Source organism: Arvicanthis niloticus, chromosome 22, assembly GCF_011762505.2.
Source record: "Arvicanthis niloticus isolate mArvNil1 chromosome 22, mArvNil1.pat.X, whole genome shotgun sequence".
Lineage (NCBI taxonomy): Eukaryota > Metazoa > Chordata > Mammalia > Rodentia > Muridae > Arvicanthis > Arvicanthis niloticus.
The window spans coordinates 7,871,232-9,024,664 of NC_133429.1; the positions used below are offsets into that span (position 1 = coordinate 7,871,232).

Genomic DNA, 1,153,433 nt, shown 5'->3' on the forward strand with positions numbered 1-1,153,433 from the left:
ACACCTCCAAATAGTGACACTCCATGGGCCAAGCATATTCAAACTACAGTTCATGGTCATTTGATGTTATTACAAAGAATTTTACCTTTGTGAAATATTTGGAGTTAGGCTTTCATTTACCCACTGTGCTATGAAATATGGTCATCAGTAATGGCCACCATTTGATGATGTCCCAGCTCTTAAGGAGTGTGCCACCTGGAAGGAGGAGGAGTCAAATGTATATCTGAAACTTCAGAAGAGAAGCGTTTCTGCAGGATATGGCAATGCCTTCAAACTTTATTTTATAAGTAGCATCTGTTTTCCTTTCTTCTGATCCCATAGGTAGTGAGTACTCTGTGAAAAAAAATTGGGAAGTGTAGAATCTACTAGTAAATGTGTTCGGGGTTATTCCGTAATGTGGAACCCTATTTCAGTTACACAACTCTACAAGATGGGTTAACTGGGGCATCTCAGAGAAAAGAAAACAGAAGTGAAATGGATGGAAGGGATGAGCTTGGGGCCTATGGCTGGCAAAGTGGCAAAGACAGCCAGTGCCAGGTTGACTTCACACCACAGGAGGAAATGTATCAGTATACAGTGTGCAATGTGTTGTTTCCTTCACATACACGAGGGGTCCTCAGGTCTTTGCTTGCTGTGCTCCACCCCTCACTCAACACCCACAACACACTCAATACCTCAGCATGTAGGCTTGAGGTGGACAAGACGACCAGGAAACCATGCAGAGAAATGAAAAGGGCTCTAGAACAGGCACTGAACCATGTGTACAGGGATACCTTCTGCCTGGGTAGAGAGCAGGCAGCATCAGGAAAGAAAACATCGCAGCACTCTCACATAGAGCCAAATCCCACAGACTGAGAACAAAGGAGGTTTTAGGAAGAAAAGAGGGGAGACGGACATCTGCACGAAAGGAGCAGCAGGGATGGAAGAGACAGTATGCTGACTTGGAATATCAGACTGCAGGAGGGATCCGATCTAGAGCCCAGAGCATGCAATGTGTGTATGTGAGAGAGCGCCCCCTCTGCCTCTGTCTCTGCCTCTGCTTCTGTCTCTTTCTCTGCTTCTGTCTCTGTCTCTCTGTTGCTCTCTGTCTCTGTTTCTCTGTGTGTGCGTGTGTGTGTGTGTGTGTGTGTGTGTGTGTGAAATTACAGAAAGGGAGTTTGAGAATAGTGTGAGATTCCTGAAAGTCAGCTAATAAGTGTAAACTTTAGGTACCTGGGAGACTAAATTCATAAATATTAATTTAAAAAATAACTCACATTTTTTTTTTCCCATGAGACTAGAGTCATGGCGGGGGACACGGGATTCGAACCTGGAAAGCAGAGCGCGGGTCGCCCTCTGGCGGCTGGCGCCGAAGCCGTGTGCCACCGCTTGTTCGCTTCACATTTTTTGATGTGGGTTGTTTGTTGTTTTTTATTTTGTTATGTGTGACAATATAAGAACTAAACTTTAGGACGATTCTTGCATTAGAGAATGGGAAAGGGGATGTGTGCTATGGATATGTATTAGGATGGAAGCTACAGGATGACATGGGATATGTGGGATGAACAGCAGGTAGTCCACGGCTGCCCCACGTCCCACCCCCATCCTTACTGAGATGTGAATGACAAACAAAGATGATAGACGTTTAAGGTGTACTCTGTAGTGTTCAATATGTGTATTGTGAATAATTACCATAATCAAGATGATTAATGTGTCTCTCAGCCCGTACATGTGACCTTTCTCCTGCCTGATAAGAGCACTTACAGAAAACTTCCTATGTCCACCATTATTCACGATGGATGCCATCCTGTATGTACATAATGTCTCTAGAACTGTAGAACTCAGTCGTCTGTAACTGTAAGTCTGTGTGCTGAACAATTCCCCGCCCTTGTCTGCACCCAGTCACCATCGTACATGCTGCTGTTACTGTGAGCGTGATTCTTTTTAGAGTCACAAACAAGTGAGACATTCCCCTTAGCACGGTGATACTGTTCAGATTAGCCATTTGTTATAAATGACAAGATCCCCCTCCCCTTTTTTTGGAGTCTGAACAATATTCTCGCTTGGCTATTGCAAATTATGCCTCAATGAATGGGGGCTGGGGGAGTAAATGGATCTTTTAAATAATGACTTTATTTCTTTTTGATAATGATCCAGATGTGGGATTATTGGATCATATGGAACTTCTAATTAGTCATTTTTTGAGGATCTTTGGCATTATTTTCCATAATGGCTACATCAATTTCCCTTCTCATCAGTCGAGTACACTCTTCCTTTTTCCTCCACACCCTTGCTGGTGCTTGCAATCTTTTGTCTTTCTGATAATTGCCACCCTAACAGGCTGGCAGCTCGTTATGGTTTTGATTTGCAGTTTCCCCGACGGCCAATGATGTTGAGTGTCTTCTCACATCCCTGTCCGCCATAGTTGAACATTCAAACCAGCAGTTCAAAGCATGTCCTTTCACTCATCGACACATAACCTTTACCACAACTCCCTAGCTCAATGCGAGATCCAGACAAATAAATAGCAACCCACAGTGACAAGGGCCCAGAAATGTAAAGCCATCGAAGAGGGTAGGGTGGTGGAAACACCTAAGGTAGTTTTGGGAGACCTGGGTGGGTTTCTTGTAGGAACAGGATTTTGTAAGAGAGCTATAGATCTTCAGATGAATAAGGTTTTTTCTAAGGTAGGTGGGGGTAGCCAAGGCAAAGAATGCCATTAGACACAGAAATGCAACAAACTCACACATATATTTTGTATTTCTTTAGTTGAAAAGAATATTTTCCCTCTGCACAAATATAAGACTGAGCTGTCTAGAAGATTGTCCACCAGAACTGCAGAGTACCCGGGAATCCCCCCCCCCGCCCTGTCCCTCCCCCACTTGCAAACACTGGGACTTAAGGGTGGGTGTAGATTCCTGCCTTCTGAACAAACCTAGAAAGTCCCAGTGACAGGTGGTTTATGACTAGAGATTCTCTTCCCAGTGGCATTCATCAGCGTGTCCCCACCCCCGACTTTCCTGGTTTATTCCCCTCCACGCTGGAGCTGAAGCAAACCCCCGGGTGAGAAGAGGCAACCGCATGAATTAGTCAGGGTGCCTGAAGAGGGAGGAGTAGAAACATGCTTCTTGTCTGGGATGGTGGGAGAGAAAGAGAAATCCAAAATGCCCAAACAGAAAGCGACCCTAGGGCAAACAGTGAACCGCAGAGTGGACCAAATAAATGAAAAGAATAAGTGAAATTATATCAGTGAAAATGTGGTCAATACTCCAAAAGCGGGAACTAGGGAAGCTACAGTTGCAGGATGGCTGCTCTCCTTCTCCAGCCTTCCACCTAGGCCGCGGCTCCCTCCTAGCTGCAGCCCTGGTCAAGGCCGGGGGGCGTGCCTGACGGGCGGGGCCGCGTGGAAGGGAGGATTTAAAAAAAACCCTAAAGTAATTGGCATCCCCAGATTCCATTGGCTCTTCGACGGCCCTGCTTTGCATACGCCCGCCCTCTAACTGTTGGTTTGCTGTGGCTCAGCAGGGTTTTGCAGCCGCCTGGCTACAGCGCTTCAGTGCGGGGCGGGAGCTCAGAGAACCGCGGCCCGGAGCCGGGAGCCGGGGGAGCCCGCTGCCGGCCGAGCTGCGGCGGCCGTATTTAGGGCGATCTAGGTCCTATCGACACTGTGGCCGGCGCTCGGAGGCTTCTGTATCCGCCCGGTCCTAGGGAGGAGAGGACCAGACACTTTTATTTTGGATGAAAGGCTCGGGTCCTGGCGGGAGCTTCTTCCCGGCCTGGCTCGCGGCTCAGTGAGCCCTAGCTCTGGCCCCGACTCCAGAAGATGACTTCAGGTTCCGCCGTGTATCTACCAGTGGCTCGGGGAGGCCGGCGAAAGTAGTGACACTTGGTGGTAACGCCAGGTGGGAAAGTGAGCTTAGGCGACGAGGAGCCCCACTGTCCCCGAGGACCCCAGTGCCCACAGCTTCTTTCCTTCCCTTCCCCTCGGCTCCACCACGGCTGCAGCATGAAGTGGCGCAGCGATGGCCAGGAGAGGTAAGAAGCCGGTGGTGCGAACGCTGGAAGATCTGACGCTGGACTCGGGTTATGGTGGCGCGGCGGACTCTGTGCGCTCCTCCAACTTGTCTCTGTGCTGTTCTGACTCGCACCCGGCGTCCCCGTATGGCGGGAGCTGCTGGCCGCCTCTAGCTGACTCCATGCACAGCCGGCACAACAGCTTTGACACTGTCAACACTGCCCTGGTGGAGGACTCCGAGGGGCTGGACTGTGCCGGTCAGCACTGCTCGCGGCTGCTGCCGGACCTCGACGAGGTCCCCTGGACCCTCCAAGAACTGGAGTTGCTGCTGCTGCGCTCGCGGGATCCCCGGGCAGGCCCAGCGGTCCCCGGCAGCCTGCCCAAGGACGCGCTGGCCAAGCTCTCCATGCTGGTAAGCCGGGCTCTGGTGCGCATCGCTAAAGAGGCGCAGCGCCTGAGCCTGCGCTTCGCCAAGTGCACCAAGTACGAGATCCAGAGTGCCATGGAGATCGTGCTGTCCTGGGGCCTGGCAGCTCACTGCACCGCTGCCGCTCTGGCCGCGCTGTCCCTCTATAACATGAGCAGCGCTGGCGGCGACCGCTTGGGCCGTGGCAAGTCGGCTCGCTGCGGCCTCACCTTCTCCGTGGGCCGCGTGTACCGCTGGATGGTGGACAGCCGCGTGGCGCTGCGCATCCACGAGCATGCCGCCATCTACCTGACCGCCTGTATGGAGAGTCTCTTCCGGGACATCTACTCGCGGGTGTTGGCCTCCGGGCTACCTCGTAGCTGTAGCGGTCCCGGCCCTGGCTCTAGCTCCGGTTCTGGCCCAGGCCCCGGCTCAGGCCCGGGAGCCCCTGCAGCGGATAAAGAGCGCGAGACGCCGGGAGGGGGAGCGGCGAGCGGTGGCCCTTGCAGCGCAGCCAGCAGCGCCAGCGGGGGCAGTAGTTGTTGCGCCCCGCCAGCCACGGCGGCGACCATAGTCCCGCCAGCCACAGCCACCGCTGCCGCCGCCGCCAACCATCATCACCACCACCACACGCTTCACGAAGCGCCCAAATTCACCGTGGAGACCCTGGAGCACACGGTCAACAACGACTCGGAAATCTGGGGGCTCTTGCAGCCCTACCAGCACCTCATCTGTGGGAAGAACGCTAGCGGTAAGTGGCTGTACGGATGCCTTCCTTCTCCCTCCCAACTCCGTCAACTCCGGGCTCAAGTTTGCCTCTTGTTCCCCTCCCGCGTCTCTCTGGCCACCCGCGCTCTCCACGGGCTTAGAGGTAGGGGCCAGGATGGAGAAAGCCAGGTACCGGTAGGTTCACTCCTGAGCTTGGGATCCGCGTGGTTGACACTGGTAGTAATGGTCCCAGGGCACACAGGGTTCCGCCCCCTTTGTGCAAGGCCGGGAGGTGGCAGCCTCCTGCAAGGCGGGGGCAAAATCCAACACCCTTTTATTTTACATGTAACTTAGTATGTTATTTTACTCGGACTCCAGACTAGGCTCCAGACGTTTGAGGTTCGTGCATATCTTCTAGAACCCTGTTGTGATCTTTAAGGGGCCACATTCCAGAGCCCATGAGTTGGGCTAAGATCTGGGGAAGGCAGGTTCACTTGTCTGCCATGCAGTTCTCTCGCTTGCCCCAGGCCCTCTGGGGTCGCTGTGGGTGCGCTAGGAAGGCCTGGCTGGCGGCCTGGAAGGTGGAAGGATAGAGCTGGGTGGGTCTAAAGATGTTTGTTCATGGTGGTGGTGGTGGTGATTATTGTGGTGGTGGTGATGGTGGTGGTGATGGAGCTGCGACACTGCACAGCACCAAGTTTTCCTAACAGTTCATGAGCACCTGAACCCAGAGCTAGGGGTTTAGGGTGGGATGATGTGGAGGGTGGCATAGTGTCGGGCAAGGCCAAAGATTCCAGACTCTGGCGGGCGATTTACATCTGTCACTTGACTGAAGAAGAGTCACTAGGGACCTGGGCCAGAGGGACAGGTCCTTTTTCTGGAGTTCTAAAATCCCCTCACTGCGCCCCACTGGAGGGCGCCGGGTGGATTTGAACCTGGGGTCCTGGCTGCCCATGGGGTGGTGCTGGGCGCTTGCTTTCCGGGGCTCGCACTGGCGGGTCCCCGTCTGTGAAAGCCTGAGCTAGACGCTTCAAAGCTTCAATTTTCCACAGGAAATGGTAGAAGAGTAACTGGAGACTCTAAAAGCGAAATAAAACTTTGTTACATATTCCAGGCGGTTTGGCCCGAGGTTGCGTGGTCGGAGGGAAAAGGCAGCCTTTCTGGGTAGATTTCATTCATGTCACAGCCTGTCTGTTTCCTCCAAGCCAAAGGAAAGATGTGTCTGGCCTGGCTCGGCCTCTGGGGTGCCAAGAGTGTGCATGTGGGTGTGCCCACGCATGTGTGTGCAAGTGCCTTGTGAGTGTGCGAAGGAGCGAACCAGCAGCTTCTGAGGTATAAGGCTCCAGCTTTAACTGTTTGTAAATTTACCCTAGTGGACTTTCAGACTGAATCCCTTCACCTGGATGCAATCATTGTGGGGGAGGGGAAGAAAAGAGCAAAGCTTGTGTGTGTGTGTGTGTGTGTGTGTGTGTGTGTGTGTGTGTGTGTGTGTGTTGGGGGAAGGGCTAGGATCAGCTTGTATCCCAGAGACTCTTCTGCAATCTCTTTGCCAAAGCCCATCCCCCCCCCACCCCCTGTTGCCCTAAGGCATACTTCCCAGAGGATACCAACCAACATGTACAGACCTGCACAGACACAGGTTTGTGCTGCAAGTACACAGGACATCCTTCTGAGAATGAAAACATCTGGTGACAGAGCATGAGGCTTCCTGTGTGCTTTTTCAGAATGGGGGATCCACCTGCAACCCCCCTAGTTTTGAATTATTCTTTGTTTGGAAGCACACCCTCAACCCAAAAGCACAGACCAGCTTACTGTTCTCCCTATTGTAGACTCCCAGTGCCTCCACTGCAGTCACCCCCTTAGCCCAAGTTATCTCAGCACTACAACTTTTTATCTTCCTCTTGGGGTTCTTTTGCCCCCCCCATTTTACTTTTACAGGGATCCCCACCCCCTTCCCCACTCCCTTTCCCACCCCTTTCCCCACCCCAAGGAAGCTCTAGTCTGCCAACACCAGCATCCTATTCCCTCAGTCTGCATTCTCTTGAACTGAGAGATTTGGGGTGACTTTTCCATGCCTCTGTCCACTTGTCTACAGAACGCAGGTTTTAACACACAGTGTACCCTCAGCTCCTCCCGGAGCTCTCTTAGTTGGCAATCTTTTTTCAAATAGAAAAAGATTGCTTTTAGGATTTTTAGCCTCTTGTAAAGACAGCATTTGTGTTTATCCCTTTTGGAGTAAGGCTAATTTAAGGGAAGAGAAAACCACAGGGCTGGTTTCAGGCAAGGCAAGTGAGCAGTGGTTGGGCCTTGAAGCCATCACAGACTTCCACACACCACACAGCTTAACTCCTGGGACTCGGGGCTCTTCCTGAAGCCTTTTCTGGCTCAAGACACACTGTTATTTTATCCTGATCTCTTCATTTCTCTACGGGCTTGTTCAAAAATGGCTGGGCACGCATACAGAAGAGCTATGGAATGAGTGAGGAATGTCTCAGGCATCCAAACATACACTAAACACCAAGCCTGCTTCTTCAACTGTTTTACACAGCAGTCTTTCTGACCTGCAAGCCTTCCTGAGGACCACACACCTTCCATAATGGATTTTCCCCTCTTTTAACTCAGTAACATCACTAATTTATTCATTTGTGCATTCATCTCTTCTTCAATATTTATTGAACGGGTTTTAAATGCCAGGGACTGAGTAGGCACTGGGTAAAAGGCGATGACAGCCAACATGTTCCCAAGATCACTTTATACATCGGAACTCAGTGTGCCTTTTGTCTAGCACAACTGTCATGCTGGGGATGTGGCTCAGTTGGTAGAGTGCTTGCCAAGCATGCACAAGGCTCCAGGTTCAATCCCCGGCACTGAATAAACAACCCAGTCATGTAATACTAGCATGCAGAAGTGGAGGGAGAAAAGTGAGAAGTTCAGGGCCATTCTTGGCTATGTAGCGAAGTTTGAGGCCAGTCTGGGTTACATAAGACCTTGTCTCAACAAACAAACAAAGAAAGAAACAAAACCCAAAATACTACTGTCATCTCCTTTATACAGTGCAAGAAACTGAGGCACAAATGGAGCTTTTTGGGGAGGGGAGGGAGCATTTGGTTTTTTATTGCTCGTTTGAACGCAGATGGCCTGCTTCATCAGTCATACTCCCAGCACTGTACCTGTAACTTCAGGTATTCCCTGCCTTCAGGCCATCTTACTTCATTGTCTACACAGCTGAGCACAGACCTCATACAATTTTCTGTTCTTTGTGTTTCTATTTATCCACCTTTTATACCTGACGATCTAAACTGCAGGGGGTACCTAACACCCAGCTAGAACTTACCTGATGCCTGTTGAATTGAGCAAGTTGTTGTACTGTATTGCTCAAAGATGTCCTTAAAGAAGCTAACTGCCTTTTGAGCTTCTTGAATTTCATTTTTAATTTTTAATGTGTGTGTGTGTGTGTGTGTGTGTGTGTGTGTGCAGGTGTTCATGCACACATGGGTGCTCAGGTGGAGATCAGTGTGAATGAAAAAAGTAAAAAATTGACTGCACCTAGGTATGGTGGAGGAGAAGGTTTATTGTAGATATGAGGTAGAGCGTAATCAGAGCAGAGACATCTGGGAGAGCCTAGAGTGAACATGATTCTGAGTCAGGCCATGTAAGGAGGGCAGGGAGGGGAGATCCAGGAGACCAAACGAGGAAAAGGGAGAGGATAACGTCTTCAGTGGAGATGCCTAGACAGATGTAGCAGGCCAGGCCTGGGAGATGAGTGCCAGCATCCCTCCCTTTATTATAAAGTCATGGAAGTAGGAGGGGCAAGGTAGGAGTAAGGGTGCATGCTCTTTTGACTGCTTCCTGCTGCCTGGGGAAAGGGCAGCCCAACCCAGTGCTGGAGAAGTTTAGGGTGGGGGCAGGGTATGCCAGCCATACCCCATAAAGGTAGGGGCCCGAGGTCTGCTGGGAGAACCTGGCTGCCAGGTCCACTTTGATGTGTTAAATAGGCACCTCAGTTGGCCGTTTTCCAGGGTTTGAGACCTAACACCCCCGTCCTCCACATTTTTGATAATAAATGATAAAGGGTCTTGAAATCTTTTCTTTGACTACTTCCTGCTGACATTGGCGTGTCGTTGGTGAGAACCCAAGAAAGCTGGAGCGATGGCCACGGCTGGGAATAGAAAGAAGGACATGAAGGCCCTTTGCTCTCCTGGCTCTGTGGACCATCTTGGGCAAGCGAAGTATAGGCCGCTTTGAAGCGGTTTGGAGCTGGATGACCCGGGGCTAGCGGCTTTGGAGCCCTCTAGGATGCAGATTCTGAGGGGACACCTGGGTCTGACTAGTTTGAAGCAGTATTCAGTCTAACATGGTGGAGGTCAGAAGACACTCATGGGAGTCAGGTCACTCTTCCCACCATGTAGTTTCTGCGGATCAAGTCCAGGTCCATAGGTTTGGTGGCAAGCGCCTCTACCTCCTGAGCCGTCTTGCCAACACTTGAATCCTCTTTTGAAAGGTTTTTCAACTTTGCCCCACACATACTGACAGTTTTACAGTTGTTCTCCTTTAGATTTAGATACCAAACTGCCAAGGCTGGGAAATCAGGAAACTCTAGTGGGACTGAGTTCGGGAAACAAGGAGCACAGTGGGGCTAGCATCCACCGAGCAGATATAGGGTTCATCATTATCTGAGCGGGGCTTGAGTCCAGCTGGGCAGGGCTTCAATCCCAGCATCATCTGGTCAGGGCTTGGGTCCCAGCATTAGCTGGGTGTGGCTTGGGTCCCAGCATTAGCTGGGCGGGGCTTGGGTTTCCAACTCAGCAGAGCTCTGGAGCATGACCTTTGTTTTGTGATGCTATACAACTCTTCAGGCCTGGGTTTTCTTGTGTTCATTTTTAAATTAGGTGTTTTAAAAGCCTGGGCAGCATGGAAGAGACTCCAAAGGACTGATGGAGTTTTTGTAGGGTGCGAACTTTTGACTCCATCCATTCCACTAACACTGAAAACAAGAAGAGGGCTAAGGCTTTTGTCGTGTCTTAGTCACTGTATCTTGAGTGCCTTCAGAACTAGTCGTTTTCTGCTCAGTCTTGAAGGCCTGCTTCCCCAGTGACCTGTCCTCCTCCTTAAGAGGATGTGCTCCTTCTCAGCCCCTGTTCATCCCATGTCTTCCTCCTAGCTCCCCTTCTGAGTGCCTGGCACACCGTACATACCTTCTATAGCTTGCTGACTAAATGAATATCGTCAGATCATCAGTCTTTACGGTGTCAAATGTAGTCTCTGTAGGGCAGTTGCTATGACATCAGACTACAGAGTCACAGCTCTTGGATTTGGATTCCAAGGCTGCCATTTGTCTGTTCTTCAGAGTTCCAGAGACAGCCCTCAGCTGTAAAATGAAGTTCATAATTATGAGATTCTTTGTCCTAGGGATATCAGCCTGGTGCCTGGTAGGGGCTAAAATGATGGTGGCAGCTGTGGTGATAATCTGGTATTGTAGTAACTCCCTTCTCTGTCACACTAGATCAATGTCCCCATATGTTCACTGTGAAGGAGGCCTGTGGGGTACAACACCTCAATTGGGTTGTGTGTGTGTGTGTGTGTGTGTGTGTGTGTGTGTGTGTGTGTGTGGATTAAATAGTTCAGTGTTATCTACTTCAGGAACTGACCTGTGAGCATGGTCACCGGAAGGTTGTTGTGGCCAAAGGGGAAAAGATGATTTTATTTCATATTTTAATAATAATAATGTCTTTAGTGAAGGTGCACCTTCACTAAACTTTCTGAGTGATAGAAATGTCCCATATGCTAATAGAAGTATCTATTGATATTGCCCAAATACATCTCATCATGAAATCCAGCTTTGTGCATTTCTCTGTATTGTAGGATATCTTTCAAGGGGAAAAAGGCATGCCCCCGACAAAAGCCACAGGTATCCTTGTAGAAAACTTTGTTATGCATGCAGAAAAAAATGTTCAAGGAAGGCTGGAAGAGGCAGTGTAGTTTGGCCAAAGCAGGAAGGAATTTTCTGCTAAGAAGCATCAAGTCTCTACTGTCGGTCCCTCAGTCTTCTAGCAGGTGAACTGTTGTGATGAATTTTTGCTTTGGGATCTGTATGATGAGGATCACATAAAAGAATAACACACATTAAAAAAAACTGAAGGAAATGCACACCTACCATGGAGAGCAATTGCAGGATTAGACCAGATCTGCTCTGTGACAGTGCCAGCCTCATACAGGCACGTCCTAATAACAGCTTCCTTTTCAAGTAGATTGTTCCAGCTGGTGATAGCAATACTTTGGGGGTTCTGCATAGTCTCCTTCCTTTCAGGGATTCCCCAGTCACTTTATAGACATTAATTAGTGTGAGCCTTTGTGTCAGCATAGCTGGTGAGGTGGGTTGGCTGGCTCACAGGTCTTTGCTTTTTAGTTGCCCTACGGACTCTGAGTCTGTACTGGCTCAGCAGTTTTCCCATCGTGGGTCTCGTTGTCCCCTTCTCTGCTGTGATGTGTCTCTGCTGGACAAAATGTCCCAGGAGGAACTCAGTGTCTTCAGGGAGGTAGCAAAGCTGTCTCAGGAGCCCCACTGAGTGGTGCCTTTGGTCTCAGTGTACATTTTTAATTAACTGTCTCTTTATAAATTAAAACCTGGAATTTGGGTCAGTAGTGGGTTATTTGGCTTTTTGTGCAGGAGTCAGTTCCTGGTTGGGGTGTTTGCAAGTGTGTGTTTCATGAAATATCATCATAATAATGACCCAATAAACCAGTGAGGGGTCAGTTGGGGGCTTGAGGTCGGTCATAGGTGAGGTGCTGATGGCCTCTGAGGTGGAAGAAAACTCCCAACTCTCCCTCTGTTGTTACCTGCAGCCTCAAGCCAGATGAAAAGCTCGGTTATAAATCATCTGACTATCATTCACTGAATCTACTCTGGGGTCACACATCCCTGCCCGCTCTGGGTTTCCATTCTGTAAAATAGGTGTCTACTGTAGGAAAAACAGCTGCACGCACAGCGTTCATTACAGACCAGGCACTGTTTTTAATGACTTCTACATATTACCATTGTTACGGTCACATCTTTCCAAATCTCAGCAGAAAGTAATTGTACTTTTAACCTCTGATTGGGTGAAATGTGGGTTGGAGGAGTCGGGAGCACCATTTAGAGGGTGAGCCCTGACTGGGTGGCTCTGTGTGTCTTCAGTGTGTAGCCTGTAAGCACTTCCTTTGCATTCATCCAGCCAACAGACTGAGGAAGCCCGACAAGATGAGGGGTCTTAAGAAAGCTGCTTACAGAACAAGTCTCTGGGTTCATGTGTCACTAGCCATATCTAGCCACATTTGCCTTGTTACCAAGCGTCCACATGCTTGTCGTCACATAATTTTCTCTCCTCTCTGAACATTGCTCCAGACTCAGTATTCCAGAACGTTGAATGATGCTCAGTCCCCTTCACTGCATCTAATGGGACGACTCATGGCTTAGGCACCTGTTAGTGACAAGTTCCCTTCACACACCATATTGCAACAGGCTAGGATAACCACAGAGAAACTTCCTTTTAGTAAAGGGACTGGTAAGAGACCCACGGCAGGCACTGGTCCTTAGTGGTCATGAGACCTTGTCAATCGAGCCCTGTGTGCATGGCCATGGATGGCATTTTTGGATTAGGCCTATGTTCTGCTCTCTGGGAAGAACTTGCTGCTCCACTGTTCCTCCCACTCCCTGCTCTCTCCAGTAGGAGGATTTTCTTTCGCCTTTATTCTTGGCCACACCTGAAGTGGGTCTTGCAAGGCACCGTGTCTTTAAAGGCTCAAAATCTTTTCTAGCATAGTTCCTTTGCTTGAACTTTTAAGCATGAGGGATTAATTCAGGGCTCTAACAATAAGAACTCTAAAACCCAAGCTTAGCAATTTTTGCCAGAGCAGTTTAGTGGGATTGTCATCTATGCCATTGTATTAGCAAGCTTTGAGTCACTATGCTGAAATACATGAAGCAACTAAATTTACAAAGAAAAAAGGTTTCTTTAACTCATGCAAGGTCATGGTACTGGTATCTCCTCTCTTCTGTCAAGAACTCTATGAAAACTGCAATTGCATGTGTCAATAATTAAAGTTCCTGTTGGAGTGGGACTCCAACAGGAACTTGAAGCCAAGGATAGACGGCCAGGTGGAACTAAACTTGGGCTTTTAAAAATCCTTCTATGGTGAACTACCAAAGAGTCAGTCAGCTACCTTCCAAAGGCACACCCATAGTGACTCAAAGCCCTTCAACTAGGCCCCATCTTTCGGAAGCGCCATCTTGGGAATCAAGATTTTAATTGAAATGAACCCTTGATGAATGCTCAAACCACGCCCAGCAGACATCGAGAGTGTTAGCATTCACACTCAGAGTCGTTATCTAGACCAGATTTTATAGCCTGGATTATGCTTCGCCTCCTTATCCACCTACTTCTCTTTCTTTCTCAAGTTCATGACAAACACATTGAAGCTATTAGGCTTATGTGGAGGTTTGCAACCCTCATCTTGCATTTACTTTGCTTACAAGTCTTCTTCATCTTTTCCCTTATTGTTTGAGGCTCTAGAGATTGTTGTCTTTTTCAGCTCTTCCACTATTCCGTTCTCATTTGACTTGCAAACTGGCTTATGTGTGCCTCAGCTGATAATCACTAAACCCGGTTAGAGCTAATCACTACATTCTATTACCATTATCTCTCCTGAACTCTTTCTACAGAGCCACAGCTCATTGGGCATTAGTCCTGATGTCTAAATTACCACAAGTGACAGTTGAACCGCCACGTAACTCGGGCTTTCAGTGTTCTGCCTTCTAATAATGTCACCTATGTTAAGCGCCTCACTTCTGGGAACAATGTCTGTGTTGGTTAGAGCAAGACCAACTCATGTATCAGGTAAATCCTGATATCTTAGGGGGAGAACACACTCAACTTGTTTTCCAGGCTGGGAGTGTAGCTCGGTGGTCGAGCATTTGCCTAGGGCACACAATACCTTTGATCTGTAGCACTGCAAAAACCAACAGTAAATTTTCTGTTTCATGTGAAGTCTAGCTAATGACAGGAGTAAGAACGGCAGAGTTGTCATGTGGGAGGGACCATTCTGGCTACGAACATATCAATCCCTTCTCTATTCCATTGACTACTGTTCTCACACATGGTCTCAACTAGATACAAAGAAACTGAGGATAAAGGCTTCTTGATAGGTAGCTAATGACTCTAACCCATCTCTACACTCTCGAGGGGCATAAGCTCTTTAAATACCTACCCAGGTCAACACCTGTAGTTAGTATTATTACCAAGCCTATTTGCAGAAGGGGAAGTTGAGGAACAGAAACTTTAGTGACCTAAGGTGACATGGCTTGCAAGTGGCCAGACTGCATTGCATGCCACTCTCTCTGAACTTCCCTACCTGCCTGTCTGCTTGTGGGTCCCGCTCCCTAAAAGGACAGCCTTGTCTGTCCTCAGTGGGAGAGCATGTGCCTAGTGACTTGATGCAGGTGGGTGGGACAGGGGGTTGGCACAGAATTCTGTGTTGGGGAAACTAAGGCCCAAATTCTGTCCCTATAAGCCAGGTGATGCTGATTGAGTCAGTGAACCTTTTATAGTTGTAATTTCCACACCTATTTGAGGAGAAGAGTTGTAGTCCGCCATCAGAGGTTTTTGGGAGGGTTGAGAAAGTTCCTTCATGTTTAAGTAAAATAGTGTTGGGCGCCATAATAAATCCTCAGTGTAGTGGCTATTATGTTTAGGTGGTAATGTGGTCGTACTCTGCTGACTCCCAAATCTTTGCTCTGAAGATCTTCTCTCAGAACCCCACCTCACTGGGTGAAAAATTTTAAATAGTGTGAAAGTAACCCAACATCTGGGATTTAAGCACGTACTGACCATGGGGTATAGGGTAAGTTACCTAACCTCTCCATGACTGTCTCTCTTCTTCCGTGAAGCCTAGTCCCTAAGGCTGTTGGGAGGTGCCTGGCATGCAGGAATTGGTGACTTTATTCTGTTCCTATGGCTGTCTCCACAAGTAAGACATTAGGCAACACAGTCCCCTCCTTCCTGGTGCTTGTGGGTTTGTGACAAATCCCATCGTGGCTCTTGTCACAATATGGAGATGCACTTAGCTGGGAGTTTCTGCTGAAGTTGTTGGAATGTTTGGAAGCACAGGGTGGGCGTGGCCTTTGTGAAGGATGTGAGGCTTTAGTTAGGCTTAAGCAAGGCTGGTTTGGTGGAGAGAGTGCTCTGTAGATGTAAATAGTGCAAAAGGCCTGTGGCAGAGGAGTGCCTTGTGGGAAGGAAGGGGAGCTTGTATGGCTGGAGTGGGAGAAGAGAGGATTGAATGGACACAGGTGAAGATTAGACCAAGCATCTGCCAAATTAAGTCTCTTCTGAGGGGTCTCTTGAAAGCCTCAAAACCAGTGTGTGTGTATCTCTTCTTATGTATGCGTGTCTATGTAAGGGTCCACATGTGTGCACATACTTATGGAGCCCAGAGGTTGATGTCTGGTGTCTTCATGATTATCTGGCTTATTTTTTGAGGCAGGGTCTCTCACTGAACCTGGAGTGCACTGATCCAGCTAGGCTGGCTCCAGCAGACCCCGTGTCTGAGCCTGTTTCAGTGACTTCAGTGCTTGTATTACAGACAGCACCATACCTGGCCTTTTAATGTGCGTTCTGAGGATCTGAACTCAGGTCTTGATGCTTGTGTTGCAAATACTCCACTCTCGGATAGCACTTTAGAAGGGAGAGTCCATGATTAAATCTGTGTTGTAAACAGCTTGTGTTAGTCACAGTGTAGAGAATGGGCTGGAACAAAAGGTTGAAAGCTGGAAGAGTCATTAGATACTACCATCCTCCCATCTGATAGGAGGAGAGTCTGAGGAGACAAGGCCTTTAGGCCCATGCCCCATGCCCTAAGTTGGTAAGACAATCGACAGCAATCTGAAGAACCTCAGACTGCCTTCCGCTCTCCTCATCCCAAGGAAGCTTATGGTTCCAGTGTTAATGGAGAAACTGAGGCCAGGGTGAGACATGGGCTTGGCCAAGCCCACTAAGCAGAGCTGGAACCAGAATTCCATGTACCCTGATTCTTAATCCACCTCTCATCCATTGTCTCCTGGGAAGGAGACCACCATCTCTTTTCTCCTGATCACTTCTGGAGAGCCGAGCCTGTGATACAGGTGTAATGTGTGTGTTGGGGGAATGAATTTCCATCCCCAGTGGCATTTTCCATTTTGCTTTCCATCCCACAATGGATGTGGAGTAAGCAGAGGTCCTGGTAGATGTCTGCTGAGGCAACTGGAGTAATTACTGTGAAGATCCGGTGTGCTGGATGCAGAGTGGAATGAACCTCTCTCAGCACTCGTCAGGGTGGCTGCCAGGAAAAGGGACTGAAATCCTTCAAGAGCCGTGACTACCTTAGAGGCAGAGGTCATATGGATTAACTGGTTTTCTTTGGGTGGTGTGCCTTCTTGTTTGTCCCTGATCCAGCAGATGGTACCACCCAGGTAGTTGGGGTGAACGTAGGGCACATCTGCATGACTCACGACTTCTCTTTTCCTTGATGTCTCTAGGAAGTTAAACTGCTGAGAGCCAGTCAGGGAGAGCCAGCCATTCCCTCTTTTGATCTCCAGCCCTTACCATCTCAGTGTTTGGTTTGCCAACCCTGAGAGGTCCTGACCTGAGCCAAGACAGACTTGCCTCTTGCAGGTCAGGGTGGGTTCAGTTTTTTCTGTATATGGAAATTGTGCCTGTGGTTATGGCTACTGAGGTGAGGTCCACAGAGCCACGTGAGTTTGATGTGGATCAGACCATTTGGATTAGGAAGTAGGCCTAGGCCAGTGGCTGAGAGAAGAGCAGTGTTGGGTGTGATGCAGGCCACTGCATGGGACTTTCAAGGGCTACTCTTTGTCAGCTTCCTACCTGGGTCACGGTGGCGACAAAGGCCCCCAGGAAGCCTGCCAGCGAGGGTGTGGCAAAGATGTGACTCCGTAAGATACTGATTCCTGTGTCCAAAGAGCAACGAGGCGAGAAGGGCCGGGAATGTCTGCCCCTCATCAGCTCTGGTCCTTGTCCCTTCCTATCTTGCTCTGCCCCTGCTTCTGTCTTTCACAGACCCCATTTTGGGACTCAATATGGACTACTTGTCAGACGTTCAGACATCAGAGGGTGATGCTTTTTTTTTGACAGACATGGATGATATTCAGTACAGATTAGGATCCTTGGGAGATTCAGATGGAAATCCCAAGCACAGAAATCTCTTAAAAGTCAGGAAGTGAAGCCACCACCTGTATGGGAGAGAGAGTAGAATAAAGAGGCCCAGGAACCAAGCTCTTCCTAGAGTGAGGTAGGGGCAGAGAAGGGAACCAACGAGGGAAAGCAGTGAAAACAGCTCATGAGAAGTCTGAGTGGTCCATGGGTCAGCAGAAGGTTGGGAGGGAAAAGGCACGTGGCGGCAGATGACACTGAGGTCCCACAGCCTGGGAGCGTGTCTGCTCGCTGCTTACAGGCTTCTTTAGACTTGAGGAAGAAGCAGAAGCTGAGTGCCCACCAGATCCACATCATCTCATGAACCAAAAGATGCTCTTCGTACTTCCCCAGAGGATGGAGGGAGCGAGCCCTCTGTATGTCACCTGTGAGGTTTGCTCTACGGGCTTCATCACTCTCAAGCTCCATAAAGGATCTTATGGACTTCGGGGGTGGGGAGAGGTAAAGAATCCCCCATCCCATACCCTGCACACTCCCTGAGCAGGCTTACTCCTCTCTCATATATTTTATTGTCACTGGGCAGGTTGTACAGATGCTCAGTTTGAAAGCATTGGCCTCTAATATCCCAGAGGCTCTGGACACCTAAGCTGAAAACCCCAGAGCATGATGCTGAGGCTCCCAGAAGCAACTGGGCCACAGGGTTTGGGGGCAAGGGAGAGGTAGATTCTGAGCTTGGAACCCTTTGACAGAGCTCCAGATGCAGGAAAAAAAAAAGAAAGAAATGGAAGACACCCATTATTGGAACTTATTCGAGCTGGTGGCTTCAAATAGCTAGATGCTTCAAAGTAGGAGGCACTCTCTGGTCCTTGGGGATTCAGCTTTTTATTGATGCAGAGAAGGAAAGTGTCCCCTTCTGTGCCACATCCATATGCCCCAGGTGGCACTTCTGATTCCAGGGAGCATAGGTAGAGCTCATCAAAGTCATCTCTGAAGCAAAAATAGCCCTGTCCATCCAGACGCTTCTCCACCTCGCAAGTCAACGTGCCTGCTGTCATCTGTCAGGGCCAGCAGCAGCATCTGTGCTTCTGAGAGGGCCATCTTTAAAAACTGGCTTGCTTCTGGAACTCTGAGAGGTTGGCTTTTCATCCAAAGAAGTTTTGTGACTGAACAGACAGGATCAGTCCTGATTCCCAGACCCTGATGTAAGCAAACAGGGACTTGAGGCCATTGAGACTTGGAGGGCAAATAAGTTATTTAGTCAAAGAACTGCCTGATCTGGTTGGTTTTTACCGCTGTCAGCCTGTGGTTAGATAGTCTGTGTTCGGTCTCGACACTGTCCTTTGCCAGCTGTACCGTGTTGGGAAGGTTTTCTTGAAGATGTAGTTTCTTTGCTTGGCAGTGCGGACACCTCATTTGTTTGTAAACACTTAGTAAGCAGCCTTGAGTGCTTAGTAGATGCCCAAGAGTATCACAACACTTACAAGTTTAAACTAGTAATTAAGATCTACTGGCAACCTTCCTCTCACTACTACAGCATGTGGCACACAGTAGGCACGTAACTATATATTTTTAGTGAATGAATGTGGCTATAGCGTGCACACTCAATGAAACAGGGATTTGTTTAATACACTGCTGTCTCCCCAGCACCTTGAGGAGTGCCGACTTAAGTCTTTGGGGCCTCGTTAATGGCTAAATCAAGAACCTTCTGCTCGCCATGGCCTAATTGGCTGGCTGGGTTCTGCCTCTGTGTTTCTGAATTCTCAGCCCTGAAAAACACCGTACTTCAGAACATGTTTCTTTTTGAGGAGCAGAAAGAGAGGAGCAGGCATTATTTCTTTGTACCTACTCTCCGAGTGCGAGATGACAGCATACTGTAATTCAGAATCAGCTGCCATGTCAGTACGGTAGCTTGGATCTTTGAGCTGAGGAAAGCCCCCTGAAGCCCATGCCTTCATGCAGTCTGGACAGCAGCTGGAGTTTCTAAACTAGACACTTGGGAACTGAGGGCATTTATAGACTAACCTGGGGTCACAGCTACTAGCACATGAGTATCGTAGGTAAAGAAGATGCTGAAATTGAGAGACTGAAAGTAATTATAGCCCAACCAAGTGTGGTACTCACCCCTCTAAATCCCCAAAGTTTGGTATCTCCATGATGCAATGTGCCTTGTGGGGCAAAAAGCAACACGATATTGTCCTCTGTCCTTACCTGTGATCTTCTTCAGTGGGCCACGATATGCCAACCTCTGCTGAGTACTCTCTCACCCCCATCTCATTTAATCCCTCTGGCATCACCAAGGAAGCCAGTGTTATTGCTTCACTGCACAGCCTAGAAAACTCAGACCAGCTGCTATCTAGGCTCAAAGTTAAACAGTGAGGACTCTGGAACTGGGTGCCACCTTGGCCACCTAGCCCACTGTCCCCACACCCTGCTGTGAACATTGTTGGAAGCTTATTACAAGGCTTCACTACAACATGGTCAATATTCTTTGCGGGGAGAAGGCCTTTGAGACAGAGTTTCAGTGTATACCTCTAGCTAGCCTGGAATTTGCTGTGTAGACTAGGGTGGTCTTGAACTCAGGGAGATCCACTTCCATGCACCACCACACCTGACTTATAATCAGCACCCTTAAATGCTCTGTTGCTATGAGACACAGCCCTAGAGCAGCAATTCAACCCCATAAAGTGGAATGGGGGGCAGCCATTAGGCAAACTGTCAATTAACTTAATCAGATAGGGGATGTAGAATTATAAAGAAAGCAGCCATTTTATCCATCCTTTCCTTTGGGACTCCTCGTTTGTGGTCTCGTTCTCTCTGGTGTTCCTTCTGATATAGTGATTCTCGACCTTCGCAATGCCCTGACCCCAACACAGTTCCTCCTGTTGTGGTGGCGCCCAACCACAGCATTATTTCTTTACTCCACCATAACTATAATTTTGCTTCTATTAAGTGCCATAATGTAGATCTCTGATAGGTGACCCCTGTGACGGGATCGTTCGACCCCCGGAGGGGTCATGACCTACAGGCTTGAGAACCACAGTTCTAGTCCTTCATCTGGGAACTGGTTCAGTGCCTCCTAAGCACCAGCCAAGCATACACTCCCGCCACTGTCACAGCTTTATGATTGAAAGGACTATAGCTGTTTCGCCCTCAGAGCACCGTGACATTTATTGATTCTAATACTTGATCTGAGCAGCTTTAACCTAGAGTTTCTGTGGATTCAATGAGGCCTTTCCTTCTCCCTGCCCTGGGTAGTGGGGAGGAAGCTCACCAGCCAGGCTGGAACTGAGATGAGGGGCCTCTGGAAGACTGGAGGGCGCGCCATCAGCACACCCAGACTGTAATTTTGGATCCTTGTTTATCTTATGCTTCCTAATTTTCTACATGTGCACGGCTTGCAGGGTCCTGTCACTCAGAGTCCTGTCTGTATTCATAGCAAACCACCTGGAGTAGATGCTCAGACCCTAATGTACTCAAGAGGAAGCAGAGTGGGAGGGGTCAAGTGTCTCTCCCAGGGTTGCCAATGACAAGCAGCCCCGGGGGTCTTTTGGGCTCCTCATCTCCTTCATGTGCTTCCTGGAAGCACCTTTGGTCATTGCTGGAGCTCATACATTGAGAACCCAGATGTATCATCCTATGGGGGAGAGAGCCCAGTGGCTGCTTTAAGGCTGCTCAGGACACATAGTTGGCCCTGGCCTCTGGGTATCCCAGATAGTGGAGGTACTCGGTCCCCTACCCTGCAATGTCAGCTCTGTAGCCCCGGTGGAGGCTGCCATAGCTAGCCTCACTCTTCCTTCTTTATCTGTGGGAGACAGAAGCACTCCTTAGGAGCCCTGAAGACAGTGGGCTTTGAGCCTTAGATGCAACTTCTTGATGGTCAGGGAGCCCTTGCTTGAAACATGCCCTCTGAAAGAAGTGGGGAACTGGACAGAGATAACCTCAAGATCACCACTGGGGTGATCTGTGGTGCCCCACAGAGGCCCTCTGAGCTAGCTGTCTTTCCCTTGGTTCAGAAGGAATGAGTCACTACCTCAAGCTCCTTGAGCCTGCCCCATGGCCAGCCTGTCCCAAGGAACCAGGGCTCATTCCGATCAGATTCGTCCTGCAGGAACACACATGGGTCTAGTGGGCAATCCACTCTCTGTCATCATGCTAAGCTGGCCCACGTTGCACTAGGTAAGCGGCTCAGCAAGCGACACCTACCTCTGTTTTCACTTTGTAAATGTGAATTAAGGAGACTGTCACAGGCCAGAATTCTGATGCATCCTGTTCATGGAGGCTCTGCAGTGGCTCTCAGTCACCCACCATGTTTTCCTTAAGGTAAAAGGAGTTTGCTGTGGCGGGTGAAGCAGATGACCGACTGCACATCCGTCCTGGGAGCCGTCAAGAACAGCTGTGTGTTTCTATTTGGAAGAACCAACAGGAAGTATTAGTATTGCAGGAGTAGAAAGAGTACTCGGCCTGCGTGTGTACATGCATGCTTTCTGTCTGCGTGTACACACACACACACACACACTCACACACGCACGCACGCACGCGCACACACGCACGCACGCGCACGAACACGCTTTGTGCATGCATGTACTTTCACACCTGTATTTTGCGTGTGCAAATGTGTATGTGCTTATGAGTGTGTGTATATACTGTATGTAATCATGTGCACACGCATTGTGCCTATGTCTGTGCATGCATACATGTGCTATGTTCCTGTGTGTGTAAGTATATGTGCTTACAAATGTGTAGGCATGTGCTGTGTGTATATGTGTACATGGTTTGCATATCCGTGTGTGCACATCTCTCTCTCTTTCTCTGTACTGTCTTTCCATTTACACATGAGTGTGCAAGCAAGTATACATAAGTGGCTATATCAGTTTAACAGAATTTTCTGAGGTCTGACTTGCTGTATTGATTGCTATTCTTGGTGTCAACTTGACTACATCTGTGAGGAATTTTTTTCTTAATTAAATCATTTGAAGTGGGAAGACCTACTTTTAAGTGACATCTTTTAAGGTAGGAAGATCTTTAATCTGGGCCATATCATCTAATGAAAGCCTGTAGAAAGGACATGCAAGAAGGAAGCTCCTGCGGTAAGCCCTTTCCTTCACTGGCAATAGAGCCTGCTTCTTCAAGATTCTAGCACATACCGAGCACCAGATAAGACTTTCAGCTTTGCGGGCTGAACAACTACTCGATTATTGGACTTTCTGTTGGTAGATGCCCATTGTTGCACTAGCTGGATCACAGTCTGTAAGTCACTCTAATCAATAGCCTTTGTTTCTATGGATAGATTTATTCAATGAATTCTATTCCTTTAGAGAATCTTGACTAATGCATTGTAGCTTTTGACTTCAGATTGAGCTTGATTGGCTAACATGTGTATACAATCATGGAGGGAACATTGAAGTCTTCCTGAACCCTCACGTCCAACAAACAGACCTCATTGTATTCACTGTGAAGACTGAAAAAAAATGTGTGATGTTTTGCTTTGTGCATTATTTACTGCACGAGCATATTCTTGATGGGACGAGGGAGGCTTGATTTTCCTGGCATGGTCATGAGTCATCAGAACTCATTCAAAATGAGTAAAATGTAAGCAGTCTTTATTTATTTATTTGTTTTTTAACATAATGGAGTGGCTATAGATGTCTGTTGATTTTACACTAAGGGTTTGGCCACTTCACCTGCAGTTATTGATTCTGGCCTTGCAGTTCACAACGTTCAAAGACGACCATTAAAGTTATTGACTCTTTTCTTGGGCCCAAGAACCAAGTTTCTCTGTGAAACAAAATAGTTCTTGGTTTCAATGTCAAAGAGCCCAGTGGAGGCCGGCATGAGACAGGTTTCTTCTCTAAGAATTCTCTTCCTCAACTGAGGCATTACGAACATTCTCACAGTGCGTATACACACTGTGCTCTGTAGCTGTCAGTAGAATCTAGTGCAAAACTGGGACCAAACAGAACCAGAAGCTCCTTTCTGCCTCCTCTCTTCCGGGGATGGCACAGTGAAGTCAGTCGATCTGAACAGGAAGGTGTGTGGGTTCAGATGCTTAGGAGGGGGAGGGGCGCCATGGTGTGGCTCTCGTTTTCATAGTTTGCTAGATCCTGGCATTGCTCTCAGAGTCACATGGTCAGGTCAACTTCCCATTGCAGTGAGCAGAAGACACAAGTATCTCGTGGGATCTCCTTTTCCACACCCTGCCCGCCCTCCTGCTAAAACCCTTCTGGAAAATTCACCAGAGAGCTTCTAGGATTGAGTCCTGCCATAGTTAGCTTCTTTTATTTCCTTGACACATCTGGCAAGATGAAACCTCAACTGAAGAGTTGCTTCCATCATATTGGCCTTTGAGTGTGTCTGTGGGGGTGTTTTCTTGATCACTAATGGATATGGGAGGGGCCAGCCCACGGTGGGTGGTCCCATCCCATGTCAGGTGAGGCTGGGTTGTATAAGGAAGGTAATCAGGCAAACTAAGAGAAGCAAGCCAGTAAGCATCATTCTTCCATGGTCTCTGCTTCAGTTCCTGCTTCCAGGTTCCTGCTTTGAGTTCTTTCCCTGGCTTTCCTCAGTGATGGACTTTGGCTTGTATATTAGAACAAACCTTTTCCTCTTCCAAGTTACTTTTGGTTGGTGTTTGATCACAACAAACAGAAAAACATACTAGAATGAATCTCTTCCTAGTGAGTTTCTGTAACCCTGCACATCGCCACAGCCCCACATCCCCACAGCCCCACATCATCCTCACATCCCCACATCATCCCCACAGCCCCACATCCACATCCCCACACCCCCACACCCCCACAGCCCCACAGCCCCACAGCCCCACATCATCCTCACATCCCCACACCCCCACACCCCCACACCCCCACAGCCCCACACCCCCACACCCCCACATCCCCACATCATCCCCACATCCCCACATCCCCACAGCCCCACATCCCCACATCATCCCCACATCCCCACATCCCCACATCCCCACAGCCCCACACCCCCACAGCCCCACAGCCCCACACCGCCACATCCCCACATCATCCCCACATCCCCACATCCCCACACCCCCACACCCCCACAGCCCCACAGCCCCACACCCCCACATCCCCACATCATCCCCACATCCCCACATCATCTCCACATCCCCACATCATCCCCACATCATCCCCACATCCCCACATCCCCACTTCCCCACATCATCTCCACTTCCCCACATCATCCCCACATCATCCCCACATCATCCCCACATCATCCCCACATCCCCACATCCCCACATCCCCACTTCCCCACATCATCTCCACTTCCCCACATCATCCCCACATCCCCACATCATCCCCACATCCCCACACCCCCACACCCCCATATCCCCACATCCCCACATCAACCCTACATCCCCACATCCCCACATCATCCCCACATCCCCACACCCCCATATCCCCACATCCCCACATCAACCCCATATCCCCACACCCCCATATCCCCACATCATCCCCACATCCCCACACCCCCACACCCCCACACCCCCACATCCCCACTTGTGTTGCAGAACTCTCCAATGTTGGTGAAACTCAAGAATCTGCTAAAGAGAAGCAGCAAGAATGTGCTGAGTACCTGCCCTCAGCCAATCTGAGAATCCGAGGACATGGGTGGACATGGCATAGTGGTGCCTGGGTAGTTCTGAAGGTGAGACATCCAAGGAGCTCACCTGAAGGAGGAGAACAGAAGGAAAGAGGAGAGGACACGCTGTGGGCTTGCTCAGTGCCTCCAGAAAGACTTTCAGCTGGAAGGACCACATGGTTCTACTGCCAGACTTACTTCATCTGATGTCCAAGAGCCACCGAGCCTTGTTCACTACCCCTACTCAGAACATACCAAGAACCTCTGGACCACAGGAAGCCTTCTATCCTCTCCTAATCTAGTCCATCATGACTGACATCCTGGGTCATCCCTAATGTCTGCAGGGTCAAGCAAAAGCTCTTTGTCTAATGCATTTAAATCCCCTGATTTTGACTTAGAGGACCTTCTCAACAACAGATACCCCAACCCCACCAAGCTTCTGCTCAGTGCCTACCAGGTCTGACTCCGTTCCTGCCCTCTTAGCCTTACTGCCCAACCCAAGCCTGCAGTTCTTTCCCTTCTGCGAGCTTCTGCAGCTCTTGCTTGCTGTGTGCCAGGCACTTTGGGAGTGTGTCGCCCTTACCTTACATGGTTGGAAGCTCTTTGATGCTTGTGGCTACGCCTGACTCTGCCTGAAGTCACAGGGCCTTCAAAAGCCGGGCTTGGATTTTATAGTTACTCTGTGTCTTTCCTGCTCCCCATTCACTGAGGATGCCTCCTGATCGATATTCTGCCACCTAGAACACAGACTCGTTCTCAATTAAAGCACTCTCCAGAGGTGAATGTGTCACACTTGACCAATAATGATACTTGATTTAAATGCATTGGATAATCTAATGCCAGATTCTATTCGTCAGACATCAAACCAAAACAAGGCGGGGAGTTGGTCTTCTGTTTTACAGTAGTCTAAGTCCATGGCTAGGAGATGAGTTGAATGGCATTCTAGGTTTCTTCTGTGTTTCTGCCCTGCCATCCTTAGCACATGGTTTCCATTTTCAAGGTAGCTTCATATTCCTAACATGGCTAATACAGTTCCAACAATTACACGTGCATCTTATGCAAGATGAAGAACAGGGAAGGGCAAGGAAGCACTGCCTGCAGGTGGATTCCACTCTTTGAATATGACTTGCCCCCTCCCAAACTCATATTGCGGTTTGATTGCAGGTGGGCACACTCCTGCAGCTGGGACTGGTGTCAGCTGTTCCAGAACTTCACTGAGTAGAAGAGGTGCTGAACTCGCCAAAGGAAAGCTGAGAAACCTAGGGATACAATGAGAGCAGTTATAACTAGAGATCATCTAGTGATGTGTTCCCCCAGATTTGAACTGACCCTGGGGAGGTGTCAGGGTGGGCTTTGGGACAGGAGTGAGAAGGGACAAAGCATGAGCTATGAGCTAAGAGGGAACAGGAAGTAGAAAAAAAATGAAGGGTGAGCTAGAGAGGAGGTGGCCACCCATTCCTAGACTCTGTAATCTCAAGCAGGGGTTTTGATCATTCCAGACTGACTCTATTCCTGGAGTTTCACAAAACAGTAGCTCATTTGATCTTCAGAGTAACGTAGTCTCATGAGGTATAAGCTGTCAGCAGTCCCACTTACTGATGGGGCTGACATGTCTGAGACCCTTCATCTATAAGCAGCAGAATCAGAGTTCACCTGGGGCTGCTGAAAACGGAGCCTGGGATGTCTCCCTTTTAGCTACCTACACCCTTGGAGAGGTCCAGGCGGTGATTCCATTATGGGCTAAATAAGACGCTTCCGAGGTTCTTTGCCAACAGAATTAAGGGAAGACAGAAGTTCTGGATTTGAGCAAAGGCTAAATTAAGAGGACTTTGTGGCAGAGCCTCACTAAAGGAAGCTCAGGGGCCCATGAGGAGAGGTGCCCTGGGTCAGGATACAGTTGTGTAGTACAGAGAAGGCAGTCAGATGTCTTGGGAGCCAGAGACGATGGGCCCTTCACGGTAGGCTGTTCTTTTTTAACTAATAAGCAGTACAACTTTTACTGAAGGCAGACCCCTGGGCTGCAGGCTGCTGGCTGAGCCCTTTCCGTAAGTGGGCCCATCTCCTCTGTCCTTTCAGGACTGAGGAAGTGTGTCAGGAGTCTCAGATACCAGGCACAAAAATGGAGTGTTTATGTGATGTTTTTCAGTGACTGTAATAGCCAGCAGTTCTCTTTAAAACTTGCTGGGGGTAATTGGGGTTTCATCAAATCCCTTAGAATGCCCTTGTTTAAAGCAGCAGGCCATGTTCTGCAAAGCTCTAACACTTTTCGTTTTCATCGGGGCAGGGAGTCGCTTCGGCTGATCGCCCGGATGTCGGGGCTTTACTTATTGAAGCAGCCTGCATGCCTTGGAGAGTGTTAATTGAATTAATTTAGTACAAGCTAGGTCTACGTGGCTGAAATCTATGGAGTCATATATGATACTTGGCCCTGTTTTAGACTAAGGAGGTACAGTATTAAATAAGTTGGACTCTTTATCTTTGAAGAGGTTTCAATTAAAACTGCATAATAAACAACCTCAAGAGGACGGGGAGACAGCTCAGCTCCTACAGTGCTTGCCTGTGTGGCAGCCAAGCATAAGGATCTGAGCGCTACCCCGAGAACCCACATAAAAACGATTGGTGTAGTTATACACACTTGTAATTTCAGCAATGGGGAGGCAGAGATGGGATTCCCCAAGGCTTGCTGGGCAGTCTAGGCTACGTGGTCACCTCCAGGCCAATGACGGAGTCTGTCTCAAAGAAACGTGGTAGATAGCTCATGAGGAATGATGCCCAAGGTTAACTCACATATGTACATGTGCGTGTGTGTGCGCGCGCACGTGCACGCACACACCCCAAATCATAGTAGCGAACTGTTTTACTTTGATCTCAGTTTTCTGTGTCAGGTGCTAGAGAAGGGCTCTCTGCAGGGAGGGCAGTTCATCTAGAGTAAGGTAGGGCCAAGTTAATGGCTGGGGCTGACAGATGTGTTCCTGAAATGGCATTGGTACTCATGTATTCTGTATCTTGGTCCTTCTGGACTCTTCTCTGCATTATATTATGTCTCCCAGAGTCCATCCTACACATGGCTTGGGCTTCTCACTGCAGGCTTCCCTTGGGGCAGTAGTTTCCCTTCTATGATGGCTGGCTTCCAAGAGCCAGGAATGGTTAAAAGCCCTGTCCAAAAGTAGTGTGATGTCGCTTTCATCCTTGACCAGAAGAAAAGGCAATGACAAGGCCATGCCGTCAGAAAGTGTGTGCACAGGGGACTTTGCCTCTGGGAAATGGTTGGATGCCCAGGACATCAGAGTGTACTATTCAGGGGCTGGGAGATGACTCCATTTGTGAAGTGCTTGCTGTGCATGAGGATCTGAGTTCAGTCCCCAGAACTCACATAAAAACGTGGTGTGTGGTGGTGTACACTTGTAACTCCAGCAGTGAGGAATGGAGGCAGCTGAAGCCCTGTGCCTCACTGGTTAGGCAGCCCAGCCACTGAAAGATCAGGTCCCCGGTTCATAGGACTCAGCCTCAAAAGACAAGACAGATGGATCCTGAGGAAACACATCTTTGGCATCCATACACACATGTACATGCATACCTACACACACACACACACACACACACACACACACACAGTTTACTCATAAGGCAGAGTATTGACCATAACATTGAGAGTACCAGGGACTCTCAATCAATAGGCTCAAGTTATGGGGACAGGGACACAGAAGGTTCTAGAAGAAAGGCAACGGGCCTGTCTATTGAAAAGTGACTAGCTTGTACATTCCAGAGAGAAATGGGTGAGCAGCATATGTGGCGTGGCGACAGAGGCAGGGTGTGGGCATGGGTGAAACTGTATTCTCATGAGAGTTTTATCCAGAAAGCCTCTCCCCATACTTCATTGCTTATACTTAATTGTAATTGGGTTTATGTTTTACATATGCATATTCAGTGTGTATGTGTGGGTATATATCTTCACATATGCACAGAAAAATATGTGCAAACCCACAGATATGTAAATACCATATATACAAATATCATATATAAAAATATATGACATATACATTTATATTAATATTTTTAGAGCCCTCCAGCCTTTCAGTTAATATATTCTGAATGCCACATGTCTGCCAGACAATATCTTAAGTGATGAAGAAAAGAAGGCCACCAGAGAGACCTATTCATGGACCTCATGTTCTATGATGCAGGCCTGCAGACTAACATTTCCATGTGGGTGCTGTTTCAAGTGGAGCTACACGTTAAGAGATGGCTTTTTCTTTTCCTTTTCTTTCTTTTCTGTGGTGGAAGCAGACAGTTGATTGTGAAAGAGTACACTTCTGAGGGAGGAAGTGGGCCAGAGCTGGAGGAAGGTCATAAACCACACCGTAGTGCTGTGTAAAGACTGGGGGTTGTTTGTCACCTAAGGCAGCTTCTTTGGGTAATTAACATACCACAGACCTTTGAGATAATTTGTGTAATGCAAAAAGTATGTTTTCTCCTACTCTGTCTGCTACATGCTGGCCTGGTTATTGTTGGTGGGGGTGGGAGTAGTAGTGCGTGTGTGTGTGTGTGTGTTTATGTGTGCATGTGTGTGTGTGTACATGTGTGTTTATGTGCACGTGCATGTGTTTGTGCATGTGTGTGCAATGTGTTTATGTGTGTGTGTGGACGTGCGTGTGCATATGTTTATGTATATGTGTTGTGTGTGTGTGTGTGTGTTTTATCCAGACTTTCCCTCTGCCAGCTGATTTCTTTCCCTCACTAATTTTGAAGCCTCTCTCTTGGGTAAAATGTTTCCCAAGAGCTGTGGGCCAGACCTCTTTTGGGGGAGCTGGAGGGTGCTGAGTGGCCTAATAACACCTCACTATTGAGGCATAGTTCCTGCCTAAGAGGAACCATAACACTCCTGCTTCTGACCTTTCATGTGGAATCTGGATTTGCTGGGATAGGAACCGGCTGGAATCCCCAAATCACAGCCAGTTTAGTCTGGAGCTGCTCAATCCTAGAAGACACAGTGTTTACAAGAATGTTGAAATACAACATTCAGGCAAAAGCAACTTGATTATGCCAATCACTGGCCCCAGAAAACACAAAATCCAAGAAATAAATGGTCCTGTATTGTCCCAGAGGACTCATCCTGGTGTAGCTTGCTCCCAGAGGTGAGATGTTTGGTTTATTAGTCTGTTAATGTTGTTTTTGGTTCAGGAGTGGGACACCCTCTGGCATTCCAGAAGGGACATAGTCCATCATGGTGGGAAGTCATGGCAACAGCAGACACTAAGGGAACAAAGCCAAGGATGCTATTTTAGTTTTTCTCTTGATTTTATTTTATATTGAGACTGGTCCCACTCTGTAGTCCAGGCTAGCCTCAAACTCTTATCAGTCACTGTGCCTTAGCCCCCTCCCAAGTTCGGAAAGTATGGGCATTGAGCTACCATGTCAGGTTCGGGCACACTCTTTTAGGGAACTCAGCCTGGGGGAGGGGGTTCTCCTAGAGGGGTGACATTTAGCTGAAATGAGATCATCTAGGGTAGGTTCCAGGCAGAGGAGAGGGTCAAAGGAAAGGCTTTTGGCACCCGTGTGTTGTAACCCTCTTGAGACTTTTCCTTGAGTTGTGGATCCTCTGTGAACCTGCATTTTGTTCCATTATGGGCTCCCCAAGGTCCTGAGGCTAGAGCCGTGGAGGGTCTACCTATCTAGCTCCCTTGACCTGCAGTTGACTTGCAGGTGGCTGTATTGGTGTAAGGTCAGCCTTTGAGCCCTGAGTTCCGGATGGCCGCAGGGATGAGCACCCTGCTGGGCTAGCTGCCCCCACCCCACTGTAGTCTCTGGCACTTTCGGGCTGGGTTCTGGTCTCCTCACATCAGTGTCCTCCAGCAGCTGGCCCTCTCTCACACAGAATGTGGGACAGCAGCAGCAGCTCTGTGAGTGGTCTTACTAATAAGGAAGTGTGCTGCACTTCCCAGGGGGAAAGGTGACTCAGCTAAGCTGCAGGAAGGTTCCCTGGCCACTCACCTGCTCCAATTCACTCTCCACACACAGCACACACAACCAAAGCAGTGGATAAGGTCTCACTTCCATGTCAGCTTCAGGATCTCCACCAGTGTCAGCTTCAAGATCTCCACCGATTATTTGACTTTGAATCTTTGTTTTGTAAAACAGGTTTCCTGAGGTAAGTTCACCACATTTGACAAATAAAAAAGGCACGGTGCCGATTAAGTTCAAACATCACATAAGCAAGAAGTTCTTTTTTATTGTGTTCTGAATGTTACATTTTACCTGCCTTCTATTCTAACTATACCCTGGCTTTTAACTGTAAACACTTTTAAAATGGCCAGTGGTGTAGCTCAGTGGTAGAATGCTCTTAGGTTCTGCTTCCAGCATGTCCCCACCTCTTACTTTGAAGTGACTGCTTTAGAGAACACCATGCATTGCAGGGGTTCTCAGCCTGTGGGTTGAGACCCCTTTGGGGTCACATTCATGTATTTACATTATGACTCCTAACAGTAGCAAAATTAGTTAGGACATAGCAATGTCATAATTTTGTGTTGGGGGTCACCACGACATGAGGAGCTTCAGTAAAGGGTCACTGCATTAGGAAGGTTGAGAGCCCCTGCATCAGACATTAGAGGAACAGGGGAGCAGTGTTGTGTGGTGACTGCTATGACCCCAGAACACACAGAGAGCTGGGACACACCTGTGTCGGCTATCTTCATTCGGACTCTGAAGACAAATTCTGGTTCACTCTGACTGGTTCCTGGCAGGCTTGTCCAATATCCTCTCCTCCTGCCGTGACCATGTGATGGATGTCACAGAGCACAGACATCTCACATTTGCTTTTCCATCTAAGTCATCCATCTGGGAACATGATCTCCGTTTTCTTTCTCTAAGCAAAGGGTGACCTTTGTTGACCCAGAAACAGACAATTTCAATTTTCACTTTCTGTAGCCTGTTTCAATGTAGAATGGAAGCTAATTTGGGGGCAGGACGGGGACTGATATTGTTTTCCTTCTGGTGATCTCTGTATCTCTCTGGTATCATTCAAAATTCTGCATCCTCGTGAGGCCAGGGTCTTGTATTTGGCTTGCAGAGCCTCCAGGGAGTGTTCCCCAACTGCTCTCTCCGAGGGCTGCAGTGGGTGGAAGATTGGCCTTACTTCCAGTGCCTTTCTCCTTCACTATCAAGTGAGTGCGTGGAACTATGAGAGTCCTGGGAGTCCCTCCCTTCCCCCTCCCTCGATCCCCTCCCCCCACCCCCCCCCAATGATGATTTAGGCAGAGGCATGAGGATTTGAATTTTTGGGTGTCCCATCTTGACTAGCCCTTTTGTTCCATTCCATTGCATCTCATTTAATAACTACCTGTACTGAGTACATTTAATAACTACCTGTTATTGATTACGCACTTCAGATGCTATATGCAATGGTTAGTTAGTGAGTACCCTCTTCTAGCCTGGGCAGAGCTTGGCATTTTGGAAATAGGATGCAAAAAATAAAAATGATGAAGTCCCTCAGAGGAGTTTGATGTTTGTTTGCAGAGCAGTGGGCAGATAAGGCTTCTTCAATTGGTCATCCAGGTTGTATCTTGTGTAAGATTGCCCACCAAAGGCAATGTAGGTCCTGGTGCACCTTGGCCACTATTCTATGGAGGAGCCTTGGGGCTGTTTCTGGAAATCAGGATGGTACAAGTGGATTTATACTTTTGAGCGTTTTCTCTGTCTCCAGGGTTTGTGCATAAAGGAACGGAGGTAGCAGAGACATGCAGAGAAGTAAACACATCAGAACACAGGGCTGCCCAGTGCCTGTCTGCATGAGCACAGGCTTCTCATTTCCTCCTGTGACTCAGTGAGGTGAGGAAATACTTCAGGGATGGGAGTTGTTTCTTTAGTCTGCCACTGGTGCCCTATGTGGGCTGGCTGTGCACTTGTTCAGGACTCCCCAGGAGATGTCACACCATACTCATTCCGGCTAGCAGAAGCCTTTCTGGAAGCATTGGAGAATGGTGTTGCTTTTGATTGCTGAATAGCATTGAGTCTCTGGATGTACTATCCTAGGAATGCTTACTCCTATATGCAGATGAATCACAGACCAAAACAGGAGTGCCTCTAGCTTGCTGGACCTTTTCTGCACCTCCCCAGGCTGCCAGGCTGTTCTTACAGGTTCCTGAGCTGCAGTGCTGGGCCCGTGGTCTCAACGCTAACACTCTTATGAGTTTGGATTTTCTGTGTTGTAAATGGCATGCCATGCACGGAAGGCAGCATGTGGACTGCAGCCTGTTACAGCAGGTGGGGTCTGGACAGCCTCGGACAGCTGGTGTTTGGGAGGCCTGGGCATCGCTGTCCAGCTGTCTCCCGTCTCATCGGGGAACCCGGCAGCTCCTGGGGCTGACACACACAAAGCCATTTTCTTATCCTGTTATCTGTTTTCATCTTTTCACCACAGGCTGCTTAACTTGGAGCTCAGAACTCTATTTTCTTCCTCCAGTGAAGCGCTTCTCCAGCTTTCTATTACAGGGTCAGGGGGGACACAATGGAGCAATAATGAAAATAATAGTGAATCCGCCCCAGCCCGGATCAGAACCTTCACAGCAGACAGATGCTTCTGGTTTCTGAGTAACCATAATCACTCCTTTAAAGTGACATCTTTGGTGGACCACAGAGATGAGATTGAAATCCACTACCAGTACGACAAGTTTGTCATCCATGTAGTACCTCATGAGAGCCTTTCATCAACGTGAACCATGACTTGTCTAACATATTTTGTTCAGCATAAAATTTTCTACACAAGGTTTGTGGCACCAAAGGTCTGATGGCTAGTCATTAAAATGTGCATAATCAAAATAAAAGCATGTGTCCATGGATCACGCACTCATGTCTGTAGGTGGTAGGCAGGCCAGAGCTGGGGGATGATACAGTGTGATGGACAGTGACCTGCCTGTGAGTCTGTTCCTCCCTAGATCGCTATGTATCACAGCACTTGGTCAGCATGTCCTCAGAATGGGTAAGGTTTAACAGGATGAATGAGTAATACTTACCTTTCCTGACTGAGAGGAGGAAGGACCACTGTTCATCCTCTAATAGATGAGGAGACGGACAGAGAGGAGGAGATACCAAGAGTGTGTGTATGTGTGTGTATATATGTATGCATGTGTGTATGCATGTGTATATGCATGTTTGTATGCATGTGAGTGCATGTGCACACACATGTGTGCAAGTGTGTACATGTGTGTACATGTGTGCACCCATACACATGTGTGTCCAAGTGTGTGTATGTGTGCATGTATGTGTGTGAGTACATGTGTATGCATGTGTGTACAAGTATATGTATATATATATGCATTGTGTGAGTGCATGTGTACACATGTGTGTGCAAGTGTGCGCATGTGTGTGCATATGAGTGCATGTGCACATATATGTGTGCAAGTGTGTGTGTGTGTGTGTGCACTTGTAGGGGTATCCTAAATAGTTCAGACCTTACCAAGTTGGCTAGGTTGGCTGGCCAGTGAGCTCCAGGGATCCATTGGCCTCCACGTCCTCAGCACTGGGTTTACAAGTACACCCCACTATTCCCACTGTGTGACATGGGTCCTGGGGATCAAGCTTAGGTCTTTGTGCTTGTGTGGTCAACATTTTACCAACCAAGCTATCTTCCCAGACCTCTGTAGGATTTCTGATGGCTGTAGCCATCACAGAGAAAAACGAGGGTTGAAATTCTTCATGAGAGCTGTTTCTGTTGTCCCAAGCTCTTGGTTTATGGACTGTTATGACTCTGTCATGACAAACCTAACATCCATATTGATCCCTGATGTGAAGAGAACACATATACACTCCTTTAGCGGAAACTTCCAGCCCTGTGTCCCTGCTTGCTTCATCCCTTCCCAAGCATGGTGGCATCCCATAGACTTGGGGCTGTCTTCTCTAGGGGCAGCAGCAGAAATCCAGTCACAGAACAGTGGTTGAGTAAGATTTGTCAGGAATCCAACCCACAGACATTATTGAGGACCTCTGTGCCAGGCGTGGGGCTCGTGTACCTAGGCACTTTAATGCTTCAGATTGGATCATCTGGACATCAACAGTGAGTTTGAAATCTGACCTCTGTAGAAGTTGAAGATGAAAACCTCAACTCAGTATTACCTCAGAGTCCAAAATACAATTTAGCTTCCATGAGCTTGGCAACCGGGGTCCCCACTCTGCTAGTTCCCAGTGGGAATTGATGGCATTCCACAGGTCTCAGCTTCAAAAGCTCTTGTGTGGTGAACAACAAAGTGGCTGATCCTCTACAGCTTGCTTTATTGAAAAATCCATCATTTCTGCAGAACCCTTTCCTTCCATCTTCTCCTTGCTTTCTCCTCCATTCCCCTTCTCTCCCTCCTCCCACAGGTACTAAATTATATACATTGTATCTGGCACTGTTTTGAGAACTACAGATAAACAGTACAAACAGAATCTCTTGCCCTCAATGGAGGTCGCATTCTCCTGGGGAGGAAAAACATGTGAGTTCAATTCTTAACATAAAACGGAGACTATGTTAGGTAGGGTGTGTGTTACAGAGAAGAACAGGAGCCAGCAATGAGGGTAGTGAGTGACGGAAGATCTTTATTCTCGCTGAGGTGGTAGGAGAGAACATCATTGTAAGAAGGACACTGTAGACGATCTCCAAAGAAGTCAAACAAAGAGCTGTACACACAGCAAGTAGGACCTTCTGGGCAGGAAGAGCAGTGTGTGAGAGCAGAGCCCTGAGGTGTGGATGAGGGAGCCCTCAGGCAAAAGATACAGGAGCTCTCAGGCAAAAGATACAGGAGCCCTCAGGCTAGAATGCAGAAGCCTTCAGGCAAGAGATGAGGGAGCCCTTAGGCTGTCATGCAGGAGTTCTCAGGCAGGAGATGTAGGAGCCCTAATGCAGGGATGATGGAGCCCTTAGGATGCAGGAACCCTCAGGCAGGGATGCAGGAGTCCTTAGGCAGGGGTGAGGAAGTTCTTAGGCAGGGAGGCAGGAGCCCTACCAGATCTCCGAAAGGACTTAGAACCCACTTACTAATTCCCTAAGTCTGGAACCTAAAGCTCCCCACTGTGGCTGTGAAGTCCACAGTCCATTTTAGGATTATGAAGCCCCCTAGAATGTGAGAGGTATTACTGTGAGACTCTAGGCCAGGTCTGCTTGCTTTCCCCTCCCGTGTTCTGCAGACTACGAGTTGAAGTGGTCCGAGATGGAAGGACCTGGAATGGGCCATCATTGTTGACCTGACCTCCTGATTCCAAGAAACATCATCATCCCAGTGTCTGGAAATTGACATTCAGACTAATAAGGAAGCCAAATGCTGCCTGCGCTCACACGAGGTCAACGGCAGCCGTGGTTGAAAGTGAACTGAATAGGGAGGCTTACAGGATGGAGTCATTGGCAGGCGGTCAGTGTGAAGAGGCGTGTGTGACATGTGAGCCAACCCGCTCACCTGAGGTTGGGAAGACTTAGGTCTGTAAATGGGACATGAGACTAATTAGATCCTGTGATGGCCACAGGTCTTCCTGCTTGTGGATGCCTGCTCACATACAGACTGTCCGCAGGCTCAGAGCCTCGGATTTTTAGAGAACCCGCTGTTCTCCAGAAGTCATGACAACTATCTAGATGTGTGACTAGGTTCTCTACCAGTCTGTGGGATTGCACTTTGAGAGCAGAGACTATCTCTCATCACTGGCTTCCTATGACCTCATGTAAGTCTGGAAATCCTGGGCACCTCAATGGTTCATATTGTGAACTTGACCAAACACAGAATCGCTAGGACTCTGAGCATGAGTTTGAGGGATTACCTTGATTAGGTTGTTTGAAGTAAAAAAGCCTGCCCACTGTAGGTAGCGCCATTCTCTAGAACCTGGACTGAATGATGGTACTGGTGATGGACAGGCTTCAGTGGAGTAGAACCCTAGTGACAGGGGTGGCAGGATCTTTATGATGGCCCATTAAAATAAAAGGTTTGGGATGATGGGCACTGCAGCATGTTACCAGACTGACCTACATGTCACCCATGACCTTTGTCTCTTCAAACTTCCTGAGTCACTCCATGCTGCCTGTGTGTCATCAAACGACAGCTTTTAGATTCCCCTGCCCCATATGTCAGCCAATATAGGCCTGACTTTAAAAAAATGTGAGTGTATGTGTAAGTGCACATACAAAGTACATCAAGGACAAAGGACAACTTGCAGGAGTCAGTTCTCTCCCACCATGTTGGTCTTGAGATCAGGCTATGCAGCAAGTGCCCTTAGCTGCTGAGCCATCTTGTAAGCCCCGCCTCCACCCCCCCAATTTCTGATGTCACCATGTGGATACTTGTATTATCATTTTTCAGATAGTAAAGCCGAGACTTGGGAAATTAATGTAAGTTGTCTGCGTTTTAAGCCAAGGTTGAGGGTCCTGTTGGCTTCCTGTGCTACTGAAGCAATCATCTGCCAGCCTGTGGCTTGGGTACCAATTTGATGGGTAACTGCCAGCTTATGTCTTTCTTCCCTTCCTACCTTTGTTCATCATCACTGTCCCTCTATTACTGCTTTCTCCTTTTTAATCAACCATAAAACCTGATCAGTACTGACCTGTTTCTTTTCTAATTGTTATGATAAATATCCTGACAAAAGAAACTCAGGGGAGAAAGGGTTTATTTTCGTTCACAGTTCGATTGCAGCCTACCATCGGTGGGATGTCATGGTGGCAGGAGCTTGAGACAGCTGGTCACACTGAATTCACAGTCAAGAAGCAGGATGCAAAGAATAAACGCATGCTAGTGCTCTGTGAACTTTTTCTACTCTTATGCAGTCCAGGATCCCCTGCCTAGAGAATGGCACCACCCACAGTGGGTAGGCCTTTCCACTTCAAACAACCTAATCACCTAATCAAGAGAATCCTTCAAACACAAGCTCAGAGGCCTAGGTGATCCTAAATTGTGTCAAGCTGACAATATGAACCATTGAGGTGCCCAGGATTTCCAGACTTGTATTGGGTCATAATAAGCCAGGGATAGGAGGTGGTCTCTACTCTCAAAGTGCAATCCCATAGACTGGTAGAGAACCTAGTAGAGAGTTGTCACAATGTATCGGTACTGCTGTAGCCAGGGTCCCTAGGATGTGCCCAGGGAATGAAGATAACTGAAAGCTTCTATATTGGTTATTTTCCTCATTACTGTGGACAAATACCTGGTCTCAGACCAGATGTCTGAGACCAGAAAGAAGCAATTCAAAGGGGAAAAGTTTGTTTCAGTTTGCAGGTTGAGGATCTCATCAGGTGGGGAAGGCAAAGTAGCCGGGACTGTGGGACTGGTTATCACACCGGGTGCATTCCAGGAAGGAGAGAGTGACAATGGATGCTCACATCCAGCTGCATCCTCTTCTTTATGCAGTCTAGGACCCTAACCCACAGAATGGTGCCACGCACATTTAGAGTTGGTCTTCACACCTCACCTTGATTAATCTAATCAAGATAAACCCATGCAGTCATTACCAGAGGCTTCCTGTCAACCTGGCAGTGAGTATTAAGCACCATAGCTTCCCAGAGGAGGTGACAGCTGAATTGGACTTTGTGGCATGAATGTGAGTCTATCAGAAAGAGATGGAAGGTGAGAGAGGACAAAGGAATAGCTTATCAGAGGCTGTCAGGGATTGGAGAGTGGGTGTCTGAGGAGCTGCAAGAGACTCGTTGCTCTACAGCCCAGCCAGCTGGGAAAGTATGAGGATATGATGTGGTAAAGTCATATCTGAGACCAGATAATAAAGGCCTTGAATGCCATGCAGTGGAGTCAGGCCTCAGAGTCAAGGTGTCCACACTGAGACTTTTATCTTAGGCTCTCTCAACTCCTTGCTTTGGTTACCATCTCCCCTCCCTGAGAATTCCGTAAGGGCCCCAGGCTGTACAAGGACCCTCTCCTAACTTTCATCAGAGCAGAGCCTGAAGAGCCAGACTATAGAGAGTGAAGTCAAAGAGGGCACTGGAATAGCCAAGCCTGGTCCTGTCTACCCAGAGACTCTATTTCCTGCGAGATACGGGCCTCTGACAAGGCAAGGTGTTCTGAGTGTTGGTTGCCAGGCACCTGGCTTTTAAAAATAAACACCTTAATTTCCTACTTCTATGTGCTCACACATAAGATAGAAATTGACAGTATTTACATAAGTAATAAAAGAAAAATATGCATGGCCCACCATCAAGAGGTTAAAAAAACAGGTTTACAGTTTGAGGTATCCTTTCCAGGTGTTTTTCTTCACTTAAATTTTCTTCCCCAAATAGCATCATACTGTACACAGAGCTCTATCCTCCTTTTCCCCCACTTAGATCATGAATATCACCATGTATTGTCACATTCTTTGATGGCATTTTTGTTAAACATGAATGTACAATGTTCAACCTTATGGTCAATTTTCTGTTGGACATTTAGACTGATTAGCATTTCTCCTTATTGGTAATAAAAATTATTTTTATTACACATAATAAGAAAGAGCTCTGGGGTTGAATACCTGGCAGTATAACTCTCTATGTATAGGTGAGTATATCCCAAGGCTAAAGTCCTCAACATGGAACCCCAGGCTCCAACCATCTAGCTCACAAAGGGCCTTGAATCCCTTTCAGAAAGGGATCACTGACGGTGATGGAGAGCTGAGAGAGCTGGGTCACAGCAGTTCCTTTCCTGCACTGGTTCTAAAGTAGGGAAGGAAGCTGGCGGATGGCGAGCAGGGCACTGTTATCACCAGTACGCACTAGTTAGGGGGATGCAACTGCTGTAAATTCAGGAAACCATCAATTCATATAGACTATTATCTTCCCTCGACTCAAAATTTCCTACCCTGGACTGTCCTCCAAAGGAAGCCCATGAAAGGTGTTAAGTCATGAAAGCGGTGGTCTCATGAATGAGATGTGGTACCTGGCTGGAGACACCTCAAGAGAACCTTGCCACGCGTTCTATGTGGGACACTACGAAAAGAGCCTCCTGTGAACAAGACCCCCGAGTCTGCTGTCATGCTGAGCTGTGGACTTCACAGCCTGCGAGTCTAGGAGACGTGTGTTTGCTGTATGCCCTACATGGCCTGTATTCATTTGATTATAGCAGTGGCTAAGTGTGTGCAAGTAGCTCCCTAAGACTGCAGCCTGTGCGGGAGCTGGCCAGTGCAAGTAACCACTCTTGGCTGTGCTCAAGAAGTGCAGCCCTTGTCCTGGAAACTGTGACCATGATGGGGATCTCAGGGAGGATGTAAGGGGAGGGCTGAGGTCTGCTACCCTGCTCTTCCTCCCAAATGCAGGAGTAAGTGAATCATCCAGCCTCCCCAGTAAGGAGTAAGTGAGGTGTAAGGAAATATGGGGGAGGGGCAGGGAGGGAGAGCAAGCTGGAGAGAAGATCCTAGGTTAAGACCACCAGCTGCTCTTCCATAGGACCTATATTTGATTCCCAGCACCTACATGATGGCTCACAGACATCTGTAATTCCGGTTCCAAGGATCTAACACCCTCTTCTGGCATCAAGGCATCAAGTACACACATAGTACATAGATGTACGTACATGCAAGTAAAACACCCTTAAACATGCAATAGAAATAAATAAATCTAAACCAATAAAATGTCTTGGGTGTTAGAGAAGTGTGTGTCCCCTAAAATCAGGATGCATTAGGAGGGAGGCATTGTGTTCTTCAGCGCTAACTATAAAATGATAGCTACTTGGAGCCGACTGTTATCCTGTGCCTTATCTTTTTGCTGTCCTAATAATAGATAGACATTGTGTCCACTCCAAACTCATAGGTGAGGAACTGAGGTTTTGAGAATGGTCTCCTGCCCCCCAAATCCCCAAGCCAGAAGATTGGGCTTTCAGTTCCGGTACCCAACTCAAAAGACTACTACTCTCTTTACCAAGACTAAGCTGCCTCTGCCTTCAATGCCACTGACTTTTGAAAGGCTCTAAACCCTTATAATAGACAAAGAGCCAGCAAAGAACTACGCCTGGCAGATTGCCTGCACCCCCAGGTTGAACTAGCACTGACTTCCCCTTGTGGCTTTGGGGCTGACCTTCAGACCTGCCCTGTTCCCGTGAGTGCTCGTTAATTGCTTCTGAAAGAACCACTTCACCAAATGTCCCCAATTACCACAAGCAGTAATTATGATGGACCACACACAGCAGAGGACAGTGACAAGGGTACCGAGAGAGACACTCAAGTTCACGACATAACATTTCCAAAGACTCCATTTTGACTCAAAGGATGGATTAACATTAAGCATCTGCTTTGATTTAGGAAGAAAATAGTGACCAAGTTAAAGAACACATTTTAATTTATTTATTTGTGTGGGGGGGTTTTCAAACACCACACTCTCTGTGCGTGCGTGTGGGATGGGGGGAACGAGGTAACCTGTGCTAGTAGGTTTTGTCTTTCCACCTTGTGGGGCCTGGGGATCAAACTTATGTTGTCAGGCTTGATGACCCACTGAGCTATCATCTCCCTAACTCTAGAAGCAATGTTTTATTAGATAGTAGACATTTTGGGCGGGGGAATAGCACTCTTTCTGCTATTAATTATCCATCACTCTTTAGTGTGGACTCTGAGGATCTGAGTAAAGAGAAGAGTTGAGTGTTTAAGTGGCTTACCACTATTCAAGCAGCTACCTAGAGAACAGTCCTCTTGGTTGGGGCCCGTTTTCACTTTTAGTTACCTTGTAAACGGAAACTAAGTTGCGTTTCCCTTTTTAAAGCAAATGATTTTGGTGTTTCTTTGTTATATGTTGTTTGAGTCTCTTATTCTATAAACATTGGCCAAGGTACACTAAGAAGCTTGTAGAGCTTGGTACTTATCAATAGTATTTTTGGATGGGTTAAAAAAATGTAGGTGAGGAAATGCAGGATATGGGATGAGAGTAAAGTCTCTGCGGTCCCCGTTCTTGAGGTTTACAGTTGTCTCCTCTCTTAATGAGCGGTGTGATCTTTGGCCAGCTGTTAATTCTTTGTTCTCATTTATCATCTGTGAGGTGGTGATAGTAGCACTGTCATTGTTAAGTTGACATGGGGATCTGACAGCCCTTGGTCGGGATAAGCTAGCTGGTGCTGCAATAACAGGCAAATCCCAAATAAGGGCTTTCCTACAATGGAGTTTGAATTTGTATTCATGTGATTCCCCTGCAGGGCAGGGTGACACATAGCAGCTGCTCTTAGGTGCCAGGGAGCTCAGTGTACTTCAAGATACTCCAGCCTCATAGCCCCTCCCTACCAACATCTTCCCATCCTTGTTATGAACAGGGAGATGGACAGGGAAGCTTTATGCCCTGGCTCCTCATGGCTTCCAAAGACAGTGACCCAAATCACAGACCACATATCAGTATTTACATCTCAGCACCCAGAGTAAATCTGACACAGTGGGAAAAGTCCAGAAGCACAAGAAAACTAGGAATATTGGAGAGGTGGAACCTGTATACAGTTAGATGTGGGGCATTTCCTCAAACTGAGTCTAGCATGTAGCAAGCAAGGATTAAAGCTACTGTGGCCAGGGCCTGGCACTGCCCAAGTATTTAATGTTTTATGGAAGCTTGTTTGTCTTTAATTTGGATTTGAACTAAGGAACAATGCCTGCACACCCAAAGAGGCCCCATGAACTCTGGGAGGGTGCTTCTTCATTACATAAAGTTTGCTTGGGGCTCTGGTACATTTCAGATGGTACATATTTAGCAGGTGACATCTAGGCTAGACAGATTGCTTAGTGCATACAGCTCTTACCATGCAAACTTGAAGACTGGGTTGGGATTTCAAGATCCCACATAAAAGTCAAGTAGGTGTGGCAGCCAGCTATAACCCAACCCTAAGGTGACAGAGACAGGAAATCTCCTGGGTAAGCTGGCTCTCCAGGCTAGCCTTAAGGGCAAGCTCTGGGTCCAGGTAGAGACAGCCTTACTATGTATAAGGAGGAAAGTGACTGAAGAAGAGAACTCAGATCAATCCCAGGCCTCTGCGCGCGCGCACACACACACACACACACACACACACACACACACACACACACACCATACATACTGGCTAAATAAAAGGTTTCTGGGGTCTCCTTTCTTGAAGTTCACAGTTGATTCTATGCTTCATGAGCTTTGTGACTTGGCAAGTTGTTAAACTATTCTGTTAAAGTTAACTCTCTTTCCTGTCTGTAAAGTCAGAAAGTAACAGCTCTCCTTGACACAGAGCTCACCTGAGGATCTAACAACTGATGGTTAGGGGAAGCTGGCTGTGCTGGCTAGATTTATGCCAACTTGACAAAAACTACAGTCATCAGAGAGTGGGGAGCTTCAATTAAGAAAATGCCTCCATAACAGGCTTCAGGCAACACTGAAGAACATTTCTTAATTAGTGATTGATGAAGAAGGGCCTAGGCCATTGTACGTGGTGTCATCCCTGGGATGGTAGTCCTGGGTTCTATAAGAAAGCAGGCTGAACAAGCCATTGGGAACAAACCAGAAAGTAGCACTCCTCTGTGGCCTCTGCATCAGCTCCTGCCTCCAGGATCCTGCCTTGTCTGAGTTCCTGTCCTGACTTCCTTCAATGATGAACAGAGATATGGAAGTGTAAACTGAGTAAGTCCTTTCTTCCCCAACTTGCTTTGGTCATGGTGTTTCATCAGAGCAATGATAACCCTAACTGAGATGGAAATTGGTGCCGGAATAGTGAGACATTGCTTTGACGGACCTGACTGTGTGTTTTTAAGAGGACTGTGGAAGGACTTTGGCACTTTAGGCTAGAAAGGCCACTGAGTGTTCAAAGCTTGGTAGGCTTTGTGAGAACTTGGAAGGTTACAGAATAATACTGAGAGTAGTAGAGACAATGGAGGCCTGGCTTGTGAAGTTTCAGAGGAAAGCAAAACTCAGTTGGGCCGTTTGATATGTTGAACTAAGAATCTGTGGCTCTAGTCAGCAGGGGCTGAAGCTGTGATTAACAAGAAAACAGCACAACAGTAGAAAAAATCATTGCTTTACAATTGATGCTGGTAAACTGGAGCTAAGAAATTAGCAGTGGTTAAGAAGAGACCAGTATCACTGAGGTGAAATCTGAGAAGCTGTACTCCAGAGGTAGCCAAGGTTATACCTCATGCTAGCAGCCAAACTTGGTCATGTGTAAGAGTGTTCCGGATGGTATTGGTTTAAAAGGCATGAAGGGGTCTTGGGGAGTAACTGAGGCTTGGCACTCTGAGAGACCAGAAGAGTCTATTGGTGAAGGTGTACCCTCAGTAGCAGTTAAAGGCCCAGGATTAAAGGGGTCATACAGAGAAGTTGATGTGTAGGACCATGAAAAGAGCCCAGGATAGGCTATTGGTAAAATGCAGCAGCCTAGTTGTATTAGAAGACCCCAGCATTTTGAGATGCTGGTACCATCAGATGACCACTATCTTAGTTAGGGTTTTACTACTGTGAACAGACACCATGACCAAGACAACTCTTATAAGGACAACATTTAATTGGGGCTGACTTACTGGTTCTGTGGTTCAGTCCATTATCATCAAGGCAGAAACATGGCAGCATCCAGGCAGGTATGGCACTAGAGTAGCTGAGAGTTCTACATCTTCATCTGAAGTCCACTAGGAGAAGACTGGCCTCCAGGCAGCTAGGACAAGGGTCTTAAAACCCATGACTACAGTGACACACTTCCTCCAACAAGGCCATACCTCCAAATAGTGCCACTGGCTCTGCCAAGCACATTCAAACCATCACAACCACCAAGAGCAGCAGAAGCAGTAGAATAGAGCCAGCTTGAGCCCAGAAAACAGTGTGTATTGCATAGGGCAGAGCTGAAAAAGTGGCCTAGACCCTTTGGAGGAGCCACAGATCATGAGTGAACCCAGACATTGGATACTGAGCTATTTATATTGTTGGAGTTTGGTTCACTTTGATTTGATTGTGACGATGCCTGGTTCTCCCTCTTGGAATAAGAAAGTATTTAACTTATTTTGATTTTATGGGCATCCACAGTTGAGAGACTTGAACTTTTTTAAAGACTTTGGATTTTTGGAGATATATTGGATATTTTAAAAAGACTTTAAATCTGAAAATCTTAAAAGACTGAATCTTAAAAGACTGGGGGTCAGTTGTCCTGGCTGGTTTTATGTCAACTTGACACAAGCTAAAGTCATCAAAGAGGAAGGAGCCTCAATTGAGAAAATGGCTCCATAAAATCAGGCTGTAGGCAAGTCTGTTGGCATTTTCTTAACTAGTGATTGATGGGGGAAGGCCCAGACCACTGTTGGTGGGAGATACCCCTAGGCTGGTGGTCCTGGGTTCTATAAGCAGGTTGAGCAACCCAGGAGGAGCAAGCCCTGTAAGCAGCATCCCTCTGTGACTTCTGGGCCAGCTCCTACCTTCAGGTTCCTGACTTGCTTGGGTTTCTTTCCTGACTTCCTTCAGTGATGAACAGTGGTGTGGAAATATAAGCTGAATAAGTTCTTTCCCCTGCAAATGGCTTTGTTCATGGTCTTTCTTTATAGCAGCAAAACCCCTGAGACATTGGGTTATATGCTACAGTAACCAGCAGGTCACAAATCCAAACATGGGCTTAAAATCGGATGGACCTGAGTTAGAATCCCGGAGCCAGCACACCTATTGGATGTGTATTATTTTCTGTCACCATGACAAAGTAGACTTAAAGTACGAAGGTCTTATCTTGATTCATGCTTTCAGAATTTCAGCCCATAGTCAGCTGGCTGAGTCACTTTGGGCCCCCGTCATGCAGCAGAGCAAAGCTTATTCCATGGCAGCCAGGAAGCAAAGAGGGAAGATGGGAGGACCACAGCATGCCCTTCAAGGGAGCACTCCCAGTGAGCTAACTTCCTTCAACTCTGCTGACCCCTTGAAGGTCTGCCACCTCCCCCCACCCTCTCACCCCCCACCCCCCACCCCGTCTCAGTGCCATGAGCTGGAGACCAAGCCTAAACCTAGACTTTAGGAGACATTTCAGATCCAAACCAAAGCACCAGGTTGTCTGAACTTTCTTAGGTTCAAAGGCTTCACTATGAAAATGGTTATGATAAGGCTCATGTCAAAGGATTGCTATAACACAGTAGATATGAAATGTTTTCTCAGCCTGGTCCAAAATGAAGTGTTCCTAGGCCATATACATTCCTGCTGGTCTGGAGTTAGTGGCGAGCAAGTTCTCTAAGCCTTCTGTTGGCCTGTCTATAAAATAAAACAATCCGTGCTCTAAGGGCATGAAAACTCTAAGGGTCTGAAGAGATCATGTAAACAGAAAACAGGGCAAAGAGTCATCACCCAAAATGTAAACACTTTTCTCTCCACCAAGCTCCTAAGTGTATCAGGCTTTGATCCAGCTCCAGGGGATTCTGTGTTTTCTGGAAAGCATAAAAATGAAAATTGTATTTTGGTGGTGCCAGCCTTCAGCAGCAATGGCTCACACTTATTTCAAGCCTGCTTATGAGCTGGGCGCTGTTCTCAAAATCACACATCACAAGGTTTCTGCAGGCTGGATGAGCTATTGCAAATACCCACCAACACGGACAGAGATAGCTGCTCTGTAAATGCCAAACTTCTTGCCCAGTCCTACCATGTCATCTCTTTCTCTACTGCCATTTCCATGACAGGATGGAACTTTTGGCATTAGAAAAGAGAGAGAGAGAGAGAGAGAGAGAGAGAGAGAGAGAGAGAGAGAGAGAGAGAGAGAGAGAGAGAGATCTTGACTACCCTGAGTGACCCTAGCTTGGCATTGCATGAATCAAGGCAATAATGAGCCTATCTCACCTTCTGCAATAAGCAGCCACTCAAAGAAATGGAAGCATCAGAGTGAAAGGCTTGACCTTTCTCATAGTTGGGTGCCTGACAGCCAGCAACTGCTGCACACTGGGACCCTGTAACAACCAACTCAGATGCCCATGGGAGCCTGAACGGGAAGATCCCATTGTGAGAACACACCACACATCATCATTACATGGCTGCTGTGAGCCTATTTCAAAGTGTACTCATTGGAAGCTTCTAAGAATGGGCTGCATCCTTTTTGAAAATTCTTCCTTCCCTGCTCTGTTGGTTGTCCTCTCCTTTCTTGTGTCCCCATTTGAGCTTTTTGCTAATACCTTTTAGTTCTTGGCACCCTAGGAAACCTGCACACAGTAGGCAGCTGGCAAATGCTTACTGAATGAGTAACTAAGGAAGGAAATAAGAAACCTCAAGAAGGCAAGCATCCTAAATAGAATTTGGTGGATATAATGAGTCTCCTGGGAATGAAAAAGTGAACATTCTTCACTTTGTTTAATGTCTTTTAAAAAGAAAAAGAGAAAAAACCTATCACCAAGAAGCAACTCTATAGGGTACAGGCTAGGGGTGTAGAAAATGCTGCAGCTAAGGGGAAATGTGTACGATGATTGATTGATTAGTCATGCCTGTTGGGGAACAGCCTAGAAGGAAGGCAACACAGGGGCCTGGGAGCTGCTTTTTCTCTCCTTCCCTTAACTAGCAACCAAATGAGTAAAAATATATCAAGAGTAAAGGATGGTCTTTTCTTCAGTTCCTAATTGGAAAATTTAGCAAATGTGTTTTACTATAAAAATGAAAGTGAGGTGGAAAATACACAATTTTGTAGTCTGTCGACAAATTTATATGTGTATATGATGTGTGTGTGTGTGTGTGTGTATGTGTGTGTGTGTTTGTCGCCTGTTCATCTGAATTACCAGTTATACTTTTTGGGTAGGGAAAGGACATAATGGCAGGCATGCAGGGAGGAGGGCCTCCCTCACACACTAATACTTGGATACTCTTGACGTCAACTCATCCACGTAGAACATTTACATGTTCTTTCTCCCTCACTTTCCACATCCTTTCCACGTTTTTCTTCCTGCTGCACAATTGAAAAGTAAGTATCAGGGGCTGGAGAGGTGACTTAGTAGTTAATAGAACTTCCAGTGGCTGCCCTTCTAGAAGACCTAGATTCAATTCCCAGCACCTACACATCAGCTCACAACTGTTTGCAGCTCCAGTTCTAGGGTATCTATCACCCTCTTCTGGCCTCCACGGGCACCAGACATGTATGTTGTACACAGATGTGCATGCAGGCAAAACATCCAAACACATAAAATAACCTAAAATATTTCTATACATTATGTCATCTTCATCCAGAATGCCTCAGCTGTATTTCATGGGAATATGATGACTCTTATCCAAGACCATTATGACAACCAGAGATCTAACAGTAAGATGAGCAAAGACACAAGTTCACTAATGCTATCAGCTATTTTGGAATCTGGATTTTGTTCATATGTCACAGGACTGACTTTTACTTCTTTTTAGAGACTCTAAGAACCAATGCATTCCATTTGATCTCCGAGGCTCTCTAGTCTTTTAATCCAGCCAGGCCTCGAGTCCTTTTATGCTTTTTGTAGCTGACTGGTTTTGAGAGGAAGAAGTCTAGATGTGATAAGGAATGTCTCACATTCTGTATTAGGCTAATGGCTTCCTTGTGTGGAGTGTGTTTATCAGGAACACCTGAAGACATTGCCTGCCATGAAGTTAATGTTTCATGTCCGGTAGTTTCAGAATTGGAGACCTTTCCTTGGATTCTTTGGTTAGAGCCAAAGACACTAAGATTTCACCACTGTAATTCATTGCAATCATTAAGTATTATTTGAATGACACTTGGAAATCATATGAACATCCTGTCCCCAACAGCCCTTTACTCAAAGCTCTATCATCCAGCAATGACCTTAACCTGAATGCAGGACCACATGAACCTGCCATGGGCGGTCGACATGGTTCCTTCCATGGTTACTATCTCAAATTCTAACATCTGTGGGTTGATGGTGTATGCTTTTGTAGTTTGTCTTACTTATCGACATAAAGAGCATAGTAACAGAAAGCTTATATGAAGATTAATCTTATTCATGAATATCAAAGAACCTTGTGCGAATGTTCATGGGTTTGATCATTGAAATTCCTTATTTACATTCAAGAGGGCTGCCACAAATAAGATAAATGTACTTAGAGAGTTGTATCTGGAAGGGATGCATGTAAGTAGTTCTGGATAAGTAAGTAGCCCATAAACATATTTATAAGCTTCTGCTGAATGCTCGCACATTTGCTCGACACAGAGAGCAGGAGCCCATTCTCGGAATTAAGTGAGCGCCAGGTGATGGAGGACATAGAGACCATTAAAAGAAAATGTAATCTGTTATTAATTCACTCAATTATTACTTTAATCATTAAATAAACTGAGGAGGTGATAGAGATGCTGTATTAAATGGTTCTTGCTTCCTGCCTCCAAAGAGTTGATGGTGCATCTTCTTCCTGAATGATGGGGCTGAATCCAAACCCAGGTCTGCCTTTCCATGTAGGAATGAATACAGTGGTGCAGCCCCCTAGTGAATGTTCCTTGTCTCACACACTCTTGTTTTCTGAAATATTGTTGCTGGGATGGAACTGGGAAATATATTTCCATGCCGGCCTCTTCCAGAGCCCCAGGCCTCCAGGGAAAACAGCAAGTATGTCAGAGCTCCCAGAAACACTCCTCTGAGAGGCCATCTCTCTTCCTATGGTACGTATCTGAACAAGCTGACCCAGTGGGGACACAGGACACCAGAGTCACCTCCCTAGAGTTCACCACAATGAATTATCCCTGCCTCCCCCATCTACCTGCTATCATATACCCTCTTAAATTTTTTATTTTATCATATATGAGTGTTTTGCCTACATGTATATCTATGCACCATGTGTGTATAGTGCCTGCAGAAGCCAGAAAAAAGTGTCAGATCTCCTGGAACTCTAATTACAGGATGGTTGTGACCTGCCATGTGGGTGCTGGGAATCGAACTGGGTCTTCTAGAAGAACAGCTAGTGCTCTGAACCCACCAAGCCATCCCGCCCGGCCACTTTATACTCTCTTTCTAAAAAGCAACTCTCTTTAGCTCTCAGTGTAGTGGGAACCTCTGGGAGCTATGGTGGATATAACCTGTCCTTTCTCACCAAGGCCCCTGGAGGACATGGTCAGTGACTGCCTGGCGGTAAAGAGGGAGCTATACGCTTCCACAAGGTTGCTTCACATGAAGAATTTAACATTCGATAGAGGCGCCCTGCACTTTCCTTCTTTTCTTTTCTCTACAGGTCTCAGATACAACAGATAATTGAGTTATTCACAGCTGTAAGTTCATGCATGGTCACCTCAACCGCCATTAGTGCCATCTTGCTCGTTTTAGATCTCAGTGATGTTTTCTTCATCTGTAATCTCCTCTCCACTATTGTTATCCATTCACAGCTTTTATCACGTGTTCTTGAGCAGGTACACCTTCATGAACCGTGTGGTATGGCTGTGTGTGCATGTGAGCACAAGCGTATGCAGGTTTACATGTTATGCTATTGATTTTTAGAAATGACACTGCATAGGAAACTTTCTACCTATGTCTGTTGTTTTCAAGATCCTCCTATGCTAGTGGCTGAACAACTAACTCATCGATTTATAGAAACTGTATAGTTGAGGCAGTGAAGGTCGGTGAAATTACAAGCAGTAATGCCACCATATTCCTAATGGCTGTGGAGATTCCTGACCACGAAGATTTGCTGCATGGCCATCCTGCATGTCCTTTGGTTTAATAAAGTCTGTGCTTGAGAGATGGGGCCTGTTGGAGGCTCCACCACCATCAAGGTAGAGAGAGGAGGAAGTGGCAAGATACTCACTGTCCATACAGTCTCTACCCATAAAGGGGCAGATGGCATAATAATTTTTGAATCCTTATGTCCAAAAAGGGTCTAAAATAAATCCCATGGCCACCCCATCTTCATAAAGGGTTGGAATGGCAACCCCATCAGGAGTCTCACGGGAGGAAGCTGGAAACCAACTGGCAAATAGATCTGATGACTGTCACACAGTAATCTACTACCATATTTTGAGTCCGCCATTGTTATGTACCCCCTCCCCCCACTACAGACTCAGTGCTGACAGGAAAAGCCTTTCATTGTCCCCTGTGACTCATGCACGAGTCTCTCTCTGCTGCACACCTGGGGTGGAGCTTGTTGCTTTGTAAGGTTTCTGTCTACTTACTGTTGGTAATTGCTTTCTGATCTTCCCAGTCCACTGACTAGTAAAGTATGGAATCTCATGGTTGACTCCACGTTTGTGTCTCCCGTTACTGGGGATGGGTTTAAGCATCATTTTAGGTACTCACTGATCGTTCCTACTTCCCATTTTGTAAGCTTCCCATCCATATCTCTCAGCCATTTTCCCATCCCATTTCCTACCTCTGCTATCGGTTGATTGAAGTCGCATGTGTAGCTAGATATAAATTCTTTGTCACGTTGTAATTCTTTGTCACTATGCTGCTTCTTGCTTAATGTGTCCTTCGTGTCTCTTACTGAGCATACACCCTTAATGTTGATTATTTAAATCCATCTACATGATTTTTCTCTTGGGTCTGTGCTTTAGGGATCTAATTTAGGAAGACTTTATAAGTCCACAAAGACAGTCTCTCTTGTCTTTCTCCTGTTTAGAGTTTTTGCACCTAGGTGTTTGTTCTGTTTTGGTCTCATGTAGCCCAGACTGGGCCTGAACTTAAATTACAACTGAGGACTGTTATTGTCATAAATGCCCAATCCTCCTCCTCCTCTACTCCTCGAGTGCTGGGACTATAGGCATACTAAACAATACTGAGTTTTAATTGCATACTCAGGACTTCATGGATACTAGGAAAGGACCCTAGCACTCCCAGATACACATATGAAGTTTTCATATACATTTCTGTGTGATATATGGGAAGGATCCAAGTTCATCCAGAAAACCAGACATTATCATTAAGTCTTTCTCTTACCAAACTTTCATCTAACCTTTTAACAAAAGATTCATTTTTGTTTACACATATGCATACAGTGGTGCCTTGCAGACCAAAGGGGAGTGTCGAGCCACTGGAAACTGCGGTTACAGGTGGTTGTGAGTTGTTCAGCATGAGTGCTAGGAACTGAGCTGGGGTCTTCTGAAAGGGAAACAGGTCATCTTAACTTCTGAGCTGTCTTTCTAGACCCCCTTTAAGCCTACCTTTAGCTCAAATCAAATTTCTTGATATAATACTTTTCCCCCCAACCTTTTCATTTTGTCTTGGGCTCTCTGTTAAATCTTACTTTTAGAAAATAAAAGGCAGTATATTCTACTGTGCAAATTGTTCTAAGTAGGGCACCTTGAAGATGCCTCGCAGTGCTAGGACAGGGCAAGGCAAGATAAACAAACATGAACCTGATGTCAGAAGACCCTGGGCTCAGTTCTGCCTCCCCACTCAATGGCCATGTGAACTTGAACCTCCATTTCTCTATAAAACAGAAAGGATGCTGTGAACCCTGACCCCAGTAAGCATTAAATGATGAATAATATTTAAAAGCATACCTTCCAGTAACTGATATTCTTCCCTTTGATCTTCGTCATCACTGTGGGGACTGTATGAGTGGTTTTCCCCGGTTCACATCAAGGTGACACATGGAGGACACATTGGCCTTTATCCCTCAAATGAAATTGCTTCTTGTCCCTATCTGAAAACTCATGACTGCCACATGGTTATGCCTGGGTGCCCTGTGTGTCCTACACAGGCTCCCAGAAGCTTGCCATTGGCTTGCTCACCAGAACTTCTTTCAGCTCTCCTAACGTCTCAATGCAGTTCCTTCACTGCCTTCCTTCACAGTCACTAAGTTGCCTCCAGCCTTAGGGCCCAACGTCTGGCACATGGTAGACACTTAATCAGGACTCTAAGACAGGCCATTGATGTGTTCTTCATACCTGGCTATTTCTATACATGGCTTTATGACCACGTGATATTTTTTTCTTGTACTCCTTCCCTTTTAACTTTTTTCTCAAAATGAGGGGGAGGGATTAAAAAAAAAAGCTCTGGCTATAGGAATTGAGGAGAGTACAGGAGGCATGGCAACCAGGCTCTGAGATGGGCAGTGTGGTGGGGCTGCTCAGCTTGGGTCTTGAGAATTGGTGTGCTTTAAGGGCCACACAGCTGTCTCTTCAAAGCTCTGCTTTGGCTGTCTTTCAAAAAATGGATTTTTTTATTCTTTTCAAATTTTATTATATAAGTGCTTGACCCCTGGACTATGGCTCTGTTCTGTCATCTTCTTTCTTGAGTCTTGAAGCTCCATCAATCTAGGCAAGTGGACCCTGTAATGCCTCTTGACTTTACACACTGGCCAAGAAGGGCAGGCACCTCTTGCAGTATGGCAGCCCTCCAATTATGATCATCTGACAATGACTGGAAACACCTCCTCATCCCCTCGCCTGTGTATTAAACCACCACTTACACCTCAGATTACAACACTCTTGTTCCTGTTCTCTGTGGTGTTAGTAACACAGTCCCATCTCTTTCTGGACCCAGAGATCTATGCTTTACCCTTGGCTTAATCCCAGCTTGAGTAACGAGCAGACAGAGGATCTTGGAACTTGGCTGTATCCAACTAGTCTAAACCCTATCTCCAAGTGACTTCCCTGTTAATAGGGTACTTTAGACACCCTAAAGAAAGGTCCCCATCAAAGGAGATGTAGGAAATCTGCCTGACCCTGTGGCTAGAGATAGAGAGGGGTAAGAAGACTCTGAGAAGAAGGGATGCAGCTGTAAAATAAATACAGGTGTAGGGAGAGTTTTCATTGCTCCATTGCCTGAACCTGGTCTGCTCTGGGTGACAGGAGATGGGGCAGGAGGGATTGAGGCAGGGATTTTGACTTAGAGGCCCAGAGCTTGTCCTACTTCTGAACCATTCATTACCTCTAATTTGAAGTAGTGATGTCTGGCTCTCTCTTAATCGCACTGCATTTCTTATTCTTTGGTCTTCTTTTGAGGACTAGTATCTCTGTTTAGTCAAAGCATGTCTTGAGTTGCCTCAGCCTCTGGAGTTCTGGGATTGCAGGTGTTTGTCACAGTACCCAGCCTTCCCTCTTCTTCTGTCAAGCTAGCACTGAAGGAGTTAATAGATGTTCACTCAAGGTGGCTTATGAAGTTTCAGCTGCTCCCCCATTTCCACACTGGCATTGTCACATCTTCAGGGAAAGGACACAATTCACTCCTAAGAGCATGTTTTGTTTTACTTGCTCTCCACTCAAGCTTAGGTGACTCAGATGCTCGATCTATCTTCCGCACGGCAGACATAAATAATTGAACACAGAACTTCTTTTCACCACGTTCAGATAAGACTTCAGACTTCTTCACACTCCTGATCAGAACTGGCATGTGGATGAGTGCTGTCCATCATCCTGCCATATGTGAAGTCATCTTGTCTGCTTCATAGTTCTTTGTTACCTGGAGACAATCGGTACTTTCTACCTCATGTTATTAGATCAATGTCTCAAGTTTTTTACTACTCCAGTCTATACTCGATTCATCTCTGCATCAGCCCTGTGGTGATCTTCATACCTGCTTGTTGGATCAATGGATGTATCTGTCTTCTCCACAGGGGCTAAGAGGACAGTGTTGAAGCTGTACTCAGGATCAGTTTGTGTCCGGCATCTCTCTCTCTCCCATGACATGTGCCATTATATACTTTCTCTTCAAATGCATGAATGCCAACAAGCAATTACAAGGCAAAAGTGCCAGCACATTTAAATTCATTTCCTGCCTCAGACCAGAACAAAGCAGGGACAATTTGTCTCATGTAAATTTCCTAATACAGGAAACTGCCTCCACTAAGCCAAAGTGCACTTCAGTTTGGCATCTTCTTCTGCTTTGTTCCAGAAAATCTGTGGCACCAAGAAGTTGGATACTGGGAAGGACTTGTGTCCTCGGGAGTTCTAAGCTGTTGATACAGCTAGCCAGGTTGTCAAAGTAATTCTCTGACCTCATTCCTCAACATGTCCCCATTACGTGGCCCTCCTGTCACATCCAAGGAGGCCTTGCTCACCCAACCCAGGGTCGCTGTTCCTCACGTTGGCCACCTATATATGTGTTCCCCCACATTCCTCCAGTCTCTCCTCCTTTGGGTTTCTTTCTTGGTTATTTTTTCTTAGCACCTTCTCGTTAGAGGACCTGTAGATATTTATTTGTTCATTGTCTGTCTCTTGTAGTGGAATGAGATCAGGTCTGTTGGTACATTGCTATCAGAAGCCCTGACATTTAGGACTGGATAATGCCTTGTTCTGGGTCTTTTCCTTGCACTGCTAAATGGTTAAGAGCATCCTTGACTTCTATCTCTTAGATAATGGTACCCTTCTCCCCTTGGGTCTTGAAGATCAGTGGAAAAAAACCACCGATGTCTCTAGACATTGCTAAGTCCACTAGGTGAGGAACCACTGTCCTGGGACAATGCTGGGCATATGATCAACCAGAATGTGTTTTGAGTATGAGATAAATCCACATCAGCCTCACTTGGACTGTGTCTGTATCAGATGTTCCACAAGTGCTTTCCCACTTGCTGTTGGACTATATACAGACACTGATGGAGTGCTTGTGGGATCACTTTGTGAGGTCACCATGAGGCTCAAGAGAATGTTCACAAAACATGTCCACATCAAGGACACGTTATGATACTTCAAAACTGGCAGCCCTGATGTCCTGCAGAGGCCTTCCCTTGGCCACTGTTGCCTCTTCATCTTCATCATTTACAGTCCTGTCTCCAAGCACCTCCACTGTTCAGATAAGGAAAGTAATATGGAGTCCCTGGTACTTGCCCGACCATGGCCATACAGCCAGAAAGAGATGAAACCAAACTTTGGTTTCTAGGAGTCTGGACTACATGTCTCCCTATTTTCTCTCTTTGGAGTCCTTGAAAGAAGGGTGACCTGGCAGCTAGCATCCTTCCCAGCTCCCAGCCCAGGACTGTCTAGTCATGCTCCTTAAACATCTGTAGAAAAATTGAACACACCACTCAGCAAATGGAAGCTTGGCTATGCTGAATACTTAGGAATCCTGAGGGGGCGGGGCTTCAGGACAAGATTATTAGCATGCTCCTGGTCAGGGGGGATTTAGGTGAGCAACACAGTACTCCAAACCCCTAGTTTTGAATAGCTCTTGAGACTTGATTCCTGTTTCCTGTGACAGGGGTGGGTGGGGACGGTGCTGGTGCCAGCCCTAGGCACACTTCAGTGACAGCAGCAGTTCTGCCTCATCCCCAAGTCTTTCTGTTCTCTGCATAGTAGGTTTTGAGACCTCCTGTCTTCTTCGTTCACAGCAGACATAGCCAGGCTCCAGGACTGCCCTAGTTGCCTAGCCTACATTCCTGCAGCCCTGCTGTTCACGCATGTGGTCTGTCCTGGATCCCTGCAGGGTGCTCCCTGCCCTGAGGTTGACTTTGAAGCCTAGCTTGGGTCCTTTCTCATCTCCTCTTGCTCCTGGCCTGGGACCCTCCACACACCAAGGCCAAGGTCAGGCCTTCGTATCTATGCGCATGCATACTTCTCTGTGTCCTTATATTTTTCTCATCTTTCTAAAGAAGCCAAATTGAATTTCTCACTGCTGTGGCTCCGCCCAGCCTTCTGCAACGCAGGGACAGCATTTTTTTTTTTTTTTTTTTTTTTTTTTTTTTTTTTGTACATACAGAAAGAGCAAGTGCTTAGAGACCCTCACAGAGGAAGATGGCTGTGAGTGGCTGGCTTCTTGGCTTAGAGCTCAGAGATCCTTGTGTGTTTTCCTCAGGCCCTGCTCCGCTCAAACCCCAGCAGCAGTGGTTCCCTGTGGCGAATTTTTCCTTTGATGATCCTTCCCACTTTCATGTCCAAACTCACTGGAGAGTTGGGGTGTAGTCTATCCTGATCTCCAAGGAAAGGCTTAGGGTGGAGTGCCTGGCTAGCTTTGGGGAAGGTTGGAGGAAGTCATTTGGGCCTTGGATGGAGTAAGTGCTGTATCACTCAATGTATCAGGTGTATGGGCTGCTCCAGCCAACCTGACATGAGCTAAACCTGTGAGCCTTAGTGACTGACTTAAAGACAGATGGGGAGGCTCTGTCTGGACTCAGAGGCCGACATCTCAACCATTCCTCTTGTGTTTTAGCTCTTCACTGAGGGAAAGAAGGAGTGGGTGGTTAGCTCTGAGACTGTCCTAACTCCAGAGGTGCCACTTAAAGCTCCTTCCTGGACTAAATGCTGGATACCCTCATCCCCACCCCACATCCGGCTTCGTTTGGAAATTGCCCTACTTGAGAGAGACCTTGAACCAGTAACTTCCTCCCTAGGAAGCCCAAATCCACCATCCATTGATGTAGGGAAATAAGAGAGTGGCAACTGCAGGTAGCAACTCAGGGCAACTCTGAGGAGACGGCTCATCTCTGCAACACTCTACAGAGCAGGCAGAGCTCTACAGAATTCGTCACAAGCCAACTTCCCCCTCCACACAGTTCTGCTGTCACTCATGCCTGCCCCAGAGAGCCTATGAGCCGCCCAGGAGCCCGTTGTCACTGAGTGTCTGTGCATGCATAGATCCCATTGCAGTCTCCATTTTTTTTTTCTAATCTTTGGGAAACCCAACATGGCCTTTGGCTTAAATCCCCATTGGAATGTCTTCAGTCTTGCAGGGTCAGCATGTGCTGTGGAAGGACTGGGAAGAGCCATTGGTAGCTATGACCAGCTGGAAGTGACCTTCTGATGGCAGGCTCTGTTCTGATTCTTATTGTGGTTTTGTTGTTAGACAAACACCTACTTCCTATGCTGACAGACTACATCCGTGTCTTCCTTGTCGAACGCTTATTGAGGGCGGGATGGTCTGTGAATAAACGAGGCAAAGATGTGAGTGGAATTAGGATTTCACTCAGAGCTCACAAGGACAGGGAAAGGCCTTGCTTGTTTGGTGTAGGCAGTGAGAGGTGGCCACGTGTAATAAATACTTCATGTTTCAATTATTCACTGTTTAAGTCTGGTTGCTTCAATTACAGCTCGTTCTTAGACTTCCTTTAACACCTCCCAGTTCTCCAGAGCTGTGATACACAATAGAAGCTGGAGTACCATTAGGAGAAAAGCAATGAATTGTCAACGGGAAAAATAAAAGGGTACAGGGTGAATCAAGAGGAAGGGGTATACAGTCCTTATAGATGTCAGGAAATCCAGCCGCTGGGCCAGCTCTCATTCACTAGAGGAGCGCTCCCTCCATGCAAAGCCAGTGCCAGGGGCTCGAATGACAGACGATTCAGCCATAGTTCATGTCTAGAAAATGCCTGTGACTCAGCAGCTCTCTCTTTCTCTCTCTCTCTCTCTCTCTCTCTCTCTCTCTCTCTCTCTCTCTCTCTTTCTCTCTCTGGCTTATCCATATGATATGTCAACCTCATGTCCCCCAAAGATTGAGAGGAGAGGTTATTGCTCCCTCTTTAGATCTTACCTACTTATTCTCTCCCCACTTTGCAGTCTTTAGCAGGACTGTACTGCACCAACAACACTCGTATTCTCGTATTACTTAGAGTCCTTCCTGTATGCCGGGTCTTGTGCTTAAAGCAGCTTGTGACTGTTTCCTCTTTTCAACCACTCTCCAGGTTGGTCATTATTGTCAACCTTGTTTTATAGGCAAGGAGCTGTGGTTCAGAGCACACGATCACTATGATCAGAGCTGTCATTCCCTCTAAAAAAACGCCTGGCTGTCCCTCTCTCTGGCTCCCATCCTGACACCTGTGGTCCTTTGACAGCTTCTTATCCCCCTCAAACTCGCTGGTTCTGGCTCATCTTCTCTCTGACTCCCTTTAGTTTACCAGTTGGACTGTGCACGACAGCTGGCTACCTCTATCTTTTGGAGTGAGCATGGTCTTTTGCTACTTGGGACAATATACCCTGACAGGTGTTGGCTACATGCCCTGCCCTGTAGACAAGCACCAGGCTTCCTGAGAGGATGTAAAACAGGAGTATCTGGGATACTCCACATCACATGGAAGCTGCTCCTACTCACAGTACACAGTTAAGAAAAGGTACTGGAAGGAATTCAAGAAGCGGTCCCAGTGGCAGGCACTGTGACGTGGTGGGTAAGCACCAGAGCTGTGAAACTGGCATCCTAGGAGTACCCGCTGCTTCATCAATGCCTAGGCTAAGTCACTAAGACACTTGGCTTCTATTTCTCCTTCCAATGAGGATGACAGTGATGTCATTCTGCAGGGTTCCTGGAAGAGTAGATGGGATGTGATGCTGAGAGAACAATCGTTATCCCACAGCACCAATTTCCAAAGACTGCTGGGGCAAGGGGAGTCACAAAGAAGACAAAGATGGATCTCCCTAGAGAATAAATAGAGCTTTCCAGAAGAATGAAGAATGATTTAACAGGCTGCTAGGAAGTGTTGGCTTTGGGTCTTCATTTTCCTCCTTGCTCATAGTCACCCCAGCACCCCCAGCACCCCCTCAGCACACCCCCAGCACACCCCCAGCACCCCCAGCACCCCCTCAGCACACCCCCAGCACACCCCCAGCACACGCCCAGCACACCCCCAGCACACACCCCCAGCACACACCCCCAGCACACACCCCCAGCACACACCCCCAGCACACCCCCAGCACACCCCCAGCACATAGCAGAACAGAGTTCTCAGGTTCCTTGCAGCTCTGGCATTGTGTGGTGATGCTGAGATTTACCTGTGGTAGGTAAAGAACCAACCAGCCTTCACCTGCTGAGGTGCAGAGCGACACATAACCTCTCTGCCTCAACTGTGATCAGAGTGATGGGAACAGGCCTGGGATTCATGATGGAGTGTCACTGGTCTGCTGCTTTGTGTTCTGCCATCAAAGATTATGAAAGGTTGAAGGCGCCCATTTCCGTCAGTGTTTTATGGATTTCATTACACTCCCGAATCTCTGCATAATTGGCTGGCATTAGCTGTGCCTTTGTTGTCTTTATGTGATTTTTTTCTGTACATAAAACCATGCGTGCAAACACACACACACACACACACACACACACACACGAGAAAGACAGACCGACAGAGACAGAGAAAGACACATACACACACATACACACACACACACACAGAGAGAGAGAGAGAGAGAGAGAGAGAGAGAGAGAGAGAGAGAGAGAATAAAAGGCCAGCGAATGAAAGCACTGAGCACAGAACTTACTGCACATCTCACTGTGGATCAGGCCTTTACTCACATGAGACAGTGGCAGGCTTCAGGTAGAGAGAAATTTAACCTAGGTTTCAGTGCCTGCGGGGGCTCAGGATTCAAGGACAACACCCCATGTTTACAGATGTTTACAGATGGAGAAACTGAGGCCCACAATTGGAAAATGACCTGTTTCACTGGGTAAGCAGCCTTACCCTGAGGAGCTGTGGCTTGAGTCATTGGACAGATCACTGTTGGGTGCCGCCTTAATTATCTCCGGTTGGGATGCCTTTCTTCCTGGGTTTGCACTTTTTCCTTTCATGCCAAGCCAAGCCGATATTCCAGTTTCCAAACCAAGAGTGCAGGATGTGCTAGAGACTAAAGGACTATTCCAGAACATGTCTTACTGTTAAATTCTTATACTGAGTACTTTATGTTTTTATATATTTTACAATGAACTCTATGCATATACACATATATATTTAAAATATATATTTCCTAATGTGTATGTATATAACAGTTTATCATATATTGAATTATTAAGCGTGTGTGTGTGTGTGTGTGTGTGTGTGTGTGTGTGTTGTTGTTGCTGGGACAAAACACCTGACAAAAGTGACTCAGGGAAAAAAAGTTTTATTTTGTCTCATGGTTTGAGGGTGTATCCTGAGCTGGACCCCAAAAGATGAGAGAGGAGCAAGTGGGACCGGGAAGTGGATGCTGGGTAAGGTAGAGAACAGCTAAGACAAGCTGTTGACAAAAGAAGACAAGGCTTCCAGAAGATTCTCCAAGGTTGGTACCTACTGTACACATCAAGGACTGGTATGTGAAACTGGGAAGATTAGAGCATAGTAGGCTGTTTTCTTATTTTAAAGACTTTGGATTGAGTTCAAACACAGGGCAAAAGCCTTGGTGAGGCATGGACTAAGCAGTCGACACCCCGACCTTGCTCTGCCTTTGACAGGCATATGACTTAGGTACACAGTGTCAGCTCTTCTACCTCAGTTCCTTTACCTGTAAAATGGGGATGATTGTGAGAATAATCCCTTCAGGGGTTTGGGAGGATGAAAGTCTCTCCTGTAAACCCTGGAGATGTTTCCTGTAATAAGCACTCCATGGTGTTAGTTATTACATGTAGCGACCCAGTTGCTCTCCCAGGCAGGGCATGGCATCTTTACCAAAACAGGCATAAAACACTCAGACATGAAGCTTATCTTCTCATAAAAATAATAACAAACAAAGGAAGACATTAACAAGCACGAATTGGCCAGTGGTAAGATCAGGAAGAGAATTAATGTAGAAATATCTAGAACAGACCAGAGCTTCCTCCAGCTGGCACACAGAAGTGACTTACTTGGAACAAGGCTGAGTATGTTGCAGGGACCAAAAGGATCAGTCTGGGACATGGAAGGGCTTTACAGAAGTGGGTCAGAGTGGGGTCCCATGGGGGTTTGAATATCAGCCCCAGGGGGTTACATAGAAAGACACTGGATGGCCTTAACCTGGGCAGTGATGGGATTTGGTTTCTTTTAAGAAGACCTTTGAGCTAAATATGGCAGTACATACATTTCATAGGCTGAGGTATAAAGATTTTAAGTTCAAGGCCAGCTTGGGTATATTCCAGCCAGCCTGGGCTATGTAGCAAGAAAGACTCTATTTCAACAAAGAAAGAAAATTAACGACAAAAAAGCCAAACAGAGAAATAAGGAGCTTAGAGAAAGAGGGGGAGGCATGAAGAAGGGAAGCTAGCTGCTCCCTGTATTTATTCCAGAGTGTGGGAGGGTCTTGGAGATGAAGAAGCCATCAGCCTGTCCTTCATGCCCTTACCTGGATCTCACCTTCACACTCATCATTACCAAAGTCCTTCATCTTCTCCAGCCCTTGTCAAGGGGACACGGAAGTTCATTCAGACTGTTCTGAGTTCAGTGGCTCTGAAGGGAAATGAGCCTTCAGGAAACCCCTCCAAAGTCGGACATTCTGCTTTCCCTACTAGCTCTTGCCTGTGACCTGCACCTTGCTGTCCTTCGGCCTCAGTTCTGGCTTCAGGATGGGCCTCTGGCTTTCTGTTGCCTGGACTTGACATTGTGTTGATATGAGCACACATCTAGGTAGGTGCCATGGTACAGGAGTTCAGAGTCAGCCAGCCTGGCGTGGATCCTCATTCCAGTCTTTCCTAGTTCCTCTGTCAAGTTCCTTCACCTCTGCTGATTCTGGACTCCTCCGTGAACGGGGGTGTGGAATATTGTCTTAGTCTTTCAGTCACCATTTCTATTTCAGAACACCCATTTCTGATGACTGAAGAGAAGAGCTGCTTGGTTACGAGGGCACCTGTCTGGTTTATGCTGAGGGGCTCGTGCATGGCAGCCAGCAGAAAGTTGAGGGGCTCTGTGGAAAGAGCAAGGCAGGAGAGGCAGTCTCCATCCCGAGAGTGTGCAATGTCAGGATGTAGAAAACCACGCCTGGGTCTTTCTACAGTCTTAATTGACTGACAGTACATTCGCAGGGTGCAGCAGTGTCAATGGATACTGTTTGCACAATGCTACTTCCTTGACAGCCTCGGCTCAAGTGAACACAATTTTTATTCTAATCTTAATTATTAGTATTTATTCTCAGACCATACTTTAATATCACACTGCAAATGTATTGATAGCTATCTTTCTGTCCATTGTTTACTGACATGTAAGTTACAGAAGAACTACATAGTATTAAAGAGGCAAGGAACTTCTAATAAGCCCAAGATTCCAAAGCTAAGAAACTGGTAGAAATGCAGGGTAATCTCTATTGGGGGTGAGGAAGAACTGAACCCCTAACCTAGATGAAGAAGAAGCCACTCTGGGGTCAGAGTTGAGCTGTGGGAGGGAGGTGAAGTGAAGAGCAGAACCAGGTCAGGGTGGATGGAAGGCTAGTATGTCCAGATGGGTCAGCAACGGAGATGGGGTCACGCCAAAGCCCCGGGGACATGTAGGAGTCCTCTGTGTGTCCTTCCTTGACGTGAAGCAGACAGTCAGGTGGTAGTTGTATGGCTGGGGCCGTATCAGTGCTGGGTGTCCACTTCCTCATGAGCAGGTGAGGACATTACACTCTTCCCTCAGTCTCGTGTGTCTGATGGGTTCTCCACCCTGGTTTCCTGCAGTGATTTCAGTAGAGCCATCTGCTTCCATAACCCCAGTGAGTTTATGGGGTGGGATTCTTTCTTCTCCTGTCATTCTGTACTGTACATGCTGGGCAGATGGAACTGTTTACGTGTCCACCCAGGTGCAGAGTCACCCTCGAACTTGTGCTTGTAAAATAGAGTCTGTGAAGGCAAGGCACAGGCTGAGGAAACCATTGTTTTACACTACCTCAAATAATTTAGGGCAGATCAAAGTTTGGTGTGAACACTGTCTTTATAACATTCTCACAGTACCTCATCCGGTCCTCTGAGAGTAGGAACGTATATAAGACAGGGTCTAATCCATTCGTGGGGTTTCACCTCCACGACTTGGACATCCTCTGCCATCTCCACCATCCCTTGGACACCTTACTCGTCTCCTAACATAGCTGCATTGGCAATCAAATCTCAACATGTACCTGGCTAGGTAAGATTATAGTCAAACCATAGCAACCAATACTGACCTCAAGCTACAAATGAGTTCCTGTCTGCAAAGTCCTTGAGGAAAAGCCAGCACAGAATCAGAGGCCAGTTTCCCCCACATTATTTCCCAGCCTATTGAAGGGGAGAGGCTCCAGCCTGGGCCTGTCTTTCAGGGACGGTTGTAGGATTAATGAGTTAATGATTGTCAATTGTTCAGCACTTTGCAGAACAAAGGCACTGCATAAACACACACGCTCATTATTGTCATCGTTATGGTGCGCCTGGGCAGGTCTATTGTGGCTGGCTGATTTATGGAAATGGCGTGTTCCTGGATGATCTGAATTAGTGATAAGATTTCAGACACTTTGCCTAATAGCAGCGTCTTTCATTTTGGAAGCTTCCACTGGGCTGTGAGAAATGAGGCAGCAGGGGGGTGAGCCTTCATAGACTTCCCATGCTCACATCTCTGTCACAGACAGGAAAAGCAGGAGTGCCCCATGCCAGCATACTCATCATCCTCGTCCTTACAGGAGTTGAGAAGTTATTCAGACACCTTGCAAAATGGCTATAGCTGAGATCTACTGTGCCTGGTGCATGGTTGGATCTTGTTCTAGAACGTCTTCTACATGTGGGTGTGCTCCACAGCCCGCCGTGAAGTCGGAGTCCTATTTTACAAATGAGGAAACAGAAAAGATTTGCTTAGAGTCATGGAGCTAGGAAGTGTGAAATCTGGAGCCAGAGTCCACAGCATCCTCACCCAGCAGGTGTCCACGTGCAGTGAGGAATAAGGCTCCTCCTTCTCTGTTCTCTCAGTGGAGAGAAAGCCAGGGTGACTGACTGGAGCTAAAGTCATTGGCCTAGATAGAATTCTAGTTGGACTTTTGTGATTTCCAAAATGCCTCTTGGGTGTTATTTTAATTTGTATTTCCTAGAAGAGACTTACTGAAGTACCTGTGAAGAGTCTGCTGGGGTGTGGTCCTGTTATATCTACTCAGGTGTATAGCACTGAACAGAGGGGGGAGAAGTTGAATTTGGATGTATTTGCCACATAAGCCACAGCTGACCCCATAGCTGATCCCACAAGACATAGAAGCTGGAATGCCCCTCAGAATTGACTGATCCTCATTTCAAAGGGGCCAGCCACATCAACTAGCCACAGGATACCACTCTCCCAGGAGGGTGGGAACTCACGCAGGTCTCCTTTAGGCTAGGCAGCTCTTCAGAAGACACTCAACAGCTGAGGGTCCAGGCCCTTGAATACAATGGTGTATATAAGGCAGTCTCCAGCCTCTGACACAGGGATTCTACAGGCTATGGGTGGGTCTCAAGTATGGATTGCTATGGAGTTTCTGTGGAATCAGGCTTCATAACTACAAACCAGGGCTACAGTATGGACTCTCTTTCTCAGCCCCTGCCTGCCAAGTAGGTGACTTCCTTCTGCATGCCCGTTGGTGACCTCTGTTCCATCCCCATACAAGGACTCCTTGTGGCTCCTTGCCCCTCTGATCTGAATGTGATGCAAACTTCCTGGCTGTGGGAACAAGCTGGACCTATCGCCTCTCTTCTTGGAAGACAGCCATTCATTCATTGTTTTTATTGTTTCCTTGGTCCATGATCCAGTGTGGGGATCCTGTGGTGAAGGGGGGCTGCTCCAAAGGCTGCTTCTTGAGGACTACACACTTAACCACAAAGTCGACCCATATAGTAAATTCCAGCAGTGTTGAGTGATGCAGGGAAATAGAGCCAAGCCTGGGCCTGGGCCTGGGCCAGAGGACATCCCAGTGACAAGAACAAGTGGTGGCTCACTTATCCTTGTATGCCCTCCATAGAGCATGCCCTGGGCCCTACGTGCTGTCATCCTAACTCAGCTGCTCTGAGTGACGCCTCCGGGGCCTCAGGCAACACCACAGTGGGAGGCTGTCCAAGGATCTCAGCATGCCAGGCAGAACACACTGAAGCAGTAGGCATCCTGCCTTAGTGGGAACCCCACTGTTCTGGAAACCTCACCCCAGCAGAAAAGAGGAAAGACAGGCTTCCTGCCCCTTGGTGACAGCCAACCACCTGTCACTCATGTCACTACCATCTGTGACCTGGGAGATGCGCCCTCTGTCTGCCATGCATGGCTGTCTTAAGTTTCTTTTGCTTCGATATAACATCATGACCAAAAAGCAAGTTGGGAAGAAAAGGGTTTATTCAGCTTACACTTCCACATTGGTGTTCATTTTTGAAGGAAGTCAGGACAGGACCTCAAGCAGGGCTGGAACCTGGAGGCAGGAGCTGGTACAGAGGCCATGGAGAGGTGCTGCTTACTGGCTTGCTCTACATGGCTTACTCAGCCTGCTTTCTTATAGAACCCAGGACCATCAGCCCAGGCATGGCACCACCCACTATGGGCTGGGCCCTCCTCTACTGATTACTAATTGAAAAAAAAAAATGTTGCAAGCAGCTACATCTCATGAGGCATTTCCTCATCTGAGGCTCCTTCCTGTCTGATGACTTCAGCTTGTATCGAGTTGACACAAAACCAGCCAGTACAGTGGTTTTCTAACTATGCAATGCCATTGGGTTATCCTTGAAGTATCACAGAGGCCTTGACCTCCCAAATAGGAAGCTGAGGTAAAAGTAAAGGTAGATGCGCCTGCAATTGCAAGGAGGTGATAGGGATGAAACGGGCAGCTGCCGTTCAAGCCCACAGCAAGCATCCATACTCCTGTGGGGCTGTTTCTTTCGGCCTCTCTTCCGGTTAGCAGTCTATCCATGGCTCACAAGTCAGTGAGCAGTTCTTGAGCAGCTACTTAGTCCAGGTGCTGGGCTAGATCCTGAGGATTCCACGATGGCAATACAGGCAGGTTCGTGGCAGCAGGCAGCTAGCTGATCATTCAGTGGAGAGAGCAGATGTTACACAAATCACACAGATGTCATAATGACATGAAACAAATGTTACAGACTGTGTAAAGGACAGGGCACCGGCCGTCTCATTTGCAAAGTCCATCCAGTCACTTATCTACTTGGGGTACCTGTTCTGTGCAAACAGCTTGCTGGGTGAAGAACACCCCTTCCCTGTAGGTTTCTCAGACGCCCTGGCCACAGCCACAGATGTCTTTCCACCCGCCCCCGTGGGCTGACAAGGGAGCTCTTGGCTTTTGCTATTTATCTCGATTTAGCTCCAGGGCTTTGTTGCTATCTTGGTGGGTTTGAGGGTTCCCCCTGGTTTGCTGTTTCTCCTTCCTGCTTCCCTCCTGTCTCACCATCTAACCTTTTTCCTCTCCCCCTCCCCCCTTATTCTACCCCTCTTTCTGTTCCCCCTCCTCTCCCTTGTCTTTCTCTTTCCTCTCATCCACCTGCTCCTTCTCTTCTCTTTCATTCTCTTCTTTCTCTTCTTCTTCCTTCTCTCTACTTCCTATCTCTTCTCCTCTCCTCCTTTTCTCTTCTCTTTCATTCCCTTCTCCCTCATACTCTTCTTTTCTTTCCTCCCCATCTTCTCTTCTTCTCCCTCCTTCTCTCCCTTCTCCTTCCCCTCTTCCTCTCCTTCCTCCTCTCCCTCCTCCTCATTCTCTTACTCTTCCTGAAGTCCCAGCTGAAGCTAAGGTAGGCACTAGGAGAATCTCTCTGCAGAATATTCTTGGTCTCCATGACCTCCTAAATGGAGCCAGGCTTCTGCTCGCAGAGATATGGTGCTTGGTAAGTCCTAAGAATGAGTGCTGCTGCTGCTCCTCCTCTTCCTCCTCTTCCTCCTCTTCCTCCTCCCCTATTCCTCCTCCTCCTCCTCCTCCTCCTCTTCTTCCTCCTCCTCCGCCTTCTTCAGAAGAGAGTGACAGCTGCTTTGAGTGGCAAACATGTTCTATGGTAGACACATTCATTTAACAACAATCCAGTGTGTGTGTGTGTGTGTGTGTGTGTGTGTGTGTGTGTGTGCGCGCGCGCACGCGCTGGAGACAGCAGTCTTTGCATTCTGCCTTCCTTGATGGAGGGAGAAAACCCTTGAGTTTACATTTTCTTGTGCTGGAGCAGTTCAACATTCAAAATCAGAGTTCAAGTTTTTAATTTCCTTTCTGTGAGAAACAGACCAGAGCTGCTTGTGGGTGTTGACCCGCGGTGACTGGGCTGGCTCAGTGCTTCAAAGATCACAGGCTTATGCGGGAGGCTAAAAGCTGGGAAATGGCACCAGCGCTAATGGGATTTGCCTCAACAAATATGCAGGACGATCTGAGTGCTTCTAAAGAAAAAGTTCTTTGGCAAGAAAGAAAAAGTTATCAAAACTCTTTTAACTGCTGGGTTACTCTGGCGCAGCCCCTCCCCCCAGCCCTCCTGTGGAGTAGCTCCAGGTTCTGTGCTTAGCACCTGGCATTTTGCAGGCTTCGGCTCTTTTCGATTCACTGCATCCCTGTCATCTCATTTTACAGAGTGGAAAACTGAGGTATGAACAGGGATACACCTCGTGGTGGGAGAGTGGGGGTCACCTGCAGATCACACTCAGTGTAACCACCGACGCTCGCAATATCGTGCACAGTGACCTTCTGCCCATTCCCCCAAAGAGAACCTGTTTGAAGGTACAGAGACTAGCGGCTTGGCAGCTTCAATCCCTGCGCTGAGTTCTCTCCATCCTCGCGTCCGTTCGTAGCTGCTCACAAAGCACCCAGAACACAGTGAGGGCGACGAGAACTATGTTATCTCTCAGGAAGCCAGGGCTGGACTCAGCCCAGGTGGATTCTGCTCCAGGGATGTGGGCTGGGGCTGCACCAGTTGGGGGCACTCTTGCACTGGGACACTGCACCCCCAGGACACACTCTGCAGCCTCCACTGCCTGGTTCTGAGTCTGACTTTAGGTAGGATACTGGGACACCTGAGAGAAAGAGTCCGGGCTGGGCAAAGGGAGAGTTGAATGAATTACTTGAGAGTCCAGAGCTAGCAGGGCCTAGATTCACTGAATCAAAGCCAGGCTTTTAACCACAGCTCCATCCCGCCCTCTTGAGCAAAGCTTCCATAAAGAGGCTTCTTAAGACCCACTGACCATCCCAGGTAGAGCATACACAGTTCCCATGAGCCCTTGGACATGCCCTTCCTAGTCTGCGCTTCAGTAAGGGAAACTGAGGCTGTTGGAGGGTAGTCAATGTCTCCAGGGAACAGAACTCTGGAGCTGAGAATTAGATATGGAAAGTTTGCATCCCTGTGGCTTACTTCTTCCTCCTGACACCCAAGACTTCCAATAGATGCCTGGCAGTGGTGGGCTCGTCGCTAAGACCTGTGGAGGCACAGATGGGGCAAGCCAAAAAGCTCTTCTGAGTGTTGGAGTGTTGTAGAACCTAACTGTTAGAACGCAGTCCCAGCTCTCTGGGTGCCCAGGCATCTGCTCACTCCTTTGTGCTGCAGCTGCTTCTTCCTTAAGGGTATTCTTTCCTCATACAGTTGTTATGCTACCCAGTAACTTAATACCTAGCAGTGTTTAGAGTGACGCCATCATAGATCAGGCTCTTGGGTAGTGGGACTGTTAACACTCATCGTGGTCATTAACATATCATGGAAGACAGCAGCCTTCCCACAGAGAAACAAGCCCGGGTGTGGCCCCGTGCCACAGAGATCAGCCGAGTTCTCACCCAGGCTTCCTCACCTTTATCCCTTGCTCCCAATCTTCTAACTCTCCATTCCACCCTGCCCACTACTGCCCATGCATATACCAGGTCCGGCCCCGTCTCCAACCAAGGTGCCTTTGTGTTTGCAGGTACTCTTTATCAATAGGTGACATCTGGGCGCATACTAGATTGCAGCCCAGGCATATCATATATACACGTATCGTGCTGAATTTATTCTCTCCCCTTGGGTTTGTGTTCCTTACTCGGGGCTGTCTGCCTCTGTCTGGTAGACTGGCATTTAGAATCCCTGCTAACCGGCCAGGTGTCCGTGCCATTTACCTATGGCCTTGACACATGGCCCATTCCCTCACACACTGCCACCCTGACTACTCAGTTCACACTGCTTGTACACCTGGCCTGGAGCCCCAAACTAGTTTCATTCTTGTTTGTTGAATATATAGTCTGTGCGGTGCTGTTTGAAGCGTGCTGTGACAGCATTTTCCCCATCTTCTGAAGCCACCTAGGGGCCGTCCACAACTTCTCAGGTCCAGGTGCTATAGATGGGTTATCTACCTTCAGGAGGGGGCGGCTCTGGTCTCTTCCCTCAGACTGACAAGGTGTGTCTGATACACTCCAGGAGACCAGGTCTGGGAGGATGCAGGAGGTGCTAGGACCCAGAACAGAGGAATTCTGGGTAGCCTTAACTACAGTGGAGAGGGCATCATGAAGGTACAGAACTGACTGAGGCAAGCACAGGCTTTCTGTGAGCTTCTCACTCCAGCAGGTTCCCCTGACAGTGCAGGACCTCACCCTGGCGTTGGGGCCTCCCTCAACAGAGAACGTGCTTTACCCAGCCCTTGTGTGTTGTAACCTTTCTCCACTGCCCCTCCTTTTCCTCCAATGTTAAGAGTCATCCTCTCATTAGTCATATGCATGAGGTCATAGGTTTGATTTCCCTGAACTGAAAAAACAAAACCAAAAACAAAAACAAAACAAAACAAAACAAAAAAAACAAAAACATCCAACAACCTTAAAATTGAGGTTTGTTTGGCAGTGATTTGATGAGGCTGGCTCAGTTTCCTCAGTGGTTGAGGCACTTGCTGCCAAGTCCGAGGACCTGAGCTCAATCCCCAGGACACAGTGAAAGGGGAGAGCAGACTCCTGTGCGTTGTCATGGCACATACCCCATCCCAACAAGTGCATAGAATAAATGGATGTAATTTTAAGGGACTACATCTCTCTGCTCAGGGTTGTTGTTCTGTTTATCCAAGCAGATCAACACCTGTGTCTTCCACGCTCTGTTTTCACAGTCTCTTTAACATCTGCCTACCTGTCCGCCCAGGATTCCTCCTACTTTCTATAACATAGTTAAGCTCAGGTTCAAAACCTCTGTAAAGAGAGCATCAGGAAATCATTTAACCTTCTCAAAACACAGCTTTCTTCCCCAGATAATGAGGACTGTCTTAGAAACTGTGGGGGCAAATTACAGCAGCACACGGGAGAGTCTCAGCTCAGCAACCTGTGTTTATGGTGCCCCCCCCCCCCCCCAGTCTCTCCAGCCCTACAGGGAGGTAGGCCCACGATGAACAGTAACATAGATGATTTTTTTTTTGACATGATGAATTTTTAATTGTTTTATCCTTGGGATTCATGATCCTTTTCAGTAATTAAAAATGCAGAGAATGTAAGAACCACCCACCAGAATTAACAGATGTTAATAATTTCTCATATTTGTATGAATTTTCTCAAATAAAAGAAACCAAACATTCTCACTAAAGCTGAAATTCCTCCTGTTCTGGTTCTTCCTTCCTCCCCTGAGGCAGCCTTGATCATGAATTTGGGGCATAGTCTTCCAGTCTGTCTGTGTTGTGCTCCCTCTGTGTGTGTTCATAAATCATACATGGGTTACATTTGCATGCTTAATGGCAAACTCTCAAACGCAATTTTTTTTACCCCATATTGTTTTGCAAGCACACCTGTGTGGAAGTGCGGAGTCCCTCGCTCATGCTGATGGCGAGTGCTCTGCTGTCCCCAGTCTCTGCCGCACCAGGCAGCCGCCTGCCATTGCCATCCATCCTCCTAAAGTGCCTCCCCTGAGAGCTCCAGGGGAAGACATTCCAGAGGTGGAACTGCTGACTCACGGAGGCCTCTGGCTGCCTGCTGGCCTGGCCTGTGCCAACCTGTTCTGCAGAGCAGTGCACGGGTTCACACAGGCCACCTGGAAGGGGTCTGGTCCTCCACCTTCTCACAGGTCCTCACAACCGTGACTTTTCAATGTTTGACAAACAGATTTGGTGTGTGATGGGGTCTCAGGCTATTCTCCCCCCCGCCCCCATCTCCAATCACCAGCATGCCGTGCATTTCTCCATGTTTCTGAATATCCAGTCTGTCCACGGGGTTTTTTAATTCTGTACCATGTTACACCCCCTCTCCCGGTGTATTCTTTATTGCTGAATTTTCTTTGAGGAGCATTTTGTCCTAGAAAAGATTTTAAATTTTGTTTTGTTTTAATTGATCTATTTTTTTAATTATGAGTTTTTTAAGAGCTAAGTTTATAAGGAGTTTCCTGCTAACGTGGTTGAAGTTTGCGTTGAAGTATGTTTAGTCTCATATGGGTTGTTAACCCTTTGCGTGCAGCGGAAAATAAGGCTTTAATATTGTCCTTAAGGAAAGTCATTTGTCCCACACCTTGGTTTGAACAGCCCACTTTTTTTTTCTACATTAGGGTTTCTTAAACTTTTTCCACTTACAACCCCTTTCGCTTCCCCACCCCCAAAGTTTATGAAACTCAGGGAATATAGGTCTATAAAACACATACAAACAGTTACTGGCAATAAATCACAATGAAATTTACTTGAAATGAATTTTATTATAGATTGATTTACCGCTTATTAAAGACAAAAAGAAAGTTTCAGATTAGTGAGATGGATGTAGCCGATTTCTTTTTAACATAAAGAATTAAATCTCCACTGAATATTTAATGCTACAGGACATGAAGCATCATCAGTATCTTTCATAGTCCACTGGTATTTTGATGTGTTAATATCAGCACTGGGAACATTGTCACATAAATACACAGGATAAAATGGCAGGAGTATGTTCGGACCCACACAGAAATTGCTGAAAATTCTGCCCTGTTCCCCAGCTAAAATTCATTTACCAGGATGGTTTTTTATTGAACTCAAGTCAATAACTCAAAGATAGATTTTTTAAAATCAAGCATTCTAACAAATTGCAATCCAGAAAGTATACAGATTTGATACATGCTAAGAATTGCGGTAAGAATAGTTAAAGTTTTTGTTTACAAGGAAGCCATTCTGCTTCTGTCAGAGCAGAAAACTCTATGTACTGTGAAACTGACCTGCAGGTCAGAACTGAGGACCACCCTGGCTTAGGTGAGGTGTTTGGGGCAGCCTTCCTTGGAATTTCATGGCATGGCACCATCCAGAATACTAAGTGTGCTGTCTAGTTGTTATGTCAGCTTGACACAGACCACAGTCATTCTGGGAGAAGAAACCTCAGTTGAGTGAACGCCCCACCAGACTAGCCTGTGGGCAAGCTTGCGGTGCATTTTCATCGATTGATCATCAATTGATGGTCACTGTGGGAGGGCCCATCCTAGCACCGGCAGTGCCACCCCTGGATGAGTGATCCTGAGAAGTATATGAAAGCAAGCTAAGCAAGCTGTGAGGAGCAGGCCAGCAAGCAGCACCCCTTCATGGTCTCTGCATCAGTTCCTGCCTCCAGTGTAGTGTGCCTACATACATTCTCAGAACATACCCAGCTGGGTTAGTTTTCGGCCCCTGCTGGAGCAGTTCACTTTCTCTTTGGAGGAGCACCAAGTGAATTAGGTGGTGGTGGTGGTGGTGGTGGTGGTGGTGGTGGTATGTAGAATGTATCGTGTAAACCAGTGTCCTTAAAAAACACACACTTGGTTGCATCAGAGGCACCAGGACACTGCTGCACATTGTCCTACAGTGGCTTCCTTTTTAAAGATAAGTAGCAGGGTACCATGGCAATTATGACCATGACTGAAGGTATTCAGGGAGTTTGCGTGCAAATAACAGCCCAAGAAGCTTCCCCAAAGGAGCACAGCATCCTACCACTTAAACTCGCCTCTCTGTTATCTGTTCTTATTCTGGCTCTGACTTTGAAAACCAGATCCACACTTGGAGCTTACAGAGAAGCTCTCCCTACTAAGATGCAAGGTCCTTCTCTTCCCTACATTCTAAGCTTGAGCTCACTGAAGAGTAGCTGTAATCACATGAAAAACTAACGACTATTATCACTACAGATGGCTTTCAACATGAGATGGCTCTGACTGATAACCTTAACCTTTGTGGTGGTACAAAGCATACCCACATACCCATTCTGTTCTCTACTTTCAGTGTAGTAGCCAATCATCAGTATGAAATATTCAATGCCATATTAGAAAAGCTTTGTGTTAGATGGTCTTCCTAACTGTAGTGCTCTCGGTATGCCTGAGGAAGCCCAGGCTAGGCTGTGGAGTACAGAAGGTTGGGTGTGTTGCACACATTTCTGATACACGGTTTCTTCAATATACAATGGGTTTGTCTGGAGTTACATCGTAAGAGCATCTGCAGTATTCTAGTGGCTTCCTCTCTGTCCAGCACTGTTCCAAATGCTTTAGAATTCAGGCAAGTCTAACCTGAGGCCTGAGGGCCACAAGGATGGCTACAAATGCAGCCCAACACAGAATTGGTAACCTACTTAATGGGCATTTTGTTTGTTTGTGGTTGGGAAATTTTTTTTTTTGAAACAAGAACTAATTACCTGTCCATTTCCTGGAGGTCTTTATGTACACCATGTGGACCTTGAGTTTACATGACTCCTCCTCCTCTGTCTCACACACACTGATATTGCAGGCCTGTCCCACAATTTCCAACTTCATTATGAGATTGGGGGGTGCAGTTTGGGGTTTTTTAGATTGTGGTTCTTGAGCATCAATGTTGTAGATAACAATGTGTCCCAATGACAAAAGGCTGGATGCTCCTCTAGACATACTAACTTGATAATTTATATGCAGTCATCGCTCACAGGGACCCACGGTTGGAGCTCCTTGGGGGAATGGTGAACTATCCAGGCTGCCTGGCCTCTCACTGAGACTCCTGCTTGAACAGGTCTGCATGAGGGTCCAGGAAGCTCTGGTTTTAATAAGGACGCCAGATAACTCCACCCAAGGCTTTGAGAAACCTTGAGTCCCGATGTCCCTCTAGCTCACCTGAGCTGCCTCAGTGTAATCTGTGTTTGTGTGTTTATGTGTGGCCAGTAGCTGGACCTCTCCAAATCTGTCAGCTGGAAATCATCACAGGCTCTGCCTCCTGCCTGCCGTGGACATTCAGCCTGATGAGGTGCTCAACGCCGGGTGACAGTGCATGGAAGTCAACATCACTTTTGTGACTGGTCACTCTTACGTACTTATGGATGCACTGAGGATGCAGAGCGTCCTCCATATCCAGCCAGAGCTCTGCCCATTTCCCTGTTCACTGCTGTGATATGTGCAGGCCAGGCCCCTCATGCTGTTTCTAACATGTGGAACTTGTGTCTTCAGGGAAGAGAATTGACAGAAAACTAGTGACTTCCTGCCTCATAAGCAACCTGGTCTCCAAAGGCCTTAGACACATTTTAAGTTGTATTAACTGAACTTACAATCTAAGAGTGCCAGTCTCTGCCTCCTGCCAGGACCTGCCAAGCCAGCAACCATATCAGCATTCACATGCATAGCCATGCAATGTCAAGCGTCTCTCCTGGCTGAATCCTGGATCCCACAGAAATCTGGGCTTTGCTTCTGAGCATGGAGACAAATGAGATGGCACCTGTACCACGTTCCCCACTGGGATCCCTTTCATGTCTGATCTCTTCCCTGCCTATTGTAGAAATACAGTCTCAGAAAGCAAAGCAAAAGCACACACACACAAAGGCCAGACTGCTCAAGTGGCTGGCCGAAAAGGGAGCCCGGGGGAGCTGGTTATATAAGCCTGGCAGGCGGGCTGTCTGTGAGCTCTATGACTTATTTAGCTGTCTGTCTTTTCAGGATGTCAGCCTCCATCCTTTCCAGCTGGCTCTCCACTTCAGTGGTTACATTAATGCTTGGTAATAGTAGGAAACAGACACCTCTCCAGTCCTTAGCATCCCAAGTGGCCAGATGGGGATATTCAACACCAGGAATGCCCGGCTGGGCCCACCCAAGGCTTTGGCAATCTGCTGCCGAAAGGAGGCAGAAATAAAGGCAGGGTTCCTTGGGAGCTCTCCCACAGAGCAAAATGTCGTCAGTCCCTTTAAAGGCTGGAGCTGGATTTTGACCTGGTGTGAAATGTTCTTTTTTTTAAGGTGACACGATGGTACTGAGTGTCATGATGGTGGCTCATGTCATTCTGACACAGCTCAGAGTCAGCCCTGAGGTTGGTTTCCACACAGGGGGATTTTTCTCTCTTATGAATCCTAGAGGCTGAGAACTGCTGCCTTTTGCAGAAAGGAACAACATAATAAGCAAATATGAAATAACAAAGCACAGAAGGAATCACTCTCTGCAGCCCCGAGTGTGTAATGGTTTTAGCCTTGGCCTCTGCCTTTTATACAGTGGTAACAACCACTCCAGGGTCCTTGAGAACTCCTAGCCTCACTTTGCACTTCTCCATCTCCTGCCCACCCAGAGCTGGTCTCCTAAAGACCACTGCTGTTGGGTGCATAGCTTTGTGGTAGGTAGAGAGGTCGGGAGCACTTGCTTACCCACCATATTCAAATACCTGGGTTCTTTTCCTAGCACGGGTAAGGAGAGAGAACAGAGACAGGTAGACTAGGGTGGAGGGAGACCCTGGAGCCCATGAATATTGCTGCTGATGGCACTGCCTCACATGTGGCCAAGCACGGGAGGGGAGAGAGCAGCTTTGAATTCCAGCTTTGCCACCTGCAGGCTAAGGATGTCATCATAAGCCTTGGCCTCATGCAACGGTGGCTTCTGATGGTGTGAATAACCTTAAGCACAGGACCTGTAATGTCACATATGTAAGCACTGTCCTGCCTGGGAGGTAGACCGATTAGCTTCCAGTTAGGGGTTCAGTAAAGCAAGGCCTGTCATGTATCCCCAAGCCTGACAAGCACAAGCAGACTAGACATGGGTGTTCCAGAATCCATAGGAAGCTCAGGCAGTAGGGGAACTACTTCTCTGTCAGTTACCCCTACCCCCCCTCCCCCCGAGCAAACCTTGGCTTGCTCATCCCTCAGGTAGCCTGCAGGTCCTTACAAGTGACCCTGGAGCGGTGAGAACAAAATGAGATCATGTCTGCAGGATGGTCACCTTCTGTGGACACGTTACAAATGCTATTCACCTTGGCTTGGGAAAACTCTCCATCAGTGGAACAATCTCTTGCTTGAAAATCGGCCAGCTTCCTGGGGCACTGACTTCACGGTCACAGGGCACACTGTGGCCTGGCTCATCTGCCATTTGCAGATCCCAGAGGCAATGCACACACACTCTAACGTGCTGCATTTTCACAAGGGAACATCAGTGAGTATTGGAGAGATCCCCGTTTCCTGCCTTCCATCCGAATCAAAAGACAGCAGGGTGGGCTCTAGAACCCTGGATTGTCAGCACTCAGGAGGCCAAGGCAGGAGCTGCAGGGGTTCAAGACCAGTCAGAGCTACACAGCAAGATCCTGTTTCAAACAGGAAACAACAAGGCTAACCAAACAGACAAAAGAAGTCAAGAGCATCATCAAAGGGGCCTGGTGAGATGCCTAGAAATCTTTGGAATCTAGGCATAAAGCAAAGTTACTGGCAACCAGATTTTATTCCGATGATCTGATCTGTGTCCTGTCGACTGGAAAGGGCTTGTTTCCACAGTGAAAGCTTTCCATATTCTCTTGAGCAGGGGGGAAGAGGGACCAGTGAAAATGGCAGTTTGGGGGACCGTGAAGATGCGATATGTTAAGGCAGATGGCTGTGCAGTTCCTCTTGCTCTCTGGAGCCCCTCCCTGTCACCATGTTCTGTTTCTTTAAAATTCAGGGTAGACAGATCTGCTTAGGATGCCTTGGAAAGCAGTCCCTACCCTCCACCCCTATGCCTCACACAGCACCCTGAAAGATGGAGTATTTTATTAATAAGTTGCTGGGCTTGATTCTCTGGGGGCCTCCTCTGGCTTCCAGGAATGCTGCCTACCTAGTTTTTCTGCCAGCCTGGCGAACACTGATTAATGGTGCAGGTATCTTCTGGAACGACAGGCACTTCCTCACTGCCAGGGTGCCCTAATGGATGGCGCAACCTTTCCCTGGCTGGGGTGGCCCTCAGGACTCTCTGTCCTCACATCACAGTGGCCACTACATCCTGAGTGACAGCTGGGCACTGCCGGGTGCTGCTTACAGGTTCAGGAGCCACGGGGAAGCCACTATTCAATTGTTCATTTCTCAGCTGGGCATAATCACAGGGGACTTCAGGAAGCTCCCTGAGGCTTCTGATCAGTGTTGGAAACATAAGAGATTCAGCTCAGCTGAGAGCCAATGCACTTACCTACCAATCCTGCTCCCCCAAGCACCCCATTTCCCACCAAGTCAATTCTTTAGTGAGTTCCCTATTCAAGAGACTCAGTCCCACCACTCCAGGCCTCTGAGTCTGGTTGGCCACCATTTCAGCTGTCATCAGCCATGTTTCCAAGCTGAGCTCAGAGCACATATTGGTCCTGGCCAGCCTAAGATTCCACCTGATGCTCCTTCTCTCGTTCTGTGCTCTCAGTACTATTTGGTGAGTTCCCATGACATACCATGTACGGATCAGACTCTGAGGATATACCAGAGACCAAAGTGGGCAGAAAATACCGTCCCTCCCAGAAGGAAAAAGTCAGAAATAAAAGGACAGAAAAAAATACACACGTAAATCATGTCATCCTAGTCTCTGGTAGCCTCTCTGGTAGAAAATCTAAATTCTTCACCTTATCCTGCTCTGCTGCCCTAGAATTCTATGCTCCCAGAACCAAGCCCTTCCCAGTTATTCCTACTGTTCTTGGGCTCTTAGAGTCCTTTGGTCCTGGCTTTGAGTCCTGGTTCTGCCCCACCAGCCTGGCTGCTAGACTTTGGGCAAGCCGCCCCACCCCCTCCATGCTCATTTCTTCATCTGAAGATGACATTTCCTCCACATGGGACTACCCTCAGGATTCAGAGAGTTAATGTGTGCTTGTTCCTACATGAACTTGTTAAAATTAGTGTCTGGGTCTCACTTTGCCAGTCTGTGACATGTCGAAGTCAGAAGCCACTGGACTGGCTTAGACAGGCAGCATTGTGTAGGACATTTCACACTGAGCTTATCGCCCAGAATGAAGATATTTTCCCTCATCCATATTTGTTAGGTGTTGCTGCATAACAAAGGGTCCCAAGACTCAGTGGCTTAAAATAACCCTGTCTGTAATTGTGGCAGATATCCAGGCTGGTGACGTGACAGAGGTATTTTAGGGGGTGCTATAGACTCAGTGTGGCTCAATTTTTCAAGGAGTCTTGATCTCAGATTTTCCACAGCCTATGTTTATTTGGGGACTCCTACGAGAACAACAGCTGTGAGGGGCTCACTTTTGGAGGTGCAGAACCAGAACAGGCAAGGTCTACTAAGGTATGGACTGGGCTAGCATTTCTGCCTCTTCTTGGTGGTCACTTGGGCATATTCCAAGTGATAAAAGGACAGAGGACGAGCTCCCCTTTAATGGAGGGAACTGTCAAGTCTTATGACCAGGGATGGTAAGGAATGGGAGGCACTCTACCAGGCTTTCACTCCAGGAAGTCCCTATATGTCCAGCTATGCTGCTGGAGGAGAGTCAGCCACTGCTCAGTTTGCTCTCTATCACTCACTCGTTCAGCACCCAGATTTCCTGGGACATAGTGTGTCCTCCCCAGATCACTGTACCGAGATGGAGAGTGGGTATAAGAGGGGTGGGGCTGAAGCGCCCTGGAAGGATCCCTGCTCCCACCTCCTCCTCAAACCTTTTCCTTCCCTATGAGATAAATAAAACTGTCAGCTGGGGCGAGCTGACCAAATAGGATGAACTGTGCCTTGTGGTGCATTGTGCTCTCCACAATAAAACCAGAGTGGATGCTTTGTGAAAAAAAAAAAAAAAAACTGGGAAGGCTTTGTGAGGAGCCAAGCGGGCTCCTGGTGGCAGAGCTTCTGTGAGCGAGGTAATTTAACTGCTGTGCACAGAGAGGAGGAAAATGCAAAGTGGTAATTTGGAAAGCATACATCAGGTGCTTTTGAAAAAAAATTGATATTGTTGGTTATTTTGCTTTTTATTAAAGCCCAGAGCCCCGAGGACTGTTGTCACATCCTTGGTGAGTTCATTCAAGGAAGAGCATTGACATTTCTAATTTGCAAATTTAAACATTGTCAAGAAATGGTTTAAGTGCTCAGCACGGCTGGGGAATTTTATGACTGTAAGTGACAAGGGATGGCTCATCTCTGGGGAGACAGTGGGGGAGGGGAGGACAGTGCAGAGAGATTCAGGGAGATGGGAATGGCTGCCATTTGTGGGGCACTTTCTGTCTCCATTCTGAGTGCTTTTCACATGTATTTTATTTTATCTGACATTAATCCCACAATTTCCATTTTACAGATGAAGACAGGAAGTCAGGGAGCTTGCCCAGGGTCAGTTACCTATGCCAGAGCAGAGCAGGCATTGGAAGCCAGTACTGACTTTATGTCACCCTCGTGCTTCCCAGTCCTGTGCTATGGGGGGACATGAACCTCAGGAGCAGACACACCAGGCTTCAAGTACAAGCTCAGCTGGCTGTGGTGGATCCTGACCTTCCATTTGCTCATGGCTGGACGTAACTATACAGTGTGCCAAGCCCTGGGCTGACTACTAAGTGTACAACAGAGAGTAAAGCCCAAGTCCCTACTCTTTGGGAGTTTATAAGTATAGAGCCGCTGAGAAGGGTCATAATGTCCAAGGGACACATGGCTGGGGAAACCAGGAGTCTGGGAAGGCCTCTTCAACAAGGGACTTGAGTGGACTTCTCTTAGAGTAAAAATTGGCTAGGCTATGGAGTTATCTCCCTCCCTGGTCCCCTATTCTCTTTGTGTATATCTCCCTCCCTTTCTTCCGATCTCTCTCTTCCCTTCTTCCTCTTTCATACCCTTTTTGGGTAGCATTTGTTCTCACTCTCTGAAACTCTCATACCTAGAATCCAGCTGCCGTGTTGTGAGAAAGTCCAAGACCAGCAGGCCTGTGTAGATGTCGCCAACAACTCCAGTCATGGCTGGCTACATAATCTGTGCATTGTAGTACTTACTACATGGAAAAAAAAAAAAAAAAGAAACTCTTGATCAGACTCGTTAGGTGTCTTAGATGGTGACAAGCCCAGATCCTTTCTAAGTACCCGATGTTTCACATCTGTCCAGGTACAACCATGAAGTCTAGGCCGCAGCTAAGGTCCCTTCATTTGCTCCAGCAGTGCATTCTAGGGACCCTTCATGTCACCCCAGGCCCAGCCACTGCCTGTAATTGTGTGAGAACCCATGAACCACAGCCACTTGGGACACACACCTGTGTGAGATACATGCCAGTGACTAAATAAATACAGTTTATCATGTATCTTTACTGGAGAAACAGAGGAAAACATCTATTTACCCTAGACAGAGAATAATACCAAAGACCAAAGGAAGGATTGCACCCAAGTCCATTTTGATGAATCAGCGTGTTAGCTGGGGCTGCCTGCAGCAGCATGGGTCACTAAAGTCAACAAGTCTCTGGACAGCTTATGGGCGATTACTCCTCAGTCCGTTGATTACATTCTATATTAACTCGGGAAGAGGAAGCCTAGTGACATGTCATTATTAGTAATTAAATGGGCTGAGAAATGATTTGCATTCATTTCCTTGCTGCCTGCTTAAGCTTCATGTGTGGTCTCTTATAGACAGTAATGTCTACCTTGTGGGTACATTGTGTGGATTAAATATCATAACATTTGTGAGGTAGCCAGCCCAGCATCTACCAATCTTAAATACTTCCAGAAGGAGGTAGAAAATTCCATAGGCACTCCAAAAGTGTTAGTGTCTCCCCTCTCTCTTTTGTTACAATTGTCACCTGGAAAGTTATGGCACCTTGGTGGGCTCATTGCATCCCTAATCCTCAGGTTCCCCATTTGTAAAAGGACTGTGAGTCTGTGAGCATCCATGGACCATCAGGCTGGGGGCCTCAGAGAGCTGTATAGATTGCACCAAGTAGCTACCCCTACCTACATGTTTTTCCCTTGGAAAAATTAAACAGCCATGCTCCGTGGGGTGAATTTTAACCTTGCTGTTTAGTGGATGGTATTATTTATGATCTGTAGTGAGAATTCTGGAATCCTATTTTTAAAAAAAAACAGGCAGAAGTACTGTTAGAATATGTTTTCATTTTAATCCCAGGTATGGAAATATGGGGCTACTTTGGACTGTTCAAAGGAGCTGACATATGATTTGCCTCGGGCTCTAGCAGAGGTGTGGTTTTTGTCAGTTGCAGATAATTCCTGCAACAATTGTGTGATGTTTGGAATTCTGGGAAAAATTCAGAAGGTATATAAATGCTAGGCCCTCAAGAGTCAGGGTTGGTGGTTGATGGTCATTGTGGAGGGCAGGGGGCGGGAGTTGTTTGGTTGCAGTTTGTTATTAATTGTGCTCAAAGAAAAAAACAAACAGAAAGAAATTAGATTGAGGAATCCCCACGCCCATCTTTTTTCTCTCCTGTTTCATGATAGCAGGTGAAACTGGGAGTATGAAGGGTGGGAAAAAGAACCCACAGAGCATCTAAGACTGGCTACATCATCTCTCTTTAGTCTTGTTGATCCTGGTTGTTCTAGGGACTGAGAGCACGTTCTCTGATGGCCTGTGGCCCTGTGTTTGCTCCTACTTCAAAGATGCTCAGGCCCCAGAACCGGCTGGCTCATCCTGAGAGAGGAGTATCATTTGAGGCTTGGAGGTTTTGTACAAGTGAAAATGTTTCTGGAGTGCCTTCTACTATGCACTGCTATCATCAACAACAGGCATTTATCAGACTCTTCAGAGTAACCAAGACTTGGGCCGAAGCTCTGTAAATAATCCCTCTTTTTATTCTTGCAATGGTGGAAAAGCTGAGATTTGGAACGCAAGCAACTTGCCCAAGGCCTTTACCATCCCTGTTGGATGTTATCCTTCTAAGAAGGACACATCAGTCTGCAAGGTTGAAGGGGACAGTAAAGGGGATTAGATGTGTCTACTGTCACCAGAGTCACACTGACGGGGACCTCAGGGATGTGGGAGATTTGAATAGGATCCTCACAGCTCAGTCCTTGAGGACCTAGTCAGACCAAATGCTTGCTCTACCATTGTGACCTTCTTGACTGGGGCAACAGTGTGGGTTGAGGCAATGGGACAGTAGAAACCTGCAGCTAAGAAAGTTCTTAATTGAGAGGTTTCACCCTCAGTTTAAGTCACCCCACTTTTCACTATCCCTGTCTAATGCCCCAGTTTTGTTAATGGATGTTCCTCTAACTCAGAGTATCATCCAAGTCACCTGGAGGACCTGTCAAAATTTACCACAGATTCTGGCCTTAGAGTTCAAATCCCTGAATGATTGCAAGATATGGTACAATTTGTAAACCATTGCTTTGGTCTGATGTTCCCCAAGGTGTGTTCCATAGAACAGTAGTTTGGTGGGAGGCTGGATAGATATAAGATAGATTTCAAGATAGATATAAGACTCTCAAAGACTAGAGAGCCGAAAGGAGTTGGATGCTGGTGTTTCAAGGAGTGATTGATTGATTGATTCCCATTGTGTCTGCACACTGGGCTCCTCAAGGAATCTTTGACAACTTTTCTATTAGGCAACACTCTTGTGTCCTTCTCAAGAGCAAGGCTCAGAAATAATTAGTATGTAAAGATCCCAAAGAGATGCCAGGGGATGGCCCAGTTGCCAGTCACTGGGTTAGACTGGCCTTTTTCAGTTACACAACTTCTCAGGGGTGGGGGAGGGCTTCAGTGCCCAGCATACATTACAGATCTCTAAAAGGAGAAATAAAGAGATAGTTTTCTTAGCTTGCATCAGAGATCCAGGAGAGAGAGGAAGGCATGGGCAGAGAGGGACAGACATGCTAGCTGTAGACAGAGCAGGCAGAATTCTGGACTCAAATGAGCATGAACCTTTTATTTCTAGACCAATTTGTGAATTGGAGATAACTTTGTCTGTCTGATACTTTTTAGGCTAAGTAGCCTTTTGTAGTAAAGTCAGTGTCACACTGTATGAGGGTCACATGAAGATGTAGCTTCCTTCTTTCTGCTTAAAGCCCTCTGGAGGCTCCTAACCCCATCGCCAACTCTTATGCAATTCCGGATAAGAGACACCTGAACCTTTATAAGTGCTCCCAACTCCAGCCTTTTTGCATCCAGTGTCATCAGACGCATATTCATTCAGAAATGGAGACATTCTAGCAGCAGTAGCTCGGTAGAAGTACATTTAGTTCCCTTCTTGTGTTTTGAGATTCAAAAGGAGGTGCTGTGCTAGACTTCGCGTTAGAGTAATGAAATGCCCTGTAAATAACCTAAGTGTGTAAGGGAGTGGGACTTTGGCTCACAGTTGTATGGTTCAATCCACACTATTTGTCCCTTTGCTTCTGGGCCATGGTGAGATGGCGCATCATGGCAGCAGGAGCACATGGCAGAGGCTGCTCACATTATGGCAGACAGGAAGCAGAAAGAAAGAGAATGTAGATAGAAGCCAGGGCAAAATATTGACCTGAGGGTATGTAAACACCCAGTGGCCTACTTCTACCTTACAGACCCTACCTCCTACTATTCATTTTTTCTCTATAACCACCATAGTGTGAATTTACCAAGGAATAAGCTACTTATTAGGTCACATTCCTCGGGACCCATTTGCTTTCCAAATGGCAAACAAGCCTCACACATTAGCCTGTGGGGAACATGTCATGTGCATAACAGATGTAGCTGACAGTTTCTCTGGAGCCCACCTAATCTTCATCTGCACCAGGCTTAAAGCCCCTGTAGGATCTGCCCAGTCTTTCTCCATCACGGTTATCTTTCCCCACGTTATGAACACACATGACACTCAGCCACATGGCTGCTCTCTGAACCAAGTATGACTCAGCCCTGATGTCTTGGCTGTTTCTTGAATACTCCTCTGCCTGCCTTTTGGAGTGGAAGGTTTCTTATCTCTCAAGTCTTATTTTCAGTGGGAGGCCTTCCGTGTCCGTTTCCACTAAAGCCACACTTGATCGCTGTTTGGGTTCTTTTGAATTCTCTGAATAGCCCTTCCCACTGTCGTATTTTTCCTGCTTGTTTATTCATGGACTCCTCCTCCAGCAGGGAGGAAGGGTGTTGTCACAGCAGAAGGGCTCTGTGATTGTGTCGAATGATCTCACAGGCCAAGACTTAGCTGGAACTTAAGCCAAGAATATTCATCTAGGCTGAACTATCAGTCAACGATGATGCCAAGCTTTGAACCCTCCTCTTTTGTGGCCCCAGGTTGAGGTTCCTCGCATCATACCAGGCTGCCCCTCATCCTTGAGAGGCTGGTGACAGCTCTTTGAGACTCTGGCGGTTTAGATCTGTGGTCTGCTGTGGTGTACGCTCAGTCTGGAATGTGAAAGAGAGAAGACTGGCATTTTCTGCTCTGTTTCACAGCCAGCCAATAATAGGAGGTTGGATAAATTCCAGATTCTAAAAGAATTCAGGCAGGCCTCGCTGAAAATTGGAAAAGTCTGTGGTCAGAAATTCACAGTAGGTGGATGCGGCCTAGGGAAATACTTGCCTGGGTGGCATAATAAAGCCCAGAATATTAGAATGGGTGCCAGAGCCACTGCGCCTGTGCAGGGGGATGCTCTTCAGTTTCCTGTGTATTGTTTATATGGTATCAGAGTGTGACAGCAGGACCTGATTCTTAGGACTGGAAACATTCAGCTCATAGAGAGCTTGCCTAGTAAACAGGAAGCTTGGTTCGATCTCGGTGTCCCATAAACTGGACATAGTGGTGCATATCTATAATTCTACCATCGCAGAGGTGGTGGGAGGAAGATCATAAGTTCAAGGTCACACTTGCCTACATAGAATGAGGCCAGCCTGGACTACATGCATCAATAAATGCCCAATATACCCAAAATCATCAATGTAGGGAGGTCCCAACCTCTGCTTCCTCCCTTCTGTCTACTGAGTACCTGCCAGGAGCTGGACCCAACCTGTTTCTGTAAGCAGATTCTGGACATCGAGCTTTCTGGGCTCTTCCTTTGCTTCTCTAGCAAAGGAGAGATCAGAAAAGAGCAGGAATGTTTAAGGTCCTGTAACCCTATGAAGAACAGTGGTTCTAATCTGTAGGAGCTTCATTAGGTGTTTGTGTTGTGAAGCCGTCAGCTGGCCCTGTTGCTTCTTACCCTTACCTGAAGCTACTCACGTGCAGGTGATCTGGATGTAGCTGTTTGCCTGGCCCAGGCCGGTGTTCATTTCTTCCTTGTTCTTACCCACAGCCTCTCTAAGCAAGGCTCGCTGTCTCCTGCTGTCCTTTCTGCTGGACTCCTGACTCAGGACTCAGGCAACATGAGCATCAGGAGTGCCTATGTTCACATTTGAAGGCAAAGAAATTAGCAATTGATTTTTCTCCCTGCCAGTGTCTCCTTCTTCCCTACCCTGTCACCAAAATGACATCGCTGTAATTGTGCTGACGTGGTTTCCTTGTGCATACGTGTGCACGTGTGCACGTGTGCATGTGTGTGTGTGTGTGTGTATGCATGCATGCACCCACTCAGCCAAGCATGGGTCTAAGAGCACAGACTCTGAGTTAAAACAGAACCACTTTTGCCACCAACTGACCTTGAAACCTGTCTTAGTGTCCTAGGCCTACTATAGCAAAATGTCACAAACTGGGAAGGTTAAAAAAAATGTTGATTTGGAAGTGTTAGTCTCCTTTCGTCAGCACTCCTGACTGTTGTAGGAGGGAAGCCTGTGATGGGTATGCCCGACAGGTATCAAAACCTATTTTCCATATAGGTCTCATGGCTCCATCTGTAGAGATAGTTCTAGAAGTTCTTCAGCCCATCTCAAGACACCTTGCCCAGGATGGTGAGGGCAGAGAAATGAGTACCTGCTTGTTGGAAAGCATCCCAGGCCAGCATCCTTTCTGTGTTGGGTCTATTCAACCCACTGATCTCTCTCAGAAGTGAAATTGTCACATACACTTCCCAGACCCTGAACAGAAGGGACGTGTTGACAATAGAGCTGTAGCAGCTGAGATCAGTGGCCTGTGGAAACCTAGAAACCATGCAGCAAGAAGAGGGTTGGCCCAATGCAGATCTGGCAGGAGTACCTGTCCCCAATCTGGAGTCCCCTCCTGTGACCCTCGACCACACTAGTCTTTTCTCTAAGGCTTGGATTCACAGATAGAGATTGATTGCGTTGATTTGAAACAAGCAGCTGTTTTCCAACCTTTTAAATAAAAGTAGGGCTGCTTTAAAAATCCTTCCCAGAATCCTCTTTTGTGGTGCTCAGATGCCTGTGAGAGTACAGCAGCCTCCCTAGAAGAGGCTCCTGGCCTCTGTGCTTGCCCGGGTAACAGATGGCCTGATAATTTGATGCAATTAAAAGGAGCAGGTTGCTGGAATTTAATTAAGAAACAAACACACTTTGAGGACACTTGCTTTCAGACAAGGAACTGAGGACTGGGCGAGCCACATCACCAAGGTGCACAGACCTAGCAGGACCCACGTGAAGCACGGGTAGAGAATGTGCCCGCATGGCCATGTGCAGTGGCCCATAGGGGTGAGTGAGATGTGTTCTTGGACCTCCTCTCTCACCTCCCACCCCATCCAGGCACTCACCTGCTTTTTCCCATGTGAGATTCATCCATACCAGTCGAGACTCTGGGAATAAAACCCAGACTCTCAAACCCCTTGGAGGCTGTCTGCCTATGGTATGGCCTGCCTACATCTGCAGACCTCTCAAGCATCAAGCTTCTTTGGCCGCCTTTTATACTTCAGTTTCTCCAATACACAAATAGTCTCAGGACCTTCACATTTTCTGCTTGGGCTACTTGGATGGCTCTTCCCTGATACTCCCATGATGCTCCTGTTCTTTTCATCCAGTGCTGAGTGGATCTGTGTCTTGGCTTCTCTCTGACATGTAAAGCTATGATGCCTCATCACATGGGGTGGTGGTTAGGGTTGAGTGAGTGGATAGGTGAGAAATATACATGTCAGATGTAAACCACATGCCAAGTTCTCCACAAAAGTTGTTTCTTGTCAGCTTCACTCTGACAGCTAGTTTGATGCCAGATTTGCTCATCCATCTTGGGTTACTTGAGTCTTCAGAGAAAGCTTTCTTGCATGCTTCCAATGAGGATCAGTTAGAGCTGCTGAGGGGAGGGTGTTGCTCCTGGAAGATGGCACAGCACAAACAAACGAAAGGGCCCAATATTGTGAGCTGCAAAGTGTAGGTGGGGAGGTATTAATAAAGTGTCATGTTGAGGGGTGTAGATGGGAAAATAGGGAGCCACAAAGCCCACAGGACTCAGGTAGGAGGTAGTGATGGGGAGCGTCTCAGCAGGGCAAGCATGACCAGATCCTCATAGTGGGAGACTGCTCGATGCAATTTTCCCTACACAAAGAAGAGGAATAAACCCAAAGTGAGCAGTTCTGCCATTGTAACCGTGCTTGAGGGGACCCCAGTTTGCAAATGTGGTATGTCTTAGGTGATGTCTCTCCACAACTAGCCACATCACCCCTCCCATGCTTTCTGTACTCTTGGTGCCTCTACCTGTGAGCAGGTCTCCTAGAAGGACCTTAACTTCTTCCCTGGATTCTAACTATGCCTGTCACTGTCGATATCTGGCTTATGGGGCTGCCTTCAGAAGCTGTGTGTAGCCAGGAGATAAAAAGACCCTCTAGATAATGGTTTTGAATGTGCTAAGGCCACCACCCACCATGCAGCTGCCTCTCTCCTGCCTTCTTTGTAAGCCTCTCTAAGGGATCCCCATTGATCTGAGCAGTTTAATTTCCCATCTTCATTCTGAATGCTTCTCCTCTCTTCTGTGGCTTCGAAGCTGTTGGGAAAGAGAATCCAGTTCCAGATCGCTGGCCCTTGGCTGAAGTTTGCTGAGAAATGTCATCTGAGGCTTTCTCTGAGTTTATTCCCACCACACACACAGCTCTCAATATGAGTGTTACGAGATAGGTTTTGCCTCCAGGGTGTGGGATAAGAAGCCGCACCATCCTGTGGAGAGGCGTTTTAATTAGCTTCACCCATGGATCGATTTTCCTTTCTGTTTTAACTTCCTACCTCAATGGTTTTTGAGAAATTTGCCAATGTGATGAAACTGCGTGGAATTAAAGAAAAAGAGAAGTCTGGAGCTAACTGGGAGTGGAAAGGGCTTCCCTTTCAACACCCAAAGCACAAAAACCTTTCTGCTTGCAACAGCAGGCCTAGACAGCACATGATGACCGGTTGATCAATGCTAGAAGGGAAGAGGGCTTCCTGGGAGCCTCTTTAATGAAGAGAAAAAAGACTCTGCATTGGCTTTCTTAGCATCTAAAGCAAAGATAAGAAGCCTGCACAGTTCTTCTGCTAAGAGAAAATGCTTTGAAGTGGGGGACACCATGTGTTTGTGTTTCCAGCACCAATTCACGCACAAGGCTAAGCCCCCCCTTTGGATTGGAGCATGATACTATTTTTGTAGAGGACACCCCCAACATATGAAGCCAACTAGCTTGATTGAAGCAGGAAGTAGCCCAAGAAGCCTCCTCCATTCCCTGTCTCAGACTACGGAGATCTACTCTTTAGAGACTATGCATCTCATCGAGACTCTGTATGATGGAGGTGGGGAAAAGCAGAGGGGCCAGGGAGGCTACTGTGTGTAAGACCACTCATTCATACTTAACACCTACTCAAACTCTTGAAAAATAATATGTATAGAACCCCTGTGGTGTGACAAATGCTGTTCTATCTAGGCTATAGCAGTGAGCAAGAGATAATGTTCTACATGGGACAGTCAAGAAAGGGCCTGGAAGAAACGTTTGAGCAGAGGGATCCAGAGAAATATGGAGGAAAGACTCCAGGCTGAAGAAGGTTACGCACAAAGGGCTTAAAGTGAGCATGTCCATGCCATCAGGGAGGTCCGGCAAAAAGAAGGCCAGCATGGGCCAGCCCAGTGAACTAGGACCAGGGCGGTAGGTTCAGGGCTTGGTCAGCATGGTCACACAGCTGAGGTCAGGCCCTGCTAGCTGCCATAGTCCTCTGCTATCTTAGGCAAGGTAGGATTGGAACCATTGAATGGTTCTGGGCAGCAAAGTGACATGGTCTGTCTTTCATGGGCCAGGCAGATGGCTCAGCAAGTACAAAAGCATGCAAGCCGGGGCTGGTGAGATGGCTCAGTGGTTAAGAGCATTGACTGCATTTCCAGTGGTCCCGAGGTCAAATCCCAACAACCACACAGTGGCTCACAACCATCTGTAATAAGATCTAATGCCCTCTTATGGGGTGTCTAAAGACAGCTACAGTGTACTTACATATAAATAAACCTTTGGGCTGGAGCAAGTGGGACCGGAGCAAGCAGGGGCCCAGAGCGAGAGGGAGAATGGAAGGAGGGGGAAGCACGCAAGTAATACAAACCCAACATCCTGAGTTCAAGCTCAGGAACCCAGGTAAAAAGCCAGATGTATCAGAGGCACTGCTGTAATCCCAGCTCTCTGTAGGAGGCAGAGACAGGAGAATCAGCAGGTAGCTGGTACTGCAGTGGGTTGGTTGTGTTAGGAAGTTTTTTGCTTATAAAAGCAGAAAGGCAACTCAGATTGACTCCCATAGCCATGGGTTTCCACTATAAATTGTCCCAGGGTCATACGGTAGATTGCCATCTTTCCTCATGGGTAAGAGCTCCCAACTATCACCCTTACTCTGAAGCTCTAGGCTTCCACAAATAGCAATTGCGGAAACAGAGTATTTCATCTTTGGTAGTTTAGGCAATAGAGTTGATGAGCCATCTACCAAAATCATTTGCCCCACCCTTAACTGCCCATTTTGGACCCAATCACTCTGCCCAAGGAGATGGAAGATGGGGATTGGCCAAATCTTGCCGTGTGACTGACCATCTGTAACCAGGGTCGTGGCAGAGAAGACCTTTCCCTACACCCAAATTGTGCCTTTGCAGAAGTGAGGAAAAATGAATATTGTGCAAGCAAAAATAACCAACTTCTACTACCCAGGCATAATGAGAATATTCTTATAATGAATGAGGTTCCTGCCTGCTCATTTTTCTGTGTCATGGAGTGTGCTTTCCCTGAGACATTAAAGAGGCCTCATAGCAATGAGAACTATGGCTTGTTCAGTAGCACTTCACAAAGCTTTCCCCACACATTGTCCAGCTACAAAACACAATACAACCAATGCCCAGGGAAAGAACTTGAACCCCAACAGCTGAGAGTCACGTGATCCTCAGCTACCTGACAAGGTCAGAGAAAGCAGAAAGAAAAGACAGCGTCCCTCCCATTCAGCCTTTGTATGAGAAGAATAAAAATTCATGATAGCTCTGGGAAGGGTTCGGGTTGGGGAGTGACCAGAGAGAAACTGGCTATGACAAGAACAGGGACATTGTATAAAGTCAGAATTTGGAGCCAGTGATGCCTAATGGCCATGGACATCAGGCTTTCTGTTTAAGAGAGAGCTGCCTCTTTGTGAATTATTTAGACAAACATTCAGGGATGATGCACTACTTCAAGGCCATTCCTTGGCAGCTCTTTCAGCTTGGCCTGGAGAACGCAACCTGGGCTCCTCAGCAGAGTGCATTTCTGAGAGGATGACTGGCTGGCTTCATTAAAATAACAGCCCTGGCTTGCCTCTCTGCCTGTAAATGACATCTCTCACCTCCAGGGGTTGTTTGCTTTAGATAATTTCATTCTTGCCTGGGTTTTGTTGGCCTCTGGGGCGGATTTATTCTTACCAGTTAAGAAGGTCCCCAAAGCCTCAGATTTACCCATGAAATTGTTAACTTGCATCTTTCTCCCCACAATGGCACAGTAAGCTGGCTCACGTGATCTGAGAGGCATCAGCTAATGCCATTACCTTGAGATGCTGAAGCAGACTCTGAAGTGGTGTAAAGACAGACGCATAGTCAGCCTCTATGCCCTGGGGACATCTCCCTGGTTACCTTATCTGTGGCTGCTTCATCCTCAAGACTGTGAGGTCTGATTCGGGTTCAGTTGCATCCTCTGTGGGGCTTCAGGAATTTTAAGTGTTTACTTGGAGAACAGTATTCTCCTGCCTCTTTTCTTTTCTCTCCCTACTCACTGCCCTTGATAAGGCCATGGCAGGAATGGCTGCTATGCTATGGGCCATATTTCTTTTCTTGTGGGGAAGGACCAAATAGATTTAGTGATGGGAGCAGTAGCTTAAAAGGCAGCCAGCCACCTCCCTGAAGAGTGATGGGATGCTTACGATCAGCATGGGGTGAAGCTGCCACCAGCAACTTCACTCTTGAGTACCAGACTCAATCCCTGAGTCTCCGTCATCCTGACTGTAGAATAGTACACATCAAGAGGCAGGTATCAGCAACTGAAGATTTCTGGATCCACTGGAAAGACCCTCGGAACCTCAAAACTTAACAGCCCCCCCCCCCATGTGAGAATACCTCTCCCCATCTCACTGCTTCCTACCCCTCCAGATTCCTCCAGGGCTCAGTGGAGACTCCTGCATCTCTGTCTCCTTCAATTCCAAGGACACATCTGTCAGGTTTGCCTGCTTAATACTGCTGTGGCCAGTCTTCCTTCTGTGTTACCTTAGTTCCTGCCTTTCTTGGGACCAGCACCTCTCGGTAGCTGCCTAACAGGCTTCCCCTGCTTCAGTCCACACCACAGCCAGAACATCATTTCTAAAATGAATGGTTATCTCATGCCCTCCATTGCCTTCCATGGCTCCTGTTTATCTTGGCAAAGTCCCAATCCTCAAACACTGCCTGCCTTCCAAGGTTTGTCTGTGAACACCCTCGTCATACTCCATGATGATCCAGCTTAATTCCAAGCCTCTAAGTCTTTGCAGTATCACCTCATCTTTTTCTACCATTGGCCCTTCCTCTCTTGCCTCCCTGCCTGCCTGCTCCTGTTTATTATTCAAGATCTGCTTACAAATCATTTCCTGTGCTGTCTGTCCTTTAAAAGGAAGATGCCCCAACATCTGCTTTATGCTAGATGAAAGCAGCAAGTGCTAAAGCTTACACATCATATGGTCCCTCACATCATATGGTCCCTCACATCATAAGGTCCCTCACATCATAAGGTCCCACACATCGTATGGTCCCTCACATCATATGGTCCCTCACATCATAAGGTCCCTCACATCATAAGGTCCCACACATCATATGGTCCCTCACATCATATGGTCCCACACATTGTATGGTCCCTCACATCATATGGTCCCACACATCATATGGTCCCCATACTTCATATGGTCCCACACACCATATGGTCCCACACATCGTATAGTCCCTCACATCATATGGTCCCACATATCGTATGGTCCCTCACATCGTATGGTCCCACACATCATATGGTCCCACACATCGTATGGTCCCTCATATCGTATGGTCCCTCACATCGTATGGTCCCTCACATCGTATGGTCCCACACATCGTATGGTCCCTCACATCATATGGTCCCACACATCGTATGGTCCCACACATCGTATGGTCCCACACATCGTATGGTCCCACACATCGTATGGTCCCACACATCGTATGGTCCCTCACATCGTATGGTCCCACACATCGTATGGTCCCACACATCGTATGGTTCCACACATTGTATGGTCCCTCACATCGTATGGTCCCCATACTTCATATGGTCCCACACATCATATGGTCTCTCACATCATATGGTCTCTCACATCATATGGTCCCACACATCGTATGGTCCCACACATCGTATGGTCCCACACATCATATGGTCCCTCACATCATATGGTCCCCATACATCATATGGTCTCTCACATCATATGGCCCACACATCATATGGTCCCTCACATCATATGGTCCCCATACATCATATGGTCGCTCACATTATATGGTCCCCATACTTCATATGGTCCCACACATCATATGGTCCCACACATCATATGGCCCACACATCATATGGTCCCTCACATCATATGGTCCCCATACATCATATGGTCCCTCACATCTTATGGTCCCCATACTTCATATGGTCCCACACATCATATGGCCCCACACATTGTGTAGCTCCCCAGTTGTGGAAGGCCAAGGCAGGACTTGGGTCAAGCAATAGGAGCAAGTGATAACTAAACACATACTTCCTTTTGAGGCGAGGAGAATGTTTTGGAACTAGATAAGAGTGGTGGTGGAATAAAACCATGTACGTTTTAAATTCCACTGCGGTGTTCACCTAATAAAGGTTAATTTTATGTTTCAAGTTCATTATAGTAGCTTCTGTTACAAGCTTTCCTGAAGCACACGGGTGAGACAAACTTCTCCTGCCATGGTGGCCCTATTTCCATCACTTGTCATCCAAAGTTCTAGCACAGCACCTCAGAACCCACTGGTTACCTTATTTCATCTGTGCCTGCGTATGTGTATGCACATGCATGTATGTGCATGTGTGCGTGCATGTGTGTGTATGTGTGCATGCAGGTCTGTGTGTGTCTGTTTCTGTGTGCTTGTGTCCAGTAGCCCTTTCCTCCCTGGATCGCCTTCTTCTTCTGCCTCTCTTAGTCCTCACATTCTGGAGAAGAGAGAAGCCCTCCATCCCTAGAGTTGGGTCAGGCTATCACAGCCTTACAGATTCTGGGGAGTGCTGAGCATCTTCTCTGCAGCAGAAAGTATTTGCATTCCAGTGCAGCTCCATCGCCTCCCTCCCCCATAGCTCTGGCCTACTTGCATAAATGCTGGCATCTCTTTTTTGGCTCATCTCATGGGTGTTTCCTTTTTATTTACTATCCTCTCCCATTTTGTGCCGTCAGCACTTCACAGCAGGGCTTTGTCCCCCTTTCCTCTTCTTGAAGCAGTTGAGAATGATTAAAGACAAGTAGTGGCCTGCTGGCCCCATTGTGTCTAGGACAGGGAAGAGGCGGGCACATCTAATGCTGTAGTGGGGAGTTGTGAGTTCTGAGAGTACAATCTGGGGATCTAATTCAGCTGGGCACTGCTCCAGTAAAGTACCATCAAGGGGCTCCTGGCAGTGATGTCAGCGGTAGCATACCCCCTAAGCTAGAACTGAGGGGTGCTGCTCCCAACCATCGAGTCCAGCCCTCCCTTTTCTGAGTACTGCTCACATCCAGATGCTGACCCCTGCAGTTCCCCATCTGGGTCTCCTGCATATGCTGATGAGACTGGGTTTGCAGATTGACTGGCTCACTGCTGTCACATTGGCCTTGTTCTGAGCAGCCTATGTAGAAGCAGCCCTGCCCTGGTGCCATAGGGCCTGGAATGCATCTTTGCTTTCTCCTGTCTGCCATCATGGTTCAACCCAGAAACCCAGCCATCACTCTGCTGTTTGTCTTCCTATCAATACGCTGCCAAGTCCTGGGGGTTCTTAATTCCTCTCACTGATCTTTGCTCTCCAGCCCATTGCTACAGCCTCACCCATATGTCCCGGTTGCTGATAAGCCAGTAGTAACCCCTAACCTCCTTTACTTCCCCATTTCCATTTCATACATTTCCCTCCCTGTCTTTAAATTATCTTTTATTTCTTGTTGCTACTGTGGCAAATGACCATGAAAGTGGCATAAAACAACACAAATGTATTCTCTTACTATCACAGACATGGGAAGTCCAATAAAATCTATTTATGATTCAGAAGAAAGCAGGGTGAATTCCTTTTGGACTGTCCTGAAAAAAATACATTTCTTGCTTCTCCTGGTATCTGTTGGCTGCCATCCAACACAGCCAAATGTGCTGAGCGGTCAGCTTTTGCAAGAATCCAATGTAAAATATCAAATCCCATGAAGAGCTAAAAATCCAATTAAAGTAGCAAAAGTCAACATTGATGAATTTATCATAGATGCCATTCCCTAGAATAAGCCACTAATACCCTTTGCATTGTTTAATAGTCTTGGTATCTCTGTAAGACAGACACTATTACCATTCTTCCTTTACAGATGAGAAAACAGAGGGATAAAAGAAGGGACAGTGATGGCTGAAGGACACGAAGCTTCCATATTGCTTCACCAAGGTGCGAGCAGCACACACATCTAGTGCAGAGTAGGAATTGACCATCCCTAAATTAAGAGGACTTCCTGTGTGAACCACGGGTAGGAGTGTGCTGGGCTTTTATCTCTTGCTCACAGCACAGAAAGCACTGAATGTTTCAGTACCAGCTGGCAGGTGTCATGCTCATTGTCTGCTCTGCTTAGGTGTTGGGACAGTTCTTTCCCAGGGGAGAAAGAGCCTGTGAGAGGGCCTTGGACCAGCTGCCAAGCTGACTTTGGTCTATACTTTTTCTAGAGTTTTAGCAGTGGCCCACATCATCCCAAGTTTGGGATTAAAAAGTGTTCTACCACCAATCTAGACAACTGGTCAACCACACTCCCAACCCCTGCCAGTTTTTCAAATTCTCTTTTCATGCCTGATCTGCGCTCTTCATAACAATGTGTGAAATGGATTATGTAACATATCACATGTGGCTCACTCTGTGAGTTGGACTTCCAGAAGCTGTGGTGTTTATCCTCACCAGCCAGGGTTAGATCTCAAGGTCAGCTCCACAAAGACTATTTATTGGCACTCTTCTCTATGCCTCTGGGTAAATGGGATTTTATTAGCAGTTCAGCCAAAGGGTTGGGTTTTTACCAGAGCTCAGTACACAAGGCAATTTGTTTAAAAAAAAAAAAAAAAAAAAAAAAAAAAAAAAAAAACTGTACATCTGGTTATATTTCACAGATATACATGACACAAATCACCCATTATGTAGAAAAGCTGTGAGGCAGTCAGTGAACACAGACAATTTTTGCTATCTGGAATTGGCTGACCATGGCAGGAAAGATCTCAGACACAAACCCAGCAATATACAAGGTGCATTCTGCAACTTCATATTACATCAAATGGTATTTGGTTGGTTGGTTGGTTGGGTGGGTGGGTGGTTGGTTGGTTGGGTGGTTGGTTAGGTGGTTGGTTTTGAGACAGGATCTCATGAAACTTCGGCTGGCACTGAGATCTCTATGGACTTCTGATCCTCCTGCTGATTCTATCTCCTGAATGTTGGCTTTCTAAGCTTTTGCTACCATGCCTAGTTTTACATAGTGATGCACCTTAGCCTAGAGCTTTGTTCACGTTCGGCAAGCACTTTCCAATTTAGCTATGTCTCCAGACCCATCAACTTATATTTAAGTATTACTGTTTATTTATGTCTCCAGACCCCATCAACTTATATTTAAGTGTTACTGTTTATTTTCTAATCATTTACCAAGGCGTATGAAGAAAAGGAACCATAGAACACCCAGATAAACATTTTGTATACTTGCATTTGATTTCTAGTTGTTTTTCTATGCTTATGGCTATAAAAATAATATTATAGTGTGCCTGCTGTGTTATTCCTCTTTCATTTGGTAGTACATTATGGCCATTTTCTAAGTATTGCTTGCCTAAAATTCAACATTCAAGTGTTGTTCTATACTCCTGCTTATTCTTGAGGAATTCTAATTAGTTTACTCAACCCCCTTTTATTGGACATTTAGTTTGTTTCTGCCCTTGCTCATTTATAACCTTGAATATCCTTCAGTTGAGCCCTTGTTCAAGTAACTCAAAGTATTTTCTCAAGACAGATTTGTCAATGTGCAGTGACTGGACTGGAGAGGTGAGAAGGGTTTTTGATGTTTGTTGTTTTGGTATCCCTTTTGCAAGTCTTGTACAGCTTATGTTCTAATAATCAGTATTTCACAGTGGACACATCTCAGCTTGTGAGGGCAGCTTCAACCCTTTCTAGTGTTGGTCTTTGGTCCCCAAGTAGGTGAATACCTATCTGCCTATCATTTTCTCAACTTCCAGAATTGTGGTTTTAAAATGTTGGTAAACCATTTTCCTTCACTTGAATGAGACTTGAATGGGTTATCTCTAGTGTTTTATTATTAAGTATGATGTTAATCATTGGATGTTCTTTGTTTTTTTTTTAAGAAAATGTCCTGTGTATTTAATTTTTCAAATATTAAGGCAGATTTTTAAAAGTCTTTTTTAAAAAAAAAACTGGCTGCCTTATCCAGCCTTGATATAAGGGTTTGTGCCTAGACTTATTGCATCTTGTTATGCTGTGTTCAGTTGATGTCCCTGGGGGGCCTGCTATTCTCTGAAGGGAAATGGGGGAAGAGTGGGTTTGGAGGAGAGAGGAGGTGGGGAGGGGAATGGTAGAAGTGGAGGGAGGGGAGTCTGAGGTTGGGATATATTATATGAGAGAAGAATAAATGGAAAATAAATAAGAAGAAAAACGAACAGTGGCTTCCATCTACAGAGATAATAATTTATCTCCGTCTATCTCCTGTGATTGAGATGTATTCTTTTAATCTCCTAATTTAATCTACATTTTATTATTATAATAAAATCTTCCTAGTCAAGGCTTATTACTGTAATTTGTTGTTTTTGTTTTGTGGTGTGGTTTTTGAGATAGAACCTTGCACTCCTGGAATTACAGGTGAACACCACTACATCATCTGGTTTAAATCTAACTTTTATTGTTATTTTTAAATTCTTTGTGGTATTGAGGATGGAACCCAGGGCTTCATACAGATGAGTCAAGCACCCACCACTGAACTGCATTCCCAGCTGTAATTTTTCAGAGAAACCACTGAGTAGGTTAAGGTTATGTTAACTTTATAAAAAATAAGTAAGAACGCTTCTTGGCTCTTCATTCTCAGGCGCTCGCTGGATCAACACACAGATGGAAAGTGTTTAGTCCCTCCCAGGTCTCGCTAGTGGATGACTGAGGTCTATGTGACCTGCATGTTTGGAAGGTGAAGCCAAATCCCTTCTCAACCCAAAAAGGGATTTGATTCTATGCTGAACACCATGACTCATTCCATTAGATTTCTCTTCTTGGAGCAAAGCACATGAGAATTATCCCTTTCCCGAGGCAGAATTGGCTTAGTCACCTCTTCATTCCTGAGAGCTCTGACACATAGCAAGAACTGGAAAAAGTCAATCCAAAATACTGCGCAGTACTGCACAGGGTGACATTTTCTTCGTGAAAGCCTTACGTGAGTAAGTCTGGTCAATCTAGCCAGATATACCTAAACTATGTGGCCTCCCTCCACCTGTCCATCATCCTGATTTGACCAGATGATACTCAAGATGCAAAGCCCTAGAGGGAAAAGATCACTTTGCAGCTTCAGATTTATGGGGCTAGAAGACACCCCCCCAATCCATCATAACATATATTGCATTCACAATGAGGCAGTCATGCTGACTCCATGGGAGGAATTGACCTCCCTCCTTGCTTCTTTGACCTTGGGAAGTGTTTTCCTTTAGTGTTTCCTGAGTACCCATGTTTTGAAATAAGACTCCTGCTCTGTGAAAAGCAGACAAAACAGAGTTCATTTGACTGTGTGTGTGTGAGTGTGTGTGGGGGGGGATGTGTACTGTATGATGCATGTTGTATATATGTGTTTGTGGTGTAGTATGTATGATGCATGGTGTGTGTGTATGTGTGTGGTGTGTGTAGTGTGTATGATGCATGGTGTGTGTATGTGTATGTGGTATGTTTGATGTATGTATCTGTGTGATGTGTGTGGAATGTATGATGCATGGTGTGTATGTGAGTGTGTGTGGTATGTATGATATATGTATGCGTGTGGTGTAGGTGGGTGCTGGGAATCCAGACTTGGGTCCTCTTGCTTGTGCAGCAAGCACTTTACATCTCCTTGACCCCAACAGATATGTATGGCAATTAATTGCAGTATTTAGTTTTGTGGCTGGGACATAACAGGTGTCCAAAGGAGAAATCAAATGAATGGATGGGAGTTTATTCCAGTCCAGGCAGTAGTCCATCAATGTATATATTGTAAACAACGTCTTCTGGATCCCTGCATCAGAATCCCTTGAGGAAGGTGCTCAAATACAAGTTCCTGGATACCATCTAGATTTCACATCAGAATTTGTAGAGATGGGCAGTTATGTGCATTTACAACAGGGTCCTCTGGGGGTTCTCAAGAACATTTCCATTGGAGACTCAAGCTTTGAGCAATCAGTCTTAATGAGATTATGTTAGGAAAATCTTCCTCATTCACAGTTCATTCATTGACTAGCATACCTTCTTAGTCAATGTTCTATTGCTGTGAAGAGACATCATGACCATGGCAACGCTTAATAATAAAAGCATTTAAATTGGAGCTGGCTTACAATTTCAGAAGTTTAGTCCATTATCATCAGGGAGAGAAGCATGGCAGCATGCAGGCAGACATGGTGCTGGAGAAGGAACTCAGAGTTCTACCTCTGTATCAGCAAGCAGCAAGAAGAATGACAATCACTGGGCCTGGTTTGAGCATTTGAGATCTCCAAACCCACCCCCAGTGACACACTGCCTCCAACAACACCACACGTGCTTTTAAAAGGCCACATCTCCTAATCCTTGTCAATAAGTTTCACTTCCTAATGACTAAGCCTTCAAGTCTATTTAAACCACCTTCAAGTCTATTTAAACTCCTATTTAAACCACCACACGTCCATCTTTGCCTGCCTCTTCTTTATGGTGTAGCAGCGTTAACCCACCCAAAGCAAGAAGAGCGTGAAGGGGAAGGGATAGAAGTAGAGTAGGTATCTCTTGTCTCTGATGGATTTATCCAAATGATGAGTTATTATAAGTTTTAATTAATCAAACAGTCGTTGGGGAAATAGTCTCTCATGATATATGTGGCCCAGAGAGGCTTTGCAGTTCTTGACAGACAAGATGGCCCTGGAAACAGGTAGAGCAGCTGTGGAAAGCGTGGCCTGTGGCAGGAAGGTGACTTGCTTAGTGCTCTGTGTTGTCTTCTCTTCTGAATCCCCGTAGCAGCCTTAGACAGGCAAGATCCTTGTCCTTGGTTGAATTTCTCCCCAGAAGCAGATCCTAAGAAAAAACATAAGCCCTGTGAATATACAAATGGGGCTAGAGCAAAGAAGCTGGGTAAGTATATCTAGAAAAGGCATGGGGACCCAGAGCAAGTGCGCCAGCAAACCAGCATCTCAGCCAAAAGACACTGGGTGTCTTACAACAGAAATGTACTTCCTGCAGTTTCAGAGTTTAGAAATTGTCCCCAATTTCTAAATGTCACAGAGCTAGCTAGCATGGTCAGGTTCTGGTGAGGGCCTTTCTCTGGCTTACACACTAACTTCTTCATCTCTCCTCATAAAGCATAAAAGAGGACTAACAACTGTTCAGAGTCCCCCCTTTTAAGGGTGCTCTTCCCATTCATAAGGTCCCTGTCCTAGCCTTGTTTTCTCCTAGAGTATTTTAAACTAGTTCCTCATCTCCAAGTACCATTACCCTAGGGATTAGGATTTCAACCTATGAAATTGGAAGAGAGTATATTAACATTCATGTTGTAAACATCAGTTATTGCCATGGAAGACTGGAGCTTATTCCCACTAGGGAAATAGCACACAGTAAGTAACATGACTCTCAAATAAATACCCTATGAAGTCCACCAGAAAACATTAAAGAGAAGAAGGAGAAAGAACAAGGTGGCCCAATAGGAGCTTGGAGGCAGAATTCATTCTGCCTAGAAATTAGCTTAGGAAGTGGCAAGCTGGCCTTCGGAGTATGACCAGCATCTTATTGGTAATCGTCTGCCCTTCATCCTTGTTGGCCTGGTCCAGGTTTTTAGAGCACTCTATGCTGATCTGAATGTTCTTGTTTGAACAAATCCTCTGAGCAGCATTACAAGATGCTCACAGATCTTGATTCTAGGGACATGTGTGACTATGTTCTCTTCCGATGCTATTCCATGTACACGTGGTTTCATGGAAATACAGTCAGTGCATACCAGTCCTTTCTCTCACAGCTTACACATAATGAGACACTGTGTATACATTCCTGAGCCCAGGCTCTAATCCAGATCTTTAGAAATGTCCACTCAATGTGCCTTCACAGGGATGGGGTCCCAGTACACTTAAGAACCCCAGCCAATCACTATGTGGCTTCCAGGTTTTGATTTTCTTGACAATACTTATATTTATAAATGGTCTTTATTCATTGTTTGGCTTATTAACCTGGTTCCTTAACTATGCAGTGAAAAGGCATAGACAGCTGCCTTATTCAGCATCTGTCTCTGCCCCCAAGAAGTGCTGTATACACAGTGGGTGCTTGGTTAGTATTTGTGAGTAGATACAAATGTAAGAGAGAATCTTGTTTTTTCCTGCATGCTGATATTGCTTCTTCAACCAGCCTCTTGGTGGGAGCATTTGGAGCGCTTGCAATCTCGTTCTTCCTGAATATTCTCCAGTGTTCCATGTGTGGTGGTAGGAGAAACAATTCAGAAAAGACATTCAACTCCCCCTTACCCCAAAATCAATTACCAATGACTGAACCTTTTTTCAACCATTTTGTGACAGATCCTGAAAGAAACCCAATCTAAGATCACTGGAGAGATGCAAGCCAGGATGAGAGCCAAGCTCTGGGACTGTGTTTTCTATAACATGAATGTGGCCATGTGATCAGTCAAGGATTGGAGTCACTTGTAGGTGATATAAGCAGTGAAAAATGCATGTGTAGCAGTCACAGTCTGAGCTGTGAACATGTCACATGCTCAGCATGCAAGTATACTTTGTCCCAGGCTACTAATCCGTCTACTTCATGGGAATGAAGAGTAATTTGACTATTTTCACCTTGACTCAGCCTCGGATAAACTTGACCTTGGTGATTGTGGTGGTTTATTGGAATGTTTAGTCCCCAGTTGACGGAACTGTTTAGGAAAGATTTGGAGGTGTGACCTTGTTGGAGGAGGCATGACCCTAGAGGTGGGCTTTGAGTTTTCAAAAGCCCACTCATTCCTAGTTGGCTTTCTGCTTCCTACTTGTGGTGGATAAAGATGTAAGCTCTTAGCGACTGCTCTAGTCCATGCTTGCCTGCCTGCTGCCATGCCATAGTCATGGACTCACCCTCTGAAACTGTAAGCCCCAGTAAACTGTTTCTTCTATAACTTGCTTTGACAATGGCATCTTAGTACAGCAATGGAAAATTAACTAAGATAATGACAATTGCTGAGACATAACCATAGGAACTGTTGCTTGTATTTTATCTGCTCCCTCTGACCCTTGTGGTCTGGTCTGAGGATGTTCTACACTAGAAGGTGAATCTAGAGACCCTGAGCAAGGCCAAACTCAGCCTTCAGATAGTATAACCAAGCCCAGAGCCTCTGATTCTGCCCTACCAGGAGCACTGATATTTTTATAGAAGCTAAAGAAGGCCCTGCACAGGGCAGTTCTTTTTCATGTATTAGCAGACCTTAGTGGGGACTGTGAGTCGGCCATTTTCCTGGAGTGGGTAGTCCTCACATCCTACGGAGAAGAACCTTTAGGGTGGATTTTTCTTGATGAGATATCTAACTCCAGTGCAGCACTATGTGAATACATCACATCTTGTCTTTCAACACACAAGCTACTACCTCAGAAACATTAGGTTATACTTGACAAGCTATAGGCTTGTCCTCAGAGAATGTCTTCTGGCAGATAAAAGACAACCCACTCTGGAAACCTCTCCCTCTTTCTCTTTTGAATGAATGGATGGCTCTCATGGCTCATACTCCCACCTGAGTTCTCTGACCATTCATTTGATATTCCCAAGATTCCCGTTGCAGATGATACACAATGATACTTCTACATCAGCACCACATCATTTTCAGTGGTGATCTTGGTTACAGTTGGGGTGGGGGAGGGATTGACTCTAGCACCAGAGTGTGCTAGAACATGGTGTGGCAGGTCCAAGATCCCTGCTACTCAAGAGGCTATAGCAGAAGGGTCGCAAGTTCAAGCCCTACCTGGCTACACGAGGATAGCTAGCCCGAGCAATTGGGTGAGATTTTGTCTTAAAATGAAATGTTAAAAAGATGCCTCTATATGTAAGACTGCTTTCTGTAAACATTATGATGGTTTGATTTTGGACCCCCAGCATTCATATACAAAGCCAGGCATGCCATGCGCACTAGAGTGAGCATCCATGCACACACATGTGGATATACTGCACCCACATACTCCCCACACACCAACACACACACACATACACACACACATACACACACATACACACACACATACACACATGTATACACACATACACACACACATACACACATACACACACATACACACATGCATACACACACGTGTAAAACACACAAAGGATAGCATAGATGTACTTACTAATAGAGCAACTGTCTAGAGTGTATGAAGCCCTGGGTTCAACCTTCAGTGTCACAGGAATAAATAAGTAACCAGGGCTCCAGATGCTGTCTTCACAGAAGCAGCTGCTCCAGGTGAGATGCCTTGGGTGCTAATGCACAGGACCATTCAAAACCAACCAAACAAACAAAAAACAAATAAAAAACCCTCCCTTCTTGTGCCAATAATAGGCAATTAGCAAATGGTGATGTATTTTGCAAACAAAAGGCATCACTGGTTTTTATTTTATTATCGCAGTTGTTAACAGCCTTGGAAGTGTGGCTCACATTTGTCTCTTGGAGGAAAAAAACCATGTTTGTTTATTGTCTGAGCATAAAGACAGTTATCCCACGCCCACGAGTGCTAATGACTGTGAGTCTTTAATGGTGCCAGAAGTAACTCGTAGGTAACAGCACTTGCGATGTCTGGTGTTCTCTTCCTGCGTTTAACCTTCCCCAGACATGCTTGGCTTAATAATAAGCTTGGCGAGCTTGGTTTGACAGGGCCTGCTCTGAACTTAGCTCTGAGAATGTTGGGGATGTGCATGAAATTCTCAGACCAATTAACATTTGTTTCCTGAGCCTCTTGCTTCTGGGGAAGGACTGCAAGACTAGACTCTCAAGACTGCCTGGCTCCCTGGATGCTGTCTGGAGAGTGGGAAGCAGGGTTTGGGTACCAAAGACGCATGCGGACTGCTCAGCACCCATCACTGCGGGCCCCTCCCATACTTCACTGCCCCTCTGACCTAGGTTCCTAGTCTCACAGCAACCCGAATGGATTTTTTTTAAATCTCATTTCTAAATTGTTCCATTGGGGTCTGATTGGCTTATACCAAGTCCCATATATTTTATGCTGAAAGGTTTGTGGACCTCTAACTGTTAGATCCTCCACATCAGGACCACATGCACGCATCCACCACTTCCCAGCATCTCTTTTATTATTGTTGTCGGGTTTCAAGTGTGTGTTTAAAATTTGCTAAGAATGGGCTTTTTAAAATGTTACTATACTGGCATTAATACCCTGCTGCTTGCCCATCACTGACACAATAAAATATAACTGCCCTCCTAAGGTTTACCTGTGGCCTGAAAACTCAGCTGGGCCCCACTGGCTCTTAAAAGTCTTGCCCAGCCCTTAGCTCCTTGTAGTTCAGTTTGAGAAGCCCTTAGCTCCTTGCAGTTCAGCCATGAAGGAGTACCATTCTATTGTTCTGGAAGGTTCTGTACTCTATCCCCTTTAAGGGATGGCCCTTCTTCTTCTCCTGCTTCTGCTGCTGCTTCAGAGAAGCCTTCCTGACACTGATGGTGAATATTCATTGCCCTCCTACCTGGAACCCATGTCCCAACTGCCCCCCCTCCCCCCCCCCCAGCTACAGAAAGCTAAATGCTGCAAGACAGTAATTCTCCAATGGAAGGAAGAAAGGAGGGAAGTCAGCAAAGGGAGGAAAAGGAGAGGAAGCATGGGAAGGGACAGAGAGAGAGAGAGAGAGAGAGAGAGAGAGAGAGAGAGAGAGAGAGAGAGAGAGGAGGCCTAAGCCCACAATGTGCCATTCATGATCTCCATGAAATAAGATGACATGAACAAATGTTCCTCCCATTTTACAGATGAGAAAAATGAGGCTCCTGGCTGGAAGTGATTTGCTCGATTGTATAGTGAGGCAGCATAGAGGTTCTTGTCAGTAAAAAATCAGCTCTTGAGTGCATCCCCACACTCCAATCCTGGAAGAGACAGGATCCAGCCTCTCCCCCCAAGGGATGGCAGGCAGAGATTCCCAGACCTTAAGATCCTTGGCTTAAAATGCAGAAGTCAGATTTTGCTCCCAGAGTTTCAATGTTAGCAGTCTGGGAGGAAGGCCTTAGTCACATTCTGAAGGATCTCTTCACTTCTTGTTCTCCAGGGCAGGGAGCTGCCATTCTGTCTTCATTTCTGGGGGTGCTACAGGGGTACAGAGCTGACACTCAAAAACCAACAGCTAAATGGGTGATTGGGAGACATGTTTTCCTTTTGAAATTTTTCTACCATTACGAAAGAAATCTTTGAAGTAATCCAGGTCAAACGAACAGTCTTAGCTCTAACCATTTTCTGCTCCAACTTGGGTTTGAAGCATAGAGAAGACCGTGGACTTGATTTTCCTGTGTTCTCTTGCAACCTGAGCACTCTTGTTTCTTTGTGGAACTGAGAGCTGAGCCGCGTGGCTGATGGATGGATCCGGGGCATTACCACTTGGCTGAACGTCTTAACATTCCAAGCCTTTTCCTCAGCAGGCTCCAGCATCTCAGGAAGTACGTAAGACATTTCCTTTCCATTCCTGTTTTTCCCTTTCTTTCTTCCCACACTCATGGCTCCTGGGTCGGTGATAAGCGGCTCCTGAAGAACTTAAAGCATGTAAATCTTGTGACTTAATTGTTCTTTGTAGTGGTCCAGGAAGACTCGTAAATAACATACAACCAGAAGTGAGGGAGGAATGGGGAGATGCTCCCTCTTGCCACTTTGGAATCTTCTCTCATAGGCTCGGTGTGTGAAGTTCCCAGGGCATCTGTCTTTGTCTGGCTATGCTGCTATCACAATGTGCCATGAACAGAGCAGCTTATAATGACCGGGAACTGGTTTACCATAGTTCTGGGGGCTGAGAAGCCCAACATTAAGGCAGATTTGCTGTCTGCAAAGGGCCCTCTTTATGGGTCAGGGAATGAGTTCTCTCTGGGGTCTCTTTTATAAGAGCACCAATCTTATCCACTAGGGCTTTTCCCTCTTCCCTAAGCAACCCTTCCAAAGCCACACCTTCTTATTCCATATTAGGGGATTAAGGATTCAACACAGGAACTGCACCATGACAGCAGCCACATTCCTATGAAACAGGTACAGTTAGTGGGGTGCGCTTGGTCAGAGTGCTCTGTGGTAAACAGAGTTCATTTTCTAGATTGTCTTTTAAGTGTAAGGGGGAAACTTAGGTAAATGATAGTGAGGAATGAGAGTAGCAACTTCTTGGACAAAGAGCTTAGATGACCCCCAAACTGCTGACCACCAGGAAGAAATAGGCAGCCAGGGAACTAAAAACCAGAAGAATCAACAGGGAAATGTGGAACTGGAAGAACAAGCTATTCATTCATTCATTCTCTCATCCATTCATTCATTCTCTCATCCATTCATGCATCCATCCATTCATTCAGTGAGCCATTCAACTCCTGCTATGCTTTATTACTATAATCATAATTTATGATACACAGGAAGGAACAATAAAAGGTTCCCATTTATAGACCACAAACTGCTCAGTGTGTGAATACATAAACCTCAAAACTCTTCTCTTCTCTACTCTACTGGGAGAAAGGGAGATTTTTCTCACCCTTGTGGAAATGAAGAGCAGGCCTGTGTGAGCAGGTTGAGGCTTGGCTTTGTGTGACATCTACTGAGGTGCCGAGTGTGGAAATAAGAAGTAAGGAAGGGAGGTGAGTGAGAACCATAGAATGTCCCAGAGAGAGGACGACACACAAAGGATGTATAGCACAGCTTGTCCAGACAGCTCTGTTTAGAACCACCAGGGCAGGGCAGGAAACTGGCTTCACTGGCCCTGTCTACTCTGGTCTCAGATCTCTCCACATCCTGTATCTCCTAACAGAACCACTATCACACCAAGGATAATCAGGTCTCCATGCACTTCATTGTGATACTTGGTGAAAGCATCTGGATATCACCAAGAGGGACTTAGTCCAGTTGTTAGTAGACAAGAATTTATCACTCAGGAAATCTCCCATCCCAAGATCCTGGACTGGGACTGGAGAAGTCAAGGGGAAGGAGAAAAACAGACTCCTAGTCCTAAATGCTTTACAACCTCGATGATGTAGATGGTGCTGATGTGGGGTGCCTCGCTTGGTAATTATGACTGTCTCCACCTTTCCCCCATTCCTAGCACTGAGGTTATAGACACGTCAGGACTTTGCATGAGTGCTGGGGATCTTATCCTATGTCCTCATGTTTCTATGGCACACACCATGTCCTCAGCCCTGCTCCCATCTCTTCTAATGCCTTGGAAACCCGTCCTTCTTTGTTTCTGGGAGTCACAATGCCAGGCTCAGTTCAGACTCTAGATGGTGTCCCATGGCAAAGATGGTGGCTGCTGCAGACCTTGGGCTGCTGTTGACTGAATGCCCATGGGCATGATACACCTGGGATCTTGTACAGCCAGTGTGGGAGTTTGGTTTCTGCAAGTAAGCCAAAGCTGTGTGCGTTTTACTGCTTATGTTAAGGAGAAGAGCCTAGCTTCGAAGGTGGATTTCCAAGACGGTCAGTCAATTCCTGTAGTCTCCATCTTTCTAATCCTCAAAATGGGAGCTGTAAAACTCAGTGCTGGTGGGTTTGCTACAGAGTTCATTTAACATAATTTATGGAAAATTCCAGAGCCCTTCTTAGCACAGCTTCACATCTGGCCCATGAAACTCCTGCATAAACATTTGGGAGGAGGTTGAAAAGCATCCCCAGGCCCACCTGGAGCAGGGTTAGAGGTCCAAACTCAAGGTCTTTGGCTCAGTCTAAGTTTTATCATTAGCTTACTGGAAGTCTTAATGAAGATGCTGACCTGTAGGCTCTGATCACACACACACACCCCCAGCAGGAGAGGCCCCCGGACAGCTCCATAATTCATGTGGCCAAAACCATTACATGAGCTGACCTGGAGTTCTGTCAAGAGTTGTCTACCTGGTAATTACTAAAACAGCATAGGGAAGCTGTAGCTATTTGAATTTCAGATATGTAACAGCGAGTCCAGAAACACCCTGGCTCTTCCTAGGGGTATCATTTGTTCTCTGTATCTTCAATTAGGAATGCAGGTTGGGGGCACCAAGATCCCAGGTGCCAGGCAGACCTTAGGGAGGAAGAGGGGCAGCTTCCCAAATCAGCTTAATGTTCTCTGTTATACAGTAGAGCCTGGAGCTACACAGTCTCTTTCTTTATCCTGAAACAGACTGTCCTGTATGGCTAGGGGCCATGAGACCCTGAGTGGATGGCTGTCTTTCAAAGAGTTAGGAGGTAAACAAACAAGACCACCTTTTAAAATATACAAAGCTCTGGCTTTAAAGGTGCTTTCCCATGTAAATTCAATCATTGAAATTTCCTGGTAATTACTTAGAGTTGCAGTTATGAGCCATACTTTTTGGATGAGGAAATCACGGCCCAGAGTGAGTAAATACTTTGTCCCAGGTTGCATAGCAAGACAGCAGAGATTAGAGAGCAGAACTTGAGTCTAAAGCAGTGCTGACCCCCAGCCATAAAATTATTTTTGTTGCTACTTTGTATGTGTAATTTTGCTGTTGTTTTGAGTCGTAATGTAAATATGTGTTTTTGGATAGTCTTACGTGACCCCTGTGGCAGGGTCATTTGACCCCCAAAGGAGTTGTGACCCACAGGTTGAGAATCACTGGTCTGGAGATTGAAGCACAGAACCTGAGTCTAGCCTCTTCTACCCCGTGCTTACTGGGATGCTCTTTTTATAGGAGAAAGAAAGCAATGAAGTTTTGTTGTTGTTGCTTTTGTTTGCTTGTTTTTGAGAAATTAGGAGACACAGGAGTAATTGAAAATGTCCAGCAAAGCCCCATGTGGAGCCCATGGCAGAGCTGACCTCTTAGACATGACCTCTCAGACATGACCTCTTACAGCACCCAGACTCCATGTTTAGGGAGAGCTCATGAGCTCATCCCCAGACTTCTCAAGGACAAAGACCTGTTGTTACTCATATACACCCTTAGCACCCAGCGCTGTGCCAGGGACACAGGAGGCACTCAGCAAGTGCTTGATCAATGGATGTATACTCATGTCCACAGTGGACGTATACTCATGCCCACGGTGGACGTATACTCACGCCCACCGTGGACGTATACTCACGCCCACCGTGGACGTATACTCACGCCCACGGTGGACGTATACTCACGCCCACGGTGGACGTATACTCACGCCCACCGTGGACGTATACTCACGTCCACCGTGGACGTATACTCATGTCCACATGTCTTATGAAGGATTCAACTTTGGTCCCTATATATGCTGTTCTGACCTAAAGGCATCTACAGGATTCACAGCTCCCTAGACCCCAGCTGGGTACTCTGTTTACCTGATTTACAAGATCCAACACAAAATGGGGATGCAGAGAGGCCTTTATTAAATTTGCTGTGGGATGCAGACTGACTGCAGCAGACCATTGACAGCTGCGTGGGCTGCTGCATGATTACACTCACAGCCCACCAATCTGGCTTTGCTCCTGTGTAGGATTTTGACCTCTTTCAGGCAGAGGTCCATCCAGGGCTTCTGAGACAAAGGCTGGTATGGAATTTTCCACAGCAGCAAGAAGGATTCCAGATGTTCCCTGCCCAGAAGGGGCAGGTGGAAGCCACCTGGAGGATCACACGAGGGACTCCCACTGTAATCCATCCCTGGTGACAGGTCTTTAGCTCTCAGAGTAGCTTCTCATATAGCTTCCTCTTGCTCTCTGATCTTCACCCCTGCCCTCAATGCCAGTGAACCCCAGGAGCCCAACTTAGGGAGGGATCACATTTCCACTCGCCCTGGTTTTCCACTCATATCTGTACCACTGTTAATCAGGTTAGTTTGGATTATACAAATAACAATCACCAACAGCTGCTAATCACTCAGGCCCTGGTGTATTTGGAACGCTGGGTCCTGAGCACTTGATCTGCAGGATCACTATGCTGGTAAAATAGCCTTCTCTATCCCCATTCCATAGATAAAGAAACTGAGGCTTAGCAAGGTCAGGTCCCCATGTAAGGACATTTGGTAGCTACAAGGCCAGCACTTGGAACAGAGCATAAGGGGCAGGGGGAGGTCTACTGAGGATGCAGCCAGAAGATGCCCTTGTCTGTCAGTTTTCAAGAGCCATTTATTGTTCATTTAGCAGTTTGTTGTTTATTTATTATGTGGGGTTGGGGTTTTGGTTGTTTTAGTTTGGTTCAGGGTGAGGGTTGTTGGTAAAGTTTTGTTTGTTTCATTGTTGTTATTGTTGTTGATGTTGTTGTTGTTGTTGAGACAAAGTCTCTCAGTGGCCTGAAACTTACCCATTAGGTTAGGCTGGCTGGCCAAGGAGTCCCAGGGACCCACCTGTCTCTTCCTTACCAGGGCTGGAATTACAAATGATACCACCATGTACATCTTTTTGTTAATGTGTGTGTAGGGATCAAACTCAGGTCCCTGGACTTGTAAGGCATCCAGTCTGCTGATGGAGCTATCTTCCCAGCCTGATGGGATTGTGTTTGGTGTTGTTTCCATGTAGGCTCATAAGCCCCAAAGTTATCGGCACCTTCTTGTTCTCCCCTGTGCCCTCCATACTTATGATGGCGTTCAGGATTCAGTCCATCTTGGGTTCATGAAGGATTGCCATGTGACAAGCCACCTTTAGACTCAAATGGATATAAGCAATACGCACTTGTTGATTTTTTTTGAGGCTGGGGATAGCTGGATGGTTCTGCTGGTCCTAGCCGGCCTCCAGTGCGCGTCTTCTAGGTCAGCCACAGTCGGAATCAGCTGTGCTTCCTGGGTGGAGCGCTCCCATAAATGACAGCCTGCTGAAGACAGGGCTATGCTGACTGGACAGTCAGACTCCTCCATTTATCTCCTTCCTACAGATGACACACCCACATGTGTTTATTCTAGGGTTCCAGGAGTGATGGAAGTTAACCAGGTTTTCCTGAGGTCTGGTCTTGCCAGACTATCTCTGACCCACCAGCTTTAGAATAATAACACAGAGACTTACTATCACTTATTTATGAAAGCTTAGGCCATAGCTTGCTACCTCCCAACTAGCTCTTATAACTTAATTAACCTGTTTATTCTAATCCATGTTTGCCATGTGTGCTACCTCTCATTCAGTCCCCGTACATCCGACTTCCTCTGTGTCGATCTGGCAAATCTCCCGCCTCTCAATTCTTCCCCAAAGTTCCTATCTCTGCCCAGAAGTTCTGCCTTTCCTCTCCTGACTCAGCTATAGGCCGTCAGCCCCTTTATTAAGGTGATGGAGAAGAGTGCTTACAAAGTATGAAGGCAGGTGTTGATCCGTAGAAATAACAATACCAAGGTCCAGATGGTACTCAGCTCTTTGCAGCACAGAAATCAATATTTGAATAATACAAAAACAACCTTTACACAGTGCACAGAAAGATTACCCCAACAGTCTGGCTTTAGTGGTCATTTGTTTTGGAACTCAACATTCTCTTGGCCAAAGAAACCACAAGGCCCAGCTCAGAGTCAGCATGGAAGAATAATACTGCTGGAGAGTGCAGATCAGAGACGTGGGATAGAAGGCCATGTACATAAACAAAATACATAACTCCACGATTGTGTCTTAGTATGTACAAGGGTCCTCTCTGAGCCTTTTCTATACTGACACAATTGGCCCTAACAACCAGCCACTAGAATACTTACTAACTTCTAAGCCCCATTTTAAAGATGAAGAAACCAATTCCCAGAAAGGTTATGTAACTTCCTCAAAGTCAAACAGCTAGGAGGAAAGAGAACCTGGATTTGAACCCAAGCAGTCTGCCTGTAGGACCATGTGTGGCCACCCTGTTAGGCCAATCTCGCCATGATCCTTGACAAGCTTCTCTTTGAGGGGAGCCATGGTTGTTTTTAATCTGAGGGCGCAGAACTTTGAGATACAGCACTCTCCGCTCATTTCAATACAAACTGCTTCCAAGGCCATCCCAAATTTTATTGCCTGGCAGCAGAGCTGGCTGGCTGAAAGATAGACTCTGAAGTTTTATTAACTGTCGCCATGGCAATTTCGAAGACATTGGTTACATGAGAAGATTTCCTGACACCTCTTATTCTTAATGACGCTGGCAAGTCCCAGGCAGGTTGATCTATGGCTTTTAATCAACTAATGGATGGGGGTCTCTGGGTGCAGATTCCCCACATCCAATCTTGTTAGAACAGGAACAATTCCATGGGTATAGTCATTCCGGCTCCCAACAGACAGAGACAAAGTCCTTTTGGGCATGGTAATGACATGAGCTCTTGAACTCTGTCAAAAGCAGCAGTGTCATCAGGGCCCTGGAGATCTGGCCCTGACTGCATGCTGCTTGCCAAGCTGCCTGTCATGCCCCTCAGCTGACCGGATTCCAGGGCCAGTGGCTCAAATACTTCTTGTGGGAAGAGTAGTCAGTGCCCTAGAGTGAGGACCAAGATTGTGGCAGCAGGAAAAAAGAGATGGGAGGAAGTGATTTCAAATATCTTCTCTGTCCTCAGTAGCGTTGTGATCTCAGACAGCTCGCTTAATCTTCCTGAACTTTGTCATTCTGAAAATTAGAACAATAGCTTGTGGAGAATTAAATGGGTGGCACATTGAAGTCCACACAGGGCCAGGCAACTTCACTGTCTCCTTCCCTTTCTCCTTCTCCTTGACATTGAGGCTTTAGCCTGCCCATCTGCCTTTTCCCTGGTCTGCTGGAGAGGGGAAACAGTGAGCTGTAGTAGTCACCTTATAGAGAGAAAAGACTTAGTTTGGAGATTTTGGTCCATGGTTGACTGGACCCATTGATTTGGGGCCTGTGACAAGGCAAGTGGCAGAGAAGACCTACTCATCTCATGACTGAAATGCAAAGAAGAGGAAGGGACCCAGGAGACAGTCCTTTAACCAAAAGATCCCACCATCTCCCTGTAGCACATGAAGGGAACAACCTTTCCGCTCACACCTACGAGGGGCACTTAAGATGCAAAGTGCAGAAAAGAAGCACAGAAAAGGCCTCGACTTGAGGAAGAAGGCTTGGGCTCTGGGTCTAGCTGTCTCATCAGCAGCTGTGTATGCAAAACCATAAGCTCTCCCCTGAGCTTTCAGGAAGAGGACACCCACATCCCTCTGAGGCCACTGTCATCCTGAGCTACTGGCTGGAAGTGCAGCTTGTAGACTCTGAATCCCCCTCCAGAAGGGTCACAGGGTTGTTCTGTGCGATTCACTTTCTTTTGATCTGTTCTACATTAGGGACTTAGCAGTGGGGAGGTACTAACTGTTTATTGATATCCTTGCCCCCCACTCAGCCTAAGGTTGAAGAATGTCTCCCAAAATCAGTACCAAAGAGGGGACAACATAGACCCCCTCACCAGAGAACACCAAACATTCTGGCTTTGTGACCTCTAACTTCTGGCTGTCAGACTGGCAGGGAATATGTTCCTGTTGTGTCAAATGACCCAGGTTCTTGGGGTGTGCTACAGGAACAGATGTCCCCTGCCCATGTCATCTAAACCCCTGACTCGGATGACTGCTGATACTTCCTGCTCTGAAAAGAAGACAGTTTCTGGTGGAGACGAGAAAGTTGGGAGTGGGGGTGGATAGGCTTAGGATTGGGAAAGCAAACTTGGCATCCAAGTCCACCCTGAAGGCTTTAGAGACTTCAAAGAACCCAGGCCTGAGGTGGGGGGTCCTGGGTGTGATCAAGTGGCTTTTCCCAGCAAGACCTCTTCCTTGACTTCAAGTAAGTCAAGTGTCTTAGAGTATCTAAGGAAGTGGACTGGGGCCTTTCTGGAAATAAATTCTGGCTGCACAGTGGTCTAAGACAAAAAAGAAGGAGTTCCAGAAAGAAAGGCTCTGAATAGGAGGACGCCTGTCTTGCTTGGGGCGCCACCTCTGGGGGATATAAACCAGCCCGCATTTAGCAGTGTCTTCAGCAAGGAAGACATGGCAAGACTCACAGACCTGAGGAACGTCCTTCTTTCGCACTTTATTACCTGTAGAAAGTTTAAAGTCGTGTGTGTGTGTGTGTGTGTGTGTGTGTGTGTGTGTGTGTGTGTGCGTGTGTGTGTGTGTGTGTGTGAACATATGTGCAGGTACAGATAGATTTGTGTATTAGCTTATGTGTCTAAGTATGAAGGCCAGAGGACAACTCAACTATTGTTCCTCAGGAGCTGTCCACCTTAGTTTTTGAAACAGGGTCTCTCACTAGGGTCTTCTTGACAAGAAGACTAGGCTAGCTGGCCAAGGCCCAGGGATGTACTTTTCTCCAACCCTCCAGGGATGAAATGACAATAGGTGCCACCACACCCACTTTGTCTTGTGCATTCTGGGGATGCAGCCCAGGTTCTCATGCTTGTGCCGTGAGCACTGTATCCCTGGTGGTGGTCACAGTAATAGTGATAAAGGTACTAACATAGTGAGTGCTACACATGACCATCCTGCTCAGCACTCCAGGTGCCTAATCTCATTTCGCCTCATAGTGCTAAGAGATAGATTGTGATTTTACATGTGAGATACAGAGACACACAGCAGTCAAGTCCTGTGGCCAGAGTCACAGGGCCAGTCAGTCAAAGCTGGAGATGGATGTAAAAGAATTAGATGCAAAAGCTGCTCAAAGCCAGCATGAGACAAGTACTCACACATGGGGTCATGCCACATCCAGACCATAATATCCCACAGCACTACCTTTTCCTGGGAATGGTTGGGTCCCCACTCTGTGAATGTCCCTTCATCCTAATTGAGGGTTGTGCACATTTTCCCAGAAACCAAAGAGCAGGCAGGGCCCTGGCTAATGCTCACTGGAAGGTGTTCCTAACACACTGAACAAGGGGCCAAGAGGAATATCAGGATCAGCATATACCTCACCTGAGAAAGCGTCTTTGAAGGAAAACCAGGAGCTGGCCCAATAATAAAAGAAGTTGAGGGTATTCAAGATTTCTGGAACAGTATCCACAAAGCAAAGAGAAGCCAAAGACCTGGCTTGCTTTAAACTGGATCCACGGGTAGGGACAGGGGTCTGTGAAAAGAAACACACACACACACACACACACACACACACACACACACACACACACACACACACACGAACCCTTGCAGGGCTGGAGAATGGAGGGTTGGCTCCAGAGCCAGCCTGCCTCATGTGTGAAAACTGATCCTGCTGCCAACCCACTTTCTGTGGCTACATCCCACTCTGCTCCATGGAGCAAGTGTTCTTGCTCTTTTGTGTGCAAATGCAGACCCCAGAAAGCTCTGGAAACCACAGGGTTTTTTTCCCATATAGTCAGCACAAATTCATTCAGCAGCTTACCCTAATCAAAACACAGCCTCTCTCTCTCTCTCTCTCTCTCTCTCTCTCTCTCTCTCTCTCTCTCTCTCTCTCTCTCTCAAGACTCGCAACCCACACATGCTTTGCACCCGTGCATATGCACACAGACACAGACACAAACATCAAGACCAACTTTATCCTCATACTCTCAGGGCTGCAGAGGAACCAGGATCTTGGAGTAAGCGAGGTTCATTTTTCTGTGCCCAGAACAGGAGCTTTCCATCAAAGGTTGCCCTATCCTTCTGTTTGTGAAATCTGTTTCCCCTCAAGGTTTCCCTTCTGGAAGCTGCTTGGTTGCCCACTGGTAAACAAAAAAAATTTAAAAAAAAACAAAAAACACCAGAGACTTGGCTAGCTCCAGAGGCTCCAGATGTGTCTGCCAATTGTTCCTTCCAGCTGTGACCTGCCCCCTCCCCATATGTAGGACTAAGATGAAGCCTGTAGTCAGCCTCCGTGCTTGCCTTCACTTGACACATCCTTGGCCGTCTAAGCTTTTTTATGCTTTTCATCAGCTGGGGACACCAGAACCATCCCTGGCTTGAGCTAAGCACACAAGCTCTACCGGCTGAGGTCAGCAAAACTAAGGTGGGGGGTACACCCTTCGTAAGCCTGGGCAGAGAACCTGGCTGACACTGTGTTCAGCACCAAATGGCATGCGGGGTAGACCTGAAGACCCAGCATGCCTTGGCTATAGCGCAGGTGGCAGTGGGGCCAGACATCTGGGTGTTTATTTTCCATTACTCTGGGCCTGGCATGAGTGGGGCACACCTCTCCTTTGTGCTGGGGAGAGTGGGAAGCTGGCCAGTGACCTCTTATGTAGTTTAAAGGGGCTCAGGCTGGCTTCTGGCTAGGAGAAATAAAGCAGGCAGGAACCTTGGTGAGCCAGACACACGGTGGGGTGTTTTCAGGCTGGTGATGTGAGCCTCTGAGGGTGACCTTGAAAACAAATAAGACCACATCAAACATTCAAGTGGAGGAGACTGGGCGGGAGAGAACAGGTACGAAGAGGAACCACTGGAGGTTGTGAGTTGAGTGCTTCCTTCTTGCTCCATACCCTTGCTCCATGAATTCTTACAGAGTGTCTGCTGGGTGCTGGGTGCTGTTTTAGGCAAGGCAGAGAAGGAAAAGCACGGTGGTGAAGGATGGTGAAGCTTGCATGCGTGGGAAATAGAGTAAGTTAGTAAGTGCTTGTTACTCTCCCTTCCCAGGACAGTGAGTGCTGGGCAGAAACAGGTAGAGTGTGGAGAAAAGCTTGTTCTATCTCGCTCTGAATATTTAACAATAAGCAGTTTTCTAGAAGGTCTTAAGCCCATGGCTTACTGCAATGAGACCTCACAGCCTGTCACCCTCCAGGGAGCAGGGCTTAGGGCCCACCCTCTGCATGCTCATCTCCAGGTGGGATGGCTAAAGTACAGTGCAGCAGATACAGGCAGGACTGGCTGCCCTTAGAGGCTTGTATTCATCCAGGTACCACTGTGTCCCCTACTTCAACATCTTTATCTGTAAAATGGGAATGATTACTCTGATGATGTTAGTGGAATCTTAAATACCATTTTTTGTCCCACATCCTCTAAGTTCAGAATTAGTGGTGAGGTAGATCCCAAAAGCCTGCAGAAAGACAAGGCTTGTTCTTGAGAAGTGGTGCCTGGGTGGCAGCAGGTACTCTGAATGGCACTCTGAATCACTTTGGCCCAGCCACAGGCAGCTCCATCTAGCCTCTGCCACAGACCTAGGATCTGAAGGGGTTGTGGGAACCAAATGGCTTCCCCGTAGGCATCAGGGTCTCACATGGATAAAGGGGTTGGAATGAGCAATGGTTGGCTCACCGTTCTGGCTTTGCAGCTGAACACTGCACCAGACAGCCTGGGTTTGAATCCTAGATTTGCCCTTTGCTTGGCATTTGGCAAGGTATCTAACTTTCTGGGACTCCACATACTGATCCCTAAAATGGGCACAGTGCCAGCATGCACTCAATGGGTTTTCTGTGAGTTTATGAAGTGATCTGTGTCCTGTTGATTATATTTTTTCAGGGTCTGGCAATGAAAATACAATACAATGAAATCACAGTAGATCTATATGATCCATATGAAGAGGCTGTCACTATTGGATGAGAGAGAGAGAGAGAGAGAGAGAGAGAGAGAGAGAGAGAGAGAGAGGCAGAGACAGAGGGTGCATGTGTGTGGGAGAGAAAGACATAAACAGAAAGCATGCATGTATGTGTGTGAGAGGGAAACAGACAGAGACAAAGACAGAAACACCTCATGCATGTGTGTGTAAGAGAGACAAAGCATGCATTGTGAGAAAGGCAGAGCACATGCATGTGCATGAGAGACAAAGACACAGAACATGTGTGTGTGAGACAGACAGGGACAGAGAGCATACGTGTGTGTGTGAGTGTATAAGTGTGTGTGTGTGTGTGGTGTGTGTGGTGTGTAGTGTACGGGTGTGTGGCGTATGTGAGTGTATGAGTGTGTGTGGTGTGTGTGTGGTGTGTGTATGTGAATGTATGAGTGTGTGTGGTGTGTGAGTGTGTGTGCGTGTGTATGTGAGTGCATAAGTGTGTGTGTGGTATGTGTGTAGTGTATATGTGTGAGTGTGTGGTGTATGTGTGCTGTGTGAGTGTGTGTGTGGTATGTGAGTCTATGAGTGTATGTATGTGAGTGTGTGTGTATGATTGTGAGTGTATGAGTGTGTGTGTGTGTGTGTGTACTTGGAGGTTAGAGGAGGACACTGGGTTGGGTGTCCTGCTTTAGCTCTCTCCCCTCCCCCCAGGCAGGCTCTCTCTTGAGCCTGCAGCTAAGCTACGGTGGGCAAGCTCCAGCAGCCCTCCCGGGTCTGACCACAGTGCAGGTGTATGCACAGCCGTGCTTCCACACTTTTGATGTAGGCACTGCAGATTCAAACTTGGATCCTCGTGTTTGTGCAGCAAACGGTTTACCCACTGCCCTCAATTCATTCTTTTTTCCTTTCTTTTTATTTTATTTTATTTCCTTTTCTTTTTATTTCTTCTTCTTTTTTTCTTACTTATTCTTTTATAATCTCATTCGTGTGTGTGTGTGTGTGTGTGTGTGTGTGTGTGTGTGTGTGTGTGTGTGTGTGTGTATTTCTTTGGTCAAACTTCCTCATCCTCTCTTATCCCTTTCCCGCCTCCTACCAAATTCTCTTTCCTTCCTAATTCTCTTTCTGTCTGTCTCTGTCTCTATGTCTGTCCCTCTCTCCATTCCCAATTCCTTGCTTCTAATTCCACTTAAGTTTGGGTTGGGGCTAATTTATTTGACAAAAGCAAAGGACCAGTGGCTACACCACTAGGGGATATAACTCATATAACTCACCATTCCTTTTCCCCTGAAACCTTTGACTGCCTATAGCTCCCCGGGTGGGGGGGGGGTAAGGGGGGCTGTGAGGTCCTGTGAGCTCCTCTGTCATCGATGGTAAAGGTTGATGAGCAGGTCCTATGCTAGTAGATCCTCCTACAAAGGCAGCAACTTTATATGCTGTAACTGCATACTGTAAGACATGGTTCTTATGTCTTAGGTGTGTTTGGTAGGGTTAATAAATGCTGGGCTCCTTACTCCCAAAGCATTTGGCTGGGTAAGCCCATCCAGGGTGCCCCCCTTATGGCCAGCATCCTTTGTCCTAAGGAAGGCTTACACTGGACACTGTGATAACTGAGCTGCAGGTGTGGGAAGCAGAGCTTCAGAAACCAGCATGGACCCCGCCCTTCACAGACCTGGATGCTCTCCATTTATCATCCAGCACAGAGCAGGCTGCCATCTTTGAGGTCACCCCTGGGCCTCGTCACCCATTGTGACTGCTAACTAATGACAAGATTAACTGCCCTTGGCCTGGTGGCACCTCTCCTAGTGCCAGGCCGTGGCTGACTGAGCCTCAGATGGGTGGAGCTGTCCCTGCTCCTTGGGATGCTGGCCAGAGATGACAGGAAACCACCTAGAGCAAAGTCATGAGGAAGAAAGCATTAAGCCATCTGGAAAGCTGGGCCCTGATGTCTCACCAGCCAGCTGGGGGACACGAGATCTTTGACTGGGGAGGGAGGGTGAGATGTGGATGTCTTATTCTCAGAGGTATCCCTGGCACCTTAGAACAGTTGTCGCTGTCAGAGAGAACAGCTGTGACCCACTGAGCATGCCAGGCATGAAGGAGGCAGGTAATCAATAATAAATTGTTGAGTGGCATGATAGATGGGCAATAAGTGTACATACAGAGCTCAGTGTTTTCAGTGGGGTTCAATAACAGCCACTACACGGCCCTAACAGGAAGCGTTGCTGCATATATTTAATTTACATGCAATAATTTATTATTTTAAAGACACTATTATTCCATTTTATGGAAGAGGAAACCAAGGCACAGAAAAATAACTATCACAGTCACACAGCTAGAAAGTATAGTGTCAGGGATAAGGAGACTAGATACAAACCCAATTTTCTCCCAGAAAAGAAGTCTGTCTTCACTTTTTGAAACCTTGTGGTTTGGAACTGTGATGGTTAACTTTAACTGTCAACTTGAAACAGTCTGTAGCCACTTGAGGATTCTCCATGAAGGCTTGCCCACATTGGGTTGGCCTGTGAGCATGTCAAGTTAATTGACATTGGAAGACCCAGCCCACTGTGGGCAGCACCATTCCCTAGGCAGGGAGTCCTGAGCTGTATAAGAATGTTTTTCCATTCTTATGGAGCTGAGCACAAGCAAGCAGTCGAGCAGTGAGACCTCATGCATTCAATTCTTTCTGGTTTGAGCTGTGTATATGACCAGCTGTTTCATGTTTCTGCCATTGTGACTTCCTTGGGCAAAGGAGCGTAACCTAGAATTGTAAACCACGGAACCATTTCTCCCCCTAGTTGCTTTTTTCAGCGAACTTTATCATAGCAGCAGAAATAAAACAAAAACAGACTCAGAAGTGAGTGGAGTCTCTAGGCCAAGGAAGAATGAAGAGAGAGAAGAGAAAGACCATGGACAGGGTTTCTGACATTGTAGTCCTGCTTCCCATTTTCTGACTTGACTGCGATACACAAGTGACACGTATACAGCAGACTCTGAGTTCTGATCTTTTGACAGCTATCAGTGTATGGTGCTATGTCCTTGGCAGGACAGGACAGATTGAACACACATGGTCCTGGGAGGCTTAGCTGTCTCCATGGATACTGAGTGGGTCATTAGAGAACATCAGGAACACCTGGGCTATGGCTTTGGCTGTTACATCTCTTGGCACCATCATCCCCACAGGATGACAGAGACCCTCCCACTCCAATGCATTCTCTAGAAAGGGATAACTCTAAGCATCTGGGAAGCCTGGGGAACAGGGGAGGCCACTGCAAGCTGATAGCTGAAGTCGCGTGAGTGCAGGGTTTCCAGGATGCAACTGTGGGCATCCTTTATCACTTTTCTCCTCTGGCTCAAGAACATGACTGGGGTGAGGTTTGTTTGTAATTGGTATAATTGGCATATAGAATGTGTGCCCATCAGAAGTAGACATCCTAATACCTTTGCATCACCCAAATACACTATACAAGCAGCCTTCTGGTCAGGGTTCAGAGAACAGTTAACTTCTACATTTCCACCACAAGGTCACTCTGTCCTGGCTCCTTAAGCATAGACAGGTTCCATCCCCTGCTGAAATCCACACAGAGGGTCCTGCAGCCTGGATTTGTCCTCTGTGCCTGATTCCCTTTGTCTGCCATTGCATTGATTCTATCTTGGCTGGATTTTATTGTACTGGAGAATAAACCGCGCTTTAGTTTATCCATTCTACTGTGAATGACCATCGGAGGATTTCTAGTGTTGCGGTGAATATTGTAGAAGTCATCTTGATGACTGTGCACATCATCCTGTTGAGTACATAGCTGGGGATGAATGGCTGAGTCCTCTGTCCTTGACATTCAGCTAGAAAGGAGCCATCCAGCCCACTGTTAACCAACCACCTACTCTAAGCTAAGCCCTATGCAGGACTGTCACTAAGAGCCTCTGCTTCCCTAATGAGAGCATGATCTCTGTGTCAGGACCCTGGGATGCAGCAGTATGAAAGATTTATAACAAGATGTTATGGAGTGCTTCTCTGAACAGCAGGTCCTGTCCAATGTGGAGGTGTTGGGAAGCAGGGACGCTTAAGCAAAGATGAAAGAATCAGAGCCTGCCCTCTGCTGCAGCAGCTCATCCCTGGAAAGAGCAGCTGAGCCATAGGATGTGTGTGTGTGTGAGAGAGAGAGAGAGAGAGAGAGAGAGAGAGAGAGAGAGAGAGAGAGAGAGAAAGAGAGGAGGCATTAGCATTAGAAAAAATCTTGAGAGTCTAGAGGTTAGGAGCTCTTGACCCTGCAAGGACAGGAAACGTGTTCAGTCAGACAGGAGGGTATGAAGAATCTGCTCCTGGCATGTTTTACCAGCCTCCAGCACAGTGCTGGTTCTCAGGCTCCCGGGGTGGCTGGTGCATTGACCAGCTGGGTTTCACTAACAACCGCTCCACCTCCCTAGCTCAATTACACTCTCCAGCCTGAGACAAGAAAAGAATTGTCCATGCCCTGGAGTAATTTTGATGAAACCATGTATATACCTGACTACTGTGAAGAACCAATATTATTATTAGAAAGAGGTTCATCTGTACTGGCTCCCACTCTCTACTTTCTTCCAGACTCCGGACCCCTCCAAGCCCCTAGTTTGTCCTGCGTTCAGCTTGCTGCTTTACCAGGCATCCATTAATTGAAGTCAGCAGCAAACTTCCAGCCAGACTCCCCCTCCTGACCCACTAAGTTAGCTTTGATCTCCTTCTGGTGTCTTCAGAGAATAATGCTTCCCTGGGTCCATGGCCAAGAAGCAGTCTCTGTTTGCCAATGACTTAGGGTAAAGTTGTGGCCTGATCTTTGCCTGTCTCAGGTTTTTCTCCTCTAAGTAAGTGTGTGGGAGGAATCATAGGACCTAGATGATCAAGTTGTCATAATCACCAAAGGATGTGATTAGCTTGGGATGCGGAGCATAGCTCAGACAACCAGTGGGTTCTTGGTGCAGACATAGTCAGAACCTGGGGGTGAGTGTCAGACATTCCCACTACCCAGGACCTGCTGCACCAAGCTGCAGCCTGGTAGCCCCACATCTGGTCTTTTTCACTTTACATTCAGATCATAGAGGAGTTCTGCTCTGGCCTTGACCCTTTGGATGCTACAACCTCTGGGGAGCAAGGGAACCAGGGTGACCTTATAACTTACCTGACTGAACCCCTGGAGGGGCTTTCCATGGCTATTTGATTTCCTCTCCAGCACAAACCTGTGCAGATGGTTGTGTTGTGTTCAAGCCAGGGCATAAAGCGGTCTGTGAATGAAGACAAGACCTGCACTTGAGGCTTTCCTTTATGTTCATTTGCTCCCCAGGTGCCCCTGGCCATTGTTTTGGTTTTTGGTTTTTACAGCAAAGCATGTAACACCAGATGAAGGTTGCAAAATGCATCCAGGATGAGACTGCCAGAGGGAGGTGATCCTCGCTTGTCTCAAGAGCCCTGAAGACAGCTATGTCACCATCCGAGTCCAGTTCTCTTCTCCCTCCTTAGGCTAAGTGATGGATCACACTTTTGCAAGATGAAGTAAGATGCAAGCATTCCCTAGGAGCCAGAGCAAATTGGCTTGTTTTGCAGTGTCATGCCAACACTTCCATCAATGAGCTGGAGACAGGAACTAAGCAAGGTCTTGCAGATTAAAAATCAGAAGGGCAGAGGGCATGGGTATCTGATTGGCTCCAGGCTGGGCAGGCCCCCAGGGAGCTTCCTAGGGCACAAGGGCATATTCAGTTTCAGCTAGGAGCTGCTCCACCAGCTACCTTTCCATTAAGCTCTGCGCTGGAGATTTTGGTGTCCTTAAAAGTCACCTAAAGCATCTAGAGCAGCCTTGAAATGCATCCAGTCATCCTGTGTCTCATCTCCAATCTTGGGTATCAGGAGCTCCGGACTTGGTTACAGCTCCTCTTTGGCCTGGAAGAAACCTGGCCTTGTCCCCCAGGCTCTCAGTTTTCTCATCTGTAAAATGGAGCTAGCTGCTCATCTTTCAAAAGGTTTGTCTGAGGATAGAATGAGATGAAGCGTGGAGAGCACTTACCATGGCAACCGGTTCACAGTCACTTCTCAAAACAAAACAAAACCTTTCAACAGTTCTGGTTCTGTTTTACTGAGGAGAAATAGTATCGCCATTCCTTTACTTGATCAGTGACGGTTTCCACGGTGTGATAATTTACTGCGTACCTCTTGAATGCCTGGATATATTCCTACAGTCGGCGGTCACTGGCAGTCAGTCACCAGAGCTGTAAGACATGACTCAGTTAGCCAGTGCTCATATGCTTCTCATTCATTGTGTGTGTGCTTGTGCAAGCAGGGTTATTTGTGTAGTAGATGTACAATAAGATGTACAATAAGTGTTTGTCAGATTCAGCTAAAGAAAAGTGGCCAGGGGCTGTGGACATCGGCTTGGTGGGTAATGTGCTTACTGCACAATCATAAAGACCTAACTTCACATCTCCAGCATCCATTAAAAAATCTGGGTGTGGCAACAAGCACCTATAATCCCAGGGCCAGGAGATAGAGACAAGAGGATCCTTGGGACTCACCAGCCAGCCAGGCTAGCTAAACTGGTGAGCTTAAGCTTCAGTGACAGAGTTACCTGATGTCAACTTATCACCTCTACTCACATGTGAATATGTGTGCACATACATACATACATGAACACACACATACCAAAGAAAAGAATCAGCATTTTTAATATGAATAAGGTATCTATTGCTTAGAGGAAATTTCCATTGTCTGTGGCCACAGGAATGACCCTGCTCCGTGCGGGCTTCTCAGGGATGCTTAGATGAGTTCTGTTCCTTGCATTTGAAAATGCTGCATCTTCCTGCTCTAAAATCCTGGTTCTACTGGACTAGAGAGATGACTCAGCAGTTAAGAGCACTGGTTACTTCTCCAGATGATCTGGGTTTGATTCCTAGCACCCACATGGTAACGCACAACCATCTATAGCTTCAGTCCCAGGAGATCTGACACCCTCTTCTCTCTGGGCAGCAGGCACACATGCGGGCAAAAAACCCATACACATAAAGTCAAATAATCGGATTTATTTTAAGGGCCTGGAGAGATGGCTCAACAGTTAACAGCTTCTCTTCTAGAGGACCCAGGTTCAAGTCCCAGCACCCACATGCCAGCTCACAATTGTGTATAATTCTGGTTCCAGGGTCTGTGTCATCCTCACACAGACATACATACAGGCAAAACATCAATGCACATTAGGACACCCATGGTCCTTCTCCTGCTTTCGTCTTTAGTGTGTGGCCCCAATACCAAGTCAACAAACAGGTCAAGAGAATTCACCATACAAAACAAGGGAACAGAGAACTGACTCCCTCTTTATGCATCTTACACTGACAAAGAGTGATTTTTTTTTTCTGGATGTGGTAGGACCATGTGTGTCGTCAGCCATGTTTGTGGTGAGGCCACGTGATTCATCGGCCATGCTGGCCCTGAAAGTTGTTCCTGTTCATTTGGTGCTTGAGATGAGGGTGTTAACCCAGCTTACCAACCGTCTCTGGGGAGGAGCTGTGGGATGTGGGATGTGTCCTTTAGTGTGAATGTTGTAGGTATAGACACCTAATATCCAGGGTTGCCTGCTTTATTTTTTTAAGCTTAAAACACTTGTTTGATTTTATACTATTTCACTTAATGGTTCAAATATATATGTGTGTAGGTATGTATACACATACCTATACATATACATATACACATACACATACATATACATATATAATTTTAGCCCTCCTTGGTAGAGTACATATCTAGCATGTTCAAGACCCAGGGTTCTGTCCCCAGTTATGAAAATAAAAAGTCTATATACTACATAGCAAGGTAGACTAAATGTGAACACAGTGGCAGAGTCACAAGAAAGAAAATGTCAAAAGGAGGCAGACTCTTTAGAGCCTCTCTGTAGGCTTGCTATGAGGCCTGTAAATTGGGCCCGAGCCTCTGGGAAGGCATTGGAAAAGGAAAGCCAAGTGAGTTACCCTGTCTAAGTGGTCATCAAGCGAATCTGCCACAAGGAAAACAGGCTCCAGCTGATGCTGAGATGTGGGGCCAGGGAGCTGTGGCGTTGTGGGGAACAGGCCTAGAGCAAAAGGGGTGTCCAGTCCCCGCAAATCCCATCCTGAGTTTGGCAGGAGTAGCATTGCTCCCTCACCCACCCCAGACCTGCGTGTCCAGGCCCAGGAAGACCTGTACCTCCAACTTTGCCCCACCAGAGGAGGTCACATAGCCTGGTAACCAGGATAAAGTTCCTCTTCCCTTATAGGGTCATGTCCAGCACACCTGGAATTCCTCCTCATGCAAATGAGGCATCCCCAGCATCCTGGCCCCAGCCAATTGTACACTACCCCATAATCCCTACTGACCCCCCCAAAGATTTAAATAACCTCCCCCCCCCAATTAAATGAGCTGTCTCACTGAATCAAGCCTCCCAGAGGAGAGTCTGTTCTCCCTGAGCTCACTCAGCGCCTGATCACACCTTTCTGGGTTGGGGAGCAGAGGGCAAACTCAACTGCCAGTGTGGTAGAGAAGTGCCTGCCTAGAGAGGTTCTCAGCACAAGCCGGTGCTGAGCCACAGAATGCTTTCCTCTGCAGCCACCCATGTTGCCAGGGAGAATCCCTCACCAGAGGTTCCCAGGGGAAGACGGGGTTCAGTCTTACTGATGGTCCAGAAGAACACACAGAACACCCAAATGCCAAGAGTTGCATTGCTTTGGCCTCTTGCCCAGACCCAAAGGGCACCAATATCTTCTTACTGGTCAGAATTTGAAGCACTGTTCCTAATTGTCTTGTATTTCTTGTTAAAGAAATGTGAGTATATACTAATTCGTGGCTTAGCTGCTAGAAAGTTAGTGACAACGGCATCAGGAGAGGCAGGATGAGGCTAGACTAAAGCCATCAGGAGAGGCAGGATGAGGCTAGACTTGTCTATACAAGATTTGTGTAGATACTTGTCAACTGGAGACACTCACCAAAGATGACCTCATCAGAGGATTTTCACAATCAAGGGGCTAGGATGACCCTGTAGGTGCACTGGCGGTTGTCCCTGCTCACATCCTCGTTACCAGAGTGCTCACCAATGGTCATAGTGGCAGGGCTGGCTGGATTCAGCAACATGCTTTCTGTTCATCTAGGCTGGCCTCATCATTGCTATTGCTAGGTGACGAATGGACCCAGCTCTGAGTCCTTCACAAAGGAAACCTACCTGAAATGATTAGAAAGCTATATGACAGCAGGCTAACTACACTAGATGCTTCCATCATGGAAGGAAAAATGCACTCACAAGTTAGAGACAGCTCAGTGGTTAGGAGCCCATACCACTCTTGTAAGGACCCGAGTTCAGTTCCCAGCACCTACGTGATAGCTCACATTCTTATGTAACTTCAGTTGCAGGTTATCCAATATCCTCCCCTAGCCTCCAAGGGCAACACACACACACACACACACACACACACACACATACACACACACACACATACACACACACTCACACACACTCACACACACTCACACACACACACACTCACACACACTCACACACACACACTCACACACACACACTCACACACACTCTCACACACACACACTCACACACACTCTCACACACACACACTCACACACACACTCACACACACTCACACACACACACTCACACACACACACACTCACACACACTCATACACATACACACTCACACACACACTCACACACACTCACACACACTCACACACACACACACTCACACACACACACACTCACACACACTCATACACATACACACACACACACTCACACACACTCACACACACACTCACACACACACACTCACACACACACTCACACTCACACTCACACACACACACACACTCACACACACACACATTCACACACACTCACACACACACACACTCACACACACACACTCACACACACACACTCACACACACACTCACACACACTCACACACTCACACACACTCACACACACTCACACACACACACACTCACACACACTCACACACACTCACACACACACTCACACACACACACACTCACACACACTCACACACACTCACACACACACACACTCACACACACACACACTCACACACACTCACACACACACTCACACACACACACACTCACACACACTCACACACACTCACACACACACACACACTCACACACACACACACTCACACACACTCACTCACACACACACAGTCACACACACACTCACACACACACACTCACATGTTCACAAAATTAAAAACTAAAGATAAATCTTTAAAAAGTAGAGACAGACAATTATTGAGGATATGGGTTTTCCTTACCTGTACACAATGCTCCTTCCAAAAGCATGGATGGCAGATCCATGGGGTCATATGACTCGGAAAAGCATGTGAAAGAAGGCCAAAAACAACAGTTGAGAATTAAAACAGCAGGTAAGAAGTTAAGAACCAGAATGCACCCTGTGTAGGTAGAAAAAGTCATTCCCAGAGCCACTGACAGTTAGATGAAAACTCTCACGCCTGTGATGAGCCTTATGGCACGGCTACGAGTGACATGTTAGGGCCCAGATGTTCAGCCACTTCCATACATTATTTCAATCAGGCTACTGCAGGGATTATTATTGCTGGCACTGTGTGCGGTTATTTTGAAGTTGGCACTTAATGTAGTTAAATATTCAGGAGATATGATCTTGTTTGAATTTCAGAAGCTTTGACTATTGGGTAGTATGGAGTTGGAATGGGAAATAGGGCCAGGGTCACATCAAGCTGAGCCAGGTGAGCTGGCCCACAAAGACACAGGGTCTCGGGTACCATTGTGTCTCCTATACTTAATTTTTCCTGCACGCATGGTAGTTGCTCCTAACAGGCTCGGGCTCCTGACTGGATGAGAAGCCATTTGAATATAATTTGATAAGCAAATCAGTGAATAAAGAAAAAAATTTAATCCAAGGTACAGAAAGAGTGTCATGGTGAATAAGTGACGACACTTTCTGTCTTTTCAGGTCTTAAACAATAATGTCATCCATTTATTTTAATATTATAGCATGCATGTGTTTCTGGTTTGAGAGCCTAAAACCACTCTAATCTTGCCTCCTGAAGAGAATACATCTAGATTCTAAACTTGTCTCTTCACCACACTGAGAGCAATCCCCTCCTCTGTCCACAACCACTCAGAGTTGGCCCCAGCTCAGCCCTGACACTTCCTGAATCATGTGAGCGTTGAGCTGAGTTCCCCGGCAAAACCTTGACTCTCACAGGGAAAATGAAGTTTGTTTCCAGTTCTTCTCCAGAGTTGGACATTCTGATACTTTCTCCGAGCTTCCTCCTTCTCCCTTCTCCCCGAAAAGTATTAGTCAAAGCTTTGAGAACTGATAGGTTTTGAAAAGGCTACATATATTGACTTATCTCTGAGAATGGCAGACACATCTGGCCTCCAGATGTTCTCTGGTCCAAAATACCAGGCAATCTCAGGTGGCTAAGGCTGGAGCCAGACTAAACAGGAGGTTGCAAACAGCCTCACACAAAGTCACCTTTCAGCTCACCTTCTCCCTAGAGCTACTTTGGATCTGTGCACCGGGACACTTCTTCATAAACATACCTTGCAGGGACACCGGGGTCTTCATCACAGTGAAGCGGGTCTCAGAGGCTTGCTGTGTGATTTCAGGTGTGTGTCTCAGTGTCCACCAAGCAAACAGAATACTAAAGGCCTCCATGTTTTAGGGTTGCACTGGGAATTAGAGTCAGTGTGCATAAAAAGTACTGCGGATGATGCCTGGCACATAGTAAGCTCCTAGCAGGTGTGTGCTGTTATTCCTAATTCCCTCCTCTGGAGGCCAGCGTGGAATTAGAAGCTGGTCTATGTGCTCTAATTGGTTTTTTATCATTTCACCTTAGCCCTGAGGGAATATCTATTCTCCTAACCTCTCCCCAGGGCCCAATAAGGATGGCAATGGTGATACTGAAATGTACCAAGCACTTCCTGTGACAAGCACTCAGCATCCACAGCCTTCGTGAGATTCTATGAGTTGGCTCAGTTCCTTAACGGGGTGGAAGGAAAATGTTGATTCTCTGAGGTTGGCGATTTTATCAGCACCATTTTTCGTCGGCTGAGTAAAAGGAGATGTAGGGAAGGATCCAGAACTCGATAGCATCAGGACTTGGCCCAGAAAAGTTTGTCTCACATCCCTGGTTCACAGCTAGTACAGGAGAGTTCAGAGGTCAGACATTCCTGTTTTGGGTGACACCGTGGTCACCAAAGCAGATGACAGGCCTACAAAGGGGTGGACAGAGTGTGAGGCCAGGGAAGGACATATAGGCAGAGGGGGAAAAAATAAAGACACAAAAGTTGGAGATTCAGAAGCGTTTAGGCACAAGAATGGTTAGTTTTCGCTTGGCTATCAGTAGGTGGAAGGCCAAGCCACACCTGACTGTGAAAGGTGATCCATTCTCCATGACAAAACAAAACACTTTTTTCTTGTAGCCACAGAACACTTTTGAGCAAAGTACACACTGCGCTTTTGAGAGACCACCCAGTAGCAGAGAGCTGGATGTAATGACAGGTGGAAACTAGACGCTAGGAGGTCATAGGGTTGGACGATGCCTAATGTTCCTTGAAGCTCTAGGCCAGTGAGGCAGTGGGCTGAGATTTCTCCAAAGCCTCACAGTGAGAAGCAGCACAGCCCACACCCAGGCAGGTGTTCCAACTCTAAATTCCAGATTTCTTCCGCAGTGTCAGGCAAACAACCAAGCTGTTGGAGGGCCTAGAAGTGGGGAATTCCTGCAACTGTGAAGGTCACAGCCCCAGTTACAAAAACCTGAATGCTGCATGCCATTGTAGGTACACATGATGCCCAGGTTTGTACATGCAAGTGTGCACACGTGGGGGATAGACCACTGGTTAGGCCTCTCAGAGGAGCACATGTGTGCAGACCCAGCAATAAGCTACAGGTTGTGCCTGCACTCACACTAACGGTGACGCACTTGTATCTGCACAGTAGTGTGTGATATCCCAAAGCAACAGGGAAGGAAAGCGTGGTTGATTTAGGTAGGAAGCGGGAAGACTGGAGGCTAAGTGAACTTCCCAGGCTCAGGAGGCCAGCACTGTCTCCCAGGGCACCAGTATTATTCAGAGCTGTGGTTCTTAACCAGGGCCAATTGTGCACAGGAACATGAGACCTTGTGGGGAGAATTTGGGGTTGTCACAGTTGACACCAAGGGTGATTATATTGGATCTTGTAAGTGGAGACAAGAATCGTGCTGCACATTCTGACATACACAGACCAGCGCTTTGGGAAACCTGATTACCCTTCTCACGGCCTCCACGTTGCTGTGGTTAAGACCTCTACATTAGAGCAACGGTTCTGCACAGAACTTAGTCAGGCAGTGGCTTGCCAGTGTCTGTGTGGCCCAAGGTTCCTCTAGTAAGTGGCAAAAACTCCAACTGCACATAGCTGGAGCCAGTGTCTTTATTCAGCAGCTGAGTTAGCCGAAGTTCCAGCTTCTGGTATGGCTGGCTCTAGGGGCTCCATTGATGCTTTCATGCTGCCTCTGGTACCTCTGGGGGTCAGCTCTCTTGTCTTTAGCTCTGCTCTCTCCCTGGGGTGTCTTAACTCTTCTTGAAGCTAAGATTACTGGATTTCAAGGTGTTTTCTTCATACCTTTGAAACACATGCCTCAGCCCAGCCTGGTCATCCCACCACTTGGGATGTGAAAGCAGGAAGACTGAGTTCAAAGCCAGCCCAAGCTGCAGAGTAAGACTTGGCCTCAGAAACCAAGCAGCCATGGCACTCCTCACCTGGCCCTTGTCATGTCAGGAAAGTGCTCAGAGTGACAACCCTGAGTTGAGAGAGTCCATGTTTACTCAGGAAAGAGCAATGGTACCCCAGAAAAAACATGGGGTCCAATTGCCAGAACAAGTGAGGGGAGGGCACACAGCCACCACCCGCAGCCAGTAAGTCGCACATGTTTAACCTGCCCTTTCCATTCTGTTTTTGACTTCCCAAGGAAGGGCCACCATCTCCCGCCACAGTTTGGGTACTTCACCCAGAAGCTCCAAGCCAAGGGTATAGCTTAAGGTGGTTCCTTTTCTTCCTGGCCCCACTCAGAACTCCAGTCATCTGTATCTCTATCTTATGTCGTCTGCAGGGAATTGAGAGGGTAAGTTCTAACACTGATTTCCCCTGGTCTCTGCTGTTCCCTGGGGACTGATGCATCTACACACACACATACACACACACACACACACACACACACACACACACAAACACTTTCTCTCTGTCTCTCTCTGTCACACACACACACTCTCTCTTTCACACACACACACTTTCTGTGTCTCTCTCTCTCTCTCTCTCTCTCTCTCTCTCTCTCTCTCTCTCTCTCTCACACACACACACACACACACACACACACACACTCCCTACCCACACCCAGCACTCTGCCAGGTGCCAGCTTCTGAGAACCCAGGGGCTTAAGGCTAGCTCAGTGGTTCTGGCCTAGAGAAAGAAGCTGCCACTCACTAAGTGGGTTACAATCGGGGAGCACAGGGAGCTGAGCCTGCAGCTCTGTATGGGGTGCAGTATGGCCTCACAGCCCATGCCCATTGGACCCTGCATGACTACTTCCAGCTGGCATTCACCAGGATGAAGGCTGTAGGAGGAAGAGGTCCTAGGGTGGAACAAAGGCTCAGTGGGTAAGAGCACTGAGAGCACTCTTGCAGAAGTCAGGAGTTCTGTTCCTGGTACCCACATGACAGCTCACACTGTGTCTGTTATTCCTAATCCTGGTAATCCGACACATATGCACACACCCAGGCAAACGCTCATACATATAAAATAAATCTTGTTTTAAAAGAGGACCTCACACAGCATTTTCTCCTTGGCTGTGAGATGCGCCAGTTTAGAGAACTGGGGTGCCAAGCAGTCCTAAAATGCATCTGTGGCAAAGCAGGGCTCAAGACTTAGACCCACTCTTGCTCTTCTCTCCTTGTTGTTAACTCAAGTTTTCCAGAGATTGAACAACTGGTCTGGGGATAGGGCCTCAGCAACAGAGGGCTTGCTTTAGAATGTGCGGGATCCCCCTCCAATACACACACACACACACAGAGAGAGAGAGAGAGAGAGAGAGAGAGAGAGAGAGAGAGAGAGAGAGACAGAGACAGAGACAGAGAGAGAGGCACAGAGAGAGACAGAGAAAGAGAGAGACAGAAAGAATCAAAAACCTCTGGTCTAAACAATCAACAGATCCTGTTCTCACTATCATTCCCAGATAAGGGAGGAGAACCCGCATCTATGCCTTCCTAGTGTGGCTCATACTGCCTCTGTCTTTCAGTCTATGGCTTTTTGAGAGGAGAGAACTTTTGTAACTCTGGAACTGTATGTGTCTGCATATGCGTGTGTGCCCATGCATGTGCATATGTATATATGTGTGTGTGTGTGTATGTGTGCACATGTGCATTCATTTTGTGTGTGCATTTGTGTATGCCTATATGTGTGAGTCTGTATGTGCATGTGCACATATGTGGGCATATATGTTTATATGTGTGGATCTATGTATATGCAGGGATGTGTCTGTATGTGGGTCTGTGTGTGCATATGTGCGTCTGTGTGTGTGTTCATACGTGTGTATGCATGGTGTGTGTGTGTATATGTGTGTGTTGCATATTCAGGTATATACTCATGTGTGTCTGTGTTTATATGCATGTGTGCTCATGTGTCATGCATGTATGTATGAATGTATGTATGTATGTATGTATGTGTGCGTGCACACACGGTTGTGTGTGTTTTCACACTGAAGATCCAAGCAACAAAAAGAGCAGAACACTTGACCTTCCAAAGCAAGTCACCCAGCCTTGCTCATAAATCATGGATTCTCCCAGCCCAGGCGGGATTATTCCTGCAGGGCGATAAATGAGATCACTGTTTTATTTATTTTTATTTTTCATATTCTCTTGACACACAACATAGCTTTTCTCTTATAAAGCAATATTTCCAAGACCATACAAAACGATGGTGGAAATTATGTTAGCAAAAAAAGTGCATCCTGGAGCCTGATGATGACTTCAAGCATCTTTTCGCTCTCGGCTGCTTCTGTGCAGAGGTGACAGGGACTTTCTCATTCCAAGCCAATGCTGAGGACATGTGTGGATGGGACTGAGTAGAGACAGGGCAAGGACAGGCTGGTTGGGAGAAGTTACAGACAACATAAAGAGAAGTAGGCGTTGGGGGTCCTGATCCCCTTGGTTGTCTGGTAGCCAAGATATTGTGAAGTTCTTGCAGCTGTGAGTAGTGAGTCGCTGATGTTCACAGCCCTCTGAGCTGGCTGCTGTCCTACAGTCGCTCACACTTGACCTTTACTTTAACCTTCATAACACTTCTAAGTTGTAGCTTACTGCTGTATCACCATCTTACAAAGAAACAACAGACCAAGGAGGCTCAGAGAGGTCAGTAACTTTCTCAAAGTCACACAGCTGCTATGTAGATGACGTGGGGTTTGAACTCAGGTAGTCTAGCTACAGAGGCTGGTTATCATTATTTCACTCATCACTGCTTCTGTGAAGCCCATCATAGCTGGAAATCAGATACTGCACAGCATACATTCTGCTGCACGCTCCACACCTGACTTTTCTTGGCTTTTCCTAAAGAACAGAAGTCTTCTTCCTCCCCAGTTCCTGCTGCTGGTTCCTAGTGGATGTGCAATGGCCCAGGCAGGGACATTGTCTTAACCAGGAGCCTCTAAGGGCACAGCTGGGTTGGTACAGTGCTTGCCTAGTATGCATAAAGTTCTGGCTTAGAATCCCAGCACTGGTGAATCAGTCATGGTGGCTCACACCTGCAATCCCAGCACTACGAAGGTAAAGGCAAGAGGATCAGAAACTCAGTCAGCCTTGTCTGTATAGTGAGTTCCAGTTCTAGGCTGCATGGTTTCTTGTCTCAAAATATAACAAAGGGGGCAAGGAAAGGCAGGGCAGGGCAGGGCAGGGATGGGCTGGGCAAGGTGATGCACACCTTTAATCCCAGCACTTTGAGGCAGAAGCAGGTGGACCCTCTGTGAATTCAGGGCTAGCCTGGTCTACATAGTGAGTTCCAGGCCAGTTAAGGCTACATAGTGAGAACATGTCTTGAGAAAAGGACGTGGAAGGGGGGTGTTAAGGGAAGAAGGAAAGAAAGAGCCACAGGCTATAAATCCACGCAGGGCCTTTGGACTTGCCCAAGGCTGGAAAGCCGTAAGAGTAAACAGCATGTCTTTCCACGCTCAAAGCTAAGGACACTGGAAGATACCCTGGCAGCAATTCATACAGGGAGTCGTTAGTCTTAACTGTCCTAGATACACCCCAAGCTCTGGGCTTCCCAGACAAACTCTTGGATAACAGGAAGGCTAAACCAAAAATATTTAATAGTTCCCCCTTGGCTGTCCCCAGAAGACAGAATGCTGCTTTTGTGCCCAAAGCCCATGCACCCTAGAAGAAGGGCAATTTTATGTCCCTTCAAATAATAAAGAAAAATAATCCAAGGAAAGGGGGCCTTGGGTGCTATTCACGTTTTTCATGGCATGTTTGCCATGTCTGCCAAGGTCCTCTTTGTGTTTGCACTGCCCACGCCTTCCTCTGGCACTTGCTAAGATCTCCAGATTGCACACCCTGTTGGATTTTTTTTTTTCCTAATTTCGGTACAATGTCAGTCACTGAGCTCCCTTTTTAAAAAGCCCTTTATCAGTAAGACCAAGAAGATGCTCTGCCCTTTCTGACAATGGCACTTGATCACCAGCAGCAGAGGGTCTGAGCTGCATCCTGGGAGTGATGCTGGAGTGAAGGTGGTGTGCACCGGGAAGAGCAGTGGGCTGCCAAAATGGCTGCACCAGGGACAGAGCAGCTGCAAAGAGGGAATAGTTCCAAAATGCAGGCTGCTGGGGAGGAGGAGAGGCATTCAAGGGGGAAGAGAAGAGTAGCCTTTGCCACTGTGGGAAGCCAAGGCGAGGCTCGGTGCAGGAGCTGGCTTCAGGGAGATACAGCCTTGGGGGTAGAGGAAGATTCAGGAGGCATAGTGGGAGGGAGACACAGAATTTAGGTTCTGGAGTCCCAGCCAGGCTCAGGCCTCACTGGTCCCCTTAGCTAGCTGGCAGCATCCATCTCTCAGTGTTTGGGGATGATGGAAATGCTGTGTAATCATGTAAACATTCATCTTCATGTCAACTTGATGGGATTCAGTGTCACCATGGAAACACACCTCTGGGTGTTTCTTTGAAGATGTTTCCAGAAAGGTTTAACAGAACAGGAAAGACCCACCTGGGATGTGAGTGGCAGTTTCCCTTGGGCTCCGATCCCTGACAGGATCAAAAAGGGAAGCAAGCTAAATATTAGCACCTACCTCTCTCTATGGTCTCACACACAGTGGATACAATGTAACCAGTCACCGCTTGCTCTCCGCCCCCAACGCACCCCCCACCCTGCCATGATTGACTATATCTCTTCAACTGTGAGCCAAAATAAACCCTTCCTATCTCAAGTTGATTTTTGTCAGGTACACAGCAATGAGAAGAGGAAGGAATCTACTCTGAGACTTGATTGAGTTCTTGTTTAATTAGATATCAGATGGCCCGCTGGCTGAGACTCCTCAGGCTGCACATTCAATAATGAGTATATTATTGGATGTGAACTATACCAAATAAAGTTAATTTGAAAATTGACCCTTTTCCATCTGAAGAGCAATAGTGACTTCTTAGGAAGGGGCTGGGGCCATCCCAGTCAGTGACTGGAGCCTGTTCACCCTATGCTTGGCTCAGCACACTTCATTGCTCCTGGCACCGTGAAAGGAGTTACTAGGTCTTCCAAGGAATGGAATTGGGATTCGAACTCTGATCTGCATGACCATTCACCTGAGTAAGCTGGGAATTAGTTTAAACCCAAGACCCAGAACAAGATGCTTAGTAACAATAATTTCCTTATTCTCTCACTCAGATGAACTCCTTAGCCCAGCGCCACAGCACCTTGTGTGACCTGAGTACGCCTGAGCCCTGGCCCGCCATTGACAGAGTAGCACCAGAAATGGGTTGTCAGCATTTACTCTGCTTTCTTCACTCCCTCACTCGCTCAGTGAACACCAGCCCGGCATTATTCTTTGCACCACACTTTGCTCCCAGGTTGGGAGACACAGTCCTGACCCTCCCATAATGCAGCGTGCTAGGCTGAGCATGGCTTAAGGACTTGTCATTTGGGGAGCTAGGCTGAGCCCTGGGGGTGGCCTCTTGAGATGGAGGGGCTTGGGTGAGAGGGTTGGAAAGCACAGGTGTCTGGGGAGACATAGTAAAGGCATGCTGAGGCTCGGTGAGAATTTAGAGGCAGAATATGGAGGGATCCTTCGTTCCTAGACCCTTTCCTGTCACCGACACTTCCATCCACTGACACCTAATGATGATAACTTATTGACCAGACGCCAGTGTTTCCATCTGAAGAAGAAATGGAGAGATGCCTCCTGACAGTGATGAGCTGCCTTCTCCTGCAGCGGGTACAGGGAAGATCCATGGGGAGATGCCGCTCTCCTGCCTGAGGCTGGCACAGAACAGGGCGTGTCCTTGGCTCTCCTTGTCTCCTTCTCAGAAGCCAACGCTTTTCCTTTTAGCACCAGAAGCAGGGAGAGCTTTCCCACTCCTCTAAGAAATTTTCACTGAGCCTAATCCCTCCCACCCAGGCTCCCCCCCCATCCCTCCCTCCTCCCTCCCTCCCACCCTCTCTGCTTTCCTCCCTCCCTCTTAGAATGACTTAAGGGCCTGTAGGAGGCCTCTCCCTTCAGAGGTCCTACCAAACTCACTCAATACAACCAAAGAAAGTGACATGCCTGTTAAAGCTGCTAGCCCTGTGCAGGAACAGCCAAAGGGGAGAACCTCCAGCGGAATTCTCTGCCTGTTTATTAGCTGTGTGCTCTGGGCAGCCTCTTGCCTTTCCCCAGGGATAAAGCCATGCCCTCCAGCACCAAGGACTGCAAAGGTGGTACTGTGTACTAATGCCTGCATTGGAACCTGAGCTCAGCAGACTCTTCCCTGTGCTACTCATAGGATCAGAGTGACATTAAATGTACCAGAAGCAGGTACACACCGTAGGCTAGATTACTGGATAGAACTTCCCCAGGGCCAAGCCACAGAAGGCTGAGCTTTGCCTCAAGTGTCCCCTGGGGCTGAAGCTGGGGGGGGGGGTGGTGGCACTCTATTGGGTGCTCTTGGAAGAAGCAGCAATACCAAGCCCTGGCTCCATCCTTTCACTGTCCCCACAAGAGAAGTTGGAAGTTGTAGGGGACACTTTGCTGTGAACCATGGACGGGTTCCCTGGAACAAAGCATCTCTCTGGGCAAAATCAGACCTCCGACATAAAGGTAGGGTCTCTAACAGTGCTGGCTACCAATGTTTCGTTCCTGCTGAGCTGATCTGTGTCAACAGAGCATTCCCAGAGTTCTGGCACCTTCTCAGCCTCATTGGCTGCTGTGTTGTGCCAAAGGAAAAAAAATGGCCCAGGCATCTCTTACGCTTGGTACCTCTTCTGAAGTATGGTGCTTTAAATGTATCCCTTCCAAAAGTCACATGCGGAAGGCCAAACCCCAAGCACTTGAGAATGGAGGTTTTTCTCTGGAAATAGGGTGCCTGCAGGTGTAAGTGGTTAAGATGAGAGAGGCCATCATCTTAGGTAGGTCCTGCATGCAAGAATCCTAAAAGGAGACCCCGGATACAGCTGCACATACAGGGAGAACACAAGACAAGACCGAATGACGGCCCACACTCCCAGGTGCCATCTGCCTGAAGCCAAGAGAGGCAAAGACAAATCCTCTTTCAAACACTACCCGCCTAGACCTCTACACACTTTGGACATCTAGGTTCCAGAAACAAAAACCATACAGTTGGGATTGTTATCAAATATTATGTGGGGGCTGAGGGAGGCAAGGAACACACACATACACAGCATCTCAAGTAACCAAAGCTAGCCCTGAATCCCCGAGGTAGCCCAACCTCTAACTCCTCCTCTTCCTGTCTCCATCCCTCCCACTCCCTCCCCCACCCGGGCTGGGGTTACACTTGGGCACTGCGGTGTATCTATCTAAGCCGCTAGCTTTGTGAAACTTTAAGAAGTTGACACGTTGTGTGGACACCTCAGATCTCGTCGCACACCCACTGGAGGAGGGGGATGTGGTCACCCCTGCCTTACAGTCATAGGAAGGGAGGCGCAGAGAGAAAACGTAGCCTGCTCAAAGCCACACCTTGAGAAAAGGACTCAGATCAGAGTATTGAACACGGGTCCGGACCGAGCTGCACAGAGCTGCACAGCGGGAGTCTAAGAGAGCAGCAGACAACCCAGATCCAGGCCCTCCTCAGTTCCTCTACACTCATACAAAGAGGTGGGCTAGGACAGACTTTCTGCCGTGAGGGGCCTGGTGGCTCATCAAGAGCAAGGAGCAGGGAGCTGCCCAGAACCCAGGGCCGACCAAAGCTAGGGGTGCTTTGCAAATAAGTCTGGGCAGAAGGCTGCTCCCAGGCTCCCAGGGTGTGGCCAGGAAGCCAGGCGGCCCCACCTATCAAGTGCCAGGAACCAAGAGGTACGGGAAAGGCCTCCTCCTGCCCTGATACCACCCAGGGCTTGAGCGTTCCCCAGGCAGCACCTCTGACTTTCCTGCTGAGCCCAGCCTCTCTTGAAGCAGGGCCTTGGGGGTCATTCTGCGTTCTGCAAATCATTATTTAATTTATTTATTCTTTTACAATTTCGTATTTATATGTGTGTATATATACACATATACATATATCATATATCATATGCAACATATACATATGTACATACATATACAGTGTTCTTTAGTCAAAGCCTCCCCCACCATCTTCTCTTATGCCTTTCTTTCTCCCACCAAATCCTTTTGTCCCAAGTCCCCCTATTAATCTCAGTCTGTGTGTGTGTGTGTGTGTGTGTGTATGTGTGTGTGCGTGTGTGTGTGCATGTGTGTGTGCTTGTGTGTGTGCATTGAGTGTGTGTGTGCATTGAGTGTGTGTGTGCATTGTGTGTGTGTGTGCATTGAGTGTGTGTGTGCATGTATCTGTGCTTCTGTGTGTGTGTGTGCATTGTGTGTGTGTGTGTGTGCTTGTGTGTGTGTGTGTGTGCATGTGCTTGTGTGTGTGTGTCCCCATCCCACTATATTTAATTTGCACTGCTTGCGTGAGCATGGGCCAGCTATTTACTCAGGTAGAGGCAGTGTGCCTGTGGGATCATTCTTAATCAAAGCATGGAACGTAGTGTCACAGGCCCTCCAGTGTCACAGGCCCTCCAGAGCCTGCAAAACAAGCCTCTGATGCTGCAACTCCTGTCAAGGGACTGTGGGGACACAGCGGAGCTGTCACTGACCATATGGGGAATGCAGAGAGAGAACAGGCTTGTGATCATAAGCCCGCGATAGAGGGAACAGGAGGGGACAACCAGAACTCCCAGATCCTAGGGTAGCCTCTCTGGGTCTATGTAGTAAGAGGCTCCCCCATGTCATCTGTTGTCTTGCCAATGAAGCTCTCTCCTCTGGTGTCTGGGGAGAGGCAGTGGGACAGGGGCAGGCCTTCCTTAGTTTGCTCAGCCACAGTGTGATTGGGGGTGACTCATTCTGAATCAGCCAATCCCTCCTACGTGCATCCAACCTGGGAGGGAGCCAGGTCCCACCTTACCGGCACAGCCATACCCACACTGCTGTTCCCACACGTTATTAATCTGCAAGTAGACCAGGTTTGATCAGAGACCAGCCTGAACCTACCCTGGGGGGTGATAGCTGAGTTGCCCAGGTCCATTTATTGGAAACCTAAATTGGTGACTAAGGACAGAGTCTGGTCCCTGTGTGACTAGAGTTAGGCACAGCCATCCTGAGACCCTCATCTCTGACGGGGGTCAGAGGGGACAGAAGGGCACTAGAGATGCCACAGTCCAACCCCACAGTCCCCTCCTAGGCGCTTCCTGCATATGTACCCTTTGGACTTTTCTCATTAGCATCTGGTACACTCTTAAGGCATTGATGCCCTGTGTGCCCATTTCCCACTGGATAAGTCAATGAAGCTACTTCCTGGGTCTTCGGGGAGACTAGTGATACCACTTACAAGTGGTCCCATCAGGCCCAGTACACAAGAACCCTCTCATGTGGCTCAGCCTAGCATGAATGCTGAATCTCCCGTGATCAGTTTTCACGCTGTGGCGATCAGAAGCCCAAGCAGGCCTTATTGAGCTAAGAGCAAGGTGTTGACTGAAATGTGTCCCTTTGAAGACTTGGGAGAGACTCGGGCTCACCACCTTGAAAGACCCTTTCGTATTCATAGGTTCTGGTGAGCAAATGGTAAACATCTTTGAAGACCATTTCTCCACTGACCCTAGAAATTGGAATTCAGCACCACAATTCCGAATCCTTTCAACTTGACAATTCAGCCTGGCACTGGACTCGGCTTTCCATCGTCCAAGACTGTGTGACCCTAGGGAAGTTCCCTACCCTCTCTGGTCCTTGCTTATCTCTATGAAAAGGAGCTTACCTACAGACTCTGATAAGGGATCATCATTGCACGCTTTGGGTCTGGAAACGCTGGCAGCTGTACTTCATAATATCTCTGGTTCCCTAGCTTACGGGCCTGCGATTTCACGACTCGCTGCTTCTAAATAACAGATGCAAACTCTGAAGATGCATAATCACATCTGTTGAGAAAGTTCCCTCAGGGAGAGGAGTGGATCATTTTTCTCTGTTGGCACAGTGCTTTGTACCGGAAGAGAGTTGAGCACACACACCAACAGCAAATAGATGGGCTACTGTGCTTGTACGTGTGTGTAAATGCACAGAGGCTGTGTGTTTATGTGTGCAAACACCTGCATACAAAGCTCAGATAGAAACCGCGTTCCTCTAACCAGCCCCTGGCTCCCTAGAGTTAACCAACCTCCGGAGGTGTGTTTGGGGGATGCTAGGGCAGGATCATCATGAGCCTTCTGCCACTAAGGCCTGGCTCTACTGACAGCAGCTGGTGGGGTGAAAAAGTGAGCATCTCCGCACATTAGTATATGCCCCTGCTGCTCCCAGCACCCTCCTCTCACATCCTGCTTACCAGGACAGTGTTCCCTACACCGAAGCAGCCTTCATCCACTCTAACCAGCCGTCTTGTCTAACGCTTCAGGCTAAGGTGTCCTTGTACATCGCCAGCTTGATTCTAACCACTCCCTATCTGTGACTCCCAATTCTGGTGCTCAGAGCCCCTGGCATGGAATCTAGAGTCAGCTCATGGCCAGCCCTGACTTGTATCAGCCTTTGATGAGTCACTAAAAACTCTATATATGTCTCCCACCCCACCTGCTACAGAAGTCATAGACAGGACCATGCAGCCAAAGCTGCTGCTCTGCCAAGGACCCCTGGTTCCTTTAGACACTTACGTGCCTCTGGTGCACGGGCTGAGCAAACCCAGCCCTTCCCTGGCCTGAACTGTTAGCTCCTCTTGCCTGGATACAGCAGCCTGGCCCTATACACTCTGTGCCAAGATCATTTCTCTACCTCTGGCTTTTCAGTGATCTCAGATGTGCCCTGAATCCTTCCCAGCGTAGCCACGCCCTTTCTGAGCAGAACAAACTCTAAAGCCAAATGGATTAATTCCCAACCCCACCTGTACCCCCATCTGTGTGACATTTGGAACCTCTCTGGGCCTCCTCTTCGTCGTCGTCTGGAGAAGGATAATCATGCAGACTACTGAGGAATGTGAGGATTAGAGTTATTAATGGCGTGAGGTGCACGGAATAGCGCCTGGCCACAGGAGGTGCCACAAAAGTCTTCATTCTCATTTTCCATGAATACCTGATAGTACTTCCTGGCCTCCCCCAAATATTATTGGATATTTTGCTGTGAAAAAGTGGGGGGGTGGAAGATCTGAGGCTATTTAGGGGAGCTTGGGTCAGCCTGCCCAGGGAAGCAGTGTGGTGTTATGCTCAGAAAAGCAGGGAATGGCTCCCTATAGAAAACTGAGGGAATAGCCTTGGGGATTAAAAAAGTTAGGTGAGCAGAGACAGGGACATGGAACATCGCATCCAGGGCGTAAGTGGCTTCGTGGGTTTGTGAGTAGAATGGAATTTGTTTGGACAGCTAGGCCAGACGAAGTCCATGGAGGCCTTTAAGCCCTGGGTAAAGAGTTTCCATCCCATCCTCCAGGCAAGGGGGAGCCACTAAAGGTTGTTCAAGTGGGAGACGGAGGTCATGGGCTCAAAGCTTTGCTCTGAGCAGTCAGATGTGTTTAACACCCAGAGAGATATCAGTGCTGGCCTAGGCCCGATGGGTTACAAACACAGTGATGTGTTTTCTTGTCTTCTGGAAGCTGGAGATCTGAAACTGAGGCATCCATAGCATTGGTTAGTCCAGGAGGCTGCGGGATAGGATTTGACCCCTGCTTCTCTCCCAGGTTTTGTTGACACAATTTAGATTCACCTGGGAAGAGAGTCCCAGTGAGAAACAGTCTAGGTCAGGTTGACCTGTGGGCATGCCTGTGTGGGGTTGTCTTGACTATGTTAATGGTGGTAGGAAGACCTGCCTTCCCTGGCTCTAGGTCTTGGACTGTTTGAACTGTTCATTTCCTTCTGCTCCCAACTGAGAGTGTGAACAGTTCAAGTTCCTGCCCTGACTTCTCTACCATGATGGCCTGTAACCTGGGCTTGTGAGCCAAATAACCCCTTTCTTTCTTATAGTAGCTTTTGTCAGAGTGTCTTATCACAGCAACAGAAAAGAACCTGGAACAACCTGTGTGTTCCAATCTCCCTCCGCTGTTCTATTACAAGGCCCTGTGCCACTGAGCTGACAAAGCACTCCGAGCCCAGCCTGAGCTCATTCTGATGCCCTTCACTTACTGGCTTGTAAGTGGTCCCTCCTACAGGTGTTGGGCTTTCAGCACAGACCTGTCTTGGAGCCCCTGTTCAACATACTAAAGGCAATGGCACAGACAGTCTCTCAACATCATCAGTCTCAGGCTCTGGCTCATGCTGGGAGCTGAAAGCCACCGAGCTACACCTGAGTGTTCTCAAGGAATGCTGGGCCTTGTTAAACCCCTACGTTGGACATGTCCCCCAGAGGCATCCTTCCCATGTCTTGTGGAAAAGGGCCTCTCTTCCCCAGCAAGGTTAGCTCTTATATCTGCATCCCTCCTCCCCCACAGCCCCCCACCAGACCCCATAGCCTAGTTGAAAGTGAAAGTGTGATACCTTTAACTCTTATCAGCAGCCACAAATGAGAGTTTAGAGTCCTCATGTGGTTTGTTATTTGCTCTGTAGTCAGCAGCTGAATTTGCCCTAATGGGATTCTAAGGTTTTTAAAAAGCCAATTTAGTAATCTTTGTAGTTTTGATGGCTTGTGGAAGGCCGATTAGTTATTTATGTCTGTATACACATGCTCGGCTGCAAATAGCAGGCGTGCACTTTTATGTGCCATCAATCTATACTGTGTTAATGGAGGAAGGCCAACTCTCAAAATGCTGTCACTGCGCGCGCGTGCACACACACACACACACACACACACACACACACACACACACGGTCTGTCACTCCATGTGGTCAGTCGTAAGGTATTTCCATTTATTAAACATTTCAGTGATAGTTCTCTACCATATCATATCAAATAAGTAATAAATCTATCATCAGGCTGTTTAATGAAAGTTAATCAGACTTTGAAGATATAGAATACAATTAAATATACTTAGCACTGAAGCTGGATTGAATGTGATTCAATCTTTTGTGGGTGACTCGGAATCGTGCAGGCCCTAAGGGGCTTCGTGATGCATAGAAATAATCCTCTTACTGTGTGGAAGCTCCATTGTAAAGGAATCTCCCCCTGGAAGCCGGCCAGGTACAGCAGCCTCCCCTCTAGCGGGAATCCTTGCTTTTACCTGGAAATGGTTTGTATATATCCCCAGAGGACACAGATCTGTGAATATTTGTCCTTGGCATCAAATGCTGGTGGCAGCTGGTGTGAAATCCTCCATTTTTTTTTCCCAGCTCCCTTTAATTTCTGTAACAGAGAAGAATACCCAGGAGGGTGTTAATATGGCTCTAACACCTTTCTTTAACACTAATCCTTCTTCTCTACAAAGAATTCTACCCAGGATTCATTCATGAATTCCACTTGTTTTTATGAAGCAAGTATCTGTGAGGACTCTGAGGTAGAACCAGAGAGTTGGGAGCAGCGAAGAGACAGCTAACCATGTCTCGGGAAACATAATGTGTATCCAAACATGGTTTTTAATGGACTTATGCGTCCGAACCATCTCACTCTTAGCTTTTCTTCCCCATACAATCTTCTTCACCAATTGAACAGCATTCAGAGATCCAATGATTCAGAATTTAAATTGATATTGGAGAGAATGAGATAAAAATAGACTCTAAGTGTCATTTTAAAAGAAGTGAGCTTGAATCAAGACCGGTCCTTTCTGATTTGAATGCATTTATGAAGCCGCAGTAATGAAACAATTTATTTCCCACACTGAAGAAAAAAAAGATGAGATTGATAGGATAACACAGGAGATACAGAGGTGAATGCAATCGTACCTGGAAATAAAGCAGTTTGTAGAGCAGATGTAAATCAGTGAGCTAAGGTGGTTTATCCAGTAGGCGCTGACACGGTTGATTGGTTACTCTGGAAAAATAACAATTTGATTCCCAGCTCACTCTAGATGAGTCACGGTTTTAATATTGATAACAAAACTACAATTACCATCAGAAGCATGCTTAACCCTTAGTAATCCTACCTGGGGGAAACTCTTTCTTTCTTTCTTCTTTTGATGTATATGTGTGTCAAGGTTTCTGTATGCATGCGTGCAGAGATCCAAGGTTGATGCTGGAACTCTTCCTCAGTCACTCCCAACTTGTTCTTTAAGGCGTTGTCTCTCAGTTGAAACCAGGACTCACCAATATGACTGGACTCCCTACACAGCTTGCTCCCAGGATCCCGTCTCTGCCTTTCAAGGCTGGAATTGTAAGCAAGCCAGCATACCCTCTCAGCATTTACATGGTCTGGGATCTGAGAGTCAGTCCTCTTGTCCACCTGGCGAGTGTTTTGACCACGAACCTATTTCCCTATAGGGAAGCCACTTAATAAACATGCCCCTAAACCTATAGAGAGAAAGGCAGAATGAGTCGAGTTGAATGCAAACATTCCTGGTTGGAATGATGATAAAAGCACACTTAAAGAACAGACGGAAACCTGAGAAGCACGTGTGCAGAACACAGGTCAGCAAAGGGCTGGTTTCTTAATGTGCAAAGAACGTTTTTATCAATGAGAATCTGATTTTCTATTTAAAACAAATGAGCTGGGTAGACTAATTTAAAAACGAAGGTAAACGGGTGCTAATGACTACAGGACAAGTATTTGTGGGTCTCCCTTCTCCCTGGAGTCACTGGTCGCCAGCCCATGAGGACAAAGGGAGCAGAGCTAGTGAACAGGGTTTCCGATGGCCCATGAGTAACAGTGGTAATAATGACACAAAGGGACCAGCTTCAGGGACACAGATCAACTTTATTTGTGGTGAGTCAGGAGTTATATAGTTTTGGGGAAGGGGGGAGGAATATCTAGGATAGACAAAGTTCATTGCTGAAAGCTAAGGTATTGAGATATCTCATTAGCTAAGGTATTGAGATATCTCATTAGCACGCCAGGAATCTCTGGTGCTAGCTGAATGGATTCTTGTTGGGAGGAAGGAGGCAGAACCTGTGATCTAACCAAGGCTATGCAGAATTCTGCAGGTAGAGGGTACAGTGGGGGCGCCTCAGACAGGGTCAGAGAAGGAGAAGCCCTAGGAGTAAAGCGAGTCCGCCACCTTGCACGGAGCTCAGGACTTTCTGACAATGTCAAACTTTGACCTTGGTTAGCAGGGCAACAGAAATTAAATTAAATTGAATTAGATACTAATCTAACTTCTACACCAGTTAGTGTATGGTGTCATGCATGGACATTTTTTTCATGGTGTTTTACAAAGTTCTACTTGCATTTTTTTGTTTTGTTTTTGTTTTGTTTTTGTTTTTGTTTTTAAGGAAAAACTCTGCAGTCGGGTCCTTTATTTCTCTTTTGTACACTAGGCCATGAATTCATATGGAATGGGCTCCAACATCTCAGGCTCTTCCGTTTGTCCTCACAAAGTGTGCTTCTCTGGGTGGCGCAGGCAGGCGCTTCAGCCGAACCCAGGTGCCCTTCTCTTTGGCTTGCGTTTTCTTCTCCTTCCCCCGCTTCTGCAGTCTCTGCTCTTCCAGTGCTCGACATGCTCAATCCACACACTGATGCTCTTGGTCAGAATCTTGCCCTTAACTTGCTTGTTTACAATGGTGCCCAGGGCATGCTGGGTGACGCTGTAGACTCTTCTGGTTTTGCTGTGGTTACACTTACGGGGCATTCCTTTTTGAACAGTACCCATTCCCTTGATGTCTACAATATCACCCTTCTTGTAGATTCGCATGTATGTGGCCAAAGGAACAACTCCATGTTTCCTAAAAGGCCTAGAGAACATACACCGAGTGCCTCTCCTCTTTCCATTTGTGTTCGTCATTTTGGCGAGTTAACTGGAAGATGGCTGCCATGGCCCAAAGCTGTTTTTTGGTTTTTATGCTCTTTAGATGGATGTCAGTTTCTCTGGCTGGATTCTGTGTTCTAGAAGGCAAGAACCATCAGACTTTTATTCCCTGGACAACCTGAATATTGTTTGAGCTTAGTAATGTTGAGTGAGTGAGTGAGTGAGTGAGTGAGTGAGTGAGTGAGTGAGTGAATAAATGAGTGAATGAGTGAGTGAGTAGATGAATGAAAGAGTGAATGAGTGAGTGAATGAATAAGTGAATGAGTGAGTGAGTGAGTGAATGAGTGAGTGGGTGATAGAGTGAGTGAGTGAATGAGTGAATGAGTGTGTGAGTGAGTGAATGAGTAACAGTGAGTGAATAAGAGTGAATGAGTGAGTGAGTAAGCAAATGAGTGAGTGAATGAATGAATGAATGAATGAGTGAGTGAATGAGTAAGAGAATGAGTGAATGAATGAATGAGTGAATGAATGAATGAATGAATGAGTGAGTAGGTGAATGAGAGTAAATGAAAGAATGAGTGAAGGAGTGAGTGAGTGAGTGAATGAGTGAGTGTTGATAGACAGATCTTACATAAGAAACTGGTAATAGAATCCCTTGGGAGACTGGGGCAGGGAGAGAAAAGGAGGTTGCTTTCTGCTTACTGGTTTTAATGTTAAAGTCAGGTGCCTATGTGGGACTTTGTGGTTGCTGTTTTGCAAACAGTTTAGGTGTTTTAAGTAAATGTCTGCAGTAGAAGCAGGGTGGTAAAGGGACATCTAAGAGCAAGGATGCCAACTGTGGCTGTCGCCATTATCTCAGCATCTAGGAAGAGAAAGAGAAGCTCATTCTAGGATGAAAGTTGAGAGTTCTGCAGGGACACGAATCCAGCCAGGGGTCCCACCCAGGAAAACCCAGGGGCTGACTGTGCTGTGAGGGAAGGGGAGGAAGAGGTGGAGAAAGAGGTGAGCTAGAGGTGAGGTGGAGGTGAGGAAGTGAGGTGGAGGTGATGGAGAGGTGAGGTAGAGGTGAGGTAGAGGTGAGGTGGAGGTGAGGTGGAGGTGAGGGAGAAGTAAGAGAGAGATGAGGTAGAGGAAGATAGCATCCAGAGAAACCAAGAGGTGAAGACATGGGTGGAGCCAGAGGAGCCCCTGGCAGCATTCAGGACCTCCGCAGCTGAGGGACAGAGAACAGTGTGGATAGCGCATCGTCCCGAGCTGGCTGGCAGCCTGAGCTGAGAGTGCGCTCTGTCTCCCGTGACTATTCTAACCAGAATGCTATTCAGGAACCTTGGCCTCATGCAGGTATGGAATGAGAAACCAGAACCAGCTCTCGGGGAAGCCACTTCCTCAATGATGTAGAAGCTCAACAGGCACGCTGATCCCTCCTTGGTCCAGCCCTACCCACGTCACTGAAATTCCCTTCTGCTCCAGCAATAAGCGCCTTCATGCAGTCACCACAGCACATCTGTTCTCTTGCCTTTATACCTTCCACCAGCCCATCCAGGTCACACAATGAACACGGATTCATTTCTGAAGCCTAGTTCTCTCTTTATCCTTGAAGCCTTTCTTGGCCTACCACCCATGTGGAATACCCAGTTTCTTATTATGCCATCCACATAGCATTCAGACCTGCAACACTCATGGGCATGGACACCCTCGCCACCTCATCGAGTTCCTTAAGGGCAGCTTCAGCTTGTCTCACTTTTCATTGCAGCCCCAAGCAGGCACACGGTATGGAGTCAATAGATAGAAAGACAGAAAGAAAGACAAGATATATGGTGAAAGAATGAATGACAGAAGGATAGGTGGACATTAAGCTGCATGAAAGCTCTACTCTGCTATACTTTCTATCATGTGTCTGTGGTTTAGCACATTGTAAATCCTCAAGCATTTTATTTAATTAATTAAAAGTGACATGTTATGTGGATGGATGGATGGATGGATGGATGGATGGATGGATTGTTGATTGGATGGATGGATGTGTGGGTACATGAGTGGATCAGATAGATGGATGGATGAGTGGGTTGGGGATGAGTGGGTAGGTGGTTGGATGGATGAATGAATGTGTACAGTTGGGTTATAAATATCTAAGAGGTAGATGTACAATCAACTTGATATAAATTCTGCCGGATCCATTGCCATGAAATTAATTGAAATGTCAAAGACTATTTCTTGCTCATAGAATTTTACTATTAGTCACCCCAAGACTGAGTTTTATCCCATCCCATGCCAGTTTTCCTCTCTGTGTCACCGCTGTGCACGGATCAGGTTAGCTTTGTAGAAAACTATCCAAAAACCACACACTTTCATCCTGGGAGCTGACCACCACTGACATTTCTACAGCCACCCCAGACCCAGTGGGATCTACAATAACACTCCCCTGAGACTCTTAGGAAGAGTTAGGGTCTAAAGCAAGTGTTCTCATCACCTACTAAGCTGTAGGAAGTTCCTTCACTGAAGACCTGGGGAAACTGGGAAATGTGGTCCTCATTCCTTACAGGGTGGATAGCACTAAGGACTATGCAGAGAGACTGCATGGATGATACAGTAGAGGCAGAACCTAAGGAGGAACCTGGGGAAGGAAGCCACCAGTCTGGCCAGTATGATTAGCATCAATCTCTACTGGCAGGACAGAAGAGGGAGAAAGAAGTGTCTCCCACCACAGGGCTCACGTGATAAGACTGCATCCGAGGAGGGGAGCAGCAAGGAAATGCACGTAGCATGATCTCAAGGATGCTTGGCATCTTCTCCAAACCCAGTCCCCTCAAGTAAATACACCACCAGTGCCCCTTGCAATTAGACTCTTTTTTTTTTCTTACACCAGCACCCCCTCAGCATCTTCATTGTCTGGCCCGTTTTATGGATGCCCTCTGATCACTATAATTACTCTGCCCTAGCTGCTCTAGAGTGGCCCTTCAAAAACAGGTTCAATCCCACCCTTCTCCATTCAGGTTCCTCCAGTGAGTGCTTCCCACCTTGCTCAAGGTCAGACCCAAAGTCTTTGTGGTTACTCATTTGGCCTCACCCCATCCATTCTCAGTGCTCCATCACCAGACATCTCTGGACTTGCTACTCTGTTCGTTTCTCTGACAGGCCCAGCACACCACCCTTTGGCCTTTCTTCCTACAGTCCCCTCTATTGCCCCACCCCCACCCCACCCTTAACCGGAAATACCTAAGAGGCACACACCTGTCACTTCCTTCAAGCCCCTACTTCAGTGGCTTCCTCTTCCTCATTTTCTGCCATTTCCTCTGTCGTTCTTACTGCCTATTGCCGGCGTATTTTAATCGTGTTGTTAGAGTGTTCATTTGGAACACAAGTACTAGGCACCAATATCAAGACTTTCCAGTACTTTGCTACCAGATCCTAAGAACCTAGTTGCCTGGCGCCTAGTAGGTGCTCCGCTAATGCTTGCTGAATGAGAGAATGAGCTAAGCTTTTAACCCTTGATTTTTCTTGCTTCTCCTGTTAGTTCTCTCATGCCACCAGTGTTAGAGTCACACCAACATCCCCATTGTCTCTGTGCCTTGCCTCTTATACAAAGTCTCTAGAGCAGCATAACTTCCACTGTGCACTAAGCCCAGAGAGAAGCTAGCCCTAGCTCATCCCTATCTGGGCAGGAGGAAAAGCTGGCTGCCTGTGGCTCACAGAGGGAAGGACAGCTTGTGGTGTCACCTCCTGCTTGTGACTCCGTTCTACCTGTCCTGCCTCTCTGTGTCTCTGCTTCTGGCAGCCTCCACTGTCCTTCTCACTGTCTCCCTGACTGCCTGGACTGGAAGTTCCTCAAAAGCAAGGCCTGAAGCTTCTTCAACTCCTTGACATTCCAAGTCGGACTCAGAAGGATAACCTTGAATTTGCTAGACCAGTGGAAGTGGGGACGGAGGTGGGAAGAAAGGGCTGGAGATGCAGTGTGAGATCACTGTTTCTAGAAATTGGGCTGGGAATGGAGAGAAAAACACAGTGCCTTATAAGTGAAGGTTGAGATTGTGGCCCCTAAATAAAGTCCTCTGTGATCTGCACTTACAAGGGCCTCTGCACCCTCTGCTCGCCCGCACCTCCCCCACATGCTGAGCACCTGCCTCTGGGCCTTTGTTCCTCCCTGGACTGTCCTCCAACAACAATTATAATGATAATAGCAGCGGCCATTATTGAGCTATTTATAGAGAGCAGGCTGTATTTCACCGTTTAATCTTCCAGCGGCACTGTGACGGTTATGCTAGGATGTTCTCCGTTAGTTATTCTATAGTATTCCCAAGGAATGCGGTGCTTCAGGGGACGCTAACTAAATGCATCAGTGCTGCGGGCCAAACCCGGCCTCCAGAACTCAGAACTCAGAACTCTTTGAACTGCTCCATGGAGTCCGATTCTTAAAATCCCAGCTGGTGCTGAGTCCCTAGGAAGCATCCGAAACTGAGGCTGCCTTGGGCTTGCCTGGGGCGGCTTCACAGGACCACATAGGATGGAGTCTGACCTCTGCTGTTCCTTCTACAGTATTCCAGCAGGTGGAGGTCTGTGTTCACAGCTAGGCTGGAGGCCTGGGGCCTCGGCCAGGGCCGGGAATTTGCATTTTCTGAAGGTCAGCACGCCCTTCCTTAAACAGGTTTTAGACTACACATCTCAGTGTACTCTGGTACCCATTTCTAGAAAGAGTCTACATTTATGTTCTCTCCACTCTCATTCTTTTTTTTATTTATTTTTTAATTAGATATTTTATTTACACTTCAGATGCCATCCCCTTTCCCCATTCCCCTCCCCATTAGAAAGCCCCTATCCCATGCCCCCTCTTTCTTTTTGCACATATACATTTTTTTAAAAATATTAATCATAGGCTTTGTAAGTTTGGTATTGTTCAATCAAAGGTGTAACCCACTACCCAACCTAGATATATCAACTATCTTTGACTGGTGGAGATACATGAACATCTGCCTCCCTGTCTCCCCCTCTTTCTCTCTTTCATCACCTAGCTTCTCCTCTCCTTCTTCTCCTCCTCTTCTTACTCCTTCTCTTCCTCTCAGTACTCCTCCCACCTTAGCTCCTCCTACACATCACCCTTCCTGTTAAAATGAAACTTTTCTCTCAAAATACAATTAGAGCATAATTATGCCAATTTGTACCCGTGAGGTACAAGATAGACCTAATACCCAGTCCAACATTTTGTTGACTAACCAGAACCTCTGTCATCTATCCTAACTAAAACACTTAGTTCTGAACCTGGCTTTTTCCTTGGCTTTAGGATGAATGTCAGTTGATGACCATCCACTCAAAGCTTTTCTCTCAAGGTAAATAGCCAGAATTGGCTATGAGGTCCACTGTCATTCTTAAGTGCCCTGGGTTCAATATTTTTAAGAACCATCTCTGAAAAGGAAATTCATTCTTGGGCAAACCATGAGCCAGAAACTGCTAAAGCTAGCAGAAAGGGGGCCTGTTTCACACAGACAGAGGGCTCACTAAGCCAGTCCTACATCTGCTTCCTGCTGCCAAGTCTTTTAAAATAAAAGGGGAGCTCCAAGGTGGTATATCGAAAAAAAAAAATTAAAAAAAAAAAAAAGCTCTGACTTTTAATTTGTTTCTTCATAAATCTAACAGTAAAAGGAAGCCTTCTAGCAGCGACTGGGTTATTGACTTCCTAAATCTTTAGCTCCAAAGAACTTCATTTACTTACTTTATAAGCAAACATTTATCGACTCTGTTCGCTGTGCCAGCTTGTCCATATATCTACCCCATTTCTGACTCTCCACCAGCCATGACGAAAGCAATATCAAACCCTGCAAAGGGTGGAATGGGGCCAGGGGAGCCAAGTCGGAGCCTGGCAACCCCCATGGAAGGTAGTGAAGTGGGCATGAGCACCCGGCCATGTCTCTTCGGAGGCTCCTTCCTTCCTGTTTGCTGGTAAAGCCGTGTCTGCTGGCAGGACTCTTGCTTTCAGCGGCTCACTTACTCAATGGAAGACCGAGTCCAGGTTGGCAGCCAGTGCCAAAACAGTCTACTCTCCTCTTGCAGCCAGAGGCAGATGAGGCAGAGCCCAAACCTGGGCCAAGAGTACCAGACCCTCGTTGTCCCCCCCACCCTCAGTACCGCATATGCATCTCCTGATTCTGACTCCTTCTGTTGCTATATCACAACTCTCGGTTACTTACATGAAGCACCAAAAATAGACAACCTATAGGCAAAGAGTACCAAGCCACAGTAAGTGCTGTGGTTATGGTTCAAAGGAAGACGATTCAAATCCAGAGACTGTCCTAAACAATTACCTTTTGGTGCCTCCAAATCATCATATCATCATAATTAATAATAATAGTAATAATAAATAATGGGATTTCTTGTGTTGTTGTGTTTATAAAAAGATAAGGAGAGGAGGGGTATGTTCTGTGGAGGTGTGGTGAGGTGTGGGGGAAGGGGGTGTCTCAGCCAGCCCATGCCAAGGCATCCCTTCCTCCTGAGGGACCAGCCACAGGATGGTATAGTATAGAAGAGAGTTTATTCAGGGCATGGGGAGGGGAGTTAGGAGGGCAGTAGAGGCAGAGAAAGGCAGAGAGAGTAGAGAAGTAGAGGAGTAGAGGCCGACCTTGAACACATGGAGAGGAGGGGGATGAGAAACACAAGAGGGAACAAGAGAACAAGAAAGGAGCAAGAGAGTGAGGAGGGGACAAGCAGTCCCTTTTGTAGTGGGTCAGGCCTACCTGGCTGTTGCCAGGTAACTGTGGGGCAGAGCTTAGACAGAATGCTCTCACAAGTGTGACTGTGAGAATTCAAATAAATTTTAATGTAAATATAGAAAGTACTTGGTACAGTGCCAACTGAGTTGGTACTCAGTAAACCTTAGCTTGCCTCCTTCTAGATTGTCACCATCACCAGCATCACCCCCGAGGGTGAGTAGATGAAGGCTGGGTGCTGGCTAGTCTGGGTTTCTCCTCATGAGGAAGTACATCCCTGACCCAGGTCCAGTGATAAAAACAGAGGAAGGTGGGGCACTCTGTTTGCCACGGGGCCATGCTGTGTACCTCAGAAGGGAAGCAGGCTGAGAGAGCAGCATATCTGATGTCCTCCATGACAGAGGAGGTGCTGGACACAGCAAGTCCAAGATCCAGTGCAGAGTAGAGCCTTTTGCATTTTATGTTCTAGGTGACTTGACCAAAAGATTCTCTTTCTCCAGTCACACCAGATTTTGGAAAGAGGGTTCTCACTGAATCCAGATACTAACGAGATAAGACTTAACATTTGGTAGGGTGGTGTCTATGAAGCTCTCACACGGGAGGCCGGAGGGTCTCAGTCTGTTGCTATGTTTAATCATCACAATAAACTCACAGTGTTCACCGGTTAGCTGCTCTCAGCAGGGAGGGAAGCTGTCTGGAGCCTGGAGAAGTTTTATCCAGTCTGAGAAATAACTCCGTTCTGTGGGCCACGCCCTGCTAGTCTTTCTGCACCTCAGCACCAGCCATGAGCAGAAACCTTGATGGGTGTGGCAGTGGTGGCACTCAAAGGCATGGACTGGTTGTAGTTTTGGGGGGCATCAACCTTTTTTGGGGCTTTGAATGCACTCCTTCCTCAGCCAAATGGAAAATACACAGAATCTCATGAAGACAGATTTCTCCGGGGAAGTCGCTCTCTCTCTCTCTCTCTCTCTCTCTCTCTCTATCTCTCTCTCTATCTCACTCTCTCTCTCTCTGTCTCTCTCTCTCTCTCTCTCTCTCTCTCTCTCTCTCTCGCTCTGTGTGTGTGTGTGTGTGTTGTGTGCATGTGTGTGTACACAATGGTGATTGTGCATGTGTTTACATGCATGTACATGTGTGTACATGTGTGTATAGTCACTATTAATACTCCTCTATCAATATCATCATCATCATCATCATCATCATCATCATCATCATCATCATTATTATTATTATTATTATTATTATTATTATTATTATTATACAAGATCTCTCCCTGAACCTAGAGCTCACTGATTTGGCTGGGCTGGCTGGCTAGCAAGTTCCTGTCTACACACATGCACACACACACACACACCAGGGCTAGGGTTGCAGGTGCATGCTGCCATATCTGGCTTTTACATGCCTTTTTCAGGTCTTCATGGTTACAACAAATATTTGGCCAAATGAGCCATTTCTTCCACCCCTCTGAACTTTGATTGTGAATTGAATCGTAATCACCAAGCCATCCTGTCCACAATAGGCTTGCTTCAGACACTAAAAAATGTTGCTTGGGCCTTCTTATTCACCTAGATACTTTTTTTCATTAGAAAAAAATAATTATTTCAGTTTATGTGTAAAACCCTATGTGGTGGTTTGAATGAAAATGGCTCTGTGGGCCCATAGGGTGGCATTGTTAGGAGGTGTGGCCTTGGTGTGGCCTCTTGGAGGCAGTGTGTCACTGTAGGTGGGCTTTGAAGTTTCAGAAACTCAAGTCAAGTCCATTGTCGATCTCTGAGGCCTGCCACTTAAGGTATAGAACTTTGGGCTCCTTCTCCAGAACTGCTTCTGCCTGTGTGTCTCCAAGCTTCTTGCCACAACAATAATGGACTAAACCTCTGAACTGCAAGCCAGTCCCAATGAAATGGTTTCTTTTATAAGAGTTGCTGTGGTCATGGAGTCTTGTCACAGCAATAGAATCCTAAGACACTATATATGGAGTTCTCCAAAAGAAAATAAAACATAATATATAATCTTTGCATAATAGATCAATTACAGATTTTGCAAATCTCTGTCATCTAGTTCTTAAGGCTTCTTTGAATAAATGACATTTCCACATTTGAATTTCATAACTCTCCAAAAGGACAAGCAATTCCAAGGGGGATTGTTCATCTGAGTGATGAACAGTGAGGAAATCCAGAGCTGGTGTTTGTATGCCAACTTTCATCTCAGGTGGATGTGTGGAGAACCTTTCTGCTTAGCACATGAAAGACAGCCCAGCGGGTCTCATTTCACATCCCCCTCCCCAGCAGCCCCAGAAGAAAGATAAATCCAGTGCTTTATCCCACCATCCATTCCCCACCCCCACCTCACACTGGGGTTCTCTGACCTGTCTGAGGTCAAGCTAGGATGAAGCTCAGAGTTCTTTCTCCTGTGCCCTTGATCCCTGTGGAGCAGCATGCAGGCAGGAGATCTGGGTTAACCCACAGCCAATGTTGAAAACCACAGGCTCATGAAAACCTTAGGCACCCCTGAGGACCTGTGCTGATACTGGTCCGCCCCCTCCCTCTAGTGTTCAGGACTTCACTCTTGGCTCTCTAAGCCCTTAGATTATGTTCCCCTCTACCCACAAGCGAGGGGTCCATGAACCCTAACCTCACTTTTTAGTCCTGGTCATGATTTTCTGGCATCAGGTATTGACCTCTTCAAGGGGATAGGAGGTCTGTGTGTTAGAGCCACAGACATCAGAGACCTCAGGTGAAGGATAAACTCAAGATTTTCTGCCATGGCAGCAGCTGCTTGGTCCAGCCTCTGACCCTCAGGTTGGTGTGGTGAGGAAATCAGAGGACTCAAGGCCTCCCTTGAGGGAAGGTGTTAGAGGCAGAAGGGTTTTTTGCATAGTGGGACCTTTCTATAGGTCTGGTCTTCCCGGTCTAAAAACTGAAAGATCCCCAAGTGTCCAGTGAAGAGTGAGGCTGTATTGGCCTGTCTGCCAGGCTGTGAGGTTTCCCAAGCACACTGCCTGTTTCAACACTTTCGTAGGTCCTCAACTCACGTAAGGGGCCACCCCTCCATCTTTTTTTTTTTTTTTTTTGATACTAAAGGGAAAAACAAAGTAGAGGCTGGGTCACACAATAAGGACAGGCAGTTTTCTGTGGAAGATTTTTGAAGGCAGCCCATGAGAAGCATATTGTGTGTGCTGGGCTGTGACATGAAGATCAGCCTTTAGAGCTACAAAGTGTTTGACACATAAGCAGTTGGAGAAGAGGCTTTAATGGAAATTGTCTGATAAATTTCTGCGCTAAATGAGTATTAAAACGGAATGAGCCTTTGTATCCTTCAGCCACTGTCACCATACATTCAAAACGATGGTGGCTCTAGCTGCCTTCCCCCCACCCCCCACCCCCAGACTCAGCCTGAGTGGCAGAATCTGGGTGGGGCTACTGAGATCTGTGATCTGAGCTGGGTGGAGAGTGAAGCTGGGCTCACTGGCTTATTTTGGCTTCCTTTCCCTCTGCCAGTTGACCAACGTCACGTACGTCATTCGGCACCTGTACTTGTCGAGCATGGGTTAACGTTCCCAAGTTATTTGTGAGCATTTGATGGTGTGTGTGTGTGTGTGTGTGTGTGTGTGTGTGTGTGTGTGTGTGACCTTCCTTAAGCGAGCAAGGCTACCTGGGGTATGTTCTGTTCGATATAAAGGCAGAGCTCAAGAAAGCAATTGCAATGGCATAGGCACCTTTCAGGCTCAGATTCTATCCTGTCTGTTAACTTAGCCTTGACCAAAATAAGTCAATTAATCAGACTTGAAATTCAAGGGACACACTCCTTCCTGGGGTGATTAACAATGCCTCTGGGTAAGCCACATAGTTACAATATAGGTCCTCACTAAGTGTTTACTGAGCCGAAAGGGAGGGATGAATATTGTGTTCTAGAAATTTCTGTGGGCGTTCATAGTACAAGCACAAATCCTGGGGACTTAGCTCTGACCCCACCCCACCCCCATATACATCACTACGGAGAAATCCTGAAGTCTGGTCTCCCAGATCACAGGCCATGCATACCAGTTACATGTATTTAACCAATGAAGAAGGTCCTCAAAGGCCACCACCCGCAGGGACTGCCCTTCCCCATCCCCCAATGCTTGGGCTGTCTCTAGAAGAAAGGATTAGAAAGTGATCTCTGGGTTCAGGAGAAGCACTTCTTAGCGGACAGATTCCCTGCCAGGCCTGAGAACAATTCTCTTCATGATATATGGAAATACAGTGTCCAGACCAAGGCTCACATGGTTGTTAAATCAGCATCCATGTCTAAAGGGGTCCAGGGCTTGGGATGCAGCTCGGTTGGTTTCTGTTTGCCTAGCATGGATGAAGCCTGGGTTTGATTCCCAGCACTGAATAAACTGGACAAGGTTGTGCACACCTGTAATCGCAGCACTCAGGACGTAGAGGTGGGAGAATTAGAAGCTCAAGGTCACCCTTGGCGCATAATGAGTTCAGGGCCCACGCCAGTGGGAGCTCTATATGCTACCTGTCTCAAAAGAGGCTGGAGGCCCAGAGTGTGGGTACCCGTCTCAGCTTCTGACAGAGTTTGGCTCCTCCCGATGGATGAATTGAAAAGTAATGAATTGTTATCTTCACTGCAGGTGTGCTGAGCCTGCCAGAGAGCCTGAACCTGCACCGAGACCCACAGCGGCCCAGCAAGCCGGGAGAGCTACCCATGTTCAGTCAGTCGGAGCTGAGGACCATCGAGCAGTCCCTGCTGGCCACGCGGGTGGGCAGCATCGCCGAGCTCAGTAAGTGGACACTGTCGCTGTCTCCTTAGCCTGGTGCCCAACCAGGTGGTGCATTCTCACCCCTGTAAAACCATAACTCTCTAGGGACCCTTTTCGTACTAGTAAAGCAAACCACGAGAGGAGACAGGGTAGCTTAGAAGGCAAGCATCTGGGCTCTGGAGAGACGAATAAACAGCCAAGAGCCCCTGCTGCTCTTGCAGAGGTTTCTAATTCAGTTCCTGATGCCCATGTCAGAGGTTCACATCGACCTGTAACTCCAGCTTCAAGAGTTCGATCACCTCTTCTGGCCTCCAAGGTTGCCCTCACACTAATTCAGGTATACAGAGGCAGGGATTAGAGAGAGGCCTTTATTTCTCACAGCTCTAGAGGGCAGGAAGTTCAAGGTCAGAAATTCAGCTTCTGGTGATGGCTCTCTACCCAGCCTACAGTTGATACCTTCTCAATGGGCGGTGGGGTGCCCTCTTCCTATGAGGCCTAACATGAGGGCCCCACTCCCTTGGACTTGCCCAACCCTAAACATCTGCCAAATGCCCCGCTGTCTAACACCATCACACTGCAGGGCTGAGGCTTCCACATGTGAACTGGGGAGGATGAACGCATTCAGTTCATTGGTCCATAGCAATTTTCATCCCTTATAGATAGCTCGTAAGTGTTATGCCCAGCACCTGCCATCCTCCAGCATACTTGATGCATTTGTGTTTCCATGGTCTCCTTACTGAGGCACAATTCACACAAAGCTTACCTACGCATCCAGCTCAGTCAGTTTTTAATATATTTACCAAGTTGCGCAGCCATAACCACAGTCTGTTTTAGACCATTTTTATTACTCCAATTGAAAACCCAGTGCAACAGTCGCCTCCCTCCCATCTCCCAGTCACACTCCACATTTAACTTCTTTGCTTTTTGCGCTGCCTTTCTCCCTACTTTCTCCCTGCTGGAATCTGTCCTCCCCTCCTGACAGGACAAATGTTTGATGTGTTCACTGACAGAACAGTATCAGATAGATAGATAGATAGATAGATAGATAGATAGATAGATACATACATACATACATACATACAAAGATAGATAGATACGTAGATAGATAGATAGATAGATAGATACATACATACAAAGATAGATAGATACGTAGATAGATAGATAGATAGATAGATAGATAGATAGATAGATACATACATACATACATACATACATACATACAAAGATAGATAGATACGTAGATAGATAGATAGATAGATAGATAGATAGATACATACATACATACATACATACATACAAAGATAGATAGATAGATAATATATAGATAGATACATGGATGGATAGATAGATAGATAGATAGATAGATAGATAGATAGATAGCATCTGGACCTCAGGAAGTATGAAGCACAGAAGAAAGGAGGTCAAGAAAGAAGAAAAGGAGGAGGGCCACAAAAAAAAGTATAAAATAAATAATGGAGGATGTGATGGTCAATTGTGCTAACTTGATTGGATGAAAAAATGCCCAGGGAGGACCACTGAGGGGCCTCAGTGGGTGGAGGTGCTGCTGCCAAGACTGATAACCCAAACTCCATCCCCAAGGCCCTCATGGTAAAAGAAGAGAACCGTCTCCTCAAGTTGTCCTCCAACATTCCCCATGCATGCATTGGAACATGAACATTCACACACATAGTACACAAATAAATAAGTGTAAAAAAATAAGAAATGTCTAGGGGATTAGGAAACATTCTTCTAGGTGTAACTGTCATGGTGTCTTGTTTTTGCCATTCTTGATTTTCTGCACAAGCCCATGAGACCAAGAGAGGACATAGAAGGTTTCAGAGGACTGAATCCTGTGAGCCAAAGTAATCTTTCCTCTCTCATCTCTGTCTCATCTTTGTGAGTTATCAAAGAATAACTCACACAGAGGAATAGTCAAAGTTGGAGTATTCCAGGTTTGAAGAATATTTGCTTATATATGCCCTGATTCAGGCTTGTGCCCTCCAGCCAGCCCCACCAAATTCCTTTCCTCTCTGTTGCTGTGATAAAGTAAGTGCACAGGACCAAAAGCAGCCTAGAGCAGGAAAGGAGTTATTTCAGTGTCCACTTCCCAGTCACATTCCATCACTGAGGAAGTCCAGGCACAAACTCAGGTAGGAGCCCGGAGGCAAGACCTGAAGCAGAGGTGGGGTGGGAGGCGCTGCTTACTGGCTTGCTCCCTTAGCTCATGTTCAACCTGCTTTCTTATATAACTCAAGACTACCTGCCTGGGGATGGCACCACCCACAGTGGGCTAGGCCTTGCCACATCAATCAATCAACAGTCAAGAGAGTCCCCACACAGACAAGACCACTGGGCCATCTAGTCTGAGAATTACCTGAGAAATCCCTAGTTGGAATCCTCTTGAGTTGACAATAAAAACTAACCAGGACACCAAGCAAAGGAAAATACTTGTATTTACTCAAGACTCTCAGTTGACTGTTAAACAGTTTAGCTGTCTTTCTGTTCCTGGTGGGACTGGAGTGTTGATTTCTATACAACTAAACTGTGCAGAAATTGATACAGCAATCGAAGCAGATCCTGAGCAGTATGAAGCTTCTGGACCCAAAACCCAGCCTGCACCTCCGATAGAGGAGTCCCTGACCCACCCAGGACATGACCTCCCATGGGGACACGCTGCATCTTTGTGATAGCAAGCCATGGGGAGAGCAGGAGACTATCTCTGGCACTGAGTTCATTACTTTTCTTTCACTGTAACAAAATACCCAACAGAACAACTCAAGAGAAAAGGGTCTGTTGGGGCCCACAGCTTCAGAGGGTACCATCCCTGGCAACTTGGTTCTGTGTTTCTTGACTGGTTGTGAGGGAGAATACCATGGTGGTAGGATTATGTGTCCAAGGGGCCTTTTTACCTCCTTGCAAACAGGAAGCCAAGAACAAGACAGGAGGAAAACAGGAAAATGATAACTTCAAAGACCCATCCCCAGAAACTACTTCTTCCACCTAAGTTTCACCTTCAGAGGTTTCTAGAACCTTCTAAGACAGCACTACAGGTCAGGAGCCAAACCTCCAACAAATGAGTACTTTAAGTGAGGCATACCTCACATTAACAGTCATAAGATAGCTGCTTTCCTGGCCTCTGTGTTGAGAGGTTGGATTCCTATCCTTTCAGACCCCTGAAGCCAAGAGATGTCCCTAATAACAGTATCTTCTGACTCCTGGCTGTGTGGTTAATCCAAAGCTTATTTGTGACATGCTCCCATTGAGAGTCTGGTGATGTCTAGAGAGCCTGCCTTAGAACATTTTTTAATGCATAAGATACAAAACTACAAAAAAGCCCAAATTTTTTGCATTTAAATCATGGTATAGCGTGTGTGTGTGTGTGTGTGTGTGTGTGTGTGTGTGTGTGTGTGCATTTATTTTTGTTTTATGTATATGAGTATTTTGCCTACATGGTCATATGTGCAACACATACATGAAGTACCTGAAGAGGCCCAAAGAGGGCATCAGATCCCCTAGAACTGGAGTTACAGATGGTTGTTAGCCACCATGTGGATGCTGGGAACTGAACTCAGGTCTTCTGGAAGAGCAGCAAGTGCTCTTAACCACTGAACCATCTCTTCAACCCCCATATTCTAAGATTTGATTAGCACATGATATAACAGGATCTAGCAGTAAGTCTAATGGCCACATAATTCTGAGGTTGTAATATTTATGAATACCATTCTGAGGTATCCACAAGAAAGTGATGGATGTTTGCATTTTAACACACTGCCAGGGTGTCTTCAGAATGAGCAAAGCCTCCATATAATACCATTGAGAAGCGTTGCCAGAAGACAGAATACAGAAGACATTTGGACCTTCTCCTTCTGAGAAATACCCTTGTCCTTCCAGCTGTAGAATCTGACTATAGGGTTTTGTCTGACTGTATATATACATGTATATATACAGTATATATATATATACATATATACATGTATATATATATATACTGTATATATACATGTATATATGTATCACACACACATATATGTATGTACATTACTTGGGAGGAGGCCACCACACGGTGTAGGCCACATGCTGTCTTGTTGGGTCTCCCAAGTTAGTACCAGGGCTAGGAAGATGACTTCATCAGTAAAGTGCTTCTCAAGCAAGTATGAGGACCTGAGTTTGGATCCTATACACACACACACACACACACACACACACACACACATTTAACATGTACAAAGGTTAGACCTGAAGGGCCTCAAAGGGCCTACCAGCCTCTGTTCAAAGAATTTGCTAAGCAAATCCATGGTTCACTTAAGCAGGCAACCCGAGGGAGCAGCGTGCTGCAGAAATTGTTTTTAAGGATAATTTGCTGTGTAAATTAAACACCGTCGTCATTGGATGTTGACTTTCATGTGTGAATTGTTGGCACACAAATGGGTGTTGCTAATTGCAAGTATATTTTGTGTGTTCATTAAATTGGGCCTGAAGTCGGTGTGCAGACGTGCTCTGATAAAACCCAGCATAGACAGAAGGTAATAAGAATCTTCTCTTCAGATCTGACTGTAATTTAGGCTGGCCTACTCTGTGGTCTTAGTCAACACAGACCAGCTCTCTCTGTGGACACAGAGAGCTGTTCTTCCTATTCAGAGGTTGTTCTGTCCAGGAGGGTGGTAGAAACCACTGTTTCTGCAGCAGAGGTGAGAATCCCACCTCTTGAAACAGTCTCATGGGTGAAAGATTCAAGAGCAGAGCCCCTTCTTAATAGCTAATAATGATATTAGCAGCAACTGACGTCTGTGGAAGTAGGTGCCACGCTGGCTGATCTAGACTGTTAACCTGAGGAAATGAGAAAGAATCACCATGGAAACACACCTCTGGGCGTGTCTGTGAGGATGTTTCCATAAAGGTTTAACCGAAGAAGGGAGACCTACACTGAATGTAAACCATCCCATGAACTGAGGTCCTGGGCCGACTAAGAAGAAAACAAGCCCAGCCCCGGCCCCGGCCCCAGCCCTCCCTGCTTCCTGCCTGCAGACACAGTGCAACCATCTGCTCCAAGCCACCACCCTGCCTTCCCAACCATGATGGACTAGCCTTTCAAACTGTAAGCCAGAATAAACACTTTCTTTGTTGAGTGTTTTGTCACAACATCAAGTAATAATTAATATGGGTGCGGTGATAAATCTGCAGATGCACTTTTGATGTATTGTCCCTACTCTGTGATCTGGCAGAAGAAGCAAGAGGAGGGTGAGTAATAATTCCTCCATCAGCCTCACCTGTGATCCTAAGGGCTGGAAATTGCACCCAGGCTTCAGAAGGTAACCGTACCACACATCACCATAGAACCATTCTCCTACTAGGGGCATGTCAATAGGTACCCACTCAGACCCCAGAGACCCCTCCATGAGGATGGGGTACCAGTTGGAGCTATGTTTCTCCAGCTCTGAGAACCTGCAATTTGCTCTGAGGGTATACAGGCTCTGGACTTACCCAACATTCAGAAAGGTCGCCAAGTCCCTGAGGAGGGGACCAGCCCTGAAAGCTGGGGTGTCTTCCCATGCCACCTTGCCATTTCTTCAGTAAATCATATTAAGATTCAGATCTGCATTAAGCCACTGGAATGCCTGGAGCCTCACCTTTATTCCTCCTGTTACCTTGCTTTACTTTTTAATCCTGAAAGTTTCCCAGAGGCATATATTGAAAGCTTATCTTCCAGACCTTGGTCAGTGGGGGTGGGGTGTCCTTGAAGGGAATACTGGGATACCAGTCCTTCCTGTCTGTCTTGCTTGTTCTTTGCTGCTGCAAAGTGAAGATGACTCTTCTACCTCATGCTCCTTCCATGAGATAGTGAGCTTTCACAGACCCAAAGTAGTAAAGTCAAGAGACCATAGACAAAATTAATTCCCCATGTAAGTTGATTATGTGAAGTGTTTCCTTACTGTGGTGGAATGCTGACTGACATATCATCTTAGAATAAAAACACTCACCATTTCTGGATGGTCACTGTGTAAAGTACATGGCACACACTCCAGGCTTTATTAGTATTCCCATTTCACAGATAACAAAAACTGGGTGTGAGGAAAAATCATTGTCTTGCCCAAGGCATGAACAACCAGAAAGTAGAAAACAAGTCTTAGTTCAAACGGTTTTCTTTGTCATCTCTGCTGTGTCTGAAGAAGCTTTGTATTCCGAGTGCCTCGTATGCCACCCACAGCTCAGCAAATGTCCCTAGAATGAGAAATTAATAGCCTGAAGTGAACTACACACGAAGAGTGAAGAATATGCAGTAGGTTGGGGGCTCAAAGAAAAATCCAGACTAATATCAAGTGTTCTTCTATTGAACTTTAGAATTTGGGATCCTGGGTTGAACATGTACATGTCCTCAAATACATAATAGGGAGGTGACATCCTAAGAGAGCATGTGATCCCCACACTGACTTGGAGTCTGTGGGCAGTTGTGGTCAACCGTGAGTGTGATCCTCTCTTTCCCTCTCCTCTCCTTGCCTCTTACACCTTCCCCTCTCCTTTTCCCTCTTCTGACCCTTCCCTCTTCAAAATGAAAGGGCTGTCTATGAGTAGATTTGGGTAGAAGCAGCCATCATTGGAATGTGAGATCTTTTTCCAGGGAAGTCACCCCTGGCTCACAGCAGTCTCAGTTTCTGGGGGAGGGGAGGCTGCACGTTAGAGCTGGAGCTGGGTGTGTTCAAGAAGCTTCCCCTGGGCTGGCATGGGAGATGATTGTAGGTGATGTACAGGGCCATTTTAATTTTAATTGCTATGTATATTTCATGAGTGTGAGGAAATATTGGTTTTCCATTTATGGCACTGATATGAAGTTTCCTTTTTAAATAAATTTATTTGTATGAACAAGTGAGGCAATTTAAGGAGGAAATATTAAGTAAATAAATTGTACAAGCTGTGCACAGATATGAGAGACATCATGATGGTAATTCCCAGGTGGCTGACATTTGAGAAACACAATTACCAGTGGATGGATTCTCAGGTAGGTTGCTTGAACTGACCTCCAGCTGCCCAAGCTCAGAGCAGCTGGCGACAGACAAAATGATTTTCTGTTTGGGGCTCATGTCACAGACAGGGGAGACAGCAGGAAGCATTTATAGTTTAAAGAGTTTCAAACAGAGGTAGTGATGCTCTCACATAGGCGGCCCTCCCTAGAGATATGTTGACGGCCTCTCTGGTCCAGGGATGAAGATGGCAATGATGATGGAAATCATGTGATGACTGATAGATGCAAAAGTGTTGTCAAGGATGGAGATGGTGGTGATGGTGATGAACATGGTGATGACTAATATGATACAGCAATGTTGGTGATGATGACCATGGTGATGGCTGATATGATGTTGGTGATGATGATGGTGACCATGGTGATGACTGATATGATGTAATCATGTTGGTGATGATGATGAACATAATGATGTAATAATTTCGGTGATGATGATGGTGACCATGGTGATGGCCGATATGATGTAATCATGTTGGTGATGATGGTGATGAACATAATGATGTAATAATGTTGGTGGTGAAGGTGATGCTGCTGCTGAACATGGCGGTGGTTGAAATGATGTGACTATGTTGGCAATGGCGGAGATGATGGTGATAATGAACACAGTGATGACAAAATTTATATGATATTGATGATTAGAGATGATCATGATGATGATGAAAGTGATGCAATGGCGATGGAGATAGTGAGTTGATAATGCTGGTGATGATGAATTTACTGATAACAGAAATGATGTTGTAATGATGTTGCTGCTGCCGGTGAGGATAGAAATGATGTAATGAGGATGGTGATGGTGAAATTGATGTGAAAATGGTAGTGGTGGTGATAGTGGTGGCAATGGTAGTGATGGTACAGTAAAATAATGCTAACTGCTAATTAGGCACAAACAAGGCACCAGACTCCCCTTTGAGCACTTTTAAGCATGTGTGTGCATTTCCTCATTTATTTCTCTGAGATAAATATTGTCACTATCTCTATTTTACAGACAAGGATGCCAAGGTTGGGTATTTTATGTGTTTTCCCCTTAAACTACACAACAAATCTATCCTTCTATTCTTTTCCTTTCTCACAGAGAATTAAATTAGCTTCTTCAGAGCCACTACTAGGTAACAGCAGGTTGGGTGCTAATATGCATTGCGAAGAGCATGCTATCTGCTCTCCAGAAGAGAGTAAAAAACAGGGTGTAGTCTGTGCGTGGAAGGTTTCGTGAAGGAAGCATAAGCCTAAAGAGTTAACTGTGAAGCACTACAAAATTAGGCAGGTTTGTCTTTATTAGGGTGTGCTGTTGCAGGTAAGCAAGGGAATGAGATTCTGACCTGAGCGTTTTAGAGGGCTCCCTGGAGACCATTTGATCACCCACCAGGAGTTGTGAGGATGTGGGGAGTAACCATCCAAGTTAAGAACTCAACAAAACAGGGACCTGAGATTGCCAGGTGAGCTGAATGGTCCCAAGAAGACAGAGAGATAGTGAGACTGCAAGGCAAAGGGCACCCACACACCAGCTTTCCCAGTGCCCCCAGGAGGTGATAAGATGGCGGCAGGAGGAAAACATTGCCAACATCTCTGTCATCTCTGCCATTATTGTCATCACTCCTATTTTCCAGGCACTCCTGAGTTTTTTCATTCCTAAGTATTTCACAGGAATGTTTTTCATCTCATTAATATGTATTAATCATACATACCAGGTTTCGTTATGACATTTTCACACATGTAAATAGTATGATTTGGTAGAATTCACCCCCTATTACCGTCTCATGTTCCTCTGTCATGATTTCTGTTTTAGTTTCTTTTCAGTTGCTGTGATTTAAGAAAAAAACTATAAAAGCAACTTAAGGGATAAAAGGTTTAGTTGGCTCACAATTCCTGGTTTCAGTCTATCACTGTGGGAAATCAAGGTGGCAGGAAGTTGTAGCAGCTAGTCACATCACATCCACTGGCAAGAGCAAAGAACAATGAATTAGGGCATGCATGCTAGCTCCACTCTTCACTCTCGTACAGTCCAGAGTCCTCTGCCAAGAGGATCTTGCCACCTGCAGTGGTCAGGTCCTCCCATCAACTAAAGAACCAAAACAACCCTGTTTTGGGGAAAACATGCCCAAAAGGTCCTTCTCCCAGTTGACTGGCGTTGGGCTTTGTCAAATTGACAATGACCATTTCTAGTGGCCACCAACTGTACGTGAATCTTCAGGGCCTCATGAGCTCCTCCCTCATGAGAGCATTTGAGAGGAAGAACATTCTAGTCTGATCCTGGACAAAAGGGTAGAAAAAGAAATACCTATCCCCCAGGTGCTAGAGTCCCAGTTCAGAAATGGCAGAAAAGTTGGATACCACCCATAATCCCTCTGGGCAGAAACATCCTTGGTCAACACTCGCTTTCCCCCCTCTCAATATTTACTTTGTGCATACTTTTTAATGACATAATCCTAATCATGCTGTAAGTCATTCTGAAGTCCACACTTTCCCTACTTATCATTTTAATGAAGATTCCTCCTCACGACATTGCAGTTCTGTGTAAACAGTTTTGTTGTCCGCCTACATTTATTATTTGATCTTGTGGGTATACTAGAGGCTCTTTCTTATTATTTTTGGACATTTGTTTGTCGGATTTGGGAGCCTGTAAATAAAGTTTGGGTGCCAATCCTCGTGGATGAAGACTCTGCAGCATTTTGAATTCTAACACTGGGACACATTCCCAGAAGTGGATTACTGACTCAGGGGACTGGAGCGTTTGATAATACATTTGCTGCATAAAGCTAAATTGCTGCAAGATGGACTGAGGGCTGACCAGCTAAACTGGGCTGCCTTTGAAGGAGAAAATTGGACCACTGTGGAGAGAAAGATACAGGCACTAGCAAGAGACAGAACCTTGTCTGATCCCCCCTCCGACCTCCTCACCCTGCAACCTAGGCCTCGGGCTTCCATCCCAGCAGTGTGGACCTTTGGATTTTTTATGTGACAGCTGACCTGTGCACAGGATTTCCAGTGGGGTCCCTAACCTCAGCCCACTAGGTATCAATAGCAGCTCCATAGGTGTGAAGAGCAAAACTGTCCCCAGACTTTGCTGAATGTCTCCTGGGTAGAAAGCCAGTCCTGCTGAGAAGCACAGCTGCAAAACTGAACCACATCAATGTGTACTGCAGACACTGTGGGGGCAAGAAAGGGTGCGCTGGGTGTTTTCTTAGTGGTATTCAGAGACTAGAAGGTGCTTAGACTATTTCTGAAAACTGGGGGCAGCGGTTTCCTGAGACTGGGAGCACTTTGGACAGAAAACCTGGAGCCACTCCCAGATCTAGGAGTCTTGGTTGGTTGGTTGGTTGGTTGGTTGGTTGGATGGATGGATGGATGGATGGATGAATGGATGGATGGATAAATGGATGGATAAATGGATGGATGAGTGGGTGGGTGGGTGGATGAATGTATACATTTTCATTGTAAATATCTAAGAGGTAAATGTACAATCAACTTGATATAAAGCAAAATAGTACTGATTGTCAAAAAAACCTGTCTGATCTATTGCCATGAAATTAATTGAACTGTCAAAGGAGTTCCTGTGTGCTGAGAACCTTGCACGTGTTACATCAAAGAAATGGATCCTCATGGCGTATCCATTTCATAAATGAGGAAGGACCCTAACTCAAATCACACTGTTACACAGCATAAAGAACGTGAATTCCCCAATGACTGACTTAATACAACTGTGCTGAAATAACTCTAAAATAAGCACCCAGGGGCAAAGGCATGAGGATTCTATCCCAAAGACCCCAGAAGGGACTGTGGTGTGTGTGTGTGTGTGTGTGTGTGTGTGTGTGTGTGTGTGTGTGTGTGTGTTTGATCCTGGAGTTCAGTGATTGGAATAGACTGGCTGGCCAGGGAATCCCAGGGATGGGATTACAGGTATTGCCCTGAGCTGCTGCTGCTGCTGCCTCCTCATCCTCCTCTTCTTCCTCTTCTTCCTCCTCCTCTTCCTTTTCCTCCTCTTCCTCCTCCTCTTCTTCTTCTTCCTCCTCCTCTTCCTCCTCTTCCTCCTCTTCCTCTTCCTCCTCTTCCTCTCCTCTTCCTCCTCCTCTTCCTCCTCTTCCTCCTCCTCTTCTTCCTCCTCTTCCTCTTCCTCTTCCTCTTCCTCTTCCTCTTCCTCTTCTTCCTCTCCTCTTCTTCCTCCTCTTCCTCCTCCCCTCCTCTTCCTCCTCCTCTTCTTCCTCCTCTTCCTCCTCCTCCTCTTCCTCCTCTTCCTCTTCCTCTTCTTCCTCCTCTTCCTCCTCCTCCTCTTCATCTTCCTCCTCTTCCTCCTCTTCTTCCTCTTCTTCCTTTTCCTCTTCTTCCTCTTCTAAACATGGGGTTTGAGAAATCAAACTCAAGTCTTCATGCATCTACAGCAAGGACTTTACCAAGGGAGTCACCTCCCTGGTCCATCTTGGCTGGATTTTGGTTGGCTTTGTTTTGCAAATAGCTGGATAGGGACAAAGACATTGAGGTCCTTAGCCAATCAGCCAACAGGAAGCCCTTAGATATATATTTGTTGATGTCCACAATGGAACCACATCTGAGGTTCTGGCTCCTATCATCTTTGCAGCTTCCAAACACAATGTTTACCACCCTGCTGCTCCCAGAGACTCAGCATTCTGCTATCCCCCAACCTTGTTTGAGCACTCACTCTTCAGTGCAACAGACTACCTTTTCTGTTCCCCCACACGTAAAGGTGCCCTGGGGGACTTCCTGCCCTTCCTGGCTGCCTCTTTCTCTTCCTTTGTTGTTTTTCCAAGCTTCATGGAATGAAGAAAGGATAGACTGGCTCTGGAATCAGCACTGAGTCAGGAACAGAATTTAGTTTCATCACAGAAGTCGTCACTGGGGTGTCCAAGATCAAAGTGCGGCCTCAGGAGCTGCTCCCCACCACAGACATGTGCCTATCATTTTCCTAACACATCAGTAAGTAGAAAAGCAAGAGAAGGGCGTTCTCAATGCAAACACAGAGAGGACTTTTCTTTCCTGTTACTCTGTTTTATCAATGACCTCAGTAAGTCGAATGCCCACATTGGGTAGATTTTCCTTAGTGCACTGATTTAAATGCCAGACCTACCAGGAAACATCCACATAAGCACACTCAGAAAGGCTTCACCAGCTGTCACACGCGCAGGGCAGTCCCAAATCCAGTCAGGCTGACATCTAAATTAGCCTTGGCACCTGCTGACCATGTAGTAAGCCTGTGGGTTGTACTCTAAAGCCTCCCATCAGAAACAGTAGAGTTCTGGATCTTGTTTTGAGAAAGATGGTGGAGCTGCATCTCCATCCAGAGGGAGGGACTTGAGGACCTTATGTCCTTCCAATGGAATGGACTACACTCTTGCCCGTCATCATTTATGGTGGTGACTCCTCTTTTAGATAAATAGGGAACCTAAAAGAGAGTCTACATCCCCAGAGGAAAAACTTCTGCTCCCTGTTTGGCCCCATGTTCTTGGGTTTTGAGTTCAGGTAAAGTGTATCATTGAGCAGCTCAGCAGGATGGTAGAAATGAGCAATCTCCAGGGCCTGGGTTCAGCCAGACAATACAGATGTAGTATTGGTGGAGAGAGAGAGAGAGAGAGAGAGAGAGAGAGAGAGAGAGAGAGAGAGAGAGAGAGAGAGAGGAAGGAGAGGAAGGAGAGAAGAAGGAGAAAGGAGGAAGGAGAGGAAGAGGAAGAGGAAGAGGAAGAGGAAGAGGAAGAGGAAGAAGAAGAAGAAGAAGAAGAAGAAGAAGAAGAAGAAGAAGAAGAAGAAAAAGAAGAAGAAGGGGAAGAAGGGGAAGAAGAAGAAGAAGAAAGAAGAAAGAAAGAAAGAAAGAAAGAAAGAAAGAAAGAAAGAAAGAAAGAAAAAGAACAACAACACCTGGTGGTTCATGTCTATTGTCTTAGCACTTGGGAGGGAGGCTGAGGCAGGAGGATCCCCACAAGTCCTATCAAACCTGGACTAATAGGGAGTTCAAGGCCAGCCTAAGGAAGGGTAGGAGAGAAATGGTGATTGGTGATTTAAAAGATTTGGCTAATGTGATTTTGATCTGCAGGCCCTGAACTTGCAAGGCAGGCCAGCAGGCTAGGATTCTAATAAAAAAAAAAAAAGTGTGTGTGTGCATGTGTGTGCATGCACAAGAATATCATGCCTCATGTGTGAGTTATCCACAGAGACCAGAAGAGGGGATCAGATACTCTGGGACTAGAGTTGATGCAGCCATGGGCAGCCTGAGTAGATGCTAGGAACTGAACTCCAGTCCTCTGAAAGAGCAGTGCGGGCTTTTACTTGCTGAGCCATTTCTCTGGCCCCAATTTTAACTCAGGCTTTCAACCTGAAGAAAATTAGCCAGGACCCATCAGCATTATAGAAGTGTTCTGCTTTACTGAGAGTCTACTGATCCAAAAAAAAAAAAAATCCCATAAAAATATCTAGTCAATGTCTGACTACGCAACTTAGCTCCACAGCCCAGCTCAGTTGACACATAAAACTAGTCATTTTGAATCATACACAAGTGGCTTGAAAGGTATGGAACACACTCCACTCTACATGAAATGGCTTTAGTGGCCAGAGGCAGGGCATTAAAATACATTTATCATGTGCTGTTTTTTTCCTAAAGCCGCTTTAACGGTAATTACTTAAGAAAGGCTCTGATTGATATGAGCCTCTAAACCTCTTTTTGATACTTTGTTATTCATTTAAGAAGAAAGCAGAAGCAAAATTGAGCTGTCTTCATCAGATTTACTTTCTATTTATGGCAAGTGATGCTCATAGTCTATTTAGGAAAGTGATATAATTTTCCTCATTACATGGATGTATTTAAATACAACAAAATGACTACATTTAAAATTAAGCAAGTAGCAGCAATCATTGCTCACTTTGGCATGGTGGCATCCGTGAAGGATGGGACCATTGTCTTAGCCAGAACAAAGATGGGCTTCTGAGTGCTATCAGCCTCCCACAGGAAGATCTGCCCTTCGACCAGTAAAAACATGGAGGTGTGCCGGTATTTAGAAGCCTGACTTGAGGATGGAGAGATGGCTCAGAGGTTAAGAGAACTAGTTGCTCTTCCAGAAGGTACAATTCCCAGCACCCACATAGCAGCTTGCAACTGTCTGTAACTCCAGGATCTGACAACCTCACACACAGACATACACACAGACAAAACACCAATACATCTAAAAAATAAAATAAATTATTAAGAGTTCCTACTTCTGTTGCAGAGGACTGAAGTTCAGTTCCCAGCACCTACATTAAGTGGTTCATAACTGCTTGGAACTCCAGTTCCAGGGAATCTGATTTCCTCCTCTGGCATCTATGGGTACCATACTCATATACATAAACCCAGACTCATACACATATGCATACACATAAGCAAAAATTAAAATTTTTTAAAAATTCCAATTTCCTTGTGAGAGAAAAGAAAGAAGAACAGCATATTTTTCAAGTTTACTAATACTGAGAAGAGGGAAACAGACCGCAGTGTTCAAGAGTGTAGCTAAGTGCTTGGATTCTGATATCAGAGTCCCAGGTTCAAACCCCAGCTCTCCTCCCTTTACATGTTTACAGCTATGTAACCTTGAGAAGTAATGGAACCTCTTTGGGCTTCCATGTCTTCATCTGTAAGCAGACTTAGAGAAGTACTGTATGAAGTGCTGGAGAGACTCAGAGGACCTGGATTTGGCTCCCGGAACCCACAACAGGTGACTCCCAAACACCTGTAAGTCCAGCTCCAGGGTATCCAGCACTCTCTGGACTCTTCGGGTACCTGCACAAATGTGCACATAAATTCATGAATGCACATGTACCATGGTGACAAGATGCCCAAGAAATAAACTTAAAGGAAAGGATACTTTAGCTCACAGTTTCCGAGCTGCCAAATCGTGATCTGTTTTTGTGTTCTTGACCTGTGACGAGGCAGAACATCATGGCAGGGCGTGTGTGAGGGTAAAGTGACTCTTTTCACTGACTGGAGACAAAAATACACCTCTCAAAGGTGTGCACCTCTCAAAGGTATACACCCAGTAGCCAGTTTCCTCCCACAGAGTCTATCTAACGTTTCCACCACCCCAAAACAGCCGACAAGCCATGAACTCATCAATAGATTAATCCCCACAGGCTCTACGCACCTCCCAAAGGTCCCTGCTGTGGAATTATAGGCCAAGTCTTCAACACATAGACTTTGGGGTGCACATTAAGTCCAGTCTACTTTCTAGATATGAGTTAAAGCATCCAGACTGTTGCTGGGACCCAGGAAATGCCACGTAAGAGGGAGTTATTGTATGAGGAAAGGCTAGTAAGGAAATGGGCAGTTCTAAGCTCACCCCAAGAGCTACCTAGGAAGGAGAGCGTGCTCATTGAGATGGACAAGATGGATCTTGTATGGCTTACTGGAGGTATTATCATCAGCCATGCAGTGGATGTGGTAGGAGACACTGTGAGTCAGGAGAGGCAGTTAACAGGAGCAAAGCACAAGAGCCTCCCTGATGCCTGTTAGACATTGGATTTCTAGGGCGAGGATAGGATGGTAAGATGCCTAACATGCACAAGGAAGCCCTGGGTTCCATCCTCAACACCACATAGTCAGGGAGTGATGGCTCATGCCTGTAAATCCCAGAACTCAGGAGTTGGAGGCGGGATCAGAAGTTCATGTTATTCTCAGTGACTTTGAGGCTATCGTGAGCACCGTTAGAGAGGAGAGGAAGCAATTGGAGTTGCAGAACAGCAAGACTCCAAATGATTCCATTGCCATCTGTGCTTCAGACCATGTCCCTGACAGCCACATGGCCAATGAGTGTTTTTTCCTCTCTGCTTGATGGGGGCCGTTTCAGTGTCTGAGAGAACCCGGGTCCAGAGTCTCTGCAAAGATCTTCAGATTGGTGTCTGTACCTGGAGGTTCTGACATTTTGCTTCTATCCATAGGTGACCTTGTGTCCCGGGCGATGCACCACCTACAGCCCCTCAATGCGAAACACCACGGCAATGGCACACCCCTGCACCACAAGCAGGGGGCGCTCTACTGGGAGCCGGAAGCCCTGTACACGCTCTGCTATTTCATGCACTGCCCGCAAATGGAGTGGGAGAATCCCAACGTGGAACCTTCCAAGGTCAACCTCCAGGTGGAAAGGTACGTCTTGTCTGGCTTCTGAGCATCACGGAACAGCTCTTGGCTCGACATAGCCTTGCGATGGATTGTCATTGCCCTCTGAGATGAAGATAGGTTGCGGGGTAGGGATGGGAGATAATTGCTGTCCCTATCCTGTAGCACTGGAGGGGAACCTCATGACCTGAGGAGACATCTTGAAGCCTGTTGGGGTTTTGGGAATAGCCTTATATGTGGCTGGTCTTGTACAGAATAAAGCTGGCCTGGGTCACAGGAGCATACCTGCGTATCTCTGAGAGGAGGGAACCTCTGGAATGCAGTCTGGCTTCCTTGTAAAAATAGTTTGCGGGTGCCAACCTCTTAAATGTCTTCATCTTTCTTCCTTCACGGCTACCTTGGGACCTTGGGTGGATTAGAGCACCCGCTTAGGGATTAGAGGGTCCCTCCCGTGGCATGGATGCTAGGCAGTCCTGAGAGAAGACACTTAACTGTCCCTGAGTTGAGGCAATAGAGGCCATTGGCCTTAGCCAGGGAGGTACCAAGCTTTTCAGAGCCCAGGCAGTGGTGAGATTCCTTGACCTGCCTCCCTTATGTCACCTTTGACCTATATGTCATCTCGATAGATGATGCTTCTCCATTGCCAGCCAAACACTGCATCCGCAGAGGCAGTCTCTTCTCATTGCATCCTGCCGTTCCCTATTGTCTGGTCTCACACACTCAAGTGAACTCTTGTAATGTCTGCCTAACATAGTAACTACCCCGTGGTTCCATACAGATTCCTATGTGTGTACAATGCCTGTGAGCTTCATAATGTCCCATCATGCCAGAGCCATTGCTGAAATCAATGCTACGCGCATAGTGGGAAGCCAACAGATACAATGTAGATGTGAACTGATCCAGTTCCAGCTGCCTATGTCCCTCAGGAATCCTGACATCACTGTAGACCTGAAGTCACCATATCCCCAACTCCACTGCTCTTCCTGTCTCTCTAGTCTCTAAGGAAGGCACTCCCGGTGGCTTTAGTAAACTAGAACTTTTTGCAGGCTTTTACATCCAACTGGCCAGCATGTTGCATGCAGTGTGACTTTTCCTGGAGAGATGAACATCTATTCACACAGGATATCGAGGACACCAAACAGTAGACAGGAAATGATTCCACACAAGTCTAGCTTAGTGTAACAGTGAGTTTAATCACACACACACACACACACACACACACACACACACACACACATATCTTTGGGGAAGGCTGTGCCTTCATTGTCCCCTCCTCCAAACAACCCTGTTAGCTGCCTGTATATCTCGGGGAGAAGCAGGGCCTTGTGAGCCCCTCCTCCACTCATGTTAGAAAGTTAATGGGCCCAAATCTTATTCAGGTCTCCCTAGGATAATCACAGATACTGACAGTGCAATGGAGCAACAGCCATGTTGTACCAGAGGACAGTGTTCTACAGTGCATATCTCATGCAACATCTGTGACATCTCATGTCTCTGCTCCCTTCTGCCCAGGCTGCTGTGGCTGGGGTTCGTGACCCCCTGCTCTCTCTCCTTGATTACTGAGGCTGACTTCTCATTGAGATTTTATACCTTCTGGCCAGCTCCACCCTCCTCACAGTTACCAGATTCTAAGAACTAATAGCCACGCTGTTGCGTGACCCCGCCCATACAACTGTGTGGTTCCTAGATCCACTGTGTTTATGAGCAGCCATTTTCCCGTCTTGAGTCTGTTTCTGCATTCAGTGTGGTCAAAGCACGTGGAAGTCTAAAGAGGCCCACTAGGAAAGGCAGAACTTCCAGGACACACTTGAAAGGGACACGAGCTACACGTCCCAGATTTCCTTAAAGCCATTATGTCATTTTTTTTTCATCCTTCTGTTGGATTTTCTAAAACCAAAGTAGATGTTAACATTTCTAAAAGTCCTGATTGCTTTTGTCTTCTGGAACTCCTACAGCTTGGGGAGTCAGGTGGATGGCAGATAGGAATCCCCAGCCTGGCTTTGTACAGTTCTGAAAACTTGAACAAGTGATTTCACCTCTTGGGATCACCTTTTGTCGTCTGTAACATGAGAAAGGACACTCCTCATGGGACAGGTACAAGAAGTGAGTTAGATATCAGAGCTCAGACACCCAGGGCAATCCTTCAGCACCGCTGCTACTGAAAAAGAAAGCTGCTAGCACAGATTTTTTTCCTCTAAAATGTTCTTATCATTGCCCTCACTGAAGCTCATGAGCTCTTTCTACAAGAACAGCTCTCTCCCTGTCCCTTAACAATTTTGAGTTTAACAACTGAAACCATTATATATGGATTACAGAGGGAGAAGTCCTCAGATTCTTTTCAGTCAGCTTTAAAAAGAAAAAAAGAAAAAAAAAAAAAAAAAACTTCTTTTGGGAGGTAGGACTCCTTTTTGAATTATGTGCCCACCCCTATCAAGTGGTATCTTGGTCTCTCTTCTAACAAATTTGTATAGGGCCATAGTGTGTGTGTGTGTGTGTGTGTGTGTGTTTTCTAGACCATTAGCTCCTTAGGAATAGGGCTGATATAGTTTTTCCATTCCAACAGAGAACCTAGGAATAACTAACCAAAATGTGAATTCTTTCATGTTTCACACAGTCACTTGTGGTCCAAAGAGTTTTTCTTGACCGAAATGCTAAGACATAGTCTACAGAGACTATTTTCTGTATCACATGGATTCAGTCCCCCAGTTGTTACATTGTTGTGGACGGTTCCATTTTCCTTGTCATGGTTTGAAGAAACTAAGCTCGAATGTGAAATTACTGTAGCCTATGTTTTGTCAGGACTTTGGCTACTCTTTCTAGAGCTATTAGAAGCTGTCAAGCATGGCAGGTATAGTCCCTTCATTAAAATTAAGACAGATTTTGTGAGATTTATAATTAAGCTTTTTGTTGTCTAAACCATCGTGGTATTTTCAAAACACCTGAAAACTGACGGTGAGCTACTTGTTAAAATAGAATTATCTTATGTTGAGAACAAGTCCCCCAAGTCATTATCTTTGCTGTAAATATCAATGACTCCTCGATGTCTTTGGCCACGGATGATTTCACACATTTATTGTCACAATGTAAAATAATAATAATAATGGGAGAACAAATAGGAATGTTTTGTGGCCTCAATTATCTGGTGCTGTGTGGGAGGAACAATGAAGAGCTTCACTGGAAAGAGCAGACACAGACAGGTCTGCCTGCCCCCAGTCTTTCTGGAAGCTTAAAAAAAAATCAGAATTGATTCCAGGTAGCAATAGCTCTCACCTCTTCTGCAAGCAGAACGTACAAAGAAACGGGACAGGATGCCTTCTGGGAGAAACTGAACCACAACCATGAGCATCAGTCATTCATGAATTGCCAAGTGTTTGAGGAAAACTAATGGTGTGTAACAAAACAGCCTTGCCATGCAAGAGAGTTTACACTTGAAGAAACAGAGTTCATCAAACAAGCAGACCAGAACCTTAGAGGTAAATCTCATCCAGTTATATCTTCATGAGTCCTCACTTTGCCAATCGTTCACCTCTGCCCATCACGTCTAAAAAGCACTTCCACCCGTAGGGCAAACAAGGTTCCTATTTCAACAGAGTCCCACGGGCTTTCCTAGGGTTGTGCAAAAAACGTGCAGAAGACTAGATGTAAATATTCTGTCAAAATGCTTACTTGCCTAAGTTGAGCCCAGGGGGACTGCTTAAAGCAAAAAGAAAAAAAAAACTCTGACAGGCTGGGCATGGGCAGAAGGCTCACATACCCTGTCCTCTTCTGTGTGAAAAGTTGACCTACGATTAATTCCCTGGCTCTGTTCCCCTGGAAACTTGATGAAAGTTGCAGTGTCAGCTGTGTTACTAGGCAACACTGCGCAGCATCGGAATGGCCACATATTGATAAATTACATCTGGCCTGATGTTTCTAAAAATGTTTGACAAGGAGCCAGAGCTTTAGGATTTTCTCAATTCTCTGACTCTTGTTACTCTTTTAAAGGGACCTTGGTGGCTAAATCTATGAGAGTCTTCCAAGAGATGTGGGATTTGAAAGCCACAGAAATTCCCACAACTATCAGGGAAACCTTGTCTCCACAGCGAGTGTCCCCTGGGTATATGATAGTTCTTCCAGAGTAAAAGGCACCCTACATTCCTATTGACTAGAACATGGGGTGCTGGCTGCTGGACCAGGCGAGGTCTAGGATAAACTGTAAGTCTGGATGTTTAGTTGAGCCTTCAAAGACTCCTATAGCCACTGGAGCCAGAGAGCCACAACTTCAGGCTCACAGCCTAGAGCAGTATCCAAGTGACACCCAGGCCTACGTCAGTGGAGGTGACACAGACATCTGATTTCACATCACCACTACTGGCCATGAGTCACTCCAGAAGACTTCTGTCACCATTGAGGGACATCTCTGTCACCACTCTTGTCAGCTAGACATGACACCTGTCACATTGTGTAGTTTCAGATCATATACTTATACCTTTGCAGGGAAAGCTGGGAAGGGGAACTTGTAGCTTGGGGAACCATGACACATAGCGTGGGAATTCTCATACCTGAGAATGTTAGCTCTGGTTCTTGAGAGCCAAAAAAGTCCCCACTGCATGCTTTCTTCTTTACTGTTTTTAAATAATAATAACACACATGCTTTATTTTCATAGTTCGGTACTTTTGGCTTTATTCGACATACAAGTCATAACTGGTTGGCTTGAACTCTAACAGATGAGAACCAAAATATTGTCCCAGCACAAGGACACACTGACTTGACACCCTGGAAGTCACACAAACTGAAAAGAGAAGAGGGGAGATGGCTCTGGCAACTTTGACAGGGATTATAATTCTTCTGTTTAGAGGAAGGATGCCACCTCGTCTTTCAGAGGGAGGACCATGGTTGGCTCATTTGTCTTGTTGGCCCAGATGAACAAACACACAAAGGGATCCTGCTCTGCGACTGCATTAGTTACCTGTCTCCTTGCTGTGACAAAGATGCTTGACAAAAGCATTTTAGGCAAGGAAGTATGTGATTTGGGCTCACAGTTTGAGGACAAGAAACTCATAAAAGCAAGAGCATGTGACAGTTGGTCACACTGCAGTCAGGAGGCAGAGGCAGATAAAGGCTCCACTCAGCTGGATTTCTTCTTTTTATTCAGTCTATCTAGAACCCCAGGAGACAGTGCTACCCACAGGTAAGGTGGATTTTCCCACCTCAATTAACCTAATCTAGATAATCCCTCACAGACATGCTCAGAGATTTGTTTCCATGGTGATTATAAACCCCATCAAGTTAACAACTAAGATTAACCACTGTAAGGGCTTTTGGAAACTGGCCCCAAATCCCAACCACCACACAAATAATTTGTAATAAGGAAAAACAAACATGCCAAATTTGAAATAACCAATGCCAGAGGCAGAGTTGTAAAATATGATACAGTTGTGACTTGGACATGGTTGTAACTTACTTTATCTGACCAGGGTAACATGTATTCCAGCCCTGTAAGTGTGAAACTGCAAGTTATAGTTCATGAGTGAGCTGTAAGTCAGCACAGTGCACACATTAGCAGATGATACCCCATGGCCAAACTGGTCCACTGCCTGACTGTGAAAATAAAGTTTCACTGGGACACAGCCACACTCATTCACTCACACATTATTTAGATGACAGCTTTTGAACTGTGGCAGAGTCAATTCCTAGCGACAGATATTTGAATGCTCATAAAACTGAAAGTAGTGTTTGGCCTACTCCAGAAAATACAGACATGCTGTCCTTGATGTGAATTGTGACTATCACTTAAGAACAACAACAAATTCAGATTGAGTTTTAAATACCGATATACTCTTCATGAAGTAAGGCGTGTGTGTGTGTGTGTGTGTGTGTGAGTGTGTGTTCATGAAGCTTTCCCTCTAGATCCTGTTAACACAGTGGTTCTCAGCCTCCCTAATGCTCTGACTCTTTCATACAGTTCCTCATGGTGTGGCGATCCCCAAATATAAATTTTTTTTAGTGTTACTTAATAACTGCAATTTTGCTTCTGTGATATGTAATATAAATGTCTGATATACAGGATATCTGATATACAACCCTTGTAAAAGGGTCATTTGACCCACCCCACTCCCCAAAGGAGTCACAACCCACAGGTTGAGAAGCACTGTGTTAACCTGACTGGAGTTAATTAGCTTGCCTAAGGACATGTAGCTCAAGTTGGAGGATTTGAACCCTAGGAGTTGACCTCTGGTGTGTGTTCATATTCACTAGGCTGCTTTCCTCTTCACAGATGATGGATTTATTTTTCAATGATAACGTTTGCAAACCGCATCCCAACTCCTTAGAGTCTTTCGTGACCTTCATGGTTATATGTCACAAAATGAACATGGTTATTAAGTCGACTATGATGAGTACCAAAAAGCTATGAAGAAATTCTGCATGGCCCCTGTGACCAGTGGCAAGGACTGTGACTTGAGACAAAGGTGTTTAGGTTGCTTCATGACACCAGGTCATGGTCTTACTGCTGTAAAGAGACACCATGACCAAGGCAACTCTTATAAAGGAACACATTTAGTTGGGGCTGGCTTACAGTTTCATAGGTTTAGTCCATTATCATCATGGTTGGAAACATGGCAGTATCCAGGCAGGCATGGTGCTGGAGAAGGAGCTGAGAGTTCTACATCTCAATCCCCTAGCAGCAGAAGGAAATTGTGTGCCACATTGAGTGTAGCTTAGCATAGGAGACCTCAAAACCCGCCCTTATAATGGCACACTTCCTCCAACAAAGCCACACCTACTCCAACAAGGCCACACCTCCTAGAGTCCCAGTCTCTATGGGCCAAGCATTCAAACCCATGAATCTATGGGAGCTGTATCTAGTTAAATCAACATACACAGTGATACAGGGACATGTCGTTGTATTCTGCTCATTGATTAACCCCTGAAGGCATAGGTTTCAATGAACTGCTCTGCCACTGGGCATGGGACTTAAAGTCAAATGTTGTTCTGGAATAAGTGGAGCTCACTTGCTTCATTCATGTTGAAAACAACTAAAGTCCAGTAGGATTTAGAGGGCTCAACTAGAGTCACGGTCATGTGTGCATGGTGGTGACTCAGTTTCTTTGCTCAAGCGTATCTTCTCCTGGGAATTCTCTCTTTCTTCTATCCTGCCAGCAGGCCGACATCCTCAGTTCATATTGCAAGGTTAATCTTGGTTAATCTTGGACTAAGTAACTAGAACCTAGCTCGGTACATCCCCTATCAGAAGCACCAGGTGGGTGTTTGCAGGACCAAGGGTGGCTGCACTCTGATACCTCGGAGTCACCTGGATGCTGCCTGGGAGAAACATGTTGTCAGTGCCCACTCAGGCAGCCCTCAGCTTAGTTCGGGCTCTGTGGTTCACAAGTTGTGTACTCTCCAGGCTTGCTTCCATAGCTGTCATCCAGAGATGACGCCTCCTTCTTCAGCTGTTTGGATGACTGCTGAACTCACAAACATGCCCTGTGCCATCAGTGGCACACACTGTTAACAATCAGGCACTCGAGCCTACCTGCCCTCAGGGACCTATCGACTGTTCTACATCACCACCTGATGCCAAAAAATGTGGCAAGATGTGCTAGGTGCTGCATATAAAAGGACCTTCTGCCACCCCAGATCTCTTTCTGGTTCCCCTCTCCATATCCTCATACTTCCCTCTCTCTGTCTCCCTATCTGCCTGACGGTGTCTGGATGGGGGTTCCTTATGTCCCCACTCCAAGACTGTCTTCACTCTCATCCCTCTCCAATAAATCTCTGTTGCTTGGTGGCACACCTTGGAACCCCACCCTCCCTGCATTTATCCTAGCACATACAGGTGCTATTCCTCACACATATCTACCCCCAAAATCCAGCCTGGCCTCCCTTAGATACCTCGTGATTTCTGTGAGCCCTTATTATGTGGCAGGGTCTTTTCTAAATTCCATAGGTGCACAATATGTCACCTCTCTCTCCCACCTGACAGATGCAACAAGGTAAACTCAGAGCCGGTGGTCATATGTACATGAGTCTGAATGAGTCCTGAGTATAGAACAGGTCAGAGCAAAGAGGCAGGTCCTGTCCACGAGAGAATCTTGGACACAGCAAAGCTGTAAGGAAGGAGGAGAGACCCACTGTCATCAGTGAGGATCAGAAAGGAACACTAAGCATGGAGGTGAGACTAGCTAGGGCTGTGCCCAAGAACCCAGGTGCTCCCTATGTAGATCTCAAGATGCTGGCGTGGGATACTGTTATTTCATCAGCATCTACTCTGTGCCTGGCATGTAAAACATGAGGGATTTTGTAGACAGAGTGTTGTATCACCCTCACATCCTTGTCCTCAGACAAAAAATATTAAACTGATAGTAATAAAGGAATCCTAACAAACATCATAGCCCACTCATTATATATAAAATGGATGCGTAATAATTATATCTATTTACGAAGCACGATGGGATTTTGATCCATGTGTACATCTGTTAAACAAGAGAAATATGCTGTGGGCATCCTTTAATTCTGGAGCTATGGCACTTAGATTGATATCCTGGCTTTCACCCACTGAGTGATCTTGGATAAGTTACTTAGCCAAGCCTCTCTTTCCTGGACTATAATAGAAGCTCCCAAAGCTTTGCGCATTGATATATTTAAAGCGCTTTAAAGGTTTCGGCCCACATAATGGCCCACGCCTTTAATCCCTGCACCTGGGAGGCAGAGGCAGGCGGATTTCTGAGTTCGAAGCCAGCCTGGTCTACAGAGTGAGTTCCAGGACAGCCAGCCAGGGCTACACAGAGAAACCCTGTCTTGGAAAAAAAAAAAAAAGAAGAAAGAAAGAAAGAAAGAAAGAAAGAAAGAAAGAAAGAAAGAAAGAAAGAAAGAAAGAGAAAAAAGAAAAGAAACAATGGCCATCACCACCTTGCTGTCTGTGGTGTCTATCACGTGAGCTTGGAGCAGACTTCATGGATTTGAACTGCCTGGGAATCTTGTTAAAATGTAGACTGAATTCATTAGGCCTAAGGGTGGGGCTTACACTTTTTCTTTCTAACTAGCTTCCAGATGAAGCTATTAGAGGCCTGAGCATCACTCTAACAAGGTATTAGCATTCTTTTGTTTTATTTTTGTTCAGTGGTTATACCAACCTCTATTTTTTTAAGCTACATGCAAACAAGAATTAAGACTACATCTGCTGGTGATAGGGCTTTGGGGATTCTTGGTGCCTGATAGCCATCCCAGTGAGGGCTAGCTCCAGCCTCCATTCTCCTTACACCAAGAGCCCTCTGCAGTTTACCTGAACAAACAGGATGTGGCAATGTCCAGTCAGGGCCAGCCTACAGTACGTTCAGCTCTGGAACCACCAGCAAAAAAAAAAGAAAGAAAGAAAGAAAGAAAGAAAGAAAGAAAGAAAGAAAGAAAGAAAGAAAGAAAGAAAGAAAGAAAAGAAAAAAACAGCTCCCAAGTTAATGATCACTCAGCTTCCCCAAGGTGGCCCAGAGTCTCTGCCCGGCTCAAGGGTGGCAAATTAATGCAGAGCTGTGCAAAGGATAGGTAAGGCAGTATTTGACAGAGACTATCCCCAGGGACAGCATCCAGGCAAATGGGACTTCGCCGGCATCTGGGCTGCTGACATCTGCAGCCTCAGGACTTGTTAAGCAGCTTTGGCTGGGTTGCCTAGGGAATTTACCTAGGAAGAGGGACAGCTTGTGCCCACAGGTGACAAGCTGAGGGCCAGGCTCAGGCTGAAGAACAGCACCTGTCCCAAGCATGCAGGTATAGCCTGGCTGCCAGCAGGCATGACACTTCTTCCTCTCCAAGGCCAGGCCTCTTCTGGATCTGCTCCATTGGACACCAAAGCAGGCCCATGGGGTCTGACACCAGCTTTTCCTTGCTTTGTAAGAAAAGACTACTTTTGCTTATTAATTTTGTAATTTGTGTATGAGTGTGTTTGCGTGTGTGTATGCACACATGTGTGCAAGCATGCCTCTCTGTGTGTGTGCATGTGTGTGTGCACACACGTAGGTGTGATTGTGTATAGAGGCCAGAGTTTCTCTTCATTCTTCCGGCACCATTGCCCATGTGCTAGCCACCTGGGTGGTTTGTTCATTACTTTTGGTCCTTTGTTTGGAAATAGAATCTCTCACCAACTAGTCTAGGCTTGCTGGCCAGTAAACTGGAGGATCCTCCCGCCTCTGCCTCTCCAGTACTGGGTTACATGCATACATTACCATCTAGATATTTTTTGCATGAGTTCTAAGGGGTAACTTCAGAACCTCGTGCTTGTAAGGGCATCTATGTTAGCAACAGAACCATCTCTCCAATCCGAGAAACCTACATTTATAACACAAAGATTCACAAACTAGCACTGCCCAGCCTGGTCCAGTAATCCAGGTCCAGGAATCCCTCCCCATGAGTGGATGTTTAAATTTAAATGAAAGAGAATCAAACCAAACCAAATAGTCAATGCCCTGCCACAGTGAGTGTAGCCTCCTTTTGGATGCTTGGCAGCTGGTGTGGCCTTGTGGGGGGAACTGACCAGTCTTGTGATGAACGGCGGGGGACCTAGGACATCACCATCATCACAGAAGTTTCTGTGAGACTCAATGCACGCAATATTTTAGGACAGCAGCTGAGAACTCCTCCTCCTTTCCCAAGCACCATGAAAGGAATCCTTACAGACCCAGGACAAGCTACCTGCTGGAATGTGCACCATGGTGGCCCTTTGATCACCACACAGCCAAGCTCAGCTGTATTTTAACCTTTTTAAACTGGCATTCATAGTGATGGGTTTCATTATGGCATTTTCATATATGCGGGTCACGTACTCAGCCCATGCCCACACATTGCCTTCTGTCGCTCTCCCTTCCTGCCGTCCTGCTTTCCAAATGGACTTCTTCTGCATTCGTGTCTCATACGTACATTACTCTAGTCTGATTTCCCCGTAGGAAAGAAAACATGATATTAGGTCTTCCTGAGTCTGGCTTATTTTGCTAACATGATGACTTCTACTTCTGCCTACAAATAATTCACGATCTCTTCTTTATCGCTGGATGAAAGCCTGTTGTGTTTAAACGCCACATCCCCCCATCCATTTGCCTATTCGGCTGATTCCATCCCCAGACTGTGAACAGTGAGTGTGAGTGAGTGTGAGTGTGAGTGGAGCAGCTCTGGGCTGACCGGGAGCCCCTCAGCACACACCTGGGAAGGTTTGGCTAAGTCATTCAGCAGCCCTGTCCAAGGTTTTTACGAACCTCCACACTGATTCCTGTCATTGCTACACCGGTTTTACACTCCTGGCAGAAGTGAATGAGGATCATCCTTCTCCTCATCCTGGCCAGCATTTGTTGTTTGCTTTCTCTCTGTTAGCCACCCTGACTATGGTGAGATGGACTCTCACTGTGGTCTTCGATTCTACATGTCCCTGAAGGCTATGGATAGTGAACATTGTTTTCATATACTTGTTAACTATTTGTGTTTCTTTTGAAAACTTTCTGTTCTTCTCACCTGCCCATTATTGTTTGTATTAATTGGGTAATCAATTATCTTTATTAATTGGATGATTTGGGAGGTATTTGATTTTGATGAATACGATGTCTTTTTTTCTCCCAAGGAATGATGGTTCTAATTTTGTTTCAGTTGTGATAATAAAATACCCCAACAAAAAAAAACAATTTAGGAGAGTCTATTTTAGCTACAATTCCAGGCTACATCCTGTATAGCAGGGATGTCAAGGCAACAGAAACTTACAATAACTAGTTACATCACATCAGCATTCGAGAACAGACGGAAATGAATGCATGTATACTTGCTTGCTTGAGCTCTGCTCAATTTCTGCATTCTTCTACAGTTGCAGAGCCCCTACCTAAGGAATGATGCCACTCGCAATGATCTGAGTATTTCAGCATCCATAATTGTTGGAAGCGACCTTGCTTATACATTAATGGCCTAAGTTAGCCATAGGCCTAAGTCAGCCATACATGCCTACTGACACAAAGTCTTGGTCTCTGTGGGAAAGCACTAACCCTAGAACAGATAGCTATAGATCTTGTAGACAGGTAGCCCTGGTGGGAAAGTACCAGCCTAGATAAGAACAAATAATCATAGATCTTATGGACAGGTAGCTTTGGTGGGAAAGTACTAACTTAGATAAGAATAAGTGACCAATAGATTTCATGGACAGGTACATGGTGACCTGTTCTGCCCTGCTTCTTCTGTGAACTTTTCACCCAGCCAATATCCTGATCTGAAAGACATCTGTACTCCCCCTGAGTACACCTGGCTAAAGAAGACCCTACGTCATCCCCCTCCCCACATCCTGCTTCTATGTGTATACAACACCAGTGTGGGAAATTACAGCTTGTTCAGACTTCCAGACAGGATGGCGTTCTTTGTGTACCCCTGTTCCCCAGTTCTCTCTTCCAGGTCCTCCGGACCCTATTTCACCGCGGACAAATAATCTTAGTTAAGACAGTCCCCCAAGGCAAACCTAATATAGACACCCACTCTGTTCCCTTGACTGGCATGTTTTATGCAGTACCACACTGTTTGTGTTACGATGGCTCTATAATATAGTCTGAAGCTACATTGTGACTCCTCTAGCATTGCTGTCTTTCATCAGGGTGGCTTAGCTCTTCAGAAATCACACAGATATAGATTAGAGGGGTTTTTTTTTCTTCTACCATTGAATACCATTGCATTATTATGAGTATTGCCTTAACTCTGTAGAACGCTTTCAATTATCTAGAGCTACATTTGTGGAGAGGAGGCAGTGTTCCTGTACCCAGAAACTCAATGTGAGTTCTCACACGTGCTAGGCAAATCCCCTGCTATGGGAGCTACACGCCGCCCTTTTCTTTAAACTTTTAACTTTGAGAAAACAGTGTCTTGCTCTGTTGCCCAAGGCAAGCCTTGAACTTCTGGTCCTTCTGCCTCAGCCTTCTGAGTAGCTGGATTATGGGTCTATGCCTCAAGGCCTGGCTTAGAGCAGAGCTTCTTAAAGTACCATCATTAGCATCTGTATGTGGTTTCTCCAGAAACTCCCAGGATGCCAGCTGCCTTGTAAATTGCAGGGCATCAGTGGATCAAGGAAGAGTAGTGGGAACCTCTCCTAGGCGTTAATCCCCTTTGCTCTCCCTATCTGTCTCCCTAGCTTTGGACTCAGAGAAGTTAAGCAGCTTGCTTGCATCACACAGCTAGTGAGGAACCAAGCTAGGACAGAGGCTGGAAGCACGAGCCCAGAACACCCCTCTAGTCACGCGCCCTGCCTGCAGTTGAGGAGCCCTGAGACGGACAGAGGAGGCCTGAAAACAGTCTTGCTTTCGATACACTTCTTTTCCTCTTCATTTGTCCCTCTGGTATCTTCCCTGCCTGGAGCCTCAACAGATACTGCTCATAATGGGTGGAACAAAGAGGGCCAGATCACATCAGCTAACTTCACTACAGGTTTTTAACCTGGGAGACGTGTGTTAATGTCTCAGATTCCTATAAAGGTAAACAGAGTCTGCCTCTCTGGCTTTTATTGCCAACAGAACACCTGATAACCACACATCCTTCGAAGCACATGGTGTTTTGTTCCGTGCGTGAACAAATGGGGCCCATTAGCATAACCATCACCCCAATATTTGTCACTTCTTCATAGTGAGTGAGTTTAAAATCCCCTCTTCGTGATCTTGAGGCACAGACAACACTATTATCAACAACAGTCTCCTGCTCAGTAGATGGAAATCCATCATCCATCCCCCTTTCTCCCTTTAACTCTGCACAGGCCATCAAACCTCTGCCAACCCCTGCTGCTTTGAGATGTACCTGTCAAGGAAGTGGTAGCTCAGCACTATTTGAGCATCTCGTGTTTTGGCTTATGTAATATTTTCAGTGTTTTTACTTATATGAAGCCTTTGATTCATTACCCACTTGTTCCTCAGTTGGTCAGTTGCATCCGATGTCTGCCGTGAGTTCTGCAGTAATGGAAGCTGAAGGTCTTCCAGCTCTTACGGGACAGGAGCACTCTAGAGATTCCAATGAATGAGTTTGGACTTCCTTTGGGAAAGCCTCACAAGATAGGTGTGATTAGCATCGTCTGAATTTTATAGATGGAGAAGGTGAGGCAGAGAAGAGAGGCAAGTGGCTCAAGGTTACAAGGCCCCAGAGTGACAACCCAGAGGACTCACAGTCCAGAGCCTAGTCCAGGATGTGTTATGGAACTGTGACACTTAGCCGCTGTTTGTCAGTCCCTGAGCAGAAGAGGGGGAACCGAGGGGGGTCTCAGTGGCTCCTGCTCAGTGCCACTGAAAGGGAGGATACTTCAGGATACTACCTGAAGAACACTGGGGAGGGGGTGGTACTTGAGTCTGACTTTGGAAGCTGGATCAACTCATGCAGTTCTATAGTGAAATCAGGGAAGTAATCCAGGGGTGGAGTCAGTGGCACTAGATAAAAAAAAACCCCAAAGATTCATGGTGGAGGCAAAGACCAGCCCTGGAGGGCCAGCGCCAGGGCCTCCTTACCCAGGGCTGGGAGACCTTTCTTAGCCCTTTGCAGAGGTACAGCTGCTTCACCGTCAAAATACCCAAATGTTTTCCTAATGGCTGATAGAGTCCCTGCCTCGTGTGACCCACCCCCACAGTATATCCTAACACCCTGACACCCTGCAGTCAGGGTCAGGGGTTAGATCAGGCCTTGCAGTGGACCTGGGAGGCCCTGTCTGTACTGAGGTCACAGGATAGACCACTGCTTGGCCTTGCTGGTAGTTGAATATTTAGAATATTCACGAGTTCAAAAGAGAGGGGAAATATGATGTCTATGTTGGTTGGTCTTTGTGCCTCTGACAGGAGGCTAGGTTGAAGGTAGGAGTCCTGGGGTGCTTGGGAGGGGAGAAGAGCAGAAGGCAGAGCCTGCCCATCCCAGGATGCTCTCCTTGCACATTCTCCTGTCCTGCAGGCACTGCGTTAAGCTTCCCCTAAGGCCTGAGGAAGCCTCTGTTCTCCTTAGGCCCTTTGCTGAAGAGCTAGTCAAGCTGTGGGGAGCTAGCCTGTGGCAGGGCTGGGAGAGTGCTTGTCAGAATTCCTCCACTTGAGCTTTAGGGGTCACCTTCTGAGATATGGCCAGTCTTCCTATTTTACTAATGGAGAAAAGAGTGAAAAGTTCAAAGCCTTGCCCAAGATCACAGAGCCCTGTTAGTGACTGGCTGGAAGCTGAGTGCTCACACCCAGTGATCCCGGGGGTCATATCTTCCCAGCACCTCCCTGTAGCTCTGACCTTGCAGGTTGCCCCGCCCCACTGCCCTCACAAACAGTGTCAGGTGCTGTCACCGTGAACTCCTTGCAGGCAGAGCTGAGCTCTGTCCATCTCTCAGTCTTCTTGGTACTGAGTAGGTGAGAGATAGGCCAGCCTAGGACACAACACAGGCAGAGTGTAGAGTGATGCAGGCAGCAGCTTCCTGCAAGAGTTCCAGAGAGTGACAAGCCCACGGTCTACAGAGTGCAATTCTCTGCATCCCCCAGGTCCTGGTGCTACCAGCTGGCCTCCCTCTCCTGTATGGCCCCAAGGCAAGATGCTTGATTTGCCTGGAACTGACAGCTGTTTGCATCCCCTGTGCTTGGATTCTGGAACACTCAGGAAAAAAAAAAAAATCAGAAAAGGCATAAAGGACAGAGTGTGACACCCAGCTGTACTCCGGCTGTGATCGCCAACACTACTGCTGTTGAGTTGACATCTGAGGCTGTGGATGCAAACTAGCTCTGAACGCTGCCACCGGGAGCTAAGAGCTGGCCCGGCAGGGTGGGGTCCAGGGTGGGGAGAGACCTGGTGCCTGGAAGCATCGAAACCCCACAGAACAGGCCGTCAAACCCAAGGAATCCTAGAAGTATCATGACCTCCTAGGCCAAATTTCCACTCTTCTCTCCTCCATCTCCATGGTCTCATGCAGCCCAGGCCTCAGATTCGGGATATAGCAGAGGGTAGCGTTGAACTCCTGGTCCACTTGCTTCCGTCTCCAAGGCGCTAAGATTAAAGGAGGACACCACCACACCAAGGGACAAACCAAGCCCTTGCACAGACCACAAACATTGCAGCACCAAACCACACCCACAGCCCCAGATGCCCAGTCTTCAGCAGTGGTGTTGGGGATCACAGCCCGAGCATAGCCGGGTGCCACACACCGTGGGACTAGCCAGAGCGGCGTATCTACTCATCTGCCCGGAAGACGCATATCGGAGGGTCACATCCTTCTAATGCTCACTCCACGGCAGCGACTCGGCTTGTATTGATTTAATCCTCTGATCCTCCGTCCATCTTATACTCCTTGTACACTGCATTATTTTATAGCTGCAACAGAGTGAGATAAACTCAAATTTTTACAGTTTTTTTTTTCCTGAAAAGGTATATAGGCTTTTTTTTTTTAACTACTGGAAAATACATAAAAATATAAAAAGAAAAACTAAAATTATCTATTACTGTGCCACCCAGAGGTAGCCAAAAATTAGTACTTAGGGCATCTTCTTGTGTTATTTTTGTTGTTGTTGTTGTTGTTTTTTAATATAGTGAGAGTTTTTAAATATCTATTCTGTGTATATAACTGTATATCCCTTTATTTCAGTTAATAGTGTCCCAAAAGCATTTTTTTGGTACTGCAGAACATTCATGCACATCATTTTTAATGGCTGTGAAATATTCCTTCTTGTGAATGTACAGTAATTTGCCTAATGTTTCCCTGGTTGCTGGTCATTTGGGTTGCTTCCAATTTGTGAATTGCTGTTCTTTGAAAACTACTCACCGTGGCATGACTAAAACATCTATGGAGAGAGAGTGGATATAACAAGAGGAGTCTGTTTGGAGAAGCACGATTGAAAGATAATTCACAGAGCCTCTGATGGCCAATGTGAGCGAGAAATTGGCTGAGCCGACCGACCCTTTTCCCCACGAAGTGCCTGGCCCAGCCAGCCTCCTACTTCCTTTTTCAAGAAGCAAAGCCTTGTGGGAAAGGCAACCTCCAGGCCTGAACGCTTTCTTTCCACAATCTCAGAAAGGATCTCTTGGAATGAGCACGGTGGGCCTCCATAGCGTCTCCCTCCAGGCTCCCAGAGAAGCTCCCTAACGAGATTAGCTGGGACTGTTCTTCATATTTTCACAGACCCACCCCCACCCCCACCTAACGAAAACCATGAGATTTTATGAAACTGAAACTAGAATGCCTAGGATTCCCAACCCATCTCAGGTTGTCTGAAGGGGGGGGGGGGGGAGCTGTCTTTGCAGCACCGGAAAGCAAGGGAGCAGGAGTGACCTTGTTTTTAAAACAAAGGTCACTGCGCATGCGCTTGGCTCAGTCTTGGTGCGTATTTGGTAGTTGTGAGTGCTTCTTTATAAAGCAGATTTTGTGCTCTGCAGCATGTTTTTCCTGTGTATATGAAAGTTTTGCCCAGGCAGGCTTTCTCTCAATCTTTAAAGACAGAGAAATTCAGTCAGGATTCAACCAGTCAGGTTCTGGCATGCCCAGGAATTTTGGCCAAGAGGCTAGCAAGAGCAGGTAGCTATTTTCTCAGCCTTACCTCTTTTCACTGCCAAGTTCAAGCTGCAAGGCTGGAGGGAGCCCTTCTACAGTCCTCTGTCACGCTCTTCTCTATTCATCCCTGACAGAGAACCCCCACCCTCAGGTGGCTGCTCCCCAGACCATGGGGCATTTCCATGGGTGCATGGAAGTATTTTGTGAACAGAGAAGGAAGCTAGTGCATGGTAAAATGGACAACAAGCTTGGGGATGCTGGGATTTTAATAGGCCTCTGAAGCCCTGCTCTGAGTATCTGCTTCTGCCATGGACTCTCGAGCACTTTATAAGAACAGGCAACATGGTACTCTCTGTCTGTGGTTTACCTTGTTCTGACTCTCTGCCTCCTCTCTGCCTTGGTGGCCATTTAATGCCCCAATCACTGACTGCAAACCCTGCTCTATCAAGCATGCAGGTACATGATCAATGGCAATCAGACTTCCTGCTATTGAGGTGGCTTGTTAGTCAATACTGGGGGGCTACCCTCAACTCCCTAGGTAGCTCAAACACCAGGGACCAGGCTTTAAAACTCTACAGTCCTCCATGAGACTCCACCCCAGATCCTTCCTCCAAGGTGACTGTTAATAAACTGAGAACCAGTCAGTACTGAGCCTGTTCCAGTTGTTCTCCCTATTCATTTATCTGCTGTCCTACAACAGAGATTCCCAAACTCTCACCTACTCAACTCCACAGAATTTCCCTAAAATGCCCGTCACCTTGGAACTCATTCCCTCTGCCTCCACTCTGTCTCTGTCGGTAAGCCCTCCCTACCCATAGGCTCAGCTGGGGCTGGTGTCAGAGTCATCTTCATCTCAGAAGACTGAATGCTCCAACCATAAGGCTTCTAGATGTCGGCTTAATACTGTCTTTTCTTGTGCTTTTTCACACTAGAGCAGAAGCTCACTGGGGGCAGGGACCTCTGCAGTATCACCAAGCACAGAAGTTGGTACCCAGAATATAGTCATACAATTATTTATACATTCTTTCATTCGGTAAATAAATATTACACAGCTACTGGGCCAGGCAAAAACACTTGCCTTTGTGGGCTTCAGATGCTACCACAAGAGAGAGAAGGGAGCAAAGGCACAATAATAATAGATAACGTATAGCTAGAGAAACAAAGCCAGGTACTCTAATCAAGGAAGGGGCTGTCTTAGGTAGGATGGCAGAAGGTTTCTCTTCATGTGAGCAGGGGATATACAGAAAATGAGGCAGCAAGCCAGGGGTGAGAAGGACTGACCTCAACAGTCACAGGGACCATCACAGACAGGGCATTTTAGAGAAATTCTATGGAGTTGAGTAGGTAAGAACTTGGGAATCTCTGTTGTAGGACAGGTATAAATGCAAAGGCCCTGGGCAGGATCATTCTTGACCAATTTAAGAACCAGTCAGGAGGCTGAGGAGGCTGAAGTAGAGTGAGGGGGGAGATAACAGGAGTAGATCCGGCAGGCAAAAGGGCATGGCTTCTCTCCTGTCTAGGGAAGTGCTCTGTAGAGGTCTGTGGATACCTGTAGGATGAGCTGAACTGAACAAAAACACCCTAGGTGTCATTAGGCTAGAAAACAGTTTTGGGAGCAGGTGCAGACCTGGTGTGCCCTTACTGCCTAAAACACCAGAAGCCTTGGAATCGGTCCCTTCCAACTTTATGACCTGCTTCAGCATGGGTGTCGTCTGTCCAGGTATAGCAGAGCCTTGGAGATTATTTCAAAGCCTTTCAGTCAGTGCCCTTTGCTAACTGCTCCTCCTGCACCAGCGTCACTAAGATCACAGAGCTTCTGAGGAACAGAGGCCCAATACAAGCCTGCATTTTTATTTCACTTCTGTCTATCACAGTGTCTAATGTCTTGGTTGCAAGAGACATCACTGGAATTTATTTCGGGCCCTTGGCAGGATCCTAGGTCTGACTTTTAACCTAGATTTTACCCAAGTCTGGTTCTCATTAAGTACTAATGATGTGGAATTTATTCCTTTACTGCAACTGGAAATAAGTCATTATTTTTATCATTTTCCTTAGACTTTATAAGCCAGTCCCATGAAGCACCCCACCCCCCAGAGTAAAGCCGAAAACCCACTAGCATTTAAACCAAGCACATTTGCAGACTTAGTAAGACATTCTGCTGCATGACTTTGCCTGAGGAGATTTGAGCAGGCATCAATTCACCCCAGGTAGGGCGGCATAGCAGACCAAAGGCCAGTCACACTCAAGTCTCACTTCCGGAGCCCATGAGTTTATTGGGTCACTTACAGGAGCATGGTGAGAGATTCCACACAGAACATGGGTTACACAGAGATACAATGGGAAGGCCCACAGCAACATGGGGACACTCTTCAGAGCTGCCTCCCGGAGCTGCTTGCCCGACCCTCAGGCAGCTCCATCTCAGATGGTCTGACACTTTTTGTAGGTGGTGGTGATAATGGTGGTTTGGGTTTTGTTTTGTTTTTTTTTTTTTTTTATTGATTTCATATCATTGGGGGTGAGGGGCTCGACCTTGTAAATCTCATAACTTTAGGAGCTTCCTGGACTTCATAATTATTTTTAGCTTCTTACTTCCTCTGCGCCTCCTCCCTCCCTCCTAGAGGCAGTGATTCAGTCTGGAAGAACTCACTATACAGCACCTTCACTGACCGTTTAACAAATATTTACTCATTTATCCTAAAGACACTCAAGGAGGACCTAGTAGATACAACAGAACGTGGGGCAAGCTCACTCAAAGATGACTGACGAGTGAACAGAAATACCGGAGCAGGGAGTGAATGTCATCGTCACTCTGAGCAGTCACAAGCCACACTGGAAGAACTGAAGCACAGACCTGATGCCCCTTCCCAGTGTGGGCCGGGTGGTAGAGCAGACGTCACCTAAGCTGAGAGGATGCTCAGGAAAGTATGTGCCCCGCAAGCACGAGAGCCTGAGTTTGATCTTCAGAACCCACATTTAAAAGAAAAAGAATATGAAAATGATACAGAGGTCTTGTCAAAAATGAGTCTATTCTGGGCCTACAAGATGGTTCACTGGGTAAGGCCACTCACTGCTAAGCCTGATGGTGTGAGTTCTAATCATGGTGGAAGGAGAGAACCAATTCCCTAAGTTCTCTACTGTACGTGCATATTCTTCTCTCTCTCTCTCTCTCTCTCTCTCTCTCTCTCTCTCACACACACACACACACACACACACACACATACACACACACTAATAATAACAATAATAATAATAAATGTAATAAAAAGTTAATTGATCACTTAATTGTTGGGCAAATGAGGGAAATAAGATACATGTGTAATATATAGTTATATGTTTCATATCTATGAAGTTGTGACAGAATAAAAATAATTTTGAAAGAAATTCAATAATTCACATTCTAATTAAACAACTGAATTTAGTAGTGAATCTTAAACTGAGAGTTCTAGAGACGTTTCTTTTACATGCTATAGAATTGTGTTTATGCCAGAGGATAATTGCTTTCATTGAGTTGTCTGGCAATGCGAAAGTGAACATAATTGCTGACACATGCGCTCAGCATTCGCTTCCTGTAGCAGATATGATAAGACTTGAACAAGGGTTCTCTGAGGTGTCCCAGGACACTTGACAAACACACACTCACAATGTTCTAGAGAGCTATCTCTGCCTCTCAAATTTTCATTTTAATTTACTTTTTTGACTTGATAGATTTAAAGCAATTTACATTTGAGAAATAAATATATTGGTCTAATGTTTTCTGAACATATAAATAACTGCAGTTACCCTTCTTCGGCCTCTGATCTAGATGAAAATTAAATGCTGTTAATATGCTCGGTTTGCAAGTAGGTTTTACATCTGTAGGTAGGGCTTCATCTTTTAGAATTGATGTAAGGATTGGCTTGTTTGTATACCCGAAATCTCATTTTTATATTTTTTAAAAGGCCAGTGCCTGTCAGTACATTCACAGTCTTCTATCTGAACTGGAGATTTGGGTTTGCTCTCTGTTGTTTAACCTTTGTATCTAGAATCTTCCATCCATACCTGCCATGTTTGTGCTCTCTTGTACCACCACAGCAGTGGAGGCTCAAGAAACTCACTTTGAGTAAACTCAAAAAAATGTACACAACAGTGGTCTACCGTGCAGAAGGAAGTCCACAATCGTTATTTAGCATTGTCCCAGGTGGGAGCTGACCCCCAGGTTGTGACTTGTATGTGGATTTCCACTTTAAAAATGTACCTGGGATCTAAAGCTCTGTCAGGCAGGAGCACATTCAGGGTTTGCTCTTGCCTACCTGAGCCCACCGGTGACCCCTGTCCACAGACCTGTGGCAGACTTCTTGCACCTGCAGCCAGACTGTACTGACACCTTCTTATCATGCGTCTCCACTGATGACTCTGGGGACAACGGTGAGTCTCCTGCTGGATTTCCCAGGAAGCAACTGTCTCCTGTGCCACTTGCCTGTTGGATGGATCGGTAGTGCATGAAGTCTCTCCTTCGCTATGTGATACAATAATGTGCTTTTATACACTCACACTCACACATGGAAGTGTCCCCCTTTTCATCTTACAACTCGAATTTTCTTATCACAGGTAACCCATGCTCCTGAGAACCAGAACTAGGCGACAAAAAACACTGAACCAGCAATTCTCAGTTACTCCGTTATTGAATTGATTTTAATAGCGATCAATTGAAACTCCAACCACTTTAATTAAATTAAGGTGACTAGAAGCAAGTAGCATAATCTCTGTGCCCTTCCTTCCATCAAACAAGAGGGCACAGGAAGAATTTAGTGACATTGGAACCCTATGTCTATAAGAAACCTTGTGTGCAAGTGGCACAGGAGACAGTTGCTTCCTGGGAAATCCAGCAGGAGACTCACCGTTGTCCCCAGAGTCATCAGTGGAGATGGCATGATAAGAAGGTGTCAGTACAGTCTGGCTCAAATATCCTATAGTAATATATTAGCCCTTCTTCACTGGACAATAAGTTATATTTCTACCAGTGTCAATCAACTTTCAGTACTACAAGATATAAAAGATTCTTTGTATAAAAACAAGTCTACTTATATATTAAAAATAGGATATAGTGCTGCATTTGGGTTTGGGTATGGCTCTAGATGTTATAATACAACCATCTATTGTATGCCCAAGGGATTGTCCAGCCCTATCCCCCAATCCCCAGATTTAAGAGCTGAGACTCCTTTTGCTCTGAGGACCATGGAACAGGATCTTCTCCACGAAGCGCACACATCTATTCCTCATGGCTCAGTCAGGGTAGTTAGACATAGCTCGGTATGGCCCAAAGCAACCATACCTCACTGAACACCTTCACTGTGCCAGGCCAGACTCAGGTCACCTTGCAAGAACTCAGAGGTTCTTATCCATGTGACCTGATACTTGGCCCAGTTACTTTGCAGCACAAGAATGAAATGAAACCAGAGCTATCTGGCTCTGCAGCCTGAACACCTGGGAACTCCTAACAATTATTTCACTGAGCATTTATTAAACACCCTATGTCTGTAAAAATCCTTTTCCTGAGCATTTAAGAAAGGAATGAAAAGAAGTGGAGCCAGTGATAAATAAACATGGTGACCTCATCCTAGAGAAGCCATTTTTAGAGGTCCGGACAATAAGGTCTTCATCTAGGCCTGTAGTAATGTGTTAGGCCTTGACTTGAAGTCTCATTATTCCAAGAAGGGGGAGTGATTTCTGTTCATCCTCATGTGCAGACCCAGCTCCCGTGTGTAGAGATGGAGCAGGAAAGTAGTAGGAACTACCCCACAAGTTCATACCCAGGAGAAGTAGGTCAGTAAGCCAGGATACAGGAGGAGAGTGAGACGTGCCTAGAGAGGTGGAGACATGCAAGTAGGTTGTAGGATCAGATCTGAGCAACTGAAGGTTCAACCTGACACATCCCAGCAACAAGCAGAGAATGTGTAGTGGGACCAAGGGGCTAGAAATCTAGACACACAATGGGAAGCTTGTATCAGGTACTAGAGGGAAAACCCTGCTAACCCAAGGAGCACAGGGTGCATTGTGTAGGGTTCCCTTTAGGCAGGCTGGGACATTGCTACTGTTGTATTCAAAGGACTTAACAGTAGAACCCAGGTCTTGTGGATGGTATCTTTGTTAACTTTCTTTTCTGATTCTAATATGTGGGAGAGTTTGTGGCAGCTTTTTGTGTTTTTATTAGCCGCACATTAATCACACATGATAATGGACTCTTGCTATACAAGCATATGATGTGTTTTGATCATTAGCACCCCATTGTTTGGCTTTTGTCCCCCTCCTAATGCTTGCTGATCCGCTTCCTCTTCCCCTAGTCCCCCTCTGAGTCTGCGGCCATGTTGATTATGTATTCCGTGTCTGGGGTAGGATGAAGATGGATGAATGTCACTCTTGCAGACCTTCACACACCTGCCCTGCTCTCTCCTTTATTTCCCTTTCTGAACCTCTTCGTTCACATGAGAAAGGAGCCTCACAGCTGGGTGCTTGGTGGCATCCTCTCCTTTGTACCCATGTCCTAGCCAGAGCCAGCTCCAACAGTTCCACCTACCTGCTTTCCCATCTGCACCCCTCCACCTCAGAGGTGCACAGCCCTCAGCCTCAGCTTCCTGGTTTGTGGCACCCCTTGGTAGATAACCACTCTGTTCCCCAGGACTGGTCCCAGAATGCACCCCTGTCTGGGAGAGGAGCAGGATTTCCCTGGAATGGGGTTAGATGCCCCCTAGTCCTCGTTCCATCTTTCCAGCTTCCCAAAGGAGCAGCTCACTGATTCAGGACAGGGTGTCCCTGGAGTCCCAGCCAATCACAGAGGCCTTTGCTGCCCAGAACTGTTGATGACTGAAGAAGCATCGCCCTGACTAAAGTTGTACTTTGCCTTTTTGAGTGCAGTCACCCTCATCCCATACCCAGCCCAACAGAGAGTGGGTTACATGTCGTCCAAGAAGCAAACCACAAGGACATTTTTCTTCTCAGAGATTCATCAATCTGCTCATTGGCCAAACGGCTGTTTCTTGCAGGCACAACACTGCTTCCCCCCTCCCTCTTCTGGGGTTTCTGAAGCCTCCTGGAGGCTTCTCTTCCCTCCCTCCTCTGCACTCCTTGTTTAATGTTTCCTCTTAATGGGAAGTTTTATCTCACTGTCATGGCTGCCTCTTCTGTGGAGGTCCCTCATTCTACACGGTGATATCTCCGTTTTTATCAGCAGCCCAGTTAGCGGTGCAGCTTCTACTTGTCTGAACCCGATGATGTCTGTGTGGCTAAGTCAGTTCTGGAGCTAGACTCACAGTGTGAGCTAGTTATAAAAGGAAACATGAAACAGATAGTAATTTAGACTCACACTGGGCTGGGGAGGTGGCTGTCAGTAAATGCTCGCCGTACAAACATGAGGACCTGAGCTGGAGTCCCCAGAACCCACATAAAGAAGTTGGCACGCTGGCACAAACGTAATTCCAGCGCCTGGAAGATAGAAACGGCGGGATCCCTGGGGTTCACTGGCCAGCCAGACTAGCCTAGTGGGAGAATAAAAGGCCAACAAGAGACTGTGTCAAAAAAAGAAGGTAGACAACACCTGTGAAACAGCACCCAAGGTGGTGTTTTACCTACACACACACACACACACACACACACACACACACACGCACGCACGCACGCACGCACGAACGCACGCACGCACAGAGGTGGAGAACATATCAAGAGAGAGATCCAGAGACAGAAAGGGGGACGTCATTTAGAACACAGAAGACTAATGATCAATCAAAAAAAATATCTTCTAATATTTTAGCTTTGAGGTTTCTGGCTCTTAGGGCAAAAAAAAGGAGGGAGGGGAGGATATGCATTATACCCTCGCCATGTCATTTAAACGCACAGGCACATGCACAGAGGAAAACACACTATTGTGTATAAAGTAAACTCTTCACATTGGGAATCAGAAGTTGGCCATTTCAGTGCCGCGGTTGTAATGTCAGACCTGAATTTCATTACCCAGTCGAGGAGTGAGTGTAGAGAAATAAGCACACTGTACTCAGAACTGCCAGGGTTCCTCTAAATCACAGTCACAACTATAATAGCAGCATTTATTAAACAAAAAAAATGAGGTTCTGTATAATAAACAGACCTAGGGTTCGTGACCCTTTCCTCCTGAAGTGAGACTTTCGGATGCCCCCCAGATAAGTGACCAGAGCCCCAGTGCTCAGGTCCCAGTCAGTGTCACACTGGTCTTTGGAGAAGCACGAGAGGGTTGGCTCACCTGTGGGTTATGATTCCTGGTCTTCCTGCAGTCAAACTCCAGCTCTGCCCAACAGCTGTGCCAGCCTGCGCTCCTTAGTGACTCACTGACCTCACACCAGCACCGTCATGTGCAAAACAGAGAGTGTGATCATCATGGCCCTCTGCTTATCTCTTGACTAAATGAGATCGTGTGCAGGGAGCCCGTCTGCGCCAATCCCGGAGCCTCAGAAGCACCCAAGAGGCAGAGGATGGGGCTGGAGAGATGGAGCCGTGGCTGAGCGCATAAGAGCATTTGTCGTTCTTATGGGAGACGTGGGTTTGGTTCCCTGCACTCCTGTGGTAACTCATAAGCATTCAGAATTCCAGTTTCGGGGGTCCAGAGACCTCCTCTGGGTTTGTGGGCACCGGGTATGTGTGTGGTAGTGGACAAACACATAATTTCCTTAAGTACTAACTACTCATAATTATCATAGTGATGCTCCCAGTGGTGGTGATAAGGACAGTGGTAACAACGATGGCTAATGATAGTGATACATTGTGATAATGAAGATGATGGTGGTGGTCATGGCGATGATAATGTTGATGATGGGACAGTGGTGAGGTGGATGGCATTAATAGCAATATTCATTTGTGATCATGAAAAGACAAAGTATAGTAGCAGGACATCAACTGTGGCCCTCTGCTCATTACCTCAATCTGTCTGAAGTCAACAGATCCCCACAAAAAAAAAAAAAAAAAAAAAAAAAAAAAAAAATCCTGAGCCTACATTGTCCATAGGGCAGCCACCGCCTCTATGTGGCTACATAAATTAATTAAAATATTGATTTTCGCATCATGCCACCTACATATCATGTGCTTGGCAGCCATGCACAGCCAGAGGCTGCCATGTCAGACAGCCTAGGTGTGAGCAGCAAACAGCACAGAAAGTTTCATTGAACAGATTTCTGCTGGAAGCTGCCCTTGTGGGTCTTCTTCCTGAGTTCTTAATCTCAATAGTTTTGGTTTTCTTTCTCTTGACATAGTGTCCCAGTGTTTTAAGCTGGAAGAGACGATGTCACCAAGGCCAAGAGACTTGTAATAGATTTCCAACATCACAGCAAGCTAATAGCAGAGCCTGGCAGAGGCCATGCATCTGACTCCACGAACCAGTTTTCCTGTGGTAGCACCAGAGACTGTGGAATCTACTCCCCAAGCCTATTTTTTTGACAATAGGGGTCTTCAGAGTCAGAGCTGGGATATCCGTGGACCCTCTCCTTTCTAACTGCCAAGGACAGAGTGATTGACAGCTCGTGGGTTTATTGCAAGGGAACTGAAACAATACTTTCTTAGCACCAAGACCCAGTGACCAGGATATCAGAGAACACAGGTCAACATTCTGAGTTACCTTTGACTTCACTATCTTGTATGCGGGTGTGTGTGTGTGTGTGTGTGTGTGTGTGTGTGCATGTGAATGTGGACACCAAACACTGATGTCACTGTCTCAAACTGATTCGGCTAGACTATCTAGTCAGAGGCCCAGGATCTGCCTGTCCCCTCCACAGCCTGGGGCTAAAGTTATACAACAGCACCCCCGGCTTTTCACGTGGGTTCTAGGGCCAAGCTTGAGTCCTCGTGCTTGCCCAGGAAGCAGTCTACCTACTGCGCCGTCTTCCCAGCTCTTGGCCCCTTTGCCTTTCATTCCTTATTGATTTGGGCTTATTGAAGAATAAAGGCTTCCATGGTGATTTTTTTAAAAGATTTATTTATTTTATGTATGTGAGTGCACTGTTGCTGTCCTCAGACACACCAGAAGAGGACATCGGGTCCCATTACAGATGGTTGTGAGCCACCATGTGGTTGCTGGGAATTGAACTCAGGAACCTTGGAAGAGCAGTCAGTGCTCTTAACTGCTGAGCCATCTCTCCAGTCTTTCTGTAGTGTTTTTAAGTCTTAATTTCAAATTTTAGAATTGCTCATAGCCTTATACTTTCTTGATGAACAGGAAGAGTCTAAAATCATGATGACCTAATCGGAACAATGGACGGTTAGGTCCTATGGTATAGGAACTGATCTAAGGGTCACTGAGAAGTAAGCAGGACATGTTGGCACATATAATCGCTCAACACTTGGGGACAGAAGCAGGAGGGGTGAGGATTCCAGAACAACCTGACTACCAAGTGAGATCCTGTCTCATCTACCCCAGCCCTCAAACCACCCCTGTGATTTAAAAAAAAAAAAATTGACGTAGCTACGGGTGACAGAAAACCCAAATACAAAGTCTTTAAACAGGTAATTATTTGCCATATGAATGTAGTCTTGAAATAAGACTCCAGGACAGGTATGAGCATTGCAGCCAGCCTCAGAAACACAAATCCTTCTCTCCTGTTGCTCTGTCTCCAACAGCATGTCACTTCCACCTCAGGGTCCAGTTTGGCTGCTTGTGTTCCAGCCATCATATGCACATTCTCGCCTGCAGAATGGAAGAAGAGCTGATGAGGCCTGGCCTCCTCTACGGCCTTTCCTGGAAGGTCCCAAGTACTTCCTTCTCCTCATCCTCTTCCTCCTCCTCTTCCTCCTCCTCTTCCTCTTCTTCTTCCTCCTCTTCTTCCTCCTCTTCTTCCTCCTCCTCCTCTTCCTCATCCTCTTCCTCCTCCTCCTTTTCCTCCTCTTCTTCCTCCTTCTCTTCCTCATCATCTTCTTCCTCTTCCTCCTCCTACTCTATGACCAAAATCAGGCTCCTAGCTTCGAGGAAACTGAACCGTTCTGTATTATGCCAGGTAGTGAGGCACTAGCTTGACACACACAAAACAGCGAGACTAATGGGTGTCATTTCTAAGAAAGAAAAGGAGAACACACATGGAGGGACACGCAGGAATCTATTATAGTATGAACATTCTCCACACAGTTCCTAAAAAAAGGGGGGGCTACAGTTAGCCCTGTTTCCATCTGCAGGGTCATCTTTGCTGGTCATTCAGGGGGCTTCTTCTTCAATCTTTCTGAATCCTCAACTACAATTCTAACAAAGGAAGAACTAAAGTCATGGTATCTTTTTGTTTTATTCTAGAGCCTATAGAATAGCACTGCCTATAGGACCTTCCCTCCCTCTCTCCATTATCATCTCTTCACCCCCAGCCCATCTTCCTACATTCTTCTTCCTTCTGAGTCTTAACTCTAGTTGTACCATCATGAGTTCCTCTTAACCACCACAGTGCACAGTGCACGGTGCCTCAGGGCCTTTGCACATGGCGTAGCCCTGTCTAGAAATGGCTTAACACACAATGAATAGCTCACTCTCAATCCAGTTGCCCACATCTATATCCTAGCACTGTGGTGAGAACTGTGTGCCTTTACACAAGTTACACAGCCTCTCTGTTCTTCCTCATTCTCTGCAGAAATATTCACAGTTTTGTCTGGCATATAACAAGTCCTAATTAATAGCTAACTTTGCTAAACATTGGCTGTGTGCTAAGCAACCTGGCAAGATTTCTTTCAGTTTGTCTTGTAGAGTGGCCAAGCACTTTTTCAGTTTTACATATGAGGAAATTGAGTTACAAAGAAGTCATGTGCCCAGGTTGCATAGCAATCGCACAGTAGGTTTTCCTACCACTACATGAACATCAAGTTTAGTAGCATGGTGGGATCCCTTAGTAAGCCACAGGCTGCCTCCAGCAAACTTTCTTTGATAATCCTTTGGGAAGCAGAGTCAGGCAGGCATGCATGACCACTGGGAGCCTGCCTGGCCATAACTTCCATGCCTTGCCCAGCATTGCCCCCACCCATGATGCCTTTGTTTCATGGTCCTCAAGTGATGCATCTGCACACTTAGGATGCTACAAAGTGGTCCTCCACATGTACTGTCACCCCACACTTCCTCCAGGCCTCAGACATGATGATGAGAAATTGGAGTCAATAAGAGGACAAGTGTGTCTACAACAATTAAATCTCATTGCAGGTGTGTGCTACTCAGAATCTCCCAAAGAAGCGGAGCCAATAACACAAGGAGAGGATAAATGGATAGGGGAAATTTCAACAGATCGATAGGTTAAAAATTGGATAGATGGAAAATGGATGGGTGGATAGATGGAGGGTGGATGGATAGATGGACTGATTTACCAACTGAGTGACAAATTAATAAGTAGATATATAAATAGAGGTAGGTAATAGGTGAGTGGATAGGTAAACACAGATAGATGCCTGGATAGACAGATTGATAGGTATACAGATACATGGACAGATACAGTAATAGATTCATTGGCAAATCAATAGAGAGATGGCACATCGATCTGTCAACCATACACATATCCTTTTGGTTCTGTTTGTCTGGAAACCGTGACTGATATGCCATTCATATGCATACATACACACAAATGCACTTATGTGCACACGCATGCACACTTGTATGTATTTACAGAGAAAGACTTAACTATAGGACAGTCAAGCAGAGAGAAGACCTGGGAAGAATTGATGTAGCCAAGTCCAAGGGCTCGGGGTAAGAATCCCTTTGCCTTAAGGCCACCGAGGCCCTTCCATGTTATGAAAGGCAATTGACTGACTCAGAGTAAATGAACTTTAATATTAATTTCGACAACAAAAAAAAAGCTTTAAAGAACTCTTCAAATGAATGTTTGGCCAAATACTGAGGTACTAGTACCTAGGCAAGCTGGCACGTGAAACTCACCATGATAAGTGTGTCATTAAGAGTTTCTGTTCCCAGGCAATGCTACCAACTGCCTGGGGCTGGATAGGCCCCGCAGATAACAGGAAGAGTGCTTGGTTCATTATACATACCTCAAGCCTGATAGATTTCAGAGGGTTGTTAGAAGAATAAATGAGAATCCTGACAACACACACACACACACACACACACACACACACTTACTTTGATATAAAAGCAAAAAATGCCAGGTATGTGCTTTCTTTTCCAGCTCCCTTGAAGCTTGGGGGATTTGGAACTTAAGCTTGACCAATCGTATCAGCCCGACTCTTTCTATCCCAGCTTTCTCCTGTATCTCAGACCCCCTCTGAAGCTCTTATGTTTGGCCCTATGTCCCTGCGTGATAACTGAACTCACCTTCCCTGACTTCAGACTTATATCATACTGTTCCCTACTTGTTCAAAATGCGCTCCACAGAGCAGCACACTGTCTTTCCTGGGAGCCCACTAGAAATGTAGACTCTCAGACCCTGACCTAGACTCACGGAGATGGAATCTGCATTTCAATCGGGTTTACATTTATGTTCAAGAGGCATGGGCCTGAGGTCCTTCCTTTGACTCCTCCCTCTCCTTCAGGAACCACCCTATTGGCAGCCAGCTTACCTTGCACAGTAGGACTGTTTCTATAGTAACCAGCAGGGCTACCCCTTGTTTCTGCCACCTTCCTGGCCTTGGCGCCCAAAGATACAGCAAGATTGTGTGGCCATTGCTATAGAAACCAATTTATGGCCCATGAGCTTTTCCTGCATTCCCTGCATTGCTGGAATTGCGAGCTTCCTAAACCATAATCAAACACCGAAACTCCTCTCTAGCCTGAGAAAGTCTCAGCAAATAGCAAGGACAAAAAGTCAGGGCCACAGGGCTTAAAGAAGGAATGCTGTAAGAACCACAGAGGTTTGCTTCAATCTAAAGAGAAGACAGGGGCAGCTCCATGTAGCAAAGCATTTTCCTCCAGCAAAGAGACAGATGAGGACTGCTGCTGTTGCTGCTGTTGCTGCTGCTGCTGCTGCTGCTGCTGCTGCTGCTGCTGCTGCTAACAATAGCCACAGTTACTGAGTTCTTGAGTTCACATCCTAGGATGCACACATGATCTCATCTGATCCTGACAGTAACACCCTGTGTTTGTTCCCTGTGGCTGCTATAAAAAAAACATTGGTGCAGATATGGAGGCTACAGACAACACAGAAGAACTCCAGAGAAGCGAAGAAGCAGGCAAAGTACTTGCCATACAGCCCCAAGGACTAGAGATCAAATCCCCAGAGTGCCTATTTAAAGAACTGGTAGGAAGCCAGGTGTGGGGGTGCATATCTTTAATTCCAGCACTCAAGAGGCAGAAGCAGGCGAGATCTATGTGAGTTTGAAGCCAGCCTGCTCTGCTACATAAAGTAAAACACTGTTTCAGAGAGAGAGAGAGAGAGAGAGAGAGAGAGAGAGAGAGAGAGAGAGAGAGAGAGATCCAGGGGGCACGATGGTTCACCTGTAACTCTAGTGTGCAGAAAGGGGACAGGAAATTCTTAGAGCAGGCTGGAGAGCTCAGGTTCAGTGAGAGATCCTGCCTCAGTATATAAGGAGGGAAGCAATCAAAGATGCCTGAAGTCAACCTCAGGACCCCACATACATATGCATCAGCACTCCTATACATGTGCACACACACACAACACGCACACGCATGCACATATCCACAGTGCCATCCCTACATATGTAATATATATGCAAAACAATCCCACAGAATTATTCCCTTACTATGGTGGAGTCCAGATATCTAAAATCAGACCCTCTGTGATGATGTTAAGGTGTCTATCCTTCTGGAGGCTCTGGACAAGGGCCCTGTCTTCCCCTTCTCTAGCCCCTTGGCTCGTATCTCTTTCCCTGTATGATTCCACTGTCTTCGCTTCATGTGCTGATTTTCCTCCTCTAGCCTCCTTACCTCCTGCCTGAACGCCGCATGCAGGGTCCGCCTCTTACCGTTTGGGACCCGCTTTTCCTTTCAAGATGTTTAATCCAGCCACATGAGCAGCACACATTTGTCTTATCAATATCAAATACCAGCAATTAAGAAGCAGACATCTTTGGGGAATGGTTTTCAGCCAACTTCTTGGGTGCCCCTAATAGATCATTAGGGTATAAATGACAACTTACGGTTTGTCCACACGTCAGGTCCTAAGTGTTTTCACGCGGGTGTGAAAGGCACATCTGCAGGTGTGCCTTTGGTTCTGTGTTCCCCAAGTCCAGATTGGACTCTGTGAGAGAATTCCATCTTCTAGTCTTCTAAGCAACCTCACCCTGTCATTTACACATTAATGGACTTCTCCACATCTTCCCTAGACCATACATCAGACTCTCTCAGTTCCCAGACTCTTCCGATAGAATCAATGAATTTTAGAATCAGAAAAAAACTAAACAGAGCAGTGTTGGCTAACTATGACCAGATATCTGACTGTGATGATTTGTATATGTTTGGCCCAGTGTGTGGCACCATTAGGAGGTTTGGCCCTGTTGGAGTGGGTGTGGCCTTGTTGGAGGTGTGTCACTGTGGGTCTAGGCTTTAAGACCCTCCACCTAGCTGCCTGAAAGTGAGTATTCTGCTAGCAGCCTTCAGATGAAAATGTAGACCTCTTAGCTCCTCCTACACCATGCCTGCCTGGATGCTGCCATGCTCCTGCCTTGATGATAATGGACTGAATCTCTAAACTTGTAAGCCAGCCCCAATTAAATGTTGTCTTTATAAGAGTTGTCTTGGTCATGGTGTCTGTTCACAGCAGTAAAACCCTGACTAAGACACTGACTATCAATAAAGTTTCATTGAAATAGCCAACTGCATTCATTTAGTTTTGTAGATGGTTTCTCAATATGGGGGCAGGGATAATTAGTTGCAGCAGGTCCCATATGGCCCATGAAGTCTAACATATTTTCTGTCTGGCCATTTATAGAGATGGCTGACAGCCCACAAATTAAGCTGCCTCATCTGAATCCACCCCAGTTCTTGGCCAGAGCCGCACAGACCCAGAACTGGAATTTGGTGCTGCAGAATCACCAACCACAGTCCCTTCCATTTCCTGGCCCTCACCTTGTCACCAAATCTCCTCATGGTTTCAGGGAGGTGCTACATCTGCTTAAGTCCTTAATCAGCTCATTGGTTCTAATGGCCTTCCTGGGCTGACTTGCTGGTTTGATCCTGCAGAAGCCCATTTAGGCTTTCTCTTCCCTTTCAGGGGCTCTTGTCCCACCCCGTATGTTTTGCCTAAAGCTACAGTTAAGACCACAGCACTCTTAGGTGGACAACTTCCTTCTCCTGTTCACCCAGGACGCTTGGTTCACAGATACAAGTTCTACATTTTCATCTGAGTTCTGGAACTTCCAGGAGGGCTGGCTTAGAGTATGGATGCCCAGAACCCCCTACAGCCCTGCTGACACAGAGCTTGGGAGCTTTGAAGATGTCACTAATTCCTCCATGGGCTCTTCTAGCTTTTAACTGACTGCCTCTGAATAAAACAAGGAGCCCATGAATCATGGTCCTCTTTAAAAATATGTAAGAGACCTGGACTGATTGTTGGAGTGGAGCTTTTGCTTTACAGGTGGGAGCGCTTGAGTTTGGTGCCCTATGATTCATCTTTAAGGAGAGTAAGAAGATCCAGGCACAAGGCTGCACACTTGTAAGTGCAGCCTTCCTGGACCACAGAGCTCCACAGCCCATTAAGAGACCCAGCCTCAAAGTATAAAGAGAACGGCCCACAGGGAGCACACTAGTTGTTTTCTTTGGTTCCCACATGGACAGACACACACACACACACACAGAGAGAGAGACACACATACACAGACACACACACAGAGAGATACACACAGACACACACACACACCACTCACATACATGCACAGATGCCATATTTTTCCTGAAAATTCTCTACCCCATTTGACTCAAGGCCCTAAATTTCTTTTTCATCACTAACTCTTCCAAAGAAAGCATCACAAATAACGTTATTTTGTCCCCTTTGAGCTGACAAGATAAGATTATTTGATGAGTTGCTGGCAAAGAATTCATGAGCTTACAAACTGCCAGAGTCGGGTGATAGAGAGCAGTGGTGTTGAGAGAACAGGAACACAGAAAATTCCAGAAGAGGAAGTACTTCTGTGACTTAAGGTTTTATTATTATTATTATTATTATTATTATTATTATTATTATTATTATTATTGGGCTGGCCAGCTGTCTCGATAAAGAAATAACTTAGAAAATGCCAGGGCCTCTCTTTGGTATTCAGCAGGCACACTGGATGGCCCAGCTTCTAACATGAAAGACAGCTGCACCAGAGACTCAGCTCACCAGGGACCAGGCTTGGGGACCACTGAGCAAAGACAGGAGGGGGTTCTTCTCTGAGAAACAACCTGGGGGAATTCTCCAGGTACTTGGGATTGGCTTCCAGAAGTGACTGAGACACGGGGACTGAAATAAACCCCACTTCCCCTGGAGACAGTGGAATCCAATTCAATTTCAAGTCAGTGTGTTTATTGAGTGTCTGATTCAGTTTAGGTGATGGAGAGATGGAAAGAATGAGAGAGACAGCTTAAGTAGAAGGCTGATGCAGACAGAAATTCCCCGAGAGTCTGACCTCTAGGTCCCAGGCCCAGAAACTTGATTTTCTTAGTATCAGACAGTAAGAAATTGGTAAGTCAGTCTCATGGACAGATATGAAGGGCTTCCAGCCTGCTAGACACTGCCCTGGGGCAGAGATTGAAAGAATGGACTGGACAGCCCCAGGTCTCTGCCCTGATGGACTTGATATGCTAATGAGGCATCTGCAGAATGAGTAAAGAAAGTCCTTCAAAGTGGGAGCCACATGAGAGTGGTCCATGCGGCTCAATTATCCGAAGTGTTTGGGGACAGTAGAATTTGGCAAAGGTCTTAAGTGGGGTGTGAGCTTTTGAAGAGATGAAGACCCTACACACAGGGGAGTGAGCTGCAGGACAGAGAAGGAACATAACACACCTTCAAAGATCGGAGATCAGGTCAGCTCCCCTCAATTAACAGATGCATTATGGGTAACAGAGTGCATGGTGGGACAGCAGAATGGGAGAAGGGTGAGATTACATGGGCTAGCAGCACATAGACTGTGTAACCAAATAACTTGGTTTGGACTCTTAGTTCTGAAAACCTTCTGAGCCAGGGCCAGGGAGGCTCTTTAACCTTAGTAAACGCAGCTTCCCTGATGCTAAAGCAGGCAGACTCCTAGCTAACTGCCACTTGGCCCTAAATATTTAGACGATCTCATGGACAAGGTTAACTGAGATGATTGTCAAGGACAGAGTCGCTTCATGTTTTAGCATCAGAGAAGTAGCTTGCCTCTAGGAGAGCTGGAACTGGGCACCAACCCCTTGTGGGAAGCTGGTGACATCTGTACTGTGAGAGGGAGCTGGTGCCTTGTACACATATCTCCCGTGGCTATAGGATCCTGCTTCCTTAAATCTTGCCCCCCAGGTACCCTTGCCTCAGTGACATCCAGGCCCTGACAAGTGGGAGGAAATCTTACAGGTCCACAGAGCACCACTGTCAAAGCATCGTCCATGTAAATTAGAAGCATGGGAAGTGATCATTCAAATTATGTCCATTTAAATGTTTAATTGTGTTTTATGTACTTATGTATTTATGTATTTATTTATTTATTTGGGAGCACAATGCCATCGTGTGCATCATGTAGAAGCTAGAGAACAGTTTTCAGGAGGCAGTCCTCTCCTTCCACCGTGTGGATTCTCAGGACAGAACCCCAGTCATCAGGCTTGCCAGCAAGCAACTTTCCCTTCTGAGTCATCTCTCCCATCCCTTAAATTGTGTCCTTATGCTCTACTCTGCTCTATGAACATCTCTGGAGAGAGGCCGAGGAGTCTGCCTCATAAACCACGCCCCTCCTCAGGTGAAGCCTGAGCCACATCCCTAGACCAGCGGTGTGAGTAGCAGGGACTGATTTAAAATTCAGTTTTCCAGGTTCCTCTCCTAAGCCAGCAAATCAAAACTGATGCAAGTGGGGCCAGCAATCTGTGTTTTAACAAGCCATTCAGGGAGCTGGGGTGCACATTAAAAACACACAGGGAAAGGCTGGAGAGATGGCTCAGCAGTTAAGAGCACTAGTTGCTCTTCCAGAGGTCCTGAGTTCAATTCCCAGCAACCACATGGTGGCTCACAACCATCTGTAATGGGATCCGATGCCCTCTTCTGGTGTGTCTGAGTCTGAAGATAGCAACAGTGTGCTCACATACATAAAACAAACAAATAAATCTAAACACACACACACCAGAGAGAGAGAGAGAGGGGGGGGGGGAGAGAGAGAGAGAGAGAGAGAGAGAGAGAGAGAGACTTTAAAAGTTACCAAAGCTGGGCTTTGGTATACCAACTAAATCCAAGAGTGAGACTCAAGTATTTTCACACACTCCAGAATACAAGTACAAGAAGAATACACTATATATAATAGTGTAATATATATACATATATACACTATATATAATAGTGTAATATATATATATAATTTCTATATATTATATTTAGGAATCATATAATCTATATATAATTCCTAGATATGACTCAGGAAGAAGCACTGCTTTAGTCAATGTGGCAACAAGCTGGTGCCACAGGTCGCCCATTAGCTCCCACGGTGGTCTGGGATGTGTCCACTGTCCCCACCTCCGGCCTTGTCGGCCGCTCTGGGCTCCAGCAGTCTCGCTTGTGAAGGTTAACTGCATTTGGCTCCCACCCTGCTTTGGCAAGTGCGCTGTGCGTTGTGGTAGCCTGGTGCTTGTGCAGAGCTGAGGCCAGAAGGGTGTCACAAGCCTGGCTGGGATGGTAAGGGAGAGAGATAATGTCCCTTAGATGGAGCTGGGAATCTGGAGTAATGCCAGGTGTTCATTGGCTTTCTTTGGCTCCGGACCCTGAGCCAGTGCTCGAAGTGACTCATCTCCACACGCACATGATCTCTGAGAGGGACAGCACTCACAGCAGAGTAACATTGCATCCTTTGGTGGCCTCAGTAGCCCCCTTTCACAGATGAGGAAACCGAGGCCAAGAGATTCTAGAGAGCCTGACCCGGGGTCACCAGTGGGGTCAGGATGTCTCCAAAGGCTCTCGCACGCAGGAGTTTCCAGGCAGGGTCTCCAGGGGAAAACGGATGGGTTTGGAGGTGGAAGTAGGGATGGGGGTCAGATAGGGGTCCGCACGCACGAGAGTCATGAGTCTGAGCAGCCATGGTTCCTTGGCGGTCCTAATACATCCCCGCTTCTCTCCTCCTGCGCAGGCCCTTCCTCGTGCTGCCCCCTCTGATGGAGTGGATCCGAGTGGCCGTGGCGCACGCCGGCCACCGCCGCAGCTTTTCTATGGACAGCGACGATGTCCGCCAAGCCGCCCGGCTGCTGCTGCCGGGAGTGGACTGTGAGCCGCGCCAGCTCAAGTAGGTGGAGCGGTGAGGGGGTGAAGGTGATGGGGGTGATGGCGGAAGGGCGCGGAGACCCTAGGGGCGGGGACCGTGAGAATGGGTAGGGGTGGGAGGTCTCAAGCTTTGCTTGTAGATCGCAGCCACTACACTCCCCTGGCCCTTGCTGGCACCCGGAACCGTTGCTGTGGCTGAGGCTAAGGTTCTGCTAGCTGAAATGGCAGACCGGGTGGAGGGGGGCGGGGGCTGAACAATAAGCAGATCCTTGGGAGTATGCGTCCCTGTGGATTACAGGATGAGAGGTGTCTTGTTCTTTCTGGCTATTCTCTGTTGGTAACCCTTCCATGTGTGTTCCCATCTCTCCTTTCCCCTCTAGCCCCCTCTCTGAAATATTAGCGTCCTTACTTTTCTGACCAATCTTTGCAGAGTAAAATCTCTGTCTGGGAGAGCGCCCTCTCTGTCTACCTACGTCCCTGAATGTTTCGTGCTCATACCCAGGGCTCCCCTCCAGCAAGGTGGGATTTACTCACGGGCTGGACAGGGCTCTCATTCAGGGGGGCTTGGTTGTTTTTTTTTTTTAATGTAAAAACAAAACAAATACACCAGCTTATTCAGGTCAGTCTTACCTGGGCCTAAGTGCAAATGGCACAGAACCCAAATGATGTATGCACACCCATTTTCCTGACTCCCTTAACTGTTCTCTGGGTGACCATATCATTTCAAATCCCCTCCCACCCTATGAAGAGAAACAATCTTACCTTGGGAGTACTCCACCCCAAACTTCAGAGATTTCTGCGCTAACAGGATTTGATGGGAACTGAGGGAGGGACCACAAGGGTATTAAGGACCTGTCATATAAACCTCGGCTCATGAGGACCCAGAATTAGACTCTCAGCCAAAGTACACACAAGGGGCTGCTCAGAATCAAAATTGTTTATTGAATGATAACTATAAGCTGAGCCCTGATTTAAGTGATATGGATCAGTACCTTACGTAGTGCTCCCCAAGCCTGTGGAGAATGTGGCTGTTATACCCACTTCAAGGAAAAAAAAAAAAAAAAAACTGAGGTAGTGATAGCATGGCTGAGGTAACTGAATGGTAAACCATCAGGATGTGAATCCCAGTGGCCCAGCCCCTGGGCTGAGATCCAGCCAGAGTGTTTCTGTCTAGGCAGAAGCCTGAGCCATTACCACCATGTTTCACACCACGAGTGTCAGCAGGTCCAGGGAGAGACTAGGGAGCAGGCATTTATAGAACATCCACTATGCGCCAGTTTTACACTCCCATCTGCAACCTCCTCCCCTTAGTTCCTTCAGCAGCCACGTGAGATTAGCCTAATCTCCCACTTCTGTAGACTAGGAAGCCATCATGGCACATATGCAGGAAGAAGTGCCAGGAATACCTTTGCCATAGCTCAACCTTCGCCTACTAAACTCTCCTACCTCCTGTTTCCCAGGGCTCCGGCCCACCATCCTCAGCCTGTGATGCCCTGTGGCCCAGGCTCTCCTTGCTGCAGTAGGCTCTGGTCTACTGGGTGACCAGTAAAGCCACAGGCTTCTTTGCTGCTTACTGAAAAAGTGATTTTTGTTTGGCATGTTCTCCGGAGACCCCATAGCCCAAATGTTGAAAACATGGGCCCCAGCGTACCATTGCCTGGGCCCAGATGCCTCTACTGTGGTTGATTAGCTGTGGAACACGTTAGTTAACTTGTCTGAACCTTTAGGCATGGGGACATTTATAGCAGCCCCCCTCCCCGGGTTGGTGTAAATACAGGGCAAGGTCGTGAGTGTGAGGCATGTACACAGACAGTATTCACAAAGTGGCAGTTACTCTAACCAGTATCCTCAAGTCTCCGATACCCCTAAAACACTAATCTTGGATGGCCTTGAACATATCCATGTGTCTTTAAAACCAAAGGAGAAAGTCAAGTCCCCATGAGACTGAGTAATTCCCAGTATCACACAGATGAGTGAAAAATCAGGTGTCACCATGTGTAGTAAGAACTCTGTCCCAGGAGTTCTTCGGCTGAGGAGTCAGCCAACTACGGACCACAGGTATTCAGAGGGAAGGTAATTACACCTGTGCTAAACACACGCCAACATCTTTTTCCTATCCTTATTTCCTGTACAACACAGAACAAGGAACTTTATATTGAGTTTGCATTGTATTGGTATTTTAACTTATCTAGAGATAATTTAAAGACTATGGCCCATGTCTTTAATCCCAGCACTTGGGAGACCTCTGGAAATTCAAGACCAGCTTGGTCAACATAGTGAGACTTTATCACAAAAGACCTAAATTATATTCCCCAAACCCCTCCCAACTGCCTATGACTCCAGCTCCAGATCTGACACTTTTTTCTGACCTCCAGAGGTACCTGAATTCATGTGCAAGTATGGACACACACACACACACACACACACACACAAATCTTTAAGGAATATGTGAGCATATGTGAAAGTTCTGTGTAAAAACTATGCCATTCTCTCTATATAAGACTAGCGCATTCAATGATCTGGATGTTTGCGAGAGATCCTGGAACACATCACCATGAATTCAGAGGACCAGATATGTGATTTTTGTGCCCCCCAAACCTAGAGCTCAGCCAGCCTGAGAGAGGACGATATGATCCTTTTCTGGGGTTTTGTTACTTCTCAGGACTTCATCGCCTAGAGATGAGCCTCCAGGGATCCCCTTTTCCCTGTGTCCTTCTCCCTGCAAGACAAGGTCTAATGACCAAGTTTGTCATCCTGACGGTCACACCATGAATCCAGCTTGGTGTCTGTTTGTCTTGTGGCCACATTAAAATCCATATCAAACATGTACAGACACTGTTGTCACTCTCCCCCAGACAATATGGCATTATTGCTATTTATATAGCATCTACATTATATCAGGTATTATGAATAACCCACAAAGAATTTACAGTATATATGGATGGTTTACAGAATTTATACGAATATTGTTCTGTGTTGTTGAAGAGATGTCTGTATCTATGTCTTTTGCTGTTGATGGGGAATCCTGGATCTAATCGCCCATGAGTACTGAGGAATGACTACATAGGAGTCCGTTGGCTTACCCAAATAATAAGTGTAAAATGTCCTGAGGATGTGGTTCATCAGTGAGCACTTGCCTAAACAAGCAAGACCCTGGAGCCAATCTGTAGCACGTGTAGATAAACAGACAAACTGAGTGTAAAACATAAAAAGTACTAGAAGCTTACAAAAAAAGAAAAACTAGAAAAAATAGTATATGACAAAGAGTTTCTATTTTTCTGTCTTATTACATCTCATTTTGCCATTTATTATGATGTAAGGCAGGAATTACCAACTCCCTTTTGCAGGAGACAGCATCAGAGAGTTGCTTTGTTTGGTTGGTTGGTTGGTTTTGGTTTGTTTTCATTCTGACATCTAGCAAAGGCACCAGGAACTTAACCCTGCATATTATGCTAATCGTCCTTGAGGTGTGTGCAAAGGCATCCCCAACAACTGTGAAAAAGCACATTCATTATCCCATTTTACAGAAAAGAAGACTGAGGCTCCCGGAACTTCTAGAACACACCTGAAGTCACACAGCTGTTGTAAATGGGAGGGTTCACGAGACTCATTTATTCTTTCCTAATGAAGTATCAGATAGCCGTGTCCTTTGTTTCCTTTGGTTCTTTGGGAGGTGAGGGAGCTACCTATCTGCCCTGCCTGCTATTCGCCTGAGAATTTGTCAGAGGGACTCAGGGCTCCTGGTTCTGAGTCAGAGCTGGGCTTGCTTGTCTTGAGTGAAAACAGCCCAGAAGGGTGAGGGTCCTGTGTTCTAACACATGCAGGAACGCAGCATGGGTGCTGAAGTAGCCCTGGCAGTGACTAGCACACATAACTGCCTACCAGCCGACCACTCCTGGAGGAAGGTGGCTCGGAAAACAGTCAGGAAGGATCTGCCTGGTCCAGGATTCCCAGGTCTGGCACTTATTTGTCATTGATCTTCAGAGAGACCTTGGTCAAAGGCTGCCAGAGATGTTCCTCTGCCTCACCCGGCTACAGCAGAGCCCCACGGTGGAGATCAGACATTCTAAATGGATACCACTCCATGTGGCTCTGAACCCGGGGGTAACCCACTTATTCTTCTTTAATGAAGTATCAGATCACGTAGGCTGCAGAGCCAAGCCTTTTGTTTCCTCCAGTTCCTTGAGAGGTGAGGGAGTGGGGGAGCTCTGGGGAGGACTGAACAAACAGTTCATGTATCTTGGCAGCGTTTGCATGTTTTCTTGATGATTCATTTCGAAGCCTTTCAAAAGCACAAAGATAAATGCTGTTGTTCTCCTCCTGTCCGGGTGAGCTTGGTGTCCAGCTCAGGAGTGAGGGCTGAATTCAAAAGCAAAGGCAGCCAGGTGTGCTCAGGTCTTCTGTTAGCTGCTAAAGCAGCACCTAGCCCAAGACTGGGGCCCATGAGCACTATGGGCCCCTCTGGAGAACAGTTAATCTGTCTGACAATGGAAAGGCCCAAGATTGAGAGCACTTGAGTGTCCGCCTGGGACCGGAGCCCTGATAACTGACACACTCACCTGTGCTCTTCCTTGGCATTTCTAGAGCACCAGAGTGCCAAGTCCCATAGAACACTCTCATCTAGGTATGATGCTTCCTTCAGTCAGGTGACCTAGGGAAACTTACTTCTCTTGTCCTCTGCAAAAAATAGAAATAAAAATAAAATTAAATTAAAAAATTAAAAAACAAAACAAAAAAAAAAACCTGGAATGACAACTGTTTCATGGGCTGGCGAACCATGGCAGGGAACCCGGGCTGAGGTTAACAGTTCATGCCTGCAGCTTTTAACCCTTCTTGGGTCTCCAGGGCACCTTCTAAGGCTGGCGTGTTTTATGCATGATTTGTTTGATGTGGCCCAACTGGGCTCCAGAGTGAAGGTTGTACCACAGAACACTGGTCCTGAAATGCAGCCTTGCAGCGACAGCTGATACACAGGTTCATGTGTGCTGTGTTGTGCTGAAGACTGTAGAGCCCACACTGAAGAGCACTGGCTGAGACGAGGATTAGCCAGATGCATAGAATTTCAACCTTTGGTCTCTGAAGGATCAGATAGAGAGTAATCATCTCTCAGTGTCTGGAGGGGGTGGTTTCAGGACCCCCCACAGAAACCAAACCCTGTGGATACTCATATCCTCTATAAAATGGCATAGTATTTACATCTGCCCGATAATAACCTCCTATATACTTTAAATCATCTCTAGCTGATTTGCATTTCATTAGATATGCAAATATTTGCCATCACAGTTCTGTGTAGAAAATTTGTATCCTGAGTAGATACTTTGTAGATACTGTGTAGATACCCTGTGAATGTCTTTGGCTCCTGGTTGGCCAGCCCCTCGGATCCATGCATACAGAAGGTCTTGCTAGAGTGGGAACTTGATGATACCGTACCCTCTTCTGCTTGGAGGAGTCGGGACCCTCAGAATTGCCCTGCCAATGGGAGGATGCAACCACTAAGCAGTAATAAACAGCTGAGCAAGGTGATGTCAGGTAGAGTCCACCAAGAAAGTAGAACTGGGCATGGGGCAGAGATGAATTGAGTTGAGAGAGATATATGGATCTGGTATCCATAAGGGGTCTGGAGACCCGCAGGAAGCTCCCATTTTAAAGAGACAGTGCCTGGGGTGTGGGGCTCATGCGAGAACTGAAGTGGCATGGAACTAGAACTATATGCCCTATCTCCCTCACTCCTGCCCTTGTAGCTCCCTGAATCCCAACCGTGAACCTCCCACTTTCTTCTAGGTCACCAACAGAGCCTGTATACCTGGGCCTTCGCTGGCTCCGTGGGGCCTGGTACACTCCCCATTCCGACAGTACACACTCTCTCTCCCCTTGAGTGCCCTTCTCTGACCCTGCCTGGAGAAAGCTCATCTCCCTGCAGATTCGTGGCCGGGAGCCATGGACATGCAGCACTGGCAGGCCAGTCCCTTCTTCACCTCCAGTAGAAGACATCAGATTTCACACTGATGGCTGTAGTGACCCAGTTGGAGCCACTGCCTCCCACATGCTGATGCCAATGCTTCAGCACCTCCGGGAACACAGAATGTTGCCCTCTTCCTGGTCCTAAGGGAATGCCTTTGTATTGCTCTTCCAGAGAGCCTGAGTTTGGTTCCCAGCACCCACAACAGGCAGCTTATAACCTCTTGTAACTCCAACTGCAAGGAAATCCAAGACCCTCTTCTGGCCTCTGTGGGCACCCTTACACACGTTACATACATTCATACAGACAAACTACATGCACATAAATAAAAATAGATCTTTTTTAAAGTTTAAGAAAACAGTAAAAATATTAGTGTTGTATATGTTTTATCACAATGAAAATAATGGCCCTGGGCCTGGGCAGGTAAATCAGGAGTTAAGAGCACTTACTGCTGTTACAGAGGACCAGCAGTTAGTTCCCAGCAGTCAGCATGACTCACAACCATCTGTAACTCCAGTTCCAGGGGATCTGACACCCGATTCTGACCTCCAAGGGTACTTTGTGTACATGGTGTATATACACACTGCAGGCAAAGAGTTATACATATAAAATAAAAATAAATGTTAAAAAAAATAGTAATGAGCCCTGGGGTAGTGTCAAACTAGACAAGCTGTGCAGAGCAGTATGAAAGACATCACCCTTGTATGAAATATGCATGCAAGTATTTGCTACAGGAGTCCAAACTTTCTCTGGATGGAGCAAAAGAAACGGCCAAAGGTGCCTTTCCAGGAGAGGAATATACAGCTGTGTCTGTCTATTTGCTGGGGCTACAGTGACAATGTATCTCTGTCTGAGCCACTGGAACAGACATTTATCACCTCACAGTGACGAAGGCTTCGGTCCAAGACCGAGGTGTCAGAGCGCACGTACTGACAACGTCTCTAAGAACCTCTGCTGGCTCCAGGCACCCCATGGTTTAGGACAGTGTTACTCCAGTCTCTGCTTCAGTTTTCCAGGCCACCTTCTTGCATCTCTGTCCCCATTTCCATCAGCAGCCCTGTGGGATTAGCCACACCCCACACACCCCATTGAGTGCATATCTTCCTAGTGAGATAAGTCTTCACATAGCCCTATAGGGAGCAGAGCTTGGCTGTTGGATTTCATAGCACATGGGCTGTCTATTCTGCTCACCACACTTTTGTGTTAAAACTGACTCTAGGGGTTCGGATTTGTGTGCTGTGTGTGTGTGTGTGTGCGCGCGTGCGCACATGCATGCGTGCCCGCACACGTGTACACAACTGAGGTGGTTTACTTAAAGACTGCATGTGGCAGTATGGGAGAGGCGGTCCTGGGTAAGGTGGTCCTGGAGTTGTTGTGGAAAGTGTTGTTTATCCATCCAATGAGAGGGTCCTTATAGGTCTGTCCATCACAGTGAGGTTGCCAGGGACAGGGAGTCTCTGTCCTCAGAGAAAGCTGAGTGGAGTGAGTTGGAACTTGGACCTTGCAGTTGCATTGCCAGAGTTCAAAGCCTAGACAGGCCACTTTCTCTCTGTGTGACCTTAGGCTAATTACTCACCAGCTCTGGGCCTTAGTTTCTATATGTATAAAGCACCTTAGTATCACTAAAGATGTTGATAATAATAATAAACACAGTACATGTGGTGTTGTAGCACTGGGGAACTTATTGGTGGCCCAGAATGAGGCCTGGTGTGTTTGAAACCTCTTCCTTCTACTAGTGAGCCTGTCAGGATGCAGGAAGAAAATCATCCAGGAATGTCTAGGTTGAAAGCCACTGTGCCTACCCCTAGGACTACAAGGCTTTTCAGTGCCACTCCAGTTTTCTGTTTCCTATAAAGGATGAGTCTTTGGAAGCCATCGCTAGTTGGAGTCTGGTACCATGTCCCCAGCAGTCAAACATGCATAGATGGAGTCACTGAGAAGAGAGAGCAGGGGACAAGACATGTAGGTAGAAAACATGGTTTCTGTTTGCCTGCATTTTGTTCCAAGAGAGCAGAAGCTAGGGGAACAACTAAGTCAGGGATTATTCTGGAAGAAAGTGTTAGTTACCCCACGGACTTGCAGCTCAGAGTATTGTTGTTTGTTTTGTTTTTTTCTCTTTTTAGGGCAAAGACAGAAATATGTTTTCTTGGCCGTGGGTCTGCATGTAGTCAGCGTCCAGTGAATATTTGTTGAATGAATGAAGGATGCAAAGGGTTGTGGGGAAATATATTGATAATATAATATAAACAGACTAGACTTACCAAACCAATTCAAATGCAAAAGTATGCAACGTTTGTATGCAGGTAAGCAGTCAGGTGAAGGGCTGGGGGTGTAGCAGGGTGAGTGAGTAGCACCTGCTTTGCATGCACAGTGCCCAATCCCTGGCACTTCATAAACTGGGAATGGTGGTACACACCTATGATCCACATTCTCAGGAAGAAGAGACAGGAGAATCAGGTGTTTGGATCATACTCTGCTACATGTTGAGTTTGAGGCCAGTCTACACTGCATGAGACCCTGTCTCAAGAAGGAGGAGAAGGAGGGGTGGGAAGAAAGGAAGGAGAAGAAAGAGAAGGAGGAATACAGTCAGCTGAGAGCTCTCAATGAAAGAAGACTTTGGGGAGACCCTAACAAAATGCACGCTGAAGCAATGTGTGTAGATGAGAATGCTTCAAGGACTTTAAAAAAAATGGAGTCCCTGAGAGATGAGAGAGAGTGACCCGAGATCAGAGAAGCATGTGGTGGCCGGGTCTCCAGGATGTGAAGTTGGCATGCCAGCATAAGAGATGCAGGCTGAAAGCGGCCATCAGGGTCTGGCAGTGGGAAGTCATTAGTGGCCCCTGCAGTGACACTCTGAGCAGGCGGCTGTGGGTGGCAGCCAGACTGCAGACGGCAGACAGTTTGCCAACAGTTTGGAATGTGGCCTGAGCATCCAAAGTGTTAAAAGCAGAGTGAAAACACATTTGGTGCTCGCAGCAAAGGAAGAGTTGAAGAATTGTAGCTTGAGCGGCATTTGGGGCTCGTTCCAGGACTAGGGCTCCAGATCCAGGCTGTCGGTGGGAGGGTGAATAGTTTTCAGTATAGGATTTGGCTTCTTGGGAAGCAGCAATTTATTCATTTTTTAATATATTTTGGTCCACTCTTAATTCTGTTAGATTTCTGCACAACCCACAGATTTGCTCACGTGCCAGCAAACCTCCCAGTCTAAACTCTAGCTGACAGAATTAGTTATACATGATCATTATCTTCCCCGGGCATGGATCAGGCAACTAGGATTTCTTGCAGAGAGCTCAGGGCACAGGGGCTTCCAGCAACAGTAAGGAGCCAGTCCACTCTGCCCGGGGATTGTGGGTACCTCTCATAGGTACTGGGTCCCCAAGGTCTACTATCTTCTCATCAGCTCATTAAATCACTGAAAAGAATGTGTGAACTGCCCTGCCAGCCTGGGTGAGCCCCAGTGTCTTCTCCATTAGTCGTGGGAAGTGAGAGTCACATTCCCTATGAGGGAAACTGAGGCACATAGCTAATAAAGAAAGTAAGAGTAACCACAACTCATATCCTCTTTTGGGATTTTCCCTCCTCCTCCCCTCCCCATTCCTCTCTCCCTCCCTCTCTCCTCTGTTCCTCTCCCCCTCCCCCTGTGGGTATGTGGTGAATAAGTGCATGTGGTCTATATGTTTGTGTGAATGAATTATATGGGGATATCCAATACACATGTGTGTGCTTGGATGTATGTGGAAGTTGACAATGGGTACTCTCTTTCCATCACTCCACTCATTTTTTGTTGGTTTGTGAGAGTGTCTCTCATTGAACCTGGAGCTCGATGGTTTGACTAGGTTTGGAAGCAAGTACCAGGAATACAGTTGTCTTTACCTCCTAGTGGTGGGATTACAGGCACTCACTGCTCAGCACATGGGTGTTGAGGGATCAACTGAGGTCCCCATGTTTGCATGGCAAGCACCCTTTTAAATGAGCGATTTCCCCAAGTGTCCATCTTCAATTTCTAAGAAAGCTGTTGATAGCCTTTGTGGAGAAGACCTGGTCACAGATGTTCCTCATACTCTTCATTCTTCCCTAGCCCTGTGAGAAGCCTGGTTCTTCACACCAGAGGAAGCCCAAGCTACAGCTTGCCTGACTCTGTAACCCTTGTGGGATCTGAACCAGATCCACGTGACTCCAAAAGCCATGTTCCCTCTCCTAGACTGGCAACTCCAATCAGAGGCATGATGGGAAATGTGAAAGTTCTTTTTTTTTTTTTTTTTCCTAAAAGCCTCATGGCTCTTGTCAAAAAGTTCAGCTACCAGACTCGTTTGCCTTAGGAATTCAAATGCTGTATTTCTTAGCTTTGGTCAATGTCAGAGCTCCCCGAAAAGACAGGGTTTTGTTCTCCAAGTGGCAAAGAAATACATGGGTGGCGTGTGCCCTCATTAATAATCCTGGAAATACAATTCAAAACCATATTTGCATGCATTTTAGTACCTTTCAAATGCAAAAACAAATAAAAACCACCTGAGCGGAAAGGCTGGCTTTGAAGGCCTGAGGACTTGAGTTCCCAGCACCCTTGTCAAAGCTGGATATGTCAGTACACATCTGTAATCCCAGCTCTTCTACTTTGAGATAGGATAAAGTGGAGACAGGAGCATCTCCCAGCTAGTGGAGAATGAGGTGGAAGAAACAAGAAAGACCCAGCCTCGACAGGATAGGATGTAGACCCAGCTCCTGAACGTCATGCTCTGACTTCCACACACATGCTGTAATGCACATGTGCGTGCACACACTAGGTTCTTTAAAAGCCTTGTTGTGTGCTATCTGATTTGAACAAAGATATAGAGAAGGGAGAATTTTTAGATACCACTAGCCGGGACCCTGCATCTACCTTCAAGTAAACTTGTAAACACATAATTCTGCTATTACGTCTATACACTAGGGAAAGGCTTCCACGTGGAAATAAGGAGACATGAACAAGGATGATCATAGCTGCAGTACTTATAATAACGAGAGAGAGAGAGAGAGACAGAGAGACAGACAGACAGAGAGAGAGAGAGAGAGAGAGAGAGAGAGAGAGAGAACAAGCTGTCTGTCTCCAGGCAAATGGATAAATAAATTATGGTATGCTCGTTTAATGGAAAAGCAAAGTAGTGATGGAAATGAATGAACTAGGTTTACGTGGTGATTGCACAGCTTAACTAATGAATATTAAACAAAACAACAACAAAAAGCAAGTTGAAGACGGACCTTCGCAGAATGCTAATGTTCGTGTGAGGTTTGACAATGTGCAGAAGAGCTTGCATCATGTTAGGAGTTCCTAAGAGCCGGACAGAGTATAAGGCCTGCATAGAGGGGAAGCGTGTGCGGTCCAGAAAGTAGTCTTCTCAGAAAGGAAGTGGTACCGATGAGATCCACTGTGTCCTGACACACATTGCTTTTCTCATCTTGGTTGGATGATGAGTAGGTAGGTCACTATATTAGTCTGTGCTGTGTGGGCCTAAAATCATTCATTGCATTGACTGTCAAAGTTATCTACTTAGCCAGCACTTTCCGTAGCACATTCAGGAAGCCAGCCCCAGGTTAATAACCATTTTTTAAGAAGTACTTCAATAAAGCTGAGAAACACTCTCTTAAAGAAAATTGAACAGACTTAAAAGAAAAAAAAAAATATGAGGGTCTGGAAAGATGGCTCAGCAGCTAAAAGAGGATACTGTGCTTTTCAGTCAGTTCTCAGCCACCAGTAACTATAGTCCCAGAGGACCTGATGCCCTCCTCTGGCCTCCAAGGGCATCAAGCACACATGTGGTGCACATGCATATATACTGACAAAACACACATGAACATAAGATAAATAAGTAAATCTGAAAAATGTTCTCAGTGCTTTTACTATCCTCAACTTCTTACAAATCTCAACAGAGCAGGTCATCCGTGGCTGGAGACATGGCTCCGTGGTTAAGACCACTGGCTGCATTTCCAGAGGACTCAGGTTCAACTCCTAACATCCATACAGCAGCTTGCAACCATCTGTAACTCTAATTCCTGCGTACCCAGCAGCCTCTTCCGTCCCCTGTGGCACTGCACATACAAACAAGCAAAATACCCACACTCATAAAATACTTTTAAAGCTTTAGAATAATTTTTTAAAGTTTTAAAAATAAAATATTTTTAAAAGAGAACAGATGTCATCAAATTCCAGCTATATGTCTCCTAATTGTGTAAATAGAATAGTATGGGATGACAGCCACATGCATTTTTTATGGCTACTACAGTGGTAGTTAAGTAACTACGACAGAGATGACCAAACCTAAAATCTTTACTGCTTGGCCCTGTTTCAGCAGCCCAAGAGGCTGGTGCCAGGGAAACGCACTTGGGATTGTAAGTCTAAAACATCCCCTCCCCCTCAGTAAGTGAGCTCATGAAAAGTGATAGAGGACGCCATAGTCCTTTCTGAAATTCCTTCGAGAGTGCTGCCTGCTTTCATCCTTGTATCTCCAGCATCCAGCACAGCATCTTAGTGCTCCCTCTATGCCTCCCTGCACTGATTGAAATTTAAAAAGCATTTATGGTGTGGATTGATAGGATATATACACATTAGCTACAAGAGAGGCGGGATGCCTCGGTTTGAGTAAGACAGGAGTCTGAAATTCTCCCTCAGTTAACAAGTCAGGGACAATCAGTCCACAGCTGTCACAGGAGCCATTAGGTCAATACCAAGCCCTTTCCCTCTGTGACTCCACCAACCTCTGGATAGTGTCTTCCTTGACTGTCCCTGCCCAACAGGACCGCATCTATCCAGTGGGAAAGGAGAAAAACGACACACATCACCTCCTATTGGTCAGCACTTTGTCAGATAAGCACACACACCTGCAAGGGAACCTGGTACATGTAGTCTTTGTCTGAGCAGCTATGTGCCCACTTGAAGATCTGAATCCTAAAACAATCCATGGAGGTCTAGAAAAAGCAGTGTCTGCCCAGAGCGGTGTACATTTAGAGCTTGCCTCTTAGTCAGAGACCAAATGCATTCCCTGTAGAGAGACTTTATTTTCACCTCTTTTAAAAAATAGCCATGATGCCGGAGCAAAAAATCTATAATGCTCTTTCATCATTTTCTGCTCAAAATAATATGGCAACAAATTCAGATAGAGACATTTCTTCCACCAGCCTGAGTGTTTGCAGCTCTTGCTTTTGAGATAAACCTTTGTAAGCATGTTTGAACAGATCCAGAATTGCCATCTTTGGGATAGATAATGACAGTGGGCTCTGTTGCTAACTGAGCATCAAATTCCAAAAACAAGGCTTCAAGGCACCTTAACATCCCTCCTAAGTCAGGAAGGATGGGCAGAGTGGAGGACAGCGAGTCTCCGTGCTGGCGTTTCCTTCTCTGAGGCAGTTTAATGAGCCAGTTCTTTTCTGTGCTTTTTGGTAGTAGTGTTAAACCACAAGCAGGCGCAATTCCCGGACCGAGATTTCTCTCAGGAACTTTGCAAGCATCGCATGTTCTATTTGCTGCGATAATACCATTTTTCTCACTCTTAGAAACGTGCACAGAGATCTTGGTACGACTTACCTCAGCACAAAGAGCCATTGAACTGTTAACCTTTGTGCTACTCAACAGCAAAGGGAAAAGGCCATCGGTTTCAGGACTTGAAGCCTGTGAAAGGAGTTTGAGGAAACTTTGTACAGGCAAGTGTGCTGAGCAGGGAGCTGTGGGCCGCGTGTGGCAAGTCTGGCCTACAGCCCTCTGATTTGCTATTTCACGATTCATTTCTAAAACCACCATCTGATTGTCGCACTCACGGAATCCTGTGATGCGAAGCTCTTGATGTATAAGAGGTGGTGTGTAAGTACGTCATCATTCTCCAGCAGGCCTTATCAGCCTTGGCTCCACTGACATTAGGAGCCTGATAGTTTTCTGCTGAGGTAGGGGGCATAGGTAGCCTTCCTATGTGTTACCAGCTGCTGTGTCCCTGTCCCATAGTTACCAGCAGCATCTTCCTGACATGAAAATCAGGTGTCTCCTGATCCTACCAGACATCCCCTCAGATGCTGGAGTCACCTACTGGCTGAGAATCATTAATCGACCCAACCCTAAAGGTATCCAGATGCGACTTAGAAGAAAGACGGGATTCTGTTCTAAAGTCATCTGTGACTCACACAAACAGGTCAACACGCTCTTGCCTCTAGTTACTTTTTATTGGATATTTTATTTATTTACAATCCCCTTTCCCCATTTCCCCTCCCTAGAGCCCCCTATCTCATCCTCTTCCTCCTTTATGCTTTTATATCATTTTAATTACATGCATGTAATTTCTAGGTTGAGGGTCTAGCAATACAATAGATGCAAATAGTTGAGGAACAAGCAAGACAATAAACACAAATAGTTAAAGGAAAAGCAAGGCATAAAACCCAGTTATGTGAACACTCCGGTGATCACTGTTTCTAAAGGCTTATCAGGATGACCCAAGTATCTGAGCCTACTTCCCTGTCCTAGTCCAAGGTCATTTTCATGTCTGAAGCCTGCTTCCTTGTTCTAACCTAAAATTTAGATTCCTGTCTGAAATCACTTCTTTATTCTGGCCTAATATTTAGATTCCTGCCAGAGATTACTTCTTTGTTGTAGCCTACAATTTAGATTCCTACCTGAAATTACTTCTTTGTTCTAGTCTAATGTCAGATTCCTGCCTGAAGCCTACTTCCTTGTCCTTGGCCAATGTCATATTCCTGACAAGCAGCCCCTTTCCTTGTCCTTGGCCCATGTCAGCTTCTTGCCAAGCAGCCCCAAAGGCTCTCCACCTCTCCCCTGTTTTTATTTAGTTAACAAGACTGAGCCTGTTTTAGGTCATTCTGACTAGAATGCCTTCCTTACCCGTCATGGAATATGCATTATCAAAGGAACTTTTGCCTCCAGTTTCTTGACCTTAGGAGAGACAGAGCTGAGCCAAGAAAGCTCTCAACTTTGATGCTAGGGGCACAGCAAGTCAGAAGCTGTTCCAAGAAATGTGTCTCCACAATATAATTTTGGGGAAGCAAGATAAATGGGGAGAAGATTTGAGTGAATGGCGGGCCATGCATACAAGGGAAAACCCGTAGGGAAATGAGTGTCTGCAGTGGGAATCTGCTCTTCTTGGCTGGCAAGAGGGGAAATACAAAGCTGTTGAGAGGCAAGTACTGTCCTGAGAAGGAGTTGCAGGAAACCCTTCTGCCTAAAGGCTGTGCTTAGGAATCCTCAGAGCTTTGAATTCACCCCAACACCTGGCATTTGAAGAGTCTGGACAAACATGGGAGTCCTTTGATGACACAGAGAGATGGCAAAGTCAGGTAATAAATTCAGGGTGCAGCCCCAGCCTGACTGTATTCAAATCTCAGCTCTCCACTAACCGTGTGTCTTTGGACAAATTTCTTAGCCTCCCTGAGGTATAATGAAGATAAATTTTATAGGATTAAAGAAAAGATAGTAGAAGATTGTATATATGAATAAGTATACATGTGTGTGTGAATATTTTGTATGTTTTTACATGTATGCATTCACATATATGAAGTCATATATGCATGTGTTCATGTAACATTAGAAGAGTTATTGGAACACTGTAAATGCTACATCCATGTTTGGTCTTACTATTTGAGAGAGAAGCAATAAAGTGTTTTGGAATGGTGTCTAACCCATGGCCTGGCCTGTAGCTGGTGCAGTGTGTAACATATCGAGGGAACTTGGTAGCAATGAACTTTTTAGAGTTGGCTGTGTCAGGGGACATAAAAGGCAAGGCCCTACTTAAGCCTAGCCTTTAAAAAGACATGTAGCTGGGTTGAAATGAAGCTACAAGAAGCCAGGTGAGCACCATAGCTTACTCCTTGCAGTCTGTTTCCCAGCTCTGAAATCAGGCTACTAAAACCTGCCTTATGGGCTCCTGCTGTGGTGGCAAAATATGAGGGAAGCGGGCTGCATCGAGCTAGTCTGTTACTTACAAGCTGTGTGAGCCTTGGAAGGTGATACAGCACCTGGGCATCTCAGTTCTCCTCTGTAAATGGGAGGGGGTGCAGGCTGTGTCCGGCTAGTCTGTTACTTACAAGCTGTGTGAGCCTTGGAAGGTACTACAGCACCTGGGCATCTTAGTTCTCCTCTGTAAATGGGAGGGGGTGCAGGCTGTGTCCGGCTGGTCTGTTACTTACAAGCTGTGTGAGCCTTGGAAGGTGATACAGCACCTGGGCATCTCAGTTCTCCTCTGTAAATGGGAGGGGGTGCAGGCTGTGTCCGGCTGGTCTGTTACTTACAAGCTGTGTGAGCCTTGGAAGGTGATACAGCACCTGGGCATCTCAGTTCTCCTCTGTAAATGGGGAGGTGGGGTGGGGGGGAAGGGGAGGAGGTGTGGGCTGCATTGAGCTGGTCTATTACTTACAAGCTGTGTGAACCTTGGAAGGTGCTATAGAGCCTGGACATCTCAGTTCTCCTCTGTAAACAGAAGGTGATAGCCTTCAATTTGAAGGTTACTTTGAAGATTGATTTGGGTATTCTATACAAAATGCTTAGTAAATCAAGTGTTGTGTGTGAATGCCTATAATAATTAATATAAGCTGTAGAATGTCAGGGAAGCTGTTTGTAAGTGCTTAGCTGTCCACTGATTGTCATTTCCAGCATCCTCTACTAGGACAACCATTGTTGACCAATGGTTTGGGGAAATAATATCGTAACCCAAATTACTACTGGTGCGGTCCTAAGTAACATAGCTACATCCTCTCATGTTCATCCTTAGCCAAATACCTCAGCCTGCATCCTACAGTTAGAGACTTCCAGTCCCTTCCACATGAGCAGGAGAATATGGCTTTCTCCTACAGAGCATCTCCACCCCACACAGGCCCCTGGCTGTCACCTGCAAAAGGAGCTGTGTTAGTTGCTCTGTCCAGATGACCTTCCTGATGCTAGGACCCAGATGAATGAGAAGAGGACACATGGATGATGGAGTGAAAAAGATCCCAGAGCAGAACAGGCTATCGGTGGAGGCCAGGAGATGAGAGGCTGTAAAGGGTTGTGCCCAAAGGGACCAGGCTCCAGTACAGCTAGAAGAGGCCTTAGTAGTTAGGAAAGCCCTCCCTAGAGTTAGATGATTGCATGGTTGGAAGATGGAGATGGCTTAGCTGAATCCCACAGTGATGATGTTGAGCAGTCTACAGCATCGATCTCTGCCGAGTGGTCCTGGTGTTTCCTCTAAGCCTCATTACAGATCTTGGCATCAGATACTATAGTATGGATGGAGACACTGAGGCTTACAGAGACTGTTACCTGTCAAGTCAAATAGGAACTAAGAAGAATGGGGACCGGCCTTGGGTACTAGGCTTTGGTGCCCCATGACAGCACATGTGTTTTTGGTGTCAGACACTGGCATGGTTTGAATGTAACGTGTCTCAGCCCCCACAGGCTCATGTGTTTGGATACTTGGTCCTAGCTCATTGTGCAGTGGAACCTTGAAGAGCTGGGGTCCTTGCCTATAGAATGGAGAACGTGGTGGTAGTGATGGTGGTGATGGTGGTGATGGTGGTGGTGGTGGTGGTGATGAGGATGGTAATGGTGGTAGTGGTGGTGATGGTAGTGATGGTGGTGGTGATGGTGGTGGTGGTAGTTGTGGTGGTCATGGTGGTGGTGGTTGTGGTGGTCGTGGTTGTGTTGGTCATGGTGGTGGTGGTAATGGTGGTCATGGTTGTGGTAGTGAAGATGGTAGTTGTGGTGGTTGTGGTGGTGGTGGTTGTGGTGGTGGTGGTTGTGGTGGTGGGGGTTGTGGTGGTAGGGGTTGTGATGGTGGGGGTGGTAATGTTGATGGTGGTGACTGTGGTGGAGAATCAGTTGCTGTAGCAGAAATTAAGCACCCAGGAGTGCTTAGTACCATAAGCATGCAGTAAGAGGAAATGCTTATTACTGACTATGACTGAATCTCTCTGACTTCTATCATCACAATTTGCTTGTAAAACCCCTGCTGACTCCACACTCCTTCTGGGAGCCAGGTATCCCACGGATTGTCTCAGTTCCTTGATTCGGTGGCTCTTGTTAGACACAATGTCTAACTTGAACTTAGAAGCACTGTGTGACAACGTTGGTCTGTGTAGTTGGCATCTGAATTCGTTTCTTCCACAGACAGTGTATTCTTTCCAGTTTGTCCTTAGCTTTGTAAGGTATATTTGGGGACAATATATGTATAGGAGCACATTCCTGTTTGTGTTTGCACACAGGTACACATGCAGAGATGGAGGCCCATCTCTCAGTGATGCTCATCCATTCAGCAAGGCTGGCTGACAGGCCAGCAAGCTCCAGGGTTCTCCCCAACCCAACCCCTCCAGCGCTTGTGTCAGTGTGTACCACCATGCCAGCCTTTTTATGCTAGTGCTAAGATCCAGCTCAAACCGCCCTGCTCTGTGGCAACCGCCTACCAACTAAGCCATCTCCTCAGCTGTGTAATTTTTGCGTTCTGCACAGTGCTCTTGTTAGCACCTCCCAAGGGTTATCTCAGATGACCCACAGCCAACATCCTGGAAGAGGCGTTACTACGAAGCTCGCATTACAGATGAGAAAACCAGACGACAAAACAGTAAAACCACTGGCCCCCAAGACCGCACAGCTGTTAAATGGCAGACCTGGATTTGAGCCCAGTAAAAGACATGGCAGAGTTCAAGCTGGCCTGGAAGCAAATATGCACATAAAGGTGTCTGGGCACCACCAGCAGGCATTTGTCACACAGAAGGCATGGAGTGATGAGCAGAGCGTGTTAGCTCCTTGCCCACATGCACCCTCCTTACAGAGGAGAATACGAGTACATTCTCTCCCTGGACTCCGGCTCTGAAGCCCTTCTGAGGTCACGTGTCTGAAGGGGTAGAAGATACTGAGCCAGTCTCTCGGGGACTTGGGCACTTGAGAAATCAGAGAAATTGACCACTTCAATAGCTGACCTCTTGCTTAAGTTATTACAATTTTTATGACATCATTGAAAGCCACTCAAGGGGAAAACCACAAACACTGGTTACCTGGGGGAAGCCCCAGGGGACAGGCTTAATATATTTCTGCATAAATAAGTCACTCATGGAGAAGGGAAGACTTATTTTCTTGGACCGCAGGGGTCCCTGTTGCAGCATGGAGCTTCTGCAGGGGACTCTAGGAACAAATGGAACTGTAGCCCCATCCAGGCAAATGCTTCAGGGATGATATTCTACAGAGTTTAATTCCCCTGACAAACTGGGTTGAACAGGAAGCCATGTTTCACACTTTGTTGGCAAATTGTTTTTACCTGCTTTGGTTCGCTCTGCTTGACTTGGCTTAGAGTCAAGAACTACAGTTTGCTCTGTGCCTGTGTGCTGCGTGGTAATAGGTACTCCCTGGGGCTGTGCTCAAGACCAAGTTGGGTCAGGTGGTGTGTGTCTGCAATCCCAGAAGCCAGGAGACCAACTCGGAAGGATGGCAAGTTCCAGGCCAGTGTGCACTTCATAACAGGAGCCCAGTTTCAGGGAGAAGGTTGTCCAGTGGGGCAAAGAATAGTCTCTTCAATATGTGGTATTGGGCCAATGGAATATCCACATGTGGAAGAATGGAATTAGACCCTTATCTTGTACTATACACAAAAAGCAATTCAAAATGGATTCAAGGCCTAAACTTTAAGGCCTAGAACTGTAAAATTGCTAGAAGAAACACAGAAAGTAAAATCCATGACATTAGTTTTGGTAATAACTTTTGGATGTGTCCATAAAAAACAGGGCAACAAAATCAAAAGTAGTCGAATGGAATTGCATCACATTTAAAAAGCCTCTGCCCAGCAAAGAAAACAACAACAGAGAAGAGACGGTCGGCAGAATCGACCATAAAGGATACACAGCATGTAGTGCTTACATAGAGCAAGACATGTCTGCAAACACATATCTGATACTGATGGAGCAGCCAGAGTATATAATAAACTCAATTCAATTAAAAGATGTATTAAAAGATGTAGCCAAGTGTCACTACTTATTAGGGAATTGCACATTAAAATCACAATAAGATACCGCTTCCTACCTGGGAGAATAGTGATAGTCAAAAAGACATGGGAAGGCGTAAGTACAGCCATTGTGGAAAACGCCTCGGTGCTTTATCTTAGGATTTCTATTGCTGTGAAGAGACAACATGACCAAGGCACTCTTATAAAGACCAGCATTTCACTGGGGCTGGCTTACAGTTTCATAGGTTCAGTCCGTTATCATCATGATGGGAAGCATGACATTATGCAAGCAGACTTGGTGCTGGAGTTTGGGATCTCTGCCCAGTATGATAGATAGATAGGTAGGTAGGTAGGTAGGTAGGTAGATAGATAGATAGATAGATAGATAGATAGATAGATAGATAGATAGACAGATCCTCAAAGTCTTGCCTCCACAGAGACACAAGGTATCCTCTAACAAGGCAATACCTTCTACAATAAGGCCACACCTCTTAATAATGCCACTCCCCATGGACAAGCATTCAAACACAGGAGTCTATGGGAGTTGTTCCTTTACAAACTACCCCATTCCTGAAGGATTTTTAAAGTTTATTACCATCCAGTCCAGCAATGTTACTACTGGGCACGTGAAGGAAGTCAATAGTCAGACGGGGGGGGGGGGGGGTTAGAAAAAGAGAGAGAGGGGCTGGAGAGATGGCTCAGAAGTTAAGGGCACTGGCTACTCTTAACTGAATTCAGTTCCCAGCAACCACATGGAAGCTCACAACTGTCTGCAGTTCCAAGATCTGACACTCTTGCACAGACATACATACAGGCAAAAACACCAATGCATATAAAATAAAAAATAAAATGTGTTTTTTTTTTTTAAAGAAAGAAGGAAAAAGAAAGGACTGGGAGGAGAGAAGAAGGGGTGCTATAATTAGAATGTAAGGTGAATAAAAAGTAAATTATTGAGAAAGAAGGAAAGAAAGAAAGAAAGAGAGAGGAAAATGGAGTCAACCTAATTGTCTATTATCAAATAAATGGGTAAAGAAAATGTGGTGTGTGGTGTGTGTGTGTGTGTGTGTGTGTGTATGTATGTATGTATGTATGTATGTATGTATGATGTATGTATGTATGTATGTGTAAAACAAAATACTAGCTAGTTAGCCTTCCAAAAGGAAATTGGGTCTTCACAACATAAATGGAGCTACAGGCCATTGTGTTCATTGAGATAAGCCAGGCATAAGAAAACAAATAGATGATGTATGATCTCACTTGTGAAATCTGAAATGTCTTTCTCAGAGAAGCAGAGAGGAGTGCAGTTACAGACCCTGAGAGTGTGTGGGTCTCAGAAGCAGAGTCGAGTGTGGTTACAGACCCCGAGCATGTGAAGGGTCAGGAGATACGTGTGAATTCAAGGATGCAAGTTTTCAAGGAGACAGCAGGAAATAAACTCAGAAGATTTGTTATAAAGCATTGGAAATACAGTTTATAACCAGGTGTTACATACTTGAAAATTGCTATGCAAGTAGATTGGGGGCTGCAGAAGGCATAGCCCGGTTGGTACATGGCTTGTCTAGAACGCATGAGGAGAAAAAAAAGTAGATCTGAACTGCTCTCACCACAGACAGGCAAAGCACGTAAGGTAACATGTTTATTATCTCAATCTTGCCAGTCTACTGTACGCACATATTCCAAAGAATCATGTTACACATTAAAAATGATATATATATCCTTTTTAGCAGCCAGTTCAGATCAAGTATTAATTTTTAAAGGGAGACTGCATAGTGCTCACACGTCTCTCCCCTGTGAGTTTTTGCTATTTGCATTCAACTCTGTTTTGCCTATTAGCAGAGAACAAGATGGGTGTGGTTTTGTTCCTGGTCTTAGACATGCTGGTAGGGGGGAAATAAAAGAATAAAAAAAATTTAAACTAGGGGCTGGCAACATGACTCAGCAGGACAGGCTCTGCTGTGAAAGGCTGATAACCTAGATTGGATCTGGGCCCCGTATAGTGGAAGGAGAGAGCCGATTCCTTCAGTTATTCTGTGATCTTGACACGAGTAATTGTCTGTTTACATGTATGCAGGCGCAGGCACACACACACACACAGAGAGACACACACACACACACACAGAGAGAGAGAGAGAGAGAGAGAGAGAGAGAGAGAGAGAGAATAATTAAATGATTTTTTGTTGTTTTTAAGAAAGCTAATCACTAACTGAAGGGGCTGCTAAGGGGCTAGAGGGAACTAGCCAGGAGATGTGTGTAGACAGAAGAACTACGTACTTTTGTACTGGTGGTGTGATCCGGGCCACCTCATCTATGATCAAGATTACCCTTGAAGGACAAGAAGGAGCCAGGCCTACAGGGAAACCCAAGAGAGGCTTTTGGGGGGGGGGCAAGGGGGGGAAGGAATTTCAGAGACACGGTCCTTGGGGCAGGAAAGACCTTGGTGTAGAAAGAGCAGAAAGGAGCAAAGTTGTTGATGTAGGAGGAAAGAAATGTGGGCAGCAAGCCTAGCTGGGCCCTGCAGACAGCTCTGTGCCAAGAGCCAAAATTTATTCTCAGTATACTGGAAGGCTTTAGAAGACTTTAAGCAGGGACCTGCTGGGACCTGCTAGGACCTGCCTATGCTGACATTCTGACTCTGTGTGAGAGGTGTCATGGGGCAGGAAGAATGACATCAAGAAGACTAGTAGGCTCCTACAGCATTCCATCCAGAGATCTGTGCTGGGACCCAGGACCACAGAGGGCAGAGGAAGGGGATAGACTCAGGACTTAGGTACAAAATGGCAGCTATTGGGATGGATATGAGATCAGATTCCGGTTTCAGTACCTGCATGATCAGCAATGCTAACGGCTGAGGTGAGGCAACCAGGAGCAGGTTTAGAGGGTAGGGACAGAGGTCTTCATATAGTTCCAGTTTGGAAATGCTGAATTTCAGGGTTCAAGAGAGAGCTCACAAACCAGCTCCAGTAGAAGCTACATGTATAGACACAACATGACGGTGTGTTCCAGGACCCTTTGATCCCCAACAGGCAGAGGCTAGGTCACGCCTGACACACGGCAGCTTGCCCCTTAGCACCTGTGTTTGGTAATTCCTTTGCCTCAGTTTCCTCTTTGTTGGTGTAGGCTGCACGTAACACCTAGCTCCTGAGCTCACCATGAGTGATGGCATGGGTTAACACAGAGAAAGAGCTTAGAACTCCACAGTAAGTATTCTGTGAACGTCAGCTTCCTGTAATAACAATTACCATCATTTTAGCTGCAGTAATTTTCTTGCCATTTGTCTCTTTCTAATTAAAATCAAGGACCTCAGGAGCTGGTAAACACTTGTGATGTTCTTAGAATTATCTGTTTACAAGCTCATGAGTTCTGTAAACCCAGCATCTACCTCCTTCCTCTGGAGCTCCTTGGTGTGGGGTCCAAGACAGTGGGCACAGGCAATGCTCGCCCAATCACGTGGAGTGCAGCTTGATTGAAGGGAAGGGGAAACCCTGCTTATCTGAACAAGGTCATTAGAGACGGACAAGCAAGAGGAAGTGAGTAGCTGGGTTTTTCTGTGACTGTGGTCACTCACATCTCTGTCCCCAGATGAGGACTTGTTTTTTAAATGTTGTTATTGGTGCATATCAATTATACAATACTGGGTTTTATCACGATATTTTCCATACATGTAAATTATGTATTTTGATCATATCCCCAACTCTGTCACTCTTTCTGCATCTTCCCACTGCTGAGCCCCCTCCCTCTTTCCAAACAATCCCTCCTCTGTTTCCATGGGGTTTTGTTTTCTTTTGTTTTTAATGACCCAGTGAGTCTTCTTAGAGTTGTTTACAGAAGCATGGGCACATTACCAATGGCTACGCCACTGAAGAAAATTTCTTCCCCCAGCCCCCACCCAGAAACCATTAATGACATATACGTCCTCAGGGAGTGGTGGGTCCTCCTGAAACCCCCACCCCATGTGAAGTGTTGACAGGCCCAAGATTGTACAGATCCTGAACCAATAATCACAATCACACACACACACACACACACACACACACACACACACACACACCCTGACCCACCTCCAGCACTCACGTTCTTTCCTCAGGATGGGAACTAAGCAATTCCACAAAGCAGCCTTTCCAGCATTGCATCTAGCAGAAGAAAGGCTGTCCATGCAATGAATGAAGTCTGACAACTCCCAGAGATTTACATACACACACACACACACACACACACACACACACACACACACACACACACACGAGACACTGTATTTAGAATAACATGCATAGATTTGCACTTACTCCCCCTGGAGGCCTCCGTGAACTGTGTTCTGGGATCTTGACTGTTATCCTGATGACACAAAGCTTCCTTGGACAGTTTTGGGGACCAGTTGCCCTTTGGATAAAGTTGGCCGCTCCACTAAAGGTGAGGGATCCTGAGTTTCTCTCGTATTTAGCTTTGTCCTTCTCCAAAAGAAAAAAGAGGAAGCCCAGTTAAATCTCCATCTTCAATAAACAATGGATAAGCTTTGGTATAAAGACGCCCCTTTGACTTAGCATTTATATTTACCTGATCTGACAGTGCTTGACAAGTTCAAGGCCCACACGTACTGGAGAAGTGTTAGGCACAGCTCCATTCTGTGCCTAGGTGGCTGATGCCATGTTTGAGGCTAGGCTCTGAGGTCCCTCCATCCTCTCCCACTACACAGGCAGCTGTGTAGCTGAAGGGTCTCTGTGGTCTTGCCCCTCCCCCATCAGCTGCTGATACACGTGCCCAGAGGTTAATGCTCTAGAAATGCTCTGTGTGGGCTCTGTGGAAGCCTCACACAGCCTGCCATGTCTCACCTGGACCCTTGCTCCTGCTGGCTCTGCACAAAGTGATTTATTTGTCTTATTCTTTTCCTCTCCCCAGACCTACAACCCCAGCTCAGGGGCCACCATCCTAGGAAGCCTAGGCTCCCCCTAGGCTGAGTGTGGTGCAAAGGGGCTTATAGTCCCTAACATTTTTCATTCAGAGATAGTCTCTGAAACCTCAATATTTGTATTAGATACATGGGATCATGGCCCCTGCCTGTCTTCCCCCTTACCAGACTGTGGGCTTCTAGCACAGGGATGCTGACATGACCCTAGCAGGCACTCAGTCAATGCATAGTGGCTTGATGATTGATTAATGATTATTGATCAGTTCACTGAGGCTTGGAGAAGGTACTAACACCTTTTCAACATGGAGCCTTTATCATCCTCTCACATGGCTTTCCTCCCCCCTTTCCTGGCCTCACCTCTTTCTCCCTGAACTGGCTTGCTGAAGCCCCTTGCCATCTCCCATCTCACCTAGCGAGTTCTCTGGCTTGTTCTGTTTGAATGTAGGGAGTCCATCCTGTGCGCCGTCCACTCTCATTTCCTAATGCCTCGTGTCTTCTCCTCCGTCACTGGAATGGACACAGGCAAATGCCTGCTTGGAAGTCCACAGCGAAGTATGAACTCACCTGAGTCATACTCAGTCAAGTGAACAAGCAAGCAGTATCTTGGGAGGTAGGTGGCACAGTGGAGCCAAAGACTGACTCTCCACACATGCTACTCTGGTTCAAATTCAAGCTGCCACTTGTAGATGGGGTGGCCTCAGAAAGGTTCCTCGTTCCTGGTTTTGTTGTTGCTGTTGTTTGTTTGTTTGTTTTTTGGAGGTTGAAAGTCCCTTATAGGAATTGTGCCTTCTATTCTTTGGGACCTGAATGAACCAACTCACATAAAAGCTTTAGCAGAGGACCTAACCGATATAAACAGTGCCTAAATATTTACATAATAAACCAATTCTTAGCTGAGGATGCTACTGGCACACTGAGGAACCAGATCCAAGTGCAGTAAAGACAGGATTTAGAGCCACCAGGAAATGTGGGGCGCAGGGGAGGGTAGTGGGGAGTGGGATGGAGGTGTTGTTTGGTTGAGTTTTTAGAGACAGGGTTTCTCTGTGTAGTCCTAGCACTCACATTATAGACCAGGCTGGCCTCGAGACAGAGATCCACGAGCCTCTGTCTCCCGAGTTCTGGGATTAAAGAGTGTTCCACCCCTGCAGTTGTTTTAAATGGGAACCTATAAAGGTAATCCGTAGGAAAAGCAAAGGAAGACTGGGGGGGGGGAGGGGGGGAAGGGGGCTTGCTAGGACGTTTGATCTCAGGGACCAGCTCCTGAGGAAAAGCGGCTGCACCCACGTGACCATCTCTCCCTCCTCAGGGCGGATGACTGCTTTTGTGCTTCTCGGAAGCTGGACGCAGTGGCCATCGAAGCCAAGTTCAAGCAAGACTTGGGCTTCCGGATGCTGAACTGTGGACGAACCGACCTAGTGAAGCAGGCAGTGTCTTTGCTGGGGCCGGATGGAATCAACACCATGAGCGAACAGGTACCAATCTGCTTAGAGCTCTTCTCCTCCAGGGCTTAGACTGAGCGTGAGCAGCTGACGGGACACAGGCTCCCTCTGCTGATCGATTAAAAAAAATTTAATGCCACTCCCCCGTTTTTTCTCTCTTTTTGAGTGTTTGGGGGGGGGGTTTGTTTTGTTTTAATTTTATAAAAATACACTGGTCCATTTTTATGGAAATCACATGATTGTTGCAGCTAAAATTTTAAAAGGAATGAAAATCAAACCTATTCCAGAAAGGAGATAATGCCACCAACTTGGCCACCGTTTGTATTTAGGACTCTGCAACCTTCAAGTCTCTTTACTGGCATGTTAAAGACTTTTCTCTGCCAGTCTGCTGTTGGTTCCAGACAGATCTAGGCCATGCCCACTGTGCTGTTAGGGTGGGTGTGTTTAAAGACACCAAAGTCAGTCTGGGGACCCTAGGGCATCATCCAGACATGGCAGCACCAACCAGATCCTGAAACTGGTACATGGGAGGCAACCACAAGTCACAGAGGGACTTTGGGGGTGTGGTGGGATCATAGACTGTGAAAATGGACGGCCGTTCTCAGTGTGAGCTTTGAGTGAGGTTACAAGGGACAGATGGGGCTGTTTCTCCCACAGGTAGTTCTTGCAAAGAGCTCCCATGAGGGGGACAGAAGGGACTATTTAATGACAACTAACCACTTTCTTGAACGCCATCAGATTCTCAGTACAGGATCGTGTGTATCTTTTATGTTTAAAACCAGAGACTTAGTTATCTGTTTTATTTTTTTTCAGTATTTTTTATTCCAGATACCTTACAATGTTATTGAATATTCTTTTGTAAGTTGCTTTTAGTACCTCTGTGAGGTGATTACTGTCTGTTTATTAACCATTAACCATGTCAGATATTTAAAGTGTTTGTGAATAGTACTGAGCTAAACACATTCACACAAATCTTTGTTCCAGTCTCTATTTCCTTGGGGAAATGTTTCTTTAAAACGGAAGTGTCTCAAATGCACCAGCCTTTCCTGAATTCTCAGTCTTTGGTTCTCCCCCACCCTTCCCCCCGGGAGTCTGACTAGTCTTTGCACACCTCTGGTTATGTACGCACTCCCTGCGACCCCACTTTCCTTTTGTCTGCTTTTTATCAGCATGATTGCTGTTTACTTAGAGGGATTCCTCCTATATTAGGGCACAGAGTCCTTTAATGTAACAAACGCATCTCAGTCTGTTGGTGACTTTGGAATTTTGCCTATAATGTTTTCAGTTACACAGCACCAATGGTAGAGCACCTCTCATGAATGACATGCTTCATCATGTTTACGCCTAGAGACGAATGCAGACACCAACTTGGCATTGCTTGTTATTTTAGTTCTTATTGGCTATCTCTAGTAAAAAATTAGAGGTTATATTGGTGTATAGTACGAGACAAGGCTGCAGCATGAACACCTTCCCAGATAACTGCCCTCACAACCCTTTGGATGGAGAGCCCCACCCCTTTCTCCTGTTGGTTGTGAGGCTCGGTTTGTGATGAGCAGGAGTCAGAGCAGGGAAGGTTTTCCTGAAGGCCATCCTGCCTCGGTTGCCTTGTGCTTGTATAGAGTGACATCGGAGCAGATGTCAGTGAGAGTGGCCATGGGGATATCCAGTGACCTTTGGCTTGTCTGACCCAAGGCTCATATAGAGCAGCAAGGACACCTTGTCATTTTGTGAAAGATACAAATGTCAAAGACACTGTATTTATCATAATTAAATATTTTAGGGTTGATATTACAGAATCCAGAAAATTCCTGTGAGCCCACCCCCACCCCATCCCACTCAGCCACTTGTTTTAAAAGCATAGGTCTGTTGTGCCATGAAAGCCCTCCGACTTAAGCCATGATCTCTGTGCTAAAAGGTGATGTCACCTCCCTTCACTCCTCCACTGTCGCTTCTGGAATGTGGAAGGTTGTGACCCTGAGCGTGACAGGGCTCCACATCTACTCATTTGTCCTGCCAGAGTCCGAGTCCAATAAGACGCTCCATGTGTTTGTCGACTGACCACAGCCACCTTGTAAACGTCTCCATCTCTGGTTTTAACCACCGCAGGGCATGACCCCCTTGATGTACGCCTGCGTCCGTGGGGACGAGGCAATGGTGCAGATGCTGCTGGATGCCGGAGCTGACCTGAATGTGGAGGTGAGGGTGCGGAGGGCTGCAGGCCCTGCCAGCCCGGACTTTCCCTTCCCAGTCACCTTCACCTCTCACCCTTCCAGTGGCTGTGGCCCTGGCGAAACCACCTGGCAGATTGTGACCTTTCTGAGGCCCCAGCCAAAGTCCCAAGTAGCTCCACAAAGTCCCTGTGTGTGCTTTGTTTAAAGAAATAGCTGTAAATATAGGGACCTCTGGCTTGTGCTGACTGAGCAGCTCCTAGCTCCTAGCTCCTGACTCATCCTTTCTGGGATAGGACAGCAAACTCCCACGTTCTAGCCCCTTCCTGATGCCTGACACATGCTGGGCTGACCACCCCTCCACACACACACCCGCATCCCCACCAGGCTGTTTCCCTCCTCACATCTCCTGTTCTCCCAGCAGCCCCACTGTCTCACTTTGTTGACCGAGCTATCTCAAGTCTGCCGGGACATGGACATAGTTCACTAGGCTGGAAATTGAAGCACCTTTCCCTTCAGGCTTTAGAATCAAGACAGGCTTAGGTTCAAGTTTTGAGCATTGGGGTGACTCACGAGATGGAGGAGAATCACCGATGCACACATAATTGGCTGGAATCAATACTGAGCAGAGATACCTCTCTGTGGTGAGGTTTCCACTCATAGTAGTTGCTCCAGACCCTCCAAGGCTCAACCGAAGTAGAGTCTCACTTTTTTCTTCTTTGCTGCCTGAAGGCCTGTTCAGGCAGCACTTGGCAGTTGCAGATGTCAAGGAGATTGGCATGCTGCAGTCACCAATCGGCGGCTGCCAAAAACCTTTTAGCTTCAAAATTAGATAGATGCCCTGGCAATGTTACCCTGTGCTTTTTATAAAAAAAATTATTGGTGAGTTTTACATTCATCTGAGGAACACAGTAAACACAGCTCTGAATCCATTTTGAACTCTAACCATTTCAAGTTATATAGGGACTGTCTACCCTGTCATGGGTCAGTTTCGAGTTATATATAACAGTTATATATAACAGTTTCGAGTTATATAGGGACTGTCTACCCCGTCATGGGTCACTGTGCATCACAGACCCTTACAAGGTCCTCAGCTATGGAGGACTTCTTTGATCCTCCTGTCTAGTCCCTCCCATGTGTTTCGCTTTGTGTACTGTAAGGACACTCTGGTTACATGCCCCAGGAATGCTGGGGAGAAGACCATGTGCTAGTGTTAATATCACAAGACCCCAGTTGTCAGCTTCCCCATTACATCCCAGCTTGGTATATATTCCAAGGACTGGCTCCATCCTGAAACCATGCCCCTTATTATTTTTTCTTGGTATGTTCAGGGCAAGTTCTGTGCCTGTGTTTTCAGTTACATGAGGGCCCTTGTCAACTATGAAGCCAGAGATGAGCTGTGAGCAGAGTGGCAGGAACATCGCTCAGATGAAAGACTCTCTTCTCTACTGTGGAAGCATGAAGTAGTCCCTGTCTTCGCCTGGGATTAGCTGTCCTCTTTGAGTGAAGGGTGGACAGAGTGTTAGTGACATTTCAAGCTACGTCACTTCCTGTAGCTCACAGAACCCTCCTTAAGCAGAAAGCGGGAAAGAGACAGACATAGAAGCTGGCTCACTGGACCGCATTTCTAAAGCATCTGTATGAGTGAATAGTCTTTCAAGAGGGAATGAAAAGGCACAGAACACATTCTCAAAGAACATCCCCTCCCCGCCCCCGTTGATAATGTCCCCAAAACACAGTCCTCTGATGGCCCACTTTCAGAAAGCTGCCTCAACACCTCTTCTAACGCACATAAACAAGACCAGCTCCCAGTTCTGGCAAGAGGTTGCCTGGGGCCTCCAACAGGGGAAATCACTACCTGCAGTCACCACCTCCCAAGGCACCTGTCGGGATGTCTTTTTGGTACCTTCCTAGCCTGTGTGCCTGGCTACAGATAGGCTAGATTCTGCGAGCCTAAATACTGTGCAGGTCACATTTTGAAAATAACTTCAATTTGTTTATAGGTTGTCAGTACTCCTCATAAATATCCATCCGTCCACCCTGAGACCCGCCATTGGACGGCTCTGACTTTTGCTGTGTTGCATGGACATATTCCTGTAGTTCAGGTATTAATATATTTCCCTATCCACATCTGACCATTAACTGTAACCTCCTCCATGATGCAAATCTAATTCTCTTCCAGCATGCATATCTCCCTGAGTGATTCATATTGGTTAATTGCAATTCAGCGTAACATATTTTATAATAAAACTATTATACTTAGATATCTATTTGGCCAAGCATTAACCAATATGAAAACATCACGTACCTACATGCAGCCTCACATACAGAGTAACAGATCTGTGGAGCTCTTCCTTGTTGCTCTGAGGTGGGACTTAAGCTGTTATTCTGTGGATTGGCCCCTTTTGCTTGTCTTAACATGACTGTGAGACTTAGCCAGGCTCAATACCTGGAGGGACTCTTCCCTCAGGTGTGGTCCTGGTGTTCTGTAGACTCCAGTGGTTTCCAACCAGTGGGAAGAAGCATCCAGATCCACAAGGGGATGTCTGAAAAAATGCACTGGTGTGAGTCTTGACTCTTGAGACTCGCCTCCTGGAGGTCTACAGGAGTTCCTTGTGTCTTCTGAAACAGCTCCAAAGGTGGTGACATGCCTGTAACTGCGATTCTTTGATGGTATCGTCACGTTTTCTGACTGTGGTAGACTTGATGGTCAGTGAATGGCCTGGGTCTTAAGGTCTTTACCTGATCAGAAGAGGGAGACTGACATCCAAGTCCAGGACCACGCCCACCCCCACAGCAAGTGCAAAGTTTTTGAGATAGCAAGAACATGCCTCTTTGATGTGGCCCGCGCTTCTGAATTCTGTTCTGCAGAGAGTAGGGTGGCAGGGACAGCTCAGCAGTGTTGGCATTTCACAGGAACCTTTGTTGTTTCCTGGCTATGGGGAATCCTCATGACAGACCCGTAGTGGCATTTCCAGAGGCTGAGTGTGTGATGTGGCACCCTTGGGGCTGGCTTCTGCTTGTAGAATATCAACCTCAGCCCCCTCCTAGCAGAGGGGGATCTAAGAAAGAGGGAAGCTGGTGGCTTCTGAAGACCACAGACAGCACCCCTTGATGGGCAGTGGCATCCTCAGTCATTCAGAAAAGGGACCAGCTGAAAGGCTAGCAGAACTTCCTGGTAGTCAGGCTGAGTCCCTGCATCAGATTCAGTCATGGGGCTGTGCCCTCAGTAGGTAGGCAGTGAAGACGGGGGATTCTCCCCCATGTTACATGTGATATACAGACAGCACCTTCACCCATGTTACATGTGACATGCCGACAGCACCTTCACCAAGAATGGTAAGCCAGCACGAACAGAGCCTCCGCCTCCATTAATAAGCTCGCATGTCTCAGCAAATGCACTGAATGAAGGCAGGAGAAGCAAAATCTCTGCAGCTTTTGCTACATTACCGGATCTTGCTGGCCAGAGAACTAACTAAACACCTCGCCTGTCCTCAGAACCACCCAGGGGGTTCTGAGAGGGATTCTCGCCCTGGCTGGCTGAGCATGTCCCTGGAGTCATTCATAACTCCTGAGCTTCAGTAGGAGAAAGGGACCACTTCAGTTGCCCTCTGAGGCTTGTGACAGACCGAACAGTGGAGACTTACGGCATTTGGATGCTTCTATCTCATTGCTTCCAGAAACCTTATATACCTGACACCCTGGACAGCCTGTTAACATACAGACTCGTTCAGTGTCCAGGCTGGGCTCCAGAGACAGAGCCCCCCTAACAAACTCTCTAACACGTTCTTGTGCATGGATCACTCTGGGAAGCCTGGGGTTCTGGAAGATGGGAGCGGCTCCTTTTCTGAGGTAGCTGAGGTACCTCAGCGCACATTGGTAACTGACCTGGGTGAAGGGGACACTAGTGTCTGACTGATTTCTACCAGTGCACTGATGTCTCCTCGTGACGAATGCTGTTCAATGTGTCTCAGTGACCACTCTTCCTCTGCAGCTCCTCCTGGATGCCGGGGCCAAGGTGGAAGGCTCAGTAGAACATGGCGAGGAGAACTATTCAGAAACTCCTCTCCAGCTTGCAGCGGCTGTTGGTAAGTTACCAGTTCCAGCTCAGGCCTGGTGTCTCCACTGTGGCCTTTGCTGTACCTGTGACTAGTTTTTTTTTTTTTTTTTTTTTATTCTCTTATGAAATCCCCTTCTCTGGGCTTGCAGGAAATTTTGAGCTGGTTAGTTTGCTGTTGGAACGTGGTGCGGATCCCCTGATAGGAACCATGTACAGGAATGGAATTTCTACAACCCCCCAGGGTGATATGAACTCTTTCAGCCAGGCCGCAGCCCATGGACACAGGTAGGCTAGGATGGGCCAAGGCCGCCAGGTGGCAAGAGGTGCTTGTTAAAAATGCAGATTCCCAGGCCTGCCCCAGACCCATTCTCTCTCTGGATGTGGGGCCCAGAAGTGGGCTGGCCCGGTCTTCAGGCCTAACTAGACTGCCCTCACTCACAGATTCCTGACAAGAGCTAATTCCCTACACTGCACATGTGTGCAGACCAACATGCTCTGCTCACTCTCAGCCAACTTTCAGCCCAAGGATGCATCACTCTCGGCCAGTATGGGTCAGAGTACATCACATCAGTTGCCACGATGTGAGAATCCACATAACAATGACAGAGTTCTTCATGTTTGCCCATGTCCTGTCTAGGTTTCTTTCAGAAACCCTATCAGATTTTATTACACATTACCTCAAGGCGAACAAATTTATCAGAATAACACTCAAAAAGGCCAGAGTTCCAGAACCTTCTGGGTATTATTCCTCCTCAAATTGTCCTCCAGGAAACGTGGCCAGTCATACCTCACCATCTCCTTCATCCCCAAAGCCTGTCATCCACAGAGCCACCATGTCTCATTCCTGATCCTGAGTGAGCAGCTTCCTAACCCCTCATGTGCCCCTGCCCCATACAGCCACTTCCATCTCTGAGTGTCTTCCTCTCTGGGTTTATGATTGACAGGAATGTGTTCCGCAAACTGCTCGCTCAGCCAGAGAAGGAGAAGAGTGATATCCTGTCCCTGGAGGAGATTCTGGCTGAGGGGACTGACCTGGCAGAAACAGCCCCGCCCCCCTTGTGTGCCAGCCGCAACAGCAAGGCCAAACTGAGGGCCCTGAGGGAGGCCATGTATCACAGCGCTGAGCATGGCTACGTGGATGTCACAATTGATATCAGGAGTATAGGTCAGTCTGAGCACCATTCACCACTAGACATAGCATGCGAACACACACACACACATACATGCATGCATGCACGCGTGTAACAGGGTGCACACACACACACATGTCATGGGGTCTCAGGGAGCTTCTCCTTCACTGGTTAGAACATTTCCAACACTGACCCCACAGACAGCAGCACCCTGCCTGCCCTGAGGCGCTACACTTAAATCTTGTTGTCCTGATTCCCAAACTCTGCACCTTGAGACAGATACTTAAATCACCTGGGGAGCTTGTCTGAATACAGATTGCCAGGCCCTGCACCCAGAGGCTCTGCTGTTGAGGGTCTGGATGGACAAAGGCTGGAAATCTTTATATTTAACAATCACTCCAGGTGGTAACCCAGTGGTTGAGGACTTCCTGTGTAGAACACCCACCGCCACTGACACAGAATGACCATCAAGCAAGGACAAATGCCTCCTCATTAGGACTTTTCCTCTGAGCCAACAGGAGCCATTCAGGCAAGCAGCAGCTTCTTGTGTGAGCTAGCCCAGAGCTGTCTCATTGGTGTGTCTGGGACTCAAGGTTAGGCTAGCACCAGTCTGGGAGCTCTAATTTGGCAAGGAGGAGAACAGTGAGACGTGGAAATGGGTCCCTAACATGGCAGGCTAGAAACCAAATAGAATCAGTGTTCTGGAAAGAGCCTCTGACAGGTTGACCATTCAATATATGGGAAATTTACACTGTTGCCCTGAGAGTCTGTCTTGCGTGGTTATGAAGCTCGGGCTCGGAATGATCTACCTATTCATTTTGAAAGAGGTGAGGGATGCTGTCCTTCTTCACCACCTCACTGCACACTACGGCAGTCGTTTGCTGAGGATACTTTGTTAAAGGAAGACGACCCGATGAGGTGCTGCAGATGGAGATGTTCCACACAAGGGACCAGTAGGGGTCCCCTTCCATTTATTTAGATGTGACTAGAGATGGTCAACACCTTTGATTGGTTTCACCAGTTCTTAGCTTTCATCTGAGTGTGGCTATGTCATCTCATCCTGGACAAAACTCGCTCTTCCCCGAGTCCTTTTCTCCCCAGTGAGTAGTAGAAGGAAGACGGTGGACTCAGAGGCATAGATGCATACGAATGAGTAACTAAAAGATTTTACTCAGTGGTTGGTATTGTGAGATGCAGCCCCTTATAATATGAGTAGCATACGTAAGCAGAAGAGAATGAGTTACGACCTTCAATTTCAACTTCTGCAAGCCTTGCCTGTACTTACTGAATGCTGGTCCCTTGATGGCATAGCTTGGTAATGTCCTAGACAACGGCCAACTTCAGGATAAAAATATTCCTGTTCCTTGGTTGTTTTCTGCCCTCCCCTCGCCTGCCCTCCCCTCCCACCTGGCCCGATGCCTTCCCCCACCCCGTCCAGGTGTCCCATGGACTCTGCACACGTGGCTGGAGTCGCTTCGGGTTGCCTTCCAGCAGCATCGCAGGCCTCTCATCCAGTGTTTGCTCAAGGAGTTCAAGACCATTCAAGAGGAGGAGTACACAGAGGAACTCGTCACCCAAGGCCTGCCCCTCATGTTTGAGATCCTAAAAGCAAGCAAGGTACAAGGAGGGTGAGGGTGGGGGCTCACAGATCTGGATGGTCCCTTGCTGGGAACCAACAGTCCGTAGCATCCCTACATCGCAGTGGCGAGCGTATCCCAGCTGCCTGCAGCTACTTGCACAATCACTTGGGAGGCAGCTCTTTGGCTGAGCTTGTGCTGTATACCAAGGTACTTAGGCACAAGAGCAGGTTAGGGGCCTTTGACTCGTGGAATTTACACTCAAGGGGATAACACCAACACGTGCTGTAGAAGCATAGGAAGCTAGTTTCCCTGGAACAGGCCAAAGGAAGTAAAAGATTCAAAAGGGGAGGAAAGGGAACTTCCCCAAGGTGCTGGCACTGACCAGGCCTGAAGGGACAGTGGGAATCAAGTAGGAGGAGGGAAAGGAGCCCACCCCTGGACCTAGGAGAAGCCTTTTCATGTAGATTGACAGTACGTCCTCCTTGCAGCCCATAGGCTACAAACACCCCAGGATAACTATGAATGAAGCCCAAGTGTATTTGTAGATGACATCAAATCACAGTATCAAAGTGTTTGACACCTCTGACAGGAGAGCCAGTCAGAGGAGCTTCCTTCTGACTCCTTGGGGTTCACACCTACCAATGCCTCCATTCCTAGCAAAGGAATCCCACATCCCCACTGCCTTGCCAAACATCAGACTTGTTCTCAAGGTATCATGAGAGTTGTTCCATTAAATCCCTGTGGAGTTATCCATTTGGGAATATCATAAAGACACTCCAGGTCCTCCAGGGGTGTATAGCCCACGTCTGTGTATGGGTGGGAAGTACTGACTTTGGGTAACCTTGATGAACTTTCTCCCTGCTACCTGTTGGAGTCAACAGCCAAAGACAAGAGAAGACACTAGAAAGAGAAGACTGTAGGAAACACCTCATCACTGTGACCATGAGAAGCTCTAGGGAGGACCAGTCTCCCTGGTCTACAGAGAGAGTTCCAGGATAGCCAGGGCTACACAGAGAAACCCTGTCTCAGAAAAAAAAGAAAGAAAGAAAGAAAAAAGAAATAAAGAGGTTGTAGAGAGTTCATACCCTAAGCCATCACATCCCACAAGGACTTGGGCTCATATAGCACAATGGTTGAGCGTATGTTCCCTGGAGCCAAATTACAAGGGTTCAAATCCTGGCTCTCCCACTTACTAGCCCTTTAGCCCCAGTCAAGTTTCCTAAACTCTCTGCCCCAGTTTCCCTGTCTGTAAATGAGTCAGTAATCATGCGGGCCTCTCTAGGTGGCCTTGAGTACAGAGTGGTGAAAACTGAAATTCTCTTCCATTCCTCCATGACACCAGGTAAAAGCTTTCTTAGAGGCGTCGAAAAGCTAGATGATGCAGGCCTTCTGTGCTTCCCCAGGGCCCTTCTGTAAGCACCAGCCCATGGTAGCTGCATGTAGTAGGTAGCTGTGAGTACATGTCACCTGTCACCTCCTTCCCTCAGAGTGACAGTGCACTGTAAACATTTCTCTCTTTGGTGCCCCGAATACCCTAATTCACAAAGGGAATTGGGGTGTTTCTCAAACTCATTTGTCTGTGGAACCCTTTCATAATGAACTGCCTTAAGACATAAATGAAGTTTTTTTTTCAAAGATTATGCATATATATTTAAGTACAATCATTAAGAATATTTAATTTAATTACAAGCTAGCCACTCACTTAAGCATATTTAAGGTTAAACCCTTATAGTCTTCCCAAGCAGTTCTAGATGAAACCCTTAGTTTGTCTCTGTCTAACAAACAGGAGAAATAGAGGCAGGAAGATGGGTAACTAACTCAGAGACAGCCTGTCAACATCACCATCCATCCGGATCCATCTCAGAGCATCTCGGAGCCTTGGGGCCAGAGCAAGTCTCATAGGTGTGCTGGTCAGTGCTCAGCCTTGAGGCAGCCTCTGCAGGCCGCTGCTGGCTGTGTTTAGTGTCCCTCTGTGCCAATGAACTTCAGGACAGTGAGCCTCAGTGAGTCCAAGGAGATCAGAACCTGCTGGGAACACTTCAAAAGCAAACCTCTGTCCTCCTCCAACTTAAAATAAATGAATAAAGGCTTTCACCTGAAATTACCCAAGAACTACCTCGGTGAAAAAGCTTTACTGGATGCGTTCCCAGTGTCTATATTCCAGCATTTTCTGGCTTGTCTAGTTTTAACTTTTTTCCAGGCTACAGAGGAATTCCAGAATTTATTGAAGTACCTTGGATTTATGTCTTTTGGGTCTTCGTTTGGTTTGGTTTGGGTTTTGTGTAAATGTCACTTTGAAGTATGACATATCCTTAGAAAATTTCCCAGATCCTAACTGCAGAGCCTAGTGAATTCCTATCAGCTGAACAGCAAATAGTCAGCACTGGACCACAAAACACAGCATGCCTAGCACCCCAAGGTCTTCTGTCTCCTAGGCCACCCAACAAGCCATCCCTCTCTCACTTCTAACACCCTGTAACTAGCTCATTTAACTAGCATAGCTCAGGGTATGAGGAGCCTTCCACAAGCACTCCAGTGTGTAGCAGCAGGAGTAGGAGGGTCACTGAGTCACCAGCAGCCCTAACAGGAACATGTGAAAGGCAGGAAGGAAAGGCCCTCACCACATGTAAACTAGAACCTGCTCCCTGGCAGTCGTGATGCCCATCCAGAATAGGTGAGCCAGAGACAACACAGGTGGCTCCGTTCTCTGAAGGAGTGGGCCTAAAAAGAACGGTATAGCCAGGAGAAAGGAAGAAAAGAGGGTTGATTTGTTTTCTCAGGAAGCTCTAGAGAAACCCTTACCTGTATGGTATGCTATCACATAGACTGACCCATAGGAAAACATACAGTGTGCAATCAACTATTCCCCCCAGCATGCACTGGTCCACCATTCCCATGAATGCACTGGTCCACCATCCCCAGCATGCACTGGTCCACCATCCCCATGAATGCACTGGTCCATCATCCCCCGCATGCACTGGTTCACCATCCCCCAGCATGCATTGAACCATCATCCCCAACATGCACTGGACCACTATCCATATTGTCCCTTCACCATCTTTTTTTTTTTTTTTTTTTTTTTGAGTTCTAGTTAAATTGTTTGTTCTTTTGTTCTGTTTGAATTGTTGAATCCTAAGAGGTTGTGTGTGTGTGTGTGTGTGTGTGTGTGTGTGTGTGTGTGTGCACACGCGCTAATACTAGTCTTTTGCCAGCCATCAGGTTTGCAGATATTTCCCCCTCTGTAGCTTTCCCTTCATCCTGTTACTTATTGCTAGTGTTTACTGACTGTCCTCAGCATCATCAGATCACATTTTCACACGTTTTTACAGGAGAGACAAAGCATATTAAACCATAACAGCTTATCATGAGGAATTTCTCCACCAACAAAAGACAAAATATGATTGTTTGAATTTAGAAAAAAAATCAGTCTGCTACTTGTCATAGACTTACTGGAGGCTTCTGCATGGTATTTTGGAAATAAATCTCTCTTTTACAATTATTTAAAAAAAAAAAAAAAAAAAAAGGATTCTGCCTGGCATATACCAGTATTATTCTATGGAAAGCATCTTGGATCTCAGCTCCCCTCAAAGAAGCAAAGTCCTCAAAGTCCCTCGTTGGACTATAGCTAGCAGCAACACCCAAAGTATAAAAAATAAAAATAAAATGTCACTCGAAGCAGAAAAAAATAGCAAGTAAGCTGGACTAGGAAGTCTCTGAGCGACATTCCAGCCTCAGCTTCCTTCCACCTGTCAAACAGCTGCCAGGAAAGACAGCCACTAAGTGAATTCTGGATCAAATCTTGAAAGCATCAAAAAATCCCCAAAAGTCACCAGAGACCGCCCGCCATCGTCTGAGCAGAGCTCCCAAACCACCTCCTCAAAAACCTTGAAAATGGGATTCAGTGTAAACACTGTTTGCTAAAACTGCTTAATTTATCAACTTCAGAGAAAACACTGGAGCGGGACAAGTGTGTGCTCTGCAGTCTCCCTCCCCCACCCCCCACCCCTGCTTACACCCATCCATCAAAGCCTTGTTAGGTCTGTCCCCCACTTCGTTCCTTCTCCCACATACAGCCCTGTCCTCACAGCCTCTCTCTTCCATGTGTGTCACGGCCTGTGCCTGTGCTGGGGAAGTGACCTGCTCTGGACACTAAAGCCAGGACCCAGCTTTAATGCTGATAATCACCCACGTTGCAAAGTACTTCTGTATGCCCAGGGGCATTCTAGCCATTCCAAACTCACCCCTCTTCATAAGGAGCCCTGGAGGGAGGGGCTTCTGTATCACCATCTCCATTTGAAATGGTGGACCTGAAGCCTATGTGGAGGGGATGCAGAGGAGCTAGGATTTTAATCCAGGCAGCCTGACTGTAGCAAACCTCATGTTCTCAACTGTAAAGTAACCCTGTCCCTCAGTTCCCCGGTGGGTTTGCATGCAGTACATGTTTCACTGTGAAATGACAGTTTTGTCTTCGTGGATGAAAAAAACAAACATTGGTATGCAACCATCGAGCCTTCTGCCAATGGGAAGGTCACCCCACATCTGCTGATGTCATGGCCAGTTCTGCCAGTGGGAAGTCACCCCACACCTGCTAATATCACAGCCAGTGGCAGCTGCCTTGAAGGAACCTTGACTGTCACCTACCCAGTGATTCCCTACTTATGTGCACCCTGCGGCCAGGATTTGCCCAGCTCCAAAAAAGGAAGGAAGGAAGGAAGGAAGGAAGGAAGGAAGGAAGGAAGGAAGGAAGGAAGGAAGGAAGGAAAAGAGGAAGGGAGGAAAGATAGATAGATAGATAGATACATACATACATACATTATTCATACATACATACATACATACATACATTATTCTTAAAAGTGTGAGACCCAGTCTGGTACTGTTTACCTGTTGTGCGAGTATCTGGAAAGGTGAGCGAGAAGATCCAGAGTTTAAGACTAACTTGAGCTACATATCTAAGCTCTGTCTCAAACAAAAATGAGAAACACAGACAGACAGACAGACAGACAGACAGACAGACAGACAGACGGAAAGAAGGAAGAAAGGAGAAGAGAAGAGAAGAGAAGAGAAGAGAAGAGAAGAGAAGAGAAGAGAAGAGAAGAGAAGAGAAGAGAAGAGAAGGGATTTGCATTTCTTACCAGCTCCCAGGGTATTCCAGTGCTGCTCATAGGGAGGGAGGACACTTTGCTCCCCGTGAGGTGGCAGCCTCTGATGAGGTTGCTAGGGGGAGGAGTGCCTCCCACCCTCTGCTTATAGCACATCATCCGTACCATCCTTGAGAAAAGCCCCTTCTTCCTTTCACTCTAAGGACATGTCTTTGAATCATATCCCAGATGACACTGTGCCTTCTGTGATCTATCCACTTTAATAGAAAGGTTTATATTTTCTTTGTACATGTGGAGGGGCTGTGTCCTGCCCTGGGGGTTAAATTTGAGAATATGGTAAACCACTGGCATGATTGTGGTCCCAAAGCCATCTTTAAAAAAAAAAAAAAAAAAAAAAAAAAAAAGGTGTTTATTATTTTGATCACAAAAGCAATACTCACTCATTGGAAATATAAAGAAAAAAATAATGATCTCACTCTGAACCTCTTCAGTCTTTACTTTCAAAGTGTGTGTTAACCTTTAAAAAAAAAAAACTTTATTGTGTTAGTCAGCTTGGTATTGCTGAAATAGATTCTCTGAGATAATCAACTTAAAAGAAGAAAGGTTTTTTTTTTCTCCCGGTTTTGGAGCTATGTGGTTAGTTGGTCCATTGCTTCTAGGGTGAAGGTAAGACAGGGCATCAGTGCAGAAGCTCGTAGTGGGAGCAGCCAGGAAGCAAAGAGATAAAGAGCTGAGCAGATCAACGCCCCATAATCCTTTAGGGACTCACACTCAGGGACTTCCGATTTCCTGCAAGGTCTCTTGAAGGTCTAACCATCTCTCCATAGCACCATGAACAAGGGACCACACCCCTAGCACCTGGGCACACAGGGATGCTTGGTCAAACCACAGCCATTGCAAATATTCATCTAGCCCCTATCTTAGCCAATTGCCCAATAAAAAGCAGCAGAGTGCCGTGAGTCACATCCCTCCTCCTGGCCTGCACACCTGTCCTTGGAGGGAGGCCAACAGGAAGGACTGTGACCTGACACTAGGATGAAGGTCACCCAGGGCAGTCTCCTTCCTCCCTGAGCCATGGACAGCTGGAGCTTGGGAGCACAGAACTCTCTTCCTCCGTCCTGATTTTTATTTTTATTGAGAAGTGATTCAACTGATGACTCCCAGATCCAAAGTGTCTGAGCCCTGGAATCCGACTTAGTACAGAGCTGAATCAGAGGCTTTCATCATGCCCTTGCAGGGCACAGTCACGGGACCACAAGGGCTTTCTGCTGCTTGGTCAGGACCAAGGACTGCTTCCTAAATTTGAGAATACAGATAAAGGTGGATTGAGGGTTAAAGCTTTCTATTCGTGAGCTACAAAAAGCCTGCTTTCCCTTAGCTAGTTAATGATCAGGTTGAGATGGAAACACGTTTTTTTATAAATTTCATAAGCACCCAGCAGTGAACTCATAAGAAATAGGCAGGGAGCTCATAGAGCAAGCAGGTCAGTCCAGAGGTGGTAAGTGAAACCTCCATGCCTATGCTCCAGGAGGACAGTAAATGCTTGGGCTCCTCTTGCCCACGGGAACAGGTTTCTATAGCGACAACCTGGCTTGTGCGACCCAAGCATCCCATAACACGGCTCACCTTCTTCCTTCACAGAATGAAGTGATCAGCCAGCAGCTGTGCGTCATCTTCACACACTGTTATGGTCCCTACCCCATTCCCAAGCTCACAGAGATCAAGAGGAAGCAGACCTCACGCCTGGGTGAGCAGTGGCTCCGGGTATATTCAGGCTATGGCTGTGGGATGTCGGGATAGGAAGGAAGCAAACACATGGAACAAATACAGGGTGGGGGCCTTGGAGGACAAACAAGAGACAGAGAGAGGAGGAGCCAGGCCCAAGACATGAGCACTCCTTCAGCAGGAGGTCAATCTCTTCGGAGAAAACAACAGAGGACATGGATAAGAGGACCCTAGTGCCTCACCTATGGGACTAGGGTTTTCCTCATTTACTGACACTGGGGACAGCTGAGGCATAAAGTCGCATGCATCAGAGATTACAGTAGATAGCCCAATGTCCGTGGCAGCTGATGTTTTTGATAGTTATTTTGGTACAGTCTAGATTAGAATCATCTAGGACATTAGAGAATCTCAAGAACGGATTCTCTAAGTTAGGTTAGTCTATGGAGATTGCCTTCATTGGGTTGTTGGTGTGGGGAAACCCAGCCTAAAGGTGGGTGGGCTCTCTAGTCCTGCAGTGACTTGATGTGCCAGGGTGGGTTGGTATGGATGGCTTCCCATTATTGAGAAGCATGGAAGAGGGGAGGGGGTAAGTGAAGGGGAAATGGAAGGAGACAGGGGCTGCGATCAGGATGTAAAGTGAATAAATAAACAAGTTAAGAGAGCAGCGAGTGGGCACCGTTGCCTGGATTTATACAAGAAGGAAACAGTGAGCCAAGCACATTGGTGTGTGCATTCGTTCTCTCTCTGACTGTGGATGTGACCAGCTGCTTCGAGCACCCGCCACCTTGACTCTCTGCTATGACAGACTATAACCTGGAATTGTGAACTAAACCCTTTCTCCCCTGAGTTGCCTTTGTCAGGATATTTTATCAAAGCAACAGGAAAAGAAACTAAGACAGCAAAACTCTCCCATCTATAAAGTCCCTTCTCTTCACTACAGAGGAATAAGCAGGAGACTTCAGTGAGCCAGGAGTGTCCCTGATGGAAGTCTTGCTTGAGGAAATTATAGAAGAGAACAATCCCCAACTCCACCAACACACACACACACACACACACACACACACACACACACACACACACATTACTACTACCACTACTACTACAAAAACAAGGGCAAGATGCCCCAGAGGTTAAGAATGAGCACTGCCCTTCCAGTTCAGTTTCTAGCACTCATATGCAGTGACTTATAACCACCTATAACTGTAGATCCGGTGAGATTCAACACCTCTGGCCTCTTGGGGCACCCACACAGAGACATATACATATATAGATAATTAAAAATAAAATAATTTTTTTAAATAAAAAGACAGGGCATACCTGAGCAGTGGGGGCTGGATGCTCTGAAATCGGTGAGGATAACCGATCGCTTTACATGCTCCGTTGATGCTTGCACTGAGCCAGCTCCAGCCCTGTGCCTGACTTCCACCTCTCTGTAGCTCTCAGATATCCCAGGAGGTAGGCTAGACCATGCTCTGACTGCAGTCTGGAAACAGCAGAGCTAGGACTTGAACACCAACGCTGCCAATGCCCTGGTTCCTCTCTGTGTAGGCCCAGCTCCTGAGATTCCCTGGGCAGGTACTGGCTTCATCCGGATCTGGGACTACTACAGGCAGGGCGGAGTGGAAAAGACAGAGAAAGGCCTGGCTGTCTTGCGGCTGGGAACCTGAGCCTGCTGCTGCAGACACCCATCCCCTGATGCCCAGAGAGCAATAAAAAATTAACAGTGAAGGGTTGCTTTTCCTGTAAGGGTTGGGATCTTCCCTGCTTCCTGTATCCTTTCCTTCTAAATATGAAACGTGGGAGAGACGGAAGCATCTGAAGTTTCTATCCCGTAGCGAAACCATTCCTTTGCTTTTATCAGTCGAAAGACTTGAGTGCATGGAGCCGGCTCAAAGGACCTTCATTACTGTTCTGTGTAACGTGTACATTTAACTGTAACACAGCTTTCTGCTAAAATGAAAATGTTGGCAGCAGAGTCAAAGGTTAGATGTTACCTTTCTGACCATGCATGTGACAAACCCGAGTTGTACCTAAGTCCCCAGTGTGTCTGCTTTGCAGAAAGCATTGATCATCAGGGTGACAGGTTGGAAAGGCCAAACCAATGAGAAGGTAATAGATGTGGAGGGCCACCTTCCCAGGACATGACAGTGGGGACAACAGAACACGATAGCCTTGTGAGGCACCTTGTTAGTGTGAACGTTTTTTGAGGGCTGAGTTAAGAACACAGAGTAAGAGCCTGCTTCCCATGGCCACTGAGGGAAGAGAACTCTTCAAGTTGGTACAATTTCTCTCATTTGCAGTGAGAGGTGCTTGATCTTCAGGACAGGTCAGGATTCCAAGGTTAGCACCCTGAGAAGACACAGATGGGGCTGGAGAAGCGGCCGCATGGTTAAGATCACGTACTGCTCTTGCAGAGGACCCAGGTTTTGTTCCCAATGACTCTTGGCTGTCTGTAACTCCAGTTCCAGGGCACTGGGTGCCTCTTCTGAATCCCCTGGGCCCCGTCACATATATGCATTGCACACATATATACACACATGCATAAAATAAAATGTTTTTTTTTTTTTTCAAAAGAAAGCAGGGATCTTGAGTGGGCAGAGGCAGAAAAGGAACTAGGTCACAGCGATCTTGTCAGGAAGTATGGACTCGGGCTAGAGAGAGGCTCAGCAGTGAAGAGCATGTGCTGGTACTGCCCTTCCTGAGAACTTGAGTTCTGTGCCCAGCACTCATATCAGACAGCTCACAACCACCTGTAAGTGCAGACCATAGGACTTAGAGTCCTCAGACTGCACTGGCCTGCTCATATCCATACATGCACAGACCGTTAGAAGAAATGCAAATGAATCTTTTAAAAAAAAAAAAAAGGGAAAGGAGTGTGGCTTCTCCTGGGAACACTAGGGATCTATTGAAAGGTTTGTAGGAGGAGAGAGGTGCATCATAATCAGAACCTGCCTGTCCCCACAAACATCAGTCATCAGAGACCAGAACTAAATCGTTAAGCTGTGCTATATTCAGAGAGCCCAGGGTTAACACACAAAAAAAAACATCTCTCTCCTCTACAGCCAGCAGCCTTATAGGGATGGTAGAAAGAGATAGTGAGCCAGTCTGGAGCTCAGTCTGCCCTCTGTCAGGTGGTCGGTCACAGCTCTGAGTCTCCTATTACTTCTCCTGGACCAGTCCTCCTTCTCTGGGTATCTGGGCTCAGGTTTTTCTTAGATCCCCCTGGACTAGAGACTTAACTCGGAACCAGCAAGCCATACCAGTTGCCCCACCAAGCAGTTCATAGTATGTATGTGCAGGTTCCTTTCTGTATTGTGAAGTGCAAGCACCCACCCACAGTCGGGATGAGATCTGGCTTTAGGAGGATGGTTCTTGTAGTGAGCAAAGGCAAAGAGACCAAGAGAAGCTCCCTAAGTGTCTAGCAAAATGATGTAACCCGAAAGGGGGCAGGGGACAGAATGGAGGGCAAGGGGGAAAATGCTCAGGACTTTGGGGGTGACCTAGCCTTGGTCCTGGTTTGGGGCACTCCTCATAGGGATGAAGCCGGGAGAATCGCTTCAGTGAGTAGAGACGCTGCGACTCCTCAGGAAGCCTGTGGAAAGGCCAGCCCTGATTACTGCAGTTCTGGTCAGCTGGCATGCAGGTGACCCACTGCAAGACCCTGGCAATTGGAGCCACCTTGTTTGTGCTGGGTGAGGACTGACCAGGATAGCGGGACAGAGAGTCGAAGATTCTCCTAGCAAGGCAGAGGTGCTGGGCTGACTCCAAGGGCCAACCAGAAGGGCACTGGGTCTGCATGGCTAAACTAAAGGTAATATGTAGGCGCTTTGTATTTGGTGAGGCCAGAGAACCAGAATGCCTTAGTTCAATTCCTGGCTGTATGCACAGCCACTGTAATGTGTGTGTGCCTCAGTTTCCTCCACTACACAGTGAGAGGATGTGACACTGCACAAGGCCTACCATGTCATAAGGTAGACTCCTCCGTAAGTGTGTGTTAGCTACTTTGCCTTTGGTCTGAAAGGTAAGAACGGGGGGAGGGGGCATAAGGGGGCCTGGCTCCTTTGTCACTGACACTGGGGGAGAAAGACCTGGAGTCCAGTGGCAAGGGGACAGCTGCCTTTCTACACCACTTCTACCTGGCAGACAGACTGTGAGCCTGAGAAGGAACATGATGATGGGTACTCCAGTCCAACTGACTGCCAAGGAGTCTCAGTCTCCACCACCCACTTTTCTGAACAAGATGCTAGTACTACCGTGTCCAACTTTTTGTTAGTTTATTTGTTTGTAAGTTAGTTTGTTTTTTGTTTTTCAACACAGTTTCCCTGTGTAACCCTGGCTGTCCTAGAACTCACTCTGTAGACCAGGCTGGCCTCAAACTCTGGGATCCACCTGCCTCTACCTCCTGGAAGTGCTGAGATTAAAGGTGTGTGTCACCAAGCCCCAGAGACACATCAAAATTTTAAGTTGATTCTGGGGATCAGAAGTCAGGTCAGCCCACATGCTCTGACAGAGCTGTTGCCCCACTGAGCCATTCCACCAGCCCAAGGGCTGCTTCTAAGCACAGGCCAGCTTTGAGCATCTCCTGTGATGAGCTGTAGTGATGTATCTGTCCTCTGTGGGTGCTGTCCTCCATTTTGACTCTTGGGTCACCCATGAGAAATGAGTAGGTCACTCATTTCCCTCTCTCTCCAGTCCACCCTTCCTTCTTTAACATGCCCACTCCTTCTTTCTGTTCTAGACCCTCATTTTCTTAACAATAAAGAAATGTCTGACGTGACCTTTCTGGTAGAAGGAAGACCTTTCTACGCTCACAAAGTACTGTTGTTCACAGCCTCTCCCAGGTACGTACCCTTGGCTTGGCTTATGCCTGGAATATGTCTGTGACTGTTTCTGTTAAATCTTGTAGAACTCGGGATGTCCTGGAACTCACTGTGCAGCAAGGCTGACCTTGAATTTCTGACCTTTCTGCCTCCACATCCCTAGTTCTGGGATTACAGATATGCCCAATTTATTTGGTACTGGGGATTGTACCCAAGGCCTCATGAATGCCGGGTCCCACTGTACCAACTGAGCTACATACATCCCCAACCGAGTGTTGGTGGTATTGTCACTGGGCTAGCAGAACATTTTCTCAAACTCAGAGATCCCAGAGTACAAGGTACCTCTTTATGCAGCCTAGGCACCCCCTTGTCTCAGCAGAGCTCTGCACCAGGGGTAAAGGTGTGTGAGCAGATGCCCTTGGCAGTTGACAACTTGAGACTCCTTCGGTGGGAGCCTCAAGAGCCCATTCTCCAAATGTTAGAAAACAGATTTGCTGTAAGCCTCCAAAATAGAAGGGCACTGACCTGCCTTTTCCCTGTTGTGCAGTTAGCAGGTAAGAATCTCATGTAGAAGGAGCTAGCTAGGATACAGCACAGTGGTCATATGAAACCCTGAGTTCTATCCCCAGAAGAAGGAAAGAAAGTTGCATTCTTTCTCCTAACCCTATGGCTGGCATCTCTTATGTCTGGGTCTCAGTGCATCTGAAACTTGTACAGGGAGCAGAGGGCGTGGCAGAGTAGACGACTGTGCTGGTGTGACAGAGAGACGGGCTGACAGAGACAGGAAGGGAGCAGAGGGTGTCCACATAGGGTGAGGATTCTGGCAATGCAGATACAGAAGCCCCTATTGGAGTTTGCTCGGTGAATGGTTACTCAGCAGCAGCTGTCTCCTGCGTGCCCCCAAAGCAAACAGACCCCAGGCATCTGCTTTGCATCCACAAGAAAAATGAACTGTCCACATGGGTTTTTGATTGGTGCCACCAGACAAGCAGTTCCCCGGTGTGCCAGCATCCAATGCTTAGTTTTCTTCATGGTAACTGTGGCCCTGGAGGTTTTACTCCTGAGGGGCACTGCAGAGGGGGAAGCACAGCTGCTCTGTTTTATCTGCTGTTCTTCAAATCTGTTATCATCCTGAAGGGGAAAGAATTAAAAAAATAAAACTAAAAGAGACAGCTTGGCCTGTTCTCTTTAAAACCTCATTCTCTGCATGAGTCTCTAAATCAGTGTGTCCCGATAATAGGATCTCTACAGTCCAGAGACTGCATCAAAACACCAAGGCCTGTGACCCCTGTAAGGAGCCCCTCCCCAAGTCAGCAAGTGCACTGGCTGGTTTTGTGTGTTGACTTGACAAAAGCTGGAGTCATCAGAGAGAAGGGAACTTCAGCTGAGGAAACGCCTCCATGAGATCCAGCCACAGGGCATTTTCTCAATTAGTGATCAATGAGAGAGAACCCAGACCATTATGGGTAGTGTCATCCCTGGGCTGGTGGTCCTGGGTTCTATAAGAAAGCAAGCTGAGCAAGCCAGGGGAAGCAAGCCAGTAAGCAGCACCCCTCCGTGGCCTCTTTGTGAGCTCCTGCCTCCAGGTTCCTGTGCTGTTTGAGTTCCTGTCCTGACTTCCTTCAGTGATGAACAGCAATGTAGAAGTGTGAGCTCAATAAACCCTTTCCTCCCAACTTGCTTTTGGGGCATGGTGTTTTCTTCACAGCAATAGAGACCCCGACTAGGACAGTGTGTATGGGTTTAATGCTCCCGGAGGCTTCATGTCCCACAAAAACCTAAGCTTCTTCTCCTCTGAAGCAAAGTTTGAACAATAGAAAGGCCTGGCAGGGACAATACCTTGGGTACCAGACAAGAGGGTAGCCAGGGCAGGCACTCAGAATAGACAGACACCTGTGGAAGTGACCCTGGGTAAGTGCTGGGAAGCGATGGGATTTTAAAGAGCATCCATTCCTTCCCAGAGCCAGTTTGGGAACGAATATGAGTTCTAGGCGTGGTCTATAGCTTTGAATGAAGACACTAACAGCTATAATCCAGCTGTGTTTTAGAGCAAGATCCAGAGATTTCTGTCATAAGGAGAGTCGGTTTGGGTGAGCCATAGGGGCGTGGATGAGTCTTTTGATTTCTCTCTGTGTTATTCAGGTTCAAGGCCCTCCTCTCCAGCAAGCCAACAAATGACAACACCTGCATAGAGATTGGCTACGTGAAGTACCCCATTTTCCAGGTGAGCCCTGGGGTAGCCTTCAACGCTTAGCTGCTCCTAACACCTGGGATACCCCTGACTGAGCAGCTGGCACCTGCACTTCAGGCTCCCTTACTCCACCCCTCCCATGACATCCCTCAGTACTGGTAGTAATCACAGAAGCCCAGTACCTCCTACTCTCTAGGGCTGGGGGAAGGGAGCCCAATGGTAAAGGACTTCCTCTCTCAAAGATTCCTAAGTCTTGAGGGAGTATCTCCAAGCACTAGTCAGCTACAGTATACCGTGGGGTGTGTGCAAAGGAGGATACCCTTTTCAGAGGAGTGTACTGTAACCACTCAGACCCAGGATGTAGGGGCAGGGTTGGGAATGGAGAGTCTAAGGCCAAGCCAAAGCTGAGAGACTCAGAATGAGGCTTTGGGCTGGAGAAGGAGGCTAGAACATTCCAGACAAAGAGAAAAATGCATGTAGAGGACCGCAGTGATGTGTCCAGCCACATTAGGAAAGCGGGATCTGTGCCCAGCCTATCTGGTGGCCCAGCTCAAGGACTCCATTCTGAGGTGGTCTTTCTATAGTAAAACTCATACCAAAGCAGAAATCCTGTTCCCTCTGCCTCCACAGCACACTGGCATTGCCTAGGGGGCTTTGAAAATGGCCCCCTGGATGTGTAGTCTGTGCATCAGACCCATAAAATCAGAATCTCGGAGCAGGTCCCAACCTTGAGCACACTGTGGCCTCTCCCTCCTTTCTTACCATCATGCATGCAGCCAGGCACTCTACCTAGCAGTGTCTTCTGAATGTTAGCAGTCATCCAAATGCCCTGGAGATTCTTACGATGGCTGTTAAAACAGGAAAGATGTTAAGTGTGAACGTCTAGGGCCCGCCCTTACAGCCTGACTTTCAGGCATGAGAATTCACACTTCTGGCAAGGGCCTCTGATGCTGCTGGGCCCAGGGTTCCAACCCTGAAAGCTAATGCTGTTCTTGGGTCTTTTGATCCTTCCAACAGCTCTTGGAAGGATGTGGCCCAAGTTCCCACCTCTGCCCCTTCGGAGAGCAGAGATGCAAACTCAACCAGGTCCCATTGTTTGCTCACATCCTTGGGAACAGGAGTCGGCTCTGGAGTCACCTAACCCTGTATAAAGAATCTTATGGCCTGTTAAATGGGGATCCTGAACTGAAGGCAGAAAAAAGAGCACACATGAACACGTGTATGCACACACACACACACACACACACACACAAGTATCCCATGACTGGTAAGCCTGGCCCTTACTGGGAAGGCCCCAGTAATAAGAGCCTGGCTCAAGGAGGCACTTAGTAACTGTTTGCCCAGTGGACTTGTTGTCAGAGTCCTGCATGGGAAAGGCTGGCCTCAGAGGGATCCCCAGGCCTGGAATTGCTTCCGATGGGGAAAATTTGCTGGCCACATTAGCTTCAAGTTCCTGTAATGGAAAGGGAGATTTATCATGCCCTGGGGACTTCTGTGTCCCTGCTCATTCCCCATAAAAGAAAGTAACATTCATTTTTGCCTGAAAATAGGCCAAGGAAGGCCGGATCCAACCCAAAAGGAGGCTCCCAGAAGCCTGTTAGCTGTACATGCTTCTGGCATGTAAATTTTGGCAGAAGAGTTTTTAGCAATTGATACTGCATTGTGTTTCCTCCCTCAAGACTATTTAACATCATGTGTGTATAAAAGCCACCCCCACTGAGGCCACACCTGGAGCTAGGCCTCTACCAGGCTGCAAAAGTCCCTGTAGGTTGGTAGCCGCCAAGAACAACAGTGCTGGCCCTTTGACCTAATAAGGGCTTGTTGCACCCACTTAGAGAAAATGCCTACACTGGCAGAGTCTTGCACTGGCAGGGGCTGGGATGGTCCAATTTAAGTTCCATTAGCCCAGAGTCTTCCTCTGCCAAGGCAGCAATTTCAGCCCATGGCTCAGCCTTGAACAAATGAGACAATGTGCATGACCGAGAGGAAAGTGCTTTATAAATGGAGAGCCCGTGTTGGGGGGTGGACATTACACTGGTGCTTCCTGGTATTATTGGTTTGGCCTTTATAAGAAAGGTGCTAGAAGAATCAATTGATTTTAATAAAGCCAATAGCCCAGTGCTGGCTGACGGTGTTCCCACACTTATAAGCTCCACTCCCTAAGGTGGGGGTGGGGGGAGGGGAACAGTGCAATGTTATTTCCCAAGGCCTAGACAATGTCACCACCTCTCTACCAAGCAGCTGGGCACAGAAACCCCAAGTCAGTATAAGGGAGACTCAGACACAGAAGACGTGTTATTTCCAATGTGTTCACACGAGAAGGGCATGGTGAGGTGTGGCTGCAGTCCCAGCACTTAGAAGACTAGGCAGGAGGATTGCTGTGAGTTCCAAGCCAGCCTGAGAATACCAAATGAGACCCTTTATCCGAATGATGATGATGGTGGTGGTGATGGTGGTGGTGATGATGGTGGTGGTGATGATGGTGGTGGTGGTGGTGATCATGTGGTATCTGTGTGCCAGACATTATACTAGGCAGAGAAATGTAGTGAGTGAGAGACATCTGTACTCTCAAATGACTATAAAGGACACTTTAGTTGCAGACAAGCTCCTGCCTGAAACAAAACTTGATGGGAAAGAGACCCAAATTTCCTAGCCCAGTGACCACTGAGGGTCCAGCTTCCACTCATAAAGAAGAGAGTACATCCTGGCTGAGGGAGCTGGAAGACATGGCCAGGTTCTGGTAGAGGAAAGAGAGAGGACAGTGCACATAAAAAGACAGACACCAGGGTGAATGTAGTGACCCAGCTATAATCCCAGCACTAAGGAGGTGGAGGTACAGGGAAGGTGAGTGAGAGGCTGGCCTGGGCTACAAAGCAAGTTGTTTGTCACATAATGAGATCTGTCTCAAAACAAGCAGACAAACAAACCAAATTCCATTAAGGATCTGCTTCACTGAAACGTGCGAACTGGGTAATTCCAGTCTGTCCCGGCGAGCAGTGGGGGAACAGAACTATCTGCTAATTGGCAGCTTAAGAGTATTAAGCATTTCACAAATTTGGTGTTTTATTTGGGGTGTGTGTGTGTGTGTGTGTGTGTGTGTGTGTGTGTGTGTGTGTGTATGCACGTGGGTGTGCATGTACCGCACACACACACATTTGGATATACCATGGCACATTTGAAAATTTTTTTCCAAAATTCTATTATGGTGGAGGTTGTACCACAGTGTGATCCCAGCACAGGTTGTGAGCAGTCTTCAGAGTTTGCCAGCCCCATTGCGGAGGCTCCAGGCAGGTAAAGTCAGTCATGTGGAAGGCAGTTGAAATTGGAGACCCGGGGCAACTTGGACGGCATATGCACCTCGTGCAAAAGAACCCTTGGTTGTCAAGTGAAGCATACACTAAATTCAGATACAACCGTGATGTTCACTCAGGGAACAGTCATTTGCAAAACTCTGTAATTTGGGACACTCTTCAGACACTGGGAGCCACATGACAAGGGACAGCCTTGCTTGGACCATTCCCAGCACCACCAGTGACTTTCCAAACCCTGGACCTCTTGTGGCTTCCTCTGGAGTCTTGTCAGCTTGTTAAGGAACTCCTAGAGTGGCCTTCTGGGACTTCAGGGGGCTCTCTAAGTCGTGTCACCTGCACAACCCCTGGCTGAGCGGTAGGCTGGCACCCACTGGTTGTCATCCTCAGGTGACTCACCTGTCATGAGGAACCAAGCTCAGGTGGTTTCATTTCACCCTGCGGGTGGGGGAGGGGATGACGGCTTCCAAAGGAACTGTGTCCGACTGAGGTCTTGTTCACTCTGTCTTATTCCTTCCAGCTGGTCATGCAGTATCTCTACTACGGTGGCCCAGAATCACTTCTCATTAAAAACAATGAAATCATGGAGGTAAGGAGACCACCGTGGTTTTAGCTACCCCAGCCTCCCTTCTCTCTGGCTTCGAACTGGTGGGGGCACCCAGGCTTCTGATCCTCCATGACTCTGTGGTCCTCTCAAATAAGGCAACTTCTCTGGGAAGCCCTCCCCTTGGAGACTGGCTGCACCAGGGGCCCTGGGTGGAAACAAGTCTTAACTGGCTTGTGAGGGGCAAGTTTTCGAGGAGGGTTGGGGGCCCACCTGCACTGGCACACTTAGACTTCTACAGCACCACCAGGAAGTATCCTAGAGATCGTCCTCCCCCTTGTGGTTGCTAGGAGAATTGCATCCATGAGAAGCAAGGCTCTCACCCCTACTAGACTTGCTGGGACCTAAAAGCTGAGAGCTGGGAGGCCCTCACCCATGCCTGCTGCTCCTCCTCCACTGCCTCCACCACTACACTTCCCATCCCAGCCTCTGCTCCCGCTGCACCTGACTCCCCGTGTACCCCCCCATCCAAAGCCAGAGCACGAATCCACTTCCCTAAATCAAAGACGGGCACTAGCTGGGCATGACAGCACACAACTGAACCCAGTCCTCTCGGGGCACAGGCAAGTGGATCTCTATGAAATGAAGGTCAGCCTTGTCTACATAGGGAGTTCCTGGCCAACCTGGGCTACATAATGAGGTTTTGGTTTGGTTTGGTTTGGTTTGGTTTGGTTTGGTTTTTTAGAATTAACTAATTTTTTTTTTTAAGCTGGGAGTTTAGTGCCAGAACCCTTCAATCCAAACTCTGGGTTCCATCAGGATTCTTCCATGTCTAATCTGTGGGGCCTTGGGCAGTTTATTTGACCTAGCTAGCTTCTGTTTTCTTTCCTGGAAATGGCCATACTCTGGGTCTAAGAGGATTTTACAAACCTCTGTTTTAGAAGATTCTTAGCCGCCTTTGGCCAAGGAGAGAGCTGTGGGGCTCTGCAGTCGTAAGTGCCCAGTTTGTCCGATCTCTGTCCTCTGCTTACCCACCCCCAGCCCCACCCCCGAGAGACTCACCTCTCATGACCCCTCTTCTCGTCTTGTCCTCCACAGGACCAAGTGGCCTTTGTAAACATTTTACATTTTTCTTTCCACATTTACTATGTTACTAGTTTGTTAAAGAGACTGAAATAAAGGGGCTGGATAACCAGGCATAGGACGGGCCGCACAGCCACACACCCAAGTCCTGTGCAGTTGGAAAGTGCTGCCTTCCCAGGACAGGGACATGTTCATCTGTCCAGCATCCCTCAGAGCCGATTCACTGAGAGATTTTAAGTAAGTAAATGAATTCACATTTGAGTCATAGCCCGCTATGATGGCTCATGTTGTAATTCCAGAACCTGTGAGGGATTTGAGGCCTACCAGGAATAGACAACAAGTTCCAAGCCAGCCAGGGCTACATAGTAAGGCTGTGTCTCAAAAGGAAACACACACACAAGAAAGCTCATGATAAACCCCACTCTGCTCCCGCACACACTTGGGGAACTGTAGTGCCCCCCTCTCCAGAGCCTGTCACTTTTGGTACACTTCTGGGAGCCTCCCATAGCCCAGAGCTGACCTTGGTTGGGCTGGGGATGGCAGTGAATGGTCCAAAGGGTTGAAGAACCTGACCCCCTGGACTCTGTCAAGGGAGGCAGGACTGAAATAGCTTCTAAATAGGAAGAAGAAGGTGCTTATGGGGGAGGTCCCTGAAGTAGGGTGGCAAAGAAAACCCTTCTGAGGTGTGACATCAGAGTGGAGACCCAGAGAACACAGGCAGTGAGGAAGCCACAGTGAGACCCACCCTGCTAATAGGTATCATAGTCCCTCCTCCTTGCTGATGTGATTTAGGGCATTTGGGGTTTGCCTGCTATAACATGTATGTCAGTGAGTGGCTTCGCCATGCTCTCTGTCCCACAGTAGACTTGCCTAACTAGGGCTGTCCTCCCCCCACCCCCACCCCCCACCCCCCCACCCCCTCCCTCACCTTGAGCCTGCAGTCTACTCCAGCTTCTCTACTTCCTGACCCTCAGCCAGGCACGCCGTGGTCTGCAGCTATATTCATTGCTTTTCTATTGCTGTGTTAAAACATTCTGACTAAGGTGAAGAAGAAAAGGTTTATTTGGGCTTACAGTCTCAGAGGGATAAGAATTCATGTGACTGACGTGGAGACAGCAGGTGGCAGCCACGGTGGCTGGAGCAGCAGCTGAGAGTTCACATCTTGAACCACAGACAGGAAGTAGAAAGAGCCAACTGGGGGTAGGGAAAGGCCGTCAGCTCTCAAAGCCTGCTTCCTGTGGTGTGCGTTCTCCGACAAAGCCTCACCTCCTAAACTGCCCCCTAGACAGTGTCATCAACCGGGGATCACATGTTCAAGTGCCTGGGACGACAGGGGACATTTCTCATTCACACCATCACCGTAGTTCATTCCGATAGCCTTCTGGACCTTCCTCTTCCCCTTCTCTGCCTCTAACGACCTCTTTTTATGGATTCTAGCTTCTGTCTGCCGCCAAATTTTTCCAACTGGAGGCTCTGCAGCGACACTGTGAGATTATCTGTGCAAAAAGCATCAATACTGACAACTGTGTGGATATCTACAGCCACGCCAAGGTAGGTCTCCTGTTGACACCAAAGCTGGGCCTGTGTTCCCAAGACTGCCCTGTGTTATGTTGCTTAGTATTCCACTCTGGGCCTTGGCACACATCAGCCAGCTGTTCCTGCTGCTCGGTCATGGCCCAGCCTGGGGGCTTTCTTTCCTGCTTCAGGTTGGCCATCTCCACCTCCTTTCTTCCTTGAACACGGGAAGGTAAGCCAGGCAACAGCGGTCTCTAAGAGTGTCATCCTCTCTGCAGTGATAAGAATCACATCACAGGCTCTGGACTGGGCTCTCAACTCTGCTTCCTAATCAGGGTCTAGCTGATGTCTCTTCTATCAAGTGATCTAGAATAGAAGATTTTAGAATGGTGGGCCTCAAAATGTAGTCTCCAACTCAGCAGCAGGAACAAGGAATTTATTAGGCAATCACGCCCCAGATCTATCAAACCAGAAACTCCAGAATTGGAAGGTTGTTCACATCTCTCAGGCCAAAAGCTCTGGGGGGGGGGGGGGGGAAGTGTTCCTGATTCCAGGGTGAGTTCAAGTGCGTGTTAACTATTTTTCTGTTGCTGATAAAACACCACAACCAAGGCAACTTATAAAGGAAAGGGCTAATTTGGGCTTTCGGTCCCTGCCAGATAAGAGTCTGCCATGGTGGGGAGGTAGAGCAGCAAGAGGCAGGCGTGATGGCAGGAGCAGAAAGCTGAAACCTCACATCCTCAAACAGCGAACGTGAAGCAAAGAAAAATGGGTATGAATTGGTGTGAGGCTTTTAATCTCAAAGCCCGCCCACACTGTCATACTTCCTCCAGCAAGACTATACCATCTGAACCTTTCCAAACAGCGCCACCAACTGGGAGCCGAGTGTTCCAACACCCCAAACTACGGGGGAGGGGAGACACTTCTCATGCGAACTACCGCTTTCCTTCCTGTCTCTGGGACACACACACACACACACACACACACACACACACACACACGATATTCTGGTTAGTGCGGATTACACCCAAATCTGGTCCCTAAGGATGTAAGCATTTTTTGAGAGGGAGTCACTATGTAGCTGGCTTTGAACTCTCCAACCTTCTGCTTTGACCCTGAAGACTGAAATTTGTATCTGTGCCTTAGCTAAGCAGTATGTGTCTTCATCTTGCATGGGTTGTTTTGCATAATGGCACTACCCAGAGAGAGCTTCTGTGCTAAGGAAGAGAACCAGTGTCTTCCTCCTCTCCTCTCTTAACCGTGGTCATTTGAATTGCCCCAGAAAGCTGACTCCCTGGGTAGTTTTTCTGTGCTTTTCACCTTGGCTGCGTCCTGTCCCAGTCTCCTGAGAGTGCTTAGCATGTAACACGCATGCCCTGATTTAATATGAAAACTGATGCCATGTGAGTCCCAGCAGGCCAAGAACACATGTGGCCAGGGCCTCTGCTTTGACAGACACCCGCTTCCACTTCCAGGATCCCATCCTGAGTGATTCCAGTACCAGCATCTGCCATTTGTGATATTTGCATGTGGGAAAGAGCAGGGCCAGCTGCCTCCTGCCCTGTGTGTACACTACTTCCCTCAGCTATGGACGGTGCAGCCTCCACAGATGTTTCCCAGCCCTGGGATTCTTATACTGACAGATTGTGCTACGGATTAACCATAGCGCATAAGAAGCAACGACGCACCGGTTGCTTAGAGCCATAGGAAATCCAGACACTTAGAGTGAACAGCCAAGTTCCAAATGTTCACAAGGACCTCCACAGCATCACCTCTGTGCTTCAGGGAAGCACTTGAGACAGTGATGGCATTTAGACAGATGAGAAGCCTGGCCCTTCGATGCATGGGTTGGCATCTCTTCTTCCCAGAAGCTGTCTCAGCTGCTCAGTGTTGAGCCTCTGATGGCCCTTACAGGTTGTCTGTGTTTGAAAAAGAGGACAAGCTGGTTCATCACCTGTAGTAAAGCTAGTCACAGCAGCAGTATTGTGATGGAAAGAACAGCATCTGGGAGCCACAGGAGAGTCCTCCTCGAGGGTGTCTTGACCTACATTTTCGTTACTAGGACCGTACACATCAGAATGTAATAAAGAAATCTGTAAGATAGTCTAGGCCTATTGGCTCACTCCTGTAATTCCAACACTCCAGAGGCAGAGGCAGGAGGATTAGAAGGTCAAGACAATCCTCGACTACATAGAAGGTTTGAATTCAGCCAAGTATGTGAGACCCCCATCTTAATTAATAAGGCATGATCTCTGCATTTGAAAAATGTAACAGGACAGGGGTAAGCAAACATGTTCTGAAAAGGGGCAGGTAATTATTTGCAACTTTGCAGGCAGTATTGCAGGCTTAGGAGGAGAGATTATTTGTTTTAATATTTTATTTTGTTTGTCCCTACTTGATTCTACCTCTAGTGCAGAAACAATCATACATAAGTAGAAAACAAACAGTGTGGTTGTATTCTAATAAAACTTTATTTAGAAAACAAATTGTGAACTGAATTTAGCGGCAGGGGTAGGAGGATTGTAGTGTGTATATAAAGCTCTGTCTACGGAGGTAAGGGGTGGGAGTTTCAGTCTCGTGTGGATCTGTAATTGGCTGTGAGGAGATGATAAGCAGGTGCTGATGTGTAGCCACCATTCAGCTGATGTTAGCAGATACAACAAATATAAGTATTACTTTGCATTTATACTAACTTGTGTGGTGTGACACTGGTCTACAAAGCAAGCTCCAAAGGCCACTCTGAGCCTCAGGACTGGGGTATTGCAGTAAATATTATTTGAGGGTTTCTACCTCACCTTAGATTATTTAGTTCCCAAATGAAAGACACAAAACATTTATATTTATAATAAGCCTTAAAACACTACGACTGGGCAGATATCAACCCTCTATTCTAGTTTGTCTACTTCCCTGTCGGTAACCTCGAGATATCACTTGCCATGTTCCTACTCCAACAGGCTGGCCCTCATAGTCATAAGCTCATGATCCACCTACCCCACGGTACCTTCCTCCTTCTTCTCCTTGTAGTCTCTCCTCAGACCCCAAGCCCTGGAACCGAAGCCCTGCCTATCTCTCTTCTTCTGCTCAACTACAAGCTGTAGGCATCTTTATTAACCAATAGTTTTAAATTAAGGAACAAGCAAAAGCTGGCATATGTGAAAGTTCACTGAGGCAAGTAGACCTTGGGATACAGAATTAGTATTACAATTCATAGCAACAGATAAAACCTCAACAATGAGGCCCTGTATTCCGTACTCCGAAGGAGTAATCTCAGTGCTAACGCCTCTTCCAGCTAAAGAATTCTGTGTCTGTGTGTGAAGGTATTGGACAGGACACCAATTCTCTAGCTGGCGCTTCAACTGCTCAGTTTCCTTGAAGACCACAGAGTCCCTATTTATAGCCATGTCTTAAACAGTTGTCCTAGGCTACCTCACCCATTCTAAAGCTCAAAAAAGTGATTGGATTTGCACACAGCCAGAGGTAAAAGAGGGGATTTTCAGCCCTTGGAGTGGGAGCCACAAAGCCATAGCCTGGGGATGGGAGGGTGGGATTGATGAAGCATCAGGCTGCTGCAGCTGAGTGAATGTTCACCGCCTTTCCCTCAGTAACCACCCGCTTCCTTCCCCTCCCCACAGTTCCTTGGGGTGACGGAGCTCTCAGCGTACTGTGAAGGCTACTTTCTTAAAAATATGATGGTCCTTATTGAAAATGAAGCATTCAAGCAGCTCCTGTACGACAAAAATGGCGACGGGACGGGCCAGGATGTGCTCCAGGACTTACAGAGGACGTTGGCCATTAGGATTCAGTCCATCCACCTGTCGTCTTCCAAGGGTTCTGTGGTATGAGATGCCCCATCAGGCAACACTTCCCAGGAGCAAGGTTTCTGGTTCCCTCCTGCACTGACGCCACAAAAACACACAAATTGTTCCCGGTGTCTGTCTGTACTGGGCCAAGGAGCTGCCTCCACTGCCTCAGCATCTCTCCGGTCAGTGAACCTGGCTTCCATGTGCTCCTGAGTGAACAACCTTCATGAGTCTGCAGGTTAGATTGTAGCAGAGGCTAGACCCTGCAGGCCAGCTCACAGCAGCCAAGCCACCTCCAGTGCCCAGGAGCCATGGACACCTGCTGCCGAGGACCATGATCTAACAGATGGACCAAGGCTTAAAGAGCCCTCTGCTTCCTGGTTGACTAATGAAAAGCTCAATGGTGTGACCTTGAAAAGCATCACGTCACACACGAATGACCTTGGAGGCTGTACTTGCTCAGGCATCAGCCGCAGCGGCGAGTTGTTGATGCTGTTGCCCAGCAGGAGGAAATCACATGGCAAAATTTTTAGGGGTGGGAACTTTTTAAAAATGTTCATGTACAACAAACACAGAGCAGTCTCGTAGTTTCGAATATATTTCTAAAAGCTTAACAGTTCATTTTCAACCGGATTGTGTTTAGGGAATCTGTGTTTGGGGTTCTTTTCATTTTTTTAGACAGTGAGTTGCAGGTCCATGCCGAGTAAACTGGCATCCGACAAGTTCCTGGTGATAGTATTCAAGGTCACATGTTCCTGCCTTAGTGATTCGATCATGGCTCCACAAAAGAGGTGCACTGCCAGTTATCTCTAGTTATCTCGAGTCCAATAGTTGACAATAACCTGCATGCTGATTGTGGTCTGGGGGTGAGATTAGGGCACCCCTACATAACGAAACATGCATTTGCATGGACCAAACCTGTACAACACCATGTTTGTGCTTTTTTTTTGTTTGGTTGGTTTTGGGGGTGTTTTGTTTTGTTTTGCCAAAGTAAGATATGTTCTCTCACTTTGCTAAAAGCCCATTTGGTGAAACAAACATATCTGTTTCTTTTCCTGATCATGAATGGCTCTGGGGATACTTTTGCAGAAACATGTTCATTTCTGATACTGAATGGGGGTGGGGGAGCACGTCAGGGAATCTACTATTAATCTCAGAGCTTTATCTGTATTCTCAGAAGACTGTATTCTCAGAAGATGTTCATAGTTTGTTACTAGCCAGAGAGTATGACTATGTTAGATTATTTTTAAAGATGAAAAGTGTAAGATAGGCTTGACACACTCTGGATTCTGAGAGTGTGCAGTCTACAATTCTCTATGATGAAAGTTTATATTGACAGGGTTATGTTTACTCTGCCATATAATATATATACTTATATGTATATATATGCAAACGAGATTGGTAAAGTGCCACAATACTCCAAATAATTCTTGAGTTGCGGCCTTTTTTTTTCCTCATTCTTTATTTTTAATCCTAGATACGTTAAGGTAAAAGCTAGGAGAATGGCTCTGGGATGGCCACGTTTTGTTGATAACCCCATTTCCTAGCATGATTTTGGGAAGTTGCGCCAAACCCTAGAGTCTAAAGGAACTTGTACCCTTTGCCTGCTGTCCTGCCCCGTCAACACCTGTCAAGGACCCGTGCCAAGTCTTGTTTCATGGGCGTGGTGTGCGAGGTACCCAGTTTGAGTCTGTCTGCTGCAGCACCAACTCCTTTGTGATGCAGGTCCCTGAGGCCTCTCTCTTTCATGTAGTCATTCATGAGCCTACCCAGCCCTACCACCAGATGAGGATGGGAGCAACTGCTTGAGGTGACAGCCAAGCCACAGAGACACAAGGGTGACACGCTGTCGCTTGCCTTCAGGGCTGCTGCTCTCTAACCTAACTGGTTCTCTGTGGATGTCTAACGCTCTCTGAACCTCCAGGGGTTGATCTGTACATTGGTAACTCCCACCTAGACTTCTGTTCAGTTTGGTGTGCTTTCTCTGCCATTAAAAGAAATTATTCCCCACAGTTTGCATCCTCTTTATGGTACACAGGAGTGCTTCCTCCCTTGGCTCATGCCTGGGGTCTTCCCTCAGCTAAGAGATTAGAATGTAGCTCTGAAGAAAATGTGGAGGATAGGAATGGTACCACAGAGAGGACAGAGAGGATGGGATGCATGCTGAAGGGGGTGGAAGGGTCTGTACAGTACACACCTCTGAGTGATTCTCCAAGGTTTTTTCCATAGGTATATCCACCTTGGCCACTGCAATGGTACCTCTTGTCTACAGTGGAGACCTTGCCTGTAGGAGCCGAGTTCTGGCTGTAGTGTGGTGACACTTTGGGGAATAGAAGATTAGAAAATAACAAGTCTTGGGCCATCAAGATGGCTCAGTGGCTAGCCTACATACAGTAGTGGTACATGCCTTTAATTCCAGCACTTGGGAAACAGAGGCAGGTGGATCTCTGAATTTGAGACCAAGTCTACATAGTTCTAGGACAGCTGAAACTATATCATACAGAGACCTATTATTTTAAAAAATGGCTCAGTGGTTGCATGTACTTACTGTGCATGGCTAGAGACCTAAGTTTGCTATCTGGAGCTGGTGTAAAGGTGGAAGGAGAGAACAGACTCCAAAGTTGTTCTCTGATCTCCACACAAGTGTGATGGCACTGCATCTCACACTGTGCACATAAGCACACACACAATAAAACTCAGTTCTTCTTAAATTTGTCTTTAAAGGCAAGTCTCTGAGTGTGGTACATGCCTATAATCCCAGCACACAGGAGGCAGAGGCAGGAGGATTGATACAAGTTCAAAGCCAGCCTGATCCACGAAGTAAATTCTACAACAGTCAGGGATACAGGGTGAGATGTTGTTAGGGTTACAATTGCTTTAATGAAACACCATGACCAAAACAACTTGGGGAGGAAAAGGTTTATTTGGCTTACACTTCTTGTTTTGTTGTTGTTGTTGTATGGGTTTTGGGTTTTGCTTTTGGTTTTCAAGACAGGGTTCTCTGTATAGCCATGGCTGTCCTGGAACTTACTCTGTAGACCAGGCTGGCCTTGAACTCAGAAATCCACCTGCTTCTGCTTCCGAAGTGCTGGGATTAAAGGCATGTGCCACCACTGCTCAGGTGGCTTACACTTCTTTATTGAAGGAAGTCAGGACAGGAACTGAAGCAGGTCAGGAACCTGGAGGCAGGAGCTGATGCAGGGCTGTGGAGGGGTGCTGCTTACTGGCTTGCTTCTCATGGTTTGTTCAACCTGCTTTCTTAACCACTGAGCCATCTCTCCAGCCCCTCAGTCTGCTTTCTTATTGAACCCAGGGCCACCAACCCAGGGATGGCACCACCCACAATGGGCTGGGCCCTCCCCATCAGTCAATAATTAAGAAATTACCATACAGACTTGCATACAGCTTGATCTTATGGAGGCATCTTCTTAATTGAGGTCCCTTTCAGATAACTGTAGATTGTGTCAAGTGTACATGAGACTAACCAGGACAGATGCTGTCTTGAAAAAGAGAAGAAGCAAAAGAAAAGAGGGATTAGGAATGTGGCCCCTTCCCAAGACTAGCATGGGTGGATGCCACTTGACAGGGAGGTAAAGGACAGACAATTCTCTTCTTGGGTGTCATCATCCCTGAAGTCAAACCAAGGCCCCACTTGGTGGGTTCTGCTGCCTAGCCTGGTCCAGCCCAGTCCCCCATGGATCTGGTGTCCCTTGGTAATCCACAGAGCTGCACTGTAGATGATCTTTCCTTGTGGCTGTGACAAGCCACCTGACAAGGACTTTAATGGAGGAAAGGTTCATCCTGGCTCATAGTTTGAGGCCATCACATTCCATCATGGAGGGAAGACATGGCAGCGGAAGGCCAGCTGCTCACGCTGTATCTACTGTCTGGAAGCAAATAGCCAACAGGAAGTGGGACCAGGCTGTAAAATGTCAAGGGTGCCCCAAGTCACCCACATCACCCACTGTGGCTCCCACATCTTACATGTCTAACCTTCCCAAACAATACAGGGAGCTGAAGACCAATGGTTCAAACGTGAGCATATGGAGGACAATTCACTCAAACCACAACATCCTCCATAGCAGAAAGAGGCCAGCCTGCTTTGGCAGGTCCTTTGGAGTAGTCTGGGAAAGAGCTGGTCTCATCTCCCATGACGATCGCTCACTCTGCTCGGTAGTCAGAGGGAACACAGTCAAACGAGTCAGGTCAGAACAGAAGATCCATCATTTCTGACATGCTTCTCTTTAGTCTCTGGAGAGTGAGTTCAAGTCATTCCTCTTAGCAAAATAAAGCGAGTTTTGTAGCAATCACCATTTTCTTGGTGTAACGGGTGGCTTTGCCACTAGTTGAGGCCTATACAGGGCACTCAGCATCTGAGGAACAGGAGAGGTGGCCCCTCCACCTCTCCTTCAGCAAAATTAAAATGAAGGCCCCAATTTCAGCTTCTGGGCCCACTCCCAAGGTAACTGAGCTTAGATTTGCTATCCCTGAATATTATCCATCCATCCTTGGAGAAGCAGCCAACCCCCTTATGGAAATCAGGCGTGGGTACCCACTACTGGCTAAAATGGGAAACACACAAGGGCAGAGTTGGATGGAGGGCCCTGGAAGTCCATGAGGCAGTTTACTCCTCATTCTGAATCTTTGTGGGTCTCACACTGATTTTCCATGTAAATCTCCGGACAAAAATGTCACTCCAGCTATGTTGGGGAGTCCCATGAAGGAAGACCTTGTGTTGCATGCAAGGCTTATTTAGGACTTCTATTGCTGCAATAAAACATCATGACCAAAAACAAAGTTCAGAAGGAAAGGGTTCATCAGCTCACACTTCCACATTGCTGTTCATCACTAAAGGGAAGTCAGTACAGGACCTTAAACAGCCAGAAACCTGGAGGCAGGAGCTGATGCAGAAGCCTTGGAGGGGTGCTGCTTGCTGGCTTGCTTCCCACAGCTTTGCTCAGCCTGCTTTCTTATAGAACCCAGGACCACCAGCCCAGGGATGGCATCACCCATATGAGCTGGGTCCTCCCCAACTGATCACTAGTTGAGAAAATGCTTTACAGCTGGATCTCATGAAGGCATTTCCTCAACTGAGGCTCCTTCTTTGATGACTCTAGCTTGTGTCAAGTTGACATAAAATCAGCCAGTACAAGGACTTACCTTGGTACATGTGGACAAAGGGGTCTAAGGCTCCTAACAACCTAGGCTCTGCTTTCAGAATCCAGCACTCACCTCCAAAGGTTGCAGGAATGTTGCCTCGCACCATGTCTCATGCCCTTTCTGACCAGTACCCCATCCACCAGAGACCCCCCCCCTCAAGACTGACAGTCCTTTTCCTCCACGGGACACCGGAGCGCATGCTTCTTTCCATCCTGGTTCTGCCCCTGACTAATTCTGAAACTCTGGGAAAATTATCAGTGTATCTAGTTTAAATTTTCCTCTTTGGAAAATTTAGGCTTAAAGGCTGTAGCTCAGTTGGCAGAATGCTCGTCGAACATTCCGAAGTCCTGAGTTCAGTTCCCAGCTAACCATGAAAACCAGGTGCAATGGTACACACCTATTTTCTTAGTTACAGTCTCTATTGCTATGAAGAGACCTCGTGACCATAGCAATTCTTAAAAAGAAAAAGATTGGTTGGGGCTGGCTTCTGGTTTCAGAGCTTTAGTTCATTATCATCATGGTGGGAAGCATGCTGACATACAGGCATAGTTCTGGAGAAGGAGCAGAGATTTCTACATCTGGATCCACAGGTAGCAGGAGAAGATAGTGAGCCAGTGGGCTGGATTTGAGCTCCTGAAACCTCAAAGCCCACCTCCAGTGACACACTTCTCCCAACAAGGCCATATCGCCTAATAATGCCACTCCATATGGGCCTAGGGGAGTCATTTCCATTCAAGCCACTGTACCTATCATCAGTAGCACTTGGGAATGTGGAAGCAGAAGGATTGGGATTCAGGGTCATCCTTGGCTACTAGTAAGTGGGGCCAACCTGGGCTGCATGAGTCACAGTCTTGGAAAGAAAAAACAAAGGTAAAAGAGAACATTGAAAAGAGAGAGACAATATAGGTTTCACTATAATTAGCTGTCAGGGTTAGGTAGAAGGTCCTATAGGTCCCCCACTGCTCACAGCAGGAAGATGGCATTCCTATACCTCTAAAACCAAGCAAAGGGAAGAAGGAGTTGACAATTTGTACAGGGAAAAAAAAAAAGAGCATTTAATACTTTTGCCCCTTGTTTCTAGAACTTCCTACAAAACCAATTCCCATGATGCCTTGCAGTTTTCCAGGATTTACTGCTCATTCTAATGGATGTTGGGAACCTCCCCTAAAACTGAGTGTTTCTTTTATAACTCTTCTTCCCAGCTCATGGCATCATACAATCAGCCATCAATAACTTTCCCTTCCCTGTAAATATGGTATTTTCTGAAAATGTTTCAGGGATTCATTCTTCCAAGTTTAGTCAAGAAGGTACAGATTATATTTGTGACTCCCACTGTGTCTGCCTAAAATTCTAGGCTCCACAAATGACTAAAGAAAGTCTCAACCCACCGAAGTCATCTGTCAAGCCAGCATTGAACCATGGCTCTGTGGACAAGGAGAAGGTAGTCACAGTTCCTCAAATGAATCCAGATAGAAATCAGCTCCAGGAAAAAAAAATCTGGGAGCACTGTCACCATGGATTCAGCACCAACCGCATGCCCCTTGCTGCCTTTTGTATGGCCACCCAGCCCCTACCCCTCCACTGAGAAACGGCCCAGATGCAACTCTACAGCAGTAAAAAGTTTCTCTCTGACAAAATAAGCCAATTAAAGCGGAACTGAAGTAGAAAGGGAAGCTTATTGAGAGCAGCTCTCAGGCAAGTTCACCAGCCTCATGGGAGAGGGTCAGGGAAGTGGCCATGCAGACAGGGAGATGGGAGAGCCGAGAAAGAGAGAGAGCCTGTGCACACACGTGGGGGTTCAGGGTGAGGAGAGGGAGGGAGGGAGGGAGGAAGAGAGAAAGAGGGAGAGAGAGAGGCTGAGAGGAAAAGAGGGAGGGAGGAAGAGAGAGAGGGAGAGAGAGGCTGAGAGACAGAGAGAGACACAGAGAGACAGAGAAAGACAGAGAGAGAGAGAACCAAAATCCAAAATGTCTAGATTATATAGGGAACTGCCTATGGGGGAGAGGAAGCCCAGCTCCTGAGCTGAAAAGTTCAGGGTAGAAGGATTTCAGGGTAGAAGGATGGGTGCACCAGCCATGCCCTGTAACAGGTAGGGACTGAGGGATGCTGGGAGAACCTGGAGGTCAGGTCTGCTTTGGTATCAGCTCTGATCCTCCCCACTCAGCGGAGGCCCAGAGGCATGTGTCTCCGGACAGGGCCTTCTCAGAAGCTGTTGTGATCCCTGCTTTTTTTGTTTGTTGTTTTTTTTTTTTTTTCCCACCCTCTTTAAAAATAACCCAGTAGATTTCGAACTTCCTGCTTAGGAAGAAAAAAATAGATCCTATACTCAGCAATCAAATTGCACTCCAGTCCCCATTCCTGATGAAGCAGCCGATAACAAGTGCCCCGCCGCAGAAGGACATATCTCCAAGTTTAGATCCGAATAAGAAAAGACAATCTGTCTGTGTGAATAGGCAATTAAAAGAGATGTCCTGATGTTGATCATCTCCTCTGGCTGTCGCTTCTCAGACGTAACCTTCGGATGAGTTCTGAATTTTAATGTCTTAAACCTCCAGGGTAAACGGGAGAGCTGCAGAGAGAGGAGGATGGTGGGTGTCACACTTGGTCCTGCTTCTGCAGTCAGCTGCTTGGATGACCTTGGCCAGGCCTCCTCCACATCCTGGACTTCCTCAGCTCTGAAACAAAGGTCCACTGAGCTGGTGACCTGTGGGTCTAGACTAAGACACTGTACTCTCCCCTGTGCATTTCAAAGCCTAGCAACACCATTTACAGTGGTAGAACATTCTGGAATGCATCGGTAACATGACCTCCTCATCAAACGGGCTCCTAGCAGAAAACCAAACATGAACTTCAGAACTTAGTCCTAGGTGTTTAATTCTTCTGAAGATTGTTCTCGCTAGGTCACAGTCACACTGTGACTATCTTCTCTTCATCTTGATGGCTTACCCCACGTTTTATTTACAAATTTACAAGAAGTGGCAAGAAGGTCCCCATGTCCCCTTTCCCACAGCTTCCTCCAGTAATGGAAGTAAGTCAAATCTAATCCGTTAAAGCCCCAGGAAATCGGCATTGGTATGGTGTCTATTTAGTTCTGTGATGTCATATGGAGATTCATGTAAAGACTACCAATGTCACCATGCCCCCATCGCAAATATCTGCCTCCTGCCACCCTTTCTAATGTTAGAAAACATATATTCCCAATGTCACACAAAGAAGCACACAAACAAAGCAACGTTGCTAAGTCAAGCCACGTCCTCCTGAGAAAAGGGTGCTTCTCGAGCCAAACAGTGCTAGCAAAAACACACTGGGACAAGACACTCACTTGGTTTGTATTCTAAAGAAGGTGATAATTTTGTCTTTTCTCCTGTAGTCATTTAAGTCTGTAGTTTTAAAAAACACTGGCACAGAAGAAATAAAGAAAAGCAGACAGAAGTCAGCTGTTCCAGGCCATCAAGGTCCCGGGAGGATGCTTCAAGGTCTTTGCATCAAGTTCTCCCAGGTGGGGGAAGATTCATAGAACATTAGCTCCTGGCAGGTTTTGCTAACTTTGATAGAAAAGAAAATATTTTCCTCACATTAGCCAGCCTCTCTGGTGCCTCCCAGCCCTGGCGGGCACCCTCTCATCAACATTTCTGTATAGCCATTATTAAGAATATTACATAAAGAGTCACACAGGGAGCACCAAATATGTGCTCCATCTTCTCCTCTTTTTTTTTTTTTTTCCTTTTCTGTGGAACTCAGAATTTAACCAAGGGCCTCATACACATTATGGGAGAGATCCTCCCCGTGCCATACCCTCGGCTTTATTTTCTTTATTAAACTGAGACAAGTTCTCACGAAGAAGCCCGGGCTGGCTTTGAACTTGTGATCATCCTACCTCAGCCTCTTGTGTAGCTGAGATGATAGGACTACACCACCATGCATAGCAAACTTTCGTTCCTTTTTATTGTTAAATAATTCTCTCTCTACCTCTTGCTCATTCAACTCACATGTGCACACTGGAGACCAAACCCAGGACCTCCTTATGTCAGGCAAGCAGACAAGCACCATGAAACTGCATCCTTCTAACTACATTATTGGTCTGGAGGCATGATGGGTGAGATGGTCCAGCTCTGGCAGCTGACTGTCCTCACTTCCAGAAAACAGTTCTGTCTCCTGAGCGCTGACTTGGGTTCCTTGTCCTGCAGTACTTTCTACACAAGAAAGTACCAACAATCCTGGGTTTGTGATGAATCCCTGGGGTCCAGGTGCCATCAGCTATGCTAACTAGGCTTTGATCTGATCTGTAAGGTCTTGGTGGTACAGGGTAGGGCTCCACAGACTCACTCTGTAGACAAGCCCTGAGAGTTCCCGGACAACCCAAACCCTGACTCAGCCCCACTGATGCTCTTGTAGTAACAAAGGCCTAGGGTACAGAGGTCAGCGGTCACCTCTACTGCCAGGCCAACCTACGGCTTCTGTCCTGTCACCTGGCCTTTCTGGGGACTCCATATGAGTGTTGTCAGGAGCTTGCTTTCTGACATAGGCAGTGAGGACATCTTCGTTATCCATCTGAGAAAGTCCTTTAACACCCTCTCAGTCAGGTTAAACCTAAGGAACAAGTCATCCACAATTCCTTCTGCCTTCCCATTCCCTGCCTGGACGTTGGCTCTGAATCAGGTTGGCTATTTCACAGGTGCTATCCTTTCTACACAGGGCACCCACCTCTCCCCCTGACATAAGCGCCCAACCTCTGCTGCTTTGCTTTTCCCTTTTCTCTCAGGATCAGAGTGGATGGAAGGGAGCACCTGCTGTGTTTTGACTGTGGTAGGAGACAGTTTCTGTGCGTAGAAGCCCTGAAGTGGGAGGGATGCTTGGAAGGGTCAAGATGGGGAGAAGCAAAGATCCTGTCCCTTCTACATCCATGTCAAAGTGCCTTGAATGTGGAGCGCTGAAGAAAAGACCTGCCTGATCTGATTCACAGTGGCTGCTGGATAACCTTAAAGCTTGTCAGCCGGGTGTTGGGGGAACAAGTGGGCAGAAAGAAGGTTCTTACCCATTTTCAGTCATTATGTTTGGTCCTTGTTAAGAGCTATAGCTTCAACACTTGAAAGAAATTTCAAGTCTGAGAACAGTGAAAATACATGGGGAAGAAGCACACACACAATCCACTTCTCCTGAAGCTTCTTGAGTTAGGCATTAAATCTCTGTCCCTAAAAAGGTTTTCGGTTGGCCAGTGAGTTTAAAATAAACCAACTGTGGCATGGCTGTATTAAAGAGCTAACTGGGATCCACTAATAGAGGGGTGACTTCTACAATAAGGGGGTGATGGATCTCTGTGAACTAGAGCGGCCAATACAGGACTTACATATTCAGCTCAGTACTCAGATGGGAGTCAAGGACTCCAACAGCAAGCAACTCTGGCCAATTTAGGGGAAAAGAGAGGCTTATCCAAAGACGTGAGAGTCACACACACACACTGGAAAGACCGTTAAAAGCAGAGTCTTTAGGAACAACTTACGAGCAATGACATGGAAGTAGTCTGCTGAGGTCACGGTGCTCGATCGCTGCTACCACCAACTATCCAGAGGCAGGAATGAATATGGACCGTTCTGGATTAGCAGGTCCTGTCTTCAGTGACTACCCCTGCCTGCCACAAACACCACTGCAGCCAGCATAGATTGCACCTACCCAGGAAGCCCAAAGCCTCCGCTTCCTCTGCATTAAGTAGGACCCCATTTCCTTCTGCCATCCCCTCTAGGTGCATCCCCAGGCAGGAGGGCATCTTAGAAGCCAGGGAGGGGGTAGTGGCATTAGGGACACGGGACACAGGCTATGATGGCTCCTATTGGTTATCAACTAGACATGTTCTAGAGTCGCCTAGCAGACAAACTTTGGAATGTCTGTTAGAGAGTCTCTAGATGAGGTTACCCAGGATAAGAAGACCCACTCTAAATGTGAGCGGCACCATGAGCTGGGATGAGTGGCTGCATGCACAGGAGAGCCTGAGTTCAGGCCCTGAACACCTGAGTGAAGGCAGTGTGTCTGCAGTCACAGCACAGAGGAGGCCCGGATAGAAGGATCCCTAAAGCTCTCTGGGCCAGCCATGCTAGCCAACACTAGGTTCAGTAAAAGACCCTGCCACTCACACAAAATGCCATGGAGCCAGGCATGGTGACATGCGCCTTTAATCCCAGCATCCAGGAGGCAGAGGCAGGAGGATCTCTGTGAGTTGGAAGCCAGCCTGGTCTATTTAGCAAGCACCAGGACAGCCAGGACTATATAGAGAGACCCTATCTCAAAAACAAATGAATGGCATGAAGCGAGTTTGAGGTGGACACATGACACCAAACTCTGGCCTTCACATGCACATAACTACATGCATACATATGCCATACAAACACATATATGTGCCCCTCGTGTACATGTGTACTGAGGGAGAGATGGAGGGAGGGAGGGAGGGAGGGAGGGAGGGAGGGAGGGAAGGAGGGAGGGAGAAGATGATAAGCATTCATATACATTACTCTTTGCTTCCCATCCCAGGATAGTGTGACCAACTCCCTCCTCTTCCTGCTGCTGTGAATTCCCCACCATGCTGAACACATGCCTCAAGCTATGACCAGCATAAACTGTTTTTTGCCAGGTATTTTGTTATGGCAACAAGAAAATGATGTGAGGTTTTTAAAGTGGAAATGAAGCCAGGGCACAAGCCCAGAAAGTGTGACAAAGTCAGAGAGAGGGTCAGAAGAGGGAAGGAAGCAGAGACAGAAGGACAAGCTAAGAAGGGTCATTGTGGGCTCAGGGCTGCCCCACCGGTGGACTCTGCCAGGATCAGAGTTCAGTTTATGAATGAGGACTTGGAACAGTCAGAGCAAAGCCTTCCCAGGATACTGGGCCAGGCATGCTGGCACAGGCTTGTAATTCCAGTACTGAGCAACAGACACAGCAGAACCAAGAGTTCAAGGCCAACCTAAGTTACAGGAGACCTGGTCTCAAAAAATTAATCTCAAAAAGTTAAAAATATTCAAAGCAAAACAAAGTGCAGCAGGAAGGGGGGAGGGAAGGGGAGTGTGTCTCCCATCCCAGGAAATAGTAGAGAAAATACTTGTTAAGCCTTTGATGGGGGTTCAAGACACACAAGGCTTGAGGGCCTTACAGTCCCAGGCATCATTCTTTCTTTCCTTCTAACAGGAATCGTTTAAATGGCCCTGAAGACAGATGCCCGCCATGATAGATCTCATGTAGCATGTATAATGACCTCGCGACATTCATTTATATTTTTGGCCAGGACTGCATTTTATTAACACCTGCCGTCCCATCTCTCCTCATCAAGTGAGCAGGCGGCAGGCTGACTCATTACTCTTACTTATCTGGTACAGGAGGAAGAGAAATGGGCCACGAAACCCCACTAGCTAGAAGAGAGAAGACAGCTACAAGCAGCTCCCTCACTGAAATATGGGGCTTCTTTTTATAACAGAAAAAATGGATTCCAGCCATCCATCAAGCTAGGAAAAGCCTCTTTATTCTTTCCTTTTTATAATTAGCGTACTCTATCATTCTATTTTTCATACTTTATCTTAATTAGCATATAGAGTAACTGTTTCATTATGGCACTTTCTTAATGTATTTTTAGCCAACCCCCTCTCTCCTCCGTGCACCCTTCTACTCTTTACAGGCTCGTGTCCTGTGTATTTGGTCAAACTCTCCTGACCTCTTTCTTGCTCCTGTAACCCTTCTCCAGTTTTGTGACATATACCCTACCTCACTCCCACATAAATGTACATGTTCTATCTTTATGTCTCTCATGAATCAATCTCTCACTAGAATTCCTTAGTTAACTTTTAAGACGGTCTAAATCAGTGGTTCACAACCTTCCTAATGCTGCGACCTTTAATACAGTGCCTCAGGTGGTGGTGACCCCAACCATGAAATTATTTTCATTGCTACTTCATAACTGAAATGTTGCTACTGTTATGAATTGTCATTTAAATATCTATGTTTTCAGGTGGTCTTAGGCAACCCATGTGAAGGGGTAGTTTGATCCCCAGAGGGATCAAACTCACATGTTGAGAGCTTCTGTCTAGAGTGTCATGTAGCCCAGGATATCCTCAAACTCAAAATATAACTGAGGATAAACTTGAGCTCCCAATCCTCCTGCCTCTGCCTCTCAGATGGTATCCCACATGTGCCATGTGTGGAGAAGGCTGTGTTTTAAAGATTAGATTGCAATGCAAGTGTGTGAACTACACACAGTTGTGCATTTCTTGTAATTTTTTTTTAATATAGGGTCTCATGGATCTCAAGCTAGCCTGGAAATGACCATGTAGCTGAAGATAACCTTGAACTTCAGACCCCCCTGCCTCCACTTCCCAAGAGCTTGAATTTCAATTGTGTGCCACTACGTTCTGGTTTATATGATGCGAGGCATCAAACCCAAGACTTTGTGCATGTTAACTCACTCTATAATCTGATCGACATCCCTGGTTCCTTTTATATGGTTCTTGAACTAAGCTCAACAGAAAAACAAACAAACAAACAAACAAACAAACAAACCACATGAGTTTGGGACAAGTGTCTAGTGAATACATTTCCTCAGCACCATCAGTCTTCCTGCATTAAGACAGCGGGGAGCACAGGCCTTCTTGATGCACCAGTGTGTGTGTGTGTGTGTGTGTGTGTGTGTGTGTGTGTGTGTGTGTGTGTGTGTGTGTGTCTGTGTCTGTGTCTGTGTCTGTGTCTGTGTGTCTGTGTCTGTGTCTGTGTCTGTGTCTGTGTCTGTGTCTGTGTCTGTGTGTGTGTCTGTATGTGTCTGTGTGCTCGAGGGCAGGGGGAGGCTTCTCTTTCAATTAAGAATGCCAAGCATACAGAAGCTATGCAAGAGGAAAGCTGTGCATGGCTCAGACCCTGGGTCTGGCTCTGATTACTTATTACTTAAACCCACTTCCTCAACAGATTGGCTCCTCAAAGAGCAGCAGCAGCTCTATAAGGCCTCTAGTGAGGGGCAACCAAGTACACACACACACACACACACACACACACACACACATACACACACACACACACACACACACACACACACACACACACACCTACACCTACACTATAGAGTCTGAGAAAGCATCTGCTCAGTTTCAGGTTGATCTGTGGCACTCTCGACAGCCTCAATCCCTGGAGCTCAGACGTATCTTCTGCTTGGAGCTATCACTAGGGAAGGGAATTTCATTGTATGATTGACAGCCAATTGTCACACTTCATCTGAGAGGCCACGGGAGCACAGCCTGCATCCCGAGTCTCTGTCAGTCAGAGATGCTTCTGTCACAGAAATCTCCTGGACTACAAATTGCATTGTGTGGGGGCTGGTACATTTTCTATCCACTCATTTCTCATGCTGCTACTTATATGCAGCACCTCCATTCTTCTAGAACATTCTGCATAAGAATTTCCATTTTCAATTCACAGACAGGGAAACTGAGGTAAAGCCAAAGGTAAGTGGCAGGCCTGGGCTGCAAATGGGACTTGGTCTCACTCATCACTCACACCTTCTTCTCAACTCTGCCCCTCCATTTAGAATTATATTATCCTTATTGTTGTTGTTTTTTCAAATTTATTATTTGAGAATATCATACCTGTATACAACAAAATATGAGAATGTCTACCCTCTACTTCTCTCCTTCAGCTCCCCACAAGTCTCAGTACTTTGACTAATCCTGAGTCAGTGCTGACTGCTGCCCACTGCAGACAGTCCTATGACCCAGGCTAAGCAAAGGCTGGGATACAAGTTTAGACACAGATAGTGAGAAGGCAGCCTGACAATGTGACTGACCATTTAGAAAAATAATAGGTTCTTTTAGCCAGGGCAACACCATCTTATAAACTCTTCCATTTCTACTGAATTATGACAAGTCCAATAACTATAGTAATTTGGTTTTCTATTTTCTTTTTCTCTCTTCTCTTTTCCTCCCCCTCCCAGTCCCTCCCCCCACCTTTGAAATAGCACTTCATTATGTGGACCAGCCTGGTCTTCCTTGAACTCACAGAGATCTTCCTGCCTCTGCCTGTCGAGTGCTAGGATTAAACAATACACAATCATACCCAGTTTCTCTAGATTCTTGACTCCCCTGCCCTGTGAGCCCCAGGTGATGTCTAACTAGGAAAGATGTTTGTCAACCATCTTGCATTCTTGAACTGATCTTCACTGATCTTTGCTTGTCATCACTTTATAGAGAGACATGCACTAAAGAACTTCTCATGGTAGTCTGCCTGTTTCTCGTCACTTCCTCAGACTTGTGCCAATTCTGCGGAACCTCATGGTTTCTTCTGAATAGAGCCACTGCTACTGATTCATGTTTGGTGTTTCCTGATTGGACTGGACTGCCACTACTGACTCATGTTTGATGTTTTAGACTGGACTGCTAATATCCTAACAACGAAGATTGGAATTGTCTCAAAGAATTACTTCTAAACAGGTCCACATCCCCCTGGTCCTATTAACCATCTTTCTCCCCTACCTTTGGTCAGTGGACTAGAAGGGAGGTTGAAGCTTTTAAGAACCATTATTAAGTAGGTTTTGAAAAATCTAAGCTTACAGTCATGGGCTTTTGACCAGGTTTACCTGGAACTGACCCAAATCTAATCAGAGAGTGGTTGGTTGCCCAAGATAGTCATGCCACTATTGCACTGTGGGTACCTCTGGCCTGGTAGGCCAGTATTGCAGCATGCAGAGTCCAGGCCCAGAGAACAACCCAGATTTTGGAAGTGTAGCTTTTAGTCTTTTATTACAACAAAGGAAGCCATCAAATACTGACCTACTTTCAGAGCTTTTAGAATTACACAGGCCCATAATGAGAGGTGGCCTTTCTTCCATTGCTCTGAGGATGGGAATGTGATGACTATTCTTGGTTGTCAACTTGATGACATCTGGAACTAACTACAATCCAAGCAGCTGGGTATACCTATGGTGGATTTTTTCTTAATTAATTCATTTGTGAGAAGACCCACTTCTAATCTGGATATCTGAGGTGGGACCATATGCCTCTAATCTACCTGGGCCACATCTTTGGCTGGCAGCCTAGATAAAGGACACAAAAGAAGGAAGTGCCTTCTTTGCCTGCTTGCTTTTGCTCTCAGGGCAAACCCATTACTTCACAGTATTAGAGCCTAACTTCTCAAGAATTTTTGCAAATACTGAGGACCAGCTGAGCTTTCCAGCCTCACAGACTGAACAAGTAATGGATTCTTGGACTTTCTGTTGGTAAACAGCTATTATTATACTAACTGGACCACAGCCTTTAGGCCATTCTAGTAAATCCCATAGACAGGTAGATAGATAGATAGATAGATAGATAGATAGATAGATAGATAGATAATAGATAGATAGATAGATAGATAGATAGATAGATAGATAGATAGATTGATGGGTGGGCGGGCAGACAGACAGACAGACAGACAGATGGACAGACAGACAGATTCTGTCAGTTTGTTCATCTAGAGAACCCTGACTAATACAGGGAACACACACAGTTCTTACAAGCAGATGACATCTGGAACTAACTACAATCCAAGCAGCTGAGTATACCTATGATGGATTTTTTCTTAATTAATTCATTTGTGGGAAGACCCACTTCTAATCTGGATATCTGAGGTGGGACCATATGCCTCTAATCTACCTGGACCACATCTTTGGCCCAGATTTCTTACTTCCACAAGGATGCAACCTATTCATTTGGTTGCCTTTGCTGAGACATTAAAAACTCATTTGAGGACTTGGAAGCTAGCTCAAGTCAGTAAAATGCTTGCCGCACAAGCGTGGGGAGCTTAGAATCCACATACTACAGCTGGGTGTAGCAGTGTACAGTTTTAATCCTAACACTGAAGCAGCAGACACGGGAGGGCCCCTGAGACTTGCAGGACTCCAGCGTAGCCTGATTGTTGAGTTCTAAGCTAATAAGAGACCCTATCTCAAAAGGTGAATAACACCAGAAGAATAATGCCTGAAGTTGTCATCTGCCACCTGCAACCAGAGGTCCAGGAACTATGGAGCATATTAATGGCTAGAAGGCATCGTTCTTTCCCAGGACACTGTGACTGGCTCTGCTTTCTCTGGGGATACTTCAAATGGTACCTGCAAAGACAGCCTACATAAGGTCAGGACTCAGGGGGGAGATGGAAATAGGAACTGAGAGAAGTTGCTTCAAGTGCTTTCTGTATTCTGGAATAAGTCATTTGAAGAGATCCGTGTTCTCTAAAGCATTCCCCCACAGGTCTGTGTTCACTCCTCCATTGCCTGATTCTCCATGGCTGGGGGCACGAGGTGCTTTACAACCCTTGGTGGATGTTTGTTAAATCAACTTTCCCACTGGATGGCTTTTCCCCTGATGTCTCTCCCAGTGGGGATGTTGTGGAAAGCTTTAGCATACTACGTAGGCAATCGCCCTTTCCAGCCACCTGTTTTGATGACAGCTTTGTGAATTAGCAAGCATTAGATTGCAAACCATTCCATTTTAGTGAATGAGGACACCGAGAGTGGAAGGCTTCTTATGAAACTCCAAAGACATGTGGAAAGTGTGCCCAGGATGGAAAGATGGCTACATAAGTGTTAAGTGAACGTGAAGCTATGCCAAAGAGACATCTGTGCTCTTCCCTCTGCTGTCAGAGACTATACAAAAATGTACCCCAAGGAGCCTCATGCTGGGGAAGAAAGAGGCTGAAGCCTTGATGCCAGCCAGAGCGGGGAGCTTGTCTCTCAGAAAATTTCACACAGAACTGACAACCTGTCAGAATGCCTTGCAGGGGAGACTGGAGCAGAGGCAATGATGGGTCAGTGATGGATGGGACCACACCTTTGATAAAGACTCCTTAGCTATATCGAGGTATAAATATGAATTGTTTCTCTCAGGCTCAGGTACGTGAACACTGGTCCCCATTGCTACTGTCGGCAGGAGGTTGTGAACCTTTGAGAGGTGGATCCTTGCTGGAAGAAGTGTGGCTCTGGGGATGGGCTTGACTGCTTCCAGTGTCCCCTTCTTCCTCTTCCTCTTCTCTTCCTCTTCCCTTCCTCTTCCCTCTTTGTTTCATAGTTATGTTTGAAGATGCAAGCTCTCAGCTGAGTGGTAGTAGCACACGACTTTAATCCCAGTACTCTGTGAGTTCAAGGCCAGCGTGGTCTACAAAGCAACTTCCGGGACAGCCAGGGCTGTCACAGAGAAACCCTGCCTGGAAAAACACAAAATCAAAAGAAGATGAAGATACGAGCTGTCACCGTCCTGCTCCTGCTGCCAGGCTTTCCCTCTATGACAATCGGGTCCCTCTGAAACCATAAGTCCAGGAATCTCTTTCTTCTATAAGTCTTTTTTGGCAGAGGTATTTTATCACAACAACAGAATGAGAAAAAAACCTTGGGTTTTTTTATGCATACTTCTTGTGTTTTGTTTGCCTTGGTGTCAGGAAGGACCTTATTATTTCTCCCTCTTCCCAATGTGACCACACTGAATAAGTCTGTCTCTGCTTTTTACCTCTTTAACTGACCCACTAACAACAAGCCTCGTAGTCAAGGCTGCCAGGGTCCAGGCTCTGACCCTAACCACTCCTATAACAAGAATGGAGATTTCAAAAAGGGAATTTCTGAAAGCCTGTGCTACAGACTGAATTCTATGTCTATCCTCAAACATACATGTAGCTTTTAAACATGCCACAATACTATGAGGAAGAATGTCCTTTGGCATGTGATTGGCTCTCAAGCTGTGGATGCAGGTGGCCTTAGAGAGCGAGCGCCTTTGCCCTTCCTGCCCTGGCCGAGAGGTGTGAAGGCATGTCTGTGAGGCAGGACTAGGACCCTTGCTGGACAGTGAGTCAGCTGCTGCCTTGATCTAGAATGCCTTGGCTTCTAGAACTACGAGAACAAATGTTTGTTTGAGCCTCCCTGTCTATGGCATGTTTGTTGGAGCAGTTCAAACTAAGACATCTTTAAAAAAGTGTGTGTGTGTGTGTGTGTGTGTGTGTGTGTGTGTGTGTGTGTGTGTGTGTGTGAAATATGTATGAATATCAATGGAGGCCAGGGGACAGGCATGGTCCCCTAGACCAGGTGTTACATTCGGTTGTAAACAGCCTAATATGAGTGCTAAGAACTGAACTCAGGTCTTGTGGGAAGGCAGCTAGTGATCCTAACCACTGAGACATTCATCCTTCCCAGACTAAGACATTTTGAAAGAGAATTTTTAAAATTTAGCCAGGAAAATTGCAATCTGAAATGTCTTCCTTAGGAATGTCTGTTGAAAGTATAAAATAACAAGAAACTACTTTTTATAAAAAATGTCCTAAATTGCCAATATTTTAGCTCTTAGGTTCTGCCCCGGGCAGTAGATAAACTGGTCAGCAGCATAGAAAAGATTTTCCATCCCAAAGATGCCATGGTCCAGTTCACAATGCAGCATGTCGACTTTCCAGAAAATTCTGGGTCATGCCCACCCCACTGCCACTCTACACAACTGTCCTCATGCATGGCCTTTTTCAGAATGATCTCACTGGGTAGCAAGTCTCATTATTTGTGCTGGCTGACCACGCCACCTCCTTGCAGCTCCCTGTATTAGCTCTGGAACACTGTTGCTCTAGACAAAGCTCCTTCTGCGTGTGTGCATGACTGTATGTGCAGAAGTTCCAGGCAGTGAGCTAGGTGTCTCTACACTCCAGAACTAAGATCAGGCATACTCAGAGGGCACTGTGGGATATCCTGTGGTGGCAGCCTGCTTGTTTTTTACATTTCACACCTGTCTTATGCTTGCCTTTCTTTTCTTTCTTTCTTTCTTTCTTTCTTTTTTTTTTTTTTTTTTTTTTTTTTTTAGACAGGGTCTCTGCACTATGAAGATCAGACACCAGACTGTCCTCAAACTCAGAGGTCCACCTGCCTCTGCTTCCTGGGTGCTGGCTAAGGACTTAAGCCACCCTGCCCAGCTCCTAGTTACACTTCTATTGATGTGATAAAACACCAGGATCAAAAGCAATTTTGGAGGCAGAATGTGATGGCACTCTTTAATCCTAGCACTGGGGAGGCAGCAGCAGGCATATCTCTGTGAGTTTGAAGCTAGCCTTTGTGATGGCTTGTATATGCTTGGCCCAGGGCGTGGCAATATCTAGAGGCCTTGTTGGAGGAAGTGTGTCACTGTGGTCATGGGCTTTAATACCCTCATCCTAGCTGCCTTTAGAACAAGAGGTGGAACTCTTAGCTCTTCCAGCCCCACATCTGCCTGGATGCTGCCGTCCTCCCACCTTGATGATAATGGACTGAACCTCTGAATCTATAAGCCAGCCCCAATTAAATGCTGTCCTTTATAAAAGTTTCCTTGGCCATGGTGTCTGTTCACAGCAGTTAAACAAGGCAGCCTTCTTTAAGATTTATTTATTTTGCATGAGTGCTCTATCTGAATGTACGCCTGCATGCCAGCAGAGGGCATCAGATCCCATTATAGTTGGTTGCGAGCCACCATGTGGTTGTTAGGGAGTAAACTCAGGACCTCTAGAAGAGCAAACAGTGCTCTTAACCGCTGACCCATTTCAAAGACCCTGTCATAAAAAGCAAACAAACAAACCTGAAGAGGAAAGGGTTTATTTCACCCTACGGCTTGCTGACTTTCATGAAAGGAAGTCAGGGTATGAACTCAAGGCAGGAAGCTGAAGGCAAGAACTAGAACAGAGATCACGGAGTCTTGGTTTGCTTTTTTATACAACATAGGACCACCTGCCTAGGGTGGACCCACCCACAGTGGCTCACACTTCCAAATCAATCACCAAGCAGGAAATGCCCCACTGGCTTGCATACAGGTCAATCTGATGGGGGCATTCTTCTCAGTTGATTTTCTCTCAGATGACTCTGGCTTGTGTCAAGCTGGAAGAGAGATGGGCGTGCCGGCGGGCATTGGAAGGTAGGAAAGAAAGAAGTGAAAGGGTTAAAAAAATTTTCAAAACCTCCTAGCAGACTGAACAGAACCAAGAGTGCAGGTCAGCTTGGTTGTAAGCTCTGTGTTTCAGGAACTTGACTGACCACAAGATAGATGGTTGGTTATGAATAAGCTCTTAGAGAATAGCCTGTACAAAATGTTCCCCATGGCTGTTCCTTGGACCCTGTCACAAACTGAATAATGGACTGGGACTTTCCACAGGTACTCTCCAATAGCCTTCCTTTACTCCCCCTGGGTTGTGGTTTCCCCCGAGTTGTGGTTTTTGGCTTTAAATTCTCTCTGTCTCTGAAGCCCCAGGGTCAGACCCCATTGCCCCTGTGTGGGCTACAGGTCTTGACCTCAACATGTTGATTGAAATATACCTCTTGCTGATTGCATCAAGTTCAGTGTCTTGTGAGTTAATGGGTGGCCACAAATTCCTGAGGCCTGGGTGAGGTCATCCCTTCATGGGGTCCTTACAGAAGAACCACCTCAAGAGGGAGCTCTGGGATTTGGTCCTTGAAAGTAGATCAGGGATCCTAGGAGGTTGAGAAGAACTCACATATGTATGTATAACGCCTAGAATGCCTAGATAACATTCTAAGTGGTAGGATGTATGTGTACAGGAAATTTTATACAGCACTTAGTTTGCAAACAAGAAAACCAAAATTAAGAGAGATTAAATGACTTGCCCAAGATCACACATTGCCGGGTGGGTCCATAGGTAGAATTGTGATCCACTCAGAGAGGTCAAAGCTCCAGGAGCCATACTTTTGACCATTTTGATATAGTCTTTTAAAAGTTGCACAGTGTGGGCTAGGGAGATGGCTCAGCAGTTAAGAGCACTGGCTGCTCTGCACTTCGAGAGGTCCTGAGTTCAATCTCCAGCAACCACATGGTGGCTCACAACCATCTATAATGGTATCTGATGCCCTCTTCTGGCACATAGGTGTAAATGCAGTGGGTAAACTAATTTAATTTAATTTTATTTTATTTTATTTTTATTTATTTATTTTTATTTATTTATTTATTTATTTTTGGTTTTTTGAGACAGGGTTTCTCTGTGTAGCCCTTGGCTGTCCTAGAACTCACTCTGTAGACCAGGCTGGCCTCAAACTCAGAAATCCGCCTGCCTCTGCCTCCCAAGTGCTGGGATTAAAGGCGTGCGCCACCACCATCCGGCTGGTAAACTAATTTTAAATACACAAAATAAATAAGTCTTAAAATAAAAAGTTGCACACTGTGATGCCAACATCAAAGTCAGAGGATCTCTGACCTTGAACTTGCCCCTTATTAGTGTTGAAGCCTTGTGTTCCTTACTTGATATAAAACCAGTATCCTCTACTATAACATTGGTGGTCCCCACAGACACATGATATGGACCATCATCATCTATGTATCTGATCTCAGACACAGCTTCCCCATATAAGAAAGGGGATGGGTTGATCCAGGCCACACAGCGAGGTGCGCGATTCAGGACAGCAGCTGCAGTGTCTTCTGTATTCACCAGCAGCTATAAGGCAATTCATCCTAGATCTTCTACTCTGTTCTCTATGAGCACCTTTTCCAAATTGCCTATTTTGTCTCTCCAAGTCACCTGCAAGGACATGCCACCATCCTCAGTGTGTGTGAAGGAGGAACACGCTGATGGAGACACCATGAAATTAAAAAAAAAAAAAAAAAGCCTTGGGGGCAACTGAATGTTCAAGGTTCAGGCATATTTCCAAAGTGTCCACTTGGTGGCGCCATATTCCTACATTCAATGTGAAGAGCATAAGTCTGCATCATTAACCAGTTTGAAAAGTTTATTTATCTGTCTACCCAGTCATTCACCACATCTTTGCTAAGTGTGACAATACGCATGGCAGACATGACAGGCGTGGGAGCTGCAATTGTATAGACCATAGCTAAAGCCATTTAATCTTTATCTGGCAACTTTCTGATAAACCAGCCTACCTCCATCTTAGTCTTGGAAGCCATCTTATCTCATAGTAAAGACAAACTAGGTTCATTCCTATTTATGATTAGATCTGTTTCTCAGGGGACTGGGCTATGCCCCATCTGTAACCTCAACTACAAGTGATTCTGTACTGCCTGTTCCAGGAAATGACAAACATGCCTTTGTTTCAAAAGGTTATTATGTCCACACTGTTTACGACCACGTTGTTATGCTTAGACTCTGCTTCTGTAACCAGCTACCTGCCTGCCAAATCCTCCACTTGGAAACCCCCTTCTTCTGAACTATAAGCATCTTGATCTTACCCATGTCCAGGGCTGATCTCTTGAACCCCACCTTTAGAGAGAAGCTTGTTTTAATTACTTTGGCTATGATGATTTGGGTCTGTGGTCTTTCTCCTTGAATCTGTGGGATTAACAGTTTCCATGTGAATTTCACAGCTGTGGTAGAACTATATTGTTCCACTCATTCATCCATAACAAGCACTCAGATATGTCATCCTTCCCTCTTGTTTTCAGGTATGTATTTGGCCTTAACTGTCTGCCAGTCCCTGGGAATCCTAGAATGGGAAAGACATTTGTGGAGATAAGAAACACGTGATTGGCTGGGCAGTGGTGGCACACGCCTTTGATCCCAGCACTTGGGAGGCAGAGGGAATCGGATTTCTGAGTTCAAGGCCAGCCTGGTCTACCAAGTGAGTTCCAGGACAGCCAAGGCTATACAGAGAAACCCTGTCTTGAAAAACCAAAAAAAGAAAGAAAAAAAAAAAAAGGAAAGAAAGAAACATGTGATTGGTATCAATTTGCCCCACGCTATTTGGCGACTGGTGTTTGCAAATGCCAGAAATCTTCTGAAATAGTCAGGACCTTTTTCCTGTGGCCCCATTAAAGGGAGAGCAAACCTTTGCCCAACAATCATTCCTGTGCTCCTGGTAAGTATACGGCCCATGTCCTTGTTCCTCCAGAGGGTTCTGTGATTGCCACTCAGGTTGGTGGCAAGGATGTGACTGAGTTCATTTTATCTGTGAGTTTAGGGAAAGGAAAGCCCTTGCTTTCCCTGTGGACACATTCCATCTTCCCTCCCAAAAGCTGTTATTCAGGTGTGGCGGAAAACACCCAGGAAAGAAGATAGAAACCCGGACTCCATCCCCACATCTCAGTCTTTTCCTGGGCTTCACTCTTCGAATCTGTGATAGATTAAGTACCACCCAACTCTAGGCATCCTGATTCACAAACCAGCCCAGAAAGAATGAGATAAGATAAAGACCTGTGCTTATCTGCTGGTGCTGCTGGTGTGGAGGACACTGTAAGCCTGAAGCTTGGTAGCTTGAATGATGTCGTCTATGTGGTTAGCAGGGGAGTTATCAGGTTACCTGTCACTTATATCGGAAAGGATGAATGAATCAGTGCTTAGCTCTTCCAGAAACATGTGGCAAAAGCTAAGGAGTTGCAGAGTACCTTGCCATTACTAATTGCATCAGTGCTTCTCAATCTGTGGGTCACAACCCTTTGGGGGGCCAAGCAATCCTTTTACAGGGGTCACCTAAGACCATCAGAAAACACAGATATTTATATTACAAATATTCATAACAGAAGCAACGAGAATAACTTTATGGTTGGAGGTCACCACAACTGTATTAAAGGGTCACAGCAGCAGGCGAGCTTCCTAATGTCTGTGAACATCCGTGTAGGATGCTCTATCATACCTTTCTCACATACATGCTTATTGCCACTCCCTGTCAGGTCCTGTGCCAGGTCTGGCAATACTGTGCTAGTAGACCCACAGAAGGTTTGCCCTCATGAAAATGGACAGTTCAGTTCAGTTCTGGGTGTATAAAGTGAGGACTTTGACACCAGATGTATAAACTGAGAACATGACCACTCCAAGGTATGGTTGAGAAGAGTTTTTATTGCAGATAGGAGGTCGAGAACAACCAGAGGCATCTGCCTTAGTTAGGGTGTTACTGCTGGGAACAGACACCATGACCAAGGCAACTCTTATAAGGACAATATTTAACTGGGGCTGGCTTACATACAGGTTCAGAGGTTCAGTCCAGTATCATCGAGGCAGAAGCACAGCATCATCCAGGCAGCCATGGTTCAGGAGGAGCTGAGACTGAAGGCAAACAGGAGTAGACTGGCTTCCAGGCAGCTAGGACAAAGGTCTTGAAACCCACACCCACAATGACAAACCTATTCTACAAGACCAAACCTCTTAATAGTGCCACTCCCTGATCCAAGCATATACAAACCATCAAAGGCATCTACCTGGAAGAGGCCAGAGCACAGAAAATAGTAAACTGAATAGGGCCGGCAGGCTGGACCAGGCCATGGTGGGGCAGGGCGGCAGGGTGGGTGAGAGAGAAGACAAAAGAGAGATCAGAGCTGAAATGGCAGTTATTTGGGAATGCAAACTGGGGGAGGGAAGTCCATGAGCTGGAGACATTTAGGGAGAGAGTAGGGTTAGGAGAGCTGAGAGCCACCCCCAAGAGGAAGCCAGGAGGCCAGCATGTGCTTTGCTATGATAATAGGCACCTTGTAGCCATTTGTCCCAAGTTTCTTTTACACCAGACACTGAGAAAATAACTTCTTTTTTTCTTTTCTGTTCCTCTTTTTTCTTTTTCTTTCTTTCTCTCTCCCCACTCCTGCTTCGAGGCAAGGTCTTACTATGTGGCATAAGCTAACAGACCCTCACTCTTCCTGCCTTGGTCCTCAAATGCTGCCATTACAGACATGAACCAACCACCAGGCGGGATTTTATCTTCGTGTATCTGGTTTGGTTTCTGCTCATTGTCTCTAGCACTTGGTAACTGGTAGTGTAGGACAGGTAGAGAGAATATACAGAACCCTAAAACTAAATTTCCCTCAGGAACTGGCACTGGCTAGAGTGTCCCTTGTCCTTGTTCCACACCCAGAATGTCCCTTTTGTGTGAGAAATGATTTTTCAGGCTACTTAGAAACTGTTCCTGGTGCTGCTGACCATCCGACCTCCTTGAAGTTCACCAACAACACCTGTGCCTGATGCCAACTGGAGAAGATCCAGAACAACCCCCCTGCTGTTTAGCTCAAGGTCTTCTGCTATTCTACAAGGCCAAAGAGTAGCAGGCCTTACAACCTTAGAGGGTGGGACTTAGGGTGTGTACAGCCAATGTTAATTGACAGCTTGTGATTCCAAGATTGAAATCAAAATGTGAATCTAGAGTTATATAGATTTGTTTCTTTTGCAATTTCTCTTTATTATATATGTGATTTTATGTGTATGTAGACAACTATGTGCCACAAAATATGTTAGAAGTCAGAGGACAACTTTGAAAGTGTGTTTGAAAGGAATAAGAACTTTTTGAGACCACCCCTAGCCAATAAAATAGAGCCCGAGGACCCCCGCTAACAGATACTTCGTGCCTAATATTGATAAATGGTGAGCTTGCAGTTCAAGATTAACCCTTTATATATCTACTTCTGTCTTAGATGAGGCCAAAGATTATTATATACTTGTCCAGCTAGTACCCCAGGTTTACTACCACCCTACAGGTACTCTTGAACTGAGTTTGAGATACACCCTAGACGCTTCCCCAGAGAGCCTATTTTCCTTGACTCTAGCTGTTACATTGAGACTAGGAGTGGCTACAGGTGTGGAGACAGGTGCTGCTAAGAAGACTAGACTTGCTGTTTCTTAAAGAAGGAAGTCTGTGTACTGCTAAGGTTCGACCAGAGACAGAAAGATAGAGAGGTGCAGCAAAGTTGATTCGAGAGTTGGTTCAATAAGTCCCCTTGGTTGACGACCCTATTATCCTCCCTTGCTGGACCACTTGTGAACCATAGGTTCTTGCATTTTAAATAGATTAGTAACTTTTGTTAGAGGAAGGATAAGTGCTGTTCAGCTTTTTGTGTTGCACCATCAATATAGAGCTTTAGGTCAAGAAAATGATAATTATGATGACACTGGAGTTTAAACTTCTCTAAAGATCCTAATCGGAAGAAGTGGGGTGAGAATGGACTTATTAATAATTGAGTTTTTATGATTAAAAACATAGCCAAATCAGAAAAAGTGGGGATGTAGAGTGAAAAATTATAAAGACCATTTTATGAAATAAAAAGGCCATACCTATGTCAGCAGGGCCATACCTCTTAACAGTCCCACTCCCTATGAGCCTGTGGGGGCCATTTTCCTACAAAACTAAACACCAGCATCCAAGGCTAGCTAGTAATGTTTCAGTCTAATCACACAGGCGCTGGGCTGGAGGGTGCAACAGGAGCCTGGTATTGGCCTGAGTCCAATCCAAGGGACCCTTGGCTCTAAGAATAGCCAATGTGCTACCAGCATGCCTCTGGCAGAGAGTCTTCTCAGTTAGACAAGCTCATCAGTTCTCAAGAACAGAACTCAAGACACAGAGCTGCTTACGCTCAGTCTGTCAGCTCTTACTACAAAACACCAATAATGGCAGCCGTAGCTGGGTTTTCACCTTTCAAGCAAATTCACAACTTGGACTGAAATGGCACACTGTTGCAAATAACTCCAGAAGAAGAGAATAGTTTGTGTAGGCCCCAAATAACCATAGAGCTAGCTCACCTTCCATTCTTTAATTTGCTCACTCATTTGACAAAAATAAAAACTAAAATAAAATATTTACTAAGTGCTTGCCCTGTATCAGGCCCTATGCTGGGCACAAAGCAGTCAGGGGCAGCCACTAGCTCATAAGAAAGCAACTGCCAAGGGAACCCAAAAATCAAATACTCAAACATGGGCCCACCCATATGCCACAGGAGCCCAGCTAGCCAAGCTTAGCCAGGTATTTAAAAGTAGCCTATACTAAGTAGTCAGTTCACAGCAGAGGAGGTAGTTCTTGGTATTGCGCTCATCTGACCTGTCCAGGGCCTTGGGTTCAGCCCCAGCATGTAAAAAGAAAGACGTTAAGTCAGATGTGTCATTTGAAACACATGAAGAGGTTCTCGCCTCTTCACTATTGCTGCATTTTAAAAGATCTCGAAATGTAGTATGTTGTAATTATAAACATAAATTGCACACTCAAAAATGGTTTAAAATGGTAAGCTTTTATGTTATGTATATCTCGCTATAATAAAAATTATGGAATTAGGAGTGTGGCTTCACACTTGCCTGGCACATGCAAATTGCTATGGTTAGACAGACATTTTAATGAGGGACACTTAAAATTGTGTCTTCAACCTAAAAAATACAATGTGTTTGTTACAATTAGCAATGGTGCTAACTGGTTTTTTACAAAGAACAGGGTATGCTGGCTAGTTTTACATCAACTTGACACAAGCTACAATCATCTGAGAGGAGGCACCCCAACTGAGAAAGTGTCTCCATAACTCCAGGCTGTAGGCAAGCCTATAGGGCATTTTTCTTAATTAGTGATGTGGGAAGGCCCAGCCCACTGTGGGTGGTGCCTCCACTGAGTTGATAGACTTAAGTTCTATAAGAAAACGAACTGAGCAAGCCATCAGGTGCAAGCCAGGAAGCAGCACTTCTCCATGGCCTCTGATTCAGCTCCCGCCCCCAGGTTCTTGCCTTTTGAGTTCTTGCCTTAATGCCTCCATATGAGGTGAGTAAAGTTAACCCTTCCCTCTCCAGGTTGCTGTTGGTCATGGAATTTCATGCAGCAAGAAGTGGGGCTGCCCTTTCCCTGATGACTCTGCCGTATAATCCAGGAATTTTGACTAGGTGTCTCCTTCTGCCTCTTAATTCTTGGCCAGTCCCTTGGCTTAGGCCACCCTCTCTGTCAGTGGCTCCTCTCTTGCTCTTGCTCTCCCTCCCCCTCTCTGGCTCAGTCTGACCACGTTCATTCTGGACTCTCCCAGATCTCTGTTTCTGTCTCTGCATCTCTATTTCCTAATATTTATAATAAAAACCTCAAGCCCTGAGGGGCAGTCATGTCTTCCTTTTATTTCTTTTTTCATTCAGTAGCGACCATATCTCAGCCTCCCCAGTGCTGGAACTAGAGATACACACCACCATGCTGGCTCACCATGCTAAATGTTTTACCATGAGAAAGCAACATTAGGTACTGAACCTGAACCTGCTAGGTGAGTTGACTCAGACCTGTTGCTTTAACATCCAGAAGGCTAAGGCAGGAAGATCCAGAGTTCCAGGTCAGCCTGGACTACATGGTGAGAAACTGTCTCCAAAACCACAGGTGGTAAGGAGAAGAAGAGGATGTTGTTTATGGCAGAGCTTATATAGCCTACATGGAGCCCTGGATTTGATCCCATCTGTAGGTGGTTAAAAGGTAAAGGAACAGGCCTGCTGGCTGAGCCCTCTGGCCAGGCTTTGGGGGGAGAGGAAGATGTAGGCCATGTAGGTCTGGGGGCAACTAGAACCTGTGGCAGCATCCACCACTGGTGGAATTCTGATATAGGATAGCTAATGAGTTTAGGGCTATAGATTCTGTGCCCGGCAGTTGTGTTATCAGGTTGGTTTTAAAATATTAAGGCTGTCTTGTGTTTTACATTCATGGTGTTAAAGTGGGCTGGAAGAAAAAGAACACAGCCAAATTCAGCAGGCTTTGGAATGGGAGAAACAGGAGAAGGACGGAGCTCCAGGGAAGAGGTACCAGGTGGAACACTGGCTGGCAAGAGCGTGGCCCCAGGCAAAGGAGCAAGCTTTAAAAAAAAAATTACACCCAACAGTATCTAAATAAACAAAATCACTAATGAAAAGGGAGACCTAACAACTGAGGAATCAAAGAATCATTAGGTTTTATTTCAAAAACCTGTACTCCATAAAATTGGAAAATCTTAATGGAACAGACGATTTTCTAGACAGATACCACTTTAAAAAGTTAAATCAAGATCAGTTAAACTATTTAAACAGCCCCATAGGCCCTAAAGAAATAGAAGCAGTCATTAAAAGTCTCCAAACAAACAAACAAACAAACAAACAAAAAAGCCCAGGGCCAGATGGTTTTGGTGCAGAATTCTACCAGACTTTCAATGAAGAGCTAATTCCAATATTCTTCAAACTATTCCATAAAATAGAAACAAGGGGAATACTGCCAAACTCATTCTATGAGGCCACAGTCACCCTGATGCCTACACCACAGAAAAACTCAACAAAGAAATAGAACTTCAGACTGATTTACAAACACTGATGCAAAAAGACTCAATAAAATACTCGAAAACCAAATCTAGGAACACAAAAAGACATCATCCATCAAGATTAAGAAGGCTTCATCAAAGAATTCATCAAGAATTGCTTCATAAAAGCAATATACAGCAAGCCAATAGCCAACATCAAACTAAACGGGAGAAACTTAAAGCATTTCCACTAAAATCAGGGACAAGACAAAGCTGCCCACTCTCCCTAGCTATTCAATATAGTACTGGAAGTTCTATCCAGAGCAATAAGACAACTAAAGGAGATCAAGGAAGAAGTCAAAGTATCTCTATTTGTGGATGACATGATATGGGTGTTGGATTCTAAGGATCCAAACCCAAACCCACGGGAAGCGTTCTTTCAAAAATACTCAAGGAAGGGAATCGCTGCAATTGCATGAGATTTATTTGATGAATAGGTGGAATTACAGTAACCAGTGCACTGGGGCCCTCCACTCTCAAGCAAGAAGGGGGAACCCCAAGTGATCGAAAAGGATGATTTATATACAAAGTTCACAAAGACAGTTAATTGCCCCTTAGACAATAAAAGAGATTTCAAACATCCGTTCCCAAGCCTGGTTTCCATCCAAATTTCCTTATTTTCTTTCTTGACCCATTTATCATTTGTATAAAGGAGGGCTACTGATTTCTTTGAGTAATTTTTTATCAGGCCACTTTGCTGAAGGTGTTTATCAGCTGTGGAGTTCTCTGGTCAAATTTTGAGGGTTGACTATGTATACCATTGTGAGAATACATTTTAGGTCTCAACATGAAAGATTCTTAGGTTCAGAGTTTCAATTTACACTCAAGTGTTAGCTGCCCCTAGGGTGCATTCCAAGGGCTTGAATAAACATTTCAAAAGCACAAAAGACCCAAGATAGAGGCAATAAAACACCTGAGTAAACGGAAGTCACTTGAAAGGAATTCTCCCAGGAGTGAGATACAGATGTAAATTGGGATGGAGACTGGATGGAAACCAGGCTTGGGAACGGATGTTTGAAATCCCTTTTATTGTCTAAGAAGCAATTGACTGTCTTTGTGAACTTTGTATATAAACCATCCTTTTTGGTCACTCAGGGTTCTCACTTGAGAGTGGAGGGCCCCGGTGCACCGGCTACTGTTATTCCAACTATTCATCTAATAAACCTCATGCAATTGCAGCGATTCTCTTCTGTGGATATTTCTGAAAGAGCGCTTCCCATGGGTTTGGATCTTTAGAATCCAACACCAGAGCTACACAGAGAAACCTTGTCTTGAAAAAACAAACAAACAAAAAAAATGTTCCAAGTCCTTAGTCATCAGGGAAATGCAAATCAAAACAACTATGAAGTTCTATCTTACATCCATCAGAATGGCTAAGATAAAAATTTCATGAGATAGAATATGCTGGTGAGGATGTAGAGCAAGGGAAGCTGGTGGGAGTGAAAGCTTGTACAGCCACTTTGGAAATCAATTTGGTGGTTTCTCAGAAAACTGGGAATAGTTCTACCTCAAGTCTCAGCTATACTACTCCTGGGCATATACATAATGTAAAGCCCACTCAAAAAAGAACTCAAGATCCTCGGAGAACTGCAGACGCACCCCAAATCACTCATGAGAAACACAACTTGATGCAATCGTATGAGGTTTACTGGCTAGCCAGGGCTGTCTTCCCAAAAGCCCACACAGGGGCAGAGGAATTCAGCCCCGAACAAAAGAATTTTACAACTTTTAAGGGGGAATCTACAAACCAGGTGGGGGTGGAGTTAGGAAAGGGGGAAGGCTGAGAGTGGAGTTAGGGAAGGGGAAAGGAGGGGGAACAGGTCACTAGGTCATCGATACATTTGATCTCAAATTCTTAAGATGGATGGTATGTCACCTTATAATTGGCTATTTCGAACTAGTTTCACACTATATATCATGAGCTCCAGTTCAAGGGGGTCAGGCTAATCTCGAACTTTTAGCATCCTGGCACCAACTGTCTCAGGGTTGTTAGTTCAAAGCGCAGCCAGGCTAATCTCGGGCCCATAGCATCCTGACACCATACGGTTTGTTTAGTTAGGGCCATCTATTCAAATGGTCAGCTAATTTCCTGGGACTAAGACGACACAGTGTTTGACTTACAGGTTTTTATGTCTTTGCTTTTAATAGTAGGGTTCAGGGGATCAACTTATGATTTTTCTATCTTTCAATAACAGATGCTCCAACATCCCACAAAGTCACTTGTTCAACTATGTTCATGACAGCTTTACTTGTAATAGCCAAAAACAGGAAACAACCTAAATATCCCCAACTGAAAAATGGATAAAGACATGGTACCTCTATGAAATGGAATACTATTAAGCTATTATAATACAAGACATCAAGAATTTTGCAGGCAAACGGATGGAACTTGAAAATACCATCCTGAGTGAGGTAACCCAGTTCCAAAATGACATTCATGGTATGTACTCACTTATAAGTGGATATTAGCTATAAAATACAGGTACCACGTTACACCCCAAATGTTCTGCGCGCCTCCCGTGTCCCCTTTCGTCCGTGGAAGAGAGACACGTGAAGCAGTATTCGGGTGGTTACCACAGACGAGGCTTTACTTGTAACAGCAGAAGCGGAAAGACTGTGGAAGGGCCAAAGACAGGAAGAGGCACAGCTTAAATACACCCTAGAGTGACGTGTTCACTTCTGATTGGCTGTTCACTCATCACCCAATATTATGCCTCGGGATTGGCCAGTGAGTTTGGCGAGCTTTCTGCCTTTGCACCTGCGCAGTCCATTGTTTACTAGTGGGAAGGACACAATGTCTGAGCCATCTTGGAATGGCACATATATCACCGCTGACCACGGCTTCCTACACCCAAAGAACCAAAGAAGCTAAACAAGAAGGAAGGCCCAAGCAAAGATGCTTGAATCTCACTTAGAAGGGGGGATAAAATAGTCATAAGAGGCAGAAGGAGGGAGAGAACTGGGACGGAGGGTGTTTGGGAAGAGGAATGGAGAGGGTTCAGGATCAAGTGTGGGGAGGGACAGAAGAGATGGCTACACGGCCATGAAAATGAATGGAAATCTGCAACTCATGTGGTGGGAGGGGGCATCTCCACGAGGAGTTGAAGGCCTGGGATAAGGGAGGCGCCCAAGAATCAATAGGAGTGACCTTAGCTGTGACTCACTACATGGGGAATATGGAACCTGAAGAGGCCACCTCCTGTATCCAGAACGGAACCCCAGTGGATTGATAGAGACACCAACCCACTCACAAAACTTTCAACCCAAAATTTATCCTGTCTACATGACCAACCAATAACCACCCCACTTGAGACCCATCAAATGGGCAACTACTGATACTCTGTTATGCTTGCAGACAGGAGCTTGATGTCCTCTGAGAGGTTCCACCCAGCAGCTGACTCAGACAGATACAGCCACCCACAGCCAAACAGTGGATGGAGCTTGGGGACTCTTACACAAGAATAGGAAGGATTGTGGGTCCCAAAGAGAATAGGAACTCCACAGGAAGATCAACAGAGTCAACTAACCTGTACCCTTGGATCTCTGAGTAGTCTGAACCACCAACCGAAGAACATACACAGGCTGGACCTAGGCCTCCCCACTCATATGTAGCAGATGTGCAGCTTGACCTTTATGTGGGTCCTGAACAACTGGGGGGGGTGATGGGGGGGGGTCGCTATCCCAAAAGCTGTTGCCGGTATGTGGGATATGTTCTTCTAGCTGGGCTGCCTTGTCTGGCTCCAGAGGGAGAGGAAGCACCTAGCCTCAGTGAGACTTGAAATACCAGGGTGGAGGGGATGGGGCTACCCAGGAGGTCCCCACCCGCCCAGAGGAGAAAGGGGAGGGGGAAGGATTGTGGGAGAGGGTAACCAGGAGGAGAGCAGTGAGGAGGATGTAAACTGAATTTTTAAAATTTTTTTTTTTTTTTGGTTTTTAGAGACAGGGTTTCCCTGTGTAGCCCTGGCTGTCCTGGAACACACTCGGTAGACCAGGCTGGCCTCGAACTCAGAAATCCGCCTGCCTCTGCCTCCCAAGTACTGGGATTAAAGGCGTGCGCCACCACCTCCCGGCTAAATTAATTTTTAAAAAACTATAAAGAAATATAAGGAACCTCCTTTAAAAACTAAATTCATTTCATCTTAAAGCTTAAGATAAACACCCCACAGATGTCTCCACTTGTCATCTCTTAGTCCATGGAACTACACAGAAAACGGAATGGTGGTATGGGATTGTAACTCTGGCCCTTCGAGTTCCAAGTACCTCCTTTGTCTCCGGGACGCCCCCAACACCTTCAAGGAACACGGACTACCCCGGAAGCCGTACCTATTTGCATATGGCCTCGCCCACTTCAGGCAAGTTCCCCGCCCCTTTCCCCGGGCGCCTGCTAATGACGCCAAGCGGGCGCCCGCGCCTGCGCGCTGTTCCTCTTCCCGGAGCTCAGAGTAGTTTCTCCCAGCGACCCGGGCTCCAGCCTGCGCCGGGTTCAAGCCGAAGATCATGAACCGCAGCCGCCAAGTGACCTGCGTGGCCTGGGTCCGCCGCGGCGTGGCCAAAGAGACACCAGACAAGGTGAGGCCTGTGTGTGTGGAGGCGCCGCGGGATGCCCGCGGGCTCGGCCGGGTCTGGGGACGCACGCGCCCGGCAGGAGCCACGCGATGGGACCTGCCGGGGTTGGCCGGACTGTAGCCACGTGAGGTATGGCTCTGTTGCCTGTAGGGAGCAGAGACCGCGCGCCCCTTCCCTGCCAGAAGCCGGAACCCCGGTCCCACCCCCTAGATGCATGTGGACTTTGTGCACCCGGAAGGGGCGGGAGTGCTTGCTTGTTAGGAGTTTCTTATGGTGATCCAGATAAAACGTTATGGGGCAGAGAGAACCAGGTGTCAGTGTGACACAGTATGAAGGAAGTCGTACAAGAGCTGGAGACCGTAGCAAAGGAGACGATTACTCGAGCGATTTTGTTCATTACACTAAGTGTTGTCTGCAAGTCAAGCGGAGCCTGGAGTTCCGGGATATTTTGGAGCGATATAGAGCAAAGCCCTGGTTTTTGCACTTGATTTTCGGTATGTCAGGGAGTGTAAGTGTCCTAAAAGAAGTGAAGGGGTTGCATTGTTTGGGTGATGACAACTCTCTCTGTGATAGACTTGGAAGTGATCTCGACATGAATTTACATGCGGTGAGAGATGGAAATACTCCTTATAGGTGTAAATTCCACCAGAATACAGATAGTGTTTAGTCACTGTTTTCTTTGGTGTTTTGCCAACAGCAAGCAATCAATGTATATTTATAGGATAGGGACAACAGATTACTTCATTAACATATCTCCAAAAGGAAATTGTTTTCATTTTAAAAGGGGCATACACAGTTTTTGAAGTATTCCAAGGTGAGTCTTAAAAATCCCCAGTTCTCATGCCCCAACCCCAAGCAATACAGATACCTGTGGGGGGTGGGGGGGGCGTGCCTGGTCGCTGTCTGACTGAACCCAGAGCTAGCCAATTGAGATAGAGTGGCTAGCCAAAGCACCAGGAATTCTCCTGTCTCTGTCCCCAGTGCTGAGATTACAGGTGGGCTCTACACTACACCCAGCCTTTAAGTGGGTTCTGGGATGTAACTGAGGTTCTTAGGCTTGCTCAACAACCACTTTGCTGACTGACCTCCCTGCCTTCCCTGGTGTTTTTCAACCTTTAATTTCTGGATCTTTCGCAGCCAGAACTGAATGCCATTCTCAGGAAGATTCTTGTTTCACAACATTTGTTGTTGTTTCGGAGACCAGGTCTCACTCTGCAGCCCACCGTGGCCTCAGGCTTATGGCAACCCCCCCCCCCCCCCGCCTTAGCCTCCCAAATACTAGAGTTTTAGGTGTGAGCCACTGAAGATCTGGAGGCTCTTTAGTAGAAGCCGAGCAAGTGATTCACCTTCAGTCATGGGGCATTGCCATTATGGCCAGCACACACTGTGGGCTTAAATAAATAAACAATACCAAACCAGTGTTGGCCTTTACACGCTTAATGTAGCAGTATTAGGTCTGATCTTGTCTTTTGTCCAGTCCGTGTTTTTCTGTGTAGCTGTTCTGTAGACTCACTCTGTAGACCAGGAAGGCCTTGAACTCACAAAGCTCCATCTGCCTCAGCCTCCTCTCCGATTAAAGGCATGTACCACTACCGCCTGGCTGTTAGGTGTCTTAAAGGTACTGAGGCACTGTTTAGGTGAGGGAAAGCCAGTTTTGAAGAGTGTGGCCTTAGTTTTGAACTCTATTAGAACAAAAGATAGCCAAATGGGAAGTGTTACTGGAAGTGGGGAATTCAAACTGGGGGAAGTTGGGGGTAATTGGTTCCCAGAAAGACTCTATTTACATTGGGCAGTGATGATAGGGAAGAAAAACAGAGGACTGATGTTATGTGTTGGTAGGTGACCCTTGGCAAGAGAGGGAGGTGCCCTTGGAGTCTGAGATAGTCAAAAGAAACATGGCTGTGACTGCTGGCAAGAGAGGGAGGTGCCCTTGGAGTCTGAGATAGTTGGAAGAAACATGGCCACCGCAGATCCATTTTACAGAAGCCAACCTATTTGAATATTGAGGCTGCTAGAGGAGCAGAGTCAGCATGACTTCTGAACAGTGTTATGTGGGAGGGCTCTTAATCACAAGGATTTGTATAAGCTCCGCCTCCTTAAATTTAGATCCTAGATCACGTGTGAGATTTCCTGATGGTTCTTGAGATTGTTGTTAACATTTGTTCGGAGACTCAGTTCAAAGGCTTCTAACGGTGTCCCTAAATATGCTCTAATGAAGTGTTTGCTCTCTTGTAGGTAGAGCTAAGTAAAGAGGAAGTGAAACGTCTCATTACTGAAGCAAAAGAAAAATTACAGTAAGTAACTTCAAATAGTTTCAAAGTCTTGCTGACTGTGGTCAAATCCAGGTGAAGTGTCGTTCGTGTGCCTGTTGTTAGGAGGTACCATCAGGGTGACATCTTTTCTCTTTCTGTCTTCACTCAGAGAAGAAGGTGGAAGTGAGGAGGAGGAGTCAGGCAGTCCTTCAGAAGATGGCATGCAGAGTGCCGGGACCCAGGCACAGCCTGGGGAGCCCCTGGAGGATGGGGACCCACAAGAGGACCGCACACTAGATGATGACGAGCTGGCAGAATATGACTTAGATAACTATGACGAAGAGGACAGCCCAGGTGAGAAGTGACGCACCTCCACTGTGTCCGCCACAGGCTCTAGAGTCTGCTCTGTTGTCCCAAAGCTTTTGTTTACTGTCCTCAGGTTAGGTCAGATAATTCGGCTTAACATTCGGACCTGTTTCCTAAACTAGTTTAGAAAGAAGCTCTGATCTCCTGGTCTAAGGTATAAGTTTGAGATCTAAAGAGACCGTCTACTTTATTGCACGTGTCGGGTGTGACCATCTGTAACTGGCTTGTGAACTCTGCACTGTTGGTTACTGGAGATAGTGAGGAGAGGGAGCCTAGGTGGCAGGAGGGGAAGGAGGTGCAGCAAAGGCACTGAGACCCCGCAGGAAGCCCAGGACAAGCGCAGTGCTGAGAACACTGGCAGAGCTGCTCATTTAGCACAGGAAGCAGAGCGACAAACGTAGAGAACTGGCAGAAGCTCTGTAGTTTGGCTCCTGACCTTCTGGTGTGGTCTCCAGGAAACAGTTGCTTATAATCTGAAGGGTGAGGAAAAGGCGGCATTGTCATTCTGAGTACTTAATAATCTCTGTACCGGGTAAATCCCAGCTACCCTGGAACCTCGTGGAATTCTCAGAGTCAGCAGCTCCCAACTTACAACAGCTGAAAAACAAACGAGCTGGCACATGAGACATCGGCTCAGTATGGTTTTTGCTGTTGTCTGCAGCAAATTGAAGTCACTACCACCACTCCGTTCTCCGGATTTCAGTGGGCAAGTAGTGGTCTACAGAAAGATGTTGTTCCTTCTGTAAAGGAGAGCACACAAGCAGCAGAGAGGGTGCTTCTGTTATTTAATATGTGCCGGCATTGATGCTTCTGTGCCTTTGGGTGGTTGCTGCTGCTCTGCTCCTCTCTGCTCGTGAGGTCTTACCATTCTCAGCTTTACTGCCCCACCGAGGAATGGAGGGATACAGTACCATTGGGCTGTGTGGCGCTGTGGAGTCAGGTGCTGTTTCTTTTCATAGGAGCTTGGATTTCATTTGCCTTTCGTTTTGGCCCTACCACCTGCCCCCCACCAGCCAGAAATAATGCCACCATACTATAAATGCGTTGTTAGGTCAGAACTCAGTGGATTTAATCCCTTCCTGGAAAATTGTCATCTCACAACCCATTCCCTAACACAAGAGCCTTCAAAAGATAACGCCAGATCCAAACCATGGTGGTTACCCTAGGTCTTCGCGATGCTGCCCTTGCAGAGGGAGTGTAAAATTCCCTTTTGAGGTTTGTGAAGTGTCTGATTGTAAATATGTGAGCACCACCTGCAGAGCAGCCTGGCCACTGTGAAGCCTTAGTCCTAGTCTTTACCTAACAACCTGGTTTGTTGATATCAGTGTTTCAAGGAGCACCTTCTTCAGAATACTCAAAGCTGCCTCTCCAGCACCTTGACTTCTAATTGTATGAAACAAGCTAGGAAGTCTGAACGGAGCTGTAATGCCTTCTAAAAGGGTTAAATTTTTTATTTAATTCTTTCATTTGAAGATTGTGACTTCCAAGACTTAGGAATTCTTTCCAGATGTCAAATAGAAATGCCTTGGAAGTTTGCACAGCTCCCTGTACCAAATATGAGCAGTGTGACTACTGATAAAGTAGACCTGAGCAGAAAACTAGAAGTCTTGAGGGGAAAGTTTTGTCAAGATGATTTTTAACTTTTCTATTTTGATGGGTGGACTTTGATTACAGATGCTGAGACCATTGGTGAATCTCTGTTGGGTCTTACAGTCTATGGCAGTAATGATCAGGACCCATATGTCACCCTGAAGGACACGGTAAATGTTCAGCCACATCGGTTTTCAGATTAGTCCTAAGTGCTGAGATCCTCATTGCATCCCTGCCTCTAGCCAGTGACTGTTTCCTGCCCTCTTAGGAACAATATGAACATGAAGATTTCTTGATTAAGCCGACTGACAACCTCATCGTTTGTGGCCGTGCCGAGCAAGACCAGTGCAATTTAGAGGTACACGGTGAGTGAAGGAACTGCCCACTGGAAAGCGTTGCGTGTGATGGTAGGACACTCTTGTGCAACTTTAGAGGCCAGGTCCCACAGTGCCTCATTTAGTTGGTGACACAAACCAGGTTTACACCATACATCCTGTGCTGCTTATTCTAGGCACGTGTAGTCTAGAAATAGGCCCCTTGGGGAAGGGGTTCTTGTTTTTATTTCTTTGTGTCTGAGTGTTCTGCCTGAATGTAACTGTGCATTGTGTATATGCTTAGTGCCCAGAGAACAGGAACAGGGTGTTAGCTCCTTGGAACTGGAGTTAGCTACAGTTGTGAGCAGCTGTGGGATCTGGGGATTAGACCCAGGTCCTCTGCAAGAGCAACAAATGATCTTGTCATGCATTGTTTTGTGTTGTTCGTTTTTTAGCTTCTTGAGACAGTTTCCTTCACAGAACATTCTATTTTCTTCTTAATTCAACAGAGAGCTACCTTTTTTTTTTTTTTTAAAAAAAAAAACGGTTTGTTCATTTTATGCTTGCCTGTGCATATGTTTGTGCACCAGGAGTGTCACTACTTCATAACTATTTTAGCTACTGTCATGAATCATAATGTAGATATCTGTGTTTTCTGATGTCTTAGGAGACCTCTGTGAAAGGGTCATTAACCCCCAGAGGGTTCACAACTCACAGGGAAACCTATAATTATTAGTTGTCCATTTTAACCCACATATCATTGTTTTCTGTCAATATTTGTAAATTTTTCTAAAATAAGGCTTTCAGTAGCATGTATGGCATGAAGTTGTTCTAATATTTTAATGTTAGCATAGGCCTATAATCTAGCATTTGGGAGGCTGGGACAGAATCCATGCAAAAGAACTGTAAATAGTATTAGTCTCTGAGAGATTGGTTTTATGCATGCACATCTGAGATCAGTTTAATTTACAGTGTATGCTGCACATTGGGGGTGGCTAAGGTTTTTTTCAGGACTGTGCCTGCTCAGCAGATAGAACATGATGTGAAATTTCCCAGTTCCCAGAATCTTTCCCATAATCAGAGATCTGGGGAAAAAGTGTTTATTTTATAAGTTCTTCCTTAATAAAGAGCCTATTAAAGGAGACAGGGGCAAGTAGAACTTGCTTATTGGGCTTTCTTCATGTGATTTTGCTCCTTAACTTTCCGTGTGCTGCAGAGCTGCTTTTGTTAGTTGCCATATTTGAAAGGAAGTCCCTTAAACGTTCGGACTACATTGTTGGTCTTCATAAACTCTTGGAATATTGAAATAATTTTTAGCAGGCATCTAAATTTCTAAGGACAATTACTTTCCTCCAATGTTGTTTTTGTTTGTTGTTTCTGACTTAAAATCAGCTAGACCTTCAGCTGATTTTCAGCTAGTCAGTCCTGGTTGTAGGGTGTGTTTTTGTAATGAAGGAAGCAGACAGAATCATTTATCTGTCTGGCAGTATTCATGGAAAATGCCAGGAGGTGAGAATGTATTAAATGGACAAACATGTAGTAGTAGTGACCATGGTGTCTCTTTTCAGTGCCATCACCTGTCTTGTTTTAATAGTGTTCTGAGGTGGGTGACATTTCTCTTACTAAAGTCTCTCTTCCTAATCTTTTTAGTCTACAATCAAGAAGAGGAGTCTTTCTATGTCCACCATGACATACTCCTGTCTGCATACCCTCTGAGTGTGGAATGGCTGAATTTTGATCCTAGCCCAGATGCATCTACTGGTAATTGGGAAACTCGTTCGTTCTTCATGGGTCAGAACTGTCGCTGAGAGTGTGAAGTGGTACTTATGTAATCCCTAGTTAATGTCACATCGTTTGGGGTGTGTGCCTCCAGACTTAAGACAAGCCGCTACACTGTGGGATGAAAGATACTATCCTGAGAGCTTTTTTGACTATACAGCTATTGGATCTAAAAGCCTAGTGTAAAATGGTGTCATGTTACCAGCTGGAAGCTAGGGGCATAACCTGTCTCAGAAAACATTCAGTGAGCCAGGTATGGTATGGTGGTGTATCATTTGGGAGCTAGGAAGGAGACTCTTGAGTTCTAGGCCAGTCTGGACTATATAGTGGGACCTTTTCTCAAAATGCTTTAAAAAAAAAAGTCAGATAAAGTAAAACAAACACCTTGTCCCGGGTAACTAGCTTCTCCTGACGCTCACAGTCTTGACTTGATCCTTATCCCTGCAGTAGTGCATGGAAGAGAGGCGGTGATGGTGTGGGAACTGTTATACCTATAGGGTTCTAAGATGGAGGCTGCCGTGGGGTTGAGAAGCCCTGTTCAGGTCACTCCTCGGTGTGATGTGCTCGATGCAGGTGTTAGTTTTATAATGGAAGGGCACTTTGTCTTTCCATAGGAAATTACGTTGCTGTGGGAAACATGACCCCTGTCATTGAGGTGTGGGACCTGGATATCGTGGACTCTCTAGAACCAGTCTTCACACTGGGAAGCAAGCTTTCCAAAAAGAAGAAGAAGAAAGGGAAGAAGGTAAAGAAGAGTGGCTCCTGAAAAAGACAAACTGGGCTGAGCTACTGGAGAGGAGAACATGTATTTTACAATCAGATAGTTTTGGTAGAACAGGACAGGAAGTTACAAAGTTAGTGTAATTTCTAGTTTCAGAAAGTCCGTGCATTCGCTGGTTGCATGAAACTCATTGGTGTGAGATCACACAGAACAGATGATCCAGGCGATGAGCCTTCGTGTGGAATAGCTGTTCTACTCAGTGCTAGTTTTGGACTTTAAGTTTCTGTTTACCTGCTTGTATAATAAATTCTACCTTTCTTTTACATTTTAAAATAGGTTTAGGGAGAGGTGAAGGGCGGTGTTAATAGGTTATGAATTGCTATCATTTCTTTCTGAAAAAAATATTTACAATGATAATTATAGGATGACAGTTTGCGATAGGTTTTTAATAATTGAAATATATTACAGGGCTCCTCAGCAGAAGGACATACTGATGCTGTCCTGGACCTTTCCTGGAATAAGTCAGTCAGGTAAAAGGATGGCGTTTGTGTGATGTAGCGTCTACAGTATCCTAGTTCATTCCTGCACTGTCCGTCTGCTGTACTCGGGTCTCTGCAGTCCATATCACTTGAGGCAGCAGTGCTGTTGACTCATCCTACATCCCCAGAGCCACAGGCGTTCTGCACATCCCTCCTCCCTACCGCTTGCCAGTGATGCCCCAGGACGCTGCTGCTCCCCAGCAAACAGCATCCTCACCTCATTTCACTGTCATACATCACCCACGTTTTCATCTTAAGCTATGGCCAAATACAGCATAAACCATCACTTTGACCCCTTTAAGTTCAGTGAGTCCATGCTGTCACGTCATGCAGCTGCTGCCACCACCCAGTCTTCCCAGACTGAACTCTGTACCTTATAAATACCAACCCTGCCTTCCCCTTCCTCCCATCCCTGGTCACCACCATTCCACTTCCTGACTCAATGTATTTAGAATGTGTTTTGGTTTGTTTTCTTTTGCTTCTTGTTTTTTTTTTTTTCAAGACATGGTCTCAGTGTGTAGTTATGGCTATCCTGAAACTCAGTGTGTAGACTAGGCTGCTCTCAGACTCACAGTGCCTGCCTGCCTGCCTCTGCCTCCCACGTGCTGGAATTCAAGTTGTGGGCCATTATATCTGGCATGGATTTTTAAAGATGTAGTCTCACTGTTGCCCAGGTTGTCTCAAGCCGTGTACTCAAGCTGTATTTCTGACTCAGCTCCCAGAACTGGAACTAGACACGCGTTTCTTGGCAATGGGTGTTGAGCATCACAGTGCTGGTTGACCATTATGGATGGGAAATGTGTTTTCAGACTGAGTTGTGACAGTATTCTGAAGCAATACCTAGCTAGACATGTGTTTCCAGATATTTCTGTCATGCTGTGGGTTGTCTTTACATTCTCTCTGTAAATCATTCTAACATTGATAGTCTTATGTTTGCATCCATGAAATACTCTCTAACCCAGGATCATGAAGATGTATATTAATGTGCTGTTCTGGGATTGTATAGTGTTAGCTCCCACACTTACATCTGCCATCCATTTTGAGGTGTGTGGGTGCTGAGATTCGGGGTGGGGGGATGTCAGACGTTTTCACAAGGATACTCCATTGTCCTTGAATCATTTGTTGAAAATGCTATCACTGTGATTCCCTCAACTTGGACATTTTATTGTCTTGGTGCTTTTAAAAAACAAAAATACCAATCACAGAGAAATGCAAAGTAAAACACAGGCACAACCCACTGGTCAGCAGGTATACAGTTCCAGCTCGCTGTTCGCTGAGCCAGGAATACTGCTTGAGCACAGGGTTTGAGACAACCTGGGCAACACAGTGAGACCACATCCCTAACAAAACAGGCTGGGAAGGTAAGTGGCTCAGTGGCTAAGAGTGCTTAATGCTCTTACAGAGGACCTGAGTTGGTTCCTGCACCCACATGCAGTGTCTCACAATAAAGTGTATTTTCTGAGATTTATTTATTTATTTATTTTGTTTGGTCAGTCTATAGACGGTCCATTTTGTTGTGATACTCTTAACTTTTCCATTAATTTTAAAATTGGGAACTGTGTGCTTTCCAGTTTGACTATGGGTCCCCTGTGCAGGCACGGAGATCTTAGAATAGCTGGCCATTTCCTGCTGAAGCTAAGCGAGCTTTTACACAGAGGGCTGCGTGTGTGGGTGGCTGAGTCTGCAGTCAGCTCGGAGCTCAGCCTGGAGGCGTGTCCACATCTCATCAATAGTACATCTCCCATACAGATGGAGGTTCTGGCTTTCCACTTCGACATTCTTTCCTTTATTTTGATAATCTTTGGTAGTCTTCAGAATGTAAGTCAAGGTTTGTTTCTTAAATGCCTAAGAGTTTATTGTTACAAGTAAACTTATATTTAATGCTCTTTGTTTTTCAAAATGATTTCTCTCTTGTATCTCTTTCTCAGAAATGTGCTGGCAAGCGCCTCAGCAGACAGCACTGTGATTCTCTGGGACCTGTCTGTGGGGAAGTCAGCAGCCAGGCTCACTGCTCATACAGACAAGGTATGGTGACTTCGACAGTAAAAGGCTTCTAAAGAAATGACAGATTACTGGACATTTGTATATGGCTTTCTGTGGTTTATAAAGTACTTAATGACAGCACAGTGAGGTTCACATAGCCCTGTGTGATAGAAACCTGTAATCCGGGAACGTTAATGCCCTGGGATTTATTCATGGAGGCTCCTGGGGTGGAAGGTGTTGGGGGAGGGGCAGGAGAGTCCAGTCACAGCAGTAGTTAGGTGTTGCTCGCACCTCTCGAGTCCCCTTTGCCCGTGGGAGAGAAAAACGAGAGACAGTATTCGGGTAGTTACTGCAAACGAGGCTTTACTCTGTATCAGCAAACGTGGAAAGACGCGGAAGGGCTGAAGACAGGAAGAGGCCCCGTTTAAATACACCCTAGAGTGATGTATTCACTTCTGATTGGCTGTTCGCTCACCACCCAATATTACGCTTCGGGATTGGCCAGTGACTTTGGCGGGCTTTCTGCCTTTGCAGCTACGCAGTTACTTGTTTACTAGTGGGAAGACATGAGGCCAGCGCCATCTTGGAATGGCGAACGTATAACCACTGACCACGGCTTCCTACAGTTAGGAAAGGTTATAGCAGATGTGTAACTACAGAACTCGGCTCAGGGTGCTGATGTACGAAGAACACCAGACTTTGAGACCTGTGCACTTGCCCAATCCAGTCTACTTTTCTCCCCTTTCTTCTGAGGGATATAAGTGTTCAACCACAAAGTTTGAAGAATGCTGCATTCTTCATATAAGTGCCAGCCTTTATTTGAGAATATGGTTTCCCGTTTTGAGCATTTAATAACTAGTTTCTTGGCCAGGCCTAGTGGCACATACCTTTAATCCCAGCACTCAGGAGGCAGAGGAAGTTGAAGGCCATTGGACCAGCTGGGTCTCGGTAGCAAGTTTCAGACCAACCATGCCTATATGATGAGGCCCTCTCCAAAAAAAAACCAAAAATAAAAAACAAACAAAGATTACACACTGTTGCAATTTCAAAGGGGAATGAATAGGACTTGCCAGTTCTGTCTCACCACGCTGTAACAGTGTTACCCAAAGTAAAGATAGATCTTTTATCTTTCCTCCCTTCAGGTTCAGACTCTGCAGTTTCATCCGTTTGAGGCACAGACTCTGATTTCTGGGTCCTATGACAAGTAAGAAGGCACTTCTCGAACTGCTGTTGCATTGTCCTTGAGCTGATTTAAACGTACCTGGCCTGGGGTGTAGCTCAGAAAGGCTGTTGCACAGGACGCACAGGACCTCGGGCTTTGCCTGCACCGAGACAAGCCAGGGGTGCATCTGATGCTTACACACGCTGTAGTACTGAGGTGCTATGTGTTTATTGTACATGCTGGTTTTCAGCCCCAATCCTACCTAATTACAGGAACTAGCAATTTCTCTGGTTTTTAAAAGATGTATGAGTTAGCCAGGTTTTTGTGATATATAAACAACTCAGTGACAGTCACTTTTTTCTTTTGCGATTCTGTCCATGTAGACTGAGTTCAGCTGGGAACTGCTCAAAGTGGCTTGGTTAGACATGTGCTTCTCCAAAGGCAGATATTCCAAGGCCTTTGGAGTCTTGGTTCAGAAGAACTAGTACATTTCCTTCTGCCCTACCCCAATGTCGTTCCCTCACGCAACATGTCGGATGGCCTGGGACGTGGGCTCTGCCTCTGTGGGGCACATTCCCACATTACATGGCAGAAGCTCTGGGTATAAGGAAAGGAACAGCTGGAGCTACTACATCAGCTGCAGGGGCCTGCTCACCTGTGCTCCCCTTCTTACAGATGGCATCTGAGGGGAGGGATGGCGAGTAGAATCAGAGCAGTAAGCAGTCTTTGTTTTGATTCCTTATCCTTTAGAAGGGTTTAAGTTTCCAATTTTTCTTAGATGTGATTTGTAAAAAATTGTAAGACAGAATTGTATCCCTTTGTTCCCCAAGCACAATAACCTGACTAGAACAGGTTGGCTCCTGAGTTGCATGGCTCTGAGCCCTCCCCAGGAAAGGGAAATGAGAATTGCCCTGGACTTGGGAAATAGGATTCAACTATCAGTCAAGATTTTGACCTGCAGAAGAATTAGGCCCTGGTTAGAGCCACAGTTATTTCCAGTGACAAAACAGAATCCACCAGTGAGAGTCAACTCAGGGCTGAGAGATGGCTCAGCATTAGAACAGTTTGTTTGTTCAAAGGATCCTAATTCAGTTCCAGCACCTTAACTCCAGTTCCAGGGGGATCTGATGCCTTCTGTGGCTTCGGTAGGCATTGTACGCACACATACACACACACAATGCACACACATTTATGCAGACGAAATACTCACATAAATAAATCTAAAACAGAAAATGAATAGTTCAGCGGGCTGAACCACTGAACTTTCTGCAATAGTTCAGTAGGTTCTCTGCAGGAAGAGCAAGTTCCCTACGTTCACTCTTGTTCTCACCCACAAGATCCCATGTCTTCTGAACCCCGCCCCCCCCACACACACACACAATGGGCACCACACATCTGAACCACACACACACACATAATGGACACCACACATCTGAACCACACACACACACATAATGGACACCACACATCTGAAACACACACATAACAGGCACCACACAGCTGAACCACACACAGACATAATGGGCACCACACATCTGAAACATACACATAATGGGTACCACACATATAACACAGTGGAACTTTTCCTCTGTTATTTATTTTTTTAAGTCTAGAACCTTAAAACAGGCTTTAAATAATTGACTTCTGAATTCACAATACTGCTGTGTTACCATTTCACTGAAATAAACATAACCCTAGCATGCAATCTGCAGATCGGTGGCTCTGTATGACTGCAGAGATCCCAGCCAGAACCACCGCCTATGGCGGTTCAGTGGGCAGATCGAGAGAGTGACCTGGAACCACTTCTCACCGTGTCATTTCTTGGTAAGAATATGTACATTGTTTTTTCTAATTCCGAGATTCTCAGAAAAGCATTTTCTGTGCTAGTGTCAAGTTTCTGGGCCTTAGAATTGAAAAACTAAAGTGTGTTGCTTAATGATACCAAAAAAAAAAAATTATAAAAAAAATTAGTAGTTAGTGAATTAGCTAATTTCAGCTATTCCATTGGGCTACATATTATTTTTATATTTTTAAATCATTTTACTGCATATAGTATTTTTGAAATTGATCATAATAATCTGTGTTTCAAGGTTTCAGTATAGGATCTATGTAGACCAGGCTGGCCTTGACCTTGCAGATTCTCCTTATTTTTGGTGGTTTTTAATGGTTAAATCAATCCAAAAGATACTCTTTCTTAATTCCTTATGTGTGGATTAAACTCTAGAGATGAAGATTGCCAGTGAGTAATAAATAGCACTGCCTACCAAATGGGAAGAAAGTAAAGACTTTGTAATCATTCCACTAACATCAGGCAAACAGAAATAAAGCCCTAGTGTGGCAAGGGACGCCTGCCTCCCGCCTTTGCTGTGTTGCTGTTACTATGTGTGTAGAGCTTTAGGGCTCTCAGCTTCCTTTGCTCCCTGATTCTTATTTCCATCTGTCACTCCCTGCTATGGCAGTATGGAGACCTGCTCTGACCGTGCCTTTCTTTACAAGTTCCTTACTGGCTCCCAGCATCCATCTTCCTCCCTCCTCTGCCTTCCTCACTAAGACTCTGGTGCCAGCCCACTGCTCTTCAGTCACACACACACACACACACACACACCACGTTCCCCTTCTGCCCTTGGGCAGTGACTGTCATTTCTGTGTTTCCACAACTCTAACCTTGTTCTCTCCTGCTTCGTGGACATAGCTCATACAAAAGTAAGTTCTTGTGTTTAATTCACAGATAAGCAGATTTTACTGTAACTTACATACTTCTCCATTGCCACAGTTTAGTGTTATATAACACGATCCTGCCCATCTTTCCCTCCACAGGCCAGTACAGATGATGGCTTTGTATATAATCTGGATGCACGCTCAAATAAGCCAATTTTTACACTTAATGCACACAATGATGAAATCTCTGGTGAGCATGAATTATGTTTCATTCAAATGCACTAAGTTATGACAAGGTAAATCTAAATCTCAGGTAGTAGCTCCTGAACTAATCTTATCTTCCAGGTCTTGATCTGAGCAGTCAGGTCAAAGGCTGCCTTGTGACTGCGTCAGCAGACAAATTTGTGAAGATCTGGGACATCTTAGGAGACAGGCCAAGTCTCGTTCACTCTAGAGACATGAAAATGGTGAGCATCTCCCAGACATTTTCACTGTCTCTGACCTACCTGCTTGTCTTTTCCTGGAATCATTGCACTCAAGGATTGCTGAAGTTAATTTTGAGCTAGGTAACTTTGGTGGTAGTTACGATCCGAATTCTTTCTGGTTTACAAGTTTAATAGTCACTTGATAGGATCAATCAGGAGAATGGAGAAAGAACATAGGGAGTGGCCACAACTTATCTGTAACTTGGGGTTACCTCAGGACATCTTGGAAGTTGAGGTGCCAGAGCTATTGGGGGCTCTTTATTTACTTCTTATAACCAGCTCTATCTACATTGCAGTTGATAATCCATAGGTGAGTAAGTAGTGTTCTCTAACAGAGAGCAAGTAGGGCACTGAGTTAAGTGAATAACACTGGCAGCACAGAGTATCGCAGAAGTTAAAACCATGTTAGCTTACTGAAAGGAAGCCATGAGGTTTCTCAGTTCCTCCCAGGCTTATACATAAAAGACTACTTGATTCAGTTCTTATCCCCAAATAAATGAGTTATCTCACTGAGGGGTTTTATTTTTCTCATCCATACTTTCTGTAATACATAATTTTTACTTATAATGTTTATTTATAAGGGGAGCCAAAGAGATGGCACTAACTGCTAAGGCTGATGACCATGTTGTAAAAGGAGAGCCAGCTCCTGCAGGTGGTCCTCTGACCACACACATGCCTGTCCCCTACACAGAAGATAAATGTAATGTCTGCCAGTGCTTTGAGGGCTGAGGGTGGAGCTCAGTGGTGGAGCACCTGCCTAGAAATCTCTGCTCCTTAACCTGCATACTTGCAAAGAGACTATTTAAGAAAAAAGACTTCAGAGTGACCTGTGGAATCACTGTTACTGTTTGGAAAGATGAAGAAAGTTTCTGGGTGTACACAGCAAATTAGGTAAGAGATTCCTAGAAGAATGAGACCTACATACACAGTGACATCATGGTTCAGCCGAAATGCTCTACTTAACTAATTTTGAGTAACCAATCAAACTTGTTCTTAGGGAGAGAGTAGGGTCAGGTCCTAAAGGTTAGAACTCTCTAGGATAGAAATTACTGACTCTCATCTTTTCTTTCCCAGGGAGTTCTCTTTTGTTCTTCATGCTGTCCTGACTTGCCATTTGTTTATGCCTTTGGAGGACAGAAAGAAGGGCTTCGGGTTTGGGACATAAGCACTGTCTCTTCAGGTAAGAACCTTCAAGCTTCTGCTCTTTCTGAAAGCATAAGGACTAAGAACAGGGCTGGAATTCAGTGTTACATAGATGGCAAAAGACAAGTCCAGTGCACATCCTGTAGTCCTTACTTAGAAACGGGGATGGGCACAGGTAAGCTCAGATACACCAGAAGAGGGCGTCGGATCCCATTACAGATGGTTGTGGGTCACCATGTGGTTGCTGGGAATTGAACTCAAGACCTCTGGAAGAGCAGTCAGTGCTCTTAACTGCTGAGCCATCTCTCCAGCACAGTAATTTTTTGTTTTTTGTTTTTCGAGACAGGGTTTCTCTGTGTAGTCCTGGCTGTCCTGGAACTCACTCTGTAGACCAGGCTGGCCTCAAACTCAGAAATCCACCTGCCTCTGCCTCCCAAGTGCTGGGATTAAAGGCGTGTGCCACCACTGCCCGGCTGTAAATTATTTTTTTAATTGCCTTAAAATTGAAAAGCTTCCTGGAAAAGCTGGGAGAAAAATGTAGAAGTCTCAAAGAAGAGCCTTCTGCTTCCCCGTTGTCTGAGTGTCTTCCTTTCTAGCTACTACAACTTGCCCTTCAGAACAGTAACTGTTGACTGTCTTGAGCTTGTCCAATGTGGTCTGTAAACAGTACGTTTCCACTAAATCCCCCCTCCCCTGATGAGGAAGGATCCTAAGATTTGTCTGGGTTGTTCTGATTTGAATTTATAAGTATGTATAGATTATATATGTGTGGTCATGATACAGAGGGGAAAAGCAAACCTGAAGCAGACCCTGTCCCAAGGCAGATTAGAGAACATTAGGACAAGCCCAAGAGAAGTACAAAAAGAAAAGGTTAACTCACTCAGTACTCAGTCTGTTAACTGATCAGGCTTCCAAGTTGGTTATTGTCTCACTTAGTATTACATATGTTTTTGTAAGTTTTCATCTCACAGCAAGCAGACTCGTTTTATACTCTAGGTCTATATGTACTTACCTCCTCATCTCATGGTTTCTTTCAGTAAACGAAGCGTTTGGCAGACGGGAGAGACTGGTTCTTGGCAGCACAAAAGGTTTATCTGTCAGGGGCCCCTGTGGGAGCAGGAGCCCACAGACACCAATGGAGTCCTGACAAAAGCCACAGTTTCCTGGTGTTCTTACCTTAACTCGGTTTCAAAAAACTGGCCTAAAAATGTTCACGCGCACCTACAACCATAGATGGAAACTCAGCTCCTGTTGCCGTTCCTCTCCACAGCCTTGATGGCAGCCTGCAACCTTTGGGCTGCCTTCAACTGGATACTGTACAGAGTTCTTGCATTTCTTGAAAATAAAGTTTTTTTAAAAATGATTCCTTAAACAGGTCGTCTGATGTAGGACTGTAGGTTTATAAAGCACAGGGTGACTTACTGTGTTAGCCAAGCTGCTGTGGTGGCCTGGCCTGGCCTGCTCATCGGTCCACCTGCCTCCCAATTCCCAGGACAGGATTACCTATATGCATGGTGGTACATTCAGGCCCTTGTGTTTACAAATCAAACATTGAGCAGTCTCCCAGGCCCATAGTTTTAAAAATGTAATCCCTTAAGGTATTTTCACTTTTTGAATATTAATCATATTTTGACAATACAACCACTTTTTGGTTATAAACTTACATGTTTTTCAGGGATATTTTGTTTAAAATGTCAGTATTTTTAAAGTGGGGGTTTTGTTCATACAATTTTCTATGTTCAAAATATTTCACTAAATAGACACCAAACTGTCACAGTAATATTCTGTAGCCTTGTAAGTCTTGGTTCCAGTAAGTTATTTCAAATAAACTTGAACTTGTCAAGCCCATAAAGCACTCTGGACTTGGAAGTCTAAAGTTAGCAATCTCACAGAGGGCCTGTGCACTCACTCCTCACAGACTTCAACAAATGCTAAGCTGATTTCCAAGTTTTATGTTAATACATTTTTGAAGTAATACAGCAAACTGTTATATTTGTCATTGAAATTCACCTCACTTTTACTTCATTCTGTATTTTCGGAATGCCAGGACATTTCTCAAGTCTGATCAGAACTTATGTGGTCATCATAAGCCTCCAAAATAGGCACAGAACTACCCAAGTGGTTAAATGTGTTTCCCACACAATGACTGTTGTGTGGCAGAGTTGGGAAAGCACGGGGTGCAGGGCTTGGACTGACTGGCGTTTCTCTAATTCTGATCTTAGAAACTACCCTTCTTCCAGGCTTTTCTAAGAACCTACAAGCTGTTTTTACATGTAGGGGAGACGTAATGTAATTTCTCTTCTTAGAAATTACATTGCCTTTGAGCTTGAAATTAAATTGCCTGGTTCCACCCTGTATTTCACAACTATGACTTGTTTTTCCAGACCAGGTCTGTTCATTCTCAACATCCAGTTGTCTTTAGAGCTAGGATTACGGTGCACTTACTCCTTATCTCTTCTCAGCTAGGACTCCTGTCAGTAGCATGCAGCAAAACAGTATGCAGCCAATGACAAGGGCCCATGGATTAGAATGGGGATGGAAAGATCTCCGGTGAGCAAATTACAATATAGATTCTAGCACAAAGCACTGCTTGCTCCTGGTTTTGTCCCTGATGTAAAACTAAAACACATACAATATAGTATGTAATACTTGGTATTATTTGGGGGTAAACCACATGGCACCTCAGCCTCCAACACCAAGTGTTGATTTTTCACTCTGCTGAAGCCACACTGGATGATGGTCTATGCCATCTGGGTTTGTGTAAATAACACTCATGCTGTTGCAAAGCAATGACTTGCCTAGCAACATGATAAAAGGGGCTCTCTCACTAAGCAATATGATCATAGGCTGCTCTAGCATGACTCAGGCATAGGCCCTGTATCTGCTGGGCTCCTATGTAAAACTGCCACCTGATGCTTCAGCATCACCTGGAGCAGAGAGCCTGGCAGGCTGACGGGACACCTGGGGCTTCATAGTCCTCAAGCAGTATGAATAGGAAGCCAGATTCTGGAGGTTCTGAAAAACATTGTGTATAAACAGGCCATCAGAGTCATCCTGTCTTAGTCTCCTAAATGCTAAGATTACCAGCTTGTGTCACAACACCTTATACATGGCTTCTGGGCAGGCAAAGGTGTCACTGTCTGGTCTATGGCCTAAGTCCCTTCAAGTATATATACATATGAAAGAAAAACAAAGGAACAGCAAAAAATACACAGGTGCCATTCCATCCACTGATGGCGGTTCTGAAGCTGTCCTCCCACACTTCTCAGAGATGCAGTTAAGACCATCGCCAGGGCACTGCCAGTGTTGTGTGGTGGCTGAGTGCCTTATAAGTACCTATCATGTTTCTTCTGCATGAGTCCTTATCCAAACTTAGCTATTCATAAAAGGATACCAATCATTGCACATGGACTCAACTTCAGAACCTCATTTTAACTTTGATTAAATGTTCAAATATGGTTACATCTGAAATACTGGAGGTTAAGATTTTAACACAAATAGGGAAGACAGTTTAATCCATATAGACATTAGCTATGTATATAGAGAGATCGTGTTCTTTGGTGTACTTCCAGGAGATAAGTTGATGGATAATTTAAATTCGTGAAATTGATGGACTAAAAGCTGCTGGCATATTTGTTTCTCAGAAAACGGATAAAAGAGTAAGTACTTCTTGCACATTTATACCCAGGTCACCAGTTTAAAAGGACTGGTATAGACTATGACATTCTCTAATGGCACGCTCAGCACATATGCAAGAAATATAAGCAGCTCACCTTTTAAGGAACCACTAACCATAATCTTTAGCCCAGAAAAGCAATTATTCCTGTCTAATTTCCAAAGCTTAGGACTTCCAGGGTAATCATGTATCCAGTTTATCGTAGGATCTGTACTAACATGAAAAAAAAGGTAGGCTAGTGTAAAACAGTATTATTAGGAGGCATCCAGTAGGCATCTGGATATATCATCCCACAGGAAACCCCAGCCGAGAACTCTGAGCTGGATCCAAAGCATACATTCACCATATCTTGTCTAACAGTTTGCCTACTGACCCAACAGCAATAGTGAACATTTCCTGTAATAAAGCAGAAAAGTTTAAATCCTACCAAAGGGTGGCTGCTAATTTATCTCTTAAAATAATTTAAAATGTGCCACTTAAACCTGAAAGGTTGAAAAGCAGAAGTTACATCCTTAGACCAAGGATTTTCTGCCTCCCTCTTGTCTTACGGTTTGGGGTATTTAGCTTAATTATTGTGAGGAGCATCTCTGTGAGGGGCAATAAAATAATGTAATCCCGGATGTGCTCCTGAGAAAAGGGAGAAATTACCTTGAACACTAATGGTGATGAGAGAGGCTTCATGCCTTAGTATTATCACCCACAGCACTGGCCTTCAACTGTAGACCTGCGGAGACAGTGAAGCCCCACCTTGAGGGCGAGGGCTGGAGGAGAGGCTACAAAGCCCAGCAGCAGTGTGAGAACCATTACACAGGAACAATTAGGATATAATCTCAGAGCCAAAACTGAGAAATGCTTCCTTTTAACACTCAAGTCCTTCCTCCACAAGATCATGAGAAATTCCGTATTTTCATTAAAAATGATTTTAATTCTTCCTAGAGGAATACAGATTTGAATGAAACACATTCATTCTATAAATACATTAGCAGCAAAACCTTCCCAGCAGAGTCCTCTACTCAAGCCAAGGTTCTACCTTGGAGCAGGAAGGCGTGTTCCATCAATCCTGTCAAGTTCAGGATGTGTCTGCTTGACAGAAGCTGGGTTCGCCTGCTCACAGGGGTGTAATAATCCTTTGGTGTCTTCTACACTTGGCTGGTGAGGACCTTCAGCAGGAAGACAACTGGGAAGGCCTAACTGAAACCCACAATGCATTTGGAACTACCTGTTGCTTTCAGCTAGCAACATTTTAATGGTTTTCATAAAGTAAACCTACATTTAAAAAAAAATCATTCCCCTCCTTCCTCCTGTGGGTGGAAGAACCAATCTTGTCAGGTGAGCCCATGTGCACTTGTGACTGGAGACTACCCATCGGGCATTATCTGAACAATGTTAATGTTGTAGGTCCACTCTCAAAGACTGAAGGCTTTCCTGAAGACAGACATGACTAGACCACAAAGATGTGCACATACACATAACCAGGTGGCTAACCTTGGCTACCATCAAAGGTGGGTTTCTGAATCTTTTCCTCTCACAGCCACTGTCCTCTGAACCATGGCTGCTTCTTTCCCTGCCCTCTCAACCCCTGCTGAGACTGAGAAGCAGGATCTAAACTCCCAAGTGGCCAGAAGGTAGGCAGGCATTACTTTTTAATTAATTACAGTCATCCTAATACTTGCACAGCTGGGTTACAATTCTCTCTGAAATGCACACCTTACAACAGTGCATAATGTGTAGTTAGCAGCGGGATGGTTCAAGTCACGCTGGCTGGGGGGAAAACGGAACAATGTGAGATAAATCTGATCTGTTTGGACAAAAGGGCACTTTGACTCAAGCATAAATGCATCTCCCAAATTACATGTAAATAAAGAACAGATATCAAAAGCTGGCCTTTCATCACCACCCATTACTTAAGAATAGGACAGACGCATGCCTCGCTCGTCTCCCAGTCCATCATAAAGAATCCACTGGACATTCCTCTGTAAGTGCTTTAGCTATCCCCACTCAGTCTACTTTTAACAATGGGTTGATTTTATGTTTTCCCAATGTGTGTTCCACCCAAAGCAGACACTGTTCCTACTTATGCGTAGCCAGAGCCTCATCTGTTGAGTAAACAGCACTGCTCATCCTGCAGTCCTCTGTCCTCATGGAGTCTGCCAGGTCTTCCTCCTCTGAGTCATCCTCCTCTTCCTCCTGTGCCGGGGAACTGGAGGCGGGCTCCTTACAGGTCCTCAGGTGGCGGGTGAGGTGGTACTTGGTTAGATAAGCCTTTGTACATTTCTCACAGACATAGTCTCGTTTTCCTTCGTGAGAATTGAGATGCTTCTTCAAGTGGTTTGTTCTCAGGAACAGTTTATCACACTTCGGACACTTGATCTGGCGTTCTCTAAGAGAAACACAAGAGTGACATTTGATTGGAGTGTAAACAACAATCAAGCCACATAAGTTCCTGAATTCCAGGCCTTTATAGGATCTTGTAGAACCAGGCTGCTTTTGCCTTCTGAGTACTATGCAAACAGGAACATCCAGTGTAGCTTGCTTTCACTGAAAATGAAGCCTGTGCTATTCACTCAAGGTGCCCAAGTACCTGTAGTTTGTTCCCTTCCATTAATATGAAGTATTTACAGTCTGCAGCTGGTTTCCCTTATTCTTCATAGATATTCTGGTGGCTTTCAGTTTTATATTTTCATAAGCAAGAGTATCTACATCTCTATGTATACACTGTATACATACACACACGTTTACATTGATAGATGGATAGGCAGACAGACAGGTAGATGGATAGGGGGATATACACAGGAGAAATATACACTTGAATCAAAAGATGTGCCCACCTTCAAGGTCAAAAAAGATGAAAGCTCTGCTGTCTGATACACACTAAGCAAGCACAGAACTACAACCCTTGTGCCTAAACAAATCATAAAACTCTGTGCTCACCTCTGGGGGACTAAACTGGAAACTAACCAATAGGCCACGCTGCAGAAAGTTTAAAGACATATATACCCTGATAAAAAGAGCTACATGGAAACATGGCAGCGAGCACCAACGACATAAAAAGCTGTTAGTTCCTGGACTGGTTAGAGCCTGGGGACGTACGTCAGTGCTAGAGTACTTGCCCTGCATGTGCAAGATCCTGGTTTCAAGTAATAGCACATACCTTCACCCCCCCCCCCCCCAACTCCCAAAAGGAAGTATTAAACCAATGTTTAAACCTTTGCAGAGGACAGGTGTCTGAAAGGACAGAGGCTAATAGAAGCTCAACCAGAACAAAACTTCCCCCCCAAAATCATCTTGACTGTGTGGTGTTCAGGAAGAAATGACATCCCTGTCTGCTGGAGACATTTTGAAAATCAGTATGTCCCACGGAGCATATTCAGTCTCATGGGGACCTTTTGAAAAACAGCAAGACTTGCAGGGGCTCAGGGCTCAAGAGTACGGATTATTCTTGCAGAGGACCTGGTTTCAGTTCCCAGTACCCACCTTGAATGTCTCACAACTGCCTGTCAGCTTGAGGAAATCTGAGGCCCTCCCTCTTCTGACCTCACCATCCTTACTCATATGTGCACAAATACACAGAGTTTAAGTCTTAAAAAAGAATAATGAGGGCAAATTTAGCTGGGGAGGTACACTTCTATAACCCCACCTCAAGACAGTGGGGGAAGGAAGAGAAAAGGTTAGGCTGGGGCTCTGGTCCCAGGCAATTACATTAGAATCCCTAAGGTGGGAGGGACCCTGTCATCAGTTGTTAACATCCCACCGTGTTTGTAACAGGCAGTGTTAGGACTGAGTCTCTCCCTACCATCTCCCACAGCCCCAAATTCCTATTTTGAAGCCCTAACTCCAGGGTGAGGTGGGGATTTTGGAACTGGGTTTAGACATAGTGGAGAATATGGAGCCTAGAAGTGTGTCTTAAAATAAGAGGAAGAAGCTCTTAGCGACAGGGAGATCTCTAAGGTCTGCCCTGCGCAGAACAGGACAACGCAGACTTCAACCTTTCCCCAAGCTTCTGAATAAAATGTTTCAACAACATTGCTGGTGTCTGTGTGTGTCACTATTGCCGACACGCTGCCTTTGAGCTCCCGTACACCTTCTCGTGGTGTGTGTGTGTGTGTGGGGGGGTGTCTTTAAGCTGCGGTGCCATAACACATTGCTGGTGCATAACTGGGGCTGCCTGCCCTTCATAGGCGGCCCTTTTAACCGCTAGCTACAGGCTCAGACAAAAAATAAAATAAAAATAAGGAAGAAACTGAAGTTCCTGTTCTCACTTACCTCCCTCTCACCACCTACCCTCCAACTAGGAGGCTGGGGCTTAGCAAACTGTGCTATTTCCTCACAGCTCTGGAGGCCAGGGCAGGGAACTGGCTCATTCTGCCAAGGGCCACACTTGGAGTGTAATCCTGGCTACCTCCTCCCACTGGGCTGCTGCTGTTAACAGCACTAAGGACAGCACTTACATGACCCTAGAGATGATCTCACCTTTCCTACTGAACAATTTCTACTTGATAATCAGAATTTCACACTATCAATGAAACTAATGAAGTCTTTGTTGTAAAAAGATCCTTTATAGGGCCAGCAAGGTTTAGCAAATAAGACATTTGCCTGAGGCCTGACAACTTGAGTTAAATTCTCAAGACCCACATGGAGGAAAGGGGGCTTCCATAAGTTGTCTTCTGACCTCCATATGAGTACCATGTTATGTATGTATACATCATACAAACAAGCACATACAAATAAATACGTTTTTTAAAAGCCTCTTTGGGGTGGCATAGCAAATACAGTAGCGCCTACCTGTGACCCCAGCTAATCAGGAGGTCGAGATCAGTCTAGGCTAAGCAAAACTCTCTAAGCAAAAAAGGCAAAGAAAAAAAAAAAGTCCTTATGAGAACTATACTAGATCCTGAGTCCTCAGTTGAAATCAAAGAGATCTTTCGAGTTCACAATGTTTACAGTGAACTCCTGTCTTCCAACACTTGCTCCAAGCTGAGGATAAGACACACACACTATCTACTGCATCTGCCTACTACCAGTATGACTGATACAAGAGACCAGTTCTTACACCCAAATCCAGTAAAACATTCCTAGGCAATGTCCTGCCTGGCATCCCCCGACCCCTGTGACCCTTGAATTACTCTCTGTCCATCTGAAACAGAAAAGGTATGTCACCAAACAATGACCCCTTTTCCTTAAAGTCCACAAATGCCTGCACAACTACATATATACAACTAATATTGGTAAACTAAACTCCTAAAAACTGCTTAGTTGTTTTTCTATTAACCACAATCTCAACACACACACCCTTAGCCAGAACTGCCCCGAGAGCCAAAACTGTCCACAGCACACCATTGTTCTGAGAACGAAATTTAATTTCCCTGGAAGACCTTGAACAGGGACTCAGCTCAACAGAGCACCTGCCTAGCACTGAGAGCCTGTGCTGGATCCTCAGCACGGCACAAACAGTACATGCCTGTGACCACAGCACTAATACTATCTTATTAGGTCATCCCTAACTACGTGCAAGTTCAAGGCCAGTCAGGGATACATGAGATCGTATCCTAAAAAAGAGACTGTTTATGATGTAGGGTCTGCCACTCACCACTTTCTAAAAGTAAGTACTGTATTTTCTGACAGAGAAACACATTAGATAATCTCTGCTTCTGTGTTTCTGTCTATGGTATTTTCACACCCTTGCTGCTATCTAAAATATCTTTCTAACTCCTTATCCTTCTCTATTTTCTTAATTCTGACTGATCTTAAGATTAAGCTCAAACTACTATGGAGTGTGACTGATCCGCAAGGCTGGCTTGTGTGCCCCTTCAGTAATGCAGATCGGAGCCCTGGCCTTAGGCCAGGTAATTGCTGTATTATTTAGCTGTATTGCCAACCCTTTATTTATAAGATTTTGTTTTGTTTGGTTTGTGGTTTTTTGTTTTATTTTGTTTTTAAAGCCAGGGATTCTTTGTATGGAATAGCCTTGGCTGTCCTGGAAACTGGCTCTGTAGACCAGACTGGCCTTGAACCTACAGAGATCTCTGCCTCCCAAGTGATGGAATTACAGGCTTGCACCACCATCTTCCAGCCTTCAGGATTTGTTTTTATTTTATGTGTACAATGTTTTGCCTGTGTGAAAGTCTGTGCACCACTTGCCTGCCAGCCGGGTGTCTAAAGAGGCATGCTGGAACCCCTCCATGTGGGTGCTTAGAATCAAACACACGTTTTCTGAGAATAGTCAGTGCTCTTAACCACTGAGCCACCTCTCCAGCACCCCCTATTTCTGTTTTGACTATCCTCTAACTCACAATCTGTCTGATTCGGTCTCCTGAGTGGAGGAGACTACAGGAGTATACTGCTAGGTCAGGCTCAAGTACTGCTTTTGTATGGTCTTCAGCACCCAGTGCAACTCAGCATGGTAACTACTGACTTATTTGTTTCACTTTCCAAACTTGGAGCTCTTTGAAGATAGGGACAGTGTCTTTATCTCTATCCCTAGCACAACACAGCACCAAGCATCAAAGAGGTGGTTTAAAAACTTAATGTTTTAAAAACATGGATAAAAATGAATACAAAGAACATATAAAAATAAGAACAGAAACAGAGACGTTTCTGTTCCACAGTATGGCCTAAGGACTGGCACAAGACATGCAGGAAAAGCTTCGGAAAGCTACCGAGTGTCCTGGAGATGGCCCACACTGTGCACGGCTGCGATGGGTGCACTCTGAGAGGAACAGACCTTGAGACTTCGTCCCAGGCTTGCTTCTCATTGCAGATGCGCCTTTCCTGCCACTATTACACAGCCTAGTAATTCCTGGGCATCAGCCCACCTATTGGGCAAATTTCCTATAGATCAATATAAAGATGTACATTCATATAATAATGCTGTTTAGATGAATTAATGACTTTATAGAACTCCTGATTTGATTCAAATAATTTCAGAAAGAAAGCTTAAGGAGATGGTTTGCCAAAAAGATATAATAAAGTTAGAATCAAGAATAGAACATGGGCTGGTGAGATGGCTCAGAGGTTAAGAGCACTGACTGCTCTTCTGGAGGTCATGAGTTCAAATCCCAGCAACTTCATGGTGGCTCACAACCATCCATAATGAGATCCAATGCCCTCTTATGGGTGTCTGAAGACAGCTATAATGTACTTACATATAATAAATGAATGGAAGCCTATAGGCCAGAGTGAGTGGGGCTGGAGCAAGAGGGAGAAGGGAAGGGATAAGGAGGGGAGAATAGAACATGCCCCTGCCTCATAGAATAGTAAGTAAAGGCTACATATTAAGGAATACAATGAGCTTTCATAAATTGCACTAAGAAGAAAAGTAGTCTTGGGACAAATTATAGTCAAGAAAAAAACATTCATTCTAGGTCAAGTCAAAGGATAAGGTTACACTTATCCTTTAAGTAAGATAAAACAAGGCCATATGAAACTTAATGAATTTTTTTTTTTTTTTTTTTTTTGGTTTTCCGAGACAGGCCTTCTCTGTGTAGCCCTGGCTGTCCTGGAACTCACTCTGTAGACCAGGCTGGCCTCGAACTCAGAAATCCACCTGCCTCTGCCTCCCAAGTGCTGGGATTAAAGGCGTGCGCCACCACCGCCCGGCTTGAACTTATGAACTTACAGAACCAAATACCACTTTGAACTTACTAGCAACATCCTTCTGTAACTCCTTTTTGCACAACATTTTATCTGAGGTAATTTTATAAAGAACTTTTGTCTAAGAAGCTATAAAAAGGCTGAGAGAAAAAATAAGGTGTGACTGTTGGGACTCTGCTCCACCCATCAAACGTGTTTATGTGTATATATGCGTATCTCTGTCTGTAGGTGTGTACATATGTACTTATATACATATATGTGTATGTATATAAGTATGCATATGCACTTGTAAAATTGATGAAATTGACAGACAGGTCCAGCCGAGAGTGAGTGAGTGAGTGAGTGAGTGAGTGAGTGAGTGAGTGAGCGTGCACGCACACATGACTTTCTCTTTATCCCCTTTCTTTCTCTCTGGCTCAGAAAGAGTTAATGAGCTCCAACTGGCCAGTGAGAAGCCCCTGAGTTAAAAAGTACAAGTAATTAAGTTTTTTTCTAATCTCCTGCTGCTGTTAGCAGAAGTCAATTGCCAGAAGCCATCAGTTCTGGCCCCCTTAACAATAATAGAAATTTAATAGCCAAAGGACATCAGCCACTAGTCTGTCTACTCTGTGGCCCACCTCAGTACCTGGTGTCAGGTACTCTGACAAGGACTGCTTGGTTTACCTGGACCCTAGCCTTTAATGGGAGAAGCAGATGCACAGGCAGCACCTCAAGTTCAGGGATGTACACGCAATGGGTCACCTCCGACAAGCAGCATCCTCACTGCAGGATACTTACTGTGTGTGGATGAGCACATGCTGCTTGAGGTCCTGTCTCCGCATGAACAGCTTGTCACAGTAATCACACTTGAGATTCTTCTCACCCGTGTGGATGACCATGTGAGACTCCAGGTGAGCCTTCTGCGTGAAAGACTTGTCACACAAAGTACACCTATAATTCTTCTGACCTGTAAATTATTCCAGGACATCACACTGAGAATAAAATAACTACAGATTCTCTGACAAGGAGGTACGCTTGGAGAAACTGTCCAAAAACAGACTCAAGCGGGACTGACTCCTTACGCTGTCTAAAAACAGTCTAAGCCACTCCATTTATGACCTAACCTAAAGCTAGCAAAGCAGTAAGACCTCTCATCTAAAAGTGCATGTGTTTGCAGCTGCCACATATACAAACTGTGAGGGAAAAAATTATGGTATCAGTGCCTACCTAATTTAAAAGAACTTGGGATTGCAGTGTAACAGTGTAAAGTACTTGTCTAGAATACGTAAAGCCCTGGATTCAATTTCCTGCACCATATTAGCCAAGTATGGTGGTGCATGCTTCAGACCCAACACCTGGGAAGTTGACATCGAAGGGTCAGAAGTTCAAGGTCATTCTCAGCAAGCATGAGGCTAACTAACCTGGGGTAATGAGACTCACTTCAAAAGAGAGAGATAACTCACAAACTATTAGCACCTATCTACAGGTCTATAGGCCTTTCCATTTGAAGTTTTCCATCGAAGAACTTGTATTTAAAAAAAAAAAACAAAAGAACAAAACAAAACAAAAAACAAAAAACAAAAAAACAAAAAAACAAAAAAAAACACAGTATGATCTCACAAAGCAGAACTGAAATCAAATCCTTCCAAGTATATTTTAAGAAAATTCTAGGATGCCGGGCGTGGTGGCGGACACATTTAATCCCAGCACTTGGGAGGCAGAGGCAGGCGGATTTCTGAGTTCGAGGCCAGCCTGGTCTACAGAGTGAGTTCCAGGACAGCCAGGACTACACAGAGAAACCCTGTCTCAAAAAAACAAACAAACAAACAAACAAAAAAAAAAAAAAAAAGAAAATTCTAGGACAAGGGCTAGTAAATTGGGGGGGGGAAGGGGAGGAGCAGGTGGGGAGAGGAGGGAGTGAGGGAGGGAGGGAGGGAGGGAGGAAGGGAGGGAGGGAGGAAGGGAGGGAGGGAGGAAGGAAGGAAGGAAGGAAGGAAGGAAAACTATAGTGGGCATTTAGCTTCTGCAGGACACCTGGTCTCTCCTCCAACTACCCAGTCTTAAAACAACAGGCTGAAAATAAAACTTCCTTTTAGTGATCTGTAGAACAAATGATTCAATCAGGAAAGTTAAGGCCTCACTGGTTATTCTGGAGTATGTAGGGGGTAAGGAGAGAGCTGAGAGGCTGAAGAGATGGCTAATGGGAAAAGTACTGGCTATCTGGCGACTCTTACAGAGGGCCTGGGTTTAAGAAAGCTCAGCACCTATGGCAGCTCACAACCATCTTTAACTCAAATTCTAGGGATAAATGCGCTCTTCTGGTCCCCACAAGCACTGCATACAAGTGGTACACATACAGGCAAAATATTCACACACATGAAATACAAATAAATCTCTTTTTTTAGAGATGGTTTACATGGAGTTTAGAAACTAGTAGCTCTAATATAAAAACTGGCTCCTTTAAGCTGCACGGTAGGATTCCTTAAAAAGACAACACTTTGGTGACTGGAAGTAACACCCTTGGGAACCTCAGGTTCCCACCTCCCAAGGCCTGCAGTCCACTGACATCCCATAGTTACCTGCATACATTCTATGATATATTATAACTTCAGTAATTTCTTTCTGCCAAGACTTTATGGCTGCAAATTCTAAGTACTATAAAAACTCCATGCCAATGGTTCAATACAGCTTACCTGTATGGATTTTGAGGTGTGTCCGTAGGTTGCTTGGGTCACTAAAAGCCTTGCTACAAAAATCACACTTGTGGGGCTTCATACCCATATGACCCATAAAGTGAACGTGGAGTTTGGAAGGAGAGATAAAGGCCTGGGGGCACATTGAACACTTCCACTTCCTTTCCTTGCTGTGGCCTGGCCCATGGCTGCTGCTGTGGCCCTGGCTAGGGAGATGGTTATGGATGTGGCTGGTCAGATGAGCTTTGAACTCTGAATAGGAACTGCACTCCTTGCCACAGTTACAGAGGTGCACATCTGGGTGTTCGGGAACACCTTTAAAAAATTAAATCAATATCTCCTGTTACTTTAATTTCAAAATTATTCTTGACAATAATAACTGACAACCACAATTTCCCCTTCTACCAAAATGTCTAAATCACTCACTACCTGTCAAATTAAGATTTCTTGTTCACTGCCACATTCCTATCATTTAAAATAGTGCACCAGGGCACACAAGAAGCACTTGGTAAACACAGAATTGATACAGTCTTTTTTTCCTGGAGAAACCATTTACTTTTTGTAGTGCACACAAACTCTGAAGCAGACCTATAAGTGTGACACAGTAGAAAGAGAAGACAACACATTAAATCAAACAGAAGGGGCTGTGCTAACTTTTCAAGAAAACAGTTTCAGGGATTTACCAGCCTGATTCAAAAGTCCTAACAAAAGCTTGTTTATTTGAAACAGCAACATCAACCTAGTGACGAAGTGCCAATTTCTGTCACCTCGAGCTGCCACTATAGAATCATTATCAAATTCTCTTCCTGGTCACTGATGGAACTGCACTAGATCCGTGATACAAGTCTCCCAGACTTACCTATCTGCTGGGCATAATTCCGGCTGTAATAGAAAAGCAGCTCATTCTCAGGAGGGATGTCTTGTGAGGTACAGAAATAGATTTTCCCATCATGGGGATAGGCCACCAAATTCTGTTCTTCACGGTTCCTACATAACCACAGTCAGTAGATCAAGTATAAGAGAAAGAGTCTCATTATGTTGTTCAGGCTGGTTGCAAACATCTGGTCTCAATTAATTTTCCTGCTTCAGCCTTCTAAATAGACTGTAAGTATACATCACACTTGGCTAAGGACACTTTTTCTTCAGTGCTGTGGTTCAAACTAACACTGTGAACATTCTAGTCCAGCAACCCTATCAATAGTAGCAAGGCATGGGCAACTCACACCTGTAATCCCAGCACGTGAGAGGCAGACACAGGACTGACTACAGGAGCACTGCTCCAAGTTCCAGGTCAGGCTGAAGTACATAATGAGATCCTATCTCAAAACAAACAAAAGCTAAATTAAAACGAAGCATGACTGCTTGTTTTGAGACTGGGTCCTAATCTGTGTTCAGGCTGACCTAGGGCCTGCTATGTAACACACAACAGCCCAGAACTTGCAGAGATTCCTGCCTCATGCTCCCAAGTACTGGTCACTGGTTATTTTAGGGAGTCACAATATCCATGAAGTCTTAAAAATTCTTTATGACAAATATACATGAAGACAGAAAGCTAACAAAAGTAGTTAACTCCAGTAATAACCTGAGAAAGACTACTGGTGATATGAAGAGGCATTTACTTGTAAACTCATGGGAAACTGTATCATTCCTTATTGCCCAGAAGCCAAATAAAATGTTTTTAAAAAGACATATTCTGCTTCCCAGTCACCACCAGTCAGCTGTCACGAGACTGGAAATGCTGAAAGGCCTAGGCTTAAGGATGTCAAGGTACTAGTGGCAACTTGTATTCATCAGCCTTCCATAGATTATGCCAAGTTTCCTACTGAACAACCACCTGAATGGTAGGGATACCATTACTAAAGCAGCCTTACCTGGCTTTGCGCACAAACATCATCCAATTACACTCATTTTCATCAGTTGTAATGATGCAGAATTCGAGGACACCATTGTGGTATATCTGCCAACAGAAGGCAAGCACATGTAATGTGATCTGACCACCTTTCATTTACTCATCTAGTAAGTGCTAGCTAGGGCCCTCGACACGGTTATCTCAACACCCTTCCCGTTTCCAGAAATACAGGAAGAGTTAGAGGTCTTCAGGTGCTGCTCCGTGCACAGAATGACTTCACTCTTGAGTACCTTTGGCTAAAAAGATAAACTATAGTCTATTTATCTATCCATCTTCATCAAAACGACCAGGTAGGTACAGTGGGGATGATTGTCTCCTAAAGGCAGGGAGCCACCTCCCCCCATTTTCCCAGTCAGACATTAAAATTAAAGTTCCCTATGATACACCACCTCACCATTTCAATTCTACACCTGTCTTTAAGATTCTATATAAATGTTGGGCGGTGGTGGCGCACGCCTTTAATCCCAGCACTTGGGAGGCAGAGGCAGGTGGATTTTTGAGTTCCAGGCCAGCCTGGTCTACAGAGTGAGTTCCAGGACAGCCAGGGCTACACAGAGAAACCCTGTCTCGAAAAAATTCTATATAAATATGTTACTGATACAGATATTGATGTCAAAACCTTATATTCCCATTAGAACTAGAGAAATAATTGTAGTTAATTCTAAAACTGTTTCCTAAGCCAAATATTTTAGTTAACTAAAAATAACTTTTATTTTGTAAACAAAGTTCACAGCCTCAGCAGCCATGAGGTGGTTAAGAGCACTAACCACTCTTGCAGAGAGAGGCTCTGGTTCACTTCCCAGCTCCCACATGGAAGTTCACAACTGTCTGTAGCTCTAGTTCCAGGGGCTCTGACACCCTCTTGTGGCCTCCATAGGCACTGCACACAAGTGCTACACATACATTTGGGCAAAATACCCAAACATATAAGATAAAGATAAATGTTTTTAAAGAGATCAGAATCACTGCATTGATCCATAAAATTAAAACTGCATCAATTGATCCCCTATTTGTTCAACAGCTGGTACACTGCTGTAAAACGTTTATACTAGAAATAAGAGAAGATGTAATACAAAATAACAAACAGGTCAATGCATTCTCAGTGCTGGCTTGTTTGACTTGTCATGCTTTAAACAATGAAAACTGCCCAGAAATATCAAGCAGTGTTGGCATGGCATGGCACAGCCCAGCATCTGGGAAGCTGAAGAGGGGGACTCAGAGTGTGACATCAGCTTGGGATACAAAAATTAGCAGCAACAGCTAAAAGTCAGAGAAGTTCCTTCAACACCAACCTTCCAGACATGGTTAACTGCCTTGTCTGTCCACTCTGCTACTTCCATGGAGTGACTCTGCTGACCAATTAGAGGCCCGAAGCAAGTCCGCACAGGAATGGTTTCTGCAGTCCATACTCCTATCAATGGAAGGGCACCAGCTACACAATGATATAAACCTACTGAGACAGGCGCTTCACCCAAAGAATCTCATGCTCACCAAAGCTAACATTCATTGTTGATGTGTCAACAATGCTGAGACAGCTAAGATGCGTAGGTCCTAGCCTAAAGTAACAGACAAAAGAAGCCAACAAGATGGCTCAGTGTCACTTGTCATGAAACCTTGATGACCTGAGCTCCACCCACAGAACTCCATTTCTGAAAAAGTGTTCTCTAACCTTCATCTCTCTCTCTCCTTTTCCCTCTCCCTCTCTCACACACATACATACATACACACACACACACAAAATAATAAAATTAAATCGAAATGCAGAAGCAAAATCAGATTCCTGTTGTATACAAACAAAACCTACATGCTTCCAAATACATTATTTTAGAAGAAGCAAGAGACCAGAAAACATTTTATCAAAAATTAGCAATTTATATAAAAACAAATCAAGCTTCTAAAAGTTCTTATACTTAATATAATGCATGACTATTATCTAAGCTATTTAGTGCTTTCAAGATTCATGCCCAAGCTGTAGCTGAAAATAATAAACCTAATGCATTTTCAAAGGACTGGCACAGTAGTTCAGAAGCTGTTAAATTCAGATATGGGTAAGTAAGCCCTGATAATCACGACTCCTTCCTGAGAAATGCTACAACAGTATATTTTTTAAAAGTCTGCTTATCTTCTATGTACCACCTGATTATCAGAGGTAAATTTCCCACGTTTTATTAGAACGAGTTTGAAGGAGCATGGTGACTTGGTAGTTGATGGATGTCTGAGAACAGAGGCTGTCAAAGAGTCGGGCCAGGATTTGTGCTTCTAGTCAATTCTGATCTCAGCAGAGGATTCCCACCTAAGCTTTCATAAGATTTACTGTTGTCTCCATCAGAAGTCAACCATTCCCTAACATTTATGTTTATAATCTGAAGCACTGAATTCTAGATCAACTTTCACTTAATTAGTCACTAATTACACACACACACACACACACACACACACACACACACTTTCACAGCTCTGTCCCATAAAGGAGTTGATGGGATTTTGTGGTTTCTTCAATATTCTTACCAACATCTGCTCCCACAATGGACTGGCGGAGAACAAGCTGCTTCGGGAGGGATAGTCTTGCTCTGCTCTCTATTGGGGTATCAGGAACAAATGTCACTGGTCCATGATCAGGGCAATCTGAGGGGTAGGCTCGGTCACAAAGAGTGCACCCTGTAAGTAGCACATGTCAAAGACAAATGGGTGTAGTTCACATAAGCTAAGTTACCACTTGGTATCAAATGCTAATTACTAAATGCAACCAGTAAGAAGGATCTTAATTATGGTTATTATTAATTGGAGACTTTAAAGACTAACACAGAGGACTCCTCACTGACTGGCTTCTGCACTTCTGGCCTTCTTGTTCACTGTCTTCAGAAGTTCTTTTGTACCCTTTGCTGACAGCTCCATCCCACTGCCATGGCCCTGACTGTTACCTTCTGATACCCCCTCCCTGAGCTCCATTAGCTATCTCTACTGAGCACCTTCACACTCAATCAATGTCTAAAGTAGACTCCTCCCTCCTTCCTCCCAGAAGCTACCACTCTACTCTCCCCCCAGCTGTCTGTCAGCATGAAGTTTACGTAGCACCTCATTCAGGAACGTGAGCGTTCTCCTCAGCACCAGCCCTTTAGCCCACCTACAAGCTCTAATGACTAATGCTCCACAGATGTTCTGCTTTCTTCGTCTTAGTCACTTCCACTGTACGGAGATAATCACCTTTCACTTTAATTTCAGCATTATCTCCCTGCAATAGTTGCCTCTAACAAATCTAACAGCTCACAATACAGTAGAACCCCATGCCATTGCTCACGCTTAAAAGCCTCACTCATCTTAAAAGCCCTGTGTGTCCTGTTCCTGCCTGTCTCTCCAGGTGACAGTTCCCTCAGACTGCAGCCACCTGAACCATTCTGACTCTTTTCATCCTAGGCACTTAGGGGTGCCAGTGGCTGTCTTCCTGTCAACTGCCTACCATCTTGCGGGACTTCAGGCCTATGCTAACACTTATGCTGCCCTCTGTGGCTGATATGCCTTGAGCCTTCCACAGCCCAGTAAGTTGTGCCTCAAGCGCCTTAAGCACCATGAGCGCAACTCATGGTCAGCCGTTACTGTTGTTCTGCACTACAGCTGCCCGTGTCTGTCCATGTGTCCTACGGGATACAGGTTCCTCCTGTATGTCCTGTTTTGGTAGCCTGCCCTGTCCTCTCCATCTGGCAAAGCACAGCACATAGTGAGCATATCAAAGTTCCCTGCATGAATTAAGGACACAGTGAAACCAACAAATCAATCATTTTACATGGTTTTTGTTGCTTCCTAATAAAAAAGAACTTTTATATGCCCAACCACGGTAATGTATACACTCTAAGAAAAATCACTGCATATCAACCTGCATTCTCCCAGTTATAAAAGTGGTCCAGCAACTCTTTTCTTCTGGCATATGCTGAAAGAGCACAATGTATATCACCAAGATTATCTTTGTTAAGCTTTATGCCTGATGCTCTATTTGGGAAAACACCTTGACTATAGGGAAAATATAGACATGACTATACTGCTTACTCCAGGGCGTCACTGTAAGAATGACTGAATTCTACCTTATTATATGACTTGAGCAAATGGCACCAGATTAATAAAAGGACAGTACGAGGACAAAGAAAACTCTAAAATGAAATTCCTTTCTACACTCCATTAACCAGTATCAGACTATGGCAAACACTAATCAGGACAATGGTATCTTAAGACCAGCACTTGGGATCCGGAGAGATGGCTCAGTAATTAAGAGTACTTGCTACTCTTGCAGAGGACCCAGGTCTGATTCCCAGAACCCATACATTGGCTCACCATCTGTAACTGCAGTCCCAGGGAATCCAACACTGCCCTAGCTTCTGCAGGCATTAGGCATGCATGTGATACATGTACATGCATGCAGGCAAAACCCTCAACACATACAATTTTAAAACACAAAAGAAGTATTTCCAGAAGAGAACAGTGAAGCACACTCACAAATTGTAAACAAGGTTGCCATGTTTTCCTTGTTTGAATTGGAGTCTTCCATTTGCAATGAAGATGGTACAAAAGACAAGCTGTCTGAGGACACATCTACATGACCTGTCCCCATGGCAACCTCCTGCGTGATGGAAGAGACAGTCACAGGCTCTAGGCTAAGGCCAACTTCATGGAGAGAAACAGACTCTAGGGAGGCCAGGTTGTGTGAGGTAGAGAGTGCCACGCTTACAGAGTTGGTGCTCATGGCTACGGTGTGGATGGAGTCACTGAGGGTACTGTCAGACATCCCACTGACCCGGTTTGCAATGTGGTCTGTCTCCATGACCACAGGAAGCTCCAGACCATTCCCATGAATAGGTATGACACCACCATGTCCTACAGTGTCTGCTGTAAGGTTGTTGCTCACAGAATCCACAGACAGAGGCTCATGACTTCTGGAGCCATTTGGGATTTGGGAATGCTCTCCTGTAACACCGTCCATTGTAAGCTCCTCTGCCATTCCATCTGTGGAGATTGGGCTGGTAACCCTAGAAACATTCTCCATAGTGATTGTTGTGTCCAACGCTACTTCATGGCCATCATTAGGATGAAGACTTTGGGCACCATGTGTGTTTACAGAGCGAGAGTCTATTGAAACAATGCCTAGCTCTAACCCAACATTTCCATTGGCCTGATAGGGATCCAGTGCTGAAGGGTTGTTGGTGACAGATAATGCTGTATTTCCATCAACATTTATAGAGTTGGGGTGGATATACTGAGGAGGTGGTCTGTCAGCTAAATAAGATAAAATGCCTGAGAAAAGAAGAGATAACATAGATATTTAGCACATTGTTAAACATAAAAAACTTTCAAATGTTAGGAATCCTTTTCCTTACTAACTCAGCTAAGTTAAATAACCTACTACTTCTTTTATCACTGACTAGACACGTAGCACATATACCATTCTGAGTTCCTCTGTGGACCTCAAACCTTAACACATGAAGCTGATCTGAAGCCAATTAAAAACAACTTACCTGCAACTGACCTCTAAGAACTATGTGATTGCAATTCTTTGGTCCTAAGATGCTAAAATTTGCTCTATAAAAAATATGTAAATAAACAATGAAATTATTTAAAAACTTCTGTTATAAAACTATCAAAACACATTAAACTATTAAAAACAAGCATATTTTACAGAAACGTTTTTGGGGGAACAGGAGCAGGTTGGAATCGGACCCAGGGCCTCAAAAAAAGTCTTACTACAGAACTACATCTCCAATCCAAAGCAGTGCTTCCAAGGATGTGGGATGTCACCTGCAGTCTTGCTAATGGGAGAGTATATACTAAAACACGGTACACTTATGAAACTCAAAAATGACCATACTGTCTTACATAAACACCATTTACAACAACCTTCCCTAAATGCCTGCGTGTGCTTTGTAAATATACACAAAGACGCCCCTAATAACATCAGCTACAGTGACAATAAAGTCTGGAAAAATCAAGCTGGTCACTGATGTAATAAACCATTAAATGTCCGATCAGTAGATTTTTTTTTTTGAGACAGACAAAGGCTAGTCTGAATTCCTGGTTTCCTTGTTTCAGCCTCCCAAATGTTAGAATTACAGGGGTACGCTATTTAAAACTACCATTATAAGTGCCAGGCTTGGTGGCAAACCCCTTTAATCCCAGCATTTGGCAGAGGCAAGTCTCTGTGAGATCAAAGCCAGCCTGGTCTAAATAGTGAGTCCTTAGGCCAGCCAGAACAGCATAGCCTTTCAAAAAAGGACATGAAGTAGGTTATGAAAAATCATCTAGTGGCAGGGGAAAAAACTAAGACAACTGCAGAGAAATCACAGACTTAATCATGAAAAACTGTTAACAACCAATGCTCCAAAAAAAAAAAAAAAAAAAAAAAAAAAAAAGTATACCAGAAGGACAGATGTGGCTTCCCTTTCTCCCTGTTTGCTAAATTTTCTAAGAAGAGTGTATATAAAACATTTATAACAGAATAAAAGTCAATAAACTCTAAGACAGATAAGTAGCTGTTAAAGTACAGAACTAAAAACACTGAACCAAAATTCAGTGATCATAGTTCACTTCATAAAAGACTATTAACACTGTACCACAGAGAACTGAAGACGGCTCAGCAGGTAATGCATTGCCACGTGAGCCAAAGGATCTGAGTCTGGATCCCGACACCCACATGTAAAGCCCATGCTGTCCATGGTGGCCCACCTATAACCCCACAGATCACTGACACGAGCTGGAAGTTACACTAGCTACTGAGTCAGCAATTTCTGAGGTCAATATGTAAGATGGAAAATACCTGAGAAAGACAACTGACATCAACCTCTAGGCTCTATATGCACACACATCAAGAGATATATGCACTGGGCAGTGGTGGTACATGCCTTTAATCCCAGCACTTGGGAGGCAGAGGCAGGCGGATTTCTGAGTTCCAGGACAGCCAGGGCTACACAGAGAAACCCTGTCTCAAAAAAAAAAAAAAAAAAAAAAAAAAATATGTGCACTCACACACATGCATGCACACTACACACATATACAGATGTAAAGAAAAAACAGTAACACAAACCAGGCATGGTAGTGGACATCTATAATCCTGACACTGAGGAGGCAGAGCCAGAGAGAACTCAAATTTTGAAGCTAGCCTTGTCTTAATAGCAGATTCCAGGGCTACAAATAAGACCCTGTCCCAAACCACCACCACCACTACCATCAACAAAAACCCTTCATGCCTGTAATCCAGCACTTTAAAGGTGGAAAGCAAGAAGATCGGAGGCAAGGTCATTCTCATATATAGGCAGTTAGCTGCCCAGTCTCAAATTAAAGCACTATAACGCTCAGTGGTAAAATGTCTTTCTAGTGTGAATGAGAAGGCCCTAGGGTTCAATCCCCACCACTTCAAAAACATTAAAACAATTACAAAACTAAAACTGCACTAACAAGATTCGAATTGCTTCTTTAATACTGAACTGTATGCATATTCTAAGCAAAGCACACAAAAAACAAACCGAGGGATTGCTATCCAAAAATGAGAGAAAAAGTTGTTAACTCTAATCTCCAAACACTGAAGTCAAAAGTTGGTTCTACTACCCCACCCCACCACCACCACCATAAGTAACTATAAAACTTACCAGGTAGAATGGTTCTGAAGTAACTGCTTTCTAGGTGAGGGTAAGGTGGTGGAGGTAGGGTATAGTTTCTTTCAGGTAACCCACACATTACTCCTCGATCTCCGATGCCCATGGGGAGCATGAGGGACAAGGCAGAAGGCAGAGAGCTCAGGGAGGGACCCAGGTTTGGAATTGCCACTGGAAGTCCTTTAAAAAAAAAATTCTTAATTAAAAGATTGGTACCTAAAAACCAGTGACAAACCTCTTAGAACTTAAAGAAACAAAACCAAAATCTCACCCTAGTAGCACTTTATAACCCAAGATACTACTGGGCAATATCTATAACATAAGCATATAAACAGTCCAAGGCCCCAAATTACTTCTCAGAAAGGGTCTACTTAGCTCAGGTTGACCTATGATCTTCTAGAATGCTGGGATTACACATATGCATGAAGAAACCTGGCCCTCATCTCAAATTAGATCAGTGTGTATTGTGTGCACATCAGGGTTTTTTTTTAAGTGCTAAACTGATCCTCCAGTTGTGTTTCTCCTAAATATCCAAACAACTAATGATCTAGTTTAAATAACAGCTAAGAGGAAAAAAAAATAACACTAAAAACAAAAACAACAAAACGGGTCCAGAGAGATGGCTCAGTGGTTAAGAGAATGCGCTGCTCCACCAGAGGACCATCGTTCAAGTGCCAACAACCTCATCAGTCTAACTCCAGCTCCAGGACAAGTCTGCAAGGCACCTGCCGTCATGTGCACATATTTATAAGTAAATAAAATTAAAAAAAGAATCTTTAAAATAAATAAATATCAAAAACAAAACCTATCCACAGGTATGGTCTCCGGCAGTGATAGCTTTTTGTAAAGCTTTATTTTATTTTACTATTTTTATGACTATACATTTCATTTTTAAAACTCTCAAATTCTTGGCATGGTTGGTGTATTACTGTAATCCCAGAACCAGAGACTGAGGCAGAAGGATTTTGAATCTGAGCCTAGGCAACATAGTGAAATGCTGTCTAAAAGTGTAACAACAAAACCCAGATACGTTTGTACTTGGAATCCATCCAGATTGAAGTTAAATGTAGAACTATATGTGTATATTTTCAGCCCTTTCTCTGCATGCTGTACTTCACAATAAAAAGAAGTCTGACCACCTCAGATTACATTTGTGAGTTGCTTATATGACTTTCCCTGTGCCTAACCATCAAATAAATACCTACCAACTTACTCAGTGCTGATCTGCAGATTTTGGCCAGAGGGAGTATTTTTTAATACAAACTGTTTCCTCTTAATAAGACCGTCTCCTAAAAGGAATAACTAAGAGATAAACAGATAGGTAACAATCTTCAAAGACCATTTCAAGGCGAAGGCTGGCCTTCAACTGATCTTCCTGCCTATACTGTAAACAATGAAATTACAGCATATTCCACTGTGCTCTTGGGGAGGGGGGGTTATGGGGCTGGCTGAGCAGCTAAGAGCATCTGCTACACTTACAGGAGAACCCAAGTTCAGAGTCTTAGCACCCACATGATAGCTCACAATCATCTGCAACTTGGGTTCCAAGGCAACTGACTCCCTATTCTGGCTTCTGTGGGTACCAGGCACACAGGTATACAAAAGTAATCCTAGACCTGCTTCAGATTATCATTGTGTAAAGAGGCATCATGTTTTCAACAAGAATCAGATAAAACGCGTGCATACATCACATAAATAAACTTCAATTTTTTAAAAAATTTCTTTTGTTGACTGACACTTTAAGAGATGCTAATTTCAATTAATATGACTTGATTTCTGCATTTTATTAATTCAGAATATAATTTTCTATGACGAACTAAACATCTTTTCCATATTATTTAAAATAGTAAGCATAAAGTCCAATACAACATTACAATGCTACATATCCCTAACAACCAACAGCTTACTCATTTCTCATTTCAATAGGAAAAGAAAAAAATCAGACAATAAAAGGGTTTTCAGAACCAGGTGTGATGGTACATGCCTGTAATCCCGGCACTTGAGAAGTGGAACCAAAAGGATCAGGAACTCAAGGCCACCATGGTTACATTAAGATTGGGGCCAACCCAGGGTATGTAAGACCAGTTCTCAAACAAAAACAAATCTCCCAAAAAAAAAAAAAAAAAAAAAAAAAACAAACAAAAAAAAAAACAACAAAAAAAAAAGGGAGTTAGTGTACTAAGACATGGGACAGGGAAAAATAAGCTTTCCCTCCTGTGTTTCTGAGGATGCTCAGCTCATAGGAAGTTCCACATAAGACCTTTATCCCTGGCACTACTTTCCCACAGAGCTGGGCCTTGTACATTTCTATAGATGCTCGGTGTCCAATCTAAGAGACAAACCCAATTTCAAATGCTTTGGAACTTACAGAGGAAAGCTAACTGATCTACTAATTAAGGACATGATGTCAAAGTGTCAACCAGATGAGTGTGAGACACCCCAGATAAAAAGCCAAGTCAGTTTCAGCTCTGGATGAAAGAGACTAACTCATCAGAGACTATGAGAAAAAAAGCTGCTACTCTATCCAGTAGGATGCTGCAACCTACAAAATACTTTGCAGAGGCTGCTCACTCGCTTCTCTGCACACCCAAACACACCCAGAGCTGAAACAACACTGAAGAGCAGCAGCTCCCCTCACACTCACCTGGGGCAGGGATGGCACTGTGAGAGGGAGAGGCTGCCAAACCCAGGTGACTTCCTGAGACTGGCAGGGCATTGCTCACAGAGGATGAAGACAGCTGCTCCATCCCCACTGGGCTCAAGTTCATGTCATTCATCCTACAAAAGAGCATAGACAACCATTGAGCCCACATGTTAAAAGAGCCAAGAATCCAGGGATGGGGAAATAGGACCTGAGCAACTGTTCTTTATATACGTATGACCATAATGCCTCTGAAACCACAACAAGGAACTGTGATTTAAAGTTAATGAATGCATGTCTATGTTGTATACCATACACAGGAGTGAACTCAATCTGCCTTGTTCCAAAACCTACAATGGCAACCAAACACAAGTCTTCATTCTGTAGCAGGTGGCTAATTCTATTTCTGTTGTTAAGCAAATCTCATTGTAATTACAATCTCCATTTGGCTTACCAGCTCAAACCAGTAGTTTTTAGACATTTTCTTTAAAGTGCTGGAATAGTTTTACTAGCCCTTTTTTCATATAGTGAGTTAAAATTAAGCCTGAGACTGATTCAGATGGCATAACCAAGCCACAGTCTAAGAATCAGTATTTTCTTAAAATCTGTAAGCATACCTTAGTAAAAGATAATCTTAATACCCTCACATGCTGAGGTTCATCATGCAAGCTTTGCTACAACTCTACTCAAACAATTTTGGATTTTCACATTAATTCTGCAAAGTATAGTAGAGGAGGATTTAAGTGTCAAAGATGTAACATATGCCCCAAATCATGAAGTAGTTCAATAAAGGGAAGAAAGGGCATCAGCCATCCTGCAAAGAACTATCAGAGACGATCCAATACATTAGTCTCTATTAATACACAGACCATTTCCAGAAGGCTGGAGAGTCCAAAGAGCTGTCTTTTCTGGACTGTGCACCTGCAATGTCACTAACCGCATGGTAAAGAGTAACACTGATCTGAAAAGGCATTATTGGAGGCTACTCCTCAAAGGCAGCAGTTTTAGCTAGGTGTGGGGTGTGGCAGCACAGAACTAGGGAGACTGAGTCAAGAGGGCTGCCAGAAGTTCCAAGATTACCATGGACTGCATGATCTTGCCTCAAAAGAAAATACACATAGCTAGAAAGATGGCGCATGGGTTAAGAGCCCTCGCTGTTTTCCACAGGATGTAAGTTCAGTCCCCAGTAACCATATTCAGTTCCCAGGAGTCATCAGGTGGCTTCAGAAACCTCCTGCACTCCAGCTCCAGATGGGTTCCACACCCTCCTATGGCCTCAGAGGGCACCTGCACACACTGCATAGGCACAGACACAAACACATAATCAAAAATAAACATTTTAAATATATGCATATGTACTAGTGTCTAGAATTTAGAGCCCATCATCTTATCCTTTACTGACGCTGCCTTCTTAAAGGAGCTCTTCAGTGACCTCCCATCCCTACTCCACACTTACTGCAGCCTCTTCTCTCTGTGAGCCTAGGGCACCTAAGAAACAATGGACAAGTAATTTACTCCTGCCTCTCCTAAACCTCACGCTTTGAGGTTGTGTGATGGTAAATCTGCTCTGTCAACCACAGTGGACTCAGAATCACACAGGCACACACTTCTGGGTGTGTCTAGAGGGTGATTCCACCCACGTTCAGTGAGGTAGGATCCTGTATTAGGTAAAGTGAAGAAGCATGCCCACCCCCAGATGTCTCTACAATGTGCCTGCCTCCCCCACCATGATGGACTGTAAGTCAAAGTAAATGGTCTTCCCTTAGGTTGCTTCTTGTCATGGATTTTGCCATAACAACCGCAGCCTTAGCTAATCCACTTTATCTTCTTTTTTAAAATAACATACATGTATATGTGTTAAAAGGGCTGTGGATGTATATGGTTGTCAAGAGGTAGTTCTCAACTTCCATGTTGTTGAGGCAGGGTCTCTCTTGTTGCTGTGACCTGGCAGCTCCTGTGATCTCCTGTATCTGACTCCCATCTCCCAGAGGACTGCTAGAATTACAGATGCACACCACTGCATACAGCTTTTTATGTGAGTTCCAAGAACTGAACTGGAATTGTCAGCCTCCCTACACAACTGCTTTTATTCACTGGGCCGTCTTCCCAGACTTGGACTGGTACCTTAGTCCCATTTTAATGATAAGAAAGCCTAGACTTTGAGGTTATAAAAAACAAAACCCTAAAATCACATAACTAGTCAGAAGTACAGCTGAGTTTTGAACTCAGACCTAATTTAAGATCCAATCTCTTAGCCTAGTAACAAATTACAAACAAAATTGTTTTTGCTTTTTTTTTAGAGTCCTATTTACATTAGAACCTGGTTGAACTGTGGGGTATAAAGTCCTACATAGACCTGTTTCTGGAATGACACTCTATCTATAAGGTAATCATAAAACTAGCTTTTGGACATCAACTAGAGTCCAAAAAAAGTTAAAGCCATGCCCACTCGTCACTCAGAAAGATAGCTAGAACCACATGGCAAATGAGGTATACCATCTGAAGGATCCAAGATCAACAAAAGTCATTTCTCACAGAAGAATGGAAACTCCTTGTAGCCTATAAAAGCCACTGCTACTTTAACTAGCAAAGTCTCTAGACTCCAGCTAGTTTAAAACAGACTTCTCTAAATTTTTCCACCTGCAACCATACCTAAAACACAACCACCACCAGAACCACAAGGCCTACAACACAACAGACTACAATAACTTATTAGAGCAAAGTCAAGTGTGTGGCTTCACCTCCCATTCTGAAAGCTTCTGAATGTCTGCCTATATAATGTCAGAATCATCATCATCCGTATTAAATCCTGGACCTTCTCAAACCAGTTCAAACAAGACTTTTAACAGAGGCTCAGCAGATTTTTGTTTTGATATGACTCCCCAAAACCTGATGACCTCAACAGCCATAAACCAAAGGTAACAAGTACCCAAAGACAGAAGACACCAGGAAGAAACACAGTGATTCCCAAAGGACCTTCCCATTCAGCAAGGCAATTCCATTCTGCCGATCTCGCATAGTCCTGAGACGGTCTAAGTAAGGATACTTACTGAGTTCTGTCTTGTCACTGCCACCTTCTGCAAATCATTCTTAACTGTCTTTACGTTTCTAACTGACCTACGTAGTCATTTGTTGGTTGCAGACCTCACATTATTTTCTCGAAATGACATTTAAGAAACTAACAGAAATACAGCCACTTTGCAAAATGCATCGACCAGCTCCAATAATTTCAGTCAATACTTTTTCTCTTCCCCACTCACAGACAGCCTTTTAAAAGCTTCGGGGGGAGCAAAAAACAGCCAAATACTACTCTGCCTTTGGTTTGTTTCTGTGCTGTGCTGTGTGTGCTAGCATAATACCTTCTAATTCACGAAAGTTGCACAATTTAAAAACTTCATCTCCGCACTCCACCATCTCAGGCTACAGTAACCCGAAGGTCAATAATACTATGACAACAGTTCAAATTAAAATAGCTTAAAGTAACTCAAAAGAAAAGAGGTGCCAAGCAGCTAACATTGTATAGCTACTCGGAACAATCCCGCCAGGAATCAACTAGTACTATGGACATCTCCATTGGGTTCAAGCTCAAATTCATTTACAAGTCACACGTGTGTCCCGGAAGGCACCCAAACAAAGACCCCGTCTCCGGCGGTGTCCGCCCCGCTCCCTGGGCCCGCCCCACCTGCCCTCACCTGCCCGTCCAGTGCAGGGGGCCGGCGTCTGATAGGTGCGCGCTGGGCCGGTGTCACGTGCTACCACACCCCGCCGGTGGCCGCGCCTCCCCGCACTGCCGGACGGCTACGAGGGCGGGCGGCTGCGCTCCGTGCCGAGGGCCCGGCATGCTGGGCGGCGCCCGGGGCTGTTTTCCCAGAAGCGCTGGCAGCCGGACTGACAGACCTGGAAGAAGAGAAGAGCGATCAGCCGTGGCCTTAACCTGCCCGGGCCACTCTAGCCCGCCCGGCCGCGTCGCCCACCTGAGGCCCGCGCTGGGAAGCACTGGCCCAGCTGCCTGGCTCTTCATCGGGCCAAACGTCGGCCCGGCCGCTCTTGCCTCCCCGGACCCCGCGCCCAGTTTACAGCGCCCCTAACATTTCCCGCCCGGTCAGGCCTGCCGCCGTCTCAGGGCCGCACCCTCGGGGGCGCGTTTCCGGCTTCTCGACCACTCGGGGTCCGTTTCCGGTTTCCCAGCCACTCTGCGTACGTGCAACCTGCCCACTGCCTGCGCTCCGACCCTCCCTTCCGTAGATACGCACCGCCCCCTCTCTGCGTGTGAGTCCCGGGGAGTGGGCGGGCTTAGAGACGCTCCACCCCGAGCGTTGTAGCTCAGGTGGATGCCAATCCAATCGAGCGCCGAGTAATCGACCCTCCGTTGCTAGGAGACCAAAACTGATACACGTGCTAGGGGTGTGTTCTGAACTCCAAGGTTCTCCAGACTCTGCTTTTCCATCCTAATGGCATGTCCTCAAGTAGGGAAGCATGAATCCACATAATGCAACGTTTTTAAGTACAGGATTGGGCCATATGGTGGTGTGGCCCAGGAGTAATTGGGTTTCGATTCTAAAACTCTTGCACCCTATGTAAAGTTTCTCTGCTTCCACATCATAAAGGATAATGTTGGGATTTGTGCAGGTTTTCTTCACTCTCTGCCTTTCTGTTCCTTCTGCACGTGCAGGCACAGTGCTTAGAATAATCATTGGACCCACACCACCTGCTCGGTAGCCAACTTTTTACATTATGTTTACTCATGGTTGTGAGTGGATGTGTACGTGAAAACAAATGTGCATGTGGAGGTTAGTGAACAACTTACAGGAATCGGTTCTCTTTCCCACATGTGGGTTCCAGGGATCAAAGGGCCTTACTCTCTGCGCCACCTTGTCAGTCTATATATGGCAATATCTTACACCACGCAATTCACTAATCATATCTAAGCATTTACCCAACACAGAAATTATATGTATACGTGTGTATGTATGTATGTATGCATGCATGCATATATGTATGCATGTATGTATGTATGTACAAAGACATTTGTACTAAGTTCCTTGCAACTTTGTTAATAATGATCTATAAGTATCTCAATAGTGGAGCCCTAGGCAGCAATAAAAAGTAACAAGCTATTTGCATGTGGGTAGCGTAGACCTCTAGAAGCTTTCTACAGGGAGTGAAAAACATCAGACACACACACACAAAAAAAAAAAAAAAAAAAAACTGCAAGTCTGTATAAAATTCTAGAAAAGGCCAAGACTTTACTAACAGCTCTGATGGATGTTGGGAGTTAGTGACAGGTGAAGAGATGAAATTGCCTATATAGAGGCAGACACGAGGGGCCATTTAGGGTGTTTACATGCCTGTATATGTTTATTAAGATTAATCAAACAGTAAAGTTAATATAGGTGAGTTTTGTCATATGTAAAAATGCATTTAAAAAGTAGGGCATAGTGGTGCACACAAGTAATACCAATACTTAAGGATGCTGAGGCAGGAGGATCAGAAGTTCAAGGTCATTCTGGTTTACATAGTAAGTTCTAGACAAACCTGGTGTCTTAGGGTTTCCATTGCTGTGAAGAGACACCATGTCCAAAGCAACTGTTATAAAGACAACATTTAATTGTGGCAGGCTCATCAGTTCAGAGGTTCAGTCCATTACCATCAAGGCAGGAGCATGCCATTGTCCTGGCAGACATGGTGCAGGAGGAGCTGAGAGTTCTACATCTTCAACTGAAAGCCACTAGGAGAAGGCTGGCTTCCAGGCAGGTAGGATGAAGGTCTTAAAGCCCACACCCACAGTGACACACCTACTCCAACAAGGCCACACCTACTCCAAGAAGGCCACACCTCCAAATAGTGACACTCCCTGGGCCAAGCATATTCAAACCACCACAAATGGGCTACAGAAGATGCTGACAAGATGTAGCCCAGCATGTAAAGATATTTTCTATATAAGCCTAATGACCTGAATTTGATCCCTGGAACCCACTTGAAGGTGAAAGGAGAGAGTCAACTCTAAAGTTGTCCTCTAACCTTCATGTATGTCATGGAACATGTGCCCACACACATCATGTGCCCACACCATATTGTCTTTAATTTTAAATAGTTTACATGATGGCTCATCAGATAATGACACTTGCTTCCAAGCCTAACAATTTCAGTTCCCAGAACTCTCATGGTGGACGGAGAGAACCAACTCACAAGTTGTACTCAGAACTCCAAACACATGGTATGACACATATGCGTGTACATGCATGCATGCTCATGCACACACACACACATACAAGCAAACCAACTAACAGGGGCTACATAGATGGCTCAGTGGTTAAGAGTATATACTGTTTTTGTAAAGGACCCAACTTGGGTTCCTGGCACCCATGTCCAGTGGCTGATAACCTCCTGTAACTCCAGCTCAAGAGGGTCCAACATGCACTTTTGGCCTCAGAGGGCACCTGCACTCATAGGCACACATATATACTCACACAGACAAATGCATAAATAAAAATAAAGTTTTTAAAAATGTGCTGGCCTAGTGATACAGCTCAATGGTAGAGTGTGTGCCTAGCAATTCTGAGACTCTGAGGTCAATCCGCCGCTGTGTGAGCACTACACAGACTGTCTACCTTCCTGTCTGTCTGTCTGTCTGTCTATCTATCTATCTATCTATCTACCTCCCCTACCTGTAAATCTCTATGTGGAAGTCTTTGTAGACAAGGTTAACATTTTTTTAATGTTGAAAAGAACAGAAAAATACTAATAAATAATACTATATAATTATGGCTCTTTAAATGTTGTTGGAAATAATATGACCTCTAAATTAGAATATAAGGGTCTAGAAAAGGATTAACGAAGACTGGCCTTCACTTAACATCCTTTTGTCTGTCCTTTTCAACCCTCAACTCCTCACTCCATTAGGTAACCTCATCCACATTAAAGCAACAGCTTCATGGGCAAATTATATTTAGATGAGAAGATATATATACTGGATCAGAGATTATAGCTTTGGGCCTCCCAGAGTGTGGAGACTCCTTGAGAACTCTGAGGTCAGTAAAAGCTCCTCTTATGGAATGTTGACAAGAAACACTGGCTCTAAGGGCAGGAATCATGGATGTTCAGGCAGCCACAGCATCTGTGTGATGGGAATCTGGTGTCTCTGCCCCTGAGCAGTTACTTGGCTGTGATGGGGAGGACCTGAGCAACAGCCTGGGTTGCTACAGTGATTCCAGATGGCACACCTAACTGTGCTGTAAGGAATGGACTCTACCTCCAGGTGGAGACCAGTCCCTGTCTCCTCTCTTAAGGGTTAACCTAATAAGGAAGCATCCTGGCTAGGGGACCACTCCTAGGAAGGCCGGTTCACCTTAGAAGATGTGTCTTTCCTTTCCAGAATTCCTGTCCCTTGGTGCATCCCCTACTACCAGAACCACCAAGAAGTTCAGTTGGGTTTGCCCATCTTCTGAAGCCAGACTCAGAAAGACCTATTTATCTTATTCTCTTTTGACTTTTTCTTTTGGATGATGGCATGTATGCTCTTAAAGTCTCTAACTAACGTTTTGGGCTTCCTTGCTCTTTCTAAATCTCCCATTCTAACTACCTAGACTACCCACCCTTGTGTGACTGACCTTCCTAACACCTTATCAAGACTTCTCTTCCTTCTCTTCTTTCTCCTTCCTTCTGGACAGCTGGAGATTTGCAGCTTGCCTAACTTGGAGTTTTCCTTTTTAAACTCTAACAAATTGTTCCCACGATTCTGTTTGAATCTAGTCTTAAAGTCTTCTATTAACAGAACCCTAGTAGGGGACCCTGACTTCCAATATATCATATGCTGGACTCTCTGAGATGTCAGATATCACTTTTGTTGGCCTCTTTGCTTGGATAGGAAGGTGTCCTGGGACTCAGAAGCCCAGGAACTACATAGCTCTGAGAGGAATCCTCCTCAGTAGAGGCATCTCCCAGGAGTGGGTATCTCCAGCTGAGCTGAGGAGCTCAGAAGCTCAGCCCTGCTCCTTCTCATTGCTTCTTCCCTTCTCTTCATTGCTTCTTGTCATCTTCTGATGAGAAAGTCACACCAGGCAGCAAATCTCATGAAAGAGAGTTAATGGAGGGTCCAGGGTGTGGAGGGACAAATTCAGAAATGGCTGCCAATGCTCCCAAAGGAGATCAGACAGCAGTAAGGCATTGTTAGACAACGCACCATCCTTATATAGGGGCTCTCTGAGGGGCAGGGCTTTCTAGGGTGGAGATTTCCAGGGTGAAGATTGTTGGGATTTCAAGTCCTGAGCTTTTGGGAGTTCAGGGATTGGTGGCTTTTGTTCACACTTTTCATCTAAAATTAGCATGATCTGGGGAGGGTCCTGTTAAGGGGCTGGAGATGACCTTTGTGACAGTTATGACACAGAGGTCTGGGGGAGGGGCCGGCTGCCAGAGCCCCTCAGATGGGGCCCAGGCCACTTTCCTGCCTTGAGGGTTTACAAAGTTTACAAAGGTAGTCAGTCCACTGCAGGAAAAGCCTCTCCTGCCTCAGGAGAGTGGTGAGTAGCTAACAACTTCTTTCCTGCTTTTTAATTCTTTAATTGGCAGAGAAGACGAACTCTGAGATCATGCTCTGAGATCACTATACTCTGAGATCATGCTCTGGCATCATGCTCTGCTCTGAGCTATCATTCCTGACTTTCATCTTTCCAAATGATTTGGGGTTTAAAACATAGTCTTAACACACACACACACACACACACACACACACACACACACACACACTCACCAGACCTTTTGGCTCAACTGCTGGGCACCTCCATGCCACCACAGCTAGTGTGCCCTTCCCAATACTCCCAGCTCAGCCTTCTAAACCTGCCCTAGCTTCAGTTGCTCAGCCACCTTCAGTCCTAGCTCAACACCCCCAGCCTCCTGCTTGGAAAAGCTGCCTATGGTCGAGGCCCAAGAGCTCACCTAGCTGGTTGGCTTTTCTCCCTCCGAAGTACAGCAAAAACCTCCTTTCCTCTCCTGTGTCTGCTAGCTTGCCTGCTGAGACTGGAAGTCCTGCCTATTCTGCTCAGCTCATTGGCCAGTATTGATGGATCAAGAACCAATTGTGGAACAGGACCTTAGCATCAGTACCACCTCTACAGCTGGCTTACAGTTTCAGAGGCTCAGTCCATTATCATCACAGCAGGAAGCATGGCAGCATGCAGACAGACATAGTACTGGAGAAGGAGCTAAAAGTTCTACATTTTGGTCTGCAGGCAGCAGCAGACTGTGTGCCATGCTGGGTGGAGCTTGAGCATATGAGACCTCAAAGCCTACCCTCTTGGCGACACACTTTCTCCAACAAGGCCACATCTACTCCAAGACAGCCAACCTCCTAATATAGCTACTTCCTACGGGCCAAGCATTCAAACACATGAGTCTCTGGGGACCATACCTATCCAAACAGCCACAGCTATGCTTGGTAGATGCAGCACATTGTGATACAAATACTTAAGTTATATTGAGAAGGGGTAGAAGGGATTAACTGAAGACAACCATGTTAGATAATCAACTTGTGACTGAATTAGACCCGGTAGAATTCTAGCATGAGATCCTGATACATGGATGAATCATTGTTATTCCTTGTGATGGATGATGCAATTTCCAGGCTCAGGGCCAGAAGCACGTGTACACCTCTATGTCACAGCCCCCAAAACACAAAATCTGTAAGGAGACATGAAATACTTTGCAAGGAGAGCCAATCTAAATCTCCTTCTTTGAGGCAAGTGATCCGAGAGCTGTCAGGGCGGATTTTTTCCTCTTCCCCAGAGATACCTTGAAATCTAGTGAGTCTGACCTTTATTAGTGAACTCCCTTCCCTTTGATGAGCAGATCCAAGTGAGATGGCACAAACCAAGTTCCAAGTGACCTTGGTGCTGCAGCAAATTTGAATCTCCATCAAGCAAGTCTGATTTGAGACATCGTAGGTTGGAGAGAAACTTTAGATCAAAACAGATGGTAAAGTTAGCATGTGGCTGGTTTTGCTGTAGTTTTACAAATCCCATACATATTCTTCCCTGCTTCATAACCTTTCTACCAAAACAAAAAAGTAACACGTATTTGCCTCAAATAGGGAAGGAGCAGACAGACCTAAGAGAGATTCCATGAACCCTAACTTATAAGTAAGTTTATTGTCATTGCTTACAGGAGCACGGGCAACTTGTGAGCAACTGGACAATAGAAAAGTCTTACCACCACTCTCAGGCATTTTTAAAAGCCTCTCTTCTTTGAGACAGGATCCGATCCAATGCAGCTGAGACTAGCCTTAAACTCACTCAAAAGCCACGGTTGGCTTTGAACTCCTGATCCTCCTGTATCTTCCTTCCAGATGTTGTGATTACAGGTATGTGCCCTCATGCCTACCTATGTTTTTACAGCTCTGATGGAATCTAATAGGAGTTTCTTATGATCCCTTCTCTCTTTAAGAAGGAATGTTTGTCCCATCACCATAGACCATGCTAAGTGATGTCTGCTCTTCATGTTTCCTTGCCAATAAGGTGGCCAAGGTGTCCTGGGATCACTTCAGCCTCTGTGCTTCATGACGGTGCTGTTCGTGGCAAGTGTGCAGGAAACAACTATACCACATTCCCCAAGGAAAGAAGTTATAAGGAAACTTGGTCCTTATACTTGAATACTAATAATAAATCTTGAACTTAAACTTGAATACTAATAATAAATCTGCAGGTCTGGCTTGGGTCGGTGTATCCAATGTGGTAAGTACATTTCCTGTATCATTTATGTGCTACATACATTTCCTCTTTTATTTTAAAACTCATTAGTTTAAATATATAAAGCATATGCTATTTGTAATTAGTGAGCAGTAGTGAGATCTATGAAGGACAATGATCACGCTTCTATACCCAATGACATGCTCTCTGGGCAACCAACAACAAAATTATACACCCTTCCACTTCATTATCTATGTCTGCACAAACACATAAAGGCATGGATGTCACCTGTCACAGTGTTATTTCAGCACTCAAGAGACTGAGGCAGGAGGAGCTTGAATTTGAGGCCAGCCTGGGCTACACAGTGAGATCCTGTTTCGAAAGCAGAAACAAAATTGAATAAATCATGTAAAATTGTTTCATGTTCCCATTTTAAACACTGGTCTGAAATTTTCTTTTCTTCCTTTTGCTTGACACATTTTTTTCATATTTCTGTAAGTACTTACACATAGCATATGTTAAAATACTTATGCTACTTTAAATAATAACGAAATCTGTTTTAGTCTTTTCCTTATTCAGACTGTGTCCTGGATCTTCCTCACTAAACTCCCTTGGAACAGAACCTAACAATAACTCTAGCCCTTATTTTTTGTTTGTCTGTTTGTTTAGTTTTGTTTGTTTTTCAAGATAAGGTTTCTCTGTGTAGCCTTGGCTGTCCTGGAACTCACTCATAGACCAAGCTGGCCTTGAACTCACAGATATCCACCTGCCTCTGCCTGCCGAGTGCTGGGATCAAAGGTATGCACCACCACCATCCATCATCCTCTTTTTACTGTCTTGTGAGACAGTCTCACAGGTTGCCCCAACCAGCTCTGCCTCACTCTGAAGGCCAGGCAGGCCTTGAACTTTCTTTTCTTTTTAAGATTTATTTTATTTTAAAAATTGCAGTTAGCCGGGCAATGGTGGCGCATGCCTTTAATCCCAGCACTTGGGAGGCAGAGGCAGGCGGATTTCTGAGTTCGAGGCCAGCCTGGTCTACAGAGTGAGTTCCAGGACAGCCCGGGCTACCCAGAGAAACCCTGTCTCGGAAAAAAAAACAAAACAAAACAAAAAACAAACAAACAAAAAATTGCAGTTATTTCTTTTATATTTTCTTGAGAGTATAACTTAGTCACACATTTCTCCCTTCCCTTTCCTCCCTCCAACCCCTCCCATATGCACCTCCTTGCTCTCTTTCAAATTAATGGCCTCTTCCCTTTTTCATTAACTGTTGAAACATACATATATGTATATTATAAACATATATATCCCTCAACACATAAATCAGACTCATTAACACAACTGTCTAAGCATGAACAGAACAAGGACAAACGGCAATGGCATGCTAATGTGGACAGGGGGAAGCCCAAGAAGCCTCAGCCCTGCCCAGGGAACTACAGGCTACTAAAGATGCTGATAGCAGGAGAAACAGTCTTCACCAGGGAAGAGCACACCAATTGGTTATCTAATACCACATGGTCAGCCCTGAAAACACATCTACAGGTGGCATTATATAGGTCTTGAACTTGCAATCATCCTGCCAAACCTCCCAGCATAGCTGGGGTTACAGGCAATGCAGCCCCAGATACAGCCCTGCTCCCCTTTTGAATTCACTACCAATGCTGTCTGTGATCAGTGTCTGATCTGTAGTTACCTATAACCCTGTAGTGATGCTGTGCTCAGTGTTTGATCTGTAGTCACGCACAAACAAACCCGTAGTGATGCATTTCTTTCTGTGGGACAAAACTGTCAGCAGCTCTAAGTCACAGGCGGTGGGACAGTAAATATACCGTGAATTATAATCACAACACAACCTTTCACAAACTTGAGTGATTTACGCTTCCAACCTCCATCCAAGTCCTCGACATGGACAGTTGTTAGTCAACCTTTACCTGTTTTATTTTATTTATTTTATTTTAATAATAATTAAAAACAAAAACCCAGCCCTGACTGGTTTGGAACTTGTTATGTAAACCAGACTGGCCTGCCTCTGTCTCCCCGGGGCTGGAATAAAAGGGTGTGTACCACCACACCTGGCTTGCAGTCTTTTTTATTTGTTGTCAGCCTGAGAAATAAAAACAAATCTATGTCATATTCCTGTTTTCAATGATCTCAATTTTCTCTTGTCACTCTTAGCAGGAAGTTCAAAATCTTTGACCCAGCCCTACGCAGGAACCCGTGGTCTGCAAGCCTACATGCCCTGCAGGAGGCTTATTATTGGCGAATAAGAAGGCTTTCTCAATTCATGCAAAAGTGATGACGTACGAATTCATGAAGCCACGTTGAGTTGCTTGCCAGTATAAGCCCATAGGGAGCTACATCTAAAATGGGACCAACTTAGGTCAAAAAGGAATAATTATTTCTGTTTCATTTACCTTGATGCAAATGTTTTCCAGTTGCTTCAGGCTGATCGGTTAGACTCTAAACCTTAGTAAACATAGAAGCAGAGGAGTTCTTAAAAAAAAAAAAAAAAAAAAAAAAAACAACATGTTAGGGCGACACCCCAGCTTCCAAAAAAGAGGCAAGTCTGGTTGTAAATTTAGGGGGTTTTGCATCTCGTTTTTAAGTTGGACTTTTCAAGCAGAAGATGCCTTTAATGTGTTGGTTTGCAGTACAGGAAATCTGATTTTTCGGTGTGATAACACTCTCTGACATTAACCAGTATAGTTGGATTTTTAATGACACTTTCATCTTCAAAGCCCTTTACCAGCACAGATGGATTAATTATTCATTTGTGGAGGGGGGATGGGGGTGAGTGTTAAAAAGACAAGCCTTCAAAGCCAAATCCTTTCTCCTTGGGATTGGGGCTCTCTTCTTTTCAAATGTTCTTTTCCAGTCCTCAAGGGAGGAAATAAATTTAACGATGAATACAATAGGAAAATACTTTGTGCTGTGAGATCCTGAGTGGGATTAGAAGAGGTTGAGAGGCAGGACTAAAGGTGTGTTTACAGTAAGCACTCCGAGAAATAACTGGCTAAAAGTGTTTGTTACTCTTCGGGCTTTTGATGTGTTTTTACAGAGCAGCAGAAGCATAAAGGGCCCCACGTTACATACGTTACACACGTTAGAGCATAATATGCGGACCCTTAAATTTGATGCTAAAGAACATACATTTTGTTCTTGTTACCTTTGAAAAGTGTCTAATTTGGTTTTTTAAAAAGATTCTATTTCGCAGAAGAAGGAAACCTCGGGCTTCCCGGGAGGTCCAAGGAGGCCTTGACACATCGTCTAACCACAAGAGAGCAGTCTTCCCTTTGATGAGCGCTTCTTCTCCACCTCCCCAGAAATGAAAGAGCAGGGGTATGTTTGCAAACACTCTGAAAGCTCTTTCCATCAGACCTGAACGCAGGAAACCACAAAGGACAGTCAAGTTTGGATTTTCAAGGAGAACGTCGGAGTAAACTTTCGCTCTGCTGGCCAGCCGATCGGCCAGTGCTTTGGGAGGGTCTCTGCTCAATTCCTGAACAAGTTCGGGCTTCCCGATAGCCACACTTGCTGACCCTGGAGTGAATTACAGCAATTGGGCAGCTTTGAAAGATTAATCTGTTTAGAGTGCGACTGTCTATTCAGGCTGGGGACTCTTTGTTAACTCTTGAACTAAAATCAGAGGGGGCACATGGATACAAGCGTGGATGAGGCACGTCCTCTATCTTTGCCCCTTCTGCTCTGAAGCTTTATAAAGACCCGAAGAGAGCAATTAGCTTCGGAAATCATGCAAAGTTCCCTCCAAGTGTGCTCAGGTACCTAGCTTCTGGACCTAGAAACTTCAAAGACATACCGGGAAGTCTGGATGGACCAGCATCTCGGCTACGACAGCTTCCAGTCTGGTCTTCAAGGTGAGTCATCTGCGTGCTTTTCGGCAGAGAATGGAAAAACGCAAATCGGCCGGACTGCTTGCCCTGCCGTCCCCGCTACGTACGGCGCCGCTGGGCGCGCTGCCCCGGAGGGAGCCCTGCAGGGTCTCCGCGCGCCAGGATGCCACAGACTGCGCGCGGAGACGGCCGTGCGGGTCCCTGCCGCTGGGGGGCGTCGCCGAGCCCGCCTTTCTGCGCCAGCGCAACGAGCGCGAGCGGCAGCGCGTCCGATGTGTGAATGAGGGCTACGCGCGTCTTCGCCAACACCTGCCGCGGGAGCTGGCCGGCCAGCGGCTCAGCAAGGTGGAGACGCTGCGCGCCGCCATCAGCTACATCAAGCAACTGCAGGAGCTGCTAGAGCGCCACTGGCCTGACTGCAACAGCGATGGCGAGTCCAAAGCGTCCTCCGGGGCCTCGCCCTGCAGCGAGCCTGAGGAGCGTGGCTAGCAGCGCCTTCGCCCACCAGCCTTTCGTGGTTGCTTCTCTGGGCCCAAATCTTAAAACAAAACAAACACACAAACAAACAAACAAACAAAAACCCAACTAGGTGCTTCTGGATCCAGGAAAGAAAGGTAATTTAATGTTTAGAGGATTTGGGGTTTTCCCCGTCCACCTTCATTGATTCCGAGTTTGCAGCTTACAAATGCTTAAGGAAACTCATTTCTTGTACTTCTGAAGCACAGAAGGACCATCTCAAATCTCTACGGTGATTTGAAAAACCCAAAGGGCTGTAGGAAACCTTAGCCAGAAAAGAAAAACAAACTCACATGCGCACCCTACAGTCCTTCATGTGAGAGGAACGTTTTCACTCGTTCCTTCCCTTTGGGAAGTGCACTGGAAGTCTCATCAACACCTCACTAAGGGTGAAGGTGGCTGAGCGGACACTCTATAAGAAAGACATTTGTGGAGCATCTGCTGGACCTGAGCATCGCCGAGCTAAAAAGGACAATGCTTGACACTGCTTTGTCGGCAAGAGATCGATTGGAAACTTAGCAGGTAATAAAGTGTCGCGATGTTAACGATCTTTTTTGGAGGAGATCTGGTCATCTTCTCTCGCAGTTTCTGCCCACTATTTGTTTCTCTTGCCCTTTTCTCTATAAGTCTCCCTGTACAGTTCTCATCCCGTCTAACCTTCGGTTGAAAAAAATAAAACAGCAAATATGCTTAGTTCCTGTTGGTGTTTGACACTGACTTGACAAATGAAAAGCAAGTATGCACAGTGCCTTCTGGCATTGGAGCGGAGTGAAGAGAGCCGTGGATGATGGGCTCGGGTTGAACTCCTTACGCGTCCAAGCCATTTGTCTTTGAAAGCTTTCTAGTGTATTGAATATTTAGCTATGGCCATTCCTTCTACCTCACCAAAACAGTTATAAATGATAGAAATCACTAGATGCTTGTTGACATCTGAGGGTAAACAGAACCCCCAGTTCTGTGATGCTGGGAATTGAATCTCAGGCTTAATGCATGCTAGGCAAGTTCCCTCCCACTGGTCTCTACCCCATCCATATGCTCCTGCTAATTTCATGAATTACCCTTTCTTCAGCTTTCTTCAGCTTGGGCTGAGAGGGTGGAGTTGAGGACTACCCTTGGTGAGCATGCTCCCGGGACCACCTCATGCAGCCCCTTACTGCCTGCCCCATTATTTTCCTTACTAGGACTTGGTTAATCTTTCAATTCTGTCTTATTTAATTCTCAAATATTTGTGGGCTGGATGTTACACATATATTTTGCTTAAAATTTAAGAGTGTATTCCGGTGGGACCTTGCTCTTAAGCTGGGAATGGTGGTACACACCTGTAGTCCAGCACTTGGGAGATAGAGCAGGAGTGTCTTGCTAAATGCAAGGCCAGAGAGGTCGGTTGCATAGCCAGTTCCACGTGATGTAACTCTGTCTAAAAACAAACCAACCCCCTTTTTATTTTAAGAAGTAGGAGATTGACCCCCCCCCCCCCCATTTTTCATTAAATCCCTCCAGACTTCTCCATTTTGATCTGTAAGGCTGGCCATTGTTTGAAATGGGGCTTCAGTGGAGCCTGACTAAGGAGACAGTACTTGTGGTACCTTCCTGTCGGGTTGAGAAAGCGATCCACCACGACACTGCAAACCTTCCTGTAACTTTGTTTGAAACAATGATTTGGGGGAGATTTGGATTTTTAGAAAAATAAGAGAAACAACCTGTCTGAATCATGTAGTCTTGAGTGGGATCACTTTTTCTGGACTATCCTGATAGCCTATATGAGGAGCACCAACTGGAATAACAACTTTCTCCTTTGTTAAATTGTGTTTTTTAATCGCTCTGTGTGTATGTGCACCCACACATGTGTGTGCGATTGAGCACACATAGGCACAAGTGCCTCATTGCACACGTAGAACTTACCGGACTCCTTTTTGAAAGCAGGAACCATTATACTGTATTGTCAAAAAAATAAATTTCTGTCTGTTTCCTGAAAACCGACCTGCTCCAATCCATGACTTTGTTATGGGGACCTCCCAAGCCCTCCCTAAACACTCCCTAATTACTTGGTGACCACATGGAAATAGATAGGGGTTTTGTTCTTGTTTTGTTTTTTGTTATGAGATTTTTCTGTATTTTCTAATTGCTTCATTGTCTTCTGTAAACCTGTTTTGCAACTACTTGTGATTTTATGCCGTAAAAGAGCTCTAAAAAGTGGACTCAGGACTGTTCTCTTTAACCTGATTTAGGAGGCAGACTCTGGCCAGCTCTTGGGTGCATCCTAATAAAATCAAGCTTGCTTCAGATTAGGCTCAAGTGTGGCAGTGGCCTCACTCTTGCCCGGGATAAACAAAAGCCCCGTGGTGTCTGTTCTCTCCTTCCATCTTTGTGTGGATTCAGGGATTGAATTCAGGTAGTGCGGTTTACAGGACAAGTTTACCTACTGAACCGTATCACTGGCCCCAGGAATGAGAACTTTCAAAATTTGCTTTTCTCTTTTTCTGGGATGGAGCACTCCGTTAAGGCAAAGAACATGTGTGCCTTCGAAAAGAACAAAATCAAGCCCCAGTACTGTTTATGGAGTGGGCTGCTATGTTATGGAGATAAAGAATTTATGAAAAAAGAGAGATTTCCACATCCTCTGAGGTCTTCCCTGAGTGGTTTGGTTTTCCCGAGCCTAGAAATCCCTGTTGGTTGTATACTTCATGGCAGATGTTCTTCCAGGAACCCTGCTATCCTGATAAGTGCTGTGACACACGCTCCCTGAGGGCAAAGAAGAAGGAACCCTGGCCTTGAACCCTTGGCCTCCAGAGCTGAGAAGTAACTGTTGTTTAAGCCACCTGAGACAAAGCCTTACCTGGAATTTGAAAGTCAAGTCCTATCTGGCCAGGGAAAACTTACAGGAATGTACCAGTACCCATGGTAAGGAAATACACAGGCCCTAAAGGGATGCCATTGTCAGAAACTTTCTCAAGTTTCCATTCAGATAGGTTTCCTTCAAAACACCTGAAGTTATCTTTGCTGTCTTCAAAACAAATAGTAATCCCATTTGTCACCCTGGAAATGAGACTTTGGTTAGAAATGCAGGTCCCCAGAATCCTCCACTGCGGTTATAGCTACAGGTAGCATCCCACTAGATATCCCCCTTTGACCTTTCTCTGTTGGCCATTGAATATGTTTCACTCCCTGGTCATCAGACAGGCTGGCTCCTGGGGTAGCGCAGATGGCCTGAAGTTGCTTTATAATTTCTTCACAGGCAGGCCTGTGACAACTAAGACCCGTTTCCAGCCCTTTGATTGTAGTCACCGAGTTGCATATGTGTTTTCCTTGTAGGCTCTCTGGGTGGGGAGGCTGGTGTTTAATCTCATAGCTGCTTGACTGTGTCCTTTGCTTGAAGACCTGTCTGTCATCCTTTCATGTTGGCTTTCTTATTGTCATTAACTGCAGCCAGAATGAAACTGCAGCTGCAGCAGAAAGGTGTCCATCAAGACAACAGAACTCTCCCAACTGGTTTTGGCTTTCAGAGCAGGCCTAGAGAGGGCCACTCCTGAAGGTGGTTTTCATTTTCCTGACACTGGGAGATGGTCATGTGGGCCGTAGGCAGGGGCTTGGGAGATGATCTGATCTAGTTCCAAGAGGTTTAAACAAATGAGGATTGAACAATCCAGGACACATACTCATCTTCAGATATACCTTTTCTTTTTAATTTAATTTAATTTTTCTTCTTCCTCCTCTTCCTCTTCCACTTCTTTTTTTCCTCTTTCTTCCTCCTCCTCCTCCTTCTTCTTTGTAAAAAACAATTGAAGGCAGATCATTCCACATGTTAGATGTTCCTGAGGTTATAATGTAGAAGGCTAGCCCTTCTATGTACTATTCTCAGCTGATTTTCACAACTTTGTGAAAGGATGGACATATCACCTCCATTCTAAAGGTGCAGAACCTGAGGCTTAGAGAGTAACTGACTGCCCTATTTTGCTCACTGTTTCAAGAAACACCCAACAGAGGAGACTTAAGGGAGAAGCCTTAATTCAGGCTCATAGTTTGAGAGAGCTATACATGGGGAAGACTGTGTCTTCTGTAAGCCTGTGTCTCCAAGGTGAGGGGAGTTTGGCTGCTCCTGGTGGTTCTTCTTCTTCTTTTTTCCCTGCAAATTGTAAAACAGAAACAAGACAGGAAGTGATACAAGGCTATAAATCTCACGGCTTGACCCCCAGGGAGCTGCTTCCTCCATTGATCCCCCACTTCTCAAAAGCTGTTCAACCTCTCATTTTTGGTTTTTTGAGAAAAGGTTTCTTTGTGTAGCCCTGGCTATCCTGGAGCTCACACTCACACCCACCTCTGCCTCCTGAGTGCTAGGATTACAGGTGTGTGCCACCACCACACAGTTAAAATAAGTATTTTTTATGCTATATATTTCTAACATACAATGGAGTAAGTATTCCTTTTCTGAAAGAGAAGAATGGATACATAACAGGGACAAATCAGACCAAAGCAAGACTGAAACCCAGCAGAGCACACACCAGACTGTTCTGCCCCAGGCGTAGCATGTGGGTAGCATCATGACATCATCCAAGCTCTAACAAGCTTGGTAGTACTGCCTTCCAGCTCTCCTGCCTGCAACACCTTGATGTCTCTCTTGGACCAGCTCTACTCAGAGCCTGCAGCCTTTCCTGGTGAATGGTTCACGTTTCTGGTATCTCTAGGGTCTTGGAGTGTCCACTGCGGCTTCGTTTCACAGCTTGTAGCATATCATATACAGTAAATCATGTCACAAGTGACATGACTGTACCATGCTACATGGCTTCAGCGGCTTTCTGGAACTTTGGTGTAAGCTTCTGTGACTCCGTAGGTTTTGTGTGTGTGTGTGTGTGTGTGTGTGTGTGTGTGTGTGTGTGTGTGTCTGCAAAACCAGGACCATGGCACTGAAGAGATGGCACAGAGGTTGACCATTTGTTGCTCCTGCAGGAGGATCTGTGTTCTACTCACAGCATGTACATAGCAGGCTACAACAGTCCTAAGGGATCCAATGTCCTCTTCTGATCCTTGTGAGCTCCAGGTATACACATGGTGTGCCTATAAAAATACTCATACACAAAAAACAACAAAATAAATGAACCTAAATTTAAAAAAATTAAAAGCACCATATATATATATATATATATATATATACATATATATATATGAGATATATATACACACACATATGGTATATGATATATATATACATATATATGGTATATGATATATATATGATATATATATATATGATATATATGTATATATATGAGATATATATGATATGTATATATATGATATATATGATATGTGTATATATACATATATCATATATATAAGATATATATATATCATATATATATCACCAAGTTCTGCTTCCAAGTTGAGATGTAGGGTGACCACTTTAGACCACAACTGCTTTGACTCTATACCTTCCAGGCTGAATCTGGAAAAACACTTACCAGTTAAAGCCTTACTTGAATCAGAATGCCTTTGTAGTGGTTTGAATAGGAGTGGCACTATTAGGAGGTGTGGCCTTTTGGGAGTAGGTGTGGCCTTGTTGGAGAAGTGTGTCACTTTGGGGGTCGGCTTTGAGATCCTCCTTCTGGCTGCCTGGAAACCAGTCTTTTCCTGGCTGTCTTTGGATCAAGATGTAGAACTCTCAGCTCCTTCTCCAGCACCTTGTCTTTCTGGAAGCTGCCATGCTCCTACCTTGATGATAAAGGACTGAACCTCTGAACCTGTAAGCCAGCCCCAATTAAATGTTGTCCTTTATAAGAGTTGCCTTGGTCATGGTGTCTGTTCACAGCAATGGAAACCCTAACTAAGACAGCCTTAGATCTTTGTTCATTCATTCTCTTTTCAAATGAAAGTCTTCTAGATGAGTCTGCATTATTATTGCATCTCGGGCTCTGGATGAGTGGAGTATTATCTTCAGGAAATCTTTTCTACTGTCTTGGTGCAAAGTCCAAGGTTTCTCCTTAATGACACTGTCTTAATTAGTGTTTTATTGCTGGGAATAAACTCCATGACCATGGTAACCACTTATAAAGGACGACATTCAATTGGGGCTGGCTCATATGTTCAGAGGCTTAGTCCATTATTGTCATGGCAAGAAGCATGGCAGCATGCAGGCCGACATGGTACTAGAGAAGTAGCTGAGAGTTCTACATCTGGATTGGTGGGCAGCAGGAAGAGAGAGTGATGCTGGCCCTGACTTGAGCTTCTAAAACATAAAAAGCTCAGCTCCTGTGACACACTTCTTACAAGGCCACACCTACTCCAACAACACCACACCTCCTCCAATAATACCATACACTATGATTCTGTGGGGGCCATTTTCATTTACACTGCCACATTCCAAACTCCCTGGCCCCTGTAGACTTGTAGCCATATCATAATGCAAAGTGCATTTAGTCTAATTTCAAAAGTCCCCATAGTCTGTAACAGTCTCAACCTTATTTAGAAATCCAAAGTCTCTTCAGAGACTCGTGGTAATCCTTTAATTGTAACCCTTTGTACTGGTTGGTTTTGAGTGTCAACTGGACACATGCTAGAGTCATCAGAGAGGAAGGAGCCTCAGTTGAGGAAATGCCTCCGATGCCTCCATGAGGTCCAGCTGTGAGGCATTTTCTCAATTAGTGATCATTGGGGGAGGACCCACCTCATGGCACATGGTACAATCCCTGAGCTGGTGGTCCTGGGTTCTATAAGTGGATAGGCGAAGCAAGCCATGGGGTAGCAAGCCAGTAAGCAGCACTCCTCTATGGCCTCTGCACCAACTCCTGCCTCCAGGATCTGCCCTCTTTGAGTTCCTGTCCTGACTTCCTCCACTGATGGGCTGTGATCTGGAAGTGTAAACTGAATAAACAAACTCTTTTCTCCCCAGCTTGATTTTTGGTCATGGTGTTTTGTCACAGCAATAGAAACCCTAACTAAGACACTCCTGTAAAATTAAAATAAAAAAGCAGATCACATACTTCCAACATACAATTGCAGAGGATATACATTACCATTCAAAAGGGAGAAAAGGGAGCATAGTGAGAAAATACTTGATTAAAAAAAAGACTGAAATCCAGTTGGACAAACTCCAGATTCTGTGTCTCCATGTTTGACGTCACAGCGTTCTTCAACTCCTTTCAGCTTTGTTGACTGCAACACACTTCTTTCTCTTGGTCTGATTCTGGTCCCTGTTTGCAGGTTTCCTTGTCAGGTATACCATGACTCTGGCATCTCGACCATTTTGGGGTCTCCAAAACAATCCAGGTTTCCCCCACAGCTTCTCTCGAGGTCTTCATTGCAGGGACACCCCTGACACATGCCTGTCCTCACCAGTTTTCATTAGCCATGGGGGAGATTCCATAACCTCTTTCTTGTATACTTGACTCTAAAGCTAGAACCGCATGGCCTACGCTGCCAAGCCCTGCTGTTTGCTGGGACTGGAATATGTCTCCTTGTTAAAAATATATATTTATCAGTGTTCTTTTTTCATAGTTTCCTTTACTGCCTAACTTGGCTGTGCTAGAACTCCTTCTGTAGACCAGGCTAGCCTCAAACTTAGAGATCCTCCTGCCTCTGCCTTCTGAGAGTTGTGATTAACGGTGTGCATCATCACACCTGGCTCTGAGCTTCTCTTTAATTCCTTTTCACACATTGGAGGCTTAGCTGGGTGGAGTCTTGTCCCAAGGTCACCACTCTCTTTATTCCATTTAACATTTTTAATCCACTTATCTCCTTGATGACACAGGACTTAGCTCCATCCACTTCCTGGTACCCCTGTTTTCCTCAAACTGTCCAGTTTCTATTTTCCCTTGCTCAGCTTGCTCCTTTTCATTACTCTCAGAAGTATGTAAGTGTGTAAGAGTGTGTAAGTGTGTAAGAGTAAGCACTGGTAATCACATAGCAGATTTAATACTAGGCTGTTTTGAGATTTCCTCTCTCAATAAAAGTAATCCAAAACTCTTCAATTTAACCTCAGGCAGATTTTTCTGACAAGGGCAAAAAGTAGCCACATTCTAACAGTCTCTAGGCCACAAGCAAACATTCTCTTCTGAAACCTCTTAAGGTGGATCCCCACAGCTCAAATCACCCTCAGCACCACTGTCTTCCATGCTTCAAGTAGTAGGTTCCATTAATCCAAACTTAAAGCAGTCAACTGCTTTTGTTATTCAAAGTCCACATTCCTCCAAACAAAAGCATGGTCAGGCCTGTCACAGAAATACCCCAGTTCTGGGTACCAACTTCTGGTTTAGTTAAGGGTTTTATTACTGTGAAGAAACTCCATGACCACTGGCAACCTCTTATAAAGGACAACATTTCATTGGGACTGGCTTACAGGTTCAGAGGTTCAGCCATAAACGGAAGCATGGCAGCGTACAGGCAGGCATGGTGCTGGAGTAGTAGTTGAGAGTTGCACATCTGGATCAGCAGAGAGCAGGAAGAGAGAGTGACACTAGGCCTGGCTTGAGCTTCTGAAACCTCAAAGCCCAGCCTCTGTGACGCTAAGGCCTTTAACAATTCCAGTCACTTTCAGCCTGCCTTGACCTTCACTTTAACTGGATTCACACTTCCTCATCAAGCTGCACAGTTCTGCCTGCAGTTCGAATCAGGTCCAGCGTTATCTTCTCCAAACCACTCATTTTTCATGTCTCTCCACTTCCTTTTTCCACTGTGAGTCTTGGTAATTCTGTGAACAATAGCTATGCTACCACCTGAATGTTATACTACCTTGAATTTTTTTTTCTGGAAAATAAATTGGTCCATTATTTTAAAATCAGCCTTAGTTGAGTATGCATGACATGGATACCCCATGTCCCAAATCAAAGTAGCTTAATAATGATGAGTCCCACTGAATTAGTTACTTTCCCTGTCTCTATGAAAGAGTACCTTGGGACTTGAGGGAGAGTCACCTCGGCTCCCAATTCAAGTGTACTTTCCATCATGGTGGAGAAGGCAGGAGTGTGTTATACCACATATACATCCAAGACCAGCAGTGAGTGCTCAGCTCACTCTCTCCTTTTCTTTCAGTCCTAGTCCTCAGCCTGTGGAATGACAGTGGGCAGGTGTTTCTACCTTAATTGATCTCTCATAGGTGTGCCCAAAGGCTTTTTAGACTATAGTCCTTGTCAACTTGACATCCAAACACATCACTTAAAACCATCACCTTCGATCTCTTGTCCTTATCTCTGTACACAAATGCATTCTGTCCATATTGAAAGTTCCTATAGTGCTTAACAATTCCAACTTTGTTTGAAAGTTCCAGGCTTTTCTGAGATTCAAGACAATCTCTTAACTGAACAGCAATAAAATAAGGAAATTATAAATAACCAATATACAGTGCCACAGAATAAATTTTCTCATTCCAGCAGGAAAGAATGAGAGCATAGCAAAGAAAGATCAGACCAATACAAGACTAGAAACCATCAGGGAATGTAGAAGAAAATATAGGCATGACCTGGTGGTCAGCCTACTTGGCATACTGTGCTTCTAAGTAAGAAGCATGAGACAGCATGCTCTCCCAGAAGTCAGAACGCTGAATTCTGAAGTAGTGAGTAGCTGGCTGCTGACGTGTCTGCACTTTCCACATCTCCTTGTGTTTCTTCCACATAGAGACTCTGGTGGTGTGCATGCTCACTGTCTAATCTGAGGTAATGTGCTAATAAATCACAGTCTATAGGTTTCCACTATATAAGTAGTTGCTCACATGCAATAAAGCAGATGCTTTTCCCAGAAACCATGTCCAGAGTGGTTCATCTCCTCATCCTTTACCAACCCACAAGCCTTGCAGTCTTGCTGTATATTGATACAAAATTTTTAATTGATTTTGTTACTCTTAAGTAGGCATTGTGCCTATGCAACTCACTTAAGGATACAAGCCTTAGACCCAGTCCTTTTAATAACTGTTTAGGATGATTACTAATGCAAGTTAATGGTCAGATAGTGAAACTCACGATCAGATTCTGATTTAGTTAATTATAACAAAATGTTCTCAAGATTATTCAAATAGTGAATAGCTAAGAATAATCAATGTTTAACAATTCAATTATGCTATATATAGCTGGTCAGAAGCATTAGAGATCCACAGAATGTGGCATTTAATGTTATTTCATTATTAAAAGATCTTCCAGTATGAGACATGTCTGCTCCTGACATTCCACTTCAAGGATATTGAGTATCATTACCTACAGGCAGAGTTGCTTCAATTGTGACAAGCTAGCCACTGGGCAAGAAATGCCCAGCTTCATCTATAGACAAAATACTGAACCCCCCACCCCACCCCCAAGACAAATGGATACAGGATAGCTGACTTCTAAGCTCTGCCAAGACAGAATAAACCAGTTCAATTCCTGCTTCATTTAAGGTCTGTCAGATGGTTCTGAGCCAGAAGGATTAAGACAGATGCAACAACTGTCCAGGGAGTCAGCTGTCTCTGCCAATTGTATAAATTCTGCAAGCTATGTCTTTGTGCAGCCTACATATTTAGGTAATATTTAATTCCTTCTCAAGTCTTTGATGGGGTTAAAGCCTAGTTATAGTCTCACAACTGAAGTTGTTTAACATTAAAGATGATGTTCTGGGTTTGAAAGGGTGGTTTTTTCAGATGGTAATAAAAGTTAAAATTAAACATGATTGAGGTACAGAATTGTAAACTCTTAGGATAGGTGATTGCCAAGTATAATGGACTGGATGTTATAAATTAATTCATACTTAATAATTTTTATAATTGCTTCAAAATAGTTGGTACTATGTATTGTATGTTACAATAAAGAAGCTTTTTAATTGGACAGAAGGAAATGTTGTGGGTTGGCCTGATGCTTGAACTCTGCTTCCTCAGGAGGGGAATGCCCAATGAGCAGTCCATCATGTACTCAGGTGACCTCATGTGACCCTTCTCCCCATTTTAACTGGTCAATAAAGGCTAGAGCCTGTGATTGGGCAATGGAAGGGAAAGGTGGGGCTGGAGGTTTGAGAGTGGGAGCAGGGAGAGAGAAGAGGGTGAGAGGGAAAGGAAGGAGGATGGAGGAAGAGGAACCCTCAATCCACATGGCCAGGAGAAACCACAAGTTAGCAAGGGGCCTTATAGCTGGGGAATAAGTATAGTGTTAAACCTGTCCAGTCTAGGCATATAGCTTATAATTATAGTAACTGAATTGTGTGGTTTTTTTTTTTTTTTTAATTGGGGCTGGAAATTCCAGCAACATCAGTGATCCTTCTATACTTCAAATAGGCCAGTACTACACTGGTGGTCCCTTCTCACACACACACTAAGTCCAGTACTACACTGGTGGTCCCTTCTCACACACACACTAAGTCCAGTACTACACTGGTGGTCCCTTCTCACACACACACTAAGTCCAGTACTACACTGGTGGTCCCTTCTCACACACACACTAAGTCCAGTACTACACTGGTGGTCCCTTCTCACACACACACTAAGTCCAGTACTTTCCTGATTTCTGGCACAGATGAGTTCAGGAGTTCCCGTATCATGCACTGGATTCATGCTTTCTCTTCCCTTCAGCTCCACTTTCCTGTATGTGGCCTCCATTCTCAGGGAGGTTCTGTAACAAGATGGCTGTTAACAGGTGTTAACAGATCTTTATTATACTATCCTAGCAATCCTGGGGAAGATAGCACCTTGCTCTTGAGCGAGAACTTCTAGGATTCATGTGCCACTTCCTTAAGTCAGGAACTGGAAGAAGTGATTTGTGTGTCCTGGTGTGAGCCTGCTAGAAGAAGTGATTTGTGTGTCCTGGTGTGAGCCTGCTGGAAGAAGTGATTTGTGTGTCCTGGTGTGAGCCTGTGTGTGGTTAGCTCACCCACACAAACTGAAAGTTGGAATGGGGCATTGGCTCTCCAGGAAGTTCAGTTATCAGAAAGAAAAAGGATGCATGTGGTTGCTGTATTCTGAGAGCTGGTAAGTATCTAAAGCATGAGACAGGGATTTAAACAAAGAGGGAGAGGACTACAGATATCCAGGAATTAGAACTGACAAGATGTAGGTCAAGGTCAGGAAGAGACAGAAATCAACCATGACACTAAAACTGGCTAGATGGCTCAGTGGGTATTAGTCACTTGCCTGACAACCTGAGTTTGATCCCCGAAACCCACATAGGAAGAGGACCGATATTTGCAAGTTGTCCTTTGACCTCCCAACCACGTGTATGCACTGACGTGCCTGACTGAAAACTCGCAGCCTTCTCATTTGTGACCATTAGCATAGCCTACTTGATAGAATCTAGAATTGTCTAGCAGACAACCTGAGCATGCTGTGAGGGGATGTCTAGATTGGGCTGAGATGGGAAGACCCAACCTGAATGTGGATGGCTCACTCCATGTGCTGCAAACTGAAGATGAACTGGGCACCAGAATTCATCTCTGCTTCCTGAATGCAAGGCAATGTGACCAGCTGCCTCCAGCTCTGGCTACTATGCCTTCCCTGACACAATGGAAAGCAAGCTTCTTTAAGATGTTACCATCTACAACACAAGATTTCAGCAGAGACAAAAGATAGCCACACAAAGCAATGGTTAGTATCACCAGCTGTGGTCATTTAGTGTTTTTATAATAGTTAAATAAAAATGTAAATGTAGTGTCACTGTGCAAAGCATTACTCAAAGCTGGCCAGGCCAGCCTCACTAGCGAGTCATCAGCTGGCCCCACACTGCAAGTGCTCTGCCTTGTGTTTAGGGTAAGAAAGACAGGAAGGCTATGGGAAGTTATTATCTTCTTTGCCCTACTCCTCAGCATAATGTGCCCTCCCTAATATGCCCCACTGTGCTCTTGTCTAGAACCTTGATTAAACACTTGGGTGCTTGGTGCTCTCCATAAGAAGGGAATCTGAGTTTGCCTGTCATAGAGGAGCTTCACAGATGAGTGGACAAAACTGACACAGGAAGAAAAGAAAGGAAACATTCAAAAACCTATTTAATAGAATGTTTTCCGTGATACCTTCTGGGCTAGGAACAGAGCCTGGTGTAAAGAAGTGCACTCTGGTGATTACAGACTTGTATGACCAAGTAGGGCATTTCTGACCCCTTCCCGCATCCCAATAGACAGTCGCAACACCCTGTGGGACAAACGAAGAAGCAGCTCATTTGCCCTGCTCCCATTGGGGAGCACAGGTCTCCTGGAAGGCTATTACCCATCCCTGTGACGGCAGCCTCTCTACCAGCCACTGTGGCAGGCACAGCAACAGCTCTGCAACGGAGTTTGATGTCTTAGGAAGTTCAGTCCATGGGCACCTCTGAGACTGATAGTCTTGGATCTATCCTTTAATAACAGCAATTGGTCTCAGTTTAATGGCCTTCTTGCTGATCCCAGCATCATGGCAGGTGTTCACGACGTCTGTCACATTCTTATAGGACTCTGGAGCCTACAGGGAAGGAATTGAACACTGTAAAATCCACTAAGAGGAAATCTTTCAAACTATTAAGCTTTATTTGAAATAAATACTTAGCTGCTATTTTTGCTCATTAAATTAGCAAAAGTTAGACCGGTGTGGTGGCTTACATCTTTAATCCCAGTACTTGGGAGGCAGAGGCAGGTGGATCTTTGAGTTTGAGGCCAGCCTGAGTTCCAGGACAGCCAGGGATACACAGAGAAACCCTGTCTTGAAAAAAAAAAAAAAAATTAGCAAAGGTTAAAAACATGAGTAAACTTAGTGCTGCAAAGGGGTATGAGATAAATACTTGGCTTTACATTTCCATCTGCATTTTCTTTTCTTTTTTTAAAGATTTATTTATTTTATGTATATGAGTACACTGTTGCTCTCTTCAGACACATCAGAAGAGGGCATTGGATCCCATTACAGATGGTTGTGAGCCACTATATGGTTGCTGGGAATTGAACTCAGAACCTCTGGAAGAGCAGTCGGTGCTCTTAACCACTAAGCCAGCCCTCATCTGCATTTTCTAATTTCTCCAAAAGCATACATATTATTGTATACTTAAAGGCAGGGGCCAGTGTAGGCATGTGGGACCTTGGTACCATATAGGCATGAGGAATGATAAGGTTGAATGAGCTCAAACCATGGAATCTCAGAACGGCAGCAGTGGAGCCATTCCCTGTCTGCCTCTACCTGCTCTGGAACACATGATCATAACAACCCACTGAGAACCACCAGCACTGGGTCACATAGCATAAACGCTTGGAGTTCTTCTCCATGCTAGTTAGGTATCTAGATAGCTCCAAGCCTTCAGCCAATGAGCTTCCCTTCCTGGGTATTCCTTCCCACAAAGGTTATTTAATTCCTGGTTCACCCTGAATAAAGGATATGCATTTACACCCACCATCAAATAAACCAGTATGAACAAGCAAGGATTGTCTTTTCAATAAGGATCACATCAGGGAAGGCCTCATCTTAAAATGAGCCATGGAGAAAGGCCTTCTCCTCTTCCACCCCCATGGGTGCTATATTCAGCTCTCACTCCCCTACAGACTGAGGGATCTGCTTTCCCTCTCTGCCTGTCATGCAGACACCCCGAGGGAAAGGTAGACCTGTGGCCCGGACTCCCAGTGGTACACGGGTGTCCAGAGAGGAGACTGGGAACCACAGCATTTGTCCCAGACCTTGTTGTTTCCCCTTCAGGTCCAGTGAAAGAGAACACAGACTCTGGACCACCTATATGGATGTTCTAGGTACCACCAGCAGAGAGGAAGGACAAAGCATGCCAGGGCAGTGAGATGGCTCAGTGTGAAGCCTAGTAACCCAACTTTGATCCCTGGAACTCATTTACGTATGAGAGATCTGATGCCACTAAATTGTCTTCTGACCCTCACACATCCATTTTTCTTAGTGTTTTCCACATTGTTTAACTTAAAAAGTTAAACAACTTCCTTTTAGACTGTGATTATATTTTAGATTTACTTATTTTATGTGTAGGAGTGTTCTGTATGTTCTGTCTCTGTCTGGTGCCTGCAGAGGTCAGAGTTAATTGAACTGGAGTTATAAATAGATGTGAAAAACCCTGTGGCTGCTGGGAATTGAACCCAGGCCCTCTGAGAGCAACAAGTGCTCGTGACAGCTGAGCCATGGCTCGAGTTCCCAACCTCAAATTACTCCTCAAAACATGTAAAAATTAAGTTAACAAACAAACAAGGGTTTGGGGATTTAGCTCAGTGGTAGAGTGCTTGTTTAGCAAGCGCAAGGCCCTGGGTTCGGTCCTCAGTTCTGGGGGAAAAAAAACAACAACAACAACAAAAACCAAACAAAAACAAACAAATAAAAGAAACCCAATCTTGACTCAGTAAGTCTACTTGAGACTTCTAATTATCAAAAGCTTCAAGAATGAATATACCTTTACAACACAATTTACAGCAGCAAAGAAAGGGGAGCTATGTGAACGTCCACCACAACCAGAAGCCAGGCTGCTCATCTGACAGCACAGAGTAAAGAGCGGCACCAAGAGTTTTAGAAGGGGCTGCGGTTTTAAAAGGACAAAGAAAAACTGACAACTTCAGCTTCAAAACAGCATCAGGGAAACATGGTGTAAGTGCTATTCAAAATGCAGGAGGGTTGGAGAGCTGGGTTTCTCTTAAGTTTATGCAGATCATTTAAATACAATTTTTCCTCTCTGTGAACTAAACACAAATGGTTTCTCTCTAAACATGTCTCTCTCCTTTTTCAAATTTGTCCTAAACTGAAATGTAAGCATACAACTGTGCAACATCAGGTTACAATGGGTCATCTTAAACTACTTCCACTTGTGTCTTCTATGGTGTTGGCATACACCTTTAGTCCTAGTACTCAGGAGGCTGAGGGAAAGGCAGGGAATTCTCTGAGTCTGAGGCCAGCCTGGTCTACAGAGTGAGTTCCAGGAAAGCCAGGTCTACACAGAAAAAAAAAAAAAACATTTTTTTTTTTTTTTAACCACTAAATTGTATTGCCTGTGTGTGGCACATGCACAGTGTACATGTGGAGGTTGGAGACAATTTGAAAGAATAAGTTTTCTCCTTCAACCATATGGGACCTGGGGATTAAATTCAGGTCACCATGCTGGTCCTTACAACCTACTTTTAAACATTATAATGTAGATACAAACTATATCAAGAGTAAAAACAATTTCAATAGATTTAGCTGGCAATAGATTTAGTCTCCAAACAAAGGACAATATAAAATAAAATGAGATAAACCAAAATCAGAACCAGGAGTTGTAGCTCACACTTGTGATCCTCGAATACAACGAGGTTGTTTCAAGGCCAGAGTAGGCTAGTGTTGGCCTCCTCTGGGACAGTGGTGGTGGTGGGGGCGTAACAAGGAGGAACTGCAAGGGTGAGGGTGAGTGGGCATGACAAAAACGAATTATAAAAATATAATATAAAAGCCCAAATGCCAAACTGAAGTCATTGACAACCTACCTCATCTGTAAAACCAACAACTCCAGTCTCTGCCCACAGGCATACATCTTAAGGCTTTCTTTCTGTTAAATACTGTCAGGACATCACTCACCTCTTCCATAACCAGCTTGGGTGAAGCAACCCGGATTGCGATTCCCATATCTGCCAGTTTATCTAAGACATCTTGGAAATCTAAATTACGACGTGATTTTGCTCTGGACAAAGCACGACCCTAGAATGAGAAAGGACAGGAGTAAACCAGTTTATGCATTTCGAACTAAAGCTTCATTTGACTCCAGCAGTTCTTTAGGCCCTTGGAATTCTAGGTCTTTTCCTTGATCATGAGATTCTCCCCATTATCACATTCTACTATGTACTTATTCATTTCCCCATCTATTGTTAGTGTGTGTGTACATGAGCACATGTATGTACAAAAGCCATGGCATGTGTGTGAAGGTCAGAAGTGGGCTCTCTCCTTCCACCTGGTTGAGGCAGGGTCTCTAGTTTCTGCTGCTGCGGTGAATTCCAGGACAGCTGGTGTGTGAGCTTCTGGTGAATTCTAGCCATTCCATCTTGCTGTAGGAGTGCTGGGATTACACATGTGGGGCGCCAGGGCTGGAACTAGGATTATCAGGCTTGCAGCAAGAGCTTTACCCTCCTCTGAACAATTCACCTGCTTTATTTGTTCACTTCTGAGCTAAGAGTTGCTATGCTGCTGACAAGGTCCAGGCCTGAGCTTGTACTTCTCCTGCATCAGCCTTCTGAGCAGCTAAGATTACAGGCGCATATCACTATACGAGGCTTGATTTTTCCTTTTATCTTATACTAAAACCAACCAACCAACCAACCAACCAACCATCTAACCTGACAGGCTACTGAGCTGGAGAGGTGTGTAAAGGTGCTTGCTGGCAACACTGCTCCACCCCCCCCCCCAGCTCCCCCAAGTTTAATCTCTGGAACCCATAACATTGAAGGAGAAGTCCCAATGCTACAGTTTTGTCCTGACTTCCATATGCATGCTATGTCACATTATACCCCCAGCCCTCTGACATACACACATAATACAAAAGAGTAAAATAAAGTGTAAGAAGTTAAAGAACAAACAAAATGACCTGGGCTATGGGAATAGTTCAGTAGATAAATCACTTGCTGGACAAGCATGAAAACCTGAGTTTGGCTCTCACATAAAAGCTAGGAATAGCTTTCCAAGCCTGTCAGATCAGCACTGGGGAAGCTAAGACAGGAGGATCCCAAGGGCTTGCTAGCCAGCCAGTCTAGCTATCAGTGAGCAGCAGCTTCAGTGAGAAGCCCTGTCTCCCAAAGTGAGGTGAAGAGTGACAAAAGAAGACAACCAAAGCTGGCCTCTGGACTGCACGCACGCACACCGTGAACAAACACACATGCAAACCAACCTGTCCTTTCTACTTTAACCTTATCATCTTTGTTTTATTAGGAAGCCTCAACACACTTTTTGAAAATAAATTTCTACCTAAAGTATTTTTTATTTAAATATTTATTTTGTATGCTTCTAAATACCATTGAGTATACTTCAATATAAATGTTAATTTTTCATTATATACAGCTTTTTGTGATTTAAATGTCTCTCTACCTTAGCAATGACATTTAACTATGTAACTACCATGCGCAGCCCTGTGACTCCTAAGCTGTTCAGCAGCCTCCTGGTGTCTACCACTAGATACAGGTAAGACCCTTCCCAACCCAACCATGATCACAGATTATGAATCCAGATGCTGTCCATGCCTCTAGAGGAGTAGGGAGCTCACACTGTTAAGACTCAGTGGGTGACAACTAGGAGGGCAGACAGCTGGAAATGAGGAGTGGTTAGAGGAGAAAAGCATTCCTCTTCTAACACTGACTCAGCACTTTGATAGTTTAGTCAACCACCTGTGCTGTAAGTACAATGTTTTTAAACACACCAATGGCAATTTACATGGCACTATGGTTCCTCCTGTCCTACAATGGCACAGCTGACTGTGGCAGGATGACTGTATAGCCCCAGAGCCTCCTGGCTCTCTACAGACAGTTCACTGATAGGCAGCTTAGAAGACCTGAGGCAACACATGCAGACAGACAGGTGCTGGTCTGCAAAGAGTGCATACCCCCCAAATCTGAAGTGGACTGTCGAAGAGGAAGGAACAACTAGACAAATGAACAGGTCCAATGGCTTGACCAGGGAGGGCCACAAGCTCAGCATGGTGCCATTTAAGCCAGCTGCAATAAACTCATTTACTCTGGCCATTGTCCAGTTTGGATTTTCTGGACTTGAAGATGAGGATGGATTTGGTTCTACGGTCAGCTCATTAAACAGTATATAAACAGAACAGTTTGCAAGAAGTAGTCGGGACACACTCAAACCGTGCTAAACTTAATCAGGTATTTATTTACCGGTCAAGATGCACAATAGCTAAACTGATGGACATTTCTAAGCAAGTTTTCAATCTCCTTACCGCTCCATGACAGGTTGTTCCAAAGGTCTCAGTCATGCCTTGTTCAGTGCCAGTCAGAACATAACTGCAAGTCCCCATGGTGCCACCAATAAGCACTGGTTGTCCAGTGAGCTGAGGGTACACAAAACCAACATTAAATTTTAGAAAGGTGCATGCTTTTTATGCCTGAAATTTCTTGTGTTGTAGAATTGTAGGAGAAACCTAAATCTCTAAACTCAATGCTCTTGTAACTATAATAAAGCATTACTTTGGATTTTTGGCTCCTTGGGAAAAGAAAGTGAAGGAAGCTATAAGGGCCTGCAACAGACAGAATGTGGTACAGAAAATATTCAGATTGGAGGAAAGTATCACTAGGATTTTCATCCATGCAAGGCATCTGCCCTCTCTGGACTTTTGTTTCCTTATCTGCGAAACCTAAGAGTAAGGGAAAGAAACACTGCAGTTTAACCTGTCTGCCTTACAATAACCTCTAGGCCACATCTGGCTCAGGCTCAGGGGAGCAAAGCATACCTGTGTAGCACTAAGACAGCACTCACTATGGGACGGGTCACTGGTGCAGACACTAGGGAAGCACTGTTGCAGGAGTTTTTCTTTATACTTGCTTTCCTGCTTTACTGAACCTGTGTCTAGAATTCTCTAGTTCCTGACCTCACTGCTCAAACACAAACACAAGGTCACATACTTGGTAGTCCACAGCAATGAGGGGGTGGTGAGGAGGGAAAGCACGGGTGGATCCCTTCCTGTGCACCAGCAGCGTCCGCTCCTTTCCATCTACCACGTGCTGCTCCACTTTGGCGATATTATGAGAAACATCATAGATCACATGCAGGTCCAGGTCGTCAGGGGTTGTGTTGAAGACTTTGGCAAAAGCCTAGGGGGAAAGCTTCCATTACAAGCAGCCAGTTCTAGCTCTTGAGAACATATTTACTGCTTTCAGCTAGTGAATGGTGGACTTCAGAGTTCTAAAACAGCAGTCACTAATCTTCATACAAAGCACAGAGTCCACCTCAGACAGAAAGGCTGCTCCCTGCTCTGGATGTTGCCTGCAGACAATTCTTGCCCAGCCTTCTCAATCACAGAGAATGGCATTTCCATTCTTGCTGAGGCTCAAGGCAAAATTAGGCCATTCTGGCTGTACCCTCTGACCAAAGACACCAAAACCCTAAGACACTTTCCTAGTATCTAGAATGCACATTTCTAAAACCAACCACGGTTAACTCAAGAGAGCAATTTTACTTTACCTGACGGGTTAAGAAGGTCATAGAAGAGCGGTTAACCCAGGCATAGTTTCCAGCTGCAGCCATTCCCTTTAGATAGTCTTGCCCCTCTGGGGATGAGATCCGAGCACACGCCAACTGCCGGTCATTGACTATAATCTTGTCTCTCTTCATGGCCTTTTCCATAGCTACCAGTGCATCTGCAACAGACCAGACAGGTTTCTCTTAAACAAATCATTCAGATTTACTGTAGAAAGAAGTGAACATTCAAATTCACAACAAAACCCTAAATATGCTTCTGCATTCATCTACTTGCTCTGTTAAGATATATTTGGGGCTGGAAAGATAGCTCAGCAGTTAACAGCACTGGACGCTCTTTGCCGATGGCCTGCGTTCATCCACATGGTGGCTCACAATTGTCTGTTCACTCAGTTCCAGGGAATCCACACCCTCTTCTGGTCTCCATACACACTGTGCACATATAGACAAGCAGGCACTTACACACACACACACAAACACACAAATAATGCCTTTAAATTAATTTTTATAAAAAGGTATTTGAGAATCTTCTGAGTACAGTGACATAGGAAGGTGAGACCCAGAGCATTTGCCTTTAGAAGCAGGAGGGAGCTTTAGTCACTCCCTTCTCAACACGGGAGTGAATGAGTAGAGCATGTATTTTGTTACCATCATGGTTTTTAAATAAATTTTTTGTTTCTTTCTAAAGAGAGTCTCACTTTGTAACTCACTTATCTTCCAACTAACTACACTGTTCCGGCCACTTCAGACCTGTGACCCTTCTGCTCAGCCCCTTGAATGACAAGATCACAGTGTGTGCAACAACACATCCGTAAATATAATGTTTAGTGCCTCAACAGTAAACAAGAGAGTGGCTCAACATCAAAGCCACTTTATATATCTGTTCGATTCGATTAAAGTAAAGGGTCAGGCTGGCATAAATGATTGAGTCTTACAGGATAAAGTCAAATTGCAAAGCTTAACAGTACCATAAAATTCATGTCTATAATTTTCAATTGTGCATACTGTCTCACGCTCACTAATCCCTGTAAGCCATGCAGACACCTATTTCCCTGCTCCTTGCTTGTGTTTCAAGTGTGCATACTGTCTCACGCTCACTAATCCCTGTACGCCATGCAGACACCTATTTCCCTGCTTCTTGCTTTGTTCTTGCTACTTGTTTCCTGAATGTCTTCTAGGTTACAACAGGAACTCCAAGGCCTAGCTTTGAGTCTTCTCTATGAATCTAGCTCAAAATATTTTTTTAAACACATTAAATTTATGTTGCCTTTCTTACACTATTTTATCAATCACTATTTTTTATCTTTGGTGGTTGTGGTTTAAAAATGCTTGGCCCAGGGAGAGGCACTATTAGGGGGCATGGCCTTATTGTAGAAAGTGTGTCACTATGGGATGTGCAGTGAGACCTTCCTCCTAGCCACATGGGAGCCAGTCTTCTATTGTTTGCCTCTGGAGCAAACTTAGAACTCTCAGCTCTCCCTGTGCCATGCCTGCCTGGATGCTGTCATGCTACCCACCATAATGGACTGAACCTCAGAACCTGTAAGCCAGCCCGAATTAAATGCTGTCCTTTATAAAAGTTGTCTTGGACATGCTGTCTCTTCACAGCCATGAAAACCCTCACTAAGACAGCGGTGGTGGACGGTCTGGATAGTGTTCATGTGGATGCCCATGGTCAATCTTGAGTGTTGCTCCTGTGTGTCTTGTTTTTTTGAAAGAGGGAGTCTCTTGCTGGCCTGGAGCTTGACAATCAGGCTATGCTGGCCGGCCAGAGTTCCATGCATTTGCCAGTCTCTGCCTCCCCAGCACTGTGATTACAAGTGCACACCACTGAGCCTTGCATGTTTTCTGTAGGGCTAAGGGACTGAACTTCTATCACCAGGCTTGCCTTGCACTTTACTGAGCTATTTCTCCCTTCTTTTTCTTGATGAACATGATCTTACCCATCAGAGAGTGAGGGTACTACCTATTTTAGAAGCCAACCCACCAAAGTCCCTCCCCTTGCTGAGTCGCAGGCTCACTGAGTGCTCACTTCACCTCCACAGTCCATGCACTACGGGGATAGCAGCACTACCAGTGCTTCCCCAGTGCCACACGCAGTCACATGCTCTGTATGTGTTACTTCACTAACCTCCCATAACCATACTGGATAAAGTAATGATACTCTTTTTTTTCTAGATGAGAAAGTTAAGGTCCAATGAAGAAGTTTTTCAGGGTCACAAGTTCAGAAAGCCACAAGTTAAAAACCCATTCAATGTATTTCTATGGCTCAATTAGCTCTGTTGTCTTGTTCCCCATAAAACACACATTTTAGTTCCAAGCAAAAATTCAGGTCTAGAATATACCTGTAGCTACTTGGTGGCCCAAGCCTCTGCTTCCACTGTGGATCATCACACACACCTGTCCCTTGTGGTCGATGCCCATTTTCTTGGCAGCATACTCATTGAAAATCTCATCTACAACCTGGATTTCTGCATAGTGGTTGCCTGCTCCCAGGGTCCCCAACTGTAAATGCAAGAATGTCTGATTAAACAGTTTCTATTCTAGTTAAAAACAAACAAACACACATACATTTAAAAAGCAACTCAGTGAAACCAAAGCAACAACAAAATAGGCATACAGTGTCTCATGTAATGAAAAGAAATTCTAAATTTATTACTACACATTTCAAAAATAACATGGACTACTCTGGAGGTCTAGAATATCATACACTTTAAGTATTCCATACAGAAGTTTTAAGTACCACTGAGATGGGCCAAATTCCAGGAAGAATGCTGATTCTCAGACAAGCCCCAGGTTGAAATGATTTTTGATACATCATTTTTCATGTTAGGTACCAGAAACACTCGCCAAATCAGAGACTGTTCTATGACTCCTGTTGTATGATGTGTGGGCATGAGTACAGCAGCATGTATGGAGAGGCCAGGGCTCACATTTTGGGAGTCAGTTCTCTCTCTCCACTGTTATGGGAGTTCTGGAGACTGCGCTCAGCTGTGAGGCTTGTGTTCCCACCCACCAAGCATCTCACTACCTCCATCCTTTGCAAACCATTGTTTTTAATCTAAATTATGACAGTTTGTAGACCTCATAATCATATCCTACTTGCACTGGCTGATTTTGTGTGAACTTGACACAAGCTGGAGTTACCAGAGAAAGGAGCTTCAGTTGACAAAAAGCCTCCATGAGATCCAGCTGTAAGGCATTTTCTCAATTAGTGATCAAGGGGGGAGGGCCCATTGTGGGAGGTGCCATCCCCGGGCTGGTAGTCTCGGGCAAGCAAGCCGAGCAAGCCAGTAACATCTCTCCATGACCTCTGCATCAGCTTGTGTGAGTTCCAGTCCTGACTTCCTTTGGTGATGAACAGCAATGTGAAAGTGTAAGCTGAATAAACTCTTTTCTCCCCAACTTGCTTCTTGGTCATGATGTTTGTGCAGGAATACAAACCCTGACTAAGACACCACTTTTCTCCTAACCACTTGTAACTCGAGTTTTTTATGAATATTTGAAAGTTCTGCATAACCTTTCAGAAAAATGATTCATAAGCAAACAGATTTATGTTCTTTTTAAGTTGGTACTATAAAAAAAATTCTCCAAGGATAACCTTTTTGTTAAATAGAAAGTACAGATTTCTTCCCTCTACAAAAGCTAAAATAGCACATTGACCCTGCAACGTGAGTTACCTGAGGAAGGCCCCTTTTCTTTGCTCTGGGTGAGACCTTATTGGGGTCGGCTTGCAGCATCCTTCCATACTCCTCACAGTGTTCCTTGTCTTCAGCCCAGGCATAGCCTTCTCTCAGGGACCAGTCCACACCCATCTCCAATGCCTCCTCCAAGTCTCTGGGGTGAGTAAGGAAACCCACGTCATTTCATAGCAATGGACAGTACAACTTAGGAAGAAACACATCTCAGAGAGCACAGGGATATGTGACAATTACTACTTCCTGTGTACCAGGTTTTGTTCTAGAGCTTCAGCCCTCTAGTTTTTTTGTGAAGAAAGCAGTCACATGGTTACCATTTAAAACTGTGACAGTGTTATTGCAATGATTACATTTACTTTCATGGTCTGTTGTACTTAAAAACAGACAAACCAAAACAGGTTCTCATGTAGTTCAGGCTGGCCTTGAACTCACTGTGGCCAAGGAGGATCCTAACTCAGATACTTCTCTCTCTCTCTCCCAAGGATAGCCTATGCTATACTTCTCTCTCTCTCCCAAGGGTAGCCTATGCTTGGTTTTTGTGCACACTAGGGAAACACTCTACCAACTGAGCTATGTCACCAGACCCTGTGATGCACTCTTTAATTATTATTTTTTATATTACATTTGTGCCTCTGATTCTGAATCTCCTGAGAGCAATTAAATATCCAAATAAAAGCTGTAATCTTAATCAGATATTACTATCTACTTTGATTTTATAATGTCTTTATTAATAATTTATGAAAAAATTAGCCAAATAATGAAGGTATTTGAATATCCTCAAGTAACACAGGTTTCATTTTAAGGTTTAGTTTCCCCAAACCACTGTGTGGCTTTGCTGGACCTGCACTTTGAAGCCAAAGGGCACGAACATTAAACACTTAGAAGATCCTTTACCATCACCCAAGTTCCAGGCATCTCAAGCACAACCAGAGTGAATCCAGCTTTAACAGTCCCTTCCCATTACACTACATGACAATCCTTTATAAACAGTATGAATTAGGACAAATTTCTACCTGAAATATTTGTAAAGAAGTCACGTCAGTCACTGTTACATGTATGCTTTTCACAGTGGAGCTCAGGCATCATATGAAAACAAAGGATAAGCATCTTCTAAATTAATTTTACCTCAACTGCTTTTCTTTTTTGGTGGGAATGTGGAAAAGATAACAGTTAAGAGTGTTTCTGCATTAATATATGCATAAAATTTAAAATGCAAAGTTCACACAATGCAGATGTCAAAGGAACACCTTTGACTCATACTTCATAAGCACAAGGTACTTGTGGTGTGACGGTGCACGGTGTACCACAAGGTATGGTGGTGCACACATGCAATCTTAGGATTTGGGAGGCTAAGGCAGGGGGACCATGAGTTCAAGGCCAGCCTGGCTACACAGCAGGTTTGATGTAGTGAATACGCTGCCAATGTACAGGGTATTGTTGTGTATGAACAAATGTATAGCACTGTCCATATGTACCCAAGAGACAGTAACACTTCAGCCTTGTGTCACTGCACTACTTAGTAAAGAAAGCACATATTCAGTACCATGATTTAAAAGGAAGATGAAGATGAATGGGTTCACTGATCGGTACTCAGAACATGGCCTGTCTGAAAGGCAGGATCTTTGGTCTGAAGCCTGAAGTCACTTCCAAGCTTATTCACTACTGCTTCTGTCACTTGCTTGGCTTTCCTCTAGCAGTGGTTATCATCTGGACCAACATCAGGCACAGCACCTTATGCTTAAAGTGCTCTTATTCTAAAATATCCAACATCAAGAATGGCCTCTTCTTTTTCTTGATTCATCAACTTTTATCTGTGGGAGTTTTGCCCGACCGTTTATCAGTGTACCATGTACATGCAGTATCCACACAGCCAGACATAGTGCCGGATCCCCTGCACTGCCATAGAGGTGCTGGGAATAGAACCCTGGGATCTGGAAGAGCAGCCAGTGGGCTTAACCACTGGGTGATCTTTATAGCCACACGCCTTTACTTTTTAATTTTAGACATAGACTTATATGCTGCGCAGGGTGGCTTCAAACTCTTGAGTTAAAAATGATCCTATCATGTCAGCCTCCTCAGAGGCTAGGACTACAGGTGCACTCCAACAAGTGTAGTTCAAGGACTGTTCTAATGAACATGGGCTAGGACAGACCTTTAAAAAGCAACTAATTTGTACTTCCTAAGGAGTGACTGAGAAATGTCTACATTGGAAGCAAAGCCCAGAGCATGTGGTCTTGCCCCCCCTTTCCCTTTCCCAGAACTGGTGCTCTTACTTGGCATTCATTGGAATGACGCCTTTTGATCCCACCCCAACAGGGATGTGGTCAAACATAGCTTGGGCAAGCTGTTCCTTCACAGGCTGTACATCGCTCTCATCTAAATTGGTTCTTAGCAAACGGACACCACAGTTAATATCAAATCCGACACCACCTACAGCATACAGAAGTCAAACATTAGCAAAATCAGATAGTTAGAGCATTACTTGAAGTTTCTTAGTATTAGTACAGAGTTAAAAGGATTCTCATGATTTCAAAGACAAGCATGTTTTAATGTAGGCTTCAAAGTGGCCTTCTGCTGAGTCAAGTCTACCAACATTAAAATCACACACGGAACACACACACTCAGGTATTTTGCCAACAGTGGGGAATATGGCACACAGATGAAAAGGAGGAACATGTCTCCCTGCATCTTTCTCACATCAGGCTCTGATGAATTCTGTTAGTCTTCTCAAACAGAAAACCTCTCTGGCTTTGGTGACCTTCCCTTCTGTGTATCTTCATTATTTTTTTCCTAATGATTTCCAATTTTTTTCCTTTTGCTAGTTTAAACTTGTTCTTTCTCCAACTTTTAAAAGACATTCTAGAAGGCTGGAGGAATGGTTCAGTGGTTAAGAGCAGAGTACTGGCTGTTCTCCCAGAGGCCCTAGTTTGGTTCCCAACACCTACAAGGTAGCTTACCACCTTACTATCCCACGATCTGTTATACTCTTTGGCTTTCCCAGGCCCCAGGCACAACCATGGTGCATAGACTTATATGCAGGTGAAACATCATATACATTAAATAAATATGATTTTTAAAAAAGAAAAGATATTTCAGCCTCCCTTCTTTCCTAATCTGAACATTTGGGGCTATAGTATATTTCCATCCAAGAATGGGATTAACAGCAATTGAAAGTTTTTATATTTAAGTATTTCTGAAAATGATGTCTCCGAGCCTTATTGAGATAACTGACAAGGAACAACTTTTCTATGAAGTATTATGTGTGCACACCATGAAATGATCACACAGTTGAACTAGTCAGCATATCTATCACTCACGAGATTACACCTTTTCCCTGGGGAGAGAACTCAAACCAGATGTCTTAGCAGATCTCAAGCACACAGTACGCACTCATTGTTTCTGTACCCAATATACATTAGGTCGCCAGGACTGTAATTCACTTTAATCTGTAATCTGAATCCTTTAGCCAACATCTCCCAATCAGCATTCTCCACCCTCTCTCTACTCTGGCAGCCGCCATTCTCTCTGTGAGTGAGCTGTGGCATTTGTCATTTTCTGTGTATATCATTTTGCTCATGGGTTTACCCATGCTATACCAAATGGGCAGATCTCCTTTCTTCACTTTGAAATAATGATTTCAGTTCCTCTACACAGATACGCAGAAAAGACACGGCTGAGTCATATAAAGTTTCAGTTTTTAATTTTTTAAAAGAATTTCCACGAACCATTCTCTACAATGGCTTCATCAATTCAGTCTCACCAACATTATGCATCTCCTTTTCTCAATATCCTCTTTTGTCTGTGGTATATACACAGGAAGGCATTCACCCAGGTGTGCACACAGGGAAGTCAGAGAAGTGTTTCTTTTGTAGCCAGAATCTGTTATTGTCCGGCATCTGACAAAAGTCTCCAAAGTTTTCAGTAAGTGGTTTGACTGATACTGTAACAGCCCAATTGTCCATAACCAAGTTTAATGTGGAAAAAAAGGCCTCAAGAATACACTGAGACTTAGAAATGCACACAAACCCACTGTCTCAGAAAGGCTACACAATACAGAGAAGCCACACTGTCACTGCAGAGGGGACGGGGACCTTACCTGGGGATACAACTGCCTCAGGGTCGTTCATATCAAAGGCAGCCATGTTCCCTATGGCAAACCCGTAGCCTGAATGGACATCAGGAAGCCCAATAGACCGCTGGAAGAGAGAGAGACATGAAGCACAGCGGCTGCACTCTGCACCCTAGCTGCCTGATGGACCTGTCCTTGATTCTGTGGCAGTGGCCATGCAGCACCTGCAGGAAACAGCCTATGAGTGTCTCACTGATGGGACTCTACTGTGGCGAGGCCCACGGAGACCCCTTCCCACGTGTCAAGGACCTGTGGTAAATTTAGTAGCCTCTATGCTTAGTACCTAGCTCACACGTGCTACAAGCTCTCCTTGCATTCCCTATGTTGTCTATATGCACAGCAAAAATTAGGTTCACTGTGTCGGTCATGGGCAAGGCTGGGATCACACAGGCTGAAAGCCCTGTGATGATTCTGTTTTCCTCAATACTCTTTTGACGGGTAAAACCCTCCTCTCTTCTCTCTGTTTCTGTGGATCCTCCAAATGTTACCACTAGTCCTGGGTATTTTGGCACATGTAATCATGTCCCTAGAGAAACAGCTATAGTCACACTAAGTAAGTCTGGGGCAGGGGCTAGAGAGGTGGCTCAGCGGTTAAGAGTACTGTCTGTTCTTCTAGAGGTCCTGGTTTCAATCCCCAGCAGCCATATGGTGACTCACAACCACCTATAGTATGATCTGATGCTTTCTTTCTGGCGTGCAGCTGCACATGCAGATAAAATGAGCACTCAGATACATAAAATAAATACATACATACATAAATAAAGTAAGCCTGGGGCAGCTGTGAGGAGCAGTGAGTCCTGTTTGCATAACTGTTCTGAGGAAGCTATGCCTGATCCACAGAGACTTAGAAAATAGGGAAGTTATATCTGATCAACAGAGACTTGAAAATGGTTCTTAGAACGATGGTATCAAGAATTGATAGATGCATTATCAGGAAAGGTTTCTTGGTATAATGAGCATGTCTTTATCTGCAATTAAGAACGTATTGTGACAAAGGGGTGCTATTTGATGATTGGACTTATACCCACAAATGTTTAATCTGTCTATCACCCTGCATAACTGTGTAATCACATTTGCCATGAGCTGGGTATGCGCTCAAGTCTACAGGACATGCCTGGCTAGACATTTACTTTTGGCTTGCTAAAACTGTGCTTTGTAGTATAAAATAAGGTTAGGGGGGTCATTGACCCAGTGGGAGAGAGAAAGGAGGAAGGGACACTATTGGGGGCCTTTTGTAATAATAGAGCTTTTATAATGCTGATGTTATGATTTCTTTTAATAAAATAACCAGTGATGTCACTGCTCAGGCAAGCAGGACTTTAACTGTATAAATAAAGATGGCTAGAACTATTCAAGGCCATTTGTTTGAAAGTCAACAGGTGGTTAGTATCTTCATTTGCGCAGACATCCCTTCCGCACCTCAGGACCTGATCCTATAGCTGGAGCTGGTCTCCAGAAATTCTGAGTCTCTATTGGTGGGCCATTCATCTACAGACGCCTATCCACAAAGCTAAATACAGCCAGGGACATCTTTTCATGAAGTCTGACCACCAACAGAAAAGGCTAAGAGTAGAACCCTACAGGAGAATCACACAGTAAGTAAAGATGCTGCTACCTTTATACTCACAAACTGTGGTTTTGCCAGGGCTTATCTATAGGTCATGAGGAATTTCACAAATGAAATCTATTTGACAACACTAATACAGCATATTTCATACACCTGCGGCAGAGTGAAGGCTGGTGTGATCAAATACGGTGAGGATATGGAGACAACTAGAAATATCAGGTCATAAATATACACAAGCCACATCTTTTATCAGCACCCCTCCCTACACACAGTGCACAGCATTGTAACTGACACTAAGAAGCCTCATGAAAGTCTGGTAAGTGGATCCATTCTCAACACTCTCCTCTGAAGGTCAAGTCTGAAGCCAGGGTAGTGGAGGCCCATTTCCACTTCCACACTTTACTGTCAGTGCTCCAACAGCGATAGATAGCTAGTAGGTAGGTGGTCCTCTCTCTCTCTGTTCATCTGCTCTCCAACTGTACAGAGCCACAGTAGAACCTAGAAAGGTATACTGGGGAGGGAATAATGACTCACAATGGCAAAATTTAAATCTTGCCATAAAAACTACTCGAAAGGTTCCCAAATGCTTAGATTCTAGAGACTAAGAGGCCATCTGGATTCAGTTCTTTGCTCCAAGGGTTGCTGCTATAGTCAAAGGTCATAGTCTAAACACCAGTGTCAATTCAGTGGAGTGGAGCCCTTCATCTTTCAACCAACTTTAGACAATATAAATGATTAAGGTTTGACTCTTGACTCACATGAACAATCCCAGGCAGGGCTGCCACATTGCCAATCTGCTTCATGGCTGGCAGGAAGCCACCAACACCTGAAAACAAACAAACAAACAAACAAACAAACAAAAAAAACCCATCAAAACCTCAGTCTTAGAAAAATGACACATTTGATTTTCAACACTAGTTACATACATGAAGAGGCAATAGTTACAGTTACAGATCAGAGAAGCTGAAATGGAAGTGGGGAGAGAACTTCAAGATAAAGCACATTCACAGGAAGAACAGGACAGTTCGACATGCGTGCCAGCATTCTGTGTGTGTAAGAAGCTGGCTTATTAATGTAGTAGGGACAAAAAACCATTAACTCTTAACCTTTATGTTGCCAGTATAAAATGTACTCATCCAATAACTCACAGTAGCTATTTAAAATATTACCAGTGGGGCTGGAGAGACTGCTCAGTGGTTAAGAGTACTGTTGCTTAAATGTGGCTGCTTTTGCAGAGGATTCAGGTTCAAGTCTCAGCAGCCACATGGCAGCTCATCTGTAACTCCAGTCTCAGGGGATCGAGACTGTTTCAAAAGAAAACTACACCGAGTCAGCAGAGGTGTTAATCTAAACGACAAAGAGGGTCTACGGCCATACCACCCTGAACGCGCCCGATCTCGTCTGATCTCGGAAGCTAAGCAGGGTCAGGCCTGGTTAGTACTTGGATGGGAGACTGCCTGGGAATACCGGGTGCTGTAGGCTTTAAAAAAAAAAAAAAAAGAAGGGCAAAGAGGAAGAGCTAGAGGACCAAAACAATGGCTTGAGAGTCAGGGCAGATGGAAGACAAGTCCAGCTTTCCCAGGCGCTTGAAGTTCCTTTCTTAAAAAATAATGTGTGTGTGCAAATATGTGGAGGCCACAGATCAACTGTCTTTCCTAGGATCTACTCACTGTGTGTGTGTGCATGTACAGGGAGGTCAGAGGACAGCTTTGTGGAGCTGGCTTTATCTTCCTATCTTTATATGTGTTCCAGGAACTGAACCCATGTATCGAGGCTTGTATAGCAGTGCTTTTTCCTTTAAGCCATCTCTCTAACTCTCCACCTTATTTTTTTGAGGCAGGGTCTCTCACTGAATCTGAGTTTCAATTACTGATTACACTGACTGTCCAGCAAGCTCTGGAGATCTGCCTCGTCTCCCTTCCCTACCAAGTGCTGAGTGAGATTCCAGAGGTCCCCTTGACCTGGTCTTTACATGGGTGAAGGGGTCCCCACGCAGGTCTTCACGGTTACACAGCTGGCACTGTACTCACTGGGCCACAGCCAAAGCTTTCAGCAGTGCCATGTAACACAAGCCAACATATTCAAGCAAGGAAGAAGGGATTGATTTTGCTAATCTAAAAATGAAAAGGGATAAAAGAGTCTATTCTGCCACCACTTCAAGAGTATCATTTTAGAGCACTACGCCTTTATCTCTAAACCACCCTGCAGCCATGTGAATCAGGTATCAACTGATGTTCACTAAAGCTAGTATACCAGTTAAGATTACTGGTTTTGCCCTTTGCCCAGTCTGCTGTGGAATCTGGTGTGGCCTGTGGCCTTGGTCCTACTGAGATGCTTTAAAGGCTTATTAAGAATGAGTGGGTCCGCCGGGCAGTGGTGGAGCACGCCTTTAATCCCAGCACTTGGGAGTCAGAGGCAGGCAGATTTCTGAGTTCGAGGCCAGCCTGGTCTACAGAGTGAGTTCCAGGACAGAGAAACCCTGTCTCAGAAAAAAAAAAAAAAAAAAGAAAAAAAAAGAAAAAGAAAAGAAAAAAGAAAAGAAAAAAAAAAGAATAAGTGGGTCCCTATGAAACCCTACTATACCCAGGTTTACCAGGAAATCTGGGTAGAAATGGGGTCAATGACCTTCATCCTTTATAAAATCAGGAGTGCGGATAAAAGAAGGAAAGCTCTGAAAGGCTCCAGTCCTGCAACTGCTCATGGCCATCACTAACTACTCTGTGATTCCACTCAAGATGAATCGTGCTAACTCAGCTAGACCTAAGCAAGCTGTGTTAAATGGGAACACAGAACATTGCTGTGCACTTACCTAAGTACCCTTTACAGTATAGTATTAAAAAAAAAAAACTATCTGAGAAGTTCCCTCCCCACAAAATAGAAAAGAGTACTGGTTTGAAAATTAGGCACTTTGAGATTTGAATTCTGGGTCTGTCACTATGAAGTTGTGACCAAGGACAAGTTAAAATTCACTTAAACTCACTGCATTTTGGAATTCTACAGAAGACAGACAACATCTTCCTTTTTAGTTGTTACAAACATGACATGGACAATCAGTATGGAGTATCTAATGAAGTGCCTGGCACACAGTGAGTACAGGATGAAGAGCAGCACTGGCTATCACTGTGTGCAGTTATTTGAGAACAAGCCCCAAGTTCCAAACCTTTATACAGCAGCGTGCCCCAACATGTAATCACTAATAAATAGGTGCTTTGATTCAAGTCTAGATCACTCCTTAAAAATATTTCCCACTGGCTGAGTTCTTATTTATTCAGAGAGCAGGGAAGGCTCTACCTGTACCATGCGAGAATCTCCAGTGTACTTACCACCACCTCGACAGGCATTCCTTAACTCCTCAAACATTAGTTTTTCCAGAGCATCATTCACATAAAACACTCCTTCAACCTGATAAAAAAGAAAAGCAAAACACATTGTCTGACCCAAGTTCCTCAAGCACATGCCCACTGAGCAGCAAGTACATGCTATGTAGTGTAGTGCTGCATTCTGCACGAAGCTACCACAGTGCTTATAAGAGAAAAACTTCCAATCACGAACTAGAAGGATCTTAGAGCATTTTAGACCTGGGTTTAAATTGGGACTGTTCAACCAGTAAAATCTAATCAACTATCTCCAAATTGGAAACACTGCTCACAAATTTGTGAGGAGATATGTCTACCATGATTTTGCTATTATATAACTCACAAATTATAAAAAAGCATCATATATATGGATATTAATGTACAATTTTCATGTGTCAATTAAGAAATTAGCAAGTGACTCTGCTGACCATCCTTCCCTTCTTGCACACAACAAAGGAAAATACTGTGGTGCAAAAGAAGTTTTGTGCACACACACAGAGTTTTTTGAGAGAGGGTTTGTCTGTGTGACGAGTCCTGAACTCACTTTGCAGACCAGGCTGGCCTTAAACAGAGATCTGCCACCTCTGCCTTCTGAGTGCTGGGAATAAAGGCATGTGTTACCACTTTTGGCAAAATTTTGTGTTGTTTGAGAAAGTGTCTTACTTAACGTTGTTCTAGTTGGCTTCATATAATAAACTGTCCTCTCACATAGGATCTTCCACTTCCCAGCCTCCAGGGATTATAGTCCAGAGCCACCAAGAGAAGCCTATCAGAAACTTTTTACTAAGACAAAGGACGGTAAAGCTTTATTGCATTCTCATGGCATTTAAGGGACTGTGTCACTTAACACATGAGCCAAAACCTCACAAGTGTTTTCTTCCTCTACTTTTAACAGAACTTTTGATACAAACGGTGGTGGAGCCAGCAGGCCCATGATTTCATCTCCTGGTCTCTGGCTCCTACGACTTCAGCTCTAACATATTCTCCAGGCTGAGAAAGAGAAGTGGACTGGACATGGAGGCAGGGCCGTTTTCCTAGATGGGTACAGATAGGTCACCCACCAACTGATCCTTGGGGTCCTTGGCGAAGAGCATATTAAAAGCCTGAGTCTTGCCGACTGTCGCTACATTAAAAACCAGTTAAGTTTGGAGAATACCATCTGTAAACGTTATCTAAATAACTACCATGACTCAAGGGAAACGGAGTTCCAAGCTAGCGGTGCCAACTTGGGAAAAGTCCACAGAAATCTCAGAAGACCAGGAACACTTCCTATCTGACGGTGCGTGGGGGGAAAACACGCGTGAGGCCCCGCTGCGTCTGTCCTCGTGGGTGTGGACCTGGCGCGTGGGGTCTGCGGGTCGGAGCTGGGTAAGGAGACCTGGAACTCTGCAGGGGTCGCCCGGCCGGGCGCCGGGTGCTGGGCGGAGGAGGCCGGTTCTCGGCGGAGTCGCGGCCTGCAGCTCCGAAGGCCGCTGCCCCCACTCACCTGCATGTTGGGCACAAAGCCCTTCTTGATCCTCCAGCAGTTCTTATTGATCTTGTCCAAGAACTGTAGCTCATCGTTGTAGTTACGACTCATGGTGGCGGCGAGGCTAGCGATAGCTCCGGGGTACGCTTAGAAAGAGACGTCACCCGCTGTCTACCCGCTCCACGCAGCGCCACCTCTCAGGGCGCAGGCGCGACCGGCTCCGCTCCAGGAGGGAAGATGGCAAGCGCAGAGGCTCAAAACTCATCGCGCTAGTCCTGCTCGAATGGGCTACAGCGCTAGTTTTTCTCTTGGACTTTCTTTTTCTTCCTTTCCTTCTTCCTTCCTTCCTTCCTTCCTTCCTTCCTTCCTTCCTTCCTTCCTTCCTTCCTTCCTTCCTTCCTTCCTCTTTCTTTCTCTTTCTTTCCTTCCTTATTTCTTTCTCTCTTTTCTTTCTTTCTTTCTTTCTTCCCTTCCTTCCTTCCTTCTTTTCCTTCCTTCCTCTTTTTCTTTTTCTTCCTTCCTTCCTTCCTTTTTTTTTTTTCTTTCTTTCTTTTTTTTTTTTTTTTTTTTTTTTTTTTTAAGTAAGGTCTCACTATTTAGCCTCAGTGAGCCTGGAACTCACTATATATCCAGGTTGGCCTCGAACTCTCAGAGATACACTTGCCAATGTCTCCTGACTGCTGCTATTGAAGACATGCTGCTTGGGAATGTTTTTGAGCACCTCCTGAAACCTCTTCACTCTGGATCAGGTCAACTGCTATATAGTATATATATATAGTCTGGAGTTCATGCCCCCATTAGTAAAATAAAGAAAAAAATACTAATGAACAAGATAAAATACTAATGAAGGACACATTTGATGTTTGTAAATATCAGAATGAAATTGAGGATATACAACATTCTCCGTTGCAAAAAGAGTATCCCAAAGAAGCATATCATGACAGTTGTATCATTTATTTCTACAAATGCTTACGCAGAAAATCTGCTCTGGCCGGCAATGCCCTGCAAAGATGCATACTGGGTACAGCCTATAGATAAACAAAAACCTATGATGACAATTTGGCTAGATGGAAAGGCATTTCAAGGCTTGGTTGACACAGGAGCTGATGTGACTATCCTAAAACAAAGTGATTGGCCTGCTACCTGGCCTCTGACCCCAACTGTAACCAATTTAAGGGGTATTGGCCAAAGTCAAAACCCACTACAAAGCTCTAAGGTGCTGACGTGGAAAGATAAAGAAGGAAATACAGGAAATATACAACTCTATGTCATCTCAGGCCTTCCCATTAATCTCTGGGGCTGAGATCTGTTATCCCAGTTGGGACTGATTATGTGCAGCCCTAATGAAGTAATCATGGCTCAAATGATAAACTCTGGATTTTCCCCCAGGGAAAAGATTAGGAAAAAGTGAAGAAGGGATTATCTAACTTGGATCAAGCCATAAAGGCTCATGAGTTACATCACCTTAATTCTAAAACTTTAAAAGGTATGTTTAAAATTACCAGAGAACAAGCTAGACAAATTGTCAAACAATGTCAATCATGTGTTAAACTTTTACCAGTTCCTCATTTGGGTGTAAATCCAAAGGGACTGATACCAAACAGTATCTGGCAAATGGATGTTACTCATTATAATGAATTTGGCAAGCAAAAATATATACATGTATGTGTAGACACATACAGTGGTTTCATTTATGCAACATTACAAACTGGAGAAGCAAGCAAGCATGTGATTGCTCATATGCTTGCTACAATCGCTGTATTGGGTGTGCCTAAACAGATAAAAACTGACAATGGCCCAGGTTATACAAGCTCCAGTTTCCACCAATTTTGTGAAAGATTGGGAATACTATATAAAACGGGTATTCCATATAATCCACAGGGCCAAGGTATGGTAGAAAGGGCACACCAAACCATTAAATGTCAATTTGAAAAAATTAAAAAGGGGGAATGGTACCCTACCAAGGGATCCTCCAGAAATATCCTTTATCATGCACTCTTCATTTTAAATTTTTAAAATTTGGATTCTGAAGAAAAATCTGCTGCAGATAGATTCTGGCATCCTGATACCAAAAAGAATTTTGCAACAGTCCTCTGGAAAGACCCATTAACTGGAACCTGGAATGGGCCAGATCTAGTGCTTATCTGGGGAAGAGGCTCTGTTTGCATATATTCCTAAACTGCAGATGCTGCACGTTGGCTGCCAGAGAGACTGATTAAACTAATAGACAACAATAACAAATCCAGGGAGGAGAAACCCCCTGAGAAGCGTATTTTTTCTTCACAGGAAACATGAAGATGCTTCACAATTGCCTTCAAACTGGAACAGATCAACGAGTAAACCTGACTTGGGAAGTTATCAGTGCTGAAGGAGACATCACTACCTGAATCTCCAGGGTGGCTCTATTGGACTCTTGATTCCCTGACTTATGATTTAGTGGGGAACTAGATTGTTTTAGATTTAGTGGGAATTTAGATTGTTTAGACCCAGGAGAAAACCCACTACCACAGTTACTATAGTTGTTTTTTGGGTTTGAGATTGACTAGAGCAGGAACAGGGATTTCCTTACTTGTTTTCTTTAGATCAAAGCTTTCTTTAGATCAGTTTTGTATTTCTATAGATTTAGATTCTGATATAAGACATTTATAAACAGAATAGAAGAAGCTTACACTTTTTACTCCTCTGATAGAGGGAGTTATGTGTTGCCCTTAAAAAAGAGTGTTGCTGTCATACTAACTATTCAGGCATTGTTAAGTCTCTTGTCTTTTGGGTCCATGCGGTTCAACAAACTGATGGCTTTTGTATGAAATGCTATTCAAATGAAACCCACACAGGTCTGTTATTACAGGATGGAAGTAAGGGATTGTAAAACCTCTGTCATCAAGACTAATGAGGTATATCCCCTAACTTACTCGATAAGACGGATAGTCAGTGACGGGTAAGAGAGCATACCGAGACCCTTGCCCCTAAAAGAAGGGAGGCCTCACCATCCTAAGACAGAAGCTCAACCAATGACTGTTGAGTATCCAAGGATGGGAAAGGGAGGCTGGGGTCCTTTGTTCCAACCTAGGACAGGCACGGTTTAGTTTTCCCAGCCTTCCCTTTTGAAAAAAAAAAATTTAAAAAGGGGGACCTGTTGGGGGCCGACTTTTAGCAGAAAGCGGCTATCAGCTTTGCAGCCATCTTGAGCCATATACCCTGACATGAGACTTGGATTACAATAGCCTACAACAGCTGAGCACACTCCGATAATCTTGGTTTAGATACCTTGAGATTAAAGGTGTGTAATTTAAGAGTATGACTTAGAAGTCTAGAGATCAGATTTAGAGACAAGACCTAAGGGCATGATTAAAGGTGTGACCAAAAGGCATGGCTTAGAAGTGAGACATATAAAAGGCAGAGGCAGACGGTAGAGAATCAGACACTTTTAGGAGACACTTAGAGGAAGAGAGACTGAAGAATAAACGGGATTGAAACACACTGTGTCTGGTCTCCATTCTTCAAGTCTGCCCTCACCCTCTCTCTTGCTGAACCCCGACCCGCGGACCAGAGCGGCAGCTTAGACCGGGATACAGTGGCCGCCAAATGCGGGGCAGCCCGGGCCTCAACATTTTGCTCGGGCGGAGACATTTTTGGCCGCCCGAAAGTGGGGCCAGTGCGGGCCCCAACAAATAAACTCCAGTTGCAGGGAATCAGTGTGCTTCACAGGCCAGCTTTGTTTGGAGTGTGTCTTATGATTGTACCTTTAAACCCAGTTGGCTCTGGCTCTTGGGCTGAGGGCTGGCAGTGATTTGCAGGATAGTCCTGCCCTGTGAAGAACACCACCGTAGCGATCAGTTTTCACCTATGCCATTACACCTTTGTGTGATACATTCCTCTGTTTTCAATTCAATGAAATGGGATCATAATTCTTCCTAGAGTGGCTCTAAAGGCCACAGAAGTGAAACTGGAGGAGTAAGCAGACTAGGAGGTGTTAAGTACTTACACAGTTCTCTTCTATCCCCCTAGTAACCTAAGGAGTTAAACAGAGGGTCTGTGTGTGTGTGTGTGTGTGTGTGTGTGTGTGTGTGTGTGTGTGTTTTCATTTTTATATATCCACTCTGGCTGTCCCACCCTCCTGTTCCCCTGTGCAGTCTCTCCCTAATGTTAACTGTGAACTGCCTAGGTTTAGTAAGCTGCACTGCCATTTCAGCCAATTTTTTTTTTTTAAGAATTATTTATTTATTTTATATATGTGAGTATACTGAAGCTGTCTTCAGACACACCAGAAGAGAGCACCAGACCTCATTACAGATGGTTGTGAGTCACCATGTGGTTGCTGGGAATTGAACTCAGGACCTCTGGAAGTGCAATCAGTGCTCTTAACTGGTGAGACATCTCTCCATCCCTCATTTCATCCAGTCTTTAAAAGGACACATTTAAGAGGCTCTCAGCTCCCTTTTAATACTGGTATTTGTAGAACTTCAGTCTTTGTCAAAGTTAAAAAAAATTAAGTCTCTTCCATTTTCTGTCATATTTTATTAAAATAAATTCAGGACAGGAGCTTTCACACACAGATACTGACATGGATAGAAAACAACTTTTTTATTTTATTTTATTTTATCTTATTTTTGGTTTTTCGAGTCAGGGTTTCTCTGTGTAGCCCTGGCTATCCTGAAACTCCCTCTGTAGACCAGGCTGGACTTAAACTCAGAAATCCACCTGCCTCTGCCTCCCAAGTGCTGGGATTAAAGGCGTGCGCCACCACCGCCCGGCTAGAAAACAACTTTAATTAAGCATAGGACAGTAATAGTATACGGAAAACACAAAGTCCAATGAAAGTAGAAAGTCTCTAAAGAGCAGAGATAGTCTTGCGTGTGATCGCACACACACACATACACACACACACACACACACACACACACACACCTACCAATGCAAATACACACAAGCTCCTTACCCACCTGGTTGGATCCTCGTGCCTCACTCTTTCCCACAAATGATAAGCACAGGCACACAATGCACTCATGAACACAGACCCCACTCCCACGGCCTTGTGCCTCTTCAGCACTAAAACGTAGTCGGCCTCACTGTAGGTCTCTTAGGGCTCCAGAAAGAGACCATTTTCACAAGGGCTTTAATATCCAGGATGCACAGCCTTCATCTTCCAGGTTTATGGGTTCTGTGGGACTGAAGGCTGTCTACTTCCTGGGGTGGATTGTGAACAGGCCATCAATGGGTTGGCTGTTCTCTCCATGGTCCATGGACCAGGTCCAGACCTCCCCAGCTGTGGAGATTTGGCTGTGGCTTCGAGGACGTTTCATGTGCCAGGTCAGTAGAAATCAGAAGGAAGCCCTGAGAGGAATGCAGAATGAAGACAACTTTAAATTAAGGCCATACCTGGGTTTGCATGAGGAGAGGGAAGTTTCTTTGCCATGCCCTAAAGCATCAAGTCTTTCTCAACCCCTGTACCCTGTGTGAGGGCCTTAATGCAGGAAGTGGCCATTTTGGATTACTGTCTTTAGATATGACTTAGATAGTGGAGAGTGAGAAGAGGGAGTCTAGGAGCAATGAGGAAGTGTGCTCCAGCATGCAGGTGGGAGACGCTTTCTGAAGCATATTTCTAATTTCCCAAACTACGACAACAAAGTGCAGAGAAGAAAGGGCAGCAATGCCATGAAGTTAGTTAATTAGACTCTCCCAGGAAGCAAGCAGCCTTCTACAGGGTACATCCTTCGGATGCTCTGCAGGGAAAGGCCTTGAACTTCATTTGGCTGAAAGTGTCAACCAATCAAGTGCTTAGCTGTCATAGTTTCGATGCAAAATATTTCTCAGCCTCATGTGTTTAGAAACTTGGCCACCAGCACGTGACACTACTCTGGAAAGTCGTGGAACCTAGGAGGTGAAATCTTGCTGAGAGGAGTGCGTCAGTGGGGTATGTCTTCAGGTTTTATGGCTTGGTCTATTTCCTGTACACTGCTTCCTGACTTCTAGGAAATGAAATCACGTATCTGATGTTTCTCTTGCCACACCTTTCCCTGCTGTGGTGGACTGTATCCCTTTGAGCTATAAGCCAAAACAAAAGGAAAACAACAACAAAACAAACCAACAAAACGACAACAATAGCAAAAGTCCTTTCCTAAATTCTAAGTTGTATTCTGTCAGACATTTAGTCACTGCCAGGAGAGAAATAACTAATATACCACCCATTTCCCTCTCCAAGACACTACACTTTTTTGGGTCTACTTTCTTCATTATTTTTTTTTTTTTTTTTTTTTTTTTTTTTCAAGACAGGGTTTCTCTGTGTAGCCCTGGCTGTCCTGGAACTCACTCTGTAGACCAGGCTGGCCTCGAACTCAGAAATCCTCCTGCCTCTGCCTCCCAAGTGCTGGGATTAAAGGCGTGCGCCACCACCGCCTGGCTACTTTCTTCATTCATAAAATGAGATTGATAGTTTCAGCCTTACAGTTTGTCCAGTGGAATCTAGTATAATTGTGGCATTAATGCATACATTCATGCACACACACACATCCATATGAAATAAAATCAGTAAATCTTTAAAATAGGTAATAAAACAGGAAGTTTGCTCTACTGTGAAAATAAGTAGTGAAGACGGGATTCAGAGTCTTACCTCAAGAACTTCAATATCCGAGTTGACAAATGTGACATTATAAGGGTTGGGAAGAGGAAATCCTTGCTGCAGTTTTGCTACAATGGAGAAAAAAAGATGTTCGGTAATTAATTGGGCACAGACTTCTAGGCAGGCATTTTGGAAAGCGATGAACTAGAAGCCTTTTTTATGCTTTAATCTTATCATTGTTCCTGCTCCCGTCTTTCTTCAATGATATGTCTCTAGCACTTGGTTGACAAATTAGTAATTAATTTACACTCATTAAAAGAGAACCCGTAATTATATATATTTGGATACTGGAACAAAACAAACACTTTCTGTTTTCTCTCATTTAAGTAGTAACCATGCTTGACTATGCTTTTCATTTTCTACATATTTATAAAAGATATATATATATATATATATATATATGCATATAACATATATGTGTATATACATATATACATATATATGTGTGTAGTGTGTGTGTGTGTGTGCGTGCACATGCATTTGTGTGGAGGCCAGAGGATAATAACCTCTCAGTGTCATTTTTTACTTCTATCCCTGTGGTGATTTGAATATGTTTGGCCCAGGGAGTGGCACTATTAAGAGGTGTGACCTTGTTGGAGGAAGTGTGTCACTGTGGGTGTGGGCTTTGTGACCCTCCTCCTAGCTGCCTATGAGACAGTCTCTCCTGGCTGCAGTCCTGTCAGGATGTAGAACTCCCAGCTCCTCCTGCACCATGTCTGTCTGGATGCTGTCATACTTCCCACCTTGATGATAATAGACTGAACCTCTGAACCTGTAAGCCAGTCACAATTAATTGTTGTCCTTATAAGAGTTGCCTTGGTCATGGTGTCTGTTCACAGCAGTAAAACCCTAACCAAGACAGAATAATATCATTTCTAGTTGACCTGGAGGAGACAGAAATTTTATCTCTTTAACTCAAGCCAAGCTACCTTTTCTTGCTAAATTGTAAATCTTGCTGCTAGCAAGCAAAAACCTATTAACTGGCTCCTTCAGCTTTAATGCTGTACACTGCAAAGTTCTGTCTCTGACTCAAGTTTACAATGGCACTAGAAACATGCAGGCATCAGGATGAATGTTCCAAACAAAACCCAAAGCATAACCAATACCAGAGTCTCATAATTTTTTTTTTAAAGAAACTCTTACTGTTGGCCAGTGGGAGGACTCCAAAGTGAAGAATGGAAGACAGGATATTCTCAAATCTTACAACCTAGAATGCAAAGGGGGACTGTATCAGTGCCAAGTCAAGGATCCCTGGGAGTGGCAGGCCTCGTTTGCAGCAAGTCCCCAGAATTCAGCTGGATAGAAAGCCATGACCAGAGCTTCCTTGGAGGAACACAATGCTTTGTAGAAAGCAATGCCACCAGGTTCTTCCCTCCCCACGGGGACGACACTTCAGGTTCCTTCTACAGTGGTGATAGTGGACAAAGAGCTGGGATAGTAGCACGTGTAGTAGTTTAGGTACCAATCAGGCAAAACTGTGGAGAGCTAAGAGCCCCCCAGTTACCAGCCTTCCTTCCCCATGTTTACTGGAACCCTTATCGACAGGCCTCCCTTTGCTCTGCATTATACCCTGAACCCTACGGCATAGCTAAAACACCCCCTTTATCTTCAACAAACCCTAGTATTTGGGTATTCTAGACATTGCTGCTTCCTGGAAAGATCTAGGTATTAAATGTAAATTAAGGTTGAAGAGGTGGCTCGGTGGTTAAGAGCACAGATTGCTCTCGCAGGGGACAGGTGCTCATTTCTTACCACCCACATCAGGTAGCTTACAGCTGACTGTAATTCCAGCTGCAGGGATCTGATACCCTCCTTCTGGATTTTATGGGCACAACATGCAAACATACAAAATTAAATCTCGAAGAAGTCAACGGACCTAGATGAACAGCAACTTAATTAGTGAATACTTCTTGATTTGTTTACTGGGATAGGGTCTCACTATAACTCAGACTTACTTGGGAGTCCTTATGTAGCCTAGGTTGGCCCCTGAACTCATGTTCTTATTGATTTAGCCTTATTGATTAATCCTAACGCTGGGATTACAGGTGTTTGCCTCCACACCTAGATCAGTAAAAAGTTTTTGGCCACCCTGAAGACAGTCTGGCTAGGCTTATCTCTCTTGTTTTATTTCTCCCTAGTTATTTTGTGATATTAGAAGAGTTATTCAATCTCCTGGCGCCTCAGTTCCATCAGCTATAAGATGAAGACAATAATTGTAGGATATCATCATCATCATGATCATCACAATCCTCATCACCACCATCATTGTCACCACCACCATCGCTATCAGCAGCTGCATCTTACAGGGTGGTTGTCAGAACTGGACAAGTTAATACTATGTAAATTCTAGGCACAAACCACTGCCATTTTTTTTTTTTTTCTGAAAAGCCATGGTCAGCACATTGTCTTGTCAACATTAAGCATTTTGCTGGGATTACAGGTGTGCATCACCACACTCCACTTTGATGCGGCTTTTTCAGATGTCAGAAGCTTGCCTGAAAGGTATCTATCTCTTCAAATCCAGCATATGGACTATATTGTTGCTGACACCAATCTCAGGATACTCCCTAAAATGGAACATCTATTTTTAACTCGGCTAGAGTCGCTGACTTGAGTAACACCCAGGCCTGGTCCCGTCTTACTACCACCTTTCTCTTGGATATGGCATCAATAAATTCAGTTCCAGGCACCACCTCACGAGAAGCTAAGTAAGGCAACATAGCCAATACAGGGGGTCTACTCCCAAGCAGGATGTGGGCTTAGTGCCTTTGAAGAGTGAACTTAATTATGAATTCCTGAAACTTAAATTTAACCCAAGAGGGTCATTTTACCTAGGAAACAACCCCACCCCATGAGAATACCTATTTTTCTAACACCACATGCAATCTTTACAGATCTTTTCAAAGCCCTGTACTGTGACTAAATGCATATTGCTATGCCCAGGGGCTTAAATAATAAATAAACGAACAACATAGAGGCCCCAGGTTCAAGCCCCTGTGTTTTAAAATCAACCAAACAAATGAACAATAAACTCCAAAGCTAAAACTTAGAATTATGGAGAAATCATAGAAAACAACATACACGGGCTACAGCAGGATTCTGTTTCTCATGCCTTTCTCAGGGCATCCTGAGGGCTTGCCTTCCTACCTTAGCATCTCGGTGGCTGTTCTCTGGCAAAGACAAGCGGAATCTGAAAGGAAACAACAGGAGGAGGTTGAAGGAAGGTAGATTCATGGGGGTGGATAGCTGGTTCAGCGTTTAAGAGTTAAGAACAGTTGTTGCTCTTCCAGAGGACTGGGTTCAATTCCCCATCACCCACATTGTAACTCCAGTTCCAGGGGCTCCAATGACCCTTCTGACCTCCACAGGAATCGGGCACATGGTACACATATATGCAAAACAGTCATACACATTAAATGAATCTAAAAGAATTTTTTTTTTAAAAAAAGGAAAATTTAAAAATAAGAAGAAATGGTAATGTACACCTTTAATCCCGGCACTTTAGAGGCAAAGGCAGGAAGTTCAAGGCCTGGTCTACAGAACAAGTTCCAGGACAACCAGGGCTACACAGAGAAACTGTCTCAAAAAAATGAAAAAAATCAAAACAAAACAACAGTAATAACAAAATAATAAGAAACAATTTAACAAAAGAAAAGCAGATTTATTTTAATTTTTAATTTTAATTTTTTAAAAAAGAATTATCCATTTATTTTATGTATATGAGCACACTGTCGCTCTCTTTAGACACACCAGAAGAGGGCATCGGGGCATCGGATCCTACTACAGATGGTTGTGAGCCACCATGTGGTTACTGGGAATTGAACTCAGGACCTCTGGAAGAGCAGTCAGTGCTCTTAACCACTGAGTCATCTCTCCAGCTCCAATTTTTTATTTTTTATTTTTAAGATAAAAAACAAACAAATCACTACTGAAAACTGTGCACAAAGCCAGGCATGATAGTGAACACTTCTAAACTCAGCACTCAGGAGCCCGAATCAGGATTAGGAATTCTGTGCCAACCTGGGCTACCTAGCACGATATTACTACAAAACCAAACAAAAGATCCACAGTTACACTTAGCGTCATAGAGTCTACGGAGTGCATCTTTCCGCTTTCTAATTTGCTGCTTAGGAGGCAGACCAGAACCAAACAGAGGGCTTAGCTCTGTCTTTAAAAGGGTGACTCCTCCCGCACCCCCCCCCCCCCCCCCGCGCGCCCGTGCTCTGGCCTGTATGATGTTGACAGTCTGGAATGCAATGCATCATTGCATACTTTGCAGCTCTTATGACTTTCCCTAGGTCTCTGTTTTCTCAACTGTAAAATAGGTGATAGGTGTGCGTATGAGTGAAGACTGACCACCATAACGCACGTGAAAGGTGCAGCACGGGAATCTATTGCATTCTTACTGCACGGCACAAATGGGACTCATTTCCAAAGGCCAGCACATAACTTTCCTACTTTGTTTCGTTTTGCTGTTTAGTTTTTTTTTTGAGACAGGGTTTCTCTGTGTAGCCCTGGCTGTCCTGGAACTCACTCTGTAGACCAGGCTGGCCTCGAACTCAGAAATCCGCCTGCCTCTGCCTCCCGAGTGCTGGGATCAAAGGCGTGTGCCACCTCTGCCCGGCATAACTTTCCTTCTTATTCCCTATCAAATAGCAAGATGGTAGATGGTCTCTCTGTTGGCATCTAGTCTAGGCTCCGCCCCACAGTTACCTGGTAACGGTCAGGTGTGCCTGACTCAGTGTAAAAGGGGCTGCTAGTCTCCTCACTCTCTTGCTCATTTTGCTCTTGTTCCCTTCTCTTCTCCTCTTGCTCATTACCCCTCACCCCTCTCTCTGTTCATGGCCGCCTCTCTCTCTCTCTCTCTCTCTCTCTCTCTCTCTCTCTCTCTCTCTCTCTCTCTCTGCCTTTCTCTGTCTCTCCTCCCTCTACTCTCCTCCCTCATGCCCTGAATAAACTCTATTCTATACTCTACCATATGGCTGGTACCTCATGGGGGAAGCGACGTCTCAACATGGGCCCACAGAGGCATCCCTTCCCACACCGTACCACCACGTTCCACCAAACACATCCCTGGCTTTTCTCTATCGTTTTATAAAACCACACTCTCTTCCAGTTCTCTTAAAGGCTCTGCCTAAGGTACAGGTCTCACATTTTTATCCACTAGTGAGGGTAACAGGAAGAACTTGTAATTAGTGGGGGAGACCCCTTCATTTTGTAGGTTAGAAAACTATAGTCAAAAGTGAATAAATGGTAAACATAGGATAAGAACCCTGGACCCACCGCCCCACCTTGAAACAAGATTTATGTAGCCGAGGCTAGCTCTGAACTCATCAGCCTCCCGAGTGCCAGGATTGCAGGTTTGTGCAATACACCTGACTAGAACCCAGTTCTCCTGATGTCCGTTATCTTCTCTCTTCCTTAGCTTTCTGTGGCTCACGTGTGCCCAGACCTGAGCCTCATTTCTATTTCCTGAATCTGTCCATCTCTACACTTGCTCTCCTGCAGTCCATCTCCTGTGCCACACACAGGGGAAGCTGTGGCTTGGATTTGTCCAATGAGGACACTCCCCTGACCAAAGCTTTTTAGTGGCTTATAGTAAAGTCCCAGTCGCTTACACCGCACAAGAGACTTCCTCCTTCTACCTCGGCTCCCATCTGCCTCTTCAGACTATAGCTTCTTTTGAATCTTTAATTTTATCCTCATTAGCCTGGAACTATAAAATATGATGCTGTTTTAATCACCAAGCATTACTGAACTAAGGTTTAAAAAGGCATCAGCACCAAATGTATATCTAAAAAAAAAATGCATACCGAAAAAATAGTACATATTCACCTAAAATAACATGGCCACTGGTCACTCCATCCATAGCCAGATGCATTTTCCACTGGTTGTATTTAAATATATGTAATGTACTTTAGGCTGGACTCTCCAAACATCAGAGGGGCTGAGAAAAATCTTTCACCTGAGAGGTATTTCCTTTCCTTACACATTTCATGATGCTTTGGATTCTCTGCTTCACTCAGGATGTTTTCTGTTTTAGGACTGGGCCCCTTTTCTTTCTTTTTGATAGGCTAACCTTTACTTTTTACAACTTATAATATGTATTATCATTACTATTTATTAATTTGTGTGTGTGTGTGTGTGTGTGTGTGTGTGTGTGTGTGTGTGTGTTTGGAGGTTGGAAGTCAGCTTTCAGGAGCTGGTTCTCTCCTTCCACCATGAGTTCCAGGAATTGAACTCAGGTCGTCAAGTTTGCACCGCAAGCACCTTTAACAGCTAAACCATATTGCTGGCCTGGTCAGCGCTTTTGAATATCTTCTCTGCTACCTCTTCTGAGAATTGAGATCTTTCTGTGACTGCAGTTTAAACACAGATTCTCATGGAGCCCTCAACTGATTTTCAGGTACTATCTATTATTGTGTTAGTAGAAACTAGGTTTGTGATAGCTTCCCACTCAAAAGTAACACTGCAAACTATAAGTGTGGCACAGAGCAGAGACTGTCCCTGGCACTGATCTTGGAAGATCCACGGGGCACCTTAAAAGGCTCTGTTGAGGAGTAACAGGGAGGTGCCTCCCCCTGAGCACGCAGTCTACTCTCGTGTGGAAATCATGTTGGAACATGGCTGTAAGTCTTCTTTCCTTCTTGACCAGCCAACGCCATGTGCGGCCGCCTCAGGAGCACCTGCCATGAGCACCTGCCATGAGAGAGCTTGTCCAGGAAGCACATGAACTATACTCCTCTGCCTTTTCCCTAGGGCATGCTCACAGCTTCCTTTCCTAGGGGATTCTTGTCTCTAGCTGCAGAGACACTGTGGTAAGGCAACCACGGTCCTGGCTCTGAAAAAGACAATCCCAACGTAGACCACTAGGTGACGCCTGACTTCAGTCTTTGGACTATCTTCTACTTGGCTATTAGCTGCTACTTAGCGCAAACTCCTACTGCAGGACCATAGAGCAGTTGAGAAGGAAGCAAGATTAAAGAGCCTTTTCTTGAAGACAAATAATACTCTCTCTTGGGGTGAGGCCCACTTAGTATGCCTATAGCACAGAGTTCCATCCCTACACACACACACACACACACAGAGAGAGAGAGAGAGAGAGAGAGAGACAGAGAGAGAGAGAGAGAGAGAGAGAGAGAGAGAGAGAGAGAGAGAGAAAGTTTTAGAGAAAGTTTATTACCTGGGTTGGAAACTAGAGTAAAACTGCAAACCCTTAAGCATGATGAAAGGCCATCCGTGACCTGGGTCAATATGGTGAAATCAGTAGAACAAAAGCCAAGGGGCAAGGTCAAGGGCAGGGCTCCTAACAAGGTCACTCCTCCAACCATGTCCCAGGGGAGACAAGGAAAATCAGTCCTATTCCCAGTGCCCTGTATCCTTCTGCTTCTGTTTCAGTCTGTGACCGTGAACTTCTCGAGGGTTGAGATCTAGTCTTAATGATTGTATCTCCGTGTCGAGTACATATCCCAGCATAACTCAGCACTAAGCATGGCTTTATTGGCCCATTCAGAAGACGTTTCTTGAGTACCTAATACGTGTCAGTTCAGGGGAGGTGCTGGAGATGACTGTGGGCACAATCAGACTCAGCTAGAGTTCTCAGGTCTTGTGGGAGGCCTGGAGCATATCATCAACAAATCCCAACAATTAAAGTTTAACTATAAATTGAGATAAATGCTCTGAAGGGGAGAAACGAGTCACATGACAGAGGCACTTGACATGGCTTGGTAGATGCGGGTGGACGTTCCCAAAGAAAGACTTCTTGAGCTGAAACAGGATGAGCAGGGTTTAAAAGGAAAACTGGGAGGAGGAGGGAAGTGGGGCTGGCAGAGGTCGGTGGAGGGAACTGAGCCCTAGAGAGGGCACAGGACAATGGTGCTGGAGAGCCAGACTAGGTGCCCACACTAGGTGACCCCACCATGTGGAATTCGACCTTCATTCTAGAAGGTTTCTAGGATGCAAGATGATGGGCTGCCGCATGGAGAGATGACTGACAGGCCAAGAGCTTCCTAGGTGCCCACTCAAGGCTCAGCCAGGTGCTAGGCCAGTGGAGAGTTTAAGTTCCTAGAGGATGATACAAAGTAGCCTAGACACAGGTGGTTCTTTTGTGGATTTGCTTATTATAAAGATGACTCAGGAATTCTTAAACTGTGTGAAAAGGGGAAGCAGTCAATGTGGGCTAGAAGGATTTACCAAAACAGGTTGTGTACCTCTAGAGTGATACTTTGTACCCACTAATCACGTGTTCCTCCCCGCAGACTAGGTAGGGATCATTGTCCTTCTCTCTGTTCTCTGGGCCAAGAAGAGTACAGGGCACAAACTAGGTGCTCAAAAATGCGTACTGAATGAATGTGCTCCTGTGTGGGAAGACACAGACACACACACATATAGAAAGAGAGAGGGAGAGGAGGGGGAGGGGAGGGGGAGGGAGGAGGAGAGGGGGAGGGAGAGAAGCAGACAGAGTGATGGGCAGGGAGTACTAGCTGGAATCAGAGGTCCCCCTGAGGTTTAAGGCATTCTAAAGCAAAGTTTTAGGAAGCTGGGGGGCTGGGTTGGGGGTTGGAAATTAGGGCCAACAACTGAAGAGCTTCAAATGCCAGACTGTGGTGCTCTCCACAGGCTTTGGGCCTCCCCACTCTTCTCTGACCCCTCCCTCCCCTTTTTGCCAAGTTTCTGTTTCTGGGCTGACCTCCTAGCAGAGATCAAACAGCTTGGCTCTCTCTTTTCCTCTTTGGACAGCTGCTGAGATTTACAGCTTGCTTGCTCTGGGGTCTTTCTTTTAAACTCTAATACAATTGCTCTTGAACTTAAAACTAAGCCAAACAAAAACAAAAAATCACACCAAGCTCTAGGTTTAACCTTTAGTAAAACAACTTCTTCTGGGAGAACTACCCGCTGAACAGGAACAGGCGATTCCCCACCGTCTTAGCCTTAGTTTCTCCTGCAGCCTGGAAATTCTCCAGAGAAGAATCCATTTAGAGTATCCTCCTTTACCAGAGTCCAAAGCATCCTTACAATGGAAACCACAGCCTCATTCTACCTGCACATGTGTTCCTGGATCAGATCGCTCATGTTGGGAAATATTTACCTGCCCAAGCTCTGAGAAGAAGAGTTAATAATCAGCTGCGTTTGTATTTTCTGACTATGTTGCTTGGGAGGAGTTGTAGGGTGTGTGTGTGTGTGTGTGTGTGTGTGTGTGTGTGTGCATATGTGTTGATCATGGTGATAGGGAATTTGGGAATGTCCAGAGTCTTCATCATACAAAAGTGAACAACTGTTTTTGTTTTGTTTGAATGAATCAAATAATGTACATGTGATTGTGTCAAGATGCTTTTGTGTATGCATATACCCATTCCCATATGTATGTGCATGTGTGTGTGTGTGTGTGTATGTGTATGTATGTATATGTACATGCATGCTCACATGTGAGGGTCAGAGGTCAATGGTGGGTGTTTTCCTCAATCACTCTGTACCTTATTTTTCAAGACACACACACAGTCTCTCAGTGATCCTGAAGCTCCCCGACTTGGCTAGGCTAGCTGAACAAAGAGCTCCAGGGATCTGTCTGCCTTCTCTGCTCTGGGGTTACAGACATTTGTCACAACACCTGACCAGCCTTTTATGTGAGTTCTGGGGATCCAAACTCAGATTCTCTTGTTTGTGCAGCCAACTGACTTAACTGTCTGAGCCATCTCCTCAGGCTCCGACTGACTGCCTTGAGTTTTACAAGTGATTGAGGGTTAGAATTAAGATATCTGGATGAAGACCAAGAAAGAGAGAGTATTGTTTAACTTGGCCTGTGAATCTACAAAGTACCTACTATGTGCTAGTGGTGCCTTCAAACACAATTCTGTTTGGCTCAAAAGGCTCCATGACAGAACAGCAGGAATCTGTCTTGTGATGTGGAGGGAGGGCCTATTCTGCAGCTATTAACACCATTCTGACTTGCCATGCCTCTGGGGGACCAGTTTCCTCATCTTAGGTGGTCAAACTTGGATCCTGGAATGGGAAGAGAGAATGAACTGATGAGCAGCACTGGCCAGGCTTTGTGCCAGGGCCTTCATACCCGTCATCCCACCTACTCATTCATCAGCCTGCACAGAGGTAAGATACTCTCCTTGTGTGTAAGATGCACACACAAGTATGATGCTTGTCTGATGAGAAAGCCGACACTCAAACTCGAATAGCTTGCTTCAGCTCACACATCCACTAAGTAATCAAAGTGCAGATACACCTGACTCCAGACACCGAGCTTCCGACGAGACGTTCCCAGAGAGGTCAAGTTTATCATCAGCTCTTCTGGCTGTCAGTTTTTTTCTTCCTTTTCTGTCCTTGAGCATCAATGAGAGTGTTGGTGTAGTCTCCATGCAGGACACACTGTTCCATGTCTTTTCAGTTTCGCATGACAACAGGTTTATGGGTGTCCTGACTCAGACAACTATATTTATTTCCTAAGTCCCAGATCTAAGTGTTACTTTGTACATCTTAGCTCTTTCCTATGCTAAAGGCAAGGTGACAGTGTAATTAGGCACCTGTGGCTTTGAAATAGGTTCACGTTCTGGTCCAGCCATTGGACAGCTCTGTGACCTTGAGAGTAAGTTGCCTAAGCTCTGTGACTGTCAGGTCACCTCCAGGCTCACTTAGCCTTCAGGACACTTATTGTACATGGGTGTCACGTCATGAAACAGAGCAGTAAGATTTAAGTGACGTCATGTGGTGTCTGAGTTGGCCTGCCTTTGGTTCCTAGCCATTCAGGCTGTGTCAGGTGTGGGCTCCCTCTCTTGGTCCTTTTTCTCCTGCTGGGTTGCTTAGTCCAGCCTTGATATGAGGTTTTGTGCCTAGTCTTTCTGTAACTTGTTAAGCCATGTTTGGTGGATAACCCTGGGAGGCCTGCTTTTTTTTTTTTTTTTAGACTTATTTATTTATTTATTTTAAAGATTTATTTACTTTGTGTATATATATATATGAGTACACCATAGCTGTCCTCAGACACACCAGAAGAGGGCATTCGATCCCATTACTGATGGTTGTGAGCCTCCATGTGGCTGCTGGGAATTGAACTCAGGACCTCTGGAAGAGCAGTCAGTGCTCTTAACTGCCGAGGGAGAGGCGAGGTGGTGGGGGCAGGGGACTGAGAGGAGAGGAGGGAGAGGAAACTGCAGTCATATGTAATATATGAGAGAAGAAGAAAAGAAAGCAGAAGTTAAGTGAAGTAAAGTGGGTGTCATGCTGGGATCTGGTAGAATTTAAAGCTCAACAATAAAGAGGGATAGAAGGTGTCTCCCAAAGCCCCTGCTAGGGGTGAGACAGAGGAGTGACAGGTTCTCTCAATGGGAAGAATCCTGAAGGGACCTTGTAGGGGCTAAATGGGAGGCTGAGATTAGAACACTTGTTTAGCAGGTTAGGGAACTTGCCTGAGACTACACAGCTGGTAAATGTCAGCGCTGGGACCTAAACCCAGCTAGGTATGCTCCCCGACTCATCAGAATCCTACTCCACTGGGTTGCCTTGGGTTTCTGCATCTCATATCCATACTGCCAATGCCAAGCAGCTCAGTCAGGGGTCGGATGGAAGGCCATGGTATGCTGGGACATTTGGAGACACTGTATTATTGCCTGGTTCTTCTCCTTTGATGTCTCCTGGATCCCCACCCATGCCCTTCCTTTCCTGATGACTCTCTGTGACATCAGCCAAATACCAAACCAGCTCAGCCTGAAAGGTCCAGCTGAGAGCCCCAGAGTGGAGGAGTTGGCTGGGAGTGATGTGGAAGGCGGAGCTGCTGCTCCCATCCCTGAGGACAAGACTGCCTTTCAGCCCAGCCTGGGCAACTTTCCTAAGTCCTATTTTCTGGCTCTTTGCCCAAGTGAGGCATGACCCACAAACCTAGCCCAAAGCCAGCTCAGTGCCTGAGTTTAATACATCGTCTATAAGAGCTGCCTTCAGATTCCTTCAGTTTCTACTCTGACATCATTTATAACTTTTAAAACCTTGTGTGTGTATGGGGGGGTGTATTTGTACATGTGTTGTGTATTTGTGTGTATGTGATGTGCTCATCTGTGTGTGACCCTGTGAAAGCCAGAGTTCCATGTCAGATGTCTTCCTTCATTATTCTGTATTTGTTTGTTTGTTTGTTTGTTTGAGAGAAGGTCCCCAACTGACCTTAGGACTCATTGTTTCAGCTAGTCTGGCTGGCTAGGAAGCCCCCAGGATCTGCCTGTTTCTGCCTCTCAGCACTGGGATTAAGCAGTACACCATCATGCCCACATGGTGTTCTTTTATCCTTGAATGTATTGTCCTTGGTCCCTAAACCTTGCAGTGCTTGGAAGGCAGGTTTGAGCAATGCCTCAAGAAGCCTTCTCTCTGTGTGACCCTATTCTGCAGATACCCTTCACAACTGGATTCCTCTTCTGGTGAAACAGTATAGTGTAATGAAGATTTTTATGAAAAACTTTAATCTCTCAATGTCATAATCTTGGATCCTGATTTTTTTTTTTTTTGAGTGAGTGATGGCTGACCTAGTTTCCTGCCTAGGTGTGAAGCTTTCCATTGCACAATTGGTTATTGTACTTAGATAGTTTTGTATTCCTTTTCTACTTAACATGCTTTTATTGGAAGAGTTAGGGAGGTGGGCTGACTTTCTCCTGTTGGCTTCTCAGTTCTTTTCTGACTGTTTTTTACTACCTCTTCTTCTTCCATGGGTTTAGCCTGGGCCAGTTAATCTTTCTGTAAACTCTACTCTTAAGTAGTCTGGTTCATGACATCTGTGATCACAGACTTTGAAGATGGCATGTAGTGAGTAACTTGTATGGAGGAACTGTAATGCCCCATTATACCTTATCACCTCTCCTGAGACTAGCTAGGTTATGGGTCAAGATCCTGTTAAAGTCTGTGTTCTAGTTATAGGACCCAGTTGTTAGAGTCTGAGGGCTACAGGGTCAGTCCAATTCCACTATACTACACATAAGGAAACTGAGACTCGAAGTGGAAGTGGTTAGTAGACTTGTGCTGGTTAGTTTTCTGCCACCTTGACACAAACTGTAGTTATCTGAGAGGAAAGGCCATCAGTTGAGTAAATGCCTCTGTAAGATCAGGCTATAGGCAAATCTGTAGAGTGTGATTGATGTAGGAGAGCCCAGACCATTTTTGGTGGTACCACCCAGGTTGCTGATCCTGGGTTCTTCAAGAAAGCAGGCTGAGCAAGGCCTGAGGAGCAAGCAAGTGAGCAGCACTCCTTCACAGCATCTGCATCAGCTCCTGCCTCCCAGTTCCTACCCAGTTTGAGTTCCTGGCTAAGCTTCCTTCAGTGGGAATGTGACTTAGAGTATGCAAGCCAAATAAACCCTTTGCTCCCCAAATTGCTTTTGGTCATGGTGTTTTCTCACAGCAATAGTAACCCTTACTAAGGCAAGACTTGACCATGGCCATAAGGCCAGTGAGAAGGGATTTGAAACCTGGTGTCTTAATCCATAAAGATGTATACTTCACATAAATATTATCATAAACCACTTTTATTGCAATATCCCCATTTAATATTCTCTCTCTCTCTCTCTCTCTCTCTCTTGTTTTTTTTTCAAGACAGGGTTTCTCTATATAGCCCGGGCTGTACTGGAGCTCACTCTGTAGACCAGGCTGGCCTCAAACTCAGAAATCCGCCTGCCTCTGCCTCCCAAGTGCTGGGATTAAAGGCATGAGACACCACTGCCTGGCTAATATACTCTCTCTTGAGTCACCAAGAGGAACTTTAGTTATCACCAGAATCGGTGCTGATAGAATTATTTTTACAATGACCGTGTCCCTATTTCATCTTACTATTACTCTCATGGGAAGAAAGCAGAAAAACAGAAGTGTGATCAATTTTCTTTTACTGAGTGTAGCCTTTGAATTCATCTGTTCTGTTAGAGGCAAGGTACCAAACTGACTCTCAGTCCCACAGTGGTAAATCATTTGTTTTCTCAATTGTCCCTTTGTCTTTGGGGAATGTTCTCTGACTTGTTATTAAGGTTTCCAACAGTCAAACCAATTCATCTTACCTGTTCAAAGATAAGGAGCAGATCAGTTTTTGTCCCAAAATAGCCAGGCCAACACGGGTACTGGCAACCTAAGATGAGAAAGCCCTTGTTAATGAGGTGAGAGGCTGTCCATTTAGCATGCTAAGTAAGCAGTCTATCACTGACCTACCGCCCTGGCACCCTCTCTAGTTTTGCCTTTTGCAAATGGCTTTTCTCATTCATGTGTGTAATTTTGCTTACCATCATTGTACTACTTTTACCTTTAATTGGTCATGGAAACTTGATTACAGCTTTCTAATGTAAATGGAAGAGAACATGGGAAGTAGAGATTGGTGAGATATTTCACACACAGGTCCATGAGCTCTTCTGTCTCCATATATAGCTACTTCCATATATGGGTTGGTGGGTCTGTTTTTAGACAGCCTTGGTTTCTACTCTATCCTCACTCTTAATTTAGGAATAACCTTTAGTTCAGACATCAAGAGGCTGTTGGCCAATGGTTCACAGCAGAAACAGGACGGATGCCCAGAGGCTGCCCTCCTGTATTCCCAGACTCACAAAGTCCATGGAGACGATGGGCTGGATGGTAGAGTTCTCCAGTTGAGTGAGCATGATGACAGCGGCGGGGAACTCCAGGCTGAAATTGTTTGGGTGTAAGTTGACCACAGGAGGCCCTGTGGCCATGATCTGCAGCATGAACGGCTGGGACAAGATGTAGATCTCCGCAATCTGTCCAGTTCAGGGAGAGAAACAGAGGTGGAGCGGCTGGAGCCGATGAGGGAAACCAGAAACCTGGGGTGACTTGTGCTAAGTGACTCTCGCATCACGCAGTTAGAACAGAAAACACCTCTTTATTAGGCATAGCAATGTGCAAAACCCAACTTCACAACAGTTGGCATTTGCTGAATACGTTCTTTGTGCCAGCCACGACACCAGGAAATTTATCATCTCTTTTCTACTCTTCATAAAACTCCGAGTGCTGGTTTATTTTCATATTCTCTCTCTCTCTCTCCCTCTCCCTCTCTCTCTCTCTCTCTCTCTCTCTCTCTCTCTCTCTCTCTCTCTCTTTTGAAATACGTTTCTCTATCTAGTTTGTCCCTGTAGTCTTCCTGGACTCACTTTGTAATCCAGGCTGGCCTCGAACTCACAGAGATCCTCCTGCCTCTGTCTCCTAAGTGCTGGGATTGAAGGCGTGTGCTGTATTATAATGGAGCATGAGTTGTGGAGAGGCTAAGTGCTTTTCTCATGGCTCTCACAGAATAAATTGTAGAACAGAAGTTCAGGCTAAGATCTGTCTGCCTTGAATGCCTTTCTCTGAAGCCTCTCAGTCTTTCAAGACAAATTGAAGCCTGTAGGTCCATTATGCATGATACCTGGGATGCTTTAAAGGAGTAATTGTAAGAGTTGTTTACTAAAATCATGTGTAACTCCAGTACTAGAAATGCTGAGAGAGGAGCATCAAAAATGAAAGACTAGCCTGGGTTAAATATTGAGTTCTAGATCAGCCTGGATTACATAGTGAGGCCTTGCCAATAAACAAACAAACAAACAAACAAACTAATTTAAGGATTAAGTCTTTCATTCAAACCAGTCATTTCTATATTTAAATGAATTATTTTAAGGGTGGTGGGATTTTGTGGATTGGTTATTTGATAAATTTATAGTGTTTTAGTTGTATTTTAATGGGCTTTATGTATAAAAACATTTCTGGATATTTGATTAGAAAGAGAAAAAGAAGGTCTTGTACAATGGAAAAATGGCCAAGTATGGTCATTTACACTTGTGATGTCAGTATATGAGAGGCTGAGGAGGGAGAATTGCAAGTTTACTCAAGTTACATATTAAGATACTGTCGAGAAATGAAGAAAGAACAGAAAGGGAGAGGAAGAGAAGGGAAAGAAGACACACAGGAAAAGGAAGAAAGAATGAAAAAGAAAAAATAATAGAAAGATGAATTGACTCACACCTGGATCAAAAGAGAATGTGGAGAATCCAAGAGTCTCTTGGAGGTGACTTCAGTGACAACTACCAGTCACTTCTACCACTGAGCACTGAGGAGCGGAACTTGAACACTCACCTTGGAGAGTATGCTGCCAATTCCTTGAGCGTTTTGATTGAAATAGTTGGAAATCTAAGATAGAAACAAAATGCTGCATCACTGCAAGATTTTTATCTGACCTGACTCTAGGGGTAAAATGTAGAATCCTCGCTAATGTGAACTGTGAAGAGGTGAAGCCAGAAAATGCTAGGTAACCTTATTTTACAGCCCAACCTTAGGAAATCTGAGATCCAGAAAAGGCAAGAGACTTGCCCAAAGTCACATTCCTTTCGAGAAATCCCCTCTTCACCGGAGAGCACTGTATCATGGATGCACAATCTGTATGCAAACATTCTACAGTCATTACTGCTAAGTCTCAAGTTACTGTTATCATTTTCAGAAGCTCAAGTTGCCAGTAATTTACCTGGTAAGCATTCCTTTCAAGGTGAAGGTACCAGGTGCTGCTGTCCTAGCCACACTGAATGTAAGGCTTACAGCAGTGTGTATAATTACAATACACAGAAACAAAAGGTTTAAAATGGGTATTTTTTGTTGTTGTTGACTAGCCAGAGAAGGGTGGTGTTGTGTGTGGTGGTTTGAATGTGTTTGACCCCCATAGATTCATGTGTTTGAATGTTTGGCCCTTGGGGAGTGGCACTATTAGGAGATGTGGCCTTGTTGGAGTAGGTGTGGGCTTGTTGGAGGAAGTGTGTCACTGTGGGGATGGGCTTTGAGGTTTCCTATGCTCAAGTTCCACCGGAATTTCAGTCTCCTGCTGCCTGCAGGTGAAGATATAGAACTCTAGGCTTCTCCAGCATCCTGTCTGCCTGCATGCCACCATGCTTCCCGTGGTGATAATGGACTGAACCCCTGAAACTATAAACCAGCTCCAATTAAGTACTGTCCTTTATAAGAGTTGCCTTGCTCATGATTTCTCTTCACAGCAATGAAATCTTGAGACATTCTAATAACATGGCCAAGGGAACCAGTGAGTATCTGTAGCATTACTGTTTGATGGTATAAATCAGTTGTGATAACTAATAAGAAATCCTTATATTGGCAGAATGCAAGGAGTGCTGCTGCTGCTGGTGGTGGTGGTGGTGGTGATGGTGATGGTGGTGTCAGTAATGGTGGTAGTGGTGGTGGTGATGGTGGTGGAGGTGGTGGTGGTGGTGATGGTGGTGGTGGTGATGGTGGTGGTGATGATAGTGGTGGTGGTGATAGGGGTGGTGATGGTGGTTATGGTGGTGGTTATAGTGGTGGTGATGGTGGTGGTGATGGTGGTGGAGGTGGTGGTGGTGGTGATGGTGGTGGTGGTGATGGTGGTAGTGGTGGTAATGATGGTGGTGTTGGTGTTGATGGTGATTGTGGTGGTAGTGATGATAATGATGGTGATATAATCCAGAAGCAGTAGTTGTAGAGCACTTACTGTGTACTGATATTGTTCTAGAAGCCTTATATGTTTAAGCCCTTTAGTGACCTAAGGGTGTAGGACTCTCAGACCTCTTTTTCAGATGATGAAACCAACACACAGAATTAAGTTGAATTGACCAAAGGCCATAGATGACAAATGGTGGAAGGACACACACACACACACACACACACACACACACACACTTATTAAAGATGATGGCCACAACTACCATCCCAAAGCTTTACTTACCTCCCTGGTGGACAGCATGGTACCAAGAGCCCCAGATACAAAGTGAGCAAATGATGCAGATTTAAAGAAGTACTCAGAGATGCCAATGTAGAGCATGGAGTCTCTGCTCTCTGGGAGCTCAAAGGGAGCTGGGATGAAGGGAGGGTCAACGAGGCTTTCCAGAGGGTAGAATGCACCCTATGAGAAGCAGAAAGGAAATCCAACTATCAGGTAAAAATACAAATGTCGCAGACAAAGAAACTGGAACCTCTCAAGTCAGGATAAAGAAAATCCCAGAAGCTTCCTGGTAAAGAATGAGAATGCGATAAGGTCCTTAGGCTCCTTGGCTAGTGGCTATGCTTCAAAGCTCTGGGCTTAACAAAAAGATTTACTTTATGTGTTAGTGTGTTTTGTATGTTCATGTGAGTGCAGGTGTCCTTAAAGGTCAGAGGCACTGGGTCTCCTGAAACTGGAGATACAAGCAGTTGTGAGCCACCTGATGTGGGTGCTAGGAACAGAACTCAAGTCCTCTGAAAGAGCAGTATGTATACTCGACAGCTGAGCCAGTTCTCCAGCCCCAGAGCTCAGGCGAGTTTTGAGCATTTCTAGAATATCTGTCACTCCTAGAGACTCTTCTAGCTGGAATTTTTCTTAGATTAAGGGAGGAGGTGCTGTCAGCTAAGGTGCACATCTGTATAGCTTATGAACGAGCTTTCCAGATGACCAGCTCTGAACCTTTAAAATATGTGACTGCTGAATAACTTGGGAGCCACAGAAGTACTCAGGAGGACAGGGACTCTGAGTGCCTTAATGAAGCATTTTTGAGACATGTTCAATCCTGGTCTTATTAGGTCTTGGGCATTATTTAAATATATTATCTTGGACAGCACTTAACTGATTTGAAGGACTGTGGATGAAGGCAATATAAACCAATTTTTATTCTAAAAAAAAAAATGTAATATATCAGGTATAGTGGCATATGCCTTTAGGATTTGGGAGGCAGAGACAGACAGAGATCTATGAGTTTGGGGCCAGCCTGGTCTCCACAGTGAATTTCAGGACAGCCAAAGGTAGGTACATATAGTAAGACCCTGTTTCAGAAAAAAGGGCTGTGATACTAATTTGGATAAGAGTAAAGATAAGCGCAATGGTGCCTTCCCAGGACCAGTCACCACCACTTCTATGTAATTACGATTTCAGTAGAGGTCCATAGCTTCAGGGGAACCTGCTGCTTTGTGCAATCTACCAACTAATGTGCTAAATTCCTCACACATGCATAAGGGTGTGGAATGTTCATATGCATTTTGGGGTGTACATGTGTGTGTACTTGCATGCATGCTCTCTCTGTGTGTTTGTATGTGTGTGTGCTTGTGTAGTGCGGAGGTTGATGTTGAATATCTTCCTAAATCATTCTTCAGCTAGTTTTTTGAGTCAGGATGTCTCAGTGAACCCAGAGCTTGAGGATTCACCCGCTGGCTGGCCAGCAAGCCTGAGAGATTGTTCCACCGCTACCTCATGTGTCCCGCCATGCCATGCTGTGGGTAGCAGGTATGTCCCCAGCTGAGCATCTCCTCAGCACCTCCTGATACATTGGGTTCTAACAGATGGGAGTCATGCATCTTGCAGGCTCCTAGCCTTGGATCTTCTCCAGGAGGGGAGAGGCGAATGTCTTGATATTTCTCACCAAGAAGATAGACATAAAAAAAATCACCGAGAAAGGCTCGCCAGGAGAGTTCACATGTATAAACATGAGGCAGGTGCTATAGGAAATGAAATGGCTTGAAGAACACACATGTACTTTTTCTTCTGTACACGAGCCACCCTCTGAAGATTCACCATAGCCGGCTGGGCGCTCTAGAGCAATAGTTACCTTCAAATTAAAGTCAAGGTGGTTCTCAGTGATTTCCGGAGGACTGATCAGGGAACAATCCAGCACAGTGTAATTGTCAATCTTGGTTAAAACTAAATGACCAACAAAGAAAATAAAAGAAAATTTATGTTCATTAAAAGCCTGACCTATGAATAATGTTGGCAACACCAACTCTCCATTTTCATAAGAAACATATTTACATTTGAGGACTCAGGAAGAAGGGATAAGTCAAAAGAAAAAAAGTAAGTGCTCACCCTCAACTCTTGGAGAAACATTAGCAAAATTTCAGCACACCTTTTTATTATGCATGTGTTCACAAAACATTCACACACAATGCGTGTGATTCTTTCTTTAATTTTTAAAACTTTGTTATTATTATTAGTGTGTGTGTGTGTGTGTGGCTGCACACATATTACAGTGCATGTATGGAGGTCAGAGGACAACTTTGGGGACGGATTTCCCCCTCTACCTTTATATGGGTTTTGGGGATTGAACCCAGGTTGGGAGGCTTTCGTGGCAAGCACTTTTCCTGCTGAGCCACTTCACCAGCCCTTGTGGTTCTGTTTAAAATTTTTTACATTGATTAATTCATTAATTAAATAATTGTATACATATAAATGTGTGTGGTAGACAGAGGACAACTTGTATGATTTAACTAACTCCCAGGTTGTCAGGTGGTGGTAGATACCTACATCCCTGAATCATCTCACAGGCCCAATGCTTCTATTTTTTAAGAAGGCATTAACAAAGAAGTGGGCTGAAGGTGGATCCTCAGCTCTCATCTCATCCTCAGCTCTGTGGCGGGAAAACCCTTTCCTCTCTGACCTCATCCCCAGTGGAGCACAAGGATCGTCCTCAGCTTTCATTCCCCCCAACTCATCCCAGTATCCCAGCCTCCAACACCAGCAGGCATTCACTGGAAACATGCTGGCTGAGCAGGAGACAGAGAGAGAAGACCTTCACCACTGCCACCTCTCCTACAAATCCAACCCCCAGTCTTAGCCCTCTCTCTGCAACAGAACACTAGCTGCAGCCTTCTTTCTCCCTCATATATCTATCTTCTAAGGATCCCACAGACCATCCCCCTCCTAACCTTCCTCCTCTGACTCTTTGTTTGATTCCAGCCCCCAATGCCTTCAGGCACCCCCTCATAATCCACAGTCCATGCCTGCCAGAAACGAGGTAGGCTACCTGGTTCTCTTCTCCCATTGTTCCTCAAGAGCTAATCCCTCAGTCTCCAGACCTGCAGCAGAACACCTGTGGCAGCCATCCTTGTCCCACCCCCACCTCCTGTGGATCCCACAGATCTTTCCCATCTAGCCTCCCCCACCACTGTTTTGTCCCAGCCCCCAAACACAGCAGGCACACCCTGCTAATTGAAAGCCTGCTCCTCTCAGGGCAAAAAATAGGCTGAAGACCCACGCCTCTTACTGCTCCCCAGCGACAATACCACCAGCCTCAGCCTCAGCTCTATAGCAAAAAAACCCACCGTGGTCTCCCTTTCCTCTTTGACCCTATCCCCAACAAATGTTAGCATTCTGTCTAAACTCCACCCCCACAGTTACCTGTCAACAGCCTGGCCTACTATAAAAGGGGCTGCTTGCCCCTCCTTTTCCTCTTGATCTCTAGCTCACTGGAACTCTTGCTCTCTTAATCCCTCTGTCCCCTCGCCCTTTTGCCCTTCCCTTCCCCCTCTCTCCACCAGGTCATGGCAGGACTCCACTTCCCTTCTCTCCTCCCTCTCCCTTTCTCCCTCTCCCCCTCTCCCCCTCCTCTCCCCCTCCTCTCCCCCTCCTCTCCCCCTCCTCTCCCCCTCCTCTCTCCCTCCTCTCCCCCCTCTCCCCCTCCTCTCCCCCTCCCTCTTCCCCTTCCCCCTCTCCCCTCTCTCCCCCTCTCCCCCTCCCCCTCTCTCTCACCCTCCACTTCACCCTCCACCTCTGCCTCTACTATCCTCTTAACTCCCCTCCCCATGCCCTGAATAAACTCTATTCTATACTATACAGGTGTGTGGCTGTTCCTTCAGGGGGAAGGGGATGTCTCAGCCCCCATACCTCACTACATAACCCACAGAATATACTCTCTTTTTCTCTTTATCTTTTTATAAACACATCAACAAAGATCTTCCCCTCCAACCTTCCTTCCCCTAACTCATCCCATTATCTCAGGCTCCAACACCAACAGACATTTCCTGTGAACACACCAGTTGAGCAAGCCAGGAAATCAGACAACACACAGCTACTGAAGATCTCTGGCATATCTGCTCTCTTAGAGTCTGCAACACATCTGTCCAGGACCTTCCGGCTTTTAGAGTCTCCACTAAAAAGTCAAGTATAATTCTAATAGGCCTGTTTTTATGTTATTTGGTCTTTTTCTCTTGCAGCTTCTAATGTTCTTCCCTTGTTCTGTATGTTTAGCATTTTGATGACCACTCTATGGAAATCCAGAGAGAAAACAAACCAAGGAACAAAACATATATCCAACAAAGACAAACCCAGAAATCAGCGCCTAGACATTTAATCACTCCAAACCCAGATGACTAGATGCCAGCATAAGACCACAGTCAATAACAGCCAGGAAATATGTCCCCACCAAAGCCCTACCAGGACAATGTGTCCCCACCAAGGCCCTGCCAGGACAACTTGTCCCCACCAAGGCCCTGCCAGGACAACATGTCCCCACCAAGGCCCTGCTATACTATTGTAGCAGGACCTGAATATTCCAACACAGCTGAAACATAATAACAAGACCTTCAAACCAACTATATGAAGATGATTAGAGATCCTTAAAGAGGAAATGAGTAAATCCTTTAAAGAAATCCAGGAAAACACAAACAATTGAAGGAAATGAATAAATCCCTTAATGAAATCCAAGAGAACAGAAACAGTGAGGAAAAAATTAATAAACTGCTCAAGATCTAAAAGCAGGAAGAGAAGCAGTAAAGAAAACACACAATAAGGGAATTCCGGAAATGAAGACTTGAGGACTGTAAACAGGAACTAAAAAGGCAAACGCTACTGTAGAGTGAAAAATTATAAAGGCCATCTTATCAAATATGTATAAATTTTTCGCCTTAGACCTTGGGCAGAAAAGCACCTGCCAGCAGGTTTGGGTCCATCTAATTAGTTACAGAGGAGGGGGGAGTTACAGTACAAAGGCCTGTTAAGAACATCCCAGAAACTGACTGGCCAAGGGAAGAACTACACCCTGCCCCATGGTACGGCCTACTAGTGTTCAAAAAAGGTAAAACAACCAATCCTGTGCACCCGCGCGAAAGTTCGATTTTTCCCTACCCCGCCCATATATAAGCGCTATGCCCCTGAGCCACGAGGTCAGTCCCTCTATCCCCTATGTGAGATATGGGGATATGGGCTGGCCCAGAGCTCTGATATAATAAACCACCTCATGTATTTTACAGCAAGACGGTCTCTCGTGTGTCCTTTGGGTGCGTGTTATCCTGAGACTTAAGTGGACCCCTTTTTGGGGAGTCCCGGACCTTTCACTACCAAGAGAATACGAGTGAAAGGAAAGAGACTCTCAGCACTGAAGATACTACAGAAAAAACAAAGATACCGGTCAAAGAAAATGTTAAATCTAAAAAATTCTTGAACAAAACACCCAGGAAGTTTGAGACATTGTAAAAAGTCCAAATCTAAGAGTAATCAGAATACAGGAAGGAAAAGAATCCCAGCTCAAAGACCCAGAAAATATTTTCAACAAAACCATAGAATAAAATCTCCCCAACCTAAAGAAGGAGAAGCCAATAAAGGTAGAAGCATACAGAACACCAAATATAGATTGAACCAGAAAACAAAGTCTCCTCACCACATAATAATCAAAATACTAAACATACAGAACAAAGAAAGAAAAAAAAAAGCTACAAGGAATAAAGACCAAGTAACATATAAAGGCAGGGCTATTAGAATTAAATCTGACTTCTTAATGGGGGCTTTAAAAGCCAGAAGGTCCTAGACAAATGTCTCAAAGTCTGTAATAAAACAGAGATGCCAGCCCAGACTACTATACCCAGCAAAACTTTCAACTACCATAGACGGAGAAAATAAGATATTAAATGATAAAGCCAAATTTAAGCAATGTCTATTTACAAACCCAGCCCTACAGAAGGTGCTAGAAGGAAAATTTCTCTTAATAAGGTTAACTACCCTCATGAAAACATGGGAAATAAAGTCTTCTCACATCAGCAGAATCAAAAGATGGGAAGCACGTGCACACACACATATACACACACACACACACCACCACCACCACCACCACCACCACCACCACCACCACCACCACCACCACCACCAAAATAACAGGAATCAACTATCATTGGTCATTGATATCTCTCAATACCAATGGTCTCAATTCCCTAATAAAAATACAAAGACTAGCAGAATGGATGTGAAAATAGGACCCCTCCTTCTTCTCTATTCAAGAAATACACTTCAACATTAAGGATAGATATAACCTCAGAGTAAAGGGTTAGAAAAAGCTATGTCAAGTAAATGGATCCAAGAAGCAAGCTGGTGTAATCATTTTAATACCTAATAAAATAGACTTCAAACCAAAACTAACCAAGTCAGGTTGGTGCACACTGTTAATCTCAGCACTTGAGAGGCAGAGGCAAGAAGATCTCTGTGAGTTCTAGGCCAGCCTGGTCTACAGGGGTGAGTTGCAGGGCAGCCAGGGCTACACACACACACACAAATCCTATCTTAAAAAAGCAACAACAACAACAACTATAATAAAAAACTAATCAAAAGAGATGGGGAAGGATGCTCTCATACTCATCAAAGGAAAAATCCACTAAGATGACATTTTAATTCTTAATATTTATGTCTCAAACACAAAGGTACCCAAGTTAGTAGAAGAGACACTATTACAGCTAAAATCACATATTTACCTCACACACAGTTAATGGGAGACTTCAATACCACACTCTTACCTGTTCGAAGATCATCAAGACAAAAACAGAGGGATGCTGAAGCTCAGAGACATTATAATTCAAATGGACCTAACAGACACATACAGAACATTTCACCAAAACACAAATGAATGTACCTATTTCTCAGTCCCTCATGGAACTTTCTCAAAAACTGACCACATTTATTGTCATAACATGAATCTCAGTAGATATAAGAAACCTGAAATAACTCCATACATCCTAGCAGATCACCATGGATTAAAGCTAGATGTCATCGCCGGGCGTTGGTGGCGCACGCCTTTAATCCCAGCACTTGGGAGGCAGAGGCAGGCGGATTTCTGAGTTCGAGGCCAGCCTGGTCTACAGAGTGAGTTCCAGGACAGCCAGGGCTATACAGAGAAACCCTGTCTTGAACCCCCCCCCCCCAAAAAAAGCTAGATATCATTAACAACAGAAAGTTTACAGACTCATGGAAACTAAACAACTGTCTACTGAATGAGAAATGGGTCAGGACAAAAATTTTAAAAAGCAATTAAAGATGCTCTAGAATTCAGTGAGAATGAATACACAGCACACCTAACCTAAACGTATGGGGCACAATGAAAGCGGTGCTAAGAGAAAAGTCCATAGCACTCAGTGCCTATGTAAGAAACAAAAGAAAACAAAACAAGCAAAACATGGACGAGATCTCATAGCAGCAACTTAACAGCACACATGAAAGCTCTAGAATTAAGAGAAGTAAGCACATCAAAAAAGAATAGATGACAAGAAATAATAAAACTTGGGGCTGAAATCAACAAAAATAGAAATAAAGCGAACAATGAAATAACAAGTTTGTTCTTTGACAAAATCAATAAGATAGAGAAACCATTATCCAAACTATAAAAGACAGAAAGAAGCTACTCAAATTAATAAAATCAAGAATGAAAAGGCAGACATAACAACAAACATCAAGAAAATCCAGAGTCACAAAAATATCATTAAAAACCTGTTCTTCACCAAATTGGAAAATCTAAAAGAAATGGCTAAGTTTCTCAATAGATACCGTTTATCATAGTTCTACAGAGAACAGACAAACAATTTAAACAGACCTACAACACTTGGTGAAATAGGAGCAATTATTAAAATCTTCCAACAACCCCCCCCAAAAAAAACAAAACAAAAAAATCAAACACACAAACAAAAAACCAAAAAACCCCACAAAACACAAAAAACAAACCAAAAGAAGAAAACCTAAAACAACCACTACCACCACAACCACCACCACCACCAAACCCCATAGGGCCAGATGATTTTAGTGGAGAATTCTACCAGACTTTCAAAGAAGAGTTAATGCCAATATTTCTCAAATTACTCCACAGAATAGAAACAGAAAGAACATTGCCTAATTCATTTTATCAGGCCAAAATTACCCTAATATCCAGCCCACATAAAGACTCAGCAAGGAAAGAGAATTAGGAACCAATTTCCCTCATGAACATAGATGCAAAAATACTCAATACCTGCAAACTGAATCTAAGAACACATCACAAAGATCATCCACCATGATCAAGCAGGCTTCATCCCAGAGATGCAGAAACAGGTTAATACAGGAAAACCAATCAATGTAATCCACCATATGAACAAACTCAAAGATTAAAAACCACATGATCATCTCAGTAGACGAAGAAAAGGCCTTTGACAAAAATCCAGCACTGCTTCATGATAAAAGTCACGGAGAGATGGGGAATACAAGGGCCATACCTAAGCACAATAAAGGCAACTTACACTAAGCCTAGAGCCAACATCAAATTAAATGGAGAGAAATTCAAAGCAGTTCCAGTAAAATCAGGGACAAGGTAAGGCTAATCACCCTGTCCATATCTATTGAATACAGTACTTGAAGTCTTACCCAGACCAAGAAAAAAATTGAGGGAGATCAAGGGGAAGAAGTCAAAGTATTGTTATTTGTAGATGATATGATAGTACATGAGAGACCCCCAAATTTCCACCAGGGAACTCCTACTGCTGATAAACACTTTCAGCAAAGTGGCTGGATACAAGACTAACTAAAAAAAAAAATTAGTAGAACTCCTATATATGAATTACAAATGAACCAAGAAAGAAATCAGGGAACTAACACCCTTTACAATAGCCTCAGATAATGTAAAACATCTTGAGGTAACTCTAACCAAACAAGTCAAAAATTTGTATAATTAAAAACCTATTCTTTGAAGAAAGAAATTGTAGAAAATATTGTAAGATGAAAAGATCTCCCATGCTCATGGATCAGTAGGATTAATATAGTTTAATGGCCATCCTATCAAAAGCAATCTACACAGACTCAAAGCTATTCTCATCAAAATTCCAGTATAATTCTTTATTGATCTTGAAAGGACAATTCTCAACTTCATATGGAAAAGTAAAAAACCTAGGACAGTTAAAACAATCCTGAACAGTAACTATAGAAGGTCTATACTATAGACTAACTATAGGTCTAACTATAGGTCAGAACTATAGAAGGTCTCACCATCCCTGATTTCAAGTTTGCTACAGAGCCAGAGTAATATAAACTGCATGGTAATGGCATAATGTTGGGGGTTGGACTTGTGCTCTGTATATTTAGTTGCTGATTTCTCTGCTCAAGGGATCTGGTGATAGTCCAGACACTAGCATTCTCATAATTATTGAACCATCTCCTGTATCAATGTTATGTAAAGAATGCTCTCCAATTATCTCTGATTGGTTAAGTAAGCACTAATCATCCTGTAGTTGGGCAGAGAAGATAAGAGGTTAGACTTCCAATCCCAGTTAGGGGTACCAGGTAGAGAGAGAAGTAAGAGAAGGAACAGAAAGAAAGGAGGGAGAGAGACCATGTGGAGAGACCATGAGGCAGAGGGTCCATGAGGAGATATGATGAGCAGGTTGCCAAGGGATTTGCCATGAGGTTGCAATGAGAGAGCAGACACGAGGACACACAGATCAGAGCAAGCCAGAGTGAGACTCACACTGCAAGTAACACAAGACCTTTGGCTGGGAAATAGACAGCTTAGAGTGTTAGAATAGATGAGTATCTGCCCAGTCATAGTGCTTAAGGCTTGTTAATAAAGTTAATAAGTCCTTCTGTTAATTTTTTGAAAACTATAAAGGGAACAGATAAGAAAATCATGCTTAAATTACTGACTACAACATAAAAACAGACAAGGTGATCAGTGGAATTGAATTGAAACCCAGATATAAATCCACACATATATGGATACCTGATCTTTGGTATAGAATCCAGAAATAAACACTGGGGAAAAAACAAACATCTTCAACAAATGGTGCTGGTCAGACTGGGTGTCTGCATGTAGAAGAATGCAAAACAGATCCACATTTATCATAAAACCCTGCACAAGAGTCTAAGTGGATCAAAGACCTCAACATAAAAATCAGATACACTGAACCTGACAGAAGAGAAAGTGGGGAACAACCTTGAATGCATTGGTACAGAAAATGATTTTCTGAACAGAATACCAATATCCCAGGCACTAAGATCAACAGTCTGTAAGGCAAAGGACACTGTCAATCGGACAAAATGGCAGCTTACAGAATGGAAAGAGATTTTTTATCAACTCCACATTTGAAAGAGGACTAATATCACAGATATATAAAGAACTCAAGAAACTAGATATCACAAAAACAAATAATCTAATTTAAAAATGGGGTGCAGGTACCAGGGCATTATGGCTCATGCCTTTAATCCCAGCACTCAGGAGGAAAGGCAGAGGAATCTATGAATTTGTAGCCAGCCTTGTCTACAAAGTGAGTTACAAGACAGCCAGGGCCACACATATTTCTTCAAAAAATGTAGTACAGATCTAAAAAGAGAATAATTGTTAAAAAAGGAATCTTCAATGGCTGAGAGACACTCGAAGATGTTCAACATCCATAGCTATTAGGGAAATGCAAATAAAAACTATTCTGAGATTCCATCTTATGTCTGTCGGAACAGTTAACATTAATAATACAAGTGACATGGAAGCAGAGCAAACAGAACAATCTTTTTTTGTTTGTGGGAGTAAAAACATGTTCAGACAGTTTGAAATGGAATTGTATGGAAATCAATATTGCTGCTCCTCAGAGAATTGGGAATAGAGCTACATCAAGACACAGCTATACCACTCTTGGCCATACACCTAAAGGATGCTCCATCCTATCACAAGGACACTTACTCAACCATGTTCATTGTTTTTTCCCCATAATATCCAGAAATTAGATGTCCCTTAACAGAAGAATGAATAAACAGAATATGAGTGAACTGGAGGCAGGTGGGGATGGGAACAGGAGTGTCTGGTGGGCAGCCAGAGGGGAAATGGAGTAGGGGAGAATGGAGGGAGAGAAAGATGAGATTGAGGAGAATGTGAGGGATGGCATGAAAACCAGTACATTAGAAACTCCCTAAAACATAGGAAGGTGATCCTAATGAGTTCCCCCTAATAACTGGGATAAGGAGTCTCAAGTGGCCATCTTGTCATCCAATGAGGCTTCCAGTAGCAGTACTGGGTTGCATTCAGTTGAGTTGTTGGCCAAGGGGGTCCATAGAAATTCCCAAACCATCCAGGCTGTTCCTAGAACAATGATGGGATGCAGGACCCTATTGCTGAGGACAACATCCCACAACTCCCCGAACATGGAGAAATCGAGCTGTGGCTACATGGAACCTTCGTGTATGTTCTAGTGTTTATGGTGCAGGAAGGCACTCTGCAGGCTACCAGAAGAGAAACTCAAATACCAACCTGGGCACAAAACCTCTGACCTATAATTTGTCCTGCTTACAAAATATGCTAGGGCAATGGTGGCATAGAACTTGTGGCAGTAGCCAACCAATGTCTGATTTGACTTAAGGTCAGCTCACAGAGTCAGAGCCAATACTTGACCTTGCTTGAGTAACCAAGAATCAGAGACTAGACAGCCCAGAGACCTAGGGTAAAAACAAACATTACTGGTGTAAAAAAAAATAGTAGCAATAAAATGATTCTCAATGGTATTTAGATATAATCATCGATCAGTGCTTTATCCAGTCATCATCAGAGAAGCTTCCTCTGGGACTGGATGGACAATCGTGAGTAGGGACAACAGTGAGCAGAGTCCCTGGGAGGAAAGATTTTTATGCCTGAGATGATGTCAGTGCAGCACATGGGCTATGATTTGGCTTGGGAGAGGACCTTTGCTGCATGCTCTGTGCTCTGTGGTCTGAAGACTCCTTCCAGGATCCAAGAAGGTACCTAAGGATCACCAGAATATCATAAAAGAATACCTCATTCATATCATGTTTGGTTTATGCCATAGATGAGGATGAGAAGCAGGAGGAGGTGAAGTGGATTGCCAAGTTAGTAAAAACAGTGCTATCCTGCGTCACTATGGCTTTTAAGTTTTGTACAGTTTATTTTCACTCATGTGTATGTAAGTGCCTGCTTGTCTGTAGCTGTATCAGAGAGGCCACACAAAGACAAGAAGAGGCCGTCAGAATTCCTGAACTGGATTTACAGAAGGCTATGCGCTACCAGATGAGGATGCTGAGAACAGAACCCGAGATCTCTGCAAGAACAACCAGAGCTCTTAGTCTCCAGTCCTAAATATAGCTTTTTAAATGTTACAAAAGTACCCAATCTAATCAGATCTCATCTCCCCTCCGTGAGGGGACCGGGATTCTTACAGTAAAGGCACTGTAAGAATCCCTGCCCTTCCTCCCGATCCACTCACTTCCTCCCGATCCATCCTCTGTCTCACTGCCTGTTGCCTTTTATTCCCTCATTGATTCAATATTCACTGGCCTGTGACTGATACTAGGGCAAAGATCCTGGCCCCTAGGAACTCAGAGTCTGGAGGAGGAGGGCACAGACACATGGCCAGGAAATTATAACCTAGTACAGGAAGAAGGTTCCCGGAGCTGACCTGATGATCTGACCACCAAGTTTTCTTCTGGCTAAGAGTGACCTGAGGTCATTCCTGAGTACTCCCTTCACCCACATTTGATCTGTTGGCCATTACTGCTGTCTACTTGAAAGGCATGTCCAGATTAGGAACACATCTTCCCTCTCTGCCACTCTGCCAGGCTAGCTGCAGTCCTTGCATTGCTCTACTGTGCCAAATGTTTCTCTGCTGTCACCTCATTCTTCCTTCTTGTTTATTATCCCAGACACCACAGTGACTGTCTCAAATTAAGAGTTAGACTTTACAGTGTCCCAGATGCCTGACAAGTCTAACTACCTCCTCCCCCACCTGCAAACTCATTTATTTTTTCCATTAATTTATTTATTCACTTTATATCCCAATTGCAAACCATCTCCTCCTAGTCCCCCCTCACATAGCCCCTCCCATCACCACCTCCCCTTCTCCTCTGAAAAGGCTGTAGGCACCCCCTGAGTACCAATCCATCCTGGCACACCAAGTCACTGCAGGACTAGGCACATCTCCAGCTGAGGCCAGACAAGGGAGCCCAGTTAGGACAACAGGATCCTTAGGCAAAAGTCAGGGACAGCCCCCACTCCAGTTGTTGGGGGACCCACATGAAGACTAAGCTGCACATATCTGCAGGGGAGGGGCTAGGTCCAGCCCTTGTATATTCTTTGGTTGGTGGTTCAGACTCTGTTAGGGTCCAAGGGTTGAGGTCAGTTGACTCTCTAGGTCTTCTTGTGGAGTCCCTATGCCCTCTGGGTCTCTCAATCCTTCCCCCAACTCTTCCACAAGATTCCTGACCTCCATCTAATGTTTGGCTGTGGGTCTCTGATCTGTTTCGGTCATCTGTTGGGTGAAGCATCTCAGAGGGCAGTTTTGCTAGGCTCCTCTCTGACAAACTGATTTCTTGAACTCCCCTCAACCAGGTCCTTCTTCTGGTTCTATCATGGTCTCATGGTCTCTCCAATGCACTCAGCACATTCCTGCTGCATGGCCGTTGAGCATACAATCTATTCTACCCAACCGTTCTTCATGCATGCTATGATGTGAGCATCCCTCTAAAACCCACACTTAAGTTTAATTACCAATATAATGGGTATTGGGAAGTGGGACTTTAAGAGGTGACTGGGCCATGGGGCAGTGGCCTCTGGAATAGTCTATGACTAGATAGTGAACTTGAGAGTAGGTTTGTTACAAATTTGCCTTGATTTCTTCTCTGTCTTATGTGAACTCATATGTCTTCAGCCATGCTGTGACTTGTTATGAAAACCTTCACCAGACGTAACTCCTCAATCTTAGACTTTTCAGCCTTCAGGACCATGAGGCAAATACCTTTCTATTGTTTATAAATCTACCTAGCCTCTGGTATTTTATCACAGCCACAGAAAAAGGACCAAGATAACCCAGATTGGGGGGAACCCACTCCCCAGTTCCTTCGTGTTCATCTTTTAATGTCACCTGCTCAGTGGTGCATTTCCTAATCACATTATCTAAATCAGAGACTCTTCTTCAGCCCCTCCCTTGTTTTTTTCTTCTTATCACTCTTAATTTCTCTAATACAGGAATTACTTGCTTGTTTACTGCTCCCTCCCAGTAGTCCCATGAAGGTGGGTTTTCTGTCTTCTAGGCTTTGTGTATCTCCAGCACCAAGATCAGTGTTCAGGTGAATCTAAGTGCTCTGTACACCACCGGTGAGCACATGAATGGGTTGCAAAGAAAGGCATATATAAAGTAGCACTCGAGAGGAGGCGTTGCTTTGGGGTGCAGAAGGGAGGGTCTCTTAAGCTGAGTCTTTAAAAAAAGAGAAATGGGCCGGGCAGTGGTGGCACACGCCTTTAATCTCAGCACTTGGGAGCCAGAGGCAGGTGGATTTTTGAGTTTGAGGCTAGCCTGGTCTACAGAGTGAGTTCCAGGACAGCCACAGCTACACAGAGAAACCGTGTCTCGAAAACAAAATAAAAAATTTTAAAAAATGAGAAATGAAAAGGACAAACAAAGGTAGAGGGGTAGGAAGTCTGTGGACACCAGAAAAGTACTGGTGTGAAATGGGGGCTCAGTAAAGGTCTGTTAAAGGAATGAATGGAGAGAGAGAGGAGCCTCTTCTCCATAGAGTGGTCTGTGTGGGCAAAGCCAAGGTGTGAGAAGGGAGGCAGAAGGAGTACTGATGGGTGGACTTGATACATACTGAGGGCAGCCAGAAGGGCTTAGAGAAAGCTCGGCAGATAACCTGGTCAAGAAGCTGGCCATAGCTTGGATGAGAGCCAGGGAGAGGCTTTCTCCCCAGCTCCCCAGTGTACCCCCGTGAACCACCTGTCTGGCCCTGTAACAAAGCTGGTTAGTTGCCAAGGAGTACATGCGCTGTGACAAGAATTGTCCATGGTCCTATGTGGAGTCCTGGAACTCTCATTTTTAGGCAGAAAAGAGAAAATAAGAGTAGGTGACAAATGGGCACTTCGTTGCTTAGAGAAAAGACCTCGGTAGAGTTTGAAGCTGAGCAGAGAACCATCCATAAGTCAGTCCCAACACTCACCCTCCAGTGCGCTGATGTTGACGTTGAACGCCTCCACTTGGTCGATGGCAATGGGGCAAAGCTGGACCAAAAGAATGTTTGAAAAATCATGTTACCATTTTGAAAACAAACGTTCTGCTTGGGAGACATTATCCCTGTGGCCATGAAATGCTCCTTTAAGTTAGCTGATGCTCTTCTTGGTCTTCAGCCTCCACAGGTATGGGCAGTGTGTCATTGGGTTCTGGTTGAGTTTCATAGCAACTGGAACCACACCCAATTAACTCCATAAAAGAGCTTCTTTCTAGACATGTTATGGCATGTGCTCTGTCCACACTCTTGGTGTCACACCAGAGGAGCCTGCTCCCACACCAGCTGTGTCTTTCCTGTCTGAGTACCCCCGCCTCCCATCGCACCAGCAGCTCAAGGTCCTGTCTGAAGTGGCTTCAGTTGAAACCTTCACTTTTACCTGGACTAACTGAAGAGACTGCAAGATTAGAGATCCATTTAGGACTCCATTGCCCCCTACCCCTTTGCTTTCCTTGAGACATGGTTTCATGTAGTCCACGTTGACCTTTAGATTTGCTATGTAGTCTAAGATGACCTTGAACTTACAATACGCCTTCCTGGAAGGTGAAGGCTATGCTTGCACGTGGGCCTCACCATATCCAGTTTATGTGGTGCTAGGGAATCAAATCCAGGACTTCATGCATACCAGGTGAGCTCATTACCAACTGGGAGACACTCCCTGTCCTGTTTTATATTTCTGAAAGAGTGGATGCCAGTAAAGTATATTGAAGAGAGAAACTATTAAGTTGGAAACACAGATGTGCCAGCCATGTGCTCTCCAATGCTCGTCCATCATGGTGGTTTTAGCAGAGGCTACGCAGCCAGGCCTGGGAGTGGTGACTTACTTTCACTCTGACCTCAGTTTCCTCACTGCAACATGGATATATGATCATTAGATTTCCCTCTTCAAGTTGTGAGGAGAAACTGATAGTCTACAGAATACTGCCTAGTTCATACTCTGTATTTGGTAACTCTGTTGCTGCCTTTTCTGAGATGAGATATCATGTAGCTCAGGCTAGTTTCCAACTTACTGTGTATCTGTAAAAAGGCCTTGGATGTCTCAATCTCCTGTTTCCACCTCTCAAGGGCTAGAATTACAGGTATGCTCAACCAGCCGTGGAGCTGGCTGGGAACCAAACACAGGGCTTTGTGCATGCTATACGAGTACCTCACCAACACAGCCATACTCCTAACCCCTAATTTCATATCCATTGGCCTGCTATAAGAGGCCAAAGGACCACACTCCATTTAAAACACTATTTCCAAGTTCCTTTTCTGGTTCTATATTCACTGGCAGTTGCTACCTGTGAGACAAGCATAAAAGAAGGCCACATAGCTTCGGGTCACCTTGAGCAGCTCTACAGTCTCCTTGGGCAAGTTGCTTCATGCTTTGGAGTGCACGCTGATTTCAATCACTAAACACCTGCTGTCTAGCGGGCACAGAGCCAAGCACTGGGATCATGAAAGCGCCAAGATCCCTCCCCATCTTTCCTTTTCACCTCCCTTTATCCCTGTCCTTAATTCCTCCAAAATATGAGAAAGGGATACAGGATAGGTATGGTGAGAAGAAGAGAGAACATGGCCAATTCCACCCTTTCCTCCTTCAAGCCATGACTTCTAGAATCAGGATGGTTAGTGTTTTAGAAGGCAACCTAACTTATTATGCCTTTTAAATGTATTATTAATGTGTTTCTTGGAAATACCTGCCATACCCCATCCATTCCCCATCTACCAAAATCTTACCTATATTTCAAGGCCCAGTTCCCTAAATAAACACAATTTCCTGTTCTTTGAACCCCTTTAGTTGAGTCTCATTGTCATGTGACCATGCATTAAACTCAAGCCCTAGTTCAGGGCTTGCTTTGCAAGCCTGAATTTGTTTTCTCCCAGATTGACTAATATTTGCTTCTTTCTTTTACTCTCAGTAGTTCCTAGTTTAGCCAGGCCTGCACTGGGAACAAAATGCTTGTCCATCCTATGGGGGAAATTTGAAGAAAGGAATGTAGATTCATTCATTTCTGTGTCTCCTGCCACAATGCTTGAACCACGAGAAACTATTAAATTGCAGAGAACAGTATGAATTAAAGTGTCTTAGATACTGCCTAGCATACAGTTAGCGCTCCATAAGCATTATGATAAAAATTATTAAAGTATGATAAGCCTGCTGATACCATGACAGTGGTTGTCCAACTTCTGAACACTCACCATTTCATTTAAATTCCTTAGAATGGGTTTCTCCATGGGCTCAGCAAAGGAGTTATACAGGCCACTAGGGAAAAATGAAAAAAGGAGTTTATCAGAGACCACCAGATGCCAGTGGGAGACTTCTCTTGAGTGGCAGCCGGAAGCTCCAGCTTAGGGCCAGGCTTCTCCACTAGGTTGCTGTCACTCACCTGAGGCTTCCAGAAAAGGAGACTCGGGCATGGCTCACTTGTACATGGCAGTCTTGGAGTTCCAGAGCTGGGTGACCAAAGTCATTACGGGTGAAGGCAACGACACCAGTAAAGTAGATTCCAGAAAGGAACAGATCGGCAGCTCCCGAATCCTGGCTGTTAGGAGAGAAAGGGAAAGGTTACCCAAGTCTGTGCCATACATGGGTCTGATAAGTTCTTTATGGACAGAGATTTTGTCATGCTCATATCAGGGTCCCTAACACCTGCAACAGACTCAGGAGCATGGTGTGTGCTGAATGAGTGCTTACTGAATAAGTGAGGTGGTGAGTGTGGAAACAGGCAGCTGGAGGATGCTGTGTTTATGTCGTCCCAGGTGCTCTGGTGCTGCTGTGGCTAAGCCAAGATGGAATACCGTCTACATACAGTATTCACTTCAAGAGGGAACACCAGGGGTAAACACCTTACCTAGGAGGGGTGTACATAGGCAAGGGACGCTTAGCATGTGCAGAGTCCTTGAGGCAGTGGATCAAATGTTACTCAAGACTTTGCAGAGGGCCCTACACAGAACAATTCCTCAACACATAGCTGCCAAACCATCAAAGAAGTGAGGAAGTATATGAATCTATGTTGTTTATTGGGGAGCATGCTATTTATCTGGAATCTATTAGACTGGCATATATAGGCACTCAATAAATGGTTGTAGAGTACCCTAGTGAATGGTTGAATGTGTTATGTTGTGTGCTAATCAAGACAAACTAAACTTTTATACTGGGTCAAAGACTTGTCTATAGAAGTTGGTTTGTAGCTATACTTTGAGTTTAACTTCTCTCTCTCTCTCTCTCTTTCTCCCCCCCGTCACGCATGTACACACACACACACACACACACACACACACACACAAACACGCAGGTGCCTAAGAAGGTCAGAAGAGGGCACCAGAACCCCTGGAACAAGAGTTATAGGCAGTTTTGAACCATCCAACGTGAGTGCTGGGAACTGAACTCAGGATCTTTGCAAAAGCAGCCAGTGCTATTAACCTCTGAGCCATCTCTCCAACCCAACGGTTCTTTGTTTTTGTTTACTCTTTCCTTTCTCCCCTTCCTCCCTTTCTCCTCCTCCTCCTCTTTCTTTTTCTACTCTCTCAGACATGATCTTACTCTGTAACCCAAATGGTCAAGAACTCAATATGTAGCCCGAGCTGTCAGCAGTTTTCTTGCCTCAGTCTCTCAAGTATTTGAGTTGCACGTGTTGAGGCACCACTCCTGGCTTCAGAGGGCACAGGGATCTTTTGATTGGAGAAGAATGAGGCTCAAGCTAACTACAACCCTTCAACTTCCATGTGAAACAGAAGCTCCATTTCCATCAGTTGACCCTGCAGATGGGGAAATGCACTAACTACCTGGTGCAGGTCAGTGGACTGAAAATGTGGAATATATAGGAATTTTTCTCCCAGGGGCTTCTAGTTCTTAGGAATTATTTATTATTTATATATTGAAAACACACACACACACACACACACACACACACACACTTGTTGTGTCTGTCCTTCTGGTTGTCCTCACTTTGCAGACCAGGGTGGCTTTGAGCACACAGAGATCTGCCTGGCTCTGACTCCCTAGTTCAAGGACTAAAGGCATATACTACTACACCATAAGATTTCTTAGGAAATCTTAAATGCTCTGTTGCTCTTCTTCTATGAGAGGGTGCCTTTCCTCCACCTCCCTTCAAAGCAAGGATTCCAGAGCCAACGCTCACCCAATAACTCTCTTGAGAAAGTATGGGTTCAGAAAGAAAGAAGCTTACATAGGAAACAGCAGTGAATTATCTCCATTTTCCCCCTTAACAGTAGTGGACACCAGTGGGATACTCACAAAAGTGGAGCCTTGACTTCCCAGTTGGTGCTGATGTTGGCAGTGCCGTGGTTGCTTAGTGCTCTGATTCCTACCCCAGGTACAAAGGCCAGTGAGGTATTTGGGAATGAAAAGGCATTGATTTTTATGCTGTAAAACAAGAGACAGGAAAGTGAAGGCATCGCTTCTGGACATCAAGAAGGTGAGCAAATTTGGAAAGGCTGGAGCCGCTCTGTGGTTGCCAACTGCTACAGAAGAAGAGCTCCTCCAGCTTGCTAGTGGGTTGTCTGCCCTCAGCATCATGAGTCCTCTTAGCAAGAAGACCCTGAGTCTAGTTAATGGAGGAAGTAATCAAGTTTAGAACTAAATTTGTAAATAATCAAATAATCTGTTTCTCATAAAAATTTTAGTGTGTGTGTGTTTTATGCGTGCACGAGTATGTGCATGCTGAGGCCAGAGGAGGACTCAGGTGTTCTGCTCTGTCACGTTCCATTTTATTCCCATCTTCTGGTATCTGAGCTGGAGCTTGCACGTGCACCAGAGTCCTACAGGGATACTGTGAGGGCCAAGCTGACCTACGATGTAAAGTGGTTACCAAGAGGCCGGGCAGTTGGGGATCATCCAAATCGTAGTAATTTGTCATTGAGCATGTAGTTTCTATCTTCACAGATTGCAGGCAAACCTATCTGTTTTGTTGTTCCAATAAGTGGAAGTGGGGGATACAGAGGATGAGAGACTTGGAGGTAGCCTGGTGGCCAGCGAAGGCCAGTAAGCTTCCTTTCTCTGGTGTCTGCAGTGCTTGGGATACGAAGTCCAGCCTGCTTTTTATATGGGTGCTTGACATTTGGATCAGGCTTTTGTAGCAAGTACTCCTGCCCACTGAGGGGTCTCCCTAGCCATTTGCATTTCCTTAAAATCAAAAACAGGTACAACACTGCCACTGTTTTTTTGAAATACCAGTTTCACCACTTCTTAAAGGGGATGACATCTGTTATTTTGATGAAGCAGCTGTTTATTTCAAGGGACTGTCATATACACACAGACACAGACGTTTGACATGTGTCAGCTGTAGCCCTGACTTCCACTCATTAAAACAACAAAACATGCCTTTCTTCTTCTGTTTCCAGGTGCCCCTATATGTCTGTTCCCTAGCTCAGGAGCTGAGTAGAGCTGGTTTCCTGCAAGATTCCCTGAGCTGTCAAACAGGTTGTCCCAGGAACCTGTAAGGCAGTGGGTTTGCCTGTAATCCATGAAGAGAGAAACTACATGCACAATGACAAATTACTACGATTTGGGTGATCCCCAACTGCCCGGCCTCTTGATAACCACTTTCCATTGTAGCTCAGTTTGGCCCTTGCAGTATCCCTGTGGGATTCTGGTGCACGTGCAAGCTCCAGCTCAGATAGAGAAGATAAGAAAAGCTTATAAAGTGACTTGTAAGTGGTAGAACCAGATCCGGAGCCCTCTGCAATCTGATTTCAGACTCTTCCTGATTGCTGGGTCATGCCCCTACATGTTACACGGTGAGCACTTGGCCCGGAGTCAAGGTTTGTACTAGTTGTACAACCCCAAGCAAGGTGCTTACCTTCTTTGTCAATGGATCAAAAAGAAGTGCCCCTCACAGGGAGCATGAAAAGATGACTTTGAAAGGAGTTCACCCATGCCTAGGTTCTGCACAGGAGAAAGGCTGCTCTGACCCGAGACTGAGAAAAGTCTAAACATACATTTGCTAGCTGATAAATGAGGCTGCTGTTTCCTTTCCTATTCATGGACTCCTACCTGTCCTCTACCATACACTCCAGTCCCACTGTGAGAAGAGAATGGCAGAGATTCATTTCCTGTGCTTTAGAAATATGCTCAATTGACACATAAGGTCTTTCTCACTCTCCCTTCCCCCCGTTCTCTTTGTCTTTCTCTGTCTCTGTCTGTGTCTCTGTGCCTCTGTCTCTATCTCTCTGTGTCTCTGCCTTTCTCCCCCCCCCCCTCTCTCTCTCAGACAGATTCTATGTAGCCTACTCTGTCCTGAAACTCACTATGTACACCAGGCTGGCCTTGAACTTACAGAGATCAGCCTGCCTCTGCCTTCTGAGTGCTGAGATTAAAGATTAATGAGCCATTACACCTAGATAATCCATTCTTTATAACTGTTACAGAATACTCCAGAATCCTTCTCTAGACTGTTTCCATCATATAAACAATGCCACAGGGAACATACATATTACTTGTGGACGATGTTTTCTCCAAAAGGATGCTGAGAAGTGGATTTACTGGGTTAAAAGACCATATATACTGTGATGGTTAATGAAGACTTTCAATTTGATATGATCTAGACTCACCTGGGAGGCAAACCTCTGGGTATGTCTCTTAGAAAGTTTCTAGACTAGGTTAACTGAGGTGGGAAGAGCCACCCTCAGTGTGTATTGATATGTTCTCCAGACAACCAGCAATGATAAATTGTCTATACATTTATTTGTTGGTCTCTTGTGTATCCCCCTTTGGCCCTTGAATTTGACAGGTAAGGATAATCTTGAACTCCTGATCTTCCTGCCTCCAACTCCCAAGAACAGGTGTGTGCTACCACACCCGGTTTACATAGTACTGGAATTATAAACATGTACCATTATGGTTGAGCAAGAGTCAGCTTTTTGAGTTAAAATTAAGTAAAACTAAATAAATAAAAATATAGTTCTCTGTTACATAAGTCACCTTTGAAACACACAGTAATTGTGAATGATCACTGTCTATTGTTTGGACAGCACAAATTTAAAATTATATTGATGTATCTACACATGACAACATCCAATTTCTCCTCATCTCTCTCAGTACTTATTATATAGCTCCCTGCACTTTTCTGTTGTGTCATTATCATTGTAATGAAATAATTATCCTCACAGATATATATGTAATGTCCATCTCTTCCACAGAACGTCATGGGGAAGGACTTACACCTGCATTCACTATGACATTCCTTGTGTCTAGAACAAAGTCCTTTGTGAGGTCGCTGCTCAATAAACACAGGTTGAACAGCTGGTTTACTGCAGGTGAGGGACTTTGCAAGGAAATTTCCTTGTACCATTTCTTTTGCAACAAGGATTCCTTGTGAATTTATAAAAGGTTGTTGTTGACATCAGGGAGATTATTACTGAAAGTGTTAGAGCAAAAGACAACTGAAAAAGCATTGTGACAAATAGTAAATTACAATGATAGATAACTACATAGGAAAGCTGTTCTCTTCTCTTTCAGATTGATTTCTAGTTTGCAAACATATCCTCTGCCTCTCTCTGTAATCCTATTGGATCCCTGTTGCCATTGGAATATCCATTTCCCCTTCCCCAAACATCCCTGGACATGTGACTACGTTGTATACATGGAATGTGCTTAGCTTAGAGCCCCAGACAAAACCTCAAAAATGAGAAAATTAACGTGGCTGAGGTTAAATGAACTTAAATTAACTGACATTTTAGGAGACTTTCCCCCTTTTAGCTACATGAAATATACATCAGATGGTTGGAATGGTATTAGCTATATTGAGCTATGAGGCAAATTTGGGAATAGAAGTCAGAGCTTAGATGAAACAGAAATAAAAAATATAAATAAGTTAGGGCTGCAATAGACTTCTCCACTGGCCTTGAGCCCCTTACAATATAAGTCAACATGCTCCACGCTCTTACTTTGAGAAGTTGTACTTTACATAGTCAATCTTCAGAAATTTAAGAGACTCAGAACCGTTCAAATCTGGGATGACGATTTCCTTTGCCAATTGCTCCATTATCTTCATCCCAACTTGAAGACCTGTGAGGGATGCAGGAAGTATTTGTTGACCATAAGGAAGATGGCAGTGACTCAATATCTTTAACCTTACAGATGCAGCATTGAGAAAGACCTGATGCTAGAGAAGAAACATCACCCCTACAAAGGAGGTGTTGTATTCTTGGCTTCACACACAGAAACTCCAGTCTTAAGAGAGGTGGAGGAGCTTGCCTGAGACCACAGGACTACCATGAGAAGTTTTCATTACATGGCCAAGCTTGTGATGAAAACAGTGAAAGATGGTCTTCAAAGGATGCTATAGTTATAGCCAGGCACATCTTGTAGGTATCAACACTGTTAAGTTTTGCCTAAGAAACTATGAGTTCTGGGGAGCTAGGAGACAATTCTAAGCAATATGGCCCAGAATCTGGGTTGTGGCCAATTTAAATTTCATAGTTATTTTTCTTCTTTCTTTTCAGATTCTTTGAACACGGATGTTTTTGGCAAAAAGGTCAGGAGGCTTAGGAACGGCTGACGTTCCAGGAAAAGACAATGAGTAGGTTGCATGCTTACAGAGTTTTATTTTTCACTGGAAAGGAAGTACAGATTCTCCAAAGGACCCCCTGACTCGGAAGAGGTGACTAATCACTGCTTCTGTCTTGTTTACTAATTCCTTTGTATGGAAGAATCACAGAACACCTTGCTTTGAGCTTGTGGGGTGAAATGAGTTAAATGACTCAGCAGGTAAGGAGGTACTGCCAAATCTGCTGAGCTGAGTTTAACCCCCCCGGAATCCACACAGTAGAACACACTACTACAAGTTGTCCTCTGAGCTCCTCATGTGCACCATGGCACATGTACCTGCATGCATGTGTGTGTGCATGTTCACACACACACACACACACACACAATAAATTAGAGATGATATTTTAAAAGTTAATATTCGTTAACCTTGCCTTTCTCTCTTTAAGTTCATCTTAGTTGATCTCTCCTCCCTGGAGAGGAGGAAGAGATAGTGTCCTATAAAATGCTGTGGATACTGTTGCAGTATGGGGACGTAAAGACACAGTGCAAAGGAAGTGAAGACAGTATTGAAAAGCTTGAGTTTGAACCCAGCACTGTCATTCACTTGTAGCACACACTAAGCTTGTGCGACTTGGCCTCTGTGTCACTCATTTTTCTCATCTGTGACATGGAAAGCATCTATTCTCACATATGAAAGGGACAGTCACTAATATTTACTAGGCATCTTGTTCTCAGTGCTCTGTACATGTGATCTCACTCATTTCCTAACACAGTGGAGAGGTGGGCATCACTATGGTTATATCCACTTTGATAAGCAGCCTGGAGATACCACTAACAATTCAATTTATATATGGAGAAAAAAGGTGTTTTTTTTTAAATTGGACAGAAAGATGAGATGTAGAGGGAGGTATTGTTTCCCTAATTGGTTCTTGATTGATTGTGTCAATAAAAAAGGTGGAAGCCAATTGCTGTGAGAAAGGGAAAATGTGTGACTTCTGGGTCCCAAGAGGAAGAGAAGGGACGCAGGGAAGGAAGAGAATTTGGACCAGGCTTTGGAACGAAGAGGAAGCTGCAGTCATGTAGGTCTTGAGGCACCTAGAGTTTGTAGCCTCCGCTACTAGCAGGGGTCTAGGAGCTTGGCGGGAGCTTGGTGATAGAATTAGGGCAGAAAATTCTTCGCCCAGCCATTGAGTTACCTGGCTAGTTTTAAAATAATAAAACTGTCTAGTGTTTTCTATCAGAGCTAAGGTGGGCAGGAGGAGAACGAGGGCAGCTGGGGCGGTTTTTTGGCGGCTTGGCCAAGCCAGCTGGAATGAAGCAAATTGGAAGTAAGGCCAGCCCAGGGAAGGAGGTATCGCAGGCTAGGGGGAGTGAGATCTTGGAGCTAGGCTGAGAGCGCAGCCCAGGCAAAGAAGCAAGCATGGCTTTTAAAATTACACCCAACAGAGCACAGCAAATTGTGTTTTGTAAACATATGGAGGCATACCACGGCTATGGTTAATAATAATAGTTAATTTGCATGGAGGGCCTGCATGTGTTAAGACTGGCCATACTCTATATGGGTTCTTTCCTTCAAGTCTCAAATCAGTTCAATGATATAGGCATTGCCCCAACTCCACATGGAACCAGCCTAGCCTCAGCATGAGCCACTGATTTGTCCATGCTCCCATAGCCAGTGACTCATCAGGCAGGGCTTTGAGGCACGAGGAACAGAGCTATAAGCATGTGTTGTAGGGTGAGACCTACCTGTTTGGAAATATTTCCCCATGTTTGGTTGGGGAGGTCACCAAATTCTCCAAAAACCATACTGACTATTGTTACTGCTTGTAAGTGTTCACAGAACACTTATTGCTGAAGACATTAAACGCATTGATCAAGACATACAGAAACCACACTTGGCTGGAAGTTTCCTCCCTGCTGGCTAGTCTCATAGTGCCAGAAGGTGCCTCACAGACTGCTGGGCTGAATTTCTAACAGTTTTACCCAACTGTGCACCCTGTATAAAACAATACCAATCAGTCAGGCAGGTGAGCCTCCTGGAGCATTAGTGGCAAGTCTGTAACGGGGTAGCCAACCACTTTCTGATTGGACTTACTAGTTGGTCCACAGGGGGTAGTTTAGATGTCATACTGTGAACCTGATCAAAAGCCCATGGCTGGGAAGGACATAGGCCCTAGTGGGAAAGCTGTTTTGTTAAATGAACATGTCTTGCCTATCAAATGGCCTTATAAACAGCTATGCGTATCCACATCGAATAGTGCTGCTGTCAGCCTTAGTCAGAAAATCGTTTTCTGAAGTGGTTAAGTAGTGGTTTCAGACTCATAACTAGTTAAAGTACCAAGAATAATAGACTGTTGACTGCCTAGCCGTAAATGGGATGTCTCTATCACCTGCTTCCAACGCAATGCTCAGGGAACATCACAAAAGAAGGGGAAGAATCTAAGAGCTAGAAGAGGTGTGGAGCTCTGACTTCTGGACAGGAAGTAGCTTTTACACTCTTGAACTCAGAGCAGCTGTGATTAATTACACAAGATATGCACGGATTGGGCCTGTTGGCACACTGTAATGGAAGTGGGAGGGCTCGGAGAGCTCCACCCATCCCTGAGGATTTATACACAGTTAATGGTTGATGAGGGAGGGAGACACATTCTTATCTGTGGTGTTGTCACTGATAATGTACCCATGCTTCTGTGACCAACCCTGACAGGACACGCACGCACGCACGCACGCACGTGCACACGCATGCACGTGCACGCACGCACGCACTCACAGGGGCGGGGTGTAGGCAGGAAAAGGAAGGAAATTAGTTAAAATTGAAAAGGCCGGAAGGTAGGGTAACAAAGGCATGAATACAATCAAAATACATTACATACATGTATGAAAATGTCACAATGAAACATGCAATTTTTATATTAATTACATATAGTTAACATAGGCTAATAAAACATTTTTAAAAAGATATATCTATCTATTGGCTAGAGATACAGACCAGTTGGTAGAGCACTTGCTTTGCATGTATGAGGCCCTGGGCTCCAGTCTCAGTATTCAAAAACTAAACTAAAATAATGTATACAAAAAAGAGAGAGAGAGAGAGAGAGAGAGAGAGAGAGAGAGAGAGAGAGAGAGAGAAATATTTCTTCAACGCTCATGAGGTGAAGGCGTGGCCTTGGATTATGAGGGCTTTAGCCGGGCAGTGGTAGCACACGCCTTTAATCCCAGCACTTGGGAGGCAGAGGCAGGCGGATTTCTGAGTTCGAGGCCAGCCTGGTCTACAGAGTGAATTCCAGGACAGCCAGGACTACACAGAAAAACCCTGTCTCCAAAAACCAAAAACCAAAACAAAAAAAAAAAAAATGAGGGCTTTAACTCCAACAGAGAGTTCATTCATTGATGGATTCAGAACTGAATGGGTTACTGGGACGTGGTGGGAATTTAAGGAAGTAGGTCAGAGGAAGGAAGTCATTGAGGAAATGTCTTTGGAGGAAATACATTGTATCTGTGCCCTCTCTCTCTGCTTCTTGACTGTCATGAGATAGCCACATCTGCCCTACCTACACAATTCCTGCCAGGACGGTGTGCCTCCTCACAGGCTTAGAATTAACAATAGATTTGCCTATTAAGAAACATGACCATGGGCTGTAATCTCTGGAATTGTGGGACAAAGCATCTCTCTCTTTCTGTCTTCTAAAAGCTGTTTTATCCAGGTATTTTGTCACAGAAATGGAACCCTGACTAAAGCTAGACCTGAGTTTATTCTGTGCCTTAGCCCTCTGCTGGTATGAGACTCCTGACATCACAGAGTCTCTTTCTGTGACATGACATCAGCTTCTTCACAGGGCTCTCACCGGAATACTTTCTACTCAAGGCCCATGAAGCATATTCATAGGCTGACATGGTAAATGCTGAGAGCATTCTGACTACAGGCCTTCTTCTCTCCATGGCTCCATCCTGCATTTCCACAGGTGAGCTCATTTGGTTCTCTTAGCACTTAAGACCTAGGGACCAAGTGCTCATCACCACTCTTGCAAATCAGCAAACCTACTTTCACAAGGCTGGGCATTGAGGAAAAGGGTAGACCTGACACCCACATCCGTGCAGGTAGACCTCAGATCTGTTAAATGCTGGAAAGTCTTAGAGTGGTCTTTCCACTCTACTATAAGATACCTCTTCTGACATCTGACTCACCATAGTCTAGGGCTCGCTGGGTGATCCTCGCCTTGATTCCAGGGTAAACAGTCTGGGAGGAGGCGCTGTAGAGACTCCACAGGAGGAAGCATGCCCAGAGGACTGGGGCCTGCTTTGTTGGCATCTGCAGTGAATCAACATTTAGAGTTCCTTTAGATATTTTTGCTTCCTCATCTGTCAATTCCACCCACTGTTTTTAGGCTTTCTTATTTTCATTGCTAACTTCTCTAATGTTACCTAGCCAATCTATGCCTTTTCCCATTTGCTGACCCACCTATGCATCCATTCCGACATCATGTGTAGCAAAATACATTGTAGATGTAGAGATGACCTGCGTATGACCCTTCATCTTTGTTTTCCATGGGCTAGGGGGTGAGCTGGATGTGTGTATGAACACACACACACACACACACACACACACACACACACACCCTGCAATGCAATAAAATAACTTCAATAGGGCTGTACCCTGAGAAGGATCCTGGCTCCTTGGGGTGAGATGCAGAACAAATACATTTTAGAACATGTAAGTCAGTCATGTAGCCTTATGGCATGAATCAAACTCATCTGCTTAAAGACCACTGGTAGCTCCCCTTTATCTACAGGACTCCATGTAAGCACTGAGCACAGCAGTCAAGCTCTCATTTAGGCCAGGCATGGTGGTGCACAGTTGTAAGCTCAGCTTTTAGGAGGCAGAAGCAGGAAGGTCAGGAGTTCGAGTGTGGCTGTGGCTCTTTAGCAAGTTCTTGAGAGTCTGTCTCAAAACAAGCCAAAGAACAAAATAAACCAAGATTTCCTTTTATTGTCTCTGCATGACTGAGCTGCTGTACCTACTCTTCTAAGCAGTGGTATTCCAAATGAGCCCATCAGAATCATCTGCTTGCTATTCATTGATTTACTAGTCCGTGAGTACTTGTGGGCCTACTGTTCAACTCTCCCGATGTGAACACACCCATGTGTGTGTGCACATCCTCCATTCCAGTTTCTGCACTGTGCTCACCCATCCATAGTCTCCTGGTGAAATCATTCTCCTGGGTCAACCTCTGTGACAATATTCCCTACTGTGCCATTTCATGCATGCATGGTTCATTACACACCCCTCTCAACCTTGACTAAGACTATACCCTGTCTTAGTCAGGGTTTTATTGCTGTGATACAAACCCCATGACCAGCTCTTTGTTCCCCCAGACCCAGTCCACAGGGTAGTCTAGTCTAGTGCTGCAACAGAACACCTCATGCAGCCTTCCCTTCTCCCTGTCCACACTCCTGTGCATCCCACAGACTATTGCCCTCTCCCCCTCCTGCCTCCCCTCTCCTCTCTCATTGCTGTTTCTCAGATCCTAACTCAGGCAAACACCTTTGTTCAACCACAGGCCGCTTGAGATCAAGGTGATCAAACTGGAAAGGAAGACGTCGAAGTATCATTATTTGCAGATGATATGATCCTAAAAAATAAAAGTGATCCTAAAAATCCAACCAGGGAACTCCTACAGCTGATAAACACTTTCAAGCAAAGTAGCTGGATACAAGATTAGTTTTAAAAAAGTAGCTCTTCTATATATAAATGGTAAACAGACTGAGAAAGAAATTAGGAAAATAACACCCTTCACAATAACCTCAAAAAGTATAAAATATCTTGGGGTAACTCTATCCATGCAAGTGAAACACTTGTATGATAAAAAAACCTCAAGTCTTTGAAGAAAGAAATTGAAGAAGGTCTCAAGGTGGAAAGCTCTCCCATGCTCATGGGTCGGTAGGATTAACACAGCACAATGACTGTTCTACCACAAACAATCTACAGATTCGAAGCAATTCCCATCAAAATTCCGACACAATTCTTATATTTCTGGTTGTGAGCCTAGCCTTTAACGGCTGAGCCATCTCTCCAGCCCACCACAATTCTTTACAGGCCTTGAAAGGGCAATTCTCAACTTCATATGGAAAAGCAAAAAACCCAGAGTAGCGAAAACAGTCCTGGACTAATAAAAGAGCTGCTGGTACATTTACACAATGGATCATTTATTACTCAGACCTTAAAAAATGACATCATGAAATTTGCTGGCAAAAGGATGCAGGAACTAGAAACAGTACAAACTACAATCCACAGACTAAGAGGAGGCTCTCGAGGGGAAGCATGGATATCCCTGGGAAAGGGAAATTGAATAGATTTTATGTATGGATGTGGGGAAGGGATGGAGGGAGAAAGCATGAGGAGAGAAGGCTAGAATTGGAGGACATTTGGAGAGTGGTGTGATAACCAAGTGCAGCAGAAACTTCCTGGAATCTCTGTGAAGGTGATTCTGTTGAGAACTAGTAACGGAGGATCCTGGGTCTGAACTGGCCATCTTTTGTAGTCAGTCAAGGCTTCCAGTGGTGGGACTGGCTTGCATTTGGTTGACTTGTTAACTGAGTGGGTCCCGGGGAGATCCCCAAATAACCCAGTCTGATGTTAGGACAGAGGGTTGCTCTCTGAAAGCTGACAAGCAGGGTCATATTGCAGAGGACAACCTCCACACAGTTCATTGAACATAGTGCTCTTCAGGCACCAGCCCAGCCACAAAACCTTCAACCAACCATCTGTCCTGCCTGCAAGATGTGCTGGGGCAATGGTGGTGCAGAATTTGCAGAACTGGCCAACTAATGTCTAATTTAATTTCAGGCCCACACCATGAAAGGGAGCCCATGACTGACTTGGTTACCATGCTTGGGTAACTAAGAACCAGAGTCTGGATAGCCAAGAAACACAGGGTAGAAGCAAACACAATTGGAAAAACCAAAGCCAAACCAGAACAATGAAATCATTCCTAATGCTATTTTGCTATATGCATAGATTGGTGCCTTGTGCAGTCGTCATCATAGAGGCTTCCTCCTACAGCAGATGGGAGCCGGTGTAGAGACCCACAGCAGGTTTTATGTGAAGAGAAAGTCTAAACTGAAGGTCTCCATCTGCTCCCTCCCCTCAGAGCTCAGGGAAGTCCACGGAAGTGGAAGAGAAAAGAGTGTAGGAGTCAGAGGGCATGGAGGACACCAGGAGAATATGGCCCATGGAATCAGCTAAGCAGAGCTCACATGGCTCACAGAGACTGAAGTGGCAAGCACGGGTCCTGCAGGCGTCTGCACCAGGTCCTCTGTGTACATGCTGTGACTGTTAGCTGGGTACATTTGTGAGACTCCTAACAATAGGAGTCTGTGTGTCTCTGACTCCTTTGTCTGCTCTTGGGACTCTTCCTCCTACAGGGCTGCCTTGCCCAGCCTCAACATGAGGGTTTCTGCCTCGTCTTAGTGTGTATTGTTTTATTGTTTGGCTGTATCTTGAAGGCCTGCTCTTTCCTGAAGAGGAAACAGAGGTGAAGTAGATCTGGGAGAGAGGGAAGCTGAGAGGAGTAGAGGGAGGGGCAACTGTGGTATGGAGGTAGTGTATGAGAGAAGAATTTATGTTCCATAAAAATGAACAAACAAATCATGTTTCACCAAAAAGGACCTCAGCTCACTTCCCAAATACACTGGAACATTCTCATAAAAATAACGTAATTCATAGGAATAACGAAAGTCTTTAAACTTTGTAAAGTGTCATTTTTTTCAACTATTTTTCATCTGCATAATGAAATGTACATGTTGATGTCTCATGAAAATAAGATTTGGGAATAGAACACTATAGTTACCCCATCTTTCTCCCTCTTTTTCATATTGTATTAGAAATTTAAACTGATATTTAAAAAATAAAAATGTCTTTCACCTTGTTTTTAAGGGACAGTTGCCTACCTGAAAGAACACAAACAAACAAATAAACAAACAAACACCATGACCAAAGCAACTCAGAAAGGAAAGAATTTGTTTTAGCCTGCAATTCTACAGCACAGCCCATTGCTGAAGAAAGTCAGGGCAGGAACTCAAGCAGGGCAGGAACCTGGAGGCAGGAGCTGAACCAGAGACCATGGAGGAGAGCTACTACTGGCTTGCTCTTCCTGGCTTCCTCAGTTTGCGTTCCTATACACCCTAGGATCATTTGCCCAGTAGTGACATCACTCACAGTGGCCTGAGCTCTTCTATACCAATCACTAAGCAAGAAACTGCCTTACAGGTTTGCCTACAGGCCAATCTGTTGGGGACATTTTCCCAGTTGAGTTCTTCTCTTTTCAGATGACTCCAGATTGTGTCAAGATGACAAAACAACAGCAATAAAACAAAACAAAACAAAAAATCTTCAATGAAACAGCATAGCATTATGTAGGTTGGGGCAGTTGACACATGCTGTTATCTGCTAGACAGTAGATAGACCTCTCGATAGTTCAAGCCAATGTCATATCACATGTAAATCTTTGATAACTTCCCTTCTAGTCTCCCTGCTTCAGTATTTGTCCCTTTCTGGGTAGTCAGTGGGGCTGTGAAGGTAGGATCACATCAGCCCCTCTGGCTGGCTCAGTTACAGCCTTCTAGCACATTCCACCTCACTCAGTGTAAATTTCCCTAGAATCAAGGCTTCCTCAGGCTCTGCTCCCTCATTGACCTCTTCCTGATGCACACTGGGGAATACTAGCCAGTTTAGTTCACTAGGTCTTTCTAGAACACCCTGAATAGCCTGTCCCTATTCTACACTTGTTTCATCTGCCTCACACAGTCTTCCCCAGATTGACTTGTGTCCAGGGCTTTCACTTTCTCTAGAATGGCTAGCATCACCTCAAAGAGCCTTTCCTGTCTATTCTCTGCAAAGCCTGACCCTCCACTGCGACTCTGATAATTCCTACGCTCTTTCTCAGGATTAATTTTTCTTCAAAGCATGTATCATCTACCACACTGCTTCTTGAAAAAAAATTCCACCTAGAATCCTCTTTGCCCAAGAAATTTTTATTCTATTCTGGCTCTATAGGCTTATAAAATACCTAAACAAAACCAATATTTACTGATAATAAATCAAAAAAGAAATTTATTTTAAAATAACAAAGGGAGGCTGGGTCAGAGGTGAAAGGTTGAGTTTTTGCCTTGGGTTCCATCCCTAGGGACACAAAACAGCCTTTAATATATGTAATTTTACTATTTGTTAGGGACAAAAGGAAATTTGCATACCGTTGAGAGGGATGTGTTTATTTTTATTAAATTATTGTATGTTTGATACTGTTGGATATAGAACATCTTCAATAATTTTTTTCAGAGTAGATCAGTATTTTCATTAAAAAAAAAAACATCATGACATGGTACTTTGCATAAGGACAGTATGAAAAGTGTATTTAGGGCCATTACAGAGTTGTTGGAAATATGTGTAATCCAAAATTCATTTAATGGTTTTTTTTTATATGAGACTCAAATTAGCAACAAAAACAACAGTTTCAGAAATCAAACATTCTAAAACAATAATGATGATGATGATGGTAATGGTGATGGTGGTGATGATGATGTAAAAACCAACATCCTAATGTAACAAACTCCAGAGATATATTCATTTGATACTTATTACGTGCTGAGCAACTATTCTTGAAAAGTATTAAAAGTTTGTTTTTTAATTGCCTACAAGATGGCTTAGCATGTAAAGGAGCTTGCTGCCAAGTCTGATAGCCTGAGTTTGATCTCTGGGACCCACATGGTAGACGGAGAGAGTTAACAAGTTGTTTTCTGACTTCCACACATGTGATGTTGCTTGTGTGTCCCCATTCCAACACACACACACACATACACACACACACACACACACACACACACACACACAAATGCAATAAAAAGTTTTTGTATTCTGTAGATAGACCACTGTGAGAGGATGAAACTTTGTGTGCACAGTAAGAACACTGCAGTTCATAGTGTGATAGTCATTAGTGTGAGCAGCAGATGTTGGTGCTGTATGGTGTGACAGCCTGTGCAGTGAGCATGTCATCTGTTCAGAGCGATGGCTGCAGTGACATCACACTGAGGAACACTGGAACATTCCCAGAAACACTTAGGTTCATTAAGGGGTTTGAATTGATTTTTGGTGACTGTGTGTTTAGATACCTCTTCCTGCTATATTTTTTCTCCAGTTCTATCAGTTATGAGACTTCATGTAGAGCTGTGATTCTTAGATTAAGAAGTTATAACCTAATCATTTTTAAATTACTGATTATTGGGTTTTCTCCTTTTCTGAACATTTTTCGGTGCTATAAGGAATGACTTCATCAGAACTTTGGACAGCAACTGGCACACAGTAGGCAATGAGCAAACATCGAATGATGGACTGGATGAATGAATCATTGTCTTCTTGAGGCTATGAGTTGAATCACATGTGCCTTACAGGCTTCTACTTAGCTCAGGGAAGTCCTGAGACCTTAGCGTGAGGTGCTCAAGGCTCTGAATTGTGATTGCCTCTTTACTTCTCTGTCCTTACTTCACTAAGGGACTGTTTTATTTCTGTAGCTCCAGAGTCTAGTACAATGCCTGTCTCAAAGTAGTCATGCAGAAGTATCATGATGAGGCAAATACACTCTCCGAGGAAAAGAAACACATTGTATTCAGTGTTATGTCACCCATGTTTGGAATGTGTAAGTAAGCAATCGTTTGCTTGTTCAATTAATGCTGCCCCGTGGATTAATGCCAACCTATTTTTCTTGTTGGCTAAATGACAGGTGCCAATAGCCAAAGTGGTGTAGACTTATTTCAATGGCAGCCAAATGATTAATAGCCACACAAGCCTTACTTCTTGTTTGGGGGTGTTTACAGTTTGGATGAGTTGTCGCTGCTGAATTCACAAAGGCAAGGTCACATGAATTTAAAACAAGTCGAGGAAGGTGGTCAAGATAGTGACATTTTTGAGAGGTCTGTGCTTGGACAGAAGGAGGACTGCGGTCAGATAAGCACTGGAAGAGGCTTAAACCTTGGGAGCAGCCCTGCTGAGGAGAAACAGGAAGGGTGGGCTTGGTTAATGTGGCTGAGAAGTTTGAACCAATTGTAGCTGTAAAGGTGAGAAGATGGAGATGAGGATGCAGACAAGCTTTTTTTTTTTTAAACATGTGTGTGTGTGTGTGTGCGTGTGTGTGTGCGTGTGTGTGTGCGTGTGCGTGTGCGTGTGCGTGTGCGTGCGCGTGCGCGTGTGCGTGCGCGTGCGTGTGCGTGTGCGTGCGTGTGCGTGCGCGTGCGCGTGCGCGTGCGTGTGTGCGCGTGCGTGTGCGTGTGCGTGTGCGTGTGCGTGTGCGTGTGCGTGTGTGTGTGTGTGTGTGTAGGATATCTAGAGAAATGCTTTTAAAGGACAGGACAGTATGCTTAGGGTAAAAGGGGCAAGCAAGGCTGTTGCTCCTCTTTCTTGGACCTTTGGGTGAAATGGTAAAAGATGCCCATTTGTCAGAGCACAGTGGTGCCATGGAGAGAGCAAGTTAGCAAAGCAGCACACCGATGTGTGAGCTTGAGGGGAAGGAGGGCTTACCTCGTGTGTCCTTTGAACTACTGGTTTTCTCTAGAGACCACCAAACTCACACAGTGGGCCTGTGCTCAGATAGTATTTTACTGGAGGGCCATGAGGATTAGAAAGTGACTTGACTTGCCTGTGAGAGTCTACCTTCATCTTTACTCTATCTTTAGGTGTAAGCATACCCAGATCTGCTTGCATCCCTCACCTGGCCTCCCAGGAGCCTCCTCTATGTATGTAATATAAACCAAAGTGAACCCTCAAGCCCCTAAATAACTGAATAATGCCCAAATAATACTACCATTCACAGACATGTGGTGGTTAAGCGCATGCCTTTAATCCCAGCACTCAGGAGGCAGAGACAGGAATCTCTGAATTAGAAGCCAGCCTGGTCTACAGAGTAAGTTCCAGGACAGCCAGAGCTACACAGAGAAACCCTGTCTCAAAAACAAAAAGACAAACAAACAAACAAAACAAAACAATTAAAAACCACTGCTCATGTTTTTCTTTATCTAGGCTACAGAAACCTTATGCCCCCTGGAGGTCCAGCTAATTATTTTTATTTGTTTGGATATGTGTATGTGGTGTGCACGGACGTGATTATGCAATGTCACACGTGTGCATGTGTGTATGTGTGCACTTAAATGCGTAGGGCTGATTTGATACCAGATGTATTCTCCAACTGCTCTCCATTTTAATTATGTTCAGCTTGCCTGGACAGAGAAGCCTGTCTCTCAAGTGCTGGGATTATAGGGGACCACTGTGCTTGCCCAGCTTTAAAACACACACACACACACACACACACGCACAATATTGTCCATGCACATTATTGTTTGTGTGTGTGTGTGTGTGTGTGTCAGAGAACAAGTTATTGGAGTTGGTTCTCCTTCTACCATGTACATTCTGGGGATCGAACGCGCATCCTTAGGTTTGGTGGCAAGTGCCTTTATTCACTGAGCCATCTCACCAGCTGCTACCGCTACCCAGGCTTCCCAGAGCTTCTGTGGATCTGAACTCTGGTCCTCACACTTGAGTGCTTTATCCACTGGGGCCATTTTCAGAGCCCCTGAGGTGAGTGTTAAGCATGCTCTCTGAAGGCCTTTCTGACTTCCTTGAGCTCATCTCATTTCTTTCTGAACTACAGGTGAGAAAGTATTTATTCATGTGTATATGTTTACTTTCTTGAGAATCGGCAGCCTCTTCTACCAGGAAGCAGGCACACAGTTTGGAGGCTCCAGATCTAGGACACAGAGGGTGATTGATCAGTGTGGTGGAATGAGTTCGTGAGTAATAAGGGAAGCAATAGCTCTTATCTTACTCTGGATTGTGCTACAGTCCATGGCAGGGATGACTAGCATAGCATTATAAACTAGTAGAGTACAGATACCCATCGGATGTTGGGTGCAGTCTCAAAGCAGGGGCCAGGAGGTTGGGCCTGGGTCATGGGGAGGATAGGGCATTTTGGAGGACTGTTCAGGGCAGCTGAGGACACCACCGGGGCACAGAGTAGTGGCTCTTCACTAGTGGACTCAGGCATTTTGGTATTTTACACTGGTATGGCCTTGTGAATCTAGTGTGATGTTTCAGCCCTGCACAGCTGGTTTTGGTTCTGCAGGGCAATATCTAGGAGGAGCCTGTGAACCAGAGCTGAGAGAGGGAAGAGATGCTATGAGGACGAAGGGGAGAACCAGCTGATGGAGAGGCAGAAGGAGAGGCAGGGTTCTGGCGAAGCAAAGTTATCTGATGGTTGGAGGAAATGAAAGGAAGAATAAACAGGCGTGAAGGTTTCATATCTTGGGAAGCAGAGTACAGGGTATGTTATAACAGTGTCCTGTACTCAGGATGGACACAGGTCCTGTGGCTCCTGAATATTCTAAGCCTTTCTGATCCTGTAATTGTCAAGAGATCCTGGAGATCTGGAAAGATGGATTACTGGGTAAAATGCTTTCTGTGCAAACATGAGGGCCTGAGCTTGGCTCCTCAGCACCCACATAAAAGCTAAATGTGGCAGTGTCCATTTGTAACCCCAGCGCTTAGGGGGAGATAGATGTTGGGGATGCAACAGAGACAGGAGGATCCAGGTCTAGCTGAGATGTGAGCTCCAGTCAGTGAGAGATTCTGTTCAAACAATTAGGTGGAGAAAGATAGGAAATACCCAACCTGTTGTCTCTACAAGATATACACACAAAGGTGAAAACACACTCACACATAGGCACATCATAAAACACACACACACACACACACACACACAGAGGAGGGATTCTGCCCCAGAAAGATAGGTTAGTGGGAGGGAGAAGAACACCCCAGGCCCTCAGATTAGTGGCTATTTACCAATTGTTACAGGATATTTCCACATTTTTATCAAATGGAGAGGCCATACTGATGGTGACCACATTCATACCACTGGAGGCAAAGACTGGAAGTGAAAATGTCACTCTGAAATGGGCACCAGAGGGATTTTTTTTTTGTCAAAGAGCAAATTATTTTTCATAGCAGCGAGAAGCAATGAGAAAAGCCTGAACCAACCTGACTGTTTGAAACTGAGCAAAGAGGACCTCAGTAAGATTCTAATTACGTAAGAGAGATTCTAGAAAAGGTTGGGACAGAAGAATAGTTAAACTATGCACACACACACACACACACACACACACACACACACAAACATGTATGTGCACTATATAAGATATTCCCATGTCTGCAGTAGAAAGCACAACAACAAATCTCACATGGTCTGTTCAGGGTTACATCAGTGTAAAGCACTAAGATGTTTCAATGTCTAATAGTGACAAATTTGTGTGTGGGTTTTCTTAAGCCAATCACACAATTCACAAGGCAGATATTATTGTTTCACCTCCAGTTTAGGCACATGGAAATGGAGATTTATAAAAGTCTTATTCATTCAGTTCCATAGGCATCTGAGAACCAAGTCTTCCTCTTCTGGTTCCTAATTCTAGTGTTATTGATCTCCCCTCACCCCCAACAAATGAGTTGGTAAATGCTAGGTTTTTATTTTCATCTAGAGGGTTTTTTTTTTTTAATTTGGTAAGAATTTCTGGGGGACATCTTCAATGTGGAGAAATCCAACCAGCACCAGGAAGTTTTTCAAGCATTTCTGAGCACCCCTCTTTTATATTTTCTTGGGCACAAATGGAGCTTAACCCCCCCCCCCCCCAGGTAAAAAAGAAAACAAAACCTATTTTCTTGCCTTGGCTAAGAGAAGTGTCTGAATTCGATGGCGATCCAGAAACTCAAATTGTGTGTAGAAAAACATATTTTTCCTCTTACGAGAGAATGAAATTACTGAAGTAGAAAGGGCTGGATTGTCCATAACTTTCAGTTGAATTGTTTGCCTAGGATGATGATTTATGGGCAGAGGAGGATAGCAACCCTGTCAGGCAAGCCGATGAGTCGGGAAAAGGTTAAGTAATTTGTCTGACAAGTAAGGGCAGGGTGAGCTGCCGGCTCAAGGAAAGGATCCAAGAGGACTCACAAGCCCTCCCATCCTCCAGCCAGTTCGCTATTTTGTTGCCGCTCAGGAATTGTTTCTTTCTAAGACTCAAAGCCTTCACAGCAATACTTCCTTGCCAACGCAGAGAGAAAAACTCCGCTCGATTAAATGGTCTGGCTGTCCTAAACACCAGGGATAATAAAACACCAGTACTGTTTAAAACGTTCTGGAGACTCACAGCTCAGCTTCCCACTGCTGTTAATGACAAGAAACCCAGATCAGGGGAGCAAGGAGTGAACCAAACACAACATTCTAAACAGAGGCACCCATTGAAAACTTGAGTTCAATGGGTTTGAAGATGTCTCTACCAGGGTATTCCAATACATTGGTTAAGAATAAAAAACTATTATGTAAAAGTGTAAAGGAAGTATAGGAAGAATTGGGAAATCTTTCAAGGGATTCTATCCTTACACTTGTGGTATTGCAAGATTTCCAAGGCCAGAGGGCCCTGAAATTTCTTACAAAGTCGTTCCTTTCCAAACATGGAGTTTAGCACCGACAAGTTGAACTGTTCAGACAGGTGGGAGGGCAGTTTTGTGGTGACAGGATCTAGGTCACTGGTGTGGTTTGAGACACAGCTCCAAAGCACAATGGTCACAATGGCTTCTTAGTCCTGACCACAATGACTGAGGGACAAGAGAATCTTCTGCCACTTGCTAGATTCCTCTCTCAAATGGAGGCCCAAACAAGCAATCAAAAGCCAAAACTCTATGTCACTATGAGCCAACTCAAGGTAGATGTGTAGTCCAGACTGACTCTTCCCGCTTTTTCTGGCCATCCAGTTTTCACTAAACCTCCTTCCTTAGGAAGGTTCCAGGTGAACCAGGATGACAATGAACACAGCACAAAAAAACCCCCTGGGCAGTAAGAATTCAGAATTCGGGACAGCTGAGTGTCAAATCTGGGATGTCTGCATCGGAGGTTCCCATTCCAAGATCCCGGGCCAGTAGAGACCTGAAGTTTGTTTGGGATTCTTACCTCAAGCTTGGGATGAGTCCACAGCTGGAGAGTTCCTTCAGTTCCCTTCACCTTTGAAGCAGGAGTGTTCTCTGCTATGCTCCTTAAACACAGAAGCCGAAACATCAAGATAATTACATCTGAGTCATCTCAGCCATGAACTTTTTTTTTTCAGATGACTCTTTCAAAATGTGATACACGATTGCCTCACTACAATTACCCAATGGCATGAATGAATACTCCAGTCTCTCCCGAGATGAACAGACAAGGCCACCTATTCAATCATTACCTTCTTATAACACATGTGTATTAGCATGCCAAATACACACACAGCATACTTATCAAAGTGTTTGGCTATTTTACCAAAGTGACTAAGAAAAGACTTCAGATCTATTTTTGTTTTCAAGACAGCATTACTCTGTTTTAGCTCTGGGTGTCCTGGAACTAGCTCTGTAGACTTGCCTCAAACTTACAGAGATCTAGAGATCCTCCTGCCTCTGCCTCCCGAGTGCTGGGATTAAAGTCATGTACCACCACTTGACCTGATCTACATTTTTAAAGGTGATAGTTCCTTCTGAAAATTAGTTTATTTTTATATACATTGATGTTTTGCCTGAATGTATATCTGTATGAGGGTGTCAGATCCCTTGGAAGGGGAGCTACAGACAGGTGTGAGCTGCCATATAGGTGCTGGGAATTGAATCCGCATCCTCCGGAAGAGCAGCCAGTGCTCTTAACCACTGAACCACCTCTCTAGAACTCAAGTGTCTTAATTCTTATTGAACTGACTCAGGATGCAGCTCAGTAATCGAGTGCTTACCTAGAATGTCTAAGGCCCTGGGTTCCATGCCCAGCACCATGGGGAAAATGAAAATATGAGTTGAAAGATGAGAAGGGAAAGGAAGATGAGGAAGAGGAGGAAGAGGAAGAAGAGGAAGAAGAGGAGAAAGATGAGCAGCAGCAGCTCTGGGACAGTAAGCCCCACCAGGGTGCCTGCAGGGGCTAGCTCCACCACTGCATAGGATATTTGTTGGACTTGTGGTGGATCAAGAGACTCAGTGTGAAAGCATGTGGCTTGATAACCAGGCTGGTGTAGTTAGCGTCTTTGTCATTCAAGGCAGCAGCACAGATGGCATCTCTATGCGGCTGCTCCTCTTCAGAATACTAGGACTTCCTGCCCAGCATTTCTGTGATACAAGTTGTATGTGTTAATCAGCTGCTCTCTCTCCATGGTTTACATGATTTCGCCAATGTGTTTGCTTTTTTTCTTTCTTGCAACAGCAAGAACCGTGCAGCTTAGGCTGGCCTCAAATTCACAGTCCTTTCCCAAGCGTGAGGACTATAGGTATGTATCACCACACTTAGGTAGTTAGTGCATTTTGAATGACCAGGGATTGGATTGCATGATATGTCATATTTTATCTACGATAAAAGTTGTCTACTCAGTTTTTCCAGGCTGTGTGATTTTTCAATATTAAAGCACGGATAGCTTGGGTCAAGTCAGGATATTTAGTTTCTCTAGCAAGAGAAGAGAAACTTGGCATATCCTTACTACTGATGGATTTGTTATAAAAAAAATACCTTGAGTGGATCTGGGGGAGAGGGAAGTTTGTGGGTAGGAACTGGGAGGAGAGAAGGGAGGAGATGTAATAATGAGATAATAATAATAATAATAATAATAATAATAATAATAATAATACTAACAACAACAACAACAACAATAATAATAATATACCTTGAGTTCTAGTTATCTCCTTAACTTGATTTTTTAGAATCCTGGGTGAAATGAGGTTCTACATGAACCGGCTCTTTATATCAAGAGGAAACACTGATAACACGAAAATATGCTATTAAATTCATAATTTTAGTGGCCTTGTCAATGGCAACATGGGCCTGGAGACAGTCACCATAGATAAATCTACCTATTCAGTCAACAAACATTAATCAAGGGCTTACTGTGGGTGAAGGTCTTGTCAGCAGAAAAGACAAGCGGAACACTGGCCACCACTGAGCACATCTTCCAGCAGACAGAAACAAAGTATGTGACAAACAGAGCAAAACTGCACAGACTGGAACATGTACTATTCTATGGTTTGGATGTTGAATGTCCCCTCCAAGGCCTGGGTGTTAAAGGACGAGTTGTCAGTGTGTCACTATGAGGAAATGTGGGATCTTTGAGAGTGGGATCTCATAGGAGATTCTTAGGTTATTGGAGGTATGCTGTTGGAGGGAACTGTGGGACCTTAAACTCCCTCCTTTATGCTCTCTTCTTCTCTTGACCCTAGGCAAAGCAATTCCTGCCTTGTCACAGGCTCAAGTCAACGGTGCCAAACTGTCTTAGAATGGAATCTTTAAAACTGTGAGTCAAACGAACCTCTATTATTTATAACTTAATTGTTTCAGGTAATTTCTTATAGTGATGGAAAGCTGACTAACATACTTTATATGAAGGAAATAAGGGAACGTAGCTGGTGAGGTAACTTTGTAATTGGTGATGTAGCTGCAGGAAGCCAGCTCACTTTGTCAGGATGGTTCAGGCTGGCCTCTCTGAGGAGGCAATGTGTAGATTCAGCTCTGGCTATTAGAAGCCACTGAAGGGAAATAGTGGAGGGGGACCAAGAAAAGTGAGCCAGCGGAACGGTGTGAGAATGGACACAGACATAGTCGTTGTTGTGGTGATGAGGGGTTTGTGTGTCTAGCTTGAGTTCAGGGAAGAGGTCTCGGAAGCATAGATTTTGAGTCATCATCCAGAAGTGAAAGACATCATCTGGGCATGGGGTTCTGTGATACATAATGGGAAATAATGCCAGGTGTCACACAGACAAGCACATCAATTATACTGTGGCCCTTTTTGTTGAATTAGAAAAAAAAATACAGTAGCTGGAAGATGAATGATGTCATACATCATATCGAGAATTTAATAAAACAGCTCTAAACATTTATGCTTTCTTCAGCATCTTCCTAGGATGGCACCAATACTTTCTTTCTTGTTCCAACTCTCCCCCTTGAAAAAGAATGCAATTTAGTCTTAACGATTGCAGTCATCCCTCCATGACTACAGGGTATTGGCTCCAAATCCCCTGCAGGTTCCCAAATCTGTGTGGCCCTAGCTGTCCTGGAACTCACTGTAGACCAGGCTGGCCTCGAACTCAGTGACCCACCTGCCTCTGCCTCCCAAGGGCTGGGATTAAAGGTGCGTGCCACCACTGCCGCATGTGTAGTTTTATAGATGCTTATTTTTTTAAAATGACATTCCCCTTTCTGAGCAACTTCAAAAACATTTTAGGAAATGGACCATTCATGGGAAAAACCGTAAAGCTCACATGAAAGGTAGAATAATTTTTTTTTTAAAGAAGGACGCAAACAATTGGAGCTTAAAAAACAAAAGGTAGGCAGGAATGATGATTCTGCAGGTAAAGGTTCTTGCCTGGAACGCACGTGAAGGTAGAAGGACAGAACTGACTCCACAGCCTGGCCCTTTGCTTGTCACAGTCAGACACACATCATGTGCCCTTGAATCATAAGTAACAAGTTTAGAATGATCTAAGGAAGGGAGAAATTTGTTTTATTGCTTTTGGAAAGGACATTTGAAATTGGCTAAGCTAGTTTTCTACTCTGTTCATGGAATCATGTTAAGGCAAAGTTTCCAAGTTTATCAAGAAAACAACAAAAGCCAACAGTGGCCCATCTAATTTCTTTGTTTCTTGGTTTTCCACATTTAACTGGGGGGGGGGGGGACCCCTGCTGGTAATTCCTGCTTATTCAGACTACTCTTGATTGTTATCTAAAACACAAGATTACTTATCTCATCTATTAATGGCTGACAGGGACTTGATCTTTTCGGATCAAGGGATACTTTTTAATTAAAGCTCCAGATGAAAAATAATAATTAACTAGGAAGAATAATTATTCGTTAAAGAAAGATGCCAAGATCCAGTTGAAAGGGACAAAGCATCCCCAGTTCCTGGTTTCTAAAGTGTATAGCATGTAGCAGTTGATGCTCTGAGCAAAGCAGCCACCATTTTGTCAGATCAGCTGTGCCCACTTCCAGAGGGGATCTGTTGACTGTTCCCTCAGAGGAGAGAGTTGGAGAGGAAGACCTTCAGTTGAGATTCTAGCTGTTCATCCGGGTCAGTTATATGTAGCTCTTTCTGCTTGCCTGTGGCCTTAGGTTCTCAGGAAGAATGGAATATATAGGTTGGGAAAGATAGCTCTGGGAAGCCATAATCCATGCTGGCTTTCTAGTTGGCTGCTCTGGGGTCTCCCATGCTTCTGCCAGTAACTTCTTACCTTTGCTCTGTAAGGAAGCCTCACAAACTCATTGTGTTCCCAGGGTGAGCTTTGGTTTGTCCTTGAGACTGTGTGAGGATCAGTGGACATGGTTTGTATCTCCCTAAGGAAGGAATTATATTTCCATGTAGAAGGAAACACTGTAAGTTAGGTGTTTTTTTTTTTTTTAACTTGAAGATAAATTATACTGTTTTTATGGACGGGGTCAGTATTGTATGTATATGGGGTAAGGGAGAGCCAGATGGGGTAGTTTGGAGGCAAAAGGCAAACTTCCAGCTTTGCTCCTTGTCTCCCCATCACTTGTGCTAATGGAGTCTGATAAAAAGGAACCCCAAAAAGACATAGTATTTATCATATATTTGCTATGCTTTGGGTACTTTCATATATGACTTCCTAAATCCCTGCCAAGACTATGCAAGGAACAAATACTATCTCCATGCTACAGCCGAAGACACTGAGGTCAAAGGCTGAGGTGAAGCGTGGCCTCAGTGCTGACACTCAGGATGTGGTGCTATGCTTCTAGGCATCTCCTACGCTATGCTATTGCTTTAGGAAGGTCACTGAAGGGCAACCCACAGTTCACGGTATGCAGAAGGCCAGGTAGAGAGGAGAATGCTGTCACTTGGTAACCTGCCTGGTTTCCTCACTAGCTAATTGAATTTGTGGGAGCAATACAGATTTGTGTTTTAAATGACTACCAGAGGAAGCTGCCTGGAGTTTGGTTGGCTCTTAAGAGAGATAAGTGACTCCACAGTCCAGTAGAATGACCTTGCCAGTTGGCATCATCTCCATCTCTCTTCCATGCTTTGTTTTTAGGGCACAAGTGTTTGAAATAGCATAACTGAAGAGTTTTGGCTGAAAAGGTATAGACTTTAACTGTGGGAAAGAATGGAGTCTGTAAGTCTAAAGTCAATGAGAACTGCAGACCAACTGGGTAGTCTAATGCACAGGGTATGGGTAAATAATTCTGAAGGCAGTCTGCATGTGCAGCAAAACAACTCAGCAGTGAAGTAAATAGGTGGCAGATAATTGTAGGCAGGTGTCTCATAGTTGGAGGTAAGCAAGGGAGGGAGGAGGCTACTATACAGAAGGCTGGCATGGCTTCCATCAGGGACAAAAACAAATTCAAGGGTAACTTGGGACTTAGTTAAACCCTCACCTCGGTGTTCCTTCATCTCTGTGGAAAACTGTAGGGCAATCTGATAGCCAGAAGGAAAGTGCCACAGATAGTTCTCAGTCCTTATAACCTAAAGCTCTAGGGAAGGTCTGATACACCCAGTAACCCAGTAACCCCACTTTTCCCTTTAAATACACCAAGTTGTAAAATAAAGCTGTTTTCGATTCAAGTAAAGGAAACCAAGAGACTCTGTGTGTCTCTATACATGAATCATTCACTGTTCTCCTCTTCCAGGAACTCCCAAGTTTTAGCTTGTGCTGTACTGGCTGAAGCAGGAGGAGGCTGTGATTCATATGTGAATGGGTCAGAGTTGGGTCCATCAAAATGCTATGTCTGGTTATGCATAGAAGTACATACTCTATTATGGAAATATGATATACCTTGCTCAGTCAGCTAGGAAGGCTTAGAAACAAAGACACTTCAGTAACAATAAATATAACCAGCACCCAGGTTTTGGTTTCAAATACCAATATCCAAAAAACAAAACAAAACAAAACAAAACAAAACAAAACAAAACAAGGTAAGGATTCTTGGAAAAATAAATTCCTGGTTTGGTGCTGGGGCAGAAAACATACAAAATTAAGCCATAGCACCTCATGGTTGTAGAAAGTAAGAAAATGCTCAAAAAATGGAATTGAATAAAACAAATGAAGGAAAAATACGGAGATGGAAAATGGATACCAGAGCCAATGGAAGAATCTTCTGGTGGGTAAAGCTGGGCAGCAGCTGTAGCAGTAATGAAGAATTAGTATTAGACTATGATGCAAACTGTAAAGTAAGTATTTATAAGTTCACACTAATGTAAGTGATTGAATGAAGAAATAGACAAATTTGCGGTATAGAACAAGTCAGACAAATGTATTTATTGAATGTAAGAAAGAAAGAAAAAGGAAAAAAGGAAACATGAGTGCTTTTTGCTATGGTGGAGGAGGTGCATTGCAGACACATGGGAGAGCATAGCCAGAGGCAGGGACATCTAGGAAAGGCCAGAGTGGACAGTGACCAGGCTGACCTATGCCATGTGGAAGCAGGGAGGGGGAGGGAGAGGGGACACAGGGGAACCAGAAGCAGCAGCCACGAGGCCCAAAGGTACAAAAGAGAGTGGGTAACCAAAGTGGTTGGATTATATATGGAAGAGCGGGCCAGCCCTCTGGGCTGGAGAGTTCAGGGGCTGAGGGATGCTGGGAGAACTTGGTGGCCAATAGGCACCTCAGCTATTTGTCCCAGGGTTTGAAATAAATAAATTTATTTATTTATTTATTTATTTATTTATTTATTTATGAGACAGGAGCTCTCAATATGTACTCTTGGCTGGCCTGGAATGTAGATCAGGCTGGCCTTGAAGTTGTTGGACTTTAAGTATCCAAAACCAAGGGACACGTTCCCACAGAGAAGCCGCAGGCAGGTCTTGTTGTAATAACATGAGGTTTATTGATACTGGTGCACCAGGACTCTCTTGTGTGCAGGCAAAAGAGAGTCCTGAATCAGAGTTGGGGTCATTTATATACCAATATTCACAAGGCTCATAAAGGCAGTTTTACCTCTTAATCAATAACTACAAAGGCTGATTTTAACATCCTTCTCAAGCTTGGTTTCCTTCCCAGTCTCTGTCCCTATTTACATCTGTATCTCACTCCCAATTTATATCTGTATTTCCTGCTCTTTAAGTGACTGTTTACCCAGGTCTTTTATTGCCTCTATCTTGGGTCCTTTGTTCTTTTGAAATGTTAGTTCAAGTCCCTGGGATGCACCCCAGGGGCAGCTAACACTTGAGTGTAAATTGAAACTCTGAACCTAAGAATCTTTCATGTTGAGACCTAAAATTTCTTTTTTACAATTTATTCTCACAAAGTCACAGAGATGGCCCAGCCTCTGCCTCTTGAGTGCTGCAGTTAGAGGCGTGCACCACTCTGCCTGGCTATTATTTATGTCAGGACTCATGTAACCCAGATTGGTCTGGGTTTGAACCACAGGTGACCTTAAACTCCTGATTCTCCCACTTCCCCCAAGTGCTGGGACTACAAGCACGCACCATTATAGCTAACTTGTGCAGTGTTGCTGATTAAACACAGGGCTTTGTGGATGTGTGGCAAGCACTGTAATCAGAGGCTCAGTAAAGAAACTGCACAAATGTCTGCTCAATTATTAGGGGGAAGGCTTTTTATTTTAAGAGAGAAAGGAGATCCACAGGCATTTACAAGAGTCTGAAGCCGAGAATAAAAAGCAGACGGGACACGGCTAGGGCTAGGATAGAGGGCTAGGGTAGCAGAGCATGGGAAAACCATTCTAGTTATAAGGAGGATGCATAGCTTGTGTGTGTGTGTGTGTGTGTGTGTGTGTGTGTGTGTGTGTGAACTTATGACCTGGAACAGCCTAGGGTACTGGAGGTGGTGAAAGGGGCCAGGATGCTAGTATGGGCTTTTAAATGTGTTACAAGTATGTGTGAATAGGGACTGAATGGGCCAGAAGCCCAGGATGGGCTTTGATATACAAATACAGGTAGGTATATGTCAATCGAGAGCTATTTGTCCCTTTTGCCAGAGTCAAGGGCAGGTTAATGGAAATGATTTTTTTTTAGCAGATCCATTTCACAAATTTCTGAGGAATACTCAAAGAATCTGCCAGCAAATTGTATAGTCCAGCATGATCTGAGCTAAGATGGTCATTTTGGACCAAGTTAGTAGGCCTGCTCTTTTGGGATGCTTGGGGCTTTCCTTCAGACCTAATATTTACCCCCAGCTTAACTATACCCCCAGCTTAAGTCTGACCAATCTATGTAGATACCCCACCTACAATGAGTTGGATACAGTTCCTATTTTAAAATTTAAAAAAATTTTAAGTCTGTAGGTGTTTTTCTTGCATGTCTGTGGACCATGTGGCTGCCTGGTGTCCATAGAGGCCAGAAAGAGGCAGAGGCCAGAAGAGGGCACTGGATCCTCTACAACTGGAGTTACAGATGGCTATGAGCAGCCATGTGGGTGCTGAGAATTAAATCCAAGTCTGCCAGAAGAGCAGCAAGTCCCCTTGACCACTGAGACATCTATACAGTCCTACAGGTATCCCTGTCACCCCTTTTTATGGCAAGTCATACATTTCAGATTAAAGCATGGCCTTAGTAGTGTACCTATGTCAAATTCATTCTATCAAATTTTGAACAACCTTCCTTACAGTTCTGGGGAAAATTCTAATAAGTTCCCAAAGAAGGAGTCAGATTCTGACTTTCAGTCTCTTTTGTTGTCAGGACTCAGGTATGGGGCCCAAACTTCCTTAGTCAGATTGCACCCCTATAAACCCTTGATTGATAAGTACAGTGAGAAAACAGAATCTGTTAGAAGCTTGTCATTTTGTTGGTACAAAACCCACTAGGTATCTGAGGGTAGCAGAGACAGGGTCAGTCACTCCCCAGTCTTCCCTAGCAGTGGTGACAGCAATTTCCTCCAGTCCCATCTTTGATATATTCCTAACCAGGATAGGCCTTTGGTGTGGTTATGAGTTTTCTCCAATCTTCCCTAGAATCCGCTGGGCCATATAGTATCCTTCGTCCCTTCCTGGGTAGTTGCCCAGAGTCAATTTCCACTGTTTAGAACTAAAGACCCCGATATTGGAGACTCCCTCACAACTTTCCAGTGACTTCTCATGTATTCTAGAATGTGTCTTAAACTCTTTACCCAGCTCAAGAATATCCTCTCATAAAAATTGGTTTTCCATTACAAGCAGTCTCAAACCAATAGTGACTTGATTTATCAGTATCCATGCTTTTGGTTTGATATTCTTATACTAAAATGTTGTCTTGTAGCAGAAAAATGATCGAAGTAGATATGTAACTTCTGAGGCTATGCCATAAAAGACGTCACAGTTTCTGTCTTGGTTATGCTTGGGTCACTTACTCTCAGGGAATCCAATTATGATGTTATATGGACATTCAAGGAGATCTGTGGGAAAAAAATCTGTGAAAAACTGTGGCCAATAGGTTGATGATATGTGTAGTCAAGTCTTCTGGCAGCTCTGGCAGGAGAGCCTGAGACAGAACCACCTAACCGTCCTACACTCAAGTTCCCAATTTACAGAATCTATGGGGCAACAAATGTAGGCTAGTAAGTTTTGGAGGACAACTGATATGTGGCAAAAGATTACTAATACACTGTGCAACAACTAAAAGATGCTTTAAATTTTGAGGTAACTTGAAGGAGGCAAAGGAGTTGGCTTCAACTTCAGGTTTCTAAGAGCAGCGCCAAGGAAGAAATGCGGCAAATGTTAATCCCACAGGAAAAAAAAAATATCAGTTCCACAGATTTGAAGAGAAAGACCACCAAACCCAAATCATCATGGCCAAATTAATTAACGTAAGCTTTTCTTGGTTTGTGTATATGGGCTTTAGAGGGTTTGTGTCCCCTCTAAAGGTGGGGTTCAAGAGATAAGGACTGGACATAGGTAAGGTAAAGGTTTTAATAGTTTAGGAGTAGGGGGTTTCCAGATGAGGATTTGGCAGGCAGATAGGCATGGATTACCGAAGCAGAACCTAAGCACACCAAGTTGGTCATAACATCCTCTTGAAACAAAGACATGGTTGCAAGGTGGTTATACTAACCACTTGTAATAAAGGTATGGGGCAGTACAGAGCCATTTGTAGTTAAGGTTACAGGTGGGACATAGCCCAATCCTTGAGAAATAGAAATGTAATCATAAACAGGAATGAGCCTAGTTTGTCTTTACTATAAGATGGTTTTTAAGCCCGAGCTGGAGGGAGTCTGGTTTATTAGGATTTACAGGAAATGGAGAGCTATTCTGTTGTGGCCTTCAAATCCATTGGGAGAAACCTAAGACTTAGGCTCAACTCAAATTTATATTAAATGAGTTTATTCTACTGTTAGCGTAAGGAAGGCAGCTTTAGAGCCAAAACAGCATTCCACAGCGAAGGGGGATTAAGGATTAAGGTGGGGTTTTAAATTGGACATCAGAAAAGTGTATATTACAACTATCCACGAAATCCACCGCTGGGCAGGAAAATTGTTTTACTTTCCTCAGTTGTTTCTTACCTTTCCGCTATATAGTAAATCAAAAGATCACTTCATCCTTTTCCCATAGCTATAGTTTTAAAGAAGCACAGCCATTATCCTATTCTTATCTCACCTTCAGGTCTCTAGCATCTCCCAGGCATTCAACAGCCCTTAAGGGATCCCTGGCTCCACATTAAGTTTCTTTAGTCAACACAGGGGACCAGTGCAAATTATTTCTCAGGCAGGTCTGAGCACTCTACTGACAGGGATAGAGCAGTTCATTTCTGGGCAGGCAAAACCGGTGCCATCAAGTTGGGGCTGTCTGTCAATGTCTCCACACTGTTGGCAGCGCTCCTTCCAGCGCTAAAGATCCTGCAAGCTGGGATGGAAGGAACAAACTCGCTCACCCCCGGGGAAGCGCGCAGGGTATAACGTGGAGACTCAGTGCGCCGAAGCAAACTCAGCGCCTGCGCCGTGCGCACCTCGCCCCCTGGTGGCGCTGTCGCGCGCCGAGCCACCGATAGGGAAGCGCAGGCGCTCGGCACTCCGTTCGAGCGGAAGGCTCTAGGGGGCGTAGTCGAGAGAGTGGCGAGCGCTGGGATTCCTCAGGCGCGCAGGCCCGTAGCTACTTGCTTTCGGTTTCTCCCCGGGCCGACCGAGGCTTGCGGTCCTCTCGCCATGAAGCTGCGCGTGCGGATTCAGAAGCGGACCCAGCCGCTCGAGGTGCCGGAGTCGGAGCCGACGCTCGGGCAGCTGCGCGCGCACCTCAGCCAGGTCCTGCTACCTGCGTTGGGGTTCAGGTGAGCGGCGTCGCGGTCGCGGGGCGTGGGGCAGGCGCGCATCGGGCGGTCACGTGAGGCCGGGCCTCCAGGGCTTAGCTGCGCCGGACGCTTGCGACTGTGACGCTCGGCAGCTGGGTGCTCGCTGGGGTCCGGCTCTGGGAGACCATGGCCCAGCCTCCCCCGGGTGCCGCTGTCCTTCCCGGTGAGTAGTCACTTCCGGGGTTGCGGTCACAGCCGTCCGGAGGGAGGGCTGGAAGGAAACTCGGGAAGCTTGGCTTGGGTTAAATCTCCCAGTGTAAACCCACGGTAGCTGGAGTTTACCTCAGCGGTTGGGATATTTCAGTGGTTAAATCGGGAAAGCATCCTGCCTGAAGTGACAAACTTATTGACACCCTAGGTTGCTGTAATTTGTGCCACTGCCTAAGGCTACAATAACTTTAAAACCAGCTGAGCGTGCAAGTAAGTGCCAGTCTGCACCTAACTGTAACTTTCTCACTGTAAGGTTTTAGGAGGTACGCATGCTTTGGGTCAGTGGACGTTTTCTGGGTGAGAATATTGCTTTTTCTCTAAAATAGAGGCGTGACCCCAGAGAGCTTGCAGTTTCGTGGGAAGTTGAAATTTATGGGGTTGCAGATGAAGCTTCTGTGTTTCTGCAGAAGATATTTTCAGGACGCAGAGAGACAACTGTGTGGACGACCCACTTCAAGTGCTGAGCTAGAAAATTTAAATAGTCCTTTCACTTTATTTGTAGGGAATTAAGCAAAGTGAGACCCTGAATGGATCTCAGTCCCCCACCCCCGCCAACAGATTAAGTGAGCCTGAGCTACACCTCTATTCTAGCGCTCAGGAGGAAGAGTCAGGTTTATCTATTTTGTTCAGTTTAAGGCCAGCCTGGTCTACCTAGCAAGTTCCAGACCAGCCAGTGTTACATGGTGAGATCCTGTCTAATAAAATAATAATGTTAGCCAAAACATTTAAAAAGGAGCCTTTTTTCATATTAAAACAATTAATGTATTGCCATATTATATATTATATTTCCATATAATGGTGAGCTACCCACGTGTTATTTATTGGTGTAAAACTGTTTCTATGTTGATAACAATTACCTCTTACATTTTGAGAATTCAGTTTTTAAGGTATTTACAAAGTGTATTACTTTTCAGTTAAGCGGGGCAGTTTAGAAAGAGTGTGAAATCCAAGAGCCCGGGTTAGTTTCTCTTGCATGCTGTTTTCACAGTTGAGGTTGGTTAGTTGGATGGAATTTAAGCCTCGGCTTGGGAAAGTAAACTCATTCATCTGAAATTTTGTTCATTTGGGGAACAAAAGGGAAGCTTTAAAATGTGTTCATGTGACACACTTGTTATTCTTAAAGAGTATTTTCAACATGAGCAGATCAAAGATTGGTATAAAATAGATTTTTTTTTTTTAAAGTTTGAAGCTTCTAGAATTGCATTATTTTTGGTGAAATCCCCCAATCCCTATAATTACAGAAAATAAGACCTTGGAAAACACTTGAAAAGTTGGAGGTTAAACTGGCATTTCCGTTAAACAGATCAGTCCTTATCTTGTCTACAGAACGAATTGTTTGCTCTGGGAGTTTTCCCCTGTTCTGCCAAAGCTGACATGGCGTTTTCATGGGCAGATGGCAGATTTTCAGCTCGTTGTTTATCAGAACATTTTGCAAGCAGTAGAGAAGCTTATTTTCTGAGGAGTAGGAATAGTTTTAACTCCAGTGATGTCTCTTTAATTGATAAGAAAAAAAAATGGATGTGTATCAGAAAATGAACCAGGTTGGGGAGATGGCTGAAGCATTTCGTGGACAAGCCTGTTTGTTTGAAGTTTGAAGTCCCAGCACTGATGGAAAGCTGGAAGCAAAGCGCCTCAGGTTCAGAGATGCTGAAATACTGAAGTGTATGCTTTAGAACTGAAAATGTAGGTTCACAATAGGTATACTTCCTGGCCATTAAAGTTTTAGTTAGAAGTCTATGACTCAGGCATTTGATGAGAAGAACAAGTAATTTTGTCTCCTGCTTTTCTTTCTTTCTTTTTTTATATTACATAGTGCTTTTGGGTACATAGCATGTACTTTAATGTATTCCAAATGTATTATTTGGAATATTGGTAGGTAGCTCTTACTATGCTCATCCATCTTTCTTGGCAGTTCTGATACCCGATTTGCGATTACATTGAACAACAAGGATGCCCTCACTGGAGATGAAGAGACCTTGGCTTCATATGGGATTGTTTCTGGGGACTTGATATGTTTGGTTCTTGAAGATGACATGCCGGCACCTAACTTACCTTCATCTACAGATTCAGAGCGTTCCTCACTCCAGGATGATGACCAGCCTTCTCTGGCTGCCACTGCAAGTCAGGCTAATATCCCAGATGAACAAGCGAGTGATTCATTCCAAGGACAGGCCACCCAATTTGATCCCTGGACTGATGACAGTATGGTGGGTATTAACGATGAAGAGACGGAATAATTGATAAGGTGTACTGACACTTGAGAGGAATTCCACACCAGTCAGCATGATTAGCATCAGTAAACTGGAGACTGCGCCCTTTATGAACATTTTTGGTTTGGTTTGGTTTGTTGAGACAGGGTTTCTCTGTGTACTACTGACTATCCTCTCTGCTACTCACTCTCTAGACGAGGCTGGCCTAAAACTGGCCTGCCTCTGCCTCCCAAGTACTGGGATTAAAGATGTGCACTACCACTGACCTGCTTGAACATTTTCTTTGTAACTGCAAAATATCTGCACTAATGTTATGCTGGCATTCTAACTTCATGGTCCTCCACATAGGAACGCCCTGTTCTGCCCCTCAGCAGGACCCCTGGTTTCTTGTGCCTATTGTCTTCTTGTACCACAGGCTGCCAATCTGTTCTTCACTTTATTTTCCAGGTTGTCTGCTTCCTACATTTTCATTATGTCATTCTCTTGCTCTATAGTAACACTGTGTCTGAGAGGCTTGTCTATTCTGACGTAAATTTTTCTATTCTAACCGTGTTATTTCACAGAAGAGAAAATCCCTTATTGTCCTGTACCCAGGCTTTCTGAAACTTGTCCCACTTTACGTGTCCGGGGTCACTCTGTTCTTTTTCTGTCAGTGATTGTCTTTAGTTAGTTCAGATTCCTGATCATTCTCATTCTTCCATTTTCATACTCACACAAGTACACAACCTGCTGACCTGTGTGTGACCAGGGATGTGGTAGCCTGGTGCTTTTGCTGACCCACCTGTTTCTGTTTGTACTTCTATCTGTATTCCAGGGTCTTTGCTAATTGTAGTTCAGCAATTTAAACATTTATTGGTGATCTTTGTTACTTTGTAAGTTCCCTATTATTATAATTATTATTAAGATTTATTTATGTATATAGTGTTCTGTCTTCTGTACGTCTGCATGTCAAAAGAGAGCATCTGATACCATTATAAATGATTGTGAGCCACCATGTAGTTGCTGGGAATTGAACTCAGGACTTTTACAAGAATAGTCAATGCCCTTACCAGTGAGCCAACTCTCCAGCCCCTAATTATTTGTTTTATACTTTGTGTAAAATGATTATTTTATTTGTTTTAGGTTTTTTGAGAGAAGGTTTCTCTGTATAACAAGGTTTCTCTGTATAGGTTTCTCTGGCTATCCTGGAACTTGCTTTGTAGACCAGGCTGGCTTCTAACAAAACAATTAATACTGACAACATGTATCATTCTTAACTGTCTTTATGTATATATTACGATCACCCCAATTTGCAAGTTTTAAACATTGATCTGTGACATAAGAGTAGGCAGATATTTTGAATAGGTGGTTATTAAAATACTTACTACATTCATAAATTGTTAAAATTTCCACATACAGTAATTTTAATTTGTCTTTCAAATCATTCTTGTATCTCTTGAGTGCTTCTGCGTCATAGGGCAGTGTGTGGGATGAGTAAGGCTGTGTGACTGCAGACTTGAACTCATACTCAAGAGTCTGTTTTTGCTGACAAGCTCTTTCAGAGGTAAACCTAGAGAGAAGAGCCTGTTCTTTACCTAGGAGTAAAAATCTTTTAGTAAGATGGAGTTCTACAGTGTGTGAAATACCTTGTTAATTTTTCTTTGGAAATTTCTGAGAAGTTACCAGTGCCTCAAGGTAGTGATTCCAGTTCTAAGAGCAGTTCTAAGAGCATACTGTTTGTCTTGTAAGGTTTTTACGGGTTGACTATGAAACCTTGGTGGGGTGACTGAGCCTGAAGTCATAAACAATACTTGGACTGCTTGAGTCTGTATGATCTGCAAGTTCAGTATAGAAGGGAACCGTGGAGAAGGAAAATAAGTGGATGAGCAAGACTCAAAACCAGGGGAGAGGAATTTTATTTTGTAACTAAATATAGGTTAGTTTTATTTCATTGCTCTTGGGAGTTACTGTTAATGACAGCAAGGGATAACCAGTGTCAGACCTGATGTGAGCTTAGTGCAGTCTAGCCAGTTGTTTGTAGTTTTTGTAAGTGGCAAGACTTTGTAGAAGTGATGCTCAACTTTGTTCTCTCCTCACACATGGAAGATGATAAACACTCATATCAGAGGGTACCAGTGCTTCTTGGACTTAGGAATATGGCTTGATAAGCACACAGTGGTATGTAGTTAGCAGCTTGGGGTACTGCTTCTTAAAAAGTTACGTGTTTTTCCTATGCTACTAGCTAAGTAATAAATGGCAAAAGAAGGGATAATGGGGAAAAGTGAAGAGATTATTATCATAATTTAGACTTGATACATTGCTTTTTAATATGGTGATTTGTTTGTTCAAAGAAAATCATAGAAATGTTTTGAGTAGTAGCATCTTTTAGGTAGTCTTTTAAATTTTAATTTTTTCCTTTTTCTTTTCTTTTTTTTTTTTGAGACAGGATCTTGTCATATAGCTCAGACTGACCTTGAACTCTAAAATTCTTTGGCCTTCGCTTCCCCAGTACAAGAATTATACGTGTGTGTCACTGTGCCCGCCTAGAGTTTGCTTAACAAGTCTGATCTTTCTGTAGCCGTTAGGCTTTAGCTCTGCTGATTTTGAAAGAATAAATGTCAGCTGTGGCTCTATACCAGTCCTTCAACCTTGTCTTGTATAACTTTAAATTCTCCTGCCCTGATTCTTTTGGAAATACAATCCTAAAAAGAAAAAAAATTATATTAAGAGTTGAGCACAAACTAAGAAACAAGCTTTCTGAATGTAATCAGTGTAGCAACTTCGATTTACTAAAGCATGTTTTACAGAAAGCCTTAACGGGGAATCTGAGGACCTGGTTAATTGCAAAGTTGTATAAACTGGTTATCTTGACTAGTCATTTATTTATTTGAGTTAAAATTATACTGTCTATAAAAGACATTGTCCTCTTTGCTTAAGTTATGTGAAAGAGTACCCGGTAAACAAAGACAGGAAACTGTAGTATGTCACCCTTCAGCAATTGGTCACAAGCCTTTCCTGAATATGTACCATGTAGCAGGTACTGTTTTTTTTTTTTTTTTTTTTTTTTTTTTTTTTTTTTTTTTTTTTACAAAATGGACAACTTGTGTAGTCTTGTACTTTACACAAACATGCAGTCATGGAAAGATGCAGATGTGTGAATTGAAAAATAGTAATACAGTGTGGTAAGGTGCAACTTAAAGGCTGTGGGTGGCATCCCTTGGGTCTGTTGAAGAAGTGGGAATTCTGCAGTGGTAGGAAAAGCTGTTAGAAAGTGAACAGATGACGAGACAGGAAATGGCATGATGACGGGCCTTATATGCCTACGTTTTTTGGACTTAATTTTCTAGGCTTGCACTCTACCGCCTGTCTCTGAAGAACTTGTTTTATGAAATTGTAGTAAGTGTAACAAAGATGCTAAGTGTGAGGAAGAAGGCAAATGCATTTTGGTTAAATGGATGCATGACTATTATTTTTTGAATTCTTAGAGCTTGTATAATGTTACTACCAGATCCTGTGAGTATAGAGGGTTAGGTTGGGCAGACATAGCATGTAATGTTTCTCTGCTTGACTCTGTACCAGCTTTTTCTCCAAGAACTCCCAGGGACACAGTCTTAAGGTACAATTGTGGGAAATAGTCTTCCTCTTTTGAGGAAATCCTGAGTTTTAAACTGGGACATAAGATGTGATTGGATCCTTAATTTCTGGGGAAACTGGCAGGAGTACATGGTGTATCTGAGACAAGAAGGAGGCAGGCACTCTGTGGAGGTGCTGTTTCTGGGAGTCAGGAGACACATAATGGGCGTGTGAAGTACCAGTGGCATAGGAAGCACAGCTTTAGAGATATCCAGGCATGGTAGTGGTTGGAGTTATAAACACAACACGTTTAGGGTACTGTTCAGTAAGTGTTAGAGACTTACAGATAAGCTCCATGTTTTTAGCCTGGAGTTATGGGACTCAGGATGGAAGTATAGGTGACAGTCTCATTTATTTATAAGTACTTCCTGTTTCTGAACCTCATGCTGATTTTTGTTTTGAGCACTAATCTCTGCTCAGTTTAGGGTATAAAATGTCCTATGTAAAATTAATGAATCTATTATTGTCATCCTCTTTAGGAAGGGCCTAGTCAAAATGTTGAAGCTGAGTCAATTCAGGATGCCATGAGTATGGAAGAGGTTTCTGGTTTCCATCCATTGGAACCAATGCTCTGTAATGAAACGGAGGATGGGCAGGTGCCACATTCTCTAGAGACCCTGTATCAGTCAGCCGGCTGCTCCAACATCAGTGATGCCTTAATAGTGCTGGTGCATCTCCTCATGCTCGAGTCGGGCTACATACCTCAGGTGAGTTCAACCAAATACCTTATGAGGTGTGGTGGTTTGAATATGCTTGGTCCTGGGAGTTGGCACTATTGGAGGTGTGACCTTGTTTAAGGAAGTGTGCGGGTGGCCAGTGAGACCTTCCTCCTAACCACGTGGGAGCCAATCTTCTCCTAGTGGCCTTCCGATGAAGATGTAGTACTCTCAGCTCCTCCTGCATTATGCCTGCCTGAAAGCTGCCATGCTCCTGCCTTGATGATACTGGACTGAACCTCTGAACCTGTAAGCCAGCCCCAATTAAATACTGTCCTTATAAGAGTTGCCTTGGTCATGGTATCTGTTGACAGCAGTAACACCCTAAGACATGAAGTCTCAACTGGGTACCTCACTCTCAAGGGCGTTGTGGTCTATCTTCCTTTACTAAATGTGGTTGGTTCTTGAATATAAAATGTCAGACACAGTGAGGGGTTGTCATAGGTGCTCAGTAAATGTGCCCTTTCTGGCAGTCCTTCTTTTCCATCATTTCCCTTGTTAGAATTTAGTATTACAGGGATAATGGCAACTGGTTAAAAAAAAAAGATACAAGGTGTATATATGGTAATATTCAGATAAAGTGGTGGCAGTGTGGACTGCGTATGACTACATGCTGGCTACCTAATGTTTCATGGTCATAGATCTGTGCTGTGGTTGCTTGTCTTCATTCACAGTGGGGTTATTAAGCATCTACTAATGCAGTGACTTGTTTTTGTTCCTGGTATTAGGTCTTTGTTTCAAGTTACTGTTAGTCTGAGAGCAGACAAGAGTATAGATCATTAAAGTATATTGTGTAAGTTCTAGGAGAGAGATTTGCACATCCAGAGTGCCTGGGCCTCTCAAAGAGCAGTTAGAGAAGAGCCGAGGAATACATGGGACGGTATTAGAACACAGATTCTGACTTAGTAAGCTTAGGATGGAGCCGAGCTTCTTGCATACGCTGGCCTGTCCCCTATACTGCTGGCCTGTACACATTCCCTGTGGGCCATGTGATAGAATACAGAGATGAAGAGTAACCAAGATCATTGTGTGCCTGTGCACACCATGTGCACATCATATGCACAGGCACACATTTCTGAGTTCACAAATGAGCACAAAAACCAGACAAATATGACATATTACAAATAACAGTGTCAATTGACAAAGCATAACAAACATGCAGTGACAGAAATGTGAGCACAATGTTAGAAAATAACTTTTCTGAAAAAGGGCTATATGAAAGAAGTGCTTTTCACCTGTGGTCTTGAATAATGGTGTGTCTTTGCTAGGTAGAAAATGTGAGTCTTGGAAGAGAAAAATTCAGCTTTATTTCTATGATGTCATTTTATCTATTAAAAATTTTTTTATAGAAAAATATTACAAAATATTCTCCTTTAGTAACAGTATTAATGATGTGCATATTCTGTTAAGGAGGCTGTGCATCTTTTTAAAAATGTGTGTGATGTATGTGTGTGTGGGCGTGTGCATATCATATAGCATGTGTGGCAGTCAGCAGAGTTCTATGGAGTTAGTTCTCTGCCTTCACCTTCATGTGGGTTTCAAGGCTCAACCTTGGGTATCAGGCTTCTGTGACAAGCACTTTACCTGCTGAGCCGTGTCAGTGGCGCAAGGGGGCCACATTGCACAGTAAGGTAGGGGTGTTACGATTTTCAGGTTTTTCAGCACACCTTCATTATTTTTCCTTTCCTTTCATTCCTCAGGGGACTGAAACCAAAGCAGCGACAATGCCTGAGAACTGGAAGTCAAGTGGCGTCTACAAGCTGCAGTACACACATCCTCTCTGCGAGGGCGGCTCTGCCGTGCTTACCTGTGTGCCTTTGGGAAACCTAATCATTATAAATGGTAATGGGACAGAGCAGCTACGGTTGCTGCCTTATGCATTAAGTTGCTTCTTTTAAAACATTCTATAGCCACTTGAGTGGCTGGTCAAGTTGTTCACAACTTACTATACCACTGATAACATGCCTGAAAGATTTAAAATGAGAGGATGTTGGTTTAGGACAGCACCTTTTACTCTTGAGGTAGCACCTTTGTTTTCTTTTTAAATGTCTTATTTTTATTTTATGTTTTGAGTGTTTACCTGCATGCATATCTGTGCATCATTACATGCATGTAGTGCCTTGGAAGCCAGAAGAAGTGTCATATTCCCTGGAGTTGGTGTTACAGATGCCAGTAGCTGCCGGGTGCGTGCTGGGAATTGAACTAGGCTCCTCTGTAAGAAGAGCCAGCGCCTGTGACTAACTGCTAAGCCACCTCTCTAGCCTCAGCCCTTGTTTGGGATGTCCGAATCTTTGGACACTGTTCTGTGAGAGCTATGGTACTAGAAACAAAATGAGTTTTACTATAGAAACTGTTGGGAGAGTGTTGTGTTGTGCATGTCTGTGAATTTACTTCTGTAAATCTTAACCTGTGGTTAGGAACTTGGCTTCTCTGAAACTGCTGAGATTTTGCAGCCCTAGTATGCATAATTTAGCTGCCCTTCCTCACAGTTGTCTGAATAACAACTTCTCTGCTCTCCCCTTTCCTAAAAGGAAGCTTCACTGAGGTGGCAGTACATCTCTGGAGTTTATGATGTCACACAGGTCTTTCCCAACCAACGCTGCTTTCTGGAATGTTCTCATGATCTCACAGTAGGAGATCCATTTGGGTGACCAGGATCTTACATTTCACTCTGATCTTTTATTTTTATATTTTTGAAATTGGGTCTGTATAGCCTAAACTGACCTCAGATTCTTTATGTAGCTGAAACTGGCCTTGAACTTCTGATCCTTCTGTCTCTGTCTCTCAAGTTCTGGGATTGTGGGTGAGTATACCTCACTGGGCTAACACTGTTTAGTTTTTGAGGTTATCTTTTTCAGATACTTAAGCTAATGAGTTGAGGTGGACTGTAATGTTTGTATTACAGCTTGTCTGACTTTGCTGCCTTGGATTGGGTTTTCACTGGGTCCTTCAGATACTTGTTTTGTTGAGATGTTTAGAGGTCCAGTGTTAAAAAACAGGTTTTTACTAAAATTTATTTTAGATGCTAACATCGCATTTTTGATTTTAGAATTAGAAGATAATTTTTGGTCCCCTCATGTAATTTTTCCTCCATTTCCTCTTAATTGCCCAATTCTCTTAACTGTTTGAGCATTCAGCCCGTGATACTGCTTGCTTGCCAGGATGTGACTGACGGCATGGAAACTGAGTAGTGTCTCTGTTAGTGCTCACAATTAGCTTCTATAGCTTGTAGTTTAGTATTTTGTGTCCAGAGTGGTAGCAGTTTCTGTTTCTGTCTAGTCATCTTGATTTATCAGGTCACACCTGGGAAGATGGAAGTTACTAAACATTCATAACAAATGTGAGGTGGTGAGTTTTACCTCAATTTCATAGAAAGGTACCTAATAAATACTACCCTCTCTTCACTAAGGATTTTGGTGATTTCTTAATTTATGGTATTTTGTGAGTTAATTATTTGCAGATCAGTGCCTTGCAGTCTCTCACAGTAGCTGGTTATTCCAGGCTCAAGTCTTTGAAAAGGAACAGTGTCTTTAAGTCTTTGCTTCACCCAGGGCATGGCTTGGTGCACATGTGCATGAGCCCATCACTAGCTCTTTCATAAGCTGAGATGAAGTACGCCTTTGTATGTAAAACTAAAATTGAACCCTTTGGTGATGTCAAGAATATTGGTCTTTTGGGTTTAGAAAGCAATGGTGCTGTGAAAACTAGCAGGATCCTGTTACTGAACGAGGATTGACCATCGCCAAGGATTAAAAAAAATGTATAGTGTTTTAGTGACTTCATTAGAAATAATGGTCCTCTGTGCTTGACTGCTTCTTACTGACCTTGTTGCAGATCTGTCAATTACTAATAAGCTGCTGCTGGTGATACTTAGTGGAGTGTGTATGAAGATACTTACTGCAGTCTTTAAGGTGGTGGTTGAGGCTGATGACTTCATGCCAGGTTTAGCCTTTTGACTATGCTTTGAGAGGAAGAATGGGCTCAGAGCAGCAGTTTGTTTGGAATAATGTATCCTTAGTTTATGGAGGCAAGGAAAAGGGCCTGCATTAAAAAGGGAATCGATTCAGGAAGTGACAGATTGCTTTATCATCCTTCTTTTGTTTATTTACAGCCACAATAAAAATCAACGGTGGGATTAAAAATGTGAAGTCAGTGCAGCTGCAGCCAGGATCCTACGTTTGTGGAGTGGAACCAGGTGATGTAACTCTGACTTAACTTTTGGAAGAAAGCTTTGAGAGGTTCACTGAAAATCAAAGCCTGATCATTTCTAAATAGATTAAAACAAATTCCAAAGCAGTGTTCCCTCTAAGAATTCAGATGTTTAGGGCTCAGGGATGTGGTTCAATGGTAGTGTATTTGCCTAGCATGTCCAAGGCCCTAGGAGTCACCTCTGTACCACAAATAGAGGGGGAAAAGAAGAGGATTTGACTACAATTTTAAGAATTTGTTTTTTCACAATTCTTGAGGTCTTTGAGTACTAAGTTATATTTATACTGTTAAGAACTAACACTTGGGTATAATTTGTCCCTTTGATGTTTAATGTTCCTCCTGGTTTCTTGTGTTTATCTTTGGAGATCTTTCTACTATGTATTTAACAGAGAAGATCTGTGTTCCTTACAAGTAATTCAATGTGTTTTTTTAAAATTGAATATTGATAGAGAAAAACTACTTGAATATTTTCAATATAAATTTTATATAAATGCTACTATTTAATGAGGTTAGAATTTTCCTAAAATTTGGGTTCTTAGTATGGCTTTGCACATATCCCATACAATTATTAATAGAAGTAAAAAAGTCAGGTTTCTCTTTTTACTGTTGTTTAAACCTTCATTTTGAGAGACCAGGTGGGTAACAGGAGCGATGGGTGGAGAGAAGAATGAAGTGTCTTGTCCTTTCTGTTTCGTGCTGGGTGTGTACTGTCCCTTTAGTCCTTGTGGTAAATAATAAGAGAAGTGTTGAGCAGAGGGGAGGGATGGTGCTTACAGTAGCATCTCTTAGTCAAGTCTGGCTTGATCCAGGCTGCTCCTCTGAAGATACATTCGTGTGAATTTAGAGGGAGATCAGGCCCCAGGAAACTGTTGGAAAGAGGAACAGCACTATGTGTTCTTGTAGTGCTCTCTAGCTTGATGCTCATCCAGATCTTGGCACTAGACCACTCTTTAGTCAGCCTGATATTTCTTTACTGTCACTCCTTTAAGGACTCCTAGCCCCTATTCTTTGCTGTACAATCAGGTTTTCCTGTGGAATTTCAGTACCACAAATACACTCCATATGTCAATACTGTAACCTTTTTGAGGGTTCAGATTAGTATTTCCCAGGAACCAGTTTTTGCCACTGTTGGGGGTGATCTTGCCCCTATTGAGAAAGTGTGCTAGACTCATAAATCTGTAAATATGTTTTCTGTCATGATCAGAGAACTTAAAAGTTTCTCAGAACTATGCTTATCTTTGTACTAGGTAGGAGCTTCCATGGGATATATATTTCATACTGCAGAGCAGGTTTTCTGCTCGTATTACTAAAGATGAGTAGTTCTAGAGAAGGCTATCATTTCAGTAGGGTAGTTGAGGGGATCATTGGAGCAGGTCATCTGACTCTTAAGTCTTAAACCCTTATGTAGGGGTCTAGCTTAGACTCTGTTCTTCATCTATTAAATATGGAACAAAGAAATGGAAGGGAAGGAGGAAGTGCATTCTCTGGAAAAGTTTATAGACTTCAGTGAAGTATTTTTCCTGAAGTACTTTTGTGTTAGGTTCATTTGGCAAGTCATATTTATTTTATCGTGATTCAAAGTTTAGACCCTAGTAGCTCATATTATTCTTTCAAGTTCCTAGTCACATGCTTCCAAGAAGATTTTATTTTGTTTGTTTGTTATGGAATTTAAAGAAAAAATGTATTGAGGATCTGAAGAGCAATTCTATAAAACTGACTTTCCCCTACACGCTCTGTTGTGTCCATCATTCTTAGACATGGATCAGACACCATACACACATGAAACACACCACCGTGCTTCAGCAATGTAAGGAAAGGAAAAATGCTAAAGGAACAACATAATTATTGAGAGAAAAAAATTTAAAGAAAATTGATTTTCACATTTAAAAAAACAAAATTGAACCAAATTGATTTTTTCATTATTTATTTACTTTATATCCCAATATCAGCTCATCTTCCTCTCAGTCCCCCCTCACATAGCTCCTCCCAACACTCTCCCCTTCCCGTCTCTGAGAAGGTTACCTCACTTCTGGTGAGGCTTCCCTGCCAGGTATCACCCCACCCTGTGACATCAAGTCACTGCAGGACTGGGTGGCCCAGCTAGGGGAATGGGATCCATAGGCAGGCAACAGATTAAGGGACCTTCATGAAGACTAAGCTGCACAACTGCTACATACGGGGTGGGGAAGTCCAGCCCATGCTCACTCTCCAGTTGGTGGTTCTGTCTGGACCCCAAGGGTCCAGGTTAATTGACTCAGTTGGTCTTCCTGTGGAGTCCTTATCCTTTTCAGGTCCCTCAATCTTTATCCTAACTCTTTCATAAGCTCCATCTAGTGTGTGTCTGTGGGTTTCTGCATCGATTTCCAGTGGCTGCTGAGTGGAGTTTCTCAGAGGACAGCTATGCCAGGACCCTGTAAGCATGACAGTATCATTAGTAGTGTCAGAGAATTGGTTCTTGCCAATCTCAGTTTGGGCCAGTCATTGGTTGGCCTTTCCCTCCGTCTCTGCTCTATCTTTGTCCCTATGCATTTTGTAGACAGGACACATTTTGGGTTGAAGGTTTTGTGAGTGGATTGGTGTCCTTATCCCTCCACTGGGAGTCCTGCCTGGCTATGGGAGGTGGCTACTTCAGGCTCCATATCTCCCACTGCTAGGAGTCTCAACTAGAGTCACCCCCATAGAGTCTCTGGCACTAGAGATGCCCTCCTTGCCTGCCACCGATTTCCATCTCTCCCCCTTACACCTGATCCCTCTGCCCCATTTCCCCAAATTGATTTTTTAAATTGAAACTATATTTTTTCTCATATAATAATCTTGATTGTAGTTTTCCTTCCCTCTGCTCCTTCAAGCTCCCCACCTTCCCTCCTGTCCAGATCTCTTTCTGTCTCATTAGAAAAGAACAAGTTTCTAAGAGATAACAACCAAATATAACAAAATAAAATATAAGATGAAACAAAAATTTTCATATTGAAGTTGGATATGGCAACCTGAAACAAGAGAAAAAGAGTCCCAAGGGCAGGCAATAGTCAGAAACGCACTTGTTCTCACAGTCAGGAGTCCCATAGAATACTAAGCTGATAGCTATGATATATATTCAGAAGACCCTGTGTAGACCCATGTAAGGCCTGTTTGCTGCTTCAGTCTCTGAGCTCAAATGTGCTTTGCTCAGATGATTCAGAGAGCCTTGCTATCTTGGTGTCCTCATCCCTTCTGACTTTTATACGTTCTATGGCTCCTCTTCCACAAGGTTCCTTGAGCTCTCAGGGGAGGGATTTGATGGAGACATCTCTTTTAGCACTCTGAGTGTCTGGCTGTGGGTCTCTGCATTTGTTCCTGTTTGCTGCCGGAAGAAGCTTCTCTGATGACTGGATAAGCCATTGATTTTTGAGTATGACAAAATACCATTAGAGTCATTTTATTGTTACTTTTTTTCTTTTAAAAAAAACTTTTAAGACTACTAGTATTTGTTTTTACCCTAGGTCTCTGGGCTGTCTAGTCTCTGATTCTTGGTTACTCAAGCAATGTCAGGTATTGGCTCTGACTCTGTGGGTGGTCCCTAAGTCAAATCAGACATTGGTTGGCTCCTGCTACAAGTTCTGTGCCACTATTGCCCTAGCATATTTTGTAGGCAGAACAAATTATAGGTCAGAGGTTTTGTGCCAAGGTTGGTGTTTACGTTTCTCTTCTGGTAGCCTGCAGAGTGCCTTCCTGCACCAAAACACTAGAACATACATGAAGGTTCCATGTAGCCACAGCTCGATTTCTCCATGTTCAGGGAGTTGTGGGGTTTTGTTCTCAGCAGCAGAGTCCCACTGTCTGTACCATCATTGTCTTAGGAACACTCTGGATTGTTTGAGGGTTTTTATAGAGCACCTTGTCTAACAACTCAACTGAATGCAACTGAATGGAAGCCTCATTTGGTGATGAGACTTGAGGCTCTGTATCGCAATTATTGGGGAAACTCATTAGGACCACCTTCATATATTTTAAAAAGTTTCCAATGCACTAGTTTTCATGTCATCCCCCAAATGCTCCTCAGTTTTATCTCTTTTCCTGTATTCTCTCCCTCTACCCTCTCTGTCTCTCCTGCCCACACTTGAATCTCTTCTTTCCTCCTCACCTCTTCTCTCCAGATCCCTCCCTTTGTCCACGTCCACATTTATTTTATTTCTTCTTCTCAGTGAGATTTAAGCATCCTCCTTTTGGCCCTCCTTGTTACTTAGCTTCTTTGTGTCTAACATGGTTATCCTGTACTTTATGGCTAATACCCACTTCTCAGCAAGTCCATCCCATAATGTCTTTCTGGGTCTGGGTTATCTCACTCAGGACGATCTTTTCTAGTTCCATCCATTTACCTGCAGATTCCATAATGTCATTGTTTTTAATAGTTCAGTAAAGTTCCATTGTGTAAATGTTGTTTATTCATTCCCCGGTTGAGGGACATCTAGGTTTGCAGTTTCTGGCTATTATGAATAAAGCTGCTCTGAACATAACTGAGCAAGTGTCCTTGTGGCATGGCGGGCTATCTTTTGGGTTTACGCATAGGAGTGGTATAGCTGAGTTTTGAGCTAGAGCTATTCCCAATTTTCAAAAAGTACAGAATGCTTCACAAATTTGTCTTGTTATCCTTGCATAGGGGCCATGCTAATCTCTGTAGTGTTCCAATTTTAGTTTATGTGCTGCTGAAGTGAGCACATACCACATTTTCTTTATCTGTTTTTTTGGGAGAGGAACATCCAGGTTGTTTCCAAGTTTCTGGCTCTTATGAATAAATTCTACAATGAACACAGTTGAACAAGTGTCTTTGTGGTAGGATGGAGCATCCTTTGGGTATATGCCTAAGAGTGGTAGCTGGATCTCGAGGTAGATTAGTTTTCAGTTTTCTGAGGAACTGCCGTATTGATCTCCATAGTGGCTGTGTAAGTTTGTACTCCCACCAGCAATGGAGGAGTGTTCTCCTGCTCCACACTAGTGAGCTGTCACTAGTGTGACTGACCTTAGCCGTTCCGACAGGTCTAAGACGGAATCTTAAAGTAGTTGTGACGTGCATTTCCCTGATGGCTAGGAATGTTGACCATTTCTTTAAGTGTTTCTCAGCCATTTGAGATTCCTTTAGTAAGAATCCTCGATTTAGATCTACACACGCACGCACGCACACACACACACACACACACACACACACACACACACGCACGCACCACACACATATTTGTTTGTTTGTTTGTTTTTGTTGTTGAGTCATGTAGTCCTGACTGTCCTGGAACACACTTTTTAGACTAGGCTGGCTTTGAACTCAGAGCTTCATCTGCCTCTGCCTCCTGAGTGCTGGGATTTAAAAAGTTATGTGTCACAATGCCTGGGTGCCTGTACCCCATTTTAAAATTAGATCATTTGGTTTTGTGAAATCTAGTGTCTTGGGCTCTTTATATATCTTGGATATTAGTCCTCTGTCAAATGTGAAGTTAGTAAAAAGCTCTTCCGGTTCTGTAAACTGCCGCTTTGTCCAATTGACAGTGTCCTTTGCCTTACAGAGGTTTTTCAGTTTCATTGAGTCCCCTTATCTGTTGTTGATCTTAATGTGTGAGCGATCAGTTTTCTTCTGTGTCAGCGGGTTCAGGGCTATTCCCCACTTTCTCTTCTATCAGGTTCAGTATGTTGGTTTTGTGTTGAGTTCCACTTGGACTTGAGTTTTGTACAGGGTGATAAATATGAGTCTGTTTGCCGCCTTCCACATGCACACATGCTCTTTGACCAGCACTCTTTGTTGAAAATGCTTTCTTTTTTTTTTTTTTTTTTTTTTTTTTCAGTCTGTTGTATTTCTCGATTCTTTATCAAAAGTCAGGTGTCCATAGGTGTGTGGATTTATGTCTGGGTCTTCAATTCTATTGATCAACGTGTCTGTTTTTATGTCTATACCATGCAGTTTTTATTACTGTGATCCTGTAGAACAACTTGAAATCAGGGATGGTGAGACCTTCTACAGTTCTTTTATTGTTCAGGATTGTTTTAGCTACCCTGGTTGTTTTGATGTTGTCGTCGTTGTTGTTTTTCCATATGAAGTTGAGAATTGTCCTTTTGAGGCCTGTAAAGAAATGTGCTGGAATTTTGATTGGGAATTGTATTAAATTTGTAGATTGCTTTTGGTAGGTTTGATCTTTTTATAGTGTTCCAGATTTCTGGGATATTTTGTCTCAGGATTTTTTTTTTAACATTTTCTTTGAACGATGTATCCATGGATTCTCTCTTCTGTCTCATATTCTGTTGGTTATGCTTGTATCTGCAGTTTCTGTTAGCATTTCTAAATTTTTCATTTCCAGAATTCTCTCATTTTGTAGGTTCTTTATTGCTTCTGATTCTTCTTTCTAGTCTTGAACAGTTTTACTCCTTTTCTTCCACTGTCTGTATTTTCTTAAGGATTTCCTTAAGGAAATTATTTATTTCTTCCAGTTGTTTGTTGTCTCTTGAATTTGTTTAAATGATTTATTCATTTTTGTCTTAAAGGACCTCTATCATCACCCTATAGTTGGTTTTAAGGTCGTTTTCTTGTGCTTCAGCTATGTTGGAATAATCATGTCCTGTTGTGGTAGGATAGCTGGGCTCTGGTGGAGACATACCTCACTCACTGTTCATTTCATTTTACAGCATGTAATCCATCATCCAGGGAAGTGAGGGTAGGGTCTAAAGGCAGTAACCTGGAAGCAAGAGTTGAAGCAGAACCCATAGAAGAATGCTGCTTACTTCCTTGTTCATTCAGCTCCAGGGGTGACAATGCCCATAGTGATCTGAGTCCCATGGAAATCAAGAGACTATATCACAGGCCAGTCTGATGGGGGCCTTTTCTTAGTTGGGGTTTCTTTTTCTAAAATTACTGTAGCTTATGTTAAGGTGGCATAAACCAGCACAGATGGCTGTTCTGTGATTGTGGATACTTGGAACAATGAGTATTTTGGATCAGGCACAGTTAGGTTTGTACCTTTCTGGCCTCATCACTCTGGGACTGAGGGTAGGCTCTCTACCATGTTTTTAGAAAGGGTGAAGTGGTACCTTTCTCCGTTGGCTTCTCTAGGAGGAAACTGCTGATGTGAGAAAGCTGGAGGGCTGTTCAACACTGTTTGAGACATGTTTGTTATGTGAGAAGTCCTGTCCCTTGGGCCTTATGCTGCATAAGAGCATGTATACACTGCATAGTGCCCAGAATAGACTGTTAGCTAGGTGGTAAATCTTTCTAGTGTGTGCAGACCCCTCAGGCTCTTCTCTGCAGCCGCTAAGCTGTATTTGAGTTCATTTTCTATTAGTTTGACATTAATTTTGCACCTGAGACTGACTTTTGTTAGTCTTGTGCTGCACTTCCTCTTTTAAGGGTTTCGATTTCCCTTCCTAGTAGGAGTTACTCATGAATATTTAACACTTGAATTTTGTTTGGCAGAACTGGAAGACAGATGCCACTCCAGGTTTTTCTATTTGGTTTTGACTTCTACTTTGTAAAAACACTCTAGGGGAAAGTGCCGCCAAAGTGTACAAAGATCTTAAGAAGCTCTCTCGTCTCTTCAAAGACCAGCTGGTGTACCCTCTTCTGGCTTTCACACGACAAGGTAAGGAGATGGAGTAAATTGTTACTGTTGAATGACTGAGAGACTGACCAGAGCTCAGGGTTCCCACTGTGAGGTCTGACTTGTCTTTATCTGTCCTACTGAAATTCTGCTTTAAATCACTGCAGTATGCATTCCTTAAGCATTACCCACTTTTTCCTTGTTCATTTACCCAGAACAAGGTAAATGTTTTATTGTTTCTTCTGAGACAGTTCATCTCATTGTGTAGCCCAGGGAGGCATCTGACTTGTTATGTAGCCCAGGCTTTGCCTTGAATTTGTGATCCTCCTGGCTCAGCTTTCCTATCACACCTAGTTTCCATGACAGTGTTTGCATTGTACTTAGTGGTTGAAATGATTTCTTTTCAATGTAAGGTTGTGACTTGAAGGTAAGGAATGTGTCTTAATCAGCTTTGTATTCTCATTTTCTGGTTCAGTAAACAAAAGTATATATAGCATGTAAAAATGAATGGTTTTCCTTAAATTTTTTTATTACATTTACTTATTTTGTGTGTGAGTGTGTATATATGTGTGTGTATATGTGTGCATGTATGTGAATATGTGTTCACATGTGCATTTGGGACACTATGCAGGACACAGGTGTGGAGGTCAGAGGACAATTTGCAAGAATTGGTTCTTTTTTTGCATTATATGATCCCAGGGAATTGAGTGCAGGTCAGCCTTAATGGCAAGCACCTTTATTTGCTAAGCCATTAACTGGCTCACATTTTTAAAAAAAAATGCATTTTAAAATAAAAATAAAAAAAAAAACCAACCCACACACTTAACGTTTATGAGTAATTTGCTTGCAGGTATGTGTGTTCCGTGTGTGCTTGCAGTGCTGGCAGAGACCAGAAGAGGGCAGTTGGAACCCCTGAAAAAACGGAGTTTCAGTCTGTGGTGATCCACCTTGTGGTGCAGGGAAACAAAGCTAGATGCCTTGCAAGAGCAGCAGTGAGTGGTCTTAGCTGCTGAGCCTTCTCTCCACCTTTACTGTTTGCAGTTTCTAGAAGCAACATCTATTGGGCACTAGATATTTTTACATTGGTGTTGTTGAATATTATTAACTGTGAAGTAGATTTTACTATGGATATTTTATGGATGATGAAATTGTTATTCAGCAAACTTTATATTTTTCTGAAGATCTTTTATAAGTCAGCTTTCTCTCCTTTGTGTCATTGCGAGGCACTTATTTCTAGTCATGTGCATGTGGGTTTGCTCTGGTGGAGTGACCTGCATCAGGAGCATCCATGTCCGAGCCCAGCCACGTGCTGGCTCTCAGAAGACGTCGTGCTCACGTCTAGTGTACTGCAGAGAGCGAGTCAAGTGAAGCTCAGTGGTCGTTGTTGAAAGTACACTTACAGAGAAAGCTGGTAGTCAAGACTTGCCACCTCTTGAGAGGGAAGTGCTGACAGCTTTTGGTGATGTTCTGTACTCAGTAACTCCTGTTGCTGCTTTTCCACCTAGTACTGAACCTTCCAGATGTGTTTGGGCTGGTGGTTCTTCCATTGGAGCTGAAACTACGTGTCTTCCGACTTCTGGATGTTCATTCTGTCCTGGCTCTGTCTGCAGTCTGTCATGACCTCCTCATTGCATCAAATGACCCACTGCTGTGGAGGTGTTTGTATCTTCGGGATTTTCGAGGTGATTTACTTAATGACACATTGATGGGAGGGAAAAAAAGCTTCTTTGTCATGGTTGCCATGGTGTTACTCAGCTGGCTAAAGTTTTTAAGTATAGGTTTTTTTTCCCTTACTATTTTGGTTTGGTCGGCAGCTTGTTTTTTTTGTTTTGTTTTTTTTTTTTTTTTTAATTTTCATTTAATCTTTTTTTTACAATCCAGATTTTATCCCCCTCCCAGCCCACCCTGACTGTTCCACATCCCATACTTCTCCACCCCTGCACCTCCGCCCCCCATGAGACTGTCTCTGTCCTCCAGTCTGCAGCTATTAAGGAATAGCTTTTGGGTAAAGAAGCTCTCGGCTTCCTGATGCTGGCCTGTGCCACAAACACTGTCTGTGCACTCTTTTTTCATATTTTCTGTAGTACAACCCTTTAGTTGCAATAAACTAATTATGTCAGGATATGACATAGAAGACCAGAAAGCATTTTCAGTGTCTGACTTAAGTGAACTGCACTTCTACTCACTGCCTTGGAACCAGCGTCACCCTCAGTGTGCTGCTCTGGTGCCTTGTTTGCTGCGGTGGTCACTTCAGCAGTGATGAGATACTAGACCTTGTGCAGCATGATTTCCAGATCAAGGCCAGAAGAGCCTGGTGTGAGCTTCTCTCTGCCAGGACTGACATTACGGTGTCTTTGAAGTTGTTGTTTCAACTGTAGAGTGGGTCATGACATTGAGTTGATGGGTTGGTTTATAAAACAGGCAGAGAGCGACTAAACTACAGTAGAGACAGGAGTGAGCTGTCTCAGGTAGGTACTTACTGTGCTGCACATACTTTCTGTGTGCTTCCTGTCAAAAACATTGTAGTGAAAATGGGAATATGCTGTTAACATACTACCTTAGCTGTGGAAATAAACAATATCATGGAGTCATTTAGTCTTAAAATTGGGCAGTTGTTCTTTAAGAAGTGTGAGTGACCTTGATCCTTCCTTTTTGTCCTTACATCCCAAACTTAAGGTGTTACTTTGTGACAGTAGGCAACAAGTGTGGTACAAAAAGGAAGTCATAGATAAAAAGAAAAGACAGGGCTGGGGGGCTGGGAGGCTGGGGCTCAGTTGGTGGAATGCTTGCCTAGCATCTGTGGAGCCCTGGGTTGCATCTCTAGCTTTGCATAAACCAGGACTGGGTGTGCCTGGAATCCCAGCATGTGGGAGGCTGAGACAGGAAGGTTGCTGTAATTCTTATGTTAGTCTGTGTTCCAAGGAGAACCTTATCTTACAGACAAGTAATTAGAAAAAAAGACACAGTGGTTAACATATATGGAACAACTGACTAGAACAACATATATGGAACAACTGACTAGAAAAAGCGGGCTATAGTATACAATCATAAAAGGAGAGCAAATGATCTCCTTCATCTGTGCATTTAAATGCCTTTGGTCTGGTTCATTACTAATTGTGGGTCGCCGCTCCTTAGTAAGCTGTTTTGTGTAAAAATTGTATGGGGCTAGAACAGTGGTTCTCAACCCCCTAATGCTGCAATCCTTCAATACAGTTCCTCATGTTTTGTTGACATCTCCCCCCCCCATAAAATTATTTTCATTGCTGCTTTATAACTGTCATTGTGCTACATTTATGAGTCAGTCATAATATAAGTATTTGTGTTTTCTGATGGTCTTAGGGGACCCCTGTGAAAGGGTTGTTGAAGTTCCAAAGGGGTCATGACTCACAGGTTGAGGACCACTGGGCTAGAGCTTTCATTAACTTCAAAGCTAGTTAATAACTTATAGAGAAGACATGGCCAGCTTTTTCCTAAACTCATTAGACTTGAAGTTGATTAAATTTTTCCTCATTTCATGTATTTTAAGTGTACTTACAGTAGTTCTTTGTATGTTCATACTCTTGATGGGCAGAAAATATGTAACCTACCTATAGAAGAAAGTCTGCTCAGTTTGACTTCAGGAAAGAATGTGGGCTGTAATCCAGAGAGTTAAGAGATGCTTTTAGGCTGGGTCAGTGTAACTCAAGACATGGCTTAGTGGCAGCTGGCACACCTTCATGAGCGTGGGGCAGAAGCCACATGCTGTCTCACAGTGAATTGAGGGTCACTGCTTATCATTAGGTAGTGCACATAGACTGCTTGGCTTACGTAATGATGTGCAGTGTGCATACAGATGCCCCATGTCTACACTGTTTGCTATTGGATGCATGAAGTGCTTTGTAATAATTGACATTTTGTTTTACTTTCTCAGACGGTACTGTCAGAAGTCCTGATACAGATTGGAAAGAAGTAGGTATTTTTAGATATGAAGACTAATGTTTATGACTCAAATACCTAGTGAGTCAAGATTGAAAGGTTTCTTTTTACTTTTAGTGTGATAAGATAAAGTCAATCAAAATTAAATTTATTGTTAAATATTGGTAATGAAAATGTCTTTAATTTTAGGCTTAGTCCTTGCTTTCAAAGAAAAGTTGATACATTATTATTGAAATATAACAGCTTTTTTCCCCACAAAAATCTTGTTGTGTTAGGGTAATCTAAATAATCTGTTAGCATTGTGAAAAAAATAAGATACTTTTTTTTTTTGGTAGAATGTGACTAAAAAAAAATCACTGATAGGCCTGAGGAAAACTCTTTGGGATGAAGGACTAAAGAAAAAAATAACTGGATGAAAGTCCTCAGCTCTTTGCAAAATGTACAGTATTGTTCTTGAGTCTGTGTCTGCCCTTTAAAACGGTCACTTGTTTATGCTTTAAATTGAAATCCACTAGGGATGAAAAACAAGAAGTTTGTACCTGAATGTTATTTATAGCATGATGTTTTCAACAAATCCTTAAATTGCATGCCCAGAAAGCTCACCTAAACCTATGTTAGCCATGGAGTGCTAGATTTTATTCTTAAAAATATATGCCACTGAGTTTTCCCTTTTTTGAGCTTATTGGTACCTCAGATTAAGCAGTTACTCTGAAGCAAAGTACTTCAAGATGAGAGCTCTCACTTGGCACCTGGAGTCAAAGCTCTTCATGTGGTAGAAGCTGGCAACCATTCTATTATGTGCCTGCCTTGTTTGCATAGAGTGTGAGAAAGAAAAATACAGATGGACGTAGGCTTAGAGATTGGGAGGACCTCCACTACTCACCATATCTTGTCTCTCCTCCTTGTTTTTCTACAGTTGTATAGAAAGAAGCACATACAGAGAAAAGAGGCTCAGAGGATGCGGCATGCAGTGTTCCTCCCATCGGCTCACCCTATCCCATTTTGTCCCATTCCCGTCTACCCCAGAGCCTACCTTCCCACCCCGCTGCTTCCCCCAGGAATCATTGGTGGTGAATATGATGAGAGGCCGATACTGCCTAGTGTTGGGGACCCAGTCACCTCACTCATCCCAAGGCCTGGGGAGCCTCCTAGCCAGTTCCGCCCACTCAGACCACGTTTTGATCCTGTTGGCCCACTTCCAGGACCTAATTGCCTCTTGCCAGAAAGAGCTATCCCCAACAACAGATTTCCCTTCAGACCCGGCAGGGGTAGGTCAGCTGACGGCCGGCTGCCATTCCTGTGAGTGATTTGGAGACTTATGGAAACTATGGGTGCCGCTTCCTTGGATGCTGATCTCTGCTGTCAGTGTCTGGTCGGTGGCACCAAGGACAAGGTTGCTCAAAGAGGGGTTAGCTTCGGAATAGGTGGCTGTTGGTCTCTCCTCTGGATTCACCTCTGGGATAGAGATTGTGGTACTGATAATGTTCTTTGTTATATTAATAAAAATATGTATAAATTGTATGGCAGACTTGACTTTTGTTAAGGATATATTTAGTAGAAAAACGTTAGTCACACCATTAATTTTGTATATTTGAAAATGATCAGGGTGCTTGTCAGTGTGAAGAGCTGGTTGCTTTTAGGAAGGGTCTGATTTTACCAGCGGTGCTCAATTGGGGGACAGCTCAGCTTACATCAGGATAAAAGCTGGACTAGCTTGCTTGAACTCAGATTGAGTTCCTTTCCTTTCTAAGCAGCTTTTCTGGGTTCTTTCTGTGAGGAATTTCAAGGGCCCCGAAGACCACTGGTTAGTACAGACACATCACCACCTAGGGTTTCCCCCTTGTGTTTGATATCAAAGACAGTCTTAACAGCAACATTCTTTATGTGCTGTCAGGTGAGGTACTTGTTCAAGGACAGCCCCCTCTTGCTGGGAGATTGTTGTGCTTTTCAGACTTAAAATACTCAAAATTCAACATTTATTTATTCTACAACAAGAAAAAGCCCAAACACAAATGACTTAATACAAATAACTATAGGAACATGCTGTAGTGACACATTTAAATTGGAACTGCTGCACAGGAATAAAATGCTGTTAGCATCTGCAGGAAATAGGAATAGTGCCAATGTCTTCCTGTTTTTAAAAACCTGTTTGCATATTAGGAAATGGCTTGGAATATGTGCTGCAGGGATATTTTGAGTCCTGTATGCAAGTGAGACTTTGCATCACAGTGAAGAAAATTCTGTTTGATATTCTAGAGGCTAGAGGCTCTGTGGCCTTTAACATTATGTTTCTATGATCTACAGGACAGTCTAAATGTCCACTGAATGCCATAGGCTTCATTTAAGTGTGGCTAAAGGGGTCACCCTGAAGTTTTGATTGATCTAGAGTCTATTTCAGAGCATGTTTTTGTGGCTGAATGTTAGGTTGCCTCTGTGTGTGTGCGCGCGCACACACAAGCATGGGAAACAGTGATGACCAGAGCACCAAATACAACTTATCACCCGTAAGTCATTTCCAATTGGGCCCTGGGAGTCCTGATGGTGCTGGTGTCCAGCCTCACTGGGCTTAACTGGCAGATGCTGCAAGACTTGAGTTTAAGATATTGGCAGAGTGCTCTAAACCTAAACTTAGGCACCTCTCAAAAATTTTTATTAAAGAGTTCTCAAAGCATTTCTTCCTGACTAGCAGCTAATTTTATATTGAGAAGCTTAGAAAGTCTTGCATCCTAGTCATTGGGCTTTTGAGCTTTTATGTATTGCTGATAACATAATGAAATCATGGCTTGGCAGCAGCTTGTTCACTGCATGGCTCTGTGATGTCATCTCCATGCACTGTAACGGGAGCAGGACAGCCTGGAAGCCCATGGCAAGTGCTTGGGAATGATGCAGCCGCAATGCATTGGCTTGTGGTAGCCTCACATCTTTCTCAGCCCTAAGTTCTCCAGTGGTCACTTTTTAGTAATAGGCTCTTGATTCTCCTTCCCCCTTACCACTATAAGTGGAAAATGCCCATTTGACATGGCTGGTAATTCAGTCTTGGGAAGAACCCTTTCCGGCTTGCGACTCCCTGGGTAAAAATCCTGAATTCTGTGGCTCTTTTCTCCCCGTAGTTCTCAGTTGCTGAAGCCATTGCTTTATACATGTCTCCGTAATTCTTCACTGGTGGAGTTGGATATTCCTCCCCCTTCTTCTGTTCAAAGTTGGTTCCAAGGTCTGTTTTCTTCCTCTTTGCCTACTTGGGCCTTGGAGAAGAGCTGGGCAGGTGCTCCGCTGAGCTCTAGTGCTGGCGGTGCTTTGTAAATACGGAGAAGGGTATTGCAGTGTGCTAGTAAGTCGTGTAAAGCTGTGTGTGCATATATGTCTCACTTGGCCTGGAGGAACGGACAGACCGACTAGCCGGTGTGCTCGTAGACTCTACCTGTCTTTGTGTTCCCAGCGTTGAGATGATAAGTACTCACCACCATGCCCAGCTTTCACCACAGGTTCTAACTGAACTCTCTGGGCCCTAAAGATTTGATTTGATATAACTTTTTTTTTCCCCTCTACTGGGAATCGCACGTGAGTTGTTAACACTTGTTTTTGATATTTCAAAGTAAAAGAAAGTGTTGGGTATAAAAAGTGTTGACTTGATGAAAAGCTCTGGGTGTTTTTGTTTTCTTTTCTAGGTCGGCCGTTTAGATCTGAGTATGAAGCCTGGGTGTGTGTGTTTTATCAATCTGGGCTCATGCTTTGTGGGAGCACTGAGCTTCTGTGTCTTTTATGCTCCTAAATGGGCCAGTTTGACTTGCTTGTCACCCAGCCTTCCCATTTGTCTTCAATAGAGTCCAAAGTGCTGCCTCCTATTAAAGTTTAAAAATTACAGTTTAATCAGCTACTCTGGTTTAGGACAGCATCTGACACCAGGTTAATTCTATCAGTTGGCATGGCTCTGGGATAAGGAAACTAGAGATACATGTGCGAGCTCTCTAGCAGAGAATGAGCGGGTCCTGGTGATAATTATGTTACCACTTGTACGTGCAAGGCTGGCTTAACCAGTGCCTGTGACTAACCTGCAGCCATTCGCCACTTGTGAATATCCAAAATGAACCACCAAGCTGTTTGATGAAGCTGAACAAAGCAGAAGAGATTGGCCTGCTGCTGGAAGCTGGTGCACACTGTCCTGGGACCTTGTTTACAAAGCTAAGCTATGTTTGATCAGTACAGTCTGCGAGGCTCTTATGTAGAAGGCCGCTTCCTTTCCTGGGACTGATAGCATTTTTCTGTTTTCTCTTTTACTGATATTTCTGTTGGTTTAATTCCAGGTGATTTCCTCAATCAATAGGCTTAGGAAACCATCCATTCTCCTATCTTAATCTGTCGCATACATGTCATTAATTTCCTAATTTTCTGGAAGAGTAATGTAAAGAGAGTCCTGAATACCTCACTGCCACTGAGCAGTGGCTCCCAGCGCCTGTGCCAGATCCCAGGTGCCTAGCAAGCTTGCTCCCTTGGTGCTGCTTTTATGGATATTCACATGAGAACTTCCTGGAGGCAGTGGCTATTCAGTTACATGGAGTTTTTGGTTGATTCGCTTTGTTTTTTTAATGAGTGAAGAATTGCCACATCTGATACTCGGGGAATAGACCAACTGCATGCTAGAGTAGATGCTGCAACCCACAAGCCTTGGGGAAGCGAGAGATGGTGTGGGAATTCTGTGCCGTGAAAGTTGATTCTCCACCAGCCAAAGTCCATCATGGGACAGGTCTGGAGGAAGTGTGCAGTGGCTGTTTTGAGGTGTCCTTTGAGGTTGTGTTTGGAAGTCCCTGATCATTTTGTACAAATTGAATAGGTCTTTGTTATGTCTCAGTGTCACTGGGTCAGCTTGGAAGGAAAATGCTATTGTTTGGGTCAAAATTGTAAAAGAGCAGAACCCAATAAATAAAACCTTTCAGATTCTACTTACAATGGCCCTACCCCCGTTCGTTTTGCCCTTTTCCACCTCTAAATGTCACAGTTTATTGAAGGTTACAAAGTTTTGGGAACAACATGTACTAGCCTATGTGAAAAACAGTCCATTGGAGAGAGATGTGGGCTCCATGGGACCTGTATCTATATTCTTGGCTTCTGTTTTCATTCCCAGGCCAGTTGGAAATTATTTAAAAGTGTTGGCTACAGTCTAGTGTTACATCATGGATCTAGACATACTTGCATGGTTATAAAAATCAGGATGCCTGACCTGATTGAGATTTTGAAAGACATTTGTGCTACTACTGTAGTTGGGATCCTGGAGGGATGTCATTGGTTGCTGAAATGTTTTTAAGGGCAGAATGTGAGAATATTTTGGCTAGATGGTCATTTATGGAGCCACTGGTTCTGCTTGTCAAAGGAGCGGGTCTCTAGCAAGGCTGGTGATTGAAGTATGTTCCTCCCTGTCCTGCTTCAGAGTGCAACTTCTGAATGAGCAGGCTGATGGAGACACAGACTCTGAACCCTCTAACCACAAGTTCATAGTTCTGTGCTCAGAAGCAAAGTTTTCTGGGCCTTTATAAGTAGTTACTTCCAGGGCCGTGGCCCACATTTTAAGAAACTTCCTGCTGCTGGTTTTTATTCCACCATGCGTCGGGAGCTGTTTTATTACCGAGACAAGGTTGAGACTGCTTAGGTGATGGCTGCCACCTGTGTTCCCTGTGTTCTTAACCACCCAAAGCATGGCTTTCTGTGATGCCTCTCACCATTTTCCAGAATGCAGGCTTTCTTCTCTGTCTGTGTGCCTGCCTGCTTGTCTCTGTCTGCCGGCCTGCCTGTCTGTCTCTGTCCATGTCTGTGTCTCTCTCTTTGTCTCTGTCTGTCTGTCTGTCTGTCTGTCTGCTTGATCTTACTGACTGGGGCAGAGCTTTCTGTAAAAAGTTGCTCCTAAAGGATCACCTTCAACTGCCATTGTCAAGCGCTACTGTGCAGTTGGTGATCTGATTTCCCTCCACATGTGCCTTGTGAGCAAGGGCTGGCTTCTCACTGGACGCTGGGGAAGCAAACAGCAGAAACTAGAAAGAGGACTACAGTCAGAAATGAGGTACTGGGGCTTTAAGATGTTTAAGATGGGGCTTAATGTACTCATTCTGGTCATTAGCCAGGCACTGACATCCACATCCTCTTCTGTAGAACTCATGCCCCAGACTGTCTTTTGATATTTCAAATCTTACCTCCTGTACTCCTTCAGAGGGTCTAGAGAAAGTGTAAGAGCTAAGAGCAGAGGATGAGCAGGAGGAAGAACAGCATTCTGTGGACTCACAGACTGATCTCTTTTCTTTGGCTAACCTACCTAAAGCATAGCTTGGGGTGCTGGCCTCAAGACCTCATCCCTTACCATCCAGGAGAATGCACTGACAGTTGTGCCGTGTGTGTCACCACGTGCTGGGTCATCCCCATTAGCCTCAAGAAGCATCCTGGAAACTTTTGGCAGCCTCATCCTGTGATAGGAGAGCAGCTGAGTGAAAGCTGAGTGAAAGGAGAGACATGTGGGCAGGCTGGGTGTAGGCATACAGGGACTGTCCTCACACAGAATTCAGAGAGGTTAGCAGTAAAACAGCTTGGGTTCTCTTGGTACTGGGAGGGCGTCTGGGCCTTCAGTAGTCCACTCCTCACTTCATACCACAGCCTCTTTGCTCTTGATTCTGGTCATTTTTCAGTTAGGCCTAAGTCCTATGTTTCTAGCTACAAACTATGGCCTCAGTGGTCACTGGACCTACATGAGCTTACATCATAGCTGCAACTTACCACTCCAAACCAAGGATTTGGAAAGAGAGGCCAAGGAGGGCTTCTGAAATTACTCTAGTATGCTTGCTGTGAATACTGACTTGATCTCGAGAAAGGGAAGAGGTAAGGAGAAAGAGGACGCCCTTGAGGGCCAACTGGATCTCTAGCAGCTAGCCTCAACGCTACCACTTTTGATACTGAGCTGATCCCTGCTGGAAAGCAGCCAGAAGGTGCATTCTGCAGAAATGCAGGGTTCTAAGTGAACCAAGGCCTGGAGAGGGTCTCTACCCTTGTCTCTGCCACTTATGTGTGAGCTGGGAGGACCAAAAAGTGATGGCTTGCTTGTTGGGTGTGGTGGTTCGTAATGTCATCTCAGCACTTGGGAGGCCGATAAAACAGGAGAATCACTGTTACTTTGAGACTTGCGTGGGCTACATAATACTCTATGCCAGCTGGAGTTGCTGAATGAGACTTTTTCAAGAAAACAAACTTCCCAGAAGCCATAGTGACTGCTCCTATGCTCCTGGAGATTTGAAGAAATCTCAGATGATCACCAAACAATATGCAGAACTCGAGCATAACCAGAAGCTGCTGTGGTGAATGACTCTTCCCTTCCTTACAGGAAGGGAAGGCACACCTCAGGGGCCACAGCGGCTGTATAGGGAAACATGGCGATGTTCTGATGTCCTGGGTTAGTCTTCTTGGGACCAGGAGGCTGCTTCTGGCACCTACAATGTTTCTAGCACCAGGTGCTTGTTGATGTGATCCTGGGAGGCCATCTGGTGCAGGGGAAAGACCACTGGAAAGGGAATCAGGACCATTTTGCCTAGATTTGCAAGCAAACCACTGTGGTCATCTTGGCTACACTGAAACAAGGTTGGAGTAGAACTTTTTCTGGAAGAAATTCCAAAAGGCTTCAGCGTCTCCTCAAGAAAAACACCCTGTTTTGAAGGTTCTCTCACTATAAATGGAGTGGCCTACTGACTCCTTTTTCAGAGCAGGTAAGATGCTGCACCATCATCGTGCCTTCTGATCCTGGAAAGGGAGCCATCCACTTTCTCTGGGTTTCCATCTAGACTTTAGGATGAAAAAGAACAGATTCTGTGTGAGGTCAGACAGGCACGGTCCTCCTGTGACCCTTGCCCCAGGGAACACTGTGAGGTCAGACAGGCACAGTCCTCCTGTGACCCTCTCCCAGGGAACACAGGCTCTCTCTTCTGGATTCCCGCCGTTGACTCTGTACATTTCCTTTGTCCTGTTCTGAAAGGTCCCACTTGTTGCATAGGGTCTAGCTTCTTTCTGATGACATCAAGGTCACCATGAAGGCCAGCTGTGACGGGGCCTTTGTCAGCCTACTCAAGGCAAGGATGGCACTAGTTTGCTTTAGGTGAGTAGTGGGCTCCCAGGCTGGGCTTCCCTATTTTCTGTTCACAAAAACACCATTAAAAAGTATTGCCTCTTGTGTTGCTGAGGTCCGACTATAATGTATGCATTTGATGGAGGTGAGTCAAGGCCTAGAAGGGGGGGCCTCCACCTAAAGGCAAGCAAAATACTAATAAGACTGCAAAAACAAGCCACACAGACATCTCACTTGGTACTGGCGGCAGGGGAGCAAGCGTATGGTGGATGTAGTGATGCCTCGTCTGTCTAGAAGGCCCGTGTTGAGGAACCTAGGGACTCTCAAGGCTACCTCTCAGTCAGACAGCATTGGAATGTCATGGTCATGGAGGTGGGAATGAATGTAGATGACCAGTTCCTGGGTCAGACATATTTAGGAAGCATATTTCCATCAGGAACCAAGGCTGAGGAGGAGGGAAGCAGAGAATGGCTCCAGTCATTGAGTCTTCTTGCCCGCCTGTCCTCCAGCCTGGATAGGGCTAGTCGGAGAAGAGACTGGCAAAGGACTTCCTCAGGTTGCGGATTGTCTCAGCCTTGGCCTCGTCTTCGCTTGGGGTCCCTCGATGGGAGGTGTCTGACGTGCTGAGGCTGTTAGTCAGGGACTGGGATTTGCTGAAATGGAAAGCAAGAAGTTTGGGATGGTCAAGGCTGGAACTCCCAAGGAAATGAGTCTGGGGCTGGCCCTGAAGCCTACAGGCTGAGCATAGTCATAAAAGGATGGTGAGACCAGAAATCAGGCATTGCAGTGTGTACATGATGCCAGCCTAGAACTTGCAAGGTGGGTAGTATTGCCTTCATCATAGGTACAGAAACTGGGGTTTCTAGATAAGTATTTGGCTTGGATAGGTCTAGAAACAAGTAGGGAGCATGCACTGCTTATATGTTTTCCCCCGCCCCAGGCTGCTCTGTATTTTGTGGGGCCTTGTCAGCCACAGTGGGCTAGACCAGGCTCTAGTTTTCCCTTAGAATTCCCAGAATTAGCTGAGAATTCAGACAATTCCTATTCTAGATCCTTTGTCTCAGTTGAGGGTTTGTCCAAATCCGAGGGGTCCCTGACCATGTCTGTGGAGAAGTGCCTTGCTTGTTTTGACTGATGCAGGAGGGTCCAGCCTCTGTAAGCAGCACCATTCCCTGGACAGGTGGTTTTGGGCTATGTGAGAAAGCTAACTAAGCATAGGTCAATGAGCAGGCTTGCAAATAGCATCCTTCCATAGTTACTACTTCAAGTTCCTGTTGAGGTTCTTTCCTGATTTCTCTCAATGGTGACCTGTGACCTGGAAGCTAAAGCAGATCCTCACCTCCCCTAAGTTGTTTAGAAAATGGTTTTTAAAAGCTTTTATTTGTATTTATTGTGCATTTGTGGTTTACCTGCATGGGTCTGTATGCATCACATGCATGCAGTGCTCACGGAAGGCAGGAGAGGGTGTCTGATACACTGAGGGCAGGAGAGTGTCTGATACATTGAGGGCAGGAGAGTGTCTGATACACGGAGGGCAGGAGAGTGTCTGATACACTGAGGGCAGGAGAGTGTCTGATATACTGAGGGCAGGAGAGTGTCTGATACACGGAGGGCAGGAGAGTGTCTGATACACTGAGGGCAGGAGAGGGTGTCAGATACACGGAGGGCAGGAGAGTGTCGGATACACGGAGGGCAGGAGAGTGTCTGATACACGGAGGGCAGGAGAGTGTCTGATACACGGAGGGCAGGAGAGTGTCTGATACACGGAGGGCAGGAGAGTGTCTGATACACGGAGGGCAGGAGAGTGTTGGATGCACATAGGGCAGGAGAGTGTTGGATACATGGAGGGCAGGAGAGGGTGTTGGATCTTCTGAAAATGGAGTTAGAGATGATTGCGGGTGCTAGGAATGGAACTCTGGTCCTCTGGAAGAATGCTTTTTTAAAAATTAATTTATTTGTTTATATCCTAAATGCTGCTCTTACCCCCCCTTCACTGAGTCCCTTCTCTCATACCCCCTTCTCCTCTGAGGGGTAGGACCCACCCCGCCCCCCACTACATAGCAAGTCTGTCAGATTAGGCATATCCTCTTCCACTGAGGCCAGACAGGGCAGCCATGAAGACTGAACTGCCTGTCATATGTGGGGAAGCAGGAAGGGGTGGAGGGGCTCGTTCCTGCCCGTGTATGTTCTTTGGTTGGTGGCTCAGATTCTGAGAGCTCCCAGGAGTCCAGGTTTGTTGACTTTGTTAGTCTTCCTGTGGTTTTCCCATCTACTTCTGGGCCTTCAGTCCTTCCCCAAATTGGAAGAGTGCTCTTAACCAGTATTCTTACCCCCTGAGCTATCCTTCCAGATGCTCTAAATTTGTTTTTTCGCCAAAATATTTTATCACAGCAACAGAAAAGAAATTAGAACAACCAGAAACCTTTTTCTTCAGCTGCATAAATTTGGGTTTGTTTGTTACACAGCAAATGATGACTGGTCCAGGGATCATGAGGGTGTGGTGGGGCCTAATCTGTGCTCTCAAATTGCTGGTCCCTGCTACACAAATGCTACCCTGTAGGTCCACTTCCCCCTATGTGAATCCTGGGCAAGGCCTTGTCGGGTCCCTGAGTCAGCTCATCTTTGGGCATATTCCAACTCTACACTATACCCATTCAGACTCAAATACTTACTTGAGGTGGGGGTGAGGTGATGCTGGCTTTTGAGGCTCTTCACCCTGCTGGGAGGTGCTGCGTCCCTGCACAGGAGGCCGAGTATGTGAACTGAGGCTGGTGCTTGGCTTGGAGGCCTGGTTTGGAGAACTGCCACCTGATGCCCGGGATAGCTGTGGAGAGCCTGGTGATCTTTGCTGCTGTGGAGATCCTGACTGGGGACTCACAGGCTGCTGGCCTTGTGGGGAGAGCCTCTGTTGGGATGGACTTCTAGATCTGGGAGGCTGAGGAGATTGAGCCTGACGAGGGCCCCCTATAAGACGAAGAAAGAGTTAACATTCAGTTTTCTTGGGAATAAATGTGGCTATGCACTTAATACATGTTTATATAAACATGTTGTTTATAACTAAAAGACAACATGGATGCCAGATCTCAGGGAGGTGGCTAGGAACGTCAGGAAACATCTAGATGGCTGGGGACATAGTTCAGTTGGTAGAGTGCTTGTCTAGTAAGCACAAAGCCCTATTATTGATTCTCAGCATGGTTAGCCATGGTGGGGCATGCTGTAATCCCAGCATTCAGAGGGCAGAGGCAAGAAGATCAGGAATTCAGTCACTATTGACGATGCAGAGAATTCAAGGCCAGTCTGGGCAACATAAGACCCTCTGTCAAAACAAAACAGCCATAAGAAAGCATCTAGATAACGGAGTCTGGGATGATTGTCACATGGTGTGACAGGGTACCTTTAACTAACCTGCTGACAGTACGTGCCAAGTATACACCACTAAACAGAGAAAATTTATATCAGCTTATAAGATAGCACGTGTTTGGTTTTCATCTTAGCATTAATGTATAGAGCCATGTAATAGAGACACACAGGAAAGTTGCAATTAGACAGGCAGCCTCACACTCCAGTGTATGGATGGATTTGTGGGGTAATTGGGTCAGGATAGGGATTGGCATGGTTTTATAGACAGAAACATATTGCCTTAAATTCAAATACTGATACCTTAACCCTCAATGTGACTGTAAAGAGGTCATAGGTAAAGTTTTGATGTCATAGGATGAAGTCATACTGTAAGAAGGAAGGTGTATAAAGTCAACCATAGTAACTTACACCTATAATCCCAGCACTTAGGAAGCTGAGGCAGGAGGACTGTGGAAAGCTTGATGAGGCTAGCCTTGGCTAGACAGTGAGTTTCAGTCCAGTCTGTGTTTAGAGTGAGACACTGTCTCAAATACCAAGACTTAATTCCCACTTGGTGTAAGGCATAATTCTCATTCTCTTCCTAAAGAATAAACACAAGGAAAATATGAATGGATTCTTGTCTCTGTGGAAATGAAGAAGGGGAGAGCAGGGTCAGGGACAAATGGTAAGTCCCTCTGTGACCAAGGGAACATCTCTTACTAATCACCATGGCATGCTGGGTAGGAAAACATCTGTGCTTTCTAGAGAGGCTAAAAATTGACCAGGAGTAGGGGTCAGAGACTTAAGATAAAATCCAGATGTTTAAGTAAAAGTTTTATGAGTTTTGTATGTTGACTACATTTTTGTTGTCTCAACCCAATGCAGGTCAAACAAAACATCTGTTTTTTCCTTTCATCTTAAGCTCCCCACCCCTGCCCTTGGGTTCAAACTATCTTGGAAAATCTGTGTCCTGGCTCAATAACTCAACTATTACCACTGGGATCCATCAAAAGATGCTTTTTTGGGCAAAGCAAACAACTTAGTATTTTTTATTTGATCATTATATATATACTATATATATATATGACTATATAAATGTATATATGTATGTGTGTATGAGATTTTTTCCTAAGCACAGAATTGATTCTAAAAAGATGAAGTTTATTAAAAGAAAACTTTTTTGAAAACTGAGTTTGAAAGTAAGTTCAAAATAAGTTCATAATGTGATCCTGTTATTTATAGAAATTGGTGAAAATGTTTTAAAATTAGCCTTGTTATTTTTGGTCTGAATGTTAATTCACTGAGTATTTTCTTTAATTATGTTAATTGGTTTTAAATTGATTATTTTTCAACTCACTTAACATAGTGTTTAGCCACACGTTCCTTAAAATAATCTCTCTTTATTGAGCATGCTTTTCCTCTGGGCCAGAGAGAAGAACACACTAGCTCTCTGTCTTTTAAAGGGCTGCCATTCAAGAGTGGTTTTAAAGAGTCAGTCCTGGCCAGCAAGGGAAAGGAGGGGCAGGGCTAGGGGCTCACTCACTAGGGCAGTGAATACAGAGTTTGGTACCATTTGCAAGTATGGTATTGTCAGGTCGGAGGGGAGTAGGACTACATGTGTCAGAAGGGTTGCTAATGACAACCGTGAAAAGCAATCTGTTTATTAGAACTGCTTACAAGACAGCAGACAGTGATAGTAAGAGCTGTGTAGTTGTCGTTAATCATGAATTATTAGTGAGAACTGAAGTCCCAAATACCACCCCTCTGCCGGGCCCTTTCTAATCACTGTCAGCGTTATCCTGTAGATTTGGAAGTGGTTATTTCTTCCATTGTCGCTGTGGAACTTGAGCTTTGACGGGGCATTGTCACTTAGCTAAAGGCGGTGAGACTGGAACTGGACTGAACGCATATACTCCTCCAGAACATGACTGTTCACTATACAGGACTTGCTTTAGTTTGTGTCTTAAAGGCCCCCAAAGCTCTATGTGTGAGAAGTTTCATCTCATTTGTGTCACTCTGGGGATAAAGTGGAAGGGCCAGGGCTTAACGGAAGTTAGGTCACTGGGCACATGATTTTGAAAGGAAGATGGGGGCCTAAGCCCCATCCCTCTGTTTCCCCATTTCCATGAGTAAACTGTCTTCTTCTATGACATGTTTCCACTTCTGTGACTACTGTGTCATCACAGGTCCCAAACACAGGGTAGTGTGTCTGGATCTCTGAAACAGGAGCCCAAACAAAGCTCTTCTTTTTACGTTGGTTTTGGGTATTTTGTTATGAGGGGAAGCTGACCAATCCCATGGTAGACTCCTGCAATCTCCCTTTGTGAAATTCTTTCTGCTTTCCCTGGGGCAGATGGTGGGTATAGCACAGACAAGGAAAGTGGGTGGGCAAGCCCTGTGTCGGGCTGGCAGGTTTCTGTCCACACAATTACTGTTACTGTTCTTTATTGTAGAGGAATCTGAGTTATTCAAACTGTAAACACTTGTCACTAGAGAGAATAAAATACATTTTCTGGTGAAAGACTCCAAATTAAATGGGGAGGCCAACTCTGACCTCCAGAATGAACACAGGTTTGGATATGTTGTTATACGCCAACCCCCTAGCTCCTGCCTCTCTCTCTCTCTCTCTCTCTCTCTCTCTCTCTCTCTCTGTGTGTGTGTGTGTGTGTGTGTACACGTGCACACACTCTCATGCTCATAGCTGTATGGGTGCAAATTTGTCTATGGAGGTTAGAGGTCAACATTTGTCCTTTTTTTTTCTTTTTAAGACTGAAACTCTCCAGGTAGGCTAGTTGATAAACTAGCTTCAAAGATTCCCTCACCCTCCACCTCTCCAGCTCTAGGATTACAAATGTACTGACACACCCAGGTGGTTTGTTTGTTTGTTTTGTTCTGTTTTTAAAACGTGGGTACTAGAGATCAAAGTCATGTCCTCATACTTGTAAGGCATACACTTACCCAGTAAGATGTCTCCTCAGCCTTCCACTCGTTCTTTTGAGAGAGGATCTCACACTGTAGCCCAGGCTGGCCTGGTATTGCACTCACTGGTAGACCAGGCTAACCTCAAACTCACAGAAATCCTCCTACCCCAGCTTCTTTTATGCTGGGATTACAGGTGTGACTCATCATGCCTGTTTATTATATTCAAAGAAGACTATTTGATCACAGATATTGAGAATTACAGTGCCACTTAATTGATATTTTAGTCCATGGTTAAATATAATTTTGATTACTGTATGTACATTTAGAGTATATTGGGGGGGCAGTCAATTTCAAAGGCATTTATATGAGAAAGGAAGTTAATCTGAAGGGTTACATTAAATAAAGTAATGGGGAAAAGAAGATGTTGTAGGCTAGTTTATCACACAATGAACCCCAAGATTGTGTTGTTTACTGGAAAAACCTGTTTTTGGTTGTGGTGTGGTTCAGCCTTACAGAACACCTTTAATTCCTCTGGCTTGTATACAGACAAGCCTTAATATACACCTTTAATCCCAAACATGAAGGTAAAGTTAGTTTCTAGAAGGAAGCACCCATGTTTGAAAGTGAAGTCTAATGAGTGGCAGACAAAGTGATGAATCAGAGAAAGATTTCACAGAACAGGATATGCCAACTCTCACAAGGAAAGAGAGGTTACCTAAGGAAGAGCAGGGAGGAGAGAGAAGGGGAGGAGGGACAGTTTTACAGAGAGAAGTTGAAGAGAGAACAGCATAGACACAGGTGATGACAGAACGAGCCAGAGAGTGAAAAGAAGCCAGAAGATTAGAACAGATTGACAAATTTAGTATGAGGCCAAGCAGAGCAATTCAGAAGCCAAGAGAAGCCAGATTGAATCAGTCAGCTTGGAGAGGAGTTTGAATCAGATAGCTGAGTTAAATTAGCCAGCCAGATATCAGAAAGGGCTCGAAAGGGTGAATTTAATCAGCAGCAAGTCTCAGAGGCTGATAAACATTCTAGGCTTAGATTGCATGGAGGCTAGAAGCTTCCAGAACTAGACCTAGGTTAGCAGACAGAGGCAGTAAGCCTCTGAGACAATTAAAGATGCTTTTTACAGGAAGGCGAGAGAGAAGGCTGAAAGGGATGAAGGAAGGGAGGGAAGGAGGAGGGAGCTGTGTTTCCTAGAGCTGTGGAAGAGGAAGCCATCTGTCGCTGTAATAGAAGTGACTAAAAAGCTCAGGACAGAATGGAGATGCCTTCTGTCGAGACCACAAGGAGATCATCTGCCTTGGCATCTCCATGCCGAGCTGCTCTGAAGCCCCAGCTCAGAGCAGCGGAGCTGAGCATCCCGATCTGTTGCAAGAGATCTGTTGCTTTCCATACTCCTCTTGAGCCTGTGTGGGAGCCCCTCCACACTCGACCTTCCTCCAGGTCTTTAGCTGTTCTCCTGACCCCCACCTCCTCTTCTGGTCCAGCCTGTATCCACCCACTACAAGCAGCGGCTCTTTTAGTGCAGGGATGGTTTTAAGGAAGAAAGTCAGCAGCTGAGGGTTTCATGTTCTGAGTTTCTTTCCCTTTTCTCACTCGAGCTGGTTGGCTCACAAATGTATACTCAGGCACCACTAGTGGCTAGAAATAACATTTCCCAGAAGGTTTAAAAGTCCAGGCTTGTAAACCTGCCATCTTCTCATTGTGCCTTCCTGGGCAAAGCTTCAACTTCCTACTTGGGAAAGGGAAACACTAATGCTTCCTCTGCAGAGAGGCTGGGAAGATGAATTCCAGTGTAGAAGGGAGTGGCCCCCAGCACAGGACTGACACATTAAATACTTAGCAATCTTTCTGGTCTTTCTTCCCCACTCCTTCCCTGACCTCAGGAGGACAGCATCCCTCCTAGGGTCCCCATCATGCAGATGGAAGGAGTTTGCAGAGTAAGGATAAAGCATCAGGATGAATTGTCCAGACCAGCAGTTCTCATGGATCGTGGCCCTTGGGGGTGCGGGTGGGGCAACCCGCTCACAGGGATTGCCTAAGACCATCAGAAAACACAGATCTTTACATGACAATTCATAACAGTAGCAAAATTAGTTATGAAATAGCAAAAAGCATAATTTTGTGGTTGAGAGTGGCCACAACACAAAGAACTGTATTAAAGGGTAGGTTGAGAACTACTGGGCTAGACTGTCTCCAGCAACATACTTTTATTTAATTATTATTTAGTCGTTCTGTGTATGTACACACCCTTGGATGTACACGTGGAGGTCAGAGGACACTGAGTGTCTTCCTCTGTTGCTCCCTCTAGCCCAGTGGTTCTCAACCTTCCTGATGCTGTGACCCCTAATCTAGTGCCTCATATTTCAGTGACCACCCAGCCATAAAATTCTTTTTGTTGCTACTTTATAACTGTAATTTTGCTATTATTATGATTCATAATGTATATGTCTGATAAGCAGGATATCTGATATGCAACCCTAAAGGGGTTTATGACCCACAGGTTGAGAACCACTGCTTTGGCCAGCATCTCTTATTGAGCCTGATTGAGTTAGATTAACTGGTCAGCCAGTTCCCAAGAACTGCCTGTTCCTCCCTCTTGCCAGTGCTGTAGCTATGGGCATGTTTGGTTACTTATGCGTGTTACTGGTTGCCCAGCTTGTTACTTATGTGATGGGGATTTGAACTCATGTCCTCATACTTGCACAGAAGGAGTTCTTATCCCTGAGATACCTCACAGTCCTCTGCACTGCATTTCAACTTTATCAATACAGTGCTTCTTAGTGGCTGTCCTGTATCTTACCTTGTGGAGGTGGCCTTGGCTGGGGCTGTCCTAGCAGAGGTCCTAGCTGGCCTTGCCCCGGAGATTTTGCAGGTTTAGTCTGTGGACCCTAGAGTAGGAGAAGAGAAAGGAAGCCGGTGGCTACAGTGTTTCTGGTGGGAGGCAAAGCCTTAGATAAGCCTTTAAAAAAATCACTGATGAAAAATCCATGATGCACTACTCTTCAGTGTACCCCATAATAGATTTTTTTTTTAGAATAGCCATGGAGGAAGCTGCAAATGCCCTCTGGCTCCCAGCAACCCTTGCATGTAACTACTATTCCCCTGTCTGTGAAGAGATGAGCTTCTGTAGGATAAGTAGGAGCTGGGATTGAGGGAAAGACTTGAAACTTGCTTTCCCAAAAGGCTGGCACGCTGGCAAACTTTTTGAAGAGTGGTCTGGTAGTCCCTGCTGGGGCCTGTGCAGGGGAAGGGTGTAAGATTGCTGTGTTGGGGGATGGGGAAGCCTGAGACACAATAGTTTCTATTGACCTGTGCACTGGGAACATAGAGCATCTGTCTACATGTATTCTTGCACACACCTCAACTCAGATCCAACATGGGACACAGAGATGAACATTGCCAACAGTCTGTCCAAAGGCTGATGGGACAGGAGTTCTCTTCCTAGGGGGTATGAAGAGGAAAGGGCCCCTGCAAGGCCCCTGCCTGCCTCTGTCCACACCCCATTTGGTGCTATCTCGTTTGAATCCTGGGGTTTTCATTCCAGAGCCACTGATCTCCTTTGTTCTCAAGAGAACCTTACCCAAGGTCTCAGGGGTGAGGGCACCGTGGCCCCTGGTACCAGGAGTTGGCTCATCTTGGAGACAACAAGGTCAGCCATTAACTGCTTGTCCTCTTCCACGTGTTCTCCAATCAGAGGCATTGAACTGTCCATGACCTAGTGGGGAGGGAGCAAAGGAAGCTGAAGGACCCTGAGAACGGCTTTAGATTTCAGGAATGTTGACACTGGGCTCTAGACAGAATGACCACTAGATGGCAATGTCCTCCATGCAAAGCGCCCAACTGGGTCCTTCCTGCTGTCTGGGCTCCCAGCAGACACCCAGCTCTCTCTAGTTCCTTCTGAACAGTCTCCCTGGATTCAGTTCAACTCAGCCTCCACATGCTGGAGTCCAGCAACGTGACCAGGGCTGGGGAGCACGTGTTGACCTTTTCTGTACTTTTCTTTGGGGCGTCGGTCTCCGCCCCCTCATTTCCCACCCTCTCATTTCCCACTCCACTGTCCTCCCAGGGCTGGGGCTGGCCCTCTCTCTTCTGGCCCAAGGTTAAAGATGTCCTCAGAGCTGGAAACTAGTGGGTGCTCAATTATAACAACAACTAAAAATTTGACACAGGCTGGAAGTGACCCAGGGTTGACAGAGAAGACAAAAGAGGAAAGACATTGTCCTGGGGCTCCTGGCAGGACACAGGCCTAAAATGAAACTCTCCCTGGGAACTGGTCTGTCCTTAAGGAAGAAGGGGTGGCATTTTGGGAGGTCATGTTGGCCCAGTCTACTTTTGTAGTAGATGGGGAAACTGAGGCTCAGAGATGTGATCCAGTCCCACCCCTCACCTGGCTAACTCCTTATCCATCATGAAACTTCCTCTGGAAATCCTTCAGGACCACACACATTCCCAGGAGCCTCTCTGTACCCATGTCTGGTACTGAGCTCAATCAACTGTCCCATTGGAGAGCTTGGTCCAAGAATTATCATTGGCCATCTGTACCCATAAAGTTAGGGTGGCCTGTGTCCTGGAGGAACGGTGGGGGAAGGTCCTTGCAGTGAGCTTTGTCTACCATGGGAAGGCCTTGACAGTACAGTGTCACCGAGCACTGGTGATATATGGGACACTATTCTAAGAACCAGGTACAGATGATGTCAGCGCTATCTTCAAGCGAGCATCACTTTGCAGGGCTGGAGATGTGACTACAGTGCTCACCTTGCATGCTTGGGGCCTTTAGGGACACCCCCAGCACGTATGACTCCAGCATTCAGAAGCTCAAGGTCTTCCTACATATTGAATTTGAGGGCAGCCTGGGCTACATGGGACAGTATCTCAGAATGAGTCTTCGGGGCAGGTATTACAATTATTATGGTTTCCTCAACAGTGCTGAGGAGACAGATGGAGAGGTCTATAGCAGGAGGGGCCTCCTAACCAAGCACTGGGCAGCTCTGACGTCCCATGAGGCAGCCAGGGTTCCAGGCCTGTGTTCTGCTGTGGATTTGCTTAGGGGAAGCCTCTTGTCTTCTCCAGGTCCATTTCTGTCCACTAAACTAAGGGTTGAGGCAGCTGCAAGGCCTCCTGGGTATGACTTTCAGGGGAGTTTGAGTACGAGCACCTGGGAGTGCCTCAGAAACTGAAAGGCAAACTAGGGCATGGGTATGGGTTCCAGAAGGGCCTGGAACCTGTCCCCAAATGGAGCTCTCTGGGGTCCCAGGCAGTCTCCAGCTGCAGTGCTTGAGTCTGACCCCAATGCTTCTGGACTCCCAGCACCCTGCCTGGCCCTCTTTCCTGCAACCCTACCCATTGCTTTCTGCCCCGGTTCATCCCTGCATTCTCTGTGGTGGAAAATGGCCGCTACAAGGAGCCTGAGGTCAAGAACTGGAATCCCCACAGTGGACACAGACAAAGGAAGTGGATACTCACTCTCCCCAGGGAAACATTTTTTCCCAGTGAGCAAGGTCATCCCCTGGGCCAGGTCAGAGAGGACGAGGCCCAGGGTGTTTCCCCTGAGCACCCTCACAAATGTGTCACAAGCGCTGGGAGACGGTATTTTTGGATCTCTGCTGCCTTTTCCCCCCTTACTGGGAAAAATACATTTTACATTCCCAGGAACAAGCTCCCTCTCTTCCTGACCCCACCCCAAACTCTAAAGGAAAACCATTCTCTAATGTTTCTGAGGAAAAAGAAAAGACCAAAAAACAAATCTGAAAGCCATGTATTTTGTTTGTTTGTTTGTTTAAGGTTTTCGGGAACATTTTTGAAAAGCTGTTTTCTTATGTTTAGAAGACCCAAACTGGCTTTTTTGTTTGCTTGTTTTTAAATGTGAAGCATCTTTCATTTCTCTCCTCCTTGAGTGTCCGGAGCTGGGGCATATGGCTATGGATGGCTTTTGTGAAAATGGAGAGAGCTCAGAGACCAGAGCTCACAGGTGTGTGTGTGTGTGTGTGTGTGTGTGTGTGTGTGTGTATGTGTGTGTGTGTGTGTGTGTGTGTGTATGTGTGTGTGTGTGTGTGTGTGTGTGTGTGTGGGTTGGTATCAGGCTCTGAACCTAGTGACATCACATCTAGGCGACCTCCACATTGTTGCCAAGGCAACCGCCATACATTCCCAGAATCCACCTGGCTACCTCCCACCTTTACCTGAGAGAGGCTAAGTCACTGCCCATACAAAACAGTCAGAACCCCCTGACCTCTCTCTCTTCTTCCTCTTCTTTTCCCCCCACTCAACTTTGCCCTATCTTCTGAATAAACCCCACTTGGAACCGTTTAGTCTGGTGTGTTCTGTTCTAAGCCGTGTGCAGATGTGTATCAGTGTGTGAGTGAGTGTGTGTGTGTAAACCAAGAGAGGAGAAAACCAGTCCATATCCTTTTATTACTCCTTAAGGTTTATTATTTTATGTGTAGCGTGTTTGCCTGCATGTATGTTTGTGTATGCATATTCCAGATGGCTGTGACCATGTCATTGGATTCTGAGAACCAAACCTAGGCCCTCTGCAAGAACAAGAGTTCTTGACTATACGCCATCTTCCAGCTCTCTGATCCTCCTAATGGTATCGTAGCCCTCTCCTATTCTCTTGTAACACTGGAGCCCCATCCATCTGGTTTAGAGTCTGGTACCTAGAGTGAAGAAATGAATGTGTGTGTGTGTGTGTGTGTGTGTGTGTGTGTGTGTGTGTGTTTGCATATGCATACATGCCCAAACAAGATTCATGTTTAGTGTTCTAGTGAGGAAAGGCAACGCTGGGTGGTTTGACAGGTGTTGCTGATGTCCCAGGTGAAGTGGTCCTCGACTCACCTCTGTTCTGGTAACAGTCAGAGGGAACGTGGTTCCTGACTCGAGAGGGGGATGGGGTCCTACATAGAGATGCCACTTACCTGGTGGGAGCAATCAACCTTCCTAGTGAGTCAACTAGTGAGACTGTCTGTTGGCCTGGACTCCCAGCCCCCACTGCCAAGGGAACCCCTCCTTGACCTGGAGGTAACCCATTCAGTTACCTGGTGCTGTTTGCCTGTTGGTTCCTAGGCAGCAGGGCAGACATAGGGATTGGAAGACTGGCTGACTGCTTGTGGTCATCCCAGCCATGTGCCTCTCATTAGTTGCCCACACTCGTGGAGAGGCAGCTGCAGGGAACGGGTGACCGCAGGGCTCCCCTCACGTGTGTTGGCCTGGTGTCAGCTCATTCTTCCCTTATGGGTTGAGGAGCTAGCCTAATGGAAGGAAAGAGCTGAAAGGCCCACATGTGATTGTGGAGATAGGTGGCTAGGGTTGGAGGGGAGCCCCCTGAGGCCACAGGGGTGCTTCAGGATAAAGCTGTGGAAGTGTTGGAGGCTGGGAACTGGAGAAGACAGGAGAGGGAGCTCTGAGGAGGGTAGAAAGGGGGTCATAGAAGTAAGAGGATACTGTGGGCTGGAGAGATTATGGGCTGCAGAAGGGTCTTGAGAGTGATTCTGGGTCCCACTGTCCATCTGTGAACATCTCTTACAATTTTATCTCTGGTAGTTGCATCTGCCCTCCCCCACCCCACCCCACCCTGTACAATGGTGTCCATCTGCTTAACAATGCCCCATCACCTTTTCTTGCAGCCTGTAGATTCTGAATCTCCTGTGTTCAAGACTGGTCTCAGAATTACCCAGTGCCTGGCCCAAGGGACCCCCTGGAGCCCATGGTTTTTTTTTTCTTTGAAGGAACATAAGGATGGAACCCTCACACAGAGGTAAGGGAAGTACATTCACTTCATGTGCTTGAACAATGAGAATGCTGGCACAGAATATTGTGGACTCTTGGCCTGACAAGCTAGAAAAAATACTGTACCCCAAGTTTTGAACTGTGAGCTCAGAGTACTGAACAGGAAGGCTTCCAACTATTGCTACAGCTGAGATGGGTGCATGAGGCATGAGGTGGATACCTCTGGGAGTGTCTCACAGATAGGCAGGCTAGGAGCCAGGACACCGCTACCCTGCTGGGATTCAGTTTGGTGTTTTTCCTGCTGGGGATAGTCCAGGCTAGACCCTCCTGCTTTATTCCTCACCTCGATAATATAATCTCTGCCATCCTTGCTGTGGACAGCCTTGACAGCACAGATGTCTAGGCCGCCGAACATTTCTGAACAGCTGTCCACCCACAGCCTGTACCTGCAAAGACATGACTGACAGTGAGCACAGAAGCAAGGGCAGAGGTCAGAGGGAGACAGGGGAGTGAAGGCAGATAGAGGAGGGGATGTCGCTCAAGATATGAAACAAGGGAGACAGAGAACAGGGATAGAGGAGAGAAAGACTGAGTACTGCCCCAGGACCTTGGCTCTGCAGCAATAGGAAGCTTGCCTTGCCCTCACCCAGAGCCATCCAGACACCCAGACACCCCTGCAGCCCTTTTCCCTTGGGAAAGCTGCTGGAAGGGCTCTAAAAATCCCTCCCAGCTGCCCTCCCTGCTCAAAGCCCAAGCCAGACAAGAGCCTGTAGGGGACAAAGGGCCCCATTCTCCTGGAGCCTGGGGAGGGTGAGGGGTGGGCAGGGGAGTTCCTTCAGACTGCTCCTGACTTGCCTAGGGGCCTGGCCCTCTGGACCAATTGCTTTTATTCCTGTTCCAGTGATTGACAGCTGCAGGGCCAGTTTGCTTTGCTGGGGGACAGATCTGGGCTGTGAACTTTGACCCCACAACAAGGGGCTGGTTGTATCTGGGGAGATCTTCTGGGCTTGCACTTGGCTTCCGCCTGTGGAGTGGATTTGGGAGTCACAGGGGACTTTGTGTCAGTGTTCCTGCCTCTCTCCCCACTCTCCAGGGTCACACGGAGCACTGCAGCTCTCAGATCTATTTGTATGTTTGAGCCGTATGACCTGGAACGAGGAGAGCACGGCTGGAGACTTCTAAGAACCCATTCTTTGCTTGTCTCCACAGGGCTCACTGAGGCCTCCTGAAAGGATCTCTCTAAAGAGGGAAGTAGCATGGCCATGTTCATCTAGAACTCCCAGAACCAGAACCCAGTCTCGTTCCCTCATCTAACCAGAGCCAGGGGCATGCTAACAAGAGCTGGGTGAAGGTCCCATGTCCACTGGATTCCTACTCCAACTATGTGCCAGTCTGTGCCTGGCAGGGTAATTCCTCTTTCCTTCTAAGCTCACCAAAGATTGATCAGAGAGACTCATTTTTCAGATGGAGAAGCTGAGGCTTGGAGAGAGTAATAAATGACAGATTGGCTTCCAGTCCCAGATCCTGCCTGTAACCAGGTTGTTTGCTCTCTCTCTCTCTCTCTCTCTCTCTCTCTCTCTCTCTCTCTCTCTCTCCCTCCCTCCCTCATTTGGATCCTGCCACAACATCACACTGTGTGTTTGTTTTTACTTGGCATGGAGGAGCTAGTATGCATGTGTGTGCACTCACACACATGCATGTAAACATGTTGGGTGGGATCACATGTATGCAAGCGTGAGTATCAGGACATCAAGCCCACCTTGGGTGTTGTTCCCCTCGGGCCTTCCATCTTGTTTTTTGAGACAAGGTCTCCCACTGAATGTGAGACTTGCCAAACAGTGCAGCCTGGCTGGCTAACAAGCCCCAGGATTTTTCTGTCTGTCTCCCCCATGCTGGGATTATGGCTGCAAGCTGCCATATCTGCCTGGCATTTTTATGTAGGATCTGGGAATCAAACTCATGCCCTTATGCTTATGTGGCAAGTACCTTATGGCCTGATCTATGATCTGGATATTTATTATTATTTCCTTAGTGATTTTGGGAGAGCCGCTCCCTCCACATGTCTCAGTTTCTTTTATTTGGTTCTTGTGCTTGGGACACACAAAGATAATGAAGCCCATGTACAAATAAATGGTCAGCTTCAGGACTCTGCCCTGTGTTATTGGGTGGCTGCTACCTATTCTTAGTTCTTCCTACAACTCATAGAATGTGCTCAAGAAGCACAATGCCTGAGACACACTCATGAGTCAAGGTTCTTCCCGGAGAGATAGAAGAAGTCTAGACTTAGGACTGGAGGCAACCAGATTCCAGAGGCTGTTTTCAAATGATGAACATCCAGGTCGTCTGTGTGCATCACACAGGGGCAGAAACCCCAGGGGCCAGGAAAGATAGGAACGGTTTCCTTCAACCAGGCTGACTAGCACTGACTAAATGGTATGAAAGTTGCTCAGGAGTCAGGCTCCCCAACAAGCAGGGAACCGAGGAGGGGCTGGTCCTGATTAAAGATCTCCAGAGACGTTGGGACTGTAGGAATTGTACTAGGTACATGACTATGCGTGGGACAGTGTAGTCATGTCCCTCATGTAGTCAGGCTGAGCAGACCCTGTCCTGTGAAGGTTCCTATTAGAGTCACCCTTGTGGCTTAAGACTGAGCCACACCACAGGATGGTGGCACCTGGAGATCTCCATGGTGATCGTCTGAAACCATGGAGAAGGTAAGACTTACAATCTGGGACAGTCACGAAGAGGGCACTGGCTGTCCATGAACACCCCCTGGGGGGATGTGCCTGGAACTTGGCACAACCCCACAAGACTAGCTGGTACAAGGGAGTTCCAAGAGGATGCTGTAGCCCCCACCTAGGCTTGCTGAGAAGGGCGGATATCCAACCTGGAAGGCACATGTCATGGGTTCAGTCTCTCAGATGACATGCAGACTTGACTATTGCTTTCTTCACTGTCCAGCTGAAGAAGTTCAGGATTGCCTGCTAACCTATCTAGAAGGGTTGGGACACTCACCTTGGTTCCTGTGGCTTCCTGAGCTTACAGCCCTTGAACTGGCAGTTCCACGGGGGCTGGGCTGATGTCTCTTTTCACTACCACTGTTTTCCCAAGGCTCAGCTCTAAAACTATAGCCCACAGTGAGTGCTTATGACACAGTTGCAGAGATGAAACCAAAGCTAGCTTCTTCAGATTCCCACTTGTTCTTTAGGATGGAATTCTGGTGCCCCTTCCTTTGGGAAGGAACCCTTCCCTGGTCTTCCCCAAAGTTTCACTGGGTGCCCTGTCTCCTTGTTCCTGCTGCAAGTGTTCATGGCTCATGCTGTCCTGACATCATTGTATTAGGCTACAATTGTCTTCTCCCTTACAGAAGAAGGGAAAGATGACTGTTATTAATAATAGGAGGGGCATTTAGTTTCCCTCCTCCTAAAGACTTAGCAAACAGCATTACATCCATCCCTGAGACTCAGAAGTAGGCCCCACTCCAACCTCCAGAGTAGAAACTTGACATAGATTTAGTCAAATGCAGCATTGTTGCCTTCTCAGCTAGTGAGTGTCTTAGGGATGATCATGTGACCCAAAGCCTGGCTAAGCAGCCAATAAGGTTCCATCTCAGGCTTTGGATGAAAGGCAGAGAAAGGGTGCTTCTTTTCTGTCAGACTTGACAGTGAGGCTTTACTTTAAGCCTGCTGCTGCCATGAACCTCTGCTGGAGAAAGTATGATCCAACATGGCCACGAAAGAAAGAAATGATTTCAGTAGAGGGGGCGGGGATAGGGTCCTATGCCTTTCCTGAACACAAGCCTCTGGATCTTTCATCAACAAAAGCTAGTAAGTCCCCAAAGCACAGACTAACATGCTGTGTTCTGATGCTTGTATCTGTGCCACAGTTCTTAGAGGAAATACTCGGTGCCTTTTACCTTGGCCTCTTTGCTGCTCAGCACACTGTAGCATGTAGCAGGCGCTCAGTGTTTACTGACCCTAGAGTGCATGCTCTAGCCACTACTATTGCCTGCTTGCAGGCAGTGTCCAGTGGGTTCCTAGGGGAGGTGTCTGTAACTGGCGCAGAAGCAGATGCCCAGCCATTCCTCAACCGAGGAGGTTGAACATGGTAGTGCTTAAAGTGAGACAGACCTATAGGTTCCCCAAGCCAGTGTACCTTAAAGGACTCACAACTTAAGGGGAATTAGCTTTTTCCTCTTCATATAGTCTGAGGAAGGTGGCTCTCTATTTTAATGATGTCTTAATCATTAACTGCGGTCTCCTAGACATCTGCAAACAATTGGGGACTGGCAAAGGCTCTTATTGCTCTTACTGAGGCAGCAGGGCAGGACCCAGAAGACTTGAAGCCAAGACCTCAGTGTTCCACACTCATTTCTGGAACATGGGACAAACCACTTAATTTCTCTGAACTGCCACCATCTGTAAATGTAATTTTGACAGGTACCTTGTCATTGATGCTGACCAGATAGAAAAGCAAGCCAGGATGTGCCCTGTGGGTGGGGACACTGGGCAGAGGTTGAAGTGTCATTCTCACTGGATGCTGGTGCATCTTTCTGCACACTCTTTGTCTCTTACCTTTCCGTCATGGCCACCTGCTCCAGCATAGCAGAGCCTGTATTAGCTTTCCAGTTTCCAGAGATGGAGGTTCTCCTGGGTTAGAACAAACCACACATCAAGAACATTATAGAGATCTCCTCCCCTCTCCTCCTCTTCTTTCCTCTCCTCTTCTCTCCTCTCCCCAGCACTGTGCTCAGGAGTGTTCATCTAACCTGCCTGATAGAGGAGAAGCCTTAACTTGATACAGCCTAGAATCATTGGAAAAAGACATCTCAGTTGAGAGACTGACTAGGTCAGATTAGTCTGTGAGCATGTCTGTGGGATTGTCTTATTGTTAACTGATGCAGGAGGATCCATTCCACAGTGGGTGGCACGATTCTCTAGAGAGGTGTTCTTGGGCTGTATAAGAAAGCTAAAAGCCGGGCGGTGGTGGTGCACGCCTTTAATCCCAGCACTTGGGAGGCAGAGGCAGGCGGATTTCTGAGTTTGAGGCCAGCCTGGTCTACAGAGTGAGTTCCAGGATAGCCAGGACTACACAGAGAAACCCTGTCTTGAAAAAAACAAAAACAAACAAACAAACAAACAAAAAAAAAACCAGAAAAGAAAGCTAAAAGCATGGGTCTATTAGTCAGCCAGCAAATAACGTTCTCATGGTCTCAGCTTCAAGCTTCTACTTGAGTTTCTGCTCTGACTTTCCTCAGTGATAGAATGGAAACTGAGATACATTGTTTTCTTTCCTTAAATTGCTTTTGTTCAGAGTGTTTAACATTCAGTAACACAATGGAACTAGAACAAGCATTGAATACTTTCTAGAAGGTTCTACCCTGATGGCATAATCCCTTCTCTGAACCCTCTTCCTAAGATTACCATTTAGGAAGGGGTGGACTTTCAATATGAAATTGGGGTGAGAGATTATATAAGATCAAATATACACCTTAGAGGTTGAGGAGAAGCTTCTGGTCTGAGCAACTTTGGATAAAGAGTGAAGACATTAAATGATACTTTAAATGGAGGTAAATGATACTTTCTATAAGCATGTGCGGTGGTTGGTAGAGTTGTTTCCCACTGGACCACCAGGCAGAGGCTGAAACTTCACATGGATGAGAGTCGAGTAAATAGCCCAATGAGTGATGGATACTGGAAGACAGCTTTTTTTTTTTTGGTTGGCATAGATGTCTAGACAAGCAATCAGGGAGGACAAAAGTGAGCCACGTGGTACTGGATAAAAGTCCAGACAGCAGTATGGCTCCATTTAGAGACATATATATGCAGACAGATATATGGAGAAATAATTATGGATGCATGCATATGAGTGGGCAAATGTGCATATGTATGTCTTGCTGTATATGCTAAGAGAATCTAAAAGCAGTCACATCTCAGTGGCAGCAATCAGAAAGGGCCTGAGTGCAGAACAGGATGTGGGCCAGAGGAGGCTGAATGGCTTTGGGCTGGGAGGACAGTCTCAGCTGAAGCGTAATGTTAGTCCCATCCTTGGATGTGGACCAGCCGAGGGTCCAGGACTCTCTGTAGGCAGTGACAAATTGGAGCTGTCAGGCCAGAAGGGCTCAGCCTGAAGAATGCAGCAATGAGGTAATCCCCAGAAAAGAAACTGGGGCAAGGTGACACCAATGTCAAATGCAAATTCTAGCCATGAGGGGAGGAGGTGGGAAATGATACCAGGGTGCCACAGGAATGCACTGAAGCACCTCACTGGGATGAACCTAGCTGATGCAGGAGTGGGAGATCTGATCCCCGAGATGGGGAGAGGACAACTGAAAGCAGTAACTGCTCTGGCCTGCCCTGGAGGGTTGGGGCACACAAGGGTGGTTGACTAACATGAAGGGGCAGAACGATCCCTTGAAAACTGGCTTTTATCTCTTCTCTGGGTCTATGTCCTTCTCTGTCAACTTCCAGTGTCCCAGGCAATTGTACAGTTGCAACCAACTGCATGGATCTCAAAGCTTAAAATCACCCCTAGCCCTTTATTATTATTATTATTTTATTTGTATGTGTGTGTTTGTGGTGTATGTGTATGTGTGTACACATGTGTACCTGTTGAGTCTGGAGGAAAACCTGGGGTATTATCCTTAGAATGCCATCTGTCTCCTTTGCAACAAGGTCTTTCATTGGCTTATGGGTAACTGATTAAGAAAGACTGGCTGGCTTTGGAACCCCAGAGAGCCTTCTGTCTCTGTTTATCTAGTCCTTGGATTACAAGAACATATGATTACAGTTCTTATTTTTGTTTTGTTTTGCTTTGTGAGACAGGGCTTTACTATGTAACTCTGGTTATGGAACTCACTATGTAGACCAGGCTAGCCTCCAACTCCCAGAGATCTGCCTGCCTTCCAAGTACTGGAATTAAAGGTTTACATGACCGTACTCTCCTTCATACCTCGTATTTTTATGTAGGATCTGGGGATTGAACTCAGGTTCTTATACTTGGAAATCGAGTGCTTTATTCATTGAAATACCCCAGACTTACTTACAGTTACACACACACACACACACACACACACACACACACACACACAAGCACACACATGTGAGTGATTATGGAAGCTACCTTGGGTGTTGTCCATCAGGTTGTCCAATGCTATTGGCCTTGTTTTTTTGAGACAGACTCACTGTGACCCGGGGCTTGTTAATTTTCTTAACTTGGCTGGTCATGGAGCCCCAGGATCCTCCTCAGGGCTAGGATCACAAGTGTGCACCATCATATCTTTTTAGTTGAGTGCTGGGCATCAAACTCTGGTCCTCATGCTTGTGCTTTCCCAAGTCTTCCCAGTCTCCACCTGGCTCTATACACAGAGATGTGTTTTTCTGCTGGCCTAGGCAACCCAGGTGAAAAGCCATGGCAGAGAATGCATCCATGGCTCATGTGCCACGGAACAGGCACAGCACAAATAGGCACTGCTTTGGTGATTGACTTGGCATCTTTACAGAAGCAGGCGACAGTGTAGCTTGCCTACCAGATTCTCAGGCAAAAGCTATGCTGTGTAGAATCACATGGACAGACAGACTGTTCAACTGTCTGTGTCCAATCATTGCAGCTTCCTGATAGGGAGTTGTGACCATAGTCAGTGTTGCATGAGGGTGACAAGAAGGCCACTCTTGGCTATTGGGTCTCACCACTTCAAGTGGAACCAGCAACATTCTAAAATGGAGACACAGAGATCCAGAAGCAGGTACGACCTCTGCAAGGGGGAACCTGTCCACCTACTCCAGAGTCACACTGAAACTGGTGGCCTCAGCCCCAGTTAGCCCAACCTTTGTTGACTCACACTGAAGCAGAGGCAGGGGACTGACTGCCTTTGACACATGGCATTCATGTTCTTCCTTTAGAGGTATCCCCAACAGGCAGTGATCTTGCTCAAATTGCCTGCCTTCCTGCTGGGATTCACTATAGGTGTTTCCTGCCTTTCTCTAACCAAAGCAAGGGACAGATGACACTCTGAGATAGTGCTGCAGAAGACGCTGGTGGATCCTTCACCTGTTGGTGCCATGACCATCAGCTGTCACTTCCGGCTCCGTGCATTCCTGGGGCTGCCCTGAATCTCAATGCTTCTGCAATCAGTAATGATGTCTTGGGATTTTAGTTTGTTTTAAAAATTTCTTATCGCCTATGATTTTATGACATATATTTTTTTTAAAAAAGCAAAACAAAATATTCAGAAGTAGTTTCTGTTGCTTGCAACCAGAGAATCTAATGTGTCTTCTGAATGAATCTTGTTGGTTCCACAGAATAACAGCTTGCTGTTCAATACACATACCAGACCATACATCTTTCTCCATGATATAAAAAATACTGACCCTTCAGGAAGGTCCTCAAATGAGTCCTTGATTTACATTAATCTCTTTCTGTCTCTGTCTCTCTGTCTCTCTGTCTCTCTGTCTGTCTCTCTGTCTCTCTGTCTGTCTGTCTGTCTCTCTCTCTCTCTCTCTCTCACACACACACACACACACACACACACCTTTGTAGAGAGATCTACCCTGAGCTAAGCTACAACAGAACTAGAGATGAGGACACAGAGTCCTGGTAGAAGGAAGCAGGCTCCTCCCACTTTCCAGACCCTGCTCACTGACTCCTCCCACCTTCCAGCCCCGCCTGCTGACTTACATGTATGCCTTGTAGTTGGATCCAATCTTCTGTATGCGGATGTCGTACTTGGAATCAATAAAAGCCTCCGTGGTGGCATAGGTTTTGGCCATAGCCACCACGCTGGTGATGTCCTGGTAGTCGTGCTGGTTTTCTACTTTGATCTGTGGGGTAAGGAGGACATGTGAGTGTGACTGTCCATCTAGTCTCCATTGTATACCTGCCCTAACCAGAACAGGGTACTCCAATCTGTCTTACAGGAGACACAGATGCAGGAGGTGAATCATCTTACTGCCTACCTTCCCAAGGAAGAGAAGAGGAAGGGACTAGTTCCAGCTAGGAAGGCAGGGGCCCTTTAGGAAATAGGCGAGCACCAAAGGGGTTTAGAATAATAAATACTTCTTGTTTGAGACAGGCACCCCCACCATGGTCCTAGAGCTTTCTATGTTGATCAGGTTGGCCTTGAATTCACAGAGATCCCCCTGCCATTGCCTCCTGAGTGCTGGACTGAAGGTGTGCACCACCATGCTCAGCCTGTGAATATATTCTGGGTGTGTGACTGGCAACATGGGAGGATTGGGGTCAAACCATGAGGAATGTCAGAGTCTCTCAGGAAAGGTGGCTGGTCAAGTGGTTATTTGTTGAGGGTAGGAAAGTGGGGACAATGGCTGGGTGCCATCCTAGGGGACAGTTCATGAAAGGTTCTGCTGGCTCTCACCATGTGCTCAGATTTTAGAAGCTGGAGGAAGAGAGATTGGAGTTTAAATGAGCAAGTGTTTAATTTGTGTTTTCAGAACAATCATTCACTTGTATAAGGGGTTGAATGGGAGAGTGTGGTAGACAACAGAGAAACTAATTAGAAAACAGTGGTGTGTACATGTGTGTGTGAGTGTGTGTGTGTGAGTGCATGTGTGTGTGTGTATTGTGTTTGCATGTATTTAGTGGATGCTATATGAATGGTATGTTTTTGAGTGTTCATGTGGTATTTGCTGTATATATCTTGTGTTTATACCTGGTGCTACAGAATATATATATATATATATATATATATATATATATATATATGTATTTAGATATATGCTTGATGGCTTTATAGTTCAGAAACTTGAAGGAGAAACTTGCCCTGTTGATGGGTTGAGGCCAGGACCACAGGGTAGTATTTTGGGGGTAGAAAAAGAGGTCTTAAGAAAGCTCCTAAGACCAAGGGCAGGGTACAAAACCAAGTCTCTGTGGTAGTGATCTCATGTAAAAGCTGGATCTTAGAGTCCATGAACAACAAAGTGGAGTGCCCCTTCCAGCTGGCCATGGGGACCCTATTTGTCTAGAGTGACACTCTTCTTTTCTTTTTTCATGTTGACAGTGAAATATCTGACACTGGGCCAAAGGCAGAGAGAAGCCCTAAGGGGCTGAGTGCAGGGGCAGCATGGCTAGAATTGGGACAAGAGTAGGGTTAAACCCCAGGGTACCTTCTCTCCCATGTCCCCTGCCCTTTGCATCTCAGCTCTGATCACCCCATCCTGTCCACAGTGTGGTCCACGCAGCATCTCAGCTCTGATCACCCCATCCTGTCCACAGTGTGGTCCACGCAGCATCTCAGCTCTGATCACCCCATCCTGTCCACAGTGTGGTCCACGCAGCATCTCAGCTCTGATCACCCCATCCTGTCCACAGTGTGGTCCACGCAGCATCTCAGCTCTGATCACCCCATCCTGTCCACAGTGTGGCCCACGCAGCATCTCAGCTCTGATCACCCCATCCTGTCCACAGTGTGGTCCACGCAGCATCTCAGCTCTGATCACCCCATCCTGTCCACAGTGTGGTCCACGCAGCATCTCAGCTCTGATCACCCCATCCTGTCCACAGTGTGGCCCACGCACATTTGTACCAGCTTTACACCATACGAAGGGCACCCTCAGGGGCAAGGCATGAAGCTACACGTAATGGCCATTTTACAGATGTGGTAACTGAGTTGTCTTTATCCAAAGTCAGTGCCTCAGTGCACAGTGCCTACAATAAAACCCTGACCCAAAGGCCCATCCCTCTTACTAAGCATCTCAGGGTCTTTGCAAGAGCAGGCTTTCTCTTTGCCATGAGGGTTGAAGGTGAGCAAGCCTTCTCTTTGCCCTTGAAGAGCCCAAGCTTGCAGTGATGATGCTTGGCCACTGCTGCAGAGCAAACAAGGATGCAGGTCCACCAGGATGAGGTCCCTGTGTTCTATTCATTTTCCTTTGGACCCCTCTCTCCTTCCAGCTGTAGCAGAGGGAGAAGTGTGCCTTGTTCCTTTGTCTTGGGTCTCCCGAGGCTCTGAATGCTGGCTGTCCCCACTCCTTTTAGCAACAGAACCATACAGCTTAATCTGAGGACCTGGTCTCCAAGATACAGATTCTTTTGTTCTAGTGTCCAAGTGGATGTGGTGAACTCTTCAAGTTCTAGTCAATGAGAATGAAGTAGATGTGGTGTGAGCCACCCTTGGTGGTCCCTGGATGTTAAAAGGCCTCCATTTCCGCTTTCCCTCTTTCTTATGCTGTGATATGGATGTGGCGACTGGTGTAGCAGCAGTCATCTTTAGACTCTGTTTTACTTGTATGGTTCATTACTAGGACAAGCTACCTGGCAAAAGCAACTTGAAGATGGAAGGGTAGGCTGATTTTGGCTCGCAGTTTGGAGGGAATAGCCCATTATGGCAGGAAAGCCATGGTGATGGGAGCATGAGGTGGCCAATCACATCCCATCCACAGTCATGAAGCAGAGTTATGAATGTCATTATTCACCTAGCCCTCCTTTTTATTCAGCCTGGGTCTTTGCACGTCAGCTAACCTAACCTCGATAAGCCCTCATGGATACGGCCAGAGGCTCGTCTCCAAGGTGATTCTAGATCCTGCCAGGTTGCCAATCAATAAAAACCACCCTGACCTCCTCAATAGTGAATCCTGCAGAGTTCCTTGGGCTGCATCCTATTGTGGCTCTGGCTAACATCTGGACTTGATAAACCTTTGAAGTTTGGATTACATACCACTGTTTCCTTTTCGTTACCGCCTTCGAAGTTGGTATTGTCTTGTCTTCCTCCAGTGTTCTTTGAGTGGCATTGGGACATCAGTTTTAGCCAATACACTGGCTCAGGTACAGGAATTCAAAGTTATCAGAATGAAAGAGTCCAGAAGAGAGCTTGCAGGGACAGCATAGCACAACCATGCTTCTGTCACTAGAGGCTTCGGAAAGACTAGAACTTCTGCTCCGTGGCTTCTAGACCACACAGTGTGCATGATAGTCAGCCTTAGGGATGTCTAACGTCCTTTCTCCATCTGCATTCTCTCCTGACACAGGGATCCTTGACCACCAGAATAAATACTACATTTTCCCTTTCCCTTAATGTCTTATTGCAGCCATGTGACAACATCTTGGTGCTTTTGTGTGATCAAAGAAGGGGTGTGAACTGAAGAGAAGGGCCGGGCTCTCCCCTTTGCTCTTGATCTTCTCCTGTTGGCTTCATAGATGACAAGTGGATAATTCACACGGAGGAAGGAGACTGACCCCTGAAATCATGGAGGCTCCATGCCAGCTCTGGGCTTCCTTTTATCCAGTTCCATTAGGGGAAACAGAAACTTCTAGTTTGTTTAAGCCACTTTGCTTTGACAATCAGACTTTATCTCAGTCACAATCTAAGCCTTAGAATGCATCTGGATTTCCTCTCACCCCCAGTGGGGACAAAAGGGAACTAAAACAGAAAGCATAGATATAACAGTTTAACCAGTGAGCCAGTATGTCAGCCCACCTTCCTCTGGAAGCCTCTGTCTGAGTCTGAGTATCTGGGGGAGTGACACTCATCCGCCCCCATCCAGAGTTGGCATAACTCTTCCATGGCCTCTTTCAAAAGAGCCAAATGTCCCCAGCAACAGGATATTGTTTTCTTTATAGAGGGCTCCTCAGATTGTAGAATGCTGGGGCTCCATAAAATCCTGGCTTTTTTCTCCATCTACTGTGCCTGTCTCCCTTTAGATGCTGAGCTTCTTGGGGATGGAGATGGACAATAGATTTTGTTTTAAGTCATAATATTCCTGTCTGGCAAGATAATTATAGGTGTTAAAAGGTGTTTTCTGGAATGACTCTAAGCTGAATAGAGACTAGAACTTGTGGTTGGGAGAGGGTCATGGTAGTGGAAAACATAAATGAGACCGAGAATGGCAAAGCAACTGAGCTTTGGGGATGTGCATGTTTTCTCCAATGTATGTGTAGGTGTGTGGAGGCCCAAGGTTGGTGTCATGAACCATCCTCAGTCATTCTTCCACCTTATTCACTGAAGCAGGGTTTCTCAATCAAAGCCAGAGCTCACCCATACAGCTAGTCTTGCTAGCCACATTTCTCAGGCCTCTCCTACCTCTGCCTCCAAGGGAGAGCTCCTTGATGGAATTATGGGCAGGCTTCCATACTCACCCACCATTTGTGTGAGTTCTGGGGATCTGAATGCCAATCAGGCTTACCCACTGGATCATCTCCCCAGCCCCTGGAAAAGTATGTCTTTTTATAAGATTGTTTTTTCAACTTTCTAGGCTGAATGCTACCCTGTCAGAGTCTCAAAAGCCCCAGTGAAACCAGGAATCCTGAAAAAGAGGCAGGTGGCATGTAGCTGTTTGGCAGAGCTGGAGAGGACTCTGAGATGGCCCTCAGGACAGAAATGTAGTGTGTTGAGGGCCATGAGAAGCACAGTTACAGGATGGAGAGCTGGCCCTGGCCAGGGAAACTTGGTACTCTGCCTGATTTACTGGCTGGAAAAGCCTCCATGGGTTCACAAAGATGAGATGAAAACAGGGAGACCCACAGGAGCTGTGATTCAAGAGACCCATGTGCTACCCAGAGTGTGGGGCCAGAGAACTCCAACTGTGAAGGCACAGCTTCACCACCCACCCCATCTTGCCTGCAGCTCTGTTCTTTTCTCCCCTCCCTGCCTCCTTTTGCCTTCTCTTGTCTTCCTTCCCCATCTCAATGTTCCTTTCTCCTGTTAACATCTCTCGTTTGCCCCTCACCTTCGGTTCGCTTTTCCCATCTTCTCATGGTCATTCTCCAGCTCTCTGTTTCCTATGATGTCTCTGTCTCTCCTGCCGACTTCTCCTTACTATATTCATGTTCAGGGTTTTACCTGCTTCTCCCTTACGGCCCATAGAACTGCTTTACTTCCCTGTGCGTACATGTATATGTGTATATGTAGTATATTATGTATATGATATATGATACAAATGTACATGTAAATGCATCTATATGATGTGTATGTATATGATGTATATGTATATGATGTATATGTGTATGATGTATATGTGTATGATGTATATGATATGATGTATATGATATGATGTATATGTGTATGATGTATATGTGTATGATGTATATGATATGATGTATATGATATGATGTATATGTGTATGTGTATATGCATGTGCAGACATGTGTGCATGTGAGTGTGTATGCTGAAGAGACACTAGGAAGGAAAGTGGCCAAAGAGAACAACAGGAACTGCAGAAGGGCCAGGATTTCTGATGGGAACTCTTCTGTGAAGACCTGGAATTCCATCCTGGGACAGGAGGAAGATCTACAACCCCAAAGGACTGCTTGTCATGTGCTCAGACACCTCCAATGAGGGAAGGGTTTGTGAATGGTCATGGCAGCTCTTTCCCCCAGGGAGCCTCTACCTTGTCTCACTCTATGTTGGTCCAAGAATAAACAAAAGGTCACTGTGACTTGTCTTGCCATCTGCCTGTATCTGCTCTTCATCTACTTGAGAAGAAGATGAGGGAATCAGATTGTAATGAGGCTAGAGAACAAGCTAATTCCAAAAAACCCAGAAGCACCATGATTCCCAGGGTTACTTAAAACAATTCTGGGTTCAAAGCCACCATTGCCATATACTGTTGAATTTCTTCATTTGCCAATTTTCATGGATTTTTTTCCCCCATTTGACTCATTTTGCTTTTTTAAAATGATGAGGTCACATGAATACATGGCCAGCAAGTGAGCAAGTGTAATCCCCATCCGATCCTCAGGAATTCCCATTGCCACTTGTTTGCTCCATTGTTTGACCAGGAAGTGTCCTCCCACAAGGATACTTGTCTGTGTCTGAACCCTTGGTGTCCAGCTGGTGGTGCTTGTTCAAGATGGCTGTAGGACCTTCTGGACATGGGACTTAACTGGCTGAAATGAGGCTGTAGGGGTGGGACTAGAGGGTTTATACTGACCCCATCAGCCCCAAGATCCCTACTCCCTAGTCCTTTACTGAGAAGCTACGGTAAGAACAATACATATGCAATAAAAGACCAGCAAATACATATACTTATTTTAATAACATCTACTGGGTTCTTGGGCCTCAGCAATGAGCCTCAGTTTTCTATGATCCTACATACCACAGAGCTGAAATGGACTTCGGATAAGTATGGGGAAAGTAGGTTTGCAGCTAAAGGCATTTTCATAGGAAACAGCGTGTTTACCCATGGCTCTGTGTTAGCAAAAAATCCTCAGCAATCAGCCAACAAAAGAAAACCAACTTCTATTGAGCACCTAGAATGTGGTAGATATCAGGCTAGGTAAGTTCTTGAATAATTAATTATCATAATTTAATTAAAAATTATAATCATTCTGTAAAGTTATTATCTCATGCAAGAGTTAAGAAGAGCAAACTTAAGCTGGGCAGTGGTGGCGCACACCTTTAATCCCAGCACTTGGGAGGCAGAGGCAGGTGGATTTCTGAGTTTGAGACCAGCCTGGTCTATAGAGTGAGTTCCAGGACAGCCAGGGCTACACAGAGAAACCCTGTCTCGGAAAAAAAAAAAGAAAGAACGAAAAAGAAAACCAGACTTAGAGAGGCAACTTAACTAACAGCTGGAATTTTGTCTGAGAAAGGTACATCAAGATCATGAGTGATGTAGAGATGAAAGTAACCATTGGTGGAATGGGCTGGATAGAAACACAGAAGCTGGGGAAATGCAGAAACATTCTCTGAGATTGTAATATTCTGTCACCCAAGTCCAAGGAGAGATGTGGACTTTCAGGACTTCATGCTTGACAATGACCTGGAAGTATTATCTAGGGCAGCTCACATGGGTCTTAGAAGGGCAAATACTAAGTTGAGCTGCATTAGTAGAAGCAAGGCAGTTAATAGATATCAAGCTTCATGAATAAGAATAATCAGTCTCCTGTCCATCTTATACCCCCACACTCCAGGACAGTACCTGATATCCCACATCTGTAAACACTGTTATCCCCTCTTAGCTAGGGGTGTTGTGTCCTTGGTTTTATCCAACTGTAGATTGAAAATATTTGGCCAAAATATGTTCATACTAAATATATGGAGACTTTTTTGTCATTATTTTTTAAACAACATCAACAACAGCAACACACAATCTACAAAGCATTTCCATGGTCTTAGATATGATAAGTTGTAGAGAGAATCTCTTGTAAGCATCACCTATCAATCAAAAAGCCCATGGCCAATGAGCCGAGGCAGGAAATAGGAGGTGGGACACTGGTAGGAAAAGAGAGGATTCTGGGAAATAGTGAGAGTGTAAGAGAGAAATTCAGGAGCCAGACAGGGGAGATGGACATAAGCTAGAGGTAGCTGGGCTCAGGATACAACATAGGAGATTCCAGAGAGACGCTGAGGGAGATGCTGAGGAGACATGAAGAAAGAAGCGGCCAGGACTGAAGAGAAGTGACTAACCGAGTGGTGGATATGCAACAGTTTAAGGGGACTAAATAAGTTAGGAGCTGGGCAGGGAATGAGCCAAAGCATATGGCCTAGGCATTTAATAATAAATAATTAGTCTTAGGGTCATCATTCCTGGTGTAGGACTGGGAAAGAAAAATGGTTTATTTTATTTTATTTTATTTTTTTTAGAATCAATAGATGTGCAGGAGTGTACAAATGTGTGTGTTATATTTCATTAATAAAATGAAAATATTTTATTAATGTCTTAGTCTTTTTTCCTGGTACAGGCAACTTAAGGGGGGGAAGACTTTATTCTGGCTCACAGTTCAAGATACACAGCTGCTCATATCGTATCCATAGCCAAAGAGAAGACAGACGCTTTTGGTGTTCAGCTTGCTTTCTCTTTACAGTTCTGGATTTCCTGTAGAGTGAATATCCCAACCCACAGTTAAGATGGGGCTTCTCATATCTATGAGCTTAATCAAGACACCCTTCCCAGGCATGCCTAGATACCTGTTTTCCTGTGATCTCAGAATCTGTCAAGTTGACAACATTAACCATCGCAAATGAAGACTGTGAGGATCTGTGGATTTGGTGTCGGGTGACACAGAACCAATGCCTCATAGGCTCTCAGAGATACATTCTTAGGTAGGTTCATGTAGTCATTAAACAATTCCTTAGCTCCCTATTGCTCTCCATGAACTGTTATACATGTTTGCGGTAGATTGGATCTGAAATGCCACCAAAGAGCCAGGTGTTAAAGACTTGCTCTTCCTCCCAGGGTGCTACTGGGAGGTGGTTCGACCTTTCTGATGTGGCCTAGTGGGAAGACTTTAGGTCACTGTGGTGTGTGTGACTTTGAGAAGGATACTGAGATCCCAGCTCCTGCCTTTTCCTCTTTGCTTCCCACCCATCACTACACGAGCACTTTTCTCTAGCACTCTCCTGCTACCATGCATAAAGCCAGGCAGCCGAGGACTAAAACATCCACAGTTGCGACCCAGAGCAAACTTTCGCTCTTTTTAAGTGGATTATCTGGTAATTTTTTTTTGACAGTAACAGAAAGTTGATGCACAGTGTTTAAGCCAACTGTTAATGGTGTGATAGAAAACGAGGGGACTGCTGTGGAATAAGATAAAGCGGGGTGAGGTGGGCATGGAATGCCAAGTGGGAAGAGGGACCACCCAGAGGATGAGTGAAGACAAGCTTGAACAGAGGCCCGAGTGAAGTGAGGGGTGAGCTATGCCGGCTAGGAACTGAAGGCTTGCATCTACAGAGCCTGCCGGATGTGTTTCTGATGGAGGGAGGGCCCTAAAGCCACATCCAGAATATAGTGAATGATTCTGGGTGCCACATAGTTTGAGACATTTGAAGACACTAAAAGGATCTACAGGTCACTTATACTTGGAGAGTGTTAAAGAAGAAAATGCCACATGCCTTTCTGCCCAGTTAATAGTTGGCACATGGAACATGGCTCATAAACATTGCTTTAACCTGGACAACTGCAGCTTAACACAGGAGTAACTTTTGGGGGTTGTTCTGGTGTTTCCTGTATTCATATGCTAAGTTCTGAACTCCAAGATCTGGTTGCCCCAAGATGAACAAATTTCCATGTATGCCAGACTTTGTTGTGCAACCCTTACTCTCTAATTTAAAACCATTGGTTAAATAAAAATGACTATAGCCAATTACTTGGGAGAAGAATAGAGAAAGGTGGAGTTTGAGTTACTGGGCTGGGGTCCCAGGTAGGAACCATGAGGGAGAGGGAGAAAGGTGAGGGAGAGGGAGAAAGCTGAGAGAGGGGGGAGGGGAGGGGAGAGAGGGAGGTGAAGGGGAAGGGAAGAGAGGGAGGTGAAGGGGAAAGGGGGAGGGAGAAAGAGAGAAAGAGAGAAAGAGAGAAAGAGAGATGGGGGAAGACAGAGAGAACAGGAGGTCTCCATTAGTCATGATGGACTGACCAGCAGCACATGCCGGAGTGAACTGCCTCCCCAGGACACCAGACTGCTGGAGCGGAAATAACCCAGGAAGATTCAAACAGCAAGTATTCAGGGAGCACAGTTGGGGAAGTAGCCAGTCCAGTGTTAGAGAATTAGATTAGGAGCAATCCCCCAGTACTTGTGCAGAGCCTGATAAATAAGTCACAGAGTGAGTCTCATTCATTTGAAGCTGGACAAGGATATGAGTAATTCATATTGTATAATAAGTAACTGTATATCCTTGGTGGACGGTATGTAATGAATTCTTCAAAATGACAAAGAAGTGCATATAGATTGATATTCAATGACCATATCATGGGAATGGTGGAAAGGCTGTTCGAAGAGGTTCACCACAGCAATACTGTCAGCATTATTAGGAGCCAAGAGCCTCCCTTCCCCTCTCTCCTACAATCCCTCCCTCCTTTCCCCTCCCCATCCTTCCTCTTTCTTTTCCTGCTCCGATGTTTGCCAAGTGCCACACCACCCTGTCATATCCCTAGCCCTAAGTGAAAAAGAAATACAATTTGAAAAATCAAAGAAAGCAAGTTAAATCTCTCTTATCTAAAGTTTGCATTCAAAATGTCAGTGTAGATTTATGATCTATTTTTTTTTCTCTGCCCCTCAAAAGACCCAGAAGAAGTGGCCAGCAAAATAGCAAAGAACACGCTTAGTACTTTGATTACAGTTCTTAAAAATGCTGTTATCCTGAAGGGAGCCAGGCTCCTTTGAGGGATGGCTGATCACAGGATTTAGGTAGAAACTGTGTGGTGAGCTGGGAGCATCTCACCATAGTGATAAGAGAGAAACACACATCAAGACCATGAGTCTACTGAAGGAAGGACTCCTAGAAACCAAAGATGGATCATTTGAGTGTCAGAAAGAATAATGAGTTCAACAAATTCAAGTACATTGAATTGTCAACCATCCACGACTTAAAAATAAGTGGCTGCCACCTTTGGAGGAAATTAAGACATCATTATTCTGAAAAGGATGAAGAAATGTTCTTTTCTGATAACACGGGGAGGGGTGAGGGTCAAGGAGGGCATCCTTTGGCAAACCCCATAGCAACAGTGTATCCAGGCAACAGTGGTGGGTGCCCAGATTGTTGGGGGATTGCTGGGAACTTCCCAAGGTGGAGGTCATGAAGGCAACACCTGAACTCACACATTAGCTTTGTATGAAAAGAGAACTCCCAGGCCTGGCTTGCCTCAGGTGTGATGTAGAATAATGTCCTTACCCATTCAAAGAGTATTCTCTCTTCATCTTAGGACCTGGCTTGCATGGCGTCTCAGAATCTATCCTCTCAGCTCCCAGGGAAGACAGTGACAGCACCATGGGTTGCTACCAGATAAACTCAGAATGAAGGAAATTCTATAGAAAAAAAGTATTTGTTTTCCCCCTCAATAAATACATGTCATAGGGAAAATTCCCAGTAACAACAGAGTCAGAAGGGCTGCCATATTCACACTAGCTGTGCGAAGTCAGGCTTTGTGTGACTACAGCCAGAATAAGGGACTACTCACATGGTGGTGCATGCTTAGCCTACCACTTGGAAGGCTCAGGCAGAATTAAGGCCAACCTGGGCTACACAGTTCGTACCAGGTCAGTTAGAGTCACATAGCAGGATTCTTACTGAATTGCCATCATCATCATCATCATCATCACCACCACCACCACCACCATCATCATCATCAACAACAACAACAAAAACAACAAACTAACAAAAGATCCAAATAAAAGGGGTAGCCATTGAACCCTGACTGCATGTTAGATTGAGGATTATTAAGTTTTAGGTGTAATAATGGCATTCGGCTATGTTACAGCAAAAAGGAAGCCTTTATGAGGTAAAAATACATTCGGGGCTATTTCTGGATAAAATGACATGCTATCTGGGATTTGCTTTCCATCCAGCGAGCCATAGAGACAGAAAGAAGAGGGGTGGCTGCTGCCAGGACCCGAGGCGAAGGGGGGTTGGCAGGGACTTCTAATGGGGATGGAGCATGGAGATGGGATTCCAGGGCGCTCATAGATCCCTGCTGGGCATATACCAAGGGGGAAACAACACTGAGTCACATGCTTTAGAAGGAGAAATTGTCTGAAAACCAGATCTCAGATTTTAAAAATAAAGAAGTATCTATGTTTGGGAGGAAGTGTGTGTGTGTGTGTGTGTAGCAAAACCGACTATGAATAAATACTGGTGGAAGCTGAAGACTGACCATTTTCTCTCCTTTTGTATATCTTTGAAAATTTCCGTAATAAAAATGTAAAACTGAGTAGGGCTGAGAGAAAAAGACAAAATGGAGAAGGATATAAAATTACAGTCAGAATGAGGTTAAAAGTGCAAATGGCGATGTCTGGCAGTGGGTGTGGCTCCTCCTGTGTGTGTCATAAACAACAAAAACAGCAACTTGGGTCAAACGTCACCCAGTTTCTTTAGGGGAAGGAATCACAGCCATTCCTGCAGCACAAGCAGAGTGGTATTTGCCCATGCTTCCTCCAGGGGGCCCTATGGGGGCAACCCAGTCATGATCTCCAGTGACTGCTGTCATTGATTGTAGGCTCCAGTCTTCCTCTGTTCCCGTCAACATAACAGAACCTTGCATATTGAGATTCAAAACCAGCAGAGGATTATTCTCTGGGGGCTGCGAAGTCTGACATCAAGGATGGCATTGGCTGGAGGCAGGCACACTTCATGGCTTGCCTTCTTGCCAGGTCCTCATATGAAGAGAGTTGGAGCAGGCTCACTGGTGTCTCTTCTTAGATGAACGCTAAACTCAGCTGGAGAGTCCCACCCACTGCAGGCCAATTAACCTCTCAAAGGCCTCATTTGTAAATATCATCACATGGGGGCTAGATCTCTCTGTCTCTCTCTGTCTCTCTCTGTCTCTCTCTCTCTCTCTCTCTCTCTCTCTCTCTCTCTCTCTCTCTCTCTCTCTCTCTCTCTCTCTCTCTTTCTCTGTAGGTGCATCATTTGGAGGCCAGTAGACAGCCTCAATTTTCCTTCCTCAAAAGCCACCAACCATGTTATTTTGAGGCAGAGTCTCTCAGTGGCCTTGGCATTCACCAAGTAGGCTGAGCTGGTCAGAGTTCCAGGGATCTGCTTGTCTCCAGATCTTGTTAGTGTTGAGATAAAAAAAAAAAAAAACAGACACTACCATACTTGACTTATTTATTATTATTATTTGTAAATTGGTCCTGGGGGTTGAACTCAGATCCTCATGCTTGCAAAGCAAGCCCTTTACCAACCGAGTGATCTCAGCTCAACATGAGATTTTCTGTTACACCGTTCATTGCACAGAATCTCTCATCCTTATGTCTTTCCCTTAAAACATCATTTCAGGAAAGCAGCTTTCAAGTGATCAAGGGAGTGCAATTTTGTAAGCACTTTGATCTGTCTTTCATAAAGTGTACTTTTGTAGTTGAAAAAGAAATCACACACATATGGTCTAACAAGGGCTACAATATAAAAGGAAATCTGGAAAAAGATAAAAGTCTCCGTCCTCCTCTCAACCCTAAGCTGTCACCTGCTGATAAGACTTCTCTGTACTTCACTGGCAATCTCCTTCAAATATGCTGACTCAAGGACACATAAAGTGGGTCCCTCCTGTCTCAGTGGGAGCTGAGGAAAGGAGACAAAGGTGCCACCTCCCAGTGTTTGCTGGGACATAGACAGCTGTGTAGCAAACAGGTACGTGGACACCATTGCTCGAAAAGCTGGAGAGTAGAGACAAGAGAGAACAAGGTGTGCTTTGCTCCCACCCCCATGGCTGCTGACAGCTTCAGCCAGGGACCCCAGCAGAATTAATGTGCTCTGTGCTATGGGATGGAGCCTTGATAGACAGAGGTGGATCCTTCCCAGGCCACCTGCAGGAGAGCACTGAAGCCACTGGAAGTGGCCTGCACCCATGGTTTAACTAGGGTAAAAATGCAAGCTCATAGAGTTAGATTGCGTCTTCCAAAGGCTCATGGGTAGGCGGCTTGGCCCCCAATGTGCTATTAGGATGTGTTGTGGGAGCTTAAAGAGGTGGAGCCTAGGAGGGAGTGATTGAATCCCTGAGGAGGTGAGGGAGATGCCCTCTCTCATGTGACCAGTTCTCACGTGACCTGTGGACCAAAGGTCAGAATCTGGAGATGGGTCACTGCCTTGGTGTTCCTTGTAGTTCTGTAGGCAGAAATTCATGCAGTTCTTTTGTGAATCTGGTTAGCTCTGGAAAGGTAACTGTAAAGAGCAGTGGGGGATGGGGGGCTCTCCCTGTTTTCTAGCCATGGGTTCCCGCCATCGGGTCTCATCATTCCCACCAGTGACAATATGTGGTTTTGAAACCCTAGATCTTTGGTGACTTTTTTTCAAATTACCTAGTGGCAGATATCTTGTGCCACAGTTGAAAATGAATGCACGCACTGCCTTTTTTTTTTTTTTTTTTTTCTTGTAATTGTGTAAGGCTCCATAGTCTTACTGGGGAGGCAACACAACAGAAAGTTTGAAAATCCAGGCTGAAATCTCAGCCCCATCACTTACTTTCTTGAATGACCTTGGTAAAATTAATTAACCAATCTGGGCCTTACCTTCCTCATGTAGCAAAATTTAGGGAGCGTTGCTGGGTTGTTGTTGAGCACTGTAGTTGAACATTATGCAAGACCCTACATGTAAACGGTCCAGAAGGCTACTTGGCTCATCACAAACACTTAACAGATGATATCATTCTTCTTATTCCATCCTATACTGTACCACCCAGCATAGGGCCTGGCAGAACGTACATTGGACAAAGAGCCTATGTAGGGGCTATTAGTGGGGACCACAGGGTAAAGGAATTCACAAGTGCTGAGGCAGGCGCCGAGATTTACAGAACTTCACATCTAATCCAACTTCCCTTTGAGATGAATGCAGAAACAGGGCTCAGACCCTCCCCAGGAGCAAGGCGCGTGAGCACATTTGAAACTCACTGCACTGTTTCAGACCATTCAAAAACTTTACAGCAAGTGCTGGCCAGTGGCTCACTCCAGTCCAGTACATCCCCATCATGTCTCCCTGGAAGGCTGGGCTTAGAGTATGTTCCTTCCTGCTATGGCCAAGACACACTTTTTTTTTTTTAAAATAAAGATAAACACACAAGGTAGTTCACTGACCCGGGTTATTGACCAACCAGCTGAAAGCTGAAGGATAGCTACCAAAACCAAGAGCCAGTTCCGGGCAGTCACTCTGTGGTCTTACTTTTTGGCAAGAGGAGCTGGCAGGCCATTGGCAAACAGGCTACTCCTTGTTTGAGATAATACAAGAATAATCATGGCATACAAATGGAGACTTGTTTTCCTGTTTCTGTATCAGAAAGGCAGGCGTCCATCTCATTTCAAAGCCACAACAGCATACTAAAAAACTAGCTATACGGGGGGGGGGGGGGGGGGAAGGGGGTCAGGCTTCCTGCTTACCTCCTAGGAGGGTTTTAATGACTCTTGCAGCTACTACACTTACAAGGCAGGAGTACGAACAGGTTCTAGGGACGAGGGTGTGGGGGATTGGTTCAGTCCCAAATTGCCTACTGTGCATGCCTGAGGACCCAAGTTCAATTGTCAGCACCTATACAGATTGCAGGTATAGTTGGCACACACTTGTAATCCCAGAGCTGGGCAGGCAGATCCTGTGTCTTTGCCTAATCAGCAAGTCCTAAGTCCCAGTGAGAGACCCTGTCTTTAAAATCAGGGAGGATGGCTCCTGAGAAATGACCATCCACATGCATGTGTGCCTGCACATACATGGATATGCACAAGCTTTCCCTCCTCCTCCTAGAGGAATAGGTTCTGAGTAACATTATTGTCAGGCCATACCCATGCTTTAGCTCAGAATCAGCCCTTGAGCTCCTCCCTGAAAGCTTAGAAGAGATACACAGAAGTTACGAGAGCCCTAAGCCAGTGGTTCCCAAACTTTCTGGGTTTGTATTGCCCAATTTAAGTGTTTTTTTTTTTTTTTTTTAAATAAGCATTCTTAGGCCAAAAGATACCAGTTTCATTTCTGAAGAGATTAAACCTAACTAGCTTAACAATTATTTACATCCTGATAAACTTAAGTGTTCCAAGAAATCGCAATGAACTTAAGATTTCATTACCAAAGAATTTAGGGATTACTAACAGGGTGTGTAAATCTGTTGGATGCTGAAGAAACTCCCAAATCACCAGGCACCACCAGTCTCATTTCCTGTCCCTCACTGAGTTTTTCACAAGGCACTTTTATTTAAAACACGACCTCCACACACTCCCACCAATTGAAGATACAATGCTTCGGGAGGCAGGCACGCAGGATCCAACCTAGGTGCTCTGAGCTCCATGGCTAGCCATTTGCACAGTGACCATTCATTGCTGGGAACTGCTGTGCTTTCTCTGGAAGCTCAGAATGGGCTGCGATGCCTCTAGAGCTCCAGGCTGCCTCAGTGCAGTACGGGAAGTGTGACTTTATGGGATTGTTTTCCAGGTTCTTCCCCAGCAGCAAGCAGCAGACATCTTCAGAAGAGTGTCCCTGGAGGAAGAGACCCCTGGAGGAACTAGCCAATGGGCCAGATGACTTCAAACCAGATCACACTGAAGGGAATTGAAAGAACAACCCTCCCTGCTTTTATTTTGAAAGAATTTTGCTGTGAAGCCTAGGCTGGCCTCAAACTATTAGATCTCATACCTAGCTTTCTGAGGGCTAGGATTTCAGGGATGGGTCACTGTGCCTGCTTTGATATTACTCTTCAGAACATAATGTAAGCTCTTTTCAAGATGAAGACACCAGAACTAGGGTGTTGGTGTGTGTGTGTGTGTGTGTGTGTGTGTGTAAATAAAAGTGGTTAGTGAGAATAAGCTCACTATTGGACTCATCATTAAGCATATTGAAACATACACATACATACATACATACATACATACATACATACACACACACACACACATACCCACTTCACAAGTATGCATTAGAAATATTTGAGAGAGTTGGCATGGTATTAGATACCTATAACCCCAGCATTTAATGGGCAGAGGCAGAAAGACCAGGAACTCATGCTTGACTATGTGCTGGGTTCAAGGTCAGTCAAGGCTACAAGAGACCCTATTTCTAACATAACAGTAGTTGAGGAACAGTCCCTGTTCCCGAGGATTTCAAAGTCTGTGTGGGGTAGGACCACAGGGGGACAGATAACTCAGTAGATGGTGACCAGCACCACTGAGGTACAAAGGCAGGATGCTGTGGGCATGCACCACATAGACCCTAAACTCTGCAGAAAGCTTCCCAGGGGCTATGGTAAACTGCATCTCAGTTCTCCTTATAGCAATTCCAGAGACTAAATTGCTCCAGAAGGAATCTCCCAGCAGGCCACCAGTTTTCCATCTCTCTAACACTGCAGGGTGTAAGAGCTAATAATAATACATAGTAGATGTTGATATGGGGATTTTTACAGATAGCAGTCTTTTCATATTCATTATTATTATTATTATTATTATTATTATTATTATTATTGGCTTGTATTGTTTGCTACTACTTGCCAGGGGCTGTGCTGCCAGGAAGAGTCTCACTGTGTTTACTCGTATCATCTCAGTCTTCAGATACAGTCTTGGGGGCTTCCTACCCAGACAAGCCCTGTCTCTAATAAAACCATAAAGCTGGGAACAATCTCTGAGGCAGACTGTTTAGGCAGTGGAAACAGGCCGTGCTAGGCCTCAGTGCCTGAGAGGAGGGGACCCCTGGATAGAAGACCTGTGTTGGTGCAGCTCCCTTCAGCCTGACTCGCTTGCACAGGGTTTACCTGCCATTCCTCAAACAGTCTGACCTTTGGAGTTTTGCATCTGCCGTCTGTCTTCTGCCTGTAAAGTTCTTCCCTCTTGTTTACGGTATTCTCTGTCTTCATTCCTGGCTTGACTATCATGACTTTGGGTGGTTTTTCTGATAGCTCCACTGCATTGCTCTCTTATTTAACAACCTGTTTTCTAGAACTGAGTAGGCTTTATAATGGCCTGTTTATTTATGCATTTATATGATGATTGCTTTTCCTACTAGGTCACAGTTTGTATATGACACAACACAGTATACAGTAGGTGCCCAATAAGTGGCCTCTGATGAAGTGAAAGGCAGAAGGACTGAATTAATGCTCCTGTGTCTGGGGGAGGAACATGAGAGAGGGCAAATTCTTCTCTCCTTTTACAAATGTTACTGAGGCGAGGGCTTTTGTAGGGCAAGAGGTTTGATAGAAGCAACTTACATGAGGAGGGGTTCGTTTTAGCTCACAGCTTAATCTTCCCTTATCACCACGGTTGTCTTAGTACTGTTCTATTGCTGTGAGGAGATACCATGAGCAAGGAAACTCTTGTATAAGAGTTATAGCTCTGAGAAGACTTCACAAAGGATTTGGGACTTGACAGCGAATTTCTCATGGTGTGAATGTGACCCATGTGTTTGTTTGAACACTTGATCCCCAGCTGGTGCCATGGTTCTGGGAATCCATGGAGGCTTCAGGAGATAGAGCCTAGATGGAGGAGCTGAAGCACGGGAAGAGAGGCAGAATTTCTGATGGAATTCTTTTTTTTCTAAGAGTTGCCTTGGTCATGGTATCTCTTCACAGCAATAGAACAGTGCACAAGACACAGTAATGGGGAAAAATTACGTTGCGAGCTAAAACAAACCCCTCCTCCTGTAAGTTGCTTCTGTCAAACATTTTATCACAGTAAGAGAAAAAGTAGCTATGATCCATTTCCACTTAGTAAATCCTGCTGGGTCTCTGAAAGGGCCATGTTGTCTTTCACACTTCACAGATAAGGCCTAGACAAGTGAAGGACTTATTTGAGATTACCCAGTTTGAATTCAGAACAATGCCTTCCATACTACTCTGGCTTGAAGCAGGTGATTAATGTAACTTTTCTCCTTTCTAGCCCTCTCCCATTTTCCCTCGTCTGCCTCTTCTTTTACATACTGTACTAATAGACAGGCTTAAGGCTGGCATGGTGTAACATCTGAGAGCTTCCTGGGGCAGGTGCCCAGTCTCTTCCTGGAAGGACTTGGGAGGTCAGACTCTGCCAGCCAAACTCCACTGCCAAAGCATCCTCCAGCTGGAATCATGGCCCCAATGATTCAACTCAAGAGCTCCTTGGCCAAGGCAGCCTGTGCCAGAGGACCCCAGCATGGCTGTGGTTCACAGCTGACTCACAAGGCAGGCTGCCACCACCCAAATCACCCACTCCACCTCTGGCTGGAGAGGAAAGCTGGGGAAACTGGGGTGGGGCCTTGGGTTGGGGCATGTGACTCAGCCTCTGTATAAATAATAATAATGACAATGGTCATAATAACATCAATGATGGATGATGACAGCTATACTTCACGAGTGCTTTTCATGTGCCAGGCACAAGTCTGCAAGCCCCATAGTAATCCACTTAGTCCTTGTAAGCATCCTATGAGGTTAGTACTATTATTCTCATTTTGTACATTAAATGCCAGGGCCCAGCAAGGATATGGTACTGGCTGTGGACTCAGAGCTGGGACACAGAAGCGCTGCCATTCCAACCCAAGGCTGTCTGACTCTAAGGCCTAGTTATTCATTGAACAAATATTTATAGAGCCCCAATTACAAGCCAGGCATTGTTGTAGGAACTGGGGGTGCACCAGTGGGACTGGATGGGAAGATCATCCACAAATAAATACATGGTAGCTGGGTGGAGAAGAACTTGGCGGGGGAACTGAATTGAGCTGAGCTGAGTGGGGATTACTAGGGGTCAGGATGGGGTTATTTCATATGGAGCTTTTTGGAGCTCTCCGCAATAAGGAGACATTGAACAGACACCTAAAGGAAATGGAAGGGTGAGCCCCATGCCTCCCTGATGGATCTTGGCAGAGAGCACAGTGTTGAGGCCTGAAGCTGGAGGTGTTGGGTAGATTTGCCAGACAGCATCCCCACTGGGGTGGAGGCAGTGGAGGGGACCCAGGGAAGAATGACAGGAAGGCCATCAGGTAGGTGAGGGCAGGTCATGGTGGGTCTCAGAGACCTCACGGGGATTTAAGGTTTTCCTTGAGATGACAGGGCCAACCATAGCCATGAGGTTTTGGGTCAGGGGACAGACATGGTCTTTATTATGGTGAAAAGGATGGCTTTGATGTGAGAAGGGAGATGGGTCAGAAAGCTAGCTTAATGGCAGGGCCTTGAGCAGAAACGGCAGGTAGGTTCTAGGACTATTGTGACGGGTATGAAGAAGAGATCTGCTGATAGGCAGAAGATGTGGTGTGAGAAAAAGGCCAATGTAAAGGATGACGCCAGGTTTGGAGTAGGGGCAAAAGGAAGGGCAGATGTCTTCTCCCTCCCTTAGTGCTGCTCCAGTGAGACAGGTTGTAGGAAGTGCAGGTTAGGGGGAGAAGTCAAGTGCTTCCCCCCACCTCCACTGAGGTGGTTATGGTCCAGTTCTCTGGGAGAGCCCATCTTCTTCCAGGTCTTTCTTGGTCCTGGTAGATACAGATGAAAAGGGTCCACATAGCTCCCAATGCAGAGAGCAAACATCATAGCATGGAGGAAATGTTCAACAGTGTAGGTGTTCCTAACGTCAGTGAGCTGAGATAAGGTGGGACCAATGCTTCAGTGAGTTCCCTAGGCCCATGAGCCCCAAGCTAGTTTCAAGTAGAGATTCCTTTTCTTTGCATTTCTCACCTCTGCCTCACCCATAGTGGCCTAGAACTCACTATGTAAGTCAAGACTAGCTTCTAACCAATGGTCATCCTCCTGCCTCAGACTCTCCAGTGCTGGGCTTAATGACATGGAGCTAACACATGTCCCGTTTGAGGTGATGTTTCCTAGAGCCAAAAGTAATCTTGCCTCCAAAGTAATCTTGATCTAGAATGAGTGCAGTTGCTGGTTACTGGCGGCCAAGCCTGCTCTCCTGGCTAGAGAACGCTCTTGCTGAAGTTCCTGTCAACAGCACAACTTTTCACTCTGGAGGAACTTAAGTACCCTGAGTCCTTTTTTTTTTTTTTTTTTTTTTTTTTTTTTTTTTTTTTGGCAGCACAGGCCTTTGGGTGGAGCAAGAGATAACCAAGATGATATCTTTTTTCCAAGTTCTTTCAGCTTCCTTCAGTGTGAGGGAACACTCACCTGTCTGCTACTTATTTCTATACCTACCCAGGGGGGGAGCATTATTGTATTTGGATTGGAGGAACTGAGAAGAAGCAAAGGAAACATGGTTCAGTCTATTTTTCTCCTCTTTTCTTTTGATATCTGTCTTTCACATGGAGACCATGCAATTCTCTTTTCTTCTTCAGATCAGGCTTGTAAAACTGAAGGCTGACCTGCAGGCTGACATTGGCTAGGTAGAACATCGTAATTGTGGTTGCAGGTAAAGGGATAACACCATCTTGGACGATTTAGGTTCCTTTCTAAAAGTGGCTATGTAGTTTTAACCTTTGCATGTACCCTAATATTCTCAGAACTACTAGATAAACTCATTGTAATGTATTACCAAGTTTAGCTGGCCTCAAATTTCCTACCCTAGTGTTTCCTGTAGATATTGAGTAGGATCTGTTCTTCCTGATACCTACAGGAAATTATTACTTTCTATAGTCGATTGACTCAACACCTTTGCCAACTTATTTGTTGAATATATTGATTTATGATCTTTATTCTGTGGCTACACTTCATAGATTCCCTTCCAGGGTATAACACATCACCCCTGGCATCTCGAATCCACATCCCTGGACCATTCTCACTCATATTTGTTTTTCTCTTTCCTTTAAGGCAGATAATTTTGGCACCCAACACAGGACCCAAAGAACATCCACATACATAAAAAGAGTTTCCGTGACCGATGCCAGATAACACCAGAAGCTCATTGTGTCTCCTGAGCATGCTGTTCTCTTAGTGGATGCTGGTAGCTGTTTTCTGTGTTCTATACTTTTCTTTGTGTGGTTGCTGGTCCTTGAATTGTGGAGTGGCTGTTGTTATCTGCAGATCCTTTTGTTTCAAAACATTTATGAGAATCTTTGTTTGCTAGCATTAACATTTTTCTCTTGCCACTATTACCCATTTTTGTTTCCTTCTCTTGTTTACCACAACATTGCCCATTTTAGCACAGAAATTCTATGAGTGTCTGTTCATAAAGACATTGATGGTAAAAGGTTTTGGTTTCCTCCAGACCAAGAGAGTGTGAAAAAGCATAATTAGATGGCCATTTTTTTCTGCTTTGTGGAACAATTGGGTCAGTGTTTATATTAAGTCTTCTCTAGAAGTTTGGTTGAATACAGCAGTGCATCTTAGAGTATAAACTGGTGTATTCACCATGAAAATTAAATTCTATGCACATACAAACACAAATAAATAAATGTCATAATAATACAATTATAATAATATAATAAAATAATATTAGTTATATATGATATCAAGACTATAATAATTGTATATTATTTTACTTTTCATCTTTCCTGTAAATGGCACTGTAAAAATTTAATTCAAACTCATCAAGGTGAGGACAACTTGGAGGCATTTTTCCTTCCACTATGTGATTTCTAGGGATTGAACTCTGGTCTTTAGGCTTGGTGGCAGATGCTTTTACTAGTTGAGCTATCTTGCCAACCCAAGTACTCACCTTTAAATACTTTTCACAATCTGAGATCTAATGCCCCTATTATAAAACAAAGGGAAACAGCCCATTTCTGTTAACAATACAATTCCTTCTAGATATTAATTCAGTGTTTTTTCCTAAGTGACTATACACTATGGGTAATGTCCTAGGCTTGGTGCAACTTCTCTGACCCTAACTGAGACCTGCTTTTCACCCTTTCCCACTCACTGCTCCTCTGTGACCACTGGCCTTGCCATGAGGATAGCAAGCTCTGTGAATGACTCCTCAGGCTGTCTTGTTCCTTGCTCAAAGCTATCCTTGTTCAATCTCCCCCGGAGTCTGAGAATTTGACCTTCAGGCTAGGAATCATCTTGGCAGACTAGAGAGGCATCATTCACCCATGAAATGACCCCTCTAGGATGGACCAGGTTTTCTTGCTAGCACTTGCCTGTTTGGTCTTTCATGGGAGTGCCTGGCACTTGAATAGCTCTGCTCCCTTCCAAGCCTCATTAAATATATTTCATACTCCTTCCTGGTGGATGGGAGAATAAAGGTGACTCAGTGCTTAGTAGGCTGAATTCAGATTGTTTGCAATAATAAGCAGTGGTGGCAGATGCTGCCCTGTGTTTCACTTAGGACTTTTCATTGCCTCAGGCCACATCTCTAGGTGGCTTCCCAGAGATTTCCATTTGGAGCACCTGCTTGGACTTCCCTGGGAAGGCCACAGGACCCAAGAAAATGAGAAAATAAATACAGCCAGAGGGCCCCTGGTATGGGCCTCACTGGGTCCCTTATACTCTGGACTCTTAAAAATTAATCATAAGGGTTTAGGTGAGAAAAATAAATTAAGAAGGAGAGATGGCTCAGTGGACTATCAAATGTTTAGCATCTGCAAGGACCTGGTTTGGTTCTAAGGATTAAAAAGAAAAAAAGAAATAATCAAGCATGGTCCCCAAAACCAGCTCACCTGGCTTTGGACTGTGTCTCAGTTTGGGTTTTATTGTTGTGAAGAGATACCATGGCCACAATAACTCTTATAAAGGACAACATTTAATTAGGGCTAGCTTACAGCTTCAGAAGTTTAGTCCATTATTATCATGGCAGCAAACATAGTGGCATGCAGGCAGACGTGGTGCTGGAGAAGGAGCTGAGAGTTCTACATCTTGATCCACAGGTAGCAGAAGGAGACTGTGTGCTGCACTGGGCATTGCTTGAACATAGGCGACCTCCACAGTAGTGACATACTTCCTCCAACAAGGCCACACCTATTCCAACAAGGTCACACCTTCTAACAGTGCTACTCTCTGTGACCAAGCATTCAGACACACCAGTCTATGGGGGCCATGAGGAGTGAGTTCCAGTGGAGTAGTTACTACTGTCTACCTGAGAGGTACTTCAGGTCACAGATTCAGCTAAGCAACCATTGCAGTCCTGAGGGCAGGGTACAAAACATTCAGCCAATAAACCCAGGCAGTGAAGGAGAGACATGACATCTGGAAGTACACTAGAAGGTAGTGGATGCAGCTCCAAGCTCAAAATAATCCACTTACTCTACTTTAGAGAAACCTGAATTAGAAAGACAACAAACTCTCCCAAGCAGGCTGATTTCAATTGGCATAAATCTTGCAGAAAAGAGAAAGATAAAAAACCTGAATTAACCAGATGTCAAACACCAACAATTGTTCTATTGCTCTGTTTCCATGTCCCTGTCTTGCAAGGAAAGAAATTTAAAACAAATTTATGCCCATGTGTGTATGTGTATGCACGCTCATGTGTGTACATTTTCATATGTATGCATGATAGGACATCTTCTGTCATCTTCAGTAATGCAGTCCCTCTCTTTGAAGCAAGTTTCCTCATTTACTTGCTGCTCATCACTTAGACCTGGTTGGCTGGCTGGACTTGGGCCTATTCTATGATAACATTATATTATCAACTTTTCACTTTGCTGTGGCAAAATACCTGAACTAAGTGGTTGAAAGAGGGAAGATTTGTATTGGCTCACAGTTTCAAGGAGTCACAGTCCAACATGGTGGTGAAGGCATGGAGGTAGGAGCATGTTGATTTGTGGTGAAGGCTTCTTTTTGTTCACATGGCATGTGCCTGGAAGTAAAGGCTATAGGCTGAAACTAAAGGTAGCTACAACCAATCAGGTCCTACCCCCTAAGGGCTCCACAACCTTCAATAGAGCCCCACAAGCTAAAGTCTGAAAATTACAAATAGGAGCCTGCTGGGGACATTCTAGAGTCAAGTCTTAACAACACTAATCCCATTCAAGATCCCTCATGACCCAGTCACCTTTCAAGATACTCTCACCTCCTAATACCATTGACTTTACATATGAAACATTTGGGTGTCACAGAGCAAGCAATCAGACCATAGACAGACAACAAGGCAGGCAGATATCAGGCAGTCTGCATAGGACACAGCAGGAGAGGGGTGTGCTGCTGTGCTTGCTTGTATGCTTAGTCATCTCCCAAAGCTTATTAGCCAGGCCAGCTTGGTAGAACTGCATTTAATGCACACCTAGGATTTACCAAATCATACCCTCTTCCCAGCCCACTAGTAAGAAAGAAATCAGATGAGATTTCATGTGGAGCATAAAGAAAGCTCCAAGCTCTGGGTGGAGCTGATCTAGATTCAGATTAAATACTGTAATGTGGAATGAGATCCTCTCTCTCTCTCTCTCTCTCTCTCTCTGCCTCTGTATCCCTCATCATCTCTCTATTTCTCTAAACTGGTGGTTATTTTATGTATGAAAGCCTTAGAAAATATGGATTCTTCAAGACCAGAAGGCGCTGATGTGAACATTGGTCTGGGCATCAGGTCACTGTATGCTGTGCAGTGTTGAACTCTGGGAACTTCCTTGTTTATCTCCATCTTGCTCTCCTCATCTGTAAATGAAGTTCATCATTATAAACATGCCATCTAGAGTGACTAAAGGTATAGTAAAGTCAAACATGTCCCCAGAACAATGAATGTCAGCTGTCTGTTACACCTCCATAGTAAAGACTCTCCTAAGGTTGCTTATTTATTTATTGTAAAGTCCAATACACATTAATATCATCCAAGCCACTTTATGCATGGGATTTTTTTTTTTTTTATTGGCATGGGCTTCTCTCTCCTGGTCCTCTGTGGGTTGCACCAAGGATGTGCTAGGTATAGCAACCCAGAGCTATCTCACCTTGAAGCTTCTACAGTTAACTGAATGTGGTAGTTAAACCCTCCTTATATGTTTCTCTGCTTTTTAGGGAGATGCTGAAAATATGCTGACTTGCTTTAACAACTGAGAGTGTTTGTCTACAGCCAAAGACAAACAGTGGTGTGGAGTTCCTTTTTGCCCGGTTGACTCCCTTATGAAGGAACTTCTGGGATACTAAAAGCCATGTAAACATTTTTGAAAAACATTACTGTGTGTGTGTGTGTGTGTGTGTGTGTGTGTGTGTGTGTGTGTGTGTGTGTGTTGGAATGTGACTCACTGCACAAAGTCAAAATGGTGGGAATATTGTATTGAGGTTTGGGGAAATTGGAGGTCAACGGTCAACTGAACATGGTAGCTGAGCCCTTCCTTCATGGTTCCTGGTCTTTTAGGGAGTTAGTGAAAATAAACTGACTGGCCTAAAATGTGTTTTCCCTTTCATTTCTGGTTAAAGTGTTCAGTTTGAGCTTAAAGCAGAAGCAGAAGCTGTACAGGTTTCTCTTCCAGGTGGGGAGGGAAGGGATTGCAGCAGGTTCTGGGAAAGGCCTGTTAGGGAGTGGAGAGAGCAGGTGTCCCAGCTGTTACTGTGGGGGTGCTGCCTACAGTGGCAACCTAGAGAAGAGCCCTGGTGTGTGAAGAACCGTTGAAGGCATCAGACCAACTCTCTTGGCAGATGAAGCAATGGGTTCACAGGTCAGACTAGCTGACATACAGTGTTACGTGCAGGCTAAGGATAAGGCAGGCATCAGGTGTGTTCAGGACCTGGCACCAACCTCCTTCTTCCTTCTGGTCCTCAGTGGATGATGCTGACGACTGCAGGGTGATGCAGATGGACACAAACCCATGAGTGACAGCTTAATAGCCTGACATGAATTTTCTATGTGCACTGGGAAATTGGATCTGGCTTGGAAACTCATAACTTATCTGTTCAGAGATCAGATACCTGCACAGATCCAGCTGTGTGGGAGGCTGAGACAGCAGGATGGCTTGAGCCCATAAATATGAGATCAGTCTAGACAACACTGTGAGATCCTGTCTCAAACAAACAAAACAAAAAACCCTTCAGTGCCTACGGTAGTGATATTAGATGCTATTTTACCAATGTGTTTTAGTTGTGCTGAGGTTGGAACCCAGAGGCTTACCTATGACTCATAGGACCTCTGTCATTATTGTTGGATGTGGTAGCACATGCCTTTGATCTCAGCTTTCAGGAGACAGAAGCAGGTGAATTTCTGTGAGTTCAAGGCCAGCCTGGTCTACATATAAAGATCTGGGCCAACCAGGGCTACATAGTGAAGCCCTGTTCTGACACTGAACCATATCTCTAGCTCTAGGATGTCAATGAGATGTGCTGGGACACATGCTTCCTCATGAGCAGGTAACCTGTGGTGCATAAAAGCTCACAGCTATGTTCACTGCTAGGGGGCACGATGCTGTGGGTCAGAGCCGGGAGAGCCTTTTGGTTTCTGCTAGAATCTGGGATAGTTTAGATTTGAAGAGGTGTAAACTTTCCTGGCGTTTCCAGAAAGTTGCTATCATGTCAGACCTGTTCTTGCCAGAGCTGCCTAACCCAGGACATAAGCAGCCCGAGTAGTGAATGAGTTACAGATGATGGATGAGGCACCAGTGGCTGCCACTTCAACCTGGGCCTGTGGGAATGGTACCCACATAGGTCTTCAAGGATGATCTCAAAAATCCCAGTTAAAACTTAACCAGGAATGGGGAGGTGTTTCGGTGATTAAAACTTTACCACAAAAGTGTGAGGATCTGAGTTTGGATCCCTACAATCATGTAAATCTGGGTGTGGTAGTGTGCACCTGTAATCCCGGTGTTTCTCTGCTGAGATGGGAGACAGACAAGCGAATCCCTGGATGCTCACAGGCTAGCTATCTTGGCAAACACAGCAGTGAACAACAAGAGCCTACCTCAGACAAGTTGGAAGGTGAGTACTGGTGCCAAAGGTTGTTTCCTGATTTCTACATGTGTGCCTTGCATACATGCACCTACACATGAAAGCACATTCACATGCGTACATACCATACACATACATACAGTGATTAAAAACAGCCCACGAGAACTAAAATAAGCTTTACTGGGAGCACCAACATAAGGGACCAATGATAAGCTAGTCCAACCTGATGAGTTCCTTCTAGACTCACAGTCTTCAGGAGGGCAGCTGCTGTGTTTGCTCACCACTGTGTTTCAGCGTCTAAGGCTCCACCTCTTGCTGAGTAGATGCCTGACTAGTGCAAAGGCTTGGCTCCTAGGCGACTGCCTGCCTCCAAGTTTCATGTGCAGGACATTTACTTCCCAGAGCTGCAGGTTGGAGGTGTGACCTTTGGGGTCTCTCCTCATAAGCAGATTAACCCATTCACAGATGCACAGCTTACCAAGGAAGAAGCATGGCTACAGAGGCAGGCTTTCCTTGGTACTTTGTCCCTGAGCTGTCTGGGTGGCTCAGAGGGAGTTTCTTCCATCTTGACTTGTTAGGACAGTCATGTGGGGTGGCAGGACAAGCTGGGAAGGCCCCATCAGCTTTCAGTCACACAGGAGAACAATGGGGGCTGAGGCTGAAAGAACCCAGGGGCTCAGGTATTTTCTCTCCCCAGCCCCACATTAGACTCAGTCTTCCTATCTAAGCTTTCTGAGCACTGAGATTCCTGCCATACAACCACACACTCAGCACCCAGTATTCTCTTCGTGGACTTATGTGTCTATCACAAACTAAAAATATTGAATTAAAATCACAGTGAATAAGATGAATATGATGCCGTTATTATTTATTTTGTAACTGAAGATATAACAGGGCCCCAGACCTTACTAGGTCTCCCCAGATCTTAGCACAACTGACCCCATGATGGAAGTACCATTCAGGCTGTAAAACTCAGCATGTAGGTAGATAACACCACCAGCCAGAACTAAAAACAAAGGCCAATCCATCCAAGTCCACCGTTATGGGAACGTCTCTAAACGGTCTGCATTTTGCTAACTGTTCTTGTTAGCTGAACTATGTCCACCCAGGACATGGACTTTGTGTTTAAAAGCTCACCCCGAGAAAGGCTCAGTGCTACACTGTGATCCCGAGCACCCAGTGTGGTCGCAGACTTTTTATTGGCTTAAACTCATGCCCGAGTAGTCTTCCCTGGTGGACACGCCACAGGAGTAAGTTCCATGTAGGGTTCATAAGAAAGGAGAGTTCTGATGTGACCCCGTCCACTTAGGCCCCTTGGCTTGAAGGAGAAACTGAAGCCCTGGGGTGGGGTGGGGGGGCACAACTGAGAGGGAAAAGGAGGAAGAAGAAGGGAGGAGGAAATATGGTGCTTAATGGTTAGGACCCCTGACCCCATCAGCGCCTCTTTCCTTGCTGAGGAAGGAGTGTGCTCAAATTCACCATTATTCACCAAGGGACAAAAAGCCCCACTTGGTTAGCAACTGAATGAAACCCAGAAGGCTGCAGGGCTGCACAGCCAGACACCTTCCAGGCCCCGCAGGACGTGGCCCTGCCTGCCACACCTCTGACCTCCTTTCTTACTCCCACCCCTTCGTGTTCCTCCAGATTCTAGAACTCATAAGGCTTAGTGCTGCCTTGCTACTGCCCTCACTACCCCTCTGCCTGCAACACCGTTTCTGTAGACAGTCACACAGGCTATAGACAGGTTCCTCAAGACCTCTGTGTCACTGCGCCCCACCCAAGGAAGCCCCCAGGGGTCACCCAAGAAGATCAGCTCTGCTGCTTCCTGGTCAGCTCCCAGCCCTTTTTGCACTCACTTCTGCTACAGACTGTCTTTCAGTTTCTATTCTCTCCAATAACTGAAAACAAGCTCTTGGCTGATAAATACACTACTGTATTGCTTGCTATTTGCACATGGGAGGTGGCTTGGACCTGTTTTACTAAAATCAACAGCAAAATTCCAGGTACTGACCATGGTGTAGGAGTGGGCAGTCCTCTTGAACTAAGAAAGTGGTTTTCAAATTGGACTCCAGGTAGTGGAGCATAGCAGTATACACATTATTACTCAGCTGTCATGTGAGGAGTGTTTGTCACAGTCTCTCACAGCCGTGAGCCACCCTGTCATGATGGACTGAGACCCTCTGACACCTTGGGCCTCCTTCACAAAGTTACTCTTCCCTTAAGTTACTTTTGTCAGGCAGATTCGAGAAAAGTAGCAAAAATACAGTCACTAAACGTTCACCAACTCCTCAGCTTGAAATAGCTGGGTATCACATCTATCCATATTTACCGGATAAATGCAAGAGCCACACCTTAGCTTTTTGGATTGGTATAACAAAATACCTTTGATGGCACAATTGATGAACAGTGGTCACCCATGACTCACAGTTCTGGACTGGAACATCCAAGATCAAGACGAGGAGACTCAGTGTCCTATGAGGTTTTATAGAGGAACCTTTTTCTGTGTCTACACTGTGGAAGGGGATAGTGCATTTCCCCGGCTTCTTTTGTAACTCTATTCAGGAGGGTGGTACCCTCCTGTTCTAATCACTACCTCGAGGACCTGCCTCTCCAACATCATTTTGAGGGATGCATAAAGGCCCAACTCATAAATTTTGGAAAGATCCCAGCATTCAGGCTACCACAAGCCACTGGGCTCAAACCCTCAAAAGCCTTTGCCCCTATTCCAAACCTTCTGAAGCCGGGAGCCAGGGAGCAGAGCCTAAAGTATGTTCACAGCCTGCTGCCTGTTTAGATGCAGCCAGGGATGGAAGGAGGGGGAGGACCATGAAGGCAAGTTTAGTGGACTATTTGGGAGTTAATTATCTTGCTTATTGTGTTGGGCTCCTTTCCTCTTTTCCCTTTAATAAATCAAATCTCCTGTGCCGGCGATGAGTGCTCGGGTCACTGATTCTTTGAGTCACATTTTTTACTGCATAGAGCTGAGTATAAGATTGAATGGAAGGGAAGGGAGGTACCGGACAAATGTCAGCCCCACGGGGAACACCTCCTCCTCCCAACTCCTGCTCATTGTGCAGGGGAAAGGACTGGCTTTCAACTGCCCTGGGCCCTAGCCTAGGCAGAGAGAGAGAGCTGAAGGCAGGAACACATCTTATACACACACACACACACACACACACACACACACACACATACACACATACATACCCACATACAAATATACATGCACATATACTCTCTGCCACAAAACAAAATAAAGATGGTATTTACATCCTGAAATAAACACAAAAATGAACAGTAGTCCATAGTATATGAAACTGACACTAAATAAAACTTTCCTTGTGTATGTGTAGGGGGTACATATGTACATGCTGTGTATATGGGAGTGGGAGAGTATACAAGCACCTGCTGTGTGTATATGTGGATATTAGAATATTAGATCACAAACTTGGTTGTCTTTCTTCTGAAGCTTGTGTTCTCTCTCTCTCTCTCTCTCTCTCTCTCTCTCTCTCTCTCTCTCTTTCTCTTTCTCTTTTTCTCTGTTTTTTTGTGTTCAGATAGAGTCTTTCACTATGACCTGGATCTTGTTAATTTGGCTCATCTAGAGGGCCAGCAAGCTCCAGGGATATGACTATTGCCACCTCCCTAGCACTGGTATTATAAGTATGAATGTTACCCTGCTTGTTTTTCTACATGGTTCTGGGCCCTCATGTTTATGTAGTAAGAATGATATGGTCTGCACTATTTCCAGGCCCTGAAATTAGAATTTCACTGTTCACACATAAAGTTCTATGGGAAGATAGCTATACACGTTCACCTATGTATCTATGGCTACTTAGTTCTATAGGAGCAAGATGAATAGCAGCAAAAGGGAGTGTATGTCCACTGGAAAGTGAGATGTACGTTGTTGACCTATGACCCAGATCATGGACAAGAAAAGAAGCATTGGCATCACCTGTGGGCTTGTTAGAAATACATAAGTCTTGGGCAGCACCTCCCAAACCCCACTTAGGCTGGTGACAGAATCTATACCTTAACCACATTCCTGGTGATCTGTCTATATAGGACCGTTCTGGAAGCAGCGTGGATCTAGAGGAGGTAAGTCAACATCTTCCTAATGGTGGCTTGCCTGTAGGATAACCCCTTCTGCAGTTAGCAGGGATCCTCATTAGCAACTTGGCAAACAAAAGACTCCAGAGTTGAGTGCTTGCCCAGGTTTATACACTTCAGAAGAATCTGAGCTAGGACTTCACCTCTCAGATCCATTACACACCTGGAAGTGTCAGTCATTAGGCTGTGCAAAGTGAAGGAAACTCCAAACCCCATGCCTGTAATGTGACAGTGGAGTCATCAACCTCGTGGCCAAAAGATCTAAAAACAACAGGGGACAGACTTATGGTAAGAGGATAAGAAGATCAGGTGTCCCAGGGGCTTCTTGGCCTCCCACAGTCTTAAATGGCTGGGGCTGAACTGTAGCTGTCTTATCTGCTGGCATGACCTTTGCCTCTAGGTTACCAATGTCTCTCCCTAGATTTCCTGATTCATTGTGGAATTCCTGGTCCCTTGGGCCATCTGAGATTGCATCCTCTGGTCTAAAATAATGGCCATGCAGAACAGTACATGAGTCACCTGCTAGTGATGCAGGTTATGGCAGGCCTGCATTTTGCATTTTTAAGAGGCTCCCAGTGTTGTTACTGCTGTTGCTACTGCTGCTGCTACTGCTGCTGCTGGTGGGGGTGGGGGTGGGGGTGGGGGTGGTCTTCCTATGAGACACACTTGATTGACAGGACTGTGGAGGAGCTTGGGTCTGCCTGACTCCAGAGTTAGACCTTCTTGAACTATCACTAAGTATGCCCTAACAGACGCCAACACTGTTGTCCCTTGTCTTGGTGGTGTCTGGGAACCTCAGACCCTACCCATTAGCTTCCAGTGGAATCTTTGTATACACACCACCATGTTCAAGTACCATGCTGTGCAAAAGGCTGGGTAGCATTTATCGTCTCAGCACTGAGCCTCCCTTGCATTTCAGGACTCAACCTCGAAGGGGTGTTGGTGGGATAACTCTTAGGGCCGAGGCTAGATGTCAGAGTGACACACAGGATCTGCCATTACCGCCTCAAGCATCCTGGCTTAGTGGCATCTGAGAGTGAGCACATGTTTCTCCCAGTCCCAAGCATGCATGTGTATACTTCCAAACACAACAGACGCACATTATATCTTATATCTTTCTGGCCTTCCTGGACAAACGAAACTGCCAGCTTCCCCAAATTCCAGCTATTTCCAAGAAGCCAGAGTTGTGACTGGTTTCTCTTCCAGGAAGCTTGCTGTGCAGCTGTCTGTGCTGAGAGCCAGGAAGGCAGGTGGTTGTCTGAGGACATCATTGCTCCTGTGGGCTGATAGTATGACTGCAGTCTTCCTGAGAATTTGTCTAGGGAAGGGCTCAGCAGACACCAGGCTGTGTTCTGTACGAGCTGCTAGAACTTCCTGGAAGCTGACCGCCTTGAGCATGGGCACCAGAACACAAGGAAACCACATGAGCATGTCATGTGCAGCTTTTTGAGACTTTGAACTTCTTCTTGGTTTTAGTTTATCTCACCTGTAAAATAGGCTTAGTAGAAATATCTGCCTTAAGAAACTGCCCGTTTCCATTCTATTGTATTTGACTCTATTCCATTCTATTCTTTGTGTCTCTGTGTCTGTCTGTCTGTCTGTCTGTCTGTCTCTGTGTGTGGTATGCACATGCATTTACACGTATGTGAAGGCTGGAGGTCAGCCTTGGGTGTTGTACCTCAGGAGCCTTTCACCTTGTCTTCTGAGACGGGGTCTCTCATCAGGCTGGATCCAGTAGATTCAGCTAGTCTGGCAGGTAGGTGAGCTTCAGGGATCTGCCTGTCTCTGTCTCTCTGACACTGAGAGGATAAACGCATGTCACCACCTCCGGCTTTAAAAAAAACAAAACAAAACCCAAAACACAGGTTCTTGGCCCTCGTGTTTCTAACACCAGTGTCCTGTCAGGGTCTGAGGTTGCCCCCCACCAGCTTGTAATCTATAATTTCTCTATTATCTATGACTGTCACATGGTGAGGAGAGTGGAAGCCAGCCTTCATGTTGAACTCTCTCTGAGGCCCTGGAAGAAAGGCTTCTGTGGGCTTTTGTTACATACAGTGTCAGGATGGGCTGGCAAACTCTGCCAGGAAAGCAGAAAGGAAACAGAAATCTTAACTGCTCCAAGACGGTTTTTGGTTTTCTTTTAAAGATATGATGCACTCCCTGGAGAGTCTCTGTGTGTCGACATCCACAAGAATTGGCTATTGCACGTATTCTTCACATAGGAGGCTGCTGATAGGCCTCGTGCCCGTGACAAATGGGCCTGAAGGTGGTGGAGCATACACTCTTTTGAAACCTAGGCTTGGAAGCCACTGGTCTATTCTTCATTCTCTGGGGATGAATCTTGTTGGCCTGGCATGAGGTCAGTAGACTAGAAAACAACTGCCATTCTTCCATGAAAGGCCAGCACTCCTCTCAAAGCCACTGCATGCTCCTCAGTGGGGTCTGTGAAATCTCTTAAACATCCCGTATCTTGGGAAGACTTGATTCTATCACAGTGTTCCTTAAGGTCTCTGATATCGCACATGAATTAATCCATCTATAGAACTGTTACAGTCGTGCTGTGCTCTGCTCAAAGAATTTCCGTACTGTGGAAAGCTGCGTTCTTGCGGCTATACCCTGCTTCAGAGATTCCACTGTGGTAAGAGCCCCCATGTCCTAGGTGGGATAACATTCTATCCTTTAATTTCCACATTCTTTGTACAGTCTTTCATCGTGCTCTATGTGAAAGTGTTGTATATTTATTGACTTTTGAGATAGTGTCTCACTGGGCAGCTCAGGCTAGCCTTGAACTCATGACCCTACAGCCTTAGCCTCCTGTATACTGGGATTATAGTGTCATCACCCCTGGCTTTACCCTTACTTACATAGGAAATGGTCTGCACAATATTTTGAGGGCAGGGATTAGGTCATATTGATTCCCTCACTCCCAGTGTAGAGTTAGCACTGGTCTGTGGGTGTACAAGATGAGCGTGAGTGTGGGTCAGTGACTGCACCCACTGTGTCCTGAGTGGGCTTTGTGAAACACCAGGGTCAATGATACCTCCTTACCAGGCAGCAAGAAGAGGGAACTGTAAGACCTGATGACCTTGATTCTGACGTGTGTGTGTGTGTGCATGCATGAAAGCATTCACATATGAGTGTGTGCATGTATGGAGGCCAGATACCACTCTTTTCCTTATTTTATAGACAGGGTCTCTCACTAAATCTCAAGTTCACTGTTTTGACTAGATCGGCCTGGCTGGCAAGTCCCTGGGGCCCACCTGCCTCTGTTCCCAGTCCATCACAGTTACAGACAGGTGCCACCACATCTGGCTTTTACATGGATGCTGGGGATCTGAACTCAGGTCTTCATTCTTACACAGTAAACACTTTACCCACCATACAATCCTCCCAGTGCCTTGCCTCGGATCTGCTCACCTTGGTAAGTTGTCCCCTGGGGACCTATGCAAACCAGGGCTTAGATCTAATTCCCAGGGAGGCTTGGAGGCTCAGATAATTGTTCAGGCTCAGATAATGTGTTCTCTCTCCTCCTTAGCTCTCTACCAAAATATTCTCTGGACTCTCATTGAGATTGAAGTCCTGGGAAGTTCAGGCATTTTCTCAAGTTTCCAGTGATGGCAAATGTCAGAGGTAATGGGTTCACGACTAGGAGATACTGGAGCCAGAAATCATGTCCCTCCACAGCCTTCTTCCACACTCCATAGCCACATGACACTTTGATGTTTGTGGCCTTATTGGGCCTCAAATGATGGATAAGTAAAATCAAGCCCCATGCACATATAGGGAAGCTGCATTTATGTTCAAATGATGGGTCCACAGGAGCAGTGCTGACTCCAGAGATGGAGAGGCTGCCAGGACAAGCCAAGGACAAGGCTTGAACCTAGGCCAAGGCTCTTTCCAGTGAACTAAGGATGTGGCAAGTGGAGGATAAAACACCATAAGGGAAGATGGTGGCCTTAAATCCTGCCAGTGAGCTCCCGATCTGGATGACTCTGGTTTTAATATGATAATGAACCATGGAATGCCTGTTCCCTCCAACACTGAGTGTTCAGAAGTGGTCCTATTTTAGAATCCAAAGGTAGGAGTCTATAAGTTGTATGTGAGTCCATGTGTGAAATACATATGGATACAAATATACAGTGGATTACCCTTATTCATAGAAGCTAGGCACTGATCCTGCATGTCACGTCACTCACACCCTACAGGCTTCTGCTGACCGCAGGACACAGATGATTCTCCTTTCTGGCAGACTTCCAGTGTCAGGAGAATCTTATGACTTCTTAACTGTTCCCCTGGGCCCTATTCCTCCACTCTCTTATCTTCCCCTCCTCCCTCTCTAGCATGGAGGTCTAGGGCCGCCTCCGCCCACTTGAAGAGCAGACACTGCTGGGAAAGCTTGCTGTGTGAGTCAGCCGATGGGAAGGGATCTGGGTCAGAACTCCTTGGAACCCATGACAGCGGTGAACTGTCATGACAAGTCAGAGAGCATGAGATGCTGGGGCTGCTGGAGGCGCTGTACCTGGGACCGACACCTGGTCCTCTGCAACAGACAGAACCACTTTAGGGTGCTTTATCTCTGTCATTCACTGCCTGATGCTTCTTTCAGAGGGACAGCATCCTGTACGTAGCTATGCAGTGGGAAGAGTTAGGACTTCAGGTTCTCTTGATAATTTCAGTTCAGTAAGTGGTTAATCAAAATGATAGTTTACATGTGCAGATGGGCTTTGAAGCTCTTCTGTAATAACATATACCAGAGTTACCTGTCACCTTCCTAAGCAGGGTTGATGTGTCTATTGTGTTGTCACTATCACCCCAGCCGGGACTTTATTGCCTCTGTGTTAGAGATGTGGAGATTTAAGTGCATATAACCAGTGTATGGGGAGCCCAGACTCAGGCCAGAGACATGGTAAAATAGTCTCCATCCTCTCCCCACACAGCATCTGGGACTCAGATTCGACTCTTTCATTGTTTCCTATTTGAAAGTATTCTAGGCTATATTCTCTACACTAGCCTTTAATTCCTGGGCTCAGGCCATCCCTCTGCCTCAGCCTCCCCAGGAGATGCCTTGAACTTGGCTTTTAATACTGTGATAGTGTAATAGTTTTCTCATTGCTGTGGTAAAATGACTGACATAATCCATGTCAGCAACAAAGGGCTTATTTTGATTCACAACATGGAAAGTCATGGAGGTGGTGGTGGTGGTGGGGCTGACCACAGTGCATCTACAGTAAGGAAGGAGAGAGAGAGAGAGAGAGAGAGAGAGAGAGAGAGAGAGAGAGAGAGAGAGAGAGAGCGCCAGTGCTCAGTTTGCTTTCTCTTGTTTATCTAGCCTGGAACCTCAGCCTAAAGCGTGGTACTGCTCACGTTCAGGGAGACTCTCCCCTCTCGGGGTAAACCTTTCTGGAAACACTCTCATAGATAAGTACATAGATACCTGGATTTTTCCATGGTGACTCTAAATCTCTTCAAGGTAATAATAAAGATGAATCCACCACAGATGGTGATATACTGTGCCATTCCTTTCAATTGACTAAAACTCTAAAAACTTTTCAAGGAAAAGTAATACAGGGCTCTACCAGAGGTGTCATTTTTTGTTTGTTTTTTGAGAAAATGTCCTACCACATTCCCCAACTAGGTATGTAGTAGGCTAAACTATGTAGCTCAGTTTAGCCTCTTCCTGCCTTAACACCCCTGGTATGGGGATTACAGGCTGGAACCCTCATATTTGGAACTATGAGGCCTTTGTGTGAAGTTATCTGCAAGAAATAGCAAACTCTTTGCACCTACATATTTGTCTCTATTTTAGGGGTTCAGACATCTGACGTTAAGACACGGCCTGTGTAAAGGTAAGAACATCCCACTTGAGAAGCCTGGGCAGTCTCCAGTGTTCTTATTGCTATAATGTTGCTCCTTCAGTAAGCCTGACCCTGACTTTTTCTCTTGCCTTGATCATCAGATGAATGTAGACTCCACCAGGTCTAAGTTTCCTTCTCCATGCTTCATGTTTGGAGAATGCTGCTTACAGCATCTCTGGTCCACCAGGTCTAAGCTTCCTCATCTGTGCTTCATGTCTGGAGAATGCTGCTTACAGCATCTCTGTCCTCCATGTCTAAGCTTCCTCATCTGTGCTTCATGTTTGGAGAATGCTGTTTACAGCATCTCTGTCCTCTAGGTCTAAGCTTCCTCATCTGTGCTTCATGTTTGGAGAATGCTGTTTACAGCATCTCTGTCCACCAGGTCTAAGCTTCCTTATCTGTGCTTCATGTTTTGAGAATGCTGCTTACAGCATCCCTGTTCTCCAGGACTACATCCCTGTGTTAGTTGTTTTTCACTCACCAATGTGTCAGTGTCTTTCTTGAAGTCCTAGAATTAGAGCACAATCAGGAACTGACTGCACGCTTCTAGCTGTAGACTCTTCCTTTGTTGTGGACATCACAGATCCAGGGCTATATCCTCAGAGTTGGTTACGGCTTAAAACCTTATTTTATTTTGAAATCTAACACAGCTGTGGAAAAGGACACACAACACAACGGGCAATTCTGTGAATAGACATAAAGCAAACATCCTTATAGCCACTCTTGATCATCAGGTCAAGAACGTTGGCCACTTGTGCTTCAGTTCAGTGAGCACTAGTCCTGAAGATAACTGCTACTCTAACTTGTTTGTTTTGCAGTGCTGGAGATGATCCTGGGAAGTTACGAATGTCCAAGACATATTCAACTACTAGGCTCCAGGTCTACCCTTCTTGGGTTTCCTAAATCTTTTATCACCTAAAAATATCCTAGTTAACTACAAGAACCTAAAAAACTACAGGCTTCCTTGGGGCTTTCAACTTCATGTGAATGAAGTGATCAAAATCAGCATCCCTTGGTATCTGACTTAGTTTTCTCAATAGTGTGTTTGTGAGATTCATTCATACTGTGCATCTAATTTAGTTTCCTTGTATTGCTGAAACATCTAGCTTGCATGAATACATTGTGATTTTTGTCTACTGTTAACAGATACATGAGTTTTGGAAGTTAACATCAAAACTACTATGAACAACTGCTTTGGTTTGTATGTGATGCATCTAGAGCCAGATATACCAAAGGAACTCCTCTGTCTTCAGCTTAGAAGCAATTGGTTTGGTGTCCTTGCCAACACTTAGTGTTATTAATCTTCTCATTTTTAGCTACTCTGGTGGCTATAAATTTTATTTTCACAATGGGTAATGCAACGGAGCCCATTTTTATCTGTGCATATTTGTCATTTGCTGAGGTAAGCGCCTGGCAACCTGACACTCATTTGACTCATACTGAATTTGCAGCCAAGTGAACTCTCTGACATCTGATGATGTTTAGTCATCTCCTGTTGACTTCAGTTGGGTTGCAGTCCTCAGAGCGGCTTCAGGCATTCACCATTCTATGGACAGCTAATATCCACTGAGAGCCCATTTGTTCCTGCATTGAACTAGGAGCTTCATGTGCAAAGTTTCTCTTAATCCTTAAAGCCAGCACGTGATGTTGACACTACTATCATTATCTTCACTTCACAAAAGAAGAAATTTTGGTGGGGGAGGGTAGGTAAGGTAACTTAACTACCGCACCACAAGTGGTGGAACCTAGATTCAAATGACTGTCCATTAGTTGCTGTAATATGCTGCTTTCAAAGAGGAAAACATTGAAAACTTAACACTGTAAACACTGGATGTCCCTAATCCCATAGAGACTTGATGCCCCAGAAAGGGGGGATTCCTGGGGGTTGTACCCTCTCAGAGTCAAAGGGGAGAGGAGTTGGGGTGGACTGGAAGTGGGGGCAACATTTGGGATGTAAATAGATAAAATAATTAAAAATAAAGACAGAAGTCAATCTTTCACATTGAATCTCTAATAAATTGTAAGTGCGTTAAAAAGACTGTAAAAACGTATCTGTGAATGCTCATGGCCCTTATATAAAATGGTATAGTAGCTGCACCTTCTGTATACAGCTTCTGTATACATAGCACCACTTATCATACTTTTAGAGAATAATGGCAAGAAAAATAGACTTTTCAAGTCTGTTGATTGACCCCACAGCCACAGATCCACTGATACAGAGTCCTGTCTGGACTTTGAAATACTACAATGTACTGGATGTGGAACTCTACAATCCCCATGGCCTTGTCTGGTTTCCAGCCTTGTAAAATGTTCAACAGAGGAAATAAAATCAAATTTATCCAAATGCAATGATGATTCCTTCCAGTTAACACTGATGATGTCTGGGGCTGTATAGTTCTTTGTTGTGAGAGGCTGTCTTGTATAGTGGGGGTGTTGAGCAGCACTGGCTTCCTCCTGGTAGGTTCCAGAAGGACCTCCCTGTTAACCCAACTGTAACAACTGAAGTTGTTTTCAGATGTGGCTCAGTGTCCTTTAGGAAGCAAATCCCCACCTGCTTATTTAGCTTGACTTCTGGGATGCCCCCACCCCCACCTCTGTCCTGGTTTTCCTTCTATTGCTGTCATTTATGATCAATAGGAACTTAGGGAACCAAGTGCCATTTAGCTTACATGTTCTAATCACAGACCATCACACAGAAATCAGAGTAGAAACTCAAACTGAGCAGGAACCTGGAGGCAGAGGCCATGGAGGAATGCTGCTTATTGACTTTCTCCCCATGGCTTGCTCAGTTTTCTTTCTTATACCAGCCAGAACCACCTTCCTAGGAATGGCACTGCCTACACCTACATGGATCATTAATCAAGAAAATGCCCCATGGACTTGTCTGCAGGCTGTCTGATGGAGGCAAGCACCCAAGGTTCCCTCTTCCCAGAAGACTTTAGTTTGTGTCAAGTTGACAAAGCAACGACAAACAAACAAACAAACAAGATACAAACATTAATCAGCACACCCACGAATGTCTAAGGACATCCCCCACCCCCACGAAACTACAGTGTTTCACTAGATTTTGATTCCTTTATCTCATGGTACCCACTCTTCTTAGTTTTAATATAAGGGAGTTAGTTCATCGATTGTCTTGTTTTTTTTTTTTTTTTCTCCTGGTTCATGGGTTTCCTTAAAGCCCCAGGCACACGCAACCTTGTGCAGCTTTCCCATACCTTCTTGGCAGCTTGAATTCCTCTTCTTGGCACACTCGTTCTCATCATCAGCATCGACCACCATCTACTAGACTTTCTGAATCAAGAAGTCAGCTCATTCAGATGGTTTTCCCATATGGTTTGGAAGGTGAACGGACCATGAGGGCTCTGACCTCATGAATGGATTAATCCATCCATTGAATGGTTGCTTTCATGTTGTACCCTGATCAAAGTCTGTCCATATTGGGTAAAACAGCGGATCTTCATGCTATGACCTTCTTGAGAGGCTCTACTGTTGTAGGAGACTCCATGTCCTAGGGATTAAGTTCTTTCCTTTAAGTTCCATGTTCTTTACACAGTCTTTCATTATATTCCATTTATAAATACTGTATATTTGTTTGCTTTTAATATAGAGTTTCACTGAGCAGCTCAGGATAACCTTATTACCTATTACCTTAGCCTCCTGTGTACTGGGATTATAGGTGTCATCACATCTGGCTTTACCCTTACTTATGGAGGAGATGGTCTCTACAACTTTTTGAGGACAGGGACTGGGTCCTATTAATCCTCACTCCCAGTGTTGAATAGGCACTGGTCTGTGTGTGCACCACAGGAGTACATGTGTGTGGACCAATGACTATGTCCACTAGGTCCTGAGCAGTCTTTGCAAAACATCAAGGTCATTGACACCTCCTTACCAGGTATCTTTAGGGCATGCTTTTCCCGGGAGTCTCCAGTCACCCATTTTCCTTCTTAGGAGAAGGCACAAGGACTGTGAGAGGTACATGCTGTGTTCTTTACCCTCTTAGCATGAACATGATGTCATTCGCTCAGTCAGCTTTCCCAGACTGTTCCTTGCAAGTTTTCTAATTTCAAAAGTAAGGAGAAAACTCCTCCTTTGCTTCGTGTCAGCATTCTAGAAAACATGTGTTTACTTTGGTCTGTGTCACCTTCTTGCTTTGGGGATTGACTTCTTGGCCTTTGGGCCCCCTCTCTTGCCTATGAATTGCACCCATGTCTGTAGGCACTTCTCTATTTCCTCTTGGGGATTATCCTAAGTTTTAGGGCTGTAACTAAGTCACTGCGAGCCCTCTAACTTTACTACTAGAGCTATCTAGGATGGTGACAGTGGACAGATGGAAAGAAACAACTAGGGAAACAAGGGCCAAGTGACAAGAACTTGGTGACCATTTGGACATGGAGGAGGCAGAGACGACGCTTATATCTCTGAGTTATTTGTGCATGTTTGCTGTGCTGGAAGTGGAGGGTGAGCTGGGGCCTGGGATCTGCTAGCCAAGTATTCCATCCCTGAGATACCCTTGCCCTTGGATTTCGGTTTTGAAATAACAGAACAACAGGTTTCTGTTGCAGAGATGGAAGTCACAGAAGAGGAAGAAGATGAAGAGGAGGTGGGGAGATAACAGACATTGTTTGGAATGTTTCCATGGAGACAAGGGAGCAAAATACAGGAGGTAATTGAAGACAGGAACGTGACTGCAGATATAGGAAATATGACTCAGGAGGCTGTTGAGATGAGGGTGGCAGCTGAAGCCTAGGGAGTTAGCGAGAGACAACAGTGTGTTTATGGAGTGGTCATTGTCAGGGACGGCACAGGAGAGTTTATCCTTGAAAGAGACGAATGGATAATGAGTGAAACTGAAGAAGAAAGCCGGGAGAAGAATCAGAGGCCACTAGAGGAAAATTCTAGGATAGAAGGGATGCCCAGAAAGCTTCACTGATGTGGAGGCATCAGTTCTGGCCAGAAGAATGACCTCTGAGTCAGCATGAAGGCCACCGGAACCACAGGGAATCTACCTTCAGCCCAGAGAAAGAAGAGGAGGAGGAGGAAGAGGAGGAGGAAGAGGAAGAGGAGGAGATAAAGGAGGAAGAAGAGAAAGAGAAGAATGAAGAGGGGAAGAGGAGGGGGAAGATGATGAGGAGGATGAAGCTACAGCCTGATTATGGATGTGGAGGAGGGAGTGGGAAAGAGGTTTGTAGAGGGGCCTTGTCTGTTCATCAGGCCCCACCCCAGGCCCTGGAAAACAGAAATGGGAAAAGAGGCAAAAGTTCCTATCTTTATCCTGTTCTAAGGAGTCTGCACTTATTATGGTTTAGATATTAAATATCCTCCCCTACTAAAGCGATGAAGGTTTTGTCCTCACTGTAGCAATTTAGAAGAAGAGGCTGGGGGTGGGGGCGGTGTTGTGACTGGATCGAAGGGCTCAAATTTCATCAATGGATTCATAGCCTAATGGATTTCCAGGGGAGTGGCTTGTTATACATTCTATCAATTCCTCCTTTCTCTCACCCCTTCTTGGCTGCCACGGCATGAACAGTTTCGAATCACCACATCCTCTCTGCCATGATGCACTATGCCAGTGTAGGCCCCCAAAATGGGGCCAGACGACCGTGATTCAAAGATTCCCAAACAGCCCAAAACAGACAGACGACTAGTCAGACACACAGACAGACAACCTTTCTAGAAGCTGATTTTCTTAGACATTTTGTCACAGAGACAGAAGGCTGGTTCATATATGAAGACTCAGTTTTAGAGCCTGTTTCAGAATCCTCAACTAACAGGTGAAGAAACCTAAGAGGCTGGTTTAGAACAGGCCACATCCTGCCTTGCCTGACCCGGAAACTTTGACTTTTTCCTTATCCACTTGAATGGGACGAACACAAACTGGAAGAGAGAATCAGACAGCCTGGCAAGTGGAGAAGAAGATAGGCCTGAAGAGCAGGACCGTACAGCTGTCTGAGCAGGCCAAGGCAAGGCTTTCCCCTGCTTTTCCCTCAGCTCTTGCTGAGGCCTGAGAGGTGTTCTACAATAGCTCCCTACTACCCTCAAGTCTAGGATTGGATTTTCCTCTTCACTGGGGCTGACCCATCCCTATGTCCCCATCCCTAAAGGCAGGTCCATGAACTCAAGCAATCTTCCATGAGACGTGATCCTGGAAAGTGAGACTTGAGCCATTTGGCTTGCACAAATGGATTAGCGTTTTTTCTCTAAACTGAGTTGAGCTTTGACACTTGCACCCGAGAGGCTGACCAATCTAGCCTCCTTGGATGTAATCTGAGACTGTAACATACACTGTTTAGTCTGACTGACTCCAGGGGCTCCTGCTGTGCAGCCCTGGTTGCACCTTTGTGGTGGCTGGCCCAGCAGGCAATGCAGGGACAAATAAGACGGGAGCTTACAACACAGAGAAGAAAATAGCTACTTGATACAAAAGAATCATTATTGAAAAGGTTATCCCTTCATGTCTCTTAAGCTATTATCACAGAGAACTGTAAGCTATCAATCGAAGGTGATGCCCAGAGCCCAGGCTGTTATAGAGACAGCACATGTAATGCACACTTACAGGAATATGAGTCGGGAGCAGAGGGAGAAGGATTGTGGATTCCTTCTGACACTCTTTTTTGGGAGACTGTGCGGAGGGATAACAGATAGTCTGGAGAAGCTGTGGTTGTATCCATTATGTGAGTTCAAGTACTTCTCTTACCTTTCCCATGCCAGCATGGGCATGCCCCAGCTTGATCACCACGGGGAAGTTCGGGGCTGTCAGCTGAAAGACACAAGAGGAGATCACTTAATTAGCAACCTCAGAGCACTGCCACCGAGAGGCTCCAGGCTATCTGCTCTGTAAAAAGATTCACTCATAGAAGGCAGTCAGGATCCCCACAGAATGCTCTGCAGGGGGTCACTCCAATATGCCTTTGCACATCTGAACTCTCAGAACCTGCTTGCCTGGGGGCACCCAACAGACTGCAGAGTTGGAGACGTTCCAGTCAACTGATTTCAAATTTTGACTTTACCATAGTGCAGCTGCAGGCAAAGCATTACATGAATCCATGCCTTTTTTTCTCATCTGCAAAATGGGGGTGAAAGTACCAGATAACACACTGGGATGGTCATGAACATGGCAGGAATTCTTTCTTAAAAAACCTATTTTACTATTTTATGTGCATGGGTACTTTGTCTATATGTACGTATGTGCACCACATGTGTGCCTGGTGCCCACAGAGGCCAGAAGAGGGGATTGGATCCCACAGAACTGTAGTTACAGATCGTCTGGGCTGCCATGTGGATGCCGGGAATTGAATCCAGGTCCCCTAGAAGATTAGTCAGTGCTCTTAACCACTGAGACATCTCTTCAGTCCTATGTTAGGAATTCTAAAATGGTAAATTTAGAGAATATCAGCTTCATTTTTCCTAGCACACTTCTGCCTGCAATAATACTCTAGGTGCCTGGAGAGTCTCATTATTCACTGCAGGAATTCGTGTCCATGTTCGCTTCTAGCATTTTTTAAACACAGACACTGTTAGACAACCTCCTGGTATTGGCTTCTCTGAAGCATCCTGCTGTTCTCCAGGCCTTACCTGCCTGCACTTTCAAGCGTTTCTAACGGTAACACAAGGCTGAATAGAGGATCTATGTTTCAATCTGTACTGTCAGCAGCATTTTCTTGAGGTGTGTGCATGTGTCTCTTCCTTTGACATAAATAAAGAATGTTGAGAAGAAAACTTTGACAGGAAAGCAGGGTTCACGCCGAGCTTCCATTTGTTTCATGTCACCCTTACGTTGTTTGAAGGATGCTTGCTGGAGTTGTAGGAATCTATTCTGGTTTGCTCGAGGTCGAAGTTTATCTCGCCGTGATACATAGTCATAGTGTCAGTGTCTTCCTTTTGAGTCAGACTGTCCGTCAACAAGAGTTATCACATTTCTTTCTCTAGGCGGTACAGACGGTGATCTATCGCCCTGTCTGGTTGACAGGAGTCATCACATCCCTTTCTCTAGGCGATACAGACCGCCCTGTCTGGTTGTCCCCAACAACGCCCTTGTCCTTATGCATGAGGGGTCCTGAGAAACTCAGTTCTTCCCTCTGGGTGTCTATTACTCAGTCTGGCCCAATGGCTGCAAACACCTAGTTGATTAACTCATGAGTGTACTTGTGAATATATTCCCAGAGCTGACCAGATCTTGAGACTTTGACCTAATGAATGGATCAAGCCCTTGGTGGATTCAAAGCAGATGGCACCGTTGGGAGGTGGTCGAAGTCTCAGGTGGAGGATATATTCTTGGGACTATGTGCCATCCTGGCCCCTTCCTGTCAGAGTGCCATTCTGTTTCCTCTCTACCATGATGTGAACTGTTGCAGCATCCCTTCCCCAGGATGGACTGACCCATTTGAAACTGTGAGCCAAAATAAACTCTTCCCTGTTCTATCATTTATATCAAGTATTTTGTCAAAAAATGAGAGAGAGGAAAAAAAGCAAGGCATATCTCCTCTCATTACACTCCCACAATGGCCTTGTGAGGAAATCTGGGAAGATGTGCATTTATTATTTTTTATTACTATTGTTATAGCGTTTTATACATAAGAAAAATTTCTAGCTGAGGACATAAGTTGGATTCTGTAAACCCCAAGCTCAGTTTGAATGTTTCCCCCCCTCAATTCTGGCTAAATATTACCATGCTTCTGAACCCCAAGGTGAACCAAATTATCTTTTAAATAAAAAGTAGTATTTGATCTTGATACCAAAAGCAATATGCACTCACTGTAAATGTTTGGAAACTTCAATAAAGTGTTAAGCATAAAAAAAAGGCAATAACAGTCATCCCAGACTTATCGTCTGCTAGAATGAGAGAGAGAAAAGGCCTTATAGTTGTTTTTTTATTTGTTCTGTTTTTATGGAGTTGAGAGTACAGTGCATATCCAATTTTGTTTCCCAGTCTTTCCACCTAATCTTAAGTGACGAGCGTGTTCCTGGTGGTTATTGTGTGGGTCTCACATCTGAAAGCAGCTTCAAGAGCAGCAATGGGGTATCATGTTGATGAAACAAAACAACCCAAGCAACTGAAAGCCATGATGTCAGTCTTTCCTTGACATAAGCCATTCCCTCCCACCCTAGAGGGAGCCAGTGTATGAATTCTGTGTTTATTCCCCTGTGTTTGATCCTCTTACTATTATATAATCCCTAAGAAACACTGTACATCTTTAAACTTCATGTTTGGCGCTGGTTTAAAAACATACTCTTTTACAACTTCACACACACATGCACACTCTGACTCTAGTGCTCCGACTTTTTCATCCTCTTCCCCTCCCACCAAACACCTTCCACTCAAGTTCTTCTCCACTCAGTCTGTTTATTTGTCTGTGTCACACTGCTTTAAATTAGGGTTGCCTGCAAGAGCATGGGAGGGGGAGCCATTTATTTGAACAAGGCTCAACAGTGGCTGCACCACTGAGAAATATGACTCTCCCACCCTCAACCTTTAACTGCCTACAGCTCCTCAGGGAGGGGTGGAGCCTCTCCCCGATCCATGATGGCGGACTAATTGGCCCAGCCTTGTGTAGTAGCCACTGCTCCGGTGAATTCATGGGATGCCACAGTCATAGCTTTTCACAGGTTCCTCCTCCTTCTTCCCATCTCCCTTTCTGCAATGTTCCCTGAGCCCTAGAGAGGGTGACATCCTTGTCACATTTAGGACCAAGCACTCCACTCTTATTCTGAGCATTTGATCGATCGTGAGTCCCTGCATCGGCTGTCACCCAATGTAGTAGACCAAGGCTGGGAGCAGCACTGATCTATGGGTATAAATGTAAATATGTAGAAGGCACTTTGACATCACATTCATATAGCAAAATAATTGTATTACATTCTTGCCTAGGGCCTATGACTTCTCCAGCCTTGGGAGACTTGCATTTTCTCTATCTGACCAGTGTGAGGCACCCACTGAGTGCATTTTCATTAGGGATCTTTTGTTACCTGGTGTAATCATCACACACAGCCCTCTTTGCAGACAATAGACAAACTCAGCAACTGAAAGATTGGAGGCTCATTTAAAGGTGGAACTGGAGGGGAGATGGGTGTTCTCTTGCCTCTGCCCTGCCCACACTGGTCACAGGCAGCACTGGTGGGACCTGGAGGGAGCATGGCATGCCACTGGTTCTGTCTTGGTTTTAGGACAGATATTAGTTTTTCTGATTTGCAGAAGCGGTTGATAATAATGAATTTGCAGGGCTGTTAGGCAAGGGCGTGGCAAGAGGAAGAAATGAGGAGCATAAACTTCTTAGCTAAAAGTACTAAAGTCGCAGGTATGAAGTAGAAGAGGGGGTGGGAAGGATGCTCTAACTCTGGGGTTACCAGGGCTATGACCTAAGCAATGGTTAATAAACCTATTGATGGATTCAGACTTTGAAAAAATATTACCTAAGGCAGTGGAAACTAAAAGATGAATGGTCCTGGTGAGGAGAAGTGGGTCATGGGATGTGTCTTTAGAAGTCATAGCTTGCTCTATGTGGTAAAGAATCCATTCTGTCACATGCTCTTAAGGCCATCTTGTTCTGACCTATCACACACCCACCATACACCCACCACACACCCACCACACACCCACCACACACCCACCACACACCCCTCACACACCCCTCACACACCCCTCACACACCATCACACACCCATCACACACCCCTCACACACCCCTCACACACCCCTCACACACCCACCACACACCCACCACACACCCCTCACACACCATCACACACCCACCACACACCCACCCATCAGGACCACTAAATTTCCTAAAATCTCTGCAACTGTGAGTCAAAGCAAGTCCTTCGTCCCTTAGGTTGCGTTAGTAGCTTTACACAGCCCCTATTCCCATACTATAGTGTGCTTTAATAGGCGTATTTCTAGGCGTGCCGCCCTCCCCCCTCACTATGTCACACCATAATAATTGGAGCCACTGGTTGGTTTCAAGATGAAGGGGGTAGAAGGAGTTATGACACTCCTAGGAGCTGTCTCTGTTAAGTGACACTTTTAAAATTAAGATACAGTATTGAAATGATCATGGGAATTTAAGACAAGGAGTTTCAGCCCTCCCACCCCACCCCCAACCCCTGCCACCTCCTCAGTACTGGGATTAATCCTAGGACCTTGTGCGTGGTAGGCAAATGCTCTACCACTGAACTCTAGCTCCAGCTAAAGATGGGAGCTATCTGCAGCTAGTCATCTCTGTGCTTGTGTTGTATTTATCACCCTCATCTCTATATCTAATTAAAAACCTAGGTATTCTACAATAATATCTAATATACTATATTATTATATATAATAACAATATATAATAACAATAAGCATCTTATCTCCACTTAGCATCCAACTGTGTTTTCTTTTTCTTTGCGTGTATGCATATGGTGCATTTGTGTGTACACTTGTGAGTACCCATGTTTGTGCTTGTGAAGGTCAGAGGTCAATGTCAAATGTCTTCCTTCATCCCTCTTCATGGTATTTTTTTTGAGACAGAGTCTCTCTGTACCTGGACCTCAATGATTGGCTCAGTGCTGGCCGGTGAACCCCAGGGATCCATCCCTGTCTCCATCTCCCAGTGCTGGGATTACAAGCCCAATCTTTTACATCCATGATGTGAATAAATTTTCTGCTTTTGCAGCAAGCACGTCACCCACTGAGCCATCTTCCCAGCCCGGCCTTTTGCTTTTGCCGTACATGTTTCATGCCTTCTCTAGCCCAGGTGACTGCTCTCACCTGCCTGGTGTGCTTCTGCCCTTTGCTTACACACTTGTTGCACACAGATAGATGGTATGATTTTTTTCTTCAAAACTAGCTCTTATCGCTTGCTTTTGCAATGCTGTGGATGGAACCTAGGCCTGCTTTGCCACTAAGCTATACCTCTGCCCATGCTTAGCTCTACATATTAGACCATGCACAGTCATTCCATCGTGACAGACACAGTCCTAACCCAGTCATTGCAAGAGCTGCACCGTGTTCCACGCACGCCTGTCCTGCAATACCTTAGCTACTTTCCTGCAAGTGAACAATATGTGTGTGATTCTTTCTCTCCATCTCCTTCTACCACACCTACCCTGCTACTGCAAACAAAACTTCACAGAAACACTCCTGTGTAAATGTCCTTTGACCTATATTTTATCTCCAAGGGGCTAGACTTGGAGCTTTCCAACAAAACATAGGCAGAACTAGGAGATATTGGGTAGGTTTTTACAGTCAGTTGTTTTATTTCCAGAAATCAAAGTGGGTGCCGTGAATGTGCATATGAAGAGTCCACCCATGACATCACCCCTCCCCCAGACTAAAACCGATGGTTTTCCAAGGGCCAGGAATAGGACCAGGGATCTCTTGTACAATGCACCTTAGCGTCATTTCCTTCCTGGGCTTTATAGATAAGAAAACAGAACAAGCCACTCACTTGAGCTCAGGCAGGTAAGAGCAGCAGCACAGCCCCATGGCTACCGATCTCTTCTGCCCTGTTTCTTCTCTTCCATGCTGTTTCTATGGACCCCAAGGGCCATTCCTATTTCCACCCCTTTGCTAAAGCCCAGCCCCTCCCCAAACACAGACAGGTCACAGAGGACAGAAAACATCTTGTTAGCTGGGCTATTTTTTCTCTTCCCTTTGCAACAATAGCTTTATTTAGTTTCCTTGGGGATGGTTTCTCAGGGACCCTTTTCCCGGTCCCATGGCCCCAGACACTCCAGAGTTCAGCACTGCCCCATGGCAAGAGGCCTGACATCCTGTTGGAGGGGGCAGATCCATCTTTGAAAACAGATTCCCCACCCTGATAAGGCCTTATTCAAAAGTACCCAAATAAGCTAAAATAAGTGGGGCAGCCCTGTGTTCTTCCAGGGTGTTCCCCTGGGAAGATCAGAGTCTGGCAGGCTGAGCCAAGGTCACTGTTCAACCAACCCCATCCTCAAGCTGAAGCTGGACCTGAAACTACACAGTGGACACTTGGGCAACTTCCTACCCAAGGTATTCCATCTATAATCTTAGTAATAAAGATTTAAGCATGTGCAGAATTGGATCCTGGCTGAACCATTGCTATAGTCTAAGTGTCCAAGGGTTCATGGTGGAAGCCTGGACTCCAGCTTTGTGCTGAGGAGACAGGACATTTAAGAGGTAGGGCCTAGTTCATGGTGCTTAGGTCATTGGAGGGCGGTCTAATCAGTTTTGATGGGGTCTGGCTAGCTCTGCAGGAGTGGGTTGGCAGAGAGCTCAAACCAGGGGCCTTCCCCACTGCTTTGGCTCCCTGCCTCCCCGTATGATTATTCCCTGTGCTGGTTAAGTTTTTGTCATTTTGACACACACTAGAGTCATCTGGGGAAAGGGAGGAATTGCATGCATCAGATTGGTCTGTAAGTGTTCCTGGGGGTGACTTTAATTTTTTAAAAGAGAAACTATTCTCATTATTTTAAATTATAGTTAGGTATGCATATCAGCATGTGGGGGCCAGAGGTATCCAAAGCCCTGGCTCTGGAATTACAGAAGGTTGGGATCTCCTGGAGATGGATGCTGGGTCCTCTGAACATGCTCTTGACCAGTGAACCATCTTTCTATTTCTGTGGGGGGCATTTTCTTTTTTTTTTCTCTTTGAATGCAGGATCTCTCTAGTAGCTTTGGCTATCTTGGAACTCAGAATCTAGACCATACTGGTCTCTAATTCACAGAGATTCTCCTGCCTCTGACTCCCAAGTACTGGGATCAAAGGCAGCCTTCTGTGGACAAATGCCATTCCTGGGTGAGCAGTCTTGGGCTGTGTTAAAAAAAAAAGTAAGATAAGCAAGCTACAAAGAACTGGCTAATAACCAGCACCCTCCACAGCCTCTGCTTCAGTTCCAGCCTGAGTTCCCACCCCTCCATGGCCTCTGCTCCAGTTACCACCTCAGAGTTCCTGCTGTGGCTTCCCTCAGTGATGGAGTGTGACCAGTAAGTCAAATAAATCCTTACTGTCCCCTATCAAGTTGGCCTTGCTCAGCGTTTTATCACAGCAACAAAAAGCAAACTAGGAGAGCCCCTCACTATTTGTATTTGTGTGTGTCTTTCTTTATAGCGTATTTCTCTACTTGCCTATAGGTGTTCTGAAGACAAGGACCCCTGTTTTGCTTGCCATCATAACTGTAACACCCAAGGCTGGGTACATAATGGATGTAGGATCTCCTGGATCTAGAATTACAGGTAGCTATGAACCTGGATATGGATGCTGTGACCCAAACTCTAGTCCTCTGGAAGAGCAGTAAGTGTTCTTAATCACTAAGTCATTTCTCCAGTTCTAGCTTCTGTGGTTTTAATTCTCATTTTATATACAAAGAAATGGGGTAAAGAGAGGTGGAAGATTGTTCTAAAGGTCACCCAGAGCCCCTCACACTGGCCACCATGTGGTAGTGACACCCCTGGATCCTCATGCTGTCTACTACCAAGCACTTTCTGAGGTATGTGGCTGGAAGCCAGCAGGCCCATGAGGATAAATCTACTGTGCATAGAATCTGAGTGGTGTAGGCTAAGGTGGTGGAAGTAGGGACTCTGGAGCCAGGAGGCTTCAAGTGGATGTCCGCTTTCTACCTTTAGGACTTTGAGTCACAACCAGTTCTGTGACTCAGTTTCCCCACTCTCCAGTAGGAAACTCATTAACATCAAGCTCCCTGAGATGGGTTTCTGTCTGTTGCTGATTGTGGTTGAGACCAGAGGGTTGTCCTGGTACAGAGGACTGGTTAAGAAGCACCATAGACACTCAATGTTACAGTCATCACAAAGAGCATTCTCCACTTGTATTCTCTCACCCATGTACCTGGGTACCTAAGACAAACATGGCACCTGCCCTGCCTTCCTTAGTTCTTATCCTATCCTAGGTCAAGGGCTGGTACTCGGGAAGGCCTAGCTAGGCGATATTTGCTGGGTAGCCTATGGGCTCTCTGCTCTGAGAGTTCCACTTCTGTTTTGCCACCGTTGCTGCTTCTAGAGTGTCTTGGAAAAGTACTGGTAACAAATTTGGAATATTAAACTGAACATGCCCTACCAACAAGCAAGCATTCCTTTTTCTTACATTTCCTGTTTCCCCGAGAAGTGCAATAGTCAGAAATGAACAACCCTACAGGCTGGCTCCACAGACAAGGCTTTCCTTGTTCTCCCCTGTCTGAGCTTAGGGTTGTAGCAGGCTCAGCTGCCAGCCTATATCCTTACCCACTGGGGACTCTCTGGGTGACACACCTGCCTACAGAGGACATCCTCAGGGGAAGAGCTTGTCTGGAGTAGGGGCCAAAGACGCCTGAAAGGCAGGGTACAGGAGCCCACCCTCAGGCTCCTGAAGAAAGGATTCCTCGGGATCCCAAAATCCCTGGGCTACCCACTGTTCTTTCCTCCCCTTTCTTCCCCTCCCCTCCTTCTTTCCTGCCTCCCCTCTTCTCTCTGCCCCTCTTTTCTTCACTTTCTTCCTGTCCTTTCCTTGTATTTACTTTTCTTCAAAATGTTTTTTCTTTATACAGGGTCTAACTACATTACATGTGCCCTCTCTTCCCATAGGAGTCTCCTTGGGCAGCTTTCTTAGCCTCTGTGGTGGTTGGAATGAAAATGGCCCCCATAGATCCATGGTGTGGCCCAGTAGGAGTAAGTGTTTCACTGGGCCGGGGTGTGTGTGTGTGTGTGTGTGTGTGTGTGTGTGTGTGTGTGTGTGAGCTTTGGGGTTTTAGAAGCTCAAGCCAAGCAAGCCCAGTCTCTCTCTCTCCCTCTCTCCCTTCCCCCCTCTTTCCCCCTCTCCCCCCTCTCTTCCGGCTGCCTGCTGGTCCAGATGTAGAACTCTTTGTTACCTCTCCAGCATCTTGTCTGCCTGTGTGTCAGCATGCTTCTGCCATAATAACAATGGACTAACCCTTTGGAAATAAGCTTGCCCCAGTCAAATGCTTTGTTTTATAAGAGTTGCTGCAGTCATGGTGTTTCATCACAGCAGTAGTAACCTAACTGTGACAGCCTCCCACCTCCCAGGGGCTTTGTCTGTAAAGGGAATAAAGTACACACCAGAGCATCACTGCTATGGTATCTGAGTCTATATGTGAAGCACACTCTTCATCTGGATTCCAGATAGTTCTCATGGGCAACAGACATGGCCACTTACTGAAGATCAACCCCAACACACCAGCCTTACCACCTATTAGAGTTACGGTGTAGTTTAAAACATTTTATTTTTGAGACAAGGTCTTTTGGTCTCCACCTAGGCCAGGTTGGCCTTGAACTTCACACATAGCCAAGGATGACCTCCCTCCATTTTCCCAGTGCATGGGATTTCTTGCATGACAAGTATCTTTTTTTGCTAGAAAAGTATCTGCTGACTGAGTTATAGGCCTAGTCCCAGGTCATGCTTGCATGCTTGTTATATTTCCTCCTCCTCTTCCTCCTCTTCCTCTTCCTCCTCTTCCTCTTCTTCCTCTGGATTGAAGTAGGAGCTCTGAGGATTTTAGGAAAGTGCTCTACCACTGAGCCACACCCTCAGCCAAGTTCACCATCTTTTTCTTTTTTTTTCTTTTTAGAACTCTTTCTCATCTTCTTGTAAACCTTGCCTTGAAAATATTCTGAAATAACCATTAAATTGATGGAACTGGATTACCCACTCTTTCTTTTTTGCAGGATGATTCCAGACATTCTCTAGTTATGCATACAGATGCTCACCTGACAGCAGCACCACCCATCTGTGTTCCTCTAAATCTTACACAATGCTTTATTTTAATGTTTAATTCACGATAAAAGTTTTCTGGCCATACGATTCATACATGACAAAATTCTCTTTCAAGTGCTTGGTCATGGGCTTTGTTGAATGCACATAGCTGTGCAATTGTCACCTCTCTCTAATGTCACAGAACAAATGAGGCAACCTGCATAATTGGTGTCTATTTTGAATATGCTCATAAGATTCATCCACACTGTAGTGTGTGTCCTTTTTTTGACACATAATATTCTGTGTGTAGGTGATATTTAACTTTTAAATGTGTGTATACATATGCACATACATACATACATACATACACACACACATTTGCAGTACTGGATGTTGAATTCAGGGTCTCATACATGCTGGGAAGGTGCTCTCTCACTGAATTACACCTTAACCTCAATCCCAATATAGGTTAGAATGTCTCAATGTATTCCTAGCATCTACAGATAGACCATAAAGGCAAATGAATCTAGAAAATCTCAAAGCCACAGACTTTGACTCAAAGACTGTCAAGATCTCAGCTTAGACATCACCCCAGTAGCTCACCAGCCTATTCTGGAGGTCTGATCTTTGGGAATAAAGAGAGTCTCTACTGGCTAAAAAAGCTCAGGATTCCTGCATCTGTGTGTGTCACACCTTGTCAGCTTGCTTCTCCTCTATTCGAGTCAGATCTTCAGTCAGATCTTCAGTAAAACTGTTGGATCCTTCTTGCTAATGTTAACATCTAAAAGATGCTGAGAAGGAGGAAGGCTCAGAGAGAGAATTCTGAGGGACTGTGGTATATGGATTATGCCTCTGCTCACTGCTTGCTCACAGTTTCTGTTCAGCTTCTGATTTCAGCTCAAGATACAGAGCTACGTAGGTCATTGGCCTTTGTAAGAGGGATGCTGGGAGCATCTTTTGTTCACAAGCTGTGATTCTTGGTAAGTTTAGGATGGGTTCAGGATGGGATTGGTCAGCCATGACCAATTGCGCCGTGACTCTCAGTTGCACCCTGCATCCCTGGAGAGAGAACTGATAACTTCTCCAGCCAACCAGGAAAGGAGAAAAGGACCCCTGCCAAGGCAGGAGGGCCAGGCAGCAATAGAGACAGGAATAGCAGGGTACAAGTGAGCTGATGGAGAAAACTAGAAGATGGGGGCTTTAGTTAGGAAGAGGATAACAAAGAAGGGAAAATTACGTTCATTGCATGTGTGTAGGCAGGTGTGTGAGTAGAGGCCAGAGGTCACATTGGAGTTGTTTCTTGCCTTCCACAGTGGGTCCTGGGATCAAATTCAGGTCCTGAGGCTCATCAGTGTGTGCCTTTGCCTGTTGAGCCATCTGACTGTCCACAAGGCCTTTCTTTACTCTCTTCCTCCCCCTTCCTTCCCTCCACTGAAAGGGCTGCAGAGTAAAGTATATAAACTCTGAAGCCAGTCTGCCTAAGCTGTGCATTCTTGGGCCAGTGACTTTACCTCTCTGTGTTTGCCACCAGTTCTATGGGAAGCAGTAGGCTCCACATGAGTTGGGACGAGTCTACATGAAGCACGTGGGTGGACACACAAGGAGAGCAGAAGTATTGCTGGCCCTTGGAGTATCCTGGTTAACTCAACATGATCTCTGCAACTGCAGCTGGCTCCCCTTGCCATTTTGATTGGCTTTCTGAGGTGCCACCTGCTAGAAGGACCCTGGGCTTCCATGCCAGAGATTGTCAGGGCTTCTGTGAGACTGTGGGACCATATGCTCATGGCAGATGAATGTACCTTGGTGACAGAGAAGGGTATCAGAGAGTATGACTCAGCCCCAAGAGAAAACTGGACCAGGGTTTCTACAGCTCTTGTCGGGCAGCTGTGGCCAAACACAACAGAGATACCTGACAGCCTCTGAGACCACCCAGTTTTCATCACACTACCTCAGTATCTCCTGACTGGCCAGGCAACCTGTGCAACCTGAGGCCAGCACATATGGTAAGGGACACATGTCTATCAGTACAACTTGTTCCTTTACTGAATGGAAGACAGCGAGGTACTAGAGGCAGCAACGATAGCTGGGGCCCTATTCCCAACTAATACCACATCCTAGTCTTCACAGCTCTTAATGAGATACAAGGCAGACGCTGTCCCCACTTTATAAATAATAGAGGGGCAACGCTGCTGAGTGAAGCTGGGAAGTGAGCCCAAACCTTCCAAATCCAGACGTCCCAACTCTTTCTAGTCTCTTTACGTGTAAAGCCTCACCCCGTGTCTAGTCTCCAACCCCCATTATTCCACATGCTCCAGATAAGCACCGAAGTAGACAGCCAATGGTCAGAAAGGTCTAAGAAAGAACCTGTGGTGTTGGGGGAAGTAAGCAGGCAGTCCTGCCGAGCACCGAGGATAGACCTTTCCTGCCCCTCATCCCTTCTCTGGGCGAAGGATGGATATTGGGCGTGGAAATGTGGTTTGGAAAGGCAGGACAGATACACAGAATATTGGAGCAGGGCTAGGGAAGAACCATATCAGCCTTGCCACATTTGGATATGGCTGGATCAATCTCTTGGGTGGGGGCATTGCTCCCCATTTTTACCTCTTTGCAGGAAGTGGGGGATGCATGGTAGAGAGGACAGCCCTGGGACAGGTGGGTGGGGCTTGATATCTCTAAGACTTTTTCAGGCAGATGTGTGGAGATGAATGAGCAAGAGCCCCATGCTGGACCTGGAGCTGCAGGGGTATGGGCATGGCTGGTCTCCCTGCAAAGGATCCTGGGGGAGAGGATCAGGGTTCCCAGGGCTTGATCTACAGCACAGGGAGACTGGAGGTGAGAGGAGGCAGGAAGCACAGGGCAGCATGAAAGCAAGCTGTTCTATAATCTATAGCAGGGTCCTGGCTTAGGCCAGAGGGCACCCTTTTAGTGTATTTCATTGCGAGGAAGCTTCCAGGACCCAGATAGAGGCTAGGGCCTGTGTGAAGGGTGAGATGGTCTCTGAATAGTGGGCTTTTAAAGGGAAGGTTCCGTGAAGATGTCTGGCTTCAGAAGCCGTATCTGCTCTGTCTCCCTGTGGCCAGCTGTGCTTTGCTGCAGTCTTATAGTAGACACATCTCACATAACTCCCATGAGCCCATTGCATTGCTGTTACTTCTGATTCATGAACCAGAACCCCCAAACATAATTAAACAGCCTGTTCATCTGATGTTGAAGCCAAATTTGTGCTTGGGAACTAGCCTGTCTCACACTGGCCTAGAGTCACAGGGATAATCCACACCCTATTCATGGAATACTCATCCACACAAGAATGATTTCAACTCAGCCATGCAGTCCATCTGCTTGCCTTAAAGGGGAAAGGTAGTGTTGAAGAGGTACCATAGACAACTGGCAAGGTGACATTTGTACTAAGTTTTGCAGATAAAGTCGGTTTGCCAAATAGAGAAAGGGGCATTCCATGCAGATGCATCATGGGGAAAGGACACAAAAGTGTGGAAATTCCAGAGGGTTCAGGAAACATCAGAGCCAACCATGGGATAGAAGGACATCCTGGGAGCGAGAAGCTGGCCAGAATCCACACTCAAGGAAGATCTCGCTTTGCTTTCTGCTCTCTCCAAATGAGGGTAGGCACATAGTCATTGTGCTCTCTGCATGTTCAGGGACTGTATGCTAAAAATACCAGTTTATGAAATGTACACATTCAAACCAAACCGCAAAGTTTGGTTATTCTGTTTTGACTGCTGTACTCCCCAAACAAGAGCTTCCAAAAATGAAGGCTTCTCCCCTCCTTTCAGAAACACATGCTGAAGTGTTTTCAGATGAAAGAACATCATGTCTTGAATTTGCTTTAAAGTAGGCTCATGTGGTCTGGTGTGGTCACAGACAGGGTCTGAACTGGCGCTGGGGAGGGGCACAGGCAAAGATCTCATGCTACTTTGTGCTCATGTGTGTTTGATAACTTCTATTACAACCATTTGTGTGTATGTGTGTTCATGATTGTGTATGTGCACATGCGTGTGTGTGTGTTCATGTTTGTATATGTGCACATGTGTGCATGAAAAGTATCATCTTTACTCTTTTCCACCTTATTTTTTTTGAGACAAAGTCTCTCACTGAACCTGGAACTCACCAACTTGGCTAGACCAGCTGGTCAATAAGATTTCGGGTTTCTCTTGTCTCTGTCCCCTCAGGTCAGACATGGTGTACACCATCATGCCTGGGTCTTTTACTTGGGTGCTTAGAATCAGACTCAGGCTCTTACGCATGTGTGGCAAGCACTGTACCAACTGTGCTCCCTCCCCGGCCTCACAGCCCGTTTCTTTTGGAGGGTCTCCCTCACTCAGGGTGGACCTGCAGAGGCCCAGAATGTACATCACAGTGAGGTGGGAGTGTAAATGATGGAGTGGGAGAGCCACAGGGCCTGGAGCCAAATCATAAAATCAGTGGCTCAGACTGCATCCGGCAGGGGACGGGCACCAAGGACAGGACTGATACTATTCAATTTTCACTCAGTACAGAACATGCAGCGTGCTTGTTAGAAGGAAGGGAGTGGTGCAGTGTAAGGAAGGACTGAGGTCTGTGGAAAGCAGGTTACTGGGAGTGTTGGCAGCTAACTTGTCCTCTCCTTCACATTGTCCCCAGGTGGTGCTAAGGTGGTGTCCGTGGGTCACAAAGAAAGGATAAAGCCCCTAGTGTATCTTTACAATGTCATGTTTCCAGTATAAATAGTTTTCAAATCAGGTGATTATGAACTGGGCTTGATGCTATAGACCTGTCATCCCTGCTACCATGGAGGTAGGTGACTCGGAGTCAGGGCCCAGATAATGACATGTGACAGTAGGTTCCTGAGGACCACCAGGAGGCCAGACCAGGTGTGCAGTCTTGTCCAGCCTCTGAGCCCCTCCTTGTCTGAGCCGGACGGCAACTGGCTCTTTGTGAATAAAAGAACACAGAGAAGCGAGGCTTCCTCAACACCATCGGAACTTTGCCAGATGAATGAGGAAAGCTAGCTCAGGTTTGACCCAGCCTGGAGTAGCTCCTTTATAATTGTCTGCAGGCTTGGAGGGAATGGTAGTGAGATCACACTGGTGTCCAAGGAGGAGGGGTGAGGGGCTCAGTTCTCCCCTAGGACAAAGCCATTTCCTCTTAGCTACAAAGCATCAAAGAGGCATGGCTTTCCAAGCTGAATGGGGCTGGGCAGAAACAAACCAGGCACAAGGTTTCTCCATTAATATGTCAGCCCTTTAAACTTATGTCTCCATCTTTTCTTGGCTCCTTAATGTGGGGTTTCCTCATTTTAGATGGATGGTGTGATTCCTTCCACTTGGAAAAAAAAAAAGCTTCTAGATGCTTTTAAATCAGGCAAATGAGTAAGGGCTCCCCTGTTTCATTTTGAAGATGCAGAGCATGCCAAAAGCCCTCTGGACTGAATATTCAGTGGCTGCATAATGGAGCAAGGGAGACTGCCAAGTCCCTAAATCACTCACCAGACAGGACAGTCTCAGCCACTGGGACTAGGAGACCCCAGGCAGCACTGTGAGTCAGGCCGCCAACACATGGAAAGATGGCTGGGAGTGGGTGATCTCAGCAAGAAAGGAGGCACACACCTGAGGAGCTGGTGGCCCTGAGTGGACCACAATCCTTTGAGCTCACCTATCTGAGTTACCTGGAGATAGAGAAAATCAAGCACCTATCATTAAAATCTCCAGGGGTGTGGATTCAATGGTAACACTTCCTTTCTGAACCTCAGCTTACTCACTGGTAAAACAGGTCTGAGTAGGAGGATGGCAAACACATAGTGTGGAGGGTGGCCTGGTGATGGCCTCAGAATCTGTAGGCAGACTGTTCTCTCGCTCACATTCCTGTTCAGATATTTCTATCATTGAAATATATCACTGAAATAGCCTCTCTAGGCCCCTTCTCAAGAATCCCTAAGGTCTATAGTGGTTCTCTCTCTCTCTCTCTCTCTCTCTCTCTCTCTCTCTCACACACACACACACACACACACACACACACACACACACACACACCTGCATGTTTGCTTGGAAAGGGGTGGGTGTGTGTGCTTCTGTACATGAGCTTGCAGAGGTCAGAGGTTAACCTCAGATGTCATTCCTTGGGAGCTGTTTACCTTCATTTTGGAGACAGAGTCTCTCATTGACCTGGAGGATACTGACCAATTAGGATAGGCTGGCTGGTTAGCAAGCCCCAGATATCTGCCTTCCTCCACTTCCCCAGTGCTAGGATTGCAAAACTCTTAAAATACGATTTCTGGAGATTGAACTCATGCTCTCCTGTTTGCATGACTAGCTTTGTGTGTGTGTGTGTGTGTGTGTGTGTGTGTGTGTGTGTGTGTGTGTGTGTGTCTGAGGTATCTCTAGCCATAGAGGTGGGTTTTTCAAAGTACAGTTGAAGGATCTGCAGATCAACAACTCCTGGACCCTTGTTAGAGAAGCAAAGTCTCATTTACACTCCAATCTAAATGCTCAGGCTCTAGGTTTTAATGGCATGCTCAACTGGTGCAGGTACAAGTTTGAGACTACTGGTCTACCTAGTTATATGATGGTATCTAATTCTTATTACTTCTGAAATTAACCCATTTATAAAAGAAAAGGGATTAATCTGTTGACTTAAAGGATTAAACTACAACGTCGAAACCTGTTAACCCGAGAGACTATGTGTCTAACCTTTGTTTTTAACTTTGTACTTCCATTTTCTTAGTCACAAAATGACTTCTGCCTTAAAACAAAAAGACCTCATTAATGATAACAATGAAGGCATTGAGAGAGAAGACAAAGGCTTTGAAATAGAAATGGTGTCCTGATCACAGCCTCAGTTCTCTTCTCTATGCCACTAAGGAGCACATTGTGCTGACTGACATGGAAGTCCCTTCCTGTGCCTGACTTCCTTGGGCAGAATAGGGTTGCTTCCCATCAGATCAGGTAGGAACATCTCTCAGCAGCTCAATCTACCTGGAGACCCCACAGTGCTGGAGTCTTTCTTCTCCAGCAGCTGAGAGTCAGCGTCTCAGGACATCTCTCCCTGTCCAGCTCGCACTCATCCTGGGCATACTTTCTGGTCACCTCCTTATCACAGCCACTGACTCATCGAGATCATTACTGTGCTGGCCAATTTCAGTTGGGAAATTAAGGCCCAGAAAAGTAGAGAAATTCAAGTTTGGCCTAGCTAAGAGGTGATAGATCAAAAATCCTGACTAAACCCCCAGTGAAGGTTTCAGGACCTTGCAGGTGGACCTGAGGTGCTGATATTGGCTCCCACTTCATCTGCTTGCTTGATGCACTTCACTGCCATCTCAACAGAAAGGGTGGATCAAATTCTGTAAGCACAGGGCTGGGGGTGGGAGCGAGCCCCATAAAAGGCCCTGTTTACTTACAGTCTGCACAGCTGGCCTGGATTAGTCCAGCTTTGTCAATAGCTTTGGAGATCCACAGGCAGAAAAAGTCCACTTTGTCCCAAACAATCCTCCCATCCAGGCTTATCTGGGTCTCGTGCCCTATCTCCTTAGCCTCCAGCGTCTCTATTTATGGCCTCAATAGAAAAAGTAATCACTTAGCAAAAGATTTCCCATTTTCCTATCTATACTAAAGTCTTAAAGACCCAACTGGGAAGAGAGAGAGAAAGAGAGAGAGAGAGAGGCAGAGACAGAGAGAGAACACACACATACACAGACATAAGACCGAGAGAAGAGAAGAAAAGAAGAGAGGGAGGGAGGGGCAGAGAGAAAGGGAGAGAGAGAGAAGAGACAGAGAGAGAAAGACAAAGGGACACAGAGAGACACAGAGACAGAGAGAGGAGAGGAAGGGGTAGGAAGAGAGGGGTTGGATTTCCCTCTTTTCTATTTCATCTCATTTCAGGAAGGCCTGCTGTTTCCAGCCAGAGGCCTTGGGCATGTGTGTATGGACCATTAGACTGCTTCCTTTTCTAAGGTAGTACAGAGGTCACCCCACAGTAGCCACAAAACTGGTCAGCTAGAATTTGTTTTCTCACAGATACACTTTGGCTAACATTCTAAACAGTCTGAGCTGGGAGAAACCAACAGATAAGCAGGTCTGGAAGGCTCTGAACCTCGGGTCCTTGTTCTCAGCAGACTGGAGGCTACATCCAAAATGTCCCCGTGTGTGAGAGGACTTCTAGCTCAGGCAGGGAGGCTCCTTGGCTTCTTTCTCAGTTCCTATGCCTTTCTTCCTCCTCCTCCTCCTCTTCTTCCTCCTCTTCCTCCTTTTCTTCTTCTTCCTCCTCCTCCTCCTCCTCTTCCTCCTCCTCCTTCTTCTTCCTCTCTCTCTCTCTCTCTCTCTCTCTCTCTCTCTCTCTCTCTCTCAGAAGTGAACTTAGGGCCTAGTGTTTGCTGAGCAGGTACATTGCCAAAATTCTACCAGAGCCTCTGTACCAGAGACTGAGCCACCAACCAAAGAGCATACACAGGCTGGCCCAAGGACTTCAGCACATCTGTAGCAGAGGACTGCCTTGTTTAGCCTCAGTGGGAGAGGATGTGCCTAATCCTGTAGAGACTTGATACCCCAGGATGGGGAGGATTCTGAAGGGGTATCCTTTCAGAGGCAAAGAAGGGGGGATGGGGAAGAACTCTGTGAGGAGGGAGGGGGACAACATTTAGGATGTAAATAAATTAAATAGTTAATTAACAACAACAACAACAATCTTACACTCCCTGCCCTCCTTTTGTTTTGGAGACAAGGTCTTATCTAGTCTTTCAGGACAGACACTGTACTTACTCCACAGCCCAGATTGGCCTTGAATTTTCAGTCCTTTCAGCTTCCATTGCAGAGCAGCTGAGATGAAGAGCCTTCACCACTCTGCCCAGTTTCTGTTTCTTAAAGTGAGCTGGAGTGTTCTTCTGGAAGGTTTAGAATATCAGAGATTTCTGGTTTTACACTGTGTTTTATGTATAAGAGGAAACAGGACTGGGAACAGGTCCTAGCCAGGGTCACAGCTGTGACAGAGTCAAGCTTAGAGGACAACACAAAGCTCCTGGTCATCTGTTTAGTCATCATTAATTGATTTCTCACACGGGCGCCTAGAAGGAGCTTTGTCTTTAGTGAACGCTCTTCCCCAGAGTGGGGTCTCTCTTCCAGCCTTCACTTTGGTCATGGAGCTTTCAGTGAAGGCAGGATAAATATCTCCCATGCCAGATTTGGTGGGAGAAGCCTGACTGTGAGACTGGAACCACAAGCAGAAGTCTAAGAGCAGATCTTTGTAAATGCAGAACACACTTCCTCCAGAACACAGTGACAGTCCTTCTAGGCCTCAAGAAATGTCCTCCATAGACTCAGGCATTTGAACACTTAGTTGATGGCACTGATGGAGAGGATGGGGAGGTATAGCCTTTCTGGGAGAAGTGTGTCACCTGTGGCAGGCTTTGAGATGAGAAGCTTCTCATCACTTCCTGTCTGCTCTGTGTCTTTCATGTGCATGGTTAAAATGTGAGCTCCCAGCTCCCAGCTCCCAGCCCTTCTCCTGCCACCTGCTTCCCACTCGATGACACATCTCCCTCATGGTGGGCTTTTACCTCTCTGGAGCCACAGGCCCAGATAAACCTTTCTATAAGTTGTCTTGATCATGGTGGAGCCACAGAGAAGTTACTGATACAAGGACCCTCAATTTACCCTCCGCTCTAGTTTGATTTTTGCTGTTGTGATAAACATTGAACAAAAGCAACTTGGGGGAGGGAAGGGTTTATTTAGTTAGGTGTCCCAATTATAGCTCATCATTAAGGGATGTCAGGGTAGGAACTCAAGCAGGAGCCATAGAGGAAATGTGCTTACTGACTGTTTACTATGGCTTGCTGAGCCTGCCTCCCCCCTCCCTCTCTCTCTTCTTTCCTTCATATCCCTTTCCTTCCTTCTTTCCTTCCTTCCTTCCTTCCTTCCTTCCTTCCTTCCTTCCTTCCTTCCTACTTTCTTCCTTTCTTTTTCAGCATATTTTTATTTAAAACAAATTTAAATATGTTTTGATCATATTCTTCTCTTTCCCAAGTCATTCTAGTTCCTCCCCCTCCTTCCTCCCCCCTTCCTTACTTCCCCTCCTTACCCACCTCCTTTCTTCCCCTCCTTACTCCCCCTCCTTACCCACCCAACTTTAAGTTCTTTCTTAAAACAATAACTTAATCCAACATCAAAATCTCTCCAAACCAAGAAGACAAAATAAAACACCCACGAAGAAGAGGAAGAAGAAAGAGGAGGAAGAGAAGGAAGAGGAGGAGTAGGAGAACAACAATAACAAAGCAACACACAGAAACACACACACACACACACACACACACATACACACACACACACAACTGTAACCAAATAAGAGTAAATACACAAGAAACCTGTGGAGTCCATTATACTTTGGTCAACTACTTCTGAAGGTGAGGGTGCCCTGCAAGTGGTTGATATACCCAGTTTCACTCTATTGGAGAAAACTTATTTTTCCTTTCCCAACAGGTATAAATGAAGTCTAGTTGTTAGTCTTTACCCTAGTGGCATTCATTCATTCATTCATTCATTCAGCTTTTAAAAAGATAACAAAATAAAATGTAATAAAATAAAACAAAAAATATCACATAGAAATTGGACATCATGGTGTCATATGGATGGCATGGTGGCAGAAGGGTCAGGGAGCTTGGAGCTCACCAACAGGAGAAGAGCCCAAGAGAAAGCACAAGAATCAGGGACCCACTTGTTCACATACCTAGGATTCCCATAAAAATACTGAACTGGAAGCTGTAATGTATACACAGACAGGTATGGACTTGTATATCCCCTGTGCCTGCTGCTCCAGTCTTTGTGAGTTCATATAAGCTTTGCTTGTGTTTATTTAGAGAGCCTTGTTTCCTTGGTGTCCTCCATCCCCTCTGGCTCTTACACCCTTCCTGCCTCTTCTTCTGTGGGGTGCTCTGAGCTCCAAGGGGGAGAGATTTAATGGAGACATCCCATTTAGGGCTGACTGTTCCAGGGTCTCTCGCTCTCTGTGCAATGCCTGGTTGTGGGTCTCCATATTTGTTCTCAGCTTCTATGATTATTCGTCCTGTTTTCTTATACAACCCAAGACTGCCTGCCAAGTGGTGGCACTGCCCACAGTGCTCTGGGTCTGCCACATTAATCATTAATCAAGAAAATGACCCCACAGGACAATCTGATGGGAGGCAACTCCTCAACTGAGGATCCCTCTTTTCAGGTGACTCTAGTTTATGTCAAAGTGACAAAGACTACCCAGCATGTGTGCCCAGCCTGGCCATCAGGCAGGCCCAGGAGAGAACTTACGCTTCATCTCTAGATCCCTGGAACCCGAGTGTGCTACAACTCTGTCAACTGTTCGTTGGTCATGGCCACCCATTCGGTTCACATTGAGTGGTCTCTCAGCAGCTCAGTGAACTGGCCCTGCCTTCATGAGACTTAGTCAAATAGAGAAAGTCAGTGACATCCTTACAATACCTGGCCAGAAGTATAAGGAGTGAGGTCCACATGCCATCAAAGGTTTTTCCCCTCGGTGGGATTGGGGTGGGGAATCTCTGGGATGAGCTAGAAACCTAAAACAATGGAATCTCCAAGAACCTATGGCCTTATCTAAGACTCCTGGCAATGGGAAATATAGAACCTGAAAGAGCCATCTCCTGTATTCAGAAAAGGCTTCCAATGGAGAGGCTGGGACACCAACCCAGCCACAAAACCTTACACCCATGATTTGTCCTGACTACAAGATGTGTAGGGGTAAAGAGGGAACAGAAACTGAGGGAACAGTCAACCAACGACTGACCCAGCTTGAGACCCATGTCAGGAGAGGGAGCCCACCCCTGACACTATTAATGATATTCTGCTTTACTTGCAGACATGAGCCTAACAGAACCTGAGAGGCTTCACCCAGAAGCTGATGAAAGCAGATGCAGAGACCAACAACCAAACATTGACCAGAGCTTGGGAAATCCTGTGGAAGAAGGGGAGAAGGGTGGGAGGAGCCAGAGGTCAAAAACACCACAAGAAAACATATAGAATCAACTAACCTGGGCCTGCAAGGGCCCATAGAGACTGAACTACCAAACAGAGAGCACACATGGGATGGACCTAGGCCCTCGGCACAGATGTAACAATTGTGCAGCCATGATTTCATGTAGGACTCCTAACAGCAGAAACAGGGGCTGTATCTGACTCTGTTGCCTGACTTTGGATTTCTTTCTCCTACCTGGGCTGCTTTGCTTAGCCACAATAGAAGATGCACCTAGTCCTACTACAACTTGATATGCCAAGGCAGGGTGATATCCACGGGAGGCCTCTCCTTTTCTGAGGAGAAAGGGAGGAGAGGATGGGAGGGAGGGACTGGGAGTAGAGGAGGGAAGGGGAGATGCAATCTGATTGTAAAGGAAAATTTAAAAATTCCCCAAGCTCTCAGGGAGAATCCTGCTTGCAGTACTTGTTTTTCTATCTTAGCCTGAGTCCTGAGATCCCTGACTCCAAGGACACTGCCGCCTCCCAGATCTTTACAAATGCTACTCATGTGAATGCCAGCCCCCTTCTCTGAGGCAGTCCTTGCCATGATCAATTGTCTGGCCTTCTGCATCGCAAGGCAAACCCCATCCAAGTCTGATGACTGCTTTTCTTAAGTACAGGGATGATGACATTACTACTTCCTCCCTGGCTTGGGAATTTGATGGTTAGCATGAAGTCAAGGCTTGGAAAGGTGCCTGCTCTTTGCCAATGCCTAGGGAGACCTGGGGTGGGTATCTTGGAGTGGAGCAGGCTGGAGTGTGTGTGTGTGTGTGTGTGTGTGTGTGTGTGTGATACACATCATGGGGGCCAGAAAACAACAAGGGGGAAATAATTATTCTATAAATATGAGTCCCAGAGATTAAACTCAGGTCATTGAGTTGGTTAGATGGCAGCAGGTACCTTAACCTGCTGAGCCAGTTTGTGGCCTCTCTTCTTCCTCCTCTTCCTCCTTTCTCCTCCTCTTCTTCTTCTTTCTCCTCTTCCTCATCTTCCTTTCCTTCTCCTTCTCTTCTGTCTCCACTTCTTTTTCCTCCTCCTTCCCTCCCTCCTTCTTCCTCCTCCTCCACCTCCTGTTCCTTTTCCTCTTCCTCTTCCTCCTCTTCCTCCTCCTCCTCCTTTTTTTTTTTTTTGAGACAGTGTTTCCCTGTGTAGCTCTGGAACTTGCTTTGTAGTCCTGGAAATTGCTCTGTAGACCAGGCTACCCTGGAGGCTCTGTTGATCGAGTGCTTGGGATTAAAGACATGCACTACCACTGCCCAGTTTGAATTCTTTTCTTAAAGTGGGAGCTTTTATTAAACAATGTGAGGTCTGCCAACCTTGTACCCCGTTTCTGCAGGTATATCCGGGGACACATGCTTCAGTGCCTGGCCTAGAGTATTCTTGGTACACAGAGCCTCCTTGATTTTCCATCTTAGCATAGATGAGCTCTGGAGGGAACAAAACCTCCACATTAGCATCTGCGATTTGCTTCAGCATTCAGGCCCTCAAGTCTCAGGCCTGTCACAAGGATAGTCACTGACTGGCCATGACTTCTGATGTTCCTCCTTTCCCTTCTGCCTATCCATTACCTTGGCAGTAGCTTTCTCTCCTTCTCCTTCCAAACCACTTGATACCTCACATCCTCTAGCTGTGGTGTGCCCAGAACATTGCATTGGGTAGCAATTGCTGGGCACCTGTAATGTGGACTCTGGCAGGAGAAAGACTTTAGGTTTTAAGAATTGCATGCTTACTATGGGAAACAAAGATACAGATTAACAGTCAAGGCCAACTATACTTCCTTGGTAACATTTTAAAGAGACAGGGCTGGGATTGGGACAGGCTCACTGGAAGGGAAGCTGATGAGGTGGATTTTGAGGGATTGTCATGATCCCTCAAGTGGTAAGAATTGACTGGTGTGTGGGAGGAAAGGGTACTCTGCCAGTCAAAAGGAGGAATGGTTTGAAAGAAGACTTGGCATCATTAGCAGAGTGCTGCTGTCACCCAGAGGTAGGTAGGCTGTAAACATGGGTTGGAACCATTTCAGAGATGGCTTTGGTTGCCCTGGTAGGAAGTGGTGAGATGAAGGGTGGATACCTACGCAGACGCATCCAGATGCAGGGTAGAGGAAGTGAATGCCCAGGCAGAAGTGTTAAAACTCCAACTAGGGGCGAGCAGAGGAGGAGGGGCCGAAGAGAATCAGTCTGCTCAGTGTGGGTCACGTGATAGCCAATAGTCTCCGGTTATGGAGACGCACACTGAGGGGTGACGTGGAAAAGAAGATCAAGTCCTAGGGTGGTAGCATGGGAGTTACTTTGATTTTTATAACACTGAACACAGAATAGATATTCAGGAAATGTGTGGAAATGATTGAAATGCTGATGTCCTGTATCTGAGCTGGGGAGAGGATAAGCGAAGTACCAGGAAGCCTGATTGGTTGGCAGTGAGTTCTCGGTAAGTGTGCTGTTGGGTTTGAGTACAGTTTGTCCTACCCAGTGTCCTGTTGAAATGTCTGGCACTGTGGCTGTGCTGAGAGCATTTGAGAGCAGATTGGGTTCTTAAGGGAATGTGTGTCTCTTGGGACTAGGTTAGTAGCTGAGCATCTGGGTTGTAAAAGGAGCCACACTTATCAGCACTGCCTCTTCAGCACACATCCCCTGGCTTTCCCTGTTGCTGTTGTTTGATGTAAAGTGTTGTTTGAATACTTGGTCTCCAGCCAGCAGCACAATCTTTTGGGGGTAATGATGGTGGTTGTGGAACCTTTAGAAGGTGAGGCCTCAGTAGAGGAAGTGGATTGCTGGAGGTGGAGCCAGCCTTAGAGATTATACCCTGTCCTTGATTCCCACTGAAGTCTGTCAGTGTTGTGGCCTGGGGTTACCACCATCTTCTGTCATGGAAGGAGTCACCATGCCTTCTCTACCATGATCGATCATATCCCCCGTACTGTCAACCAAAATAAATTCTTCCTCCCATAAATTGCTTCTATCAGATATTTTGTTACAACAATGAGAAAAGGAACTAATACACCCGCCTCCAGATTAACCTTTTTCCTTTATAAATCACCCAGTCTCAACCACTCTACTACAGCAACAGAAAAGAGAGTGCATTCACTATCTCACTCATTAAACTGGAGGATGTCCTTAAAGGACTATTTGTGCCTTGTACAGGCTTCCCATTCCCATGGAAGGTGTGTCACCAGCTCCTGATGTGGGGTACAGTGACCTTTGCAGCTGCTTTTTGTTTCCTTCCTCTGGGGCATATTACATAAATGGGTGGTGGCAGCCACTGGGCTGGTGGCTTCCTGCTGCAGCGGCAGGGCTGGGTATCCAAGCTGCCGGTGCTCAAGTTCACCACAGCATTCCGAACATTTGGGAACACAGGAAGGGCTGCAATTTTTAAACTCTCTTTGTTTGCAAGGAGGGTCTGGAGCCCATTGGGAGGATGAAAAACAAAACCAGGAAAGCAGATGACCTGTAGCGTGGACCTTTGGTATGGCTTCTCTGAGCCCCACTGCAGCCCTGTTTCTGTACACGTCTGCACAGGCCGAAGGCAGGGCACAGCATCTCCTCATATGGACTCTCCTCCTTCAGGACCCGGGATATAGAAAGACAGATGCTGAGGCTTCTATACACAGAGGCACCAAACCTGATGACAAAGGGAAATTCAGACACATACACAGGCAAAAGCACACACACAGAGACACGTGGAGCTAGCCACGTGTAGAGACAGCTAGACAGGCATCACTGTACAAAGACATTCACACAAATAGACACAGGGACATGCTCAGAGACTGACACTCATTCCTGTGGAAAGAGTTACAGGCAGGCACACACACACACACACACACACACACACACACACACACACACACACACATTTTCCCAAGGGGACAGGCAGCCTACACACCCCTCAGCCTATTTTGTCCTCAGCTTTAGCCCTCAGGGGAGTAAGCAGGCAAGATTAAGTTTTCTTCATGCTCCACGGTAGACGAAACAATGAAGTTTAAATGTTTTCGTTTTCTTTTTATAATGTTTATATGCCTAGGAGGTTCCATTCAGTGTCTGCCCTTATTTAATTTATCAGTTTGGATTATTTTATGAAGCAAACAGCTTATGGTCAAAAAGTGAGGGGAGACCAGACACGATGGTTTAGGGTTGTAATTATAGCACTCGGGAAGGTGGGCAAACAGATTGAGAGTTCCAGGCTGGCCTCGGGTACATGGCAAGAAGCTGTCCAGACATACAGACCTGTAAAAGGCCCCAAAGGAGATGTCTACCCAGATGGAAATTTATCCCCCAAACAAACAAAAAACTCGAAATATCCCAGAATGTCCATCTTTAGCTCAGACCTCACATTAAGTATCTACTTTTGGTTGCTGGGAACCTGTCTTTCTTTTAATATGTCCTCAATTCCTTCATTTTAGTTGAGGAGTGGCATCTTTCTTCAGATGAGCTGAGGGCTCTGAGAGGAGGAACTCGGACCCAGAAAGCTCCTCTTTTCAGGCAGCAGGGATTGCTGTGCTGTCCTGGAACCTGGAGACCTCCAGGAGATTGAGGAAGGAGAAGCAGCTGGAAAGCCACACAAAGGACGACAGAGCCCATCCACAACGTGCCCTGGCTGTTCCTTAAATCTTCAGGGAGACCATGCATTCTGGAACTGCATAGTGTTTGGACGTAGAACTGTGGCAAGTGACGTTGGAACTGCAGTCCTGGAAGCCAGGATGAAGCCCTCCCAAGGCAGTGGGAATTGTCCCAGACCTGAGGAGCTTGTGAAATGAACAAAGGTCTCAGCAAGTCACCATCTAGGTTTTCAGGCAGGGGAGGAAGGAAGCCTGGCTGTCATCTGGGTCACATATGGGAATGAATCTGCAAACCCCACAGTACCATGAACAGCAGAGAATCCTCAGCTCCTTGTCATAATATATCCCAAGCCCTCAGCAGAACGTCTGTGTCAAGCCACTGAATGCAAGGCTACAAGGGGCTCAAATCCTTATGAACAAACCCTGGGAGCACCGGCTCAGGTTCTGTCTGAATGGTCAACAAGGTATTATGGGAGACTTCGAGAGGGCCAAGGATGTTTCCTGGAGCCAAGCCCATCCTTCCCTGTCTTTCCTGTCACCCCTGGATTGATTTAGACACGTTACAACTTTTTTTCTTTGTATTTCCCTCAGAGTTGTTCTGTGGCGATCTCTTTTTGATATTCCTTGTTAGCCAGTTTCTAGTCAGAAGCATCTCTCTGCATATGCTCTGAGTAAGGATGGTGCCATTGGACAAGAGAGGCCACCTGGGGTTGAGGAAGGCACGTGCTCTGAAGAGGACCAGAGCAAGCAAGTCAGGACCAGGACTAAAATCAGTAGACTAAACGCCTAGTCTGAAAAGTACATGAAAACGATGAAAATGAAATCAAATTTAACAGGGTTCCCCTAAATTCACTAATATAAACCAGTCTCCTTCTTTCCTCTATTTCCCCACTTTCGTTCCTTTCTGACAGAAGTTCACATCACCCAAGCTGGACTCAAACTTCCCATGTACCTGAAGATGACCTTGAACTTCTGACCCACCCACCCCCTACTTCCAAATGCTGGAATTACAGGCATGTGCCACCACACTTGGCTAAATACATGTCTCCTATGTCGCTATCATAGTTTTAAAAGTAGAAATCAGTGCAAATCAATCCGTGGTGGACCAAACACTAACAGTTTTGAGTGTCGGGATCTGACTGATACTTCTTTAATGCTGCCCTTGGTCCCGGCTCCCTAAAATCGTTTTTTAGATTCGGGTCTCAGTTCTACTTCTTAGAAAGGCATGTTTTCCTCTGTGAAAAGTTGATGTATAGGTTTCATATGCTGAAATGCACACATCTAGAAAGTGCAGGCTGATAAATGCTCCCCTACACTTACAGCTTCGTACAGAATGGGAAGCCCACATACAGGCCATGACAAAAGGATCTGACCATTGGATGCTGCTTCACCTGACAGTACCACGTACTCACCGAAGGAGCTAAGCAAGACAGATCATTTCCACCAGAGCAGAAGCTCCCTCATAGGAACAACCCTCCCATCTGCTGAATATCTCCCTGGTAGATACTCACTGCTGCCAAAGTGAAGATTAGACCTCTCTGTTCTGCCCGTCGTGGGCTCCCTACTCTTCCATAGGAAGTCAAACACAGGTGTGCTGGGCCCGAAAGCTCAACATGTCTGGTCCATACACTCTGGTGCCTCTTTGGGCTGACCTTTGTTCTGGATTTGACATCCCCGTCCCCATTTCCCAATTTCTCCAATTCAGTGCTCACCCGGTCAGAAGGCACTGTCAAATGCCTTCAGAGCTCAGATGATGCACCAGCTGTCCCCCAGCAAGAAGAAGAGCATAGAAATCCAACCACAGTCAAAACGCTCCACAGGTTTTAAAGCCACCATCTCTGACTCTGGGCTTTGGAAGATGGACAAGCCTGAAGGGACTCACTTTCCCTAAGGTTGTGGCAGTAAGTGTGCCTGTTGCTGAACAACACTCTTCTACTCAGGGTTCCATTCAATCCTCTTCTCAGCCTGTGAGGTGGTACTGACTGTTAAGATGTATGCTTCATAGATGAAGATACTGAAGATCAGAAAAATGATGGATTTAGCCCAAACCATATAGCAACGAAAGGCAGTTCAGGCTGGACCCTAGGGTAATCAGATTCCAGTGCTTCCAGAGCAAAGCTTTATTTGTACAAGGCAGAGTGCCTTTTTTTTTTTTTTTTTTTTTTTTTTTTTTTTTTTTGTCCCCAAAGGCAGGGCGTGAATATGAGGTGAGGAATGTGCTTTGGGTTCTTTGATTTATGCCCTAGGAAAACAAGTCAGATAGCAAAAGGTCATGTTTCTGTCACTCCTTCTGTTGGCTTGCCAGGCAGAGAGATGCTGGGGCCAGCAGATACGGAGAAGCTGCCCCAGGAAGATAAGGACGTTGGGACTGTTCTTGGACCAGTGGCTTTGTTGTACAGTCCAGGAATATAGGAAGAGGGTAAATGCCTGATCCGATATCATCAGGCCCTGCGTGTCCCAGCACGACTGCCATAATCAAGACATGGCATGTAAGCGTGCAGTGTTAGATTAGTCCTAGGTTAAGAGGAAGCAGCAGTGTGATATTGGCTGTCACGCTGTCCCTTAGGGACCTTCCTTTTTGTCATCTGGGGCTAGCTGTGATGGCGAAAGATGAATTATGGAGTTCCTTCCTGCTATAAGCCTGATGGCCAGGAATCTGCTGCTCTTTGCTTCTGGGTTTGGAACAGGAAGAGTTCAACTAAGCTGGAGCAGAAGCCCTTGGCAAACACCTTCCTCAATCTGCCACCTTTTGTTTATTTCTCAGTGTGGCTCAAGGGCTGATTGCATTACTGGTAAAGAAATAAACCCTAAATCTAGGGAAATGGCCATTCTGATGTGTTTTCTTAATCTCACTTTCCATTGATTGATTGATGTAATGCACATGGGGGCTTCAAGGAGCTTCAACTGCTGCCGATAGCTTTGGCTCCAGCCTCTGTTAGCTCATTGCGGGTTACAGGCACTGCTATAACTCTCATTGTTTGGCCAGCTCTCATCAGTTTCTATTGTGGTCCAGAGTGTTCATTATGAAGTCACAGCATTTGAGTTCCAATCCAGCTTATTCTCCGAGAGCTGTATGGCTTCAGGTGAATTTCCACCTTATATCTGTCTGCTCTTCCGGACAATGAAAGAAATGATCGAGTCTCTCAGGCAAGACTGTTGTTAAGGATGAAAGTGACTTGACATCGTCTAAACTCTTAGTGCTGGGCTCAAACTCAGAGGCAAAGCATCCACCGAGGCTTTCATGAAGCACCGCATGCTCATTTCTGTTCTACCCCTGGGACTCCATCAGATTGGTGCAATTTTATAATTCTGGAGTGACTTGTCTCAGGTCAGATGATAAGAGGTTGGTCACTCAGTGGCTTGATTTCTTAAGCCAAAGCCAGGCTATGTTCCAGCCCCACATCTAAATTATGCTGACCTGTTAGGACCTCCGCAGGCATTACCTCCCCCATCAAGCCCTTCCTGGGTTCTACCGCACTTGGTTCCTATTTGTTGTAGCTTGAATGTAGTTTTGAATGCTTAGTTTGAACACTCTTGTGTTTGGATACTTGGCCCACAGATGGTGGCAGTGCATGGGAAGGTTGTGGAACCTTTAGGATGTTGAACCTTGTTGGAGGAAGTGGCTCACTGTGGGTGAGGTCTTGAGGCTTTAGAGCCCGAGTCTACTTCCTGTTTATTCTCTGCTTCACGAGTATGGATGTGACCAGCTAGGCTTCTGCTCTCACTACCATGCCTTTCCTGACTGCTGCTTTGTCTTCCCCACCATGATGGACCGTGTAAGCCAAAATAAACCCTTTCTCCCATAAGATGCTTTTGTCATGATGTTTTATCACAGCAACAGAAAAGTAATGAATATGCTATTGAATTCTTTTTGCCCACCTCTATCTACTCACCATTTTTGGTAGAGAAGGTATATGAATGGAATAGAACATTGTTCGCAACTCCTTTCTGTTCTTTCTATCTTCTATGTATCTATCTACCTGTCAATCAATCATCTATCTACCTATCAATCAGTCATCTATATATCTATCTATCATCTAGCACTGATGATCTTTAATAAATCTTTCAGTCATTTAAATGTCTATCATTTGTCTATTAATCATCTATCATTATTTATCTCTTATATCCATCCATCCATCCATCCATCCATCCATCCTGTTTATTGCCCATCTTCACAATCTAATATACATTCGTCACATATCTGGAGGCCTAGTCGATGGCAGTTGAAAGAAAAGAATCAGGATTCCCAAAGCCTATGAGATAGGGAGCTATTTATTCATAGGTGAACAAAGGTCAATCCACTGACTGCTTTCTCAGCCCAAATCACAACATGTCCACATGACAAATATTTGAAGTAGGGACATCCTGGAATATCGAAGCAAATATTTGACAGATGCTTTAAAAAAAAAAAAAACCCTGGTGCAGTCTTGGCTTTCAGTGGGTGTTGAGTTTCCTGGCCTCTGGCTCAGCACCTTGGCTGAGGTGCTGAGAGAATACAGCAGTTTGTAGTTACTGGTTTCAGGTGCCAGGCCCATAGCTGCTCTGTTGTCATTTCAGGGGTGCTCACTTGTCTCTGCTGCCTCCTGGGGATTTCTTAGGTGTTTCTAATGCTCGTGAATTACACCCCCTCCCCTTTGGTCTGGAGATGTCAGGACCTGTGGCTTAGCAGTGAGTGTTGTTTGTGTGACATAAGATCCTGCTCCTTCCCATTTGAACCTGGGCCATCACCTTTATTTCACGCCCTTCCTGCTCCTCCTTTCTATGATCTGGGTGTTACAGAGCCACAAAACCCATTCCCCCTCTTCTAGACAAGCAGCCTCCTCTTGCTTTTTTTTTTTTTTTCCACTGTACCCATAGAACCTCTTCCTGAAATGCCATCTCCTTTGCTACACTGTCTTCAAGTCTGCTGAGGGCCACCTCCTCCAGGAAGCCTGCCTTGGTATTTCCAGGCCACCTGACCACACTACTATAGCATTTATTCTAGACCTTAATTTGAGACCGTGAATAATCCAGGGACAGGAACTGTCCTTTTTTGATGTTTTGGTTATGATGGCCTTTAATGGCTGAGTCATCTCTCCAGGCCAACCTGTGTCTTTTTATTGTATGCATAGAACCTACTACAGTGCCTGACCCAAGACAAATGTTTAGACAATTTTGATGACTGAATTAATGACATATTACTAACCTCATTTAGATGAAAATCTCTAAGGAAAACCCTAGAACTCTGAGATGGGAGGGTTTCAAGCTATCCTTCAGGGACGGAGAACTTCCACTAAGGGACTCAGAAGGGTATAGCTAAGAAGGACAGGGCAGCCCCCACCCCCAGTCTTTGTAAACACTTTAGTAATTGCAGAATGCTTGATTTAGAAAACGGCCATCGGTGAGGTGCTGGAAGAGCACTGGGCGGGCCAGAAGGCTCTGGTCTACCCCATGGCTCCATGTGGGGCTGCCTCATCTCTGTCTTGCAGCAATAGCTGCTACAGCAGCTCTGTGGGCTGTTTACGAGGATTGGTACGCTCAGGAGGAGGCATCCATATTGGAAACAACTAGATAAACTGTGCTTCCTTGTTGAGCCATTGTGCGGGACTCACAGGCAGTGGGGCAGCCCTGCCACCTTCTGACATGGGATCTAGACAGTGACGCTCACGTGACTAGAATGAGTCTCAGTCCACTGTGTACGTCAGAATATCAACAGAGCTAAATGTCCATGGAATGCTCTGGGTCTCTTCCTAGGGTCTGATTTAGAGGGTCTAGAGGCCCGGGAATCTACATTTTATTCAAATGCCCTTGACCTAAAAAATTTAACCTCTAGTTATTGCCTCAAAAACATGAAAATGCACTAGCAACATGAAAACTTGTTCACAAATGTTCATAAAGGCATTTTTGATATTATCCAAAATATGGGAGCTGCCTAACTGTTCATCAGCTGATAAATGATACTCAAAATCCAGGTATCCAAAAAAAAAAAAAAAAAAAAAATCCAGGTATCCATACAAGGGTATAAAAATAAGGAATAAAGTCTTGATACATACATGCTACAGCATAGAAGAACATAAAAAGGGACACCAGACACAAAGACTATGAGTCCACTTACAAGAAGTTTCCAGAATAGGCAAATCTGGAGAGGCACAAAGCAGACTACTGGCTGTTAATGGCTGTGGGCGGATGGAGAGGAAGGAGGTCCGAGAGAGAAGGCTTGGGCGCCTATGGGGGTTGGGGCTGAGGAAAGTGTCCTACACATAATTGTAGCTAATGAGGGTTGCCTGTAGGTGTGAACTCACGAAACATAATTGTGCTGCACAATTTAAATGAGGGATATGAATTGTATCTTAACAAACCTCTGCAGAAAACCCAAATGGTTGCCCTCAGACCCCATTGAGAGACTGTTTTCAAGGACCCATATTGTTCCTTCCTGTGCTCCCCTCCATATTCCAGAAGGGGTTTTTAAGAACACAGAGCTGTGAAGGAATGTGACCAGTCAGGGTCCTATCCCAAGCCTTCTTGATTAGATGTCTTATAAAAACAGTTTCAGTACTTAAGTATTTAAAAAAAAAAAAAAAAAAAAACCCTGCCTAAAATGTACCTATGTATTGATCCAAGATATGCAAGATGAAATGTGTACAAATCACAATTATAAAGGTTAGTTTACGCTGACCATGGGCTCATGAGGCTGGAGGACCATAAATTCAAGGCTAGCCTGGGCTACCACAGCAAAAATCACATCTCAAAAACAAAACAAGGGACTGGAGAGATGGCTCAGCGGTTAAGAGCACTGACTGCTCTTCCAGAGGTCCTGAGTTCAAATCCCAGCAACCACATGGTGGCTCACAACCATCCGTAATGAGATTGGGTGCCCTCTTTAAAGAAAAACAAAACAAAACAAAACTCAAACCAAATCAAATCAAAACAAACAACCCTGCCCCCCCGAAATGAAAAAGATAAAATGGTTCATGGAGGACATGGAGGATGCCTACTGTGCAAGAAGGAAGCCTCGACTCCAGATCCCCAGTGCCCATCTAAAAATCCAGGCATGGCAGCATGCATCTGTAACCTCAGAGCTTGAGATGAGATGGGGGAGGGGCAATGGAGACAAGAGTGTGCCTCCAGCTCATTAGTCTGCTAACCTAGCTGAATTGGTGAGCTTCAGGTTCAGTGAGAGACCCTGTGTTAAACAGTATGTTAGAGAGTGAGCAGGGAAATTATTTGACATTGACCTCTGACCTCTACCCATCTGTGTGCACACCCACATGAATATGTTCTTATAATATGCACACACAGAGACCATGACATGACCAAAGTCATGGAGAAATGTGTCTCCAGGGGTGAGAAGAGTAGAGATACAACTTCAGGTAACTAACTGGTCCTCATCCTCGCTTCCTCTCTGCCCATAGATACATCTGGACACACACCGTGGATTCATCCCAGTTTTCTGCTCAGAGCCCATAGAGTCCTTAAATCATGGATGGAGACATGGATGCCATAATGGGAAGGGTGATTATGGGCAGTTATGGGTAGGTAGAGCAGGCAAGAAAAGCAAGTAACAGAATAGATGAAAGAGAATGTAGCAGTGGAAAAATACCAGGAAAAAACTCAACAGCTCAGACCCCAAAATCCTAAACTTCCCACATTTTACAATCAGTGTGAACATGAGCTTGAGGTTAGCATTCTCCTTTGCAGAATGAGAACAGTCATGCTTTCCCTGCAGCACTGTCAGGGTCCAGAGACAATGCTCTCAAAGTTAAGACAGGTGGTATCAGGGAAGGAACATTGAAAGACAGAGAGAGGACATAGAAACCATTCTACTAAACATGTTGAGTATCTACTGAATTCCAGAAACCTCTAGGCAGGGGCCAAGAGCTAGAGTTCACCTCAAGTCACCTACCATGTCTTAAGCAGCCTAAAGTTAAGTGTGTGTGTGTGTGTGTGTGTGTGTGTGTGTGTGTGTGTGTGTGTGTGTGTGTTGAGACATACAAGCCACAGTCTAAGCACAGGTCATGCCTGCAGGGCCAAAGATTGATGGGCACAGAGGAAACAGAGCAGCTAAGGAGGAAGGAGGCTGTCTCCATCCCTGTGGCCACAACTGAGAATAGACACATCTAGGTGCCAGGTGGCAGCTGTCCTACTTTGCTGGGCCTGGGTCATGGACCCTGAAGATGTCTTTTCAGCCGGCCCTGGCTCCATGAAGTCCTCTCCATGAACCTTTTCCAGCCCAAACAAGAATGGAGTTTGCCAGACAGGCTGGGGACAGGACAGACACACAGACACATGCACAGGAAACAGAGCCAATGGTCTCAGATTCTTTTTGTTTCTCCCTCTCCAGCAGCATCAGTGCCATCAATAGCATTCCTTTCCCTCCTAGCAAACACAGTTTGTGTACTGGAGACTGCCAGGAAGTGAAGAAATCCCCTTTGGGACCTACAGGGGCCTCCTCTCTCTCCGTGCCCAAGCAGGAGTCACAGGGCCTGTGGAGTTGCAGCTTTGATGACTTTCTCTGCCTTTCTCACTGTTCCTGGGAAGGGGGGTGGGGGGAACAGCCCAGAAAGTTGATTGAGGCCTTGCTGAGCACAGACAGGGAACAGAATCCCAAGCTGGGGCAGAGGTAAGAACACAAAAGAAAACAAATGAGTGTTTTATGATATTCTTTCCTTCAGAACACTTTTTTTTTTTTTAGGAAAAAAAATCAAGAAAAAGAAGAACAACAACAAAAAAGAAAGCAAACACACACGCACACACAAACAAACAAACAAACATGCACACCACAAACAGTAGGAAAAACAAGAAGAAAGTCATATCCTCCCTTACAGTTAAAGCATAAAATGGAGATAAAGGTCTAGGGATGGCAGGAAATTGCCCATCTATCAAAATCACTTACTCTGAAAGTCACTTGCACTTGTATGTGTACATGTGTGTGGAAGTTCATGTATGTATGTGTGTGTTGTGTTTGCACTCATGCATGTTTGTGTATGAGTGCGTGCGTCTCTCTCTCTCTCTCTCTCTCTCTCTCTCTCTCTCTCTCTCTGTGCGCGTGTGTTGAACACACGTGAAGCTGGGTGAAATTGTCTGGTTTGTGTTTTCATTCTGCGGTGTCCTTGTCTTTCCCGCCATGCTGCTGTCATGTGGCCGATGTTTTGGAAAAGGTCTGCACTCCTTTGCTTTCCAGCTTTTGATTCAAAAACCCAGTTCCTTACGAAAAATAAAGCAATGTTTGACACAGCAGAGAACAGATTTGAGAGAAGTGCTTGTGCACTTCTTAGCACACTTAGCAGAAGGCTCCTTACTTGGGTGGTGGGAAAACAATGTTGTGGTTATGGCCAGGGATGATGCGGGGGTTCCCATTAGAGGGGAGTCTGGGAAGGGTTAATTTATGAGAGATGTAGCCTACTTCTGGTACAGAAGCCCTGGGACAGGGAGAAAATCCCAACGTTTTGAGGGATTTGGGTTTAAGGAATCTGTGCGGTGTTTTCTGGGTCACTGGTGTAGCAGCAAGACTCTAAAGAGGAAATGGTTACCTCTATATGGTGGGCACAGTCTCTGATACATTTCTAATTCCCATTGAAGTAAAGGGACTACAGAGATGTCTGTGCATGGGAGGGACATCTAGAGCTGTACAACATGGCAGAACTTATGTCAGAAGCAACAGCTCACTGTACAGCAGCAGCCAGGAAGCAAAGATAGACAGGAAGTGGCTAGGGTCCCAATATCCCCTTCAAGAATATGCCATTAATGACTTAACTTCCTCTCTCTAGGCCCTACCACTTAAAGTTTCTATCATTTCCCAATAGTGCCATAGGCTTGTGACCATGACTTTAATGAAGAGTCGAAGTACAGCAATGTGTTGGCTTTAAAATCCACTCATGAGAAAACTGGCCTTAACCCTTGGTCACACCGATGGATCTTCAGTGGCCTCTAAAAACTCAACCCAAGGAGGGACTGAAGGATTTCCAGGAGGTTTCTGGGGTCTTTCCTCAGGACCACTTTGGGCTCTTCGTCCAAAGCCATGCACATATATAATGGAGCTTCTGGTGGTCCTTTCAGTGGGTTTTGGTGAAACCCTGATATATTAATACATTAAACCACGTGGCTGGAAATTCTTCTCTTTACAATTAACTTCCTAAACCTGAGAAACCATCAAGAGTATCTTAGTTTAGAACTAGTTCAACTCTGCCACATCCCCGGTGCTTGCAAACACCCAGCTTTCTCTGGGAGATTAGAGCTATAGCAAGTGAGAATACCTGGTTTAATAAAACTGCTTTATTTCTGGAAATAGTTTTGTGTTTTGAAACTGGGTCCATTGGATGTCAAGTTGGACTGGAAACTGCCATGTAGCCTAGTATGACTGTGAACTTCTGATGCTCCTGCCTCTACCTCTGGAATGCCGAGATTAGTGTCATCTGCCACTATGTCCAGGTTTGTGTGCAGCTGGGGCTCAACTCAAGACCTTGTAAATGCCAGACAAGCTTTTGATAACTGAACTACGCCCCCGTTTCTGTGGATCCTTTTGATGGCGGCTTTGCTTGTTGTGAGATAAGCTACCGCTTCGCATTTATGGTCCTCCCTCATATGCAGCTTCTTCTAAAAGGCATTTATTCAACTTAACATGGAAAAGCTAAAGGACGACCAATAGAAGAGTCACAGCACCGACATGAATAAGGTTGAAATTGTAAGCACTGCATTAGGTGTCAGACACAGCCTGGTCTGAGTTCTGGTTCTCTCCTTCCTGATTTGATGAACGGAACACAGCACTGCAGTCACACACCTGATTGGAGACTAGGCTCAGTGAAACTCTCTTATGTATTTATTACCTGTATAACCCTGGGCATGTGGACATCACAAACACTTGGTTTCCTCACTTGTCAGAGGAGAATGTACCTGACTGTAGGGCTGGCTGAGAGGATTAGCTAGTTTCTTATATCCAGAGGAGGTGTGAGTTCAGAGTATGTTGTCCACACTAAGGTGAGCAAGTGTGACCTTTAGGGTAACCACAAAGACACCCCTTTAAGTCCAAGGTCCTACACAAGTCATTGGTCACAGATGCCAATGCACAGATTGTATGCTGTCTCCTCAGCATGAGTGTAAGTGGGCACGATGTGCAACAGAGAGGCCCAAGTATAAGGAGGAGAGTTAGAAACAGGGAAACAGCCCCAGATTAACATCACTGCTCCTGCTTCCTCACACCTCTCTGCATCCATACCTTCTGCAGTGTTACTGATAGGCTTGGGATATTGTACCCCTGCCCTATTCTGGAAGCTTCTACGAAATCTGGTGGTATTGAGGGTGGGGTGGTACCTTTAGGAGATCAGGCCTCAGAGCTGATTAGGCACCTGGGGTGCTGCCTAGGGTTGACATTAAGCAAATCTGGTTTTCTAAGCTTGCTCTCCAGTTTTATGTGACCTCTCATGAGCTTCTGTCCCATAACACCCTCTGCCACATGGTCCTCACCAGAAGCCTTGTGTGCTCTTGTACCTCTTGAACTGTGAACTGTGACCTCGACAGACCTTTTTTTTTTTTTTTTTTTTCTTTATACTGCACCCAGTCTCAGGCATTTATTAAGACAGAAACTTTGCCATCTCTTTGATTGGAGTGCATATCCTTCGTCTTTAATTTGAAGCTTGTCTATGTCCCTTGCTTGGACCAAAGAGATAAGAACCGTTCTTTAAAGTGTGCTTGTGCATGTGGGCATTGTCTTCTTGTACTTCTGCCATTGTCAGATTGAGCACATGTCCTGATGAGCTGCTGGTCCACTTGGAGCCAAACATAAATCTACCAATTGCTGTCTAATCCATGAGAGCAAGGACAGCATGGCTGGGAACGTGGCTCAGTTGGCAAAGCGCTTGCTTTAGTTTAATCTGTAGAACTCGTGTAAAAACTCAGGTGAGTTGACACATCCTTGTAATATGAAATCCAGGAAAGTGGAGACAGTAGGATTACTGGAGATCACTGGCCAGCTGGACACGCCTAATTGGTCCAGGCCAGTGAGAGCCTCTGACTCAAAGGAGGTGGATGGAATTTTTTGAGTCTAACACCTGTGGTTACACATAAACATTCATGCTCATGACAATAGATGTTAGTGTCCCCTGCTCTGTGCCATGCACAGGCATTTGGAACTGTCCAATTTAATCTCTGTACTGGCTAGTTTTGTGTCAGCTTGATACAAGCTAGAGTTATCAGAAAGGAGGGAGCCTCAGTTCAGGAAATACTTTCATAAGGTTGGGTTATAGGTAAGCCTGTATATCATTATCTTACTTAGTGATTGATGTAGGAGGCTTAGCCCATTGAGGGTGGTGCTATCCCTGGGCTGTTATAAGAAAGGTCCCGGGTTCTATAGGAAACCAGGCTGAGCAAGCTACAGGGAGCAAGCTAGTAAGCAGCACCTCTCCATGGCCTCTGAATCAGCTCCTGCCTCCAGGTTCCTGCCCTGTGTGAGTTCCTGTCCTGACTTCCTTTGATGATGGTTAGTGATATGGAAGTATAAACTGGAAAAAAAAAACCCTTCTTCCCCAACTTGCTTTTTGGTCATAGCGTTTCATTGCAGTGATAGAAATCCTATCTAAGGGAATCTGCAAGTCTTCCTCTTTACTAATGAGGAGGCTGAGATTTTGAGCAGCCTCTCTGATACAGGGATATAGAATGGAAGCATCGGACTATGGAGGTAGCCCTGTTATGACTTCACTCTACCAGGGAGGAACGGAGCGATGCACAATGAGAATAAGTCACAGCTGGGCACAGGGCCAGTCTCATCCATAGTCATCTCTGAGACCACAGCAGCCACCATGACAAATGCAGGACAGTGACATCACAGGATGACTCAGGCTGGAGATGGCAGGACAGGGAAGCCCTGGTGAGAGTCCTGGTCAGCTATAAAACCTCAGTCTAAATAGGGATGGGGTGGTAACATTAGTAGACAGGGATGGGCCACAGAACTGGGTGGTTTGAGACAAATAATAACTTGACATTTATTTTGGAAAAATATTTTTCCAAGTGTCTCACTGAACTCTGTGGGAATGAAGAATTAGTCGCTGAAGTCAGGAGAGAAGGCCGACATGGTTGAGAAAGGGGCTCCTGACCAGTGGGCTTTGATTTCATGAACCTCAGAGTATCCGATATTCTTGGGAACAAGGCCTTACGCACCCACCCTGTTCTCTGTGTGAGTCATCCCTGTCTAAGGCTGGTTTTCTCTGAAACCCCTCTACTTATCCCCAATGGTTGTGACAACAGTCCATCACTTACTGAACATATGCTAAGGGGCCAGACCCCCTTTCAAACACCATGCATCTTTATGGACTCAATTCTCACTGTGACTTCAACGGTAGCTATTCTTACGATCTTTATTATACCAATGAAGGAGAAGACAGAGGTACACAGAAACACATAAGCTATGCCTTTGACTCAGAATGTTCCAAATCACTGTGTTATATGTTTTACTGAGTATCACTGGGCTGACTGGGATTTATTATTACATGAGATAATTTAATCAAGCACTGAGATTATTGCCAAATATTTAAGAGAGGCTAAAATATCACCACAAATATTAAACATTCTAGTTTGATTTGCATTGCTACAATTAAACCCTTTTAAGAAAAACAGGTTCGTTTTGCTTCATAATTCTGCTCCAAGAGTGAGGGGCAGTATGTGGTGATAATCTTCTTGCTAGGTATATCCTGAGGTTCTACAGGACACTGTATGTCAAGAGACAGAGGCATGTATATTTATCTATCTTGCTTTGGTCTTACAAAACCTCTGGGACTCCATTACAATAATTTTATCTAAGCCCAATCTCTTCCTAAAGGCCTTATCTCTTCCCCAAAGCAATTAAATTTCTACTTTCAAAACAACTGACAGTGGGATAAAATTTTAACATGGAATCCCTGAGCGCACTCCATCTATATCTAAACCAGAGCATTGCATACTGTTTTACTGGTATACATCTTGTATTACTACCTTACAGAAGCTCCTCCAGTGACCTTGCTTGGGGAGGGAAGCCTTCGTGGGGAAAATGCCTTGGTTCATAATGGAACTAAAAGGCATTTCCTGAAGACTTAGAGTCATCTGGATCCAAGCCTTCATGGGGTCCGGGAAAAAGAAACTAGGGTCATGGCCAACATCAGGGGGTGGGGGAGGGTGAGAACAAGAAATGGGAAGACAGGAAAGGCCAACAAGATGTCTGCATCCCAAAATTAGACTCCCTTCCCAGCATCTCCCTAGAGGCACTGAATGGGTAAAACACACCACCTTTGGTAGAAGAGCCCTTTTGTGATGGGGGCATGAGAGGCAGGTACAACTGCCAACAGTGATATGCAGAGTTAGTAACCATGGGAACAAGTAACACAATGGCAGAAGATTCAAGACAAGAGGAGCCAACCGATAATTAAAATCTGAGAAAGGCCAAAAGTTTTTCTTCGTATCCTAAAAAGTCTGGAAGTCTCCAGGTGATACCAGATCGGGGTGCTATTGTCCTTGTCACTGTTGTCATTTCGGCTTCTGTCCATTAGTGAAGACTGGAAGGCTGGGTGGAGCTGCCTTCTTCATCTCAGCCCCTCCAGGGTCAGCTCATTATGGCAGTTTCTTGGGTGACTGGAGGAAAAAGCTTTGAGTGAGGACGGTCACTGCCTAAATGACACCACCTCTGCTCTTTATAATGCCTCTTCTGAAGGTGCTGTAGGCACGGCAGCCTGTTCTGGTTATGACCTATGACATTTGTCAATGTCTTGAGATATCCTTAAGGAATGGCTACTGACATATCCTGGGATGAGGCCAGGCGTGTTTTTAGACATCCAATGATATGGCCACTAAAACACCAAAGAATTACCCTGTCTAAGTGTTCATACTGCTGAAGTGGAGATATGGTTTGCCAGACTGCATGGTTTACTGCAATCATCCTAGACATTGTCAAGGATTGATGCACACACACTGAAATTCCAGACAACTGGTTGGAATCTTGACTCCTCTGTATAATGACAGGGGGAATTGATCTAATATACATGTACTCATCAAGAGGATTCAGTTGGGGTTGTTTGGTAACCGACCTCTGGTATCTACCTCCTTCTACTACACAAACTCAATGTGGAAGAGATAATGAGATTGCCACACAGCTTGGGGATGGACCTTGTCAGAGCTCAGGTACTTACAGATCCATACAAGTTATGAAGCCAAGCACAGAGATGCCCATTTTTTGTCCCATGATCTATGCATGCTTCAGTCCTTCCACAGGCCTGAGTCTAGAATGTGAGCCCCTTCCCAGCAAGTGACTAATTGTTGTGCTTTAATTATCCCACAACATGCAAGCTTAGTTTTGAGGTATTATGTAATTGCCAATGCAAACAAGAAATAAATGAAATTTATACCCAAATCTGGTTTGACTAAAAGCTGTGCTTGTTGAGTGGGCAGAGGGAAAAACCACTCAAGTCTGAGAGGCAGAGTCTCTGGCTGACGGAATTCATACCATAAAAATCTATTGCACATGGACAGAACCTCAGAGCAGGAAGTTACATCAGGGAATTTCTTGTCAAAGAACCCCTCATTTTACATTTGAGAAACAAGCCCACGAGGGAGGAGACACTTCCTTAGAGTCACACCCTAGATATTAGCAGGGAGGAAATTAGAGCAGAGCATCCCAGAACCCTGTCTGTTGTACCTTGGCACCCTGTTGTCTCCACTATGGTGGAGTTCCTCCCAGGTTAGATGGGATAGAAATATGATTTCCTAAATTTTCAGTTTAAACTCTATGCTGGACAAGAGCTTGATTTTCAGAAGTGACCCCTAAAGTGGGGTTTCCTTGTCTTTTCTCTAGGACCCAAAGCAATAGTGAAACAATTCCCTCTATAGGTGCCCTTGCTCTCTGAACATACATACATACATACATACATACACACACACACACTACACACACAGACATAGACACCCACACCCACACACACCTACACCAACACACACACCAACACACACTAACACACACACACACCAACACACACACGCTAACACACACACACACACACACACACACACACACACACACACACACACACTTGTTATTCTTTCCGAGAATGACTTAAGGATTTTCCGTGTAACCAATACAATACAGCTGCTGACTTCCTTTACCCAGGCCCTTAGAAATCATCTGTTATCAAATTGCCTTTCCATCCACCCCCCCCCCAACCTAGAAACATTTTATTCCCTTTCTTTTGGAAACAAGAAAGTTAAAGGAGGCTAAGAGGATTCCCTTAGGCTCTAGAATTTTATAGCAATGGCAAATGTCTTACTACGAATCCTTGCCATGTTATCTGATAAAGTTTGATTATGATTTCCAATTTAAAGCAAACATCAGAACTGGGTATCAAAAACACACATAAGAAATAAAAGGAAAGCATGGGGGCAGTAATTAAAAAAAAAAAAAAAAAAAAAAAAAACCTAACAAGAAAATTCTAGGTTTCTATTTCCAATCAAAGATACAGTTGGTACCAGGGAAAGCTACAGGAGGATCAGGGATCTGAAGGAGGACAAAGCGACGGGCAGAGAAGTTTAGGCTGGTCATGCATGGTGGACAGCATATAGTTGGGAGATGAAGGAAGTAAAGTGTGCGCGCACGTGCGTGCGTGCGTGCGTGCGTGCGTGCGTGCGTGTGTGTGCGTGCGTGTGTGTGTGTGTCGGGGTATATTCAGAGGTGGGAAGTAAGCTTACAGATGTGTTCAATGTTTAATAGCCCCAGTCAAATGTTAGCTGCTATTTGCTTGTTTTGTGCCCTTCAGAAAATTGGTTGATCTCTCTGAAGTAAAGCCTTAATCTCCTGCATAGTAACTTTCCTCTTTGTGTGACTGTGACTGAGGATTGGAATGGGTGCTCATTAAAGGTGTCTCTTTGCTCTGTCCTTGATTCCTTCCCAAACCCTACTGTTTGGGCCCATGTAAGAGGCAAGCATGTGTGTTTTTTTTGAATCCTGACTGTATTAGTTACTTTTGTGCTACTGTAAAAGAGAAAAAAAAAAGATTGCCTGACAGGAACAACTTAAGAGAGAAAAGATTTAATTTGGCTTACAGTTCCATGGGGATTTAGTTCACCATGGTAGGGAAAGTATACAGGTCTGACATGCTTCATTTCCAACATGGGCCAGCTTATCTCTCTATAGGCAACCTGTTAGTCCCCCTGCTTCTGGGAGGTTACTGCATTGATACTGAACTTAATGGACATATTACCGATACAGCACACCACAGCGAAGAACTTTTAAACTCAGGAGTTCATCTTGCCTCATCTCTTGAGTAGCTAGGACTACTCATATGTAGCACCACAGTTGACAGTGTAAGCAGCTTCGCATACAATGACGGGGACACTTGAATGGCACGAAATCAGAAAGCATGTTTCCACTTTGTAAAGACTCCGAAATCTTCAAAACAGTTGAAGTCATGAGCACCTGTTGCTCACTGTCCTGTCCTGACTTGTGCTATGAGGGACATCGCAAATTCAAATCATAAGAACCACATTGTGCCATTGGTAAACATTGGTACCCCCTGGCCTTATTGATAAATATTCTAGTCTCAAGTATTTTGTTACGTTAGCAGAGATGCATTGTGATGACAGCCTAGCTCTGCCACTTTGTGGCTATCTGGTAATAACATCTTCATACCCAACTATGGATTCCTTTCATATAACAGGGACAAAGGTTGTTGAGAGGAGATGCTATTTGGAAGTCGTTGTTCTACGGAAGATGTACAAACACCAGGATTCCTTCCCTCTGGGTAAATGGATTTTGTATTATCTCACAAGTGCTGTGGTTTGTATGTGGTTTGAGTGTCCCTTGGGGACTGGTGTACTAATGCTTTATCATAGTGTGGTATGAGGATGATGCAAGTTTAATTCACTTATGGTGTTTAGAGGTGGGAGTTCTGAGACATGACTAGGCTTTGACAAGCTCTTCACAGTGGTTCACCACTGATTTCTAAGAAGGGGAGGAGACTGGAAGCTAAACACCCATGTACTTGTCTCTTGTCATAGGGTAACTTGCTCTGTCTCACGACTCTGCCAGTAAGGTCATCATTATATGTGAGCCACTGATCTTTGACCAGAAACACAAACCAACATTGGTATCTTGTATCCCATTACAGCCACAGAAAACATACTTCCACAACTAGAAGGATTCCTGAACCTCCCTCAAGGAGGCAAGTCTCATATCCCTCTGCAACACAATGGGTATGAAGCATACCTACATCCATCAGGAATCCATTTGTGTCTTTCAGGTACTTGATGCTTGACCCTGACCAAGGAAGGCTCCGTTTGTTGTTTTGCAAAATGGATAGATGATAAAATCCATTTCACCGACTGTCAGAGGGTTAAATACAATGTCACGTGTGAAGCATATGGCCCATGCAAGTACTAAAACTATCAGTGGCTGTCACTGGGATTGAGTATTTTAAAATCTGATGCAAGTTATTCTCTCCTTTGTATTTCCAGGGTGCGAAACTTGCTTTGACTTACTGGTCATGTGCTTTCCATGGGAAGGATAAGGATTGCACTATCCATTGGAGACCAGATCAATGACAGTTAACTGCTGACATTCAGTGTAGGTGTTTCCAACAAGATTTTTCTCTTAATTTTTAACTCTCTCTCTCTCTCTCTCTCTCTCTCTCTCTCTCTCTCTCTCTCTGTGTGTGTGTGTGTGTGTGTGTGTGTGTGCATCTGTGTGCACATGGAAGCCAGAAAAGGATGTTGGATCCCCTAGAGCTGGAGTTATAGGTGGTTATGAATTGCCTGATGATACATATTCATAACTGCTGAGCCACCTTTCTAGTGGCCAGAGTAGGCATTTTTGAATCAGTGTTAATATCATTGTTTTCAAGCAAACTAATTTCTCAAGAATTTTGGCTGCTAGTGAGGCACAGAGAACAGAAGTGTTTCCTTGGATTGCATAGAGAAATGTCTGGACTCGTGGTCATTGTTAGAATCACGAGGAAAGCAGCATCATATTTGATGAGAGTAACAAGTGGAAAGAAATGGAGACAAAGAGGTAGGAGACGCTTGAAGGCATGGAGCCAGGGAGTGATGAAGCCAGGTACCGCACCTAAGCGTTGGGCCCTCCATCATGGGCACCTCTCCACATTACATTACTTAATCCTAACAATCATGTTTGAGGACATGGATTCTGGCATTACTGAGGTGGAAGGGTAGTTAGTGTGCTGTGGTCACACAGCTGGGAAATGACACAATCCATAGCCCATTCCTAGGTGCATCCTATAGTCCTGTATGAGTGTGTGTGTGTGTGTGTGTGTGCCTGTCTGTGTGTGCATGCGCACGCATGCATGTGTGTGGACACACAGGTATACACATATGTGTGAATATGAACGTACACATGAGGCCAGAGGTATCTTCTTCTGTCACTCCTTACCTTCTTTTTTGAAACAGAGCATCTAACAACCCAGAGCTTTAGCTAGACTGACTGTCCAGGGAGTACCAGAGACCTGCCTGTCTCTGCCTGTCTGGTGCTGTGATTCAAGATGCATGCTGCTGAGCCTGGCGTTTTACATGGATGTTGGGCATCTGAAATCAGGTCCTCACGTTTGCACAGCAAAGCACTTTACCATCAGAGCTGTCTCCTCAGCTTTCAAACTTCCACTTTTTCTCTGACTCCCTTTTGATGCCTCTGGCTGCTTCAAGGACATACATTGGTATGTTACTGTATTTCTAGCAGCTTCAAGTGTCGAGCACTCAGTAAGAGTCCCACTTGTGTGGTACCATCCTTTCTCTAGGGCCCCATGCCAATACCACAGTCTGTAGAAATTCAAGTTCCTTGTGTAGACTAGCATAGCATATAACCTGTGCATGGCTTCTGTGTACTCTAAGTCATCTCCACACAACTTAGCCCCAACACACTGTAAACAGCTATTATGATGCATTGTCAAAGGGGAGGGGTCCATGCATATTCAATACTGACATGATTTTGAGGGAGGGAAGGATATTGTAGACATGTGGTTGGCTGACTCTGTGGGCATAGAACGCATAGACGGGTTGCAACTGTATTTTGCCTTTTAAATATTTAAGGGCCAGGGAAGCAAATTCTAGAGCTTGTTTCTCCAGGCTTCAGCCACAGCTCAGTCCCTTCTAGCTGTGTCTTCTTGAGCAAGTATCTCTGAGGACTGCTTTTTCACTAAACTAGTGGTTTTACAAACAACTGGATCTTCATAAGCCAATTTATCAAGTAGGTGACTCAATATACACCAGACATTCAGAGGATGGTAATAGAGAGACGATTCCACAGTCTATCAATAGTAATCAGTAGTGTACAGATATTGCAATAGACCCAGCCTTCACAAGCACTTGCACTCACATGAACATACTTCTCCCCTCCCCCTGCAAGCCATCGACATACACATACTTGAAAGTAACGGAAATGAATCGTATAAAACAAAACAACAGAAAGCATTCAGAGGAGACCTTCTGCTGCAATCAATCCAGGGTAGGTTTTTGCTAGCACCCTTTCTCACTCCCCCTGGATGTCTGACCTGCAGAGAGATGTTACATGACTAAAATGAGTGATGAATTTGCTGTTCACTCCAGTGGGTCCTAGGCTTAAGAACAAAGGAGAGATCCTGAAGACGTAGGCATAAACAAAGACAGTCGGCAAAAGTGCTGTGTGGCCTGAGACAGCCCTCAGAACGTTTCTGCCTGGGTCCATGCCAGCTGCTAAAACATAGCACCACAGACTTGGGGGACAACACAATCTTATCTTTCATAGCCCCAGGGATTGGGACACCAGGGTCAAGAAGCTGGAAGAGTCCCTCCTTGACTGTCAAGGGCTGCTTCCTGGTTTACAGATTTGCAGATGGAACCGCATCAGTGTGTTCTTAAGTGGCTGGAGAGGTGAAGGAGCGTGTGTGTGTGTGTGTGTGTGTGTGTGTGTGTGTGTGTGCATGAATGTGTATGTGTGTTCATGTGTGGGGTTGCATACATATACACTGGTTTGTGTGGAGGTCAAAGGTCAACATTAGGTGACATTCCTCAGGAGCTGTTCTTATTGATTTTTGAGACCGGGTCTTATTTGTACCCAAAGCTTGCCAATTAGGCTTGCCAGTGAGCTCCGGTTATCCTTCTTTGCCTCACAGTACTGGGATTATAAGTATGTCCCACTATGCCCAGCTTTCCCCCCTGAGTTCTGGGGACTGAGTTTAGATATTCACGCTTTGCAGACTGAGTAATCTCCCCAGATCTTGGAGACTTTTTATAAGGGCACTACTCCCGCACCCTAGGGCCTCAGCCTTACAATATAATCACTTTCCAAAGACCTCACCCTCAAACCCGCTTCTTGGAGGGAAATAAGGTGTCAATGTATGTAATTGGAAGGGACACAGTATTTGTCCTGAAACAGTTTAATAAATCCAGACTCACATTCATCTCTGCATCAGATGAGTCTCCCACCCTGCTGTGCACTATGCTATGAGGGTCTGACATGGGGGGAATGGTGCCTGTTTTACTTTTTATCTGCCATGTAGGTGGTGGCACATGCAAAGTTCCCTACTCCCATGTATCTTCAGTGGAGTGGAGACTATACAGCTAAGGTTGGGTCAAGGTACAGTGAATTCAGAGCAGAATTCAGAGGAACAGTTCAAGCATCTGGCTTCTTCCTGTAACAGAACAGACCCTGGCCTCCCCACCCAGTGCTGGGGTTGTATCTTATTTCTCTTGACTCTCCTATAATGCCTTGAGGTGAGCACATGGTCCTCACAATGATTGACGAGTGGATGGAAGGTGAATTGCTTGTTAAAGTCTCTGAGAAGGACTTGGGGACTGTGAAAACGATGTAGGAGAGGAGGGAGGAAAAAAAAAACAGGGGATGGGGTAGGAGCTGAGAAAGGACCTTTCCATTTTTATTGCAAAGAGGGTCTGGGAAGACAGATAGAATAAGGGCAGAGCTTGGAAGGAGGGGAAAGTAGGGGAAGCAGGGGTCAGGGTGGGGACAAGGGGCTCTGGGTGGCCTGGCTGGGTAAGCCCTGTCTTCAAGCACGTGACTGAGTGGGTGAGGAATGGAGGTGTCAGCGCCTGGGAAGGCTGAGGACTCCAGCAGCGTAGCACCGCAGAGCTTGTGTTTGTAGGGTAGAAGAGCGTGTCCTAAAGGCTGGTCTCCTGGTCAAGTTTATGGGGAAGCATTCAGCAAGTCAGAAGCTGAGCAGTGAGTATCTGTTCTAGAGTTGCGAAGCACCCATCTTTCATGTTTGCCAGGCCTTTGCAAGTTATACAGAACTCCATCAATTCTCACAGCAATACAGTCTGCCTGTGCATTTGGGATCTTCCTCACATGGGCGAGGAAATGCAGGCACTGGGATTTCAGTGTCGTCTTTAAGTTCAGAGGAATAATGAGCGGTAGGCCTGCTCGCATAGGGCAGACATTCATGTGATCCAGACATGGTGGGGGGTTGGGCTAGGGATGGAGAGGCAACACAAAAAGGCCTATGTGGAAGTGGAATGGAGCAAGAGAGGGAAGATCCTACCTGGCAGGCAAGAGGGAGCCCCTGAGGGTCTGAGAAGCAGAGCAGTAGGAAGGTCAGTGATTCTCAGCAGAAAGCTCTCCCACAGGCTGTAAGCTCAGGCAAAGGCCTGATTCCTGTTTCCTGGGCTGCCTTGCTATGGTCCTTATTTAAGGATCATCTGACCCTGCCAGTTGACACACCCAATCAGTCCCGGTTCTGAGATGAGCTGGGTGACCCAGGGCAAGTCACCTTACCAGGGATGCACCAGAGAAACGATCAGCTGTTCTAGATAGTATAGACACCACCTAAAGCAAGTATATACCAAGTATAGCAAATATGTGCTTTTTCTAGAACCTTCCTTGTAAGGTTCTGTTTCATTCACCAGTTCAATGATAATTTATACAGCAAGGACAATTAGGGGTTAGGGATCTTAAGACAAGATTAAGATGTGGCACCTCCTCAAAACTAGCTGCTTCTCAAATCCACCTTAAGGGGAGACTGCAGCCAACTGAAGGCAGACAGGGGCTTCTTAGAACTTTCTCTTTTCACCTGATACCTATAACTACCAGCCAATGAGGAGGCAAACCATCACCATTTTCTGATTGGTATTGCTTCCAGGTCACCTCATCTCTTCTGAGTACTCTAGAACTCAACCTGGCTCAGTATGGCCACCAAGTGGCAGCACTCCAGCACTTCTTCAATCTGCAGAGGTTGTTGGGAAAGTGCCCTCTGTTGTCATGGAGGAGAGATGCCACTTCACAACTTAATGTGGTGAGTCTCACCTTCAAGCAAAACAAAGACCTTAGGGAAAGCACATAGGAGTTAGGGTAGGAGCAGGGATGTCCGGGAAAAGGAAAATGACATGACATGACATGTTGCCTCATCCAATGCAACAGAACTTTCTGGATGCCATCCCTAGACTCTCCCCAGCCCCAGGTCTGCATTTGTGATTCTCCTGGAACACCTCCTCATAACATTTGCCATACCCAGTTTACATCATATGCTTGCTTGTATCTCTTACAACTGGGACCACATCCATTTCCTCTTGGAAACATCGGCGCCTACACAGGATCTTCCCAGAGAAAGGATTAAAGTTCTTTGTTGAACGAATGAAACTTACTCTATAGACAAATTTAAAACAGATTCACTTGGGCACCAAGTGCCCTGGTGGAAAAAATTCTGGACCACTTTTACCCTCATCCTTAGTCATGGAAATTGCATGAGAGAGATGCAACTCAGGGTTCCCTAATGTGAGCCACTGAAAGAGGGACCGGCATTGAATTCATATCCAACGCTGCCCCCAAAATGTTTAACTTATCTTTATCATACAGAGTAACAAGACAGAGAAGATAGTGACTCTGGACTTGGCTGAGTCTGGAACCTGTCGGAGAAACACATAGTGCCTAATCTTTGTTTTATCCCCTCCCATCTCTAACAAGGGAGAAACACTTGAGTTTTAGGGTCTGACTGCTGGGACAATCAGGCCAGTCTGCTTGTCTATCATCTGTACTCAGGCCTCTCTTGTGCTGTCTGAACCTCCACCTTCCTGCTGGAACTCTGGCAGGGAGGAAAGGCAGCATAGCTCCACAGAGGCCCAACTTCCTTGCAATCTGGCCTGGCTGAAGCCAGCCCAAGGACGAGCGCAGAGCCCCTCTTGAAGGAAATGATTCAGAAACCACGGTGGCCTGGCAGCCACTGTAATTCACAGCACATCAATAGGGGAATTATGTAGGGCCGAGAATACCAAAGCTCATTTCTTTCCTTCCTTTCTTTCTTTTTATCTTTTTTTCCCTTTCTCTTTTTGGCTGCATAGAGCAATTCCATGGCAGGCCAGAAACACGTGCTTCTCATTAATAGATTGGGCACTACCTTGAAAGAGAAAAAAAAAAAAAAAAAAAGACAGAGGATGACCAGGATCTAAAGGGACCCACAGAAGGTGTGTACTTTGTTTGTGTGTGTGTGTCTGTGTGTCTGTCTGTTTGTGTGTGTGTGTGTGTCTGTCTGTCTGTCTGTGTGTCTGTCTGTCTGTCTGTCTGTCTGTCTTTCATCACATCGTGTCAATGCCAATCTCTCCAGAAGAAATGGTCAAGGAGAAAGTTTAGATCTGGGACAGAAGTTTGAGCATGCCACATCAATCACTTTTGTCTACCAACAGGTGAATTGAGACCTAAAAGGGTGTGGAAGTGCCTGTCAGATGTCCAACTCAGGTATCTTGCATCTGCCTGCAGAGACTTCATTTTAGACTTCACATCAGCACATTTTGGACAAAGCATAATTTCTTTCCCCATGAGTTGTAAAAATAAGACTTTATGTCTAGTTTTGTACCTACTGCCTGTCCTTTTTTTTTCTTATTTTCAAGAGGAGAGAGATAGTTCTGTGTGAAGTCACTCATGGAGGAGGCACTGCACAAAATGCCTTTTGCAAGGTCTCACCTGATTGGCTGTCTCTGTAGAGTGACATGGGTATCTATTGGTTTCTGAATACCTTGCTCTGATTTTCCTTTCCATTCCATCCTCTCATCTCCTGCATCTCTATCTCGTACATGGGGCTTTGTTCTGGGTCCCCTTCTCTTCAGACATCTGAGTTTGTAGGAATTCGATTAAACTTAGACACATTCCATAGAACGGATCAATCCTTGATACTTACAGACAAGGGAGGTCCTTGCCACCTCTTTCCCCAAAGACCAATCAGTTTAAAAGTCACACTGCTCCGCCAATCATATTGTGCCTAATCACTGTTTCTCTAGTCCACCCTTTAAAGTGTATAAAAACTGCTCATAGCTTTAGCTCAGAGTTCCTTTTGCCTGTATGCAAGGGAACCCCAGTGCACTGGTAATTATCATTATATTATCATTAAACCTCACGTTTTTGCAGCGACTCTCCTGTCTGTGTGTGTTTCTGTGGGAGTGAATCCTCTGGTTTGGATCTTAGAGTCCAACAAGTTTATGGGTTCAATGGTTACCAGTCAGTCCAAGATTTCTACATATCTCTCTCTCTGTCTCTCTGTCTCTGTCTCTCTCTCTGTCTCTCTCTCTCACACACACACAGACTATGAACTTCTCAGGGATTCACTAGAGATGCAGAATGGATACATCAATTGAGGGGGATGGAAATTACCTCAGAAAAGCCCACTAGTATCAGTCGGGCAGTCTTGGCTTTACAGTAATGCTCATTCTACAATGTGTCATGAGCACCATGCCTTGTAGTGGGCACTGGGGCAATAACTGAGCACAATGACACTTACAATCTAGTGTGGAAGGTGAAGTTGACCCTGGGGTGGGAAGTAGCAGTGAGTGCAGTGTTAGTGAGAAGGCCAGGCTGACTCCATGGGCTTCAATTTGGCAGTTTAGGAGACTTAGGCCTAAGAATTGGGCAAGTCCAGGCAAGCCCCAGCAAGTCAGTTACTAGAAAACAAACAAACAAACAAACAAACAAACACCCAGGATTCCTCAGCAGCAGTTTCCAGCCACTGTGCTCCCGCAATGGTTCTGGAATGCCTAGAGACAGAGTAAGACAAAGCCCAGCTATCCTGGTGTGCCTTAAATCAGGCCTGCGAGCTCACTTGGTTGTTTCTCTATCTCCGTAATGGGAGACCCCGGCACTGGACTTCTGCAGGATAAATAAAACACTCTTAGCATTTATATACTACTTGAATCTGGGGTATCATTCTTCAGCTGAATCATGGACCCTTACAGTTCTATCTACAGAGGGACTTTGACAGCAGGGCTAGGGAGTAGTCCATGCCACTGTGCAGGGTTTCTGTGCTCTGATGGCCCTAGGCTTTAGCTTTGCTGTTGAAAATTCTTAGATATGCTTATCTTTGAACTTGTGTACTCTGAGGATAGTGGATTGTTCAAGCAGAGGGGACATGAACAAGATGTGTTTCTGAGGCTTAAGCACAGGATTCCAGTGGACTGGCACTGTGGTGTGTGGTATGTGGGAGACTAGGCAGACCTCAAAGGAGTCCTAGGCAAGTGGGCTAGGCTACAGCTATGGAAGTAGGAGTACTGACAGCTCTGAGAGCCATGCTGTCTGCTAGAACAAACTCACTTCAGATGCAAGAACAGTGCCCGGAGGAAAACAAAGGATCCAGAAACCCACTCATTCTTTCTAGCTAACACAGTATGGTGAAAAGGGACAACACAGGGAGGGAAGGAGGGAGGAAGAGAGGATGGGAGAGAGGGAAGGAGGAGGAGAGAGAGGCAGAGAGAGAATGATGGAGGCATGGAGAAGAGGAGAGAGAGAGGGGAGAGAGGAGAGAGAGGGAGAGAGAATGATGAAGGCAGGGAGAAGGGAAGTGAGGGAGAGAAAGGAAAAGAGAAAGAGAGAGAGAAAGAGGTAGAGAGAGGGGAAGAGGAGGGGAGAGAGAATGATGGAGGCAGGATGAAGAGGAGTGAGGGAGGGGAAGAAGGAGAGGAAGAGGGAGAGACAGTCTTTTCAGTTTGGTCCTTCTATGCTCCATAGTGAACATAACAGCAGAGAGTGTGGGTAAGATGGATGGGCCGAACGAAGTGGAATTAAGACAACTGACTTAGCTTTGTGGTGATATTTCTTCTGTTTTTGGTAATTGAGCTATGAAATATAAATTATGTGATTTCATTGATTCTGTTTGAGTTCAAAGTTTTTATTTAATATAATTTGTCATAGCACAGTATAAACGTGTCAACATTGATGCTAGTGATGAGCCTTTTTACTTATTTATGCCATTTCAAAGGACACTAAGCTGCAAATTAAACAACAGCAACAACAAAACCACCATGACAGGTGAAAAGAGACTGAGAAAGCAGGAAGCATTATATTTCAAAAACATAAAGGCAAATTCTCCTCTGTACTTTGGAAAGGGGCCCTTCAAATTGTACCGGTACCTGTGGGTGGGAGAGAGGAAAGTCTCTTTGAGTGTGAGACTTATGTACTAGGTAGGGAGTCTCTCAGTGATGCCCTGGGAGGACCTACTCTGCTTGTCAGCTTTTGAGGGACCAGAGCACCAGAAGGGGCCTGAAGGTCACACGAGGAACAGGAACACATGGGTAAGCCAGGGCTCAAAATAGGCCAGCCAGACCCCATTTCTTCCTGATCTTGCCTATCTACTGGCTGCAAATGCCTTCTGCCAGGAACCCCAGCCTTGGGAGTTGCAAATAGGATTCCACCTTTGCAAGTGAAAGCACACGGTGAGCACTTGGTAGGTGAGCTATGGAAGAGCTGGCTTCGCATCTGTAGCAGGTAGAGGTGGGGACAAGACTGGAAAATGCTCAGCACTGCGGGAGGGGCGCGTCACACGGTCTCATGTTCAGGCTTCCTCTCCCCTGGTTTAGCAGCAGCACTTGCTCTTCAATACTTGCTTCTTTTGGCTTCCAGGGCCTTCTGTGCCGCCTTAGCCTCAGCCATGGTATCTCTTGCTTGTCTGACAGTAACATTGGAAGGGTTCCAGGCTCATCCCTTCAGGTAACTTGCTAATCCAACTAAACACCTGACCCATCTTGACTTTTTGGTCCAACAGGATCAGACAACTTGAGTCTCCTCCACCCCTTCCCTTCCCTTTCTTCTCCCCTCGTTTAGTTGGCCCAAGCATACAGGATGCTCTAGTCCAGATTCAAGGTGGCCTTGAATCCAGGCCTGACTCCTGGACTTTCACTCCATCCCCTCTGTTTTACGAGTAAATCCTGTATCTTTTACACATCCACAAGGCAGTCATTCCACACACCATGGCCATCCCATTCTTGACCAAATCACTGTCATTTCTCAGCTGAGTAATAACCTCTGACCTGCTCTTATCTTGCTAGCTCTTGCCCCCATTACCCAGGATGCTAGGGATTGCTATTATTAGGTGGGAAAAATCAAGAGATAAATAGTGTATGTAGCACTAGGCCACTGGTGAGTAGGAAGGACACAAGGAAGGGAGAGAGGGAGGGAAGGGAGGAAGGGTGAGGGGAGAAAGGAGGTAGAAAGAATAATGGGAGGTTACTCTAAGATTTCACTGTAAACAAAAAAGATGCACATGATCACGAAAATCATCCAGGAAACTCCTCCTGCCAGCTGTGACAGCACCTCAGTGTGAGTGGTAACACAGAGCCAGCCACTCTTCAATGTGAGTGACAGCTCCTCAGTGTGAGTGACAGATCCTCAGTGTGAGTGACAACTCCTCAATGTGAGTGACAGCTCCTCAGTGTGACAGCTCCTCAATGTGAGTGACAGCTCCTCAGTGTGAGTGACAACTCCTCAATGTGACTGACAGCTCCTCAGTGTGAGTGACAGATCCTCAATGTGAGTGACAGATCCTCAATGTGAGTGACAGCTCCTTAGTGTGAGTGACAGCTCCTCAGTGTGAGTGACAACTCCTCAGTGTGAGTGACAACTCCTCAGTGTGAGTGACAACTCCTTAGTGTGAGTGACAACTCCTCAATGTGAGTGACAACTTCTCAATGTGAGTGACAGCTCCTCAGTGTGAGTGACAGATCCTCAGTGTGAGTGACAGATCCTCAGTGTGAGTGACAACTCCTCAGTGCGACTGACAGCTCCTCAAAGTGAGTGACAACTCCTCAGTGTGAGTGACAGCTCCTCATTGTAAGTGACAACTCCTCAATGTGAGTGACAGCTCCTCAGTGTGAGTGACAGCTCCTCAGTGTGAGTGACAGCTCCTCAGAGTGAGTGACAGCTCCTCGGTGTGACTGACAGATCCTCAGTGTGACTGACAGCTCCTCAAAATGAGTGACAGCTCCTCAATGTGAGTGACAGCACAGAACCATCTATTCTTCAATGTGAGTGACATCATAGAGCCAACTAGTCCTCAATGTGACAGTACAGAGCCATTCCTCAATGAGTTGCAGCACAGAGCCTGCCACTCCTCAATGTGACAACACAGAGCACCACTCCTTGATGTATTTTTTTCCACTAGTGGAAGATACCACTGATGCTTGCCTTGAGCACTGGAGAAATGAATGTGAGACTATACTTTGTGGCCAAGTGGCATGAACACTCCTTGTGACATGAACACTGGCATGCCCTTAGTTGGACTCTGCCCCTGGAGAGCAACAGGCATGCAACTCTTTCTGTTCTTGAGGTCTCCTCTGGAGCATGCATTTGTTTGTTCATGGAGAAAAAGGATAGAGGAGCTTCTGGGATTTTCTTTTCTCTTCTCTTCTTTCCTCTTCTCTTCTCCCCCCCCCCCCTTCTGAGTTGAGAGCTCATGTACCCAGGCTGGTCTGGAATTAGTTAACCAGCCAAGAATGATCTTGATTATATGATCTTCCTGCCCCCATATCTTAAATGCTGGGATTACAGGAATGTGCCACTGAGTTTGGTTTAATGTAACACTTGGGATTGAACTCAGGGCTTCCTGCATTCATGGCAACCATTTTAGCAACCGAACCACCTCTCCAGACCTTCCTGTACTTAAACAGTGCATCTCATGTCTCTTGTCTCAGTCTGTTTCTCCTCTATGCTCACTGATCATGCCACATGACTTTACTGCCTCCACCTCCTGAGTGCTGGGATGACAGGCTTGCCCTGCAGAGCTCAGCTTTTGCATTTCTATGATGTTTCTCTAGCATCCTACCACCAGGACCATGAGAATGTAACATCCAGAAGCTGTGGCTGACACCCCTCCCATTGGATTCAGTGAAGGGCTTGTAGCTTCTTCTGTCTTCTTAGACCTTCTGTGTCTAAGAACCCCAGAGTCAAGGGCACACCCTAGTATTCCCCACACTTAGTACAGCCATAGAACATAGAGACATTCCATGAAAGTGACTGTCATAGTGACAAAGTGCTATACCCAGAGATCAGTGTATTACTAAACCCTTACGAGAGAAACTTCTTCTTGCAGTAGATAGTAATGAAAAGAAAGACCCACAACTGGACAACGTGAAAAGAGACAGAGACTTGGGAGTGCTCAACCTTCCATGTGAAGCCTTTATCACACCTCTTTCCTCAAGGCGTAGGGATCTATGCAAAAGACGTGGCAGAAAGATAGCAAGATCCAGACGTGGTAGATAACTCCAAGGAAAGGAATGGCACATATGAACTCAGTGTCTATATGCGGAAGACCCACACCAATTTGAGCCAGACTGACCTTAGCATGAAGGAGGAGTGGTGGGCCCAAAGCCCTACTCCAACTAAGAAGCTATGTGCAATTGATACTTGCTGGGAGAGGAAGAATCAGTTTTTGTTTTTGTTTTTCTTTAGTGGAGCATCACAGGGTTTATTCACACTCCAAGGCAAGTCTCATGCTCAGAAGTAGTTGGTTAACACAAATATGACTCTGGATCTTTTGGTATGTGTCTATGTGTGCATAAGCACACGTGTGCATGTGTGTGTATGTGTGTGTACACATGTGCGTGCATTAGTGTTCCTGAGAGTGTGCTTCACTTTTCTTTTGTTGATGCTTTAGTTTATTTTTTAAAAAATGGTTATTTTAAAATACTTGTATTTTTTTAAGAGGGAAAAAACATGAAGTTTTGAGGTTAGGATAGTGAGAGAGGATTTTGGAGGAGTTAGGGGAGGGGAAACAACACGCTCAAAATATATTGTATGAAATTTTCAAAGAATAAATAAACAATTTAGAAATAGAGACACTATTTAAAAGAGATGTTTACAATAAAATAAATATTTTCTACAATAAAGTTCAACTGTATGAAAAACATCTCCAGGGACTATGGCTGCCCTGGTATCCTTTGACTTTTGAATTACAAGGAGGGAAGGACCTTCATTTCGTGAACTTAAGCACGAAAGAATTTATGAGTTCATAACAGTCAGTATGTGTTAAATATTCAGGCAAGTCAAGAGGTCGTCTCAAAGGAGCTAGAAACAGGGCTCTAGCAGGGTCTGGTAGCCCCATGCCTCTGCGTTTTGTATTTAGTCTTGGGTGTAGCTGGCTTTATATATCAGTGTTGTACCTCCTGGCTTCAGTCGCTAAGAAAGGCCGAGTCTCCCTCCTGACTCTGTGGTCAAGATTATTAGGGAAGGTCTTTAACTGGCTCACCTTAGGTAGAGTCTCCCTAGAGACCAAGCTTCTGTTGCCAGGAAACAAGACACATATTTAAAGAGTCACAATCGCAGAGTGGGACCTCCATTCAGCCTGTACTGAACAGGCATGAGTCACATTTATGAGGAGGCTTAAGGTGAATATGTGGGAGTCAGGGAGCCCGGAGGGTGGGTTCACTTCCAGAAGGGTGCTGCCAACAGCTGGCCTGCTAGGTGACCACTCACAGGTTTCCAGGAATGGTAAGACAATTCTCATGGCAACAGAGCAAAGACTGGTGTGTGGGTAGAATCTTGAGGCCTCATTTCCAGCCCTGGCACCATAAAGTTGTCTGGCGAATCCTTCTTTCCAGTGGCTGTGGTTTCTACACTTGTCAAGAGAGGAAGGACTTAGTGGATCAGCCTGTTTCATGGGAGTCTCCCTCTGCAGAGGTTCTTGAGGCATGAGTTAGGATGCCAAGAATCCTATCAGGCCTTCCTCCCACTCCCTGACAAACACATCCTCTCTCAGACACATTGGCAGTCACATGTGCATTCACAACTACTCTCACCTCACCGCTGCTGGATAGTTTTATATCAGCTTGACACAAGCTAGATCTGAGAGAAGGAAATATCAGTTGAGAAAATGTCTCCATAAGGTCGGGTGGTAGGCAGGCCTGTAAGGTATTTTCTTAATTAATCGTTGACTGGGGAGGGCCCAGCCCATTGAGGGTGGTATCTGGTTTGGTGGTCCCGGGTTCTATAGGAAAGCAGGCTGAGTAAGCTATATGAAGCAAGCCAATAAGCAGCATCCATCCATGGCCGCCGCATCAGCTCCTGACTTCAGGTTCCTGCTCTGAGTTCCTGTCCTGATTTCTTTTGATGATGAGCAGCAATGTGGAAGTGTAAGTCAATAAATCCCTCCCTCGCCAAGTTGCGTTTTGGTCATGGTGTTTCATCACAGCAATAGAAACCACCTTCATATACAGTAAAACATGTGTGCACTTACATATATGCACATATATACACTCCAGTCATACTCAGACACACCAGTGCACTTACACATACTTACACATATATACAATCCACTCTCATACCCCTATCCTTACATCTAGTCAAGAATGTGCACACAGTTATGGATACAATCCCACTTCCACTCATGGGGACACACCAACACACTCATACACTTATTCTCACATACATACATACATACATACATACATACATGCATGCATACATATGTGCATGCATACATATATACATGCATGCAAGCCCTCTCTCTTTAACATGAACATATACATGCACACACATGCACACGCGCGCACACACACAGTTCATTCACACACCCATTCACATACATATACCCACCCACCTTCACTCTCACACATACATCTCATAGATTTTTTTTTTAATTTCCCAGGGTCTGAATGTCTCAAATGTCCCTGACAATTCCTAATCCTTTCTGCCCCCAGCCTTGATCTCATCTATGTATTATCTTTAAATAAGTGTAGATTAGGGGTAACATTTAGCTGTGGAAAAATTTTGGTTTGGTAGCCTTTCCTCAGTTAACAGTAGCTAAATCAGAGAACCTGAAGTGTGTGGGGCCTGAAGGAAGTGATGGCCCTGGAAAGGTTCTGGAAAGGTTCTGGAAAGGACTCTTCTCAGGGTTAGTGAAGGGCAGGCATCTTCTAGTTCAGGTCTATGCTTGAGGCTTGCCTGCTGCTTGGGTCATTCTTTGCTGTCCCTCTGCTACTTGGGTCTTCCTTTACTGTCCCTCAAATCTCTCTAGAGGACACCGTGCTCTGCAGCTTCGTGAGAAGCAGATTCTCCCGACACACACAAAGCCTGACTGTCTGGAGCTGGCACGTTCCTGTGTGGGAACCCAGGCCCACTTTGAACAGCCCTTTCTTTCTCCCTGAGGCCTGGGAGCTGGGGAGGCGCCAGCTGGGTGGCTCCCCATTGAGAAACTGGGTGGGGTTGGGGGAGCTTCGGTCAAGAAGCCAGGCCGGTCCCCTCCCTAAGAATTTCATAGAATGTAGAGATGGTGAGAGAAAGAAAGCCTTGTGCTGCAGTGCCTTGCTTCCCATCAGGACACAGGCCGGCCAGACAGGGACACTGCTGTAGGCAGAGAGACACACCTAGTTTGGCTGGAGCCTAGGTTCTCTGTCTTTCAAAGGCCACAAATGGTATGTGACTGGAGAAATGACATCCTGTGGGGAGTCTGGTGTGGCTGCCTTTACAGACAACAACCACAACAACAGCAACAACAGCGACATCCCTGACAATTCTCCCCACTTCCATTTTCAAGGACACAGGGTTGGTTTGTCAAAACAAACACGATTTCTTGGGATGGGAGTTGGGGTGTTCTTTAGCCAAAGGTCGTTCTTTGAAATGGGGGTGCTATTGTAGAGCTAGTATGTGGGAGGAAGAGAGGCCTCCTTTTTACACATAGGGTGTTGGTCAGTGATGGAGAAATGACCAGCTTTGCCCTCCTCACTGTTGCCTCCTGGAGGCAGGGACCCCACAGCACAGAGTTGCCCCTGGCACAGGTAAGCAAAATGTGACTTACTATACTTCTCAACATGAGAACAACTAGCCACTGTGCCGTTTCACGAAGAGGAAAGGACCATGTATGTCTTCTATGTCTTGGGAACACCCAATCAGAGATTTTCCTTGACTTCGGAAAAGCTCACCCTCCAGGAGGAAAGGAGCTGAGCCACCAAGTAAATACAATATAGCACCCAGGAGGAAGCTCAGGCTTCTAGCAACTGGGGAGCCAGGAATAGCTTTCAGAAGGAAAGACAAAATCTTGGTGAACTGGGGTTAGACAGTCAGTGGGAGAGGAATGGATCTGAGGAATGTATCTGCAGAGATGAGCTATGAGGAAATGAATGAGAGTTCTAGAAACTTAAGGTAGATGCATGTGAAAGGGAGAGAGGACGATGCCTGAGAAATGAACCTGGTCCTGAATAGGCAGCACGGGGCTAAACTTGGTACTGGCGAGGACTGAGCTCAGCAGTGGCAAGACCAAGGAGGAACTGTCCCAAGGAGATGAGGCTCCAGGTGAAAATACCATTGCCAGTGTCCACAAGAGAGATGTGACAACATGATCCTGGACAGTGACAGGGGAACAAGTGTTAGGCATTAGCAGAAGGAAGACACCAAAGGCCAGGCAAGATATGGAGAGTAAGTGTGTGGGAAGAGGAGGCCAGAGAGGTGTTAGGCTTCTGTCAGGCTGCTGTGACTGGTATCCTCATAGCCTGGATGGAGCCAGTTCTGCAGCCCATGTGTCCCTGAGGGATGGCTCTCAAGTCAGGGAAAGGCTATTCCAGGATGGTGGTCTTGAAGCACTGAGCTGTGAATTCCACGTTTGTCATCTGTCACTCTGTAGAGCAGGAATGTTACTTGACCTGTTGCTATTGTGCCCAGTTGCTAATGTCAGGGTTGGACCACAGCAGATACACAAAAAGCCTTTACCATTGGTGAAGGTGATGGAGGCTGCTGATGCAAGATGATGGGCGTTCGCCATTCCTGTCAAGGGATGGAATGACTGTATCCCTTTAAAGGCACAGAGCTGTTATAAAATCGTCTGGCCTCATCGTTTCTGTCCTAGCCAGCCATCTTGCTGTGATGCAACACCCGGCATAAACTACACTGTGGAGGAACAGTTTACCTTGTCTCAGGTTTCAGAGGATTGACTCCAAGGAAGTCTGCCTTCAGCGTCTGAGGTTTGACAAAATATCATGGCGGTGGGAGTGTGTGGTGGAGGACTGTTTACCCCATGGTATCCAGGAAGCAGAGAGGGGAAGAGCCAGGGCCTAGGGAGTAGATGGACCTTCAAAAGCATCGAAGGCATATGCCCACTACGGTTCCTCTCCTCCAACCAGGCCCCACCTCTGAACAGCCCATTAGGCTTGGAACTCACACATCCATAGACAAATCCTTGCACAAAGTCAGAGGCTTCATGGCCTAAGGGCCTCTTTACTAGAAAGTGACCAGGACACTGGATGGCAGAGGTAAACAGGATGGTGCCATATGGAAGCATCTCTACATCTCTGAGGAGGAGCCAGAAGCCAGAAGGGGCCAGTGTCCAAGTGATATACAGTGACATGCTTGTACCTGTGCCACAAGGACCATAGGAACTGCCCATAAGGAGGCAATCTCTTCAGTAATGTGCTCAGCTGTCACTTCTTTGCCACTGTGTGATCAGTTTCCTTCTAGGGTTCCACAGAGCTTGGATCCTCCAGAATGGGCTTTGAGGAAGGAGTAGTGGTGTGAAAATGGGTAAGAAAACGGACCCCATTCTGTCAGGAATCCCAGTGTTACCCATCTAAGACTGCCTCAGGGAGCCCTAACCAGCCCTGCCCTGTAGCATCCAATTAAAATCCATACAGTTCTCAGTCCTTTATCTCGCCACCCACCTTTGCAATGCTGATGGGCTTGGGAAGGAGTTTCAGGGGTGTCCACAATGCTTGTCAATCAAGGTGTGTCATGGGAAATGGAAGTCAGGTGTTTCCATTAGCAACAACCTTGGTATTTGGAAAGAGGCAACAGGGCTCAGACAGCTTGGCACCAACAAGATATATCTGGACACTTGTCAGAGAAATGTCAACTTGTCCTAGGGAGGTTCCCTATCTGCAGAAGCCTGAAGGTACCTGGAGACGCTTCGTGCCAAGCCAAAGTCTCAGTCCAGTCTCTGTTTTCAGACGCACACCAACCACAACAGCTTCCATTTTCTGATGCTTTCTGTGTTGCAGATCTTGTGCTTCAGGCTTTTTCTGATCTCATTTTGTGGTCCCATATCCATACATGGGGCAGGGTTTATTCTTCACCTCCTACCTACAGGTGAGGAAACTATAGCAGAAGCTAGCATGTGACAGAGCCACAATGCTTCTAGTGCAATTCAATTCAGCAAGTACATATTGGCCACATTTGCATGACAAACACTGCTAGCCAGCAGGATTTAGAGAGGCACAATACTGGACTAGCCCTTAATGACTTACTAGCAATTTCAAAATACCCTCAATATGTTAAAGCCCAGGGACCCATGTGTGGAGCTTAGAGACTCAGAGGAGGAAGGGTGATATGAGTTACTATGGTGTGCTTCCTAAGGGTTCTTGTGCTGGAAGCCTAATTTGCAGAACAGCAGTAGACAGCCTGACCTTAATACATGCATGTAAACAAGATGTTATAAAAGCATAAAGGAAGAGGGGATATAGGATAGGGAGGGGAAATGGGGAAAGGGGATGACATCTGTATTGTAAATAAATAAAATATCCAATAAAAAACCCATTTCAATACAGACACTGAATAAGCCCTGGGCTTGTGATAGTGATAGTTTTTATCTATAGAAGTTTTCCTACTTACTTTTCATCCCTTTCTAGAAGCAAGGGACAATATGAACTCAGTTACTTGCTCAAACCTACGTCCATTCACATTTTGATAATCTCCTTCCAAGGATCCCATCACTGCTCTGAACTCTGGGATACCACAGCAAATACAAATCACAAAAACCTCTACTCTTGGGGCTGCAGAACCGGGTCAGAGGTTAACAGCACATGCTGTTCCCATAGAGGACCTGCATTTATTTCCTAGCGCCCACATCTGGCAACTCGTAACTGTCTTTAAAGCTCCTGAGGATCTGGTGTCCTTTCTAGACACCATGGATGCCGCATGTACAAGCATGTACACAAAACTAGAAATAAAAACAAAAACTCAAGCAAAACAAAACCCTGCCCTTGTAGAGCTTACACTGGATTTGAGGATGCCAGGCAATGAAAGAAAGTATAAGTGATCATGAAATGTTAGAGAAAGAGTCATGAGTGAACCTAAGTGAAGGACATGCTTGACTTTGCAGGGAGATGGTTGCAAAAAAAAAAAAAAAAAAAAAAAAAAATTCAGGAAAAGACTGAACCAAGGCCTAGGAACCCAGCACATAAAGCTCCAAGAAAATAACATTCCAGGGAAAGAGACTCCTGGGTGCAAAGGCCCAGAGGCATGCACCGGGTTCCATCGGTTCTACACCTTCAACCATGGATCCCAACAAGCTCAGACCAAAAATTAACATGAGGGGACAATGTGCGTGTGACACACTTGCACACAATTGTTTTCTCATGCAGCGTATTGTAACAGTTATCCACACCGCATTTTCCCCATATTAGATACTATTAATAAGGTGATTTAATATAGGTTGTGTCCGAACACTACACCATTGCATGATGGGACTTGAGCATCTGTAGATTTGAGAATCTTCAAGACAGTCTCTTGATGATCTTGACTGAGGGACAACTGTACCAGGACGGAGTTAGAGGCCACCAGTTAGATGGTGAGTGCAGGGAGGGACCAAGGAGGTAAAGTCGTCCTGTGCATCCTGGTGTTAAAAGCTGCAGTCTAATGCTAGTTCTGCCTCATCACAGACACAAAGCCCACAGGCCCCTGTGACTGGGTAGATCCTCCAGGAAAGGCTTCAAAGGGCTCAGAGTTAGACACTAGGAGAGGGGCGAGGAATCCCATTTGTAAATAATTGTGATGTAACTTCTTTTCAGACCTCAGATCAGAATATAAGTTTGAAAAGTATGTGATGAATTTAGTGAGTGAAGGCGCCTGCTGCCGAGCTTGACGAGCTGAGTTCAAGCCCCAGGACCCACATGGTGGAAGGAGAGACCAACTCCTGCAAGCTATCCTCTGACACACACACACACACACACAGTGTAAAAAAGATGTAATTTAAAATAATTTTAAGTACATGATCAAATAAAGCAGGCTAAGAGCAAAAACAAACAAACAAACACCCAAAAACCCCCAAAAAACAATAACAAAAAATCCCAAAAACTAAAAACCAAAAAAAAAAAAAAAAAAAAAACCCAAAAAAACAAAACCCCAAAACCTGACGCATGTGAGCAATCAGAGCAGAAAGCATAGGAAATGAGAACACGCTGATGACATCATTTTAGCGCTTGGATCCAGCACTGCCATCTCCGTTACTCTAATACTGCTGAGATAGAGTAACCAACAAACGTCTTCCTTTTTCACTCCACTGCTTAGAATTGATGTTTCTGTTACTTTCAGTTGAGAGAATGTGTAATGCAGCTGCCTCCGACCATCACCAAGCTTTCTGCTGAGGAAGCAATCACATCCCCAACAAACATCACACTGCAGATGAACTCTTCACAATCCAAGCCGCTTGACGAGGCATTTTCCTGCTATTTGAGGGACTGCATTGTGATCCCTCCTTTCTGGACTCTGTGCCCTCCAGTGCATTACACCCCGAGTCAAGTGGCTTCGAGACCATTGCCGTTCGGTGCTATCATTTGAGTCCGGGACCAGACTGTAAAAGGAGATTCCTTATACTCTAAACTAGAAGTCGGAAAATGGAGGTAACCATGTCATCTATTCTAGTTACTAGCTGTGTGCCTGGAGACACGGTAATTGGATTCTCCCAGACTCAGTTTCCCTCTCTAACAGGCATATTAATTCCTGCCTCTCCTACCTATCAAGACTGTGGGGAGGACATCATTGAGACAGAGTGGAGGTCTAAACACCATGAGTCAGGGGCCAGAAAATACTTTAAAAAAAATAAGGAGCTTGCCTGGTCTCCCTGGAACATAGCCACACCCCATTGCTGACAGACTGTCCACAGCTGCTTTTGCACAGTAACCAGGGTGGAGTTTCACCAGAGACTTTACGACCTGTGAGCAGAAACTAATGCCATGGGCATTTTCAATTCTGTTTACTATCTAGTTTTCAGTTAGTAACTCCTTGTTGAATGAGAGCCCTATAAAAATAAGGCATGGCTTCTATGATGATCACGCTTTTCTCATGGGCCCCATTGTCCCCACCCAGAAAGCTCCCAAAAGTGGCCACAGCTGGTCTCGGCCCTGTGTGATGGATGATGGGTGGAGAAGATGGGAACTAGCTTTCTGGAAAGCAATTTGACAGGGATTTTGAAAAGCCTACACACACCATCCTCTTAACTGCATCATCCAGCTTTCACACATCGTCTGAAGAAATAATCAGAGTTGAGACATGTCTACAAATCTAAGAAATGACAGTGGAGTGATTATATAAATTATTCAGCAAATGATACCATCATTCCAAACTTTACTTCAAAGAATCTTCAACCAACTTGGGAAAGTACTCCTGTTATAGAACTAGCAAAAAAAAATGCACCATAAAGAAACATCGTATTTAATATGGTCAATTATCAAGCAAGGCTAGCAGAAAGCACATCCCAGTTTCATGGTGATTTTCTCTGAGTGGTAGAATTACAAGATACATTCACAATGTTTTTTTCATGGTCATTCTCTTTTTAATCAGAGAAAGAATAATTTGGTATATAATTCTTTGTTGGAGAATCTTGAGAGACAGCTGAGGATGGGCCAAGCAGGCATGTGTATGAGCTGGAGGGGATGAGTGGGCACCTAGGGGAAGGACAGTCTGCTTCCTACAAAGTACTGGCTGCTGCTCAACTCCAGTGACCCTTACCATGTGGGGATTTGATTTACTCAACCTGCAGAGATCAAGTAAGATTCACTATGGTCTCAACCAGTCCTTCCAGTCACCCATTTGAAACACTTGCTGTGTGGGTATTTCAAGAGCTTAAGAGCTTTTGAGACTTAATGGACAGTGGTTGACTGATTATCTTGTCCAACTGTTTTCCCTGATCTTTGTGTGCAGAAATGGCACCTCCTGGGTAACTTACAGATAAACACCAGCAAGGCAGTGATGAGAAGGCTCGGTTTCCAGGCCAGCTTTGTTTCTCTCTACACAATTTCTCAGGCATTGATTTTCCCCATAATCTTTGCTGACTCCAGCTTCCCCTATCTCAGGGAACAGACAGCAGGGTTCCTCCACATGCCCAAGCCAAAGCATGGGTATGATCTTGGTACTTATCAAACATGATGATTCTTGAAATTTGCTCACTGTAGTTGGTCTCCACCCTGTTTCTCTCTGTTTCCATCTACATCCAGGGTCCCATTGTCCTCAACTGGCTTCACTGCAATACCTTCCCAACCACTTTAACCTTTCCACCTTCCAAGACTTGAGGCACGATGCTCAGCCCCACCTCCCTCTTGACCTAACAGTCTGTCTCCCTGCCTCTTGCTTCTGGCCTCTCATCTCCTCTAATCTGCAGTTCCCTGTCCTCTGAAGGACTTTGTCCACAGCATCCCACTTGGCTGGAAACTTCTTCCCATATCTCTTCTTACTGTTAATTCCAGCAAGTCCTCAGAGTCTCAAAACAGTGCTGTCCCCTCCCGAGTTCTCCACAGAAGCCAGACATTGCCATGTCTGCATGTACATCATATGTATTTGTAGAAAAGACAGACATCAACCTTGGGTGTCATTCCTAAGAAGCAATCCACCTTGTCTTTTTTAGATAGAGCCTTTCCCTGGGATCTGAGGTTCACTGGTTAGAGCAGGCTGGGTGGCCAGTGATCCCAAACATCTTTATCTCCCAAGGGCTAGAATTACGAATGGGTACTACCATGCCTGATTTTTTTTACATGGTTTCTTGGCATTGAGCTCAGCTCTTCAAACCTTCACAAGGTCTTTACCCACTGAGCTATCTCTCCAGGACCCGCCATTGTGTTTATTATGCTCCTTACCCCAATGCCAGCTTCTGGAAGAAGCCTTCCAGGAAGGCCATTCTGGGTTCGCCTTCATAACAACTAGAGGAGTCAGGACTCAATAATAAATTGCTTTTATTTGTTTTCTGTCCTCTGCCAGTGAGACTTCAGGGTACCCTAAGGGCAGATTGCATCCCCAGAGAGTGTCAGAGTGCAGACCACATCATACAATCAATATTTATGGAATGGTGCAAGTAAATGCTTACATCTATAACTTGTGTATCAACCATAAAATTGGTGGCACCTTCATCTCTGTTATGCTGGGCATGTTACAGATGAAGAAACAGAGCGTCCTAGGAGTCATAGACTGTGACACTGGAGAGTACACATGTCCAACCCCAAGTTCTTACCGTGGCTTCCTCTCCAGGTACTCTTGCCCAGCTTGTTGTGTGGATGTTTTCTTGATTTGGAACAGGTATTTTTCAGTGTGAGTCTTGCTCTGGGGAAAAGTTGCTTGGTTAACCTCTTGGGAAAGAGAGATATTTTTGCCTTTGTTAGGTGGCTCTGGGCAGCTGAGACCTCTTTATCCTTATTGTCTGCTGCTCAGGACATGATGACCTACCTCCAATCCTTTTCAATTATGGGATTACTGATAGGAATTTGAAAAACAACTTCTAAACTCTGATGCTTGGATGCTAGCTTGTGGTTCAGTTCCAAGGTTCTTACCAAGTGTTTTGAGAAGACCTTTCTCATCTGCTCCTCTAGTACCTCAACTGCTCACCTTCCTCCTGACTCCCCACCTGCAGCCTGTGTAGCCACGCTCTAACCATGGTCTCCTTACTATGAAGGGTCCTCGTCCCCTGCTGGAGTGCATCTCAGTGGTGGTGGCTATTCTGAAGCAGATCTCAGCAGGGGAAATATCTGGGCTGTTGTCCAGGGACAGGCAGCCATGGGCAGGGCCCTAGAGTGAGACATGCCAGTTGGCTTGGTCTTCCTGTATTAGTGAGGCCTTAAGCAACCAACCTAAGATCCTTAAGCCTCAATTTCCTTAACCATCAATTGAGAGTAATCGTATTCACATTTGGAATTTTTGCCATGAAAACACACAGAAAACTATTAATAGACATCTTTTTATTTCCCAGGCATTGGAGCACGCCACCCATAACCCTGGAGCAGGAGGATCAGTTCAATGTAATCTTTGGTCATATGGAGAGTTTGAGACCAGCCCAGGTTCTACATGAGACCCTGTGTCCAAAAGATCAAAAACCTACCCAACCCAAAACTAACCCCAACAAGATCAAATAGGCAATTATTTTCTCTCTCCTTTACTTTTTGGACCAGATTTAGTAGCCTTCTTCCAACTTCCACAGGTATGTGTCACTCACTCACGGGCAAACATCCAATACATATAAAAGTTTGAAAAAACAAACAAACAAACAAACAAAGCCTCATTGGATGCCTGTTCAAGCACCTGTGAGGAGTGGGAAGGGGGTGGCTTTGTGCATTAGGGCCACTCAGACCTGCTTCCATCCCCAGATCCGTTAGCTGTGTTAGTCACTAACAGATGGCTGACAGTGTAAGACAGGAACAGTGGTTCCCATTTCACAGGATTTTGGAGGATTTGAGGTAAAACTTTGGAAGCCCTTCCCTTGGCCCATCAACCTCTGCTGTGAAATCTCCCATTATGAAGGACCGAGGAGGACCTTTCCTGGTCCTGAGGATATTCCTAGGAGTCCTGTGGTGAGCTACAAGTAGGAAGTAAAGTTCAATAATCTGTTCTCTATGCTTCTTTTAACCCTCCTAGTGCTGCGACCCTTTAATACCGTACATGTTTTTTCAGATCGTGCTATACTTCCTTGATATTTAAGGTTACATTTTGAAAATCCATGGGTGACAGGACACTTTCTATATTATAGTGTTAACTGAAAAATAAAATCCTCCCCCCCCCTGCGGTTTTCTGAGCACTGTTCCGCAAAGCTAATTATGATTACCAACTTAATCGGCAGGCTTCCAGAAATCTCCGTAAGGAAGTGAGATCAGAATGTTTATATTGGTCGCCATTTGACCCAGATGGGGTTGCATTGAGTTACTTTTCTGCAAATTGTAGTTTCTAGTTTGTTTTCACAGAAGAGCGCACTCATTTATGTGACTGCTTCGTTGGGTGTTTGCTCTAAAATAGTCATTTTAGTCTCTCTTGAAAACTAAATTGTTTACTTTGCTTTTTTTTTTTTTTTTTCTTTTGCTTCTTGCTTCCCTTGGTCCCCTCTGGTTTGGCCTGTGAGGCTGCTTTTGTCCTCCATGTCTCCTCTCATGGTTGGAAGGTTGAGAGTCTGTCTGAGTCATTTAAACAGTGCTTTACACAGTGAACTTGGCGATCTATTTCTTGATTTGTCCATTGTACTCTCTACCCACAGACTCTTCACTAAGGCAGATGGAGAAACTCTAGCATGTGTCTGGCTCCCCACCCCTGCCTCCTTTTATGCCATTGTGGTTTGGGGCATTTACATTCTGTTCTGCAACCATAATGCCTACAGATGTTCAGCCTTAGTTTTATATTTCCGTGAACACAATGTTTGCCATCAACGCTTAGATTTCAGAAACGTATTGAGAGTCCTAATTTGATCCCAACTGATGTATCTTTTGAGACTGAATTCCACTGACCAATCTGTGCTTTTCCACCTCCATCCTCACACAGTCTCTGGAGTGCTGTGTTGTCTATGAGCCTGTATTGGTAAAGGTTATCATTTGGAGAAGTGTTTCTCAAAAGGCCACGCAGTGGAATCTCTAGGGGATAGGACTAGGTGAGAAGTCTTTAGGTCAGTGGGGTCCTGTCCTTGAAGGAGGCTGTGGCATCCTGGCTTTTATCTTCCTTCTCTCTGTCTCTCTCTATCTCTCTCTGTTTCTTTCTCTTTGTCTCTGTCTTTGCGCCTGTCTCTTTGTGTCTCTATCTCCATCTCTGTCTCTGTCTCCTTCTCCCTCCCTCTCTCTCTTTCTCTGTCCCTCTCCCCTCCTTCCCCTACTTCTCTCTCTCTCTCTCTCTCTCTCTCTCTCACCATAGCTTGCAATGTGAGCACTTCGCTCTGGTACTCTCCAGCACTGATTCACACATGAAACCTCCAATAGAGGCCCATGAACTTGAGACAAATAAAGCCTTATTATGTGTGGTGGTTTGAATGTGCTTGGCCCAGGGAGTGGCACTATTAGGAAGTGTGGCCTTGTTGGAATAGGTGTGGCCTTCTTGGAAGTGTGTCATTGTGAGGGTGGGCTTTGAGACCATCTTCCTAGCCATGTGGGAGACAGTCTTCTGGCTTCCTTTAGAATAAGATGTAAATTTTTCAGCTCCTCCTGCACCATGTCTGCCTGGATGCTGCCATACTTCTCACCTTGATGATAATTGGTTGAACCTCTGAACCTGTAAAGTAGCCCAATTAAATGTTGTCTTTTATAAGAGTTGCCTTTGTCATGGTGTCTCTTCACAGCAGTGAAAACCCTAACTAAGACATTATGTTCTTGTAAATTAATTATCTCAGGCATTTTGCCATAGTAACGTGAAGGTGACCTACAAAGTGAATGTCTTTCAGCTATTTTCATACTTGAAGACAAGAAGGTTGCAATCGATTGTCGAGACGTACGTATTGCTACCATGCCCTTTAACATTAAGGAATGGAAACCAGTCAAGACTTGCTTAGCTGTACCTTCAAAGTGCCGCCAATTTTATGTTCTGACTATTCTTATTCAAAGTTCAAGAATATATTAAGGTTGTTTTTTAATTCTGTCAAATCAGAATTTTTTTCTTCTGTAATATCTTTGAATATGTTTTCACTCTTTTATTCTGTGGTTTTCTTCAGGAGTGACTGGTATGCATATGTGAACTTCTTTTATTTCATGAGCATGGCTTTCTTACTAGTTATTTTCATTCATTGTATTATCTTCTCACTTCTTTCATTTTTCAGAATCTCTGATGTTCCTGAATAAATCTCATCTTCCTGATATTATTCTCCCTCTATAAGAACAGCTTTTATTGTTATTTTCAATTGCTTTGTTTCTAGGTTGACTGCTGCTGCTTGCTCATAGTTTTACTTTGGGAATATTTTCCTCTTGTTTGTTATTTTATGAGATATATAATGGGACTGAGCTGGAGATGAAAGCCACTTCTCATTGAGTCTGTCATTTTAGACTTTGTTACCAAATATCCTCTGCTCCTACAGGCACGTCTCCCTGAGGTTACAAGCATTACCAAATGTGAAGTCAATATGAGTCACAAAGATGGCCCCTGGATTGCATGTCCTCTGATTACACTCAGTGGTTATGCCTCTAGTTTGGTGATAAGCTTTAGGGTGAGCATATTCTCCTTTCTCTTACACCTCACTTCCAAGACCGTTAAGTGATGAGGATCTGTGCTGAAGTAATAATACTAGCTACCACATGGTGCACCCTTCATTCTCACCTCTCCATCTCTACGATATGGAAATGAGTTCAGATGGGGGTACCTCACTATTCCAAGATCTACCTATATCTCTGTTCCTTGTCTAATACACGATCATGCATTTATCTTTCCTATTGCTATTTTTCATATCAAGACAATCTAGCAACCTACTTGACTTTTATTATCTTCCAAAGGTTTGATGGATAGTAGATATGATGCCCTTAGAATAATATCAGCTTCTGTAACAAACGACCCCATCTCCAAATGTTGTTGGTTTTACATGATACAAGCCTATGTATTACTTTTGTAAGAGCCCATTGCAGATGTTTCTGACCTTCAGGTGACTTGTCATATGCTGACTCAGAATCTGTGGGTTTCTTTTCTTTCCTTTTTTGGTGTGTGTTTGTGAGTGTTTATCTTAGAGTTCCTTGGATCCAACTAAAGAAAAGGAGAGGGAAAGAGGGGAAGGAAGAAAGAGGGGAGGGTTAGAAAGGAGACAGAAGGAGAAGAAAACAGGGAAAAGGAGGAGAGAGGAGAGGAGAGGGAGTACTCTTTCTTACCCTGGTCCAAAATGACATATATCACATCTGTTTCCACGCTGCCTATGGAAATCCATCACAAGTCTCAATTAAATGCAAATAGAGGGCTAGGAAACGTTCCCTGACTACGTAGTTATTCCTACCTACTGCTCTATTATGAAGAGACACAAATGACTGCTAGTGAGGACTGTCTCGGCCTCCTAACCATTGCCTACTTACACTGGACATGGGATAGTCTTTATTATTTTTACCCCTTTTTGGTGCTTTGAGTGGATTTAGGAGTATAGTAAACATCTTTTCCCTCATAAGTATGTCTCTCAATTGCCTCTGATTTTCTCTAAGCTAGCAATGTTCCATCAGTTTTTATCAGCACCCAAGCATGATGGCTAACAGCACAGATGCTCAGCCAACATTTCTTGGATGAAAGAATGAGTAGGTGAAAGCTGATTTTCCCATGTTCCTCATTCTCAACTTACTCTTTTTATTTCCTCTTTCCTTAGCTCAGGAGAAAGATAAGAGGAGGGGTCAGGGCTGTCTCCTTCTCTTCTCCTCTTGCTCTTCCCATCATGCTTTGAAACAAGCCTTTTAACCCCTGTCTCATTGTATTGATGAACCTTACCCTTGAATAAAATCTGGTAGAGCCTGACTCATGGCTCATGGCTCAGCGGGGTTCCTGTTGCCAAACCAAGCTGAACAATGTGTCTCCTTGTGACTTGGCCTTAAGATTTGATACTGGGAGAGAGAAAAAACAAAACAAAGAACAAACAAATAAAACTTCTGGTCTGTCTGGGTAAACAGTTCACTGGTGGATGGCCCGGTGATCTGACACTCCAGCTAGTCCTAAAAGTCATGAGCACTACACAGGATGAGTATGTCTAAGTCTGTTAAGGGCCCTGAGTTAATGGGCCACTATATTAAAAATCACCTTACTGGAGTAAGTTATTTTGGTAGAGTGGACCATCCCTATGAAAGAGCATTCACAGAATCAGAGTAGCATGGAAGAGCTAGGAGTCTGACCTCTGAAATCAGGTGGACTGCAGTTATTATATCTTATAATGCCACCTACTAGTTCTGTGACATTTGGCAAATTGATTCAACAATTTGAATTTCAGTTTTGTTATCTATAATGATATTGAAATAACTACCCAACCTGTCTGGTTTTTATCAAGTGAAATCAAAGAAAATATTAGTGTAAAATAGACATTTGATATTTTATAACACGAATGCATCTAAATGCCAAATAGACGTGAAGCTTTAAGCCCAGAACCTAGCATGTTCTGGGTGACTGGTGCAGGCTTGGTTATGTTGGTAATGGTAGGCGAGTTTTGCTAGATTGGCTGAAAAAGAAAACTTCCCCAAATTTATGAAACAAAGAAGGTTTGCTTCCCACTCATATTACCTGTTTACAAAAGGACATCTTGGGACTCTATTCTAAGTCATTGTTGGGCTGTTAGGGGAGCCACCACTTAGAATGCTGTCAGTCAGCGTCCATTGTATGCCAAAGTCCACTCTTCCACTTTATGATTCTGGGTTTGGTCATATGGCTTCCTCTGGCAAATGGGCTATTAACAGACATGAAGCAAGTAGAGACCTGAACATGCATTTGCACATTCATATTAGGGTTCTTCTAACACTGTATCAGCTTGAGAACATGTCTGAGCAAGCCTGCTGAAGTGAAAGAGACACATGAAACAGAGCTGAGATTCCCTAAGTGCAGTCATGGTCATCCCAAATCAGCTGGTACCTGGCCATTCTCAGACATATGAATAAGACAAGTCAAGATCAGAGGAGCCACTCAGCCAATACCAACTCTGGATTTGTGAGCATTAAACAGAGTTGTTTGTTATACACAGAAGATAACTAATACACTATCTTAACCTCAAGCTCTGCAGTTCGTGGGAGTCTGCATGTCTTCTTAGTTCTCAGGCTAAAATGTACATGGTAGATTTTACTGAAGATGTCAAAAGGAAGCCTAGAAGGGGTTGACATCACAGAAATTCACAAATCTCCATTTATCTTGGCTTCTTGTCTTTGTTTTTGTTTCTGTTTTTCAATAGGCTTTCCATAGCTTTCCCTTCTCTTCTACCTTACATAGCACACTATTCTGCCAGGTGACATCTACCATTTAGATTTACTCTAAAGTTTCACCCTTTTGTTTACAAAATCATTAACTTGTCCCAGATATCCAGGATCTGTAGACTTGGAGAGCTTTTCCATTGTAGGGTCTACTTTCAAGAGTAAATATTTATCCTCTGTGTACGTGAGGAAGAAGATCTGGAACTTTAGACTGCTACAAATAGTCAGTGAGATGACACGAGAAAGTGGATAATGTGATTCAGGATGGCAAAGTGACAAGTTGTCTCCATTTTATTTACACAAGGTCCTGGGGCCTGGACAGGTCATCAAGGCCCAAGGTCAAAAAGCTTATGAGAGGTCAACTGTCAACAAACATCTGGAAGTCTTAATCTTCACTGGATCAGACATTCAGTTTTGGCACTAGACACTTTGAAACTTGGCCTGGCTTTGTAGAAAGCCTGGCCCAGCATCCCCAGTGGCTTCACTGAGCTTGGCGGGACACATCGATAGAGTTGGGCCAGGCGGGCTGCAGGACAACACCCATAACTGTTCCAAAAGCAGCAGTGCCCCAACCACAGACCACTTGTCTTGGGGCTTTACCTGATGAAGAGCAGAGTGTGGGCTTGTTCCAGTGACATGTGGACCGAAGTTGGTTCTGACAACCCAGGGCTCCACATGGGCTGCTAGACTCCCTTGAGCCAATATTTTCTGGGCTCTGTTCAGAGGAACTGCAATTGCCGATGGGTAGGGAGATTTAATATTCCACCCCTCCTCTTTCTAATTCCCTCAGCACAGGAATGTTCTACAGAAGGGACACCAGAGCTTTAGACACAGCTGGTGGTACCAAGGAGAAAGGGTGGTGGAGAAACTGTATTGGTGGAGTTTAGGAGAGTGCATGTGTATGTGTGTGTACACACATGTGCCTCTCTGTGTTGAGGGGTTGTGGGTTATGTTCCATGTGGACACATTGTGTGATCTTGAATAAGTTACATCCTTGGAACTTATTCTTCATCTTGGAACCTTATTTCTTCAACTTCAAAAGGTTTACAGAGGAAAGGTATCTAATTGAGCACATTAGATAGAATTGAATGTCTGTCTTGGAAGGATAGTAGGGGCTCAATATACCTTCAATTCAGTTCTAAGATTTTAAGCACTTTGAGAGAGGGTCAAAACTAAACTTCTTAGCACAGAGTTCCTTTGTCTTAGAAGAGACCTTTCCATGTCATCCTCTCAGTTTCAAAAAAAGGTCCAGAGAAGAGAAGAAATTCCTTAATCTCACAAAGTGAATTTCAAGCCAAGAACCCAGGTTCTCTGATCCGCAGAACAAAGCTCTTTCTGACATTTTCCATCTTTAAAAAAAATCAATAGGATTTTTAATATCATATTTTAAATATGATATTAAAGTAGAGATTTTAAACTCTGAGACTATAAGATATTTCATCTTTTACAATAAGCTTGGCCCTTTTATTCTTTGGACAACTTTTAAGGTTAATTCACAGATGACCACAGAGATTAGAAAGTCTTAGATTCATGATAAGTCTGTGAAACTCTAAAGACATAAATATCCTTTGGAAAGTCTAGAGTCTTCCCTCAGTACAAGCCTTGGACCAACAACACCCCTACCGGAATGAAGATAGCTTCCTACAAAGCTGGTACCAACTCCAGCTTCAGGGTGGAACCTCTGAATCGACATGACCCACCTCTATTATGAAAAGGGAGGGTTATAACCCTCCCTACTGATGACTAACACACTAATGAGAAAAGTCTGCCTAGAACCCCCCCCCCAAAAAAAAAAAAAAAACCAAATAAGAACAATGAAACTTAAGACAAGTCTTAAATAGCCAGGAGGCAATAGGAAACTCAGAGTATGGAATAAGGACTTGGAATGGGTCAGTGGAAACAGCCATTGTCTCATTCACAGACACTCAGTGAGCACCTACCAGGTGTCAACCTATGTGCCAGGTAATTGTGGGCTACAGAAAGGAAAACATGGCAAGCCAGCCCTCTGACACCTCATAACTTCAGAGGATTAGGCAAGTACCCCCTGTGGCTAATAATCTGGGACACTAAGTGAAGGGTAGTCCCCGTGGCCCCACATCATATCATTGAGCAGCTCAGCCTAGATCTCTTCTGAGCGTCAATCCAGCAGCCTAGCTGGCATCGACTATATGTGTCTCACAGGCATGAGAACATCTTCAAAACAGAAGTCATGGTCTTTCCCCCCTAATTTCTACAACTCTACTATTTCAAATGACACCATCATTTATCTGATTGCTCATTCCAGCAGTCAGACTCTTCCTTGATGAGCATTTGACAGCCAGCCACTGAAACTGTAAAATCTAAATGCCCCACTGGTTCTCTTCATTACTACTTCCTGAAACACAATTCAGCATTCTCTTGCTTTTAATCCATTCCCTATGAAATAATAAGATTGAATAAAAAAAACAAAGACACATGCGATTCAACCATACTTCTGCCTCAAATGTCTCAATTAGAATTTATGATTCCAGTGCGGAGCGACTAACTGTTGTGGGACATCCTGCATCCCAAACTTTATAATATCATACAGGTGGAAAACAAAGCAAACTGTGTTTTTAGATAGTAGATAACAGATAGCAAAAAACTGTGATGTCTGCACTTGATCTTAGCAAAAAGGTTGAGAAGTGACGTAACTGTGCTTTCTGAAAGTCAGAAGACAAAGTCCTCTGATTGTGTCACCTTACTACTTGGAGCAGCTTCCCTGCTGCGTTCAGGGAGGAGGGAACAAGGCAGCTAGGAAGCCATCTTAGACTAAGGTGATGAAAACTGATGTCAAGGACTCCAGAGGAGAAACAATCCTTTGGAAAGAAATATGTCAAAACAATGTCTGGGGTTAATAGAAGAATAAGTCTGAGCAGAGAAACTTTACAATTTATAGGCATTGTGTAGCATCTTCAAAGGTGATACATTAGTAATGTCACTACATTAGTGACAAAATAAAGTCTGCTTTGGACATGTCATAACAAAGCTTAAAAAAGGTCTAAAAGATAAAAAGCAATCTAAAATTAAACATCAGAATAAAAGCCAATGCTCTTGAAATAAATATAAAAATCTACTATTCATCAACATGAAAGTAATAATATCCAACATCCAACCATCTGTGGTGGCTTGAAAGACCTACATAGGCTCATAGATTTGAATGCTTGGTCACCCTGTTTGAAAGGTGTGACCTTATAGGGGAAGATGTGGCTTTGTTAGAGAAGCTATGTCTCTGGTAGGTGGGGTTTGTGGTTCTAAAGGCTCAAGCCAGGCCCCAGGCATATTCATTCATTCACTCATTCATTCATTCTCTCTCTCTCTCTCTTTCTTTCTCTCTCTCTTTCTCTCTCTGTCTTTGTGCTGTCTGTGGATCCAGATGTAGAGCTCTCAGCTCTTTGTCCAGCATCATGCTTTCCTGTATGCCCTCATGCTCCCTGCCATGATAGAATAGACTAAAAACTAAACCTGTAAGCAAGTCCCATTTTAATGCTTTCCTTTGTAAGTGTTGCTGTGGCCATGATGTCTCTTCACAGCAATAGAGTACCGACTAATACACCATTATTGTAAGAAAATAAAATAAATGAAAATATGAATCATCATAGGAGGAAAACTCAATCAAAAGAGTCAAGTCTAGAGACTATAGGCCCGGCAGTGGTGGTGAACACCTTTAATCCAACATCTGGGAGGTAGAGGCAGGCAGATCTCTGAGTTCAAGGCTAGCCTGGTCTATGGAATATTCTCATGATAGGCAGCACTATGCAGAGAAACCCTTTCTCAAAATAAAATAAAATAAAATAAAATAAAATAAAATAAAATACTGGTAATATTAGTAGACATGGATTATTAGTTAAGAATCTATTATAAGTCTTACAAGTATGTCTTAGGATAAAAAAGAAAAATAAGTCTGAGAGAAAAAGAAATTGAAAATGTAAAAGACCACACACGTGTGCCTGTGCATTGTTGTGTGTACGTGGGAGGGGAGCGCTGAAGATAACATTAGGTGAAAAGGAGAATATCTTAAATGGAAGTTACATGAAATAGCATTGACATCAGATTCTATGCTGTAGAACAAAAGGTTATTGAGCTTGAAATTGTAGCTAGGCAAGCTAATAACAGGTAGCAGGAAATGAAAGAGCACAGCACCCTCCACCCCTAGACATGTAGTGGACCAGCCAGACTCCATTTTAAGATTAGAAACCATCTTCTAAATGTCAAAATGAGTTCACTCCTATTTTCTGTAAAACTTGGATTTGACCATGTCTTGACACTTCTTTTAAAAAATTTAGATTAGATGTGTTCCACACCCTATACCCTGAACTCCACCCTGATAAGGAGAGTTGTTCAGCCAAGTAATTTTGACATGTTCCACCAAGTTCCTATGTAACCAAAATTCCCCTGAAAACCCACTAGCCCTTGAACCCCCTAGATTTGCAGCTCTTGAGCTATATAAATCCTACTTTCTCCTGTGTGCACTGCCAGTTTTTTAAATCCTGCTTCAAGGAGACAGCCCTGTCTGACAGAAACTAAAGCTTGATTAATTCAACTAAAAGAATTTGGGTAACTTTGGACCCACAGGAGTCAACTAACCTGTGCCCTTGGGGCTCTCAGAGTCTGAACCACCAACCAAAGAACACACACAGGCTGGATCTATGCCTCCCTGAACATATGTAGCAGATGTGCAGCTTTGTCTTCATGTGAGTCCTGAACAACTGGGATGGGGGCTGTCCTAAAAGCTGTTGCCTGTAGGTGGCATATGTTCTTCTAGCTGGGTTGCTTGTCTGGCCTTAGCAGGAGAGGAGGTGCCTAGCCAACAGAGACTTGATGTGCCAGGGTGGGAGGGTACTCAGTGGGGGGAGCACCCGCAGAGAGGAGAAGGGGAGGGTCCATGGGAGAAAGGATTGTTCAAGGGGGTGACTGGGAGGGGGCAAAGAGTGGGATGTAAAATGAATAAGTAAAAAAGAATTTGAGTATTGGTCTATACTCTCCTTTGGTGGTGTTAACAGTAGGACAAGAGGAAACAACTGGAGGAAACAACAAGAGGAAACAACTGGAGCCCCAAAAGAAAAGAAAAGGGGACAAAAACATTGATGAAAAAACTGATTTTTTTCCTAAACGAGAGAGAAAATTGAAGCCCCCAAAGCTCAAGTGAACCTTAAACAGATGAACAATGACAATCACCCAGAAACAAGGGAAGCATACTACAGAAGTTATCAAATCAAACAGATAAACAATGACAATCACCCAGAATCAAGGGAAAGCATACTATAGAAGTTATCAACTCAAACAGATGAACAATGACAGTCAACCAGAAACAATGGAAACCGCACTACAGAAGTTATCAACTTTCAGAAAGAACAACAACAACAACAAAGAAGAAGAAGAAGTTTTGAAAGCAGCCAGAGAAAACAAAATGTGCCTTGAATAGAAAGGAAAACAAAACCAACATCAGACTCTGGTTAGAAACCATATAGACTAGAAAATAATGTTACACTAGTTTTAAAGACCTGAAGCAGGGAATGGCTAAATTAGAATTTTGTACTCAGCAGAAATATCTTTAGATTTTTCAAGGGAAAAAAGAGACTTTCACAGAGCCTTAAAAACAGATACTTCATTGTCACTGTGTCTGTATTGAGTGTTAATGGGTGTGTTCAGGCAGAATGGGTTGAAACAGGAGGAGACTGGAGAGAAGACAGAGGTAGTGTGAAGGAACTGGAGGGCCTGTGAAGGCAGACCTGGAAGGAACTAACAGCAGCCAATCTGTTTTTGTCAAGTGGCTTGGGAGCCCTTGAACCAAGGCTCTCTTTGGTCCCTGACTGGCACTTGCCTCTGTTCTTCCCTGTTCTCTTTTGCTTCTGTTGCAGGAGAGTCCTACAACCCAATTCCCCTTCTGTCTGCTTCCAAATCTCCCACCTCAACTCTGCTAGCCTTTTCCTTTCTTCCCTGGTCACTACCCTTCCTAGGAGAGCTGGGTATCTCTTTCCAACTTGATGCTTTGCTTCTTCAGTACAGTGTCTTCCCTCCACGGTGTCCTATTCCGTATTAATTACAGTGAGAGCTAGCTCACTCTGTGGCTTAGTGCCTTTTAGGCTCTACTTAGTATATTTTGAATTTTTAACATGGGCATTTATTACTCTCATAAATGTAATGTTTATTATGATGATGTCGATATCAATAAACAGCTATGGTTGGTACTGATTGTATAAACAAAACAGGAAGTATTCCCAGTATATTTCTAACAGCACAGTTTTGTTGATCTGTGGGTAGACATGGGCATGTTCCTGGTCTCCCTGGGAGCAGCTGCCCAGACACTCATGTTAATGTAAGTTGGGAAAACCCAGGCCCTATATGAGAAGCCTTAGTCATCGCATTTGCCCACCTCAACCGGAAACCACTACGGATTCTGAGAAGCGTGGGCTTCAGTAGTTCTTCTTCAAATACTACTTTCTCAGAAGAGATTTCTTCAACCTTTATCAACCACATTGCCAGTCCTTACCTCCATGCAAGACCACTGTGCCATGAGAGGGCCCACCAGGAGGGTCTAGGGTTTGCCTTTGGCTATCCCCTTACTGATCCATGTTCCACCAAGTAATATACTTTATTTTTCTGAGACCTGGCATCTTTTTCAGTGATTTCTGCCCTTTGGGGTTTCTGAGAGGCTAAAATAAGAGAATGAGAGGGAAAACGTGGCATGAATAGTCACGTGGCCCTTTTCTCTGCTGTTCCAATGACCCCAGTGTCTTTATCACTCTATTGTCTTTATTTAGCCTGTCATCTCCAAATGATCTTGGGGAAAGTATCATTCACCCCTCCCCCCCCCATGTCTTTTTTTTTCCTCTACATATCTGCATGTGTGTGGGGCTCACTTGTGTGGAATGGGTACATATTCAATGTGTGCATATATGTGTAGACATCAAGTTGCCATCAAGTGTCTTCCTCAATCACCTTGTACCTAGTTTATTGAGGCAGGTTTTCTTTTTGGACATGGAGCTTACCAATTCCAGCTAGACAGCTGCCATACTCCCTTGGCCTTTATGTAAAATTATAGAAACCCAAATGCTGGTTCTCATATTTGTGGGGTGTTTTATCCCCTGATCCATCTCCCTGGCCCACAGGACAAAGTCATACACACTCTGGGCACTTCAGTCTGGTGGAAATGCTGAAAGAATGATGCCTCAGTTCTGTTAATGCCCTGGGCTGGTTCTTTTACATTCATTCCTGAGTATCCATATCCTCATATATTAAATGAGCATGGTTGTGTCCACTTCTTAGCTCAAGTGTAAGAACTGGGGGCCAACATGGAAAAATATTTTGTAACTTGTTCATGATCTGGTGAAAAGAGAAACTCACAATTGAAGCCACTGTATAATGTCTTGCATCTCCCTAGGGTCCTGCAGCTAGTATTCACATCTGTAAACTGGATTATGACTACACATGAACAAGAATCCATTACATAATTGTTAATGTGTCTAATAACAAAAGGACGCTGGCTATCATCCATGAAGCGTATAATCTGCAGCAGGCAACGCTGGACCAAGCATGGTGTTGGTTGGAGCTGTTGATATGGATGACAAAGAATATTTTTCATTGGTGGTGTTGGGAAATGTGTGTGTGTGGTTAATAAAAAGCAGCCTGGATAGCAATCAACTGTAAAATGATTTTAAACGACCTACAGACAATGCTGTCCTTCTTTCCCGCTGGTACCTCAGGCAGCCCTTCCATCCAGTTTGGGGGATGGGAGAACAATTCTCCACTGCTTGTGCATAAGTAGGGACACTGAGCCACACTTGCTGGGATGTTCTGAGAATATCCTCTTTACCTAGTGGTCTCTGGTAGAGCACTTATGAGTGGGAGTCTTCCTTGGTCCTTTGTCAATCAAGACTGATGGGTTGGGAAAAGTGCTGCCTTGGCTGGGGGCTGGAGAGATGGCTCAGAGGTTAAGAGCACTGACTGTTCTTCCAGAGGTCCTGAGTTCAATTCCAAGTAACCACATGGTGGCTCACAACCATCTGTAGTGGGATCCTATCCCTTGGTGTATCTGAAAAGAGCAACGGTGACAGTGTGCTCACATACGTTAAAAAAAAAAAAAAAAAAAAAAAAAAAAGCAAAACAAAACAAAAGCCTCACTGACGTTTTCTGTGGTAGAAGCTTGTCTGAACCAGGAACTCTAGGTCTGGGTGTCTTTTTCATGTTTGCTTCCCTCTTCTCACCCTCATGTCTTCTGAGAGAAAAGCATCTAAAGTCTGTTCCAGTGGTGCATGGTATGGTCCCCAGCACCCAGGACACCCAGGCAGAGAGACTACCTGAGTTCAAGATCAACCTGGGCTGCATAGTAAGACCTTGTTTCAAAACCAAGCAAGCACCCTCAATTAATAACAAATATAAAGAAAGGTACCAAGTCCTCTCCACAGCCCAGGAAACACCTCAGAAACAACAGGTAGGTATGTGCTGATGGCAAGCCCTGGTGCCTTCCACTCACATGGCCTTTGAGCCAGTTATTTTCTGGTGTGGACCATGGCCAAGGCTGATTCCATGGTGAAGGAATCTTACTGCATGTTGTTTGGGCCAGTTCAAACTGCTTGGGAGATGGTGCATGAGCATCAGTGCACGAGGAGGAGAGTGGCCAGGCTCAGTCAGGCAATGACAGGACATGGGGCCAGCTCCTGTTTAGTGACAACAAGCTGAGGTTAAGGGCACAGAAGAGCTGATGTCCTGAAGCTGTGGCCTTCTGGAAATGTCCCAGCTGTGGCTTCATGCTGTTCCCTGGGGAAAGAGGCCTGTTATTGGTCCTTCCATGATGAGCGACATAGCAATTTTCTGCATAATTAAGGCTCTGACTCTTCCTCTGCCTTCATCCCAGTTATTCAGGGTTCTTGGGGGAAGTCCATGGAATGGCTTGAGCTACACTGAACAGTGAACTGAGAATAGAAGTAACCACGCCACCATTTGAATCCGGAACCAAACTTCAACATTCATTTTTTTTTTTTATAAATGCAGTGTAAATAGATTCAGTCTTTTTTTTTTTTTTTTTTTTTTTTTTTTTGCTTTGTTTTTAAACGAGACACAACCCTTCTGGCTCATCTGGAGCCTAAATGAAAACCTCTACATGTTCTAAAATTAATGAAACAGAACAGAGTCAGAAATAGAAACACTTTTTGAATGAAAACACTATTTTATCCAGTTTGTTGGACCAGGATTTGTTTTCTGTCTCTTTAAAAAATGGGAAAACATCCAAAGAGGAAAATATCACTCAGTATACAAAGCACTAGAAAAGGCATACATTTAAAGATGAATGTCACCTGTAGCTCCTTCAGTGGGATACTTTCATAACTTTTCTATGCATAATAATAAGTTCATTTTTGTTTTATATAAGTATTCTATGGAGCTGTTTAATTACCTGTTTTTTTTTTTTTTATTTTCTTTTTGGGACTATCTCATGGAAGATAGTCCTATTCAAAAAGCTGTTTTATTCTTTTTTTTTTTTTTTTCGAGACAGGGTTTCTCTGTGTAGCCCTGGCTGTCCTGGAACTCATTCTGTAGACCAGGCTGGCCTCAAACTCAGAAATCCACCTGCCTCTGCCTCCCAAGTGCTGGGATTAAAGGCGTGCACCACCACTGCCCAGCTTGTTTTATTCTTTTTAATATCTTAATAATAACCAATATTCCATTGGTTTATGCTAGTTTATTTTGATAATTCTCTATCGATGATTATTTAGGTTTCTTCTACAATTTTACTTTGACAAATAATGCTTTGTGAATATTTAAATTCGAATGTTTGCACTTTATTTAGACTTAAAATTTTCCTGAAACAATGAAGATATTTATGTATCCTCTACTTCATGGAAACATTATAATTATTTTAATTCTTGTCACTGGTGATGAAAATACCAATTTCTCCATACCTTGAAGTGCTAGGTTGTGGAGAAATAACTGTAGAAAAAATTTCTATGTATGAAGAAAAAGATGGTTATTCAGTTTACAGTTTTCAAGGGTCGGGGCATGGTAGGGGCACTGTCTGCATTCTGGTGAGGACCTTGTGACAAACGGTGGATAGGGATGGGAAGAGTAAGAGTTGGAGCAGGTAGCCATGAGTGGAGACTGGAAGTGAGGAAGGGCTACACTTGCCCCCTTCGTAACAACTGTCACAAAACTACCAAGAGGTCTCATGAGACCCACCTACCATGCCAGGAGAACATTACTAATGACTACGAGTCTTTCTCCCATTTGGCTTTACTGCGAAGAGGTTTTCCCATTTGCCTGTACTCCTACCCTGGAGAATAACAAACCACAGCACCTGACTAAGAGTAACCCGTTAGAGTCTGTCACTCTAGTGGTCTTTCCATATCTCCAGAGAGATGGGTCTCACCCACATTACATGGGACAACCAACTGCCCTACATTGCTTAGTGTGGGGCAGGGTCCTCAGAGATGACATTTTTAGCTTTAAAATTAGGTAATTCCTGAGCAGGCTGGGACAAGTTGGACACGGTGTACAGTCCCCAATTGCTGCGTTCCCAGGATCTCTCTGCTATATTTTGTCTGATACTTGGCCTGCAGGTGGCTTAGTAATGTGCTGCAAAGAGATAATTCGAGCTCATCAGATTCCGGTTGAGAATTTGCTTTGCTAACAGAGAAATTGTTTCTCAGCAGCAGGAGTTAGATTTGAAGTTTGCATAACTATGGTATGGCTGAGAAGCTTTAGTCTGCCAGTCAGCAGCTAAAGAGGTGGGGGAGAAGAAAGGAAGAAAAAGTCAAGATTTAGAGTCAGAGAGAGGATCTTGGGATAACTGTATTCTCCATGCAGAAGCAAGATTTTCAGCATTCTTATTCATCCTTCTCATGGCTTCTCTTTCTTTCTACCCACTCCCTATCTCCTTGTCCACTCGGGCAACCAGTGCAGGGAGGTCAAGGGTCAACATCAGAAGTTTTCAACCCAGAACCTCAGCGGCTGCTGAAGACCTTGGTCATTGAGGTGGAGTCTCAAAATTGAACCCAGAACTCTCTGATTCTTAATACAGTTCGCTAGTTAGCTCTTGGGATCCTACATCTCCTCCTCCTGAGTGCTGGGTTTACAGACGAGCTTCCACATCTGTCCAGGATTTATGTAGGTTCTGGGAAATCCAACCTCTGGCCCTCATTCTTGCTGTCTGCACGACCAGCTCTTCACCCACTGAGCTATCTCCTCATCCCTTTTGGGTTTTGTTTGTTTGCTTTTGTTTTGTTTTGAGACATGTAGCCAGGCTTGCCTCCAATTCTCCTGCTTTCAGCCTTTGCAGTGCTGGGGTTCAGGTGTGAGGGACCACACACAGATCTGAGGGCTTCCTTGTTCACTTTCTTTGGATTTTTGTGTGACAATCCTTAATACCTATTGATGCTGCTTCTCTCTTTCTCACTTGCTGTTACCTGAAAGAATCTTAGTTCTTAGCCAGCCTGTTTCATTCACCCAGGTACCGTGCCAGGCGCTGTTGTCCTTGCCAATGGATCAGCCCATAGATCAGAGCTCTCAGGATCTAGCCAGCCTGACTGGCTCAAATAGGCTTCCTGTTTCCTTTTGTTGGTGCTTGTGTATATTGAACACTGCCAAGTTTGAACACTGTCTGGGAGCTTCTGGCTTTCAAGAGTCCATCCTGGGCCAGGAGCAGGTGGAGAAAGGATCCTCTCATGGAGTATCTGCTGTACGTTCTTCATGAGGTCAGTCTGGAAACATGTCTCTTTTTAACAGCACTTGCTCTAACCTCTTGACCTGGTGGCTGCCATCTTGGTCTCTCCTCTACTTTGGGGCCCTACTGACTTTTTAGCACTAGTCTGACAACCTCACCCAGATGTTTGCAGTTGAGTGGGTAGGATGCCACCCCCATGCCTCAGTCAAGGCACTGGGCCAGGGTCTTTCCTCTGCCAGGAACTTACTACCATTTTCCCACCCAGGTGGCTTGTTGTCGTTTATGTTTTTAGCAGCAGCATAGGCAAGTCTACCTTGATTGTCTTTGCTAACTCAGCTTCTGCCTCTCCCTGCCCCTTGTTCATCTTTGTCCTTAGCCTTATGCTGCGTTATTTTCACTGTAGATGTACTATTATTTACATGTGAAATGCTACCACACCTCATGTGTTTGAGTGCTTGGTTTGCTGATGATGGTACTCTTTTGGAGGTTGTAGAACCTTTTGTACATGAGCCCTACATGGTAGATGATGTAGGGTCATAGAGTTTAAAATAGAGGGTTATACCTAGTCCCTCCAATCCCAGGTCCTTCTTCTTGACCACTGAGATGTAGAAGGTTATATAGTAAGTTCCTGCCACAAGGGTTGGTGTTGTAGATGCCACCATGCCATCTTCTTTATGCCAAGAGCCAGGAAACCATTATTCCTCCGTCTCTTGTCAGGTATTTAGTCACCATGACAAGAAAACTGAGGCATGCCTGACCTTACCAGTTTCACATCACGTAACAGATTCTGAGTGGTAGTCTCTCCTGTTTGACTTTGATGTGCCTTGTTTCACTGTGGTGGTGTCAGGAATAATGTCTCGTGGGTGTTTTCCTCGTGTCTGGGATATTATTGCTTGCATCTGAGATTACTCTTGGAGACTTGGCTGCCAGCGGATAGGCTCGTTGGGAAATGGTCCTTGGGATTCCAATGATGGAGTCATCCTCGGTGGATTAATCCTTTCTCATGGAGTAATGATCCAAAGCAGTTTGTGATGTGGTAGAAAGGTAAGGCAGTGGGGCTTAACTGGAGGGGCATGCTTTGTGGGACTAAACCTTGTCATGGGTTCCTTTCCCCACTTGTCTCTCTCCTTCTTGGCTGCCTCAGGCTAAGCACCTTTGCTGTGTTTCATATTTTCTTCTGTGACTTTCCCTATACTTTAGACCCAAAGCAATGGGGCCAGGAAATGCTGGACTTGAAACCACTGAAACTGTGAACCAAACAAAATGGTTGGTTCCCTAAGGCATTTGCTACAACAGTGGAGGATTAATATGTCAACTGAATCACTAAACTGATGACAGGGAAATCCTTTGCTACAGCATAAGGGGCTTGGGGCCTTTCTATGGTTTGCCTGTGCTCACTTACCAGCTCCTTAGCTTGCAAGATCACATGATGATTTGTGCTGCAGTTGAACTAGGAAATCTGATTTCCTGAGGGGCTTGGCCTCTGTAGATCAATCCAATGTCATCCTTTTTGTTTCTTTCTAACTCAACTTCAGCCCCCCATACCCCCCTAGCCTTCTCAGCATTGTTGAGTTAAGCCACCTCTGGGCCTTCATTCATGTTGGCTACTGTGTCCCCCCTAATGCACGACCTTCTGCTTTGTCTGCAGTCAAGGGAAATTTGTGATGTGATTTTAAAATATTTCCCAGGCTGGGCTTCTATCATTCTTCTCTGCTCATCTTTCAACATGTCTCCTAAGTGACTCCTTATTCCTTTGTTTGTTTGCTCGTATGTAATGACTTTCCCATACTCTTGAAATCATTTTAATTTTCACTCTCTTTAGAGACACCATCTTGATCTATATCCACAAAATCCAGAATACTCAAGATTACTTATTGAACGAATGAGGAAACAACAAGTGCATGAAGCATTTTAAATATTAAAATTAGCTGCTCCAACAGACCACTTAAACTCTTAATTTACCTACAGTCCCTTATGTGTACATCAAATTAACTCAGCCATGCACTCACAAGAGAATTTCATAGTCAAATCATCAAGGGGAGGTCAAAAATTATATGCTTAAGAATAAAAATTGAATACTTTATATACAAAATATTATACAGGCTTTAAAGTTGACCCAAATTAGATACTTTCTTGCTTAAAGTATAGTGCAGCGTCATTGTACTTCATCTCTTTGTTACTTGTCTCATGTGTGTGTGTGTATGTGTGTATGTGTGTGTGTGTGTGTGTGTGTGTGTGTGTTTGCACATGTACACACAGCATGTTCACATGGAAGCCAGAAGTTGATATTGGGTGTCTTCTTCACTTGCTCTCCATCGTATTTCTGAGAGAGGGTCTCTCATCAAGCCTGACTACACTGGCTGGCCAGTGAGACCATGGATCCTCCTCCCTCTGCCCAGCTCTGGGATTACAGGTGCACATTGCTGCAGCTGGCTTTCTGCATGAGTGCTGAGTACTGAGCTTGGGTCTTCGTGCTTAGGCAGTAAGAATTTACCTACTGAGCCATTGTGTCCCACCCTTGAATGCCAGGTTCAGTATGGTTCAGTATTACTCAAACTCTGCTACTAGGTTATTTTGACCATCATTGCCCAGGTGGCTGAGCAATTCAGAATTTCTAATATATTCCAGAAAACAAATTCTAGGGAGCACCAAAATCAGCATCAACACCAAAGGAAACCGCACCAGAGGAGAGAAGTGGATGCTAGACCATCTCTGTGGTGGTAACATTCCCAGGCCCCAGTTGTTTGAAACTGGAGCAGAAGTACCTGTAAGATAAACATAAGGAACACAGAACCATGCAGCCAGATCCACATATGATTCAGGACAATGTCCTTGCAATATAGAAAAAAAAATTTTTTTTCTATAAGCTGATAAGCCTGGCCTTAGTGGAAAGCAACCAAGCCCTGGTTATCCGGAAATGGCTTGCATTTCAGTTAAAATCACCTTCTAAAGGTCCAGAGGGCTAAAGATCATTGTGTTAACTGAAAATGATGTTATACGGGAACCAAGGCCCAGAGTCTTACAGGATTCCAAAGCGATCATTTCCTTATGTGATCTCAGTCTCCCTACTGGTAAAATGAAAAATTGTTTGGATGATTAAGGCCCTTTCATGTGTGTCTGGGGTCGGAACTGCCTTTCAGAAATGAAGCCGAAGGGTTTCAAAGATTGGCATTTTTAAAGGTGTTCAAGAGATTTAAAAATATGGTTTATGCATGACTCTCAGTATATGGAATCATATACACATAGAGAAAGGACAGGATTGTGAATCAACTAGAACCTTCAGTTCTTGTTCTTCCACTGTCTAGAAATATCTTTGGCAACTCTAGACAACTGATTATAGGAATACCTCATGGCCTATCTGCTAATTTGTTTAACAAACCCTTCTGAAAGTATTACTTAAATTTTGATGCCCAAAACACCCACTAGATGTTGTAATCTCTGGTGGGAATAGGCTTTGGGCTAGCTATAGTGGGGAAGTTTCTTTCATGTCTTTTATCCTCATTTGTAAAGTGTGGTCATACCTGTGCCTCTTCTGGTGCTGGGAGAACTGCACACAGCACCAAACATATGGTACCCATCATAATTCACAGGGCATGGTAGATGCTCAGTTACTATTCATCTCTCTCACTCATGTTCCATGGTATTCATTAAAGTATCATTGCAGAGAACAACGTTCCCTGAAGTATTTTCCACAGGACATGACTTCCTTGCCCAGGATGTTTCCCACAAGATGAAATTTAAAGGGATTTTATGGTTGAATACATTAGGAAAATCTTGAGGCCATACTTTCTTCTGGAGTTAGTATTCAATGACAAGTGAGTTAACCAGCTCTCTGAAAACACAAAAATAAAGCCTTGGTTCTGTAACATGTGCTGCTTACCCTGATATAAATATTCCTACCACAGTTGAGTTCAAGTTACCAAAGTTACATCACTGAGCTGTTCCAGCCTTCTGGTAAAGTGCTGTTGTGTGTCATAGTCTCCACGTGCCCTATAATAACCTGCTTAGCTTTATTTAGCTCAATTCTTCTCAACGTCTTAGACCACAGGACTCCCTTACCTCCTAAATCATCTTTTCTTATCCTGCGGGACTGGTATGCCATGGGAAATCACTTTAGGAACAGTTGTACTTTTTTCTTCTAAAAACATTGATGTTCATTAAAACAGTAAAAATGTGGCTTGCATAATTAGGGCCAGAGAGCAAGGAAAGCAATGCAGAGAAGAAATGGCACAACTCCTATCACTAAAGGACAGGGTGACTGACATGTGATGTGAGTATAGAACGACAGACTAGAACCAGAGGAGAGACTGATTCTCATGCAGGGATAGGACCTCAGAAGAGCTATAGCTGTGGGGAAAGCCCTTATCAGGAAAGGGATGTTGGCTGAGCCTTGGAGCAGGGGAGAGCATCTGAGCTTTTGGAAAGAATCAGGAGGCAGAAAATGCTTCTGTACATGAGTAGATCCTGAGCATGGCCCAGGACATTGCGTGAGCACCTTCATTTCCTTCAGGACTTTCCTGGGCAGCTGGAGTGTCCTCTCCAGGGAGCCAAGCTCCCTGCTCAGTTGCTCACCTCCTCATGCCTGCTCCTTCAGGCCCATGTCCCCGTTTTTAGACCTCTGCAATTGGGCACATATCCATTCACTCACCTGTGTGACATCCCAGGGGCTCCAACCACACAACCATATTCATGGGTGGTACCTCTTGAGTTTAATTCTTTTGGGTAAGAGAAGTTGCTAGAGTCTAACATTGAACAAGAACTGTACTCTTCCTCCTACTACCTAGCAACCTTTAACCTTTACCCTTTAATCTGAATCTCATGAACAGTTGAGGGACCTCATCAAGAAGCAACAAAAGATGCTTCTTTTGTGGTGGTGATGCCTATATGACCTGAAATGTACTTCTTTGACCATTTTAAGTGAACAGTTATGCCCCACTGTTACATACCCATCATCACCATGTGGGATGAAGTTTCTTATCTTTCCATAACTAAAACTCTAGCCTTATCAAATACCAACTCCCATCCACTTTTTTTTGCTATTAATTTTACTATTACTGGTCACTGTTTACATCTGTATTAGTTACTTTTCTTGTCACTTTAACAAAACACCTGCCACAATCCACAAAAGAAGGAGGGGTTTATTTTGGCTCAGTTCAAAGGGATATAGTCCATCATATCCGGGAAGACATGGTATGGGCGACAGGAGGCAGTTGATCACATTGCATCCAGAGTCAGGGATCAGAGAAAGATGAAGGCTGATATTTAATTGGTTTTCTTTTTTTCTCTTTTCATTTAATCTGGGACCCCCAATCCCTGGGGTGGTGCTCCTTATATTCAGAGTGGGACTTCCCTTCTCAGTTAGACCTCTCTGGCGAAGCTTTCATAGATAGCATCAAAAGTGCTTCTCATTAGTGCTCTTAGATTTCCTCCACCCAATCAAGTCGACAGTTGATGTTAACCATCACAAGTTCACCTTTCTCCACTTGACATCAAAACACATTGCTTCCATGGATGTCCAACTTTTTGGCTTCCCTTGTATATACTGTCATCTACAAACTTCATGCTTGAGAATGACACAGCCAAGGTATATAAAAAAAATTAGTCAACCAGCTCTTCTAATGCCTTATGTAAGTTTCCAGTTTTGTGTTAGGCCTCGTCATAGCTATCTTGGGGTATGCTTGTGGCCTGAAGGCTATGAGTTGCATAGCCCTACAAGTTTAAGTCATACAGTTAGGAGCACTGTCCCAAGAAACTGACATGTATCAAGTTGTCTACTCCTAATATAAGCTTATGTGCAAATAGACTTGACTATGAAGATAATGAAGTTGAGATGCTTAAACCTGCTGAGCTAGCAGGCAACAGACTAGAAAGCAAACTCAGCTCCATCCAACTCTAGACTCACAATGTTCTACTTCTGTCTAGTTTGGGATCAAAACAAGTCTTAACAAGAGAGAACACTTTAAAAAAAAAATCCCTTGATGTTCCTGGTAGATAAAGAGTGGAGACCCTTTGGGTCCAGAGCTTAACAGCATCTATCTTTCCCATTATGATTTGAGTATGAAATATCACCCCCCTTAGGCTCATGTATTTGAACACTTCATGATGGTACTGTTTTGGGAGGTTGTCACCTTTAGGAAGTAAGGCTTGGTTAGTGCAAATCGGTTGGTCCCACATCACTGCTGTCTGCCTTCCTCCAACTCTTAGCGTTCTTAGTCCTGTGAAAGGAGAGAAATCTGACTGAGTCATACCCCCAACACCCACCACAAACTCTACCCTGCTTTCTCTGCTGCTATGAAGTGTACCCTCTTAAGCCATGAACTGAAAATAAATCCTTTCTCCTTTAAGTTGCTTCAGCTGGGTGTTTAATCACAACGGTGAGAACAATGAGAACTCCCTCAGGATTATCAGGTCCTGTATAATGTGGCCCATGACAAGGCCAATGCATGTGTTGGGGGTGGGGGTGGGGCTTCAATCTCTGCCATGTTAGTTGGACATACTCAGAAGGGGTGGGACCAGATCTGGCAGTCATAGCCTCTGAAGTGGTTCTCTATCCTGGAGGTAGTAGAGGGGCACTAAGGGTGACGTCAGACCTGGACCAGCTGTAGTCTGGGACACAGGATGTAGCTGGCAAGACAAAGTCTTGGCCAAGAGAGCTCATTCTACTTGAGAACATCTACCTTGGAACCATCTGAAATGCACAAGTGTAGTCAAGCCAGAGAGTGGGTACAGAGCTGAAGGATTCTTGGCAACAAAGACAGACATTTGGAATCTGACTGACAAGGCCTGTTGAACACCCTCCACTGGAGAACGGAGTTGAAATCAAAGCTTTTGTGAACTTCATTTCTGTGTGGAGCCCTCCAGTGGTTTCATTGTTGACTTTCCTGTTTGTGCACACAGGCATGTGTGGATCGGTGAGTACTCACAGTGTTTACTAAGGTAGCTCAATGTAGCTGTTCCAGATCTGTTCACATCAAGCTCAGACAGAGATCTGAGGCAACTCCTTCCTGTTGTTTCCTCAGCCGTCTTGGCATGAGACTCACAGTGTTCATTTTTTGTAGCCTGAATGTCTTTTCCAGCTGCAGTGGGGCAGAATGGAAGGCATTGGGCTGCCAGATGTCCTGTCTGGCTGTAGGCAATCAATACACATCCTTGTCTCTACCCTCTTTTGCTTTTTGTTGCCCTCCCCTTGCTATCAAAATCACCCCAGATTCTTCCCCACCAAATAAGACCACCAGTCTCTTAAATCCACTATTCTCTTAGAAGATCAACATTCTGCTATCTGTGCTCTGCCAAGGGAAAGATTTGTTCTTTGAACTGAGAATAGGTACTGATGGGATCTGAGGCAGGCACCTGGCCTAAAATAGCCAAACACATCGAACCATGAGATAAAACCAAAAGTCTGAAACAAAAAAGGAAATGTGTACAACAGAAAAATACTCACAGATGATCCATATATTGATGTTATCAGTCACAGACTGTAAGATAACCAATGAGTATGGTCAAGGAAAGAAAACAGAGGAAATTTTCACAGATAAACAATCAAAGCCAGCTGGAAATTCTAAAACTGAAAGATGCACTAATGCATTTTAACCACCATTTAACCACCCCCTCAAGTAGGTGTAATGTTAATTTAGACACAGCTGAAGAACGGATCAATGAACAGGAAATTTCTTGAATAAAATATGCACATGATTAGCTGCATGCTAGTTCCTGTTCATTACCTCCTGAAGGTGCCCTGAAAATATATTTATCGTATATATTATCATATCATAACACGCATGTGTGTGTGTGTACACGCACACACACACACACAATACAACACTCTCATCCCTATCTCATACCTTCATCCTCATGCCATCAGTTCTGTAGGGCTGACTATTCTGTGATCTCAGATGGGTTTTCCATAATCCTGCATCTGCTTGCCCTTCTTCTGAATGCATCACAGAACCAAGGCTGCAGCCTAGGTCTGAGAATCTCAGTCTGTACAATTTTCACCATGTAATGTACAACAGTGTTGGGCTTTCCCCAACTCATGATCTGGACAGCTGAAAACACCAAGGACCAGAGTCCACAAACCAAGGCCAGCAATCTTCCTGCTATGTTGCCATAGCTGGCATCCCAACAGTCCAATGTCAAGGAGCTGCTGTCATTATTGGTGTTTGACTTAGATTCTAGGCCAAAGACCTCAGCATATGAGAAAGGCCCCAGTCCAGAAGCCACACCCCATCAATGGCTCTGCCTCGGCTCCAAATCTACCTCTCTTCCCCTCTGAGTTGCACTAGCCCCAGAGCAAGGGAGGAAATGTCTCCTCTTTGCAGATGCCCACAGTCAGGTTCTAGGAGGTCTCCCTCTGTCTCCTGGGCTTCCCTAGCTGTGTCTGGGTCCAGGGAGCCTGTTTCTCATTAGCTGTACTTTTCCTGTACAATGAAGTGCTCTTTGAACCTGTAGTAGCAAGAAAGTCATTTACACTCTGAGAAGACAGAGATGATGGCCTTGCCAACACGTTCCTCTCTGGCTCCGTTCATCTCCTCCATAAATCTCTTGACTAGTGAGTGGCTACTTCTGTTAGCAACAGTGTCTAGGTATAGCCATAGGCAATGGTGGTCTTGTGGCCTGGGAAGATGGTAGCTCTCTTTCAGTGAGAGAATTTGAGGAGGAAAACTACATTCTCACTACAGCTAGCTGCCCTCTTTCTCTGCCCCCATTTTCCTGCTAACATTTCCCATCTTGAGTTTCTTCAATAAAACCCACAAACCATCTTCCCATCCATTCCTCAATGTGTTTCTCCATTCACTCTACTCTGCATCAGTTCCTCCTTTATTTCTCCTTTCCTCCCTTCTTTCATAACTCATCTCTTCCCTAGTGATGCATTCGCCTTCCCTTTCTACTACCCTTCCTCTTCCCCTCCTCCCACCATCTATGCATCCGTCCCTCATTCATGCATCTCTCCCTCCACTGTTTCCTCTTTCTTCCTGCCTTCCCTCTACCATCCACTCATCCATCCTAATGCAATCTTATGAGTACCATTTCAGAAGATATCAGAACCAGGGAAATTCTTAAACACAGCCTTGAATGAACCTAGCTCATTCTTTCCCATTGTGCTAATGAGGAAATTGAAGTCTGAAGGGTTAACTTGTTCCAGGTCATGCATCAACCTCATAGCTCATGGAAGAAATATTTATTGGGTAGGTTTTTTTTTTTAATGTGTGGGACCCTCCCATCTCCATCCTCATGGGTGAGATACTATGAATAGAGCCATAAAACCACATCTCATGATTATTACCATTCTAGTAATTAAGCCTGACAGTGTCAGGTGATGGCAAATTTATGAGGCAGTGGATGTGCTGAGTGATGGGTGAGTAGAGAATGAATTGTGACAGGGAGGCTAAGAGGTGTCTCTGAGCAGAGAACTTCCAAGGGAGGCTGTTCCAGGTGGGGGACAACTAGAACCAAGGTCTTGTGATGAGAAATAAGCTTGGCTTGAGAAACAGATGCCACTATGGTCAGCAAAAAGAGCAGAAGAAAGTGTGGAATAAGGTGAGCTCAGATGTTCCCATTCATTCTAAAAACCATGTAAGGAGTTTAATTTAAATACTGGCCCACTCAAAAGTCATGTAGGTTTTAAGCTGGATGCTGGCATTAACTGTTTTCTATAAAGAGCCCTCTGGATAGGTCAAGGGTATATCTAATGGAGTCAGGGGATGGTGCCCAGAGCAAGGTTGGCTACAGACTCTTGGGATAAAGGAAATGAAAGATGCTGGTAGCCACCTTCATCTGTCTCCTGGCCATGATTGTGGTAGCACAGTAGACAAAAAGGGCAGGGTCAGGGAGCATCCCAAACACATGGATGATTGCATATATTCTGCATGTAATCTGGATATGGGCTGTGAAGAAGAAAGAAAGAGGGATAGAAGGTTTCAGCCTGAGTGGCCTGGAACTGTCCCCATGCCACTGTGAGAGAAGATGATCAGGGCCAGAATCAAGCAGCTGCTGCAGGGAAATCCAAACAGCTATCTGGAGCTCCACTAAGAGGTCCTCTTTACACTCAGGTTGCTGCAGACAGAGGTCCAAGAAGTGGCCAGGCCATGCATAAAAACCATAGGGCCTGAGTGTGTGTTACCTCTGTCAAGAGGCCAGGTCCTGCTGAGCGTTGATGTGGTAGATACTGCTGATAAAATTACCCATGGCCTGAGGTCAGTATTTCTATTTTGGTCAAGCTTCAAGAATGGCGTATATAGCTTGATCATGCTAGCCCTTTTTGTCCTGGGAATACTTTTATTCCTGCCCATCGTGTTAAAGCTTGTCTTTAACAACATCAACATGTTGGCAGCCAAAGTACATGGTTTGAACCTGAAAATGGACCCCTAGACAGAGTTATTAAATTAACAGGCTGGCAAGCCAAGGATGGGTAAGATTCTGTACAGAGCCTTACCAACCTAAAACATAAGTGCATTGCTTTTGATAATGCATATTCCACAATGAGTAAGGAAGATATTCTTGTCAGAACGACCTAAGACAGGCTCAGTCTTGTTTATGAAATAAAAAAGGGGGAGAGGCAGAGAGCTTCTGGGGCTGCTTGGCAAGAATTTGACATGGTCTAAGGACAAGAAAATGGACTGCTTGGCAGGAATATGATATTGGCTAAGGACCAGTAAGTGGGCTTCAGGCAGGAATCTGACATTAGGCTAGAACAAAGAAGTAATTTCAGGCAGGAATCTAAATCTTAGGCTAGAACAAAAAAGTAATTTCAGGCAGAAAGCTAAATATTAGGCTAGAAAAAAGAAGTAATTTCAGGCAGAAATCTAAATTTTAGGCTAGAACAAGGAAGTGGGCCTCAGACATGAAAATGACTTTGGGCTAGGATAGGGAAGTAGGCTCAGATGCTTTGGTCATCCTGATAAGCCCTTCGAAACAGTGATCATGGGAGTGTTCATGAAACTTTGTTTATTGCCTTTCTTGTTTTTTGACTATTTTCATCTATTGTATTGCTAGGTCCTCAACCTAGAACTGACCTTGATACTTGCATATAATTAAAATGATATAAAAGCAACAAAGGATGAGGGGGGATGGGATAGAGGGTTTCTAGGGAGGGAAAATGAGGAAAGGGGATGACATCTGAAATGTAAATAAATAAAATATCCAATAAAAAATAAAGAGGCCAGGTCCTCTTGACAGCCTAATTCAGGGCTGCTAGGAAGGTTCTTGCTCAACCGCCAACTCTGGGGCTATCTCTTAAACAGACACAGAGCTCATCCCTGGGGTTATAGGATGGTGGCAGGTGGTATGGGGGCGGTGAACACTCATCTGCCTAAGAAATAGAAAGTCAGGGCTCCCAACCTCAGAAGCAGGAAAAAACTAGATCTCTCATTCAAATTCCAGAATTGGTGCTTTGTGAGATTGTTACTTGGAAGGAATATCAATTCCTAGTATCCATGTTGCCCTTGGAGTGTCATGGCTACAAGATGTGGCATATTTTTGTCACATTGCCTTACTTGGGTAGTCACGGTAACAGTATGTATGACGTAGGACCTGGGGGAAATGCAGCTACCACCTGGCACTTTGGTTTGATACAGATCATGGTTCCACACCTCCTGATCAGATGTGTCTGAATCAATCCTCAGTTTCATATATGAAGACTTAGGGGGATGCTCTAGGGGAGCACCTAATTAAAAAAAACAGGAAGGGGACAGAATGGTTTCTTTGAGTGACATCCTTGAAGGACAGGAAGCATCTGGCTATTTTAGGGTGCCTATGAGACTCTGGTCCCAGATGAACCAGCCTCTTCCAAGTCCCCACTGCTACATAGCCATTCTTTGCAAAGTTTCCAAAGGACTTCCTAAAGAAAAGGTCCCCAGAAAGCTTTGTCTAAACTTAAAATAATGTTTAACTGCCATTCTCTCTGACTTCATTTCCCACCATTCTTCTCTCCTTTCTGGACTCTAGGAAAGGAGTCACCAGCTCTGGCTCTCTTTCTGGTTCCATTACATCTAGGCTCTAGCTGCTTCAAAGATATGCTGCACCCAGCATAGGGTGGGAAGCAAGCCCTCTAGGCCTTTGTAGTTATGAGTACACAGTTTGGCTTTTAGGCACAAGCCTTACTTGTTCAGCTAGGCTGAGAATGTATGGTTGTCCTTTGCCCCGACATCCACAAAGAGAACAAATTTAGGTGGCTTAATTATAAGAGGCTCTCAGGAAACACAGCATCAGAATAGAGTGAAAGATACAGAAACAAGTGGGCTAACAGGAGACTGAAGTTCAGTCTCATTAGGGGTCACTGTGGTGGCTAGAACAGGTGTCAAGTTGGCCCCCAACAAAGTTGGCCAATATGTATATTGCAAAACATTCACTGGGTACTGAGAAAGTTCTCATAAGAAGGAGGCAGGGAGGGATACAGAGCATGGTGGCCTGGGATCTGACAACAGAGGGCACCTATAAATCCTAAGTAGGGTAAAGAGGTGTGGGGTGGGGTTTTTCCATCCTTGGTGCTTTTCAACCCAGGAAATCTTCATTGTTCCCTCATAGATCCTGTCTGCATCTCAAGTCTCCTTCCTCATTTATTTGGCAACCTATTTGTTAACTTCATGTTTCCCCACAAGAGCAGGGATCACACACTTTTGTTTACCATTCTCTCTCTAGGCTCTCGTACAAATCAGATCCTCAATAAATATTAGTAGATTAATGAATGAATGAAATACCTCATGGCCTGGAGACAGAAGACGGTACAATTAGGTAGGAAGCTGACCTCAGAGATCTAGGGAGATGATGGACATGAAGAAGTAGAAGGCAGGCTATGGGGAGGAAGAAGTGATGGGTAGCCAGGCATAATTACAACCCATAGTTTGCTGTCCTTGTTTCATTTCTGTTGCCATGATAAAATACCTTGACAAAAAACGACTTAGGAAAGAAAGTGTTTATTTTAGCTCACAGTGCCCGATTATAGTCCACCATAATGTGGAAACAAGATGGCAGGAACTTAGAACAGCTAGTCACATCACATCCACAGTCAAGAGTATAGAAAAATTAAACCATGCATGCTTCTTCTCAGTTCATCTTTTTCACTTTTACACAGCCTAAAACCTAAGCTTAGGGTATGGTGCCACCCACAGTGGGTTTGCTTTTTCCATGTCAATTAGCATAATCAAGAGAGTTGCCACAGACATACTCAGGGCCAACCTGATCTCACTAAGACTCTCTTCTCAGATGATTCAAGACAGACAATTAAAATTAACGATCACAGCTGCTTTGTGGGGGCATCTTTGGAGGAACCTTTCAAAGTAACTAAGGAGTATATGTGGGGTAAGAATGAGAACCTACTACCAAATTTGGGAACTTTTAAGCCAATAGTCATTGCATTCTTAAGAATGATAGCTGAGCATGGTGTAGTTTCAGAATTTGGGTAGTTAAGGTGTGTTGCCATAGTTCAAGGCCCTGGGCTACAGTGTGAGAGCTTGACTCAATAAAACAAAAAGCGTGAGACAAAGACAGAGAGACAAAGAGAAAGGCACATAGAGAGAATGCACTTATATCCTGATGTCTGTACTAACACTTCCTCTTTTAATGAATGAGAGTGGGTTCAAGGTTACCCTGATGACATCATTCTTGCTGACTAATAATCCAACCTATTTTCCTGAGTGGGTGAGACAAGACTGGATTTACAGCCTGCATATATTCAGTGAGCGTGTGTAGCATAATCCATTCTTACAGTGCTGCAGCAGGGCAATGTGTTGAATGTCCCTGGAATCCCTGCATCTCCATTCACTTGAAGAGTGACCTTGGGTGACTACTACATTTTAAACCTTGGTTTCTTCCTTCTCCATCCACAGAATGTGAGTGATAAGACCACCTTGTACTATTACTGTGGACTTTAGTAGAGTTTAATAGTGCATCCTGCACAGAGGCAGTAGTCCATAGATAATGACTACTTTTTACTATAATAGCATAAGCAATCATGGCATGGATGATAACTATAGTGGCTTAGACCATGCATGAATGCAATCCACCGGCTCCCTCTGGATAGGTAATAATTGTCTTTGTAATCATAGCACATTGGTATTATGTCATCTTGTCTAATACCCTTACAATGACATTGCCTCACACAGAATGTCCATAATGGTGGCTTCTATTACTGAGTGCACACCTTGAATACATTTCCTTTCATTGGTTCAGCTGAACCTACTGTGAGCTGGCTGCATTATGTGGCTCTAGTGTGTTCCCATCAGACACTGACCTTGACTTATTTCTATCACTTTCCTACTTACTAAGCAGCCACCTGGGGGTGCTGTGGCTTCCCATGTATTTCAAAGTGAGGAAGGGTCACACACATGCAGAGGCTGAGGTTCTTCAACTTCAACTGATTCTTTTTCTTTTTCCTTTTTTGCCCATCAACAGATCAGCATTCATTTCAACTTGATTCAGTCTCTTCTCCCTTCCCCCTGTGTGTGTGTGTGTGCGCGCATATATACATGTATGGGTGCTTGTGTAAATGCAGTTATATGTGTGGACATGGAGTCACAGGCATGTGAATGCATATGGAGACCAGAGGACAGCTTTGGGTATTGCTCCTTAGGTGCCATCTACTTTGTTTGATTTGAGACAGGGTCTCTCTCTGGCCTGGAACCCACCAAGTAGGTGAGACTATCTAGCCAGTCAGCCTCAGGGCCACATGTCTCTGTCTCTCCAGTGCTCCTATTATAAACACACCACCCCACACAGCTATTCTTCATGTGAGTTATGGGATTCACTCAACTAACTGAGCTATCTCCCCAGACTATATGATCCCTATCTTGATTGAAAATGAAGAGCTAACAGTATTCTGGTCCAAGTGTTAATTGTGGATCCAATGCTAGCTTTAGACAACGATACGAGTTTGGTTCATACACGTTTACCCTTAAATGATGGGTTTGCTAATCGATTCAGGTTAGGAGCCTGCAGACCATCAGTGATTTGCTGTGACCCATGGGATTTGTCATGTGCAGCCATACTCAGCTATAAGATGAAAAACAAAACCAATGCAGACCCCAGTGTCTTGTCATCTTCCCTTTACATGACCCACTAGCTATCCTGAATGTCACTCTTCTTTTGCTGTGTTTTGGCTTCTTGACTCTTCCTGCTGAGTGCCCAGGCAGGGTGTCACAGCTTTCCATCACTGAAAACACACTTGAGGGGACCAATACAAAGCACAACAGATAGCTGACTTAATTTCAGAGGTTTCAGAGCATAGCTAGTTGGTCCAGGGCATTTGGGTCTGATGAAAAGATCATCGTACTGAGAAACACATGGTAGAACAAGGATGTGAAAGAGAGGAAGGGACTAGCATCACACTATGTCTTTCTAAGACATACCTTTAGTGACATCACTTCCCTCTACTAGGTCTCTGTTCTTAAAAGTTCTACCACCTCCCATTCATGCCAAAGGTGACCACATACAGCTTCTGGGGGACACTTTAACCACAATAGCAGTATCACCACCTGGAACAGGACTCCGTCTCAACTTGCCTGTGATCTCCAAAGCCACATCTGTCTCATCTGTTTTGTTCTTCCTAGTGCCTAGCTCTGGCTCAGGTATGAGGAGAGTTATCAATAAGTTGAGTTCAGTGGGGGCTGGGGTGATAGCTCTGTTGGACAACTGCTAGGATGTTGGTTCAACCCCCAGAACTCATAGTGCAAAGAAAAGTTGGGCGTAGCAGTACATTTGTGATTCCAGCATCTAGGAGTAGAGATGGGCAGATCCCAGGAGCTCTCTGGCCAGCTAGCCTAGTTTAGGTGAGGAGTTCTAGGTAGTGAGAAACGTTGTCTCACAAAAACAAGCTGGGAAAAGCAAAAACAACGTAGGCAGCTCTTGAGGGCCAAGGGCCAAGGCTGTGCTCCAGCTTCCACAATCACACACACTCATGTGAATGCACACTGGCATACATGCATACTGGGTGTATGTGTGTGCACATGCTCAGTGGGAACACACGTAGCTCCATGCAAGGTATAGAGTTTAGAACAGATTGCAAACACATGCCTCTGATCTGTGCCACTTTATGCTTCAGATGACATCTTGGGGTTGGGATTCAGGAAATCTGGGAGCATCTCTGCACATAACTCTCCTGGGTGACCTTAAAAGAATCATTTCCTGTTTCTGGACATCTCCAGCCCCACAATCTATAGATCTTGGAATAAGGCTCCCATCCAGCTTTCTGGAGACATTGACAGAGGACAAGTGAGGTAATGGCCACTTGAGATTCTCAGAAAGAAAGCTCCATTAAAGTCTATGACAGGGCTTTCAGATTCAAGACACAAACTAGTCTCTAGGCTTGGCCAACAGTGATGCAAAGCCTGGTGGTGAGGTAGCTTCCAGGGCAGGGGCTAGGGGTGGGGTGGAAGAAGCTTGCCAGCAAATGTCATGGCACTCTGCTCCTCCACGTGAAGCTGAACCTCTGGCTTTATATTTAAGCTGCAGATTCAAGAAAAAGGGTTTGAATTTCATGAGTTAAACTCTCCAGAACCAATGATAAAAAGCCCTTGACAAGGTTTCCAGATGTCTCTAAATATACATCTGAGATACAAGAAACCAAAGACTGGTCATGGGGGGGGGGGTGACTTTTAGAACTAGAAGTCACAGCACTTAGTTCACAGCACTTAGTTTTCATTGATCTATTCACTTTTAAGCAATAGGCTCAGCTTTCTCATTTGTGAAATGGGTCCACTTAGAACCTTCATGGAGAACAATCCTTCGTACATGTCAAATGTCGTTACTGTAATTATTACTGTGTTTCTTCACTTGTATTAAGCTCCTGTATATCTGCAAACCTTTCCACTCCTTTAACACAATGGCAAAGCTGTTTGGGATCAACTTCCAATGAGATCCCATTCTCCCCTTTCATAGACAGTAAGACAGGCATTCACTGGAACCAGGCCACAGTCTTGCTGGAGGGTTCACTGTACCACTTAAGACAGTCCCCAGCCCACTGCAGCCTCTGATGACGCTTTCTAACTAGATCTGCACAGCCCTCTGGAGCTGGGGGTGTGTGCACCATTGATGCCATTCATCAGAGGAGGAAACAGAATGATGTATTCATGGTTGCCATCTTTGTGAAATCTGCCTGGTTCCAATCCAGCCCTATCCTACCACCTACTTCCTGGTGAATCCCAGTGATGGTGCAGGCAGAGGGTAGGAAGGGCCCTCTAGGTCCAGTTCAATTCTAAGTAGTCCCCAGCCCCATTTCCAGGTACTAAGTCTGGCAGAGTCACCCAACTGCCCTGCATTTCCAGTCCTTTTTATAAAGTTGGGATCACAGTGGCTTGTCCTTTGGGACTGATCTTTGAGGGATGAGGCTATTTCACAGAGGTGAAACTGTTCACCCATGAGTTTGTTTCCTAAGGGTGGAGATTGTGTCCATCTGTTTTACTTTGCCAACTTGCTTAGGACATAGAAATGGAAGTCACACTTACCAGTCATCTTTCAAGGAGCAGGCATTCGTTCACGGTGCTCACCTGCTGTCCTCTCACACACCCCTTCCCCCAGATGAGTCCTCCACCCATCTCTCCTTAGTCCTCCCTCCTACAAGTATTTCACTATCCCATTTCTCACTGTTAAGATCTTTTCTGTCCCTTTCATGACCCTTTTTACATTTCTTGACTCCCCTCATACACACACACACACACACACACACACACACACACATACACATACATATACATATATATTTAAATCTAGGTCCTGCACATAGGTATTTGTCTTTCCAAGTCTGGCTTAATTAATTTAACATTATAATCTCCAGTTTAGACCCATTTTCCTGCCAATGCCATGACTTCATTTGTCTTTACGGCTGCACAAAATTCTGTTTTATATATATACATTTTCTTTGTCCACTTATCTCGGTGGATATCTAGGTAGGTTCTATTTTCTGGCCATTGTTAATAGTTCCACATTAAACACGGAATCCACAAGTACCTCTGCTGACACCACACTATAAAGTCACTTCCTTAAATTATCTCCTGAACACAATCAAGACGAAACAGAAAATTCTAAGGTTCAGAGAGGTTGCACAGATTACCCAGCTTTCACTGCTGGTAACTGGTTCAAACTCGCTGTTTCCACTGCTCAGTTCACTATTATTTAACTCTGTCTCTGGGTCTCAGTTGAACATGGAAGGCTATCTTTCCTGGTTACCATAATATCCTCTGGGGCAATCTGCACCGCAACACTTGGGGAATTGCTGGGCCCTTGAATACAGTGTCTGTGGGTCAAAGGCTCATGATGGTGAGAGTAAATGACACCCCAGTGATGTCCTTGCAAGTTAAAGTTAAAGCCTCATGAAGGGAGCAGACAGATTAATCCAGCTTAATCTTGCCTGAGCAGGATTTGTCAAGGGAGTAGGGTGGGAAGAGGACGGCCATATTACACAATTATGATGACGCACAGGCTTTCTTGGGCCTAAAATGCTTCCCGAGTCCCGAGGGGAGTCGCATGAATACCTCATTGTGCCCACAGAGGAGGAAGTAACAAAGACGTCTTATCTTGCAGCTCGCCATGCCAGGAGCAGAATTATCTTTGACATTCTGGGCTGTTGTGCATTCTCCTTTGGCAGGCTGACGTCTGGTAGCTGGCTCTTGAGCCCTACTAAATGTCTACCATGGGAAGCTCCCCAGCTACAGCTAAGCCTTTGCCATGTCTGTGGCTTTCTTCGGGCGACAGTCTCACAGATGTACATCTCTGTGTCCTGGCACCTGGGGTAGGGCTTGGTATGGAGCCTAAACTCACACAATGCTGAACAAAAGCTTGAAAGCTTGGCCAAGCACAGAAAAAATGGCCAAAGCCATGGGATGCTGTTGAAATCATCAGTGTAGTCACATCCTATTGGTCCTGCCAGGGGGCGGTGGTCAGTGGGATGTGAAGACTGGGCTTAAAGGTGCTTGACAGTAGACTTCGTGAGAACACTCTGAAAATGGGGGAGGCATTATCAGAACCCAGGGCCCACATAAGTCCAAGCCTAGGTGAGAGAAGCAAGTCCTGGTAATGAGTCAAAAGGGCCAGAAGCCAGGACTGAACTGAGAGAATTGCCAAAATGCTAAAGAGATGTGATCTGGGTGAGAAAAGGTTTAGAAATAACTGGAGAGTGTGTAGGGCCATTGCCGCCATGGCTGGTAGGTGTAGAGAGGCTGAGCCTGCTGCCTTCGATGGCCTGAGCTGGGTGAACAGATGCAATCCTCCGTCTGATGTCTGAGTGACAGCAACTTGGAAGCATCTCTGCATGTGGGAACAATTTGAAAATTCCTGAGCCCAGATTAAGCTAGTTAACAATATGCATGGCTATATATGAATGTCAGATTTGTCTTGGGTAAGGTTCTCAGCCTTTTGGCCAGCAACCCCTTCCTCTATTATCTTAGCTGCCTAGACTCATCTCTAGTGCAAGGGACAGGTAGCAAAGCAAGGTGGTGGGTCCCTTTTCTTCTTCACACACACACAACAGGTGGGGAAGGATTGTTGGCCCAATACCAGCCAGGCCTCTTTTCTTAAAATTTAGAATTGGTGGGAAGAAAGAGAAGAAGTCAGACAGACAGATTTATGGGCATTCAGGCATTCTGAGCAGCTGGCCACACAATGATATCCACGCTTCTGTCTGCCTGGATCTGAAAAGCAGAGGAACCTTAACAGTAGGGAGATAGAAGCACAGAGCATATGCCAGAAAGGGATGGAGACTGGTGATATAAAAGTGTGCCAGCAGCACTTCCTGGTTCCAGGCTATTCCTGGACTGACTGGTGCCCCTGGATCCCATGAGACCCTTCCCATATGTCTTGAGAGAAATCCTTATTTAAAGATGCTTCTACTGGTGTCTACCAGTTCGTTATCCAGAATCCTGACGCACTTCCCTTCCAGGACCTTTCATTCCCCCCAGTCTAGTACTGCTTCTCAAGCTAGACAGAATCTTCTCTACCCATTCTGCTCTACCTGTATGGTACCTATCTCTTTGAAAGGGCTAGGAAAAGCTGACAGTGCATTCCTAGACTTCCATGGATCTGGGACTCCTGGTATGATTTACATTTTCTTGAGACAAAAGTAAGGGAAAGGCCACTCCAGCTGCTTCCACTGCTGCTACTGGGCTCTGTGGATATGTTTTCAGGGGTACCTGCTTCTGGCTGCTTGTCCTTTGTGTGCTGGACATTCAAGGGTATGAGGCATGTGCTTTCTGTGGGTCCATGCCAGATGGACAGTGTTCAAATCTTAGCCCTGCCACTTCTAAGTAAGAGACTTTGGGCAAGCGTCTTAACTTGAGCAGGGAGAGAGGTGTTTTAGTCTCATCATGCTAGTTTACAGTAAAGGATCTGAGGACTGATGCATCACCATCAGCTGACAGCCCCACCACCTCCCACACTACCTCATGAATCATAGTCACCGGCCCCTCAAAGACAGAGGGGTCATCATTCCTTCCAGCTTAGGGTGTCTATGCCAACATTTGCATTCCACTGTGAGGTAATATGTGGAGCTCCCACTCTCATCTGGAATCTTGCACCCCTCCTGCTCATCAACCCCTAGGTTTACTGACAAAATGGAGAGGCTAAACTGGCTGGTTCAATGGCAGGAAACAGGGACCAGGATGTGCACAGTTGTAGCAGATGCCCAGGGGAAAGGGACCAGAGCAAAGGGCTCCAGAACAGGATATGCTATTAATAGACAGGTCGGGGTATCTCTGACCATTCTGCAAAATCAGAGTTACAATTTACCTGGTCCAACATACTCATTTTCTTATTTTTGTTCTTTGTTTCTATTTGTTAAGCAAGTGTATCTTACTCACTTATAATTTACATGAAATAGAAGCATTGATTGTGCGTGTGTATGTGAGTGCACATGTGTGGTCCATGTGTATGGAGGTCCATGTGAGCTTTCGTACATGTGCAAATGTAGGCCCAAGGACAACTTCAAGTGTCATTGCTCAGGAATGCTGCCCATTGTATTCTGAGACAGTCTCTCACTGGCTTGCAGCTCACTAAGTAGACTAGGCTGGCTGGCCAGCAAGCCCGAGGAATCTGCTTGTCTCCATTTCTTCAGTTCTGGGATTACAAGTATGTGCCACCACTCAGGGGTTTTGTTGTTGTTGTTGTTGTTGTTGTTGTTGTTGTTGTTGTTGTTTTGGTTTGGTTTGGTTTGGTTTTTTTTTGTTGTTGTTGTTTTTTGTTTTTGTTTGTTTGTTTGTTTGTTTGTTTGTTTGTTTTGAGACAGGGTTTCTCTGTATAGCCCTGGCTGTCCTGGAACTCACTCTGTAGACCAGGCTGACCTCGAACTCAGAAATCTGCCTGCCTCTGCCTCCCAAGTGCTGGGATTAAAGGTGTGTGCCACCATTGCCCGGCTTGGTTTTGTTTTTTAATGACAGTTCTGGGATGAAATCCATGCTTGCCAAGGCAAGCACTGTACAGACTGAGGCCTCTTCCTAGCCCCCAGCATTGATTTTAAGTCCATGACTGTTGACAAGCAGGTATACTCATTGTCTTTATAGTCATCAACATATGGAATATTTCTGTCAACCCCTCCACACCCAATTCTTATATGTCCCATATAACTCAAGCCTCAGGAAAGCATCTGCTTTTGGTTACTGTAAATTGAGTTATCTTTTCTAGATTTCATCTAAGTGGAATTATTTGCATATGGAATCTTTTGCACGAGATAGAATTTTTAAGATTCATCCATGTTGCTGTTTGAGTCATCCTCCTTCCTCTTCCTCCTCCCCTCTTCTTCTTCTTCCTCCTCCTCCCCCTTCTTCTCTTCTCTCTTCTTCTCCCATCCCCCCCTTTTTTTGAGACAAGGTTATTTTGTGTAGACCTGGTTATCCTGGAACTCACTCTGCAGATCAGGCTGGCCTCAAAGTCAGAAATCCACCTGCCTCTGACTCCCCAGTGTTGTTATTAAAGGTGAGTGCCCCCACTGCTGGGCTGCTGTTTGATTCTTTCTCTCTTGCTGCTGACCATTATTCCATCCTATAAGATACTTGCTCCTGCAATTTCAATATTATTACCTAGCATTTTTGGATTACTGTCCGATGACTGTGTTGCTAGTACTTCGAGCAGCTTCTCTCCAAGTACCCACAGTCTTATGTGATGAGTACTGTCAGCACCCTTTCTACCCTTTCATAGATAAGAAGCACAAGAATTAAAGGATAATGCAGGAGCTGCAGAGAGATGTCAACAGGTAAGAATGCTTATCTTAATTTGGATTCCAGTAGGTACGGCTCCCACTGGCCTGTTGGAGTTATACAACATTGGGGTTGTGTTGTGTTGGGCAGAGATGGGAAGATCACAGGGGCTTGCTGGTTCAACAAGCCTAGCTCTAGTTCAGTGATAGACCTTGCTCAGAAGGATAAGCGGCAGAACAGGACACTCACATTTTCCTCTGGCCTCTTCAAGTGTATACACACATGTGTACACACACACACACACACACACACACACACACACACACACCACATACAGAAAGAGATAGAGACAGACAGAGACAGAGAATCTAATGTACTTGCTACAGGAAGACTCTAATACAAGAACGGAACAGAACCATGTTGGGTGTCACTGAGCTGGAGAGCTAGGTAAAGAGCTGCAGACCAATTTCCTAGTTACAGAACAGGCAGTGGGCCAGCCAGGCCCTTTGAACCACCATCTTTATCATGCAAGCCTCCAAACAGCTCCATGGGGCTAGCCACTCTTACTATACCCATTTTGCGGAGAAGGAACTGAGTATTTGCAAAACCCAGTAATTTCACTGAGCCATGCTTGTGAATCTTTTCTCTAGGTGTCTCATTGCTCCTAAACCTTTCTTGTAAATGAGCTGAGAGTCAAGCATATTCCTCTCCACTGCATTAACTCTAGCAGAGGTGATGGTATTAATCACCAACTCGTCCAGGGCCACCACATACTTCCCATCTGCCCAAGAATCGGGTTGAGTCTTTACACCCATTTTGGCCAATAGACTCAGAGAAATGAGATCAAGATGTTCCTTCTGGATAAAGGCAGTCAGGAGCTGGCATGTCTCCTTCATCTATTCTACTCCCCTATTCAGATGACCATGAAGGCTACATGAACAAGAGAGACAGATGGAGGAGGACTTCTTGGCCTATATCAGATGTCTCAGGAGCAAGAAATGAATCTGTGGTTTGCTAAGTCCATTTCAGAAGTTCACCCGCTATAGTAATAATAATATTACAGTGATGTATTATTACTAATAATAATCTAATAATAATGTCTAATAATATAGTAATAGTAACCACAACTCTTGCGTGTTATTTCAGGCTGACTCTGAACCATGCTGAATGATAGTGTGCTATCTTTATCCGTCAGCTGCTTAGATTTTAGCAGCTTACCTACAGACTTAGGTCGGAGGTTGTTTCAAGTGGGTATCAGATTTGCTAACAGCAGAGGACAGACGGCCCTCTCTAAGAAGCAAGATCTTTAGGTCTAGGAATTATTATCAAAGATAGCACTTGGTGTGGTACATGGTTAACAAATGCCTGCTCCTATGGGTGTGGACATTATGATACTAAATAGAATCCACACGTATTTCAAGAAGCATGCAACACAGGGCTCAGAGAAGAAACAAGCATTGCAAGATGAGGCATTAAAGCACCTCACAGGTAGAGTGCCTTTTCCTGGCTCCTGTTGGTACATTCACAGGGCTATATAGAAGTTCTTGCTGTCTGACTTCTCATGGAGGCCAACTGCATCAAGTTAAGCCTGCTGCCTTTCTGTGGCCTCAGGATTCAGTGTAAAACCCAGGTCCCCAATTTAAGCTCACAGACAGAGATAGGCTTTTAAGGAGGAGATGTGTGAGCCAAATATTAATATATGAAAATGAGTAGTTAGCCGGAAAAAAAAGAAGATAGAACATTCCAGAACAAAAGAGCAGTAGGCAAAGGCATGGAGTGATCAGAAGACTGGGCATGGTTAAAAATGGATACAGAGCACAATGTAGTTGGAACATTCAGCAAGTAATGAGATGAGGCAGGAGTCCTAGGTGAGTGACTTATGGGGGTATGGGTCCATGGTCCTAAACTTGGTCACCGAGGAGACTCTAACCTACACATATGAGGCACACCCTTCCATCTAATCATTCTCAGGTACTTATGGAGACCCCTCCTGACTGCAGCTCACTTGTGTTTTTTTTATTTCTTAACTAAGAGAAGATGGACATTAATTCTTGTGTCCTTTCAATGTCCCTAACAGCAGGGACTATTTTCAACTCTACTATCAAGATAAAAATGTTATGCTCTAAGAACTGGAAGTCCTGGATTCCAGCCATATGCAGGAGAGATAGCTACCCAGTGCACATGAGGATAGCCTCCCAGACATCTGAGTGTTAATATGTTTGTATACTGCTGGCCAATTTGCTGGCGCTCTGATTTCCCATGCACCCTCCTACCCTGTGACCCCCTAACCATAAAGGATAATATCAAGTTCAATAGGGACTTCTGGATCCTGCTTATGATCCTTAGCTGTTAGTCAGCTCCTGAATCATGCCAGCAGTTTGAACATTACAAGTTATTTAAATGACATATAACAGAATTAGTTTGAACCTATGTTCAACAGAGTCTTTTTTCTATGCTATGAACCATTTAACAGCCAGAACAAATGGGGAGCATTCCTGCATAAGGTAGACCATGTGGGCATCTTGGGATCCATTTCAGATGACATAGTTTGAAAAGGACACTAAATACTTGGAATTTATGAGGAGAAGAGTGACAGGGATAAGGGAGACTCTGGGTTGAACACAGCATAAAAAAGCAAGGCCTTGGGCTTGGGAACAGCATCCCTCACCAAATAAGATGAATTAGAGATGCTGGCTTGGAGAAGAGAGCATCCAGGGAACAGAAGAACTGCCTTCAAATATGTAAGTGATGCCATGTGAAAAGGCTAGACCTAGGAATGGAACTAGCAGCAGTGGGTGGGATTACCTGTAATGCGGCCATTGTGTGTTTGCCTCTTCATTGGGGAAATGCTTTCTGGGCACCTCATTTGTGCAGGTGGTGAACTGAGCTTGGGAGGAGGAGTGGGGACCATGAAGAAGGAGCTGTCACTCATATCGGAGAAAGACACAAAACCAGATGATGATGATGATGGCGAAAATCAGAAGTGCTGAGGGATGGAGCCTTGGCATCCTTTGGGGGAGTTTGCCAGGATCCTGGAATAGAGGGCGTTGACTGGAGGTCTAGTAAATGTACAGGAGGCTGTCAGAGAAGAGTAGCTAGGGGGAACAGCACAGGCAAAGTGGCCAAGTTGTAAAATGGCCTGGCATTAAAAACTAGGCGAGACCCGGGCTATGTATGGGAATGAAATGTAGCTTGTAATGGTTGAGGGCCTCTTGACCTTGTGAAGTTTGGGGAGTTTGGATGTGAGCCTGGAGCAAGGAAGAAACACTGAAAGCTAGCAAACAAAGACAATCAGTCAGGAGCCACGTTTGCAGCAATAGCTTGGAGAACAGTTAAGGAAGAATTTTTCTTTGAATTAGAGACATACAGAGGTAAGGTGGGGTGGCCAGGATGCGTTAAGCATCTGTCACCAGAGGCATTTGAGTGGTACGGGGAGGGTAGCTTTGGCATACGCCAGTGTCCAAAGTAATCGGGTAAGATGAACCTCATGGTCTATCCCAATCTCAATTTCTCTGAGTATTAAAGCCCACTGCTCTATAAGCCGCAGGTAAAGGGGACCAATGGAAATTCATGGCACAGGAGGGCAGGCAGTACAGACACACACACTCCAATTTGATCCTTGGCTAATTTTATTGCTGGTGGCTGGGAACAAAGGTGACGCCATCTTTATATTCTAGACATGAAGAAAAATTCCAAATATCATCTTTTGAAGCCATATCATAGGACTGTAGAGAGAGTTTGTAACAGGAAGGCACCCCTTGACACAGGAGCTATCCTGAGCATTTCAGACTGGTGAGCACATCTGGTTCTCAGACAACCATGTGGAGAATTGGATATTTGCAAGGGTCATTTTTCAGACAAGGAAATGAGACACAGAGGTCAGCAGGCTGTCCAAAGTGTCAGAGCAGAATTCAACCCCAAGCAGTCTGACTGCGGATCCAGTTTTTTAATCACTCTGCTATACTAGGGTGCCCCTCACTTCATGAGACAGGCTGTAAAACCTCACAAAGCACAACGTTGAGCATTAATCCAGATCTCTTTGCCAACAGTTAAAATAGCATGAGACAGCTTTACTTTATGGGTGGATTGTTCACAATGAAGCAACATCTTTTCAAGGCTGGTACTGATCATATTTTAGTGAAATGTTTCAAGCAAAATGTTTCAAACTTGTGACCATAATCAGTAACTAACCTCCCACCAAGAACTAAAAGAAAACAAATAGGGAATTAGAGTTTAAAAAATATGCAGGTGTTTCACTTTCCTATTAGAAACTTTCCATTTCACCAGATAGGAAGATAACGCCTGCAGATTCTTGGCCTCGGTGAGAGCTCTCACAGACCTCCATGTAAACCTCTGGAAGAGCAGAGGGCTGAAGAGAAAATATCTGAAACCAGAGCTTTGAAGCTTATTAGTTCAATAGTCGGGAAGGAATGGGAAAAGACAGGATGTCCATCACCATGGCAACTATAGGAGTGCCTATTCTGTCGTGATGTAGACGTCTTCCCTTACAGTGGATGAAAGAGGATGAAAGAAGAAAAGCTAGTCACTCAAGGTCACCTACAGAAGAGGCACAAGAGGTGGAATTTGTACCTTAGTCTACCTGAGTCCTGAGCCTGTGTCCCTCCAATTAACCATAAGGCCTTTCTGTTGTGTGGCCTACTCTGTCATGTGCAATGTATCAAAAAAAAAATAGAGCTTACATTCCCCAGAGAGTATATTGTGTTTAAAAACACTTCATTTTTCATCTAATCACAACATTAACAGCAACACTAAAAACAAAAAGCAGTAACAGTGAACAGTGAGCAGGATCCGGGCTCTCTCCTGAGCATCTGGTGTACTTGTCTATTGTATGACCACCAACCATCTGTGATGTGCGACCTCCGCTGATAAAGAAAGAATCAAAGAAATCAAATCATTTACCCAAAGCAACATGTTAATCATGATGAACAACGAATAAGAATAAATTAATCAAATTCTTTGATAGAATCAAAGACCTCTATAGTTGCCCATAAGTGAATCATTATGAAATGTTACATCAGCTATTACACACACACACACACACACACACACACACACACACACACACACAGACAGAGAGAGAGAGAGAGAGAGAGAGAGAGAGAGAGAGAGAGAGAGAGAGAGAATTAAGTGTAAAGTGTAATTCATCTGTGGCTCTGGGAACTATGGAACAGATAATAGATTCCTAAGAATCCTGGGGAGTGGCTGGACCATGTTGGAAGTCACAATAGTTTAATGTCTAATTGAACTCTGAGGTTGAACATTCAGTATGTTGCATGCCGAACAATCAATCCTTGACCTGACAGTTCCAAGCCATCCTGGGACCATTAGTCATTTAGTGACTTGAGTCTCTTCCAACTAGGGCAGGGACCACAGGGCAGGTAACCTGCTACTCAGGGGCCTTGTGAAGTTGCCCACAGCCAAGGATAGCTAACAATGAACTTGTAGACTTACTTAAAACATCATGAGGTGTTTTGGTGATTTAACAAAAAAACACAGGTGAACTTTTGTTAAAAGGTTGGACACACCTACAGGGTGTCCAATGTTCATGTCATCAGTGAACCAGGAATCTCTCACTGGGCTCTATTTTTTAAACACACCATCCCTCCATATTGCCACTGGGGGACTAAGTCTTTAAAACATATGGGCCCTTGGATGAAACCTAAACCACTTCCAAATCACAGCATCAAGGAGGTGATGAGACAACATAAATAAAAAGCAGTCCTAAAGCAAATAAGAACAAAGGCCATGAGAGTCCTGAGGATTAGTGCCGGAAGCAAGCAAGACTGACAGAGCACTGTCAAGGGCTGTAAGAACCAGCAGAGAGCTGCAAACAGCAGAGGGTGAAAAAGAGAGAGCCCTGGAGCAGGACTGATACAGAAAGACTTTCTAGGAAGGAGACTCATGTTCATTGAGTACCCAGTACCTGCCAAGCTTTGTGCTCCACTTTCTAGAGATTCATCTAGTAAAATACTACGATGTGTCTATAATGGGAGAGATGTCATAGCTATAAGATAATGAAGAAATAGGGGCTCAGTAGGGAATCCAACTCAGCCCACAGAAATAAGGACACAATAAACTTCTCCCTCTGGACTCTGAGCTTCTCCTGCCTACCCTGATCAGAAGGAGAGCCGGTGCTTGCCTTTTGATTCTTGCTGACTCTGTCCCCATGAACACCCTCTACATCCTTTGATTAAGGAAGCTGTGTGGTCACTGTCCATATGTGCTGCTGTAGCCTCTACTTAGGGTGGGCTCTACTTCCTCACCACAGACGTCCAGATAGCCTGCGAGGTGGGATGTTGCTGACCAGAATCTCCTATTTCTCTCTTGTCTAGAAACTCTCTTTCCTGTCTTGCTAAGGGGGTTTATGTCTTTAGGTGGGACTTGTCTGATTTTTCTCCATGGTTTTCCTTGATTGCTGCCTGGGAACTTGATGCTGGCAGCCCAGGGAGGCCTACAAGATGCTGCCCTTGTTAGCAGAGCAAAGGTGTCTGGCATCTCTGAATACCTTGGAGGAAAAGGGACACAGCAAGGACAAGAGGTGGACACACACACACACACACACACACACACACACACACACACACACACGTATGCACGCATGTACATGGGGAGGAGGGGACATCGAGTGAGAGCAACAGAGACAGAGACAGGGAGGGAAGGCCATGGGTAAGTGATTAAGAGAGATGGAAAGGAACATAAGACAGGAAAAGCTGCAGAGTTGTTTGGAATTGGAGAGAATGGAGATGGGGTAAAGACAGAAACGAGCCATATGGCAGCCACCAGTAATCCCAGCTTCCTCCAAAGCAATCCCAGAGAAGAAAAAGGAGGAGAGAGAGCCAGGAAGCAGACACATAGCCCTTAGTTCCCAAATAGACTTTGCAGTTGGTAGTCAGATCAAGATGTTGACCCAGGGCACCCTGACTTCTCGAGTCAATTTCTAGTTTCACAGCCACACCCCAGAGATTTCTGTCTGAACCTCAGTTTCCTTCCCTATAAACTAGGCTGGGTGAAGTCGTTTCATAGAACATCTGTGAAGACTGGGTGGGAGGTGAGAGCTGGTACAAACTGTGAAGCGCTGCAGAAGGCTCACTGTGGCGGCCTAAGCAGCAGGTTAGAGGGCTTGGGAGTCTCCCTGCAGACTGCTTTAAGAACAGTTGGCATCCTCTCCTGAAGGTCACCGTGACTGGAAACGAATGCCCCAGAAGAAAGGCTAATCCTCACGTAAAAGCTGCCTAGTCATGCCAGCAGGTCCCACTGGGCATCTGTAAGAAGGGTACTTCACCTTCCTGGCTCCTTTAAAATGGCAGATGCACTTCATATTTTAAGGACCCCTTTAGCTTGAAGAAGGGGCAAATCTTTGTTACCCGGGATGAGGAGACAGTATAAGGTGACAAAGCACCTATCATGCAGCAAAGGCTTTGTCCTCGGACCAGAATGAGGATCTCTTCCCATGTTGCCTTCTCCAGGAAGCCTTCTTGGGTTCCTCTACGCTGGACACAGTGCCTTCTCTAGGCTCACTGACACAAATATGCCATTTGTGGGTCTATGTGATGTCCCAGTTTGCCAGCTAGACTCTCAGCTCCTGGGGACAGAGACCACTTTGCTCATTTCCTGTACTCAGTGTTCAGGGCCTGGCACCTGGCAGTGACCCAATGGGTGCTCATGCACTTGAATGGGACTGAATTACAGATCCACATTCTTTCCCATTAGACGAGACGTTTTCAGGGAGGAAGGGCTGGGCCCAGGCTCAGCTGCCGGAGGCCTTGGGAACAACCTTTGGACAGTCTGTGCTGTGCTATGAAGCCTTCTGGAGAGCCAAGTGAGATTCCAGGGCAGATGAGGGCCAGAAATGGGAGAGAGGCTGACTGGCTGGAGAGAGCCTGGGTGGGGTGGGGGACAAGAACACTTAACACCACAGATAATATTTCTCAGGCATTTAGGTTCTGTATAATGCTCTTACATAGTCTGTTTGTTTGACTCTCATAAGAAGTTTAAGGGCTAAATAGGATAGGTTCAAACCCGCTATTTTCTTGTTGGTACGAGCAGGACAAGGCGGAGAGAAAATTCCCTCAGTTGTATTTGAGGCTGGATCCTTGAATTTCAGATCCGGTGTTTATACAAAAACAAGAAATGGTGGGAAGTGCAGGCTATAAATCCTGGCTTCTTTCCTGAATTTAGTGTAGCCATTTTTTTTTTTTACCCATATATTAAATAAAAGCACAACACTGGAACTCATATTGACTTTACCAAGTACCATATCAAAGTGATTTCCTTTCATCTGAGCTGTGATCCCATTTTACAGATGTGAAAAGTAAGGCTGAGAAGGGATGAGGCTCAGAAGATTACAAAGTTGGCAATTGCAATCAGTTTAAATCTAATGACTCAAAGGCAAGAGTCTGAGTGCTCACCTGCCCACTATTCTGCTAAGTTATTTCTTACAGAGGTTGTAGAGGAATTTTGATCCAACAACATGGCTGCTTCGGCAAACAATCACATCCAAAGACCTTCTAGGTCTATATGATCCAGTTGGAATGCAAACATACCCTGTATTATAGTATTATGTGGCTGGAATACAAACATGCCCTTAGTATACACCTTTAATTCCTAACAATGAAGGTAAGGTTAGTTTGTAGAAGGAAGTAGCCATTTTTGAAAGTGATGTCTAGTTGAGAGGCAGACAAAGTGATGAATCAGAGAAAGATTTGATGAAATGAGTCAGGAATAGGATATACCCAACTCACAGGAGAACAGCACAGGAAAGAGAGGTTATTTAAGAGCAGTGCAGGGACAGAAGGTGGTGGTGGTGGTGGTGGTGGTTGTGGTGGTGGTGTGCGTGTTGCATGTGTGCGTGCGCTTGTGTGTGTGTGTGTGTGTGTGTGTGTGTGTGTGTGTGTGTGTATGGCAGTTTTACCTGGACAGTTTTACAAAGACAGATTGCAGAGAGAACAAGCTGGAGACAGGTGAAGACAGAATGAGCCTGAGAATGAGAAGGAGCCAAAAGATGAGAACATATTGCCAAAGTTAGTATGAGGCCAAGCGGAGTAATTCAGTGAGAAGCCAAGAAAAACCAGCTTGAACAGTCAGCTTGGAAGATTAGCTTGTACATAGACGCTTCTATGCCTAGGCCTAGGGATAGTTACAACAAAGAGAGAAACACTCTGGGCTCAGCCCAAGCAGTAGATTTGCACAGCCTGGGTATGGTTCTCATCTCATCCCATCATCTGAGGAAATAAAAGTGACATTTACAAGGAGACATGCAATAGGTAGCCTCCAGTGTCCAGCTACCGGTCCATCGTCCACTGCCAGAGGACATACATGTTGTTCATTGCATTCCTACAGACTTTCCAAAGTCCTGTCCTGGGTCTTCTGTGTCAGTGCACTGGCTTCTGTGATTTACCCTCGGGCTTGGCCAAAGGACGGGTGTATTAATGATTACAGTGTATAAAGCTGGGACAGGCTGAAGCTAACTGATGCAAGGTAGAAGAAGACAGGACTTGCCCTTCTTGGCTGTGTCCATCATCAGGGGTAAGCCATCCAGGACACTGACTCCATGTGTCTTAAGAAAACTTCTCCTTGGGCTCAAACAAAGCCAGGTTCTAAGTCAGTGCCAAATCTTAACCTCTAGATGACCTAGCTTAAGATTACTGACCTCTGGAGAGTGGGAAGTATAAAGTCCCATCCTTTACCAAGAAGCTTTTAGCCATTGGTACCTGCTAGGAAAAGGAAAACCAGTTTTCTACAATGTAGTGACACAGGATATATAAACCACACCACAGGAAAGGCCCCATGCTCTGGAGTAGGTAGCCAACACAAATTAACTCCACAATTTTCATGTGATTTTTGCTTCAATTTGGTATTTATTTCTTGTCTTATTGGGTTCTTATGTTTTGATTTTCATCTTTTTGGTGTGTGTGTGTGTGTGTGTGTGTGTGTGTGTGTGTGTGTGTGTGTAAGAAAGTACATGATGTACATAGGGATGTGGGAGGATCTGGGAGAAGTTGGGGGAGGGGGAAGAATATTATCAAAATATATTCTATAAAAAAAATTGAGACAAGGTCTCTCTACATAACCTTGCTGTCTTGGAACTCATTACGCAGACGAAGCTGTCCTGGAACTCACAGAGATTTACCTACCTCTGCCTCCAGAGTGTTGGGATTAAAGGCATACACCACCAAAGTTTTGCCTGGCAAAACTTTTTTAATAAAAATATTTACATGGAACATAATGTTGCAATTAAAAAAAGATAGGTGATCTCACTGAATATTGGCTTCTCCATTTGTAGCAAGCAGCTAACATGAGTCTTATAAGAGGATTAAATAGGACAATATGCTGGCAGTGTTGCAGTGTGGAAGCCAGCACACGATACTCAATCCTCTGCCATTCAACAGAAGGGGGAACAGGAGAAGGGGTGTGGGACTCAGAGTCAGACAGAGCTGGCTTCCAATCCCGGTTCTGCCAACTGTAAGCTGTAGTACTGTGCAGACAGCAAGTTTCTGGGCTCCAGTTTTCATAGCAATAAAACAAGTCTACTGACAACTACCTCCGAGGAAACTGTAAACCTGAGAACAAAAGGTGGGTGACTGAAAGGAAGATGTTCAACAGTGACAGTGGTTGGTTGCTTTTACTCTTCCTCTCCTTGAAGGGGTGAATGAGATTGTCATTCATCCAACATTTAAGCCTGCTGTCTAGATTGTAAGAGTTGGTTAGTTGTGATCCACCATGATGAGACCCTAAGGCTCTCTATCACTGAGGAGGAGACCAACTGTCATATGACAAATCATGGTGCAGTTTGCAAGGTGCTCAGATGGAATTCCTTACAGAGTGGACTCACTAGCCTTGGAGTGACCAGCCAGGTGGACTCAGGACTGTTCTTGTTCCAGGGTGGGGTCGCAATTGGGTGGCATTGGATCAGCTTGGATGCATATTAACAAAACATCCCCTAGTCTCTGTGCCATATAGCATGTGTGGCTTCTGTCACCCTCTCTCAGTCTTTTAGAGTCATCTTATGTCATGCCTCTGGCTTAGGGAACAACTTAAACTCCATTTTGGGTGACATACTTGGGATCCTTTTCCTGGGTTTCCTTGCATCATGGTTTGGTGAAACCTTTGTGACATTCTGTTCCTTCATCCCACCTCTTCTCTAAGTATCTGTCTCTGCTCGGTTGTCTTGAACTATCACATGTTAGATGTCTTGGTTTACGGTGCCACAGACATAATCAGAGTGTAGCTGACTTATAAACATTAGTTGCTCATTTCTCACAGTGCTGGAGGCTGGTCGGCGTAGTGCTAGATCACACTGCATATAGACTGGTGAGCGCTACTTCTTGGCTCATAGATGGCTGTCTCCTTTCTGCACCCTCATGTGGAAGAACTATCTGAAGATCTCTCTGGGGTATCTCTTGTAAGGGCATCAATACCATTCATGGGGTCCTGGGTTAGCTAGGTAGAGAACAGTAACAGATCAAAATCATTTACATATACAATACAAATTTGATAGTGTGTTTTCAAATACATTTCAGCATTGGTTACCCGGATTTGCTGTGGAGCTTGAAGACATGGAGGGCCAGCTTACTGAAAGCAGGCAATGACAGAGAACAGGCCAAGTAGTTTGGCAGCTACAGAGCAGCTGAGAGACAGCTGCATGCTGGGGAAGCTTTATCAGGAGGAACTATAAAATACTGTGGTGGGATAGACTGATGGAGAGGAGGAAGGTGAGACAAGGAACACACAAGGAGGACTCCAGGGTTTGTGGTTGAATGCATAGAAGCCTAAGCTAACACAGCTGGGTAAGCTCGGGGTAAGGCAGGTTCAAGGGAAAGGGAAGTTGAGTTTCAGGTGGAATGCTGGTCAGATCTCTAGGCAGAGTGTGCACATAGGACAGACACAGTTGTGGTTTTACAGCATTGACATTAGTGAGATAAAATATGGGGTGAATGTGGGTCAGGGTGAAGATGTGGTTTGCACTGAGTACTGACTACAGGCGCCAGCCTGGATGAGGAAGTCACAAAGGGATCTATAACCAGCCTACCAAGGACGAGAGGCAAATATGGTTTCTCAATTTGGCCATTAGAGCATTGAAATAATGGATCCCTCAAACTAGAATTACCCCCCCCCCCCAACTGCATTCTGGAAGAAGTGAAAGCCAAAATCTGGACCAGCCAGAGGGGAAGCTTTTGTTCCTACACAGAGGGATTTGCAACTTGTCAGACCGCCATTATTTGATTGCTGTCTACAGCACATGCTCCAACTTGATGCACGCTCAGTGAGTTGAACGCCTTCACTCAGTCATTTCTGAGTGACTGTGTGAATCCAAGCTCCCTAGGCAGTGGACATGGCGGCTTCTTTCTAAATGAAACCTTACTGAGGGGACATCATAATAAGGTAGAGTTTTATTAAGCTGTATGGTAAGTTTCAGGCCTCAAATTTGATTCATAATTTCTGGCTATGCCGGGGCTGCTGTTTCTTGATCACTCCCTCAGTTTAGAGGAAACTCCTCCATTCCCTCTCCAATCAGCTTCCCTCCTTGTTACCCAAATCTCACTCTTATGTGAGTTCAGCTGTCTCACAGGGCCACAGATTATGGAGCTTGTAAGGCTCCGAGTCCAGTCTCTTTATAAAATTTTTTTGTTGCAAGCTTCTAGATTTTCACCCCCTGGGTTTTTATATGCTTCCACCATTTTCTTTCTGTAACGTTTCTCTTTAGCTCATTAAGTTATGTAGACCTCGAATGCTGCTACCATTTCTATTTTCTGCACCCTAATCTCTGCCAGTATCCTGCTGTTCCTGCCAATCAACTTCATCTAACCACACAGCCACATTCAATGTGATGCCTTAGCACTCTGACTTCATAGATGAACTGGCAACCTCTGCATCTGCCTCATAACTTGTCCTCCTGGATCCCTGGCTTCTCTTTGTCAGTGACTTCTGTATTCAGGAGAGACCCTGAGCTGAGATGGCTGCCTGGCAAGGATAAACTCATAAGAGGTGAGTGCCATGCTTGAAAATGAGGAGCACATGAAGGACACATGGGGGGACCATGTGAGGAGGTGACCTCACTGGATGACAATGTGTGGGGACAGAGAACTGGACGGAGGGTGACAGGACAATCTGGGAGCCATTAAGGGAGAAGCTGGGCACTCTGGAGAAACCTCTGGCTTCCCTTGGAACCACTTAAGCACAGGAAGGGTCAGGTTAGCCTTGTACACCAACGTCCAGTGGGAGTGGACCTCACCTCCGGGGAACCAGGAGACACCTTGGCTTGAGTGAGATACCACGTGACAGGCCTCTCCACTTTGTCCCAGCCTGCCTCTTCTCTAAGAAAGTTTAACACTGCTGAGCCTGCTGAGGCCAAGAGGTTGAGACGCGTGGGAAGAGCAAAGGTCACCATTCTTTAGGGTCTCCCGGATGCTCACCATGTGACTCCACATCAAGCAAGCAGGCTCTCCTTCTCAGTCTCAGAGAACAACAACAAGAGGTCACCATTTGGCTACCTCCAAGAATTCCTAATTCTTGACTCAGACTGTTTCGAGAGGCCACAGCTGCTCTGTGACGATGACACATGCATGGGGAGTTGCCTTAGGCAGGGTCCCAGGAAAGGTTTTCTTTCATATAGCCAGGTCCCTAAAACAGAGGACTCCCCAATAGTCAGTTATGCTTGATAACCTATGGCTTCCCAGGTCCACTGAGATTCACTGGCTCCACCATTTGCAGAAGAGCCCCCCAGCTTCCAGCACCCATGGTCTCTAGATGACTTTTTCACTTTCACCAATTGAGTCATCTATAAACTTCAAACATCAAAAGCATCTTTATTCTTGAGCATCCTTTTGAGCCAGACATGTATAGAGAATAAATCACACCCTTTATCCATTCAAAAAGTGGACCGAGGAGTACCCAGGGCCAGGTGCTCTTCCAGGCCTTACCCATTCAGGAGTGAGCAAAGGAGTGACTTGCCCTCTGGGAGCCTGAGTTTTAGTGTAGGACTATATCCCATTTTCTGGATGAGAAGCTAGAGGTACAAAAAAACACTGTGGGTGGCAGAGCTGTGACTTAAACGCATGTGTATCTAACTCCTTTAAAAGCTGGTTCTTTAGTTCTTCTATTTTCTTGTCACCTGTTGAAAGCCATAAATCATGTTGTGCCTCTGAGGCTTTCTATAACTCTTTCCAGACTCTGGAAGCTTCCTTGTTTCTTTGGCTTTTGTTTTGATTTTTAAAATTTCATCTCTCAGTTTTAGTAAAGTATACCCTATGAACAATACATATATATACATATATATATATATGTATGTGCATATATATGTATATATACATATATATAATAGGGTATAGTTTACTAAAACTGTATAGACATGTATATATATATACACATATATATGTATGTATGTATATATGCATATATTGTACAGTGTACTATTTTGACACGTGTACATATTTTGGAATGATAATGATCTTCAAGCTAATTAAGAGATACACCACCTCACACAAGTGTTGCCACATTTAAGATCTTATGGTTAGGGACAAATGAAAAGGACAAAGTAAGCTGAACACCAGTATTCATGTTTTTTCTCTTCCTGAGCGCAGATGCAACATGACCTGTTGCCATAATGGAGTGGACTCTCAAGCCATAAGCCAAAAGAAACCCTCCCTCCTTACATTACTTTTGCCACGAACGTGGTCACAGCAATGAAAGAGGGAACTAATACACTCAGTAGACATCAGGTTAGTAATAGCACAGTCATTTACTAACTGGTCATGTGACCATATGTCAGGTGACCACATTGTATTCATCTTGTATAATTGACAGACTCTTTCCTTGAAGGTCTTTTCATGGCCTTCTCCTCTAAGAAGCCCTGTAGACTCTACTCCCTGAACAGGGAGAGGTGCACCTCTCTGGCTTTCCCTCCCAACATTCTTAGATTCACAGCCATTGATGGAGTTGTTTGACCCCCTTTTTTGACAATTATCTTCTCTAGTATGCGGGTCCTGTGCACTGTGTCCTTGGATCTGAGCTGTCAATGTGTAGACAGGTTGCTGCTCATGCTCTGGGCCTCTTGGCTTAACCTCCCCTTGGCCTAAGAACTCCCTGATACTTAGCTAGGCAAATGGGCACAGAGAGTCGCCCAAAGGAAACTTTTGATTCCTGTTGACCTCTGTATAAGCGGGTTTCCCCGGGTGTTGTAGTGGAGAAAAGCTGGCAACTGAAGGCTCTGAAGGCAAGAGGGCTGACAAGTGAGAACTTTGGGAAGGGGTTACCCCATCACCAGGGCCAATATCTCCTCTCATTTCCCATATTTTGCTAGTCTTCAATTCCTGGACTATGAAATCTCAAAGCCATTGAATCACTTCTTCTGAGAACACAGTCCTCTACCCATTGAAGGTTTGGCTCAAGAACAAGATAAGCAGGATGCTTTGGGATTCATTCATGTGGTTCCCTGCATCCACTCACTTTGACTTACATCACAAATTCTAAGACATCATCAAATGTATACACTCAACTGGTCTTTGCATTTTCCTTACTGGCTGAATCTGAAGTTGACCTGATGGTCCCAATGTATCCTGGGTCAAGGCCCCTGGTCCTGTGGCACCAGACTAAGAGGCCACTTTCCTTGGCTTACAGGAGGGAATGGCTTTGGGTTAGGTCTAGTTGCTGTCATTGTTATTTTTATCTCCAGGGATCCTATAGCTGGCCCAGTACAGGGAAGTGGAAATCCTCTAGAGTAGCCAGGAACTCCTAACCTTTTAGCAAGAATACTGTGGAGACTCAGCCTGACTCCATTTGTATCTTTCCCCCAACTCTTTCTGTGACAGAAGGCTAGAGAGCAGAGTAGAGGTTGGGGGTTGGTCTAGAGAAGTCAGAGAAGGTGAGGAGGATGGAAGATGAAAAATAACTTCTAGCATGTGCTGAGAACCACTAAGTTCTGGTACTTTTAAAGGTGATACTTGTTAAATCTAAAACCCTAATGATGTAGGATGTTTGAAATTCTGATTTCACTACGGATAAATCTAAGGCCTAGAGAAATAAAATGACCTTCCCAAGATGGCATCCTCCATTCATACCAATGAACACTCTTATCACTCCAAGACCTAAGGTGTCAATTGTCCGAGAAGGACTCTTAGGATCCCTTAAACAATGATCCAGAGCTACAGTCTGTTAGACTGTAAGACAACCTCCCAAGTTATCATCTGAGAGGATCCCCTTACAATGCAGAAACTTGTCAAGTCAGAGAGGCTTGGCTTGCTTTCAACATCAAGATATGGTAGGACCAAGATTTGAACTCAGGTCTTTAGACTCCTGCTTCCATGCTTCCACTCTTCTAGCCTCAACAGAAGCACAAGGGAAAGCTTGTCTCCATTCTGTTATGGTGCCTCTTCATCTAGCACGGTAACATCACCCTCATCTCACGCCCAATGTCCTTTCTCTATAACCAATATCTCGTGGGCTGGACATGGAACTCAGTAGAACAGCATGTGGTTAGTATGTCTGGGATTCTGTCCTCAGTACCTATAGGAAAATTCTAAAAATATCTTATGATGCTTCTTGAATTGTGTGAACTTCACTTTACTACAAGGAAGATCCACAGTTATCTGTATGCATGAGTTTTAATAAACAATAACACATATCATTGATCGTGATAAGAGAAATCAATACAATAAAATAACATGCATTTCTATTTCTAAATACTTTCCCGTAATACCACTGGAAGACATAATGAAATGGACCAATGCTTGTACTTATGGGAAGAACAGACATCCACCCAGAGGGACAAATGTGGGCAGAGTGAGATGTTTCATTAATGCCAGAAGTAGGGTCAAAGTTAGTGATGTGAAATTGTTTTTAACTGATCAGCACGTCTTGGTGATTATTTTAAAACAAACAAACAAACAAACAAACCAGAGTGCTGCCTTGTCTTAATTCACACGGTGACGACATTGTGGGCAGGAGGTGAATACTGAAAATGTTTTATGTTATATTTAATTGGTATGAGGCTCTAGGCTCAGTTAATGAGGGTGGGTCAGGCCAGGTCTTGGCTATACAGACTTATTTGTGTATATTCTTGGTCTCTTCCTCTGAGTCTCCTGCATTAGTCCATTTCATGTTTCTGTAACAAATCATTGAAGCTGGCAATATATAAATATGTCTTGCTACCTAGCTTGCTTTTGGATCCTCTGTCTCTGCCTTCCAAGGCTGGAGTTACACATAGGCCATCAGGCATGTGAGTTTCTGGGAATGTGAACTCTGCATCTCATACTTGTGAGACAAGCACTTAAATCAATAAGCCACCTACCTCTCCAGCCCTTCTATTTCAATTTACTCATATTATCATTTTATGACAGTCACTGCTGAGAATGCTATTTTACATAAATGCACGATACAAAATGGTAGAAGAATGGTTACGGCCATTTCAGAAATTGTTAGAAAGTCTTGCCTAATCCCAAGATAAAACTCCACTGGTATACATTTTTATAAAACTCATGTCAGAGATTCAAGCAGTAATTTTAAAAATCAAACAGAACACAATCCAAAGACATATTAATTTGATAATTTGCATGCTAAGGAGTGGAGGAAGGAAAGTATTGTGTCTTTGTTTTCTGAAATTAAACCATTATGGGCTTTTTTCTTTTATAGAAATGTGCAGTAAAAAAAAACCCACCACAGTTTATAGCATGTAGTGGTCTCAAACCTGAGCTGTGTGAGTCATTTCAGTATGAAGCGCTCATTCTGTGCGTTTGGAGCCAAGACTGCAGTGAAGTCGTGAAACGTAACACAGGCAGACGTGTCAGGTTTATTGAGTGATCTTGAACTAATTTTTGACCATTGCGTGTATAGAAACTTCTATGCTTGTCATGTTTTTGAGCCTAAGAGGTTGGGGTTTAAGGTAAACTCTCCCCCCTTTCTATGATTGCTGCCCAGCAACTCAGGAGATGAGAGAGAGAAATGAGGGCTTCCAAGTACTTTTCCCTAAGCAATGCCATAAAGTGCCATCCTCACAGTAGGCGAGTTGTTAGGCAGATTCTCTAAGAGAGGAAACAAGGAAACAGGGCTCAGACATGATTAACAACTTAGCTCGCCCTGGGTCTTTGAGTGAATATGAAGTTGAGCCTTCACAGGTGCATGTCATACCATGGAAGGATGGATTGATAGAAAGTACATTCAGACCACCCTGTGGTGCTCCTAGACTAGCTTCTGCCACGCCTACCTCAGGTTCTACCTCCATTACTGAGGTTCACCATGCTTCAGGAATAAGCCTCATCACTGGGTGAGAGGGGCAGTGTTGAGACAAACAAGGAGAAAGGATGGGAAATGTGTCAGAATGGCTCAGATGTCATAGATCCTAAGAATCCTAAATTTGGAACTGAGACAATGGATGGATATTGTGCTTCAAAAGATTTTGAGTGGGCTCCATTCAGGGGAAGACATGGGCAGTGATGACCCAGGAGATCTCAAAACTGGCCAAGTAGTTGAGACAAGGGTCAGAGAAACCTGGCATAATGGATATTGAAGACCCACCAAATGCTCCTCTCAATATTCTATTTCATCTCTCGGCCCTTTTGATCTAGCATGGATGCCCTCAAGGTGTATGGGGCCCAGTAGCTCACCCATGCAAGGGTACCACCTGAAGGTTAGGAGATGGAGTGTTGGGGTCTATTCAATTCAACAGCTGGTCAAACACTTCAGGGAGCAATGTGTCTAGGATTCTAGCCTTAATTCTTTCCCTAAGCTTCCATGAGTCCTAGGTCTGGTCTCTGCAGCTGTCCCAACTTCATTTGCCAAAGCTTCAAAGCGATCAGATGAGCTCTCTGTCCTGTTCTTTGCATGAAGGGGAAGAGTCAAGGGAAAACTGGCACAGGAAAAAGAAACAAGAGATAGCCCATGCAAACTATATTTTTGAGTCACAAGGAGTGGGTGAGCCCTGGAGGTAAGCAAGTAAATCCACAAGACCTTAGGCACATGGGCATGCCATTTCTTGTTTTACCTGAGAGGAAGGAGGAGGAGGAGAAGAAAGAAGAGGAGGAAGAGGAGGAGGAGGAGGAGGAGGAGGAAGAAGAGGAGTAAGAAGAGGAAGAGGAGGAGGAGGAGGAGGAGGAGTACATTGAGGTCAATCTACCCAGAGACTCTGGGATGTGGACAGCTTGTTCCTTGTCCCCTCTCTAAGGGAAGGAGTGGGTTCTTCAGTGTGGGTGCCTCTGGAATGAAGGACAATCCCAGAGAGGCTGTCGACTCCTTGGTGATGACAGATGCTTTGTGTCAGAGGAGGAGGCAGCACAATTCCTTTTGAGGAAGATTCCCTTCCTCCACTTATTTATTTATTTTTGCTGAATGATTCAGTGTTTCAACCTCAAAACCAGTCTCCAGAGGAAGGCAGGAAGAGCCCAGCCCTCAAACACCAGTGTCCCTGTGAGGTTTTGCTCTGTGGAACTTTCCTTAAAAATAACCACATCAGGAGACTGTCAGGGCAGAGGAACCCTCAAACCATCCTGTGGGGCTCGTGTAGGACTCAGCAGCCTGGAGTTGGGGTCCCTTGGGAGCCTGGCCTGAGTGTGTTTTCTCCATAGAGACAGCACGGATGGTGGAGGGGGCTGAACGTCAGATTTGCAATCTCAGATACCAGAGGTGTTGTATCCCAAAAGAAAGAATAGGCAGAGAGTCTGAACAGTAAAAAAGGGTGTGTCTAGAGAGAGTGGTACCAAGATTACCCAAGAGGCCTGAGAACTCATACCTTTTTTGCTTTACCCATGGTTTGTTTCTTCAGGCTGTAATATACCCCAATTCTCAATACAATGGTATTGGCTCCTTTATTTCTGTGTGAACAGCAACCACTCAGAAATGGATCTCATGGTTATAATGTATCTAGCTTAGAAATGGACCAATCTCTTGGTGCGCGGGTTCGAGTCCCGCCGTCGCCTTGTCCCGTTTCCCGCATCTTGTGGGAAAAAAAAAAAAAAAAGAAATGGACCAACAAGACAGAAGGTTGGGATGAATGCAGTGGCAGACTGAAGACAACTTTAGCAGACCTGGGTTCTATGTCTGATTTAAATGGTTAATCTTTGTAGACCGTGGGTCACTCTTCTAAGGACATGAAGATTCCCAGTAGGGAAAGCTTGGTCTCTGTACCCATGAAGTAAGAGAGGAGCAAAGGAAAAATGAGCAGGGCAAGGTTGGATGCTGCTTGCCACCACAGTCACAAGGACTGAGGAGCCTGTTTTGGTCCTCCACTTCTTGGTTAGATGATCTAGGCTACGTCAACTCTTGTGTCTCTGAGCCTCAGTATGCTCATATGAAAGGCAAAGAAAACGCTATTCACCTCCAGAGCTTGTTGAGAAAAAGAGTAGTACTTGGTAAATCAGAAGGCTTAGTCAAACTGATATACTCTCCTTCTGGACACATAGGGGCAGTGCCACTAGCCTCATAGTTACTCCTACACTTGTGGCTACAGTGGCAGCACTAAGCCTCAGCACTCTTTCAGTACTTCGAATGTGTAAGCTAGACAAACACAACCTAATTGTAAAATGCAAGAACATATTTAGTAAATCAATGAAGTGATTATTATTTTTGTACTTATATATATATATCATGGGAACTCATCTAATCTTCACAATTGCTCTTTACTGTGTATGCCCTGTGATGACTACTCTTGCTTGTCAGAGTGACAAACCTGAGAAGAGAGCATCTCAACTGGAGTCTTGCCTCCATCAGATTGGCTTGTTGGCATGTCTTTGAGGGCATTTTCTTGATTGTTAGTTGATGTGGGAGGGCCCAGTCCACTATGGACCATCCATCCCTAGGCAGGTAAGCCTGGTCTGTATAAAGAAGGTAGTTGAATGTGAACTTGGAAGTAAGAGCCAGCAAACATCATTTCTTCCTTGGTTTCTGTTCCAGGTTCCGACCATGAGTCCCTGCTTTGACTTCCTTCAATGCATGGACTATAACCTGTAAGTTGAAATAAAACTTTTCTTCCCCTTAGTTGTCTGTGTTAGTTATGATGTCTTCTTTCACAGTAACAAAAAGCAAACTATGGCTTTCCCATTTACTCACTTGTAAACTGAGGCAGAGCCAGGCTTCAAATCCAGGTAGTCTGTCTACAAGACTTGCATGCATGTTGCATTGTCTTGGGGACTGAGAACACTCCAGAGACTATTGGGAGTGATCTGAACTCTAATAGATCCACGGGAAGACAATGGGAAGTTTTAGAATCTTTACTTCCTTGGGTAAAGAAAGCTCAAGTTCGTAAAATGAGGACAAGAAAGTTGACATAGATGATCAATGAAATAGAGAAAAATAGCTCTGAATAAGCATCTCCAAAAGTAGGGCGAAGCATTGAGACAACGGCACAGCCACTACTGATGTCCATGGAGGGGTTTGGGCGCCTCTAGAATTCGAAGGAGAAACTGCAGTTACTATCAGCTTTCCTGAAGAACTAGCAGAGTGGGGGACTGGGCATGGAAAGAGAAGTCTGCTTCTCTGTAACAGGCCCTCTGACTAGAACCAGGCAGCTATAGTTACTCCCTCTCAGACATCCCTCTTATTTCTTCCTTTGCAAAGAAGCAAAGGAATCTCTGAGGAAACCAGTTTAGATGGGGTCAGAGGGCAACTGGATGGGGTCAGAGGGCAGCTCCCAACAGCCAAATACTGCAGGTGCTTTCGGGTCTTAAGATCTGGGTGGGAAACATAGCAAAAGGTAGCCTAGTGGCCTGAAAGAAATCTGGCTGTAAGTCAGGAGGCTGAGCTTGCATGCGGGCTTAGGGTCTGAATTGATATCATATCCCAGAGACACTCCCGGGAGGGACAGTCACCATACATCTCTGCATCCTGGTGTTGCTACTATGGAATTGTTGTCTTTATCTGTAAACCTCAATTAGAGACCCCCGAAGATCTCAACGGGGATACTCAGGTGCTGTGCAAATTGTGGGTCAGAAAGCAACGAGAGACATTTTTCTGTGTGCCTTGGTCTTACTTTATCATCTCTCCTTCCTTGGGATTGAAAAATCCCAAGAAGACTTTGAGCTCACATCTAATGTTGTAAACACCATGCCCTTATTTGGTAAGCAGGAAGTTAGTCTCTACCCCTACCCTCTTTTGTCCTTCAGGGATCCCCCCACCCCCCTGCTATTTAGTTTCCTGCTTCCTGGTCACTTGTCCTAAATTAGTTATTTTATTCTCTGCTTAAAAAGTCACGTGAGCTAGAGTGTGAGTGTGTGTTGCGAGTACGTGGGGGGTTGTGTGAGCCAGAGGGCAGAAGTAGATACATGGACCCAAGGGGAAAGGCAGGGGAAAGGGTCACTCAGAACAAGCCAGTCCCAAGAAATTAAAATTAGCCCTGGGAACTGGAATGTTGGGGTCTCCAAGGAAAAGCAGCTGTGAAAAGAAAGACAAGGAGAGAAAATACGCCCTGCCCCACACCCGCTGCAACCCTTGCTGGCCCATCACATCTGCCCTGGGGTCTCCCCCAGCTTTGGTCCCCGCCCCCACCAGGATATCTCTGGCCAAGTCTGTGAGGCCAAGCAGTGAGAATTTCCTTCATATGCTGTCACTTTCCTCTCTGGTAACCGCAGAACAATGTGGCCTAGGGTTCCTGATAGAACAAAATTTAATTGGAAACAGGAAAGCAGAGGACAAGTTTGAGTCTGGGATGGCAATGATAATGAGAAAATGACAGGCCTGTCCAGGGAAGAAGGTGACAGAGGAGGATGGTCACGTGGTGAGGATGATGCACGCACACGCTGGAAGCTCCCTTGGGAGAGTTGGACACGTGAGGGGAGACTCAGGCCTGGCTCTCGAGGGAAGCTGCCTGGGTAAGCAGGAGGATAGGAGAGGTTGGGAGACTGCGTAGCTCTTCACAGAATCTGGATGGGCAATGTGGGAGCTGGTGTTTTCTCGGTTCTGCAACTCCTGCCTCAGAAGGGAGCAGAGCATGAGAGCATGGGTGATAAAGGAGGAGCCAAAGGGAGGCTGGGAAGCTATGGAGAGCAATCCCTTACTTGAGACTCTGGTCCTAGACACCTAAAGTCTCCAGGTACTAGGCTTCCTCCGGCAGCTCCCCACTGAGATGGGGGAGCTCAATTTTTAGGGAGTTTGGGTAAAAATGAGCTTGGTTATACCTCTAGGATATGAAGACAGGGAACAATTTTTCACAGCCGTAGTTCTGCCAACCATCTGGGTTATGGGTGGGATATGGACACTCTGGAAAGACATGTACAGGAGGTGTGATGTGGGAGAGGCCATATTCTCTCAGAAGGCAACTGTCTGTGTGCACTTCTTGTGCCCCTAGTACTAGTCCCTCAGCTTGTCTTCCTTTGCCACCCAGCATGGAAATTTCCAGAAAAAGAAACATGGGAGATTTTATGTTGTTTTCTTCATTGTTATCGCAAAATACCCAAGAAAAGCAACTTAGAAGGGAAACTATTCATTTTTCTCTCCCTGTTTCAATGGTTTCAGTCCGTCATGGTAGACAGCCTGACAGAACACAGCATCTCACATCAGGGTGGCCAGAAAGTAAGAGTGTCTACATCAACTGGGGGCTTCTTCTTGTTCCTTCATTACTCTATCCAAGCCAATGGGACGGTGTGGACTATGTCGTGTGGGTCTTCCTTTCTTGGATAATCCTCTCTGGAAAGGCCCTCATAGGTACAGCTAGAGGTGGGCTTCATCAGTCTTCTAGGTGACTTTCAATAGATCCATTAATAATCATGAATAATCATCTTAGTCATGTTTACCAAGAAGTCCCTAGCACTCAGACTTGTACTTGGTACATGGCAGGTGCTCCACCATGGCCTGTTGAGTAAGTCTGATGTTTCTAGCATTTCTATGATGAGGAAACTAGTGCTTGGAGAAGTAGATTCAGATTCCCAATGTGAAGGAAAACCAAAATTCTGATGCCTATTTTCTTCTCAGAAATCCACACCCATGACTGTCTGTAGGCAAGGCCATCACATAAAGTTCCCAAATGTGCTGAATTCCTGTGCTGATGCCTTTCTGAGATAGTCTGAGATTCAAATCATAGGCTTAACTGGGTCTTTAGCTAAACATTAAAGACACACAGAGACAGACAAACAGACAGAGACAGAGATAGAGAAAGACAGCCATAGACACACACACACACACACAGAGAGAGAGAGAGAGAGAGAGAGAGAGAGAGAGAGAGAGAGAGAGAGAGAGAGAGGAGAAACAGAGACAGAAACAGAGAAAACAAAGCATCACGTTGTATCCAGTTTCACAGGTTTATTTCCGTTGTGTGGCAGTGGGTTAAGGGGAAGGATTTCAGAAAACTGTGTGTATTCTTGATATACTGTTGCTTTGCAGAATTAAATAGATTAATTCTAAAACACATGCGTTATAGATGGACACAGTGGCACATGCATAATTCAAGCATTGAAGAAGAAACTGTGGGAGGATTGCTGCATTTGAGGCCAAGCTGGTCTAAATATCAAGTTCTAGAGGCAAGCCAGGGCTGCATAGTGAGACCTTGTCTAAAAACAACCCCAAGCCAAAACAAGCAACCAAACAGTCAAGCAAAAATAAAACATGCATATTATGAACTCAGTTCCAATTGACACTTGGATATGTCAGGCCATTTTCTCTGCCTCTCCCTTATCACTCCCTTCTTCCTTTTGTCCTTGTAACCATGCCTATAGCTTCCCTTTCTTGCCAGATTAAAACTAGTCAATGACAATATGTGTGTGTGTGTGTGTACACACACACAGAGATGCTGATGACCATGTCATATTACTGTCCTGTAGCCATCCCTAACACCTGTGCAAAAACCGATCTTGTCTTTTTCCTACAAACATCAATCTGTTTCATTATATGTTGTCCATCAACTGTGAAAGCCATTTAAACATAGCACACCTAAACTAGAGAAAAAAAAACATAGCTAGAGAAAAATTGCAGGACTCAGGACTATGCTCCCATCACAGTGTGCTTGCTTGGCTCCTTCCTCCTTCCAATATTCGAGGCATGACTGTTTTTCTTCTCTTGCTCCTTGCTTATCCTCTTCCCTATTCCCAGAGATGAGACTTGGTTTCATTTCATTTTGCTGAAGCAATCAGAGCAGTCAGATGAGAACTTGCAGAGCTCCCACCTCATCCATCCATAGGGCAGTATCTAGACCACACACTCCTCATTCATTTGTTGAGCCTACATCCTTACTACGGAGACCCCTAACTTATGTATCTGCTTCACTGACCCTAGGACATCAATCCACCGATACCATGGACTTTCTACTCTGACTGTATCCACTTTCTTCTCCCATAGCCACCACCATCTCAAACCATTCCCTCCCTCATCCAAACACATCGCACTTGAAGATGAAGAGCCTCCTGGCTCATCGGTCCTCATCTGATTTTTATTGTATTTTATAGAAGGAAAATGTGCCTATCTAGATATCTGGACTCTGTTTTCCCCCTTTTATTTACTTCCCCATCTCTTCATTTGTTATCACCGTCAACGTCACCATGTTCTGAGTTCAGACGACTAACTTTTCACTCTTGCTTTAATCCAGCCGTTTGCACTTGACAGGACCCATCCCTCGGCACTGAAACTCTTTCTCCCTCAGCAGCAGTCTCATCTCGGACCCCACTGCAGATCTTTAACTGCAACCTTTCACTCAGCCCTGGAGCACCAGGCTCCCAGCTCTCCCGCGGCGTTCTCATTGCATCTTATGACTTAAGACACCATTATCCTGAATAAGTACAGACTGAGCTACTCCTCACCAGCTAGGATACCCAGAGATGTTGTTAGTCCTGCCCTCTTCTCTTGCTCCACCTGCAGACTTTCCTACTTGAGTTTATTGTTCCTGAAGTCTGGAGTCACCTTAGAGTTTTCTTTATTTTTTTTCTCTCCTCATCAGCAAAATCATCCCAACTACACCTTTCAAATAAAATAGAACTGATAGATTGTACTTACATTAATTGCCAAAGCGCCATTGTTTCTACCCTGAATTACTGTAGTGGCTTCCTGTGTTCTTCTTTCTTTTCCCAGCAGACAGTGGTGCTTTCAGACAGAGCCAGTTGCTAACCCTCTGCTCACAGTCTTTCCAAAGACTCCCTGTCTCATTAGCCAAATTCCTTGCCTTGGACCCCTCAGAGGATACCTGTCCAAACATCTGGAATCTCATCTCCTGCCGTCACTCCTTTGCCTGCACTCACTGATCCTTGACCAAAGCAAGGGTGTTCTCATGCCTCTCTACCTGATACTCCCTTGCTTTAAAATTGCTTTTCCCATCACTCACATGGCCCTTAGCTCTGCCTTTATTCATGTCCCCACTTCATTCGAGAGAGCTTCACTCATCTATCAATGGTAATATAGAGATCACCCTGTTTGTGGCTCTTACACCCTTCCATAAATGTAGCTGCAATAAAGCTTACCCATCTTAAAATGATGCCGCGAGCATGGGACGAGTTAATCTGGAAGAGGCACATGAAGTATAGCATGGCACATGAAAAGTCCCAATTCTGTATTGGTTAGCATTATTATTTCTATTATGGCCCAGTCTGGCTCCCTGAAAATATCTACCAACTGGATGCTAGTATTTGAAAAACTGAATGCTAGAGAGGAAACTCACTCACTGGACAGTAGAGGAAGCCATCAGAAGCAGCCCCTGAACTCCAGGCCACTGTTCTGTGCCATCCACAAGGCCTGTCACACAGTGGAATCCTTGCCAGATGATGGAAACTGCACTGGGTGGGTAAAGAACTCCAGAGCAAGTCTGCCATCTGCTAGCTGGCTGACACTTGGGCAAGAACTTACCTTTCTAAGCCTCTGTTCCTTCTTTAAATGAAGACAATGGCTGCCTGCTTCCATTTTCGGGGTATGTTGCTTAAGAATGCTGATGCTCACCATCCGTGCACAAGACTGTCCATTTTACATACCCGTGAAAACATGAAGTATCTTTCATTCATTTGGGGACTGGAGGACCAAGTGAAAAGACTCTCTGAGCCTGTGTGTCTGCCATTCATTCTTACAGTGAATGGTCATCCACCATGTGTTTCTGCCAGCTTTACCAGTTAAAGAAATTTGGAAGCAATTTTGTATCTGAATTTCCACAGTAAAAGCAGAGGAGAAGGGTTCTCTTCTGCTTCTTGCACAGCATTGCTATTGAGGGGCGAGTATGTATGCATCTGGGGGAGCAGAGCATCTGGGGGAGCAGAGCATCTGGGGGAGCAGAGCTGTTTAGTTTGGGGAGGGTGGTTGGTTATACACGGCTGAAATAGGATACAGAGAGGTTTGAGTCTCCCTGGAAAAAAAAATGGAGTCAAGCCCTCTTAGCACATCTGGAAAAGCCATCAAGCCTGTAAAACATGGTGAGGAAAGGATCCTACATGGAAAACAGACCGTTTCTGCTCTTAAAAAAATTCTATCATTTTTTATTTCTGTCCCTGAGGATAGCATTGGGGCTACGAGGGGGAGAGAGGTGAGGTCAGAATATGTAGCAGTGTTTCAGATGGTGCTGCTTTAGTCCCTCTGTGCAGGAGGATGGGGTAGGGATGAGGGGGAAGAGTCAGTCCTATGAAGTGCCTAACAGAGTGAGGAGCACTGGTGTGGGCCAGGTAGAGATAGAGAGCGAGCCCTGGCGTTTCCGGAAGGGCAGGATCGAATGTGTCCTTCTAAAGAAGAGGTGGGCAAAGCCTTCCCTTTGAAAGGCTATGGGCTGCACCGAGGAACAACCTATCAAGGACACTCACTCCCTAATCAATGACACCTGGATGTTTCTTAATTCGAGGATGGGAGTAAGTTCAGGATTCTGAGACAAGATTGTCTCAAACCCGGTGATCCCCCACAAATGCAACCATATTTATCTTTACAAAGAGAGGAAAGGGGAAATTTTAGACATGGCTAGGGGACAGGGCATGGTGACCATGAAGCAAGAGGTTAGAGACACAAAGTCACAAGTCCAGGAATGCCCTCAGCAAACAGAAACCAGCAGAGGCGAGAATTAGATTGTCAGCAACGGCCACCTGAAAGAGGGGACTCTGCCAGTACCTGGATTTCAGCTTCATAAAAAAAGACCTTCAACCTCTGTCCGTTATAAATGCAAACTTGAAATTTCATGTTGTTTTAAGTCACTATACCTTACCAGTTGTTAGAGTAGAGACTAAAATCGGATACCAGCAAGAGGGCACATACCTGGGTCAGATTAACACAACTCCACTCTTAGGATGCAGAAGCATCCAGAGGCAACACAAATGAGCAGGTGCTGCTATTTGAGAGTACAACAGGGAATATGTGTCTTATATAAGAGGTGGTATTGGCTTAGCTTCAGCAAACTGAGAGAGGAACAAAGACCTAGGAGGAGGAAAAGGCCCTCCAACTTCTCAAAGGAAGCTGCAATTCTGGATTTTTATAAAAACTCATCTCATTTTAATTGTTGGTAGCTACTTTAAATTCTTCTCAGTGCCATGCAAGCTGAATAAAACACATCTGTTTGGCCACATCCTGTCCATGAGGCTCCAATTAGCACCCTACGGTCTATTGTATGCTGGACTCTGAGCTGAGCATTAAAGATGCCGAGTCTGTCTTCTAGGAGCTTGTGGTGAGGGAAGGAAGCAGACAAAATGACTGGGTCTTTGGTAAAACTAGTAGACAGTAGGGTTGGGGTTGGGGGTTAGGGGACACTGAGAGATTGTTTCTCACGAGATCAGGAGAAAGGGGGACAGTGAGGAAGACTTTGTGGGAAAAGCTGATGCCCACAGCAAGTCTTGCATGAGGAGGTGGGACTCGGAGCAAAGTTTGAAAGGAAGCAGGTGGTATGGGTACCAGCTAGAGAAAGGACCAAGAGGCCTAAAGAATCAGGTCTGAGGCGTAAGATAAAGGCAGGTTCAGGGTATACGTGGTGGGAAGAAGGGGAGGACAGTGCAGGCATGACTGTATTCTGAGCTTATCCTGAGGATAAAGGAAGCTGTGAGGGCTTGGCTGGAGTTAAAATGTGGCCCCTAAGGAAAAATGCAAGCCCCCCCCTCGCCCACTTAATCTGTAAATGTGACTCTGTAAACAGGCTCTTTGAAGTGAAATTGAGGTCATACTGAATTAGACTGGGCCTGAGTTCAGTGATGAGTGTTCTCAAAAGAAGAGAAACTTTGGACATATAAAAAAATGAATGACAAGTGATCAAGAAGGCAGAGATTAGAAACAAAGAATCGCCAGGCGGTGGTGGTGCATGCCTTTAATCCCAGCACTTGGGAGGCAGAAGCAGGCGGATTTCTGAGTTCGAGGCCAGCCTGGTCTACAGAGTGAGTTCCAGGACAGCCAGGGCTATACAGAGAAATCCTGTCTCGAAAAAAAAACCAAAAAAAACCCAAAAAAACAAAAACAAAAAACAAAAAACAAAAACAAAGAATCAACATCTCCCAATCAAAGAATGCAGAAAGGTGTGTTAACTGCCAGAACCTGGAAGAGGTCAGCAAGGGTCATTCCTTGGAGATTATGGAGATGCAGCCTTTGCCACCTTGACTTTGAACTTCTGGTCTCCAGAAGCATTCTAGTGACTGAGAGTCACCTAGTTTATGGTATTTTATTATGGCAGCCCAGGAAAAGAGTACACCCAATATCTCAGTAAACCTTTAACATAACTGATGCAAAGAACGGGGAAGACAGCTTAGTGAAGTGCTTGAGGACCTTGTAAGCTTGAGGACCTGAGTTAGATGCCCAGAGTCCACATTAAAAACCCAAACAAGATGGGTGTGGTAGCAATTGTTTGTAACCCCAACACTGGGGAGGCAAAGACAGGTGGAGGCTTGGAGCCTGCTGGTTGTCCAGTCTAACTTCAGGGGTGGGTTCCAGGATAGTGAGAGATCCTAACTCAAGAAAAAGATGCAGCATCTGAGGTTGTACTCTGTCCTCTGCATGTACAGCATGTGCGTGTGCTCGCGCGCACGCACACATACACACACACACACACACACACACACACACACACTTATACATACACACACATACACATGCACACATGCATACACACACATACACACATGCACACACATACACACATGCACACACATACACACACGCACACATACATACACACATACATGCATACATATACACACACATGCACACATACACACACACGCATGCATACATACACACATACACACATGCACGCACACATGCATACATACACACATGCACACATACACAACATACACACACATATGCACACACACATGTGCACACACACACACAGACACAATAATAAGCTACCACTTCCTATGTGCCCAAGTATTCATTCTGTGTTCACAGAAAGCCTGAGAAGTAGACACTGTTTTCACCCTGTTTGACAGACTAGGACACTGCAGCCAAAAAAGTGATGGAGCTTGCCTAATTCCACACAGCTAGGCTATGACTGAAGGGAACTGGTTCCAAGTCACTGCCCAGAGCCACCTTAGCACTAAAGTGGACACTGTTGAGCCACATAGTCTTGAGTCACTGATTACCACGCTCCCTGTGGCCTCCTCTGGGGTCCCATGAGGATCAGAAAGAAAGAAAATACGTAAAGTATTTAGTAGATTGTGAAGTACACTCAAGGAGAGGCGCAAGAATTCAAAGTGGGGCTGGCCCAGTGATGCAGAACCCTTACTATTCAGCCAGAGGACCCAAGTTCAGTTCCTTGTGTCCACACTGGGAGGCTCACAATAGCCTCCAGGAGCATCCTATGCCTCTGACCTCTGTATGTGCATATCCACACTCATGAGTACATGTGTGTGCTCCCCCCACACACTTAAAAATAATAAAACTAAATCTTAAAAAAATCATTCAAAGTAGAGGCCAGGCCTTCCAGGACATGGCAAATCTACCCTATTGCCCTGAGATAGGTGGCGGTGTCCACCAACACCCATCCCCTGGTACACAGGAAAGTTCCTAATCCCTTACAGAGACCACTACCCAGGACCCCAGTGCTGACCATGACATGGTCCCTAATTTCATGATGTCAGGTCTTCAAGCATGAATCCAGTCTCCCAGAAGCTCCTCTCAGCTACCTTTTCTGCAGGTTTGGAGCTCAGAACCAATTCCATCTGAACCACAGAAAAGTGTTCAGAGATAATGACTCCCTCATTTTACTGAGGCAGTGGATTAGTTTTTGTTGTTGGTTTTTGTTTTTTGATTTCTGTTTCTGTGATAAAAAGCATGACAAAAAAGCAAGTGAAATTAAGGAAGAGAAGGGTTGGCTTGGGCTTATGGTTCCAGAGAGATAGTGTCTACAGTGGTGTAGAAGACCATCTTTTCCATCCACAAACAGGAAGAAGAGAGGGAGAACAGACGAGGGGCGAGGTAATACACCCCCAAAGCCCACCCTAGGGACAGGCTTTCTGCAGCAAGGCTCCACCTACTAAGGTTCCATGACCGCCCCACACAGAGCCACCAAAGGAGATTGTGTGTTCAAACACATGAGCTTTTGAGGATATTTTCAATTTATAGAATTAATAGTCAGAAACACCTAGTGACCCATCTAAGAGTACATGTCAGAGAACTCTGCCCAGCTGTCTTCTGTGGCTGGTACATGGAGCCCAAGCAGCTGTCTTCTGAGGATGAGCCGGCATTCGACTATGATATACTTCATTTTCATGGCATGGCTCCAACCAGGCCTTTCGTTTTCTACTTATTTTCACATAGGAATCTGTTGAGGGAGGGAAGTCTTTGTTTGGTGCAAACTTGTCCCTAACATCTCGTGAGGGACCCAGCCTTGGTGGTTTTAAAAGGAATCCAAGATAGTGGCCTATTCATTTTATTTTATTGGTTTTTTTTTCAGTCAAGGTTTCTCTGTGAAGCCCTGGCTGTCCTGGAACTAGCTCTGTAGACTAGGCCGGCCTCGAACTCAGAGATCCATATGCTTCTGCCTCTTCTGCCTCTCAAGTGTTAAGATTAAAGGCATGCATCACTACTACCTGGCTAGCTTATCTTTATTTTAAATCCATGTGTCCCATATGCATTGAATCTCCATGTGACCAAGTACATTATATTCTCAGTATTAGATATATTTGGATATGGATTGCCTCCATCTCAAAGGAACCCAAAGGCTAATGGGAACGGACACAAGAAAATCAATCATTGCAACATCCCTAAAACTCACAAATCAGTCTTCGCAATCATGACTTTTGCCATATTCATCGCATTCTATAATGCTACTAGTATTTCCCTAGTATTTTCTCTCATGTCAAAACATTTCTTTTCCCTTCCTTTTTTTGTTTTTTTTTTGGGGGGGGTTGTTTGTTTGTTTTGTTTTCCAAGACAGGGTTTCTCTGTGTAGCCCTGGCTGTCCTGAAACTCACTCTGTAGACCAGGCTGGCCTCTAACTCAGAAATCCGCCTGTCTCTGCCTCCCAAGTGCTGGGATTAAAGGTGTGCGCCACCACTGCCTGGCTCCCTTCCTTTCTTAAACAGAAGCTTTGGGTTTATCTTAAGCAATACTACCCATTGATTCATGAGTTTAAGCTAACTATTTTCTATTACACAGTGTATTAAAAAGCTAACTACTGTTAGAGAAAAACCCATGAGCATGTCACCCTGTCTCACACTGCATCAGAGCTAGATGGCTCACCTCCTGGGAGACCCACGTATGCTATGATAGAGGTATGTGGCCTGTCATAACAGGAAGCAAACCTTTATTTCATCAAATCCTGATTGGCTGAGACACAGCAGGACCATCAATCTGATACATAGAATCTAGAGGCGGGAAAAAGGTAAGTCTGCCTTCCACCCAAAATCCTCAGCAGTCTGCACTTCTCAGTGTTCCTATCACTGACCGGGACACAGGTGTTCTCATCTTCATTTTCTAGACCAGGGGTTATGGGTCAAGAAGGCCAAATCTTTCTTATTTATAAACTTTATCTTGTCTGCATATGATTATGTGTGCGCCCATTCATTCAAGTATGTATGTATGTATGTATGTATGTATGTATGTATGTATGTATGTATGTGTGTATGGGGGTACACGTGTGAATATCTGCATGAGGAGGCCAGAGCATGTCATTAGGTGTCATTCTTCAAAGGCTGTTCCCTTTCTTTGTGTCAGGGTGTCTCATGATCTGGAACTCTTCAAGTGGTCTGGGATGGCTGGCCAGCAAGTTCTGGGAACCCACCTGACTCTGTACCCCAGTACTGAGGGTACAGGCACACACCAGCATGCTGGTCTTTGTTTATTTGTTTCCTTTACATGGATTCTGGGACTGAAGTCGGCTCCTTGTATTTGTGCAGCAAATATTTTACTCACTGGGTGATCTCCCTGTCTGGGGTCCACATTTTTCAGTCTTCTGTTTCTATAAATACATAATGTTGAACAATATTTCTCTGGAAGCCTGTCCTGGTATTTTACTGGTAGGCTGTCATCTCTAGGGTTTATGTTTAATAATATCCCAACAAGGAAACCATATCAGAAAGCAAATAGAGGGTTACAGTGGGCTCTTTCAGAAAACTTAGAATATGTCTTTATCTCATTAAAGTCAGATGACACACACACCTCAGGACTTTCTCTATCAACAACTTACAATAACATGCTTACACTACTTCCCTTTAGTAAACAGAACACACCAGCACGTAGAGATACCACTCATTCCTTGAGTCATTCATTCTATAGGTATTTCTTGGGTATCTAGTACCTGGCAGGTTGTGGGAGGCACCGGGATTCAGGTGAGGACTCAGACACACATAGCTTCTGTGTCCTTGGGGCTAGACAGTGAGGCTGACGTTAATCAAATGATCATCTGGTACATGGAAAGTGTGACGTCATGCTGAAGACTTGAGATGCAGTGTTGGAGTGGTGGTTTGAATATGTTTGGCCCGCAGAGAGGTACTATTAGGAAATGTGGCCTTGTTGGAGTAGGTGTGGCCTTGTTGGAGGAATTGTGTCACTGTGAGGGTGGACTTTAGATTCTCCTCCTAGCTGCCTAGAAGATAGTCTCTCCTGGCTGCAGATGGACCAAGATACAAAATTCTCAGCTCTTTCTCCAGCACCATGTCTACCCAGATGCTGCCATGCTTCCTGCCTTGATAGTGAATTAAACCTCTATAACTGTAAGGCAGCCCCAATTAAATGTTGTTCCCTTATAAGAGTTGCCTTGGTAATGGTGTCTCTTCACAGCAATAAAGCTGTAACTAAGACAGTTGGCTTCTACCTACAACAGCAGTTTCTACCTAGAACCTGGGGTCAGAGAATGTTGCCCTGGAGATGGGCACTGGCCAAGCACTGGTGACACAGACATGGACTTAACACATAGAAACACCCTGCTCACCCTTCGCCACGTAGGCATGAAGTCAGCTGCTGCCTCATACAAGCTTTGCTGCAACTCTCTGGTCATTCTTCACAGGGAAGGACAACAACTTGCCCGAGGACACAGAGTTGCTGGAACTCAAACCCTGGTCCATGTGACTCTAGAGTCATGCTTTTCCTAAAGCCATTTATTTATTGCCTCTCCAGGTGATACATGAGCAACTGCCACATCTTGGTTGCTGAATGTCCCTCACAGGCCACAGGCCCAGTCTTCGAGGTAGGGTTATTGGAAGGTGTTGTATGTTAGCATTCCTTCTAGGCTCCACCCCACAGTAACAGCCAGATGTGCCTGACTCACTATAAAAGGGGCTGTTTGCCCCCTCCTCTCTCTCTCCCTCATCCTCTTTTTCTCAACCCCTTTCTCCCCCCCACTTTTCTCCACTTGTTCCTGATCATCCTCTACTCCTCTATTCCTGTCTCTCTCTCTCTCTCTCTCGCTCTCTCTCTCTCTCTCTCTTTCTCTCTCTCTCTCTCTCCCACTACTCCCTTCCCAATTCTCCTTCCTATGCCCTAAATGACTCAATTCTATACTAAACCCACACTATGCTAGTATCTTAGGGGGAGGAGATGCCTCAGCATGGGCCCGCAGAGACACCCCCTCCCACCTCATCATATGGTGCCTCTACCAACATAATCCTGGTTCTTCTTTCTTTCTATAAAACGCAACACCGCGGCTTTTTAGAAGGTGAAGCCTTGTGAGAGGTGCTTAGCTCATTGATGGGTACCTTAAAGAGAATGATATGATCTCTGTCTCTGTTTCTTTCCCCCTGATTCCTGGTTTATGATATGAGCAGTTTCATCTGCTCTATGTCCTCACTGTTGGGAGCTACCCAATCTTGGCCTGGAAACTTCAGGAGTATAAGCCAAATAAACCCCTTTTCTTTATAAATTAGCTGCCTTGGGTATTTTGTTATAGTAATGGAAAGCTGATTGTTGTGATAAGGACCTGAGACCCAGTTGTACCTGATGTGCAAGTTACTTCTATGATGTTATCTGTAAGTGTTCTTTATCTATAACTATTTTACTCTTTCATACCATGGATGATGATACAGGCTGGCTGAATACCCATACTTAATTCTTCAGTGCAATAACGTGGCAGAACCTGTGACAGAGGGCGCTGGGACAAATTGCTTCTCTCAAACAAGCTGTGAAAACTGTGTTTCCCTCCAGGCACTCTTCCCCACCCCAAGTAGGACACAGGAGAGTGGCATCCTGAGCTGAGCCTCCAAGTCTTCTGCCTTGAACTCTGTTTTCTTTTGCTCACCTGCCAATTTACACATTAAGCAGCTATCAGTTCCCTGCTGTGGGATGCCATATCTAGTTTATACCTCCCTGAGAGGCAATTTCCCCAGTCACAAAGCAGCCCTACAGAGAGCAGGGGAGCACTTGTGATAGGAGCTTCAGTCCTTCCGTGCCAATGAGGTAATATGGCAACCCATCAGACAACCCCCACGCTGGATAGAACAGCATTCAATCCAGCAGAAATATCAAAACACCTCTGAGGAGTGCATTGTTGGCTTTTCTGGTTTCCTCTTCCCATCTCTGCTGGCTCTGGTATTTTCCACCTAAGTGTTAGCAGAGAATTGTTGGCTACCAGCTGTCCCCATCCCCACCCTTGGAAGTCTTGCCACAGAGAGATTTGAAATGGGAGGGATCACACCTGGACCTCAAACAGTCACTGTTTTGTTACTGGCTATGAGCCTGGTGGCTACAGTGACATTGCCTATTTGGAATCTTGGCTCCACATCCCAGCCATGTGTCCTTGCCCAAGCTGAAAGACCTTGGACAAGGTACTGAGCTTCCTGTACTGTGTTTCTCTAGTCTTAAAACGGTGGTGATAACATCAACCTCACCCTAGAGCTCTGATTATCCTGAGTAGGAGAGAGAGTAAGTGATACTTAGCACAGCAAGTGGTAGTGGTAAGAAAATAATGCCTTGAATTTGGAATCCTCCTGCCTCAGCCTCAGGAGTAGCTGGTAATATAGACATGAACCACTAGGCCTGGGTTCATCTGACTATTTTTAAATCAAATATTGCGTGGGTTCTTACTATAGGGTATGATATACAGGTAGTGTTGGAAAAAAACCAAAGTGTGAGCATGTCTATTACCCTTAGACGTCAGCATTTTATCATTAGACTTCCAGAAAATGCGTGGCCCTTGGTGACCTTCCTTTTCTGGATAGTACACATGGGTACCTGTCCATGGAAAGGAGAGAGACATTGATACAAATCATGACCACTTGCACTTCCTCCCCCATTTCCCCAAGCCAAATGCCAGCACCTTTACTCTGCCAAGGGACAGGCATCATAGGCTTGCCAGGCCCCCCACGAGTTGGCTTCAGTTCCAGGCCTCTGAGCCGCCTTCAAGTCGCTGTAAAAATGCAAAGTATTCCAGCCATTTTAATTACTGGGAGTTGCATAAGCCAGAAAACCAGTTTATTCACAGGAACAACAGACCAAAAAAAAAAAAAAATGTTTTCACCTCCAGGCTCTCCCCTCCTTCTCCCTGCCACCAGCCTCCAATCACCAGCCTCAAAACCACCTCAGGTATGTGCAGTTCTTCTACGGTGTGTTGATATGACATCAAATTCTTTTTTTTTTTTTAAAGTAAATACTTGAAGCAGAAGCAGTTCCAGGCACCTTCAAGCAGTTTGGAAAGTTACTGGTCATGGTTCTCTGGACAGGCTAAGGACTTCATTGGGCTGCATATCACACTTGAAGAGAATGTGGTTATAAAGCAAAGACCAGTGACCAAGGACGGGTCTCTTTGGACCCCAAGTCGGGTGTGGGGGGCTTAGAATGTGCTGTGTGTCATGCAGTGGGATAAGTGCTCAGAACTGAAAAACTCAGTTAGCTCAAGCCAATTGCCACACTTGATAAAGATGGTCAGGGACCAGAATGATTGGTTGAATATGAAATGTCCTCCACAGGCTTGCATTGAAATGTCCTCCACAGGCTTGCATACTTGGACATTTGGTCCAAAGCAGGGAGGAGGGTGTGGAACCTCTGAGACATGGGGCCTACCTGGCAAAAGTGAATCACTGCAGGGGACCCAGCAAGTGACACCTGACTATGGTTTTGCTCCTTGATCACTGCTTCCCAATCCTCCAAGATATAACAAGCCACATCACACACTCCATCACTGTAGAGAAGGCTCCCCCAGACAACAAACCTTCTCTGCCAGGATGGACCCATATGCCATCAAATCCACGGCTAAAACAATTCTTTCCTCACTTAAACTGCTTCTGTCACATACATGGTGAGGAGAAAAGTAATTAGTACACCCAAAGAGTGACAATCCAAGCATAGTGTGATAAATTTCAAGTTGGATTATCCTGAATGGATGGCACTCAGCTCAGCAGGGAGACAGTGATGACAACCCTGACTGCATAATAATGTTGACAGTGGCTGCTCAGTGATGCTAAGTTGGTGCCAAGCATTCTACCACATCCCTTCAATGTCTCAGCTCATTTATTTGTGACAACTCTAAGGTAGGGATTAATGCTGTCCCATATTACAGGCAAGAACACAGAGGCATGAGGAGGTAAAGCTATTTATCCAGGGTGTTGCAGTTAGGAAATAACAATAATGAACCTGTAAATACTTAACAAGAGGCTCTCCTCGACAAGAAGCCCTGATTTGTAGGGTTGGCCAATTTCTATGCTGTAAATATCCCAACTAAGTTGCACTGTGATGTCACTTACTACAGAATCAGAAAGATACACAACAGTAGAGAATTATGTAATGTCACTACCATGCAGAGAAAGAAGACTCAATGGGAATAACCTGTAGAATATTGAGTTTGAGACAGTGAAAACACACATACATTTGACTCATGATTTTATTCCTTTTTTAACTTTAAGATGGTGGGAAAATGATGCTTGCTCAGTAGAAACTGACCTCCAGATCGTTCACTTTTCATCATTTTCTGAGCTACTGATGCTCAGTTAAATCCTCTCCTGATAGGCTGGGCAGTGATAGTGAGCACAAACCCCAGCAGGTCCCCATTGTAACCGTGAGTCAGTGACACTCTACAGCATGTCTGTGGCTCAGCTCCAATGTTTAGCTGGTCAAGTGTATTACACGCATTTGCGATTATGATATTTTAAACCAATGGTGAGTTTATTTGGATATATCCTCATTGCAAGTCGAGGAGTATCTGTGATTACGAAATGATGAAGTATGGTGTTAATTTCCCTTGCTTTAAATAAAGTTAACTTAATTGTTGCTTTTTGTAATTACAGTTTTAATCATGGCCATGTTTAACAAGTGACTCAGAGAACTCTGGAAAATGTAGCAATGGATTCTACTGAGGCAATGTCCGCCGGCTCAGGCACACCCCAGGGACCCTAGAACCCACTCTTCAGCACTCCAGTAAACCAGGTAAAAGGAGGAAAAATAGTCATAGCAATGGAAAAGTCTGAAAGAAGACCTAGAAGATGGATATGAAGGAAAGAAAAAACAATATTTAGTGTTTGCAGGTTTTTTCTTTAAGCCTCAGTTTCCTTGATTATAAAGTGGGAGCATAGGGATGGGGAAGATGGCTCAGTGCTTGCTGCAGAAGTTTCAGTACCTGAAGTCGCAGCTCTAGCAGTAATCTAAGAAAGCGGGTGTGGCAATGCCTGTAACCTTCTTGCTGGGGAAGCAGAGAAATGCAGATCTCTGCAGCTCACTGGCTGGTCAGCCTACTTTAATCTGTGAGCTCCAGGTTCAAGGAGAGACACTGTCTCCAAAACTAAGTTGAAGAGAGATAGAGGAAGATGGTTTTCTTGTTAACCTTGGATCTCCGCACCATGTGCAACACACACATTTTCTCTGTCTCATGTAAAATGTCTATTATTTAGGGTTGGAAGACTGAGGAAGACATCAAAGCACAAATAAGTCTTTTGTAGAAGTTTATAACTAATGTTATCTCGCCTACACATTCTTTGTGAATGGCCTCTTGGTCAAATTCTTTGTCATCAAGGATGTCTTCAGAGACACTGCTCTTAAACAGAAGGCCCACTGGTCAAGTTCAAATATATATATCTCAGAGAGAGAGAGAGAGAGAGAGAGAGAGAGAGAGAGAGAGAGAGAATGTAAACTTTATCACCATCCCTCACACAGGAGAATGCAGGAAGAGACAGCTACTGCCACAGATTGATTACAGAAATCATGTAAAAGAGTGACAGGGATCACTGGCCTTCTGGCCCCCAGGAGATAGAAAATATATATCTCACAAGCAAGAACAGGTTGTTCTAGAAGCTTCAGTTTTAGATGTTTTGTTCCATCAAAAGTACCTGAAAACCAATGAATTGCACTATTTCTGGGACCAAAAGAAGTCTATGGAAAGATGAAGGCATGACTAATTTTAAACAAAGAATTGAGAAGACCAAAGAGACCACAGTAGGTGCTGTGAGCTCAGCCCTCATTGCCATCCAGTGAGATGGGCTTTTGGCAGTGGACACAGCATCCATCAGAAAGAAAATTCAAAGGCTGCTGAGATGACTTACAGAGTAAATGCACTTGACAGTAAGCCTGACAACCTGAGTTTGACACCCAGAACCCATGTGTTGGAAAGAGAAACCCAACTCCCACTGGTCCTCTGATCACCATACGTGTGCATTACACACAGGCATGCAGGCATACACATATAATCAATTTTAAAAATAGATAGTTAGAAAAAGAAACTTTCAAGGTGTTTGCCTAGAAGTTCCTCTTGGGATGACCTCAACCCATGTTCTAATTTCACACCCACCAACCCAAAGTGTTCTGGTGCGGATGTATCGGATCTTCGACTATCAGAATAATAAGGCATCCCATGAACACGGGTTGCCAGCCTACTTTCCAATCATTTGTCTCATAGGACCAAGGACAGTGGTACTGTGGCTGTCTGGCATGCTGGCTTTTTTGAGTTGGCTATACCCATGAGACTGCTCACATCTGGGAATCTCTCTGAGAATCCAAGTTCAACGAGATAGGTCCTAGAACCTCTCATGGTGGATTGGTGATGAAGATATTGACACACACTGGACCTTTCCCCTCCATTCATTGCTTAGTCTCTTTTTTCAGTATTTGCTAAGTGTTTATTGTGTGCTGGTGTTGCACTGGGCATTTGAGAAGCACCCAGGTTTGCTTGGGTGTAGAAAAGATTCAGACATTTCAACCACTAGGGGCAGCAGAGGGTAAGAGGTGCCCATATGGACAGCGGAAAGGGAAATTAGAGTCAGAGAACATTCAAAAAAGCTGGTGGTCCTAGTTGATTCCTGCCAGATGAGAGTGGAGGAGAGAGAGCAGTGGGCATAATATAGTGCAAGATGGCACTGAGGTAACAGAAGTATAGGGAGAGGCTAAGGGCAGGTCTACTGCTGGGTAACTGTGCGGTGGCAGTCACGTGACATTCTATATGAACGGTGTCACCTCCAGTTGCAGCCTGGGGTGCTGCAGGAAGAGGCAGATCAGAGAGGACCTTGTTTGTCTTTGGAGTTTAAGATTTTGTTCAGAGAGCCACAGAATATGAACTAATCTGTGAGAAGATGGTGGGCAGCTGCAAGACAAGAGAAGAGCCTGACAAAAAAGGATTATGGGTAGCAGGGCCAGTTTGGGGGCTGTTGACACCATCTGGGAAGATTCTCCAGGTTGGATCCAGGGTGGGGACAGCGAGAGTGGGAAAGACAGATGGTTAATGGAGATGTCCAGTTTAAGGCTCTCTAGGCCATGGTGTCAGGTGACGTCATCGGAGGGAATGAGTAATGCTGGAAGGGACAAGAGGAAGAAGACAGTGACTTCAGGGCAAGTGAAGTCTGCTTATGTCATGGGATTTGCAAGTAGACTGTCACAGGGAAGGTCAGGAGGCCAGAAGGGACGCTGTTGCCTTGTGAATCTCATTCCAGTGCACACAGCACATTAGCCAGTCAAGGCCAGGAGAGAAGCTGGGATCAAGCAAGGTGAGAGTAGAGACCAAAGGCTGAAAGCAGGATCCAAGCCCAAAAAACTGAAGAGCTGGAAGTCTGCCACTGAGGCCGAAGGTACCTGTCAGGAGGTAGAGAGTGACAGGCCAGAGGCAGAGGAATGTCCACAGCCAGGTATCAAGAAGGATGTGACTTGCAGTGTCAGATGCCCTTTGGACAGTGTACCACGGGACAAGCTAGCTCCAGTTGTGTCAGGCTCCACCAAGGCGAGCTCACAGTACGTTTGCAGAAACATGATCTCTAGACCAGTGTCACAGGCAGTAGCCTGACCACAGGTCCATCCTATTCTTTCCCTGAGCCCCAGCAGGGCTGGTTGGCCAAAACAATCCTCTGTGGGGCTGAGTCTGATACTGTCAGAAGAGCCATGGGGTGGGGTGGGCTTGCGGGGGGGGGGGGGGGGGGGGGCGCTAAGTCTTCATTGATAAAGGCAAACTGCAGTAATCCCAGAGGCATAAGGAACACATTAAACTAGGCTTGCAGGGGAAGTTTCAGTCCCTCCACTTCATATTATCCTTTGCAGGAATAATTGACTGCCTGAACATACAGCCATTAAAAGAAAACCAAGAATTGGAATATTTAACTCGACTTCCCATTTCCCACCACCCCAGAAAATACAGGACACAAAATGTCTCTACCACACACATGTGTTTTCTGGCTTAAAATTCCTGGGAATAGCTGTCTATGGAAAGAAATACGAAAACCCCAGCATTCACGAGAACATAGCCTGAGACCTTACGGAGGGGTCTTCGCTTCCCTGGCAGGGTTGGGGCTGGGGGAGCTGAGGCAAGAGCCGCCCTACAATTTTACTGCCATGAAATTGGTTCCAGATGAAAGCCAGGAAAGGTGTTTACTCCCTGCTGGTACCAGGCACAGAGTGAACCTTAAGCTCCCACCTTCTTAGGCTCCTAAATGCCCTGTGTTGGGCAGCGACTCTGCTGAGGGTCTGGCTAGGGTGCCTGGTGATGGGCGGACCAGGCTGTCTGTTGCTTGGAAAAGGCTATTTTGAATATAATGACTTTCACATGTACTGTGGGTTTGGGGAAAAGCACTGTGGTTAGGGTCTAGAGCGGGAAGGGGAGGGAAGCTGAGGTACTTCCTTATGTGGCAGTCGTCCTGACCTAGGCTTGTCAGCACCTTCTCCGGGTTGAACTTTCAGAGCCCCACTTGGAAGAGTGAGACTCTGCCATCTTCTGCTGTGTTCCCAGACCTCCATGTGGCCCCCAAATCAGTGATTCACAAGTGTGTCGCTTCCCAAGTGAGCCTCTCTCCCTTAGACTGACACGCAGCCAGCCCAGGGGTGGAGGAACTCAGGCAGCTGCGTACCCAGACGGGATGTTGAATGAGAGCTTTGCGGGCCGTCAGACTGGAAGGGTTCGCTTCACCCACCCAAGGCACCCGTACCCCGTTGACTAGTGTGGATCTGTCCCTCTCCAGGCTTCTCTGTGAGACCAACAGGCTGAAGGTTCAGAGAACGGGTGTTTTCTGGCTTACGGCGCCCTCTAGCATTAGCCAGAGGAATAAGCTCGATGAGTCCCTCTGAAGAACAGCTGCCTTTGAAGCCCAACATTGAGCACAGACCAGTGTGGACCTCTGGGTCCCTGCAGCCATTAATGAACTGAACCTTGTTGCCAGTGCTCTATTCTCAAGGGGCATACACTTCAGGAAGGGAAACAGGCAGATGGACAACTATATCAGAGTCAGCTACATGTAAACAGGAACACAACCAGGTGCTGTGGGGAATCCGCTAGAAGCAGATGGAAAAAGGTCATACTAAGGAGGCAACATCTAAGCTGGGACTGGAACGGTGTGCAAGAGTCCACTAAGTTTTGCACACAAAAGACACAGCTCTGGACCCTTTAATACTTCCAGTCCAAAAGAAAACAGAAAGATAACGGTTTGGTACCTCCAAGAAGCTCCACCAGAAACAAGACCCCATCAGAACCTCCACTGGCATCTTTTGGCTTTAGCCTTGTGTCTAGGAAGACAGAGTAGGGTAGGAGTGTAGGAAATTCTGAGAGTGGGGTGGGTGCTCGCACAGTGAGATTGATCTTCCTCCACGGCCATTTACCCCACCTTTGAGAATTTCCTATGGAATAGTAGACTTACTACTACCACCACCACTACTGCTACTACAACCAACCAAGGGGCATCTTTCTGGGAATCATAAAGTTTAACCTTTTATCCAATAAACATGGCGACTGATGCATGAAGAGACTTGTCCACTGGGTTGGGGGTGTGACTATCCCGCAGCCATGTCTGTCACAGGTCTCAGGTCTGGATATGTTTCTTTTCCATCCTAGCCTGGTTTTCCTCTCCAGAAGAGAGAGGTATTCACACATGTATTTGTAAAATGTGCTTGGCATGTTTTCAAAAGGTATCATCTAATAAGGTAGGAAGGGAAAAACAGGAGGTAACCTCTGAGTTACACCCCACTATACAATGCTAGTCAGCTCGGCGGATCTATCAGTGTAGCCAACAACTCTGAGGCAGTGAAGCTATGGGACTTGGAAATACATTTATTACATGCCCTGGCCTGGAAGACTTAGCCCTGCGAGTGTGATGCAAATAGAAGCTAAGGACTCAGGGTTCACAGCATGAACTTGGCTCTGCCTCTAGCTGAGTGTGGGACACTGGGTAAATTCTTTCTTCTGAACCTTATTTTTCTCATGTTGAAAACTAAGATCAACAGTCTCGGAGCAACTTTGTATCTTCTTTCGTTGCCTAAGAAATACCTCCTACAGGTCTGTCCTCTGAAATTTGATACATAGGAAGTGGAAATGCTCTTACCTTCCCTAGAAAAGTTCAAACAGAGGGCCTAGGTGAGCCAGGTAGGTTTGAGGATAAGCCAGGTGTCGGTTGAAGCCTCTTCAGCTCACCCCAGTTTCATAAATTTGTCATTGTTCTCAGCTATCCGAGGAGAGCAGCAAAGCTAGCTGGTTTCCCCATTCTTACCCAAGCTCCAGGTCCATTCAATCTTGCTCACTGAATGGACTAGCAGAAGCAATCCTTACACATTATTAGTCCAGTGGACAACCTAATGTCCAGATTGATGGCTTTAAGGCCTACCTGCTGGAAGGACTTACATGAGGACTCAAGGAGCACTGTCTTTTTGTTCCTAGGGTCATAACTAAGCTGACTTTGCAGAAGTGAGAAGAGAAGAGCATCTTGGCCTGGGCAGAAGAGAAGACTCCTGACCAGAATGCTCTATGTATTCCCTGAAGCCCTCAAAGTCTGGGTGAACCAATGTAGAAAAATCAAGGGGGAAATAAACCCAAATTAACACCTTTCAGGAAAGAAAAGAATCAGAAGACACCAACACTTTGATAGCTGCTAGAACAAGACACACTTCAGATGTCCTCTCTGAGGAATCTGCACTGTGACACGTAGCAGAAAGTAGCTGCCTGGCACTTGTCTTGCATTCCAGAAAGGCTCTCTCTTGGAGGAAAAACAAATGACACTTTGGACAAAATGGTCTTGCAGTACGAAAGCAGCGAAGAGAGGCCTCTAGCCCGTAAGATGTTTAACCTGAGGGGATTTGTCTGCAAACTCTTCTAAAGTCTTCCACATGACTGGCATGGTGCAAGGTTCAGCGAATCTCTCAAATTCCACCAAGTATGTCCTCATTCAACCTCCTTCCTCAGAGTGGCCCCCTAGTGCCCATGGCTCGGGCCTCAGATGACTGCAGGCTACTATCTACACTCAAGTTTCTTGGGACTTTCCTAGGGCTAAAAAAGCGGTACCGGCAAATAGCTGAGGCTCGGCCTCAGCGGCCCAGGAAAGGAAACAGTGTAACCATATTCCAGGAGATGGGGCTAGAACAGTAGTGAGGAGTCACAACGCCCTGGAACAGAATTAAGGAGGGGGAGGGGCTTCCGAGCTGAGTGGGGATAAGACAGAAAGATGTAGGAGCTAGCTCAATCTCTCTCTCTCTCTCTCTCTCTCTCTCTCTCTCTCTCTCTCTCTCTCTCTCTCTCTCTCTCTCTCTCTCTCTCTCGTATGTGAGTACACCATAGCTGTCTTTAGACACACTAGAAGAGGGCATTGGATCCCATTCCAGATGGTTATGGGCCACCACATGGTTGTTGGGAATTGAACTCAGGACCTCTGGAAGAGCAGTCAGTGTTCTTAACTGTTGAGCCATCTCTCCAGACGTAGGCTTTCTTCTGTATAGCTGGAATACTTGGGTGGGGAATTCTTGGAGGCATTTGGGAGGCTGAGGCAGGGAGATTGAGAGTTCAAGGTCAGCCTGGACTACATGAGACCCCGTCTCAAAATAACAGTGGCACCAACACAAACCAAAAGACACAAAACAACCTGAACAGTGCAGTCAGAAATAATGTTACCAAGTTCCTCTCTGCTTCTGCCATTAAATAGTCTCGTCTCTTGGGGATAATCCAAGGGGTTCCCTTGGGTTTTCCTTATTTGTTATACGTTTTCAGCATTCTGCAGCTAAAACACAGGTGTCCTTCGAAACCAGCTAAGGCATAAAGTGGAAGAGAGGGGAGAGATTACTATAAAAGAGTACTGTGGGTCAGAGGGGACTACTGCCGAGTCCCGGGACATATGTCTCTTTTAGTAGGAACAGCCAGGGAGAGACTAGTAGGAGCACCCCCTTTCTGGGCCAGCTTCTTTAGCTGGAAGGTACACAGGACACCTGTTCTCATTTTCCCCAACTGGAAGGAATATGTAAACACAATGAGATGGAGTATGGAATCTTGCTTTTAAAACCAATAGCATAGGGCAGGTGTGGTGCTGTACATCTATAGAAGAGAAGTCTGACGCAGGAGGGTCTTTGGTTCAAGGTCAACCTGGGCTACATAGTAAGACTGTGACTCAAAAAGAACAACAGTGTGAACACGCACGCACGCACACGCACACACACACATACACGCACACATGCACGTACCAATTAAGACGTTACTTAAAATGGGTTGCTAATAACATTACTAGTATTCTTCTGTTACAGTTAGTCATCTATGATCTGGGATAGTTTTCTCCAGGATCTGGTTTTATGCCACTTGTGGGTTGCTTTACCTCAGAAGTTCCTTGCTGAAGGAGAGATTACTGTCTGCCACTAGTGAGACCAGCTGTCGCACACCCCTTCCCCCATACTCTGTCCTTCAAAGAAGACCCAGGCCTTTGCATTTGATGTTCCTGCAAGATGTCACGTCTTTTACTGTCCCGCAGAAAACAAGGCCCTCTTAGTCATTCTAACCTAGGTCTCCAACTCTTCTAGTTTCCTCATCGTACTAGCTCAAATCGCCCTGGTTGCAAGGCTTGCCTGGCGTCCAGAACAGTGTCTGTTGAATAATTCCACAGATCCATTTACCCCCAGTGACAATTACCATAGCGATCCCACAAAGGCAGAGGTGTTCCTGTTGGGAGTGGGGGGTGGGGTGGGGGAAGCGGATGCCATCTGCCCAGGGGTTTCCTTTTACTCCCTGCTCTCTCTAGGAAAGATAATAAGGCGAAATTTTCTTTGAGGCTTCCTTCTTTACTTTTTCCAGGAGGCGTGCTCAAGGAGTTCAGGGCGCGGGCCACCTGGGGCCCTTGGAAGGGATTGTGCTAGCAGGCTGGGTGGCTGGGACTCGATCCTTGTTTGGGTTGAAGGCTCATAGAGGGCCGGTGGGCGTAGGGTGACGGGGCCGTGGGACGCCGCTGCAGCGCACACTGGCCCGGGACGCGCCCAGCCCACCCACTCGCGTGCCCACAACTGCATTATTCCCTATAAGGATCTGAACGGTCCGGGCCAGCTCCGCCCTGTCGCCCCGCGCCCCCCGGCCCCGCCCCCTTTTTGGAGGGCCGATGAGGTAATGCGGCGCTGCCATTGGTCGGAGGGGGCGGACCCCGAGCTCCCGAGGGGCTGGGTCCCCTCGTGCCCCTATATCACTCTGCAGCCCTGGACTCTTGCTCACAGTGGGCAGCGGGCAGCCGCCAGCGCCAAGAAGCTTCTTCTCCCGCTTCTCCGCTTCCCGATCCTTCTCCCGGAGGCCACTCGCTGGCTCCGCGGACTCGTGCTTCAGCCACTCTTGGCCACTTGGTCGCGTCCCGCCGGGCTACTTGGAAGGCACTTCCCGGAGCTCAAAGTTGCCCACCGTGCACACTGCACGGTCAAACCCAGCGAGTGAGCTCGGATTGTAGCATCCGCGCTAGCTCTCAGCAACTTTGAAGAAAAGAGCGGCAGTCCCCGCAGCGGACCACAGCAGCTACCATGACTCCCTGGCTTGGGCTTGTCGTGCTCCTGAGCTGCTGGAGCCTTGGGCGCTGGGGCGCAGAAGCGTGCACATGCTCGCCTAGCCATCCCCAGGATGCCTTCTGCAACTCCGACATCGGTAAGCGCTCCGGGAGGCCCCAGGCAGGCTGCACGCTGTAGCAGGGGACTCAGTTTCCCTGGGCGGGGACTCTGTGTGGGGAGATGGCTTGCAGAGGGAACCCAACCAGTGGCCTAGTGGTCTCTGGCGGGCGGGCGTGAACGAGGTCCCTGCTTGACATCTAGAAAATTTCCCCATTGCCTAGAAGGGAAAAGAGCTGGAGGAGGAGGGTGAGAGAAGATTCTCAAAAGTTGAAACGCTAACTGAAGTTCTGGGACCTCGAGTACGCTTTACAAGTTGCCAGCTTGTGCGGGTGGAGTTGCGAGAGAAAACTCCTAGCGTTCAGAGATTGCTTATCTCCCGCGCCCTTGAACTTCATTCTTTTCCTTGAGATCCAACCCAGCCTAGCTGCAGGCTCTCCCAGCAAGTGCTAATGGAGCTTCTTGCCTGCCAAGTTTGGGTGGCTGGAAAGGGGGGAGGGGGAGATAAAAAAAAAAAAACCAAAACAGGAGAAAACTGTGGGGTTGCCCTCCTCCCTGGGAGAACTGCATCTGAGTGTTGATGGCTGGCCTGAGGTGATTGTGGGGAATCACTTATCATATAGCTGTGAAAACTCACAGGAAGGTTTTTTTTTTCCCTCCCCTGAATGTATGTGAGGAGGGAGAGAGTGAGTAACGGAGAAAGCAGATTTGTCACCAACAGAGCTAAGATGCCAAAGGTCTCATTGCTTGTGGTGATGGTCCCAAAGAGACTGCTGATCAGAGAGACTTGATAAGAAGCAGACCCAACTGTCCAGGGCGCCTGAAGAGTGTTGGGGACATTAGTACTTGGAGGGTCCCAGGGGAGTGGAAGCTGAAAACTCACTTTTTTCTGCAGCTCTTGAAGCTCTCAAGTCCAATGTCCCTGCTGTGTGTTTGCTGGGCAGGGGTGGGACACGAGGCTGTCCTTGGCCAGTGTGGAGTCAGTGAAGAATGGAGTGTGTGTGTTTTAAGTAGGGTCATAAAGGAGAAGGAAATTTTCCACTGCCTCTTGAGTGAGGGATTTTACTCCGCAAGTGTGTTGTGGTGAGGAGTGGGGAGGGGTGGTGACCTGGCAGGAGGGAAAACTGAGGTTGGAGAGGCAGTGCTGGTGGGTCAGGCCAGCCGAGGGGGAAATTTGGGAGGTGGTTGGTGGTGCTCAGGTCAGTCCACTTGGCAGCCCAGGGTGTTTGTGTGACCTGCAGCCACTCTTCTTGGAGGTTTCCTGGGACCACAGACACCCACCCTTCTCTGTCCCTGGGGTAGAACCCCCAGCTTTATGGATTGCATGGAAGCATTCCTTTTCTGGATTGTTGGAGGGCTGGGAACATTTTCTCCCTTCTCCCCTGAGGGCCCCCACCCAGATTCCTCATGGCCTTTCCTCTCAGCAGCGGGGGTGACTTTTTCAATTGGTTAGTGCTGTCTGGTTTTGCTCAGCCTTGAGCATGGTCCTGGCCTGTGAGCTAGCAGGTGGAATCTGGGTGTACAACTATGGCCCAAGTTCTTTCAGGCTTCACAATGGGTTGGGTGTGTTCAGTTTGGTTTTGGTGAGTAGGGGAGAGAGGGTTCTCTCTCCTCTCTATCCCAGGTGCCTTTTCCTGAGAGGTTTCTACCTTGACAAAGTGAGGCAGTAGACCCTGAGCCCAGTGGGCTCTCCTGGAATCAGCTGATTCCCTCCATAAGGGTCCTACTGTAGGTCGAGACCACAACGTTTCTTGTAATTTCTATGTGTTTATTCAAGAAACATTTTTTTTCCTCCCTCTTAATATGCTTCCTAGAAAAAAAGTTAAATTACCAAGAAATATGCCAAGCCCAGAACATAGTAATAGCAAAAACGAGAGGGAGGAGAAATAAAGAAGAAAGAGTCGTTCTGGCAGGGATCCAGACGCACTCACCCTCAGTTTGGTGCACTGCACAAGAGGTGAGATAATGCTTTAAGCATGGGAGGTGTGGGTGTGGGCCTGCTGGCTTGTTGACCTGCTGCCTGACAGCAGCAGACACCCTGTTGCCACCAGTAGATGGCTCTCAACTGTCCTCTGGAAACTGGAGCCTCTAAGTATGCTCAAGCCAGCCTGCCTCCTTCCTCTTCTAGAACCTTCAAATATTCTCATTCTGGCCAGATGCCATGTTGCCAGGGAAAGGCACAGCATGCCTAGCTTGGCCTGTGGTAAGCCCCCATCACCACACCAAAATGGCCTCCCCTCTCCCTGTCTCTTTATCCACGGGTGTCTCTTTTCTCTTTCTTCTCCCAAGCCCAGGGGATTGGCACAACCTTCTGGATGAGGAGGAGTTAAAAGGTGTTTCTATGGCAACTGAAGGCCCTGCACCCTATCAAAGTGTTTAGAAGAATAAACTACACAAACGCTTATCAGATACAGTGTGGGGCAAAGAAAGGGACTTGGCAGCAGTCACCTCACCTGGGGCTTTCTTCCCCAGTCACTGCCCCTGAAACTCCTTCAAAACCTTGACTAAAGAAGCGGGGGTGGGGGGTGGGGGGGAGGAGAGTGCTGGGAATGAAGGAGGCAGCCTTGCCAGATTTTGTTCTGGCAGCCTTAGTTCAGTAAAGGATGGGAAATGTTCAGAGCAATTCTGAAAACTGGAGTGGGGTAGTGTGTGAGTGTGTGTGTATGTGTATGTGTATTTGTGTGTATGTGTATATGTATATATGTGTGTGTGTGTATATGTATATATGTGTGTATGTGTATGTGTATATATGTGTGTGTGTGTGTGTGTGTGTGTGTGTGTGCAGAGATGGGAGTAGTAGAGAAAATTCTGTTTCAGAAGGCCAAACTCCTCTCTCTATCTGCGTTCACAAGGAGTAATTAGGCAGTGGCATTGGTGGGAGTGGAGGGTTGTCAGCCCTGGGCCTTGGGAGGAGCAGATGCCAGCCTTGGAGAACAGCCCTGATATCATTGAGTTGTTGTGACAGGGACCATTGCCAGAGGCATGTTCCTTCAGCATCAGATCTGAAGTGGTTTTAGCAAAGACGCCATTTGTAGAGAAACATGATCTATGCCCTCTCACCCCCGAGTGCAAACAGACTCAAAGAAAATGAAATTATGGGATTTTGGAGAATTGGCAACCACCTGGTGGTATGTGTGTGTGTGTGCGCGTGTGTATGTGAATGTGTGTGTGTGTGTGTGTATGTACACGTGTAAGTGTGCATGTCCATGTGTACCGATACTAATAGTATCTCGAGAATGCTGGTCAGAGGAGGATTGCTGTTAGGCAAGAGGAAAGAAGGAAAGGAAGCATTCAGACTTGTCCTGGTGTGCAAGCATGTCAGAGATGCTATCTTAACTCCCCAGCCACCTTACGTGGTATCGCATCCATGTCTCAGATGAAAAATACTGAGACTGAATAAGGTCATGCAAGGCCACCCAGCAGTGGCCTTTTCACTGACCTCTGACATCTTTAACTGACCTTTGACATCCTAAGGCAGGCACTTGCACCTAGAATCCCAATGAAAGGGACGGATGGCATTTTCACCTAGATTCAGAAAGCTTCCCTCCAAACTTCGAAGGCAGCTGAAACGGCCAGGGGTTTTAATTAAGTATCCTGTTTACCACAGAAGAATTGATTAGAGTTTTATAACGGAACAAAAAAAAGACAAGGAAATCCCCTATGTTCTTTGGCTGCTAAAACCAGAAAAGACTCTCAAAATTATTAGGCCAAGGTGAAAGGGTGACTAACTGTGTGTCACTAAGACCAGTGAACAGCAAGGCTGGTAGGATCCAACCTTCCAGGATGATTGTAGGAGACAGATTCCCAGGGGAACCATCTGCCCAGTGCTTAGTCAGAGGTGGATGAGGCATAAGCAGGGAGGAAGTCTGCAGACTGCCATCCTGGTGGGTGTAGAAAGTGCCCCTCTGACTGATCCGTCCCTTTCCTAGTCCCCTGACAGACAAGACTAGAACATGGCTGGGAAGTGGCTGTGGTTTTGCTGGCACAGCAGGAGCCTTTGAGCTCAGCTGCTGAATGGCACATTCCAACAGGTTCATTAATGAAAAACAAAAACAATGCCATTCTAGTCCCCTTTTGCTTTTAACACTCTAGCCTGTGTGGACACCAAGGCCCCTTCTTCCTGCTTTTGTCACATTCAGTTCTTGGGTGGTCTCTAAGAGGCAGTGTGGGTTGGTGGAAGGGCCTTGGAAAGGGCACAGCTGGGCTCAGATCCTTCCACTGCCACAAGCCTGGCATCTTGTTGGCGTTGTGTTTAGGCATTTAGTGGGTCCCTTCAGCCTTTATTCTCCTCATTATGAAAGGACAGAAGTAATTTGTAGCTTTTCCGACCTTTTTTATTCATGCCTTTAAGCTTAATGTTTTACAGTGATATGTGTTATTTTATGTGTGTATATATCATCCATCCATCCATTTCTAGCCACCTATATACCTATCATCTTTTATCTATCATCGGTCTCTATCTACCAATCTACCTACCTATCTATCCACCCATCTGTCTACCTACCTATCTCTTCATCTTCTCACCTCTATAAAATCAAGGAAAGAGCAAGTCCTTTTGGATCACTGCCTCAACCAATGCTACTTCCTTCTACTCTCCATAGGCATCCTTAACATCATCATCTGAGGAACATTTCCACAAGTTTTCCTTCATTAAACACGTGTAGAGTTAGAAGACTAAATACCAGAATGCCCTTGGTATTATTTCCATTCGGTCATGTATATCAGGGAGTCTCACCACAACAGGGAGTCTCACCAGCTATTATACGTATAGGTTATTGTAATCTTTCTCTCTCTAATATTCCATACAATTATCATTTTTTAAAGCCCAAAATACTGAGTTTGAAGACAGAATGATGCCGGGCGGTGGTGGCGCATGCCTTTAATCCCAGCACTTGGGAGGCAGAGGCAGGTGGATTTCTGAGTTCGAGGCCAGCCTGGTCTACAGAGTGAGTTCCAGGACAGCCAGGGCTACACAGAGAAACCCTGCCTCGAAAAACCAAAAAAAAAAAAAAAAAAAAAAAAAGATAGAATGATTACTCTATGCTAGGTATCATTCCAAATAGTTAATTAATATGCATTAGTTTATTCAAGTCTCTTAACAGTCCTACGAGGCAGTGCACTATATCATCTTCACTGAAAAAAAAAAGCTGAAGCTCAGAAAATTTAAGTAAGCTGCTCAGTGCTATAGCTGGTAAGTAACATAGCCTAGTATTTAAACCCATGCAGCCCATCTCTGAGCTGTATCCAGCTAGTCTACATAACACTTACACTGCTATATGTGATACTATTACAACAATATAATATCCCTGTAGATCTACTACCATTTTTTTACACACCCCTTATTTATGGATAGCTATTCTTCTGACAACTTTCACCCTTCTAAGGGTGCTGGGACAGACAGTCACTATATTATCTTCTGCTTCTATTCATGGAGAAACCTCTATGGCAAGCATACATTTGGAAATGTTGGTGGGAAGGAAGAACATGGTATATTTTCATCTTTGCTGCAGTTCACCTCCAGAGCTGCATGTTGACTTTGTCCTTTTTAGATGTGCAGCTGGAGGGATGGGGCTGGAGATGGGGGATGAAGGCAATATCACAGTGTTGTGCTACAGGATACATTCAGGCTTCTCTCAAATGGAAGACAATTTTAGACATTTTCTTGGTATTGCCACCACTTCTGCTTTTGGACAGCCTTTTTATCTTTTTGAAAGGGAACAAAATTAAGGCCACTTAGGCCAGGTTAATGGGATCATTTTTATAACAAGAGAAGGTCTTAAGTGTCAGGACAGCCACAGCCCTGGGACTTGTGGCTGGGCTACTTTAGTTAGAGATGGCTGTAGGCTTTTGCTTTTATAATATGGGGTGTGCTTTTCATTACCTGAAAGTTGTTTGGATGTTGGTTTTTGCATGAACTCAGGTTCAAAAGTGTATGTATGAAAGACAGGCATAGAGTTTTGCCTCCCTGGTTGGGCTTCGCGGATGACAGCAAGAAGACTGATTGATGCCTTTGTTCCTTCCTGCACTGGTTGATGCATCTGGATAGTGCCTGGATGGAGAAATAAGATGGCTAAAAGGATGGCGGTAGCTAGAGGAGACACAGAGGGCCCGGCAGAGAAAGACTCTGGAGTCTTGACATTATGAAACCTATTTTAAGAAATGATTCCACCGTCCCGACTAAAATTCCTCAATGGGTTAGCTGGATAAAGGACAATGAAATGGCTTTTGTAAGGGCCAGTAATGGACCCCGCCCACTTCTTCATTGGGCTTTCCTGCTTTCCTGATGATCCTGTTTTCTGCCTGGCTCTTGACCCACCATGCTAGGCCCTCCCATCATACATTCTCATGAACTTGTCATTTTCCAGGACTCACTTGGTCCCACTTTCTACCATCTCCAAACCTGCAGGACACCATTTCCACTAAAAGTCAACTCCTCTGAAATTGCATGAGGCATGCCCAGAGGGCATCATTCCAAAGCTAGAACCACATTCCTGCTGTGCAGCACTGAGGGGAGGAGGCACTTGTTTTGTTCTCTGTTTATGTGCTAATTCTAGCCCCTTCATTCCATCAGGGAAACACACAACAGACTCTTCCTAATCAGACCTATCAATGAGGTTGCAATTCCTAACACACAGCACTGGGCTGAGCTCTTACCTCTGTACCAATTATTTGTAAAGTGGGGGCTTTCCTTCCCAGCTGCTACCCACTCAGTAGCCTCTGGTTGAAGAAGGAAAACTGCCTAACATCATACCAGAAACAGCCCAGCTTGAAGCTATAGCCCCCCAAATCTGTGTTCAGGATCATTCTTGCCTGTGGATTTAGGGTCTCTTTTCGCATAGACTAAGAGCTCTCTAGAGCTGGGAAGGTTCTCCTTCTTTTGCAACTTTGGCACATTGGTCTCTGACTCACACTGTTGGAACACTCAGGGCAGTTCCCTTGACAGTCTCTCTGGCCCCTGCTGTCCTCAATTTCATTATAGTGTTAGTTATTTGAAGCTCGTAATGGAACCAAGCCACAGTACAAATCTCTGATTTCTAACCCAGAACTCTTAACTTCTGCCCCTTATTGATTCCATCCTTCTTGATATTGAAAAATGTCTTAAAATCCACCTTTCATTCAGTGGGTACTGTTTCACGGCTTCATGTGTTGAGTAATTATTTTCATTCCTTTAAACAAACAGTTTAAAACAGAAACTTGCCACAACGCTAGCAGGTTCAAGTTGAACATATTGGCTGATCTGCTAATCAATTGCAGCCCAAAGTAGGATGCTTGGGGCGCTCCTGAGCCTGGGATTTGGGGTTGGCCCTACTGAAGTGTTAAAAGAGCATACAGACATCTAAGTAAGGTCATTGACCTTGTCACCTCACTGACATGCCTGAGGTGTCCAGGGCTGGTGGAGAAGCGAGAGGTTCCTGGGTCCCATTGGGTTGGATTCCCTTTGAGGATGTGGCCTGGGTCTAGCAGCTTGTTTGTATGAAACACCATCAGTATAACAGACCGAGCTTGGTTTAGCTAACTAGCATATGTCAGGAGGCCACAAGATGTCTCCAAACTGTGGTAGGGCTAAGGAGTCTTTTTGCTCATTTGCTTAATAAAGTGTGTGGAGATGCAGAGGGGCCTGGAGAGCCTTCTGTAGGACTAAGGCAGCCTGGGAGTGTCCTGGAAAGGAAACTCGGATGACAAGGCAGTTCTTCCTATCTCTGCCCAGCTTGGGTCTAGAGAGCCAATGCTTCCTGTGTGTTGACGTGCCGAGATCACTGGTCTCCAGTTTTAAGATCTGCCTCAAGTTTATCATCTGACTCTGGAATTACCTTGGTGATATGATCCTCCCAGGAATTGATCTGTCACCTGGAGAAGTGAAGGACTGACTGTGTGTGTCTATTCTTTTGTGCACTGATGTTACTTCTTATGATGAATCAGTATGCTGGATCAGGTTTCCTTGGCGAGGGCTATCTAGTGGAGTTCAGGATGGAACCCCTAGTGCCACCAATAACACTCTTTGAAGGGACCTTCATTAGAAATACTGTCTGTCGAGATCAGACCAGGATCTCTATGACTGCGAATGTGGTGAGGATTCCACCCAAACACATCTAATGAGCAGAGCTCAGGGATCTACGTGACCACCAGACTTCCTGTGGGATCACATCTGGTTTACCAGTAGACAGCAGCCTTGCAGCCTTAGCTTAAGGCTAGAATTCAGAATCAAGGTCATGTGAGGGTCTATCACTGACTGTTGGACAACTGGTTTGGTAAGAACCCTTCTAAGAGGCAGAAGAAACTCTTTCCACTGGAAGACCAGCTTAGATATAGACCTTTAATTAAAAGTGGCATTATTTCATACAAGCCTGTTTACTCCAAGAGAAAAAGTCTGGAAGTTGCAGGCCAAATGTCATCATTGAGCAAGCCCACTCTACTTTCCTCTCCAATAAGGACAAATAGACACCCCAAAGGACTGAGATTTGTGAGAAACCCAACACCCAAGGGGCTGCCTGGGATACAGATCTGGATAGATAGACATGATAGGGAGGTGTCTATGCCTCTGGTGGGCTGGTGGCTGTGGGCTCCAGGTCCCTTTTGACCCACTGTCTTCCAGTTTGGGTTTCTTTGTAATCAATTAGTTCTGGTCACAAATCTGATGCTGACAGGGACTAGGCAGAAAAGGAGGGTTATTGTAATATCAAACACATGAGACTATTACTCCTATCAACTAAACATATAAGGATCTCCAGTCTCTTGTTTCCCATGTTTGTCCCCAAATATTTATGTGATGGTTTTGAGTAGCTCCTCCCTGCCTTGGTATTAGGGAGGCAATAGAAAATGGTGGCAATTGTGATAAACTGGAAAACCCTTGGGAAGGGGACAATATGGCCTCTGTTTATGTTCTTATAATAAGCTAGAAACCCCAATGTGCTAGTATGAAACTTTAGTTTTAAGTGTTAATACAATGTAAAATAATGCACGTGCACACACACACACACACACACACACACACACACACAAATACATACATGCACTGATTCAGCTGTGTAGGTTATAGATTTTTTTGTGACCTGTTATCTGGTGATCTCTTGAGTAACCTTTGAGTTCTCAGATCTCAGAGTGAATATGGCCAGTGGCTTTTTGGAAGCAAAATGATTTCCTCAAAACTTACATTCTTGGTACCATGTCCTTCCCAGTTTCTGAACACACACACATGCACACACACATATAACACACACACACACACATACACACATATACAAATACATGCATACACAGACACACAGACACAGATACACACATATGCAAATACACACATACATCTACACACACATACATACACACACAAATACACACATACAAACACACATACATGTGCACACACATACACACAGACATACAGACACACTCATACACATACACACACAGACACACAGACACACAGACACACTCATACACATACACATGCACATGCACACGCATGTACACACACACACATATACACAGGATGGATGAAAACTAAAGTGACCACTGGAGCTCAGGTGCTGAGGTGGTACAAAGCATCAAGGGATGTTTTGGCAGATTAACAGGTTTTATGTATCTAGGCTCCTTTAAGCCACAGGAGATTTCTAGAGACTCCTAAAACTTAATGCCTCAGCTGACTCCCTACTTTGTTTTAAAATTTAACCCTAAATAGTTCACATTCCTTTGAGTCTCACTCTGAGGAGTTTCATAGCAATTGTTCCCAAGCAAGAAGAAATCCTCATCCAGCACCATCCTGAGGAAGGAGCACAGGGACCTTGCATTCCATTTAAATCTTCTCATAGTAGACACATTATAAAATGGAACAAGCAAGAGAAATCCCATTTAATGCTATACCTACCTAAAGTATTCAAAGTATGGTCATTTTGCCATAGAATCAATTTAAAATTACTTCTGAGATTGTGCAGTTCTACAGTGAAGGTTTTAAAATGCACTGTGTGTTTTCATGTTCAATGCATGTCGGTTATAAGTGGCTACATCTCAGTTATTCTACCAGACACCCATTGCTAAGGCCATGTCAATCGGAGAGTACAAGCCAAAATACTGTTTGAATATAAGGCATCTTTTCTCCCTACTCTCTGTATTTGGCAACTTGCCTGTAGGGGTGTGGGGAAGATGAGGGTGCATTTGGCTAACCACAGCTCTGAAGCTACTGGCTCTTACTGGCCTTAAGAGACTTTGCTCTTACTGGCCTTAAGAGACTTTAGGCTGTGAAAGTCCTATGTGACTTTGTAGAAGCTATCTGACTCAGTTTTCTCTTTGACTAATGGGAAACTAGGTCAACAGAGGTGGAGCAATTTGGCTTTAGAGATATATCTGGAATAAGAATAATATTTGACAATATTAATATATCAATTCATTTTTAGATGCCAACACCTACTCATGCTTTATCACTTTTAACTCCAATAACTTTATATATTTTCACATATAAATTCTATTATTAGAAGTAAACTTACATGTTTGGAACAATATTGTTGTCATCATTGTCCCACTTTATAGGTGGGAATACTGAGGCTGGAAGGGGCTTGATAGGTATTTTTGTTAGTTCTGAAAATGGCAAGAGAACTACCAGTTCCACAATTTGAGCCAAATTTAAAGCATGCTTTGATTAAATACTGGCTAGGAAGATGGACTCCAGCCAGGTCTATCCCTGGGTTCCCAGGGAATGGCTACAAGTCATGTTTCACAGAGGTTTAAAAAGAAAAAAACCCATAATTCACCATATTTCCCATCAGGTCCAATCAGGATCAAGCATACAACCTGATGTATATCCTGCCTACCTATCTCGCCTACATGCAATCAAGAATATCCGGTCTAGTTGGTTCAAACTTGTTTATGGGAGTGAAAACATGTGGCTTGTTATTTTCAAGAACTACAACTCCCAGAATTCCAGGAAGCTATCTTATTCTTGGGCAAGTGTGGCTGACAGGTTAACTTTGACTCTTACATTTGGATACTCATGCAAGGTGGAACTGGGATCTGATGACATCATGTTGTCGAGGTTGGATGATGTTACATGTCTGCCTAGATGAAAATGCTGGCTGTGGATGTTGAATGGGGGGTGAGCTCTTAACTATCCACCCCTACTCTGGTTGCACTGTGCTTAGTTCACACATTTTCTGCCCCACTGTGCTCTAAAGTTGAGAAGAACAGGTAGAGATTCTGACCTCCAGAACGTCTCGAAGGGTCCAGGCAAAGCAAACACTTCTCACCAGGCTTGGCCAATTCCCAGGCTACCCAGGTTCAGGAAGACTAAATGCTTAGCCAAGTTCAGCAGGGTAGGAAGCACATTTGTCTATTCTGCCTGCACAGTTGGGGCAGTTGGGTGAGCTCAGCATATAAGGTTGGAAGGAGGTATGTGTCTAATTGCAGAGGGGGAGGTGGAGTGGATTAACACTCCTTAAAATAGACATCAGAAAGCTAAGAATAGCTCTGCTGCCTGGAAATCACTTGGTATTCCTGACCACAGGCCATCGCACTTAGTAGCTGCTCAATAAATGTGGGTGAACTACAGGAACACTCAAATACTGAGACGGGGTCATTGTACGGGTATGATGCCAACAAGATGGTATAAAAAAAACTTCTGCCCAGGCTCATCTGAGTTCTATGAAGTTCTATGAAGGCCGGAGCTTGCTGCTAACCAACTTGATTAGCTAACTTTAGTTGTCATTACATCAACTGCTTAATTTTTTTATTAACAGCTTATATATATAGTTCAGGTACCAGGCAAAACAAGTTCAATGTGCTTTTTGGTCTTGCTTCTGCCATGCTTCCAGTTACCCTTCAAGGTTGAAAACAAGAGAATGATTTTCTGGGGTCTTCAAAACTTTTGGGCTGTTAGTGGTGGCACACACTTGCAATCTTAGCACTCAGGAAGAGGCAGGAGGATCATGAGTTCTAGGTTAGCCTGAGCTACACAATGAGTTTCAGGCTACAGTACAAGCCTGGGCTGCATAGTAAGATTTCTGCCATCCCTGCTGTTGGTATCAGGAACCGGCCTTATAGTTGCAAATCGCCTCTGAACCCAGTGATAATGGTGACATCACCTCTTGGTGACAGGGACCCGAGCTCTGTTGCCATGACAATTGCCATACATTCCCAGCGTCCTACGTTTACCTGCAAGCAATTATGTCACAGCCTAAATAAAAGCAGACCCTCTTGAGCTTCACTCTCTCTTCTCTCTTTTCTCCCTCCCTTTGTCTCAGTCGCCCCCTTCCCCCACAACAACCCTCTCCCACGTGGAACTGCATTGGCCTGGTGTCTGTCCAGACATGAGCCGTGGTTCCAGTTCAACACCTGCTCTTCCAAAGACTTTGCTGTTCTAAGAACAGTTTGCAGGATCCAGTTCTGTGTAGCTTCCTAGTATCCTATCAGAGCTGGAACAGTCTGTAGCTCTAGGACCCTTCCTGAAGCTGCCTCACTGTCTGGCTCAGAAGACTGGAGATGGCCTTTGGGGTAGAAATCCAACATCTGGTAAGCAGTGAAGACAGGAGCAGACAAGAGTTCCTGAGCTGTGGGAGGGTTTCAGTTGATCTGTGCTTCTTCCCCAAGGTGTTTCTCAACCCCAGTATGGAATGCGCTTAGGAAAGCTGTTTCCTGTGCTGCCTCCTGGGCCAGTCATGTGATCATTAGCATCTAAAGGCACTGAGAAGTCCTGCTGCCGGATAACAAGATGGGTTTATGCCAGCAGTTCCTAAACCCATCTGGCCAAGATGCTGAGCTTTTCCGAGATCACGGCCCAGGTGAAGAATCAGAAAGCATCTTTTGTCCCCTTGCCTGCCTTGAGGTTGGTGAGTGGATAGAGGAAATAAGAAATAGCGTTTTGGTCTCATGTCTCAAGGGCAGTATCTCATGTGGCGTTGCCACACTAAAAAGGCTGTAAGCCTTGTGAAAGGGTGGTCGGGAGAGGCCAGAAACAAAGGGGAGAAGGGAATGGTGACCACTGAGCTTCGGACTTGTTTGGCTCAGTTTGAGGCACACATCAGATTTTTAATGTTGGTCATGTTGGTCAGCTTTCCACCAATGTGACAGAATACTTGTACTAATCAACTAAGGAAAGTTACTAAGGAAAGTTATTTCCTTTGGCTCCCAGTTTCTGAGGCTTTAGTTCATAGTCACTTGGACCTGTTGCTTTGGGCCAGAGGTGGCCTGTTTATTTACTAGTGGCTGGGGAGCCAAAAAGAGAGAGAGAGAGCAAGAGATGAACACCCTAATTCCCTTCGAGGGCTGGACTCCAAGAAGGTAAGATCTCCCTTTAGGCCCCCATCTCTTAAAAGGTTTCATTCCAATAGCGTGGACAGAGGGACAGCATTTGTGTGTGTGTGTGTGTGTGTGTGTGTGTGTGTGTGTGTGTTCCAGATCCAAGCTGTAAAACCAAGCGAGTTAGATTTTCAGGCTTCAGTGTTATTGGTGGTAGCGGAGGCACTGAAGGTCCGGGGCTCAAATCTAGGGGAGAGGTCAGAAGCATCAGAGTGACAGATGTGGTATCTCTCTGCGCTTGTACCCATGATCTTATTACAGATAGGAGGACATGTGGGAATCTGATAGTATGCATAATACAATGTATAACAATTTTAGACATTCTCCCCCAAAACATTTATAATCTTGAGAACATTTGTCTTGGGGAATTAGGCAATAATTGTGTGAGGATTAAATAAGCCTCAAATAAAATAAAGCAGTCTCAAAGGAACCTAACTGTATCCTAAGTTATCCTGAAGGGAATGAGTCTGCTGACTGAGCAGCGGCTCTGGTGTTTTGGTAGAACAATGGCTGAGAGGTCCAGGTGGTCCTTTAGGATTCAGGTCCCGTGAACATGGCTCAGAGGACAGCAAGGTTGGGCATCTCAACCTGTGAGTTCGCACATCTGTGTTTATACCCTGAGAATTTTTGTGGGCCACATGGGGCACCACAGTGGTTTGGAAACAGCTCTGTCGCCACTGCTGTGTAACCCTGCATGAGATACCTCAGAGGCCTCTTAATGTAGTTAATATCAAGTCTTGAGTGCCTGAGTGTTGACCATTACGAGTCCGGCTTTTTCAACAGGCAGAGAAAGAAGCAGAACAGGGCATACAACTGCTGGGGCAGCTGGGAGTTTATCCACCTTATATTCTCCTAGAGCTGGGGCCTTCTACTCCCATTCTCTCAAGGCCTGGGTTTCCCGGCTGCCCCAGCTCCTGTAGGTTAACATGTCGGAAGAAGCCAAAATCCCTGAGCCATTCTAGGCAAAGAGACCCAGGATAATGATGATGATGGCATAGAACAGAAATGGGGAGAGGCAAGTGAGCTGCAGGTAGCACTGGCGGTCACATGAAACTAGCCTAGACTGGGGAGCAAAAGTTCCCTATCATGTGGCCAAGACACACAGGTCAGGGTTCTAATCCAATGGGTCACTGGGCACTATGCTTCTCTTCCCCTCTCACCCCTTCCTAATTTCCTGTCTCCTCCTCCTCTGGTTATAAATAACCTCTAGGCTGGCCTCTGGTCTGAGTGTAGGTGACCCAGGTGAAAGTGAGGGGACTGGGGACAGGGCAGAGCTGAACCTCACCACTTAGTTGGGGGGGGGGAGGTCACCGGGTTTCAGATTGCTCAGGGGAATTTTGCTTTCTTACTTTTTTCCACTACTGTGTGAGGGAGCAAAGGCAGACATGACCTGTGCTGGCATGGCCTGGGCTGGTGCTGGGTTACACAGGCAAGGAGCTGCCTCTCTGCTTGGTGCAGGTCTCCCGGCCAAAGAGCTGGAAAGAGGCTTAAAGAGGAGGAGGCATCTCAGGACACACAGAGGACAGCGTGCCAGGCCTGTCAGGAGCTGAGGGCTTCTGCCCCCACCCTAGCCTGGTCTCATGTGCAGCCACACATGCAGAAGCTGTGTCTAACTTCCCATCTTCTTCTTCAGCCATAGGCACATCTCATCCGTCTTCTGACTACTAGATGAGAAGGGACTGTCTGTTATAGAGATGCCTTCCATTTGGCCATGTATATGTGTCGAAGGCCTGATAATACATGGGTGAAGATGTACTGAATACCTCTTATGTTCTGGGCATAGGCAAAGCACTGACGTCTTTATGAACATATTGCTATCCTCCCTACCTTTAAGGGGTTCAACCTGTCTCCTACTTGGTGTAGGTCTGGAAGGTAACCATGGCTCAGCATGATTACTGTTTGGAGGACAAGTCAGATACTGCTAAATAAGGTTGTCAGTGCTGATGTCATAGGTAATAAAGGGTAGGGAACAACATGTCAATCAGCATCAAAGTTCCGGAGCCAACTATGACCAATCAGAGAAACCCAGGTTGTACCATGTCTTTTCAGTACATCTCTGCCCCAAACAACATCCCGCTCTGAACCCAGGATCTTCCCAGTGCGGGTGCCAGGCATGTATGCAAATGTCACCAAGCCAGTTCACACGCGCTCTCAGCAGGCATTAATAACAAAGAGTCCTGCCTAGTGACTGGGAGAGACAGTGAAGGATGAAGGAAGATGAACTGAGAAGGAAGGACATTTGAGATTGAACCCCAACTCTGCCTTTTATCATTTGGAGAGTAAAGTGTGAATTCTGAGCCTTGGTTCCTACCAGTCACAGAGTGGGAGGGGTCTTGTTTCTAATTCAGGATTGGCTGGTGGGAAGATAGGTGAGAGATGGCAGCCATGACCAGGGCCCTCCACAAATGCTAAGCTGAAGCTGCATCTGAGAAGTGAGCTCTTATTTTATAAAGAAGTGTTTGCTCTCTCCTAGCCATTACAGCCTTCTCAGTGCATTGAGGGTACCAAGACAAGTTACAGAAGGATTGGCGTCACCCTGGTGAGGGCAGATTTTAAGAATGCATTCCTAGAGGCAAGATTAAAAAAAAAAAACAAAAAAACAAAAAAACAGGCAAATGGTGGGCACAGAATGTAAGATTCAGTGGCTTGGGATTAGGCCTGGCTCTGAAGTCAAAGAAATAAGAAATTCTCAAGGGAAACGTAAGCCTGGAGGCGTTAAACTCTTTCCTGGGGTCACTAGCTATGTGGGTTGAAAAGGAGGCAGCTCCTGGTAGCGAGATTTCTTCCTGGACATTTACCACTATCCCACATAGCACCTCTTGGCACCATATCCCACCACCGACCCCATGTCAGTGGAGAGACACTTTTAGGGACCCGTAGCCTTAAGTGGCTCTTGATAATTCCTATTTTTCATTGCCTACTTCTGCACCTGCAAATGAAAAAAAAAGTTAAATCTCTCCCATCTGCCCCCTCTTCCTACCTCCCAGCAGATGGCTCATTACAGGTGCTGATTGTTTTGGGGATTTCCAGATGATGCCCCTGGACTTGGCAGGGTTGTATGGGGAATCCTGGAACTTCATCTTTTCCATCCGCATAGATATGGGTCTCACCTTCACAGGCTACAGATAAGAAAAGTATTATCCCCACTGGGAAACTCATCCTGGTACTATGCATCCAGGGCTCCGAAATGTGCGTGCCCTTTAACAAACAATTGTGTTTCCAGAATTTTGGTCCAAAGAAATAACTGGGCAATCCCTAAATGTCTCTTACAGAGAGATTTCTTAAATATCATTATGAAATATTATTAAATTATTCATTAAATATTTATATAATTATGTAAATATTATATATAAAAGTTATAATCTAAAAATTATTAACACACTGGGCTGCTGAAGAGCCATGAAAGTAGTTTGAGGTAGTTTCTTTGTTTATGAACATGGAAATACCCTTGGGGCACTTTCGAGTAATGGTAGCTTGTTTCTTATAATTATAAAAGACAGGAATATGTGTATATAGTTGCTTAGAGAAAAGTAAGAATGTCTATCTTTCAAAATATCAATGCTGTTTATTCTTGGGGTGTGTAGTTTTGGATGATTGTCATTTTGGCCCATATTTTCCAGAAAATAAAATTTCGCAACAGTGACATGTCACTTTTATAATCAGATTAAAAAGACAATAGAAGGGAAGTTTGCTCTGTAGATCCTCTGCATTGGGTAGAGGGCTCCATGGTCGGTGGAAGCCAGTATAGCCTGCTTCTTTTTTGGGGGTGCTCTTTATAGATCCTGGAGGACTCAGACTTTGTGCTATGTTTTCTGAGAGCCCTGATTACTCTGTGGACCTGGAGACTGTGTGGCTTTCTCTGAGGCACCTGCAATGGGAGGGGATCCCTGGGATCTTCCACAAGAGAATTCCAAATGGAATGTTCCTGTGGGGTTTTGGGAGGGGGCGGTTGTGGGCAGGCGGGTTTCCTCTGCTTCTCTCCTAAATGGGCCAGCTCTGTGACTGGGAGTTTGCCAAAAGAGAGTTAGAGAAACCAGGCTTTTGAGGGTCCTCCCTGTCTAAGTCTAGAAGTATCCAGGATCCTGTGGACGGGCCTAAAGCTGGCCCAGGCCTAGAGGGGGTAGTCCTGGGAAAGGGTGAACACCTGCCAGCAGGGGCAGCTGGTGAAGGAAGGGGAGAATCTCTACAAAACAAAACAAAACCATGAGGGACCTTGGGGGTTGGGTTCTGGGCAGACAGTATGGTGACTGGCTAGGGCCAGAGAAAACTTGGCAAGCTCTCAAAGGGCCAGTGAGAGGCCACCTGGGGGCTGGGAGGGAGCTCTGGATTCAGTGTGAAAAGACCTGGTCCTTATAGAATCCCATGCCCCCTCCTCCACTGTCACTGTCATCTTGAGCAATTCACTCCACTCCGAGAGAGTCCTACCTTCACACCTGTCCAGGTGAAGGTCATTGCCTGTCTTAAGCAGCTTAAATTACGCAGTTGGGTGTATGGAGAGTAAGCAGAAAGGGTACCATGCAAGACAGCTTTGTGCTGTATCAAGAATTGGCCTTAACTTAGCCATCACTAGACCCCCGAGCAAGCGTACCTGGGAATCACAGGCTGGGGAAACTGATCTTTAAAATGGAGGATATATGCATATATACATGTGTATTTATTACACAATATGCAGTATGCATTATAATAAAAATATTTTTAGGAATAGCTTGGTTCCAATTGGTTAGGGACATGGAGGACAGAAGGTTTGCTTTCACTGGCTGAGTAGCGTATTAGCATGGTCCCCTCCACAAGAGACACCCACATCCATTTCCTCCATTCCCACTTAAGGATCAATGTTTCAGGCAGTTGCCTTTGTGATTGAGCAAAGAGAAGAGAGGGCAGCTTGCCTTCACTCTGAAAGGGATGTTTCCTGTGCACTCCGCATACTAAAACTGCCCACCACAGGCAGAGGGTTTTTATGAGCAGAGAGGATCAGGAAGGCAGAAAGGAACTTTGTTTGGGAAGGTGGCCTCATGCTGTGACTTTGTGACCTAAATGAATAGGCTCCTGGTGGCCCCCAATCTGTTCAGAGACTTTGCCTCCAACTTTGAAATAACCAAGATGGGTCTTGCAAGATCCATAAGGAACAGCAAACGGACAACACATAGGTTTTCCTTCAGGTTTGTCACCATCTGGCCTCTGTGGGAGAGAGACAGGATGCAGGTAGGGAGACTTTGGAGGCAAGTGTGAGTTCATGGGATCTGAGGAGCTGTGTCAAACACTCTTTTGTGTACATGTCACCCTGAGATGTCTACAGAGAACCCACTGACCCCTGATTGGAGAAAGTGTACCCGGAAAATCACAGGCAGGGGGCTAGCAGCTGCTGTGAGCCAAGGACCCACTGACTTGAATTCAGGGTCTACTAAATGACATGTTTAAAGATAGGAAATAGCTTCTAGGTCCAGGTAAAACAATCAAGTAAAATGCCAGTGTACATGAGTATGTACGTAAGCCTATAAATATTTATGTATGTATATTCATGAGTATACACAGACATTAACATACAAGTTGTTTATCACAGATCTTTACAAAACCGTCCAACAAGCTCTTGGTGTTGGACCATATGAATGAACATGTTTGGATTGGAAGAACACAGATCACCAACAAATGTGTTCCATATGATTCCAGAGGTGAAACTATGTAGCGTGTGTGCAGGATTGTTGAGTCGGGCTAGGAAACAGTTTCGAAGGTACCCTGCAAATGCCAGATCTTAGGTGGGCCGTTTTCATTCTGCTGCCCTTCTACATAGTTGCATCATTATACAAAAGAAACAATGCAAGAAAACGGGAAGCAGACTGAAAACCTAGCAGGAAGAGTGAGCATCAGTGGCCATAGCAGAAAAAACAGATACCTTCATTCCAGTTTTGTAGTGTTGGTGAATCTCAGGATCCGTGTTGCAGAGATAACAGACGATCCAAGTCCTGAGAAATGTACGGTAGTTCTCTTTTTGTTTGATACTGGCCAGTGCATACATATAGGTCATCTGATTAATTACTGTCTTCTGGCATTTTAGATAATATAGTATTTTAGAGGAATGGCACTTCTAGATTGTGCTGGGTTCTGCATATATTTACTAAGTACCAAGGTGTCTGCCCCTGAACCCCAGCCTCAGGAGGTGTCCAAGTGAGTGAGTGATCTGAGCACTCTTTTCTAACTTTCCTTCATGACAGCTCTAAGACACTGCTGTCACAGACACTCTTGTTCCACTTGTGGGAGCCTAGAGGTACAGTTTTGAATCCAAGGCTCCAGCCTGCAGGCTAGCACTCCACACCCCACTGGAAAGACAAGCTTGGGACCCATGATGCTGGGATGTACTCCCTTAGGGATGCTGGGGGTTTCTAGGTCATTTACCTTATAGGGGCAGGACTCTGAAATTGCAGACCCTTAGCTAACCTGATCTCCAGCTCCTTGTGCTCTCTTACTAGTCCTGGAAGGGAGGCCAGCTGGGGAGGCAAGCATGTGCCAGGCACTCAGCAAATGGTTTCTCATTGGCATCAGTCTCGACACATTGCTGGGTGTTATCTTACTCCAGTCCAGCACCACCAGCAAAAGCAGAGCCAGGCGTGGCCTCCCCCAAAGCTCCCTGTTTAAATATGTGGATTCATCTGGACTGGGACAGCTGCATCAGGGAGGCAGAGTCTGCCACCCTACCCTGTTTCCTTGAAATCCGTCCATACAGGAACACAGCTCTTGCTAGCCTGGTGCCAGGCCCTGCAAGCTCCTACTTGTACAAGTAGATTTTCAAACATGTGACCATCTGTACCCTGGGTGTGCCTCTGTGCTTTTCTGGGCCGTAGGAGAAATCTCCTGTGAGGTTTACAGTGACCTTAGATGGCGAGGAGGGAAAGGGTGGAGATGATGGCTATTAATTTCTTTGTTTTCGCTTTAGTCCCCTACAATTTATTCTTCATAAAGTAGTCAGAGCAAGCTATTGGAATGTCAGTCACTTGCCAGCAATAGCTTGTTCAAAGCTCTCCCATGGCTTCTCAACTCCTTTACAAGTTCTAGAAGGTTCTATGGGATCTGGTTTCTGTGTCCTTGCCTCCTTTCTCATTATAAAGGAGACTTGTCTACTCCAGCCATTCTCTAGGCCACCCACTCCAGAACCCGGCATTGTTTTGGACATATGTTTGCTTGTTCTGTCTCTTCTATCATAGTAAGTCCCAGGAATGTAGAGATCTCAGTTCTCAGAAGATTCCTGGAAGGCTAATGCTGACTAAAATGCATGAAATAACGTGTGTTTTGATAGATGAGGGAAGTTGGGACTCAGATGGATCAACTGTCTTATCTTGGGTCCTCAGCAGGGGAGGGACATGAAGCCAGGCTCAGACTTAGCTCTGTGCCTCCGTATTTGAGTGGGTAAACCCCAGCAGGAGAATTCGAAAAGGGCCATTTAGAGCACAACACCTTCCAGCCCGCAAGCTTTGTTGATGGGAAGGAGATCATTTAGACATCCCATACAGATACTGGGAGATTCTGTCACCTGTTGGCTGCTGCATCAGAAAGAGGTCATTAATGTAGCCACTTGCTGAGCTATGTGTACCTAGGGAGGAAGGGCCAGAAATTAAGTCTGTTCCTTCTGGTAGTTTTCTAGACCATAAGCAGTATCATTTTGATTTAGAGCCTTTAAGACTATTTGTTCAATCATTTCTCAATTCACTGAGGAAGCAAAGGTGAGAAGTGACTTGCCTCTGGTGACACCAAGAGTGTGAAGTCCAGGCAGTAGAATCAAGGTTTTCTCATTTCAATCTGAGAGTACTGGTCTACCTGCTACATGTTCTTTGGGCTGGACCTGGGAGAAACAGCAAACTCCCTTCATGGTACACCTTTCTTCTTCATGTTTGGTGCACCTGGCTACTACATTCAGTGCTAGCACCATCACAGAGGAGTGGTGCTGACACTGAGCAACATTGAACATCCTGGGAAAGTCAGTCCCCTGAAGAAATTCATACTTGTCCCTTCCCCTTAGGCTCAGGAAGGACAAAAACAGCATCTCTGGGGCAACTGGCCTTTACCTTCCCTCTGCTCCAGGGGTATCCTTGGGTTGAAGAAGACTATCCGCTCACTCCTTATAATAGACTTAGACTTGACTGAAACATGTCATGTCACTTGTCACCATGTCTACCTCTAAACGTATACTGCTAAAATGGAGGCAGGGACAAAATAAGATCTGCTAAATTCAGCTAGGCAAAACTTAGCACTCTGTCTAGCCACGCAGTTGACTCCAGGCTTAAGCACAAGAGGCAGGAACTAAATTGAACATTAAACTGATGGTACCTTTGATCTGAGCATTCTTTCATGATCATGCCTGGTGGTCTGAGCATGACTCTTCCTGTTGATGCCCAAAGAATGCCTGTAAATGTTACCAACCTGTCGATCGAGCAAAGAAACATGTCCCCCTTTTGCTCAGCTAGTGCCCAGTTGGCCGTTCATTATGATTAAGATAGAGTGGGGATGGGGGTACAGCCAGCCCTCAGGCCTTCAGCTTTTCACTTGTACCCCTAAGCAGGCTTGCTTCTTATCCTGGGAGATGACTGGTGTCTGATGTTCCTGTTAGCCAGCATCTTCCTAGCAGCAAGAGCACTGGCCTCCTGGTTCATAAAGAGTGGTCCTGCTTTCCATCAGACCCTAATTGGTCTGGTCCTGGCCTTCACCTCCCACAGAATGCTGGCCACTGACTGTTCCTTCCTCCACCCAGAACAATGCCTGGCTCTGGCCACTGACCCTGGCCCAAACAGGCCTGCCAAGCTATGGCTCTCAGACCTAACTTCATATTATCAAGATTGGCTTCCCACACCCACACACAATATTGGAAGGCAGGGTTTGGAAAGGCTAAGCACACACACTAACACACTATTTTGGACCCATCGAAATGCTCCCCACTCCCAGGAAGAAGCAAGATGCCACCTGGAAGACTTCAATCACAAGTTAGCATTTGTATCCATGTTTCCTCTCCCTTCTCTTGCTGGGCTTTTCTGCACTGTCCACTTGGATGGATACCAGCCAACGTCCCGTGCTTCTACCTGACCTGAAATCAAAATGTGCTGGGCAAGAGTAAGTGGGGCAGCCGCCATTCCATGAGGGGAAAGGTTGGCAGCCAGGCTGTGAGCCTGCAATGCCCGTATGGGGCTGAGCTAGCTCTCTGCATCTTCTTTTCTCTTTTCTTAGAATGTACTGGTTCTCTTGCTTACTGCTTCTTTAACTTCTTTATGGCCCTGGGAAGGGAGCCTCTTCCAAAATAATTAATGTTGCTGTTTCCCTTATGACCTGAAGCTCTGTATTCACACCCCTATAAGGTGTGAATTTGCATCTCCATTTTCTTTCTTTAATTTTCTTTTTTTTAAACTGAAAATAGATTCTTTTCTCATACAATACATCCCAACCACAGCTTCCCCTCCCTCCACTCCTCCCAGCTCCCCTCTTTCCCCATCCTCGCTCCATCTCCCTTCTGTCCCAGCGCCACTTCCTCCCCAGCCCCGCCATTACTCTTCAGAAAGGAGCCAACCTCCAAGAGAAGACAGCCAACAAGATAAAACAAGATACAATAATACAAGGCAAAAGGCCTCCTATGGAAGCTGGACAAGGCAATCCATTAGGAAGAAGAGTCCCCCAAACAGGCAAAAGAGTCAGAGATACACCCACTCCCACAGTTAGGAGTCTCACAAAAACACTAAGCCATAAGATAAGCAGAGGACGCAGATCTCTAAGAGCCCTGTGTTGCTCACTTCTGTGAGCCCATCTGAGTCCTGATGTGGTTCAGTGTGCTATGTTCCCTGTGTTCCCCATGCTCTCTGACTCCTACAGTCTTTCCCTCCCTCTTCATGGGGTTCCCTGATCCCTGCAGGGAGGGGTGCCATGGAGAACTTCGATTTAGACTCTCTTCACATTAATGTCTGGCTATTGATCTCCGCACCCCGCTCCCAGCTCCCAGCTGCTGCCAGAGGCAGCCTCTCTGCACACCTTTATTTTCAGCACTCAAAGGGTAAAGTAGATTGCCTGAGAGACGGTCCACAGTCATAGCTACTTGGAAAGTGGAAGCAGGCAGAATAGAAGTTCAAGGCCAGTCGAGGCTGTATGACAAGACCTGGTCTCAAAATGATTTTTTTAAATAGGGCTGGGGATACAGTAAAGGTAAAGAATTTGCCTAGCATGGGCAAGGTCTTAGATTGAATTCCCTTCACATACACACACACACACACACACACACAGAGAGAGAGAGAGAGAGACAGAGAGACAGAGAGACAGAGAGAGAGACACACAGAGAGAGAGAGAGAGAGGAGAGAGAGGAGAGAGAGAGAGAGAGAGAGAGAGAGAAGAACGAGAACAGTCATAGAAGCTGACACACAGATTCAACCCCCAGATCTAGGTTACCCCTAAGTCTTCATATACTTGACCTCCACATGACATGCATCTTGCACAGTAAGAGCTGTTAAATCTCCAAAAGGAGATGCCTAGAAACTATCAGTTTTCCTCCTGTTCTTCTTTCTTCTTCTGTCTCTCTGTCTCTCTGTCTCTGTCTCTTCTCTTACCGCAATTAACTATAAGTAATTGGAAATAGATAAAGCAAATTTAAGGGCTTCCCATTGGAAAATACTAGAGACAGTTGCCCCCAACCCCCGTCTGTGTCTCCCAGGGTGGGAATCCTGCTCCTGTTTCCTGTACCCAGCCTGTGGAGCCAGCCAGGCCAAGGGACCAACCCCACCCCCCCCCCCCCCCCCCCCCCCCCCCCCCCCCGCCCAGTGCATACCTCCCTCTGTTCCAGTTCTCCCAGCAGATTCCACAAGGTGTTTCCTGCGGATCCTGCGGGTGTAGAGAGAATCCAGCTAGAACATTGTGAGCTGCTACTCACAGCCTGGACAATGTTTTGTTTATGTTTTGCTCTTTAAAAAGGAAAGAGAAAGAAATCCAACCAAGGGCATAGGGTTGGGGAAGACAAGGGAAATGAAGAAAAAAAAAAGTCCCCAAAGTGAGACCAATTTAATCTTTCTTGTATTTCATAAATAGGAACGTCTATGGCAAGGATGTGAGTAAGCCAGGTCCAAGTGTTGGGAAGGAAAACTGAGTTGACTCTGGTGCCTCCACAGTCCCTCTAGGGGCCGAGGCTGTGGTGAAGAGAGCCAGCTCTTGTTTTCAGAGTGGCTTCCTCTAAGAAGGCTCAAAGAGCAAGGCAAATAAGTCACCCACGTTGTGTTATTTTGGGGGCAGAGGTGATGGGTAATGGTGACCCTGTCCACAAGGTAACTGGAAGAGCCCAAAGGAAATGTGAGTTTTTAGCATCACTTCACTCAGACTGAGTCCTTGTCAGCAGAGCTTCCAGCAGCATCATGACCAGTCTGCATGGGCCTTACTTCTCATTACCAAATGGTCTCTGCCACTATGAATGGCAGAAGGACCAGGGAGCTGATTAGGGCATCTCCCTACTCACTTCTACCCCAAGTCTACATGAGTTCAAACCATCAAGATGGAGAATATGCTGAGAAGGACCCTTAAGACAAGGCCAGACACACCGCAGGGACTTCGATGCTCAGAAGTATGGCTCTACAGAGCAGAGTGTGCATGACATAGTGGACCATGACTGATGAGAACAGAGTCTAACTGAAGGAAAAAAATGCCTAAATGAGAAACACAAAGGGCCACAAAGGCGAGGCCCTGAGAGAGCAAGGGACAGTGGAGTATAGCCTTTCCAACTTGATCTTCATGTACAATGGAGGGATCTGTAAATGTAGGCAAAACTCACACAGAAAATGAATGGAAGACCAAGTGAATCTAGTTCCCAAGTGCCCCTACCCCAGGGCTCTTCCTGCTACTCAGTGCTTGGTGTATACTAAGGTTCTTCCTCCTATCTTCAGATCCTGTATTAGTAACAGGTAGACTCATTAAATCACACCAGAAGTTGGGAAGCAGAACCTGTTTGAAAACACTAAATGATGATAATTATAGTGATGATGGTGATGATTATTTAATTTTGCTGTGGTAACACTTAAGATCTATCCTCATAACAAATTGTCCACACTGAAGATTTTAAGTAGACAATGGCGATGCTTTAGGTTGAATGGCCACAAGTTAAATCCTCGTGAGAAGGGAAGTTTTGATCTTTTTCCACTTTGTGCCCTGGTGGGTACTTCTCCTCCTCCTCCCAGGCTGTCTTCCTGAGGAACCTGCATTCACCCCTTGCCATGGCAGTTAGAGCTGAAGGATGCAAACAGCAAGAAGAGGATGGGAAGACTGGGAAAAAAGGACTAGAGGCAGAGAAGGGAATCTGTGACAACATCTATCTTGACAACGACTTAGGGAAAATGCAAGTATTCTTCTGATGTGTGTATGCCCACTATGTCAACTAATTAGGAGAAGGTTACCACAGAGAGATAATACAGTAGTCAAAACACAGGGAAGCCTGGCCTAAGTCACAGTGCCTCACACTGTACAAATTAACTCTGGGATGGCATGGCAGGGAAGTTAAAGAAGTTATTCTTAATGACCCTAGAAATACTCCCGGTCCATTGAAATGGGTCCAACTCACAGTTGTTAAGCTGGCACTTCTGGAAGGTTAAGTAAGTGTGGCCTAAAGATGATGAACAGGAGCTTTAGAGTCAGGCTACCTGGACTGACATGCTGGGTCTCCCAATTCCTCATTCGATGATCTTGGGAAGATCACTAACTCCTATAAGCTGCCGTGTTATGAGACGGTGCTAAGGACACAGTTAATCTATGAGGTCTTAGTGAGACTCAAAATGGGACAATCCATATAAAGTACTCAGCGGTGATCACGCACAGTACCTGCATGTAAGCATCAGCACCTGTTGTAACTGATAATGGGGTTGACTGAGCGCTATGCTCAAAGCCAGTGGATTTCTCATTATTGGGGAAAGTTGCCAACAGGCTCTGCTGACCCATGGGCATTTTGGGTCAGTGTCAGGCTACATGTATCCAGCTGCCGTAATCCTGTTGCTTATTATAAAAGAACATAGCATAGCATTGGAAACGTGTCCCTCTTTGCTCTGTGTTGGTGCACTTGGGAGCATCTAGAAGCAGTGATCAAGTGTGCTTCTGCAAGTAGCTAAGTTCACTTCGTAATCTCACTTCCTGTAGATAGGCAGAATCAAAAGCTCCGGGTCACTTAGGTTCACTGAGGCGAAACCCTGACTTCAGCTAGGCAGTAAGAGTAGAAAGGGGCAATGCTCTGTTGCACACGTTTGGAGGATGCTTTTTCTCAGGCAGTTGCCATAGGTTATGGGACCCTAGTGTCCCACAATAAGATGTGGTCAGAATTGCATTCAGTTTATCACGTCGGCCCTCTTTCAGAGTGCATTTGTGCTGTTGACTAATGGGAACAAGTACACTCTGCATGGCCCATAAAAACAGAAACCATCCTGGAAGCTACAATGAACTCCATGTGAGCTCTGGAAACTAGAACCACTAGACACTGCAAGGGTTTGAAGGAGCCGATTCCCCCTCCAAGTTCTCAGCAGCAGTGGCTTACCTAAGCCCTTCCTGACTCTTCAGCCTTGGCAGTCTCTTCTCATTCCTCAGTTATGATGCATTTGACCTTTTGGTGGCGCATTCCATGTTTGCTAATTGTTGGGTAATAGAAAGAGGGCGAGCTCTGTGGGGGCACATCTGTATTTAATTTCTAGTTATATGACCTTTTACGAGTTCCTCAACTCCCCCGAGTCTTTTTTTTTTTTTTATTTTTTTCTGTATCCAATAAAAAATACTATGATTAGTTTCAAGGAGCACATATATTATCTGTAGGTGTGTGTCTAGCTCACTGTTGCACTTCACCATCTGACACAGTGCCTGGCATGTGTGTAATAGACCATCAGGAGGTATCTACTGAATGTGTAGAGGTTCAGGTACTGTAGGTCCTGTTGAGATGTTTATGGAATAGATGGTCTTTTCCCTCCTTATCACTGACCCTTCTCCTCTTCAGTTCTACTGACCAGACCAGGTTCAGAAATACCAAAAATATGGTGGTAGTTAGTTTTAGAATTCTGTCATTACCTACCATGACCAGAAGAGGCAGTGGTTAGCATGCTTTAACCTATATTTTGTTTAAAGTAGGTAGGACTTGAAGAGGCACTTGGAGCTTATCTCAGAGCATTCTTCCACACCCTCCATGATAGCTCTTTCTGATTACCTGTCTTACAGATTACACACTTAGAGTTTTTCTCATACCTGTTCTACCTGAGTGTCCATCATGCCCTGGGCGTGGGAGTTGTGAGCTGGTGGGCTGGGCCCAGTATCACTTGTTTCCAGTGGGACCCTCCTAGCTATTTCTCCTAGCTATGTCCTACCTTGTTGGTGTGTTGAAGATAAAGCAGGAGGAAACTCTCAATACTTGAGAAGCTACCCAAAGAACATGCTAAAGGCCTACCAGAGTGTTTTAACATCTGTGCTGTATAATACATTACAGAAACAGAGCAGACATTTCTGAATGCTCAAACCACAGTAACACCTCCTGCTCTTCCTGGTGCCTTCTGGGAACAGAATTGCAGTCTGCAGGTCTGGTGTGCTGAGGGGAGGTCCCTTGGCTTAAGGGTGGTCCGATTCCTAGACTTCTCCCAGAATCCCTCAGCTTTTCTAGCAAACAAAAATCCCAATTAGGAGGGAAAAAATCGAATACTATGGACAGCCCCTGAGATGCTGCCCTCTGTTCTGCTCTCACAAACGACCCGACCTGAAAGCTCAGTGTTCTGAGAACCGTTGGAGGGCATGGTATTTTTCTGGGCACTGCTTCAAAGGGGCTGTGGTTGAAGACCAGGCTGCTATTCTGGTGGCCACTTGTGTGGGATAAAGTTTCCCATGGGCCCATGGGGCTGGAGCCCAGGAGGGAGGGTAGGGGGGTGGACCAAGCCCCCTTGCCAAGTGTGAGCCAATGGCAAAGAGCAAGTGGGCAGTCCTGAACCCTGAGTGAGTTTGAACTTGGCAGAAGTCAGTGTGCACCCTAGACACCATAACTTCTCTGGCCACAGCACTGAAGACCAACCAAACTCCCACGGCAAAGCCTCTCCTTGAGGTTAAGGCATTTGAGTTGGGGAAGGGATATATTAAATCTTAACTTTAAACTTAAGCAATGGGTTGCAAAGTGGAAGGAGCCCCTTGTGGGTCTGATGCAAAGAGGGTTATGGAAGATCTAAACCAGTTTCTTGAGGTGTCCCCAAGCTTTGGGTGGGGCGCTCCCTTGGGAGCACATGTTCTAAGAGATGCTTTCCCTTGAGAAATTGATGCCCACCTGGAAGATCAGTCCCATCGCGGGCAGTGGTTTCTGTTACTCTGTAGGCTAAGATCTCTAGTCTATAGTTTTTTACCTTTACTTACTCCTCTATCAACGGGGCTGACCCTTTCTGGCTCTAGTCAGATGGCAGCTGGATTAGGATGCTGTCTCTAGCCTGTGGAGTTGTGTGCCCTCCTATGCCTATTTTCTTGTCTCATGGGACAGAAAGGAGGTTACTGAGGTAGGAGCCTTGTCTACCTGTTTATTGCCAGATCTCTAAGGCATGGTATTGGACCATCATGCTTTATAGCCCTCTGAATAAACACTGAGCAGCTAATAGATCAACCCCAAGTGCTTGTGGAAGAAGAGAAAGAAGGGAGGGGGCAGAAGAAGGAAAAGAGGAACACAAACATCGAAATATGCAGAAAAACCACAGGATGGGATGCGGCCAGGAGCAGCTGAACCTGCTTCTCCTAGCCGTCAAGGATGCAGCATGGCATCAGCAGTGCCAGGCCTGGAAGAGCTTTCAGTGGGAGCTTTCTTCAGGTTCCAGAGCCTGAGTCTCTCATCTCTCATGGGGTCTGAGTGCAGCCCATCCACAGAGACAGCAGGTTGACTGAGGCCTCTTATAACTCACTTCTCTTGGAGTGTGAATCTTCCCTGTTTGGGACCAAGGTTTCTTGGACTCTCAGATCACATTTCGCTTTCTTTTTCTTCTACCACCATCACCACCACCACCTCCACCTCCTCTTCTTTCTTCTCTGTCCTCTTCTTCCTTCTTTTTCTCCCTCCTCCTTCACCCTCTTCCTCCTTCTTTCTCCTTTTCCTCCCTCCTCCTCCTTCTTTCTCCTCTGCCTCCTTCTTCCTCTTCCTCCTCCTCCTCCATTTTCTTCTTTGTCTAAATAGTCCTTAGCAACCAGGAATCTTGATTCTCTACTCCAGGAGACTAGATGAAAAAACAGTCCTGTGTATTTCCGTTATCCTGCATTCCCTTGCCCAGACTCATTCACTCATTCATTCATTCATTCATTCAGTGAACATTTTGGGGAACCTGCTGCCTTGTAGGCTGCTGACACTCAGGTTCTAACTGTTGTCTGGTTACTAGGGATGCTGCTGAGTGCCAAAGAACTCATCACATAAGAAAAATCAGAAGAAAAGGAGAATATTAAAACAGAAGAGAGTACATGGGAGTAGCCTTGCCTGCAGAGACAGGTTTCCCAGGGAACACAGCATTTCAGTTAATGAGACACTGATGTGTAGATAGAGTTGTGGGAAGGAAGTAGAAGCCCCAGAAGCCTTTCTGGTGCCTTACAAACCTACACTGCAGCAGAAATGCCATGTTCTTCCACAGATTTGAGGTCCTCACTCCCAGCTAAGTCAACTCTAAATCCAGGAACTAGCCACCTTAGGACTTTTGCCCTGTCCTTGGCAAAATGATGGGTATCTTTTGTCTCAAATTGCCACTGGCCCAGGAAGCAATTAAGGGTGGCTGCCTTTAAAAGCAATTGGTTTAGAGATTAAATGCATTAATCCAAACTCTAAGAAGATGCCTGAGGCTGGAAACCCTTGCCATTTGCCTCTCAGAGCTTCACACTGAGGTCATTGCTGTGGATAGGAAAGCAGGAGTATGCTGGAGATTTTGTTTTCTGTTCCTTTTGGGTGACCAAGTTCCAGGCAATGAGACATCCTGGACCTCTTGCCTGCCGTCCATGGCCCCTTTATTTCATACACAAACAATGTCAACAGGGGCTGTTTCCCAGTTCCTGGCTCAAGCAGATTTACACAGTGACTGCAAGACAGGGCCACATGCAAATCCTTCTTCCCTGTTGCTAGAGGCCCAAGGACTGAGAACTAAGCATCCCAGGCCAGGCTTTCCCAGAGAGCCCAAAGCACAAGGAGGGTACCAGTCCCAAGTACCAAGCACTCTGGGGTGGGGAGGTTTTAATGGCATTCCCTGAGATGGAATTGGGCTGAAATGATTTGCAGCTTTCCAGATTTTCTAAGCGTGTGTGGATCGGGTGTATTTTTAGCCGCAGGCATTCATTTCTTGCCAAAAAAACCTGCTTAAATAAAACCAAGATTAATATTTTTACTCAACGGAAAGAGTTAGTCAGGACAGGCTTTGAACTGGAGCCTGCTTATCTTGACGGGGAGTGCATTTTATAATGTCTGGCCTTGGCTTTGACATCAACAAAAAGGGCCTTTGAAATTGACAAGGGAGAAGAGCCCTGGGGAACCAGGATAGGATGTAGGAAGTGCCTATTTGGGGGAGGTGAGAGAGGAGGGGTGTCTTCCTGGGAAGGAGAAGAAGGCCCTGGTTTTACTAGAAGCCAGCTGCAGTTTTGTTTCATTCCCAGTCAGTTCCTTGCCCTCCCCCCTCCTCCCAAAGTCTGGTCCAGTTTTCTGCTTCCTTTAATTTCAAATGCACCAAACAAGGTGTCTTCTGCAGGATGAATCCAGAACAGATGTTTCTGATGTCCCACCCCGAAACAGACTCCACTTTCTTGTGTCCTGGGAGCTGTGACCCTGGTTCCTTCCTCTGTGTTTGCCATCCTTAACTATCATTGTGTGTTTCTTATGTCTTGGGACTCAGAGTTGTTTGGAGCCTCATTTATCTCATTATTCCCAAGTCAGGCACAGGCCTCAGCCAATGGTGAATGGACAGATGTTTGCCTGACCTACCAACTAAGAATTGCCCTTATCCCATTTTGATGGATTGAAAGCTCAGAAAGACTTGGCTATCTTCCCCAGTCTACACAAGAGAGTTACTTATCTATCTTTAAGTCATCCTCTTTGTGTGTGGTGCTGTATGTGTGAAAATCACACTGAACTTAGTGTATTCAGCACAAATCTATTTGTGGTGTTTCAGGTCTTTCTGGTTTCCCTGAGTAGAGCAGTTGGCCAGAGAATCAGCCTGCCTTGGGAGCCTGAATTCTATTGAGAAAATACAGTTAACAAACTGGTGACCTAATGGTGGCAGGTGTCGGCTAGAACACAATGAGGCGAAACCATGGTGGAGGGACTGTGGTCTTGGAGAGAGGGATGCAGGGAGGGAATAGACATGGCGGCCTGACCGGGACGTAGGAAATCGGTTATGGAAGGAGTGAAGCAAGGCTGTCTGAACCTAGAAACTGCAAGGGTTAAAGGCTCTGGGTTGTGTGTTTGCAGTGATGGGTACAGGAACTGAGCAGGCTGCCATTTCCCAAGACAGAGAAGGCCCTCAGAGGCCCAATTATGGGTGTGGCCTGTTACCAGGGGCTCGGTGTTGGATAAGTTGAACCTCACACAGCTCAGCAGAATATCAGGTGTGGGTGCCATAGAGAGGCATAGGAGTCATGGAAGTTCCAGATTGGGGTTTCTAAGCAGGTGAGACTTACTTGCATGGGCTGCATAGAAAACCACAGTTTTGTGTAAGAGATTGATTAAGTAAGAACACACCACTGATTGGACTGATAGTCTCTTAGATAGTATGGGTAGTTTTGAAAACTGGCTTTGGTGAGGTGAGGAGGAAACCCAAGTCCCCTGGGAGGAAGAGCACCTGAGAGGTTGGTAATCACATGTCACCATTTGTTTGCTAGGATGGGAAGTGGCCTGCAGAAGGTCATGAAGTGACAGGACCAAGGTGCCTTGTGCCTCCTGTTATTTCAGGTTACCTTCACTAATTCCCTGGAGATCTTTTTTGTGCTGACCTTCTGGCTTGAGCCATTTTAGAGAGATTTTTAGGGGTTGGGGCCATGGCACCCACATGGCTGAGAATGAGGGGAATGCAGGAACTTCTAGGCCTCGTTCACCTTCATTCCTGCTGCCTTGTCCTCATATGTAGATATGGTAAGGGTTCTCAAAGGAGCAACAGGCTCCTGAGAAGGACCTTGAAAAGGATGAGGGAAGGGGGATGGTGTGTATCCTTAGGAAGATTTCTGTTTACCACTAATGAACAAAAAGTTCTACAAGTGTGCAAGAGCTATCCAGCCCCTTGCCTCTGAGTTACCTCCTCAGCTCCAAGGTAGCAAAGTCCTTTATACAAACACATTGTCCTGTGCTGGGCAAGCACAATAAGCTAAGTAATGAATTACCATTATCTGTTGATGGTGACTCTGTAGATTCCCGCTACTAATCCGAGAGAGGGGAGAAAGGGAAGAGGAGAGAAGAAAGGGAGAGAGGGAGGGAAGGAGAGAGAGAATGAGAGAGAGAGAGAGACAGAGAGAGAGAGAGAGAGAGAGAGAGAGAGAGGAGAGGATGAGAATGAATGTGAAGGGTAGCCTCAAGATTAGGGACATATCAGGTATCACCCATCTAAGTGCCAGTTTTCTCTAGGCCCATTAGGGTTGACAGTGGGTGCAGGGTACAGTTATGAACTACTCTGCAAAGATTCAATGCTAGTCTTCTTTCTTAGGGGGCTCTCCATTTTTCCTCCACAATCAGATGCAAAACTGCTTAGTAGGTACTAATAACCGGCATAGTAATTACCACCTTACAGGATCACTGCCGTGGGAACACAATAAAGTGTGCACACAGTGCTTGTCACACAAGGCATAGCCTGCCAATGGCAGTTGCTAAAGATACATCCTAGCTTTTTTTCTCCACTGTACTTGCAGGTGCAATGCAAAGAGATCCAGGAACTGCTGACCAATGGGTGGGCAGCTAGAGAAGCCAGGGACCCCTGCTCTGGCCTTCTTGGACAGGCTTACAAAGAGTCTACCCATGAGTCTACATTTTGAGGGCAGAGCCAGCTATGTGACACCTAGGAGAGGATATATGGAATGGGATGGTCCTTGGTGAGAGCCTGAGATTGATGATGTCCATTAACTTGGGGGTCTCCGTTCCACAAAGGAGCCAGAGCAGCAGCAGAAGCTCATCCTTCCAGCCTGTCAGTAGGAAAATCTGTTCATCAGGTCAGGGGGACAAAGATCTGTGTTTGATTGATGTTGGTTAGATTGGTGGAGCAGGGTGGAAGGTTGTGGGGAGGGACATGGCCAGCTCCAGGGAGTCTTGTCCTCCTCCAAATATGCTGATGAACATCAGATGTGGAATTCCTAGAGATACACTAGTGATCTGCTAGCCCTGGAACCATTACTGTTTAAAGCTGGTGTAGCAGGGGTCCACATTGCTAGGTAAACGGGATGGGGAATGGGGAGGAAGGGAACTAACAACCTTAGCTGCTTATAGTGCTGTACTTTTTCTTAGTTTTGCAAATACTTACCACTTACCAACCTCTCCAAATCGTATTATAAGGTAGAAATGGGTTCTAAAGAGATGTTCTTTTAGGTCTACTTCCCCAGATCTCTGATGTATTTGAGGACTCCGCATATATTTATGGATCTGTGAGCCAATTCCCAGGCACCCACAGCCTACCTGCTCTTTTCCTCTTTGCGGTCTGTAGATTGAGCCCAGAACGTTCTGGGTAAGTCTTCTATCTTCCTTCTACACCTCCAGCTTCTAGTCGGTTTCCTCTTATGAGCTTCTAAGTTGAAACATTATTGACTCCTTAATTAATCTCTTCTTGTCTCTTTTATTCCCCATGCCCTCAGAAGCAGAGAACACCACAGAGAGCCTAGGAAGCCTCAGAGGCTGAGTCAGGCAGGGCCTCCTCCCTCCAGTCTCTGGCAGCACTTATGTCTCTTGGCGATTTGTTTTCTGGTGTTATTCTCCACCTTGTCTCCCTGCTAGACTGCAGTCTGTGGAAGCAGGAAATGGGGCATTTATTTCTTGCTATCACCCCTACCAAGCATTCATGCTTCCAGACTGCAGCTTAGGCCATGCCAGGCTACCTCAGCTGCTGGAGGACATGGGGTGAATAGTGTATGACCACTCCCCAGCAGGAATAAAGAGAACCTATGTCCAGCCTGGTCCATGTCAAAGCTGCCATTTGAAGCTGGGGGGAGCGGTTAGATGTGCTGTCAGCTCAAGTTGCCTAGCTGGTTTTTCTGTTGCTGTTGAAGTCTTGGACGCCCCCCAACCTTCTTGTTCACTGTGACCCCTGCCTGGGCCACTGACAGCCTCTAGGGAAAACCTTACTGCCAACAGAAAAGCACAGAATAACACGCATCCAAGTTGCACAGGACAAACTATAGTAAATGAAGTTATAATAATTCACGAGCCAAATAGGTGGATTTGGGGCTGGCAAGTAATTTAACTTGGAAGGGCTCTGAATCTATTTGGGAGCAAAGACTACTGTTTAGTTTTAGCTTAGTTTCAAGAGGTTTTGTTTTCGTAGAGAAAACATTGGTATGGCCTCTACTTTCATACCAATGGGCCTGGGCCGTCTCTGCTTCCGCATCTGTCTCTTTGGACCACAGATACCATCTTGTTTGGCAGACCACACTAGGTCACTCTTGGGCTCTCTGTAGTGACAAGGTGAGACACTGATGGTGAAGGAGGTGCTTCAGTCTCAAGGCCTCGTGCACACTAGTCCTGGTTACCCCATGTGTGCTGCCACACTTTTATCAGTGTTTTTTTTTTTTTTTTTTTTTTTTTTTTACAAGGTATTTTGATGAGCTTTCCTTCACTTCATCCCAGTCAGGAATTTATCCTCTACCCTAACCTTATGGACTGGTGACAGGTGTGGGGTAGATCCCATGGCGTTCTTGATCTCTGTTCCTGGCTCTCACATCAACTTTCTCTCACATCACTCTCATTATATGCATTAGAAAACAGCTTTTCTTTCCTTTCCCCCCTCTTTTATTGGATATAATATTTACATTTTGAATTTTATCCCCTTACTCCTTTCCCCCCACCACCCAGGAACCCCTTATCCCATCCCCTATCCTTCTGCTTCTATGAGGGTGTGCAGCCACCTACCCCCCACTCCCACCTCCCCACCCTCAGATTCCTTAGGAGAGATGACAGAGGTTCTGTCAACACAATGATGGACTGGGTATTAGCACTATCTTGTACCTCACTGGTACAAATTGGCATAATTATGCTCTAATTGTATTTTGAGAGAAAAGTTTTATTTTAACAGGAAGGGTGATATGTAGGAGGAGCTAAGGTGGGAGGAGTACTGAGAGGAAGAGAAGGAATAAGGAGTGGAAGAGAAGGAGAGGAAAAGCTAGGTGATGAGAGAGAGAAAGAGAGATAAAGAATGGGGAGACAGGGAGGCAGATGTTCACGTGTCTCTACCAGTCAAAGATAGTTGATATATCTAGGTTGGTTATTGGGTTACACTTCTGATTGAGCATTACCAAACTTATAAAGCCTTTGATTAATATTTTTAAAAAGTGTATAAGTGCAAAAAGGAAAAGGGGGCATGGGATAGGGGTTTTCTGGGAGGGGGGGAATGGGGAAAGGGGATGGCATCTGAAATGTAAATAAAATATCCAAAAAAATGGAATAAATAATTTTCAAGTTCAAAAAAAAAAAAAAAAAAAAGAAAAAGAAAGAAAGAAAAAGAAAACCAGGGCCAAGAGAGGTTTAAGAAATCTCCTATGGCCACACAGCTCCATGTGATGGTAGGATTTGACTCCTGCCAAGCCCAGGTCTTCATGGTATTTCTTCACTCTTTAAAGTATGTCATTTATAATCCATGTGAGTGGCAGAGGGCCAAGAAAGCCAGAGAGATCTAAGGGGAAAGAGCTGTAGTGAGGCCACACAGCAATGGTGGGATCTGAACACTAATGTGTCTCCCTGAGCACAAAAAACTCAGTGTGTTTTCTCTAAACTGTTCCCAGATGAAAAGGTTCCAAGCTCAGGCTATTTCAGGGTAAGAAAAGATTTGGCTGACCTTATGGGCAGAAGCTTCCAGAAGTATCCAGATTTACAGGGCAGGCTTGCTTAAGAAATTTTATGCCCAAATCAAGGTGAGCTCTTTGCAAGCCAGGAAAGACCAGATGTTGCCATTTAAAAGAATCCCTCTTACCTTGTCCCCCTTAGGCAAAGCCTTACTCTCCAGTTTACCTTCTGGGTAAATGAAGCAGGTGACTCAAGTCACTTTAGTTCCTTGAGAATCAGTTGTCAAGTCCAGGTGGATCTCCTTTCTGCCCAGCAGCTGAGCTGTTCCAATGTGCCCCTAAGGTTAGGGTAGATGAAAGAGTCCCTGGGGCTTCTGGGAGAAATGGCTACTGATGGTCTTGCAAAGGGAGACACAAGAAATGGAGGCAGAGCCTTGGGGAGATTGTTCTGGCATCCCATCAATGTCTGCCTTTTACAGAAGACCTGGGAATAGCCATGCACCCCCTCTTAATGGAACTGTATCAGCTGTATGTGCCGGCTTTGCCTGTGGGCTTTGTGTTGCCAGGATGTAAAAAGGTCTGGAGGAGTAGTCCTTTCGTTCAACTTTGGATTTCATGTCTGACCACAAAAGTGGGATTCAGGCTCAGTAAAGAAACCTCTGGCAGGTGGGGACTTGGTTCCTTATGAAGATGTTTTTAGAGCAACACTAAGTAAAAAAAATTAGAAGCATTATGGGATATCTACAAGGGGGGGAATAAGGGATCTTGCATAATGAAAGTGTGTGTGTGTGTGTGTGTGTGTTTGTTTGTTTGTGTGTATGTGTGTGTGTAATACCCTTTTACATCCATAAAGGGTATTGGGAGGGGGGATATTTATTCAAAAAGTGGGTTGGAATGAGGTGTGTGTTTGTTCTGTGTCTGAAGGAACTTGAGGTGGGAACGTCAATAGCACCTGAGAGCTGAAGAGTTTGGCTCAAATCCAGTGAAAAATGTCTCCATTCTGCGAAGTTCTAGCAGGAGGCCTTCAGCTGCCACACTGTCCCCCTGCAGCAGCTCCTGCCTCTTACAAGCTGCTATAATTAGGTGATCTCCCCCCTCCCTCCCACACACACACACACATGATGATTAGCCCCTCTCAATACCTGATTGATTGCTCTGTGAAGCTCCTTTAAAAGAACCCTGGAGACTACTTTGGAGGGAAGAGGTGTCTTTTTACAAACAGTCTAGTAGACACAGATGGAACAGTGTCTTAATCATCTCGGTCAATTCCTCCTCATCAATGAGAAAAGTCTCCCCAGGGAGTGCCAGACACTGCCGATTCTCTCCATGTCTGGAGACAATAGACATTGTTTGTGGGCGGCAGTTGAGAAAGTAATGACTGATAATGACGAGTATGGTAGGTGTGCACTGAGTGTGCCTGTTGCAGCGATCCTTCCATTTTTAGTGCTAAAGGATGATGGTTCTAATAGCATTTATCCAGTGAAGCTATGTCAAAAGCAAAGGGTATGTTTCGCAGGCTTCATTTCACCTAATTGCTTCAGCTCAGAGAATATGGACTACTGTGGATTTTGTTTTAGGGATAGGAAGCTGGAATTAAACTTTCCTTCGTATCTTGGATTACAACTGTGCAGCTGGGATGGAGACCATTCATTAGGTCCCCTCAGACCTAGACTTGGCTGCAGTTCCTTGCGTAGAGCTGTGTATTGTGGTACAAACAGAATGCTGACTTGTGGTGCTAAGAGAGCTGGAGTTCACCACATCCCTGTGGATGAGCCAGGACATGAGGAGCCCCTGATGAGACAGGGGATCAACGATGCTCCTTCCAGGTGTGGTTCAGCCCTACCTAAACCCCTCCCTCTCTGTCTTGCTCTCTCTCTCTCTCCAGTGATCCGGGCCAAAGTGGTGGGAAAGAAGCTGGTGAAGGAGGGGCCCTTTGGCACTCTGGTCTACACTATTAAGCAGATGAAGGTGAGTGACATCATCACTGGCCCCAGGAGAGATTTGGGGGGTTTGCCAGAAGAATCCTGGCCAAGGGAGGTCAAATGGTTGGAACTGGAATGTGTGTTTGCTCCGTGTAGAATCCTCAGCCAGCTCCAGGGGGCTGCTGAGGCAGCAGGAAGACGTGGTGGCTACTTGTTCCAAAGCCAGCACAGGTAGAGTTAGGAATTCTCACAGGTCTTTGTTGGGAAGCTGAGCCTTGGAATCAGACAGCACATAGCTATGTTACCTGATGACTGTGAGACCTCAGTCCAGTCACTGCCCTTCTTTGGCCTGTTTAACACCTCTGAGATCCTCATATTGGACCACATGGTCCCCAAGAGCCCTTGTGAGGTGAGCCATGTTGTACTCACAGAGCCAGTGCAATCACTAAGACGATATGGGAGGTATCCATTCCTCCAGTCTTTCCACTGAATAAGTGTTGAGCACACTTATTCTCTATTTCCAAGCTCTGCTTGTCTTCCTGCATGATATATTTCATTAGGAATGTCTGCTAAACACATTCACATCATCAGACCATTCACCAGCACATTAAAGTTTCTAATCCTCCCAGGGAAGTCTATCCTAAGGAAACCCGGAAAACCCATGTCCTGGTCCTGTGGCTACTCCTAAAGATCTCATTGACCTTGGCCTAGTGCTTTCCCAGGACATCTGCTGGTAGTGTGGGGTGGGGCTTAACACCCTATACCCCTCATTGTTCAAGCATCCTAACTGGTAGTGTCCTTTCTAAGCAGGCGCCAGTAGTAGCTGCTGAAAGTATGTCCTTACTTTTGCCTAAGTGGTATTAAGGACTGGTGCTTCAGCTTGAATAACTCAGCTGTTCCTCTACCCCTGTGCCTTTTAAGTGCCTGGCTATACGAAGATCTCTGCGTCTGCAGCCTGTAAATCCATGAGGCAGTTTGCTACTTTAGGATAGTAATCATATGAGGGGAGAAGATACATGCACTGACTAATCACAACTAGATGGTTGTGAACCACCTGCCCTTTTACTCACTGCTGATCTTTGAAGCTTCGGATACTGGGGTGGGCTGTTCTGACACAGAACAGGCAGAACTTGGAGAACACTTCCCATCTAAGGAAAGACATGGAGGTGAGATCCACAGGTCTGAAAAACATCCTCAGAGGAGAGCAGTGTTCAGGCTCAGGTTGGACTCCTCCTGGGAGTGAGGGTGACTCATTCCTAGGTGGAGCCCAGCTCTCCTAGAGGCTGACCTTCAGGCCTCTTTATTCCCTCCTGAGGTCTGTGGTTAGATGCACTAATTCTGTGGAACCTGTTGCTCTCTGTCTTCAATTCTGGAAACACTCCCAGGCTCTTGGTTATGTAATGTTCAGAGTCAGCCCTGGCCAGTTGCCCTTGGCTGCCTGAGCTTGGTCATGAGAGCAGCTTATGTTTTCAGACAGCCAGGAGGCCAGGAATGGGTGGAGGTGGCAAGCCAGGAGAGTATTAAGGACCCCAAGCCCCATTTTGCAACCTCTGGCAGTGGGGAAGGAAAGCCAGAGCATCTGACCACAGGAGAGGCCCCTCCTCTGCTTACAAGGCAGCAGCCTCCATTGTCAGAAACTTTGAGGTTACTGCAGAAAAATAGCTGGGAGGCAGGAATTTCTAAACTGGCTTGCCTTCCTTCCTGCCTTCAGGGCTTAGAAGCCCAGTTACCAGAGGCCTTTCTGTCAGCAGAAAGTCCTTGGTTGTTGTCACACTCACTAGTTCGAGTTGTTTGGAGGCTACATAACTTTCATCCACCAGCCTGCCAGCAGCCACTCCCAGGCTAGCCTGCTCAGACTCTCTGTTCACTGTTCCTCAGCTGGGTTCATAGGGTGTTCAGTATGGTCATCTTTCACTTATTCCTGATTAGGTTCAGTGGGAAGTGGTATGGCCAGAGTCATGCATTTAATTAAGGGCAGATGCCAGTCTCAAGTTGAGGCATTAGGGGACCTTTCCTAAGCATAAGTGGCTCTTGATGGGCAGCCTGCAAAAGGTGTAACAGGAGCTTCTTTGGAGGAGGGAAGGTTGTAAGAGTTGGTGAGGTGGCCATGACTCCCAAATTGCCCTGCTATCTGGCTTTCCTCATTAGCCGTAGCTGACGTCTTTCATTAATTTTGGTTCTTTTCCCAGCCCTGTGTTATGATGCACATAACCTTTTTATCTATAATGCCTTTTTATCTAGAGGGACCATCTGCCTGCATGTCAGAGCAGGTACTGGATAGGCACTGGAGTCTGCCTATTCACCCCAGTCCTCTTCAGCCCCCCTGTGCTTAGTACTGATTGGGCTGTAAGATGGGGAGAAAAGGATATGCTTGTCACAATTATTAGATGACTTCAGTAAGCAACATTTATTGATCATATTCTATGCCCCAAATGATCTGCTAAGTCTATACAAATTAGCCTCATGCCACATTTGTGAAAGAGCCTCACATTTATTTTCTTAGTGCTGAGGCCACAAACTCTTGGAAGTTATGTAAGAGGCAAGAGTGTAGGACTAGAAGGTGGCTGACTATAGGGTCTTGGAGGACAAGGAGATTAACAAAGTACGAGGCCTGCAGGCAGACTATTCATTTCCACCCACTGTGGAGGTTCCCCTCACCTGCTCATGTCTAGTTCCCTCAGCAGTGACTTAAAGGCCAGGATGGGTTTGCTGGTATGTGATCTAACAGGTGACTATTGGTGTGCAACCTGCAAAGGGTGTATTAGAAGTGTTGGGATTCAAGCTGCGGAGGCTGGCACTGGCCCCTTGGAGGTTTGCTATATCGGATTAGTCCACCCCAGAGGGTCAGATATGGAAGCCTGGCAATCCTGGAACAGGACTGAAGGAACTTAGAGATCAGAGGACACGAGAAAGACAGGCTATCTGACCTCTAAAGACAGACACATTGCCTTCCTTCCTTCTCTCAGGCGTGCCTTGAATGTACACAGACCTCACAGTGTGGGGGAGGAGGGAAGGCTTTAAGAACATTGTAGGAGCTTATAATAAACCCATACTTAGAGATTAGTTGGGACCGAGTTGTGGTGCAAAGGTGGAAGTTTCCAGAAGTGGCCTCTGTCATTTGTGGGGGCCTTATCTCCCATCAGGACTATGGGAAAGCAGATTGTTTTGCCAGAGCTATTGTTTGTGCAGCACAGACATGCTTTCAGGCAGGCTGCAAGGGACAGCACGTGGGGGACATTATGTCCCAGTTGGTCCCAGGAGGATCCCAGGGGAACATGTGCTGGTCCTGTGCTTTGCTTGTCCTAACTGGGGGCAGGACAGATCTGCTAGGCAGTTGGAATGTGCTGGGCCCTTCCCTTAGTGGTTGTTGAAGCAAATACGCACCAGCAGGGTTTCCTCCAGCTGCAAGACCCCTTGACCTGCAGGCCTCGGGGAGCCATTGTCCTCCAATGCCCGAGACTCTTACGGTGCAAGATTCTTATCTAGTCTTTGCTGAGACCTACTGTGTTGTCATCCACTAAGCACTTAGTGGAAATATTTACCAACACCTGAAACAGCATGAGCAGTTTACCAGGCACGGGAGTCAGTGTGTCTTGTTCTTTGCAGGCCATGGTGATGGAAGTGCACAGTCAGGAGTCTTAAATGTGTTTCCTGTGGAGCCAGAGTGGTATTGTCCAGCATCAAACATGTCATCATTCTGGTCTGACCCACCAGCCGTGCTCCCCCATGGTGTAACTGAACCCCATGTTCTGTTACTTGTTTGGTTGCAAAGCCCTAGTGTAACAGAAGGGTTCAGAAGGTGTCTATGGCATCAGGACAGTACACTCTGTAACCAAGTAGAGGCCTGGCTCTCTTTAGATTGTGAACAGACAGGCTTGTGCCCTGTGGATCACCTGCTTCCGCTAATCAATTGCCTGTTATAAGATGAGGACAAACAAAATAACAACAACAAAACAAAAGCCAGCCCATCAGGCCTAGATGGGTATTTGTGAGGCATTAATGGGGCACACTGGCTTGTATTAATGACCTGGGTAACTAATAATGCATGCTAAGGAATTGTTCTATTGCATAGCTCTTAGTGTAGGACTAGTGACAACCAGACATTCAAAGCCCTTAGAGAGGTAAGGATCAGGCCAGGCCTTAGTGTCCCCTTCCACCTTTCCTCTTCCTCGGCTCACAGCTGACAGTGTGGCCTCAGTAGTTTGGAGCTTGTGTAGCTCACATGGACTCATTCTAGAGTCACAGAGTGTGCTCAGCCTCTGTTAATGTTACAAAGCCAGGTTCTCAGGGAACATCGTGACACAGGACCCACAAGAGCTACAGATGGAAGACGCCTCTGCTGCTGCAGAAATCCTGGGTCCTAAGCTTCAAAGGCTGCAAGGAGAGATAGTGACAGATGATCCTTAAGTTCACAGACTATGGGTTATCTTGCTTGGACTTTGTGCCCCGCTGTTTACCAATTGTGTGTCTTTAGACAACCTTTGCCCTGCTAAGGTTCAGGCTTGAACCTTGTAAAGTGAGATCAAGGCTCCTTCCTGCATCTGAGGTCCTAGGCATTCAGTGGCTAGATATTCTAGCAGGAACCTACCCTCAGTGTCACTAACCCTGGGCCCATATAACTCTGTAGCTGAGGTCGTTCTACATATCATAGTAAGGTTACCAACATCCCTGCTCTCTGTCCACTCTCCTGCCATACTGCCTTTGACACATTGTCAGTGAAACTTACTGTCTTGTGCTTCAAATGTTACTGAGGGGCAGCCACTCCATTCAGTCATGCTGTAGATGAATTTTACATGGTTTAACCTAGTAATAATGATATCCTTAATTAAGAAGTTACGCTTTTTTTTTTTACATCCATGTGTATGGGCTTCACCTTAAGTAAATAAACTCGGTGTCACCCCAGAAGCTCAGAAAAATAAGAACTTAAGACAATGGCCGGCCTGAGTTCACCCTCCTCTAGCCAAATAGAATTTCTATTAGTGTCCCCATCTAAAAAATGGAGTTCTTAGTACCTTCTCTCAGGGCCTTTGTGAGAATCCTGTAAGAACATTGTGGTATATACCAGCCTATCACTGAAAATAGCATATAAAGACCAGCTTTCTGGCTGGTGGTCCCCTTGGAACTTGCCCTGGGAGCTTTTCATAGTACCTGCCTGGAATCTGTGATGTGTAGAAGTGTAGGTAGAGGAGTGGTGTGGGGCAGGTGCATATGCACATGGCTGGATAGGAAGACATCATCCTGGCTCAGGGAAAAGAACAGATGGCCTCCTGTGGTGTCCAGGTTCATAGCCTACCACTGTCTGGCTGCACAGGGGAATCAGAAACTCATACACCACACAGCAGCATGCTGATTGGATCTTGGGCTGTCTCTCATGATCCTGTTCCTTTTGCCCACAGATGTACCGAGGCTTCAGTAAGATGCCCCATGTGCAGTACATTCACACGGAAGCCTCTGAAAGTCTTTGTGGCCTTAAGCTAGAAGTCAACAAATACCAGTACCTACTGACAGGTAAGAGTCCTCAGGAGCACACAGGCACCGCTCTTCTGCTCTGGTGGGTCTGCCAAAGCTTGAGTCAGGGACATCCTGAGGGTCGCAGACATGTGGCTCCAGAGGTGAAGGGTCTGGCTTGCTTACCCAGTCCTGCCTGGCAGCCTGTGTCTATATTGTGTATCTGGTTGTGTCCTGGTTTTGTGGTATCTCAGCTTGCACCTAAGAGAAATAGGTTGCCTCTTCTACAGCTCTTGGCAGTCAATCTGTTAGGTCTGTCTTATATGACGGTCTGATCTTTAGGTTGTCATTGGAGTAATGACAACACCCAAATCTCTTAAGGAATTATAAGACCCGGTGCCTTTGAGAACTTCAGCTTAATTATCTCACACTCCATTACCATCTGGAAAACAGGGCCAGAGTTCATGCCTGAAGGTGTTGGGGGAAGGTGTCTCAAGCCCAGGGTCAGTGTCTGTCCCTGACAGTCTAGAGATCTAACAGAATGCCTCCTGTTCTATTTCAGGGCGCGTGTATGAAGGCAAAGTGTACACAGGACTGTGCAACTTTGTGGAGAGGTGGGACCACCTCACACTGTCCCAGCGCAAGGGCCTCAATTACCGCTACCATCTGGGTTGCAATTGCAAGGTGAGTTCTAGGAGCGCCTGTCAATCTGGAAGTTTTAGTTCCTGTTTTGCTGGGACAGACAGCCTGTTGGGCGTGGTGCAGGGGTGGTAAGGAATGCTGTCCTGGGGCAAGGCAGGCAAGAAAGCTCTGAAGAATGCCTTTGTTCTGTATTCACTGCCTGGATGGTGCCTTCTTGGCAGCTGCTGGGTTTTGAGGGCTCTTCAGCATCCCGGACCCTCCCTGCTGTTCAAGGCCAATCAATGACAGGTACAAGAACTTTCAGTGAAGGATTCTGCCAAGCTGTTGTAAGTGGGTTCACTCTGACAGCTGACTCACTGGGGTCCCTGCCCAAATGGGCAGGTTGGCTGAGGCCTACTGACATCAGCTGCTGTCCAAGACCTCTCGTCAACCAGGTCCTGTCCCTTCCCCACATACAATGCCATGAGACGGAGCTGAATCACTCTCTCCCCTAATCCCCATAACAATCTCATGTGTTTGGTGCCCAGTAGATTCTCAATGGTATGAGCTAGTAGCTAGTGTAATTGTTCTGGCATCATTAAAGGTTTGAATCCAGGTTGGGCCTGTCATAGTGCAGTCCCCTCACTGTGGCTTGTGTGTCATTACAGATCAAGTCCTGCTACTACCTGCCTTGCTTTGTGACTTCCAAGAATGAGTGTCTCTGGACTGACATGCTCTCCAATTTTGGGTACCCTGGCTATCAGTCCAAACACTACGCCTGTATCCGGCAGAAGGGTGGCTACTGCAGCTGGTACCGAGGATGGGCCCCCCCCAGACAAGAGCATCAGCAACGCCACAGACCCCTGAGCCCAGACCTGCCCCACCTCACCTCCTTCCCATCCCGCTGAGCGTCCCCGGACACTAACTCTTCCCAGATGATGACAATGAAATTAGTGCCTGTTTTCTTGCAAATTTAGCACTGGGGACACTTAAAGTCTCTGTTGTCTATGGAGTTGATTTGGAAATACCTTCCTGGCCCTGCCCCTACTTACCTTCTTTTTGGTTTTGACATCACCCATTTCCAACTGGGGATCTCTGGTGCCAAGCCAGAAAGAATGAGACATATATACACCTCTTCTTCAGGATATATAATCTATATTTTTTTAGGAAAACAAAAATTGAAAAATCTATCCCATTGGGGCATTTAATAGCTACTCTTCTTTCTTCTTTCTCTCTTGACCACATCCTAGACCCACTTCCATATACACTTCTTCATCCCAGTACACAGGAAACATGGATAAGGAAGTTGGCAGAAGTCCAACTGTTTCCCGATCAGTCAAGGGCAGCAAGTAGACAGACGCCAGGTATTTGAACAGACTTATACACAGAGGATATACAACTGTGTGTCTGAATCAGACAATCTGTCTATGTCTGCATGTCAGAGTGAGGGAGAAAGGAGACAGACTGTAGGAGTGGGTCACACAGTTTCTCGGCCCTGTGATATTTGGATTGACCTGATGTTTCAGATTCTGGAACAAGCATTCAAGAGTAACAGAACTTTTTGAGTTGGCAGAGGCTTAAACATCTGCCTGGGTTCAGCTGGCGAGCTGGCTGTCTGTACAAAACCTCAGACAAAGGGTTGAGATGAGCGTCTTTCCTCTCCTGCCTCCTGTGAGACAGTCTCCTGGGAATTCTTGGGGAAGTTTGGCTGGAAGCCTGCCAACATGTAAGCTGGAGAATCACACACCTGACACGATCCACAGATATAGTCAAGTAGATTTGGGTAGAGAATATTATTTCCAAAGTAGTGTTTAGCTCATCTAGGGGGACATGTTTATATATACATTTGCATATACCCACAGGGGATTATGAGCTAATTTTTTTATAGGACACAGAATTCTATTCAATGCTGTTAAATATGCAAATAGTTTAATCTCTTTTCTTTTGTTGTTGTTTGATGGAAAATTGTGACATTCCAAGTTGACTTTTTTTTTTATCTGCATTAAAATTTGAAACTCAGACCACACTCAGCACCCTCTTGTCCCTATAACCGGGGTTATCTGACCCTTCATCTCCTTTCTTCTTTCTGCTTTGTGTTCGAGGTACCCTTCACTTAATTGCCTTACTGGCCAGCTGATGGCAGGGGAGTGTGAGTGTTAGGTTAGGGGCCTTCTCATGAAAGGGACAGTTGCACATCATCCTACATCCGTGAAATGACTCCTCTCCTGGATGTGGGGACAGCATATACTTCTTCCCCAACTCAGTAGTGGGTGAACGTCACCTCCTGAGGTGGTCATCTCACAGAATGAACATGGTTGGTTACTGAGGGAGCCAGGCTCTGCCGTACAACTGTAGGCCTTTGTTGTATTGTATTTTTGTTTTAAAATAAAAACTATAGTATAAAGTTTCCTATTAAATAAGATTATTTTAAGTTTTAGTGTCAACCTTGCAATGCCAATAGTAGGTGAGAGTTTACTGCACAGAGTTGGAACTGGTAAGGTGGTGACATTTAACACAATACCCTCTGTCTCTTTTCAAATTATGGGTATTTATCCTCTATCAGTATCATACCTTTTTCATTCCACTTTAGGAAGCACGGTTGCCAATTATAAGTAGAGAGAGAGAGAGAGAAAAAAAAAAAGACAAGTTCTAGTCTGCTCCCAGCCCCCCACACACATACCACTGCTTTGTCCAGGTGTTTGGTAGAATAGCAGGGCAGGAAGACAGTTCAGGAGATGGGTGTCAAGTTTCCTCTTAGTTAATTTCATTCCCAGAAATCTTTCCCCTGTGCTGACAGGGAGCAGAAGACACAACCCTTTCCAAGGTGTGCAGCATAAGGAGCTGAGGTCAGCAAGCCAGTGGTTCTTAAGAGGTGAACCTCTGACTTCCTGTTTGAAGTTGTCTATTTCAACCTCAGAGTCTCCTAATATGGAGCTCCTCATCTACCCTGCTCAAGTGCTGTCCCGTATGCACACCCCAGCATCTTCTCCAAGAGGTCTCTGGCCATTCTCAATCCCTGTGTCATCACCTTCTTACATAGACAGACTTCAGGTGAGGCCTGAGTATAAGGCACCTGAAGTTAACCTGATGATAAAACCAATTGGCAGAACCAATGGCCCCAGTTGGCTGTTGAGGTCTTGGCAAGAAGTCCTGGGCAAGGAAGGGTCTTTTGTAAAGTCACATCATCGGAGAGCGGTTTTTGAGCTTTCAATAAGCTATAGCTTTGTTTATTTCACCTGTTCACTTACTGTATAATTTAAAGTCATTTATGTAGCTGAGACACTTTGATATTTCAATCATATCGTGAATGTTTTATTTTGCTAAATCATGTGCCATGTGTAGGCTGTCGTGTGTACACTGTATCTAAGAGAAGAAAAGAAAGAAAAAAATAAAACCCACATGCCATTTTTTTCTGATTCAAATTCTACAGTAGAATGGAGGGCAGAACACTGGGATGCAAGCACTCAGCTAGAATGGAGATTCAAGGAAACGGAAGGTACTAGAAACAGACTCCTCCAGCCTCCTCCCCATGGAATCCTAAGGGTAGGAAGGAGAAGAAAAAAGAGCAAAAACAAAACAAAACAAAAAATCAAAAGTACACTGATGTCCTTGTCCTGTATCAACTATCCCTGGGTCATCTGTCACCCACTTTCCAAGACCTTTCTCCTACTCAACCAGGAAGCCATGGTTTCTGCAGTCCGGGCCATGGCAACTGTGACTCCATGCTCTCTCTGTCTCATCCAGGAATCTTTTCTGCTTCCCAACCAAGGCATTCCTCTGCACAGGCCCTTGGTACCCAGGCTAGCCTTCTTCTACAGCCAGAATGTGGAGCTTAAGGAGACCCCAGTATCTACTTTCTCCAGTCCTAGCTCTGCCATATAAACACTGCTTCGTGCTGTGCTTCTTAAACGATAAAGGACACAGTGACTTTTGGGGATAGATTGGTCTGGGAGAGAATGTGAGTTCAGGAGGCATTACTCTTTCCTGCCTCACATCAAGGTGCCATTTAGGTACTTGGCTCCCAGCTACTTAAAGTTAAAAATATCACTTCAGTATTTGGATCAGAGAAACTTAAAAAAAAAAAAAGAGTCTAATGGTGGAAACACAATGAAATGGGAGCAGGCAGGAGAGAGTGGTCTTAGTAGATCTAAGTTAGCTGTTTGGATTGAGGAGGAGTGGGCCTGAGGAAATGACCATGCTCTGGGGACAGGGATACCTTAGATTCTCTGTCTACCTTTCCTCTAGCAAGTCAGCTGTGCTGAAGCCCAGTAGTGATGAAGAGACACCAGCCAGAGAAAAACCCCATCTAGATGGAATGTATTTGTTGCTAAATTTTGTAGCACTGTTTACAGTTTTCCTCCATGTTATTTATGAATTTTATATTCTGTGAATGTATATTGTCTTGTAATGTTGCATAATGTTCACTTTTTATAGTGTGTCCTTTATTCTAAACAGTAAAGTGGTTTTATTTCTATCACACACCTGCTGTCTCTCGCCTTCTTGTGTCCTGTTTTGGGAGGTTATAATTGATATCAGAGAGGATCTTGCAAGCAGATTCTGCCTGTCTGACCCCTGCACACAATCTCCTTCCACCCATGTCTATAGCTTGGGCTATCTCAGTTAAACCCCTTTTTGCAACAGATTTCAGGAGAGGTATCCTTAACTCCTTATGCCTGCTAATCCAGCCCAAACTGTACTCCCCCATTCTACTGGCAAGATCCAGTGTTTGAGTTATCTCTATCTAAATCGCCAATGGGTGGTATAGTCCCGAGACTTTATTTTCTTCCTGAGAATCCCAGGTGGAAGACTGAGTGTAAGCTTGTAGGCAATCACACTTGACAATGTCAATGGTCTAACTGAAATCATGAGTGAAGTTCTTAGTTGGCATTGCCAGGAATTTCTGAGTCCCTAGGACAGCTGGAGAGCTCCTCCCAGTTCTCAGTGAGCTCCAGTCCACTGCACATCACCCATCTAACTGTGAGGCCCTGCTTGCTAGGTCATAGTCTTTGCCCCTGTTTGAAATGTCCTCCACTCTGAGCACCCACCATATGCCAGGCATAATGTTATATACACATTTGCACAGACTCTCAACAAACTGGTATATGGCTCTATTGCTCTCAGGAGATTAAATTCTTGTCTAAAATCTAGTCAGTAGACTGGGTTGTGGTTAATCACTAACTACTTTGAAGACAAATCCTGAATTTTCTTAGAATATTTACAAATGTTCTGTAGTCAGATTTTGCCATTGTTGTAACCAAATACCAGGCAGAAATAACAGTGGGAATGATTTATTTTGTTTTGGCTCCTGGTTTTTCGGAAGCTTTGGTTCCCTGTATCCAGGAGGCCATGGTAGGACCAGCAGCTTTCACTATGGTAGACCAGAAGTACAAGAGAATGCCTGAGCCCAGCTTTCCTCCATCCCCTTTTATCCCACCTGGGCCTTCACTCCATAGATGGTGCTAAAAGACCCACTTGGAATGTGGCTCTGCTAATCCTCTCCGGAAAGACCCTGACAGACACCTAGAAAGTTCATTACTAATCTGGCTGCTTTCATTTTAGCTACATTGAGAATTGAGGTTTACCTACAGTTACACCAACCAGACATCCTTGATCCTGTGACTGATGGGTCATGGATACAGTAGGTAGACAATCAGTGAGAGCCTCTGACTGGCTAGGTTGCTCCCACTGAAGCCTGTAGCCCTACCTGACAGTGCCTTCAAAGAGGCCTGTCCAGCTCAGCAGCTGGAGCCTGGGATTCTACAATCCAACCACAGTCTCTAGCTATGGTGGGTACACCCTACTCTCGTTTCCTGACACCTACTCCCTGCATGAGCAAATTCAGTGACCATGCACCAATCACATAAACAGACATGTTGTAGGCTGAGTCCAAGGGCTCAGAATACTTCTACCAAAATTTTAGCTGTGGACACAGAACTCTCCAACTCATGAAGAAAGATATTAGTCTTAAACCTTCCAAATAGGTAGTGAAGCCACATATTCTCAGCTCGGCCCCAATCGACTCCCAGAGATACACTCCAAGGAAAGGAAATCAAACATGTAGCACATTGCTCTTTAATAATTAGCTCAAATGAAGTATCACAGTTTTTGTTAAAATTACAGTGGAAACCAGGTCCCAGGAAAAATGCACTGGAGAAAATATTTTACCATCAAAATGCCTTTTTCCTTTATAGTCTGCTTCTGGTTCCAGGATGCCAGCTCAAAATGTGCCTTGGCAATTAACAATTAACAGAGTTTCATAGAATGCCAAGTACCTTTGTCACTTGTCCTACTGTCTGAATTTACCCTGGAGAGGTTGAACCTTCCTCAAGGTTCTTTGAGGAACACTAGACATTCCCACAAGCACAGGATGTGAAGGCTCCTATGTGGAGTCCAGATAACCAGGAAGCAAGGCCAGAGCTGCCCAAAGAGACTTAGGAGATAGACATGTAAGGTCATTCTGCATTATAAAGATGAGCAGAATTAAAAAGGCACTCACCATTGGCTTGTGGTTGGGGAAAAATGTTTGCTCCACTAGTGGAAACTTCTCAGGACCCAAGGAATGGAAGATCTTAATGAGCTGAGAGAACTGGGAGAGAAAAGGAGAGATCATTAGTCAGCCAGGGTTTCTCACTAGGGTCCTGGCACCCACTTGACCCTGGCCTTCAAATGGCCACCCTGCGTTAAGTTCTAGAAACGTTTCCAGCATTAGGATTAAAATTCACCCTCCTTAGTTATATATCACTTCTCTTTTACCCACTGTGCCTTGCCCCTGACCTAGCAGGTAACTGGCTACAGTTCAACCACATTTTACAAGTGCCTAATTGCATTCTCAGCCATTTCACACAAGGTCCTTGCCCGAAAGATAGCCTTTCGGAGACCTGCCATCCCTCTGCCTGCAATGTCTATCTTTCTAGGTAGGACAGCATTGTAGGCACTTCATGATACTCTCTCTGAGCCCAGACTCTGTCATCCAAATTTAAGAATTTATTTACTATTATGTGCTAGCTACGAGACCTGGAGGGGCAGGGATCACTGTAGGTTTCTGAATGTCACTTTCTTAATTTGTACAGTACAAGGTTGAGATGTTATGGTAGTGCTAGTGGGAAGCATGGGGGATGTGGGACATAGAGGAGGACAGGGAGCATCAGGGTGGCTCCTTGGACCTGTGCTATAAAATAAAGGTTGCTTTGTGTGGTTGAAGAGAACACTGTTTCTGAAGGCCTTCAGCGGCTGCCATGGTGGTAGCCTCAGAAGCAGGCAAAGGGTGGTCCTCGTGAGCTTTAAAAGGATCTTATTCACTCAGAAGGCAAAGGAAAATTACAAGCAGATACCAGAACAACAACTTGGACTCTCCAAACAGGTTTCTGGTGAGCAGAAGAGCCACGTTTTGCTTCAGGCAAGTGCTAAGATCTTGGCCAGAAAGACAAAAAAGCTGAGGAAATTCCTGCTCTACACTGGGTTCCTGTGCCCTCTTGAGAAATAGCCCAAGTGCAGCACAGAGTCATTCTTGGAGAACGTCAGAAATGTGAGAAATGATGTTTGTGGGTATCCTTCGTTTTATAGATATGGAAGCTGGAGTTCAGGGAGGGTGTGCAACTTAGAGCTGAGCTCACGGGTTCCGGGGAAGAGCTAGAGCACTTACTGCCAGCTTTGTGGGCCTCATTTCCTCTTTTGTACAGTAGAGATACCTGCTTATTAGGATGTGCATATTGGGGCTGAGTACAGGACATGGTGAATGCTAGTAAAGCTGCTGATATCAAAACTATGGCGTGTTTCCTTCTCATGGTACTCAATTCATAGATCCCATGAGTCTGATGACATAAAGACACCAAAGCCAGGATGACCGCAGCCAAGACTATCCACGTGTATTAAATTAAATTAACTCAAGGAGTCATTCAACAAATACAGAGTGCCATCCCAGCAGAGACATAGTCCATAGGTAAGAGGCAACAACTGTCACCGTCTCTCATGGCTATGCTGTGTACCAGTCTCCACTACAAAAACTTTACATGCCCCTACTGAAAGCCAGGAAGGGCCTATTATTAGTATTCTTTTAAAAATAAGGACGCTAAGTTCAGAGAGGTTAATGAAATTTCTTGAGGGCATACATTAAATGGAAGAACTTGGCCCTGGGCAAACTAGCTCCAGAGTCCAGACTAATCAGTGCCCGTCTCTCCCAGGTGATAACAGATAGGCAGCCAAACAGGGTGGACCAGAAGGCTGAGGCATTTCATAGCGTTTTCTCTTCACCGCTGAGCTTTCTTTGTCTTCTCTCCCCGAGGTATCAAGGAATGTATCAGAACTGATGACACAGTTGTCATATTTGTTAATAGACTGTTCCGGTGGAATAGGACATCAAGCAGCAGACGCTCGGATGCCGTGTGTGTATGTGTGTCCGCATTGCTCGTATTAAAGGAGATAGATGGTATCTGAAGGAATGGCGTCGTTTAGATGCAGACCTATTTGTGGGGTAACAGAATGGAGTTAGGGATGGAGAGTATTTGAGAGAATGGAGGGGGGGCTGGTGTCTGAGGAAGACCCTGTATTTCTGATGATGTTTGAATGGAAACTTGAGTAAAGCAAATGAACGGTTGAGACTAGTGAATCCATGGGGAGAAAGTGAGTGCTGAGATGGAGAAAGAGGGCTTCAGAGTTCTGATTTCACCACCCACTAGACCTAAGATCCTAGAGTTTCTTATTCAGTCTGAAAGTAAACCTTTTCCTTTCCAGGACAGAGGAATGAAGTCAGCATCAGTTGTACTGATGTCGTGGGTACCTCTCACAGTTTTCTACCATTCAATAAGTGTTTGCTAATGTTGAAGAGCAACAGGGAGAAAATTATGCTAGAATGTTAAAAAAAACCCCACAGTGATATGTGTTTGTTTTTGCTTGAGTCAGGGTCTTACATAGCCTGGGCTAGCTTAGAACTCTTAGTACATGGCCAACACGTCCCTGTCTGATCCACCTGCCTCCATCTCCTAAGTGCTGGGATTACAGGTGTCCACCACCACATCTGGTTTACAAAGCAGTGGAGACTGAGCCCAGCATTGTAACAACTGAACTCTACTTCAGCAAGATTAACATTCCCATAACACGATCCTGTATCATAATGCGTTACACATATTTGCAAGGCTGCAATTCCCTGAAGGTCTGGGGTCACGTTGTTTGTTCAGTTGTTTAAATAAGATTTTCTTCCTTGCTGAGGTTCTGTTTTGGGGAAATGGAGCCATTACAGGACCACCTCATGCTTCCCAGTTCCCTCCAGATGGGCTGATCTATATCACCTACCACCCAAGGCTTGCTGCAGAAGTTATATACGGAGTAGAGAGAGTTGACAGAAGGAAGTCCTCCATACTGGAGGCCGATGACTAGGCTCCGGTAGTCCTCAGCCAGGGCCATGCTGTAGGCATGCTGTCGGACAAGAATGAAGTCCGGTTTGAAGGACCTGCCGAGAGAGGGAACAATACTATTACCCGTGGTAGTATAACCAAGGCTTGCTGGTTATAGACCTGACCCCATGTATCTGCCATCCAAAGGAGCTCTCCGGTGAGAGGGCAGGGGAGGGGAGAGCGGAAAGGGCTAGCCAAAACTCACAGCTACACAAATACAAACTGAATGAACTGAAAAGAACAGGTACTTTCTTATGTTTGGGTTTTAGTCTGTTTCCTAGATTCCCATTTTTTTTTTAATAACCAGGGAAAACGTCTCAAACAACTAGGATATGTAATAACTTTTTACAACGTTCTGAGTGACATGCAGAATATATGTATTCCCTTGTGTGTGGATGCTATCAGCTCCCATTTCTCAGAGGTACATCCTAAAATGCAGGAAGATACATACATAATTTGCTCAAAGAGACATGTTGCAAGTAAGTGGAAGGGTTAGCTCTATAGCTGTCAACTGTCTGGTACCCAGACTTCCTCCTTGTAGAAGTCTGACCAAAATGCCCTTGTGCCTTCTAAATGGCAACCTCTGAAAAGTAGCAGACTGCATGTAACACAGGTTCTCTGTTGGGCCCCTCTGAAGACTGGGACCCAATGAATGAACAGAGCTGGGGGAGGGCTGGGCTATCCCTTCCCCACTTTATAGCTGAGAAGACTGCTGCTCTGAGAATTTAACTCCCTTGAACCACAAAGCTGATGAACAGGAAAGTTGCCTTTGAACTTTATCATTGGTTCTCCAGTTCACCACATCCTGGCTCTTGGCAGTTTTACCACGTTCCATTCAAAAGGTCAAAGGCCAACTTATTTTTGTTCTCCTTACTTCTAAGACACAGGAGAAAACCAGCCTCACAGTGGGCAGAGGGTGGACACTCAACATGGTGTCATTGGTCTGTCTGTCTCATCTGGAGTCATATCCTTAACTTCACAGAAGTATTGTCTCTTTAAAATAATTCAAATATAAGCTAAAATAACTCTCAGAGGGGAAGGACTTGCTCCCACTGAGGACAGACAAAAAGAACGTGCACCGTGCAGATGTGTCTCAGGTCATGCTGACTGCGCCTCTCAACAGATAGCCTAGTGTTTGACATTTCTAGGGCAGGTATGTGAAGGGTAGGTGTGGTGGAGATGACTGTGAATATCATCTGCTCCTGTCAAAGCAAATGCAAGGGTGTTTTCTGCTAAAGGGTCACTCATCTCCACAGGTTACCCAGAGCAGTCTGCGGCCTGTCTTCAGGAGTCTGACTTACAATGTGTTTGTGGGAATGCTCAGCCTTAGTGTAGGAAAGTTAAAGTTAGAATCTTGGAATGAGAGCAACTGGGACAGAAGAATGAAGGGAGGATTTGATGGCGATCAGAGGCACTTACTTGCAACAGAACCGTTTTCTACGTTTTATACGATTTACCAAAAGACTCGTGGAATGCATGAAGAAGTAAACAAATTGCCAGAGATTTTACAAAATGCAGAGAAAATTCCTAACAATCTTTTTATACATTTTGATCCAACTATTTATTTTACTGTATACAGCATGTAGTCATACACGTAATTGATTTCATGCTTTCTAGCCATTATGACCCTGGGATTTTCTACATAATGCAATGATATGAATAGTTCCTCTACGACCAAAATACCCTCAAAAACAAAATTTCTTTTTCCTTTCTTCCCTTTTTGTCTCCTTGTTCCCTCCCTCTCCCCTCCCCTAGCTCTTCTCTCCCAGTGTCCCCTTTCTTTTCCCTCTTCTCCTCCTCTTCCTCTGTCTCCTTTTCTTCCAGTCCCTCCTTTTCATCGTTGCTGCTAATCATATTCAGGGTTTTGTCACATTCTAGATGAGCACTCTGATGTCTTCCTTTGGTAATCCCCTCACAATGCCCTGAAGGGCACCCCTCTGCGCCACGGTGGTTTTAAGGCTCATTTTCCCCCTGATTTCCATCTCCCAGCATCTTTGCCAGCAGCATGGAGTGTTTTGTTTCGTTGTTCTTTGCAATACTGGGAACTTAATCCAGAGCTTGTGCATGCCTTACCATTGAGCTATGTCCCTCAGCCACACTTTTTTCTTCCTTTGTGACAGCATCTCACTAAGGTATCCAGGCTGCTCTTGAATTCCCCCTGTAGCCTAGGCTGGCCTTGAACTTGTTTTCCTGCCTTAATCTCTCAAGTACCTGGAGTGACAGGCCTGTAGCCATCAGGTCCCATAGCACTGCAGTTTCTCGAACAATGACTGTTTCAACTTGCCGAGTCGCATCCCTCCAAAGACGCCATGCGTGTCTCCGTTATTTGACTTTGTATTTTTAAAAATTAATCGTTTGCTTTGCCTTTCTTACATGACTCTGCTCACATCTTTCTCCATTTTGAAACTGTGGTTCTCCACTCTGCTTCCTCACAGGTCCTCTATACAATAAGGACACACAGCCCTTTTCCTATCAAGTGTGGTAATATTTTTACTAGGTGCATTTTTTTAAAGGCACATAACTATGTTTGCCCCACATTTCCTCTGGTCTATCTTATCAGGTGTTGCCTTTTGCTTTCACTCTGTTTTGCTGTACAGAGAGGGGCCAGGTAGTTAGGCAGGACCTCTTCCTGGCCTCCCTTGTAGACAATAATGGCAGTGGACTCAGTGTCTTGTCAGGGGTAAGGCCACCTTGAGGACACAGTCAGAAGTCTCATGCTGGCTCTCTTCCTAGCTTCTTTAGATGTTTGAAGAATTCATAATAGGGACACGATCTAGAAAATATAGTCAAACCTCACTGTATAGGAAGAGTGCCCAGGCCAGCTTGTAAGACTAGAATAGTGTTTTAAAGAAGAGATTTAATTTTTATTTTTAATTATGTGTCTGTGGGGAGTGGAATGGATCCGAGTTGTATGTGTGGATACAGTACTCACAGAGGCCAGAAGAGGGCGATAATGAGAGCGTACATAAGAAGAAATGAATAAATAAACATGGGGGAGGAATGGCCATTGTGAAGAGGAAGGAGTTCTTCCTTGTGGTCACAGAGAAGAAATGAACTGTGATGAGTAGGGTTTCCAGACAATAGTATGTGGCCCTCATACCTATGGGCTGTTTCATAGTGACACGGGTTCAGTGTTTATGGAGGAATACCAGCCCCAACAAGAGAAATTTAATCCCAAGGAACTCAAATTGATCTCCCCTGACCTCTCAAGATCCTCACATCCAGTGAGTGAAGGGTAGAACTTCCCCCCAAGTGAGGTATCAGGGCTGGCCAGGCATGTGCTACAGTCTGCAGGTACGGCCATAGAATGCACAGGCTCCCCTGTTAAAACTCCAAGGACTGTACAGAGACTAGTGACTGGTAGCAGGTAGCTGCTTCTCTTAAACCCAGGACTCTGGTTTCTCTGTTCAGCCAGGGGATGGACATCCTTCATGTCTCCCAAACATCCAAGGCTCTGGTCCCCAGATATTTCCAAGATACCAAGATGACAGAAGCATAATCCCAGATTATAGAATGACAGCCCAGGAAGAATCTGTGTATGGAAATACCAAACAGATATCAAACACATTTGTGCTCAGATAATAGCCAATTTACAGATCAGTCTAGGTGTCATCAACAGATAAACGCACAAGGGAGCTTTACTCAGCCACAGGCAAGAACAAAACTAGGTCATTTGCAGGAACATGAGCTCAACCGGAATTATCTTAAGCAAAGTAAGTGAGACTTGGAAAGACAAGTATGAGCCATGTGTTTTCTTTAATTAGAGGATCATAGATTTCACATAGATGCACATAATCATGAGACATGGGAAAGCAGAAGCAAGGTTGTCTGGCTTTGGGAAAGTGAATAACAGGCAGGGGAGTAAGAGGGAGGGAATGACTATCGTCAAAATACATGTATACTCGTATGAATGTTTGAAGAAATGCCTGTGACCTTGTAAGGGTCTCACATCCAATGTATGACAAACAAACAAATCAAATGCAAATGCCACGACAAAGGTGTGGACAAGACACTAAGGTGACCCAAAGGGTGTTCAGTTCAAGGGGCAGGCATTGGTGGTGCACACCTTTAACCCCAGGCAGACGCATAACATTTCTGTGTGTTTAAGGCACACATATCTTCAGAGTGAGTTCCATAACAGCCAGGGCTACATGCCTTTAAAAAAAAAAGTGTCCAGCTCTTCCTGGGGTAGGTCTGGGTAAATGTGTATAGAAAGGCTTAAATCTTGAAAAAGAAGTAGGAATTCTTTACGAACAGAGATTTAAAGGTTCTCCAGGTAGCAGGAAAAGTGTTGTGGATTTTATTTTATCTTCCAGTATCCTCTTTTCTCTTTTCTTATGATCAAATTCCCTCCTATTAGTGAACTCTGTGTTACTGTGGCAGGAACTGATCTTAAGGTTGGGAATCCAGGAAGAATGGCCTCATCAGATTCTCTGGAGTTGCTGTCTATGAACTGTAGAGAAAAGCAGTGGTCAGCTAAGAAGGTAGCTGATGGAGATCTTTTGTTTTTTGCTTTTTTTTTCTACATGGAAGAATCCCATTTGCTGCAGAACAGATGCCCTTATGGCCTTTTGGGACTGAGACAAAGGCCCTGCCCTTGATTGCCTAATCTCTGACGTCCACAGAGCCTGGCTCACAGCCACCTCTATCTTCTGCACTAAGTGATCCAGGAGGTCTTCTTTACTGCCTGCTTTCTATTGATCTGTGTTATTTTACCACCAATATGGCTTTAACACTGGGACAAAATGATAAAGTTTGCAACCAGTTCTGCGGCTGGAACATAGAGACATGAAGTGGCACCAGAGCTAAGCATTGGTAAAAGACTATAGTCACTCCCTCACCAGCCCATCACTGCTTTCTTCTGTCCGTGCTATCCCGCAGAGTCCAAGTCCTGTGCCTTCCATGCCTTCGCAGGATCTCTGACAGTCTCAAACAAGTTGGCGCTGGAGACTCTCGCTGGGGTTTCTTTTTATCTCCCTCTTAAACTTTTATATGAGCTCTTGGACCCAGGTATGTCTTAGAAGTGGCTGTCAGTACTCTAGGGAAATTGAGGATGACAGATAATTAAATGGAAAGGACAGGACAGATGGCACATTGCTGGGGATTACTGAGGGCGTGAAGCAATGTCAAGAGGCAGGGGGCCCAAGCCTGAGTTACTCTGAACCACTGGAGAAGTGTCATAATTCCTTCAACTATGTAAGGCCTTGCAGTAGCAAGAACGGATTCTGGCAGGGCTTTGCCTGGGACCTCAGCTAATGAGCAGGAACCTCATTATTCTCAGCTGCTTCAGTGAGATTTTGCAACTATTCCTTGTTCTACAGCTTCTAAGTTGGCAAAAGGGACGATCATGCTGACTTGGGTCACAGCCTGGTCCATCACATCCATATCTGTTCTTAGCCAGGCCTGGGAAGGCTCCAGACATTCTGATCTATATGCGAGCCAGCAGAGAAAGTCCAGCTTTTATATGGGTTGTCTCTATACTCCCCAGGACCCTTTCTACTCGGCTTCTATACACATAAGCTTTGGTGTACAATCTAGGACACAGGAACCCAGGGAGCTGCAAATCAGCAAAAGGGAGGGAGGGAGATCTGACCATCAGGGCTCTCTCTGTGTTTTAAGGTTCATGATAACACCATCTTGCGGCAAGTATAAATGATAGGAAATGTGCATGCTCTACAGAGGGTGGGGATGGACCGGCCAGATGGGAAGACTCAAGAATTAGCAACGCTTCCTGAGGACTGCAAGAAATTAGTCCAGGCTCAAAGGAATTAGGTGGCAACCAACCAGAAATCTGGCAAGGAGCAGAAAACAGGATACTGTAGCCAGGCTGGTGGAGTCCATGTGGAAGCTGCCAGCTACATGTGCCAGTGGGGAAGGGACTTGAAGGAGCTGATGGGCAGCTTGCTCTTATGAATCTCAGAGCTTTTAAGTACTTAGAAGTTAATAAAAATACAGGCAGGGGCTTTGGGGGGAAGCAGGTCTCATGTCTCTATTTTCAGAATCATTTGGGGCTCTTCTTTGTTTCATGTCAGAGAATGCGTCACTGGCTCGATCCTCTTCCTCCATCCTTTACCCTGGGCCTTCTGCCTAACCTGGGCTCAATCGTGTTCCTCCAAAGCATAGGTTAAAGATCTGAGTCCTGTTACCTGTGGTCCTTGTCAACCTTTGAAGGTGAGTTGACATGGAAATAGGGTCTTTGTATGGTCATTGAGCTGAGGTCACATGACAATGGAGTGGATCTTAGTAAGAGGAAACTATTCATATACATATGCACATACACATACGAGAGAGAGAGAGAGAGAGAGAGAGAGAGAGAGAGAATAAATATGAATGACAAAGGAATCAAAGATGTAAATAATAGTCTATAAACCCGAACCTTTCAAGGACTGCTGACAACTTTGAAAAGCTAGCATGAGGCAACAAAGTGTTGTCCCTGAGACTTCCAGAGGACCAGAGGACCAGATGCCCTGACTTCAGACTTAGACCTTCCAGAATTAGGAACACATGCATTTTTGTCATTTAAGCCACACAGCCTGTGATGCTGTCTTCAGCAGCCTCAGTAATCCAATTCCTTGGGCAGTCCCATATTCCCTCGTTCTGGTAGCTTCTAGGCTTTTCTGGTTTATTTTGCTCTTCTATGTAAATCCATCTAGACTTACACGCTCCTCTTGCCAAAACAGTGGGCCGATGGTAGTCTATTCCAGGAGTTGTAACAAAATACCACAGACTGGTTGGCTTATAAACAACAGATATTTATTTCTTATGGTTTTCAGGGTTGGAAATCCAAGGTCAAGGAAGCAGAAGAGTCAGTGTGTGGTGAATCACTACCTTCCAGTTCATGAACTGGCCTCCCTATTGTGCGTTTACCAGGGACAGTAGGAAGGAGCTAGGTGGCTCTTTGGATCTCTTAGCAAGGACACTAATCTCACTGGTAAGGGCTGCATCCTAAAGACTGCTTACTCCCAAAGGCCCCATCTCTTATTACTAGCACATGGATTTGTGGGAGGTTTATATTAAAATTACAGCAAATATTAAACTCAACAAGTAAAGAGTATCTTTACTCATGAAAATTCACTGGAAATTAATGTTCATGTTTTTATTATACAACAAACTTATCTCATCAACACATAGGAACATGGATAGACATTCATCAAAATGCTAACCTGATGATTTGAAGGGGGAAGAATGGGAAGTAGGAAGTTAGATATTTCTTAGTTATAAATAAATCACCTCTCAGAGACTGACCACCAACTAAAGAGCATACAGAGGCTGGACCTAGGCCCCCCTATACATGTAGCAGATGTACAGCTCGGTCTTCATGTGGGTCCCAAACAACTGGAGTGAGGGCTATCCCAAAAGCTGTTGCTTGTTTGTGAAATCCACCTCCCTAACTTGGTTGCCTTGTCTGACCTCAGTGGGGAAAGAAGAACCTAGCCTTGCAGAGGCTTGATGTGCCAGGATTGGGGGATATAGGGTGGGAGCAGGGCTCTACTTTCTCAGAGGAGAAGGGGAGAAAGGATGAGGGAATGGACTGTGGAAGAGGGACTGGGAGGAGAGGCAGGGATCAGGATATAAAGTGGATAAATAAGTAAACAATAAAACAAAACAACACAGAACATTTTATATGCAGAATTTAAAAAAAAGGCTATCCACAGAGACTTGAAGTGCCAGAGTAGGGGGATATCCAGGGAGGCCCCCACTCACTCAGAGAAGAAGGAAAAGGGCATGGGGAAAGGACTGTGTGTGGGGGGTGACAGGGAGGGTGTAGTGAGCAGGATGTAAAGTGAGTAAGTAAAAAAAATTAAATATATTTTTAAAAGGCTATCTTCATTCTGAAAAAAAAGCTGTAATAGTGATGTTTTATTATGGGAAACTCTAAGGGTACACTGCCATGTGAATAAAGTATTTAAAAAGCTAACCCATTTTATTGGGGAAGCCTTGAAAGATGATGATTTCGAAGGAGAAAGGGAACACTGCTCATTTGTAAAGGGATGAGAAGTCAGCAGGAGACTAATTTTTTTTTAAGAACTCCACTTTTCTTATTATTTGATGTTAACAAAAGATTATGGTTGTCAGGTATCTATAGACGGTAGGTAGATGGATGAACAGATAGATGACTATGCTACTTAGATTTAATGGATAACTTGATACAACCTAAAATTACCTGGAAAGAGTCTTAATTGAGCAATTATCTAGACCAGATTAGCCTAAGGATTGTCAGGAATTGTCATGACTGCTAATTGATGTAAAATGACCTAGTCCACTGTGGGTGACACCACTCCCTAGGCCCACTGTGAAAGAGAAAATGAAATGAGTTGAGTACTGAGCATCAAGTAAACAATGATCTATATGTTTGTTTTCTGTCTGCTCTTGATTATAAATATGATGTTTAGGTTCCTGCCTTGACTTCTTGAAATAATGGACTTGCCCACATTCAACCTCAACTGTCAACTTGATACACCCTAGAGTCATTGATGGTAGAACCCCAATTGAGGAATTGTGTAGGTAGAATTAGTCTATGGGCATGTCTGTGGGGAATTATCTTTATTATTAATTACTGTAAAAGAGCCAAGCCCACCATGGCTAGAACCATCCTTAACTGAGTGGATTTTGGCAATATCTGAAGGCTAGATGAAGCTGGGTGTGGTGGCACACACAAACACACACACACACACACACACACACACACACACACACACCTTTAGTTCCAGCATGGGAGGCAGAGGCAGGAGAATCAAGGCCAGTCTGGTCTACAAAGTGAGTTCTAGAACAGCTAGGGCCACACAGAGAAATCCTGTCTTGAAAAACAAAACAAAGAAAACAAACAAGCAGAAAGCTAGATGAGTGGGAGATTGAGGCAGCAGACAATGTTATTCCCCCACTCCCAACCCCCCTTTTAAAACCTCTTTAGGTCTCTGCCTTGAGTTCGTGCTCTGACTTCCTTCAGTGATGTATTGTGACCTAGATTTGTAAGCCAAGAAAACCCTTTCCTCACCAAGCTGCTTTGGGTCAGAATGTATGATCCAGGATGAAACTAGAATGGGCTGGTGACCTAAACGTGTAAGTTAAATAAACCCTTTCCTCCTCTAAGTTCCTTTCAGTCAATATTTTTTCCCACCACAACAGAAATGAAACTAAAAAATAGGAAGACAAGAAACAAGTCTCTGCCATTGTAGTCCCAGCTAGACCCTGGCCTTGTTTTCTTACTAAGCCTGTTGGGCATAACAGACTGTGTCAGTGATTCTAGTCCCCATGTTCCCTCTCTATTATATTCTACACTCACATGCCATTAACCTTTCCACCTAGGGAAACTATGTTAGGATCCCTTCAAAATGCCAAGACTACATACCTTGTGGTCCCAGCACTGGGGAGGCAGAGACTGCTGGAACTCGAGAGCTCACTGCCCCCGTCCCCAGCCTAGCTGAATCTTAAAACTCCAGGACAATGAGAGACCCTGTCTCAAAAACCAGGTGGACAGCACCTAAAGAGTGATGCCCAAAGTTGATCTCTGGCTTTCAAGCACATGCACACATATGTGCATATGAAACACACACACACACACACACACACACACACACACACACAAATTGTCAACCCCCCTATCAAATCTCAAATTATAGCTACTCTACTAGGAAGTTCCAGACCAAGCTATCATTTAAGATTCAAAAGGAAACTCTATCAGGAAACCAAGGCACAGAGCTGTTAGAGAACCTGCCAGAGTCACACAGCTCCTGGAAGTGAAGCCACCAACCAGCCCTTGCAGCCATTAGCTTTCCAATCTCAGTGGGACATCTGGGAGCTTTCCTATGCATCAGGGAAAATTAGGGATCATCCTGGCCTCTAGCCACTAGATGTAGTTGCAAACCTGTGCTTATTTGGGACAAATAAAAATTTCTTCAGATATTGCCGAGTGTCCCATGGAGCTCTACCCAGCCAGGGTTCTCCTATCTTGTCCTCACAGGCTGTGAGGAAAATTACTTCCTCTGTGCTAGGACTCATCTCTAGGCATTTAATGATATTCTTTTTAGTATCATTAAATATAATCCTCAAGATGACCTTATAATGCAAAGCTTAGTAATAGCCTGTGTTTAAAGAAACTAAGGCATAGAAGATTACTCAAGCAGGAACAATGTCTATTGAGAATTGCAGTGCGTGTTTGTGTGTGTGTGTCTGTGTGTGTCTGTGTACATGTTTATATGTATGCATGTGTGTGGAGGCCAGAGGTCAACCTAGGGTGTTGTTTTGTGAGACAGGCTCTCTCATTAGCCTGGAACTCATTAAAGAGGCTGGCCTAGCTGCACACTGAGCCTCCCTGATTTACCAGTCTCTGCCTTCCTAGTGTTTGTTTTATTTTATCTTAAGTTTTTTAAGGTCTCACTCGGCAGACTGGGCTAACCCGGAACTCGCTATATACCTTAGGCTGGCCTCAAATTTGCAGAGATCCTCCTGTCTCAGCTTCTGAGTGCTGGGATAGTGGGCATGAACCACCATAACCAGATGCTTCTCAGACTTGAGGACATATATTTGGGTTCTAAAGCTGATGTCTGTGACCTTTCTTGGATGTCTCACAGCAGCTGAACACACAGGCATTCATAAGGTTCATATCAAAACAAATGCAAAATGGCCAAGACTCCACTCCCCAGTGTCCTGGTACATATAATATAATGAACACTTGAAAAAAATAACCTTAAAAAATGATCGGAAGATGACAGTTAGCAAAAAGAATAGGAAAGAATCAAGTCCCATCCAGTCCCAACTCTCCTTGGTTTGCAGTGCCTTTGGGGACATAATTTCTCCCCTCAGCACCCCTCTATCCTCACTGGTTGTGGAGGTTTGAATAGGAATGGCCCCCATAGACTCATGTATTTGAGTGCTTGACCAACATGGAGTGAGGCTATCAAGAGATATGGCCTCACTGGAGTAGATATGGGATTTTTGGAGGAAGTGTGTCACTCTGGGGGCAGGCTTTGAGGTCTCCCATGCTCAAGGAATGTCCAGTGTGGCTCACAGTCTCCTTCTGTTGCCCGTGGATCAAGGTGTGGCTCTCTCAGCTCCAGCTTCAGCTCCAGCAGTACGTCTGCTTGTATGCCGACATTCTCGCCACTGTGACAAATCTCTGAAGCTGTAAAGCCAGTCGCAATGAAATGGCATGGCTGTCCTCTGTCCTACCAGCAGCTGACTTAGACAGACACATATACCGACAGGCAGGCATTGGACTGAGGTCAGGGGCCATTATGGAAGAGTTAGGGGAAGAACTGAAGGAGCTCAGGGGATGGCAACCTCATAGGAAGAACAACACTATCAACTAGCCCGGACCCCTGGGAGCTCCCAGAGACCAAGCCACCAACCAAAGAGCATACATGAGCGGGTTTGTGGCCCCTGGCACATATGTAGCAGAAGACTGCCTTGTCTGGCCTCAGTGGCAGAGGATGTAACTAATCCGGTGGAGACTTGAAGCCCCAGGGAGGAGGCTTTGTGGGGGTTGAGGTAGGGAGGGAGCATTCTCTCAGAGGCAAAGGGAAGAGAACACGGGGTGAAGAACTCTGGGAGGGGAAAGAAGAAGCAACATTTCAGATGTAAATAAATAAAATTATTAATTTAAAAAATTAATTTTAAAAACCACAACTATGTAAAAAAAGAATAAATAAAATAAAACCTAATGATATTCTGAAGAAAAAAAAAAAGAGATGCCTTGGTCATGATGTCTCTTCACAGCAGTAAAAATCCCAACTAAGACAGAGGTCGGAACCAAGAAACCGGAGCATGGCTGCCGAAGGCCTGACCATGCGTCTGTTTGGAGGAATGTTGACTTTGGGACTTTGGGTTAGGAAAGCAGTGGAATGCTTTAAGCAATGATTAATGGACCACACTAGTAGAAGAATGGAAGACAGTGGTGCTGAGGGTGATTTGAATTGTGGGAGCCAGGCTCAGAGGTTTCAGAGAAGAATTTTAGGATGTTGCCTGGAGATTGCTCTTGTGGTATTTTGGTGAAGAATGTGGTTGACTTCTGCCCTTGTCTGAAGAGTCTGTCCAGGCCAAAGTGAAGAGATCTAGATTAATTGCATTAGCAAAGGAAATCTCAAAACAGCCAAGTATAGACTCTGTTGTGTAGTTATTAAAGTTCACTCTTGTGAAGAGCCATTTGATGAAAAGGAGCAAGCTGAGCAAGGAGAAATACCAAAAGGTAAGTTTAAAGGAGAAAGGAGATACCAGGAAAAGGAACAGAGCGAAACCCTGTGTTCAAGGAGATAAACAAATGAAAGGTGTTGAATGAAATAAATGAAGTGATGACCCCAGGGGAGAATTCCACACAGCTAAACTTCTAGCTTGTGAAAAGGAATTACAGAAAAATTTTCTGAGTGTGCTAGTACATACATGCCTTTAATCCCAGCATCCAGGAGACAGAGGCAAGTAGATCTCTAAGTTCAAGGGCAGTGTGGTCTTCAGAACAAAATCCAGGGCAGACAAGCTTAGGTAGAGAAGGAAACCTTTGGAAACAGAAAGCTGCTGAAAAGGTAAGTGAGCAAGGGGGTTATGTTCCAGTCCCAGCAAGCAGCACAAGTTGGCAGTGTGGCCGTGTGGTTCTAGCTTTAGAGTCAAGGATAGAAGAAAGGGGTTAGAGAATCTCCCTCTGAGACTAAGGGATGCTGCTGAGGTTAGGTGTGTGGCAGGATGTCTGCATGGAGGCGCAGAGCGGCCATTGTGAAGTCTCACAGTGTAAACCTGTGAAGGAGAAGCTTCTATTGCCTTGGAGATCCTAGGATGTTAGAGACTCCAGAACCGTGGGATATCTGCTGAGAAAAGCTGCTAACAGGAACTGGAACCAGCCCCAGAGAAAGAAGTGTGTTCGAGTCTACAAACTGAAAGGTGGTGGAGACATCACCGCCTTTGACATCAGACGTGGAGTTGCAGAGTTTGGAGTTTGCTCAGCTGGTTTTCAGACTTGCTTTGGTCCAGTATTTCCTCACTATGGTCCCTTCCCTATGTTTTGGATTGATAACGTATATGCTGTACCATTGTATGTTGGAAGTATGTGATCTGGTTTTGATTTTGATATTCTAGGGGATTTTGATAGTAAGATACTGCATGAATCTCAGAAGAGAACTTGAACTTTGAATTTTTAAACATTGTTGAGGCTGTGATAGACTACAGGGACTTTCAACGTTGGGCTAAATGCATCTTACATTACGTAATGGTAACCTAAGGGAGCCAAGGAGTGGACTGTGGTGGCTTGAATAGGTATGTGCCCTGTAGACTCAAGAATGCCTGGCCCATGGGGAGTAGCACTATTAGGAGGTGTGGCCTTGTATGAGTAGGTGTGGCCTTCTTGGAGGAAGTGCGTCACTGTGGAGTCGGGCTTTGAGGTCATACATGCTCATGCTATACCCAGTGTGGCACACGGTCTCCTTCGGCTGCCTGAGGATCCAGATGGAGAACCCTCAGCTCCTTCTCCAGCACCATGTCTGCCTGAATGCTGCCATCCTTCCCGCCATGATGGAAATGGACTAAACCTCTGAAACCATAAGCCAGCCACAAGGAAATGTTTTCCGGTATAAGAGTTGCCATGGTGTCTCTTTACAGGAATAAAACTCTAAGACACAGGTAGAGAGTTGCGTTAGGAGATAGCTAGCTAGCCCTTCCTCAGCTTTCCATCTTGAGAATTTAGCTGTCAGCTTTTGCTCCTTGCATCTATGTTCCTTGCTGCAGCCTGTCATGTTGGGATTGTTTTGGGAATTGGCAGGACTCACTGGAAATGCTGGCTGAGGGCTGGTGACTTATAAACCTCATCTCTTAGGATCCTTAAGTTGAACTTCTATGAAGTAGGTGCTTATCCTGTCCTGGGTTCCCTAGATGAGGAACCCAAAGCAGGTTTGGAGGCATGTGATGCAGGGGTGGAGACAAAAACAGAGGAAAAGAACCCTGTTGGATAATATGGGGTTTGGTGGGATTCACAGGGGGACCTGGAGCATAACTAATACTCCACTTGCCCAAAGAGGGCTGTTTTGCTGCCATGGGAATCTGTTACTAACTCTCTAGCAGGTGGAAGAGGGGATGTAGAGAGGTGTTAGCCTCTTAGTTGTCTGGGAATGCAGTTGCTCAAGGTGACAATGAAGGTCCTGGGAAGGCCCTGCATATATAGTGTTACTAAGTTGTGTTGCTTTCTGGATGCATTGCTGGCAGAGGTAAGCAGGGAACCTACTGCTTTGATACAATATTCACTTCAACCTATTTTGTGTATGTGGAAAACCAAGCCCTGAGGTAGGTAAATATATTCCCAGATTATGAATCTAATCACATTTTGTAAACAGTTCCCATTCTTGAAGAGCAGGACCCATGTCTGAAGTGCCTCTGTTCCCCCAGCAGGGTTCTGAGGTGTGCTAGTCAGGCTGTGTGTGAGATGGGGTTTTCTGGAATTTGGGGCTTCTAGGTTTGGAGAGATGGAGGATAGCCTTACCCACGTGGGCCCTGGAGCAGCACATCCTTTCCCCACAGCTGCCTTAGCTCTGAGGGCTGTCAGCAGCCTGCGGCACTGTGGGCCTCCTGCCAGGCCACCGCTGCTGGGGAAGGGGACATTATTCATCCAGGAGATAAGGCAGCTGATGAGAGGTGGGCCTCCGAGCAGCTGTTCCTTCTTGGCATGGCTGGAAAGGATGTGAGAGATAGACAGGGGCGTGGGGGAGGGGAGACCATTTTGAGATAAAAAAAATAATAGTTTTGCCCTGGAGTGACAGGACACACATTTCAGAGCAGAGATGTATGCTAGCAGGAGCTAGCAGAGATGTATGCCCTCCCATGGAGCTCTACAGTGACAGGTCACATGACTGCTGCTGTAAGGTTAATAACCATCTTGACAGGGACCACTCAGAACTTTGATCACAGAAAACACACACTAGTGGGTACAGAAGTTTAGAAAGATACACCTTTCTTCCTAAACCCAGGCTGGGGCCAGGAGCTCAAAGCTTCCATGTTGGCACTGTGACCAAACCCTCATCTGGCCCATCCTTCCAGCCATATCCCAAGGTTATCCCCTCTTTCCTTATGGTGAGCTTCTTCATGGGACAACTTCTGTCTTGAGAAACATGGTGGGTCCTTGTCTGTTTTATGAAGGAAGCCATTTAAAACATACCCTGAGTGTTTCCTCAGAGAGGGGAGATTGGGATGTGGAGTCCATCAGTGAAAGGGCAAAAGGGCAGAAGTGACACTCTTGTAGTCTAACCAACATGGCCCCCTCCCTCGAAGGCTTGAGGTCACTTCCTGTCCTGATCACACATCCTCAGAATCAAGAGTGGGTTCGCTTTGGCACTCAGCCAGCTCCAACAGCATAACTCCCTTCAGTTCCTGTCAGGCCTCAGCACAAAGAAAGGTGTGCACAAGGTCTTTGAGGGGGTCTGAGGTAAGATGATTTCCTGTTAAATCTTAACATATACAGGAACATGTTCAGATCCAACACTCAGCCCTGAACCCAAGGGGATCAATGCTTAATGTTTGTTGATGCGTTGGGCTCTTGCCTACTTAAGAACTATTGGTTTATTGATTCTTTATAGCTAACCTTTGAGGTCGGTAAAGTTAACAACTAGGCCTCACTATGTAGCCCAGGCTGGCCTCCAACTATCTTCCTGCCTCTGCCTTTCTAGTGCTGGGATTGCAGGTGCAGACTACCAGTCTTGGCGTTCAATAACTCAGAGGCACTGAGGGGTTAAGGAGTTCTTGTGATCACACTGCAGAGCCAGGTAGTCTGACCCACTTCATATATGGATGTCTCTTGCATAAGTCCCGGTGTGTTACTCAAGTCTAGACAAGCTCTGAGTTGATTTGAAGGGATCTGCAATAAATACAATTTAAAAAAAATATCAAATCTTCATGTTCAACTATTTATATTTAAAACGATCCCAGACTCTGAAATGCATATGAACATTTAAAATGGAAAAGGATTCAATGTTGGCACCATTTCTTCTCAGAAGCCCCCTTTCCTTTCCCTCTTCTGAAACATGGTTCCTCTGCGCTGCTGCCTGCCCCTGCTCCCCACCATGGCCTTTAGTTCACACATCCTTGCTGTAGTTTTGTCTTCAGTTTCTTCCTTTGGGGAGGGCCGACTGCTGGCCTTCTATCTCCATGTCCAGAGCCTTGCCAATTGTCAACTGCAAAGAGTTCAGAGATGCAATGAAACGGTGAGATTTGTGAGAGACACCGGGGGCAGGGATAGGTAAGGATCTCGAAGCACAGAGAAGGGCTGTTCAGGGGCAGAGAATGCACATGGGCCCTGCCTGCCCTGCTGGAAACACATGGCAGTGATTTTCAAGACATCCCCCAGCCAGATGTTCCACCATAAACGCTTCCAGCTGCACCTTGCACTATGGACAGGAACTCCTGAAGACAGGATCTTGGCTGCTTCCAGCTTGAATGCCCATCAGAGAAAGAGCAGGAAGGAACCACTCTGGAGAAAGCCATCTATACTCACCAGATGCACCTGGAGCTGTGTCTTCGCTGGTTTGGTGACAGATAGATCCGTCCATCTTTTCCAGTATAGGGGCAAAGGGACTCTTATCTTTGTAGAGATTGGAATCCCCGAGAAGCCTTCAAAATGATTCTAACCCAGTCCTTCCTCCTCCTCCTACTTCATCCCCCAGATGTTCTGATTGACAGTCAATGGCCACCCGTGTGGAAGTGATCCTAGAAGATTTTAGTGGAAGGCTGCAGAAAGGACTCAATAAAGTGCTTGCCTTGATCCCCAGACCTATGTAAATAAGCTTATATGGTGTTACACACTTACAATGCCAGTGTCGGGGGTGCAGAGACAGGTGGATCCGGGCAGCCAACCAGTCTAAGCCTAATTGGTGAGCCCCTGGCCAATGAGAAACACTATGTCAAAATACAAACTGAATGACACCTGAAGTTGTCCTCTGATCTCAACCCTCCCAATACGCCAACACACACATGTACAAATGCATGCACACAAACAGACACACATACACACAAATATTTTTAATTTTTAAAATTACATTTATTTAATATGTATGTATGCACATACACACCATGCACATGCGGAATTCACAGGACAGATTGTGGGGCTTGGATCCTTCCTTCTAGCACAGAAGGAGGAACAAACTCAGGCTCTTGAACTTGACCCACACAAAACATTTTTAGTGAATCTGAAAAATCCATTACTCATGACATCATAGGGATGCTAGCACTGGGGCACCACACCTTACTCAGGACTTGGTGGTAGTGTGAGTGCCGTCAGGCCTGTAAGAACATGGTGCCAGTAGATACCCATTTCATACTTGGCAATGCTAACAGATGACCATGGTCCTGATTTCACACTCACTTTTACTCTTTTGCATTGTATCCCTTCTAGTTGTGACAGGATTTACTATAGTAAAATGTAATTAGTTCTCTCAGCTATCTCACTTATCTTTGTAACAGAATCTTTTTGTTACAGCATGAGGCCATGTTGAATGACTGATACATCTAGAACCTTGGGATATGTTATTTCTGCCACGTTTGTCCATGGCGAGATTCTCAGACCAACTCTAAACTCCACTGTCAACATGAGTGGACTGAGAATCACCTAGGCAATGCAGTCGTAGCTGTGTCTGTGAGCATACTTCCAGAAAGGTTTAACTGAGGAGAAAAGATCTCCTCTGAAGGGGTTGGAGCACCACTCCATGGGATGGAGTCCCAGGCTGAGGAAGCCAGGAGGACGTCTGCTAAGGGCCAGCATTCGTCTCCCTCTGCTTCCTCACTGGAGTCAATGTGACCAGCTGCTCCTGTTCCCACTGCTGTGCCTCCCTCACGATGATGGATTGCATCCGCTCAGACCAGGAGCCAAAATAAACTCTTCCTTCCTTCAACACCGTTTGCCAGGAGTTTTGTCACAGAAACAAAAAAACCGAGTAAGTAATACAACGTCCTCTTCATTAAATGACTCGTGACTATAGCTGAAGAGGGGAGTTCTGGAAAACTTTTGGTTCTTTCTATGAGCTTGGGGTGCTTCCATGGCCGTGGATTTAAGCCTCTTCTGTGCATTCTTGTGACTTTTTGTCTTATATCATGGGGATTGTTTCATTTCCCTACACAACGGACATGCTTCTTTACTTTCAATTGTGTCTAGTGGTATGACTCCCCTGTGATTTATTTAACCATCTACTGAAGGTACACAATTGAGCTGCAGTTCACCTGAACAACCTGAAAGTAACCTTTAGGAGTCAATTGTGGTTTGTAGGAGCTGAGGGTGGCCTCTAGGAGCTAGAGGGTGGCTTTAAGACCTGACAGAAGCTGCCACCTATCAAAAAGCTAGGAACCACACCCTCGGTTCATGGGTGCAGAAGATATTCTTTCAACAAGCTAGATGATCCTGTAAATAGTCTCCCTGCCACTCCACATAAGAGCAGAGCCCCTGTTGGCCTCCATGTTACAGACTCGTAGAAAACCCAGCTGAGCCTGCCCAGAACTCTGAGCCACATAAGTCAGCGCACAGGTATGTGATGTTATAAACCTCTAAGCTTGGAGAAGCTTAACTGGGCATGAAATAGCCCCCTCAGTGCTTCTGCTCTGTCCTGTCTCTGAGAGGTCTCTGTTATATGGATGTGCCACCTTGTGCCTGTCAATTCTCCAGCCGATGGATATCTGCTTTGCCTCCAGCTTGTTTTTTTTTTGTTTGTTTTGTTTTTGAATAAAGGTGTTTCAAAGATTCTTATACACATCACTTAATGAGGGCGTTTTATTTCTTCCGAGGAAAAGTCTATTAAGAGAATGTATCCTGTGGTACAGTGCATATTTAACTTTGTAGAAAATCGTCCAAGGTGGAGGCTGGAGAGATGGCTCTGCAGTTAAGAGCTCTGGCTGCTATTGCAGAAGACCTAGAGTTTCCCTGCCCCCACCAGCGACTTACAATCTTCTTGAACTCCAGATCCAGGGAATCCAACACCCTTTTCTGGCTTCTAGAGATACCAGTTACACACACAGAGGTACCAGTACACACTTGGTACATACATACATGATGGCAAACACACACATAAAAATATCTTTAAAAACCTGTTAAGTTGTTTCCCATAGCAAACGTGCAACATTTCACAGACTCTCACGATGAAGGTAAGTCCAGCATTGTGCACCATCGTACATAGTTTGAGTCATCCGTCTCTGAAATCTGATATCTCAATGTAATTTTTATTGTCACCTTCCAAGCCACTTTTGCTGTCATTTCATGTGCTGACTGGCTATGCTTTGATATGTCTTTTGCTTATTGTTGAAATTTTAAGATTATTTTTTTTGCCATCCACAGAGGTGTTTTAAGATAGTATTGTAAAAGAAATATGACTGGCACTTAATAGACACTAAATAAAACAAGTAATATTTTGGTTCTCTCTCTCTCTCTCTCTCTCTCTCTCTCTCTCGTGTGTGTGTGTGTGTGTGTGTGTGTGTGTGATATGCATGCACATATACTTACATGCCTATTTGTGTGCTGGTTTGTATGCCTGTGATGCCTCTGGAAGCTAAGGGTCACTATCCTGTGTCTTCCTGGATTAATCCCGTTGTTGTTGTTGTTGTTGTTGTTGTTTGAGGCAGGATCCCTCTGTGTAGTCTTAGCTGTCCTGGAATTCACTCTGTAGATCAGGCTGACCTTATACTTACAGATATCCACCTGCCTGTGCCATCCAAGTGCTGGGACTAAAGGTGTGAACCACCACTGCCCGTTTTCCATCTTATTTTTTAAGCCATTTCTCTTTCTCTGAACCACCTACAGCAGAGTGATTGAGCTAGGCTGGCTGACCAATGAGCTCCAGGCATCTGCCTGTCTCCATCCCAGATTCTAGGAAGCATACTTGGTGAGTCCTCTACAGAATCATGCAGCTTCTCATTTCTCAGTGACCTTGATATAGTATCCCCAGAGGCTGGCAAAGTGCCTGTCATGGAGGCACGAGGACCTGAGTTCAGATCTCTGACACCTATGTAAAATCCAGGCATGGCTGTGCACACCTCACTGAATCACTGAATCTGCAGTGTGTCTCAGCCTCCCCATCTTTCCAGTGGGTATGATCAATGCCTGCCTCATACATTATAAGCTTTCAATGGTAATGTGTCTAGCCCATAGTGCTATGTAACTAACTAAAAGAAATGAAGAAAAGAATCAGTTCTAAGTCACAGGCCTGAAGAAGAGGGGAGAGGATGAAGCATAAGAAGCTGAATGACAGAGGTGATGGAGCAGGAATGAGCCCTCAGGACCGGAGCCAGAAAGTATCTGGGCTGGAAGCACAGCTTAGTTTGGAGGCTGGTGAGGACCTCTGCCCCCCAACACTGAGGGTGAATGAAACCTGGCTCTCTTAAGTGGCCCTAGCTCTGAGAATTCTCCAAGGACAAGTGCTGAGGTCCTCAGCTCTGCTAGACTCGGCATCCCAAAACACACCCCACACCTCTATTTAAGGCATCAGAGCCCTCCAAAGTTTCATTGCAATCTGAGGTCTATGAGTGTCTGCCCAGCTGTCACAGGGTGGAAGGTTGAGGACACAGCCAAGCACGTGCCAGGGGAGGGTACAGGGATCTTGTAACCGTTCTCCATCATAGATGCTAAAATTAGTCCACCCAACTCCTCATTCCTCTTGACCCAAGTCAGCTCACTTCTTTTTGATTCCAGCTCAATGTCTGGCTTCCAAACACACCAGTGGGAGGTCAGGCTTTCCACAGCCTCCAGAGGAGGGTGAGGCAGGGACACCGTCCACTTTACCTCTTGGGGTCCAAATGTTTCCCTATGTGGACAAAAATACATTGGAACTTGACTTAAAGGAAAATATACATTAGATAGCACAGAAAAGTGTGTGTGTGTGTGTGTGTGTGTGTAGAACAAAGGTATTTGGACTGCCAAAAAAAATCACACACACACACACACACACACACACACACACACACACACACACACACATCAAAGAAAACCTATTCCACATCAATTTACTTTCTTCTGTATTTCCAACATGTGCATCGCGTGCACACCTCCCTCCCAGCACACCAGTGTATCTGTTTCTAAATAAAATAAAATTACTCATTCATGTCATCTTGTGACTTTTTGTGCCTAGCCTCTACTTCCAGGGATCTTTTCATACCAAAATATAAGCAGAATTGGAGATGGAGCAGACCCCATGGGAGGAAAGCACTAGCTGAGCGGTCTCGGTGAGATCAGAGACCTAACCAGGCCTGGGAACCTTATTTTGGTACACAGGTGTGTGGGAGCCAGGCCAATCTCTTGGGAGATTTGGGAGTTCATCCCTGCCTGGGAACAAGATCCTCGCACACATAATAACATGGCGCTTCAAAGATTCACATTTATGATGGAACAAACGAAGGAACTGGGGCATCTCTTTAATTTTTAATTAAAATTCACTTATCTCATTACAAGAGATAAGAAGCCTAATTTGCCTTCAGGGAAAAGTTATACATACAGGTAGGAAGACCACAATAATATGCTAGTCAAAGATACTAGGCACCTGAGGGTTTTGGCATCAGAATTTGAAATTAATTATAATGTACAGTAGCAAAAGGTAATATTTTAAAGTGTTTTCTGTAACTCTGTGAAGGAAGAATCAATACATAGACTCTTTCCAAGTCAGGTATAACTTGACCCTCCAACACTTAGTGGTAGGGCTGGGTACTGTGGCTGGGTATTGATTGCCATCTTGACAGGATCTAGAATTATCTTTGAGACAAACCTCTGGGCATGACTGTGAGGGAGTTTCCAGATTAGAACTACAGGTGGTTACCTTCGCCATCCTATGAGCTGAGGTCGCACGGTTAGCATATAAAAGAAAAAGAAAGTTGAGCACTGACTTACATCCCTCTCTGCTTCCTGACTGGCTACAATGCCAGCAGCCTACCCGAGTTCCTGCCTCCTGCTGCTCCCACCAACACAGATTGTATCCTCAAACTTTGTACCAAAGTAAATGAACCCTTTCTTTATTAACTTGCTTTTGTCAGGTATATTGTTACAGTAACTACTTTGTTAAAAGTAACTAATATATTGTAGACTCTGTTGATAGTCAGAATGACACAGTGTGTGTGTGTGTGTGTGTGTGTGTGTGTGTGTGCGTGTAGGACAAAGGCATTTGGGCCATCAAAACAATCTGCAGGGTCCAGGGATGTAGCTTGCTGGCATTTGATTCCAGTACTCAAAAAGGGAAAAACAAAAAACAAGAGGTTGGGCAAGAGAGGGGATGAAAACCGGGGATGCTACTCTGACTTCATCCTCACCTGTGTGAGCACACAGACAGCCACATTCTCTGAGTTCTTCTCCTGTGAAATAGAGAGTGACTTGTCCCCTCAGGAAGGCCAGGCCACTCTTGGCCAGCATCTGGTGCTAATGCCTGGCTCACAGCAGGACTCCCCTGCCCCCCCCCCCAAAAAAAAAAAAAAAAAAAAAACCCAAACCACACACATCTTTGCTCTTGTGATCTCTAAGGACAGAGTGAATAGACACTTGACACTGACCGAAGGCATTCTGTGTGCCAGGCTTCACAATGACTGAGGATACAGGGGTCTGAGGTAGTGTTTAAGCAGAAGCAGCATCAAGGCCTATGGCAGAATGTTCACGGCTCTGTGCTAAGGTTGAGAAAGTCTGCTATGGGAGCATGTATGATCAGGAAGAGGCTGGGCTTGACGGAGATGAAGAACCCCACAGGCCCCTCATGGCTTCAACCATCTAAGCATGTATTAGGAAAATGATTTTTCCCTTTCTGGGTGCCAACAGTCACTGGAGCCATCTCAGCTCTCATTTTCCAGTTGTTGGCATCTGCTGTGGGAGTGTGATCATTTCTGTTAGTAAAGAGCATGTGGACATCATGACAAGAGACCTCAGAGTAGTGGCCTGGATGAAACACACTCTTAGAGAAGTCGGAGGACATAAGAGAACAGTTAGTGATGGTCCCGCTTTACAGAGCAGAAACATGACAGGTCCTGTTTTAAATGATCACAGTCAGCTGTGTAGTTTAACCAACAAGCCCTCTGTGCTTTAATGCTGTCCCAGTTCAGAGACACAATAATCGACCCTCTGTCCCTGAGTCTGCTGGGGACTGTGGTGAGCTGCAGAGGCTGTACCTGGTGAAGAAACATTCCTGTGGTACATACTGGGTTAGGCTAGTGAAGGCTTTGTGCCCCAATTTCTACTCCGTAAAGCTGGAGTAATTTTATCTCTCTCCTAAACTTGTCTTGACTGTTAAGTTTGTAGGCATGCAAAAGGGAACTGCTACCACTGGAGGGTCACTTGCATCCTAATCTTTCAAAACACCCACCTGTCTATATTAAGAACTGAGTACGCTGAGAACCAAGGCTGGCTTTTTGTTTGTTTTGATTTTTAGACGTTAGGAAGTGCATCTAGGGTCTTGTGTGCGCTCAGCAAGTGTTCCACCATTAAACTATGCTGCCAGGGCTATTTTTACTTTTTATTTTGAAATATGGGCTCCCTAATTTCCCCCAGCTGGCCTTGAACTTTCAGTCGTCTTGTTGGAGCTTCCTGAGAAGCTGGGATTACAGGGCTGTGCCACCGGGCTCAATTTAGCAATCAAGTTCTGGCAATGTTTCTGAGACCTTTCCGTTTTCCTTCAGAGTGATACTGCATCTTGGGCTAGGGATGGCTTCGAGAAGATTCGAAGCCTACAGGCATAAGCCACAGGCCCATGTAGCAGTGGTGTTCTCCCGGGACTGCCTGATGTAGCCCTCAGTCCGCTCCTGGTTACCATCAGCCTCTAGGCTGCAAAGAATGTGCCTTACAGCGGGCAGCCTTCCAGCGACCCGAGAAGGGAGCCTCATCCTTTCAGGACGTCTCGACTACAGATAAAATCCTTCCTGTGTCCCAGCTCACAGCTGGCAGGGGCCATTGCCAGTGACTGATGGCAATGGGTGAGTTGTCAGAAAGATGTGTGTGTGAACGGAGCACCAGCGAGCCAAGGCGAGGCTTGCATTCAGGAGGCTGGTGGGAAGCCGCGCAGTAGCACAATGGTTTGTTGTACACCTACTATGTCCCTGGATCTGTGTCAAGCATTCAGAAGCAGGCTGTGAAGTCAACAACAGTTTCCCTAAACCTGTGTTTACTGTCACAGGGCTCTGTGACAGTAATGATCTTTGGCTAAAGCTAGGACATGCCCAGACTACTTTACCTTTATTTAAGAATGGACAATAAAAGAAATATGTTTAAAGCTCAATGCATGACAATGTCTAGGTACTTATTCAGAACTCTTTTCCTTCAGGGCCAGGTATCCAGCTGGACTACACTTCCCAGCATGCCTGAGGGCAGGGTGCATTCATGTGACTATATTCTGGCCAACTGGATGAATGGAATGTTTTGAGTAGTCTTCAGGTAAACTGAGCTTCCAGTAAAATTGTAATCCCCTTGGGCAGGGGTATGGGAGAAGAGGCTGCTAGGGTCTTGGTGGCTAGCCAACCATGCTAGCCTCGTGGTGCTCCAGGTTCAGTAAGAGACCCTGTTTTTTGTTTGTTTTTCTATCCACGCTCTTTCAAAGAAGCAGGAAAAATCCCTTTGTGCAGTCAATATCTCAGGAAAGCAGTGGGACTATTAGCATTTTGTCTAAGCTCTGCCCCACAGTTGCCTGGCAACAGCCATCTGTGCCTAACCCATTATAAAAGGAGCTGCTTGCCCCCCCCCCCATTGTCTCTTGCTCTCTTGCCTCCTGTTCCTGCTCTGTCATCTTTCTCCTTCTCTCCCCATTCTCCTTCTCCCTTTCTCTCCATGTGCTCATGGCTGGCCTCTGCTTCTCTACTCCTTATCTCTCTCTCTCTCTCTCTCTCTCTCTCTCTCTCTCTCTCTCTCTCTCTTTCTGTCTCAACTACCCTCTCAAGTCCCCTTCTTCCCATGCCCTAAATAAACTTTATACTATACTATACTGTTGTGTGGCTGGTCCTCAGGGGGAAGGTATGCATTATCGTGGGCCTGCTAGAGGCACCTCCTTCCCCATACCTGACTACACCTCCACCAAAACATATTCCTCTCCTTTTTATCTTTTTATAAACACAACACTATCTCTACACTCCATGGCAGGCCTTGGATTCACCCACGGTAGGGACAAAGAGCCTGTCTTGTATGGGATGAATTCACTAACCCCCTCCTCCAGTTCAGTGCTGCAAATCATGGACCAGGTCAAGAGGACCAGAAAGACAGTCTTCGAGGCCCGTTTAGAGTCTAGATGAGCAATCCCAGTGGCAGTTGTTGCCCTTCCTGAAGCTTCCAGCTTCTAGTAGGGTCAGGAATGAAAGGCCTTGCAGTTTCTAATTTGTCCTACCCTCTCCAAAGAAAACAATTTCCAGAAGTCAATCACTTTCTATGTTATTGTATTAGTCTTAAAAGGAATGAAAACGGGCTTTTGTTGTTGCTGTTATTTGTTATTAATAAAAGAGTGCTTGGAATTTCTGTGGTTGCTGTCTGCAAAATTAGCATGTAGTCAGCAAATCCAGTGGCCCAGGCCCTGCCATGTCACCCCGGCTCACATTTTCATGAAACTTATCTTCTAGGATGGAGGCTCACACCCGGTGTATTTAAAACACATGTCCAGAGTTTGGAGTCGTGGAGGCTGGGTGTGAGGAAGAAAAGAGGTGAGTGAGCAGAGACTACTCCGTCTCCCCACAACCTCAAACCTTTCTAAGCTGAGGCTGTCTATTGAGCATGCGCAGTGTTATCAGCCTAGGATGCTCAGCCTTCTTACGGGCTGCGCTCTCAGGGACTGAGAAAGAGCCCCACGGGTTTGTGGGCATGAAGTCATATCCCCAAGGCTCCTACTAACTGGCAAGTAACAGTCACAGGGTTCTACACAGGGGTGTATGGGAGTAAGTAGGGTGTTGGTGAAGAGGCAGGAAGCTGACCCTCTGTTCCAAGTGCTCAGCTGAGGTCTTCTAACTGAGAAGCCTGGTGTCAGAGACCAGAAGCCCGGAGGTGTATGTACATCTGGAGACTCTTGGGAGAGGCTCAGAGCAGCTGAAAGTCTCTGGCCCCAGCTGGAAGCAGAGCCATTCCAAGAACAGGCAGGAAAGACTGGCCTGGTCATTTTCAAGCTACAGGCCTGGATGGCATGAGAAAGATTTCTGCCATGAACTGGAAGGGAAGAGTTATCTGGTCGTTTTGCAGTGTGTACCTAAGACCCAGGAAGTGCACGGTACAGGCTGCCAGAGGGAACTCTCAGAATGCTGGAAGAAAGACTTCACATCAGCTGTGCTGAGTCCTGCACATTCATTCATTCAACTATGTGTGCATGGGAGGGAGTGCCTCCCAGGTTGCATTCACATAGGAAACCCTGGGAAACTGAGACATCAGTTTGGGACCAATGGGCAGGTTTGAAAGTCCCAGACATCTGTTACCATTCTCTCTGGGGGTCTGGCTCCACTTGGAGCTTTCCACTAAACACAGGCTTAGGGGTAGGAATCTGCTAGTTCCTTTTGTTAAGGCCAGGAACGTGCCCTGTCAGATACTGCCATTTTCACCTAGATTTAAGATCCAGAAACTCCTTGGCCACAGCCCTTTCTAGTTCATCCTTGACTTCCTGTTGATTTCTTCCATCTTGCCCATCAGTGACCCCTGACCCCAAAGGAATAACTAAGAGAGATGGTAGTAGTAGTTATTTGTACTTATTGAGTCCAGGGATCTTTAAAGTCATTTAAAATCCCCATTCTCCTTAAGAGGCAGACATTATCACTAGCTTATTATTACACAGCAAGGAATCCAAACCCAGGCTACAAAACTTTTAAGAAGTCACACAGTATCTGCTTGGGTAGGACTGTACACTTAGGCAGCCTGACCCCCACATCACGTGTACATGTGGTTAATCCCAGCACTTGGGTTTGAGCCCAACCTGGTCTACAGAGAGAGTTCCAGCACAGCCAGGGCTACATAATAAGATCCTGCCTTGAAGGACAAACAAAAAAAATTTATCAGAGGAAGATAAAAAATGAAATATCCAAATGCCCGTCCATGCCTCCTGGAGGGCATATAAATGACTTAGTTAGATTCTTGGTTTTGTTTATTTTTGAGACAGGCTCTTGTTTTGTAGAGCTCAGATTAGCCTGTAACTAGCTATCCTCCTGCCTAAGCCTTCTGAGTGTTGGCATCACACTCAACTCCTCACTGAATTGGTGCTATGTGTGGCCCAGAGACAGTGCTGACCCTACTGAGATTCACACACTCTGCTTTTGGTAGAAATCTATCGTGGGTGCTTGGCTTTGCTTCTTCAGGAGCCTTCTAAGTATTTTTTTATTCTTCTCAACCACTCTATAAGGGAAAGTGAGTCTCCTTTCCATTTACAAAGGGAAAAGGAATGTCTAATAGTTTCCATAACATGTGTAACCTACCAGTAGGGGGCAGAGCTGGGCTTTGAACCCAGGCTGCCCCAGTCCAAGCAATCAGACCTTTAACAAAGGCCACATTTGGTTCAAGTCTATTTTTGTTGGGGGGGGGGGGAAAGACTCTATGGGCAAGAAGCTATAGGGTGCACATCTGTTTTATGTCCACAATAACAGACGAGGATGGGGACATTATCGACTGTAGTCAAAAGCCCTTGACATTGGACCTTAGCAGGATGGACTGGCAGACTGCTACCCTTAAATCTGTGTTTAACAGGAAGCACAGAGTGCAGCCCTTGCTCCAGGAAGAATGGGAGCAGAGGGTTGGGACTTTGGAACCTGCCTGTAGGCACTGATGTCCCAGCCTCCCAGGTGCTTTCTCCAGATCCACAGATGGATGGATAAACGAGAAGGCCACTGTAGCCGAGGCCAGTCAAGCCTAGAGTTGCACTTTCAGGACCCTGCCTGGAAATGTCCAGCCTTTCAGTTAAATCCCTTATGAGCCAAGACTCCTGAAGGTCCTACTGAATGGTAGGGTTGAAGTTTTTTTTCCAGGATGTCTTCATTGTCTCTGTGTTTAGATGTACACACACCTCAAACACATTTTCTGCCTAGCTAACATTCAGATTAAATGGCACTGTTCTTGACCCAGAAGGCCAGGGTCACAGTCTTAAGACCTAGCTTTAATCATAAGAGTGAGTATTTGAGAATCAGTTCTGCCAGAGTCTTTTACAAAACACACTACTTGTGAGACCTTGCACAAGCACCTTGCCCCCTCTGAATTCCAGATCCCTGTCTGGGCAATATAGTTTGCCTTAGGCAGGTGTCTGTGAAGCCTCACAGTATACAGATGACTGTGATTACTTCAGTGGGCTGCCTGCTGATGGAGTGCAGAATCGTTCTGCACATTTTATCTTTGTGTTCATTCCCAGTGCCTCGAATAAACAATGTCTTCATCCAGTTTTTAAAGGATGCTCTGATTCCCCCTTGGAATCCACTTGCTTCCTCAGCTGGAAGTAGCCAGCTGTCTCTGGATGCTGGCCTGAATATCCAGACACTGTTAGTTTAGCAGTTATCAAATGGATCCCACAAACCCTGGGTACCTGCCAGCTCTCCCTACACTTGGGCCCAGGTCTGACCTGTCATCATATTCAGAGAACAAGTCAATGTGGAGTGGCAGACTCTCTGGGACAGGTACCTGTTAGGATCTGCATGAGACAGGAGGGGTACACAAGTCAGCCTCAGTCACGGGTGATGTGCCCAGACACTAGAGGACCACGTATGGGAAAAAGTACTCAGAAATGTGGGTTCCTGGTAGTCCACACTGTCACTGGGAACAGCAAGGGTTGCAGGCTCATCAACTGGCTAACCATTATTTCTCCATTGTAAGCTTCCGGAGTTAGTGCAGAGCCTGGATTTCAGATCCCAGGCCCACCAACTCAGCAGCTATGTAACCTCAGACGCTGCAGCATCTCTGTTTTTTATCTGAAAACTTAATTGTTCAGAGGATCAAAGGCAGTAACTGTTACAAATGTCCTCAGCACATGGGCAGGCACATGGAAAGGACTTTATCAAGACTGCCTGTATTATACTCAGTGCTTACCAGTTCAGTCCTGTGAAACTCTGAGAAGTGAAGCAAGTGTCAGAGCATGTGTATAAAATAGAGGGAGAGGCTGAATCTGGGTCTGCTATGTCTGCCAACCTAAATAACTTTGCTCTTGACTCTAGATGTCAGGGGTCTAGTCCAAGTGATTTCTTGAGGAGCTCTAAGCCTAGGAGAAAAGGGAGTCACCGATGATGGATGGTGATTTGTATTTAGGAGAGAGGGGGAGAGGGTTGGACATCATAGCAAATGCAGATCACAAGAAGAGAAGTATCTGCTGTCACACCAGATCCATCTGATACAGTTTTTCTTCAAGCTGTTACTTATAACCTATAAGATATCTCTCTGTGAATTAAGGGGGAAAGAAGGATGGAGTCAGATGGTTTATATTCTGCCCCATCTGGATAGCGTTGAATGCCTTTGCACACAAGCTGGACAACCTTTTCCCAACTCCCTGTCTCTTCTGCCATCTTTGATATATGCTGGTAAGGACGAGGAGAGAATAACTTTGACTCAGTGAGAAAAAAAAGACAGTCACAGTTCAAACAGGTGCATTCTGGGATCTGGATAAGGAAGTAAGGAAGTAAGAGGAAGCTGTGCAGACAGGAGGCAAATGCAAGCCTCCTGTATACGTGCATCTATATATGATGTATGTATGTATGTATGTATATATGTATATTCCTATTAAACCCCAGAAAGCCAGTGACTTTATCTTGCTAGCTTTCTGCCAGCACCTTGGATGGCAATGAAAGCTAGCTTTGTGGCTTGCTTTAGCGAGCTAGACCAGAGCCATACTGTCATATGAGGAACAAACAGTATGATCCCCAAACTGTATTACAGCCACCATACAGTTGGTGACAAGTTCTTGCTGACCCCCTGACCTACGGACAGGGCAGTCCACAGCCCACCCACCTGTGGGACACCAGACATCAGGAGATAAAAGCAGCAGAATCAAATTTGAAGCCAGCCTGGTCTACTTAGGGAGTCACAGGGCAGTCATAGCTATATATTAAGATCTTGCTCAAAAAAAAAAAAAAAAAGGAATAAAAAAGTCATTGTTTGGTGACAGAGCAGAGAGACATTTACCAGAGTGACCGTCCCCAAGCTTAGTGTCTGAACGCTTTGGGGAGAATAAGCCATGGGAGCACCTACAGCATCCAGAGAGCATATTAGACGCCAGGCATCATGCTTAGGGTTTTAGCTGAGGAATCCATTTCATTCTTTTATCTATTCCTCAGTTAGATATGACGTCCTTTTGAATTTGTATATTGGGAAGCTGAAGCACAGAAAGATTCACTGATTTGCCCACTGTCAGTGAGAACACAGGCTCAGAAGAGAATCAGAAAGTGGAGACCATGGGTTAACTGAAAAACTGGGCTGAGCATGTGTGACTGAAGCATATAAAACTGAATCAAGCAGGCTGGACCTGGAACAAGGCAGGCCTGGTGTAAGTCCTGGCTCACGTGCTCTTTCGGTAGCCACAGGCAAGTTGTGGAACCTCTGTCGTGTGAGGACAGTGACAAGAGAGAAGCTTAACATCTGAATTCCCCAAAGGGGGTTTTGGAGAGTCAGTGAGGAGACGAATGTTCTCTCTGGTCACTGGATTACATAGCAAACAGTAAGAACTCAACATAAAGGCTGGAATATGGCTCAACTGGTAGAGAGTAAAGCTTAGCACGCTAAGCTAAGCAGAGTCCTGGGATCAATATCCTAGTACCCCATAAAACAGTATGGTGACACACATCTGTAATTCCAACAGTCGTGTGGTGGTAGCAGGAGAATCAGGAGTTCAAGGTCAGCTTTAGCTACATAGCAAGCTTGAAGCCATTCTGGGTTCCACAGGATCCTACATCAAAAACAATCAAATAAATGAACAGAAGTCTATATTGGGATAAAAGAAAGCTGTTAGGAATTTCTTAAGAGTGAACTTAGGGCTGGTGTGGTAGTTCCGTTAGCAAGGAGCTGTCTTATAATCATGAGGATCTGAGGTTAGTCCCAACAACCCATGTTAAACATCAACAAAACAGCTACGGTGTGCATGCTTGTAATCCCAGTACTAGGGATGTACAGACAGGCACATCTGTGGGTAAGCAAGTCCAGCCAGTCTCTGAGAGATCTTGTCTCAACAAGGTGGGCGACACACAGGGAGTCAGAGCTGAGGCTGTCTTCTGGCATTGTACTGGTTAGCTTCTTATTGTCAATTTGACATAACATAGAGCTACCTGGGAAGAGAGATCCTTAACTGAGAAATTACCTCCATCAGATTGATCTACGGCCATGTCTTTAATAGTTTATCTTGCCTGATGATGTGGGGTGACCCAGCCCACTGAGGGTGGCATCCTTTGTAGGTAGAAAGGTCTGGGCTGTATATAAAGTCGCTTTTGTGTGCCAGTCAGAAAGCCAGTTAGCAGTGTTCCTCTATGGTTTATGCTTCATGCTCCTCCCTTGAATTCCTGCTCCGACTTTTCTCATTGACAGATTGTGTTCTTGTGCTGGCTAGTTTGTTTTACGCTAACCTGATACAAGTTAGAGTCATTTGGGAAGAGAAAACCGCAATTGAGAGCATGTCCCCTCTCAGATTGGCCTGTGGGTAAGCCTGTGGTACATCTTCTTGTTTGGTGATTTATAAGGGTGGACTCAGCTCACAGTGGGAGGAGCCACCCTTGGCAGGTGATCCTATATGCTGTTTAAAAAGCAGGCCGAGGAAGCCACTAAGAACAAGACAGTGAGTAGCACTTCACCATGGCATCTGCTTCAGTTCCTGCTTTGATTTTGTGCTCCGAACTCCTTTAACGATGGACTGTGGTGTGGAACTATAAGCTAGATAAATCCTCTCCTCCCCAAGTTGCTTTTGGTCCTGGTATTTTATCTCAGCAATAGAAACAGTAACTAAGGCAGGCCTGGAAGTATGAGCTAAATAAACCTTTGTCTCTTCAAGTTACCTTTGTTCATGATGTTTATCACAGTAACAGAAAACAAACAAGAATAGGCCTCTACAGGGGTGTGTGCACATATGTGTACCATCTATCTATCTATCTATCTATCTATCTATCTATCTATCCATCCATCCATCTATCCATCCACACTCAAGTACACACACACACACACACACACACACACACACACACACACAAAGTATACTCAGAACTTCCAGCAAAGGGAAAGGTCTAGACCATGCATTCAACCAATAGTTGTGGGCTACATCTCAGTGCTGCAGAGAAGATCTTGATCTTCAAGGACCTCCAGGAATTTCCAAACACAGGCTCTAAGAACAAGTTGTTCATTCAGTTCATTCAGTAGGATGGTACCAGCCCCAGTTCTGGGCACTAGGGATGGAGTGAGTCATAAGACTGACCCCAAACCTGCCCTTCAAGAACTGATGATGTTTTGGCACTGGAGGGAGAGACTTGCAAACAGTGAAGCAGAGGTGGGAGCTACTAGGTCAGGGAACAGAAAGGGGCAGAGAGGCTCCAGTTGGGAAGGGGATCCCTTTGGAATACATGGTAATATTTGAGCATCTCCAAAATGCATTGAGGAATGAACCACAGTGACGTGTGACAGAAAGGTTCCTCAGTGGAGGGAGCAAGGAGGAAGTACAAAGACTATGAAGGAGAAGATGCATGAGTCATGAGGACTAGCAAGGGACACGCATGCTGGTTGGTGACAGAAAAAGGATGTAGAACTCATACGTGTGGGGCTTGGCAGACCATACCCACCACGTTTTCTCATTGTTATTAATACATTCCCATTGCTAACATGAACCCAGCTCCATTTGCTCTTTGTGGATGCAACCTGGCTGGCTCCCATACGCTCTCACGGCCACAGCTATTCACTAGGACGGACTGAATCTCCTTCTTGTCAGTTGCTTTGGCCAGGTATTTTGAAACAGTCATGAAAAAAGTAACAAAGAGACTGCATCACTAGAAAAGCGTGTGGACGTGGCAGGTTCTGGCAGGTCTCCTGTTCTTTCCCTTCCTTTCTGTGATGCTGGAATCAGAACCGCATAGTCCTGCTCCATGGGGTTGACTGCTCTTTTCCTCTCCCAGGAGCTGGGATACATTGTAACTGTTGTCTGCAGATGCGGGGCTGCAGGTCTGGCATTTCTTCCTAAGCGCACATTGTCTTTCTCTTGTGCAACTTTTCCAGTAACAGTCAAGGCTGTGAGGGAAGGGACGTTCTTCCCCTGAGACTTCTACACTGAACCTCACAATGACTAAGTATGCCAGCCTCTGAACCTAAACTATATGTCCTCTCAAGTTCAGAGGTCAAGTGTGGTGTCTCATCACAACCCCTCACCTGGGGCCAACTCGGTCATGTTTTCTCAGTGGTGAGTTATTTATTTTACAAAATTTTGAGACTGTCATTTGTGCCAATTGCCAGCTGCTTGTAGATTCTCACATCAGCTAAGGTAGGTACTGTGCCAGAAGCTAGAGCTACAGTTCAGAAAAGCTGTCTCTAACTGGGTGCTCAGGGACAGTTCAGCCCAGGGGAGATGTAGAAAACAGGTGGCAACCATCCCCCCAGGAATCTGTCCCAGACAGGACAAGCAGTGAGCAGAACACCTGGTTGTGGGGGAGGGGCTGGTGCATTCCACATCCAGTAAGCACATGGTGTTGAAAACCAGACAGGTGATAGATGGGGAAAAAATGGAGACATGACAAATTTCTTGTCTACCCAATCTCATGCTCTAGTGAATAGTGCAAGAAACTAAATTCCACCCCAGCATTTCTTATGTGTATCTGCAGCACATCTACAGCTATCTTATATTTGCATAGCTGGTGTTATCTTAAACCAGGGGTGTCTATCCGTCAGTCATCTCAAGCAGAGATATGTAGGCCTGAAGGAAATAAAGCAGTGTCATTGGCCTAGAGAAGATGGAGCTTACAGTCTGGCAAGTTTTCACGGAGAAGGGGACGTTTGGTGGCAGATTGGAAAGAGAACGAGGGGGTGAGGAGACTGTTTATAGCAGTGTTTCACGAAGCATGGCTAGCATATAAAGACTGTGTCCCAGGCAGCTTGTGCTATAGTTTGGTTGATAGAGTGCCTGTGTTGAACACACGATGCCCTGGACTCTACATAATGGAAATTTAGGATCCACACAAAGTCAAATGAGAGGCTGGGGCTCTTCTTCCAGAGCCACAGAGCCCACTCTGGTCTCTGTATAGCTTAAGTCAGCTCTTGGAAGAAGCCTCTGTGCTTGTCTGCCTCAGACACCAGCTGGTCTCCTAAAACCTGCTGTTAGGATACATACCCACAACTTAAATATCAGCGTGTGGGCAGTGTGGTTCACAGCTACATCTTCTATTGCTAGTAGTGAATGAATGTGAGACGGGAAAGCTCATGTGTAGATTTATTTAAAAGAGTCAATGAGAATATTCTCCCCCCCCACACACACACACAGGTGCCTTAATGGGAAATTAGGTTCTGTGTCATACTTGCAGACTCTGCCAGGTATTCAGTATTCACTCAGTGAATGAATATCTAGGATTTAAGATTCAATGCTTAGGGGAAGTATTGTGAAATAAGTAGCAAAGGAATATTATTCACACAAAGTGTGTGTATGGGCATGAGTGTGTGTGCCGCGCAAGTCGGAACCAAAGATCGATACTAGGAGCCTTACTTAGTCACTGTCCACCTTATTTTTGGGGAAAGAGTTTCTCAGCGAGCCCCAGAGTTTGCTGATCAGGCAAGACTGGCTGGACAGCAAGACCCAGGGATTCCCAGTACTTGGATTACAGATCCAAATTCAGCTCCACAGTCTGTGTGGAAAGCACTCTACTTACCGAACTATTGCCCATTCCCACCCCTTTTTCCTGGAATGTTTAGAGTTTCCAGATAGTTGGAGGAGGTTGGGTACTAACTGACTCCAGCTCTTATATTAAGGGCTTCAGACAAATTGCTTTCCCTTCCTGCCCAGGCCACAGTTTTCTCATCCACAGAATGGGGACACACAGACAATTCTGAGAGGCAATTAGAAATCTTTATGATCTGACAAACTGTCCCCTTCTGGCTAGGATAAACTCAGGCATCTCTCTTGCCTCACACATCTTCCCAGCAAATAGTCTGGTTGGGTGGGTCCTGGTGTATGGGGGTGCTGGGGTATGAAAACCTTTGATGATTTTTCTGGAGCTCTTGCTTCCTGATGCCTTCTGGTTCCCATTCTTCAACTCTCTGATGTCTGGGCCTTGCAATGAGTGATGCACAGTATCAGCCGCTGTGGTTTGAATGGCTGCCTGTGATTTAGAATTGCCCAGTGCTACAGACTCAGAGCTGGCTTGCATAATTAGCTTGGGCCTCATTAAGGGCTGCCTCCTTGGGTGTTTTGCATTCTTGGTGTCTCTTATTTGGAGTTCCAATTCCATCTGTCTGGGTGAACACGGCTGCCCCCTTTCCTCACTGCTTGGTGGAGCCAGGCTCTAGTCTGAGCCCAGAAGAGCCCTGCCATCCACAGAACATGATTTCCACATGCCCTGAACTGACCCCTGCTCTGCTTTCTAAAGGAAACAAGTGGATTTCCTTAGGAGCTGAAAGATCCAAGTGCTTCAAGCACCTCAAGCCCGTTGGCCCACAGGCCTATGTTTTGTGTGCTGGCCAGAGAGCAGAATAAGAATTTAATTACTACAGAGACTGATGATAATTAAACTATCAATTAAAACTTGTAAATGGACACCAGAATCTGACCTCAGGCGCAAGGCCTTAGTGAGGCTGTCCACTGAAGAGTCCGTAAGTTACTCTCTTTTCTACACTGACTCCACTCTTGCCCTGCTCCTCCCTGCCCTGTTCTGAGCCCCAGTAAGCCCAGTTTTATGGGCAGCACCAACCCAGTTCTCCCACTTTCTGGCCTCTGCATGGCCCCAGCTAGAGATTGGAAGGCAGAGTGAGAAAAGAGTGGTAGCATCTCTCTACCATGACTACCTGTGGCATCGGGCTATTCTAAGTCACCCTATACTGCATAAAACAGAGGACTTACTGTGATGTGATGTGTCCCGAGAGGCTCCAGCTTGACTCACCTTTTGTATTAAATTAATTTTGTATTAAATTGTTCTGAATACAACATTTATTTGCATTTCAAATATATGTTACCCAACCAGCCTAGAAGTCATGTCCTACAAGTATGCTTTTGTAATTTTGTGTGCTAAACAAACATTTGAATGGAAATACAGAGGCAGAATGTACTATAGTGGACACAAAAGAAACACTACCTACACACAGTACCCATAAGGCACACACTGATAAATCACACTGATGAATAATTTATTCCTAAAAGTAGAAAGGGCTCTATCCTGTAAACTTATGGAAAAAATGCATAATGTAAATTGGGACTCTTTTCCCTATGATCCCAATATGATCATATGAGCACATGGGTTCATATTGTGGTCACAATCATATGTAATCATATCACAGTCATGATATAATCAAAATCCTATCAGAAAAACTAGGCCTATGAACTTCTCAGACACACCAAAAACAGGTGCAACTTCCTACCAGGACCCTATAAAATGGAGACTATCTGAGCTATAGAGAGCTCAGTCTGGGCTGTGGACACAGCACAGTCAGGAAGATGCTTGTTTAGCTCTAATACCCGAATAAAAAAGCTGGGCATCGTGCCATGCATTTACAATCTCAGTACTGGGGAGGAAGAGGCAGGAGGATCTCTGAACCTCTTTGGCCAATCTGATCAGCCAAATTTACCAGCTCATTAAGAGACCAAACCTGACAGAAGTCCAGGTAGACTATCAGCAGACCCTCTTTGTTCTCTCTGGTCCCCCAGCAGATCCAAGCCCACAGTCCACCCCCTCTACACACCTATGCCGCTGTGGATCCCCAAACCATCCTTTCTTGACCGTCCAAAATCAGCACCTAGCTCTATGATCACCCAAATCTCAGATGCATAGATGCAAAATAACAAAATAACAACCAGGGAACCACATCTCCATGAGAGCCTAGCTCTCACCACAGCAGGCCCCACATAGCTGACGCACAAGAAAAAGACGTTAACTATCTGAGGGGGGAAAATGTCCTTCCAGTCAGCATCAGAGCACTGAGCAGATCTTGACTGGTCAGCTCTGCACACAATCCCACAAAACCCAGAGGATGTTGGACTCCCAGGAGCTCTAACACAATCATGAACATAGGATCATGGGATCACAGGATCTCAGGAGATTAGTCACACCAGAATTTCAGGATCCCAGAGGCAGCCTGACACCCAGGAGCTCTTACCCCAGGATCTCAGGATCACAGGATCACAGAGACAGCTGGACTCTGAGGAGTTCTGACACGACCAAGATAACAGGAAAGACAGGCTCCAGTCAGAGATTGTTAGTGCATTTAGGACTAGAGATAACCAGATGTGGAAAGGCAAGCACAAGAACATAAGCAACAGCAACTAAGGTTACTCGGCATCATCAGAACCTAGTTCTCCCACCACAGCAAGTTCTGAATACCCCATAACACTAGAAAAGCAAGATTCAGATTTAAAATCACTTCTCATGATGATGATAGAGGACTTTAAGAAGGACACATATAACTCCATAAAGGAAAAACAGGAGAACATAGGTAAACAGGTAGAAGCCCTTAAAGAGGAAACACAAAAATTCCTTAAAGATTTACAAGAAAACACAACCAAACAGGTGAAGAAATTGAACAAAACCATCCAGGACATACAAATGGAAGTAGAAATAATAAAGAAATCACAAAGGGAGACTACCCTGAAGATAGAAAACCTAGGAAAGAAATCAGGAGTCATAGACGCAAGCATCATCAATAGAATACAAGAGATAGAAGAGAGAATCTCAGGTGCAGAAGATACCATAGAAAATATTGACACAACTGTCAAGGAAATGGGACTCAAATCTAAACACAAAATCCATTTGCATTCTATATACACATGATATAAATAGCCTTGGGGTACTTTACTATAATAGGTCTTCATGGTTTTGTGCATTAAACACATATTCACAGTGTGGAAATTTTCACTTGCAGCATCATCAAAGTACTCTAAATGTTTTACACTTTAGGGTTAGGACTTTCAGATCAGGATGCTCTACCTGGAATGGGATTTCCCTTCTTTGTCCCTTCAGCCCCACACATTCCTCTGCAAATGAAGCTTTCATTAAAGTGCTTGTATTTTAAATAAGCCAAGAAGGGGTGAATTCTGCCCCTTGCCTCATAGAATGCCTGATGTAATGTCTAGTTTCAGAAATGGTGCCCAGGGCACAGGGAGTCCTTAGCAAATATTGGTGGAATAAATAAACTTTGCACATATCCTATTTCATGTGGTGCTTACAGAAGCCACACACGCTGTACTGATGTGTTGTAATGTAAGACGTGGAGGCTCAAAGGTAGATAGTCAGGTCTGACCTCTGGGTGAGAACAGCTTTCTACTTATATGATCTCTGTCCTTGCTCAGGCCCTGCAGAAAAGGTGCTTGAGTTTGGATCTGATTTGGCCCTACATGTCACATGCTGATAGCTTGCTCATGCTAATTACTGATGCTATTGGGAAGTGGTGGAATCTTTAAAAGGTGTGGCCTAGTGGAAAGAAGTGAGGTTATTGGGGGTGTGCTGAGAAAGATCATTAAGATTTTGGTTCCTTCTTATTGCTTGCACTCTTTTGTTTCACAAGCACCCTGAGGTGACAATGCCTTCTGTGTCACATGTCTACAAAACTTTGCTGGATACCACCATGCTCAAAACTCCTGGGTCAAGCAGTCACAGACTGAAACATCTGGAACCCCAGCCAAAACGAGCCTTGCCTCCTTGTAAGTGAATTAAACTTAGGTATCTTGTCAAAGTGACAGAGTGATGACTAATCCAGATCTTAGATTCCCGCTGCCTTCTATCTAGAGATCTGGGGTTCAACCATGCTGGTATGGGAGGATTTAGATGTTATGAAACACACAGAGCGAACTACAAGGAGTTAAAGATGCCCAGGGCCTCATCTGGCATTGCATCAGAGGCCTGGGCCAGATTCAAGTGCTGCCAGGATCTAGAAATCTGATGTTGAGGCAAGAAATCCCATGCCTCCAAGGGAATCTCTGTTGCTGTGACTTGGTTTCTTCCTCTGTAAAATGGGCTATGATAATAATTACCGAAGATTACTTTGGTGTAGACATAGCTGAGACACTAGCATACACCACATTGTATATTCCTCACTGATCTCTGTAATGAGTTGTTAGAATAAAGTGTTCCAGAGAATGTGCTACCCATGGTCACACAGTGCCTTTGTCTAGGCTGAAGAGGGCTATCTACCCAGGCAGGCTGCTCCAGAGGCTGGTTCTGACTGCCAAGCTCCACTGCCCCCATGTTTTCTTTGGACCATCTTATGGGGTTGTGGGAATAGATAAGATCACATTTTATATGAGGAACTTGGCCCAGGGATTGAGCAGTAAGTGGTAATGACCTTTTCCCTATACCCTGTCTCTAAGTCAGACTCTTGGATTCTTCCCATGTTTTCATTTTGTTGTTGAACTGTCCTCTTACGTGCCACTCATAATGGGGAACTTAACACCTCTTTAATAATGGAACACTCCCCCTCTTTTTAAAGAGGGGCAGTTGGGGCAGAGATGCCACACACAGGCTCTGGAGTCAGACTGGCCGAGCTCCGCCTCTCCCTGGCTGGACACCTGGATCCCATTACACAACTCATTGGCTGCTTTCAACCTTCTTATCTATAAAACTGAGATTTAATAGCACACACCTTCTGGGGTTGTTGAAAGGATAAAATGAGTTAATATATGTTAAGTGCTTGGAACAGTGCCTAGCCCATAGGAAACACTGTAAAAGTGTTTTTTTAAATAAATAAAAATTCATGAATTGTGTATGTGCCATTAAAGCTGGCTTAAACTAAAAGGGATTGTTCTTGGCTCAAGTCTGGGGAAGAGTGTGGACCCAGTTTTGAGTAACATCACCAGGTCACTGTCTCTCTTGGCTGTGAATTCCTTTGCTTTGGCTCCATTTTTGGCAGGTCATTCACTTAGGGAGACAGAGAGCCACCAGCAGTTCTAGGCATTCCCCCTACCAGCTCAGCAGCTCGGGAGAGCTACCCAGCAGTTTATTAGCCCCTGCAGAAATCATGTGCTTGTGTCTGTTAACCAAGAACTCTAGAAAAAGTCTCATGAGAAAGTCTTGTTGTCTTACCACAAAACTCAAGGTGACAGTCCAATAGACTAGGACTGGCCACGTGTTGTCAACTGCACACAGGGCCCAGACAATGAATTAGAGAGGGGGTCATTTCATAAAGCACACCACCACCCATGGGCACAAGGCCTGACTGGTATAAGAAAACAGATAGAGTGAGCCATGGGGAGCAAGTAAGTGAGCGTCATTCATTGTTCCACGGCCTCTACTTCGGTTCCTACTTCCGGGCTTTTGCCTTGAGTTCCCTGGATGACGGACTGACTGACTACAAGCTATAAGATGAATCATCTAGGTGCTGTTTTTCAGAACAGAAGGGATGAATGACGAAGACGAGCAGTGGCTTACTCTGTCACTATCCTACTCTCTTGGAATATGGGCTCTCCACGGAAACAGAAGCAAGAGAAATTTATTACAAAGACTAATGCACATGACCATGGAGAAGTCCCACAATGTGCCATGTGTGAGCTGGAGAACCATTGTTGGGATTCAGTATGAGTGTGGAGTCCTGAGGAAGAGTGGAGCTAACAGTGTTGTCACTCTCAGGCCAAGAACTGAGAGACCATTGGTGTAAGTCCTAGAATGTAAAACTTTGACAACTAGGAGCTTTGATGACAAAGGGCAAGAGACTGTGGATGGCTTAGGTCCAGAAGACAGCCTCAGCTTTGCCTTGGGTGCTCTTAGGTTGGACTCTGTGATGAGACAGTGCCTGCTTATATTCTTTAGATCTCATCTTCTGTACTCCATCTACCAGCAATATCCTTGCTGACACACCCAGTGATGATGCATTTTCCAATATGACACCTAAGTATGAGATACCACGGATCAAGAGAACAGCTCAACATTTCAACTTGGGAGAGCACAGAGAGGGCCTGTCATGGTCTCACATGGATAAAGAAGATTTCAGTGCTTCCTACCTGCAGGTCACATGGTAAATCAAGCTGTGGCTTCCTGGTGACTGCATACTTTCTAGACAGTCTGATTATGGAGCTTGTATCAAGCTTACTAGACTGAGCTGCCTGCAGGAGACTCTGAGTACATTTCTGAGCCCGTGGGCTTACGGGTTTGAATGCTTGGTCCCTAGATAATGGTGCTATTTTGGAAGGTTGTGAAAGTTTTAAGTCTTATAGTCCTGTCCAACTTGTGGGCCATGTGTGGCTAAGGATAGCTATGGATATGGTCCAACATAAAATTATAAACTTACTTATAGCATTGATCCGGGGGTGTTTGTTTGCTTGTGTGTGTGTTTTTTTTTTGTTTTTTTTGTTTTTTTTTTTTTTTTTTTGTGAACTTGATACAAGCTAGAGAGCTATCTGTGAAGAGGGAAATATTAGGTTTCACAGGGACAAAAGGCTGCTGTGCCTACCTACCATATAAAAGCAGACCTGAATACCAGGTTCTCCCAGAATTCCTCAGTCCCTACCTGTTTTAGGGCCCTCCTGGCTGGCGTACCTGTCCCCTACCCAAACTCTCCAGCCTAGATTTTTCCCTATATACAATCCAACCATTTTTGGTCACCCACTCTTTTTGTACATTTCAGACACAAGGCTGTTGTGCCTGGGTTCCCTCTCTCCTCTCTATGTTCTCCTCCCCTCTCTCCTCACATGTCTCAGTGTCACAACCACTCTGGACTCTCCCTGATGTCCCTGAATCCGACTGTTCTCTCCCACATATCTCTAATAAACCTTCTCCTCCACCTTACTTAGGAGCAGTCATGCCCTTTTTCCCCCCTCTTTCTTGCTTTCTTTCCTTTTCATTTAGGAACCAAGATTGAGGAAATACCTACATAAGACGGCCCTGTAGGCAAACCTGATAGGCATTTTCTTAATAAGTAACTGATGTGGGAGGACCCAGCTAATTGTGGGTTGTGCCACATATTAGAAATTCCTCTAGGTTTGCCCAACAGTTACCTAGAAACAGCTTGCATCTCCCCCACCCCCTACCAGGTATGAGGCAGGAACCAGGCATATAAGACACTGGACCCCCCCCCACACACATACATACATACACACACGGTCTACTCACTCTCCACCCCCTCTCTCTTCCCATGTGTCCCCAGCCAGCGTCTTCCTCTCTCCTCTCTCATTCTGTTCTTCTCTGTCCCTTCTTTTCTGCCTTTACCCCATTTCCTAGATCCCCTTCCCTTCCCTCCAATAATCCTTGTTTACATTAGATCTGGCACATGGCGTGATTGTTCAGGGAGATGCCTCAGCATGGGCTGGCTGAGGTTTTCCAACCCACTGTACTATCCTACCTCATAAAACACACCACCACTCCTGGGCATGGAGGTCTGGTTGGTATAAGAAAACAGATAGATCAAGCCACGGGGAGCAAGTCAGTGAGCGTCATTGCTCCCTGGCCTATGCCTCAGTTCCTAGTTCCAGGTTCCTGCCTTGAGTTCCCTGGATGATGGACTGTCTGACTTTCATTTATAAGATTGCTTCTGTTCATGGTGTTTTATGACAGCATTAGAAACCCCAAATAAAACAAACATTATGAGATGTTTGTATGTGTGGTTTTGTTTGTTCATTTGCTTGTGGGGTGAATTTTGTAAATGGCAAAGTTGTATCCCAATATCAAAAGGGTTGCCATGTCCACTAGAAGGTGGAACCTCAATAAAGGAAGTGGGTCACTAGGGAAAAGCCTTGAGATTCTGTAGCTTTACTTCCTATGTTTTCTATTTCCAAATGTGGACATGATGTCATCAAGCTCCTCACACCCCTGCTCTTATGGCTTCTCCATCATGATGGGCTACAGTCCTTCGTAAACCTTGGACTAAAATAAATCCTTCCTCTCCTAAGTTGCTGTTGTCATGCACTTTGTCAAGCAAGAAGAAAAGTAAGTAATAATGACAAAGTAAGAACCTTATGGGATCCTTAGACCCAGAGCTTTGGTCTTATTGGCCTTTGGTCTTCAAAGCCTTGGTTCTTCGAGGTATGGCTGGTCTTCCTCCTCCTACTTCTTGTCCTGCTTAGTCTCCTCTCTCATCCTCCCTTTTCTCCTCCTCCTCCTCCTCCTTTTTCTTCATCATCACCATCCTTTCAGAGATTATCCAAATCGTTGATGTTCAGTTTTAGTATACAGGACCAGCAACGTCTAGCAGATTAGATTCCCAGGCCATACCTGAAGACCTAGTTGATGGGAATTTGTGTGTTAACAAGATGGTAGAGATATTGGATAATTAATTTGAGAGGCCCTATAATTGATAACTTTGTAAGAAAGCTAACACACTGTGGTAGGTTCAAATGACAGGAATCCATCCTCTCATGCTTGTGGGGGCCAGATGTACAAAATAGAAATGTCAGTAGCTCTGGTTCCTTCTGGGGAAGAATGTGTCCTCTGTCCATCATTGCAGGAGATCCCTGGCAGTCTTTGACTCGTTGATGTATCACTCCAGTTTGGGCCTTCCTAATCATACAACATTTTCCTTGTATCTCTATGTTCCCATTTTAGACACAGGGTCTTGTAAAATTCAGGTTGACCTTGAACTTGCTATGTACCCAAAACACCAGATCCCCCTGCCTCAACCTCCAGTTGCTGGCATTATAGGCCAGTGATACCATATCTTGCCAACACTACTTTTTACAAAGACACCAGTAATATTGGATTGTGCATCTACACATTTAAAGTATGGCCTAGTTTAAGTACTCATATCTGGAAGGATTTTGCTTCCAAATAAATACATATTTTCTGGTATGAGTGGTGAGGACTTTAACACGACAGTTTTTGAGGAAACTCAATTCAGTAAAAATGTATTAAAAGTCTGCCATTCATAAATGCCAAGAGACAAGATAATTAACACCTAGGTCGTTTCCATAAACTCACTTTTGAGAACAATTGTGTAAATTCTGAAGGAAGACTACAGACCTAGAAGGCAACTTGAGGATGTTTATTTTCACAAAATGACTCCTGCTTTCAGGTAGCCCACTTGGTAGACTCCTTGGCTTTTCAAATGGCCTAATACCAAGTAAAAACTACTGTAGAAAAAATAGTAGATGGCTTCTTGTTGTGGTTTTAGCTTTAATTGTCAATTTGACACACCCTAGCATTCCCTGGAAAGAGAGTTTCAAGAAGGGATTATCTAGAGTGGGTTGGTCTGTGGCTATGTCTGTAAAGGTTTATCTTAATTAAATTAACTGATGTGTGAAGACACAGTCCTCATGGGCAGCATCATTTCTTAGGTAAGATGTTTTTAACTAATTCTATGAGTTGAGAAATCTGAGTGCAAGCAAGCAAGCAAGCAAGCAAGCAAGCAAGCAAGCAAGCAAGCAAGCAAGCATGCATGCATACACTTCTCCCTGTGCTTAATTGTGGATGCGATGTGAATAACTGTCTCAAGTTCCTGCTGCTGTTGACTTCCTTGCTATCATGGCCTGTACCTTGGACTTGTAAGTTGAAATAAAGCTTTTGTCCCCTAAGTAGCTTTTTGTTAAGGTATGGAATGGTTTATGTTATAAAAATGAAGCTAGAATATTGCTTACTGGAATCATCTAGATAGCTTTCAAAACACTGCTGTCTGTATTCTACCTTCAGGGATTCCTGTTGATCACAAGTCTTAGAATTCAGGGGGATCTGGTCTGCTCTCAAAATTGAGAACTAATGGCATAGATGGAGGCATCATAATTGTCATGAGGAAGGGGATTCCTTTGATTCAAGACACTGGATATAAGCATTGGTAATATTGAACACGAGGACAGACTGATTCTTAAGGTTTTGCGGACTAACTGCACACTGTGGCTACCATGAGAACATATGGTACAGGTAGCATGTTGTAACATCCTCAAAACAGCCCCTTGATGGCCGACTTTATTTTCCCTTGTAGTTACATCAATCTTTACACTACATCTGTGGTATCTGTTCTTGGTTGCTTGTAAAAATGGGAATTTTATTTCTCCTTAATAAACAAATGTTTCATTATAACACATTAACTTCCTTTTCTTTGGTTAACATATTTCACCTGAAAGCCCATTTCCTCAACTCCCAGGATATTAATGTAGCTGTATTAGCTGTGTTAGCTTTGTTTGTTTTTAGAGACATGGCATCATTATATGTACAAGTCTAGGTGGCTTGGCTAATAAACAGTTGTTTTGTATTTTGGTGGTGGTAATGGGGCTTGAACCCAGGGCCTCTAGAAGGTGCTGGGCAAGTATTCTTCCAGTGTACTACCTCTCAGGCTTAGAACTTGCTGTGTAGCTTAAGGGAGGCTGGAAGTTTTGGGTATTCTGCCTCATCCTATCACATTCTGGTATTACATGCCTATTACATGTGGTATTACATTACATTACATGTGGTATTACATTACCACGCCTGGCTCTCAGGTAGCTCTTTATTAATCTGAAAGTTTTGGTATATCTCCCCCCTTAATTTTCAAATGTTCTGCATTATTATAGTCCTACTAATCTTTCAATAGAATGTAGATACCTTTTAAATGTTACCCTGAAAACTTGTTTTGTTTAATTAGAACATTTAGATCATTCATGTTTAATGAAATTATGTGTATATATTCATGTATATAAATGGTATTTTATATATTATATAAATATTGTATATATCATATATAGTATATAATACACACTATATAATGTTATATTAATATATAATGTATACATATTATATATTATATGTATTACATGTATTATATATTTTATATTTTATATATATTATATATATTGGTGGCACAAATAGTTAACAAATGCTAGGGATCCTGTGTAGAGGTTGCAGTTTCACAATTAACCATGAGAGGGTAATTCCTAGGAATTCACATATTCTGAAAGTGGATTGACTTATCATGATTTTGGGGGAGAGGTGTCAGGTTATTAGAGTAGGTCCCATACCTACAAGGCCCAGGGAACCTCTAGGCAAAGAAGAAACAAAGACATGACTTCAGGGACGGCAGGATGGCAAACTAGGAGACAGGACAGCAGTTCCATGGCCATGCCCAATGATAGAGTGGACTGGGGGGTGGCTCTTTACCTGTTTACATGAGACACTTTACAAGGACCATTACTACCTTACAAATGGCTTACCTACTATCACTGTCTGAAAACATCAGTTACGCCCACACCCCTCTTCTTTCCCTTACACTGCTCAGTGCAGCCTGTCTTTCTCTGGGATCATTTTCCTATTCCTAAACACCCGAGAGTTTCCCTTAGCGAAGATCTACTCTTTATGTTTTTATTTGTTCATCATTCATGTAAGTTATTTCCCCAGAGGCAGAAGTAAAGGTTGGGAACTAGTTTTCTTCACTGCCCTGAAGGCGTCCTCACCATGGCTCTCTGAAAGCCATCACTGAAATTACAATAAAATAAATTTACCTTCCTAATTCTGCTTATTCTTGAGATGTTTTTCTTTCTCTTTCTTCAGTTCCATGGACACGCCTGGGTGTAAAATTCTTTTTCCTAATCTGGCTTAAACCACGCGGAGCCTCTGGCTGGCATATCATATTGCAGGAATCAGTCTCTGCACTCCTGCCTCTGGTTCATTCTTTTATTCTTTCAGTTCTCTTCTGACGCTATGATTAAGTGAACACTCTAGTGTGTCCTGAGACCTACCCCACTCTTATGCACTCCCAATGCCCTCCATTGTCTCTGCTTCCTTCAGGACAATTCATCTAATTCCATGAGTGCTTTTCCAACTGTGTCTAATGTGCTATTAAACACAACACATTCAATCACTTGGCTATTACAGTTTTCCATTTCTAGAAGTTCTAATTTTTAACATTATTTATTTACATTTTTATTATATAATATGTTTTGGTCATATTTTTCCTTCCTCAACACCTTCCAGATTCCCCTTTTCTAGCCATCCAAATTTGTATTCTTTTTTTTCTCTTAAAAGACAAAACCAAACTAAACAACAGTAGCAGACAACAATAACAACAACAGCAACATAAAAATGACACACATCACCACTGCCACCACCACTACCACCAGCACCAATAACAGCAAATCAAACCAAACCAACCAAACAATAAAAAACATGGAGTCAATCTGTGTTGGTTAACTATTACTTAGCATGCAGCCTGGCCTGTGGTGATATGTTGATGTTACCCAGTGTCATTCCATTGAAGTAAACAGAGTTTTCCTCTCACAATAGCTATCAATGCAAATATGTTTTTGGTTAGGGGTGGGACTTTATGCCCACTTCCCTTTCTCTGTTTTAAGGCCAGCTTCATGACGTGGAATCCATATCCTGACATTTTTAATGAGGCCAAGAATCTGAAAGTAGGTAGGTAGATGATGGATCCTAGGGGAACATGCAGTCCAATCATTCTAACTGAACACTGCAATAAAATGACTCCTAATGGCTATTGTTATACTCATAGATCTGTGAATCACTGAGGCCTCATCAGAGAAGCGTCTTCTTGCAGTAGGTGATAATTAACACAGGGAGTCACATCTGGACAACAGACAGAGAATGTGGGACGTTGGCCCCCTTAGCCCTAAGTCAGATGCATGGCATCCCTTCCCTCACGGAGTAGACACCTATGTGGAAGAAGAGGCTGGGAGACTGTAAGAGTCAGAATGGTGGACAACTCGAATGAAGCAACATTTTCCAGATACAACAGGCCTGATGCAGATACAAACTCTCAGACACGGTGACAGCATGCACAAGATCTGCACAGGTTCACACTAGATGCTTTTTTTTTTTTAATATAGATCCCTGTTCTCTGCAAATATTTTCCAACTTAATTTTCTTTTCCTCATGATATATACATCACTTTCTCTTTTACTAATTTGTGTCTGGCAACTGCAGTGTCCAGTCTCTCTGAAGTCTAGCTCCTGTGCTCTATTATTCCGATTTCTGCTAATTTCTGGCACCAAGGGTAGCTAATTCCAACCATGTGCTAGCTATTGTATAAATATGTCTCTGAAGCATAGCCTGAAAGTGTGTTCTTTATAAAGGGTTTTCTTATACTTTTGGCATGCTTGTGATGAGCTTGCATCAAGTCCAATGCCAAAGGCTTCCTAGGCCTCACCCACTTCAATCTGTGAGGGCTCATCTACTTTGGTTTCATGTTCACATTGAAGGTGGACTTCTATAGGGTCTTAGTTCAGTGTGTGTGTGTGTGTGTGTGTGTGTCTGCACGCGCTGAGGCATGAACCCTCTCTAATACAAGTGGGCTTGAAGGTTAACTTTCTTTTCCCTTTACTTCCCAAGCCTATCAAAGCCAATTTTTTTTTCTTTTTCATTTTTTATTGGATATTTTATTTACAATTCAGATGCCATACGCTTTCCCCATCCCCCCCCCCTTAGAAAGCCCCTATCCCATGCCCCCTTTTCCTTTTTGCACTTATACATTTTTTTAAAAAATGTTAATCAAAGGCTTTATAAGTTTGGTAATCAAAGCCAATTTCTAATCTGGGCCTCGCAGCACATTGTCAGTCTAGTGATATCTGGGACAAGTAGCACATAGTCTAAAGACATGGTGGCCTTTGTACTTGTGTTAGTTGCTTTTCCCATCACTGTAACAAATGAGCCTGAGAGAAGATACTTAAGAGAGGAAAAACAGATTTTGGGCCACAGATTCAGAGGGATTTCAGTTCATCATTATGGGGGAAAGTATGACCCTAGTGCGCCTATGATGGTGGGAACACATCTACAGCAACAATGTGCCTGAGAAGGAAATGAAGAGAACTGGAAAGAACAGGAAGACAGGTACAACTTTCAAGGCCCATCTTGATGAGCTATTTCCTCCACATCCCAAAAGATTCGGCTAACTCCCCCCGAAACCCAACAGCTAGGGACTAAATGTTCAACCAAATAAGCCCACGGCAGGGACATTCACATTTAAATAATAACAATTCTTGTTTATTTTTCTTAGCTTCCATTGTCCCATTATTCTCTCCCTGGTAATTATTACTGTTATGCCAACTCTCTGGAGGCCTCTAAGCACTGCAATTGTTGGAAACGAGTGTTTAGTGGTGGCTCACATTATCTGGCCTATTGTTATTGGAAACAGAAAGCCACACAATGTCTTGGTTCATGCACCAAGAGAGCATGCAGTAGATGACTGCTTTAGCTGAACACACCGTATCCCCAACCCATATTCCATTGCTTTCCTTTCGTTACCTGTAGAGGCTGTTTTTAACTTGCAGAGCTCTCATCCCCTCTTCCCAGCTCAATGCCCACATCCTACCATTTGACAAGATGCTAAATATATGTACCATTTCACCAGAGCTTCTGCTTTTCCTACTTGTCCAGGTCTGAGCTTCATCTCTTGGCCATACAGACCTTCACACATTAGCCTGTGCATCTTTTTTCCCCAGAGCCTAACCATATAGGACAGCATTTATGTGAGTTTTCTCTCTCCTGTGCATGCATACTTGTCATTTCTGACTTCCAAAGAATTCTCTCATTTCCTCTCCAGCTCAGCACACGTCCTACACAGCTTTCTGGAAAATCTGATAACCAGGGCTTTTAGTTCTGCTGTGGTTGGAGGGGATTTTCTGAATGCTTATTCTGCGGTGTTACTGGGATGGCTTCTGCTCTTTCCGTTAGCCCTTTACACTGTGGAGAGGCTACTCTCACACGCATGAGTTTATGGAAGCTTTGGCAGTCCCTGGCTGCAGTGTTGCTATCTCCACGTTGCCTTCTAAGAAACAGAACAAAAGGAACCAAATACAGACAGAATAGGGTCACAGCTCCACAACCAGAACCCAGGCCTTTCATCCCAAGCTCTATATCTGGACATCACAGTTGCTTTCTGTGTACTTGTGCCATTAATCATTTCTATTACAGGGGCCTCTGGAGTTCTGTGGAAATCATTTGGCATAAGAATGCACCCATGGCACCTGAAAGTAGCCACAGGCACCAGACAGGCCAGTGTGGAGGTGTCTTTGTAAGGTTTCTCATATACACTTTTCAGATGGCTTTTGTCTCTCAGGTCTGCTTACCGCACAATTTTGGTGCCATTTCTCACAACTTGCATGTCCACCATGCAGCCTCCGGTAACATAAGCAGCCAGGTTCAGCTCAGAGAACTCAGCCTGGAGAAGAAAGCAAAACAAGAACAGGAGGCGTCAAACACCACCAGTGTAGGACATTTGTGTTTACTCTATGCTTCTGTGTGTTATCCAGTGCATAATCAGGCCTCATCGCAAACCTAGAAATGGAATATTTATCTTCCTTCTCAAAAGGAAGCTGAGGTGCAGAGAGGCAGGTGACATTCTCAGGATCACATAATGAACACATCATATTGGAACCTATGAGTCTCTGATTCAAGGGCCCACTGTCATGAGCACAGCTCTCCTGCCTCCTTAGAAGCAGAAGAAGCCACACTAACTGTTACTACAGGATGCCAAATGTTAACAGGCTGATTTCCCTGCTGTCAGCTTTGCGCTGTGCAGTTCATCAGCCTCATGCCTCTCTTTGTATGACTTTGGTAATAGGACACTCCTCAAACAATCTGCCCAATATCCCTTTCTTAGTAATGGCCGCTCCCTCTTTTCCACACATATAGCTGCAATGAAACACCATGCCTGTGTTGCTTTGGTCACAACACAAAAAGTTGATGGGCAGGCATCTGATGCAACGTGATGGAATGATAGACTTACCCGAGAAGTTAAAACAACACACGCAGTTTGTTTGTAGGGAGTTGTATCTTTTTGTTTTTCTGTTTTGTTTCTTGATTTAGTGTTGTATATAATGAATGTAGGCTTACCTCAAACTCACTACATAGCAGAAGATGACTTTGAATTGCAGATCCTCCTTTTTCTATCGCCTAAGTCCCAAAATTATAGATTATACACTACAATGGTTTTATTTAGTGCTAGGAATGGAATCCAGGGCCTGTGCATGCTAAGCAAGCACTCCGACACCTGAGCTATATCCCTAGCCCAGAGGTGCTTCATACCTTTAATGCTCAAGCCTAGGTTCTACTTGGATCATATTTATTGCATTAGGGAAGAATGGAAAACCAGAATGGAGGGAGCTGAAGATCAGGAGATGGAAGCAGAGAAGCAGAGAACAAGACATCACAGTCTCTCTCTCTCTCTCTCTGTCTCTCTCTGTCTCTCTCTGTCTCTCTCTCTCTCTCTCTCTCTCTCTTACACACACACACACACACACACACACACACACACACACACACACACGGGGGGGGAGGAAGGGCAGAAGCAAGAGACGAAGAATACCCTTGATGTTCCTGTCATTGGGTTTGGTGTGTTATAAAACCTTTGTGTTTTATAATTGGTTTAAGGCAGTAGTAAAATCCCATTGCTTTCAATCAGAGATGTGTGGAATACCATGTATTTCTGGTCACACCGCATGCTTCCTGGAGACATGTTCTTATAACTACTTATATCAGATTCCTAGAATGCTGTAATAAGAATCCATAGTGGCAGGAACCTACTCTATAGTTCCTGGCTAAAAGTTCAAAATCAAGTGCTTGTAGGGTTGGTTTCTTTTGAAGACTGGAAAGGGTTGCGTCTACTCTAGACCCCTTTCTCGGCTTGTAGAGCATCATTTTTCTGCTGGATTCTCTTTTCATCATCATCTTCTCATTGCTTGTCCTATATCCTAAATCCCTGTTTTTGAGAGGACATCAATCATATACCTATGTTCTCATTCTGATGACTTTGTCTTTGCTTGGCGACCTCTTTAAAAGTTCTCTCTCCAAGTGAGATCACATACTGAGCTACTGGGGGGTTGGATTTCAAATTGGATTTTCTTTTAAAAGTGTAATCGTATTTGTCTATTCTTTAAGCATGTCATGTATGGGGATGAATGGGTGGTGTAAGAGTGTTAGTGCTATGAAGAGGACCTCACTTTGATTCCAATAGCCCACTTCAGGCAGGTTACAATAACCTGCAACTCCCAGGTCCAGCGGATCCAATGCCATAGGTTTATACACATGCTAATAATTAAAAATAATAAAATAAAATTTAAAAGAGAATGTTGTACATGTCCAAAACATATCTGGATCATATTCACCTCCTCTAACTTTTCTTAGGACTCCCAATACACATGCCCTTCCAACCTCATATCTTCTTCATTTTTTTAAAAAAAAATATAACCCACTGTGTCTAATTAGAGCTGTCCATACACACATGGATATGGGGGCAATCACTGGAGCATGGACAGCCAACCATGGGCCACACTCAGGAGAAAACTGTGTCTCCCTCAGCAGTCATCAACTGCCAACAGCTCTCTTCTAACTATGGTCCTCGAGAATTCCTCCCCTTCCATTCTGTAATATAGATTGGCTTGATCTTGTGTAGGTCTTGCGCAGGCAGCCACAGCTCCTGTGTGTTCATGAGCATGACCCTGCCATGTCCAGAAACATTTTTGCAGCAGACTCAGTCTTAAAATCTTTCTACTCACTTTCATGTTTATGTCAGAGAACTGTGATATAATGTCTGATTTGGACCTGGCCATTCCACAGTCACTTATTCTCTGGAGTTTGACTAACTGTGAGTCTCTATGTTAACCTATGTTCACTGTAGTAAGGATCATATCTAATGAGGGGTGAAAGCTGCACTAACTTATTGATATAAGGCTAACTAGTTAGAAGGCAGTTTGATGTAATTTCCATTGAGCAGAATAACAGAAGTAAGGTTTCCCTTAGGGTATATGAGTTTCCCAGACATGGGTTCTTGGTAATATTTCAATATCAGGTATAAGTTCCTTTTTGTGTAGTGGCCTTAAATCCAAACAGAAAGCAGTTGGTTACCCACATAGTTTTCATGCCACTAGCACATTGATGGGCATATCTTACCAGGCCAGTTGTTATTAAAGCTCAGAGTTCACAGCTGGGTATGACTTTTGATGACTTTTCTCTCTCCCTCAATAGTCCATATAGCACTTCTGGCATGTTTAAAGCTATTCAGTAGGGAGAAAGCTTCTAGGTTTGTATCCACTTGATTTCTTCTGTTCTGTGATCAAAGTGTGTTGTGTCTCCAACAATGAGTTCTTACTACCAAATTCAGGTGGGTGACCAAGAGTAATGGTAAGTAAATTGTATGTATTGTGTGTGGGGATCTACTTGATACCCCTGATGAACAGAAGGTATCCACCCTTGGCATTGTTCTCTTTGTCAACATATGAATTTTGGCACCATTTAATTTAAATGTAATCATTTAAAGGGAATAATACCAAAGTGCCTTTTTTTCACAGGAAGAGCCAAAAGCTTTTATTTAGATATAGTGAATCAAAAATAACTGTTCATATATATTCAGTGCTCACTATGTGCAAGGTTTTGGTTTAAGCATTATCTAATTTTCCAGGTAAGGAAATGGAGGCAGAGAGATTAGATATATGCAGGATGTCACTCAATGGGAAGCAAAGCTCAGGATTCAACCCCAGGAAGTGTGCTCCAAGGGCCTGTACATCTGACCATGTATTCTCCATTGTGGCTCCCTGAGGCTGCATGAGGCCACATTAATGCTTAAATGTCGTGGGAACTGTAGTGTTTTCAATGAGATTGCCACTCATAGGCTCAATATTTAAACACCTGGTCCCTGGGTGGTAGCAGGTGTTTAAATCCTCTTTGGGAGGATTTAGGAAGCATGGCCTTGCTAACCATAGTCTGTTACTGGAGGTAGACTTTGAGCGTTTAAAGCCTCACATCATCTCCAGTTTTCTCTCTCTAATTCATGCTTTCAGTTGAGGGTGTGAATTTTTAGCTTCTTGCCCTGGCCACCAGGCCTGCCTACTGCCCTACATTCCTTGCATAATGGACTTTTATTCCCCTGGAACAATAAGTCAAAATTAACTGTTTCTTCTGTAAGCCACTTTTGGATGTGGTGTTTTAGCACTGCAATAGAAAAGTTATTAATATTGGGTCCTAAGAAAACATTTACAAGAGAACAAGTTTTTAGTGAAGGAAAATATCATTTTGTAAAGATCTAAATATATCACCCTGGAGCAATTTATCAGGAACTGTGACAAAGGGCCTGACCCTCTCTCCATATGGTAATAAGGGAAAGCAAGAACACTTATTTCTCTTGCTGTAATTAATAACCTCATTATGTTGTGGCAAGGTGAAAAGAAAAGATTGTTGCTAATGAGCCCACATTGGTAAACTGTGGTAATAGCATAGCTATTATGTCTGATGCCTTCCAAATTGAGCTCCAGATTGCTTAAAACACTTAATTGGCAACATCACAGAGAATTTTAAAAAGTGCATGTATGTGGCTGAGAAAGAAGTTCAAAGGAAGTTGCAAAACAGGAGAGCTGGTCACTAGATATACGAAGGAAAGGAATGAAAGAAGAGGGGTGCAGACCCTGGGGTTGTCTTGCTGTCCTAAGGGAAAAAGAAAGTCCTGGATAGAAGACATATTCGGACTTTGATAGAAAAGTCAGAGGTTGGTCTTTTTCAGATTTCAGTTTCTAGAGTCATTTCCAAACCACGAATTGTAAATAATTCAAGAAGGCAAATGCCGGTGTCACAGGGCAATAAGACTCTGTCGTAGCACAGAGAGTTTAGGCAGCAAAGGAAAGGGAAATGCTTGGTATTTAACTTTCCAAAACATCAACAGGAATGGAAATGAACACAGAGGTACCCAAGCCCCCTCTCTATCAAGATGGCTCACTGGTCTCTGTCATAGAATCTTAACCAGTGGTCACCTTGGAAGAATCGCATTGCTTCCATCAAGACTGCAGTAGATGTTATCCCCAAGAAAAATACCCCCAAGTTCCTGCCCTAGGCAGCCCTTTTAGGAAACACAGTTTTCACAGATGTAACTAAGGTAGCATCTGAACAGGAGATCACCTTTGGATTCAAGTGAACCCTAACTTTAATGACAAGCTCTGAGAAAAGCAGACACATAGAGGGTAAAAGTCATGTGAAGATGAAGACAGACACTAGAATGAGGTAGTCATGAGCACAGATGGCCACTATACACCAGAAGGCAGAAGGAGTCAATGAAGATTCTCCCCTAGAGTCTAGGGTTCAAGAGGACGTGCTGAAATCTGATGGAAACCATCTAACATCTAGATCTAGGAGAGGTTTGTTGTATTAACTCTCCCAGTTTGTGTAAAATTTCCAAGGCAACCCTAGGACACAAATAAAAAAACCTGACAAATAAATGCAACTTCTGCATTGCAGGCAAAGCCACAGGTGATCCCCAAAGATCAGGGTTTGTCAGGAGGCTGCTCTGCCATCTCCACTAGACAGGTGGATTCCTGCATATAAACATGTACTGTCTCTCCCTCTCTGCCTCTCTCTGTGTGTCTCTTGCTCTGTCTCTGTCCCTTTCTCTCTGTAATATAGCAGTTATAGAAAAATTTAAGAATAACTAAATATTCTGCATGAGTTAACATTTTAACCTCAAGTTTGCCTTCAACTGTCTTTCACGTAATTAAAAAATGCTATACTTGAGGCCTTGTGATACAAATTCATGTGTATTTAACCCACATGCATACGTAAGCCACTCAAGGTACTAGCCAGTGACTTTCATTAGTCCTTCTGAATATCAGTTTTAATTTCTGTAAAATAGAAATAACAATGTAAATAATATCTATCCTTAAGGTTTTATTATGGCTCAAATTTCTGAGATGATTAGGGGAGACAAGGGCTTCTGTGAAGAGCTACGATTATGACTTTTCCAATTTCACTGTCTTAGTAAGAGTGAACAGAACACATCAAGAATGGTATAACTGGTGAATGGCATGCACGAGGTCCCCTGAGCACTGTTGTCTAATTCTGGCCTTGCTTCTCAATATGGACAAGCCTTGTGGGACTCCAAGAGTGTTCTACCTCCCTTCAGGGGCCCCCAAAGCAACCAGCTTGGAACCCTGTACTAACATGCATCCTGCTTTTGATCTGCTTAGTCCGATCTGTTTGCCACCCCAGCTGGGTCTTACTGGGTGGAACACAGCCTGCAGAGTAGGGTACCCTGACCTAGATTGTCTGGTCTACTGCTCCTTCCACCTTCCTGAGAAGTCCTGCTGCCATCAAGATAATCTATCAAACACCAGAGAAAACCAGATGCCTAAAGGACAGTGTACGAACACAATCAACAAGGCCCAGGGCAATACGGCACCACTAGAGCCGTATTGCTACAACAAACCCTGGATATCCTAGAAGGGCAGAAAATAATTAAACTCAGGATTGAAATCAATCAATCAATCAGTCAAAGAATCAACAAAACCAAAAACAGGTTCTTTGATAAAAATCAATAAGATAAACAAATCCTTACTTAGCTAAACTAACTAAAAGGCAGAGACAGTACCTAAAATTAACAAAATCAGAAATGAAAAGGGAGACATAGCAATGGACACTGAGGAAATTCACAATAGCAAAAAATAAAATACCTTGTTGTAACTCTAATCAAGCAAGTGAAAGACCTGTATGATAAGAACTTTACATCTCTGAAGAAAGAAATTGAGGAAGGTATCAGAAGGTTGAAAGATCTCCCTTGCTAATGGATTGGTAGGATTAACATAGAGAAAATGGTTATCTTACCAAAAGCAATCTACAGATTCAATGCAGTTCCCATCAAAATTCCAACACAGTTCTTCACAGATCTTGAAAGAACAATCCTCAAATTCATATGGAACAATGACAACAAAAACCCAGGAGAGTTAAAGTTATCCTGAAAAATAAAAGAACTTCTGGAGATATCACTATCCCTGACTTCAAGCTGTACTACAGAACAATAGTAATAAAACCTGAATGGTATTGATATAGAAACAGACTGGTGGATCAATGGAATTTAATGGAAGACCCAGAAATAAACCCATGCACCTATGGACATGTGATTTTTTGGCAAAGAAGCCAAAACCATACAATGAAAAATAGAGAGCATCTTCAACAAATGGTGCTGGTCTAACTGGATGTCTGCATGTAAAATAATACAAATAGGTTCACATATGTCACCCTGCACAAAACTCAAGTCCAAATGGATCAAAGACCTCAAAATAAAACCAGACACACTTAACCTAAGAGAACAGAGAGTAAGGAATAACCTTGAAATCATCTCCGCAGGAGACAATTTTCTGAACGGAACACCAATGGCTCATGCACCAAGTTCAAGAATTAATAAATGGGACCTCATGAAAATGAAATGTTTCTGTAAGTCAAAGGACACCATTGTCAGGACAAAACAATAGCATGCAGATTGGGAAAAGATCTGCATTAACCCTATATCTGACAGAGCATTAATATCCAAAAGATATAAAGATTTCAAGAAGCTAGACACCAACAATCCAAATAATCCAATTAAAAACAGGGTGCAGAGCTAAACAGAGAATTTTCAACAGAGGAATCCCAAATGGCCAAGAAACACCTAAGGAAATATTCAACATCCTTAATCATCAGGGAAATGCAAATCTAAACAACTTTGAAATTCCAGCTTACACCTATCAGAATGGCTAAGATCCAAAACTCAAAGGGCAGCCCATACTAGTGAGGTTGTGGAGCAAGGGGAACAGTCCTTAATGGCTGGTGGGAGTGAAAACTTAGACAACTCTGGAAATCAATTTGGCACTTTCTTAGAAGATTGGGAATAGTTCTACCTCAAGACCCAGCTATACCACTCCTGGGCACATACCCAAAAGATGTTCCACCATCTCACAGAGACATTTGCTCAACTATGTTCATAGAAGCTTTATTTGTAATAGCCAGAAAGTGGAAACAACCTTGATGTCTCTCAACTGAAGATTGGATACACAAAATGTGCTATATATACACAGTGGAATACTTCTCAGCCATTGAAAACAACATCTTGAATTTCTCAGGCAAATAGATGGAACTAGAAAATATCATCCTGAGTGAGGTAACCCAGACCCAAAAGGACATGCATGATATATACTCAGTTATAATCGGATATTAGCAATAAAGTACAGGATAACCATGCTGTAATCCACAGACCCAAAGAAGCCAAATAACAAGGAGAGTTCAAGTGAGGATGTTTGATTCTTTCTCAGAATGGGAAAACAAAATAGATACTGGAGATCAGTGGAAGGAGAGAAATGGGTGAAAGAGGGGATGAGGATCGCACATCAGGCAGGGGGAGACCATATGCATGGAGAGCAGGGGAGAGAGAAGGGAGATTGGTTGTGGGAGGCAATCTTTAGGAGGTGTCAAAGACCTTTGATGGGGAGAGGCCCCAGATGGTGTAAGGGGTGACTCTATCTGAGATTCCTAAACAGTGGAGGATACAGATCCTGAAGTGGCCACTTTTTGTAGCCAAACAGGGCTCCCAGTGGAAGAATAAGGACAGTAACCCACCTGCAAAGTCTTTGACTCAAAAATATGTACTGCCTACAAGATGTGCAGGGACAAAGACAAAGCAGAGACTGAGGTATTGGCTAACCAACAACAGCCCCAAATTGAGACCCATCCCATAGACAAGAACCAGTCTCTGACACTATTCATGATACTCTGTTATGCTTGCAGACAGGTACCTTGCATAACTGTCCTCTAAGAGGTCCCATCCAGCAGCCAGTGAGAAGAGATGCAGAGACTAGTACCCAAATATTACACAGAGCTTGAGGAGTCTTATGGAAGAGTTTCGAGAAAAACTGAGGAACCTGAAGAGGGCAGGGACTCCACAGGAAGACCAACAGAATCAACTAACCTGGACCCTTGGGAGCTCCCATAAAGTGAATCAACAACCAAAGAGGGAGCCCAGTCTGGACCTAGGCTCCCTGCGCATATGTAACAGATGAGCAGGTTGGTCTTCATGCAGAGCCCCCAAACAACTAGAGCAAGGGCTGTCCCCGAGCCTGTTGCCTGCCTGCCTGCCTGCCTGCCTGTGGGTCCCACACCCCTAAATGGAAAGACTTGTCTAGCCTCAGTGGGGGAGGATGTGCCGCACGTGTGCGTGTGCATGTGTGTGCTTCCATTTCTCAAGAAGGGAAAGGGGCAATTGGGGACAGGACTTGTGTGAGGGGGGTATTAGGAGGAGAGGAAGAGCTGATATTGGATAGTAAATAGAATGAGTAAGTATGTTTAAAAATAGCAAAAAAATTTCTTGTTTTGACTCCTGTACTCACTTTTAAAATTAAATTTCACTTCTGTACTAATTTTGAAAAAAAAAAAAAAAGATGAGACTGCTTGTCTATTAGCAATGATATCTGTTTGGGCATAAAAGAAAACATGAAAAAGATGTTGATGTCTTAACTTATCATTAACATTTTTGAACTTTCTTCAGGTGCCTCAGGAAAGAAAGAATAAATAAGCTTAAACTGGCTGACAAAATAATAAACAAAGAAGGCGATGCTTCATCTTCATTGCCAATTTGACCAAATTTAGGATCACCAATGAGACACACTTCTGGATGAGTCTTTGGTGTTATCTGTAGAAAGATTTAGCTGTGGATGGAAAACTACCCTGAATGTCAGTGAAACCATCCCATTGGAGGTATCCTGGAGTAAACAAATGGAGAAAATTAGTTGAGTGCTGGCTTTCTCTTTGATTGTGTCTCCTGACCAATCCCTGTATGAGGAAATAGCCGCGTGCATCTGCATTCACTACCAAGAGCGTCTCCTCCCACCAGGCCTTCCCTACTCTGGTGGAATATGCCTTCATACTGTAAACCAAAATAAATTATTCCACCTTTTTAGTTGCTTTTAGTCAGATATTTGGCTATAGCAATGAAAGAAGCAACTAATACACAGACTTTGGCTCACGGCTTCAATAACTACTAGAGACTCTATAGTCCCATTTTACATAACGAGACCAGGAAAAAATACATTATCTGATTGTAGAAATCCTACAGCAGGCATTTCAGGAGTGGGGTTCTTGCAGAAAGGAAGCAACTATCCTTATAATTGTCTGAAATAACTGCCCGGAGGGAGTTTACTGGATGCAGGGAAGTATGGGAGAACTCAACCTGAGCTCAGTCATCGCTGTGGTGAGGACGCCAAGGCTGAAGCTCAGGAGAACCTCTGTGGCTAGAATTCACAGGTACTATATAGGAAAAGGTGGAGCTACACATAAAAAGAAAAGGAGGGCTCCAGAAGCCTGTGGACAATGGCTCTTAAAGGAAATAAGCAAGGCTGGGACTAAGGGAGATGGGACAACACATCAAAAACCAGTAGGCTCAACAGCCTGCAGAACCCACACATGCTGGGACTTGCTCATGTGCTTGCTGGTTAGAGTGTAAATAAAGACGGTGTGATATGAGTCAGATCCTCGAGTCTTAGTAGTAGGGTTGAGGTACTCCTAGACTAACACATGCTTTGGACCTAGGATGATGAACAGTCCTGCTCTGCTGTGGTGCGTCTCTTTGATGATTTGGAGCACTGGGTAGTCTTCTTGGGTGCTAATTAGAATTTCAGATATAGTCTTTGGTGAGGTATCTGATCAAGTCTTATCCATATTTGCATTTCTGATCATAACTATTATTAATGTGTCATATATGTATTAAAATATATCCTAGAATTAAAATTTCAAAATTTAATAAGTTATGAAAATACATTCTATATAAACATTTTTATTGCATTTATCTGTGCTTATCTTCTTCAATCCTCTGTCTTTAAAGTTTCTGATTTTTTAAGCAAAAAACATATACAGCACATACACACATATACATAGTATAACTTAATGATCTTTCAAAAATATTTATTTATTTATTTATTTATTCACTTTATAACATGACTGCTGCTCCTAGTCACCCCTCACAAGTCCCTCCCCTTTTCTCCCTCCCCTTTACCTCTGAGAGGATGGAGTCTCCCCTGGGTATCCCCTGTCTCCTGGCACATCAGATCTCTGCAGGGCTCGGTGTATCCTCCCCTTTTGAAGCCAGACAAGGCAGCTCAGTTAGGGGAGCATATTCCACAGATAGGCAACGACTTTAGGGATAGCCCCTGCTCTAGTGTTGGGGATCCACATGAAAACCAAGCTGCACATCTGCTACCTAAGTCCAGCCTGTGTATTTTGTTGGTGGATCAGTCTCTGACAGCCTCCAAGTGTTCAGGTTAGTTGACTGTCATTCTTCCTGTGGAGTTCCTATTCCTTTAAGGGCCCTCAATTCTTCCCCCAAACTCTTCCATAAGAATCCCAAGGCCCATCCAATGTTTGGCTATGGGTCTCCACATCTGTTTTAGCCAGCTGCTGGGTGCAGCCTCTCAAAGGACAATCATACCAAGCTTTAATGATCTTTTTATAGTTAGGCTTTTTAAAAAAATTATTGTTAGCTCAAACCTTAGCTTAGCTCAAGATTATACAGACATTCTGCAATATGTCTTACTTGAAGCTCTATTATTGTATACCTCACATTTGATTCTTTAATCCACATAGACATAACTTTTAATTCTCAGGTTTTGATTTCTCCATCTGGTTAAGCAGCATTTTATCACCATTTGCTGAAATGATTGTTTTGTTTTGCTTTGCTTTTTTTCTCTTCTCAGTAGGACCACATTTGTACCATTGCCAAAAACCAAATTGTTTCTTTTGTGGCACTCTGTTTTTCTTTCTGTGGCAATATGAGGCATGGAATTCAGGATCTTGAATATGCTAGGTACGTGCTCTACCTCTGGACTGCATCTAGATCTCTCTTAGTTTTTAAACTTTGATACAAGGTCTCATCAAGTTGTCCAAACTGGTCTTGAATTCACTATGTAGTCCAAGGACTGGCCTTGCACTTGTGATTCTGTGTCCTTTATCCTCCCTCTCAGGTAGCTGGAGTCACAAGCCTGTGCCAACAGGCCCAGCTACTTATAAGTTCTCTGTCCTATTTTGTTATCTATGTCTATCCTGGAGTCTTTCAAGTTATCTATGTTACTGTCACTTTGCAGTGAGTCTGGACAGTGACCAGTGTATAAAATGAAAGCCACCCAAGCAGTAGAAAGTATGAAGATAATTTAGGCTGACCATTCTGTCCTTTCAATCTATAGACAAGATATAGTCTTATATGCTCACTCTATAATACACACAGACACCAGGCCACCAACTGATCTCAAAGGTTCTGTCCTGAGCAAACTAGTTAGATGATTCCCCATAGCTATGGTTGACTGGTCACTTCACGTTATACTATGCTCTTCTTTGTATCTGCCCATTATTGCAGCAGTGAGACCTCTCAGAGATCTGCTTCTCTCAAAGAGTCAATAAACATTACTAATTCCTCTTCAGCATCATGTAACTAACTAGGGGAGGTGACTAAGTGAGGGGGCGAGTCTTCCCATTACTGAGTCACCCTCTGTACTCAGGACCATTGTGTGTATCTTCCACTACTGCCATGCTCACACACCCTGGAAGAAAGCACTTGGCTTTATACATGAAGTTCTGAGTTTCAGCACAGCTCCAAAAATCATCATCTTAGCTTCCTTTCTGCCTTCCTGGAAGTATAAGCCATGTTCTTGCGATGAACTAAGGCACTTTTTGTCTATTTTTTGCTACCAAGGGCACATAAAAGAGTTTGTTTGCTCACCCCTCTTTCTCTCTCTCTCTTCCTCTCCTTCTCCTTCCTTCTTTCCTGATAATTTTTTTAAAAATTTTTTTAAAATGTGGATTGGTGTTCTGCTTGCATGTATGTCTGCACGAGGGTGCTGGATCCCGTAACTCGAGCTGCAGGCAGTTGTGAGCTGCCACGTGGGAACTGGGAATCGACGAGCAGCTAGTGTTCTTAACCTTTGCGTCATCTCTTCAGCCCCTCCTTTATTTTCTTAAAGTTTATTTTATTACTGACTTTTATGTGTCTCTCTGGGTGGGTTTGTTCACTTCTGTGCAGGTACCCAAAGAGGTTAAAAAAAAGAATCCCGTGAAATTGGAGTTACAAAAGGTTGTGAACGTGTATGCTGGCCTCTGAATGCAAGCATTCATACCTACTGAACCAATTCTCCAGCCCCTCCTAGTAAGTATGTAACTTTGGAATATGTTCAGGACTGTTGGAACTCTTATCTTAGGATGGAAAACAACTGTATGACACATTCCTAAGATATGACCTGGAGACATCATTAAGAGAGGTAGGTGCTAATTCTTTGATCTGAAGGTGGATTGTATAAAGCATAAACAGGTTTGCACATATTTTGTTATTCTTTTAAAATGCCGCAGGGAGAACTTTCCAACACTGATGCCAATGACACCTGAGCTTCTTGACATTTGCATGAAGAAAGGGAGAAAAGGTGGAGAGAAATCAGCCTTGAGCTTTGTTTAGAGCTGAAGACTAAAATTTGACATTGACCGTAGGCTGTGGTCTCATTTTCTCCTGGCTTAATTTTCTTTATCTTTAATCTGGATAACCTTAATTGGAGGAGTCAATTATCTCCATGGGCTCTTTCATTTTTATATGCTCTCTTTCTCAACCATGGTACTTCAGTTACCGGACCCCACCCCACCCCCAGCACCAAATATGTTACCATAGCAACCTTCATGAGAAAGGCACACCAAGCAAGAACATGTTTCATGGAGAACTGCTCACTGCTTTATGGTCAGATTTGGCACACAGCAGGTACTCAAAACCACTTCTTTAATAAACTATTACTCTCATAATTTGAATGTGAATAGGGCTGTATTTGGTCTTGATGATCAACTCTAAAGGACTTGGAAGTCACCTGGGAGACACACCTCTGCACATGTTTCTGGAGGCATTTCCAGAGAAGATTAAACAATGGGATAGCCAGCATTCAAAGTGGGTACATTTCAATGGTCAGTCCGTATACTAAGAGGTCTGAGGAGAAAGCAGTGTCCCACTCCTGCCTCCTCTTCCTAAGCAAGTACATCTATTGCTGCTGATACCATCCTTTGTGGTCCTCAAATCCTAGGTTCTTTGTTCTTTCAATCAGACTCAAAACAGCAATTCTTCAGTGAGCTTCCAGGCCTCTGATGCTGTACTGATGTTGCTAAGGCAACCAGCTTTGCAGGCTGGGTAGATGTCAGGTTCTCAGCCTCTCCAGTACGCAGAAAGCCATTGTTGAGCTCCTAGGCCTACTGTATAAGCCAATCCAAGAAATGTCCTTCTATAATAGGTATACACTCTATTGGTTCTGTTCTTCTAGAGAACCCTGCCTACAGCCAATGGGTCCCACATCTACTAAGTAACTTGCCTTTAGGAACTACACTGCCAGAGGTTATGGATCAGCGTGATCAGGAAAGTATTTCTGGACCTGTCAATGAAGAAAATTTCAAGTGAGGACATGGGCCAATGGGGCAATGGAATGATGAAATATCATCTGTTGTAGAGACACTGGGCCCATGGGTAAATGCAGCAGACAAGAGAGTTAGAATGCAGGAGTGGGGTTCAGTTCCTAAGGGTTTGGGAGGGAGTCCTGGAAAGAGGTGTGTATGCCATCCTGCACTGTATCCATCTGCTGCAGCTGGAACAGATTACTGTGGGCTTAGGGACTTTAGACAACACAAATTCATCTTACCACTCTGAAGGTCAGAAGTCTAGGTTATCTTGTCTGGTCTCTCCATTCTGTGTTGTACAAGGCCAAAGTCAAGATATTGGCCAGCTGGGCTCTGACTGGGAGACTCAGGGAAGAAGCTGCCTCCAGGATATTGAGAGAATTCAGTTCTTGGTAACTGAGGTACTGAAGTTTTGATGTTGATCTATGTACTACTTAAGATGGTGCTCTCCTTGTCCTTTCTCCTCCTTGCTCTCTTTTCCTTTTTAGGTAAGGCCACTTACAGCCCACACTGCAATCAAATTTGAGGGACAGCCAGGAATTACCTTGACCTTCTGGTCCTTCAGTCTCGTCTGGTTCTTCACCTCCCAAATGTGAAATTACAGGCATATACATGTCACACAGTTCACAGAGTTGAAGGTCGAACCCAGGGATCTGTGCATGCCAGCCAAGCTCTCTATCAACTGAGCGACAGCCTCAACCCTGCTCTCCACATCCTGGGATAGCTAACAATATAAGTTTTCCCCTATCTCAGACTTTTTCTGATTTCCAATTCTAATACATCTTCTATCTCTTACCAGAGGAAGTTCTGTGTTTTCAAGGGCTTATGTGTTCCTCTGGTTAGACTTGGTTAAATCAGACTCTCCAGGACAGATCTGGCTCATAACTGTAACCATGCAATCACACCTGCAATGTCCCTTTGGGTAAGATTTCCACAGGTTCCAGGGATTAGAAAGGAGATACATTTAGGGGAGTTAAGCAGGAAAGGATGGTGAGAGAGTAGTAGTTTGATTTTAAGGACATTTATACAGCTCCTTGTAATAGCCAGGCTCTGGTATAGATCACACATATGGCTGGAATCAGTTCTGCCAAGAGAGTCTCTACTATATCCTCCTAGATCAGAAGGAGTCCTTCTTGTTCCAAGAAAGCACAGGGAGCGATGTATGCATACAAGTACACGTGTGCATACATGTGCACACACAGAAGGATAGAAATCGAATGAACTCAATTTCCTGTAAGGCCTCTGGCTATACTCTCAGGAACACTGGCACCTGACAGACAAGGATGTCAAGCCAAGTAGATAATACGACTGAAAGAAAATATAGGGCATTCATGTCTCTTTACTGATAATTGCATTTGTGATGATAATCATAGTGATGACAGTGTGGAAGGGGTGATTGCAGCTGTGATTATGATAATATGTTGAAGGATGTTATTAGGCCAACAGATCAATGGGAAAGTGAATGAAATTGAGGCTTGGAACTGGATGACTGACTGGAATGTATGAAAGAGCCCAAGAATGTGTGGGAACTTGAAGGTAGCAGCTATCAGCCTTGACCATGAAGCCTGACTGAAGGAGGATTTCGACACAAAGAGATGTTGTCCAGAGTGCCTGAGAAAGGCAAGATGTTGGCAGACAGATTGGTCTGGAATCCAAGGGTGGCTGATAAGATTCTGAAAATTCCTGTCAGTTAGTGAAGACATATCTGGTGCAGCTTGCATCCTTGGGTCTTTACTTAGAGGGTGTCCTCACACTGGGCCTTTGGTATCCATGCAGTTTGCAGGAGGAGAGACATATACAGACAGATACAAAGGCAGAGATGGACACTAAGTTTACAACGTGCATGTGTGTGTATGTGTGTGTGCATGTGCATGTACGTGTGCATGTGTGTATGTGTGTGTGTGTGTGTAGATCTCAGGCAGTAGGGCCTTTCCTGATGCCTATTCACTGTGACACTCTGCTGTTAGATAAGCTTTCTTGTTCTGTCTTTACCAGCAGAACACCCATGACCGTGTTTGCCAGGGGATGGAGCCAGTGCGGCATGTGTTCTGTCTTCTAAACTGCACCATAGGGTGTGCGGCTCTGAGCTGTCACTAAGATCATTGTACCTCTTCTTCTTTTCAGTGTTTCAAAGGTGCTATTCTGGAAGCCATTCTTCTTCCCATAGCCCTGTCTTATTAGCTGTGTATCAGCTCCAGTGCACTTTTATTATCTTGGGTTCCTGGTACCCAGGTGACCCAGCTCTCCTTTGATCCATGTGCTCGCTGTGTCCTATGACTGTTAGTTAACCAGAGACATGCACATTAGGATTTGGAGAAGAGGGGCTGGGGAGATGGCTCAGTGGCCGAGAACACTTGTTAACCTTAAAGAGGTTCTGGGTTTTGTTCCCAGCCCTCACATGGTGGCTTACAGCCACCTGGAATTCCAGTTCCAGGGGATCTGATGCCCTCTTTCTGACCTCCGAAGGTACCAGGCACATACAAGGTGCACATGACACATGGAAACAAAACACCCGTGCACACAAAGTAAATAGATCTAGAGAAGAATGTTGTCGAGGGAATTTGGATTACAGGGAAGGTAGGAAGCGACCCTGCTTCAGTTTGGAACTTATACTGAGGGCTTTGCATAAGAGCACGGAGCACTCAGGGTTCCATTGCTTTGCTCATCTCCTTGTTACTCAGGAACCTGCAGTGGGGTGACAGTGATTGTCAAGAGATGATGAAGGCGTTTCTGAGTCCACTTGTACCTCATCATCAGACTTCTATTCAAAGACCAAACAGAGACTGATGTGTTTACTCCCAGGAACAAAACTGGGTGTGAAAGTTCCCCTATGGAGAGCAGCATTCTGTACATGAATGGACCGTCCTCCAGTTCCAAAGTTCTCTCACAGCAAAGATGTTTGTGGAAAGGATAAACACTGACAATAATAACATTAAGGTGCTAAGTATAGAATACCGAGCCGGGTGTGGCTCATAAGTCAGTTTCCACTGCCTCCCACCATCGCTAGTCTTCTACCTCTGGGCTTCAAGGCCACTGTCCCACTGGCATCCTGTTCACACCCAGGGTGTGGAGGGAGCCCTAGATTCCGTCTCCCGTGAAAAGCCCTCTTCTTGGGTATCTTCAGGTCATTCAGGCACCTGCTTACTGGTGCCCCCTAGAGGTTGTCTCCATTCAAAGCACCCTTCTGTACTCCACAGCCAGTTTTCTTATGTAACCTTTCCCACGAGACTGCAATACTTAAGATCACCTCTATGAAATATTTAATTGTCTTCTAACCAAAACAGAAACTGTAAAGTGCAGAGACTGTGTCGCTTTGGTCCACTGTCTTATGCTGTGACCCAGGATTGTCTGGTGAGTGTCGGCAGTCTCTAGGTGACTACTTGGGTTGCAGAGAAGGCAACTTGCCTGATCTCTGGGATGGCACTCAGGAAGGCAAGGACTTCTCTCCAAGATGGATCACCGGGGACCCAAACCCCACAGACACTCTTCACATTGTGCCGAGCAGCTGCTGTTATGTGAGGTGATTTCTGTTCTAATGTGCACACTGACTGGCCGAGTGGAGAGCGACTCAGTGGCCTCAGGCTTCACCCTTGGCCTGTAGCTTTTTGCCTTTACACAACTTTAGTCTTCTAAGTCCATCCACCTGTAGCATCTGTCAGCTAAGGCCTAGCCTGCCTGTTTCTCCATTCTGCCTGTTCCTCCTGCCTCGATGCCTGCAAGCACTTGACAGAGTGCCAAGGCTTGCAGCCAGGAATGCTGTTTCCTGTCCATTTCCTTGTGCAAGCTATATTTTTAGTTCCCAGAGCCCAGGGGTCTCTATGACTTCCTCAGCTAACATCTGAGCCTGAGCTCTTTCCACCAGCTCAGGTTCACCTTGCAAACAAAAGAGGCTCTGAAAGCCTGTGCCCTGGCTCAGCTGCCTCAGCCTACAGATGAGGAGGTCCTACTTAGGAACAGGACCTGGCATCTCATGGAAGCCTCATGGCATTGAACTATGGGTACTACACAGCTCTGTGACTTCTCTGCAGTGCCCGGGACCAGCTACTATGGTTGATCAAAAGTACCTTTTACCCACCAGAAAAGCACCCTGTGTGTAAGATAAATGTTGAGTAGGAAAGGCAGGGTCTGGAGAGACAGAGAAAGGGAGAGGTAGAGAGAGAATATGAATGAATGTGTATATGCTTGCAAATGTGTGTATGTGTAAATGAATAAGTATGTACATGAACAAGAAAGGTAGGAAAAGATAAATGTATAAAAACATGTCAAGATAAATATTCAAGAGAACTGAAAAAATAAAATAATACTCAACATTCCTAAATGTGGAAATAATGGAATATTTAAACCAAAATAGACAGCAGTGATTTGCAGTTTTGATGTGGTACTCTCCCATGGCTTATACCCCCCTTCCCTGCTAGATTGCTTTAGAAGAGCTGGCCTTACTTTGTCCATCTCTCACCTGCAAAATGAAGGCAGCAGCAGTGTCTATTTGCATCACCGAGCCTTAAGTGAAAAAGCTGAGACAAGCGCTGTTATATAGCTGTTACCTCTGAATCATATGGTGCCATCTTAGAAAGCAAAAGTAACTTGGGAGACTCAGAAGACTCAGAAACTTGCTGGATTCAGAAGGCCCCTCCCCAAGGTTATGGACGACTGCTGAGAGGAGCCTCTCCTGTGGAGTTGCCTACCGCTTGGGTAGGGAGCTCTAACGATCCAGGTTTGGTGAATCATCTGTTGCCTGTGCTGGGGTGAGCTTTTAGTCATGTTCCAGAGGTAAGTCCAATAAACTCAGTGGTTCGCTGAGCTGGAGGTGGGTGAAACTTTGTTGTTAGTCCTCATCTGAGGTGGACAGACATTTATCTGTGTCTCCCCAGGAAAAGGCCCACAATCGCTGCCTAGGAGAAATACCAGGCAATGAAGGTGATAGCTGTTATTAACCTGTCTATCACAGTAAAATTCCAGGTAATAAAAGTTAGTTGTCACAGCTATCATAAAACCTGTTTGTGACAGTAATTTATTGATCTAAGAGTAGGCATCAGTGTCCTCCTGGGCTAAGAAAGCCAAAGGAGAGAATGGGCAAATGACTTGGCCAAGGTCACAAAGCTAGTGGGTAGAGCAGTGAGAACTTAGATTCAGGACTCTCTTACTACCTATTCATCACTAATGCATTCACCTAGTTCCCATTGGATAGCTACTCTGCTGTTGTAGTCAGCAAAGCTGAAGAGAGTTGGAGATCTGAAAATACTTTGACATCAGACATGATGACACAAAGTTTGGAGTTTGCCCTGCTGGTTGTAGGTCTTGCTTTGGTCCAGTGTTTCCTTACATCCCCCTTCCTCCCTCAGTCTATGCTGTGATATGTTGAAGGTATGTTGTTTGCCTTTTCCTTTTACTTGGGTTACAGTTAAGAAGTTGCCTTGAGTCTTAGAAGACATTTAACTTTAAAATGGTGTTGAGATAGAAAGATTATGGGAACTTTTGAAGTTGGATTAAATGTGTTCTGCATTGTTACAGGGCTATAAGCTTATGGGGCCAGAGTGCAATGTGGTGGTTTGAATATGACTGGCCCTCATAGGTCCTTACTTTTGAATGCTTAGTCATCAGGGAGTGGGACCATTGAGAAGGATTAGAAGGATTAGGAGTTTTGGTCTTATTGGAGGAAGTGTGTCACTTGGGGTGGACTTTGAGATTTCAAAAGCCCACCCCAGGCTCAGTGTTGCTTTCTCAGCCTGAAGATCCGGATGTAGCTCACAGCCATTGCTCCAATACTGCTAACACTCTCTTCTGGACTCATGATGGACCTAACCTCTAAAACTATATAAGCAACGCCCCCTCGATGAAATACTTTCTCTAATAAAAGTTGTCTTGGTCATGATGTCCCTTCATAGCAATAGAAGACATCTGCCAAGAACAGAACTGGGCACCGGACTGTCATAAGGCAGTCATAACTCCTGTCCTAGTAGAGAGAGCTAGACCATTAACATGAATGAACAGGAAGAAAGTAAGCCCTGGTAAGAAGACAGGGCTTAGAAGGAGTGAGTGTCCTGTCAAAGTGAGGACATCACTGGCATTTGACCAGTGAGAGGAGCAAGGGAAGGAACAAACCATATTAATGGTGCATGGCTTGTCAGACAGAGGACTAGCCTGTCTAAAAGCCCTGAGGCTAGAATATATGTGGAAAATTCAAAGACAAGCAAGGAAGCCAGAAGGACCAGAACTGAGCTAGTGAGGAAGTGTGAGGAAGGAGATGTGGTCAGAGATTACAGGGCTCAGTGAGGATGTGGGATTTTATTCTGAAGGAGATGGTGCAATGGCATGAGCCTTGCTATCCCACCAGCATTTTCTCCAGGGAAGGTGACAGTTCCCTCCTCTTCCTTCTTTCCCTCCCTCCTCCTCACCACCAACACGGCTATACTTGGCAATGCAAAATGTCAGAATCACCTTTGAAAAGACAGAACCTCTAACTTCAAAGGAATTCTATAATGATAAGGGTTTGCTTATCCCAAACCTAGATGACCACTTGTTAGTGGGTCAGGTGGAACTTGATAGCAAAGAACTAGTGAATCCATGAGTGACTTAATTGTGTCCTGATGGTCAATCCTGCTTGTTCAGGGTTCCCAAGATAATTATATCCATAAGTGCTCAGTACTCAAAACAAAATATCTAGTGTCCTTTCCCTATGTCAGGTGGGAAGTTCAAGGTGGAGGGCTTTTGACAAGGTACCTAGGGCAGGACAGATGTTCTGTAGAGGAGAGGGGGGAAAGAAGGATACAGGTAGGGGGTGGAGAAAGGGGAAGAGATGCATCGGGGAAGAATAAAGGAAGTTAGCAGGAGGGAAAAAAGAAGAGGGCCCTTGAGGCCTTGCATGGGTGTCCAAATTTCTGACATTTGATGTCATCTCTGAATATGTTGGACTACATTCAGAGCTATCCATGGGCTGAAAACTGGACAAGCCTGCGAGAGGAACAGAACCAATACTTCATTGTTCCATCTCTGGTGCTTTTATAAGGTTGAGAGACACACCCCCTCCCCAGTCTTGCCATCTATAATGACCTTTTACTACCTACAATAGACAGTGCACCCATTTAGCCATTTCAAGACCACAGCTTAAACTGAAATACAAATGTTAATGACTCCTTGACATACATTTCTCAGTGCCAAGCAGGGCTCCTTGTGGCTCTGTGGTGCTCTCCTGCTGGGAGATGTTCTGGATGTTTAGAGACTGGGACACAAAAGTATATTCCATTAGTCACTAGTAACATCCAGTAGCTTACAGGGACAAAAATGGAGAAGAGACTGAGGGAAAGTAGTTCCAGTGACAGGCCCAAATTGATGCTATGGTGTACTTACAGACAGGAGCCTAGCATGGCTGCCCTCTGAGTGGCACAACAAGCAGCTGACTGAGACAGATTCAGATACTTACACCCAACCAATGGTCTGAAGTCGGGGACCCCTGTATTTAAATTAGGGAAAGTCTGGAAGAAGCTGAGGAGGAGGGTGACCCCATAGGAAGACCAGCAGTCTCAACTACCTGGACCCCTGAGATCTCTGACACTGAGCCACCAACCAGGCAGCATACACTAGCTGGTCCAAGACCCCTGACACATATACAGCAGAGGACTGCCTGGTTTGGACTCAATGAGAGAAGACCCACCTAACCCTTGAGAGATGTGAGGCCCTAGGAAATGGGGAGGCCTGTCAGGGTGTGTGTGTGTGGGGGCGGCTGGGGACATCCTCTTGGAAATGAGGGAGGAGGAATGGGATGAGGAGCTGTCGGAGGGCATAATGGGAGACGGATAACGACTGGAGTGGGAAAAAAGGTTAAAGATGATGATGATGACAGAAAACTGAAAGAAGCAAGGGTGGAGACCAGGGAGCGGGGCGGCTAGGGTGAGAATCAGCAAAAGCCATAGCTGGGGTGAGATTCTGGGGTCAAGGGTCAAGAGAGTCTGGGGTGAGGGCACTGTGTGAGGATCTAGCTGGAGACATGGACAAAGCGTATCAGGAAGGATGACAGGAACGGTTTATTCACATGGGCTTGAGAATGACTGTCCTTTGTATTTTTCATTTTCAAGGTCCAACATCATTGCCAAGGTTGTGAGGAGGGAAAAAAAGCACCTAGCCACTCATTTCTTTGTTCCCCTTGCTATCTGAGACAGGGAGGACACAGCCTGGAACCACTGGTAACCTGTGCTTCATCTAAGCCCAGTGCATACCTGCAGAGAGAACAGCCCTGTCCCAAGAGAGACTTTACCACTGCCTACCGCTGGGCCCTCTGGAAATGTGGCCGGGATGGTGCCCAGGGAGAGTCCCCTTCAGTTCCTCCTCCAGCTGTGGCTGACCAGCTGGAAAGCCAGCAGGGTGAGCACTCAGGGTGCTAGGTGCTGAGAAGCAAATGATGAAGAATGTTTAGTTGGGTTAAGCATTTATAAGCAGTAACACTGGATCAGTGAGCCTGAGCACAGTGACAGTGTGCAGCAGTGACATTTAAGGAGGAAGACCCCAGGAAAAGGGAACAGGAGGGGAAAAAAGTTCAGTGTGTTCCATAATGATTTTTCATTGCCAAATAAATGTAACTTAAAAATTACCATCTCAAGTGTACAGTTTAGTGGTGTTAGGTATTCATGCTGTTGTTCAATCACCATGCTGCCCTTCTCCAGACGTGTGTGTGTGTGTGTGTGTGTGTGTGTGTGTGTGTGTGTGTAAGCAGGAAGAAGAGCAGCAGGTGTCCGTAGGCTGACTTGTGCATGCATATGCATGTGGAGGTCAAAGGGCAACCTCAGGTGTTGTTCTTCATGAAGCATCTCCCACTTTTTTTCTTTTCTTTTTTTTTTTTTGAGATAGGGTCTGTCATCAACCTGGGAGAGGTCTAATTGAGAAGTTCCTCTAGCCACTGGAAGGGCTCTGTTTATATGTTATGTTGGAGTAAGAACTGCAGCAGCTTTCAGAGAGATCAGAGTCACAGAAGGTAAACTATTGCTACCTAACAGTTTCTTCAGAGATTGAAACATTCTATCCTTCAGGGAAGCTCCTTAAGCAGGAAGGTAAACAACTCAAAACACATTCAGGAAGTCCCTGAAACCAGACACACTAAGACCTTCCCTATCAATGTAAGCAATAACAATTGAAAGTCCCTCTGAGACTAGATGAACAGAACTAGAAAAAAGACCCTAAGACCAGTCAAGCTGCTTGAAAGAAGCAGAAACCAGCCAAGCTTCCAGGAAGGGGTTTAGACAACCGAGGCACCTGGAAATGACACTCTCCAACTTGTTGAGCAACCTGCAGACTGTGCAGTGTGCTCCAGGTTCCCAGCTTTGTGAGCTGTTGCCCATACTGGGGTTGGTTTTGAGATACTGCTGGTTTTGTTTTTTTTTTGTTTTTGTTTTTGTTTTTTTTTTTTTTTTTTGAGTCATTTCTACTCCTGTAAGTAACCCTTCACCCATATTCCTGTAAATAACCTCTATAAAACTCATGGTTCACCAAGTTGAACTTCAGTGGTATCTACTCTTTGGTATGTTGTGGGTTCCCTATCTGGGATAAGTAGATGTGTGTGTTGCATCTCCCCAGGAAATGTTTTGTCACACAACAGTTGCTTCCAGCCCCAGAAGCATCAAGCCCCAATCTAGAAACCTCCCACCCCTTCTCCCAAAACAGCAAAGACTAGCTCAATCCTTTTTTGCCCAGGCTGCCCAAGGCCAGCAAAATCTCACAACTCCAAAGCTGCTCAACATCAGAGCCATCCCACTGCTCCAGAGGCGGTGAAGGGTTAACCAAATGCAAGCACAGTAAATGTGGTGAGAGGAGATATTTCCTTTCTTTGGCTCACACACCTGCCACAGGAAGCAGACACGTGCTCTCTGGGACCCAGAGGCCTGGCTGAACTTGTGTTTCAACAAGCAAATGAGCATTGCCTGGACACAGGATGGCTTAGCACGTCCCAAGCTAGTTTTTGAGAGCTACCGAATAGCCTAAGGCCCCATCTGTTTTCAATCTTGTTAAAAGGGCCTCATGCACTGGCGCCTATTTAAAATAACGCACACATGGTGTTTCTAAAATGGAGAAGAAAAAAGGGCTGTGCTTTCCCCACCAGCATAGCTTATGTGTTTATTTTGGAGCAGGCATTGGGAGTTCTGAGACAAGACATAGCTAATTTCTCTTTCTGAGGTTGATTTGCAAGTCCCTAGGCTTTTGCTCCAAGCATTATAAGCAGCTCAGTTTGAACTGGTCATCCTTGCAAAGGTCCACTGTGAAATGGTTCCAAATTAAGAGGAGGCCCAGCAAAGGGGAGCCCTGGGGCCACTTGCTCGTGTGGAAATGGGCTGTTTCCCCACTTCCTTTCTCTGGCAGAGACTCATGTTTCTAGAAGTTCAGGTCCTTTTCCCAGGCACTCATTTTCTTCTCAAGAGGCCACAGGAGTTCCAGTGTGATGTGGCCAGGTAGAGCTTTGAGACAACTTGAACTGGATCCCTAAACAAAGATTAGAAGGGACAGTGTCAAGGAAGAAGTCCCACCTGTGCTCAGCTTGTCCTGTGTCAAGAAGCAGAAACAGGGAACTCTGTTCATATTCTGAGGAAGGACCAGACCTTCTATCCTGCCCAACAAATGATGTGCTCAAATAAGTAAATAGGTTCTGCTTTATGGAGTTGAAAACGTGGCAGTTGTACAAATGCCCTCATTACTTCCCGTGGATACAAAGGAACATAAAACATTCTATTGGGAAGGGGAATAACATTTGAAATGTAAATCTCAGTGACTATTATTAACTGAGGGTTGCAATTGATGAACATGTACAAATATCTGGCTTAGTCCTGGCTTTTGATTCTAGGGGTACACCCACCACTGTATGGTGGTTTGAATAGATATGGCCCCCATAGACTCATATGTTTGAATGCTTGACCTCAGGGAGTGGCAATATTAGGAGGTGTGTCCTTTTTGGAGTGGGTGTGGTTTTGTTAGAGAAAGCATGTCACTGTGGAGGCGGGCCCCACAGTGGCCCAGTGTGGAACAGTCTCCTCCTGCAACTTCCCTATCAAAATGTAGAACTCTCAACTCCATTACCATGCCTGCCTGCACACTGCCATCCTTCCCACCATGATGATAATGGACTAAATTTCTGAAACTCTGAGCAAGCCCCAATGAAATGTTTGCCTTGATAAGAGTTGCCGCGGTCATGGTGTCCCTTCACAGCAATAAAACCCTAAGTCAGACTACAAATGCATGTCCACAGGCTACACTGGAGGTCTCAGACTTTGCATGTCTTGAGAAAATGTCGCCAGAGTGTAAAATTCTTCCATAGCCTCATCAGCTCCCACCCCACACATGTCCTCTAACCTGGAGTGAGCGGAGTAGAAATAGGATGAGAGAGAAAAAACAAAAACAAAAACAAAAACAAAAACAAAAAAACCAAGACAACAACAAAAAACAAGGGCAGCAGGGCAAGTGACTTGAGTGATGGCTCAAGTCACTTTCTGAAGCTTCTCTTTGCTTCGATCCTAAGGAACCTGGAGGCCCTATCTGCACTTGTCAAGCATGATTGACATGGAGGGTCTTCCATTAAAGATGGCAGCAGAAGCGATGACAAAATAAGTAAAAAGGTTGTGCTTTATGAAGCTGAAAAAAGTGGCAGCTGTACAAATGCCCTAACTACTTCCTGTGGGTACAGCGGGTGTATAAAATATTCTATTAGTAATCTAAAATGTATTCATGTTGCATTAAATATTTTTAAATCAATACCAGGGATTGAATCTAGGGCTCCATGCTAGGCAAATATTCTACCACTAAGCTATGACTTGGCCCCCTTCTATTTTATTTTTATTTTTTAAGATTGGTCTTGTGAAGCTACCTAGGCTGGCCTCAGAATCACTAAGTAGCTTGGCATAACCTTGAACTCTTCATCATCCTGCCCCAGCTTTCCGAGTATCTGGGAAGAAGGATGTGCAACACAGTGCATGGTAGAATTAAATTTTATAATGATTTTTGAGCACCAACTATATTCTGGGTACCGTTCTAAATTCAGTCTTGACACTCGCCTGATGGGATGGTTCCATTATTCTCACTCTGCTTTATGTGTGTGCTGGCTTTTGGAGGTAGGGTTTTACCATGTTTGCCCTTGCACAGGCACTATGACCACTTCTTTTCTATGTACTGATGGTTGGATACTAGGGGCCATGCTGACTTTAGGAGAAAGGTCCTTATGTCAACCAATCTCTGGACACACAAATCGACTGACTTAGTGCCTGTCAGTGCAATCTAGCCAAGCTAGCCTCCTCACGAGCTTTTTATTTTCTGTCTGTCACACTCCAGTTAACCAATCACCTGCCTAGGTTTATCAGAGTAGAAAGCTTTCCTTACCGACCAATGCTCACCATTGCGAACCAGGCATCCAGTCTGAGCCTGAGTACCCTGTCTCACCTGGTGCTTCCTGCAAAGCCACATCTATGCTTCTCACCCATGCTTTCACTGTTCTCTTTGCTTCTGGCACACACTAGTTTCTCCCCCGTTCTCCCTGCACCCAAGGAGCATGTTATGCTTTCTATTGTCCGGAGGCTGCGAGTGTAATGTCTTCTTTCTTCATGATATTCCTCTACATGTCTGCATGTCTTTCTAAGTGGAATCGAAACAAAACTAAGGTACCTTTAAAAAACAGGAGGGTGTTCTGTGGCCTGCAGAAATCTCAGGCAGGGAGCCTAGAATTTCTGCTGGGCTCCTTTTCTGGGTATAGACTGAGAGATAAGGGAGGGATTCTGTCACACACACACACACACACACACACACACACACACACACACACACCCAAGCGTGGTCATACATGCCTAGCTTTCAAGTCCATCTCAGAAACCTCCCAGCTACAGGATCTTATTAGGGAGCTACAGAAACTTCTGCTCAGTGGCTCTCCCTATAAACATCTTGCAGGAGAGAGTGGAGTTTATTCAGAGTGAAGCTACACTGTCATAATCTGGACTCATACTGTCTGCTCTTAGGGTATCACGGGGCTCCTGACTCAGGAGCAACATTTGGGGTTCTTGGATCTGGGGAAGAGTCAGCCCTGGCACCTCTGACATTTTAAGCTGGATAGTTCTGTAGTGGTTTCTCTGTGCATCGTGGGATATTCAGCAGCATCTCTGGCCTCTATCCTTATGGTTGTTAGAACCAAACATATCCAGATATTGCAGAACATTCTCCTGGATACAAATCACTCCTCATGAGAAACTACTGCTGCAGGAAGAGAGATGAGAGAGGCTAAGCTATGTCCCCACCCCCAGCAAACTGTTTCTTTCTATCTGTCTTTATGCCGACTTCTTGACTCTCTTCTTTTCTACGCTCCTCACTTCTGCCTCGTTCTCTTACCCCTTTTCTTCACACTTTGCTTATTCTTCACTATCCTCTCCTCTCCTCTTTTTTCATCTGTCTCTTTTCTCTTCCCTCCCCATTTCTTCTTCTCTCAAAGATGCTCAACACGTGCAAGCCACCAGTGCCCATAGGATACCACGGCTGTGAGGAGCAGCATCAGAAACAGGGTGTGACACAGTATTAGGTGAGAGAGGCCCAATCGAGTTCAAGTTTGTTGTGAGTGGATTTGGCTTCATTCCCATTCTATCATTATCGACTGAGCTCATCTATCCAAGACCCAACCATTTTGTCCACAGCCTAGCAGCAGCAGGTGTGTGTGGACTATAGCTGGCCAGCCTGTGGGTCCACCATGCTGCCATCAATAGGTGTTCTGTAGAAAGGTATGTGAATGGTCTGTGCTTAACTGGAAAGTGAGTGTCCCTTCATGAAGCAGTCGTGTCTAGTGTGGAAACAGGGCAGATGTGGGGTGTTCATTCTTTCTGTATTTTCTAGCTCCTCCAGTCACAAGTAACCCATCAGGCTAGATCCAGAATGCCTTCCAATTTCACTAAAGCAGATCCAATGGTCTGTGCTTAACTGGAAAGTGAGTGTCCCTTCATGAAGCAGTCGTGTCTAGTGTGGAAACAGGGCAGATGTGGGGTGTTCATTCTTTCTGTATTTTCTAGCTCCTCCAGTCACAAGTAACCCATCAGGCTAGATCCAGAATGCCTTCCAATTTCACTAAAGCAGATCCAGTTTTGGCTACATGTCAAACTCAGCTACCCTGCTATCTCCATTAATAAATAAATGGGTGCTCAGAACACTGAGTCCCATAGGTGAGAAAGGGCAGAGGCAGAATCCCACCCTGATCCATCTCAGGCTAGACACAGCCCTGACTACCACACCATACTCCCTGAATACACTGCTGCTCTGCTGAGACCCCACGGCCATTTCCACCACGAAAACAAAATACTATGTAATAGTAATGGTGGTTCAAAGGAGCCTTCTTACTTCCAGAATCATACTATTATTTCCCACAAGATATGTGCAGAGAAGGATTATGGGAAATCAAAAGCACACAGAAGCCTGGTAGAAACTGCAGACAAGCATGCCAGATATAAGGGGCGAGTCAACACTGGGAGCTAGGAGAAGGGAGTGACAGCTAGGAGTTCAAGTCCTCAGACACACAAGTCTACACTGCTGAGACTCTGTGGACCGGGTTTTGCCACCTGTAGCAGTAACAGTTCACAAGGTCACCAAAGGGAAACCGGGTTATAGACAATAAGATCTTGCCTATCTATACAATTTCATTTCTTTCCCCCTTTCCTACTCCCCTCCCTTCTTTACCTCCTTCCTTCTTTCCTCTCTGTCTTTTGACATGTCTTACTATGGAATGACCTCATTATTTCATTCTACTTCTACCGTCCAAGTGCTCCGAACACAGGGATGAATCCCTGCATCCAGCTTGTGTGGTGTGGGACGGAAGTCAAGGGCTTCATGTATACCAGGCATGCACTCTACCAACTGAGCTATATCCTCAGCCTGTTCTCTATTTCTGCATCTACATGCACATGTGCACACACATGTATATGAACGCATTTAATACACAGGACGCATCATTGTCTCTGTTATTTTTAGAGTGAAAAACCTACATTTCATAAAGCCTACAGGGGAAAGAGAGTCTACATATGAACTGACCAGAAACCATAATACAGTTTCCAGCCACACCATCTAGAATGTGTCTGATCTCCTAAGCTAAGTAGGGTTAAGCCTGTTAGGATTTGATGGGGAAAAGAAGGAAGAATCAGCTTTAGAGAGATGGACACAGATGTAAGCTCAGGCATGGCTAGATAAGGGTATGAAGAAAACAATGAATGGTTATCTGCATTGAGAGCCATTGTGTAGAAATAGCATTTTTTGATATCAAATCACAGAAAAATGCATGAATAAGAAACCATTTGAATTAACTAGCTGGTTTTTCCAAAATCATCCATGAGGACCACTAACCAGAGAGAGGAAAAGAGCAAAGGGAAGACAGGTTTACCAGGGTAGGAAGGGCTTTGGTGCTGCCTAAAGACTTTTGGCCCTTAGCCTACAGACTTTGAGGAGCCTGGACCATGGAGTGCAGCGGGAGCCAGAGAGAGACCAAAGCAATTGTATAAGAATAAGCGAATTAAGAGGAATCATCAAAATCCCATTCAGTCCAATGAGTAAAGTGTTTGGGGTTCCTGGCAATTGGCTGGCCCAGGAAGGGGAGGTGCAAGCCCTGGCTTCCATTGCTTTTCCTGGCAGCCATTAGAGGGGTTGGGCGACTGTCTCCTTCTTGTCTGGATAGCATGCAGACTTAGGAGGGGAGGACCTGACTGTTGGTACAGTTCCATACCAAACAGACTGACAACCCACTAGTAAAGTCATGAGAGGAATCACAGAGTGTTATCAGGGAGGAAAGGAAGGTTCTAGTAATGTGGATAGAGAAAGTCAAAAAATCAGAACGGCAGTCTGTGGCCCTGAGGAAACTGCCCTGAAAAGTCCATTTGTCTGGAAGAGATGAGGCAACAGTTAGATTAATAGGACAGCTACCAGCTGGGGCACCATCACAGTTCACCTATTAGGACATGGTTCTTTCCATCTCAGGGAGCCTCAGTTGCTTATCTGAGAACTAAGGGGACTTGGGAGCCTCTGAAAGATGGAGGGTGGTGCTCTGGGAAAAGCAAGCACTGCGAACAGCACAGAACTGACCCGCAGTGGCTCACTGTCCTTCTTGCCCCCATAGTGCATTTGGAACCCCCCAAGTGTACCCCTAGGTCCCCCATGCTGGCCTCTGCTCTATTTCCTGCTGGTGCTCTTTGTCAGTGCCAAGTTCTTTCCCTTTACAAAGCCAGACTGACAGGAAGAGACAGAGAAGGTAGGTGGAGTTAGGTCTATCTAATGACATGGGTAAGGGGCCTGCCCCTCAAGGAGGCCCTAGTTCCACAGATGCAGCGGTTGTCACACCTCAGCTCAGCCTTTACTGGCCTTGGGGCCTTGGAGAGCACTCTTATCCTCCCCCTCTGTAGTCTCTGTGAGTTCCATCAGTACTGAGCTTGAAGGTTATGGTGAAAACAAACTAAGTGTGTCCTGATCAATTGCTTGGACTGAGGTCGCTCACATTTTCTGCATTGCGATGCCTTTGCTTTCTCTGGGTCACTCATATTGAACCAGTTCTTTCTATGCATCCATTACCAGGCAAGAGAAGATTTGGGGGCCATCTCAGTTTCTGTCTGAACTCTGTGGTTTCTCTTATTTTTCCCCTACTATAAGCAAAATTGAGAAGTACTTGCTGAATGCAGACTGTGTACCTGGATACTAATTATATAAGTGAGGAAGTGTTCATTGCCAGATATCACATCATAAACTGCCATCACCCCAGGCATATTACCATCATAGCTTAAAAGTGTATATGTGTGTGTGTGTGTGTATGTGTGTGTGTGTGTGTGTGTGTGTGTGTGTGTGTGGTGCATGTTCATATGTGGGCAATGCATGTAGAAGCCAGAGATCAATCTCAGGTGACTTCCTCAGGATCCATTCATCTTATCTTTTGAGACAGGGTCTCTCACTGGCCTGGATACCACCAATTATTCTAGACTGATGGCTAGTAAATAAGCCCAGGGATCCTCCTGTTTTGCCTTCCAAGCTGTGAGATTACAAGTGTAGAGCACCATGCTTGTCTTTATATGTGGGCACTAGGGATTAAATTCAGGTCCTTCTGCTTATATAGCAAGCACTCTACCACCTGAGCTGTCTCTCAGACCCCATTGCAGATGGTTGTGAGCCACCATGTGGTTGCTGGGAATTGAACTCAGGACCTCTGGAAGAGCAGTCAGTGCTCTTAACCACTGAGCCATCTCTCCAGCCCATGAGCTGTCTCTCTGGTATACTATCATAGCTTTCACACTATTGTAGATTCTTAAACAATGCTTATAATTATGAAGGGAGGAAGAGAAGGGGTGGAGGGATGGAGAGAGAGGGGTAGAGGGTAGAAGGGAGAGAGAGAGAGAAAGAGAGAAAGAGAGAGACAGAGAGAGATATTATGTTATTAATACTTACTCTCCAAAATAGAGGTTACATCTGTCTTCCCTCAGCACAATGTCTCCATCACTTAGCACAGAAAGGCTCTCTATTAGTAGGATACTGATGCTGCCCTGTTCTCAGTGGGAATGACAGGCAAGTGAACTGGCAGTAACAAAGGTATCTGGTAAGTGTCATGGTAAGCATGTGCACAGGGCACCTCGAATAAATACAGATAAGGAGGAGACAGACACCACAGTAAGGAAACAATCCTGAAATTAACTGTGATGTATATAGAGAGAAGACACAAAGTAGGGATATCCAAGAAGAGATGTGTGTGAGCCTAGGTGTGGGCTATGAACCAGGAGGGCTTGGGGTGAGGAGAACTGGAGTCCAAAATTGACAAATGAGGTGAGAAGATTTTTAAGCAAGTTATGTGTCTAAGATACAGCATCAAGGTTAGGAACTGTCCACACAGCTTCTAGAGTCAGGCTGACTTGAATTCAGCTGTGACTCATAAACCATATGGCTGTGGGCAAGCCCTGGTTTCCTTCTCTGGAGAATGGGAGAACTTATGGTACCTACTCACCACAGGGAGTTGATGAGGATGAGGTAAAGAAATTTATACTAAATGTTTGGTAGATGCCTCATGTTCAGAAGCATGAGGACAGATGTCCTTAGGCTTAGTGCTATCATAGGACAACACCATTCACGGAAATTCTTTTTTTTTTTTTTTGGATATTTTATTTACACTTCAGATGCCATCCCCTTTACCCATTCCCCCCCCCATTAGAAAACCCCTATCCCATGCCCCCTTTTTGCATTTATACACTTTATTAAAATGTTAATCAAAGGCTTTATAAATTTGGTAATGCTCAATCAGAACATTCATGGAAATTCTAAGGACAACCGTGAGCTCACTGAGGATGGGTCCAAGACAGGTTTGATTTATATTGAATTCTATTCCAACATAAGTAGTACACTGGGGAAGCTCCTGTGAATGTAGAATACAAGCGCTGTAGAACATACAAACCCATTCTCAGATATCAACTTCTAAGTATGAAACAATGTGCCCAGACATTTCCATGCATAAGTCCTGTTTATGTGTCGGCTCCACTCCCTTCCTCAGGAGACATGCTCGGGTGGCCTGGGAGATTCCTTAGACAATATAATAGATTCATTTCCAGTTTAGCATAACAGCTAGACACAGTTCTGCAGTGAAGTCATCCAAGTCAATTAAATGGTGTTTTCCCTGCTGGGCATTTAGAAGTCCATTTAGTTCCTTCTGGTTTTCTGGGCTATTTCATGATAGGTTCCACCCTGAATTAATTAATAACACTGGGGGCCCTACGAAAATGCAAAGGTTCATATCCAGTGTGTAAGCACACCTTGGTTGTAGTCCCTGGCAGACCTGGGGAAGCTCTGTGGGTCTCCTTTTATTAGGGAGTTGGTTGGACCCTAAGTGGTGGAGAAAACAGCAGGGCTGGCAGGAAATGTAGAGAGGCCAAGCAAAACTTGAAGGGCAAAGCCGGGATAGAGGTATGAGGAAGAGCAGAGGGATCCAGGAGGGTGGCCATGTGCAGGAGTCACAAGCCCAGGATTTTAGTAGACTGGTAAACAGAGTACAGAGAATGGAGCAGCCCAGGGCAAGCAGCCATCTAAGGTGATGTAGAAGGTAAAGTTGACAGTGGCTTGTTCAAAATGATGCCAGCTGGACTCCATCATGTGGATCTGAATATGGTCTCTATGTTCTAAGGAAATGAAGCCACCTCTTCACTTCTCCAATAGAAATGATAGGTATGATGATGGTACTAAGAAGAAAAAGTGGTGAACCCCCCCACCACACAAGTATCCACCTTCAAGCCTCCTACCTAAGGATAGTAACCAAGGATTGGGTGTCTCCTTCAGCAAACTGTATGCTAGGTGTCTGCCTCCAGCCTCAAGCCATCGTTTCTAAGTCTGTCTCCCAAATAGGCTATGAGCAAATACAGTCTCCTCATCATTCAACAGGCTAATCTGACATAGTATCCCTGCTGCCTCTAGGACACACTTTTCAGTTGCACACTGTCTTAGTTAGGGTTTCTATTGTGATGAAAAAGCATGACCAGAAAAGACGTTGAGGTGGGCGAAATCTATTTGGCTTATACTTCCACATCTCTGTTCATAATCAAAGGAAAACAGGACAGAAACTCAAACAGGACAAGAACCTGGAGGCCAGAGCTGATACAGAGGCCATGGAGGGGGTGCTGCTTATTGGCTTGCTCCATATGGGCTGCTCAGCTTTCTTATAGAAACCAGGACCACCAACCCAGGGATGAAGCCACCCTCAATGGGCTGGGCCCTCCACAATCAATGACTAATTAAGAGCTGATGCAGAGGCCATGGAGGGCGCTGCTTACTGGCTTGCTTCTCATGGCATGCACAGCCTGCTTTCTTATAGAACCCAGGACCACCAGCTCAGCAGTCTTACCACCCACAACATGCTGGGCCCGTCCCCATCAATCACTAATTAAGAAAATGCCTTCCAGGCCTGCCTACAACCTGATCTTATGGAGATTTTTATAAAATTGGGGTTCCCTCCTCTCAGATGACTTTAGCTTGTGGCAAGTTGACATAAAATTATCCAGCATGCACAGTGTGTACTTAAAGCTCTTATGAAAGAGACTGCTCTATACCCTCTTCTCCAGATTTATCTCCCATCATCCCTGTCCTAAATGCATTTCTATTGTTGTGACAAAAAGCAACACAGGAGAAGAAAGGGCTGATTGGATTTATAATTCCATGTCATGGTCCATCATTTTGGGAGAAAACAAGGCAGGAGCTCAAACAGCCAGTCATGTCACACCCACAGTTAAAAGCAAAGAAAAAAAAAAAAAGAATGAATTCTTGCTTGTTGGCTAGCTCAGCTCGATCTCCCGTCTCTATACAGTTGTATATTCTCTATACTCCCTGTCTAGGGCACAGTACTGACCACACTGGACTGGATTAATTAAGAATTCCCAATAGACATGCCCACAGGCCAACCAAATGTTGACATTCCCTCACTGAGACTTTTGTCCCAGGTGACTCTCAGTTATGTCAAGTTGACAGTGAAAATCAACCAGAACATTCCTTTCTCATGCATGCTATCATCTGATCTTTTCTCCATATGTGACAAGCTAAGAAGTAAAACATGGTGTGTAGCTGGAAGGCCTGATGTGCAATCTGCTCATTGATTTTTTTCCCCTTAATTCTTTTCTCCAAATCCCAGATGATCACCTGCTTCTCCGAAGCCTTTACTGACAATGTCCCACAGCAGGAAAGTCTCTGGGAAACATATACCATGATGTATTACAGTCACCAGATGATGAACTCTTTGAGGATGGAGGACTGTCATTAAGATCACTACAAAGCAAGGTCCAGTGTCTCTGAATGAAAGTGCAGTATAGATGGGACATATTCTGTTTATGTTTTTATTATATACCCTCCAAGAAACCTAAGGGCTTGCTAATTTCTCCTTCTGGACATTAACCTAATTTCCATTGGGGTCTCGTTTATCTAATGGGGGAAAGGCATGTGTTGTTGAGTTAGAATGGATACAAAGAAAGGTAAATTACCAAGCTGTATCTTTACCACCTCTGAATGGTCTAAGAGGAAAGGGGAAAAAAACCCACACAGGAAACTACTGAAGGATTGGGTGATCAGGATAAGAACTCAGTTGTAAAACTATCCTCCTCTCTACTCCAGGCTCTGCATTGAGTGCTTCACATGTGGTAGCTTATTTCAGTCCATAGGTACTTACTAAGGTCAAGGGTGATTGTAACCTTTGGGATGAAATAAAAAAACAAACAGAACTTTTTGACAGCAGGGCTTTGCTGCCACAAGCCAGAAACATTGAATGGTAAAGGCGACTAGGGCGAGTCAGGAAAGGGTAGCTGTGTGCTGGAGAACACCACATATGAGTTTGTAACACATCCAGTAGATCAATGAGCACAGTGAGATTCCTGTACTCACAGGATCTGAGACACAAGGAGGAAAGTCAAATGCTTTCCGATGACAATATTCAAGAACAACATCTATCCTGATTTGTGTGCTTCGATGAAGAGTCTACCTTGGTTATGTCAAATCTGAATTCAAACGTAGCTGGTGTACACACTGTGAGACAACATCGGGTGAACTCACTGATGCTCCTTGAATCTCAGTTTTCTCAGCAGCAGTCATCACTGAAGATTAAATGAGTCTACACACGCAAACCCAAAAGGCACTTACTATGCTGGGGTGCTTCAGGGGTAGTTTGCTACTGTTGCTACTGTTATCACTTCTCCAGTTTCTCCACTTAAATTGATGGGCCTAGAGGTAGAGCCAGGAAGCTTATAAACCCACACAAATCAATGCCATGGTAAAGGAGAGAGACCATCCTCAGCCTGATGAGTTATGGTTCAACTAATACATCCTGGCATCCCACCTGTTTTTCCCTTCCCCCATTTCCCAGCTGGTTCTTAAATTTGAAGAGAAAAGGGCATCCATGGAGACATGCACACTTTTAAAAATAACACAAAACAGAACATCTGAGGTCAGGGTAAGCCAAGCCAAACAAATAAATCTTGCAGGATTGTATTAACAAAACAAGGCTTAGTGGATCAGTGTAGCCGGACTCAGCTCCACAGAGAGCTGCCAAGCTCTGGTGAGTTTCAAACACCGGGAGGTCAAACAGGAAGATCAAGTCATGGAAGTACCTTAGATCTCAGCATCAATGCTTGGCCCAGAACAGAGACTGTTCTGCGTGGGATGGGTTTCAGAAGTGAGGGCTTGAGCACAGTCTTAGAAATCTAGCCCGACGAGACCTGTAGATCATGTGTAGACTTCCTTAGAGATTTAAATACCTAGTACCTATCGACATTGTAAATGGGCTCTTGAAGGTTTGGCATCCTCTGAGGTATGGATCTTAGATGGATCCCAGCCTGAGATATGTTTATTGATGAATGCTTCAGTGAGCACCACCAGTGTAAGACATGGGACATATGAGAACAGGCCAGAGAATCCAGATGAGCTGTATGGACATTTCAGGAGAGGTCTCTTCCAGTGCCACAAGGAGCTGTGAGGTGGGGATGGGCCTTCATGGCTGTTTTACATTGGAATGGAGGGGCAAGGATCTTTGACTATAGCTGCAACCAGGAAAGAGGTATGACGTTGAGCAGGCATCTCTCTTTACCTAAGGGATATCTAAAAGAGGGCTGAGGGCTATTCTGAGATCCAGTTTAGCAGCTGAAGCAAAAAAGTCCTCCAGTCTGTTTCTCCTTTTTAGATTTATTTTACTTTTCAATTTCTCTCTCTCTCTCTCTCTCTCTCTCTCTCTCTCTGTGTGTGTGTGTCTGTGTGATTGTGTGCCTGTTTGCACATATACATGTGTATATACATGTACATATGAGTGCAAGTGGCCACGGAATCCAGAAGAGGAGGTTTAGGCAGTTGTGAGCTCCCCTCTCCCCACACACTGTGGCTGCTGAAAATTGAACTCTGTATGAGTTTCTCTTCTGTTGCTGTGATAATATAACCAAGGGAACTTATAGAAGGAAGGGTTTGTTTGGGTTTATGATCTCAGATGGATAAGAGTCCATTATGGCACGGCAGTGAGACAGCAGGTGATAGGCCTAGTAGCAGAAACTGGAAACAGGGCCTCATCTCCGTCCTCAAACCCAAGCACAAAACTGGGAAAGCAAACAAGTGACATGAGGTATTTACTCTCCAACTTCCTCCATCAAGGTGGCACCACCTAAAACTCCCAAACAGTGCCACCAACTGAGAATTAGGTACCCAAATACTGGAGCCTATGGAGGACATTTGTCATACAAGCTACCTTAAAGCCTGGTCTTCTGCAAGAGCAGTACATGCTCTTAACTACAGAGCCATCTTTCCAACCCCAAGCCCTTCTTTCTTCAATATACATTACAGCACCCACTACTGGCATCAATTTTGGATGGAGTCATTCCCCTGGGAAGAATGAATTCTATAGACATATCATCAAAAATCTGAAGTGACATAGCTGCAGCATTGTCTGCAATAGTAAGTTTATAAAAAAACAATTCTGATATGTCCATATGAGAGCATTCTAGGCAATATAGATGAGAAAGCACCGTCTGCTTATTCTCCTGGACAACTCTAAGTTAAATTAAATGTCAACTGAAAATGCCTTTAATCCCAGCACTCAAAAGACAGGCCAGCAGATCTCCAAACACAAGGTTAGCCTGGTCTACATTGTTTCAGAACAGCCAGAGCTACACAGAGATAACCTGTCTCAAAACAATTGTGAAAAAAATTATTGGAAAACTCAGTGCTCAGCTGAGTGTATATAAGCAAGAGGAAATGTGTGCATGTTGGGGAGATAAAGGAGTGATTATGTTGGACATTGTTACTGCTCAGCTTTATATCCATCCCTCCAGATTCTTCCTTATGCCATGAGAGCTCAAAGTTGCAAGTCTTTATGCCCCACATTCTTTTGTCACATATATTCATCTTTGATTCTACCAATGGGAGTTATTTATGTAGGAACTGAAGTGGGGGAGGAGGCAGCAGCCCATCTGCTACTAATGTTAGTTACAGTGGCTTCATTGCCAGTAATAGTAGCTAGACAGATTGTAGCTGTTCCCGTAACACTAGTTGGGATGTGGGCTCAAGCTCTCCCTGGACAGTTACAGCAGTGACAACCATGAATGAAGACTGTTGTGGCTTTGCATAACATGACTTCCCCTTTTGATCCAATTGTAGTCAATCCTTATTAAATGCATCCCTCTGAAATAGCTAGAACCACTTCTGTGCATTTGACTGTTCTTGTCCAATTTCTGTCACTAAGGTAAAATATTCTGCTAAAAAGCAACTACAGGAAGAATGGGTTTATTTGGCTTATATTTCCAGCTTCATTGAGGGAAATCAAGGCAGGATCCCAATAGAAGAACTTCTTGATGTTCCATACAGTATTACTTCTGAGCAAGGGATTCACTTTCTAGTCAAAGAAACTCGACAAAAACCATGAAGGACAGTACTTGCTGGATGACAGGCAGGTTCATGGTCATCTTTCTGTCCTAAGTTAAGTACAAGACCAACTGCCTAGGGAATGGTATTGCCCACAGTAGACTGGGATTTCCATACATCAATTACCAGTGAAGACAACACCCATGGACATGCTTACAGGCCAATCTGATCTAGGAAAAACCTCCCTTGAGTGTCTTTTCACAGATAACTCTAGGTTATGTAAGTTTAACAGTAGAGCTAAACAGACACCAACCAAATACCACACAGGAACACATCTTACAGCTTCATATATTGGCATACATTCATACATTTGAAACCTCTCTGAAAAATCCACCCATCAAGGAGTCTGCAGTAGTGGTTAATATGTAGGAGAAAAGAAGATCATGGGGGTGGGAACAGATGCAGGCTTTTCACCAGATGTACCTTTTCAGTTTCTTTCTTTCTTTCTTTCTTTCTTTCTTTCTTTCTTTCTTTCTTTCCTTCTTTTAACAAAAACAATTTCACAACATTTATCATCACCTGATAATAAAATAAGGGCCATCAAAATAATATGAATAAATGTTAACCTAAAAACAGACAGCTTTAAAAGCACTGTCCTGCCTTCTCAACTTCTTCTGCCCTTCACCATTTCTAGTTGGAAACAACCTGGAATAGAATAATATTATTCTCCTTTTAGCATGATCTGACCCAGTTGTTTTCCTGAATTTATTATTGTTTAAATGAATCTCTTCTACATTACCTAATATGAGGCTCATATGCCAATCAAAGCCAAAACCACAACCCTCTATTCATGTATTCATTGATCATACAGCCATGCCTGAATCCAAGATCTATTTTGCAAGCATCTGAAGATGAGGTTGTTGGCTGCACCCTCACTTTCTGCGCCTTCTGGCCCTGGCCCCAGAATACCATGTGTGGGAAAACTCTGATAAGTAAGGTTGAAGTCCGCCATGACTGGATAGCCTCTGGCCTCTGTGCAATCTGAGAGATTCCATTCTGTAGTGGGTCTTCCCCTTCTCTGAACTTGTCTGGGGAATGCTAAGCCCACACATACTCACCTCTACCTGAGGAAGGTCATGTAGCCTCAACCCCCAGCCCATCCTGGATATTCCTGCCCTCAGTCCCACCCAAACTTTATAAGCCTTCAGTCAATCTAAGTAAAGTTGACCTGTCTATTGACTGTGGGTCCTGGTGTGGTTTATTCAATGTAAGTACTCACAAAGCTTCTGAACCCCTTGTTTGATGTCTTTGCTCCCACTGACCTCTCAGATTGTATTGGATGACAATCCACAAGACTGGGGAGACCCACACCATGTTGAAAATCACCAAGCCCACATGAGTAGGAAGATCACCTCAGAAAGAGACTTCTGGAACTCCCTTTTGGTTTTTAACACTAATTTCCTGTGAAATATTCCCTCTTTTAGCGGCCTAGTTTCTGCCAGAGGATTTCCAGCGGAGGAGATACCCTCCCTACCTATAGCACAGGTCAGTCCATTAATCACTTGTGCTGTTCCAGGCTTCTGTTTACAGAGCTAAACCCCCTCTCCCTGCAGGACTGTACCATTAGCTTGAACTCTAACCTCAGTGAAACAATATAGGGTGGTGGTTGAACACAGAAACACAGGTTCAGATTCTTTCTTCATTACTCATTTCTGCTGATTCTGTAGTGGGTCTTCCCCTTCTCTGAACTTTAACCTGAAGTTTAACCTTTCTGAGCTCTGATTTCTTCATCTTCTAAATGGAGACAGTCAAAGCACCCATCTCAAAGTGTTATCACAAGGCTAAATTAAATTATTAACACTCCTTCAAGTGGCAGATGTTTGTAATGAGTGAAATGGGACCTATTGGAGACATCTCCAGTTCTGTGACCTTCTCCTTCTTCCTCATAGACCTCGGTCTTCTCATGTTCCAACTATTTTTCAGAAGGCGCTCCAGGCTGCTGCCAGTGCTACAGCAGACATCTCACCGGAATCTGTTCAGAAGACGGTGTAAGCATGTCTAGTGGTATGTTGGGGGAAGGTATGGACTGTCATCTTCTTGTGTTATAATCTAAATGCTGTGATTATGATATTTTAAACCAATGGTGAGTTTATTTGGATATATCCTCATTGCAAGTCGAGGAGTATCTGTGATTACGAAATGATGAAGTATGGTGTTAATTTCCCTTGCTTTAAATAAAGTTAACTTAATTGTTGGTTTTTGTAATTACAATTTTAATCATGGCCATGTTTAACAAGTGAGTTTCTGAATGGGACTTGCAGTTGAGTTTCTGAATGGGACTTCACACTGTTTACCCACTTAGTTTGATCACATCAAACAGAACCCAGCGTATATGCTCTGTCTCATCTAAAGTCTTCAGCCAATGAAATGTAATAAATCCTTAATGAGGAGGTATCAAATAAAGTCAAGTGCGGGCCCTTCCCAAGCCATTATATATACTTCTTTCAAGGTATGTGCCAATCAATCAATCAATCAATCAATCATTTTCTATTGATTGTGGTGTTCAAGCAATTACCAACATGTCAAACTGAACTGACTTCATACTTTCACTTCTTTATTTGTTGAAATCTGTTTCTTGAAGTTTCACCCTTTTTTAATGGTCAATATCTACTGTTAATTAAAGTCTACTCTTTAAAAACGTATTTTCTTAGAATTTCACACACACATATGCGTGTGTGTATATATACATATATATGTATATATACACTATATATAGTGTATTTTGATCATATTCACTCCCACTCTGCCCCCTTCTCCTCTTCCTCCTTTTCTAATCCACTGAGTCTGATTAATTAGTGCCACCCACCTGAGCATGAATGTAGGGTCATCCACTACAACATGGTCAACTCACCAGAGGCCACATCTTGGTAGAAAACTGATTTTTCCACCCTTACTAGCCACTAGATGTCAGTAGCCTCTAAGTAGGGGTGAGACCTTATTCTCTCCACCTGGTAAATTCTATTCTAAGAAAGGTTAACACATAGACAATTATGAAGTAAAGACTAAAGTATGCATAAAAAATAAAAATAAGTTGAGTTGTCGGGGAGATGACTACTGGGTTAGAATGCTTTTTGCCAATCATAAGGACCTGAGTTCAGACCCTAGCACTTACACAACATGTGGATGTAATGGCATACATCCATAACCACAACACTATGAGAGGAAAGACAGGAGTGAGAGGGTGAGAGAGATGGGGGCTCATTGGCTAGTCAGTCTAGCCAATCAGCGAGCTCCAGGTTCAGTGAGACTCTGTCTCAAAAAACAAACAAACAAAACAAAAAACCGAAACCAAACCAAACCACCCCCCCCCCAAAAAAAACCCCCAACAACAACAACAACAACAAAGCAAGGTAGAATTAGACTCAGATGCAGCCTATTGACCTATGGCACACACACACACACACACACACACACACACACACACACACACACACACCCGACACTAGTGAAAGTGCTCATATATGTCATACAGATTCATATAACAAACATGTTGAGCGCCCCCAGAACCAGAAATCTAAATTTCAAAATGTTCCCTGTCCAAAAGTCTTTGAGGGACACCATGACAGCCCTGGCCTCGAGCAACAGGCTATAATCAAAATACAGGTGCACTAACAATATTATATAAAATCTCTATTTAGTATACGCGTTACGTGTCAAACAGAAGTTAACTTAATATTTAGATCCAGCTTCCCTCCTATAATATGTCATCATGTATAGTCAGGTATTTCTAAATTTGAAAACAGAAACCTGGAACACTTCTGGCCCAAACGATCCTCAGTCAGCACAGGCACTGTAGGTCCAACCACACGAAACCAATTCCCTTTCTATCATTCAAGAAGAGAGACTGCAAAGGGAGTCGCTCGTGCTCAGATGTAAACCTGTAGCTTATTCCAGCTTCCTTCTCACCCTGCTTTTCTGTCTAACATTGCTAGAGTAAGGCACTGTGGTTCTGTCTGCCTTGATATCTCCATTACTACTGAGAAAAGACTGAATATGGTCACTCTGGTTCTCTCTCTCTCTCTCTCTCTCTCTCTCTCTCTCTTTCTCTCTCTCTCTTTCCCTCCAATGTTTTCTCCTTGCTTTACGTTTCCAATTTTACCAAGCCCAGGGTTCCCTGCTAGTCATTTCTAGTCGAAAACTTTCTCAGTCTGTGGGTCTACTTAACACTAATCTCTTTATACATAGACCCTACCTCTTGATCTCACAGAGGACTGACTTGTGTCTGTGGAAAAGTTATCTGGCATCACATACAAACAGGAGAGCTTGGCAGGCCAAACCACCCTGGACAAACACTCTCTAATCCCACCAGGACACCACAGTAGGATCCTGTAGAGATGTCTGGGAAATCAGATGCAAAGTGAAGCAGCTCTCTACTTTCTTCCTTGGGCGTTTGGATTCCTGGCTCTGATACAGCCAGGCAAGTGGTTTTGGAATTGTGGGGAAGAGGGTGGAGAGATGGGGTGGAGGCTTCCTCTAGGCCAACCACAACTAACTCTTTGACTCTGTCTAACAAAGCCCAGACAGTACAATTATCTGGCTAATCTGGCCCTTCATTGAGAGGCCAGCTTAGACTAAACAGTGGCTTTCATCCTAACGCTTCTCTTCTGAGTGCTAGAGGGTAAGTGTGACTTTGCAGGGCGTTGGGGTTGCTTATGAGACCCATCCATTGATCCAGATGGGCCAAGGACAAGTCACTCAGAGAGTTTGAGGAAGAATGTCTTCCAGGAACAATTGGCTAAATGACATCCTAATTGGTTTCCTGACTAACGTACTTTCTGGCTTTACATGGTTGAAAGTGAGACTGTCTAAGGCAGCCAACATTTTCCATCATAATTCAAGCCTCACAGACTCCTGAGGTGTTCCCAGTATCCCCATGTGATTATAGCAGCTCCATCAGGTGTCCATCCATGAATACAGATTTGGTACCTGCCCTGTAGGCCAAAGGCAGTGTTAAGATACAAAGGGGTATGAAAGCATGCCTTGGAGTTACCACAAAGGAGATGAGGTAGGTCCAGCTTGGTTGGCAACTAAACATTTGCCAGATGGTTTACAGAAAACCAAGATATTTGAAGAAAAAATAAGAAGCACTGATTTATCACTCTTTTAAAGTGACGTGCAGCCAGAATGTGTGGAATCTGTCAGTTATTCATTCTGCAAATATTTCTTTCAGTTCTAGTTTGGGCTGGGATTCATGCTACTTAACAGAGTGAGATCCAAACAGTCATGGCCCCTACCCTCAGGCAAATAATCCAACCCTAAACGTATAGATAAAATACTCTGGTGCAGTGAGGTGCTTTGAGAGTAAGTACCACTGGGTTTCCTGATCCAGACAGGACTCAGGAAGGGAGTCTCTAAGGAAGTTAAGTCATTAAAAGGTCCACTTCACTGGCTAGCAAGATTGTTCAGTGGGTAAAGGGGTTGTTTTGCAAGAATAGGGTCCAGGTTATGGATTCTTAAAACCCACATTAAGCATAGTGCAGATGCAACCATCTGTTCCTCAGTGCTGTCACAGAGAGATGAGAGACAGACCTGTGGAGCTCCAGAGGCTCCCAAGACAGCAAGTAGCACACAGCAGCAAAACCGGAGTTCCTTTCTCATGCAAGGGGGAAGAGGACCCCAGAAGTTGTTCTATGATACATGATACACATTTTCCTACACCACACACACACACACACACACACACACACACACTGAAACACACACAAAGACAGATCACTCTGGTTTTGGCATGAAGAATAAAGTGGAGATTAGTAAACAAAGATATAAGGTGGTTGGTTGAAAGTTTGGATGAGTTCAACCAAGGTAGATCCTTGACAATTTGGGGACAGGAGTGTAAAGACTAGGGAATCATAAGATATGGGGTCAAGAGGACATGACAGAGGGAAGGTGTAGGGGCAGAGGGAGACTGTACAGATTTGCAGCCACCGTCAAAGGTCCAGGTGGCACTCTCCAGTGAGCGAGGGGCAGGGGAAGATAGTAAGTTCTGTATTGGAGTCAAACAATGAGAGCGTGTCTGACCCTGTACTGGACAACTTCCTCTACCTTTGGGCCACAACTCCACACACTTACCATGCCACCAGCCCCACATGTGAGAGCCCATCTACTCTTCAGTCCAACTCAAAGAACACTCCTACCTTAAAGCTATTTCTGTTTATGGATGGGGCCACTGCTTCTTCACCGTTACCCACATGAGCAATCCAGCATAGTAGACACTGGCAAATATTTGTAAAATGAACAAAAATAGCCTGCTTTTTTTTTTTGCCACAGATGGAAAATTAGTGGACATTGGATTGACTTAAAAGCCACAGGACCATACGGAAGCTCAAACTGTAGGTGCTTAATACGAAGCCAATTCCATCAATTTGATGCTCAGAAGTTTTCTCCCTCCCGCTGACTCAGAGAGATCAAATAAAAAAGTGCAAGGGGTGGGGCTGGGAGATAGGCCATTCCTGTTCTTGCATTCCAAATGCTATTTCTTCTAGTTTATTTTATTCTTATTCACTGAAAAATGATAAGGAGAAAAGGAGGAGGAGGAGGAAGGGTGGTGGTGGAATGGAGTAGGAGGGGGATAGAGGAGGGGGGAAGAAAATGAGAGATAATCACCATCTTAACCACTGTCAGCACAAGAATCAGTAGAGAGAGGAGGGATGGATCGAGAGAAAGCAGGAAAGAGAACAGAGGAGTCAAATGGAAAGAAAGAGAGAAGAGCACAAGAAGAAAAGATGAGGAGGAGGAGGAGAGGAAGAGAAGAACATGCCCTGTTTCTAACTCAGGCACTCCTACCTGTAAGCCTACCATCACAAGCTGATGCTGCTAGTATCAAGAGAGCACAGATGAAGAGCTGGAGAGGGCTCAGCCATTGCTCAGCCACGAAAGCTCGTTGCTGTGATGTTCTCTCCTGAAGCTGAGTACGGTGCTCCTACAAAGGAGAGTCTCAGTTTGCTTAACTGGGGAGTCCCTGGTCAGAAATCAGGAGGTTTAGAGTTCAGTCCTAATTTCCTATGCAATCAACCTAATCACTGTTTCTTTCTACATAAAACAAGAGACCTGGATATTGATAGCATAAGTAATAGAGAGAAATGGTAGTCTCAGTTCTGCTCTTTTTGTTGTTTCGAATAATTTAATCCCAGCTACAATGACACAAGAAAATGTTGACACAGGGAGATTAAACTACCTGCTCAACACCTAGAAACAAGAGAGTCAGGATTCAAACATATGCTCTTCCACTATAGTAGTCTGAATGAGAATGGCCCTCACAGGCTCATGTATTTGGATACTTGGTCTCCAGTTAGTGGAACTGTTTGAGGAGGATAAGGAGGTGTGACCTTGGAGGAGGTATGTCACTGGAGGCTGGCCTTGAAGTTTCAGAAGACTTTCTATTCTCAGTGTGTCTCTCTCTCTGCCTGCTACATGAAGATCAAGATGTGAGCTCTCAGTTGTTCCTGTTGACTTTGCTCTACCATCATGGACTCTAGCCCTCTGAAATTCTAAGCCAAATTAAATGCTTTCTATTATAAATTGTCCTGTTCACGATATTTTGTCACAGGAACATGAAAGCTAATACATCTCCTATACTCCATAGTCAAAGTCAAAGCAGATGCCTTAGAACCATGGGGGAAAAAAGAAACACATGGCTCCCATCTGAGCACCTCTACTTGTCTCTGTTTTGTAGCCTGAACTCCTTTAGATATTCCTCTTGAAGGAAATTCTCTATCTGTGATGCTTGTTCTTGGTTGCCAACTTGACTACATCTGGGATGAGCTAAAACCCAAACTGCTAGGTACACCTATGATAGGCCTTTTTCTTAATTAGTATTAATCATTTGAAGTGGGATGATTCATGTATTATCCAGACTTTTTAAGCGGGAAGATCCACCTTTGATTTGGGAGAAACCTTCTGTTGGCAGCATATATAAAGGGCACTGAAGAAGAAAGCTTTCACTCTGCGTGCTTGCTCTCACTCTCTCTGGGAAGTCCATTCCTTTACTGTCGTTAAAGCCTACGTCTTTAGAATTCTAGCATATACTGACCAATTGAGACATCCAGCCTTCATGGACTGAACAACTACTGGAATCTTAGACCTTCCATTTGTAGAGAGCCATTTTTGGACTAGCTGGACAACACAGCCTATAAGCCACTCTAATAAATTACACACACACACACACACACACACACACACACACACACACACACACACACACACACACCAGTTCTGTTGTTCTGATCCTCTAAAGAACCCTGATTAATATGCTACCTAACACCAAAAGGTTGCAGAATTAGTAGACAGGAAGACTCTGGAACTCAATGAGACTCCTGAATACAATCCAGTATTTTTCTGGCACTCTTAGTTCAGTATGACCACATAGGATGGAAACAAGGTTGCTCTTGGAAATGTCCACAGCTCAGAAAGGGGCAGTTGTGAAAAAAGTTAGGGAAGGGGCCACCACGTACGTACCTGTTCCACTCGGATTTCAATGTCACCATTCACTTTCTTCCCATGAAAATATTTTGACCTGAAAGGAGACCAAGAGATCTTCTCAGTAAGGATTCATGTCTTTGTTCCCTTTTCCAAAGGCTTAGAGGTGTGAACCAAGACAGGTCTCACCTGGCTCTGTCCTCCCACGATCACCTTGGTATTTAGAAAGAATGGTGGAGGAGAGGAGGAAGAGTGGATGGGAAGACAGGAGACTCAAGTTCTGATTCTGCCCAGTGATTTGGCCTCCTTTGCCTCAACTGCAGTCTCTAAAAGAAAGTCATGCTCCCTATGTCTAGGAGTTATTTGAAAACTCAATGATACAAAGAAAACATAAATAATGCAGTGTTGATTTGGTGTTATTTTATTAAATTACACATATGCTCTACATCAAGGATTAACTGATCTACCTGTTTTCTTGTCTTCATCTTATGTGTCCATCTGTCTATCTGCTAACCACTGGTTCTTTCATCTGGCCACTCACCCTTCCACGACTCTCTTCCACCAACCACAGATTGAGGCAAAAAAGTAGATGATATTCTTGTGACCTCTCCTCCCTTCCCCTGCTGACCCTCCAATCTTATTGCTCTATCCCTCTCACCTGCCCACTTTCCTCCATAAGGAACATACTCCTGACCATAGATCATCTCCCTTCGGACACATGCTGTCTTTTTTTTTTTCTACTACTTTTCTACTGATTACAAGTATAATTAGAATCAGAAACTGTACTTAATGCCTGAATCCCACTGAAGGACAATAGGACTCCAACCAGTCTGTGACCCGTCATTTTATCCCCAACATCCACAAGAGTACTTAAAATAACAAGAATGTGAAACACATCATGAGCGTACAATAAATTGAATAAACAAACAAACAAACAAACAAACAGACCAGTGAGTTGTAGGGTTGAATCTGTGGCCTTTTTCATTTCATGTGTACAAGCACTATCATGAGGCAGGCATTTTTATTTCTATTCTATCAAGGAGGACACTCAAAACCCAGAAACTAAACGCTTGTAAATCTTAAGGGGGATCTGCTTCCAGGTATTTTCCTGTGTATCTCTGTTTTCTTTTGCTCAATCCTGAAAGCATCTGGACAGAAGGGTGCATAGGCCATTAGGCATCTTTTCATACATAATACTCAAGAGCCAGTTTGCATTTCCCACTTTGCACTGCGTTTGCAATAAAACAAATACTCAAGTCACCAGTGGACCAGGCACTACAGTAAGCATTTTCATAAACCCCCTTAGGGATGGCGGTGGTGCTTTCCTTCCTCCTACCTTATTCTCTCCCTTTTCCTCAGCAGAAATATTCAGAGGGTAGCATGTAAAACTGTAGTCCTGAGTCTTCTCTATGTAAAGTGTGGCCACACAACGCAGTTCTAATTAATAATTTGTAAGCATCACGTTCACAAACCGTCTCTTATGTTTTTTTCATTCTGTTCTTTTCCCTGGAGCAGGGAACTATTTTCTCAATCTTTGTTTGTGAAAGGATTCTTTCTACAAACTCTTAGATTGCTTCACTCTGTGTTCACAGCCCCCCCCCCATCAATATTGAGCTAATTCCAGTAGAAGCTCCCTCTCAAAAGATTTCCAGCCTCCTTGACTGACAGCTTCTACATCCATGGTACTTTTTCTTACAACATTGACAGGTTAAGATGTCACTGAGTCTGGACATTCATGAAACAGGAATGGTTGGTATAGCCTGAAAGTAATGTTTCATTTTGTTTCTTTCCCGTTGGTGCTCTCCAATAAAATGTGTGTGTAGCTACTAGCCTCATACAATGCAGAATTTCATCATGAATTCTCAACAAGGGAGTCAGCACATTCCCTCCCACTTCCAGTATTTGTGGGACCCGAGAAAAAAAACAGCAAATGGCTTGTGAGGTGTATGACTAATATTTAAAGTTGATAAGTGTTCTGATTTCAATTCTGTTGCTGTGGTACAAAACCTTATCCAAAAGCAACTTAGAGATGAAAGGGCTTTTGGACTTATAATTCCAGGTTACAGCCCAACATTCTGCTGTGAACTGAAGCAGTCACTAGCATTTCCATAGTCATGATTAAAGAGAAGATGAATTTACCCTTGCCTGCTTGCTCGTATCTACCTTCTTTTGTAGGGAATGGTGCCGCCCACAATTGTTTGGGTTTTCCCGATTAACAATAAGGACAATCATGTACAGACGTGTCTACAGGCCAACCTGATATAGTCAATTCCTGGGTTGATGGTCTTAGGCGAATCCACATTGTGACAAGATGACACTTAAACTACCACAATGACTAAAGTTAGCAAACGTTTAAATAAAGTATCTCTGTCCCTTATTTGATGACTACATCTCATAAGGACTCGTCCAGAGTGTAGCAGCATGGCAACGGCCAGCTCTTCTTGGTCTTTAGTTTTAATTCACATTCTTCTCTAGTTTCCCAGTTACTCTCCTCTTTCCACTCTTCACTCTGTATCCCCACAGATTCTGCTGTTCTTCTCCTTAGTACCTGCCCTTCCCATCAACCCCAAGAGGGAATGGGGCAGGGTCGCACCCATGTCCTGAAGGTGGAGAAGTTGCCATTTAAGGTCTTATAAATTTTCCAGTTGTCCCACAGTTTCAGATTTTCAGGATTCAGTACAATTCCTTCCTAATGGGGACGCTGCCAGCAGATGGCTCACTTTATCCACATGTTGTTTTACAGACAGACAAACACATGCACACACACACACACACACACACACACACACACACACACACACACACACAGAGTGTTGTGATGCTTCAGTATGTCCTCTGTTTTATGCTTCTAGTCTTTTGCACAGACTCACATCTCTGTTTTGCCAGGTTGTCTCTTTCTCACCATCCAGAGTCCTCATAGGTGCTATGTGTTCTCTTGTTTTCCTTAGGGGCACCCCCATCTGGCTGGGCTGGGCGCCCCTCCTCCACAGCTGAGCACATCATACTCTCTACCTTATGGTACAGCTCTGCCTTTTTTTCTACAAACTCTTAGATTGCTTCACTCTGTGTTCTTACTTTTTTTGTAACTACACATTACAATTGTAACTACACATTACAATCTGTCCTCTGTCTCCAAACATCCAGTCTGTGAGCAGCATCTCAACAGTCACAGCACATGACAGCACCCTGTGACGGGGGCACAGGACTGTGCTTCCTTCATGTTGGCCCACAGGTTGGTCTCCCTTATCCCTGCATCCAGATCGTCCTTGTGACCCTTTATTGCCACCTACTGGCAAATTGTTGCAACAACTCACATATCTACATCTTTTATTATATGGGTCATTGTGTGGATGTCCAACCTATAGGACTGACGGTCAGGCTTGGACTGGATTCCAACCTGAAACCCAGAACACTCTGCATTGTATGCCACCCAAGCATTTCCTGCCTCAAAGAGGCAACACCTTCCCAGGAGTCTTCGGAATGTTTACTGCTGGGGCTGGCAGGCTGTCTCAGGCTGAGGTGAGGGTCAGGCGGTCCATCCCTCTGCCTGGCTGGGAGTCAGAAGTCTGTCTCCTGATGGGCCACACAGACTGCTGTCTTCTTGCCGGGGGCTGGGGGTAGGGATGGTGTTTGAAGGGTGGGCAAATTCAGGCTGGGGCTGCCTCAGAACAGCTCTGTGTGGCAGAGAGAAGGGGAGGGATGGCCTAGAATTCTAGATGCCTTGGGGGTGGAGTCCACTGTCTCTGCTGTTGAATGGTTGTTTGACCTCTGGCTAAAACAGATGGATCCACGTTGTCCAGTGGTTTTGTCTTCTACCAGCAGCCTCATCCTTGTGCTCTAATATGTCCATACTCAAAGCTCCTTGAATAACTGCCAATCAACCAAATCCATGGTCCTGCCCCTTGAATGGGGTGGGAACGCTAGATTCCAGGAGGGCTCTGTCTCTGTGGGTGGCCTCATACTTTACTGACACATTAAAGGCAGCAGGAAGGAGAATATTACAAACTAGGGCTGCCTGGGGTGGGAAATCCCTAGTTTGGGGCCCCGGGATGTGGTGGCATGTGATGAAGATTTATGAGGAGTGGGCACTGCATTCTTTTCCTGCTGCAGCCAGGGAATAAGCACAGATGGGATATACCCGTGTCAGAGCAGGGCTCCCAGACAGATCCATCTGACCATGGAGCCATGGGGTTAGGCAGCATCTCTTACTTGATCCCAGAGCTTGAGGATTCTGCTAGCCCAGCCAGCCAGCTGGGATTCTCTTCCCACCTCCCTGAGTCCTGGAATGCAGCAGGGGCAGCATGGTCACTCATTCACTGGAGTCCCCAGGCTTTAAATTCTGCTTCTCACACTTGTGCAGCAAGTGCTTTACCCAGCAAGCCATGCTCATAGCCTCAGGAAGTTTTCTTTGCATGTTTCAACCTGCAGTGATGGACTATCTACTCTGTGCAGAACCTTCAGGCTCCAAGGAATCAACCATGAAGACCACACAGGGCTTACTCCCCGCTAGGAGGGAGTGACACTCAGATGAATGATAACCATCAGTGCAGCAGCACAGAGATCCATCTCAGTCCAAAAGGAGCACTCTGCCCAGCCTTGGATGGGAAGTATGATGAGAGAGGCATGTGTTGTTATGATGAGGTGGCCCAGATAGTTCACCAGCTAATCAGCTCATCTAATATTTGGTGCCTATTCTTTGCCAGGGTCTAAGACTTCAAAGGTATGGTGGTGGTGGTGGTGGTGGTGTGGTGTGTGTGGGTGCATGTAGAGGAAGACTTGGTTTGGGGTTGGGCAGAATTTCCGATACCTGTTGTAGATATTTTGGGGCCACTCCATGCCTCCTCCTCTGAATAGTGGGGACTTAGAAGATTAAGTCTAAAGGTGCTAAGAGGGTTTACATTAGGACCCAGACTCAAAGGCACCCAGGCGGCTGCCAAGAATGCACCAGTGGGCATTGATGTGAGGTGTCTGAGTGAGGCTTCACTTTTCTGGTGGAAGAAGAAGTAGACGGGCCTTCTGGCTGTGGAGACAGACCCAGGTCCTGTCTAGCTCTGCCATTTATATCCTGATGCTGCCTCAAGCCAACACCACCACCACAGTCCACGTTTTCTCATTGGTAAAAAAAATTAGGAGAAAAATTACTACATCTGCCATCTGGGTAAGGACTCCTGAACAATGCTCCTGGCACATAGCACGTGTTTTGCTAACATTCAGCTTATCCCTTCTGTTTTCCTGCATGAAGAAGGCTGAGAAGATTTGTTATCTATCTATTCATCCATCCAAAGATTCACGGTCTATCCAATAAACAGCGTATTTATCCATCCATCCACCTAACTCATTCATCCATATGTCCACTCTCCCGACCACTTTATCCGTCCATCCTTCTTCCGTCTTCTCCCTACTTTGTGCTAAGTATCATGTTGCTCTTTGCAATGATACTGAATAAAACTTCCAGTCAACGCAGAAAGTTTTTTACATCACACTGAAAGACAGTCCTTGAGGAAGTCCAGGAGTTACCTTAGCACCTCTATTTTTGTCACAAGTCCCCAACTGGTAGATCTCGCGGAGTCCATAGCCTCATTCTGACAGCATGGACGGTAAACTGTTACTTTTGTGTGGGACAGGGGGTGTGGTGTATGCTAGCATGAATATGGGTGTGTGCAGGTGACTGCATACATGTGGGAGCCAGAAGAGGACAGCAGACACTCTTCTCTGTCTATCCATCTCTCTCTGAGCCTAGAGCTAGGCTGGCAGCCAGGAAGCCCCAGTAATCCTCCTTTCTCTGTGCTTTCCAAACTCAGGGTTACAGGTGTGTGGGGACCATGCTGAGCTTTTTATGTGGGTGCTGAGATCCAAACTCAGATCTTCATGCCTGTGCAGCAAGCTCTTTTAGCCTTGGAGTCATCCCTCCTGCTCTTCCCCTCCCCACACACACCTTTTACTTTTAAAATATACAGAATTCATTTTAAAAGTCTGGCTTCCCTTGACCATTAGAAACTTGGAAACATCTGGCCTGAATTCACAAATGGCAAAAGCTGGCTGAGTGGCCTGCAGCTGCTGCCATCAGAGGGAACACTGGCTGTCACAGCCCGCACTGTCCCCATGGTTCCAGTCATCTGCACCTAATGTCATTTGCCATGGAGCCTCAGGTCATGTTTTCCTGACCATGGGGAAGTGTTTCTTCCCACCTGTGCTTGTCCCCATCCACGTGCCCTCAAACTGACTGTGTTGTCTTCTACAGGCAGCCTCTGAGTAAGCCAGTTCTTCACATGGTTATTAGCTTCTCAAAGATCTCCAGAAAACCCAGCAGAACAGTGAACAGGAGTCCTCATCCCTTTTCCTGCCATGGCAGATGATTCCTGCCAGGGAACACACTGGAGGCAAGCTTCTGCAGGCCTTGGGGAGAGAGACATTATGTAATGAGGCTGGCATCTGCCCAGAGACATGCCTTTCCAGGGGCAGGGTTGTAATCAGTGGGGTAAAGTCTAGGGGCACCAGCTCTGAAGTGTCTATTGCCCAAGCAGAAGCAGGTCTCCCATGGACTCTATAGAAAGATCACTGGGAGGGCCTGGGCTAGAAAGCCAGGCCATGGAGGGTGAGGCTGTGGAATTCCTCAGAGAAGAACGAGGCAAGGGCCCGAGACAGGCAAGACAAAGGCGAGAGGAGAAGAGCCAAAGTTTTAGTTTAGAGCCCACTCTAAGGGCTTCTAGAGTAAGATCATTGGGGTCTGAGCCCTTCATTACTTTCACAAATAAGTAGCTGCCAAAACGAACTTGGACTCTTCCACATAATGGGAAACTCGCCCCTTTCCCACCTCCCCTTGATCTTTGCCAGCTAACTGTACTTATACTGAGCTGTAGGTGTGTCTGGCCTGCTCTGTTTATCAGGTTGAATTTCATCTCCATCTTCCACTGCTCCATCAGAGGTCTTGTTTCTATTCGTTTCAACCATGTAGTAAGCCCTCTGTTTTGATTGCTCTTCTAAGATTGCTTTTCCATCATTGTCAACATGCAGGTCCCTGGCTCCATTCTGGGCATTCAGAGTCCACTGTGATATATGACTTCGACTAGAAGTGGTTCCTCAATTCGAATTGGCCCATGTCCTGACAGAACCAAGCCCCCCTCTCATACACAACATTTGTGGCTTTGTCACAAAGTCTCCTCAAGAGATAAGGAGTAGACTAAGCCAGGCTTAATTGTCACCAAGAATTTGTTTTTAAGTGTAAGGGCAAACAACACTTCATGTATGCATATACAATGTATGCACATCTCTGGAGAGGCCTTACAGGCTGACTTTTTCTAGAATTCCAATCATTACACATTCTTTTCCTTCTAAGAACGTCACAATATATACCCAGTGAAACATCGTTTTGTGCATGCTGACCAAAGATAATTCTTTTCTTTACAAATGACTTGACTTTATACAAGTTTAGGGTGGTAGCTGCAAATAATCATCCTAATGGAAACACTCATCCAGAGACATGGTCTTCACTCACCCACATGGTGATATCAAAGGAAACAGGCGCTCTGGGACGAAAGGCGCCATTTACATTTGAGATCTCATGGCTCAGTCAAGCTCTTTAGAGAATCAGCAAAAAGAAAGAGATTTAGGAGAAATTTTTCTCCATATTTTCTTCTGTTCAAAGACATTTTCCTTGTATCTTCTAGCTAGGTTCCAAGGGTGAAGCTCTTCCCCCCCACCCCCCAAGATTCTACAAGAGCAAGGTGGAGGTAACAATCTTTCTCAGTCTCTACTCACTGGAGCTGGGTAGGAACAGAGACACCAGCCCTTGGATTGGACAGCATGAAGACCTCACGAAGAAGGGTCAGCACTTGAAAAATTCTTCAAGTCAAAGGGCTAGGGGCTTGGGTGCCACACAAGGCCCTCACTGTGTGTACACATTGTCTCCCTGATAAAAGGGGCCGGGCCTGGGAAAACGGAGCTGTCTCCAGGCAACAGAACTGGTTGATGGGGAATGTCCAGGCCCCTCCCCTCTCCCTGGACACTAGGGCAGGGAGAAATACAGGGAGGGCAGAGGTGCAGGGCTAATGTCCAGCACTGAAGCCCCCCCCCCCCCAGGTGGGGTCAGGTGGAATGTTTGAGTTAATAAATAAAGCAAATAGAAGGTGACACCCCGTTTATGAGACCCCTCCTCTCTTCGTTTCACCAGAACCCTCTTACAGTTCTCCACATCAACAGCTGCATTATGCAGTGGAGAACCTTATGGTGGCAACAGGCATGAGTTGTTCCCCAGAGCCAGGGGGCTACAGCAGAGTTGTGCATCTGTGCTTTAAGCGTCTCCATTTACTCTAGGGCCAGCTGACTGACCTGGAGCCCTTGCTGTAACTCAGAGAACGACTGCCAGTCTGCCAGGGCCTAGACACCCCTCCTCCAGGGCTTCTGGAAGCTGGCCCTCCAGCACAACCAGCTGAACTGAGAAGCATGCCAAGCAGTTTCCTTCCCCCTGGCTCCCAGGGATATTATATTCACAAGCAATTAGTAGCTGCAATTAATTGATAATAACAATTACCATCCCAGGGCCTATTATGTCAGGCTGAGCCATGGAGTGACCTCAGCCAGGGCATCATCTTCACCCTTCAGGAAAGCTAATCTGTAGTCCCGCCTCACAGAGGACGAATGTGAGGCTGGGAGGTCAGACTTGACTAAGGTCTCATAACTGAAAGGGAGAGTAGGACCTGGGAGTCTGGCTGGAGATTGTCCTCTGGGCTTATCTCCCTCCCTGCTGGTGATGTCAGAGAAAGCTGTGCTCTGGAGGATGGGGCCAGTCAGGAGACCTGATTTGACTCCCCAAACAGAAAGCAAGGCATCTCAGAGGCTAGCCTCTTCTCTTGCTGTTTCACATATTACCTTCTTCCCGGAGAGAAAAATACTGGACACGCAATGAAATTCAAATCTCAAATAAACAGTAAATGAATGTTTAGCATATGTCAGTCTTGTGCTTCACTCTATATCCTTAGGCTGGTTCACTCCGCACCGGCTTGATAACCCGTGATTTTATTTGCTCACGCTGACAATCCTACTTCGACGGTAATCTTTATTGTCAGTTTGATGGCCTGTAGAATCACCATCGAAACACACCTCTGGGTGGGACCATCCCATGAGCTGGATTCTCAGATGGTCTAGAATGGAGAAAGCTAGCTGAACACCAACATTCATCTCATCCTGCTTCCAGATGCTGACACAATGTACCTGCCTCCCACACCTCCTGCCATACTTTCCCCACCGCGACGTACTGTACCTTTAAAGTCTGAGCCCAGATAAACCCTTCCTCTCGGTAAGTTGCTTCTGATCAGGTATCTGGTCATATAAATGAGAAAAGTCACTAGGCTACCTTCCCATAGGCCAGTGCTGGTGATGCCAACTCTGAGATCACACCGCCACCTGCTGGTGGCAAAGGTAGCAGCAGAATATCCTGGTTACTGCGGGACCAATTAGGCCCACTGCAAGTCCTCAGAGACATGCTCCACGGTGTCTTGTTGTCCAAGCAGCCAGAAGCAGTCTGACCCCTCAGTAGAGGACTAGCGTCATTCTGTTTCCACCAAGGGAAGCAGCAAGGAGCCTTGGGAATACCAAGAACGTCATAAAAGAACATTCCTGAATTCCAGAGCACCCAAGTGTCTTTGAAGAGACCCTTCCTTATAGAAGAAACAGAAGCTCTTTGGTGTCTGTCTCTTCACTAATGAAATACCCATCTCACTGATTTTATGGTGTGGTAGGTACCGTGCTCAAAACACTAGTTGTTACACAGGGGAGAAACAGGCTCAGGGTGGAGCTAATGGTGGAAGCACAAGGCTGAGACTCAGGTGGAAAAGTTGCATGTGCTTAAACAAAGTCACATGAAAGAGATGAAAAAGGAACTCTTACTAGGGGCTTTATCATACCCCCACCCCTGAGGTCAGTGAGGTAGGGACAGAGATAGTACAACCACCCACGTTACAGATAAAGAAACAGGCTCACAAGCAAACTGGCCAAGACAAAGAGATGGTGAAAGTAAGGCGTGGGCCTTAATTCTGAGCTGCCACCTACCAGATGGAAATTCTCTAGAACTTAATCCTCTTTCCCCTTCTCAAAGAAATACACATCTGACATATGTTCCTGGAAGTGACAACTTATATCAAAGCAGGTAAAACAGAATGGAAAAGTCTCTGCCTGAGCTCCCTTGGTACTTTAAAAAGAGGAAGAATATTCTCTGTGTGTCCGAGAACAACTTTTTACAGAACGTTCATTCTGCCCGTCTGAGCTCATGAGTGTCTGGATGCCTGCAAGGACTCCCTTTCCTCCTGGCACCTTTACAGTCAGCCACTCAAAGGGCTCTGGCAGGGTGAGGCCGCCTGGGTGGAGTAGGGCACTTCCCTCCTGGGTGAGGTCACTGGTCTTCTGTGCTTGGCCACTGAGGTGTAAATGGAGCTCTGCTACCATTCTCTCAGCTGTCACATGCTGGATATGTGTGCATGTGGAGGTGGGTGGTGCCAGAGCCTACTCACACACCGCGCAGGAGGTCCTGAGCATCAGGTGCAGATGGGAGGGCAGCAAGAACACAGTGACAGCCAGGCTTGTCCTCAAATGCCCTTGCTGAATCCCAAAATGCCAGTAACATCTGCTTTGGTGTAGGGCGCAAGGCTTTCTTATTTATAAAACAGGAATAGTATAAGTGCCCACGCAGAAATTGGGAGAGCTAAATTAGAGAATGGATGGGAACCCCTCAGCGCACCGCCTGGCAAGGGGAGAGCATGGGATTGTCAGTGTTCATTGTCACTTGACAGAAGCTAGACTCACCTGGGGGGGGTGTACCTCTGGGCATGCCAGTGGGGATTACCTTAATTATATTAATTGATGTAACAAGACCAATTTTAATTGCGGAAGGGACCATTCCCTGGCAGAGGACCCTGGTCCATTTAAAATGGAGAGAACAAGCTGGGTGGCAATATGCTCACTCTTTCTACTGTGGGTTCTATGTATGTAACCATATACCTTAAGTTCCAGCTCCTGAGAGTCCCCCAGTATAACAAGTCACAAACTGGAGCTGTTGGTCCTTATGTTGCTTTTGTCAGAGAATTTTACCCCAGTAACAGGAAAAGACACTAATCCCATTCATAAAGCTATTTATGTAATGATGAGGACATGGCTGATCCTTGGAGTTTGTTGACTCTTGTGTGTCTTTGCTCTTCTGCTCCATCCAAACTGTCCAGCATCTCCTTCATGCCCAGCATGGGAGGCTTGGGTAGGAAGGTGGCTTTTATCCCACCCCAGCTCAGCCACTCTGGTTTCCTTGAGGAGGTCTGAGGATCTTCTACTGCTTCCTTACCTGGACAACAGCCCCTGGTCAGTCCCCTGGGAAGTGCCGGTGGACAATGCTGTGTACTGATAGCGCCTATGACTTCTGTGTAACTGTCTTCACGAGAGCCAGTATGATTTTCTGTTAGGTTGAATTCGAGGTGAGAGCAAGTGGGATTTAAGCCTTCCACCAAGTTCAGTCCTCATTGTCACACTCGTACCTTGTCACTGGCAATAATTTCCCAGATCATTGCACATTTCCCACTGTCTCTGTCATCTGTGCTGCTCTATGCATAGAAACACAACGACACCATTTAGGAGTGGGCGGGGCACAGTGGGAGAGAAGACCCAGATGCCTGTCTCAGTCTTTTTCAACCTAGAAGTGCACCAGGCACTCAGCCAGGGCCACCATTACCTGTGCCTTGCCAGGCAAATGAGGTATGACAGCCTCTAGGCTTCATGCATGGTGGCTAAGGGGCACTTCAAATGAAGGACACCCTTGCTATTTGTCAAACAAACAAGAAAGGGGTAGGGTAAGCAGACATAAGACAGGTCACTGTTAGATGGAACTGCAGTCAGTTTCAGAACAAGTTAACTGGGAAGAGAGAGGACCACCAGGGCAAAGGCTTATCTGTATCTAGGTGTCCCAGTGCCCCTCCTCTCTCTCCAGAGAACCTGCAAACAGGATGGCTCATCTACTCCACCAGGTTATGGTCTTTGTAATTGCTAATTAACAGAATGTATTTTATTCTGAAATTCAAAAATAGGGCCCTGGTGGGTGCACCCACATATCTTCCTGCTTACTTTTGTGTGTGTATATGTGCAAGGGGTATTCATATGTGTGTAAGGAGGAGGTGTGTGCGTCTGTGGATGCCAGAGGTAAGCCTTGTGTGTCATATTCAGCTCCTGCTCACCTTATTGTTGAGACAAGGTCTCTCACTGAACCTGGAACTTGCCAAGTAGGCTAGACTGGGGATAGCCACTGTCCTAGGGGTCTTTCTGTGTCCAGGTCCACGTTGCTAGAGTACAAGTGTGTGCTATCACATCCAGCTTTTTATGTGGGTTCTGGGGATCGCACTTAGGACCGTCTCAGCCTCTCCTTTTTCTTTTAAAAATGATCCAAAGCATTCACTTTTCAGAGACTCTAGCATACTGATAGAGAGCTAAGATTTCATAGTATGGGGCTTAGAATTTTGGCCCCTTCCACTATGTGTGTAGCACCACCGACTAATAAGGTCAGGTACTTGTAAGTTCATAACGTCAAACTGATCAGACAGGGATAAGGACAGAACACACACCCACTGTGTACTGAGTGTGCATGGCGCTCCAGACAATATAAAGATGAGTACGCAACCTGAGGAAGAGTCAATTACTAATCTGCTTGATACGAGCCACAAGGCTGTCGTGAATAATGTGCGAAGTTATACCAGGGAGGGAGCACCCGGCACTGTGAGCAGGATGTCCACTCAGAGTTGGTTCCCCAGAAGAGGCAACATCTTTACCTATCCAAGCTTCTAAGAATGAACAGAAATTGGCCAGGTAAACCTAGTAGGAAAGGGGTATTTTGGGGAACAGGAAACAGGATGTAGTGCTGAAGACTTACGCAGGGCAGGGCAGAGCAGGGCAGGGCGACACACGCCTGTGACTTTATGAACTTGAAGTTTAGGCTGGTGGTGCATCATTAAAGGGTAGAGGTTGGTTTGTTTCCAGAGAGGATACAATAATGCTAGGCTGGAGGTAACCAGGAGACAAAGTCAAGACTGGAAGCTTGAAGCCAGGGAAACTTCTGGAAATTCTACATAAGGGAGCCATGCCTGCTGGGGCAGCAGGCTGAGGGAAACTGAGCTTGGAAACTACCTCACTTGCTCACTGCTTTCTCTCGTGATTCCCAAGACTGACTGCTTCGTCCCATTGCAGAGGACAGACCTGCTACCAAGCCAGACCTCCAGTAGGGTGGCCAGAAGCTCTCTAGAGACCCATGGCATGGCTAGGTTCACCTCCACAAGCTGCAGCTTAAAGTACTCTGCCGTGAATCCTTGCAGCAATGGCGGTTTGGGATCTCTGTTCTCGGAAAATGCAAACACTATAAACCTGGTCAAAATAAAAAATCTATGGCTGAGAAAGGCTCAAGGAGAACATCCCACTACTGTTTCTCCCAAGGGACAGGCTGTTAAACTGCCTTCTAAATATTTATGTTTATACTCATAAATGAGTGTTGCTCTCAGCCTGGGGCAGAGGAGCTGCTTTTGATGCCTCCCTAGAGGATGCTGGGTAACGTAAAGATTGATATCTGGTACAAGCGCTGGGAATAAGATTGATAAGCATAATCACCAATTGATGATTATCGATGATCCGTAATTGGGACATTTATATCATCCCCTGTCAAGGCCAGGAGCATCACAGAATTTAAGAGTGTCAGGGTGCAAGGGTTGTCATGAAACGTTCTCACCCTGATATGACACTGTCACTGTAACCATGGACACACAGACCTTTCCACATTCCATCAGAGAGAAGAGGTGGTGTCCACGAGATCCCACCCTTTCCTGGGGAGCTGATGACTGTTAATGGTTGCTGTGAGGGAGTCTGTCATTTTCTCCAAGGGTGTAGCCACTGAAGGACTAGATTGGAAGAAAATTAAGAAAAAATAAATGCAAGGTTCTTTTCCCAGGGGTCTGGCCAGTTCTCAGGTGTTACTGATTGAACCCACAGGTTCAAATAATCTGCCAGCTGGACCCTGAGAAGAGTAGTGGGTTCCCACCACAGTCTGCTTACAAGGAAGCCTCATGAGACATGAGGGGGTAGGGTCACTCTCAGCCCGACAGTAGAAGCCCCTCTCATTATCATCTCAAAAGGGAAGGAAGAGGCTGTGGGAGCTGGCTTCTTCTCTTTTCACAACCTCCTCCTCTCTGGAGACCTTCCCACAAAGGAGGAGTTGCTGGGAAGAAGCAGGACCTGGAGGCAACTGGCTCTGCCAGGTACATTGTACCATGGGGCTAGCCTGCCACCTGCTGGATAATTTTGGTAGCTGTGGCCAGGCATTTTTAGAGATTTTTATAAGTAGGATTGAGGATCTTCTGGTGTCTGCAAGCTGTTAAGTTCTGGAATCAGTCTCCCTATGTAGCAGAGGCTGGCCTTGAACTCACAGTCCTCTCAAACTCAGCCTCCTAAGTGCAAGGATTACAGCTGTGCCCCACCACAACCAGCAAGACTGATTCTAAGGGGATCAGGGAACATTAATTTGGAGACAGCTGGGAAATGCCCCTGAGATGCTGAGAAGTTAGAGAGGTCATAAGAATTTAAGAACAGAGTTCAAAGGAGAAGATGACGAGCCTGTGGTAGGAAGTCTCGTAGTCACAAGCATTCAGTGAATATGGAGCCAACTTCCAGATAAGCCCACGAGCCTCAGTTCCCTACCAGAGGTCAAGAATGCCAGAAACCAAACACTGTTGTCCTTAAGGCCCAATTAAAGTGTAAGAAAGTAATAGATGTTTCAACACACTGAGAGACTGACCACTCAGGCCAAAACTGTTATCTCTACCACCCACCTTCCAGGGGAGCAGCTCTCAAGATTTATATAGTACTGGTTTATGTAGATTAAGGAGGTCTATGACCAAAGTCAAAATTTAGATGCTACGTGACTGGGGCCACTAGTTGATCTCAGCCTTGTTTACTGTGCCTTGTCACAGTGCCACGGGCTCTGTGGGCAGATATAGAGCAGTCAAATCTGCTTAGCAAGGGCTAAACAGGAAGGAACGCCAACAGGAAACCAGACACAGTGGGATGAACCCTGTCTTTTCTGCACAATACAGGGGACAAAGGCATGAATCAGGAGTGCCTGGTAGGTGCTGCTGCCATCTTTAATGACACACAGAGAGGGCCACAGTTCTCTACAATAGCATGCATATATGCTTACAAGCCACTTAGTAGCTATCCAAGGACTTTTATATTGACTTTCACGTTAGCCAATTCCATAAAGTCCCTTGAGGAGGCAGGCACCACATTTAGGCAAAGCAAGTTGCATGAGCTACAATGCTTGGAGGGAGGTTGAGGGACAGGACAGAATGTGGCCTAGCTGTTACACCATGGTCCCCATGATTAAACTTCACTTCCAAACAGGAAACAATGTTCTTGACAGATAGCAGAGGCAGACGTAAGAGAACTAGCACAGAATTAGGTCAAATGTCTGGTTAGGTGCTGGGCAGATGGCTCAGTGAATAAAGTATTTCACTTGCAAGCCTGGGAAGACTGGAGGTCAGATCCCTGAACCTATGTAAAAGTCTGGAAGGCGTGGTGGTCACCTGTAATCCCAGCCCTGGGGAGGCAGAGCAGAGAGTCCTGGTGATGCAGGGGGTAGAGCAGGGGCACCAGTTAGCTCATCTAGCAAGAGTTGGTATGCTCTGGGTTCATTGAGAGATTCTGCCTCTAAATAAAGTGCAAAGAGGTTCAGGATGACACTTGACTTCCAGCTTTTATACATAGAGAATATCTGTTAATGCATGTACATGCAACCACACACGTGCACACACATACATATGTGCATACACATCACACACAGATATAGTTGTAAAAAACGTTTGATGAACTAGAAACTGAGACTCTAAGTGAGGATAGCACAGCTAATTGATTGCTGGGTAAATGGGCAGGAGCTTTGCCCCTGACTGAGGGCCTGGAAGCAAAACCTCCAAAGCCACCTAGCTTCAAGGGCAGAGTCCCAGCATACAACAGACACAAACAAGTCTGTGAGTCAAAAGCCTTGGAGAAAATAGAAGACAACTCAGACTGACCAGACAGAGGCAACTTCCATGCAACCCAAATGTTAAGATCAGATGATTTTAGTTTGGCTGTGGGAGCTCATACCTGTAATCCCAGCACCCAGGAGGCAGGGGTATGGAGCTCCATGAGTTTGAATTGAGACTGGGTTACATAGTGAGTTCCAGGCATAAAGCAATTAACAGTAAAGAATTCACTTCTCATCACAAAGATGAGGCCTGCCGTCTAAACCAGCTGGACATACTTTAGCATTGCTGAACATTGCGACCGTTAGGAATGCATTTTGAATAAATGGTCAGCGTGGACTCCAAAGCACAGCCCCCAGCCTGAGTCTGCACCTGAGTCTGCTTTCCCAGGGGTGCTGAGTGCTGACCATGTGCCAGTCTTTGGAGTTCTGGAGATACTCATACATGAGTTTGCCCCCCAACACTGCATGGGTCTACCATCAGAACAACTCTGTTTTGGGCAGGTTCAGCTCTGCTCTGGACATAGCGCTTCTAGGTCTACATAATTGAGCCCGATGTCCTTAACTATAAACTATGTCTTCTGAGACTTACGGTATTTGTGACCTCTCAGGATCACAAAGTTGGGGTGTAGACTTATTTCCTAGAGGCAGATACCTATGAGCACCTCACCTGCTGCCATGTGCCAGCTTGTACTGACCTGGTGCCCCGTGATTGGTCACTTGCTGAATGATTACCGCTTTTAGAACTTACTGTCTGGAGGAGGCTAGAGAACTCATCAACCCCACCCAGTGGAGAATCAGCGGTCAAGCACATGAGGGAAGTGGGGTGTAAGTGTGGATAATCTGTTGCCAAGAGTTAGGATAAGAGCAGCGAGTCCCTGGTGATTCGTGAACCTTCTTAACAACCTCATTTTGGCAGAGCAGAAGGTAACTAGGGAATATTTCATGCTGAAAAACTTTGCTTGTTCAGAAAGGTCATATAGTTTCCCTGATGTGTCGCCAGAACACTCGCAGCGAGTGTTTCCCATATCAAAAACTTTAAGACGTTTATAGCATACACGCGGAACTGGAGTTTGCAGATGGCTCTGCCAGTATAAGGCCCCTAGAAAACAAGACACAGAGCTTCTCTTTGATGAATTCTCCCAGCTAGCGTCAGAAACTATGTAAGCCTCTAATAATGCGTGCTTTCTATTCTTTCCTCCCAAGAGGGGAGGCAGCCCCATCCAGATCCCATCTCCGAAGCTGCTTACCAGTCTGTGTGGGCATCATCGATGACCAACAAGATCCTGGGTCTCTGAACCACGGGTGTGGCAGGAGTTGGTGGTTCCATCAGCCCTGAGGGGGCCTGTGGGGTCTGTTTCATGGCACTGGAAAAGGAGCTGAACAGGCTGGATCCTGGAGAAGACAAGGAGGCAGCCAGGGGCTGGGGGTGCCTCCTCTCTGTGGCTGGGGACGCTGGGGAGCTGCTGGAGCTCTCTGGGCGCTGCAGGTCCGGCATGTAGCCATTGGGCAGGTTGGCCACAAAGCTGCTGTCAGACAGCCGCCTCCGGAGGAAGTTCATGGCTGAGATGGGTGGGAAGCCTCCTTCCACACAAGATCAGCTAGGTGAGGTTTGAAGTGCAGATTGCCAGCTACAGGGGGCTTGGGGTCAGAGGAGCCCAGGGCTTCTGCACCACCAGAAGTGGGCTTCACAGGACTCTGTTTACCTGTTGAAAACAAGCCAGCAAGCACATTAGTGGAACCAACTACCTCCCGTTTAAGAGCAAATAGATAAAGCACATGTCCAGCCCATTGTTTGTGTCTGTGCAAACTGGGACACACTTTTAGAGAGTAATTTGGCAATATGCTTTAAAAGCATACAGCTTCCATTTTCAGGAATTCTATACTAAAAAATATAATCTAAGAAACAGATAAATATTTTATGTATAATAGATTCATCACAACCTTTTTGACCCTGGTAAAACATTGGGAAGCCACCCAGTATTCAGCCACAGGATGACACAGTCAGGTGGGGAATTGTTTCTGTCCATTCAAAAACAGTTCATATGAATCATCTTTAGTAACAGAACTAAGTTTCATCCTGCAATATTAAATATTAATCAAATATTAATTAAATATTAATATTAAATATATCAAGTCTCAGCTTGTTGGCACATGCCAACAACCCCAGCTACACTGAAGGTAGAAACCAGAGGTCAACCGTTCAAGGTCTGGCTGGACTACAGTGAGCTCAAGGCCAGCTTGAATAACTTAGCAGGAGGCTAGAGGCAGTCTCCAAATTAAATGGATAAATAAATATATAAATTAAAACTTAAATGGCTGGTGCAGAAAGTTCCGTGATAGAGCGCACTAGTATTTAGGGAGCTCTGAGTTAGATCCCCAGCACTGATTAAAAAAGAATCATAATACAAAATTACATGTACAAACTAACTACAGCCATATAAAAGTAGCACAAAAGAAACTATAAATAAATCACAGCAGCGAATACATTCTGGTAACACTTATTTATTTGCTTATTTGTAATTTTCAAATTTTCTTGAATGTATAATGCTGTAGGTTGAGAGGACCCCCCCAACCCTATTAAGTTCATGTATTGAAGATCTGACCCCCAGTGAGAAGAAATTTGGAGACAAGACCTGTGGGAGGTAACTGGAATTGGGTCAGGATTGATGATGGAACCCTGGCAGGGGAGTGGAACTCTTCTTATGACAGATACTCTCCCTACCTTGTAAGGACACAAGTAAAAGGTGGCCATCTGCAAGCTGGGACGTGGTCCTAGCCAGAGCCATATGCTAATACTCTGCTGTCATTCTTCTAGACTGTGAGAAAATAAATTCCTGCTGTTTAAGCCATACAGGCTGTGGTATTTTGTTATGATAACTGAAACACACACACACACACACACACACACACACACACACACACACATACACAGACACACGGAAGCCAGGGAACACTTGCAGGTATCGATTCCCTCTTTCCACTCTGTGGGGCTGAAGACTGAACTCAAGTTTTCAGGCTTGGTGTCAGGTCCCTTTAGTGGCTGGGCCACAAACCCAAGAATAATTTTTAAAACCTCATTGTCTATTTGAGATCTAGAACAATGACTACTTAAGTCATGGAACTGGAGTATATCTTTCTGCTACATTTTTATATTTTATTGTTATAAATTTTACTTAGAGTAAAATTAAGAAAATCTTTACAGTATAATATAAATGACAAGGTGGGGCGGGGTTTATTTGTTCCTGTCACCTCTGAAAGTTCTCCTGCAGCCCCTTCTGGCCAATCCACACCTCCCTGAGGTACTAGCACACACTGCTGTGCCTGGATTTTTCCCTGGGTGCCAGAGACACCAACCCCAGTCCTCATACGCACATGGCAAGAACTTCATTGGCAAAGATGCCCCTGTAGCCCTGAGGCTAACTTTACGGTTCAATATGATCTAATTTGATGATGTTCTATTACACTGGACAAGAACACACACACACACACACACACACACACACACACACACACACACACACACGTTTAAAATTACTTTCTATTGTTTTGAGTCTGGTTCCCCAGAAAGGAGTTTCTCCCATAGTATCTTATAGGTAGGCTTATTGACAAGTGCCACTCTGATCAACAACTGTCAGCAAGAATGAAAAACGGAACTGGTCTGAGCAAAGCCTGGACTGATCCTCTGAGAGAACTGAAACATCTCTTGACGACCCCCACCTCCCGCCTGTTTTATGTTTAAATGCTGCCTGGTTGCTAAGTAAACGATTGAAACCACAGCTCTCTGCTTCCTTTCCGTGCCTGGCTTTCCGTTTCTCCTGGGCACATGTGACATGGCTCCCTTCCCTCGAGGTGAGCTCCCTTCCACTTTTTGTTTCTTTCTGACAACATCACTTATTTTGATTTAAATGTTTGTCCAAAGTTCGTGATTATCACTTGTGAAAGGGCTAATCCCAACAAGCTACTGGTCACTACTGGAATCAAACTGCCTACCTTTAAAAATTTCTGGATGAAAAAGTTTGTGCAATATTTGAGCTGAAGAGATTCTGCGGTTTATTTAACAGTCTCTTTTTGAGAACTCTAGTCAACCTGTTGGAGTTCAACCGTTATCACTAGACCTGCCTCCTACAAATGTTTCTGTCTGTCAAAAAGCCCTTTTTATTTTTAATTTTGAGACAGAGCTTTACTAAGTAGACAGGCTGACCTTCAACTCTTGAACACCCAACCTCACCTTCCCAAGTAACTGGGTATGTTTCTAGAGGCATGTCTCCTAATAAACTTCTGGTCAACCTCAACCATGACCAGTGGTTTTCTTGTAACCCTTACTACTATGGGCCAATCCATAAGCTGTCTCTCACACTATTGTTTCTTTCAATCTGGTGTCATCTCATTTGTTTATTCTGACTTACATGTTGCCTGAATTTGGGAGACATATTCCAGATATCATCACCGAAGCAAAATTGATTAGTTTCTCTTTATGTTTTTCTAATTGTTTACAGTTTTCAGTCTTATACTGATTTATCCATCTTGAGTTGGTTTTTATGAGACAAAGCTCCAATTTCATATTTCTGTCTATAGTCAGCTACTTCCATAGTGATTTTTCTGTAGAAAGTATGTCTTTTCCGTTGTATGTTCTTAGCACCTTGACTGTGAATGCTCAGCTTTATTCCTGAGCTCTCTGCTCTGTTCTAGATCAATGTATCTCTTTCTCCATTGTTGCTATACTTTACAAACACTTGTTTATTTGCATTTTATGCATATGAGTGTTTTGCCTGCATGTATGTATATGCATTGCAGGTGAGCCTGGTATCTCCAGAAGCAAAAAAAAAAAAAAAAAAAAAAAAAAAAGTATCAGATCCCAGTAACCATAGTTACAGATGATTGTGAGCCATCAGATGGTTGCTGTGAACTGAATCCAGGTCCTCTAAAAGAATAGCCAGTTCTCTTAACCTCTGAGCCATATCTTGAGTACTATAGGCCATAGGTCTTTAAAATGAAACATGAAGAATGTTAAGTATTTGTGCAAATGGTAGGAAAGATATTGGCATATTTGAAGCAGAGAAAGAAGGTCCATTCTGCTGGGGGGAAAACACAATTTCACAAGAAAAAAAATAGAGGAATGGAGATTAGATACCAGTTAGAGAACAGGCATATTGAAGGTAAGTTTTGCTTTAATACAGTGGTGGCAGTACTCTATAGAAGGGTTATAGAGAAGAGAGTCATGATCAAGTTTTTTGGTTATTATGTGAGACACAGACTGTGAAAAATTTCTATGACTTTTATCTTACCCAGGTGACCCTTACCCAGGGTTTCAAATTTGTTTGTTTGCTTGCTTGATTTTGTTTTGCTTTGTTTCATCTTTTTATTCGTATACTATTCACCATAGTCCAAAGTCTTCACCTTTGAAAGTTTCAGAAAGATGATATTAATGTGTTCACTGCCTAACATGGTGTGGTAAAATCTCACATTGCACTGATCCACCCCATACAAGACAATGGCCATCCATTTGTCCAGTGTATACACATTGTGTATGCTGCCTGCCCATCAGTCACTTAGATTCCTTCTTGGTCACACGAATTCTATTATCACAATATAACAGTTCTTTCATTTAAGTGACCAGCATTTTCTTTAATGGTTGCAAAGTGCGAAAAGCAATGACATTGCCACATACTTGTCACTAGAGGGCAGGAGTGGACACATACGATTGGAAAATACACCTTCTGGCTGGCAGCCTTGCAAGCTTACTTCTCAGAGACTGAGGTGGAAAAGGGGAGTGTTGAGAGAATAGAAACAGGTTGACCTGGCAATAGAGCCTGAGGAGGGACAATCACATGGTCATAGGCTTCGCATCAACTTGGGAAGAGTTGTGTGGAGTGGGAAGAGCCATCCTACAGTGGCATCAGCCCAGAGAAGAAAGCAGGTATCTGCTCAGAAGTCTCAGAATATCTCGAGTTCATTTCCTTGCTCACAATCAGGGAGGCTGATAATCTTTTGACTTTGTTAAATGACAAGGTGGGGCGGGGTTTATTTATATCTCGAGTTCATTTCCTTGCTCACAATCAGGGAGGCTTACACATTCTGGGATCCATCCATGAACCTCCTATTTTGACTTCTTTTTCCTCATATAGGATTCAAATACCCGTTCACTTTATCTTGTCAATCCTCCTGTTTAGGCTGCAAGATCCAGCAAACTGACTAGATTGGTGGTTCATGCCCAGAACAGGGCTTTCCTTAAACATGTTAGTTAAAGGTCACATAGTCTCATCCCCCTGGTGTTAGACACTACCTGACAGAATCAGTTAGCCTGAAGGTTGGGCTGATGGGCTCTGCTACTTCCTGTTCACAGTGTCTGGGCAAAATGATCTCATCTCACAGTGCTTGGGTGTCTTTGTTTGCAGTATTCAGATGGTAGACTAGTGCCTACCTCACCGGGTTCTTTTGAGAGTAAGTGACTAATTAAGGTGAAACAGTGCCTGGCATCAATGAGCAACCTGTGTCCCACTAGTATAGATTCCCTTTTGAGGTCCAACAGTGGTTGGGAAGGCACTGTAGTGGGGGCTGCATCAGAATGAACTCATATTTAGTAACAGCTAGAAACACTCAGACTTGTGGAGCTAAAGTAGATTAAAGTAAATGGTGTCAAGGTGATTTTGAAAATATTTGTCTTTTAAGCTAACAGGGAGTGAAATGGACTTTCTGGGTATCTAGTTCTATGAATGTTCACACATTCTCATAAATACTGAAACCCAGGACAGAGTCACCATTCCCTACAAATCTCTTTACAATGCCCTTCCAAGGTTACTGGCACAGTCCTCTGCCAGCTGACACCTCAGCCTCCTACAGGGGTAATTTAGATGAGGAATATGCAAAGCCTACCTCATTTCTTAAACAACAGGGAAAGACTGAATTCCAGACTGACTCTTCCTGCTAGTGCTTGCTGCACACTACTTGTTCCCTCAACAGGAAGTCTCTCTAGATGCCTGCCTAGCTCAGTCTTCATCTCCTTTAGGTATTCATAAATGCCACCCTCGACAAGAGAACATACTCGCTTCTGGTGGCCACTACCTGGCATTTGGGATTCCTCTAACACTACTGCAGTATCACCTATATTCTGCCTACAATTTAATCCACATACTGTCCACTTTCTGCTAGCACTAACAAAATCCAAGGACCTCAAGACCAGATACCACTGTGTGTCCTGTTGCCTGCTGTACCCTAAGTACTTAGAACAGCGTCTCCACAAAATAGGGCAGCAATAATCATTGACTGAGTCTACATAAAATCATCAGAGACAAAGTTTAACTACCTTCACATGTTCTCTGAGAAGATTAAATGTGTTACAGTAAAGAAAGCTCTCTAGGTGCCTGACTCACATCCCAGCCAACTAAACAGGATACTTGGAGGAATAGCCATCTTCAGTGTTTAGTGGCTAATCCTCAGGGCAAACAAACTCAGATTCATACAGTGTCCCTCACTCCGACCTCTGCTCCATGAGTGAACACTAAAAGGAATTATTTTTCTCCCTGATTCCCCCTTAAGAGTCAGTCCTTGGTTAGCATGTTTAAAAATTGCTAGAAAGAGCATGACCTGGGCTTCACCAATATATTGATGACTGTGGGTACAGACAGTTTCTCAGCACAGGCAGGGAACCTACAGCCTTTATTGGGTTAAAGCGAAGAGACACTTAACTTTCTGGAGAAAAGGTCAAGGGAATGGTTTCACTGATACCAACAGATGTCTTGGCCCTTTGGAGCACAAAGCCCCTTTCCAGACATATCTTCACGAAAGTGCGTTCTGTTTTTGATGAGTACAAATCCTGGAGGCCTTTTTCCTGTGAGTGGTGTCATATTCTCCACAAGTAGAGCACAGTGGGTACCCAAACAAAGAAGATTTTTGTAGGGGGTGGTTCTAATGCTTTCATTGGGAATCTGCATGTGAACACTGAAGATTTGGTTCCTAATCAATCAATAAAGATGCTAGTGGCCAATAAGCTGGGTGAACTAGGCAGGACTTCCAGTTTTCCTGCAGGCAGGCTAGCAGATGTGAGGGAGTAAGAGCCACCAGCCATGTGAGATCTAGGGTGGAGTGGCCATTGGCCACTTCCCTGACTGGGCCTGGGGTAGCAGGTGGGGGATCTGAAACATAATTAAACTGAGGGCTGATTTAAGTGGCTGAACAAGGAGAAGATAACTGGGCAACTAAGGAAAGGGCAGAATTACAGGTATTGAGCTGGGAGTGAATAGAAGGGCGTGATAGCTGAGAGAGGCTTCAAAGAACCCGGACATCGAGTTAAAGCACATTCAAAATAAATTAATGTATGTGTGTGTTTCATCCACTGATCTGAGGGATCCTGGGCAGGGCTGGTAGCATGGTCCGCCTGGAGCTTAAAGCAGGGCAGTAGGAACTACAAGGTACCAGATTTTTAGCTTTGAAAATATTATCTTTGGCCTTCTGCACCAGTTTCCTCCTCTTGAAGAACAGCCAAGGGTGTTGGAAAACTAAGAGGACCAGTCAAATGAAATTCTTTCATTTGCTTATAATCACCACCCCCACCCCTGACAGAAATATATTCAAATACAGATGTGGCCCAAACAATCCCCAAACTAAGCTCATGGACATAAACATTAGCATTTAATAAACTGAGGTATTTACTAAATCCTCTGAAGATTGTATGGCTAATATGACTGAGCTGTCTGCAAAATAACCACAGGGCGTTTTTATACAAAGAATTTGCAGAGCCCTCTGGGCAGTAACATCCAGGACTGGGTCCATGCTTGAAGTTATCCACTCATCATGTCAGTTTGCCTCTGACTTATCCAGATTTCCTCATCTGAAGGTCATGTCTAAGATCCCCATGGTGTGGAAAGCTTGGAAGCTGGAGTATGTGCTGGCTGGCCACACTGCATCCCAGTAAGAAATCAGTGAAGGATGGCTACTGGTGCCTGGTTCACTCCCTTGTTTTACTCAACCCACCAAATGGTGTTTTCCATTCAGGGTGGGTCTACTCTCTTCTGTGAAACCTCTCTAGAAATGTCTTCATAGTATAACTCAAGGTATGTTTCCTGAGTTATTCTAAAACCAATTGAGGTGAAGATGATGAAGGTGAACCATGACACTTTACAAAGGATTCATTGCAGTTTACACTTCTGATTTGAGACTCTACTTCTCCAGACCACTGTCTGTCTCCCAGAGGCTATCTATGGGATGCCAAAGTGGTCAGCTCCACAAGAGAGAGAGAGAGAGAGAGAGAGAGAGAGAGAGAGAGAGAGAGAGAGAGAGAGAGAGAGAGAGAGACAGGGAGAGGGAGAGGGAGAGGGAGAGGGAGAGGGAGAGAGAGAGAGAGAGAGAGAGAGAGAGAGAGAGAGAGAGAGAGAGAGAGAGAGAGAGAGAGAGAGATGCTGGTCTTTCATGTGACAGGTACCTGCCATCTGGAAATTGAAACTCACTGCCTCAGCTCAGCATTGAAAGAATCATTTCTGAATCACTGTAAAGAAAACAAAACAAAACAACACAGATGATTCTTTCACAGGTCGATAACTCTGATAGTTAACCTTCTCAACTTTATGGGCTTTAAAATAATCTGGAAACAAGCCTCTTCCAGAGTCTCTCTAGATTGAGTTTAATGAGGTGGGAAGGCCCACTTTAAACATAGGTGGTACTCTTCCCTGGACAGGGCTCCTGGACTGAATAAAAAAGGAGAATGAGCTGAGCACCAGCCTCCATCTCTGGCTGCTTCCTGACTGCAGATGTGACCAGCCACCTTATACTCCTGCTGCCTGCCGTCTTTGCTGGGATGGTTTGTACACCCACACTGTGAGTCGATGTAAACCCTCTGTTCCTTGAATTGCTTTTTGTCAGCAACAAAAGAAACTAATAGGGGATGACTGTCTTGGTACCTTAGTGCTCAGAACCAAGCCCAGGACCTTGTTCTCAAATCCACAATGATGAGTGTGTGCACAGGACACGTAACAAGCAGCTTTAGGCCTAATTGGTAACTGGTGAATAGCACCAGAATCTTTCCAGAGGAGGCAGTAAGCCCAGAGAGCATGAACAGAATAAATTCCCAGACAAAGTGGTGGAAGCATAGGGAAGGACATGCTAGAAAGAGAAAACAGAGGTGAAGCAACCCTGTGAGGTACAGAGTAAAGGGATGGGGCCTCTGTGTAAATGACCATACTCCACTTGAACACCTGAGAAGCCAGATTCCAAGGGGACTAGGGTACCATAGTGTGCTAGAATGCCCACAGACCGTGGCCTCAGGTCTACCAGGGATCAAATACGAGTGCTATGAGGAAGTGGGGCTGCTAGATGGTCAGGATTGTGGCCACCAGAGCTGCGAGTTCTACATTTGAGTTGTAGAGTTAGAAGATTGGTGTATTGAATTAATGAGCCAGAGCCCGGCAAGCTGCGTGACTGTATTGTCTCTGGTCATTGATTTGTTACATCATGTGGACTTGCTGAACTGGAGATAGCAGCAGGCAGAGAAGAGTCAATGAGATGCCTGTACTGTCAGAATTTGGAAACCAGGTAGAACCTTCCAGCCTGCTGAATAAGTAAAAAAGTAGCATTCTTCTTAAAGACAAAGGGACCTGATTTCTAGTAATGTCCCTGAGAATGAAAAGAATATAATGATGAGAAAATACCAGTCATCTGGAAAATACGTATGATTCTTCTGCCAAGGGACATACATACATATAGTGTGGGGCCCATGTAGATGTCTTTCTGTCTGTATTTGTCTATCTCAACACTCACAGAGAAGCTATATCTGTGTCTCATCTATGTGTCTGTCTGTCTGTCTGTCTGCCTATCTATCTATCTATCTATCTATCTATCTATCTATCTATCTATCCATCCATCTAGGTAATAGGTAGATATGGAGGGGGAGAGAGACAGAAATAGAAACAGAGAGACAGAGACATAATAACATAGACATAGGCAGTAAGAGATACACATGGAATGGCAAAAACATAGACAGAAAGACAGATGGAGGCACACTCACAGAGAACATAGCTGATGAACCAGACTGTGCCTCCTTGGCCTTCAATCCTCCTATACCTTCAGTTACTGGCCAGAAGCCCCCTGCTTAGGGCAGGGCAAATGACCAATTGGCGATGCTCCTAGAAGCCAGGTGCTAGCCTAATGAGGAAGTTGGCAAGTACGCTTGGGAAAGCAGACACGGCAAGGGTAAAAGGCATCCCAGTAAACAGGTCTAAATGCATCTCCTCATGCCCTGCCACACCCCTCTTGTCTTTCTCCACCTCAGTAATGACCCTATTCAGTCACATGGACTGGCAGTTTGAGGATCTGAATGCTTTTCTCTGCCTCCCCCACATGCAGTCACCTCTAACCTAAAACAGACTGATTTATTTGCTTCTTTAAACCCCATAGTCAGAGTCCCTTGCAGATTAGATTCTTTGTTGGCTTCTGTGACTCCCCAACTGACAGTCTAAGTCCCCCATTATCAGTTACCCCATTTGACCCTTTCCATGCCCCGTCAAGTGCACTTTGGAACTCAAGATCCTTTTGCACCTTTGGAGATAACAAGACTAGGACCGTGACTAGTCATTTTTCACTCCAAAACTGCCTGTTTTTGTATTTCCAATAAATGAAACTTCATTCCCTAGTTCGAAGTCCTTCATAAGATTAGATACTGCATGTTTGATCTCTGGCTGATGACATTATCTTGAAGTTCTGGAGGACATGCCTGTCTGGTGCATATCTACCATAAGGGGATAAATCCTTGGGGACTGTGTCATGTCCTGGGATTCTTTCTTTTGCTCTGTTTCCTGGCTACAATGATGTAAGCTACTGGGTTCCACCCTGTCTTCTCCATGGTGATGAAATAAAGGCTCTGAAACCATGGGTAAACTCTTCCCTCTCTAGTTTCTGTGAGGCAATTGATCACAATGACACAAATGTCCGGATGCCATAAACACTTCTCATTAGGAGAGTAGGTGTTTAACCTTACTGTCACCTGCCCTCAGGCTTCTGTACTAGCCATTTTCCCTGAAAATCTCTTCCCTAACTCCCTCCTTGCTACACACGTCCCACCTCTATAACCACTTTCTGGGAGTCCTCTAACCACTCTGATCCTTGCCTGTACTGTTGCTCCAGACCCACTGCTCCCATAACAATGCAACTACAGGCTATTTCCTTTAGGCCCTCCCAGAAAAGAAAAACACCCAGAGATCTCTGTCTCACCGCCTTGCCCAGGATCTGGCACACAGAGTGAGCCCACACATAATGAACACAGGGTAGAATTCTGTTGGAGGAGTTTAGGTTTGTGGGTGGTTGTAAGCTATCTGTGTCTGGTTGGGGGAGGGCACGGGAGGAGATGTCTGTGCAGAACCCCACACTCTGGCACTCCTACTCCAGCATGCTGTTTTCCTGATGGGATGTGTCATGGTTTGAGCATGGTCTCTTACCACCAAAACTTGTGGTGAAGGGTAATTCCTCACTGGGCAGTGTGGTTGGTAGAGCCTAACGGAATGTGTTTATGTCAGTGGGCAAAATCCTCATGGATTAACGGTGTCCCTCAGGAATAAGTGGGTCCTCACTCATGCAAGACTGAGTTACCTGTGGAAAGAGCAGGCGGCTACAGGTCAGCCCTTGTGTCCACCTTGTGTTCAGGTGCTTATAGTCCACTCTCCTGAGTACTTCTGATATGTGTTGGTATCCACCATGTTGCGATGTAAAGTGAGGATCTCACTCTGTGTAACAATCTGAGCTTGAACTTTCTTATCTCCTGTACAGCGAACTACACAAATCTCTCTTCTTTACAGATGATCCAGTTAGAGGATTTCTTCTACAACCGCAGAAAACTGACAAAAGTGAGAAGACTTGGCAGACTGACTTGTTCAAGGTCACTAAGCTCAGTAGAAGCACAGGCTAGACTGGAGCACAGGTCCCCTGAGTCCTCAGCTAATGTGTTTATGTGCCTTTGAAACTACACCAGCTAGTACACAAGGATGTTCTGAGTACCTGCTCCTTACCTCACTTTCCCCCCCAAAGACAGCATCATCTCTGAATCACCAAATAGCATCCCAGCATGTGGCTGATTATGATCCAAAGACAAGCACCCCTCTCTTTAATCCTCACCCAATCCCTTTGGACAAATATGATCACTGACCTCATTTACAGATGAATAAACTGAGGCTCAGGGGGCTTAGTCACTTGCAGGATGTCATGTGCCAGGACATTTGTTGTTGAGCTGCTCTCCTCTACCTTCAGGGTGGAGACTTTCAACCACTGAGACACCCTGGTGGGCTGCTCTGCCTACTCATCTCCTTTTCTGGTGCAGAGAGCTCAGAGAGTGCTCATCGGTAACATCTGTCTAAGAAGCAGCATTCTCTCAGCCCTGCATTGTCCTTCACCTCGGAAAGCCCAGGTCTGGGAACTGGATCAAGAATGGTCCAGTCAGCTGCAACTTCAGGGACACACTCCCATCTTGCAGGCTGGCTGCCTTTCTGCTACTGAAAAGGAGACATGTGGGGTGAGCAGTGTGTGTGTGTGTGTGTGTGTGTGTGTGTGTGTGTGTGTGTGATATGAAGTAGAACTGGGGTGCTTAGTGCCACAGGCTCCTCATCCTCATGAGAAGGATGACGGCAGTGACAAGGAAAACAGCAGCAGCAGCTAATGGTTAGACAGTGCGAGGTCCCGTTGCAAGTCTTTCTTGAGTAACAAACCCATCAGTCCTAAAAGTTGCAGGGGAATAGAATATGCAACACTGGCACTAAGACTGCTATGAGCTGAAGTTAAGAAAGATCAAAGGAAGAGCTCTCCATTCTTTGCTTGCCTAAAAGCAAAGCACCCCTTTGCCTGTGTCTCAGTGGCCACCAGGAAGTACATGAGTTAACTGCTCCAGACAACACTGATTCTTTAGGATCCATCCCACAACACAACAGGAATTTCCCTGATAAACTCTTACTGATTAGTTTTCTATTAGTTTCCTACCTACTTGCTGTCTGATGAACTCAGCCCTTTTCCTCTGTGTTCTCAGTTCTCTGGACATCTCTGCTCTTCTGTTAAGATGTTCTCTCGTTCAGGGTCCATTTATCCCTCAGAGTGTCTCAAGTTCACAACCAAATGCTTGTGATCTATCATGCAGCTGCAATCTACTGCTACAGCATGAGTTGAAAATATCTGAAGGTGAAAATGCAGGAGAGAAGCCTAACCGACTGCACACCATAGCTCAGCTATGCTGCGCACTGCAGGGTATTGGATGCTTCCTCTGTGATCAAAAGATTGCCTGGACCACTGGCTGCAGCAGCCCAGCATCATGGAAAAGGACACACTGCTAGCTTGGAAAAAAAAAAAACGTTCAAAAATTGAAGTACTCTATTAAAGGAGTTTTATAGTCTCTTCATAAAGTGAAACAGTCTCAGGTTAAACCACGGGAAGAGGACGAGCAAGTGGCTGTGTGCATTGCATGCCTTAGAAACTGTTTTTCTGTGATAGTCTGTCCTTTTGATAGTATAGGGCCCCAGCAAATGACCCAGAGATGACAGAGGGCAGTGATCAACCTGCCTAAGGCAGTTTCTCATGTTGCATTGACCTCATCAATACCTCACAACTGTAATTTTGTTACTGTTATGAGTAGTAATGTAAATATCTGATGTGCAGGTTATCTGATATCTGACCACTGTGAAAGCTCACACCACGGACAGAGACAATTTGTCCGTCTTCTACAATAATTTATTATCCTTGCTTTACAGATGAAAGAAACTGAGCCCAGAGAGAAAGAACTTCTTGCCTAGAGGCCACAGCCATCAGGTTTGGCCAAGACAGGTGGTTTAGCTCCTGATTATAAGCTCTGTCCCTTTCTGCTCCACCCTTTGGGCAAATTATCTTATTAACCTTTTAGTTTCTTTTCTACCAGCAAATGAAAGGCCCCCATGAAGACTTCATGCGAGTCTTTCTTAGTCCCAACTGCCAGAGCCACGCACAGAAAAGAGGTTAGAATTTCTCTGCCTTTGCTTATTTTGATTTCTAATAAAACTTGTCATGTTATATTAGTAATAACATTTACTCAAATTACATTTGTCCCATTACATAAAAAGCCCTTAGCAATTCCCATGAATTCCTAGCGATCGAATGGAAAAGGTTCTTCCGGCCTGAGTTTTATCTAGAGGCAGCCACATCTCAGCAAGACTTGTAATTTAACCAAGGAAACACAAGTCACCTCATAGCTCAGCCAGGCTGCTGGGATCCCAGTGTCTAAGTTCTTCAGTTTTGTTCAGCTACCACTTGCTCCTCCTTCCTTCCTCTGAAACAGTGCCCCCTGGGGGCCAGAGGAGGAGCTGCTTGACCCTCTAGCCTTATTAGGAAGCTAGGAACAGTCTTTCAGTTTCTTCTTCCACAATGGTGCCTAAGCAGTGTGTCTGTGTGTGTGTGCGCGCGCGCGCGTGTGCACGCATGTGTGTGTGTGTGCGCGTGCGCATGTGTGTGTGTCACACACACATGCAGGAGTGATGCTGATGTCCCATTTATAGTCAAGCACCAAACAGATACTTATTCCTTTCACTTTGAGCAGTTGTGAGTTTCTGTGTCAGCCACCATTGACCATCCAAAACCAACCAACCAACCAACCAACCAACCAAATAACCAAACAACAACAACAACAACAAAAAGCCCTTATCTGTTGAGATCTGACAACCACTCTAGTCTATAGGGACAGAATTACAAATTTAAATGGCAGTTGGTTCCAATGTCCACTTTGCAAAATAATAGTAATAGGTTTACCTAGTACCTGCAGCAGAAATACAAATAGTTCAGACAAAGTTTTAAGAATGCTCATCTTTAGTCATCAGGGAAATGTAGATTGAAAGTACTTAGCAATTTTATCTTACTTGAGCCAGAATGGCTAAGATTATGAAAACAAAATTCTAGGGAGAAGTATACTCTTCTGTCAGGCACTGTTGGTGGGAACAGAGTGTACGTCAGTATAGTGACTGTGGAATCAGTGTGACAGACAGTTCCTCACAAAAACTAAAAACAGAATTACTATGTGACCCAGCTATATCATATCTGGGCATACAACTAAACAAATTTATTTCCTCTTGTAGAGACACATGCTCATCCATGTTCATAGGTGATTTAATTCACAACAAATAGAACATAAAAATAGCTGAGGTGTCCAACAACTAATGAATGGTTCAAGAAAATATGGTGCATATACATAATGAAATTTTATTCATCTATACAGGAAAATGAAATTTTAAGACAAATGAATGAAACTGGAAAACATTATACTGACTAATTTAACTCAGATCAAGAAAGACAAACGTTAAATATTCTTGCTCATTTATGGATGTTGGCAGTGAATCCTTAGATTTGTGAATTTAAACTAGAATACCTGTATAATCCAGAAAATAAGAAAAGGACCATTGATGGGAAGAGGGAAGAAAAATCTTAAGGGAGAGGAAATAGTGAAACCTTGGTGTTATGAAACGGTGCTGCATAGTTATTTTTTCCTAGATATAAACATCCATCTTGGAGGCAAGTTCATTAAGGCATAAAATACTCTAAATGGAGATGGAACATTCTTTTCTATAAAAAGCTTGTTAAGCACAGGAAGCAAGCAACTCAGAATTTTCAGGAAGTCCCTAAAATTGACCAGATTACCTTACCCTCTCTCCTCATACACAGATAAGCAGTAAGGACTGCTGAGATACTCAGACAAGCCAAGAAGCCTAGCAGAAATGAAACAGAGGTCAGCCAAGCTGGAAGATGCAGAGACCAGCAGAGCAGGTAAGAGCTGAAGAGGCTCAGACCATCTGAACTACTTGAAAGAGACAGTTTCTAACCTGCTGAGGTGTCAATTAATTTTGTAGTGCACTCCTGGTTTCCAGCTTTTAGGAACCATTACCCACGTTGGGTGATACAGTTGTCTTGGGAGTCATTTCTGCTCATGTAGGTAACTCCAATAAAATCCACTGGTTCACTACATTGGACATTGATGTTATCCATATACTTTGGTCTGTCATTGTTTCCCTATCTGAGATGGGTATTTCTTCATAGTTCCTCAGGAATAGTGACACACAAGGGGAAAAAGGGAGGGCATAATGTGAGGGAGATTTAAGTTGTCTCATTTTCTTGATCACTAAAGCTCTTCTCATATCCTTTCTCTTAGCATCTGAACTTGCTGATAGGTGAATTCAAAATGTATGATCCTCAAGTCGTCCCTTTATTATTCAAATAGTCTCTGCATGGGGGAACTAACAAATAATATAAAACAGTGACAGTCCTCAGTAACCACTTCCTTACTCGCCTGGGGTATGGCTGGTGGTCCTCCCCTCTTTCTTCTCATCCTCTGAGGATGTTCCGCCAAGGCCAGTGCAATACATGGAAAACCTTCTGGATCAACACCCATCTCCTTTACTTCTTGGTCTTACCACTTTTGGCCAGCTCTTAACCTTTCTGCACTCCAGTTTATCCATCACAGGACAGGGATAATAATTCTAGCTCACCTCCAGGCTTTTAGCAAAAAAAAAAAAAAATGATGATCCCATAAAAAAAATCACATACAGACAGTGAGTAGGAAACCAGAAGCTACACCACAGTGAAGCATGGCTCTGGCACCCTTAGTGAGTAGGAAGGGTAATGTGTGAAAAGGAGGCGCTGAGTCTGTCAGGCACTTCAGGGAAAGCTGCAAATGGTACCATGTACAGTGCTGTGCCAAGCTCTGTACCCACCTCATGCAGCTAGCTCCTCTGTCATAACAGAAGGTGTTTTTCTGGAGCCCTTATCACATTAGACTCTGAAAGCACAAGAGATATTCTGTGGACCTCCTGCTTGGAACATTTCACCAAGGCAAGTCAGTGCTAATAACTGGTGATTGATGAATTGCTGCCATGGCTTTAGGTCCATTGCTCCAGTTTGAATCTGCGATGTCCCTGTGAGGGTTAAATTAATCTCAGTGGTCAACTTTACTGAATCTGAAAGCAACTAAAAGACAAACTACTCAGCACACCTGTGAGGGGTTGTGGCGATCAGGCTATTTAAAGCAAGAATGCCCACCGGAAATATGAACAGCACCAGATAAAAGGAAATGGCCGTCCGCATAAAAGGAAATCAGAGGGGAAAGTTTTGCACTTTGGTTTTTTGTTTTCATCCTTCACTAGCAAGTTCATCCACAGTGCTTCCAATATTCATTGATTCTGTTATTGTGGCCGCCACTACTGCTATCCCTTATTTCCAGCTTCTTTGGGCTTCCGATGTAGACTAAAGACCGATGTCTCCCCAAGAATCCTCCAGACCCTTATTACCAGGGTGGGACTGCTGAAGCATTTATGAACTGAGCAGCTACATGGATCTCAGGTTCTCCAGTGTGAGGACAGCTACTGCTGGGCTCCCTAGCACATACCATGTAAGCCACTCTAACAAATATATATATATATATAAATATATATCCATTCTATCAGTTCTGTTCCTCTAGAGAACCCTAATTAATACACTTCCCAGAAGGCTCTGGGTTTAAATGTTTATTTCCCACCTGTGTTGCTATTTCAAGAAGCTGGGTAACCTTTAGGAAGTGGGGCCTAGTTAGCTAATGTAGGTTACTAGGAGTGGGCTTTAAAGGATAAACCCAGTCTTGCTTCTGTCCTAGCTCTTGCTTTCTGGTCTGCTGTGATGTGTAGCCTCTTCCATATGTTCCCACTGACATGATGGACTGAAACCATAAAAAAAACTATGAGCTGAAAGAAACCTTTAAGTGTTTTCTGGCAGATAGGGTGGCAAAAAATGATGTGAAACTGATAGCCAGCATACAAGAAAACACTGGAACCCAGCGTTACTGCAATTTTAATCTCTATCATGGGCTTCTATCCTGCTTTTGTGTGAGACTCTTAATCTCAGGGTCATGGGTTGGAGCCTCACATTGGATGCCAAAATGTTGAAATATTTAATCTCAATCTGGGGCTTCTACTCAACATTTGATTATGTAATTCTCAGATAAAAGACACACTCGACCTTTAATTTATAACAAGCCTTTATCAGCACTAAAGCCGGGCAGATATCTACCCTCTATGCTAATAGATTTTACTTTCCTATTGATAACCTGAGGTTGTACTTACTATGCTCCACCAAGCTGCTCTGAACGCCAACTGATCAGCCCTTATGACCATGATGTTAAGGTTCTTACCCTATGGCATCTTCTCCTCTCTCTACCTTCCTCTCCGCCCTCCTCGTGGTTCTTCTCCAACCCCAAGCCCAGGAATCCCATACCCTACCTATTTCAATTTTGCCCAGCTATAGGCTGTAGGCATCTTTATTTACCTATCAATAATAACATGAAGGGTAAGAACATATAGCCCCACTTGGGTCAATGTAAGGACTCTCTCCACTCTGGGAGCAACCAGGCTTTAGGGGGAAGTGTTTATCATTAGAAAACAAGCAGCTTCAGCCCAACCCACCACACCCAAGTGATGGAGTGAATACCAAAAGCTGGGCTCAGTCTGCAAAGTGCTTGCTACAAGCAAAAAGACCCAGGTTCAGATCCCAGGACCCATGTGAAAATCAGAAATCTAAGTACACATCTGCAACATGTTAGCTACACCTAATCTGTTAGCTCTAGTTTCAGTGAGAGACCTTGTGTCAGACAGACAGGTAGGGCTGGAGAGATGAATCAGAGGTTAAGAGCACTTGCTGTTCTTCCAGAGGGCCCATGTTTGATTTCCAGCACCCATGTCAGACAAGTAACCTATAACCCAGCTACAAGAGATAAGATATGCTTTTTTAGCCTCTGTGGGCACACACTCACATTCACATACACAAATAAAATATATAAATATGGAAAATAAGAAAATAAACACAATTGAAAACAAACAGAAAAAACTAAAAGGCACAGATTTGAACCGATATTTTACCCAAGATGATATATAAGGGCGGCAAACAGACACATAAAAAGATATTCAGCACACCTAGCAAATTGTAGGAATTCAAATCATGATGAGATAACACTCAGCTATTAGAATGGCCAAAACAATTAGCCGGTCCTTAGCACGTGCTGACAAGGAGAGAGATCACTTGGAACACTCAAGCATCTCTGACTGACTGAAAACCACCACAGCTGCTCTGGAAAAATAGATTGACATTTTCTCACAAACTTCTACATAGCCTTAGCGCATGTCCTGGCAATGCAAAACTATCTGTGTCTGCACATAGATGCCATAGGTATGTACAGATGTTGGTGTCAGTGTGCACATGGGATTGTGTGCAAGTGTGCAGGCCACAGGTTGATTGTTACATTACTTCCTATATCACTCTTCATGGTTTGGTTTGTTTGTTAGAGACATTGTCTCTCACAGCACCTGGAGTTCACCAATTCAGCTAGACTTATGGGTGAGTAAGTTTCAGGGATCTCTCTGACTCTCCCCAACCCCTGTCAACTGCTGGGATTACAGACATATACTGCTTCTCCAAGCTTTTTGTTAATTGGGGTTTTCATGGCGGTTGTGGTGGTGGTAGGGTTCTGCTAGGAATCCAAACCCATTTTCTCCTGCTTGCATAGCACAGACTTTACTGACTGGGACACGTCTCTGCATGTGACATTCTTGTGGAGACACACCATGTGATAGAGATCAGATCTATGGTTCCCAGGTGTTAAAGGTGAGATGTTTGTGACTATGGCAGGATGACAGGAGCCATACTGTCATCATAGATGGAACGGTTTGGTACATTTATCATGGAACCGAGTTATCAACACATATCCCAAAGTCATGAAGACACACACACACACACACACACACACACACACACACAGAGAGAGAGAGAGAGAGAGAGAGAGAGACAGAGACAGAGACAAAGACAGAGAGATACAGAGTCAGAGAAAGAGACATAGAGTCAGTCAAGCATGAAAGCACATCCCTGTAATCTTAGCACTTCAGAAGTAGAGGCAGGAGAATTGTGAGATATTGATACTATCGTGGACTACACAATGAGATCCTGACTGAAATTATTAGAAAGCAAGTTAGTCAGTCAGTCTACCCATGCTGCCTCCTTGATTAAAACTTCTAACTTGGGATGGAATCCAATCTTCCTTCCACAAATTCCTAACAAATCTGGCTCCAGGAACATTTTAATGATATCTTCCCTAACTCCCCCTCACTGGCCGCTCTACCTGCTCTTAGACTCATTTACAGTTTCCAGTTTCTTGCGGATATTTTTACCTACGTCTGAACTTCAAATGAAAGTGAATATTGGCTCTACAGACAGAATGCCACTAAGCACAGTTAAGAATGCCTCAAATATTTGTTGAATGGATAAATGAATAAACCTGAGAGATGAACATTCATTCATGAAATTTCCAGTGCTCTGAACAACCTGGTGTTATGTATTGTCCTTCAAAATAGAGCAACCTCAGTGTAGACATAATTAACTCAGCTCTTGATACTTTAAAACTGTATTCAGTCTGCCATCTTCCTGCAGTGTGCTTGAGCAGGAACAGGACCTAGGAGACACCAAGGTAGGACGCACATGTTTTCTTAAAGTCAGGCTATATGAACCTTAACCAAGAGAAAGTTACCCAGAAGCACTACCACCATGAGAAAATGAGATGGCCCTGTAGTGTCTTTCAAAGGAAGGTTAGCACCTGGTTCTGGGCATCGTACAGGTTCAGTGGGTCCTCTCAAAGTCAGCCCAGTTAGTCCTCCAACTAAAGGAAACTAAACACACAGAGTGCCGGTAACAAACTCAATGTCACACAAAGGTAGGAAACACCACTCAGGTGTTTGTAGTTTTCAGCCCTATTCTTTATCCACTTGGGATTTGGAAGCAATGCTTATTCATGAGAGTAAGTGTCAGAGGGGTCTAGCAGGACGCAGCAACTCTAAGATGGCCTGGTTCTTCTCTGAAGTTTCTCAGTGACTGGCATAGTTAAGGCTGACCAAGCAAGATGCTGACGACCACAAATATTTATTTAGCATCTGTTCTATAACAGCTCTTGGGCTGGTGTTTTCCCCAGGTACTACCATTTGATTGTGAAATGTCTAAAACACTTTCAGAATGCATGCAAGTGTTGGGGCTGCTTATACACAGGGAAGACATGAACCCTGCAAGCAAGGATGCCTGGGAATTTGCCACTCCCAGCCACGCCAGCTCATAACTTGTAGTTACCTTGAAAACAAAACAGTACGCAGCCCCACGCAAACCCATGCAGATTTTGATTTCTACTTCCTTTAGGCTGGGCCAGTATCTTGGTCTCTGAACAGCACAGACATTGATGTTGAAGGTTACATACACAAAAGCCATACATAATGTATGCTTTTGGTGACTAAACTCTTTTCACATGTATTTTTGGCTATATAGCTCTTCATAGTGTTTCATAATATGGCCTTGTGACTACAGAATATGAGTGTACCTTCTATGCCTTTGTTTATTCTTACTGAAGAATAACCAAGAAATCTGAGATCTAAAAGGAAGGTTGAAGGCTATGGATTTCTATTTATTGCCAGGTTTCTGCCCACTTTGAGTATGAGCATGTAAGGTGGACACTACTCTGCTGGACAGCTCTGTCTGCCTCTCTATTTTCTGGCTCTGCTCTCTACTTCTACCCAGTCCTGTGAGCTCTGTCCTCCAGTCCCGTAGAGTAATGGCGGTCGCTTTCCTATGATAACAGTTTGCATATCTGGATGATGTTTTGTTAACAACATGTGGACTGGGCAAGGGGTCACATGTCTGTACTTTTTAATGTTGATTTCATGTGTTTTAGGTCTGGCTATAAATCTCAGATGTCATACAAGGTATTGACACTTGCCTTCCAATTATACAGTACCAGTAATTAATTCTGTTCAACATTTTGGAAGCCACACTCAGGAAACAAGCAGCTTTGTTGAAAGACAACAAAAAGCATATGTGACTGGAGCTACTGTAGTTGCATGGACTTTATATCAGCCACGTGTGCAGGGACTCAGTCTCAATCCACCCATGAGGAAAGACTGCTCACGTGAGAGGCAAAGCCCACAGGAAATATGGCTTGTGTCCTGAGCCCACTGAAGGACAATGACCTGGCCTCACATTATGGCTGCATACTCTACACTGTGCCTCACACACCTGTCATAATGCCAAGTACAGATTATGTACTCTGTGAGTTTATTCTAGTCTTCAAACTACAAACAGGCCTGAAAACAAGAATAATTAAATGAAGTTCATCTCAAACTTCTCAACATGCATGCGACAACCCAACTTCTCTATACCGAATTTTCTCAGGTATAAGGTGAGGGGCCTGGTCTGTAGAATATGAGTTTTTTTTTTCAGATTCAGGGTACTCTAATCTCCTGCAGCCATCTCACATAGTAAAACGGACAACCCACAATAATCTGACTGGGTTGACCTATATAATAAGTTGGGGTATGGATTCTAGAACAAAGAACAAGGAATGAAACAAAGCCAGAGAAGGCTGCCATCTCCAGCCACGTTCCCCAGCCCTGCAACTGCTGCCACCCCAGTGTGTCTACCAGGATGGGTTTAGATATCAGCCTTATTGTTCAATGAATGGATGACCTTTGGCAAGTTACTCCACTTGTGACAGCCTTGACTTTACATATCCATGCAGTGGATTTAATCTGCCTATTTCTGGGAATGGACAAAAAAATACAGTGGTTACCTACTGTGAAGCTCCTGTCACCCAGGGAACGCAGGTGGCATGCCCATTCATTGAAACATTGTGTACCCATCAACCCCAACCCACCCACTCACGCTGAAGCTCACTTTTCTCTAAGGCACATACACCTGGATCTGGAAGGGTTGTAAAAATCCATTCCTCGTGACCCTTTCAACATCTATGATGGGAAAACAAAAGGACTGAGACTCAGAAAAAAAAATTGGTGACAGCTCAAGGACATGCCAGTTCTTCATCAACAAAGCCTGGCCTAGAAGCAGGATGGCAGACACCAAGGGCTACACAAGACACACAGAGGACCCTTTGTAGGCTCCACTCTCCTTATAGAAATTTGAAAACCCTGTCCTATGTGTCCATATTCTGAGGAGTAGCTGAACTTTTGATTTCTGCTTGGGGTTAGGGGTGTACCAGGGAGATCATGTCATAGTGTGTGTATGAGATACAAGAATGAGATACAAGAATGTCTTGAAGTTCTGATGAGGTGAAAGTCAGAGTTTTTAGCAAGCAGCAGTTCCCAGATGCTCCCCACATGTATGTCCACCTATGCTCCTTTTAGTGTACCCACTGAAGCAGACAAGCATGCACTACAAGCCTTTCAGGAAAGATAGGGAGGGGTTTCTGGCTTCAGCAACAATTGAACAACCTATAACTCATTACACACAGACAAGAAAACCATCAAAACTGTGTTATCTACAGAATAAAATGAATAGAGGCATTCTCTACCCTCTGACAACCTAGCCTGAACAGCCGGAGAACGCTCCAGATTCATTCAGACCCGTTAGTAACTCAGGGGTCAGTGACCTGAGGGTTCCTGGCAAACAAAATAAACTCTCTGAGAGCATTCAGCTATTCCTGGAGAAATTCTACTCCATAGTCTGCTGGGGTGGAGCACTAAGAAGGGAGCACAGACAATACAAGGAAGGGATAGCTTTATAGCTGGATCCTTGGCACATCAGATCCCATCCTGGCTTGATTCCCAAAGCAAAGCCTTTATCTTTAGGGAACATTTGATAGATCGCTACACCAAGGACAAGTCTTTTCCCAGCTCCTTCTGAGCGCAGTGCCTGCCAGCACCTGCCAGAACCATGTGCACTTTAGAAAACAGACCCAGAAAGGGAGACCTGCCTTCCTGAGATCACACTGGAGGCCAGTGGCAGACACGGGCAGGAGTTGGTCCCTGACCCCAGCCTAGGGCTGCTGCTTCCCTCTACCCAGAAGCTTTCCCTTCACCTCCCAGACCCACTCCCTCTTCCAGATCCTTGGGCTCACCTCCTAGTTCTGAGGATCCCTCCAGGTTGAACAGTGCTCAGAAGCAGGTGGCTGTTAAACAATTCACTGGGGGCATGTGCCCTTCTCAGGTGGCATGGAGAGGCTACAGCCCTGTAAAGTGGCTTTCTTTCATCTGAAGAACTCCTCCTCTTCCTCCTCCTCCCACCCTTCCCACCCCCTCCTAAATCGTCCTCTGTAGTACTACTGGAACACGTGCTTTACTTGGGAGGAAGCAGGAGGCAAGTATGGCTTTGATTGGAAAGCAAATGCCAACAGTGCGCTGAGCTCTGCTGTTTCTTCACACTGAGGAGAAGGAATATGAGAGAGAGAGAGAGAGAGAGAGAGAGAGAGAGAGAGAGAGAGAGAGAGAGAGAGAGAGAGAGAATAATGATTAACCCCTCTGTTCCAGCTCTGCTTCTCCTGAAGCCAGAGAAACAATACACTTAACCAATGGAGTGCCCGCCCCAGGCATTACATCACCAGCGAGCTCCCTCATTGGTTAATAATTCCTAAAAGGCAACATCGTATTTCTAGATACTTAACCCTTTCCTACTTAACAAACTAAAAAGGATTTGCTTTATACCAGTGTTTCCTCAACTTTTTTTAAAAATCTGATTCCTATGAAGAGCATGCTAAGCATGTAGTTTAAAGTGATACACTTCTAATTATCCATACCACAACCTTTAGAGGGCACATACTATTTTAACAGTATAAAAAACAGGGAAGCCAGTGTACTATACTATTTTAACAGTATAAAAAACAGGGAAGCCAGTGTATTCAGCACCCTTGCTTGCCAAAGGCAGTGACAACTTTTTCCTAAGCTTATATAATACAGTCAACACTTAGTGGTTCTTCTCATTCATGTCCTACTCTGAAACAGTGGGCTTCTCTTTCACAAATAAGGTTTACCCAGGCCTCCTGGCATAGGTCTGCCATTCCAGCTCCTTAGGAAGCCAGGGAAGAAGGATGGCTTGTTCAAGGCTAGCTTGAACTACAGAGTAAGTTCAAGACCAACCTTAAGAACAGAGTGAGATCATGTCTCAAGGTAAGAGTTAAAAAGTGTTCTACAGAATTGCTCCATGGTAGGGTAGCAGCCTATCCTGAACAAGGTTCTGAGGTCAGTCATTTGCATTGGACAAAAGAGGACCTAAGTAATTTGCCCAAGAGCTGGGGTTCACTTTGAAGATCAAGCTGTTTTAACCTATCTTAATTCCCTGTGAAGTTCCCACTTTTCTAAAAAAAAAAAAAAAATCAGTTATCACTATATTAGCTGTGGCTGTCCTAGAACTTGCTATGTAGATCAGGCTGGCCTGGAACTCACAGAGATCCACCTCCCTCCAGCATGACTGAAGGGATTAAAGGCCTCAAACACGATGTCCAGCATGAAGTTAAAGATAAACCAGGCCATTGGATTTGCATTTTGCATTTGTCTTGCACGGTCTGCAAGATTCCAGAAAATATTGATATAGTTGATGAGCAAGGAATACCAGAGTCAGAGAAGGACAGAGGAATGGAAAGTGAATTCTTATAAAGGTATATTGAGAGCAGCCAGCTGTTCTAGAAATCCTTGTCTCACCCAAGTTCATTCCATCTGTACTTCCTGCAAACCTCAGCCCCACTATCATGTTCTCTAGGAGTCTACCTCCTACCTATAAACCTGGGAGAGGAGCCCCTGCTCTGTACTTCTCAGGTGGCTGTATCTGGGAGCTGTGCTTGCTTGTTTACTGGATCAGTTTCATGCAATTAAAGCCGTGTCTGCCCTTTCCACACACACATGTCCGGAACAGTGACTGCTATGTGTCAGTCACGGCTGACAGGGAGAATGGGGCCAGAGGGAGAGGCTTGTGTTGAAGTTGTAAATGGCATCATCATGCTGGCATGAGATAGGCAGAGGGCTGGAAGCCTGGGACCCACATGAGTTACCTGTCTGATCTTGGTCATCTTGATCGAGGTGAGAGGTTAATTAAGATGCTGCGCCGTTTATTAATATGATGCTTGTGACTACCCTATATAGAAGGCACTGTGGTCCTTTTTTCAGACAAAGAAACCAAGAACAAACCTCCATATTTTTGTCACAAGAATTCACCTGTTTCATGATTCACATCTGAGAGCTGACAACTGTTTTCTATATGCCAGCCCAGGATTATCTGCTAGACTACAGAACCACATCAAATGCATGCTCCTTGTAGATACACGACACATTTGAGTATACATGTGGGATACTTTGAAAACTTAAGCTAGATCATCCATCTATTTAACTATTGTACCTTTGCCTCTTTCTTGCCTCTTAGAGGCAAGGCAAAAATAATCAACTAACATATAATGCTATTTTGCATCAGGTCATTACTTAGGTTAAAATACTTCACTAGCTTCATTATGCTTTCAGTAAAATCTGTACTCAGGATGCGTCGAAGGCCAAGCAACTTCCAATGCATCTCAACTGGCTTGAAGTAAACCTTGAGTGATGTTTCCACTACAGTGAGCTGTATTCCTCTGCCTCGTGGTGGTCCACAGGCAAGCTATTCTTTCTGCTTCCTGATCTTAGCTTTGCTGAGTATTATGTATCAACATGAATCAATAACAACACGTAACAACACACACACACACACACACACACACACACACACGAGGTAAGAGGAAGGATGAGAGAGAGAGAGAGAGATAGATTCCCTGATAATCCTGTGAAACAAATCCACCATTTCATTCTTCAAGATATAAGTCCTGGGATAGGGGCATAGCTTGGGGTAGGTGATATGGCTAGCACGGCTGAATCTCTGTGTTCAGTCTCCTTACCCCATCTACCCACACATACATGTAATGAAGAAGGAGGTGCTTAGCACTGCTGGGCACTGGGGATAAAGCAGCCTTGGACTGCATGGAGCCTGTGCTGTAGTGAGGAAGATCAACAACTGGAAAAATTAAAAAGTGCTGTAAAGGGAGCAGGAAAAGGAAGGAAGGCGGCGTCTTCCAGCAGGACAGTTCTTTCCAAGGAGGCTGCACTGAACTGCAGGACAAAAAGAATCACTCAGGGGGGGGGAAACAAAACCCTTTTCTCTCCTATATGCCGTACAAAGCAATGGTCCATCCATCCTTTAATATTTTCTTTTAAAGTATGCAATGCTCACCGCTCTCCCTCTCTTAGCAGACAGGCCTGTATCTCCCTGCCTGGGACAGTCCTCCAAACATACTGATTGGATTAGTAAGTGGTTGATTTAATGAGTGACTCATCAATAAGAGCATCTCCTGAAGTGTAACAAGTGACGTGCTGTGACAGATGCTGTCACTCCTATTTCAGTAGGGACTCTGTTAGGCTTGAGAAACCCTGAGATGACTACAAACTGAGAATAAAAGTGTTTTATTTAATAAAAATGGATAAAAACTCTGCATGTTGTGGGACAACTAGGAGAGGGCACACACCCAGCAAGCACTCAATAGGAGTCGCCAGTCACTGGGGTTATAAGTAAAGGTGTCTCATGCTAAGAAATACTCAAGCTCACCATTTACTTTCAGAGGCAGTAAAGAAATTCAAAATCCAGGGAAACTTTCTAAGTGACTAGTTCAAACCATTCTCAGTTTCTTCCCAAAGCCATCCAGTGACACAGAGAATCGATGCTGTGGAAAAGCATCCATGTCCTCCCCACAAGACCAAGATGCATGTTACACCTTAATGTCCAGCAGCCAGGAGTATTGAGTGCTTATAGCTCATGTTTGTGTCCTTATTTAGAAACTGTTTGGCTGAAGGGACACCTTAAGTCGCACCCCTCCCCTTGGGAGCACTCTGTACTTACTGGCTGGTCAGTGTGGCTTTTAGAAGTCTCAGAGGATGGCTTGAATCTGCTTTTCCCCTCTACCATGGACCAGTGTCAACCTGTGCCTGGTCCTACTACCCCTATTGTGTATACACGTGAACAGTAAGGCAACTTCTCAAGGACTCTTCTACACAGGAATCTTAGCACCAGTTCTGTGTTCATTCCAGCTGCTGTGATAAAACATCATAAAGCAACTTAGGTAAGAAAGGTATTTATTTTAATTCACAAGTTCAGGCTATAGCCCATATTTGGGGGGTTATGTCAAGGTGGCAGGATCTTGTGGGAGTTAGTCATAGCCACAAGCAAGGTAGAGAAAGAATGAACTTGTGTCTATTGTTCAGCTCACTTCTTCCATACTTACACCATCCAGGGCTTATACCATCAGAGAAGAGCACTGCTCACCATGAGCTAGGTCTTCCCATGAATAGACTTACATATAAAGGCAATGTCTGACAGATATAATTACAGGCCAATCTGATCTAGACAGTCAATTCCTCACTGAGATGTTATACCTTGGTAATTCTAGGTTAAGTCAAATTAACAATTTAAAGGTAACTAGCTTAGCATTACTGACCTTTTAAATAAGGAAACTTGCTTATGACAGCTAGGCACAATAATCTACACACACACACACACACACACACACACACACACACACACACAGAAAGAGAGAGAGAGAGAGAGAGAGAGAGAGAGAGAGAGAGAGAGAGAGAACAGAGAGACAGAGATCAAAAGGCTGATGATATCTTTAAGGCAAATAGTTGAAGTGGCTTTCTGATTTCACTTCCCAGGAGCCTTTTTTATTGCTGCTATACCAGTCTCTATATGGTAACTCCAACAGTAGCCACTGGGCCCTGGGACATAGAAAGGTAAGCTCAGGTAAGGCAGACATTCTCACACAGGGACCAGGCATCAGAAAGTGAGCACAGGTGCTCTATGCAACTCCCCAAGGGCTATCCCTGATGACAAGATAGAGGTCACAGCTGCCAATACAATGATGCAGAAGTTCAGAAGCTAGCATCACATGGCAGCATCTCCCTGCCTGAATTCATGCCCAGAAGCTAGGGTTACAGAGCCCTGGTCAGATAGTCAGCCTTAAGGGGCCAGAGTCTTTGCAGCTGGGTTGCCTGAAAACCAGTTTATTGCAGCTTACTAGCTTGAAGACACCAGCCTCCATCACTGTCCACAGAACCAGCAGAACGGCCGTGAGACCAACTGGAATTCTTTCCCAGCTTCCTTCATCCTAGGATAAACTTGTAAGGATGCAAGCATCTCTAGACTTATGCACATTTTGGCTAGCCCCTTGTACCCAGAAGTTTATGTCCCATCTGAAAGTCCTGGTCCTACTGCGTAATCTGCTGTTTGATTAGCTGAGATTCTGATGTCTTCACTTCTTTCATCTACATATAAGAAAATCTACCTGAAATTCTTTCTGTCCCTGATGCCTCTGCCTCCACAGGGTTCAGGCTGGCAAACTCTCTGGTCTCTGCGTGTCTTCCAGGCTGCATCACGACCTACTCAGCTCTTGCTGTTTGCACTACACCACACTGCAATCCCTCCTATCCTATCATCCCTGTTAGGCCCCAGAAACTCCTGAGATTCCTTGTAGGCCACTAGAGCTGAGCATAGTGTCTGACACACGGCCAAGTAAGTTATGAATAAGTAATAAGATGCTCTATCAGTATTAGTCCCTGTTCCTAGTCTGGCCAGGAAAACCCTCCAAGGTTTCTTCCTTTGCATCAGACTAGCTGGAAATCAAAGACTGCGCAACAGATCTGAGCCCCAGACCCAAGGCAACAGGTCCTAAGGGACCTGCGTTAAGCAGGTGCTGGGATCCAGTGCAGAGCACCAGTACCTTCTGTGGTCTGAGCTTCCAAGAGGAAGCTATTCCCCGGGACAGGTCTGGATGTTGGGTTAAATACCTCAGAAGTCATAGCTTTGCGAGCCCCAGCGTTCCGGGGCTCTGCAGGGTCTAGAGCCAGGGCCCGGCAGCAGCAGCCTGGGACCGGAGGGTGGCACTCAGGGCCCACAGAGCACCTGCATCCCTCCAACATGCAGCATCAACATTCCGGTAACAAAAGAGAGGGAGCTTATGGGGAAGTAGCACCGCCCAAGGATTCTCCAACAGCTCGGATTCGGGGTGGGTATTCCCTATGGTCAGAAAACCCACCTAGTCGACTTTGCCTTGGCTTACCGACAGTGCCAGCTACGGTGGCCTGTGTGTACCTCGGACTGGCGCGGCCAATTACAGGATCTGTGGAAACGGGGCCGACCCGGCGCTCTGCCTCTGCCCCGCACAGTACACGAGCGCCTCCGCTGGTCAGATTGGTCTCCTTACGCTGGAGAGCCCATTGGCTGGGGCAGCAAGGGCCCTGCATCCAGGCCCGCCCCTCCAGCCCCTCCTCCTCAACCTCTAAGCTTTCCCTCTCCAGCCAGGTAGGGAAAGTTGCTAGAGCAAACAAGCTTTAGTATTGCTGGCCTCAAGTGGCAAAATGGGCGATCTTTCTTCATCCCAGGAGGGACGAGATGCCCCTCAAGGGGTATGAATAATGCAGTTCAGTATCCTAGGAAGCCAGCTTGGAGAAAGTCATCTGACTTCCCTGGGCCTTAGTAGGAGCTTCTGAGAGACCAGTGAGCCAGCTGTCAGCAAACATCACAGGAGTACCAGCACAAGGAGCAACGAGGAGCTAAGCTCTTACCCTGATGGGGAGATGAATCGGTAGTTGGTTACATACAAGTACACACACAAAAGATAATGTCAACTTGCTGTAAGCTAAGAGGGATGTGTAGTGAGAACACAAAAGGAATGTTACAACTACGACAGGACTCTCTACAGAGGAGATTTGTGAGATGAGAATTATTGGAAAACAAGGCAATTCAAAAGCTTAACCAGCATAGACTGAGAGGACATTTGGCAGGTCTCTGTCTCTTGTGTCGTTTCTATGCCGCAGGGTCCCAGAGAAGGTCAAAGCACATCTCCCTCTGTCCTCCAGTATTTTGTTTGATTTTTAGAGACAGGGTTTCTCTATGTAGCACTGACTGGCCAAGGACTTGCTGTATAGACCAGGCTGGCCTCAAACTCATAGAGATCCGCCTGCCTCTGTCTTCTGAGGGCTGACTTAAAAGGCACGTGCCACCACATATACCCCTAACTGAAATATCTAGACCTATAAATATAGTTATTTTTAAAAACACTACTGGTGTTCAGAATGTATAGAAAAAAATACTTGAGAAAAGTGGAAGGGAACTTCTCACTAGGACAGGCAGTTCTAAAGACCCTTACGTTTCTAAGGAAGGAAGAAGTGGGGCAGAGGCTTAGATGAGAAGCCAGGTAAATTACTGCACAAGCACTCATGCTTAATTGCACTATAAATAAAAAAAGGTGCAGATTAGATGCAGGGGAAAGTGGTGGTTTTCACTGAAATGTCAAGGTGTGGTGTTCAGTATACATCACCAAGCGTTTGCATCAATGATATTCTTCCATCATGCCCTGGAGGTCGGTACCACCTAGCATTTCTGTTTTTATGCACTAAACTCGAATGATGAAAGGGGCCTGCAAACAGTAATCACCCTCAGAAGAAGCAATACCTTTGATCCTTCTGTTCTCACCTGAAAGGTTGTTTAAATTTGGAGAAACAACAGATGATTTCATAAATCACTGGCTTTGGTCCTGTGTGATGTAGAAGAAGCCAAGTCACTGCTTCTCAACCTTTGTCAGCAGCAAAATTAGCACCAGCTAAAAGATTGCTTTCTAGAAAATGCCACTGTGATTTACTTCCATATATTTTTAAAAAAGAGGTTTACTTAGTTTTAATTATGTATATGTAGGTTTGAGAACATGCGTAGAGGTTCCTGCAGAGACCAGAGGAGGGGAGCTCCCTGGAGCTGTGGTTACAGCCCATAGTAAATCTCCACACTTGGGTGCTTAGAACTGAAGTCAGGCCCTCTGCAAGAGCTTAACCACGGAACCATATCTCCAGTCCCTGTACCTCTACATCTTCTTGGGGGTTAATTTTCAGTGCGTAAAAGCCTGGCTATTCCCCAGGACAGAATCCTCCACATTTTGTCCCATCTGCCCTTTACCTCCAATCCTCAGGACAGAATGCTAGCTCAACCAATGGTAACAAAAGAAGGATAGAGATTGGACAGGAGGCTGCTCCGAGTGATGGCTGCAGCATTCTAGAGTCTGAACCATGTAGTCCTGAATCATGATGGACAGACCCAGTTCTCCCATGGTTTCTGCCTGTTTCTCAAGGTTCATCCTTCTGACCGCCTCGGTACTTCACCCTAACGTTTTTCCTTGTGAATCTCCATCTCTGCTTGCATCCACTTTCTTGCATTTATCACCCAATCATTTCTGTTGCTTTGTACCAAGACATCGATGGATCCAGGGAGGAAAGATTGCCTCATACAACAGCAACTGAACAGTTTAGAACAGGGATTTGCCTATAGGCTAATGCCTACATGGTATCAGGTGTACACATTCCTTCACCACTTCATAAAAATATTCACACCCCAAAGACGATGGTGGTAGTAGCATTTGAAGATATTTATATTTGAAAAGAACTCAGATATACTGTTCTTAGCAGGTCTAAAAAAGTGAGCTAGCTCTTTAAATTACAGACTATTTTAGAAACAAATTCTCTACTCTAAGCTTCACAGCTTGCAAGTATCTCGCATTTTATATGGACGTTTTGTAATTGACAGAAATGTGGCTGGAGCCTGGGTTCTAACTCACAACAACTCAGGATTTACTGGGTTATAGCTTGGCTCTGTATGTCAGCAAAGGTAGAATTGCTATGTTGTCTATACATCGCAAGATTTCTAAGATGATTGAAAGGTTTTATTTTTCAATATTTCTTTAAAAGCCCTGCATGATTAAAGATAAACTATTGGATGTTGAGATGGTTCAGTGAATAGAGAACTTACTGTGCAAGCATGAGGACTTGGATCTGTATCCTCAGAACTCATGTAAAATTTCAGGTTCAGGAGCACACCTGCAATCCCAGGGTTTCAAAGGAAAGATGAGAGGTAGTGAGACGGAGAAGCTCCAGAAAGTAGCCTATGTGCAGCAGTACAAACCAAAGAGAACTTGCTCAAACAAGGTAGAAGGAGAAGATGGACCAGCACCCAAGGTTATCCTATGAACTGCACCTGTAGTCCATAACATGCACACAGTGTGTGTGCCCACACAGTCATATGTAATTAAAGGGTCAAATTGCTACGCTTGGAAAAGAATGAGGCTGGGAACCAACATGATCAGGACTCTGAGGGATTAGTGCTGCTTTAGCAGTTGGAGGGATAAAGAAACAAGGAGCTTTGGATGGGATAAAGTTGGATGGGAGCAGTTGGGTGGGATAAAGAAACCAGGAGCTCATTCACGGATGCGCACTGGTGTTAGAACTTTTCGATTCCATCTATTACAGGCATTTTCCAACTGGAGAAGTCGTTACAATTTGTTTCACCTCTGAGCCCCAGTAAGATGAGGGTATAACAAAGATTCTCAGAGTGCATGTTTCTTTTCTTGAATTTCACAGTCAAGGCACTGAGATACTATGCTTGAATCTTGGACTGAGAGAGATTCTGAGCTGAAGACTTGCGAGAGCTTCCTGCCTCCTTGTGTGCATTGTGAAGTATTTCTGCTGACGCTGCGAAGAATTGCCATGTCAACCAGTAAAATAAGTTTCTGACTTCTTGCAATCTCCCTCAAAGGAGGCAGATGCCAGTGGGTGTTGCTCTGTCATTAAGGGTGCATGGGCGTTTCAGATGCTCATGTCACTCTCAAGGTCTAGTAAATTTCTCTCCAGGTCTCAGCCAGAAGCATCTCCAGCAAGGTAAATAGGGGAGGGCCCAAGCCTGTGAGTCAGGAGATGAAAACACTTTAACAGGGATTCATTCCCGTGGTTGGCTGCACATTCCAACCTCCTTCCAGTTTAAAATGCAAGATACATGGATTCCTCAGTTCATTTCATCTAAACAGAAAAACCTGACAGGCGTGGGGCTGGGATATCGGCAGGTAGATATTGTATCAGAATGAGTCACTTTTCAGTTGCTGTGAAGAGACAACTGGACCAAGGCAACTTTCAGAAGGAAGAATTATTGGGGTTTACAGCTCCATAGGATTAGAGTCCAGACCATCATGGCGGGGAGCGTGACAGCAGGAAGGCAGTTAGAGACGGTGCTGGAGCAGTAGCTGAAGGCTTAAATTTATCTACAATTGGAAGACAGGAAGAGTTAACTGGGAATGGTATGATCTTTTCAAAGGCCATCCCTAGGGATAATACTGCCTCAAACAAGACCACACCACCTCCTCCTTCCCATATAGTCCCACCAATACGTAAGTGAGTATTCAAACATTTGAGGCTACAGGAGCCGTTCTCATTCACTCTATCATAATGAGTATTATGTAAACAATGTTCATAATCCCTGAGCAAGGGAGTCCATATCCATGGCATGCTGTCTCTTTGTGAGGTCTTCGGCCAACATTTATCACTTCTCCAGGCTTTAGATCCTTAACCTGTAAAATAATGCCATTGTGATGTGTAGTTAGTCTTGTCAACTGGCCACAACCCGGAATCATCCAAGAAGTGCGTGTCAATGAGGGATTGACTACATTAGTTTTGCCTGTAAACATGACTTAAGGGCATTGTTTTAATTAAATTGTATAGGTAAGTCCATCCCACAGAGTGTAGCAACATTCCCTCGTCAAGGGGGACTGAATTACACTAGTAGAGAGGTTGAGCTGAGCACAAACAAACAAGCAACTCAGCACACACACACACACACACACACACACACACACACACACTTTTTTTTTTATCTGTTCTTGATTGTGGATGAAAGATGACTAACTGCCTCAAGCCCTTGCTGCTAGAGACTTTGCACAATGATGGACTTTAACCTAGAATTGTTAGTTAAAACAAACCCTTTCTCTCCCAAGTTTCTTTTTGCCAAGACATTTTACCATAGCAACAGAGAAGGCACTAGGACAGTCACCCAACCCAGTCCAGAATTGTGACTCTTAAAATGGAAATGCCCGGCAGAAGCAGGTTCTTAGTCTTAGGTGTGTTTTAATTAGAACTAGACTTGTGTCAGAACCCTAGATGTACTTTTTGTTCTGTTGAAACTATTCTGGCTTTCTGCTCACACATTGAGTTTCCCAGGTTTGGCACATGGACCCAGCAAAGAGACTACCTTGCCCATATGTCTTTGCCTTCCATCCTAAAGCCCACTTATACATGAGTCTGCTTATGAGGATCTCCACAGGGGTCTCAATCATTTCAACTGAGCACAGTTACCAGAGGAAAGGGCAGCATCTGTGAAAGTGAGTATTTCTTCCTCACCTTCACAGAGAGACAAAGGTGCGATGACATGAGGGCAGCACTGAAACCATACCATCTTCATGGAATTTTTTTCCTGATATTTTGCAGCTATGCAACTTTGGGAAAGCTTAGGCACACCGCAGCCACACAACAGGGGCACTAATAATATCTATATCCTAGATAGTTAGGATAAGACCTGTAAAATACATAAACTCTTAACACTGAGTCTGGCACAGGATGAATACTTTACACATATACACATACAACGTTCTTCATTTAAATTACCAATGCCTTGATTTCTCCAAATAAGAATTAGCAAACATGTGACTGGACATATGGCTCAGTGGTTAAAAGTGTTCTTTGTTCTTTCAGAGGACCCAAGTTTCATTCCCAACAGCCATGTCAGTTGGCTCACAATTGTCTGTACCTTCATGTCCAGGGAGTCCAATGCCCTTTTCTGACCTCTGCAGGTAACTGCAGGCACATAGCCTTACGCACATGGGCTCTCTCTCTCTCTCTCTCTCTCTCTCTTTCTCTCTCTCTCTCACACACACACACACACACACACACACACACACACACACACACACAAAGATAATATGAATATGTGAAAACGAGACCAGTGTCATATACCTTGTCATTCAAAACCTCAGACAATGTGATTTCCTGATCTGGGTTCTGAGGTTGAATGGCACAAGGGATAGTACAAGGTATTGAGCCTATCTTCACGTTGTCAATACAAGGTATTGAGCCTATCTTCACGTTGTCAATAGCAACATATGCGTTCTCCTCTTCCCTCTCTCTCCCTTCCTCATCTCTCTCTTTCAGTTTTCTCTTTCTTCTTTGAACCTCATAGAAACGAGGAAATAACCTTGGTATTCCCTGAAGGTAAAGCTTCCCTAGCATAATGGCAACAGGGAACAATTATTCACATCACAGCAGAGGCCATGGAAAATTTCTAAGTACCACACACATGTTAAGCATTCTGTAGCCATCTGATCATCAGATTTTCTCAGCTCCCTTGAGTGGTGACCCTGCTCCTTATTCCCATATCTCAGATTTTGGGAGAAGAGCCCTAAAGATGTATGTGCACTATGTAAGATCATACAACTTTGGAGTAAATGACCAGACTCATAAGCACATCATTCTACATCCCTAACTATCATGCCCTCTGTCAGTTATACTCTGGATCAAACCCCTGTAGTGTATAGTCCCTCCCTCTCAGAGACCCACTGCCTGCCTGTATCCCACCTCTGATGATGAGCCTGTTTTTGACATTCTGTGATTCTTCCCTTGTCAGTTCAGACTAGCATTCTGCCTCTGTGATTGTGCTTTCTGTTTCTCCTCTGCAACTGGGCATTTCCACTCCACAGCAACCTTTAGTCCTGGACTTTTATCAAAGGAGGGTTACACTCATGGGAGCTCCCAGATCCTGTTGCAGGAATACAGGGCTTATGTTTTGGGTTAGGACTATGGGCACCATTCACATTCTTTTCTTTGAACACAAGCTCATGGCACTTCTGGCATGATTTTCAATACCCATCTGTTTTAGGACATGTGGCATTATTTAATCGAGAAAATATTTTCTCTCATTTTTCTCTTTGGTAAGGACACATTTGGCAGGAGAACCCCCCAAGAGATTAGCAGGCATCAAGACCAATTTGAGCCCATGGCATCCTAGGAAATGCTTGCATCTTATGATCCGTCTACTTTATCTCTAGGAATTTCCTTATGTGACAGGTTCCATGATGTGCTGAGGTATGTGTGCCTGAGGTAAAACCTTATCTTGTAGCATTGCTTTCAACTATCTCTATCCATGATCCACAGACTTGATGAGTAACTAATGACATGTCCATGCATGTGAAATACTATACAGACTTAAAAGTATGTAGACCATTCATATGTACTAATAAGAATTGGATCATCTTGCAATGTACATGGTAACTTTTTAAAAAAGGAAAGGAATGTGCTACAAATGGTTATCTTCAAGGGTATCAAGGAGGAGCTTACTTTGTGTGTATTTGCATAGGTAGGTTTCAAAAGCCTTTAACTTTAGTCATTACACTGAAGTTATTATGAGATTATGTCAACATTATTGATATAATTAAACTGTAATTCATGTAATCAAAGCTTCAAATTCTTGGATTTCTCTTAATTAAATATAACAATGAGGTATTCACAAACAGGAACCTGAAAATGCTTTAAACATGGTGCAATATAGAAGGAACAGTAGGTTGAGAGGCTTCTGCTATCTTGGTTATCTTCCTGGATTCTCCATGGCTTCTCAACAAAATGAGGGGTTTTCTGCCCATATATACAATTCCTTAAGATTTCCCTGAGATGGATTACCAGCCACTGTAGTGTGTGTGTGTGTGTGTGTGTGTGTGTGTGTGTGTGTGTGTGTGTGTGTGTGTGTGTGTGTATGTGTGTGTGTGTGTGTGTGTGTGTGTGTGTGTGTGTGTGTGTGTGCATGTGTTGGTGGGAAGAAGCCCTGGAGCAGGACATCTCTAACTTGTCACTTATCATGGGCACTAACACTCTCTCCCTGATATCCTGTCATGTGCCACATACTGGGATCTCCTTGTCAGACTCAAGAGACATTGTTGTTTCTTGTCTTTCGTGTTGTGTAGAGCAAACTTGAAGAATGTTCAGGTCGCTGGTTCTTCTGAACACTTTATGAGGCTTTAGTCTAGCATCTGTCACAGTCACCTTTCCGATCAGCTTCATAGGTGGAGTTTCTTCTTCTGAATCTCAAGCCCTTCGGAGAACAGAGTCTGACATCTAATTTCCCGAAATAGATATTTTCCTTTATTAACAATTTTCATCTGGATATTATCTGGATATTAGAAAGCACTGCTTGGCTGTGAAATGCAATGTAAAATTTAGTTGTAATTTCCATCCTTCTCAATTATATCTCAATTATTCCATCCTCAATACCATCTTATAAATATTGATGATAAAAGGATGTTCCAGTGGCTTCTTTTTTCCAAAGAGAAGCAAGCTCATGGTAAAACATTGACTTGGTGTGACCAGAGACCTAGGTTTGAACACCAGCCTTTTCCAATTAGTTGGTGATTGTTATTACAAAAACCAGTAACAACAACCTATAGGTCATACGGACTAGGACCCCATCCCCTGTGATTAGTCTGTATAATTTTACTTAGTTCTTTTAATGGTTCCTTGAGATGGAGAAACCAAAGCTCAGAGAAACCAACTCACTCAAACTGTGTAACTGACACAGCCAAGACCGAAACTCACTCACATTATTGAAAACAATTGCTCTTATTTTTATAAAGTTTTCCTTATCTGCTGGACTTCAGCTCTGCTAGTTCTATAGCAGTGAACATGAGGAGGCATAGGACATAAAAAAGCAGTACATCATGTAATTTAGAACATGAGATATGCACTGAATGGCAGCCAAGTTAAGGGAATGGCAATTCCCTTAGGATATCCCTAAGATATCCCTTAAGTGGTTTTATGAAAACACATCTCGGTGAGTTTCATAGTAGTATTGCCTCTTGCTGGACAGGCAGGACTGGCCAGAGTTCTCCCACATTACACAAAGAATTTTTACCTCTTCCAAGATGAGAGTCCCTTTAATTCCCTTCAAATGTTGGGCTGCTTTTACAGCAGAGTGATGAAAGCATATTTGTGATAGGCCCCGTTATGAATTATATAGTTTGTGTCACTGGCTGGGGGTGCTGCCCTGTGGCCAGAGTAAATATTTCAATTAATTCATTGTTCTTCTGGGAATCAGCAGACACCATCACTGGGTTGTCAGACAACCAGAACAGTACCTGCATCTGGAGGTGAGTGAAGTAATCAAGATCTCAGAGGAAGAGATTTTGTTAGTTGTCTACCAATGTAGAAAGAGGGCTCGGTGGGTTGAATCAGAACCAGACTTTGGAAGATTACTCAGGATCTAGAAGCCTTTTGTTGTGAGTGGTGGAGTGAAGTTGCGTATATATGAAGTCCTCAAGAATAACCTGGGTTTAATTTTAGTCGAGGTCCCATCCCTTGTACCTTACAGCCCTCACTTAAAGTTTTGTTGACATTTTCTATGCCTCAGCTCTCTGCCCATTGGTAAAGAGATGTATAAAGCATTTAGCTATCATGCTTCATTCAATGTGAAGATTATCTCTTTAAGACTACCCTGATCCTTGAGGAGAAGTTCACAGTTAAATAAGTAAAAGAAAGTGTTGAGTGCTAACCCTTCCTCTCCCACTTTGGACATTTGCAATGTGTACCACATCATTTCTGACAAATTCAACATCACATAAACTGTATAAATTCAAGTATCTCAGGGTCTTCCAATGTAATTTGATCACAAAACATCTTTCCTGTGAAGAGGCAGGGCATCCAGCCTCTCTGCTTTCCTTGCCACTCCTATAGCTTTCCCTTGACTCTGTGCTTTTCTCCTTGCTTGTAGAGCCTCCCTTTCACCCCCGTACCCCCCTTACTGGCACCCATCTTTTCAGAGGAGGTATGGCCTGGCACAGAAATATTGCTATACCCATTCTTATAGTGCTACTCCCTAATGAACCCCTCTCCAGGGAGAGACAAATGCTGGCATGGGGACAGATAAACAGCAACGACTCTGAGCCCTCCTGTCACCGAGGCTGGCACTCTCTCTGATAGATGGCTAAGCACTTCCCAGTGCAGATGGCCTTTGTCCTTGGGAAAAATGAAGACCAAATATCCTTGGAGAGATAAGCCCCATACTTTGGGCCATGAGAGGAGGGCAATTAAGTGTTCCCAGACAGTTGTGGCCAGTTTGTAACAACACTGGTTCCTGATAGCAGCATAAAGATCAGAAGGGCTCCCCTTCTCCAGTTGTGGGGTTCCACCCAGCTGCCTGAACAAATGGGTTTGTGTTTGAAGGACGACTTCCCTTGTACCCTCTCCTGTCACTTAACCCTAAAGTCTGAGAATCTCTTATGTATAAAACTCCTAGCCCATAGATGCAGGGTTGAATTCCTACCCTGCTCAGTGAGAATGGTTTTTGACCGGAGCCTGGTTCTAATAAAGACTCATTTGTTTCTCTATATCGGGTTCTGCAGTTCTTTAAGCTCTTCTAAGAATTCTTAGACGTGGGCATAACACCTGAACATCTATTGTATGAGTTGTTTGACACAAGACAATACCCAATTAAATCAAACAAAGGATTTATTTTTTTCCCAAATTGTGATGGGAACCATTTCTTACTATGGTCTAAGAACTTGTTCCTCTGTATGCCTCGGTGCACTTTGAATTCACCACTCATTAATCCCTTATGTTTTCAAAAGTGCATCTCAAGATCCTCTAGAAGAATTATGAGAATAAAATACTTGGTTTTTCTGAAGGAGGCTGTATACACAGCAAGGCTCTGTTATGGTTTGATGTATTATTTTTTAAAGAAGCAACCAAGAAACACTTAAAAGGAGGATAGGGGACCTTCCTCAGTATGTACCAGGTAGAATTTTCCACAAAAATGAAAAGAAATCTCTAATTGACTAGTTTGTGGAAAGAATCATTTTCTCAGGAGAGAAGAGAGAGGAGAGAGGGGGAGAGAAGGGAGTGGGTGGACAGCTGAGATGTGATTAAGTGGTAGAAGTTAGATCTTGACTAGTGTATAAACTTAATTAGAATAATGAGAATCAAATGAAAATCTCATGCTTGGGTTTCCCTGGAGGGCTTTAGATCAGAGGGTTATGCTTTGAACATGGGAAGTTGTTTATAGGCCCATGTATTTGAACATTTAGTCTCCAGTTGGTGATTCTGTAAAGAGGAACCAAACTGAAGCCACTTTGAATAAAAGCCCCATTCTGAATAGAGGTAAAGGTTTAGCTTCCCAAGACCTTCCTAGGTGAGTGTCATCTTGGTGGGCAAGTTGACACACGAATGCTGGGCAAATCACTCTACTGCAGTTGAGCAAACCAACCAATGAGACCAGGATAAGTGTACCACAATGAAATGTTTCCAGTAATGTTCTGATTGGTGGAAAATGTAAGTGTTAACTTGGCACAGATGATTACAGATGTTGTTATTTTTTGCTTAAGACTTCTATAGCATTCTGACTCAGGGCTACAGTTCCTCTTCAGAGTCTGTTCTGCATGTCTGTAGTGACTTATTGCAATAAACATTTCTTTTCTGCATTAACTTGCTGTTTAAATTATGTTGAATACAAGGGGACCCCATAATAATACTAGTATGGTAGGTGGTAAAATATTGAGGAGCATAGCCTACCTGGAGAAAACAGGTATCTTGGAGGATAGGCTTTGAGTTATAACCTGGCTCTGATGCCAGCTTGAGCCTTCTGCTTCCTAAACAAGTCAGAGATAATCAATCACATGTGCTTTTGGTTCCTATCACCACAGGCCAGGTGCTTTAACCACTATGTCTTCTCTGACACAATACTGACTATTCTGAAAGTATGAAGCAAAAGAAATCCTTCCTCCTTTAAGGGCTTCTGTCATACACCTTGTGATAGAGATGAGAAAAGCATACAACACAGAAGGACTTCAAGGCTATGGTATAAGACTGCCTGTTTCTGAAAACACTTCTCTGGAAATGCTGGTATGAAGTCTGACTTGATAGGTGCTGGCATGATGTGGGTGGGTGCTTGCCAAACCACTATGTGAACTGCTATCACCTCATTTTTCATCAATATCACATTGACTCTTTTCATGCTAACTCCTAATCCAAGTTCAGCATCACCGATCCCTGGCTGTATTTCATAAGCCATAAAGACAATAATCTGTTGACTCAACTAACAACAGGCCCAGGCATTAAATACTGTTCAAGAGAGCCCTGGAGACAGACTCTTTTCAGCTGAACTCCCTGACAGTACTCTATGCAGACATTTCTGGGCATAGATAATCAGGTTTTTCTGCCTGCAGCTGTCTCAAGGGATCTGTACTTAACTATCATTAGAGTTATTAGTTTTGCCAGTGTTGGGAGCATCATGTCAAGTCTCATCAGATCTAAACAGGTCATCTACTAACCAGCACTTTTCCCCACAGGATATAAAATTTATGGTGAAATGCCTCCTATGCCTGTCAGAAAACAGCTGAGTATCTGGCTATATTCTCCTTAATTTTTCATTAAATTTAATTTTTCATTATTTAAGCATAAATAAACATTGTGACCCTTTTGTCATTTTCTTTCACTAACAACTCTAGTAGAGAAGAAAGACATGTGTTTTCATCTTTGTTATGAAGCAAACTGGGCAAAAATACTAAAGGTCACCACACATAAAATCCCTGGGGAGTGACCCTGAACCAAAATACTCCGCTTGGGTGATTTTGCTTCTTTTTCTTCTAGAGAGTTCAGGTGTGCTTTTAAGTTGCTAGTGTGCGATCTCTCCAATACCCTTATTCAATTTCCTTAGTGCTAGACTGTTCCTCTTAGCACTGTTTTCATTGTGTGCCACAAATTTGCATATGCTGTGCTTTCATTTTCGTTATTTTTTCTCTCACCAAATGATCATTGAATAAGTTGCTGAGTGTGTGTGTTTTTGTTGTTTCTGTTGTTGAAATCCAGTCTTAATCTGTGGTGATCTGATAGAATGCATGGGGTTATTTCAATCTTCTTATATCTATTGCGGCTTCTTTTGTGCCCAATTTTATGGTCAGTTTTGGAGACGGTTCTGTGAGGCACTCAGAAGAAGGTATATTTTTTTATTTTGGGGTGGAATGTTCTGTAGATATTTGTTAAATCCATTGGTTAATAACCTCTGTAAGTTTCATTGTTTCTCTACTTAAGTTCTGTTTTGTTGACCTGTCCATTGATGAGAGTGGGGTGTTGATGTTACCCACTATTAATGTGTAGGGTTCAAATGTGTGCTTTGATATTTAGTAAAGTTTCTTTTATGAATGTGGGTGCCCTTGCATTTGGGTATAGATGTGCAGAATTCAGACTTCATCTTGGTGGATTTTTCCTTTGAAGAGTATGAAGTGTCTTTTCTCATCTCTTTTGATGACATTTGGTTGAAAGTCTATTTTATTAGATATTACAATGGCTATTTGATCCTGTATCTTCTGTCCATTTGCTTGGAAAATCTTTTTTATCGTTCTTTATTCTGAGGTAGAGTCTTTGTTTCTGAGGTGTGTTTCTTGTATGCAGTAGAATGATTGATACTGTTTAAGTATTCTGTCTGTTAGTCTGTCTTTTTTATTGATGAGTTGGCACTGAAAGATATTAATGACCAATGATTGTTAGTTCCTGTTATTTTGATGTTGGAGGATGTGCACAGCTGCAGGTATGGACCCAAAAGCAGGATGTCCATTCACATTCTTTAAAATTAAAAAATAAATTAGTTCTCTCTGTGTGTAATTCTCGTGTGTGTGTCTCTCTCTGTGTGTGTGATAATGAATCTTTTGTGTTTTTTTCAGGTGTAGTTACCTTCCATATGTTAGAATTTTCCTTCTGGTATAGTCTACAGGACTGGAATAGTAGAAAGATACTGTTTAAATGTGGTTTGTCATGGAACTTCTCAGTTTCTCCATCTATGGGGCATGAGAGTTTTGCTGATTATACTAATTTGGGCTGGTACCTGTGTTTTCTTAGGGTCTGCAAGGCATACATCCAGGAGCTTGTTGCTTTTAGAGTCTCCGTTGAGAAGTCAAGTGTAATTCTGATAGGTCTGCACTTATTGCCTACTGGGCCCTTTTTCCTGTGCAGATTTGAATGCTTTTTGTTCTATACACTTAGTGTTTTGATTATTATGTGGTGGAAGGATTTTCCTTTCTGGTCCAATCTATTTGGTGTTCTGCACTTTTTGTACATTCATAACTATCGCTTTCTTTAGGTGGTAAAGGTTTTTGTTCAAGGATTTTGTTAAAGATGTTTTCTGGCCTTTCTGTACTGGGAATCTTCATCCTTGTCTATTCCTATGATTCTTAGGTTTGCTCTTTTCAAAGTGTCCCAAATTTCCTGGATAAGTTGTGAACTTTTTACATTTGGGATTTTCTTTGACCAGTGTATCAATTTCTCCCATAGTATCTTTTATGCCTGAGATTCTCTATTGCATCTCTTGTATTCTTTTGGTGATGCTTGTCTCTGTAGTTCCTATTCTCTTTTCTAGATTTTGCATCTCCAGGATTGCCTTCATTTGTGTTTTCTTTATTGCTTTTATTTCCATTTTTAGGTATTGGACCATTTTATTCATCTCCTTTGCCTGTTTATTTTTATTTTCCTGTATTTCTTTAAGGGATTCATTTGTTTTCTCTTTATGGGCTTATACCTGTTTGTGTTTTCCTGTATTTCTTTAATGGAATTCTTTTTATCTCCATTACAGGGCTCTATCATCTTCATGAGATGGGGTTTACAGTTACAGTCTTGCTCATCACAGGTGTTAGGGTAGAGCGTGATGTAGTAGGAGAACTGTGTTCTGATGGTGGACTTGGCTTCTGTGGATTATTTTCCTGAACTTGCCTTTTGCCATCTGGTTGTCTCTGTTGGATGACTCAGATGTCTTAGGTTGACGCAGACCTCTTGGTGGGCATGTGGAATTGTGGAGTGGGCCTTGGTGTACTGCTGCACAGCTGCAGGTGTAGGTATGGACCCAAAAGCAGGATCTCTCTCTCTCTCTCTCTCTCTCTCTCTCTCTCTCTCTCTCTCTCTCTCTCTCTGTGTGTGTGTGTGTGTGTGTGTGTGTGCACGCGCGCGCGCACGCACGCACATACACGAACAGGGATTCCTGTGCCAAAGAACTATGGTAGAGGTTAGAAGTCATTCACTGGGAATCGGTTCTCTCCTTTCTTTTGAGTCCTGGGAATTGAAGTCATGTCTTCAGGCTTTGTAAGAAGTGTCTTTCCCCAATGAGCCATCTCTTTAATCCATAAATTTTAGGGTTTGATGATGTTGTTTTATGGTACTTGGAACTGAATTCAAGGCCTCGTATATACTAAGCAAACATTCTACCACTGATCTACGTTTCTAGATTTATATCCTTTATATTCCTTTGAGTCTGCATCATAAATCTACAAGAACTGTAACAAGCCAAACTCCACTAAATTCTGAACATGTTAAAAAAATAGAAAAAGAAAAAAAGGAGGAAAATATTTAGTTTTGCTACTGTGTAAGTTAGAAAATATAGACAATGTTCTCACAGTCTAGTTATTAAATCTTGTCGCCTTCATGTGTGTGTGTGGAGATTACTGTCTGCATTGCAGATCACAGCCCTCAGACGGCCAGGCCAATGTTTCCACAACCTTCATAGGGCAGCACTGACTATTTTTGTACCTGATTTTCCTGTTAGGAACTTCTTTCATTGTCTCCCCTCCTACTCCCTTTAAAAGTTCTTCCAAACCCATTATCTAACAACTTTGGTGACTCATATTGTGTATCTGTGCAGTGGAATGATGTCACCAGGGACTGAATGTGTCTAGTTGAATCATCTGAGATTGAGCTTAGCTTATGAAAATGCTGGAAGAGAATACATGCCTGGGCTTCATGCCTCTGTACTCATATGCTCAATCTTCACCCTTATGGCCAGAAAATCTTGCTCTTTCAATATGACTCGTGTCTACCTTTTTCTTCTCCAAGAAATCGCAGGTCTTCATACATTACTTTAATGTAGACTAAAATAGTTTTGATGTATTTTTGTCCAATAGTTATTATCATAATATGTGGATCATTATGCAAAAGCATAGGCCTGATTAAATAAAGACATTGTCCCATAACAAGCAGATCTACAGAAGTGAGATAATTCTTTCTCCTAGGAAAATAAAACATATGCTTACTTCAATGGTCTGTTTTTTGTTATTGCACACCAGATAACATTCTAAGCATTTTCTCTCAACTTTACTTTTAATAAACATAGTATCCTTGTAAAATTGCTATGTATAATATTTGTTGTCCACTGATGTAGGATTCTAGGCTTGGAGCTCTTACATAATAAACAGTGTTTTAATTGATGCAACAAAATATCTGACAAGTGAAAATTTAGTCAGGATTTTTTTGGGTTTACAACATTAGTATACATTTTGTAACTCTGGGAAAGATGTGCTGGCCAGCCAAAGAGGACATTGTTCCTACCGTGTCTGCAGTCAGGAAGCAGAAAGATAAATATACATATTTCTCCAATTCCTTCAGTCTGAGACCGTAATCCATGGGATGCATTCTAACTAGACCTTTCTATTTTAGTTAAATACTTTTGAATACAACTTCTCACATATGTTCAGAAGTTAGTCTCTGATTCAGTTACTTTACTATTGATATAATAGGACACTATATAACAAGTTTATTTGTGGGTTATAGTTTTGGAGGGTGGTACATGACCATCACTGCAGGGTATATAGGCACATGAAGGCAGTTATGGCACCAGAGCAGTAGCTGACCGATCAGTTTTTGAACCACAACTAACTGGGAATGGTGTGGGCTTTAAAACTTTTAAACTTGCCCCTAGTGACACACTCCATCCAACAAGGCCACACTTCCTTATTTCATTCTAAACAGTTCCACTACCTGGAGACCAAGTGTTCAAACATGTGAGCCTATATAGGCCATTCTCATTCAAACTACTACATCTACTATTGGATCTGAAACCTCATTAAAATTAACTATCTCAAATAACTTTCTACAAATGAGTGGTGGAACCAGAATTGAAATTTAGAGCTTGAATGAACCTGTCTTATTAACTGCTGTAAAACAGCTGCTCTACTAATCCAAATAGTATGTGAATTATACCAAAATAGTGACTATAATATCTTTTGACTAAAGCATCTCTGTATTACCAGGAAATAATGCCTGAACAAAGCGGGAGACAAGGTAGAACATCTCTGACAGGGATGAGGTTGACACTCCATTCCACTTTATTTATGATGACGTTTTAACAATTGGATAGTTGGAGAATGGCTTTTTAAAAGACAAAGAAAATTTTGTCTACCTACATGGAGATTGCCTTAACTTATTTATTTTATTTTTTAAAAAAAGTCTGCACAGCTCTCTTAGGTGAGTCTCACTTTCCATCTCTCATTATATGACACCACGTGGTGTCAAATAGTCTTCTTGTCATTGAGGATCCTCAGCATATGAATAAGATGACCAGAGCTTAGAACTATCAGGAACTTTCATTATGTAGCTAGTAGATGTTAGAATACAAATGACTCCTGAAAGGATCTTAGAGAGTACATACTTCAAAAGAGAGTTCCTTGGAAAGGCTTACAATGATTAGTGTCATAAATATGGATATGCATGATTAAATATATGTCATGCCTTTTTATTTTTAAAGAAACCTCTCAAGACTGCTTTAATGGATGTACCAGAGGTGCAAAGCAAATGGGAAATGTCCTTTTGTGAGCTCTGGGTATTCTTCACTTAACATATACCATCCATACAGGATGATGTCATTCAGATTATACACGTCCACAGAGAATGCTTAACATGCTCATTTTAAGTGAATCACCTTCCTTTGGATGTCAGAATCAGGCAGGATCAAATCTAATAAGCATTGATAGGCTGGACAGAATGCTGATGTATTCAATGAGGTCAGACAAGTCCAATGCCTGAGGCAAAGGAAGTAGAAAGTTGGATCTGTTTCTTTTCTAATTAACTTTGAAATGTTGTCTTAACTTATAATTTTAGTGAATTCACAAAAATTCAGGAAGTAGAAAACAATAATAGCATGGGGGAAAGAAATACATCTCTTATTAGAGCCTAAATGATTGCCTTATTTCTTCCTTTACACGGTCTTAAGAACTGTAAAAAATTGCCATTGTATTCCAGGTATATGCCACTGTGCTTCTGCATGATGTCAATCATACAATCAATTTTTCAGGAAGGTCAGTTTAAGAGCTTGATTCATGGCTTCAAATGTGGCTCTGTGGATGCAGTTCTCTCTCATAAAAGCTAGCATTTCTGTAGAAAAATGTTTTCTTGTTTATCTGTGTTCATTTTGTTCATAAGTGTACATTGCATTAATAGGTTTATAGATCTTCATGGACCCTAAACATATTTTGTTTGATTTATCTTCCTGTTTCCTGCTGAAAGAATAGGCATCTTTAGCAACTGGGACAGTCTCTACTACTTATGAAAGTTTCTCTTGTTCGCTTTAGTGTCGGTAGTTGTGGCTGGAAACGCTGAGGGTTCCTCAGGCTTTAAGTTAGGCATGGCTGCTGTGGCTCCATGGTTCCTCACAGCATAGCTCCAATGACTCGAGAAAGTCCATGGGTTTTTACAGGCTTTAATGTCATGGCAGATGGTGGATGGATCTGGATGCACCCCCTGAAACCCAGGGCAGACCTGAGTTAAATAGGGAGGGAGAGAGGGGGAGGGGCTGGGGAAGAATGCTTAATTGGCTCCACCCTCTGGCCTTCAGGCATCTCATTAATATGTAAATCTCCCTAGGGCCTGAGTCCTGTTTCTCAGGCCTGATGGCCATAGACCTCTCTGTGGGAGGGGCTGTGGAGAGCTGAAGCTAAATGAAAAGAACCAGGGCCCAGGAGCAGAGCCAAACTCCTGCCGTCCAATAGTGGTCTGGGGTTCTAAGCTCATGCTTGACCAAGCACCCAGCTGCTTCTCACAGTCCACTGCCCCACACTTTAGTGGAATTCATAAAGATCTGTTTTTTTCAAGTTGTGAAGACACGGGTTTGAGAGATGGCTCAGCAGTTAAGAGCACTGACCGTTCTTCCAGAGGGCCTGAGTTCAATTCCCAGCAACCACATGGTGGCTCAAAACCATCTGTAATGAGATCTGACACCCTCTTCTGGTGTGTGTTAAGACAAAGACAGTGTACTTACATACAATGTGAGTAATTGCATACTATGTAAGCACCTCTTACATAAAACAAATAAATCTTTCAAAAAGTGTTTTTTAAAAAAGATGTGAAGACACATCTTGTGTCAAGACATCCAACCCTGCGTTCTCCCCCCCCCCCACATCAAATTAACACTCAAAAACTCTTGAACAGCATACCAGAAGTGACCAAACCTAAGTTCCCAGAACAGAGTGAGGAAACTCCTAGATAAGTAAGTACTTCCTGAGAGTCACATCGTAATTCTGGAGATTTAGGACTTCTTCCCATCAGCCCACATAACTTCCACGATCTTTTTCCATACAGTAACATGATATACAGGACTTCTTCCCATGTCATTATCCAGAAAACAGAACTTCTTCTGCTGTTTCATTGTATCCTATACTTCTCATGTGGATTCCAATAACAAGGCTGCTTCCCATACAAGTACATGATATTCAGGAGTGCTTTACATATGGACAAGTAGTATTTTTTTTTACCTCTTCTCATTTGTATACATAATACCTATGACTTTTTCACATGTGGGAACTACTTTTTTTGTGTGGATGCCCAATATACAGGACTGCTTTCCCCTGCTGTTGAATGATATCCAGTACTTCTTCCCATATCTACTAATAACAAAGGCTGACTCATGTACAGGCATATGACTTTCAGCACTTTGTCACATGCAAGTGAATGGTATTAATGACTGCTTTACAGGTGAGTACATGAGATTCTTGGCTTTTTCCCATCTAGGGATAACATTTCCAGGACCGTTTTTCGTGTGGGTGTGTGAAATCCAGGGATGCTTTCTCCATTGTCGCCTGATGTCCTGCAGTAATTCCGAGGCAGTGCGTCATATCTAGCACTACTTTGAGTGTGGTTACAGGATTTCCACGTCTACTCCCATGTTGGTAAAAAATAAGCCAGTGCTCTTCCCATTATAGGCGCATTATCCAGGACTGCTGGCCATGTGGTACATAATATCCAACACTTGTTTTTCAAGTGGGTAAATAGTATTCAGGATTCCTTTATAAATGGAAACATGATATCCAAACTTCTAACCATCCATGCACATGATATTCAGCACTACTACACATTTGGATACAAGATATTCACAAGGTCATTCCATGTAGGAACTACATATCCATGTATTCTTCCAATGCTGGAACATGAAATACAAGAACTAATATGGAGGCAAATACATGCAGTAGTTCCTCCCATGCATATTCTAAATTCAAGACTGCTGCTCATAAGGTTACATAATTTCAGGGACTTCTTGCCCTCAATACATGATATCTAGGAATTCTTAATATTTGGATACTTGACATGCAGGTCTGCTTTCTATGCATGAACAATTTATATTTGACAATTTTTATGTTAATTGATTTATTTATTCATTTTACATCCTGGGCACTGTACCCCTTCCTCCTGGTCTTCCCTCACAAGTCCCTTCTCCATCTCCCTCTCCTCTTCTGAAAGGGGAGGAGGCCTTTTTGGGTATCACCCCACCATGGCACATCAAGACACAACAACTTCTTATGCAGGAAAATAATAGGAAGAATTGCTTCCCATGTTGACACTTGACATGCTATCCTAATTCCAATGTGGATACATGATATCCAGGACTTAATCCCTTGCAGGTACAAGATAACCAGGACTTAATGCCATTTGGTACCAAATATTGAGGACTACTTCTTATACGAGAATACTATATTCAGAATTGCTTCCCATGATGCTGCTGAAAGGGTTAAAAAAATTTTTAAAATCTCTTAGTAGGCTGGGCAGAACCAAGAGTGCAGGTCAACTTGGTCGTGAGCTCTGTGTTTCAGGAACTTGGCTGACCATAAGATAGATGACTGATTACACATAGGCTCTTAGAAAATAATCTATACAAAATGTTCCCCATGATGACTGTTCCTTAGACCCCGTCACAAACTGAATAATGGGCTGGGACTTTCCACAGGTACTCTCCAATAGTCCTCCTTTACTCCCCCTAGGTTGTGGTTTCCCCCTTGAGTTGTGGTTTTTGACTTTAAATTCTCTCTGTCTCCAAAGCCCCGGGGTCAGACGCCACTGCCCCTGTGTGGGTCATGGGTCTTGACCTCAGTATACTTATTGAAGTATACCTCTTGCTGATTACATCAAGTTTGGTGTCTTGTGAGTTAATGGGTGGCCACAAATGTTATTGCAATAATGCTTTCTATGAGGTACATGTTATAAATGATTTTTTCCCAAGTGGAGACAACATATCCAGGGTGTTGTTTGGATATTTTAATAAATCTCAGCGTGGGGTTACTGCCCACCTTAATGGTTTATGTTTCCAAGTGAAACACACACACACACACACACACACACACACACACAGAGAGAGAGAGAGAGAGAGAGAGAGAGAGAGAGAGAGAGAGAGAGGGAGAGAGAGATTATATAGTTAAATATGCCTCATGCAGCATCATATCTGGGCAACTGCCTAATTTCCATGCAGTTAGAATCCATTTTCCCATCGATAACTCTGAGTTACTACCTACTAATTTGTATGTTCCATCTTGACTGCTCTTATTTCCAATTAGTCAGCCCTTTGGGCCATGTTCTCTTGGCACAGAGCCCAGGGCACTCCTCTTGCTTCTCTACATCAGGGTGGCTGTTGTCTCTCTGCACACCCTTCTAAAGCATGGTGGCTCTCCTTTCTGCTACATCCTCATGGTCTTTAGCCTAGCAAACCCAAATTATGCCTATGTCTTTTGTCTGTAGCTATTAGCTGCTGGCATCTTTATTTACCAATCAGAATTAACTGGGGGCAGGTTCCCAGAAGCTACCTGCATGCAGACTCCAGGTCTTGGAGGCTGGCACTTAGCATTACAATAAACAGCAAAAGGCAAAACCTCAATACAAGGGCTGATTCCCATCTGATTACATGATATCAAGACTCCTTCTAATGCCAATACATAACATACAGATTGTTGGATCATGGGGACACGGATCCAGGACTTTTCCCCACACAGAAACATTGTACCCAAGACTGTTTTCTATGTCTATACATGCCATTCTGAAAAGCTTCCCAAGCATTTTATTGATATTCAGTACTTCTTCCCATACAGGTATACGATGTCAATAACTTCTTTTTGATGCAAGTACATGTTGTTTAGCACTGTTCCCCATGTGAATACATGATATTTAATACTTCTTTAAATGTATGTACATGATATCAAGGATCCTATTCAATGCTTGTCTATGACATTCAAGACTATATCTTAAGTATTTTGGGCTTCTACCTATATAGATACATTATATTCACAACTGTTTTTCCTGCAAGTACATTATACATAGAACTTGTTCCCTTGTGGATATGGGATTCCCAGCTAACATCTCCTCTGAGTAGATGATAACTAGGACATTTTATCAAGCCAGTGTATGACATTAAGGAATTTTTAAAATGCAGGTACATAGGATCAATGACTTCTTTTCATTCTGAAAAAGAACATCCAAATCTTCTTCTTATTTGGGTACCCCATCATTGGGACTGGTTCCCTAGTTGATTCATGAAAGCCAGTATTTGTTCCCATGCAGGTACCAATATTCAGGACTGATTCTAATGCAGGTACATGATATCTAGGACTTCTTTTGATATGTGCACAAGACATAATGTACTTCTTCTCATGCATTACACCTCTACATGGAAATAGAGCAAATACAGGATATCTTCCTATGTAGGTACATTGTATACATAAATATTTCAATTTTATGTATGTGCTATCCAGTACATCTACCCATGTGACTCCATGACACGCAGGAGTGCTCCCATGTGGTCACATCAAAATCTAGATACTGTCCTGTACAGGTGCAGGTATCTTATATGCAGGAAGTCTTCCTCTACTGGTACATGATATCCAGGATTTCTTCTAATGCAAGTATATGATAGGCAGGACTATGTCCTATGTGGGTTCAACATTTCTGGAACAGCTTTGCATGATTGTTCATGGTGTATATGCCTTCTTCCCATGAAGGTACATAAAATGTTGGACTTCCTCAGATGTGGGGACAGGGCATGCGGCACTTTATCCCATGCTTGTACATATATCTAGGATGGATTCCCATATGAGCACCTGATAGCCAAGACTTCTTCCCATGGATGTACACAACATCAAGGACACATGAGAGTACACCATGTACCCAAGACCGTTTTCCATGTCTACACATGACATTCTGAAATGCTTCCCAAACGTTTAATTGAGGTCCAAGTCTGTTTTTCTGACAGGTGTATGGTTTCCTGACTGCTACTCATTTGTGGTAGGAATTCTTACCATGTGGGAATATTATATCATGTACTCCTTACCACGTATGTACCAATATTGAGGAATGATTCTCGCACACTAACATGATAATCCACAATTACTTCCCATGTGAGCACATAATTTTGAGGACAGCTCTCCTTATGGATCCAAAATATTCAGGGCTGGTTCTTATGAAGGTACATGATATTCAGGACTGTTTCCAATGCTGATACATAACACGTAGATCTTTGTACCACACATTTATGCAACATCCCGGACTTCTTCCCATACATATACACTATCAGCTGCCAGGTTCCATCCCTGGTGATGACCAGGTCCCACAGAGGAGGTAGGGATTTAGAGAGGAAGAAGTGAGTAAGCCATGTGGGTTTGTCGAAATCTTGCAGCCTAACTGACTGGCATTCTGGTTGCTTCTTTATGTAAAGAGAACTTAGTAGGCAAGGATAGATTCATGTTTCAAAACATAGATCAAATCATTTTTGTTTCCAGACACGTGTTTTACCTTCCTCTTGGTCATAAGTTTAGTCATCATTTATAAACTGTGGCAGATCAGAGTTATCTTTTATAATTATTATCTCTCATTAACCCTTGAGCCCAGCATTTAAGATATTGTGGTTTCCAGGGCACTAGACAGAATGAAAGTATCTAAGCCAGCCTGGTCATATGGTCATGTCCCGAGCAGTGTATCATTAACTCCTAATGATCAGAGTGCTAATTGTCATTAGGCTCAAGAAAATTTTCAAGCCAAAGCTGATGCAATTATTCTTCAATTTCTGACATACTACGATGTTTGTATTTCAGATATTTGTAGAATTTATTCATATGTACAGTCTTGTTATTATTTGTTCTTTGGACATACATCACCATAGTGGCCTTGTATGAGATAACTTTTCTAAGGAAGGGAGGTCCTTAGAAAAGGACCTCTTTCTTTTATCATTCTTTCCAAACATTCTTTATCCATCAGTACAAACTGGAGATAGTTCCAGCCAATCTAACTTTGTTGCTGTATCTTTTCTTGGAGAGGCACAGTATATTAGGCCCCCAATGTTATGTGCCACATAATTGCCTAAGAGTATAGTAGGAAGAGGCTTTAACTTTATCTGCTGACAACATTTCTAGCCCACTGAATCTTGTTTACCTTTTTAAGTTACTTTGTTCTGATTATTTTGTACCTAAGTAAGTAAGTACAAGGCAGATGTTCCCAAAGTATCTATGAGCCAGAGACTCATTAAGAGATCTTTGGTGTCTTTATTGGAGTCACAACCTCCAGAGGGCAAGGGCACCTTTCAAGTAGGGACAGAAAAGCCTATCCTCCTAAAAGCAGGAGGAGTAATATACACAGGACTTCTCTGGGGAATCTTAGAAATGACCAAGATGATCCTTAACAGAGGACTGGGTACAGAAAATGTGGTACATTTACACAATGGAGTACTACTCAGCTACTAGAAAATGACTTCATGAAATTCACAGGCAAATGGATGGAACTAGAAAATATCATCCCGAGTGAGGTAACCCAGTCACAAAAGAACACACATGGAATGCACTCACTGATGAGTGGATATTAGTAACAAAGCTCGGAATACACACAATACAACTCACAGACCATATGAAACTCAAGGAGAAAGAAAACCAAAGTGCGGATGATTCAGTCCTACTTAGAAGGGGGAACAAAACAATCATGGGAGAGGGAACTCCTGAGGGATTTTGGAGGCAGATGAAGGGGAGGGATAAGGGGGACAGGATATGGTGTGGGAGGAGTCTGGGGAGAACTACAGTAAATTGAGTGGTGGTGTGAAGCAGTGGGTGATGGGGAACTGGGATGGCCACTAGAAAGTCCCAGATGCCAGGAAAGCAAGAGGCTTCCAGGACCCAACGGGAATTACATCAGCGGAAATACCCAACGAAAGGAGAGAGGACCTGTAGATACCATATCCAGAGGTTAGACATATCCCACACTTAAGGGATGGGGTGACCCACCTGCCTCAAAAATATTAACACAGAATTGTTCCTGTCTAAAAAAATGCAAAATGAAGGAGTGGAGAATAACCTGTCTGTTCTTTAAGTACCTTCAGTATATTGCTGTGTCCAGTTAAGAACAACAGTCCTATGTTGAGGCTAGACCCCTGCAACAGACCACAGAATTAAGCTACCAGTCTCTAGCTTATTCAAACAGTGGATTCACGGGAGCTCCTTGCTGAAGTATGCATGTGGAGTCAATTATAGAAAGAACTGCTGATCTCCAAATGCCTGACTCAGCACTGGCTTCACCTTAGAAAATATGCATTTCTGGAGCTTCTGGTAACTGGATATAAGGCTGTGCTGGTTATTTTTTTTGTGTGTGTGTGTGGGGGGGGTCATAGGCATCCCAAGTGGGTAGGCCTATGAATTGCGTCTCTCTTCAAGAACCTAGCTTTTAGCACTCCCAAATGATACGATACAGTCAACAGCCAAGCACACTGACGTAGCCACAGGCTTTGACTTCTGAATGAATAAATGTCAGCCACTTGATTCACTAAAGCAAGAGCTTCTAAAATCTGCAGCTTCCTTTTTTTTTTGCTTCAATAAGACTCCATGACCAAGGCAACAAATTTATAAAAGATAGTGTATAATTAAGACTCATGTTTACAGAACAAGTCCAATGTGATACAGCAAAGGCATAGTGAGAAGAACAGCTGAGAGCCCACTTGGGCTACAAGTAGGAGGTAGATTGGAAATCACTGGTATCCAAGAGATCAAAGTTTCAAAACTATATCCTGTTTGCAACAGCATCAGCAACTGGCTTCCTTTGTGGAGTAAGGCCTTCTTCCTCTTCTAGTTTTCAGAAGTAACCTCTGCCCTGAGTCTATCAGACTCTCTGTATGCTGGAATGCCTGATGAGACTTTGGTTCTTGCACATTTTTTTCTGTGCATAAGTGCTTTTCATGTATTTCCTAAAGATGTGACATGTCCTGATCATGGACAGGCTTCTTGGCTGTAGTCCATCTTCTATGCCTGAGCTCATCAGCTAAAACAATTTGTTCTGTATCAAGAGGCTCGATATGGAGAACAAAATGAAGGAGTTTGTTTAAGTTGAGAGAATGGTTTTCTTGTAGAAGATATGTTCCCAGCTCTTTCCCACCAGGCTTTGCACCTCCCAGACATCCTAGCATGCCACCAATGCATAAGAAAAGCCTCATTGCTATACTTGTCCCTCTATCCTGACATCTGAGATTTTGGAAGGAATTCTGTCAGGAGAATCAGAAGCTCCCTGAAGTGTTAGCCATGGAGATATGCAAGAGCTGATGGAGACTGAGACAGGGGGTTTGTTGGTCCTTTCTCCACTATGCATGCCAGGATTTTTTTTTAAAAAAATAGTTAACTTCTGTCATACTGCCTGTCTAGAGGCATCTTAGATAACCTGTAGAAAGTGACAGGTTCCTAGCAGTAGAAGTTCTGCTCTTGGTTGCCTGTTCTTCTTCTGCACTGCCTGAACTGATGAACAACATGATATCTTCATTTCTTTGTTCTCCTCCCTACAATGGTGATAAAAATGGAAACATCACTTGTAGTCAGACCATGACTGGAGAGCAGCTGTGGAAGAGTTTCAAGAATGGGGTAAGTGAGCATAGAGAATGTGAAGACCCTGGGTACTCTGAGGGGAGAGAGAGACATAACTATACATCCAGGGATCACATGCCCAGTTACAGAAAACATCACCTGTGTTATCCATGTTCAGAAGGCAAACAATGAGAACCACATGTAGATCCTGCAGAAACCAAATGAAAAGTTTTCCCCTGGAGACTCAAAAGATCAAGGGCAGGTACGCAAATATAAACATACCCAGGCATGAAGATGATTGTCAAATGGTTCCTCCATGGGGGTAAAAATGTCCAAATGTTACTTCTAATGAGTGCCCACTATTTAGTGCACAGCCAAAAATTCATTCTCCAGAGATTACATTTTAATGTGAATGTGTCCTCTCCATTTCCCAGTCTCATGGTAGCATCATGAAGAAATGTTGAGACACCGAAGATATGCCACTGTCCAGTAATGTCCTCCCAGACACATACCTTGCTAAACACACAAGCAGGATCCAAAAGCTCCAAAAGCCTTCAGTAGGCTTCTTACTTCCTTAGTGCAAGTGGGGTGTCCAAGAACTTACTTAACAGTCAAAGGGTCAAGATTGTCTCATTACAATGTGCTAAATGTTGCCTTGAATCTGCTCATCAGGGACCAGCAGAGACTCACTTTTCCTTTGACTGACAGAGCTCTAGGATTAGATTATTAGGGCCCAGAGATGTCATGGTCATCCAGTGAAGGTCTATTTTCTGGGATATGGATTCTCAGAGCTGGTTGGAAGGTTTATTCATGTTTATAAATGTTGGAATGAACTCTGAGTGGATCACATGACATTGTGATCCAAAAGGCAGAGTTCAAAATGGAGGCACAAAATGGTCTATAAAACAGTATCCATTGAACATCCTAACTCATCCACCAACCAGTAGACTGGCATTTATAACACACTGGAGTGCACCTTTGACCAGAAAATATGTGGTCCAAGTTTTAAAGCTGTGAGAGTGTAGTGAGGAGCATGCCATCTAATTGTCAAGTTCTCATTCTGTACTGTCTTCCACAGTAGAACAGTGTATAGCCAAAGCAAGACCACTGACTCCAGACTATGTTTACCTGTCCTGCTTCATGCTGCTCAGGTACCTTGAACTCAGGAAAACTGCACAACTCACTCAGATTCTATTTGGGACATATGCCAGCCGATCCCTCATTGCAACATCATCCATACTTGGTAATGTCCCAGGTTGTTGGGAAGGCTAGTTCTTCAAAGATGGAACCATGGTATGGTCTAAAAGGCAGCAAGTACAAATGACAAGAGAGGAATCTAAAGGCCTAAGGGATGACAAGTTACCCACAAGGAAAGGATCATTCATGACATCTAGTAATATACTGTCTGGTTTTACATGTTTGTGGGAATGCCAAACACCATTAGTACATTTGTCTTTCAACCCTGGGTTAACCTGAAACCTGAAGTGAAATTCTTTGGACTCTGCATGGCTAGGCTCTAGCCTAGTCTTTTGAAAAAGACTACTTAGGTTCCCAAGTACCAAATGAGTTCTCCAAAGTTTAAGCATCACATATTTGAACAAATCACTGGGAATTTGATAGATTTCACAGCTTACTAAGTTTCTTTTGACCCACCTTGGTCTCATGTCTATGAGTTCCTTGACAATTAAGCCCATAAATACAACATTGCAAGTGGTTTTTTCAATACCTTCTTGCAGCCTATTTTATAATAGTAACTGCATATCAGTCAAGACAAGGAAGATGGTCTACTCAACAATCACCTGAGAAAAATGAGATAGTCTGCTAGCTAAAAACAGCAGGGTAACTGCTAGAAACCAAAAAGAAATATCCACAGGAAACAAGGGCAAGATGCAACTGCACAGATACTAGAAAGACAGAGCAAATCTTGGGAATGAGATAACTTGTAGGGGCAGAGCAGGCGTTAGGGGGCATAACAGCTTAGGAAAACAGCATTGACAATTTTGTGACTACATCTTGTATGTAGAATTTTAATTGATCTTCATGAATGTTCACTTATAACAAACAAAACAGTAAAAGCATGTAAGGTCAATAATAAAAGCATATGGCATTTCAGTGGCATCCTCCACAGGAAGTGCTAATAAACAAGACCATTGAGTTCTCCAGAGAGACTGGGAAAGCTTAAGGACCTTCCCAGCATTCTGTGAATCAAGAGAGTATGGTTGGTATGTGGGCAGAATGTGCTGGAAATGGAAGCATTTCTGAATCATAGACCCCACTATCTTGAAGCCCAGTGGTTCCCTATGTTAAACTCAAAAGAGCCTGGGATTTCCAGGCAGAAAAAAGAATCAGACAGGTGATCCATGCCTCCATGTTGGGCCAGAAGAAATAGTCTACCTTCCGATTGACCATGCTAATCTTCCATCATGAGCTGTACTAAACCCAGATCATATCTGTGAAAGAAGGAGACCATCTCTTCCCTAAGATTTAAGAAGACACAGCACTCTGTTATGAGAGTATGGGCCTCTTCAACTTTAGAGGAATCCCAATGTCATTGCTTCATGTCCCTAGAATATATGGTGCTCTCAAAGACCAGATTGCAGTCATGATCTCCCTCTATGTGGATCTGAATAGCTAAAACTCTCTGTGGATGCTTAAGAGAAGATCTTTCACCTCTGCTTTCCCTCCAAGTGTCAGCTCATCATCCAGACCTCAGAGAATTGAGGGATGGATTATGTCCTCTGAGTAGTTTGGAGGTGAGATGAGGACCAGGTCAGGAATGAATGGGCTGTGATTTGGCTGCCATTTGCAATGGGTGGAATTGGAGCAGTGGCTCACCTCAGAATGTCACATACATGATGAAGGAGCTGTGAAGACGTACAAGGTGGAGGGATATGCTCAGATGTCATCCCCTAAGTCTACTTTTCAAGAAAAGTACACAAAAGGAGGAAAATGCCTACATGGCTCACAGGAAAGCCTGCTGTGACAGGCCTAGATATGTAGTGAAGTGGGCTCAGTTTAGAGCTGTTAGGACACTGGATGTGGCCTTCATCTGCCCATATTACACAAGAGCAAAGCCTGCTGTGACAGATCTAAATGTGCAGTGAGGCGGGCTTACTGTAGAACTGTCAGGACACTGGACATGACCACCATTCTTCCATGTTACACAACAGGAGAGGTGTAAGAGCTGGATGACATGCAGACTGTGTGCCAAGGTGATGGCTGTAAAAATGACTTAAATGGATGTGTATGAAGGGGAGACTGTTTAACAAAGAAAGCCAGGAGGAAGGCATATCCTGGATCTGTGGCTTGTCAAGCAGGGTTTCAAATGTGGCCCTTTCCTGTGCACCTTGATTGGTTTCTTTGTTGTCAGGGCAGTCGTTCTCAGGACAGATCTTCCTCAGCCTGGTTTCCCCTTTCTTGCAAGGACACAGTGAATATTTATCTCAGTCATGGACAGACATGGGTACTTTTACCCAAACACAATAAATACCCTGTTCTTCCATATATTGATAATTTAGCATTGGGTTGTTATTCTAGCAAGAGTATGTAACTCAAGCCTGGATGGCATTGGATAAAGCTATAGGGGGTACATCCATTATATCAACTGTAGCAAGTGTGGTAGGATTATTCATATGCAACCATCTTTCCAACCTCTCTTTCGTTAGCATGTGGTGCAATCAAAACCTCTACTCTAGGTTGCACCTGAGACCCGAGACTACTTGGGAGTGTTTCCTTTTATAAGAAATAGACGTTTTCCCATGCTGCCCTCTGAGAACAGAACCTCAGGACATCAGCTATGCATGGTATGAGCTGCAGGACTGAGCTCCACTTTGGGCCCTTTCCTCTCATAGCTGTTTGGAATCCCAGTGTCTTAGCATCAAATGCTACATTATCTAAATTCATCATATTACCTGCATGCAAAAGATGAGGTCATCTATGAATTTCAATTCTGTCTCTAAGGGGAGAATAAGGAAAGACCATTGAGACCATTTGATTATTGTCTTTTGAACTTGTGATGAATCTCTGTGTGATTCATGTCACCAGTCATGCTAACTGCAACACCTTGACTCATCTTCTGGGAGGTAGGACTATGCAGACTTGTTAGTGATCCCTAGAAGACAGAATTGGAAGCATTAGGGTGGTAGACCTTAGAACCATTTCCCTTTGTGGTCTCACTGTCCACATGTTTTCATCATGGCAGAGGAACATTTTTCTTGAACAGGTTTTTGGTTATTTATAGGAGATGAAGATCTCACTTGAAGTCAAGTGTTTTCCACAACATCAGTGGTCTCGCTCAGACTCTGATAAAAGCCAGAGCTTGACCTTTACTCATTGGACAATTGCTCCAACTTCCTCACTGAGTGCAGGAAACTGGAACAGGTATGACCTTTGGAGAGATGTGATATATTTAATGTTGAAGGTGGAGATGGAAGGCAAAAGACCCACTGTGTGTCAAGATCATGCAAGAAACCCCCCTTGTTTTCCAGACTCTCAGCATCTACAGAAGTAGTTGTTGACACTGACAAGAAAGGAATGGATAAGGTCCCATACCTGAATAAACCAAGAAGGCTGGATGGTGGAGTTGCGAGCTCTCAGGATCAGGAACCACACTGGGGCAGGTCATGCTCAGGATTTTATGTTCATTCTCACTGCTGAGTCAAGATTAGGGTTACTGACTTGGACTTCTCACAAGTAAATAATAACATCTTATGTAAGGGCTCTGGGTATCCTGATGTGGGCTTGCCAATCCTAAAGTGTTACAATGTACTGTCATAGCCATAGAAAGTTCTGGCAAAGTAAAGGTAGGCAGAAAGAACAGGGGCAAATAAAGTAGGATGCTAACATTCAGTAAGATTTGACATTAGAGAACTAAGCTGAGAGACTGAGCATCCCCATTTCAACAACCAAGGCAACTCTGAGGGGGCAGAGAATCCCATGGTCCTGACTGTCATCCAAGGAAGCAGAACAGCATCTGTGTGAGCCAAGGCCGAGGCTCCCACTCCCCAGTCCAGGCAGGTACTTCTCCAGCATGTATTGGCATAGCCTCAGATCCTTCAAGTTCTTCACCTATAAAACTTCTCCAAGAATCATCAATAGAGTTCAATCCCTGGGTCTTTTAAGGGTTTGAGAAATGCCTCAATAGAGTTATCCTCTGACCTCCACAGGCTACCTAGAAAGTATACATGCTACTTCTCCACAACACACACACACACACACACACACACACACACACACACACACACACACACGCACGCGCGCGCACACACACACACACACACACACACACACAGACAGAGAGACAGAGACAGACAGAGAGACAGAGACACAGACACAGACAGAAAGAGACAGACAGAGAAAGATGAGACAGAGAGGCAGAGAGAGAGAGAGAGAACAGGAGAGAGTCAGAAATACATGCAGAGACAGAGACAAAGCTGGAATAACACAGAGATATAAAAATATTGAAACAGATAGAAGATACAGCCAGACAGAGAGAATAGAGGAGACAGAGAATAGGTCATAAGTGAGAAAATATGTAACTAATTTAAAATACTTTACAAGGTTACATGCTCTCAGTGCCCATACCATCTGTAAAAATTAGGGTAATGTCTGTAAGCATTATATATACCTAATAGCACTGAATTGGACCTACTCAAAGAAGTACAGTCTAGGAGAAGGAAAATGGCACGAAAGGCTGACCAGTTGCTAGCCTTTCTCAAAGGGAGGGGCTCCACACCTGGAAAAGGACCTGGCAGAGGAAATAGAAAAATAGATCAACATGAAGGCAAACAGTTGAAACCTCCCAGTGATGATCTGATGGCTGAGTGAAAATAGTGTCAGGTATAACGTGCAGAGAAGCTGAGAGGGCCAAGTAGGATACACTACATGATGTCAGCTTTGATCCTACATAAAATGAAAAGCTGAAGCCTCTAGTTATGAGTATGACAATTTTCAATGTTGGGAGCTGTGGTGGCCATTGAGAGCAATTCATGCTCTTTAATTAGAACTCACAGGTAGTGCAGGAGAAGTCACCTGGAGGGAGAGTCTCCACAGAGGAATCCTGTAGATGAAGTTCCCCTGTGAGCATGTCTATAGAGGATGGATTTGATTATCTTAATTGACATGGGAAGACACAACAGTTTGGGCAGTGCCATTCCCTAGGCTTGGGTACCAGACTGCATAATAGCAGAGAGTGTTAGATGAATACATGCATTCATTTATTTCTTTCTGCTCTTGACTCTGGATATGACATGGGTAGACCCTTTGCACATGTGCCTTGGCTTCCCTGTGGCAATGCAGCATAACTGGAAATTGTCTAGTAACTGTGACAGAAATGAAACTAAAAAGATTTTGTTTCAGATAATCACCCTGACTGTAAAATAACCCAGGGAGAACAGTGGAAGATATCTGGTGGTTCCCTTAGTCAGTCAAAGTTATCAAACTGTGGCTCCCAAGTCATGCTTGGTGAGGAGCACTGCCTCACTCCCTCTCCTTGCTTCCCTTCTGTTACCACTCCACTGACAGAAGATGAGTGAGCAGCGCCCTTCCTGAAGCATGGGCGAAGAGCCAGGGAAGAAGGTGCTCTGGAACAGCTGCATACCCCGATTTCTCACATTTAAGGAATAACCAGTGACACAAACCACTGCACCTTGGCACATGGCCCTTTTCCAAGCTCCAACCTGCAGAGGAATTCTAGGTCTAGACATTGAAATGAATGTCCTCTATCACATTTGATGGAGGCAACTGGGGTTGGGAGAGGCCCATACCATGTTTACCAGACCTCCATACTACAGATGCTTGTGATGATGCAGATGAGGCTGCTTGACTTATTGATAGTGCCCTCTTGTCTGACAGACACAGGCTTTTGGTTGTCCTTCCAGGTAGCCACATTCAGCAACTTCTTGTGGGAAAGCACCAGGACTTGCAAGGGGGAAGTGAGAGGATGGAATACCATGGGATGAAAAGGACAGAGTCCCCAGTACCTTGGTCATGATCCAGCCCATAGCTTCCTGACATCCTGACACTGTATTGAGAATCTGGATAAAAGATGTGTGAATAGACCAGAGGATGAGCTCCCCAGTAAGAGAATCACAGTGGTCAAATGCCCAGAAGGAGAGGACAACATATAGAGTGTACAGGTGGTAGAACATTACAGCATATCCCCATGTCCCTAGACAAGCAGGTCAATACTATTGTAATGCCCTTCAGAAAAGACTTAGCAAGCTGATAACTGATCACAGTTGTTGAGGCCAGTACTGTCCGGCTTTGTGGGCCAAAATGTCCCAGACCACTCTGCTGCTCTGGTCAGCGGGTCAGGGTCTAGCGAAAGAGAGGGTGGGGATGGAGGGGCAAGCGACGCGAAGAATGGAGACAAGACAGGGTGTGTGGTCAAGTCTTAAGTCTCCTTTAATGTGTCTCCTATTGAAGGGAAGTCTGGAGTATGTATAGGCTTTTGTCACATGACTTGTAGGCGCATGGATACCATGTGCCTTGCAGGTGTGGATATAACATAAGCCTTACAGGCGTATATAGCGTGGATAGCACATGCACCGTTTTCCTTGCAGGCTTGGATAGCATGTGCGCTTCACAGGCATGTATGGCGTGGATAGCACATGGATAGCACGTGCACCTCATGCCTTGCAGGTGTGGATACCATGTGCACCATGCAGCTGGGGTTACTAAACAGCAAAACAACCTATGTGGGATAAACAAGATGTTTGTCAGAGTATGCTCAGCTGTTGTAGGCTATTGAAAACTGCTAAAATTGGATCCCAACACACAGTGTCTAGGGTACTGAGAGAAACAGAGCTGACTGTATCCAATGACTCCATCTTGTGCTGCCTCTAGGCATGACAGAAGTCTAGCTACTCAAAGCACTGTGTTAATCATGTTCCTGTTTAATGAAACTAAACACCTTCTGTGGAAAAGAAGCTGCATCCCAGAAGTCAATCAGAGTGGGAGAACTTTCCTGACAAACCAGTGAGTTTGATAGTATTCAGAGAAATCATTTGTACCACATGATGTTAAAAGAGTGAAGAGAAAGAGCCCCTCACAGAAGATTCTGAAGAGTTTCTTCGTGGGACATGCCACCCAGGGATCCCTCAGTCCCTGTCAGCACTTCAGGGCACTATTCATTCTAGAACTACTACTAATTTGGGCTGGGACTGAAGGAACTATGGGAAGTGTGTTGACATCAAGCACACGCTGAGAAAGCCACATGGGACCTCTCCATCTTTCTCACCTGGTTTTCCCTTTTATGTACACACACTGTCTTCTCTGAGACAGAATGTTCCAGGTTGGAGGTTAGAACGGTTATGTTTTCCCATATTGAATTAGATTTTTGGATCATAAGCAGCATTAGCTACAACTACAGGTCAAAATCAGAGATTTCAAGAGGTTATGCCTTCACTGAGAGAGCAGCTTCGGACTTTCAGTTCAGACTCTCCTCAGTAGCCCCAAACAGGAAAGGACTTTAGTGTACAGCATCAGGAGTATGGCTCCAGCTGTGTTGTTTCTGTTAGGAGAGCCTCATGACTCTCAACTGCTTTACTGAAGGTCAGAATCATAGCTGGAAACATCTAAAGAGAGGACATTGACAGAAAGTCAGAGCACAGATTTAGGTAGCTCCTCCTACCTGAATTACCCAGTATCTTATTTTCATAGATAAGAAAAATTCTTGAGAGTAAGAGGGTGTGCTCAAGAAGACTGAGTATCTTCATGAGAGAGATAGCAGACTAAGGTGTTAAGGGACAACCAAGGTCCAGGATTCCCTCTGGGGACAGTTTTTATCTGCACTCCTTACCTGCTTAGAAACTCAACATGCATATGTGAAGAATGGTGGAGCCCCATGTGGAAACATGGACTCTTGTTTCTGGGATTCCTACATTGTCCCTCTATCAGGATGGCCTTCTTATCTTCTGACTTCCCATCACCAGAAAGAGAGGATTGTGCAGTTCAGGCCTTTGGCATGTTGGCATGTTGTGACATCCAACACTCTCAGGGCCTGTGATCTGAGTGGAGAATACCATTTCACCAAGAGGTGAATTACAAACAATTTCCTTTAGGGTGTCCATAAAAATCACACTCTCACAGGCACTCCTCCAGTTCAGTCATTCATAATGGCTGCCAGTCACATGGCTGCTCTCATGGCCATCTGTCTCAGGCCTACTTCCTGTCCAGTCTCTGCCCAGCAGATCTGTTTTCTGCAGTACAGTGTTTGTCAACAACCTGTACTAGGATGGGAACTACCAGTTTCATTACTGTTTTTACCTGTTTTGATGTGGACTTACATCACCACCTTTGTCTTTCTGAATGTCCTGGACTCTGCCAGAGTATCAGCTCCTTGTGCAGAGCTTGTCCATCACACTCATGATCTGGGAACTAGTGCCTAGAAAGAGCCTTGCACATCACTATGCCTATTGAATGGCAACTGAAAAAAGGACAGATCATACCATTTCACACAGACAATTTTGAAGCTGGTGTCACATCTCAAAGCCGGTCTACACCCTTCCTCCTTGTGGGTAAGAATGAAGTCAGGTATGTGAAGAGAATTACCACTTCACATAGACAATCTAGGAGGTAGGCTCACATCTCACCTAAGTGTGGGACTTCAGCCTTTCCCTTGTCTACAGATGCTGGTTTCCATTCTTGGCAGATGCTCCACACTGATACAGCAACCACAGAGCTCAGACCCTGGTGTCCTTCTGAGTCGCAGGGATACTTTGAGGTGGACCATTAGAGCCTTGGCAATTGATCCTCTGCCAGGCACCAGATCATCATATTAGGTTCCATCTGGACATTGGTCCCTGTGTACAATAGCCTCCCCTCTTTTAAGCATACCTTGCTCAGGTAGGAGAATTTTACTTTGTGTTTCTAGTTCAGTATTGTGATTCTGAGGTGTGATCCTCAGCCCCAATGAACCACTGTCCTCATGGTCAGGGATCCAGGACCTTCCTGGCCTCGCAAGCACCAGCTTCTGTAGCACAGCACCATCATCTGCAGAAGAGAAGCTGAAGGAGGGAAACACATTAGACTTGAGGGGGACTTCAACCTGGTACCATGGACATTGGCAGTCTCATCCCTTCTGTGAACCTCCTACTGAATGAGAACTCTCTTGGTGGATGACACTAATGTAAGAGCCGAAGGTCTCAGGAGGGAAGGACTCTGGATCAAACGCAGAGATGGGAGAAGTTATGGACCCTTTCCATAAGACTAGCATAATAGTGTATGCCAAGGCTCTAAATGCCACAGTGAGATTCTGGAGACACTGCAACCATCTCCTCTCTAAGGAGCATGCCTGATACACAGGAACTGGGTATCCAGATCTGCTTCTCCATGTAGGTATCCAAGCATCAATGTCAGACTTCACAGGGTTCTGCACACTCTGCCTGTCCAATTGAATTGTAGAAAGACACTAGGCTGGTCCCTTTGTACTTTGCCATGGTCGCTCTGCTAGGCACTAGATCCCCAAGCACAGTGTCGATCTGAATATGTTCAGCATGGAGGAAAGCTCAACATGCCCACTTTACCCTGGCTGTACTCAGTCACTTGCTGATTACTGCTAGTTTAATTGTATCAGATACCACCTAGGCATTATCCAACAAGATTTCTTCCTCAGATGGTAAGCCAAGGAGCAGACTTTAATCCAGCTGGAGTAGAAATACATCTGAGCATCCCAAGAGACCCCAGAAAATGCCCGTTTTTGATTTCTCCAATGAGAAGACATGAATAAAGTCAGAGACAAAAATTCAGAGCTGAGAAGCACACTCCCATATTTGCCTGCCCTTTCATTGGTTTCTGCATCCGGCCTCTTTCAGGGGAGCCACTTTCTTTAAGGACAAATGCTGCTGGGTGTTTGTGGTTGGAGCCCGGGGGAAACAACAAAGTTTTGATAGGCAATACCTGATTCTCCTGCCTAGTCTCTTGAAGCACCCAATCTTCAGAGGGAGAAATGATGTTTTTACAGCAAAGTCTTGTTCAGGTGGCATGCACATTTCATCTTATGATATGGTGCTAAAGACACATGGGGCAGCCACATCTCCAGGATGGAGGGCACAGGTGGAAGCACTGCTCTTCTTTGTGGGACAGTGTAGTGCAATAGGAGGCATAGAGACACTTCTGGCCACTGTCCTGATAGTGTCAGGCCAACAGGCCTCATCCATCCTGAATGCCAGATGTGAAGGAGGCCAAAATTGAGTTTCTGGCCCTTCATTTTAGGGGAAGACCTGAATTAGAGATATGCACTGGCTGGTGATGGCGGTGGTGCAGGGCAGGGATCCGCAGGCTTGGCTGATGTGTGGTTGATGTGTGCTCTATCCCTTTGCATACCTGCTCTTTTAAAAGTAAATATGTCCCCATCTTTTCATTGAACCAGTTTTTATGCAGGGATTCCAAGATATCACTGGCATTAAACCACAGGACACAGAGCATGTGTATGATGTTGGAATCTGGGTTTTTATGAATTGGTATATCTATGTCACATTTCTTCACCAATGGATGTCTCTCAGTGTCTTCAACAGAGGGCCTCATCTTAGGGGAACACTGTGAGGATCTGGTGAATTAGGTTTTTAAGTTGCACAGAGAAGTAAGGTAGAATGTTTTAGGTCCTTGCGGTGATCTTATTCTCCATCTCTTTCCTGATGCTTCCTGTGAAAGGGTAGTACCCAGTGGTGACAAAATATAGTAGCACATCCAAACTCCACACATCTGTCTTCCTGCCATCATACACTTCCCCTATTACCTGCTCTGGGGCATGAAAGCCCTTGGTCCCACACTTCTGTTTCAGTAAGCTGTCAGGTCTGTGCTTGATGGCCAGCCCAAATGTCTGTCAACTTCACATTGCCCTCTGCATCTTCCAGTATATTTTGGGGTGTAATGTCTCAATGGATATTTCCAAGGTCATGGCAGTAGTTTATGGCTGCCACTATCTGCCCATATATATTCTTTGCCTTTTACTCCTGCATTTGGCCATTGTCTTGTATTAATTCTAATAACCTTCCTCCCAGAGTATGTTCCATTACAAAGTGAATGTGCCTTGAACCTGAAAGAGGTGAATGATGTTAGGATGGTCTAGTGTCCCCAACTAAAAACATGCTCTTTCTGACAAGATAACGCCAATGTTATTCTTTGCGATCTCTACTGTTTTTATGACAACCAAGGCTTTGCTTTTCAGGTTTCAGGACAATTTCACAGTGAAAAATGAACCCCCACCAAGATAGAAAAGCCCCCTATACTGACTCCTCAAATTCTTCTTTTTGGGGTTTCTGGCCATGAGGCTAACTGTTCCCTGTGCTCTGCTGCATACAGATTGTGAGGTATAAAGACCCAACAACTCACAAACTAGACAGCTATGAAGGAGTCCCACAGGTCACCAAAACCAGCTCCCTGTTCTGTATGGACAAATACAGCAGGCCAGTCCACAGTCTTATACACTCACTGATAAGTGGATATTAGCCCCAAAGCTTGGAATAACCAAGATGCAATTCACAGACTACATGAAGCTCAAGAAAAAAGATCAACATGTGTAATTCTCCAGTTCTTCATAGAAGGGGAAACAAAATACTTAATGGAAGCAAATATAGAGACAAAATGTGTAGGACGCACTGGAGGAAAGGCCCTCCAGAGATTGCCCCACATGGGGATCCATTCCATATACAGACACCAAACCCAGACACTATTGTAGATGCCAAGAATTGCTTGCTGACAGGAGCCTGATATAGCTGTCTGCTGAGCGGCTCTTCCAGAGCCTGACAAATACAGAGGCAGATGCTTGCAGCCAACCATTGGACTGAGCATAGGTTTTCCAAAGGAGGAGTTAGAGAAAAGATTGAAAGAGCTGAAAGGGTTTGCAACTTTATAGGAAGAACAACAATATCAACCAACCAACCCCCCCCCCCCCAAGAGCTCCAGAGACTAAACTGCCAACCAAAAAGTACACATGGAGGGACCCATGCTTCTGGCCCCATATGTAGCAGAGGATGGCCTTGTTGGACATTAATGTGGGAAGAGACTCTTGTTCTGGGGAAGATTTGAGTCCCCAGTGTAGGGAAATGCCAAGGCTGGGAGGCAGACGTGTGTGTGTGTGTGTGTGTGTGTGTGTGTGTGTGTGTGTGTGTATCTGTGGACTCTCATAGAAGCTGTGGGCCAGAAGAGGGGACAGGGTGGTTCCAGAGCAGAAATCAGAAAAGGGAAAGGGTATAACATTTGAAATGTAAATAAATAAAATATCCAATAAAAAGAAAAATATGAAAAGTATAAAAAAGAAAAAATAGTGAGAAACTTCAACACCCCTCTCTCACCAATTAAGAGATCATCCAAAACAAAACAAAGCAAAACAGAGAAATAATAAAATAGCCATGAACAAAACAAAACAAAACACCTTAAATGTCCTGCAATAGAGGAATGGATAAAACAATAAATTATACAAAGATACAAACAAAAAATTTGTAGTACATCTACACAATGGAATAGGAAAAAGTTATTAATTTAACAGGCTGGCAAGCCAAGGATGGGTAAAATAATGCACAGAGCCTTGCTAACCTAAGACAGAAGTGCATTGATTTGGTAATGAATATTCCATGATGGGTAAGAAAGGCATTCTTGTCTGAAAGATCTAAGACGGGTTCAGTCTTTTTTATGAAATAAAAAAGTGGGGAAAGTGGAGAGCTGTGGGGGCTGCTTGGCAGGAATCTGACATTGGCCAAGGACAAGGAAATGTGCTGCTTGTCATGAATCTGACATTGGCAAAGAGGTAAAATTGGACTTCAGCCAGGAATCTAACATGCGGCTAAAATAAAAAAGTAATTACAGGCAGGAATCTAAATCTTAGGATAGAACAAAGAAGTAGGCTACAGGCATGAAAATGACTTTGGGCTAAGACAGGGAAGTAGGCCCAGATATTTAAGTCATCCTGATAAGCCCTTAGAAACAGTGATCACAGGACTTTGCTGCCTTGCTTGTTCTTTGACTATTTGTGTTTATTGTCTTGCTTGTTCCTTGACTATTTGCATCTATTGTATTTGCTAGTTTCTCAACTTAGAACTGACCTTAATACTTGCATGTAATTAAAATGGTATAAAAGCAAGAAGAAGGAGGGGGATGGAATGGGTGTTCCTTGGGGAGGGATGGGGAAAGGAGATGATGTCTCTAATGCAGATAAATAAAATACCCAATAAAAAACCAAAGACATCGTGAATTATGCAGGCTAATGGATCAAACTTGAGATTATCATCCTGAGTGAGGTAACTCAGTCCCAAAAAGGCATGCATGTCATGGAATCAGTTATCACTGTATATTAGCCATAAAATGCATATACCATGTTACACTCCACAGACTCAAAGAAGCTAACCAAGAAGAAAAGCATAAGATTGCATCTCACTTTGAAGGGGGAATGAAATACTCATAAAAGGCAGATAGAGGGAGGGAACTGGAAAGCAGGGTGATGGGGAGGGGGAATATGGGGTTTAGGGCCAGGTAAGAGAAGGAGAGATGGCTAGATGGCCATGAAAATTAATAGATATTTGCAACTGACTGGGGTGAGAAGTTGGTGGGAATCTACAGAACAAGAAAGAAACATGGGATACGGGAGGTACCCAAGAATCAAAGAAGATGACCTTAGCTGTGACTTTCTACACTGGGGAAATGCAACCTGAAGAGGCTGCCACCTGTAGCCAGGCAGAAACCCCAGTGGAACTACAGAGTCACCAACCCACCCACAAAACTTTCAACCCCAAATTTATCCTATATATTAGAAATGTAGGCATAGATCAAGGAGCAGAAACTAAGGGAATGGCCATCCTATAACCAGCCCAACTTAAGGCCATGGGTAAGCACCAATCCATAACACTACTAGTGATACTTTTTTTTGCTTCCAGACAGAAGCCAGATCATGTGCTCTGAGTGGTTCTACCCAAGAGCTGACTCAGACAGATACAGACAACTAGAGACAAACAGTGGATGGTGCCTGGTGACTCCTACGGAAGAACAGGAAGAAGGATTGCAGACACCCAGTGGGATAGAAATGCCACAAGGAGACCAGCAGAGTCAACTAACATGGACCCTTGTGACTCTCAGAGCCTTATCCCACTGAAGCACCAAACAAAGCTCATAGACGAGCTGGACCTATGACTCCCCACACATATGTAGTAGATGTGCATCCCAGTCTTCATGTGAGTCACAGATAACTGGAATGGGGGCTGTATTAGAAGCTGTTGCCTGTCCTTGTGAAGTGTTCCAGCTGGGCTACATTGGGGCTTCAATGGGAGATGAAGCACCTAACCTTGCAGAGACTTGAAGTCCAGGGTGTGTGTGGGTGGGAAACATGGGGCAGGGCAGGAGAAAGAAAGAAAAGATAAAGAAAAAGAGTCACAGGAGTAAGGATTTCAATTACAAGGACAAGGCACACATGACAAAAACCTGTATTTCCATGGAGGCATGTGAATAACAACAGCTGAAGTAAACACGCCTATCCAGTACCCCTGGGAGGAGCACAAAACACTCCAAGAACAATTTTGTGTTTGAAGAAACTGAGGCTACAAGATTCACATCTTGTTTCCTTGGGGCTTTCTCACAAGCATTCAGGATTCTGACACAACTCCATTCTTTAAATGTGTATAATTGTATATTCTATAACTGTGCATGCATAACGGTTTCTATTTTTGGAACTTGCATGACTTACCATGGATTAGAAATCCTCAGTTTACTTCACATTGTTCAAGAGGAACAAACTTAATTCTGTCAGCATTGCAAAGTGAGTTATGTACAAATTTATAATATCTGATTGAGAAATAATGTTTGAAGCCTAAATATTTTTCTTAATTTTTTACTTAAGTGCTTGTACTAAGGGAGTAAGTAGAATGATATATAAATATGAGAAAAAATCTGTATAATTACAATCACTTCTAACCGACTGAAATACAGAAATCTTGGACCCATTGATACTTTGGTCATTTACCTTAATCTATCAATTCCCATATTACAAGATTTTTAAATTTATTCTGAAAATTAATGAATATTTGTACTGTTCAAATTCTGTAATAATGATTATAAAGACTGCTTTTCTATTCTAGGAATTAGGAAGCTGCAGGGGATAGAAGACCAGGAGAGTAAAGCCATCTAAAATAAATTAACAAAACTCAAATAACTCATGGAAACTGAAGTAGGAATTGCAAGGCCTGCAGAAGTCTACAAGGATCCTCTGTATATATTCTAGGAAAGTGTAAATGTGTGAGCCTCTGATTCTTTTGCCTTGTGTTGGGGTCTTTTACTTTCTGTTGGCTTAGCTTGTCCAACTTTAATACAATGGAGTTTTTTATCTTACTTTATTTTATTTGGATATGTTATGTTATTATCTCTAAGAACCCTGTTCTTTTCTAATGAGAGGAAGAAATGGACTGAACCCAGATATAAGAGAAGGAATGTATGTGTTTGTGTGTGTTGGTGTGTGTGTGTGTGTTTGTGTGTTTGTGTGTGTTACAGAGGAACTGGGAGTAGTAGAGGGAGGAAAACTATCAGAATGTGTTGTATGAAATAAGGATTTATATTTAATAAAAGGAAGGTGGAAGAAAATATAATGGTTCATCTGAAAAAAGGAAGAACAGGACCCAATTTTAAACCTCAACTTCAAATAATAGCAATAAAATAAAATAGAATTATATTTTATATTTATTTTGTTTTTATAGTGAAGTTATAGATTATAGAATGGATTCATTTAAAGTGTGTGTTTTAAACTTAACTATGATTCTGAATAAGCAGCATTGTGGTGGGAAAAACAATATACATATCTTCAATGCTGTCTGACCTCCCTATGGATGAAGCTTTCTGAATCTATTCAGTAAAGCACATTCATTTGTAAAGTCTCCTATGATACTTGCATGTTGGTCTTTCAGGTTCACAGTGTTAAAGATGTTGCCTTTCATGTATACCTTTGTTATGTAAAAAAAAGAATTATTTATTGATAATATTTAGAAATGAATATACATTTCACAATGTTTCTCCTTTTCATGAACAGGTAATATTACTGATGACTATCTATCTATGATCTATCTATCTATCTATCTATCTATCTATCTATCTATCTCTCATCTATTTATTTATCTATCATCTGTCTATCATCTATCTATCTATCATATCACATAAATCTTTGTAAAAATCTATTATTTAATAAAAATACCTATGGTTCAACAATTGTTTAAAGAATATGTTTTTAAACCCCAAATATTGAAGATGCAATACACTTGTCACTTTGTCAGTTATAGCGTGGGCCTTTGAATCGTGACATCACAATGACCTGCCACCCTGACTACCAAAGAATCCTCAGACTTCAGTGGTTGTTTTACCAGCCGCAGTGTTCAGTTTGGTTTTTAGCGCCTAGAAGGAAAGCGATAATTTCAAGTTCATTGATTAGTTCTAGATTGCAGGCTCCACTGTAAAGGCATGTATATAATAACTAACTTGATTCTTATGATAGTCTAATGGAAACAGGAAGTGTTCTACTTTGATTCCTTTCAGATCATGTGAATTAACTTTTAACTCAGCAGAGTCTTTATAAAAACTTACTCATTAGAAATTTTTAGTACCAATACTCTAAAGAAACAAAGTTGTCAGGTAAGGGGAGGTATGTTTTGAACTTCCAGGAGAAAGTTTTCTATAAGTCTTCAAACAATACCTATCTTGGACATGAAAGAGGATTACTTTCTAGACTATCTAATTGGTTTAACCCACTATGAACACAAACTTTTGTTGTAAACTGGTCAGACTAAAATCTAGAGTCTATGAACATTCTGGTTTTCAGGAAATTATTTTTTCCTAGATATGTTGAATGTTTTTTTAAGTTTTCAATATTTTAATGTTCATTCAGATAGAAAGGAATCATTTTGAAACATGTTCATTTACTTTTAATTTTGGATATCATGAAACTGAGTTGGTATTATTTTTGTAAACATCTTTACATTATTGTGGGATGTGTGTGATGATAACCATTGGCTGCTGTTCCTCCTGACTCTGTGCATCTTGTGGGTCTTAAATGCTTTCTAGGTAATAGCTGGTGTCTCTCTACATATTCATTGAAGGATATATGTTTTGGGAAGCATGATATTCACTTAATATATGTGTTAGTGTTTAAATTATATGAGCAGGGTACAGTAAAGAAACCACCCAAAGAGTATCTATTAATGTACTTGTCTACTGATCTATCATCCATCTGTCCCTGTATTCTATCTCTCACCTATATGACTTTCATACTATACATGATTGTGAAAATGTTATTCCTTACAAAAACTTACAGTTCAACAATTGCTAGAAAAAACTTTTAAAGCCACTAAGTATAAGGAAAGAAAATTAATGTGTCACTTTGTCAGATGGCATGAGCCTTAGACTATTGATGTTGCAATGGTCCTACAGCCTAATTACTACAGAGCCCTCAGACTTCAGTGGTTTGTCTGTCAAAGGCAGTCACTAGTTTGGTGTTCAGGAGTAGAAAGGCAAAATAAAATTTCAGGTCCATCTGTTTATTGTCCTGCTTGTTCTTTGACTATCTGAGTTTATTGTCTTGCTTGTTCCTTGACTATTTGCATATATATATATATATATATATATATATATATATATATATATATAGCTAGTTCCTCAACCTAGAACTGACCTTAATACTTGCATGTAATTATAATGGTATAAAAGCAAAAAAGGAGGAGGAGGGATAGGATAGGGGGTTAAGGGGGGAGGTTGAATGGGAAAAGAGGATGACATTTGAAATGTAAATATATAAAATATCAAATAAGAAAAAAATCTTTCAATGAAAGAGGAAGAAAGACTAAAAGAATAAAAAATTCAAGTCTGTTAAAAGGTTCTCCCTTCCAGTTGCCCCAAAAGTTATTTTTATAACTAATTAGATTCTCATGATAGACTAATCATATCGGTTAATGTTCTCTCTTCATTTCTACAGACCATATGAGCTAACTCTCAACTCAGCAATGGTTTCTTGAATACATAGTCATTGTAGAAATATTCAATACCAATCTTCTGTAGAAACAACATTATTCTGTGAGGAGAGGTTTGCTTTGAGCATACAGGAGAAAGGATTCTGTAAATCTTAAAAAGTCTGCCCAAGTTATAAGTGAGGATTATTTTATTTGCAACTCAATTGCTTTAACCACATGGCTACAAAGATTTAAAAAAATAGACTTTTTTTTTGGCACGTACAAAAATTTAATAACTTGCTTTCTTGTTTTCTTCAAATTGTTATAGTTTCTAACAAATATTGTGTTCTTCGGAATTTTTCTAACTATTTGAATATTAATTCAGATAGACAGAAACTACTTTCCAGACATGTTCATTTGCTTTCAATTTTGCTTATCACGAAATTGAGTCGGTATTATTTTTGTCATATGTTTACATTATTGTTTGAAGTGTATGATGACAACTGTTGGTGGGTATATCTCTTTGACATTTTGATTCACAGGAATTGTAAATGCTTTCTAATTAAAAGATATGGTGCCTCTGTACACATTTTTTTTGGAAAGATGTAACATGTTTCTGCCAGAATTATATTCTCTTTAAAAATATATATTATAAATATACCATTTGTTTGAGCAGGTCACATTAAAGAAACCACCAGAAGATTTGCCACTCCAGTATTACAGGGAAGAATTTTATTAGGGATAAGAGAAGAAACATGTTCAGAGGCAGGTGGAAGAGTTCTGAGTAAAGAGAAATAAGAAACAGATTTGCTATGGCCAAGGCTGGGTAATAGAGAAGAACATCAGGAGAGAAAATGGGAATAACTTGAGTAGGAGGAACTTTGCACTCATAAAGATGGAGAAGGAGACTGTATAGTTAGCATAGCACAGGAGATAGAGAGGTTTGGAGAGGTACAGAAATCTAGGTGGAGACTTGTACTAGATGTACAAGTGTTTTTAACTGTCCAGAATCCATGATGGTATTTTTACAGGAGCCACAGGCAAGAGGCAAGGGAAATAACTGTTATTCTGGACAAGACAAACTTCACAAATATTTTTGAAAGCTGGAGGGTTTCATTGTTTGTTTGTTTTGCTGATTTGACAGACATCTGGTTTATTATAACAGTTTTGACAGCTCAGCTGAACCTCAGGATGGCAAACACAGAAGTCTTTGGCTTGAGTTGTTTAGATTAATTGCACCTTCAGAAGACAAAATAAACCACCTGTTCATTTCTAAGTTTCCACCATTCAAAACAGTTTGGAGAAGGCACAATCACTTTAAAAAGAAATTTCTGAAGGAAACAGACATATAGGCCAATATAGGAAAGAACACATGTATAAAATGCAGTCTACAATTTTTAAACTGTGGTTGATGTTTTAATTTCTTACCATCCTTTGCACTAGCATATTGTTTCTGTTACAAGTTACAATTATATTTTAGCATCACATTTTTGTTCATATTTGAATTTTATACATGTATACCATATGTTAACTGTTATCATTATAAATGTTGCTACAATATTCCTCAGACCTTTATTTTCAACTTTACTTACTGCGTTTTAATATCATAAACTCTTTAAAATTTAGTATGAACATTGGTCTTATAACTTATCCAATAAATATTGTTCTGTTAGGTGCAGACCTGTACCAGGAGAATCTTCTCTATATGGAAATAACTTGTTAAGGGTGACATGGGAGGAATTCATCAAACCTTGCTGTGCCAAGGCCCCGTGGAAATCACGAGCTACAACAAAAGGAAGAAAAGATATCTATCCTTATTCAATGATGTTCTGGTTGTGTCTAGCAACCTGTGAGTATATGCAGCATGCATTCCTCACTATGAGAGGCTACACTTTACTTAGGCCTTTTTGTACAAAAATAACCTATGTCCTTTTACTTAATTTTTAAAAAAAGGATTATAATTACTTCATTATTTCATTTTTAATTGGGTATTATATTTACATTTCAGATTTTATCCCCTCACCCCACTTCCCCCCACCACCCAGAAACCTCCTATCCCATCCCCCCTCCTCATGCTTCTATGAGACTGTGCCCCCATCTACCCCCATTGCCACCTCCCCACCCTCACACCCCGCCCCCACTCAGTGTTCATCCTTCATAGGACCAAGAATCTCCTCTCCCACCTATGTCCGACAAGGCCATCCTCCCCTACATATACATGTAGAGTCATGGGTCCCTCCCTATGTGCTCCCAGGCTGGTGGTTTAGACCCTGAGGAGCTCTGGTTGGTTGGTATTGTTGCTCTCCTCATGGGGTCACAAACCCTTTCTGCTCCTTCAGTCTTCTCTCTAACTTCTCCATTGATCAGAACTTCATTATTTCACGATCACATTTTCTCTTTCCTCTACCATGGTTTAGGTTTGGTGGACACTCCCCTACATGTTTCTCAATTTGTTTTGACAAATGTTTTAGACATAATTTTTAAAAATGAATTATTTAAGGTGCTCTCCTGCTACCAGTGCTGTAAGTTTGCCTGTCAACCCTGATCAGTCACTGTAAGCTCCCAGCATAGAAAATGGTAGTTAGTATCTGACCGATGCAGGCTCAAATTAAGTGAATGGCCTGGCAGTCTTTCAATCTGTCCATCCTTCTTGTCACGTCTGCTCAACTTCCCTTCAGTCTACAGATGGAAAAAAATTTAGGAAAAAAGATAGTAATCGACTCATTTTAATTAAAAACTTATATAGACTGATAGTGTACCTTTTAAGTGTAGTCAGGGTTAGTAAGTGAAATTCACTTTGATTTTTGAAAGTAAAGGAAACTAGAATGAATGTTTTTCTTGAGAGGCCATCTATTTTTCCACTTTTGCTGTGTGGTGATAATAGGTAAAACTATTTTGAGAGTGTCATTCACATTATGGAAAGAGCATTACTAGTCTCATAGGAGATGATTGTCATTATTACTATTTTCAAAGAAGATTATCTCTTCTTAGACCTATTGAAATTAGAGGTTTTAGGTTTGGGCATTTCTTGTGAATTATGTGGTTCACATATACACATATATGTATATGTACAATTACATGGCTTGTGGAAAAAATGCAAGCACAATGTTTCATATGATTAATATGTGTGTTTGCATGTTTTTGTGTGAGTGTGTGTGTACAGATTCTTTAGTAAATATTACATATTATGCTTTAATTTTGACCAATCCATGTTATATTACATAGTTTGAAAAATCATTCTCTGTAGTATTATGTTTCACAAACAACATTTAGTTGAAGTTTAGAAGGGCTTATATATAGGATTTTTGAATCAGGGTTTATTTTTGTGTCATATTGTCTCCTGAATCTGAGAGGGGCAAAGTCATTATCTACAGTTTTGGACCAACATATTAGCTTAAGTGTCCAACGCAGAGTTACATATCCAATTGATACACATGTACACACACATACACACAGACACAGACACAGACACACACACACACACACACACACACACACACACAGAGGTATTATGCAGTCTAGCATAAAAAAATAGAACAGTCATGAATCTGGGAAGAATTCTGTCAAAAGATAAAAGAGAAAAAAAGAGAGAAACAAAAACAAATAATGGGAACCCTTTATGTATGTGAATTTCTCAAAAGACAAACTCCATATAAAAGAACTGATGAAAATATGAAAGTTATGCTTACAAGATTATTATTTCTTACAAACACTGTTGTGATGATCAGAATGCTTGATCAGAAGATATAATTCTAATAATTTGTTTAAAATATTGGGATAAATAATCATCTTTTGTATACTTGTATGAGATGTGCATTGTATATTTACTAAAGAAGCCATTGTAGTGAGCTGATGTGACTTCCTAATATACAGAGAAGGACAATGGAAAATGAATTTTATTTAGTCAGACAATATTCCTACATTATTTATTTTGGAAAGATTATTTAAACCTAATTAATTAAAATACAAAATTTTAACTAATATTTTTTGGTATGAACATTAAGGAAATAAAGCAAAATGGTTACTAATTAACAAAATTAAGGGAAGAAATCTTGAAACACATGGCTTTCATATATATATATATATATATATATATATATATATATATATATATATATTCATAGTATGTTCATTCACATTTTTCAATCAGAAAACCATCAGGCTATGTCAATTTGTGTGCATTGAGAAGCTTGTATCCTCCAGTAACTTCTTTCAACACATGATTGGTTGAATTCCATCTACCATGGTTTGAACTGTGCCTGAGTGATAAAATGAAGGAGTCCTGTTCTGCTCTGGGGCAGGAAGAACTGGGTATTTCTACAAGCGATTACAACTACAATGCAAATCAAACTAACAGAGATACTTGATTCTCTTTGTAGGAAAAGGAAGAAGTTTAAGATCAAATGTATCTTACAACTGAATAACCTGTGGGCCATGGATGATGTGGTCCTTTTCAGGAAAAAGAAAAACTGTAGTTCCAAGACTCTTTTCTTCGCATGGCCTAATGGAAATTTTTTTGCCACATTTTGGTAAGGCCTACAGTTTGGAGCTGTATTCACAAGAGGGTAGATATATAAATTGACGGCCAATTAATGCTTCATAATTCACAGTTTAAACCAATTAACCAGAATGTTTGCAAAATACAAATCCATTTTAGTCTGATTGTATACAGGTTGCCAACTCAAATTTTTTCCCTTATATGATGACTCTAGTGTGTTCCCAAATTGGGAAACATCACCTTCAGTGTTCACATGAAAAAATTCCTGATCACAGCATCAGAACCAACCCCTAAATATCACCAAGTACCAATAAGCTTTCCTATGATAATATCACTTTTTATTTTACTGACATTAAATAAGTTATGTGTGTATGTGTGTGTTTGTGTGTGTAGGTTGAGGGGTAGAAGCATGAGCCACCCTTCTGATAAAACTGGTTGCACCTGGAGAATAGAGTGGGTGAACAGTTAATGGCACAAACAAGAATGTGCCAGTCTTTGGGCAGGAATGAATCCATAGTTCCATAGAAAATCAGGTTGAGTTAGAGATGTTAGAACCATGGAAAAAGGGAGAAGAAATAGAAGATTTTGCAGCATGGATAATTATTTTCAAGCAGAGCAAACAATGTACACATAATTTACAGATGGAAAAACTATACCTGACATAGGGTTGTGAGCATGGGGAAGAGTAATAGTGCATTGGGTAAGGGTTGCTGTTTGGATAAGAAAAACATTGAACAACAAGATAATGTTGATGACTATAAGACACTGTGATTGTGTCAAATATCAATGAGTTCTAACTGATTCCACATAGAATTTGCAGTTATAAAATGTTAGCATTGTGAGTTCATCTTTAATCCATCTTAATTGAGAGTATTACATGCTAAAGTAGAATAGTGGTGGGCTTATTAATTTGTACCAGGAGAGGTAATGTGATGACACACAGATGAAGCTCTAGTTTCTAGGATCTCCTGTCTTGTCTGCTAATTCTGTAATTCACACTAGGAAATAAACAATATTTATTTTCTTAATAGATGTTCTCCCTGGGTTAAGTGTGTTCTAACCAAAGGTCATATAACTAGCCTGTGTTTTAGTGTGAATAATGGTACATTTCTGTGTGGACATGACCGCATGATAAGAGAACACTGTCTTTTTTTGTTCTTTTTTTGGGTGCTGTACACCTTTATTTTTTTAATTAATTTTTTATTGGATTTTTTTTACATTTCATATGTTATCTCCTTTCACTATTTACCTCCAACCAGAAAACCCTTATCTTATTCCCCCCTCCTCCTGCTTCTATGAGGATGTGCACAAACCCACCCACCCACTCCCACCTCCCTGCCCTCAAATTCCCCCACTCTTGGACATCCAGCCTTCACAGAACCATATATATATGATGTATGTGTGTGTGTGTGTGTGTGTGTGTGTGTGTGTGTGTGTGTGTGACTGAAGCTTGGAGTAATTGCTGGCCCAGGCATAGTCACACAGCTCTTAGAACATAGTCAAGTCTTGACATTCCCAACTAGTTTCCACAATATATTCAACTTCCTGTCATACAAGTGTTCCATGAAACGTCATTCAGAAGGGCAGTCATGTGGGGAATACCATCTATCCCTGTACCCTCCTGGTAGCCATTCGTTCATAATAATTTTTATGAGCAATAAGCCTAAAAATTTTATCATTCTCAAGTCTCTAACCCTGTTTTTCTCTTTTAACATTACAGTTCGAAAGAACAGAAAGATCAGTGGTATTATTTTCTGAAAAGGTATTTTACTTGTGATTATACTTTAATTCTGTAACTGATATGGGAATTGCAGTTTGTGCTTTATTTGTTTCTTAAAATTATATTTGGTAGACTGTCTCCAAGTATGTTGTTGATTAGATGATCACTAGATACTGCTTTCGAGTCTCCTGTCTATCACATATTTTATTTAATTTTGAGGAAGTTCTGCATTCATTGTCTCCTCTTTATATTGGAGTAAACAGTACTCATCAGTCTTACTTTAAATTCCATTCCATAAATGTTACTCTACTGTGTCCATCCAAACCATCTGCTACTTTCTCCTTTGAGGTCAGGCAGATTTAAGGGAAATTACTGTAATGACTTACATTCTGTAGTTAAACAACCCAACATTGGGCAGGTGTGAATGGGAAATCAAAAAAATCTAGTAGTTGTTCAGTCCATGAGGCTAGTTTTTTTCACTTTATCTTCTGTATAAACTAGAATCCTGAAGAAGTAGATATCAACAGATGTGCTGGCAGTAACTGCAGTCAGGCAAAGAAGAGTGAGTCTGCCTTCTGTCAATGTCCTTATGTAGACCTCCATCAGAAAGTGTGGCTCAGATGTGTGTACCACCATGCCTAGATCGGGACCATGCTTTGTTCCAGGCAGACCTTGCACTCAGAGATCCACTTCCCTCAGTCTCCTGGGATATTAATCCCATGGGTGGGTGTGCCAATTCTATCTTGCCTGGGCCTAAGCAGTTCATGGCACCTATGCCTCAAGATCTCCATGTCAAGGTCCAAGTCAAAAGCCTGTGTCTTCCAGCCTCAAGGTTTGGATTACAGGTGTGCCCTCCATTTCTGGATTGTAGCTCATTCCAGATGTAGTCAGGATAACAACAATCTTGCAAATAAAAACTTTTGAGGACAGGCTGTGCTTCCTAGATCAATGTGCTATTACCTGACTGAGGCTTTGGTTCTGAAACATTTTTAAATATTCCCTAATCCAATAATGCATATTGATTGTCTTGTATTTATCAGTAAGATGGTACTTATAAAATATTAACAGTGATTAGCTTTAAAAAAAACCTACTAACAAATTAATTTTACTATGTTTTGTGTTTTTATTGCATTTGAGCAGAGCCATTCATAAAGCCAAGAAGGGTATCAAGAAAACTTTCTCACTGCAAATATTCACCGAGAACGTCCCAACCTGTGACAGTGTATGTGGAAGTCAAAACTGATATTTCAAGTTCATGACTAGCAGAGAGAGAGGCAGTTTGTAGTGTAATGGAAGATGGAAACAGAAGAAGAGGGTAGAGGGGAGAGATAGTAAGAATTTATGTATATGGAAAAGCTGTAAGTGTATGGCATGCACACTTGTGTCTTTTATATGTGAAATGTAGACAAAAATATGAAGCAAGATTGATCCACATGCTAAAGCAAGAAAAAGGAGGAAATATTTTTTCTTAAATGACTGAAAATTGAGTCAGATAATTGCAACAGCATACATTTCCAAGCCAAGTATTATTATTAGAATTAAGCTGCTTTATCTTCTGAGTTCTTATTTCTTGTATATTAACTTATGTTAATTATAGAAATCCACTGCCTATTCCCCAGCATGAATCCCAAGATATCCCCAAACTTCTGCCTAAGTTGTGCATGTCTTCTTCTACTCTTGACTTCAAATACAAATATGTAAAATACTGAGTTTTGACCTAATATTGTAGAGATAACAATTAACTACACTGTCTTCATGAGTCAATGCCTATGCCAAGGCTGGAGGACAGCATTTTTCTACATGCCCTGATGGCTATAAGTAATCTGTTTTGAAATTCATACCTTAGTGATAGCAAAACCTCACTGTTTCACATTAAGTTTATTGATATATAATTTCAATAGTTACAGGATTTTTATTTGAGTTTATATTTCCTTTTAACAGTAAACATATTTTTTGTATCATTGAACAATTACTAACTTTTTCCTCATAGTAGGAACATGTGATCTATCATAAGGCTGATATTCTGAGAATTAATTACATATCCCTGGTTCACCAGGAGTCAAGAAATATTTTAACATGTAGAAAAACCTCCCCGCTGTCTTTTCATTTACATGCTTTAAAAACATTATTTTTAGAAGTATTTTGTTTAAAAAAAGTCTGTCTCTGAAATGTTTCTGTTTTATAAACCACATCACCATCAGGAAGAAATGCACACATCTTTTTTTCCATTTTTTATTAGATATTTTATTTACACTTCAGATGCCATCCCGTTTCCCCATAACCCCCTTAGAAAACCCCTATCCCATGCCCCCTTTTCCTTTTTGCATTTATACAATTTTTTAAAAATATTAATCATAGGATTTATAAGTTTGGTAATGCTCAATCAGAGGTGTAACCCACTACCCAACCTAGGTATATCAACTATCTTTGACTGGTGGAGATACATGAATATCTGCCTCCCTGTCTCCCCCCTCTTTCTCTCTTTCATCACCTAGCTTCTCCTCTCCTTCTTCTCCTCCTCTTCTTACTCCTTCTCTTCCTCTCAGTACTCCTCCCACCTTATCTCCTCTTACATATCACCCTTCCTGTTAAAATGAAACTTTTCTCTCAAAATACAATTAGAGCATAATTATGTCAATTTGTACCAGTGAGGTACAAGATAGTCCTAATACCCAGTCCATCATTTTGTTGACTAACCAGCACCTCTGTCGTCTATACTAACTAAAACATTTAGTTCTGAACCTGGCTTTAGGATGAATGTCAGCTGACGACCATCCACTCAAATCTTTTCTCTCAAGGTAAATAGCCAGGATTGGCTATGAGGCTATAGGTTTTCAACCCCGTCAGAAATCCAGAATGACTGAGTTAACTATAATTGTGGGAAGCACAAAGCATAGCTTCTAAAACTTGGCCAATTTATAAAGACCTCTGAACACCTGGACACTCACTCTACTTCAAAATGTTGGAGTATCTGTTCTTCTGCCTTCTGGCCCAGGATCATCTGACAGACCTTAGTGCTGCAGAATTATTAAGGACTGATTACTTTGTCTGGGCAGATATAATCAGTCAACTATTCTGCAAGTGTGTCCTTTTCTGGACAGTAATTTGTCTGTAGAAGGAAAGAGGCAATTCTTGTCTAGTGGCTGTCTTACCACAACTGGAGTAACTCCAAAGATGCTCAATTTCTTCTTAGAATTCAATAAAGGAAGCTGTCAGGAGCAGACAGGTCTCTAATCAAAATGAACATTAATACAGAAATGTTTGTCATGTCAATTCTGTGGATTTCTGATGTTTGGAAAACCAACTATCCATGTAAGGTAATCTGGACTGTTGCCTGTTAACTCCACTCAGCTATTTCTTAATAAAACATAGAATACTCCCTAACAATAAACTCCAAACCATGAATTTGCTATAGTCCCTTAACTCACAGGCTGACCATCTCAAATCAGTTAAAAATGTTAAAGAAGGACTGGGTCTAAGCCTTGTATTCCTAAATGTGTTATACTGGTACAATGCCTATGAGAGTAACAATATTCATCTCATTTTTATTTCAATAAGAAGCTCGTATCAATGAAAACCTTAAAATTTGTAATCAAAGTAAATTGGTGCGGTTTAAGAATTTATATCTTCATCTTGATACTAATTGTACAGATTTCTACTCATAGGTTATGGCTATGCAATAAACCCTAGCTAATCCTCTCTATTCCCTCAAAACCACTACTTTTCCCTAGAAAGACAGCCCAACATTTACCACCTTAGTCCCCAAGCCCAGGAAATAGGGGTGCTGACTCTTCATTAGCTTCTTCAAGCTGATTATGGGCGTTGAGATATTAGAAGAGGAGTTGGGGGGAAGAGCAAATTGACAAGCCTCTGATGCTGTGACTTCACTGCCTCCAGATGGAATTCCCGGACCTCAGAGGTCTGAGCAGGTCTGCCCAGCTTGCTTGTTGAGTAGATACACCAAGGCTGATCATTCTGCAATATACAATTCTCAAAACAAATTTTAGTATCAAGATAGTTTTTTTTTTAAGAGGGTGGACATTTTATTAAGGATGTTGGTTCTAACCGCTTTTATTTTTTTCCTTCTTTTATTGGATATAATATTTACATTTCAAATTTTATCCCCTTACCGCATTCCCCCCACCACCCAGGAACCCCTTATCCCATCCCCCTCCTCCTGCTTCTATGAGGGTGTTTACCCACATACCCCCCAATCCCCCTCTCCACCCTCAGATTCCCCCCCCCCTCCCAGTGCTCAGCCTTCAAGGTACCAATGACCTCGTCTCCCACCTATGCCCAACAAGGCTATCCTCCCCTACATATACAGCTGGAGTCATGTGTCTCTCCATATGTGCTCCTAGGCTGGTGGTTTAGACACTGGGGAGCTCTGGCTGGTTGGTATTGTTGCTCTCCTCATGGGGCCACCAACCCTTTTGGCTCCTTCAGTTTACTCTCTAACTTCTTCATTGGGAACCTTTCATTAGGTTAATGGTTAGCTGCGAGTATTTGCCTCTGGGTATGTCAGACTCTGGGGGACCTCTAGGGAGACAGCCTTATCAGGCTGCTGTCAGCTTTCACATCCTGACATCCATATCAGTGTCTATTTTTAGTGACTGCACATGGAATGAATACCCAGATGGAATGGTCTCCATACAACCTCTCCTTCAGATTCTGTCCCACATTTTGTCTCCATATTTGCTCCTTTGGGTATTTAGTTACTCCTTCTAAGAAAGACCTAGGCATCCTCACTTGTTCTTTCTTCTTCATGAGCTTCATGTCGTCTGGTAATTGAATCTTTGTTGTTTCAAACTTTTGGGCTAATCTCTGCTTATCAGTGAGTAAATACCATATGTGTTCTTTTGTGATTGGGTTACCTCACTCAGGATGATATTTTCTAGTTCCATCCATTTACCTAAGAATTTCTCAAATTCATTATTTTTAATAGCTGAGTAATATTACATTGTGTAAATGAACCACATTTTTTGTATCCATTGCTCTGTTGAAGGGCATTTGGGTTCTTTCCAGCTTTTGGCTATTATAAATAAGGCTGCTATGAACATAGTGGAGCATATGTCTTTGTTATATGTTGGGGCATTTTCTGGGTATATGCCCAGGAGTGGTATAGCTTCCATTAGGAAGAAATACACACATCTTTTCAAATATTAGTTAGAACTTAATGTATTTGAAATACTCTGAGAACACAATATTTTACAATAATGTGAATTAAAATCCTATGTGAATTATTTCTCTACCTCATGTGTGGTTTTCTATAATAATACTTTGTTGTTTTTAAATTATATAGAAGTTTTCAGATATTCAAGAAAATATCAGAAGCTTTAATGTATTATGCTCCATTTGTGTGTGTCGGTGTGTGTGTGTGTGTTCATGCATGTGTATGTGTGCTCATGTATGTGGTGTTCGACTATGTTCTAGAATATGTGATTTCTAAATCATGAGGTATGTTTTCACCTTTAGATGACTAACTCTACATTCTGAGCAGATGCACACATTGGTTCCTTCCTGCTTACATTAAAACTACAAAAACAGAGCTGTTCATACACATTCTAAGATATTTTTGCATAATTGTTAGCCTATTGATAGCAAGATGTAAAATCAGTTAGTGTGAGATGTCCTTGTTCATAAAATTCAAGTAAACTGGCATGTTATGATAGTGTCTTGGAGAAATATTCAGTACACACCCCCCCCCCCACACTTATTTTCAGGGTAATAGGTTATGCCCAGCAGTTAGAAGACACTAAAGAAAACTCTGTGAAAGAGATGGCTTATGAAGTGGTTTCCTTTGGTCTTGGGTCAAGGTTGTTTATAGATAGTGGGGGAGGCAACACTGTGTCATGAGTCTTACATAAAGGATTGTTTCTGAGAAACTTACAATGCATATGGCAAATAGCTGATACTGTAGAAACTAACTCCATAAAGATATACCTATCTACTCACTGACATACACTTTGGTAATGTATTAGAATTCCAGTGTAACAGTGGTATCTTCTCAGATTCGTATCATTTGATTTCATGCTATTTTCTTCTTGCTGTTTTCCTAGGTCTCTGGAGCAATTTTTAAATGTGAAAGGCAGTAGAGAGCTAATAATACAAGCACCTTGCTTGTTCTTGGCAGTATTAAGTGATGGAGTAATTCTAAAATATTTATTTCAGGTTCCTAATTCTGTTACCATTACTTATTTCAGTGCTGTATATTTGTATATCATCTAACTGTATACAAAGCATGATGTGGAGAGAGTACTCATTCATCTTTTGTTTGTTTTGTTTATAATTTTTGTTTGTTTTTGTCCTGTTTCATTTTTTAAGTGCAGCTGCTATTTATCCTGATTTCCTAGAACTGAGCTCATGCTGTGTATGAATGAAAGGGTGTAAAATTATGAAGTCTGGATGGGGAGGAAGCAAAGGGTTTTGCTCTGTGTTAACCACCCTCCCTGATTTCCACGGCCATAATTCAAGAAAAAAAAAAAAACCAGGATTCTGTGCTCCTGCACCGATGGCTACTTAGTAATCCTTTATTATACACAACGTGTTACAGTTATGTTTGAATTCCAAGTACCCACATAGTTAATTTTGTGATAAATATGGTAGACTGACAGTTTTCCAGATTTAACTTAAGGAAATAAAACTAATTGTTTATTCTGTATTAGAGTTGCCATTACAGACTGTAGATTATAGTAATGATTAGACACTAATTTTCTAATCATGAGGTTCAAAGTTATTTTATACCACTCTTCTCTGTACTTTTCATAGCCTTTATGTGTATCAGCAACAACCATCGATACAGTGAATGATATAATTGAGAAGTTACTACCAATGATTAGGGTGCCTGTAAGTTGTTTTCAAGTTACTTTGAGTTAAACTTAAATTTTGTTTTTGAGGTATGTGCAAGTGTGTATGCAAGTAAATGATACATATAAAATTTAATCATGATAAATTTACAAATCATATCTTACAATCTTTTCCTGTTGTAACTGATGGCAGCTAAGATATAATAATAATTTTTACAGAGCTTTTCTTGAATTTCTTGTCTATAATTCCATAGAAATTAAACTCATAGCCCAAGGATATTGAGCTATACTTTTACTATTACTAGACACTAAAGATGCATCCTAACAAAGTAAGATTAATTGGTCATATGCACGTACAACAATTTAAAGGATGCCAATCTTAGAGACAAGATTTTTCTCTTTCTTATCATTTTTTCTTACTTTCTTTTTATTAAAATTTTATTGAATTCTTTTATGGTATATAAATCCTCTCCTCTCTCATTCCTTATTGTTTTCATTTCTCTGTGCATCAAGGTGTAAGTGTGCATGTTCTAGTGTGGTGTTGTTATTTTAAATCTATAATAAAGATTTTTGTCTATGTTCTTTCTCCCCATACATGTCTGTATATTTGGTCTTTCTGTTTTAAATGTGCATGTGTTTCTCTGTCTATTTCCCACTTTCTGTCTCCCTCTCCCTCTCCCTCTCCCTCTCCCTCTCCCTCTCCCTCTCCCTCTCCCTCTCCCTCTCCCTCTCCCTCTCCCTCTCCCTCTCCCTCTCCCTCTCCCTCTCCCTCTCCCTCCCCCTTTCCTCCCTCTCTCTGTGTCTCTGTGTGTATGTGTGTGTTTACTGAATGTGTGTATGTTGTCCTCTATCACTTCCTGTGAGTTTGTATGATGACTCTCTGGGTGTCGTTCTGTTTTTCTGTCTCTGTCACTCTTTCTCTGACTTACTATTTCCTCTCCTTGTGTGTTTTGCTGGGTGTAGGTATGTTGTGGAACTTCTTTCCAGTATCTGGCCTATTTTCCAAATTAGACACACCTTCCTCCTTTCCACAGACTGGCTATCTCTGAATGAAACCCAAAAGTTGTGTGCACTCCTAGGCACCTTCAAAGCTTCTCTGTTTTTGTCTATTTTTTCATGTTGCTGATGCAACCATAGTTTTCAAATGTTCTTAATCAAGTCATCATAATCATTGGGAGTATATGACTCTGTGGGTACTAAGGTGTGCTCAAGCCAAACGAATTTCAATATTACACTGACAGACTGGAGAGACCTATAAAAGTAATTTTATAATATTGTCTTTGTTACTGTTGATGGCAGAATGCAATTATTCTACTGTGCAATAGACCAAGGTTTCCTCAGAGAGGACAGGCAGGCACCCAAGGTGTCCTCTGAATTTTGTCCTGATGACTCAAACCCGTGGTCAGAACACATGCCATTAATACTAGTCCTAGTAATATCCCTGCTAGAGAGCTTGAAATTGTAAGAAATGAAACCACTAGATTCTTCAAGATTCTACTGTCAGATTATTTGTGATTGTTGGTTCTTTTTGGCTCCCAGTACACTGAAGAATATCAACTGTGGTTCTGTCCTGGCCAATGGGAAGCTCCAAGATTACTCCATGGTAAGTAGCAGGAAAATCTAAGGAAGGACCAGCTGAGTTCAGTAATCTAAGCCTGAAGTCTCAATGTTTTCATATTTAGTCTTAAATATAAGTACACACTAAAGCAAAATAACTAAACAGTTTTTCATTTATTATATTCATAATTAATAATTTTAATACAGCCTTCTGGCACATGATAACATGTCATTATGAAAGAGTCGTAAATATAACAAAAAAGAAATAACTGAAATTCTGTGTTTTTTTTGAGAAACATAATTTTCCTAAAAAGAGAAAAAACAAAACTCTGTATATATTGTTTCTGAAGAAAATAAATGAAAAAATCATTTGTTGATCACTACAGAAAACCCTATGCGTAGAAGAAAATTTTGCAGTGATTTCCAACACCCACGTAATAGCTAATAGTCATCCATAATTCCAGTTTCAGGAGATCAAATTCCTTGTTCTGACCTGCTCAGGTATCAGGCTCAGAATGGTACAAAGATGTACATTGGAGCCAAACAGTTACAACCAGAAACAAGTCTAAAATTAAAATGAAAACAGGTTCAAAGAACAACTCACTGTCTTTAAGGAAACTTCAGACACAAGCCTTTTTCTTTTGTGTGTGTGTGTGTGTGAAGGTTTTTCATAAGCAGTAAGAAATTTGGAAACTTTAAAAATTATTCTGTTCATTCCAAACTATGTAGATTCTGTTTCATAATGAAAATTGTGCATGTATACATATCTCTGAGTCCATGTAAAATATTCAGTTCATGTCTTCCTTTGACCAGTAATTCCCTCACTGAATGAGAGATCATTATCAGATTATTGGAGACTTCCTGACTGAATCACCTAACGTTCCTTCTATTGCGTTTTAAAAATTTCTCCCTAACTAAATCATTGCCAAATAAATAATAATAATAAAATGATCAGAAGCATTTGGATAAGATTTAAATTGTGAGATCATCAAGAGTGCTTGCAAAGTTGATCTTTTAAAAGCTAACAGAAACATGAAGCTCTAATGCATAAGGTGACCTTCAGACAAGAGACAGTAACAATGTCTTTTGGAGATGAGAGAATATTGTTATTCAAAATTTTCTCATGTATCATGAAAAGAATCTGTGGGGATATTCTTGATCATTTGAAGGAATCAAAAACCAATACTTTTGGTTGTCCTCAATATTTATTTTCAGGGCTTTAATAAACTAGACCCTTAACCCACTCATTGGACTTTATTTTCCTTCATGCAACCGAGTATTGCTATTAAGTCCAGGCAAGCAAGGAACTCTCAGCCCTCACTATTTCAATCAAATGAGTGCTGAAAATACAGAAATCTGCCAAAATCATCTTGTCTTTTCACTTTTTATAAGGTGGACACAATAGCAGTACTCAGTCCATGAAAAGATAAATGTGAACATTCTAAAATAAATTTATGGAGTAAAATGTGTCAAATTGATAACATTTTAAAGTTTGGAAGAGCTTTGTTCATCATGGATGTTTCAGAAATCCCAAGAACTTAAAGCTCTTCTTAGTTTCTCAGCATGATTTTAAATGTGTATTTCAACTCACAGGCCATATGCTAGTAAGTATCCCTCATGTCTATATTTTTTCCCATTGATCACTGGGAAGGTTCTGGAGTCCTTTCATCTCAATACTGCTTTACATCTTGCTCTCATTGTAGCACTGACATTCCATCTGTGTCAGAAACAAAGACAAATCAAGACTTTAATCATATTGGTGATTCATCAGAACTGGACAAAGCCAAGGTTTCATACTCCCTAGAAAACCATGTCTATCACACAGCACATACTCTCTTGACATTTCCTGAGAGAAGAAATAACTTAAAACAGGGAGAGCACATTAAGAACATCGATTTAATTCCCATTTTGTATTTGTAGTTCTGGCCCAGAGTTACTCTTTGTTGGAATAGTCTAAAAGTGCTGTTGTGAGAAAGGAATTATTCTTACTGCTTGTGAGAAATCTTCAAACACACACACACACACACGAAAAATGTCTTAAATTGTAGTTTCCTTAAAGACACTGAATTGTTCTTTAAATGTGCTTGCATGCCCTCTGAAGGTGTAGCAGATAGGAGAGAGTTTACTTCATCTGTAATTGTTCATATGGCTCTATGAAGAAACACGATTTGTCTATCCAACTTTGGAATTCTATTCATTCCTCTGGTGTCTCTTCTTAAACTTCAGTTTATAAATTATCTGATGTGATGAGAAAAGGTGTCTATTGCATACACATTCATCCTGCCTCATTATTAGGCCACATTCTTCCAGGTCCATGTCTCCAACTGGAGTACTAAGAAACTGTTGTGTGTCCAGAAGGGCTCATGTATTTTCTAGAGCATAAAGCATCACCCTGATCATTGCCAAAGAGAACACCAATGGGAGGAAGCAGAGGCCATTCCACTTCACTGATTCCAAGAAACCCTGTCCTCATACTGTGAATGGAAATGGACTCTCTATAAATGTAGTTGTCTTCATGAGAGAAAAAAAATATTGGACAGAGAAGTGCTTTATATGACCAATAGATTTACTTATAGAGTTCCATGCTCCAAATTATATGAAGACATATATGCAGTGGGAATTATTTAAATTGATTAATATAAAGCTAGACAAGTAAACTAAATTTCTTGTGATGTAAAAATCTTATTGATATCAAGACTATAACAGGCAGGTCTTAATACTGTCAGAGTAGAACACAGAAAAATCTGCCAAACAAAGTGCTCTGGTAGATATAAATAAAGTGCTCAACTGAAATTATCTCCTCAATTTTAGAGTTTTCAGCTTATACATTCTTCCTTTATCATAATATTTTTGTAAGTCTCCTAATGCTTAGGGTATACAGTTTACATTGTCCAGAAGAAGAATGAGACACAAAACACAGCAGTGCATGCTAAATCCCATTGGAGGGTTTGCCCACACACAATATTACTATTTAATTCATACACTTATTTTCTTCTTATAGGCCAGGAGTGTCCACATGATATTATACTGACCAACCTTCAAACTAACTTCAGTAGATTGAACTCAAAACTGTTTCCTGCTTTTCCTGCCTTGCCTGGGCTGCTTGTGAATGACATATACTTGGATGCACAGGGGCAATTCATCTTAAAGCCTGCCTTAACGTACTCACCTACAAGCCAGCAGCAAAGTGAGTCCTCCACCTTCCTTCAAGTACCAGCTCAGTTCCCATCTCAATTTGGCATAAAATACCAATGCATGTTGTCATTTTCTTGCTTGAGGAAGGGGCACTGTAGAAAACAAACTACAAACAAAACAATTTGGCCCAAGTCTAGCCTGAGATCTCTATATTGTTATATGAAGCTTGATTATAGGAAGAACATTATATTTGTTCTAGATAGATAGTCAACATAAGCTGGTATGCCCAGACACTATATGCACATGAGTGTGTGTGCACACATCTTTTTTCCCATTAGAATATGATTTCCCTTAGTTTCATGATCAAAGCAGAAAAGGACCTAAGAACTGCATTTAAGCTATTGTATTGCAAGAGAAACAGAAAAGTTATATGTATGGAATTGAAGATCATCTGTTTCAGACTAAAGTAGAAATAACGTTAGTCTCTTAGGTCTGACTCTAGTTTTCTTCTTTTTTAATTAGCTATTTTCTTCATTTACATTTCAAATGTTATCCCCTTTGAAAATACCCTATCCCACCTTTCTCCCCTTGCTTCTCTGAGGGTGTCCTCCCACATACCCACTACCACATCTCCTTACTGGCATTCTCATACACTGGGGCATGAAGCCTTCATAGGAACAGGAGCCTCTCCTCCTATTGGTGTCCAACAAAGCCATCCTCTGCTACATATGCACCTGGAGCCATGAGTTGCTCCATGTGTACTCTTTGTTTGGTGGATCAGTCCTGGGAGCTCTGTGGGCTCTGGTTGGGTCATTTTGTTGTTCTTTCTATAGGGTTGGAAAACACTTCATCTTTTTCAGTCCTTTCTCTAACTTCTCCACTGGGGACTCTGCTCAATCCAATGGTTGGCTGTGAGCATCCACCTCTGTATTTATCAAGCTCTGGCAGAGACTCAGGAGACAGCTATGTCAGTCTCCTGCCAGCAAACACTTCTTGGCATCCACAATAGTGTTTGGGATGGATCCCCATGTGTTGCAGTCTCTGGATGACTTTTCCTTCAGTCTGTGCTCTACACTTTGTGTCTGTATCTCCTCCCGTGATGATTTGGTTTCCCCTTCTAGGAAGGACCAGATTGTCCATCCATACTTTGATCTTCCTTCTTCTTGAGCTTCATGTTGTCTTTGAATTGTATCTTGGGTATTCTCAGATTTTGGGTTAATATCAATTTATTATTGAGTATGTGTTATGTGTGTTCTTCTGTGATTGGGTTATCTTACTCAGTATGATATTTTCTAGTTCCATTCATTTGCCTAAGAATTTCATGAAGTGATTTTTAATAACTGTATAGTACTCCATTGTGTAAATGCACCACACTTTCTGTATCTTTTCCTCTGTTGAAGGACATCTGAGTTCTTTCCAGCTTCTGTCTATTATAAATAAGGCTGCTATGAACATAGTGGAACAGGTGTCCTTGTTATATGTTGGGGCATGTCTTCAGAAACTTGATGTTTTTGTCATACAGAACAAGAATGAAATTATGTTACTGTTTGGAAAAATAATAGTGTTATTATTAGAGTCACACTAAGGTATTTTATAGTATTTGTGATTATTGTGAAGGGTGTCATTTCCCTAATTTCTTTATGAGTCTGTTTATCCTTTGAGTGGAGGAAGGCTAATAATTTATTTGAGTTAATGTTATATGCAGCCACTTTGCTGAAGTTGTTTGTCAGGTTGAGGAGTTCCCTGGTGGGATTCTTGGGGTCACTTAAGTATACTATCATATCATCTGCAAATAGTGTTTTTAAAAATTTCTTCCTTTCCAATGTGTATCCCATTGAAGACCTTTTGCTTTCTAATTGCTCTGGCTAGGACTTCAAGTACTGTATTTAGTATGTAGGGAAAGAGTGGGCAGCCTTTTCTAGTTCCTGATTTTAGTGGGATTGCTTCAAGTTTATCTCCATTTACTGGTTTGCTGTATATTGCTTTTACTATGTTTAGGTATGGCCCTTGAATTCATGTTCTTCCCAAGACTTTTATCATGAAGGGGTACTGGATTTTTGTCAAATGCTTTTTCAACATCTCATGATATGAGCATGTGGATTTTTTTTCTTTGAGGTTGTTTATATACAATTACATCGATGGGTTTCTATATACTGAACCATCCTTGTGTCCCTAGGATGAGGCCTACTTGTCCATGATGCATGATGGTTTTCATGTGTTCTTGGATTTGATTTGTGAGAATTTTATTGAGTAATTTTGATTCAATATTTATGAGATAAATAGGTCTGAAGTTCTGTTTCATTGCTGGGTCTTTGTGTGGTTTAGGCATAAGCATAATTGTCGTTTTATATAACTAATCTGGTGGTGTTCTTTCTGTTTCTATTTTGTGGAATAGTTTGAAGAATATTGGTATTAATTCTTCTTTGAAAGTCTGATAGAATCCTGTACTAAACCCATCTGGTCCTAGGCTTATTTTGGTTGGGAGACTATTAATGACTGCTTCTATTTCTTTTGGGGTTATGGTACCATTTAAATTGTTTATCTGATCCTGATTTAACTTCAGTACCTTGTGTCTTCTACACTTGCATCTGGATTTCAAATAGACATGATACTTAAGAAATGGGGCTTTTGAAATTGAGTTTTGGGTTTTTAAAAAATAATAGCATAATTTCATTATTTTCCTCTTACTCAAATGTACTCCCTTTATAGTTTTTACATTTTTGTTTTTATAAAAAAGTTGTTGTGTGTGTATATACACATATACACAGTTGAATTCATATGGATTTGAACACATACATACAACACATAAAAGAAACCTCATACATTTTATTCAGTCTTTATCATGTTACTTGTGTTTTCAGGCCTGACTATTTTGTTTTAGACAAATAGCGTGCATGTTCTACACTCAGAAAGACTGTTTATTTTATATTTTGTTATATGACTCCTTTGTTTACTCTGAATGCTTTTGTTTTAAGTAGCATGTATAATATTTCATTATGGTCCATGTTTTGAAAATAAGTCTTAGGAGAGAAAACTAAACTTTGATCTCAGATTTGAACTTACACAGTTAAAACCAGGGTGCAGAGTTGGACAAAATAGTCATATATACATTTGCATGAAGGGGACATACTACTGATGAGAGACATTTAACAATGTTTCTTCAAGCACAACAAGAAAACTCAGGATGCAAAAAGCTTCACTATGACATTTTAAGACGATAGAAAACTGATTGATGTGAATAAAAGTGAAGGTGGCTATGAAAACAGATATAACTACTGAAGCACCTGCCTGTACAGAATTCAAAGAACTTGTTCAATTAGATATCAATTATCTTATTTATTTATGTATTTATTTTTTATTAGATATTTTATTTACACTTTAGATGCCATCCCCTTTCCCCATTCCCCCCCCCTTAGAAAACCCCTATCCCATTCCCCCTTTTCCTTTTTGCATTTATACAATTTTTTAAAAATGTTAATCAAAGGCTTTATAAGTTTGGTATTGCTCAATCAGAGGTGTAACACACTACCCCACCTAGATATATCAACTATCTTTGACTGGTGGAGATACATGAACATCTGCCTCCCTGTCTCCCCCCTCTTTCTCTCTTTCATCACCTAGCTTCTCCTCTCCTTCTTCTCCTCCTCTTCTTACTCCTTCTCTTCCTCTCAGTACGCCTCCCACCTTAGCTCCTCCTACATATCACCCTTCCTGTTAAAATGAAACTTTTCTCTTAAAATACAATTAGAGCATAATTATGTCAATTTGTACCAGTGAGGTACAAGATAGTCCTAATACCCAGTCCATCATTTTGTTGACTAACCAGCACCTCTGTCGTCTATCCTAACTAAAACATTTAGTTCTGAACCTGGCTTTAGGATGAATGTCAGCTGACGACCATCCACTCAAATCTTTTCTCTCAAGGTAAATAGCCAGGATTGGCTATGAGGCTATAGGTTTTCAACCCCGTCAGAAATCCAGAATGACTGAGTTAACTATAATTGTGGGAAGCACAAAGCATAGCTTCTAAAACTTAGCCAATTTATAGAGACCTCTGAACACCTGGACACTCCCTCTACTTCAAAATGTTGGAGCATCTGTTCTTCTGCCTTCTGACCCAGGATCATCTGACAGACCTTAGTGCTGCAGAATTATTAAGGGCTGATTACTCTGTCTAGGCAGATATAATCAGTTGACTATTCTGCAAGTGTGTTTTTTTCTGGACAGTAATTTGTAGAAGGAAAGAGGCAATTCTTGCCTAGTGGCTGTCTCACCACAACTGGAGTAACTCCAAAGATGCTCAATTTCTTCTTAGAATTCAATAAAGGAAGCTGTCAGGAGCAGACAGGTGTCTAATCAAAATGAACATTATTACAGAAATGTTTGTCATGTCAATTCTGTGGATTTCTGATGTTTTGAAAACCAACCAACTATCCATGTAAGGTAATCTGGACTGTTGTCTGTTAACTCCACTCAGCTATTTCTAAATAAAACATAGGAAACACTCTAACAATAAACTCCAAATTATGAATTTGCTATAGTCCCTTAACTCACAGGCTGACAGTCTCAAATCAGTTAAAAAAGTTAAAGAAGGGCTGGGTCTAAGCCTTGTATTCCTAAATGTGTTATACTGGTACAATGCGTATGAGAGTAACAATATTCATCTCACTTTTATATCAATAAGAAGCTCATACCAATAAAAACCTTAAAATTTGCAATCAAAGTAAATTGGTGCCGTTTAAGTATTTATATCTTCATCTTGATACTAATTATACAGATTTCTACTAATAGGTTATGGCTATGCAATAAACCCTAGCTAATCCTCTCTATTCCCACAAAATCACTACTTTTCTCTAGAAAGACAGCCCAACATTTACCACCTTAGTCCCCAAGCCCAGGAAATAGGGGCGCTGACTCTTCATTAGCTTCTTCAAGCTGATTATGGGCATTGAGATATTAGAAGAGGAGTGAGGGGAAGAGCAAATTGATAATGATCTGAGTTTTGAAAATAAGCCTTAGAAGAGAAAACTAAACTTTGATCTCAGATTTGAACTTACACAGTTGTAACCAGGGTCCAGTTGGACAAAATAGTCATATATACATTCGCATGAAGGGGACATACTACTGATGAGAGACGTTTAACAATGGTTCTTCAAGCACAACAAGAAAACTCAGGAAGAGAAGAGCTTCACTATACATTTGAAGATGATACAAAACTGATTGCTGTGAATAAAAGTGAAGGTGGCTATGAAAACAGATGTAACTACTGAAGCACCTGCCTCTACAGAGTTCAAGGAACTTGTTCAATTGGATATCAATTATCTTATGATGCAATGCAACTTACAGATCATCATCTTCTCAGTATTCACACTGGATCATGTCATAGAGAACACTACATCCTGTCTTAGAGACATCTCTGTAAGATTGGTAACAGTGTAGAGCATTGGAAAGAATATATAGACTCTATAGGATGACTAACCCATTAGAACAGGGACTTTATGCAATTGAAATTTTTTTTTAAAGAACTGTAGAAATTACACGTTCCATGTAATGATCTCATTTTCTCCTCAGATGTTGAAAAAAGACATGATAAGAAACAAATAACTTGGATAACATCATGTTTCTATCATGGCTCTGTTCCTCAGCTGTACCAAACATGTACTGTCCCAAGAGTTAATTTGAAAGGACAACTCTTTGGAAAAAAGCTGAGTTCTATTTGTCTTAATGGCAAACTGCCCGCAGGCAAGTCTTGTTTTGAAATGCAGATACTGCTGTTAATTTAAGTTGCCCATGGGTGTTTAGTTAGACAGTCACAGAGGAGGAGTAGAGTTTGGTACTATATTATGGCTTGACTCCATTACCTATTTGCATAGCTTTCAAGGCAAATACAAGAATTTACATTTTATGCCAGAAGTATGAGCCATATACAACTAGGTATCCAGTGCTTTATGAATCAATGTCATTATTATAAATGTAATGATACTGATTAGTTATTTTCTGTGTATTTATGGTGATGCAGAAGGCATTCAGGCTACAAAATGTGAAGGGCATGCAAGGCCTAAGTGAATTCAGTTACAACAAATAACAATTTTCCTTCATTATTAGATTCAGAGAAATTACAAGCAAATGTGTCTGCAACTCGGAAGACAACTTTTCAAAATACACCATCACCAGCAAAAAAACAACTAGTTTGCAAATTTCCACCCATTGTTTCCTTGGACAGAATGCTGCCTGGTCCAATACTTGTGAGCTTCATTTTGAGTTTCTAGAGCTGTCCTATTTCACATAATTTCTGGGAATCTTTGTTCTAAATGTAAATTGTTTCATCAAACTGATGAATGTATAGATAACCAGCCTATTCATGAGGGTAAGATTTTTTAAACAGAAATAAATACTACTGAAGTTTAAGTCTTCTAATTTAAAGAAAAATGAAAAGAGAGAAAAGAAATTGTATTCCGATATTTTGCAGTTATTTCAGCAAAGACCCAAACTCACCAGCATGTTGGATGAAATGGATCTATGGAAGTGCCCCCTCATTCTCCAACTATCAATTCTGTCAGCTGTGTTATGATTCCATATTAGCCTAGAGTCTATCTTAATAACATCACCTCTGAGATTACTTTTATAATTAAATATATCTGTAAACCTTTATTTGATATTATCAATGCATTAGATGGACATGTTCTTTGCTATATTGATTTTTTTATCCTAGTGGACTATATATAATTGCCATCTAGTATAGTTTAGTCTATTTTAAAAACTCTACTAGATTTCCACTTAGTGTATAATAATCATTTATGTCCAGCATCTATTTTAGCACTAAGTTTTCATCAGGAATTTATGCTGCAAGGGAACAAGTTTATCTTGTTAGACACATGAGAATTACTGCCCACTCCTCAGGTATTTTAGAGCAGACTTTTCTGTCATCAATAACTGTAATCATGTAGTCAATTTCAAAGAGCAAAAATATGGAGTAAACCTGTGTGTGGTCATCATTTTTATAGACCAAAACCATGGCAAAATGATTGAAATTTGGTCCAATTCATTGGGTTCTTAAATGTAACAGTATCTTTAGATAAAGATAGTTGAAAATAAGAAGTCACAGAGGAAGGAAATGAAAGTCTCAGAAGTGTAGTGAAAAAAGAAAGCTTTCTTAAAAACACAAATGTTAGGATTTATAATAGAGGTTAGGGCAGACAGGAAGTAAAATAGTGATTTGATCTTCATAAGAGAAATAGCCCAGTAGTAACTTGGATTGGCATGCTTGAGAAAGATAATCATAGAAGAAGAAAAAAGTAAGAGAAGACCATTGACCAAAATGCTTTGGTGTGGTTCAGTCCTGAGGATTATCTGATTCCATGAAAACCTTGGTGTTTCAAATTGTTAATAATGGTTAGGGAAGATACTATATTTGGAAGCTAAAAAAGTATAAAAATTCAATGTCTTCTTCATTCCTTTCAGTTATAGCTATGCATCCATATTAGCCACGGTTCTGATTTACCTTAAAAGACATATTTGTACTTCTGCTGTTTGGATCTGTAATAATAGAAGCTTGTCCTTATCCACATGGGATGTTACCCATAATTGTGGAAAGTGGGCAAGATTTAGATCAAATTTTCAGGTTCTTATTAAAAATTGTACTGGTCCCTGAGGTATAAGATTAACACTCAACTTCACATTGACTGGAATGAAGAGGTCATGCTTATTGTAGGTTCGGTTTTAAAGGTAAGGAAGGTTTTTGCATCACCAACATTCACCATCCCTAGAGAGATGCATATGTGCTTTCTGGCCTTGAGATTACCTGATGCTCACAGTTACCGTGAACTTAGGACACATAACCTCTGGATAAGAGGCAAGGAAGGTAAAAGTCTGACAAGCTCAAAGATTGATCACAAAGACACAAGTGAACACCTTCTGTTGGAAGTTAACTTCCTCATATATCAGATGGGCTTTGTTTTGGCATTACTAATATTCCCACTGATGTCACCTCTATAACTGTAGCATGTGAATGCATAGCAGAAGGAGTAATAATAGTGGTAAAGTTGTGTTTTATAATATACATGTCTTAAATCATACTTACCAAAAATATTTCTTACAAATAACAAAAGCAGTACAAAATAGGAACTCCACCACAAACTCATAATAGGTTATAAGAGACTTGGATGTTACTGTCTGTCCAATAGATACATGATTTTTTTCCTTCTCTACCAAAAAACATAGCAGCACTTTCATTTTTGCCAGATATTGCCATCCTAACACCATGTCAAATAATCAAAAATTAGCCTAACCTACTTCTAAATAATCTACAACACTTTTCTTAGCAGTGAGCAGCAGTAACTCTGAAGCAATTATCATTGTTTTATTTTTATTTGGGCCATGATCTCAGCTTTCCTCTCAGTAGACTGTGGAGCAATGCTCCCAGACATCAAGAAAAGATAAAAGTCTGAGAGTAGGCATGCTGAATAACATTAGGTAAAGGTACTGAATGATCCCTCCCTGGCCCTTGAGCTTGGCAAGTGTTTCTGGTTCTTATTGCCAGAAGCCTGGGGACTCATGATGCGAGGAAAAGTGGATCAATAACTGAAGGTGACCATGTGTATTGAGAGCAATTTAAAGGTACAGAAATATCTGGGAATCATCAATTTTTTTTTGATTCGCTATCCTTCTCTCATGAAAGTTAATTGTTGTATTTCATGAACAATGACACTTTTCTGTTCTTCAAATAACCCTCTGCTTACAATTAATTTTATTAGTTTATATAGTTGAATATTTGTGGAGAGCCACACTGACACTGCGCGCCCTAAAGATGGCGCCTGTCAGATGTGCCAGAGCAGTACAACTCCTGGCTGGGCGGAGAGATGGGAGGACTTAGCAATCGCCTGACCTGACATTGCTAGGCCCGAGCCTATGGCTTGCAGTGGCGTGATGTGGCGTGCTGGGACGTCATTTCAGGGAATATAAGGCTCACCCTAGGAGGAGGAGGGAGCCATCAGATCGCCCCGGGGCTCACCCATTTTCTTTCAAGGCCTGAGTAAATTGCTGTTGGAAGGAACTGTTGTGCGTGTCTTTCTTCCCACTGGTCGGGAGCTCGGCGCATCACAATTGGTGGCCCGTGGGGGGGGGGGGGAACCTGTCTCATTAAAGAGCGGGTTCGAGGATAGAGTTCCAGAACCTTCAAGCAATCAGGGCAAGCGCTTGGTAAGTGACCAGTAAGTGTGGTCCAATTCCTTTTTCAAGCTCTCGGAAGAAGATGATTAAGGTTCGCAGTGAAGCGGCAGCAGTAAGAGAAAGGGAAACTTTGGTGTATGTGTATTTCTGCTTGGCAGCTCTGTGTATGTGTGTCTGTGTATGTGTGTGTGTGTGTGTCTTGGTGAGAGAGAGAGAAAGAGAGAGAGGGGGAGAGAGAGAATCTTGACACAGGCAGCATACCAAATATAGTATGATTTAAAGTCTAATTCAGACCAGGGATTATTTTAAGTCCAATTTACATAACACTGGGTTTTAATTGTGTCACAGGAAAAAAGAAGTGCATTTACAATAATACCAACTTTCCTCCTTTTAAGATGGCACATATTTAAACACTTAGAAGAATTTATATCAGGAAGTTTGGGTTGAAAAAAGGGGCAGGGATTTCAGAAGACCTATAAAACAAGTCAACGTGAAAACATGTTAATTTGATCTACCATGTCCTCTGAAAGCCTAGTTGCATTGTTAATTTTTAGAAACAGTTTTTCTGAAAAGTTTGAGTAGAGAGTGAATACCCCTGAAGTATCTGTATAGTTTAGTTTTCAGCTCATTTAAAAAGGTAAATTTTTAAAGGTGCAGGGACATAGTTTTCTGAATAGATTTTGAAGAAATGTAACTATTCTTTGAGAATTACTGGAGTTACTAACATACTCTAGTACAGCTTATAATGTTTCTCTTATAAAAGCAAAGGAAATTGAAAATAACTTGATTCTGTATCAAGAATCATATTTTCCTATTAAAAGTGGCAATTTCATGATAGCTGCAGATGTCTCTACTTTGTTTTAAGTCATGAGGTGATTTGATTTCCTTTATAGCAGTTGGATTTTGAAGATGCAATGAGAATTTTTTGATAATGTAGTATAAGAAAAAAAAAGCACCAGCAACCTATGATAAGACTGCCTTTTTGTGCACTACTGAACTGGTTAAGCCAATGTGATCTTCTTTGGTGAGCTCTTAAGAAATAGGTGTCTTTGATGGAAACTTGGTAGGCCTTTAACAGCAGTGGTGCTAATGAGCACTGCTGTAATAAAGTCACCATTATTTTTTATGAAACATCTGAACATTTTCAAAAGGCTTATGAGGGCATTATTTTGAGCATCTATTTTGAGGTGATGTTTTAAAATAGCTAACATCAAGTCAAATTGTAAATTAGTTTTAAATATATTGCCTTAAGGACCTACTAAAGAACGTGCCACCAAACTTTTGGGTAATAGTTGAAATATCCTTGTCGAGGGCAGGAAATCAATGTTGACTTAAACATTTTAATTTTCAATCCAACCTTTCTCTTTCACTTTTTTTTTTTTAATTCCATTGTTGTTCATCTACTGTGGCTCAAGCTTTGGAATCAAAGAGTTGATTTAGTGCAGGAAACTGAGTGGTTTGTGTGTTACTTCAATCCCTTATGATAATATCTCTCGAGCAGCTAACTTGTCTAAAGCTCTGTCTCAACAGCCAGCAGGCAATTGGTCCCGAGGGTTTGACTCCCCGATGCAAGATCATCATTAATTCTACCCGAGTTGATATGTCACTGGCATCCGGACTATCCTCGTGGATCCTTCAAGCAGTTTATCATTTGAAGGAATGGGCGAGAATAGGGGTGCTGGCTTTTGTCCTAATGGCAACCAGTGCGTTGTGTCTGCTCTGCATATGCTGTATGGTGAGAGCCAGACGTAGGGATATGGCCTTGGTAGTCCGAGCTCTCAATGCCCTTGATGAAGGAGTGTCACCACAGGCGTGGTTGGCCGGTGTTAAGCTTTAAACATTCCCAGTATTTGTTGGAACAGCCCTTGCACCCCTAGGACTTTTGAGGTCCATTGCACAGGGAAGGGTGTTCCGATACATTTGGTGCCACAGCTCTTGCACACTTGGAGGGTTTAACCCATTGCACCCAAGAGAGTGTGGTACTTATTTTTTGCTTGCCAGTTCTTGATCGCTGGACTCCTAATGAAGAGTCTTGCTTGATCGTACTGTGTCTGCAACAAAATAAAAAAGGGGGAACTGTGGAGAGCCACACCGACACCACGCGCCCTAAAGATGGCACCTGTCGGATACACCAGAGCAGTACAACTCCTGGCTGGGCGGAGAGATGGGAGGACTTAGCAATCGCCTGACCTGACGTTGCTAGGCCCGAGCCTATGGCTTGCAGTGGCGTGATGTGGCGTTCTGGGACGTCATTTCAGGGATATAAGGCTCACCCTAGGAGGAGGAGGGAGCCATCAGATCGCCCCGGGGCTCACCCATTTTCTTTCAAGGCCTGAGTAAATTGCTGTTGGAAGGAACTGTTGTGCGTGTCTTTCTTCCCGCTGGTCGGGAGCTCGGCGCATCACAAATATTTACACTTTTTAAGGAATGGATGTGAAACTGTAAGACCTTCTCACAGGTAAAACAGGGTGGTCACGTAAAAACATTGGTCACTATTCCAGGTGAGCCTGTAAGCAGAGTTGTACATGTATATTCCAACTTTACTGTGAACTGAAAAGTACTAATTCAACAAGTTATACAATCAGAATGAGGAATTTTCTGGCCCTGTCATGTTTTGATGGTTGATTATTTTCTGAAGAAGCAATTGGTTTTGTTCCTCATTGTTTCCTTGTTGTTTTTTAAAGTTATTGTTTATTATTTCTTTTTTATTATTATTACACATTCATTTATTCATTTTATATCTTGAATGCTGACCCCTCCCTCATCACCCTTCACAGAATCTCTTCCCTTCTCCTCTGAGCATGTTAGGGTCCCCTGTGTTATCTTCACCCCCTGGCACATCCACTCTCTTCAGGGTTAGCACATCTTCTTCTACTGAGTCCAGTTTGTGAAGGGTTTCCACAGACAGTCAACAGCTTTAAGGATAGCCCCCAGTCCACATGTTGGGAAACCCACATGGAGAGTGAGCTGCACATCTACTACATACATGCCATAGGTCATGATGGAGCTTTGGTATTCTTTTTGATAGCTGCCAATAGTGCAGGTTAGTTGACTCTGTTGTTGTTCCTGTGGAGTCCCTATCTCCTTCAGGACCATGAATCCTTTCCCCAGCACTTCCACAAGAGTCCTTGAGCTCCATCCAATGTTTGGCTGTTGGTTTCTTTATCTGTTTTAGTCAGCTGCTGGGTGGAGCCTCTCAGACAGCAGTTATGATAGGCCCCTATCTGAATGTCCCACATAGGAGCTGGCCTCCTTTGAGACAGGAAGAGCTTCAGGCTGTGAAGTAGAGTGCAGATCTCTGATTGCAGGTAGTAGTATGGACTGGAAGCCAGGAAAGGGAATATGAATAGACAGTAAGTTTACTTAATTGATACTGGAGCCAGAACTCTGCTTCTTTGATTCTAGTCTTACATAATAACACATAAACTCCTGCCTGTATGTTCCAAATTTGAGCCAAAGTTCTGGTTGGTGACAGGTTGGGAATCTCTTAAGAAAGTAGGGTCTCAACCAGCTGTTCTCAGCCTTCCTAATCCTGGGACACTAATATAGTTCATCATGTTGTGGTCATTCCTAACCATAACATCATTTTGCTGTTATTTCATAATTGAAATTTTGCTACTATTATAAATTATAATGCATAATGTGTGGTATATCTGTTATGCTGGATATATGATTTGTGACCCCCAAATGGATTTTGACACACAAGTTGAGAATCATTGGTCTAAAACGATATTTTTATACAAAAATATTTCTCAGATACTTCCTATACATTGATGATTACTTTTATTGATTTTTTTGTCATTAAAAAGGATTTCACTAGAAATATACAAGGAAACTGGTCTTCTTCAGATTCGTATGAAAATTGGATTAGTATCCCAGATGAAGATTCTGTGTTTGGAAACAATTCTGCCACACAAAGGTAATGATAGAGTAAGATCTTGAGGAACTGCACAAAGATAGAAGCAATGCAGTTTGAAGGTACATAGGCTTGTATTTACAGGACTATAAAAAGGAGTGATGTCCTATTCTGAGAGGCTCCCTTTTCTCAGACATGTATAGTCACTTTATATACAGGTGCATTTCTCAAGCAAGAGTGTTGTACCATGTCTGTAGTCCCAACATTTGGGCGTCTTCTACATTATAACTGCCATGGTTTACAAGACAGTCTATGCTACACAGTTGTGTGCAGGTCAGCCTAGATTATTGGTTTGAGTTCCTGTATGAGATAGATTAAATAAGTGTGTATAATATTTGTGGATTATTTACATCCTAATGTTATTACCATAGTATTGTGTATATTGTACCTGTTAAATAAGTGTCATTCATTAGAACATGAAGCTATTACTGAGTTTGTCTTTCTTAACTATAACTACCCTGAGAGGTCTGGGTCAGGTATAGCTTTGAGTTTTTGAATCATTTTTCTCATGTGATACTGCATGGAATGATTTCTTAGATAACAGAAACTTTGAGCTCCCATTTCTACCCAGGACCTCAGCATCTCTGCCTTACCTGTACCAGAAGCTTTTATACCTGCATTGTGTAGGGTCACTGGTGTGATTTATACTCCTAATGTTCCAGTGTGTCAGAAGTGTGTTATGTCTATTCGTACTACATTAGATATTAAATATGTCCTCATGTTGGTGGGAAAGATGGTTCACTGTTTAACAACACTGTTTCCATACACTGAACACACATGGACTGTAACTATCCTCATTCATTCTATTTCCAGGGAACCTGACACCTTCCTCTTGGTTCTGTGGGTAGCATGTAGCACACAGATATTCATACATAATTTTAAAAATTTTTCCCATAATTCTATAGGGAGAAATGTTTTGCAGAAAATATTCTAGGCAATACATTAGCTGTATATTCTTACTTTTTTTGAATTCTGATTTTACAATTACCTCATCTACAAAACATTTATGCCCATTTTTCTTTGTATTTAGACTTTTGTAAGTAACATTACTTGTTAGACAATCAACAGTAAAATTCCCCTTTTTCTTTGTATAGTATTCCACTGAAGACACCACAACCATATGTCCTCTTGCTCAACCATCTTCCTGTGAGTTATTAAAAATTAAAACCTCTTCCAGGATTCACCTAGACATCCACCTCTTATCTCTCCACTTAGCTCCTCGTGTGCTGTGGGATCAGACTTGCAGGAACTCATTATTTGTGAGTGACCACTCAGAAAATGTAAAAGGATATGATTTTTCCTTTTGGGAACAAAGTCCTCATTGTGATCCAGGAATTGGGACTACCTCAGAAAGGTCATTGACGTTAAAGGACAGTCTAGGATTGCATTCTTTTGGAGTGGGAGATGCACTGATCTGTTTCAGGAAGGATTGGAAAGGGAGATAGTTGATGTAGCTTGAAGAAAGTGAATAATTTCTTTTGGTTCTTTTGTACTTTATTTTTTCTTTCTTTTCAGACACTGATTTTAGATACTGATGTTTAACCAACAACATGCTGTGTGTCCAAAGGCTACAGTCAAGTTGAAAAAGTCGAGATTAACTAGGGTTTTGTTTGTTTATTTGCTTTCTATTGTAACTGTACTGGGAGCACATGATAGTTGTGCTTCATTGCTATAAGATTATTACAGTTATGAAAATCTCACCCAAACTGCACTTCTGGTCATAGAAAAGCAAATTGCATGCAATTATGTAATATATATATATATATATATATATATATATATATATATATATATTATATACAAACATACAACATGTGATATAAGGAATATTAATAAAAGTATAAAAGGAATATATACTTTCTATTATTTTAGCACCAAATCCTACTTATATAAAAAAGAATTGTGTATGTTTGCATTAGTTCAGGTCTATTTACCTCAGGTTTTCTGTAGCTCTTAATTTAACTATAAACCCATATGCTTTAATATTTTTAACACTTTATTTGTTTACTTTATATCCTGATTGCAGGACTCTCCACTAAGTCTGCTCCTCACAACCTCCTCCTCCCTCAGTTTAATTTTAATTTAAAACTTGATTTAACTTTTTTTGTGGGGGGAAGTTTTCAGAGGAGAAGGCAGATATGGAAGGACAGGAAAATGAGTGTTACTGGGTTGCATGAGGAGAAATTCACAGAGCATCAATGAAGAATATACATTTTGACAAGGAAAAAAAGATAGACAACAAAAAAGACAACAGAAAGAAAAGAAAGCAAGGGTATATTTTAACCAGTAGTTTCCAGGAACAAGGTCCGCAGGAAGGAAGTCATGGTGATGTTACTCATAATGAAGTAGGAAAGCCCAGGGAACAGCTTGTTCACTTTAGAAAGTGGCTTAATTTGCTACTATTGCTATGATAACACACTGATGAAAAGCAACTTATGGAGGACAGGTAACACTTCATGATTTACTTCTAGTTATCAGTTAACTGTGGAGAAATGTCAGGGTCGAAACTGAAGCAGGGTAGGAACCTGGAGGCAAGAACTGAAGCAGAAACTGTGTAAGAGTTGTGCTTCCTGTCCTGTACCTCATATCTTTCTTTATCTGATTAACAGCTCAAAGGTGGCACCGTCCTGGAGGTCTGGGCCCTACAGTTTCCATTGTTAATCAAGACAATGTCCAATAGACTTCCCTATGCACTAAGACAATCTGATGTAGGCATTTTCTCAACAAAGATCCCTCTTCTCACCAACTTCTTAGTCATTTTTCTATTTCTTTAATGAAACACCAGGAGTAACACAACTTATTGTAGTAAATATTTATTTGGGACTTAGAGATGAAGAGAGATTACATTCCTTCAAAGTCATGAGAGAGGAGCATGGCTGCAGGAAGGAAGGACAACCAAACATGAATCAGAGACCTGGTGGCTCTCATCTTAGGCTGCAAACATGAAGCACAGAGAGGACACAGCCAATGGCACCTGGTCTCTGTAACTTTAAATTTAACCAATGACATACTTCCTCCAGGAAAGCCAAGCCACTTAAACCACCCAAAAGGTCTCACCAAGATGGCATCATATATTGTGATGCCTGCAATTAGACCATCACAATGAAACTCCACCTCCTCCCCACACCCCTCAAAAAATCACTGATTTGAGAAACCGTTGAATCATTAATTTGATTCACTCACAGGTATTCTGGCAGCATATCAGTTCTGAAATGTTACTTTGCTTTACTGGTTCCTCCATTCTTTGCAATAGGTATGAAATTTAAATATGTTATCTAAGTTGCAAAAGTGTCTCCATTTTAGACACAGACTTCATTTCACAGGTTCATATCTGCTTGTGGTAACTGTTTTCTTCATCATTTTAGATTTTAATTTTTATTGATTTCCATTTTGTAAACTATTGGAAATGACAGAGGATCTTGTTTTTGCCTTTTGGTGTTACAGATGTCTCTTATGCAAATCATGATTGACAACAATGTAGATGTTTTGGGAGATGATGACAGTACAATTTGTAATGATATTCAAAGGAGATCTGATGACATAAAGATGTCATTAAATACTGCTGGTAAGTCACCTGTTATGAAAAGGCCATAGGTTGCCACAGTGGAAAAACCTCAAATGCTATTACTGAAGAATTCAAGATTTCCTCTGCTCTTTCTCAGGAGGAAGGTTCTAATTGTAAGGGAAGTTTTAATTAATCCTCAGATAAATGGACGGATGATAAAATTCCCTGATTTCATAAATTTGTAAATATCAGAGCAGCATTGTGGCCTATTATGGTATTAGAGTATGGGAAACAATTTTAAATAACACTTCTATTAAATTATATATGAATATATGTATATATACATATGTATACATATAGAAACACACAGTTATGCACACACAGACAGACACATAGATAGATAGATAGATAGATAGATAGATAGATAGATAGATAGATAGACAGAGAGAGAGAGAGATAGATAGATACATACTTACATGTGTATATGACAGAGGGACTCCTTATTTAGCCACTGTAAGACTTTCAGAATATTACCTGCTATATTTCTCACTTTGCTTCCCATGGTCCACAAGTTATGTAGATATCTTGGATGTGAAATTGTTTTTTTTTTTTTAAATCACTTAAAGAGTTATTTGATTTTAAAAATACTTTAAATTTAAATGTACTACAAGACTGAAGCATGTGCCAACAAGCTTTACTATCCTTGTGTAAAAACACTAATTATTGTTTAATTTACTTTGAGAAATAATCTTGTCAGGGCTTGGGATTTGCTATAAATATTAAGCTGCACAGGATCCATTATAACACATATGTGAAGAATAATAAAGATACTAAATAAAACATACCCTATTTTACAGGTAACACCATCCAAAAAAAGATATAGTGTTAACTCAAGTAATTTTTTGTGTAGAGTTCAGAAAATGCACTGAAAAAGTAGTCTTACCTGAAGTGGGGTGAATCTATCATCTGAGAATGTTTGTCTAACGAAGACATTTTGTTTTTTTAGGATGGGACAATGGAAAGGCTTCAACATATAATGTTCCACAAAGGAGCTATTTGTTCCAAATAGTTTCACTCACTATACTATTTTTCTGTTGTGTATTATATATATTTACCTATTATAATACATTTTATTAAAGTGTGTTGTTGTTTAGACTCCAATGTGCCTGATTCATGATTCTCCATAGTCTTTGGAAAATGGCATTTTCAGTATTCTCCTCTACCTCTGTTGCTCAGGCATCTGTATTCATGTGACAGATCCACTAGAATCAATTATTATTTCTTTCCCAAACTACAATCAAAATGATATTCTAAATACTGCTCAAGAAATGAACATGGGAGGTTTGTCTGACCAAATTCTTCTAGATTCTCACCATAAAACAGTCCCCATTGCTCAGAATAAGCTATGTAGTAGTACAATAAAATCAGACTCGCTCCTAGGCATTAGAGTAACAACTTTTTAAAAAGGAATTTATGTTCCTATTTTTGTGAATAGGTACTCTAGATAATTATTTTCATTGGGAAAAACAGGTCATGATTTGAGGGCTCAGGGTATCATCATACAGCAGTTCTGATGTCAGGAGATTGGAGCTACTGATGTCGCTCACCTAATTGAGAAGCAGAGGACGATGAATGTTCACATTCAGGGAGCTTCTTCTTTTATACATTCAGGAAGCTTGACTAAAGAACAGTACAGCCCAGTTACAGTGTTACTTTGCCCACATCTGTTACTTAAGCATAGACAGAAACTACTTACATTAAATATTCCCTGATAGTTGTGCCCAGAATTTTTTGTCATAAATAGTTCTAAATAAAATTCTATTGACAATCAATATTAATCCTCACACATGATAAAATTAGAGTTGAATCACAATTTAAAGAATATTGGAAATGGTCTAAAATGAAAGCTCAGTATCTAATGCAATTGAGACACAGGCTTTGTGGCATGAATCGATTCATCAAAACTTACATAAAAAACAAACAAAACTAGGTATTGTACCACAATCATGTGTAAACTAGAAGTTTCTACCTGGAGATGGGATTTGCAGATTGGAATGAACATGTTGTTCTGTAGTGGCCAAAAGAGATCCTGTGTCAAAAAGAGATGGAAAAAGACCAAAACTTGACTCTGTCCTCTTATATAAATAAGCTCAAAGCTCTAACTATATTGCCAGTGAGCTATGTATCTTACATGCGTGCGTGCCATCATTTCTTTCAATCTCTTTGAGAGTAATCCTTCCACATGTTAAAATATTTCAAATTACCTTTCCCCAAATACTGATATTTGTCATAGCCATTGGCTTCCTCTCAGGGGTGACAGGTTTAGTGCCTGTTGCCAAATAAATCTTACAGGGATGCCTCTGAATTCAACTGATTCTAGCAGGATATGACTTAGAAGCCTCTGTCTTGAAGTTTAGCTTCTCTGGTAAATAAAACAGCAGGCAAGTTGACATGTTAGGTAAGTAATTAATAATTGTACCTACCCTCCTGCAACACTTATGAAGTATGTCAATAACCAGTAGAGAAAGCTATCAGAAGAGGTGCAGTAAGTGACACTTACATGTCAGTAATATCCAAGAGGTCTTTGATTAGACTTAAGTTTATTTACTTTACCACATAATTGACCACAGTTCTGGGTCTTTCATTTGGTTTTTCAGAAAACAAAATGTTATTGTAATGAGGCCTCTAAAGTTCAGTAATTTGGGCCTTGTTATTTGTCTTTAGGATTATCCCATGCCAGACCGTTGACTTGACCAAGTCACACATTTTCACTCCTCTTTGACAAGAGAAATTCATTTTCCTAGTATATTATAAAGTAAATGAAATATAAATATACTATAAAGTTCCTTCCTTTTTGACTTTCCAAGTCTTCAATTCACCTTAATCAACTATAGTCTGAAATGGTAAATGTTGAAATATCTAGTAATAAAAAGGTGCATACATATTAGATGGAATACCATAATGATTTAAGTGAAGAAAGTTTTCATACCAGTAACTGCCTTATTTCTACCATTCCTTGTGATCATATCCTGATCATTTGTTTCTCAGATATGCTGGGATTTCCACTGCATTCCAGGCTGTACTGTACTCACACCAAAATATACTACTGGCCTTTCTTCAGATAGTCTACACTGGCAACACATGTATTTCCTGTAATTCTTTGTCTAGGATGGAATCTTGTGTGCCTTTCCCTAAGTCTGCAAATTAAAACATTTAAGAAACTGTTGTTTTAAAATACATGAGTCAATTATAAAGTTGGGCCTCTCTAAAATATTGTCTCAAGTTTTCCAAAGGTCTTTAAAAGTCAGTTATTGCAGTCTACCATGAAGGGACTGAGGGATCCAAAGAAGCTTGCAACCATGCAGGAAGAACAATATCAACTAACTGGTCCTCCCTGAGATTCCAGGGACTAAACCACCTACTAAAGAGTATACATAGAGGAAGCCATGACTCTATGTAGGGCAGCGGGCTGTGAGAAGCAGCTGGGTGTTTGGTTGAGCATGAGTTCTGAACCCCAGAAACTTTATCGGACGGCAGGAGTTCAGCTCTGCTCCCAGGCCCTGGTTCTTTTCACTTAGCTTCAGTCCTCCAATGATCCCTCCCACAGAGAGGTTTATGACCATCAGTCAGGAGGAATGGTCCCTCAGGCTCTCCCACATGCACATGAGTTATCTCCATAAGCTCTCAGGTCAAGCCAATAGACATTATCTGCTCTCAGACCCTAACCCACCCCCAAACTGTATATAAGGGCTCTATTTAGGGGAAGTAAAGCACGCTCAAGAATCATCCTGGTGTCTGAGAGTTTTTGCCACAAGAGCTGTAACACTTGGGGAGAGCTCTGCTCTCCCAGAACCTTCCTGGGACACCAAGCTTTCTCCTTGCCAGCTAGCCACCTAGCTGGCCCCTTATTGGCCCAGCCCAGGCCTGGACTGACTCAGTGCAGACAGACAGATGCCACACCTGGGAGAGACCGGTCATCAACATCAGGGGTAGGCAATCCCCCCTCATGCTTGCACGCTGTGTCCTTTGGCCTGGACTTCCCGCATTAGGCCAGGCCGGAGACCTTTGGACAGTGGAGACATAAGCCAGAGGCAGTGCAGAGACAGTAGCAAGCCCTCCCTGCTCTCACCTTGTCCCCAGTCATGAGATCTTCGTGGGACACCCTCCAGAACAAGGAACCAACAACTCTAGACATATGTAACAGAGGATGGCCTTATCTGACATCAATGGGAGGGGAGGCCCTTTGTCCTGTGGAGACCCAATGCCCCAACATAGGGTTATGCTTGAGCAGTGAGGCAGGGGTAGATAAAATGGTAGATAAGAACCCTCATCGAAGCAAGCAGAAGGGGGAAAACAGGATGGGATGGGGATTGCTGTGGAGGGGTAACCAAGAAGGAATACCATTTAAAATGTAAATAAATAAAAGGCTTGAGAAATAAATAATTTAAAAAATTTAAAAATCAAAATGAGTTAAAGATTCCTTATAAAGGAAAAAGTAAACAACGGTCACAATCAGATCTAAACAAAACAAAACAAAACCCCAGAAGTTTCTACAGTTTAAATGTTCAGCATCAGATATTGGATACTCACTATCTTCTGTGTTACAAACCTCACCATTTCCCCAGATCTACTTTCAGCAGGACACATATTTTGTTATGCTCATTCAGGTTATCTATACTCCATGACTGCACAGATCCCATAGTACAGGTAAATTCAAAATGGTAGAATTTCTCTATCAAATGACTGCACCTCACCAATAGGCTGTGTTGGGATCCCATGGGGAACACAATCTCATGTGTTGTCAATCACTCACTTTTTACCATGGACACTTCGTGCTTTGGGCTTCTAGAGAAACTGAGGCTGTACCCCATTATTGTCCTCCCCTACCTTGTAATAGTTCCCAAGACTCAGCTGCTCCCTAACATCCCTTCATGCTATCAAAACTAGGACCAAAAACATCAGTCAGAAACCTATGAACTTCTCATAATTGTTGTGGACTCTCACATCAAATCCAGGAAATCTTAGCATTTTAATCAGTGGATATAATTATGCTGTTTTGCTAATTTTTGCCGTCAGTTTTTACTATATTTTGAAAATGTTACTAGAGTCACAGATTCCCTCTTTACTCCTATAGTCATCTTTTAACTTTTACTGATGAAAACTGTTTTGAAATCCACTTTTGTTCTGGATCCCAATTTGGGCCTGTGACTGGACCTCCTTTCTCTCAAGCTCTTCTCCATTTTTGTCCTTGTAGTTCCTTCAGACAGGAACAATTCTGGGTCAGAGCTTTGGACTGTAGGAAGTCAACCCCATCTCTGCACTTGATATCCTGTCCCTCTACTGGAGGTGGACTCTACAAGTTCCCCCTGTCCACTGTAGTGCACTTCAGCAAAAGTCATTCCACTTGAGCCCTAACTGCCCAAATAGCCTGCTTTCTCCTCAGAACTTCCATTTTCCTTCAACCTCTCTGTCAACCTCATCAGACCTGCAGATCTTGACCATACAGACCTATAGATTTTTACTATACATACCTGCTGGTCTGCAATCATACAGATCCAGGATACTCATCAAAGGCCTGCCACATATGGACCATTGAAGTTAACCACTTCTCAGTACCTACTACAACAGGAACATCAATGAACCAAGACTGAACAGATGGCTAAAGGATCTCAAAAGAACCCAATCAACAAAAGCCAGAGCAATATGACACATCCAAAGTAAAGTTACCCCCACTAGAGCAGGAACTGGATATTCTAGCAGAAGCAAAACACACAAAAAATAAATGACCATAAATCCAATTTTATAAAGATGATAGAGACCTTAAAACAGTGAAGAAATACGTCCACTAGAGAAGTAAAGAATGGAGGATTTAGAAGGACTGAAGGAGTTGAAGGTGTTTACAACCCTATAGCTAGAAGAAATGGACCACCCAAAGATTCCATGGTCCAAATCCCCAACCAAAGAGTATAAAGGGAAGAGCCATGGCCCAAACTGCATATGTAGTAGAGGATTGACTTATCTTTAATCAATGAGAGAGGAGAACCTTGGTAGAAGCTCAATGCCCAAGCATAGGAGAATGCTTGAGCAGTAAGTTGGGACTGTAGGGGTGAGCATCCTCACTGAAGCAAGAATAGAAATGACAGGCATTGTGGCGGGGAAACTGGGAAGGGAGAAACATTTGAAATGAAAATAAATAAAATAGCCGGGCAGTGGTGGCACACTCCTTTAATCCCAGCATGTTGGAGGCAGAGGCAGGCAGATTTCTGAGTTCGAGGCCAGCCTGGTCTACAGAATGAGTTCCAGGACAGCCAGAACTACACAGAGAAACCCTGTCTTGAAAAAAACAAAACAAAACAAAACAAAACAAAACATAACAAAACAAAACAAAAAAGAAAATAAATAAAATAACCCACCAACAACACAAGAAAATACAAACATTTGAAAGTCTTTAAAGAGGATACCAATTCTTTAAAGATATACAGTAAAATAGAGTTAAACAGATGAAGGAAATAAAATTGTGCAAGACTTTAATGTGCAAATTGAAGCAATTAAAAAATGCCACAAACTGAGGGACTCTTCAATGTGGAAAACCTAGGAAAGAGAACAGCAACAAAATATGCAAACATCACCAATAGATCCAGGAAATGGAAGAGAGACTCTGAAGCATAGAAGACACAATATAAGAAATAGATTATAGGAATCGATCCAAAAAATGTGGTATATTTACACAATGGATTATTACTCAGCTATTAAAAACAATGAATTCAAGAAATTCTTAGGTAAATGGATGGAACTAGAAAATATCATCCTGAGTCAGGTAACCCAATCACAAAAGAACACACATGGTATTTACTCACTGATAAGTGCATATTAGCCCAAAAGCTTGAAATAGCCAAGATTCAACTAACTGACCACATGAAGCTCATGAAGAAGGAAGACCAAGTGTGGGTGCCTCGGTCCTACTTAGAAGGAGTAACAAAATACTCAAGGGAGCAAATATGGAGACAAAGTGTGGGACAGAAACTGAAGGAGAGGCCATCTGGAGACCATACCACCTGAGTATCCATCCCATGTATAGTCACCAAAGGTAGACACTGATGTGGATGTCAGAAGTGCATGCTGACAAGAGCCTGATATAGCTGTCTCCTTAGAGGTCTGCCAGAGTCTGACATATTCAGAGGCAGATGCTCACAGCTAACCATTGAACTGATGAAGGGGTTCCCAATGGAGGAGTTAGAGAGAAGACTGAAGGAGCTGAAAGGGTTTGTGGCCCCATGAGGAGAGCAACAATACCAACCAACCAGAGCTCCCAGGGTCTAAACCACCAGCCTGGGAGCATATAGGGCCGGACCCATGACTCCAGCTGTACATGTAGGGGAGGATGGCCTTGTTAGACATAGCTGTGAGAGGAGGAGATCCTTGGTCCCACGAAGGCTGAACACCAAGTGGGGTGGGGGGAATTCGAGGGTGGGGAGGTGGGAGTGGGGGGTATGTGGGGGCATATTCTACTAGAAGCAGGAGAAGGGGAAATGAGATAGGGGATTCCTGGGTGGTGGGGGGAATGGGGTAAAGGGGATAAAATCTGAAATGTAAATATAACATCCAATAAAGAAAGATAAAAAACCCATCCTTTCCTGTACAACATCTTTATTCAAATGTGTAGGAAAAAAAGTGTAGACACCAATGGCAATGAAATAACAACAGGAACTAATATCAGATGATATTATCTAGTTTAGGATCAAATTTCACATTTATAATTTCATTACTTGTACAATTAAGACAGACATACTCAAAGATGTCTTGGCTGAAAATGATTGATTAACCTTCTGCCTGAACCTATTTAAATACCACTCACATGTCAAGAACACATTGAGAATAATGCAGTTCTCATTTATTCCAGGCAAGAATAGACTTAGAAAGTATAAATTTCAGAAAAGCTTCACCATATTCTGTGAACCACGGCAAACTTAACCCGAGCCTTCATTTTCAGACTTCATATCTCAGCCTTCGTTTCTAGTTCTCCCTCTGCTTTTGTATTACTGAGATGTCAGAATGGTTCACTACATGCATTGCCATGAAGAACGGGTGCGGGGAAGGAATATAAAATAACCACACTTTAGAGGAGGATCACACTTGGGGCGGGGTGAGAACAATGACCTGGTTTAGCTGTACTAAACTAGGATCTTCCATGAGCATTTTGGAGGGAACTCGGTCAAAATCCGAGGTCACAAAACCCTATAGAGCCCCACCAGCACAGGCACCTTGGGTCTTCAGTGACCCTCATCTGCTGCATTGCTACAGGGCCTCAGAGTGGCTGTTCCCATACCTGAAAAGTGTGCTGATGGAGGGAGGGGGCTGTAGGTTTGGTGACAGTGGGGGCTGTAGATGAGTGGAGCTGGATCCCTGGGGAAGCTTGTAACCTTGGCTGAAGAATAGCAGGCATGATGTAGGGTATTTCTGGAGGAGAAAACTCCAGGTTTCACACTGGGGAAACTTTGGGGAACAGAAATGGGAATCTCTCTCCTTTGAGATCCTGCATGCACGACATGGATGGTGGAGCAGACCAGTCTCTTACTGTGTTTCAATCCTGGGGGAATGACACAAGTGCTATGGACTAGGAACACAGGAAATTAGGACTCTGGGTCTTGGGAAAGCTGGATGGGGGCAGGGTGGGCAGGTAAGAGCATAGGGGAGGTTGTCTTGTCTTAGAGCGGTTGGAAGTCCAGGGTACCCAGGAGGGACAGGCACACACCTCCATAGCCATGGAGGAAGAAGGCCGGCTGGAGGTTCGACATCTTGGGGACCCCGGAGGGCGGCGAGGCACCTTGGCACAGTTCCCGCCTCTGCCTCACCCGCGATCCCTTTTCTCAATCAAGTCCCTTCTCTGTCGCACCCGCAGCGCCCCGGGTCCAGGTGATCTCCCTTGTCCCGCCCCGGGCTCGGCTGGGCCGCAGCGCTGCTTGGAGCCGAGGCGGGGCGGGGCGCCTCCATTGTGGATCCGACGGTCCCGAGCCTCCGCCTGCGCGCAGCGGCGCCGGGAGCCTCGGGGATCCGAGGGCGCGGGCGGGCGGGGAGGCGGGCAGAGGAGGAAGGGAGCGGTTGGGAGCCGGGCAGCCGCAGCCTCAGGTTCCTCCCCTCAGCGGCGGCAGCGCCCCCTCCTCCCTCGCCTCAGCCGCCTGCGTCCCTCAGGAAAGATGCCACAGCCCAGGGCTGTGAGGAAGGGACCCGAGTCACCGCCCGAACCGCGTCAGCGCTGCCCTCGCGGGCGGCTGGAAGCAGGACTCGCCGCAAAGCCCTAGGAAGACAGAGCTCGGCCGAGGCTCGGCTTGTTCGAGCTGAGCCAGGAGAACCGCTCTGGGAGCTGCCCTCCCTTTGCCAGAGGTTGGGAGCATTTGCAGCAGAATTGGTGGCTTTCCCTCCTCCTCCATATATTCCTCCTCCTCCTTTTTCAACTTTTCTTCTTCCTGGGAAGTGAATTGCTGATGCCATGGGGACTTTATTCATTTATGATGCACCTGGATTCTTTTCCGGATTATGTTGCACGAATTTAAATTTGAAAAAGGAGTTTGTTTGTTTGTTTGTTTTTTTTTTTTGAAAGAAGTGTTCACTCTTTAGGTTTTTTTTTTCTTTTAATTATTATTTTATTTAAATATACAATTTAATTGTATTATTTTCTTAAAATGTTAAATCTATATTTTATGGAAACTTATCCTTAAGATATATATATATATATATATTTATGGGTAAAATTGAAGATGTTTCCTTTAAGTGAGGTGACTGGTGTTTACTGGATGTTTACTTCAGCACAGGCATTGTATGACAGTTGTTGAAATAAGAAGTGGTTTATTTTTTAAAACCATATCTTTAAAATTTTAGGTTCATGTAGTAACCTTAGACATCTTAAGGGCATTGACAAGAAAACCAGCAGAAACTGAAGCAAACATGTCCGGAGAAGTGTGTGTGAGGCAGTTGGAGCAGTTTAGTTTAGATGGGCCAGCCGAGACCAATGGGCAGTGCTTCAGTGTGGAGACGTTACTGGACATACTCATCTGACTTTATGATGACTGCAATAATTCTCCACTGAAAAGAGAGAAGAAGATTCTTGAATATCTAGAATGGGGCAAGTTTTCTTTTTAATACCCTTAATGTGTAGCTGGGCATAAACAGTATTAACTATGGTGAAAATGATGTGTATATCCTTAACAAAAGAACAAACGTCAATTAGTCAAGACTTTTCTCTCCCAGTTTTTCATAACTCTTTGCCAGGAGTAAAACTGTGCCACCTAATTTTTGCCTTGTTTGGCCTTGCTGTGTGTGAACTCAACTGTGCTTGGGGACAGCGGTGGGAGCTTTAAACTAATGCTGGGATTGGCAAAATTGGATTATTAAGCACAGTTATCACAGCCGTTCAGTGGGAGGGTATTTGTAGGTTGGAACATTCCTTCCCAGTCTTTGAAAATTACTGGAGATGAGAGAAGTTGAATTCCCTGTGTTCATTTTAAGACAACAGGAACGTGGAGGTGGTGATCAATGCGTTTAATTTCATCTCTGTATAGCTCAGGCAAAGGAAACTACTATCCATGTAATTTCCAAAAATTACTAGGTGCCTGAGAAATTTTGTGTGTGTATGTGTGTATGCGTGTGCGTGTGCGTGTGCGTGTGCGTGTGCGTGTGTGTGTGTGTGTGTGTGTGTAAAGCAGACGTAGTAGGAGAATGTGTGGAGGCTGCTCCATCTGCCTTAGATTTTATTCTAAATTGAACTTGTATTTACACAGGCTAGATGTGACTCAGGTGACCTGTAGTAGTGGACTAGATCAGTGCTGGGGGCAAACACTGCATGGTACCTTCAAGGTAGAAGGCTTGTCTGAACTCCTGGAGCCTCTGATGTCACTCAGAGGGAAATCTGACATCTAGCAGTGGCCATCATTGCCCAGGCTGGTAGAGAGGGTACAGTAGCTCTGGAGGGGTTTGGGCCATCTAGAATTTCGTGCTGTTGAAATACGTGTAGCTATCTAAATGATTTTTTTTATATTGAAGATCTTCATTCCCATTTTACCCTTAATTTTTTGAAGTAAAAAATTAAGTACCCGTTGTTGTTTGTGTTTCCAAATTCATTCAAAATTTGTTTCTCAGGTCAACTCCCACTTTAAGAATGCCTACATGAAACAATTTTAATTCTCCAGTATTCCAGTATTAGAAGAATGATTGATAGTAGCACAATGTTCCAAGGTTTTAAAAAAATTCACATGTGAATGGGATGATTTCACAAAGCAGTTTGTCCTCATCATGTGGGAAACGTAAGAAATCTTAAAGCAGTTGTCAGGCAACTTCTCTCTTGAGAGTAGATAATTTTTATGTTGGCACTGACTTTGCATCTACCTGTACTTTTTGTGCAGAATACAATATTTTATGAAGCATAGGGAGTTCTACACCCGGTGTTTCATAAACGTAGGAATTCTGTGGCGTTTCTTTTTTTTTAAAAAAAAGACTTAAAAAGGCTTCAATACCCTCAGAGTTGGAATTTGAGTCCTTCAGTGACAGCTTCATAGTGATACTGTAGTCTGTGATTATGATTGTCATTTAATATGTTATTCATTTGCAAGACGGTAGGAGAACTCTTTGTACATAGCAGTGGCAAATATAATTTAAAATAGTGTATAAGAGAAAATGCATTTCCATGGCTTCCTGATGTGAGGTAGTTTATGCTATGGGGTATTTTGCATGTTATTAAAATAACTTACGTATCTTTCATTACATATCTTTTCTATGCTTATGAAGACACTTTGCAAACATACATGCATACATATTTACTTATACTAAACAGTTTAAAAAATGAAGTGTTTTGCTACATTCACTATATTTTTAAAATTTTTTTCCTGGAGTTAGGGCCTTACATAGGTCTTGAAGTTACTGTGTGACTGAGGCTGGCTTTGAACTCCCAGTCCTTCCAGCTGTCTCTCTACCTTCCCAGTGCTGGCATTACTGTGCACTACCATGCCCAGATTAGATAGTGCTGGGAATTGAACCAAGACCTTTATATATGCTGGGAAGTTCTCTGCCAATTGAGTTGATCCCCAGTCCAAATTCACCTTCATTCTTAATAATAATTTCATCTTACCTTTTTAGTTGTCTGATATTTGGTATGATGAGGCTCTACAGTCTCATGAGCTGTTACTGGCATTTTAAAAAGGTTTATGTTTATTATTTTAAATTTTACGTGTGTGTGTGTGTGTGTGTGTGTGTGTGTGTGTGTCGTGTAGGTATGTACTGTTAGTGCAAGCTCCTGAGGAGGCCCCAGGCATCTGAGCCTCTTGGAGCTGGATGCTGGTGGTTGTAAGGTGCCTGACTGGGTGCTAAGAATCAAACTCAGGTCCCCTGGAAGAATCATTTGCCCTCTAAGCTGCCAAACCATCTCTTCAACTCCGAGAGAAAGTTTTAAAATTATAAAAATATATATTTCTTTTTAAATATTATAATAGTTACATCATTTCCTCTTCTTTTCTTCCTTTCAAACCCTTCTATAACCCTCTTTCAAATTCATGGCTTTTATTTTCATTGTTTTACATACATACACACACACACACACACACACACACTTCTAAATACATAAATACAACATGCTTAGCCTGTATGTTATTTGTATTTATGTTTTCAGGGGTTAACATTTGGTGTTGGATGACCAGTTGGTGTGTTCTTCCAGGGGAAGAGAGAATAGAATTTTTAAGGAATTACTTTGTGTACTTTAGGCTCTTAAGCCTCTGCTGGGCTCTTCCCTTCATAAGAGTTATGAGTGGAAGTGTTGTAGAGATGTATCATAAGTGGTGTCATTTACTATCTTTGAGTTATTGGGGATCTTAGATTAAGCATGATAATATCTTATTGTTATTGCAATGAGTCATTTCCTCTTCATTTATTAGTCTACCACTAAATTTTGAGAACTGTTCTATATCATTCCCATTGCAAAAATGTATAAAACTATCTAGATTAGGTTTTCACATTGTGAATTGACTTTATCTTAAATTTTTAGTGAATTATTAACTTTTGCAGATGGAAATTTATAGGACTATTATTAAGGTTAAATTTTATAGTTTAGATTTGCTTCAAGCTGTCACTTTTGGTTTGATTACAGTCATTCAAAAGTATTGTCTTTAGGTTTTTAAAAGACCCAGTAATTGAAACAGAACAGTGTAGTTAAGCATTCCTATTACAGGTTCAATATTTGTGTTTGGCATTTGTATTATTGGAAGTACCACCTAGTTGTTCCATATTTTTTGCAAGGGATGACTGGTTACTTTTAAACATGTAGTCAAGATTTTGTGTGTATCACTCCATTAATTTCATTTGATTCCAAGTTATGGTCCAATTCGTTTCTGTAGTGGTACAGGTAATATCTTGTTCTTAACAGAACCACAGCAAGAGAACCTGACTATTCCAAGTCAAGCAGGAAGCTTTTCTTTTATAGCATTTCTTGGTTTTGGTGCTGAGGAAGAAAAGTAGAGTGGGAGAGAGGAAGAAGATATGAAGTCAGTGAGTGCTAGACCAAGGGGATAAAACACCATGAGACCAGAGGTCACTTCTGAGCTTAATAATGTATATGATTGTCTAGTTACAGGCAGCAAGACTTAAAAAGCTTTCTTTCCTTTGTTCAATTGTTGAAAAGATTTCTACTTATAGTTAGTAAAATCTGAAAGACTTTCTTTGATTTTTGAGTTGTCAGAAAGATTATGGTTTCTGTTGGGAGCTGACTCCTAGCAGAAAGGCTGTCATCTTTCAAGGCATCTCGGGTCATATATTTGCAGGTTGACACTTTTCCACCCTGACAAGAGACTTGTTTTTCTAGCATGATGTTTTTGCAAACAGCCCACAACAGCTGAGCTCATTCTGATAAACATCTTGTTTTTCTCAGACATGTCCTGGACTTATGCTTTAGTGCCCCCAGCTGCAAGGCACTCTTGTCTCCAGCTGCACCCCCTACTTGTGCTTATATACCCACAATTGCCTTTCAATAAACAAGACTTGATCAGACACCTTGTCTTGTCTCCATTCTTTGCATCTCTTGCCCCTCAATCCCCACTCTCTCCCTCGCAGACCTCCTTGACTGACCTGCATGTTTCTGTTTTTGTTTTGATAAGAAGAGTTTTGATGTCAGTAGTGGTTATAGTCACGCTATAGTGGAGCTATAGATGAAAAGTAGTTGTGATGCTGAACACTGAGTGGGGGGGGAGGAATCTGAGGGTGGGGAGGGGTATTAGGGGTAGGTGGGTAAACACCTTCATAGAAGCAGGAGGAGGGAGGATGGGATAAGGGGTTCCTGGGTGGTGGGGGGAATTCAGTAAAGGGATAAAATTTGAAATGTAAATATTATATCCAATAAAAGAGGGGGAAAAAAGAAAAGCGGTTAGAACCAACATCCCTAATAAAATATCAGCCCTCTTAAAAAAAACTATCTTAATACTAAAATTTGTTTTGAGAATTGTATATTGCAGAATGATCAGCCTTGGTGTATCTACTCATCAAGCAAGCTGGGCAGAACTGCTCAAACCTCTGAGGTCTGGGAATTCCATCTGGAGGCAGTGAAGACACAGCATCAGAGGCTTATCAATTTGCTCTTCCCCCAACTACTCTTCTAATATCTCAACGCCCATAATCAGCTTGAAGAAGCTAATGAAGAGTCAGCGCCCCTATTCCCTGGGCTTGGGGACTAAGGTGGTAAATGTTGGGCTGCCTTTCTAGGGAAAAGTATTGGTTTTGTGGGAATAGAGAGGATTAGCTAGGATTTATTGCAAAGCCATAACCTATTAGTAGAAATGTGTATAATTATTATCAAGATGAAGATATAAATTCTTAAATGGTACCAATTTACTTTGAATACAAAGTTTAAGGTTTTCTTTAGTACAAGCTTCTTATTGATATAAAAGTGAGATGAATATTGTTACTATCATAGGCATTGCGCCTGTATAACACATTTAGGAATACAAGGCTTAGACCCAGTCCCTCTTTAACTTTTTTAACTGATTTGAGATGGTCAGCCTCTGAGTTAAGGGACTATAGCAAATTTATGGCATGGAGTTTATTGTTAGGGTGTTTTCTATGTTTTATTTAGAAATAGCTGAGAGGAGTTAACAGACAGCAGTCCAGATTACCTTACATGGATAGATGGTTTTCAAAACATCAGAAGTCCACAGAATTGACGTGACAAACATTTCTGTATTAATGTTCATTTTGATTAGAGACCTGTCTGCTCCTGACAGCTTCCTATATTGAATTCTAAGAAGAAATTGAGCATCTTTGGAGTTACTCCAGTTGTGGTGAGACAGCCTCTAGGCAAGAATTGCTTCTTTCCTTCTACAGACAAATTACTGTCCAGAAAAGGACACACCTGAAAAATAGTCGACTGATTATATCTGCCTAGACAGAGTAATCAGCCCTTAATAATTCTGCAGCACTAAGGTCTGTCAGATGATCCTGGGTCAGAAGGTGGAAGAACAGAGGCGCCAACGTTTTGTAGTAGAGGGAGTGTCCAGGTGTTCAGAGGTCTCTATAAATTGGCTAAGTTTTAGAAGCTATGCTTTGTGCTTCCCACAATTATAGTTAACTCAGTCATTCTGGATTTCTGATGGTGTTGAAAACGTATAGCCTCATAGCCAATTCTGGCTATTTACCTTGAGAGAAAAGATTTGAGTGGATGGTCGTCAGCTGACATTCATCCTAAAACCAAGGAAAAAGCCAAGTTCAGAACTAAGTGTTTTAGTTAGGATAGATGACAGAGGTTCTGGTTAGTCAACAAAATGATGAACTGGGTATTAGGACTATCTTGTACCTCACTGGTACAAATTGACATAATTATGCTATAATTGTATTTTGAGAGAAAAGTTTCATTTTAACAGAAAAGGTGATATGTAGGAGGAGCTAAGGTGTGAGGAGTACTGAGAGAAAGTGAAGGAGTATGAAGAGGAGGAGAAGAAGGAGAGGAGAAGCTAGGTGATGAAAGAGAGAAAGAGGGGGGAGACAGGGAGGCAGATGTTCATGTATCTCCACCAGTCAAAGGTAGTTGATATACCTAGGTGGGGTAGTGGGTTACACCTCTGATTGAGGAATACCAAACTTATAAAGCCTTTGATTAACATTATTTAAAAAATGTATAAGTGCAAAAAGGAAAAGGGAGCATAGGATAGGGGTTTTCTAAGGGGGGGGATGGGGAAAGGGGATGGCATCTGAAATGTAAATAAAATATCCAATAAAAAAAAGTAATTGCTGATTTATTTAAAAAATGGCTATAGGATTGTACTACTCAGAACAGGAGGATCTGCAAAGATTCCCTTTATTTAGATTACTTTTCTAGACTTTCTGATCTTGATCTTATAACATTTCATGTAAGTTATCATTAACTGATTTTATAGCTTCCTCAGATTGTATGTGACACCATTGAATAGCCTGATTTTTACACTTTTTAGGAGATATCAACAGGTATTATAAGATAAACATTTCCTTTTATTAGAAGTTAGCATGTTTGTTTTTTTATTTACTATTTTATTATTGAGACGGGTTTCTCTGTGTAGCCCTGGCTGTCCTAAAACTTGCTCTGTAAAGACCAGGATGGTCTCAAACCCAGAGTTTATCCTGCCTCTGCCTACTGAGTGCTCCATGACAGCCTTGCATAGAGTAGGTTTGAAGTTTATTCTCAGTTTTTTCCTGTGTGAGCTGGGGTGATGATGGCTTGATGAGAAGGAAAGAATTGAATCATTTTTAGAATACTTTTTTTGTTCTTTCTGTCTGCTGTGGCTCACTGTTAACTTTTCCTGAGTAGAAATATTTATCATACAGAGTTGTTAAGATAGTCATTGAATACAGATGATTAAATGAATTTGAAAATAAGCTCATTTGTGATTATTGTAAGTGTGTTTAAAATATAGGTAGGCCACATGTTTCTTTTTTTTATTAGATATTTTATTTACACTTCAGATGCCATCCCCTTTCCCCATTCCCCCCAACCCCTCTTAGAAATCCCCTATCACATGCCCCCTTTTTCTTTTTGCATTTATACATTTTTTAAAATAATGTTAATCATAAGTGTTATAAGTTTGGAATTGTTCAATCAGAGGTGTAACCCACTGACCAACCTAGATATAACAACTATCTTTGACTGGTGGAGATACATGAATATCTGCCTCCCTGTCTCCCCCTCTTTCTCTCTTTCATCACCTAGCTTCTCCACTCCTCCTTCTCCTCTTCTTACTCCTTTTCTTCCTCTCAGTACTCCTCCTACCTTAGCTCCTCCTACACATCACCCTTCCTGTTAAAATGAAACTTTTCTCTCAAAATACAATTATAGCATAATTATGCCAATTTGTACCAGTGAGGTACAAGATAGTCCTAATACCCAGTCCATCCTTTTGTTGACTAACCAGCACCTCTGTCATCTATCCTAACTAAAACATTTAGTTCTGAACCTGGCTTTAGGATGAATGTCAGCTGACGACCATCCACTCAAATTTTTTCTCTTACGGTAAGTAGCTATAAGTTTTCAACCCCGTCAGAAATCCAGAATGACTGAGTTAACTATAATTGTGGGAAGCACAAAGCATAGCTTCTAAAACTTAGCCAATTTATAGAGACCTCTGAACACCTGAAAAGCCCCTATACTACCGAATGTTGGAGCATCAAATCTTCAGCCTTCTGGCCCAGAATCATCTGACAGACCTTGGTGATGCAGAATTATTAAGGACTGATTACTCTGTCTAGGCAGATATAATCAGTCGACTATTCTGCATGTGTGTCCTTTTCTGGACAGTAATTTGTCTGTATATGGAGAGAGGCAATTCTTGCTTAGTGGCTGTTACCACACAACTGGAGTAACTCCAAGGATGCTCAATTTCTTCTTAGAATCCACGACAGGAAGCTGTCAGGAGCAGACAGGTCTCTAATCAATATGAACATTAACATATAAATATTTGTAGCGTCAGTTCTATGGACTTCTGATGTTTTGAAAACCAACTATCCATGTAAGGTAACCTGGACTGTTGTCTGTTCACTCCTCTCAGCTATTTCTAAATAAAATATGGAAAACAACCTAACGATAAACTCAAAAATATGAATTTGCTATAGTCCCTTAATTCATAGGTTAACTGTCCCAAATCAGTTAAAAAGGTTAAAAAAGGGCTGGTCTAGGCATTGAATTCCTAAATGTCTTATACAGGCACAATGCCCATGAGTGTATCAATATTCATCTCATTTTTATATTAGTAAAAGGCTCGTACCAATGAAAACCTTAAATTTGAGATCAAAGTAAATTTTGTACCATTTAAGAAATTATAACTTCATCTTGATAATAATTATACAGATTTCTACCAATAGGTTATGGCTATGCAATAAGTCCTAGCTAATCCCCCCCTGTTCCAACAAAACCACTACTTGTCCCTAGAAAGACAGACCATTATTAACCACATTAGTCCCCAAACTCAGGGAATAGGGGCACTGACTCTTATTTAACTTCTTCAAGCTGATTAAGGGCGTTGAGATTTTAGAAGAGGGGTGGGGGGAAGAGTAAGTTGATAAGCCTCTGATGCTGTGTCTTCACTGAATCCAGATGGAATTCCAGGACATCAGAGGTTTGGGCAGGTCTGCTCAGTATGCTTGATGAGTAGATACACCAAGGCTGTGTATTCTGCAATATACAATTCTCAGAACAAGTTTTAGTATCAAGAATAAAAAATTTCCCACCCTCAGGGGGCTGACATTTTTTTTTAAAGATGTTCGTTCTGAAGACTTTTTTCCCCCTGCTTGTTAAAATTGGTTGTAGTATTTACGTTTCAGATTTTATCACCTTAACCTACTTCCTCCCACCACCCAGAAACCTCCTATCCCATCCCCCTCCTCATGCTTCTATGAGGCAGTGACTGCACCTATCCCCCCTCATTATCCCCTCCCTGCCCTCACATTACCCCCTCCCCCCACTGTGTGTTCATTTTTTTTATGGGACCAAGAAACTCCTCTCCCACTTATGTCCGACAAGGCCATCCTCCCCTATATATACCTCTGGAGTCTTGGGTCCCTTCCTATGTGTTCCCAGGCTGGTGGTTTAGACCCTGGGGGGCTCTGGTTGTTTGGTATTGTTGCTTTCCACCTGGGGTCAATAACCCTTTCTGCTCCTTCAGTCCTCTCACTAAGTTCTCCATTGGGAAACCCCTGATCATATCAGTGGTTAATTGTGAACATTGTCCTCTGAGTGTGTTAGTCTTTGGCTGACCTCTAAGGAGACAGCTATATCATGTTCCTCACATTATGCACTTCCAGCCATCCACAACAGTGTTTAGATTAGGTGGCTGTACATGGGGTGAATACCCAGGTGGAATGGTCTCCTGATGGCCCCTCCTTCAGTTTCTGTTCCATGTTTTGTTTCCCAATTTGCTCCCTTGAGCATTTTTGTTTCTCGTTTTAAGTAGAACTGAGGCATCCCCTCTTGGTCTTCCTTCTTCATGAGCTTCATGTGGTCTGTGGGTTGAGTCTTCGCTAATCCAAGCTTTTGGGCTAACATCCGTGGAGATATGTTTGTGTAACTATCTTCTTTTGGGGTTTTTGGAAGATTACTTTCTTGCTTTTTCTAGGTTGTAGTTTCCCTCCTTGTGTTGGAGTTTTCCACCAATTATTCTTTGAAGTGCTGGATTTGTGTTGAGATACTGTGTAAATTTGGATTTGTCATGGAATATTTTGGTTTCTCCATCAATAATGATTGAGTGTTTTGCTGGGTATAGTAGTCTGGGCTGGCATTTGTGTTCTCTTAGGGTCTATATGATATCGGTCCAGGATCTTCTGGCTTTTATGGTCTCTGGTGAGAAGTCTGGTGTAATTCTTATAGGTCTGCCTTTATATGTTACTTTGCCTTTTTCCCTTACTGCTTTTAGTATTTTTTCTTTGTTTTGTACATTTGATGTTTTGACTATTATGTGGCGGGAAGTATTTCTTTTCTGGTCTAAACTATTTGGAGTTCTGTAAGCTTCTTGTATATTTATGGACATCTCTTTCTTTAGGTTAGGGAAGTTTTCCTCTATAATTTTGTTGAGGATATTTACTGGTCCTTTTAGTTGGGAGTCTTCCCCCTCATCTATACCTATTATCCTTAGGTTTGGCCTTCTCATTGTGTCTTGGATTTCTTGTATATTTTGGGTTAGTAGCTTTTTGTATTTTGCATTTTCTTTGACAGTTGTGTCAATGTTTTTCATGGTATCTTCTGCACATGAGATTTTTGCTTCCATCTCTTGTATTCTGTTGGTGATACTTGTGTCTATGACTCCTGATCTTTTTTTTAGGTTTTCTATCTCCAGGGTATTGTCCCTTTGTGATTTCTTTATTGTTTCTACTTCCATTTTTAGATCCTACATGGTTCTGTTTAATTCCTTTTCCCATTTGGTTGCATTTTCTTGCAATTCCTTAAGGGATTTTTGTGTTTCCTCTTTAAGGGTTTCTATCTGTCTACTAGTGCTCTCCTTAAGTTCTTTGAGAGTGTTATTTATGTCTTTCTTAAAGTCCTCTATCGTCATCATGAGAAGTGATTTTAATTCTGATTCCTGCTTTTCTGGTGTGATGGGGTGTTCAGGGCTTGCTCTGATGGGGAAGCTGGGTTCTGATGATGCCATGTAACTTTGGTTTCTGTTGCTTACGTTCTTGCTCTTGCCTTTTGCCATCTGGTTAACTCTAGTGCTGCCTGTACTTGCTGTCTCTGACTGAAGCCTGTCTTTCTAGTTATCTAGCTTGTGTCTGATCTCCTAGGGGTCCAGATGTCTCTGTGGTCTTTTCCAGCTGCACTGATTACAGTGGTACCTCTAGGATGCCTCAGGATATGGTGCCTCCAAGGTAGTAGTCCAGCTAGGTGTCTGCTGTTCTGGGTGCAGTGTCTCCTCTAGAATATGTCAGGATATGTTGTCTGAAGCTCTGAGTTCATTTGTTCCTCTGTGGCTCTGGATTGAGTGGACCTTCTAGTATGTCTCTGGTGGAATCCGGGGTCCACACAACAGCAGACCTGGCAGAGGTCTGATCCAGGCCTCAGATCTGAGAACTAGTTTCTAAGACACTGTCCAAGTTAGAGCACCTGGGATCCCTGCTTCCTCTGGGTTCTTGGAGATTGGGGATAGAGCTGCCACCCAAGATCTGCTCAGTGCTCTGGCCCAGACGGGAAGGAACCAGTGTTCCGGGCTGGGAGTGACTTCCTGGGTCCTTTTGGTTCCCAGTTACTCCCTGTTTAGGGTGGGCCCTGCTGTCTGCTTACCTAAGATACTGCCTGAGTTCGAGCTCCTGGGATCCCTGCTTCCTCTGGGTTCTTGGAGGTTGGGGACAGAGGTGCCACCCAAGAACTGCTCAGTGCTCTGGCTCAGACTGGAAGGAACCAGTGTAGGCCACATGTTTCTTTTATACTAGTCATAAAATATTCTCTATTAAGAATGGACGTGGTTTATCTGAACCAGTGTTGACATGTTCCAGAAATACTCCATAAGTGATAGTTTGCTGTTGTACCATTTCTTTCCCTTCTTCCGGTGCCCCACTTCTTCCTGAGGGAGTTGACAAATAATATTGGTTACTGTAAGGAATTGCAGTATTGATCACATGGTTAGTAAACTGTTAAAACAATTGTGCTCTGTGAGTGAGAACAGGATGTCAAGGCTCACATTTTAAGAATTTTATAAAGATTTCATATGAAAACCAGGCATACTTTACTATAGCAGTGTGAATAAGTACCATAATGTGTTGGAAACTTTATGAACTATCCCATAAATCTTAGGACTTGATTACCATTACATAGTAAGTTTAGTCTGCTTTAGGGCAAAAGAGCTGAACTTGGCAGAAGTTTTCTTGTACTACTCAAATCTTATTTATTGCCAGGAAATTGTGTTTAAAGCTTGTTCTCTTTCATCCAGTTGAGTGTAATAGTTTAAAAAAAATCAAGGGCTGGAGAGATGGCTCTCTAACCAGTAGGTTAAGAGCAGAGTGCTCTTCCAGAGGTCCTAAGTTCAATTCTCCGGAACCACATGGTGGCTTACAACCATCTGTAATGGAATCCAATGCCCTCTTCTGGTGTGTTTAAAGACGGCTGCAGTGTGCTCACATATATTAAATAAATAAATCATTAAAAAAATCAGTATATGAAGTCTAACCAACATTTAAAAGTTAGAGTAGAATAGAAAACAGTCAAGTTCATCATGCATAGAAAGAGTAGATATTGGTATGCAAAGCATGTGTGCTTTGTTGCGTTTCTCACTCCTGTGTCTTACAGATTGATAATAGAGGAGTTTAGAATATTGTGTAGAAGCAGATGTATATGTTAGCTCATCATGAGAATATTAGAAGCATGGCTCCTGTTTTGAGAAAGAACATGTGAAAGATCCAGGACAACAAATAGATGATTTAATAAAGGGGAATGTGCATAGGGAAAAGGTTGGGGGAGGGGAGAGGCAAAGGAGAGCTTGGACCAGGGAGAGGATGAGGATAAATAGCAAGAGAGTGAAAGAGAGCAACAGAAAGAGAGAGAGAGAGAGAGAGAGAGAGAGAGAGAGAGAGAGAGAGAGAACGAACTCCATTGTGGTCCTAAGGAGGTGTTTGAGTCTAACAGCATTGGCTAATTTTAATTTAGAAGAAGATACTGGATATAAGAATTAACCTCAGTCCTTTATATTTTTAAGTGGTTATTGACTCTTATTTTCCCTTTCTGTCAGAGATTAATTTTCATTGATTATCAGAGATGCATTAGCTTTTTGGACTTAGGGATAAATGGTAGTAGTGTCTTGGCCATTTCTTTCTGTTTCAGGCCAATTCAAGAGAATTTGCTAGTTTTCTCCTTCTTTTCACTCATTCATAGATCATCAGTGAAATGACTTCATGTTTTAGTATTGAAGACCATCAATTGCTCTGTTGTTTTTTTGCTGAATCTGCAGAAGTTAAGTGCTTTCTAAAATGACTTCTTTTTGAATGACCTGTGCTTAAGTATAAACTACCTCAAACACAAGAATGTTGTGTTTGTTGTCCTTTGTTGTCTCTGCATAAAGAAGTGTTCCAGATGCAGACAATTTCTTTTACTCCCCATTGATGCTGCTCAGAGCTTTAGGGCTGCTCTTCTCCTTAGCCACTCACCCATTGATGGACAGTTTGCATCTCTTTTTGGCAGTAGGTGAGAATCGGCAGCCTTCTCTTGATCAGCCTCTCATCTGGTGGTCTTGGATCTGCTACTTGCATAGAGCTGCATTTGGCTTTCCTCAGAACAGGAGCCACAAGGGTCTGGCCCCTCATTCTCAGTACAGTAATTTGTCTTTGAATTCTTTGAAGTCTGTTTTTGAATCAGGGCTTCTTCCTCTAGTTTTCTTCTCTAGTTTCAAAGGGCGTTCCTTGAATCCATGCACTATTACTGAGGTGTATGTGTGTGTAAGTAATTGTGCACAGAATCTTGTAAGTTTGGAAAATCAACTCAGATATAATTCAAGTAAAATATTTTAGATTATCCTAGGATTTATAAAGTTTATAGGATTGCAGAATCATCATTTTGAATAATGTCTGCAGGTTCCAAGTATTCTAGTGGGTATTCTTAGGGAGGTATTGTTCCTTAGGAACTTTTTATTGAGTTTAGACAGGAACTTTGAGAAAATTGAATCTAGCTTTGAGTAAGTTATATTTTACTTAGTGCCTGTAGAGTTATATTTATGTGTGTGAAAATCCCGTAACCTGAGAGATAAATTCAATCATCCTGAAGTAGTAATGATGCTGTTGATAGAATGACATCTAAGAAACACACTGCTCACAGTAGGATTGGAATGATACACTGAAGACCTGTGCTGTCAACTCCTGGATGACTGAGATGTTCCTATGACATTCTTCTTGTTCTCACTGAACTAATTCCCCAATGGAAAGGCATTTAATGTTTTTAAATACAGAAATCCTCACCTTATTTTTGTACCTTCAGTTACTATAATTTTAACATGTTACAAAACTATTTTGAGTCTAAAAATTTTTGTTCATTATGATGTTTAGGAAGAAAACGCCTTGAACTCTTGCAATTTTCATGATCCATTGTGTTTTGTTTTTTCCCCTAGGGTAACAGTGTTTTAGCTAAGCAATTGGTTTCTGTCCTCTCAGTTTGTGGGAACTTTTATTACTATGTATAATGGTGTATGTGTTTCATGTGTCAGCATCTATTTGTTTCTATGTATTATAAAGAAACCAGGTGATCCCTCCTCTTTATTAGGGAGAAACCCATGCACAACTGGTGTTATTTTGACAGCATGTGGACAGCTAGAACTTTGTGATTACTGTAAAGTTTTGTTCTAAGTTTTAGCAGGATAGATAATGATACTGGAGGACAATGAACCCGATTGTTCAGAAACAAGTGATGAGCTTTCCATGTAGACTGGCTCCTTTAAGTATTGACCAGGTGATCTAGGCAAGTTATTTAACTTCTTGAATCTGTGTTGTATCAGCTGTAAAGAAGTAAACATTTACCAAAAGATGAAAGCCAGTTTAGAAGTTTTCCCCACAACTTAGATTATTTTGTGGGTTTCAGTCCCATTCTGATTTTTTTTCCTTTTTAATACTGGATCTCATGGAGTCCTTGAACTTCATATGACCTTAAACTTCTGATTCTTTTGTCTCTACTTCCTAAGTGCTAGGATGTGGAGACATGGAGATACAGCTCCCAGGCAGGATCAAGTAAGGATTGGTGAAAGGTGCAAGGAGGTGCTGGAATGCTGCCCTTCAGGAGAAAATGTTTTTCTCACTTGGCCTCAGCTATGTTCTGCTTCCATCTGTCTTTGTGGAAGAGGCTCTCAAGGTCTCTGAGTTATAAATACTGGAGTGATTTGTTAATTAAATGTTTTAAGAAGAAGCATTTGCTTAGTCTTGCCTATATTCCTAGTATTATGGGAATAAAGATTTTATGATTTTAGCCAAAGGGAATTTGACGGAATTCGTGTTTTTATCTATGTAAGGCTTAATAAAGTTTGTGTCAGTATGCAGTTGCTTCTGCCTTTGCTCTGCATCCCGTGTCTTAGGTTCTCTCGAGATCGATACCCAGGCTCCCCAACACACTAGACACTGACACTTGATGCCTGGACAGGGACTCTGAAAGTGATTCAGGATGGTCAGACAAGGTAAGTTTATTTTATCACAGGGAAATAAAACAAGGTAAATCTTCTCCTTATCTTGCTATGCTTAAGCATCTCTTAAAAGTGCAGGGAATTTGTGTATCTGAGTCTGATTTAGAGTTGTGTCTAGAGACAGCAAGAGACTATAATCCTTGCTTCCCTGATGAGGGTTCCATAGATTCTGACATTTGGCCTAGAGTGAAAGCTAATGTGGAAAAGGCTGCAAGGCAGGGAAAAAGATTCCAGTTCAGTTTTGGCCTATATGGGCTGTTATTTTTTTTACCGTATTTAAGGCTATAAATGAAGACAGGGTAGTAACAAATGTAGCAAAAGGAGCTGTGCCTTCAAGAAAGGATTTAAATTTAGATGAGGAAGTTAAGGATGAAATAAATAAAGATAAACAGGAATTATTAAAGCCAGAGAGAACTTGGCACAACCTTTGTATGATGCTTCTGAGTCTCTTAAACAATTGTCAGGAAGGACTGATCAGTTACAGAAGGATTTCGATTCTCTAAGAGTACCAGGAGCCAGAAAAGCAAAAGTAAATGTTTCACTGTCTGTGCCACTGCCTGAAGCAGTTTTTTCTGCATCCTTTCCAGAGGATGACATGTTAACAACAGATTCAGATGATGATGGTGATGAATTTCCTGGTTTTTCTTTTTCTATAATTAGGTGTGGCACAAGGGCTTATTATGAAGGAATTCTTGTCGACTATATTGGTCAGTTGAAAAAGGCAGTAACTTTATATGGACCTCAATCTCATTATGTTAAGGAATTATTAAATGGTATGGCTCCACATTATAATTATTGGGTACCAGAGGATTGGAAGGTATTGTGACGAGTATTATTAAAGGAACCTGAATACTTGCAATGGCAAATGTGGTTTAATGAGTTATTTATAGAGAAAGCAAGACCAAATGGAGTTAGTGCTAACCACATATTACAAGTTATTTCTCATGCCTGCTAACAGGGACAGGACAATATAATGATGCTCATGTTCAAGCACAGGGATCTCCTGAGGAAATACATGAGCAACTTAGGGCAATATCTATCAGAGCGTGGGAACGGATTAGACCTTCTGGTGAACATTATGGCTCATGCAGAGCACGTGCCCGCGAGCTCCCCGCAGCCCCGTGCTCATCCGGGTCCCCAGAGCCTTAGCCAATGGAGCTGGCTCCCGGCCCCATGGGCAGAGCTACGCCTCCTCCGTCTCCCCGCGGCCTGTGTTCCCTGCGAGCAGCCTGGGGCTGAGGAGACTCGCAGAGGCTGCGAGCCCGGCTCCCACGGGAGAACTCAGGTTGCGAGCGCCCAGTGATCTCGACAGGTCAGGAGCAATGCTCGCAGTAACACTCGCTGGGATCCGAGCCATCCTAGTAAACACACTTCAGAAACACGAGGTGCCGGTGGTCACGTGGGGCCGGCGCTGCCCAATGAGAAGCCGGGGGCGGGGTGGAGGCGGCTGACGCGGTGGAGTCACCGGGGCAACCTCTGAAGCTCCAGCCCACGCTCTCTGAGCTCGCTGCCCACTCCAGGGCGCACAGGCCGCATCGCATGGAGGCCGCGTGAGCTCGTGTCCACCCGTGGAGTCCGCCTCGGGCGCGCCACCGTCTCCCCGCAGACCCCTCGGTTGGGCGAGGTTTCCATGACGAGCCTCCCCGGGTGGCTGCGACCAGCTGGGGTCGCTTGCACTCAGGGGTCTCAGGCCCTGGAAGGTATGCGTGTCCTCCGGACGCTGGGAGCTGGGCGCGGGCTCCTGAAGGACGTCGCGCGTGGATCCCGGCGCCTCCGCAGCCTCCATTCATCTGCCAGCTGCGCGCTCGCCGCCTCCGCGCCCCTCTCTGCAGCCCTTTCCCCACTCCTCGGGTGAGGAGGTTCTCCTGGAAGCGCAGGTGTGGGTCATGAGCCCGGCTTCACCGCCTTGAAGCTCTCTCGGTAGAGGAAGTCGGGGTGACCCGCCGCACCCCGAACATGGGGTGACCACAGTGCATTGGTTCCGAAAGGGACTCCGGCTCCACGAAAACCCCGCCCTGAAGGAGTGCATCCAGGGCGCAGACACCATCCGCTGCCTCTACATCCTTGACCCCTGGTTCGCAGGCTCTTCCAGTGTGGGCATCAACAGGTGGCGGTGAGTCCGAAGCGCTTTCGATTGCGGTGTCCACGAATCTGGTGTCCATGCCTTAGTGACACATCTGAGAGTTGGTTTTAGTCCAGGGACCCAATTGCCTGATTTCATTTTGCTTAACTCCTCTCTCAACTCTTCCTTATGGTTCACAAGAGAAAGCACAGTTTTTCTTTCTAGGCAAAGTATAATTCTTCTAGGGAATCACTTCTGGAAGAAATCCTCCAGATATTTTATAACCTGTACCTTTAAAAAAAGCATGAGGTCCAGGGTCCACTTAGTTTCATAGTTAGGTTTGTTGATTGACTTTTTCCAGAGAAATGTAAAGTAACATCTACTGACATCTCAGGAAGGGCAATGAGGGAACAAGGAAAAGATTCCACCAAAATCCAACCACATAGAAAAGTTGAGTTCCTGTGCAGAGTCAACAGTGTGTTGTATTCTTTGCCCAGGCTCTGTTCTCTAATAGTGTAGGGTGGTGGAGATGTGAGATAGTAGGACTTCATCAGCTGTGAATATTCTTCAGGGCTGCAGCAGAGTACACCTTAGTCTTTCCAGCAAGAAGAGTTTCAAGTCTTCCAAAGCCCTGTCACCTACTTCTGCCCATCCTCCTCCTCTTTCCTCAATTTGTCCAATGCTTCTGGAATTCCCTCCACTAATCTCAGCTCTGCAGTCTTGCTGTTAGAGTCTTATCATCTTCTCACGGTCACGGCAATATCTTGGGAAAGCGTATTTCTTGTAAATGTAATATGTAAACTCTGTTTGGCGAATCATTTTAGACACATTAGTAACTTACAGTGCTTAATTACGATTTTACCAGAAGTTCTTAGAAAAAGTCAATATATTGATTCAAGACCTTAGACAACTCTTCTTTTATACACGTTCATCAAGAGACTAGAGTCAACAACTCGGAAGATCTGTAATTACCATCACTTGTGAGTTTTCTCATCCAACCTTCTTCATGTCTGGAAGCTGAGGTTATGTTACAACATTAACATGAGGACCTTAAGTCAGGATTTGTTATGAATTGCTGTCTGTTTTTCTGACCCCTCAAAAGGAGCACTGGTACTCAGAAGCTTTACAGTTTTATGAGGTCCCATTTGTCAATTCTTGGTCTAGAGCACAAGCCATTGGTATTTCAACAGAGGAATGGATACAGAAAATGTGTTTGCCTTGCACCTTTCCTTGCCATATTATCCCTAACTCCAGTCAGAGTGATTTACTTTTGGAAATAGATCTACCTGAAGACTCAGCTATACCACTCTTAATCCTATACCCAAAAAGATTCCCCACCATGCCACAGGGGCACATGCTCCACTATGTTCATAGCAGCCTTATTTGTAATAGCCAGAAGCTAGAAACAACCCAGATGTCCCACAACAGAAGAATGGATACAGAAAATGTGGTTCATTTACACAATGAAATACTATTCAGCTACTAGGACCAAGGAAATCATGAGTTTTGCAGGCCAATGGATGGAACTAGAAAATATCATCCTGAGCGAGACAGGAACCTAGCATGGCTGCCCTTGGAGAGGCCCAACAAGCAGCTGAACAAGTCAGATGTAGATACCTACATCCAATCAATGGGCAGAGCTGGAGACCCTGTGGGAAAGAGTGGAAGAAACTGAGGAGGAGGGTGACCCCATACGAAGACCAGAAGTCTCAACTGCCCTGAAACCCTGAGATCACTCAGACACTTAGCCACCAACCAGGCAGCATACACTAGCTGATCCGAGACCTGAAACATATACAGCAGAGGACTGTCTGGTCTGGCCTCAGTTAGAGAACATGCACCCAACCCTAGAGAGACATGAGGCCCCAGGGAGTTGGGAGGTCTGGTGGGTTGGGGTAAGGGGTGGGAACATTCTTGTGGAGTTGGGGTGGCTTGGGGTAGGAGGAATGGTATGAAGAACTGTTGGAGGGCAGACCTTGGAGGGGGGAAACTATTGGACTGTAAAAAATGATTAAAGATAATTTTTTAAAATAAGGGAAAAAAGTAATACATTTAAACAAAAAATACTGTTGAAGTGGAGAACCTCTTTCTAATGTATATCCTTGTAAACAGAAATAAAAGACTGGTAAATGTAATCATATAAGACTTGTACATGCCAATATCAACATGCCAAAGAAACCTTAGTGACATGCTAAGTGGTGATAGTGTGTGTAGTATTCTGAATCAGGCCATCTCACACCTTCTGTCCATATAGAGTACAGTGCAGACCATGTTGGCAGATCCTTTGGTTTCAGTGTACTCTGTAGTGTTCATATGTTGGATGGACACGTAATCCTCAGTGTGTCAGTGTTGAGAGGTGCCCTTTAAGAGGTGGTTAGGTCATAAGGGCTGTGATACTAAAAATGGGTTTCCTCTCTGGTATTCCCATGTGCACATCTTACATTTCCACCTTCTCTAATGGGAGGAAAGAAGGCACTTGCCAGATTCTGGTTCCTGGATCTTGCACTTTCTGGACTGTGAGCAAACATTCTATAAATTATGAATTTCCCAGTCTTAGCTAATTCTTTTATAGTTGCACAAAATGTGCAAAGATAGTAACGTATTCTTAAAGCCTAACACAGTGAATATTTTAGGCTTTGTAAACCAAGAGTATTTCATTTTTTATTTCATATTCATAAATATTTTTCATATTGCTATTTTATGCAACCCTTTAAAGATATAAAAATGTCTTTCAGGCCATACAAAAGCAAACAGTGGATTGTATGTATTCATCCTATGGACCGTGGCCTACAAATCCTTTCATAACTTATTCCTTATTTGAGTACTTTTGGCTTTGAATAGTGTTTGTTTTTATTTATCTGATTTATCTTTGCTTTGCCTTTTTCCTTAAATGCTGGTTCCTCTTCCTGATCTTTCTTTGTTTTGTGGGTGGGAGGGGGTTGTCAGGATGCTATCCATATGCTGTATGGCTGAACTACATCCCCAGCCCTCATTTTAATTTCTGAGATAGGATCTCAGAGTTGCTGAGGTTTGCCTTGAACTTTGAGTCCTACTGCCTCAGTCTTCAAAGTAGCTGCAATTTCAGGCCTGTGCTACCAGGTTCAGCTTGAATGACTCTTCTATAGCATAGATGAATAACATGCTTTGAGTTCTTAACCTTTAATAGCAAAATATTATCCCTTCATATTTATTGTTATTGATGAATTTAGACTTTTATATTTGCCTTATTTCTCCCATGTTTTTTCTTTTCTCTTTAGTTTTATGTGAATTTTATTCTTTATTGGACTTTTTAGTGGATTGACATTTTTATATATATATTTTATACTTTTGTTTTACTATGGGGTATTTTAAATCTCTAACAATATATTTGGACCTAATTTTATCTTCTTTTGTTAAAAAATTTTTAATTGAACATTTTATTTATTTACAATATAGATGTCATCCCCTTTTCCCATTTCCCCTCCCTAGAACTCCCTATCCAACCCCCTTTCCTCCTTTATGCTTTTATACCATTTTAATTACTTGCATGTATTAAGGTCAGTTCTAAGTTGAGGGTTTGCCTCAGCAAAAACACCATCCAGCTGACTTTTCAAATAACCGTTAAGTTTCCACTTCAGGGAAAGACACAGGAGAGTGGCTGCCTCTGCTTAGGTGAGAAGCAGCAGAAACTAAACAGGAGGCAGGCTTTATATAAGGTTTCTTGATTTCTAGCATGGGATTGGTAATTATTTGGGCTCAGGGATTGGTGGGTTTGGTAGGTTTTCAAACCTGTAGTAGGTTTAAACTTTTTCCAGTACAGGCTGAGCAAGCCAGAAAGCAGTACCCCTCCATGGCCACTGCATCTGCTCCTGTCTCCAAGGTTTCTGCCCTGTGAGTTCCTGCCTTGGTTTCTTTCAGTGATAAACTACAGTGTGGAAGTATAAGCCAGATAAATTCTTTTCTCCCCAACTTGCGTTTTGGTCATGGTGTTTTATCACAATAGAAATCCTAACTAAAACAGCACTGTAGCATCATTTAAGGTAAGGCACTTTGGTGTTTGCAGCATTGATTTTTGTTGAAGAGTGTTTGCCCATGTTGACATGTGAATGTTAACATCCTTTGTATTTCAAAACAGAAGTTTTCAATTTTAATGAAATACCAATCACTGTTTAGTTTCATGGATTATGCTTTTGGTGTTGGTATGTAATTGATTTTTCAACTATTAAAGCAATTCCTGGTATGGAGACTATACATTAGGATCATCTTTCAAGATGTTTTCACTTCAGTTAATCAATATTTTGTCAGCTAGTTTTACATCTGTATTCATGGTGAGTGTTGACCCATGAAATTTTGTTTTTATCATTTTCAGGCATTGTTATTAGGGTTGTGGTGAATTTAAGTAAGGAGTTGAGGAAGTGTATTTGTTTCCCAATGTTTGGAAACTGCTTTTTTTCCTAAATGTTTGATGGAGTATAATAATGCAACTGTCTGAACTTGGGTTTTTAGTACATATAACTGATTAACACTTAATGGTTTTAGAGTTAGCTAGTCAGCTTTTTCAGATTCAGTTATCAGCTTCAGTATGGTTTATTTTTCATGGATTATGTCTGCTAACATTTAATTTTTATTTCATTGCCATGAGTTTGTTTATAATATTTGTTATTATTTTTGCTTCTTGTAGAGTCTGAGGTGAGGCTCTTTCTTTGATGTTCATGATCCATGCTTAATTTTTCTTGAGTATTTTTAGAGGTTTTTAATGCAATTAAATGTCAAAGCTACTTTTATCTGGAGAGTTATCTCTGTGTGTATACACACTCATGTGCATGTTGTGTGTGCATTGCATGTGAGTGTGCATATATGCAGAGACCAGAGCAAGAATTGGGTTTCTTCTCTTCATTATTGCCTTGAGATGGTCTATGGTCTCTCAGAACTGGAAGCTTGCCTTGGTGGTAAGTTTGCTGGCCAGCTAGCACATGGATGGGTCCAACTGTGTTTGCCTTGTAACACTGAGGTTTCATGCAGGTGCCCTTGTGCCTTAGTTTTTTTTAACCTGGGTGCTAGGGATTCAAACTCAGCTCCTCATGCTTGTATAGCAAGTTTGCTTACTCAGGGAGCCCTCTCTTCAGCTCCTGTCTAAAGTTTGGTCCTTTTTTAACACTGAACATCTGTTTTCACCTCTGTGATCCTTTTCTTTGGTGTAGGTTCCACATTTATTTTCTATCTTTTCAGGGTAGAAACCTATATCTTTGCCTCTTTGTCATCTCGATGTAAACACAGAAACATGGTCTTGCTTTTATTGGTGATTAAGTTCATTCCAGAGATAATTTTTTATTATCATTGATTTCAAAATATTACTTAAATATCTGTTTCAGAAGTTGATATTATTCTTTGTTTTAAAATTTTGGCTGTTTCAAGTGCTTTGATCCAGTGAGATAATATACCTATGATTTTTCTCCACTTTCAAAATTTGCTTATGGTCAGAATGTGAACTGTTCCTAATGAACATTTCAAATGCCCTCGAAAATAATGTAGAATAACACTTATTTCTTCCTGTGTGGAAGTCAGGAAATTGAATGAAATGTCAGTGAAATTGAGATGGCCGGTACCATTATTTACAACTTCCATAATTTGCTGATTGTTGTTTAGTTCTGTCAGTGACTAAGTGGGTGTTTGTTTCTCTCCCAGAGTTGTCTATATTTCCTGATGTTGAAATCTGTTACAGTAGGAACATACACATTCAGTATTCAGTAGCTATGTCATTCTGATGCTCGTCATTATGGCCTGCTCTTTTATGTGAGCTGAGGTTTCCCATCTTGATCTTTGATTCCTCCTGTTAGTCAACTTTCCTATGGTTTGAACCCTTTTCTCCTAAGGTTGTGTTTAAAGTGAACCTTTGTGGGTGTATCTAGTTAGGTTTTACATTTTAATACATTCTAATATCCGTCCTTTTATTGGACTGTTTAGATTATAAGTGTGAAAGTTAGAAAGGTACAATTAGAATTAATTAATTGCAAGGTTAACAGATGTGGTATTTTTAGTACACTTCCCCTATAACGTTGAGCATTGAAATCAGGGTCTTATACATGTTAGGTACCTCCAACTGAGCAACTCTATCATCCCAACTGTGATATTTTTATATAAACCTAGGGTAGTAATGAAACTCACTACAAATACAGAGACAATCCACTAATAAGTATATATGTTGACATAATTAACATATATAGGAAACTACAGAAGATAGAAAAGCACTTATAATAAACAAGTTAAGACCATTATTAGACAGTTCATATACATGCTAATTATCTGATAGGGCTGTTGCAAAGGTTGTATTGAAAGACAGCATTTCTGGAGCTGGGTGTGGTAGCACACATTTGTAGTCTCAACTATTCAGGAGGCTGAGTCAGGTGAATTGCTTCTGCCTAGGAGTTTTCCCTGAGTCTGGTCAATAAAGCAGCAGACTGCTCCCCTTCAAAAATGAACCAACACACAAACACTCTAAGAAGAATCATTAGAAAACTCATAGTAAGAGCAGTGGTAGGCCTACTATATCTGCAGCCTCAAGAATTAGCCCATGAAGAAGTAGTACAGGACAGAGCTGCATACACATACACATAATTTATTCTTTACTTCAGCCAATGTGGATAGGAAAAATTCAGTAGACAGTTTAGAATACAGGATAGCTATTTGAAAGTATCCTTTTGTTGAGCAAATTAAAATTCATACCATATGCTAGGGCAGAATACAAATAGATGGAAGGTAGTATAATAAATGGGATAAATATAACCCAGATATCTATCAATACGCAACTGCTTGAATAAGTTGTGGTTAAGCACAGACCTTGCCGTGAGACTCACAGCCAAACACTAGGTGGAGCTCAAAGGACTCTGTGGAAGAAGAGAAGGAAGAATTGTAGGAGTCATAGCAGTCAAGAACACCTCAAGAAATTGGCCCACAGAATGAACTGACCAGGGCTCAAATGTGCTCACAGAGACTGGACTGACAATCAGGGAGCCTATATGGTTCTGGCCTATATGATATATATATATATATATATATATATATATATATATATATATATAAACATATGTATGTTATAGCTGTATAGTTTTGTCTTCTTGTGGGTTCTCATAACAGTGCAGGCAAGGGTGGTCTCTGACTATGTTGCCTGCTTTCGGGTTCATTTTCCTCGCACTAGGTTGCTTCACCCAGCCCTAATATGAAGGGATGTATCTAGATTTACAGTTCCATAATAGCCTGTGTTTGGTTGGTATCCCTGGGAGGCCTGCCCTTTCTTAAAGGGAAATGGAGGAGTCAATCTTGGGGAGAGGGATGGGGGGAGGGACAGGGAGGAGAGGAAGGAAGGGAAACTGTGGTAGGTATGTAATATATGAGAGAAAAGATAAAAAAACAAAACCAAAAAACCTTGCAGTACTTAAGTAGAGAGATCTCTGGGATGCATTATGAAGTGAATAATATAATAGAAAATGTTTTTGTTACTTGTATTTTCATCAACTAGCATAGGGAGAGATTAGGAGGAGATGGGCCAGTGTAAGCAGGACTGATAGGGACACTCACGAATGGGATTTGACTTTGCTTTGATTATTTTTATTATTATGTTATTTTATTCATTTACATTCCAGTAATTACCCCTCATTGGTCCCCCATTCCCTAGTTTCTTATCGTACTCCTCCCCCTTGCTTCCAAGAGGGTGTTACACCCAGTTAGGCCTCTCCCTTCCCTGGGGCCTCAAGTCATTTGAGGATCAAGCACATCTTCTCCCACTGTGGCCAGACCAGGCAGACCTCTGCTATATATGTTCCAGGGACCGTGGACTGGCCTGTGTATGCTCCTGGTTAGTAGTTCAGTCTCTGAGAACTCCCAGGGGTCTGGTTAGTTGAGTCTGCTCGTCTTCTTATGGTGTCACTTCTCCCCTTCAGCTTCTTCAGTTCTCCCCTAATTCAACCTTAGGGGTCCCCCAACTTCAGTCCAATGGTTGGGTGTAAGTATCTGCCTCTGTCTCAGTCAGCTGCTGGTAGGGCCTCTCAGAGGACAGCCATGTCAGGCACCTGTCTGTAAGCACATCATAGCATCAGTAATAGTGCCAGGCAGGCCTTGATGTCTCTCCCACCCCACCCTGATGAGGTAGATCCCAACTTGGGCCAGTTATTGGACTGCTTTTCCTTCAGTCTCTTCTCTATTTTTGTTCCTGCAGTTCTTTTAGACAGAAACAATTCTAGGTCAGAAATGTTGACGGTGGGAAGTGTTCATTAGGAAAAGTTCAAATTCTGAAAACAAATTTTGAAATTGGAGAAAAATCCTCCCCTTTTGATCTTCTATTTCCTGTCTATACCTTATCCATCTGGCATAGTTATTTTCCCTTCCTCGGGTGACTCCCTCTTCTCCATTCCCTTACTTTATCCCTAATCTCTGTGGCTATAAGGATTGTAGCTTGCTAATTAAAAACTTATAACATCACATATAAGCAGATATATACCATATTTGTCTTTCTGGGTTTGGGTTACTTCATTCAGGATGAATTTTCCTCCTAGTTCCATTCATTTGCCTGCTGATATATTGAATTCATTTTCTTAACAGCTGAGTAATACTGCATTGTGTAAATGTACCACATTTTCTATATTTCTTCATCCACTGACAGATTATCCAGGCAGTTTGCAGTTTCTGGCCGTTATGAATAGATTAGCAATGAGCATAGTTGAGCAAGTATGTCTCTGTGACAGAATGAAGCATACCTTGGGTATATACCCGAGAATGATTTAGCTGGTCTTGGGGGAGATAATTCTCATCTTTCTGAGGAACTGCCACATTGATTGCCACAGTGGCTATGCAAGTTTGTCCTCCCACCAACAATGGAGGAGTGTTCTGACTCCACATCCTCACCAGCACAGCTGTCTTTTGTTTTATTTTCTTAGCTACTATGACTGGTGTAAGATGAAACTTCAGAGTAGTTTTGATTTGCATTTCCTTGATGACTAAGGATGTTGAACATTTCTTTAAGTGCTTCTCAGCCATTTGCAATTCCTCTTTAGAAAATTGTTTATATATACCTCATTTTTAAAAAATTGGGTTGTTTTCTAGATGTCCAGATTTTAAAATTCTTTATATATTTTGAATATTTGCCGTCTTTCATATGTATAGATGTTAAAAACCTTTTCCAGTTCTGTAGGCTGCCACTTTGTCTGACCCCATATAAGTTCCCTGTTCAGAAGGTAAAAAAATACACGAATTATTTCATGTAGAATCATCTGAGAGCATCAGTGTTATTGAGCTGTAATTCTCTTGGGAATAGTTTTCTCTTAGGAAGCTTTCCTTGATGGCTCTTGGCCCCATCTTGGAGTCTGGGTTAGAGGTTTCCCTGCAGCTTGTCACTGATGATGCCATTGGCTATTAACTGCACACATATCCTGCTACTCACTTAGTGGCACTGGCTCTGGTCCTGAGGATACAGTACAGTGTGTAAAATACTCTCTGGACAAAGCACTGTTCAGTCAGGGTCCAAACGCCTGAGTCCATGTCAGCTTTGCTCTACTGTTCTTTGTGGTGGGGCCCAAGTGTGGACTCTTGAGCAGTTCTCAGGTCAATCTTAAGTTCCTCTCAGTATGTGAACAATAGGATGGAGTCTTAAGGTGACTTTGAGGTCCTTACTTAGCTCCTTGCTCTTCAACTCCACAGAGGAATTGACTGACCAGCAAATAGCCAGCAGAAAGGGTTAAGTATAAGGTTGGCTTAGATGACTCCCAGAGTATCATCCTTGATAAGATTGCTGGACTGACAGGTTTATTTGGCTTCTAAGAGCAGGAAATCCAATGATAAACTATATCCCTGATGCCCTGTAGGAATGGTCAGAAGACCGGGCCTAGGGATCTGATGTTCTCCTGTTCCTAGTATAGGTCATAGGAAGCAGGAGAATAGATTCTTGTATGCCCTGTCTGTAACATGAACAAAGCTGAAGAGATGCTGGCAGCCAAGAGTAGTGCTTCATACTGCTTGTGACTTGCAAGAGAGAGAGGCAGCTGAAACCAAAGGTGCAGATTTAGGGCTCAGGCAGGCCATGCCATGCCATGCTTCTGCTCCAGTCAGAGCAAGAAAGCCCATCTGTTCAGCTGTGTGGCTATATAGCTCATGCTACCTGGCACATGATCTCAGTGTGTGTTCTACACTTCTGCTGGCTTGCCAGCCCTCCTGTGTACTCAACTAATCTTGTACCTCACAGTGAATCCTACTATGTCAGCAGTGTGCCAGTGCCTGTATTGGCAAGCTATCTTATCTTTGTTCTGTCATAGTGCAAGATGTCAGGTACAGTATATTCATAGGGTGAGCATTGACTCCTCTGTCCCTGGTGACATTCCTGACCTGAATCCTCCATTCAGAGGCAGATGTGCTCTTCCAGCCTGGTGGCTGACACCTAGGCCTCATTTGGGCCACAGATCAATCTCACACAATCTCTCCTGTTTTACTCTTGCTTTCATCCTTGATGTAGGGGATGGAGTGATCTCAGTATCTCCTGGAACCACCCACTACACCACTCTAGGGCCACTGGACTGCTCCTGCACTGTTATCCTATAAATGGTGACCTCATTTTGAGGTTGACAGAGAGCATGCCAATCACAGCACCATGGGCCACAGAGGAAATGCTGTGTCTGTGTGAGCCTCCCATGGGTCATTTTCTTTAATGGCATCCCTCAGTTTCTAAAGTTTGAATTCCTTAACGATTCTTTGTGGGTTTCGTATTGCTGAGTCCTGGTCCTATAAACAAATCTGTAAAATTCTTATATCAGACACCTTGTCTTTGGATGCATTCCAGAGTGGTGTCTGTACTGTTTTGAGCTGTGGGATTGTGAATTTCATAGGTGCAAATCTTGGAAATATCAGCCTCTGAGCCTTGTGCCCAAACAAGTTTGAAAAGGATCAATAACCACAAAGTACAGAACTGCAGTTTTAATATCAACAGATAGTCCAGCCTATTTCTATACCCTTATACGAGTAAAAGTCTTTCTTAGCCTGTGTGTCAAGTGTGATACCAGCAGCACATGAAACTCAATGTCAGGACGTGCAAAGTTCTACCAAGTGTGGTATGAGAGGAGGACTGTGGATACTGGACATCAGACTCCTGAACCCGGTAGAGACACAAGTTTAGTAATCATAGTCTTTGTTGCAACAGCATCAGTAACAGGCTTCTTCTGTGGAGTGGGGCCTTCTTCCTCTTCTAGTGTTCAGAGGTAACCTCTGACCTGAGTCTGTCAGCCATTCTGTATGCTGGAGTGTCTGATGGGACTTTGGTCCTTGCACTTTTCCCCTGTGCATAAGTGCTTTTCGAGTATTTCCTAAAGATGTGACTTGTCCTTATGGTAGCCAGGCTTCTTGGCTGTAGTCCATCTTCTAAGCCTGGACTCATCAGCTGGAACAATCTGTTCAGTATCAAGAGACTGAATATGGAGAACAAAAATGAAGGAGCATGTTTAAGTTGAGAGAAGAATGTTTTTCTTGTAGAAGATGTATTCCCAGCTCTTTCCCACCAGGCTTTGCACCTCCCACACATCCTAGCACTCCACCAATGCATAAGAAAAGCCTCATTGCTATACTTGTCCCTCTATCCTGATGTCTGAGATTTTGGAAAACATTCTCCTGTTAGGAGAATCAGAAGCTTTATGGAATGTTAGCCATGGAAAGATGCAAGAGCTAAAGGACACTGAGACAAGAGGTTTGTTGGCTCTTTCTCCACTATGCATGTCAGGCTTTTTTGGGAAAGAGTTTACTTCTGCCATACTGCCTGTCTTCAGGCATGCAAGATAACTTGAGGAAAGTAGCACTCAGCAGTTCTGCTCATGGTTGCATGTTCTTCTTCTGCACTGCCTGAACAGTATGATATCTCTAGTTCATTGTTCTCCTCCCTACAATGAGGCTAAGAATGGAAACATCCAGGCAGGGCCCTTCTCATGGACACATCAAAAGTCTCATCACTTGTGGTTAGACTGTGACTGGGGAGCAGCTGTGGAAGAGTTTCAAGAATGGGGTAAGTGAGCACAGAGAATGTGAAAAAACTTTGGGTACTCCGAGGGGAGAGAAAGACACACAACTACACATTCAGGGATCACATGCCCAGTTACAGAAAACATCACCTGTGTTATCCATACAGAAGGCAAACAATGAGAACCACATGTAGATCCTGCAGCAACCAAACAAAAAGTTTTCCCTTGGAGACTCAAAACTCAAGGGCAGGTACACAAATATAAACACATCCAGGCATGAAGGTGATGGCCAAATAGTTCTTCCTCCATGGTTCTAAAAATGTCCAAAAGTTTCTTCTAATGAGTGCCCACTCTACAGTGCACAGCCCCAAATTCATTCTCCAGAGATTACATTTTAATGTGACTGTGTCCTCTATTTCTCAGTCTCATGGTAGCATCATGAAGAAATGTTGAGACACTGCAGATATGCCACTGTCCAGTAATGTCCCCCCAGACCAGTACCTTGCTAAACACACAAGCAGGGTCCAAAAGCTCCAAAAGCCTTCAGTAGGCTTCTTACCTCCTTAGTGCAAGTGGGGTATCCAAGAACCGTTTTGAAAACTTACTTAACAGTCAAAGGGTCAAGAGTGTTCATTACAATGTGATAAAAGTTGCCTTGAATCTGCTCATCATGAACCAGCAGAGACTCACTGTTCCAACGACTGACAGAGCTCTAGCCTCTACCAGGATTGGATTATTAGGGTCCAGAGATGTCATGGCCATCTAGTGGAGTTCAATTTTTTGGGATATAGATTCTTAGAGCTGGTTGGAAGGTTTATTCATGTTAATAAATGTTGGAATGAACTCTGAGTGGATCACATGACATTGTGATACCAAAGGCAGGGCTCAAAATGGAGGCACAGAATGGTCTACAAAACATTGAGCATCCTAACTCATCCACCAGCCAGTAGACTGGCATTTATAACACACTGGCTGCACCTTTGACCAGAAAAAAATGTGGTCCAAGTTTTAAAGCTGTGAGAGTGTAGTGAGGAGCATGCCATCTAATTGTCAAGTTCTCATTCTGTGCTGTCTTCCACAGTAGAGCAGTGTATGGCTAAAGCAAGACCACTGACTCCAGACTATGTTTACCTGTCCTGCCTCATGCTGCTCGGGTACCTTGAACTCAGGAAAACTGCACAACTCACTCAGATTCTATTTGGGACATATGCCAGCCGATCCCTCATTGCAATATTATCCATACTTTGTAATGTCCCAGGTTGTTGGGGAAGGCTAGTTCTTCAAAGACAGAACCATGTTATAGTCCAAGAAGCAACAAGCAGAAATTAGAAGGAAGCTAAAAGCCAAATGGATGACAAGTTAGCTACAAAAAAAGTATCATTCATGACATATAGTAATAGCATCTGGTTTTATATGCTTGTGGGAATGCCAAATGCTATTAGTATATTTGTCTTTCAGCCCTGGGTAAACCTAAAACCTGAAGTGGAATTCTTTGGACTGTGCATGGCTAGGCTCTAGCCTAGTCTTGTGAAGAAAACTATTTAGGCTCCCAAGTACCAAATGCATTCTCCAAAGTTTAAGCATCACATATTTAATCAAATCACTGGGAATTTGATAGATTTCACAGCTTACTAAGTTTCTTTTGACCCACCTTGGTCTCATGTCTATGAGTTCCTTGACAATTAAGCCCATAAATACAACACTGCAAGTGGTCTTTTCAATACCTTCTTGCAGGCTGTTTTATAATAGTAACTGCATATCAGTCAAGAGAATGGAGATGGTCTACTCAACAATCACCTGAGAAAAATGAGATAGTCTGCCAGCTAAAAGCAGCAGGGTCATTGCTAGAAACCAAAAGGAAATATCCACAGGAAACAAGGGTCAGATGCAACTGCACAGATACTAGAAAGACAGAGCAAATCTTGTTAATGAGATAACTTGTAGGGGCAGAGCAGACATTAGGGAGCATAATTGCTTGGGAAAACAGCATTCATACTCTGTGACTACATCTTGTATGTAGAATTTTAAGTTGATTTTCATGAATGTTCACTTATACTAAACAGAAGAGTAAAAACATACAAGGACAATAAGAAAAGCATATGGCCTATGAGAGTAACAATATTCATCTCACTTTTATATCAATAAGAAGCTTGTACCAATGAAAACCTTAAAATTTGTAATCAAAGTAAATTAATGTCATTTAAGAAATTATATCTTCATCTTGATAATAATTGTACAGATTTCTACCAATAGTTTATGGTGATGCAATAAATCCTAGCTAATCCTCTCTATTCCCACAAAACACTACTTTTCCCTAGAAAGACAGCCCAACATTTACCACCTTAGTCCCCAAGCCCAGGGAATAGGGGCGCTGACTCTTCATTAGCTTCTTCAAGCTGACTATGGGCTTTGAGATATTAGAAGAGGAGTGGAGGGAAGAGCAAGTTGATAAGCCTCTGATGCTGTGTCTTCACTGCCTCCAGATGGAATTCCCGGACCTCAGAGGTTTGAGCAGGTCTGCCCAGCTTGCTTGATGAGTAGGTACACCAAGGCTGATTATTCTGCAATATACAATTCTCAAAACAAATTTTAGTATCAAGATAATTTTTAAGAGGGCTGACATTTTATTAAGGATGTTGGTTCTAACCACTTTTCTTTTTTTCCCCTTTTATTGGATATAATATTTACATTTCAAATATTATCCCCTTACCGCATTCTCCCTACCATTTTACCAGTATAACACATTTAGGAATACAAGGCTTAGACCCAGTCCTTCTTTAACTTTTAAAACAGATTTGAGATGGTTAGCCTGTGAGTTAAGGGACTATAGCAAATTCGTGGCTTGGAGTTTATTGTTAGGGTGTTTTCTATGTTTTATTTAGAAATAGCTGAGAGGAGTTAACAGACAACTCTTCAGATTACCTTACATGGATAGTTGGTTTTCAAAATGTCAGAAGTCCACAGAATTGATGTGAAAAACATTTCTGTATTAATGTTCATTTTGATTAGAGACCTGTCTGCTCCTGACAGCTTCCTGTATTGAATTCTAAGAAGAAATTGAGCATCTTTGGAGTTACTCCAGTTGTGGTGAGACAGCCACTAGACAAGAACTGCCTCTTTCCATCTATGTAGGGAGCCGTGGCGAGTGGTGACAATATTCGCCATTACAAGATGGCACTGGCATCCAGTGCTCCCACAAGTAAACAACTAAACTGCGCAGGTGCAAGAGGCGAAAGCACACCAAGTCACTGCCCATCCCGGGGCATAAGATGGGGTGATGAGTGAACAGCCAATCAGAAGTGAACACGCCACTCTATGGTGCATATAAGCAGTGCCTTTTCCGGGCTTGGGGTCTTCCGCTTCAGCTGATACAAGAATAAAGCCTCACTGTAGTAACTACCCGAACACTGCCTCCCGTGTCTCTCTTGCGGGCGAGGGGATTCGGAAGGGGTGCAGAACACATCTACAGACAAATTACTGTCCAGAAAAAGACACACTTGCAGAATAGTCGACTGATTATATCTGCCTAGACAGAGTAATCAGCCCTTAATAATTCTGCAGCACTAAGGTCTGTCAGATGATCCTGGGCCAGAAGGCGGAAGAACAGAGGCGCCAACGTTTTGAAGTAGAGGGAGTGTCCAGGTGTTCAGAGGTCTCTATAAATTGGCTAAGTTTTAGAAGCTATGCTTTGTGCTTCCCACAATTATAGTTAACTCAGTCATTCTGGGTTTCTGACGGGGTTGAAAACCTATAGCCTCATAGCCAATCCTGGCTATTTACCTTGAGGAAAAGATTTGAGTGGATGGTCATCAGCGGACATTCATCCTAAAGCCATGTTCAGAACTAAATGTTTTAGTTAGGATAGATGACAGAGGTTCTGGTTAGTCAAAAAAAGGATGGACTGGGTATTAGGATTATCTTGTACCTCACTGGTACAAATTGGCATAATTATGTTCTAATCGTAATTTAAGAGAAAAGGTTTATTTTAACAGGAAAGGTGATATGTAGGAGGAGCAAAGGTGGGAGAAGGACTGAGAGGAAGAAAAGGAGTAAGGAGAGGAGGAAAAGAAGGAGAAGAGAAGCTAGGTGATGAAAGAGAGAAAGAGGGGGGAGACAGGGAGGCAGATGTTCATGTATCTCCACCAGTCAAAGATAGTTGATATATCTAGGTTGGGTAGTGGGTTACACCTCTGATTGAGCATTACCAAACTCATAAAGCCATTGATTGACATTTTTAAAAAAGTGTATAAATGCAAAAAGGAAAAGGGGGCATGGGATAGGGGCTTTCTAAGGGGGGGGAATGGGGAAAAGGGATAGAATCTGAAGTGTAAATAAAATATCCAATAAAAAAACAAGAAAAAATATTTAAATAATAAAAATAAAAGCATATCTCTGAAGCTCTTTAACTATTTCAGAGAGAATAAAACTGTTTTACTTTCAATATTATAAATAGTAATTCATATATATTGTTAAAACCTAAAAAAAAGAAAAGCATATGGCATTTCAGTGGCATCCTCCACAGGAAGTGCTAATAATTAAGACCACCAAGCTCTCTAGAGAGACTGGGAAAGCTTATATTACTCCATAGCATTCTGTGAATTAAGAGAGTATGGTTGGTATGTGCACAGAGTATGCTAGATATGGAGGTATTTCTGAATCATAGACCCCACTGGCCTGAAGCCCAGTGGTTCCCTATGTTAAACACAAAGAGTCTAAGATTTCCAGGCAGAAGAAAGAATCAGACAGGTGATCCATGGCTCCATGTTGGACCAGAAGAAATAGTCTACCTTCTGATTGACCATGTTTATCTCCCAGCATGAGCAGTACTAAACCCAGCTCAAATCTGTGAAAGGAGACCATCTCTCCCCTAAGATTTAAAACAACACAGCACTCTGTTATGAGAGTATGGGCGGCTTTAACTTTAGAGGAATCCCAATGTCATTGCTTCATGTCCCTAGAATATATGGTGCTCTCAAAGACCAGATAGCAGTCATGATCTCCCTCTATGTGGATCTGAATATCTAAAACTCTGAGGATGCTTAACAGAGGATCTTTCACCTCTGCTTTCCCTCCAAGTGTCAGCTCATCATCTAGACCTCAGAGAATTGAGGGATGGATTATGTCCTTTGAGTAGTTTGGAGGTGAGATGAGGACCAGGTCAGGAATGAATGGGATGTAATTTGGCTGCCATTGCAATGGGTGGAATTGGAGCAGTGGCTCACCTCAAAATGCCACAGACATGATGAAGGAGCTGTGAAGACGTACAAGGTAGAGGGATATGCTCAGATATCATCCCCTAAGTCTACTTTTCAAGAAAAGTATACAAAAGGAGGAAGATGCCCACATGGCTCACAGCAAATCCTGCTGTGACAGGCCTAGATGTATAGTAAAGTGGGTTCATTTTAGAGCTCTTAGGACACTGGATGTGACCACCATCTGCCCATACTACACAAGAGCAAAGCCTGCTGTGACAGGTCTAAATGTGCAGTGAGGCGGGCTTACTGTAGAACTGTCAGGACACTGGACATGACCATCATCCTTCCATGTTACACAACGGGAGAGGTGTAAGAGCTGGATGACATGCAGACTGTGTGCCAAGGTGATGGCTGTAAAAATGACTGAGATGGGTGTGTATGAAGGGGAAACTGTTTTACAAAGAAAGCCAGGAGGAAGGCAAGATCCTGGGTCTGCGGTCTGTCAAGCAGGGCTTCAGATGTGGCCCTTTCCTGTGCACCTTGATGGGTTTCTCTGTTGTCAGGGCAATCGTTCTCAGGACTAACCTTCCTACACCTGGTTTCCCCTTTCTCACAAGGACACAGTGAATATTTATCTCAGGCATGGACAGACATGGGTACTTTTACCCAAAACACAATACATACCCTGTTCTTCCATATATTGATAAGTTAGAAGCATTGGGTTGTTATTCTAGCAAGAGTATGTAACTCAAACCTGGATGGCATTGGATAAAGCTATAGGGGGTACTTCCATGACATCAACTGCAGCAAGTATCGTAGGATTCCTCATATTCAACCATGTTTCCAACCTCACTTTCTTTAGCATGTGGTGCAATCAAAGCCTCTACTCTAGGTGCAGAGACCTGAGACTGCTTGGGAGTGTTTCCTTTTACAAGAAATAGACATTTCCCCATGTTGCCCTCTGAGAACAGAACCTCGGGACATCACCTATGCATGGTATGAGCTGCAGGACTGAGCTCCACTTTGGGCCCTTTCCTCTCATAGCTGTTTGGAATCCCAGTGTCTTAGCATCAAATGACATGTTATCTAAACTTATCATATTACCTGCATGTAGAAGATGAGGTGTCCACTGTGTATTTCAATTCTGTCTTTAAAAGGAGATTTAGGAAAGACTCTTGAGACCATCTGAATCTCGCCTTTCGGATTTGTGATGAACCTCTGTGTGATTCATGTCACCAGTCATGCTAACTGAAGCACCTTGACTCATCTTCTAGGGGGTATGTCTATGCAGATTTGTTAGTGATCCCTAGAAGACAGATTTGGAAGCATTAGGGTGGTAGACCTTGGAACCATTTCCTTTTGTGGACTCACTTTCTACCTGGTTTTCATCATGGCAGAGGAACATTGTTCTTTGAAGAGGTTGTTTATTTACAGTAGATGGAGATCTCACCAAGAAGTCAAGTATTTCCCAGAACATCAGTGGTCTTCCTCAAACCATCTGATAAAAAGTCAGAGCTTGACCTCACTCATTGGACACTTGCTCCAACCTCCTCACTGAGTGCAGGATACTGGAACAGGTATGACTTTTGGAGAGATGCGAGATACATATTTGGTTTTTCGAGACAGGGTTTTTCTGTGTAGCCCTGGGTGTCCTGGAACTCACTCTGTAGACCAGGCTGGCCTCGAACTCAGAAATCCGCCTGCCTCTGCCTCCCAAGTGCTGGGATTAAAGGCATGCGCCACCACTGCCCAGCAAGGTGCGATATATTTAATGTTGAAGGTGGAGATGTTTTGGGCCCCATATTGGCCGTGGTTTGAGCCTTGAGGACAAACCTGAGCCTAGCTCTGGTTTTGAGCAAAATGGGGCCCAACAGAGATGGAAGGCAGAAGACCCACTGTGTGTCAAGAGCATGCAAGTAACCCCCTCCCCTTGCTTTCCAGACTCTCAGCATCTACAGAAGTATTTGTTGACACTGACAAGAAAGGAATGGAAAAGGTCCCAAACCTGAATAAACCAAGAAGGTTGGACAGTGGAGTTGCGAGCGCTCAGGATCAGGAACCACACTGGGGCAGGTCATGCTCAGGATTTTATGTTCATTCTCACCGCTGAGTCAAGATTAGGGTTACTGACTTGGACTTCTCACAGGTAAATAAGAACATCTTATGTAAGGGCTCTGGGTATCCTGATGTGGGCTTGCCAATCCTAAAGTGTTACAATGTACTGTCATAGCCATAGAAAGTTCTGGCAAAGTAAAGGTAGGCAGAAAGAACAGGGGCAAATAAAGTAGGCTGCTAACATTCAGTAAGATTTGACATTAGAGAACTAAGCTGAGAGACTGAGCATCCTCAATTCAACAACCAAGGCGATTCTGAGGGGCAGAGAAGATCCCATGGTCCTGACTGTCATCCAAGGAAGCAGAACAGCATCTGTGTGAGCCAAGGCCGAGGCTCCCACTCCCCAGTCCAGGCAGGTACTTCTCCAGCATGTATTGGCATAGCCTCAGATCCTTCAAGTTCTTCACCTATAAAACTTTTCCAAAAATAGTCAATAGAGTTCAATCCCTGGGTCCTTTAAGGGTTTGAGAAATGCCTCATTAGAGTTATCCTCTGACCTTCACAGGCTACCCAGAAAATATACATGCTACTTCTCCACAACACACATGCAGAGAGAGAGAGAGAGAGAGAGAGAGAAAGAGAGAGAGAGAGAGAGAGAGAGAGAGAGAGAAACAGAGACAGACAGAGAGACAGAGACAGAGAGACAGAGAGAGAGACAGAGAGAGGCAGAGACAGACAGAGACAGACAGAGACAGACAGGCAGAGAGGCAGAGAGAAAGAGAACTGGAGAGAGTAAAAACAGATGCAGAGACAGAGACAAAGCGGAAGTAACAGAAAGATAAAGAAACCAAGAAACAGACAGAAGATACAGCCAGACAGAGAGGATAGAGGAGACACAGAGTAGGTCATAAATGAGAAAATATGTAACTACTTTAAAATACTTTGTAAGGTTACGTGCTCTAAATGCCCACGCCATCTGTAAAAATTAGGGCAAGGTCTGCAAGCATCATACATACCTAGTAGCACTGAACTGGGCCTACTGAAAGAAGCACAGGCTAGAGGAAGAAAAATGGCATGAAAGGCTGACCAGTTGTGAACTTTTCTTGAAGGGAGGGACTCTACACATGGAAAAGGACTTGGCAGAGGAAATAGAAAAGTAGATCAACCTGAAGGCAAACAGTTGAGCTCCCCTTTAAGAGTGTCACATGGATCAAGTGCCCAGAAAAAGAGGACAACATATAGAGTGTACAGGTGGTAGAACATCACAGGATATCCCCATGTCCCTAGACAAGTAGGTCAATACTATTGTAATGCCCTTCAGAAAAGACTTAGCAACTAAAGATTGAAGCAGAGCATAGTCTCTTTCTAAGCTGATAACTGATCACAATGTCTAGGGTGCTGAGGGAAACAGAGCTGACTGTATCCAGTGGACACAGAGCTCATCCTCTGGTCTATTCACGTATCTTTTATCCAGAGTCTCAGTACAGTGTCAGGATGTCAGGAAGCTATGGGCTGGATCGTGACCAAGGTACTAGGGACTCTGTCCTTCTCATCCCATGGTATTCCATCCTCTCACTTCCCCCTTGCAGATCCTGGTGCTTTCCCATGCCTCTGGGCATGACAGAAGTCAAGCTACTCAAAGCACTGCGTTAATCATGTTCCTGTTTAACCAAACTAAACACCTTCTATGGAAAAGAAGCTGCATCCCAGAAGTCAATCAGAGTGGGAGAACTTTCCTGACAAACTAGTGAGTTTGAGAGTATTCAGAGAAATCATTTATACCACATGATGTTAAAAGAGTGAAGAGAAAGAGCCCCTCACAGAAGATTCTGAAGAGTTTCTTCATGGGACATGCCACCCAGGGATCCCTCAGTCCCTGTCAGCACTTCAGGGCTCTATTCATTGTAGAACTACTACTAATTTGGGCTGGGACAGAAGGAACTATGGGAAGTGTGTTGACATCAAGCACACACTGAGAAAGCCACATGCGACCTCTCCATCTTTCTCACCTGGTTTTCCCTTTTATGCACACACACTGTCTTCTCTGAGACAGAATGTTCCAGGTTGGAGGTTAGAAAGCTTATGTTTTCACATATTGAATTAGATTTTTGGATCATAAGCAGCATTAGCCACAACTACAGGTCAAAATCAGATATTTCAATAGGTTATGCCTTCACTGAGAGAACAGCTCCAGATTTTCTGTTCAGACTCTCCTCAGCAGCCCCAAACAGGAAAGGACTTTAGTGTACAGCATTAGGAGTATGGCTCCAGCCTGTGTTGTTTCTGTTAGGAGAGCCTCATGACCTTCGATTGCTTTAGTGAAGGTCAGAATCATAGCTGGAGACATCTAAAGAGAGGACATTGACAGAAAGTCAGAGCACAGAAGATTTAAGTAGCTCCTCTTACCTGTATTACCCAGTAGCTTATTTTCATAGTTAAGAAAAACCCTGGAGAGTAAGAGGGTTTGCTCAAGAAGACTGAGTGTCTTCATGAGAGAGACAGCAGACTAAGGTGTTAAGGGACAACCAAGGTCCAGGATTCCCTCTGGTGACAGTTTTTATCTGCACTCCTTACCTGCTTAGAAACTCAACATGCATATGTGAAGAATGTTGGAGCCCCATGTGGAAACATGGACTCTTGTTTCTGGAATTTCTCCATTGTCTTTCTATCAGGATGGCCTCCTCATCTTCTGACTTTCCCATCACTAGCACAAGAGGATTGTGTAGTTCAGACCTTTGGCATGTTGGCATGTTGTGACACCCAACACTCCCAGGGCCTGTGATCTGAGTGGAGAACACCATTTCACCAAGAGATGAGTTACAATCAATTTCCTTTAGGGTGTCCATAAAAATCACAGTCTCACAGGCACTCCTCCAGTTCAGTCATTCATGATGGCTGCCAGTCACATGGCTGTTCTCATGGCCCTCTGTCTCAGGCCTCCTTCCTGTCCAGTCTCTGCCCAGCAGATCTGTTTTCTGCAGGACAGTGTTTGCCAACAACCTGTACTAGTATGGAAACTACCAGTTTCATTACTGTTTTTCCCTGTTTTGATGTGGACTTACCTCACCACCTTTGTCTTCCTGAATGTCCTGGACTCTGTGAGAGTGTCAGCTCCTTGTGCAGAGCTTGTCCATCACACTCATGATCTGGGAACTAGTGCCTAGAAAGAGCCTTGCATGTCACTATGCCTATTGAATGGCAACTGACAAAAGGACAGATCACACCACTTCACATTGACAATCTAGAAGCTGGGGGTCACATCTCAGAGCCAATCTTCACACTTCCTCCTTGTGGGTAAGAATGACATCAGCTCTGTGAAGAGAATGACCACTTCACATAGACAGTGTAGAAGGTGGGCTCACACCTCAGAGCCAATCTTCACTCTTCCTCCTTGTGAGTAAGAAGGAAGTGAGGTCTGTGAAGAGAATAGTTGCTTTCATGATGCTTCAGAAAGACTGGAGCAGGCACAGTCCAGAAAGTGAGGCACTGGCTGCATTGCAAGAACTGGGAGACCAGCTCTCTCAGAGATCCCACACCTAGAACACAATCCAGAGGAAATGCAGTGGCAGTGGTCAGGGGACACTCATTGAATTATCTGTAGAGTCCCTACTCCAGGCTCTTCAGTCTCAAGACTGAGAAGCAAGGCTGAGGGAGTGTCAGGGAGAAATTGCTGTCATTTGATGACAGCGCTGTCACTAGGAAGACACCAGCATACACTGAAGGTCTGAAGAAGGATTAAGGGCTTGCACCATATAGCTTCCAGGTACAGCTATATAATTTTTGTATGCAGCCTCCCACTGTCACAGTCCTCCTCTCCTTTCTGTCTTCTAAGTTACAGCAGTACTTTTTAAGACCAGGTCTCCTTTATTGAGACAGGGAAATCACATGAGCTTGGGCAGAATAGCCTTGAGTGCTCTTCAGTGCATCCCAGGAACTTACCACTCTCCCAGTATGGTCAGAAGCACCCACTATCCAAAGCTGGTGGATTCTGAGTGTTGGTGTTGACTCAGATCCAGAAGTAGCACTCAGTTCTCACACTTGAAGTCCACCTCCTTTTGAGGCCTGAGCTTCTCTCGTCAGCATTAGAAAGTGACTCAATTGTTGTTATTTTTGCATTCAGCATCCCACTCTCATAGTCCTCTTGTCTTCCATGTCACCATAGTGACAGTAGCACAGTGTTGGGGCAGGGTGGGTGTGTTCATATGGATACAGGGGGATAATCACATCATTGTCAAGGGCAGAATGGTCTTGTCAGAGAATAGTCTGCTGGCTCAAGTGTTTCTGCAGTAGATGTTGTCAACACAGCCTCTCAGCCCTTTCTGCAGCTCTCATGGGATTTTCCAGAGACTGTCCATCCTGAATGTTCATACAGACAAGAGAGGAGAGAGAGGTCCAGATCTTTTCACATGTTTTCCCTGAAGTGTGGAACAAGATTCAATTCTGAGCATGGGAAGGAAATGTCTTCATCTTGATAGGTGATAGAATGAATGGAGGCAGGGAGAAAAACAAGGACCAGCTTATAGGTCCTATGAGAATGAATATTATTTGGTCTTGGGGTACAAAGATTGAAGGAGTCTTTTTGGATCTTTTTGCATGTTTATCAGATACTTTTGGAGGCTACAAAATAGGCCCCGTTCTTGTGAATAGAATCTCTGTGGAGAATTCTGTATCATTGTGTACACATCTCATTAGTGAACTGACTGTTGCTTTATTGGCTGGGCATGCAATAAAAAGTGTGGGAATTCAGTCTCTCCCTTGTCTACAGATGCTGGTTTCCATTCTCGGCAGATGCTCCACACTGATACAACAACCACAGGGCTCAGGCCCTGGTGTCCTTCTAAACTGCAGGGAGACTTTGAGGTGGACCACTAGAGCCTTGGCAATTGATCCTCTGCCAGGCACAAGATCATCATATTAGATTCCATCTGGACACTGGTCCCTGTGTACAACAGCCTCCTCTCTTTTCAGCATACCTTGCTCAGGTAGGAGAATTTTACTTTGTGTTTCTAGTTCAGTGTTGTGATTCTGAGGTGTGATCCTCAGCCCCAATGAACCACTGCCCTCATAGTCAAGGATCCAGGACCTTTCTGGCCTCGCAAGCACCAGCTTCTGCAGCACAGCACCATCATCTGCAGAAGAGAAGCTGAAGGAGGGAAACACATTAGACTTGAGGGGGACTTCAACCTGGTACCATGGACATTGGCAGTCTCATCCCTTCTGTGAACCTCCTACTGAATGAGAACTCTCTTGGTGGATGACATTAAGGTAAGAGCCAAAGGTCTCAGGAGGGAAGGACTCTGGATCAAGTGCAGAGATGGGAGAAGTTATGGACCCTTTCCATAAGACTAGCATAATAGTGTATGCCGAGGCTCTAAATGCCACAGTGAGATTCTGGAGACACCACAACCATCTCCTCTCTAAGAGGCATGCCTGATACACAGGAACTGGGTATCCAGATCTGCTTCCCCATGTAGGTATCCAAGCATCAATGTCAGACTTCACAGGGCTCTGCACACTCTGCCTGTCCAATTGAATTGTAGAAAGACACTAGGCTGGTCCCTTTGTACTTTGCCATGGTCGCTCTGCTAGGCACTAGATCCCCAAGCACAGTGTCTATCTGAATATGTTCAGCATGGAGGAAAGCTCAACATGCCCACTTTACCCTGGCTGTACTCAGTCACTTGCTGATTACTGCTAGTTCAATTGCATCAGATACCACCTAGGCATTATCCAACAAGATTTCTTCCTCACATGGTAAGCCAAGGAGCAGACTTTAATCCATCTGGAGTAGAAATACATCTGAGCACCCCAAGAGACCCCAGAAAAATACCCTTTTTTATTTTTCCAGTGAGAAGACATGAATAAAACAGAGACAAAAAATCAGAGCTGAGATGCACCCTCCCATACCTGCCTGCCCTTTCATTGGTTTCTGCATCCGGCCTCTTTCAGGGGAGCCACTTTCTTTAAGGACAAGTGCCGCTGGGTTTTTGTGGTTGGAGCCTGGGGGCAGCAACAATGTTTTGATAGGCAATGCCTGATACTCCTGCCTAGTCTCTTGAAGCACCCAGTCTTCAGAGGGAGAGATGTTTCCACAGCAAAGTCTTGTTCAGGTGGTGGGCATATTTCATCTTCTGATGAGGTACTGGAGACACATGGGGCAGCCACAGCTCCGGAATGGAGGGCACAGGTGGAAGCACCACTGTTCTTTGTGGGACAGTGTAGAGCAATGGGAGGCATGGAGACATTTCTGGCCACCTTGTGTCCTGATGGTGTCAGGGCAACAGGGCCCTGCTGTCCTGAGGGCGAGATGTGGAGGAGGCCAAAGATGGGTTCACTGGCCCTTCTTTTGAGGGGAAGACCCGAATCAGAGATGTGTGCTGGTGATGGCGGTGGCGCAGGGCAGGGATCCGCAGGCTTGGCTGATGTGGTTGATGTATGCTCTATCCCTTTGCGTACCTGTTCTTTTAAAAGTAAATATGTCCCCATCTTTTCATCAAACTTGTTTTTACGCAGGGATTCCAAGATGTCATTGGCATTAAACCCCATGTCACAGAGCATGTGTATGATGTTGGAATCTGGGTATTTATCAGTTGGTATATTGATGTCACATTTCCTTACCCATGGATGTCTCTCAATATCTTCAGTAGAGGGCCTCATCTCTGGGGAAATGGTGAAGAGCTGGTGAATTAGGTTTTCAAGTTGTGCAGAGAAGTTAGGTGGAATTTTATAGGTCCCCCATGGTGATCTTATTCTCCAGCTCTTTCATGGTGCTTCCTGTGAAGGGGTAGTACCCAGTGGTGATAATATACAGTAGCATACCCCATCTCCACACATGTCTTCCTGCCATCATATGGCTTCCCTAGTACCAGCTCTGAGGCATAAAATTCCTTGGTTCCACACTTTCCTTTCAGTAAGCTGCCAGGTCTGCATTTGATGGCCAGCCCAAAGTCTGTCAATTTCACATTGCCTTCTGCATCTATTAATATATTTTGGGGTTTAATGTCTCGATGGATAATGCCAAGGTTGTGGCAGTACTTTATGGCTGCCACTATCTGCTCGAATATTTTCTTTGCCTCTTCCTCCTGCAGTGGCCATTCTCCTATATTAATTCAAATAAGCTTCTTCTTGGAGCATACTCCATTACAAAGTGAATGTAGCCATGTTATAACAAAGTGATGTTATTAGAAACTGGAAGAGGCAAATAATGTTAGGATGGTTTAGTGTCTCCAATGTTGCTCTTTCTGACAGGATAATGTCGATGTTCTTCTTGGTGATCTATATTGTTTTTATGGCAACCAGAGCATTGGTTTCCAAATGCCAGGCTAATGTCACAGTGCCAAATGTACCCTTGCCAAGAAACAGAAGCACTCTGTACTGACTCCCCAAATTCTTCTGTTTGGAGTTGCTGGCCATGAGGCTAAGTGTTCCCTGTGCTCTGCTGCACACAGGGTATAAGGTACAGTGACCCAAGAACTAAGAAACTAGACAGCTATGAAGAAGTCTCACAGGTCATCAAAAACAGCTCCCTCCTCTGTATGGACAAATACAGCAGGCAGGTCCACAGTCTTATACAGAGGACACTTGTGAGGTCAGAGCACAAAATGCACCAACAGAGAAGGTTATAACCCATAGTGGCTGTCCTCCCTCTGGCCCAGAGGGATCTTTGCATTCTCATGAAAAGGAGACTATCTGTTGGGAACTGCACTAGCCCCACGTTGGGCGCTAAAAATGTTGAGGCCCGAGCGGCCCCACTTTGGGCAGCCAAAAATGTTGCGGCCCTCTCCACTCCACACTTGGCTGCCACTGTTTCCCAGCCCAAGCTGCAGCTCCGGTCTGCGGGTCAGGGTTCAGCAAGAGAGAGAGTGAGGATGGACTCGAAGAATGGAGACCAGACAGAGTGTGATTCAATCCCGTTTATTCTTCAGTCTCTCTTCCTAGTCCAAGTCCCAAGTCTTGAGTTCCTAGTTGTACTCCTTCTAGTTCCTAGTTGTACTCAATGAAGTGTCTGATTCTCTGTTACTCCAAATTATTCGGAACTCTCCTGTCTGCCTCTCGCCTTTTATATGTCTCATGTCTAAGCCGTGCCTTTAGGTCTTGTCTCTAAATCTGATCTCTAAGTCACACCTTTAAGTCACACACCTTTAATCTCACACACCTTTAATCTCACACACCCAAGGTATCTAAACCAAGATTATCAGAGTGTGCTTACCTGTTGTAGGCTGATGTAAAACAAGTCTCATGTCAGGGTATATGGCTCAAGATGGCTGCAAAGCCAATAGCCACTTTCTGCTAAAAGTCGGCTCCCAACAACTATCCTCTATCAGATTCTTCTCCAGCAGATCAAAGAGACAGATGTTTACTTGTTTAGCAATCACAGGCAGCAGAGTACATTCGTGGCCTTTGTAGCTGGATGCTGAGTGTGTCAAACCAACATCTGGACTTTCAAGGATGAGGTGCATTTTGGACAAGTGTTCTCGGAGAGAGGCTAAGTCATCATCATAAAATATAACTGGGAGCTTTTCTACCCAGCCACTTTATTCTCAGAATAAGATTCTGAGACTTAATTATTCATGAAGAAATACCTAGACCATAAGGTTTGGCCAGGTTCCCAGCTAGCTTATATGTGATATAACCCATTTATTCTAGTCTGTGTCTGCCACATGGGTGGTTATCTCTCCTGAGATTCATGTTTCTGTCTTCCTCAGGGTTCAAGGCCAATCTGCAGGTCTTCACAGTCCTATCTCTGCAGTCCTATCTCTCTCTGCCTCATGTCCCACCTTCTATTACTTAATTGACCATCAACTTTTTTACTGACAATTCATGGTTGTACACAGTACTAAAGATATTCTCTGTATATATCCCCCTCCATAGTTCAACTATATTCCCATCTCTAACATTAGTAAACTACAACCCAGAGGAACAACTGTGAAAAACAGCAGATAAGAATTACATTCACATTGTCCATTCTATCTGTATTTGGCCAAATTGGGGAAAAGTACTCTACAATCAGAACTATCTTGGTGATTGGGTTTGAGTTTTTATACAGACTTTTTTTTTTTTATAAACAATGCATTTATAAACCTAAGAATATCTCCTTAGACATTAAAACATTTTTTCAAATCCTAAAAATTTAAGCTGAAATATGAGACTATGACTACCTAGTTTTCAATTCCATCAGAGACCTGAGGAGTTAAATGGCCTGAGTATCCTGAAAGGACAGAAAAAGCAGCTTCCAAATCTATAGAAATGAAAGAGACATCTGGTTGCACAGACAGTCACCCAAAATGTCTATAAGTCTTTGGACCATCCATCTTTAGTCTTGTGGCCTAGAATATCTGACAGACTTTTCTATAAATCAGGAATGGTGAAGGATTCCTTACCTTCTCCTAGTAGAGCTTGGCCATCGACTTCCTTGAGTCTTTTTTATCCACAGCTTAGACAGCATTCTGTCTGCAGTTTATACAAGCACAATTTCTTGCCTGGTATCTAGCTTGTTACATTTGAAGCAAACTCCATATAGATGTTCTTCAATGCTCATCATCTTTTTTGAAGTAGTGTCCGTGTGCTGCCAGGAACAGACATATCTCACTTTAAGAGCATTTTATTAAGAAAACATCTTTAAACGACATATTCTGTAGTTGTTTGAGGCTTTTGAAGACTAGCTATAGTAGATGTGAATTTCATGTTTGTAGATAACTATCTGCTCACTATGAGATACATTTTCTGTAATCAACAATACTTCTATTGAACAAGCCCTTAAGTTTGATTGACTAACTAGAAACTTGCATTTCTTAATTATTCTAGACACTTTGCAACAGCAGCCTTCAAGGATTAGAACTTCACATTACATAGGTACAACACCTTAAAGAGTGTTGAAACATATATACATAGTATATTCTTGCAAACAGAATAATTTTCTGTATCAAGATACAAAGTCCATAGCAAATGTAAAAATATTTGTCTTGTTGATTTAAGAATCTACCGTTTTTATTCATACACTCTTACACACACACACACACACACACACACACACACACACACATTTCCTGTCCCCTTCCATTTTATTTCATGCCTTCTCCATGTTTCCCAGAACATTAGATAGGAGCAGGTGGATAGAGTAAAGAGAAAGGAAGAAAAACCGAAATCCCTGAGTCTAACATCCCTTACTCTGATTCCACCCTGACCAATCCAATTAACAGCTTTTAACTAATCCCTCTTAAAGGAGGACAAATATAAATAACCCAATTTATGACCAAAACCATCTTCCCCACCTTTGGTGAGTGGGGTGTCATTCTCTTGAAATTGCTTCCTACTGTTTGGTGGTGTCTTTTCCTTATGTGTGTCCAAAGAAAATTGGGATATTGTCTAGTGTTAAGAAAGCTGGTTGTACTATTAGTTGTCCAAGTTCTGTTTCTTAAAAGGTGCAAGGCTTAAATCAAGGCCCCCGTGGAACAGTCTAAGAGTCTGAACCAACTATGATGTTTGATCAATCAGCTATTGATGTAGTCTAAGGTTGAGCCGAGCAAGATGCTAGAATAAATATGTCTCAGGGTCATAGTATCATACTCAGCTTCCCAAAGGGTGAATCTTGCCCTGGCTTCTTTTACATCATTGTTGTCTGTAAGCATGTAAACTTTTACAGATAATACATATTTCTGCTTAACATATATATGAAATATGAGGTGTGCCCAATCAGCTAAAGAGGATTTGATGACATCTGTTTGAGCTAATAGGCTTTTGTTTTTCTAAGTTTGCTTGGACTATATAACCAAAGTTTAATATGAATTTTCATCTATGCTGTTTCAAAGGATGGCATGACTCTACCCTGAAGATTCTGTAGCCAACAAGATTTATTGGTAATATTTACCTTGGACAAGGTAACTCCATTTAATCTGCCACCTTCAGTCACTTAGGACACAGGTAGAGTGCGTGATTAACAAGTATCCACCTCCAGAGATTTAAATATTAATGAATTATCAAAAGGGTGCTTTTTTGGCCCTTCTTAGAAGGCGTAACAAAATACTCATGGGAGCAAATATAGAGACAAAGTATGGGACAGAAACTGAAGGAGGGGCCGTCTGGAGACCATTTCACTTGGGTATCCATCCCATGTGCAGTCACCAAAGGTAGACACTGAAGTGGATGTTAGGAAGTGCATGCTGACAAGAGCCTGATATAGCTGTCTCCTTAGAGGTCTGCCAGAGTCTGACATATTCCGAGGCGGATGCTCACAGCTAAACATTGAACTGATGAAGGGGTTCCCAATTGGAGAAATTAGAGAGAAGAGTGAAGGAGCTGAAAGGGTTTGTGGCCCCATGAGCAGAGCAACAATACCAACCAACCAGAGCTCCCAGGGTCTAAACCACCAGCCTGGGAGCATATAGAGAGGAACCCATGGCTCCAGCTGTATATATAGGGGAGGATGGCCTTTTCCGGCATAGGTGGGAGAGGAGATCCTTGGTCCCATGAAGGCTGAATACTGAGGGGGGGATTTGAGGGTGGGGAGGTGGGAGTGGGGGTAGGTGGGGGCATATCTTCATAGAAGCAGGAGGAGGGGTGTAGGGCAGTGGGCTGTGAGAAGCATCTGGGTGCTTGGTTGAGAATGAGCTTGGAACCCCAGAACCTTTATTGGATGGCAGGAGTTCAGCTCTGCTCCCAGGCCCTGGTTCTTTTCATTTACCTTCAGCCCTCCAACAACCACTCCCACAGAGAGGTCTATGGCCAATAGTCAAGAGGAACAGGCCTCAGGCCCTAGAGAGATTTACATACTAATTAGGTCCCTGAAGGCCAGAGGGTAGAGCCAATTAAGCATTCTTCCCCAGCTCCTCCCCGCTCTTTTTCTCCCTATTTAACGCAGGTCTGCCCTGGGTTTTGGGGGGGTGTATCCAGATCCATCCACCATCTGCCATGACATTAAAGCCTGTAAAAACCCATGGGCTTTCTAGCGTCATTGGGACCGCATTGTAACAAACCATGGAGCCACAGCAGCCAGGCCTAACTTCATCCTGGAGGAACTCCCTACATTCCCAGCAGCCTTACCCACAGCTGGGTGTGAGGACCCCTGTGTTCTCCAGCCAAAATTACCTACAGAGGGAGATGGGATAGGAGGTTCCTGGGTGGTGGGAGGAATGGGTTAAGGAGATAAAATCTGAAATGTAAATATAATATCCAATAATAAAAAAGAAGCCTCTCATCTCTGTTCTATGACCTCAAACCTAGCATTTCATCCTGTTTCTGTCTTATCTAAGTCAACTATATTCTGAAACTACTTAAAGGTGTTATATAAAACTACAATCATTACAGAACTTATAATCATTTCTTGCTTACAGTCAAAACACAATTATATGGGGTCCAAATGCCATCTGTCATTGTATTTTTCTCCATTTCTTGATGCAAACATATTTTTTGTTTTAGTCTCTAACTTTCTCCTTTCTTTGGAGACTTGATTATATTATTTACAAATTATTCCTTTCTGAGTGTTTTAGACCCAGGTTCTTTTCTCTTGTATTGTTTTCACATTCAATACATTTCCCTTTGAGAAGTTTGGGGCTTCTCAGTGCCACCACAACTCAGTGACATGTTCTTGCTGCCTTTCTGTCTTTTTGCAGGCTCCATAGGGGAGCGAATGTCTATGGCAGCTGGCTTCCATCTCTCTACCTGATCCAGCAGGCTGCCCTTGACAGTTTTTGGGGTAGAGCTTCTCTTTGCCCTGTATCTGCTGCCCACCCAGGGATAATAGATCAGGCTCTCAGAATGCCACTGCATAGCTTTCGTCGAGGGGCCATTGCAGGTTCTTCTCACAGGCACATGCTAGTTTGTGAGAGGCCCAGGTTGCTCAGTTCCTCTGCTGTGACTGGGAAGTACATTAAAGCTGCAGCCTGAGAGAGAATTTTGTCAGCTCTGCACCCTCCAGCTCTTTTGCTTCATGAGCCTCCAATTACAGGAGCAGCACCTGGGAAGTGCACTGAGGGTGCAGGAGAAGAGCCCTTATTTTTTCCCATGAGGCTACTATCTATCTATCTATCTATCTATCTATCTATCATCTATCAATTTTCTATCTGTCTGTCTGTCTGTCTGTCTATCTATTTTAGAGCAGCCAGATTCTGCATTACCTCTCCGTGGTTCACTGTTCTTTTTCTATGAAATTGTCTTCCAAACAGGAGATCTCAGGCTCTAAGCTTGATTTGTAGCCTCACAGTCAGTGTTCTATTGGTAACTACTGCCTTTTCTACCCAGCCTCATTGTTCCCAGAATAACGACTTGTAGACTTAATAACATAAATGTCCAGGCCATAAGCACTGGTTTAATCACACACTAGCTCACAACTTATATAACTTATTTGTCCTATTCAATGTCTGACACATTTTTGTTTACCTGTCCTCGGTTTCATGAGTCCACCTTCCTCAGATTTCAGGGTCAAACTCGTGCTCTTGCCTCTTTCCCAGCATGTTCTCTCTCTGCTGGTGGTTCTCACTTCTGTTTCCTGACTCAGCCAATAGGGCATAAGCTTTATATTGGCAGGTGATGCTTGTACAAAGTACATATCAGAGTCTGTCTACAAGTGAGTGTTGTCAAAGCTACGTTCACAGGCATCTGATTTTGTAAGAAAGGCAGTAAGATCCATGGCATGAGGAGCCCTTGACTCTCTCTAAGCTGGACCTGCAATTCTTTGTTCTGGCCCAGAGTCTTGCTTCCAGTGTGCATTAAAGGGCCTCATTAGATGGGAAAGCCAGAAAAGAAGTGGAGTCCTCTATATTATCTTTGGCATGAATATACTCAACTTCTGAGAAGCACTGAAGACTCCCCTCCAGGCTCCTGTCATGACTCTTCACCTCAGGGAGTCTTGAGGTGACTCCTTACAGATAGGAGAATGGATTTTTAGTTCTCCCCTGTGATCCTGTGTGATTATTTGACCTTAAATCAATTTTCCAGGGACTATCAGGACATCTTCTAGAGACCTTCTGCAGCCTATGGTCTGCTTTGGGGGAGTTCTGCAGTTATTCCTGTCTCTTACTTGCTGAGACACTGCTCCATTTGTGGGACAGGATCTCATTCTGAACCAGAGGTCAAGCCCTTGTTTGTCTTTGAAACAAACATAAACTAGCTCATAAGGGACTGGTGGGGGCTGAGGGACCAAATAAAACAACTGCTTTTTCCTGATCCACATCCCTGGTCCTGCTCATATTCTCCTCAGAGACAGGACCTGTTCCCCATCAAGCAATGGACTAGGGTGTATCATTGTTTCTCCCTTGCAAATGTATTGTTTATTCTCTTAGTGTAAATGCATTCTCTCAGGCTTTCTGCCTCATTGTGGTAACTTAAACCTCGTACTAGAAGGTTGTAGCCTTCATCTGATCTATCAAGGTCTAGAATGTTTTTACCTCTGAGACTTACTGTGGAATACACTCACCCCTTCCTGGCTCTTTCTGCTCTCTGTGAATCTCTCCCAGTAAAACTGATTCCTTGTCTTCCTTTCTCTTTTTACACTGCTCTCTCTTAAGTAGCCTCTTTCTCTTTCCCCCTTTCTTTGAATTCTCGAGAGTGAGGCATATCCTCTTGTGTCAAATGTTTCTCTGATTCATCCCTTTTTCTGCTACTCAATTAGATATAACTTTCCAATGCGGTGCTATTTTTTTTTTACAATATTAACATTACCTTCCTTGTTTTGGATTAAAAATGTGTATAAAGAGTGAATCATACTACTACTAGGAACATGTTTCACCAAGAAATATCACAATCTTGTTTTAGTGTATAATCGAATATCCTGGAAGCATTCATAGACAGTGGTTCTACCATCCAGTCATTTATTTTCTCAGTTTGCATTCTATGGCTGTGATCAATGCCATGGCCAAAAGCACGTTAGCGAGGACGTGATTGATTTAGTTTGTGTATCCCAGTCAACCATTCACTGAGGAAAGTCAGTGTAAAAGGTCAAGCAAGAGCAGAGGCAAGAATCATGGAAGAAATTTACTCACCTACTTTTTCTCCCTGCCTTCCTCACCCTGACTTCTTATTTGACCAAAATCCACTGCTTAGGGGTGGTGCTGCCCACAGTGGTCTATGTGGACCCCATCAGGGATCAAGAAAACAGCTCATGGATGTGATCACATAACTAAATGTGGAGGTAATTTCTTGGTTGAATTTTTCTCCCTTTGCCCCTCTTGTGTCAAGTTGACAAAAAACATTCAGTACTTTTGCCTTCTCTCAGTGTGAGTCTATTTCCTTCTCACTCTGCAGACTAAGAGGCAGAGTTCTCAAACAAGGTGGATGGCCCAATGATAGCCTCCTACTTTTGTTTATTTGTTTGTTTGTTTCCAGGCAGATCTGTGATTGGTTTTACTTTGTAAATCTAGAAGTGTGCTGGAAAATGATGCAATGAATTCCTATCTCTTTCCAAACTGAAGACAGTTTAGGATGGTTAGTCAGCCAGTTCAGAAGCCTTGCTTCTTAAGAAAGGGGGGGGGGAGCTGAGAAGTGAGTGAAAAGGAAGGAAGCACTGGAGGCTTTGACAGCAGGACCAGCCCTGGGGTCCATAGCTGGAACAGATCCTTTTTGCCTGTACTCACTGACCAATCACTTTATAAAACTCTGCTTCTGGCCTTTGTTTGGGGATCTGTTACTTTTGTTGCCACCTCCTTGTTGCTGTTCTCTGAAGTTTCTACTTCCTCCTTGCTGTCCCTGCAGCCCTTGACCCTGGAAGTTCCTGCTTCCACCCTGCTGTCCTCTGAAAGCGCCATGGCAGCCATCCCGCTGACCCCTGCTGCCTTCATATCCTTCCCAGGGTCCTTCCAGCTCCAGCTGCTCAGTGGTCATGGTGAGCTGCCAGCGTCTGGAATCATGCCACTTCTCCTGTTCTGTGAGTGCTTCAGTGTGGACATCAAAACAAACTCCCAGGTTTCCTCTGAGGAAGAGCATCCCCTTCACTTTGGCTCAAAGATCTCATCCCGCTGCTCTTCAAGCTCCTTCCAAGCATATCTAGTGTTGGGCATCTTGATAGAGGACGGGATGATCATGCTCACAACGCATGCCTGTGAATTGATCAGGGAATGCTCGACAGATGCAGCCCCTGAGATGTGGGCCAGAGCAGCGGCCAGGGTCTCTACAGCTCCTTTCTCCTCAATCAGCTTCTCAGCTGACACTGCTTGAAATGGTCAATGGGAGTGGGAGTCACAGACTCCAAAAGCCTGATGGCATCTTTGCTGGAGGCTTGTATTATTTCTGTTGCAGAAGGAGCACCTATCCACTTAAATTTAATTCCTGCTTTCCTCTCTAAACTTGCACCAACTGGTACTCTGTTTTGTGCTGATAAAAACAGAGGTAACCCCCTGTCCCTCCAGCTCTGCCTGTTCTCCCCAAACGATGAATGTGACGCCACATCCTTTGGTGGACAGCTCTAAACAACCAAGTCAACTTCAGGAATGTCTAACCCACGGGCAGCAACACTGGTTGCAACCAAAACTCCAAAATTTCCATTTTGGAAACCTTTCAGGCTGATTTCCCTTTGCTTTTGTGGACTGTCACCATGTAAGGACTGGGCAGCCTGCTGTATGCATGTGTTTTGTGAAAGTTTCTGGGCATCTTTCTTGGTTTCACAGAAGATGATCCTGTGCCCTTGATGACCACTGTACACTCAGATCACAACCCCAATCACTGCTGCCCTCTGTCAGTGACAACTAATCTCCAGGTGCTCCACAGTTGAGGCTGCTTTCTGAGAACTTTTACCAATGAGTCCACCTGTTCATATGCAGATTTCATGTATTTCTTAGCAACATTAAATACCCAGTGAGGGAAAGTTGCAGAAGAAAGCAATGTTTCAGAGTTGTCTTCAGAATCTAACTTGTATGCCGCATATAAAATTTCTTCCACTTGATCAGCAAAACCCACATCCACTATCTGGTAGACTTCATCCAGAACAATGTGTGTGTTTGGTGAATTCTTGCTTGCCATTCTGCAAGTGGTCTTTAATATGACCTGGGGTCCCAACCAGGATATCAGTCCCACTCTGCCTTCGTTCAATTTGACCACCGTAGGTAGTTTCACCATAAAAACAAGCTACTGATAGCCTTTTGGTGATGTTACTGAAGTCTTTGCTCACTTGATTTTCAAATTCTCTTGTAGGTGCAGGAATTAGTACCTGAGGCGCTTGGCATCTTTCTCTCTTGTAGCCCACCTTGAAGTTTCTTAATCAAAGAAATCACAAAGGAGAACATTTTCCTGGATCCTGTCTGTGCTTGGGCAATTAAGTCTTTCCCACTGTATACATGGTGGAATGTCTTGGCTTGTATAGGAAACAGAAAGTTCATCCCACAAGCTCTGAGAAGCTTGACAGTCTCTCCTGATATGAGAAAATTAGAGAACGCACCTTCTTTCTACTCCATGGGTATTTTCTTTTCTCTCTCCCTATTACTTTCTTCACCAGGAGTTTCCCTGGGTTTGGAGTTTGGTTTGAAATGGGAGAGTCCATTCTTCATCCTGGGGCTTTTCTCTCCCATGTCTCCATTTGCTTCCTTCCCTTTCTTTTTCTTCTTGGGCTTAGGAAGGTCTCCTTTTTTAAAAGGTTCCTTGGTTTTTATCTCTTTGGTTTTAACAGTGGCTTCATTCTTCTCAAGGGGCTCCCTTTTCCTCTTGGGCATTTTGCTTTTAGAAGTATTGTCTTGAGGCTCCTGCTTTTGCTTCTTAGCCTTCTTGGATGTAGGGGGAATCCACATCATCTTCAGAAGGCTGTTCCTTTTAACTGTTTTTGCTTTGGAGTAAGCAGCCTCTTCCATTCTCTTTCCTAGTTTTCTTTTCGCTTGGCTTCAGAAGCATCTCCATGTTCTCCTCAGCCCTGTCTGATCCCACCTTGGATGCACTCCAGAGTTTTTCAGTCATTATTCCGCAGTAACTGCTCAGGCCTACTACTTTTCTCAACTGTGTGTAAAGCAGAGAGAGTGACAGAGCAGCCTAATACTTGTCATTCAAGCTGAGTAGTATTCCATTGTGTAAATGATCCACATTTTCTTTATCCATTCTTCCATTGTGGGACATCTGGGTTGTTTCCAGTTTCTGTATATAACAAATAAGGCTGCTTTGAACATAGTGGAACGCATGTCTCTGTGGCATGGTGGGGCATTTTGGGATGTATCCCCAAAAGTGGTGTAGCTGAGTCTTCCAGTTTTCCGAAGAACCTCCAGATTGGTTTCCAGAGTGGTTGTACCAGTTTGCAATCCTCCTAGCAATGTATTGCCTTTTCTCCACACAACATGTGCTGTCACCAGAATTTTTGATCTTCAGCATTCTGATTGGTATAAGGTAGAATCTCAGGGTTGTTTTGATTTGTAGTTCCCTGATCACTAAGAACTTTTAACATTTCTTTAAGTTCTTCTTGTCCACTCGAGATTCCTCCATTGTGAATTCTCTATTTAGTTCTATACCACATTTTTTGATTGAGTTGTTCAGTTTTTTGGTGGTTAGGTTCTTGGATTCTTTATATATTTTGGATATTAGCCCTCTATCAGATGTAGGGTTAGTAAATATTTTTTTCCAAGCTGTAGGTTGCTGGTTTGTCCTATTGACTATATCATTTGCAGTCCCTAAGCTTTCCAGTTTCATGAGATCCTGTTTATCCATTCTTGATCTTAGAGCCCGAGTGACTGGAGCTCTGTTTAGGAAATCCCCCCAGCCACCAATGTGTTCCAGGCTCTTTCCCAATTTCTCTTGTATTGCATTCAATGTGTCTGTTTTTATGTTAAAATCCTTGATCCACTTGGACTTCACCTTTGTGCAGGATGACAAATATGGATCCATTTTCCTTTTTGTAGGTACAGACTGCCAGTTAGACCAGCACCAATTATTGAGGATGCTTTGTTTTTTTCCAATGTATATATTTTTTTGCTTCTTTGTTAAAGAGCAATTGTCCATAAGTGTGTGGTTTTACTGCTGGGTCTTCAATTGTATTCCACTGATAAACCTGTCTGTCTTTGTACCAACACTGCGCAGTTTTTATCACCATTGCTATGTAGTATAGCTTGACATCAGGGATGGTGATTCCCTGAGAAGTTCTTTTATTGTTAAGAATTGTTTTTGCTATTCTTGTGTTTTTTGTTTTGACAAATGAAATCGAGATTGCTCTTTCTAGTTTTTTTTTTTAAGAGTTGTGTTGGAATTTTGATGGTGATTGTTTTGAGTCTGTAGATAGCTTTTAGTAGGAGGGCTATTTTTACTATGTTAATTCTACAAAGCCATGAACATGGGCGATCTCTCCATTTTCTGAGGTCTTCTTCAATTTCTTTCTTGAGAGATTTGAAGTTCTTGTCATACAGATCTTTCATTTGTTTGGTTAGAGTTACTCCAGCCACTTTGCTGAAGTTGTTTTTCAGCTGTAGAAGTTTTCTGGTGGAATTTTTTGTGTTGCTTGTGTATACTATCATATCATTGGCAAATAGTGATACCTTGACTTCTTCTTTGCTAAGTTGTATCCCCTTTGATCTCTTCTTTTTTGTCTTCTTGCTCTGGCTAGAACTTCCAGTGCTGTACTGAGTAAATACTGGAGAGTGGTCCTCCTTGTCTTGTCCCTGATTTTAGTGGGATTGCTTCAAGTATCTCTCCATTTAATTTGATATTGGCTGTTGGTTTGCTCCATGTTGCTTTTATGATGTTCTGTTATGGGCTTTGAATTCCTGTTCTCTCCAATAATTTTTAAATGAAGGTGTGTTGTATTTTGTTAAATGTTTTTCAGCATCTAATGTGGTGACCAGGTGATTTTGTCTTTGATTTTGTTTATATAGTGGATTAAATTAGTGGAATTTTGGGTACTGAACCAACCTTGCATCCCTATGAGGAAGCCAACTTTACCATGGTGAATGACAATTTTGATGTGTTCTTTAAGTTGGTTTGTGAGAATTTTCTTGAGTATTTTTGCATTGATATTCATAAACGAAATTGGTCTGAAGCTCTCTTTGTTTAGTCCTTGTGTGGTTTAGGTATCAGAGTAATTGTGGTTTCATAGAATCAATTAGGTAGTCTACATTTTCAAGTTTTGTTTAAGATAGTTTTTTTGTAGTAGGATCTGATGTTTTTTTTTTTTTTTAAATTTTCTCAGTTTCTGTTTTATGTCTTCCTTTTCCATTATGGTTTTGTTAATTTAGATACTGTTTCTGTGCCCTTTAGTTAGTTTGGCTATGGATTTATCCATCTTGTTGATTTTCTCAAAGAACCAGCATTTGGTTTTGTTGATTCTTTGTATCATTCTCTTTGTTTCTATTTGGTTGATTTCAGCCCTGAGTTTGACTATTTCCTACTGTCTTCTCCTTTTGGATTTGTTAGCTTATTTCTGCTCTAGAGCTCTCAGGTGTGCTGTTAAGTTGCTAGTGTAGGATCTCTCCAGTTCTTTACTTGGGCACTTAGTGCTAAGAATTTTCCTCTTAGCGCTGCTTTCATTATATCCCGTAAGTTGGGGTATACTCTGTCATCCTTTTCATTGAATTCCAGGAAGTCTTTAATTTCTTTATTTCTTTCCTCACAAAGTTATCATTGAGTAGAGAGTTGTTCACTTTTCATGAGTATGTTGGTTTTCTGTTGTTTTTGTTGTTACTGAAGTCAAGCCATAGTCTGTGTTGATCTGATAGTATGCACAGGACTATTTCAGTCTTCCTGTAGTGGTTGAGGTCTGTTTTGTGACTGATTATATGGTCATATTTGGAGAAAGTAACATGAGATGCTGTGAAGAAGGTATATTCTTTAGTTTTAGGATGAAATGTTCTATAGATAACTGTAAATCCATTTGGTTTATAACCTCTATTAGTTTCAGTGTATTACTGTTTGCTTTCTGTTTCAGTCCTGTCCATTAGTGAGAATGGGGTGAAGTCTCTCACTCTTACTGTGTGTTGTTTAACGTGTGTTTTAAGGTTCAGTAAAGTTTCTTTTATGAATGTGGGTGTCCTTTCATTTGGGGCATAGATGTTCAGCCAGTGCGCCTTTTTGGAAGTCTCCCTCAAGTCTCTCCCTCTAAAGGTCTACTTAGTATTTAGTCAGAGCCTAAATAGTTCTTCTGTGGAAGAACTTCCTGACACAACTGTCCTCACAGTCAAGTACAGTTTATCAATAGCTTCTCTTGAAGCAGAATGGGACCATCAAGAGAAATGGCTGGTGGAAAGACCATTGCTGTTCTTGGAGATGATCTAATTTTGGTTTCCAGAACTCATGTCCCATGACTAATAATCACATGTATTTCCAGCTCCAGGTTGATCTCATGCCCTCTTCCGGTTGCTATAGGTGCCTGCGCTTGTATGCACAGCTTAAGTAAAGACAAAGAGTTTTACAGACACAAAGAGACACAGAAAGAAATAGAGTGAAAGAGCAAGAGAGAACTAAAAATAATGTTTTGAAATAAAGGGAATCAATATTTAATGTAAAATTCTGCAAATAAACACTATCTATTTTAATTTTATGTCAATCCCTGTGGCGTGGTGAAAACTCAGGCTATTCCCTGAGATGCCATGGAGAAATATAGGGGCTACTCTCTCCTCCACTGGACAAACACTTGTCCATGCTTGAGGAATATATTTAATCAAAATGGCAGAAAAATAACCCAGAAGTTACTCTGGCATTTGAATTTATCCTTAATAAGATACTGTGGTTGTGCTGGCAAGACACTGCAGTGGCAACGTGCACTACCTGTTCTTGCAGAGGAAGCAGGTTGGAGTCACAGGACCTACACTGTGGCTAACAACATGTTGAAACTCCAGTTCCATTGCATCAACATGTTCTTCTAGCTTCCTCACATACCAAGCACTGGAGTGGTATACAGACATCCAGGCAAGCAAAACACTCACAGATGCCAAATGAAAATAAAAAAGTAAAGAGAGAAATCACATTGCTGCCTTACAGAGCAGCTGTGAAGGACACATGACTAGTAGAAGGGAGACAGGTAAGGAGGCGGACATGTTAGCCAGATGGTGTTTTCCTGAGAACTCCTGACCTTCTGTGCTCTCCTTCTTGTCCCCATTCCCTCTCTACTGCAGAAAATTGTAAAGGAGGAATATCTAGTTCTTAAGGAGCCTGCTGAGGACACTGCTAGTTCTTAAGAGGCCTCCTCTTCTAAGATGCATGTTTTGGGCATTTTTCATGTTCTAGAAGCAGCAGCAGAGGAACCTGAAGTAACAGGCAGGAGGCTGGCCTTGCCCTGGTGATGCAATTTCTTCAACATAATTTCAGACATCTTTGAAATTCCAAAGATGAAAAGGAAGCAAGAACCATATGAAATGACCAGGGCCAGGCTGTCTTCGAGGTCTTGGATTCTCCTGACTCACTGTGGAGTGGTAAGTGTGAGTCGGCTCTACAAGGCTTTGGGGTGGAATACAAGAAGGGGTCAGTGGAAAAGCTTTAGAATTAAGGAAATAGACAATTTTTAAAAAGCAGCTAAAACTAAGAACATCCTGCCCTGTGGTACCTTGCAATGGTTTTTTCTGCTCCTCCAGTGGTTAGCCCAGAGACATCCTGCCCTGCTGTAGCTGTTAATGTGTTTTTTTTCTCCTCCAGTGGGTAGCCGAGAGTGGTGACCTACCTCAGAATACTCAGTATTTCTCTCGGTTGTTATTCATTTAGGCCTCTATGGAAAACATGCTTTGCCATGTGTGGCTTGCCGTTGTGACTTTGCACACCTTGCATTCATGAGAACCTTTACACAAATGCTTTCTTTTCACCCTCAGAGTATAAGTTGTCTGGTGCTCTGAGTAAAGTTGGCTGTTGCGGAGGCTTCATTGCATGAGCTGTGCATGACTTCATTTGTCAGGGCCATTCTCCCACCTTCCACCACCTTTAAAGCTGTGACAGATCATCATTATTATTCCAGCTTTGAAGAAATTGTTTTTGAGATGGGTGTCTCACTGTGTAAGGTTTACTGTGATGATGGGGGAGGGGTATTTTGTCTCAATGTATGGCCATGTTCCCTGTGAGTGCAGTGAATATGGAAGCCAGAAGAGGACTTTAGATCCCTTTGAACTGGAGTCACTGAGGGTTGGTGGACCTCAGGTTGTCTGTATGAGCAGCCAATACACTTAACCCTTGAGCTGCCTCTCCAATCCTTACACTGTAGTCTTAATGAGTGGCCTTTCATGGAGACTCAGATTTTTAGTCAACATGTGGTTGCTAGGAGCCAAACCCAGGTCTTCTGCAAGAGCAACGAGAGCTCTGAACCACATAGCCATCTCTCCAGCCCCCAGAGTTTTTAGAAAATCCTTTGTACATGTATATATATGGAGTTTTTTCTTTTATATCTCGCTTTCCTCCACATTCTCTCAACCTTTCCATCCTATTGATCCCCATTGTCTCCATAGACAGTGTTACTTTAATTCTGTGATGTATAGTGATTCAATGTATTTATATAGAATCTAGGACTGTAGCTGGCTTGATTTACTTAATGTGATCTTCCACAGTTGCATCCATTTTTCAGACAATGACTTGCTCCTAATCCCATCTTTTATGTGTACTATATTACATTTGTCCACATCTCTGTAGATGGGTGTGTGGCTTCAATAAATGGATTTCATACTTAGAGGTGGAGTGAGCAATGATGTGTAATACCTACCTCTGTGGAATGTTGGGGTTCTTTATCTGAATACCCTGGAGTAGTAGAGCTGGTTCATATGGAGGATCTGGTTTCAGTGAGTTTTGAGAAACTTGTGTCCTGACTTGCACAGTCACTAGACCAACTTACATTCCATTAGTGGTGTCTAAGACCCTGCTGTCTACCTACTTGCCAGCATTCATTGATCTGTGTTCTTTTTTAAACAATAATTTGATTAATTCTTTTAAAAAGTTCATATGACATGTTTTGAACATATTCATCACCCCTTCTACCAACTGCTACCACAAATGCCCTCTCTTTCTTCTCCCACCACCTTCCTACTGTGTGTCAAAACCTGAAGGGGCTCTAGAATGCTAGTCCCAGCATGACAAATATCTCTCTGGCAGGCTGTGCCCTTTACTCCATTTCTCCTTCCTTGTTAAAATCCTTATAGTACATTCTTAAAGCTAGTCACAAAAGTCTATTCCCTTATTTGGCCAGGTCTTCTTTTTCAAGCTACTACCAAGGTCCAGTTATCAATGTGTTGAATGTCAGCAAGCAAATGTCCTGGTTGACTCACATATTTGCCATGTCTAATTACAACAAACCATTGTATCCTAGTCCATCCTAATACCTGTTCTGTTGAAAATCAGAGATGCTAGGTCATTTGCTGCTCTTCCTGCCTGAGTCAGAAATCAGCCATTTTAAAGCATCTCTGAAAAAGGTGTTTGGATGTGGATTTGTGGTCTCAGCCCTGTAGTGAGCTATTCTCTATTCCTCACCTGTGTGGGTCCCTTCCAAACCTTCCTGGACATATGCAACACAAAAATCTACCCACCATAGCTAGGAAACAGACAACATAGTATGGATACCACACAGTCCATCTTGGTGATGCAATGACTTTATTCCCTTTACAAACAGGAATATGGGGTGGGAGGTGACTCAGAAGAAATGAAATGACTCAAAGTCAGATGCATCATGACAGCCCATCCCAGCATGGGTTACAAGCTCACTAAAGCTGGGAACTTGGAGCACACTGCACAGCCTGACAGCAGCTCAACCAGTGGAAGACTGTCTGTTTTAAGTCTCAGTTGCTCTAAACTTCTTCCAGGCAGCATGGCTGTTCCTCCTCGTGCCAGGGAGCTAGCTGGTCTCTGGTTTCAGTTGTGTACAATACAAAGCTTGTGTTGTCTGAGAGAGACATTGAGCACATTTAGTTTGATTACATCTTGGAAAATAGAGACCTAGAGAATATGGTCACTTTCAGGAACTTCCCAGAGCTATATGGCATTGTTTACCTTCCTGTTTAATTCCCTGTAGAAAAGAAAGTTTCAATCTCAGGGAATAGATACACAACACATACTGGTCATCACTGAACTCTGACATGTTGTCTCATCCTCCTATTCATCCCCCTCCTATCTCCTTCCTCCTCTTCTTCATTCTCTTCCTCCCCTCCCTGTTTTGCTCCTCCCCCCTCTCCTTCCATCTCCTCCTCCCCTTCCGCCTCCTTCCCTCTCCTCTTCCTCCTTCTCACGTTCCATCTTATCTCTCCATCAGGCCCAGTTTTTTTTGTTACCCAACTAATATCAGTTGTGAAGTCTGCCTTGGAGAATCATTGACCTCTCAGGGTTTGGCATCATACAGACTTTCCCTCTCCCAGCATCTGTCAAGTGCCAACCATCTCTCTCCTTGTGGTTGGATTTCTTGTCCATGTCCCCACTTCCCTGTTCATGAGATTCTTCCTGGTATGAGCTTGCTCAGCAATCATGCATGCTGTAACAATTACTTTGAGCTCCTATTTCTAACAGCCCTGTTGTGTCTTTGATGGTATCTACCATTTTGGCATTTACAGTCTTTCTAGCACTCATCCTACATCCCTGATCTTTGGGTTAGGAGTTCTTTTGTTAGTTTTGCTTAACTTTATAAGATTTTGGTGCCTGTGTGTTTGTGTGTGTGTGTGAGAATGTCACTTCACCTTCTACAATCCCACTATCTCCCTCTCCCCTCCAGTCCATTCTTCACCCCTGCCACTTTCCCCAATCATAGGGGAGAAAATATTGTTGTGAAGAAAATATTGTTGTATGTCGCCATGTGTTCCTCATCTTTTTGCCAGCAAATGTTCATTATGATGGCTGTGCTGTGTGGTAAAAGGTTTTTGCTACTCTATCTGAAATGGAATTTCAGTGTGACTCCTCACAGATATCATGATGCCATGGATATTATCTGTGTCATAGGTATCCTGGAGTTTTGAATCTGTAGGATCGGCCCCTTCATGTACTCCAGAATTTCACCAATGGGCTAGATATTGGTGTGGGACCATTCAAAGCCCTGGATCTGGGCCTGAGAATTATCTGAGTTGGTCAGCCTGCTGGCTTTAGCACCCTCCAAGGGGACTGCCTAAGCAGCATTCCCAGCAAACAGGGCCAGCTCTACCCTGCTGCCCTGGTGAGGTACAAGTCCCAGTCTCTCCAGTTTTGCAGCTAGTGAGGACATGGCCAGTTCTGTTACAGATGACCACAGGGCCAGCTCTCCTGCCTGCCATTGGTATCGAGGGATGAATGAGAGGAGATGGCTCTCTCCCTAATTCTCGCCATTGCCTGGTAGACAAGAGGCAGGACCCTGGGCCCGCTCATACACAACCCACACATCCAGGGCTAGCTCTACTGTGCTCCCCAGCAAGGTCCAGGCCCTGAACTCCTGAGTGCTCTAGCTAGTGAACGGTAGGGGAGCTCTCCTGCTCTAGTTACAGCAGAGTCAAGCCTCATGCTTGCTGTAGGTAGTGAGGTACAAGGGCAGAGGAGGGTGTCTCTTGTCCACATCACTGAATGTGCAATAGGTGGCAGTGCCAGATCTCTCACACTTGTTCTTACTGAGGGCAACACACACCCTCCTCAGGCTGTCACTGTGATTTAGGCAGTGGGGCTCCTGCTATTTTATGATGGCTATGGAGAAAGCCATGTGGCAGTTTTAGGCACTGCCTGACATGCTCCAAGGGGGCATTTTAGCATAAAAAGCTCCAGACCTTGTCTGAAATAGATCATCCTTGTTTTGATGTCAAGTGGTCCATTGATGGTTCCATTGGTTTGGAACATGGTGACTAGGATAACCCAGATATACTGGCCAATTTTTCTGTTCTTTTTTATTGGATATTTTCTTTATTTACATTTCAAATGTCATCCCATTTCCTGGTGCCCCCCCCCCAGAAAATCCCTATCCCATCAAGCCTCCCCCTGCTTCTATGAGGGTTTTACCCCAACCAACCAGCCACTCTCACCTTCCTGTCCTAGAATTACCCTACACTGGGGTATTGAGCCATCACAGGACCAAGGGCCTCTCCTCTTATAGATGCCAGACAAGGCCATTCTCTGATACATATGTGGCTAGAGCCATGGGTCCCTCTGTGTGTACTCTTTGGTTAGTAGTTTAGTCCCTGGCAGCTCTAAGGGGTCTGGTTGGTTGATATTGTTGCTCTTCCTATAGGTTGAAAACCCCTTCAGCTCCTGAGTAGCTTTGTGACAACTTACCTGCCAGACACACAGCTGACTAAAGATTTTTCTGTCTTGTCAGGGATCTCATTAATTCTGGATTGGTCATATCACTCAGGGAAAACAAGATCTGTACCTGGTTTTTCAGGCCCATTGGATAAAACTGGCCTTCTTCCCTCCTCTATGGTGAGCTCTGGTTCCCTATTGTGAGTGTTTGCTTGTTGTCTTCTTTTACACCAGCCAGTGTTGTACAAAAAGAATATCTCCACCTTTCCCCAGGCCTGTGTCTAACCTGACTAGGTCCCCAACACTGATCAGGATCATGAAGCCCTGGACAGTGCTTGCCCAGCTCATTTTAGAATTGATGGATGCTACTAGAAAATGTTCCTTTTGTCGTGTGGTTGGCCTTGGATCTTGGAAATGGAACTTGAAAAGTTTGAAAGGTTTAAGTGTGTAAGTAGGTGTGGATTACTGGAGACTGCTCAAAAGGTTTAAAATAATGATGCCTTTGTAAGAGAAAATCAAACGAAAGATAAAAGAGATCCCAGAGGGAAAGCCAGAGGCAGCAGGAAAGGAAGAGAGAAGAAAGATGCCTGGTCCTATGTCAGTGAGATTGCAGAGCGGGTCAACATTGCATTCTGTACTGGACCTCCTCTGGGGCAACATAGATGGATGTACAAAGCTCAAATTATCAGGCACTTCTTCTGGACTAGCACCATATCCAATCCTGCTAATTTCAGCCCTTCTAGCCTGCTGCCAGACACTAACCCCAGAGAGCCTCTTCCTGAGGACAGAGGAGTTGTGATCATGAAGCTCCCTCAACACAGGTGGGGGAACAAAAGGAGGTGACTTTGTGATGCTGCAGTGGATGCAGACAGGCTGCCTAGCCATGAATCATTGTGTGTGTGCATTCTAGGCTCTTCCCCAGGCCACTTCACTTAAGTTCTAGCTGCTGGACTTTGTATTTGTAGTTCAGCTCATCCAGATGGACACTAGAAGTTTGGCTTCAGCACTTAGCTATCAAAATTGGGAAGAACTCTTTAAATATGGGTCAGTTCTCTCCATATGGAATTTCCCCTCTTCTTGGTAGATGCCACCATTGGTGAGCCAAACTTAGCTGGAATTCAAGTGTGTAATTTGAACCTCTGAATGAGCCCTCTGAATGATCATGAGAGGAGCAGTGGAACAGAGAGCATTACCACCAACTGCCTTCCTCCCTGTACACAGGCATGTCTCACAAACTGCCTTCCTGCCTGCCTATAAAAATTTTAACTGGAACAAAACTACTTTTGGGTGCCAAGAACCAACATCTCAGAATTAACATCTCTCAGAGACCATTCAGACTCAGAGTGTGAGCAGTAGAGGAAGGGAAACTTCTGACTAAGTACTTCAGGGTAGAGTTATCCCCAGTTTCTTAGAATGCCAGGGAAGTGTGTCAGGTTGGATCTTGGAGGTATTTGTGAAGAGATAGAAGTATCCCAAAGAATCTGTAAGTTCTGTCTAATTCCTAGGTACACTACCTGACCGATCGGGAAATGGTGAGAAGATGTGTAATTAAAAAGCCGTAGAGTGAGAAGGGGTGGCAAACAAGGGGGAAATTGTGTACAGTACTGCGTCTAGTTACTGAGTATGCTCCAGGAGGAAAGTTCTTTGACCTAAAAATTGGGGATGGCCCATTGCAGGAGGAAGAAGCAACGGAAATTTTTGTGCACACAGTGGCAGCCATACAGTACTGCCACAACATTTATATTGTTTATCCTGACAGAAACTCCAGAATATACTCAGAGATGCAGAGTGTAATGTGAAGTTGATAGGCCTGGCCTGGCCATCAAGTGCAGACCTGGGTCCTTTCAGAAGCAGTAGTGTGGGACCAAGAGCTTTTATTCCCCAGAGCTCATACTAGGGGAACCATATGACAGCTAGGAGGCAGATGTGTGCAGTTTGGGCTTGCTACTCTATTGTACCATCTCTGGGTACTACCCCTTCAGAGGTAGCCCCATGAACGTGATCGAGAAAAAGATAGTTTCAATGTTCCTAATTAACTCTCTGGGCAACTTGGAAACCTAATTCACCAGATCCTCACAATTTCCCCAGATATGTGGCCCTCCATTGAGGACATTGAGAGACATCTATGGGTCATGAAATGTGAAATCAATAGCCAGCCTGTGACTTACTCAGTTTCCAACAATATAGACATGCTATGTGGCATGGAGTTTAATACCAATGAGAACTTGGAGTTCCTACAAATGAACAAATATGAAGAATGAATGGGGACATAATTGATTTTAAAAGAACAGGTAAGCAATGTGTTTGAGCATGCATCTACAACTTTACCCAAGCCTGTGGATCCCTGCCCTACAGCAGACCTGTCACCAGCACATACCTCTAACTCTGGTCTTCCCCTAAATAGAAGGGCCATTGAGCCCAACTTTGGCCTCCTCCACAGCTGGCCCTCAGGAGAGCAGGGCCCTGTTGCCCTGACACCATCAGGACACAAGGTAGCCAGAAGTGTCTCCATGCCTCCCATTGCTCTACAGTGTCCCACAAAGAAGAGCAGTGCTGCTAGCTGTGCCCTCTATTCCAGAGCTGTGGATGATGCATGTGTCTGCAGCACCATATTAGGAGAGGAAATGCCCCTGCTGCCTTAGCAAGGCTTTGGCATGGAAACACCATCTCCCCCTCAGAAGATTGTGTGTTTCAAGAGACTACAAATGAGAGTCAGGGCTTGCCTGTCAAGACTCTAATTAGTTTCAAAAGGTCTCTGAAGAAAAAACCCACCATATATCTTCTAAGAAAGTCCCCTGATAGAGGCAAGACTCAGAACCCAGTGAAATGGTAAGAAATGAGGGAGAGTGCATCACAACCTAGCCCTTGTTCACTACGCCATCCTAACACCAGGTCTATCTAGTTATAGAGAATGCTCCAGGCAGAAATGTGTTTGACCTGATAATGGAGGATGGCCTACCACAGGAGGAAGAGGCAAACAAAATGTTCTGGCATATAGTAGCATCCATAAAGTACTGTCACAACCTTGACATTGTCCATCCAAACATAAAACTCAAGAATTTCAGGAGAGACGCAGAGGGTAATGTGAAGTTGATAGACCTGGCTTGGCCATTAAGTTCAGACCCGACCCTTTACTGAAAAGGCAGTGTGGGACCAAGGGCTTTTATGCCCCAGAGCCCATACTAGGAGAATCATATAATGGCGAGGAGGCAGATGTGTGGAGTTTGTGCTTGGCACTCTTTATTATCACCACTTTCTACTACCTCTTTAGAGGATGTAGCATGAAAGAAATTGAGTTAAAGATCACAATGGGGACCTTTGATTTCCAAATTACATTTCTGGGCAACTTGGAAACATAATTCACCAGATCCTCACAGTTTCCTCAGACATGAGACATGCATAGGTCATGAAACTTGAACTGAATATCCGCACTGTGACCCATAAAGTTGATAAATGTGTTCTGTGGCATGGAGTTTAATGCCAAGGAGATCTTAGAATCCCTGCAGAAGAAAAGATTCGATGAGAAAATGGGGACATATTTGATTTGAATAGAACAGGTATGTAAAGTGTTTCAGCATGCATCTATCACTTCAGCCAAGCCTGTGGATCTGTGCCCTACTTTGGCCCCATTAGGAGCACACACCTGTATCTCTGGTCTTTCACCAAAGAGAAGGGCCAGTGAGCCCAAATTTGGCCGCTTCCACATCTGGCCCACAGGAGAGCAGGGGCCTGTTCCTCTGACATTCCCAGGACACAAGGTGGCCAGACACTCTCAGGACATAAGGTGGCCAGAAGTGTCTCCATGCCTTTTATTGCTCGACATTGTCCCAGAAGAACAGTGCTGCTAGCTGTGCCTTCCATTCCAGAGCTGTGGTTGCCCCATGGGTCTGCAGCAGCATGTTGGAAGAGGAAACCCTCCTGCTACCTCAGCAAGACTTTGCCATGGAAACATCATCTCCCCCTCAGAAGATTGAGTGCTTCAAGAGACTGCATAGGAGAATCAGGGCTTGACTGTCACTATTAATTCAAGAGGTCTCTGAAGTCAGAAACCCACCATATATGTTCCAAGAACGTGGGTCCTCTGAAAGAGGCAGGATGCTGAACCTAGTGAAATGGTAAGCAAGTATGGAAGGCTGCATCACAACCTAGCCCTTGTTCACTACACCATCCTAACACCATTAGCCTCTTCCAGGTTCTAGTACCACCAAAGTGGGTCTGTCAAATTACAGGGTATGCTCCAGGAGGAAACACATTTGTCCTGATAATGGAGGGCCTGCTTCAGGAGGAAGAAGCAAAGAAAATATTTAGGCAGATAGTGGGAGCCATAAAGTACTGCCACAACCTTGACATTGTTCATGGAGACATTAAACATCAAAATGATTTTCAAGATGCAGACAGAAACATGAAGCTAATAGAGGATGATTTCCAAGTTGAAGATCAAATGTTCTTCTATAAACCTGTATCTTTTCACATAAAAGTCTTATATGACTACTTGGTGTTATTCCTTGAGGAGAAATGAGCAAATATCTGTGTAACCCAGATATGGTACCAACAACAGACCACAGAATTATTCTATCCAAGTCTACTTTATTCAGCAAGTGGATTTACAGGAGCTCCATGCTCAAGTATGCAAGAATGTAAGTTATAGGAGTGACTTAGAAGAATGCTGACTTGGGGCAGTTGTTCTCAAAATGCCTGACTCTGCACTGGCTTCTGCTTAGAAATGATGAATTTTTGGAGATTCTTTTTTCTTTTATTGGATATTTTATTTACACTTCAGATGTCATCCCCTTTCCCAATTCCCGCCACCACCCAGGAATCCCCTATACCATCTCCCTTCCTCTTGCTTCTATAAGGATGTGCCCCCACCCACCCACCCACTCCCACCTCTCCATGCACGAATTACCCCACATTGGGGCATCCAGCCTTCACTGGACCAAGGACTTTCTCTCCCACCTATGCCCAACAAGGCCATTCTCCCCTATATATACAGATGGAGCCATGGGTCCCTCCTTATGTCCTCCTAGGCTGGTGATTTAGACCCTGGGAGCTCTAGTTGGTTGGTATTGTTGCTCTCCCCATGGGGCCACAAACCCTTTCAGCTCCTTCAGTCTTCTCTCTAACTTCTCCATTGGAAACACCATGATAAGTTCAGTGGTTAGCTGTGAGCATCTGCCTCTGTATATGTCAGACTCTGGCAGACTTCTAAGGAGACAGCTGTATCAGGTTCCTGTCAGCATGCTCTTCCTGGCATTCACATCAGTGTCTGCCTTTGGTGACTGCTCATGGGATGGATACCCACGTGAAACAGTTTCCAGAAAGCCCCTCTTTTAGTTTCTGTCTGAAACTTTGTCTCCATATTTGCTCCCATGGGTATTGTGTTACTCTTTCTAAGAAGGACAGAAGCACCCACACTTTGGTCTTCCTTCTTCATGAGCTTCATGTGGTCTGTGACTTGTATCTTGGGTATTGCCAGCTTCTGGGCTAACATCCAATTATCAATGAGTGCATACTATGTGTGTTCTTTTGTGATTGGGTTACCTCATTCAGGGTGATATTTTCTAATTCCATCCATTTGCCTAAGAATTTCTCGAGTTCATTGTTTTTAATAGCTGAGTAATATTCCATTGTGTTAATGTACCACATTTTCTATTATTATCTATTCCTCTGTTGAAGGACATCTGGGTTCTCTCCAGCTTCTGGATATTATAAATAAGGCTTCTTTGAATATAGCGGAGCATGTGTCCTTGTTATATGTTGGAGCATCTTCAGGGTATATGCCCAGGAGTGGTATATCTGGGTCAGGTAATGGTATGTCCAACTTTCCAGGAACTGCCAGACTGATTTTCAGAGTAGTTGTATCAACTTGCAATCCCACCAACAATGGAGGAGTGTTCCTCTTTCTCCACATCCTTGCCAGCATCTACTATCACCTGAGTGTTTGATCTTAGCCATGCTGATTGGTGTGAGGTGGAATCTCAGGGTTTTTTAGATTTGTATTTCCCTGATAACTAAGGGTGATGAACATTTCTTTAGGTGCTTCTCAGCCATTTGAGTTTCTTCAGTTGAGAATTCTTTGTTTAGCTCTGTACCCCCATTTTTAATAGGGTTATTTAGTTGTCTGAAGTCTAATTTCTTGAGATTTTTGTATATATTGGATATTAGCCTTCTATTAGATGTAGGATTGGTAAAGATTTTTTCCAGTATGCTGGTTGCTGTTTTGTCCTATTGACAGTGTCCTTTGCCTTACAGAAGCTTAGCAATTTTATGAGGTCCCATTTGTCAATTCTTGATTTTAGATTGAAAGCCATTGGTGTTCTGTTCAGGAACTTTTTTCCTGTGTCTAGGTATTTGAGGATCTTCCCCACCTTCTCTTTTATTAGTTTCAGTGTATCTGGTTTTATGTGAAGGTCTTTTATCCACTTGGACTTGAGCTTTGTTCAAGGAGATAAGAATGGATTGATTTGCATTTGTCTACATGCTGACCTCTAGTTGAACCAGCACCATTTGTTGAAAATGCCATCCTTTTTCCACTGGATGGTTTTAGCTCCTTTGTCAGAGATCAAGTGACCATAGGTGTGTGGGTTCATTTCTAGATCTTTAATTCTATTCCATTGATCTTTGTACCAATACCATGCAGTTTTTATCACTATTGCTCTGTAGTACAGTTTGAGGTCAGGGATGCTGATTCCTCCAGAAGTTCTTTTATTGTTGAGAATACTTTTTGCTATCCTGGGTTTTTCGTTATTCCAAATGAATTTGTAGATTGCTCTTTCTATCTCTTTGAAGAATTGATTTGGAATTTTGATGGGTATTGCATTGAATCTGTAGATTGCTTTTGGCAGGATGGCCATTTTTACTAAGTTAACCCTGCCAATCCAGGAGCATGAGAGATCTTTCCATCTTCTGAGATCTTTGATTTCTTTCTTCAGAGACTTGAAGTTCTTGTCATACAGATCTTCCACTTGCTTGGTTAGATCCACTCCAAGATATTTTATATTATTTGTGAGCATTGTGAAGGCTGTCATTTCCTTAATTTCTTTCTCAGCCTGTTTATCCTTTGAGTAGAGGAAGGCTACTGATTTGTTTGAGTTGATTTTATATCCAGCCACATTGCTAAAGTTGTTTATCAGGTTTCATTGTTCTCTGGTGGAAGTTTTGAGGTCACTTAAGTATACTATCATGTCATCTGCAAATAGTCAAATTTTGACTTCTTCCTTTCTTATCTGTAACCCTTTGACTTCCTTTTGTTGTCTAATTGCTCTGGCTAGGACTTCCAGTACTATATTGAATAGGTAGGGAGAGAGTGAGTAGCCTTTTCTAATCCCTGATTTTAGTCGGATTGCTTCAAGTTTCTCTCCATTTAGTTTGATGTTGGCTACTGGCTTGCTGTATATTGCTTTTACTATGTTTAGGTATGGGCCTTGAATCCTGATCTTTCCCAAACTTTTACCATGAAGGGATGTTGAATTTTGTCAAATGCTTTCTCAGCATCTAGCGATATGATCATGTAGTTTTTTTTTCTTTGAGTTTGTTTATATAGTGGATTATGTTGATGGATTTGTAAATATTGAAACCATCCCTGCATTCCTTGGATTAAAGCCTACTTGATCATGATGGATGATCATTTTGATATGTTTTTGGATTTGGTTTGTGAGAATTTTATCAAATATTTTTGCATCGATGTTCATAAGGGAGATTGGTCTGAAGTTCTCTTTCTTTGTTTTTCTTTGTGTGGTTTAGGTATGAGCGTAATTGTAGCTTCATAGAACAAATCGGGTAGTGTTCCTTCTGTTTCTATTTCATAGAATAGTTTGGAAAGAATTGGTATTAGGTTTTTCTTGAAGGTATGATAGAATTCTGCACTAAAACCATCTGTTCCTGGGCTCTTTTTTGGTAGGGAGACTGTTAATGACTGCTTCTATTTCTTTAGGGGTTATGAGATTGTTTAGGTGGTTTATCTGCTCCTGATTTAACTTTGGTACCTGGTATCTGTCTAGGAAATTTTCCATTTCATTCAGACTATCCAGTTTTGTTGAGTATAGGCTTTTGTAGTAGGATCTGATGTTTTTTTTTTTTTTAAATTTCTTTGTTTTCTGTTGTTATGTCTCCCTTTTCAGTTCTGATTTTATTAATTTGGATAAAGTCTCTGTGCCCGTGGTTAATCTGGCTAAGGGTTTATCTATCTTGTTGATTTTCTCAAAGAACCAGTTCCTGGTTTTGTTGGTACTTTGTATAGTTCTTTTTGTTCCTACTTGGTTGATTTCAGCCCTGAGTTTGATTATTTCCTGCTGTCTACTCCTTTTGGGTGTGTTTGCTCCTTTTTGTTCTAGAGCTTTCAGGCATGCTGTCAAATTGTTAGTGTATGCTCTCTCCAGTTTCTTTATGTAGGCACTTAGAGCTATGAGTTTTCTTCTTAGCACTGCTTTCATGGACTCCCACAAGTTTTGATATAATGTGTCCTTATTTTCATTAAATTCTAAAAAGTCTTTAATTTCTTTATTTCTTCCTTGACCAAGTTATCATTGAGTACAGCATTGTTTAGTTTCCACCTGTATGTGGGCTTTCCATTGTTTTGTTATTATTGAAGACCAGCCTTAGTCTGTGGTGATCTGATAGGATGCAAGGGATTATTTCAAGCTTTTTGTATCTGTTTCGTGACCAATTATATGGTCTATTTTGGGTAAGGTATCATGAGGTGCTGAGAAAAAGGTATATTCTTTTGTTTTAGGATGAAATGTTCTATAGATATTTGTTAAATCTATTTGCTTCATAACTTCTCTTAATTTCACTGTGTCTCTGTTTAGTTTCTGTTTCCATGATCTGTCCATTGCTGACAGTGGGGTATTGAAATACCCCACTATTATTGTGTGAGGTGCAATGTGTGCTTTGAGCTTTAGTAAAGTTTCTTTTATGTATGTGGGTGCCCTTGCATTTGGAGCATAGATGTTCAGAATTGAGAGTTCATCTTGGTAGATTTTTTCTTTGATGAGTATGAAATGTCCTTCCTTATTTTTTTCATTACTTTTGGTTGAAAGTTGGTTTTATGTGATATTAGAATTGCTACTCCAGCTTGTTTCTTGGCACCATTTGCTTGGAAAATTGTTTTTCAGCCTTTTATTCTGAGGCAGTGTCTGTCTTTTTCACTGAGGTGCATTTCCTGTATGCAGCAAAATTCTGTGTCCTGTTTATGTATCCAGTCTGTTAGTCTACATCTTTTTATTGAATAATTGAGTTTATTGATGTTAAGAGATATTAAGGAAAAATGATTGTTGCTTCCTGTTATTTTTGTTATTAGATGTGGAATTATGTTTGTGTAGCTATCTTCTTTTGGAATTGTTGGAAGATTACTTCCATACTTTTTCTGGGCTGTAGTTTCTCTCCGTGTGTTGGAGTTTTCCATCAATTATCTTTTGTAGTGCTGGATTTGTGGAAGATATTGTGTAAATTTGGTTTTGTCATGGAATATCTTGGTTTCTTCATCTATAGCTATTGAGAGTTTTGCTGGGTATAGTAGTCTGGGCTGGCATTTGTGTTCTTTTTCTTTTTTAAAATTTTATTTTATTTTATGTTTTCCAGTCTGATTTTATACCTTTTTTTAAAACTTTTCTTAGCTTTTTCTAAATTTTATTTTTTATTGGATATTTTATTTATTTACAATACAGATATCATCCTCTTTTCCCATTTCCCCTCCCTAGAACCTCCTATCCCATCCCCCCTCCTCTTTTATGATTTTATACCATTTTGGTTACATGCTTGTATTAAGTTCAGTTCTAGGTTGAGGGTCTAGCAATACAATAGATGTAAATAGTCAAGGAACAAGCAATACAATAAACACAAATAGTCAAAGAAAAAGCAAGACATTAAACCCAATTACTGCAAATATTAAGGTCAATTCTAGGTTGATGAACTAGAAATACTATAGATGCATCATATTTGACTCATCCCAGAGGGTCTCCTGCACTCAAAGAGTAGTTGGTAAGAATGCTCCCCCACAACCCGAAGCCCCAGACCTACAGCTCAGATCCCAATGTACTAGGGACCTATCACCCACCAATCCCCACCCTTGTGAATACCATTCCTCTTTGCCCCTTCTGTCTGGTCCTTTCTGCTTGGGCAGACTTCTAGCTTTATCTGCTCCCTTGAAGACACCATATTCTGACACATCCCAGAGGATCCGCTGTGCTCAGAGCATTTGTGTATCCACTGCCTGCCGAGCAGTTGCCTCCTAGCTGATCTGCTCATACCATATCCTGACCATTGTCACGAGTTTCTTCTGATCTGAGCCTACACCTTGAGCAGAACTTGGGTGCTAGCTCTGCATCCAATACCACAACACCCAGAGGAAGCTGGACTCCCTAAAGCTCTAGAGCTTCTGATAACTGAATATCAGACCATGCATGTCTTTGTTGAGGGTCATATGTGCTCTATGTGGGTAGGACTATGGATTGGCTCTCCTTTAAATAACCTACATTTCAGCAGTCCCAAATGTTATATACTCAACAGCAAATGGTACTAAAGTGTCTATTGGCTTTGAGCTCTGAATGAGTTAAATGTCAGTTTATTTGTTCCACTAAATCAACGGCTACTATGGACTTCATCTTCCTTACTTTTACTGAAATAAGACACCATGTCCAAGGCAGCAAACTTGTAACAGTGGATGTGTACATCAGACTCATATTTACAGAATGAACATCTGCTGTGGCACAGGAAAGGTATTGTGAGAGGAACCGCTGAGAGCTCACTTGGTCCACAAGTGAGAGGCAGAGAGGAAATCACTGGAGCAACCTGGGCTTCTGAAAGCTGTAAACCCAGCCCCAGGGACACAGCTGTTTCCAAGACCACATTGCCTAATCCTTCCCAAACATTTGTGCTAGCCAGGGATTGTATTGAAGCACATGACTCTATGAGGACCAACCTAATTCAAACCCATTCATAGGTTCTTAACATCATCACTAGGAAGAAAAAGGCCCTGAAGGAAAGAGTCAAGACAGACTCTGTGCTGACCTGGTGAGAGGGACACTCTCCAGTTCCTGTTTGCATGGAGCATTTGTGAGGGAATTATAAGTAAAAAAGAAACAACATGTGGATACATCTGTGGCCTAGGTTGGGGTTTTGTCCTTATAGTCCAGGGAGCCATTTTTTCTTTTTTCTTTTGTTGCAACCAAATGACTCCTATGTACCTATCTTGGTTTAATTTCTAGTCCATGTGTTGGGATTTTCTCTGGACCTGTCAGAAGGTTTTAAAGAAGGCACTCAACCCCACTTCATGGCCAGCACTCTGTAAAATTAGCCCACCCTGGCCTTGCAGGGACCCGAAAGTCAGAAAAATAGTAGCCTGGAAAGCACAGAGAAGCATTCTTACTACATTGTTTTGATATCAATAGATGTTCTCCAGCATCTGAAATCACTTTTCAAGTTCCATATGATGGCAATATCTGTTTTTTGACAAATGATTGACTGTTCATCCTGACAGAAGGACCTTGCTAACTGTGTGAAAAGGGGGCAGAGAAACTATCTGAAGAGATAGATCATAATCGCATTCATATACTGCCCCAAAAGAAAGTACAAGTCATCTGTGTCTGCAGAAGGCAGTGTCAAGTGTTTGACTTTATTTTTGCCATAAAGCCTAGAGTGGTCCCTTGTGAAACTGAGCCCTTCAGGACCCCAGAACTTGTCCTGAGGGAGTCATACAAAGGTAATGTTGGGTGAAGTCTGGGTAGGATGTTCTCTGAAATAAGAGCACAGGGCACCTCCTCTCCATAGGACACACACAAAGAGAGCTGCAGGACAACATCCCCACAGGGATCTATGAAGTTCCATGTACTATCTTTGGTCAGCTAAAACCCCTCATATACCAACTTTTAACAGTTGCCCCAGAGAAGGCACCTACTAAAAGATAAGAAATAGCATGGTTAACCAAATCAGTGGGGAAAGGTCACAGACTATTTAAAGTGAGACTTACTCAGGCCACGGCATCTTTGCCTTTTATTTTCTGTGACTTTCGTATGACACACATATCTGTGCATCTGTGCAGAAGGGAGAGAATGAGGAAATAATGGGGACATACTTAATATTAAAACATCATGCCATAAACTTGGGCTTGGCCAAAGGACCTTCACAAAGACTCGGACCGTGGCCATATACCTTTCTATGCCCCACAATTTCTTCTCCTTCAGTTTTTCCCATAAAGTAAGTAGCATTGATCCTGTTCATGCCTATTAAGGCCACTCTGTGTGGAACAGCACCTGCCTGAAGAAATATCATAGGGCAAAATTTTCTCTATGCTTTTCATTTTCTTCTCTTGTCCCATGAATGACAGCCCTAGGTAGAGCAAAGCCCTCAGGTGTTTTTCTGTGGCTGTCCCTTTTGTGAGCTTTAGCAAACTCTCAGGAGCAGGACCTTTGGCATTTGGGCAAAAGCCTAGTTGCAAACTGCTTGCAAACTGAGAGGAGCCATAGAAGAGGCAGAACAGAGATGAAGGCATGTCTTTCAGGGCTCCTTTACAGCCTGCAGCTTGAAAGAGTTCTATCCTTGAATCATCCCCAGATAGAAATGGTACAGCCCTCACACCTGGAAATAGTGTTGAGACATGCCTCCTGTAGGGAGGCAGGGACATATTTTGTCCCTAGGATAGGAGATTAGCACACACTGAAGTGCAGATAGAAAGAAGTTCCCGTCATATGAGGACCCAGAGAATGTCAGCCTCTGTAACCCTGGGAAGGGTGTCATTGGGAATCCACTCATGTGTCACCTGATGAGTACTAATTGCAAATACATTTTCCTCTGGTCTCTGAACAAAAGCTGAAGGCTTAAGCCCAGGACACATTAAGGAAAAAGAGGCCTTCTCAAAGCCCATCCATGCTCAGAAGCAGCCCTATAGAGATAAGGACAGACCTGAGTCTACAAAACTAGCCCACCATAGACAGACAAAATTCTACTGTGCACAAAAGTCAGACTGAAAATTATAGAGTCTCTTTGAAATGGCAATGTTCCCAGGCTGACATCCTAGGAATTTCATGCAGTTGACATAAGTGATCTGCAAAATACTTCAAAGCATGTAAATTTCACCACAGTATGTGCATCCTCCTAAATGCTGTTGACAATGGCATTGTAATAGACATTTGTCAGGAGACAGTGTGCAGTGTTGGCTATATAAAAGAACATTGGGAAGATGTCAGGAGAGGAATAATTGGTTCAGGTGATCAAAGTGGGCAGCAGGCTGCACAATGAAGAGACCCAGAAACCTCATTTGTTGTGTGACCTTTATGCAGCCACTGATTTGAACCTGCTTTCCTTAGTATGTATGTTGCTCCTCAAAAATGCTTGCTTGGGCTCCTTGGAAGTTGCAGGACATATTACAACAATCTCGTTATTGAGAACTTTTGTTTTAATATAAAAGCCAGAGCATCTGTGTCCATACTAAAACATAGAAGTCAAAGTACCCAGCTCAGACCTAAACATGCATCAACTCCATGTCATCCCTCCCTCCCACTTGTCAACAAGGGCTAGGAGACAGCATTTCAGTGCAGGGCTCCTCCCCTTATTTTCCAACTGTAATCCAGCCCTTCTTCCTGAAGTTTTTCTATGCAATCCTCTATGGGGGCTCAACCCGGAACCATGTCAAAAGCATTCTCAGGAACTGATCTCACTGCTCTTGTGCTCACACCCTAAATACAGTGGAAACTTTGACCTGTGTATCTTCCTACATGTACACAAGGTGGTCCTACCATTCTGTCCTTGCTGGACAGCTGGAGGCCCCTCATTCTAGAGATGGTAATCCGGAGGGGGTAATCTGCAGGGCAAGCCTGGGATGCTTTGCTGAGACCTGCCAGCTTTTCCAGTCTCTCTGGTTCCCAGTGATATGTGAAGACTCACTTAGGAATTCCTCCAGGGTGTTTCTAGAGAGCAGTAGACCCCAGGGGATTTAATGAAGTCTATGGCTCACTTAAACAGAATCATCTGGATGTTGGAGTTGCTAAGGAGAAACAATGCACAGCTGCAGATTGGGGATCCCAGCAAAGGAAAGAACTCATGATCACCAAAGGGCAGAAGAGCTCAACATAGTGCAGAGTAGGCTGGGTGCTCTGGGAGGCAGCAGTCTGGCAACGTTTCTGTGACTGCCATGAAACAGGGAATTGAGCTCAGAGACCTAAATCCAAAAACATCCTGCTATAGGAGTCAGGCACCACAATGTGGGTGACTTTGAAGACCAGGTTCACAGGCAGGAGAACCTGGGGACATTCTAGGCACATTTTATCCTTCAGTGAGAGAGGCAGGGATGGGGGCATGAGAGAGATAGAGAGTCGGGTGGGAGAGAGAAAGAGAGGGAGAGAAAGAAAGATAGAGATTATGCATTTGATGTGAAATATATGATGTGCTAGAGGTCTCATACTAAGTCAGCGCTTTCTCCTTACTTCATGGGCATTGCCCTCTCCCTTTGAGGGAAGCATTTTTGGAAAGTTGCAGGAGAAGCCTCATAGACGTTGAAAGCCTTTGCATCTGTCTTCTTCCAAAGTGGGGAGCATCCTGACTTGACAGTTAATTGTCCTCCTGAGGGAGAAATCTACAGTGGAACTCATGATTGGGAACCTATGTCTCATCAGTGGTGACAGATCCTCACAGGTTGTTGTTTCTAGGAAAACACCATTGAGTCAAGCCCCACTTTCCTATCACTCCTTGAGATCAGCCTTCTTCCTTCTATAGGCACAACAGATAGAGGACACTTCCAGCATAACCTTTCCCATGTATACTTCTGAGGTTTCACTCTTCTTCAGGGCCTGGATGTTAGCCTCTGTCATAGGGAAGGCTGGGTTTTTATGAACCATGAATGGAATAGGGAGAAAAACTGTTCTGGATACTTGGAGAAGGACAAACAGGACAGAATTTATGTTTTATTAAGAACTACCAAGCTGGCAGCATCAATTTCATAATCACAGAACAAACATCATTGAGGTGTTCCTTGCACCTGCCTGTATCTTCACCCTGCTATACTGAGAACTACCTTATCTTTCCACAGTCCTCATTGTGGTCATTGGGACTGTCCTAGGTCTATGCTTGGATATGGCCTCCTAGGGAGCAGAATGTGGGAGCTGTCCCATCTAGCCAGGTCTGTCCTCCCTTGGCCAGTGGTATCACATTTTCAGAAGCATGGAGCTGTGCATCCAGCAAAATTTTGGACACTAGAAAATCTCATTTACAGCTGTCATTCCAGGTGGCAGAACGGTACACACATGCCAGCTCTCTTTCACTAGGCCTTACAGCAGTACTTTCTAGAGGCTGAGGCCAAAGCCTGGTTGTTCTTTTCTCTGCACGCCTTGACTGGTGTGGTGACGGCTGGCACAGAAGCCACCTTCTGTCCAGGCTCTTAGTGAAATTTCAGTATTTGGTATACCTAGTTTTCATTATAAAAAATAGGAGACAGAAATGTCTCCAGACTCCTGTTTCCACTTTGTAGACAGCCTTTTGGAAAGGAAAGGAGGACTCCTAGATCTTCCACAGCCCAGCTTCATATTATTTCTCAAGGTCATTCTTGATGACTTTTATTTAGTTCAGGACCTGCATCATGGGCCAGGTCAAGTGCAGCCTCAATACTTTCTGCCTCTTGACTGTTCAACTTTGAAGGCCAACAGGCTTGGGCCTGCACACAGGATATGGAGACATTATGACTTAACTCTGGAAAGAATCCAAACTTAACTGACTCCCTACCCACTTCCCTCAAATTCAGGGTTTTGTGTGTCTCCATGCTGTCTACTTAAGGTGCTGGGGGCAAAGGAAGCTGGCAGTTGCTCTGAACATCTTAGCAGAGGTTGCTTTAGGATGATTATTGCCCCGCTGTGTAGAATGACTGAAATGTATTTGTCCTGCCCATCTGAAATTTGTTCCCTTAAGCCTGCTTCTTATCTTCTGCTATCCCTGTGCCTGGTAGCTGGGGACAATCCCTGGGCTTTCCACATTTGGTAGTTGAATGGTTAGAAATGCTTTGAGGAAGCCTTGTTGTGGTACACACTTGTAATTCCAGCAGGCTTAGGCAGGTGGATCTTTGAGTTTTTTGACAGCCTGGTCTACTGAGGGAGTTCCAGGACAGACAGGTTTACACGGTAAAACCCTGTCTTGGGATCACCCTGTCACAGAATGAGAATTGTCATGTGGAGATAAGGGCAGAGTATCTGAGTACCTCTTCTTGGACCGTGGGATAGTTAATGTAAGTTAAACCACAGCTTCTGGCAGTTAGGGCTTGCCCATCCCCCAAAGTTCTGCCCACCAATCCCCTTTCTCAACGGGGGTGGGTCTATCAGCCTTTCTTCTTCATGATCTGCCACAGAACTTCCACTGCCTTATGAGGACCAGTGTACATAACACATGTAGGTTACTTTACATCAAGGTGACAGACACTATGACCAAAAGTAACATGGGGCACAGAAGGTTTAATATGGCTCATGTATCCTGATCATTGACATCTTTGAAGAGAAGTCAAGGAAGTAACTCAAAGAGGGCATGACCGTGGAGTCAGGAAGTAAAAGAGAGCCTACAGAGGAGGGCTGCTGGCTGGCTTGCTGACCTGACTTTCCTGTTCAAAAAATGTTGCCCCATAGTGCCACATCCCCAGTGGGATACCATACTCCCATAATAGTCACTGATGAAAATGGAGGTTTGTTAGCAGATCGTGTTTGCCAACTGAGCCACCTGACCATGGAGACTACCTCAGTCAATGTGCTCAAGATGCCTTTCCGTCTTCTTCTCAACCCCAAGACCAGGCATTCCATGTTCTACTGATTTCAGTTCTGCCCAGCTATATGCTGTATGCATCTTTATTCACCTATCAATATTAACTTGCAGGGCAAGGACACTTAACACCACTTGGGCCTATATATAGTTTTTCTCCTGTCTGGGAGCAACCAGGCTTTAGGGTACAGTATTTGTTATTACAAAACAAGCAGCTTCAGAACAACTCACTACACCCAAGTGATCTAATGAATACCAAAAGCTTCGCCAGGCTTGGTGGAAACGGAGGCATGATAATCTCTCTGAATTTGAGGTCAGCCTGGTCTACAGCCAGGGCTTTATAGAGTGACCATGTCTCAAAAACAAACAAAAAAACCAAAACAAACAAACCAAAAAAAATTAAACGTTAATTAAAAGAGGAATGTTCTAGAGATTTGAGTAAAAGTTGCTATATTTAAGAAAATGTAGGAATCAGAAGATGGAGAGAAAAAAAGCAAGAATAAGAAATTATTAGAAGGTAATATTGTAGTTAAGTCCAGAGATTTTTCTCCAAATAAATATCTGAGTAGGAAAAATGGGAAAAGCTTTCCTTCATTCAGTTCCTTGTCCTTTTTCCCCAAGGTTGGCTCAGTGTTTGCTACTCCTTTATATATATATATATATATATATATATATATATATATATATATATATATATGTGTGTGTGTATATATATACACACACACACACACACACACACACCACACACATACCCAGGTATGTACATGCATACACATATATGTAGTCTTAAACTCTTACTTTGAACTGGCTCAAGTGGAAGCTCTCATTGAGCACAGCTTCTATCTCTTGGCAATCTTTGCCTCCTCCACATTTGTCTTAGTGTGTTGTTTCTTCAGAGCAACACATTTGTGTTCAGGACATGTGGAATGACAATGCTGATTCTTGGTTTGGTCCTAAAGGCTTCTTTCCTTCTTTGTGTAAGGAAGGGCTTTATGGCAGCATAATGAAAAACTTTCAGATCCTATTAACTCTTTTGAGCCCCAGCCACCAAGTTGTAGTCCAGGAAAACTGTTCTCTTCTTGCAATAAGAATTTGCAGTAACCAACTCAGATTGGCATCCACCCTGCATCCTCAAACATGTTTGCTCTTCCTCTCTCCACTTCTTGGTCTGTTACAAGAATGCTCTGATTGAAGGGCATGCACACTGCCATGATGGGAAGACCTCATTTGTCATTCCCACCACTGATTCAGATCACACAACCCTCGCTCCTCACCCAGAGCATGAGCAGCTACTGTGGCCATGCACTTCTCCCATAAAATGTACAATGGTTGCATTTCATGGTCCCCTGCAATAAGTTTCCAACAGCCTGTGGCTGGGGAGCAGACATTCATCTTCTTTTACATATGGCTGCCTGCCTAGGAGGTACCACAAAGGGTGGGGGAAGTGGGTAGACATAGAGACAGAGAGGCTCTCACTGTAGCCCTGGCTGGCCTGGGACCATGCTGGGACCTCATACTCCCAGGAAGCCACTTGCTTCTGCCTTCCTAGAGCCAGAATTGAAGGTAGATGCTGCTGTGCCTGGCCCATTCCATCTTTCCTTTGTCTCATCTTGCTTCTCCATAATGACCTACCTATCTTAAGATCCAGAAGGAAGTATAATTAATCCTGTTGACTTTTATCAGTAGCTAATTACCCTCTTTCTCTCTCCAGAGCCAAGTAAAATTGAAATCAAGCCTGAGGGTATAGCTTGGTCCTTGCTTCAAGGACCATGTACCAGGCCTTTGGATTGATACCAGGTCTTCAGCAGCTGCAACAGTTGAGATCAAGCAGGGTGTGTGGTGGAATGCTTGTAGCTCCAGTTGCTCTGGATGGAGGCTGAGGCATAAGGGTCCCGCGTTCAACATCACATCAAGAGAAAAAAACTGAGATCAGACTCAAGAAGTCAGGTGAGACTTAAAATACTGATAAAATACTCTAGAATTCATTTCTGGTAGAAGCTAGCTGGAGAATTAAGATTCAATCCACATTTGGTTTCTTCTCCCCCCCCCTTTTTGGTGTCTGTGTGCATGTGGTCTGAGCAGATGCCTGGGTGGTTACACACAGGTGTCTTGCGGTGTCACTTCTTGCCATATATTCCCTTGAGAGAGGGTCTCTAGTTGAAACTGGGTATCTGCTGACAGGTTGCAAGGTCTATTGGTTAGTCTGTCTCAGTCTTCCATAGTATTGGGGTTATACATACTGGTGTAGCCACATATGGCTTTTAAAAAAAAGATATATTTACTTTATGCGTATGAGTACACCACCACTGTTCTCTTCAGACACACCAGAAGAGGGCATCAGACCCCATTACAGATGGTTGTGAGCCACCATGTGGTTGCTGGGAATTGAACTCAGGACCTCTGGAAGAGCAGTCAGTGCTCTTAACTGCTGAACCATCTCTCCAGCTCAACACATCTGGCTTTTTGTCGAGGGTCTAGGATTCAAACTCAGGTCCTCATACTTGTACAAGAAATGAGTCCTCTTACCTCTTACTTACTCAGCTGATTCTTTGGCTATAGAGTGTGGGAAAGCCTTGGCTACATGAGACATGTTCTCAAGGAAACACAACGAAACAACAAAAACAACCCCCAGGCCAAGGAGAACAAGGTACACTGGGTCATCTTTCCAACCATAAGCACCTAATAGGTTGCCAAACAATGTAGAGTTGTGTGACCTATATAGTTACTCAAATGAAATTGTAAAACCTGAAAAAACTCCAGGAAGGAAAGCCAGGGCTTTCCTGATCTTAATGATGGGACTTGGATGACAAAAAAGCACTCTCCTTCCAGGAATGCAAGCAATGAAGAGACTCAGTGAGAGTCAGGAGAGCCTGGGGTAGAACCCTCTACAACACTTACCTTTCTCCCTACCTCAGCCTTAGATCCGGTTGGAGAGACCATTGATCACTGATACAGCCAGAGAAGCGTTCTCTTAGTTCTCTCTCCTGCTTACTGGTGGTCACCAAGAAAGGGAAACAAAAAAGCCATCCTCTCCTTTGCAGAGTTGTGGGTTGTGGGGTCTTTAGGCTAGCCCAGGAATTTAGTTGACATTTAAAAGAGGAACCAATGATGTATATTCCTTGAAAATAACTAAACTGCCTTAAAAAGTTATTTGAGGTGCATTTCATTATGTGGCAAAGAATTAGGTCATCAAGTCCACTTTCTTGCTAGCTGTCATCTTTAGCTATTTATTGAGTGATAGGTAGCAGGCGTTGGGCAGCCCTTGGGTCCATGGAGTTTGTAACCTAGGGAGATAACTGCTGAAGTGTATAGTCCTCTGGGCTGTGGAGAAGGAAATGGTGTTGGAAGGCTGAGGAACGCACATTCAAGAGCAGAGATCTTAAGTGGAGTAGTAGGTAGCCAGGTAAAAGGAGAGACTGGAACTGATCAGACATGTTTTAGTCCAAACCAAACAAAACCACGATGCAACATCTACATGAGGGAAGAAACTCCTGTAAGAAAACTAAGAAGAGGGGTTCAGGCATAGCTCAGTTTGCAGAGTGCCTGCCTAGTGTTTGAGAAGTCCTGGATTCCACCCCTAGCACTCTGCAGTCCCAGGACTCAGGAGGGTGACAGCAAGAGGACCAACAGTGAACCACCCTACATAGCTATAGTATGGGAAAGCCTGAGCTACATGAAACCCCCTCTCAATAAAACACAGCAAAACAACAAAAATAAGCCCCACGCTAAGGAGAACACAGTGCACTAGGTCATCTTTCCAACTCTAAGCATCTACTAATAGGTTATTAACAATGTAGAGATTTGTGTGACCAACCCGTCTTGAAATTTAAAGTAGGTCAGGCTTGGTGACACATGCTTTTAGACCTTGGTAGATAGAGGCAGGCAGATCTCTGTGAGTTTGAGGCCATTTATCTATAGCAAGTTCCAGGCCAGCCCGGGCTACATTGGTAAATAAAGTAGAAAACAAGAATGTATTGAGCATAGATATTGCTGGGCCACAGGGTTACGGGCTTGTTGTTAAGATTCAGTTAGCCTTCTTAAGGAAGCTGGGTTTATCGTAGAGGAAGTAAGAGGCTGTTGATCTAGTCAGGACCTGAGTGGTGAGATTGCTGTCTCCTGAAGATCTCTTTAGGTCCTTTGTCTTTCTCAACTCAGTCAGAAACTTTAGATTTTTTGGCCTAGTGATACAGGCATTCCAAAATCTGCTTCCAGTCTGATCTGAAGAATCTTCCCTTTATTTTTGTCCCATTTTATAAAGGTTCCCCATTTGTCTTCCTTTTTTTTTTTTTTGCTCCAAGATAGAAAGGTCTAAGACCTTGCTTCTGCCTGTTTACATTGCACCTGGTAACTGGTACAATACCTGGTGCATAGTAGGGACTAAACACATTTGTAACCAGTTGGTGCCTGGCTCAGAGTAGGAACTAAGCACATGTTTGTTGAGTCTCATGAAGTATGACACAGTGAGCCTCCTGTGGTGGCTTATTTCTGTATTTCCAGCACTTGGAAAGATTGAGTCAGGAGGACAGTCATGAGTTTGAGGACAGCCTGGGTTAAGGAGAGAGACCCCATCTCAAAAGAATAAAACAAAAGCAAAACAGGCAGGAGGTAACTCAGCAGGTGAAGGCTCTGGTCACCAAGCCTGACAAGCTGAGTTTGATCCCCAGAACCCCTGTAGTGGACAGAGAGAACCAACCCCTTGAAAGTAGTTCCCTGACTCCACACATGTAGAGGTTCCTGCAATTGGCCTTATCTGCATGCAGACTTTTCCAGTGAGTTCGAGCACCAGAGCTGACTGAAGAAACCAGAGTTGCTCAGGGTGAGATCTGGCTTCCTTCATCTCCCCGGAAGGAACTCGCCACTGTGAAGGTGGCCCAGCTTGGGAAGGTGAGGTTGGTAGGTGGTTGTCTGAGTTAGACCTGCTTCCGTGTGGGAGCAGGCCACGTCTCTCATTTCACCACCTAAGGATGTGAGGTCCTGAGGTACTGTGGGCGTGGTCAGATAGAAGCACTGCTAGTTCAGGACAGAAATGAGACCTGGCTCTCTCTCTCTCTCAGCTGCCTGGAAGTGCTGAGTAGACATTTGACCTGTGGAAGTGAGCAGGTCTTATTGTATTTATTGTTTATTAGCAAGCTTACAGAATAATGGAATTCATGACACTTTCATACATATAAATGCATATGACTTTCTATGGGACATCTTTGAACTTAAACTGGAGAATAAAAATGAAAGCTTTACACAGAGCAAGGAACTCTTCTTGTAAAGGGACAGCTTTGTTTCTCTTTTAAACTTTGTCATTTTGGCTTTGTCCTTTCTCGATTTCTTTCTCTTTTTCTCTATTTTGAACGTTGACCTGTTGGCATCTTCTCTGGACCTGGCCATTCCAGAAGCTTTTTCATTACTTCTCATTTTAATTATACAATGAGTCAAGTACAGGTTTTAAGGTGGTTTTAGAAGTGGGTTTGCTTTGAAAAAATTGAACTCTAAGACTTGGAGGGAGTATGTGAAAAGGGAAAAATAGAAAAGTACACATTGATATGGTTTCTGAGTGACAGAGGCTTCTTACTGGAACCCTGGTGAATGAATGGCTGTCTTAGTTTCATCATGTGGCTGTCTAGGGCTCCAAGAGCTGGACAAATGATGAAGAGATGTGATTCATGTTAATTTTACTATGGCGTCTTGTGGGATTACAGAAGCACCTTAGAAGAACTACTGATTTTATTTTACGTTTCTGTTTAGGCAATTTCACTTGTGTATATAATACAGATAATTCTTTCTATTTATTTATTTATTTATTTATTTATTTATTTATTTATGGCATTATCTGAACTGTAGCCCAGGTTGGCCTCAAATTTACAGTAGTCCCACTTGAGTGCTGGGATTCTGGGTGTGAGCCACCATACGTGGCTATGTGTTAGTTTAAAGAAGTATAGGTGGCTATGGGAGGCAGAGGCAGGCAGGTGGATCTCTCGTCGAGTTCCAGGACAGTCAGGGCTATATAGTGAGACCATAGCTTAAGAAATCACAGACAACAACAAAAATAGAAGTTTAAATAAAGAAGTTAGAAGTATAGAATCTGTAGGGTTCTGCTGAAAGTTTCCTTTTTACTGAAGGGAAAACCAGATGTTTTGACTTTCATTAAAGAAAAGCAAAACAGTCCAGTTTTTAGCAAGATGTGACTCTAACACTTAGGAAGTGGAGACAGGAGCATGAGAGCTTCAAGGGCATCCTTGGAGATTTGAAGACCACCCTGGGCTACCTGAGATTTTATCTCAAAAGATGGGCCCAGCAGGTCTAATGTTGCATGTCCTTAATCCCAGCAGTTGCAAATCAGATAGAGATCTGAGTTCAAGGCCAGCCAGGGAGAGATAGTGAGACCCTACCTCAAAAAATCAAAACATTAGGCTGCTGAGATGCTTCAGAAGTTAAGAGTGAATGTTTTCTCCCAGAGGACTAGAGTTTGGTTTCTAGAATCCACATTGCATAGCTTACAACCACCGGTAATTCCAGCTCCAGAGGTCCTGGTGCCCTATTCTGGGCTCAGTGGCACTGCACACCCAAAACATGCACTTACACAGAAACACATACACACTTAAAAAAAGAAAGAATGAAGCCTTAAAAACAAAACAAAATACAAACCAGCATGTGCCCACTCCAAGTCTTCAGTAGCAATACCTTGTGTACAGTTTCTAAATAAAGTTTTCTGTGCCTTTGTATCAGGTGCTAAATGGTATAATAGTCTCTGAAACTGCAAGAAATTAATGAACTTGACATTTTAGTTGAAAGAAAGAGGGATTTTGGCAGTTTTACAGAATATATGTATGAAATATCTAAGATAGCTTAACAGACGTATGTCCTTTGGTTGCTGAAAAACTGTTTTTCATCTTCCAAACAGTTCTGTGATTGAACTGGTTTTCTATTACAAGCCTCGTTTCAGAAGCTGCATAAATCCTTCTCACGACTGCCTGCCCCCTGCTCACATCTCTTTCTTTTGGCTTTTCAGACAGGGTTTCTCTAGGTAGTGGTGACTGTCCTGGAACTCACTGTGTGCATCAGGCTGGCCTTGAACTCACAGGTATCTGCTTGCCTCTGCCTCCCCAGTCCTGGGATTAAAAGCTTTGGGCACCACATCCAGCTCTGCTTCTTACATGTAGCACCTGCTTATGCATGATTACATTTGGATTGCACTTCACATCTCACGCGTTGTTTTGATAGGGACTAGATATAGTCTAGCAGAGGGTGCTTGCTGGAATCCTGTTTGATGGTCCTTTTTCTGTGGACACATCTGTGTTTATTTGTCAACATTTTCTTAGTAACTTTGAGTTGGTCTAACAGTTGTGTTGATTATCTGTTGATTTTTTTTTTTTTTGACGTAGGTTCATTTAGGTAGCTTGGTTTAGACTTGAAGTTTTCACAGTCCCTCCACCCAGTACTGGGATTTCAGGCATGCCCACCATCGGGCCCTCCCACCCTTTAAGAAGGGAATTTTGCTATTTTGCCCAGGGTTACCTTGATCTCTGTCTTCTACCAGTCTTCCTACCTTGGCCACCAGAGTAACAGACCACAGGTGCACATCCTCAGTTTTTAGCATGGTTTGCTGTATCTGTGTCCCAAGTTCAAAATATATATTTAAAAAAAATCTCTCGCTTCTCACTTTTTGTGAGAATACTGGGGATTATAGTCCTGAGAGTGCAGTCAGCTTCTCTGAGTCTCCTGTCGCTTGAAGACCTCTGTGGTAAGGATTTAGCACAGGAAGGACTTGTTGCCCTCACTTTTTTGTGGGGGAGAGGTGGGAATCCAACACAGTTTTACAGATGTTTAGCCTTCCTTCCAGCTGTGCAGAGTTTTAAGGCTGCTGAACTTGATGCCGTTTTATGACATAGCAGCCTTATGATGTTGTCTGACGGCACCGGCTGGCTGTTGAGTGGCTTGTGGTGAGAACTTGTCAAGTCTGTGCAGTGGCCAGAGCCAGAGTGGTGTAAGGTGGCTGGCTGTCCTTTTCCTCTTCTTGAATCTTCCCCAAGTTGTCAAGAAAGCTGACATCACTCCCAGTTACCTAAGTCAGCCTTGTGAGTTCGTGAATCAGTTTAGGTAGGTTTGCAGCCGAAGCTAACAACATCAACATTTTTCTTAGATGCTGACTCTGTATATTTTAGCGTCCATATCCAAAGGAGATGCTGTTCTTTTATTTAAAAACAAAAAAGATTTGTTTTTTCTTCTTTCTGAAAGTGTGAGAGCGGCCATTTTGGGGATGGTGTATGTGTGCATCTGAGTGCAGCTGCCCACTGGGGCTAGAGGCGTTGGACTCCCTTGGAACTGATATTACAGGCAGTGTGAGCCTCTTGGTATGGTGTTGAGAACCCTACTCAGGTGCTCTGTGGGACAGCCCATGTCTCTATTGCACTTTAGAGGTCACCATATAATCAGGCAGGAAGAGTGTTAGGGGGAATAGTAAGTAACTCTGACATTTCTGTGTGCCTTTAAATCAGCTGGCTAAAATGCTGTTAGGGTAAGGTGTGTACATTGCTGTAGGATAAGTTGTGTACATTGCTGTAGGGTAAGGTGTGTACATTGCTTTAGGGTTACATGGCATCCAGAGACCCAGGACATGGTATAGACAAGCACTCTAAGATTGAGCTATACCCCAGCCCATGTCTTTAGAGGTCTTGTTAAGTAGCACAGCCTGACCTTGAACCAGGGTCTAGTCTCACCCTTCTAGTGCCTCAGATGACAGGTGTGTGTCACCATCCCCAGCACCATACTGGGTATTAACCTTTGGGAGCCAGGAACTACTTACATTGGGTATTGGGTTATACCACTGATTCAGTGGGCATCTTGTTATTGATCATTACCAAATATATAAGCCTTTGGATAATCTGAGCATTTAGAGTCTCACTTGTACCGAGCCGAAGTGGTTGTCAGGATGGTCTGGGCAATGCCCAGCCTTGTGGTGACAGTGTGGAAGATTGGTAGAGCCATCTCCCAATGAAGACCCCCAAACTCAGGAGACCCTTACTCAAGTCTCGGGAAGTCATGGCCACCAACAAACTCCAAGACACCATACCTGGATGCAATCAGCAGAGGTTTATTAGGGAAGAGAGCTGGCAGCCAGCGGTCAAACTGCACACTCACACAGGAGTAGAGTTTGATGAAGCCAGTCAGTCTGAGGAGGGTTTTTAAAGGGGTAAACCACAAACCAGGGGAGTGGGAAGGGGGGGTGAGGGTTTGTCAAGGATACATAACATAAAAATAGTGGAACATTTCAGAGGAACACACCCCAAATGATTTAGAGCCATGTGAAAATCACTCTGCACACTCATTCTTCTCAAGAATGTAGTTTTACCATGTCACTGTGCCCTACCCTGTCATTACCAACTATTAATCATTACCAACTATTAATCAGGTTAACTATTTCTCACTTGCTCCAGCCATAGCCCCACCTATATGACTTGTATCTTTTTTTGTGGTCAGGAATGTGTCTTCCTACTTTGGGCCTTCCCTACCCACAGATGGGTTCTTTTCCCTGAAGCTTGAGGGCCTGAAATCTTACATTCAGTTCCGTCTTCTGGAACCTGCATTCTTTTGTTCAGGTCTAGGATAAAGAAAAAGCCTATATATATTTCATAAAATGGTCTTTATAATTTTTCACTCTACGTCCCCCCATTTCTTCTAATGAAAGTTTTTAATCATAAAAACTTAGACCTCAGTATTATCAGAATCCTTGTATACCACAAGAGACCTAATAATAGAACCTAGGTAGAGTTGGCCACCTTGGCTGCACGTACAACTTCCTACAGGAACTTAGAAGAATAGACTGCCCACTGAGCTTGCCTTGAGACATAATTTGGCTGAGACAAAGCAGGGTTCTCTGGCCCAAACAAAGGATGGGTTCGGTGGGGCTTTCCTTTTAAATAGAAGAGCTGAATATTAAAATTTGAGCCTTGATCAGAAAACTTTGTCTTGGCTTCATGCTCCCCTCTCAGTACCCCTTTTCATTTCCAGCATTTTTTCAGGTGATTCCAGTTTTTCTGTGGCCATAGGCAGCTACACTGATAGATTGCTTACCTAGAATGCACAAGGACCTGAGTTCAATTCAGGAGAACACACACACACACACAAACACACACACACACACACACACACACACACACACACACACACACACACACACCAGATTCGGTTCCTTTAGGTAACCTAGAGAAGCACTGTAGGGAGTCCAGTGGATAAGAATGATAAAGTCAAAGAGTTAAAAATAAGAAACGGTCTGGGCCTGGTGGTGTATAGCTTTAATCCCAACATGAATTCTAGGCATAGTTTCTGGCCAGCCTGGGCTATATTGTGAGACTTTGTCTTGGGGAGAAGGGAGAGGAAGAAGGAGGGAGGTACAGAGAGAAGTAGAGATGGATGGCTGGAGGAAGAGAGGAAGGGAGAGAGGGAGGTGGGGGAGGACTTATATTTAATTTAATTTGGGTTGTTAAAGGAGAACTGGGCAGACATGGCATTATCTGCTGTTTGGTCACTACATAAAGCAAATTAAATAGAGCCAATCCTTGTCATCAGAACCTACTACACAATGAAGCACTTAGTGGGTATTATTAAAGGAGTTACGATCTTTTAAATAGACCGAGGAGGTCATTTGTGTGTGATCAGGTGAGTTTAGATTGGCACGCCTCTTCTGAATGCTGACTTGGAAGGAGCAGAGCGCAGGCCTGGAGAGAGGCAGGATTCAGAGTGCAGGACACCAGGCCCCACACACTTCTACTGTTACAGAGACTCAATTTTAGCATCGATGCTAAATTCTCTTGATTCAAATTGCTTTCATAACAGAGTGCCCAGTATTAATTTATTTCTGTTAAGACTGTTACCCTGACACAACTCTTTCAGTGTAAGCTGTAGTGAGCCTTCCGGGGAACATAGAATAAATTTTTCCATAAACCTAAATGTGTAGCATTTTTAACTTTTAAAAACTATTATTAATTCTTCTTCCCCTTCCTCTTCTTCATCCTCATCATCCTCATCATCATCATGTGTGTGAAGGTCAGAGCTCAGTTTCATGGAGGTGATTCTCTCTTTTAACATTTCCGTGGGTTCCATGGATTGAACTCAGAGTCCTCAGGGCTCCCTTTCCCAGGCTACAAATCACCTTTATCTGTTGAGTCATCTAACTGGCCCCAGGAAGTGCTTTCAACTTGATAAAATTTCAGAAGAAACTGTTCTGGTTTTGAGATTCAGGTCTTTGGAAACTGTTTTTAAAACTCTTGACCATGGATTGTAACCTGCAGTTGCTCAGTATGTGGGAGACACTGCCCTGGAGGAAAGACAGTGCACATGTGGGGTGGGTCAGCTGTCTTACTCCTCCTGGTATGTGTGGTGGCTGCCTTTCCAGCAGCCAAAATGAATCATATGGCTAGACCAGATGCCAGTGGAGATGAAGATGTGTCATCCTCCTCAGTGTCCAGGAAACCATGGCAACAGGTAGAGATCATCCTCCTCTCATAGGAAGGGAGACTAATGATAAGATCTACCACAGCACCACTCAGACTAGAACAACTTACAGTTGTAAGTGTTTTATCTACATGTATATACATACATGTGCACGGTGTGTGGGTCTTGTGTTCCATGATCAGAAGAGGGTGTTGGATCCCCCTGGATCTGGAGTTACAGGTGGTTGTGAGCAGCCATGTTGGAGCTGGAGTTGAACCTGGGTTCTTCACAGGAGCAACAAGTTCTGTTAACTAATGGGCTTTTTAAAGATGTTTGCACAACTCAAAGAACAGTAGTACATGCTTGCACAGACCATAAAGCTTAAGAAACAAACAGTTGAAGGACCCCTTCACTTGACCCTACACTTCACCCCTACCCTTGAAGGACCCCACACTTTTATACCATTGCTCAAACAAAACCACTATCATGCAACTTGTATTGAATCTTCTTATCGAGCCATCCCAATGTGTTCCTGTCTCTGTGTCTCTGTGTGTCTCTTGTGTAAAGCACAGGGTTTCTTCAGGGTATGTACTTATGGTGCAGTTCTTAGCTTGTAGGGCGTGTGCTGCTGCTTTTTTAGTAGATTGTTCCAAGTTGTCCCCCACTGTTCCCACTTTGACTAGGAGGAGTGTGTGTATTCACACCATTTATGTACAAATGTATATTCACGTTTGGTCTCATGAGGACAGACCAGATTATCAAATGTATTAGAAAGTGCTTCTCACACTTGATGGTGTAAGCAAATCACCAGGGATGTTAGGGAAAGTGCAGCTTCTGATTTATATTCTCTTTCCCACTCCTCTCCTTTATGGAGACAGGGCTTCACGATGTAAACCTGGCTGTCCTGGAACTTATTATGTAGACCAGGCTGGCTTTGAAGTCAAGGAGATCCAATGGACTCTGCCCCAAGAGGGTTGGGGTTAAAGGTGTACACCACCACAGCCCAGCTTCTCTCTCTAATTTAGATCTGTGTCTGTGTCTGGTTGCACAGGCCTATGATCCCAACTACTCTAGACAGTGAGGCAGGAGGATTACAAATTTGAGATCTGTCTTGGCAACTTAGTGACTCTGTCTCAAAATAAGTGAAAACAGTGGGGTGATGTCTCAGTGGTGGACCACTTATTACAGCAAACATGAAACACTTTGTTCAGTCCTCAGTGCCACAGAAACTAACACAAAAGCTCTCAAACTTCTTAGAATACTTGAAATAATAGGAATGGCACATCTTAAATGACCATTCTATTGCTGCAGACAGACACTATGACCACAGCAGGTCCTATAAAAGAAGCACTTAGTGGTGGGCTTGTTTACAGTTTCAGAAGGAAAGCCCCTTATCAGAGTAGGGAGCATGGAAGCACACAGGCAGGCATGGTGCTGGAGATGTAGCTGATCAGCAAGCAAGCACAGGCAAAGAGAAACACATTGTCCCTGATGGGGACTTTGGAAACCTCAAAGCCCATCTCCAGTGACACACCTCCTCCAGTAAGGCCAGTCCTAGTCCTTCCCTGACAGCTTATCACCTGGGGACTAAACATCCGCAAATTGGGGGCCAATCCCATTCAAACCACTAGAGTTTATAAATTGTATGTCTACTGTATTGGTCCATGACCGAGTGCAAGAGCAAGCAGTAGTACAGATGCTTGTTTTTCAGCATTGTGATGGGATCTCATGTAACCCAGGTTGGTCTCAAACTCAGTACATCTGAGGATGAGTCCGAACTTTTGATTCTCCTGCCTGTACCTCCTTAGTGCTGGGATTGCATCATGTACCATCATGTCCAGTTTCTGTGGTGTTGGGCTTCACACCTAGGCCATAGTGCATATTTAGGCAAGAACCATTCTGGAAGTTGAGCTATATCACCAGCCCTTGTAACATTCTACCCTCAGTGTTTTCCATCTGTGAGTGGCTGAATTTGCAAGTGCGTAACAACCCTGGAACATGGAGGTCCAACTGTGGTACCTAATCTAGTCACTGGATTCCTGGGGCAACTCCATAGGAAGTCGGTACCATAATCCAGTGGTGAAGGACAAAGCATATAAAACGGATAAAGGACCCATGCGCTCATCATGTTCTGAATCAGGAGACCTGAGGTCTTGAGCCAATGCCGAAAGAGTGTTCTGTCTCAGGAGTTACCAGGTTTCTCCCATAAGTAAAGAAGAGGGAATAGTGAAATGCAGCCTTTGTACCTGCTTGTCTTACCGACCGACCCTCATCACTTTCTCCTCTGGTCATTTCTTGTGGTCAGTCTTCCTGTTCCAGGATTGAAGACTCAGAATGTCTTCATTAAAGTCACCAGTATGGTGGGGAGTGGGGCCATGTGTCCTCTATCAATTCAGTGCTGCCTTGATTCTAGAGGAAGTGTAAGACAGGCTTAGATGTTCCTGAGAAGCATCTGAGGCTTCTAGCCCCGTTGTGATAGGTGTGGCCATGAAGTCACTGTGCAGTTGGGTGCTGCCTGCCCAGGTGTCTGTGGCCTTGCAGCTCAGTGCCAGTTGGTGACTAGCTCCAGTATCTATCTGTGTCTGTCTTTTCTGGCCTTTGAGACTCCAGTCACTAGCCAGCCAGCTAGTCAGAGACCTACTTGAAGGCTGTAGACCACAGCAGACTTGAGGACCGTGCAAGGGCATTCCAAACTTTGTTCTGGTTGTCTTACAAAATGGAGGCCTGAGTATTTGTAACCATTCTTTTGAGTTATTTCCTAAATAATCAAAAGGATATATTTTTAAGTTAATGATATTTTTATGTATGTGAGAATGTTAGATGATGATAACCTAAATTTATCTGTAGAATAAATGTCTTATACTGTATTCAGGATACCAGTGAAATGTTTTTATGATCAGTGTCATCTTTGTCAAAGGCTGGTATACAGCTCAGTGGTAGAGTGTTTGCCCCACATGTGACAGGCTGTGGACTTCATCTTGAGGACTGCCAAAAACAAACCAACCAACCAACAAACCACAACAACAACAACAAAAACAGATGTGAGAGAGTGAGACCCAGGTGCTTCAGGATGTCAGGCTTAATTGTAGCTATTGGTGTTAGCTGTAGAGTGGGGCGTAGTGATGTCAGATGTTGAACCAATGCCACTGGAATTGTCTAAAGTCCTCAGATCCTGATTACAGGAGGGTATGGTGATCCCTGAACATGTTCAGTGATGAGATAACCTGTGCTGTCTATTAAAACAATGAAGCAGCCAGCGTGCTGTCCCAAGCCTTTAATCCTAGGCACTCGGGAAGCCAAAGCAAGAAGGTCTCTGTGTCTGAGGCTAGCCTGGTCTACAAAGTGACTTTCAGGTCACCCAGGGCCACGTGGTGAGACACTATCTCCATAGCAGTGACAACAACAAGAGAAGCGAGGTTGGGATGAGTCCCCGGGCTTTAGAAATGTCCTGTGGTAAGGGAAGCCATTGCTTTGTTTTACAGTGTTCAAAAATATGACAGAAGTCTTCATTTTGGTCCCTGCGCTTCTTGGTCTTAAAGGGAACTTGGAAATGACATTGGCTTCTTGATTATCCACTGCAGTAAGTTTTTCCCTATTTCCTATTATGTGTGTTACTTATTTTTCTCTTCTTAGAAGAGTCTGTGTGACAAGGAGGTTGGTTTCCTGTCTGGTAAGTTTCCTGGTCACAGAGTTACACTAAATAATTCTGACTGACACAGTGCCCTGAAAGTTCTCGGAGTTCTCTCCCCTGAGGATGTGGACCTGCTCTCCCTCATCACCAGACGCCTCGGTATGTTTGCCTCCTTTGATGCCAGCCCAAGCTAGCAGGTGTCATTAGTGTGCAGTGCATGGGTGGGCAGATGCTGAGAGTGTGTAAGGGTCTGAGGTCGGCTGAGCTGAAAGTAGAGCGAGTATCCTTTGTATTCTCTTCTATAATCTGACTATCACATAGTGCTCATCTGTTCATATCAGAGGATCCATGTTTACACTGTATTACCTACTGCTGTTTTTTCAGACAGTGTTTCAGATTTGCTATATAGACAAGACTGGCCCTGAACTCAGATCTTCCTGCCTCTAATTCTGTGTGCTTGGATTAAAGGTGTGCACTGCCCTGCACATGGCTATCTCCTTTTATATTATAGAATCCCATAGTTTGATTTATGACCCATTATTTGATGTTTAACCACGCTCAAATGGTCTATCATTATAGGGAATGTTATGGCAGGAGCTGAGAGAGGCAGCTCAGAGGTTAAGAGCACTTCCTTGCATTCGATCCCACTGCATGACAGTTCACAACAGTCCATAACTCCAGTTCCAGGAAATCAGATATCCTCTCCTGGCCTCCAGGCACCAAGCTTATGGTATGCATGCATACAGGCAAACACTTATAAATAAACAAGTAATACTGAATCTATATCTACATATATAAATATGTTATATATGTATTATTATACTTAATACAACACAAGATATTATATAATATTAATTATAAGTATATATTATATATAATATGTATAATATTGAAATTATAAATATTATGATAATGCACTATTATATACATAAAAATACATATTATTTTTTCTATTTATAATTTTGTGTTTTTAATTTTTTTAGTAATTGAGCAATCTCAATTAAAATATTGGACATATGATAAACAAAACTTGGAAATAAACAATTTATATTCAATTACTTATTCTTTAATGATGTCAATAACTTTAATTACAAATAAGGTTTTGACTTTTTAAGAATATAATAGACTCGCTATGGCCCGGATACCAGTGGCTCCAGCAGTCTCCCAGCCGATGTGCTCCCCTCTGGAAACTGAGTCCAGAGGCACCCTAGGGCAGGCACAGACCACAGAGCTGCAGAGGTACCCAAGGGAGGTCAAGGACCTTAGAGCTACAGACATCCTAGGGAGGACACGGCCCACAGAGTTGCAGAGCAGGGGACACCATATCCTGAAGCATCCTAGAGGAGCAAATACATTCAGAACAGCAAACACCTAGCTGGTCTACTACTGTGGAGACACCATATCCTGAAATATCCTAGAGGAGCCACTGTATCCAGAGCAGCTGGAGCTCAGGATCATAGAGTCATGTGGACCCCAAGGAGTTCTGACACAACCAAGATAACTGGAAAGGCAGGTTCCAGTCAGAACCAGTGAGTGCAGGTAGCACTAGAGCAAACCAAATGGTAAAAGGCAAGTGTATGAATGTAAACAAGAGAAACCAAAGTTACATGGCATCACCAGAACCCAGTTCTCCCACCATAGCAAGTCCTGAACATCACATCACACCGGAAAAGCAGGATTCAGAATTAAAATCACTTCTCATGATGATGATAGAGGACTTTAAAAAGGACATAAACAACACTCGCAAAGAATTTGAGAACACAGGTAAACAGGTAGAAGCCCTTAAAGAAATGCAAGAAAACAGAGCCAAACAAGTGAAGGAATTACACAAAACCATCCAGGATCTAAAACTGGAAGTAGAAACAATAAAGAAATCTCAAAGGGAGACTACCCTGGAGACAGAAAACCTAGGAAAAAGATCAGGAGTCATAGATGCAAACATCACCAACAGAATACAAGAGATAGAAGAGAGAATCTCATACGCAGAAGATACCATCGAAAACATAGACACAACTGTCAAAGAAAATGTGAAATGTAAAAACTCCGCCGGCCTTGGTCTCTGTGGACCCTGGAGCGTGTGAGCCTCTGCTGCTTATTAACAGCCGTGGAGGCTTTATCTGTAAGGCTTCCTTTGGAGTCATTGTAGATTGTTAACTATAGCTATTGACATCTACTCGATACTGAAATTGCAACACTAATCTTTGCCTGCCTCTGGAGCTCTAACTCTGAGGGAGATTCACTCTTTAATTATTGCTCTCTCAAGAGGAGCTCAGGTTTAGTAAATACGAGTATAAAGACAGCAAGAATAATTGTTCTAAAGCACTGAGAAACCTCAGTGTTTGCATTAGCGGGATACTTTGACCTAAAGTCCAGAGGGAGACTGCAGAGTAGAATATGTTTTCTAAATTGAATAGATGGCATCTTGATGTGACATTTACCCCACTGCTCTGCTGCTACTGAGAGAGCTCCAGTTCATCCACAGTTAAATCTATCTGTAAACAACAACTTCATGTGTTTCTGTGGAGCTGGATATTGAGCTAGGGCCTGGCGTGAGCTGTAAACCCTTTACTTGCCCTTGTGAAAAAAAAATTTAAAAGCTTTAAATTATTTAGTCTTTGTGTATGTGTGAGCAATCACCTACCAGATATGTGTATGTGTGAGCACACTCATACCATGTGGGTGTGAGGTCAGGACAGCTTGCTGGAGTTGTTCCCTTCTCCACTGTGTGACTTCCAGGAATCAAACTCATGGTGCCAGTCTTGAACAGTGAGCACCTTCACCGCTGAGCCATATTGCAGCCTGCAGATGTTTTTATAACATTTGGAAATCTCCCATGAGTAGATGAAGAATAAAGTCTAACTCAATGTGATATATTCATAAATTTTGTGCATGCTTGTGTGTGTGTATTGCTAATGATTGTCCATTGCTTTCCAAATTATGACATTAGAAAAACTTGGCACATTTGCATGATTGTTTTTTAATCCTGAGTAGTTGAGAAAGAAAGTTATCTGGCTTGCAGAGCAGAAGACTATGTGAATTCTAATCTTGTTTTGGAAAGTGTCCCTCCATTTACCAGAAAGCTGTATATACGTTTTGATAGTCGGAGGTACACAGTGAAATCTGTGAACCTACTGAACTCTGCTAGGAATTGCAGTCATGACTCAAACGTGAGTGATTTGTTTATATACACTCTTTGGCAGTAACTCTTGAATTAAATTACTTTTATGCCATGGAATTATGTGCCAACAGCTCAGAATTATACCACTGTTTCTATTGGGCCTCAGTATACCAAGTGTGGCATGAGGATGACAGTTGGTAATGTGGTTACAGCTGTCTTCCAGCAGATGCATGACTGTAACTTGTCACCTAAGAGCCGATTGTCTCATCTTGACCAGGCAGGGTGTCACGTAGCAGGCCGGTGCTGAGTTGGGGATTGTTCTGAGCACAGCCTGCACATAGCAGATTTATTAATAAATGTGTGTTTTGTACTGTAAGACCTTGTGTTCCGTTTAAATAAAACAGACAACTGAATGGAACATAAAAGTATCCTCTTTACAGGTAAATGTCGGAAAGATGGACTCCCCCATTGAGAAGTGGAATCTCATCATTGGCAACTTGGCTTTAAAGCAGGTAAGTGGTGTGAGCTTATTCACAGAGTTTGGATGTGAAGTTTACCATCAAAGAATGCAAATAACAACTTAGTACCCCCAAAAGTTAATGGAACCGATTGATACCCATGGCCTTTGAAAGTTACTTTATTTTTAGAATCTGATTAACTTTTTCCAAATGTAAAAAAGAATACAAATGCGGAAAAACATTAAAAAATGTTATAACTGTAATAGAACTAGCCTTTGTATAGATATTTATACAAATATTTAAGACTTTGTTGTTTTAAGTACTGTCTTAATTACTGTTCTATTGTTATGAAGAAACACCATGACCAACTCTTATAAAACAAAGTGTTTAATTGGGGGCTTACTTACAGTTTAGAATCTGATTTTTATGGCTTGAAGCAAACAGGCATGGCACTTGAGCAGTAGCTGAAAGCTTTACATTCTGACCAGCAGCAGGCAGTGAGATACAGACACACACACACACACACACACACACACACACACACACACACTCACAGAAACAGACTCAGAGCCTGTGCCTGAGTAATGGCTGTTGAAACTTCAGAGTCCTTTCCCAGTGACACACCTCCTCCAACAAGGCCCTCTTCCCCTTCCTAATTCTCCCCAAACAGTTCCATTGACTGGTGACTAAGCATGAAATACATAAACCTGCAGGGTCAGCACATACTTTGCGTGTCCGTATGTCTGTGTGCCAGAGTGTCCAGTGGGTATAGAGAACTGAACCCAGGTCCCTGTAAGAACAAGTGCTCTTACCCACTGAACAAATGACCTCCCAGGAGTATCTTGTATCCTCTGTTCTGAGCCCTAGAGTTCAAATTATAATCATGTCCCACTTCCTGCTTCCTTTTACTCTGTTCTGGACAATAAGAAGAAGCATTTTATGTTACAATATATGACATATTTTTTTAGTATGCACATGAATAGGACTCCCCTATTTTTAACATTTTCACACTTGAAGGGTTAAAATTAAAATCTTTGATCTATATGTTTGTAGTACATTTAAAGTATATACCTCCTAAAGTTAGAAATTTTAGTTTTAATTTTATAGTCAATGCAACATTGAACCAATATGTTTTGTGATCTTTTAGAGTTTTAGGGGATTTTGCCAAAGTGTTTACAGTAAAATGTTTTGTTTCCTCAATCAGTTTATTTGAGCATTCTAACTGAAACCAGTGTGCTGTTTATCCATGCTATGTGTTTCAGTATTTGGGGAATGGATTTTCCAAGTCAGCATTAAAAACAACTAGGGTTCTTTCTCTTAGGAATAATAATAGTTGGAGTTATGGTTGGCTCCAAGAAGACAGGCATAAACCCTGACAATGTGGCCATACCCATTGTTTTTAGTTTTGGTGATCTGATAAATCTTGCCATGTTAACTTGGATAAGTCAGGGTTTGTACTCCTGTCTTGGTAAGTTAACTTGGAACTAAACATGGCATTATTGAGAGCCTTCAAGAGAAATATAAAATGTCACAAATCCAATGGTGACCTTCATCTGTTAGAACTAGGAGAAAAATTGATTAGAACACTGTAACTTGTGTGTTTAATCCATGTTGTGGTCCTCAGACATTGACTGGAATGCTGTAGCCTATATGTTTTTTATGTGCTGTGTTTCTCATGTACATTTTTTTCCTCACTAAGTTCAGAACTCTGAGGTGATGTTTATCTTCTTTAATCTCTTTCCTTTCTGCCCCATCGCCTGCTTTTCTTTCTTGAGGCAGCCTCTTCATTTAACCTCAGGTTATCCTCAAACTTGCCTTCACATTCCATCTCCCAAGTATTTGGTTACAACACCTAGGTATCCTTTGTAACTTCAGCTGAGAAAACAGAGGATTATAGGAGTTATATATGATACCCAGCTTTATTCATCCCTGCTCTTGTAGTTGAACACAAGCCTGTCATACTCCATAATTTCTGTACTTTCTTCTAGTAGGATAGCCAGTTAGAAGTTACCTTCTACTGTTTTGTTACATGTTTTGAACATGAGAATACAGAGTTATTAAGAGGGGTTTGAGTGTGTGTGTTATTATTTACGCTGGAGAAGGGAGCTTGTCTAGGCAGGCATGGTGGCACATACTCTTAATCCTAGCACTTGGGTCGCTGAGGCAGGAGGATTGTAAGTTTGGGACTTTGTCATCAAGAGGAAGCTGTAGGATCCCAAACAGGATGCTTAGTGCCCTTTGACTCACTTTAAAGTAGAGAAGTTTCTCCTAGTTTCTCCTGCTGTGAGGGGGCCTAAGAGAAAAGGCATACACAAGGGGATGAAGGGTTTCTTCCAGCACCATTGAGGATATACTGGCCTGCCATAGATTAACTGGGCATGATACTACAAGCCTGTAATCCTATCACCCACATGGCAGCTCACAAACAACTGTAATTCCAGTCATAAATGATCTGGTGGCATCTTCTCACCTCCTTATGTATGCACATGGTATACAGACATCCTTGCAGTTAAAACACCCATACAGGTTAAATAAATGAATGACATCATCATAATTGATAGGTTATTTCTGTGCTGGTGAAAATAGCCAATTCAAGCCAGATTAGATTAGTTTCTGAGTTGAACAGTAATAGATGACAGTATGATCTGAGCATTTCCAAGGATAAGACGGTGGATCTCTAGGAGGTTGAGGCTAACCTGGCCTACTAGCAAGCTCCAAACCAGCCAAGGATATATAGTGAGACCCTGTCTCGAACAATATAAAACAAAAAGCACTGGGCAGAAGGGTATAAGGGACAATAGTCCTGTTGTTTTAAGCCCCAGAAATAGTTAAGGATGCCTTGTAGGTCCTTCTAGATAGTTTAGTGTTGTTAACATATGTATAATCTGAGAGCTGTGACACATACCTATAATCCCAGCCCTTAGGAAGCTGAGGCAGGAGGTTGCTGCAAGTCCAGAGCCATATTAGGCTATATAACAAGACCCTGTTCCCCAAAGGTGGAAAAAGAGATAAACAAACAAACCCACACACTAAACAAAACTAATACATACACACACATACACTAATACCCACACACCCATCTGATGGTTAACCAGATTTGATCATTGCCCAAAATCGTTCCATTCACTAAGATTTTCTGTTGACACCTGTGAACTATGCCTCATACTTTCCTCGCCTGTAAAATAGAAATGATAGTCTTTATATTAAATAAATATGTACATTAAAGAATCATGTAAAATAGTCTCAGGAGTTTTCCATGAGTTATGCTGAACAAGACAATTCAATCCATCTCTACTATTTTTGGAAATGTGATTATTAAGATGGACTTTAGTATAGCCTAGTTTGACATGATTTTAAAAAGTAATTCTAACTTGGCATACCATATATTTGACATATATTATTTTTCTTTTTTAAACATTTCACTTTCTATATTCACAGAAAAAGTTATACAATGACATTTTCTGCAGAAATCTAATTTTTCATCTAAGATTTCCACTGAATGTTGTAATTTTTGTCTACCTTTGGAATGTCAAGAGCAGATTTCCTCAGGAATCTCCTTCCCAGCTATCTGATGTCTTCCCTGCTTAAAGCCATAGAACCGTCTGGTTCTACCTGTTCTGACTTGAACATTGCCAACCCTTGCCATTGCCCCTCATAAGGTTTGCTTCTTCAATTGTGTATACAGTGGTGTCTCTCTCCACTGCACTGGGGCCATCCTTTCGAGTGATGAAGTAACCTTTCTGAGTTATTGCCTGCTTCGTGCACATTGTTGCTAAGATGCCAGTCTTAGATAAACAGTGTTTGTATCCTGTCTGTCAGAAGATGAATAGAAATTCATCTTCTATTTCCCCTGTGTGTCACATCAAATCTGAACTCTACTGTCTTTCACCATTGGACTCAGGGATCCCATGAGATGCACCAAACTACTCCCACACTTACTAGTAACAGGCACCAAACTACCCCAATGGTTACTAGTAACATGCTGTTGTCTGCTCCTCACCAATTCTGCAAGTGGAGAAAGAACTCGCATGTCCCTTCTCACCTTGGAATTCATTCCATACCTCAGCATTAACACTTCTGCCTGAGTCACAGAGAGGCTGTTTCTAGGCTGAAAGTGAGACTTTCCTGAGTAATTTTATTCAACTCCTAATTTATGTTCCTCAGTAAGATGAGAAGGTATCAAGCCTGTCAGTGTGAATAAATCTAACTTATTTTTCTCTTAGTAAGTTGCAAACATGTATCTCTTGTTACCTAGTTGTAACAGTAATGATGTTATGAGTTATCTATCTCAACATTAAAGAAGCCGAGATTGAGAGAAGGATGTGTTTCGTTGGCCTATTGTGTGGCAGGAAGAGGCTTGCTTGGGTGGGATTCACAAAGTTGTTTAAGTGAAAGGGTAACTTGCTGGTCTGTTTTCCCACTGTTTTACGGATTGGTAGCAATTTGGTGGCCATTCAGGCTAGCAGGATTTCTGCCTACCTCCATTTACGTAGTATCCCCAGAGAACTACCTGAAGAGCCCAGAGGTTGTTCCTACCCATTTAGGACTTTTTTGGTTCAGGTAAGTGTTGTGTGGGGGTGTGGGGGCTTTTTTTTTGAGGAACTGCTGCCCACTGAGACCTAGGCTATGCAAAATTTGTCGAATCTGTATTTTGTGCATGCTGTGCTGAGCTCATGATGTCAGGGAACAAAGACCTTCCACATCTGTGTCTGTGTCTTTGCTGAGGTTTTTTGTGGCATTTACACTTTCTGTTACTGTCTCTGGGATAGCTTGTTGGCTAAGAAAGAGGAACTGCATGTACAAACACAGAAGGCTTCCGTGACTTAGAGACAGATGGACCTTTCTCCTGTATCACCCCTGTTGACCCTTTAAAATGCAGGTATTTGCTCTGAAACAGGAAGTTAGGAGACAACCTAGTGACAGAGTACAGTATGTCACATATGTGAACATATGCGACAACTGTTACAGTGTTAATCACTATTTTATTATTTTATACGTATGGCTGTTCACCTACAAGTGTGTCTGTGTTCCATTTGCATGCCTGGTGCTCTCAGAGGCTGGAAGAGGGCATCAGATCTCCATGGAACTGGAGTGATAGAAGGTTGTGAGCTACCTCATGGGTCCTGGGAATTAAAGCCTGGTCCTCTGGAAGAGCAGTCAGTGCTCTTCCCACTGAGCTCCAGCCCCTCCTGTGACATCAGTGATGGAACAGTCAAAGAAGACATAAAATGAACATTCCAATTTTTGCGTTTTCCTTCTGTTTCTATGATAGATACTAATGTCCTCCAAAATACATTTTTAGTCAACCATCTCTTACTTTATTTTACAATTACACCTAATGGGGGAATTTCCAAGAATTAAATAAAATGTAAAGGACTGAGATTGACTCTTGGCAGTTGAATTGATGGATGCTGTGAGCTGTAGTATGGAGAATGTAACCTTCAACTTGTTTTGTTTTTCTGAGACAGTGAGGGAATCACTGTTTGCCTTGGGCTGCTGGCCTTGAACCCCAGGTGCTCCTTCCTGCCTCTGCTTCCATTGTCCAAGGCAGTTTTCCGATGTGGTAACATCGATTACAGTCCCCAGATTATAGGTTCACTTTATTTTTTTCACTAACACTGGGGCTTCTGAACCCTGTGAATGCTGGACAGGCAAGCAGCCTTTCACTTCGAATGCCATTTTAATGCTATTTGCCCTTGTGTTACAGGAGTGAACAATAAGTCTGCCCAGGTTCTCCTGCTCTTTGTGGTCCTAGGCCACTTGATCTTCCTGTACACAATTCATCTAATGAAGAGAGGCCACACCTCTCTGACAGTGGTCTTTGTTGTTGTGTATCTGCTGGCTGCTGTGCTGCAGGTAAGATGGACAGCCTCCAAAGATCTATATCTTGATGGCTATCTACAGTACACAGTGAAGTTGCCATTTCAGAAGCAGGCTGCTACAGCCTGGTACACAGAATCTTTGGGCTGCCTTGTACAGCCTGGTATACATAACCCTTGGGTTGCCTGGTACAGCCTGGTACACATAACCCTTGAGCTGCCTGGTACACAGAACCTTTGGGCTGCCTGGTATAGCCTGGTACACAGAACCATTGGGCTACCTGGTATAGCCTGGTACACAGAACCCTTGTGCTGCCTGGTACAGCCTGGTACATAGAACCCTTGGGTTACCTGGCACATATAACCCTTGAGCTGCCTGATATAGCCTGGTACACATAACCCTTGGGCTGTCTGGTACAGCCGTATACACAGAACCCTTAGGTTGCCTGGTACAGCCTGGTACACAGAACCCTTGGGTTGTCTGGTATAGCCTGGTACACAGAACCCTTGAGTTGCCTGGTACAGCCCGGTACCCAGAACCTTTGGGTTGTCTGGGTTTTACAGCATCCTTTGTTGGTTATGCTGTTTTGTATGACACATCTTCCAATAGATTCCTGAAGCAGGGAAAAGAAGTATGTTTTTGGGTGGTGCCTGGTGTTTTACCCCACCTTCTGTGTTAACAGGCTGACTGACCTTTTCTTTCAGAATTCTGAAGGCAGCCTGCCTATTGCTCTCTAGCTACTCACGTTGCCAGTGAGAACAGGTGCCATCTGACTCCTGAGTCTTTTGTACAAACTTGGTTTTTTACCTTTATGTTCACCCGTGTCTATGAATGAGTGCAGGTGCATGGGTGATACTGCATGTGTAGAGAGGTCAGAGGACAACCTTGAATGTTGAGGCTTGCCTTCCACCTTGTCTGAGACAGTGTCATGGATCAGACTAGCTGTCCCGTGAGCCTCTAGTGATTCTCCAAGCTCTGCCTCCCGTCCGGCTGTGGAAGTGCTGTGATCCAGATGTGCCCTCTGTACCTGGCTTTCTGAGGGTCCTGGAGGTGCAAACCCAGGTCTGCACATGCGTGGGACAGGCACTTAGCCCACAGTGTGTCTCTCACTGCATGTGACTTGTGCTTTAATTTCTAGGCAGCTTTCAGAGCTGTGACTCTTACGCCTCTTTCTCTTGTTGGCATGTTGGCAGGTTTTAAATTCTATGCTGATAAACTCTGGGATGGGGATAAGTTGTCTCTTGTTTGACTCTATTAATTCAAGAGCTCACGTTCTTCAGTTCTGGGGCATATGTCTTGAAATATTATTTTTTTATGAAATTTCTTCTCTTGATATGTAACTTAAGCTGGAATCAAAATTCAAATGTAACCCAGGCTGGCCTTAAACTCAAATGTAACCCAAGCTGGCCTCAAACTCAAATGTAACCCAGGCTGTCCTCAAACTAGTGATCTGCTGGCCTTTGTCTATGAGTACTGGGTTACAGTAGTTTTCACTATGTCTGGCTCTTCATGGATCTTGTTTGGTTATTAGACTTGCATCAAACTTAATGTTAGACATTTTCTGTTTCATCATCTTCTTTTTAGAAGTCTGCTCCTCTGTATTGTGTAGAAGGTTTTACTTTTTAAATGTTAGAAATTTTCTTTTATGTAAGCAAATCCTTACCTATGCTCTGGCAAACATCTCTAATGGAACTCATTGGGTCTCACAGATAGACAGACAAACAGACAGGCACAGATAGGCAGACAGACACACAGACACACACACAGACTCAAAAGATGAAAGCAGAAGGGTTCTGGTTTGGGAGAGTAAGGAGTTTGGAGAGGGTAGTAAATGGGATGTCTGTGTGAATATAAAAATACATTATGTCTGTGTATGAAAAATAATGTAAGCCATTATTATGTATAATTAAATATCCCATCAAAAACATTTAAAGGTGTGCTGCTGTAATAAATGTACACATTTTAAATATTAAAGAGTACCAAAAGCTTCTACATCCCTAGATCAATTTCTCAGATACTATCATTTTGAAATACCTTAGCTATTTTTCTGCCATTATTGGTAAGTTTTAAAGTAATATGCCTAAACTTCAAGTTTATAATTAATTCCATTTTGATGTTGGCAAAAATAAATAAATAAACATAATTGAGGGCTTTTGAGCTGGTAGAAGGTCCCATATTTCCCACATACTTATACCACAACTTAAAAAATAAAATTGTTAAAGTTGGGTGGTGGTGGTATGTGCCTTTGATCCCAGCCATATGGAGACAGAGGCCAGTGGATCTCTGAGTTTGAGTCCAGCCTGATCTACAGAGCAAGTTTTAGGACAGCCAGGGCTACACACATAAACCCTGTCTTGAAAGAGAGAGAGGGAGAGAGAGAGAGAGAGAGAGAGAGGCAGAAATAATGGAGAAGGAAGGAAGGAAGGAAGGAAGGAAGGAAGGAAGGAAGGAAGCAAGCAAGCAAGCAAGCAAGCAAGCAAGCAAGCAAGCAAGGGAGAAAAAGGATTGTCAGTATGTAATTAAGCCTTCTTAATGTTTGACTGAGGCAGATGGCTTGCTCTTATTTTCCTTGACATTAGTAATGCTTTCTTTTTCACTTGGAAGCAGGCTAGGGAAGGTAGACAGAGAGGATTCCAGTCAGAAGAAGTCACCTTGATAAGAGCCATGTTGATGAAGCCCTCAATGAAGTGGCCTTGGAGCAGCTGCTGCGAGCCAAGCACCATACTGCACCTACACACCAGTGCTCTGCATTCTCGGTATACGAGAGATGTGTTCTTTGATAGGAGGCAGTGAATTTCAGAAGTGCAGAGCAATCCAGTATGTATAGAAAGAAAAAGTCAAACCTCTGCCTGCCTGATATGCTTAAAGTGTATTTTATTATCTTCATGACTACTTAATAATAAACATGCTAGCACAGTATTTAATAAGTGTGCTCAGATATTTTCTACAAGAGAGGGGCACAGTGTGGGATTCTAGTAATTCATTAATCTCGATTTAATTCCCAGAGAAAGCACAGAACTGTGCCAGAAAAGGAGTGGATACAGAATCTGGGGGAGGGGGCTGGGCAGGAGAGAGGAGACCTTATGCAGATTGAGCCTGATACAGAAAGGCCTTCAGTGCCAAGTCAGGGGAGGGTAGAGTAGATTCTAAAATAACCCAGTATTTACAACATGATTGAGACTTTTACAATGTCTCCATAATGCTTTCTAGTCTTATGATTTTATTAAGCCACTATTAATATATTAACATTCTATTTACTCAACAAATCTCTCCCTTGATTTGCTGCAGAGGTTGCCTTTAAGTCCGCAGAGCACAGTTGAAGGACCTGTGGTCTGATGTGTTGCAGCCCGAGCTTCCCCACGTTGGGCGCCAAACATGTTGTAGACGGTGCTGCCCCACGTTTGAGGGCCAAAATGTAAAGGGCCACTCTATCAATGTTGGACCCGCCCTGCCAAAAGCCTTAGGGGCTAAATTGTTAGAGCTTGCACTGCCCCAAACTGCTCCAGTCTGCGGGTCAGGGTTCAGCAAGAGAGAGAGTGAGGATGGACACAAAGAATGGAGACCAGAGTGTGATTCAATCCTGTTTATTCTTCAGTCTCTCTTCCTAATCCAAGTTGCAAGTCTTGAGTTCCTAGTCCCTAGTTCCTAGTGCCTCCAAGTTCTTTCTCCAAGTGCCAAGTGCCTAATACAAACTCCAAGTTGTACTGAACTCTTCTGTCTGCCTCTCTCCTTTTATATGTCTCACTTCTAATCCATGCCTCCAAGTCACACCCTTAGATCTTGTCTCTAAATCTGATCTCTAAGTCATGCCTTTAAAGTCACACACCTTTATGTCTCACACACCCAAGGGAAAATCCTGGGTATCTAAAACAAGATGTTATCAGAGTGTGCTTAGCTGTTGTAGGCTATTGTAAACTAGTCTGTTGGCAGGGTATACAGGCTCAAGATGGCTGCAAGGATGATAGCTGCCTTCTGTTGGCTCCCCACACTGATGCTCTCTGAACACACCAGTATGATATATAGTATAAATGCTGGTTGTGTGAAGGTTTCAGAGATGGTAAAGCAGCAGCTTGCCTAGGGAGCCATCTTTCTCCCTGCTGGTAAACAGGGCACTCACTCCCAATGCTTTTGCTGCCTTGAGCTTGCATTGCCCAAGAGCCTGAAGAGATGGTTGTTATTGTCTCCTGTGTTTGCTGCTCTCCTCAGTCCAGAAGGAAACATGCTGACAGGTCTGCTCTGGCCAGCCATTTCTAGAGTAGGTTCCTGTGTGTGCTCCCCATGTAATTCATGGATGCACCTCCTGTGTCTGTTTCTGTGCCTGTGTCTGTGTCTGTACATCCCACTGCCCTGCATTTGTCCTGTAAGTTGACAAAATAGTAATTTTTCAAGGTTATAAAGCATTTCATTTTTTAAAATAAAGACTTTATTTAAAGTGTGTGTGTGTGTGTGTGTGTGTGTGTGTGTGTGTGTGGGTATGTGTATCATGTGTTACTGCAGAGGCCTGAGGCGGTGGATCCCTTGGAGCTCTAGTTATAGGCAGTTGTTAGCTGCCTGATATGGGCGCTGAGACTTGAACTCAAGTCCTTCTAAAAGAGAAATAGAGTCTCTTAACTTCCAGGCCCAGATTTCATTCATAGAGTATGCTTCCATGCCCTTCCCCCTTTCTGAGACAGGGTCTATTAAGTAGCCCTGGGTATCCTAGAATGTACAGTGTAGACCAGGATGGCCTCAAATTCACCTGCCTCTGTCTCCTGAGTGTCGGAATTAAAGTTGGGTGTCACCACATGCAGCCTCTCATACCTTTGGCCGAAATCCTGACCTGCAAAGCTGGAGTTGAGGAGCCAGTATGTGCTTATTTATTGTCTCAAAACCATTTTCCTTCTGAGAAGTGGATAGTGGCGGTTACTCTGTTTTGAAGAATAAATGAGTTACCAGGATAGTTTGCTACATGGTGGATGCTACCCCAGACTTAGCTTATTGTTACTGTTATTAAATAAAGGATAGAAATGGTATGCCTTGGAATGATTTTGGTTTTGCTGTATATGCATGCATGTGCACCTGTGTGTGTGGTGTGTGCACATGTGTATGTGGTGGGTATACATATGTGTGCAGGCATATGTATCTGTGTATGTGATGTGTGCATGTGTGTGCACATATGTGCACCTGTGTGTTGTGGTACATGTATGTGCATGCATGTCCACCTGTGTGTGTTGTGTGTACATGTATTATGTGCATGCATGTGCACCTGTGTATATTTGTGTATGCATGTATTATGTGCATGAATATGCACCTGTGTGTATGGCATGTGTACATGTGTATGTGGTGGATGTACATGTGTGTGAATGCATATGTATCTCTGTATGTGATGTGTGCATGTGTGTGCACATATGTGCACCTGTGTGTTGTGGTACACGTATGTGCATGCATGTCCACCTGTGTGTGTTGTGTGTACATGAATTATGTGCATGCATGTGCACCTGTGTATATTTGTGTATACATAGCTGGAGAGATGGTTCAATGTGTTACAGTAGCTGTGTTGTCCCAAAGGACCTGAGGTCAGGTATCATACAAAGGCTCACAACTATCTGTCATTCCAGCTCCTGGGGACCTGACGCCCTCTTCTGGCCTCTGCAGGAACTGCATTCATGTGTACAAATGGACACATACACTGACTTAAGAAAAAATCTTAAATAATGTTTCCCTTAAAGAATTTCAAGAAAACACAACCAAACAGGTGAAGGAATTAAACAAAACTGTGCAGGATCTAAGAATGGAAGTAGAAACAATAAAGAAATCTCAAAGGGGGACTACCCTGGAGATAGAAAAACTAAGAAAAAGACCAGGAGTCATTGATGCAAGCATCACCAACAGAATACAAGAGATAGAAAAGAGACTCACATGTGCAGAAGATACCATGGGAAACATTGACACAATTGTCAAAGAAAATGCAAAATGCAAAAAGCTCCTAACCCAAAACATCCAGGAAATCCAGGACACAATGAGAAGAGCAAACCTAAGGATAATAGGTATAGATGTGGATGAAGACTCCCAACTTGAAGGGCCAGTAAATATCTTCAACAAAATTGTAGAGGAAAACTTCCCTAGCCTAAAGATACAACACTCCCAGGGCCTGTGATCTGAGTGGAGAACACCATTTCGCCAAGAGATGAATTACAACCTATTTCCTTTAGGGTGTCCATACAACTCACACTCTCACAGGCACTCCTCTGATCCAGTCATTCATAATGGCTGCCAGTCACATGGCTGCTTTCATGGCCATCTGTCTCAGGCCTCCTTCCTGTCCAGTCTCTGCCCAGAAGATTTGTTTTCTGTGGGACAGTGTTTGCCAACAACCTGTACTAGGATGGGAACTACCAGTTTCATTACTGTTTTTACCTGTTTTGATGTGGATTTACATCACCACCTTTGTCTTCCTGAATGTCCTGGACTCTGCCAGAATGTCACCTCCTCATGCACAGCTTGTCCATCACACTAATGATCCTGGGAACTAGCACCTAGGAAGAGCCTTGCACATCACTATGCCTATTGAATGGCAACTGACAAAAGGGCAGGTCACACCACTTGACATAGACAATCTAGAAAGTAGGCTCACATCTCACCTAAGTGTGGGAATTCAGCCTCTTGCTTGTCTATAGATGCTGGTTTCCATTCTTGGCAGATGCTCCACACTGAACAGCAACCACAGAGCTCAGGCCCTGGTGTCCTTCTAAACTGCAGGGATACTTTGAGGTGGCCCATTAGAGCCTTGGCAGTTGATCCTCTGGCAGGCACCAGATCATCACATTAGGTTCCATCTGGACACTGGTCCCTGTGTACAACAGCCTCCCCTCTTTTAAGCATACCTTGCTCAGGTAGGAGAATTTTACTTTGTGTTTCTAGTTCAGTATTGTGATTCTGAGGTGTGATCCTCAGCCCCAATGAACCACTGCCCTCATAGTCAGGGATCCAGGACCTTCCTGGCCTCGCAAGCACCAGCTTCTGTAGCACAGCACCATCATCTGCAGAAGAGAAGCTGAAGGAGGGAAACACATTAGACTTGAGGGGGACTTCAACCTGGTACCATGAACATTGGCAGTCTCATCCCTTCTGTGAACCTCCTACTGAATGAGAACTCTCTTGGTGGATGACACTAATGTAAGAGCCGAAGGTCTCAGGAGGGAAGGACTCTGGATCAAGTGCAGAGATGGGAGAAGTTATGGACCCTTTCCATAAGACTAGCATAATAGTGTATGCCAAGGCTCTAAATGCCACAGTGAGATTCTGGAGACACCACAACCATCTCCTCTCTAAGGAGCATGCCTGATACACAGGAACTGGGTATCCAGATCTGCTTCCCCATGTAGGTATCCAAGCAGCAATGTCAGATTTTACAGGGCTCTGCACACTCTGTCTGTCCAGTTGAATTGTAGGAAGTCACTGAGCTGTCCCTTTTGTACTTTGACCATGGTCGCTCTGCCAGGCACTAGATCCCCAAGCACAGTGTCTATCTGAATATGTTCAGCATGGAGGAGAGTTCTGCATGCCCACTTTACCTGGCTATACTCAGTCACTTGCTGATTACTGCTAGTTTAATTGTATCAGATACCACCTAGGCATTATCCAACAAGATTTCTTCCTCAGATGGTAAGCCAAGGAGCAGACTTTAATCCAGCTGGAGTAGAAATACATCTGAGCATCCCAAGAGACCCCAAAAATACCCTTTTTTGATTTTTCCAATGAGAAGACACGAATAAAAGAGAGACAAAAAACTTCAGAGCTGAGATGCACACTCCCATACCTGCCTGCCCTTTCATTGGGTTCTGCATCTGGCCTGTTTCAGCGGAGCCATTTTAAGGACAAGTGCTGCTGGGTTTTTGTGGTTGGAGGCAGGAGGAAGCAAAAGAGTTTTGATAGGCCACACCTGATTCTCCTGCCTAGTCTCTTGAAGCACCCAGTCTTCAGAGGGGGAGTTGATGTTTCCACAGCAAAGTCTTGTTCAGGTGGCAGGCATATTTTATCTCCCAATATGGTGCTAAAGACACATGGGGCAGCCACAGCTCCAGAATGGAGGGCACAGGTGGAAGCATGGCATTTATTTGTGGGACAGTGTAGAGCAATGGGAGGCATGGAGACACTTCTGGCCACCTTGTGTCCTGATAGTGTCAGGGCAACAGGGCCCTTCTGTCCTGAAGGACAGATGTGGAGGAGGCCAAGGATGGGTTTACTGGCCCTTCATTTTAGGGGAAGACCAGAATTAGAGATATATGCTGGTGATGGTGGTGGTGTAGGGCAGGGATCCACAGGCTTGGCTGACATGGTTGATGTATGCTCAATCCCTTTGCATACCTGCTCTGTTAAAAGTAAATATGTCCCCATTTTTTCAATGAACTGGTTTTTACGCAGGGATTCCAAGATGTCATTGGCATTAAACCCCATGTCACAGAGCATGTGTATGATGTTGGAATCTGGGTATTTATCAGTTAGTATATTTATGTCACATTTCCCTACCCATAGATGTCTCTCAGTGTCTTCAATGGAGGGCCTCATCTCTGGGGATACTATGAAGATCTGGTGAATTAGGTTTCAAGTTCCACAGAGAAGTAAGGTGGAATGTTACAGGTTCCAGTTGTGATCTTATTCTCCATCTCTTTCCTGGTGCTTCCTGTGAAGAAGTAGTACCCAGTGTTAATAAAATACAGTAGCACGCCCAAACTCCACACATCTATCTTCTTGCCATCATATGGCTCCCCTAGTACCAGCTCTGGGCATGAAAGCCCTTTGTCCCACACTTCTATTTCAGTAAGCTGCCAGGTCTGCATTTGATGGCCAGCCCAAAGTCTGTTAACTTCACATTGCCCTCTGCATCTATCAATACATTTAATGTCTCAATGGATAATGCCAAGGTTGCAGCAGTACTTTATGGCTGCCACTGTGTGCCCAAATATTTTCTTTGCCTCTCCCTTCTGCAGCGAGCCATTCTCCTGTAATAATTCCAATAACCTCCCTCCCAGAGCATACTCTATTACAAAATGAATGTGCCTTGATGTCATTAGAACCTGGAAGAGGTGAATGATGTTAGGATGGTTTAGTGTCCCCAATGTTGCTCTTTCTGCCTATGTTCTTCTTGGTTATATCTACTGTTTTTATAAAAACCAGGGCTTTACTTGTCAGATTCCAGGCCAATTTCACAGTGCAAAATGCACCCTTGCCAAGATAGAAAAGCATTCTATACTGACTCCCCAAATTATTCTTTTTGGAGTTGCTGGCCATGAGGCTAAGTGTTCCCTGTGCTAGGCTGCACACAGGCTGTGAGGTAGAAGTACCCAATACCTCACAAATTAGACAGTTATGAAGGAGTCCCACAAGTTACCAAAAACAGCTTCCTGCTCTGTATGGACAAATACAGCACGCTGGTCCACAGTCTTATACACTCACTGATGAGTGGATATTAGCCCCAAAGCTCAGAATAACCAAGATAAAATTCACAGACCACATGAAGCTCAAGAAAAAAGACCAAAGTGTGTATTCTTCAGTCCTTCTTAGAAGGGGGAACAAAATACTTACAGGAACACACACAGAGCCAAAGTGTGCACCAGAGACTGGAGGAAAGGTCCACCAGAAATTGCCCCACCTGGGGATTCATTATAGATAATAATGGTATACATAATACATTATACATAATAATGGATCCATATACAGACACCAAACTCAGACACTATTGTGAATGCCACAAAGTGCTTGTTGACAAGAGCCTGATATAGCTGTCTGCTTAGAGGCTCTGCCAGAGCCTGAGAAATACAGAGGCAGATGTTCCCAGCCAAGTATTGGAATGAGCACTGTGTTCCCAATGGAGGAGTTAGAGAGAAAATTGAAGAGGCAGAAGAGATTTGCAACCCCATAGGAAGAACAACAATATCAACCAACCAACACCCACCCCCCAGAGCTCCCAGGGACTAAACCACTAACCAAATAGTACAAATGTAGGGACCCATGCCTCCAGCCACATATGTAGCAGAGAATGGCCTTGTTGGACATGAATAGGCGAAGAAGACCTTTTTCTGGGGAAGGCTCAAGTCTCCAGTGTAGGGGAATTCTGGGGCTGGGAGAAGGAGTATGTGTGTTTGAGTGAGTTTGTGTGTGTGTGTGAGTGTGTGTGTGAGTGTGTATGAGTGTGAGTGTGTGTGTGAGTGTGTGTGTGAGTGTGAATGTGTGTGTGAGTGTGCATGAGTGTGTGTGAGTGTGTGTGTGTGAGTGTGTATGAGTGTGAATGTGTGTGTGAGTGTGTGTGTGTGTGTGTGTGTGTGTGTGTGCAACCTCATAGAAGCTGGGGGACAGAAGATTGGATGTGGGGTTTCCAGAGCAGAAATGTGGAAAGGAAAATGGTATAACATTTGAAATGTAAATAAATAAAATGTCCAATAAAAAAGAAACAAGCATGAAAACTATAAAAACATAGTGAAAGACTTCAACACACCTCTCTCACCAATTAGGAGGTCATCTTGCCCAGTCCTTCTTTAATTTTTTTAACAGATTTGAGATACTTAGCCTGTGAGTTAATGGACTATAGCAAATTCATGGCTTGGAGTTTATTGTTAGGGTGTTTTCTATGTTTTATTTAGAAATAGCTGAGTGGAGTTAACAGACAAGAGTCCAGATTACCTTACATGGATAGTTGGTTTTCAAAACATCTGAAGTCCACAGAATTGATGTTACAAGCATTTTTGTATTAATGTTTATTTTGATTAGAGACCTGTCTGCTCCTCAAAGCTTCCTGTATTGGATTCTAAGAAGAAATTGAGCATCTTTGGAGTTACTCCAGTTGTGGTGAGACAGTCACTAGGCAAGAATTGCCTCTTTCCATCTACAGACAAATTACTGTCCAGAAAAGGACACACCTGCAGAATAATCGACGGATTATATCTGCCTAGACAGAGTAATCAGCCCTTAATAATTCTGTAGCACTAAGGTCTGTCAGATGGTCCTGGGTCAGAAGGCTGAAGATCAGATGCTCCAACGTTTTGTAGTATAGGGAGTGTCCCAGTGTTCAGTGGTCTCTAAAAATTGGCTAAGTTTTAGAAGCTATGCTTTGTGCTTCCCATAATTTTACTTAACTCAGTCATTCTGGATTTCTGACGGGGTTGAAAACTTATAGTTTCATAGCCAATCATGGCTATTTATTTTGAGAGAAAAGATTTGAGTGGATGGTTTTCAGCTGACATTCATTCTAAATCTAACAAAAAAGCCAGGTTCAGAACTAAGTGCTTTAGTTAGGATAGATGACAGAGGTTCTGGTTAGTCAACAAAATCATGGACTGGGTATTAGGACTATCTTGTACCTCACTGGTACAAATTGTCATAATTATGCTCTAAATGTATTTTGAGAGAAAACTTTCATTTTAAAAGGAAGGGTGATATGTAGGAGGAGCTAAGGTGGGGGGGGTACCGAGAGGAAGAGGAGGAGTAAGGAGAGGAGGAGAAGAATGAGAGGAGAAGCTAGGTGATGAGAGAGAGAAAGAGAGAAAAAGAGAGGGAGGAAATATGGAGGCAGATGTTCACATGTCTCCACCAGTCAAAGGCAGTTGATATGTCTATGTTGGGTATTGGGTTACACTTCTGATTGAGCATTACCAAACTTATAAATCCTTTGATTAACATTTTTTTAAAGTGTATAAAAGCAAAAAGGAAAAGGGGGCATGGGATAGGGATTTTTGGGGGGGGGAGGGGAAGAAATGTGCAAAAGGGATGGCATCTGAAATGTAAATAAAATATCCAATAAAAAAGAGGTCATCTAGAAAATAGAAAACAGAGAACTAATGTAATAGCCAGAAACAAAAAATAAAAATGTCCCCCAACTGAAAAATGGATAAAACAAAAAATATTACAAAGAAACAAACCAAAATACGCAGTACATCTACACAATGGAATAGGACAGAGTTCTTAATTTAACAGGCTGGCAAGCTAAGGATGAGTAAGATTTTGCACAGAGCCTTACCAACCTAAGACATAAGTGCATTGCTTTGGGAATGCATATTCCATGATGGGTAAGAAAGGTATTCTTGTCAGAATGATCTAAGACAGGCTCAGTCTTGTTTATAAAATAAAAAGGGAAAATTGGAGAGCTTTGGGGGCTGCTTGGAAGGAATCTGACTTTGGCAAAGAGGAGGAATTGGGATTCAGGCAGGAATCTGACATGAGGATAGAACAAAGAAGTAATTTCAGGCAGGAATCTAAATCTTAGGCTAGAACAAAGAAGTATGCTACAGGCATGAAAATTACTTTGGGCTAGGACAGGGAAGTAGGCCCAGATATTTAAGTCATCCTGATAAGCCTTTAGAAACAGTGAACACAGGAGTGATCACAGGACTTTGTTTATGGCCTTGCCAGTTCTTTGACTATTTATGTTTATTGTCTTGCTTGTTCCTTGACTATTTGCATCTATTATATTTGCTAGTTCCTCAACTTAGAACTGACCTTAATACTTGTATGTAATTAAAATGTTATGAAAGCAAGAAGGAGGAAGGGTATAGAATGGGGGTTTGTGGGGGATGGATGGGGAAAGGGGATGGCATGTAAACTGTAAATAAGTGAAATATCCAATAAAAAAATCCAAAGACATCATAAATTTTGCAGGCTAATGTATCAAACTTGAGATTATCATCCTGAGTGAAGTCACTCAGTCCCAAAAAGGCATGCATGTCATGGAATCAGTTATCACTGTATATTAGCCATAAAATGCATATACCGTTTACACTCCACAGACTCAAAGAAGGTAACCAAGAAGGAAAGCCCAAGATTGTATCTCACTTTGAAGGGGGAATGAAATACTCATAAGAGGCAGATGGAGGGAACTGGGAAGGATGGTGATGGGGAGGGGGAATATTGGGTTTAGGGCCAGGTAAGGGAAGGTCAGGAGAAATGGCTAGATGGCCATGAAAATTAATAGATATTTGCAACTGACTGGGGTGAGAAGACAGTGGGCATCAACAGAACAGGAGAGAGATGGGACAAGGGAGGCACCCAAGCATCAAAGAAGATGACCTTAGATGTGACTTTCTACACTGGGGGAATGCAACCTGAAGAGGCTGCCACCTGTAGCCAGGCAGAAACCCCAGTGAAGCTACAGAATCCCCAACCCACACACAAAACTTTCAACCCCAAATTTATCTTATTAGAAATATAGGCATGGGTGATGGAGAAGAAACTAAGGGAATGGCCATCCAATAACCAACCCAACCTGAGACCATGGGCAAGCACCAATCCCTAACACTATTCATGATGCTCGTTTTTGCTCCCAGACAGGAACTACATGTTCTCTGAGTGGTTCTGCCCGAGAGCTGACTCAAACAGATACAGACACATAATCTATGGATGGTGCTTGGTGACTCTTATTGAAGAATAAGAAGAAGCATTGCAGGCTTCAAACGGGATAGGAACTCCACAGGAAGACCAACAGCATACGAACCTGGATTCTTGTGACTCTCAACACTATTCCACTGAAGCACCAAACAAAGCACATAGACGAGCTGGACCTATGACTCCCCACACATATGTAGCAGATGTGCATCCCAGTCTTCATGTGAGTCACAGATAACTGGAATGGGGGCTGTATTAGAAGCTGTTGCCTGTCCTTGTGAAGTGTTCTAGCTGGGCTACATTGGGACTTCAATGGGAGATGAAGCACCTAACCTTGCAGAGACTTGAAGTTCCAGGGTGTGTGTGGTGGGAAACATGGGGCAGGGCAGGAGAAAGAAAAAAGATAAAGAAAAAGAGTCACAGGAGTAAGGATTTCAATTACAAGGACAAGGCACACATGACAAAAACCTGTATTTCCATGGAGGCATGTGAATAACAACAGCTGAAGTAAACACGCCTATCCAGTACCCCTGGGAGGAGCACAAAACACTCCAAGAACAATTTGTGTTTGAAGAAACTGAGGCTACAAGATTCACATCTTGTTTCCTTGGAGCTTTCTCACAAGCATTCAGGATTCGGACACAACTCCATTCTTTAAATGTGTATAATTGTATATTCTATAAATGTGCATGCATAACGGTTTCTATTTATGGAACTTGCATGACTTACCATGGATTAGAAATCCTCAGTTTACTTCACATAGTTCAAGAGGAACAAACTTAATTCTGTCAGCATTGCAAAGTGAGTTATGTACAAATTTATAATATCTGATTGAGAAATAATGTTTGAAGCCTAAATATTTTTCTTAATTTTTTACTTAAGTGCTTGTACTAAGGGAGTAAGTAGAATGATATATAAATATAGAGAAAAAATCTGTATAATTACAGTCACTTCTAACTGACTGAAATACAGAAATCTTGGACCCATTGATACTTTGATACCTTAATCTATCAAATCTATCAATTCCCATATTACAAGATTTTTAAATTTATTCTGAAAAGTAATGAATATTTGTAGTGTTCAAATTCTGTAATAATGATTATAAAGACTGCTTTTCTATTCTGGGAATTAGGAAGCTGCAGGGGATGGAAGACCAGGAGAGCAACAAATCTCAAATAACTCATGGAAACTGAAGTAGGAATTGCAAGGCCTGCAGAAGTCTACAAGGATCCTCTGTATATATACTAGGAAAGTATAAATGAGTGAGCCTCTGATTCTTTTGCCTTGTGTTGGGGTCTTTTACTTTCTGGTGGCTTAGCTTGTCCAACTTTATTATAATGGGTGTTGTTTTATCTTACTGTATTTTATTTTGATATGTTATGTTGTTATCTCTAAGAAGCCTGTTCTTTTCTAATGAGAGAAAAAATAAACTGAACTCAGAAATGAGAAAAGGAATGTGTGTGTGTGTTTGTATGTTTGTGTGTGTGTGTGTGTGTGTGTGTGTGTGTGTGTGTGTATGGTAGAGAGGCAGTAGTGAAAACTATCAGAATGTGTTGTATAAATAAAGAATCTATATTTAATAAAAGGAAGGTGGAAGAAAATATAATGATTCATCTGAAAAAGGAAGAACAGGACCTAATTTTTAAATCTCAAACTTCAAATAATAAAATAAAATTGTATTTTATATTCATTTTAATGGTTTTTGTAGTGAAGTTGTAGATGATAGAATGCATTCATTTAAAGTGTGTGTTTTAAACTTAACTATAATCTGAAATAAGCATCATTGTGGTGGGAAAAATAATATACATATCTTCAATTCTGTCTGACCTCCCGATGGATGAAGCTTTCTGAATCTATTCAGTAAAGCACATTCATTTGTAAAGTCTCCTATGATTCTTGCATGTTGGTCTTTCAGGTTCACAGTGTTAATGATATTTCCTTTCATGTATACCTTTGATATGTAAAAACATATGTATTGAGAATATTTGGAAATGAATATGCATTTTACAATGTTTCTCCTTTTCATTAACTGGTATTATTACTAATGAGAATCTATAATGTATCTATCTATCAATCATCTATCTGTCTATCATCTAACTATCATCTATCTATCATATAACACATACTTTTGTGAAAATCTATTATTTAATAAAAATCCCTATGGTTCAACAATTATTAAAAGAATATGTTTTTAAAACCAAAATATTGAAGGACATGAAATGCACTTGTCACTTTGTCAACTATAGCATGAGCCTTTGAATCTTGACATCACAATGACCTGCCACCCTGACTCCCAAAGACTCCTCAGACTTCAGTGGTTGGTTTACCAACTGCAGTGTTCACTTTGGGTTTTAGTGCCTAGAAGGAAAGCGATAATTTCAAGTCCATTGATTGGTTTTCAATTGCAGGCTCCACTGTAAAGGTATGTATACAATAACTAACTTGATTCTTATGATAGTCTAATGGAATCAAGAAGTGTTCTATCTTGATTCCTTCAGAACATGTGAACTAACTTTTACTTCAGCAGTGTCTTCATAAAAACTTACTCATTCGAAATTTTTAGTACCAATATTCTAAAAAAACCAGAGTTGTCAGGTAAAGGGTGGTATGCTTTGAGCCTCCAGGAAAAAGTTTTCTATAAGTCTTCAAACAATACCTATCTTGCACATGAAAGAGTATTATTTTCTAGACTATTTAATTGTTTTTACCTACTATAAACACAAACTTTTGATGTAAACTGGTCAGACTTCAACCTAGAGTCTATGAACTCTGTGGCTTTCAGATAATTGTTATTTTTTCCTAGATATGTCGTGGGTTTTTTAAGTTTTCAATATTTTAATGTTCATCCAGGTCGAAAGGAATCGGTTTCAAAACATATTCATTTATTTTTCGATATCATGAAACTGAGTTGGTATTATTTTTGTAAACATCTTTACATTATTGTGGAATGTGAGTGATGATAACCATTGCCTGCTGTTCCTCCTGACTCCTTGAACCTCATGGGTCTTAACTGCTTTCTAGGCAATAGGTGGTGTCTCTCTACATATTAATTGAAAGATATATGTTTTGGGCAGCATGATATTCACTTAATATATGTTTTAGTGTTGGAATTATATGAGCAGAGTATAGTAAAGAAACCACCCAAAGAGTATCTATGAATGTACTTGTCTATTGATTTATTATCCTTCTCTATATTCAATCTCTCACCTATATGACTTTCATACTCTACGTGGTTGTGAAAACGTTATTCCTTACAAAAACTTACAGTTCAACAATTGCTAGAAAACCTTTTAAAGCCACTAAGTATAAGGAAAGGAAATGCATGTGTCACTTTGTCAGATGGCATGAGCCTTAGACTATTGACATCACAATGGTCCTACAGCCTAATTACTACAGAGCCCCCAGACTTTGGTGATTTGTCTACCAAATGCAGTCACCAGTTTGGTGTTCAGGAGTAGGAAAGCAAAATAAAATTTCAAGTCCATCTGTTTATTGTCCTGTTTGTTCTTTTACTATCTGGGTTTATTGTCTTGCGTGCTCCTTGACTATTTGCATCTATTGTATAGCTACTTCCTCAACCTAGAACTGACCTTAATACTTGCATGTAATTATAATGGTATAAAAGCAAAAAAGGAGGAGGTGGGATAGGATAGGGGGTTAAGGAGGGAGATGGAATCGGGAAAGGGGATAACATTTGAAATGTAAATAAATAAAATATCAAATAAAAAATCTTTCAGTGAAAGAGGAAGAAAGACTAAAAGAATAAAAAAATTCAGATCTATTAAAAGGTTCTCCCTTCCAGGCTGCCCAGAAAAGGTATTTTATAACTAATTAGATTCTCATAATAGACTAATCATATCGGTTAATGTTCTCTCTTCATTTCTACAGATCATATGAGCTAACTCTCAACTCAGCAATGGTTTCTTGAATACGTAGTCATTGTAGAAATATTCAGTACCAGTCTTCTCTAAAAAATTATTCTGTGAGGAGAGGTATGCTTTGAGCATACAGGTGAAGGGATTTTATAAATCTTAAAAAATCTGCCCAACTTATAAGTGAGGATTATTTTATATGCAACCCAATTGTTTTAATCACATGACCACGGAGATTTAAAAAAACGATTGGTCAGAATTTTTTGGTACATTCAAAATCTAATAACTTGCTTGCTTTCTTCAGATTGTCATAGTTTCTAATACATATTGTGTTCTTTGGAATCTTTCCAAGGATTTGAATATTAATTCCAATGACAGGAGCCACTTTCCACACATGTTCATTTGCTTTCAATTTTGCTTATTGTGAAATTGAGTTGGTATTTTTGTCATATGTTTTACATTATTGTTTGAAGTATTGATGACAACTGCTGGCAGGTATATCTTTTTGACATTTTGATTCACAGGAATCGTAAATGCTTTCCAATTAAAAGATATGGTGCCTTTGTACATATTGTTTGAAAGATGTAACATGTTTCTGCCAGAATTATATTCCCTTAAAGAAAATGTATATCATAAATATACCATTTATTTGAGCAGGTAACATTAAAGAAACCACCAGAAGATTTGACACTCCAGTATCACAGGGGAGAATCTTATTAGGAATATGAGAAGAATCATGTTCAGAGGCAGGTGGAAGAGTTCTGAGTAGAGAGAAAAAAGAAACAGATTTGCTATGGCCAAGGCTGGGTAATAGAGAAGGAAGAATATCAGGAGAGAAAATGGGGATAACTTGAGTAGGAGAAACTTTGCACTCCTAAAGATGGAGGAGACTGTATAGTTAGCATAGCACAGGAGATGGAGAGGTTTGTAGAGGTACAGAAATCTAGGTGGAGACTTAAAAATGTACAAGTGTTTTTACTGCCCAGAATCCATGATGATATCCATACAGGAGCCACAGGCAAGAGTCAATGAAATGACCCTTTATTCTGGACAAAACCAACTTCACATATATTTTTGAAAGCTGGAGAGTTGGTTTGATTGTTTCTTTGTTTGTTTTGCTGATTTGACAAAGATCGAGTTTTTTATAACAGTTTTGACAGCTCAACTGAACATCAGAAGTCTTTGCCTTGAATTGTTTAGATTAATCCAAATACACCTTGAAAAGACAATGTACACCACCTGTAGATTTCTAAGTTTTCATCATTCAAAACAGTTTGGAGAAGGGACAATCACTTTAAGAGGAAATTTCGTAAGGAACAGATATATAGGCCAATAAAAGAAAAGACGTGTGTGTGTGTATATATGTACATATAAATCTATATCTATCTATCTATATATGTATATATATATATACACACATATATTTTTTTCATTAGGATATCATTTATGTTACAAGTTACAATTACTCCATTTTTATTCATTTTTTAATTTCATACATGTATATCATATGTTAACTGCTATCATTATAAATGTTGCTATAATATTTCTCAGATTTTTTTCAACTTTACTGCATTTTAATTTCATGACCTCTTCAAAATGTAGTATGAACATTGGTCTTATAACTTATCCACTAAATCTTGTTCTGTCAGGTGCAGACCTGTACCAGGAATATCATATCTTTTCGATATAGAAATAACTTGTTAAGGTTGACATGGAACAAATGCATCAAACCTTGCTGTGCCAAGGCCCTGTGGAAATCAAGAGCTACAACGAAAGGAAGAAAAGATATCTATCCTTATTTAATGATGTTCTGGTTGTGTCTAGCAACCTGTGAGTATATGCAGCATGCATTCCTTACTATGAGAGGCTACACTTTACTTAGGCCTTTTTGTACAAAAATAACCTATGTCCTTTTACTTCATTTTTAAAAAGATTACAATTTATTTCTCCAGGATTGCAACTTCTCTTTCCTCTACCATGGTTCAGGTTTGGTGGACACCCCCTACATGTTTCTCAATAGTTTTGACAAATGTTTTAGACATAATTTTAAAAAGCGAATTATTTAATGTGCTCTCCTGCTACCAATTTGGTAAATTTGGCTGCCAACCCTGATCAGTCACTGTAATATACAGAGAAGGATGTGGAACATGAATTTTATTCATTCAGGCAATATTTCAATATTGTTTATTTTGGAAAGATTATTAAATATAATTGATTAGAATACATAGTCTTAACTAATATTTTTGGTATGGAAATTAAGGAAATAAAGCAAACTGGTTACTAATAAACAAAACTGATGAAAGAAATCTTGAAACACATGGCTTTCTAAAACTGCCATATGTATATACACATATGCATACACAATGTATATTCATAGATTAGCCATTCACATTCTCTCATCCAAAAACAATCAGGCTATGTCAATTTGTGTGCATTGGGAATCTTGTATCCAGTAACTTCTTTCAACACATGATTTGTTGAATTCCATCTACCATGGTTTGAACTGTGCCTGAGTGATAAAATGAAGGAGTCCTGTTGTGCTCTGGGGCAGGAAGAACTGGGTATTTCTACAAGTGATTACAACTACAATGCAAATCAAACTAACAGATATACTTGATTCTCTTTCTAGGAAAAGGAAGAAGTTTAAGATAAAGTGTATATTCCCACTGAATAACCTGTGGGCCTTGGATGATGTGTTCCTTGTCAGAAGAAAGGAAAACTGTAGTTCCAAGACCCTTTACATATCTTGGCCCACTGGAAATTTTTATGTCATCTTTCGGTAAGACCTACAGTTTGGACCTGTATTCACAATAGGATAGCTATATAAATTGAAGGCCAGTTAATGCTTCATAATTCACAGTTTAAACCAATTAACCAGAATGTTTGCAAAATACAAATCCATTTTAGTCTGATTGTATACAGGTTGCCAACTCAAATTTTTCTCGTATTTGATGGTTCTAGAGTATTCCCCAATTGGAAAACATTACCTTCAGTGTTCACATGCAGTGATTCCTGATCACAGCATCAGAACCAACCCCTAAATATCACTATGTAACAATATGTTTTCTTGCAATAACATCACTTTTTATTTTACTGACATTCAATAAGTTATGTATATATGTGTCTGTGTATGTTTGTGTGTGTAGGTTGAAGGGTAGAAGCATGAGCCACCCTTCTGATAAAACTGGTTGCACCTGGAGGATAGAGTGGGTGAATAGTTAAAGGCACAAACAAGAATGTGCCAGTCTTTGGGCAGGAATGATTTCTCCATAGAAAATCAGGTTGAGTTAGAGATGTTTGAACCATGGAAAAGGGGAGAAGAAAGTTCTGTGAATGAAAGATTTTGCAGCATGGATAATTATTTTCAGGACGAGGAAACAATGTACACATAATTTACAGATGGAAAAACTATACCTGACATAGGGTTGTGAACATGGGGAAGAGTAGTAGTGCATTGGGTAATGGTTGCTGTTTGGATAAGAAAAACATTGAACTACAAGATAATGTTGATGACTATAAGACACTGTGATTGTGTCAAATATCAATGAGTTCTAACTGATTCCACATAGAATTTGCAGTTATAAAATGTTAGCATTGTGAGTTCATCTTTAATCCATCTTAATTGAGAGTATTACATGCTAAAGTAGAATAGTGGTGGTCTTATTAATTTATACCAGGAGATTTAATGTGATGACACACAGATGAAGTACTAGTTTCTAGGATCTCCTGTCTTCTATGAATCATGGTACATTTCTGTGTGAACATGACCTCACATTAAGAGAACACTGGTGTTTTTTCTTTTTCTCTTTTTTTGGTGGTATACACCTTTATTTTTTGAATTTTTAATTTTTTATTGGAATGTTTTTTTATATTTTAGATATTATCCCCTTTCCCCATTTCTCCCCCACTCAGAAAACCCCTATCCTATCCCCCTTCCTTCTGCTTCTATGAGGATGTGCCCCAACCCACCTCCCTGCATTCATATTCCCCCACACTCAGTCATCCAGCCTTCACAGAACCAAGAACCTCCACTCCTACCTATGTTCAACAACTAACAATCCTTTTATATATATGAAACCGATGCTAGAAGTAATTGCTGGCCCAGGCATAATTACACAGCTCTTAGAAGACGGTCAAGTCTTGACATTCCCAACTAGCTTCCACACTATATTCAACTTCCTGTCATACAAGTGTTCCATAAATCATGTCATTCAGAAGGGCAGTCATGTGGGGAATACCATCTACCACTGCACCCTCATGGTGGCCATTGGCTTATAATAATTTTTATAATTTTCATGTGAAATAATCATATCATTCTCAAGTCTCTAATCTTGTTTATCTCTTTTAACATTACAGTTCGAAAGACGAGAAAGATCAATGGTATTATTTTCTGAAAAGGTATTTTACTTGTGACTATACTTTAATTCTGTAACTGATATGGGAATTGCAGTTTGTGCTTTATTTCTTTCTTAAAATTATATTTGGTAGCCTGTCTCCAAGTATGTTGTTGATTAGATGATCACTGGATACTGCTTTCGAGTCTCCTGTCTATTGCATATTTTATTTAATTTTGAGGAAGTTCTGTATTCATTGTCTCCTCTTGCTATTGGAGTAAATAGTACTCTTCAGTCTTACTTTAAATTCCATTTCATAGATGTTACTCTACCGTGTGCATCCAAACCATCTGCTACTTTCTCTTTTGAGGTCAAGCAGATTTAAGGGAATTTACTTTAATGACTTACATTCTCTAGTCCAACCAACCCAACATTGGGCAGCTGTGAATGGGAAATCAAAAAAATCTAGTAGTTGTTTAGTCCATGAGGCTAGTTTGTTTCACCTGATCTTCTATATAAACTGGAATCCTGAAGAAGTAGATATCAACAGATGTGCTGGCAGTAACTGCAGTCAGGCAAAGAAGAGTGAGTCTGCCTTCTGTCAATGTCCTTATGTAGACCTCCATCAGAAGTTGTGGCTCAGATGTGTGTACCACCATGCCTAGATTGGGACCTTGCTTTGTTCCAGGCAGACCTTGCACTCAGAGATCCACTTCCCTCAGTCTTCTGGGATATTAATCCCATGGGTGGGTGTGCCAATTCTATCTTGCCTGGGCCTAAGCAATTCATGACACCTATGCCTCAAGATCTCCATGTCAAGGTCCAAGTCAAAAGCCTGTGTCTTCCAGCCTCAAGGTTTGGATTACAGGTGTGCCCTCCATTTCTGGATTGTAGCTCATTCCAGATGTAGTCAGGATGACAACAACCTTGCAAACAAAAAGTTCTGAGGACATGCTGTGTTTCCTAGATCAATGTGGTATTACCTGACTGAGGTTTTGGTTCTGAAACATTTTTAAATGTTCCCTAATCCAATAATGCATATTGCTAAACTGATTGTCCTGTATTTAACACTAAGATGGTACTTATAAAATATTAACAGTGATTAGCTTAAAAGAAACTACTAACAAATTAATTTTACTATGTTTTGTGTTTTTATTGCATTTGAGCAGAGCCATTGATAAAGCCAAGAAGGGTATCAAGAAAACATTCTCACTGCAGATATTCACCGAGAACATCCCAACCTGTGACAGTGTATGTGGAAGTCAAAACTGGTATTTCAAGTTCATGTCTAGCAGAGACAGGCAGTTTGTAGAGTAATGGAGATGGAAACAGAAGAAGAGGGTAGAGGGGCAAGATAGTAAGAATTTTTGTATATGGAAAAGCTGTAAGTGTATGGCATGTAGACTTGTGTCTTTTATATGTGAAATGTAGAAAGAAATATAAAGCAATATTGATCCACATTATAGAGCAAGATAAAAAAAGTAAATATTTTTTCTTAAAGGACTGAAAATTGAGTCAGGTAATTGCAACAGCATACATTTCCAAGCCAAGGATTACTAATATTAAAATTAAGCTGCTTTATCCCAAGTTCTTATTTCTTATATATTAACGTATGTGTTGTTCAAGTATCATTTATTTAATATTTCTGATTAATCAAATAATTATATAAGATAACCATAAACAATCTTAAGCAAAGCAAAATATTATCAAGAATTAATTTCCTCCCCACATCCGCATGGATCATAACTTTTTATCTCTGTACCTCTGTCCTCTGCTCCTTCAGGATGTCTCTTACTGTGCATCCTGACACCTGCTCTGGAAGGCCCAGTACATAATCATGGTTCTTGATCCTCTTATTTAGTTGAATGTTCTAGGCATATGGATACATTTTCTTGTATCTTCTGTTTAGAAATATTTTTATTGACTTACCATTGGTGTGTGTTCATAGGTGTGTACAGAGCTTAGAATATATCTCATGACCTCACACATACTACATAGTAATTTTATCATTGAGTTACACACAGGGCTATTAAATACTTGTCTATTTTTTCTAATACTTATATTATTGTTCCATTTTCACTATTGGCTTTAGTGCAGATCATAAATTTAAATGTTATGCAGCATGCAGAGCGTTGAACACAATTCCTACTGTAAAGCAGAACAGAATGTAGCCCAGAGGATCACCATCTCTCTGACTTTTATAAATGCTAATGGGTATAATATGTACCTAGAGTCAATATTTGAACATGTCACTTTTGAAATTGCACTCAACTTACCAAGATGTGTATAATGATCACCACGCAATTTGATCTTCATACTTTTTCTTTTTTATATTTTATTTACATTTTAAATTCCAGATTTCATTCCCCCTGTACACCCTCCAACTGTTCCACATCCCATACCTCTTCCTCATCTCCTGTCTCCATGAAGATGTCTCCACCACACATGCCCACACCCAGCCAGACCTCTAAACTCTCTGGGGTCTACAGTCTCTTAAGGGTTGGGTGCGACTTCTCTGACTGACCCATTACCAGGAGTCCTCTACTGTATATGTGTTGGGGTCTTCATATCAGCTAGTATATGCTGCATGGTTGGTGGTTTAGTGTTTGTGAGTTCTCAGGCGTTCAGATTAATTGACATTTCTGGTCCTCCCACAGGGGTCCCCTCCACTCCAGCTTCTTCCAGCCTTTTCTTAATTCAACCACAGTGGTCAGCAGCTTCTGTCTATTGGTTGGGTGTAAATATCTGCATCTGGCTCTTGTCAGCTGCTTGTTGGGTCATCTACAGTGTGGTCATACTACATACATTTTTGTGAGTGTTCCATGGCCTCAGTAATAGTGTCAGGCCTTGGAACCTCCCTTGAGCTAGATCCTACCTTGGGCCTGTTGCTGGGCCTTCTTTTCCTCAGGCTTCTTTCCGTTTCTATCCCTGCAGTTCTTTCAGACAGAAAAAAATATGGTTCAGAGTTTGACTGTTGGATGACAACCCCTTCCCTTTCTTGATGCCATGTCTTTCTGCTGGAGGTGGGCTCTCTACATTCCATCTCCCTACTGTTGGGCATTTCATCTAAGGTCCATCCCTTAGAGTCCTGGGAGTCTCTCACCTTCCAGGTCTCTGGTGCATTTTGGAGGATCCCCAGTACTTCCTACCTCCTTAGGCTGACTGTTTCCATTCTTTCTGTTGGCCCTCAGGGCTTCAGTCCTTTTCCCTTGCCCAGTACCAAATCTGGTCCCTTCTTTCCCTCATAGGCTCTTCTACCCCTGTGTGCTTTCTTTCCCAGGTCCCTCTCTTCTTCCCCACCTGAGATTGTTTTTTACCTCCCAACTGGGTCTGAGTAATCCTCACTTGGGTCCTTTAGCTTGTTGACATTACTTAGATATGTGGACTGTATTTGGTACATTCTATCTATCTATCTATCTATCTATCTATCTATCTATCTATCTATCTATCCATCCATCTATCTATGTATCATCTTTCTTCCTTCCTTCCTTCCTTCCTCTCTCTCTCTCTCTCTCTCTCTCTCTCTCTCTCTCTCTCTCTCTCTCTCTCTCTCTCTCTCTTTCTTTTTTTTTTCTGGCCAATATCTGATCATTAGTGAAAACATACCATGCATGTCCTTTTGGGTCTGAGTTACCTCACTTCTGGTTGATATTTTCTAGCTCAATCCATTTGAATGCAAAACTCAGGATGTCCTCCTTCTTAATAGCTGAGTAACAGGAAATGAAGCACAGTTTCTGGATCCTTTCTTCTCTTGTAGGACATCTGGGTTGTTTCCAGCTTCTGCCTATCACAAATAAGTCTGCTATGAACATAGTGGAACACTGACCCCTTTGGCATGGTGGGGCATCTTTTGCACATCTTTCTAGGTTATAAAATCACTACTTAAAGAGAAAAGTGTAGTGTAAAGTAATTTCTATCCAGTGACATATATTAGGAGAACACTCACTAGCTTGGCTGAACTAGATCTGTCTTCAGGAGAGAGAAGAGAAGAAGAGCAGATAGTCCTTTAGGGAAGTGTTCTCTTGCCTCTGCTGCTTGATGTCAGCTGTGGCAAAAGCTCATTGTACATGAGCAATTTCCCTGGTGTCTTACAACACTGCTGTGACTTAGATCCAACTCCTTAAAGGAAACATTTTTACTTATTTTCACCCACAACTCTAGTGCTTTCATATTTTATCCTGCCTTAATTGTTGAAAGCATTTTCTGTATTTCTGAAGATTGGTAATAGACACTTTTCAGTCTTTCTTCATGTGATGCTATGTTTAATTCCCTTTTGTTTTTGAAGAGATGTTTTCAGCTCATAAAAACATTCTTCTAATTTGAATAAATATCCTCCATCACTTTTCTTTCTACAGGTTCCTAGTGAGTATTCAGTAATGATCACTCATGTATTTGCCAGTTTTTGGTGGTTTTCTTTGGTATTTTGTTTACAGTTTGGCCTTTTAGGTTTAAGAGTTCTTTGAATCATCCCTGTATTTCATTACACTTAAGATAATCCTGTATTTTTTTCCTTTCAATGAATTAGGAAAATGTTTTTTTACTATTCTTACTTATGGATTTCTTGTCCTTGCAATTTTACTTCTTTAAATTATTCTTAGGAGTGACTGTAGGTTTCTCAGACTCTCTTGATATTTTAAAACATAGATGGAAATGATTTTAGAATCATCTTTATTGATAATTTCATATAATTATAGAAATCCACTGCCTCGTCCCCTGCCTGAATTCCAAGATATCCCCAAACTTCTCCCTAAGTTGTGCATGTCCTCTCCTATTCTTGACTTCAAATACAAATATGTAAAATACTGAGTTTTGACCTAATATTGTAGAGATAACAATTAACTACACTGTCTTCATGAGTCAATGCCTATGCCATGGCTGGAGGACAGCATTTTTCTACATGCCCTGATGGCTATAAGTAATATGTTTTGAAATTCATACCTTAGTGATAGCAAAACCTCACTGTTTCACATTATTTATTAATACATAATTTCAATAGTTACAGGATTTTTATTTCTATCTGAGTGTATACTTCCTTTTTTATACAGTAAACATTTTTTGTATTGTTGAACAATTACTAATTTTTTCCTCATAGTAGGAACATGTGGTCTATCATAAGGCTGTTCTTCTGAGAATTACTTACATATCCCTGGTTCACCATGAGTCAAGAAATATTTTAACATGTTAAAAAAACCTCCCATCTGTCTTTCATTTTCATGCTTTAAAAACATTATTTTTAGAACTATTTTGGTTAAAAAGTCTGTCTCTGAAATGTTTCTGTTTTATAAACAACATCACTATCAAGAAGAAATGTATACATCTTTGCAAATATTAATTAGATCTTAATATATTCAAAATTCTCTGAGAACACAATATTTTACAATAATGTGAATTTAAATCTATGTGAATTATTTCTCTACCTCATGTGTGGTTTTCTATAATAATACTTTGTTATTTTTAAATTATACAGAAGTTTTGACATACTCAACAAAATATTAGAATCTTTAATGTATTATACTCCATTTGTGTGTGTCAGTGTGTGTGTCTTCATGCATGTGTATGTGTGCTCATGTATGTGGTGTTCAATTATATTCTTTTAGAATATATGATTTCTGAATCATGAGCTATGTTTTCACCTTTAGATGATTAGCTCTACATTTTGAGCAGATACGCACATTGTTTTTTTCCTGTTTACATTAAAACTACAAGAACATAGCTGTTCATACACATTCTAAGATATTTTTGCCTAATTGTTACTCTATGGATAGCAAGATATAAAATCAGGTAGTGTGAGATGTCCTTGCTCATAAAATTCAAGTAAACTGGTATGTTATGATAGGGTCTTGGAGAAATTTTCAGTACACGTGCACACACACACACACACACACACACACACACAAACACACACTTATTTTCAGGGTAATAGGTTATGCCCAGCAGTTAGAAGACACTAAAGAAAACTCTGTGAAAGAGATGGCTTATGAAGTGGTTTCCTTTGGTCTTGGGTCAAGATTGTTTATAGATAGTGGGGAAGCAGCACTGTGTCATGATTCTTACATAAAGGATTGTTTCTGAGAAACTTACAGTGCTTATGGCAAATAGCTGATACTGTAGAAACTAACTTCATAAAGATATACCTATCTACTCACTGTCATACACTTTGGTAATGTATTAGAATTCCAGTGTAACAGTGATATCTTCTCAGATTCGTATCATTTGATTTCATGCTATTTTCTTCTTGATGTTTTCCTAGGTCTCTGGAACAAGTTTTAAATGTGAGAGGTGGTAGAGAGCTAATAAGACAAATGCCTTGCTTGTTCTTGGCAGTATTAAGTGATGGAGTAATTCTAAAATATTTATTTCAGGTTCCTAGTTCTATCACCATTACTTATTTCAGTGTTGTATATCTGTGCATTATCTAACTGTATTCAAAGCATGATATGGAGAGAGTACTCACTCATCTTTTTGCTTGTTTTGTTTATAATTTTTTATTTTTGTTTGTATTTGTCTTGTTTCATTTTTTAAGTGAAGCTGCTATTTATCCTGATTTTCCTAGAACTGAGCTCATGCTGTGTATGAATGAAAGGGTGTAAAATGATGAAGTCTGGATGGAGAGGAAGCAAAGGGTTTTGCTCTGTGTTAACCACCCTCCCTGCTTTCCACGGCCATAATTCAAGAGAAAACCAGGATTCTGTGCTCCTGAACCCATGGCTACTTAGTAATCCTTTAGTATACACAACCTGTTACAGTTATGTTTGAATTCCAAGTACCCACATAGTTAGTTTTGTGATAAATATGGTAGACTGACAGTCTTCCAGATTTAACTCAAGGAAATAAAACTAATTGTTTCTTCTGTATTACAGACTGTAGATTATAGTATGATTAGACACTAATTTTGTAATCATGAGGTTCAAAGTTATTTTATACCACGCTTCTCTGTACTTTTCATAGCCTTTATGTGTACCAGCAACAACCATCGATACGGTGAATGATATAATGAAGAAGCTACTACCGATGATTAGAGTGCCTGTGAGTTATTTTCAAGTTACTTTGAGTTAAACTTGAATTTTGTTTTTGAGGTATGTGCAAGTGTGTATGCAAATAAATAATACATATAAAACTTAATCATGATAAATTTACAAATCATATTTTACAATCTTTTCCCTTTAGAACTGTGGTATCTAAGATATAATAATAATCTTTACAGGGACTTTTTCTTGAATATCGTCTACAATTCCAGAGAAATTAAACTCATAGCCCAAGGATATTGAGCTATATTTTTACTGTTACTAGACACTAAAGATGCATCCTAACAAAGTGAGATTAATTGGTCATATGCACACACAATTATTTAAAGGATGCCAACCTTAGAGACAACAAGATTTTTCTCTCTTTCTTTCTTATCATTTTTTTCTTTCTCTCATTAAAATGTTATTGAATTTTTTTATGGTATATAAATCCTCTCCTCTCTCATTCCTTCTTGTTTTCATTTCTCTGTGCATCAAGGTTTAAGTGTGCCTGTTCTAGTGTGGTGTTGTCATTTTTAAATCTATAATAAAGATTTCATCTATGTTCTTTCTCTCTGCATACATGTTTGTATATTTGGTCTTTCTGTTTTAAATGTGCATCTGTATCTCTGTCTATTTCTGACTTTCTCTCTCTGTGTGTGTGTGTGTGTGTCTGTCTGTCTCTGTCTTTGTGTGTGTATGTGTGTGTTTCTTGAACGTGTGTATGTTGCTCTCTATCACTTCCTGTGAGTTTGTATGATGACTCTCTTAGTGTCATTCTGTTTTTCTGTCTCTATCACTCTTTCTCTGACTTACTATTTCCCCTCCTTGTGTGTTTCAGTGGGAGTAGGTAAGCGTGTCTGCTTGAGTGGACTTTTATCCCCTAGTGTAATAATTAAGAACTCTATGGAACAATTTTTTGATTGTTTTAATCATGAATCAGCAAGAAAGTACAATTAATGATAACACCAGTTAGAGCATATTATCATTTTAGTCACTCCTAGAGGTTGCTAATCATTTCTTTCATTTCATTTATTATTTAGTTTTTTCACTTTATATTTCATTGATGACTGCCCAGCCCCCATCCACCTTCAGTCTGTTCAACATCCTGTACCTCTTCCTGACCCTCCTGTCTCCATGAGGATGTCCCTACCCCTCATCTGCCACCCAACCTGACCTCAAAACACACTATGGCCTCCAGTCTCTTGAGGGTTAAGTGTATCATCACTGATTGAACACAGACCCGGCAGTCCTCTGCAGTACGTGTGTTGGGGGCCTCATATTCACTGGTCTATGCTGCATTTTGGTGGTCAAGTGTTTGAGGGATCCCAGGGATCCAGATTGAGTGAGACTGCTGATCCTCCTACAGGGTCATCCTCCTCAGCATCTTTCAGCCTATCCCTAATGCAACCACAGGGGTCAGCAGCTTCTAACTACTTCAACAGAACCTTCTATTTATATGACTGTTTTGAATGGATCCATTACTTGGTGTGCAATAATTATGTTGTGGAACTTCTTTACAGTATCTGGCCTATTTTCCAAATTAGACGCACCTTCGTCCTTTCCACAGACTGGCTATCTCTGAATGAAAACCAAAAGTTGTGTGTACTCCTAGGCACCTTCAAAGCTTCCCTGTTTTTGTCTGTTTTTCTCCTGTTGCTGAAGCAACCATAGCTTTCAAATGTTCTTTATCAAGTCAGCATAATCACTGGGAGTATATGACTCTGTGGGTACTAGGTTGTGTGCTCAAACCAAATCAACCTTCAATATTCCACTGAGAGAGACCTATGTAAGTAATTTTATAATATTTTCTGCTGGGTGGTGGTAGCACACACCTTTAATCCCAGCACTTGGGAGGCAGAGGCACGCGGATTTCTGGGTTCGAGGCCAGCCTGGTCTACAGAGTGAGTTCCAGTACAGCCAGGGCTACACAGAGAAACCCTGTCTCGAAAAAACAAAATAATAATAATAATAATAATAATAATAATAATAATTTCTTTCTTACTGTTGGTGGTAGAATGCAATTATTCTACTGTGCAATAGACCAAGGTTTCCTCAGAGAAACCAAGGGTTTTCTCTGAATTTTGTCCTGATGACCCAAACCTGTGGTTAGAACACATGCCATTAATACTGGTTCTAGTAATTTCCCTGCTAGAGAGCTCAAAATTGTAAGAAAAGAAACCACTAGATTCTTCAAGATTCTACTGTCAGATTATTTGTGATGGTTGGTTCTTTTTGGCTCCCAGTACATTGAAGAATACCAACTGTGGTTCTGTCCTCGCCAATCAGAAGCTCCAAGACTACTCCAAGGTAAGTAACAGGAAAATCTAAGGATGGACCAGCTGAGTTCAGTAATCTAAGCCTGAAGTGTCAATGTTTTCATTATTTACTCTTAAATATAAGTACACACTAAAGCAAAATAACTAAACATTTTTTAATTTATTATATTCATAATTACAAATTTTAATACAGCCTTCTGGCACATGATAACATGTCATTATGAAACAGTAGTAGGTCTAACAAAAAAAGAAATAACTGAAATTCTGTGTTTTTTTGAGAAACATAATTTTCCTAAAAGGAGAAAAAACAAAACTCGGTATATATTGTTTCTGAAGAAAATAACTGAAAAAAATCATTTGTTGATCATTACAGAAAACCCTATGTGTAGAAGGAAATATTTAGTGATTTCCAACACCCATGTAATAGCTAATAGTCATTCATAATTCCAGTTTTAGGAGATCAAATTCCCTGTTCTGACCTGCTCAGGTATCAGGCTCAGAATGGTACAAAGATGTACATTGGAGCCAAACAGTTACAACCAGAAACAAGTCTAAAATTAAAATGAAAACAGGTTCAAAGAACAACTCACTGTCTTTAAGGAAACTTCAGCCACAAGCCTTTTTCTCTTTTGTGTGTGTGTGTGAAGGTTTTTCATAAGCAGTAAGAAATTTGGAAACTTTAAAAATTATTCTGTTCATTCCAAACTATGTAGATTCTGTTTCATAATGAAAATTGTGCGTGTATACATATCTCTGAGTTCATGTGAAATATTCAGTTCACATCTTCCTTTGACCAGTAATTCCCCCATTGAATGAGAGATTATTATCAGATTATTGGAGGCTTCCTGACTGAATCACCTGACATTCCTTCTATTGCAGTGTTTTAATTTCTCCCTAACTACATTATTGCCAAATAAATAAAGTGATCAGAAGCATTTGGATAAGATTTAAATTGTGAGATCAAGAGTGCCTGCAAAGTTGATCTTTTAAAAGCTAACGGAAACATGAAGCTCTAATGCATAAGGTGACCTTCAGACAAGTGACAGTAACAATGTCTTTTGGAGATGAGAGAATATTGTTATTCAAAATTTTCTCATGTATCTTGAAAAGAATCTGTGGGGATATTCTTGATCATTTGAAGGAATCCAAAACCAATACTTTTGGTTGTACTCAATATTTATTTTCAGGGCTTTAATGAACTAGAACCTAAACCCACTCATTGGACTTTATTTTCCTTTATGCAACCGAGTATTGCTATTGAGTCCTGGCAAGTAAGGAACTCTCAATGCTCACTATTTCAATCAAATGAGTGCTGAAAGTATAGGAATCTGCCAAAATCATCTTGTCTTTTTACTTTTTATAAGGTGGACACAATAGCAGTACTCAGTCCATGAAAAGATAAATGCAGACATTTAAAATAAATTTATGGAGTGAAACGTGTCAAATTGATAATATTTTAAGGTTTGGAAGAGCTTTGTTCATCATGGATGCTTCAGAAATCCCAAGAACTTAAAGCTCTTCTTAGTTTCTCAGCATGATTTTAAATGTGTATTTCAACCCACAGGCCATATGCTAGTAAGTATCCCTCATGTCTATATTTTTTCCCATTGATCACTGGGAAGGATCTGGAGTCCTTTCATCTAAATATTGCTTTAAATCTTGCTCTCATTGTAGCACTGACATTCCATCTATGTCAGAAACAAAGGCAAATCAAGACTTTAATCATATTCATGATTCATCAGAACTGGACAAAGCCAAGGTTTCATACTTCCAACAAAACAATATCTATCACACAGCACATACTCTTTTGACATTTCATTAGAGAAGAAATAACTTAGAACAGGGGAGAGCACATTAAGAACATCAATTTAACTCCAATTTTGTATTTGTATTTCTGGCCCAGAGTTACTGTTTGTTGGAACAGTCTAAAAGTGGTGTTGTGATAAAGGGATTATTCTTACTGCTTGTGAGAAATCTTCAAACACACACGCAAGAAAAATGTCTTGAATTGCAGTTTTCATAAAGACACTGAATTGTTCTTTAAATGTGCTTGCATGCCCTCCCAAGGTATAGCAGAAAGGAGAGAGTTTACTTCATCTGTTATTGTTCATATGGTTCTATGGAGAAACATGATTTGTCTATCCTGCTTTGGAATTATATACATTCCTCTGGTGACTCTTCTTAACCTTCAGTTTATAAATTATCTGATGTGATGAGAACAGGTTTCTATTGCATACACATTCATCCTGCCTCATTATTAGGCCACATTCTTCTAGGTCCATGTTTCCAACTAGAGTACTAAGAAACTGTTGTGTGTCCAGAAGGGCTCATGTATTTTCTAGAGCATAAAGCATCACCCTGACCATTGTCAAAGAGAACACCAATGGAGGAAGCAGAGGCCATTCCACTTCACTGATTCCAAGAAACCCTGTCCTCATATTGTGAATGGAAATGGACTCTCTATAAATGTGGTTGTCATCATGAGAGAAAAAAGTATTGGACAGAGAAGTGCTTTCTATGGCTAATAGAATTACTTATAGAGTTCTATGCTCCAAATTATATGAAGACATATATGCAGTGGGAATTATTTAAATTGATTAATATAAAGCTAGACAAATAAACTGAATTTCTTGTGATGTAAAAATCTTATTGATATCAAGACTATAACAGGCATGTCTTAATACTGTCAGAGTAGAACACAGCAAAATCTGCCAAACAAAGTGCTCTGGTAGATATAAATAAAGTGATAAATTGAAAATTATCTCCTCGATTTTAGAGTTTTCAGCTTATACATTCTTCCTTTATGATAATATCTCTGTAAGTCTCCTAATGCTTAGGTTATACAGTCTACATTGTCCAGAAGAAGAATGAGACACAAAGCACAGCAGTGCATGCTAAATCCCATTGGAAGCTTTGCCCACAGTCATTATTATGAGATTTAATTCATACTCTTATTTTCTTCTTATAGGCCAGGAGTGTCTACATGATATTATACTGACCAACCTTCAAACTAACTTCAATAAAAGGAACTCAAAAATGTTCCCTGCTTTTCCCAGCTTGCCTGGGCTGCTTGTGAACGACATATACTTGGATGCACAGGGGCAATTCATCTTAAAGCCTGCCTTAACGTACTCACCTACAAGCCAGCAGCAAAGTGAGTCCTCCACCTTCCTTCATTTACCAGCTCAGTTCCCATCTCAATTTGGCACAAAATACCAATGCATGTTGTCATTTTCTTGCTTGAGGAAGGGGCACTGTAGAAAAGAAACCACAAACAAAACAATATGGCCCAAGTCTAGCCTGAGATCTCTATATTGTTATATGAAGCTTGATTATAGGAAGAACATTATATTTGTTCTAGATAGATAGTCAACATAAGCTGGCATGCCCAGACACTATATGCACATGAGTGTGTGTGCACACATCTTTTCTCCCATAAGAATATGATTTCCCTTAGTTTCATGATCAAAGCGGAAAAGGACCTAAGAACTGCATTTAAGCTATTGTATTGCAAGAGAAACAGAAAAGTTGTATGTATGGAATTGAAGATCATCTTTTTCAGACTAATGTAGAAATAACATTAGTCTCTTGGGTCAGACTCTAGTTTTCTTCTTTTTTTAATCCACTATTTTCTTCATTTACATTTCAAATGTTATCCCCTTTGAAAATACCTTATCCCACACTTCTCCCCTTGATTCTATGAGGGTGTCCCCCCACATACCCACTACCACATGTTCTTACTGGCTTTCTCATACACTGGGACAGGAAGCCTTCACAGGAACAGGAGCCTCTCCTCCCATTGATGTCCAACAAAGCCATCCTCTTCTACATATGCACCTGGAGCCATGAGTTGCTCCATGTGTACTCTTTGTTTGGTGATTCAGTCCCCGGAGCTCTTGGGGCTCTGGTTGGCTCATTTTGTTGTTCTTCCTATAGGGTTGCAAACCCCTTCGGCTCCTTTAGTCCTTTCTCTAACTTCTCCACTGGGGACTCTGCTCAGTCCAATGGTTGGCTATGAGCATCCACCTCTGTATTTATCAGGCTCTTTCAGAGCCTCTCAGGAGACAGCTATCTTAGACTCCTGTCAGGAAGCACTTCTTACCATAAAAATATTTCTCACAAAAACAGTACAAAATAGACACTCCACCACAAACTTGCAGTAGGTTATAAGTGACTTGGATGTTACTGTCTGTCCAGTAGATACATGAATGTTTTCTTTCATGACCAAAAAATGTAGCAGCACTTTCTTTTTTGCTAGATATTGCCATCCTAACCCCATTTCAAATAATCAAAAATTAGCCTAACCTACTCCTAAATAATCTGTAACACTTAACTTAGTAGCAGTGAGCAGCCGTAACTCTGGAGCAAATATCATTGTTTTATTTTTATTTGGGCCATGATCTGAGTTTTCCTCTCAATAGGCTGTGGAGCAATGGCCCCTGACATCAAGAGAAAAGATAAAGGTCTGAGAGTAGGCATGCTTAATAACATTAGCCAAAGGTACTGAATTATCCCTCCCTGGCCCTTGAGCTTGCCAAGTGTTTCTGGCTTTTATTGCCAGAAGCCTGGGGCCTCATCATGGGGAGGAAGTGAAGATGAGTAACTGAAGGTGACCATGTGTACTGAGAGCAATTTAAAGGTACAGGAACATCTGGAAATCATCCATTTTTCTGAATTGATATCCTTAGTCCATGAAAATTAATTGGGGTATTTCATGAACAAAGACACTTTTCTGTTCTTCAAACAAGCCACTGCTTACAATTAATTTTATTAGTTTAAATAGTTGATATAGTAACACTTTTTAAGGAACAGATATGAAACTGTAAGACCTCACAGGTAAAACAGGGTAGTCACTTAAGAACATTGACCACTATTCCAGGTGAGCCTGTAAGCAGAGTTTTACACGTATATTACAAATTTACTCTCTGTGAACTGAAAGTACCTATTCAACAATTTATCCACTCAGAATGAGGTGTTTTCTGGCCCTGTTGGTTTTTATAGTTGATTACTTTCAGGAGGAGCACTTGGTTTTATTCCTTGATTGTTTTCTTGAGTTTTTTAACATTATTGTTTATTATTATTACACATTAATTTATTCATTTTACATCTTGAATGCTGACCCCTCCCTCATCACCCTTCACAGAGTGTCTTCCCTTCTCCTCTGAGCATGTTAGGGTCCCCTGTGTTATCTTCACCCCCTGGCACATCCACTCTCTTCAGGGTTAGCACATCTTCTTCTACTGAGGCCAGTTTGTGAAGGGTTTCCACAGACAGCCCCCAGTCCACATGTTGGGAAACCCACATGGAGACTGAGCTGCATACTTACTACGTACAAGCCATAGGTCATGATGGAGCTTTGGTATTCTTTTTGATAGCTGCCAATAGTCCAGGTTAGTTGACTCTGTTGTTGTTCCTGTGGAGTCCCTATCTCCTTCAGGACCATGAATCCTTTCCACAACACTTCCACAAGAGTCCTTGAGCTCCATCCAATGTTTGGCTGTTGGTCTCTTTATCTGTTTTAGTCAGCTGCTGGGTGGAGCCTCTCAGAGAGGAGTTATAATAGGCTCCTATCTGAATGTCCCACATAGGAGCTGGCCTCCTTTGAGACAGGCAGAGCTTCAGGCTGTGAAGTAGAGTGCTGATCTCTGATTGCAGGTAGTAGTGTGGACTGGAAGCCAGGAAAGACAATATGAGTAGACAGTAAGTTTAC

General features: G+C 44.3%; 10 protein-coding genes, 4 long non-coding RNA genes, 3 other non-coding genes and 5 pseudogenes across 32 annotated transcripts; 12 read left to right on the plus strand and 10 right to left on the minus strand.

Moving 5' to 3' along the window:
* Positions 1–3,534: 3,534 nt before the first annotated feature.
* Positions 3,535–272,926, plus strand: Abtb3 (ankyrin repeat and BTB domain containing 3). Of its 4 annotated transcripts, XM_076919804.1 has the most exons (17): positions 3,535–5,151; positions 158,218–158,367; positions 174,266–174,470; positions 212,108–212,260; positions 238,341–238,506; positions 240,580–240,669; positions 242,645–242,746; positions 244,636–244,729; positions 244,851–244,986; positions 245,646–245,866; positions 247,270–247,448; positions 254,155–254,260; positions 258,977–259,079; positions 261,201–261,282; positions 265,078–265,146; positions 267,622–267,735; positions 271,332–272,926. In XM_076919804.1, exons 1-17 carry the CDS (start codon positions 4,002–4,004, stop codon positions 271,539–271,541), a joined length of 3,330 nt encoding a protein of 1,109 aa, XP_076775919.1. In that variant the 5' UTR covers positions 3,535–4,001; the 3' UTR covers positions 271,542–272,926. The 4 variants fall into 4 exon arrangements, with proteins under 4 accessions (XP_076775919.1, XP_076775921.1, XP_076775920.1 ...); XM_076919806.1 differs by lacking the exons at positions 244,851–244,986; positions 245,646–245,866 and having other exon boundaries at positions 3,853–5,151; XM_076919805.1 differs by lacking the exons at positions 240,580–240,669; positions 242,645–242,746 and having other exon boundaries at positions 3,853–5,151; positions 271,332–271,682.
* A 33,088-nt stretch (positions 272,927–306,014) lies between these two features.
* Pwp1 (PWP1 homolog, endonuclein) lies at positions 306,015–322,542 on the plus strand. Of its 2 annotated transcripts, none has more exons than XM_076919811.1 (15): positions 306,015–306,190; positions 308,423–308,481; positions 308,609–308,793; positions 310,480–310,565; positions 310,664–310,760; positions 312,360–312,470; positions 313,103–313,233; positions 313,678–313,739; positions 315,677–315,773; positions 316,874–316,935; positions 318,606–318,717; positions 319,711–319,801; positions 319,897–320,018; positions 321,111–321,216; positions 322,217–322,542. In XM_076919811.1, the coding sequence occupies exons 1-15, from the start codon at positions 306,119–306,121 to the stop codon at positions 322,324–322,326; spliced, it is 1,503 nt and encodes a 500-aa protein (XP_076775926.1). In that variant the 5' UTR covers positions 306,015–306,118; the 3' UTR covers positions 322,327–322,542. The 2 variants fall into 2 exon arrangements, with proteins under 2 accessions (XP_076775926.1, XP_076775927.1); XM_076919812.1 differs by lacking the exon at positions 306,015–306,190 and adding an exon at positions 306,561–306,681.
* Positions 322,543–325,759: 3,217 nt separating this feature from the next.
* Positions 325,760–351,473, minus strand: Prdm4 (PR/SET domain 4). 2 transcript variants are annotated; one of them, XM_076919810.1, is made up of 12 exons: positions 351,273–351,473; positions 350,991–351,195; positions 347,302–347,435; positions 344,652–344,837; positions 341,512–342,306; positions 339,535–339,684; positions 338,319–338,437; positions 336,989–337,074; positions 335,977–336,104; positions 335,118–335,432; positions 333,223–333,391; positions 325,760–327,235 (listed from the first exon to the last, which is right to left on the minus strand). In XM_076919810.1, the coding sequence occupies exons 3-12, from the start codon at positions 347,432–347,434 to the stop codon at positions 326,926–326,928; spliced, it is 2,391 nt and encodes a 796-aa protein (XP_076775925.1). In that variant the 5' UTR covers position 347,435; positions 350,991–351,195; positions 351,273–351,473; the 3' UTR covers positions 325,760–326,925. The 2 variants fall into 2 exon arrangements, with proteins under 2 accessions (XP_076775925.1, XP_076775924.1); XM_076919809.1 differs by lacking the exon at positions 351,273–351,473 and having other exon boundaries at positions 326,774–327,235; positions 338,319–338,458; positions 350,991–351,128.
* On the plus strand, positions 328,912–329,061 carry LOC143436505 (small nucleolar RNA SNORA76). Its single transcript, XR_013106475.1, has one exon. It is a non-coding gene; the product is annotated as a small nucleolar RNA SNORA76 (small nucleolar RNA).
* Positions 351,474–360,488: 9,015 nt separating the features above from the next.
* On the plus strand, positions 360,489–396,640 carry Ascl4 (achaete-scute family bHLH transcription factor 4). Of its 2 annotated transcripts, none has more exons than XM_076919814.1 (2): positions 360,489–362,866; positions 363,845–364,678. In XM_076919814.1, the coding sequence occupies exon 1, from the start codon at positions 361,883–361,885 to the stop codon at positions 362,315–362,317; it is 435 nt and encodes a 144-aa protein (XP_076775929.1). In that variant the 5' UTR covers positions 360,489–361,882; the 3' UTR covers positions 362,318–362,866; positions 363,845–364,678. The 2 variants fall into 2 exon arrangements, 1 of the variants encoding a protein (XP_076775929.1); XR_013106262.1 differs by lacking the exon at positions 363,845–364,678 and adding an exon at positions 396,046–396,640 and having other exon boundaries at positions 362,315–362,866.
* Positions 375,249–396,783, minus strand: Rtcb (RNA 2',3'-cyclic phosphate and 5'-OH ligase). Its single transcript, XM_076919813.1, has 12 exons — positions 396,637–396,783; positions 395,118–395,196; positions 392,553–392,620; positions 390,195–390,294; positions 388,372–388,528; positions 386,081–386,237; positions 384,746–384,905; positions 382,386–382,561; positions 381,827–382,015; positions 381,145–381,255; positions 378,789–378,908; positions 375,249–375,713 (listed from the first exon to the last, which is right to left on the minus strand). The coding sequence occupies exons 1-12, from the start codon at positions 396,727–396,729 to the stop codon at positions 375,606–375,608; spliced, it is 1,518 nt and encodes a 505-aa protein (XP_076775928.1). The 5' UTR covers positions 396,730–396,783; the 3' UTR covers positions 375,249–375,605.
* On the plus strand, positions 393,158–393,276 carry LOC143436501 (5S ribosomal RNA). Its single transcript, XR_013106471.1, has one exon. It is a non-coding gene; the product is annotated as a 5S ribosomal RNA (ribosomal RNA).
* Positions 396,784–401,168: 4,385 nt separating the features above from the next.
* On the minus strand, positions 401,169–460,884 carry Bpifc (BPI fold containing family C). The gene is made up of 16 exons (XM_076919815.1): positions 460,767–460,884; positions 448,918–449,041; positions 444,129–444,249; positions 440,479–440,607; positions 438,608–438,763; positions 438,420–438,483; positions 436,170–436,230; positions 422,797–422,888; positions 420,948–421,124; positions 419,324–419,377; positions 417,805–417,975; positions 417,268–417,335; positions 406,385–406,427; positions 404,381–404,444; positions 403,229–403,305; positions 401,169–401,952 (listed from the first exon to the last, which is right to left on the minus strand). The coding sequence occupies exons 1-16, from the start codon at positions 460,869–460,871 to the stop codon at positions 401,830–401,832; spliced, it is 1,629 nt and encodes a 542-aa protein (XP_076775930.1). The 5' UTR covers positions 460,872–460,884; the 3' UTR covers positions 401,169–401,829.
* Positions 460,885–471,717: 10,833 nt separating this feature from the next.
* On the plus strand, positions 471,718–495,973 carry Fbxo7 (F-box protein 7). Of its 4 annotated transcripts, none has more exons than XM_076919820.1 (9): positions 471,718–472,009; positions 474,153–474,447; positions 478,542–478,769; positions 480,479–480,620; positions 482,890–482,973; positions 490,484–490,579; positions 492,043–492,219; positions 494,448–494,485; positions 495,369–495,973. In XM_076919820.1, exons 1-9 carry the CDS (start codon positions 471,888–471,890, stop codon positions 495,753–495,755), a joined length of 1,569 nt encoding a protein of 522 aa, XP_076775935.1. In that variant the 5' UTR covers positions 471,718–471,887; the 3' UTR covers positions 495,756–495,973. The 4 variants fall into 4 exon arrangements, with proteins under 4 accessions (XP_076775935.1, XP_076775937.1, XP_076775936.1 ...); XM_076919822.1 differs by having other exon boundaries at positions 472,007–472,193; XM_076919821.1 differs by lacking the exon at positions 471,718–472,009 and adding an exon at positions 472,037–472,193 and having other exon boundaries at positions 474,305–474,447.
* Positions 487,578–487,682, minus strand: LOC143436518 (U6 spliceosomal RNA). Its single transcript, XR_013106486.1, has one exon. It is a non-coding gene; the product is annotated as a U6 spliceosomal RNA (small nuclear RNA).
* A 438-nt stretch (positions 495,974–496,411) lies between the features above and the next one.
* On the minus strand, positions 496,412–922,581 carry Syn3 (synapsin III). Of its 4 annotated transcripts, XM_076919816.1 has the most exons (15): positions 922,376–922,580; positions 916,373–916,675; positions 892,737–893,192; positions 875,496–875,553; positions 828,542–828,633; positions 778,483–778,639; positions 775,691–775,780; positions 569,186–569,248; positions 525,210–525,352; positions 521,108–521,182; positions 516,877–516,979; positions 512,389–512,523; positions 511,609–511,696; positions 505,214–505,505; positions 496,412–503,194 (listed from the first exon to the last, which is right to left on the minus strand). In XM_076919816.1, the coding sequence occupies exons 3-15, from the start codon at positions 893,045–893,047 to the stop codon at positions 503,062–503,064; spliced, it is 1,740 nt and encodes a 579-aa protein (XP_076775931.1). In that variant the 5' UTR covers positions 893,048–893,192; positions 916,373–916,675; positions 922,376–922,580; the 3' UTR covers positions 496,412–503,061. The 4 variants fall into 4 exon arrangements, with proteins under 4 accessions (XP_076775931.1, XP_076775933.1, XP_076775932.1 ...); XM_076919818.1 differs by lacking the exon at positions 916,373–916,675; XM_076919817.1 differs by lacking the exon at positions 916,373–916,675 and having other exon boundaries at positions 922,352–922,580.
* Positions 502,071–530,908, plus strand: LOC143436003 (uncharacterized). 2 transcript variants are annotated; one of them, XR_013106264.1, is made up of 4 exons: positions 502,071–502,185; positions 516,431–516,561; positions 517,743–517,939; positions 529,736–530,908. It is a non-coding gene; the product is annotated as an uncharacterized LOC143436003 (long non-coding RNA). The 2 variants fall into 2 exon arrangements; XR_013106263.1 differs by lacking the exon at positions 529,736–530,908 and having other exon boundaries at positions 517,743–518,028.
* LOC143435667 (uncharacterized) lies at positions 575,347–591,429 on the plus strand. The gene is made up of 4 exons (XR_013106143.1): positions 575,347–575,472; positions 576,322–576,426; positions 576,574–576,675; positions 590,987–591,429. It is a non-coding gene; the product is annotated as an uncharacterized LOC143435667 (long non-coding RNA).
* Positions 724,605–773,673, plus strand: Timp3 (TIMP metallopeptidase inhibitor 3). The gene is given in 6 exon segments (XM_076919825.1): positions 724,605–725,042; positions 763,089–763,171; positions 768,522–768,633; positions 769,136–769,257; positions 769,863–770,021; positions 770,023–773,673. Coding segments are annotated over 6 exon segments (636 nt in total). The 5' UTR covers positions 724,605–724,921; the 3' UTR covers positions 770,062–773,673.
* Positions 867,672–867,990, minus strand: LOC143435668 (small nuclear ribonucleoprotein E pseudogene; annotated as a pseudogene).
* A 37,251-nt stretch (positions 922,582–959,832) lies between the features above and the next one.
* LOC143435669 (putative sperm motility kinase W pseudogene) lies at positions 959,833–961,316 on the minus strand (annotated as a pseudogene).
* A 33,403-nt stretch (positions 961,317–994,719) lies between these two features.
* Positions 994,720–1,003,408, plus strand: LOC143436009 (uncharacterized). The gene is made up of 4 exons (XR_013106268.1): positions 994,720–994,873; positions 998,653–998,762; positions 1,002,204–1,002,324; positions 1,003,271–1,003,408. It is a non-coding gene; the product is annotated as an uncharacterized LOC143436009 (long non-coding RNA).
* Positions 1,003,409–1,028,864: 25,456 nt separating this feature from the next.
* LOC143436008 (uncharacterized) lies at positions 1,028,865–1,132,406 on the plus strand. Of its 3 annotated transcripts, XR_013106267.1 has the most exons (11): positions 1,028,865–1,029,507; positions 1,048,559–1,048,763; positions 1,050,262–1,050,419; positions 1,053,438–1,053,654; positions 1,070,786–1,070,970; positions 1,094,145–1,094,380; positions 1,107,337–1,107,434; positions 1,111,044–1,111,115; positions 1,116,769–1,116,917; positions 1,130,177–1,130,457; positions 1,131,367–1,132,406. It is a non-coding gene; the product is annotated as an uncharacterized LOC143436008 (long non-coding RNA). The 3 variants fall into 3 exon arrangements; XR_013106265.1 differs by having other exon boundaries at positions 1,130,177–1,132,406; XR_013106266.1 differs by lacking the exon at positions 1,094,145–1,094,380 and having other exon boundaries at positions 1,130,177–1,132,406.
* On the minus strand, positions 1,054,592–1,056,085 carry LOC143436004 (putative sperm motility kinase W pseudogene; annotated as a pseudogene).
* LOC143436459 (nucleolar RNA helicase 2 pseudogene) lies at positions 1,064,246–1,066,543 on the minus strand (annotated as a pseudogene).
* LOC143436005 (putative sperm motility kinase W pseudogene) lies at positions 1,124,692–1,126,189 on the minus strand (annotated as a pseudogene).
* A 3,359-nt stretch (positions 1,132,407–1,135,765) lies between the features above and the next one.
* Positions 1,135,766–1,145,515, plus strand: LOC143436007 (rho GTPase-activating protein 20-like). The gene is made up of 5 exons (XM_076919828.1): positions 1,135,766–1,135,936; positions 1,136,736–1,136,885; positions 1,138,463–1,138,504; positions 1,139,610–1,139,691; positions 1,145,389–1,145,515. The coding sequence occupies exons 1-5, from the start codon at positions 1,135,818–1,135,820 to the stop codon at positions 1,145,494–1,145,496; spliced, it is 501 nt and encodes a 166-aa protein (XP_076775943.1). The 5' UTR covers positions 1,135,766–1,135,817; the 3' UTR covers positions 1,145,497–1,145,515.
* The last annotated feature ends 7,918 nt before the right edge of the window (positions 1,145,516–1,153,433 follow it).

Coding starts and splice junctions, on each gene's coding strand:
- Abtb3 (XM_076919804.1), top strand. CDS start 4,002: ATGGCCAGGAGAGGTAAGAAGCCGGTGGTGCGAACGCTGGAAGATCTG. Junction 261,283..265,077: donor TGAAGTACCCCATTTTCCAG/GTGAGCCCTGGG, acceptor TATTCCTTCCAG/CTGGTCATGCAGTATCTCTA. Junction 265,147..267,621: donor AAAACAATGAAATCATGGAG/GTAAGGAGACCA, acceptor TATGGATTCTAG/CTTCTGTCTGCCGCCAAATT.
- Pwp1 (XM_076919811.1), top strand. CDS start 306,119: ATGAACCGCAGCCGCCAAGTGACCTGCGTGGCCTGGGTCCGCCGCGGC. Junction 312,471..313,102: donor TAGCCCAGATGCATCTACTG/GTAATTGGGAAA, acceptor GTCTTTCCATAG/GAAATTACGTTGCTGTGGGA. Junction 313,740..315,676: donor TCCTGGAATAAGTCAGTCAG/GTAAAAGGATGG, acceptor TCTCTTTCTCAG/AAATGTGCTGGCAAGCGCCT.
- Prdm4 (XM_076919809.1), bottom strand. CDS start 347,434: ATGAATGACATGAACTTGAGCCCAGTGGGGATGGAGCAGCTGTCTTCA. Junction 339,685..341,511: donor GGCAACCTTGTTTACAATTT/GTGAGTGTGCTT, acceptor TGCTACTTACAG/GGTGCACTCTTTGTGACCGA. Junction 335,433..335,976: donor GAATTATGCCCAGCAGATAG/GTAAGTCTGGGA, acceptor AATTTTTTAAAG/GTGTTCCCGAACACCCAGAT.
- Ascl4 (XM_076919814.1), top strand. CDS start 361,883: ATGGAAAAACGCAAATCGGCCGGACTGCTTGCCCTGCCGTCCCCGCTA.
- Rtcb (XM_076919813.1), bottom strand. CDS start 396,729: ATGAGTCGTAACTACAACGATGAGCTACAGTTCTTGGACAAGATCAAT. Junction 386,238..388,371: donor GTCATTCCAATGAATGCCAA/GTAAGAGCACCA, acceptor TACTCACCCCAG/AGACTTGGAGGAGGCATTGG. Junction 382,016..382,385: donor TGACCTTCTTAACCCGTCAG/GTAAAGTAAAAT, acceptor CTTTCCCCCTAG/GCTTTTGCCAAAGTCTTCAA.
- Bpifc (XM_076919815.1), bottom strand. CDS start 460,871: ATGTTTCGGCTTCTGTGTTTAAGGAGCATAGCAGAGAACACTCCTGCT. Junction 422,889..436,169: donor CAACATCAGCGCACTGGAGG/GTGAGTGTTGGG, acceptor TTGGTCATTTAG/TTTTAACCAAGATTGACAAT. Junction 419,378..420,947: donor CCATGCTGTCCACCAGGGAG/GTAAGTAAAGCT, acceptor TTTCTATCTTAG/ATTTCCAACTATTTCAATCA.
- Fbxo7 (XM_076919820.1), top strand. CDS start 471,888: ATGAAGCTGCGCGTGCGGATTCAGAAGCGGACCCAGCCGCTCGAGGTG. Junction 480,621..482,889: donor AAACCTAATCATTATAAATG/GTAATGGGACAG, acceptor GTTTATTTACAG/CCACAATAAAAATCAACGGT. Junction 490,580..492,042: donor TCTGGCTTTCACACGACAAG/GTAAGGAGATGG, acceptor TTTTCCACCTAG/TACTGAACCTTCCAGATGTG.
- Syn3 (XM_076919818.1), bottom strand. CDS start 893,047: ATGAACTTCCTCCGGAGGCGGCTGTCTGACAGCAGCTTTGTGGCCAAC. Junction 521,183..525,209: donor TCCAACTACAAGGCATACAT/GTAAGTCAGCAG, acceptor GTTCTAACCCAG/GAGAACCTCCATCTCTGGAA. Junction 512,524..516,876: donor GCAGAGATTATATTATCGAG/GTGAGGAATAAA, acceptor CCTCCCCACTAG/GTCATGGACAGTTCAATGCC.
- LOC143436007 (XM_076919828.1), top strand. CDS start 1,135,818: ATGGAACAAATGCATCAAACCTTGCTGTGCCAAGGCCCTGTGGAAATC. Junction 1,138,505..1,139,609: donor TGGTATTATTTTCTGAAAAG/GTATTTTACTTG, acceptor GCATTTGAGCAG/AGCCATTGATAAAGCCAAGA. Junction 1,139,692..1,145,388: donor ACATCCCAACCTGTGACAGT/GTATGTGGAAGT, acceptor TACTTTTCATAG/CCTTTATGTGTACCAGCAAC.